The sequence below is a fragment of the Dermacentor albipictus genome, chromosome 4 (genome assembly GCF_038994185.2).
Source record: "Dermacentor albipictus isolate Rhodes 1998 colony chromosome 4, USDA_Dalb.pri_finalv2, whole genome shotgun sequence".
NCBI lineage: Eukaryota > Metazoa > Arthropoda > Arachnida > Ixodida > Ixodidae > Dermacentor > Dermacentor albipictus.
In genome coordinates this window covers 120,018,989-121,172,421 of record NC_091824.1, presented here as the reverse complement: position 1 = coordinate 121,172,421, position 1,153,433 = coordinate 120,018,989, and the positions used below count along the sequence as shown (strand labels likewise).

At 45.6% G+C, this 1,153,433-nt stretch overlaps 30 protein-coding genes, 2 long non-coding RNA genes, 2 other non-coding genes and 1 pseudogene across 110 annotated transcripts in view; 19 read left to right on the top strand and 16 right to left on the bottom strand.

The window, feature by feature from the left end:
- Ppox (protoporphyrinogen oxidase) overlaps positions 1–41,319 on the bottom strand; it is a 50,442-nt gene extending 9,123 nt beyond the window's left edge. The window contains exons 1-10 of one of the 3 annotated variants that reach the window (XM_065451357.1): positions 40,886–41,319; positions 31,024–31,126; positions 28,775–28,909; positions 28,384–28,441; positions 23,178–23,374; positions 19,473–19,613; positions 13,983–14,204; positions 9,265–9,325; positions 2,897–3,015; positions 1,591–1,704 (exon numbers count right to left, since the gene is read on the bottom strand). In XM_065451357.1, the coding sequence (XP_065307429.1) occupies positions 1,591–1,704; positions 2,897–3,015; positions 9,265–9,325; positions 13,983–14,204; positions 19,473–19,613; positions 23,178–23,374; positions 28,384–28,441; positions 28,775–28,909; positions 31,024–31,113 (1,137 nt within the window). In that variant the 5' untranslated portion in view covers positions 31,114–31,126; positions 40,886–41,319. The other 2 variants (XM_065451355.1, XM_065451356.1) reach the window with 2 other exon arrangements.
- Positions 1–66,288, top strand: part of LOC135917766 (proliferation-associated protein 2G4) — a 125,754-nt gene extending 59,466 nt beyond the window's left edge. The window contains exons 3-16 of the mRNA XM_065451358.1: positions 41,253–41,406; positions 42,178–42,306; positions 42,657–42,762; positions 44,053–44,122; positions 44,630–44,722; positions 48,390–48,453; positions 49,328–49,406; positions 52,763–52,841; positions 52,947–53,025; positions 53,856–53,907; positions 55,888–55,982; positions 61,909–62,036; positions 63,399–63,579; positions 66,100–66,288. Coding sequence (XP_065307430.1) covers positions 41,253–41,406; positions 42,178–42,306; positions 42,657–42,762; positions 44,053–44,122; positions 44,630–44,722; positions 48,390–48,453; positions 49,328–49,406; positions 52,763–52,841; positions 52,947–53,025; positions 53,856–53,907; positions 55,888–55,982; positions 61,909–62,036; positions 63,399–63,524 — 1,254 coding nt within the window. The 3' untranslated portion in view covers positions 63,525–63,579; positions 66,100–66,288. The remainder of the gene's footprint in view (positions 1–41,252; positions 41,407–42,177; positions 42,307–42,656; positions 42,763–44,052; positions 44,123–44,629; positions 44,723–48,389; positions 48,454–49,327; positions 49,407–52,762; positions 52,842–52,946; positions 53,026–53,855; positions 53,908–55,887; positions 55,983–61,908; positions 62,037–63,398; positions 63,580–66,099) is intronic.
- Positions 31,802–33,558, top strand: CCT7 (chaperonin containing TCP1 subunit 7). The gene has a single exon (XM_065451354.1). It carries the CDS (start codon positions 31,900–31,902, stop codon positions 33,502–33,504), a length of 1,605 nt encoding a protein of 534 aa, XP_065307426.1. The 5' UTR covers positions 31,802–31,899; the 3' UTR covers positions 33,505–33,558.
- Positions 66,289–74,549: 8,261 nt separating the features above from the next.
- LOC135917748 (uncharacterized) lies at positions 74,550–237,180 on the top strand. 27 transcript variants are annotated; one of them, XM_070537535.1, is made up of 8 exons: positions 74,552–74,662; positions 129,908–130,037; positions 134,601–134,675; positions 147,966–148,108; positions 201,973–202,044; positions 223,625–223,909; positions 231,420–231,529; positions 236,513–237,180. In XM_070537535.1, the coding sequence occupies exons 1-8, from the start codon at positions 74,555–74,557 to the stop codon at positions 236,700–236,702; spliced, it is 1,113 nt and encodes a 370-aa protein (XP_070393636.1). In that variant the 5' UTR covers positions 74,552–74,554; the 3' UTR covers positions 236,703–237,180. The 27 variants fall into 27 exon arrangements, 7 of the variants coding, with proteins under 7 accessions (XP_070393637.1, XP_070393636.1, XP_070393639.1 ...); XM_070537538.1 differs by lacking the exons at positions 231,420–231,529; positions 236,513–237,180 and adding exons at positions 226,329–226,398; positions 227,730–228,198; XR_011514064.1 differs by lacking the exons at positions 231,420–231,529; positions 236,513–237,180 and adding an exon at positions 227,730–228,198 and having other exon boundaries at positions 223,625–226,398.
- Positions 79,402–101,507, bottom strand: LOC135917772 (uncharacterized). 3 transcript variants are annotated; one of them, XM_065451364.1, is made up of 11 exons: positions 101,293–101,507; positions 99,622–100,052; positions 98,728–98,995; positions 96,970–97,243; positions 95,750–95,919; positions 95,295–95,464; positions 91,768–92,017; positions 86,813–87,041; positions 84,771–84,843; positions 82,666–82,982; positions 79,402–79,751 (listed from the first exon to the last, which is right to left on the bottom strand). In XM_065451364.1, the coding sequence occupies exons 1-11, from the start codon at positions 101,344–101,346 to the stop codon at positions 79,417–79,419; spliced, it is 2,571 nt and encodes an 856-aa protein (XP_065307436.1). In that variant the 5' UTR covers positions 101,347–101,507; the 3' UTR covers positions 79,402–79,416. The 3 variants fall into 3 exon arrangements, with proteins under 3 accessions (XP_065307436.1, XP_065307437.1, XP_065307438.1); XM_065451365.1 differs by having other exon boundaries at positions 101,311–101,507; XM_065451366.1 differs by having other exon boundaries at positions 79,489–79,751; positions 95,299–95,464.
- Positions 105,753–123,194, bottom strand: LOC135917770 (uncharacterized). The gene is made up of 11 exons (XM_065451362.1): positions 122,970–123,194; positions 120,393–120,751; positions 117,894–118,158; positions 116,276–116,549; positions 114,441–114,610; positions 113,289–113,454; positions 111,899–112,148; positions 110,712–110,973; positions 109,359–109,431; positions 107,529–107,833; positions 105,753–105,993 (listed from the first exon to the last, which is right to left on the bottom strand). The coding sequence occupies exons 1-11, from the start codon at positions 123,078–123,080 to the stop codon at positions 105,847–105,849; spliced, it is 2,382 nt and encodes a 793-aa protein (XP_065307434.1). The 5' UTR covers positions 123,081–123,194; the 3' UTR covers positions 105,753–105,846.
- On the bottom strand, positions 188,831–229,019 carry LOC135917746 (uncharacterized). Its single transcript, XM_065451335.1, has 8 exons — positions 228,768–229,019; positions 210,990–211,198; positions 198,317–198,452; positions 195,217–195,350; positions 194,543–194,744; positions 193,374–193,507; positions 192,235–192,520; positions 188,831–190,842 (listed from the first exon to the last, which is right to left on the bottom strand). The coding sequence occupies exons 1-8, from the start codon at positions 228,850–228,852 to the stop codon at positions 190,751–190,753; spliced, it is 1,278 nt and encodes a 425-aa protein (XP_065307407.1). The 5' UTR covers positions 228,853–229,019; the 3' UTR covers positions 188,831–190,750.
- A 91,546-nt stretch (positions 237,181–328,726) lies between the features above and the next one.
- On the top strand, positions 328,727–339,225 carry LOC135916057 (interferon alpha-inducible protein 27-like protein 2A). Its single transcript, XM_065449302.1, has 3 exons — positions 328,727–328,881; positions 332,007–332,058; positions 338,905–339,225. Exons 2-3 carry the CDS (start codon positions 332,016–332,018, stop codon positions 339,141–339,143), a joined length of 282 nt encoding a protein of 93 aa, XP_065305374.1. The 5' UTR covers positions 328,727–328,881; positions 332,007–332,015; the 3' UTR covers positions 339,144–339,225.
- A 7,668-nt stretch (positions 339,226–346,893) lies between these two features.
- Positions 346,894–420,701, bottom strand: l(1)G0196 (inositol hexakisphosphate and diphosphoinositol-pentakisphosphate kinase). 26 transcript variants are annotated; one of them, XM_065449289.1, is made up of 34 exons: positions 420,240–420,701; positions 419,985–420,102; positions 412,941–413,117; positions 411,342–411,487; positions 407,799–407,884; positions 405,091–405,245; positions 400,863–400,964; positions 396,147–396,308; positions 394,878–395,101; positions 393,286–393,372; positions 393,130–393,205; positions 389,714–389,755; positions 386,805–386,914; positions 386,632–386,717; positions 383,353–383,475; positions 379,318–379,362; positions 377,139–377,260; positions 376,389–376,501; positions 370,366–370,441; positions 369,477–369,618; positions 365,774–365,997; positions 364,678–364,820; positions 364,042–364,156; positions 363,853–363,960; positions 360,627–360,746; positions 359,223–359,360; positions 358,430–358,568; positions 357,418–357,483; positions 356,455–356,565; positions 351,633–351,728; positions 351,480–351,536; positions 350,338–350,427; positions 348,095–348,298; positions 346,894–347,325 (listed from the first exon to the last, which is right to left on the bottom strand). In XM_065449289.1, the coding sequence occupies exons 2-34, from the start codon at positions 420,087–420,089 to the stop codon at positions 347,099–347,101; spliced, it is 4,017 nt and encodes a 1,338-aa protein (XP_065305361.1). In that variant the 5' UTR covers positions 420,090–420,102; positions 420,240–420,701; the 3' UTR covers positions 346,894–347,098. The 26 variants fall into 26 exon arrangements, with proteins under 26 accessions (XP_065305361.1, XP_065305359.1, XP_065305337.1 ...); XM_065449287.1 differs by lacking the exon at positions 419,985–420,102 and adding an exon at positions 418,630–418,914; XM_065449265.1 differs by lacking the exon at positions 419,985–420,102 and adding an exon at positions 418,630–418,853.
- A 4,107-nt stretch (positions 420,702–424,808) lies between these two features.
- Positions 424,809–424,921, top strand: LOC135916061 (U6 spliceosomal RNA; annotated as a pseudogene).
- A 150-nt stretch (positions 424,922–425,071) lies between these two features.
- Positions 425,072–444,483, top strand: LOC135916047 (aminopeptidase Ey-like). The gene is made up of 21 exons (XM_065449264.1): positions 425,072–425,199; positions 425,860–426,853; positions 427,726–427,881; positions 428,378–428,480; positions 428,793–428,916; positions 429,379–429,536; positions 429,948–430,061; positions 431,010–431,144; positions 431,249–431,314; positions 431,415–431,480; positions 433,469–433,632; positions 434,694–434,788; positions 434,896–435,026; positions 435,910–435,965; positions 437,024–437,171; positions 437,422–437,501; positions 438,390–438,506; positions 439,212–439,385; positions 443,235–443,378; positions 444,101–444,173; positions 444,270–444,483. Exons 2-21 carry the CDS (start codon positions 425,871–425,873, stop codon positions 444,438–444,440), a joined length of 3,258 nt encoding a protein of 1,085 aa, XP_065305336.1. The 5' UTR covers positions 425,072–425,199; positions 425,860–425,870; the 3' UTR covers positions 444,441–444,483.
- A 2,097-nt stretch (positions 444,484–446,580) lies between these two features.
- LOC135916046 (uncharacterized) lies at positions 446,581–471,882 on the bottom strand. Its single transcript, XM_065449262.1, has 22 exons — positions 471,828–471,882; positions 468,105–469,002; positions 467,394–467,629; positions 466,631–466,786; positions 464,975–465,083; positions 464,084–464,204; positions 462,771–462,916; positions 462,075–462,188; positions 461,000–461,122; positions 460,832–460,897; positions 460,684–460,749; positions 459,869–460,002; positions 459,227–459,327; positions 458,149–458,279; positions 457,527–457,582; positions 456,440–456,587; positions 454,864–454,940; positions 454,671–454,784; positions 453,391–453,558; positions 451,466–451,600; positions 450,113–450,185; positions 446,581–449,034 (listed from the first exon to the last, which is right to left on the bottom strand). Exons 2-22 carry the CDS (start codon positions 468,960–468,962, stop codon positions 446,608–446,610), a joined length of 5,559 nt encoding a protein of 1,852 aa, XP_065305334.1. The 5' UTR covers positions 468,963–469,002; positions 471,828–471,882; the 3' UTR covers positions 446,581–446,607.
- Positions 471,883–477,087: 5,205 nt separating this feature from the next.
- On the bottom strand, positions 477,088–507,345 carry jef (major facilitator superfamily domain-containing protein 6 jef). Its single transcript, XM_065449261.1, has 8 exons — positions 507,210–507,345; positions 503,439–504,915; positions 500,912–501,181; positions 498,527–498,623; positions 484,747–484,908; positions 479,123–479,467; positions 478,117–478,289; positions 477,088–477,399 (listed from the first exon to the last, which is right to left on the bottom strand). The coding sequence occupies exons 2-8, from the start codon at positions 504,768–504,770 to the stop codon at positions 477,256–477,258; spliced, it is 2,523 nt and encodes an 840-aa protein (XP_065305333.1). The 5' UTR covers positions 504,771–504,915; positions 507,210–507,345; the 3' UTR covers positions 477,088–477,255.
- Positions 507,346–514,396: 7,051 nt separating this feature from the next.
- Positions 514,397–729,843, bottom strand: LOC135916043 (unconventional myosin-Ia-like). 5 transcript variants are annotated; one of them, XM_065449257.1, is made up of 32 exons: positions 729,742–729,843; positions 611,581–611,825; positions 555,478–555,627; positions 553,819–553,934; positions 551,049–551,143; positions 550,336–550,440; positions 549,155–549,201; positions 549,007–549,070; positions 548,620–548,633; positions 548,030–548,114; positions 547,066–547,172; positions 546,496–546,643; positions 545,489–545,607; positions 544,698–544,784; positions 544,554–544,619; positions 543,922–544,026; positions 543,774–543,836; positions 542,931–543,128; positions 542,717–542,831; positions 542,318–542,439; positions 542,069–542,136; positions 541,194–541,410; positions 534,854–535,003; positions 534,571–534,639; positions 533,889–533,924; positions 530,726–530,812; positions 527,115–527,246; positions 525,978–526,084; positions 524,841–524,976; positions 523,417–523,569; positions 522,118–522,245; positions 514,397–521,242 (listed from the first exon to the last, which is right to left on the bottom strand). In XM_065449257.1, exons 2-32 carry the CDS (start codon positions 611,770–611,772, stop codon positions 521,116–521,118), a joined length of 3,408 nt encoding a protein of 1,135 aa, XP_065305329.1. In that variant the 5' UTR covers positions 611,773–611,825; positions 729,742–729,843; the 3' UTR covers positions 514,397–521,115. The 5 variants fall into 5 exon arrangements, with proteins under 5 accessions (XP_065305329.1, XP_065305330.1, XP_065305328.1 ...); XM_065449258.1 differs by lacking the exon at positions 729,742–729,843 and adding an exon at positions 690,374–691,721 and having other exon boundaries at positions 555,478–555,624; XM_065449256.1 differs by lacking the exon at positions 729,742–729,843 and adding an exon at positions 690,374–691,720.
- LOC135916056 (uncharacterized) lies at positions 713,228–725,395 on the top strand. Its single transcript, XM_065449301.1, has 6 exons — positions 713,228–713,330; positions 714,869–714,958; positions 716,928–717,100; positions 719,908–720,055; positions 723,992–724,082; positions 724,935–725,395. Exons 1-6 carry the CDS (start codon positions 713,273–713,275, stop codon positions 725,080–725,082), a joined length of 708 nt encoding a protein of 235 aa, XP_065305373.1. The 5' UTR covers positions 713,228–713,272; the 3' UTR covers positions 725,083–725,395.
- Positions 729,844–731,145: 1,302 nt separating the features above from the next.
- LOC135916041 (carnitine O-palmitoyltransferase 1, liver isoform-like) lies at positions 731,146–868,652 on the bottom strand. 2 transcript variants are annotated; one of them, XM_065449248.1, is made up of 19 exons: positions 868,512–868,652; positions 812,126–812,227; positions 768,545–768,761; positions 766,227–766,381; positions 764,840–764,962; positions 763,398–763,612; positions 762,679–762,764; positions 759,993–760,097; positions 758,486–758,617; positions 757,163–757,217; positions 755,641–755,770; positions 749,986–750,119; positions 747,190–747,389; positions 745,054–745,207; positions 742,588–742,659; positions 740,368–740,528; positions 735,702–735,858; positions 734,489–734,605; positions 731,146–733,817 (listed from the first exon to the last, which is right to left on the bottom strand). In XM_065449248.1, exons 3-19 carry the CDS (start codon positions 768,667–768,669, stop codon positions 733,629–733,631), a joined length of 2,310 nt encoding a protein of 769 aa, XP_065305320.1. In that variant the 5' UTR covers positions 768,670–768,761; positions 812,126–812,227; positions 868,512–868,652; the 3' UTR covers positions 731,146–733,628. The 2 variants fall into 2 exon arrangements, with proteins under 2 accessions (XP_065305320.1, XP_065305319.1); XM_065449247.1 differs by lacking the exons at positions 812,126–812,227; positions 868,512–868,652 and adding an exon at positions 768,987–769,378.
- Positions 785,141–880,416, top strand: LOC135916042 (uncharacterized). 7 transcript variants are annotated; one of them, XM_065449255.1, is made up of 3 exons: positions 785,141–785,550; positions 868,526–868,673; positions 878,875–880,416. In XM_065449255.1, exons 1-3 carry the CDS (start codon positions 785,528–785,530, stop codon positions 879,301–879,303), a joined length of 600 nt encoding a protein of 199 aa, XP_065305327.1. In that variant the 5' UTR covers positions 785,141–785,527; the 3' UTR covers positions 879,304–880,416. The 7 variants fall into 7 exon arrangements, with proteins under 7 accessions (XP_065305327.1, XP_065305325.1, XP_065305324.1 ...); XM_065449253.1 differs by lacking the exon at positions 785,141–785,550 and adding an exon at positions 786,927–787,046; XM_065449252.2 differs by lacking the exon at positions 785,141–785,550 and adding an exon at positions 833,096–833,222.
- An 11,971-nt stretch (positions 880,417–892,387) lies between these two features.
- On the bottom strand, positions 892,388–925,948 carry LOC135916037 (dymeclin). Its single transcript, XM_065449244.1, has 16 exons — positions 925,799–925,948; positions 925,392–925,549; positions 924,840–924,986; positions 923,286–923,407; positions 921,546–921,618; positions 916,275–916,400; positions 915,327–915,445; positions 912,400–912,591; positions 910,900–911,075; positions 907,413–907,538; positions 906,113–906,226; positions 905,765–905,859; positions 905,560–905,659; positions 902,559–902,741; positions 896,007–896,120; positions 892,388–893,553 (listed from the first exon to the last, which is right to left on the bottom strand). The coding sequence occupies exons 2-16, from the start codon at positions 925,529–925,531 to the stop codon at positions 893,404–893,406; spliced, it is 1,977 nt and encodes a 658-aa protein (XP_065305316.1). The 5' UTR covers positions 925,532–925,549; positions 925,799–925,948; the 3' UTR covers positions 892,388–893,403.
- Positions 925,949–925,989: 41 nt separating this feature from the next.
- On the top strand, positions 925,990–926,954 carry LOC135916038 (peroxiredoxin prdx-2-like). Its single transcript, XM_065449245.1, has one exon. The coding sequence runs from the start codon at positions 926,124–926,126 to the stop codon at positions 926,823–926,825; it is 702 nt and encodes a 233-aa protein (XP_065305317.1). The 5' UTR covers positions 925,990–926,123; the 3' UTR covers positions 926,826–926,954.
- Positions 926,955–927,359: 405 nt separating this feature from the next.
- Positions 927,360–936,265, bottom strand: LOC135916040 (mite group 2 allergen Tyr p 2-like). Its single transcript, XM_065449246.2, has 4 exons — positions 936,088–936,265; positions 934,541–934,639; positions 928,443–928,621; positions 927,360–927,479 (listed from the first exon to the last, which is right to left on the bottom strand). Exons 1-4 carry the CDS (start codon positions 936,176–936,178, stop codon positions 927,396–927,398), a joined length of 453 nt encoding a protein of 150 aa, XP_065305318.1. The 5' UTR covers positions 936,179–936,265; the 3' UTR covers positions 927,360–927,395.
- Positions 936,266–942,526: 6,261 nt separating this feature from the next.
- Positions 942,527–944,839, bottom strand: LOC139059703 (uncharacterized). The gene is made up of 2 exons (XR_011514313.1): positions 944,412–944,839; positions 942,527–944,314 (listed from the first exon to the last, which is right to left on the bottom strand). It is a non-coding gene; the product is annotated as an uncharacterized lncRNA (long non-coding RNA).
- A 1,905-nt stretch (positions 944,840–946,744) lies between these two features.
- LOC135916036 (alpha-tocopherol transfer protein-like) lies at positions 946,745–959,665 on the top strand. The gene is made up of 6 exons (XM_065449243.1): positions 946,745–946,836; positions 947,067–947,195; positions 950,362–950,604; positions 951,774–951,967; positions 955,562–955,672; positions 957,206–959,665. The coding sequence occupies exons 1-6, from the start codon at positions 946,806–946,808 to the stop codon at positions 957,353–957,355; spliced, it is 858 nt and encodes a 285-aa protein (XP_065305315.1). The 5' UTR covers positions 946,745–946,805; the 3' UTR covers positions 957,356–959,665.
- Positions 959,666–961,346: 1,681 nt separating this feature from the next.
- Positions 961,347–975,903, top strand: LOC135916055 (alpha-tocopherol transfer protein-like). The gene is made up of 6 exons (XM_065449299.2): positions 961,347–961,397; positions 963,105–963,247; positions 965,398–965,640; positions 966,819–967,012; positions 972,058–972,168; positions 974,645–975,903. The coding sequence occupies exons 1-6, from the start codon at positions 961,369–961,371 to the stop codon at positions 974,792–974,794; spliced, it is 870 nt and encodes a 289-aa protein (XP_065305371.2). The 5' UTR covers positions 961,347–961,368; the 3' UTR covers positions 974,795–975,903.
- A 3,517-nt stretch (positions 975,904–979,420) lies between these two features.
- LOC135916033 (alpha-tocopherol transfer protein-like) lies at positions 979,421–1,005,480 on the top strand. The gene is made up of 5 exons (XM_065449239.2): positions 979,421–979,897; positions 990,357–990,599; positions 1,000,800–1,000,993; positions 1,002,678–1,002,788; positions 1,003,320–1,005,480. Exons 1-5 carry the CDS (start codon positions 979,780–979,782, stop codon positions 1,003,479–1,003,481), a joined length of 828 nt encoding a protein of 275 aa, XP_065305311.1. The 5' UTR covers positions 979,421–979,779; the 3' UTR covers positions 1,003,482–1,005,480.
- A 22,114-nt stretch (positions 1,005,481–1,027,594) lies between these two features.
- Positions 1,027,595–1,035,841, top strand: LOC135916032 (alpha-tocopherol transfer protein-like). Its single transcript, XM_065449237.1, has 5 exons — positions 1,027,595–1,027,816; positions 1,029,037–1,029,276; positions 1,030,646–1,030,839; positions 1,032,745–1,032,855; positions 1,033,317–1,035,841. Exons 1-5 carry the CDS (start codon positions 1,027,660–1,027,662, stop codon positions 1,033,545–1,033,547), a joined length of 933 nt encoding a protein of 310 aa, XP_065305309.1. The 5' UTR covers positions 1,027,595–1,027,659; the 3' UTR covers positions 1,033,548–1,035,841.
- Positions 1,035,842–1,037,945: 2,104 nt separating this feature from the next.
- Positions 1,037,946–1,038,018, top strand: TRNAV-CAC (transfer RNA valine (anticodon CAC)). Its single transcript has one exon. It is a non-coding gene; the product is annotated as a tRNA-Val (tRNA).
- A 3,174-nt stretch (positions 1,038,019–1,041,192) lies between these two features.
- Positions 1,041,193–1,041,265, top strand: TRNAV-CAC (transfer RNA valine (anticodon CAC)). The gene has a single exon. It is a non-coding gene; the product is annotated as a tRNA-Val (tRNA).
- Positions 1,041,266–1,045,062: 3,797 nt separating this feature from the next.
- LOC135916030 (alpha-tocopherol transfer protein-like) lies at positions 1,045,063–1,057,387 on the top strand. The gene is made up of 5 exons (XM_065449236.1): positions 1,045,063–1,045,608; positions 1,049,801–1,050,040; positions 1,050,861–1,051,054; positions 1,053,452–1,053,562; positions 1,055,671–1,057,387. Exons 1-5 carry the CDS (start codon positions 1,045,452–1,045,454, stop codon positions 1,055,902–1,055,904), a joined length of 936 nt encoding a protein of 311 aa, XP_065305308.1. The 5' UTR covers positions 1,045,063–1,045,451; the 3' UTR covers positions 1,055,905–1,057,387.
- Positions 1,057,388–1,066,281: 8,894 nt separating this feature from the next.
- Positions 1,066,282–1,079,532, bottom strand: LOC135916031 (clavesin-2-like). Of its 2 annotated transcripts, none has more exons than XM_070538137.1 (7): positions 1,079,438–1,079,532; positions 1,077,984–1,078,243; positions 1,074,218–1,074,456; positions 1,071,828–1,072,033; positions 1,070,156–1,070,349; positions 1,068,632–1,068,742; positions 1,066,282–1,067,333 (listed from the first exon to the last, which is right to left on the bottom strand). In XM_070538137.1, the coding sequence occupies exons 3-7, from the start codon at positions 1,074,256–1,074,258 to the stop codon at positions 1,067,100–1,067,102; spliced, it is 786 nt and encodes a 261-aa protein (XP_070394238.1). In that variant the 5' UTR covers positions 1,074,259–1,074,456; positions 1,077,984–1,078,243; positions 1,079,438–1,079,532; the 3' UTR covers positions 1,066,282–1,067,099. The 2 variants fall into 2 exon arrangements, with proteins under 2 accessions (XP_070394238.1, XP_070394239.1); XM_070538138.1 differs by having other exon boundaries at positions 1,071,794–1,072,033; positions 1,074,226–1,074,456.
- A 4,047-nt stretch (positions 1,079,533–1,083,579) lies between these two features.
- On the top strand, positions 1,083,580–1,096,750 carry LOC135916029 (alpha-tocopherol transfer protein-like). The gene is made up of 5 exons (XM_065449235.1): positions 1,083,580–1,083,824; positions 1,089,877–1,090,116; positions 1,092,056–1,092,249; positions 1,093,650–1,093,760; positions 1,095,040–1,096,750. The coding sequence occupies exons 1-5, from the start codon at positions 1,083,668–1,083,670 to the stop codon at positions 1,095,271–1,095,273; spliced, it is 936 nt and encodes a 311-aa protein (XP_065305307.1). The 5' UTR covers positions 1,083,580–1,083,667; the 3' UTR covers positions 1,095,274–1,096,750.
- Positions 1,096,751–1,096,876: 126 nt separating this feature from the next.
- On the bottom strand, positions 1,096,877–1,129,225 carry LOC135916034 (solute carrier family 2, facilitated glucose transporter member 8-like). Of its 2 annotated transcripts, none has more exons than XM_065449240.1 (3): positions 1,129,086–1,129,225; positions 1,126,156–1,126,349; positions 1,096,877–1,097,455 (listed from the first exon to the last, which is right to left on the bottom strand). In XM_065449240.1, exon 3 carries the CDS (start codon positions 1,097,410–1,097,412, stop codon positions 1,097,107–1,097,109), a length of 306 nt encoding a protein of 101 aa, XP_065305312.1. In that variant the 5' UTR covers positions 1,097,413–1,097,455; positions 1,126,156–1,126,349; positions 1,129,086–1,129,225; the 3' UTR covers positions 1,096,877–1,097,106. The 2 variants fall into 2 exon arrangements, 1 of the variants encoding a protein (XP_065305312.1); XR_010568818.1 differs by lacking the exon at positions 1,096,877–1,097,455 and adding an exon at positions 1,124,700–1,124,864.
- Positions 1,116,508–1,130,944, top strand: LOC135916028 (alpha-tocopherol transfer protein-like). The gene is made up of 5 exons (XM_065449234.1): positions 1,116,508–1,116,982; positions 1,124,454–1,124,693; positions 1,126,171–1,126,364; positions 1,127,770–1,127,880; positions 1,129,108–1,130,944. The coding sequence occupies exons 1-5, from the start codon at positions 1,116,826–1,116,828 to the stop codon at positions 1,129,339–1,129,341; spliced, it is 936 nt and encodes a 311-aa protein (XP_065305306.1). The 5' UTR covers positions 1,116,508–1,116,825; the 3' UTR covers positions 1,129,342–1,130,944.
- Positions 1,130,945–1,132,732: 1,788 nt separating this feature from the next.
- Positions 1,132,733–1,141,508, bottom strand: LOC135916027 (solute carrier family 2, facilitated glucose transporter member 8-like). Of its 2 annotated transcripts, none has more exons than XM_065449232.1 (6): positions 1,141,353–1,141,508; positions 1,140,014–1,140,335; positions 1,138,341–1,138,564; positions 1,136,280–1,136,554; positions 1,134,462–1,134,734; positions 1,132,733–1,133,322 (listed from the first exon to the last, which is right to left on the bottom strand). In XM_065449232.1, exons 1-6 carry the CDS (start codon positions 1,141,359–1,141,361, stop codon positions 1,132,974–1,132,976), a joined length of 1,452 nt encoding a protein of 483 aa, XP_065305304.1. In that variant the 5' UTR covers positions 1,141,362–1,141,508; the 3' UTR covers positions 1,132,733–1,132,973. The 2 variants fall into 2 exon arrangements, with proteins under 2 accessions (XP_065305304.1, XP_065305305.1); XM_065449233.1 differs by having other exon boundaries at positions 1,140,014–1,140,372; positions 1,141,353–1,141,487.
- Positions 1,141,509–1,141,709: 201 nt separating this feature from the next.
- LOC135916026 (uncharacterized) lies at positions 1,141,710–1,149,234 on the top strand. 4 transcript variants are annotated; one of them, XR_010568816.1, is made up of 5 exons: positions 1,141,710–1,141,930; positions 1,142,056–1,142,144; positions 1,143,377–1,143,540; positions 1,145,766–1,145,869; positions 1,149,121–1,149,234. It is a non-coding gene; the product is annotated as an uncharacterized lncRNA (long non-coding RNA). The 4 variants fall into 4 exon arrangements; XR_010568817.1 differs by lacking the exons at positions 1,142,056–1,142,144; positions 1,149,121–1,149,234 and adding an exon at positions 1,148,252–1,149,109 and having other exon boundaries at positions 1,141,712–1,141,930; XR_010568815.1 differs by lacking the exons at positions 1,142,056–1,142,144; positions 1,149,121–1,149,234 and adding an exon at positions 1,146,396–1,149,109 and having other exon boundaries at positions 1,141,712–1,141,930.
- A 277-nt stretch (positions 1,149,235–1,149,511) lies between these two features.
- Positions 1,149,512–1,153,433, bottom strand: part of LOC135916053 (connectin-like) — a 193,800-nt gene continuing 189,878 nt past the window's right edge. For all 5 annotated transcript variants that reach the window (XM_070537526.1, XM_070537527.1, XM_065449230.1 and 2 more), the window contains one exon: positions 1,149,512–1,150,416. In XM_070537526.1, coding sequence (XP_070393627.1) covers positions 1,149,851–1,150,416 — 566 coding nt within the window. In that variant the 3' untranslated portion in view covers positions 1,149,512–1,149,850. The remainder of the gene's footprint in view (positions 1,150,417–1,153,433) is intronic.

Here is a 1,153,433-nt window from a genome sequence, read left to right as displayed (position 1 = left end):
AAGACCCTAGTTGAGATTAAAAGGCACAAGTGAATTTGAGCAGGTCAAATGATGTGTGATACAGATTACCAGCACTCTATTAGAAAATTTACGTAGTCAATGAAGGCAGAGTATTAGTTGGCGTGATGATACACTAGACTCCAATTTTTTTACTCCAGTTAAATAAATTTTTTTCAGTTAATTTGAACTTGAACTAAAGTCCCAGCTGACGCTCATACACTTCATTATTTCTATTTTGAACTTAGCCTTCGCCAAATAATTTGAACTTAGCTGGTCATCATGCACGCACCCGACTCCTATTGTGACCTCATTGGTGAATTCAATAGCGGCAGTGTTCATCTCTGCAGTGCTTAGGGTACAAGGAATGCCTCAAACATGTGTAGTCTCCCATAGAAAACGCTTATTTTCGGCCTGCCTCTGGAAGATTTTAAAGCAACAATGAAACCTCACAATGAATAATTACAGTATTTACCCAATTCTAACATGCATCTTTTTTTTTTTTCCACAAATACATTTGCAGCATTTGTGTGCTTCACTGCATAACGTGCCTGTACAGCGGCAATGCAGCTTCTACATTCATCTTGTGGCAAAGCTAACTTTAGAAAACTGGCCACAAGTGTGCCACATATTAGATCCTTGCCCATTTTTGTTGTTAAAAGATAGGGTGTGTTAAATTTCTACTCTGTTTAGGAGCTCCAATGTAATTTCTATGTCAGTTTCCTACTTTGGACACACAGAAAGCTACTGCACATTTGACTCAGGGGTGTGCTAGCATTGGGCAAAATTAATCAGCGGTGCATTTTGGCGCTTTTTCTGCATTTTGTTAAACTAACCCACCAGATAGTTAGACCAATTTCGTCGGTCCCATCAGGGTTGAATTAACGGAAGTTGACTGTATAAGGAAATTTGCAGACATAGAGTGAGTTTACTTATTGCAGGACAACGATCATTAGTGATCTCTAGTGGAAGCAGGCTTTTGCCCTACAGTGGACTTATCATTTATTCATATCTAAGCTGACTATTTTCTACAAGATGGTTAAGACAAAACTTATGTGTCACCTAAATTCGAGAATGAAATTCAAGCAAGGATGACATTTGAGGAATTGGTGTGAGGATGTGGTTTAATGATTCCACTAGTTATAAGCACTGATGTTTTCTTTAAAGGTCAGCTTGAGTACCTCAGCTACATCAGTACACCTGTCACCTAAATGAGGAAGTGAGAATGCTAACTGGTCACACCAATAATGCATTGTGAAGACAAGGGACAAGCTGGATAATAGCGGATACATGGAAAAGCATTCCAGCTAAACTGATCTTGCGACCGCCTCAAAAATGATAAAATTTGAATGAAATAACTGGAACCGAGGATAGCACATTGAGTTGGGGGAAAAGGTGGAAGCAATCAAGTGATGGCATGATGTAATAGACAAGGGCAAGTAAAACAACACTAGCACTCTCTTTGGTTTTGCATATACTGCAATGTTAAATTATCATTCCTAATTAACTTGCTTAGTTTCTCTGCTCATAAGCAATGTAAATGTGCCAATAATGAAAGAAAGCACGTAAGCTACAGAGTTAACAGTTTCTCACCGTGATGCGGGTCTTTGTGTCATACTGGCCATCGTGCTCAGGAAAACAGCAGGAGTCAAAGGTGATGTTGAGCAAGTGAGGGACTTCAAAGGAAGGAACCATGATCCCTGAGCACTATAAAGACAAAAGGAGAAGAATGTAATTTAATAATGAAACACGAACATACTCTCCACACTGTCACACAAGTTTTGATCACTTTCACAAATCCTGTCTCACCAACTTTAGACCCACGACTACATGTTTCCAATGGTAAGCACTACTAGACGATACACTTTCTTTTCTCTAAACTTTGACACAGCTATAATCACAAGCATCCTTCATGAATAGTGAAGTGGAATTTAAGAGAAAACCATTTACAAATGTTCAAAAAGTGGCAGCAGCAATGTGTTCCAGCAATGAGCCATGCCTGGCACAGTCAGGGTTTACACTTGAGGTGCTATGTTCACTACCATTTGCTGCAGCACTCAAGTCACACTTGAATGGACACTGCCAATGCTTGAACACAAATAGTTGCATGTAGTGTAGTGGCTGCGAAATGAACATTCCAGTACTATCTTCATTTGAGGTAAGAAGTAAATGTTGGAGCCATAAGAAAAGTGATAGGTTAGCTTAGTTAGTGAAGCACTAAAGCAGTTTCAAGTAAAACACAGTACCACAATGTGGCTACCTGAACGTGCATTTGATTAATTACGCCATCCACTGTGGAATAATACACAAGGAAGTTATGACGGTTACTCCTCCCGGGTGGCTGTGGAAATACAGGTCTTTTCTGTAGTGCGAAGGTGATAGTGCTGTGAAAAATCAACACACATGAAAAATTCTTGTTGCTTCTGACTTTAAGTGTGCTGGTGCCCTGTCTCTGAAGATCAAGAAATATGCAAAGGTGCGTTGCTCACCAGTGGGTCACAAAGCACACGAAGGACGTGGCATATTGCTCACCTGAGGAACATGACATCTTACCCACCAGACAATCATGATGCACAGAAGTCAGGAAAGCAACATGTTATGTCACAATTACCATGTTACTCTACCAACATTTCTAAATTGCACAAAGACATTCATGTATCCATAGAAGACTACCTACTTTCTGTGGAACATTCACAGGCAAAAGGAACCAGAAGTTGGTTTTCACAAAGTAGCTCCTTTCTTCTTTAGTATTGGATGCTTCACTTCATAATATAACAATATACATAGTGGCAAGAAAGGAAGGTGCCTAATTTACATGCACAGTGATAAAATGGGAGATTGTCTTTACTGTTTTGCTCTCTCTTAAGGGCTGCAAGGCAATGTGAAATGGAAGACTTGCCTTATGGGAAAGCAACTGACCCTTGAACTCTAAGTTGACAGTTGCTATGTGGACAGACGGTATAGACAGAAGAGACTGAGCAAGCTCTGGCCAATCATGGATCAGTAGTTGGGACAGCTCTGCAAGTTCAGACCAGATATGAACAGTAGCAAGCCAGCACAGAAAACAACAGAAAAACAGTAGAACAAGTGACACAATGCCTTGAACAGCACACAAATGCTTATTCATACAATAGACACACATACAGTACAGTTCTCTTAAAAAATTCCCCTGAAACAAGTTTAGCCTTACGTAGCTTTGAAACAATGGGTTACATAAAAAAGAAGATATCTATAAACATGGCTAAGAGTCCACTCTTCTCAACCCATGGTTGCCTCCATAAGCACGTAGCTAAAGCTATGTTTCAACTTTTAGGCACTGCATTGTCCAGGGATGTTTGTTGTCTCCTTGCAGTAGGTTTCGACAAGCACCATTACTTCTCTTAGTGCACCTTGTTCATTCTGATGCATTCTTTGCCATTACTGTGGCAATGGCAGCCTTGAGGTAAGGATTAGGAGTGCTTCTGGCGTCTTCCAGCATGTGGTAAACCCTGCACATCACCTACTCTAAGAAGAGGCATGGTTTGCCAAAACTGATGGTGTGGAGATGAAGTGCAACATTTGCTAGCCCCAGCAAGGCTGGTGTATGCGAGTGCCATATTCCTATCACTTTCAAGTCATAACATATAGTTGCATTTAATTGTTTATTAACGAGGTTTGGAACCACCCCTCGGGCTTGGTGAAAAAAATGCAGTCTGTGCATAGCATACTCTGTAGTGAACATTTCAGCGCAATTTTGCAGTCATGTGCGGCACGTGAAGCTCACAAGCAGAACACAAGATCACCTTTTTCTGAAACACCCTCTTTCCAAACAATGCCTTATCCTCACCCATTTTAATGCCTTCAGTGGCTTGCATTCGTCATCATATGCAAGATTCTTATAGATGGCTGCTATCGGCTGATAGCTGACATTAATCAAGAAGGATGCTTGGATCAGTGCACTTGTTCCAACTGTTATTGTGTATACTTATTGATACAGCTTAATAGACAGGCTGAAGTAAGTGAAAATCTGTATTTCAAATTTTGATAAGAATTACGTACGTCTGGTCACGACTACCCGTATTGTTATATGCTAGTGCTCGGCTGTACTTGCTTAATTAAGAAAAAATTAAAATTTGGCCACAATGCTTATCAGTGTTATAGGTCTCGCTAATTTCGGTTAGTTTTGAACACTATACTAGCCTCAAACCTTGCGAAACTTAAGGTCACAGATATGCATGCCAGCACGCAATTACTCCTGTATGCTCTTGCTAGAGAAGTTGGCTGACTTCACTTCATATTGAGTATCGACAGCACTTCAAAATGTGCAATGTGGATGCGCCTACTATCGGTTGGTCAAGCTGGTGCAGGACAAAGCTGGTGCATACCACGTAGCATTGCCAGACTAGAGCACATGAGCGCAAGCACGCACTCCAGCCCTGTCATGCACACACCAAATGTTGCACTATACACTGCAGTTAGCCACTACAGTTGTATGTAGCTGCATCTGCAGCAAAGTGTAGATATCGCGGTCACCACAGGGTGCAGTGACAGGCCCACTGCAGCTCACTGAGGACAGCTGCATGCTCTGGGGACATATTTTTGGACCATCGCTCTTGGCGATTTCACTTTCAGAGTGTGCTTATTGGCTGGTCGAGCAAAACCAGATCAGCTGATTGGCCGGTTTAGCACTCTGACACGCGAAGGTGATAACATCACCGAATGTGATAGTCCGAGAATACATCCCCTGATTGGTATCTGTAGGTGACGTGACTGTAGGTGGCGTAGCTAGTGGGCCCGAGCACCAATATGTTGTCTGCTTACCGAGTTCCACACCTTCGAGGTGCATCGCCATCATGTTCAAAGCTTGTTACATTAGGAATCCTTCCAATGCAAGTCCGCAGTGTGGCATACATCAATTAGCTGATGTGCGCACTGCCGACATACTTGCACGAGTGAATATAAAGATGATGTTTTGTTCGATCCTCGGAATTGCTCTGATTTCCATAGATATAAGTTCAAAATGAAATGTGCTGCTTCCCACTTGGTGCAAGAAAACACAGCTGCATGTAGGTATCTAGTACACAGTAGCATAGCTAAGCAATGAAACACTGTGAACTCAAGCATAAGTTGAGGGATAGCCTCCGAGTTTGGCACGTGATAGGCGCCAAAATCAGAAGTAGTGGCATCTACGTGAACATCCAAAATAACATTTGAACTGTGCACCGCGGTGACATTTAGTAGGCGGGGCGTTGTGGCCACCACCCCACTCCCCCGCAGCCTTTGCAGTGCAAGGCATTGCAGAAGGAGAGGGAGCACTGTGACGGAAATCAAAGGTGATCTTTGATTGCCAATAACTCCACTAATGCTGAACGCATTGAAGTACTTTTTGCTGCAAAGCATGTATTTTGGAAATAGTGTATCTCAACACCAAATGCATTTCTTCTATAAAAAGTGGTTCAGGACCTGCTTGAAGGACTGAGCCACTAGCTAACGCCAGAAAATCCCTTCCATGTTCAATAGGCACTGATCACTACAATAGTAGCAGAATTATTTTTCTCTCACTTCCTCCCCTTCCTCTATGCTGGCCGACAACTCTGCCTTTGTACACTTAACACCCGTGAGGACAAAGGTGCACACAAATGTGCATACACAAGCAGCAGTAGATGATTCTCATTTTCATCCAGAATTACACCACTGCTTTGAAGAGTTACCTATGCTTATTGCCCTTGTGGCATTATATATTATTGGCAAACATTACTGTACTTTCATGTCTAAGACCCAATTTCCCACTTTCAAGGAGAATACTATGGTGCATCATGGACAAGTAATGGGGTACCGAGGCCAAATTTACAGAAAAAAGAAAATGAAACTAGAGGTGAAATACAGTATTTTTCTGCATATAACCTGCCATCGTGTATAACCCACACCCCCAATTACAACAGCCTGAAAAGCCAAAAAAATGCACATATCACCCGGAAATAAATTCACACCACAGCACTCTAATCTTTGTAAAAAGTCTCCACTCGTGGATGCACAACTTTTCCACATCGTATCTTCAGTCAGCGGCTCTGTTCTCCATCACGTTGGTGACATTGATAATCTTCAGCTTCTGCTGTGTGGTAAAGAACTGCCATTGAGTGCAGCTCATCACAATTCGAGTTTTGGTTGACCGGCACTGTCTACCCTATTTTCTAACTACTAAGCGCAATACAGTGACATGAAAATACGAGAAGAATGGGAGACCATGAAAGAGGGCAGAAGGAAGCTTAACACAGGAGGGTGGGAAGAGGGTGAGTTTCCCTAGGATATAACAAAACTTTAGGTATTGGAGTACGCTGTGTTAAAGTGTGGCTCCATGACAGCGCAATGTACACTGTCGTGCACCTTTAGACAAACTCGCATATAACTTGCACCCCAACTTCAAGTAAAAATTTTTCAAATTATTGGTGTGGATTGTGCACACAAAAATAAGATACTGTCACATAGTAGTGACAGTGAAGAACACAGCAGTAAAACTATGAATGAGGAAAGTAAGCTTTTATTGGGTGAAGCTGTGCCCACAAAAACAGGCTACAATCAAAGCACAACGATAGCGGCGAACACGGTCGGCAATTGTCTAAATGTGATCAGCGGGTCAAGCGCGTTGGATTTTATACTTCACTCGTCGAAAGTTATAGTGTAATTGTTGGTGCCCGCATAGTTTCCAATAATTCATGTCAGGCATGCAATCGGATAATACAAGGTTCAGTGAGAAATCCAGGGAAAATATGAGGAAGGCGGCAGATGGAAATTCAAGACGATGAGCAAAACGAGAACAAGGTAAAAGCAGAAGCCAAAGTTTCAACAAGTGGACTTGTCGCCTTGAAAAAGACAAGTCCACTGGTCGAAACGTTGGCTCCCGCTTTTACCTTGTTCTCATTTTGCTCAAGGTTCAGTGAGAACAGAGATAGCAGATAAAATGAACGATCACATTTGCATAATTTTCAAATCATGCAGGCATGTCTTGCGCTGAACGATAACATTTAACATCTGTTATCTGAACATCGGTCACCGGAGAAGGATAAGCAAGCACACCTGTCAATAGGACAATTCAAAATAAAATCACAAGTTAAACGTCTATATGACAAATTATCAGATATAATGAAATAAATCTAAAATGTTCCTCGTCCATACGACCATGTAATGAATACATGTTTATAATGAATATTGAATATAACGAAGGTATTTTTGTGTTAGATGCAGATTTGTTATAGCAAGGCTCAACTATATTTGCATGCTCAATCAATTCTTTGGACATGCAAGAATAGTCCATGCCTGACTAGGAGACCATGCTATACTTGCATAGAATGCACTATCAAAGACAAATGATACATGAACAAGTTAGAGCTAACCAGAATTTATTATTTGATTTACATTTTTTTTTTCATTCATGCGATGATAGCATGATTTTGGCTTTTATGATGAGTACAATGGCTACAGTATTGTAGAAGATTGGATATGAAGCACCGTGCAATTGCGCTCTCAAGTTATTAACAGATTATAAGAGATATTAAATTCTAAATATAAACACCATGCAAGTGATCTTGTGTGCAATAGGGACAAGCGACATGTCCACTTGTTGCCTACAAGTAGAACCCCATATGAGGAGCCACTCCAAGCAGCGTCTCCACGCAGCGTCTCTCTAATAATTTAAGTTGATTTGTTTTGCTGTACAGAGCAGCATAACATATTTCTGAAGGTCTTGCAGTAGGTTTTTTCATCCTTGCATGCATCAAAATTTGATTGTTTGCTGGTTCTGTGCAATAATAAATACAGTCTATGCTCGTTACAATGGACCTGCATACAACAGACTTTTGGATATAATGGACCATATTTTAACCTTAGTTCGCTCCACCTATTTCTTTAAGGCAACAAAGCTCGGTTTTAACGGACCACGCTACAACGGACTATCAGCTACAGTGAACGAAATCAACAGCAATTTTCGTCAAAATTGGGTGTACAAAATGGACTTTTGTTGTGTCAACATGGGCTGACAACTGACTTGCGAGGGTCAGCCAATGATCACGGCTCAATATCGCACGCATGAGGGAGGAAGGCGACGCAGAAGTGCCCCATGTTCTTCCGCGTGCGAGGCACGTGGGGGGGCAGGGGGGGAGGCGAGGGTGAGTGTGGGTTTTACTCAGGTGGCTGCTGCTTACAGTGCTGCCTCGCGGGCGTCATATCTTGAAAGCGATCTGCGATGTGGACAAAGTGCGCCCTGTCCCAGTAGCTTCGTATGCACTGTGCTTTCAACATTTAGTTTAGTTGGCATTGAAGCAAGAGACAGAATGAAGGTCAATTAGCTCACTGCTGCTACCGCGCTTCCTCATTTTAATGATCTGACAGCAACTCTCAGCGGTCATCAGTGGGATGTGTTCACGTTTATCTGTGTGCGCGTGACACCGTGCTTGTTAATATAGTTAGCGAGAATGTTTACAACTTCATACAGCCAATAAACCTACTATCCTTACTTCACATAGCTGACCAATAATTTGCTACCGCAATCGATGCTTCGCCTCTCAGGTGAAACTGCGACTTTTTTTGTTTGTTTTACTTTGGACGTTCGTCCCTCACATTTTGCAATAAGGTTGTTAGAAACTGCGACAAATGTTTACGAAGTGACGCATTTCTGATATTACAGACTTCAGATAAAACAGACATTTTTTCCGGATTATCAGGGTTCATTGTAATCAGAGTTGACTGTAGTATGTTATTGATGTGCATCCTGTTCCAGCTTCGTGCTATTGGCTAGTTTCTCATAGCACTTCCGGGTGATGAACGACAAATTCTAGATTTCTAGAACCGAGCTATCGAGTGACAAGAATAAGCAATCCGATCATGCATCGCTTGAAGCTATTGCTCATTGCTGTCGTGCAGAAAATCACCCACATGGAGTTTGGGCTTTATGCTTTCTGACTGGCATTTAGTGATTTGTTCACAACAAAATTAATTACGTAGGCATGCTGGCATGGTTTGGATGAATGCTTATTGAACATTCAAAACATTGTCCTTGTTATTCCCGCCTACTTTTCTCTATTAGTTTGCTGCGACTAACCACCTCTTTTGCATGTCCGTGCTCTAACCTTGCCATGTTACATACATATGTAGTACAAAACATCAATGTATATGCTACACAAAACCAAGCTTCAATAAACCAGTCTAAATTGCAATATAAAGGCAAGTAGGCTATGAGGATATAACCCAGAATACAAAAGCTATAATGCAAGTACACCAACATGTGTGTCTTACTTCGTGCTGGAATGCAGCTGAAGATGTGATCCACAGGCATTGCCGACTCTGCAAATGACACCTGAGCCAGAGAAAGAGAATATACACACTTAACCACATATTGTACATTGCACAGCAGCTAAGAAGAAAACTTAAGAATACATATTGTCACGCGCTAAGGCAAGAATAAGCAGCAGGATCAGCAGCCAGACACGAAAATGTCAGACACAAGGAGGACGGTTCACCAGCTGGCGCAAGATCCTTGACTTCGTCGTCTTCGATCACCGTTTTTGCTGAACACCAGGTGGCATTATTCCCCCTCCCAACGGAGCATCGAATCGATGCTCAAACACAAAACGTACATGGAAACGACACAAATTAGGTAAGACAAAAAAAGTGCGGGGGAACGCGCTAGCACACATGCGGAAATGCACACGGAAAAATGTGTTCTGTGGTCGGGAACAAAAAAAAACGCTTCACAGTTCTTTGGAGGAAGACGCGACGACAGCGAAAAAAAAAAGGTTGTTTCACTAGTACACTTCACCATGTAAAATACGGCTTGAGGCGGACCACATGTACAGTCTCTGCGCGTGGTAAACAGCGCTTGGACGATGGCAGGTCTCCATCTGGGATCACTTCATAGTTCACGGCGCTTACACGCCTTAGTACTGTGTATGGTCCGAAGTACTTGCTGAGGAGTTTCTCGCTGAGGCCTCGCCGTCTAATGGGTGTCCAAACCCAAACTTGGTCACCAGGCTCATAGGTCACTTGTCTATGGTGGAGATTGTACCTTATTGCATCGGTACACTGCTGCTGTGTTATGTGCACGCGGGCCAGTTGACGCGCTTCCTCGGCGCGCTGAATGTACTCCTCGACGTCAGGAGCTAACTGGTCGAGCTGGTCGGTATCTTCATATGGCATCATGGCGTCTAGCATAGTTTGGACATCTCGACCATAAACGAGGCGGAATGGCGGGAAGCGTGTAGTTTCCTGCGCGGCAGTGTTGTACGCAGACGTTACGTACGGTAGGATTTCGTCCCACGTCTTGTGCTGCACATCCACGTACATAGCGAGCATGTCTGCCAGTGTTTTGTTTAGTCTTTCTGTCAAGCCGTTAGTCTGAGGGTGGTATGCAGTGGCCTTTCGATGACTTGTGTAGCTCAGCTTGAAGATGTCATCCAGAAGCTTCACCGTAAATGCCGTCCCTCGGTCAGTGATGATGAATGACGGTGCGCCGTGCCGAAGCACAATGTGATGCATAAAAAACTGGGCAACTTCAGATGCTGTCCCGCATGGTAGTGCCTTCGTCTCAGCGTAACGCGTCAAGTAGTCAGTTGCGACAATGATCCACTTATTGCCGGAGGAAGACAAGGGAAATGGTCCAAGAAGGTCCATTCCAACTTGATCAAACGGCGTACGCGGAGGGTCAATGGGTTGTAGAAGGCCTGCAGGCTTGCAGGGTGGTGACTTGCGGCACTGGCATTCACGGCATCCTTTCACGTAGGGTTTGACGCAAGCAGTCAGTCTAGGCCAGTAGTACAGTTGCCTTACCCTGTCCAGAGTCCTTGAGTAGCCCAAGTGGCCAGATGTCGGCTCGTCGTGGCAGGCTAATAGGATGTCGTCGCGAAGGGCTTGAGGTACTACTAGCAGATGTGGTTTGTCGCCGGCACCTGTGTTTCTTTTGTATAAGATGCCCCCTCGTAGGCAAAATGACGACAACCGTCGCGAAAGTGGGCGAGGAATGGACGCGATGCCGCCTTCTAAGTGATCGATGACGGGTCTTAACTCAGCGTCCGATCGCTGTTTAGCGAGCAGATCCGGCCCGCTGAGGGCTCCCAGAAAGGCGCTGTCGTCTTCCTCGTCAGGATTCGGAGATTTAATAGGTGCCCGTGATAACGTGTCACATGTTTCCTGCCTGACTTGTACACGATGGTGATGTTGAATTCCTGGAGTCGCAGACTCCAACGTACCAATCGTCCAGAAGGGTCTCGGAGGTTGGTCAACCAGCACAAAGCGTGATGGTCGGTCACAACTTTAAATGGCCGCCCGTAGAGATACGGCCTAAACCTTGTGGTAGCCCAAATAACCGCGAGGCACTCCTTCTCTGTGGTGGAATAATTGGACTCTGCGCGTGACAGAGTGCGGCTCGCGTAGGCTATAACTCGTTCAGTGCCGTCTTGTCGTTGCACCAGGATAGCTCCGAGACCGATATTGCTGGCGTCAGTGCGTACTTCTGTGTCGGCATCCTCATCAAAATGACCGAGCACGGGAGGAGAAGACAAGCAACGTTGTAGCTCCGCAAAGGCGGTCTGTTGTGCATCAGTCCAGAGGAATGGCGTGTCGTCACGCGTAAGGCGAAATAGCGGATCTGCAACCTTCGAAAAATTTTCAATGAAGCGTCGATAATATGCACACAAGCCCAAAAATCGTCTCACACTTTTCTTATCGGTTGGAGCGGGAAAAGCTGCTACGGCAGCAGTCTTCTCAGGATCAGGCCGAACACCTGCCATGCTTACGACGTGACCAAGGAACTTCAGTTCCTCGTAACCGAAATGGCATTTCTCTGGCTTGAGTGTAAGGTCAGCCGATCGAATGGCTTCGAGTACATTCCGAAGGCGTCGAAGGTGCTCGTCAAAAGTTTCCGAAAAGACAACGACATCATCGAGATAGACGAGGCAGCTTTTCCATTTGAGGTCAGCGAGAACGGTATCCATCATTCGCTGAAATGTGGCTGGAGCGGAACAGAGCCCGAAAGGGAGTACTCTAAATTCGTAAAGGCCGTCCGGAGTTACGAAAGCAGTTTTCTCGCGGTCACGCTCATCTACTTCAATTTGCCAGTAGCCACAGAAGAGTCATAGTGGTCAAAAACGAGCTTGACAGAATTAATTAATGAATTAACATACTTTGTTTCAATTGCGGTGCAAAAACAGTGGCATAGCAGAAAGCTGTGGACAATGCAGCTTGATGGAACCATAATAGGAGGAGGGACGTTGCTGCCGGCTGCAAGCAGAGAGGCTTAATTTTCTGAACACTGGCCAGTGCTAGCACATCTAAGCAGATGGCTGGAACTCACAGGAATGTGAATGCACTGCATCTATATCAATACAACTCCTTGCTGCTGCCACTTACAATTCTGTTCAGCTTATTTAGAAGGAAGGACAGGGCGTATTTAATGACACACAATGAGAGCGCTTAGCACGCGAAGACAAACAAGACGAGTTGTGACCAGCAGTCAGTGATCCTGCTTGTGGTGAGGTTTTGCCACACGTTGACAGCAACTGAGCTTCCGTGAGGCCACACTGCTCAGCATGATTGTCAAATGAGCAGAGAAATGCATGCTCAATCTTGTGCCGGTTTCATTAAGGATTGGCTATTAGCATAAGCACTGATGGCGCACACCAACAGAAACTTGCACTTTTACTGCGTTAATAAAAAAAAACACAGAAAAAAAAGAAAAATAAAACACATAGACTGACTGATACTGTGGCAGAACACTAGTTATTATGCAGAAAAAGTGGCTGTCCTCAATGTTTGCACGACAGAATGCATGCTGCAAAACAAAAATGTGTTCAATGTGTATATATATATTACTTTACACTAGGCCATCATCATGAGCACTTGTCAACATTACAAGCAAAAGAAAAGAAACCTGAAGGCCAGAAATCTGTTAGCTATGAAGACAAAATTTCAGTAAAATTATTGTACAATAGGTGCAATAGGGAGATATCCTCTCTTTAATTACTGTGAGTGGTACACTTGACTAATATGTTTGCTCAACCTAAGCATGCAGCTCTGGCTAAAAGCAATCAATGTGTTTCTTTGCTAAAAGTAGGCTTGACTTCTCACTATAGTCTCCAATTTAATGGGCATTGTATGCCATAACATATTAAATTCTGTACAGAATTTATTGCATTCTTTAAGGCAATATGCACTGCATGAGAGAACCTTGGTTAGCTGCACTGAACATCGGCACAAGTCATCCTACTCCCACAAAAATTCATTTTTCGTTCATTGATAGTTGCCTTTCCTCTAGCAGCAAGTCACAGCACAGATACTTTGACAACTCCCCATGCCATTATCAGAAATTTTGTGAACAGTGTATATGTTGATAGATTCTGCCTGGACCAAGATGCCAGTGCTTGAAAAAAAGGTGGGAAACATCTACTTCAATCTCAAAGATGATGACAAGTGCACTAACTAGGCCCTCTTATTAGCATGCCTAATATATGCTACCCTTGTTCCAAGGGCAAATCTACTGTAACCTCAACGAGATGGCTGTAAACTTCATCTGTTGCAATGCAGACAAAGCTGAAGACATACGCCGTGACCAGCAGTGTTAAGCTAAGAAAGAGCAACAGCATTTTTCTTTATCTGGTGAAGTGCTGCTCATATGTCGTCGTTTACCAAATATTGTAGCTGCCACTTCCTTGTCTAAGTTTGGAGTAATAGCCACTTGTTAGCAAGTAGCCTACCAAAACTATGATGAGTCTGTAAGGTCACACAAACTGTTTTTCTATATAATGTAGCAGCAGCACTGATCCATTTCCAAGTACCATTACTTCATCTTCAGTTCGTTTTTGCCTTGTCAATCACACCCACCATTGATTCTAAATAACCCTTTGTTTTGCTGTGCAACACCATGTTGCCAAACTTGACACTCAGTGCAGTGAAGAGCACTCAATCACAGTGATACTTAATTTGCCTATTTATACATATTTGAGGTGCAACTGCACACTCACCAAGACTTGGCCCTCAGAACTTGGTTTCAATGACACATTGGCTTCATTGACATACACATGGACGTTGGGTGCTGCATCCAGCTTTTCTGCGAGCGTGTCACACAGCTGCTGCAGGCCACGACGTAGGCTCCACACGGACCATCCGATAGAGCGGGCAGCCAAGCTGTCAGCACCACCTTCCTCCATTTTCAGCATGTTGACAGTATGCTGGGCCTCATTGGTCTGCAGAAGGCAACGAAAGTTCTCCAGCATGAGATGCAGGCGAGAACCATCTAGCAGTTGCTTCGCGTTAATTCACAGAGACATGTTTTTGTGACTTGTCACCGTGGTAACCATGAAGCCAAGTGGAGCAGTAGTCTCCCTTTATAACACTGACAGTGAGTGTCTCCTTTGGTGGCCCTTTATAATGATTTCTTTGCAAGCTCTCCCAGCCTTTTTTTGACCACAGAGCTCTGCGGCTGCTGCTGCTGTCTTACCAAATAGCTCTAACAAAGAAAATAAAACAATTACATATCCAATTTATTTATTTATTTCATAATCAGGGTGTCTACCAAGATGACATTTCCAAATTCCCTGAGTTTTCCAGGTTTTCCCTCAGTGCTTTTGCAAATTTCCCTGAGTGATGCAGAACTATGTCTTATGTCAAGACGGGCTGAAACCATATTGCCTGATGCTGTCACTGTCCAGTAAGCACATGAAATATAAAAAAGCGACTTAATCCAATTTGAATACTAAGGAGTAGCGTTTATGTGATTCAAGAGAATAGAATGCAGGGGTTAGTAAAATGCACAGCAAATAAAGTGTCTTCGAAAAAAATGCAAATGGTGTCGCACATTCTCAAATACGAATTAAAAGGAGATGCATACAGAAGCAAATATTTTCGAATATGAGCTATTTCTATCAACTGATACAAGCTCAGTGGTATGAGGCCCGAATTCTGTCACAATTGAGATTCTCTCTCAACAGCTCGTATGTCAACCTCAACTGTCCTGGCATATTCTAAGCCCGTGCACGACGCCTGCGTGTTGTGTTTCACTGCTTTAAAGAGTTTATTTTGGTTCTGACGAGGGACACCTGTCTCTCGGCATCAGCCAAAATGTTGTTTTTTGAGCTCAAGCTCCTTCAAAACGGCGGCAGCAAGCTTCCTTTCCCGTTTATTCCTCAATGCATAGATCATTTCTGTTCTTGTCCTCCTTCTGCCACTCGTTCGCCCCAAGGACCATTTGAAGCATCTTGGTCAGTTGCAGAGTCCACGACCGATTTTTGAACTTCCTAGGGGCCGCGAAAACGTCCAAAAAATCGGCCAGATGGAAAAAAATAAATGCGTGTCATTTACTGCCCTTAGGGGCTCAAACCGCCACAGGCATGTTCGACAACGCTCTGAACGCCTGTCGGTACACATATTAGGCATATCGGTGATCGTACTGTCACAGGAAATACCGGGTGCACGTGTGTATAATTAAGGAATACATACTGTGTTCCGTGGCAATAGCCCCTTCTCATGCTTGTTATGCTTCATTGCAATACTTTTGCGTATGCTCCACCCAGTAACATTTCTGTACAGAGGCGAAGCTGACTTTCGGGAACCGGCATTATGCAACGCACCGTGTTTTCTAAATTTCTAAACCAATCGCGAGGACCACAGAGGCGGAGTCCGTGCCACTGCTGACAGCAGCTAATTCTTTCAATAAAAAACTCGGCACCCAACGGCAAGAAGCTTCATAGCGAACGTCGAAGCAGCTAGGCCTAGCGTTGCCGCAGTGGTGGCAACGGCTGCCAGCGGATTTGCGTGCTAGAGTGCCGGTTCGAGGTGGCGAAGTAATCAGAATGGAAGTGGTGGTGCCTTTGATCATTGCCGTTTTGGACGTGCGGTCACGACAAAACGTCCGAAAAATCGGACGACACTGAGTTCTCGCGTCCGAAATTTCACGCATTCCGATACGTTGACTCTATGGGGTACGTGGCAGTGCCGCGAAGGCGTCAAAGTTATCGGGAATACGGAAAGTCGGTCGTTGACCGTACACTGGCAACTCCTCCAACCGACGACAAGGCGTCAAAGACGATTTACTACGATTCCTGTTTGTTGCTCGAGCCAGCATTACCGCGACTTTCGACCCTTTCAATAAAATCGCCGCTAATTTTCCCTAATAGAAGCCCAACTTCCTTGAGTTTTCCCTGACTTTTTCCAGACTACTCAAAATCCCTGAGAATTCCCCATTTTCCCGGTTTTCCCGGTTGGTAGACACCCTGATAATACCCCTAAAGGTCCCCAAAGGGGTAACATAGGGGGTATACAATGGGGTGGTTGAACCCATGTCTCCCAGCACAACAGTCCGATACTCCAGACAGTGGGCCACAATCTCATTTTATCTCTTGCCAATGCCATGTAAGTACATAACTCCTTGAGACAATTGGTGGCTGCCCCACATCCACATTTTACATGTGTGCACGTGCTCGTTTACATTAGGCCACAGACACAGGAATGAAGTGGACAAATAGTATGAATAATAGTCAACCTTACCATAGTATATCATGTCATGTTGAAAGAAACACATGCATCTTTCCTAAACATTCTTCCCTTGACAAACACCAAGCATTGCACTTGTCCACACGACATCAGTGCGTGAACATCTCACAGTGTGCATTCGCATAAACTGCTGTTTGCATTCCGGCATAGACTGTGAATAGTGTGTAGTGCATGAGCATAAAAGAGTGCATGATATTAAAGCATGAAATTACATGCACAGAATGACAATAAAGGCAATCTAATGGTTGTATTTAGTTTTGAAACATTCCATTAACTGCTTCATTAAAGCTCTGCTTCACACATGTTCCAACATGTGTGTTGGACCAGCATAGTTATTTTCAAGGTGTTAAACAAACAGAGGGCTCTAGCTTGCCTGTAAACATATCAATCTGTACTGCCTGCTAGTGTCGTCACTACATATATCTCTTCCCCTTCTTCCACTGTTTTTATGCAGTTTCACGGATTTACAGACTTTGCTGACCTTTTTCCGCATGCCTTGTATGTTTTTCTTTAGAACTTCCCTTTTGTTATCATGTTGCGCATGGGGGAGAGAGATATGTAGCAATGCCACTAGTGGATGCTCACGATGGATGAAAAAGAAGACAACTGACTAGGTGTGAGCTAGAAAAGGCAATGTTTCAAACTAACATATCACGACAAGAACCTGCTGCTTTGCTGGCGAGCCACCGCTGTTATTCACTGCAGCTCACAATAAAAAGCAAACGCCTGCCCCTGCTGGCTGCCTAAAATTCTGTATGGAGATACCTAGTTGCAGTAAATGTGGATGGCAGTAACAATACTGGTAGCGACATCTTGTGACATATTGTCCAACAATGCACAAAATAATTTTGCATTGTGCAGGTGTTTTTACTGAAGAAATATAAAGCAACAGGGACGCATGTTGTTGATTGTGCCACTGCTGACACTTTAGATCGGCTGATAAATAGGATATGGTTGGTCACTGCAATATTAATTCTGTGTCCTCTATGGTTAAACTCTTTGTCACATGCTGGCACCATGAACCCAGCTACTTACGTTTACGCCCCCTACAACCCGGCATTCTGTAAATGGTAGTTATGTGTACGCACAAGCCACAACTCTCTAATGTATGTCCACTCGAACCCACTTATAACAATATTTAAGTGATAAGGAAATCCCATTGTTATAACTGATAACTGTTATAACAGGGTTGCACGAAAAAAGCGACGGGACAAATATTCAAACATTTTAATTAGACAGAGAGAAGTAGAGCTGAAATTACTTATACATTACTGGTTTTAACAATACTTGGTTTAACAATGAGCAGCCAAAAAGTTATCTACCACTGTGAACCTTTGTGTGTTTTCTATGGTAAGATAAACCACTACAATGTTTCTAAATAAATTACAATGTCCTCATGCTGCATTACTGAATCTGACATTTAAATCTGGCTACTGCTTGCCTAGGGTGAAAAGAAAAAGGATGTAAAATCTAAGCAAAGAAGAAAATCGCGAGCCGATTCACTACACCCACCTTTGTGCCTCGCACCCTGCATGGTATGCCTTTGTCGCCCCTCCCTTCCACCCCTTCGACATTGGCAAGAGGGTGAATGGGAAACAGAGAAGGTGCACGAGGTCGGCGATGCAATGCGACAAGACGAAGATGTGCCGCACAGGGCACGCGGCACAAGGCGAACGTGCCAAAGTGGCTCACATTTTTTAATGTGAAATCACTTAGTCAGAATGTCAAAATATTTAGCACTCTTGCTGATGACAGCTATGGGAGGCTAAACTTCTCATTACTTGTGTTAGCACCTACAGCTACAAAACGTAACGAGCTGGATTCATCACAATAGCTGCAAACCACACACATCATGTTGCCAGTGACAGCACACGAAGATGGGGGTTAGCAATGCACAGTTAGAGTTCCTTTTGCAATTCTCGGTAACATTTGCCTTCACAAAGAGACACGCTGTTCATGTCTAATTGTGTAGATTGCATTGCAGTTTCAGCCGGCTCGTCCTGGCTTCAAATAATATGCATGTCAACTGGGTTACAGTAAATTGACACGCTTCTGAAAGACTTGTAAGATATGTCTTTATTATGAAAGGGCCAACTTTTGCAACATCAGAAGTATTTACAATACTAAAATCTTTGTGTACTTATTTTTTTAACAATCACCAATGCAACTGGTGTCGCATGTCATCTTGTCTCGCCATGTTACACCATGCTGACAAAGTGCCACTAAGAGAGATGAAATGCATTGGACATAGTTGTTCAGCTATTCCTAGTTTATGATTTTAATTTAGAGCAGAGAGACCAATATGGTTATACACACAAAAAACTGAGCTATTAGTGCACATTTTAACTTGAAATTTCAATTTGAAATCGCTACCTCTTATTTGCTTCCATCAACAGCGGCCACCATTTTGGCGTGGATTGTGTAGCGTTAGGAAATGCAGGGACAGTGCTGTGTCGCCTGCTCCAAAACAGTTTGAAACAACATTGCATATCTTGCTCTACAAGCTCTAGCTCCAAACGACGCAACCAGGGTATTAACACTGAATTGTGCCCGTAAATCTTTAACACATGTGATACAAGTGGCACAAGCCCAAGAGCACCTGCAGAAACTAACTTTGGCTAACTACTGAGATACACATATGAAAATTGAAACAAAGCATGGTGACCATGGTGTATTACCAGCTTCTGCAATCCCTTCTTGTGCTTGCAGAACACAAAAGCATGGCCTTGAAGATTGCCTTCTGTTACTGTGAAAGAGCCAGTGCTAGAGGCTCAATTTTGGTTCATCACCAGTTAATGTGATCTGACAAAAACTCAAATAGACATCTCTTACCACACTAAATGCACTCAAACTATGCCAGCTTGCTGCTGGATGAGTGCAGTTTAACATACAATGCATAATTCAAGCTACAAGGTTTGGTGTCGTGGCCCCTTTAACTTCCCAGTGACAATGAGAACTCTCACCTGCTTTATCTGAGCCTTGACCAAAGAGCCATGCATTATGGCACCCTCAAACACATTAGGCAGCAGCGATCTGAAGCTGATCTCCTTCGAGCAGCCAGCACAGAGGCTGCGTGTCACGGGATCCATAATGTAGTCGGCAACCTGTACAATGTGGCTGCATCAATGATGCGAACAGTTCCTACAGATATCATCCTAAACAAAAAATTCAAGTAATGTGGTCAGGGAAATACAAGGAGCACAGTAAACAAGAGGATCAACAGGTCCCATTTAGATGCCTCAATAAATAAGCATCATTAGATGCGTGTAACAAATGTAAACATCTGCGACTGTATTTTTGGCTAAAGCCTGATCATGCACTCACATTGCATCTGAGTATGTTACTATAAGTGCTGCAAATGAAGACTGCCTGGCTGACAAAGCAAGCTCATCTGACAAATGTTCTAAGGTCTGTTCACTTTAAGAACAGACAGATATTATATGAATAAGCAGATGGTGATGAAGGAAAAAAAAGGGTTCTTCAGAAACAGAATGTATCTTAGCCTAGAGATTACTTTTGTTACACTAGTTCCTCCTTCCTTTAATAACTTTAACATTGCAGGTGGTGCAGCTTATTCAGGGAAAGCTTGAATATGCAATGAATAAAATGAACTATAAATTTAATAAAGGAGAAATCTTGCAGTGGCTTTCACATTGACCACATTTTCCTTTACTACTGTTAACCAATAAACATAGAAAACAGAAAAAATAGTGTTAATAATAAATACTCTAAGACTCAAAGGCATCCCACTTTAAATAGACAAGGCTTTCTTTATTGATGCTTTTCTGTATTATATACATAGGGTTCTTGGTATCAGTCTTCTTTTTTTTTTATTCAGGAGGTAAAAATAAGACTTTACTTTTAGAGTGAAAAACCGGGGGATATTGCTGTGTGGCAGCCCAATGTTCAACATTTTCTTGGTAACTTTCACAATTGAAAAACACAGGCAATCATCTTTTACATGCTAATGTTATGTTTAAAGAAGTGAAATAACTCAAAGGAACATGTAGTGAAGAAAAGAGCTGTCACAAATCGTGTGATGAACTCATGTATACAAATCCTTGTTGGCAGGTGTTACTCAGTCTTTTAAAAGAAACCACATGAACTGAAACAACAACAGAGAAGTGTTTGGCAAACCCTTCTTTACTTTGTACTTTTCACTCCTTTTAACAAAGGAAAAAATTTACAAATAGTAGTGCACGCACACATGCTTTGTAAGAGGTGTGATGCTTTTCCTTATCTTTCAAGCCCTTGTTGACATACCCTAACATATGCATGTAAGCACAGCTGCATCTATCCTAGATCTGTCAGGCCTTTCGTCCTTGTCTGTTCACTTCCTATTTTACTGGTTTTACATCCTCTTGCAACAAAATTAACAGAATACCAACTAGTCAAACCAGCCAACCTTCTTTGAATGTAACATACTTGGACAAACATCCTCTCATAGTTACAGCTACCATTTGCAATGCAGAGCAATGTCAGTGCTGCGTTTGCTTCCTGGCGCACTGCTGCCATTTACATGTATGCAACATGTGGGACGTGTGATGTGATGTGCCAATGGCACATCACATATTCATGTAAACATGTCTACTAAAAAAAGGAACAAGCTTTGATTTATTGAAGGACAGCAGTCACTGAAGGTATTATACCATATGCCATTTTTCTCCTGTGTGTTAAGCAGAAAAGAGACATTTACCATATTAATATGTAAATAATATGAGATATCTTGACCACTTGCTCACTAAGGTGGGAAGCGTCTATGTATTAGTTTTGTAATGCCTGCATTTATTATTATCCTTTACAAAAGGGCAAACACCAGACAGAAATTGGGTTTAACTCAATTTTCGTAAACATTGTTCAGGATGCAAAAATCGGGAATGATCGATTTTTACCCAAAAACAAAGAACATATACAGGAAATGTCGGCACACAATGAGCGACTATAAATATACAAACTATGAACTCAAGACTTCAAAAAAACAAAATTATTGCTTAAAGGGACACTAAAGTGAAAAACGATTTCTTCTGCATCAGTAAATTACCGTTCTACAACACCAAAAACACCACTCTTACAATGATAAAACTTTGGTAAGCCAGAAAAGGCGCCACAACGAAATACGGGTGGCGATGCCTACTTATGTTCCCGCACCTTGGGGCTGTGAGGTCTTGGATATTGATGGCATCTTCTAGGGCCTACCAATTATATATAGCGGTACAGACTGACTTCATTGTGTTCTAAAGGAACTAAATATTAAACATGGCAAGTTTTGGGAACCTTCACTCAGCCAACGTGGCCGAAATTCGAAAACATACTTTGGAATCCCTGACGTCACGCTGACGTACCGGCGCTGGGGTTTCGGTGCGAAATTCAAATACTGATGCTTGGACCTTCATTTTCTCATCTAATAATCAAACTATTTTTTTTTAAATAACTGCCAGCAGGGTTCTCCAAGCAATGCTTCATTAGTCTAAATTGATTTATTATTTCGCTTTAGTGTCGCTTTAAGCCTAACATACATAGATAGCAGTACATTATTCCAATGTTGCATCACCAGTGAACAATTTCCAAAGCTAGAGGTGTTATTGTGTGATTTTGTACACTTATTTAAAAAGGCCACAAGCAGTGCTCACCAGTGTAGCTGCTGGTGTGGTCTACATAACTGCGTAGCTGCCCTCCTAGTTTTGTCTTATTTTTGCACTTCACATCTATTAACTAAACATGAAGAACTAGCCAAGCAATTGAGAAAGGAAACAGAATGGTGCGGTTTTTGCTAATCACGACCATGAAAAGCCAAAAGGCAATGAAGTCAAGGAAAGCACAAGGGTAATTAGTTGTGGTTTAAAATTAACGTGAAGGTTGAGGGTTAAGTCACCACTGGTGACAAGTTATCTTTTCATCCACTTTAATTCCTCTTTTTTTCATTATTTCCTACATTTCAATTCCTACCACAGCTAATTACCCTTATGCTTTCGTTGGCTTCAGTGCCTGTTGACTTTATACAGCAGAGCAATTTGCTTTATTAAAATGAAGCCCTCAGTGAAAGCAACTTATGTACATGAAGATTGCCCTGTTAACCCCGTTTGTGCTAAATTTATTTCGTGTGTTGCTTCAGTGGACATTTCATACTGCATAGAAGCTGGCTCTTTGTCGCCGCTACCTCCCGATTCAGAATTTGAACAGTTCTCAAATCTCTTCGTCTGTCAAAGCGTGGATAGACCTGCCTCAGTTGCTCACCATGGCACCCTGCCAGGATAGGCAGAGCATCTGAAATGTGCTCAGCCTACTGTCAGAAATTTAACTCACAAATTTGCACATTTAGTAGATGACTTCTCCATATATGGCACAATGGATATGCAATGCTTTTTTTGCACAAGTTGCATCACAAGAGGCTGGGAGTGCATTGAAAATGCGACTATACTCAGGCGTAGCAGTTAGGTAAGTGTCAGTCCCCAAGTTACCTTGGAAGTGGCAGTGTAAGGTTTAATCATCTAAACTGTGTGATACTAGAGTGAGATGAAGAGGAACCGAGGGGCTCGATTTTCATAATCATAACCACACAACGTGTCTGTCTGTTGTCTGTTGGCTTTATGTGGTTGCTATACTAGTATGTGAGGTGTGCCCTTTGCAGCTGACCAGGTCACAAAAGGTGATAGAGCATGTGTGCTTACTTCTTTGTTGAAGCGCTTCTGCATGAAATCATGAACACTCTGGTCACTGCCTATACTAGGGCGGCCGGCAAAGAATAGGTCCTTCAGAAGAGGCAGCAGCAGGGGCGTGCGGAACATCTGACCAGGCCACAGCATCTCCTTGAAGGTGCTAGGCAGTGGGGTCAGGCGGCCCTTGTTCAGCACCAATCGCTCTTGCCCTGCAAGAATGGGGAGGGGTGATGCCGTGCCTTAGAGTCAACAGCCACCACTCAGCTCAATTGCACATTCCAAATTGAGAGCACGGTTCGTCGACCATTTTAGTCCTTCGAGTGTCAAGAATTTCGGGGGTTTCCACCTGCTGTGTGATGGAGGTTCTTTCAAAATGAAACAAATTCATTTTCTGTCCAAGTAACACAATAGCAGGCTTTAAATTCAAGTGATATTTATTGATGATATGTTGCTGAACATTTAACGAAGTTTTTTAGTTTGGAAATTCAAAGAACAAATTGGAACATGCTAATTATATTAATTATGAGAATTGCTGTTCTATGTAACATGTCATTGGTTTCACTGTCACTTGAAGACATGTTGGCATCAACACTGAGGTCCTCTGAAGCAGAGTTCATAAGAAGTTCATTGTTAAATAAACACATGGCTTTTTGTGCCCACTTGTCATGTTGGAAAACAAGACACATGAGCAAGCAACACTGACAGATAAGCTTTGTTGTGCCATCCAATGTATAAAATAAAAACATGCCATACAATTTTAGTTTAACCAACTTTTGTGTAGATGTCACAGCCAGTCTATCGGTGTGCTGGGTATGTTCATTGCCTCGGGGAAAAGGCAAGGAGTGTGCGGAAAGAATGACACTCCTTTACTGGGGCATGGCCAGGGGTGTGCACCAAGACAAGTATACACTCGGGCACAACACCTAAAGGCCAACTGCAACGAAATTTCACTTTGGCTAAATTGGTTACAAATTAGTAGTATATACCACTAAACCAATCTTGACAAAGCTGCAGAGCTGGTAATCGAATGTTTTTTCTTAGCAAACTTTAATCAGCCCCTAAGCAGACGATGTGTGCACCTGGTGGTGTCGCTATGATGCAAGTCCCAGCATGCTGCGACCGAGATTTTTCAGTGCACTACGTAGCCACACCTGGAGATCCACACAGACCAATCAGAGCCCACAGCAATCTGAGCATCTCACATGGAGAGGGGGCTCATCGTGGCACCCTGCAGTAGTCGCAGTATCTAAGCTACACAGCAGTGTGGCCTTTGAGATCGTAAAGGTCATACCGAGAAGCTGCGAATGAGGTCATGCATCACTTCAAGCAAGCGTTAGTGGTGGCGTCTTCTTTCTTCTTTTTTCAATTTCAGTATTGAAAACAGCTGTGTTTGTTCTTTCTTAACAGCGCAAAGCACAAGGACAAGACGAGTGCACATACACAGCGCTGACTGCCGTGGTGCTTCCTTCGTCTTGTCCGTGTCCTCTGCGCTGTTAAAAAAGAATGTTACACCAACTTGCCCAAGCTCCTGCAGCTGTATTTGAGAGCTTTTCATGATACTCCCACTCGTATTTCAAAAGGCAAATTTTACACGCAGGCTCCTCTATACCTACATGATCTTAAACTAGGCTTTTTACATGGCCCAATATATCATTGAAGTTGGCCTCAAAAGGGCTAACGAAACACTGATGTCATTTTCAGCTTGTCCTCTTTCTTTTATTTTTTGCATTAAATGGAGGTCCAAAACTTTTAAACCCTAGAAAAAATGCCTGCAGGCATCAAAGTATCCTAAATAATCTAATTTATTACTTGTTTTTACAAGCTAGTTTCAGTACTTGGGAGGTAGGATGCATCATGACTTCATGATACACTGGGTCACTCCATTTTTGCAATCACTGCAGCTGCTACATGCAAGCAAAGCCAGAAGATACATGCACAGCACATGTGTTTATTTTTCTCACGACCATAGTTATCATGCCTATAGCTCTGCTGCTACTCAGCGTCGGCAAACTTTGCTGTGTCACAAAATCGTGATAATCTCGATGGCACCAGATCTAGCATTTTGAGACCAAGCTTTTAGTTGCAAATTACAATATTTCATATTTACCAATTTTCATACTTTTTAAGTGACCTTCTTTCACATGCAAGAAACATGCGGTTGAATTTCCAGAACTTTGAAAATATATGTTAGTGCCTCTTTAAAAAGTGTTAGCAATGGGAAAGCTTTCTTGATCTGAATATTTAAGAATGATAGAATTTGGAGTACATACACACGCTTTTTCTACGGCAAGGTGATGCAATAAATGTATACTTGTAGTGTCTGACTTCTGAGCAACAAAGCAACCTGACAGCATGTCTTCAGGTAAATTTATGGCTCATTTTGTTCAAATGAAGTGCACCCATAAGAAACTAGTCTGGTTTTATCTGTCTCTGCTTTTTTTTAAGTAATTAGAAAAGATAAGTTTTTTTAAGCACAAATGGAAGCTTACAGAATAGCTAGCATGTCCACAGTCAAAAACTATTCCCAATTCTGGACACTACCCATGACAAGAAGCAGAGAGAAGCTATTTTCTGCAGTGTTGACAAAGATAAATGCAAATATTCGGAAAATGGAGCAGATAAAGGAAGATGATGCATTCATAAACTCGAACAAAGAACAAAAGGCACAACATAACTATATTACAGAACTGGTCAATGCGCAGAATGGACAAGAGTAACACAATAGATTGCTGAATGAAGCACTGACTGCAGAAGCCATAAAAATGGAAGATCAAAACAGCGCTGAAAAGGACTAAGAAGTTGCAGTTTCACCGGAAAGGCAAAGCATCAATTGCGATAGCAAATTAGTAGACAGATATACAAAGTAAGGCTGTCAGTTTTCTTAGCCGTATAAATTTGCAAACATTTGCTTCTAACTAAATTAACAAGCATGGTGTCACGCATCCAGAAACAAACATGAACACGTCTCACTCCATGACCACACACATGCTATCAAAACGCTGGAGTGAGGAAGCACAGCAGCAGCAACGAGCAAATTGACCTCTGTGCTGCCTTTCACTGCAATGCAAACTCATCAGTGAGTACATAGCGCACATAAAGCTATCGGCTCGCAGCGCACCCTGTCCCCTTCGTGGATGGCTTTCCAGAAAGGGCCCGTGCTGCCGCATCATATGCAGCCGCCACCAAAGTAGAACGCCTCCCTATCCTGTCCCCTTGTGCCTTGTGTGTGATTGAAGATGGCACGCTACCTCCCCGCTTTCCTCCCTTGCGCGTGAGAGATTGACCCACTATCATTGGCTCACACTTGCACGCTTTCACTCACACATACAGCATGTGGCTCGCATCAACAATGTTATCGCACTTGAACTTTATACGAAATATCACGGCGACACCGATGGTGGAAATGCACCTGGAGTGTCCACATAATTGCTACTGCAATAAAATGGACGAGCACCAGGATCAGATGAAATCTCAGTGGAGGCCTGGATGAAGCTGACAGAAAAGCAGACCGGACATATTGTGGGACCATGCAAGGAAGATTTACAAGCAAAAACAGATCCAAAGTAAGTGAATATAAGGGATATTTATATCAATCCACAAGGATAAGGGCAACAATTATGGCATCTTTGGCTGGTCATTTCAGAGTGCTCTAGCACGCTCTTACAAGCAGCGTTGCCTTCGATTGGTTGAAAGAAAGCATGCACTTTGCCTTTGGCTGGTTCTTCTCAATCGTTATCCTCTCGTGTTGAGCACTGTCAGGCACTCTGAGCCCTGCCGTTGGAGCAGTTGTCAAAACTGAGAGCATTTAACGCAGTATCACCAGTGTTGGTGACGGTCCACCGTAACCACTGCTTGCTTGTGTGTCAATAGATGCTCGTCCCATTGACACATCCGCCATTTCTCGTGGCAGTGCTGGGAGCTTTGGCTAAGAGAAATTGGATAGTTGCTGTAGGCCCTGGATGGCTTCCGGTTTTGTCTACTGATGTAACCCACTAAATGTAGCGAGCAAGAAAGACAATGGTGCCAATACCGGGTAGCAGGAGTGTCTTAAAACCAAAGCCTGCAGATTTTCAGCACTTTTTCACTGTCCATAATGACAATTTTACAAGTAAAAGATGCCGTGAGTTATAAAAACAAAATGTAGGTATTAGTCTTGAGGTGTAACGTCCATGCCTTTTATCTGAAAACATAATAATATACTTTCTGCAGATTGAAACAACCTAAAAACACGCTTTATGTTTCAGCATAATAGATTCATAAGGCCCAGGAGCAAAAGCTTCTTCGGGCCACACACTCGCTGTTGTTATTGCGCATGTGAAGCTGTGTTGCTACAGTAACGTGGTTTTGCCTTTGCCATTTCCTTTTCTGAGAGCAAGTCGTGCACTTAGCTTGCATTTTCCACTGCGTCATCGCAAATACCTTTAGAAACGTAGTAGCTGCAAAGGTCTTCCTAACAACCCTAGACAAGTGCTTCTCAAGCTGTACTACGCAGACACCTAGTGGTCCTTGGGAGAGTTAACAGTAAAGAGTACAATCTCTTCTCCAGAAATGCACTATCAGCAAGCTGAAAAAAAAAAAAGCTTTCAGTGAGAAAACGGCCACATGGAATGGCAAATGGTGCAGCAATATGGAAGAAACAAATCAAAAACAGTGCTCCCACATATTTAGGTGCATTTTCACAGAGATACGCTCCATGCTACTTCAAGGCCCTGCCTGAAAATTGAATTTCCTCACAGGTGCACTCCAAATCACGACAAACCAAAATGACATGTTTAACATTTTGTCAAAGAGCAGTGCCGAAAGTAGCACGCAGGACAACAATGTTTCTGGGGCTTTCCTTTGTGCCAGCGATAATACAGGGCTAATTCTATAAAGACCTGAACTAAGTTGTACACAGTTATCTGCCTGTTGAATTTTTTCCTTTTCTTAATGGATCCAACTGGCAGTTTGAGTTAAACGCAGCGGCCAATTATAAATACGAAGATATGGTATTGTAATGAATTAGGAAGCATTTTAGAAAGATTATGTGATAAAGTTTCCTGGAATACAGGTTTGAATAACAAATGGATTTGAAAACTGCAAATTATATCATCTTGAAGTAAATTGACAGCTTAATAAAGTCTAAAATGATATGTTGCATACATGCTTCCGTGCACTCTTGCCTGTCATAGCACTGTATATACAAATTTATGAACAAATAAGATAAAGACCAACTAACCTGCTGATGAGGAGATAGGCACTGCCAGCACATGCTCAGACAATCCCAGGTCCTGAGCCTGAAAGCATTTTGTTAATAAGTACGGATGCAAGATAGGGTTTCTTCGCAAAGGTTTACTTGTAAATGTAGGACCCCACAACTCTTTAGATCAAACAGGTGTAGTGTTAAGATTCGGAATATATTTAAAACAACCATGACAATGACAAATAGGATATTGTCGGACAGTAAAATGGTTGTTTAGAAAGAAAATGAACATTTTTGAAGTTGAAACAAACGACAGAAGCAACCACCAGTAGCCATGAAGCGTCTCTCATTGCTTGTTAACTACAGATGACACATGGCATCGAAACAAAGCGACACTACAGGCAGCACATAACGCTTGCGTACCTACCAACTGTAAGGCGTTTCGTCCCGAGTTACCCCCAGCACGCAATGAACTAGGCCCATGTTCATATACTGTCCCATCAGGTAGTGCAGTGGATCGAATCCAACCACCCAGGTGCCCAGTCCTTTCTATGAGCAAGATCTGCAAATGTCCCACTTTGTCATTGCATCATCAAGTGCATCAAGGTGCAAGTTATACAAGCAAGCAGTAAAAAAAAAAAAAGAATGACAATACTAGAATGTGAATGTTGAATGAATTAGAAGTTGCAATATATTGGGCCAGAAAAGCAAAAAGTGATGGTCTAAGTAAGAAAATTTGCAGTCATAATTTAACATTTACGCTTCGGCAATGTCGCAATGAATTCACTGTTTCTTTTATTGTTATGGACATCACACGTGTCAGGGCAGTATTTCTTAAACGTTTAGCCATTGCAGACCCCTAGATTCACTCGAAAGTTGTTCAGGGACCTTTCAGTGTTTCATTACTTAACTGTTCCACAAAGTAATGCAGAGAAAGAAGTCATTCTAAGGCAAAAACTAGCAGCATCCCAATGCATTCCATGGTGTCAGGATTAGTCTTTAGCTGATGTAGTGCTCACAATCAATATGAGGAATGTGGTGCTGCTTGCAGGTACCTGGATAAATGTGCATCAGTGCAAACTCTAGATTTTTGCAGTCCACAGTTTAGGAAATGCTATGTTCGGGCAGCTATTGCTAGAACAAAAAATGATATATGATAAAGAAATTGGATGTTAAAACTATGAAAAGTATGCTCAAAACAACTGTCTTACACCTGCACTGCAGGCAGGATATCATTCTTCTTTACACATTAACAAGCTAATTTAATTTCAAGCCAATACTGAGCTCCAGAATACCTTGCTGCCACTTATTTTGATCATGTGTGCCTTATGCAGTAGAACCGCACTAATATGTCATTCATTGATTAGTACGGCTAGTGTTAATGTTTCTGAATGCGCCGCCGGCCGCATTTCGATGGGGGCGAAATGCGAAAACACACGTGTACTTAGATTTAGGTGCACGTTAAAGAACCCTAGGTGGTCAAAATTTACGGAGTCCTCCACTACGCGACATCATGGACACTATCTCTGTTTTGTCTAAACCTAAAGCCTGCTGCTTCTCAAAGTGCCTTGAATCAAGTTCACCTGGTGCTGGTTGTATAGAATTGCCAGGATCGGTTAGTCTTAAACGGTGGATGACATCAACCTTCGCATTTTGCGAGCATCGCACGCGAAATGCGAAGGTTGCGGGTTCGGTTCCCACCTGCGGCAAGTTGTTTTTTCATCCCCTTTGATTTCCATTAATTTATCGTTTCTTTATTTCATTTATTAAGCACAAGTAATTTTCCCTGTGTTGTCCTTGGTGTCAGTGTTCGTTGGCTTCGTATGATACATCTGGTACAACAGTCGGGCCCCTCGGTTAACCCCCTTTCATCTGGTACAACAGTCATTTATCTGTTTCCCAGGTATTTGTCTGCAATCTTGAGAATGCGCTTATGAAATTCAACTGCCACTTTTTCCAGACAATAAGGAGAACTTTCATTTCATGTAGGCTAGTATAATGTAGCAATTCCTTTGATGGCATCCACTGTTTGAGACCAACCGATCCTGGCAATTCTATACAAGCACCAGGTGAACTTGATTCAAGGGACTTTGAGAAGCAGCAGGCTTTAGGTTTAGACAAAACTGAGAGATAGTGTACATGATGAATGACAGAGCTAATTGTTGAATGAAGAATGCATGGATTGCTTAAGTAATGTCAGTGGAGAAATGAAAATAAAATACCATTGGCAGAGACGTGCTCTGTTTTTGTAGATATGCAACACTCTGCAGTACATGGGACTATCATAGCAGGGAGGTGTTGTCTTTCATGGTATGCATTCAACATCTGCCAATTGACACAACTGAGTGCGCTTTGCTGCTTTAAGTAGATTCATACTATGGCTGGCTCGTTTCGGTCATACCGAGTGCCACAGTTCCTACGTGAAAAGGCTGTGCTTTCAAACTACGACTATCACAGATCGAGTCAACCTACTAAATACTTCGTGTTATCGCTTTTTTGTGGGCCACGGACCTATAAAACACTGCGGCTAATATTCCCTGTTTAGCGCATGTATACGTGAATATGATTCATTCGGTGGTTATATATGCAAGTAGAACTCATTTCGCTCGTTTATTTTCTTGTACACTGACGAGTTGATTGAGACATTCATTCACAGATAGCATGAACATGTCTCACTTTTTTCACGGCTTCCTTCCCAAGAGTGGAAAGGTAGTATGCCGTGGTGAGGCCACTGATTCCACCGCCGAGAACGACGACTGTTGCCATTTCGTGAGCTTTCCTGCAATGAGTAAAGCGTAATATGAATTCAACTTGAACGTTTATTCCCACAGTCCCCTTCTCCGCAGTCAAGCGACAGGCTGAAGACATATTGAACCACTGGACGATAACTAAGAACGCGAATCTATAATCATTTACGGGATTTAAAGGTCGTTCGGTGACAGATGAATTAGTGACCCGAAAAAGTCACTTCAATGACAACTCTGATGCACTCTTTAACTAGCGTAGGATGCAGTTAAAAAAGTCCGCCTTGCACGAGCGCATGCCCACAGGTAAACAAAACAAACCAGTACCTCGTGACTAACACATGGGCAACAGCATGGGCAACAGATACGCACGCGCTCAAAGTGCATTCACACCCACAAGACTGGCACACGTGCGCCTACGTGCATTCGGTCATGCCGCCGTACATCTATTTTTTTGTTTCGTTTTTGTGGACAGAACTTTATAAAACTGTTGCCTTAGCTGTCAATATATATTACGTTGTATACAAGTTTACTTATTGAAGTTTGCTGGAGTAACAAATAAAAACTACCATTTTAATGTCTAAGTGCGTGGGAGCACTAGCGCGCCATTAGTGGTGCCCATATTTGGTTAAAATCAGCCCGAAGAGCAAGCCTGCGCTGTAAGCAGCGGCCGCCGGCTCAAACGGCGCTCGCGCATGCGCATACTTCACGTTTTGCTCCCGGCGGCGTGATTCTTTGACGCGCCTACTACCACTTCATTCATTTTCAGTCAAGGGCTCTCGGAACCCTTGTTTACAAACGTAGAAAGATGATGCAGGCACCGATCATTCTGCTCAAAGAAGGCACAGAGAATTCCCAAGGGAAGCCGCAGGTAATCAGTAACATCAATGCCTGTCAAGCAATAGCTGACGCTGTTAGGACTACGCTTGGCCCTCGTGGGATGGACAAGCTCATTGTCGATAGTTCTGGAAAGACGACCATTTCCAACGATGGTGCTACGATTATGAAGCAGCTCGACATCGTTCATCCGGCCGCCAGGACGCTGACGGATATCGCCAAGTCCCAGGACTCCGAAGTGGGCGACGGTACGACGACAGTGGTACTTTTGGCAAGCGAGTTCCTCAAGCAGTGCAAGCCTTACGTCGAAGAGAGCATCCATCCTCAAGTAATCATTCGCAGCTTGAGAAAAGCAGTCGAGCTAGCAGTGGCCAAAATTCGCGAGATCGCCGTTACCGTTCAGAAGGGCAAAGAACAGCGCGAACTCCTCGAACGCTGCGCCATGACAACGCTCGGCTCCAAGCTGATCGCCGGCCAGAAAGAGTTCTTTGCTCGGATGGTGGTGGAAGCCGTCATGCAGTTGGACGAATTGCTGCCGCTCAACATGATTGGCATCAAGAAGGTGCAGGGAGGTGCTCTTGAGGACTCCATGCTCGTGTCGGGCGTTGCCTTCAAGAAGACCTTCTCGTACGCGGGTTTCGAGATGCAACCCAAGAAATACGAGAACCCAAAGATCGCGCTCCTCAATATCGAGCTGGAGCTGAAGGCTGAGCGCGACAATGCCGAGGTGCGTGTGCAGAGCGTTCAAGAGTACCAGAACGTCGTGGACGCCGAGTGGGAAGTGCTGTACGAGAAGCTGCGCAAGATTCACGAGAGCGGGGCGCGGGTCGTCCTCTCCAAGTTGCCCATCGGCGACGTGGCCACGCAGTTCTTCGCCGACAGGGACATGTTCTGTGCGGGCCGGGTGACGGACGAAGACCTGCGGCGTACGGCCAAGGCATGCGGCGGCGCCATCCTTTCGACGGTGTTTGACCTGCAGGAATCCAACCTGGGCAGCTGCGCGCTGCTTGAGGAGATCCAAATCGGCGGCGAACGTTACAATCTCTTCACGGGCTGCCCACAAACGCGTACCGTTACCATCATCCTCCGTGGCGGCGCCGAGCAGTTCATCGACGAAACAGAGAGGTCTCTTCACGACGCCATCATGATTGTCCGGCGTGCACTGAAAAACGACGCTGTTGTAGCAGGCGGCGGTGCCATCGAGATGGAGCTGTCCAAGCATCTGCGGGACTATTCGCGTTCCGTGGCCGGCAAGGAGCAACTTCTGGTAGCTGCCATGGCAAAGGCGCTCGAGGTGATCCCAAGACAGCTGTGCGACAATGCTGGCATCGATGCCACCACGCTGCTAAACAAGCTGCGACAGCGACATGCCGCTGGCGACATTTGGGCGGGCGTCGACATTCTGCAAGGTGACGTCGTGGATAACTTGAAGGCCTGTGTATGGGAGCCAGCTGTGGTCAAGATAAATGCCCTGGTAGCAGCCACTGAAGCAGCTTGCCTTGTCCTCTCGGTGGATGAAACGATCAAAGCACCCAAGTCTGGGGGCGATGACGAGGGTCGTGGAAGGCCCTTCTGAACTTCACCTTCTTTTTCCTTGCCTGACCATCAATAAAGTTGTGTTAACTTTGTATCCCTGTTTATGTATCTTTTTATTGACGAAAACCTTTAACAGATATGTGCAAGCTCTTCGTATATTTATAGTATCAAGGGCAGTGTCAGCTGAGTATTAATAGTAGTAGTAGCAAACTTTGTTAGAGAGAAAACCCTTAATGAACCACAAGAATTTTTCATACACAGTAATTCTCCTTGCAAGACTATAAATTGGACGCGATTCCACCAAATCTTTTAAGGAAGGACACAGTGCAAGCAATGACTCAATAAAAAACATGTTCGTACTTTTGTGTTTTTTATCATTCAAGATAACGGCAAAATATATTGTTAGGGTGGAAAAAAAAAACCAGCAATCCACTTTCATTATCAAATTGATGCTTCGTGATGATCAGTTCGCAACCTGTGCTTGTGCAGGGACGAATGAACATAATGTATGTCAAACACCCTTAAAATGTTTGCTTCACATCCTTTCAAACTTGCTGAAAGATGAGCATAGACATGCGAAGGCTATGAAAAGTACCATGTGGACAAGTAAAAGGTGGCTACACCACGCTAAAGTTTCGACATGAGGCCAGGACACTACACTATGAAATGCTTATTAACTGTCGCGGTACGGGAATAAAGGCACTGACGGGCTACTCTTTGTGCCCTTTGAGCACACCAGAGTATGAATACTTTCATGCTGCTAGCTTGAGCATTACGAGCACTCACATTAGCATTCCTATTAATGATCTGTGTGCATAAGACGAAGCACTGTTTCCTGCGATAGAAACGTTGAAGCCATGCCTGCTGAGCTCGTTAGAAAACATTTACAACTTGAGTAACTTGAACATGCATTCAAATGGGTGATGCTGGATGGCTGCTGTGAACAGCAACAGGCCAGTGTTCAGTTAACGCCTGTAAAAGAAATCGTCAGAATGCTCTACTCCTGAGCAGTGAGAAACTTGCGGCAATTTGCGGTGTCACAAGAACGACTGCCGGGCCTGCTCGAAGTTCTTCGTTATACATGTCATTTCGTTGTAAACATTGTGCATCATGCTGCTCACACTAGAGCAGGCTAAGTACATTCAACAAAAGAAAACTTTATTTAACATTAATTTGAGAGAGACGAGGCGGAATAAGTCCCTAATTTTTTTTTGTGCACTTTATGACCAACATAATATGCAACCGCAGCCAACTTTATTGCACGGAGACTCGCGGCATGCACCACAATGAAATGCAAGAGCTACACAAGGTAAAATTGCAGATCATCAAATTTCGTTATTGCCTCCCTTGCCGTCGAAATCCTTTGTTTGGTCACACAGTCCTTATCACTGTTGCCTTTGTTGACATTCGCATCATTTCTGCCACAGCTGGCTTTAAAAACATCGTCAGTAGATATATTTGATAAGAGAAAAGCTGGTAGCGCATGAACCAGATGGCTCAACAATGATGATTTCCTAGTCATGTCGACCATCGTTCTCACCACCCATGCACCTTTCACAACCACCAGAATCATTTTCAGCAGTGTGCCAAGTCACAGCATGGCAAGCCGCACCGTGGCCGAATGTAATATATCTCCTGAAGACAAAGCGGCGCACTTGGGTTCGGGCGCTCGGACTGCGGGCACATAGAAAGAAGAAGAGGCAGAAGTAAACAGGCGTTCAGAGAGTCAGCCTTCTTGTCTGTTTCTCTCCTTTACACTATTACATGATCTCACCGTCATCAACGGTAATGTATATGTCATCTGTCACATCTGCTGATGTGCTACAAAAGAGGAGCGTACGAGTTGAGCGATTCCTAGAGTAGCATTGCAGGACTATTATTAACATCAGCACACTCAAGTGGGTCGCTAGCACTGCTCTTGGCACTAGCGCAGAGCACACCTTGGTGACATAGGCAGAGGGCAGTGGCAGCACTGGTACGTGGTGTTCGTTGTAAAGCAACAAATAAGCCATCGTTGGACCTAAATTTCTTTGCTGTACAGGCACATTCGTTGTAGAGGTTCTCACCATACATGTGAAAGATAGGAATTCAGCTGGGACATAAGTTCCTTTTTATACAGGTCATTTCGCTGTAGAGGCTTTTGTTGTAAAGGTGTCTGACTATATCTGGTGAGGAAACAACAAACTGCTAACCCCGAGGAAAAGGTAACGAAGGCTTCGCTTTAAAGCACAATTTTCAAAATGTTATTCCACCCCATTCAAATGCAGCCATGGCAGCTACAAGTCGAACCCATGGCATCAGTTTCTCACACTCCCCGAACTGCTATGGCCACCGAGCCGTTATGGCAGGCGAGTAGATTCGAGGAAGTACAGTGCATCAGTCCTTCTAAAATGACTGCAAATACGAGACACAGGACAGATAAATTTAAATGCCATTTATTTTTGCCTTTCGGCCCACCACACAAAATACCGTGGCCTTCTAAAGGTTAGGTGGAAAAATGGAAACATTTTCCTTATGAAAGGGCCTGCTATTAAGCGAGCACTCATAGGCCGTCTATAAAACACGCAATGTGAGGTAACATTAAAAAATAGCAGTATAACTTTTCATGATCACGTCTTATGCCAAAATAACTTACAAGACACAAAAGCATATGTGGTCACAGGCTCTAAAACACTATACTTCTGGACTGCTTGCTTCATGCATAAGTGACTTGCAAGTCAGTATGTGGTATGGTGAACTTCTAGGCACTTGAACGGGCAGTGAACGCTGTTGCAACCTTTTAGGCAGTGCACAACACTATAGAAGTCACTCTCAGATGTGGCAATAAATAGTTGGTGCTGGTAACAGGTATACTGGTATAACAACGCTGATATGACGGTTGGGAACTGTCTAACGCTTCTTTGCAATCACAGTTCAGTACAGTGCAGCAACCTTTCACCTAAACAGCATGACAGGTAAAAAGGTCAATAAATAGCACATGAGAAAATAAAGAGCACACAGTACAGATATGATACAAAGTACAAAACACAAGTCACTCACATGCTGACGATGTGTGTAAAGAGATTCATGCTCATATTACACAGCATTTGTAGACAATCATTGGGTTGTAGCACATAAATAAAGAAACCAAGGCAGGGATGATGTAACAATTCTATTCCAATGCGTTTCCTTTTCCTGCTTTGTCATTTGCCCGAGCAGCACTCCAACTATGGAATCACCAGGATCAGTCGATCACGAGCGGTAAATGAGCAGAAGAAAGCAGGATCAAATGAAAGGAATTCTTACATTATACCTGCCCCGGTTATTGTGCAAAAGGCTATCCCTGCAGCCCACGTATATAAAGAGGCATTTAGTTCGTGGCCTTAAGTTTGTGGGGGCTGCCAAATACAATAACCAGTCCAGAAACTCTTCATGCTGCATATGGTGCGTATACAATGGAATGTAAATAAATATATTGTGCTGCTTATACTGGTAACATGCAGTATATGAAGTCAAAAAGGGGCAAGTCCAAGTGTATATGCACAACCCTTCACTTGCATCTGGTTAACATGAATTCACCAGAAAACTAAATAAAGGAGGTTGTTTTTAAAATGTGAGTCTATGCTAACTTCGCTGGAGGCATATTTGCCTTTAATGTCGCTCTGAAATCTATAGTGCCCCCAGCCCCAACCCTAATATTTTTTCTCTTAATTTCTCAATGTTGTTGCCAACATTGAAAGAAATTAGAATATATTTCAAATTAATTGCCACTTATGAAATGATATGCCATTTTTCAAAATATTTTGGCTGCTGCACTTTCAAAAGGGCCATACATGTAGTAGTACCCGCCGTGGTTGCTCAGTGGCTATGGTGTTGGGCTGCTAAACACGAGGTCGCGGGATCGAATCCCGGCCACGGCGGCCGCATTTCGATGGGGGCGAAATGCGAAAACACCTGTGTACTTAGATTTAGGTGCACGTTAAAGAACCCCAGGTGGTCGAAATTTCCGGAGTCCTCCACTACGGCGTGCCTCATAATCAGAAAGTGGTTTTGGCACGTTAAGCCCCATAATTTAATTTTTAATACATGTAGTAAGAACCATAGCTTCCAATACAGACGTGACTATGCTGCCTGTTGCATACAGGTATGCGATGTTCCTTTGAAAGTAACAAATCTGGGGTTTGATCACAAAATACACACTATCTAAACTTGGCATAAAGGTTATAAACAGGGATAAAGTGCCTCAGAAAGGCTGGCCAACATTTCGATAGGAGGACCTATCTTCATCAAAAGTGGCCTCGTCATCCTCGGCAGGTTACGTTTAACGAGCTAGTGTGGTGACGTCACATGCAGTCGTTGTCGGCTGGCTGTAAAGGGAGAGACTGAAAAGAAAATGAGCGATGTCATTTGATGGCTCTAGGCGTGGTTTCCAAGATGAGAGGACAGGAGCGAAACAGCGGGAAGGCAGCAGAAAAAAAAAATTTGAGACAGAGAAGGACATAGGACGGTGGGGTGTTGGAGGAGCAAGAGGTTAGGGAGCCTTCAGAGATGTGTAAGAGTTGCCGAAGATGATGAGGCCACCTTTTTCGAAGATAGGTCCTCCTATAGGAACATTGGCCAGCCTTTCTGAGGCACCTTATCCCTGTCTATAACTTTTATACCACATGTGCTACTCCATCTGTCAGCCCCACTTTTTCATATTGGATTACACTATCTAAACTATGATTCAGAAGTATGCACAAATTGATGTGTGTGTTTTGGCAAAGAATATGGTACACACCAAGAATAATTAGAAATAACTTACATTAACTTAATTCCCATACAAACAATAAAGCTTCCTTTTATTTATTCATAACATCAAATTTGCCCAAAGCGCATTATTGTAAAATGTGTGCAACATTCTGTTCAAGCGTCTCTCCATACAGGTGTGCACAGATGTCTGTTATTGGGGCTGACAGCGTTCCCACATCTGCGTCTCAGTACTTTCGCTGGCTCACATTAGCTCACGAGATGCTAGCTGTAAAGTTAACCAGTGTCTCATATTGAGCCAATCAAGAATATTTTGTCACAAGAATGAATGAACAGGAAATTTTCACTCAGTTTGTTGCCCGTAACTTCATCAACACCATGCGACACTGTCCCAAATTACTTCTCATTTATAGCCATCTGTAAGTCCTACATAAAACCAAATTATAAGAGGAAAATCTGCACACACTTCAAAGGGTTTGGACGGTATCGCTGCCACTGTTTGCTTCTCAGACCGAGTTCCTGTCTTTTATGAGAAAATGAACACAAGCAAGTATATCATACGAACAGTCGTCACATCTACATTTCGTGCCAACCTAGCTGCCATTTAAATTAATGTCACTTTTACCTTAATAGGTTGTGCAATTAGCAAGTGTTTCTTATCTCTGCCAAGCAGCTCAAGCTAAAAAATGTCAGTCGAAATGCTACGTGCATGCTTATGCCAAGCCTTGTAGCCAACACTACATATAACAGCGTGACTTTTCTGGTGGGACTATGATGGGGGCCAGGTCTGATTTGCATTCACGTGCACCTAGATCTCTGAGTGAGCAGCCCACAACAATGAGGCACAGCAGAACTGCCACTAATGCCACTCCAGCTATGGAACTATGGAATGCCAGAGCTGCACGAGCACCCCGTTCCCCTCGCTGGGCCCATGCCTGCAGGCTGCTTCCTAAAACTTCACGGGCCATCAACAGCAGTGCAAGCTGCTGCTTCACTTCTTCTAGGAACACCGGCGCGAGCTTGGCCTTCCGGGTTCCACCTGCTGCCATATCCTCAGCCAGGTCGTCCAAGGCCGTTGTGGGCCTCCTTTCCTGCAGTTGCGCCCAGCGTGCGCGAGCACGTGGTCCAAGGTGAAAGGCAGTTTCAAGCAACTCCTGGCTTACTGCACCCAGGCCAGCGTACTCAGTGACATTTACATCTGCTGCTGAGCGCACGTAAATGGTGCCCAAGGCTAGCTGGCCCATCCTCATGGACATACCTCGAACAAACAGCGCATGTGCCAGGGTTGCAGACGGTTCATCTGGTGAGTTAGGAAATAAGTGTCGGTGCAGGAGGGTGTTGCACAGGGAAAGATAAAATGAAGAGGTGTCCAGAGGAGAAGTGAAGTTTCGTCTGACAGTCTGGCGAAAAACAGTCAAGCGGGCTGTTGTGCCAACGTCTGGTGATGTGGATGCAAGCACATCGTCGGTGACTCGCCAAGTCAAGGCCAAGGCACGCTGGTCAGCACTGGACTCTCCTGGAGAACTGTCCGAGAGCAGCCAGTCTACTGTCGACACTGGAGAAACGAGAAGCAGAAAAATGAAGTAAGCCGAAAGTCCTGCAGGAGAGACTGAATTCGTAAACCAGTAATTGGCAACGCATACTATTGAATGCAGACAACATGTGCGGTATGCATATAACTTTATGACTGATAAGGGCACTGTTACCCTTATCTGGAACCAAATGTCCTTGTAAACAACAGCTTTAAACAGTGCGATACAGGACACAGCAAATTAAGGAAACACACGGCAGAGCAACGTCCTGTGTTTCCTTTGCCATGTCCTTTGTCACGCTGTTTAACGCTGTTCCTTACAAGAGGTACCAGCCAAGCCAAAAGAACACGTTGTTAAATGTCCTCAATACATGGCTACATAGATGTACAGATGTTAAAGAAGAATGTTTTTTTTACCCATTTCGTGACCCAAAGCAAAGGTAACTTTGGCGATATCCTCGTGCATCTTCAGCGTCCGTAATGCTGCCTTGGAACTGGTATCGTCCTGTACAGAGCAGGGTGTGGATGAATGAAAGAGCTTTTGATAAGCTTGTAACTGTGCAAGAGGCAACTTCACTACGACATATACAAGAGTAGCACTGTATCTGCAGCAAAATTAATAGTGTACCAAAACGTCTCAATACCTTGAGTGTCTTGGATATCAGCACACCGGCTAGGACAGCTGTCCAGATGACTAAGAATCCCAAAGAGAGTGAGACGAACGCCAAATGCCTTTGCGACTGACGACTTAGCTCCACAGACGTCATGGCAGTATGCCTGCAAGAAATCAGTACACGTTAGCCAAGCCTTCTAACTAATAAAATCAAGCAGCGCGCGATACCGCCGCTATTTTAACGAGTGACTGATCGAGCGGAGGCGCGAGTTTCAGCACAGGATGGTCAAAGTTCATTTCAAGAGTAATTTGATTACGATCTGCGTGATAGTAGCTAGGTAATACGGTGCGGAAGTCAAACCACAGGAGAAAAATAGCATCAATGCCTCGAGACGGCGCGAAACGATAAGAAACACGGAGCTGGGTCCAGCAGTACTCTCAATGCTGTTTCCTGCAGACATGTCACGTATTCTGTTGTGTGAAGCCATCTACTAACAGAAAGAAAAGTTATACACACGTGAAGTTCAGAACATGAGCTATATTACGTACCGTACAATTACTTGGAGAAAGTAGGAGCGCAAGAGATTACGGAACTCGGGTAGGCCACAGACGGAGAAACCAACCAAGCGCTAAAAAGCAAAAACAGGAACCAAAACACAACAGACAGGAAGCGGCTCGGCTTCGAACGAGGGAAAGCGGGAGGTCGGTTTTTGTGTCTGTGCAGCTGTCAAGGCCTCAAGGCTGCTGCCGGAGGTTGTTGAGTTATTAGTTTTATAAGGACGTTGCTTTAATAGCAAGGTCTATTTTTAAATAACAATTACTCAGCTTATACAAGTATTAGGTATTTTGCTTCTCACAGCTCACCACCGAATAATTATTGGCGCTATTCTACCCTAACCTTGACCGAAACCACTAGCTTTGCTGGCCACGACATTTCCCGCCATCTCAACTCGCGGCGCATGACGGGATCCATCCGTGTTCAAGAAACATGGCGGACAAAGAGGATGAGCCGACGATCGCTCAAGACTTGGTTGTCACCAAGTACAAAATGGCTGGAGAAATGGTCAACAGTACGTTTCATTTTTTCTTTTCTTGGCCACTCTGTTTGGCGGAGCATTGAAAAGTTTGCACTAACTTGTCTTCTCTCACCGCCCACGGCTCCCGGCCACATGTGGAGACATGGCAACGTGTTTTGTTGCTCCAGGCGAGCCGCGCCTGTATCGTTTGCTCATTCTGTAAATCAGCTTAGCGTTTGTGCTGCCAGACCTACGTTCCTGTTTCAGTATCTTAAGATCTCTCTATTTAATAAACGTACATGCTTTGTGGGATGTGGATTCGACGCTTGGCCGGCGCGTTTGGCTCCCAAATAGGAACGTGGACGTTCTGCCTCGGAATTCGGTTTCTTAGAGCTCGGTCTCGGAGTAGCAGTGGTCAGAATTGTTTAATCATATTGTAACTACTGGTAAGCTGCGATCTCTTCCGTGTTCGTAGTTGTGTGTCATGGGCCATAACCGTTAAAGAACTGCGAAGTCGCGTTTCTGGGTCATCGCAGCCGGCAAGGCCGAAAAATATGCCGTATGGCTATTAAGCCCGCGCTCACAATGCAAGTCGAAGTGTTAACGCACATACATGAGCCTTATTTATGCCTTAACATGTGTTCTTAGCAACTCCTCTAAACTGTGGTGTAGTTGAACAAGTTTCGCACTTTCTCGATGGAACGCCGGCCATATGGCAGTTCTCGCGTGCCGACGCTTCAATTTTTTTGCCAAAACTAGTTGGTTCAGTACGCGGTTGTCTGTAGAATTCGTACCACCATTGCTTTTATTTTTAATTTTTTTCAGAAATTCTTAAACATCTGTTGACCATGTGTACAGCTGGTACATCTGTACTCGCCATTTGCGAAGAAGGTGACAAGCAGTTGAACGAAGAAACGAGCAAAGTGTTTAAGAAGGAGAAAGAGCTGAAGAAAGGTATGCATTGTTTTACAAACCTTACCTAGCTGGTGCTGCAAAGAGGCATTGGCCATGATAACTCATTTTTATGCAGCAATAATATGAAACTTTCATTCATGCATGGGAACTTCCTTCTTGCATAAGAGGTCTGATGGGATGACAAGGCTAGGGAATTTTTACATTTGTTTAAATAAATGCAAATTCAGTGTTTGTCATAAGGACTTCGTTGCATCCGTAGAGTGGAGCCTTTAGTTAAACTGATGAGCATGCCATATTCAGGAAACCTGACCATATGTTATGTAGCTTTCAAGGTTACTGTGTGCTAGCGTTTCAGATTACATCTGATTGAAATTTGTCTATGTCTGCAGGCATTGCTTTTCCCACCTGCGTTTCGGTAAACAACTGCATCTGCCACTACTCCCCACTCAGGTCTGACACCGAGTACATCCTGAAAGACGGGGATGTAGTCAAGCTGTAAGTATTAAAATTGTCTCTCTCTGAAACCGCTACAGAGGTCTCGTCATGCTCGCAGTGCATTTATTCGGTTTCTGCCTGTTGTGTGGTGCTTGCATTTCCGCTTACTTAATATGTATGTCATTTACCTGCAAGCAACCTGCTGGCATATCTTCACATCTGTGCAAGCATTAGCTGAAGACTCAAGCTAAAATGGTGTTGGTCTGGCCCACTGCAGTGGCGCAGTGGTGCCATGTGTCTTAAAGAGAGTACATTTGAACAGAATGCAGAAAAAAAAACTTTTGGGCACTTGGTGAACGTCTAAAAAAAGGGAAACCTAGGTTGTGTTCAAAATTGCATCCAGCGCTCACCACTATGGCATCGCTATTTTTAGCTCACTGCATACGTTGGCAATATAAGCAGATACATATACTAGCTCAGCAATATTTTTTGCAGGCTCTGTACTCACTCGTACTTGTGCACTCATGCTTGTCTGTACTCACATTCCTACTTGTGTTCATATTCACTTTCATTTGCACTTACCAGGACCCGTTCACTCTCAATTTTGCGTCCACTCTCCCTTTGCAGCACTCGCTCGCATACAAAGTTGCACACCACTCTGATTTACGTTCATATTCACATCCACTCACTTTTCATGACTCACTAACGCTTCGGCTGTCACGTGGGAGCATTGGTCACAATTTCTCACAAAATTTTTGTTGCTCTTGATCAGTGCTCTCCTTTATTCATCATGCTTCTTCCTGCCCTATGGATTCCGTCAAGCTTTGGATTGCACTAACGCTCATCTTGCACCACTGAAAATAGTGTTGAGCGAATATGCCGACCTATTGCCCTACTTTAATATGTAAAGCACTTGTCTGGTGTAGTCAAGGGCTCGGCTCCGGACTGGCGATGTCTGGCACATATCTGTTAGCTTTTAATGCCATGACAATGTGTGCAACATTGTGTGCTGAATTGCAGACATACACAGAGGGAACATGAATGCTTTGGGACTTGTAATGGTGACTCAGTGATTACTCCTTTTTGTTAAACTTTTGACCATGAAGGGCTGACAGTCATAGCTACACCTCTGCGTTATTGTAGATGCAAGCTCTTGCATTTTCTCAGAGGATGGTTCACGCCATGACATCTGCCTCTATGATGTTTTGTTATTGTGTATAAGTAACCTTACTTAAACTTTGTAGTCATGCTTCCTATTACCTCTGTTCTACGAGCAACTTTTGTGTAGTTACCATTAATTTTGTGCCTTGTTTCATTTTGGCTTGTCCTGCACGTTTCATATGATTACAGGGATCTAGGAGCGCACATCGATGGTTTTATTGCGGTTGTGGCACATACAGTCATCGTGGGAGCAAGCCTTGTAAGTATGCCATCTGCTGTTTTGGCTGTGAGCAGAACCGACTAAAACTGCCAGGCTATTCTTATACATATGCTACACAAATACCCAAGAAAATTGGATTGGAGGATGGTCTCTAATGTACCTGAATTGGTAAAGCACTGTACACCTAATGCTGAAAATGAGGACTTGGCTTCTACCTGCGACACGTTGTCTTTCATTATCCCTTTCCCTTATTATTTCTACAATTCACTGAAACGTAATTTATTTCCCCTATGCTTTCTCTCGCTTTATGTCAGTTCATATAGTTGCAACTAAAGAAAAATTGAGTTCCTCGGATTTCCTTATTCTTCTGTAGTCTTTTACCAGTTCTTTGCTTTGCTGTTATTGCTTGTTTTTCTTGAAATGTATTGTTATTTAAAGATTTTTATTTTAAAGATATTAGCTGCAGTGACTTTCTCATTTCAGTAAAAACTACAAATCTTGTGTCTTGTTTGCCCAACTGTGTGACCTGTGCATTCATTTTAACAGGATAACAAGGTGAAAGGCAGGAAGGCTGACGTCATCAAGGCGGCCTACTATGCAGCCGAGGCTGCTCTACGACTTGTCAAGCCTGGCATTGAGGTATGTGGGCTCTACACCACTGTCCATTTCTCTATGGCTGAATAGCTTTGCCATTTCTTCTTATGTCTTTCTATTATTTAAGCATAAGCTTCATTATGATTCAATAAATGGATGTTAGGTTAGTCCCCTCTTGGTGTCGTGTCCACGGGATCTTAAGAATTTTAAAATTCAGTTTGGCAGGTGTGACATAACCATATGTACTAGCTGTACAGATGTGCTGGTGACTGGCTCTGTTGACTACAGAATTTTGCCAAGAAACATCAAACAGTACCTAAATATCTCGACTACAACAAATATGTGCCTTAAATAAATTATTTGTTCATTAAACCACATCTTTTTTTTTTTACCATCTTCCCTGCAGTTTTTCACATCTGCCCAGTTGGTTTCTCACTGTGTAAATTGTGCCGACCCCAGACATAGTGTAAACAAATCAGTGGCCGCATGGGTCATATGCTAGAGTCACATAATGGGATCACTGTGTATCGTGCCACACTTTCATGGATGTTCGGCACTTGTCCTTTAGGTGTTTTATTTATATAAAGTGCTACTCAATGAAATTTCAGCAGATTTCAAATAAGCGGTAACTCTGCCTTTGACACTCATTATATTGATGGTTTCTACTGGAATTTTTCATTTATTTTTCTGGCTTGAAGTTAATGTCGTCGCCATCGGCATTGCTAGGGTTTATTCACTGGGAGATGCTCTTCGACATCGCTATAGACTGGCCAAAGTTGGGAATACACAAGCTTCTTGGTATTTGCTATTGCTTGTGTTAAATGACCTGCTGTCCATCAAAAACATTGGTGAAAACTGACATGAATTCCTGCTTTTGCATTCCAACTCTTTGTAGCACTTGCAGGGGTGGGACTCCTGCGCCAATCGCACCACTTTGGTATAAACACAAATTCGTGCGCCAAACACGGAAAATTGACTGAGATTTTGCCACACTACGCCAGAACGGCTTCGGCATGTGTGCTTCGGCACTGGCCACGATTAGCGAGCAGATTCATTGTCCAAAAAAGAGTGCGGCTGTTCACATTCCTCACGCCACGTGACGCCACCTCCTGCACAGTTTTTTGCAATCTTCACGCTTCTAACACGACTTTTTGGCACTTCTGGCAAGTGGCCGGCTTGCGCACGACCACTCCCAGCTGTTGTGCTACTTTCAGAATGGCCAGAGTGGCTGTATTTATAGTGTGTTAGAATATGGTTGAGCGAGCCGAGCGGTGCGCTGCTTGCTATAACCGAGGCAAAAAACAGCGTAGGCTGAAGATGCTGCGAACGAACTAGATATTAGGGAGGCACACACTGCAGCGGGTCTAGCGGGCGGGTCTCTGTCCCTAGGGCCAGTATAATGGCAAACTATTCCAATCTGTGTTTATGCCCACATGGGCGAAGCCTGATCCATTTTGATCTATCACTAAGGGCTAATGGTGGAATTATAATAAATACAAATTAGAATCATTTTACGTTATTGGTCATATAAAATTGTAATCATTAGCTTCTAACTAAATTAACAAGTGCAGTGTCACGCACGCACTCACTGTCAAAATGCTGAAGTGAGGAAGCATAGTAGCACGAGCAAGTGAATTTATCTTCCGGCTGCCTCGCTTCAACGCGAACGAAGCGGCGAAAATGCAGCGTACACAAAGCTATGAGCACTTGGTATTTGCCTCTGTCCTTACAGCACGTCGCCTTCAAGATAGGGCTAGCGCAACCACACTAGTCATGTCGTACACAGCAACCACCAGAGTAAAATGCACCCCCCTCTGTCCCCCTGTCCACTGTCTTCCGGGTGCCTTGCACGTGATAAAAGACAGTGCGCTCCCTCCCAGCTTTCCTCCCTTGTGCGCGCAAGATTGAGCCACCATCATCTGCTCACCTCGCACGCTTTCAGTCACACATACAGCAAACGGTGCACAACAATGATGTTATCGCCCTTGGACTTTATGCGGGATATCACAGCGACAGTGCCACCGCCTGCATAAATGCACCTGGAGTGTCCATATACTTGCTATCTCAATAATAAACCAGAGTAGTTCGTAGCTTTGGGTTATCCGTACAATCTGTTGGTGATGTTCATTTCCAGGCACTTCACTCACACTGTCGAGGCATTAGAGACTTTTAGCTTGTGCGGTATTCAGGTAAACACAAGCGGGCAGGGCACGAAGTTGGGGCGTAGGGGCAGAGGCATAAACATGAGCGTCCTGCATGGTGCAGCCACTTAGTGGTGCAAAACTCAGACAAAAACAGCCAATATTGCAGTAACTAAGTGTATTCTACTTCGCTGCTGGTGTAAATTTTCGGCAGTGGCGTAATCGTGGTACTGCCAGAAATTTACACCCACAGAAGAGTAGAGTACGCTTGGTTACTTCAGTATTGGCTGTTTTTGTCTGTCTGAGCTCTGTGCCAACAGGCGGCTGCGCCATGCAGGCCACTCGCATTTACGTCTACGCTCCAATGCCTAGTGAGCTGGCGTTTGCCTGAATGCTGGACAAGCTAAACGTCCGTACTAAATAAAAATATGTGAATAAAAAATGGCTTGGGCTAAATTCCAAAATTTCTTACTCACTATTGCAGAATGCGTGTTTTTGTGTTTGCCATCACTAATTAAAAAACTACAGGCACTATTACCAAAATTTCCATGCACTAGACAGTTTCAGTATTGGAGTAATCTGTTTCAAAATTCAGCTTAGGACGTCACTTCAGACAGTTGCAGTACTGCGCTTGTGTTGGTTTGTCGTGGTTTCGAAGTGCGCTGCCATATTCCATTGTTTCACCAAAATTCAGATTAGCCTGCTCCAAGCGTTTCAAAATGTAATTTTATCTGCTCCAAAATGCAACTGTGTCTACTCCAAAGTGCTCTAAAACGCAATTTTAATTGCTCCGAAAATTGCTTCAAAATGATTTTGGGCAGCCCCACCCCTGCTCTTGTCATATCAATCTATTCTGCGATTGCTATAATTTGACAGCCCCTTTAAAGCCCTTGCGGCACCTCCAATAATGAAAATAGTACTGTGATAATGATGCAGTATGTAACAACACACATAGCTTACACAATCATGCAAATTGGACAACAAATCAAATTACAACATTCCGCTGCTGTTTTCATTCCTGTTCCAAAATAAGATGTGACTTCATTCTTACTGAATTATTGCAGTATCTGCCCAAATAGGTGTCGCAGCATTGTGTGATGCTGTGTGAAATTTCCAGGCCTCAGGTGCCAGTTAACCAAGCACTAATAATTTTTTGTGCTGGTTACTGTTGTTTAGACGGCAAATGGTAAGAACTCAGACAGGAGCCATGACGTAGCATGTTGCAACGTCTCCTTCCTTTTTCTGAGCTGGCTGGCGGCGGTGTTTATATAACTTCATCTTTTTCTACATCCTGTGCCACCGAGGAAGCAATAGGCATCTCCGGTTGATGCAGAACTAGAGCGGGCCTCTTAAGTACTTTGCCCTCTTGTGTTTTAATGGAGCACGCCCGCACCATTTTATTGAGGCCTAGATATGAAGTGTAGCAATAAAATGGTTATAAAATGAAAACAGCCCATTTCTACTTTTCGTGTGCTTGTTAGGAGTGAGAACTTCGTTATATGTGCCGAGCTTGTGAGCCTGTGGCAGCATTTTTCAATAATGGAATGTTCTTTTCATTGCTATGATTTTAGAACAATGCTGTGACAGACGTGATTCAGAAGGTGGCAGAATCCTATAAGTGCAAGCCTGTTGAAGGTAAGCAATGATGGCAGCGAAAGGGATTTTCTGCACATGTTGGCATGCCCATGTAGGTTTTGTACATAAAAAGGGGGGGGGGGTTGCATGCCAAAACCACTTTCTGATTATGAGGCACGCTGTAGTGGAGGACTCCGGAAATTGCAACCACCTGGGATTCTTTAACATGCACCTAAATCTAAGTACAGGGGTGTTTTCGCATTTCACCTCGATCGAAATGCGTCCACCGTGGCTGGGATTCGATCCCACGACCTCGTGCTCAGCAGCCCAACACCGTAGTCATTGAGCAACCATGGCAAGTTCTTGTACATTGTCTTGAAAACCTTGAATAAACCCTGTATATGGGGAAGGGGAGAAAACAGATCAAGGGCTTTAATTGAAAGGTTTGTAAAATTCTGCTTGAAATTCAGTCATATGACTTGCACAATGTACAACAATACTACACAACCTAGGTTGTGCCAGACTTGCAGTGCATGTGTTATTTTTATGTCTGTATCTTAATTTCTTGTTTTCGTTTGTTTCATTGACAACTCATTTACTTATTGTTATCTACAGTGACAAAGCTCAATATTATCTAGTACATCACTCCAAGCATTTAAGAATAGGCAGGTAGCTTTTGCACGGACAGTGGAGCTGATAGCTGAGGTCAACAATGAACGAATAAATTTGTAAATGGAAATGTCCCTGTGGAGAAGGAATAGCAGTTAAAAGTTAAAAGGTTAAGGAGTGCAACTACAATCTCTTTTACAATTCTTAAGTCTCACTATCAGGGTCCTCAAAACCTTTCAATTTTGACTTGGATATTTTTATACAAATCCTTTTTGTTTATGTGACTGCATGTGGTAGTTTCCTGACAGTGTATACTGTGGTGCAGGGATGCTGTCTCACCAGTTGAAGCAGTACAGGATAGACGGAGAGAAGTCCATCATTCAGAACCCAACGGAAGCCCAGAGGTGAGAGTATACCATGTACGGTTACCTAATCTTTCACCGAAATTTGCAATTGTTCTGACCTTGCTGGTTGCTTAGCGCTGTATAATGAAACATTGCAGCATATGTGTGCATGCCCGTTATACTGGACCATTTTCCTAAATTGCAAGTAAACTTGGGTGCACTGCATCTTTGGCCCAACTAATAGCGGCACCGGTCATCGTCTAAGTGAAAAAAGAGTGCTTGCTGCATGTGCTGGGGCTTTTCTCTTGTGTTTAGTTTCATCATAACATCTACGTGTACATTTTCCATGCCATACTGCAAGCAAATTGTGCTTTTACTGTTGGCACAAATGACTACACTGCCGTGAAGGAGAAGAAAGGGGGTTAACCGAGGGACCCAATTTTTATTAGTCATATGATAAGAAGCCAACAAACACTGACACCAAGGACAACATAGGGGAAATTACTTGTGCTTAGTAAATGAAATAGAGAAACAATAAATTAATGGAAATGTAAGTGGATGAAAAAACAACTTGCCACTTATAGGGAATGATCCCACAACCTTTGCATCCAAGGTATGATGGCGGCGTAGTCAAAAGAAACTTGATGTGTGTTTTTGTGGTTGCAACAGGTTGCTATTACAGTCGAACCTCAGTATATTGATCAGCACGGTGATCGCGAAATAGTTCCATATAGCCAGAATTCGATATGTAAAAAATGCATCAGAAACTTCTGCAAATCAATCAATGAACCAGGAGTGATTGGGGATTGTTGTTTGGAGCGTGCGGTCGATTGCACCGCACGCAATTAGCGTAAGCTGTGCCAACTTCGTCAGCCGCACGAAGTCTGCGAGGTCTAGGTCAACCATGCTAAGCAACCGAACTTGCGCTCCGAACAACGATCCCCGATCACACCCCAATCGTGGTGTAGTAAATACTCATTTGAAGCTTCACACAAAGTATTTATTTATTTGGCTGAAAGTACTGCAGCAGTGTAGCCTGCCTCTTATTAGCAGCCACATGCTTAAACATGGAATCCTCAACTTAGTCTAAACAATCCACATGCGATAGGCCAGTGCACTCTATGGCACCGCAGCAGTGGCGTAGAAGGGCCAAAGCAGCTGCAGCCCCAGTTTAAGTCTAGAGCGGGCCAACATCAACACTTGTGGGATTAACCCCAGCAACGTCTGCGTTTGGCCGTTACTTCTGCTGCGTTCTTCACGTCCATCAGTTGAAGCATTTTGAAACACTGTCAGTAACAAAGTATTAAGTGGCATCTGCCAAGGCATCTATGAGTGAGCCCAGTGAGCATGCGCTGTCGCGCGTCTTTGTGTATGCAAACCACCAGTCATCGCGAGGCGCGGCAGGTGCAGAACGCGGCACCAAGGAAAAGTCAGTGCGGCAAATGAACTGCGTCGTTGACGTCGAACTAGCCAAGCCACTGCGTGCGTACACCGCTACGTTCAAATGACGCACTCAACGCAGTCGGTGTGTGCAGCTATAGTGCGCAGCAGCTGGGAATGCCCATGGCGCCATCGCTATCTTCAAGGGTGTTGCAGGAAAGCTCACCGCCTGTCGACAGAGCGCACAAGGTCCGGGGTGGTGGAGTTCGATGTATCCATTTCGCGTCCAACCTCGTTCGAAATAAAAAGTAAAAAATGCATGCGATTTTTCAGGTGATATAGAAAGTGTTCTATATACGCAATAATTCTACATATCCGTGTTCGATATATAGAGGTTTGACTAGCGAATTCCAATGGCAGGTTCGGAGTGGCCGACCAAATCTGTGCTGGAGCACTCCGCTGCACCAGAGGGCAACAAAATGAAATCTGTGCTTGAAACAGGCACTTCTGCCAGATATAGTGGCAGGGGACGCTAGTGCACATCCATTTCCTCACGTTTTTCGTTGTATTCAGCCTTTTTGGCTTGAACTTGCACGCGCATTGGATTTATAAGTTTCGTGTTCCTTTTTAGCCTCCTGCGTTGTAGTGGAAGTCGCACCGCATGTTAGTCTGCTTCTCTCCTCCACTGTGATTGTGTGCAGAGACGAAGCGAAGCCCACAATCTTTTCGGTGGCAGCACATCGAGACAGCCTGAAGTGCCTTCAGAACTGCATTTCATCAACAAAACTAAAGGCAGTTAAAATGCGAACCTCCAAAAAGGAGCCATTTTTACCTGTTCGCCCCATTCTGGCGAATGACTTTGTTGATGAAACACGCAACTTTCGGTCTTTTGGTCAGCGGCCGAAACATGATGTTGAAAGCTTGCTTGCATACACTAGCTTCCGAAGCTTCTTCGTCACTTGAGTCCCTGCCAGTCGATTTGGTACTTGGGTTAGGCAAAGCGTTGTTCTCCAAACGAGCAAGTTGACGATGCAAATGAGCACTCATTTCTTCCGAGAGACCGCGATTTGTGTTTATGGGCGCACATGCCATAGCGGTACATTGGCTATGAGTGTGCTGGCATCAAGTGACTTCCGGTTGACTCCAATTTTTGTGGAGAGCGCTGCTCTGTGAAGTGGATCTAGCGACGGAGCTGCTTCCAACCTGGCAATCGAAGATACAGGAGGCACTCTCAATCTCTCAAAGGAATAGACTTGCTCTGCAAGGAGCCGAAAAACTTCTACCAGAAGTGCTCCAAGTCCGCCATTGTAATTCACCATAATACAATTTTGGCACCTGGAATGATCACTTCGCCCAACTGTGGTCAGTTACTTGGTACTCACATGTGTGCCTGTGTGATAGACTGAGAAAAGTATGCGCTGCTGACATCCTAGAGCAACTGAGAGAAGTTCGCCTTATGGACGAGCTTTGGCATATAATCAACAGCAGTAGCATGTGCGTAAGACAGCCCTCATTTATCTTGAACATAGGAGAATTGTCATTCCTGAACAGTTATCTCTCACGAATGCCTGCACATGTCCATGACTGACGGTTGGCACTGCTTTCCCTTGAGCTTGCACAGAGAAGTTATGTGTCTTCCTTCTTTTCTGTCATATTGCGACCAAGCTTTCAGTTGAAAGTCCACATTTCTGTTGTCTTTCATTCCTACTTCTGTCCATGCTTGCATGCATGCCTTTCAATAACTGACAAAATCATTTGAATATTCTTGGCTAAGTAAGTGAACAAATGCACTTCGTCATCATAAACAGTGATGTTAGGAGCCGTTTTGTGCTAGCAGTTCTTCATTCACTTCAGCGTGCATCATAAGTGTGATCACATGATCAAGAACACATACTGGACCTGAAGTTGAGATGCAGTACGACAGCCGGTTGATCATTGAAATTTTGTTCTGTTGTTGAAATGTCCAGACTGGCCCTCTGATGAGGTTGCGCAGTTGCAGTTGATTTAGTGGTAGTAACATTTCTTTTTGTTTGCAGGAAAGAGCACGAGAAGTGCAAGTTTGAACTGCATGAAGTGTATGCGATCGACGTCCTGGTGAGCACAGGAGAGGGCAAGGTATATTAGACACTTTTTCCTTTTCTCGCTTGCACCTTTGTTGTGCCTTTGAAGCTTTGTGCCTTTGTGCCTTGCATTTGAAGGATCTCATATGTTTTTCTGCAGGGTCGCGAGATGGACACCCGAACGACTGTGTACAAGCGCACCGACGAAACTTACTTGTTGCGAAGCAAGGCATCTCGAGGTGGGTTTGCATGTTATCATTTTACACCAACTTTGGCACACTTGGTGCTAAATGGATGTTGAAGATAAGTAATCAAGTAATATTTCAAAATTATTTTCATAAATTTTCAGCAAAGGATTCTAGAGAAGAAAGTGCAGGCCAAACTTCTGTTTTTCTAATTTTTTGCCTAACTTTCAGTGTTGGTGTGTCAAAGTAATGTGCATCAGAAAATTTGTGAAGCACGACTTACGCACAACCTGCAGACATGGTAGCATTGGATTGTAATTTGAATATACGAGAAAACATAATTCTCTTACATGGAAAGCCAAGCACAAACCCCTTTTCCAGCTGCCGTTTGAGGTCTGTCTTGGCAGGAGTGGTTTGCCCCGCTTGGTTCCTTGTAACACCATCTGAATGGTGCTCATCTGCGCGCATCTGTGGCAGCAGCGATGCCTGCTGTGGGGTGAAGGAAGGAAATAACCAGAAAGCTCACCTTTGTGCACAGCGTTTCCAGGAAAACGTTATAGTTATTTAAGTTGCAGTTGCCGGTTAGTGTGAGAAGCAGTCGGGCATCTTTGACTGCTATAGCCTTCCACTCTTAAAGGCAAAGCTTAAGCATCCTACAAGTTTTGTGGTTTATTTATGGTCACCCTCTGCACTACTTTCTCTTGCGAGTTCATCGTAACAGGAAAAAAACATTGTAAGCTTCTAGCATGGTAATCTGACAGTCAGGATCCATCAATGGTGTGTTTTTTTGTGTGTTCTTTTAATGATACCGCACAGCGTTTTTGTCTGGACGTTCAGAGCAAACACTTTTTCTACATTGATGCATCGATTTCTTTTCTTTTCAGCCTTCCTTAGCATTGTAGACAAGCAGTATACCTCTATGCCATTCACACTAAGGTAAGCCTCAGCCTGTGCCTTACTCTAAGTATTAATTGTGTTATAATTTAGGGTAATAAACACAATGCACAGTGGAGTCAATGCTTAAGGGGAACATTGGCACAATTGGAGATCATTGTTTGGAGCGCATATTAAGTCTTGTGGCGCGTGATCGGCTTAGGCCATGCCGACGTAATCTGCCATGGGCCAGGGCCAAGTCTTTGATGACATCAGAATGACGACACGTTCCTGTCAATCACATTGAAATTGAGCACGTCGTCTGCTAGGAGCAGAGTGCGACGAGAGTTGTGCAGTTTGAGGGGTCATGCACTAGCTATGAGACCAACTTTGTATGGCACGTCTGATGGATTGGATTGGGTCCAAACAATGGCTGCAGCTACAGACGGCACGTTTGTATCCAATTCATTTGTAATTTGAGAAAATGGCACTTACAATGGGAGCTTCGGTTGTTGCGTTGGCGTAGCTCAAGGAAAACGTAAAGCAGTTGGAGGTGCGAAATGTGTTTGAAGAGATGGCAGAGAGCGAATTCTGCCGTTGCTTTCATTTCTCAACACGAACAGTGCATTGAACAGCTGCCTCTGATGCGCCAAGACCCATGGGCCCAGTGGGACATTGTGGTGCGATGAGATGATGTTGCTGTTGCCTCTTGAAAAGTGCACTGCTGTTCCCGTCTTCTTTCACTATGTGTGACACCCCCTAACGACCATGCAGAAAATCTAATTCTAATAAATTGTAGTAGTTGTACATGTTAATACAGTGAAACCTTGTTAAACCGTAGTTGGCCGGAGCTCGGAAAAAGTATGTACCGTATTTACTCGCATAATGATTGCACTTTTTTGTCAGAAAAAATTATGCAAAATCAGGGGTGTGATCATTACACGGGTTAAATTTCCTGCGAAAAGAACAAAAAATTTTTCGGCCTGCGTTTGCTGTGGGAGACAAAAAAATGCCGGCCGGTGGAGCAAGCCGAACGTGCCAAATGCAATTTTTTTCTTCTCATGAGTACATTACATGCATTGAAACAGTTTCTTCCATATCAGTAATGAATAATATTGTTAATATCGGCAAGTTTGCAGCAATAACATAGCCATGTCCACTTTGAGGGGACAGAAAGAGATTGGCACGCTTAGTTGCCAGTAAAAGAAACCTATAGCGGGCACGCTGCGGAAACTGCGGCATCTGTCTTCACTACTATCCTAATACGGCACGTTTCCGCTAAGGGTGGGTGAATATCTTAGCTGTGTTAGAAATGTCGGCGTATGAATAGGGTACACTTAACGTATCGGTGTACGCATCGCACGCTTTCTTGAAAACCTGTGATGGTGAGCCGATGCTGGCGGCTCAATCTCGCATGTGCAGAGGTGGAAGGGGGGAGGGCCAGCGCGCCGTCTTCGATTTGTTTTTGCCTCTGTCCACGGACAATGAGCACGGCAGGCCTTCAGTAGGGTGCCTTGATGCGCGCACCCCCAGGCGCTGCACACCTAGACACCCTAGCCTCTAGGATCAGTAGCAGTGGTGGTCACTCCAAATGTTCGGTCTCTGAGGCGGTTCATATTAAGCAGATTTTTTTTTTTCATTGAGTCTATTGAAAAGCAAACGAACGTTTCCATGTTGTTTGTTATATTCGAGAATTCGGCTTTACCAAGTTTGTCGTAACCAGAGTTCACTGTAGTTCCAAAGTACTTGTAGCCCTGCTGTGCCATAGGAATGTGAAAATCTACTCAAAAACTGACCTTGGGTGTCTCTTAGCATTCACTCATTTTAGTGGCTCACTCACGCCCATTAAATAAACTTCTGTCTAGTATCTGATACTGTGTTCTGCACAAGAAACTTGTTTTGCATTGCCAGCAGTACTTTGCAGGAAGCGTCATCAGTCGCCTTTTATTACTTCTCTGGACTTAATCCAGAAGTTTGTGTGTTGGTGTGTTGTAGCCTATTTTAGAAAATCCATTGCTAACTGGGCTGTCTGTCCTGAAACAGGGCGTTTGACGAGGAGATTAAGGCGAAAATGGGAGTCGTTGAGTGTGTCAACCACAAGCTACTTGACCCATTCCAGGTCCTGTATGAAAAGGAGGGTGAGTGCAATGTTTTTCCTTAAATTTTCGCCCACAGTTGCTGGCCATGTTGGCTGCATCCTGATAAGGTAGAACTCAAGATCGACCCATTTACAGAAATTTGTGTACATGTACTAGAGCCTCACATCTTCCCGACTTGTTCCATTTTGCACAGTGCTGAGGACTGTCTGTGACTGGAACACCATTGCATGTCATCACAGATCTTGTGAACTGGTGCCTAGCACAAGATTTTTGTTAAATGTACATTGCTTCATTACTGCTTGGCTTCGCTTCCACAATTGGGACATGTGCTCTAAAATGATTAATCACAAGGTTAATTGGTACTGAAGTTAAACAATAACAGTGCTAATATTTTGTTAATTAGTAAACATCACTTGGCAATTTCTTTTGCAAGTAGTGTTTGCCTCTTCAAGAATGCCAGCTGATGTTATAAATTGTGATATCTATCACAATAGATATTTTTTAAGTCTTTTTCCATTGATGTAGATTACTGAGCATGACCTTGCCACTCAAATGATACAGATTTAAGCATGCACAGGTAATTGTTTTCTTTGGGGTGCTCAATTCTTAGGCTAGTAGTTAGCCGTTGTGGCCTAATGAAGGGGTCCTACTTATTAGGGCTTTGTCCTTGTTCAGGTGGCTCACTTATGGGAGCACACAGTAGCGCACTGACCACAATAGTTTCAGAAAATTGGAGCAGTTTCATTGAAAGTAATTTTATTGCATTTTGCTTGGCCTTGTGTTTGAGGCATAGCCGCATTTGTTTGTGTTTCTCATTGATGTTTTGTGTTCTCATGGTGTGCATGCATAGTATGTACTAAAGTTTGTTGTTAGGGCTAGCTGCTGTTTATCAGAGACCAGTTGCAAGCCTGTGATATTGTGTGAGATTTTCTCATTATGCCCAGGGTTCCTCTCGGAAGATTTTGAGAAGTGGACATTTGAGGAACAGAGGGGCGGGGGGCACAAGCACATACTGAATAATGACACCACAAGAAACATTCAAGTGCAATCACATAACACAACAATGCAACAGACTTCATTTCTGTTTTTTGGACATACAGTAATACCTCGTTAACTCGAACTCGCATATCTTGAGAGATTGGCTAAGTCAAAATTTTCTGCGGCACCGAACGATTCCCCAACTTGCCATGTATTTATTGGCCTTTATCTCAAAGTAGTTTAGGGCCAAATTTCAGATATCTTGAAATTTTAACTGAGAGTGGGACAGAAACTCCGCTGCTGGACTGCTTAGCAAGCTTCACGTGAGGCTGCTGTGCCTAACAAAGCGGGCGTTTTCCCCAAATTTGTAGTCGGAACCTAGTGGCATAACAACCTTGTCAAGCAACCATGTGGCATTTCATGTGATGGCAGAGAGGTGCATAGAGGCAGGCCCTGCAAAATAACGCACTTGAGGCAATTTGTTTTGTTCGCTCTATGCAACACACGTGATTGACCATCAGAGGTGTGAATTCGAATGTAATTTTTATTTTAGGCAACATGCGGCAAGAGTATTTTATTCTACAGAACAGAAAAGATGCACGTGCCGCATGCGTAACAGATGAATTTACTCACGCCATAATTGCTGGGATGGTTACGAACAGAGGGGACAGTAAAGACGACGGTGATGACGACAGAGCAACTTGAAAGGTGCCGACATCAGCTGAAACAAGAAACATTCTTTGCTTACTGCGAAATAAAGTTGAGTGTAGTGGTGGGAACAATCGGCAATGTGTGAAGCAGCTCAAGCACACCTTTCTAGGTCCAAGTGTTCAAAATAGCACCCCATACCGTACTGCTGCAGTGTTAAAGAGGTCTAGTACCGCGATAGCCTACGATTACCGCCAGCTTCCCTGTCTGTGTTTCTGGCTTGTGATCGTATACAGCTGCTGTGACAGCGTGCTTGTGGAAGCTGGCCCCTCGCGCTCATGCTTCCACTGCATAGGCACAGGTCCCTGAGCATAGCAAACCTGAAGCCAGAGAGGAAGTGGGTGGTCATAGAGGTGGCCAGGCAGCCAGAGGGGTGGGTGTCAAAACCACTGCCGCCCACAATAAAGATAACCCCAATTATGCCTTTTCAGTAATAGACTGGCTCATAGTATTTGATAAGCATACTACGCTGTGTGCATGTTCACTTGACATTGTGATACAGCTGCAGTTATGCTTGCTACTCTAAAATTTCTAGGGCCGTATTTCGTAGTAACCCATTTCTTCCTCCATTCTTATCATGCGTCACTAACAGTAATCACCCACCGTGGTACAGTAAAATCTTATTAATATTTACTCGCTGAAAGTGTAGTTGCAGTTAAAACGCGGTTTGTACAATTCCCCGGCTCAACCCCTATTGAATCCCCTCCCCTGTATTGACGGATCACTTTGGAGTAGTGGCTCGTGGAATGCATACTGGTTAGCATGTACCATGTTCACTGTAACTTGAAGTTCGGCAAGTGCTATGTTGGGGGGTGCTACAAGTGCGTTTTCTTCATTTTTGAAAAACAAAACTGGCACGAAAACAGCATTACAAGCAGTGTCATATCAGTCTCGGAAAGTTCAGATTGACATAATGGTGATGGCGATTGGACTTTCCCCTTGGGATGTTGGTCAAGAAGCGTGGAGAATGGCGAAGCCAGAAGCCCTATCGCAGCAACCACCACCCTCACGTAGTCCGACCTACGTCACAGCTTTTGCTTCTTTGTTCAGTTTAGCCAAGCGTCGCCCTTGCGCATGTGGTGTCTCCCTGCACGTTGCAGTGTTGTGTAAGTGGTGTTGTGGGGCCTAGGACATTGTTCCTGTTCTTGGTGTTGGTGTCGTTAGTTGTAGTGCAGTGTCGACTGTATAAAGTCGCCGACTGATTTTTCGGACTCCAAAAATTTGGACACTTGATTATTCGGTCTGCTTCATGGCACCGCCATTCTCCCCATAGACCGTAATATACAACTGCCGAAAGTTCGGACACCTTGCAACCTCTCGTCTGATTTTTCTGACACTCCTTGAGCGAATTCGATCGAGAGCACCATGCACTGACTCCGACTGGTGCATGGTTCGACTTGCTGAATGCCATTTTTGTTTTGAACGGAGCGTCCTTGCTGCCCCATGAAGTGGCGCTTCTGCAAATCCCCGCTCATCATCATCGTTTCTGCTTGGTTCGTGGCTACAGCAGTTCTGGTCTCATCTTAGTAAGACGTGTCAAGACAATCCAGCAGCTGATTTGTTTCCTTTTTCGTGTACGACGCTGCGGGTAGGCCACGTTTTTCGTTTGTGTGACCGGTGTCAGCATGACGGCGTGGTGATATTTGCTTTGTATGCTCTGTCCAGCTTGCAGTGAGCCAACGCGACATACGGAAACATCGCGTCAAGTGTAATGGCGCCGACAGTGCCCGCACAGACTGCGCTGAAAAATGCCAGCACGTGGGTGCCGGGAGGCCTAGCCTGCTCCCTACTGACGCCGAAAATGTTCTGCCGAGACCTGCACAGTGGTTGCATTGCCATTCCGGACACCGTCTCATTTGACAGTTTCACAGGTGCTGACATTTCTGTACAGACAAGCGCAGAACTCGACAACGGCGAGCTCATGCGTCAGGTTTCTGCTGCAGCGCCAGACGACGACTCCGAGTCGAAAGATGATGACGCACCTACACTTCCTTCACATGCAGAGCTTGTACAAGCAGTGACTGTGCTTTCAGCTGCCTATAGTGGCCATACGACCCTCTCCAAGATTCAGGCTTATCTGGAACAACGTGCACTGACACATTCACGATTTCTTTAAGCCTACTGCGGAGCTTGAATAAGTACGTGGAAATAAAGAATTTTTTTTTTCTTAATCTGCTATTTCAGACACCTGTTTATTCAGACATTTCCGCAGTACACGCAAGGTCTGAATAAACAGCCGGCGACTGTATTTTGTCTGTTCGTTTGCGGGCAAACGAACACTGCCGAAACGGAGCAGACAGAAGCATTGTATGCTGAATGTGAAGAAGTTAGACATCCATTGTAGCATTGAAAATGTAACCACGAAGACTGCCATTGCGAATGCATGGAGATCGCCTTTAACAACGGTTTGCAGCATATGGAATGCTTGTGAAAAGTGGAAGGTCGGTACTGCATCAAACATGAAGAGATCCCAATTAATTGTTCATTGTGGCTGAAAGAGGCCTGGATGCAAAATGTGCCAGTCAGCGGCCCCTTACTGACCAAAAAATTTAAAAACAGCTCCACGCTTGTGAAATCTCAGTTCTGCTTACGATGGACAATGCATCAGTACATGTTGCACTGGACAACTTGCGTGCAACTGAGCTCTTTTTCTTACCACCCAACACCATGGCGCTGGCACAGCTCCTCGTTTAGGGCATCATTTGCTTGGTAAACATCTCTACAGGAAGAACCTACTACGTAGAATGTTGCTGGCAATGAAGAGTGACAAGCAGTACTGCACTGACGTGTTAGGTGCAGTACACCTCCTAGCATACTCGTGGCAGCAAGTGGATCCCACGACAATGGAGAACTGCTTCACTCAAGCAAAATTCGGCGAGTGTGCAAAGCAGTGTGTAAGTTGAAGAGAATGCTAATGACTGTGACAGCCTGCTCACAGAGGTGTTGGAGTGACAAGGTGATGCTGTGCAATTCCAGTTGTTTCGAGACATCGACAGTGATGTAGCAACATCTCCCGACTCCTCAGACAGTGAGATTGTTACCACTGTTGCACCCTACCAATTTAACAAAGTGGTTGAGAACGGTGGTGACAGTTGCAACAACATTGAAGTGGATGATTCATATTCGTCTGTCATCGAAGCTGCAGAGGCCATGACTGTCTGAGGGCATTCAGCGAGAAATGGGGCCTTGTGGAGAAGTTAGCTTGAGGGCTCTCAAAATTTAAGGCTGCTGTTGTAGCCACAAGGCCACTGTGGTGGCAACTGAAAATGACTGACATATTTTTTATTGCAACTGGATAAAGTGTGCTGGGTATTTTCTTTAAAAAATTGCTAATCATGACCTTTGCTTCTCTTTAGGAAGGTTAGGTAGCATCTAATTTGTAGTTGTCGGTTAAGGCATGCTACTGGCTAGCACACATTTTTCCTGCTTCCCCACTAAATAGATAATAATTAGATTTTATTGTAGCTCAGTGGCCATGGCATTCGGACTGCTGAGTTCGAGGTCACAAGTTCACTCCTGGCCACGGTGGCTACGTTCCGATAGGGGGCAAAATGCAAAAATGCTTGTGTACTGCGCATCCAGTGCACAGTAAAAAAAGCTTAATTCATAGTCGCCTGAAAGTTAATTCAGATGAAATTCAGGGCGTGGCAAGTGCCACGGCCAACCGCTCCCAAATTGCTATTTGATGCTGCTGAATAGGGCACACATCTTCAGGGCCAGGTCAGTTTTCTGAATTAAAGGGCAACTCTGGCGATTTTTCAGTGTCCATTGAAATTAATAAAATTTTGAATATACATTCTCTTTTGCACTCAGATTATCGATTGGTTGCGTTCCCAACTCACGACTTCTTACTGGCCACCCTCTGTTTGTGACATCAGAGAATGCATCGCCATCATCACTGAAATAGCCACTGTCTAGTTGGGAAAATCTGTAAAAGCTCCCTTTGTCATCAAGAGACATCACCAGTTTTGCTTGTTTGGCGTTAGTGCAATGTGTACTGCATGTTTACGTTATTGTTGTGTAGGACCTGACGTCATCAACTTATCAGGACGTCACACGAAGAAGTTATTGTTTCAGTTTCTCGTTTATTAGTTATTTAAAATTAGTGATTCATTTCGAAGCAAATTGAACCGCCCTATGAGTGCCATTTGAAAACGGCAATATCCTAATACGGTAAAAAAATGCCGGAGTTGCCCTTTACGAGGTTTTAATTTATTTTGGTGTGAGATAGGCTCATTGAGTCACTGCCTGAACTTTGGCCTCCACTGTTGGCATGCAGGTGAATTTGTGGCCCAGTTCAAATACACAGTGCTGTTGATGCCGTCTGGCTCCCATCGCATCACGGGTGGCCAGCTGGACCTTGAACTGTTCGAGTCCGAATACAAGGTGGAAGATGAGGCGCTCAGTGTAAGTGCTGTACTGTATTGTAACCCTGTTGTTCTGTTCTACTGTTTTATAGGATGCAACCACAAATGGTACAGAATACCAGCTGTCTCACTGAACCCTGGCCCTGTGAATTTATCACACCAACTACAGATTTGATTCTGTTAGACGTGTGTGAAGGCAGTCAAACCCACCTATACCAGTACCAGTTTTAACAACATATCGGATATAACAATGAGCAGCCATGGCGCTGTAAACTTTTGTGTGTATTCTATTAAAATAAGCCGCTTACTACAGTGTTCCCACGCGGTATTATTAGTTGTAGCAATTAAATTTGCCTAATCGGTGTCCGCACCGAAAGAAAAAGGAACACTAAACCTTGGAAAAGAAAGCTGTATTCTTGCTTGAAAGGTGAACATTTGATTGTCATAGGAAATTATTGGACAGCTATAGAAAATAAGGTTAGCAGTTTTATTGGCTGTATAAAGTACAGTAAACGTGTGTTAATATCTAAATTAAAGGCGTGGTGTTGCATGCACAGAGAAGCATGAAGAGAGCTCTCTCGGTGACTGTGGACGTTGTCAGAACGCTGGCAGGATGAAGAGCAGTGGCAGCAGTGAGGGAAAGCTTCATGCTGCCTCTAGCTTCAGCGGGTCGTCGAAACTTGAGATTATGTGTCCAACATGAGGTGCACAAGAACATAGTGCACACGAAGCCACAAGCTATCTCAGCTCGGGTAACTGCTGCAAATAAGCCTCCAAGATAGAGTGCACGCAGCCGGGCCAGAACTAGAGACATGCACTTACCTACCGCCTGAGATTCTCTTTGTAGTTTTCCTAATGGGTATTGTTTTCAAGACCGTGACGGGAAAGCAAAACGAAATCGAGCTGGTTAGTGACGCCGGAATACGATGCCGCCAGAGCAGGACAAGATACTGGCTTTGCACCACTTGCAGCAGGGAGATGACTTGCGACAAGATTTGCTGGTACCAGAAGGGGAAACTAAATGCGTGCTAGCATTCTCACGTGACACAGGCAGGCGAGTAATGCGGTGAAGCTGCCATGACAGGCGCCTTTTGCTCCTGATCATGTCATGCACGCTTTCTTTTTTCTTTCTCTCTTTTGTTTACATGGGATCTAGTGGCCAGGAAACATATCATACAATCACAGTTTGGTGATGTACTGATAGTTGGTACGGAAGGCATTTTTTTTCTTTTTCTTTCAGAAATTATACTTCCGATAATAATGAAGCATAACTGTATTGTCATTTTTTGTGTTCTTGGTCGCAAACATTGATGCCGGAAAATCATTCGAAAGAACGTCCTACTGTACTCCTTTAAATGTTTTGTTGAATACTTTTGTCATTAGCTCTTTCTGTCTGTTTCAGGCTTTGCTCAACCGCTCAGTGATAGCCAGGTCAGCTAAGAAAAAGAAGAAGAAAGCAGAGAAGGCACTGCTAACAGCTGGCGATGGTGCCGGGGAGGCAGAAAACATGGATGCTGCGGAGGACTGATGGGATCTGTTTCGGCTTCAGGAAACAGACACGCTTGGTTGTCAGCCTGGCCTAGGTTGGTGATGTCTGAGCTTGTTCCTATTTATTTATTTATTTATTTATTTATTTATTTATTTATTTATTTTATTGTACCCTCAAGACCGAAGTATTACAGAGGGGAGTGGGTAAAAAAAAACATACGCAAGTAAATAAACAAAGCAGCAATAAACAACAAATGTGATTAGTTAATTGCATCCGGGAGTGATGATGTCTGATAAGGCCGAACGAAACTTTGAGTTGTCCTTGATTGCGACAACAAGAATGGCAGCAAGAATGGCAGTACAGCATTGAGTGCTGGCGCAGAAAGAACAAAGGCATACAAAGCCGTGTCTAGCAAGCCTCCCGAGCAGCCATAGAATGTACGGATTGTTGACCACTTTGTATAGTTGCATACCTGCCGATTAAACTTAGCTCTTCTGTATTTTGCTAAAATTGAGTCAAAAGCTAAATCTGTTTTTGAAAAGGTTTTGAAGGTGCTGAAATATGGGGCGCCACAGACTACAAGAAAATAATGCAAAAAAAAGTTGTGATGGTGCCTTGTGCCAGCATAAGACATTGTATAATGACCGTGGCTGGATTGTTATATGTATGCATTCCAGTGCAGTGGTGTCTGAAAAATGGCCCAGGAAAGGCCGTCAAACCTCCTTTCTTTTATTCCATTGCCCCAGCGTGTCTATAAAGTGCCTATGTATTCAACAAGGGCATGTGCTTAAGACAAACGTAAAACAACATTGCATGCTATTTCCTTCGTGTCATGTCCAAAGAATTTCTTAAAATTCATTTTGAAATTTACAGGTTATCAGGCGGGCATTTTTCAAATAAGGAAACTTACCTCTGAGAGATCTGAACTTGCCAATTATTTCTTATGCACAAAGCCACTGATCTGGGTACATGGCTTTGAGGCCTGTTGAACTAGTAGCTGAACTGAATCGTCATTATAGGTATAAATAGTGATTGGGACACCACAATGCTGCCACTGCTGAATTAGTTACATGCCTAGAAAATGTGGCGCTGTAGATAGGTGGCCTGATACACAGCTTTCAAGATCTTTAGCTCCGTGCTTATGCTAAGGCCATACCCAATACCTAATTCCTCTACAGGGTCTCTTCGTCAATTGTGGCAGTAACCTCAAGGCATAAGAGTTGTCTTAAGCACAGAGCACGTGTATGCCTGCCAACGCGCACCTGCGTGCTTTGCGTTTGCCACACCTCGCAAGGAATGGCAGTTTGTATACAAGAGACGTGCACCCACTTGGCTCACTCAGACATCTTAACAGACATTGGCTTTTACTTTGATATTGACACTGTTTCAAAATGCTTAAATATTGATCAATGCAATTGTTTTATTTTTAGAACTGTTAGATCAGCACCAAAAGTAAAGAAAAAGCTCATTCTCACATGACATAAATCTGCCTCACTCAGTGTTGAGTGTACCGCAACGTAGCTGTGTAGCAAGGCACGTAGGAGTGTGAGGCAGCCAGAGCCTGATATGTCTGGAACAGATATCTGTGCTCTTGCCACGCTTGGATGCGTACATTGTTAAGAATGGCCAGCTGCAGTGCAGGATTGCCACCCACTTACGACTATGAAGGCAACATCGCGGCGCTGTTAAGAATGACCAGCTGCAGTGCAAGATTGCCACCCACTTACCACAATGACGGCAACCTCCCGGCGCTGTTAAGAATGGCCAGCTGCAGTGCAAGATTGCCACCCGCTTACGACTATGACAGCAACATACCGGGAGCTTCGCCGCCAACTTCTAGCCACAGCATGACTAAATCGGCTTTGTGACGGAATGAGTTCGGCGGGCCAACTATTGTTCCCAAACTCCCCAACGCGCTACCCAGAACGGCTCCGAGTTCTAAGGGCCCCTCTGACGTCGGCTCCGGACATTCGAACGTGTGTGCCTTTGTGTGCGTAGGCCGTCCTGCGGGAAGCGGCTAGTTTGCACCGACGAAACAAACGCTCGCCGCCTTGTATGGTTGGAGGACCGAGTGTTTAAAAGCTGCTGTTGTGCGGATGCTCAAAACACTTCTCTCAAGCAGTCAGGTTGGACTGACACTCTCTTTCAAGCAGTCATGTTAGGCTGATGTACTTTCTCAAACAGTCATGTTAAGACTGATATAAATATTGTAAATAAACCCATATTCCTCGTTCTCAATGAGATGCAGTCCTTCCCTTCATCAGCGTCCTCAGCGTGGATAAGTTGGATGACGGCATGGGCCAGCTACCTTCTAATTCATGCCGGACTCCAATCTTGACAACGGATCACGAGCGACGGGATTGAGCCCCCATTCCTGACATGTGGTTTGGCCTTTAGCACCTTCTACACAAGTGCTAATGCAGCGAGTCGCTTTATTGTGTAGCTTCTCTTGCTTTTCATATCCCAGGTGTATGAAATTGATTAACTTTGTTTTCTTATTGATAATGTGTAATAATGTTACAATATGAAGATCTATTCATCCCATTGTAACTTATGATTGCTTGTTGTAATGTGTTAGGCTTTGTTGACCGTTCTGTGTTGGCCTCTTGTGCAGGTGGTGTGCTTGTGAAAGGGGTGTGAACAGCTGGACATTGTCATCCTCACTTTTTTTTTTTTTACCAACAAGCACATGCTCACTGAAGACCGAGCCTTGTTTGAGCCAGCCAGCAACATCAAACCCCAATCTGAATTCCTGGGCTCATGGTCTGGCTATGAGGTGGATTAAATGGTTTTGCAAACACTGCCTGAACTCCTCACGAGGGGAATACTTCTGATGTAATTCCTAGGTGACATTGCATCACTTTCGTGTATGCAGTAAACCAACACTACAAATACTCCCTAATACACCCACTCTCTCTGTGTTTTGTGGCACTGCACAAAAGCAATGTGTTCATGACTGCGACGTCCTCAATTCAAGTTGCGTATTGTTACCGTATTTACTCAAATAATGATCGCACATTCTTCTGTAAAAAAAAATTGACGCAAATTCAGGGGTGCGATCATTACGAGGGTTAATTTCGCGCAAAAATATATATTTTTTTTTTCGGCCCACATTTGCTTCGAGACGACAACAGGTCAACAAGCAGGCAGCTGCTGCTGTAACTGTGCGGGACACCAAAACAAAAATGGTGGCCGGTGGAGCGCGCTAAACGCGATTTTTGTTCTCGTGAGTACATTACGCGCATTCAACAGTTTCTTCTGTATCAGTAATGAATAATATCATTAATATCAGCAAGTTTACGACAATAACGTAGCCGTGCCCACTTTGAGGGAACAGAAACAGAGATGGGGACGCGTAGGTGCCAATGGCATAGAAACACATGGCAGGCATGCTGCTGAAACTGCGGCATTTGTCTTTTCTGCTATCCTAATACAGCACGTTTCTGCTAAGGGTGGGCAAATATCTTAGCTACGTTACAAGCGTCGGTTTGCAAATAGGGTACACTTCTAACGTACCATATTTACTCACATAATGGTTGCACCTTTTCGTCAACCATATTGACGCAAATTCAGGGGTGCGATCATTACGCAGGTTAAATTTCCCGCAAAAAAGAAAAAAAAAACATTTTCATCTTGCGTTTGTTGCTGCGGGATGACAACAGGTCAACAAACAGGCGGCGGCCGGTGGGGCAAGCCGAATGCGTCGAACAAGATTTTTTTTCCTTCGCTATGAGTACATTACGGGCATTGAAACAGTTTCTTCGGTATCAGTAATGAATAATATTGTTAATATCGACAAGTTTGCGGCAGTAACAGAGCCATGTCCACTTTGAGGGGACGGAAATAGAGATGGGCACACTTAGCTGCCAGTGACATAGAAACACGTGGCGGGCATGCTGTGGAAACTGTAGCATTTGTCTTCACTACTATCCTAATACGGCACGTTTCCACTAAGGGTGGGTGAATATCTTAGCTGTGTTACAAGTGTCGGCGTATGAATAAGGTACACTTCTAACGTATCGGTGTAAATGTGGCTACTATTGTTGCTGCTCGCGATTTGTTGCGTGCCCACGAGTGCAGAAGAGAAGAATCGAAAGACGCCTTTTTTGTTGTTGACCACAACCATTCTAAGGCCTACAAGTAATAAAGCCAAGGCAAGTTTGGTTGTAGCTTTTTTTCAGATGAGATGATTACTTCGAATAGACGTGCTGCGTGGAAAGTAAACATGATATGCTTGTATCGTGCAGTTTTGCATCTAATTTCCTGGGTTTTTTCCTCTCTTCAGGTAATTGGAAAATCCACCTAATTTCAAGATTTTTCGTGGCCTAGTGGACTTTGGTTTAACACGGTTTTACTTTATATACAAAGTGGACTAATCATAGGCTCTATTTGATATAAAAAGTCTACTAGTAAAAGTAGCTGTCCTGTATTCCTTTTTCTTCCGATTTGATGAGATAACAAGCACTGCGAACGTCCAGCTCTATGCTAAACTGGTTGATCCATATGTAGTATAGTTTGCATGGAAGTAATGCAAGGTGGAATTTTTGTCTGCCCAGAAAAAGAATTTAGATGCGGACCATAGCTGTGCGATTAAAACGCACTAGCGTATGGTGATGCATGTCCACATGGGACTAGCTGGTCACTTGTTGAGTGTACCACTGTGTGCATGATGTATTTGATGACATGGCTTTTGCCCTAGACTAACATCCTTATTCTGTCTAGGTGCTTAACTTCATCTTCACCAAACTATCTGTCGCCTTATCTAGTACATTCATTCCAGGATATCAGCTTCCATTGTGATGCAGGATGTAAAATTCTTATGTTGTTTTTGTCTCCCCTACTTCTTCACAATATGTACCCCGAAATTCAGACGACAAATGCACGTGCACTATGCAATGACTTGGCGAACTTGCCTCACATGCTCTGGCGATGCCCCGCGTTACGCAGTGATGAAAGTAACACTTCTTCACGCTGGGATGCTGTCCTACACAGCCCCAACCTTGAACAGTTATGGGCTGTCCAACGGGCCCGCGACGCAGCGGAGAGGCTCGGCCTCTCTGTCCCGACGTGGGAGCGGCCCGCTGCGCGCTAGGGCGCGCCCTAAAGGACCCTAATAAAGTTTTTCATCCATCCATCTCCTTACATGCGATCACAGTGACTTGACAATCAGCACCTTGTGTCGCTAAATCCTCTCCACAATGGGAAACATGCATCGGGGCAACGTAAAGTGTCCGAGCTTGTTGCATCCTGTACGGTTAAAAAAAAAAGATTGCGTCGTACTTGGCTGAGTAGTGGGGCGCCGACTAGTGCACACGTGCAAACATTGGCTCCCGATATTATCAATGATTTCACGAGGTTATTCACCCTAAATCGAAGGGAAATGCATACCAACGAAAGCAGCAAGTTACACGGATTCCGTGGACACCGGATTTATTTCGGTGGGTGGACTCTTTCTCAACATTTTCTGCATTCGAATTCACAGCCTCGGCGTTCAAAGGCGGGTGGGCCTAGGCCTAACACCGTAAGTCAGTCATTGAGGCCATGGAAATCGTCACCGGTGAGACGATATCGCCGGAAGACGCCAATGACGCGGGCTGGATTGCGGCATATAAACGCAAACCACGCAAGGGAAAGGCCAGTCAACCACAAGGAGCAAGTTCATCAAGTACACGTGACAGACAAAGGGACGGCGATCGCAATGCTGGACCAAACAGCGCATACCAGCACCTCGTCGCTACCTCGAGACTCCCTCAGCTACCGAGGAACACGTTCCGTATCATCGTGAGACCCTGAGACGGTCTTAACGTGGCCAAATCTACAACAGTGCAGGTTGAGCAAGCCCTGGCAATGGCGGCAGCCCTGGCTCTCCAAGACCTCACGGGAGACTCCATCTGCCCCAACGTAACTCAGAATATATCTTGATCATCTGCACCCCCAGTGAACGTAACGCAAGAGCATGCGCCATGGTGCAACAGATTTGCATGAAAGGTACTACGTATCAGGTCGCAGTATACCCGGCGCTACCCGATGATACCTGCAAAGGTGTAGTCCGAGGCATTGACCTCGAGCTCAACGACTCCCAACTCCGAGAATTGATCGTCACGAAACGCAACCCCAATGCCTTGGAGGTGAAGAGAATCGAGAACACCACAGCCGTGACAATCCTTTTCCAAGGAATGCAAGTACCAAATTACATCTACTGTGGAGCATGCATTGTTCAACACACACCCTTTCGCAGACACACGGAAGTTTGCTACAACTGTGGCAACATCGATCACTGCGCGGATGTCTGCCCTAACCCCAGCACCACGTGGTGCCGGAAGTGTGGCCTCAAAACGCCAGCAGATCACCAGTGTTCCCCTCACTGCAACCTGTGCGGCAGACCGCACCGCACGCGGCAGACCACACCCCGCCGCCGACAGTGACTGCAAACTCAAGTTTCAAGTCCCTTACATCGTGCGACAGAGACGCCACCGCAGACGCAACCAACGCGGCCGCAGCCGCTCCCGAGGACCAAGTGGCGCCAGTCACAGCGACTCGAGCACCACATCGGGTATTCCCGTAGCGACCACAAGGAGTCGCTTGGTCACGCCGACACCCGAGCGCCGCAGCGCCATTCGCCGCAGTGTTCCCGCTCCAGGGGGCGACGCAACTGCCGCTCCTGCTCTAGGGGGCGCCCTACATCCTGCCACACCAAACTGACGTGGGCTGACCGAGTACGAGGGAGACAACACCAGCAGCAGCAACGGGACGCCTCATCTACCAGACAGGTAATGCGGTCTTCATTGCCCGAGCATGAGAGTGAGATAGTCATAGCCCTACTACACAGCCCTGTTGCTGGCGACTTCAGCTGCTGTGGCAGAAGGGCTCCCAGAAGTCTTGATTACCTTGCTGGTGATACCTACACTTGGTTCGCAAGGTCCTATCCTCAGCAGCAAGCATACAAGGAACTTGTCGCTCTTAAACGATGGAGAAGAACCCTTGAAAATCGTCCAAGCTTGTTCCATGAGATGGCTGTCAATTGCAACAGCAGTTGACCAGGTACTGAACCAGTGGACCAAGCTAAAAGCTCGCTTCAAAGTTGTAAGATTAGTAGAAAAGTTGCAACGCAGAGGTGCTGTACTCCGTGTATTGTGATGACATCAACGCTTTTTTGCTCTTTTTGAGGCCAGTACTGTAGGATATTCGAAGAGTTAAGTCTTTTGAAGCACATAAAGCAGACTAAACCAAGTTCCCGGATGACCTCGTACAACTACTGTCCTCACCAATCAAAAATGTGGTGCTTCCAACAGCGCCAGTACTGTATACGTCAAGAAAGTGGAAGACTATCTCAATCCCAAGCTGTACTTCGGCTCTTCGTTTGAGAAAGGCATTGATGACATGAGGAAAACTGGCTTAGGTGCTGATAAAGAGCAGACGCTGAGGAAAGGATGCACCAAGTTTCTTGTTATCCTCATTGACTAGATAACGCCAAAGGCCGCCTGATAACATCGAAATCCCCAGGAAAGTCGCAACTATCGGTAGAAAGGGCATCGAGCGTACTGAAGCCCCCGAGCTCTACTGTTGTAAGAAATGGCTGTGCCACATACAAGATGTAATAGAAGGCCAGTGGGCAGGTATCGCAACTGTTGCATGGGTAGATATGTCATCGATGCAGAACTTCTGGTGTGAAGTAAGCACTTATCGCGACTCCTCTGGTGAAAACCCATTCCAAGAACTGGCAGGCTTTGCCATTTCAATGCTTGTATTACCATACTCCAATGCTGAAGTTGAGCGATCGTTCAGCCAGATGAACTTGTTGAAAACTAAGCTCCGAAACAAGCTCTCGCCCTCAACAGTTAATGCCATTATAGCAGTCGGAGCCGGACTGAAAAGGCACAAAAAGGAGTGCTTCGACTACTAGCTTCCTGAGAAAGTTACCCGCCTCATTGGAACTCATGACACCTACAATGAAGTTAGTCGGTCGTTAACTTCGACAGGCACTGCAACCCACCCAGGAAAGCTGCTCTGCTTGGACATATATGCTGATTATGATGAGCTAGGCATATTGAGATTTTTATGCATCTGCGCCTGCAGCGAAAGACAGAATGTCGTGGTCACTAGAGAAATGAGTGTTTCCGTTTTAAAAATCACTATGTAATGTTTTGTATTCCTGTGAGAGTGATATACAGCCAGATCATTGTCATGTGGCCAAGAAATCTTTACACGCTGTTTAAATTCTTGTCCCACAATCAACGCAGCTGTGGAAATTTCTCATTGGCAATTAATTTATTTGCACTTCATTGCGAATAAATCTCAAAATCACATTTGTGTTTAGCACTGATCTCGCAATTTCATTTTGTGTTTTCCTTTCGCCGCGGTCCAAAAAGATACCCATCAGCTGCCATTAGCGCTTTAGCGGTGAACGTGGTGGGTCACGGAAGAAAGCTAGCAGATTCTAATGCATTTTAGTGCCATTTTTTATGAATTTTTTGACAAATGAGATGGAAACACTGGTTTTTCAGTCTATTTAGGGATTTAGCGTCTTGAAGTATCTAGGGATTTTTAGAGATGCAGTTATCTTGCCATCTAGGCGGCTATACATATTTTTAAAGGGCCCCTCGCCAGCACGGAGCATACATTGCGCGATAACAATCGTGTCTGCAAAGTATTGCATCGCTACGCGCCGCAAGGAGATCTGAAATTTCAATCCGAACGCCGTTTCCCTCGCGGCCGCCACGCTCCAAGCCGGATGGTGACGTAATCGTGCCCCTGCGCCTACGTAATCGTGTCCGCAGTGTGACATCGCTCGTGGTGACACGTGACTTCGAGAATTATTCAGGACATCTGTTATCTGTGCGATCTGTTGATTGAAGTTTTGAGAAATAATAAAACAAACGGAAAGTCTGCGTGTTTTTTGTTTTACTTCGCACCGAAGCAAGAGAGTTGTACTTCCGCTTCGTCTGCTTGTTCCCACGGTCGTGCGGTCACGTGCGCAGGTACCGAGACTGCCATTTTCTACCCTGTTCCAGCGCGCGATCCCGCTCTGAGATCCGCTTGTTCTGCCTCGGTATTCGTATAGGCACTGAAGTATACCGCTAGTCATGTTTCCCTGTGCACAGCGCGCAAAATCATGCGCTGCACGAATGAGACAACAGCTCGCGCGCGGCGCGGTCAGCGGAAATGTGTAGCGCAGGAAAAAAAATGAAGGCGGGGCAAGGAGGAGGCGGGGCCTGCGACGTATGCGTCATGCGATAATGAGCCGATTTTAAAATTTTTTGCGGCAGAACGCTCCCTAGAGGATACCTAACAACTTAGTCAAAATTTGCTATAGGGCCTGGTGAGGGGTCCTTTAAATACCCACTCAGATTTTAGCAAAGTTAAAGGAACCAGCTTCTGCTTAACTCGAGCACTACCAGGGGAGCCTCGGGTGGAGGTGCAGCAGCGCGCTAGGAGTGGCGGTCACTAGAACAGGCGCCGCTGTAGTCAATTGCCAGTATCCGTGACAATGTGTTGCTAAGTATTCTCCAAACTTTACCTTGCCTGAATATAACATCTGTGACGTCACATGAGGATGATTCAAGAATTTCTAGGTAGCGTCGTCACCAGTGCTGCAAAGTCTAGAGATTTATCATTAGATCTAGGAGGCTTCAAGTTTGTTTAGGGACATAGCATCTTCGTCAAATATCTAGGAATTTTTTAAGGGGGTATAGTAGGGCTAATCGACCAAAAAACTGATTTTTTTATTTCATCAATAAAAAATAATACACACTGTGGGGAGCAAAACAGTGCAGCGGCGAGCGCGTAGGAGCGCTCTAAGCCATTTAAAAATGGCGCCAAAAAGCGCGCCGCCTGGTATTTAAACGTGACAGACGCGAGGGTTTGTTTACATGTTGTTTGCCGTCATTTTTTCAGTGTTTACGTAATTATGTTTACTTCATGTTTACGTAAACGTAAACATGAAGAAAGGCTTTGGGGAAGACACCAAAAAAGCCAGAAAGTTTCTGTACTCTGCTGGTGCATGTTGAACGGTTGTAGTGAAGGTGCAAACATAAAAATGCGTTTTTCTCGAAATCACTTTTTTCAAAATTTCCGGAACTTGATGTACCTTTTCTGGAAAACTATACAGCCCATTACACTGAAATTTTCCAAGAATGTACTCGCATCCCTTGCAAGTAATCTGAACCTAAATGTGTGAAAAAATCACTCAGGTATAACTAAAAAAAAAGAAAAGATTATTAGAAAGACCCTCCATGGTACGAGACGTGTGACGGCAATATTTTTTCTCTTGTGACGTAAATGTAGCAAAGCATTTTTTAAAGGTTCCAGTTAAACCCACTATTATACAGAATTATTGTGCGAAATTTCACGGTCATGCTGTTTTTTGTTTCTGAGGAAAGGTACATTTTATTTTACATCATAGCTTAAAGTTTGGTTCTCAAATACACAAAAAATAAAAAAGGCCTGCAGTAAAAAATTACACCAATTAAAGCCAACACTATTGCTATTGAGCGTGCAGAATTTCACGCTAATATATAGAACAGTTGTTGAGATATAAAGCTGAAACCAAGATAGTTCATGCACTCTACCATACCCCCTTAAAGATGCAGTTGTCTCGCTATTTACGCCGCTCTGCATATTCATAAGTATCCACACACAGTTTAGCCAGGCTACCGGAACCAGCTGCTTTGAACTCTTCAGCACTACCAGTGGGGGTGGAGACGATGGGTGGAGCAGCGCGTCCGGAGTAGCTGTTGCTAGATCTAGCGGCGCTGTAGTCAATTGCGACTTCTTTCAATTCTGGCGTCGTAATAGAGCGGGTGGAGCGGGTATCGCTGTTCTCTTGACGGCCTTGTGGGGCATGTCTTCCAGCGGCCTCGTAATTCAGGCAGCGCTATAACTGTGTTTCTTTTTGACCAAAAGCATTCAGCGCTGCCGCCTATGCTTCAATTTGGAAACCCTTGTTTGCTCCTCTTTGCGAAAGAGGGCGAAGAATTATCGCGGCTAGGTATTGCAGCCTCTGCGCAGCGCGCGTAAAAGCGACACATCTGAAGCTTGGCGAGTTTTATCTTATGCGCGGTCGAGAACGCATGCTTCTTTCACAGCACCTCATACGTTCATGGTTCCAAGAGCTCGGTGTACAGTTGACGCATTACCAAAGTAAATGGCAACTTGTGGAACGGGCGGCGACGAGCAAGGTGAGCCAAGTGAAAAACAAACCAATTTTCTTTATCATGCAACAGATAAAGATGTAAACTCAGGAGCTCTGCGGCCCCGTGAAGCATAACGTCACTGTATTGCAATTTTACAAGCTTTTTTCGCTATCTAGGGATTTTGGGTATCGATCTAGGGATAATACGGCTCACTGAGATGGCAACACTGGCTCGTGGCCATCCACTTCAAACGTCGCTGATTCTTTATTCTATGTCGTCGCCAAACCGCCTCTTTGCTGAAACCTCCCGCAGGATACAGATGTCCTCTTCAGCACTGAAACACGTCCGAGGCTTTTTCGCCTGCAGGCCAGCCATCACCGCGTTTGATGACAGCCACTGCTGTTGGTGCGCATGGTCGCCATTCACTTCGCAAAAACGCTGGCCGCCCAGCGCACCGCACATAAGCAGTGGCGTCTACGCTGGCCCGCTGTGCTATAACTCTCTGTTGTAACGCGCTTACTACCGAAATTCAAAGCATGCGAAAACATAAAATTGAAGCAACACAAAGGGCAGATGAACGCCTGAGTGTGGGCTCGACAACTCGGTGGTTTTTTATTGTGCACCTACATCTAAGCACACGAGTGTTTTTGACTATTCGCCTACATCGCGGAAAACGGCCGCCGCAGCTAGAAATTGAACCCGCAACGTTTTGCTTAGCCATAGCTAGCACCTGTCTCTTGCCTGTCTCACTGTCCCGTCTAAAGTTTGCACTTATTTCACGCAATAAAAACCAACTAGTGAGCCACTATTGGCCATGAGTCATAGCCATGAGCCAGTGTACTAAACTTTGTCAGCTTTCCGCAGCTCGCATATAGGCCGTAGTGTCAAGTAGTCGAACTATGTGGCGCCTCTGAGTATGCTGTTCGCGTTAGAGTAATCTTGTCAAAAAGCATTGCGATAAATAAATAAATAAAAGTACTTTGTTGCAACAGCAATTTCATACACGCTCAAGGCGCATTTCCGCTGTTGACGTTGCCGTTATGTTGTGTATAAAGTCGAAGTGCGATAACATTGTGGCCGCACACTGTATGCTGTGGGTGCGAGTGAAAGCGTGCGAGAGCGAGCGGGGAATATTTTTCCATGCGTCCAAAAAAAAAAGGTACCCGTATCAGATCGGCCAAAGCCACATTGGGCTTGACTGGCAGTGCCTCGATCTCGCGCGCACAAGGAGGAAAGCGCGTCTCGTCTTCCATCGCGAGCAAGACTGGACAGGACGGGATGGACGGGGAGTGGGGGGGGGGGGCGGTGCTGCATATGGCACAGCCGATCTCGAAAGCAATCTGCGATGGGTACAGAGTAGGGGCGACGAGGGCTGATAGCTTCGTGTGCGCTATGTTCTCGCCGCTTTGTTCACGTTGCAGCGAGAGGCAGCACGAAGGTCAATTCGCTCGCTGCTGCTGCTGCCACTCTTCCTCATGCCAGCGTTTTGACAGCGAGTGTCCGCGGTCATCGAGTGAGATCTGTTCATGCTTGCCTGTGCGCGCGCGACACCATGCTTGTTAGTTAGTAAGCGAATGCTTACAAGTGCTCGAAGGCTTGCCGACCGGAGATGGCTTCGTTTGCGCTCTGTTCTCGAGCGTCTAGTTCGCGTTGAAGCGAGAGGCAACACGAAGGGGAATTTGCTCGCTTCTGCTGCCGCTTTGGGTGTCTACCAATCGGGAAACGCGGGAAATCTCAGGGATTTTGAATAGTCTGGAAATATTCAGGGAAAAGTCAGAGAATTTGTGCTTCTATCAGGGAAAATTAGCCGTAATTTTATTGAAACGGAACGAAAGTGGCGCTAATGTTGGCTTCGAGTAACAGAGGGGGATCGTAACGAATCGTCTGTGATGCCGTGTCGTCGACTGAAGGAGTTGCCAGTTCACAGTCGACGATTTATTTTCCTAACGCCTGATTTTCGGGAGCTGCCCGATAATTTGGACGGCTTCGCTGCGCTACCACGTAACCCATCATAAAGAATGGATAGGAACGTCTGAAATTTCGGACGCAATCAGCCTTCGCCGTCCGATTTTTCGGACTTTTTGCTGTGGCCGGAGCTACAAAACGGCATTAATCAAAGCGACCACCACCGCCATTTTGATTATCTCGCCGCCTCGAACCGCTGCTCTCAGACTCGACCTCGACAGACCTCCTGGAAGTTCCAGGGATCAGAGATAAGATCATCACGTACAGGGAAATTGTAGATCATTACAAAGCCGGAAGAAGAATCGTTCCGCCTCCGCATCGGTCTCTCTGTCTCTGGAGGACGCTCGCATTTGGTGGTGCCTCCAGGGAAACAGTTGTCACCATATTGGATCTACTTGGCTCAGACGAAGGACCATAACGACGCCCTCTGCAAAATTTGTAAGGAGAAAGATACGCTAGATCATGTAATATGGGAATGTGCTGTCTCCCCAGGGGCCAAGGAAAACATTGACAGTAGATAAGCCTGAGAGGCCTTTCTCCAGAACGAGGCTGAAGACGACCAGCGTCGAGCAATCCGCCTGGCCGTTGAGGCCGTGAAGACTCACCGTCCTCAACGCGCGGAGACTGCTTCGTCCTCCCTCCCTACCTGCGTGTAAGGTAAGAGGCGGGCACCCCAGCTCGGTGGAATAATAAAGTTTTCAATCAATTAATCAATCGCAGATCCGCTAGCAGCCGTAGTCACTACCGCGGCAACGCTAGGTCTGGTTGCTTCGACGTTCGCTATTAAGTTTCTTGTCGCTTGGTGCTGTGTTTTTCGCTGAAAGAATTTGCCGCTGTCAGCAACTCTGACTCCGCCTTTGTAATCCTCGCGAATGGCTTCGAAGCTCGGAAAGCACGACGCGTTGGACAATGCCGGCTCTTGAAAGTCAGCTTCGCCTCAATACAAAACAGTTACGCGGTGAAGCATACACAAAGTATTGCGGTGAAGCTTGACACGCTTGGGAAGGGGCAATTGTCACGGGAAACAGTTATATATTCCTTAATTATACACGCGTGCACCCGCAGTCTCCTGTTACAGTACGAATACTGATATGCCTAATGAGTGTAATGGCAGGCCTCCGGAGCTTTTTGGAAGTACCTGTGGTGACTTGAGCCCTTAAGGGCATTGAAAGACATGCATTCATTTTTTCGGACTGCCCGATTTTTCGGGCGTTATGGCGGCCCTTAGATGGCCTGAAAAGTCGGACGTTGATTGTGCAACTGACCAAGAGGATGCTTCATATGGTCCGTGGGCGAACGCGCGGAGGAAGAAGGACGACAAGAGAAAGGCCCGAAGTAATGAGGAATGAACGGGAAAGGAAGTATGCCGCCGTTTCTTTGAGGCAGTTTGACGTCAAAAAACAAAGTGTTGGTTGTCTCCGAGATGCAGGTGTCCCTCATCCAAAGCAAAGTATACCATAAACAGTGAAACGCTACACTGAGGCGTTTCTGACGTACATAGAGTGACATACACTGAGCGACAAACACTGTATCCACTGTCAGAGTGACATACACTGTATCCTGACATACATAGAGTACGCCAGGATAGTCAAGGTTGACTTTCCACCTGCTGAGAGAGAATGTCACTCGTGACAAAGTTGGGGCTCATACCAATGAGCTTGCTATCAGTTAATAGAAATGGCTCATATTCGAAAATATTTGCTTCTGTGTGCATCTCTTTTTACTCTTGTTTGAAAATGTTAGATTCAATTCGCAACGGGCTTTACCATTTCTTCGAATATATTTTATTCGCTGTGCATTTTACTAACCCCTCCCTTCTGTTTTCTATTATAACATAAACACTACTCCTTAGTATTCAAACTGGATTAAATGGTTGTTTTTTTGTTTTTTAACATGCTTACTTGAGAGTGACTGTATCGAGCGACATGGTGTCAGCGCGTCTCGACATAAAACAAAGTTCTGCGTCGCTCAGGAAAATTTGCAAAAGCACTCAGGGAAAACCTCGAAAACTCGGAGAATTCGGAAACGTCAACTTGATAGACACCCTGCCGCTCTTCACGCCAGCGTTCTGAGAGCGAGGATACGCGCTCATCGAGTGAGATGTGTTCGGGTTTGCCTGTGCGCGCGTAACAACGTGCCTGTTAATTTAATTAGTAAGCGTATGTCTACAGCCATTTATGCAGCTGATGAAATGACTAACCTTACTTCGTATATGTTATAAGGTTTTGATTAAAAGCGCTAGGACACTAGAGGGGACAGAAGAAAGAACAGAGCGCTGGTCCCTTTCTTCTGTCCCCTGTATAGTGTAACTGCGCTGTTAATCAAAGCATTTTTTACTAACAAGTAAAATACGCCCTTATTACTTTGTGTAGTTAATAATTTGCTATCGTAATGAATGATTCACCTGTTGGGCGAAACGGACTTTTCTAATTTTTTATTCTATTAATTTTTTCTTTCTTCGGCTCCGCTAGAAGCATCTGACGAAGACAGGGTGCGCAGGCTTAATTGCGGTAAAATCTCTGTACGACCAAATCAGATTTGTGCTATACTCGCGCTAAAAGCGCTCCTACCGCTGGCAGCTTTTAAGTGAAGAAAGCTGAATCTCCGCTGAAAAGTTTTCTCACGTTGAAGTCGCAGAGCACCCTAGCCACGACCCAACTTTCTTGCCAATAGGAGGATAGAAAAAGTCGCGCCTAGTTTTAAAAGCATGCATGTTGCTTTTTCCCCTAATCGACTTGCGATAAGACCTTTTGATTCTGTTGCGTCGAAAACTCGCCCATTCTTCCGCTGCCTTTGGGAAGTTGTTAATTTGGCAGTAAGTCAGAAACGGCGCATTAGGTACTGGTTGAGCAGCTCAAACTTTTTTTTCTTCTTTCTTTGTAATAAACACGCCACATGACAATTGCTGCTTGATGAACGTGTGAAATATTTATGAAAAAAAAAGCGAGGGCGCCTGCGACACCTGGGCGCCCTGAAAGTATAGCAACGTCCGCACCCTTTAGGTGCGGACGGTGTGCGTCTCGGAAGGAGGAACCAGGCCGCAGTCGCGGAATGGGTTCGGTGGCTTCAGCGGCGGTGGGCACCTGAACGCCCTGGCGAAGTCCTCGTTCCTGGACGTCACTCGGTTGACCCAGCCAGCGCGATCGGGCCGGGCCGCATCGTCGCGCAACTGCACAACATGTTAGCATGAGCAGGCCTTGGGTCTAGCCGTCTCTCTATGTGGACGCAATAGGGGCACGAGAAATGCTACTGAGTACAATTGTTTTAACCTCACGAAAATGGTGGGGCCTGTTCAATTCGCCACACATTAGCCAATCAAAGCATTCGTGGTGAATCTGACCGCATGCTATAGAACTTGTGGTATAGTCGCGGCTCCGGAGCACCGCGGCCGGCTTGTCGTGAGTCAATGATGCCAGTGGTGCTGTCTGCTATTCCGCCACCTATTAGCACCGATACTCCACAAACCTGATAGTGTGTAGTTTGCAAAAGGGTATCTAAAATAACCATGAGCGTTACACCATCTGGGGATATCTTGTCCCCAAATAATGATCGTCATTTTCCATGCTTACATTTTCTTTATAACACTGCACGCACTGCTTTCATGTCAAGAAAGCAGGGGGCGCTCAGCGTTAGATAGGCACGCAAGAGGACGGTTGTTGTTTGGGGGCGAGATTAGCCCAAAAGGGTGAGAAATATCAATACATATACTCCCGGAGTATTAATCTATAACGTTGCCAAATACTGCGATTTTGCCTCTTCTCCTAGATTTAGTGCTAACCATGCATGTTCTCCGACTCGAATGAGGGAACATGGCGATACTTGACAGCCTATAACTTCTGGAAATGACCTGCGGGTTTCGATCCTGCCCCGAGACCTTTTGCATGTAGGTTACCCTAACAAGAATTAATTCCTGCACCCTATGTCATATTGGTAATACGATGAGAAACAGCGCCACTGATTGCTACAAAATAATTCGATGGCGTCGCATATATTATATGACTGTCGGGGTCTGGTAGTCAAGCAGGCACATGTAGCACGCATATATATATATATATATATATATATATATATATATATATATATATATATATATATATATATATGGTGTGTGTGTGCGTGTGTGTGTGTGTGTGTGTGTGTGTGTGTGTGTGTGTGTGTGTGTGTGTGTGTGTGTGTGTGTGTGTGTAACTGACAGTGGTCTGCTCTGGACCACCGTCAGTTGCGCTTCGCTCCACGGAGAGGCAGGACGTGTGTCGAGTGAACGCCTGTACAATGTGTAATGTGGTGAACACGGATTAAATCATGAATCTGGGACCTCAAAGAGGTGCGACGTAATCACAACGCGTTTCTCTCGCATTTACCGTTAAATCGCCTCTGAATTTTATTTTATTGCGATATCAACTATGTGGACATCCCAGGCGCATTTTTGCCGTATGAAGTCCAAGGGCGATAACACCGTCGCCACACATTGTATGCTGTATGTGCGAGTGAAAGCACACGAGGGAAGCCGACTATAGTGGCTCCAGAAGGGCAGCGGATTGGGCGAGTTGGTGTTCCATGGTAACAATAAAATTCAAACAGCGCTAGACGACAGGACCAGAAAGAGGAGGAGACAAACACGGCGCCGTGTTTGTCTCCTCTTTCAGGTCCTGTCGTCTAGCGCTTTTTGAATTTTATTGTTACTATAGTGGCTCGATGTGGTGCGCGCGAAGAAAGAAAGCGGAGAGTAAACGCGCCGTCTTCCGTCGCGTGAAAGGCCGTGGTGGGATAGGAAAGAGGCGAAGGAGGGGGACGGCGTTGTGCTCCGGCAGCAGCTGCGCATTTCGCGACCGGGATCAAGGGTAACTGACGATCGCGCCTCAATCTCGCGCGCTATGTATGGAGGAAAGCGGGGAGGCAGCGCGGCGGGGAGAGGGAAGGGGAGGCTTCGACTCCGCCAACAACTGCGTACTTTGCACGGTAGCGCGCGCCGTATCTTGAAAGGGATCTGCAGACGGCTCGTACCTCTTTGCGCGGCGCTGTGTTCTTGGCGCTCTTGCGTTGAAGCAATAGACCGCACGAAGCGCGCTTCGCTCGCTGCTGCTGCCCCGCTTGCTCGCACCAGCGTCCAGCGTTTTTCAGCGAGTGTCCGCGCTCATCGAGTGTGATGTGTTCATGCTTGCTTGTGCGCGCTGACATCATGCTTGTTAATTCAGTTAGTAACCGAATGTTTCCAAGCCTACATATACGGCCGACAGAACTGCTAGCTTTACTTCGCATGTCTGTCTACTAATTTGCTGTCGCAATCGATGCTTCACATTTCAGGCGAAACTGCGACTATTTTTTTTTACACCGGGACGCCAGAAAGAAACAGAAAGAAAACAAAATAACGGTTTTCTGTTGAGGTTTGCCGGTTCCTCTGTAGTTTTTCATCCGTGCATTGCCTACGCTTGTGGCTCAACCGTGCTAGCTCATTTCTAAATGCACAAAGAATTACTCTCATTTTAGAAGTGGCAACACTGGTATTGCGGTTGTCAATCGGTTGTCAATGTTATTGTCAAAGGCTCGTCGTGTGGCAGGCATTATAAGACACCCATAGCGTTGTAAATTGCTGACTGTCAAACAGCTCTTCGGTGGTAAGAGATTTAGTTTAATTGCTAAAATGAAGCGCTTATAACATGGCGGTTGCTTTTGATTACACTGGTATGTAAACTGAAGTGTATGTGATGTAAATTACTATTGCTGAAAAGTGCTTCCACAAAGTGCGTTTCTTTTTTTTTTATGTAGCTAAGAGTACTTGTGGCATGACGGCGTTGTTTACGTATCAGTATTCCCGCGCAGCTGAAGAGCACCGTCGAGTTCTTGAACAAAATGAAGCTTTACTGTATTACTTAATTATTCTTATAGACAATGCGGACGGGCGTAACCGGGTTCAAAGTAGATTGAACCATCATTTTTTCGCTAAGCGGTTGATGAACCGGAAATGAACGTTTTCGCTCAGCCGGAACGAGAACCAGGAGGAAAACGTTTCGATTCGACAATTGGCTTTAACAGGATGTGTATAGACGGTTGCGAAACAACGCAGTTTGTGCCAGGGAGCCCACCTTGTGTCTCGAAGCTAGGGTCTGCGCCACGTCCGGCCCGTTGACCTCGCACTGGTTGAGCGCGTAGAAGACGTAGAAGAGCTGCTCGGGCTCCAGATGCTGCAGTGTGGGCAGCACGAGCTCGGGGGCTCCCGGCCACGCGAGGTAAGCGCGCAGAGCCAGGGTCAGCGCCCGCGACTCGAGCGCCATGTCCAGCTGGCTCGGGGCCGCGTCCCACGGAGTGCAGTTGTCGTGGACGTGCGACCCCGTCGCGTCGGTGTGCTGCCGTTGCTGCCAGCGGAACAGGTGCTGCAGCACGGTCTTGAAGGCGCGGACGCCTGCGCGAGAACGCGAGGGCACCGAATGCACTCTCTTCCTCGCGGGGGTACACCCGCGTGGTGTGTCTAAAGCGTTTGGCATTATTTGGAAACTATAACGCCGATTCCTTGTGACGGCCTGGCCGTTTTCGTGGGCCGATCCCGACGAAAGTGCAGTCCGACGCAGCTGTAAAAAAAGTGCGTGGTGGTACCGCTGGTACCGCACGGTGGCGGTAACGGGAACGTTCTGGATCAAATTCTTCTCTCGTGACCGCTAGCGTTTTGAGGCGCTGCACCTCTGGTCGAAGACGCGGACGTTTTCGTTTGAGACACTGCGCCTGTGGTCGCAGTGTGCAGAGGCGGTCGCAGACGCTGCCCGTGGTTTCCAACTAGTCCTTAAAAAAGTGGTGTTCGAAGTACCGTCGTATGGTATCGGCAGGCTCCCGCGTATACGGGCAAAGCACGGTGGTAAGGGGAAGCGCCGCCCATAACATACAGTGAAACATACAGGGTCTTCCAACTGTCATGCAGCAAGATAAAAAAATATGCAAATGCCACGTAGCTGGACAGAACCAAGGTAATGCTGTTTGCCGTTGCTTGGAGGTACTCAGATTATCTTTTGCGTTCCGCCTAACCACATAATTAGTCTTAATTATTCAACTTCTCAAATATTATATTTACATGAAAGCGTTAATGAGAAAATTGTAGAGCAACATGAAAAACTCCCGATAAAACTTTCTGTTGCTCAATACGTGCTACATATAAGTTTTTCCGAGCGCGAAAGAAGCCCGCGAATACACGCAAAATTGCCGTGCGACTGGCCGTTCGAGGCACTTTGCGTGTATTCGCGGGCTTCTTTCGCGCTCGGAAAAACTTATATGTAGCACGTATTGAGCAACAGAAAGTTTTATCGGGAGTTTTTCATGTTGCTCTACAATTTTCTTATTAACACTTTCATCTAACTATAATATTTGACAAGTTGAATAATTAAGACTAATTATGTGATTAGGCGGAACGCAAAAGATAATCTGAGTATCTCCAAGCGATGGCAAACATTACCTTGGTTCTACCCATCTGAATATACTTAAATCTTGGCGCATGAAAGTTGGAACACCTTGTATAGTGCCACAAATGGCCACCACCTAAGCATGCTAAACGCATTCTTGGATAGTAATCGGGTTGGTTCTTAAAAAAATTTTTTTTCGGCTACAAAGTGGTTGAAATTGCACGCACGCTTGTGCGATGCCTTCGTGTCAGTTTAGCAATGTGTGAAGAACGTAACTGCGCAGCCTGCCATGCGTATATATAAACGCCACTATAGCTTCGGCGACGATTGCTCTTCGGAAAGTGAGAAAATGGCTGCAGTAATTAGTTAACCAGCACCGTTTGTATGCATTTCATTGGTCGATGTCGCTGCAATTGAGATTGTACTCCAATTTGCTGGGTATCTGCTTTCATCACGATTACGCGCACTATAGGACCCGGAGCAAGACTAATATTGCACTCTCCATGATGTACCTGCATTCCGCAAACAGTTTATTGGAACTTCGCGCGGGCATATATTTTGGGGCTATTATTGCCGCCGCCGCCGCCGCCGTCGTCGTCGTTGTCGTTGTCGTTGTTAATATTATTGTAACATGTAATAACGCTTGCAATGACGGGGACAAAAGGCAAGGACGCCAGACCCGGCGTTCCTAGCGCTTCATGCCTGTTACAATGGCATATACCAAGAAGGCCTAACGTCTACCATCGACAAACGCATTTCCGGTAGTTGTAGTAATAGCAGAGTATACAGCGAGGTACACTCACCGACGCGTGCCACCTGTAGCATGGCTGTCGATGGATGCGTGCCCCACAGTAAGTCCAGGGCGGCCGGTGGCACCTGCATCGTGTTTCGCACACGTATACAGCGGCACAATTTCGCACGTTCCTCACATATGTAAAGACAACATATGTAAAGACAACATATCAGCAGGGCATAGTATGCCTTGCGGTAAAACCTTTGAATAACAATTAAAAAAAAGAGAACCCGGAGAACCGAGTGGGCTCATTTAATGAAGCCAAGAAACGTACGAAGTAATTAAGTTTGTTTTTGAATGTTGCATCTGCGATAACCTTCATTTTCTCAATGGAAGGAAAATAAAGTAAAAGCCGAATGCGAGAACTTGCCGCTTGCTTGTGGAAGCCGAACCCAGAACCTTCGTAGGACGCATGCAATGCGGCCATAGTTTCGAGTCTATTCCACGATAACGGAATGCACCGTCCTATTCTGCCCATCGTCGATATAGGGACAGTTAAGCTAGATTGGTAGATTAATCTTTTCGAGTTGCTGACAGCCTGTATCTTGCCTTGAGCAAAGGTCCGCTTGCCAAAATATGACGCAATGGGCGCCACCACTTTCACGATGTCGCGCTCTCTCCGTGCGTATCATCCGACTAATGTCTTCTTGGGGATTGGTAGCTGTGAACCGATGGTTGAACTCTGAATAACGTAAAAAAAATGAGGCAGAAAGGGCCGCATCGCCTTTCGTGGCCTTTTCCTGTATCTAAAGCACTTTACAAAATACGCCTAAGCACAACAAAGTGATGTAACATGACGGGGCTGGTGCCATGGCTTTATTGTAATATATATATATATATATATATATATATATATATATATATATATATATATATATATATATATATATATATATATATATATATATATATATATATATATATATATATATATAAAAGAAGAAAAATATGCAAATCAGAACTTTGGAAGGGGGACATATCTGTACCGCATACAAGTGTTTTAGCGTTTTGATGTTGCTCGCGTTCGTCCTACCACATCACCCTTGACTACTAGTGCCGTAGTTTTCTTCGAGGTATGTTTAATGCTGTCGTATACACGTGTTGTTTACTTTATATAGACTGAAAATTTGGCACTAACCGTAGCTAGAGGCTCGCCACTCCTTATAATGACGGACAAAGAACTCTGCTGTGGGTAGTTTCACCACATATTAGAGCCGTCTTTATGTCTCACATGCCTTCCGTCCTTGTTTACTCCATTTGTCCATATCCTAATATACTGGGGCACTTGAACGTGTTCCCTATCAGAACCGTAGATAAAACAAACATGTTCTGGTCTCGTGATGGCCCTACGCATTAATTCACGCTGCTGTATATGCTCTGTATCGCCTAATCGTGCGATTCTATAGCGAAAACTATTGGGCGCGCCAGCCAATTAGAAGAGAGAAGCAGAAAAAGGACTGTTCCACTCTTACCGCCCTCCGCGTGACGACGACTGAACGGATTCTTCACGGAAAGATTACTAGAGCACAAGGGACGAGCCCACTTCTCTTGTTCGAGTCAAAATCGCGCTACACAGTTGAAACACGGCGCGAATGAAACATGAAAGATGGCACGAAAACGAGTCGCGCAAGAACATGGAAGACAAACTGTAGCCACTCTACAGGCATCCTCTCTTCTTTGGGACACGCCGCCGGCCTTCTCTACTGGCTGGCTAACATGATTCCTGGAATTTTTGTGGCAACGGGCAAAGATGGCGATGTATATATAATGTACACAATAATGCAGAAAAGGCTTTCTCCCGAGTGGACCCCTCCGTCTCTTCCACCGCCAGCCTCCGCTCGCGCTGGAAGACCGCACTGCTCAGCTCGAACCTGACAGCGCAACTCTGGGCCGTCCAGCGAGCCGAGGAAGCCGCTTCGAGACGGGGTCTCGGAGCCGCGTCCGCGGCGGGTGCCCAGACCCACTGAAAAGACGCCGGACTCGAATCTCATTGATCTGAAAATAAAGTTTACGCTCCCCAGTGCTGAACGCGCGTCTCTCGCGATGACCAACCTGGAGCGTGCCTTCGGGCGGAAGCACGCCATCGGCACCGCCCTCTTCGTGCAGCGCGAGGCTGCATCGCGTCGAGAGCAGGCCGGGCAGCCAGCGCAGGTCTGCTGCGGTCCGCTGTGCCCCGTTCGTGGCCAGGTGCTCGCTGACCGCCTTCTCCTGCATCCAGGCGAACACGGCCTGCGACGTTTGCGAGGAGCCGACGAGCGCCGCTTTGCTCCCTTCGTAGAACCTGCGCCGCGCGGTTGGAGGAAAACGTTGGCGTCATGTCTGAACGGGCGATGTGAAGCTTTGCGCAACCTGCTCGCCCTGCGTGAACGGACGCGAGCCGGCACACCAGGCCAAGAATGGCCGCAACGATGCTGGCCCAATGGATGCAGTATAGACTCGCCGCATATGCATTATCCAGGCAACGGCTCCTGTAGTCATTAGATTACATTTAGTTTTTATAGTTAGTAGTATTTAGTATTTAGTAGTGTAATTACTGTTCCGTTGCCGTTATGTAGCAGCCGTACAGCTTGTCGCCGATTGCGCATTCGCGATGTGTATCCTCTGCATGCTCTGTCGGTAACGGTAAAACGTGTGGTAACGCTATGCTGTAAAATTGCGTAAGCAAGTTTTAGAAACAGCGGGCACTATGTTATTGAACGCCTATACAACGGCTCTGAATAAGTAAAAAGGGAAAGGAAGTGACCGACAGAGTTTGGATTCGGCGCTTGCGCAGTGCTTACAAATGTGAAAATTGAGAATATTAAGTTCCTTCTACCAAAAAGCGAAAAAAAGAAAAAAAAGTATGTTCTCTTGTTGCCCGTCTCTCCACGTTTGAATGTGTTAAAAAACAAGATTCTAGCACTCAGTCGAAGAGAAGGCATCGCTTACAGGCGTGATCAAGCTAGGAGAGGCAGAACGTAAACGGATTAGCGGATGCAAACAAACAAACAAACAAACAAACAAACAAACAAACAAACAAACAAACAAACGCTTTACACAGACTGGTTGAAAATTGAGCTTGCTGGCACATTTTAAAGTTTATTTGGTGGAGCGCTAAACGACAGGACAAGGCAAGACAACCCAAGGGCGCTGACTGACAACCAGTTTTTATTGTGAGAGCAAATATATGGACACTCCAGGCGCATTTCCGCCGTCGCCGTGACGTTCCATATAAAGTTCAAGCGCGATAACATCGTGACCGCGCGCTGTATGCTGTATGTGCGCGTGAAAGCGTGAGAGGGTGATTCGAATATGGTGGTTTGATCACGCGCACGCAAGGGAGGAAGGCAGGGAGGAAGCGTACTGTCTTCCATCACATGCAAGGCGCTGGAGGTTCTCTCCGGCGGCGCTGCATATGACGCGGCTGAGCACCGCCGCGTACAGTCGCGTGGCCCTATCTTGAAAGCGATATGCGATGGGGACAGAGTCTAGGCGCGCCGACGGCTGATAGCTTCGTGTACGCTGTGTTCTCGCCACTTAGTTCACGTTGAAGTGAGAGGCAGCACAACGTCATTCGCTCGCTGCTGCTGCCGTGCTTCCTCACCATAGCGTTTTGACAGCGAGTGAGATGTTTTCATGTTTGCCTGTGCGCACGGCAGACCGTGCTTGTTAATTTAGTAAGCGATTGTTTACAAGCATATATTGCCTATAAAGCTACTTACTATGCTAGGATACTTACTATCCTATGATTATTAGACAGGCTGGAGACAAGGCAGTGAGGGAATATGGCATAGGCACTAGGAATATCAGGGGGGAGTTATTAGTAGAGTTTGCGGAACAGAATAATATGAGGATAATGAATACCTTCTTCCGCAAGCGGGATAGCCGAAAGTGGACGTGGAGGGGCCCGAACGGCGAGACTAGAAATGAAATAGACTTCATACTCTGCGCTAACCCTGGCATCATGCAAGATGTGGACGTGCTCGGCAAGGTGCGCTGCAGTGACCACAGGATGGTAAGAACTCGAATTAGCCTAGACCTGAGAAGGGAACGGAAGAAACTGGTACATAAGAAGCCGATCAATGAGTTAGCGGTAAGAGGGAAAATACAGGAATTCCAGATCAAGCTTCAGAACAGGTATTCGACTTTAGCTCAGGAAGAGGACCTTAGTGTTGAAGCAATGAACGACAATCTTGTGGACATCATTAAGGAGTGTGCAATGGAAGTCGGTGGTAACTCCGTTAGGCAGGATACCAGTAAACTATCGCAGGAGACGAAAGATCTAATCAAGAAACGCCAATGTGTGAAAGCCTCTAACCCTACAGCTAGAATAGAACTGGCAGAACTTTCGAAGTTAATCAACAAGCGTAAGACAGCTGACATAAGGAAGTATAATATGGATATAATTGAACATGCTCTCAGGAACGGAGGAAGCCTAAAAACAGTGAAGAAGGAACTAGGAATTGGCAAGAATCAGATGTATGCGTTAAGAGACAAAGCCGGCAATATCATTACTAATATGGATGAGATAGTACAAGTGGCTGAGGAGTTCTATAGAGATTTATACAGTACCAGTGCCACCCACGACAATAATGAAAGAGAAAATAGTCTAGAGGAATTCGAAATCCCACAGGTAACGCCGGAAGAAGTAAAGAAAGCCTTGGGAGATATGCAAAAGGGGAAGGCAGCTGGGGAGGATCAGGTAACAGCAGACTTACTGAAGGATGGTGGGCAGATTGTTCTAGAGAAACTGGCCACCCTGTATACGCAATGCCTCATAACGTCGAGCGTACCGGAATCTTGGAAAAACGCTAACATAATCCTAATCCATAAGAAAGGGGACGCCAAAGACTTGAAAAATTATAGACCGATCAGCTTACTGTCCGTTGCCTACAAACTATTTACTAAGGTAATCGCAAATAGAATCAGGAACACCGTAGACTTCTGTCAAGCAAAGGACCAGGCAGGATTCCGTAAAGGCTACTCAACAATAGATCATATTCACACTATCAATCAGGTGATAGAGAAATGTGCGGAATACAACCAACTCTTATATATAGCTTTCATTGATTACGAGAAAGCATTTGATTCTGTCGAAACCTCAGCAGTCATGGAGGCATTACGGAATCAGGGTGTAGACGAGCCATATGTAAAAATACTGAAAAATATCTATAGCGGTTCCACAGCCACCGTAGTCCTCCATAAAGAAAGCAACAAAATCCCAATAAAGAAAGGCGTCAGGCAGGGAGATACGATCTCTCCAATGCTATTCACAGCGTGTTTACAGGAGGTATTCAGAGACCTGGATTGGGAAGAAATGGGGATAAAAGTTAATGGAGAATACCTTAGTAACTTGCGATTCGCTGATGATATTGCCTTGCTTAGTAACTCAGGGGACCAACTGCAATGCATGCTCACTGACCTGGAGAGGCAAAGCAGAAGAGTGGGTCTAAAAATTAATCTGCAGAAAACTGAAGTAATGTTCAACAGTCTCGGAAGAGAACAGCAGTTTACAATAGGCAGCGAGGCACTGGAAGTCGTAAGGGAATACATCTACTTAGGGCAGGCAGTGACTGCGGATCCGGATCATGAGACAGAAATAATCAGAAGAATAAGAATGGGCTGGGGTGCGTTTGGCAGGCATTCTCAGATCATGAACAGCAGGTTGCCATTATCCCTCAAAAGAAAAGTGTATAATAGCTGTGTCTTACCAGTACTCACCTACGGGGCAGAAACCTGGAGGCTTACGAAAAGGGTTCTACTCAAATTGAGGACGACGCAACGAGCTATGGAAAGAAGAATGATAGGTGTAACGTTAAGGGATAAGAAAAGAGCAGATTTGGTGAGGGAACAAACGCGAGTTAGTGACATCTTAGTTGAAATCAAGAAAAAGAAATGGGCATGGGCAGGACATGTAATGAGGAGGGAAGATAACCGATGGTCATTAAGGGTTACGGACTGGATTCCAAGGGAAGGGAAGCGTAGCAGGGGACGGCAGAAAGTTAGGTGGGCGGACGAGATTAAGAAATTTGCAGGGACGGCATGGCCACAATTAGTACATGACCGGGGTTGTTGGAGAAATATGGGAGAGGCCTTTGCCCTGCAGTGGGCGTAACCGGGCTGATTATTATTATTATTATTATTATTATTATTATTATTATTAGACAGCTGTACGAAGTAAACTTACTTCGTATAGCTGTTGCTACCGCAATCGATGCTTCGCCTTTCTGGCGAAACCGCGATTTTATATTTAAAGGAACATTTGTACTAAAAGAAGACGCGCAAATAGTGAAAATCCGTTCATTGCAACACCAAATAGTCTTACGAACAGATGTGACGAAGAGACGCAGGCACAAAAATGACTATCGACGCATATCAATGGCTTTTATTATTGCGTAACGTCATTGAACCCACACTTCACAAACATATAAGCCCTGCGAATGAACTACACAGTGCCGCCGCGCGGCGGACTCCGTATCGCAAGAAGGCGTGGATGGCCCTCAAGTAACACTGAAGAAACACAAAGATGGGGAAGCGCGGCAACTTGATGTAGTGACGAGCAAACACACATAGCACGCACAGGCAGATAAATTTTACAGATCTCACATACTTCCTTTGAGGTGCATTGACTGATTGCATCTTTAGGGATAGGCCCAGAAGATCAGAATGCATAACGTCCCACTCAGCGTCGTGAGTTTTTATGTAGTTAAATAACTGAACGATGCCCGGCGCAGCACGGAATCGTCCAGAAATCTCATTTTCATCTTGTGACACGATCTCATGTATTCTGTCGGTTTTATAGGCTTTATCATTTTCGATCGCCTGCGTTCAAAACAGCGTTACTCAGAAAGCGCACATGTGCAAACACATTGAGGCGTGCGTTAAAGGTTGGGGAGGGTGGATATCTGCTTATAGACGTTCGACTACCCCACGCGGCTATGTCATTCCTTCTCACTCATGAAATGGACGAGAAAGAAAGGCGGGTTCGGAGAAAGAGGTACGCCTCGAGAAGAGTCGCGAATACATACCTCGTGAAGTATGCCTCGCGTAAAGTGGCATTTCTCAGCCAACTTGGAGCGGGCCCCACCCACGGCATGGAGTAGGCACGCTCGGCCAGTTTGTCCGCAAGCGCCGCGTCGTCCACGTCCAGCGCCCCGGCACGCATCTCGTTGGACAGCTGGCGCCGCAGGAAGCCCAGCAGGGAATCGGTGTCCATGCCGGTCACCAGCGGAGACAAGGCGGTCAGCGCGTAGAGCGCCAACTCCGGTTCGTACTTCGCTGCGAGGTATATGCAGAAGGCGGCGTATATATATCGCTCGCGATGTGTGCTCTCTTCACCTTGCACTGTCGGCGCACACATCAATAAACAGTAGCTGTTTACCGAATAACCGATCCATTAATCGTGCGGGATTATTTACCTGCGTTTGATAGATAGATAGATAGATAGATAGATAGATAGATAGATAGACAGACAGACAGACAGACAGACAGACAGACAGACGGACGGACGGACGGACGGACGGACGGACGGACGGACGGACGGACGGACGGACGGACGGACGGACGGACGGACGGACGGACGGACGGACGGACGGACAGACGGACAGACAGACAGACAGACAGACAGACAGACAGACAGACAGACAGACAGACAGACAGACAGACAGACAGACAGACAGACAGACAGACAGACAGACAGACAGACAGACAGACAGACAGACAGACAGACAGACAGACAGACAGACAGACAGACAGACAGACAGACAGACAGACAGACAGACAGACAGACAGACAGACAGACAGACAGACAGACAGACAGACAGACAGACAGACAGACAGACAGACAGACAGACAGACAGACAGACAGACAGACAGACAGACAGACAGACAGACAGACAGACAGACAGACAGACAGACAGACAGACAGACAGACAGACAGACAGACAGACAGACAGACAGACAGACAGACAGACAGACAGACAGACAGACAGACAGACAGACAGACAGACAGACAGACAGACAGACAGACAGACAGACAGACAGACAGACAGACAGACAGACAGACAGACAGACAGACAGACAGACAGACAGACAGACAGACAGACAGACAGACAGACAGACAGACAGACAGACAGACAGACAGACAGACAGACAGACAGACAGACAGACAGACAGACAGACAGACAGACAGACAGACAGACAGACAGACAGACAGACAGACAGACAGACAGACAGACAGACAGACAGACAGACAGACAGACAGACAGACAGACAGACAGACAGACAGACAGACAGACAGACAGACAGACAGACAGACAGACAGACAGACAGACAGACAGACAGACAGACAGACAGACAGACAGACAGACAGACAGACAGACAGACAGACAGACAGACAGACAGACAGACAGACAGACAGATAGATAGATAGATAGATAGATAGATAGATAGATAGATAGATAGATAGATAGATAGATAGATAGATAGATAGATAGTCCAAAGGACGGGAACTTAATTGCGACACCTCTGCGGTTCTGGCTTTCCTAATGCCAATCCTCTATCGGTGCACACCCAAAGTTTCGGGATCAACCCTTGAAGCTACAGGTAGTCAAAAGATTTGAACACAACACTCTGCGGAGCCTATAGATGTCCATATATAGTATGCTGGACGCATTTTTTAAATCAGAATTTTTAGGCATCGCATGTGGCAGATAACGTAACTGTAGCCTTGAGCTTGATTACGCGAAGCGGTGGACGTTACTTGCGCAAAGAATCGAAGTGGAGAATACACTAATTTGAAAATTAACTCATTAACGCTTTTGTGAATTAATTCACGGCACATATTGCAATGTACGGATGGTAGCCGGTCAGTTTGCAAGGTATATCCGCTCGAAACGACTTCTAAATAACACGGGTTTCGAGATATGAGCCGTGAAATGTGCGGTGAAAATGCGCCATTGTTCGTTATTTCTTTTTTAACAAATCGTGCTTTTATGCACTGAATAACGAAAGTAACTGGAAATCTCATTTATTTCGTCGCAAGCATGGGGAATGAACATCCCGAAGCTGGTGCCACCCTAAATATTCGTTTCAAGTATCGCCTTGCGTACTCGCCGACTACAATTCGTAAATTGCAGTACGTGCCGTAAAAGAACTAATTACAGAATGACTGGTACAATTTTGTTATTAGTCAATTATGCATTTCTATTTCTAGTTCGATGTACAACAGTAAGTATTCCACCTCTATGACTTATATCTGCCACAGGCGATTTTTAAAGACTCTTAATGATCTTATTTAAGAAAATGGTATATGTATAACTATGGTATTGGCGCTTACACCGCTCTTTCATGCAGATAACAACATAGCTCTTGTGGAGGGTACCGTATAGGACTGTCATGTCGCATTGATTTCAACTCGACCACGGTCGAAGTTTAGTGTACGGCCGCGGGGATTTATCTGATGTCCTGCCTTGTACAGCTAGCTACAGAACGACTAACTGAGCGAGTCTCTTACTGCAGCAAGGGACATGCCGCTAGGCGACTTGTTTTCACTCATCAAGAGATCAGGGAAAGATAAGATTTCTCGATCGGAAATCAGGAAATTGGCGGTGCGCCTTTACATATATTTTAGAAACCTCAAAGAAGAAAAAAAAAAAGAAGCTTTAATTGCTTGCTTATGCAGTAGAATATCATTAAAAGGAACCTCAAAAGACCGGACCAATATGTTTCAATTTACAGGAGCTTTGTATACTGAGAGAGACGTGGAGCATTGTATCACTGCATATGTCATGCGCCCTGTTAACTCTGTTATAGACATGTTAAGAATAAAGAAGTGAATGTATAGCAGTTTTTGTTCAGTGGTTCGAGCGCGTTAGGCGATTTCTGGCTTGACTAGGAGGCACCGGCGATGCATAAAGCAAGAACAAAGCTCTTTCTGCTCGACTCGGTGGCTTATCTATCTGATGTCCTGCCCAGAACAGCTAAAGAACGACTAACTGCACTTACATTCTTACTGCACCAAGGGACATGGCGCTAGACGACCTCTTTTCATTCATCAAGCACGTTTTCACTCCACAACCGCGAGGTCGTGCTTGTGGAGTCCAAACTACTGAACGGCTCATGTATGATGTATTTTGTACCCGAAATTTCAGTCTTTCTTATTTCGGCCGTATATATGGGGCGAGTGGCGATGCCACCAAGATTTGCGGACTGCACATGTCATGCATTAAATATCTATCAAATTTTTGTTTCTTACGTCTTAGCCACTGGTTTGTGAGCATGGTTTTCTGGGTAGAAGAGAGATGTCGAAAAATAAATACAAGATTTTGGATTCAAAAAAGGAAAAAAAAAAGAGCTTCATTATTTGTTCCGTTTACTGGAAGTTTCGAAAGTGTTGGTTCCGATTAACGAATTCTTTTTTTCAAGCCCTATCAATGTAGAAGCCGTTGTTTCTTTTAACCGGTAATTCCGTTTAACGAGATAATACTGTATATGCGCTTTATGTTACAGAACGACAGAAGTGCATATAGCTAATCATTAAAAAGAACGAGCGCACCCACCAATCATGCGGATGCAATGTTCGGTGGCGGTGCGGGCGGGCGCCGTGTCATCGACGTCGATGAGCCGGCAGAGCAGCTGCTTCTCTGGGCCGGCTGGCAGCAGGCGGGACGCCAGCAGGGCCGTGCGCAGTGCCAGATAGTTGAGCAGCTCCTGCTCGTTCACTTGCTGCGTCACGTGACGTTTCCGTCATCGCGTTAGGAGTGATGAAATATTTGACGCCCTTCGCGAAGAGTTCCCTTTTCTTATCTAGCTACTTTCCAGGAGCTTTCGCGAAACCTGAACAGTGCAGCTGTCTCCGCGCGAAGTCCATACCACGCAGATAAGAAACTGCCACATTCGTCTCAGAATAACGCACCCAGTAAGACTTACTATATTTGAAGCAAGAAAGAAGCGGCTGCTCCTATACGTGTGTACAGTGTTTAGGGTGTAGTACGTTTCTCAAGGACTCACCTTGAGCACGCCCGGCAAGGCGTCGACATAGCTGGGCGCCCGAACCACGACTTCGTCGGGAGTCTCTCGACCCTCGAACGCCTCCTCGATGATGGTGCGGAGGTTCCAGGAGGACCACGCACTGTGCGGTTCCCCCGCGACTCTTGGTCGTGAAGTGTCGTTCTTCGTTTCTGCATCGCGGAGGGGAAAAACGGGGGGGGGGGGGGGGGGGCGTATGCTAAATAGTAGGCCTTTGTGCACAGGCAGTTGACCCGTTTAGGCAAGTCGTGGAGGAACTCTCGGTCATTGTCGCTTATTCACTCGCGGATGCTCATTTCTGCGAACTGCGCATTTTCTTTACTGTATATACTTAAAAGAAGCTACAGAACGGTTATTTGTTGCGTTCCTAGAGTGTTACGAGGATTTTCCGAAACTATATAAGGTTAATTCGAGCATTTAGGACATTGTCTGGAGATGACTTCAATGCGTCATTATATATCTCTAAAGGAATATCTCACGGATGTCAGTGAACCAACCTGAGGACCTCCGTAGAATATCGTTTCGAGAATATATAGCAACGCATGGTAAATTCATAACATGCATGAGCTTCCATGTGTTGCCCAGTCAGCTAATGTAAAGAAAAAAGCAATTCTGAAGTCGTTCGAAGCTAACATTCAAGTGAGGGGTGAAATTTGAAGGAAAGGGAATTGTCATTCTGTTAGCGCCGTCGAGTTCAACGTAAACCGATCGATAAGTCTTGCGGACAACGTTCTGTGGCAGTAAAAGGAAGATTGCAGAGCGGGAGACTGTGCACATGGGTTATTGCACCAACTAATCCGTTTGTCCATGAAGGCGTTCTTTTCCCTTCGTCCACAAGTTGGGCAGAGCTTTTGTTTCAGCTTCTAGGAGCAAATACTGCATCAGCTCGGCTTGCTTTGCGACGCTCTCGAATTCGCGAAAACAAGGAAGAGCAAAGAGAGAAGCATTGCAATTACGCCGAGTGGTACATATGATGTCTTACCTTAAGTGCTTTAATAAATACGATCCTTGTTTTCTGTTTCTCAGCTTAGAAACGAATGAGACGTACAGGGGGGTTATTTTCAGGAACGCTTTCACCTGTGCGCTTGGCCGTACACAGCTTTCTCCTCATTGCCACAGGTAGTTACCCGCGAGTATAGCTCACAGGGGAAAAGAAAGACGATGTCTTCTTGAAACTCGCCCATCGATTTTTCGTGCTTCACCTGGAAGGCGCAGCGTGGTATTCCAGGGTGCCGGGTCGTCGCCCCTGCGCGCCCTGTCCAGGAGCTCCTCTAGCCTGTTGACGAATTCGGGCACCGGCCGCTTTCCTCCCGCCGACAGGAATACCGCAGCGGCAGCCTGCGCCACTTCGCGGGGACCAACCGTCAGCGCGTCCAGGAGCAGCCGAGGCTCGGCCAGGAAAGCGCGACCGTCGGCGCCCACACCCATGCGCAGAAGCGCCGGCTCGTTCGTGAAGTAGTACGCGTTGCCCACCGCCTGCGCAAGTTGGAACGACAAACGAAACCGTCGTTTGCTCGCAGTCGGTGGCTCCTCAGCTACGACGTACTGTAGTGTGGTAGTGCATTAGGTACAGAGTGCTTTGAGGTAGGGAAATTCCCTGAATGTGTTGGATGTGCTGAACGAGGAATCGCCATTGCTTGGGGCGAAGGTTTTCTGGTGGAGGAGAACTGCGAAAACATTCTTGCGACAATATTTCGGTCATTATCTGGGCCCGTGAAGAGTTAGCCACACCGAACTCCACTGACGACGCTTTGACACGGCAACGACACGCCAACACCCATCTACTGTTCGTCTATACTTTACGCGGTTACATGTCCTACATGAGCAAGCGATCTGGCATTGGTCGTAGGAAATTCTGCCATTCTCGGACAGTAATTGCTATGAAGGTCATCGGCCGTGCAGTGAAAACAGCAACAAGAAGAAAAGAAGAAATGAGAGAAATAAAAAGGGAAGCACAGGAGGAAGAGCCATCAGGCCGAGGTGGGAGAACGTGTATGGAAGGGCGCAAATGGAATCATGAAGTCTTTAATTATGATTTATTTATTTATTTATTTATTTATTTATTTATTTATTTATTTATTTTCGCTTTCAACGGCTGTAACTTGTCTTGCCACTTATATTTGTTCTTTACACCTTCGTACCTCAGTGTCAGCCAGTTAATAATAGGTCCATCATACACTAACGAATAAATCAATCAACACTTAATTGCAACTGACGAACATGTGAGCAATATCTAGATGATGAATGGTTAATAGTCGCGACATTCGTCGAGAGGGACGGCTCGTTCATGAATCAAAATATTCCACGCGTGCTGTTCCAGCCAGACGCCAACCTGTACTCCTGAAGCGTCAATTTTGGCGTAACCGCAACAATGCTGACGCTGCAAACTATGCTGGATGCAAACTACGCAAGCTGTACGCCAATGAAGATGACTGTACCCAAATCAGCTACCGCCCAGAACAAACCGCAGTTCTGCATGCTGCTATTCTGTAGTCTCAGTGCACAGCTAGCTTCTGCAGCATGAGATTCAATGCGGCCTTGCCCTCTTACTTCAAAGATCGTATAAGACATCACGCGCTCCTACTTTAGAAAACCTGAACTATACTCTCACTATTAGTTGGCATGCTCTTGAAGCACACTTATGCCACACATCAAGCGCCTTTACAGAATCGTTGTTCTCGCAATTAATCGCTATCTCAATAACTCAGTTACACGATAAGCCGTTCCTAAATTATTTGGTGTGCCCATTATACTGCCGTTCGAACGTTACATGTTAGAAGTAGTAAAGGCAAGGCGCAGAAGACCAAGAAGAAGGACTCAGGAAGAAGAACACAAACGACCTTCCTGAGTCCTGGTCTTCTGCGCCTTGCCTTTACTACTTCAAGCATGAACCAACTAGCCCAAGCAAGAGTTTTACTTGTTACATGTTACCAAGTCAGTTTGCAGGAGTGTGTGTGCACCTTGGAAATGTCCTTGACGGGGGCCGTGTCCCGCGCGTTGTGCGGCCAAGGCAAGAGGCCAGCGCTCTCGAGCAGCTTAGAGCGAAGCTCGGCCGCGTCCCCGAGGTCCGGCCTGAGGCACTTGCGGTAGAGACTCTGCACCGCCACGGGCAACCAGCGGCCGTCCGCCCTGCCGGACAGAATCTTGTGCAGGTCTTCGGTCAGCGCCGCCTGGTGCAGGTGGTCCATCGTGCGCCGGTCACGGTTCGCCTCCCACGCCTCCGCCTTCCTAATACGAGAAAAAATATTGGTAATTCAGTAAGCCGACCTTCTTGTTTACTGAGCGGCGCCGAAGGGCTGAACCCGCAAAGAGACCTCGCAATATCGCGGTGCCTCCCACAGTCATATCCAAGTAGACTTTACAGTCGTTAAGACCTTTGACGGTGTAGGTGGCTGTTGAGCACGGACTTTGACGTGCTTTCAATGCGTCGCATGTGAGGCGGTAGCAACCTCGAAACACGGTTTAGTGAGAAGTCCGCGCCGTGTTGACTTTAGACACTGTCTACGTTGACAGTCAAATAATATATGCGGCTATATGTAGTTGATATTCCATTTGAGATTAAAGAGAAGAACAGGAGTTTGGCAGGGCATGCAATGTATAAAAAGAGGCAATCAGTCGCCTATCGGAGTAACCAAATGAGCCAAGAGAAGAAAGAAGAGTGAAGTGGACAGGATTTACTGACGAGACTGGGGAATTTTTCAACTGCACGTATGTGGATTGACGCGCCGTAGGGGTTACTGGACATCGCTAGCAGGCGCCTTCATTCTGCAGGATAGTTTAACAGGCTGTTGCTGGCGATATTGAAAGAGGACACCCACTCTACCTGCCAAACACCGTTGCGGAAGCCCACGTACCGGCTGACGCGGTGGTCCCTGATCCAGTTGTTGCAGACGTGACCGAACAGGTCATCGCAGGGGTTGGCCAAAGGGTCGAGAGAGACGCTCGAGGCGGCAGCGACGCACGCGTGGCTACGGCACGTGGTGCGGGCTGACTGGCGACGATACGACGAGCCTGGAGGCGTGACCACGCCGAAGAACCTCCGGGACGCGATGGAGGTCTCGTTGCGACGCGCGCGCTCCCAGTCCCCGAGCAGGCTGGGCATGCAGAGCGCGAACAGGGGCAGGAAGATGACGAGCATGCGGAACAGGCTGAGCCAGCTCGCCAGGCGCTCGACCTCGTCTTCCTCCACGGCGCCTTCCTCGGCCTCGGCGACGCCTCCGTCGGCGCCAGCGGGAGGTCCACCGGCGGCGTCGTCTCCATCGACGGCAGCTCGGGCGGCGTCGGGCTGCGAGTGTTTGATTACGAGAGGGCGTGAAAGCGGCGGTGCTGTCCGGCTGCGCCTGTACATTGGTTGTGTCTTTTGAGGAACCACGCAAAAAGTCAACTACGAAGACGACAGTCATAGGACTATAGTAATAGCATCGCGGGCAGTGGAAATCAATGCCTGGCGTGACGTTCTTGAGAGGCAAAGTTTGCAGTTCTCATCGTATTGGAAGCGGTGGGACGAGACTTGCGGAGCTACGACAGCACGCGTAACTTTGGCAAATTTTACATAAAATGTCACCGGTGGCACCGTTATAGGCATATAGTCTGGATGCGAAAAGAAAGGGGGGGGGGGACAATCGGCGTGCACTGGCGCTGGTGTGAGCCGATATGTACCTTTCCACAACTAGCACATGTGCTCGCACTTTTGCGCAAGCAGCTGCTCACATATGCAACCTGCAGAAACCTCTCGTCAGATTTCTGAACGATTTCCCGATCACGGAAGTAGTCAATGTGTGATTTCGTGGTGTATCTACATATCTACATGGCATATTTAATGGCATATCTACATAGCTCTTTCACCAAATGAGCTTATGGTATGGTTTATAGCGGGCCTTTAAGCGACGACATTGCGGCTCGCTATGTGACTGTGGTCGTGCTCTCGTCCCTTTATTTTTTGGCACTGCGCACCGGTTACAACACCTGCGAGCTGCTCGTATTATAATGGCAGGTTGCTCCGAGGTGACGTAAGGAAAATATGCTGTCCGCATTAAAAGTTATGACGCCTATCTCTCAAGCGCAAACATGACATGAATGGTACATGCCGGTTGTCGAAACAGCCGAAACGCGGACGGTGCAGTAGCAACAGTATAAAGCTATATAGGTGGCGCGGAAATCTGTCATCCTCCAACTAAACAAGTGCTAGCACATGAAATAATTGTTTGGTGACGTTATCCGACACATAGTGTTTCGAGGCCGAGAGGCCTTGAGACTACTTTTTCTTCTCCCAGTGCAAAAGTGAAATTACGTTCTTGCGCCTACCGCACCTGCACCGCACCTGCACCGCACCTGCACCGCACCTGCACCGCACTCTTGATTGCCTTTGTGGCATTTGTAACAGCGCAAGGGGCAAGCACGAGACGAGTGCACATATACAGCGCTGTGTATCTGCACTCGTCTCGTCCTAGTCCTTTGCGCTGTTACAAAAGAATGTCGCACCAACTTGCCCAAGCATAAACAGTGTCTGCCTTTGCGGAACTTACCCCGTGCGCTTCACGTACCAGTGAGCTCTGGTTCCTGGGGAGTAGGGGCTGCATGGCTCCGTACCGGTAATTCAGCGGGCGCAGCGATCCTCAACTCGTTCTGTTCGGCTGTTCCGCGTGGGGTGAAGAACCGCTGTGGGCGAGGCTTATGCGCAGCGAGAACCTGCGGCTGCCACGAGACGCGTGTGCGCGAGCCCCGCCAGGCTTTCTTCTTCTTCCCCCCGCTTCGGCGTGGCACGTACTCACGCTGCCTTGGTTTTAAACGTTCAGCTAGCACTTCTCACAGCGGCGTTCCGTTAAGGAGGAGGAGGAATGAACGTTTATTGTAAGAAACAGCGAGAAAGTGTCTTTTCGTCGCCCTAGGTGGGCGGTTCTCTTAGTGACCGCGCCGCTTCAGCAGTCCCTCAGCCCCGCGGGGAACACTTGCTTACGTTTAATGACATCACCACGCACTACTATCTGTCAAGACGGGTCTTCCCCCTCCCGCACCCCGCCTTATGTAGGGCGCGGGCGGTTACCCTTCGACTTTTACAAGCCCGTGCGTACCCTAACCTCGCGGTTTTTCATGCCATATACCCCGAAAGATATCCCATTGCGGACTGCCCTGCCTGTGGACTAAGGGCAACATTGCTCCATGTGTTGTGGGAGTGTGAAGCCATCGGCTCCTCTTTCAGCGAGGATAGGTGGGCTGCGCTCTTGGGCAGCCCCGAACTCAACGAGCAAACCCTGGCCGTCCAGAGTGCCCGCGATCGGGCCGTCAAGCTCGGCTTGGCGGTCCCTATGTGGGACTAGCCGGGTGGCGCGGGGTCTCCCCTGCGTCTTCTCTGGACCAAAATAAAGTTACTTCACTCATCCCTGTATAAATAATAATAATAATAATAATAATAATAATAATAATAATAATAATAATAATAATAATAATAATAATAATAATAATAATAATAATAATAATAATAAATAGTAGTAGTAGTAGTAGTAGTAGTAGTAGTAGTAGTAGTAGTAGTAGTAGTAGTAGTAGTAGTAGTGTTCTTGCTGTTGTTGAAGGACAAAGACAACGAATACACCTTTTGACTGTGGAGTGATTTATTCTTTTATGAAGTATACTCGGTTTCATACATGGCAGTCAACGCTGTGGAAGCTATGCGCAAGAAGTTCTGTCAAGAAAATCTCTCCGCGTGTTCTGTCCATGCTTCGCTGCGCCCCAACAGCGTTCGCTCGCGCGAGCACGCATGTGGGGCTCCTCGCGACAGGTTGACTGTAGTGACGCGACAGTAGTGACGAGTGCAAGTACTGGCGCATAGTAAACCGGAATTCCACAATATTTACAACTTCACTGTGAACTACATAATCATGAAAAGTATATGAAACTCGGCATAGTGTTAGAGTCGCCTTAGCGGCTAATTGTCAGATAATTTTTTTGTTTCGGGATAGTTTCGATAAAACAGGAGTTACAGCCGTTTCCTGTAGCCATACTCCCTCCGTAGGCCGCCATATATTGACAGCAGATGGGAATTCTGTAACGTTTACAACTTCGCTGTTAACTAATTAAGACAAGTGAATGAAACTCCGCGTAATGATAGAGTCGTATTAGCGGCCAGTTTCAGCATAATTTTTTCCAAGGTGCCTACATTAGATTAAGAGCGACTGAGTATTCGCAAGAAACTGACTGGAAACGAAAATTTTTTCGTGTCGACGCGACGCGTAGACGGACGGACATCGAGCACCGCCAGAGGGTAACTATATGTAGCTTTGCTGTAAAAAGAAGAAAACAGTTGTTGAACATTTGATATAGGTGCCTCAACGTAGTTGTTTCAGTTTGCTATCCTGATTTATTCTTGATTAAAACTAACTCGAATTCAGACGGCCAGTGGTATGCAGATTGTTGAGCGCTACTGCGAATGTTCGGTTCAGCACGATATATACTGAGTGAAACACTGCGAATCTTCCCGCGTGCGTAATACTGCTCTTGTTATTCAAGGAACTCCAAAAAAATCTGCAAGGTATCACATATTGTTGTCTAGGATGCAGCTTTCGTGCGTCCGGAAGATACCACGCCTGTTGGTGGTCATTAATGCTTGACCAATCTTGAGCAGTGGGACTAATTCGGTGGCCGTTCAACGCCGCCCGGTCGCAGGACGGGGCCCCGCAGGAGGAAGGCGAGGCGCATCAGTTCGTGCCTTGGCGGAATCTTGCGCGCCGCGTCCGTCTACGGGTCCAGTTATGTAGCTGGAGTGTTACCTCTATACGCTGGCTGAAGTGAATCACGCACCGTCTTGCCTGCGTCTTAAGCTCACCCTCGCCACTTCTCGCTACCACCAGCATTGCATCAGAGAGAGAGAGAGAGAAAGAGAGACGTAGACATTTATTTTGTGTGACGCTTGGCCTGCGCTATCGTTGTCAGTACAGCCGATGATCAGATCATGAAGACGGCTGTGGTGAGGAGCGTAGCGGGGTCCCTTCAACGTAGAGGATGCGAAGGACCAATGTGCAACTGCATTACAGCGCAAGTGACTGTGATGATGCAGTTGTCCGCTGCCGTGGCCGTCGCGAGTTCTTACTCACCGACGGCAGGTTTAAGGCGGCTGAAATTAATGCGACACTGAATTCTTGTAAGGCGTTGTTGAATAATGGCGGCAGGCAGTGATCTGCGAGAAATGAATGGCTGTCGCCTGTCAGGCTTCATTCACAGAATGCGGCAATGCACCAGATAATTTTTAAAGCGTACTTGGAAGAAGCATCACGCCCAGTATTTGTCATAACAGTCTATGAGAAAGGTTTAGTACACTGTTTAGTAAGACTTGTCAACTATATAGCACTGCATTGAAAAAAGAATTGTCGATAATTCAATGCCGCTTACGATGCAAATAAAATAGGCAAAACATACTTAGGGTTTGATGTCGTGTCTACACTGCATTAGAACTATAAGCGCAAGACAAGGCTTTAATTACACTCCTAGTGTGTCATTGCTATACAAGTAAAATCTTTCGCATATACCATGTGTGTCCCACGTAGCCTGTGCCAAAATTTAATATATGCGAGTGCGGCGTAGCTGGACAGAACCAGTGTAATGTTGTTTGCCTTCGCTTGGAACAAGTCGTACGATTTTTTTATAGTTCGCCCAATTACACTGTTAGTTATTATTAATTAATGGACTTATGAAATAATATATTCAGAGCAAAATTTACATTTATTTATTTCCCAGACTTAAATTGGTCCCAAGACTTTATTTCAGGCATGGAAGTAAGCTTTTATGTAACACGTATTGAGCAATAAGAAAAAGCTAGATAGGAAATTTTTCAAGATGCTGCACACTTTTCTCATTGACAGTTTAGTTCTGAGTAGAATATTTAAGAAGTTGTTAATAAATAATAACTAATCATGCAATTAGGCAAAATAAAAAAAATGGTCTGACTTGCTCCAAGCGACGGCAAACAACTTTGGTTTTGTCTTGCTATGTGGCACCTGCATATTTTTAACTTTTGGCGTAAGTTATGTGAGATACGCGGTATATCGGTTTAAATTTGGACTCTGCAAATTTCACATACAGACCACGCAACGAAACACACAGCGATGTGAAACTTTCTGCACGAAGGGATCAATACGAGAGTGGTACGTGAGCTGATCCGCAAAACTGGAAAGAAGTGCTTGATAATTAGGCAAAAAACAATGTGTTCAATGTCCCATTTCTAAATTTTAACACTTGTCTATTACCTTATAATGTCCTATCTATCTTTAAAATTAAGGGGTTTTACGTGCCCAAACCACGGTATGATGATGAGGCACGCTGTAGTGGGGACTCCGGAAATTCGGACCTCCCGGGGTTTTTTAACGTGCACCTAAATCTAAGTGCATGGGTGTTTTCGCATTTCGCCCCCATAGAAATGCGGCCACCGTGGCCGGGATTCGATCCCTCGACTTCGCGCTTAGAAGCCCAACACCATAGCCACTAAGCAACCACGGCGGGTGTCGTATTTTTTTTTCTAGGCTAAGTTTCGTGCTCAAAATTTTAATTTGAGCATGGGAAACTTGACGAATAATCTTTAGTAGCGCTTTTGAGAGCTTGGAGCGAGTTCTTAGTTGTGGATAGTCCAGCAAGCCAATTACTAGTTGATTGCTATAATAATATTTACTTATGTTACATTTCGTTGCTTCTGAACAAATGCATTCTTCATGACCAGAAACAAGCGAGAACAAGTTGTTCTAATTTCCATGGACGTGAAACCGCGCGTTTAGGTTTTATAGGGCTAGACAAAGCAAAATTTATATCACTTCTTGAAATATTGAGTTGAATAGCGCGCTGAAAAGATTAATTAAAAGCTGTCTCCAGGCGCTTTCGGCGGTACCTTTTTGTGGCGGATCATGTCAGACAGCTGACAGTATAACCATGCCAAAAAAAAAAAAAAACAAAGGGGGCTTGTACGACGTGTTACTGAAGCTCCCAAAAGCAACAATAGCAGTAGTCGGTGTTTTAAAAAAATGTATGTATATTTTCGCACGTGAAAAAAAAGACGTCTGAATAATTCAGCACTCGGCGGCAGAAAACGTCTCCGAAACCTAGGCCGCCGCTTTGCTGCAGTCCTGAAAAGGGTCGGGCTGCTTTGGCCGCTGAGTACACTTGAAGGCGCGGGCAAAGTCCTCGTTCGTCGAAGTCACCCTGTTGACCCAGGCAGCAAGGCCCGGTCTGGCTGTCCCACGAGAGTGCTGGATTACCGACATGATAAGCCATGCATTACTCCCGCAGATCATAATTGAGAATAATAATAAAAAAATCTGTCTCACAGCCGGAAATTGAGGACTACCAGTAATGCACGAACGCACGCAATCCCGCGCCAACAAAGAGCAGTAGGTATAAATGTGAGACCGAGACGAGAGAGAGAGAAATTATGTATAGAAAGGCATGTAACTTGAGCTACAGTAAAATTTCGATAATAAGAATTTCTGGAGTCCTCAAAAAAATATTTGTATCTGAAATCCGTATGTAAAAAAGGGCAGTCACAGCACCAAAATAGAGTTAATTGGAGACATACTTGACTATGGAAGCACTCGCTGTCCTATCATGTTTTTTTTTTAACAGTGGACGATTGCACAGTCTATCAAGGACTGCGCGCATCATTCGCCTCTCAGCCCTATAGCGCTATCAGACACAAAGTGAATGCATTGCCACAGCGGCGCGTTTCACCCGCAGACGATAAATAACGTGGGATAATGGGAAAAAGCGCCCACACAAGTTTACCGTGAGTTCACAATGCAATCAAGCCTAGACTTTATTTATCGCTGCTGATTGAAATGATTCTCGGAAGAATTCACAGGTTCTCATGCTAGTACAGAATACTGAAACGTGATAAAATTGTGACGTCCTAGCATTTGACGCTTATCCGTCAACATCCACATGAACCTGCTCCCCCTCCTATGACCATCCGTGAACTATTACGAACTTATGATATATTCCGATGCAGTCTATGCGCCCCAGACGACTTTGATATACTAACGGTTATCGAGAGACTATTATAGGCAGGAGCTTGCAGTTCAACTCCTGTTACACTCTCCACTCCCTACATGTCCTACATCCGGGATCCTATGACGCACTGCTCGCGCTGTGAGGCCACCCAAACGTTATTTCACATAATGCCAACGCCCACCACCGGGCTAGATACCCCACGGAACAACGTCTCAACATTGAATAGCTGGGATGCCATGCTACAAGACGTAAATCCTCGAGCAGGTGCTAGTTGGCCGAGCTCGCGACATTGCCACGGCCATTGGCGCCTTGGACTAGGAACCTCACTCTTTGAGCCTATGTCAAGAACAAGGTTGTTTCTCTCTCTGCCTACCTGGCCCTCACTGCTCAATAGTGATTTTGTCTACACTTGTGTTGCATCAACGATATGTTGCTCTGTCGCAGTGTATTTTACGCACCACCAGGGTCAGTATAGACCACCAGTAACACAGCAGCACAACGACTGCAGTATGACGCACAAATCGCGTAAATTAAACGCCTCACTTGTATTGTCATCCTTAGCGCATATGTCGCACTAAAACCTTTGAAACGGCGCATATCATACATTGGTATCAGGATCGACAGGTTCAGGCATATGATTACACAGCTCCGAGATCAGCTCGCCGGGAGCTTTAGGTTGATCTCACTGTAGCGAAGGCCATTGACTGTCCTGTACAATGCTATGACATTCAAAGAACTGAAAAAGCATGAACAGCGGCGCAAAAGTGGTGGCGCGAACCTTCTTCTTCGTAGCGAGCATCTGCTCAACGTCGGGACTGTTGGCTTCGCACTGGTTGAGTGCGTAGAAGAGGAAGAAAAGTTGCTCGGGGCTTAGGTGCTCCAGCCCCGGCAACACGAGCTCTGGTGCGCCCGGCCACGCGAGGTAGGCGCGAAGCGCCAGGGACAGCGCCCGCGACTCGAGTGCAGCGTCCAAGTCGTCGCCATCAGCTGTGGTCCACTTCGAGCAGTGGTTCCGCCCCGAGCGCTGTTGCCGCTGCAGCCAGCGCAGCAGGTGCCGCAGCACTGGCTCGTACGCACGTACGCCTGGCCAGGAGGAGGAGGAGGAGGAGGAGGAGTAGAGGGGGAGGAGGAGGTGAACGACGCGTAGAAGGCAAGCCAATGCGTTCCAATTCTTACCAGCTTTAAGGCGACTCTAACGACTATACGAAGACGACGTCGAGTCCAAGTATTGGAACGTGTCTGTGGCAATGTTTACATTAACCCGACAGGAACAGATCCAGTCAGAAGTCGAGCTTAAACAGCCTGACTCTAAAGTGTTTAAGTGAACTCTCACATGACGAGTCGAGATTGCTGTGACAGCCTGCGTAGAGGCCAGAGATAAGACAACGCGTCCGGTTAATCGTTCTTATCTACGAGACACCGACCCGAGCCGTCCGCGTTTACAAGTGCGCTTCAAAGGGTCATGCTGACTCAGCCCGACTCGACATTCGCTCAGCACGACCGGCTAGCGGTTGCATGGTAACGACTGGTAAATCTCAACCCGACAAGCGGACTCGACCCGTTTCCCTCGCTTCATGTAAACGCCTTGAATGTGACTTCACGTGTTGGTGTGTCTGTCTTTCTTTTCACATTTCTTCACTTCAGCGTCGTTACCGCCGGGTTCGGTCATTCGAAAGAGTGAGTGCTGTTCGATGGCCCTGGGCCCTTGAACGGCCCACACTCGCTCGCTCAGTAGTTTTTCGATCCATCAATTGAAAAGGAAAATGATAAGAAGTGAACGGAAAGCGAAATTGATCATTATATAGTTAAGGGACCATGTGACAGCATTATGACTATATATATACTTTCAATGTGCAGTCGAACTCTGGCTGGCAAGTTTTCGCCTTTCGTCGTTCACCCACCGTTGTTGTAAGGGTCAGCCATTCGGTACGACGCATAATTAAAAAAAAAGAACGACAATGAAATGGGTGGTCACAAACTACAGGCCCAAATTGCAACGTTATGAAAAGTCAATGCGCAGCGGCTCTTTATCATGCATATTCATTATTTTTAAAGATTAGTCAAAGGGATAGCACAAGCAGAGCAACAAGTAAGGTAAACTGGTAAATATTATTTCGAGGCCATGTTTTCACTTATATGACGGTAACTGGTTACAGATACTAATTAGTGGGAGAAGTGGAACGAAAAGTTCGCGCTTGAATGTCTTGCTCAAAACTAAGCACTGGTATATCGCGTGACGTACCTGCTCGTGTTTGGGCCGTTTTCGTGCAGAAAGTGTTAAGAATAGCTAAAGGCCGAGTCTCCAGTTACTTTAGAACGCTACGTACTCCTTGTTTATCACTTAACCGTAGTCCACTTCATCTGATCGGGAACCGTTTGTCGAAATTAGCCCCATCAGAATCCGTGGCATCGCAAGGAGCTAATAGTGCGGGTACTTCACGGGGCACCGACAGCCGGTCTTTCGTTCGTGCGTTCTGCCTGATTTGCCGAGACTCCCCTCATGAAAAGGCTGACGCTTTTGGTATTCCAGAAACGTAGTTTAACAATCCGGCTGAGTTGTTTTTGATGTCCTTTAACAAGCACAGCAAAAGGAAGGGTGAAAGCTCACCGACGCGCGCCACCTGAAGCATGGCCGTTGAAGGACTGGTCGCCCACAGCAAGTCCAACGCCGCCGGTGGTACCTGGAGTGTGCTCACATTGCAAAACAAGATTTCCATACAGCCTACCGAGCAGATAGTTTCAGACACCTGCTTCAACTTTGAAGCGGTACCCGCAAGGAAGTGGGTCCGAATTCACAAAGCTTTTTGTTCTTTCGTTTCCTTGCCACTGGCTAGCCGCCTTCGCTAATTATATGTCCAGCGTCAGGGTTGGCTGGAATTTTCTCTTGCGAGAGATTTTAGCGTAAGGGCCTTTTGTGAATACAGGCCCTGGAAATGCAGCCGAAAGGTGCGGCCGTATTTACAAGAATGTTGTTACGCTAGAACAATTAGTAATACCACACATCAGCCAAACGTGATGTAGAATATACTGGTTGATCAATCTGGTCTATTCATGCAAGAGTTTTTTCAGCAGCTTGCGGGAAAAACGTTGACCCCATTTCCCAAGGTAGTGGAGGTTGAATTCTTTAACCAGGATTATCAGCAGAAAGCAAAATGCCCGTGTCAAATTTTATGTACAAACACACATATATGCACACACGTACATTTATCACGTATGCACTGCACGATGCATCATGTTCATCAGAGTAAAAAATTCCGAGGAGTCCTAAGCAGTCCTTACGAGTTCTGAATGCGAAAGCATGAATGGCGAATTGAACGCCGCTGAGCGGTCCTTCGAGTTTTGCGCTGCTTGTGATGCACCATAGCGGTATGGGCTGCCCGAGCCATCAAGCAGTAGTAGACTGCGGGGCTAACGCCGCATGCCAACGACGTCCTGCGCGATAAAAGATCGAGGATGCAGCAGTGGCCACCAATGCCAGCAGGCGCACGCAGCTGCTAAGCCCAGTGGAGGTGGGAGAGGGAGATACAGACCGTGCGCCGGCTTCACCGACAAGCCGCTTCGCACCGCGGCGTCGTATCTGCTCTGTCGAGGCGCGCTGGTGACGTGGCGTCGCGGCGATGCCCTCTCCGCTGACGCAGCACCTGGCTGCTCTAACGCTGCAGCAGGCGTTCCCATTCGCCCTCTCTGCTCCGTTTAGGCGCGCTCGTGACGTGGCGTCGCAGCCAATGGGAATTTAGGCGCCGTTTCGCTGCTACAGACGCCGCCTATTTCGCTCAATGGGCCATTTGATACTCTCATATCAATAAGGAAGCAACAATGTTACACATCTAAAGCTAAAACATTGGAAAAAGCTGGCTAATGATGGCAAACAGAACTTGGGAACAGAAAGCTTTGTTAATTCGGCCCTTGCTTCCTCTTTTCTCACGTGTGAGGAATGAAAGAGAGAGAAAGGTTGGCGGACCTGAAGCGTGGCCTCCGGGAGCCCCTTGATTGGGTCGCCGTCGTTCCCTTCTTCGTCCTCGCTGGTGGCGACTGACTGCTCTTCGCGCAGCACAACCCTGCAGCGCGTCGATAAGAGGCCGGGCGTCCAGTGGGCGTCCACGAACTGGTCGGGCTCGTTGAGCGCCAGGTGTTCGTTGACCACTTTCTCCTGCATCCAGCTGAACACGGCTGGCGCGGCACCCTTTGAAGAGGACGCATGTGGCGTGGTCGTGTCGTAGAACCTGCATCGGGCGAAAGAGAGTTGTTTTGTGATATTTACTTTTTAGATTTTTTTCGGCACTTCCTTTACTATTACTTATTTTACCACCATATTTACAGTAAACTTTCACAGTGGCTTACTCGTTTTCAGATGGGATGCCTTCTGCTTTTATTTTACAGACGACTAGCCTTAAAATACATCACCTCGAATTATCCGATATTCCAACTCAACCATGAGTTCTACATTTTCATCGAACTAAGCAGTTCCTTATTTCAAAATGTCCTGTTATTTGTTGAATGCTTGTCTGTTAACGCTGTTATATGTCCATACTGTGGTCTAAATTCACCAATTCGTACTTGTCGGAACATGCAAGATACCTGTTCTAATTGTCCTACGTCAAACCTTAAAGATCAGTGCAAAATTCGTAGTGAATTCAACTATTTGTTCACTTAACATACCCTCTAATAAAGGCAATATCGCTCTATATCCTATTTATAAATAGACGTACTTTAACCTGCCATACTAGTGTAGATTGTGCCCAAAAGCTAGAACGAGATTGCAATATGCGGGTTAACTATATCTTTTTAAAGAGTGTCGGCCGCTCAAGCAGCACAACTTGAACTTAAGACATTGGAGTTTCCGCCGTTTAAACAATCTTTGATGATACATACAGTACACATTAGTAATTATTTCTAGTTGACATTATCCGCGGTACGCACGATGTATCCTGAATACTATGCATTTCCCTGCATATTATAGTATGGGCACCTGCCGGGACTTTCCAGCATAGTCGAATTATCAGCACAGACGAATTAAGCGAAATCATAGTAACGACGGACGCCCATTCTTTATCAGTTCAGGTACATAGTGATAACAAGAAAAATTGAGTCTCTGTCGGTATAGGGTCCCCGGGGTCGCCAAGCGCGCTTCCATCGCGTTTCACTCGCCTGGCGATGTATGCCTGGCGCGTGGCGGCATTTTTGAGCCACTCCGGGGCAGGCCCCACCCAAGGCAGGGCGTCCGCACGGTCTGCCAGCTTGGTCGAGAGGGTGTCGTTGTCGGTACCCAGGGCCCCTGCGCGCAACAGGCTGGACAGCTGGCGGTGCAGGAATACCAGCAGTGTATCGGCATCCAGGCCGGTTACCAGCGACGACCGTGTAGACAGAACGTATAGCGCCAGCGCCGGCTCGTACTTCGCTACGAGAGCAAAGGCGGGAACGATGTTACACGGCCGCCATCCGGACTCGAATAACCAAGACGCATTTCTAGAGGCACAAGTTGTAAGGAGCAGACATAAAAGGCTGTAAAGAAAGACGCCTTAGGCAAGACCCGAATACACTTAAGGCATATTCGGTTGAGTATTACGAGGGCTATGTATAAATTACGCATGGTGTCGCTTTGGAGGTGCTTGCTGAAAGAAGCGAAGGAAGGCTGAAGCTTATTGGCTTATTATATTCTGCAGAACGTACTGCAATATGTGAAACACAATGGAACACGCAGTATGCGCATGCGCCAATTAGCCTAACTATCAATTTCGCTGCGGATAACACGACATATATTTTTAGAAATATTTCTAGGGAGCATATAGAAAAATAAAGACCCTTCATGTCATTCCTACACCCTTTTAACCATTGTAACTGAAATGCCGCTATTTCTACAGCATATCATTCCGCTGCCGACCATTACCTTCTTCAGATACGCATAGTGCGAACATTATATGCCCCATTGAAACACAGTTCTTTATGCCGAACGATACCGCATACAAAGGGAAAGTAAAATGAGACATCCACCCTATCGTAGTAATTGCTACAATGGAAACCCATACCGGTCTCGAAAGAAAAGCCTCACAGTTTTTTTGTTGTTGTTGTTCAACTGCGAGGCTTCTCTTTCGAGGAATCCGTATGGGCTTCCTTTGTAGCAATCGCTGCGATTGCGTGGATGTCTCATTTTCCCTATATTAGTTACTTTTTTCTACGTTGCGGGTTTCCGCAGAGCTATAACGTCGATACCGCATATATACAGCATGGCTACGCGTTGCCTGGGGGCGTGCTGTCGTCAAGACGATATAGCCAATGTGTCGGCCGATTAGAAGCGGGCACACATGTAAAGAAAGGTTTGCCGACGCGGCCCTAATTGGTCGGTGGCCTAGGCCTAATACAGGTTATAGTTGTGCAAATATATGCACGGTAAACAAACGTCAGAGTTCACAGAACAACACTACCGTGTGAAACATCTGTGTAAAATCACAGACCAAAGGAGGAGGTGGTTTAGCAAGGATAACGCGTCATAACCTTAGTCATTACTGTGACGTCACACTCGTTAGCCATGGGCACCCACCTATCATTCGGACGCAGTGCTCGTCGGCAGTGCGGGCCGGCGCAACGTCATCGACATCAGTGAGCCGGCAAAGCAGCTGCTTCTCAGGGCCGGCTGGCAGCAGGCGGGACGCCAGCAGAGATGTGCGCAGGCCCAGGTAGTTGAGTAGCTCGTGCTCCTTCACTTGCTGAAAACGTATAGAAAGAGTAAAATTCAGGGATTTGCGGCATTGCATGTTTTAAGCAGCTATTTCCTATCGCGTATGGCACGGAGTGATAAGGTATACACCTTATCACACAAGGTATACACAAGGTCTAAAAACAATTTACACCATTTGGTACGCACCTTTGTCCCAAAACGATAATCGTCATCCTTCGTGCTTTCGTTTCCTTTCTTGAGAACTCTGCGCTCACTACACTTTCGTGTAAAGAGTGCTCTTTCATGCTGATAACGCGCATGCCGTTCGTGACCATGGAGGTACCAAGCGCGCAGCGTCAAGGAAAGAAAATGCGGGCAAGATGGATGACGATTATTATTGCGGGACAAAAAGATGCGTTAGTAGGGGTGTAAACTGTTTTGAGAGTGCAAGCTTGAGGCCACTCTTTAGGTTCGTGGCGGAAAGCGCTAATTGAAAGTGCGCAAGGGGATCTTGTGTGTATACGCACTTTCACGACAGAAAAAAAGAGGGTTGCTTTTTGGTGCACACATCAAATGCCCACCTTTCGAAAAAATAAACTGTTCTTAAATTTTCGCTCTTCGCTTCGGCCTCCTAATCATAACGCTAGCGTAATGTCTATTGTCCCGTCTTGAAAGTGCGCTTACGAGTATTCATTTATTAGCACAGGTTCGTTTTTTTTTGCGCGTTGGGAACGTCGTCACGAAATGATTCGTGCGCAAGCCGCGCGTCGCTGCAGTGCACCTTAAAAAAAATTAAATTATGAGGTTTTACGTGCCAAAACCACTTTCTGATTATGAGGCACGCCGTAGTGGGGGACTTCGGAAATTTCGACTACCTGGGGTTCTTTAACGTGCGCCTAAATCTAAGTACACGAGTGTTTTCGCATTTTGCCCCCATCGAAATGCGGCCGCCGTGGCCGGGATTCGATCCCGCGACCTCGTGCTCAGCAGCCTAACACCATAGCCACTGAGCAACCACGGCGGGTTGCAGCGCACCTTGAGCAAGTCCGGCAAAGCCTCGACGTAGTTCGGTGCCCGGACGACGACCTCGCTGATGGCCTCGCGAGGCTCGAACGCCTCCTCGATCACCGTGCGCAGGTTCCAAGAGGCCCAGACGCTCTGCGCCATCTTGGTGGTACGCTGTCGGCCACCGTCCGGTTCCACCTCTGCAGCGACAAGCCGCGACAGATTGTTACCGAGAAATGTCATGGCGAATGACAAATCGAGCTTTGGCCACACTTATGTTCCACCAGGGTCAACTTCCGCATTTAGTATCACTGAACTGCAAGAACGAAAAGAGGGCCGACAGCGACTGTTACGGAACTAACTGCTTGTTTCACGCTGAGCTCCATTGCAGAATGTTCTCGTACTCATCGACAGAGTGCGGTCACTCTTCCGATGCTGTGAAGGGCTCTTCTGCTTGGGCCACAAGTGGACCTCGACAGCTGGCGGCTGCTCTGCATCGCTCTAACTTGTTTTGCTTAAAGCCTCTACTTAAATGTTTTTACTTGTCCCAGCAACATTTAAAAAGAAAAGAAAAAGACAGTATTCAGAGTGACCAACGGTCTCTGTGCAAAGTTTCAATCTGCCTCTCTCCAATCAGGGATTTTTTTGCCTTTTCTCGTAGATTATGTTTAATTTGGAAGCAATTCGGCGCTACCCTAAGCGTTTACTGCGCCATTTCTCGATATTTAGTAATTAATAGAGGCTTTCAGATTTAAGTCAAATGCATTTTGTGACATCCGCCGATATATTTAAAATATATTTTCACCCCGACACCTTTTCTTTGATTTTCCTACAGCAAGCGTTTTGAACACATGAGCCTCTGGATTTGAAAATCGTACACTGGAGGAAAACCTTATAAGCGGATTTCAGTGAAGCTATAGGAATAGATCAATAAGAGCTTCAGCTGCTCTCGCGCCACCAACCCTTTCTAACACCTGTGCCATACGAGTGTAAGGCCTTAACTTTCTTAATGACATTATATTTCGATCCGTGCTATTCGTGCATACCTAATTACAAAACAAACTTCGCGATGGCGATGGCTGTAGTGAAATGGTTAAGGTTGCTTGCCGGTCGCAATACAATTAAAAAAAAAGATATTTAAGGAGGAAACGTTTAAGACATGACATTAATAGGCCTAGTTTATGTAGTTTACTTCAGAAATGTCATTTTTGCACCCTGCCACAAACTGTATGAAGTCGAAGCTTTAGATGCATTCGATGGCCAAGTATGTTCTGATGGTTGTGAGAATGCATTACGCCGCAAAAAAAAAAAAGGAGCTCTTTTTAAGGGAAAGTGAGGATAGATTAGCTGTTCTTCGCAACAAATTCGTTTAGTATTGTTAGAATGTGGAGACAATGGGAACGAGAGTACACGTTTAATGGCCAAGTGAGTTAAGTAAGGTGCGGGCCGAGTGGCATTAAGTTTTAATGCCACTAACCGTGTCCGGGTGGCACGGGCATAACGCGGTTTATTGCAATTTCTCTTGTATGTGTTGGGGAGAGGGCGGGCAATAGTTTTACTACACACTGTCTTAAGGGATTCATTAATTCAAACCTTTCAGTCGAGCGAGGCAACGCCCCTTCTTTGAACTATTGCGCTTCGACACTTTCCGCCACTGTCCACCGTGCTCTTGCGCAGGGAACTCAGACGGAGTGCGCAGTCCAGAGAGCACTATAGCGACGCCAAAGAAGCAGGGGGCTGCATGCAAGCGCGTCATAGCCCAGGGCGCAGTTGCTTCTATTGATAAACTGGTAGCGGTGGCCCAAAACAGTGACCTCGTTCGCATTCGTCCAGAAATTGTCCTAGGGGGCCGAAGGAGTTCCTACCGGGCAGGTGCATCGTTGTGTTCCAGGGCGGGGGGTCGTCACCCCTTCGGGCCGAGTCCAATAGCTTTTCGACTCGGTTCACGTCGACGGGCGGCGGCAGTTGCCCTCCCGCCGACACGAAAGCCGCGGCGGCCGCCTGTGCCACGTCGCCTGGTGTCGCCGCGGGGCCGTCCATAAGCAGCCGGGGCTCGGCGAGAAACACCAGCCCGTCGGCACCCACTCCCATTCGCAGGAGCACCGGCTCGTTCGTGAAGTAGTATGCGTTGCCCAGAACCTGTGTGCATTCATAGGCGCGTTTAACAAACACAGGTAGATGTCTCAGCACCGTCGTCTGTTTACCCGCCCGCCCCCTTCCTCCCGTTCGGTGGCATAACCGAATCGAGAGAAAAGACGACTCCCGAACACCGAGTGCTGATGGCCCCTTGTTTGCTGCGATTGGTTCCGGTGTCCGCCTTAACGCTTAGAGAGCCTGTCACCTAATATTACTCCACTTGTTGGCACACAGTGCTTCGCGCTAAGTGCAGAGAGAGTCATCATTCGCTATCATGCACGCAGAAGATTACCTTTCACTTATCCATGTGGAGAACCGTGACGGAGCGCCCTTATTGCCACCTCGGTGACCGAATATCTTTTGTGGAAACTGCTGTTTACTCTAAGGACTCGCCGAAGACTGAATGCTTGAAGCGAGTTCAGAAGCTTCGGTAACTGGGTATTCGACTTCAGTGACATATTACGTAAAAAGAGACTCGCTGGCTGGGGCGACAGATGCAGGGAGCAAGGTTTCCAGATATAAAGCAGGCTCTCGCCTGTGCTAAATAGGAGGGCGAATGTCTAAAAGTATTACGACTAGAAGACTCGCAGAACGTGTGAAAGTTGAGCAAGTTAGCTGGAAGGGCGGAGTGCAAACAATGACTCAAGAAGGAACGAATAGTACAACAGTGTCGGCGTTTGTGTTGTCCTGTTCATTCCTTCTTGTGTCCGTATTTGCACGCCTGCCTACTGAAGGCAGGCGTGCAAATACGGACAGTTTTGTAGGGAAGGTAACAATCACGGTAGTTAGCTAGAACGCATACGCAGGCAACATATATGTGACAGTATAATTCAAGTGTTCCGCGAGACCGCTGCTCTGTGCATGGTAAGTGAGTGCTCATGAGGGTTTCGACTGAATTTTAAGGGCGCAGGCTCCTTTCCCAAGCGTTTCACCCCTGAAGAGAGCTGAGCGCCAGGCCGTGGTATGCTCGTGCCCATTTTGAACGAGCCAGTGGGTGCCCGGAAGCGGTGGGAATCGAACCCACGACCTCCTGCGGTAGGCGCTCGATCACAAGACCATGGCTGCAGTTGAGCACCCGCCGCGGCTTCACGGCTCCAAGGGGCGCCGTGATGTGGGATAACGTCACGAAAGAGGGAGTTCGCGACAAAATATTCAGCGCAACCCAACGGCATGGAACACAAAATAGGCCTCATCGCTTGTCCTGCCTCTCTGTTTTTCGTGTCCTTTGTTCGCGCTATGAATATATAAAATGCGCGAGAACTATCACAAAAAGAAACGCTTCGATCGTGTTGCGTCGTTATCTGCAGGTTTTTATATGAGCATTTAAACGCGCAACTGCGTCGGCACCTTGGACACGTCCTCGGCGTTCGCCGTGTCCCGACGGGGCTGCGGCCACGGTGCGACGCCAGCGCTGTCGAGCAGCTTGGAGCGAAATTGGACCCCGTCTTCGGGTCCTGGCTTGAGACACTTGCGATAGAGACGCTGCAGTGCATACGGCAGCGACCGGCTTCCCGTTCTGCGCGCCAGGATCTTGTGCAGGGCGCGAGACAGCGCGGCCTGGTGCGCGTGATCTACTGTGCGTCGGTAGCTGCGTGCGTCCAAAGCCTCCGCCCTGCGTGCGTCAATCAATCAATCAATCAATCAATCAATCAATCAATCAATCAATCAATCAATCAATCAATCAATCAATCAATCAATCAATCCTATCTATCTATCTATCTATCTATCTATCTATCTATCTATCTATCTATCTATCTATCTATCTATCTATCTATCTATCTATCTATCTATCTATCTATCTATCTATCTATCTATCTATCTATCTATCTATCTATCTATCTATCTTTCTTTCTTTCTTTCTTTCTTTCTTTCTTTCTTTCTTTCTTTCTTTCTTTCTTTCTTTCTTTCTTATTGTGAACCTAAGGCAATGGCAGTCCAGCTCCTCAAGAGAGACAACTGTGGTATACTTAAGCGGCCAACTGCTGGCGATCCTCCATGAGCGACTTCAACGCGTCGATTACACGGCACGCAAACCCGGCAGTGTACTCAAGCCCAAAATGCATACCACGCGACGTCCATCACTCAAAGTAGTAATTACATGAAATCCAGCTCGATCTTTTTGGCGTTGGTATCTTGCACCACTAAGTGGCGACGACGTAGCTCCGAAGGTATACGCCTAAAATACGTGCCATGCAGACCATTTTTCTGTTAACGAACAGAGACTCTGTTGAGCTTCCACTTTTCTCAACAGAAGTACAGCGGGCAAGAAAGACGATGACGAGCCGCAGTAATGCGAAACAGCAGAAGGCTGCGGCTGCAGATTTTAAGCAGTATTCCTCCGCCAACAAATCACAAATATACCTATCAGTTTCGCCGCATACCACACGGAAAATTTTAACTGTCTCTGCTAGAGGCACGATACGCGTGTCTCTCATTTGAAAACACAGAAATGAACATCTCGCACATTAAATCAACGCACGTTTCTTTTTTTGAGATATAGTACAGTGATATAGGAAACGTGATCGGAAGTTTCTTTGGCGCAGACTCACTATATTTCCACAGTGCTCACAAAACCGTTTATAGAAATATTGAGTGACGATGTAGCGGTAAATGCGAGAGGAATGGGTGAGCATTACGTCGCATGACAACCGCGTTCACTCCATTGCAAAGTATTGATTAGGAGTTCATATATATATATATATATATATATATATATATATATATATATATATATATATATATATATATATATATATATATATATATATATATATATAAATTTCCCAATTTTCTGCCGCCCTCGACTGCTCTTCACTTCCCTTGGCACCCATTCTGTATTCTGTAGCTATGATGGTCCGCCGGTTATCTACCTTGCGCATTACACACGCCTGCACAGTTCCATTTTTTTCTTCTTAATGTAAACTACAATATCGGCTACCCACGTTTGCTCTCTGAACCACTCATTTTTGTTCCGTAAATTTCCGTCTCATGACCAGGGTCCCCTGTGAGTAATTGTCCTGTATAATAATTGACATATATATATATATATATATATATATATATATATATATATAACCTCTACCATGTGACCGGCTTCCCTCTCTCATTCATACACTTTTTTCTACTTTGACACTCCTAGCCGTGGAAGACGGAAAAACATAGGAGGGAGCATTGCGTCACACAGCCAGCCTTGGCAAGCGAAAGCTCCGTGAAGTCACAGTGGTGGCCCAACAGGTGACCTCTTACGTCGAGATCGCGGAGCAAGAATCGATATTTGCTGAGACGCTTGGTTCCCAGTAACTATGCCAGTAGTTTTTATTCGGTGCGCGCTTGTTCAGCATCCCTACCGTGGCTCTGCCTGGAGAGCAGGAACACTAAAACCAACCGCACACTTTCACGTTCGCTCGCGCGTTGGGCCGACAGGTTTGGTTTCTATCGCGTTGTGGTATGCTCCCTCCTACCTGTTTCCTTTGATGATGAATGTGGTGTTTTGCGGCGCAAGGGCCAAATGTGGCCAAAGAGCGCCAGGCCGGTGGTAATGCGTTCGCAATGGAGGTACGAACAACGAAGGGCAGATGTTACGGTGGCTGTAAAGGGGCCTAAAAACAGTCGGTCTAAAATGCATAAAACCTATTCAAGATAAAATTGTGCCGATGGTTAATGGGCTGTACAATGGACACGAAATACACATTGTGAAGTAATGATGATTTAGTGATATATCTCCAAGATATACTTTTTTCCAATGAGCACTACTGCCTTACAGAGTCCTTGGGATGCAAGGGCCTGTAGGCACCCTGTTTCCTTTCTCGATGCTCCTAACGCTAGCGCATTAACAGCGGTGTATACCGGCCGGCTCGCCCTCTGATCCAGTTGTTGCAGACGTGGCCGTACAGGTCGCCGCACGGGTGGACCGTCGTGTCCAGGCTGACGTTATTGGCGGCCGCAATGCACGCCTCGGTACGGCAAGTGGCGGGGCGCTCGCCGTGGCGACGGACCTTCGGCGAGACGTAGTGCGCCGGCTCCGTGGTGTCCGTAGTCTCGGGGGAGCGGCGAGCGCTCTCCCACTCGCTGCTCAACCTCGCCAGCGCGAGCGCGCTGGCCAGCAGCAGGCCGAGCAAGACGACCAGCGTGCCGGCCACCGCGAGCCACGTGGCCGGGCGGCCGCGCTCCGCCTCGTCGCCGCCAGTGCGAACACCGCCGGTGTTCTGCGCGCGCATCGCGAAGACAGTCATCTTTTCAACGTGAAGAAAGCTTTGTTTTAATGCGACAGCGTTAAGGAGCTCGTGTCGCAGAAAAGCCGGTGTCGTCGGCGTTGGCCGTGAGCGATAAATCCCAGCAGGCACTTCATGAATAAAGAACAACTTGCAACATGGGCTGGGTGGGAATCGAACCAGGGTCTCCGGAGTGTGAGACGGAGACTCTACCACTCAGCCACGAGTTCGATGCTTCAAAGCGGTACAAAAGCGTTTCTAGTGAATGCGGTGTTGCCTTAGAAACGAGCTGTTTCTAAGGCTCAGGCGTGCGTCACTTGCTCAGGCGCACATTTCGTTGCCGCGCCGAACGCGGCGCTGCTCGACGCTCACCGCGTCCGATGCGGGGCGCGTAGTCGCTGCGCCGTAGCCCACTGTCTTACACCCCTTGGCGGGTCGACGGGAACGCTGTCGCGTTCCACTCTTGAAGGCGAAGCTTAAGCGTCCTCCAATTTTTCTACTGCACACAAGTACGGACACCGAAATCTGCAGTGGATGCGTGCCCAGTATCGCAGCTGCTTGATCAAAGCGCACCTTGTGCATTTTCCATTGAGCGGCCATGGCTGTATGGCAGGTATTTCTGAGAAGGAATTAAGCAATTTTTAAACGTTTCCTGTGGCAGATAGCACATTACTAGTCCTTGAGCTGGTCCCCTCGAAAAGAGGGACATTGCTCGCACGATAAACTGAAATGCATAATGTACTAATTAACAAACATTGACTATTTATGTGCGAATTGCTTTCACTCTGACAATGGAGATGAAGTAGCACATTCCGCTAGTCACTCCCACGTTAAAGGGCATTGCTCACAACTTGGGTCCTGGCCGTTTTTCAATGACACTACAGTTATATCGCACCATAAGGTTCAACTGACCAGGGAAATAATGGAAGCTTTTCACATCCACAAGAGAGGAGAGGGTTGTATCAATCAACCATCTGTCCTTTTGAGCCATCGCGAGGTCGCCTTTTTGGAAGGACACTAAAAAAAAGTATATATAAAGAATTTGTTAGGGGTGCAACAAATAGGATTGGATTGCACACCATGATAGATATGTTGCCTATCTTTGACGCTCGAGTGTGGTCGGGTAAGTGAATTTGAAAGGGATATTAATCTTGCCTCGGTTATCTTTGACGTCTGAAGGTGCGCAGGTATATAAATGTGAAGTGTTTGTTCCGAAATAAAGCAGATGCGAGTGCAGCGATTGTCGAGATATATTGTGTACCTTCGCCTTGCCCTTGTCAGTGCGCTGCTTCGCCAACGCGGTATGATGATTTATCGGTGCCATTCCTGAAGTCGTCATTATGTCTTCAAAAACTTCGTGCACCGGGTATGCAGTACATATGCCCGCGACTGAGGCTTATACAAGCTCCAGTCGGTAAGCAAACAATGCATTCCGGCCGTAATTATATCCCAGTCATTTCACAGCGTAAATTGAAGCTCCGACGCCCGATGATGCTATAGTACGGCAAAGCCCATTGGAAGCACGTTCCGTGTGGCTGCTGCTATTTGTGGTAACGCAAAGATAGATACGGATGACAATATGCGCGAGTTCTCAGAGTTTTCCAGAAAAATCTGCGCATGTGCGTTCTGGACTTGCCCGCTACGTTTAGCCGCACCTATAAGGATGACTTACGAATAATATGCAGACAAAGAAAATAGTTGAATGTAGTCACCGCTTTTATAAGTGAAAGGCACTGCTCTGATGACTCTATAGAATGTACTGACCAAAGTAGTTGGCATCGACCTCTTGCTTGCCGCGACAGCTCTAGTTCACTACAACAGCACTCGCGTGAACTGACTTCTCATGGACACCATTGGTAAAGAAGACATGTGTTTTCGGATATGTGTATTACTTCTCTGCATATGGCTCTTCTCAACATTCTTCCCTCGAAAAGGCAAATAATGTTGATGTTTCACCTTCATCTTGGTTACAGAGACTGCTACAGGCAGTGAGGCCGTGCGCGCGCCCAACGGCTACTGCAGCTAGCTGGCTAACTCAAGCAAGCTTCGTATCATCCAACATTTAGCTGTATCAGTTTTTTTTTTCTTTTTTGAAAGTTGTAACTCGTTGGAAGTTGCAGATGAACAGATTGCTTCATTCGAACCCTGAAACACGAGGAGAAGAACACAAGCGCATTCATCCGATTACACGGATCGTGTTTTGGAAACTTACCCAGACATGTTCACTTGCGTTGTCGTCATAGTCGGTAACTGCGGCCGTGTCTGGTGGTGTCTCGGTGCGCGGGCTCACTGCGTCGCGGTACATGGAAAGCAACTGCTGCATGGTTGAATACAGGTGAAATCAAACGAACACGATCGGCATTCACTTGCACACCAGCGTTCGCCAGCCGCGTGGGGCACGAGCGTCGAACGAGCAGCCACGAGCTTCGTGTTCTTCTTTTTCATCTTCTTGCACCGCACACAGACTCAAAGTTGTTGTTGCTGAGGGACGACAACAACAACAGCAATGTCATCATCATCATCAACAATGACGACAACGACAACTTGACGTTGACTCTCCCGGTGGTCCTCACCTTTGGTGCTACGGAACTGTGTTTTAGCGACACGAACGTTTACCATGCCTTCTGCAATCTCCTGTGCGAGACAAAAAAATTCAGCGCTAAATGTTTCCACTGATACTTCCTTTTGTAATTCAAGCTTTCTATTATGTAAAGTGTAGATACAGGAGAGTTCATATCTATAACACGTAAATTCTGATTTATTCGAAAATTCGAGTTCTGATTGCCAGTTTGGATTGAAATTATGTTCCTCAAAATTTTATTTTTGTGCCTTTGCACGGCCCGATTCATGGTTGATCCCCCAGAGTGCGTTGCGCCAGGACACTGGACAACAACAACAACAACAACAACAACGACGACGACGACGACGACGACGACGACCCGCTTTGGTGGCTTTTCATTTATTCCTGCATTCTATCAAAATCATAAGCTAGAATCTATTACTTCCCCTATACCTATTTGCCAGTTTTGTTTACAGTTATCTTATAATTCTTGTTTTCTTATTATTATATGGAACTACCTTGTTCTTGGCCGATTCCCCAGAGTGGGTATGTGCCACTAACGTCTAGGCTCTACATCTAGTGGCTATGGTGCTGCGCTGCTAAGAACGAGGACGCGGGATGAAATCCTGGCCGCGGCGGCCGCATTTCGATGGCGAAATCCAAAAACGCCCGTGTTCCGTGCAATGGGGGTACGTTAAAGATCCCCTGGTGGTCAAAATTAATCCAGAGTCCCCCGCTACGGCGTGCTTCGTAATCAAATCGTGGTTTTGGCACGTAACACTCCAGAATTCAATTCAACAACTTGAAGGGGGCATGTCATTTCAGTGGACACATCCTTTAGTATCAGCTCTGCTTGTGACGCCTCGAGCTCCCGGCAGCAACTGAGAGTAGGTGCTGTAGGCTATGCGTATGTCGCCTCGTACAACGCCTGCTTTGGTGGTGGTGGTGATGGTAACACCTTTATTGACAATCCGGCAAATTCATCGCCTGGGCCTAGGCTGCCCCCGAGGAGGTCCGGAGATCCTGTCTCCTCGCAGCCTCACGTGCTTGCTGGATGGCCTATAGTTGATTTTGGAGGTTTGAGCTGCGCAACGCGGCCGTCCATCGCGCCGCAGCTTCATCTGGGGAAACTGCATTTTCTCTGCATATAACCTTACATTGCCAGAGAATGTGTCTAAGAGATGCGTGAGCCCTGCCGCATAGTTTGCAGTTATCGTCTGAGTAGATGTCTGGATATATCCTCCTGAGATGGACGGGGTTGGGGAAGGTCTTGGTTTGTAACTGCCTCCAGTCTACCGCTTGTGCGCTGTCGAGTTTGGGGTTAGGGGGCGGATAAACACGCCTGGAGTTTAGATAAAATTTTCTAATATCACAGTACCTGGTCATTCTGTTCCTCTCTGTCCATGCCTCCGTTGGATTTCCAGCCCCAAGAGAGGTCGCTAATCCCACTTGCAGATACGTACTCTGTGACTCGCAGACCGCGGTCAGAAACTATGCACAAGGCAGAATTTCGCCGAAGGCTGAGGCTATACTCGAAGCCAACGCGAACTATGTCACGTCCGAGGAGACGCAGGAACGACACATTATATGTTTCCCGGCTCACACGTCCCCCGACACCCCCGTACCCAACCTCAACGAGGAGGTCCACCGCGTAGCGCGAGGTCTCACATTCCGCGCCCACGTAGAAGGATCCTCCTGCTTTGGTGTGCATAGATTTTTGCCTGCGTGTTCAGTATTGCCGTTGATATGTTTATGCGCACGACCCGCCGTGGTTGCTCAGTGGCTATGGTGTTGGGCTGCTGAGCACGAGGTCGCGGGATCGAATCCCGGCCACGGCGGCCGCATTTCGATGGGGGCGAAATGCGAAAACACCCGTGTGCTTAGATTTAGGTGCACGTTAAAGAACCCCAGGTGGTCAAAATTTCCGGAGTCCTCCACTACGGCGTGCCTCATAATCAGAAAGTGGTTTTGGCACGTAAAACCCCAAATATTATTATTATTATTATGCGCACGAGCATTGCACTCGTCGCGTCAAGTACGAAGCGCGCAATATAAAACCAATGCTGGCCGCGTTTTGAAGAAATAAGCAACAAGGCATTTCGCGGTGCTTACAACTAGGCCAAAATAATGTAATGCTTGTATCCTTACATTTTAAAGGCCATACTTCCGTATGCGAAGCACTGCCTGGTTAGCTCTCAGCCACATCTTGCCACAATAGCACCGGTTCGATCCCCAGTGAGCAGTGGAAGAGACAGAGAAGGAAATAACTTTAATAGAAATAAATAAAAGAACTGCAAGCCAGTTGATCTTCGTGCACAACTTCGTTTGTCTTCACCTTTAGGCGAACGCATGGTTTTGCGTTGACGTTTGATAAACTTCCCCTGAATCTTGTTCACGCCTTTATATACATTGACTTTCCTTTGGTTTCACTTTGAACTCATAGTTGCTTTTGCTGGATCGCAGATCCCTTCGCTAAACTAAAGCACAGAGACGATAAAGTATGTAATGTTCAATACGCCTGATTAAGTCTGAACACCGGCATTGATCATAAGCACAGAAGCAAGAAATAAAATAGACGCGTTCATGGTGTAACAAGAAGGGTACTATGGCCACACTTTCCTCCAGAATCGGAAGTGGAAGTTTTATTTTTTTCCCAGCCCTCATGTTACAATAGGTTTGTGGTGATTTGACCTCTCTTGGTGGCGCAGGGGGAGTGCCGAAATACTTGCATTATACATGTAGCACTGTGTATGTTGATCGTTAAACTGACATTCAAAGGCTCTTAATTTCTTTTGGCCATTGTGGTTAGAATTCTGTGAATTTCTGCGAATATATTTCGATAACGTTTTGGGCCCGGCTATTATTTCATCGCTTGAAGATGAGCTTTACTGTGCTCATAAAAATATTGCTAGAAGCTGTAGCTGTTTTGAGTTCACACAAGAACTGCGCACGTCGCTAACTTTTTCGCTCAGCTTTACAACAAACAAACAAATAAACAAACAAACAAACAAACAAACAAGCAAGCAAACAAACAAACAAACAAACAAACAAACAAACAAACAAACAAACAAACAAACAAACGGACAGACGGAAAGACAGATAGACAAACAAACTTGGTTGCTGTTAGTTTCCGTTTCCAGTAAAGTGAGAAGATAGCTAATGGAAAGGCGGCTTGAGTGGTCCCCAGCTTCGAGACATGCATGTAGTCGGAAGAAAAAACAACAGTGTTATGGGCCAATGAGACGCGTTGTAGTCCTTTAGATTACACGCAGGTAAACAAAGCAACTTTGACATTGGGGCAGCTAGCATTGGTATACTGAGTAATGGTAATGACCGCATCCGGTGATGAGCTGCAGCCAGAAGCGCGTACATTTTTGAGGTTACTTTCTCGGCTACTACTTCCTACCTCCGTTTTACGGGGATGGTTGGGGCAACAAATTGAGGCGCCAGATGAGGCACCGCGGGGTGGTCGGCAATCGGGATTTCACGCTGCATCATAAAGAGCGCCTCTAATCTGGTATTTGAGTCGTGAAATCTCATCCTGGTGAATGAAAGCTGCAAGACTATTCTGTCTGGGTTGCGTTGTTTCCTGTAGTGCTCCTGTAGTGCTTGCAAATACAATTTAAGGAATAATAACAGTACTTGCAGGACCATAATGACGTTTAAAAATTAGTATGCTGAATTTTTTATTTACGAGAACTTCGTCTAAAGGTAAATTCCTAACAATCATTGGCAATCGTGTTTGCAATCTACTGATGTTCGCATCACGACACGGGCTTCTGACGAATTTACTTGCGGTGAGTGTGCGAAATATGAACCCTTCAAATGTGTTTACAATGAAGGCCGCTACTAAATGCATATTATCTACAACACTCTCCACACTCGTTTCGAAAGGACAACAAAAAATCACGCTGCTATGTAGTTAACTCTAAAACACATTCAAATTTGTGTCAGCAATTACAAATACATAGCGTATATAAGCTTCGGCTCTTTACATATTATTAGACCACATGGTGCGATATCCTTCCATGAGTGCAAATAACCTCATAGCTGCTACTATGCAAGGTCAAATTGAATGAGAATTGTCTTAACAAAATAAGTAGTGTGTAACACCATGGTCCAATGGGCGCAACATTTATCATCGTTAAACGAGGTACTGCAAAAAATACAAGCTTCAGCTAAAGAACCATCGAGGACGGTACCGTTGGTTTCGATTGGTTGACGTGACACTGACACTGTTGGGTCCGTATTCGTATTGCCTGGTCTACGGGATTTTTGAATGGGTCTACATACCAGCTGGTCAAAGCAGGAGGAACAAGGTCGTTAAGCGTTAGGCTTCTCCGGCACCTTTAGAATGCCAGACCTCATCACGGTCTCTCAGACTTCGGCTACGGCGTCATAATACGCTTTGTGGATGGCTGTCACAATGTTGATCTGATCCCGAAGCCTGTCCGTGGTTAGAACCATAGTAAAAAAAAAAAACAAAAAAACAAAAAAAACATTGAGCAGCAACGCGCCGAATAACATCGATGCCGTGTTCTCCTGGACGTACGACAGAGCGGTGTCGGTGCAGCTGCGCGTGTAAGACGCACTCCCACGCCTCGGCGTCGCTCAAGGCCAGGACGCCCTTGCTGCAGAATCTCGGCGGCGAATCGTTCGTACTGCCGCCGACGTGGTTTCGACAGCAGGAAAACGGGACGCCGAACCGCTCTGCACTCGGGTTGTCCTGGGCGCAACAGAAGTACTCGTTGTCGTTCCAATCGCGGAAGCTCTCCTGCGAGAAGCCACAGCAGCACATGAACTTCTGCGGGGAGTCAATAAAGCGTTTGGAGTGTCCGCTTTAACGATAGACCCGTACGAACGCGATGTACGAGCTGCTCTTGACGTGCCTCAGTGCAGCAGGCAGTGCCAGAATGCTCATAAAGACGACCACGCCGCCGACAAGGCTCAGAGCGCCCGAAAGGCTCTGGTTGGCAGAGAGTAAGGCTGTGTTTTCCCGTATCTCCCGAACCAGGCCGCACGCTCACACGATGATGAGCATCAAGGTGAGTATGCCGAGGTGCATGAAGAAGATGAAGAAAGCGGACTTGTTCCTGATGTTCTGCCACAGGTCCTCCAGCTGAGAAGGTTGAGCCACGATCGTGTACAGGACGCCCCACAGTACGACGCGGAAGGGCAACGCAGTAGTGAGATTCACGATCACGATCACGAGCCGCTTACCCGAAAACACATGCGGCTTAGTTGTCGTAGAGAGGCTCTGAACGAGGTGCTCCAATGTACCCGAGCTGTATTCGCGCTTTGTCAGCGGGCTTGGTAGAATCCTTATCATGCCAACACGCTCTTCTGTCCGTTTGTGCTCTTCTCGTATCACTGTGTTCATGATGTAAATGTAGATAGTCTATATATGAGAATGCATGATCCGTGTTGTTGTTGTCGTTCCTTCAAAACACTGATTTGTCTAGTCTTCTCTTGTGTCCTCAACAGTGGCGCGTAGCCACCATGGGGGATTGGCCAAGAAGCAGGCGGTTTTCCGTATGTTTAAAAGTGGAGAGAAACTAGATTTGAGTAGTGGAGCGTGGGACGATAGAACTGTAATTTAGAAGTGTAATGAAAAAATTGTTAACAATTTTGATAAAATAAGTTAACGTAAAGAAATGAAATAATAGAAGTTATGGATAATTTTGAAAATTCAGCAAGGTACTCTTTTTGTCTCTAATTAACTTGTAAACTGCAAGAAAAGCATCCCTGTGGCTGGATTCCAGTGAAGTCGCCCCAAAAGAAAGAATGCTTGGCGAAGTTAGCGATATGCCAAGTTTGGTAAATGAGTATTCTAATAGTTTTCTTTGTCTTAGAAAGTGGTGGCACGAGAGAAAATAATGTTCGAGAGTTTCAGCTGCACTGCAAAAAGAACAGAGGGGACATAGCAATACCAGACCTGTGTAAGTAAAAACTTAGAGGAGGTATACAACATCTCAATTTTGTAAAAGAAACTTCTAATTGCCTTGAAGGACACCACTTGATATTCCATGGGAAGCCAAGATTGTGGAATTCAGAGGATGGTGTTAGCATGGATATTGCAGAGTTTTGAGATATAGTAAAATTTCTGTGCCTAGCCGCGGTGACATAAGCTGATGTGGGCCATACAGATATGATAGGGCGGTTCAGGGATGCTCATGCGAGTGAATCAGCCATTTCATTCAAGTGCAACCCATGATGTCTTGGTACCCAAAGCAAACATACTTTTCGTAAGTACGGAGGTACCAATGAACAAAATGTTCTTTGAATTGCTGAATTTAAAGGTGCAGTTAGTGCTGTGCATACAGATAGCAAGTCGGTCACAATAACAGCTAACGGGTCATTTTGGGGGAGTTTTCGTAATGCTAATATAATCGCTAATAATTCTGCCTGAAATATAGGTGTGAAGTCGGGAAGGCGAAGGGAGTAATATACGTTCTTCTTCTTCCTCATCTTCTTTCACGCCTAAAGGTAGCTGCTTTGCAATAGCCATTATAATATGCAATGCATCAATGTATATTCACTCGACAGGCCGAGTCAATGATTTGACGTGCGACGTCCTTCATCCTCGGCAGGTGTCGGCAAGGAAGGATGACTTTTTGATCTGGGGTAGTGGCGGTGTACAGATGCGTACTAACTGTAAGGAAGAAGGCGCGCCTGGCAATGTGATCATCACCATTCCTTCCGGCGACAGACGCTTGTCAAGTAAGTCGTCAAACCTGTCAAGCTGTGCCATTTGTGCAAGCAAGCAGAAGTACTTTAAAACCTCTGGTCCGACAGAGAAACACAACGTCTGACGACTGAGGGCTTCGGCTGCTCCCAACGACAAGGAAAGAGAACATCCGAGGTGTGGTTTCAGACTTTAAGGCAGAGGATACATTCACATTGTTTGGCAAGGAAATTCAGTAATATATTAATCTATGATAGTAAATTTTCTCAGCACGCTGCCTTTGTTCATGTATGCGTCGATTCGCAATGCTGATCTCCTCGCTGCTGCTGATACAAGGGGCTGCCTCACAGATATGGTGCAGCACACGGCCGTATTGTAGCAGCAGTAAGTTCCTGATGTCCCCATTCGAGACGTCCCGTTGCGAGGCCTCGTCTACAGCATATCAGAATGCACGTATCGTCACCGGTGCGCGGACATCGCCATAACGAGTGAGACGTTTAATGCGTTTTCCAGCGTTTGACGATAATTGATGTGTGACGCGCACGTTGTGTGGTATACGGTAATAGCTGATCGCGCTGGTAGTAGAGGAAGATGCTGCCTGTGTTCCGTCACGTCAGCGCAGCTTGTCACGTCTGCGCTTTGTGCTCGTCTATCAGACACATTGCGGCATACTGGAATATACGCAAAGTAAATGTGCTCGCTGCCTTTCCTGCGCCATTGTAGCACATTAGTTTAATATATCGAGAGAAGGCTTCCCGACCGCGAAGCGAACACTTCCTGAACAAAGAGAGTTCGCCCAATTTACAGAGATAGCTTGCTGGTACTCCAACTAAATTAACCAAGGTACCTCAGCCAAATTTCGTGGGGTCTGCCGCAAAATCACGTTTCTTATCTCTTTGCAGAAGTTGTTGCCAGAATAGAAAACTACAGATGTGTCTTTGCGAACTCTATTTGCCGAGCCGCAGAGTTTTTATCGTGGGTCCGTTGTCGGTCAGTTTATTTCTTTATTTAGACGTATATAAGTATGGTAAGGTAGGCCACCATTTTCGTGAAGCCGTCATCGTATCATCGAAATATCGTATTCATTGTCGTAATGGCGCCGGTCGCCCACTGTTTTCACAGTCATTTTCGTAGTTTCGTCTTAGTCTTTGTCGTCATCCAGTCACCTTTGGCCGTCGTCATCGTCATCTTTGCCGCATAGTAATCATAGCGCTGTCGCCGCCATTATCGCTGTAGCTTCATCGTCGTTATATCATCGTTCATCGTCGTCCTCAGGCTGATATTGTCCTCGTCGTCGCCATTATGGGCAACCAGCACTGAAACTTCGCGCGCCAAGAGCGTCGAACACACGGCCTGGCTAGAGGAGGAAACGCTTTTCAGTAGCACGTGCTGCAGTTTTCGTGTTGGCAAGTTCGCCGCTCATCTTTAGGCACACGCGTCCAGCTTGTTGCCTGACTCGGCACTGGCGTGCTAGAAGGTATGAGCGCATGCGCTCCTCTCGGCGTGTCTGGCCGTGTACAGAGCTCGGCTGCATGCACCAACGGACGCATCAGGCTAAAGCAAACGTCGATATACAGGCGAGCGTCTTCTGGCGTTTAAAGTGGTCGTGTCATTTTCATAAGCCCCATACCGGGTGGTGTCGGCATATTTCAATTACACACTCGAACTCTAGTAGTGCCTGCCTGCCTCCTTGCCAGCGCTGATCCCTATAATGCCAGCTACCGCTGTTTATATGCGTGGCCTACTGGATTCATTTTCATTTTCTTTTACCGCACTAGTTGCAACATATTCGATGATATTGAAAATTAACTTTAACGCCCCGTCGTATGTTTACAACGTTTTCAAACGGTCCGACAGAGAAAGGGAACGTCTAACGACTAAGGGCTTCGGCTGCTCTCGACAGCAAGGAAAAAGAACGTCCGAGTGGTGCTTCGTAGACCGTACCGAAGCAGCGGTTTGATAGCTGGTCTTTAAGCTCCCCCCTTCCACACGATCATTCGAGAAATTGTTGTAAAGATTCGTGTGCGTTGAGCCGAAGTCGGCGCAATGGTGTAAGTGCCTTTGTGTATATGCTGTGAATATTTTATGGCACCCAGCCTCATCCGTCGTGAGTTACCGTCTTGAAAAACGCTCGACCCCACTCTCTTTGATTAGAAGTGCTGAGCTGAGCGGAGCCGGAGATATCATAGAGCAAAATATAGAAACAACCGTGAGGATGGTGCGTTGGAAAACACGACGTAGAGAGAGAGAGAGAGGATAAAAGAGAACTGGGCTATAGCGCTCACCGAAAGAATGATAAGCTCGGTGTTTTTCTGTTCTTGGAGAATATATTGCCTAAGGTTTCATTTCCGACGAAATATATCGACTTTGTTATTGCTTCAGCTTAAGGCCTCTGCACTAGCCTAGTTTTGAGGGCACAGAGAGTGCTGACAAGTTCGATAGGCGCAGAGACAATTGATTTGCAAGGATTCTGGTTGTTCGGGGCCCAAATGCAATAGCGAGTAAATTTATTCTCTGTTAGGTTGCACTTGCCTAGTGTTTATAAAAAGCAAAATACACAAACATCCGTTAGTGTGCAATTGAGTGCAATCTTCAACACCTAAATGGCGAAAATAATTGTTTCAAAAATTACCCTCTTGTAGTTACGTGTGACATTCTTAAGTAAGAAGAGCAATACGCGGCGTTCTGTAATTGTTTCCCTTTATTTACGATTATTATTTTTAAGCTTAGCTTGCGTATCTCTTTCTCTTGACTCGGACGCTCAGTGAGTATAAAAATGCGTTTCGCAAGCATTCATTCATTTTCAACTTTTGAATAGCTCTCCGTTCCTGTGAAAAAAAATAAAGATCTGTTGGGCTGCGTCTATAGGATCGCGCCCGCCGATGTAAAATTTGAAATAATTGTTTGGAGAGACGGCGCGCTTGTTAATTTGTATAGTTGAATGACTGTAGAATGAGAGCGTAGTTGTAGCAAATCTGCAAATGCTTTTCCGGTATGCTCCTGTAGTTTGTAGAGGCTAACGTCAAGGACCAGACTCCTCCCCCCCCCCCTTCCCCCCTTCTCAGACCGGGTATGCTACCTGTTAGAGCAGCACTACAAATTGGTTAAAGGTGTTGTTTGGCGTTACCATGTTTGCTTCCCGAAGAATTAATTTATGCAAGTTCAAGTCTAAACCTTCTCCCTGCGGATGTAGGCCTTTGTCTCCAATGAGCATATTATCGAAGCACGTTTCGTTCCGGAGTTAATTAATCCATCTGTACGTGAGCACAGTACACGTGCCAAGATAGGCGTCGTACCCGACAGCGTCACGCTGGACGCATTTATCACTCGCGCGTGTAGAAGCCGTCTCATGCAGCCGACGAGCACACACGTCAAAGTCGGAAGGGTGGTTTCTGCCACAGCCCCAAGCGAGAACAGTGCTTTCTTAGAAGATTTCCGGGAACTGCCAGCACACTTAGTCAGCTAACGCGTGAGTTGATTAATTAGAGGCTGGCGTGGCTTGCAACGCAGCACGAGCTTCAAGTCTGACGTCATCCGCAAACAGACCCGTGTGAGGCCTCACTACTCATTACCTGTTGGCGTTCGCTTGGTTTGGGGCGCTACTTTTTGATGCGAGTGGACGGTTAGTCAAGCGGTGCGGGCTTACTTTATCGGCTGAAAAAAAATGCGCAAGAAGTACCTGACTGAAAGCATGCCAGCATTAAGTTTCTTTCAGTTCCCTAAAAATTCTTTTCTCCCAACACGGCATTCAGAACAATAATTAAAATATAACTAATTGCAGTTGATAATTAAATTTAGCGGCACCAACACACACACAAAAAAAATACTGGTGGCTACTCTGCTCGACTGTGAACAATATTCACTTGGTTATTTTCGAGTAGAATGGCTCTTATTTTTGAAGAACGCCAGGCATGATAGCTGGGACCTATATCTGAAGGGTGTTTCAGCTAACTTGGGCCAAATATAAAAAAAACGACATAGGTGCTATGCTTGTCGAATTAGCGCAGTATTGTTGTGAGCTATATCAAGCACGTCATGATCTTTTTTTTTCAATCCGCCAAGCTGCATACCTAATGAAGATTATTTATATACCTTTTGAATGGTAATTCTAGCGAAAAATCTTCAATGCAAAAGTTCTGGCACTTGTTCGGAAACATCATATCATTTCATCTATGCTTAAATAACTACTCTTCTTAATTTTTTTCCAGCTTTTATTTAAAGCGTGCGAGAAAAAAAAATACCACTTGACGATCTCCGTGCTTCGCGCACAGCGATCGATTGAACAGGCTGTCGGTGACTGCGATGGGCGTTAAGTGACAAAAGGGAGGTGGTGTACTGTTTTAAGAAAAAATTCTACGGAAATGCGGCCGGCACATGCGAATGCGATATTGGGCTAGTTACTGCTCCGTAATCGATGTTTCACAGCAAATTAGAAAAGGACGACATAAAAGGACGCAAAGAGCGCTCCGTGTGCCCTTTTCTGTGCGTGTCCTTGTCTAGGGCGCTGCGAAAGATTGATTTCGTTTTCTTATAGCAGATAAGACTACTCAGAAGTGCTTGAAGTGTGTTTTCGCCAGCGTTTACACTTTTCTCGGCAGCCCCGACCGAGGCCACTCCCAGCGCAGGCGTTTGCAATGAAGGTACGAGCATCCCGGGACAGCAAGACCGTAAAGGTATCAAAACATTCCACTAATTAAAGTGTAGCTTTTCCACTGTCACAGCCAGAGTCGTCAACTAAAATCGGTAAGCCGTTGTCGCATGCCGGGTAAATTCCTATATAGTTTGAGCAGGCAAGCCTCTGTCATTTGTGCTTTAGAACGTACTGTACTATATCTGAAGCGCAGATACCACTCCGACCAAACAATTGCAGTGCATTCGCTTGCGTCATCTGCCAGAACACGGCGGCGTTCGAACGGGTCGAGAAGCGGGACTTTCGGTCATGTTTCAAGGCGGTCGTGGCTGGGCAGTTTAAGACACAAGAGTGGTTCCATTTCTTCTGAGCACGCGTTCCTATGTGGACGAATTATCACCTGTGTGTCTTTTGATTAAGTCGCCTAACTATGAATAAGACCCGTCGATGGAGACTCAAAACTCGCCTCATATCCAAACCAAGGCGACCCTCTAGTGGGGTTGTTGCTGTGCCGCCCACCGTTACCGCCGTGATCACCGTAGGGCAAAAGTTAAGGTGTCGGTGGCTTATTGCCCATGTGGCCAGCTCATGCTCAGGAAAAGTGCTGTCTGGGAAATATAGTATATGCAGGATGTTTCACGTAACTTGAACCAAGAATTAAAAAAAAAAGTGTTTAACCGCATGCGGATGAATGGAACCAACGGTATATGGTTTGCCGTCTTGTGGCGCTCCTTGGAGTATCTTTATAAATATTCAGCTTAATTAGTTAATTAACTAAGATGAATTGCGCAATTTTTTTAGTATTCACTTTAGGCCAAGTGCGTTTCGTTGCGTTGTAAAGGGGCTTCAGAAACGATCGATCCAATTTTTTATGGCAACGTATACATATATGCTGCGCGACGATTTTTTCGGTGTTTAGAGAAAGCCCACGAAATGTGAAGTAAAACCACGTGACTGCGCTCGTGCGCTATCGTATTGCAGCGCTCTCAACCGTACGTGGGGCCTATCGCTTATGAGGGACGACGGCCCTTCTTTTCCGTGTGCCACCGCCAAAGATGATGACGCACTGTGAAGCCGATGCCCAGAGCCGCGGCCGCTCACTTCGCCATGGTCCGCGCGCACGGTTTTTTCGCACGAAGCGCCGTTGATAGCGTTGCAATATATAGTACAAATAGAATTTATACTTCAAAACAAGCTTTCGCTTTTGAAACAATGCCTGTCGTTGTAGCAAACATGGTCTACAACCAGCTCCACCAACTACCCAGAAACACTTTCAAGTTGCACTGACTTCACCGAGCCGGAAAGCTTTCTTCACGCCCGTTCGCGATGTCTGCGTCTATAGCCTCTTTTTAGCACTCTCCGCCATACAGCCGCTTCTACGCCCAGGTTCCTGCGCCCTTGCGGTTTCCTCTCTCTACCGGGAGTTGAGCAAGAGCATCTGGGTTGTGTACGCGTCGCCCAAAGGCGGCAAGGCGGCTGCTAAGCGCTGCTTTATGGACGCGGAGAAGGGGAAAGGACGAGGGGGTATGGCGAGCCGCCCCAGCGGGAGCACGCGCGGCGTCTTCTAAAAGACGGAGCGCCATCAGTGGTGCCTGACAGGCGGCGCAGCCGTTGATGCCAGGAAACGGGCAACTCAGCGGCGGCGTAGTGCTTCGGCATTTCATTCTTACTTTATACTTGATTTCGCACAGTGCGTGCAGTGACATATATGGGTAGTGGGCGCGTGCCAGGTGGTGTTCACCCACGCTTTGTGAGTTTTTCTTCCTGTCAGGCGCAAGCGTCCCGGGCAACTTGCGTTTCTACTTGTACTTTTACTCCGTTGCCGCTGAAACAGAAACAGCCTTCAGTGGACGGTCACGGTCGGATAATTTGTGTCACTTTTTGCAAGTAGACCTACCATGCATGTTAGTGTGTTCATTAGATTTATTTTTTCTTAAACGCTTGCTTGAGATGCCTCCATGTTAGTGCAGTGAGGGCCTTGTCGTCTGGCACAACTTGCCTTGCTTCGATGCCCGTTACACTGGGTAAAGATTATTGAAGCGCAGTGATAGAAACAAGGTTGTAGAAAGCTAAAACAAAAAAAATAGAAGAAACAGCAGAACAGCACACGCTCTACCATATTGCGTTTGTTGACAGCGTTGTTATTTAAAATCAATTTCAACTTAAACATTGACCGTCTAACTTTCTGCGTACTACTGTTTCTGAAATTTCGGTAATGCTTCTAGACTTCTCCGGAACTTGTAATACAAGTTGTTATGTAAGCAATCCGGACAGCAAATAGCTTTTCGTGAAAAACCAGCGGCTACAGCGGCAGCGTGCCACCACTACTGTTAGTATACAATCTATCATGTTCTTTTCTTTTTTCTTTTTTTTTGCCTAGAGCTTTATTTGCATTTTTCCGATTCGTTTCGGATTCGCTTCGGATTCGTTTCGCACTTGAGGTTTACCTTGCTTTCTAAATACTTGTGGCTCTGGCGTTGTGCTGCTGAGATCGATATCGCGTGTTCGTTCCCGGTCATAGCGGCCACATATCGATGGGGGATGAAACACGACAAATGACGCTCACGTACTTATAGTTAGGTGCACGTTAATAAATCCCAAGGCGTCAATAATAAGGGATCAACGTCAATGGGCTAGTTGGTGTTGCATTTGGACTTTGAGATAGCGCGTAAGACTAGGACAATAGAGAGTTTTGTAATAGGGGCCCCTATATTTTGGGGCCCCAAAGAGCTTTGCGGGTGTTCGCGTTGGAGCACGCAGGAGTGAAGAGCTTTAGAATAGGGCTTTGCGTTTGCGGATAGCGTCCTGCGCTGACAGCGCCACTACAGCGTCTAAGAAAAACGATTAAAAATAATTAAATAACATATACCATTTTATGATATGAATAGTAATTTTGACTTGCGTGTATTCGCGTTTGATTACAATTTAGAGGTTATTCTTCAAGCAGCAAACAATTAGTTGCGCTTAGTTTTGAGCAACAAACCCAACTTTACGTGCCTTCACCAGCCAAGCTTAGCCGTGTTAGGCCTACGAGCCATAAAATCCACACTTGAATTCGGAATCAGCGGGGTCTAATGAATCAATCTTCATAACACACGTTAGTTGAGAGAAAGCGATAACTGCAGTCACTTCTCCTAGCTTGCGAACTTCACGCGTTACCGCGAATCGAACCCGGTTTGGTGCTAGGCTAGAGCCGTCGCTTCGATGGGTGCCGCCATGTTTGTTGACGCAAAGCTTTTGGGAACGCTATTTGAGCTCCCGCTAAATCGGCGAAATAGCGTTCCCAACGCAAAACCCAAACGCAGTTTGCGTCTTGCGCATGCGCAGTGGCTTCGACGCTATTTCTTTGGGGCCCCAAAACGCTTGGGGCCCCTATTTTAAAACTCTCTAATGAAAGATCAATAACACATGCGCTGACTAACAACGTTGTCTTTACTGCAACGAGGCAAAATATAGAGCACGTTCTCTATGTACATAAAGATAATATATATCTATATAGCGCGTGTTTGATGATCTTTCATTGTCCTAGTCTTACGTGCTGTTTCCCAGTCCAGATCAATATTATCAACCACTACGGCGTGCTGAATGAACGTCTGTCGTGGTTTTGGTACGTAAAACCCCAGGACTTAATTAACTTAATTTATTAATAAACATATAACTAAACAAAATTAAGTTAACTTAATGTACACCTGCTACTTAGCATGCGAAATAGCTTTTTTTTTCTTTTTGCGGCTGCTCCCGTTGTGTCTTTCTCAAATAACGAGTAACGACCTTTTTGCAAATAAAATCTAAATAAAATACACATCTGCACACTTTTTGCTAACCTGTACAATTTTTATTAACGGCACCAGTGGCGCATTTTACGAGTAGGAAGGCGTATAGGGAATGTTTCAACCAGGGAAGAGACTGCTGTCCCATCCCCGAAGGGCTATATTTAGACAGCGCGCTCCTGCGCAGTCTTGGTGACCAAACGAACGCCAGCTCGGTGGCCCTCTCCTTTTCTCCAATAAAGAGTCGACGCTGACACGCTAGGCAGTGATGTAAGCGTGTTTTGCTTGTACGATGCTGAGTGACACACGACTGCACCGACAGGTTGGCCCTGTCAGCATCGTGACGTGAAGGCTGCTATACCAGAGCTGCGCGCTGCGCTGCGCAAGTGCATACCAGCCGCAGAGAAACGCTCAGGTATTAAAGTGTTTTGCTGGACATGGAGGCTGTCATAGGCACGGTTCGCGCCACCAATATCGTCCGCATACTGTCGCTCCAGACGTGTGGCAGCGCCAGTATGGCAGCCCGCTACTCTACACCGATGAATGGGAGTGAAAGGACTGATTAACCGTGGCGATCGTGGCAGAAAGCAAGAATATATATATATATATATATATATATATTTATATATATATATATATATATATATATATATATATATATATATATATATATATATATATATATATATATATATATATATATATATATATATATATATATATATATATATATATATATATATATATATATATATATATATATATATATATATATATGTGTGTGTGTGTGTGTGTGTGTGTGTGTGTGTGTGCGCGTGTGTGTGTGTGTGCACGTGTACATGCACATGACAGAGCGGCCCTCCTACAGTATAACTGCGGCGTGTCCATTCCTGCGCCATGTAAAATATCCGTGACACTGTGCATGGTCGTTGCCTGTCTAGTGCTTCTTTCAGGTCAGGCTTATATGAGGCCCCACAGTAACAGCTTTGGATATTTGTTGCCTGGCGATGCCTTTCTAGTAAGTGGACCAGCGTTCGTCGCTGTCACGAATATGCAGAGTACGACCAAAAGCGTGCACGATATATTGGATACGGTGTGGGAGGATGGATATAAGCGGGAGGTTTGCTAAACAGAGTTAAAGCAGGCCTTTCTAAAACAGTTAACATAACTAAGCTGATGGATGTTCGCAACTTTCAAAGCGCGAAAATGCAAATCTATCTACGGTAACGCGAGAGTGTTTACTGCCGGAGGTCTCTGCGAAGTCTTAGATCTTATCTAGCGCAGACAGCGTACCAGTTCCGTATCTGTGGGCGTCAACGGCAGACACTGGCTAGTACACGTACCGGTGGGACCTGAAAATCGATACTCATCAGCATGCTACCGAGGCGTTACCACTTAGACTGGGCGTCGATTGTTTTCGCCCTAAGCAAACTGCGCCCTCCAGAGTGCACCACGACTGAATACAAACGCCGACGAGCCTGCTCCTCTCGCCGTGTCGTAGTGGTCCCATCGTTCCGTTCCGTTCCGCATCGCCTGACAGCCGCAGCTGGCGGCCTGGGGAGCTGTTCGCGAGTCGGAATTCCGAATCTGGCTGTCCGCTCACGTGTTGTGAGATTCGCCGCTATAGTGACCGCTGCTAACTCGTGATCTGCGCTAATGTGTTGCCCGGCTGATGCGTGTCCTCCGCGCATGGCCGCCGGTAAATCGCCCCGTCGCGGGCTGTGAACAAGCGAGACGCTATGTCGCGGGAACTATGTGCTCCCGTACACGTACTCACGTACTGCATGCCTCGGAGGAGGGGTTTCTCGCCACTAATGCTTCAGTGTCTGCAGTGCGAACACCCTACTAGGGTTCCCCTTTACAACACCCGGCAAAGACATTCGTTTTTGCCACGAAAGGGCAGTTCAACGATACAGGTGCTTGGGGGCCTTTGTAAGCTGTTCTAGCAGCAGTCATATGTTGACCAGTTGGGCCGGTATAATCTAAATATGTAGATGTAGATCCTTGTGATCTACTGGCACGTACCCACTCTGGGGGATTCGCCAAGGATCGGGTGGGTTATAGTAAAATGTAAAATGAGACAATGTTTTATAGCAGGTAAGCTATAATCGAAAGATGGAGATTGTAGAGCCTGCGTGACTTTATGAAACTGATAATTCTACCATGACCGCAAAGTAAAAACAAATTAATTTCAATTTTGATGAAAGAGAAGAAGGCTAAAAAGATTTTGTATTCAGAGTTTGAATCTCATTAATTCTGAAAGAAAATCTTTCAGCTAACCTTCCCGTCGCTATGCCCAAGTGTAGATGCACCCAAAGAAAGCACATTTTGAGCAGTTAAATCTAATCCAAGAAGTCGGAGTGGTGATTGTTCAAATAATAAATCGTCCAGAAATTTAAAAGAAAAGAATGTTTTATGGCCTTATCTTCCCTACACGTACGACAAATTGGTGAGGGCGTCAGACCAGCCCTGTAAAAATAAAAATAAATAAAAAAGAATGTTTTTCCAGGAATACGAAAAGTGTTTAAAATCTTAGAAATTTGTTATAGATGGTACAGAGAATTCTCGCATCATTATTCGCCTCCGAAATATTGCAGCTATGATCAAGATTGATGTAGGAACTTGAATGGCTGGGCTAGCTATCGACGCTTTGCCCAATGAATCAAACGTTTCATTTAAAACTTAGACTGTATGCACATGTACCCAGAATAAATGGATATCGGTTAAGTATTGAGGTACTAAGGATTTAAACACTCGGAGAACCTGAGATTCATTGGGTGCTGTGAGTGAAGTACACAAGGACAAATAATCATTAACAATGACTGCATAACCTATCGCTGGGCTTAATTTACGAAGGACCAGTACTACAGCTATAATTCTGCAAGAAATATTGTTACAAAGTGTGGAAGCCGCAGGGAAAATGAGCAATCGAGAATAGGGCGGAATATATCAATACCACATTTTTCTTGGTATTGCGTGGCATCAGTCGCTATGACTATAATCGTTTGTAATTTTATTAAGTAACCCTGTAAAATAACACAACATTCTGTAATGTAGGTGCTTTGCGTAACTTGGAAAAATATCGTGAAATTGTATGTCAAGAGAATTTTCCCCGTCACGAATAGGCCTTACCTCTCTGATCCTAACGTTCAACGGATTGAAAAGAGCTTGTACAAAATTAACTTGAGGAATATAGAATCTAGGCCAATGTGCACCGAAAAGCATACTAGGCTCAGAAATGAACTGTTTGGCGACGTATTATTGGTGATTCGTGCACCCTTATAGATGTTTGTACCGCGAGCACACGAAACCGAGTTACAAGAGAAGGACATCTTGCTTCTAGGTACAAAATAGTATTTGCTACAAATTTAGGCAGCCCTAAACACAGCCTTAATGCCTGCTTTTCCAGAAGACCAAAGGGGCGAAGCTTATAGTCACGCGCCTTAGAGTATAATACACAGCCGAATTGCAGGACCGGGCGTATATACATACGATAGATTGATAACAATATGGCCCTGTGCATCCCTGATCGACTGTTGCTCAGCATACGTAATAATCCCACCACTCGAACGCCCTTTGCTGCAATGTAATCTATGTGCGCGCCCCACGAAAGAGAGCTCTCGTTTATAACACTAAGATACTTAACAGCATCTGCTTGTGGAATGAAATGTTTGCGACTGTGCCGAGTCGCGTCAGTCGTGTGCGTATGCCTCTTGTCAGAGTGAATTCCCAAACGGTATGTGGTGGCCTATTGTGCTGGAAATATTACTGCAAGTCTACAGTGCACCATTTGTGCCACGTGCGCTTATTCTGAGCTGTAGTCCGGTGACGAAAGATTTTCAGCGAGCTTCGCTGACGGTGCGCTACGCTTTGTCTGAAAACAGGATCCCGCGACGACACGACGCTACAAACGTCCTGCGTGTTTGTTCCATGGTGTTTCGTTTGGCTCCAAAGTTACGAAGAGGAAAATTTGCCAAAGTCTAGTGCCTAATGTCAGCGGTGGGTGTGTTCGTGTACTGCGTCACTCTACAAAAAAAAAAGCAAAAAGAAAAGAACAACGTGAAAAGGAACGAAAAAAAAACTGTCACATTCTTGAACATAAGTTTGTGAAAACACAAAAAAATATAAACCTTAGACTATTTAAAACCAAGAGTATTTATTTAAAACGATGAACGAAGCACTTTTTGTGCATTTCCTGCCTCGATCGTCTGCTCGCCCCAGGTTTGTAATGGTTTCGATAAATGCATTGTATTTCTTTAAGTACTTGTTAAATAGCAAATTGTTCATTTTAAGCAGGGAAAACGAGTAGTAAATGTGCCTTGCACATGTGAACCAGCGCAAAAGTCATGCAGAACTGCTCTTTCTAAATTTGTTCATTGCAATGAAGCTAAAAAGCAGACCACGCGCATCATTGTATACAATGCTGCGCGGGGTCTGCTTTTTCTCTCGCGATCTGGCATGTGCTGAATAGCATTCCAATCACGAGAGATCTGCCAATCCAGTAGTGAAAATACAAAAGTATTTATTTATACCGAGGATTACACGTTTTATAAGCACGGTTATTTGAGCGGGACTATATTAGCCGCGGAGGCATCCGGCTGTCGTGCTTCGATCTTCTGGGCGGGGCTTGCCCGTTTTTATAAAGTTGTGCCCGACTATAGATGTTCTTCCGCCCAAAATTAAACGACAATGCTACACGCTCTCCACTTCATCGTAGCCTTGCGTGGCGACTACCACAAATACAAACCTTCTGAAAATTATCATTTTACAGCAAAAAAATAATTCTTTACATCGAAAACCTCGATTACGTGGATCTAACGCGGACGCTACCTGTAAGCGCAGCACTGTAAGAATAGCACGCTTATACTATTTTTGCATTATTCGACATGTGATTTTGTGCAGTTCTTAACTCCGAATTCAAACCGAATAGAACAGGGCAGTGAAAAGTGCACGTGTAAAAACGAAACATGGTTCATTCCTCGTTTTCGAACAAATTACAAATATCGATCACTACAACGTAACATTGGTTTTATTTTGAACGATTTAACCACACGATGCACTGCACATAAAAAAAAAAGCCGCTCCGGTATTTTGCAAACTTCACAACTTAATGGGTCTGCCGTTCTTACATTTCTTGCTTCTTAATGACGCGATTTCGCTGCATATATTACAGTTTACTAAGTTTCTACAATGCCTGGTTCTTTCTTTGCGCTGCATGTATTATATACTTAGGAATGCACACGTGAAATTCTTTCTGTATTATAACATGTATGCCCATTGACGTTATTCTTTAGTCTGTTACTTTCTCGCCATACCGCTTTTCGTTGTGTATTTACTGCTGTGTATTTCTTTTTTTTTACTTGTCCCGAGAATGTCGTGCTGCTATGCATATAGATTTCTGGACAGAGTCAAGCTGCGAAAAGTGGCTTTTAGTCCAGAAACCTTCCTTTCAAAGGAAAAGTAAATTGAGTTTAATTGAGTTGTACGCTGACCGAGAAAGTATAGTGCGAACAAGCGCACCCCTGTCCTGAGTAAAAAAAAATATAATTATAATGAATTCCTATATAAAGCCTGAAAAAAAGATTTCTGCTCGCAGGTATCTCTACAGCGCGCCTACCTGTTAAATGAATGGTGCACTATATTCAATAGATTACTGAATTTACTTGATTTTCGTTAAGTTTTTCGGTATGTTCCTCTGCGTGTATGCTGGCCCGCTCTAGCCAATCATACAGAATGGATATGTGCCGCTGTGGCAAAAGTAAATAATCCTTAAATGTAGCTAGATATGTCATATCTGTCGCACTTCTCCGTGAACGCACCTGCTAACACCATTCTTCTCGTAACAAGCGTCACACATCGCCTTCGTATTCGTGACGTCGCCACGCAGATGTCCAACACTGTGTGTCTTACCTGACTTGCTGTTGTGAGTTCGGCATTGCTGGTTATTGGTGTAACGCATACAGACAAAGATTACGTGATAATATAGTTCCAACTTCTGTGGTGAATAAATATAAGCATCGCACGAGGTTGCACGCTGCGTAGGATGAAAGTAAACACAATAGTATGCACCATCGTTAGTTGTACAGGATTTATTTAGCGTCTTCATTGAAGCGCCACGCTTCACGCAGATTTCAGCACGGGTTTTGTGTTTCCGTATTTTTTTATAGGCTACGTTTCAAACAAATATAGCAGAATATTTCCACTCTGCTTTATTTGGCTTCATTGTATCTTTGCTCGATTGGTTGGAAAGAGAGTAGTGACTTCTGTGTATCCTCTAACGAAAAGTTCAAAGGCCCGCGCGTCGGGTTACCATGGATACGGGAGGAACACACAGGTATAAGTGGGTATGAGAATCCAAATGACTTGCAATTCACGACGCTCCTGCACAATACTGCCACAATCCGTGAGGCGTAGCGCTCCGGTGTTTTAAATCGTACAGAAGTGTGCAGATGCAAAGTACATAACAGAAACCAAGAAAAGCAAAACATTTGTGACAGCAACAAACAAACAAAAATAAGAAAGAAAGAAGGCTTCGCTGCTCTGTGTGCGATAAGACGATGTCAGGTTCCCGATGCACCGATGCTAACACGGGATTAATGAAGCGTCAAATAGTTGGCGGAGCTGCTATCCTATCCTCTGGCGCGGATCTTCGTACCGTAAGAACGATTCGGCCACGAAAGTGCGAAGCCGGAGAAATTGGCTGCTAACAGAAATTTTCGGGCCGTTAAAGGGGACTTAGGCGCCGAAATTTTTCACTTAGCCTTCCGGATTTTATATGCGTGCCTTCGCCGTCGGCAACGTCTTTCCCGAATTATTATTTAAGTACTCAGCTACCGCGCCGAGCGGAATCCATTTGTCTCAGCTCAAGCTTTCCTACTTGACTGTCTGCGTCTCGCGAGCCGTTCCTTATCTCGAGTCACATTCCTATTTCTATCGTGGTGATACCACATTGCGACCTCTCTTTCTTTCTCTTTCTTTTTTCTTTCTTTCCTCCCTTCCTTCCTTCTTACTTCCTTTCTTTCTTGTTTTTTCTCGCTTTTTGCAATGTCTGGCCCAGCGAGGCGTGTAACGGCGAAAGAGGGTACTTGAAATCGAGTTGTTACAACAGAGACGCTAATGGCGATATGGCGTCTTCCGTTCAGCTGGAGAAAATGAACGCTGAATGCCGAATTAAATAAAATAATAAAAATAATGTTGAAAATGCAGCTCGCTTGAACTGCACAAGTGCTTGTACTTTGCAGCAGTGTACGCTGCCCTTAAGTGTTGGTTGTGCTTGCTGTGCACACGCGCGCGCGTGTTTCTGGTGGTGGTGGTGTTTCTGTGTTTGTTACGTACGAATCGGTCATTTAATGCATCACCTTCCGTCATACAGAGTAGCATGCTAGTTGTAAGGCTATGCAAACATGTCTAGTATTCGTTAAAATTACTTCCTGTTGTAAATACGGTGGCTTTCCTCAACAATTTCCCGCGACGATGCGCGCTTGCTTCTGCTCAACGCGCCCGCGCTAGCATGATGTCGGCGTCTCTGGCGCCATCGTGAGGTGAGAGAGAGAGAGAGAGAGAGAGAGAGAGAGAGAGAGAGAGAGAAGGGAAGAAGGAAAGGCAGGGAGGTTAACCAGACTGAGTCCAGTTTGCTACCCTACACGTGGTGAGGGGAATAGGAAGAGAGAGAAGAGAGAGAGAGAGAGAAACATGAGTCTATACCTCACTTTCACATGCACTAAGCTAGGTGTGGGATTTCTATAGTCGGGTACTTAAGTCAGTTGCCTTCAGGTAGTGAAGAAGCGCTCGAACTGCTTTCTGGGCTAATGTTCTCACATCGGGAGGTAACTTTGCATGGTGTAAAGCTCTTGATTTCACAGTTGTTTGAAACGAATGAGGCTTTATCGCTGATGAAGGAGATATAGGGCGTGCATGACGCATGCTGGCTGCATGATATGGCACTCTGAAATGACAGGATTATTGCCAGCGATAGCCGGTTAGAGGCTATCTCGCGGTATTGTTCGCTGCTTTGGCTGGTGGCGATGCAACATGGCGCCACACAACAAACACAATAACGTTAAGTATAGAAGCACTCCGTGGTCGCCGCAACCCGAAAAATAAGCTGCAAAAAGAGGCAACAGTGCTGCAACACACCTCATGCGCTCACCTACACTACATTTGTGCAAGTTATATATATGTGTGCGTGCGGGGCGTGCGGAAAATGCCGCGAGCAAGCTGGAGTGTTTGTCACGCTTATGTGTTCCTAACCATGTTTCTTCATTTCACGCTCATTAATCTTTTCACTGAATGTGAACTAACTACCCCAAAAGAAGCAGTCTCAAGCGGGAATATCTCTCTGAAGAAATGAACATGCGAAGAGTCATTGTAGCGATGAGATGAGTTATGCACGCGCAGACACTCCCGCTGATGCGCGACGTGGTACGAGCATGTGAAAAATGGAGTGGTGTATCTGAAACATGCCTTATAGTTAGCATACTTGGTGACAAGAACTCAGAGCGAGTCCCACTCACGACTGCTCTTGCCCTATATGTTTTCGCTTTCAAGGACATATATAGTTCCCGAGAGACCCTGGTATTTAAAGACGTTCGTCGCTGCCGTGACGTCACGGAAATGAGCTAACGTGGTTGGCTGGCGCATCTGCACAAGTTCTCTTCTAGTTAGACGATGGTGCGTTGCCGCTACATTCTTAGGTTGTCCTCGGCTTAGCGGGCTGCGAAGACAAAACGTACGGCAGCGCGGCGAACCTTTCGCGGTAGCAGGGTGCAGAAACGACCCAATTGATGACACAGTTTCCTGTGTTCGCATCAGTGATCCTGAGCCTCAAGCAGGCTATGTATAGGTCACCCACACACGAATTCGAAATTCGGCTTTAAGCGAAATTTGATTCGAAGAAGATTTTCCGCTTTTCTCGTATCACTTACGGCGATGACGTCCCTTTTTAGCTGGACGACTAGCCGGCTATTTCCATCCCTTATTTTCGGCCTCGGTGCTCCATTCGTGCCTCCCTGAACTGAATTTGACTGCTCTCGTCGTATATCACCATTTGGGAGGCAACCGCGCACTGTCATCGGCGAAAGCGGAATGACGCGAGATTTCCATCTCTGTTCCGCTTGTCTGCGTATAGGCCACGCGTAGTGAACCATGCAGAGAATTCTCGAAGAAAAACAAAGCGAAGCGCTGAACACAAACACTCAGGGCTTTCCGGACTGTGTCCCGTTCTGAGCGCTGCTCTCTTTGGCATGTTACGAGTACTCCAACCAGTTCTCTTGCTTGCACTTCTAGAAACGGGGAAATAACTTCGTTTAGGAAGTGCTGCTCTTGCGAGAAATATGACCTTGTCTCAAGCCACAGCAGGGGAGCTCTCACAATTTGCTCTCGCTTTTATTTGAAGCACTTATGCTACGCTGCGCTGCGTCTTCGCAGTTATGAGCGAAAACGCGGAGAGACGGGACTGACTTTGCAATATTCGGGCTGTTAGTGTCATCCGAGCGTGAGAAGCAGGCCGGCACTAAACAAATCGGGTCCGGCGCCGGTTCAAACTGGCTCTTTCTTTTTCGCAGAGAGTCACAAGAGTGGTGCATGCAGTCATAATCGGAATGGCCGCGCGGCTCCGTACAGCGGGAAGGACTTCCTGAAGCCAAAAGGAGCCTGTTTGCCGAAAGAGTTGTACAGGGAAACTCTACTTACAGAAACTTCAATGAAAGTAAGAAAAGAGTGCCTCAAAGAGAACTTTCATTTAGGTAACTAAAGTGCAGCTACGAGCGCTTGCTATGTGTAATACGGAAAAGCGAGACAATTAAGTTGTGCAGAAATGCATTTATCTAGTGTTCTCTAAACTGTTCATACAGATGCAGTTTGCCTTGTATAGTGCACAACTTCTATCTTCTCTCTCTCTCTCTCTCTTTCACACCGCCGTCTTCCCTATAAGTTTTGGATAACCTACTGTACAAAGTCTATGTTACCACCTTGTTCCTTCCTCCGCACGCCTCCCACACCCCATTCTAAAGCCGCTGCATTGAAATTATTTTGCTCGCTCGGGAAGCTCGCACAAGAAAGCAGATGGCCACATCACGACGGGGTGCAATGAAAAAAAAAAAGCATCTGTATGTTAAGATCTGGACTTACGTTAAACCGCCCGAAGACGTCCACATTAATCTGCAGCCGTCCACTACGCGCGTTTCGCATGTTGCGAATGATTTATCAAAAACCGTCACCTACAATTGCAGCTCTCAAATGTAACAACCTTTCAATTTCTTACGAGTGTTGTCATTGTGGTTTCGCCATGGTGGTTGGCGAAGGATAAAGAGGACACCAGAAGCTTTTCTGATACTATATATATATATATATATATATATATATATATATATAATCTTTACTTTCCTGTGACGTGACGCTTGTTTCACAGAAATAGTGAAGCGCCATGAATATGCAACTACGTGTAAAATGCATACAATATATAAATGTCACTGGTTTCTTTTTATTTTTTTCTGATATGGTGACGTGCATTGAGTGCGACTGAATACATACGTTTTTGCTACTATACTACTGAAGCTAATTTGCGCTGAGGCACATTAACAACCATACGTGGGAAGTGGCCGTCGACCTTGTCGCGAGTCCCAAGTTTAGGAGTCCTAATTTAGTCCTACGCGAATTAATACGCGCCAACTCAGTCCAATCTACGAGACGCCTTCACGACGGTCGGATATTCAGGCGAAAGCTGGCGAGAGCGAGCCGCATGCATCCTGTTAGTGAAACGACGGCGGTCGGCTTCGCAAAGAAGGGAACGGGGTGTGAAGAAGTGGTGCTGGGGGCTTACGAGGAGCGCGTGGGAGGGAGCAGCAGTTTATGGGCTGGGTATGCGCGACGGCCCAAACCGTCAAGCGGACCAAGAGAAACAAACAGCCGCCGAGTTCGCTGCCCGACCCGGCCGATCTCGAGGAGCCACGTCTGCTCGTCGCGCGTATTCCTTGTCTTCAGTGCTGACAGACTTTGAAAGCCAGTCGCCTAAAGTCCTTGTCTACATTCTTACAGTATAACAGTATACCGTGTTATTAACTGAGAATCAACTTAATGGGTTCCTAGTCGCAGTTTAATGTCCGCGCTCCTGGCGAAGACGCGTTGTCCATCACCGCTATCGTAGCTCGAATCGCCTACAAATGTATTATTCCTGTTATTATTTAAAACTCTGTACTCTTTCGCTGACGCGATTCAAACCGCTAACACGTCGGGTTTTGCGATGGATACCTAGCTGGCACGCTAACCACCAATACGAGGAGGATAGGTTAGGATTGATTTTAGTGAATATTGACTGCATGCTTGTGTTATTGAGATTCGCGAACCCATTTCTCAATGGTGAACCTGCACCTCAGTAGTTGTCCTTTCTGAGGTCTACTGTGTTTAAGATACCGAAGGCCTTCTACGTCACCGCAAAAAATAATGACCCCCACGGCTTTAACCGGTGATGCCGGCTGTCCGGTCATCGGTGGTGAGCGTGTTTCGGTCGTTCGCACAATCACCAACGTCGCCTGCCTTTACAGCGAACCTCTCAGTGCGACTATAGAAGCGCTCGAGAAGAGTACGCTACTATGCGTGTTTTCCCGCGAAAGAACTGGACGATTCACAAAGTTTATATTTAAAGGAACTGGAGGGTCACTTAAAGGGGCGATGCGCAGGGAAATGTTGAAGTACGAAGGTTAATTAGGGGTCATATGGTAATGTTGTAATGTGCAATTTTGTCTTGCCGGCTCAAGAAAGCGATAAAAAGAAAGTAAAGCTACAAGTTTCACGTGCCAAAACCTCGGTATGGATACGAGGCGCGCAGTAGTGGAGGACTCCGAATTAATCTTGACTGCCTGCGGAAACCACCACCTCGAGCTTAGCAGGACAACCGCTGGGCTATCACAAGGTAGCCGCACGTCTCAACTTAAGCGGAGGCACGTCCCGATTGTTGCCGCCGCGGTTCCGCTGCCCCACGGCTTACTTGTGGGAAGGCGTTCTTATCCGCTTTGACCTTCATGCGGACTCCGATTTGTCCCGAAATGCCTGCTAATCTGCGGCGCTGAATCGGCGGTTCAGATTTTCGGGTGTGGTGGCACCACCTTCAAAAAACGACTCGAGAGGCAAGGCGACAAGGCGAAGCGGCTTGCGCATTTTCTCTCACAGAGGAACTTATTTTAAAATGCCGCTATCACAAGCCATCTCAGCAGAGGGTGACGGGGGCACTGTTGCAGTTTTTAAAGGCAACAGGATTGGACAGGCGGCTGTAGCCTGAACAGATGTTTATAGTGCTTCAAGCGCTACTGTGCTGTGCGGTGGCAGTATGTGGAGACAGTGACCAACTATGATTGTATGTCTATGCTCCTTACTTTCTTTGTCTCTACTTTGTTATCACTTTATCTCCCCCTCCCCTCTGCCCCCAGTGCAGGGTAGCAAACCGGATCTTCCCCTCTGGTTAACCTCCCTGCCTTTCCCATTTCCCCCTCTCTCTCCTTCTCTCTCTCTCTCTCTCTCTCTAATATATATATATATATATATATATATATATATATATATATATATAGCGCAGCGCTACGGAATAGTATTACCGATGATGAAGAGGCGAGCAGTAAGAAGACGACGACGACGGTTGGAGGCTAGCGTGGGCTGTTTCCTCTTGGCCAAGTGCGGCGTATTACGTTGTAAATATACTTGTATAAAGCTTTTCATCTGCGTCTTCTTACGTAACATATCTGGTGGAGGTGGCCGTTCCCTGTACCTCGTCACGGAGCTTCGCAGTGGACGGTACGTCGAGCCTATAGCTTGCTAATGGCTCCCGGCGATGACAACTCGACTCAGCAATCTCCGACACTATATATATATATATATATATATATATATATATATATATATATATATATATATATATATATATATATATATATATATATATATATATATATATATATCAGGCACGTACCCAGGATATTTTTTCGGGGGGGGCCCACCTCCTCCATCATCATCATCATCGTCATCATCATGTTTTATGTCCACTGCAAGACGAAGGCCTCTCCCTGCGATCTCCAATTACCCGTCCTGCGCCAACCGATTCCAACTAGCATCCGCGAATTTCCTAATTTCATCGCTCCACCTAGTGTTTTGTCGTCCTCGATTGCGTTTACCTTCTCTTGGTACCCATTCTGTAACCCTAATGGTCCAACGGTTATCTAACCGGCGCATTACATGACCTGCCCAGCTACATTTTTCCCTCTTGATGTCAATTAGAATATCGTCTATACCCGTTCGATCTCTGACCCAAACCACTCTCTTTCTCTCTTAACGTTATGCCTAGCAATCTTCGTTCGATCGCTCTTTGCGTGGTCCTTAACTTGCTCTCAAGTCTCTGCCCCATATGCACTGGCAAAATGCACTGGGAAATGCACTGGCAAATGCATTGGCACTGGACATATTGCACTGGCCAAATGCACTGATTGCACACCTTACTTTTCAATAATAAGGGTAAGCTTCCAGTCAGGAGCTGGAAATGTCTGCCGTATGCGATCCAACCTATTTTTATTCTTCTGTGAATTTCCTTCTCATGATCAGGGTTCCCTCTGATTAATTGACCTAGGTAAACGTACTCCTTCACAGACTCTAGTGGCCAACTGGCCGTCCTGATCTCTTGTTCCTTTGCCCGGTTCTTTATCATTATCTTCATGTTCTGCACAATAATATTCAACCCCACTCTTACACTCTCTCTTTTAAGGTCTCCAATCATTTGTTGTAACTCGTCTGCATTGTTGTTGAATAGAACAATGTCATCGGCAAACCGAAGGTTGCTGAGATATTTTCCGTCGATCTTTACTCCTGAGCCTTCCCAGTTTGATAGCTTGAATTCTTCTAAGCATGCAGAAAATAGCTTTGGAGATATTGTGTCTCCCTGTCTGACCCCTTTCTCTATAGGTATCTCCATGCTTTTCTTGTGTAGAATTAAGGTAGCTGTAGAACCTCGTAGATATTCTAACGCGAAATACGAGTCAGTAAGACGAGAAACTATTTACAGATTATATTTACAACAACGGTTGCAGCGCTGACCGGTTAGATTCACAGCGCGAGCCCAGTTCGTTCTTCCTCCTCTTTTCTGGTGTTATGGCGCCTACGCGCCTCGTTCAAACAAACATCACACGCATGTAGCAATATTTTCCAAGCTTTTTACGTAAGCGTTCTGTACTCCTCGATTACATAGTGCCTCTATGATTGCTGGTATCTCTACTGAATCAAATGCCTTTTCGTAATCTATATGAGCCACATAGAGAGGCTTATGTACTCTGCAGATTTCACGATAACCTGGTTGATGACATGGACGTGATCCATTGTAAGGTATCTCTTCCTGCAGCCAGCCTGTTCCCTTGGTTGACAAAATCCAGTGTTAACCTTATTCTATTGGAGATTATTTTGGTAAATATTTTATATAATACTGGGAGCAAGGTAATGGTCCCATAATTGTTCAATTCTTTAACGGCTCCTTTTTTGTGGATTAGTATAATGTCTGCATTCTTCCAGTTTTCTGGGACCCTTGCAGTCGATAGACACGTCGTATAAATAGCCGCCAGTTTTCCAAGCATTATGTCTCCCCCATCTTTGAATAAATCGACTGTTATTCCACCTTATCCTGACGCTCTTCATTCTTTCATGTCTTGCAGGACCCTTCTGACCTCATCGCTAGTTATAGGAGAGTTTCTGTATCCTGTTCATTACTGTTTCTAAGTGAACTGTCGTGACTCCTCTGGGTACTGTATACATGTCAGCTTAGAATTTTTCCGCTGCTTTTACCATATCTTCGAGATTGCTGATGATATTATCCTTCTGATCATTTAGTGCATACATCATGGTTTGTCCTATGCCAGGTTTCTTTTTAACTGATTTCAGGCTGCGTTCATATCTTACGGCTTCTTCAGTCTTTCTCATGTTATAGTTTCGAATATCAGTTATGTTCGCCCTATTGATCAGTTTTGACAGTTCCGCGAATTGCGTAACGCTGTGTGGCCGCCAGTCCCATACAACCGCGTAGAGCGCAGGACTGCGATTCTAGACGTACTGCGCTCACTGCGAAAGGTTAGAAAAACACCCACATAAGCACAGCAGAGAAGTGGCTACGTGAGGCAGTTCGACCGATAATTGTAGAAGCGTCATTCAAAACAAGTAATTGTTCTCCACTTCCGGCGGCCTTTTCTCTACTTCCTTTTTAAATAAAAGATGTTGATCCATAAATATTCTCATAAACAAGGGTTAACTTTTTTATTATTCGCTTTTGCTTGGAGTTTGGTTGTTGCCTTGGCTCTCTCCCTTAGTAGATCGCTTAATTTCTCAACTCCTTGCGATTTTTGTTTCCAGTTGCCAATTTTGCACGAAAAGTGCTATACAGTTAGGGAAAAACAGACGAACTAACGGGTGACAGTCATCTTGCTTATGGGTTTAAGGGTTATTGCAGGGTTTCATGATGGACGCTGTTTCGCATTTTATTTTATTTTCCCCCTTATCTAACCCATATCACGTGTATATGGTTCCGGGCATCTGCCAGCGTCGCGGCGAGCCGTAACTCAAGGAAACAGTGAAGCAAAAGGATAAGTTAAACGCAATTGGCGTTTTCTCCGGCCGCAACTCGTTTCATGAGAGTACAGACCAGCTGAGTAACAGCCGCATCCCTCTCCTGGTCCCAGGATCAGCCTAAACAAAGAAGGTTGAACTAACAAATGCAACAGCTATGCGCGTGACGGTTGAATAGATGGTGACAACTGAACGCATCTCGAGTTAATCGCGTGGGTGCGGAATCTACGAGAAACCTGTCCTTCACATTACAAGAGATGCCGATAACTACCGCCATCTAAAAGTAGTGAAAAAGGCAGCATAATGCTGACCGATGAACAGCTGCCAAGCCTCAACATTGATCTGGCGGTGCTTTAGGAATGTGTGAGGAGTGGTGGCGTGGGTGGGGAAGGGGGGGGGGGGGGTATGCCACTTCATTTCGGGGGGGGCCCGGGCCCCCCCGGGCCCCCCCCTGGGTACGTGCCTGATATATATATATATATATATATATATATATATATATATATATATATATATATATATATGCGCACTGACCACGCCGTCTTGCTTGTGGCGCGTGTGGTGTTGGAAGCATGCGGAATAACACTGAAACGCGAGTGCAGATTTACCGAAAAGCTTGGAAAAGAGTTGCCTTTCACACAAACAAAACTTGTGATAAATGTTGAATCTCGTTTATATCTCCTACTTACGTCCTACTGGTGCGAGAAATCTGGTCACATTAGATGTGCATAATTTCCCAATTACGATAACTTCACTGAAACAATAAGTATGAGTAAATTATTTTTGTTAGTTAGTGACTAATTACCATGCGTCACCCGTTACTCCATGGTCGCCACCACTGACGGCATGTCTCCGAAGGAACCTGTCTCTTATTTCAAAACGCCTGTTTTAAATATTAGGTAAAGTACTCGCAGAAATACCCGGTATGTGGTGAGTGTAAGCAGGAGCTTGTGAGTGAAGTGTGAGCAAAGTTCAGGCTGCGTGGCAAAATTATACAAATAATGTCCTTTTCTCCAAGAAATTTATCTGAGAAAATGGCATCATATGCTCTCTGCAGCAGGTAATTTTGAAACATCCCGTGTTGAATAAGAAGAAAAGGAATGGCTGAAGCTGGATAACCTATTGCAGTGAATTCCGCCACATGGATGAGATGACAAGAGGAAAAATGAACAACTTTGAGATATTAAAAATGAAAGTTGGAGCACAGCTGCCATTCCAGTCTCTATAAGCATTCCAAGTTTTCATTACATAGAGGCGCGACCTAATTTCATTTTTGGTTCGGTTTCAAAACGGAGGATGAAGGCGTGCATAAACAAAATACACCAACAGTGTACAACCGAAGCAAACATTTGGCAAGCAGCTCTTCTAGAAAGGCCTGATCAAAACGACGGCTTGTAGATTAAATTCGGGCAAAGCAAACACGACTGCCGTCACACAACGCAGACCGGCAGCCGGCACCGTGTGATATGGCATTCCAATTCGGAAGCTTAAGATGAATAACACGTGGATCGCCGTTCTAATCAGTGGAGATATAACTCTGCACTAAAACGTGCACGGAAGCACGCTCAGCTGACACGAGGCCAGCATAGCTAATTTTGGTGTACAAGAGTCCGGGACCAAGTGTTTAACAAATACTGCCGACGATAGCAAAAGGAGAAGATTAAGGAGAGGAGGATAAAGGGAAAAACACTATTTTGCAGCTTGAAAATAACGGGATTTTCTCCATAGTACTACCCACTACGGTAACCCTGTGGTTATGACGTTGCGCTGCTTGAGTTCGAGGTCGCGAGTTAATAATAATAATATTTGGGGTTTTACGTGCCAAAACCACTTTCTGATTATGAGGCACGCCGTAGTGGAGGACTCCGGAAATTTCGACCACCTGGGGTTCTTTAACGTGCACCTAAATCTAAGCACACGGGTGTTTTCGCATTTTGCCCCCATCGAAATGCGGCCGCCGTGGCCGGGATTCGATCCCGCGACCTCGTGCTCAGCAGCCCAACACCATAGCCACTGAGCAACCACGGCGGGTAAGGTCGCCAGTTCGATACCGGCCACAGTGGCCGCATTCCGATGGGAGCGCTATTCAAAGCCTCTCGTAAACCGCGCATTGGGTGCACGTTAATGAACCCCACGTGGTCAAATTTAATTCGGAGCCCCCCACTACGGCGCGCCTCATAAGCAGGTCGTTGTTTTGGAACGTTAAAGCCCAACGTTTAATGACTTTACTAGTACATGCAACAGCGGGTGTTTCCTGAGGAGCCAAGGATACTGTGAGTTTCTGATGGAGGTCTGATCACTTCATTCCAGTTGGGGAGGGGGGGGGGGGGGGAGGGGGAAGGTACTTGCTAGTAAGACACGCGGCAAAATGCCTTCATAGCTTCGGAAGCGATGCTTAGGCGGAGCATCAAAGGATTCAATGAACCCTACGACTCCGGAACTACGCTGTAGTTGCGCACTTTTTTTTATGCGAAGCATATTACTAGAGTTCAACCCAGCTCCTCAGGCGCGGCGGTGTCGCCTTCAATACCACGTGACACCATGACGTCACGACAGAGGAGAAACGGGGCTCCAACTCGCGCCGTCGCTCGCGGCGTCGCCCCCCGCAACGGACGCGGTGAGCGTCGAGCAACGCAGCGTTCGGCGCGACAACGATTTATTCATGAAGTGCAACGCCGCAGACACCGACACCGACGACACCGGCTTTTCTGCGACACGAGCTCCTTAACGCTGTCGCGTTAAAATAAAGGCTAGTATGCTTCGCATCCTGGGCGTAACCTTAGCTAAGCCACAGCCATTTTTTCTCTTTTACTTAAAAAAAAAACGTTATGAACAAAGGCCTTCGCATTGCCTCACAGATAACTTGCACGCCACCTCATTGACCCCGTTTTAGATAACCCTTCGGAGCTCCCACAATGCAGGTAGAAAAAATAAATAAAACTGAAGGTAATGCTATTGGAGTAAATCACCGCTTTCAGCCCTAATATGCGGTTGCACTCCCGACACCATGGCTGCAACGGTGCCAGCATAAGCAATAAAAACTGGCTCACATCGGGGCCTTTCACACAAAGACATCGCCCAACGCAGAGTGTGCGGCTTCCCGCAGCTGAGTCGCAGACTGCCGTAGGCGCCCATGCATTGTGCTTTGCCATTGGCCGCGGGCCAATGTCGACTGCTGGCAACACCGCTGATTCATCATCCTCGCGGTGATCAAATAATAACTTGCTCGTTCACAGCCTTGTACCAGGTCATTGTTTTCATATCCTCTCTATTATTCTATGAATCGTTCAGCAGCCCACTCGTGTAACGGCGTCCTCACCGCCGCCTATCTGACTCAGCAGTTCGTTTATTCACGTGATCAGCGGTATGGAACTAATGCGGAGGGGAATAAAAACCTGAAGTCGAAGTCTCTGTCATTTATTAATGGACAGCGGCCTCATTGCGAGTATACTGGTGTCACGATTCCACTGCTACGCCGCCTTAGTGGAACCAGAGCAAGGAATAAATATGAATTATTCGAACCGAAAATTAGATATTCGAAAGGCTGGGACAAGCGGTATTCGTTCGAGCGTTGCTCGGAGACACTTCGCGTCTACGCTGAAACTTTTGAGTAGACGGGAAGCTCTTAAGACTAATAACATTATCTTGCATTGCTGTCCTTTATGTTTTGAACTTCTGCGGCCTAACTTGATTCGAAAGAAGTGAAAGAAGCACTTACGCCGACATTCAATAATTCATGAACGTCGCGCGCTCTGTGTGGCATCATCTCACACTTAAATGTAGTCGTGTGCGCTTCACCAAAAGACAAGTACGAAATCTGGCTTAACTCGATAGTTTAGCTTCCAACATCTACCGAATTGCTTCCTTCCCCCCGGTATATAGTATCGTATGGAACCGCTCTTTTGCAACCATCGTTTTCATTTCGCGCGCATCCACTTCGAGGCCGCCATTCACCACACCGAGCAGGTCGCCCTGCCACTCCAAGTGCTCCCTTCCGTTTTGGTGACGTATGCCGCCACAATATTGAACTGCGGTGTGCACCATGGGGCAGATTTTCTGTCAGGAGACACCTCGTGCGGCCAGGAGGCACGAGAAGAATTTGCGAAATACTGCGTGTAGACGCTACACTGGTATCACGCAGCCCCAAAGCAGCCGCGTACGCTTGGAGGGAAGTGTAGGGCTACTCATAAAAGGTAAAGCGGAGATGTTTGTGCCAAAGGAAGGGAGTTAAATAGGGGTTAAAACAACGTCAGTGCGAACAAGGCAAATATATTTTCCACTCCGGTGCATAAAGCAAACACAGAGAGAGAGAGAATCAACTTTTGTGCTGAGCCCTTAGTGACGGGTGGTGCGCGCTTGCACCAGATGGGGTGGAACCTTATTCTCAGGTCCCATATGTGTCCAAAACAAACACAAAGCAAACACAAACGTATCAGATCTGTTGATCTTCACACGCTGTTAGCAAGTGAATACAGAAAACGCTGTCCTTATCAATCGACATGCCTCCGCCCGCCCGTGTTTCGTATAACGCCCGTCCCTGAATTGTGTACGGAGCTTTACCTACTCGTCCCATTATTCGCCATTATAAACAACTATACGGAGTACGGGCCCTTGTAATCCATCACTGGGGGCGTGGTTGGCGTCGCCCATTAATGAACGACGGGACCAGGCGTGTCCCGACATCACTGACGTCATTGACTTCTGGACGTGTCACCTGTAAATCCCTGCCTACTGTTTGCTCCCGTTTTTCCTTGCGTCATATGCGACAGGCTAGCACGGGGCGTTTGCTTGGACGTGGTTTTGATTTTAAGGCGCTTTGCTGCACGCAGTGCAGCGTGCCCACACGTTTTTCACTCTCGACCGCTTGCCTCCTTCCTCTTTCCCTTACCCCCAGTGTAGGGCAGCAAACCGGACGCTCGTCTGGTTGACCTCTGTGCCTTTCTCCCCCTTGATTTCTCTCTCGCTAAGACCATTCCGCCAACTATCGCAGTGCTTATGCCCATAGTCCTTCTGCGGTTCCCGCAGTCTAAAAGACATCGGGAAAATGTGAATGCGCATTAGAGAATTAACGCTTCAGTTTTGTCTTAGCCGTGTGGATTATGCTTCAACTCGCTGCCTTGAATCCACTGCATTCTGCCGGGCGAAAAGATATCACGTACGGCCAGCTATCATTCCCCATAATACTCCATGAATCAAGCGCTCCACTGGCGCACCCTATAAATGCGATGAACTGGAAACACTTTGGTCCTAAAGCTACCTATACGTATAAACCAACCGTTTTCATGCCAGTTTGAGAAGATGTCACAGTTTCGGCCAGATTGTAATGATCCTGACTGGCGCAGTTAGGAAATCATGTCGGCCGCGACTCCGCATTGTGAACTGCTTACGAAGGAAGTTTTTCCCGACACCTGAAAAATTAAAATCGCACTTATATTTTATTCAAATAACAATTATATGGACACTCCCACCGATTTTTTGCCGTCGGTGTCGTCATGAGGTTCTGTATAAAGACCAAGTGCGACAAGATCCTATCGCACCCTGCATGCCGTAGTTTGTGTTGGCCTTGCGAGAGTGAGCCGAGAAGGATGGCGGCGCGATCCGCGGCCTATGTTGGTGGTCACGTGTGAAAGCACGCGCAAGGCAAGGAGGGGGTGCAGGTGAGCAGGCATCTCCTCCGCTATCTCTGCCATGGCTGCGCAAGACTGCACTAGGCCCGCGTCTCACCTTGGAATTGTAATCTCCAGTCGGTGCAAATGCTAAGGCTGGCCGAGATGGCTGGTGGCTGCATGTGTGCGGTCTTTTCGCACGCCTAGCGCTGGAGGTCGCGTAACCTCAAGCTTCGGTGACACGTTGAAGCGAGAGGCAGCAGAAGCGTTCGCACCCCTATGTTTGCGCTCTTCTTCGCGCCATCGTCTTGACAGCGGGTGTTCGTGATCGCAGGGTGAGATCTGTTCATGCTTCCCTTTTGCACGCTCGGCACATTGCTCGTTAATTATATTCGTGAGTGGATGTTTACTGCAATTTGCATGGCCAAAAACGACGAATCCTACTTTGAGCAGTTATCTAATGCTTTGCTATCGCTATAAGTGCTTTTGGGCGAAACTGCGACATTTAAAACGATTAGCTTTCTCTGACTCTTTCGGCCATTGCTGTGGTTGGTCACTGGTCGGCCGATGGTCGAATTTGACAAGAAAAGCTCTCGATTTCTTTTACTCATTCTCTCTCTCGTTGACTGGCTTGCTCGCACGTTCGTTCGTTCGGATCCGTCCGTACGGGCTATTTCTTACATAGACAGTCATCGTCTATGGTTTCTGTATAATTTTCTTGTACCACATTTAACTTTTCTTTTCGTGGGCACGACGCTGGCACCTTGTGCGCATTTGCCCTGGCCACTTCCAAAATCCTCCGTAACAATGATCGTTTTAGTTTTAGTGCGACAGCAGTATAAACTCGGAACAGGGTGTCCTCTCTCCATCCATCCTTTTCTTCATGGTTTGCGACATACTTCATGTCCTGATTTGCGCATCGCTTAGTTAATATAGAATACAGATACCTTATTGTCGCGTTGCAGTGACGGGACAGAACCAGACAGTACGGAAACTATGAGTCACGCATCTAACTTCCTATTGGGCAAATGTGAGCCCAGAAAGACAAGTCACACCCAAAGGACAAGGTTAGTGGCTATCGCAGCCACCTGTCGTCGGAGATCAGATCTCATGGGTCAAGTCCGTCCGCGATTTGCACGTGTATCTCAGTACATTCTGGAATAATCGCTTATGCTCATTTACATTGGACAACAGCATTCGCGTTGCGCGTGGTCTAGTTAGACAAGACTATTTCACTAGAGAATCTGTGCCATATTCAAGCATTTTAGGAGACAATAGGTGCACGTAGCGGTGAGTGACAAATTGACGACAGGGAAAATCCGACGAAAAATGGGCACCGTCGAGAAGCAAAACAATGTGCGTGTGATAATAAAGAGCTCTTTGCTGTGATAGCCACTTCAGAGCTAGAAAAAAAAAACAATCTTACATTACGTTAAGCCACGGCGAATGCGTCGTCGTCGTTATACGCAACGCTGGGTCTGCATAATATTTCCGCAGTTGTTTTAAACAAAGCTGGGAGCGTTGGAGTTAGTCGCGAGAGTAATTACTGTCACAGTACATTAGTTTTAAGCCTCAGGAATAACTGACGTGCGCTTATTTATTTATTTCATTTGCCAGGTTTAGATCCGCTACGCACTTGGATCGCTGCTTTCTTTTTTCCCCCCGTAAAACAGGACAAAGAAAAGTTCTCCTTTCTTTCGCCCCCCGAAGCTTCGTTCGCGTCTTCTTACGCGAAGGTGAATAACCGCAGGGCACGCGACTGTCCAAAGATCACGCAACTCCGCTAGCTCGCCCATTCCCTCAGCGATTGATTCGGCGCGCAAACAGAGCCGCAAACCGTCGGAAGGAGGAGAGAGGCCCAGTGTTGCGCAGAGCAGAAGCAAACGCGGCATTCGCCTTCACTCGCAGAATAAATACGTAGCTTGCACATTCGCCTCGGAGTCGTTCACGAAGTCTGCGCATAGCACTCGCGCAAGCATCGCGTTTCACCGTCTCACATGTGCCCACCAAAAAACAAAAGGGCTTGCAACGAGACAATAGGCACAAAGTTTCCTACAAAAGGAGAGAGAGAGAGAGAGGGGGGGGAGGAAAAGGCAGGAAGGTTAACCAGATATGTAGATACGATTTACTACCCTACGCTAGGGAGAGAGGGGAGGGGAGGTAAAGCGATAGCAAAGTAGAGATAAAGAAAGAAACGAGCATAGACATACAATCACAGTCAAATACTGTCACCGTATACCGTCACCACACAGCACAATAGCACATTATCAAAAATGACTAGCGGGATCTCTGTTTCTGCGATGGTACAGTTACCGTGGTAACGATGGGTAAGTACATGAGCTTGTCTAAACTTCGTGCTTGTGTCTTTAGCCGTTTCTGGCGATGTTATTTATTACACTGCTTTTCTTTTTCTAAATTTCCAAGCAACCACTGCTTTCTAAAGGCGGAAAGGCACTACGTCGCATCTGCGTATATGCATAATCATTGTGAATTGTTGCATTTATAAGGTAATGTTTTTGCTGAATGTGACCAATCTGCAAACTTTGCAAAGCCGTTTGAAGCCAGAAGGGGGAAGTTTAAGCAAATCCATGCACTGTCTATCACTTCTGGGCTAACTGAGCCGCCATGCTTCCAGCTCCTGTAGACACCAGCGTCATAGTTCCCTGTGGTAATTTGTGTAGGAAGCTCTCTGGATGCGAGAACCACTTATTGTGCCACTATCCAATGTTTGTCCAACTTATTGAGGAAACTAGATGATCGCCCTCCGAGTGAACAGACAGTACTAGAGCGCAGTCCTCACCGATCATCGGCTCAGAAGGCAGTGAAGACACTTCTGTGCTCTCTGAGAACGTCTGGTTTGCACGAGCGGCTTTGACTCAATGACTGTCTGTGCACGTCTCTATACGCTCTCTCTCTCCCTTCACCCCTTTCCCCTTGTCCCTTCGCCCAGCGTAGGTTATAGCCAACCAGACTCTGGACTGGTTAACATCCTTGACTTCTCTCTCTCTCTCTCTCTATTGTACTGGAAAATACATACCGTCGGAGGGAAGGATCGCTCGCAAAGAGAAACATATTATTACTCCTGGCGCAGTCAGTCCATTTCTACAGCTTGCGAAAAATGAAGGCCTGATTGAGGTTTTCTTTTCGTTTTTTTTTTATTTTCGTTGCGTGGTAGCAGCGACGAACGCAGAAACGCACAGTGGACGCATGCGCGCCCTGCGCAGAAGCCGCTCGCCGGCGAACACGGTCAGGCTGTGATGGATTGGCACGCCGTATTCACTTTGTTCGCATGGCAGCAAACACGAAATATCGCTTTCTGTGTCTAGGCAAGATTGAAACCGGCGGCACGTACACTTATGCTTGAAAGCTCCTCGTTTTCGTTCGGTGAGAGAATTCGTTCGTAGAGCGGAATTCTGCTCACGGATTTTGTGCACGAGTCTATATGCTCGCGAGGCCAGTGCAAATAAGTTGAGGGAAGACGATAATTGCTATCTCTCTTTCTTTTCCTTTTTTTTTCTTTTGAAATCCATTCCGACTCCACGAAGGGTTTTAATTAGGGCCTTGCTATAGCGTCGAAGCTTTCTAACCGTGTACTGCGAGTGCTTGCAGAGTGTTGGCACGAGTTTTCAAATGTAATGTGAGACGCTCAGCCGAACATTTGAAACTCTATGAGGCTGCAAAACTTGAGATAGCGCACGCGTCAATGAACTGTACATGTCAGGAAAGGGCCTTTAGAGTATAGTTGCGAAACCACCCACTGGTTCTCCAAGCTTCAAAATCTGCAAAGGTGGTCGGACAAAAACAGCATAGAGAACATTGTCTTTTCAATTGAGTATACTGAAAAGTACTGAATTGAGAAATGAAAAGACACACGTGATGCGCGCAATGTTATTTTATTTCCAATTGCGCTCAAGGAGCTATTCACGTTCTTCTCCCGTCTCACAAGTTTTGTATAATTTGGCTTCATGGTGACACGCACGTAATTGTCCGTTGTTCTGCCCCGTGCTGTGCGGCATAGCGATTGCGTGTCTGCCCGGCAGTACGGCAAGACGCGGATACCCCCACGTCGAGAACCACACGTTCGCAAATTACAATGCCTCCATAATCGGTCCACTTTAACTGGCGAAAAACCGACCGAGCATACGCGGCCGACCACTGGGACGAAGCGACAGAAAGCTCGGCTTTTATAAAGGAACTAGTCCCTTGAAGGCGCGCATTTATTGCAGGGAGGAAATTGGATGCGATTTGTTGTTTCATAGGGTAATTTTGCAGAGCACAGAGCCGGCCACTGGCACAACGGTAGGTGTATTGTACAGATGGCTGTATGAGCCATTCATTGTACAATTTGCTGTCACTCGCAGAGAGAGAGAGAGCGAGAGAGTGATTGTTGAAAGGAAGAGGCGATATTTTGTGCAACCCTTTAGGGAGCACGACTCAGCGCCTTAAGCCTGTTTTACATGAGGCAGTTTTCATCCCATTGGAAGTGCTATTTCGGTCCCACGCGATGGAAATCGCAGTCGCAGGTGTCAACCCCCCCCCCCCCCCTCCCTCTCCCTTCTGCGACTGCGACCAACCGGTTGGTCGCACGTTGCAGTGATCGCTGCTATCTTTTGTCCAAATTGCGCTGAGAACCGCGAGAGCTATTTCGCTGTTTGTTTTGGGAAATGGCGTCGCGGTCGCTCAACACAACATTTACAGGTAATATTTTATCTATAAACATTGGCTCAACAAGCCTTGAACAGTGCAACTAATTGGGGGAAGTCGTGGATTGCGCAAGCGGTACGTACTATCAATGCGCCCACACGCGAACAAGGAAGGTAAAAACTTGTACGTCAAATTCGGTTCTGTGATTTTTATGCGCTTGTTGACACGCTACATTGCTAATCAGGTGACGCTTTTTTTTTCTTTTTGACATTCTATTGGGGGGCTGATATTACATACTTTTGTGTTCCCTTCTGTTGTTCGCACGCGCTGCAAGTTGGAAATACACTACGAAGTGTCCCTCCCGAGACGACATGGCCTTCGGATGTCGTTCCAATCATCTGGTTTGTTGCGTACAAGATACTCGCGATATACGAAAACACCGCATTTGTAGAGCCGTAAGTTACTACAGACTGAGCAGTTTAAGGAATGTACAACTACGATCGAAGAATGGTGGGTCGAGGGGATATGACATGACAGCATAGTATCCAACGCTTCAACGTCGCGCTATACGCGCGAACATATTTAGTTGCAGTCAGTTGGCTTCGCCTTTCAAGGGTATTCTTTTCGGTGAATTATATCTCATTTCAAGGTTCTCTTGCTTTCGCTGCGAGACGCGACTGCTTATCAAGCTCAGAAAACAAACGTGCAGACTATATATTGTAATTAATTTTCTACAATAGCATATTTAACGCTTTGGCTATGAATAGACGGTATCATCAATTTGTTTTCGAAATGTTGATGAGCAATAAGCATAATTTAAGCGGTTCTATCTCTTTTTTTATGTATAATTTTTTTTCCTACACAGAAACCAATAAACCTTCGATGTATTGCAGGCTTTGCATCCTTTTTGTACCTGTATGAGCCCTGGCTTTAAAAGGTAACTGCATATTTCACTTACTTGGATGCATAGAATTTCTTTTGTTTATTCTGGTCGTAACATATTGCGATATTCGAAGAGACTACTTTGCCGTAAACATCCCTGCCTTTCCTTGCTTCTCTCTCTACCTCCTGTAAAATAAATGCAACAGTGTGAAAAACAGGCGAACACCTTGTTTTTATAAACAGTAGATACCATATTAAGCAAAAGCAAATCAAAATCGTGCAGTGAAATGAGCCGGTTGCATGCCTTCCTGTGAATGGTAGCATCTGTTCAAGTGCGGATGGTTCTTGCGCGTCCACAGCTAAGAAAGTGTACAGGCGTATCACGAGACACAGGCCGTGCCCAACAGGACGGAGGCAAAGTTGCTAATGAGTTTGCAATTACATGTAATACTATCCAAACTCATATGACCATATCTCGTCATTACTGTCTCTATAAAATAAGTATCGTGCAACTTGCAAGGTGTACAAAGACCGCATGATATTTGTGTATGTGAATCATGTTTTTGTCAAATTGTGAGATGCAGATGCTTGCTGTTTTATTCCGCGGCGTGTTCTAATGGCATGTGTGCGCAGGCTCCTCGAAATTCTACTGAGCCTAACTTGCTCAGACCCAAGCTTGCTCGGACTGATATTCACCAAATTTCTACTCATCCGAGCTTGTTCGACTCATATTCATCGACATTTTACTCAGCTAAACTTGATCTGACTCATATTCACCAAATTTGTAATCAGCCGAACTTGCTCAGACTCCTATTCATCAAAATGTTACTCAGATAAGCTTACTCTGACTCATATTCACCAAATTTCTACTCAGCCGAGCTTCTCAGACCCAGGCTCACACGAACTCAGCCTCACACGAACTCAGCTTCAAGGGTCGGGCCAAGTCTTAGTGAGTTGATGTTCGAATGAGTTCGCCTAGCTACGTATACTTAAATGAAATTAAAGTTGTGACTGGCGCGCTGCATAAGCAGACATTGTATAGTCCGTGTTGCATCGGATTAAAGAGTATTGTACACATTACAATTACACATGACAACACAAATTCCATTGTGCGTTCTGTGATCACATACAGGTAATACGCAGCTTCCTTCAAGGGCAAACGTCAGCGGGTTAGTGGTTGCTGCTAAATTTGGTGCAAGAATATGGCTAGGAGCAGGAGCTACTTATGCGCAATTACTAGCTATATACACATATCATTTCTTCGGAAGCTGTCGCTAAGCACGGCTAACGCGAGGGTCTCTGCGCTGATTTGACGACTTCACTGCAGCCGAATTCCGAATACTGCATATGCGATGAAGGACACCTACGTGGGCTTGTTGATAGATCCTCTTGTAGTTTGTTGTAGCATAGGCAGAACGGCACGGACACAAAAAGCACACGAGACATGCACCCATATTTTTCGCTCCAATCACAGCATGTGAAACAGCCTTTACGCAGCGCGCAGCCGGAGCATGCGATTCCTCTTCCACTCCCTCTTCCCCTCTGCCTCCCTTCACCTCACCGCAATCCTCCTCTCACTCCTTGACGCACACACCCACAATTCACCCCCTTACTTCCCTTACACCGCCCGCAGCGCATTTCTTCTATAGAAGTATACTTTCAACCAATGGTCCAGTGATTGAAGGATCGGATAGTCACAAAGAATTTAACGCTTCAAATACGATGTGCCACTGCATAATCTGCAGCGGTCGGAACGGCTGCCTAAGTTGCCGGAAAGCGTCTGTACGCCCAAGATTAGGGCGCGACGAAGAAAAGAAAAGAAAACAAGTCATCGAAGATAATTCTCACAGTGGTCGAGGAGCGCTAGTTGCATCTCCCGATCCTCGCTGGCAAGCCAAGTCTCCCACTGCTCCCTTCCGGAAAGTTTGCCGGCTATTTTTGGTGTATTAATTTTGGGTGGCGAATAGCTTTGCAGACTCCGTAAATCAAACGAACCAACGCAAAACTTCTGAAGCACACTGTTGGTGTCGATAACAGTGTTTGATGATGGCGACACAAATTATCGTCGACATGTACTGGTAGACGACATGACATCGTGAGAACGAGGTCGGTGGTGGTTTCGACAAATATACGGTTTCACGACGATGAAATGGCGACGACGTCGATGACAACGCAACGACGGCAGTGTGATCGGGATGGAATGACGACAACGGAAATGACATAGGCGGGTCAGTGCCTGTGAATCTGCACGCTCTTCTCCGATCGTTTACTCTGCGGAACCAATTTACTCCTCCGACCATTCGCTTTCAAGCACTGCGGCAGTCGGTTCAAGCGAAGCGGTGGTGAGTAGGCAAGACGAAACGACGCATCTCAACAACCGCCGAGCAGTGGATTTTGGCAACGAACGCACCCGGCAACCGAGACGACTGAGAGAGAGAGAGAGAGAGAGAGAGTAAAACATCTTTATTAATAATATTTGAATGGCGAGAGCAGTGTGGGAGGAACCCTCAGTCCAGGGTCCCTAAGATGATTCCGGCGATGTTTCGAGCCCGTTGTATCACAGCTCGGAGGACCTCGGGAGGTCCGTCGCGGAGGGCATCGTCCCACAGCTGTTTGTTGCGTAGGGGGTAAAGGAGAGTTGGTAAGGGTGGAAAAAGGTTTGCAGTGCACTCAATCGTGACGCGGAAGATTGTGGGCGAGCTGCCACAGCCAGGGCAACGATCTGCATAACAGTGTGGGTGAGAAACGCGTCACAACGCCGCCACCGACTACAACACCTAAACCTCCGGACGCCACAAAGCTCTCGCGTGAAAGCATGCGCGTATAACCCTCTCTGTAACTCGCTTGCGCCAGAGCGCGTGCCTGTGCATCGGCGCAGAAAGCGGAGAAAGTCCGCCGATCACCACTAAAACAGACGAGCTTTAAATAAATCTACCGGGCTCAAATAAAAAAAAAAAGTTTAAAGGTGAATCAGGCTCAAGTTGAAGTCGATTAAATACCATAATATACACAGTAGTACACTATAATATACAATAATAATAATAATAATAATAATAATAATAATAATAATAATAATAATAATAATAATAATAATAATAATAATAATAATAATAATAATAATAATGGTCCCTTTGTTTACAAACGTGCAGGTTGCTTACACCTTTTCAAGCCGATGCGCCCTCTCGCGCATACGTGCCATTTACTCAATAGAATCCTTCTCTCTCTTTCTTTCTTTCTTTCTTTCTTTCTTTCTTTCTTTCTTTCTTTCTTTCTTTCTTTCTTTCTTTCTTTCTTTCTTTGTCTCGTATTCGTGTTCCATGGGAGTGCTCCGCGGGCGTCCGTTGTGTATAGATGGCGCACCGAGGTCCGCATCCCGGACTCGCGTGCTTCGCGTTCCGGAGCTCGGATTCGTTCGGTTCCTTTGTTCCCCGGTGGCACCGCTCCAAGTCGGAACTCTCGCTACAGCGCGTTCTGACCACGCTTCCTCAGCGTGAAAGATGATCAAGGGCAAGCGAATCGGCCGGACTGCTCGTCGCATTGTTCGGCTCGCACGGGCGCGCGCGTAAAAGCTCGACTTTCGAGTTCGCTTTCCCTGCGCAGCTCTGTGGTGCACACGTGGGGATGAATGCATTCCACGGGGATCACCTTTCCTATGCAAGGCGGCCGTTCAGTTTCGCTTGCTTTAAAGCGAAAGTTTCTTTGGCGAACACTACCGGACTTTTCTGACCGCGGTCAGTGATGCTGGTGCTTTCTTGCCGAATAGCATAGGACAGCACCCACATAACGAATGGGCTTATACATAGACTTCTGGTACTACCCCTACGGTTGTGCCGGAGACCGGCTGTGTTTTCTAGAGAAATACGATTTATTTATTTATTTATTTATTTTGTAGTGAATATTTATTAATTTATTTGGATATTTACATTGTCCGAGGGCATTACATCGATGAATATGAATGCATATGACGTCGTTGGCAGTCGTCTTGAATTTAGTGGCGTCACAGATGGTAGCGATGGAGGCGGGAAGGTAGTTCCAGTCGTCTGGGCCGGTACTGGGCCGATACCGCAGATTGCATAGTGAAAAGCGGGCCGTTCCCGGAGGACAGCATGCTGCATTTATTTGCCCCGCTTAACGAACGCCTCGATTCACATAGATTGTAACATCTCCGTTGTATCTGCATAATTTCTTTTTCAGAGGATCTGCATTCGCGTTCTGAATCTTTCTTTCAGCTTGAAGGTAAGTACCTTAGTATGAATTGTAGCAGGAACAGAAGAAAAAAAACTGTACAGAACAGCTGTTCCGTGTAAGCATATTAAAGTACAACTTAAAATGGTTTTGAATGGCTAGTTTCTATAAAACTAGTGCTGTCCCAAGTGTATTCACGACAGAATGAAACCCTAACGAAGCAGCGCTTGGCTTTCGGTACACGACGCGCCGTATATAACCGCGGCCGCGAGAAGCTCTTCACCTGCGCAGATAATTTGCAGTGTTCACGACTTCGCGTCCTGCTCTCATTTTTTTTTCCGTATTGGCACACCTTAGTATTCCGATATCATGCCGCCGGAGCGCTGCAAGCCTCTGCTTACCTGCAATGCTCGTTGTTGAACGCGTGGGGACAGAGACACTGCAGTGAAGAGACCGCTGGTGGCTTGTAGAGAGGCGCCGCTGTAGTGCACGCTCCACTATGTGCGCCGCCACAAATTCTTATTTAGGGACATTCCACTCGCTCTGTGTAACGACATGTGAAGGAAAGGCATCTGCAGCTGCAGACATCCTTGAAGTAGATATATTTTTATTTGGGGATGCGCTGCTAATGGCGAGTTCATCTGGGCGAACAAAAGCAGTTTCATAAAATCAGCGCCCACTCCAGAGCTCGCACGGTTCTTTGTGGCATCTATACGTAAACCCGGTGTGAAGTATCGCCAGACATACTTGAAGACACTTAAGTTTCCTCCTGTTAGCCCAAAGAAATTGGTTTTAGAGCACAGAAAGTAGCTCGCTGGAAGGACGCTTGGGGTTCCCGGCGGAAAACGAAATTTCGACGAAAACGAAACGGAGAAAATTTGAAGGAGGCTGTGCCACATTTGCGCGGAAGCAAGGAAGCCGCTGACGTAAAAATAATTAAATGCAGAAGAGTAGAAGGAAGGCGAAGTACTATGCAAAAAAGAATGACGGAAAAAAATTACCCTGTGATAGTTTGGAACGCAATAACAAGTAGGTTTCTTGTACACCAAAGTGCACTGTCATGTGCAGTGTCAAGAGTTGTATGGAACAGGCGCGTCCGATAGGGAAAAACAAAATGTTCTAAACAGGCGAATTAAGCAACATGACAACGACGTCAAAAAGAGGACGTGGAAATTCTGGTAACAGAATGAAATCTGTCTTCTTTGCATACAACTGATATCTCCGAATATTCAGTGTACTATCAATACCTTTGCCAAAAAACGACGGGAATCTCAGTCCTATGTACGTCAAATCACTCCGACTGATACCCAAGCCTTCTCAAGCTGGCGTCCGTATGGGGTGCAGGAATGCATTTTTGTTTTCATTTTTTGGTCAGCGACAACCAAGAATGCTACCGCATGATCGTCCAGTAAAGAATTTCCAGCCAATCTTACCTTTAGCGTGTCATGGTTTCTTGCTAAATTTGTCTCAGTTGAGTCAGTTTCAGCAGTCACGCTGCTGTATGCCGTGCTGTATAATTAGGCTATGAGGCCCAGTCCGGCGCCATTAGAGACACCTTTTGTCTAGTGTCGAAACACCGGGAAATAACGGGACAAACCGAGAACACCGTCGACAACAGTGCCTTGACGTTTCTGTTACGGCCTATTCCCATTCTTTAGCGCTGTTTCGACTTCTACGTGTGCCAGCTGGTGCGCGTCAACGCTGCAGTATTGTCTGTAGTTCTGATGAAGTGTTCCTAGACTCCTTTTTTTTTGTGTGTCAATGCAGGCCTGGCGTTTTTTATTTTCTTTCTTTTTCTTTTTAGTTAACATGATTGTCCTGGAGCGCTGAAGTCGACTCCGTAATAGCGTGGGACGATCTCTGCATAATAAGGTCACCACTCTTTCTAAAAACTGCCTAAAGAGTTGGTTTGCATAATAAGAAGACTTAAAAGCACTTCCTGTTGGGTTAGTTGGTAGCTGTTCATTATAAAATATAGAGACGCCAAATAAACGGACGCACACAAGAGAAGAGAACGGGACAGTTGCGAGTGGCGCCCTGTCCCGTTCTCTTCACTTGTGGGTGTCCGTTTATTTGGCGTCATTATATTTTATAATAATAAGAAGATGATAGAACACGGTAGTCATACACGTTTTTTATGCTAATTACGTTAAATGTTTTACGAATCGTTCACAATAGATTCGCAATATTCAAGGCTGGCGACATGTGGAATGCTTTTTTTTTTGCATTATTGAAACTTGTATCTAGGTATGCATTGTATGTTGGATTTAGTTGTCGTTAACCAGGCTAAGCTACAATAATTAGTTCCAGAAAAGAACACTGCATAATGCATTTGAATTTTAACGTTTCAAGGAAGAGACCCACGGCTCCGCGACATTGCATCGCTGACTGATGCAAGGCTTTTACACAGCGTGAAATATGTGTATACCATGTAAGATTTGAAGTACATGTTACACCGAGCAATGTATGTTTCTCAACTATTTAAATTAATCATCGCCACATTTAATGACGTGTTCTGTTCTCACTTCCTTGTTTCTGGCGTGAAAAAAAGGAAACATAACTTTTGGTTTTAAGCGGTTAATTATAAATGAGTTCGACATGGACCAGTTAACAATTTATCAAGTATGAGGTTACATTTAATTGCGAGCTTGTTCTCGTCAGGACCAGAAATAATCATGGTGTCATCATCTTCGTACTATATGACGAACTTTACAGTTGAATAGATGTTTACAATGCTGTTAATGTACACGTTAAACAGAAGTAGTCCCAACACGCTTTCCTGCGGTATGCCTGTTGTTATTGATAATAAAGGTGATTTGTGTTTCCTGATACATTCACATGGACTTTTGTCAGATAAGTAAGACTGTATTAAAGTTAGAGGGCTTCTTCCACTAATTCTTCACTGTACTCCTTTTCGGCACGGTGGCTACATTGTAATGTAGTTATTTTCGCTACTGTTTAATGCGATCTCGTTGCTGATTTAGAACTATCTGTTTTCCACTGCGGCGCAAACGTTAACGAGTGTTCTGTGATCGAATGCTGTTCGCAGTCCTTATCTTAGGGCTCGCGCTTCGTCAATTTGTCATTTCACATGTGCATAGTGCCTTGGGGCGCCGACAACGTAAGTTTATTCCATTCCAACGTGATTATAATCTGTGTTTGTGATTATAATCGTATTATAATAAATATTTTTATTTGGTTTGACTTTATCATGCATAATGAGTGAGTACACATCGTCTTGAGATGGGACGTTTTGCTGGTTTTTGTGACGTTTTTGTGACGCCTTTTGCTGGATATGCAACTATTTGAATGGAAGATCTTTCTTTATTTTGACTGAAGATGGACCAACGCCATCTAGCTATACCAGTCGTGGTGTACCGCAAGGCGGAGTACTCAGCCCTACCCTTTTCAACCTGGTGCTCGTTGGTCTCGCTGATTCGTTACCGCGAACCGTACAACTCTCCGTATATGCAGACGACATTTGCATATGGGCTTCAGGCGTGACACGTGTACAAGTTCGCGCACGACTTCTGAAAGCCTCAACAGTTGTGTCAAGATACCTAAGAAGACAAGGCCTGGAGCTTTCCGCTGAGAAATGTGCACTGGTTGCTTTTACTCGCAAATCGATGGCCCCGTATGCTTTGCGGATTAATGACCAAATTATACAATATAGACGAACGCACCGATTTCTTGGCGTCATCATTGATAGAGACTTGTCTTGGAGCCCTCACATCTCGTACATGGCAAAGCGTTTGGCCGCCATTGTGGACCTTCTTGCGTTTCTCGGCGGCAAGTCCTGGGGCGCAACAGTACCATCAATGTTGCAACTATATAAAGCACTGTTTTTGGGCTTCCTGCGGTACAGCTTACCTGTAATAGGAAATACTTGCACCACGAATATTCGCAAACTACAGAGCGTGCAAGCCCAAGCACTCAGGACTTGTCTCGGTCTTCCCAAAACTACGTCATCGATTGCGACAGTGGCCATAGCCAGAGACGCTCCTTTGACAGTATACATTGATACAGATGTCCTGAGAGCGCACATCCGACACTTGACTCGGATTCCCTCACACCATCTTGCTTGCTTGCCAGCAAAGAGGCCACTTTCAACCTTTGCTAAAACTATTCAAAGACATCAATCGTACTTGCCATCAGGATTTACGCCCGCTGCACGATTGTCAGATCCATTGTGGTGTCTGCACCGGCCGGAAGTTGAACTGACAATTCCAGGAATCAGAAAGAAAGCTGGAGCGCCATTGCAAGCTTTGAAACAAGCAACTTTGGAGCACATTCACAACGTGCACAGATTCCGCCAACATGTATACACGGACGGTTCAGTAAAACTCAACAGCTCTGCTGCTGCAGTCATATTCCCAGCACAATCTGAGGAAATCAAATTAAGAACTTCATGTGTGACCACATCGACGGGTGCAGAACTCGCGGCGCTCCGTGCTGCACTTGATTTCATTAAGCAGAAGCCACCGCAACAATGGACAGTCTTTACTGACTCCAAGGCAGCCCTTCAGTGCATACGAAGCCCAATGCGCCACGGACCGAATGAACAACTGGCCTCAGAAATTCGGCACATATATCACCAAAGCTATGACAAGGGACACAACATAATCTTTCAGTGGCTTCCAGGACATTGTAACATCAGCGGGAATGACCACGCCGACGAAGCCGCCCGTTCTGCACATGAAAGTGGTCAACGAGTCTTCATTCCGCTTTCGCGAACAGACGCTGCGGCTCAGCTGCGATTGATGACCCGTGAGTGTACTTTGCCCCTGTGGGACTCGAATGTTTTCACAATGTGTCGGTTGCGTTCGTTGTCTCCGGACATACGGATGCACCTCCCGCCTGGATTACCCCGACGTGACCAGACTATGCTCTACCGTCTGTGGCTAGGCGTTGCCTTTACAAACGCCTATGCTTTCCTCATAGGAATGGCCAACAGCCCCACGTGCGACACATGTAACATCGACGAGACGCTCGCACACATTATCTGTGTCTGCCCGCGATACAGTGCTGAGAGACAAGTGATGTGCAGAGTGCTGGACCAGTTGGACAATCGTCCACTTTCAGAACTAAAAGCTTTAGGCCAATGCTCCGAAAGAACATCCGCGTTGAAGGCCTTACTCGCGCTAGTAAGGTTCTTGCGGTCCACGGGGCTTCACGACAGACTCTAAGAATGCCGCCCCCTACCGCTCTGTAGTGTACGCGCTTGGTTCGTGCTTGTCTCCCTTTCTTTCTATCTCCCCCTTCTACTCTGTTTCTCTTTTTATCCCTCTTAACCCTTCCCCCTGCGCAGGGTAGCCAACCGGAACTACCTCTGGTTAACCTCCATGCCTTTCTCTACATTATTTTCTCTCTCTCTCTCTTTTGTGACGTCATGTGACAGAGAGGCGAAGTGAGCGTAGCCCCCAGAATGTTTGATCAATCTCGGAGGGCTAACTATTAACGCGATTTTTGTAAGACCACACACGTCAGCGAACTCGCCGCAATATCCTTCTTTCCTTCCCTCCTCTCTCTCCCTGTGATGTTTGCTTTCCCCTTTCCCATTCCCCCGGTGTAGGGTAGCCAACCGGACGTTATTCTGGTTAACCTCCCTGCCTTCTACTTTTCTCTTTCCTCCTCCTCCACGGAGGGCTAACGGAGGAAATGGAATAGAAACAGTTGGAAATAGAGTTAAGTTACAGCGCCCTTGGTTATTTCTGCGTTTGCGTTTGGTGTACTAAATAAGAAAGAAAAGTCTTTGTCGTGGCGCAGTTGCAGGTTCTGGTGCGTTTTCTTGGGCGCTTTATATACCACCGTCGTGATGACCACATGATGGCGATGATTTATTTCTACGGTCATTTGTCTCTGGGCACCACGCAGCTGGGCACTTGTGACGCGGAGTGCGCAATTAGAAGCTGTCGACTGTCAGTTAAGCTAACATGTTAAGCTTGTCATTACAGCCAGCATCTCCTTCCTTTGTAGTTCTTCTGCCTGCTTGATTGCGATCTAATAAGATTTTCCCTCGACAAGCCTGCGTTGTGAGATTATTTGGAGTGGCGTGTGCCATTACCGACAGCCTTTTTTCTTCTTCTTTTCTGTGAGTCAGATTTAGTTTCGAAGTTTATTGGACCGAGCGACTTTGTCCTTAAGCAGAAAGTTTAATCGATTAGCTCTAAGAATGGCGAAATGTGGGTCCTAATGAAAGTCATTCTCTTAAGGACTACACTTACTTAACGTTAAATACGTAACACAATGGGAAAAAGGCAGCTCATTCTATATCGCACTGCACTCGCCGTATTACTTCGCTTTTCTCTGTGTGACGTTGACAACATCGAAAATAATTAGGCCACGCTCGCCAGCTAAGTGCACTTCGCGCTGTTAACTTAATCAGTGGAAGGCGAGAATTAGATCACGAAGTGGGCTTGCGAATTTACTCAGGTCAGCCGAGAACCAAAGACCCACTGGTGGCAAAGGGAGCGTATAGGGCTTTATTTCATGTGTGATACCATAGCTGAAAGATAGGTGCTAATGTGTGTTCGTTTTGCTTGTCCAGTGCCTCCCCTCCGGCTTTGATCAAGCATCAGCGCACGGAGCGTTGTTATGGTGAGGTATATATATATATATATATATATATATATATATATATATATATATATATATATGTGTGTGTGTGTGTGTGTGTGTGTGTGTGTGTGTGTGTGTGTGTGTGTGTGTGTGTGTGTGTGTGTGTGTGAGAGAGAGGGAGAGATAACTTCTGTGTGATAACTTCGGGCGTCGAGTAACGGAGAAGCATTCCCAGGCTGTCAGTTAAACTTCGTCTCGTCTTGCCGGCGTATCATTGATGTAATGAGCTGTACACAGCAAGTGGATTCTCACGGCAGATTTTTTTTTTTTTCGCTTAGCCACCCATGACCCGTGAGCTTTGCCATTTTCTTTTCATGTAGAAGTACACTGATTCAGCGCAACAGTTACGCTCGGCGGTTTTTATGTAAGGTGGTCGAGCTTGTTTACCAACTTACTTTGTCAGAAGTGCGATGATGGCAAAGTAGTTAAGCGATAATAATGAAAAAAACAAAAACAAATAGAGAAGCTGTATCACAGGCACTAGCGCTGGCCCTCCAAAAAAAACAACGGCGCGTCTAACAACGCAGAGCTTGCCAATAAGAAAACGAAAAAAAAGAAGCAATTTGGTATAATTTGTTGAAACATAGAAGAAATGCATATGTTTAGACTTGTGTTGTGATTCTCGGACACAAATGCACTACGCCTGTCAAAAATTAACCGCGAAGGCTTTATGCACCGGCGAACTTACCTGGAATCAAAATGTTTGTGCTAACCAGCTTGCTGATCACGTAACTGCTTGATGAAGATGTCGCTTCCTTCGCGTATTGGCTCAGTAGACCACTGGAGTTACTTGGAGGGAAATGCCGAGCAGCGAGGGTAGTTGAGAAGGACGAGTCTCAACGAAAGCAGAATCAATGAACTCGCAAATATTGCTGGTACTGGTCGTCATTGGTTCTCTCTGAAGTGTAGAAAAGTGTACAGCTGGCCAACTTGGTTGACGTTGATATTGCTTGCAGCTCAATAGTGATGCAAGCCTACCAGAGAGAAATATAAAGCGTAGGCACTGTATAAGAACTGACAGTTTTATTAGGAACGTGCATGTATGCGTGTTCAGGCTGACCTTTTGCATTTATTCGTTGTTGTTCTTAATAAATTTGTCACTTGTTAATCAGCGCCTGTCCTTTATGCTCGCCTCCCCTTTGAATTACAAGTGCGATTATTCTTTCTGGAAAACGAGAACTCCTCGTGGGCTGATCATAAAACCATCACTGCTCACAAAGAACAACTGCATTTGATTAGACTAATGCATCACTTGAGCAAGCGTCTGCGCATTCTCCTTCAGAATAACCATGGACACAGCCTCTCAGCGAGAATGGAGGGGGCTGGCACAGTAACCCGGGTGTGTCCCACCCGATATTATTTTGAGCTTCTTTGGTACGCCCACCCTTATCGTTTATTCTACGCCTGTGAACCAGAGTTTCAAGGACGAGAGTAAAACGCGGAACGAACCAAGCAGCGCTTAGAGTGTTAGCGGCCGCATATACACGTACTTCGAAACCTAAGTAAGCAAACAAATAAACAAACAAAGAGATGAATAAACCAAGCCGACTTTAGAGCGCAGCTCTGCAGAACTACTTCATGCGAAAGTCAAGCTGCGGGAATACGTCTACTACAGCGTAGTCGTGACCACGATGGAGCCATTATTTGAACGCGTTTTGCCCTTGAGGAAGAGGTCGCGAAGCACTGTTAAGAATACGACCTGACGGGAAAGCAACGAGAAAGAACAAACTGTTATCCTTTAACTGTTCTCTATTCCGCAGCTTTTGTGGTTGCTGGCTGCAAGCCAAGTCGAGTTCGCCCACGTGTTCCTTGTTTTCTCTTTCGCTGCCAAGAGCTCGGGAATCTAAACGTCGTCATTGTCTGTGTTTTTGGTACGCCTTCGGGAAATCGCCGAGATGCCTAACAACTCGTGTCTGAAATATTCGGTGCAGCGACCATTTTATTTGCATTCATTCAAGCCGCTTACATTTGATATTGTTTCCTTTTTTTTACTTTCCCGACGAAGAAAACAAGACGGGAACGGAGTATGTGTATATGCCTATACACTCGCTTCAGTGCTCGGGAATCAGGGGCACAATTCACAAACTCTATCGCTCGTAGTAGCTATTCGTCGTTGGCCTGCCGTCTGCACTAATATTACGTAGTATTATATTAACGGCACAGGACCTGTATTCGTAAAACTGTGCTTAAGCTAGAATCGTTCTTAAAAGTAGCTTCCGGCCTACCATGGTGTTAGCTATATTGTTAACAAAGGCGACCGGTTAACGACAAACAGCTCTTCAACCGAAAAACTTTACGTTATTTGGCTGCCAAATTGTGGAGTGGAAGGAGAAAATTTTATTTTCGGCTTGATATTAATCGAAATAGCCATAGCCAGATCGACTTCAGGACCCGTATTCACAAAGAGTTGTTATGCTGATTTGTTCTTAAGATAAAATTTTGGCCAATCCTGATACCGGACATATGATTAGCGAAGATGGCTTGCAGATGGCAAAGAGCACTTACGAACGAAATGTTTTCACACCAACTCTTCATGTTCATGTGGCGGTGCCGTATGGTTGACAGTAAGCATTGCAGCGCCCTCTTCGAGTCGCAGAAAATGGACCATTTGTATGTTGGTTTATCATTAAGGTAATGTGTAGTTCGACTCGAAGCGCTGCCACTTCTTCTGCCGTCGACATTGTCAAGTGAGGCGTGCGTTTTCTTTCACTTTCCCTTTGCACTCCTCCTAACCCTTACATCCCCCATACCAGTGCAGGGTCGCAAACTGGAAACGCGCTTTTGGTTAACATCCCTGCCTTTTCTCTCTCTCCCTCTCTCTCTACGAACGAAATGCTTCCTGAACTCGGCCCCAGATATTATTCTTGGCATGCCAGAGAGAGAGAGAGAGAGAGAGAAAGGCAAAGGAAAGACAGGGAGGTTAACCAGAGATTATCTCCGGTTGGCTACCCTGTACTGGGGGAGGGGCAAGGGGATGCAATAGGTGATAAAGAAAGAAGGATAAAAAAAGAAAAACATACCTAAGCACACACACGCACGTACACATGAACTATTTCTGTGGGCACTGTCACGCAGCCCGCAAAGGCGTTCCTAGTCTTACGCAGTGTCACCGTACAGTCCTACGTCACACAGGGTATAGTCACAATTTGTCGGAAAGTCCCGTGTCTTTCAAGTATCGCAGCAGCGCCTTCATAGCGGATCGCGCTGATGTTCGCGTAGGTCAGGTTCCAAGGATCTTGTTTTCGGTCATTGGGCGCTTGTCGAGTTTGTCTAAGGTGGCTGAGAGGACTGCTCTTTGTGGGATAAAACTAGAGCACTGACAAAGAAGATGCTCGATCGTTTCGTTGCACCCGCAGAAGTCACACAGTGGGTTGTTGGCCATTCCGATAAGGAAAGAGTAGGGCATTTGAAAATGCTACCCCAAGCCATAGACGGACAAGAAGGGTGCAGTCACGTCGTGGAAGCTCGGGCGGAATATGGAGCTGTAAATTAGGGTCCAGGGTATGGAGGCGTGCACTTGTGAAATACCAGATAGAGGCATATGAATAAATATAACTGCCCCAACTCACAAAGCTTCTAATGCGTAAATCCCGTCCTTGACTAGCCATTGCTGCCGCTGCCATCTCGTCCTCACGCATATAGCACTGTTACGAGTAGCGGGCGCTCAAACGCCGGCCATTCAGGAAACATACGTAGAAGTTTTGTTCATAGGGACCGAGGTTGTATGCTCAAGCCCGCAGCACATTAGCTAGCAAACAGTTAGAAGAAACAAAGTGTTCTAACCTTTACCCGATCAGGCCAAGCGTTGAATACTCCTAGAAGCATCGAGTGCCTTGTAGTTATTATCAGCAACCTCCCGACTGTCGAAAGCCGTTCTGCCCAACAGCTTCACACCTAATATGAAACTGTACGGCACACGCAGCTGCACGAAGCATAAACGATTGAAGACTTACGACCAGTTGCAGACGAATACCTCTAAACAGGTGCTAGTGTCCGGATTCCTAAGCTGGGCACGATTTGGCCACTTCTGTTTCTGCAGCTGCAAGTTGTGCCCCAATGTAATAAAGAAAAAAAAAGAAAGGAATTCAATGCGTGACTGCTAGTTAGTTTAAGCATTATATGGTGATAATCTCGAAATTTTCTTTCTGCCGGTCAGATTAATGCGCACGGGAAAAAACAACTTCTTAATCCCTACTGCGCATTTTTAAGGAACTGTAACTCGTACTTGAAGTTTTTGCCAAAACACATGGTATACGTATAACAAGAGAGATGCGCTTCAAACCAGCAGCATAAGGTATACTCAGACTCGCACGGTTGGAGTATAGGAGAGCTCATTCTGCAGCTTAGAGGGTCAAGGGCGCTGAAGGTATTCGCTGATGCGAGAAATAGGCGTGGTGTTAAAGACCAAGGACATCGACCGCGTTGGCACTTTCTCTCTGTCTGCAAAGAGCCGAGCGTAGCCGCTTCTCAGGAAAATGAATGGAGCTGGCTTCGGCGACTATGCGATGAATTGCTCGGCTTTCCATCGGGGTCGCATTTTCTGCAACATTTCCTTCGGCGTGGCAAAGGCTGAACCAACTTGAGGAAGTAATGAGAATTTATGGTAAAACGTTGCCATAGAAAAGCAACCAAACATATAAACATACCAGTTTCTTAAAAATATCACTCTTAGTTTATAGAAATTTGTCTCTATAGAGCTACTTCTTTATTATGTTGCTTTCACTTAGTGAATTCTAGAAAACAACTAAGAAAAGTACGCAGCAACTGCAATGTGCTAGCCTTTAGTTATGAAAAAGTTATCTGTGGGATCTGCCGCATACTTTGTTTTGTGATTATTTTTATTGTTGTGACACCGCAATGTTGTGCACCAACATTGAGGTGTTTACTGCAAGCCCAAGAAAACTCTTTCAGTATCTTTTCTTTTTCTTTTTTGTTTGCTAATGTAATTGTTCAAATAATTCTTTAATACAAGAAGAGTGGAAATGAAACGAACATTAAATGATGCCGGAGGAGGAGGAGGAAAGAGAAAAGAAGAAGGCAGGGAGGTTAACCAGAATAACGTCCGGTTGGCTACCCTACACCGGGGAAATGGGAAAGGGGAAAGCAAAGATCACAGGGAGAGAGAGGAGGGAAGGAGAGAAGGAAATTGCGGCAAGTTCGCTGACGCGTGTGGTTTTACAAAAATTGCCTTAATAGTCACAGGTGGTCGCACAAACCCGTCGTCCTTAAGAAACACAAAAGTGCCTTCACCGCTTTATGGGCCGACGGGCGATGGGGGCGGTGTTCCAGCAGCACCTGCACAGAAAGCGGCCGATTGTCCAGTTTTTGGAAAGCTTTGGCAAGTTCTTGTCTCTCTAGGGCATATCTTGGACAGTGGCACAGCAGGTGGTCGATGTTTTCTTCGGTGCCACAGACCTCGCATGCTGCACTGTCAGTCACTCCAATTAATGTAGAGTATGCCTTTGTGAAGGCCACTCCTAACCAAAGGCGACAGAGAAGCGTAGCTTCACGTCGAGGAAGTCCGGGTGGAGGTCGGAGCTGCAGGGAGGGGTTTAGTCGATGTAGTCGTGTCAGTCGTAAGTTTTGCGAGTTCCACTCGGTCACTGTGAGGCTGCGTGCCAGGTGTCGAAGCTGCCTTGCAGCGTCAGTCCTTGAAAGCGGAATCGGAACGCTGTGCTCTTCTTGATGAGCTGTGCGAGCAGCGTTATCGGCGGAATCATTGCCACTAATTCCACAGTGGCCAGGTACCCACTGAAAAATGACTTCGTGGCCTTTTTGTTGGACGTCATGGTGAAGTTTCACTACTTCGTATGTCAATTGGTCATGACATCCGTGTCGGAGAACTGACTGCGTGCACTGTAATGCCGGTTTTGAATCACAGAACACAGCCCATTTTCTGGGTCTTTCCGAATCAATGAATTCCAGTGCTCGACGCAGGGCCGTTAGTTCTGCCGCCGTTGAGGTCGTGACATGCGATGTCTTGAACCGCAGTGTCATTCCTCGCGTTGGTATAACCACGGCACCACCAGAACTGCACGACGTAGTCGATCCGTCGGTATAGATGTGCAGGTGGTTGCTGTACTTTTCATGCAGAAGAAGTAAGCTCAGCTGTTTTAGAGCAGGGGCCGGTAGATCTGTCTTCTTCTGCAGTCCTGGAATCATTATCTCAACTTGTGGACGGCTCAAACACCACGGAGGAAACGCTGGCGTGGCCGCCGGTGCGTACCCTGAGGTAAACGACGCACGATGTGCACTAACAATACCGCTAAATGTCGAGCGGGGCCTTGCAGCAGTGAGGCTCGCCAAGTGGTGGGAAGGGGTCCTAGCATAATGCCTGAGATGCATACGCATTGTCTCAACGGCAATGTGCGTCGTGATCGGGTAATCGGGTAGCTAGGGCAATGGTTTCAGCCGTTGATGCACTGCGTGGTAAGCCAAGACATATCTTAAGGGCTTGGGCTTGAATGCTCTGAATCGTGCGCAGGTTAGTCTTGCAGGTGTTGGATATTGCAGGCAGGCTGTAGCGCAGGAATCCAACGAACAACGCCATGTACAACTGTAACATAGCGTGTATAGATGCTCCCCAACTTTTTCCTGCAAGGAACCTGAACAGGTGACAGATAGCATTCTGCCGCTTTTTCACGTAATTGACGTGCGGAGTCCAAGACAGGTCTCTGTCAATTACGACTCCCAAGAACCTGTGACTTCTGCGGTATGGTATAAGTTGTCCGTTAATAGATACGCCGTAACCAGACATTGGCTTCCTCGTGAATGCCACCATTGCGCACTTTCCGCATGAAAGTTCAAGTCCTTGTTGACGAAGGTAACAAGATGTCTTTGCGGCTGCCTTCTGAAGCCGAGCACGAAGCTGAAGTCGTGTCACACCTGATGCCCAAATGCAGATGTCGTCCGCATAGATGGAAAGTCGTACGGTGCTTGGCAGGTTGTAAACTAATCCACTGAGGGTGAGATTGAAGAGAGTCGGGCTAAGCACTCCTCCTTGAGGGACTCCTCGGCTACCGTAATGCTCGGACGTCGGGCCATTTTCTGTGTGCATGTAGAATGATCTCCTCTGTAAGTAGCTGGACACCCACATATACATCTTGCCACCAAGTCCGACGGCTTCTAACGTGCTAAGGATGGCTTCATGGGTGACATTATCATAAGCTCCTTTAACGTCTAGAAACAGAGCAGCAGATAGACGCTTACAGGCCTTTTGGTGTTGCACAAAGGTTATCAAGTCAACAACGCTGTCTGTTGACGAACGGCCCCGTCTAAATCCGGCCATAGCTTGTGGATAGATTTCATAGTACTCTAAGTACCATTCCAGACGTGTTAATACCATTCGTTCCATTGCTTTTCCGACACAGCTGGCAAGTGCGATCGGACGGTATGAGGAAATGTCCAAAGGCGACTTGCCAGCTTTGAGAAGTGGAATGAGGCGAGTTGACTTCCACTCTTGCGGAACCGTACCCGTCTGCCAGGAGTCGTTGTACAGGAGCAAGAGTGCCTTCCGAGCTTGGTCTCCTAGGTTACACAGGGCACGGTATGTAATGCCGTCAGGTCCTGGCGCTGAAGAACGCCTGCACAAAGCCAGCGCAGCTTCTAGTTCTTCCATAGAAAAAGGGAATTCCATGCGGGGATCGCGTGAGAACGGTGGGTGGTCGAGGGTTCCCGTACCCGTTCCATCGGAATTTGCCTCGCCAGCAATCTTTCTGCAGAAAGATTCAGCGACGTCAATTTCTCTACATTGTAGATAAAGTGCCAATGATTTAAACGGGTGGCGCTGACCAGAGGTTGTGCGAAGGCCACGAACAGTCCTCCATAGAAGCGACAATGGTTTTCGCGGATCCAGGGACTCGCAAAAGGATGCCCATTGTCGCGAAGCCAGCTTGTTCATGTGACGCTGTATTTTCTTTTGTGTTCGTCTAGCCAATCTCAAATCATGATTTGACTTCGTGCGTCTATATCTTCGCTCCGCACGACGGCGAATGGCTCGAAGTTTTGATAGTTCAATGTCGAAATCGGTGCGGGAAGAACTCGTCGAAAGCAGATGCGTGGTTGTTTGTATGGCATCCTTTATCGCGCCCTGTAGGTTATAAGAGGTGCCGTCACGACAACAGTCTTCCATTATTATTTTGTATTTAGGCCAATTGGTGCTCTGGACGGTTCTGGAAGACTTGGAACTAGTGAAACCTTCGATCTTCAAATAGGTTGGGATGTGGTCGCTACCCCGTGTTTCTAAATCGGAAAACCAGTGCACTCTTCTCGAAAGCGACCGTGACACGAAGGTTAGGTCCAAGCAGCTGCCGTTTACAATTACAAAAAGCTCACGTTTACAATTCTTGGAGCCTATTTATCTCCAACAAGCCGTCTAGATTGTGAGCGCCTACGGGGAATTTTGACATCTACTCCAGAGCCGTGGGTGCTCACTGGTGACTTTAACGCCCACCATTACCTATGGGGAAGCTCTAAAGTTAACTCTAGGGGCAGAACGTTGGTGTCCTTTGCCTCTGAACGGGAATTTAGCTTGTCAAATGATGGTAGCCCTACTTATCTAAATGATGCCGGAAAGCTGGGCAATGGGCAATGATGTGCATTCGCCTAACTTTATTTTATTTCCTTGGTTTTTCATATGCACTATGTACTTTTGCCGCTGGGAAAGATTAGGCCCAAAATACACGAATAAAAAAAGAAATGACGAAGAAGCACTCTTGCATGCTAACCTTTGTTCAACAATTGTGCATTGTTGTAGGTTAGCCTTGTCCTCTAAGCACAGGAGGGTTTGCCGACTACAGAAGAGAATTAGCCGTGTGGGGAAACAAGCGTAGAAATTCTCGGCCAAACGCCACAGCACCACTGACTTTATGTGCTAATTTCGGCACCCCATCACTGCTTTGCTTCGCAGCATAAAATAATCAGTAAAGGCATATAGACTCGGGAAGCAATATTTTGTGATGTATTGCCCCGACTTATTGTAAAGCGATGAGAACACAACGTGTGGCCACACCACGCCTTGCCAAAACCGCTGAGCATTCTTGAAAGCCAGAATTTGCAAGAACTTACACTTACAAAAATTATTCTCGTCTTATGTATATAGCCCGTATACCTCCTGTATGCAAGTAAAGTCCGTGAGCGGAGCGCAGACTACTTCCTATAGAGTTTATATTCTCTACACGCTGTCTAGAGCAGTCCTCGAACTTAAGTGTTGAATCTCGAAACAATGATTGTATTCACTATGTCCATAAACACAAGGTGAATTATCTGGTGAAGCGGAGTAGCACTCATTTTGTCTGCCGGTAGTCTACGCGCTGTGTGAATCAACTGACGTAGCTGCACGTAAGTAAAGGCCAGTCAGCGATCGACGCGCATATTGTCATGATGTCAGGCGTATCGTCGGATGTTGTCACTGGTCAGCACGATATCACAGGCTACTTACAAGTCGTCCTCTTGTACAATCACTTTTATAAGACACATTTTTGACCGACGACTGCTGCAGCATCCGCAGCACCACACGGTTTGAGAAGTGCGAGGTGGAGCAGTTTCTTTCTGCAGCTGATTCGTTTCTACACTCGGCGAAATCTGCGCACGTAATCTAGCACTGCCATCCACAACTGCGATTTGCTTTCCTTCGCACCCACTCTGCTGAAAAAAGGTCTCCTTTCCTTCTTCTCCACGCATTACATGACCTGCGTAATGAAATTTTGTGCGTACTATTTCATATTCCCATCTGTAGGTGTAGGTTATATAGGCATGGCCACCTGGGAGAGAGGGGGGGGGGGTAGACCTCTCCGAATTAAAGAACTTCTTTCTTTCTTTCTTTCTTTCTTTCTTTCTTTCTTTCTTTCTTTCTTTCTTTCTTTCTTTCTTTCTTTCTTTCTTTCAGTGCTATTATTAATTACCTTTATTTTTCACCCGGACAAGCGGCCACTTTGTCGCGTAATTTTCGCCAGTGTAGACTACGCCAACCTTGCTGCGCAGCTATTGCAACGGCGCCCCCGCAGCCTTCGTAATATAAACTAGGGCCGAAGTGTTTCTGTAACACAAGAGGGTTTAGTGCTCCAGGAGCACATCCGACGCCAAATAGCAGCAATACCACGAGCAACCGCTGCACTTGTCGCCCTCGCATTTAGTAGTCGCAGTGCTGCCCATTTCCACGGTGACGCTACTAATGGACCATGCGAAGAGTGCGGCAGCCAAAGGAAACTGCGTTATCTACGTTTAAAAATAGAACAGAGGGGCCGCCCTCGCTTGGTTCGCTGAACCAATTAAGTTCGCAAGAGAGACGTCGTGAACACTGTACTTTTACTTCGGGACGCACGTGTGCTGAGCTAGACTCAGCGCGAACTATACTTGCTACTTCAGCGCTCCTGTTTTCTTTGTTCTCCTTGTCCTGCCCTACAGCACTGCTTCGTCGCAATTTTCTTTGTTGTTTGTCCCTATTACCTGCGGAAGCCGATCGCAACGCCAGCCGAGGTAGGCTTTATTTGAAAAAAGTTGGTTTCGAAGAAACGACAAAAAGCCAAGCCTGGTGGAAACGACGGCTTGAGATGAAGGAAATAAGCGAGTAGATCGCACGTGTATCGCGTTACCCGTCGAGCTTATAAGACGCTGAGACATTAAAACTTACCTAGAGCGGATCCAAATGAACAGTTTCTATAGCAAAAACAAGGTGAAACATGCAAATAATTTTGGCAAGAACTCTTTGGCATTGATTTGCCACATTCGCCATATTTATGCTGGGCGCACTGTCGCCATTATTCGGCGAATGCGTTCTCGAACCACTACCACTCACGAATTGCGTTATGGATAATGGTGCACAGTTCGTATTTACAAAGCAGTTCGAGAAATGCTTTCACATGCTCTCGTTACGAAAGGGAGGTATTCATTGAATGTTGCGAATGATATTAAGCGTCGCTGACACAGACTGTGAGCGATGTAAGATATTCTCATACGCTTCGTTTTCATTTTTGTTCTTCAATGTCAGAACTTTGATTCTGGCCGACCTCTAAGTTTTCATAATAAATATATACGTATCCATCTAGCTAAACTGCAGTAATGCACACGGTATAGAAAAATGGAACGTGCGGTGAACTGGTGCATTGAGAGAAAAAAAATAGGGTACTTGCACACTAACAAAGCACGAAATGTCTTGCCGTTTCCCTGCTGACGCTGTGATAGCCATCATTACCAGTCAATTTTACTTCCACTACAAGGCAAATTAGAAGCCTCTCCCATCGAAGTCCTTCCACTGACTGCATACCCCATGCTTGGGAATTTCCGAATCTCATCACACCAGCTAATGCTCTGCCACCTCAACTGCCTTTCCCCCTTTTTTTGGGGCACCAATTCCTCTTAGACAGTCGTGTACCTGCTAAGTAACCTGCACAACCTATTTATAAATCTAACTTTCAATGACGATATCAGCTATACTCGTTCGCTAGCCATACCCGTGGCTCTCCAGGCCACGCCGCCATCTTCCCGTCTCTCAATGTCACGCCAGTCATTTTCATTTCTACCGCTAGTGGCGCTGCCCTTAGTTACTTCTCAAGCTTTATTCGTATCTTGCAAATGTCAGCTCCATAGGTTACTACTGTAATAACCGACTAATTTAGTTTTATATTGGAAGCACTCAAGGGTAATTTATTCCGAGTCGCAACCCTCTTTTATCCCTCAGATGAGCTGGTGAACAAGAATTCAAGCTGAAATTACGATAATTTTAACTAAAGATTGGACATATTATTAATTGTGACATCCGTGAAGCTGCAAAATAGTGACAAACTACAGTCAACGGGTACTTATGAAGCTTCAAAAAAGCCCCACTCTCTACTTTCCTAGTCCCGCACATATGCCTCATCAACAAGAACAGGAAAGACCGTATTTAATCAGCATCGCGAGTACGTCCACTCCATGCACCTCAATGTCGTTCTTACTTCTTAAGTGTCGACGTTGCACAATCCCTAATTACGGTGGTTTTAGCGGCTCGTCGGCCTGGAGTAATTAGTAGCTGTCAACATGGCGCGCGAATTCTCCTTGGCGTATTTGAACACATTAGACGCCCTAATCATCAGCGCATTTGTTGTTCGTTTAGACGTTTTGTGCACGCATTTGCCATGTGATGAGAAGTTAGAGAGAGAGAGAGAGAGAGAGAGAGAGATTTTACTGTTTCAGAAAGAAAGCTTGGGTCAAAATTTCACCCACTGACGCACGCGCGCTCACACTTTTCCTTTCACCCCACACACAAGCACACACTTGCGCATGCGCACAAACATTACATTGCCGTGCCAGCTTCCCCGCAGCACTGGACTGCTAAGCACGAGTCGCGGGATCGAATCCCGGCCACGGCGGCTGCACTTTGATGGGGGCGAAATGCGAAAAAAACCGTGTACTTAGATTTAGGTGCACGTTAAAGAACACCAGGTGGTCAAAATTTCCGGAGTGCCCCACTATGGCGTGCCTCATTATCAGAAAGTGGTTTAAACACGTAAAACCCCATAATATAATCTATACACAGGGCCAACTGCCTGAAATATTGCAGCCCACGAAAGCACTAGCTGGCCATAATCACCATTTTAACAATGCACTCGTTGTCTTTTTTGTATCACTGGAAAGTGAGCTTGGAGTTTTTCTGAAGGACCCATAATAGTACGGGATTGGTGAGTTTGCTTTCTCTGTCTCTCTCTCTCTCCAAACCCACTATAACTGTAAGTGTATGTTGCCAACCATGCACAATATATTTTTAGTATGTCTTGAAACAGCGTATGATCGATGTGAAATTCGAAGCTCACCGTTGCTCACCGTTGATTCGAAGCTCACCTTTCATCTTTTGCGAATTCTTGCACGGCTGCATCTTGTACGTAGTTGAAGCAAGCCATCGGCATTCAATTGAGGCCACCAATGAGACCATAAAAGCACTTATCTTTCCTTTATTTACATATGACGGTGAAGCTTTGATACAGGTGTGACGCAAGATAGGTGTAGCAGATATCAAAGGAAAGTTCGAACAGGTATGCCTACACGCAGTGACTATGTCATTGGGATGTAAACAAATTTCCAGGAACAACAGCAATTCCACTTGGTCAGAAAAGGGTTCCCTTTATAAAAAATTCAGAAACGTATGATGGCATGAGAGGTACTCTGCACAAAAGAATGCAAATACCACCAAAGTATCCACTTTCTTAGAATAAAAGTAATATTGATTACAGTAATAACGTTTCATCTTCGCGTGAAATGTATAAGTATACATCAGACAATTTAGCGCTTCATATTTACTTTAGTTTTTCGACAGTTGCGTATATTAAATGTAAGCAGCAGATGTAATAACAAATGTTGCTCGTATATGTGGGTAACTGCTAGTAGTCAGCACAATTGTATTTAAACCTTTATGCACATATATACAGATAGAACGGCAAGTGTAAGAAACCATTCAACTACGACTGTACAAATTGAAGACAGTGTAATTGCGGGTCCTGTATTTAGGCATCCAAAAAGTTTTAGATAGTACTGCAAACAATTTGAGTGGTTTTCGCTTATATCAGCCACATGTTACAAGACAGGCTTCTGACGCTGGGAGCAGGTGAGACCAACGGAGACTGATATAGCATCTCAATGTAGAGCAACTTAGGTGGCTTGCATTTTCGTCTTGCGTGAGGTGTTAAAGTGTCAATATTTATGGGAAAGGCTCTCACCTACAACGGAACAGCATAGAACATCCTGTTGCAGCGGATAAAAGTTGACTGTGCACGAACAAATATAACTTTTAAAGGAAGACTAGCTTTCCACTGACAGCTTTAAGTATTAAAAATTAGTAACATGCTACAATGAACAGCCGTTAACTTTTAGGAAGTTTTCCATGCGAGCGAAGGTATGGATGAACTTTGCCACGCTTGCGAACTTCACGCTTGGACGCAGTAGTAGCATTGAGCAACTCCGTACTCTTAATGCGCAAAAGCTTAATACTGCGAAAGCGTCACATGGCCCATTGAGCGAAAATGTCGGCGGCTGTAGCAGCGAAGCTTCGCATTGGTTGCGACGCCACCTAACGAGCGCGCCTCGCGCGCTCCTGACGCTGGCTCTCGCTTGCTAGTTCGGGCCTCGACGGAGCAGAGCGGGCGAGAGGGAACACCTGCTGCCGCCGCTTTGCGTGTGGGGAGAGGTCATCGCCGCGACGCCACGTCACCGTCGCTCTCGCTCTCGGAAGCCTGTAGAACGCGAGCTCTCCCCTGCGTTCTAACTGCGCCTCGGTAAGGCCAAATCCAAATGCGTCAAGCATCTCAACGCGCTGGTTTGCCCGCGAGGTCAGTTTATAACTCGAAGGACCGCTCAGAGGCGTTCAGTTGGACATTAATGCTTTCGCATTCACAACTCGTAAGAAGTTCTCAGTTGTCCTCGGATTCTTTAACACATTTCATTTCATTCATTTATTCTATTAACGTAAAGCGCACTACGAGTCCCTTAAGCTACAAACAGGACTTTCCCTTTTATTATGAAATGTGGAAATAGTAATGCTGTTCATATGGAACTCTTATGTAAAAGACTACATCTGCGAACAAGACAGCTCGCGAGCGATACGTCAAGATGAGCGATATATTGCGCATAAAATTTGCTTTGTTCGTCAACCATCTTCGCGAAGAGGTAGAAAGGCACTGAATTATATACACAACGTTGTTCCGGTCCAGCGTCGTGTCACACACGTTATCGACCCCAGAAACCGTTATCATGCGCGGTAGCTGAATTTCTTGCTTGCCGCGATCGATGCTGATGGAAAGCCAGATAACGTCTTGACAGCAGCGCATACAGGGTGCGAAGTCGGCTCCTCGTCTCCATGCTCATCGTGCACACATCACGAACAACGTGACTGCACAGCTTTGGACGATCCAGGCCACGGCCAGCCGTCTGGATGATCCACTGCTGTCCAGTGCTGAAAATAGATAGTCCAGAACATCAGAAATGCTCTATGAAGACTGCAACTACACTAGATAGCGGAAAGAAAACAACTGAGAGTAAACTGTGAAATGGGAGAGGGAAATTGTGAACTGAGAAAGAAAGGGAGGTTAAATGGAAAAGCGGCCGGTTTACTTACCCGACAGAGGAAAGGGGAGAGCTTATAATTGAAAAAAGGAATAGAGAGAGAGAGAGAGAGCTCTATCTGAGGGAGTGACTGGGTTTTCAGCGGCCCTCTGTCTAGAGCCTGGTCACTGGCGAATATCGTCAAGGCCAACTCAACGAAGTACGCCAGATACCCTTATCTTCCGGTGTGGTTGCTTGAGTCCGCCACTCGGCATTTGGGGGTAGAGTGAGGTGGGAAACAGGGGGGAGGGGTGCCAGCGACGGCTCACATTCCCAGAGTATGTGTGGCGAGTCAGAGAGAGAGAGAGGAAGAGAGAAACGGTGGGAAAGGCAGGGAGGTTAACAGGAAGAGGTTCTGATTTGCTATCCTGCACTAGGGTAAGGGCAAGGAGAAGTGTCAGAGTACTCATCGCAGTTAATAGTCTGACACGCCACGCTTACTTAGTGGCATTGCGTTCGAGAGTCACTGGCAATACCCCATATCAGATGGAGTCGAGCGGGTTTTGGTAAACTGTTTCTCTGCGCTTGTCTGATCAATTACCCCTCTCTTCAGTTTATTTGCTACTGATCTTGGGAAATCCCCTACTATCTTCTTAGTAAGAGCAAAAGTGGTTATAAGGTCGTCTGGTTTCGGTTAGGGACGTCAGGCGCCCGCTGGAAAAAATAGATAAGATTCTCTGAACACATTCCGTACAAGGAACGTGTCATGTGGTCAAAGGTCAAAAGAACGTAACTGCGTCTTAGGAGCCTCGCATTCTGAAATGCACGGTGAGAAAATCACAGACACTACATCGTCTTTGGCGGAGGCTGGCGCATAGCCTGCTCCATGGTTAGTTGCAGCAGCTTCACAAGCATCGCTATGGGTTTGCCACTGTCTCGTCGGCGCTCAAGTTCGGCATGGAGACCTTTCTCTATTTTCTGCCCCGAGACAGGGGTAAAGTGAAGAGAAATTCTCAAGCTTTCAGCAAAATACGCAGGCTTCAGTGTACGCTGTTCAAGAAGGTGCTTCCGAAAAGGACTTTGTAGTCATCCGTAGGGCAAACACCTGGCGGGACGAATACGTTTGTGTGGACGCTGCGGTAAATTCAAGGTTTTTAATAATGTTTAGGTGTCCTTTGTATTGCTTCGCCCCATGTTTTCAAAATGCTCATTGTCGTTTACCTTGAGTTATTAGTTAATCCGGACCAGTACAAGCAAGCGCACGATGCTGTGAGCTAATGGAAGGCAGCAAGAAAGAACACACCTGCAGCGCCGTAGTGCTCCGAGACGTGTAGTCCCGACGAGTGGTGGCTGCTGGTGCCGAGCATGAACTCCTTCTCCGAGTAGGAGTTGTCCCTGGGCGAGGCGGAGGATGACGACACCGGCGGCGGTCCCCTGCCGGCGTTCTGGAGCGTGGCCGTGCATTTGATGCGCATCTCGTCACGTACGAAGTGTCCGGGACGCACCGTGAAATGCAGGCCCAGCGACGTCACTTGACCGCCGGACTCTAATCGCCGGAGTGGGTAGTGGACCAGGTACCGGTTCGACACCTGCGCCGCCCAGTTATCGGTCCTGCAAGTCACGTGACGGGGCCTAACGATTCGACGAATGTTACTGAATCGATCGAGCTCAACCAAATTGACCTGGTTCCCTTTCTGCGACAATGTCGACCAGGACGACGATGCGCAGCATCGTCAGAGCCACGCGGTAGTTGTACATGTGTGGGTGGCCTTTTGGGCCTCGAGATAAGAGATTTTTGAAAAACAGCTAGGCATTCTTCAGGCATGCTATCTTTAACAGTATGCGTCTTTCTCGTATATTGTTTGGTGTGAATAATTGGAAAAATGAATAAGCAAAACCTCTTTCAGCATAGCGCCATAGCGTTATTTTTCTTATTTTCTTTTTCAATAAACGAGAACTAAGCGCTGAGATGATAACGCAATGAAAGCATCGGGTCGTTAGATGCAGCCTTTTGCATTTTTCAAGGGTCAACTTAAATGTTCAGCGTGACTCTCAACGTTTTGTTTCATTTTTTTTTTGCTCACGTCCCAGTTTTTCCTGCTAGTGAGACGGTGTGTGCGAAAGCAGGCGGCAGCCAGCATCTCCCGTTTTACCTCGGTTAAACCTGCCCTGACTCAACGTAACTGTTACTTGAATAGCCTAACTCGCAGCGCCTACGTTATGAATTCTTAGAGCCAACTTTTTTTGTGCGTTCCAGTCTCTCTTCAACCAAACGCCAATAGCCTAACAGCCAGGTATTTTGCAGTTTAAATGAAAACTGAAGCAAATTTCCGGAAAACTAAATACATAACTTGATTTCTTGTCCTGCTTTTGTTTTTTATCTTCTTTCTCTCTCTTAACTAGTCTAACGTGAAACGAATTAACCAAGCCAGAGCAACGTGCCTCTTGGTCGTTGAGCTGCCACTGTAGGTCGACGGGGCGTCCGTAGCGGGAGTAGCTGCAGGTCACGTTGACCATGTCACCGACATGGTAGCTCGCTTGGGCGCCAGTAATAGAAGGCTTGTCGTCTTCTGATGCTGGGGAAACAATTTCAGCAACAGATTCTGGTAACAGCGTCCATGAGGGGGCGTGTTTGAAACTTCCGCGACAAGAACGAAACACACTGTTACGCATGTCGCGAAGTGCTGCTTTATTTTGTTTCTCCTCGGATGTTTTCGTAGCACGACCAAGTGGCCCTTCATAGTAGGAATGGTGACTTTTCTCTTAAAGTATTCGTTCAACGACAAACAAAACAAAACGAACACATGTCCTTCATAGCATCATCGAAGTGATTACTTAGCGGGGCTGGAAGTTTAGAAAAAAAAAACAAGCATATAGTAGGAACAAGCATATAGCAGGAACAAGAATATAGTAGGAACAAATTCTAAACTCTATGCCTCGCCGGCACATTAACTGCAGCTAGACTAATTTCCGATTGGCCGTACACATCTTCGACATAATCGCAGCAATTAATGCTGCATGCTAATGCCCTTGGCAGCACGTACAGAAGAGGAACGAAAAGAAAATTTGTAGAGCTCAAACTTTTATATTCCTACCAACGAATAATCGGTAAGTTGCGGTGAAATGTTATTTTTTGATGCGAGAGCTTTCGCGCCCACCGCAAAAGTATTCCGCGGGTCAGTTCGCGCTGTTTGCATAACAAGTCTGTGATAGACGTTAGTTATTATCGCCCGTGCTCCTCCGTTAACACATGTTACTCCCAATCGAAACCAAGAACGGCACTACCCAGGGATCTAATGAAAAATGCTTAAGTATCTTTGAACAACACCATCTTCTTCAGAAACATTGAAAAAAGACGAGAATTCCGAATTTTAAGTCAAACGTTTATGGCAGTGAGTGGAGATAAGAAATACAGAATGCCGGTGTTTATGTTTGTGAGTTTGTTTGCTTTCTTGCTTGCTTTCAACGTGCCATCCATCTTTAGTCTCTACGTCCTCTGCCGGATGACCAGTAGAAAGTTAAGTTCTCTGCGGAAAACCAGTAGTGGTTGTCACGGTTTTTCTGACCGCGGAAACTAAGATCCTGCGATCATCGCTGGTCCGAACTCGTACCGATGCGCTTGGCGTCAGCTGCTGCCACGATCTCCTCGCTAGACAGCGAGTACGCGCCGGACACTGTAGCGGTGCACTTGAGCTTCATGGTGCCGTAGGTGAAGTGTTGGGGCTCGGCCGTGAAGGTCAAGCCTAACGACGAGTGGTACAAGTGGTCCTGGTCGCGGAAGATTGGGTACATCCTCTCGTATTCGGGAGGAATCTGTACAGACCGAAGAGCGGAAATTAAACGAAGTAAATTAAGGCGAATCGCAATTATCGTGGTAATTTAAGCTATACGTTCTCGCTATTTCGCTCGGCTATAAACGATAAAGTAAAGCTCATGCAAGTTTTTGCTGTCGACCGAGAACAACCAAAACATTAAAACCGCCGCACTTGCGGAACTACTGCATTTGAACTGCTAAACATTAGTTACCACACAAAAATATTAAATCATTAGTCTTTGTAGAGATTACCGTAACATGTAAGCGTGCGCACACAAATTAGCTTCTTTTAAAATGCCAAGGCAAACTGTAGGCAAAATTCTAGTCATTACCTGCGACGTTAACGAAGTCGTTGCGACATTGACTGCGAGAATATGACTGTGGCTATTTGAGTTTGATGACAATATATTCGTTGGTTTCGCAGTGTGACATCCGAGGCAATGCCTTTTTCGCAAGAGAAACGACGCTCACCTGCTCACCGTTGATGTACCACATCAGGACAGCTGGCGGCTTTGTCGCGCTTGCGTAGCACGTGACGTTCACCATGTCTCCGATCCTATAGTGTGGCTTGGTACCGCGTATCACGGGGCCTTTTTTGGGCAGCACTACAATGGAGGGAGAACTAGATAAATAAACTCAGGTGGTAGTGGTGGTGGTGGTGATGGTGGTGATGTTACACAAGCGAAGTTGGCCTGGAAGACTTGGCAGATAATTGCTCCTCCTGAGCGTCTCTTTCCTCGCCAAATATTCACCAAAAGGTGTGATAGATATTTGCTTTCTATTTTCGCGTAACTGCATGAAAGCAAACTGTTGTACAAATCGAGCTCTGTCGTCTGTCCACTAGAAATAACTAACTAAATAACACCTTTGCTCTCAACCAGAGAAAGCAGAAGAATGTATTCTTGTTTAGAAACAACTCCCCAGTGCGGAAAGCAGCACACCTAAATTATTGGGGGTATCAATACTTTGACATTACAGGTTTGTAAATAGGAGCGCTGACATACTGTGCACATAGTCAAGGTTTGCATGGTTCAACGTAAGCACAGGGGACTGTGCTACGCAAAGAGGCGTCTGTAAGGTGCAAGCAGTAGTTACGAATGCGCTGACTCCTAACTAAATTTTCATAATCCGCCATAACAAAACAATTTTGCAAACCCGATTTCAATGTTAATGTTGGACAAAACGCACGCCGTCTAAAGGTGAGCATTGCTGCAATAATTGCGTCCGCAAGCTCGTTTACGCATAAAGGTCCTGAAGAAAACACCGGCAGCGTCACCGCGTAGTTGCGACATCACACATTGCATCATATGCCCGCACGCTGCGATCACTAATTAATTTCCAGATCTCGTAGTTCAATAGTTACACGAGTGAGCCATGGATACTCTATATGCTGTGAGTTTTTAGAATATTCGAGCATACAAAATGTTCTCGCACTGGCCACCTCGCTAACTCCTGTAATCGTCATAGGAAAAAAATGCGAAGGCACCTAAGCACTTCGTATGAGTTGTGAATGCGAAAGCATTAATGTCCAATTGAACGCCGCTGAGCCGTCCTTTGAGTTTTGCACTGCAAGTGATGTACCATAGCGGTAGTGCTGCCTGAGCTATCAAGCAGCAGCAGCCTGCGGTGCCAACATACGCTGCATGCCACCGACGTCCTGCGCGATGATAGACCGAGGAAGCAGCGGTGGCCTACAATGCCGGCAGGAGCGCTCAGCAGCTAAGCCCAGTGGATGTGTGTGTGTGTCAGTCAGTCAGTCAGTGTTTTATTTTCACCAAACAAAAACATTTGTGAAAAAGGGGAGACGGCGAAAAAGCTGCGGATACTGCAGCTTGACTAAGCACCGTCCACCCTGTAGTAGCAATGACAGGGTAAATATACAAGTAAAAAGATAATTACACAAGCAAAAAGTGAATAATTTAAAGTGACAGAGTAAACACTCAAGCGAAAGCAAATAATTATACACCAGTACGAAAAATTGTACACATGGGATCATTTTTGCATATAATAAAGCAAGAGAAGACAAATTGGCATCAATGATACATGCAACATTTATATAATGCAATACAATTTAAGGAATGCGCAGTTACAAAAACAAGCTAACTACATTGGTGGGATTTAGTGTTCTGATTTCGATGTCTTGCTGCTCATATGCGTTAAGAGTGCTTGGTAATGTGTAGCTAAGCCTTTGCGTTCCGTAAATAGTGCGTGAGAATGGAGTTTTCCAGGGGGGTTTATACCGGTGGAAGTAAATACTTTGAGTAGGTTCAAGATTTGCAAGTGTGAGAAATGTGTCCAGCTTCCCGCGAGTTGCACTAATGTAGGATTGCAGCAGCCTGCATTTGTATATATTGTTCGCCGTAACAATTTTATGTTTCACAAAAAGATGGTGTGTGTGTGTGTGTGTGTTTGTGTGTGTGTGTGTGTGTGTGTGTGTGTGTGTGTGTGTGCGTGTGCGTGTGCGTGTGCGTGTTCGTGTGTGCGTGTGCGTGTGTGTGTGTGTGTGTGTGTGTGTGTGTGTGTGTGTGTGTGTGTGTGTGTGTGTGTGTGAGAGAGAGAGAGAGAGAGATGCGGACCGTGCCTCGGCTTCCGAGAGCGAGACGACGGCACCGCGCATGCGCGTCACGCGACTGCCTCTCCGACGACAAGCCGCCTCGCTCCGCAACGTCACGTCAGCGTATCTCCTCGGTCGAGACGCGCTGGTGACGTGGCGTCGCGGCGACACACTATCCTCTCACGCAAAACCGTTCCGCCCGCTCTGTTCCGTCGAGGCGTGGTCGTGACGCAGCGTCGCAGCCAGAGGAAATTTGGGTGTGTTTCGCTGCTGCAGACTCCGGCTTTTTCGCTCAATGCGTCATTTGATACTTTCGCATCAAGAAATAAGTATTATATGGCAATTCAAAGGCTACTTCAGTATACTATTTGAAGCACGATTAAGGTGCCATGTGAAGGGGAGTTGTGGTATAGAAAATTTGCCGATGATGGCCATTAGCGCATTGAACCTTGCAAATAGCGTCGACACTACTGAGCATTTTTTGTTAACATGCCACAGCACCCGTCCAGTAGTAAATCAGGACGTAGTTATCCTGTCAGTAGACTTAGACTGCAAGTATATCGCCGCAAAAAACGTGAACTGGTCTGACGCTAACAAAATTGAAAGACCACTGGAGGATTGCTGGCGTAAAGTTAATGAAGTCTTAGAACGAAAAGCCATCTTTTTGGGCGGCACTAAGCTTTTGCGACTTTGTAAACTTTGGGCAATACTTTAGGAAACGATGTTTTCTTTACTCGAACTGCTAACCTAACCTAACTGATAAGAAATGTAGCGGAAAGGTAGAAATGATCAACTTGGTGACACCATCTATAACAATCTTAAGTAGGACGCTAATAATACCCATTCATACAAGCTATCCACGAAACGCCGACGCAGTTCGTAAATACCGCAGTTGGCCTGCTTGCTACCTGTCCACGTCTTTTCGCTCTTTGTCCCTGAAACTACTATATACGAGTTTCGCACATTCTCACTCCCTGTGCCGTGTGATCTTGCAGTACCGCGTCTCTGGACGCTCACCGTAGACCTTGAGCTCCTTCTCCGACCGGACGGTCTGAAAGGAGGGCGCGTCGGCCGACACTTCGCACGCGTAGTGGCCCTCGGTCTTCAGGTCCGTCTCCGTCATGTAGAGGCTGCCCACCGAGCTCCGGCTGACCTGTCCGATGGTAGAGGCAGTAAGGAATAAATAAAAATGAAGAAAGAAAGTTTGAAAATTACTGCTTGCTGCATGCACTGCAACTGTCAAGCTGCGTCCGGTGACACCAGAACGGCAGTCAGCATTCGGGGTGGGATTGAAGGGGAAGGAAAGAGATGATAGACTAGAACGCAGGGAAACTGGTTAGATAATGCACAGTGTGGCAAATAAATGAATGAATAAATAAGTAAATAAATAAATTCGACTATGTCATCATGAAAAACCACATTTCGCTTGTGCTGCCCATTCGGCGAAGTGCAGAACAACTTATCTGCATTCAAAAGAATGCACAGATTAATACTATATTTTAGGGGTGCGTGAATAGCGATTTTTAAGCCGAGTCAAATACGAATCGAATACGAATACGAATACGAATACGAATACGTAGTTCCAGAAGCGAATCTAATCAAATCGAATATCGCATACTTCTTGAATATTTTTCGTATAATGAATAGCCTTATTGCAGTTATTATAAATCGACGTTCACTACCAAGTATTCTTCAGATTAGCAATTTTCCTTCATTACCTAATACAGTATGAAGCGTTGCTTATTAAAAGCACAAATGAAGCATTAGGAGCAAAAAAGTAGCCACTTCGCATGCATAGGAATTTTCAAAGAGCATGAATGATCGCTGTACAGCCTGTAAAGTAAGCAGCGATGTAGTCTGTTCCACTACGCAAGTTCTCATGTTTTGTCTATGCTATGCCCGCGGGTGGGAAGACTTTTGCTCGAACTTTATGTTTATTTGGGCGTAGTGGACATTTCGAATTGTTCGAAAAGTATTCAAAAAATCTTCGCTTTTTCGAATAGTGATTTTTCGATTTGAAATCCAAATGGAATAGGACACTATTAGATTTGTTATTTGGAAGTTTCAAATATTCGCACACCCCTGCTATATTTGTCGAAGGAAAGAAAATTGAGATCACTGAAGGTTTGAACAAGGAGTTTCACATGTAGGAAACGAGGAGCAAAAAAAAAGGAAAAGAAAAAAAGAGAGAGAGAGAGAGAGAGAGAATGGTCGGCAATGGTTTGCATGTCTGCAGCATATTTGAAAAATAGTTTTTTTTTTACGATCTTCCAGCAACCACTTGTTGCTATAATTTCGGTTTGTTTCAAACGCTACAAATGTGACTAAATTGCCTAAGGCCTTGCCTAATGAACATTTTATTCCGTATCACATATATATGAACACGTATATTCGAGTTGGGTCAGCGCTAAAGCTTTCTCTTTAAAAAATTGGACGAATGTGGGGCAAAATTATCTGCCAGACGTTGGGAGCATAGGGCGTTTAGTTCTAGAGCAGAGCGTCCCACACTTGTCTCTTCTTTTAATCACCTGGATTGCCACGTGGCATAACATCGGAATGAAATTACATTAAGTATGGAGGCCTGTCTGACGCAGATACTGCAAAAGTGACTAATAAAGTCTATTTTCGAGAGCCATCGTTAATAGTTTTCAGCTTCGTTTCTTCTTGACTTCACACCCCTAAGCGCACTTTCGGCTACTGTCTTTCTTTCAGCGCACGTCCAAAGTAAATGGCTGGGAGAATCTGCTGCAGATCCCGGAACGGAGCACTTTAGACACTACCGCAAGAGAAATGCTTCCATTATGTTATAGAAGGGCTGCCGTGGAAAGAAAGCTAGAAAACAAATCGGACATACCGCTTCTCCCCCACTTCAGTTCAACGTCTCGTAGGTTTCTTTAAACACATCCTGCTTAGCTCTTTACACAGCGGCTAATAAACACATCACCTGTTACGTCGGCAGATAACAGTACTTTCACGCGCATGCTGAAATACCTGCACTCAACGAAAGCATTCTACGATCGATGAAAGCTCGCTGAGTATCTTGTGCAGCCGCGAACGTGACTGCGGTATCGCGTTTGCATCTTTCGCCCTCTAGACTAAGATCTAAGAGCTGGAATTCCTTATTTTCCTTCTTTATTTGTATTCCACGATGTCATGTGCTGCTTTCGCCCATGAGACTATGCGCATGCAGATGTCTGCTTCTGCTGTGCATATTTGCAGATCCTGAAATGCTATCTTCGCTTTTTCACGTGATATTTTTCACTCAACCACTTTTGTATGCGCAGCGGTGTTGCATGCGCAGCCACTGCCACTTATTCATGTCTTTCGTATTCTAGAATCGTCGTCTACAAAATGGTTTCCTTTATCGGGCTTGTATTTTTCCTTTAGACAACGTGCTTTCAAAGAAAGAATGAGAAAGGAGTAAAGAAAAAAATAAATAATAGAAATACAGAAATAGAAATAAAGAAGAGAAATAAAGAAATGAAAGAAAGAAAGAAAGAAAGAAAGAAAGAAAGAAAGAAAGAAAGAAAGAAAGAAAGAAAGAAAGAAAGAAAGAAAGAAAGAAAGAAAGAAAGAAAGAAAGAAAGAAAGAAAGAAATGAAAAGAACTGCTGTTTCAAATGTGTCAGCCCCCAGTCGTTTTCCATCACCAGCATTTACGCAAGAATACGGAGGACCCCTGAAAAGAAATCTACGACGGTACACCTATAAACGTCACGGGCGCACTTTATCTGATTCTTCGACAGGCCGCTGTGATTTTGTTCTGCCTAAGAGAGTTAATACAAAGCAACGCCGTAGAGGTGGGGCTACTTGGAAACTAATACAGAAATAAAAAAACATGCACTCAGCCTAACGCATCATTCAAGAGCAAACGCTGCAAAAGAGGAGCGTCCATGATTTGAACGTTGAGAGTATAAACGAACACTAAGGGCTTCAAAAAAAGAAAAAGACGCACAATTAACATGTATTTCTAAACACGTGCATTCCGGGGCCAGCTATATAACAGTGATAATAAAGGTACCTCACTCGTGCACTTTCACGGTGCCATACAGTTACACGACCACATCCGTGTGTACAACAAAGGAGATCGGCAATGAGCGTGCTCGAGATTTACGCTTCTTCGCTTCCTGCGCGGCGAACAATGCGAACGAGTCCGCGGCCCATTCGCTTCCTTTGATCATCCCGCACAGGGAGAAGCTCGCCCAAATGCGCGAGCTCCGACTCGGAGTGCCACGGCCACGGGGAACAAAGGAAGGAAACGCGAACGGATCTGAGCGCCGGGAACGCAAAGCACGCGGCTTGGGGATGCGGATCCCCATGGACCATCTGCTAGGGAGCGCGGAGCGAGATGCTGCTTTGCTGGCCCTCGCCAGTCGTCGCGGGCTGTGAAGGTAAAGTAAGGAGCGGAACGTGCCGAGGCTCTTTCGCACTGACACGGCTCGGCTTGGTACAGCCCGCTATAGAAGAGTGCATTGAGTTGTTTGTTGAATTGAAGGAAATGTAAGAATGGTTCGAAACCTTTTCCCTCTTGGCACGAAGGCAGCAATGCGAAATTTGCTGTAGCACCTTTTTAAACTTCTCTATGGCGTGGTTTTCCTAACGTCGCATTTCTAAATGGCTGCGCCATTTGGCCCCTGTGTCTGTTATGTAGTCCTCGATATCTTACAACTGCAGGCGTCCACCAGTGCTGTTGGGGCAGCGCACGCAGTCGAAGCGTCAACCACACATTTTCCAAACGAAGTATGCGTAAGTTACGGCAAGGTGTTATTGCTTCTGCATTTACCACTACTTCTCTACCGCTGCAGTCGATATTTGCCCTTCTGCCAAAGGTATCTACACTCCAGTGCTAACTTCAGCGTTGGCCAGGAACATACGAAAAAAAAAGAAAAATGCAGAGACCACATTGTGACAGCTGCTTCAGATATAACGGTAATTGTCTTTTATTTATTTATTTATTTATTTATTTATTTATTTATTTATTTATTTATTTATTTATTTATTTATTTATTTATTTATATCATTTTTTACAACAGACAGAATATAAAGTCTGATGCAGGATGAGAAGCTAGAGGCAGTTGGTTCCTGACGAGGCCTCTGACCCTATACACAGTCCGGAGCAATGCAGTTACAAAACATCGCAAAGAAATTGCGCTCAACAAGAGAAGATATGTAACGCGACATTTTACACTGTCGTAGGAGTTCGAGAATCTGTCACTTGTACGGTAGCCTACACAACAGATCACACATTGCATGGCACAATCTAAAGATTAGGAAATTATGGAGATAAGGTCTGGGGGTATGTGAATATTGTAGAAAGAGAGATGCAATCTCTATTAATATGCCAGAGTTGTTCGCCCACCTGCAGGCATAAGTAACGTTTCTCCAATCCAATCCAATTGGCCTTGCTGATTAACTACGAATACAGGTATAGAAACAACACACTCTTTACAACTATAGCATCTACAGAGAAGAGAAATGCCACACCGCAAACGCATGTTGCCCGAAATGACTTGAAGTATAGTATGGCGTACTAGATAAATTCACGCCGTGTCTGGTAGCACTCCGAAGAAAGAATAGCCTGAAATCTGGCGCCAACTGCGCACAGACTGGCAAATTTGTGACACATGAAAATAAAACCTTGTAACATTGTGTTCTAAATCTACAATCTGGCCTTTTTGGTCACAATGAACGGAAATAATAGTCTTACGAAAGAAATAAAATAGCAGAGGAATCCTTTTGTCGAGAACTGAGAAGGGGTATTTTCAGGTCTGGAGAGAGAAAATTGCTTTTTCAGTCATCGCCTCGGAGCCATAATTGAAACACGATGCCTCAATGGCGTTCCGGATTGGGGAAAAAGAACTAGCGTTCAGGGTTGCAAATATTAAAGCAACAAAACACGCAGTAAGAGAAGCTCTGAGCTTGTGCCGGAAAGTAATAATAAGAGAAATCCGGGATATCGCGCTGTCCGCTCACAGTAGCATGGTGCTCTCATCAGTGTCCTGTTTATCTTCGATGCTTGTTCGACGACAGGCCCCTGAGTTCGCCTGAAAAAATAACATCGGACGAACGCTGCAGTAAGGTAGTGCAAACGGCTAAGGAAACGACCCCTTTCGTCGAAGTACGACGTATCCAGAATGAGGCACAATTTACTTTAGGATATAACTACCACGAAGCATTTCTGTTTTCTGAGCACTCACTACCTTGAACCCTAGTTTGGAAGTCTTCTCTTTATCAGTATACTTTCATTTCAGAAAATTTGATCAAGGCAAAGGCTAGTCACCTTGAGAAAATTCCGGCACGTCTTTATCCCTCCATGTCAGCTGGTTTATCCTCTTCAATTTCTCAAGTAAACTTACAGTATCAGTGCACAGCGGAAAAAAAAAAAGTTGTAAACTGCGATCTTGGACATTCGAAATTTCTTGCAACAGTCGTTATCGCGATGCCCCAAACTCTTCCAGCATTTGTTCTCGATTCCGGCCTCATAACGATGCTGTCTGTTGGAAATAATTGATCTGTCCGTCGGCTCGCCAGTGCACATTACCACCCTGTTGGACTTCAGTAGACGTGGGCACAGTTGCACGAGTACTTAATAACGTGCTCGCTTATGGCGTCAGATAAATTCTTGAATGACACGAGAACTCAACCACAACGTATACAATGTGGCACATTGTTAGAGAGAGCACGCCGCTGTGGGTCGCTCACTTTGCTGGCACTTAATCTAGAAGTGGCAGCTGGAGCTATGCAATCATACTAAACGTGTGCGTTGAAAGATGCTAGCGCTGTCAACATCAATTAGGTCTGTCTGCCAGGAAGCCGGACACTTTTACACTTGTCAGAGCAAAAAAAAAAGCACATGCTTTACAATCGTGCATTGATTTGAACGACTGGAAAATACAGGACGCGATGTGCTGAAACGTCATGCGAGTATACCGTATGAATACACCAATGGACGTCGATAAGAAGCAGCAGTGTGCCACTTCTGATGCGCATATATGCATTATTTTTTCGCTTTTATTTTGTTTTCTGAGTCATGGTCTACAAAGTGGCAGAGGTAAAATGCGACAATGCCTCCGCCCCCTCTACACAAATGCACAGCAATTTGACTATTGACAATTCCTCGCATCCCCACACACTGCTACGTCAGGAATTGCCTTCGCATCGTTTCCTTCCTCCCTTTGCTTCTCTTCCTACTTCGCTTTATGGTCGAACTTGTGGTAGGAACATAAGTACATAAACAATGCCCCAGGATAATTTATGAATTTGTATCTATAGTATGTTCTCTATACATACCTTGTATAAGCGCACACACAAACGCGCCCACGTGGTACCATTTTCCTCGTATTTCCAGAGCTACCGTACTTTCCCGCTGCATTTGAGTGAAGCTGACGGCCCAGTCTAATCTTCGCGTCTCCTGAACCAGAACGACATCTGCTTCTATCTGGGCTCCTCGCGTTTCTAGAGTTATTATATTTTTTTCCCACGGGCCATTCCGCTGTGAAAATTCGGCCGTCACGGGACTTCTTCCTTTTTGACAGCACGGACGCTGTGAAAACGAAATTACTTCCTATTCTCTTCTGTCACGTCTTCAAGAACCGTGCTCCGAACACAACTTTACCGGCGAAAGAAGATCAAAACTAAACGAAGCTCTAAACGTGAGAGCAGACGACAGAAAGCGAGGACAACGGCAAGGCAATGGAAGAGCGGCTGCGCTGGGACGGAAGTTGCTCCGAAAAGTGCAACGCGGCACTTCATTTTTATCCAGGCAATGTGTGTTTTTTTTTTAGCTTTCACAATTCAGGGCGTCGTATGAGGTGGCACGCGGCAAAAAGAGAGAAACGGCTCGGTGAGCCATCGTAGTACGTGACGATGCGAGGACGAACGGAAGCAGTGATGTCCAAGGCGGAGGACGGCAGATAAGAAATGGAAAACCTGGGCAGATGACATGAAAAGAGAGATGCGTGTGTATTGAGAACACGACCACTGACGAACAGAGTCTCTAGTTATCTTGTACTGCTGCCGCAGGGGTGCTGGATCGATATAAATGTGCGATATGTGCGCACGGTGTGGCGCATGTATTAGGTGATTGAACAACTACCTAATAATTAACAGTACAAGCGCTGCCTTTAAGAAAAGGAATCTAGAGGAACAAAATAAAAGAGAGGACGGGTTCCGCACCAGCCAACCTACAATAGATTTGGGCTGATCCTCAAATTAATCTTGAAGCTTTATAGTAGCAACGCGTTGATATCCTTATCTGAAACAAAAATATAGGGCCAAGTAATTCTGCCAGCACTTCTTTCATTCAGCCTTGGAGGTCGAAGAGAAGACTGGGTACAAAATTAAGATTAGCGAAACTGGTGACGCAAGGAAGAACTAGACGCGACGGGAAGAGTAGCTTGGATTTTAGGAACGTACGAGTGTTGGCGATATTCTAGCTAATTGTTGATACGCTTAAGTGAGCTTGAGCATTGCTTTTGACGCTCCAGTGTGCGACCACGCATTGGGTGTTGCTTCGTACCAAGAGGCTCCTGCGTTGTTGAATAATAAAAAAATATGTTTTAGTCGCAACATTCGATTTAGTCACGATGATATTCACCACATTTGGGCCGCATAGCCTTGTCGAACAGGCAGCTTTTTGAGCTTTAGGGCGCTGCATACTGCGCTTACCTGACAACTTTTGTGGATAAGGTTGGGTCGCTCCTATGAGGGCTGAAAGGGTCCACGCTCGGCGCCCTTCTACGTTAAGAGGAAGCTTTAACTCGGGCCCAACTCCGACGCGGCCTATTCAAATACATGTAAAAACGCAAAAACGTTTTTCTGAGATAACCCCTGGACCGATTTTAATGAAATTTGTTGTATTTGAGAGAGAAAGTTGAATTCTAGTGACTGTTGGAAGCGCAATTTTGATTTACGGCTTGAATTTTGTTAAGACGATTTTCAAAAATTCAGAAGTTTGAAAAAAATAGAAGCAGGAAGTTTACAAACTAATAGCTCTGCATCGAAAACAGATATCGCGATTCTGTAAACGGCATCCATTAGACCATTCAAAGCGGACAAATTTCATATGTCATTTTACATCTTACGTGACATTGTTACGTTGTTTACGAAGGTTCTGCAAAAGTTGTAATTACACATTACTCCATTTATTGAGGTTCATGTGTAACATATCAATTTTGTCCGCTTTAGATGTGCTATCAGGTACAATTCAAAGAATTGCGATATCATTTTTTCTTGCTGAGCTACGGAGTTGTAAACTTGATAGTTTCGTTTTCTGAAAATTTGCGATTTTCGCGAAATTTTTATAAACATTTGGCGACCTAAATCGAAAATTCGAAACTAACAGTCACTAGATTTTATGCTTTTCTTTTAAATGCAGCAAACCCCGTCAAATTTTGTGCAGCGGTTGCCGAGAAAAACGAATTCTCCTTTTACATCTATTTAGATAGGAGCACCTGAGCTAAAGCTTCCTCTTAAGGAGTTTCGTAAACACTTATCTCCGGAGCCTGCTAACGCGCTGCTCTATTGTCTTAGAAGGTGTCTTCGCCGTCATAAAACAAAGCTTACGGCGAAGCAAACGTAAAAAGAAAGCAGTAGCATTGCTTTGACAATACTGAGCCATGACTCACTGATTATTTGTGTTCATGGCTTGTTCAATTCCTAGGATGTCTTCTATGTTGCTTCATTTTATGCTGTACTACTTTTCGTATTATTTTGTTTTGTGTTAGTCACATCAAGGGTCCCGGCAATAGCGTTAATTATGAGGCCTTCGTCTCTATATTTGAGTAACAAATTTTACCATCTTAAAGCCTAACAGCGACTCATTGATTGCGTAATTGATTGATTTATTGATTGATTACAAATATTGCAAAAATACAGAACACAGCGTCGTTCGAAAATTTTTTTTTTCAGTATCTTCGGTTCCCTTATAGTTTATGCAGTACGGATGAGAAAATGCATTTTGATGTAGCGGCATGCGCAGATGTATTCGCAATCTGTAGCTGGTGGGAAATGGCGGAGAAAACACTGGAGAAAAATAGCTTAATTTACACGAGGTACCACACTGTTCCATAACGTCTGACATTCCGTCGGCCTTACACTAGTCTGTGTAGTCGCCCAGCACTTCGGGCTCAACACGAAATGCAATTAAAATTGAAAAAAAAATCGCCGCCCAAGCAGTCTGTACAGGTGGTTAACAAGCGAACCTGAAACGTGCGGCCCTAGTGTTTATCACTGGGTTAATCCCAACGGCTCATTAAACGACGGCTTGGTAGGCCGCCAGATCCTCGATACGCAGTTGCTGCTTGCGCTCGGCTGCGCGAGCCTGTTCTTGTGCCCGGGCTGCAGCATCGGCACGGCGTAGACGAGCTCATTCCCGGTTCTGCTCGCGGCATTGCTGATCGAAAGCTGCCTACTCCTCGGGAGTACGTATCACGCGTAGCCTACCCGTTTCGGAGCCGGAGAGAAACTGCTGCGCTCGCGCTCGACTGCGACGGAGAGCAGCGACATCACAATTGGGGCAGCCAATCGCGCGCCTCTTTTTCTCTTCTTTTCGCGCGTGCGCACGGAGTTCCCTGATGAGAAGGTATGTAAAGAAATAAAAAAACGACTTATGAAGCGGGGACTTTAGCTTGTCTTAACAATAAAGCTACGCAGCGTGCGGAATCTCGATTAGGAATATAAATATTTTCATTTGGTAACAGCAAATTTCGTTTTCTTCCTTGAAAAACATTTTTGAATGATTATCAGTAATTATCGAGTAATAGTCAGACAGCGCGCCCTAGAGGCACAACTGGCGCTCATCTGATGCAGCCTTCTACCTCCCATTTATCATAGAAAGGTTGAAAAAGAGTATCATTTGGAACGAGCGCAAGAGCGCCAATATGTCCGCGTAAGTGTCGCCTTTTGATAGGGTAAAAAACTAATGAATACATTGTTGCGCTGAAATAATATTTTACTATGTGCTTACATTTGTTAACAATTTGGACAATTTCACGCTGTAGCGCCATCTAGTAACGTCTCTGACTGCTACTTTTATCTAGCCGTATTTTTCTACTGCACGTTTCAGCAAACAGAGTCGTAAATGGCAAAGAGTATCTGGCGCACCTCAAACTCTTAAACACACCACGGGGCATCAATAGAGGAGTGACACAGTGACAGTGGCACAATAGACACTCTGTACATGGAGACGACGCGCCATGGGTCGGCCTCGTCTTCCCCAAAACAACGCATCAGCGGCTCTGATCTTGGCTCTGGGCCAGAAGTATACGAATTCCTTGTGCAAGGGTGAGGAAAGCTTCAGAGGTTACTGTACTTTTTCCGTTGTCCTACTTTCCTTCGCACTATCTAGATTTCTGTGTGCAGCTGCCTCAAGGACAAAAACTTATGAGGCGAGAAGGGCCCTCCTCGCTCGATGAGAACTGCGGGTCTAGTCACGGCTGTGGCTGGCCTTGCTGCAATCCATGAAATGAGAATGCAGAGTCCTCATTGCACTAACACGTACAGAAGCGATTTGCACTGTCTCAAAGCATTATCCGTCGCTCGGGTGCTCTTCTCAGCTTCGTTTTTTTGTTTCTTGCTGTCTCCATCGTTTCAACCCCATAGGTCAGTACTGGTACGATGCGCTGATTGTCTACAAACAAACGCCTACGAGAACTGCCTGAATAAGTATTTCGCGCAAAACAATTAAAAAAAGAAACAGGTAACCTTCTTGACGCTCTTTTATTCCACCGGGGCTTTGAAAGGTCTATCTGAGAGACTATTAACATGAAGGCCCTTGCTTTACGTTGTCTCTCTTCGTAACCCATTTTCGTTTCCCTTTCTTTTGTCCCGGCGTAGAGTATCAAAAGATAGGAGTAAACCTCAGGTCAGCTTCACTGTCATTTCATAAATAAACGCACCTCTTTCTATCTCTCTCTGCTCTCTTTTTGTAAGGTTTTCATTTCCGATTTTCGCGGCAAGATTCCGTTCCCGACTTGACATATCCTGCAGCTTCTACTCGTGATCCGCGTAGAATCTAGGGAACAAAATAAATGTAATCATTCACTTCACACGAAGCTTTATTCTCTTGCCATGCAAGATATTTAACATTACCTCCTTCTTCTGCATAATAAAATTCAAACCTGCACTTGCTAATACTTCGCCCGTTCATGTCCCAGAGCACCTGTTGTAAGTAATTTCCACCTATGCTGAACGCGTTAATGTCGCCTGGAAACGACGGGTTGTAGAGATATCCCCCAATTGGTCTTCGAATTTAATCCTTTCAAATGAAGTCGTCCGATTGTTGAAAGCATGTAGTGCATACCTGACAGCCTTCTTAATCAGTATTTCATCATCTTTTTTTGTGCACTATGGCAACTGTAAAACCTGTGCAGATATTTTCTAAAGTACTCAGAAATTTTTCGTATGCTCCTTGACTACGCCCATGCTATCATAATTAATATCTGAAGCATAAACTGAATCTAACGCATTTATATAATCAAACTCCAAGGTAACCAAACTCTAACGCAATTATGGTTGAAGCGAACGCACGCGCCCTTCCTGTAAACGATGCTAGTATGCTGTAGTGACGTAGAAGGGTGCACTAAACATGTATATCACAAGTATACGTTGTTGAAAGCCAGTTTGAAGAAAAAAAAGCATAACGAACAATCAAAGAAGAATTTCTGTGCCACTGCTAAAAACGGGAAGCTTTTCCCTCCTGGCTTCCAGCTGCGCATAAAGTTTCTATTGTAACGAGGTAATAAAAGCGACGGATCATAGCGAACACCCATAAATAGAAACAAATTTTACTTTACTTATTTGTCCATTTATTATTTTTACATAGTGCAGCTCATGCAGAACTATTTTTGGAGTGAGTTTGATTGTACAAGAACAGCAATAACAACAAGCAAAAACAAAAAAGGATAAATTCGAAGAAGAAGCGGTAAAACACATTCAAAGATTTCTACGTGTCGCTATGTGTGGACACAAATTTATCGGGCGGCAGGCAATGAGTACCGTCGCTTAAAGAATACCGGAGCCCAATTTTCCAGGGAAAGAAGCTGAACTTAAAGATGTTGTCCAACGCAACTAATATTGTGCCATTAAATTCGTGGTAATTCCGAGTTCACTATTTTTTTGTGAACGTTAAGAAGGTGTTTAATAGGCGGCAGGAACAACTCGCGATGCAGCGTAATGTTTTTAACGACTCATGAGGTGGCGCCAATAGAGACAGGTTAGATTAAGCGAGTCTGGAACAGTGGAAGGAGAAAAGTCGTGATCGTAGTAGTAAACAATCAACAGCTTCTGTTAGATCTTCTTTTTTTTTGCTCGAAATTGAGCAGGCACGTAGTTCGACAACACGAAATGAAAGAGGACGGTGCGTTGTGATCAGTCAGCAACCATCTTCGACATATCTTCTTTCTTTTTATGTTGTCAAAAAATGTGTCCGCTGAATTTCAGGAAAGTATGAGCCAGGTATAGCTTAATGGAGAACCGGTCGGCAAGACTAATTTTGTTGTAAAATCCGAGCGGGAAAGAGCTACCGCTGTTAAACGGCGGCGCCAATGTTCTACTTAGGTGTATTTTTAGAATTATCTTTCTTTTCTGCTGCGATTATTTGCTTCTGAGCGGGCCGCACGGGTTCTCGCATAGCCTCGCGCTACCTTTATGTTCGTGCAAATCTTCCCGCTCACAGAGCGACTCCAACTCACGTCCACATAGACGCCCGACAGTTTGTACGCTTGTCCAGGCGGGCTTTCGTTGGGCAGGTATCGAAAGAATTCCCTGTTGTTCTTGTACCACTTCACGGAGTACAGCTCGTCCGACTCGAGGTCGAAGGAACAGTTCAGCCAGAGCGGTTCACCCCGAATCACGACACCCGGCATATCGAGCCGTACTAGTCGCAGAGCCTCGCTCAGCCCTGCAAAGAGGGAACAAGAGGAAAGCGAAACAAAAATTGCATGTGAGTGACTGCTCAGTTTGCTTCCAGGTACAAAGTAGATGTCGATGTAAAAAAAAATAATAATAACTGGTGAGAGAAGACGCAAAGTTACACCGTGCCGGTGTCTGCACTTTTTTTTTCCTTTTGGTTATACACCATACAGAATCACGCATTACCGACTCACTTAAACCGCTGCGCCTGTGTTTATTTCACAGAAGTACTATAACGCCAAACAGACGACACAAGAAGAGACACGGACGAGCGCTTACTTACAAATTCTGTTAGTAAGCGCTCGTCCGTGTGTCTTCTTGTATCGTCTGTTTGGCGCTATAGTACTTCAGTAACATGCACCAACTAGCCCAACAAAAAGTTCTGCTGGTGTTTATTTCAATAAGAGACAGGCGATGCAGGCCGACTAGAAAGAGGGAAGCCGGCATACTGTACACCCCAGTGTTGTCTGACATAAAGCTCACGCCACAGTATCGACCGTTTATACCAGGATTGTACTTGGTGAGGGCTAAGTCGTCGATGGTAACCAAAACGAGGCAACGCAATGGAGAGAAAAAAATTATGCAGAAACAATCCCCGATGAATCTCAATGCAAGCGAAAGGCCAAACGCTTCTAGAAAGCTGTTCGTTTTACGAACGGAAGAAGGCTCTTGATGGCTTAAATGCATTTGCCGTAGGACTGTTGAGGTAGTGGTTGTTGTTTCACTGCGTAATTCTGTAGGAAGCAGAGCAGTTCGTCAGTACACCAGTAGCGGTAGCATAGGTGGACACCTGCGCATCTGAACGAGCTATAATAGTTATCTAGAAATGACTCAACGTGCCATGAATTCGGGGGGTATGTTATGTGTAATGTGTTGCGAAATTGTAACACTTCTGGATTAATTATGATTGGCGAGAGTAATTACTCAACCCTCAACTTTCCGACCTCAACCCTGCTCAACGAGAAATTTATCCGTCACGTAAGACAGTGAGTGGCTTATACCCATATAAGGAAGCAAAATATTCAATGGCTCGTACCCACGTAAGGCAGAGGCTACAAGTGCTCAGCAAAGTGATGCGAGCAGTGCACACATTCATTGAGATTACCCATACAACACACAGAATAGCATACTTATACGTTTCAATAAAGCACAAGTTCAAAACAAGCATCCGAACCTACACTAAAGCACTGCATACCCCCTCAGCAAATGTAGCGGAGGTTTGGAACAGCTTCGCTAAATTCACCTTAATTCACCTTAATCAACATCGAAGGTCGAGGGATCGACTGCCTTAATGAACTATACCATAATTAAGTGTGATTAATTAACTTCGCCTTAATTAACACACAAGGTCGTGTGTTCGAGTGCCGTAATGCAGTCTATCTTAAATAAACCTAACTTATCATGTTCGCTATCGAACAAGATAAGCGAGCGACCGATGAGGGTTGGTAAGGGTTTATACTGGTCGGATCAAGTTTTATAACATTGACAATGATACCGGGCTGAGCGGAGATGAGCAAGTTGCACAATGCTTACGCGTACTTAGACAACTACCCAAGGAATTTCTGCGTGAAATTTTTAAGCGCACCAGTCCATCAGTTAAAGCCCCGTAGCCTTTTGGAGTGGTGAGAGCGTGTTTCGTTTGGTGAAAGATTGGATGAAACTGTCCATTTCTTTATTTCTATTTTATTGTGAAAGAGTACAGTCGAACGCCTCTACAATGAGCGCGTCTGCAGCGAAATGACTTGTATAACGAAGGATTGATTATGTGCCGTCCGAATTCCAATCTTTCCTATGTGTTATGAACGCCTCTACAATGAATTTGCCTGCACAGCTAAGAAATTTAGGCGTCCCAGACAGATGATGTGTTTCTTTACAACGAACGCAAGGTAGCAGTGCCGCCCACTGCCTTTCGCAGACTTCACCCAGTAGCGCTCTGCTATAGCGCTAATGGCAGGAACTAGCGGCGCCCACTTGAGTGTTCCGTTGTCCTGCTGCGCTGCTCCACGAATAGATCAACTCGTACGCTGCTTGTTGTAGCACGTCTCCGGGTGTGACTGCTGACGAATACGTCGCACTTGAGGCCGACGGGATGATGTCATCGCAACTGGCGACCTACGGTGTCTTCAACGTCAGCTAGGCTGGAAACTAAGCGAATATCAACGAAGACAGCAGTGATAAGGATCCTGTAAATGAACCAAGGATTTCCACGGCAACGGAGACGATATCGGCATTTGACAATCTGCAGCTTAACTTTGGGTAGCACCTGTATTTCGCTGCGGAGCAGGCCGTGAATCCGGCGCGATATGGTTGGCAGAAGTCGCACTTTAAAAACAAAATCATGCGGTTTTACGTGACAAAACCACGATCTGATTAGGAGGCACGCCGTAGTAGGGGACCCCGGATTAATTTTTATGACCTGGTGTTTCTTTAACGTGCACCTAAATCTAAGTACACGCATATTTTTTTGCATTTCGTCCCCATCAAATGCGGCTACCGTGGCCGGGATTCGATCCAGCAACCTTGGGCTTAGCATCGCAACACCTAAGCTCCTAAGCAACTACAGCGGGTAAGCCGCACTTGCTGTCAACTGTGCATACAAAAAAAGTTTGTTACTTATTTCAGCAGCCTGTCTTGAATTCATGTTAAATAGAGCTTTCTTTTTTTTTTCATTTCCTTTTTGTTGAACGTGCTTAGTCGGCTCTAGTTCAGAGGTACGTTGCGCGACCTTTACAACGACGTGACTTATACAACAAAGAATTTTCGAGGTCCTAAGCACTTCATTGTACAGGTGTTTGACTGTAGATACAAGTATTCTAACCAATTTCGCACGACGACGGGATTGTAAGAAAGTGAGTCCAGCTTTTCTTTTTCTTTATTTTTTTACTAAAGCATAATAAATAACGCGTAACAAATAACGCCACAAGAATGTCTGAAGCTACAAGCACGAATATCAGACAAATCCACGTACCATACCCATCGTTCACATTGTAGCTGAACGACCATAGCGCCAGAATCTCCTTTGGTTAAAACTTGTGGGGAACTCTACTGGCATATGGAATCCCACAATCGCGCGCACACAAAAGCGTGCGCCGAGGAAAATGGCAGTACGTTGTTACACTGTGACAAGGGCCAAGCTCGCGTTAGCACTGAAAGATGTCACCTCAAAGCCTCCGAATGACAAATAAAGCGACGACGCCAGCGTTGTCGACACGTCCTTCGCCCCGTGCTTTTTCCGGTGCAATCACCCTCCCCCCCCCCCCCCCCTCCCTCCCACCTCGCGTCGTCGGTGATGGATTGCAAGGACCCCGGATACTTAGACGCTCGCTACGACAGCTAGCGCGTCGAGGCACGGAGAACGAGTGAAGCCTCCGCGAGAGATGAGGGTGGAAGGGAAGCGACGATGAAGACAGGGGTGTTTACACTCTCGGGCGAGAGTTTCGTTGTCGAGACCGACAAGTATGACCCACTGTTCTTTATTTTTGCGTTGTTGTCCAAACCTAGACACCTCGTTTGTCTCTGACACCCTGAGTCGTTACACTTAATCTCTACCCTCCTCTCCTCCCTTGGCACTGACATCTTTCCTTGCCTGTTCTTTCCCTCCGAGCGTTGAGCCATGTTTAGTGCCTGCAGTGCTAACTTCATGTTTCTCTCGAACTCGCTCGGTCATTGTACTGTTATGAAGGCTCTTTTGGCCTCACGCTCTATTGCAATGTAGGAAGGAAAAAATAAACAAGAAAGCGGGAGAAGTGACTAATAACACCTTCATCGATAAACGAATTTCGCGTGTTTCAGAACATGATAGGTAAAAGTGATGAAGACTCGCGAAGTAAAATGATAACTTCTTAAGAAACAAAAAACACCCCGAAAAATGCCCTTGTTAAGTGACAATTAAGCACCCGCTTTCACTTTTCTAGCTGCTAACGAAGACGAAGAAAGAAGAGTTTCATTAATAGCTTGTTCGACTAGTCGTCCCCATAAATGATAAAGTTGAAAAAAAGAAATCCCGATTCAAGATTATGTAACGTGAGAGCGACCAATTATGTTGTCCTGTCGCATATATTCGTTTCAAAGAAGGAAGACAAACTCGACAAGCGTGCAAAGAGGTCTCTCGAAATGAAAAATGAGAAATGGCCGCTCCTAGTAAGGCACCCACAATGAAAGAATTCCTCCTACGTGGCGATGACAATATCCAGTTGGCATGGACAGTCCAAATTTATGTTTTCAGAAGTTTTAGCCAGCCAATGTCGCGCTTGTGTCGTATGCAAGCGTCAAAACCACAGCAAAAGCCATCTCTCAGAGCGAACGAAAGTGCAAAGCGAAGGCTGCAAAAGAAAAGCACGACAAATGTCAGTGCACTTTTGGAAATTTATGGTAGCTGCGCTGCTTAGGTTAATCATACTAAAAAGCTTTTCTTCCATCCGACTGAATTAAGAGCACCCAATTGACGAAGCACGCCATGAAATCCATCTTGCTTAATATCAGAGACACGGATATGCTATTAGCAAACTCATGGTCGATGGACTTTCACACAGTCTGCAACATACGCTGCATCAGGGAAAAAAAGAACAAGAAACAAGAAGAACAAGAACGAAAACAAGAGGGAGCCCTCGTGCCACTACGATCTATCGCATATGATTCAAGGGAAATGTTGGGCATACTTCAGCCTGGAAAATACGCCGAATAAAAATACAAAGACAGCCGCATTCACGCCACCACGTTATATCGCATATGACTCAAGTTTAGCGCGAGTGTGAGTGAGTGAAAAAACTTTATTAGCTCTAGATTCGCTGGTCTTCTGCGGTATTCAGGTGGCTTCAGATAGCTTCAGATGGCCAAAGATAGTTGCGCATTTTACTTCGCATATACTCGTGTAACAAATACAGATATCCGTTCATGTGTGATCAACAACGAAGTAAGGGCTGCCCGCAATCTAGCACAATAGCATTTGTGCTTGAGCGGGCTGGCAAAACTAGCTGTAAATGAAGTGCAAAAACGTTATGATGATGACGATGACGCCACATTGTTTCAGTATCTACGATTTTGTATTACAACTAAGAGTTTCATCCACACAGTTAATCGTTCGTAAGGGCTTACTTTGATTGGCAGGCCACCTACGTTAGGGTGGTGGTAACAACTTTATTGAGATTCTGCTCCGTTACGATCTGGCAGGCCCGAGTCCCAGGATGGCCCCTCACGAGGAGCGACCCTTTCGGCCCAGCAACGAGGGCTTTTTGTAGTTTTTGATCCGGCGTTCGGAGCAGCTCGAATGATACGTCCAACATCACTGGCTAATGTAATAACGTAATAACTCTCTGTGGCAAGTTTTCAGTGAGGCGTGGGGTCGAGACGCCAAAGCTGCTCGGCTGAAAAGATCTCCATCTCCCACATCGGCGGCGCGACACTCATAAATTATCGAAGAGCTGATTAGGGCTTCTTGCATCTTTTTATTGAAAAACAGCGCACTCACTAACAAACACGCCCACGCACGCCCACAGACTCACACACGCACACACATTTTGTTTTGATGCTTCTCGTCACGCATGTGTTCTTTTCCGTCCCAACTAACTAGTATTTCTTTCTTGTACCCTGCGTACGGCATTCGTAGAGATGTGGTGACATGAATACTAATTTTTCGGGTGTCATTCGTCGTGAGTAAGCCGCAAGGCTATAATGTGTCCTCCACGTCGTGTCTACAAGGATAAATAAGTGGCTCATTGAGTCCCCATGACGTGAGTGCCTGGGGCGGTTGGCGTCATTGTCGGTTCGACTGTAGCCCCGACAACTAATGAGATTACTCAATCATTCAGTATTTGGGGATGAAAAAAAGAAACTTCGGAAAAAGAAACGCTGGCACATATTTTTTACATACAACACTTATACGTTATATTTTCATGTATGCTTTGACGGTCTGCATTGCAAAACAAAAATGGGAAAATAAAAATAAAACCGGCCGCCGCTTTCCCGTTGAGCAGCGGTAATAACAATTTTAATGTCGATTTTCTCGGAAAATAGTAGCATATCTAAAGAAAATATGTATGATAATCTGGGGGAGTGGTGTTTTTTGGGAGGGAAGGAGAGCAGATCGAGAGTGTGATAGATTATATATATGTATATAACCTATACACAGCTGAACCCAGCTGCGACAAACAGCAACCACCAACCACCAAGCCAGCGCGCGCTCATGCGAATTCCATGCGCAAAGAGGGAAGAGCGTGTGTATTTGCGAAAAAGGGGCAATATGTTTCATTGACATACCCTAACTCTATTCTTTTCCTTTTCCTTTCTTTTTTTTTCATTTGACGCTTTCTGTTCACGCTAAATGAGCACCCGGAGTGGCGCGGTGGATCCTCTCATCTCGTGATGTGTGCGCGTGAGCGCAAGTCTGCGCGCTAGTTTTACGAATCGCGATTCGCGACACGCTGTCGTGCTTTTGCCTCCGTTTGTGCCTCCGTTTTTGCTTCTTTTTTTGTGCTATACGAAGATCGCGCTGTGCTCTTGCGGAAAGAACCGGGTAGAGAATAAAAATTAATTTGCGCATTTATGCAAGTAGCGAGGGAGCGTGTGTACAGCCCGGGAGGAATTTGACTAGTCCGTTCGCGGTGCGTTACGGAAACTGAATACACGAAATGACGAAACGCCCGAACTTGGTGTCAGGAATGAGCGAACGAAATTGTAATGACGCGCTTAAGTGGATTTCCTGTGACACGCTGCAAGTACAATGTGCAAATCAGTTGTGTGAATTATAACATTTGTTACCCTCGTTGTCCGCAACGGCAAATTCGAGACTCCGTCTTAAAGAATCTGTCGAGCACAAGCAACTCAGAGACGCTCTGTCGAGAAACTTTCGTCGATGCGATTCATCAGCTTTCAATAACTCTCTTCATTTTGTTATTTTAGCTTAGCAGCACGTCTTAAGCATACCTGCCAATTCTCCCGAATTTTTTCCCAATGTTTGCGAATGTTGCGTCAATTTTTACGAAATCTTATTGTCGTGTACGTTTCGCTCGTAGGTCTCCGAGTTATATTCTAGAAATTATTCTGATGGCGACGGGCCACCAGAGGCGTACTTCCTTTGAGCCGTTTATTGCTGCAAATCCATTGAACAGGCAAAATAGGGAACATCAAAGTTCTTGCAAAAAAAGTAAGTTATCTCAAGAACAGTGTCCTGCTTAATTTGTCAGTGTGTGCTCTTCTAGATATGTTTGGCTTGTGTGCTGCGTCTAAAGTTGTATAATCGTTGATCAAATGCGTATGTATTCTGCACAAGGTGCACGCTCAAGACAAGGTGGCTTGTGTGCTGCGTCTAAAGATGTATAATGACTGATCAAATGCATATGTATTCTGCACAAGGTTCAAGCTCAAGGCAAGGAAACAAGAAAACATCGTAATTAACCGTAAGGTAGGAGGCAGCTTACACCCAGTTGTCAATTCTGCGAGGAAACGACGGCGAACGCGGAACCCCGGGGAAGCAGGAAAGCAAAGATTCGCTTTAAATGGAAGCCCTCATCCCCAACGCCACTGGGGGATAGAGCGCATGCCCTGGCGGTAGTACGCAGTTGGGCTCCGGACGGGCTAACCTCTGAACTCCCGCGCAACGCTTGGGCTCAGTGATTTGTGCAGGTGTTCTGCGCAGCGCGCATAGTCGGGTTGCTGTCGTCGCGGATTCCGGAGGTCACTGCAAGATGTGCAGTAGCGGAAGAAGACAACGCTGCTCGCGTCGAAAGAAACCGGGTAATCTTGAGAATGCTGAATATAATCGATTGTCCTAATAGATCAATACTCGAAAGATCATTTCTTTTTCTTAATTTCAGCATTGCGCGTTATTTTGTCTCGATTTCTACTTTTTCTCTCCCCAGCCCTTTAACCTTATTTTGTAAGTGGCAACTTCCTAATTGTTAATTCTCCTCGTCCTCATTATCCTTTTCTCTTTAACCACCCGACTCGTGGCCGATTCCCTACTGCAAGTATGCGCGACAACAACACACAATATCAAAAACAACAAGGTGGCGATGACCGCTGCAAGAGGCTGCCGCTGTCACAGTATATAAATGAGTATAAAGCCAGAGAAGTTGCTGACGTCTGCTTGCGCTTTTCAACCGCATGTTCGATGCCCATACATCGTGCGTATTTATAACTCGAACACGTAATGGAGCCGCCATTTCGAAGCAGTCATTACGAGAGGACGGCAAACTAGCGCCTGCGGCAGTGTGAGTACCTGCCAGAAATAGAAAGAACGTGCTGACTTACGCAGAGCCCGAGGGGGTTGCACGTAATTTCTGCGGAGATGCTTGGTTCAGCGGTTTCGTGTCGTGCGATATATATGCGCGTATGGCGGCAAGAGAGACTCCAAACAACGATCGAAATCAGTGCATCGCCGTGGGTCACGGTCTTCTCGCTCGCTACATGTGAGTCATCATAACAAGGCGACACGACGTTTCTTTCGGGTCGGGCGAGAAAGAGCACCTCCGGACGTAAGGAGGTAACGAAGATTCAGAGACGGCAAAGCGAGCACCCGTGGTATGCCCGGGGGCCCGCCAGTGAACTTTTGGCAAATGAAAAAGAATAGGAAACCATGGCCTTCCGCACAGGTGATTCGACGTTTGTGTGGCGTTGGGTTAAGGCCCGCTGTCGGGGTCACGACGTGAAGCTTAGCACGTTTGGCCGGTTTAGAGCTCCGACATTTGTTTTTCCTTTTTTGCCTGTTTAGCTTTTTTCCTGGTTTTCTTGACTCTTCGATTTTATTTGTTTGTTTGTTTGTTTGTTTGTTTGTTTGTTTGTTTGTTTTAGTTCTCGGTTGTGAGAAGACAACATCGCTGGTACAAACGAGAAGGAGGAGCATAAATGGTTGAATGGAAAGGAAGGAGGTAAGCAAGTTAGCAACGTTGTAATCAAGGAGTAAGCTTACGTGAGAACGCAATGGAAAAAAGGAAGGAGCTGAGGACAAGTCGTAAGACACCCAGCTGCATGAGTTTAGCATAAGATACTAATGCATTTCGGTCATGAACACCATACATTCATGCAACATCACAGACATCATACGGCATTATAGATTGATTATATTGTCTCAGCTATCTAGCCCAACTATCAGCCTATGCTAACGTCTTTTTCAAAGTCCGGTACTTCGAGCTAAGCCTGCGACACGCATGCGTTCAAAACCCTTGTACAGATCTTGGGTTCCACAATGAGATTTGTGTTAAGCGATAAATCTATATCAAGAATGATAATGAGGATTTTTTCTGACATGCCAGGCACCATGCGGGGTTTGTGTTAGTCCTGAAGTAATTTCGCTCGCGCGGATACACATGCGTAGCGCTGAATGCCGCCCGCTGCCAGTGAATCTGCCAAAAACACGAAAACTGCCTTGTTGTTATAACATATTTTCTGAAATTAAATTACAAGCCTTTGCGAAGTTTTATTCCCATATGGGTTCACGAGTATTCACTCCCACATGCAACTGACTTGATATGATGAGCGGGAGTTGCGCATACACTTCGACCACCTGAGATTCTCTAAACGCCCGCTCAAAGCACGGCACACGAGCTTTGTTGCATACACTTTGTTGCCGCAGAATTTGAGAGTAGAAACCGTCAGTCAAAGGAACTCTATTAACCTTGTCGCTTGACTTTGAATGCTCCCGTATACACGACAGCTGCTAAATCTGTGCTCAATGCCCCACAATACGGAACGGGAGTCATTGTGCGGGGCATGTAAAGAAGAAACAAAACAAACAAACAAAAACGACTGAACGTCCACTAGGTGCAACGGGCCGACATGCACACCACGGACCGACTTACACAGGAACATTAAAGGAACAGAGGACAATTTGTTTCGTGCCACTAAATTTATCCACTTGGCGGAATTTAACACGCATGCCGGCTTCCTGGCTTCCTCACAGGCGTCGTTTCGTTTTTTTGTTTTCTCGCGCGCTCGTGTGAGTATTAGTTTCTCTCTCTCTCTTTCTTTTGTCTGCAGTTTGAGCTCCGCCGTTTCGCTACGGTTGTAAAGAGACGGCATAGCGCGTGCTTAAAGTAGCGCGGGAACGAGCCAACCACGTACGCGTACATGGCTCAGCGGGCCTGACCGTGGCAGTATCACGCTCTTCACTGCTCTGAAGTAAAGCAGCTTAGCCTTGAAGGGACAATCCTCTTTACGCGATGCTATGCAATAATCCACCCTTACCGCTATAGAGCCCGGCTCCGTTTATGCACACTGCAATCGCGCGACATCTGCGCTTTTGTCTTTCTCCTTTGGATCAGGGTTGCGAAACAGGTCCATCACGTCGAGAGATTACGAAGGGTGGTAGCCAATTTAATTGTCGCTGAAATTCGTAAAATCAGTCATGAGAGCTACGCTAAGAAAAAGAAACGTATCGGAAAATTTGGCTGTTGATAGCGCATTACCACCAAGGCAAAATTAAATTATGGGGTTTTACGTGCCAAAACCACTTTCTGATTATGAGGCACGCCGTAGTGGAGGACTCCGGAAATTTTGACCACCTGGAGTTCTTTAACGTGCACCTAAATCTAAGCACACGGGTGTTTTCGCATTTTGTCCCCATCGAAATGCGGCCGCCGTGGCCGGGATTCGGTCCCCCGACCTCGTGCTCAGCAGCCCAACACCATAGCCACTGAGCAACCACGGCGGGTTCACCAAGGCAACGATCCCAGGGAATGATAACGCATTGTGGTGGGAAACAGACCCTGTATTCACAATATTCTGACGCTACAGCTGTTCGTAAGAACAAATATGGCAGCCACTCGCCATGCATTGCATATTATACGCAAAGTTTTTCGTTCGTAAGAGCCGCTTGCCGTTACCGCCGTTCGCGTTCGCTAATTATTATGTGCAACACCGCAGTACTCTGGAACCTGCTCGTACGAATAGTTCTAGCACGAGAACAGTTTTGGCAAATGTGGGCGTCGATGACGTTACTTCTAGTTTGGTCGGGCAGCTTCTTTTACACCCGAGTAAAGTAGGAAAGCAAATCCGAGCTTTCGATGACGGTATTTACGTTTTCACAGAGATTCCGCCTTCCCTATTTTCTATTTTTAGTGTACATTTAACACACTGAATAGACACTTTTCACACGCATATATAGCCACATACACACAAAAAGAAACATATCTTAGGAGCCACCACAAACGAAAACTTTACCAAACAATGGCTCGTCTGACGCGCACACGGAATAAGGAAGTGAAACCGCGCATTAGCGTCGTTGTGGTTCGTTTTGGGCCGAAGCATGCTCTCGTACATTCGATAATCCGGGCAGCTATACGAAATTACTGATGCGCAATTATTGGCTAGCGCTCTGTCTGCACATCATGTAAAGGAGGAACAGTACGAGATGTTGCTTGCTCGTTTATCTGGTGGCAACGGAGATCTATGGCAGTTTTCGAAACACCTTTCGGTCCGCAGCAGCTCCGGAACTTCTGCACGTGATTTTGCCATCAAAAACATGGGGCCGAGCTCGCTGAGCTTTTCCTTCGTGTTTGCCATCGGCCGGCTGCCTTCCCTAACAGTACGCCCAACATCACAATCGGCCGGAATACGCTCTTTTTAATAGTCCCTACGTTTGAATGTATATTTGTGAATATGCAGATTCGCAAATTCTTACGATGAATGAGATGTATTCACAAAAATTCTTGCCAACTCTGATGCTCGGCATGTTATTAGTGTGGGCGTTCGGTCAATGTCAAAGATCGCTTACAAACTAAAAACTTTGTGAATTGAGCCCTGTGTCTTCACTCCCGTCGTCTCGGGATGCTTGCACATCACCGGCGACCGTATTTTCCCGCGCTCTCTCGCCGCTACATCTAACTTCCGATTAGAGCGAGACATGCTCATTTATTCACGACACTTGAGCAAATTGTCAGCCTATAACAAACCGTAGCCTATATTCACGAAGTTTCGTGCGTAAAAACAGCAGACTACCAATCGTGATAACAAGTGTTCTATCAGCAAGGATTCCCAAATAAGGATAAACGGTTCTAATAACAATACAAATTTGAGTTCCCTCCCTGAAGACAAAATTATCTTTTTTTTTCTTTTCTTCGGATGTGCGCTCGGACATTCACCAGCGCGTCATAAATGTTGGTGAATGATGGTGAATGCTTCTCGCATAAAACAAGACCGCAGACGTGAAGACAGAGAAAAAAGTTTTGCTGCGGGCACGTAGTGTGTGTCCAAAAATGTACTTTTGGCTCCTTTATTAGACGAAGAATACTGATGCTGATTTACCTGCTTATGTTTGTCTGCGTATCCCTACCGCCATATTCATAACAAAAATTTATCAATGAATTAAGTTATTCATTCATTAAATTGCGCAGTTGAATAGGGTGTGCTCAGCTCACCCTTGAGTGGGCACGGGAGCAGTACCGTTCGCATGGGTCTCAACCACTATGTTTTGACTTCGCAGGCGCTACTTTTCTCCTGGCTTGCTTGGTTATCAACCTTAACGCGCGACATCATTGCCCCCGATGTTCAGCATTTCAAGCCGGTCTTGCCCGTTTGTACTTTGTATGCTGCGCCGTTCATCGACATGACTGTATCTGCGGAAATCACCCCTGGCTCCACCTTACGCTCATCGGTGACGTCGCCTGCTGTCAGCTGTATAAACAGCACGCCTGTCCCGTTCGCCTTCAGTGGGCACGGGAGCAGTACCGTTGGCATGGCTCTCAACCACTATGTTTTCACTTCGCAGGTTTGTGCTACCTTTTTTTTTTTGTACTCTAAGAAAAGCGATGACCCATGTTTGCTTCTGCTCCCGTGCCCAAGAATTTTCTGTGAAACCGCTTGTGAGTGTCTTTCTATGGCATTTCTTTTGTTGTGCTTGGGGGACGTTGAATTGAACCCTGGCCCTAACACCCGCTCTGAATCTCCGCTTGACATTGAGTCCTGAGCAGATGAGCATAATCTTCAAGCTCATAAAGGACATGCATACGCGTCTCTTACAAGCGTCAAAGTTCCAGGACGAGATTACTGCTGATGTTAAGACCATAAGAAGCGGACAAAACTCACTTGAATCAAAAGTTTCTGGCATTATGAAAAGGCTAGACGCGCTAGAGGAAAAATCTAAAAACATTGATAATGCCAGCCTGAAAGTTTCCAGCATGACAAAAAGAATTGACAAAGTTAGCACTCGGAATAATCTTTTTAAGTCTCGTTTAAATGAATCGGAAGATCGGTCCTGCCGCAATAATTTAATTTTCCATGGTCTCCCTGATAATAATGAGACATGGCAACAAACAGAGTTGAATATAACCACATTAATTAGTAGTATTAACGACTCACTTCCGGCAGACGTAATTCAACGTGTGCACCGCCTAGGTTCGTATGCGCCTAATAAATGCCGTCCTGTCATTGTGAAGTTCACAAGCTTCAGAACCAAAGAAAAACTACCATCGCTGCGCAGCCAATTCAAGCATAAGAACGTCAATCCGAGTGAAGATTTTTCTGTTGCTACACGAACCGCGCGAAGGAAACTGATTGCATTCAGTAAGAGCCAAGCCCCTCCTGAACCTTTTAAATTGCGATATGATAAGTTAATCCTGAACGGAAAATCATACATGTACAACGCCAATTCAGATAAAATTGAAGAACTCAAGCAAAGTAGTGATATTAATGCCCGCGTGCATATCCTGTTCCGCCACGTCCTCCGATCTAGGAAAGCGTGAGGGGCAGTGGTTTATTTTCTTCATTTACTCAAGTTTCAGTTTTATATTGTTACGTCAGAAGCACCTCCAACAATTACGATTCTTTATCTTCTGCAATTGACACATGTTCTGCAAAAATCATTGTGCTTACTGAAACATGGTTACCTCCGCATGTCGCTGACGCAGAAGTGTTTCACGGTGCTGTGCAATTTCGTGTTTATCGCTGCGATCGTACTGCGCGCCGAGGAGCTGGCGTCCTTTTGGCAATTTCGAAATGACATTTTGTCTTCTCTTGTCTGTACGAGCGACCATCTAGAGGCTGTCTGGGTTTCCGTAACTCTCGGTCACAAAAAGTTCATCATATATGTGCGATAGCCCTCACCCTCTGCACAACCTGCGTTTTTTTATGACATAACACGACAGTATAAACCTTGTGCGCACGCAATTTTCTTCATTTCCCATCCTACTTCTGGGCGATTTTGATCTTCCAAATATACCCTGGAAAGATCAACCTTCTTCACTCTCTCCGTTTTTGGCACAAGCTAAGGAGTTTTTATAATTGTGCGCAGTCTTTTCATTGTCGCAACTGGTAACACAACCTACACGTGTAGCTTCTAATTCTGCAAGTCCCCTTGGCCTGATTTTGACATCCCACCCTGATACAGTCTCGGAGATTACACACTTACCTGGTATAAGCGATCACTGCCTACTTGCATTTTCAATCAACGTTTTCACCCGCGAACCAAATAAAATCATAAAAACTATACATATTTACAAAAAGAGCTAATTTTACCGCTATAAATAACGCATTAACTGCATTTCTCGACACTTTCCTACCGAATTTCGAAAATCGTTCGCTCCAGCACAATTGGGACATGTTCGCAGCTCAAGTTGAGGAACTAACTGAAAAGTTCATTCCTTTCCGCATCATTACCTACAATTCTTATGCTCCTTGGTGCAATACCCATGTTAAGCGCCTATGTAACCGCAATAAACGCCTATAACGCTCTGCAAAACACTCACCAACTGCCACACGCTAGTCTGCTTATAAGTCCGCATTCGACACGTACGTAATAGCATTAAAGAATGCTAAATCTAACTTTCTATCTAACGTACTTCCATCAATGTTAAAGACTAACGTTAAAAAATTTGGCTTGTAACCCTTGCATAATGAGCACCTAACACTGGAAGACACATTGGGCATCCTTATACCTAAGGAACAGTGCGCTGCCGCCCTTAATGACGCATTTGTGCAAATTTTTTCTGTACCCTACAATGACCGCCTACCTCCTACGCGCCAGTACGATTATGTATTTATGCCTCCAGTGATCGTGGATACGGCTGGCCTTGCGAAACTAATTGATTCCCTGAACCAGCACTCATCGCCTGGTTACGACTCTATTAACTCAAAATTTCTTTAGAATACCAACGGCCGTTTGTTCAATAATACTAACAAAACTTTTTCAGCAATCACTGGATACATCTATTCAACCTAGCCAAAGGAAAATCGGGAAGGTGGTTCCACTGCGTAAATCAGGTAACAAAAATTTAACAGCTAATTATCGCCCCATCTCACTATCAAGCACTTGCTGTAAATTACTCGAACATATATTCTTCAAACATCTTGTTAACTTCCTGGAATCCAATGCAATTTTCACACCAGCCCAGCATGGATTTATAAAAACATTTTCATGTGAAACTCAGCTTCCAATCTTTACGCACAAATTACATCGCATTCTAGATCGTTCGTCATTTGCAGATTGCATCTTTTTAGACTTCGCTAAAGCATTTGATAAGGTCTGTCATAAACTTCTACTTTATAAACTAAGTCAGTTGAACCTTGACACTAACATCCTGAAGTGGATTGAATGCTTCCTATCCAATCGCTCTCATTTTGTAACTGCAAATGGCATAACTCCCCACTTTGAAGCGTAACTCCCGGTGTACCTCAAGGTTCAGTACTCGGGCCTCTCTTGTTTCTCATTTAATTAATGACCTCCCTTCGTCACAATCATCTAACATTCACTTATTTGCTGATGATTGCGTTATCTTTCGTGAAATATCTAATGCAGAGGATGCTAACCACCTTCAGTCTGATCTAATTAGTGTAGCAAACTGGTGCAGACATTGGCTAATGCAACTAAACCTTGGCAAATGTAAAGTAATGCGGGTATCCCGAATAACTAACAGCATACCTACATATTTCCTAAATAATGTTCCCTTGGAATTAGTTCATTCTTGTAAATACCTACGTGCGCATCATCATCATCATCATCATCATCATCAGCAGCCTGGTTACGCCCACTGCAGGGCAAAGGCCTCTCCTAAACTTCTCCAACAACCCCGGTCATGTACTAATTGTGGCCATGCCGTCCCTGCAAACTTCTTCATCTCATCCGCCCACCTAACTTTCTGCCGCCCCCTGCTACGCTTCCCTTCCCTTGGGATCCAGCCCGTAACCCTTAATAAGGGTTTCGGACTGGATTTCAAGGGAAGGGATAATTTATCTTGGAATGTTCATACCGACTACGTAATTCGCAGTGCTAACCGCATGCTTGGCTACCTATGCCGTAACTTTGAAACTGCCCCTTCATCCCTAAATATGCTTTTTATACTACCCTTATACGTCTGAAATTTGAAAGTGCATGCGCTATTTCGGATCCTGCCATTGACAAACTAATTCATTAGAACTCGTGGAAAATAATTCAGTTTGTTTCCTCTTACGTAATTACAACAGAACTGCAAGTGTGCCTGCCATGAAAACCAACCATGCACTTACCCCACTTTCTTCTTGTGAAATCGCACGTTTAGTCCTTTTTCATAAAATATACCATCATTTAATAAATACGCAACGCTTTCATTTTTCAGCCACAATACGTATCGCCTCGAATCGACCACCGTTATAAGGTTGGTCTTGAATCATGTCGCACCAAAACTTTTTTGCAGTCATTTCTTTTGCCGTCATGCACGGAATGGAACCATCTTCCTGGTAAAGTCGTGTCCATTTACGATAACCAAAGGTTACGAGTAGTTCTAGGTAGCATTGTGTAATTGAAGCATTTTTGTTGTTGTTGCTGCTGTTCTTGTTGTTTACTGTATGGTTGTAGCCTAAGTACTTTTGTATTTACAGCTTTACTATCCTAGTTTGCTACCAATTTATCATGACGTTGTTAACCCTAGCTAAAACTGTATAATCAGAAGCCTTTGTACTTATACGTTCAACTGCTTATATTTGTTTCTTTTCTCATTTGCTGTAACCCACTCACCTCTTTAATGCCTTTAGCCATGAGAGTAATAATAAGCAAAACAATAAATAAATAGTTTTTACTGGCTTCCATAGGAGCGCATATTTATTTGGCTTCACGAATCTGACATAGTTGGACGCCAGAGGGTGCACAATAGTGCGACTGTTCTGTCTTTTGTAACTTTTACCACATCCAACTTATACCTATTGGTCAGTCTAAGCTGAGGCAAAAAAATACACAGGCTCTGGCGCACACACTTTGTGCAAGCGTAATTTTTTAATCAATGTGGCCGTACATCGACAAACAGTTCTTATGAACGAATATATAGTGACTCCAGTCTTAATTAAAATAAATTACTAACTCAGCTCAGTGCCAGAAACAACTTTCAATCCTTCTCACAAGCATCTGCAATAACAACACTTCGATATGAGCCACTTAGCTCGTATTCGATCGCTCTATACTTGAAACAGCGAGAAATGTCTGTCTGTCTGTCGTGTCTGTCCGTCCGTCCGTCCGTCCGTCCGACTTACGCCTTTTTTTTTCGCCAGTATTTCGCACCGTTCTGTGTACAAAAATCGAAGTATCTACAAATAAACCAGCAGGCACGCACCATGTGTTCTATCCTCGCACCGCGCGAAAGCTGCTCTCGCAACACACTCACCGGCCAGTCCGATGACGCGACACAGCACGAGCACTGCCCAGTGCAGCTGCGCCACGACGCTGCCGGATCGGAGGCGATCGCACATCGCTCAGAACACGAACGAGCACCACGACACCGCGCGAAGGCGTGACGTCGCCTTGTTTATCCTCGAGTGTGCGACACGCGCAAGCACGACACCGCAACTCCGTACCCGAGAAAGCAAGCGGAGCGGGAACCCCGCACCAACTTCGACGGTTCTTCGGAGAGTGCCGTCGACGCAGCCGGCGACGGGCTCCGGGATCCTCCCGTCGCGACCCCTACGGTGGCCGCGGGTACTGCGTGCGCTCCGGTCAAGTAGCACGACCTCCGCGAGTCTCGAACCGCTGCTGTGTGAGGCTGCACTTACGCGCCGAACGGGTCTCGGAGCCCGTTTAGTGCTGAAATGTTAGGTTCGCGATGCTCCAGAGAAAAAAAGTTTGCCTTAACATTATGTTTTGCTCTGCCTCAATCCAGTTGCCCAGACACATGGTCGGTATCCACGAAAAGGCAGGATTGCAAGAGCAATCCTTTTAAGACAATCCAGGTACCGGGAATGTGATTGGAAAAGGCATCTGGTTAAAGGTAAAGAGCCCGTACGAAGGAAAAGCTTGTGATTTCGGCCCAGAACTTTAGATAGCTGACTGATTTATTATAATGCAAAGTACGAGGCACGTTCCTAAAGCAAGTTTCGTCATTTATCTTCACACAAAAACTTTATTGCCTCCCCCCCCCCCCTCCGAAAAAAGATATACGCCATGGAATATCATGAACTATACACATTGCACTATTTTCCCATACAGTCACCACCGACATTGACACATTTGTCGTGGCGTGCAATCGGTTTGAAGAAACCACTCTGGTAAAACTCGGTGCCCTGCGATGCAAGGAATTGTCGCACAGCCTGCTCCACCTTAGCATTGTTTTGGAAGTGATGTCCCGAGAGTGCGGCTTTATCTGCAAAGAACAGGTTCCCATTCATACCGGATAACAGCACGCACTTCCGTTGGCGACCACGTTATCAACACACGTCCGTCTGCCGTCGTGATTTGTACTCGAATAACCTAGGGAAGGCCGGTCTGTGGCTACTCTCTCTTCTTCGGCTCTCTGCGCGTATGTCATTCTTCCTCAGCTGACCCTCTTTTCGTCGTTGAACCAGCAACGGGTGTGGATTCTTATGGCGATTGTTTGTTTGTTTGATTGCGCGTGTGTGTGTGTGTGTGTGTGTGTGTGTGTGTGTGTGTGCGTGTGCGTGTGTGCGTGTGCGTGTGCGTGTGCGTGTGTGTGTGTGCGTGCGTGTGCGTGTGCGTGTGCGTGTGTGTGTGTGTGCGTGTGCGTGTGCGTGTGTGTGTGTGTGTGTGTGTGTGTGTGTGTGTGTGTGTGTGTGTGTGTGTGTGTGTGTGTGTGTGTGTGTGTGAACGAGAAGAAAGGGAACCAAGGGGCCCAATTTTTATTAATCACGCCATAAGAAGCCAACAAACAAAGCTACCAAGGACAGCACAGGGGAAATAACTTGTGCTTACTAAAGTGAACTAAAGTAATGGTAAACTAATAATGGAAATGAAAATGAAAAACGTGGGATCGTTCCCCACCTGTGACCAGTTGTTTTTTCTTCCATTTTCAGTTGCATTCTATATCATTTCTTTAATTCAATTGGTAAGTACAAGTAATTTCCTCTATCTTGTCCTTGGTATCTTTGGTTGTTCCCTTCTTATGATATATATGTGCGTGAGTGCGTATATATGCTTTTCTTTAGCTGCAAAGAGGAGAGAGTTCTTAAAAATTGCCTAGCACAATTCTAACTGTTGAGCTAAATTAGCATATGACGGGTCCAATATTTCTGCAAGAAATCAAAATGCTGAATTGAATAATTACCATAATTACATGAACTAAACTTACTTATTCATTTTTACGGGAAAGCTTGCTATACCGTCCAAAACAGCCGCGAGAGCGCTAGCCATCGGTCTTAGGTGGCTAACTTGCATGCCTGTTTCTGCGAGTTGTTTGTGTACGTCCTCATATTACATTTGATATAGGGGACAGCAAGAGGAGCGGTACGTTTAAGCGAAGCCCACTAGAGGCACAATCCTTTAAATCCGGAACAGAAGAAAAAAATCGTGTGGCCGTAACATTCATATGGCAAAAGATTACCAGCGAAGCTGTTTAGGCTGCACACATGGGCTGCATACATTACGAAATCGTGCATTGTTTTGTCATACGGCAGGCCACTACGCCGACACAAGCCACACTCTTTCCCTATCTCCCCTATCTGCCTGCATACTAGCAGCGCCGGCATCTCCGACGGGTGGCCACGTGCACAGGCGCCATTGCCAAACTCTTTACCCCTCTCCCCCAAACGGTCGGCTGCGCGCGCATTCCTGTCCACGATTTCGGGAAGTTACCGCAAGCAAAACACGAGACTTCAAAGAAAGGGACAACACGAAGCGGTACTGACAATTTAATCACTTAATCATTTAATGAAACGAACATCAAGCTTGTGTAGATCAGAGACACGTGAGCACTCAAAAAGCAACGTAAAAACCAATAAAAGCACAGAACGACCTTAGCGGTGCGATAAAAATATTAAGATAAACGCTGGCCGACTACTGAGACACCGAACACCTGGAGCCGCTCCAGAGCCAGGTTGAGGTCAAGATCCCGGCTCCGATCCAGATCCGGTTCCAGGGGCTGCCCGGGTTCCAGAACCCAGCCAACATCCGGACCTCAGCCCACCTCCACACGTTGCGGTAAGCAGCCAACCCTCGTTTGGGCCGATCTAGCACATCCCAAGCCCGGCGCCAATACCGAGGCTGCTCCGGCACCTCGTAACGACCCGCCCCCAGAGCAAGCTAGGGACGCGGAAGTAATTCGCTTACGCAAAGAGAACGACCACCTCAAGAACACGATCAAGAGGCTAGTTAACGAAATGGCGGAGATCAGGAAACTCTTTTCCAAGGTGTCGGATGACGGTGTGTCAGTCAGGGCCGCCGAGACTCCAATACCAGCTCCGGTAGACGGCACTGCGACGTCCTCCAAACGCAGGGCAGTAGTCAAACATATTAATCGAGAGCGTTTCCCGCAGAAGTCAGCGAGATTACGCAAACTCTCATGGGCTGACAGGCGGCCTCAAACAAGTCAACGATAGCGTCAGTTTCCTCATCGATAACGTTCGCCAAATTCAGGTTGCGCTCGGGGACCCCAACATGGGCCTCGGAGCTCTCACACATCGCATCGACACCGTTGAGGCGCGAATGGCTTCATCCGCCTCCGTCGTACAACCGCTAACTGTTCCCGCCATACTAAAGGAAGGTAGACTTCAGTATCCCACCAGCGCGTTGACAGGCGGTCCCAGTCTTTACGCAGCCCTAACTGCCCCGTTAGGTGGTAGTTCGTCCGGTCAGCCATAATAGATAGATCCAAAGACAGTTTTCGCATTTGGCAATTGAACAGCGGGAGTATTCTAACAAAAAAGCCCTTCTGCAACAGTTTTTCAGGTCTTTCGCTGTCAAACCTCAAGTAATTGCTCTCCACGAAACATTAGTCTCCGCCGCCTCACTCCAGGGCTACAGGGCCGTGTCCGGCCTACCCGGAGGGCGAAGGATTTGCACCTTGATCGATAAAAGGCTGACTCATATCACCAACGAACTCAAGCTGACGAGTGGTAGAATCGAATATGTCATGGTTGAGATCCTGCTCGACGTACCGCAGCGGAATCAGCTCAGAAAGAGCGTGTTCGTCCTCATATATATTGCAAACCCAGGGACTCGTGCCAGCAGTTCAAGACCATCCTCACAAAAGCGACCGATTTGGCCAGCCCTCGACCCTTGGTCGTCGTAGACGATTTCAACGCACCGTAAGGCATCTGGGGTTACGTCTACGATACCACCGAGGGGCGCAACCTGTGGCAAGACGCCAACGAGATGGACCTCATTCTGGTCACTGACAAGGATTTTGCTACGCGCATCGGCAACTCCGTCACCCGGCACTCGACACCCGACCTCGTCTTCGTCAGGAACGTCGAGGACCTGGGCAGGGAAAACACCGCCATAGAGCTCGGCAGCGACGACTACATTCTCGAGACCAACGTCAAGGTGTCTCGGAGTAGGATCAGAGAATTCACGTTCATCGATTGGGACCATTTTCGCAAGGTTCGCGAATAATCCGGGAGAGCCAGGGCACCCGCCACTCTCGAAGAATGGTGCGAAGGCATCCGGAACGCTAATCCGCGGCCACCAAGAAAGTGGAAACCGATCTCGACGTCGAGCAGATGGACAGCATACTCGCCCACCTGATCGAGGCCAAACCGCCCTGCTCAGTTGATGGAAGGGTCAAAGGCTCAATTGCAGACTCCGAAAGAAGATATCGGAGTTCAACAAGGTCATCGATTACCATTGCAAGGCGCATGCAGCAGTGGGACGACCTCTGCGAATCCATTGACCGACAGATGCGCAATGGCGAATCCTAGGGTATGCTTAAGCACCTTCTCGACGAAAGCAGCTCGAAGTCAAACCAGAAGCATACGTTGGCCCGGCCCCTTCACGAAGCCACCAGGTACCACACGGTCGACTGAAAACTCATACATAAGTACCTATCCGTCCTTCGCGAGGGGGATCCGGGGACCCAACTCCCGGACTACCGAGGCCCTCCACGTCCCGAGCTGGACGAAGACTTCTCCGCTGCCGAGGTCAGACAGGCCATCTTCGCGCTCAGCCGCAAGTCTGAGCCTGGTTCGGACAGAGTCACCGACAAAATGTTGAGAAACATTGACGACACGTCGATCGTCATTCTGACTGACAAGATCAACGAGTCCTGGATGAGTGGCGTTGTTCCTACACAAAGGAAGATGGCCTGCACGGTGCTCATTCCTAAGCCCGACAAGGCCCCGAACATCGAGAACCTCTGGCCGATTTCTCTAACCTCCTGCGTCGGTAAGGTCATGGAGCGCGTCGTCCTCAACAGGCTCAATGGGTACCTCGAAGACAACGAGGTTTACACGTACAACATGATCGGCTTCCGTGCCGGACTCTCGACGCAGGATGCCATGAAAATAATCAAGCATCAGATTGTGGATGGCCGTTGCAGAGACGTGAAGGCTCTGCTCGGTCTTGACCTCGAGAAGGCGTTCGACGACGTGCTCCACGCTTTCATCGTTAAGACCATTTCGGACCTGGGTCCCGGTTCCAGATTTCACAGCTACGTCAGCACTTTTTTAACGGACAGGAAGGCCAAGCTTCACATTGGAGACTTCCGCTCCGAAGATGTGCCCCTGGGAGGGCGGGGAACTCCTCAGCGCGCCGTCATCTCCCCCAAACTGTTTAACATCTGTATGATTGATCTTTCCTAGAGGCTGTCACGCGTCGAGGACGTCAAGCACACCACATACGCCGGTGACGTCACCATATGGTGCTCCGACGGCTGCGAGGGCAGCGTCGAAGAAGCCATGTAGGAGGCGATCGACTTGATCGAGAAGTATCACCATCCCATCCAGCTTCGATGCTCCCCCGCCAAGTAGGAGCTTCTGCTTTACAGAAAAGAGAAGGGAGGCAGACCCAAAAGTTGGAAGCCAGTCTCCGAAAGCAGCATCAGTCCTCGCACTTTCGACGGAGGGGATGATAACCAGGGTCGACGTTATTCAGGTCCTGGGCATGTATGTCGGGTTCAACGGTGGGAACGGAACGGCTCTCCGCAAGATATCGCAAAGACGGACAACGCTTTCCGCCTCGTTCGCAGAATCGCAAACCGGCACCAAGGCATGAAGGAAAACAATCACCGCGGACTGATCAATGCCTTCGCAGTATGCCACTTCACGTACACGATTTCTATTCACAACTGGCTCAGACCAGAGCGAGGCAAGCTCAACGCTGTCATTCGCAAAGTAGTCAAGAGTGCTCTCGGGCTACCCATCAGGACCCATACCGAGGATCTCCTCAAGATGTGGGTACATAACACCGCCGAGGAGATTGCCGAAGCCCAAGAATGCGCGCAACTCACTCGCCTAACAACCACAGCGGCAGGTAAACGCATCCTCCAAGACTTGGGTTACCACCCTGCGGGATTCCCTATGGTCAGTACCCCGATCCCTAGGTGCATTCGAGACAAGTTCGAAGTGGCCCCTGTGCGCCGAAACGTCCATCCCGTCCACAACTAGTAAGACGCAAGTTCATAGCAGCAGCCATCCTCAAACAGATCAAGCAACAAGATATTAGAGCAAGCTTCGTCGGCACCGCGGAGTACAGCGATGGGAAAACTTTTGCCGTCATTGTGATCGACTCCAGCGGCAACATTTTGATAGGCGCCTTAATTCGCACTTCAGACCCCGGACTCGCCGAGCCGCCATCGCCCTCGCACTGCTAGACGGTCATGGGTCCGAGATATATAGTAAAGCAATGAAGGGGGCTAGTTGGTGAACGTTCATGGTTATATTGCGCTCAGTTTTACACAGACGCTATTAAGGAAGGACAGGACGTGGACGGACGTAGCGCAAACTACCAACTGTTTAATACTGTTAAATAACGCGCTTATATACAAGGAGTTTTTTAAACAGGGTTGAAGTACCTCAGACAGGCTGGCCAACGTTTCGATAGGTGGACCTATCTTCGTCAAAGGCGGCCTCGTCATCCTCGGCGTGTTAGTTTTTCACAAAAATCAGAACCAACAGGAAAAGCCGTCCCGAACCAACAGGTGCCGTCCCGGGCCTTTTTCAGAGTCGGGAGCTCCAGTTTTTACCAGGAACTTCCGTCCTGGCCCACCCTGGTCTGCCGGACAGGTGGTGTCTCCTGCCAGCGCCTCATCGCTGCTCGTGCACATGCCAGACAGGGCCATGTGGCACAGACACGCCGAGGATGACGAGGCCGCCTTTGACGAAGATAGGTCCACCTATCGAAACGTTGGCCAGGCTGTCTGAGGTACTTCAACCCTGTTTAAAAAATTTTATACCACAGTGTGCCATTCCATCTGCCAGCCCCTTTCTTGTTTTTGGACTTATATACAAGGAGATATGGCGCGCGCGCGCGGGGGGGGGGGGGGGGTATAAAAGATATGACAAGTTCCCGAAATGTGATCATAGTTCGGGTCAGGCGTACGTCGTTCACTTGCACCCGTTCGCCCTGGCAAACTCGACCTCAGCTTTGATAAGCGCGATGGACGGAGTGCTTGCGCACATTTCTTTTTCTTTAGCTATCGCAAGCGCCTCCCATATTTCTCGCTCCGTTTTTGTTTTTGATGTGCCAATGACTGTGGTGCTTTCTAGTAGCGGAGAGCATTTGCATTGTTTGCAATGTGCAGCCAAGTTGCTGGGTGCTGTCAGAAGCTGGCACGTGTATTTGTGCTCCCGTAACCTATCATTTAGACAACGTCCAGTTTGCCCGATGTATAGTTTCCCGCAATCTAGTGGAATTTGGTAAACAACTGAAGTTGCACATTCCACGTACTTTTTCACGTGCTTAGTCTGACAGATCGTAGCACTAGGGTTTGCCTCTTTGGATCCTGCGTTCACCCTCTTGCACATACCTTTTAGTTTTTGTGGGGCGGAGAACAGTACTTGAACGTCATGGCGTTGGCTGTCTTTTTTATCCTATGTGACAAGCCATGAATGTAAGGCAACACCACGCGTTTTTTCAATTTTTTTTTCAATTTTTCTTTTTCCTGTGTTTTCTGCGTTGTTGCCCGAAATCAGAACCAACAGGAAAAGCCGTCCCGAACCAACAGGTGCCGTCCCGGGCCTTTTTCAGAGTCGGGAGCTCCAGTTTTTGCCAGGAACTTCCGTCCTGGCCCACCCTGGTCTGCCGGACAGGTGGTGTCTCCTGCCAGCGCCTCATCGCTGCTCGTGCACATGCCAGACGGGGCCATGTGGCACAGACACGCCGACCATGTCAGGCCTCTCCTCGGGACCTGGCTAGCACCCTCGACTGCCACTCCTGAGTTCCAGCCCGCGGGAGGACTAGCGGCAGCACCAGTCGCTTCCAGCGGAGCACCACCCACCTGGGATGCGGCAACCGTTGCCAGTGGTGCGGCACCCGTTGGACCGGTGTTGAGCCAAGCACCACTCACGAGGCCGACCACTACGGACCCTCCGTATGGAGCGAGGCTGGCTCAGGCAGCACCCGGCGTTGCCACACCCGACCCATCAACACCGGTGCCCAGGCGGAGTACTCGAAGGCGGAGGCCACCGGACCGTTACTCGCCTGGATAGCAGGCACTGTAGAGCCAGCTAGGTTGGAGGCAGAGCCTCATATTTTGAACATGGACGTTTGTTTTTTATTTAACAAACAAACTGGGGGTAAGGGGGTGTAGCAAGCATGTGACGCCCACTCAGGCATAATGTTCGTTCGCCGCCAGGCACGGTGGTTTGTCAAACTCGGCAGGCAACATTGGTCACAGCGCCGTAATAAACACCGACGAGCACGGCTGCTCAGCGGTCAGTCATCATTCAGCACCACTACGCTGCGGCGGAGCGTCCGTATAACGGAGGGTGCCTCGTGCCCTACCTTGTTCACGAACCCGGGTGGATTGTGACAGGCCTGCATCCATACTATGCATGTCCTCGATAAGGACGAAAGGCACCCAGGGTACCCTCTCTGGGAAAGCGAGCGAGGGCTGCATACGCAGGTAAGAGGTAAAGGGCGTCGCTGTAAAATCGCACTAAGCACAACATATTCAGTCCAGCCACAAAACATACGCATAGCTGTGACTTTACCTTTTAACAGACGAAGGTACAAATTCTCTAACCTCTCCCTCGGTAAGAATAGTTTTGGGCATTTCCCAGTCGCGTTCGCTAATCAGATGTCCAGCATCAGGATTCACTGAAATTTTCTCTCCCAAATAATTCTATCATAGAAATCTCAGACAAAATATGCTAATTACGTTTTCAACTAAGTAACTTACGGCACACATTGCAATTTAGAAATCGACACCATTTAGGAGCTAAGCACAATCAAATTAACACTGCACTGACTTACCACTTACGCGAACCGAGACTTAAAATTCATCAGTGTTCCGGCGAGCAGAATGTACCTATAGTTGGACCCTCCATGACACCCAGAAAGCGGCTAATGACCCATTTGAGAGCCACTTCCAGGAACACGGGGCTATACGCTTAACTATATTTTCCCCGAGAAAGACAATTTGCGCATGTCCGTGGATTCATCTCGTGTATCGGCGTCAGCATGTATATCGGTGAAGGTAATGATGTATCCCCCGAGCGGTCGCCTTCCACAGAAGCGAGCGGACACAGAGAGTGCGACATTTAACGAGCTGTAGGTTAAACTCTTTCACGAGAAAGCCCAGTCGGGGAAAGTGTTTATTGTTTGCGTAAATCGGCGTCACCACTTATATTAGCGGGCGGAGTGATGTATCTGCCCAACAAGCGCTTTCCCTTGTAGTTGTTGGACGCTGCTGCGCTGACATGGTAATGGCGTGAAAGCTTATCTTTTTTATTTTTCGAGAAAGCCAATCTGCGCATTTCCGTTAATTAATCGTCTAAGTTAGCACCATCACGTGTACTTGCAAGGCAAGCGATGTATGCGACAAACCAGCGCTTTCCAGAGAATTGATATTGGACCTGGTTGCGCCGACATTGTAACAGGCTTAAGCCTGTTACGTTAAGCCTATGGACGGTAAGCCTATAACCCAGGAAAATACCGTCTCAACCCGCTCAAATAAATTCTCTCTACAGCGCTGGTTCACCGCATACGTCACTCCCCACGCACTTGCTGACCCCGATTTAAATTTACGCTATAAATAAACAAATGAGCTTAGAATCTTTTTCTTCAAAAAATGAAAAAGCGGTAAACCTATAGCCCAGGGAATTATTGTCTCAGCTAAGGTAAAATATATTCTCTCTAAAGCGCTGGCTCACCGCACAAATGATTCCCCACGCACGTGCTAATTCTGACTTACGCTATAAATAACCAAATGAGCTCAGAATTATTTTCTCCAAAAAATAAAAAACATTAAGTCTATAGCCCATGGGGAATTATTGTCTCAGCTATGTAAAATAAATACTCTCTAAAGCGCTTGCTTGTCGCCCACATCACTTCCCACGCACGTTATGACTACGATTTACGCTATAAATAAACAAATAAGCTCAGAATAATTTTCTCGAAAAAATAGGAAAAACATCAAGCCCAGGGAATTATTGCCTCAGCTATGTAAAATAAATACTCTCTAAAGCGCTTGCTCGTCGCCCAAATCACTTCCCACGCATGCTCTGATTCAGATTTACGCGATATATATACAGATAAGCTCAGAATAATTTTCTCGAAAAAATGGGAAAAACATCAAGCCTATAGCCCAAGGAATTATTGCCTCAGCTAGGTAAAATAAACTCCATCTAAAGCGCTTGCTCATCGCCCACATGATTTCCCACGCATGCTCTGACTCCGATTTACGCTATAAATATACAAATAGGCTCAGAATAATTTTCTCGAAAGAATGGAAAAACATAAAGCCTCAGCTTCAAGCCTCAGCCCATGGAACTATCGCCTCACCTGCCGTGGTTGCTCAGTGGCTATGGTGTTAGGCTACTGAGCACGAGGTCGCGGGATCGAATCCCGGCCACGGCGGCCGCATTTCGATGGGGGCGAAATGCGAAAACACCCGTGTACTTAGATTTAGGTGCACGTTAAATAGCCCCAGGTGGTCGAAATTTCCGGAGCCCTCCACTACGGCGTCCTTCATAATCAGAAAGTGGTTTTGGCACGTAAAACCCCATAATTTTTATGCGAAGCATATTACAAGAGCTCAACCCAGCTCCTCAGGCGCGGCGGTGTCGCCATGAAACCACGTGACACCGTGAAGTCACGACAGAGGAGAAGTGGCTTTGGCTCAACTCTTGCAAGACGGGCTGGGTGGGAATCGAACCAGGGTCTCCGGAGTGTGGGACGGAGACGCTGCCACGAGTACGATGCTTCAAAGCGGTACAAAAGCGCCTCTAGTGAATGCGGTGTTGCCTTAGAAACGAGCTGTTTCTAAGGCGTGCGTCTCTTGCTCAGGCGCACATTTCGTTGCCGCGCCGAACGCTGCTTTGCTCGACGCTCACCGCGTCCAATGCGGGGCGCGTAGTCGCTGCCCTGTAGCCCATTGTCTTACACCCCTTGGCGGGTCGACGGCAACGCTCTCGCGTTCCACTCTTGAAGGCGAAGCAGTAATGCATGAGTTGTTTCTTCGTCTAGCCGAACCAAATATAGCCAAGCAACAGCAGTTCACCAGGCTAAACAGTGGTTCAACAACTAAAATAAAGGCTAGTATGCTTCGCATCCTGGGCTTAACCTTACCTAAGCCACAGCCATTTTTTTTTATTATTGCCTCAGCTATGTAAAATAAACTCCCTCTAAAGCGCGTGCTCGTCGCCAACATCACTTCCCACGCACGCTCTGGCTCCGATTTACGCTATAAATATACAAATAAGCTCCGAATAATTTTATCGGAAAAATGGAAAAAACATCAAGCCTATAGCCCATGGAATTATTGCCTCAGCTATGTAAAATAATCTCCCTCTAAAGCGCTTGCTCGTCGCCCACATCACTTCCCACGCATGCTCTGACTCCGATTTACGCTATAAATGAGCAAATAAGCTCAGAATAATTTTATCGGACAAATGGAAAAAACATCAAGCCTATAGCCCATGGAAATATTGTCTCAGCTACGTAAAATAAACTCCCTCTAAAGCACTTGCTCGTCGCCCACATCACTTCCCACGCATGCTCTGACTTCTATTTACGCTATAGATATACAAATAAGCTCAGAATATTTTCTCGAAAAAAAGGAAAAAACATCAAGCCTATAGCCCATGGAATTATTGCCTCAGCTATGTAAAATAAACTCCCTCTAAAGCGCATGCTCGTCGCCCACATCACTTCCCACGCATGCTCTGACTTCTATTTACGCTATAGATATACAAATAAGCTCCGAATAATTTTCTCGGAAAAATGGAAAAAACATCAAGCCTATAGCCCATGGAAATATTGCCTCAGCTATATAAAATAAACTCCCTCTAAAGTGCTTGCTCGTCACCCACATCACTTCCCACGCATGCTCTGACTCCGATTTACGTTATAAATAAGCAAATAAGCTCCGAATAATTTTCTCGGAAAAATGGAAAAAACATCAAGCCTATAGCCCATGGAATTATTGCCTCAGCTATATAAAATAAACTCCCTCTAAAGCGCTTGCTCGTCACCCACATCACTTCCCACGCATGCTCTGACTCCGATTTACGCTATAAATAAGCAAATAAGCTCAGAATAATTTTCTCGGAAAAATGGAAAAAACATCAAGCCTATAGCCCATGGAAATATTGCCTCAGCTATATAAAATAAACTCCCTCTAAAGTGCTTGCTCGTCACCCACATCCCTTGCCACGCATGCTCTGACTACGATTTACGCTATAAATAAGCAAATAAGCTCCGAATAATTTTCTCGGAAAAATGGAAAAAACATCAAGCCTATAGCCCATGGAAATATTGCCTCAGCTATATAAAATAAACTCCCTCTAAAGTGCTTGCTCGTCACCCACATCCCTTCCCACGCATGCTCTGACTCCGATTTACGCTATAAATAAGCAAATGAGCTCCGAATAATTTTCTCGGAAAAATGGAAAAAACATCAAGCCTATAGCCCATGGAAATATTTCCTCAGCTATATAAAATAAACTCCCTCTAAAGTGCTTGCTCGTCACCCACATCCCTTCCCACGCATGCTCTGACTCCGATTTACGCTATAAATAAGCAAAAAACCTCAGAGTAATTTTCTCGGAAAAATGGAAAAAACATCAAGCCTATAGCCCATGGAATTATTGCCTCAGCTATATAAAATAAACTCCCTCTGAAGCGCTTGCTCGTCACCCACATCACTTCCCACGCCTGCTCTGACTTCTATTTACGCTATAAATAAGCAATTAAGCTCAGAATAATTCTCTCGAAAAAATGGAAAAAACATCAAGCCTATAGCCCATGGAAATATTGCCTCAGCTATATAAAATAAACTCCCTCTAAAGTGCTTGCTCGTCACCCACATCACTTCCCACGCATGCTCTGACTTCTATTTACGCTATAGATATACAAATAAGCTCAGAATAATTTTCTCGAAAAAATGGAAAAAACATCAAGCCTATAGCCCATGGAATTATTGCCTCAGCTATATAAAATAAACTCCCTCTAAAGTGCTTGCTCGTCACCCACATCACTTCCCACGCATGCTCTGACTTCTATTTACGCAATACATATACAAATAAGCTCAGAATAATTTTCTCGGAAAAATGGAAAAAACATCAAGCCTATAGCCCATGGAAATATTGCCTCAGCTATGTAAAATAAACTCCCTCTAAAGCGCTTGCTCGTCACCCACATCATTTCCCACGCATGCTCTGACTTCTATTTACGCAATAGATATACAAATGAGCTCAGAATAATTTTCTCGGAAAAATGGAAAAAACATCAAGCCTATAGCCCATGGAAATATTGCCTCAGCTATATAAAATAAACTCCCTCTAAAGTGCTTGCTCGTCGCCCACATCACTTCCCACGCATGCTCTGACTTCTATTTACGCTATAGATATACAAATAAGCTCCGAATAATTTTCTCGGAAAAATGGAAAAAACATCAAGCCTATAGCCCATGCAATTATTGCCTCAGCTATATAAAATAAACTCCCTCTAAAGTGCTTGCTCGTCGCCCACATCACTTCCCACGCATGCTCTGACTTCTATTTACGCTATAGATATACAAATAAGCTCCGAATAATTTTCTCGGAAAAATGGAAAAAACATCAAGCCTATAGCCCATGGAAATATTGCCTCAGCTATGTAAAATAAACTCCCTCTAAAGCGCTTGCTCGTCACCCACATCATTTCCCACGCATGCTCTGACTTCTATTTACGCAATAGATATACAAATGAGCTCAGAATAATTTTCTCGGAAAAATGGAAAAAACATCAAGCCTATAGCCCATGGAAATATTGCCTCAGCTATATAAAATAAACTCCCTCTAAAGTGCTTGCTCGTCGCCCACATCACTTCCCACGCATGCTCTGACTCCGATTTACGCTATAAATAAGCAAATAAGCTCAGAATAATTTTCTCGGAAAAATGGAAAAAACATCAAGCCTATAGCCCATGGAAATATTGCCTCAGCTATATAAAATAAACTCCCTCTAAAGCACTTGCTCGTCACCCACATCACTTCCCACGCATGCTCTGACTCCGATTTACGCTATAAATAAGCAAATAAGCTCAGAATAATTTTCTCGAAAAAATGGAAAAAACATCAAGCCTATAGCCCATGGAATTATTGCCTCAGCTATATAAAATAAACTCCCTCTAAAGCGCTTGCTCGTCACCGACATCACTTCCCAAGCATGCTCTGACTTCTATTTACGCTATAAATAAGCAAATAAGCTCAGAATAATTTTCTCGGAAAAATGGAAAAAACATTAAGCCTATAGCCCATGGAAATATTGTCTCAGCTATATAAAATAAAACTCTCTAAAGTGCTTGCTCGTCACCCACATCACTTCCCACGCATGCTCTGACTTCTATTTACGCTATAAATAAGCAAATAAGCTCAGAATAATTTTCTCGGAAAAATGGAAAAAACATCAAGCCTATAGCCCATGGAAATATTGTCTCAGCTATATAAAATAAACTCCCTCTAAAGCGCTCGCTCGTCACCCACATCACTTCCCACGTATGCTCTGACTTCTATTTACGCTATGAATAAGCAAATAAGCTCAGAATAATTTTCTCGGAAAAATGGAAAAAAACATCAAGCCTATAGCCCATGGAATTATTGCCTCAGCTATATAAAATAAACTCCCTCTAAAGTGCTTGCTCGTCACCCACATCACTTCCCACGCATGCTCTGACTTCTATTTACGCAATACATATACAAATAAGCTCAGAATAATTTTCTCGGAAAAATGGAAAAAACATCAAGCCTATAGCCCATGGAAATATTGCCTCAGCTATGTAAAATAAACTCCCTCTAAAGCGCTTGCTCGTCACCCACATCATTTCCCACGCATGCTCTGACTTCTATTTACGCAATAGATATACAAATGAGCTCAGAATAATTTTCTCGGAAAAATGGAAAAAACATCAAGCCTATAGCCCATGGAAATATTGCCTCAGCTATATAAAATAAACTCCCTATAAAGTGCTTGCTCGTCACCCACATCCCTTCCCACGCATGCTCTGACTCCGATTTACGCTATAAATAGGCACATAAGCTCAGAATAATTTTCTCAAAAAAAATGGAAAAAACATCAAGCCTATGGCCCATGGAATTATTGCCTCAGCTATATAAAATAAACTCCCTCTAAAGCGCTTGCTCGTCACCCACATCACTTCCCACGCATGCTCTGACTTCTATTTACGTTATAAATAAGCAAATAAGCTCAGAATAATTTTCTCGAAAAAATGGAAAAAACATCAAGCCTATAGCCCATGGAATTATTGCCTCAGCTATATAAAATAAACTCCCTCTAAAGCGCTTGCTCGTCGCCCACATCGCTTCCCACGCATGCTCTGACTTCTATTTACGCTATAGATGTACAAATGAACTCCGAATAATTTTCTCGGAAAAATGGAAAAAACATCAAGCCTATAGCCCATGGAATTATTGCCTCAGCTGTATAAAATAAACTCCCTCTAAAGCGCTTGCTCGTCACCCACATCACTTCCCACGCATGCTCTGACTTCTATTTACGCTATAGATATACAAATAAACTCCGAATAATTTTCTCGGAAAAATGGAAAAAAACATCAAGCCTATAGCCCATGGAATTATTGCCTCAGCTATATAAAATAAACTCCCTCTAAAGCGCTTGCTCGTCAGCCACATCACTTCCCACGCATGCTCTGACTTCTATTTACGCTATAAATAAGCAAATAAGCTCAGAATAATTTTCTCGAAAAAATGGAAAAAACATCAAGCCTTATAGCCCATGGAAATATTGCCTCAGCTATATAAAATAAACTCCCTCTAAAGCGTTTGCTCGTCACCCACATCACTTCCCACGCATGCTCTGACTTCTATTTACGCTATAGATATACAAATAAACTCCGAATAATTTTCTCGGAAAAATGGAAAAAACATCAAGCCTATAGCCCATGGAATTCTTGCCTTAGCTATATAAAATAAACTCCCTCTAAAGCGCTTGCTCGTCACCCACATCACTTCCCACGCATGCTCTGACTTCTATTTACGGTTTAGATATACAAATAAACTCCGAATAATTTTCTCGGAAAAATGGAAAAAACATCAAGCCTATAGCCCATGGAATTATTGCCTCAGCTATATAAAATAAACTCCCTCTAAAGCGCTTGCTCGTCGCCCACATCACTTCCCACGCATGCTCTGACTTCTATTTACGCTATAGATATACAAATAAACTCCGAATAATTTTCTCGGAAAAATGGAAAAAACATCAAGCCTATAGCCCACGGAATTATTGCCTCAGCTATATAAAATAAACTCCCTCTAAAGCGCTTGCTCGTCACCCACATCACTTCCCACGCATGCTCTGACTTCTATTTACGCTATAAATAAGCAAATAAGCTCCGAATAATTTTCTCGGAAAAATGGAAAAAACATCAAGCCTATAGCCCATGGAATTATTGCCTCAGCTATATAAAATAAACTCCCTCTAAAGCGCTTGCTCGTCACCCACCTCACTTCCCACGCATGATCTGACTTCTATTTACGCTATAGATATACAAATAAACTCCGAATAATTTTCTCGGAAAAATGGAAAAAACATCAACCCTATAGCCCATGGAATTATTGCCTCAGCTATATAAAATAAACTCCCTCTAAAGCGCTTGCTCGTCGCCCACATCACTTCCCACGCATGCTCTGACTTCTATTTACGCTATAGATATACAAATAAACTCCGAATAATTTTCTCGGAAAAATGGAAAAAACATCAAGCCTATAGCCCATGGAATTATTGCCTCAGCTATATAAAATAAACTCCCTCTAAAGCGCTTGCTCGTCACCCACATCACTTCCCACGCATGCTCTGACTTCTATTTACGCTATAAATAAGCAAATAAGCTCCGAATAATTTTCTCGGAAAAATGGAAAAAACATCAAGCCTATAGCCCATGGAATTATTGCCTCAGCTATATAAAATAAACTCCCTCTAAAGCGCTTGCTCGTCGCCCACCTCACTTCCCACGCATGATCTGACTTCTATTTACGCTATAAATAAGCACATAGGCTCAGAATAATTTTCTCGAAAAAATGGAAAAAACATCAAGCCTATAGCCCATGGAAATATTGCCTCAGCTATGTAAAATAAACTCCCTCTAAAGCGCTTGCTCGTCACCCACATCCCTTCCCACGCATGCTCTGACTCCGATTTATGCTATAAATAAGCACATAAGCTCAGAATAATTTTCTAAAAAAAATGGAAAAAACATCAAGCCTATGGCCCATGGAATTATTGCCTCAGCTATATAAAATAAACTCCCTCTAAAGCGCTTGCTCGTCACCCACATCACTTCCCACGCATGCTCTGACTTCTATTTACGTTATAAATAAGCAAATAAGCTCAGAATAATTTTCTCGAAAAAATGGAAAAAACATCAAGCCTATAGCCCATGGAATTATTGCCTCAGCTATATAAAATAAACTCCCTCTAAAGCGCTTGCTCGTCGCCCACATCACTTCCCACGCATGCTCTGACTTCTATTTACGCTATAGATATACAAATAAACTCCGAATAATTTTCTCGGAAAAATGGAAAAAACATCAAGCCTATACCCCATGGAAATATTGTCTCAGCTATATAAAATAAACTCCCTCTAAAGCGCTTGCTCGTCGCCCACATCACTTCCCACGCATGCTCTGACTCCGATTTACGCTATAAATAAGCAATAAGCACCGAATAATTTTCTCCGAAAAATGGAAAAAACATCAAGCCTATAGCCCATGGAATTATTGCCACAGCTATGTAAAATAAACTCCCTCTAAAGCGCTTGCTCGTCACCCACATCACTTCCCACGCATGCTCTGACTTCTATTTACGCTATAAATAAGCAAAAAAGCTCAGAATAATTTTCTCGGAAAAATGGAAAAAACATCAAGCCTATAGCCCATGGAAATATTGTCTCAGCTATATAAAATAAACTCCCTCTAAAGCGCTTGCTCGTCACCCACATCACTTCCCACGCATGCTCAGACTTCTATTTACGCTATAAATAACAAATAAGCTCAGAATAATTTTCTCGGAAAAATGGAAAAAACATCAAGCCTATAGCCCATGGAAATATTGTCTCAGCTATATAAAATAAACCTCTCTAAAGCGCTTGCTCGTCGCCCACATCACTTCCCACGCATGTTCTGACTTCTATTTACGCTATAGATATACAAATAAGCTCCGAATAATTTTCTCGGAAAAATGGAAAAAACATCAAGCCTATAGCCCATGGAAATATTGCCTCAGCTATATAAAATAAACTCCCTCTAAAGTGCTTGCTCGTCACCCATATCACTTCCCACGCATGCTCTGACTCCGATTTACGTTATAAATAAGCAAATAAGCTCCGAATAATTTTCTCGGAAAAATGGAAAAAACATCAAGCCTATAGCCCATGGAATTATTGCCTCAGCTATATAAAATAAACGCCCTCTAAAGCGCTTGCTCGTCGCCCACATCGCTTCCCACGCATGCTCTGACTTCTATTTACGCTATAGATGTACAAATGAACTCCGAATAATTTTCTCGGAAAAATGGAAAAAACATCAAGCCTATAGCCCATGGAATTATTGCCTCAGCTGTATAAAATAAACTCCTCTAAAGCGCTTGCTCGTCACCCACATCACTTCCCACGCATGCTCTGACTTCTATTTACGCTATAGATATACAAATAAACTCCGAATAATTTTCTCGGAAAAATGGAAAAAACATCAAGCCAAACATAGCCCATGGAATTATTGCCTCAGCTATATAAAATAAACTCCCTCTAAAGCGCTTCCTCGTCAGCCACATCACTTCCCACGCATGCTCTGACTTCTATTTACGCTATAAATAAGCAAATAAGCTCAGAATAATTTTCTCGAAAAAATGGAAAAAACATCAAGCCTATAGCCCATGGAATTATTGCCTCAGCTATATAAAATAAACTCCCTCTAAAGCGCTTGCTCGTCGCCCACATCACTTCCCACGCATGCTCTGACTTCTATTTACGCTATAGATATACAAATAAACTCCGAATAATTTTCTCGGAAAAATGGAAAAAACATCAAGCCTTATAGCCCATGGAAATATTGCCTCAGCTATATAAAATAAACACCATCTAAAGCGCTTGCTCGTCACCCACATCACTTCCCACGCATGCTCTGACTCCGATTTACGGTATAAATAAGCAAATAAGCACCGAATACTTTTCTCGGAAAAATGGAAAAAACATCAAGCCTATAGCCCATGGAATTATTGCCTCAGCTATATAAAATAAACTCCCTCTAAAGCGCTTGCTCGTCGCCCACATCGCTTCCCACGCATGCTCTGACTTCTATTTACGCTATAGATGTACAAATGAACTCCGAATAATTTTCTCGGAAAAATGGAAAAAACATCAAGCCTATAGCCCATGGAATTATTGCCTCAGCTGTATAAAATAAACTCCCTCTAAAGCGCTTGCTCGTCACCCACATCACTTCCCACGCATGCTCTGACTTCTATTTACGCTATAGATATACAAATAAACTCCGAATAATTTTCTCGGAAAAATGGAAAAAACATCAAGCCTATAGCCCATGGAATTACTGCCTCAGCTATATAAAATAAACTCCCTCTAAAGCGCTTGCTCGTCAGCCACATCACTTCCCACGCATGCTCTGACTTCTATTTACGCTATAAATAAGCAAATAAGCTCAGAATAATTTTCTCGAAAAAATGGAAAAAACATCAAGCCTATAGCCCATGGAATTATTGCCTCAGCTATATAAAATAAACTCCCTCTAAAGCGCTTGCTCGTCGCCCACATCACTTCCCACGCATGCTCTGACATCTATTTACGCTATAGATATACAAATAAACTCGGAATAATTTTCTCGGAAAAATGGAAAAGCATCAAGCCTTATAGCCCATGGAAATATTGCCTCAGCTATATAAAATGAACACCATCTAAAGCGCTTGCTCGTCACCCACATCACTTCCCACGCATGCTCTGACTCCGATTTACGCTATAAATAAGCAAATAAGCACCGAATAATTTTCTCGGAAAAATGGAAAAAACATCAAGCCTATAGCCCATGGAATTATTGCCTCAGCTATATAAAATAAACTCCCTTTAAAGCGCTTGCTCGTCGCCCACATCACTTCCCACGCATGCTCTGACTTCTATTTACGCTATAGATATACAAATAAACTCCGAATAATTTTCTCGGAAAAATGGAAAAAACATCAAGCCTATAGCCCATGGAATTCTTGCCTTAGCTATACAAAATAAACTCCCTCTAAAGCGCTTGCTCGTCACCCACATCACTTCCCACGCATGCTCTGACTTCTATTTACGGTTTAGATATACAAATAAACTCCGAATAATTTTCTCGGAAAAATGGAAAAAACATCAAGCCTATAGCCCATGGAATTATTGCCTCAGCTATATAAAATAAACTCCCTCTAAAGCGCTTGCTCGTCGCCCACATCACTTCCCACGCATGCTCTGACTTCTATTTACGCTATAGATATACAAATAAACTCCGAATAATTTTCTCGGAAAAATGGAAAAAACATCAAGCCTATAGCCCATGGAATTATTGCCTCAGCTATATAAAATAAACTCCCTCTAAAGCGCTTGCTCGTCACCCACATCACTTCCCACGCATGCTCTGACTTCTATTTACGCTATAAATAAGCAAATAAGCTCCGAATAATTTTCTCGGAAAAATGGAAAAAACATCAAGCCTATAGCCCATGGAATTATTGCCTCAGCTATATAAAATAAACTCCCTCTAAAGCGCTTGCTCGTCACCGACCTCACTTCCCACGCATGATCTGACTTCTATTTACGCTATAGATATACAAATAAACTCCGAATAATTTTCTCGGAAAAATGGAAAAAACATCAAGCCTATAGCGCATGGAAATATTGCCTCAGCTATATAAAATAAACTCCCTCTAAAGCGCTTGCTCGTCGCCCACATCACTTCCCACGCATGCTGTGACTCTGATTTACGCTATAAATAAGCAAATAAGCTCCGAATAATTTTCTCGGAAAAATGGAAAAAACATCAAGCCTATAGCCCATGGAATTATTGCCTCAGCTATATAAAATAAACTCCCTCTAAAGCGCTTGCTCGTCACCCACATCACTTCCCACGCATGCTCTGACTTCTATTTACGCTATAAATAAGCAAATAAGCTCCGAATAATTTTCTCGGAAAAATGGAAAAAACATCAAGCCTATAGCCCATGGAATTATTGCCTCATCTATATAAAATAAACTCCCTCTAAAGCGCTTGCTCGTCGCCCACCTCACTTCCCACGCATGATCTGACTTCTATTTACGCTATAAATAAGCACATAAGCTCAGAATAATTTTCTCGAAAAAATGGAAAAAACATCAAGCCAAACATAGCCCATGGAATTTTTGCCTCAGCTATATAAAATAAACTCCCTCTAAAGCGCTTGCTCGTCAGCCACATCACTTCCCACGCATGCTCTGACTTCTATTTACGCTATAAATAAGCAAATAAGCTCAGAATAATTTTCTCGAAAACATGGAAAAAACATCAAGCCTATAGCCCATGGAATTATTGCCTCAGCTATATAAAATAAACTCCCTCTAAAGCGCTTGCTCGTCGCCCACATCACTTCCCACGCATGCTCTGACTTCTATTTACGCTATAGATATACAAATAAACTCCGAATAATTTTCTCGGAAAAATGGAAAAAACATCAAGCCTTATAGCCCATGGAAATATTGCCTCAGCTATATAAAATAAACACCATCTAAAGCGCTTGCTCGTCACCCATATCACTTCCCACGCATGCTCTGACTCCGATTTACGCTATAAATAAGCAAATAAGCACCGAATAATTTTCTCGGAAAAATGGAAAAAACATCAAGCCTATAGCCCATGGAATTATTGCCTCAGCTATATAAAATAAACTCCCTCTAAAGCGCTTGCTCGTCGCCCACATCGCTTCCCACGCATGCTCTGACTTCTATTTACGCTATAGATGTACAAATGAACTCCGAATAATTTTCTCGGAAAAATGGAAAAAACATCAAGCCTATAGCCCATGGAATTATTGCCTCAGCTGTATAAAATAAACTCCCTCTAAAGCGCTTGCTCGTCACCCACATCACTTCCCACGCATGCTCTGACTTCTATTTACGCTATAGATATACAAATAAACTCCGAATAATTTTCTCGGAAAAATGGAAAAAAATATCAAGCCTATAGCCCATGGAATTATTGCCTCAGCTATATAAAAAAAACTCCCTCTAAAGCGCTTGCTCGTCAGCCACATCACTTCCCACGCATGCTCTGACTTCTATTTACGCTATAAATAAGCAAATAAGCTCAGAATAATTTTCTCGAAAAAATGGAAAAAACATCAAGCCTATAGCCCATGGAATAATTGCCTCAGCTATATAAAATAAACTCCCTCTAAAGCGCTTGCTCGTCGCCCACATCACTTCCCACGCATGCTCTGACATCTATTTACGCTTTAGATATACAAATAAACTCCGAATAATTTTCTCGGAAAAATGGAAAAAACATCAAGCCTTATAGCCCATGGAAATTTTGCCTCAGCTATATAAAATAAACACCATCTAAAGCGCTTGCTCGTCACCCACATCACTTCCCACGCATGCTCTGACTCCGATTTACGCTATAAATAAGCAAATAAGCACCGAATAATTTTCTCGGAAAAATGGAAAAAACATCAAGCCTATAGCCCATGGAATTATTGCCTCAGCTATATAAAGTAAACTCCCTTTAAAGCGCTTGCTCGTCGCCCACATCACTTCCCACGCATGCTCTGACTTCTATTTACGCTATAGATATACAAATAAACTCCGTATAATTTTCTCGGAAAAATGGAAAAAACATCAAGCCTATAGCCCATGGAATTCTTGCCTTAGCTATACAAAATAAACTCCCTCTAAAGCGCTTGCTCGTCACCCACATCACTTCCCACGCATGCTCTGACTTCTATTTACGGTTTAGATATACAAATAAACTCCGAATAATTTTCTCGGAAAAATGGAAAAAACATCAAGCCTATAGCCCATGGAATTATTGCCTCAGCTATATAAAATAAACTCCCTCTAAAGCGCTTGCTCGTCGCCCACATCACTTCCCACGCATGCTCTGACTTCTATTTACGCTATAGATATACAAATAAACTCCGAATAATTTTCTCGGAAAAATGGAAAAAACATCAAGCCTATAGCCCATGGAATTATTGCCTCAGCTATATAAAATAAACTCCCTCTAAAGCGCTTCCTCGTCACCCACATCACTTCCCACGCATGCTCTGACTTCTATTTACGCTATAAATAAGCAAATAAGCTCCGAATAATTTTCTCGGAAAAATGGAAAAAACATCAAGCCTATAGCCCATGGAATTATTGCCTCAGCTATATAAAATAAACTCCCTCTAAAGCGCTTGCTCGTCACCGACCTCACTTCCCACGCATGATCTGACTTCTATTTACGCTATAGATATACAAATAAACTCCGAATAATTTTCTCGGAAAAATGGAAAAAACATCAAGCCTATAGCGCATGGAAATATTGCCTCAGCTATATAAAATAAACTCCCTCTAAAGCGCTTGCTCGTCGCCCACATCACTTCCCACGCATGCTGTGACTCTGATTTACGCTATAAATAAGCAAATAAGCTCCGAATAATTTTCTCGGAAAAATGGAAAAAACATCAAGCCTATAGCCCATGGAATTATTGCCTCAGCTATATAAAATAAACTCCCTCTAAAGCGCTTCCTCGTCACCCACATCACTTCCCACGCATGCTCTGACTTCTATTTACGCTATAAATAAGCAAATAAGCTCCGAATAATTTTCTCGGAAAAATGGAAAAAACATCAAGCCTATAGCCCATGGAATTATTGCCTCAGCTATATAAAATAAACTCCCTCTAAAGCGCTTGCTCGTCGCCCACCTCACTTCCCACGCATGATCTGACTTCTATTTACGCTATAAATAAGCACATAAGCTCAGAATAATTTTCTCGAAAAAATGGAAAAAACAGCAAGCCTATACCCATGGAATTATTGCCTCAGCTATATAAAACAAACTCCCTCTAAAGCGCTTGCTCGTCACCCACATCACTTCCCACGCATGCTCTGACTTCTATTTACGCTATAAATAAGCAAATAAGCTCAGAATAATTTTCTCGAAAAATTGGAAAAAACATCAAACCTATAGCCCATGGAATTATTGCCTCAGCTATATAAAATAAACTTCTCTAAAGCGCTTGCTCGTCGCCCACATCACATCCCACGCATGCTCTGACTTCTATTTACGCTATAGATATACAAATAAACTCCGAATAATTTTCTCGGAAAAATGGAAAAAACATCAAGCCTATAGCCCATGGAAATATTGCCTCAGCTATATAAAATAAACGCCCTCTAAAGCGCTTGCTCGTCGTCCACATCACTTCCCACGCATGCTCTGACTCCGATTTACGCTATAAATAAGCAAATAAGCACCGAATAATTTTCTCGGAAAAATGGAAAAACATCAAGCCTATAGCCCATGGAATTATTGCCTCAGCTATATAAAATAAACTCCCTCTAAAGCGCTTGCTCGTCACCCACATCACTTCCCACGCATCCTCAGACTTCTATTTACGCTATAAATAAGCAAATAAGCTCAGAATAATTTTCTCGGAAAAATGGAAAAAACATCAAGCCTATAGCCCATGGAAATATTGTCTTAGCTATATAAAATAAACCTCTCTAAAGCGCTTGCTCGTCGCCCACATCACTTCCCACGCATGCTCTGACTTCTATTTACGCTATAAATAAGCAAATAAGCTCAGAATAATTTCCTCAAAAAAATGGAAAAAACATCAAGCCTATAGCCCATGGAATTATTGCCTCAGCTATATAAAATAAACTCCCTCTAAAGCGCTTGCTCGTCGCCCACATCACTTCCCACGCATGCTCTGACTTCTATTTACGCTATAAATAAGCAAATAAGCTCAGAATAATTTTCTCGAAAAAATGGAAAAAACATCAAGCCTATAGCCCATGGAATTATTGCCTCAGCTATATAAGATAAACTCCCTCTAAAGCGCTTGCTCGTCACCCACATCACTTCCCACGCATGTTCTGACTTCTATTTACGCTATAAATAAGCAAATAAGCTCAGAATAATTTTCTCGGAAAAATGGAAAAACATCAAGCCTATAGCCCATGGAATTATTGCCACAGCTATATAAAATAAACCTCTCTAAAGCGCTTGCTCGTCGCCCACATCACTTCCCACGCATGCTCTGACTCCGATTTTCGCTATAAATAAGCAAATAAGCTCCGAATAATTTTCTCGGAAAAATGGAAAAAACATCAAGCCTATAGCCCATGGAATTGTTGCCTCAGCTATATAAAATAAACTCCCTCTAAAGCGCTTGCTCGTCACCCACCTCACTTCCCACGCATGATCTGACTTCTATTTACGCTATAGATATACAAATAAACTCCGAATAATTTTCTCGGAAAAATGGAAAAAACATCAAGCCTATAGCGCATGGAAATATTGCCTCAGCTATATAAAATAAACTCCCTCTAAAGCGCTTGCTCGTCACCCACATCACTTCCCACGCATGCTCTGACTTCTATTTACGGTTTAGATATACAAATAAACTCCGAATAATTTTCTCGGAAAAATGGAAAAAACATCAAGCCTATAGCCCATGGAATTATTGCCTCAGCTATATAAAATAAACTCCCTCTAAAGCGCTTGCTCGTCACCCACATCACTTCCCACGCATGCTCTGACTTCTATTTACGCTATAAATAAGCAAATAAGCTCCGAATTATTTTCTCGGAAAAATGGAAAAAACATCAAGCCTATAGCCCATTGAATTATTGCCTCAGCTATATAAAATAAACTCCCTCTAAAGCGCTTGCTCGTCGCCCACCTCACTTCCCACGCATGATCTGACTTCTATTTACGCTATAAATAAGCACATAAGCTCAGAATAATTTTCTCGAAAAAATGGAAAAAACAGCAAGCCTATAGCCCATGGAATTATTGCCTCAGCTATATAAAACAAACTCCCTCTAAAGCGCTTGCTCGTCACCCACATCACTTCCCACGCATGCTCTGACTTCTATTTACGCTATAAATAAGCAAATAAGCTCAGAATAATTTTCTCGAAAAATTGGAAAAAACATCAAACCTATAGCCCATGGAATTATTGCCTCAGCTATATAAAATAAACTCCCTCTAAAGCGCTTGCTCGTCGCCCACATCACATCCCACGCATGCTCTGACTTCTATTTACGCTATAGATATACAAATAAACTCCGAATAATTTTCTCGGAAAAATGGAAAAAACATCAAGCCTATAGCCCATGGAAATATTGCCTCAGCTATATAAAATAAACTCCCTCTAAAGCGCTTGCTCGTCGCCCACATCACTTCCCACGCATGCTCTGACTCCGATTTACGCTATAAATAAGCAAATAAGCACCGAATAATTTTCTCGGAAAAATGGAAAAACATCAAGCCTATAGCCCATGGAATTATTGCCTCAGCTATATAAAATAAACTCCCTCTAAAGCGCTTGCTCGTCGCTCACATCACTTCCCACGCATGCTCTGACTTCTATTTACGCTATAGATGTACAAATGAACTCCGAATAATTTTCTCGGAAAAATGGAAAAAACATCAAGCCTATAGCCCATGGAATTATTGCCTCAGCTATATAAAATAAACTCCCTCTAAAGCGCTTGCTCGTCGCCCACATCACTTCCCACGCATGCTCTGACTTCTATTTACGCTATAAATAAGCAAATAAGCTCAGAATAATTTTCTCGAAAAATTGGAAAAAACATCAAACCTATAGCCCATGGAATTATTGCCTCAGCTATATAAAATAAACTCCCTCTAAAGCGCTTGCTCGTCGCCCACATCACATCCCACGCATGCTCTGACTTCTATTTACGCTATAGATATACAAATAAACTCCGAATAATTTTCTCGGAAAAATGGAAAAAACATCAAGCCTATAGCCCATGGAAATATTGCCTCAGCTATATAAAATAAACTCCCTCTAAAGCGCTTGCTCGTCGCCCACATCACTTCCCACGCATGCTCTGACTCCGATTTACGCTATAAATAAGCAAATAAGCACCGAATAATTTTCTCGGAAAAATGGAAAAACATCAAGCCTATAGCCCATGGAATTATTGCCTCAGCTATATAAAATAAACTCCCTCTAAAGCGCTTGCTCGTCGCTCACATCACTTCCCACGCATGCTCTGACTTCTATTTACGCTATAGATGTACAAATGAACTCCGAATAATTTTCTCGGAAAAATGGAAAAAACATCAAGCCTATAGCCCATGGAATTATTGCCTCAGCTATATAAAATAAACTCCCTCTAAAGCGCTTGCTCGTCGCCCACATCACTTCCCACGCATGCTCTGACTTCTATTTACGCTATAGATATACAAATAAACTCCGAATAATTTTCTCGGAAAAATGGAAAAAACGTCAAGCCTATAGCCCATGGAATTATTGCCTCAGCTATATAAAATAAACTCCCTCTAAAGCGCTTGCTCGTCGCCCACATCACTTCCCACGCATGCTCTGACTTCTATTTACGCTATAGATATACAAATAAACTCCGAATAATTTTCTCGGAAAAATGGAAAAAACATCAAGCCTATTGCCCATGGAATTATTGCCTCAGCTATATAAAATAAACTCCCTCTAAAGCGCTTGCTCGTCACCCACATCACTTCCCACGCATGCTCAGACTTCTATTTACGCTATAAATAAGCAAATAAGCTCAGAATAATTTTCTCGGAAAAATGGAAAAAACATCAAGCCTATAGCCCATGGAAATATTGTCTCATCTATATAAAATAAACTCCCTCTAAAGCGCTTGCTCGTCGCCCACATCACTTCCCACGCATGCTCTGACTTCTATTTACGCTATAGATATACAAATAAACTCCGAATAATTTTCTCGGAAAAATGGAAAAAACATCAAGCCTATAGCCCATGGAATTATTGCCTCAGCTGTATAAAATAAACTCCGTCTAAAGCGCTTGCTCGTCACCCACATCACTTACCACGCATGCTCTGACTCCGATTTACGCTATAAATAAGCAAATAAGCACCGAATAATTTTCTCGGAAAAATGGAAAAAACATCAAGCCTATAGCCCATGGAATTATTGCCTCAGCTATATAAAATAAACTCCCTCTAAAGCGCTTGCTCGTCGCCCACATCGCTTCCCACGCATGCTCTGACTTCTATTTACGCTATAGATGTACAAATGAACTCCGAATAATTTTCTCGGAAAAATGGAAAAAACATCAAGCCTATAGCCCATGGAATTATTGCCTCAGCTGTATAAAAGAAACTCCCTCTAAAGCGCTTGCTCGTCACCCACATCACTTCCCACGCATGCTCTGACTTCTATTTACGCTATAGATATACAAATAAACTCCGAATAATTTTCTCGGAAAAATGGAAAAAACATCAAGCCTATAGCCCATGGAATTATTGCCTCAGCTATATAAAATAAACTCCCTCTAAAGCGCTTGCTCGTCAGCCACATCACTTCCCACGCATGCTCTGACTTCTATTTACGCTATAAATAAGCAAATAAGCTCAGAATAATTTTCTCGAAAAAATGGAAAAAACATCAAGCCTATAGCCCATGGAATTATTGCCTCAGCTATATAAAATAAACTCCCTCTAAAGCGCTTGCTCGTCGCCCACATCACTTCCCACGCATGCTCTGACATCTATTTACGCTATAGATATACAAATAAACTCGGAATAATTTTCTCGGAAAAATGGAAAAAACATCAAGCCTTATAGCCCATGGAAATATTGCCTCAGCTATATAAAATGAACACCATCTAAAGCGCTTGCTCGTCACCCACATCACTTCCCACGCATGCTCTGACTCCGATTTACGCTATAAATAAGCAAATAAGCACCGAATAATTTTCTCGGAAAAATGGAAAAAACATCAAGCCTATAGCCCATGGAATTATTGCCTCAGCTATATAAAATAAACTCCCTTTAAAGCGCTTGCTCGTCGCCCCCATCACTTCCCACGCATGCTCTGACTTCTATTTACGCTATAGATATACAAATAAACTCCGAATAATTTTCTCGGAAAAATGGAAAAAACATCAAGCCTATAGCCCATGGAATTCTTGCCTTAGCTATACAAAATAAACTCCCTCTAAAGCGCTTGCTCGTCACCCACATCACTTCCCACGCATGCTCTGACTTCTATTTACGGTTTAGATATACAAATAAACTCCGAATAATTTTCTCGGAAAAATGGAAAAAACATCAAGCCTATAGCCCATGGAATTATTGCCTCAGCTATATAAAATAAACTCCCTCTAAAGCGCTTGCTCGTCGCCCACATCACTTCCCACGCATGCTCTGACTTCTATTTACGCTATAGATATACAAATAAACTCCGAATAATTTTCTCGGAAAAATGGAAAAAACATCAAGCCTATAGCCCATGGAATTATTGCCTCAGCTATATAAAATAAACTCCCTCTAAAGCGCTTGCTCGTCACCCACATCACTTCCCACGCATGCTCTGACTTCTATTTACGCTATAAATAAGCAAATAAGCTCCGAATAATTTTCTCGGAAAAATGGAAAAAACATCAAGCCTATAGCCCATGGAAATATTGCCACAGCTATATAAAATAAACTCCCTCTAAAGCGCTTGCTCGTCGCCCACCTCACTTCCCACGCATGATCTGACTTCTATTTACGCTATAAATAAGCACATAAGCTCAGAATAATTTTCTCGAAAAAATGGAAAAAACAGCAAGCCTATAGCCCATGGAATTATTGCCTCAGCTATATAAAACAAACTCCCTCTAAAGCGCTTGCTCGTCACCCACATCACTTCCCACGCATGCTCTGACTTCTATTTACGCTATAAATAAGCAAATAAGCTCAGAATAATTTTCTCGAATAATTGGAAAAAACATCAAACCTATAGCCCATGGAATTATTGCCTCAGCTATATAAAATAAACTCCCTCTAAAGCGCTTGCTCGTCGCCCACATCACATCCCACGCATGCTCTGACTTCTATTTACGCTATAGATATACAAATAAACTCCGAATAATTTTCTCGGAAAAATGGAAAAAACATCAAGCCTATAGCCCATGGAAATATTGCCTCAGCTATATAAAATAAACTCCCTCTAAAGCGCTTGCTCGTCGCCCACATCACTTCCCACGCATGCTCTGACTCCGATTTACGCTATAAATAAGCAAATAAGCACCGAATAATTTTCTCAGAAAAATGGAAAAACATCAAGCCTATAGCCCATGGAATTATTGCCTCAGCTATATAAAATAAACTCCCTCTAAAGCGCTTGCTCGTCGCCCACATCACTTCCCACGCATGCTCTGACTTCTATTTACGCTATAGATGTACAAATGAACTCCGAATAATTTTCTCGGAAAAATGGAAAAAACATCAAGCCTATAGCCCATGGAATTATTGCCTCAGCTATATAAAATAAACTCCCTCTAAAGCGCTTGCTCGTCGCCCACATCACTTCCCACGCATGCTCTGACTTCTATTTACGCTATAGATATACAAATAACCGCCGAATAATTTTCTCGGAAAAATGGAAAAAACATCAAGCCTATAGCCCATGGAATTATTGCCTCAGCTATATAAAATAAACTCCCTCTAAAGCGCTTGCTCGTCACCCACATCACTTCCCACGCATGCTCAGACTTCTATTTACGCTATAAATAAGCAAATAAGCTCAGAATAATTTTCTCGGAAAAATGGAAAAAACATCAAGCCTTATAGCCCATGGAAATTTTGCCTCAGCTATATAAAATAAACACCATCTAAAGCGCTTGCTCGTCACCCACATCACTTCCCACGCATGCTCTGACTCCGATTTACGCTATAAATAAGCAAATAAGCACCGAATAATTTTCTCGGAAAAATGGAAAAAACATCAAGCCTATAGCCCATGGAATTATTGCCTCAGCTATATAAAATAAACTCCCTTTAAAGCGCTTGCTCGTCGCCCACATCACTTCCCACGCATGCTCTGACTTCTATTTACGCTATAGATATACAAATAAACTCCGTATAATTTTCTCGGAAAAATGGAAAAAACATCAAGCCTATAGCCCATGGAATTCTTGCCTTAGCTATACAAAATAAACTCCCTCTAAAGCGCTTGCTCGTCACCCACATCACTTCCCACGCATGCTCTGACTTCTATTTACGGTTTAGATATACAAATAAACTCCGAATAATTTTCTCGGAAAAATGGAAAAAACATCAAGCCTATAGCCCATGGAATTATTGCCTCAGCTATATAAAATAAACTCCCTCTAAAGCGCTTGCTCGTCGCCCACATCACTTCCCACGCATGCTCTGACTTCTATTTACGCTATAGATATACAAATAAACTCCGAATAATTTTCTCGGAAAAATGGAAAAAACATCAAGCCTATAGCCCATGGAATTATTGCCTCAGCTATATAAAATAAACTCCCTCTAAAGCGCTTCCTCGTCACCCACATCACTTCCCACGCATGCTCTGACTTCTATTTACGCTATAAATAAGCAAATAAGCTCCGAATAATTTTCTCGGAAAAATGGAAAAAACATCAAGCCTATAGCCCATGGAATTATTGCCTCAGCTATATAAAATAAACTCCCTCTAAAGCGCTTGCTCGTCACCGACCTCACTTCCCACGCATGATCTGACTTCTATTTACGCTATAGATATACAAATAAACTCCGAATAATTTTCTCGGAAAAATGGAAAAAACATCAAGCCTATAGCGCATGGAAATATTGCCTCAGCTATATAAAATAAACTCCCTCTAAAGCGCTTGCTCGTCGCCCACATCACTTCCCACGCATGCTGTGACTCTGATTTACGCTATAAATAAGCAAATAAGCTCCGAATAATTTTCTCGGAAAAATGGAAAAAACATCAAGCCTATAGCCCATGGAATTATTGCCTCAGCTATATAAAATAAACTCCCTCTAAAGCGCTTCCTCGTCACCCACATCACTTCCCACGCATGCTCTGACTTCTATTTACGCTATAAATAAGCAAATAAGCTCCGAATAATTTTCTCGGAAAAATGGAAAAAACATCAAGCCTATAGCCCATGGAATTATTGCCTCAGCTATATAAAATAAACTCCCTCTAAAGCGCTTGCTCGTCGCCCACCTCACTTCCCACGCATGATCTGACTTCTATTTACGCTATAAATAAGCACATAAGCTCAGAATAATTTTCTCGAAAAAATGGAAAAAACAGCAAGCCTATACCCATGGAATTATTGCCTCAGCTATATAAAACAAACTCCCTCTAAAGCGCTTGCTCGTCACCCACATCACTTCCCACGCATGCTCTGACTTCTATTTACGCTATAAATAAGCAAATAAGCTCAGAATAATTTTCTCGAAAAATTGGAAAAAACATCAAACCTATAGCCCATGGAATTATTGCCTCAGCTATATAAAATAAACTTCTCTAAAGCGCTTGCTCGTCGCCCACATCACATCCCACGCATGCTCTGACTTCTATTTACGCTATAGATATACAAATAAACTCCGAATAATTTTCTCGGAAAAATGGAAAAAACATCAAGCCTATAGCCCATGGAAATATTGCCTCAGCTATATAAAATAAACGCCCTCTAAAGCGCTTGCTCGTCGTCCACATCACTTCCCACGCATCTCTGACTCCGATTTACGCTATAAATAAGCAAATAAGCACCGAATAATTTTCTCGGAAAAATGGAAAAACATCAAGCCTATAGCCCATGGAATTATTGCCTCAGCTATATAAAATAAACTCCCTCTAAAGCGCTTGCTCGTCACCCACATCACTTCCCACGCATCCTCAGACTTCTATTTACGCTATAAATAAGCAAATAAGCTCAGAATAATTTTCTCGGAAAAATGGAAAAAACATCAAGCCTATAGCCCATGGAAATATTGTCTTAGCTATATAAAATAAACCTCTCTAAAGCGCTTGCTCGTCGCCCACATCACTTCCCACGCATGCTCTGACTTCTATTTACGCTATAAATAAGCAAATAAGCTCAGAATAATTTCCTCAAAAAAATGGAAAAAACATCAAGCCTATAGCCCATGGAATTATTGCCTCAGCTATATAAAATAAACTCCCTCTAAAGCGCTTGCTCGTCGCCCACATCACTTCCCACGCATGCTCTGACTTCTATTTACGCTATAAATAAGCAAATAAGCTCAGAATAATTTTCTCGAAAAATTGGAAAAAACATCAAGCCTATAGCCCATGGAATTATTGCCTCAGCTATATAAAATAAACTCCCTCTAAAGCGCTTGCTCGTCACCCACATCACTTCCCACGCATGTTCTGACTTCTATTTACGCTATAAATAAGCAAATAAGCTCAGAATAATTTTCTCGGAAAAATGGAAAAACATCAAGCCTATAGCCCATGGAATTATTGCCACAGCTATATAAAATAAACCTCTCTAATGCGCTTGCTCGTCGCCCACATCACTTCCCACGCATGCTCTGACTCCGATTTTCGCTATAAATAAGCAAATAAGCTCCGAATAATTTTCTCGGAAAAATGGAAAAAACATCAAGCCTATAGCCCATGGAATTGTTGCCTCAGCTATATAAAATAAACTCCCTCTAAAGCGCTTGCTCGTCACCCACCTCACTTCCCACGCATGATCTGACTTCTATTTACGCTATAGATATACAAATAAACTCCGAATAATTTTCTCGGAAAAATGGAAAAAACATCAAGCCTATAGCGCATGGAAATATTGCCTCAGCTATATAAAATAAACTCCCTCTAAAGCGCTTGCTCGTCACCCACATCACTTCCCACGCATGCTGTGACTCTGATTTACGCTATAAATAAGCAAATAAGCTCCGAATAATTTTCTCGGAAAAATGGAAAAAACATCAAGCCTATAGCCCATGGAATTATTGCCTCAGCTATATAAAATAAACTCCCTCTAAAGCGCTTGCTCGTCACCCACATCACTTCCCACGCATGCTCTGACTTCTATTTACGCTATAAATAAGCAAATAAGCTCCGAATTATTTTCTCGGAAAAATGGAAAAAACATCAAGCCTATAGCCCATTGAATTATTGCCTCAGCTATATAAAATAAACTCCCTCTAAAGCGCTTGCTCGTCGCCCACCTCACTTCCCACGCATGATCTGACTTCTATTTACGCTATAAATAAGCACATAAGCTCAGAATAATTTTCTCGAAAAAATGGAAAAAACAGCAAGCCTATAGCCCATGGAATTATTGCCTCAGCTATATAAAACAAACTCCCTCTAAAGCGCTTGCTCGTCACCCACATCACTTCCCACGCATGCTCTGACTTCTATTTACGCTATAAATAAGCAAATAAGCTCAGAATAATTTTCTCGAAAAATTGGAAAAAACATCAAACCTATAGCCCATGGAATTATTGCCTCAGCTATATAAAATAAACTCCCTCTAAAGCGCTTGCTCGTCGCCCACATCACATCCCACGCATGCTCTGACTTCTATTTACGCTATAGATATACAAATAAACTCCGAATAATTTTCTCGGAAAAATGGAAAAAACATCAAGCCTATAGCCCATGGAAATATTGCCTCAGCTATATAAAATAAACTCCCTCTAAAGCGCTTGCTCGTCGCCCACATCACTTCCCACGCATGCTCTGACTCCGATTTACGCTATAAATAAGCAAATAAGCACCGAATAATTTTCTCGGAAAAATGGAAAAACATCAAGCCTATAGCCCATGGAATTATTGCCTCAGCTATATAAAATAAACTCCCTCTAAAGCGCTTGCTCGTCGCTCACATCACTTCCCACGCATGCTCTGACTTCTATTTACGCTATAGATGTACAAATGAACTCCGAATAATTTTCTCGGAAAAATGGAAAAAACATCAAGCCTATAGCCCATGGAATTATTGCCTCAGCTATATAAAATAAACTCCCTCTAAAGCGCTTGCTCGTCGCCCACATCACTTCCCACGCATGCTCTGACTTCTATTTACGCTATAAATAAGCAAATAAGCTCAGAATAATTTTCTCGAAAAATTGGAAAAAACATCAAACCTATAGCCCATGGAATTATTGCCTCAGCTATATAAAATAAACTCCCTCTAAAGCGCTTGCTCGTCGCCCACATCACATCCCACGCATGCTCTGACTTCTATTTACGCTATAGATATACAAATAAACTCCGAATAATTTTCTCGGAAAAATGGAAAAAACATCAAGCCTATAGCCCATGGAAATATTGCCTCAGCTATATAAAATAAACTCCCTCTAAAGCGCTTGCTCGTCGCCCACATCACTTCCCACGCATGCTCTGACTCCGATTTACGCTATAAATAAGCAAATAAGCACCGAATAATTTTCTCGGAAAAATGGAAAAACATCAAGCCTATAGCCCATGGAATTATTGCCTCAGCTATATAAAATAAACTCCCTCTAAAGCGCTTGCTCGTCGCTCACATCACTTCCCACGCATGCTCTGACTTCTATTTACGCTATAGATGTACAAATGAACTCCGAATAATTTTCTCGGAAAAATGGAAAAAACATCAAGCCTATAGCCCATGGAATTATTGCCTCAGCTATATAAAATAAACTCCCTCTAAAGCGCTTGCTCGTCGCCCACATCACTTCCCACGCATGCTCTGACTTCTATTTACGCTATAGATATACAAATAAACTCCGAATAATTTTCTCGGAAAAATGGAAAAAACGTCAAGCCTATAGCCCATGGAATTATTGCCTCAGCTATATAAAATAAACTCCCTCTAAAGCGCTTGCTCGTCGCCCACATCACTTCCCACGCATGCTCTGACTTCTATTTACGCTATAGATATACAAATAAACTCCGAATAATTTTCTCGGAAAAATGGAAAAAACATCAAGCCTATAGCCCATGGAATTATTGCCTCAGCTATATAAAATAAACTCCCTCTAAAGCGCTTGCTCGTCACCCACATCACTTCCCACGCATGCTCAGACTTCTATTTACGCTATCAATAAGCAAATAAGCTCAGAATAATTTTCTCGGAAAAATGGAAAAAACATCAAGCCTATAGCCCATGGAAATATTGTCTCAGCTATATAAAATAAACTCCCTCTAAAGCGCTTGCTCGTCGCCCACATCACTTCCCACGCATGCTCTGACTTCTATTTACGCTATAGATATACAAATAAACTCCGAATAATTTTCTCGGAAAAATGGAAAAAACATCAAGCCTATAGCCCATGGAATTATTGCCTCAGCTGTATAAAATAAACTCCGTCTAAAGCGCTTGCTCGTCACCCACATCACTTACCACGCATGCTCTGACTCCGATTTACGCTATAAATAAGCAAATAAGCACCGAATAATTTTCTCGGAAAAATGGAAAAAACATCAAGCCTATAGCCCATGGAATTATTGCCTCAGCTATATAAAATAAACTCCCTCTAAAGCGCTTGCTCGTCGCCCACATCGCTTCCCACGCATGCTCTGACTTCTATTTACGCTATAGATGTACAAATGAACTCCGAATAATTTTCTCGGAAAAATGGAAAAAACATCAAGCCTATAGCCCATGGAATTATTGCCTCAGCTGTATAAAAGAAACTCCCTCTAAAGCGCTTGCTCGTCACCCACATCACTTCCCACGCATGCACTGACTTCTATTTACGCTATAGATATACAAATAAACTCCGAATAATTTTCTCGGAAAAATGGAAAAAACATCAAGCCTATAGCCCATGGAATTATTGCCTCAGCTATATAAAATAAACTCCCTCTAAAGCGCTTGCTCGTCAGCCACATCACTTCCCACGCATGCTCTGACTTCTATTTACGCTATAAATAAGCAAATAAGCTCAGAATAATTTTCTCGAAAAAATGGAAAAAACATCAAGCCTATAGCCCATGGAATTATTGCCTCAGCTATATAAAATAAACTCCCTCTAAAGCGCTTGCTCGTCGCCCACATCACTTCCCACGCATGCTCTGACATCTATTTACGCTATAGATATACAAATAAACTCCGAATAATTTTCTCGGAAAAATGGAAAAAACATCAAGCCTTATAGCCCATGGAAATATTGCCTCAGCTATATAAAATGAACACCATCTAAAGCGCTTGCTCGTCACCCACATCACTTCCCACGCATGCTCTGACTCCGATTTACGCTATAAATAAGCAAATAAGCACCGAATAATTTTCTCGGAAAAATGGAAAAAACATCAAGCCTATAGCCCATGGAATTATTGCCTCAGCTATATAAAATAAACTCCCTTTAAAGCGCTTGCTCGTCGCCCCCATCACTTCCCACGCATGCTCTGACTTCTATTTACGCTATAGATATACAAATAAACTCCGAATAATTTTCTCGGAAAAATGGAAAAAACATCAAGCCTATAGCCCATGGAATTCTTGCCTTAGCTATACAAAATAAACTCCCTCTAAAGCGCTTGCTCGTCACCCACATCACTTCCCACGCATGCTCTGACTTCTATTTACGGTTTAGATATACAAATAAACTCCGAATAATTTTCTCGGAAAAATGGAAAAAACATCAAGCCTATAGCCCATGGAATTATTGCCTCAGCTATATAAAATAAACTCCCTCTAAAGCGCTTGCTCGTCGCCCACATCACTTCCCACGCATGCTCTGACTTCTATTTACGCTATAGATATACAAATAAACTCCGAATAATTTTCTCGGAAAAATGGAAAAAACATCAAGCCTATAGCCCATGGAATTATTGCCTCAGCTATATAAAATAAACTCCCTCTAAAGCGCTTGCTCGTCACCCACATCACTTCCCACGCATGCTCTGACTTCTATTTACGCTATAAATAAGCAAATAAGCTCCGAATAATTTTCTCGGAAAAATGGAAAAAACATCAAGCCTATAGCCCATGGAATTATTGCCACAGCTATATAAAATAAACTCCCTCTAAAGCGCTTGCTCGTCGCCCACCTCACTTCCCACGCATGATCTGACTTCTATTTACGCTATAAATAAGCACATAAGCTCAGAATAATTTTCTCGAAAAAATGGAAAAAACAGCAAGCCTATAGCCCATGGAATTATTGCCTCAGCTATATAAAACAAACTCCCTCTAAAGCGCTTGCTCGTCACCCACATCACTTCCCACGCATGCTCTGACTTCTATTTACGCTATAAATAAGCAAATAAGCTCAGAATAATTTTCTCGAATAATTGGAAAAAACATCAAACCTATAGCCCATGGAATTATTGCCTCAGCTATATAAAATAAACTCCCTCTAAAGCGCTTGCTCGTCGCCCACATCACATCCCACGCATGCTCTGACTTCTATTTACGCTATAGATATACAAATAAACTCCGAATAATTTTCTCGGAAAAATGGAAAAAACATCAAGCCTATAGCCCATGGAAATATTGCCTCAGCTATATAAAATAAACTCCCTCTAAAGCGCTTGCTCGTCGCCCACATCACTTCCCACGCATGCTCTGACTCCGATTTACGCTATAAATAAGCAAATAAGCACCGAATAATTTTCTCGGAAAAATGGAAAAACATCAAGCCTATAGCCCATGGAATTATTGCCTCAGCTATATAAAATAAACTCCCTCTAAAGCGCTTGCTCGTCGCCCACATCACTTCCCACGCATGCTCTGACTTCTATTTACGCTATAGATGTACAAATGAACTCCGAATAATTTTCTCGGAAAAATGGAAAAAACATCAAGCCTATAGCCCATGGAATTATTGCCTCAGCTATATAAAATAAACTCCCTCTAAAGCGCTTGCTCGTCGCCCACATCACTTCCCACGCATGCTCTGACTTCTATTTACGCTATAGATATACAAATAACCGCCGAATAATTTTCTCGGAAAAATGGAAAAAACATCAAGCCTATAGCCCATGGAATTATTGCCTCAGCTATATAAAATAAACTCCCTCTAAAGCGCTTGCTCGTCACCCACATCACTTCCCACGCATGCTCAGACTTCTATTTACGCTATAAATAAGCAAATAAGCTCAGAATAATTTTCTCGGAAAAATGGAAAAAACATCAAGCCTATAGCCCATGGAAATATTGTCTCAGCTATATAAAATAAACCTCTCTAAAGCGCTTGCTCGTCGCCCACATCACTTCCCACGCATGCTCTGACTTCTATTTACGCTATAAATAAGCAAATAAGCTCAGAATAATTTCCTCAAAAAAATGGAAAAAACATCAAGCCTATAGCCCATGGAATTATTGCCTCAGCTATATAAAATAAACTCCCTCTAAAGCGCTTGCTCGTCGCCCACATCACTTCCCACGCATGCTCTGACTTCTATGTACGCTATAAATAAGCAAATAAGCTCAGAATAATTTTCTCGAAAAAATGGAAAAAACATCAAGCCTTATAGCCCATGGAATTATTGCCTCAGCTATATAAAATAAACTCCCTCTAAAGCGCTTGCTCGTCACCCACATCACTTCCCACGCATGTTCTGGCTTCTATTTACGCTATAAATAAGCAAATAAGCTCAGAATAATTTTCTCGGAAAAATGGAAAAACATCAAGCCTATAGCCCATGGAATTATTGCCACAGCTATATAAAATAAACCTCTCTAAAGCGCTTGCTCGTCGCCCACATCACTTCCCACGCATGCTCTGACTCCGATTTTCGCTATAAATAAGCAAATAAGCTCCGAATAATTTTCTCGGAAAAATGGAAAAAACATCAAGCCTATAGCCCATGGAATTGTTGCCTCAGCTATATAAAATAAACTCCCTCTAAAGCGCTTGCTCGTCGCCCACGTCACTTCCCACGCATGCTCTGACTTCTATTTACGCTATAAATAAGCAAATAAGCTCAGAATAATTTTCTCGAAAAATTGGAAAAAACATCAAACCTATAGCCCATGGAATTATTGCCTCAGCTATATAAAATAAACTCCCTCTAAAGCGCTTGCTCGTCGCCCACATCACATCCCACGCATGCTCTGACTTCTATTTACGCTATAGATATACAAATAAACTCCGAATAATTTTCTCGGAAAAATGGAAAAAACATCAAGCCTATAGCCCATGGAAATATTGCCTCAGCTATATAAAATAAACTCCCTCTAAAGCGCTTGCTCGTCGCCCACATCACTTCCCACGCATGCTCTGACTCCGATTTACGCTATAAATAAGCAAATAAGCACCGAATAATTTTCTCGGAAAAATGGAAAAACATCAAGCCTATAGCCCATGGAATTATTGCCTCAGCTATATAAAATAAACTCCCTCTAAAGCGCTTGCTCGTCGCTCACATCACTTCCCACGCATGCTCTGACTTCTATTTACGCTATAGATGTACAAATGAACTCCGAATAATTTTCTCGGAAAAATGGAAAAAACATCAAGCCTATAACCCATGGAATTATTGCCTCAGCTATATAAAATAAACTCCCTCTAAAGCGCTTGCTCGTCGCCCACATCACTTCCCACGCATGCTCTGACTTCTATTTACGCTATAGATATACAAATAAACTCCGAATAATTTTCTCGGAAAAATGGAAAAAACATCAAGCCTATAGCCCATGGAATTATTGCCTCAGCTATATAAAATAAACTCCCTCTAAAGCGCTTGCTCGTCACCCACATCACTTCCCACGCATGCTCAGACTTCTATTTACGCTATAAATAAGCAAATAAGCTCAGAATAATTTTCTCGGAAAAATGGAAAAAACATCAAGCCTATAGCCCATGGAAATATTGTCTCAGCTATATAAAATAAACTCCCTCTAAAGCGCTTGCTCGTCGCCCACATCACTTCCCACGCATGCTCTGACTTCTATTTACGCTATAGATATACAAATAAACTCCGAATAATTTTCTCGGAAAAATGGAAAAAACATCAAGCCTATAGCCCATGGAATTATTGCCTCAGCTGTATAAAATAAACTCCCTCTAAAGCGCTTGCTCGTCACCCACATCACTTCCCACGCATGCTCTGACTCCGATTTACGCTATAAATAAGCAAATAAGCACCGAATAATTTTCTCGGAAAAATGGAAAAAACATCAAGCCTATAGCCCATGGAATTATTGCCTCAGCTATATAAAATAAACTCCCTCTAAAGCGCTTGCTCGTCGCCCACATCGCTTCCCACGCATGCTCTGACTTCTATTTACGCTATAGATGTACAAATGAACTCCGAATAATTTTCTCGGAAAAATGGAAAAAACATCAAGCCTATAGCCCATGGAATTATTGCCTCAGCTGTATAAAAGAAACTCCCTCTAAAGCGCTTGCTCGTCACCCACATCACTTCCCACGCATGCTCTGACTTCTATTTACGCTATAGATATACAAATAAACTCCGAATAATTTTCTCGGAAAAATGGAAAAAACATCAAGCCTATAGCCCATGGAATTATTGCCTCAGCTATATAAAATAAACTCCCTCTAAAGCGCTTGCTCGTCAGCCACATCACTTCCCACGCATGCTCTGACTTCTATTTACGCTATAAATAAGCAAATAAGCTCAGAATAATTTTCTCGAAAAAATGGAAAAAACATCAAGCCTATAGCCCATGGAATTATTGCCTCAGCTATATAAAATAAACTCCCTCTAAAGCGCTTGCTCGTCGCCCACATCACTTCCCACGCATGCTCTGACATCTATTTACGCTATAGATATACAAATAAACTCGGAATAATTTTCTCGGAAAAATGGAAAAAACATCAAGCCTTATAGCCCATGGAAATATTGCCTCAGCTATATAAAATGAACACCATCTAAAGCGCTTGCTCGTCACCCACATCACTTCCCACGCATGCTCTGACTCCGATTTACGCTATAAATAAGCAAATAAGCACCGAATAATTTTCTCGGAAAAATGGAAAAAACATCAAGCCTATAGCCCATGGAATTATTGCCTCAGCTATATAAAATAAACTCCCTTTAAAGCGCTTGCTCGTCGCCCCCATCACTTCCCACGCATGCTCTGACTTCTATTTACGCTATAGATATACAAATAAACTCCGAATAATTTTCTCGGAAAAATGGAAAAAACATCAAGCCTATAGCCCATGGAATTCTTGCCTTAGCTATACAAAATAAACTCCCTCTAAAGCGCTTGCTCGTCACCCACATCACTTCCCACGCATGCTCTGACTTCTATTTACGGTTTAGATATACAAATAAACTCCGAATAATTTTCTCGGAAAAATGGAAAAAACATCAAGCCTATAGCCCATGGAATTATTGCCTCAGCTATATAAAATAAACTCCCTCTAAAGCGCTTGCTCGTCGCCCACATCACTTCCCACGCATGCTCTGACTTCTATTTACGCTATAGATATACAAATAAACTCCGAATAATTTTCTCGGAAAAATGGAAAAAACATCAAGCCTATAGCCCATGGAATTATTGCCTCAGCTATATAAAATAAACTCCCTCTAAAGCGCTTGCTCGTCACCCACATCACTTCCCACGCATGCTCTGACTTCTATTTACGCTATAAATAAGCAAATAAGCTCCGAATAATTTTCTCGGAAAAATGGAAAAAACATCAAGCCTATAGCCCATGGAATTATTGCCACAGCTATATAAAATAAACTCCCTCTAAAGCGCTTGCTCGTCGCCCACCTCACTTCCCACGCATGATCTGACTTCTATTTACGCTATAAATAAGCACATAAGCTCAGAATAATTTTCTCGAAAAAATGGAAAAAACAGCAAGCCTATAGCCCATGGAATTATTGCCTCAGCTATATAAAACAAACTCCCTCTAAAGCGCTTGCTCGTCACCCACATCACTTCCCACGCATGCTCTGACTTCTATTTACGCTATAAATAAGCAAATAAGCTCAGAATAATTTTCTCGAAAAATTGGAAAAAACATCAAACCTATAGCCCATGGAATTATTGCCTCAGCTATATAAAATAAACTCCCTCTAAAGCGCTTGCTCGTCGCCCACATCACATCCCACGCATGCTCTGACTTCTATTTACGCTATAGATATACAAATAAACTCCGAATAATTTTCTCGGAAAAATGGAAAAAACATCAAGCCTATAGCCCATGGAAATATTGCCTCAGCTATATAAAATAAACTCCCTCTAAAGCGCTTGCTCGTCGCCCACATCACTTCCCACGCATGCTCTGACTCCGATTTACGCTATAAATAAGCAAATAAGCACCGAATAATTTTCTCGGAAAAATGGAAAAACATCAAGCCTATAGCCCATGGAATTATTGCCTCAGCTATATAAAATAAACTCCCTCTAAAGCGCTTGCTCGTCGCCCACATCACTTCCCACGCATGCTCTGACTTCTATTTACGCTATAGATGTACAAATTAACTCCGAATAATTTTCTCGGAAAAATGGAAAAAACATCAAGCCTATAGCCCATGGAATTATTGCCTCAGCTATATAAAATAAACTCCCTCTAAAGCGCTTGCTCGTCGCCCACATCACTTCCCACGCATGCTCTGACTTCTATTTACGCTATAGATATACAAATAAACGCCGAATAATTTTCTCGGAAAAATGGAAAAAACATCAAGCCTATAGCCCATGGAATTATTGCCTCAGCTATATAAAATAAACTCCCTCTAAAGCGCTTGCTCGTCACCCACATCACTTCCCACGCATGCTCAGACTTCTATTTACGCTATAAATAAGCAAATAAGCTCAGAATAATTTTCTCGGAAAAATGGAAAAAACATCAAGCCTATAGCCCATGGAAATATTGTCTCAGCTATATAAAATAAACCTCTCTAAAGCGCTTGCTCGTCGCCCACATCACTTCCCACGCATGCTCTGACTTCTATTTACGCTAAAAATAAGCAAATAAGCTCAGAATAATTTCCTCAAAAAAATGGAAAAGACATCAAGCCTATAGCCCATGGAATTATTGCCTCAGCTATATAAAATAAACTCCCTCTAAAGCGCTTGCTCGTCACCCACATCACTTCCCACGCATGCTCTGACTTCTATTTACGCTATAAATAAGCAAATAAGCTCAGAATAATTTTCTCGAAAAATTGGAAAAAACATCAAACCTATAGCCCATGGAATTATTGCCTCAGCTATATAAAATAAACTCCCTCTAAAGCGCTTGCTCGTCGCCCACATCACATCCCACGCATGCTCTGACTTCTATTTACGCTATAGATATACAAATAAACTCCGAATAATTTTCTCGGAAAAATGGAAAAAACATCAAGCCTATAGCCCATGGAAATATTGCCTCAGCTATATAAAATAAACTCCCTCTAAAGCGCTTGCTCGTCGCCCACATCACTTCCCACGCATGCTCTGACTTCTATTTACGCTATAGATATACAAATAAACTCCGAATAATTTTCTCGGAAAAATGGAAAAAACATCAAGCCTATAGCCCATGGAATTATTGCCTCAGCTATATAAAATAAACTCCCTCTAAAGCGCTTGCTCGTCACCCACATCACTTCCCACGCATGTTCTGACATCTATTTACGCTATAAATAAGCAAATAAGCTCAGAATAATTTTCTCGGAAAAATGGAAAAACATCAAGCCTATAGCCCATGGAATTATTGCCACAGCTATATAAAATAAACCTCTCTAAAGCGCTTGCTCGTCGCCCACATCACTTCCCACGCATGCTCTGACTTCTATTTACGCTAAAAATAAGCAAATAAGCTCAGAATAATTTCCTCAAAAAAATGGAAAAGACATCAAGCCTATAGCCCATGGAATTATTGCCTCAGCTATATAAAATAAACTCCCTCTAAAGCGCTTGCTCGTCACCCACATCACTTCCCACGCATGCTCTGACTTCTATTTACGCTATAAATAAGCAAATAAGCTCAGAATAATTTTCTCGAAAAATTGGAAAAAACATCAAACCTATAGCCCATGGAATTATTGCCTCAGCTATATAAAATAAACTCCCTCTAAAGCGCTTGCTCGTCGCCCACATCACATCCCACGCATGCTCTGACTTCTATTTACGCTATAGATATACAAATAAACTCCGAATAATTTTCTCGGAAAAATGGAAAAAACATCAAGCCTATAGCCCATGGAATTATTGCCTCAGCTATATAAAATAAACTCCCTCTAAAGCGCTTGCTCGTCGCCCACATCACTTCCCACGCATGCTCTGACTTCTATTTACGCTATAGATATACAAATAAACTCCGAATAATTTTCTCGGAAAAATGGAAAAAACATCAAGCCTATAGCCCATGGAATTATTGCCTCAGCTATATAAAATAAACTCCCTCTAAGGCGCTTGCTCGTCACCCACATCACTTCCCACGCATGCTCAGACTTCTATTTACGCTATAAATAAGCAAATAAGCTCAGAATAATTTTCTCGGAAAAATGGAAAAAACATCAAGCCTATAGCCCATGGAAATATTGTCTCAGCTATATAAAATAAACCTCTCTAAAGCGCTTGCTCGTCGCCCACATCACTTCCCACGCATGCTCTGACTTCTATTTACGCTATAAATAAGCAAATAAGCTCAGAATAATTTCCTCAAAAAAATGGAAAAAACATCAAGCCTATAGCCCATGGAATTATTGCCTCAGCTATATAAAATAAACTCCCTCTAAAGCGCTTGCTCGTCACCCACATCACTTCCCACGCATGTTCTGACTTCTATTTACGCTATAAATAAGCAAATAAGCTCAGAATAATTTTCTCGGAAAAATGGAAAAACATCAAGCCTATAGCCCATGGAATTATTGCCACAGCTATATAAAATAAACCTCTCTAAAGCGCTTGCTCGTCGCCCACATCACTTCCCACGCATGCTCTGACTCCGATTTTCGCTATAAATAAGCAAATAAGCTCCGAATAATTTTCTCGGAAAAATGGAAAAAACATCAAGCCTATAGCCCATGGAATTGTTGCCTCAGCTATATAAAATAAACTCCCTCTAAAGCGCTTGCTCGTCACCCACATTACTTCCCACGCATGCTCTGACTTCTATTTACGCTATAGATATACAACTAAGCTCCGAATAATTTTCTCGGAAAAATGGAAAAAACATCAAGCCTATAGCGCATGGAAATATTGCCTCAGCTATATAAAATAAACTCCCTTTAAAGCGCTTGCTCGTCGCCCACATCACTTCCCACGCATGCTCTGACTCTGATTTACGCTATAAATAAGCAAATAAGCTCCGAATAATTTTCTCGGAAAAATGGAAAAAACATCAAGCCTATAGCCCATGGAATTATTGCCTCAGCTATATAAAATAAACTCCCTCTAAAGCGCTTGCTCGTCGCCCACCTCACTTCCCACGCATGCTCTGACTTCTATTTACGCTATAGATATACAAATAAGCTCCGAATAATTTTCTCGGAAAAATGGAAAAAACATCAAGCCTATAGCCCATGGAATTATTGCCTCAGCTATATAAAATAAACTCCCTCTAAAGCGCTTGCTCGTCGCCCACATCACTTCCCACGCATGCTCTGACTTCTATTTATGCTTTAGATATACAAATAAACTCCGAATAATTTTCTCGGAAAAATGGAAAAAACATCAAGCCTTTAGCCCATGGAAATATTGCCTCAGCTATATAAAATAAACTCCCTCTAAAGCGCTTGCTCGTCGCCCACATCACTTCCCACGCATGCTCTGACTTCTGTTTACGCTATAGATATACAAATAAGCTCAGAATAATTTTCTCGGAAAAATGGAAAAACCATCAAGCCTATAGCCCATGGAATTATTGCCACAGCTATATAAAATAAACTCCCTCTAAAGCGCTTGCTCGTCACCCACATCACTTCCCACGCATGCTCTGACTTCTATTTACGCTATAAATAAGCAAATAAGCTCAGAATAATTTTCTCGGAAAAATGGAAAAAACATCAAGCCTATAGCCCATCGAAATATTGTCTCAGCTATATAAAATAAACCTCTCTAAACGCTTGCTCGTCACCCACATCTCTTCCCACGCATGCTCTGATACCGATTTACGCTATAAATAAGCAAATAAGCTCAGAATAATTTTCTCGGGAAAATGGAAAAAACATCAAGCCTATAGCCCATGGAAATATTGTCTCAGCTATATAAAATAAACCTCTCTAAAGCGCTTGCTCGTCGCCCACATCACTTCCCACGCATGCTCTGACTTCTATTTACGCTATAAATAAGCAAATAAGCTCAGAATAATTTTCTCGAAAAAATGGAAAAAACATCAAGCCTATAGCCCATGGAATTATTGCCTCAGCTATATAAAATAAACTCCCTCTAAAGCGCTTGCTCGTCACCCACATCACTTCCCACGCATGCTCTGACTTCTATTTACGCTATAGATATACAAATGAGCTCCGAATAATTTTCTCGGAAAAATGGAAACACCATCAATCCTATAGCCCGTGGAATTATTGCCTCAGCTATATAAAATAAACTCCATCTAAAGCGCTTGTTCGTCACCCGCATCACTTCCCACGCATGCTCTGACCTGACTTCTATTTACGCTATAGATATACAAATAAACTCCGAATAATTTTCTCGGAAAAATGGAAAAAACATCAAGCCTATAGCCCATGGAAATATTGTCTCAGCTATATAAAATAAACCTCTCTAAAGCGCTTGCTCGTCGCCCACATCACTTCCCACGCATGCTCTGACTTCTATTTACGCTATAAATAAGCAAATAAGCTCAGAATAATTTTCTCGAAAAAATGGAAAAAACATCAAGCCTATAGCCCATGGAATTATTGCCTCAGCTATATAAAATAAACTCCCTCTAAAACGCTTGCTCGTCACCCACATCACTTCCCACGCATGCTCTGACTCCGATTTTCGTTATAAATATGCAAATGGGCTCCGAATAATTTTTTCGGAAAAATGGAAAAAACATCAAGCCTATAGCCCATGGAATTGTTGCCTCAGCTATATAAAATAAACTCCCTCTAAAGCGCTTGCTCGTCACCCACATTACTTCCCACGCATGCTCTGACTTCTATTTACGCTATAAATAAGCAAATAAGCTCCGAATAATTTTCTCGGAAAAATGGAAAAACATCAAGCCTATAGCCCATGGAATTATTGCCACAGCTATATAAAATAAACCTCTCTAAAGCGCTTGCTCGTCGCCCACATCACTTCCCACGCATGCTCTGACTCTGATTTTCGCTATAAATAAGCAAATAAGCTCCGAATAATTTTCTCGGAAAAATGGAAAAAACATCAAGCCTATAGCCCATGGAATTATTGCCTCAGCTATATAAAATAAACTCCCTCTAAAGCGCTTGCTCGTCGCCCACATCACTTCCCACGCATGCTCTGACTTCTATTTACGCTATAGATATACAAATAAACTCCGAATAATTTTCTCGGAAAAATGGAAAAAACATCAAGCCTATAGCCCATGGAATTATTGCCTCAGCTATATAAAATAAACTCCCTCTAAGGCGCTTGCTCGTCACCCACATCACTTCCCACGCATGCTCAGACTTCTATTTACGCTATAAATAAGCAAATAAGCTCAGAATAATTTTCTCGGAAAAATGGAAAAAACATCAAGCCTATAGCCCATGGAAATATTGTCTCAGCTATATAAAATAAACCTCTCTAAAGCGCTTGCTCGTCGCCCACATCACTTCCCACGCATGCTCTGACTTCTATTTACGCTATAAATAAGCAAATAAGCTCAGAATAATTTCCTCAAAAAAATGGAAAAAACATCAAGCCTATAGCCCATGGAATTATTGCCTCAGCTATATAAAATAAACTCCCTCTAAAGCGCTTGCTCGTCACCCACATCACTTCCCACGCATGTTCTGACTTCTATTTACGCTATAAATAAGCAAATAAGCTCAGAATAATTTTCTCGGAAAAATGGAAAAACATCAAGCCTATAGCCCATGGAATTATTGCCACAGCTATATAAAATAAACCTCTCTAAAGCGCTTGCTCGTCGCCCACATCACTTCCCACGCATGCTCTGACTCCGATTTTCGCTATAAATAAGCAAATAAGCTCCGAAATTTTTCTCGGAAAAATGGAAAAAACATCAAGCCTATAGCCCATGGAATTGTTGCCTCAGCTATATAAAATAAACTCCCTCTAAAGCGCTTGCTCGTCACCCACATTACTTCCCACGCATGCTCTGACTTCTATTTACGCTATAGATATACAACTAAGCTCCGAATAATTTTCTCGGAAAAATGGAAAAAACATCAAGCCTATAGCGCATGGAAATATTGCCTCAGCTATATAAAATAAACTCCCTTTAAAGCGCTTGCTCGTCGCCCACATCACTTCCCACGCATGCTCTGACTCTGATTTACGCTATAAATAAGCAAATAAGCTCCGAATAATTTTCTCGGAAAAATGGAAAAAACATCAAGCCTATAGCCCATGGAATTATTGCCTCAGCTATATAAAATAAACTCCCTCTAAAGCGCTTGCTCGTCGCCCACCTCACTTCCCACGCATGCTCTGACTTCTATTTACGCTATAGATATACAAATAAGCTCCGAATAATTTTCTCGGAAAAATGGAAAAAACATCAAGCCTATAGCCCATGGAATTATTGCCTCAGCTATATAAAATAAACTCCCTCTAAAGCGCTTGCTCGTCGCCCACATCACTTCCCACGCATGCTCTGACTTCTATTTATGCTTTAGATATACAAATAAACTCCGAATAATTTTCTCGGAAAAATGGAAAAAACATCAAGCCTTTAGCCCATGGAAATATTGCCTCAGCTATATAAAATAAACTCCCTCTAAAGCGCTTGCTCGTCGCCCACATCACTTCCCACGCATGCTCTGACTTCTGTTTACGCTATAGATATACAAATAAGCTCAGAATAATTTTCTCGGAAAAATGGAAAAACCATCAAGCCTATAGCCCATGGAATTATTGCCACAGCTATATAAAATAAACTCCCTCTAAAGCGCTTGCTCGTCACCCACATCACTTCCCACGCATGCTCTGACTTCTATTTACGCTATAAATAAGCAAATAAGCTCAGAATAATTTTCTCGGAAAAATGGAAAAAACATCAAGCCTATAGCCCATCGAAATATTGTCTCAGCTATATAAAATAAACCTCTCTAAACGCTTGCTCGTCACCCACATCTCTTCCCACGCATGCTCTGATACCGATTTACGCTATAAATAAGCAAATAAGCTCAGAATAATTTTCTCGGGAAAATGGAAAAAACATCAAGCCTATAGCCCATGGAAATATTGTCTCAGCTATATAAAATAAACCTCTCTAAAGCGCTTGCTCGTCGCCCACATCACTTCCCACGCATGCTCTGACTTCTATTTACGCTATAAATAAGCAAATAAGCTCAGAATAATTTTCTCGAAAAAATGGAAAAAACATCAAGCCTATAGCCCATGGAATTATTGCCTCAGCTATATAAAATAAACTCCCTCTAAAGCGCTTGCTCGTCACCCACATCACTTCCCACGCATGCTCTGACTTCTATTTACGCTATAGATATACAAATGAGCTCCGAATAATTTTCTCGGAAAAATGGAAACACCATCAATCCTATAGCCCGTGGAATTATTGCCTCAGCTATATAAAATAAACTCCATCTAAAGCGCTTGTTCGTCGCCCGCATCACTTCCCACGCATGCTCTGACCTGACTTCTATTTACGCTATAGATATACAAATAAACTCCGAATAATTTTCTCGGAAAAATGGAAAAAACATCAAGCCTATAGCCCATGGAATTATTGCCTCAGCTATATAAAATAAACTCCCTCTAAAACGCTTGCTCGTCACCCACATCACTTCCCACGCATGCTCTGACTCCGATTTTCGTTATAAATATGCAAATAAGCTCCGAATAATTTTTTCGGAAAAATGGAAAAAACATCAAGCCTATAGCCCATGGAATTGTTGCCTCAGCTATATAAAATAAACTCCCTCTAAAGCGCTTGCTCGTCACCCACATTACTTCCCACGCATGCTCTGACTTCTATTTACGCTATAAATAAGCAAATAAGCTCCGAATAATTTTCTCGGAAAAATGGAAAAAACATCAAGCCTATAGCCCATGGAATTATTGCCTCAGCTATATAAAATAAACTCCCTCTAAAGCGCTTGCTCGTCGCCCACATCACTTCCCACGCATGCTCTGACTTCTATTTACGCTATAGATATACAAATAAACTCCGAATAATTTTCTCGGAAAAATGGAAAAAACATCAAGCCTATAGCCCATGGAATTATTGCCTCAGCTATATAAAATAAACTCCCTCTAAAGCACTTGCTCGTCGCCCACCTCACTTCCCACGCATGCTCTGACTTCTGTTTACGCTATAGATATACAAATAAGCTCAGAATAATTTTCTCGGAAAAATGGAAAAACCATCAAGCCTATAGCCGATGGAAATATTGCCACAGCTATATAAAATAAACTCCCTCTAAAGTGCTTGCTCGTCACCCACATCACTTCCCACGCATGCTCTGACTTCTATTTACGCTATAGATATACAAATAAGCTCAGAATAATTTTCTCGGAAAAATGGAAAAAACATCAAGCCCATGGAATGGAAACATCGAGAATGAATGGAAACATCAAGCCCATGGAACATCATAGCCCATGGAATTATTGCCTCAGCTATATAAAATAAACTCCCTCTAAAGCGCTTGCTCGTCGCCCACATCACTTCCCACGCATGCTCTGACTTCTATTTACGCTATAGATATAGAAATAAGCTCCGAATAATTTTCTCGGAAAAATGGAAAAACCATCAAGCCTATAGCCCATGGAAATATTGCCTCAGCTATATAAAATAAACTCCCTCTAAAGCGCTTGCTCGTCACCCACATCACTTCCCACGCATGCTCTGACTTCTATTTACGCTATAAATAAGCAAATAAGCTCAGAATAATTTTCTCGGAAAAATGGAAAAAACATGAAGCCTATAGCCCATGGAAATATTGTCTCAGCTATATAAAATAAACCTCTCTAAACGCTTGCTCGTCACCCACATCACTTCCCACGCATGCTCTGATACCGATTTACGCTATAAATAAGCAAATAAGCTCAGAATAATTTTCTCGGAAAAATGGAAAAAACATCAAGCCTATAGCCCATGGAATTATTGCCTCAGCTATATAAAATAAACTCCCTCTAAAGCGCTTGCTCGTCACCCACATCACTTCCCACGCATGCTCTGACTTCTATTTACGCTATAAATAAGCAAATAAGCTCAGAATAATTTTCTCGAAAAAATGGAAAAAACATCAAGCCTATAGCCCATGGAATTTTTGCCTCAGCTATATAAAATAAACTCCATCTAAAGCGCTTGCTCGTCGCCCACATCACTTCCCACGCATGCTCTGACCTGACTTCTATTTACGCTATAGATATACAAATAAACTCCGAATAATTTTCTCGGAAAAATGGAAAAAACATCAAGCCTATAGCCCATGGAATTATTGCCTCAGCTATATAAAATAATCTCCCTCTAAAGCGCTTGCTCGTCACCCACATTACTTCCCACGCACGCTCTGACTCCGATTTACGCTATAAATATACAAATAAGCTCAGAATAATTTTGTCGGAAAAATGGAAACAAACATCAAGCCTATAGCTAAGCACAAATCATTCCCCACGCACGTGCTAATTCTGATTTACGCTATAAATAAGCAAATAAGCTCAGAATAATTCTTTCGAAAAAATGGAAAAAACATCAAGCCTTTAGCCCAGGGAATTATCGCCTCAGCTATGTAAAATAACCTCCCTCTAACGTGCTTGCTCGTTGCCCACATCACTTCCCAAGCACGCTCTGACTCCGATTTACGCTATAAATAATTAAGCTCAGAATAATTATCTCGAAAAAATGGAAAGAACATGAAGCCTATTGCCTGGGGAAGTATTGCCTCAGCTATGTAAAATAAATACTTTCTGAAGCGCTGGCTCGTCGCCCACATCACTACCCCCGCATGTGCCGGGATTCGAGCCACCGTCCATATGGGTACGAGCTGAACGCTTTATCCACTCTGCTACCAGAACGGTACAAGAACTGCAAACCTATTTGTTGACCTGTAGCTTGGCCAGGTAGGCCATTATCGCAGCCTAGCTGACCACAGTGCAATCTGCCGATAGGCATGACGTTGCTTAGTGCCACCGAATCGTAATACACGCTTGAAATACATATTAACCTTCGCATCCGTGACACGTCACGTGGTGATGTGGCTGTGCGGAGATGGAGAGGGCGCGTTACAGAACCTGAAGGGGTCAAGATTATTCCCCGCAGAAGCGCGCCTAACAATCAAATCGTACTTTTAAATAATTAGCAATAATAATGATAATAAGACTTATTTCTCATCAGAACAGGTACATTATCATCAGTCTATTTTTGTGCCAATTGCGGAACGAAGTCATCTCTCAGCGATCCCCAATTACCTCTGTCTTGCGCTGATTTAATAATCCCACCTAATTTTCTGTCATCCTGGACTTCGTTCCTTTGGCACCCATTTTTATCTTCTATGGTCCATCAGTTGTCTGCACTTCGCATTACATGGCCTGCGTAGCTGAATTTTTTTTCTGTTGATGTCAACTGGAAATATCGGCCATCGCCGTTCGCTCTCTATTCGACACCACACTCCTCTTGCCTCTTGATCTTAAGCTTAACGTTGTTCGTTCCGCCTCCTTGCACGGTCCTTAGATCGCACGTGTATAGTGCAATGATTGCACACTTTACAATGACAGCGGCACGCTCCCCTTTAGGATTTTATGGTGTCTGCCGGTGTGTGCTCCAAACATTTTTATTCTGCAAATTTCCTTCCCATGATCAGTGCAAGAGTACGTTTACCTAGGTGAATTACTCAGGAATTAATGATCGCCAATCAGCCTCTAGAGTTCGTTTCCTTGTCAGGCTATTGAACATTACCTTTGTCTTCTGTATATTAATCGTCAACTTCACAAGTGCCCTTTCTTGGTTAAGATTTTCAATCATGTGTCCTGTTCGGCAACACCGGAGATCAATTGCACAATGTCATCTGCAAATCGAAGGTTGGCGAGATATTCACCGTTGGTCCTCACTCATAAGGCTTCAAAGTCTAACAGCTTGCATACTTCTAGGCAAGTAGTGAATAGCATTGTAGAGAACATGTATCCTTTCCTGATCCCTTTCTAGACAGGTAACTTTCTGCTTTTGCTGTGGAGAACTGAGATAACTGTGGAATCGTTGTAGGTACTTCCCAATATGTTTGCGTATGCCTCCTGTACTCCTTGGTTACGCGTGCCTCCATGACTCCTTGTATCTCTAGTGATTCAAACGCCGTTTCATAATCTATGAAAGATATATATAAATATATAGGTTGATTATACTCTGCAGATTTCTCTATTACCTGAATAATGATGTCAGCCTGTTTTCTTGGTTGATTTAAGTGTTGCCCTGATTCTATTGAAAATTATACTGAATATTTTATACCATGCTAAAAGAAAGCTAATGGACCTATATTTATTCAATTATTTAACGTCACCCCTCTTAGGGATCAGTACAGTGTTGACATTCTTCCAGCTCTCTGGTACGCTTGAATTTGCGAGGCATTGCGTATGGTTCATGGAAAGCGTAATACTAAAGAGTGAGAAATGCTTGACGTGGGACTCACCTTTTACAACAGGAGAAAGATGGGAAAATCACACGTTTCACAATCCTAAAAACACAGAACTTGTCTTTATTCAAAATAAACATCGTAAAACAATAACAGGTACTTCATTCGGCCTCGTACATGGCATACACTCCTACAAGATCTATATAGCCAAACCACGCAAGATTTAATGAACAGGGGAAATGAAAGTTTTGGCACGTAAGAACCCACAAGCTTTCTGTAACACGAATATAAGGCGACTTTATCTGTAACGTCATCTGGAACTGCGCGTGTACGTAATCAGTAATAGATTTTAAAATAATGTCCAAGTGGGTACCACCCCGCGTTGAGGTTGCAGAGCGGCACCATTAAATCCTCAGAACCCTTACCCCACTAACGAGCTTTGGGAGAGAGCCTTGGCCAGCTCCGACCTCGAGGATCAGCAACGGCTGATTGCGAGGGCCCAGGACGCGGCCCGAGCTCAAGGCATTCTGAAATGAGGACGCCTCTACAAAGCAGCATTCACCCAATAAAAATGTTTATTCTCTCTCTCTCTCTCTCTCATCCGGGACGCCCCGTGTCTCGAAATTCTGGCCATGAAAGGTACGCATGACCTATAGTCGGATACAACTTTAGAAAAAAGGGGAGGCCCCGCCCAGACGACCGAAGCGGCGAAGTCACCGGCCGTCCGGCGCATGACGTCGGTCCAGAGTGCGCGCCCATTGGTGGATGCTCGTGTGCATCCGTGTCGGAGGAGTAAACACCCCCTTTTTTCTAAAGTTGTAACCGACTATAGTCGTCGTTGCCGTACTCCTGAAAGTGTGACAGCTAAACGAGAGAGACGTCCATCTTCCCGCCAGGCAAGCAGGAATAGAGTGAGTGGCAAGGGAACAGCGAGGACCGGATGAGTCTCTGCTTGTGCGACGCCGCCCGGGAGCCCATCGAGAAGTGCGAGACGGCCGCGCTGCGACGGTCTGCCGCCAGGTGGGAGTCGGCTCGGCTCGGAGGACCCTGCGTGAATGTATAATCGACAAAGAGCCTTCACCATCCACTAATAAGTAGTAACGTACAAGTGCTAGGTGGGTAAGTAGAGCGCAGTGGTATAATAGAAGCATATCCACGATCATGACCTTTGGCTTGCATCATGTCCACCTTTCCTTAACACAGCGCGCAGTTTTTCCTACGTAATGTGTGCCGACTAGTTAACGACCGACATATGTTTCACCTTCCACCCATGCAACCTAAGTAACGCGGTGCACGCAATGAGTTTTGCTAAAAGTATCAATTCCTAATTATAACGCTCCACCTTTTACAGCAAAGCGGTTAAGGGCTACTTTCCCCACTATCGTGTCCGTGTGTAGGAAAAAAATCCCGAAGATAGTGCAATGCCGGGCCGACCCGCGGCGGAGGTGAAGCAGGCATTAAACACTCCCCATACGTGAGCCGATCCCGAAGATAGTGCAATGCCGACCCGACCCGCGGTGGAGGTGAAGCAGGCGTTAGGCACTCCGCATACGTGGGCCAATGCCGAAGATAGTGGAACGCCGGGCCGACACGCGGCCGAGGTGCAGTTCGCCATGCATTAACCGGCCCACATACATAGCTTCGCTGGTAATCCTTCTTCTCAGAGTGGAAGGGCACTAAGTTTTTCGTGAGCGACTCAACCGCAGGATTTATCCTCCCCCTCAGAAAGCTCAGCCCTGAAGAGGCAGTAGCTCTCAGACTTATTCAGACGAACACATTCCCAAACATACACAGATACAGCAAAATTTACCCACATACATATCGTGGCACCTGCCCCCGGTGCGGCGACACACGCCCTACACTCGTTCACATCTCGTGGGAGTGCGGGGGCGAACATCAACACTTAAAGACGCCTGGCACGTCATTTGAGCGGTGGGAGGTAAAGCTGACTGGCGATACCCTGGCGGGACAAGAAGCTCTCGTCCAGCAAGTACGTCGAGCAGTTATGGTCAGTGGAGTCCTGGAATGAAAACGCCACCCACTCGACCTCAAGAGCAACGACCTCGATGGTCCAAATAAATGTTTTCTCTTTCACTCTCTCTCTCTATCTCTCGCTCTCTCTCTCTCGTGCATATGATCTTTTTTGTCTAATATAGGAATTGGTGTTAAAGGTAAGGTATGACTAAGCCAACGGAATGAAAGATTAAGGTTGAAGATTAGCACATAGAATACTAAGGTAGCGTTGAATTGTCTAGAGAAAAGTCGGAATTCGCAAGTAGTAGTCAGCCTCTAGGATAACATATATCAAGGCAAATTAGTCAAAGGTAATTCAAAGGTGATCCTGCTCAAGGAAAGAAAATTTACCGGAAAATAAAATTGATTGGATAGTGTAAGCCCCGCTACGGGCGGCTGCAAAACAAACCCATACGGACGGCGCGGGCCATCTGGGCAGGGGACATGCGTCTCGACGAGATTATTTCCACACTTGAGTAATGGCTGTTAACGGTTGACCCAGAGCGGGGCCTTGCAAGCAAGCAGAGTAGCCACGCCGTCGGCACCCAGGGCTGCCGCACAGTTCGGGGAGCGCAGAAGGCCATCAGCGCCATATTAGCGGTCGCGCCTCACAGTAAAAAAGGGAGCTTCGGACCCCCGTCGCATTGTGCTTCCTGGGGATCCCCACAGGCGTTTCCCTTGCGCGCGGCCGGCTGGCGGGGGTAAACTCCTTCCCAGCTGGGATCTCCCCGACTGGGCGTCAAACGCCGTAACGGGTGGGCCCGTCTGACTTCCGCGGTGCTCTCATCGGCGCCCTTGAAGAGTGCTTGGTTCGGGTCTAGCCGCGGGCAACGGAGATAGCGCGGCCTCAAGCAGGCGCGCCAGCCTCATTGACTTTGACGGCTTTGCACCGCGCGCTGACCGGCGTAGGGATTCTTTGAGCCGCAAAAGACCCTGCGGTTTTGTCTCGGTTCCGAGGCGCCGTGGGAACGTCTTCTTCGGCTTACGGCCCGGACACGAGGCCGACCTCGGCGGGTGGGCAATTATCCCGGGCTCCTCTGTGACAGTTTGGCCTGCAAACAATTGCTTGTTTAAGGCGCCGCATGGCCTGCGGGTTCTTGGAATCCGATCGCGTCGCGCACATGTTCGAGCACTGGAAAACATGGTCCCGACGTTCCCAGGCTTTAGGGATTTGTGAATGTATTTTGTTAGTCAGTGCTTGTTGCGCCGGCTGTGCTCGAGAGCCGTTGCTCGGAACTTGCGATGTGTACAGCTGGCATGACCCTCACCCCTTTGTTGTTGTATATTGTGTATTTCGGGTGAGGATTCTGCACTGTGAACTGTACTAAAAAAGATGTTCTTTGACTTTTGGTTGTTCGACTGGCCAATCCCGCACGCAAGTTCTGCTGAACGCAGTGATTGGTGAATGGATTGTCCAGTTGAGACGCAACCCGGCGGCAATTCGCCAGTAAAGATTGTGGGCGGAGCGTTGCGTCTACAAAATGCGGCCGCAGAGCTCCGAAGGGGAGTTCTGGACCTGACTTCGGTGCTAAGCACCATCGGCTCTGCCGAAATAGGGTCGCCCTATGTGGTCCAAACCAGTGTAGCTATTTGTAACCTATGTACCGTTGAAACTATGCAATCTTGTAACCGAACTTTGTAATTTTATCTGTAAATACAAGTTGTTGTTCGTTCGTTACTGCAGCGGCTTTGTCTTTTCGAACCTAAGTCACCCATTGAGCCACCTGTGCAGACCGTCTCTGACGGTGCGTCTCGGACGCCGACGGTGGGGGGTGAATTTCTACGAACCAATCGATCGATCGTTTTGGCATCGAATTCTTACTGGCGCAGTCGACAGGATAGGTTCGGAAGGCAAGCTAAACGTCAAGAAGACAGCGGTACATCTGCCAGAGTGGCATCCCAAGAGCTAGCAGCATCTCCGCGGGTGTCTGCAATTGGCTCAAGCCTTGGAGGAGGAAGCCCAACAGCAAGACATCGCTAGGCGACGTACCTCAGCGAGTAAGACGTCGAGGCGTTGACTGAACCCCAGCAGGGAAGCAGCCCGAGCGAGAGCGACGCAGAAAAACCTCGACCTTCGTCCACCTGTGATCCTCGTCTGAAACGTGAGTTTCCTTTCCTCTTACTGTTCAGTCACTGCGGGGCTTCGAAGCTAATCATGATGCAGAATCACAGGGGCGATGAGGATGGTCAGAGGGAAAGGGCTAGCAGCGATGGTGAAAGCGAGCCCTTTCTGTCTGAGCGGGAGATGGAGTTTAGACTAAAGATGGCTCAGGAACGTCGCCAGAGCCTAGCCCTTGAACTGGAGCTCGTCAGGGCACGGACAGCGTCGCCATCGAGTGGTCGCGACGGCAGTGGCAGAGCACTTGAGAATGATAGAAACACGGAATGGCGTAAATATTCAAAATTATTAGTTGGTGCTTTCCCCAAATTTCCCACAGACGCCGAGGTCCCCATTTGGTTCGAATCTGTAGAGCACACCTTGGATGCCTACGAGGTGCCGCGAAGCTGTTGGGGTCAGATAGTTTTTCCGCTCCTAGCGGAGCGCATTGAGTACCTGTCAACACGTCTGACTCCCGCACAGCACCGGGATTATGAAGCTTTAAAGGAGGTCGTCCTTGATGAGCTGCAGTTGTCTCCCCTTGAATATCAAAAACGGTTTTTTGGGGTACGGAAGCGGAAGACCGAGACGTGGAAGAGTTTCACGACTCGTCTTGCCAGCTACCTAAATTTTTATGTGGCATCAAGAGACGTGTCAAATTTTGCGGAGCTGCTAGAGCTCTTGGTGGCTGACCAGCTGAAAACGGTGTTGTCGGAAGAGGCGCTCAGGTACGTCAGGCTACGAGAGGGTGCAGGGTGGTACAAGGCCTCGGAAATTGCTAGACTTTTGCAAACTTTTGAGGACGCTCACGGCCGCGTAGACATACCTAAGGGGCAACCTCGGGACACCAGCATTAAGGGCCCGGAAACTACAACTGGGAACCGCAGCAGCAGTGGTTTGGTTTCGCACCAAGGGCAGAGGACAAAACCGAAATCACCGTATCCACCCGCAGGACAGCAGAGGCCAACAGTTTGCTTTGAGTGCGGGTCAGCCGGGCACATTAGGCCAAATTGTCCCCGCCTCCGCGAAAGGCTGGCGCACACGGCCGCCCAGCAGGAACAACCAGAGATGCTCACCGCTCGGGTCGCGCTAGAGAACCCAGCTGTGGGTGACCGCTTGTTGTGTGTAGCTCTCAATTGTAGGGGCCGAACAATGAAGGCAATAGTGGATACGGGTGCCGAGATAACTGTAGTTCGCGAAAGTGCTGTACCACAGGAATTGGCACAGTCGCACGGTAGCGTAAACCTCCGTGCAGCATTTGGTGAACGGGTCGAAGCCAAACTCGTAGCGCTACCGCTGACGCTAAAACAGGGCCAACCCGCGTTTTCCAATGTGAAGAAGGCGACACCAGTGTTGTGCGCACTCACTGATAGGCTGAGCGTGAGCGCGGACTGCCTGCTCTCAGCGGAAGATTGGAGCGTGCTCCAAAAGGGTCGGGACGAGGCTTGCGAGCCGCCCCCCAACAAACTCCCGCCGAGCAGCAGCGCAGATATGTTTACAGGACTAGATGGGGAACGGGTTGGCCCCGAACAGCCGGTTGCCGGTGCGAGCAGGAGCGATGCGCTGCATCCGAACGAGGAAAGGGCAGAGGAAGAATCCCGCAGTAGCTCCGATAAAGTAAGGGGTGATGCCGGGATGTCAGGGGAGGAACAAAAAAGTGACGCGACGGCCAGCAGGGTTCTCGGCAGTAGGGCCCTCCTGCCCGCAGAGAGTGTATCACATTTCGAACCACCGGAGCGAGCGTTAGTGAACGAGGTGTTCGGGACACATGCCACCTTGTCTACCACCGAAACGGGGATAACGCGAGTGAGCGGGCACCGCATAGAACTGATGGAAGGAGCCGCGCCAAAGCGTTGCGACCCCAATCGCATTCCGTGGTCTCCTGTGGCTAACGAGGCTTTCGAAGGTCTCGGAGGTGCTGTGTGCAGTGCCGTCGAGCTGGCGACTCCAGACTCAAGCAAGCCGTTTTGGCTATTCACCGATTCCTCTCCAATTGCTGGGGGTGCATGTCTAGCTCAGATAACCGACAATGGCAAAGAGTGCCACATTGCTTTTGCCAGCCACCGCTTCACGCCCACGCAGATGCTGTGGTCTACGATTGAACGCGAGGCGTTTGGCGTCATCTCGGCTATCAAAAAGTTCGACATGTGGGTCTTGGGCATGAAAATATTGGTATCCGACCATAATCCGGTGACGTACATCACTCAGTCTACGCCTCAGAAAGCAAAATTGACAAACTGGGCTTTAGCGATGCAGCGCTATGATATAGTGGTGCGACACAGAAGGGGAATCATACATACTAATGCCGACGCACTTTCGCGTCTGACAAACCATTGCTGGGAAAAGGATGTAAAAGATAGGGAACCCGCAGTGACGGAAAGTGGAGGCGAGGGAACAAGTGTGGGGTGATGTGATATGACTGCGTTAACCACACAGACGACCTTGGACGATGAACTGATGCTTCCGCATTTCTGTGTGTACCTTGTTCTTTTAGTGTGTTTGATTTGGCGAGTGTTGTCGACTAAGCTCAATGATGTATGTTTTCCTCCCAAACTAGAGGCTCACAGTGTCCTTCCGGCTTATATTTGTACGATACTGCATATTATAGTTTCATGACGCGAGCCCTGTTGCATCAGGGAAGCCTTACTATTTGTTTCGTTTGTGTATTTGCTTTGTGTGTGCCTTGGTTGTACCTATTTTAGGGTGAAACTTATTCATGTGTTCACACTTTCTACGGAATGTGCCACGTACAGCGCTCCTCATAAAGCGCTGGCATTTATTTGTGTTGTTTCAGTAAGCGAGCCAGCTTACTTGGGCGAACCAGCGGGCCAGCTTACTGTCATGAGCAAGGCGCGGCTCACGCATTTCCTATGTGTGCGAACTCAGACCATCGTTAAAACGCGCTGCCTAAGATTGGTTGGTAACTTTTTATTGTCATGTCCAGATGCGGCGTATGTACAAGTTTACACGCAGCATGCTTTTGTTTTGGTTTGTTTTGGTTTCTGCTTCGACAACACTGTAAGCGAGTTGTTGTCTCGTCTTGGGTGGGGGGTGTAAGCCCCGCTACGGGCGGCTGCAAAACAAACCCATACGGACGGCGCGGGCCATCTGGGCAGGGGACATGCGTCTCGACGAGATTATTTCCACACTTGAGTAATGGCTGTTAACGGTTGACCCAGAGCGGGGCCTTGCAAGCAAGCAGAGTAGCCACGCCGTCGGCACCCAGGGCTGCCGCACAGTTCGGGGAGCGCAGAAGGCCATCAGCGCCACATTAGCGGTCGCGCCTCACAGTAAAAAAGGGAGCTTCGGACCCCCGTCGCATTGTGCTTCCTGGGGATCCCCACAGGCGTTTCCCTTGCGCGCGGCCGGCTGGCGGGGGTAAACTCCTTCCCAGCTGGGATCTCCCCGACTGGGCGTCAAACGCCGTAACGGGTGGGCCCGTCTGACTTCCGCGGTGCTCTCATCGGCGCCCTTGAAGAGTGCTTGGTTCGGGTCTAGCCGCGGGCAACGGAGATAGCGCGGCCTCAAGCAGGCGCGCCAGCCTCATTGACTTTGACGGCTTTGCACCGCGCGCTGACCGGCGTAGAGATTCTTTGAGCCGCAAAAGACCCTGCGGTTTTGTCTCGGTTCCGAGGCGCCGTGGGAACGTCTTCTTCGGCTTACGGCCCGGACACGAGGCCGACCTCGGCGGGTGGGCAATTATCCCGGGCTCCTCTGTGACAGTTTGGCTTGCAAACAATTGCTTGTTTAAGGCGCCGCATGGCCTGCGGGTTCTTGGAATCCGATCGCGTCGCGCACATGTTCGAGCACTGGAAAACATGGTCCCGACGTTCCCAGGCTTTAGGGATTTGTGAATGTATTTTGTTAGTCAGTGCTTGTTGCGCCGGCTGTGCTCGAGAGCCGTTGCTCGGAACTTGCGATGTGTACAGCTGGCATGACCCTCACCCCTTTGTTGTTGTATATTGTGTATTTCGGGTGAGGATTCTGCACTGTGAGCTGTACTAAAAAAGATGTTCTTTGACATTTGGTTGTTCGACTGGCCAATCCCGCACGCAAGTTCTGCTGAACGCAGTGATTGGTGAATGGATTGTCCAGTTGAGACGCAACCCGGCGGCAATTCGCCAGTAAAGATTGTGGGCGGAGCGTTGCGTCTACAAAATGCGGCCGCAGAGCTCCGAAGGGGAGTTCTGGACCTGACTTCGGTGCTGAGCACCATCGGCTCTGCCGAAATAGGGTCGCCCTATGTGGTCCAAACCAGTGTAGCTATTTGTAACCTATGTACCGTTGAAACTATGCAATCTTGTAACCGAACTTTGTAATTTTATCTGTAAATACAAGTTGTTGTTCGTTCGTTACTGCAGCGGCTTTGTCTTTTCGAACCTAAGTCACCCATTGAGCCACCTGTGCAGACCGTCTCTGACGGTGCGTCTCGGACGCCGACGGTGGGGGGTGAATTTCTACGAACCAATCGATCGATCGTTTTGGCATCGAATTCTTACTGATAGCATAACGCACCCGTAACGAAATCATGGTCGGCAGCTTACAGCTATCCTTGAAATTGGTACAGTAGTTGCATTCTACGGGTACTAATATAAGGAGCAGAGACTTCAAGATTAAGAAGAACAAGAAGACAGTGGAATGAATTAGAGAGCAAACAGGGGTAGCCGATATTTTAGTTCATATTGAGAGAAAAAGATGGAAGAGGGCGGGCCATGTAATGCGTAGGGCGGCCAACCGGTGGTCTATTGGAGTTGCACAACGGGTGCCAATGGAAAGTAAATGCAGTCATGGATGACTGAGGGTTAGGTAGCGTGATAAATATAGGAAGTATGCAGGCATAAGATGGAATAGGCTGCCGCAAGACAAGGCTTATTAGAAATTTCTGAGACAGGACATGAAAGGGCTGATGCTAATAATAATGACAGCTTTATTTTTTCCCCTTAGGGTTAGCTTCCTTCTTCATTGCTTAACGTTTTTACGGTCACCTCCGTTGATAGACGCAATGAGGTTCAATGGGTAACAACACGCACCAATGCGGTCAGTTTGGGCAATAGCCAACAAACTTAACCGACAAGAGAGAGAATCAACTTTTATACTGAGCCCTTAGTGACGGTTGGTGCGCGCTGGCACCAGATGGGGTGGAACCTTCTTCTCAGGTCCCATATGTGTCCAGCAGTTCCTGGCCCCTAGCCGCCAGCGCGAGCTGGGTCGGTAGGTCGGGGCTGGACAACAAGACCTCCCATCGCTCGGGAGGGTTGGGGCTGGGCAGGGTGGGGGGCAGGGATGGTGGGGGGTTCTTGAGCTTAGTGCACTCTGCAAGGATGTGTGCTAGAGTGCCTTTTGATCGTCTGCGAAACGGGCATGAAGTGTCGTGCTCTGCTGGGAACATCTTGTGCAAGAGCACAGGATGCGCTAGCGACCCCGCTTGCGTGCGTCGCACGATCGTTTGCTGCATTCGGCTGAGTTCCGGATGACAAATGCTCGAGCAGAAGGGAAATCTTTATTTACCCTCAAATACAACAATGGAGCATGACATTACAGATATGTCGTTTGGTTTCGGTCGTCCGTGAGCGTGGCATTAGTTGCGCTATCATATAAATAGTTATGGTATCTCGAAATGAACGACATATAACATTCAATTTCTGCCATTTCTTAGTATATTCTTTTTTTGAAGATCGCGCTATGCTTGCGTGCTTCGCTTCTATTAGTCCATTTATGCCCTGTCAGTGTGTCTTTGCTATCTTACCAACCAGCCGAAGTCGTAATTTTTTTCGTCAGCAGTTTTATATTTGTGAGACAGTGAGCACAAGTACAATGTAAGTACAATGAGTCAAGAAGTGAGTAGGATAACCTGGTTTCTGTAGTAGTGAGGGGAAGAGCTGAAAAAAAAAGCTCGTGCAGCCGATATTATCGGATGGTTTTGTTCAAAATGCTGCAGTATACACCGGGTGTTTCTGCGAAGACTTTCAGTTATCTTTAAAAATAATGTGCGGCAGATAGCGCAATTCTAGTACTCGAGCTGGACTCCTCGAAAAGGCGAACATTACTTGCACAACAAATCGAGGCGCTTGATATACTGATTAAAAACAATTCGTTAATTAATATCTGACTAATTACTTTACGTCACATATTGCAATTTACAAGCTTTATCTCGTGAGGCTGCAAGGCATATGCACTTGAAAAAAATTCTGTAAATGGCATCACTTTAGAGATATGCACCATCAAGCTTACTGTAAAAATGCACTGTCGTTCCATTTACTTTCTATTATGCCGTTTTATGCGTTGAAATACATAAGTAACTGGACCACCAATGTATTTCTTCGCAAAGTTCGGGAATTATTATATCGAAACTGGTACCATCCTGATAATTTGCTGCAATTACTTTGTGAACTCCCAGGCTACCATTTATAAAGTACAATATGTGCTGTAAAGTGATTAGTGACAGCATAATGATTGATTTTTTTTATTTACTCAATTAGGCATTTCGATTTCTCGCCCTGGTAATGTCGGCCTGTTTGGGCAATCCAGCTCAAGGATTTTAATTGCGCTATCTCCCACAAATGATTTCTTTTTATATCTGAAAGTCTTCGCAGAAACACCCGGCATATAATGTACTCATAAGGAACCAACAGGGCATATGAAATGTAATGAAGTTCAAAATGTCAATGGGTGGTCCGAAGCAGAATTTCGTTTCGCGTATCCTCACGCTGTTGCGCAACCTGCAATGTCTCAGTTGGCCCAAATTAGCACTTAAAGATGGCTGATGCATGCCCCATGAAAACATAATTATGCAGAAGCTAAGTGTACGTTGAAATTCATGTGGAGCGATGCCTAACTGAAGCGTGTAATCAAATGTTGTACAACTAACGGTGATGCGCACAACTGTGTTTACTTTTATCCTGTCGAGTGTGCGATGCCACACAATGTTTATATTTATGCATCACGAAGGTCACAGCTTTATTCTCATTTAATTTTTTAAGGTTTGTAGACAAGACTGTTCTCAGTCTGTGCCGAAATTCAAACACTAAATCACGCGGATAAGTGTGTGCGTGCGTTTGAAGGAGAGAATAGGACAATGGTTCTACAACTACACAAAGTCTAAGGGCGACAAAAAATGGCGCGGACGTTAAGCTGCCAGCGATAACACGAACACTATATGTCTATGACGCCATCATGACGGCGATAACATAGCCGCTACGCGGGTGTGACTAACAAAAATTAAATTATGGGGTTTGACGTGCCAAAACCACTTTTTGATTATGAGGCACGCCGTAGTGGAGGACTCCGGAAATTTCGACCACCAGGGGTTCTTTAACGTGCACCTAAATCTAAGTCCACGGGTGTTTTCGCATTTCGCCCCCATCAAAATGCGGCCGCCGTGGCCAGGATTCGATCCCGCGACCTCGTGCTCAGCAGCCCAACACCATAGCCACTGAGCAACCACGGCGGATTCGGGTGTGACTAAGACAGTACAATAACGACGACGGCATGGTGACAGTGAGTGTGACACGTAGATGATGACACTGACATGCCGAGCACGACAACCTCAAGAGTACGAAGTGACAGCGATATGACACTTACGTGATATTGATTACGACGTCGGCGGTCTGATTACTTAGCTGCTGTCGAAGGGAAAAAAATTGAGCAGAAACCATCGACGGCGATTGCCAAATGAACAAACGATTGAGCGGCCAAGGTAAACAACGAATGGCGGAACGCACCAACATCTTACTGAAGGAGTGATTGAACGAGCCAACTAACGAACGAGGGAAGCAACGAACTAACGAACGAAGGAACAAAATAACGAAATAACCAAAGAGCAAACGGTGTGCTGTCCGAGTCCGACCACCGACCACAAAAGGCGAAAAATGCAATAGAAGCTATTCGCTTGCAACCATGAATATTCTACAGCGCGTTCCGCTGCTTGTGGCGTCGCTGCTGTTTAATCATCATCGTCAATGACGATGCACGCTGTTCTTGCTGCCAAAGTAGGTAAGTAGTCACACTACCAATGATACATTGATCGTCATGTCACGTAAACATCCTTGTCTCGTAAAATTGTTATCCTTTGAATGTCGCTGTCGCTTATTATTATTATTATAATAGGTTAACAGCATGTGCCTGGAGTCCACGATTAAGTTTTAATGTTTGACTGGGCAGTAGAAGTGAAAACGGAGTTCCTGAAAGCTACAAACATAAGTGAACAAAAAACAGAAAGTTCATGTTGCGCACCAAGAAAACTTTCAGTGATCATCCGAAAAAAACAAAAAGCAGCCACGGGTAGACACAGAACGTTATACAATACATTGGTTTTACTAATAATGCAGCATGGACATGGGAAACGTGACCGTTTCTCATTTTAACCAGGTGCATTGACCAACACCAAAGAAATAATCATTTCCTATATAGTACGATCACTTTTGAGATCAGCACGGATCCGACACTGCCGAGGGTACATGGCCCTCAATGATTGTCGACGCAAAGGTGCCGAACCCCGCTTTATCAAGATTACAATTTCCCTGAACATGTACCGAATAGATGTGATTACAAACGTGTCCTACTTCTCTGTGCAGACACCTGTCATCAATATTCTTCTACATACAAGCATCGCAAATCGTCTTCATCCTCGCGACATCGCTATGCAGACATGTCCACTTGTGCGTCCACCTGATTTGGTGTTTGCATTTCAGGATAGCTTACAAACGGTGTGGCCCACAAGTCTAAAAATTGTGCGTGGTGAAGGTTGTGAATAAACATTTCATAAGTCTACTCGTCGCATTGTATCCAATATAAATAATGGTACGCATCGCCATTAGTTGTACTGCGCTTAAATATAGAGGTAATTCGCTTCAAATAGGTACCAACATGTGCCTTAAATTTTCATAACACTTTCTTTCTGCATAATTTGATCGTTCATGGCATGCCCCTGATTCGGCATGTTTTACGCCGATGATTCCATGGTAAAAACCAGCAAAAGCTTGGCTAAACGTCGGCAAACGTAAAGCTGCCTACAAGGGTCCTCGAGTGCACTTTCAGCAAGCTTTGAATTTCATTTCGGAAAAGGAAACGAACGGGTTATTTTTTCAATGTGTCGACATCAAATTTGGCGACGAGCTGAACCGAAAAAGTAGCTGTAGTGCATTTGTCTAAGCACCGATACACCTGCTTCGTGAGCAGGAAAAAGCCTTTTACGGCTAAAAGCGGCAGAAGGCACATACCGTGTAGCTGCTACACGTAAAGTTCATTAAGCGTAATTTCCCTGAATATGTCCTGAATACGTATGATTACGAATGCGTCCTACTTCTCTGTGCATACACTTGTCGTCAGTATTGCGCCCTCGACAAGAATCACATATCGCCTACATACTCGTGGCATCGCTGCGAACACGTCTTACTGTGCACCTGTCTGATTTGGTTTGAATTTCAGAATAGCTTCCGAACGGTGTAGTGCAAAATTATTAAAATACGAGGTGAAGGCCTTGCATAAACATAGCATGAGTTGGGTCGTTTAATATCACAAAATCTAACAAAAATGCTAACGGCTGATCGCCTTAGCTGTATAGTATTTAATTAAGAAGCTTCACCTCAGCTATATAAAGAAAATGTGCGTTGGATAAAAGTATTCTCCGCAGTTGCTGGCACAACAGAAACAATCAAAGCAAGGTGGGACGTCAGCAAATGTAAACCTGCCAGCAGTATCCTTCAATATTTGCGCATCAAAATAAGGAACGGGCAGGTTATTCTTTCAACTAGACGAGCTAGAATTCAGGTAGGTGTTGCACTGAATAGGCAGCTGTTGTGCATTTGTCTAACCACAGATACACCAACTTCACAAGCACGAAAGAGAAAGTGGTTACAGCAAAAAGTAGGATAGCACTTCGCGCGACTGGTACACGAAAGTTGATTTATCGTAAATACTTCAAAGTAGTCGAAATGCTTGGGCTCACCTCGTCTTCAAGGAAGCTGAACTTGGCCCGGCCCTCCGTCACCGCGGTCTTTGAACCAAAAGCTAGGGGGTCATCCCGCATAAACGAGCAACCATCACTGATCGAGCTACTTCGAGGTGTCTTTAGAAAAGATGCGTGAGTTCCTTTCGGACGTTACAGGTGAAAACTTTCCCGAAAACCGTTAAACACTCGCGCAATCACATGCACCGTCAACGTCAATATGACAGCCAACGTGAAAGCAATCACCGATGCCGATTCGTTCTACTTCGTCCGTAATCGCAGCGAATACAATACAAAGAAACGGTAAGAATCAAATAGCACAAAAGGAATGAAGTTAACACAGACGCTGATGTTGCGCATGTTAACCACCTTTCCCAAATCACCTATTTGATAAAAAAGTGTGGTAGCAAAAGCTTTTGGCAACTGTGGCTTTTTTTAACGCACGCGCGATCCTCTGAACACAGCTCTGAAGAATAACTGTCCACCAGGTTTAAAGGGCACAAAGCAAAACACCATGCCGCTACACTCTTAAACAAAATTACACCCTTTTGCCACACAACAATAATCGTCATCTGTCTGGTCCGCACTTCCTTTCTTTAACGCGCCGAGCCCGGTACTTCCCAGCAACGAATGGCATTCGCGTTATCAGCATGACATAGCATTCCCTACAGGAAAGTAGCGGGCGCGGCGTTTTCAAGAAAGGAAACGCAAGCAAGGCAGATGACGATTATTGTTGCGTGGCAGAGATACACCACAAAGGGTGTAACTTTGCCTAAGAGTGTAGAACAGCTGGACACCAGCTCAGCAGGGCGGGCATCGAGATACCAGGTCGCTACATCAGCTCGCCACGAGATACACATGATGGGCAGCAAGACACCACGCTCCTAGAATAGCTGACCACCCGGTGCATAGGGCGGGCTACCAGACAACATCGTGCTAGAAGGCCCGGCCACTAGGTTCACAGGACGATCAGCAAGATACCGGGAAGCTAGAACATCTCAATTACCCAAGTCGGCGTCAAAGAGGTTCCTTGAAATGCAGTGCATACCCACTGGCACATACCCCTGCAGTTACCCAACTTGACATGAAGAATGTTGACTGGAGGGCAATACCTACGCAATCAATAGACTTTTACATTTCAGGACTACGATTATGTGGCACAGCATAGTGTATGGTATGGTATGAAGAACTTTATTAGGTCCTGAAGGTCAACCATAGGTTGAAGCGGGCCGCTCCCACGTTGGGACTGTCAGGCCGAACCCTTCAGTCACATCGCGGGCCTTCTGGACTGCCCGTAATTGGTCAGAGAGTGATTCGCTGTGTAGCATTTGCCGCCACCATTCTTCTTCCTTGTCACAGTCTGTGAAGACCGTGGGGCACTGCCAAAGCATGTGGTCAAAAGTAATGATGCCATTGCCTGCATGTAGGCCCGATACATGTACCCAATGCACTGTACGCAGGCGTTTTTACATGAAACGCCTTAAAAAATGAAACGCCTTAGAAAAGAAACATGAAACGCCTTAAAAATGAAACGCCTTAAAAAAAGCGTTTCATTTTTTTCTGGTCATTGGTTGTGGCGCAGCTACCGGTTGCCATAGGCTGCAGTCGCCGCTCTCTTATCCTAATCCAAGTGCAACTGCGTTCCGGGCTTTTACGTAAAACTCTTGCGGGGTGATTATATTATTATTTTTATTTCTACCGCCGCACAACTACGAACGTCTTGTTCAAGATGCCCTTCTTTCTAGACGAAGACAAACTCCTTCGGCAATGGTCCTTTCCCTTCGTGTCGATCTCTGACAGGTGGTGAAGCTTTTTTTCGGCCCGTCTGGTTCTGGTAGCCATATACTGAGGTTTCTATTGGAAGCAATGCCAGGTATTATTCGCAGAATGGACATCTGTTATGTGAACTAATTCCAGTGTTTAATTCTGTTGTATGTCCTGTAGATAAATATATTTACCTGTATATACTGTGCATGTGTGCAGGTCTTTGATGCGTGCTTTGTGTACATTAAGTATCCCCGCTCCCCCTTTATGTTATCACTTCTGTTCATTTCATTGTCGCTGTGTATGCGAAGCTTGTGTACTGATATTTTGGTATTTTGTGAATCTACAGCGCATTTCAAGTGTCTAACGCATTGCTGTTGTTAGGGCACTGCGTCGTGCACTTAGTGATGCGATTCGTCTAAGTAGTAGACTTTTTTTTTTCTGAACACGCAGTTTTGTTATGTTGTTAATTACAAAATACTACGTGTGATCCTTTCTTTAAATATTTTCCTTCCCAACACATGCGCCTAGACAAAGTTTTCCTAAGTTGCTTTGTCATTGTTGGATTAGTAGAGAGCGCCTATAGCTGGTTCTTCTTTTTTTCTTTTTTTGCCATATGTATATAGTTTAGAGGTCCTTCGTCGTCACTTCTCAAGCCCCTTGAAAGGTGCTTTTGCGTTCCGCCCATCCGCTAAAGTACAGCTGCCGCGATTGAGAATCGAAGCGCGACATTACGAAAAAAAAAAATAGGAGGGGGGTGGCGGAGGGGAGAATGCAAATATTCAAGCGAACCCAGCCGTCGGCCCCGTTCTCGCACCCATGCGTGACGGTTGCTATGCAGCGTGTCATCGTCCGCGCAGGACGCGTATGCGACTTGGCACCCCGGGGCTCGCCTAGATCACCCCGATCGAGCCGCGAACTCGGCAGGGGTCTGTTTCTCTTGGGCCGCTCGACGGTTCACGAGAAGTGCGCCATTCGTCGCCGCCGAAGAAACTCTACGCATCTTGGCTTCCGGCACGCGGTACATATAGTCTCACATTCAACCGCTGCTGCCACGTGCCAGTTGTCAACTTTATGCCACGCCACATTGTTTAGATCTGTTTACGCCGTACTATATACGCATTCGCAAGGACGTGGACAGAAACTTAGCATACTGCTTAAGTATGCGCTACTGCCGTGCGCTTTCTTTTAATTATTATCTTTGCTTAAGGCGTCATCGGCTTCTGTAGAAGGCGCCGCGGCCACGCCCGTTTTAATATTAGATGTGTGTGTAGTACACTTCGGCATCAAGGGTGATGTCAGCTGCTAATTCTTTAGTAGTGTAAGAGGCAGCAAGAAAAACTAGAAAAGGTAAGTGCAAGTGCGAACGCGTTTGTGCACAGCCGACAGAAATTATGAAGAAGCAAACTACCATGGCACGAAACGTGTACAATTCACACCGCAGAGTGAGAACGTATTCGCTTATAATCTGTTAAAAAATTGGAGCACTTTCTCCGACTTGAGAGAAGAAGCACATCGTCCACAGCAAGCGTAGCGAAGTTAAAGTAAAAACAAAAAAAAAGAATGCAGGGGAAAATTCAAGGTATGCAGGGTGAGATATGTCATGGCTGTTTCTTTTCTGCACTGTCTTGGTGCAAATTGTTTCGTCTGGAAAGTTATAATGCAGTGTTAGAGATCCTTCTTCAATGAGTGCGCAGGGCAGTTTAACATTGCCTTATGGCAGTGGCAATGGCGACGCAATGACCCCGACCACCCGCAACCAACTTTGTAAGTAAAATGTTATGCATGATCGAGAGAGGTAACTTCAAGAGTTTATCACCTCATGTGGGAATGAGAAGGACTCGAGACATTTGAAGATGTGTGCCGGCTAAATGAGGTGACATAGTTTGAGCACTATCCCAAGCCATGCCCTGAGGTCAAAGAGACACTTCCCACCACGGAGCTTCGTGTGTGAAGCTTCCTTAATGAACTGAGCTTAGCTTTCTTCCCCTTAATCACTTCTCAAAATAGGCCTAGAACCATCATTTAAATATATTATTCTCTCTTTATCTCTCTAATGTTGACGAGCTTTGAATATACTTCACAAAGAGTAAACCAACTATTTTTCGCGCACATTCTTTAGCTCGTTAAATGTAAGTTCGTGTAAGGGGTAGGGGTTAAAATTTCATAGAAATTTACCTTTTCTGCTTATAATGCCTTCATTAACGTAGCACTATTACTTCCCCTTAGCTACGTTCCCGGCTACGTTCAGTTTCAGTTCAATCACTTCTGAAGCGAAGAATGCGTGCTCTATATCATTTTCCGGGCATGGCATGGGCGCGTGTACCAGGTACTGTTTACCCGCACACAGCCCCTTCGCCACACTGCTAAAAGGAATGCGCAACCACCAGAGGGCCAACACAAAGTAACAACGAAGTCAATATATTTATCAATGTATGATTCGGTATTCTTTGCTTCGTGGTCATTCTTTTGTTTGAGTGGATGACACAAAGTGATAAGTTCACTCGCCGTGAGAAGTCACCTGACTGTGTGAATTCCAGTGCACGCTGACACAAATCAACTATAATTGCCCACTATCCAAACTCACCTTTTCTTTAACGTTTTGACACAAGAGAGAGAAATAAGTGAAAGACAGGGAGGTTAATCAGGCTGAGCCAGGTAGTATACCCTGGGCTGGGGAAGGGGTAGAGGGGATTGACACGTGTGATCAGGGTAGGACGTACCGGGGTCCAGGTCGATAGTTTAGAAAACGAAAGAATAATGTATCGAAAGCATAACTATGTTGAGGAGCAACGGTTTTACTCTACGCTTTTATTTCCAAAGCGCGAGCTAACGCGCCGAAGATGAAGTTGCGAAGCGATGGTGATGGTTACGCACAGATGAGGAAGCTGACTTCCACAAGATAAGTGCTCACGATATATATTTTGGTAAGTGGGAAATTTGGATGAAGCGTACTTCCGGGTACCCCTTTTCAGCTATGCGGACAAGGGAAACGTGAGTGGGTTCTTTGAAGTTTCGAGACCCGCGTATTTCTTGTTTGTTGATGCGTTTGGCTGTCTGTTTTCTCGAAAAGCGTGGACCCGTGTTTCCCTAAACGCCGCGGCATCAACGCTTCACTCGGCTTTACAAACTCGCGCTCGTCGCCCCCCCCCCCCCTTTTTTTTTATCTAGCGGCTGTGCCACGTCTTGTCGTTTTGTTATCCACAGTTGCCCTTCCTCGTGAGGCCGCTGTGGGGCAAACCCATTCAAAACCTGAACAAACTAAGAGGGCCCTTTCTCTTTGAACTCGGCCTCAGATGACATAAACAACTCCGAAACTTGCGCATTATAATTTTTTTTTCAGAAACCAAAGAGGCAGCGATCACGCAGAGTAAGAGTTCTGAAAGGAAGCGTGAGTAAATACCGCGAATTACTCGTTGAACTAAATTTCTGTCTTTTTCCTAAAGAACGATCCTCTATCCCGAAGCAACAGTTTCCGAATGAGAACCCTTCTAAATAGTGCGGTTCACTGGATCCGGCATTTCTGGACGCGGGAGCAGAGATGAAAATTTCGCGTGGTTTTGTTTTTCACTGTTGACTAAGACGGTTCTATCCGCCGCGGTGACGCGCGAATCGCGGAGTCTAATTCAGTTGTGAACGGCACGAATGGAGCACCGAGACCAGAGCGGGGGAGATCGTATGAAATAGCCGCGAAATGTGCTAGAAGGAAGTCGCGTAACGGAAATGACACGGAAGAGGAGGATCTCTTTCGGCATTTATAATTGCGCTCGGAGCCACGTTCCACGTCTTATGCGGGTGGCCTAACATTATTCTTCACGGCTTATTACGGACAGTTGCCACCAGTTTGAGTAAGAAAACCGCACAAACGTCGATTTCTTTCTTCCTCCCCCCCAGAAAGTCTATAAAACCCCAAGTAAGTATACTAAAGTATCTTATGAATAAACAGATACCAAACGAAGACGAATTATTTCTTTGTGTCAGACCAGCGGCTTTCTCTGGTGGCAACTCGCAAACAGAACGCCAAGGGACTAATGGCTTCTCCAAGCAGGGAAAAAGTCGTTTGCGAAAAAAAAAACTTTTTATCAGAAAAGTGTATGTAATTTTTTGCTAATGTTGCTATATAGCATGATCCGAAGGCTCTACCATGTTATTCAGCTTTTCTGATTGAAATAGAGAAAGCATATCAACGAGCGCCGTGCACCTTACTTAAAGATTTTTCATCAAACAAAAGCGCGTCGTTCATCGCACTCTTGCAACGGCAATGAGACAGCGTTAGGCAAGAATTTGGCTAATTTATACCGCTTGAGCGAAGTCGTCATACGCAGAACAACGCGCACGTTCCGCACTAACATGACCTCTGCACAGCTCTCAATCAGCTGGATAGAACACCGTTCACCTTGAAGAAGATCTTGGGACCATGGCCTCACATATCGCAGCTACAAAAGGCCACAAAAGCTCTGCTGCGATATTTGAAGGCTACTGGACTGAGTCAGCGTCTGTGATCCGGACTGAGTGACCGAACGATATCCCAAGTGGACTTGCTCTTCTTCTTTTAATCTTTCCGTCCCCTTTTCCCTTTCCCCAGTGTAGGGTAGCCAACCGGTCTCAGTCCTGGTTAACCTCCCTACCTTTCCTTTATCATTTGCTCTCTCTCTCTCTCCTGCTACAAACGTTTTTGTACGTTTGCGACAGGAGCTAGCTTGATGCTCTCCGCACCCGGGATCGAATTCACAAAGCTTTTCGTATAAGTGTTCTTTGCTGTTTGTCACTGGCCGGCTTCCTTCGCTAACGATATGTCTAGCACCATGATTGGCTTGAATTTTCACTTAAACTAAACAGTTCTATCGTAAGAGCTTTTTTGTGAGTGTACGGATCCCGTTTCTCGTTCTCGCATTCCGTACTGATTCTATTCTCTCATCACTCGTTGTATGAGTTGTCCTTTTCTATCTCTTCTTTTTTTTTTATTGAGATAGCTATTTATGGACACTTAAAGCGAGTTTCTGCCTTCGCCATGATGTTCTGTGCAAAAGTCCAAGGGCGATAACATTGATGCCCCGCGCCGTGTGCTTTATGTGCGAGTGAAAGCGTACGAGGGTGAGTCGGCTATCGTGGCTCAATCTCGCGCACGCAAGCAAGGAAAGCGGGTCGGAAACGCGCCGTTTTCTGTCGCGAGCAAGGATCCGGGGGGGAGGGGATGGAGAGAAGGGGGCGCGTTACGTTCCGGGTGGCCGCGCACGCCCGCGCGGGCCGCTCGCTGCATCTTGAAAGCTATCTGCGACGTGAAGAGAGTCCGCGGCCGCGCGCTGTATTTTCGCGGCTTAGTTCGCGTTGATGCGAGACGCCGCACAAGATCAATTCGCTCGCTGCTGCTGCCGCATTTCCTCGCTCCGGCGTTTTGACAGCGAGTTTCCGCGGTCATCGAGTGGGATGTGTTCATGTTTGCTGGCGCGCGCGTGACACCATGCTTGTTGATTTAGTTAGTACGTCTATGCTTACGTCTATACTGTCGATAAAACTAGCACCCTTACTTCGTATAGCTAGCTGTCCATTACTTTCCTATCGCAATCGATGCTTTGCCTTTCGGGCGAAACTGCGACTTTTTTTTTATTCCTGTCCTTTTCGTCGCTAAAGCACAGAGCTGCGCGAGAACGACCACAGAAAGGTTGCGCAACACGGAGCTTTTTTTTTCTTTTTTTCTTACTTAGAAGCAAGCCAACAATTAAGGCCGCTAAGGCCGTTAACTGGCTAACATTATTTAGCTAGAGCATCGCTTAGTACAACATTAACTGGTATGCTATTAAATGGCTAACACTATATAAAAGAGGTCCTCAATCGTTTCGTGATGAAATAGCATCGCAAGCGAAGTTGTCCCACCGGGTATGCTGCGCTACAGTCTCGCTCGAGTGTCGGCGTTGGCAAATGTGCGCTAATATCACGCGCGACCGTCATCGGAAATCAATAACAGAAGACGTCGTTCGATAACTGCTTCCTAAAAAAAACGCACTTTCTGATGCTGCTACATTTTTCTTTCAGTTCCGCGAGCTCACCATTATTCCACCGTTCTCCACTATTCTCGTTTTCGTAATGATTCCGTCGCACATCTCTCGAAGAAAGAAATGACATAATCTGCATGCAGAGCTGCCTTCGCTTTGCGTTCCCTTTCGCGTCGAGACGAGGTTTCTCGACGATTGAAGTTCGAATAAATACACATATAAACAAAAAAGAGCAACGAGGTATTAGTCGTGTCAGGATGAACGAAAAAAAAATAAAGAAGTTAAGAAATAAACCGTAAAGACTCAAGCAAGGCAATTTGTGCTCGGCAATACGAATAGATGGCTTTCTGAGAGACGGCTGACGACTTAAGTGAACGTCGGAACCGCTGCCAAGCGTGGGCGAAAATTGAAAAAAAAAATTCTTGGTTTTTTAGTTTCAGGCCTATATATATCGGACATGCGCCGTTGCGGCCGGGTCATTTTCACGGACCGAGAAACAGGGTAATGTAGGCCCCGCAAAGTTTTGAACATCCCATTAGAGCGCATACTGATGACACATCTCAGTAAGTAAAAAAAATAAAGAAAAATAAAGAAAAAAATCGAGAGGGGGGGCTTGTTATATCGCGGATACACCAGAGAAAATGTTTTTGTGTGTCTTACACAACTGATACCTTCCTGACTATTTAGTATGCGCATTTTCGTATATATTGATTTCATCGCTCAAGTTGCCCGTCTACTTTTCAGGGCCTTAGCGCATGCCAGCAGCTGCTCTAGTTCAAGGCCTCTTGCAGCCAAGCGATCGGAAGCCAGTGTCCTGAGCCACAATTTCATGCAACCCGCGTCACACCTGAATATATTGTGGATGTCCTCATATATAGAGTTGTGCTCTCTATGATTATAGACTTGAGCAGGAGTAGAGCTTAAGTGACGTACGAGAAAACCGTGAACCGAAACAATTGTGTAACGGTTCTATTTTTTGTAGCACACCAAGAATTGTCAGATCGGTTCACGAAATTTCACTTCCTGTTTCTTTAAGTTAAAGCAAAAGAACCGCTGCGCTGGCAGCACTTGGATAAGATGTCCACGCTTTGAATCGCGGTATAAACGATGAACCTTTAGCTCCTATCCATCGCTCGTGCTCTTTTCTCGTCTTAATGTTCAGAATGGCCGGCGTAAAAACAGCGTGTTTTGCAGTGTTTGTTTTCGAGACACCGATTTGTTAAAGTTTACGCGTGACTTATAGCGCGCTCGCTAAACGAGAGTTTACGATTGTTTTGTCCGTGTTCCAAGGTCGCAACAACCAACGCCAATCAACTTCTTGGAAACATCACGCTTTCAAAGTGTCACAGGCGTCGCCGTTCGTCTTTACTTGCTTTTCTGACTCGTATAGGAACGAAGTTGCTTAAGTGAAAGAAATGCCCAGCGTCGTTTACTTTCGTATCGGCTTTTTCAGACGCCTTCTGGTCCTGAGAGGACGCGCGCACTTGCCACGAAGTATCACATGGATGGATTCCTGAAACGGTCGCGGAAAGCTGCAGCGTCGTATGGTTTCCGTTAAATTTGACTTCACTCCTTTTACATTTTGCTTCCGTGTTGCTCGTCGCATTCTTTTCTCTGGATTTTCCCATACAACACCATTTGCTTTTTTACCTGAAAAGTTACCTTCCAGCTTACTTAGTGCAATGAAAATAAGCTCACTGCTTCTTCTTTTCCCTCTTCGCGCGTTTACATGATTCGAGAGAGCAAGTGCCTCGGAAAATACTCGCTCTTATTTTTTTAATTATTGTCTCCAGAATCGATGCACCGTAACGCGAACGTTAAGGCATACCATTATAAATAGCGAGAAAGACCATCTGAAAGAATTTCTTATTGTTTAATAAATAACAAAAGATGACATCCATTACGAAATGTCTACAATAATGACAACTGTCGCGACTGTAACCTCTCCAGTCTTTAACCAGCAGGTGACAAGTGTCATAAAGAAATGCTCGCATACAAGAACTTGCTACGAGAACTTGTTGCTCGGCATCCGGTGTGCCATTTCTGCCAGGCGTCTTTAACGGCGCTTTCTCCATCGAATGCGCGGCGCCCTTGAAGGCGAGGCTTTGATGTCTAAAACATCGCGTATACAATAAAAAAAAAGTTACGCAGAATACAACGCGTGCGTTAGAATACATGCGACGCGACGGTTTATTCAAGCAGTGTGAATTAAATCAGATACGACTAACGGTAATAATACTCGTACTTGTGTTTACTTTCGTCCTACGCAGCGTGCGACCTCGTGCAATGTTTATGTTTATCAACCACATAAGTCGCAAGTTTGCTCCCACGCAGTCTCGTGCAGAGTGCGAGATGTCTACGCAGCGACGTCACGAGGACGAGAGCCTGTCGACGGAAGAATAGCGATGACAGGTGTACGCGCAGGGAATTGCGACTCATCTGTGTAGCTACATTTAAGGATCATGTAGATCTCATGTCACAATGACACTTACACCCATTCTGTAGAATTGGCCAAGAATTGGCACACGCGCAGTGGCAAATACCAAATGGCTAAATAAAAAAATAACGTAAACTGAAGAACCTGTTTAATATAATGCCCTATGCCATTAAGAGTTCGGTGTGGTCTAGAGATGCATCTAAGATTCTGTGGTTTTACGTACCAAAACCAGGATCCCATTATGAGGCGCACAGGGGGGAACAAGGGGACGGGGCTTTAGATTTAACGTGCAGCTAAATCTAAGTGAAGGGTTTTCCCATATCGCCCTCATCGAAATGCGACCGCTGCGGCCGGGATTGAGCCCGCGACCTCAAGCTTAGCAGCGCAACTACATAGCGCCTAAACTGTCCGTTTAGGCACGTATACGACATCGCTCTGCCAATTCTTCTTCTCTCAGGATACGTTTTAGTGGCATTTTTAACCTTCCGTTGCACACCGCCGCAATTTTCGGCCAGCCACCGCAAGCTAAGCAAGAGGAAGCGGGCCATCGCAGACGCCGGCAACCACTCTCCTCGACCGGTTGTCTACTTTCACGGTGCTAGCTCGACCCCACCATAAGAAACTCATCTTCTGCTTACTCCTCGCCTACTGCCAGCCAATTAGAGAAGAAAAATCTGTCAAGGTAGGCAAGGCTATTCGCTTTGAAAGCAAACGAAAGTGACCTCCTATAAACGAGGAAGGCGATTAATTGGGCGGTTCAAGCAACGCTGCTGCGGGTCACCGCCCGATGCTTGCGTCGGCGGTTACCTAAATTTGACGTAGCGAAATTAGAATAAAAACAGATTGGAATAGTTTTACGCTGTAGGGTCCCTGGAATCTTATTTCCTTGCCCTCAATTCATCGAGAGGCTGCTGCAAAGACATTCATGTGCGCTGAGTGGGAAGCGGCGCATTTGCGTGATTAACTGCCATTGCCACTGTTTCTGTCGTGATTTATCGGCTCGAAAGACTCTTTGTGCTACTCCCTTTGATTAGAAGTAATGAGTCGAGCCGGTCTCGGGACAAAGCTAAACGCCATGATCTCGGTGCGTTTACAAAGAGTCGCAGTTTCACCCGAAAGGCGATCATGAAGCATCGATTCCAATAGCAAATTAGTAGACAGCTACTCGAATTAGGGATGGTAGTTTTATCGGCAGTATAAACTTGGAAAAATTCGCTTACTAACCGAATGAACAAGCATGGTGTCAGCACGCGCACGCAAAGATGAATCCATCACACTCGATGAATGCGGGCACTCGCTGTCAAAACGCTGGCGTGAGCAAGCGCGGCAGCAGCAGCGAGCGAAGTGACCTTCACGCTGTTTATCGTTTCAACGCGAGAGCGGCGAGAACACCGAGCGCACGAAGGTGCCTCTGAGTCTCGCGGTTTGCGTACCCAGCAGAGCCTCGGCGAGCTCGCTGAAGGTGTTGCTGATGCCCAGCTGGAGCAACTTCTCGTTCGACGTGTTTCTCGGTAGACGCAGAGCCGTCTTGTACGCCTTCCTGAGGATGGTGTCTGCTTGCTCTCTTTCTGCCTTGGTCGTCACGTGGTGCGGCAGGGAGTACGTGACTCGGCTGACAATTAGGCTGCTGACTAGCTTGAGAGCGTCTTCTTCTTTCATTCCGTATCTCTTTCGGGATACCCTATTGATCATGCGGCCCACCTGTTCCGCCGCCTTGCTCAGCAGGCTAATGGTGTGGCTGCACTTCCGACTGCCTTGTAGCCACATGCCCAGGATCCTAATCATGTTCTTCTCCGGGATGTTGTGACCCTCAAGGGTCACCTCCAGTGTCGCTTGCATTGGGTGCTTGCCGACCCTGAGGAGCTCCGACTTCTCCGTGGAGCATCGCAGTCCCCTTTCTCTGGTGTAGTTTTCCACGCAGGTCGCCGCTTCCTGCAGTTTTTCTTGCTTCTCTCCGAGGGATCCTTGGGTGACCCAGATTGTGACGTCGTCGGCGTATATCGCGTGCTGGATGCCTCGGATCTCCTTAAGTTTTCTTGCCAGGCCAGTCATTACCACGTTAAAGAGGACGGGGGATATGACGGATCCTTGGGGAGTGCCCTTGCACGGCGTGGGGAAGAAGTTGCTTCTCAGCTCGCCCAGCCCCACCGTCGCCGTTCTGTTGCTCAGGAAGTCCCTGACGTAATCGTGCACTCTCTTCCCGCAGTTGGTGTTGTTGATGCTCTCCATGATGGCCGCATGGCTCACGTTGTCGAAGGCCCCCTTTATGTCGAGGGCCATGACGACGTTTTCGCCCGTTTTCGGCATCGTCTCGAGCACTTCCTCCTTGAGTTGGAGCAGCACGTCTTGCGTTGAGAGGTTGGCTCTAAAACCGTACATGCTGTCGGGGTACCATCGCTCGTTTTCCAAATGCGACTGGATTCCCTTCGTGATCACTTTCTCGTACAGCTTGCCCAGGCACGACGTTAGGGATATCGGCCTGAGATTTTCTATTTGGAGTTTCTTCCCTGGCTTCTGAATCATTACGACGACGGCGTGTTTCCACTCCGCCGGAACTCTTCCTTCTTGCCAGAGCTTGTTGAGGTAGGCCATCAGTTGGTCGATGGCCTCGTCGCCGACATTTCTGATTAGCGAGTTCCGGATTTTGTCCGCCCCCGCCGCCGTGTTCTTGGTGGCCGATCTTATCACCTCGACGACCTCTTCTCGCAAGATGGGTCGGTCCATGGTAGGGTTTTCTTCGCCGCGGTATTCTTCCTTGTAGCTCTCGACCTGGTCTTTGCCGTAGCATTTGACCCGGACTTCCTCAAGGAGTTGTTCGTCCGTGCCTTCGTACTGGTGGACTAGCCTCTGTATCGACTTGCTGCCTTCGGATTTGTTTTTGCTCGGGTCCATGAGGGCCTTGAGGATCTGCCACGTTCTGGCCGTACTGAGGGTGCCGTTTAACGAATTTCTAAATTGCTGCCACCCCTCTCTGGCCAGCTGCGTCATGTACTCCTCCATTTTCTTGGTGATGTCCGCAATTTTCTTTTTTCTCTTTCTGTTGAGTTTCTGTTTCTTCCACCTCTTGGTGAGCCCGCGTCTCGCCTCCCATAGCCTGAGGAGCCGCTTGTCCACCTCCGGCGTCTGTTCCATCCTGCCTACTTCATTCGTGTATAGGTCTTGGATTCGCCTGAGTTGGCTCCACTCTACCGCCGAAACGATGCTGCCTTCGAGCTGCTTGCAGTGCGCTCTAAAGGCGTCCCAGTCCGTCAGCCGAGCCAATCTTCCTCCGGACGTTGTCCGCCACCGTGCTGATCCTTATTATGTGATGGTCGCTCCCAAGGTTCTCGAGCAGGTTTTCCCATTCCGCTTGTTTGGCGCCACTGATAAAGGTTAGATCGGGACTCGTGTCTGGACTGACGCTATTCCCCTGCCTGGTCGGTTGGTTCTCGTCGGTTAGCAGCTCGCACCCTACGTTCTCTGCCACCGTGCAGATGCCGCGCCCCTTTTCATTCTCGTTAGTATAGCCCCATCTCGGACTCTTGGCGTTAAAGTCGCCCGCAATGATTAGAGTATTCTGCCCCGCTAACTTTTCCGCCTCCGCAAAGAGCCTAATAAAGTTCCCCTTTGTTGGTCTGGGTGGGCTATATAGATTTACGATGTAGGTGCTCTTGGCTTTTCTTTTCTTTTTGGGAATTATCTCCGTGATTAAGTGCTCTATTTGGGTATCCTCTATCTCTTCGTGTGCTATGGCTACTATTTGTTTGCTTATGAGGGTCGCGGTGCGGCCGCCCTCTTGACATGTGTAGCCCCTGAGCGTTAGGGTGCTGTTTGTTTCTTCCAACATGATTACATCTGGTGGGGTTCCTCTGGTGTATATGAATTGCTGTAGGGGGCCCTGCTTGCGCTTGTACCCCCTGCAATTCCATTTCCAGATTTCTAAGTGTTGTTGTTTCCGTTCTGCCATGTCTGATTATTGTTGGTTGCGTTGGGGGTTTCTGCGCCGAACCTACGTTCGTTGTATAGTCTGTCTCTGGCGTCATTGGTGGTTCTTTGCGTATTCTGATTCTTTACGTAATTTTGGAAATTCTGCTCTTGCAGGGCAAACTTTTGTTGTGTTTGCTGTATTTCGCTTTGCATCTGTTGCATTTTACTTTGCATCTGGCTCTGTAGATTCATTATGAGACTTCTTATGTCGTCAGTGGGGTTCCCCTTTTCGTTGTTTTGTTGTGCTAGCTCCATGGTCTGGGGTGGCGGAGAAGGTGTGCTAGTCGGTGCATAACCTGCCCTCATTTCTTGTTTTTCCCTGATTAAGTCGTTTAGCTGTTTCTTTCATTGTCTCGATTCCTCGCGACTTTGCTCGAGTTCGCGCCTGAGACTTTTGATTTCTTCAATTAGTTGTCTGTCTTGTGTTGTTTGTGTGTTGTTCGAGTGCGGTGCAAAAAGCGATTTGGGAGGGCCGTCTCCCCAGCACACCTTAAATCCTTCGCCGCTCTTCTTTTGCTGCTGTTTCTGCTGCAGCTGCTTCTTGTCGGTGTTGCCCAGGGGTGGGTATGACTCGTCCCGGACGGACCCTCGGCTTCGGCTTCGGCTCCTGCCGCGGCTGCGGCTCCGCGAAACGCTCCGGCCCGGGCCCTGGCTCTCGTCCCGGAACCATCCTGGTCTTCTTCCTCGGCTTCGGCTTCTGCTGCGCCGTAGCTGCTGCTGGGTGCCCCATCGCAGCTCGTTTGCTGACTTGAGGCGTTGTTTGCAGTTTCTCGTACCCACCGCGTGGTCGCCGCCGCATAGCAGGCACTTGGGCGTGCACTGGTGCACCTCCTCCGGGTTTTGGCAGCCGCACTGCCTGCATGTCCTGGTTCCCGGGTTCGGGCAGACATCCATTCGGTGCCCCTGTTGGCCGCAGGCGTAGCACACCTGCCTCGTTGGCCGATACGGGTAGCACCACATCTCCCCACCGTAGTACAGCACCTGCTTCGGGAGGATGGGTCCGTCGAAGGTGATGACGGCCGTGCTGGATCTCCCAAGCATTCTGAAAATGATTTCTGAGCCCTAACTCTCTCTCCGTTTTCATGCGTTACTCGAGGATGCTCACGGTGTCCTTGGTGACCTGAGCGAGTCATCTTGTTTTCATACACAATGTCGCCTCGGCGTATTATTAGAACATCCGGCCAGGAGCTCCAGCAACACTAAACCTTGCTATCGCTTTCAGTGCTTCGCCTTCGTCGTGTGAAACTGCCAAGTTTGCGACGTGGACTTGTTAGTTCCTCTTTGTGGTTTACTTGTCGATGATGAACGCCTACCAACTCGCTCAGTTCACCCTGTTTCTGAAACAACAAGCGCTACCTAAATACCCTCACTGCGACAAATGTACGCCTTTATTAAGCGCATCATTCCTTTAATAGAACGAATAGATTTGTCCAATCGGTGAAAACCTAAGAATAAAAGGCGACGTGTGCGCTGTTCGACTCAAACACGAGTTGCATAGATGCGCCAGTCAATTTTGGTTGCTTACTTCACAGACGTCAAGCGGTTTTGCGTTTTCCAAACGGCTGTTTTTTCAGTGCAGATATTTCTTTGTGTCACTGTATTTTGGATGTATCCTGAACGTCTGGGCAAATTTCATGGCTGATTCTGATCAGCCAAAGGTCGTACTCAGCCAAAACTCGTACTCAGCCAAAGGCAATATTTTAGCTTGAAATAACGTGGTTTTATTTTCCCCAATTAGCCTAGCATTTAAATTAGTAAAACAATATCATTAAGCTGTGAGCGGTCTCCAGCTGGCTAGGCTCCCTTTCAGAGGTGAAAGGCAGATACACTGCGTTTTTGTGGGTGGAGCTTTCAGCACACATCCACTTTCGATCGCGATCGAGCCCGATCCGGATAGAAATTCTCGACCGCGATTGGCTTGCTCCCACAGCTTGCGCAAGGGAGCCAATGGGGACCAAGAAATTTGATCCCGATCGGGTTTAATCTCTCTCGAAAGTGCGCCGGCCGACACTGGTATCAGATTGCCAGCGACTTCAGAAACATTCGGCCATTCGCTCAAGTTGGCTACCATCGTCCATGGTTTCTGCACAATAATTTTTACTATGTTACCATATCTTAACTATGTTAGAATAAATGGCTTTTGAAATTACGGACGTCCATCAGTGACGCGTAAGCTGCGTTCACACAGCGTGTATTACCGCTGTTTCATTTCGCGGAGGCGCATGTCGTCTGCGATATATACCGAATCGCACCGCAAGCAGCTTGTCTGCGCCGCTGTTTTGTGCGGCATGATCCGTTGTCACCGAGGCACGTCCCGTTCTCTCGCACACATAATCAGCGATTCGGTCCTACGTGTGTTTCTAGCTGCACGGTGGATCAGTTTGCACCGAAACGTGGTAATAACTTTAAATAATTAAAAATGAAATATCGAAATTGATCTGGGTATCGATTAGTGCTTGCGAATATCTGTCAAACCGGCTATCCGGTTTAACCGGACGGGAAGTGCATCCGGTCTCAAAAACCGGTTATCCGGATTTCAAGAAGCAGATATTCAGGATATCCGCTTTAAGTAACCGGTTAGCTGGGTATTCGAATATTTGAACACGAATATTTTGGATCTAATAAAGGAAAGGTAAGGAGGTTAAGCAGAGCAGATATCGAGTTTGCAAAATTAACTATATTTATAAGAACACAAGAGAAAAGAGAGTTGATTTCCGCACAGGTACAGAACAAATATCCGGCTATCCGAATATCCGAATATCCGGATACCATGAGTCGAATAAACAATCGGATAACCGATCGCTCCGGCTATCCGGTTTTCAAATTAGAATAGCCAGTGAATTGAATAACTGATGATGATGATGATGTGTGGTGTTTTGTGGCGCAAGGGCCAGGTTTGGCCAAAGAGCGCCATGACAAGTGGTAATGTTGACGATGTATTATGGAAGATGTGACTTGGCTGTAAAGTGGCCTAAAAATATTCGCTGTAAAGTGCGTAAAGTTAACTTGTTATAAAATTATGGCAATGACAAATGACGAATACTATGAACATTAAAATCCATCGTAGAAGAATGATGCAAAGTAGAAAAATATAGGATGTTAAAATTACTTGGAGCACTGCTGCCTCTCCAGAGCCCCTGAAACACAAGGGCCTAGAGACATGTGCTATACAAAAAAGCTATCGCAGCGGCATCCTCTGAAGAGAGGACCCGCTACGAACATGTGGGGCTAAAAACATGCAAGACAACATCTTTAAGAAAACTTAGGACTGCGTTGGTGTCAAATGAAGGTTCTGGGCCGAGTAACATAACAGGATGAAGGGGGATGTGCTGCCGGTATGCTAAGGGAAAATGTTTCTTTCTTTCATATTCGGCTTCCCGACACTCCAGGAGGACGTGGAGGACGGTCAGCCTCTCCCCGCATCTACCGCAGGTTGGAGGATCATTTTCAGTGAGTAAATAGTTATGCGTGCCAAATGCGTGTCCTATTCTGAGACGACAGAATAGGACATCTGTTCGGCGTGATTTTGTTACGGAAGGCCAGAGTCCTAACTGTGGCTTTATCACGTGGAGCTTATTATTTGTTTCCGCGTCCCATAGGCGTTGCCAGTGGTTGCGTAGTTTCCTCCGTAAGAAGGGCTTCAGATCTGTGACAGGAACTGCAGCGGTGGGATTAGCGGATTGCCATGCAACTTGTCGCACCAACGTTTATTTTGATTCCTTTATACCAAGAACGACGAATGACTGGAACCGCCTCCCTGCCTCCATCACTGCCATTTCTGAAGCCACCAACTTCAAGAATATTGTTAATGAATTTGTTTGCAGTAATCACCACTCCTCTCTGTAATGCCTCCGGGCATTATGACAATAAATAAATAAATAAATAAATAAATAAATAAATAAATAAATAAATAAATAAATAAATAAATAAATAAATAAATAAATTGACGTGGCCATCTGGTCCGCCAGAACATTACCTTCGATGGCCCTATGACCTGGCACCCAGCATATAATCACATGCTGGTTAGATACATATGCTTTACATAAGACGGAATAGAGTTCGATTATAACAGGATTTTTGTGCTTACAGAACGATATCAAAGCCTTCACAACACTTAGGGAGTCCGTATATATAACTGATTTTTTGAGTTTTGATTTTCTTATATGCTTCACGGTCGACAATACTGCGTAGGCCTCAGCCGTAAAAATACTAGTTGCCGGATGCAGTACGTCGGATTCCGAGAAGGATGGACCGACGGCTGCATAGGACACCCCGTCGTATGACTTCGATGCGTCTGTGTAGAACTCCGTGCAGGAGTGTTCGTACTGGAGTTCACGGAAATGCATTTGGATTTTAATGTCTGAAGCGTGTTTTGTAACTTGCATGAAAGATATAACGCATTGTATGAGCTGCCACTCCCAAGGAGGTAGCAGCTTGGCTGGATGCATTAGGGGGAGCTCGAGGAGTGGGACATGCATTTGATCACTAAGCTCCCTCACACGCAGCGAGAAAGGCTGTCTTACGGAGGGACGATTATGAAAGATTGTAGCATATGTCATATCGTTAATGGTATTAAAACACGGATGTTGAGGATTAGAGTGGACTTTCAGAAAATATGTTTGGCTGATGTATGTTCTCTGCAGATGAAGTGACCACTCATTTGATTCTGCATATAAACTGTCAATGGGACTTGTTCTGAAAGCTCCAGTGGCTAAGCGGATTCCTAGATGGTGGACCGGATCTAGCATCTTTAGCGCGCTCGGGGCGGCAGAATGATAGATCACGGCACCATAATCTAATCGTGACCGAATCAGGCTCTTATAAAGATTCATTAGGCACGTCCTGTCACTACCCCACGTAGTCTGCGATAGAAGTTTCATTAGGTTCATTGTTTTCAGACATTTTTCTTTGAGATGTCTAATGTGTGGGACGAAAGTGAGTCTATTGTCAAGTATAACACCTAGAAATTTGTGTTCTTTGTTTACAGGTATCTGTTGTCCACACAGTTCTAAGCAAGGATCCGGAACCAGGCCTCTCTTTCTTGTAAACAGAACACAAGAACTCTTGTGAGGATTGATTTTAAATACATTCTTCTCTGCCCACTGTGACACCTTGTTCAAACCATGCTGTACCTGTCTCTCGCAGACTGTGAGGTTGCAGGATTTGGATATATAGGTATTATTATTATTATTATTATTATTATTATTATTATTATTATTATTATTATTATTATTATTATTATTATTATTATTATTATTATTATTATTATTAAAGGACACAGACAATGAATACATGTTTGACTGTGGGGCGAGTTATTCTTATTCTTTTATGAACTAGTGACGTGTGCAAGTACCAACGCATGGCAGACGGGAATTCCACAATATTTACAACTTCACTGTGAACCACATAATTAAGAAAAATGTATGACACTCAGCGTAATGTTAGCGTCTAATTGGCCCAGGGCCGTACCTTTGCGCATATCAGCTAAAGCCGCCCACATCCGCCGCCTAGGTTTGTGGGTGGTGAGGCTGGCTAACACTCCCAAGGTGTTAGTTGTAGTAGTAAAACATAAATACCCAAGCAAGTGGGTGGGGAAATGGCGCCGCGGTAGCTCAATTGGTTAGAGCACCGCACGCGTATTGCGAAGACGTGGGATCGTTCGCCACCTGCGGCGAGTTGCTTTTTCACCCACTTTCATTGCCATTAATTTATAATTTCTTTAATTCGATTACTAAGTACAAGTAGTTTCCCATATGTTGCCTTCGACGTCTTTGTTTGTTGGATGGATGGATGGATGTGTTTTGTTTAGTGGCGCAAGGGCCAGGTATGGCCAAAGAGCGCCATGACTGATAATGTTGTGTTAAGCGCTGATTTGTGAGTGGCGATGGTGGGATGTAACATGGCTGTAAAGTGGCCTAAAAATCAATCAGTGTCATGAAAGCGTAAAATAGTATAAAGCATAAAGTTATGGTAGTGATACATGTAGTGGTCTGTGGATACAGTACGCGTGATAAGTGGACATGGAGCTAAAATGCAAGAATATGTAACTAGCACTTATGCCTCCAGGGGCCTTTGGGCCTAAAGGCTGGGAGGCAGGTGCTTTCTTTATTGCACCTACCGCAGCAGAAACCTCTGTTAGAGGCTGTGCTACGGATTTCCTGGGGCTATAATATGAAAACTATGTACATCTTTTAAAAATCGAAACAGGCATTCATGTTTAAAGAGAGGTTCTATACCTATAATCATTTGAGGATGGAATGGAATTAGCTGCCGATGTGGCAATGGAAAATGCTTTTTCCTATTAGCGTCTAATTGAGTGCATTGCAGCAGGATGTGAAGCACGGTTAGTGGCTCACCACATTTATCACACGTGGGTGGATCGCCGCCGGACAAGAGGTATGCGTGTGTGCTGTATGTGTGTCCTATCCTGAGTCTGCAAAGTGTTACTTCTGTGTGGCGATTCTTTGATACCGGCGGCCAGTTGCCTAGATACGGCTTGATAACATGTAATTTATTTTCTGTCTCTTTATCCCACAAGCGCTGCCAGAAAGCCCTTAGCTTTTTTTCTTATTGAGGGCTTGAGGTCCATTACAGGGACAGTCGTGCAAGTGTTGGAAGCGTTTGCGTGGATGGATGTGGCTAGCTGGTCAGCCAACACGTTTCCCTCTATCTCTCGGTGCCCTGGCACCCAGCATACGACGATATGCTGCTTGGACTCATAGGTTGTGCATAATGCTGTGTAAAGAGATAGAATTACAGGGTTTTGATATTTCCTGACAGTTTTCAAAGTATTTACGGCACTCAAAGAGTCTGTGTATATAACTGCCTTTGGGATATTAAATTCATTTATGTGTTTAACGGCAGCCAATATCGCGTAGGCCTCTGCTGTGAAAATACTTGTGTTAGGGTGCAGAACACCGGCATCTGAAAAGGAAGGACCGACCGCTGCGTAGGATACGCCAGAATCACACTTCGATGCGTCTGTAAAGAATTCAGGAGAGGAGTATTTGTGCTGTAACTCGAGGAAGTACATTCGTATATGCGCGACAGGCGCGTGCTTTGTAACAGCTACGAAAGATGTATCACAGTCTATTGGTTGCCACTGCCACGGCGGGGGCCGTATAGCAGGGGACATAAGGTGGTATTCCAGCAGTGGAACCCTTGTTTCTTCAGCCATGTCTCTAACACGCATGGAGAAAGGCTGTGCCACTGTGGGCCGGTGGCGGAAAAGTTGACAACTGGACAAATCGTTTATGGTGTAATACGCGGGATGCTGACTGTTTCCGTTCACTCTAAGAAAATACATGAAAGACGAATATGTTCTCTGCAGATGCAGTGACCACTCATCCGATTCAACGTACAGGCTTTCCACTGGGCTTGTTCTAAAGGCGCCTGTGGACAGGCGAATTCCTAAGTGGTGGACAGGGTCAAGCATCTTTAGAGCAGTTGGAGTAGCCGACTGGTAAACTATGGCTCCGTAGTCTAGTCGTGTGCGTATGAGGCTTTTGTATAAGTTCATGAGACATTTTCTATCACTGCCCCAGGTTGTGCGTGAGAGAACCTTTAAGATATTCATTGTTTTCATACATTTGTTTTTGAGATACTTTATGTGCTGTATAAAAGTTAATTTCGCGTCTAAAATTATCGCTAGAAATTTATGTTCCCTGTTTACAGGCAGACGCTCATCATGCAACACAATTTCAGGATCAGGATGTAGGCCTCTTTTTCTAGAGAAAACAACACAGGTGCTTTTTTGTGGGTTCCGTCTGAACCCGTTCTCATCAGCCCATTTGGAGACCTTGTTAAGACCAAGCTGGACCTGTCGCTCACAGATTGCGAGAGAACTTGATTGAAATCCTATCTGGACATCGTCAACATATGTTGAATAAAAGATGTTATCTGGTATGTGTAGACGGAGAGAATTCATTTTTACTATAAAGAGCGTGCAGCTGAGCACCCCGCCCTGCGGCACTCCAGTCTCCTGTACAAATTTCCGTGACAAAACATTGCCAACTCGAACACGGAATGTCCGATTTGACAGATAACTTTCGATAACATTCAACATGTTTCCGTGTATACCTAAGTGTGAGAGGTCTCTCAATATCCCGAACCACCACGTAGTATCATAAGCTTTCTCCATATCAAGGAATACAGATAAGAAAAACTGCTTATGGACAAAAGCTTCACGGATACGTGCCTCTATGCGTATAAGATGGTCACTGGTAGATCGACCCTCCCGAAACCCGCACTGGTATGGATCGAGCGAATTGTTTGATTCGAGGAAGTGTAGTAGGCGACAGTTAATCATTTTTTCGAAAACTTTGCAGAGGCAACTTGTTAGTGCTATGGGTCTGTAGCTTGATACAGAGGAAGGATCCCTTCCTTGCTTTAGAATTGGGATTACAATAGCCTCCTTCCAAGCAGAGGGGATCTCGCCGGAAAACCATATAATGTTATAAATGCAAAGGAGGGTTTTTTGTGTTTCGGGCGGTAGTTGTTTCAACATCTCATATATTATGCGGTCTGAACCTGGGGCGGATGTATTACAACAGTTCAGTGCTGCCTGCAGTTCTGCTATGGAGAATGGTTCGTTGTACGCCACACCTTTAGCACATTTCCTTTGTAACTTTTGCTGTTCTATTCGCGTTTTGTTCTTTAGGAAGGTTTCGGAGTAGTGCGAGGAGCTCGATATGTATTCAAAATGTGCACCAAGAGAGTTGGCTTGATCTTCCAGGCTTTCTCCGTGACTGTTTACTAACGGTAAGGAATACGTTTGTTGCCCGTTAACTTTCTTCACTCTATTCCAGACTTTTCTCTCATCTGTGTAAGAGTTAATACTTGAGATAAACTTTGCCCAACTCTCTCGTCTTGCTTGTCGGCGCGTTCTCCTCGCCTGTGATTTAACATGCTTAAAGTTTTCCAAGTTTTCTGTTGTTGGTGAATCGCGAAGCAGCGCCCATGCTTTGTTCTGGTTCCTCCGCGCTTGCCTACATGCATCGTTCCACCAGGGAACACGCCGCTTAGAACCAGTGCCGCTCACTTGGGTAATACACTTAGAGGCGGCATCTAGTATAAAAGCTGTAAAATATGTGACAGCATCATCTATGGCTATACCGGACATCTCAGTCCACGTCATATGAGTAAGATCTCGGTACCGTTCCCAATCGGCTGATTCAACCTTCCACCGGGGGACCTGCGGGAGAAGTTGATCTTGCTCCGTCGTACTTAAGATTATTGGAAAATAGTCACTGCCATACGGGTTATTAAGCACACTCCATTTAAAATAAGGTAAAAGTGTCGGCGATAAAATGCTAAGATCTATGGCAGAATATGATTTGTTAGCTAGGTTAAAATACGTAGGCTCCTTTGTATTCAAGAGACATGCTCCAGAAGAAAAAAGCAGCTGTTCAATGACGCGACCTCGCGCATCACAGCGTGAATCGCCCCACAAACTACTATGTGCATTAAAATCCCCAAGGATCAGATAGGGCTCCGGGAGCTCATCTATTAATGATTCTATGTCTCGTCTGTGAAGCTGATAATGTGGTGGTATGTACAAAGAGCAGATGGTAATGAGTTTATTTAAAAGTACGGCTCGGACGGCCACGGCCTCAAGGGCCGTTTGGAGCTTTAAATGCTGACATGCTACACTTCTGTCAGCAATGATGGCTACACCGCCAGATGATGCGACAGCATCCTCGCGGTCTTTGCGAAATGTAACATACTTTCGGAGAAAGTTTTTGTGTATAGATTTTAAGTGTGTTTCCTGTAAACACAGCACTTTTGGATTGTGTGTTTGTATAAGTTCCTGCACATCATCAAGGTTTCTGAGAAGACCTCTGACGTTCCATTGAATTATTTGTGTATCCATATTGGGAGTGGATAGGTGCTGTGTCTACAGAAACAGAAGTAGTGATTACGGAAATTTCAATGATTAAATTACAGAGCCCTTTCGAGGCCCTGTAACGGGAGTTCTGCCCTTTCTGGAGCGTTCGAGGGAGCCTCGCCGCTCCTTAGGCGCTTGGGGCGCCGTGGGGATAAGTGTAGTGTCCATTGCCTCGTGTGAGGCGCCGGACACGTGCTCTTGCGAGCTAGAAGTTTTCAGAGAGAGTCCCGCCTTGGAGGGCAAGACCCCTCCGCCCACCGGCCCGGAGGTAGATGGGGCTCCCTGGGGGATCTGGCTGCGCCGGCCGTTGCCAGCGCTGGATGGGGCCGAGGAGGTTGGGGTAGCCTCGGCTGCGCCCACCTTCGGGGTCGATGGCCCCGTCTGCTGTGTTGGCGTAGCAGCGTTAGCTGCGGCCGCCGAGGGGGCGGATGGCGTAGCTGCCGCCTCACTGGGTGTGGGTCGGACAGCCGCCGGTGGCCGTTGTGACACTGCCCCCTTACGCGCCACATCGGCAAAGCTGCTCTTAGACAGGTATGACACCCGCCTACGTGCCTCTTTGAAAGATACGTTTTCTTTGACTTTGATTGTCACAATCTCTTTTTCTTTTTTCCATGACGGGCAGGACCGCGAGTATGCGGCATGCTCGCCATCACAGTTGACACAATGTGGAGTGTTCTGGCAAGTTTCGGAGGAATGTTCAGTGTCACTACACTTGGCACATGTCAGCCGGCCTCGACAGTTCTGTGAACTGTGGCCGAACCTTTGGCACTTAAAGCATCTGAGAGGATTGGGCACGTATGGCCTAACACGAAGTTTGATATAACCGGCCTCGATGCACTCGGGGAGGATACTTGAGCCGAAAGTGAGTATCAGGTGTTTTGTTTGGATTTCTTTTCCATCTCGCCTCATCTTAATCCTTTTGACATTGATTACATTCTGTTCACTGAAGCCCTCCAAGAGTTCAGCCTCAGTGAGCTCCAGCAAGTCATCGTCCGACACAACACCGCGGGTGGTGTTCATAGTACGGTGCGGGGTTACTGTTAGTTGGTTATCCCCAAATGACACTAGCTTAGGCAGTTTCTCGTATTGCTTCTTATCGCGGAGCTCCAGGAGGAGATCACCGCTTGTCATCCTGGTCGCCTTATAACCAGCTCCAAAAACATCAGTCAGGGTCTTTGATACAATGAAAGGTGAAATGGTGCGTACTGGTTTGCCTGGTGTTTCCGAGTGAACTACATGGAAACGTGGGAAGTTGTGGACTTGGCGTCCGAAAAACTGAAAAACTTCATCGGTGCGCCCTCTTTTCTGAGGGCGATCAGGAAATGGAGGAAAGGAGCTATCCATAAATATATGTGAAATTTCGGCAGCAACGCTAGCCACCCACCATGGAGTCCAACAAGGGGACGCTGCAGGGCCTGAAAAACAGGGCCTGCAAACGCCAGCTGTACGTTGCCGCTATAACCTAATATGATATAACCAAGGTTGGCTACTCACACAAGGTTAACCCTTGCTGCCAGGAAGGTCGGAAGTAATAAAGAAATGAGAAGGAGACAGGAAAGGTGGAAAGTAAGGAAAAGACGAAGGTTGTAGGGAGAGAGAGACAGGAAAAGGCAACTACCGATTTCCCCCGGGTGGGTCAGTCCGGGGGTGCCGTCTATGTGAAGCAGAGGCCAAAGGGGTGTGTTGCCTCCGCCGGGGGGCCTTTAAAGGTCCGAACACCCAGCATCAGCTCAACCTCCAGGATCCCCCTTTCCCCAGACACGGCTAAGCCGCGCACGGCTACACGCGGGAGGGTCCAACCCTCGTGTGCTCGGGTCCGTGGTGTCGCAACACACCAAACGCCTGCTTGCGCAGACGCCCCTGCGGGGGTCTTTGTTTGTTGGCTTCTCGTGATATGATTAATAACAAACCGGCCCTCTCGGTTAACTCCCTTTCTTCTCGTTCATTACTGAACGAGGGTCTCGAATCCGGCAACATTGATGCATTCAGGTATATATAGCATGCGTACGTTTATTGGCCAGTTGCCTTTCACCAAAATAATCACGTACTCCTGACGCCTGCGGCAGAAAGGATGTTCCATATCCGCCGCCAAGGTGTGTGAGTGGTGGCACTGGCTAAGACTCTCAAGGTTAGTTGTAGTAAAACATGAATACCCAAGAAAGTAGATGGGGAAACGGTGCCGCGATAGCCAAATTGGTTAGAGCATCGCACGCGTAATGCGATGACAGGGGATCGTTCCCCCCAGCGGCAAGATTTTTTTTATCTAGCTTCATTGTCATTAACTTATCACTTCTTTAATTCAATTAGTAAGTACAAGTAATTTCCTCTATGTTGTCCTTGGCGTCTTTGTTGGCTTGTCATGATATGATCTTCTATGGCTTTGTTACGGACTTTCAGCTGATGTCGGCTAGCCATAGTGAAGGCTGTTTTTAATTGTGGAGGGCACGGCCACTCCCCGAAGGCGATGGTGCCTCAGAGGCACCATCATCTCCGAGGAGGTGGCAGCCGGACTGTGTATCTGGCAGCCTATGGTCTGACGAGGGACCCCCTTTCCCCTACGCGAATCTGATCGCGGGGAACAGGAACGGGAGCGGCTGTTCCTAAATTGGACGCTGGCCCGTCCCTCTACTGTGGACAGGACAGAGCCAGTCACGGCTGTAGTTAAGCTCTGGAGTTATGGGAGCTCCTGTTCCCAAAATTTCCCTGAAGGAAGCATGCACTGACACCTGCCAAAATTTTGTCTGGCATGTCCGCAAGTGTGCGTTCTAAATTTTCCAAACGGTGCTCCATAATGGGCGTGCTTCCGACTGTTGTGCTGCCCGAGCACTGCGAGACACTAGATAGTCCTGTCGCGACCGAAGCCCCGTCACCTTGTTCCGCCAGCTCAGCTTGCTGCATGGGCTCCGAAGACCCGTCCTGTGCCTGGGGCTCCGTGAGCATGACCAATTTTGCCTCTAGCTCTTGAATTTTGTTACCAATTCCAAACTACGCGTCGGTACACTCAAAACTAGTGGAAAGAGGTATTGCTCTGACGTGTTTACGATCCGCACTTAGAAAGTCCTGCCACCACCTCGCCAATCTGAGCTTTTCGAAACAACTTAATCGTCTCGAGAAGGCCGGTTTTTCAAGATGTCTTGTGTCAATATGTGAAGAGTAGTGAAGAAAATAAAAAGAGGGAAGCACCTCAAACACAGATCGAAAAGGTAAAAAAGTTTGCACTCATCCCTTATGTAATCAGAAGAGGCATGGGTTAAAAAAGACAGCCATGAAATATGGTGTTAAAGTCACCTTTTCAGCAAGAAAACTCGTTAAACAAGATTTGCAGTCTTGTCAATAGACCTAAACATGCATCTAAGGCTATGTGCCGCGTCAAACACTCGGGGCAGCTCGTGGCATGCTCGGTGGGAGTGGTCTACGTCATTCCACTTTCGCGCGGCAAAACGTACTTTGGGCTGACGGGACGCTGCCTTAACATCCGCCTTAGGGAGCACCAAGGTGTGAGCAGGAATGCAATAGGCTCGAATCTGGCCGCGCATTGTAGAAATCGCATATGCAAACCTTTCTTTGAAGAAACCGAAATATTGTATACAAATATGAATCAAATCAACCGCGACATTGTGGAAGCCTACTTCATGCATGTAAACTCAGGCGCATGCGTCAGCCAGACTTCTATCGCTTTGCAGGATAGAGAAACTCAGTTTTTGAATGGCAAGATAGGCTAACACCCTTTCACCCTTGTAAGTGTCACTTTACACGTGTTTACATTTTCTGTATATTTTAGTCACTTGTTTGAAAAAATAAACCAGTTGTTAGTCTGCGCTCATATCGTGTATTACCTTTTGTCTTTCGTCCGGGTTGCGCTGTCCACCCCAAGGAACATGTTCAATCACCACCTCACCCAGCTTGCCTTGCTGATTGAATTTTGTTAGCCAGAATTTCGGTGTGGCACTTGAGTTCAGCATTTTGCCGCTGTAGGGCGGCTTCGGTTGGTGTTTCCGGTGCCCCCGCAGATGCGGCAACGATGGTTGCACTTATGTTCAGTACGGGCCTCGGAAGTGGTAGCCATTTGAGAGCCACAGTGGCCGCAGGGCCCCGACTTGGGCCTCGGGCAGACGTCAGCTCGGTGGCCCACCGAGCCACAGCAGTCACAGGCGGGGATCGTCTTCTTATAGAGACACACAGGAATGCCCCGATAGCTGCAGTAGATTTGACGGGGCACCATCTTCCCTTCGAAGGTGACCACTGCGACGTCAGTGTCGACCAGTTTCCTCACGGAGAGAATCTCGCCATGATTCCACCTCAGCGTTTGCTTGAAGGAGACCGATGTATCACGGGGGTCAGTGTTGATGACCCCCTTGCAAGCGTCGCCCGAGTCTTTGGCGTGTCCACGGAATGAGAGCTGGCAGTCCCCGACCACCAACATGCCGTCCCCGAGGAACCCCTCAGCGGCGGGCACTGAGTTCAGTCCACACACTAACGCATTTTGATCCCATACGGGCCATATAGGGAGGAAAACCCGTCCACAGTCACGTAAGGTTGCACACCGCAACTCCGACTTGGCCTGGAACGAAGGTCGCCTTCAGATCCAGTGTTGTGCGTGGCTTGAGCACCACGACGAGTTCGTCGCGCCCAAAGCGCGGCGCGTGCTGCGGCCGCCATCGGGGCTTGCGGGTTCCGCCCTTGAAGACGGCGCTAGCTGTGCCCCCGTGTGGAGCATGCGCGAAGCGAGCCGCAGCCTGTTGCGGATCGGCGGCGCCGGTGACCTTGGGAACGTGCGGCTTCTGCTTGCGTCGCCATGTTCGGACAATGTCGTCCAAAAGTTATTCTTCGGATGGTGGAAGGTCATCGAGTTGAGCAGTATCCATGCGTACGACTTACATAGAAGCAGGATCCTAGCCAGTCACAATCTTCGGAGCCGCCATATGGCCGGGGCTGGCGGAAGTCAACGCCATTAGGCCTAGCGGCGCGGCGGACGGCGAAACCTTCAAACTCTCAGAAATTCGTCAAAAATGGGCCCACCTTGATGAAAGTGGTGTCCACTTGTGCCGCTGAACTTCACTGAGACGATGATACCAAAATTTGCGAGGTCCGACTTGAATGAATGCAATTAGAGACGATCATTAGCGGAGCCGAGGTGTAGCGCGTTCGTTACCTACAAGCAATCAGAGGTGTTTGAAATCTGTCGCGTTCCACTCTTAAAGGCGAAGCGTAAGCGTCCTCCAGTTTTTATTAAAGCGTAGGAAATAAGGCCTCAGGATGGGTGAATGCTTGGAAATCAGCTGTCTTTGTCATATTTTAAGTACGCGGTATCGTTAGTAACGTCGCACATTCACTATTCGCATGTTTCCCCTCTACGTTCAGTTTTCCTATAATGTTTAAATACCAGAACTTACCTTTCTGCAGCTGATGACGTCCAGCGGAGCTTCGTACGGGAACTGCTGCTGCTTACCTGGTGCCACAGCAATGGAAGAACCCACAAAGAACCCGAAACGACACCGACGGGGAAAATGCGCTTGGAGTGTCCATATACTTGCTATCGCAATAAAAGCATGATTCAGCACCAAGCACGGTGTAAGATACAGGGTATTTCAGGGAACACTTTCGAAAATCTTTAAAAGTTGCCTGTGGTAGATATCACAATTCTAGTTCATGAGCTGGTCTGCTCGAAGCAGCGAACAATACTTCCACAAAAAACTGAGATCCAAAATTGACTAGTTAATGAAACATTCGCTAATTAAGTTTTCAACTAATTACATTATGGCCCATATTGCAATTTACAAACTCTAGCCATGCAATTCGCAAGGCGGATCCACTTGGAACGAATTTTCAATATGACACGCATCGAGATATAAATTCCCGAACTTTGCGGCGAAATGCATTGGCGTTCCAGTTAATTTGTTTAAAAAACGTCGTTTCATGCACTGAAGCACACAACTGGAACGTCAATGCAATTCTCCGCAAAGTCCGGGAATTTATATCTCGAAACTGGTATCCTCCTGAGAATTCGTTCAAAGTGGATCCGCCTTGCGAAGTCGTAGCAAGAAATTTTAGCAAGAATTAGTAAATTGCAATATGGGTCTAAGATAATTACCTAAAAAGCTAATTAGTCAATTCTTGTTAATTACTCGATTTTATATTTCAATTTTTTGTGCAAGTAGTGTCCGCCGCTTCGAGTAGACCGGCTCATCAACTAGAACTGAGCTATCTGGCACAGGCAACCTTTAAAATATTTTGAAAGTGTTCGCTGAAACATCTTATATATGCTCCTTTAGGTTGGGACACATCTCTGCTTGCCTCGACCAGATAAAATAACGTCGCACGGCCGCCGGTCCACTGGCAACAGCGGCTACCTACCGGCGATAAGACGCAACTTCAAGACAGGAAAGGCTTGGCCTCTCGTTGGTATAGCAACCGGCACTTCGCGGGAAATCCGAAAGGATTGAGTGGCGCGGCGAAAGTAGGGCCAGTATTTTGTAGCGATGCCTTTTCCGATGTTATGCCTTTTCAGGCTTTTCGCGCTTGGCCACTGGTCAGAGCGATGGTCTGTCCACATTGTCAACGCGATCAGGCGGCCATGTGTGGTGGATGATAACAATAGCATAGAATAAGGCATAAGGCATCGCTACAAAATAGCGGCATAGGTCACTGGCGGAGAAAGAAAGGCGTCTATCACGCGATCCCGGTAACCGAGGTGACGCCGCAGAAAGAGCGCCCGTGTGTCACTGAATTTAACGCAAAACGTCGGTTGCCATACCAACGGTAGATAAAACCTTTTCTGTCTTGAAGTTGCGTCGCCCTGCCGATAGATATCCGCTGCGGTCACCGGACCGACGGGCGCGCGCCGTTGCTAACTTACCTGGTCGATCATTTCTCGCGAGTATCCTCACCTAAAGAGTAAAGAGTCAGTACCGCGCGCAGCAAGAGAGCGCGCGGTACTGAAGGAGAAACAAAACGAATTTCCGCGCCGATCAACGCAGCCGACATAACGCGTACTAGCCAGCGTTCAAACCGCGCGCGTCCGAAAACGAAAACGAAAGTGTGGTTCAGTTCAACCGCTTGGTGCGGCAACTCGACTCAGTTGGCATCGGTGACGCTTCCCAGTTAGTTGGTTGCCGCAAGGTAGGCCGGAGGGCCCAACATTTTGCTGTGGAAACTGCAAGTCTGCGCTGCCTTCAACCCGACCAGTTCAACCTACGAACAAAAGGTAGTACTGTCTGTGTAGCTTCCCCCCTTCCAAACCCGCATTTTTTCTAGGTCGTCCTGAGGCAATGCGCCGACACGCAACACCCGCTTGGATCCGAAACTATAGACGGAACAGTGGCCCGATAGACGAAACTATGCTTTTATCGGTTTCATGCTTGATAAAAAACGCACATTAGGACCCTTGGGCCATTCTACATGCATCTATATTAAGCGGCGTTTTGCATTTCTGCATGGCCCACACGCAAAAAAACAACTGAAAGAGGAATGGCCATATGGACAGGATGTCTAGTAAGTAGTAGTTATATTCAGGTCTAATAAAGGTGTCGCACGGGGCTCGTTTGCTCGCAATCGAGCCCGATCGGTATCGAATTTCTCAGTCGAGATTGACTCGGCTCAGTCTGAATCGCAGCCGAAAATTTCGGTCCGGATCGGGCTCTATCGCGATCGAAAGTGCCACCGGTATAAAACACCCACGGTAACCCGAGCTGTGCACACGTAATCAGGTGTTATGTAAATTTCTTTGCCACATCAAATAAAAAAAAAACGCTTAGTGGCCAAGAGTTGAAAAATTCTGCATACAGGCATAAAAACATTGTTACGGGGTACGTGGCACCTGTAGCCTATAGAGTTTTTAAAAAATTGCCTGTTGCATTGCAGCACAATTTTACTCCTTGAACCGAATAATTTGAACAGGCAGACTTGAACGGTGAAGTCGATACGCACTGTCGACGAATATCAATAAATTTATTCGCGATTGCCGGCACAAATTGCAATTTACGAACTGTAGACGGCGAGTTCGCAAGACGTATCCAATTGGAGTGCATTCTAAGAAGTAAAGTAAGTGGAATAAAGTAAGTGGAACAACACCACATTTGTACCTAAATTTCACTGCGCAGCTCATATTGTACCCGAGTAGTGGATATGCCTTGCTGACCCACCAGCTACAATTAGGAAACCTTACTATATGTGCCGCAAAGCAAATAGTTACCATTTAGCGAAATTGTGATAATTTGTCAATTATGCATTTTGATTTATTGTACAAGTAATATCTGCCTCTTTGAGCGATCCAGTTTGAGGATTATTCGCCACGGGCAATTTTTAAATGTTTTGTATAGTCGAAAAGTGAAACATCCGATATATTGACTTCTCCACTTGTTTCATACCGAGGCCACATAGTGCAATCAAGTCACTAACTTTATCTGTACTGTACAATATACGTTCCTCCACAGATAACACATATAAACGTTTGCCCTCAAGGGTGCTGAAGAAAGAAAAAAAAATCACTTTACATGTATAATTTAAAGCAATATATAACCTTGATAGTGCTCTATCTAAAGGTGTTTATTGTCTGGCCCATTGTGAGGAGAGAGTCGCTACCAGCTGCCCCGTCGGTCTGGTGTGCTCAGGCCGCTACCTGTGCGCTACATTCTGCTATATCTGTGCGTAATGTATAAAGTTTTTCATTTTCTCTTCGTCTGCTCCAAGAGTTTGTCTTTGGTCCTCCATCCCGAAGTCGCAATAGTGCATGTATTCAGGTGCAAAAATTGCTGTAATCTCTGGCCATCATATAAGATTTGATACGGTCAGCCTGCCCCAATGCAGAGGTTGTACAGTGGAAAAATGTGCTGATAGAAAGGCATTTTGCATGCTATATGCACAGTTCAGTCTTAAAAGAGCTAACAAGTGCAGTCGACAAGACCTGGTGCGTGTCATCCACCACGGCTATTACATTTCTAGCTCAAAAAAAGCTTACTTAGATTCCAACATTGTATTGGATCTGCATTTGTTTTTTGTATCGAACCCACTAATTTCATTAAGAGGTAGGCAGCAAATGGTGTTAAATTCATTTTGTATGTTGTAACCTATGTTTCAAACTCGAGAATGCATTTTTTTAAGCTGACAAACATTCTGGCTAAAGGAGGCTAAAAACTCGACTTATAACTTTTTTGGACATTAAAACTGGTCGCTTAGCTTTGTGTGGGAAGGATTCATGCACAAATATATGATCATGATCGAAGAACCATTGCGAGGTGGAGGAGATGGAGAGAAGGCCCATAACCACCACTTTTTTATGACTCGTTACGACTGCGACCGGCCTCTTTACAGTGAAATACAAGCAGTTTGTTGACTTCACCCTTCCACATTCATAAATCGCAATAGATTAATATCATCGTCATGCGCCAGGGAAGAAAATCCTTTAGGCCCTCCCCTGCTCCTCTTTAAAGAACAATTGTCAGTTTTTTTCCTAACTTTGCCAATCTCGGCTCTCTTTTTGCTGGCAGGTCGTATTATTTTTATTTTTTTTTGGTCAAAGGAAAGTTGTGTTGAAATAAGCGTATTGAGACCTTCCCATTAAAACTGCTTGCAAAAAGCTTTGAATGTTATCACAGTGCTTGGGCTTATCTTGGAGCGATAGCCTCTTTCATGCCTGCTCATTGTCTGTGTTTCCAAGTGCTTGTGCTTATCGTGGTGCGATATCTCTTTTATGTCTGCTCATTGGCTGTGTTGCCAAGTATATTTGCAGGCAAAAGTAAGCATGGAGCGGAAATTTGGCTTGTGTGAGTGCACAGCTTTTTAGTTAGTGTAGTCTATCCTAAGCAGACAGTTCTACACTCTACATACATGGAAGCAAGCCTTTTGTGTTTTAACTTGACCTGCACGACTTTCTTTTTCTTTTTTCCGCATTGTCGTATTTTTGACATCTGCAGGTGCCTTTGTTGCAAACCTTGATTTCTAATGCCACGTAGATGTATCGAAGGCACTGCAGCAGTTGTTATTGGCGTTTTCGCCCTCGTTGTACATATTCTTCATGTCGGCACAAAATACCATGTGTAGAAAAATGGTAGCTAAAAATTTACATGGAAGCAGTTTATAGATGGGACTTGCTCGGCTATATTGTTGCTTTGCAAGTTTGCATGCATTGTACTAAACACATTTTTTGTACCCTGTTTACAACTTGTGAAGTCAACTGTGTCAGTTCACAGCCATTGTCAGAGTTGTTCGTAAAATTTATACCATGGCACACAGTTCGCATTTAAAAATTTTTCAAATTTCTTGAAACCTTTGTAGCTCAACCTCACCTGGTTATTGATCAGTTTATAACTTATCTTTCTCTTTCTTTTGCAGCTGTGAAAAATGGCTGACACTGGAAGCATTCTTGCTGTAGGAGGTGCCATCAGTATGTACTAGCACCCTTTCACTTTTTTTTCTTTTTTCTCTCGCAAACCGTTATTTGAGCTTTACTAGTCAAATTGGTATGACAAGTAACTAAATCCTGGGCTGCAGATTCCTGAAGGAATCATTAGTGTGAAGTTCTATATCCTCCTGAGAACCGAAGTCTGCTCAAGGGCATAGTAACTTTTAAAGCCTGTTCTTATTAGCGATTGGTGTTATGAATAGGAAAACACCATTCTTTTGTTTGAATACTCCAGTTAGATGATGGAGGAATCACCTCCATGTATATGGAGAAAGTAACCATCTCCTCATGACTCTTGTCATAATAACCTTTTTTATTGGCGAAAAGAATATATGAAGATCTAACACAGCTTGATATGTTGGCTTGTTGATGCTGCGTCGTTTAGTTTTGTGTCAACTTGCAGTAATTGGGGAGGTACTTGACATTTGCCTTTTCTCGTTTGTGACGACACAATGGCCTAGACTGATTGGTGGCTATTTTCACAAATACTCACTGCATAAATGTTTCTACACCACTTTCAAACTGTTCAGCATGCTTCAGACTTTAAATGCGGGGTGCATATTTTACGTAATTGCAGCTGATCTAATCCCAAAAAGCAGTAAGAGCAATTCACCCAATTAGGTACTGTGGGGACGAAGAGGGTAGTCTCCTATACGCACTTCTGTGCCTGCTGGATCGCCACAAAACTGCCGTCGTCAGTGGAAGAGTCACTTACATAGGACGAGTCATAATAATTTGGGTAGGGTAATTGCGCTTCTTGCCGGCACATTGTCATGCACCAATGGTGCAATGCAGCAGCAAAGAAAGGAAGTTATCTGTGCTCTGTGTTGGTGGTTGTTGTAGGCAACAGTAAACAATATTGAAAAGCAGCTAGAAGCAAACCAGTAATATTTCACACATTGCTACCGCACATCTTTTCTATTTTATTTTAGCAGCAAGTACCAAAATGTTGAAACCACATCAGAAGCAGTGTACATGTATACTATTTACAAAATGGGAATGCTTACCACACCATATTGGCAGAAATCACACTGCACTTGTGAAATAGATGGATGTATTCTTGCCATTGGCTTATATCTAAATGAAAAGAGCGTTAGGGCTTCGGTTTTTTTCATGCCCCATTGGAGCTCACATGCCGTGTAAAGCAGTGATGCAGACAAGAGCACCTTGATGTCATCGTAAACGAGAAGAAATGGGGTTAACCGAGGGGCCCACTTTTTATTAGTTGTGTCATAATAAGCCAAAAAACACTGACCCCAAGGAAACCATAGGGGAAATTACCTGTGCTTAATAAGGGAAATAAAGAAACAATAAGTTAATGGAAATGAAAGTGGATGATAAAACAACTTGCTGCAGGTGGGGAGGGTGATCCCACAACCTTCGCATTTCGGGTGCGATGCTCTACCAATTGAGCTGCTGCGGCACCGTTTCCCCATCCACTTTCTTGGGTATATATGCTTCCTAATAGAAACCTGGGGTGCGATCGGAGATAGTTGTTCGGCGCGTTCGTTGAAGTGAATTCCGGCGTCGTTTTTCTTTCTCGAAACAAATAATTCGTTGGTTGCACAGAGAAATCGACAACATCATCGGTGCCAGCGAGCCACTGGGATGTTGTCGCTGCCTCTTGAAAAGTGCGCCACTCTTCCCGTCGTTTTTTTTTTTTGCTTTTTCCTTCTCGCTGTGCGCGACACCACCTAGGGACGACGCAAAGAACCTAATAGTTATAAATTGCAGTAGTCACACGTACTGCTATTTGAAAACGTGTTTGGGCTTGAGAAGAAAAAATACATTATTTTAGACAAAGATTTCATTCAATTGGAAGACGAGAAACATTTGGCTTTGTAGTATACTGTTTGCAAGCAGATGACAAACGACGGAGGTAAACTTCCGGGGAGGTGACCGCTTCCTGATTGGCTACTCTCTCCGCCCCGCTGTCACAAATTTTGCATACTGCAACTTTGTGACGTTGCAGCAACTGAACAGAATGCGTATCGAACAAAATATCTCCGATCGCGCCCCTGGGAGTGTTAACCAGCGCCACCATTCACGGATCTTGGCGGCGGATGTGGAACATCCTTTCACACTGCAGGCATTACGAGAATGTGATCTTTTTGGGTGAAGGCAACAGGTCAATAACCCCACACATGCTACCTGAAGGCATCAATATTGCCGGATTCGAGACCCTCATTATGTAATAAACGAGAAGAAATGGGGTTAACCGAGGGGCCCACTTTTTATTAGTTGTGTCATAATAAGCCAAAAAACACTGACCCCAAGGACACCATAGGGGAAATTACTTGTGCTTAATAAATGAAATAAACGACTAGTTAATGGAAATGAAAGTGGATGAAAAAACAACTTGCCGCAGGTGGGGAAAGATCCCGCAACCTTGGCGAAATGCGAAGGTTCTTGCATGATGCAGAGTTGGGAGCTTTTATTTAACAACTTTCTTTTATGTATTAAAAGAAGGGGGGGGGGGGCATCTTTGGTGCCTCCCACCATGCCGCATACTGATCCAGAGAAGGACGCAACCATCGTGCGGCAACAGCAGACTCCCATCGCTTTCCCAATGTACAACTCCATCACATGCTACGAAACTACATTCAGTTGCATACTTGGCAGTGTCTATGGCGCATGTGCTGGTGTTTTAGCATGTCCCATAGCTTTCGCTGCACTACAAGTTGAATGTGTAAAAGTCGTGGCTTACTTGCTTGAGCAACGACACTATGCATGTGGCACCATAACCATAATTCCAGCGTTGGTGGCTTCCCATTGTTCTTCTGATCCTCTGGCAGGCACAGACTATATAGGAGGCTATATGAAAATTCACATTGCATTTCAATAATGCAGCCACTGAACTCCACAACCTGCTGCATTTTCTCAAGCTTTTTGTGTACTGTAACTCGTGAAGGGCAGTGCCTTTAGTAAATTTTCTTTCTGAAGGTCTTGGGAGGAGGAGGGAAGCCCTCCTGTGTGCCAAGTCAGTTAAGGGGAGATGCTCCTGGAAACAACTTTTTTGATACTTGTACTAGAGGTTTCAAAATTCAGACAATTACTCAGTTTTCTAGCAGATTTCAAATATGCCATTACATTTTGTGTTGCCGTTGCAATTCTTAAGTTATGTGATGCCCTATGGCAAAATATAGTTTTCTTTGTGGGCACTTATTTATGTACAACATTTTCACAAAGAACATCGTGCTGTAGCTTGTTTAGCTCTTTATAGATCACAAAGTGCCAATATCTAGCCAAACAGCATGTACAATTACTGGAACTATGCAAGAAGATTAGAGCATTTGACCTATTTTTTTTCTCGATTCCCTAAAATATAACCTTTTAGTTTTGCAACTAATGCTAGGAGACATTGCAAGTTTATGTAGCTATCAGCACTGTACATATCTTCAAGATTAAGTATGCCAAATTTCATTAGTATAAGACAATGATAGATGTACAAAGTTATTTTCATGTGATTAGGAAAAAAATTGGCTGAAGTGTCCTCATCTTTTTTCACAGTTGCAATAATTGTAGATGCTTTGTGTATAGATATCGGCACTTAACGGTCTACAAAGAGCTAAATAAGCTACAGCACAGTTTTTTGTGAAAATTTATTACACAATAAAGTGCCCAGAAAATTGCTCTATTTTGCCATCGTGTAGGACATAACTCAATAAATATAGTGGTTACACAGAAACTAATGTCATATTTGAAATCTGCTCGTAATGCTCTATAAGTGGGTGGATTTTCAAATATCTAGTACAAATATTTAAAAGATGTTTTTTCGAGGAGCCTAGTTCCGAATCTGGTAACCAAAGCATTCATTAAGCCAAAGCAGAATAAAATACATTTCAGGTACTTATATATATATATACAACGCACACCCACGTTTACGCACAGGAAGATTCTTGCATTTCACCCTCGTTGACGTTGCAACAGCTAGAAAAACTGCGGCCTCATGCTCGGCAGCAAAATGTCATAACCACTGAGCAATTACGAGTCTGTATTGAACTTCCACTATCAGTTGCACACCACTTTTAAAAGGACACTAAAGAATTAAATAATGATCTATGCTGGTGAATTATCTTGCTACAATACAAAAAAAGCCATGGTTACACTGAGAAGAGGCTTGGTAATCTAGAAAAGATGCAAAAACAATACAAGTGGCAACATCACGTTGAAGTTCTTGCACCAGATATCTGTGAGGTCATGGATTCTGATGGCGTTTGCTTGGGCCTAGTTAATTATCTATTGGTAAAGTTGGTCTATATAGTCTTCTATAAAAAAAGCAATTACAAAACTTAACAAGTCCAAAGAATGTTTACTGAGCCACAACGGCCCAAATATGAAAAATTACTTAGGAATTTGTGACATCACTGTAATACCTGTGCTGGGGTGGGGGCACGAAATTCAGTGAAACTTCGACTGTCATTTCTTCTAATAATTAACCTTTTACCACAAAAAGGACCCCTAGCGTTAACTGATTAGTCGGAAACCTTGCTTACAAGAGGAACTTTAAAAGAAACAACTAAAGATGCATGAACTGGACAGAAAAATAGAAAAGTGCACGCCTACACACATACACTCTCACACACACATAAACAAACAAAAAGCTAGAACACTTCGAACAGTTCATTCTTGCAACCTTGTTTTTACTTTATACCCCACAGACACGAGCATAATCTAAACATGTCAATACAGTGTGCAGTACAAGAAAATCGAAAAAGGGACAACCTATCAAACTTAATGTAGTCACAAGGTCAGAAGAATAAACTGTTGGAAGCAGTACTTTTGTGCATACGTACCTTTGTTCTGTCCAGTTCTTGCTCCTTTAGTGTCTGTTATGGAACACCTATGTACCTAAACTTCCACCCTTGTGTTAAAGGGGTCCTGAACCACACTTCTGGCTTGATCAAAAAAACATAGTCCACAGATAACACAGGCTACTGTGAACATCTCAGCCAAATTTTGCAGTCATGCGTGGTACGTGGAGCTCGCAAGTGCAGCGCAAAGTCACTTTTTCTCAAATGCTCTCTTTTCAACAGAAGCCTTTCTCATTTTTTCCTGGATGCTTTATTTAGCAATATAGCAGATTTTCATAAGCAGCTGCTATTGGCCAATCAGGGGATTTGCATCAGTGCGCTTCTTCCTACTGTTACTATGTATATTGATTGATACAGTTTGATAACCAGGCTGAAGTAAGCAAAAATCCGCACTCGAATTTCGATAATAATTATGTACTTCCAGAAGAAGCCGACTATCGTCTGCTCAGGCTCGACCGCGGCCGCCTACGGAGGAACTAAACTTTGGCCACACTGTTTATCGGTGTCGTAGCAGTCGGGTCCTGCCAATTTCAACTAGCTTTGAACACTCGACTAGCCTCAAACCATGCAAAACTTAAGGTCAGACCATACGCACGTTTGCCAGCGTGAACTCACTCCTGGCTGCTTCTGGTCAGACGCCTTGGCAGACTTCACTTCATATTGAGCTATCGATAGCACTTCAATATGGCAAGTTGCATGTGGCTACTGTCCGGCGGGCCAAGCTGGTGCGGGACAAAGCTGGTCCGCACCACATAGCACGATCAGACTGGAGCATGTGAGTGCGAACGCGCACTCGAGCTTCGTCATGCACAAAGTAGTGCACGACTGTAGTGCGCATATGCACTACAGTTACTACAGTATCTTGTAGCTGCGGTCTGCTTCGTAACCTAGATATCGTAGCCACTGCAGGTTGCTGCGACGAGTCCGCTGGCTTGAGCGCACTGTGGCTCTCAAAGGACAACGACGTTTTGCACGTCTTAGTTGCCAAAATTGGAAGTACTGGCATCTACGTGAACATTGAAAATCATATTTGAACTGCACACCACGGTGATGTTCAGTAGGCAGAGCGTTGTGGGCATGCTGTGCAGTATGTTGCAGTTAAATATGCTTGAAGCAGTAATGCTTTGCTTAAAGGGACATCAAAGAGAAGCCCCAAACTTTTTTAAACTGATAAAGTAATCTATAATATGCTGTGGTAGACCAGTGGCCATGGTATTGCACTGCTGAACTCAAATCACAATTTCAATCCCAGGCACTGTGGCCATATTCCGATGTGGACAGAACTGAAAAATGCTCGTGTACTGTGCATTGGGTACATGTTAAAGAACCCCATGTGGACAAAATTAATTTGGAGCCCCTCGCTACAGCATGCCTCATAATAAAATGGTAGTTACGGCGCATTTAAAAAAAGTACACTTTCAAAATATTGATTCCATTATTGCCGTAAGAGTTTGATTAATAGAAGAGACCACGAAAGCTACTAAAGTTCAGTTTTCTTAAAAATTTCATTGCAGAGTCCCAGTGCGATTGTGTCAGTGCAGTCTTGCAGGTTTTAAAGTATGTTCTCATATTTAGGTCTGTGTGGCACGGTATACATTCTTGATTTTTGCCACGTTCAGTCCTTGGCTCCTTTGCAGTGCAGTTTAGTCCCACCTTGTAATACAAAGAATTTACCAGGCTGCAGCAAATACATCGGAACCCATGATGTCACGATGAGTACGAGCTGGTACAAAGGCAGCGTTGCCACCAGTCTTTCATTTTGCATCTTGCTTATCAAGCCTCCTCTCATAATAAGTGGCTTTGCTGGAATTGCAGACGTGAAATTTACTAATACAGCTTAACTAATTTTTCTTTTAGTGCCCCTTTAAGGCATACTTAGTACAGCAGGCTTAGTGCTATAGGCACAGGAAACATTGTTCTATAGTGCTGCAGGTCAGGATACATGTTCTTGAACTGCTGGTATTGCACCACCAATGTGATGCCATCTTTTCCATCATTGTACTTTTCTGTGCAGTTGGAGCAGCGGGTGCCCTCGTTGCTGCACCTGTTGCATTGGGTGCCATCGGCTTTGGTGCCGCCGGTGTTACTGCCGGCTCAATGGCTGCTGCTGCACAGGCCACCATGGGTGGCTTCGTTGCAAAGGGCAGCCTGTTTGCTCTTTGCCAAAGCTGGGGTGCTGCAGGCATTCCCGTCGTTGCAAAGGGAGTCTTGGCCACAGCCGGTGCTGTTCTTGGCTACAACGTTGGAGACTGAACTGCCTTTGCTAGCAGACACCATGACATGCACAAGTGTTTGTCTAAGGTGCAATAATAAAACCAGAAAATTCAACCCTTGCTCTTCTTTTTTATAATTTTTTTTAATGCTGCCTGTATGGCATCTTTGTTATGCAAAACTGTGCCAGTTCTACAAGTGGTGGCTCTTGGACACTTGACACTGATCTGTGTACATTGAACCGACCAAGGTTTGTATGCCTTAAAATCCTTGGAGTTTAGAAAAAAAGATTGAAGGGCCGTTAAAACGCCTTGAAAATAAATGTGCTTCTTGAATTCCTTGAAGACTGCGGTTGAAGGCAACATCGAACATTCAAAGCTAGAAACTCTGCAAAGAGGCTATGCCATGGACACTGTTTATAGGGAAACAATCCAGATTATTTACTTTAAAGACTGTTCCAATGGGCTTGTTAAATCACTGTTGCCATCTTGGAGCTGGGTAAACACGGATCAAGTGGCCAAGTACTCCCACCATTTTGTTCTTTCTGCTACTTGGTTTCTGCCGCAGCCATCGTGGCTCAATTTTGATGCCCCAGGCTCTAAAAATGCCTAGTGAACAATAAGTTTCAGCCATTCAGCATCAACAAAGTATATAGGTGAAATCTGACAGTGCTAATCACCGTGTCAGATGGCGATTGACATCAATACAATAGGAAAATTGATGTAGAAAAGTGATCTGAAGAGCTTGAAGCATGTGTCCAACTCAGCAGCTAAAAAGGACGTTTCACTACTTTTCACTGTGTATGCATGAATAAGGTTTGTTTCCCCCTCGAATATTGGCATCATTGAACTGCCCTTGAATTTTCAATCACATGTTCTGTACAAGCCCTGTCCAACCCTTTTGTGTACTCGCTGTGATGCCATTGAGTACATGACAAACAATTGTGCTACGGCAACGGCCATCAATCCGTCTACTGTCTTGGGTAGTATGTTTGCTAGATCTAGCCCTGGGAGTGCCACTAGGGGCTATGGTAAGCAGGTGTGGGACACCCTTCTTTTGCCCGATGGCATCGCGAAACTAAATAAATCCTCGTATGCACGATATCCAATGACATCAAGACTGACCAATTCAAGAGCCTCACTATGAATGAATGCTGTAGCACAATTGGTAGTGCACAGCGCGCATAATGCAGTGGGTGTGGGTTCGGCTCCCACAGCGGCAAGTTATTTTGTCCACTTTCTTTTCCCTTCATTATTTTCTACATTTAGGTTTCAAACAGTTTCCCCTATGCTTTCCTTGGCTTCATTGTCTGTTGGTTTTATGTGGTCATAACCAACAAAAATCCGAGTCCTTTGGTTTCCCTTCTCTCGTTCATGCATAGTAAAAGACTCAGATCTGGCAACCTTGATGTCATTAGATAGCATACAATGTTATTTCCAGCTGTGAGCCTGCTCTGCAAAGTTCATGTGTTTGGGACGTCAATGGGCGAAAAGGGGTCCTCCGCCTGCCATGGTCCTGAGTAAATACCTAAGATAGTGGACGGATTGGTAGCTGTCGCTGTACACAATTCATTTATCCGCTTATTTTTAGTACTCTCAAGATACATGCGAGTACATTATACAAGGGAGGGGTGGAGAAAAAATATAGCACATGACCAAGAATGCATATTTAGAAGCAATTTCAGAAATTCAAAATGCGCAAAGATGACACAAAACACGGTGAAAAAATAAACAGGCATTACAAAACAATAAAATGATCTTTTACAAAGGCAGAATTACAGTGTTGCACAATGTTATTCAACATATTTTTTTAAAAGAGAGTCTTGAATGTTAATTATGGATGTGGGTAGACTTCCGTTCATTGGATGTGTGTGGAAAAAGATGACTGAACACATGAAAGTGTTATATCGGGGGGGGGGGGGGGGGGGGGAGATGTTGATCTTATGCTGGCGGTCTTGATGTGCTGAAAGAAATGTTACTGGGTGAATCCACGTGGAGCAAAGAGCTATGTATTAACGCTATAGCTTTAAGGGGCCCGTGTCGCAGAAAATCCAGCGTTGGCGTCCAGCATTGTTTGGCAAAAAGGAATTTTGAACCACGCATACCCAACCACTGTTCTATCACCTAAGTTGCTCATAACTTGTCTGTCATTCTTTACAAAGTTATTCCTCGCAACTTTGAGAATGACAGGCCACAAACAAATGTAGTGCAAAAAAAGAAAAGAAAGACACAGTGGCACATATCATAATGCTAAATCTTCTCAGACTGAAATATTAAAAGTGTGAAGCAATAACAGGAGATTGGCTCATGGAAGAGGCCGCGTTTCTACCAGAAAGCTCGCCTTCATGCATAGCGTTCGCGGTAAACCAGCATTTCGCGGTAAACACTACGGTTACATAAGCTGCAGTTGCCGGGAAGCGTAAAAAGCAGTTGGGGATCTTTAAATGCTATCGTGTTTTACTCTTAAAAGCCAAAACTTGAGCATCTTTCAAATATTTATAGTATATCTTGTGGAAATGGGAAAGGAGCGATTGTTTGGAATGAAGATAATGGAACACCAAGAGGTTCCTTCGTTTGTGCGACACTTTCAGTTCTGTAATTTGACACCAGGCGAGTGGAGCTATTCTGTAAAGCTTAAAGTTTGTCTATTAATGTGGCCTGATGAGGGTTTCACACAAAAGCACATTCAAGTTGTAGACAGATGTACGTCATGTATAGCAGTAGTTTCAATGAAATTGGAGTGAGGTAAAGATTTTAATGAAAGTCCAACATACAGTACTACATGTTGTGTTACTTCCAAGAGAAGTTGTTAGCTATGTGGATGCAAAGGTGTAATGGGGTAATGGTACAGACTGCAGTGGAAAATCATTCAGTACATAGGTTGGGCAAGCTGTGCTAGTATATCCGCAAAGCTTTTCATTCGTTAACATTCAGTTCCATCTGTCAGGTGAGATGCCATTTGTAATATAATTTAAGTCAGCCTGAAGGCAACAACATCAGAAGAGTTAGTTATTTTGCAATAAATAATGCAAATAAATGCAATCTGTAAATAAACTTGTGAGGAAATGTTGTCAGGTAATTAAATTATGTGTAATAAAAACTAAAAAAGGACCAACAGCCAACCCTTGGAGAATAGCCGATTCAACTGGGGCCATATTGGATGTATATTTCTTGGTCCTAACAAAGTGGATGTGAGATCATAGGAATGCATGAATCTAGTTGATTATTGTCGTGGCAATGTTAAAGACAATTAGTTTGTGCAAGAGTAATGATTAAGATTGTCAAAGACTAGAAAATTCAAGAAATACGCAGTCAACGAGAAATTCACGGTCAAGACATACATGCAAATCTTGAGTGAATGTTAGTAACTGAGCATCACAGGAGAAAGATTTTCAGAACCCTTGTTGAAAACTAGAAAAAAAGAAAAGCACTTATCATCAAGAAAGTCGGACAGATGTGAAAAAAAATTACATGTTCCATTGCTTTGCAAGGTACTGAAGTAAGAGAAATTGGCCCGGAATTAAATGGGTTCAGTTTCACTAGATTTGTGAATTCGTACAACCTTGCCAGTTCTCCAATCATCCGGCAAAGAAGCAGATTGATATGACTGAAAAAATATGCTCTAATATGATCGAGGCATATTCGCTTGTGCTTTTAAGAAATAAGGTTTTGGTATCATTTATTCCACAGAACAAGCTAAGGTTTAGGTTAGCAATTACTTTCTTAATGTCAAGAGAGTAAAAAATAATAGGATCTATTGGGAAAAAGTTGCCAAGTGGTAAGGAGGGCAGTACGTAACTTGGTGTTGACTAAATATGACTAGATCAAGGCATTCTTTTAGAACAGTGGCACACAAATGACATTGTAAAGGATCACTGGATTGCGTACTAGGGAATTTTGTTTGCAAGTCACTATATCTTATGGTGTTGCAGGAGCCCTTTATTTTTAGCATGGCAGGACGGGTAGCATTAAAGGATGAGAATTTTTAAAATACGGATAAATAAGCTGATGCAACTCCTTTATAAGTAGCCCACTGAGCTTGGTTTTGTCAGTAATTTGCTATTGGAGAAAGTTGCTTTTTTATAGTGGTGGTGCAATGCATGCATAATGAGAACGTTGTGGGTGAAGCCCCCACCAACGGCAAGTTATCTTTTCGTCCACTTCCATTTCCCTTTTCTTCATTATTTTCTACATTTCAATTTTAACCACAGCTAATCTGAGTGATTTCCCCTATGCTTTCCTTGGCTTCATTGTCTCTTGGCTTTATGTGTTGATGATTAACAAAAATCAGGCCCCACTGTTTCCCTTCTTCTCTCATTTAGCCGCCATTTTGCAACACATTACATTGTTGCCCGTTTCTCTTGCTAAAAAATCGGGTGCACGCTAGATTGCTGCGTTGTTTAGGAGCCTTAAAGTCATTTTTATGTTAGTTTTCAACTTTGAACATATAGAAAGTGGGTGTGCATTTTATTCAGAGGCATTTAAGAACGGGAGAAAATGCGGCCAAATGGATCAGCAGTGTGTTTTGGCATTTTTTCTGCACCTTGTTTAATTTGACCTGCCAGATAATTTGATCAATTTTGCTGGTCCTGTCAAGGTTGTATTAACGAATGTCGACTGTATCGAGGTTCGACATACTTCTTTTAATTGTGGCTCCGCAGCAGAAAACTGCAACTGTCTCCACTGTCTGATGTGAATGAGTTGTAATGTTGGAGATGGCGCAGGCGCTGATGTAATCTGGAGATACAGCAGATGTGGCGCTACATTTCAAGCGGATACAGCTGAGCCTGCTTATAGAGAACCTGAGCGTTACGCGGCATCTGTTCGTCATACACCGAAGTTCTTAGTAAGGGACGATAGCTCAAAAAGAAACAGAAAGAAAGTTGCCAGTCAAAACACAAAATTTATTTATTTGCAAAGAAGTTTGTGATGCTCATCTATTTCGGCAGTGCAGATTCGATGAAGGCGGTCTCCAGTTTATTTACAGCAGAAGTGTGCTCTTCGCCGAGGCCCTTGGCACAGACAAGTTGCCTGAGGTTCTCTATGTAGCCCATTGCTACAGGTACGCTGATGAGTGCTGGCTCCAAAGTTTCATCGTCATTCAATTCCTCTGCGTCACTCTCTGCGCACACTTGGCAAGCGATGCCTTCATCCATGCACGGTTCCGCAATATCAGCGTCTTCATCAGCACAAATAAAGTAATCCCAACCAGTGTCGTAGCCCCCCATGTCGGAGTCGACGACGCGCTGCCACAAATCGCTGCCGGGCTGATCATCTTCGGAAGCATCGGGCTTGACATCAGACACTGCATCGATGAAACTGGCCTTGTGGAAACAGTTCCGCATGCAAGCGGCTGTCACCTCTGCCCAGGTGACAGAGGTGGCAGCCTATGCCCAGGCACCTTTGCCATCTCAACGGCTGAATACAGTGAAACTCAAAGCGGCAAGTTGGTGGCCGGGCAGTCAACAGTGATGAGCAAGCGCTCCACAATGCGGCACTTATATGATGCCTTAAATGTGTGTATTATGCCCAAATTAAGCAGACGCACTTTCGAACTGGTATTAAGTGGCAGGAAAAGTAGAGCAACCACCGTTAGAGAAGTTCGCACTTTGTGCGCTCAGCAGTTGTACAGAACGAGCAGTACATGCCTTCCTTGCTTCTGCATGTTGCGGTCAAACTTGCCCAGCCAGTCTACGAATAAATTAAGCGTCATCCATGCTTTAGTATTGTGCCTGTAGCACACAGGCACACAGCTCCGAAACCAATGCAGCTTCATTGATTTTTCCGATTACAAAGGGCACATGCTGGTTGCTGCCATTCATATTAGTGTACAGAAGTACTGTAACGTGCACTTTACTGTGCTTGCCGCCAGCACACGAGTCTCCTTTAACGGCATGCGTCTTGTCCGGCAGCCTCTGATAAAGTAACACAGGTTTGTCTGTGTTACACATGCCCTCCTCCATGTAGCTTTAAGCAGTGTGTCCTCTATGTCCGCATAGGTGGCCTTCTGGAGGCTCTTTCTGTTCATTGAGTCAACAGCAAAACTGGTGGTCTTTTCCTTGTTCTTTAGAATTGTTGAGATGGTTGATTTAGACACGTTGTAGTTCTGTACCATCTTGCAGTTTTAAGCACCTTGATACACTTCCTTCAAAACTTCTTGCATTGTTGCCATGTTCCGTGCTTTTCGTTTCGTGACTGCTACTGGCACGGCATTCCCGTCCGCCATCCTGAATTACAACTCGGGGCCCACTAGAATGAAGTGAGGAAGCTTGGAGGCTAGTGTGGAGAGGCCTGCTTCACGGTGCCATAGCGTGCATGCCATAGCACTGGTGCCATAGCACGCACGCCAAGACAGTGAAGGAGTGCAAGAAAGAAAGAGGAGAGGGGAGCGGAGTTGAGAGGACAGGGGAGAGGACAACATTGGAAGCCACACGCCAACGTGTGGGCAGCGCATAACGGCAGGGAGAGGGGAGAGGCCTGAAAAGGATGGTTTGCCTCCGAGGAGGCTTGGGAAAACGAACCACGCATGCAAAGGGGTCGGAGGTCGTTGTTATTTCACATCACGGCTGTGGGTTTACACCATCCATTCGCTGTAACCAATCGGCAGGGCTCCAAGATGTTTGTTATACGTGGGATTTTATGCCATTAAAATAATGTATATTTTGACGGTTGCATGGCTCTCGTTCATTTTAAGGGAAAGTTCGTCTTAAGTGGGGCCGTTACATGTGGGCTCAACTGTGCTATGTCTCTGTAGATGTTATGATGTTTAATGTTTGGAACAAATGATATGATACACAGCTTTGAAGAATGCAACGAGTTATGTTTTAACTTATTTGAATGCTGTGACTACGATGCTGTGACCAAACAAGTATGCCCAGAAAACATTCACAAATATATCAGTGCACATCCAATAGCACGAATGCAGGCATGTCCACGGTGGCAAAAGGAGCCCTGTGGGCAAAGCAAGCGTATTTTAAAGTGAAGGTTTTTTTGCACCTCCCCTCTCCCCTCAACTCCTGACTGTGGCTGCTGGCTGGGTGCTACTGCAGTTCACCAAGTAGCTTATACATAACAACAATAATAAAAAGTCTATACTTGATGCTGGCATTGAACCTCGATCCCCCAGCACAGCAAACCAATGCTCTAACCATTAGGCCACAATCACACATGAACTATCATTGTTCCAATGCCAACTAGCTCTTTAAAATGATCACTGCATCATTATAATGGTGATTTCCACACTATGACACTATAGTACTATGGGGACTGCCTAGAAGTGGGCGGTAAATTTAAGACGAAATGATGAAATACAAGGCAACATAAGAGTTGTCACATTGCCTAGCAACAGTGCACAAGAGCACATTCGTGCATGCCACTTTCCATTAGGGCAAAGACGTAAGAATGAAACCGGCAAGTTTACAGCATTTCATTAACCATTTCAAGAAAGTGTTGCTTTACAAACATTTCAAAATGTGCATTGGATATGCATAATTTAAATTCTGTGATGAAGCGAAGTATGTGTGTTTCGGTAAAAGCCCTCTGTATACAGCAGAAGGATGTACTGTGCTCTCAGCCATGATGCCCTCAGATGTTTGGAAGTTGTTTTTTCAAGTCACAGGCACAGTGACCGATGATTAGGTGCTCAGAGACTTGTTACAATGGCCCTGTCATTAAAAAGGTAGAAGAGACAGCCAGGACATGTTCTGCAGACCTCTATGTGGCAGTCTGGTGAATTTTCACACAGGCCATACTGGAAGAAAAAAAAAATAAACCAACAACAACGCAAGGTAAAGTACTGCTTCTGTACAACTATTTATTCATCAAACTGAATGAAACAATCAAATGAGAAGAAAGGTGCTTTCAGTGGGTCGAGGCAGCACTTATGGTACATTATAGCAATCCTGCATTTACAAAAAATAGGACTTTTTTTTTCCCCCGTGATTATTTACAGGGCCGTGTCAACCACTGTACGGTGAGAGAAAGAGGGAAGGGAGGGATTCAGAGACTGTTATTGTAGTACCGTGGGTCGTGCGGTGAAGGTGGCGTGCTGTAACTATTTCTGCTAGTCGTGCCTGATGACTCAGCTGCACTGGACTCGTTCTCATTCATCTGGCGCAATTTCATCCAGATGTCTAGGTTCGACGACGTTGGCGTTGATGGCCCACTGCTAGACACGAACGATGGTGGCCCACTCCATATCATACCTGAAAACACCCCAGGATCCCCTGAAACTTGCTTTCATATAGCAGCTTGCACACTCCTGGTTTTCAAACTTCACTCACAATTATTGCCCAAGGGAGATCAAAGGCTGGCAACAACGTAGTGCAAAACTGTGCAGTGACATGCAATGTGAAAAGGTCCTGCACTATGAGCAAGTGAAAAACCACTGAACGTATCTGTTTGCCTGCGGTATAACTTAAGTATTTCTGTTTCATACTTAGCAGGCGACACTGTAGATGCTGTGCAAGTAGTGCAGTCACAGAATCCTTGGTGTGCTTTGCCGTGCAGTTATTTTTCATCTGCAAGCAACACATTCTATGAAATATTAACTATGTACTCCATATACGAATATTACAACAATTTGTGAACGTAAGGTTACGTCAAACTGCCCATTATTTGCAAACGTGTGCTTCCAGTGTGCAACATACCAGTATCAGAGAAAAACCATTGGACTGGTACTAAGTTTTGGTCACGAGTGTAAAGCAATGTGATGTGGCCACTGGTCGCGGAAATATTGCTTGTCACTCCACTTGTTTGATGGTAAATAGGTTCAGATATGCAATGCCTTTCATGCAATAATTACGTCACATCTTGCTATATAAAAACATGAGACTTAACTTTATGTTGAATTACATGACACATAGCCTACATCTTCCTTCCATACATAAAGTACTTTGGAGCAAAGTATAGTAGGCTTGCTTTACTAACACTTGTATCAAGCTACCAACAACTTATGCTCGCCCTATCAATGCAAGGAGAAAAAGGCTTGCTTACTGCTTGAAGGTGATGCAACAGGAAGTGCCGAGAACTGGCTGTTGCTATATGTGGATCCGGGAATGGGCACCTTGGGAACAGAGCTCAGGAGCAGCCTGTACGTTGCACTAGTCACCTTGCCCAGAAACTGGTCCAACTGATGCAGGGACAGCGCGTTGTGCAGCGTTTCCAAGGGCCGGATTGATGGCACGCTCACTATGCCATCTGCGATGTGCATGCAAACCACATCACATTACCAATGATGCCTGTTGAGCGTCACCAATGAAAAAATCACCGCCCAAGCACTCCGTACAGATGGTTAACCAGCAGAGCTGAAATGTGTGGCCCCAGTGTTAATCCCGGCGGTTCATTAAATTTAGACTCAGTAGGCTGCCAGGTCCTCGGTATGCAGTAGCTGCTTGCGCTCGGCTGCAGGAGCCTGTTCTTGTGCCCAGGCTGCAGCATCAGCACAGTGTAGACAAGCTCGTTCCCAATTGGTGAGCTTAGACTGGAACTTATCGGCGACAAGTGCACTGTCAGAAACAGTGGGAACTACCATTGGCAAATTGGTGATGCAAGAACCGTCACAAACTGCCATGAGTATACACTATAAATAACACAGATTCTGCTCGCCGTGTTGCTGATAAAAAGCTGCCTGCTCCTCAGGAATACATATGACAAGTGGCCTACCCATCTCGAAGCCAGAGAGAAACTGCTGTGTGCATGCTTGGCTGTGATGGCAAGCAATGACACTACTACTGGTGCAGCCAATCGTGGGCCTCTCTTTCTTCTTTTTTCTTTATGCACATGGGCATGGGGCTGCAGCAGAAGAGTTTTCAACGACAGGCGACAGACGAATGGATGAATCGGCTAGCCATATACAACTTTGCTGTAAAAGCATATTGAAAATATTAACATTGATGGGTGTTGTGAGCGTCACATCTGGAAAAAGATGGTGGCAGTTATTACAGCCAAGCTTGCTTTTTTGACCTTTTACTGCACCTTGTTGCGGCCATTACTATCTGTGGTACATGACAGCAAGCATTTAACGAACTAAACAGTTTTATACAATAAGCGAAGCTATAATGTCATGTAATGTTTCGTTAGCAGTGTGTTTTCCCATCCTTTGCACCACCAATATTCCAGCTGCCTCTAATCTACTCTGCAGACTAAACCAGCCTGCACTTAAAACATAAGGCCTTGGGGAAGCTAACAACATTCGCATTTACCTCTGGATTGATAACACAACATTTAAACAAAACAAGCTCGATGAATTCTGCACTACTTCCATAAGCTATGCATGAATCATCTTTACTGGCCTCTTCAACCCTATATTCTTGGGCAATTTAGCTTTAAAAGAAGTGAAGGACAATGCAATCTTTCGCTGCTAGGCAATTCTATGGTGCGTTTGCACTGCAAGCGTGCAATTTTTTTGGTCACTTTGCAAATAAAAATGTGTATCTGTTGTAAGGGCATGCATGACCCAGCATAAATGTGTTAACTTAGTGGTGCTGCTGAAAGCAGTAAAAAGGAACTTTTATATACAGCACCTTCAACATGGCAGTGTGCATGTAGCCAAGCAAAAATGGTTAATTAATAGCAGGAGTTTCAAAATTGATCTGCACAGATACTGGCAGTTCTGTAGATAGCCCTTTCGACATTCCATGAGCACCTAAATCAATGCATGCCACCTCCCCTTACCCCCTACTGATACCTGCCAAGTTTCGAGAAACAAAATCCGGGAGATTTTCCGACTTGGGGAGGGGGGCAGTTAGAGATAAGTTCACTTACCTGTCCTGCTCTTAGTAGTGATGCATACTTAATATTTCTGCACAACAAACCTCTTGTAACCATTATTACATGAGAGTGAGCTAGTTTGTGGAATAATGCTTCAGTCACTTATCCCAAGGGGGCTAACGTGGGCTGTACAAAGGCTGCCTGTTCAAGACTCCCGGCTTATATGTTGACATAAGTTGCAAGCGACAAATACTGGTGTTTTGCCATTGAAATGGGCAAACTAGCAGCAACTTCTGTCAGCTTATTTAGATAAGAGTGGCAGCCCATACTGCACGCATGTTTTTGCTGTACAAACACTGCCAATGACACCAAGCCAAAGCTAACATTACATCCAAAACTTGAGTTCATAATTCTCCTTGCAGATAGAAAATAAAAATGTACCTCAAGACAAAGCCAACTCGGAAACACTGCCAAGTTTCACCATATTTGTATTTTCACAATGGACGGTTATGTGACAATGTCCTCACCAGCAACAGCAGTAGGAAAAAGATTTTTCAAGTCTGGAGCGCTGGAAGAACCACTGATCACTGCCGTACTAAACAGGCTCCCAGATGAACCTAGAATGAGTTGAGACAAGAATTTTTTCCAAACTTTCATGTAAATGGTTTGGACAATGGGAGACAGCACATGGCAAGGAAACTTTTGTCAGCTATGGCAATTAGACAAGCATTCATGCAGCATGTGAAGTGTGTGGTACTGAAACACTGCTATATAATGCATGCATTAGGGTAGTTGGGGGCAAAAAACTAAAATTGTGCAAGGGTGCTATTGATATCGCCATCAGCAGTGTACTTTAAGGCTGCCGCAGGGTATCCAATTACCTAGGTTTTGCAGTATCTCCAAAAGTAACTTCCCACATCTTGACCTACCTCCACCAAACCTGTCTTTATTTTCCCATAGCTCCCATTCTGTTGCTATTATAGACCAGCATTTAGCTTTGCTTTACATAACCTGTCTAATCCCACTTCTTTTCCAAAATTTCAACTATATTGTCACACAACCATATTTCATCTACGATCCCTATTTCCATCTTCCTCTTTCTTCTTAACATATGCCCATCATTTCTTTCCCATGAGTAAATGCACAGTTCTCTGCTCCTCTTCAAGTCTTTTTTTCATTACCTTCCGACTTCATGAGCCACATACTCCACAGTACTGGCAAAAGACAGTTTTTAAGGATACTGATAAGCTATCATTACTTGAGGGACTGGCGAGCAAGTTCACACCAATTTTTATTCTTTTGTGCATTTCATTGTGATGACCTAGGTCCTGGTACCCAGTGGCTACTTAGCCTATCTGCATAACTCTTTGACAGCTTCAAGAGGTAGACTACTCATTTTATCACTAAAGGGTTCAATATTAGAGCAGCACAAATTTCAGGTTCAAGCAGAAACACAGTGCACAACAGTCCTCACATTTTCAAGTGCTGCACATAAGGTGCTGCTACGTAAAAGGAACAAAAATTTGGCATATTTAGTTAAATAGATGAATAAAAGGGGTGGTGCAAGAAACAGGCATGCACGCAACCAGCTTCACTTAAAGCGGAAAGTTAAAAATGTGTCATGAAAACCATGCAACAAACAAGCAAGAGACACGGGGTGATCACTTACCAAAGACCTTAGGGAGGTCAGCAACACTGCAAATCCTCAGATAGGAGCTCAATTGCCCTGGGACAGAATGACGGTGTCTGTGAAAGCCATCTAAAGCATGGAACCAACAACAAAAAGCGCACGGTCTTGGTCAACCAGAAGAACACCACACACCTCTCACCAAGTGTCCAGAAACGAAGCAGTGATGAACAGAAGAGGAAAGAAAGCCCCGGACATGCACTAGCGTGTTGTCGTTGCAGAAGAGGCGCTCTAACCTCGAGACCAAAAAGAAAAAAGGCAGTCAAGTCTGACAGGCAGCCAATGTAGTGACCAGAATAAAAGAGAATGATGAAGACAAGTACACTGAAGTAATGGATCATCAGAGAGAAGGAAGAACGGAAGAAAAGCGGTGAGAGCAGCTGAGCACACAAAGCTTGTAGGTTGGCTTTTTCAGCCACAGGACACGTGCAACATGAAAGCAACATACACATGCAAAGAGCAGGAAAAAAAGAAAGAATAAAATGAGGGGAAATAATAAGAATGAGGGCACTGAGCACACCAAAGAGAAAAGGCAACACGCCAAGCAAACAAACCAGGAAATGAAAATCAATGCAGCAAAACTAGCAAAAAGGGGCAGTAAATAAATTTCAGGAGGATGAAGATTTATCTGGAGTACAGCAGTGGTGTCTGTGGTGCTCTGCTGGGCAGCAAGCCGTGAATTGCCAACACGCACTTGTCACACCAGAAAAAATAATAAAAAAGTGGAATGAAGTGCTGCTGCACACCGCATCAACATACTCAACATCTCATGAGCACCTGAAATGCAACAGCCTCAAATCAACACATCAGCAATGGGAGATGACACTTTCCAGTGTTCAACAACAATGTGAGGTATTTCTTTTATTTTCTTCATTGTTTAAAGAGACATTAGGGACAAACGATAAATGCTAGACAAAGGTTTAGGCTAGACTGCTGAATTGTTCTACAATTCTATTTGCATCTACTGAACCTAGAGAGGTGACAGGATGATTGAGAAAAACCTAAACAAGGGCCAAATTTGGTCTTCCTCACTTGCAAGCATTATGCTAATGCCATACTTGGACCATGTCTGAAGTACTGTAGTAGTAGCTAATGTTATGTGTAATTATGCATCACCATAAACTGAAATGCGAACAGGTAAAGATGGATCAGAATGCCCATTATATGTAATTGCATGAGAGTACTACAACATGCAATAGCATCGTGTAGTTTAGTTGTATTTTTCGAAACTTGAATTCAGCTGTTATAAATGCAGTCATTTTCAGCTTGTTCACATTGAAATTTATGCTGCCGGTATGGTAGAACATGCACGTAGACATATGTGAATGGACGTGCGCCAAGCGACCCAACAGCTAGGTTTACTGTGACCTGTCCTACATCCTCTGGCAAATCAGCAGCAGCTACATTTGGAGAAAAGGATGTTTGGAACGAGTTGCTTGTCATCATTCTGCAATTACGTGAAGCAAGTGAGGCCAGTAGTTGCTGGCAGCACGTGGAATGTTCATCAGCAACACACTATCCACACTCAGTGTGATCAAAGTTGTGATGGCATCCACAGCACAAGAATGGTTGACACAGGTTTGCTAAACCATTCCTGCACTCTACGTCATCCACTGCAACTGACTACCGATTAACCCACTTGTAAACCATAATTGACTTGCAGCTGTTTATATTACACCCCTTCTACTACAGCCTCTGAACTTCAAATCCATTTAAAGAAAGGGCAACAATCCTTCATGCTCTCTGAAGTCTTGAGGCTCTAGGGATGCAATGGAAGAAGCATCAGATAGCCCGGAGCCAATCTCTACCGCGAATTTCGTGTGCTGCATATTTCTGACAAAGTGCATAGCATCATGCAGGAATTAAGTATGAACATGAGAAAACAAACACACTTTCTATTCCATATTTAATGGGATAGTGACACTGATGTGCTTCATTCGCAGTCACTTAGGCTTGGTGCTCAAGCACATTTAGCAACTGTTTATCCGCTGTCACACGATTTCACATATAATTAATAAATTAAAATTGCGATATTACCTGACAACATAATTATATTACATAATTATATTGAATCAGGTGTTCTCTATACCATTTATTCCCAACTGCACTATATTTCAGCACGATAGTACATACTGAAAACCCGAGGACACCTAAGCACTTCTTATGAGTTGTGAATGCAGAAGAATTATTGCCCAATTAAATGTTGCCGAGTGGTGCTTCGAGCTTTGCGCTGCAGGTAATGTTTTAGGGTTCTGCTGCAGGTAACTTTTTTTTTGTAGTTTTTATGTTAGCATGCTGGCTGTAGACCGGAATGATTTGGGCCATACTGCCGAGAAATCAAGAATGCCGCATTCCACCAATGTCCTGCGCGACAAGAGACCAAAGAAGAAGCAGCGGCCAACATTGGGGCATCGATGCGACACCCTGCGGTGTCGTGGTGCCATATCCGCTCCGCTGAAGAGCACTGTTGATGTGTCGTCACGGAGCTGCCCTCTCCCCTCACATGACACCTGGCATGCTATTGCAGCAGCAGGTGTTCCGTTTTGCCTGCTGTGCTCCATCGAGGCTGGAGCCAGCAAGCAAGAGCTAGTGTCACGAGTGATGCTGTTTTGTTGCTACAGATGCTGTGCCACATTTTTCGCTCAATGGGACATTTTTCGCATCAATAAAGGAATCTGGTTACAGATACAGAGAGTGGTGTTGCCACCATTCTTTACATTCTGGTGATTTCTGGCACGCCAAAGCAGTCACCTTACTCCGGAATACTTAATCTTTCAGTCTGCTTCAACTTCACGTTTGTTTTTGAAGCCTCTTTGAGGACAGCAGCTTGTTAAGTAAACAAAGTACACTAAACTATTGCGTTCAAGAATGAGTAAGGTGTCGATGCAAGAGAGAAAAAACACACACAGAATAACTCAAAGGAGGGTGCTTTAATAGTACCACAAAGTGACTATCATCGATTTTAACAGAAACAGCTGGTGGCAGAGGAGCATGTTATGCGCATGCTGCTTTGTGAGTAGAGACTACGGAAGATGCCATTATATCCTAAAAACACCAAGTGGCTGCGTCCATATTTCTCACTGTCCCAGGCCCTTTTTCTGCTCCTTTTATCCTCATCACTATTATAAGCTTTTTTTTATATGACTTAATCTTGTTCAACACATACGACACACTGTGTGAGAAAAAGTCGGTTTCCATATGTTGGCGTTATGAGCTTAAGGTTAGTCGATACACTTGGAATCAAGGAAGGTCCAATGTAGGGTTTTTGGTTTCGATTGTGGCGCAGAAGCTGACATTTGACAGGTTCTACAACCTGGAGCAATACTGTTGGTTATGAGGGATACTATTGCGGAGAGCTCCGAGTTAATTTTCATCTCCTGTTTCTTTTTTTTACGCTTAGATCTCAATCTAATTATACACAAACACTTATGCATTTTACCCCCAACAAAATACAGCTGCCACTGCTAGGAATTAAACTCCTGACTTTGTGCTCAGCAGGTGAATGCCGTAGCCACAGAGCCACTGTGGTCCGTGATGCACAACCTTCATATCACTGTGTTACCTGACAACATTTGGTGGACAATGCTTGGCAGTAACAGGTAAGCTGGGGAAGATAAGAGAGACTATAAAGTCAGCGAGAGGCAGCGAGAAGTTCAAGACTCTACAACATAACCTATAAGCCTTTCAAGCTTAAAGAAAAGAAGGCTTGGTGCAAGTTGGTCTGTGGTAGGCTTGCAACAGGGTTTGAGTAGGCTTTAAGAATTCAGCTAGCTTTCCTTTTTCACAATGTGGTGTGAGTAGCTTACATACTTCAGAATATTTAAATAGCAAACATAAGGGCTCAAGGCAGGATCAAATTAAACTTCCAAACTAGAAATAGAAATAATAGAATCATTTGAAAAAAACAACTATAATGAGTCTATAGCATTCAAAAGTACATAGCAAGCTCTACTGTATCCTCTAAAGCAGACATAAGCCTCAGAAAGTACTACACAAGGTGCTGCTTGTAAAGTAGAGAAGAATTTTTTGTACACTACACTTTTCTTTCGTGCAAATAGGGAAATGTGTCTAATGTTCAGGAGCAGAAATGAAGCTTATGTTTTTAATACACAATGCATTAATGGCAAAGCAAGTGCAACAGCCACATCAGCAACAATAAGCATGCTGGTTAACAGCAGAGCCCCATATAAGGAGTAAATGAGGTGTTAATTTGGAGTGCTGTATCATCATGCAAACATGCATGAACACAATAGGAGACACACAAAATAAAAAAAGTCACTCTTACGTGGCTTAAAAAGGAGGCAAGAACACTCATGCAGCCAGTCAATAAACTGAAACAATGACTACTTAATTCTCCTGCAATCAACTGATGATGATGATGGTAACCTAGTGGTGCTTTTTATACCGGGTATATTTCGGGCGCCACAATGTAACAGTATTCCATGAAACAATGCAAAATGTCAGCACCTTCAATAACGGTCAGTGTGCCTTGAGCTATAGTGACAGGCATGATTAAAGCTTCTCAGAGTGTTAAACACCAAAAGAGCTCTATTCTGCCATCTGCTGCAAGCTTTTACAAATTATAACATTGCACAATTTAATAAAAATCTTACTCGCCCATCTTAGGAGGAAGTAATGCAGTATGCAAATCATATTAGTGTTCCTGCTGTTTATTCTGGCATGGCTACAGCAAAGCTGAGAGAGTTCCGAGCAGCATCGATTTCACACTAAAAACTAAAGAAGAGTCGAGTATAGGTAGTGGCCACTTTCTCCCAGAAATTGGCCACACCTTGATCACCAGTTTGTTTACCATAATCCTATAGCAGTAGAAAAGCCCCTTTTCTAGCTTAAAAACATAATTAACTTCAAAATATGTCAATGGCGCATTTGCTTGTGTATGAAATATTTGTAGTGTAAGCAACCAGATAGTGCACAGCCCACAGGTTGCCTGTCTCACCTTTGTCTACCTTTGGAGGCTCTGCGGTATCGCTGTCCAAACTCCTCGGTCGTTGGCTGTCCGAGTTACATCGCACAATTGGGTATAGCTTCAGATGCTCATCTCCAGGTGCTGTTAATTAGAAGAAATATGCGAACAGACAATTGGTGTGTCAGTTGCAACGGTTTGTCATTATTTTACGCCACTTAAAACTGCACCAAGGCAGCTACATCTTAATCCTACAGCACAAAAACACAGGAAAGCTTCATTAAGAATGGCAACATAAAGATTCTGAACCCTATTTTTGAAGCTACATGCCCTTAATCTTTTCCAAAGGTTTCTACACCACCTCTATCCTAATGAGAGCTACCGTGTGGTTATGTTATGTTAGGTGCTTTGTACACTAAAGCTTTGAAACTATAGACTATGAGTACCATTCTTTAGAGCCTTCAACTGCTGATGACATAACAGACCTATCATATGGTCCATGATAATCTTTTAATGTGCTTAGCAGCTCTAAAACTTCAAACCAAAGCATATAATTTTCTGTGTCATCAAGTCACGAATGCATTTAAAATGTGGCTCTGTGACGATGATTAAATAATACCAGCGCTTATGCTACAGCGGAACATCCACAAGCTGCATATGCCAATATCATTTTGCCAACAGTTTGCCAATATATTCATCACCTGCACATACAGTCAACATTTAGTGACATTATCCCATTACCTTGTCTTTGCATTTGTTGCCAATATACCAATATAAGCGCAACCAAGAGTCGCTAAACATTCTATTAAGTAAAAGCTCATTGGTATGTTGCCACGCTTTGGAAAGTACACAGTGAGCACTAAAGAGCACCAGGGCACACTTCAGTTGACACAGAAGCACATGAACACGCACACACACACACAAAAAAAAACCACGTACAAACACACACACAAACACACACACACTACTTTCCAAAAACAATATCAGACTTTTTACCTTTCATGAGGACAACAGTATGGGTAGCTGCAGGTTTGGGTGCGGTGGTGACAGCTCTAGTGTGCACTACAATGAAATACACAGCTACAAGTTGCAACGCAGGTTGCAAAAGAAACGATACACTAAAAACATAATACAGTCAAACCTCGACAACGATATAATGAATAATCCGATACAATGAAGTGAACAAAATTTTGTTCTCACTGCTATAACCAAACCAAAATTGCAAAGTCTGCAGTTACAGTGAAGCAGATATTTGTTTGCTTGCAGCTCAAGTTGAGCAATATGAACGGGTAGCTAGATCTAATCACTGGCGCCCCAACCAAAAGTGTTTCAACATCTATTTCGCTCTTGAAGGCAGTGCAACGACATGGTTTCAAAACTGCGAGGAAAGTTTCACGACGTGGGACGAGTTTCACCGTCGGTTACTCAAGACATGTATTCTGGTAGCAGATATTAAAATATTTAGCAAGTGCAACTTGAACCGGGAGATCCTGGAGACGCATGTGCATTTTGCCCAATGACCTGGCTTGGCTGGCCCTCAGCTGGCGAGCCAATATACTGATCTCGTGTGGTCACACTGACCGCACGGTTACCATATTGACACTGCAAAGCGCATCTGTAATTCAGCATTGTTCACACACGACGTATCGGCATGGCAAGCCACCAACTGGCCAGCATAATCATCAGAAGACCTTTGCTAGCCTGTTGAAGGTGTCATGCTTGCGTTTCTTTCGCATCACAATTTTTTTTCCAGTGATATAAGCGTGTATGTTTATAACGAATATTGAATATTGATATTAAGGTAATTTTGTGTCAAATGCAGCCTTATAAGGTTTGACTGTATGAAACTTCACACACTTAAAGATTCTTATTAAGTAAGTCTCTGTAATCCGTGCTTTAAGCAGCATCGGTTGGGAAGCATCGCTTACATAGCCAGTCAGGCTGCCAATGTGCAAATCAGTAATATTATAAACTATCAGTCTGGCTTGAGGTGTGGATTAACATTCACCTTCCATGGCCGTGCACTGCAGAACTTTTCCAATTGGTATTGGCTGCGATGAAAGAAACAGAGGCACCAATGAAGTAGAAGTTCTTGATGTAGATGCTGCTTCTTTTGAACTGCCATCATCCAGAATAGTAGGAGATTCCTGTGCAGGGCAATAAAGCAAAATAAGTGCCGCTAGAAAGTATAAACTAAATGCCCTGTGGGAATGTCAGAACTGTGCAACATCAACCATGTAAACATAACGTCTCATAAAAGCTTACTTTTAAAATTAAGGTAGGTCATGGTTACAGTCAGTAAGAGACTGTGGAGGTGATGATGATGAAGTATTGTATCATGAACAACAGTTCCATGGTTTAAAACAGTGCTTGTGAATACAAATGCACTAAATCTATGTGCAAATGCACTTAATTTGTGTCCAAGCTACAGGTAAAAAATGCAGAAAAAAAGATCCTGTGGTTACTATGTGAGGAAGAAATAACCTATCTAATTAAAAGGCTACTTCATTTAATTGATTGTGCTAACTGATCTTGAAATTTAAGTTTACACCTATTACAGAACTATTACCAGTACAACAGTACAGTACATCATAGTGAACAAGTAATTCTACAAGAATCTCGCAATATGTAAATACTTTTTATTTCATAACATTTGAGACAGAAACAGTTCAACGAAATAGTCTGCACTCTTGAGAAAATGAAGAAACCAGTTGCAATCTGTCTCCGTGTGATCAGTGTCCGAAAAGAAGAGTTGAATGCACCAAACTTCAATAAGAACGTAATGAAAAGTGGAAACTCACATGATCTGACCATACTTCCTCGTACCTTCCCTCATCATCAAATGTAAGTTCATCTTCTTCCTCTTCAATGCAGCCAGGTTTTTCTCCTGCTTCATGAGACGCTGCTCCGAGTATACCCTTTTCCGATGACTTTTCTCTCTGTAAAAAGGATGAAGTACTGAGCAAGGACTGTGTAATCAAAAACATCAGGCCCGGAATCAGGTTCCAGGGTCTTTATTTCTCGCTTTCACTGTAATGCAGAATCTATGGAGTGATGAAATTTTGCCACTAACACCTTTTTAAGTTCTAACATTCTTTAATAAGACTGATATTTATCTGTGGTGAACCTCGTAAAGCCCAACACTGCAAATTTTTGTTTGTTCAGACAAATAAGCAATACACTATGCAATCACCCCCCCCCCCTCAGCATCTCTATTTATTTATTTATATTCACTTATTTAGCATACTTCCAAGGCCCGAGGGCATTAGAGGAAGGAGTGGTAGATACAAATATTCGCACAGTAAAAGAGAAATAAAAAACAGTTATAACAAGTAAAGCAAAACATGTTAGCAAAAGGCTTCATGAATGGCAGTCTTGAAGCTGTCAATGTCAGTGATGACAACGATGGAAGCGGGAAGGTGGTTCCATTCTTTGCTCATCTTTGGAATGAAAGATTCGCTGCAGGTATTAGTCCGACAAGATGGCACACCAACTTTACAGTCATGGTCTGAACGCAAAGTCTGCATGTGGTCTGCAATGCTGCTTTAGAATGTAAAACATGAACAATAGCCTTACTATGTGTTACAAAAACACCGCACAGGAGGAGATCAACACTAGCTTATCAAGAGATGTATCTGGAAGGAACAAACATCTCTTGTTCAACTACAGTTGAGTAATTCAAGTTTCCATTTTCGTGTCAACCTCTGTCTTATGCAAAAGGTAACAAATAATACACTTAAAGGAAAACATACTACTATGTGAAATGAAATCAAACTAGAATAAATAACAGAAGCAGTAGAGTGATGTAAGATAACTGAACTTGCAAGTACACATGAAAACAATAAGCATGTAATACAAACCTAGTACAGGTAGCTCAAATTATAATATTAGAGAACAGTTATGTTGGACACCCTGTGTTGCAGTTATCCATTTATCCCTATGTTACTGACCTAGTATGTTCAGGCTGATGTATATAAAGTACTCTACAGCCTGTATTTTTCATCTACACTTAGCACACTAGAATGGGCAATAAACTTCATATTTATTTCCTGACCCAAGCAAGCTCAACAGTTAAATTCAGTAGGCACTAAGAAAAGCATGAATGCAGCCAAGAGAAAAAGCAATTGCGTGCATGGGCCTCTTCTCCATCTTTCATTTGTGTTCTTGCGGTTTTAATCTGCAAAAGTTATAGAAGACAAGAGTACCGGTCCACTGCGACTTTGCGGTCGGAAACCAGGACCTGGCGGCAGGTTCTTCTGGACACAGCAGACAACACCAGGGCTGAAGTGAAGCTCCACATGGAAGCGCTCTTCTGAGTGCTGGTCCTAAAAGATGACAATGAGCTTAACCACTTATAGCTCAAATTATATTAATTTTTTTGAAGAAGGAAAACAGTTGAGTTGCCTCCAAAGTACTCTTATGTGTGGTTAGAACATACCATTTTCTACTTCTGGGTTAAATCCGGAGATTAACTAAAAGAGAAGTGAAATGGGAGTCTGGCATGAGAGAATGTTAAAAGGGTGGGCGTGCGAACATGAACACAAGAAGGAACAAAAAGGACAACACAAATGCCACATTTATACTATCCTTTTCGTTCCTTTTTGTGTCTTTGTCTGCCTGCCCGCCTTTCCGTAACACGAATTGCGACCAACTTGCTCAACTTTCAGCCGCTCCATTAAAGAATGGTGCTATACTGTCAACTTCCATTAATTCAACTCTAACGGAACTGATGAAAGTGATCGAATTATCCGGCAGGTTGAATTAAACAAGATGCAAAAAAAATCTCAGAACATACCACTGATTAATTTTGCAGTATTTGCCCAATTTTAACATGCTCCCGAATCAAATGTGCAGTCACGTTCTACGTGCTCAAAGTAGGAAACTAACATCGATTTCTAAGCAAAAGAAAAGGAACACCAAAGTGGGCAGGGGATTAATATGTGTGGCACAATGGCGGCCAGTTTCCTAACGTCCGCTTCACCGCAATACAACCATGTTATGCAGCAAAGCATGAAGCATACCCAAACGCGGTTTCCGGCTCGATTTTCTTGGGAAAAAAAGGTTGCACATTAAAATCTAATAGATAGTGTGTTGCAGCTTAGGGTGGCATCGGGGCAAGGAATCCACCAAGCCCATCGACTACTACGTCAGGTTGTAGAAAATGAAGGAAAAAGGGTTTATTGGCTTAGTTACACGGCTCCAGTTATGGCAGCCCATACCACGCAGGAGCAAGTTAAATGCCCGAGTTCACATAAAGGCCCTCTGTCCCACTGCTCGAGAAGTTAGTGCTTTTAATACCGTTGTCGTCCCTAGGCGAGTCGACTAGGGAATCTGAAGACTGTCCAGCAGCAAATCACAATCATTGACTTCGTTGCGATACCCCGCGCATGCTTGCAACGCTCCACAGTAACTCTGCTTCCAAAGCCCAATAGTATGGATATGCGGCAGGATCATAACCTGCGAATCCAAAGTCGCCATCGTTTGGTAGCATTGGATGCCCCCTCCCCCCGCCCCTTCGCGCTCTCATCCTTAGTTCAGGCTGTCAGGTAATGGTGGGGTTGGTGGCCTTTTGGTGAAACCGTGTAAAGTCGGTGTCCGTGCTGTGTTGACGTCTGGATAGGTTCTGACGGATGGGTGGTGGTTTGCCTCATGGCAAATGTCTAATTAACTGCAGATCTCAGGTTCCTTTTTTGTTTGGTAGCAATGAAGGCCTCCCCCCTCCCCCCTCCACCTTTTATTTTTAGCTCAGCCTGCCAGGTATGGTGGAGTTGTGGCCTTTTTCGGGACCCATCAAGAGACGGTGACCACACTACATTGGCGTCTGGATAGGCGCTGATGGATGGGTGGGTGTTTGCCTTGTGGCAAACGTCAATTCACGCTTTTGTGTTATCGAGAGGTAACAAGCATAATTAGACACTGTGAGCTACCATTATTGCTTGAAATTCTTTCTAAGGCAGGCAGAAAATAGTCGTTTTCGATGGGAGATGACATGAGTTCAATGTATTCACTGGCCACTAAGCTCTGCCGAGACAGACGCTGCCAGTAAAAGGGTCGCTATTAGGGTCACACCATCTTTTCACGCGGCAAATGAACTTAGCACTGATTCAGTCCACTTTCTATCTGCGACTCAAAACCGAAATGAGGAGTGCAATGAGGCCTACAGCCCTTATTTTATGCAAGGTCCTTACCTTCTTTAGTGAAGAAAAAAGAACAGATGTAGCACAACCCCAAATTTTGTTTATGATGAATGTAAAGATATGAATACAAAGTCCACAATACTATTCAGTGAAATTTGTACTGTAGAAACCTCAGCATCATAAATAAGCCAGCTACAAGATAAATGTGCACTATACTATTTTGAGCTTTAAGTATGAGTGGAGTCAGCCTGAACTCTTACTTCAACCAGGTCCCTGTAAGACTCAATGATAGGTTTTACTAGCCATACCAGCAGGCCACTTAAAGAAAAAAGTAAGAGGGAACACAAATCACATTGCTTTGAACGGGATATAATGTCAAAGTATGTAATAGAAACGGCCCTTTCCACATGCAACGAATTACTGCATGAGTACTGCATGCCGCTCTTGAAGTTTGTGGGCCCCATAGTCAATTTCTAGGTAGGACCATCTGGAACATGATTATTTCGGACTGGAGTGGTACCAATTATATCAAGTGATAGCAACTATGTGCGACTTGAACATAAGATGCTATAGCTTGTGGGGAGCACAGGCGCCCATGTTCCCCTGCGCCGTCTCGTCGAGAGCCGACATAGACAGGGGAGAGGCGCACTATGCCCTCTCACAATTCTCCCTCGCTCTCGCGACGCGCGCGCGCCCTTCCTCCCCGACTTGCGGGCAGGTAGCTGACGGGCGAGGAGGACATTCCCCTCGCCAGGTAAAAAGGTACAAAACAGCGCCATCGAGGGAGACCCGCTCTCTGAGGCCGGACCCCTAACCTGCCGGACTGGAGTACCTGCCGCAACCCATGAGTGACCACGTTGCCCGACTATCCCGGGCAACGAGGCCAGCCTATTTATTACTATTACAGAGAGGACGTTCCTCTGCCAGTGTTCTTTATTGCCGGTAGCAATAAACATTCTTACAGTTGACGCCGCTGGTTGCCTTATTCGTTCAAACCCAACGTAGCCGCGATTCCTGCGCTACGGGTTGGGGAGTAACACAAAGCGACTGCGTGGGGCTAGATCCGGAGCTCGCCTTCAGCCCTAGCCGCATGCAGAGTGGAACCCCCACAAGCTGAACAGGACACCTAAAACGTAAAAGATACTAGCAGGATTCCGATCACAAGAACATCTCATGAAGTAATGCTAGCTGTGCTAGCTAATTCAGTGCTAGGTTACTGCAAACGTATTTTACGTTGCGTGCGTTGTAATATTTTGCAAAGTCGAGTACTACTTTAAAATCTACGCACACGTACCTTCGTGGGATCCTCATACAGCATAATCACAATCTGTGTCATGTAGTTCAGTTCGGTGACTGCATTCACGTATTCCATGGCTCTGCGCCACTGTTCATCCTTGGTCTCCTAGAAGATGTTAAATGAATTACAGGAACAAATTTCTTGTTACTGCACAAATGTGGAGAATGACAGCACTGGTGTACTTACATCTAGCAGACCTCCATATCTGAGCACAGTCAGCAAAGAATGGATGTGGCTTTCACTAGTGAAGTACAGCCTTGTGCGGACATGTCGACCAGGCGAAGAGACCCCATGCGAGTACCTGGGTGAACATACCAGATACACATTTTTTTTGCTTGATACTTCAATTGAGTACAAATTTAATTTTTGGCTGCAATTTCTGCTTTACCAACAGTGCTTACAATAACACTATGAATAAGTGTACAAAAGGAAGAGAGGAGAGGTAATAGATAGATATAGTTACTGATTGATTCATGGGGTCAAGAGATGACTTAGTGGAGGGCTTCGAATTATTTTTGAATTGCTGGGGTTCCTCAACATGAACCTAAATCCAAGCACACCAGCATTTTTGCATTTAAGTTGCCTCAAAATGCATGGTGGGCAGGAATCGAGCCTGTGAATATAGAACTCTCAGTAGCTCACCCGTATCAGCATTGCCTTTAGGATTTACAATGATAACGCTTAAACATGGCATGTGCTCACAATGGAGGAAGGACCGAGAATTGGGTGGTTTAGGCCAGACTTATGAAAATTGTAAATACTCTACAGTTTCTATATGTTTTCAACATCTGCTTTAACTATGACTAGACATGCTGCACTCACTGTGGATTGAGTCGATTCACACTTTCAGTCTCGTCCGCTGCGGGGTCGATGTTTCGGTGCAGATCTGCTCGGATCTTCTTCAGCAGAGGTGTGCATATGCCCAGACCAATTGTAAGCTTTTCTTGGAGAGTCAGACCATACTCCTGCAAGAGCATTCCCTCCAGTGAGGTTGGCCACTGCCATCCACCAAACACTTGTTCTTTTTTATACCGATACAAAACTGTTCAGTTATTCTTCTAAACACAGAACTATAAGGTAACTGGTGTCATCGCAAGGTGGCACTTTATTGACGAAATGCTATAATCTAAACCACTGTAGACTTTCCCATCACAAAGCTGCCCAAGTGCTTCTTCACAGTATAAACAAGCTGTTTATGTGCGACTGTTACATTGTTACAGAGAAAAGTATATATACTAGTTCAGTGCAGCTGATGGAATAGACTTTAAAAAAAGAAGCAGTTAAGATTGTTTAATGAATTAAAATTGTAAAACCATTTTCTAATGCGGTCGTGGCTGCACATAGCTGTCACAGTGTGGCCGAGCACATACACAGCCCATACACCGTGCTTTAGAAGTAATGTGCCATGCGTGCAAAAAGGGTGAGCTTGCCAACATGGCATGGCATCATGTGCGTTGTCTTGGACTATGTTTAGTATTGGAGGCTTCTCAATTTCTTTTCAGTTTCCCACCTTTGAATACTACATAATAGGATAACAACAAAGCACTTCTAGTGTGCCATGATTCTAGCCGAGTGGGCACATCAAAACTGCCTGCCAGAATGCCCTGCTCAAGGTAGCTGCTGACCCAGGCCAAATTCGAGGGGTGCAAACTTAAGCTTGCCAAAGCTGCAAAAATGACAATGCATGCCTCGAGCTGGTCACTTGGGCCCTACCCAGCTTGGCATGTGTTAGCGTCTCAAGCTGGAACAATTTGCGCACACTTCGCGTTATGTAGCTGTCAACTACAGTTGAGGTGGCCAAATTTTTTTAGTAACTTCAGATTGTTTGTTTTTCCAGTTAGTACATTTCCTAAACACTTTTTTTTTTTCAGAACGTATGACCGAAGTTCTAACATACTAATAATGTGTTTTCTATTACCTGGGGTATGACAACATCGGCCAGAGCCTTGGCATACAGGTAGAGCTCTTCTGCGTGCACAAACTGCAGTGTATGCTGGTTGTGCTGCAGGTCATACTTGATGCAGTCGTAGACATCGGGAATTTTGCTGATGTCAAACTTGCCGTTCTTCAGCTTGAAGTCCTTTTCCAGCTTGGCCCAGCGTCGTAGCATCAGCTCCCACGTCTCCCCGTGGTACAGGGGAACTAAAATAATTTAACATGGCCCCATCAGTTTTTTGCAAGTGTTCCATGTGAGACAAGCTCTGTTGCGTGCTCACACCACGACAGTCACCATGACAGTTTCAAGCAAGTGAAGCACAGCCAATGCTTTGCAACTGCTCATTTTCTGAGCCAACCATGACCACACTATTTCCTCCAGGTATTGCACGTGCAATAGTACAAGTACAGGAACAGGATGATGCCTCAAAACTAGAAGCACTAATGAAAATAATAATAATTTCATCATTTGTTTAACATGTGCTGCTTACATCTGTTCTGATTGAACATGTGCTGCAAAATTTACTATTATGGGCAAAATGAGTTAGAAAAAAGTGAGGACGGACATTTCAGTGTTTGTTGTCATTGGAAGCATGTTGTGATGTAGTGGGCTCTAAATTTTTCCTAATATTCAGCAATAATGATTTACATGAATCAAATTTCTGAAATTTCTCTGTGATCAAGTGCACTGCACATGAAATAAGCACGAAATAACCAAATTTGTTCTTTTACCTGTACAGCTTTTAAGGACCCAGATGTGGAGTGTACATTTGTAGATGCAACAAACTTGCAGAATAATTCCAAGTTCGTTGTCTATTCTACTGTTGTATATTTTAAATCATGCTGGAGGTCAAAGGACTATTTCAATACTAAATGCTGTACAGCCAGAATTCGCCACTGTTTATATGAGCTATCGTAGCTAGAACATGAAAATTTTCTTAAATCTGAAATATGATACCTCTGCCTGGTTCTCTGTAGCTAAAATTAAACCCCCAATCTCGTACTGTATATATTCTCATGTTCTAAACACACACCCAGCTATACGATGCGATTAATTCACACTTGTTATTTAACACGCACTGCTGTACTTATCTATGTTTTACACTACGGTCCAATAGTAAAAGGAATGCCACTCTATTCTTTAATCATACTTAACCTCCATAAGACTTCATGGTTATATTGCGCTTAGTTTTACAGTGATGATATTAAGTGAAGGACAGGACGTGGACGTACGTAGCACAATGTACGTACATAGCACAGGACGTGGACGCTATGTACGTCCACGTCCTGTCTTTCACTTAATATTGTCACTGTAAAACTCAGCACAATATAACCATGAACGTTCACCAACTAGCCCCCTTTATTGCTTTCCATAAGACTTGCCATTTTTAAGAAAATCTGCGGCTGATATAGTACATTAGGCCACATCAAGTGATAAATTATAATTGCAAATGCCTTCTTTTCTAGTTCACAAATGGTGCAGGCATTCTAATTAGGTGTTCAGGGGATCATAGTATACATGTCTACAACTGGTTGGTATTTGAAAATAATAAAGCGACAGTTGCATCCAACCACGGTAAAACTTATGCAAGATGCAAGAAAATTTGCTGTCATGAAAAGTTTTGTTTGTAATTGAATTAGCGAGACCTATATTGAACATGGCAATACATGAGCATGTTTGACTTTCAAAATTGGATGAGTTATCCCTTTTCCTTCTTTCTTAATCGCAGAGCAGTGATGCAGTTTTTGATTTCTGCAAAAAATAATTGTGAGGCAAGAAAATTACCACATGTACTGATCAACTTTTGCACAATCAGCAAGTCATGCACATCTGGCATGACTGGGGAACTGTGGAACCTGTGTGTAAATTTTGATAGATGACTAACCACTATAGCATACACCATTTTCATCATTTGGATGTTCATAACCAATTAAGCTTGCCTGGAGACTCGTGACAATGTCAATGAAACCCCCTTGATCTTCATTCCCAAATAAAATCAAGCAGTGGGGTTCAGCATCCGAAAGCAAACACAAGCTATGAGAAACGTACTGGTGGGCTCTTGATTCATTTCAACTGTTTGGCATTCTTTAATGTGCACCTAAACCTAAGTACACGAGCACTCTTGTTTTCCAACCCATCTAGATACAGCTGCCGTGGCTGGGATTTAAGCCCGTGATCACCTCCATTCTGTTTTACATACTTCTAGATGGTATGCTATGTACTCCTAATGCCTGTAAGCAAGGCTGCTGACACTAATAGGAAAAGTACAGTTGAATCCCGCCACAACGAATACCGCCACAACGAAATTTCCGCGACAACGAATAATTTTTTATTCCCCGCGAGTATCCTATAAGAATTAATGGCCTAAATTTCTCTGCACAACGAACCATTTTTGCAGAGCGTTTCCGCTTCAACGAAATTTTCGCGTGCAAAATCGAAACCGAAACTAGTTTTATTGGCGAGAAGTCCAAGTCAAATCCAAAGCCACATTAAGCATGAAATCACGTGATTGCAGTTCCGCCATTTTGGCTTTGTGTCGTGGTCGCGTTGTTCACTCGCTGCCTTTCTCTTCGACAACGACGAGTTTTCATCCGCAGGACACGATGGCAACGCAAGTGAAAAAACGCAAAACTCTTTCCCTTGAGCAAAAAGCTCAAATAATCGCCCAAGCAGAAAGCGGAAGGAAGAAAGCGGCAATTGCTGAAGACTTCGGAATTCCTGCAAGTTCGCTGTCAACGATTCTAGGCAATAAGGACAGCGTGAGAATGGCACTTGCTTCAGGCACATCCTCGAAGCACAAAAAGGTGACGCGGCCCCTCCATGAAGAGTTGGACAAAGCAGTGCATGCGTGGTTTGTGGAAGCACGAGCCAGCAACGTCCCCCTGTCCGGAAGCATCGTCCAGCAGAAAGCCTTGAACTATGCATGCCTACTTGGCATTGATGATTTTAAAGCCAGCATTGGCGTTACGCCGTGACGGCGTAACGCCAATCGCGTGACGGCGTTGCTCGCCGTGAAGCGTAAGCAAACCAAGCTTACAGATTTTTGGCATTAAACGCCTTTGCTGCTGCTTGGGCAATTCTTTCTGCGTTTCACGTCAAATTTTTGCGATAACGAAGTTCCGCGAGAACGAATTTTTTTTCGTGCACCGTGAATTTCGTTATAGCGGGATTCAACTGTAATGTCACACGCATACTATTTTTATGAACATAGTTTTTTTTTTACTAGAGTTGGTGTTTTTCTTTTTTCTCACTGTAATCTGTAGCACCATCCTTTAACATTTATGGCAGTGTTAGCAGCCTTCATACATGTAGGGATCATCTGCTTGAGGATAGCAGGCAGCACTGGTTTTTAACGACTCAAATAATAATATCACTTTTAATAATATCACTTTACAATCTCTAATTTCTTCATTCTAGCCCCGTTAAATATATATTTATACATTTACAGTATTATGTCCACTTATTCTTTTAGCTTTTTTATTATAATTCGTTCATCACCCGAATATTCTACTACTGGGCATCTGTCGCAACATGTTGCACATTCAATTGACTCGTTCTTGTTCCCTATGGCCTCCAACACCCTTGTGTCATACAACATCATCAAGTAATAACATTTTCACGAGCATCAACAACAGCAGTGGCACCTGCAGTACCTTTGAACAGTAGGATTGGGGGGTCAACTTACCGTGGGTCTTGCTTTCATCCTTGCGGCATTTGATCTGCTTGATCAGATCCTGTATGATCTCATACACGTGCTGACATGCCTTGACGGGATTTTTGATGAACTGCAGAGCATTCTGAATGGATCGTGCATGCGTGGGGTTGAGCTGCAAATTAAAACAAAGTAGAAAAAGCAAAAAGTTCTCCCCTATAATTACGTGCTTATAGAAGCACTCTCAAAAGTATGGCATTTTCCCTCTTGAAAAAAAAAAAAATGAGTGGGACATTATAGACATCACATGCACATGCATGCATGCACCTCCCTTCACACAAAGGCACGCACACACACGGACACAATTTTCTCAGCAAGATGTGGCATACACATAAGGGGGCATGTTTGATTGACTGATTAATTCAGCCATGCGCATTAATGTCCCAAAACAACACTGGCACTATGAGAGATGCCATAATGAAGGACTTCAGACTAATTTTGACTACACCAGATTTTTAAGTACTCACCTAAACCTTAGTGCATGAGCGTTTCTTACATTTGACTATGTATATGCACCCACCGAGCCTGGCAATCAAACCTGTGACCTTGTGTTCTTCAGTGGAACTCCACAAACACTGAGCCGCCATGGCAGGCCATCACACATTCCATGGCATGTTATTTAAAGGAAGCCCTTCCATAAAAAGCTTTTGAATGCACTGCCACATGGGACACATTTTTTAAAATTTATTCTTGATGACACATGCAATCACTGTGTGCAAATATGAATATTAAACAAGATATGTTGCAAAATGCCACCCCTATGAGAAATTTGAGCATGAATAAGCCAGAAGTGGTATTCACAAATGGCTCCTTTACACAATATTTGGTATAACTTTCATTCTAAGCCTTGCTCTCGCCGTACCTTTTCAAAGTCCTCTTCCGTGAAGTCATGGTCCACCTGGAATGCTTCATGCAGTCTCTGTTTCACCCTGTAATGACTTTCAATGTATACAGAACATATGGTCAAAAAGCATGCTTCTCTCGGGGCTGTCAGTGACCCAGAAACGTACAGAGACGTCAGGGATACGCAGCCCAAATCACCTACAGCATGCAGTTTTGTAAAGAAATGGCTACCGGGAGCAAACGTGGCCTGCTGAAGTCTGCAGGAACTGCCAACACAACAGTTGAAACAAGGAAGACGACAGAAATTGCATAGCGCTAAGTGACAGTCTTTGCCAAACATCATTATGGCTTTCTGTGTTGACTCATTTGAATGGTTTACACAATTGTATACCAATTAACAACTTTACATAAAGAACAACAGTGAATTGTTGGCAAATTTTAGTTTGATGGCTCTAGGAGTATTTATTTTAAACTCCATTTCTTCAATGTGCCAAGTTGTTCTTGAGGTACTATTTAAAATAATTTAACGAAATAACAGTGGAAAAAAGAAAAGCTGCGTGGCACCATTCTAGATGCCACAGGAAGGACACAGCTGGCATTGCTGACAGAGATTTCATGAGTGCAAGTATTATTTGTTACTGCAAATGGAATTTTCCATAATGTCTCAAATGGGCAAAAATGAGCGATAGTTTGGAGCTTTCCAAGTGTAACAGCTTCAATATAGTAAACATAAAAGGCGAGGAATGTACTGATGCAGTATGTACAGGTACAGCATGAAACTTTAAAAGTTTTTTTCCAAATAAACAGCACATCACTGGGCTGTGCAGTTTGGCATAAATGTTAAGAACAGAAGGGATAGTATGCACTTAAGGTTTCTCTGACATTAACTTTTTCATTACCACTAGAAATGTGCTCACTTTCGGTGCTTTTATGTTTTAACATGTTATTTCAAGACGTAGTTGGTGCAATGTATATTGCAATACATAAAATTTTAGCCTGATCATTGGTGTTTTGAATGGATGTATAGCAGTAATAATTGCTCATACAGTATTTGAGAATTTTTATGTGGAAGTTCAAAGAAGCACCTTGAGGAACACGAATGAAAGTAATTATTTGCTATTTTTAGCACAAGTACTGAGGGTAAAAAAAGAAAATCTGAAATATACAAGATATGGTTCCCAGTTCCTAGTATCAGGTTCCTAGTTCCTAACTTTTGTATGTCAGATCCCGAAAAACAGTTACTATGAAGATTTGTTCGCATATATACTGCCATAGCTGTGTAGAAAAGGAACAACTTTGCAAATGTAAAAGCAGGTAAGTGTGTATTACACAGGCATCATCTGTACACATTGCTGCACGCACCTGGTTCGTTTTTTAGTCAATTTGAGGCTCACACAGAAATTATTGTCAGGTCAAGGCGGATGCAGAAGCCTCTATAGATTTGATTATTGCGTTCGATCAGCTTTCCTGTGCAAGCCAGGTGGTCTACTGTGCATTCAACTGGCGCTGAAATCTCCACATGCTTTGTTAAGTTCCTGTACAGTCTTGTATAGTAATGTGGAGCGCTGCACAATATTGTGCAGTAATGAATAAGAACATTTCGACAGGTGACATTCTAAATGTAAGAGATTACAAAGGAAGTTGAGAGTTCAGTGGAACACCATCTGGCAAGGAGCAGATTAGAGAGCCAGTCAAGCTTTGGTCAAAGGACAGTCCAAGATCAAGTGCATGCTCTTGAGTAAGGGAAAACCAAAAAAAATGGGAAGGACTACTTATAGTGATTTGTACATATGGTGTAGGAAAATAAAGTTGTGCTTGATATTAGTCAAACACAATTATGAAAATATCACGCATTCTTGAGCATATGCCATTGTTTGAGACACCATTAAATTAGAAAATTGACAACCCAAGAAAAGCTTCTGTGTTTTCCCTGCTGCTGTAAATTAAATATTATGTTGCCAAGTTGACCAAAGTGGAAATTTTGCATTTTTTTATAGAACCACTAGGAATGCTGGAGGCTCATTTCAGCAATACCTCCAGTCAAAGTTTTATTTTTCCGAACTCCCCAATCTGCCAAAACTTGTCAAATCCAACAAATATTTAAAATTCAGTCGTAATCTGAGATGGTGCATGATGTTGCTAATAAAAAAATTAAACGGAAATGTTTAACAACATGTAAAGAAAACTGTCAGATTAAGTTGATCAATTTCTGTAGGCACGGTAACAAAAGAGTAAATAGACATTTCAGAAAAGGAAAATGAAGCCCCGGAGTTGCTTTTAGGGCTCTAAAAAGGCTCCCTGTTCTATCATTTTACGATTATGTGAGCCTTCGACAGAGCAAGTCATTTCGATTACCTACAGAAACTGTCAGAACTAATATAATGTCCCAATTTGCTGCTAATAAGTCCTAAACAATCACAACTGTTTTTTACAAACATGTAAGCATCAAAATTACATGGCACGTTCAAGTAATAAATTAATTTTGAGATAGGAGAAGAATAAACGCAACACAGGAAGCCACAAGTATCAGTTCTCAGCAAAGAACAGGTAATATTAAACATACTGAATTTTATTCCCACAATGATTGAGTTGTCTGAGCGTTCTTATAATGGTGCATTCATGCAACTCTAAACACTACAAAATATACTAGGTAACCATGCAGAGAAGGCAGTCATGCCGTTCACAACTATATAAGAGCTGGATGACAAAGTGTCCAATATTAAAACAGAAACCACATTTTTTCACCTTCCTATCATTAAACTGCCATCATACACTCGTTAGTTCTTTAAATAATGATGATTCAAGCTAAACATTGGGGCCGTTCAAATGCATAGAATGGAAGCATAAGCAAAGCTTAGCTTTCACAAAATAAAGTTTAATATAGCACAACTGCTTCAGAAAACAGCTCAGAAGTACTTAATACCTGTTTCCTTTGGCACTGCAACTTAGAGGTACGTGCCGGTACATAGTTCTGTCAACAAATGCTTTACACAACAATTTTTGAGCGCTGTAATGTGAATTCGATGAGTAACTTTCAAATAACATCCCTATGGTAATTACTAGAAAAGAGTCTTAACTAGCCATAATGTATCTTGTAAGCTTGATCTTAGCTGCACAGAGTAAAAATTTATAAGAAAAAAAAAGACCAACAAAAAGATTTAAAAACAAGGAATTTGTAGTACCCAAGTGATGTAAAGAACATAGCATTTAAATGCAAAGTAATGTAACAGAGACATGCATCTTGAACCTCTATTTTCTTGATTATTTTTAATTATGCTGTATTTACATGCTAAAACTACAACCTGATTATGAGAGACATGCCTTAGTGGGGGACTCCATATTAATTTTGACCACCTAGGATTTTTTAATGTGCATGTAAGTCTGAGTACACATTTTTGCATTTCACCTCCAATGAAATGAGGCCACCACATCAGGATCGAAAGTGCAACCTTGAGCTTAGCAGCGCAACACCATAGCTACTAAGCTATCGCAGCAGATGCCTATACTTTCTGAAGAGGTAAGAGTAAAGAGGAATCAGATTAGGATCAGACATGAATTTTTTCATATGTTAACTCTGCGAATAAAATGAACAAATAAATGAATAAATATGAAAGTTGATAAGCCAAGTCAAAAGGTTACTGCCAGAACTCCTGGCTACCTAGAAATGATACACTAGAATGAAAAGAGTAACTAATTACACCCCAACTAGCTGATGATTGAAGTGATGGCATCAATTTCACCAGCATAGCCTTACCAGACAAATAATTGGCAGAAACATGACTATTGCAATGGGCTGACTTATTGTAGGGAATGATGTTGTGAGATGGTAAACAGGTTTTTCTTCTTTTCTCTTTTCTTTCTCTTACAAAAATGTGATGTTGTGTGTGGCATTAACAGAGCTTCTGCAAATCAACTGGCTTGCTGTCAAAACAAATTTCAGTGCTACAACGAAATGTCATCACAGCGTGCAGCAGATATGAATAAGAAACAAAGGTGCACAAGATAAAGTTCTTGACTGATGAAATTAACCAAATTGAAACCTTGGCATGACTTTCGTATCATAACATACTGCAGAAAAGAAAATCATAAAAGTGTATAAACTCTTTTTCTGAAGTGAAACTTTAGAATATGTACTGATTGATCTGACTGAGGCCAAAAGAAGCAAATGTTTCATGAAGTAAGTGCAGTAGCAAGTGCACAATTGCATGAAAAAATGTTGCATATCGTTCAACAACCACAACATCAAATTCCTTTGCACATGGTACATAGTCTAAATTATTATAGAAAAATATGAATTCATGATTTGATGTTGCTCAGGAGACAGCATGTCAACCTTAAGCTCAAATAATGTGATGCCGCATGTTACTTACTTCTGTATCATTTTTGTACCCCTTCAAATTGTCAAGAAAGTAAAACAGGTTTAGCTGCATAAACTTCAATGTTTCTGTATTCTACAAACTCTGGACAAACTAATTATTATTCAAAAGACTAGCGCAACATAGCAGGGACAGACAGAGAGGACGACAGGACGAGCGCTAAACATCAACTTGATCGCTTGGACAAACTAAACCCAATTAATCTCAAACATGCAATTTAAGCAACATTTTTACATCTTACATACATGTCACTAAGGCATGTGGCTCCAACCATTCACAAAAGCTGTTTAATATAGGACTGCTTCAATAAATGGTACAAATGCACTTTCAATGAAAAATCATATGCAAACATTTTGCATTATAAACTTTCAAAATGTACAAATGCTCACGTATTAAGAGAAAATCAAAGTCAAAATGCATTTTACGGCCCTCTGTCCATTCTACATATGTCTCTTTGCCCATAGACCATGTGCCATGCCTAGCTAACTCCCACAACCTCCATAGTACCTTCAGGTACCTGTATGGAGGATTTTTAAGTAGTTTCTCAGGATTCTTAACAGTCACATTGTACTAAGAAGCAATAAATAATTCTAGTGGAAGCATATTTCTTGTAACCTCACCCCACTGCTACCCCAAATATAGGTTGTATGTTGATATTTAAGCAGTATTGTCAATGTAAAAGTAATCTCAAAGGGCACAATGTAATGGCTCCACAGCAAGGCAACCCGAAAGTGATTTTAATGGAAGCAAACATGCACCGTCATCTTGTAAAGAATGAATGTGACTATACTACAACTAAAATAAAAAGGTATGTTAAGTATACCGCATGCACACGTTCCTAGGGGTGGGCAGCACAACCCAGACGAAAGACAAAAGGAAGTACACAATACGAGCACAGTGCACTCGTATTGTGTACTTCCTTTTGTTTTTTGTCCGGGTTGCACTGCCTACCCTTAGGAACACGTTCAATCATCAACTCACCCAGCTTGCCATGTTAATACATGCACACACTGTTTATAATCAGTTGCGACAAAAATTATATAAAGAGACTCAAGCACAGCGGCAGTGCAACTGTAATGAGTGGAAGCTGTTTCCCCCATCTGATTTCATGCTATGCGTAAGTTTACCACAGCAACAAGGTACAAATAGCAACAAGCCATAATGACGAATTATAAAAATTTGTCGTTCTGAAAGTTAAGTGGGGTGAACACTTCACTATCGCTGTAAACAGTGGCATGAGGTCATGCTTCAAAAACACCTTATAGCCTTTTTTTTCTTTTGGTGATCATGAAGACAGCAAATTTTTATGTACCAGAATGCAGATGATAATGATCACAATGAACTTCTCATAAGAGCCTATCACACCTAAATCCTAAGCGTGAGTGCTATTTTTGGGACACTGTCGAAGTCTGCCACATTGTCAACTTGCCCATCTTAATGGCTCTGATTGGCTGACAGGACAGCTCTGATTGGCTCAAAACACAAACATGGCAGAATTTGACAACCTAGTGGAACTTGAAAATGTTCGGAGTAACACTGCAGGCCAGTGAACACTGGATACTGCCAGTAAAACAGCAGTAAGAGCTTAATAGTCAGTGAGAAATGAAACTCTTATCACCCCCGCGCAGATCTCCTTCCAACCATCATAGCAAAGTTTTCAACTCACATGTTTTGATACTTGCTGGAGTCACAGTCGTTGTCCAGTAGCCCGTTCGTGTTTGCCGACTTAACCATTTGGACAAGAATTGGCGTCAGTTCACCTTCCAAAGCCAGAAGACCCTAATAGCAGAGAACATTCCTCTGTTCAAGCCAGCCGTTAACATACTTCCAGCACAGAAAAATCACAATTACAACAGCGTGTCTACTACAGTGGCATTTTCAAGTTCCCTAATTATTGAAGGTTTTCCCTGACCTTTTATAAAAATTATTTGGCAGTCTATGACACTGGAGGTTCAGGCATAAGAGATAGTGGGCTATAGCTTGCTAGGTTACTATGCCAGCCCATAACTTTCAACAACTACTACCAGTAAAATTTGGGATGCACTATCAGAATTGACCTAATGGTGTGCTTCATGATACACCAACCACTCAGCCAGGATAATACTCACAAAACCAACAAAAGGCACCATTACTGTAGATTGCATAGGTTCAGTTGAAAACTTTCCAATGTGCCCTTATCCTCACCATGCCTATCTTAAGCATTACTTTCTTCAATTCAAAGTAATTGAAGTGAGAAGGCCCCGTTTTTTCCACAAAATTTTTCAGAAGTGAAAAATCCATAATCCCATAATAATCCCATAATAATTACAGGCTTTGCAGGTTTTCCTTGATGGTAGACACCCTCCTAATGTGCCCTTCTCTGCAATCTTTTACAGTTACATAGCAGTATGCATATATAAAAGGATTCTCTGCTTGCCTTGGCAAAAGCTGCAGCCGTCATTTGCACTCTGCCCTCGTCCGAGGCATATATCTTGAGGTCATGGCGGTAGGTGCTGTGGAGCCGCAGCAATCCCAGTCCTCGAGTGCCAGCGTATTCACCTAAAGTCGGTCAGCGCATCATAAAATAATAACAGCACAATGTAGCCCCCTAGTGGTTTGTCCAGACAAAAACCATTCTCAACGTTACGGAAGCACACAGTCAGACCAAAGTGTCTAATTCCTGGCTACAATGTCGGACACCCTGCGGTCATGTAAATACAGCTGACGGTACGGTTTCTTGAAACATATTTAGTGAGTAACTCTGTCTGAATTCCCCAATTTTTACATGTTTCTCTGAACTATTTGAGGAGAATTTCAGCGGCTCAAAAAGTGACAGACTAAGAGGTAGAGCTTGATGAGCTTCGACACCAACAATTTATGCATTAGTGCTCAGGAAAACAAAGAAAAAAAGAAGAATCCAGCTAACCATCCCTGACCAACACTTAAAACTTCTGCTCAAACTTTCGTGATGACAACTCTGTCTGCGGTTGTCTCAGAAATGCAGTGTATTACGAGAAATTTCTTGGGTGGAGTTACTCTTTGGGCATAAGCCAATACACAGAATTCTGTGAATGTATCAATTTCACTTTGTCCTTCCCTGATACAGAGAATTTCTTTGAAACATCTCCTGCCAATTCCACGGCTTTTCCATGTGCTTGAAACATTCCTGACAATACTACGTTTCCTCTGTTTTCCAGGGTGCTAGGCACCTTGTCTTTAGTAGCACTTGTTGTTGGGCTAGTTGGTACATGTCAAACAGCAATGAACTTAGCGGCAAAGCGTGATCACAAAAAAGGAAGGACAAAGAGGGGACAAGCACTTAAAGCCCACTGCAGGCTATGCAGCTCTGGGTGTGAGCCACCTGTGAGTTGAGCCTCAAAGTGGCTGGCTCTTTGGGACACAAGTTGGAACACCTTATCAGGCGAGTCAGCACTCCTATTTTGCTCTGTGCCATTAAAGTTTGCCACACAGATGACAAATCTCTCTCAACAAAGTGATTTCTGTCAAATGCTTTTTGACAAGTACAGCTCATCAAATCCTTGTTTTGTTGATGTCTTGAACTCGTTTATTACTTGCCAATGAATATAGGCTTTCTTTAAGTGGCTAAAAATGGTTATAGAAAGCATTTGCCCTGCAGTTTTAGCACAAGAAAATTTGCTATTGGCTTTTGCCCGAATAATTCATTTTATTTTGTTTCTGCCGACATGACTGACTTTTAGGGAATGACATCTTAGTTATAGACAGTAGTCTTTTTCCAGGAAGTTGCAATAGAAAATGGGGGAAAAAAAAGAAAAACAAGAAACTAAACTGCTTAAGAATGAGGAAAAACAACAACAAAAAAAACAGCATGGTGTGCTAACAACGATTCAATTACCCATGTTCTCATGCCTGAGAATCTATGACCTAGAGGCAGATTAATATGTACAGAAGAACACTGAAAGCGTTGTTATGATTATTGCACTATAAGTGTATGTCAGCCTTGGCCCTATTCTGAAGCAGTAGGCATTTGTGATGCCTCAGAAAACTTGAGATCAGTAATATGGCAAAATTAGGTTGTAAAGTGCATAACACCTAATCAGCTTTTAAATAGTCAATCATTGTTAGAAAATAAAGAACTTCAGTATAAATCTTTATTCAAGTACATGCTCCCTAAAGTTGTACAATCAATTTCTGTAAATTGAGTGCCCACTTATGGGCACTCAATGCAAGCTAGACGAACACAGCAAGTATACAAAACGTAATGCTTCCTTCAAACTTCCGAGGAAGCTTTATAGACATGATACACACAAGTGATTTGGTATCATAGATGCACTCTTGACCTGCCTCTAGCAACAAGAGTATGGCACCATGAAAACCTACTTCTACTCGACAAAAATGACCCCTGGTAGTTAGTACCAGTCTTTTGGCAGACAACTTTATCTACTGTAACATCTAGACAGTTTCTGTTCAAAGAGACCAAGCTTGATATTAAAATTGCTTTAAAAACACAACATTTAATCACTGCCAAAGAGCAATTTCTAGACATATCTCAAAAGAAACATATGACACTAAGCGTAAAGATATTTTGGCATTATTGAGGCTAGGGAAGCATGAGAAAGGTCTTTTGTCATGCTCACTCGTTTCTTCGATTGAAGCCGTTGAGAATGGTTGATGGCATTCCACTATTCACGAAGGGCGTGCGGAGAACAAGCAGCAACTGAATATTTCAAACAAATGCTGGCAAAGTAGAAAAAGTGTGTAGTGCACAATGCAAGGCCCTCCCTTGCTCACCGCCTAACTGCCCGCTATCAAAGCATTGCCAAGTAATGTGAATTGTTTTATTGATGGAGTCTTTATTCATTTATCTGATTTTTTCATCACAAGTTACATCTTGTGAAAGGGACCAAGGAGAAAAGCATTACTCGACGGCTTACATCCCAAAAGTGCACAGCTGGCTGTGAGGAAATAAAATAAATTAATTTTGATTCCTTGGAGTTTGTTAAATGCACATGTAAATACAAGCACACGAGTGTTCTTGCAGCTTGCATCAATTGGTATGCAGCAGCCACGGCTGGGAATTGAACCTATCTCATTGTGCGTGATAGCGGAATGCCATAGCGTTGTCATGGCTGGTATAAACCACATCAAGTGCTTTAAGAGTGGCAAAGCTCTTTCTCAAGGAAGAAAGAATAAGATATGTTCTGCCGTTATATGAAAATGTTCCTGAAAGCTCGAGCACTCACAAGGGAACTTCTAATTACTTTTTCTATTAAGCTAAGCTGCTCAACATAGTGATATGTACAAGGAGACCAAAAGCAACTGATGTGCAATGCATATAATGATATGCCAAAACTGATTTATGCTTTAACCATGAAACATTTATTTACGTTTCTTTGTATGTTTGTGACGAATAAAAAATTGAGCCCCTCGGATCCCCTTATTCCTCCCACACATTAACCACAATTAGCTTCTTTTCCGCAACTGATTGATTCAAGTCACAAAAGTCAATTAAGGTGACTGTGCCCCTTAATAACTTTGCAACTGCTTGAAGATAGCTTTTTATCAAGGTAAAGTGGCTCCTGTTGCTGCTGGATATCACATTCAGTTACGATCTTAAGTTGGACATGCGAGAATCTATCCATGAGCATCATGTCATGCCCTTTGAATGCCTGGTAGTACTACTAGAAAGTTCTGGAGACGGTGAATGTAATTTTGCCTTTCTCTGGAAAACTTCCTAACAGTACAGATGCAACAGGAGGCTGACTATGTGCCTCGGAGTCTGCTGCGGTCATGTGGGATGCAGTGGATTTACTCAATCTGACCAAGGCATCAGTGCAGCTGATTATTAAATTATTACTACCAATTATTCAAGCTTAGTTTTTTAGCTGCAGTAATTACCTAACATGCAGAATGACTGGACATGAGCTTGAAAGATGCAAGTGACTCCATAATAGAATTTTGCGAGACTGTTACTAAAGGTTACGCAAGCATATTTACGCAGCGGACTGTGAATTATTAATGAACTATGTGAAAAGATAACAAGGTGCATTAAGTCTAAATTTGCATCAGACTGGTGAGTAGCAAAGGCCTTGCAGTAGCACAACAACAAGCAAAAGAAAAAAAAGAAAAAATGCACATCGAATGACAACCACACATCAGCAGTAACAAAAGCCTCAGCAGCGATTGGGAGGAAAGATGACAACACTTTGGAGCAAACAAAAGAACAATCGTAAACACGTGACACAGTTTGACAAATTCATGAACACACAACAAACACTCATGCAGTACTGTATTTACTTTAAAGGCTATTAAATTAGATGAACTCTGTCACTTATTCTGTGTACTATATAAAGGGATGAAATGATAAGTACGTACTTAATCTAACAAGTCGGCAATCTCTCCGACTCATCCAAAAAGCAGTGGGAAAGCGATCAGAGTTTGCTTAAGCCTGTATTTTCATACATCTGAGGAATGTTACAAACTTGTTATAGCCGGTTCACTAAAAGCTGACAGATGAAGCATGTATAACTTGCATTTGGGTTCACACAACTGTCTCCAAATAAAGGCAGAGGCTTGAGCTTCAGCAAGAAATTACGTTAATTTCTGTTAACCTTTTGATGGTCACTGTTGTACATGTACAATGCCGCACACCAACCCCAAAACATTGCCGACGTAAATATATGGCACAGATTGTGAGTACGAAAATTTGAACCAGCTTGAGACAAGGCAACTATTGAAAGGTGTTGCCCACTCCTGAGGATCAGTAAGAGCTTTTACAATCTTGTCTTTTGTTTTAAATTTCAATACAGAGCTAGTACTAGGACAGACGTCATGGTTACATTAATTTAATATTCTTATGATGAAAAAGCAGCTTTATACTATGCAACTCAGCAATAGAAGAGAGAGGACTTTATTTTCAACAAACATACAACCCTCAAAGGGTTAAAGGACCTCTCTGCAAGAAAATATAGTGGCTTGAAGAGACATATGCTTTAGTGCTAGCGAAAAATTATGCAAGAAAAAATAAGTAAATAATCTGTTAGAACTGGTTCATGCCTTAAGCAGCTGAAGCACTTTTCGGAAAAAGTGAGCGTTCAGTGAATTATTATAGTTTTTCACTTCTTAAATACGAAAAGCATAGTTTAAAAGGCCGTAAATCACCGTAAGCTGCTTTAGTTTAGCAAGGAGGAGCAGCAGTGTCTGTGGGAGATGTCGTGGGTCAGTTAACAGGCTCTGATGATGAAGACAATCATGACGTCATCATGGGTGTTGGGGAAGTGCATGATTCGAATAGAACGCTCATGTGACCCCTGTGTTAACATCGTCTGCGTGAACGAGGCAGAGCTAAGATAAAAATTTAAATGATGACTGCAGTGTTGCTATATGCACAATTGAGCAAATAACTTCAATTATACTATGGCAGCCTTGCAAACCATCGTAAATCTTCAAATTTGAAAGCCTGTTCAGAGTCCCTTTAAGTCTGATACTGTTAAGAAATCTAGCTAGTTGTAAATACAGTAGTTCAAAGAAGCAAGGTGAATGTCGGAAAGGAGCAAGCGAACACAACGGTCTTGTAGTACCGGCACATTTTGGGAAAAAATTAAAGACAGAAGTGAATGCAAATCAATTGGGTCTATAGGAACAGTACTTGGGTCACTCGCACATGTGGGCTACAGCTAAAGGCAGAATTCAGAGGTGGCATTCACTAAGAGCTACAACTACAAGGGCCAAAATGGAGTACTATTTCAGTCAATAGCATGCACCCAGGGCCACATCACAGGTTTCTTTGAACCTCTTTATGCTATCATAGTACTGCAAGATTTTTACTCTCATCATTATTACACTGTTTCTAACAGAGCTCCAGCTACATACACCTTACCAACAAATAAAATCCTGGTGTTTTAATGTCGCAATGTAGCTCATTTGCTATGACAGATGCCATAGTGCGTTTGTGTGGAGGGAGGCCCCCAGTTTAATTTCAGCTACCTAGGGTTCTTGAATGTGAACCTAAATCTAAGTATGTGAGTGTTCTTGCATGGAACCCAAGGAATTGAACCCCTGACCACATGCTCAGTAGCAGAATGATACAGCCAATGAGCCACCTTGGCAGGTTTCCAGTTCCCTCAGTCCCACCTCATGTTTGAAAATTTTATATTCTCACTGCTCCATCTGACCCTCTGCAGCACTCACCTTCATTTTTCTACCCTTGTCACCTAGTCAATTATGATAATTAGACCACTGGTAATTTTTTCAAGTCATTACACTAGGTGCAAGATTCCACTCAAACATTAACAGGACTGTCATCCACTCTAACTGACCTAAAGTGCTTTCTTTATGAAACAGAGAGCGCCCCTTAAAAGGTATTTGCATGAAAAAAGTTGCAAGTCTTGGTGAGCTAAGCTGGCGCAGACTCGTGCAAAATCAAGGCTGGGTAATTGCATGACCTATAAGCAGATGAGGAATTCAGTGAAAATGAAGAGTTTCAAGAAACGCTGCTCTGGGCAAGGGACGATGACATGCCAACAAGGGCGCACTGATGTTGTTCTGATCTGACCCCGGGTGCAATCGTCGGCTTCCACATGCAGTGGGGATCAAACAGTGAGGGCGCTGGGCTTCGTGCTGGTAGGGTTAGCAATGTGCCAGTACCAACGAGACCGAGCTGCCAAGCGTACCTTGTCCACCTGGGTACATACATCTGAAGACTCGGCCCAGTTCTTCTGCCTGCACACGGCCTGCTGGCGTCAGCTCACCCCCCCACTTCAGGATGAGTACCAGTGAGGGCTCCCTAGGGTAGTCTGAGGAGCAACAATGCACACCCGAAGTTGTAAGAAGAAGAAAGAAAGGAGGTGGACAATAACTATCTATACAGGCTTTACAATGCCACATACAGTCAAATCTCGATATAATGAATCACGCGGGACCGCCGAAAATCATTCCATTATTTTGAAATATTGTTGTAATGAAAAATTTGCGGTTATAAGCCAGTGGATTAATTTAGGAATGAAAATGACGTACCTTGGCAGTAGATGCATGTGCAGACAAGCATACTCTCAAATAAAAATGTTTCGCTCACTTCAAAGCTGCTTTATTTGAAGAAATCAGTGATTTTGTTCTGCCGCGTGCAGCACGCATGACTAATTAGGAATGCATCTACATCTTTTGCACCGAGAGATGAAATTGCAGTTTTTGTTCATGTGCACTAAAGCATCAATGTTCGACACGACCTCATCTTCTGTGTTCAGTGACCCACAGTTGTCTTCCTTCGGGTCATGATCGTATCGTGACTGGAGAAGTCGCGAATGCAGTTAATAATCTCTTTGGTTGTCAGGTCCACCACCGTTAGTGCTGCACTGTCGCTCTCCATGTAGTCATCGAAGGAAGAGAAGGTGGACAGCTGTTCCGTAACCTCAGTCTACAGGTATCCTGGGTTGTTGTCGGTCACCTCCAGGTCATCTTCAAGCTGCACAGGCACTTTGACAATCTCTGCTTTTCGCCTGCAGTTGTTAATGATAGACACCTTCAAGTTCCACCAAGCTCCTATGAGCATTTCCGCTGCCTGACGAATATTGATTGCAGTCGGCTGCTTTAGGTGGAGGTTGGTAATCAACCGCTGCACAAGGCGTTTACAAAATTCTGCTTTCACGCTCTTTATAATGCCTTGGTCTAGGGTTTGCAGCAAGGACGTGTTGTTTGGCGGCAGAAAAATCCAAGTGAACGTGCGTGAAGCGAACATTCACAAAGTGAGCAGAGCAGTTGCCGACAACCAGTAGAATTCTTCGGTCATCCCTCCTCATTTGGTCGCCGAGTTTGATGAGCCACTTGGAAAATAGTTCTCTGGTCATCCAGGCTCATTTGTTGGTGCAGTAGTCGTAAGGTAACGACATGACGTTTTTCATGCAGCAAGGTTTCGTGTACTTGCCGATGACGAGTGGTTTAATTTTCTTCATGCCTGTTGCACTGCAGCAGAGCAGGACTGTCACGTGAAGATGTGACTTCCTCCCTCCTTTGCACTGCTGCCCTTTGAAGTGAATCGTCTGGTCTGGCAGGAGCTGATAAAAACATGTGGTCTCATCCATGTTGAAAATAATGTCTTCAGAGTACAATTCAGCCACCTCCAGAAAATTATCATTGCACCAGGAATCTGCGCCTTCTCTGTCAGCTGCTTTTCCTCGCCTGAGACTACCTGCCAAGTTATTCCGTTCCTGTGGTGGAAACAAAAAAGCCAACCCACTCTGGCGTCGAATCCAGTTATTTCAAGTGCATTGGCAAATTTGTGTGCTTTTTCTTGGAGCATTGGGCCAGACACGGTAACGTTTTGCAGTCTAGCATCTTTGAGCCATGTGAGAACAGCTTGGCCCACACTTTGAAAGCTTCCCAGTCGCAGCCATTACCTCGTAGGAGCGAGTTGCAATTCCCGGTGAAGCTTGACAACCTTGTCTCGGTCCTTCGAAATAGTTGCGACGGTTGATGGGAGAATGCCGCATTGTCTGCACATGTCAATTTCCTTTTTCCCTGTGTCGATTTCCTGCAATACGTCCAATCTGTCCTGCAGTGAAAGCTGCTTTTGCTTCTTCTTGGCGCCGTCGCTAGTTGCATTCATCGTTGGATCTCGCGCAAACATTGCCAAATCTTGGTCGCGATGTTCTTGGCGAAGTTTGTGGTGAAACAGTTGGCACTCTACATGGTGATGATGATAGCTACTGCACTCGTGGTTTGTTTCACGCGAGGGTTGTGGCACTGTTACTTTTAGCCAAATTCGTAATACTGATGTTCCTCGGTTATAAAGGGGAAAATAAACTATGTGCGTAATTCTGAAATATGCGCTGCATCGAAATTTGTAGTTCTAAAATATTTTTACATTGAAAATATAGGCAATCTGGTGGGGACTTTTTTAAATATTCATGAATTTGAGAAATTCATTAGCGTGGGGTTCATAGTAACAAAATTTGACTGTATAACCAATTACATGCAGTACAGCAAATGTTATTGGTAGCATCAGTCAATGAAGAAAGAGAACTGGAAGAAGGGCTCCTCCATAGTACACTTATGATCACTCTCTGTGAAACACCATCTGAATGGAGCTGTCATGAAAAGACTGGTAGTGATTATTGGGCGAGCCTTTCTTCCTCCTCTGGAACATGCAACAGGCTGTTACTGACTGGCTGACATGAGCTGCAGCCTCCACTGCACTGCACAGAATTGATGAGGTGAAGTATAGGTTAGATTTGCCAAAACGGTGCAATTTGGCAAGCTTATAGATTATAAAGGCACGAAGGTGCGTGATGGAAAAAGATGTTGAGCAAAAACATGAAACATTCAAATGTACAATGGTGTCAAGTGACAATGTCATGTGCTGAACACTTCCTTATGCAGTTAAAGATAGAATAAAATATACAAGGTCAACACTGATACATGCCAGCCAATTGCCCACCCCATTAGGAATTTGCAAACATCACAGCACCTAGTCTAACAGGAGGCTTGATAACCCCACGAGTTCTAACGTGAACGTCCATATTCTTTCAAGTAGTAGTACAGAGCTACTGCGACAGCACAAGAAAACAGTGTGCGGATCCCTCCCCCCCCCCCCTTCAAGCCTGTATTTATCCCTCTAGTTCTTACTAGAGCATTATTCAACAATGCTCATTTACAACACATTAACAAACAAATACTACCTGTACTGCTAGCACATGAACACTCTGCCTCATTGAAATGCTTTATGCAAAGGCGCACCATTAAAGCGAGGTTTCACTAAAGTCCTTTGCTGGCGCACAGTTGAAACTGAACATAATGAACTCGTATATATAACGAATTAAATTAAATTTTTTTCTCACCATTACTGGCGTGTCACGAATACATGCTCATAATGAATATCAGACATAACAAAGAACTTTTGTGACAGATGTGATTAGGTTACAGGGAGGCCTGACTGTAGTCTACTCATTTTGACTTGCCTTCATCACTGCTCGAATGCCGTGGCCTCCCTTTCGGCTGGTATTTCAGCTGCACCTTGCGGTTGATGCCAGAAAAATGTCCATACCTGCAAGCAGATGACCGTAATAATGAGCAAGCAGGAAAACTGTGAGCATCACTATAGTAACGACAACAAAGAGCAAAATGCCCTTACATTTCAAGAACAGATTTCAGTTGCTCCAGCTTGACTTTGTTTTCTTCAACTTCAGGATCAGACTTGTGCTCAATTTCACTCAGAAGGAAGCGTGATATGTCCAATATTTCCTGCGAATTTAGAACAGAGATGAATAATTTAAATGCAATGCCTGCAGTAAAAATAAACAGGCAAAAAAAAAGTCATACATAGATATATTTTTTTACAAGTATGCTATAGGCAACCATTAAATTAGGCCTACTAATCAGAATCAGAATCGGTTTTATCATGATGATTAGAAAGACTAAGATTTTAATATACAGAAGGAGGTCCCAAAGTCAAACACTGCAATGGGACCTCCTTTACAAAGTACCCGTAATAAAACAAAAATTACAGCAGTTTCAACAAATCGTTAACATGGAAGAATTAACAAGTATGAATAGCATGACTAAAGAACTACACGTGCATAAATGTCATATAAAAAAGCACTGTAACATAATTTCATCGACGAATAATAAAGTACTAACAGCATGATGACACAGTACTAATGACATGATGTGCACAGCATAATTTGCGAACTCGAATATATATGTATGGCAAGGACATCAAACAAAAACCTAATGGTATGACAATGAAGATGAAATGAAGGCACCCTGAAAGAATGGTATTGAGCATGAACTAGGCACTAGTATATGACAGAATGTATTCTTTTAGTTATTCTTGAATTCATGAATTTTAAGTGTTTTTATATCTAATGGTAGTGTGTTCCAGAATGCGATAGATGAAAAATGGACGCTCTGCTTGCTATAATTGGTATGTATTTTGGGTAAAATGAAGTTCCTATCTATTGCAAACCTGGTAATATTAGTATTTATTAGAGAAGATTGTGGTATCAAGCTATCACATTGTGTGTAATCGATTTAACAGAGCAAAAAGGTATGTAGGTTATATTTAACGAGTTGTGTGAATGAAAGAATGTGATTAATTCGTTAAAGTATGAGGTGTTGTGGTTATACGAGCTAAATGTAATTACCCTAATAGCCCGATTCTGTAGGATTTTAAATGGGTTCCATAAGTGTTTCCCCAGCAAGTAACACAGTATATAATGTGGGAATGAATAAATGAAAAGTATAATAATAGTAATATTTGATGGTTAGATATGTTCCGTGCCTTTAGAAGTACCCTGATCCCATAAGTAATCTTCTGTTTTACTTAGGTTATTTGTCCAATAAATTTAAGATTTCTGTCTACTTCTATACCAAGATAATTACACAAAGAACTTGCAGGGATAGGACTGGTGTCAAGAAAAATAGGAGGAATGGAGTGAAGTGTTCGTTAGTGGAAAGTGAATACAACAAATTTTGTTTTCGACAGGTTTATCTGTAGCTTGTTAGTATGGCACCACTCCAGCAGGCTGTGTAAATTGCCATTAAGGTTAGATATTAAAGTTGTAAGACATTTATCGGACTTAATTATAGTAGTATCATCTGCATGCAGTATACATTTCGAAGAAGAGAGGCAGTTAGGCAGATCATTTACATATAATAAAAGCAGACTCAATATGGAACCCTGGGGCACGACACTATTAGTGAACATGGTTTTAGAATGAACACGTGAAATAGTTACTACGTACACTCTGTCAGTTAAGTAATTTTGTAGTAACAAAAGTGCTGGGCCAGTAATTCCGAATGATTCAAGCTTATGAAATAAAATGTGATGATTTATTTTCTCGAATGCTTAGCTTAAATCTACAAATACTGAAGCTGCATAATTGCCTTCACCGATAGCGAGGTTTAGTTGATCGGTTAGCGCAACAAGAGCAAGTTAAATTCTGTAAGGTAATTAGTTAAGCGTTTTTCCTATAAGCTTTTAAATTACCTTGCTAAAGAAAGGTAGTAAACAGATGGGGCGATAATTGAAAATTAGAGCGGTCACCTTTCTTAAAAATTGGGGCGATCTTGCCTTGTTTTAGTTTCTCTGGGAAACTGCCTGATTTAAACATGATGTTGATTATGTCTACAAGGATATCAGTTATTAAGGGTGCAATTAATTTTATATGGGAAGGGTGTAATTTATCAATGCCGGCGCCGGTTATTTTCATGTTGTTTATAATGTTTAGAACTTCCTGGGATGTAGTTGGAAATAAAAAGAAAGACTGTGGCAGGCGCTGCGGCACGGGACTGTCATGCGCAGGTGTCTATAGTTCGCTGCTAAAGAAGAAATCAGCGAACGCATCAGCTATTTCTTTGGCAGTCTCGTACACCTTACGCTGATAAGCAGTTTCGGTTGTAGCTTCACGACTATTTGCCCTATTTAAGAAGGAGTTCACAATTTCCCATTTCTTTTTTTTACGTTTTTACTGCATTACAAAATTTTTCTTTTGTACCATATTTTTTTAGCTTTTTTCAATGTGGCAGAAAGCTGGTTAGAAAGCTTGTTGTACCAAATGACTAAATTCTAGTTAAATAGCTGTCGCTTGATTTTCTTGTAAAGATTATCCTTTCTGCGCATTAAAGCTAGGAGCTTATCTGTTATCCATGGATTCTGAGGTGATGCAAATTTCTTTTTGCATTTAACTTGATGGGAAAGATGATAAAAACAGGACTTAAGCATAAACAGTGCAAACGCTTTTTGTGGATCACTTGTAGAAAAAGATGGGGGACCAGTCAAGATTCGACACGGCTTCAAGGAATGATTGTTTGTCTAGCATAAACTTTGCATACGTGAGTTTTTCGGAGCCATGAGTATAAGGGAAGGTTAAAAGTATAGGATAGTGATCAGCTATGTCCTTTATTAGAACACTCTTCCAGATAACTCATTACACAGTGGAAAAAGATTACTGATCACAGAAATTGCAAAAGAGTGCTGGTGTTTTGTTTCTCAATCTCTCTCATGTCCGGACCTCAGAACAAGCGAGGCCGATTGCTTACGTCACAAATTTTATCATTTCTTCGCAGAGTCAGGTCATTTTTCTGAAGAAAAAGAAAGCATACAAATGCCTGGTGAACCTTTCTTTTATTTTAGAATGCAGCATAATCATCCTTACAGTCCCTTACTACCTGAAAAATTAGTATCTTGCAGTACTACCCACAATATGTGCTGCCCCTGCTTTCCATGCCTCCACACTTTAAACGGGAACTCCACACTTATATATATCCCTGTCAAGTGGGCAAGTTAAATGCACTTACGCAAAATTCACTCCATGACCCTGAGTGACACTTTAGGCTATGCGGTGCTAAATGAAAAAACAGAGTGCACTTGCCATAAAAAAAACAATGCTGACAGACTTTGAAGATGCAGATTAAAAAGAAAAAAAGCTTCTAAAAAGTGATTGTTTTACATTGTATTATAGATAAACACAACCGTGATACATATTTTCTCAACAAAAACAGAAAAATTTTTTATTATAAGTGTTGCAAGTCAATGCCAGCCAAGACGAATGCCTAGCCAATCCAGAACAACATGGTGGCGTGCAACGAGACGGCATTTGATCCTGCTAAAACAGAATATGAGCGAGTTCTGTTAAGATTTTGTGAAAAGCTGTTCAACAAATAAAATGAACTTATGTGTCCTTTTTTATGCATTACATTTCGTGCGATTTATACTGCTGGTGGCCAGCAAAGTGCGTTCTTGAACGCACTCTGACCGGAGTGCACTCTTTGCCAAGTACACTCCACTTGCGATGTTTAGATTTCGCTAAGTGCACTTAACAGGAGTGACACTCTCCATAAGTGCCGTTACCTTGCCCGCTTGACAGGGATATTAAAAATGTTAAATCAGTTTAGAGGAAAAAGTATCCTTCCAAATCTCCATTTTTGTTAACTTTGTGATAATAAGTTGCTTATTACAAAAGGAAATGACGGTCAAAGTTTCATTTCTAAAATTCATAAAACCGTTTTATTCACTTTACTTTGAAAATAAACATGGAGTGTTCTTAATGCCCACTACCTTCCCCTCCTCCCTCCCACCACAAAGCGGCACCCACATGAGCATGATATTGAAGCGACGCGACAGGTAGACCTTGTCATGCTGTCGTGTCACCATGTGGAGCAAGCAATGGGTGAGACATCGTGAAAACAGGTAGCAAGAAATTTACATTGTGGTCCAAATAAATGCAATCGTGTGCTGCAATGCAACCGCAAATGTACCCATGAGGCCAATGTTTTAATCAAGGTGTCTTGACATCATCAGTGGAAATGTTGCATGCCACCAGCGTGAAATGCCATGGTGCCATGGCATGGTGCCATGGTAACAAAACTGAAAACACTTTCGCAGCTGTGGTTGGAGTCTCAGGCCTAGAAGCATCAAAATGAACAACTGGTTTCAATAATAATGATAAGACAATACTGACACTTTGCCCTCAGCTGAGATGAGATGAAATGATGGCTGATGTTACTATGTATTTATTTTTTACTGTCATGGCAAAGGAGCAAGTTGCAAGAGTGAATATAGATCGAAGTGGGCAGACAGGTTGATGCCATGTTGCGCAATCAATGTCCCCGGTGGAAGTCACCCGTGCACTTCCGGGCAACAAGCGAAATTTTCTGGCTGACCAAAAATCGGTGATGCAACAAGCGACAGCGACAGATCGCCCTCCACGACAGCAAAACCTGTCATTCATCGCTCAAAAATTACATGCATGTGGTTGCACTTTAAAGAGACACTAAAGGAAAATATTAAGTCAAGCTAAAGTGACTGAGTAGTGCTCAAGAATCTCTAAGGCATCAATATTATCTTGAACAGAGCCTTAATAATCGAGAAATTGAGGTAAATGCAGGACATGGTTAGAGACTACCCTGGGACATTCAAGTAGTACTTGCCCGATGACGAAAGCACTCTTCAATTAAATTCTGTCACTAGTACTCAACCATTCGTTGCAAAAAACATCCTTGTATTGTATTATAAGATGAAATAAAATGCTACTTGTCCAGTCCCATTTAATTTTTTAGAAAAGAGAAGTGATTGAAGTTACCCTTGACAACGACGCAGGCAGTCAAAAGGTTTTATTTTCGCTCAACTCCCGAAACAGACCGCCCAAGCTTTCGCGCTTCACTAGTTATGTTATCGCACAGTGCTGCAGTGGTTTTACTGGCTCACGAAACTTGCACAAACTGCAAGTAGCAGAGAATTCAACTTCCATGTGATGTCGTGGGATGCACAAACGGTCTATGCCACTTGACTAAAAAGCACCTGCAGCGGCAAATTCACCGCTCTGTCTTGGCTCGGTACCGCCGTCTGTTGGGCGACATTTCACTCACTGATGGCAGCAGAGGGTGGCGATGGCGTATGCAACATCACCACTCCTCCGTTTGGGTGGCAGGAGATTTGAACTTCGAAAAAGGCATTCGGACCCTTCAGATGCAATTTTCTCATAAACTAAGTCTCTTTTAGGCACGAAACAAGCGTTGTGAGGTTTCTGGAATGGTACTTAAACAGTCCACATCGACTTAGTATTTGGCCTTTAGTGTCCCTTCAAGAGGAGGTTTGCAATATTGAAAACAAAGCTGGACTACAAGGTGAAGGTGAACTATACAAGGCAATTAGCTGATGTGTATTTATGCAATCCCTTTAAAATGTACTTGTCGCTGCATTTTTAGCCTGTAATTGACTACAGTAATCAACAAACTATCCATGATCATCAGTCGTCCAAATTTGTGATACACAGGATGGTGTACTTTAGGGGTGAAGGAGTGGAACAGCTAGCCTTGGGCCTTGCCCCATTTCCTCGCCTCCAAAAACTGTGCTCTCAGTAGAAGCAACTAACTTGCTGTTTTAGAAAAGTATACTGCCAATCTGAATTGAGTCATCTTCCTTCAGTGTCCTTTAAAGGGACACTAAAGTGAAAAGTTATTAGAGCTGTGTTGTAAATTACACTTCTACAATACCAAAAAAGCCACCCTTATTGTAAGAGGCTAGAAAAGATTCAAAGATGAATTACTGGTAGCCATGCAACAATGAAGTTCCCACACCAGCTCCCTGAAAAATCATAAAATTTGATGATGTCTACAAAGGCTTAGGTAATATTTCACCAGCACAGATGGACAGTGTTGTGTTCTAAAAGAGACAAAGACTGAATTTAATGACATTAAAGCCCTTTTACTAAGCCACAATGGCCCAAATATGAAAAAAAAAAATACATTGGCATGCTGGCAGAGAGGTTTTGTCATGAATTTCAGAAAATAGCACATTCAGCTTCATTTTCTCTTCTAACAAATACCATATTTCTGAAAACTATTGAAAACAGCGATGAAACAGTAATATGTCAGTCTAATATGATTTTGTCACTCTTTAAGAGAATGTCTAATTACTGCTTGTGATGAAAGAGAGGATTAAACATGCCACTTGCCTGCAGCTGCTTTGGTTTCTTCAATTTGATGTGGCCATCCTTGAAACCTCCATAATGCTCGAAAAGCTCAAAGAACCTGAAGAAACAAGGAACTCGATATTGGTGCCATGGTACGCATTGCTTTGGATGAACATAAACTGACAAGGCTGTGCTTACTTTGGGTGCTTCACCTCCATTTTCATCTTTTGTTTAGGTGTGCGATCCCCGTGGCGAATGACAGCGATGACACATCTGAGTTCCATCCTAAGCATAGCAAAGAGTGAAGTAAAATCTCATATGTCATGTTCACATCTAGAACATGAGGCCGAAAAGCACATGTGTTCAACAGCCCAGAGGGCCAAGAAACAATACCTATGCTGACATAATGTGACTACAAGTACTATAACACAAGGGAGGCTTTCGAAGATACAGTAAAACCTTGTTAAACTGTAACCGCTTAAACAGTAGTTTCGTTTTAAAAGTAGTAATGTCAAATCCCTTACTCACTGAGTCACTGGCCATTGAACATAATGTGTTTTGTATCCGCATAAACCGTACAAGCTTATTGCATACGTATTGATTAACACGTAGCGTTTCCACTTTTCAGATACAGCAAAACCTTGTTAAACCATAACCGCTTAAACAGTAGTTTTGTTTTAAAAGTAGTAATGTCAAATCCCTTACTCAGTGGCCATTGAACATAATGTTTTGCATCCGCATAAACCGTACAAGCTTATTGCATACATATTGATTAACACATAGTGTTTCTACTTTTCATCGCGAAATCACAGTGGTACGTCAGCCCGGCAAAACAACGAGCCTCAGAGATCGAAACGGCCTCCACATGCAAACGCAGAGGGCGCTTGGACGGGTGAAGCAACATCAACATCAACATAATTTCAGCGCCGTGTCAGAGTCGGAGAGCATTGTGGCCCGTGTTGTTGGCTCGTTCTTTATTTTATGGTGTTGTTGCATCATGCAAGCTAGGACAAGAACCGGGTGCTCAGCATAGAAGAAAAATTAGACACTGTTTGTGCTATCAAATGGGCACAAAGAAGTCGGTACTGGCACGCGAGAGCGATCTAGTTGACTACGGTGTGTGACATTTGGAATGAGAAGTAGAAGTTGCTCGGCAGTGCTGTTGCGACAGCAAAAATACGTCGGCTACGAAGTTTGGCTTTTCGAGGTTAACTTTTCACCCTCGTTGCCTCTCTTATTGCCGAAGTGTCACCTAACAACAGTGATGAGGACGACATGTAAGCAACAGTTCGGGAGATTCAGGCCCGACAGCAGTGGCAGATGCTTTGCTTTACACCAGCCTCATGCGGGTGTTTGCCGAGAAGAAAGGGCTGGCAGAAAAGCTGGCTCGTCGCTTAAGTGAGTTTGAGGCTGCCGTCATCGCTGCTAACCCACCGTGGCATCAGACGAAAATAAGACTTTTGTTGCGCAAAGTGAATAAATACTGCATGTTTGCTGTTCATACTCTCTCGTAGTTCCATTTTTGACAGGTAAGTGGGCGATCGTGCGCTATCTTGGTTAAAGTACTGCCGGTTAGTACATGCTTTTTCCGAGCTCCAGCCACCTACGGTTTAACGAGGATTCACTGCAGCTTTTTCCTCTCCAGCACAAGAAACAAAAATTGATGCGCGCTCATGTAGGACCACCTGTAAGTGTGCAGGCCCTAGTCTGTGTGCACCATGTAACGAATATAAACATCTAAAAAAAGAAATCGAATAAACAACACGAGCCAAGACAAGGATGGCACATACATTTTCCCGAAGGTAGTGGGCACGATTGGAGGATCGTCCAGCTGGAAAGGCATGGACCAGGGGATGTGGAGCTGTGGGGCCAGCTCCCGCAGAATCATGTTGCCCAAGATCTTGGCACAGTCGTCGTAGTACTTCATAGAGTTCTTCACAAAGCTGAACCCATTTACGTCGCACACATACGACTTGCCGTTGGCCCTCAGCAGGTCAAAGCCACAGACAGTTTGCTGCAACAAGGTTTCAGATGAGATCTTGCTTATAATGGACAGTGCCCACGGTGTGCACAAACACAAAGAAGAATGCTTTACACTTCTGGTTACTGAAATATCAAGTCATCAAAGTGTTTCTTCTCATCACAGCATTAAAATTTACCATGAATACTCAATTCTAGTGACAGTAACTCCTTTAGCATATTCATATCCATATCCAAGGCAGCCATGTCCAGCAGCCTAGACTGTAAATCAACATAAAACTTACTTCCAGTCTAACTATGCTACAATATTTTAGCAGATACAAATAAAACAATAAACCTTAGTTAACTATCACCTAGTGGCGGATAAAAGATTTCTGTGCGAAAGCATACAGCTGTTCCAAGGCGTGCTGAATGTGTACTTAGAATATTTCAGTAAGTTCACGAGATAAATGTCAATGCAAGCACAAAAAGCGAAGCAATACAAACAAGCAAGGTCCTGGCACAAGATAAGGCCAAAGATCAGTAGGCGGCAGACTACAGTGCTCTCTACAAACTGCAATATTTGAGGCTGCATGTTCACAAAATGTGACACAGTACTACTGGTAATACAAGTACAAAACCGTCATACTATTACTTCCCTTAGGCAGCTACTACCCCAAAATAAATAGGTACATTTAAAATTTAAGTATGAGGCGAGAGTGAGTTTTACAACAGCATCTTGTCAGCTGCAACTTCACGGCAATGGAAAGTGCAATGCAGTGAAGCCACACCAAACTTGGAAAGAGACCAGCAGTGAATGTGGAGATGGGTGAACAATGATTGAATAAACAAAATTGTTTCTAGAGCTTTACTTTAAGTTGGTTTGCTTTTATAATGATCTTAGCATTGTTGGGTGTGGCTAAATGAGCGTGGTGCTGAGAGACGTTTTCCCTCCTTTCTCAAAAAATTTTTGAGGTTTGTAAATGGGGGTGTTGGTTACGTGTCAAAATATGGTATCATGGCCACTGAAAGTTAAGAAAGATATAGATAGAAAATAAAATGAAGTGGCCTAAGTACAAAGGCCAGACAAGTGTTGTTACCTTAAAGGCCAGGCAGACCTTGCGAGCAATCAGCTTCTCAGTGTTGGTCAAGATGACAGGGTAGCGCACTTCTTTGCCTTCCTTGTCACGCTCCACTTTCCCATCTAGCGCAGGGGATTTTCGGGCCTCTGCGTGAGCATAGTCTGGCCCCACTGTGTACACCTGAGACATTGGACAAAAAGTACCCCATAGTGTCCAAGATGTGGCAGGACAAAGCAGTACGCTCACAGTAACGTTTCATTTGCACAGCAATCATCTGTCTTGTTGACATGTACCAGTACAGCGCCCACGAGGAGAAGGAAAAAGGGCATTTGGTTTGAAATGTGAGCTCTTTCCGCAGCATGCACCGATGTAATACTTAGCAGACACGGTTATTATGACACATTGTTTGCATGGTGCTTGTAAGCTCAAAGTAGCGAGACCTGGTGAGGAACCCTTTAAAGGGCCGCTCACCAGGCCCTATAGCAAATTTTGGTTATACGCTGGAAGTTGTTATGTGTCATCTAGGAAGTGGTCTGCCACAAAAACTTTTCAGATCGCTCATTAATAGCAGAGACAGAAACATTTCAGTGTTGCGAACCCATGATTTCAGCAGGCGAGCTCCAGTGCAAAGCGAGACACTCTCGCCACTTGACCCGTCTAGCCTCTGCAAGAGAAATTCCTTCCCTGCGTTATCCCATACCGGACCTTGAGGATAGATTGATGGATACATAAAGGGCCCTGCCTTCATTTTTTTTTTTCCCCTCGCATCTTTTTTTTGGTGCTGCGCACTTCGCCTGACGGCATTGCGCGCAGGCTGTTACAATTGTCTTGTTTCGCGCAGTGCATGATTTTGCAGGCTGTGCACGAGGACGCATGACTAGCAGTATAATTATGTGCTACACGAATACTAAGTCAGAACAAGTGGATCGCAGAGCATAATCACGCACTGGAACACTGCAGAAAACGGCACAGTTTCGGTACCTGTGCATGTGACTGCACGACCGTGGGAACAAGCAGACAAAGCGGAAGTACATCTCTCTTGCTTTAGTGCAAAGTAAAACAAAAACATGCAGACAATCCATTTGTGTGTTTTATTATTTTTCTAAACTTCAATTCGTCAATTCAGGCAACAGATCACACAAATAACAGATGTTGCCTTGAATAATTCTCGAAGTCACATATCACCACGAGCGACATCACACTGTGGACACGAGTATGTAGTACGTCACCATCTGGCTTGGAGAGTGGTCATCGCGAGGGAAAGGGAAAACGGCATTCGCATTGAAATTTCAGGCCTTTCCGCGGTGCGCAGTGATGTCATTCTTTGCAAACATGATTGTTAGCGCGCATTGTATGCTCTGTGCTTATCAGCTCAAAATGGCCAGACCTGGTGAGGGGCCCTGTAAGGCCACTTATCCCACATTGTTGTTCCAATAAGGAAACATGATTTTTGGGTGCTAAAAAGACACATGAAAGGGAGGAACACACACAGACACACATGGTTCTCTGTATGCCTGTGTGTTTTTCCCTTACATGTGTCCTTTTAGCACACAAAAAATCATGTTTTCTAAATTGCACCAATTTGCCCAAGAAGTTTTATTGTTCCAATAAGCTGATACTGATGGAAATTTCTGGAGATGCCTCATCATCATTCCAATTTTTGCCACTCTACATCTGCTGCCCTAAATGAACTTGGTTTTTGCTGCAAATCGAGGCTCATGCACAACACGCTGTGCTTGTTTGTATGATGATACCCAAGCTTGTGTGATGTGTTTCCTCAGCCAGATTACATTTAGTCCATTGAATAATATATTGGAGGAGTTCTACTGTACTCTTGTGAAAGAAAGCTCTTTGAACACTAAAATGACTGCTTGGTAGCAGAATGTTTGATTGAACACAGTCCACGGGCCCTTTGCAGATGACTGCATAATTTATCTTGTTTCTCTGATCAAATCATGCTTAATGATAATTTGCAGTTATTGGCATCATGGTGCGAAAATTGGAGAACGTCTATAAACTTTGATACAACTGTCCATGTAAGCGTCACTAATCAGATTAACAAGCTAGCTTTTATACACAACATTGGAGAACAATTCATCAGGCAAGCAGAAGAATTCAAGTACTTAGGCATCACCTTAACGTTTTAAACGGATGAAGCACATTTATATTTATCATACATGCTGTGTGGCATGAAGGAAGTTAAGTTTCTTAAAACACAAACCAAAAATATCAGCTAGTTCACTTTGACTAAAGGCATTAATTAAATTAAATTATGGGGTTTTACATGCCAAAACCATGATCTGATTATGAGGCATAGTGAAAGACTCCGGAAATGTGGACCACCTGGGGTTCTTTAACGTGTATCTAAATCTAAGTACACGGGTGTTTACGCATGTTGCCCCGAAACAATATGCAGCCGCCAAGGCCAGGATGCAACTACAGGCATGCAACACAATTATCAGACCGGCTCTGGAGTACACGAACACTTTGCGAGACCCTGCACATGTCGGAAAACGAAAAAAAAATCTTCAAAAGATTATCTGGCCACTTCGCATACAGTGCGTTCCACTTATAATGATACCAAGAATGAAAAATCTGATTGTTACATCCAATCATTCCTATATCTGGACTGCTGTAAAAAAGAAAGCTGCTGAACATGCCTTTGTAACTCCAAAACCAAATTCGCCACTTGCGACAAAAACAATGTTGTAGAAAGTAGGCTGTGAAAAATAAAACCTTTATATACCTCTAAACAATGTGTCAAGCGTTAGGTGCACTGTAATAGCCAGAAATCTGCACATGCTTTCGTGGAAGTTTCAGGTTCACAACCACGGTGTGCATCGTGTTTAGCTGCTGCGTGAACACTCGCTGCTATAATTTAGCATGCGTGAAATCAATGATCGACGAAGGTGCACTTTGCATGAACATCGCGGTCCGTGTCGAAGACGGGCCACTGTCAATCTAGTCAGTACAGCCGCTGCTGTCGTCACCTCCGTCGCACAACGCCACCATCTGTCTCTCTTCGCAGAATGAGGCAGGACTATCTACACTCAGGAACTCCTCTATCAAAGCACCACCTGTTTCATTGCCAGTAGCAACATGCTCCCAGAGCTCAGTAATTATAATGTCAGTGGCTTCCACCGTGTTGGTTTAGCCCTGGTGCACAAAGCCCGCCTTTTTCGATGATCGGCATGGCCACTGGTTGCCGTCTTCACGATTGCAGCACTCCTGGTTTTCAGAATCGCTGATATCATCGACTGCACAAGCTCGTACTTCTTTGAACCTTGAAAATTTTGCAGCTTCGTCTTGAGCCACACAGCCTTGCGCTCTGTCGGAGGACTGTCCACTGATATGCCGCTGCTTCAGGCCTATTTGCTTCTGCAGCTTATTTCTCGGATTGCGGAGAGAAAGAGAGAGAGATTATAGAAAGGATGGGTGCCGCTTCACTTTTTCTGTTCTCTGGATGTGGAGGACAATTGTGGCCGACTTGTGGTGCACAGCGCCAACTTGCAGTGCTCTCCATGGCTTTCGTAATCAGCACGCGGGTGGAAATGCTCTGCATGGCAGATATGAACTCGCATAGGCAAACTTTTTGCCCCGTCTCGGCATTTCTTGTTTAAGGGGACTTAGCAACTCAAATGCCGCGATTATTCTGTTGGGAAAACGCCATATAGACAGCAAAATTTTGATCGTTATATACGATATGTGGTGAATAACATACCATTATAAATGTTTTTTTTTCTCATAGCCCAAATGCATAAGTTGATACTCTCAAGTAGACTTATCATTACAAACAATATCTCATTATATGTGGTATCGTTATAAGTGGACTGCACCGTAAAATCATTATAAACGTCACAACTCTTCAACAGCTATGATGCTACAAGCACGTCTTGAATTGCTACCAGATAGAAGGAAGGTGATAGAAGGAAGGTCACCAGACTTAAGATGCTTCATTCGATACACTTTGGTGAGCTGGGAATTTAACTTTATGACAACTCCGACAAAGATACAAGAGCATCCCATCACAAACATGTGCATAATATTAAACCAATTTTCGCAAGCGCCATTGATGTAAATATTCCTTTTTTCCAAAGACGATCGCTCAATGGAATGCATTAACAAAAAGTTCTAATTTTCTTATGCCTCCTGAGTGAAGTAATAATAATAATATTTGGGGTTTTACGTGCCAAAACCACTTTCTGATTATGAGGCACGCCGTAGTGGAGGACTCCGGAAATTTTGACCACCTGGGGTTCTTTAACGTGCACCTAAATCTAAGCACACGGGTGTTTTCGCATTTCGCCCCCATCGAAATGCGGCCGCCGTGGCCGGGATTCGATCCCGCGACCTCATGCTCAGCAGCCCAACACCATAGCCACTGAGCAACCACGGCGGGTTCCTGAGTGAAGTGTATTGTACTGAAGTTGTATCCTCCTTTTGTATTATTGTGGATTTTGTTTTATTCTGCATTCAGAATTTTTGAAATGATTCTTGCATGCAATGACGGCTTTGTACCCACTCTCTTGTTTGGACCTTAATTGGTCTGCAGCATGTACTATAAATAAATAAATAAAAGGCTTCATTTGCATTCTAACTTGGCTGTCGGATCTCTAAAGATAACAAGAGCTTTCTAAGCAAGTCTTTCAATTCCTTTGTGTGTAGTCCCATCATAGTGATTAACGTTCACGATGCAGCAAAGTGAAGTGAATGGAGTGTGGAGAAGGTGGTTACCTTTACGTCGGTGCCATCGGTGGGCATGAACTCTTCATAGATGAACGATCCTGTTTTTCTCACTCTGCTCTCCGGGGAGTAGACGCTGCTCCTGCTACCAATCTTAAGAGCACAGAAAATGATCAAGGAGAATTTGTACTATGAAAATGCACATATCAAAGTTTTGTTATGACTTATTTAACAAAGACTTAAAAGAACACCTGAGGCAAATAGTAGGTACAGCTAAATGGACAGAATGGCCCTCTAAAATGAACAATATGCTGCTTTTTATGACATCAGAGCTTTCATAAATGACAAAATGAATGTGAGAAAGGAGCGATGCCATCAGAAGATGGGGAAGCAGCTGCTGGTGATGCAAAATCACCCTGGCAACGATTTGCCAGTAGCAGGGATGTGCAAATAATGAAAATTTACATTAAAAATCAAGGATGCCCACTGTACTTTGAAATGGTCAATTCATAAATTTTGTGTTCAATTTCTTTGAATATTTTATTAGGGCAGAAAATATGGGCCACTAAGTAGCCCGCCATGGAAGAAGGCTTGCACATATGTTCCAATGGCCACACGAAGTATCCATTATATAAGTAAACCAGACGCTTTGAAATGTAATTCATTAGTGGATAACAAACACTCGAGATCTCCAGAGCTGCAATCTAACACTCTAGCTAGACTTAAGAGTTTACATTTTATGACACATATATTAATGGATGGCTGTCAAAGCAGTTATGGCATAATGCCTCAATGCCATCAGAGTGCAATGTACAGTCAAGCCAGCTTATAACGAAGTTGAGCGTTATGGGCGTCTGTTCGTTATACCCTGAAGTTTGTAGCAAGTGGACGACAGCTCAAAAAGAAAGAAAAAGTGGGTAGTCAAAAGACAAAATTTATTTCTTTGTAAAGAAGTTTGTGATCCTCATCTGTTTCTGCTGTGCAGATACGATGAGGGTGGTCTCGAGTTCATCTGAAACAGGAAGCGCGCTCTTTGCTGACGCCCTTGGCATAGACAAGTTGCCTGAGGCTCTCTATGTAGCCCACTGCTACAGGCATGTTTATGGGTGCTGGCTCCGAAGTTTCATCGTCATCCAATTCCTCTGCATCTCTCTCCGCCCGCACTTCGCAAGCGATGCTCTCGTCCATGCAGGTTCCGCAATATCAGTGTCTTCATCAGCAGAAATAAAGTCATCCCAACCAGTGTCGTAGCCCCCCATGTTGTAGTCGACGGCGCCCTGACACAAGTTGCCGACCGGACCGTTCATCTTCGGAAGCATCAGGCTCAGCATCAGACACTGCGTCGATGAAGCTGGCCTTGTGGAAACAGCTCCAAATGCAAGCGGCCATCAACTCTGCCCAGTCCGGCTTTGCCATCTCAATGGCTGAAGACAGTGAAACTCAAAGCGGCAAGTTGGTGGCCGGGCGGTCTGCAGCGATGAGTAAGCGCTCCACAATGCGGCGCCTATATGATGCCTTAAATGCATGTATTATGCCCAAATCAAGCGGCTGCACTTTCGAAGTGGTATTGGGCGGCAGGAAAAGTAGAGTAACTGCTGTCAGAGAAGTTCACACGTTGTGCGCTGATCAGTTTTCGAGCATAAGCAGCAAGCACCTTCCTTGCCTTTGCATGTCGCGGTCAAACTTGCCCAGCCACTCTGCAAATTGCGGATCATCCACGCCTTAGTATAGTGCCTGCAGCCCACAAGTACACAGCTCCAAAAGCAATGCAGCTTCTTTGATTTTTCCGATTACAAAGGGCACAAGCCGATCACTGCCATCCATATTAGTGCAAAGAAGTGCTGTAACGCACACTTTACTGTGCTGGCCGCCAGCACATGAGTCACCTTTCATGGCGTGCATCTTGTCCGGCAGCATTTGATGAAATAACGCAGGTTCATCTGTGTTACACACACATCCTGCTCTGTGTAGCTTGCAGTAATGGCTCGGTTTCTTACAAGCCAATTAAGTGGCAACGTCTTGGTCACTTACCGAAGCCACCTCGCCAACAATCAATTTAAAAACGATTCTATGCCGCACTTTGAATCAGTATAACCAGCCACTGCCTGGGCAGAAGCCAGGAAAGTCTAGCAGGAATGCAAAGTTTTTGGCTTTGCCCAGTATCATTCGTCCACTTGTCGAAATGTTGTGAGCCCGCGCATCGGTGAACCACTTAAGCAGCGCGTCCTCTACATCCACATAGGTGGCCTTCCACAGGCGCTTTCTGTTCGTCGAGCCAGCGGCAGAGCTGGCAATCTTTTCCTTGTTCTTTAGAATCGTCGAGATGGTTGACTTAGACACGTTTTATTTCTTCCCCAACTCGCAGTTTTTAGCATCTTGAGACACTTCCTTCAAAATTGCTCGCTTCGTTGCCATCTTCATCGCTTTTCGTTTCGTAACCAGTGCAGGCACGGCATTCCCTTCCGCCATGTTGAATTACAACTCAGGCCCTACTAGAACAAAGCGCGGAAGCGAGGAAGCGTGGAGACTAGTGTGGACAGGCCTGCTTCGCCAGTAACAACCAGAAAACAAAACTTCTGGACTTTAGCCGGCACCATAACGCGCACCGAGACGGCGAGGGAGTTGCAAGAAAGGGTGAGGCGAGGGGAGCGGAATTGCAAGGACAGGCGGGAGGGCGATCTTGTGGGAAGCGCGTGACGACGACAAGGGGGTAGAGGGGCATGAAACGGATTGTTCACCTCTGAGGAGGCTTGGGAAAACACACCACACGCGTGCGAAAGGGTCAGAGGTCGTCGTTATGTCGCATCGCGGTGGCGGGTTTACACTGCCTGGGCAAGACTCAAAGACGTTCGTTATACGTGCAATTTTATGCCATTGAAATAATATATATTTTGATGGTCACACAGCTCTCGTTTGTCTTATGCAAAAGTTCGTCTTAAGTGGGGCTGTTATATGTGGGCTCGACTGTAATTTATGAAAATGTAACAAGCTCAGAACATGTGCCAAGTGAGGCACAGCCTGATGCATGAAGCAGGCCACAGGTAATGCCATGGCAACAGGAGGCAGTGGTCATGCGCACACCTGCCATCCTGTGGACTTAGAATTCCTCAAATTCCACTGACAAGAGACTGAAGGGTGCCCAATTGTATGCATTTTTTAAACACTTGTCCTGAGCACATACCTTCTCAAGGATGCTTATGTACTTTATTAAAGATGATTTAACTTGAGACACAGGACACAAGCAACAACAAGCTTGGTGGCACAGTAAATAGTGAAAAGCAGCACACTGCTTTTAGATCACAGCGACTTTTCCAGCGACCACTTCAGAAAGTATAATCTTGCTCAAACCAAGTACCTCTCCTGCAATCAGACTACAAAGGGAAGGTTTGAGGATTGACAAACTAAACCTTTTCACGAACAGTATTTGCTTTTCGTAAAATTTCATATGAGCCCAAATTCGTAAACATTACGTAAAATTTGAGTGCTGGCAGTTATGCATGCGGTACACACACAGCTGATAGATGTACCAGCCAGCCCCTGTGTACTAGTGAATATAGCTACACTATGACTGTACCACCAAAGGCCAAGTGAGTTGAGCATTTAAGGGATAAGAGGGGGAAAAATCAGAGAAACGGTATTTGTTGGCAGTGAAACAAAAGCACAGGACCAGATTTATCCTATAGAAAATGTGAAGAAACACAGAGTGAAGGGGGATAGAACCCACTAGAGTGGCTCAGCGATTATGGCATTCTGCTGCAGAGCACAACGTTTCGCATTTCAATAAATGCAAAATGGTAAAGAAAAAAACATTTTTGAGCATATTAAAGAAACTCAAGTGGTTGAACTTAAACCGAAGCCCTCCCCTACAGTGCCTCTTTAAGTTCATGAGTTGCTTTGCGGGTGAACCCCACAATTTGATTTCGGATAGGTGAGCCACTCTGATAGTGTGCCGGCCAGTTTTAGGGGACATGGTAACGGTGCAACTTGCAACCTCGTAATTGGGCTGACTGGCATGCTTTGAAACAGTCACATTAAAGGATGATGCCATTCATTCTCTTTAAGTAATTGCAGCCTGCTAAAGAAAGTGAGGCTTCATATCTTAATTATGCAGCTTACAGCTACATCATAAAGAACAAGAAAAAAAGATGAGGTGCACGAATTTTTTTACTTGCTAGTACTTATTTTATAAAATGAAGAACTTTAGTCAGGAAGATGAGCCTATCATGCAAGCCATGGAAGCATTCACGAAGCCTTGCCAAAGACATAATGGCAACCCCACCTTGCGGAATAGGCGCTGGCTGCCGCCTCCTGCACTTGTTGGATAGTAAATGTAGATGTTGTGATCCTCAGCTGAAATGGGCTTTTCCACAAAGGGCTTGTTGAATGTCACACCATTCACTTCAACATGGTCTTCACCCTCGACAAGTTCCCGTTCTGAATGCACATAGAGAGCATAGGTAACTAAAGTGAGAAATTTGCTTAATGAAGGAAGAAAGTTTACTTTTTGGTTACTTAGTGATAAGGCCAACAGGGCAGAGTTTGCTGTTGGGCCAGTTGGTACATGGTGTTAAGAATGAAAACAGCACAAAAGACGGGACAAGAAAGAAAGACAGACACAATGTTGTCTGTCTTTTAAAGCAAAGCTTTCCTTGCTACTTCCTTCGGCTTTTCCCCTGTTGCTGTTGCTGTTGTTGCTGCTGCTGTTGCTGTCTCGCATGCCGCGTCTGGGTGTGGTTGAGAATTCGTATAATGTACACGGCCGGGGCATAGGAGAGGGTTCTACCACACCTGTTCAAGAAAGCTTCCTTTGCATTGCCACAATGCCATCTGGAGCTTCCTGACCGTTGCCCCAATGCCCTATGGAACTCCCTGGCCATCGACACAATGCCCTCTTGACAACTGTAATTACGCGCAGCCCCCGCACAAAAGCTGTCGTATATTTTACATTGGGATACAACTATTTATTCACGTATAGGTACAGAATCACGATCAGTCGTGTGCCGGATTCCATGGTTGGAATGCGTCTCTTACTTGGCGCGTGGACACCCGAGCGGTGCAGCCACTTCAGCCCAACACTTGAGCTCAGCAAAAGCGCAGTTGCGCTGGTGGTGTGGTGCCATCTTATAGAGGCGCTGATAAACACACACAGCAAAAGCACTACAGAAGCTGCAGCGCTTACCTTCGTACTCATGCACAACAGACTAGAGAAAACATATATAGGATGGTAGAGAAGAAACGGAAAGAGGAGAATGGGTGAATGAAAAGCCGTCACGAAGAGGATAACTAACAATGTTGCCACCATTCACCCGTGGCACCTTGTATACATGAGAGGATTGCAAGAAAGGGGAAAGGAAGCACCAGAAACCATGGCTCGTTCGGGGACACATAATGAAGGAAACGCTACATGCAAATATTGTGAAACTTGCGGACAAGTTAAAAAAATTCCATTCAAGGTATGATAGTGCATTGTACTCCTTTGTACGGTACAGCACGTATTTGCGAAAAATAAACAAAGCGCAAGTTTGTCTACATAGACTATTGATGCAGGCCTTGCAGACACAAAACCGCATAGAGCACTGCGGCGTCAACATGGCAATACGCAAATAAATGAGCCCATCAGTCACGACGCAATATGTCATGCGCAACAATGACAATGCTAACCTTCTCGCAGGCTGCCAACATTGGCACAAAATAAAGCCTCGAACAAACACGTTTCGCCGTGTTCTGTGCACTATTTAGACAAACGCAAGTGGTTTACGCAAGGTAAAATTTACCATCACCTCACGACTGTCGTATGCCTTCAACATTACTACCAAATATCGTCAATCAATTCAAACAGCCCCAAAAGCTTCGCTTACCTCGATTCCCAAAGTAAGTGGGACCTGCATAATTTTTTAGAGTGCAGCTCTCAGGCTCCCGTTCCTGCGGCAGGCGGCGACATTGTTCCTCGTAACCGGGCAAATGAACACAGCGAAGGAATCGTCAGCGAAATTTTTTGTCCTGTTTGTTGCAGTGTGTTCATTCTCAAAAGGGCATTTTTTTTTATGTGACTTTATTCTGCGAACCTTAAAAATGAATTATTAATACTATTATCTTTTTTTTTTTGCAGCATCTGCAAAATCTCTCAGCCTCATGCAAAGCAAACAATTTTTTGTCAGGCAGAGCAGCCGCCTACCAGCTCTTTAAACATCCGAAACATTGAAAAACAATTTTTTTTTTCAGTTAACGCGTGCTTTCAAACATAAGCAAAAATGTAGCATGTAAACAGCCAGCATGCTTACCTACCCTCACTGTTTGGAATAACCATATAAAACAATTATACACCACATTCACTAGTCAGCAGCAGCAGCAGCAGCCTGGCTATGCCCACTGCAGGGCAATGGCCTCTCCCATACTTCTCCAACTAACCCGGTCATGTGCTAGTTGTGGCCATATTGTCCCTGCAAACTTCTTAATCTCATCCGTCTACCTAACTTTTTGTCGCCCCCTGTTATGCTTCCATTCTCATGGAATCCAGTCCATAACCCTTAATGACCATCGGTTATCTTCCCTCCTCCTTACATGCCCTGCCCATGCCCATTTCTTTTTCTTGATTTCAACTAATATGTCATTAACTCGCATTTGTTCCCTCACCCAATCTGCTCTTTTCTTATCTCTTAACATTACACCAATCCTTCTTCTTTCCATCGCTCGTTGCGTCGTCCTCAATTTAAGTAGAACCCTTTTCGTAAGCCTCCAGGTTTCTGCCCTATAAGTGAGTACTGGTAAGACACAGCTGTTATACATTTTTCTCTTAAGGGAAAATGGCAACCTGCTCTTCATGATCTGAGAATGCCTGCCAAATGCACCCCAGCCCATTCTTATTCTTCCACTAGTACTATGCATTAAATATGTTCTAAGTGTTCTAAACATTGAAATGGTGCACTCGAAGCCCAACCGAAGAGTCCCCAAGAAAAAAGATGAACAAAACACGTAAGAAGAACATACGTTTTTCATCTGTTGATTCTCTGTCGAGGACAGCGTACCTCGGCAGTTCAATGCCAGCATCCTCAAGAATGCTGTACACTTTCCTCCTGCATAAAGTAACACAATTTCACTGGCTTTACTTGTCAGGTGTAATGGCAAGTCACTGATGGGTTTTAAAGTGAAAATATTGCACCCTGATCTGAGATACTATAGAGGATGAACGTGAAGGAAACAGTGGTAAAAGACAGGATAATGAGGAGACGAGACAAACACGGTGCTGTTTGTCTCCGTGGTAAATGCAGTTCTTGAACATGAGGGACCACTTGCACATAACCATTTGCATAAGCTAGTATTGCATAGACTGACTTCCTATCGCACTATGCAAAAGCATTCTAGCTGGAGCACCATCTGCTGCAACGTAAAGCTAGATATGCACGCAATGAGGCAGTTATGTTTTTGCAGTGAGGCAAGCAACATCAACATACATAGCATTAGTGTATTACCGTATTCACTCGATTGTAATGAGAGTTTTTTTTCACGATTTTCATTGCTTGAACTAGACCTTCGCGTTACATTCGAATAGCAGTAAAATTAATCATTTTAAATCAAATATTCTAAATCTCGTGGTTTTAAGCATTACATTGACAACCTGTACCTTTATGGCTCGATCCAAATCATAGAAAAGTCAACCGAAACCAATACTTGTTTTTTTATTCAAATCAACACCATTTTTGATGTGCTTGCGACTAGCGTACAGTTGCAGTGCTGCGGTACTATGCGGCCTCTTGAGCTTCGAATCCGTTAATTTGTGACGTTATGGCAATGCAGCGCATTCGGTGCGACGTCCGCTTCGAGAGACGAGCAATTCTGATGGCCATGGAGCTGGGAAACTCTGCTGTGGCTTGACAACCTTTTTACGGATAGCGGCAATTTACGGACAGACGACAATTTACGGATAGCGGGACCAGCGGAAAGCCCTCTTTAAATGCGAAGTCCGTCGGAAGGGCTCTGAGGACCTCGTAGTGGCCTGGTACTGCCCCTGAAATGGTTGTGCAGTCTTTAAAATACTCAATCCCAAACGAGGTTGATGGTATGGAAGACGACCGAGATAGATTTGGAGATAGATTTGCCGTTGCAAGACTTGGCTCGTCTCAACACCGAACCCCTCCAAGTACACGGCCAGCAGCACTCTTAGCACTGATATGGAGACTGGCACAGTGCCGGAAACATTTGTCAGGAACCCTTTCAAAACAGAGCCCTACAAAATTTCGAAAAAAAAAAAGAACTATCTCCGAAGGTGGTCGCCTGAGTATACCGCTCAAGGAAAGCTCTGTCTCGACTGCAACCTCAACAACCTTCGGTTTGCTGATGACATTCAGCAACAACGCAGACGAGTTACAACAAATGATTGAGGACCTTAACAGGGAGCGTGTAATAGCGGGGCTGAAGATTAATATGCAGAAGACAAAGACAATTATAAATAACCTGGCAAGAGAACAAGAGTTCCAAGATCGCAAGCCAGCCTCTAGAGTCTATGGAGGAGTAAGTTTACCTAGGTCAACTAATCACAGGGAACCCTGACCATGAGAAGGAAATTCGCAGAATAAATATGGGTTGGATCGCATACGGCAGACATCATGAGCTCCTGACTGGGAGCTTATCGTTATCATTAAAAAGGAAAGTATACAATCAGTGCATTTTACCGGTGCTGACGCACGGCGCAGACACTTGGAGGCTGACAAAGAAGCTTGAGAACAAGCTAAGGACCGCACAAAGAGCGATGTAACAAAGCATGCTAGGCATAACTTTAAGAGACAGAAAGCGAGTGGTTTGGATCAGAGAGCAAACGGGTATGGACAATATTCTAATAGACATTAAGAGAAAAAAATGGCACTGGGCAGGTCATGTAATGCACAGACTAGATAACCATTGGACCATTACGGTGACAGACCGAGTACCAAGAGAAAGGAAGCGCAGTAGAGGACGGCAGAAGACTATATGGGGCGACAAAATTAGGAAATTTGCGAGTGCTACTTGGAATTGGTTGGCGCAGGACAGGGGTAATTGGAGATCACAGGGAGAGGCTTCGTCCTGCAGTGGACATGAATAGGCTGATGATGATGATGATTACATAGTGCCATCTGCATGGCTTCACCACCTCTACTAAATAAATTTTTTTTCTTTTGTTTTGTGGGAGGCAACGCAGGCAAGGAATTACGTGTTACATTGAAAGGAAGGTTTTGAATATACTGCAAGGTGCTTGCTGAGCCTGGTCAATAGAAACTAACATTGTATCATTAAAAACATAATACGTTCTTAGATGTGCCCCAAGATACCAGATCATGGGCTTAGTTCGTGCTCTGCATCCCCTGGAATTCAGTCGAGAGAGCTGACGTTCGAAGTAGTGAACTTGTGCTCAGGAACAGAAAGTCTTAATCATGGAGTCATTCTGGCGGATAGCTGTGAGGTGTCACAAATGCCCTAGTCAACTGAATGCTGACAGCTCAAGGCTTATGTCAGAATGCACAGAGAAGAAACAGCACCTCGCTGTTTAGCTTATTACACTCTTCTATACACAATTAGAATTTTTTTCGACACTGCAGTGTACAACAATGCAGTTCAGTTAATCAAGCCTTCTAATTGGGACAAGTGGCACTCTGTTCAGGCTGGTTCAGCGCTTATGTTGTGTATTTCCTTCTTTGTCCCTTATGCTTGCGCTGAATTTTCGTAACCATGAATCCACTTCAGTTAACACTTTCAGGCACTGTGCGTACAATTTTGCACATCAACAAAATTCATCAAAAGCAAATGCACTGATAAAAACACTGATAATATTTAAAATGTGTCACATGCGTCTTGAAACACTTCTGACTGTACCTGTGCTACAAGTTTGACTAATATGTGTAAAGTGTCTTTGTAAAGTAAGTTGGAAAGTACACGTTTGGGTGTTTATTCTCGGTGTCAATATGTCATCATGTAGCAGGTTCCCTTCATTGATTGTTTTTCACAATATTTTACATCAGACATACTTTTCAAGCGAACGGATAGATACTTTCCAAGTATGCTAGATGAGAAACAGTTTACGTTCTCATATCCGACGACTCTTTAGTGAATTCGCACATGGAGCCCACGTTCAGTAATCTTGACAAAACTCACTGAAGCACTGATAACTCTCAAAGCTGCACACATTTCATAATTGTGAAGATAGAAAAGATCTGCTGAAACTAAATTTTCAGTGAGGAGAATTAATGAGTGTCTGAAAAGGTTAATGATACAGAACAATATTTGTTGTGCCTTGCAAACTTTTTCATAAACATTAATATGTGATAAAGTATTGTGTAGATGATCTTATCTCAGAGAATTGTGTTGCTGAAAACATTTGAAAGGACACATTTTTACATTCACTCAAATAAAAAATGCCACACTTAAAGAACAAAAAAAGTATCTACAAAGTCTAAAGGATACTGATTTGTTTTTCTTCTTTCTTTAGATTATTTTTGTCCAAGAGCTTGTAAATCCATATCTTCAAAAAACAACACACAAAATAAAATTTTGGCCAAGTACCTGTCTTGGATGTCATATTGCATGAAGAGATCGTTGACAATAAAAGGATTTCTGAGCTCGGCATATTCGATGGCCTTGTTCAGGGGAAACCCTTTGGAATGGAAAGACACGAGGCAGTCGCATAATGGCCACTCTTCAACTGGTTCCTGTCCAAATAAAACAAACCACACCATTGCAACATCTCCTCTTGAAAGCACTCAAGCGAGTACCAGAAGTCACTGCAGAATGTAATCTTTCTTCAGACATTTTAATTTTTTTCCCTAAATACATCAAGCCAACTGAGGTTCTGAAATACTCATTCTAGAGTGACAGCCCTTTGGAGACTTCTGAACTGAATCCAATGAGTCAGAGTTGGCACCATGCTGCCGTTCTCTATTTTAACTGCAAAACAGCTCAGCCTACTTCATCATTTCTGGCTCTTTATCCATGCTAGTGAAGGGGAAGGCTAAAAAACAGAGGCTCAAGAGGAAACTCATTGTTGGCACTGTAAATTCTTTACATTTCTCATGTTTCATGAAGAAAGGTTTTGAAAAAGATATGCAAAGGAAACAATAGCAACAATGACAGTTGTACAACATATCATATGGAGCAGGCTACACACAACAGCTGTGTAGTCATGGTTCAGAACGTTTGCCGAGCTGCTTCTCATGGTTTCTCTTTGCAATGCCGTGCTATACTTACAGGCAACTTCCTGTGGCAATAAAGATAAAGCTACAGAGGCAAAGCGCACATGTACGAGAGCTCTTAAAGGATGTGCCACATTCTCATCCGCATTAGTTTACACTGGGAAAGAGAGATTTCATGGGGCTTTAATGCCCCAAAACAACACTGGGGCTATGAAAGACACCCTAGTGTGATGCTTTGGAATAATTCTGACCACCTAGTGTTCGTTGAAGGGACACTAAAGTGAAAAATGATTCTTCTGCATCAGTAAATTGCCATTCTACAACACCAAAAACACCACTCTTACAACGATAAGATGTTTGGTAAGTCAGAAAAAGCGCACGAACGAAATACGGGTGGCGACGCCTACTTGAGTTCCCGCACCTGGGGGCTGTGACGTCTTGGATTTTGATGGCATCTTCTAGGGCCTACTAATTATATATAGTGGTACAGGTTGACTACATTGTGTTCTAAAGGAACCAAATATTAAACAAGGCAAGTTTCGGGAACCTTTATTCAGCCAACGTGGCCCAAATGCAAAAACATACTTTGGAATCCCTGACGTCACGCTGACGTACCGGCGCTGGGGTTTCGGCGCGAAATTCGAATAATGATACTTAGACCTTCATTTTCCCATCTAATGATCAAACTGTTCTTTTGAAATGACTGCCTGCAGGGTTCTCAAACAATGCTTCACTAGTCTAAACTGATTTATTGTTTCGCTTTAGTGTCCCTTTAAAATGCCCCTAAATCGAAGTATAATAACATTTTGGTGAAATGCAGCAGCTGCAGCTGGGACACAAACTCGCAACCTCCTCCTCGGCAGCAGAATTCCACAGCCACTGAGCCACCATGGTGAGCGAGAAACACTTTAGCACAGATGAAGAAAAGGGCTTATGAATAGTATCTTGAAGTTTGTAGGCCACAAAGACTTACATTTAAGATGACTTCCTCAGGAAAGACGACAGTTTTGATGTACTCAAATTCTTCAAGCCTCGTGAGAATCTCTTTCATCGGTTTGGACTGAGATTTCTTGGCCATGGCACAAATGCCAACAAGGACTTGCTTCCCTTGAGCAAGATTTTCATCTTCCGAATCTGCGTGATCAGTATCCTAAAGAGCAAAGAAATAAGTGCATAATAAGCACAACAAAACTTCTATGAGCTACTAGTGCAAAACAAATTTTCAGCACTTCAACATTGCTACAACACACGACAAAGTGCACAGAAAGCCACAATCACAGTAGGCATTAAGGCATAAATACTATATTGTTCCACAAAATGTTGTGTTACTGAATAATAAACTCTATCTTTATAGAATGCATGTATAAACCTTCATAGCAAATGTTTTTTGTTAATTAAAACTTCAGAATTTGTGCATACTACAGGCAGACTGATGTATCGCTTAAATTCATACAACTGAGAATGGCTAATAAATACTTTTAAAGCCTGCAATGGTTGGCTTAGCGCTATGTGAACCATGACTGCTCAAGTATATTAACAATTCAACTGCGTTTGCTTAAGTACGATTTCAAAAATGTAACTGTTTATCTTATTCATAATGTGTACCATGATACTGATGAAATAGTACTTTTACTTTAGCTAAGTAAACAAGACAGAGCTGTACGTGCAAATGGGAAAAGACAATTCTAATTGAATGCCATGGCACACAAGCTATTCGAAGATATTATATGATAGCAGTGTTTTTCTATGTAATATTGCAACCCACATACCCACATATGCCATTAGGTAAACAAAATATGCTGCTATGTAAATAAACACAGCCAAGAGAAACTCATGCACCCTGGGTACACACAAAAATAATGACATCATAAGAAGTGCACTACATCTACAACTACAAGCTAACAGCAAAGGTCAATAAAGGGTGTAATGCTAATGCATTCCCATATGCATGCCAACCACTATGCTGGGCACTACAGAAGATGATGCGTGTGTGAGGTTTGAAGCAAATGTGATCTAGAACAGGGGCCTCGTCCCACAATTGTCTGGAAGCTGCACAAGGTACACTGTGATAAAAGACATCATGCTATTACAACGAGAACTGATGATATGTATATAAATAACTACAGCCTCACATGGCAGACTTGAGACAGGTCCAGTAACTAAAAAACTACACATCATGCACAACAAATTCAATACATTAAGATGGTCTTTAAACAACAATACTACATTTAGGGTTTTTCCAACATTTGTGACGTAATCTAAGCAGTTGGGATCTTGAATATTGCATCTACCAATAAAACAGAAGACTGCTTAAACAAAGACTTGAAGGGAAATAAGTTTGTTTAGTTTAATTGAATTTGCTGTTCATGTAAAGCAGTACAAACTACTATATGAAGAACACTGAGAGTTATTGAGTTTTCTGCTACTGTTCCCTTGAACCGAAGCACTAAACAACAATATTCTATAAGTTTCTATGCCACGACTCAGAATTGTTACATGCACTCGCACTATTAGTCAAGGGTTTGTTGGTTTGTCTGGTAAGGTAACCATGTGACCAAGGAACTCATATGGGCTTCAAAACGGCTCTACTTTCTTCATCTTTGAATTGGTCTGTGACTGTGATTTCATCTTCAACATGCTCACTTATTCATCACACATAGACCCAAAGACTCAATTTCTCTGCTCGCAACTGTCGTGCAGATAAGTGACCCAGTGTTAATAAAAAAATGTCCGTTACAGTGAGAAATTGCACAAAATTGTTCTTTGACTATTTTACTCCTTCCTTGCAGTATTACATTTGTAATTTTCACACAAATTTGTACACTTTGCCATTGCAATTTCTTGCAACAATTCTTGCCAAATTAGGGAAGTTTAGTATTGCCCACAACTTTACACATCTTGCCAATGAAATTTCTCGCAACAATTCTTTACAAATCTGGGAACTGTAGTACTGTTATTTGCCTTATTTTTTATCTTCATATTGCAGGCATTGTTTTTGTGTCTGAGATGCGCACTATGTCCGACACACAGTGCTTGAATTCCATACTGTTAATTTCAACCCCTTTGTAATTCACCAGTTTGGAGCCTTTAAGATCGATAAGTTGAAATGCTAACAAAAGAAAACTGTTGCTGTTATTTGAAGGCTTTGAACATAGCAAAGGTTTGACACCAATTGGGCCTGCTCCACTGATATTACTATTTCCTTTTGAGTTCTGTTTACGCAGAGTCTACTGCAGATACTCAGTGTTTTGGCAAAGGCTCTATGAGAATGTATAACATAGAATAGTAGAGATTAGGAGACTGCTTTTGCAAGACATCAGCATGGCTGCTTGAGATAACACTTATCAGCTCTGCAAAAAAAAATCAATGCATTTAATTTCTCTTGTTGCAAATGTATATCTCAAAACTGGTGTTGGGCAAAGAAAATCAAATTAACAAGTGGAGTTGGCGGGCTGGTTAGCTTTAATTCTGCAATTCCAACTCTTGCAAGGTTGGTAAATTAAGTATAATTGAACCTTAGTTCATTATTTCATCCACTGGTGATTAACATATATTGACCCTTTTTGCGGTGCAGTTTGTCCTAGAGAAACGAGATGGCGCTTTCGGCGGCGTGCCGCAGGTAGCCTCAGCGACAGAATACGAAACCACTACCGCTTCCACCTTGCTTTTGTGCAATCAGCTGTCGGAAATGTAACGTAACTGAGCTTTCGCTAACGCACTGAGCTCCAATCACGCTGGATTGAATCATCCGGATATAAGACATGCACAGTAGTTGGCAACAAAAATAGCAGCTGGAATATCAAGGAATGGAATGAATCTGTACGGCCAAGTTTGCGGACCGCTGCTGCTACTGTCCGTATGTGTTACCAGTACTTCGAGATGTACGGTTTTTCTCGAGGATACAGAAATTTGCTTATCTGTCATCGTTATATTGCTAACCTTCAATAAAAGTGCTTCAGCTCCAGAACGTCAGCAAGAGTGAGCACCACTCATTAAACAATGACAAAGGGAGTAGCGCCGCTTCCTGTTATAGTATGTTTCGTGCCCAATATCAATACACATCTACCCCAACTGGCATGGAAACTTATGCCCACTTTATCACCAACGTGTCACTGAGTGAATGGGTGCAGACTTGAATATATATGTGCACCATATACGCAATAAATGATGGACTACATCGATAATGCATGAATGGTCAAAGCTGAATGTTTCGTGACGGTTCACAAGAGCAAGCGAGTTAGTAGTGATAATACATCTTAGCTACAAGGTATTAGAATCAGCAAAAAGTTTGGATAGCTTGGAATACATATTTGGCCCCACTTTTAGAACAAGCATGATATACACTGTTCGTGCCATTTGGACATAGCATAATCAGCTCTGGAACTGCTTTTGCATGTTCTCTGAAACTGTGGCCAATGCTTCGTTTTGTCCACCGTCTATGATATCTCCCCCAACAGAGGTTTGCTAAGCCGACCCAGCGTCGTACAAACCCATTGCAAACACGAAAGTAGTTGAGGCAAGCAAAGGACGTGTCACCAAGCGATCAAACATGGCAGCACCCACGGAATTACCGCAAAAAAGGTCAATATCCTAATGTCCGCTGCTGCGGATGACACTTTGCAAAAAAAAGACAAAGCAAGATATCTCTGAATCTCTGTTACTGTGAGCTTTATGACTAAAAGTCTTCACTGAAACACCCTATTTCATATGCCATACGAAGAGTGATGCTATACTCCTATTCGATTCCCCCCCTTATGTCTAAGCAGTCATTAACCAATCTTCTCAAATCTTGCAAAATATGTTTAATTTTGTTAAAATTTCTTTTCTTAAGGATAGCTATACTCTCATATCGCTCAGATATACAGTGCAAGCACAAAAATAACTAAAGTTTCACTTTGAGGACAGGTATTTCTAGGTGTTAATACGTCAAAGCTATTCTAAGAAGGCTTTGTGGGGGATGTTGTGAACATTTGTAAGTTGAAGGTGCATAGTCTTATAGCAGTCTGTATACCATATCAGCTCAGTGGGCAAGCAGCCTTCACTGCCTGATCATCAAGTAGACAAGTAAGAGAGAGACACCTAAAGGATCTGAAAGAAAACAGTACTTTAGTTTCTAGTCATGCGAGGTAAACAAAAGTTGTAAGAGAAAGTCAGGCCAGTTGATCTGACGATGTCACTATCAATGCAAACAAGACACCACAGAAAGCGCAAATAGTTCACTGCGAGAGAGTTTAAGAATGTAATTAGGAAGTAAGCATAACTTGCACATAAAGCAACAGGGCACTGCATAATTAGATGCCATTTTATAATGTTAGCTACTGCAAGTTGTAAAAAGAAAAGAAAAAAAGAAGAGAGCTAGAGAAAGAAAGCTCTAATAGGAGTGTAGCTCTAGTATGGCTTCATCATTAACACCACCGAGAAGATTTAGCCCATAGAAACAGAAAATTGATTTAACTACAAGATTTCAATAAACGAAATGAACCATGAACAAACAAAGCAGTACAAACAAAAGAAACATTGCACAAGCCTCTGTGTTGCCAGAGGACATTGCCATTGGCAATGTCCTCTGTGCTTCTACAATGGCACACATTGGCACTGATTTACTCCGAGATTTTAACATGTGCCAGATTATCTTGCCCGTTGCATGTCATGAGTGCACTTTTCTTGTATAACGTTTTGGCTCAATGTGCCATGTTTAGCTAAAGTGATTTGCTTTCTTCTTCTCCTTTTTCTTCAGTCTTCAGGTTTCATCTAGGCACTCAGATGATATGGACCAAAATTTATAATACTCCAGCCAATATTAAAACAATATAGCAGCATTCATATAATCTATCAAGTTAAGATGATAAAGTTTTTTTGCAAGCAAATTGCAGTTTCCAGTAAAATATATAAGAAGTCTTCTCTGAACAAGCCTATGATGTGTCAGCAAATATTCCACAGTTTCTCTATACAATATTTACATGTACATGCATGACTGAGAATTAGACATATTCATACGCACATATAACAAAAAGGCAAACTTTTAGCAACAGTGGTCACTGTACGTTTTTGCTGTCCATGACTGCGCTATGCACTAAGCTTAACTTTCTCAGCTTTTTTTTCTTTTTATATAAGCAAACAAAAAATAATCTGAAACAGAGGAGCACAACTTTAAAAGATGCTACCAAAATTTTCAGTAAAGGAAGAAGACATTACTTTCTTTTTTTTCACTCTTATCAACATACTTCATAAAGCTATCATGAAAACAGATATCAATGCATTTAATATGTTTGCAGGCATAAAGAAAGTCGGGCATCTGTGTAGTGATGCTTCATACATTATAACAGAGCTGTCATTTAAGCCCTAATATCCTGAAGTGATGTGAATTAAAAGAGCAAGCCCATGTGTATACACCATATACTTATACATGGCATATAAAGCAACTTGTATGCATGACCACAACAAAGGAAGGGCCGATTGCTAATTGGGTTCCAACAGCCCAAATCAAATGAAAAAACAGCACGGTGTATGTGTAAAACACAAGCATGTAAAATGTGATGTTAGTGACATTCTGGTCAAGCAAAGCAGAACCAAATGCAAAGGTGAGGCACAAATAAATGGCCTCTTCAAAAGAGAACACAAAGCAAAGCGAACAAAAGAAAAAAAACAGAAAGCATACATACACATCTCAATGCCCTCCAATAAGCAGCAATATCCACTGCAGGTCTGTTCCATGGGTGAAAAATGGACACATTTGTTGAGAGATTCAAGGGAAAGCCATAGTAAGACATTGAAGAGCTTGGAGGCAGCTGGACGCACACCACAGCAGCAGCAGAACAGTTGGTAAAGGAGCGAGATACGTTTCCTGTTTCCTCAAACCATGCAGACGGCTCGTGGCAGTGTGATCCTGGGTTTCACATAACACCAATGGGCTTGCGCGGTAGCACGTGTCCAGCCTGTGTGCTCAGCTGAAACATGTATATTGAGCTCCACACAGTGTTGTGCAACTTCCCGGCAGCTGTGCAACGATAAGCATACAGGAGATCATGTCTAAAAAGCATCTCAAGCCTTAGTACAATATGTACAAGAGGAATGTTCAACTGGTTCGTGCTCTTTCACCTAATGGATTTCATTGTTCTTTCATCTGTGTGATGTGAGAAAAACAAAAGCCAACGAAAGTATGCAAGCTGGCATTTGTCATTAAGAAACATACTGCTCTACAGTAATGGGTAGATTCCACGTTGGCGTTCCACAGTTCTCCTAGCATGGGCGTGTTAGCGCTGCAATTAGCTTCACAAGTTGGTGCCTGGGCGTTACTATATATTGTTAGTAGTTTTTATTTACTAGTTGTAACAACGTGCCACTATTTCCTATTAGTGGCGACGCCTACAGGACACCAAAGCGGGAACAGAAACACCAAAGCTAGAACCCCGACTACTCTGTGGGTTGGGGCTCGCCAAGGCCTGCGCCTGCCAGGGGGTACAAGATCGGCTGTCCGCTATCGCGGAGAGCTAATTTTGTATGAGAACGCTCCCAGCATGCTGCGGCCTCAGTGGCCCCAACTCACGGACCGCATGGCTGCCTGCTTTGATCTCCCCACTGCCCTAGGGTGCCCTGAAGATCCTGCGCCGCCTGCTTTATTATAATCTCAGGTGCTCTCTTGAGGCCTCTGTTTGACGGTTACATGTGCACTCCTGGAGCAGTACTTATACAAAATGCAATCTAACGTCGCGACGAGAAAAACACCCCACAACGAAATAAGTGCCCCACAAATTCTGCAGCGCTACCGCGCCCGTGCGAGAATTATGGAACGCCAACGAAGAATCTACCCAGTAATGAACGTAACCTAAATGTTTATCAGGGAAGCGCTCAGCATTGCAGCCCAGAATGGTTAAAACAGGCCTTCTAGCAAACTACAGGTCATGACATGCAATGAATGAGTGTTGGTGGCTGCGATCAAGTTTCGAAAATTTCAGTAACGTAGAAAGCAGTGCGCTACCGACACACACGCGCGCGCATGCAAATGATAACACATTACCTTTTCTATTTTGTTCCAATTAATATAGCTACAGTCATCCCCAATGTAGAACAACGGTTGACTTGTCAGACCCAGATAACCTTGCTCCAATTCATTGTAAGACATTATCGGTCATCACCTGGAGAAACATTAAACAAACATACGTCAGACACAGGCAGAACAACCAGTTAAAGCTATCGAGTTTAGCCTGAGCATTTAAATAAGACAGAGCTATCTTCTCTCTTTTTTTTTCAGTTTTATGCGCAGGACACATACCTCTCTGAAACCTTGCAGCCTGGTAGATCCGCGCAGGCACGTTCAGATCATATTGCATGGTGTCAGCTCACCATAGGAAAATAGTAGCGTCTCTTACTACAAATACGTCAGGGGGCGCAAATCTAGCATTCAGAGAGAAGCTATAGCAGACTAAACTGCAAGGGCAACTAGCGGACTTGCGGACAGGGGTACTGTACTTAATTCGTAAATGATCGATATTCGTCTCGTAACGAATGGCTGGGGGCTCGATTGTACTGTAGAAAGAAATGGTTATACTAGTAGGGTTATTACGACACCAGGAAACATAAATTAACCGCGAGGAAGAACTACGCATTTACAAGATATTGCTAAAGTTGCATTGCACAACTAGACCACACACACGCACACCGACGGGAAAGAAAAAAAAAGGGACGTCCTCTAGCTGCTCAGACTCCCATAGCGATACCAGCAGCCATTGAATCTGAGAACACTAACGCCACTAGTCGGTGGAAACCCGAAACCGAAACCGAAACATTTACTTGCACTCACACTTTATTCTACGTCGCACCGGTGAGGGTCGCGGGTCGCGGAGAAACCAACAGAAATGCCTTTTGGAAAGAGTGTTGTTGGGTTATTGGCCCGTGTGGTACACTGAGAAAGTGGCGTCCATTTTGGTCTCAGGGATTTGTTGCTGACGATGCTATGTCAACACCACCTATGAAAAGATGTCACAATAGCATTAATCCAGTGCAACTCGTCGCGGCGGGGACTCTGCAATGAGTACTTATATTGCATTTTCGACTTATCGGCATTGTGGGTGAAATGAAGGTCAAAACCCTGGGAGTATATATATATATATATATATATATATATATATATATATATATATATATATATATATATATATATATAAACATAAAGTCAACAGAGAATTAATTAAGCTAACCTATCTTTGGTTCAATTGTCACGGGCTAGCGATCACTGTGGTTGACCCACTTTTAGAGCGTCGTCTTCAAGGTCATGGATTGGAGTCTTGATTTACTTGCCCTTCTGAAATACCGTATTTACTCGAATATAGGTCGAACACGAATACAGGTCGACTCTAACGAAGCTGTTAAAAAAAAAAGAAAAATAATAACCTAAACACGTACGGTCAATGATACGGTTTTAAGACCTGCGTGCTCGGTCGTCGGAGGTCAGACGACCGAATGCCGTAGGTCTTAAAATCATATCTTGCACCGTGTTTTTTTATTTTCTTTTTTATTTTATTTTTAAATTTTTTCATTGAACAGCTCGACTTAACCGAGTACCGCGCAGCACTCTGCCACACGAAAGATTATTACGCTGCTAACACTCTCCCAAGCCTTTTATTAGGTAACCCTAAATCATTTCGGAAAAGCGTAAATGTGAAGGAAACCAGTATTATTTCCCCTACTAATCCTGAATATGAACCTATACCACACGAAGAATTCGCCTCATCATTTAAATATGTTTTTTCGGATAATTTTTTTATCATACAAACGTCTCACATCATGATTATCATTTGATGTTCCCTCTCTTGATCGAGCACTCTGGAATAGTACACTTAGTCGACTCGCTAAAGCTTTCTTCGTCTTGTGGAAGTGATAGTATTAACTCTAAATTTCTAAAACAGACCATAAACATTGTTCATATTTGTTTTTGACTAAACTCTTCCGGCGGTCGCTTGATCATGGTATCCTTCTTTTCGATTTGAAGATTGGGAAAGCGGTTCCTGTTCACAAATCTGGCAAAAAACATTGTCGACCCCTTTTGCTAACAAGTATCTCTTGCAAGCTGATGGAGCGCATATTGTACAGTCACATCTTTAATTTTTGGAATCAAATTCTTTCTTTACGTCGTCACAACATGGCTTCAGGCGTTCGTTTTCCTGTGAAACGCAATTACTTCTTTTCACTCACCACTTGCACTCTGCACTAGACAAGAATTCCAGAATCGATTGCGCTCTTCTAGACTTCTCGAAGGTTTTTGATAAGGTTACCCATGTGTTGCTTATGCAGAAACTTCCCGCTTTGAACCGTGACCATGATGTACTTACCTGGTTTAAATTGAATACTTCCTAATCAGTCGCCGAGAGTATGTTTCTGTCAACGGCCATGATTAACCCACGTAGCTTCAGCAGCTCCACAAGGCTCCGTCTTAGGTCCGTCGCTTTCTATAAGACAACACCCAATCGGGCAAGTCGTTAGCGTTAACACTAACGACCTGCTCGATTGTGTGTTATCTTCAGTTAACCTATGCGCCGGTGACTGTGTACTGTTTTGTAAGATTCGTAAAGATAAGGACCAGGAAATTCCACAGACCGATTTAAATAACATCGCCGCTTAGTGTAAAAACTGGCTCCCGGCCGGAACTAAACCCAAGCTGATGACTGTTACAAGACGAGACGTGCATGTATGCCTACATATATGCTTAACCACGTCCAGCTGGAACACGTTTAGTGTAACTATATCATCTGACTTATCCCATGGACATATCACATTGACCCCATAATCAATAAGACAAATAGTATGTTAGGCTACTTGCGAAGAAACTGTCGTACTTCCAGCATATCTTTTATGAAAAGCAACTTGTGTGCATACCACCTTTATCAATGCGCAGAAGAGCTTTTTGCTTATGCCTTTTTCATAAAGTATTTTATCATCATATCTTTAGCAGCGAGCCCATTCTAGCACCTAGTTATCTGTCATGTCGAGTTGATCACCATAATAAAGTAAGAGGCACTTTTTGCCGCACAAACAAGTTTTTATATTCATTTATTCCCCACACAACGAATGACTGGAACCCCCTTCCTGATGATATCGTGTCAATCGAAGACAGCGCATTTTTCCGTCGAACCTTGCTTGCTTTTTTTTTTTTCGACTATGACAACATGACCACATGCGCTGTATTTGCCCATGTGCTGTAGCATCGTATTTTCGTGTTTTCCTTTTGTCCAGTTCATATGTCGCCAGGATTATACAATTTGAATTTCATAGCATTCTTGTTATTTGATTTCCTAATGATTACGTCAACTGCACATGTCGCTTGCATTATATCAGTTTGTTGTAATCGTTATTGTTTTACGCATGTACTCCACTCCCCTCTTTAATGCATTGACGCTTGAGGGTATGTGAAATAAATAAATAAATAAATAAATAAATAAATAAATAAATAAATAAATAAATAAATAAACAAATAAATAGCGTTAACTGGGACACATGGTATATTGAACTCGCCGAGAAACAGAAAAAAATATAATTTGATTACAGGTCGACTCATATATTTTAAAGAAAAACGAAAAACTTTAACTATGCCACACCGTTATTTAGCGAAAGTTCAGCTACTAAGCCTGTAAGCAGCCTCCTCGTCGCAACTTCCGGAGAAGTTGTCTTAGTCGAATGCTTCGCAGGCGTCTTCGGCAGCGTAAACGAAATCGTCCTAGGTGCCGTCGAATGCGTTGGATATCCAGCCTTTCTTAACGCCAGTCTGAATAATCTCCAGACTGGCTTTACGGCGGGCACGACGGACGAACTCCGTTAGCCTGGTACTCTGCCGACTCTGGTCGCTAGTATAGGTTGAGATTGATTCTTATATATATGTGTGTGCGTGTGTAGCTGAAACTCAATATAACGAAGTGATGACCACGCTCGCATTATTTCGTAAAATCCAGAAAGCAATTTTTTGGTCCTTCGAGATGTAGCGACACGCAAAGGCTACTGCGGCATTGTATTTGCCGCTAATCCAGCCATCTGTCGCATAAATCATGAAATAAGGAAAGCAACTCCCGCCGTCCCTACAGAGGTAGTGTTGAGTTGGCTGTTCCGTGCATGGGCGCGGTGTGCAGCCTCGTCAAAATAAAGCTATGGATGTGATCATGGCGCCTAGATGCTCTAACGCGATAGCTTTAGAGCGCACGCTCGAAGAAAAATCCATCGTTGTTAAAATTAGAAAGAAATCACCGCTTTCTTTACTCGTTTATTTCAGGAAAAACTTCTTTAAATCGAGTTCGGCCAAGTTTGCTTCGTTAATTCGAGTTGATAACATTGAACTCTATGGGTACCTGCCGCGGAATGTAAATTTTTTCGTTAAATCGAAAACTTCGTAAAATCGGGTTTCGTTAGATGAAGTTTTAACTGTATACATATAAATCAGGTTCGCCAATATTCCTGAGTAGTCCAGAAATGTGAGCGCTTTGGCGCAAACAAGGAAGCACGAAAGGGAACAAGGGGAACGCTCATATTTATGGTCTACGATCATAAACGATCATATTTATGGCCTACTCAGCAATGTCAACCGACTGGCCCAGCAACATGTACTTCTGGATCACCTATATTCGAATAAATACGGTAATCAATACAGCGCTTATTATTTTTGCGCTACGTACGCTTTGCGCCCATACGTGACGAACACGTTTGTATGCAAACGTGGCTGAACAGGAGAGAAGGCAAAAATAAATCGGGGATTTTACGTGCTAGAACCACGATCTCCTTATGAGGCACGCCGTAGTAGGGAACTACGCGTTAATTTTGACCCCCTGGGGTTCTTGAACGTGCCCCCAGTGTCCACTTCCCAGTGTGCACTTCCGAACTAGATGTGCTAAAATTGGAACGACACAGAGAAGACTACAGCATGGCTCCTGAGCAACGATGACACGCACTCAGTGCTCGGTACACGGGCGTTTTAGTGTTTCGTCCCCATCGCACTGCAGCCGCCAGGGCCGGGATTCGATCCCGCACCCTCGGTGTTCTCACGCATATATTTGTGCGAGAACGCTCTGCGTGGACGCGTTGCTTCTGCGTGTAGTGCACGTGCTGTGCAAATACTGCCCAACATCAGCTTATTCTTGTACAAGTGGGGCAGTACCATTTCCCGGCCACCGAGCTCGTGGGTGACGCGCTTAGCCCGACACAGAAGAAGAAGAAGAACAACCCTAAGTGCGAAGGCGCACCACCGACGCGAGGTTAGTGTATTTCTTTAGATATATAGGTTTCAGTTTACGGAAGGGGATAGAAATCGGGCGCGTCGTGTCGCTGAACACGTGTAATAACCAAGCAGAAGTCTGAGCACGTTTTTCCGCGTCTTGAAAGGATTGAGCCCTTGCCTTGTATAGTGCCTCGTTACGATGCCTTTTGTGCAACGGCCTGTTAAAAGGTTGTTGAATCATATAGGGCACCCACGAAGCGCGAGGACTCGTCAGTTGCAAATGAAAAAAAAAAACTCAGTGCCTTTCCACTCTGTGAAGAAGGATGACCAGCGAAGCTGTGCATGCGGGCCCCTTTATAGCGAACTGCACCTCCGCCGCGGTCGGCCCGGCATTGCACTATCTTCGGAATCGGCCCACGTATGGAGAGTGCTTAACGCCTGCTTCACCTCCGCCGCGGGTCGGCCCGGTATTGTACTATCTTCGGGATTGGCCCACGTATGGGGAGTTTTGTGTCTGCACACTGACACGATCCTGGGGGAACTAGTCCTTAACAGCTTCGCTGTAAAAAAAAAGTCATATTGCAGCTGCGGCTCATTCATCCCTGTACGATATCTTTACGTGCTCTATGAAAGCAGAATTACGATAGCCTAAAGCCATCGCAAGTGCTAACGAGTTCTTTTATGTCGACAAGCGCAGGTGCCCGCAACATGGCGTCGTCCGCGCGCCGAGCCGCTGCAGGGCCGCGCGACGAGACCGGGCACGACTCGAGCAGCAAGCGCTTTCGTTCTATTGATAGAGACAGCGCGCAAGCAGCGGTAGTCAAACACCAAGCCTGGCAGCTCGCCTGCATGGGCTCGTGTTTCGTGATCAGCGTGGTCGTCATGATGGGCTTCGGCGCCGCGTCCGTCTCCGGCTCTCCGCACCGCTCGTTGCCCGCCACTGCCGGACCGCGACGCAGCGGCGGCCGCGCCCCTGGTGCGCTCACGTGGTGGTACTTCGGCGCGAACACCCGCGTCGCGGCGGCGACGGCGACGACGACGACGACGAACGCGACCATCGGGAACGTTCTACCGAGGCTGCGTTCCGGAGAAACCTCGGAGGAGGAGTCGTCGATCGAGACCCTGCGCCGCCCAAAGGACGTCGCGGAAGCTCCCCTGCTTCCGTCCGAGCCCGTCAACGCCGGCGTCCAGAAGCACGAGTCCTTGTCAGCGCCGCAGGCCGCCGCCGAGAAGAGCTCGACGGACTCGACGAATGCCGCAGCCACTCGCCTTCCGAGTACGCCGACCGCGCGCGGCGCGCGCCGCTTCGCGCTGGAAGGTTCCACTCCGCTCCACTACGTCCTGGAGATCGAGCCCAGCCTGGACGAAGCGACCAACTTCTCGTTCAACGGAACCGTGACCGTCACCTTCGTGTGCCGCAAGCGCGCGGACAGGATCGCGCTGCACGCCGCGGCCGTACTGGCGGTGGACGTGCTCAACATCGTGGCCACCTTCAGGAGCGTCCAGAAGCCGCTGCGCATCGACAACACGTCTCGCAACGTGCTCGAGGACCTCTACATCATCCGGTTGAAAGAGCAGCTCCACAGGAACGAGCGCTACAACTTGACGCTACGCTTTTCCGGCACGGTGGGCACGGAGCCCAAGGGACTCTACCGGGTCGGCTACTTCGATGCGCCCGGAAAGCGACACAAGTAGGTGTCCGTACAATAATTAGCGGTGAAATAAAGAGAAATGTGGCGAAACGCGCAGCTGCATTTCTAAACCCTGTTGGTAGATATTTCTTTTTTTAAGACTTTAGTGTTTTTTTTTTCGCGGCCCACTATTTTGGCATCGGCAAACCCTTATAACTCTCTACGGCTAATGCGAGAATTATCTAGCCGGAAGAGGCCGCCTTTCTTTCTTGAAGTCAAAGCTGAACTACGCAAACATCTAGCAACTACAATCAGAGCGTTCTGGAAGTCAGTCCCTGATTTGAAAATTTTATAGAGTTCGAAACGAAAGGTATATTTGGCTTTGCATATCGATTAAGAGAACTCATGGACATTCTGTTAATACTCCGGGCCTCAAATTTGCAGAAAATAAGGCGGTGGCGTTGAGTGTAGGTATTTGTGCACAACGAGAAGTATTTCTATGATTGTGGGAAACAATTACCGCACGACAGTTCTAAAATATACAGGAAATGAACGAAGCCATTGCGCGCATAACCCCAGCTTACTTGGGACGTCTACCGACGGTCTACACACATCGTTCGAAATGCCAAGAAAACGTCCAGGGAACTTTGCAGCACTCTTGCTCCCGCTGTCTTCATTACTCTTACAAAGAATGTACGCTGCTGTAGTAAAATTTCACGCTTACAGTTGTGTATTCATTTTTGCAAACGTTAGCTCTACTAAAGTTAACTAATAGAAGCAAGGAAACGTGCCCGTGCCGGGCGTTCGAGGGTGTTTTGATTACCGACTTTTCGGATCTAGAAACATTAGGAAGCCGACATTTCGCAGACGTCACAAGAAAGCCCACCAACAGGATTTGTATATAGCACTGACATCGTGCTTCACACGCGCAGGTGGGCACTGCTCACTAAAATGCGCCCTAAGTACGCCCGGAGGGTGTTCCCCTGTTTCGACGACCCTTCGGTGACGGCCAGCTTCGACATCACCATAGTGCACAAGAAGGGGGTCAACGCCTTGTCCAACATGCCAGTCTACAGGACGGAAAGGAGGTGACGTACGCCCCGTACGCTTCTAGGAACAAAGCGCACCTTCACCAAATGTGAATAGATTTTGCGCCGGCCAGCACCAGAAAGTACCAGAGAATACGCTACCCAACAAGTACTAGAAATTGTGTTGCCGTGCGAGAATATTAAGCTTAACATATTCAATGTCTTCATGCGCGTGCGTAGACAGACAGAGAGAGAGAGATAACGGGGTAATATACTTGCAGAAATAATGCGCTCATTCCAATGGACAACACGCGAAAATTGCGCTTTCTTCTTTTAAAGTGACAGCTATCATTGGGTCGTGTGCTATGCCAAATAAATTCAGCTATTTTATATTGGTGCGGCTTGCATCCCCTAACTCAAAACTCTCTTAGGGGCAGGCTGTTAAGCGCGGGCAGCCATCGTTGTGTGATAAAAGTTTACGCATTATAGTACTTAGTCGTGTTTGTATAAGTAAAATATTGCTAAATTCTGTACATTTGACCTTTCTGTGTGTCAGGACGCCAGACCTCGTGGCCGACACCTTTGCCAGGACGCCCAGGATACCAACCCTGCTCATCGCGCTGACTCTGAATGACTTTCCGTCCTTCGGCAAGGGCACAGTAAGCATGGATCCCACCATAGAACCACGTTGTTGGTTAAGCGATCAACCTGGAAACACCACTCGGAGGTGCCGCAGCAGTTCCCTTCGCAGACGTTTCGAGTTTCAGGTAGACCCGACAAAAGCACGAAACTGCGCCGCTTCTTCCTGCGTACGCGTTGCATTTGCCTGAAATGAGACTCCGCCATTTGTTTCCCTCACGTCAGTCCTAGCTGAAGCAGGATTCGCTTCTGCGCATCCTATTCGGCGCATCTCTAGCATGAACATATTGCTCATGCTGCAGTTTGCTAACGTGTCCTTCAATTCACTTCAGATGCGTGTTTGGACGCGCGCATCGGCTACAGCCCTGGCACAAAAACTGGCTCTGGACATCGTGCCCAAGCTACTCGAGCATTACGAAGATTATTACGAAACGAAGTACCCGATGCCGAAACTGGGTGAGCACAAATGCATTATGAACGCATTTGCACATGACTATAACAAATGTACTCGTGTTCATTTAACTTTTTTATTTATTTTTAAACCCTCAATGTACATAGCAATACATTGCAGAGGAGAGGGGCAAGAAAATGCAGCGGACCAATTAACAACACAGTATTCAAAACGGGAATGCACAGAAGAAGAAAACGAAGGCATAGAAAGAAAAACTGCTGATAGTTGAAAAACAACAGGTAAAATGAATTACACAATATGGAATAAATCAGTACCGTACAAAGGTACGTAGGCTACAAAAACATGCAATGTCTCATTGAAGTAATTATAACGCATTTTGTTTGATACTATTTCTTGTTAATGTATTCTTGGGCTCAGCATTTGAGAGTTATGTGCTCATTGCATGTGATTAGTGCACCCTTCTCCGGAATATTGCTGTGATGAGGAATTGCCTTTTGGCATTTCAGATATCGTGATCCTTGCCAACTGCACCATTGTCACGTCCGGCTACTTTGGATTGATCTTCATGAAAGAGCCGACATTCATCCTTCAGAATCCACGAAAGACAATGGCCAAGGATGCTGTGCAGAGGTTGTCGGCTTTGGCTCAGGCCATATCGGCGCAGGTGAGGTTTTGCGTTCGTATTGGTTTGAATTTGGATTAGAGAACACTTGTCAGAGTGAGTTTGACTATCCTTTAAATACGGGAGTGCGATGCTGATTGACAGCGTTGAAATCGAATGAAAATGAATTAACTGCAATTATGCTTGTGCCTATCAGTTGTTACTTATGAAAAAAAAATAATCGCTGCTACACTAAACTTTACAAAGCAGTAAATGTGGCCGACAAGCTGGTTACCTAAGCAATCCCCAAGAAATACACTTGAGCAAAGTTTGATGACCGGCTCCAACTCTATCTTTCTGTTCTACTCGACACAGGAACAGGGAAACGGCTGTACATTCCAGGGTCTTGAAAGTTATGATTCCTGATATAGTAATGTTTGTAATTGTTTTCGTTGTATTTTTTTTCAACTCAAGTGGTTTGGAAACCACGTGACGCTGTCTGGATGGAACAACATCTGGCTGAGCCGAGCACTGGCCGGGTTCAACAAGTACTCGGCGCTGAAGAAAATCGACCCCTATTGGGATTCCGTAAGTCATCAGTCCCGCCATGTTTAACTTATCCTTGCTGATTGAAAGGCACGTTGCTTGGTTTGCATGCATATTAGACGCACGAGTCAACGCATACATGTACTGTAATCGTGTATATCTAGCAGACCTCTGAATCCTGCCAAGGACAGCACCTTAAACAGTTATGTAACGCAGGAAAGCAAGATTTACAGAACAAGCGGTTTAGTAGCGCGCTACGCAACCGATTTCTGGGAAGTAGCTGAGTAATAATGATAGATCAGAGCCACGACCGTCATTTTTTATCCATACAGAAACACCTCTTTTAGAGTGATTACCAACAATACAGCTTAGTTTAGTGTTCATGTTTGAAAAGAGACGCGGAGAAGAAAATAAAGAAGCCATCGTCGAGGGCAGGAAGCCAGCACGACTGGACAAGCAGTGCAACTTTTGTGACACCGCAAAGCAATTGAAGCGCGCGGTGTACGATTTAAGGACATGTCGGAAGACGATCTCGGTGATAAGTAAAGAACGTCGAGCTAGCATTGCGTTACTGGTTCATGGTCAACATAGAACCCCGTAACTCAAGTCAAGATTTAGTACTACCTTTTCTTGCTTTGCAGCCATGTTTTTTTTACGTTTAGCTGTACGCAATTATACATGTACTCGTGAAAAGTAAGGTTTCAAATTTGGATATCAGAAAAAGGTATTCGGCACGCGAAGTACGCACGCAGGAAGGAAAAACGAAATTTAGTTGCGCACTTAATGGTGTCGGTTTCTCCCCTACGAGATCATATATTTTACTTTCCCTTCTGGGGCACAACGCATGAAGTGATTTGAACATTGAGAAAAGAGACCGCTCAGATGGGTTAAGGGATGTATTTGGGACGGCCAATAACGTGACAAGAGCACCCAAAGGAGAGTCCACAACAGTACCGCACTTTGTTTTTGTCGCTTCTTTCTCGCATGCAGGCTGACTTGGAGCTCGTCTACGATGTTCACGACGCACTGTATTTGGACAGCCTGGGCAGCCACTACGCGTTGTCAGACGAGGACTCCATTGAGATGCACGCCGAAAACCCTCTCGTCAACATCGACCTAAAAAAGGCACGATGTATTTCCCTAAGCGATTTACCGAGCATTCAATGTTATCTTTTTGTCGCGCCGCGTCACGATAAAATGTTGCGCGAGCAATGCCATTATACTTCTAGGGCCTCGCTCTGGTAAGGATGGTGGAGTCGTCTTTGAGCAACAACAGCTTCCGGAAAGGTTTGAGCGTGAGTACTCTTTGCAGAAGTTTACGTTGCAACTCGCCGCCATGTACCAGTCGCCATTGCGTTTCGCTGATACATCCCTACAACTTTTCTGTTGCTGCAGGAGTTTCTCCAGTCGTACAGACACGAACGCATACACGAGGACGACATATGGAGGGCTTTCGAGAAGGTGCTGCCAGCAGTGCTAAATGTTTCAGTGTGCTTCACTTACAACGCCGTTTTTTAGCCGCTCCAGGACAATGCTTTATATGTAAGGCGGGACTTGCGATTAATGTGGTTTTACTGCGCGGATGACTTCTGCCCGCTAATCTCTCGAATATGCGAAGTTTTCGGACGTGCATAAACGGGTCAATGAACGGACACCTTAGCCATCCTATATCGAAAATGAGCATGAACGGCTTAGTATAACTGGAAACAAAAGACAGCGTAAACTTAGCGTCAGTTTTTGAAGCGCAGCTACACATTTAAATACAGACAGAAGCAGCGTTATTATATATTTTGGCGTAAGAGAACAGCATCTAACTTTCCGTCGGTTATTTCAAATAAACTTAATTTATTTCCGTTTAATTGCTCAATATATGTTGTATAACGCTTACTTCCCTCGAGTATAGAGAATTTGAAGCCGTGTACTTCATCCCCTGTGGTATAGGGGATTACCAGAAACATACCAGTCGTTAATTTCAGCTGCATTAGCATCACGTGGTTGTTATCAGCCACTTCTATTGATGCTCGCAACTTTCGCCCCGGGCTGAAACACCTCGTCGCTTGCCACCAAAATGCCCGTTATGACGACGTGAGTAAAATTAGGGGGTAGGGGACGGTGCCGTCGAGGAAGCGCAGGTACTCATAAAGCTCATCGCTTATGTCGAACTGGCTTAAGAGGAAGCTTTAGCTCGGGCCAAACTCCGACGCGGCCTATTCAAATACATGTAAAAACGCAAAAACGTTTTTATGAGATAACCCCTGGACCGATTTTGATGAAATTTGTTGCATTTGAGAGAGTAAGATAAATTCTAGTGACTGTTGGAAGCAGAATTTTGATTTAGGGCTTGAATTTTGTTAGAAAGATTTTCAAAAATTCAGAAGTTTGAAAAAAATAGAAGCATGAAGTTTACCAACTAATAGCTCTGCATCAAGAACAGATATCGTGGTTCTGTAAACGGCATCCATTAGATCATTCAAAGCGGACAAATATTATATTTCATTTTACATCTTACGTGAACTTGTTACATTGTTTACGAGGGCTCTGCAAAAGTTGTAATTACATAATAATACATTTTTTGAGGTTCATGTGAAACATATCAATTTTGTCCGCTTTAGATGTGCTATCATATACAATTCACAGAATTGCGATATCGTTTTTTCTTATTGAGTTACAGAGTTGTAAACTTCATAGTTTCGTTTTCTGAAAATTAGCAATTTTCGTCAATTTTTAATAAAAAATTGACGACCTAACTCAAAAATTTGAAACCAGCAGTCACTAGATTTTAAGTTTTTCTTTTAAATGCAGCAAACCCCGTCAAATTTGGTGCAGTGGTTGCCGAGAAAAACGAATTCTCTTTTTACATGTATTTAGATAGGAGCACCCGAGCTAAAGCTTCCTCTTAATTGCAAACACAAAGGAAATAGAAACATTGAATTTATTGCTCTCTCAAAAGCTTTGAGTTCTTTGATCGAAAAGAAATATGTTTAGACCACTGGAGTAAACTTGTGTCTAAATACCATGTTTCAGTGTTGAACATTTTTGCTACTGGCAAACGTGTTCACATGCCGACCTTCCTCTGCTACAATTACGTTTCTTTCTTCTTTATACGAGCATGCATATCTGGCAATCCTTCGACAGGAAAAGCCGAGTCAGTTCATTTATATCTTTCTTTTAGTCCTTCCTAGGAAGCAACGAATTTTAATGTTACCACTTCAATGTTTTCGTACATAGACCGATGTGAACGGCGATCTATAGCACGGGGAAAACTAAGCGATGTTTTCTTGACCTTTCTGTTTTTGTTTTGGGGGGCAGGGCGTTATGTTAGCACAGCTTACCTATTGTCTCCGATTTACGCTTAAAGCATATGAACAGTGCAATACTACCCACGTGGTCATTGCTCCAAGAGCATCGTGGCCTCATTGCTTGTACGTGCTCGCGTGACATTTCGGCAGGCCGAAAACATGTCGGGCACTCCCATGGATCTGACCTCGGTTATGCACTCGTGGACGAAGCAAGATGGCTACCCTTTGGTCACTGTCAAAAGGTTCTACGCTTCGGGCACTGCCAAGGTCTCCCAGTGCCGCTACTATCTGAACGAACCTCGTTTGGAAAACAGGTCAGTGATCGTCACCGATCCTTTGTAATGCGAGAGCATAACAGACATTTAAACTGGGCCGTCGGCGTTGTACTCACGGGTTTACCACGCCGGCCGATTTGAATGTTATGTAAAAAACTTCGGTGGCTAGATAGTGACGCAGTGCACGCTTTGCGCCCTCGGAAAGGTTTTAATGCTCAAAACTTGACCAACGGTGATGTAGGGAGGTTTGGCCTCCATACTACAACAGGGTCAGCCGAAAAATCTAAATTTGACCTACGGCGATGTGGGGAGATTCGGTCTCCCTACTACACCAGGCTCAGTCAGAAAATTGCCAAAGTATAAGTAAAATTACCAGAGAACTTCCAGATCTTGTACAACAATAAGGTAAAATTTTCTTCGCTGAACTACCTCTGGTGTAACCAGTTTGTTCTTATATATACTTAGGATCCGGCGCCTATTTAACGTTAACGAAGTGTCTGCAACTGGATACAAGCAAAAAATACATGCCCTATGGGAACGAAAAAAAGAAGAAATTGAATTAAATATTTTCTCGGTTGTGTTCAGCTGTAGTTGCTTTCCATTTTCTTTATATTAGTATGAACTCTTGATAGTGGCCGGTCGTTCTTTTTATTCACACACATCTTTCTTTCTTTTTTTCATCTGTTTCTAAACTTGTCGTAAAAACAAATGCGTACTAAAATACATAAGTTGCAGACAGTCTGTTCATATTGGCGCACAATGAAGCCATTGACATAAAGTGATATTAAAGACAAACAAACTGGCCGCACAAATATCACTTGCCATTCGCGCATACCTGCTACAAACAAATTCAAAATTGAACAAGTCTGAACAGTGTGAACTGCGCATTTATGATCCCGCATTAGCGAGCGCTTTTGACACATGCGGAATTTATTATGCGAAGGGTAGCTAAGTGACCGCAGAACCTTTAGGCCCGAAATGACACACAGAGATGCCGCACGACACGTTGATGTAATCTCGCGTAAGACGTGTTCTTGTCAAAATTTTTCTGTTCGTGTTTCAAAACATGTTGATGATACCTTCTTCTTCTTCTTCTTCAGCAACATCTGGCACATTCCCATCACCTTTTCCAACGGAGGTCCATTTTCGCAATTCAGGGACCACCCTCCGGTCGTCTGGTTGTCGAATCTTGAAGGTAAATGACGTTTTCGCTCTACGATGCTGTTGATACGAAAATGGCAAAGTAAGGCTTTGTAGGATGCATCACAGTTGAGGAATTGCGTTGGCTACTGCTCTTCACAGGCAAGTTGACGGACATTCCCTACAACGGTACCTGGCTTTTGCTGAACCTGAAAGCCAAGGGCTTCTACCGCGTGAACTACGACAAAAGGAACTGGATGATGCTCATCGAACAACTGAAGAAAGACCACACTGTAGGTGAATTGTTCCTGCCCTCGTGTTCTGTGGTCGCAATTTCGTACTTCCCGGGAACCTCATGATGTTCTCAAAAACGTGCTCTTTTTCCTTTATCGTCGTTTCAATTTTTGACATTTTTAAAAATAATTTATGTTGCCTTCTTTTTGTTGCATCACTACTACTGAAAGCCACAGTTGGTCAGTTTGCTTGTATGGTAGTATGCTGAGTTTTCACAAGCTCAGCGGCAAAGAAAGGCGCAGATCAAATAGAAATTTAAAAAAAGCTTAATCAGCCGAAACCTTCGTATTACTTAGGCATATATTTTCAGAGAGCTTCTAGTAGGTTCCTATTCAAATTGTAAGGCAGTGACTGATACATGGTGTTACATGATGTGGGAGTTGCAAACTTGTACATTTTACTTAAGATGACTGTCCGAGAATGGCGGACGTTTTATAAGCTTGCCCCTGATCCCACTGGGCACCACTGGTGGAAGGTGTATTACCACCTCCGTATGGCGTTAACCGCATTCTATAAACAATGGACTCGAAAGTGCGGGCTGATTTTAACGGTTTTTCTCTGTTGTTTCGGTCATTCAGCTTTTCGTCATTCGTTTGACTTTTACCTTTATTTTCTTTCTTCATTTGTACCGTTGTTATGGCATGCCAATGCTACCCCATCTCTACCACTTTTCCGTCATGCCTGTGTGTACCTTCTTGTTTCGTCCGTCTTGTATAGCGCCGTTTTCATCTAGTCATGAAGGAAGTAGCCCGATAGTCAATCTTCTCAGCTTAGACGAATACGAAATAATCTCCAAGCTGCAAAGTACGCTTTCGCATGAGAAATTTTGCGACTGCTGGTCAGGTACGTATATCTTCGTCTGTATTTTGGTCCCTTATGCAGGCCATACCGCATCAAAACAGGGCGCAGATACTTGGCGACATCTATGACCTTGCCCGGTAAGTTATAATTTTAGGAGGTGGGTTTGAGAGTTTCTCGCTTGCGATATTTATCCGCGAGAGTCAACTTCAGGGGGATATGGAAAAAGATAAGGCTTCGCATTTGGAGTGGGTTTGTAATAGCGTGGTTCCAAAGAAACTAAACCAGACCGTGATGTAATCGTACACCACGTAATAATCGATGGCGCCGAGAAGGCGAGGGGGAAAAAAAAAGTGGTGTTTGTGAGTGGCCCAAACCAGCCCGGTGTTTATATTCCCTTCTCCGTCGATTTGTGGCCGACTTTATGGCTCTGCGTGCGCCTTTCCATCACGAATGGGAGCACCTGAAACGCTTGCCTTTGTCCTTTAGACCCAACTAATCCACTTCCTGGTTGGGCAAATTCAACTTGGGGTACCCTACAAAAATTTCTTCAGGACGATCTCCACCCAAGTAGGACCTTTTGGTTTAGTTTGTACGGTTTTATCATGGAAGCAATTACAAAACGACACTTAAGACTAGACCGCATAAAAAATACCACTAACAACTTCTTTTCGGAAGGCTATGCTAAACGTATATGCACGTACAAACACAAGCGCAATGGGTCGATGCTCAAACCTCATCACGATATCATATTGAAAACGTTCCCGACATACCTCATCTCAGACGAATAGAAAAATACAGACGTTCACTTGCACCATTTGTCTCCTTTTTACTTTACAAGAAAGGCCTCTAGAAATCCACGTGCGACAATGTATCTGTTTTTTCCCAAAATTCGAAGCTCTACAAGCCGTCTATTGACATCTTGATTTATGTGGATTGCAATAGTCAAAATGATAAGCTTACAATGAAGCAAAGCGATCTTCGAGGAGTCTGTAGACAGTATATGGACTGCCTGTATACGTTTTCACATGTGTACGACACACGCTGAATTCATCGGGCAAGGTGAGCAGCGTACATTGAACTAACCCATGATTCTCATTCAGCACTACCATGCCGCGAACGCTTGCCAAAGTTTCAGAAAGAAAGAGAGATAAATGAAGCACACTTTCTTGATTGCTGCGTTCGCGTGACGTGCCAGGTCGGGCGCCCTTCAGATGAGCCTAGCCTTCTCTGCCAGCCGCTACCTGACCAAGGAAAGAGAGTTTCTGCCATGGAAAGCAGTCTTGAATGCCTGGAGAGGCATCGAGACACTCCTGCTGGGCACCAACATATTCCCGTCCTGGAAGGTGAGTCCACTCATAGATCGACCAGCGAGGATTTGATATCTGAAAGGCCTCCAATGTCAGTATTTCTCAGCGTTTACAGTCAAACGTTCCGGCATTACCACACAGAACAGGTCACGTTTTCTGGATTTACGATTTCAAAAGAGCAAATTTGTTTATTAAGCGACTTTTTCCGTATTTTGTCCATAGAGCTTACACACGTTGGCTACGCCTATAAAATAACACCACCACGTTTTCTTCTATTTGTATCCAGGCTTTCGTCGTGCGCCTCATCACCTCCGCTTACACGGCGTTAAACTGGGAAGAGAAGCCTTCCGACGATGTTCAGAAAACGCAAGTTTTATTTCTTCTTGGGCGATTACCTTTTTTCTCAAGCGTAATAGCATTCTGTGTCACAAAATTCGCAGCTTGTTTAAGGAACTGACCCCTGTAAGCAAGTGAACGTATGTGCACTCGTATTTTTGACACTGTGCCTGAGAGCGACGATCAGGAATAAAGCCCAGTAATAAAGTCTAAGGCAGCCGAATGGAAGTTGTTTTCTCTTAGTTGCTTTTGATGGGGGTGAAATGCATAATCACCCGTGTATACAGTACATTGGGTGCACGTTAAAGAACACCAGGTGGTCATAATTAATCTGGAGTCCCACACTACGGCATGCCCCACAATCATATCGTGGTTTCGGCACGTAAAACACCATATTTCTTTTTGAATTGATTGGTGAGTGAAACTTTGTGTCATTTTGTATCCTCGAAGTACACAAACTATAACCATGCAAACTTCTCAGTCTGCTCTGCCTCTTCTTTCACTCAAGTTAAACGAGACAAACGTCACACAATGTTAAAACTCACCTGCAGCCAAAATGGGCAGCATGACTGCGCACATAAAGAAGGTAAACAGCCAGACACAGACCCGCATTTTCGGACGCACGTCACCGACCTTTTGAATATGATCGCGCTAGCACCAAGCAAACCTATCATGCCCTTCTTAGGGGAGGGATGGCTGAAATGGAAGAGCAGAAGAGAACGAGAAGGTGTCCACCGCCGAAATAAATTTATTAAGGCTCTCCCGCGATTACCTTCACAAAATCGGCGACTGTGCATAAAGTTTACTGTTTCATCTCCACGTAAGCGAAAAATATTTCCTTTATAGTGCTGTAGTGCGAGTTTTCGAAATTGATTCCCACAAATGCTGCCAGAGTAAGTGGTCTCATCGTTTTCGCAGGCTACTGCGCAGGGACATCTACGCGCTGGCTTGTCGTTACGACTACGCCCCTTGCGTGTCGGCTGCAGTCAACTACTTCAAGGCGTTCAAGAGCGCCAGTCGGCAGCAGCAGAACAAGTTGGGTGACGTTGACAGTTTTACTTCCAGTTCGCGAACTCGATCAGGTTACAGTAGCATGTTGAATAGAGCTGGTTGGTTTATTTCAGAACTTGAATGTGACAGTGCTAGAGACAGCACAAACACAAGAGTAGACAAGCACGGCACCACGTTCGTCTGCTCTCGTTGCGGTGTTCAAAACTCTCGTATTGGCGTCGCATGCGTTTATCGCAATTGCTTATGATCAAATTTATTCTGTTCCTCTGACACCTTGCATAACTATTTTGAGCTTGGCCTAACGGCAAGAGTGATTTATGCACAAGTGAGCTCAAGTTTTTTTTTTTGTCAAGGTAGAGCATTTCGAACACCTCATTAATGTTTGTCATTGCGACAAATGCGATGATTAGTACCGAGCACGCATCTAACCTGTCGCTCCACATTGACAAGGCGGGCGCTTTTCGAGCGTAAGTTTATCAGAAATCGCGCAGTGATAAAGACCGAGTTTCCTGCGCTTTATTTCTTTTTTTTTTACGCAGCTCGCTTTGCAAAATTTTCTTAACTTTCGGTAACTTATCTATACCAGAACTTTATGCGAGGTAACGGAATCGTGTACTTGTTTTGTGAGGAATGATTTATTAGTACCGGCACGTTCAAGCCGCTAACTGACATTCAGCCTGCCGGCAAGAAAAAACCGCGTACTCCAAGCTACGTGCCGTACGCACGCAGGATACCGCACAACCAGCGTGGCTTCGTGTACTGCACTGCGGTGCAGCGGGGCGACTACTCGGACTGGAAGTTCGTCTGGGACCGCTTCGTGGAGCACGCGCACGAGCCGGGCCCGGAGCGCGCCGAGCTCATCTGGGCACTGAGCTGCTCCACCAATCAGAGGATCACCCGAACGTCAGTGCACATTTTGCCTCGAGACGAAGCGACGCCATGCACGCAAACCCAGATCTATCTATCTATCTATCTATCTATCTATCTATCTATCTATCTATCTATCTATCTATCTATCTATCTATCTATCTATCTATCTATCTATCTATCTATCTATCTATCTATCTATCTATCTATCTATCTATCTATCTATCTATCTATCTATCTATCTATCTATCTATCTATCTATCTATCTATCTATCTATCTATCTATCTATCTATCTATCTATCTATCTATCTATCTATCTATCTGTCTATCTGTCTATCTGTCTGTCTGTCTGTCTGTCTGTCTGTCTGTCTGTCTGTCTGTCTGTCTGTCTGTCTGTCTATCTATCTATCTATCTATCTATCTATCTATCTATCTATCTATCTATCTATCTATCTATCTATCTATCTATCTATCTATCTATCTATCTATCTATCTATCTATCTATCTATCTATCTATCTATCTATCTATCTATCTATCTATCTATCTATCTATCTATCTATCTATCTATCTATCTATCTATTACGCCCTTAAGGTACGGTTCTACACTACAGAGGGGAGGGCAGTGGTAGATATACAGAGGCAAAAGACACATACCTGATTACAGAGGTAGCAGGCGGCTGAAAGTTGTGGCCGCATTGTCCCCAGAATTTTCGATGTCCACTGCAGGACGAAGGCCTCTCTGATCGATCTTCACTTGCCCTTGTCCCGTGTCAGCCGAATACGTAATGGACCTGCAAACTTTCTGATCTAGTCACACCGTTTTATCCTCTCCCGTCCTTAGACAGCGCGCCCCTTCTCTTGGTACCCGTTCCGTTACTACAAAAGACCACCGGTTGCCTCGTCTACGCATTATGTTACCCAACAAACTCTACTTCTTTCTTTTAATCTCAGCTGGACTATCGGCTTGCATCCATTTTCCCTATAATCCACACCGCCGTCTTCATATGTTCGATCGCTCGTTGCGTGGTCATTGGCTTCGTCTCACTCATGCTCCAAGTTGCCGCGCCATAGTTTAGTACCGCTAACTGAGCGTACCTGAGTGTATTTTTTCATGGATATCGGCAAGATATACTGTACAATTGAAGTGAGGCGTGCAGACAGGACACAAGAGTAGAGAAGTGGACAACACGAACGCCGTCAGAGTACTAGAAATGAAGCTTAGAACGACAGAAAGCTGAGCCAGTTGGTAAGTATTCATTATGCAAAACAGAAGTGAGGCGTGCAGACAGGACACAAGACTCTACTTCTCTACTCTTGTGTCCTGTCTGCACGCCTCACTTCTATTTTGCATAATGAATCCTTACCAACTAGCTCAGCTTTCTGTCGTTCTAAGATATACTGGTCATGGCTTGAGAGTGCCTGCTGTGAAAGCCACATCCCATTTTTATTAGGCTGGGAAATTGATAATTCTTTATTGCAGACGGTGCGTCTTGGCGACTCAAACTCAATAATCGGCTCTTATGGTGGCCGGTACGTATTACGCCACTGCTGGGTGCTGGGGACGCCGAGCATTGTAATAATAATAATAATATTTGGGGTTTTACGTGCCAAAACCACTTTCTGATTATGAGGCACGCCGTAGTGGAGGACTCCGGAAATTTTGACCACCTGGGGTTCTTTAACGTGCACCTAAATCTAAGCACACGGGTGTTTTCGCATTTCGCCCCCATCACCGCCGAGCATTGTGGGGTACGATGAAAGCGAGGACCTTTGTGACACATTGTGACAGAATTTGGCCTCCCAGCGCCCACCGGCTGCGCGAAAAAGCGCCGGTCGCCATGCGGGCCGACCACCGCGTTCGGATCGCTTAGCACGGCATGTACACCCAGCCACAAAATATTACGGACCATGAAATCTGAGAAAAAGCTGAATATCTTAGCAACCTCACAACGCAGCCTGGTATTTGCGTTTCGGGCCTCGATTAAAATATACTAACAACCTTGTCGTATACAGTTTTACGGGCGACCACTACGGGCTGCTCGGAAATTTAACGTCTTGCGAGATCCCGTGGTCCGTAACCTGCTGTGGCCGGGTGTACATATACGATGGTATCGAGGGTACGCGCCTAAGAAGAATAGTTTGTCTGAATCGGCCTTAACATCCACATGTATCTCAAACACACTGTGCACAATGCGGCATGCACTGAAAAGTCTACGAAATACGAGTGTTGTTTCCTTTTTCTTTTGCTACAAGCATAACAATAAACATATAAAATAAATAGGAAAACAAGCAATAAAACAGTGATTAAAAATCATAGTAGTACCTTTAAAAAGTACAGCCTGTTCTGCGCACAGAAAAAAAAAATCAAACTATTGAGGTTTTCATGCGTTTCATATTAGTTCTCCGAGTGTAACCTAGTGTAACCGGGTGTAACCGAGTGTAACTGACTTTAATTCCGCTGTTTCTGACGCCTGCTCTATGGCACGTTCTAGACAATTCGTGTGTTGTGTTATTGCAAACATATGTGCCAGAAACGTTATGAAAGACCTGGGGGCCCGTGTTCACACACACAAAAAAAAAATGCATTTACGCTAAGCTTGAGGATACGGGATCAGATCCCGGCCACAATGACCGCATTTCGATGGCGGTGAAACGCAAAAACTTGCGTGTACCGTGCACGAGGGTGCACGTTAAAGGCCCCAGGGGGTCAAACTTAATCCGGAACCCCCACTACGGCGCGCTTCATAATCATAACTCGGTTTTGGCACGTAAAAGCTCAGAATTTATATTTTTAAAAGCCCTTTCGCTATAGTTGTTCTTAAGGGAAAATTTCAGCCAATCCTTACGTTGGACATAGCTTTAGCGATGGTGGTCCGTCAGTGCCAGAGAGTACCTACGAACGAAGCGCTTTGTGGATTCGGCCCCAAGAAACCATATATTGCTGGAGATACCAAGGGCTTGCAATCGTTTTTAGTTTTTGTCAGCTCATTTATTGCATTCGACCAAATGTTTTAAACGATTCAATTGCCACAGGCAACTTCTTCCTCATCAATGTCGTGCTGAAACTCGTGCTAATAAACAAGACCGTCGGAGCGCTTCATCTACAGAGCGGGGGTCGGGCCCAGCGTGAACGTCGACGAGTTTCAGTTCTCGTTCAAAGTGGCGTTTCTTATTCTAACGAGCGTCGCAGTTGTTAAGAGCGTGCCGCGATGCAGCAGGCCTGCATCATTACGAGAGCCTTGAATAGGGGGTAGTGCACCGGATCGATATTTCGCTCGATCGATCGTTTTCAAGGAACGGGCGATTTCCCGGGATGTCCAAGAAACTGGAGTAGAACTCCCGCGCTAAGAGAACCTTGCAAAGCGACTGGGTCTTGTATATCGAGAGCCAAAAAACGCGCTTTTCAATTGCGCTTGTGGCGCATTTTTTTTTCTCTCGCTGGTACTCTTTGCCGTTTGGTCGTAGAACGAGAGGAGAGCACGCTTTCAAGTTATTCGGTTTTTGGTTGGTCTCAGATTTGGGTTCGTAGTTAGAATACATCTGCGAAGATGGCGCTACCAAAAATAAAGAGCACAAATCTGAATGCCAGACTCGGACATTTCAGATCCGACGTTCACGTCACTTCTCGATCCTGTTGAAAACGTTATAAGCAACCATAGGAGACAAATCTCAGCGGCGTGAAATACGAAACACTGATACTATAGCACGTGCTGGTTTGAGAACAGTGTAACTATACGATAGGTTTCCTTTCGCAGGAGCAACAGGTTACTTTGCTGGAAAACGGTTTCACCACGCTATGCTCACAAAATTTTCCATGCCTGCAACTCGCCATTGAGGTTTGGCGAAATCGGTCGCCCATAAGCCTTGCTTCTTTTGCACTCAGACTCCTGAGGAAGACTCTGAACGAGAAGCTGTTGAACGTGATTGACTGCGTCCGCATATTCACCTTCGTGGCGGAACGGAGCGTCGAAGGAAGGAACCTCACGTTGGACTTCATCCGCAAGAACTGGCCGTCAATGTTCTTCATGTAAGAGCTCTCTAGCTTACGCAAAGAAGCTTTTATAGCTTTGGTGATGTCAGCGCCAGTCTTCCTAAATATGCACGCAGGCTTGTTTTGACATGGAATGCGTCAAAACATCCGAGACGTGCAAGTTACTGTTCCCTTTTCACTCTTTGCCTTCTGCTGTGCCTCATGCGTAATTACCGAAAGGAATTTCTCACAACAGGTATGGCACTGGCTCACCGTTGCGATATCACCAGTGTTTCAGGAATGCATTGGGCCTTATATTTAAACGAATTGGGCTATTTATTGAAATCCTGCTAGGCTGTTCATACAAAGGGTGCCATATTTATCTGTAGCAGCCTGCAGTCCCACGTCGGAAGTCTCGATCAACAGCGCTTCGATATAAGCTTAAAATTACGCTTGCTTGCTGACCTCTTGCGGTACAAACACAAAGTATGCCTATTCATCTCCTGTAATGGGTACAGTACGAATGACAAGTGCACCAAGCTAACTGCCTGTCCTACGCTAAATTTGATTTCATTTACAAAGAGGCCTAAGACGCCGCATAAGTTGCCTCACTCTAGGATACGAAGTGCATTATAAATGTTTGTATGCGTTCGTAAGTTACAAATACTAGGCTGAATCTAGTGTTTCGTTTATTTTACACGATCCATTGCTATGACTTTGTTACTTGTCACCCTGTCACAGCCCGTGACAAGCTAGATTTACCACCATATACCACGCAGGTGGCGTGCAAGGTTCTTAGAGATCCTAATTCGCATCGCAGCGAAAATGCTGAACGATCAGGAGCTCGACCAAGTGAGTTCCATAGCATTTATTTCTCTACCTGAAAGATTAAACGCACATATAGCTGCTCAACAATTGCGCCTTTTTTCTTTCTCGTTTTCTGTAAAGGTTCGCAACTTGTTCTACAACTTCAACGGGACTTCCGCTGAAGTGACCTGGGCCTTCCAGCAGCTGGACAAAAACGCAGCCGCGAACACGGCTTGGATGGCGTCGCAGTACAAACAGATCAGCAAATTTCTGGCTGAAGACGAGGAAGAGAGCAAAAATATGAAAGCTTAAGCGCCAGCTGCAGGTCGTGTGGGAGTAAAGGTGGTGCATGTGGCGAAGGAGTTGGTTATTTAGAGCGCAGATCTTCGGCGCCCGTTCATGCGTTGAGCGTCGGCGTAAGTCGAACCAAGCGAACGAGCACACAAAAAAATTGAATTATGGGGTTTTGCGTGCCAAAACCACTTTCTGAGTATGAGGCACGCCGTAGTGGAGGACTCCAGAAATTTCGACCACCTGGGGTTCTTTAACGTGCACCTAAATCTAAGCACACGGGTGTTTTCGCATTTCGTCCCCATCGAAATGCGGCCGCCGTGGCCGGGATTCGATCCCGCAACCTCGTGCTCAGCAGCCCAACACCATAGCCACTGAGCTACCACGGCGGGTAAGCGAATGAGCACAGCGAAGGATGAAAGAGCGGACGCTGAGCGCAGCGCAGCTGGATATGAAAGACTGCGATAGTGAAGAGAGCGCGAGGAGTAAAGCGGAGGAGAAGGGTATGGCGATAAAGAGAGAAGAAAACGTAGTGCCGTGCAAGACGGGCTCTGCGCTGACGACCGCTACGAGATGGCGCCAAAGTAGCGCGCCGTCGTGTGCTCACCGATGGCATATACAGAAACAAAGCGCTACGTGAGCGGATGTCTGTCTGCGGCGGCTGCTTTGAATCGCCTCCCCGCGTCACCCACGCGCTGCCTCTCGCGATATCCCGATTACGAGGCAGTCGCGCCACACTTCACTCCGTTTGTAACGTGCCGCACAAGACAGAATGTCCGCGACAGTCCTTATATCGCGAAATGAAAACGTATAGAACTGCGCTGAGATTTCGCATCAGGCAGCATCGTAATCGTAGGTGAATTTTTTTTCTTTTTTGCCCGCTTATTTCGGTTGCAAGCAAAGCTACGTCAAACCTTTTAATATGTTCACTTTATGCCCCATTATGTTCTAAATTATGTCAGAAAGAACGCTTCTTTTTTTTGCAAGGTTATAGGATTACCGCTATTAAGAAATTACTCCAACCAGGCTACTACAAGCCACTGCTACTCGGTCCAAATGAACAGGTAGCCGACAAGATGACGCACACAGTCACACTTCAATAGCGTAAGCTGTATAGGCGTCACAAAAGTCAGTTTGGCTGCTGAATGCAGTTCATGCTCTCTTAGAAAGTTCCCGCAATTTCTGCGCATTGCACCTAGTCAATCTGAATTATACACGGGGGAATAAAGCAGATATGGGCTCCCTACAGTTGCGATGAAAAAGAAGTCTGTTCCAAAATTTGGTCAGCACATCATGATCAATAGGCTTTGGGCACCATATTTAAGTGGACTTGAACGTCTGCGTACTACTATAGTTGGCACTTGATCATCTAATGACATGGTATTCTTAACACAAATTAGAGTTCGCAACTGGAGTAGGAAAAAAAAAGGCAGCTGCATATTATCCGATAGGTAAAACTGCATCCTTCTTCCATGGTAAGAGCAATGTGGCAATACAGATTTCTTTTTTTCATTCGTTGCTGTTATCCGAAGGTCAAAATGGTGCATGACAGTATTGAACGTAACCGCCATAACCTGGAAGATGGGAACTAGACACAGTGTCCGATCACGGGTCCGGCGCGGGCTTGTTGACTTTTCTTTCCGCGGACCCGTTATTCGAGTGCCTACAGATACTTCTTCGCCCCTCTGTAGCTGCTACGATCTTCTACTTGCTGCGACGATCGTAGCGGGTCAATCAGCGTATCGGCGTATGCTCCATTAAGACACGGAGCCACAAAGTAACACTGGTGATTTAAAATGAATGCCGACGTAAAACAAAACACGCATTTAATTAAAGACGTTCCTAAAATACGTCTTAAGATAGCGGTAAATATACTTAACACGTTTGTTATTCCGCTGTAATGTATGGTTAAAGGAAAGATGAAATGCAAGCCTAACATAGTTAATACCCTTACCTTATTTTTGTATTATCCTTCCGCTATAGCGTACTGTTAATTTCATGTATAGTGCACAAGGCACTCTCTTTTTTCAGTTTACTTTTGAGTGACTTTTGCATAGGCCGACACGTTTAGGTTGAAGTATTCGTAGTAGCTTACAACAAGCTAAGAGCCCCCAATATACTAACAGAACATCTCAGAATGCGCCTAGAGGAGTTAGGAATTGCCCCCACTTTACTAGAAAGTTGTTTATTAGCCAGCTGATTTCCTCAACTTTTTGTGGTCGTCCCGCGCGCTGTCTTCTCTCATTGCGTACTCACTGTCAATGTCTTCATTGCCATCATTGTAGGAATCATTGTGAACGTCACCACTGTCGCCTACATTGCTTCTTTGCTGTCCAAGGGTGCTTGTGGAATCCGAAGGTGCTTGTGGAATCCGAGTCCCAGCACTGAAGCTGCTAGGGAAAACGGTTACGGGGTCGTTTGTTTTCCCAGCAGAGTTCGTAATGCCAGTGGTTTCACTCGCATTCATGACCTTGGCACTATGTTTTTCAGCACCTTCAGTGACACGGCTTGCAGGGGGAGATTTTGACGGTTTGGCGAAATCGGTCGAAGACGCTATGGTGGAACTGGAATCTTTGGCAGCGCTTTTGGCATCCGTGATCTTTTTGTTAATCGAGATCGTGGCTGCGCTCGCAACTTTCGTTGCATTTGCAGTGCCGCTGACGTCGTTATGAGTGTCGTTGATGTTTATACCGCTGTTGGCCCCATTGCTGGGAGTAAACTGTACGTCACCACTTTCTTTTGTGCTTGCAGTAATTCGCTTGGTCAATGAGCTAGGGGCCCTTGGAATTTTGTCGTGGCTGTTGGTAAACGGGATCATACTCGGAGCCATACGTGATTTGTTAGTGAAAGCACTGCTGGACACTTCGTCGTATTTTTTCGTACTGTCTTCAGAGGTCCTATGCGTGGTCCTTACAGTGCCGTTTCCCACTTTGTTGACGTGCTCAACTGTGACCCCCGAGGTGTTGCCTCTAACCAGCAAAACAATACTAGGAGAGAAACCAGCACTAGTGGTGAAATGTGAATAATCTTTGAGTTCATTTACATTGTCATCAACTTTTATGCCATAAGCATTAGAGTAAACGGGAAGAAACGTGGCGTTTCTGCTGCCTTCATTTGTCTTCGTGGTATTCCATTCTTCAGCCTTGAAGGATTTGCCACCACCGTTCTCGCGGGAGTTATTGCTGGCGTGTTTGCGTTCTCTCTTGCAGCTGCCAGAATTCGAATCCATACATCTGCTATCTGTGTTTAAGGCTACTTCAGCCTCAATCTCGGGTGCATTCACCAGATAAACAGATGGACTCTTTTCAGCATCACCATTCCTTTCAATGTCCGCTTTGTTCTTACTTTTTTGGTCATTGAAAGGAGCGCTGTGCAATGTTTTTAAAATTCTGCTATTCTGTTCACGATTTTCTTCGGCAAATAAGTTTTCAAGGACGGTGTTGCCTCTGTGGATGGTTGAAAAACGACTTAAGGCCACGCCTTTTTTGCTTTTGCCAATGTTGTAGTTGATGCTTGCTTTAGCCATGTTGACGTCCACTCCGGCACTGCCATCCTTGACAGCACGTTCGTCTCTGTGCGTGGCTGTGAGAAAGCTTGCAGCCCTCTCTGTCATCCTCTTATTTTCACGGCTGGCATTAACGTTTTGGCTCGACCCTGCACGTTTAGCTACTTCTAAAGCATTGTGACTGTCTCGGTAGTGTTTGGTGATGGGCATGTAGTCGAAATCATTTACGATTACGCTAGTGTCTGTATAGTCTTCGTCCTTAACGTATTCGCCGAGTTGAGGACTTTGCTCCGAATCCTTGAATATCGCAGCATCAAACTCTGCGTTTTTCGCGGCAATTTCAGCCGTACTCACCCGCGAGGAAACAGACGACCTGAATGTGGTGTCAGGACCTCTCGTCGCACTCTTCGTGGCGTTACTTTCCTGGCTTTGGCTCGAATAGCTTCGCGAGGCCGCTTCAAACGAGTCAGTCTCCTTTGGCGGACTTTCTCCGGTTACTAGAGGCACTTCGACGACAGCACTTTCATCCGCGTTATTCCCCACGCGCTGGTGTCTGTCGACGGCTTCGAGATAGCTTGCTTCGATACTTCGGTTGTGGCTCTCGCTCATTCCTGTACTGGCAGCAATGGCGGAGACCACGTGACTGTCAGCGTTATGTTTGGCGCGGAACGTGTCACTGAAATCTCCAACCATTGTAGCAGTGCCCGCAGAGTCTGCAACACGGTCGCTGTGACCACGGTTGAGCACTGTGTCTCCGAGGCCCGCGACGCCAGAGTCCAAGCCGGAGTTGTTTTCTTTGGCGATGGCGCTATTGGTAACCTGGTGGTTGAGAATCCCGCCCGCTTCGAAAGCTTCACTGGCTCCAATGTCGAGACTGTCGGCCTCGTCCTCGTTCTTGGTGTCGTTGCCCAAACCGCTGAGCGTAGCGTTGCCGTGCAAGACTTGGTCGTCGAGTATGAATTCCGCGACGTCGCGCTTGAGCCAGCGGGCCACTTCGGCGTAGTGAGAAGCCACCCACTGTATGTTCTTCTTGGCTGTCTGATCGATGTTCTCGAAAACCGCATTGTACCGTAGCAAGGACCAGTGGTTCCGCTTCAGCAGTTTGCTTACCTGAAGTTAAGAAAAGCAGAAAAAGCGCGCGTCGGCACAATGTCGTGCACTGACTACGTAGGTCCCAAGGCGTTGCCTTTTGCTGTGTAATTAGTGTTATACTCGAAGGAATGTGACGTCATAGTTTCGTGCGATGACAAGGGAGAAAGGCCCGATACAAAACAAATTATGGGCCCTCATCTTCCTCACCCCCTTCCCCTTTTCGGAAATTGAAACAGTGAGCGTGTGTGGGGGTTTACATGGCGTAATCCCCCCCCCCCCCTTGATGTTTCACGGACGCTATATTGAGTGTTTTCGCGAAGACTTGCAAAACATTTCTAGGGCGAAAATAATTTATTTATCCATCAACATATCAGTCACCAAAGCGTACGTGATAAAATGCGTGGCGGTCGGCGATAAAAGCTTTATTTAAGCGATATTCACTACGTATATTTAGGGAACCCACTTTAATTGCTGAATCGAAAGCAGCTGATCAAGGCCATGTTGGTTTGCTAGAAACTCTCCGGAAAGTAATATTGTTTTGCGATATACACCTCCAAAATCTGCAGCGAAATAAGTTATTTTTTGTTTTACGTAACATTGACCTGACATTTTTTTTTTCCAGAATTGATGACTGTCGCACCTATGCTTCTCGTATACATGGGAAACCTGCGATGGTAGCTCAGTGGATATGACAGTACGCTGCTGAACACGCAGTCACAGGTTTGATTCCGACCACGGTGGCCACATTGAGATGAAGGTGGAATGCAAAAGAGAAGAAAAGTCCGCTCATTTGCCGTGCATTGTGTGCACGTTAAAGAAACTCAGTTGAACAAAATTGATATGGAGTTCCTCTCTATGGCCTGCCTAGATCTGAACGTGGTTTCGGCAAGTAAAACCAAAGAATTTAGTTTTTTTTTTGACACGGTTAAGCTCTAAGATATATACGTATTTGGGTATTTCGGTTTTTCGAAGCGGACGAACGGATGTATGAGGATTTAATCCAGAGCCCGATATCTGTTACTGAGGTCAAAGTGAACCGCACAAGAAACACAAAGTCTGGCTGAAAGAAAATCAACTTTGGCTGAATGCTGTGTACCTCTAAGAGCTCTTCACTGCTTGAAATGTACTTGAAGACGGCCGTGAGTATGCCTTGAAAGTGGCGCGGATACCTGCATGTAAATTGAACATACGTGCAATGTGATTTACGTGTGAATAAACGAAGCATAATCGTGTTAGCAAGGACCACAGAGCAGCTGTTGTTGACCGAGCAATGCGTGCATATGTTAATGACCATCATAAAAAAAATAACCACCTTTTTTAAAAAAATAATGTTTCAGCAGTGCTTTTTTCGTAGGTAGCTCGTAAAAGCACTACCGCGAGCACCGTGGTTGTTATCTTGCACAGGCCTGAACCCCCCTCCCCCCTTTTCTCTTACCCCACCTCCTACCTGGACAATAATTGAAGACAGTCGGACTCAGGTGAGGGCAAACTGTTTCAAAGCGAAAGTATTTAAAAAATCGTTTTCAACCATAAAGAGAGATGTTCCAGGCTATACAATGGTGCGAACATGGGACAAGATTCACGCCAACTCTGCAACATAACGAATTCCCAATAACCTCTTATTTCATTTATAGATTGGTGCTTGATCGCAAACCACTGACTGTATGTAAATAACCACGCTGAAAGTGAACACAATAAAACACGCATGCTAACCCAATTTTACTGAATTTTACTCTTAAGAACACACTGAATCAACCACCTCAGATTACTCTTACGCCATTATTTGCTAAGGTGCCGATTTCTTTTATTTTTTATTTTTTTCTGATTCATCGCGTGTTCTCTGTGCGGCCGTCTTACTTAGCAAAGATAACAAAGCACTGCACAGTACAGCTTCTATGAGTATCATCGCACGTATTGATGACGCGTTTACACCCGCTTTTTCAGGCCATCCGTGGTCTTCAAGAGACGCGCTGTCTTCAACTACGAGCTCCTCAGCGGCAAAGACATTCTTTCGCTCGGGATAATCTATATCGTGTGAGCTAGACCTAATATACTTGTATAGCGTTCTAAGAACGCCAATGTTAAAAGGCGGATACTTTTCTTCCAGGGTAAGCAAAGCTTTGACTACCCACCGTGGTGGCATGGTGGCTTTGACGGTGCGCTAACAAGCCCGAGGGTGTGGGATCGAATCCAGGCCGCTGCAGCCGCATATCGATGCGGGTGAAATGCAAAAAACGCCCTTGTGCTTAGCATTGGATGCATGGTAAAAATCCTCAGGTGGGAAAAATGAAATCGCTGCCTCCATGACGAGCATCCTCATAATCAAACCATGGTTTTGGTACGTAAAACCACAATTTAATTTTGTAAGCTTAGATGGTAGACAGAGGGGTACCGTACTACACGTGGTAAGGTTATAGTTCCCGGTAATGCGCATTAATAACGTGCTCACATTATTTTCAGCTCTTTCCAGTTGGCGAGAATGTATTCGGCAGTCCGCAACCTCCAGAAGTTACCGCGTTTCGCTGCCTCTGTGAACAAAATGGGCACCATCCTCACAGAGGGAACCGAGAACTCCTCGAAGTATCTGCGAGGAACAAAGATGGTCACATTAAAATATAAAGTAAAGAACATATAGAGACACATACAGCCACAGATTTCCGACTTCACACTAAGCTTCTCTCCACGTGCCCTCTGATAATAATGTAGTGAGTGGCACTAGCGTGACTGTTTCACATGAAACCAATATTGCTAAATGATTTTCGTCATGGGAAGTTGCACTGTCCGATACGGGCCCGGGGACATTGCATCGCTTTGAACTGGCGGGCCCAACACATCCCGTCGCTCTAAGGGCCTCTGGACTATGAACGCTCAGAGGACTCACTTAGTACAATAACGGTTCCTTTAGCTCTCCTCCTTCACAAAGAAAGTTCGTTTTCTTCAGAAGCACTTAGAGCTCAGTGCAACCCATGCTTTCTTTCTTTAACGGCAATGCGATGTTATGCGAGACTTAAAAGGACTCCGCTATGCTTCAAGGCAACGTAGGAAACACCGTGATTAGCGGCTGTAATAAAAGTAACAGCGCGTGAGTACAAGGACAGTGAACCAGAAAAACACGACACGTGTCTTAATTTTGTTTTTTCTTCTAACCCAAGGCCTTACCAGTCATCTCGCCCTAGTTAGCCAGGAGCAAGTGACGCCCATAAATCGAGTTCCTGCTCTACATTGTCCAGAAATTTTTGTGGTGACACCGAAAAACTCAGGGGAAAGTTTAGTTTTTATCCCCCTTGGTTAGAATAAACGTGAATACAGACATGCTTTTTTGGAGGGGCTGCTGCTTAACAAATTTTGAATTACTATAATCACGTTTACGGAAACAAATTTATTTGTCAGCTGGAAGCACATATACAACAAAATTATACCAAACCGCACTACACCAGACTGGACCACATCAGACTGGACCACATCAGACTGGACCACATCAGACCAGACCACACCAGAAAATGCAAGGCAAGGCAGGGCAAGGCAGGGCTGGGCAGGGCTGGGCAGCGCAGGGCAGGGCAATACAAGACAGAACAGAACAGAACAGAACAGAACAGTACAGGACAAGACAAGACAAGACAAGACAAGACAAGACAGGACAAGACAGGACAAGACAGGGCAAGACAAGACAAGACAAGACAAGACAAGACAAGACAAGACAAGACAAGACAAGACAAGACAAGACAGACAGACAGACAGACAGACAGACAGACAGACAGACAGACAGACAGACAGACAGACAGACAGACAGACAGACAGACAGACAGACAGACAGACAGACAGACAGACAGACAGACAGACAGACAGACAGACAGACAGACAGACAGACAGACAGACAGACAGACAGACAGACAGACAGACAGACAGACAGACAGACAGACAGACAGACAGACAGACAGACAGACAGACAGACAGACAGACAGACAGACAGACAGACAGACAGACAGACAGACAGACAGACAGACAGACAGACAGACAGACAGACAGACAGACAGACAGACAGACAGACAGACAGACAGACAGACAGACAGACAGACAGACAGACAGACAGACAGACAGACAGACAGACAGACAGACAGACAGACAGACAGACAGACAGACAGACAGACAGACAGACAGACAGACAGACAGACAGACAGACAGACAGACAGACAGACAGACAGACAGACAGACAGACAGACAGACAGACAGACGGACGGACGGACGGACGGACGGACGGACGGACGGACGGACGGACGGACGGACGGACGGACGGACGGACAGACAGACAGACAGACAGACAGACAGACAGACAGACAGACAGACAGACAGACAGACCATGCCCTATATACATACCTTCGGAGCCGGCTTCTGTCCCTAGTGCATCCGAGGGCGAGTATGATGTTCCTGCGCTCGACGCCATCGCTCACCTGCTCGAGGCGCGTGCGAAGCACCGTCCACTCTGCTTCATCGCCGTCCTCGATGACGGTGCAGAACACGGTGAACTGGTGCTCCAAGAGGATCCTGATGAAGCATTCAGCCGAAGCAGCACGCCGACAGGAATCAGTAAAATGAGAATTTGCCAGAGTCAAAATCGCTAGACAACAGATGGCCTGCACCTTTTGAGCTGTAACGACATCCGAGAAAGCCGAAAACTAGCGCATTTCAGTGAGTGATATCGGCGGCAATGGACCCGTATAATCTGTAGCAAGGTGGACAGCTGGGCCACTCAGTTGGCGCTCATTTTGCTTGCAGCACAGAGGATAGAAACATGCAGGACGAGCACTGACGAACAATTGTCATTTTTAACAGGAAAACAAATACTATCGATCAATCTGCGTGCGCATACATTCAGTTCAAGTTACATTAGTTGGGTATATCGTGCACCCACTTCTTGTGGAAAGGTTTACTTTTGGCAGATATGGGCTGTTGTTTCAAAGAATGAGTGCTCCAAACTATGTCACCAATGGTGAGCAGTGTGGGTCGAAATATTTCGTTAAACGCACATGCGTGATAACAGTACAAATACCAGAGCGCACGTGAAACCTCGGAAGCGTTCCACATCAGGAAATTGGGTGTCAGTCTTTTCTTATTGCATTCTTGAACTAAAAATAGGTCTGGGGATAAATGCCTTGAACATAGAGTATGTGTGCATGGGTTGATATTTTGCCCATATTTCCCGTTTTTTATGCCAGTTGTTTGTTAGAACCTGACTCCTGGGCTACTATTGTGCTTACGTCTCTTTCGCGCTGCTAGCTAAATTAACACAATAATTGCTTCTTTCTTTCTTTCTTTCTTTTTTTTCTTTGTCTCTTACTCTCAAGCAAGCAGTGAACAACCCCCACCCCCCCTCTCCCCTTCGTCGTCTAGTTAGCTAAATTCACTTCGGGTTAGTCGTCTGGCGCAACACTAAAGCTTTACTTCTCACAACAGTGAATAGCGATTTCAAACCGGTTGGTGAGTTTGATACTGTTCATACTAGCATGACTGGAGAAAAGGCACTAGCCATTTATGTGGTGCCCTGGGCTTGAGTGAATGCATCTCAATAGCAACTTTGCGTTGAGCTGCTCCGCTCAAGATTACCTCTTTAAGACAGAGCCAGAGAAAAGGAAGTAGGTGGACAAAACACTTCTTACGGCTTCGATGTCGTCTGCGGCGACTTGTAACTGTCGAAGGCGTGCCTCGCCTCAATGAGGCACGGCCCGTACTTGTATCTGCAGGCCCACCGGTAGTGTATTATCCTCAGCTGCCTGCGTAACGGTTTCGCGCACTGCTGTATAAGCGACCTCGAGCAAGAAGCGCCACGACGACACGCGAGACTTTGCACACCTCTTGTCGTCGTCTTCATGCGTGTAGGACCACTTGAAGCTGTGGATGTGATGAATGAGAATCCGAATAATGAAGAGCTGGAAGCAAGAAAAGCAAACAAACGGTAAGTGTCACGCATCTCTAAAGCAGGCTCAAAGTTTATTGATGAGGGCAGCAAGTAGAGAACTGGCGAAAGATTAAAGACCGTTTTCCGCCTGCCGAGTGGTGAGGAAAGTGCCCTCCCACACTACATAAGGACAAATGTCCGTGGTGCAGTGAGAAACGCAAATTATACCACATAACATCGGCATGTCAACAAACTGACGTAGTCAGGATCATATCACACCCAAGTGCGAAACAATGGCAGGAACTGCTGTCCAGCGACTGCTGCGAAGACCAGCTAGGTCTAGTGCAGCGTGCACGTCGGACAGCAGAAGCCAGCGTAGCCCATTGCGATGGAGGACGGACGAAGCAGCGGGTCAAGACCTCCGGGAAAGACACAAGGAGGAAGGCTCCCCTGAAGAATCCGCCCCAGCCGCAGAAGAACACAATTACTAGAGCTTTCAGTCGTTTTCACTCGCTCACTTACTCACTCTTGCTTTCACGATGATTATGCTTCATAAGTACGCTACTAATGCACACTTTAAGAACAGCAGGTGTTTCACGTTTTTTTGCCAGATTGGAAACATGAGGGAGACGGAACGCAGTGATTGCCGTGATCTGTAAAGAGATACTTTCTTTTGGTAACTTCTGTGCAGCTTCGGCGAAAAGTCGTCGGAGACGACTTACGTAGTACTATCAGCAGAAATTTAAACCCGAAGAATTTCGAAATTACTGCAATGCATATACTTTTCGTTTCCAGGTTCCTGCATTTGTGACGATCGCTTAATTCAGACTTCAAAACATACTCTATGGACTACTCCATGCTTAGATACCGCCAAGGCTACAGAGCGATTATGTGTCGCACTATATATATATATATATATATATATATATATATATATATATATATATATATATATATATATATATATCGGTGTTTTATCAATTATTTTTTGTTCGTGTTTCAATACGTGCGTACGTACTTAGGTCCACCTGAAACACGCAATTTAAGCGCAGTCTAGTATCGCAGCGGATGCAATTAGCAAGAGCATATGCAACGCACACACCTGTTACGGCCGCCGTGAGTCACTGTACGTTACGCAAAAACACAATACATTCTGAGCATCATCGAATTCATGTTCCAAATAAATGCAGCTTTACAGGTGTGTCAGGTCTTGTCGTAATTGCGCCTCGTTCTCCTCTTCGCACAATACGTTAGCACACAACTTTTCTTCATAGTTATGCGCTGTCGTAATTTCTTATCGTGTTTTGTCATATCCTGTCCTGGAGCCCCATTTTGTAGCGCTTTTTTCTCGGATTCTAGCAATTTGTTATCAACCTCGCCAAACGCCCGACGACAGATCGCGTCTATGTCTGTGACAACGACAAAAAACAATGAGTGTGGAAAATGAAAAGGATGGTTACAAGATACAGTTCCTGTCATGTCGCAAAAATGGCAGAATCTGCAAGCGACCAGGAGACAAGCGGCACTCGCCTTCCACTTCTCGAGCACGACTCCGGTGCCGAGCATAGCCTCGAGGTACTCCCAGCGCTTGAGCACCGTCGTCCAGGGCAGGGTCTCCTTCTCCCGCCGCAGGTACTCGGACGCATGGAGAGCCGTGCCATACGGGACAATGCCCAGGCTTAGAAGAAAGGGCAAGTCATGCGGAAAGCCAGCAGGAGGCACACTTTGTTTACCCACTGATTACAAGTGCACTGACGCGTTTGATTCATTTGCAGTAATCCCAAGGCTTCAGTCGGGAATACGCCAGATGCGGCAGTGGAGAACATTGGACGAACGATTGAGTGTTTTTCCATGTGGAGTCATTATATCTATCTATCTATCTATCTATCTATCTATCTATCTATCTATCTATCTATCTATCTATCTATCTATCTATCTATCTATCTATCTATCTATCTATCTATCTATCTATCTATCTATCTATCTATCTATCTATCTATCTATCTATCTATCTATCTATCTATCTATCTATCTATCTATCTATCTATCTATCTATCTATCTATCTATCTATCTATCTATCTATCTATCTATCTATCTATCTATCTATCTATCTATCTATCTATCTATCTATCTATCTATCTATCTATCTATCTATCTATCTATCTATCTATCTATCTATCTATCTATCTATCTATCTATCTATCTATCTATCTATCTATCTATCTATCTATCTATCTATCTATCTATCTCCTAACTAACTAACTAACTAACTAACTAACTAACTAACTAACTAACTAACTAACTAACTAACTAACTAACTAACTAACTAACTAACTAACTAACTAACTAACCACCTGCACGTGGTGCGAAAAGAGGGCGTCACTGCCCCTTGTGACAGCGCGGAAAACGATGTGCCTAGCAGAAAGTTTCTCAGCTTACTGCATCGAGCCTTTTGCGGCAGACAGCATTAATTTTAAACGGACAAATTCTTAGGTTCCTAGGCAAAGTGATTTATATTACAAGCAGAGCTGTTCTAAGAGGACTGAAAGGTGCCAGGTTCAGAAATCAATTTAGCGCAAAACTGAAAGTATATAAGGGATTCGTTGGCAGCCTTACTCAGCCAACTCGAACACGTCGTCAATTATCCGGGCCCGGTTGATGACGTCAATATTCTGCGTCAGATAAGACCACAATTAATGAGATACGAGTTCGGAAAGTCGTTCGAAAATTTCTGGTACAAACTGCTGCTGATGCCTATTTCACTGTTCAAGCTTACGGGCTGCTGCAGCGTAATATACCGAATTAAAAAAAACATGAGGCGCTGAAATATATTTAGAACCTATATAAAATTTACAAAATGTCGAAGGTGACATTTATATTTATTAAGCTGCAATTGCGCTTGGTGCCAAAATCATGGAAAAGATTCGTAGTTTCGTACATAATCTTTTACTTTACGTGGCAACTTCTCTTACATTAAATGACCACTGAAACAAACTTTCACATTGGAGCACATACTATTCACAGAGAATACATAACTTGTGAGAGGTGTGGCTGTACGAACGTCACGTGCGAACCAGCTGAAAACGTCACTAGTTCGGAACATTTATCGAATAATGCCAATACTTATTTCTTTTTTTCAGAAGAAGGTTTGTCGGAGAGTGTTTGTACACAGGAAAAACGCGTCGAGTTGCGGCAATGCTAGGATCGCTGACGCGCACTTTGGTGAAGAACGAGTTACCGTGTGGTAGGTGTTCAGCTCCATGGTGATGAGGTTCCAGTTCCGGGGGTCGTAATTGACTCGGTAGTAACCACAGCCGCGTAGGTTCGCAATCAGCCAGTCGTCGTCTTTTGGAGCACTAGGAAGCTTGGCTGCAAAAAAAAGTTGGGCTCAACTTAATTCAACGTTATTTTGCGAGAAATGCCTGCAATGCATTTAGGCAGATCCCAAGCACTGTAGGAATCCATGTTATGTGAAGCACTCTGCAGGTAACCGAGTTTGAAATTCTGCAGTGCATTACCAGGCTGACGAACAAGTGTGTGTGTGAGGCAAGCCTATGCTTGGAGACAGCAGCAAGACGACGACGGGGAGGAGAGCATGACGCGATGCCAGTGGAATCATGGCTGATTTGTCGTACCCCGTCGAATAAACGTCACGGTGCAATGACGCACAGTTTACGTTATCTCGTGCAGTGCTTATGTTTGTGCAGTACACCGTTCACACGCTATGTCGAAATGCAAACGTGATATCGGGTGGATGCAGAGCGTGAAACGTCGATGTAGCAATTGCAAACTTGACTACCACGCGTACATAGACAAAAGGACTGAAAGAACGATGGCGACAAGCGCTGTCTTCCAACTAAATTTTTCTTTCGAATAACAAGAATTTATAACCAAGACACCAAGACAGGAACGCCACCTCCATTTAGCGATGTCATGAGGACTAAGATTATGCTTGATGTTATTCTAAGAAATTGTGAGGAGAGGTGCGTGTGCACAGAGAACTACATATAGTTCAATACATTAGCTAACTATTAGCTAAATGCCTAGAGTTACAGGGTTAGCATTTTAGACAAGACCATAACCTGAGCTCGTGCCAGTAGAAATAGCAAATTGATGCTCATCAGCGTTAATGCCAGCACGCACGCAAAAACGAAATTTCAACAACTTCATGACGAACACTCACTAGAACTGAATATTACGAATGTGTTATGCGGGACCATGTACTGGTATTCTAGCACCTCGTTCCAAAACAGGCAGAGCTAGAACGTCGGTAATTGTCCCCAGCTTGCTCCATAATTTGTCCCTAATGCACCCACCTTCTTTGGTCGTAAGCCAAAAAATGTTGCCCGTGTTGTCAAAGTCCATCTTCGTTCCATCAGTGTAGGTTACCGGGATACTCCACACAGTTTTCGATGCGCTGCCAAAAGCAATGCGAAAACGAAAAAGAAAATTAGCATGCCGACAGTAATCTCTTTGTAGGGGCACATGTACTACGCCTTAAATAAAGGGACTACAAAAATGGATACGAAGTTATTGATTTTTCTACTTTCAAATGAGCGTAAAAACGCCTAAAGTAATATTTGTTATTTCGAATATGTACATCGGCGCATGCTAAGGCACTGCAATAAATAAGGACAGGGAACGAATAAGCATGTGAATAGAACATTTGCAGGCAGATATAGCGATCAGACCAAGAGTACAGCGGTTTAAACCACACGGGAAATCAGTGTCGCTAAGTTGAGCACAATAATGAACTTCATTGCAGCAACGTCGTCACCCAACCTGCTCCGTAAAACTAGCATATCCCCGTTTTGATTCGTTTATAATACGCAGTACGTCGGTTAGAGCATGGTTTGGACACGAGCCCTTCATCGAGCGTTGAACGCGACGCACCCCAGTGCTTAAGAAGTGAAATAAGGCAAGTAGTGATTCCGGCGTATGCAGGTGCGTGCCCGTACTTTTGTCCGTATCTCTCCTGGCGTGCGACAGCGACCCTCTGGCCGTACACTCGGCTGATCGTCAGCAACGGAAATCCGGCGCTGTGAGTCCACGCGTGGGCCACGTGGGCACTAGGAAAGCTCTCGTTGTTCACCTGCACGACGACAGCACTCTCGAAAGTATTTCGACGGTCAAAGGAACAACTAAAACAAAAGCAAAACCTACATTTTAAGCATGGCCTATCACACGTTTGCCACTAGCTTTCATTGAAAGCCGAGGGCCGATATGCGAGATGCTGGTGTGAAAGTGAAAGATGAGTGACGATCAGTGCTGCCAACTCAGTGTGCCGTGTTATCCCTACATTGATACCCTAAAATCCATGCATTGCTTCACGACGTCGCAGACCCTTGTGCGTGCTTCTGCTCCCATCTTTCTATGTCTTGCTGAATGATAAAGTAAATTCATTTCTTTTTACACGGCTCACCATACTCGTCGCCGCCCGTTCCACAAGTTGTCATTTACTTTCGTAATGCATCTACGGGATACCAAGCTCTTGGAACTGTTAACGTACGAGGTGCTGTGAAAGTAGAAACATTGTCAACTGCCAAACGTGCGTTCTCGACCACGCAAAAGATAAAACTGGCCGTGCTTGAAAAGAGCCGCTTTTACATGCGCTGAGCAGCTGTAACACTCAGCCGCGATAATTCTTCGCCCTCTTTCGCGAAGAGGAGCAAACAAGGGTTTCCAAAACGAAGCATAGGTGGCAGTGCTGAACGGTCTTCTTGCACCTGGAGTGTCCACATAATTGCGGTCGCAATAAAAAAATAATACTCACATTATAAAGTTCCTCCCACAGGCTCTGCTCAGTTATAGTTTGGTGCTTCCATTTCACCATCAACTCCTGAAAAAAAAAGTCAAGCCGATTCGTTTCGCTGAACGTAACCTGTAGTGTAATTCAAAGTAGATAACACAAGTTTGATCACCTGCAGGGCGTTCCGAATGCCATTAGAACCGACAGCACTGTCGAACATGTGGAGCAGCAGTTCTCCCTTGAACATAAATGAGCACAGAACATTGAAACCGGAGCGTGGCTGCTTTCGCAAGCAACGTTAACCATTCCTTCCTTAACTGTATTTTTTATATGAGTTTACCTTGCGAACAGCTAAACTTGCATTGGTGCCCAGCGAGAAATAATCTCTGGATAGAGCAGGGATGTCTTGAGATGCTTCCAGACTGAGCATCTGCTGGATCTTTATTTCAAACCTGTCGTCGTCCTGCAACAACGTTTATTGACGATCCGGTTACACAATTTGTGAGAAATCAACAGAGAGTTTTAGATTATGGGATGCAAGCCACTTGTGTCCCAGCAAAAATCTAGCAGACCTTCTGTTCTTCGTTATGCAAATCGCTTGCGTCACCTAATCAATTTTTATATTACGATAGGCCCGCTGACGACAAAATCAAGACGAGCGAACTCTGGCGACAAGCATGCGATATCAATGGGCTAAGCGTTATCGCCGTAGCGCTATCCGCCACTTCGTGCAGTTCCGGGCAAAAGATGGCTGGCACCTACAACCGCAGAAGATTCTGGTCTATGACAGCCAGCTGCGTAGTCGACCAGCACTTTCAGTGGCACGAGGGTGCTAATATTTAATCCTCTAACTGGCAGCTCAACAATACTGTTGACATTACAAAAATATCTGCAAACACTATGCAAAAACAAACATTAGTCTGTGCCAATCAAGTTACCTTCATTTATGTACCCGCTCAACAGTGGTAGTCACAAAAATGTCGACCGTGACCAGCAGCAGTTGTTTCGGTGGCAAAAGTCAAAGACCTCGTCCGTATGGTCTTAGCGTGCGTGGCGGTCACATTATCACTAACGCGAAACTTTTCTTTGTTTAAGAAAGCAGTTATGTTTTTCTCTATTGAAGTGCATCTCAAGAACACACATTTACCTTGTCAAATCAAGTACCAAACAGAAGTTCTGGGCCATAAATTTGCCTCTCACCAGCTGGTCACCAATATTTTCGTCCCACTGTATCTCACCTAACATTCAGACAAACTCTTTCATACATCATTTGGTATTTATGTGAACAATATAAAGAAGAATTAAAGCAATAAAAACATTCTAGGTCAGGTCTTTCTTCCCTTGACAGTTAAAGGGTTAAACTTTTGTCGCGTATGAATCAGGTCGGCAGAGAAGCTATGGAGCCCCGTACACACCTCGGCGGACTTGGTGTTTTGCATTCTGGCTAGCGCGTACAGGATGTAAGCCTCCAGGGCCGCGTCCAGCCACAGCTCTCTCCAGGTGCGGAAGCTGACGAGGCCGCCAATCCACTGGCCGCGCGTTGTCATGCGAATGAAACAGGAACTGTATTTCAAGACTGTGACATTTCCTAAAAGCTCGTGGTCTCGACTCATAGGGCATGCCATTTTTCAAAAACTTATCTGTCGAAAAAAAAAAGGAAGTGCGTACATGGTCTGTCCTGGAGCAGAATTCACTCATTCATTCGTTGCAACTACAAAGACTTATGATGAAAGATTGATGAACATAACAGGTATTTGTAATATTGTAAGCATTATGCATAAAACATTCTCGCGCTCCGAGTTGCAAATAAGTTATTAGTAAGGCAACCGTAAAATGTGACAGTCAAGCTGTAGTATCTGGGAGCGAAAGGGTTCTAGTGTGCCTCTACTAACAACAAACAAACGGCTAGCGAGTTTTTCTTCCCTAGGCGATTTGCCTAGGCGACTGGTCAAGTACAGATAACCGAACGTCCACGTAACACTGAATATGGCGGAGTTTACCTCTTTCTCTCTGAGCCGAACTGCTGTTTCTCTCTGAAACAATAGTTCTCAGAATGGCGAAACCAACAGACCTCGAGAGCTAAAAAGGCTTCTGGCAACGTCCCGACTCACTTGCTTTAAGACGTGTCTGTAAACGGTGGACTCGGTCTGCTTCCTCGCGTCCAAGGAAAGGTTGTAACGTGTCAGGTATGAATTTGGGAGAAACACGATGCCCTCGCTTTCACAGGGCTCTGCTCCGGCCGGCGTTATGATGACATCTGTAAAAACGAAGACGCGATTGTTACATTCATCCGCAAGAAAGTGCATGTAAGCGACTACACTGTAGTCGTTCATTAAATCAGCTTAGACAGGGAAGTATCCACGCACAACCCCCTTTTCAGTCATTTGATGGGGAAAAAAAGTTAAGTATTACAGGAAAAAATACACGCCAAACTTGCGTGTACCAAGACTACTCTCGTCGTAAGCGTAGCTGTTTTGTTATTGCAGAAGCGCAGACTAGTTTTACATCTTAATATTCCTCTTACGTAAGCCCTTAAGGAATTTAACAATCACTGAAACTACGAGACCCAGAGAAGAAGTGCGATGAGTTTCGTAAATTTGTTGTACCCATTTATGCAGATATGTCAATATTGCTACGTGCTTCTCCTCTGTAACTGTTCAATGAAATGCACGTGGCAGGCGACGTGATGCTACGTAATTTTTCTTCAGTATAAATGACAAAGACAACAACAACGACGATGACGACGACGGTGAATGCTCTGTGACGAGGCCAATGTCGGCTTCCCAACGGAATGGCCTCGTCAAATGTTTAAGCAAACGATGGGGAGTCCGATACGCCGTTCCGTTCTCCCAAGGCACCATTCAATAATATATAGAGGTGAGAGCAATAAACCTCCATTTACGCTGCATCAAAGAGGCGTGCGGTAAAGGCCGCAGTGGAAGCCAACGCCTGAGCAGCTGGTGCCGCCAGTAAGAGGTGGTGGCGCTTTCTAAAACGCAGGCTACTGCGGACAAGTGCTACACGAACGTGGAATTAATTATGCGTGTCAACGAATCAAACTCCTTCTTCCTTCAAAATTCTAGCCACACGGCGCACCACTTCTTGTGAAAGCTCTACGGTGTCATTATCTGACCCTCTACCAAACAATATCTTAACTTTCGTGCTCGCGTTTGAGTCCTGAACGAGAAAAACAGAGCAATTGAGTGGCTCAACGATTACTAATCATATGAAGACGGCGAAGATGAAGCCGCGTGAAGCATTCTATATATAACCGGAGGCTTTCGACTTCATATGGTTGGTACAAAGAAAGCATGCGATATGCGAATCGCTGCTCGCCAAGAAAAAGAAATACGAGCATTTTTCTTTTTCTTTCGCTGAGGTTAGAAGGGGCTGCATTTGAGGCGAGCTGCTGCAACGTCCGTACCTAGCTTAGGAAGCGGGTAGCGAGTCCGAAAATACTTCTCGTAGAGTTCGAGGCAGGTGTTCGCGGTCTGCAGGACAAACTCGGCCCGAGTGTGAGAAGATGGCTCGTACCACACTTTTGCCTGAAAAAAAAGAACACGTTTATGCACGTTAACATCGTTAACATCGTCACATGGATCTGTGACGTACTCGATTGTGACGTCGTGTGGCAATACAATGAAAAGAAAAACATGTATAAAAAAATAAAGAGGACAATAGATTGGAACTTGTGCTAGTAACATTACTCAGTAACCGGTTAAAGTTTTTGTGGGATTTCTTTCAAAGATTTCGTAGGCATCGCCGCAGCGGAATGCATTATCAGGGACGGAACCTGCGGGCACGACCCTTTTAGCAAAGAACAAGTCCTCGTAGTCTTTCATCCTGCGACCAGTTGATAATTGATATTTCCTCCAAATGTTCACGACAACATAACTCAAAGCCTCTGTTCCAAACATCTCGCCCAAATAGCGGGAATAGCGTCAGCTTCCATACCCTTCTCCGCGAACACTTGCTTTCGAATGTGGCCTAACAAATCCTTAGGACTGATCGTATTGAATAAATAAAGAGAGTCTAAACCAAGAGCTACGGTTATGGTAGCCACTGAAGCTACATTCATTTGCACCCATTTATTTTGGCTTTTTTTTTCAGCGTAATGCGAACTTATTCAGAACGTGTGGAAAAGAGCGGAGTATAGAGGGGATGCAAATTTAAGTTGCTGTGCAACAAGTTTGGGGGAAAGTCCACATCTTTTCAAAGAGCCCCGCAAAAGCAAAGGTCACTCAAGACACTAAACGCACTTCAAACCATTTACCTACACTAGGTTACTCCACGGTAGAAAGAGGAACTGGCTTACGATTCCTGTTCCAATGTTCTTGAAGTCGGTGACAGCAAACCCCAGTAGATAGGTCGGAATTGGAGGGGTGCGAACAAAGACGTCGTTGACATAGTCGTTGTGGTTGGCACTAAGTAAAAAGAGAGGTAGAAGTAATGCCCGATAAGGAAATACAGTGGCGGCGATCGACATTTTTGCGCATGCGTGCGTGGGGGCGGGAATGTGTTCATGTGAATGATCAAGAAAACAAGTGAACAAATCTGACGGTACTACACATTCTTGCTAACGGCGTGCCACTTATTTAGCACTAGTGCGTGCGTGTGTGTGTGTGCGTGTGTGTGTGTGTGCGCGCGCGTGTTTGTGTGTGTGTGTGTGTGTGTGTGTGTGTTTGTGTGCGTGCGTGCGTGCGTGCGTGTGTGTGCGTGCGTGCGTGCGTGCGTGCGTGCGTATGCGCTTGTTGTCTGCATTGTGCCGGTAAAAGGAATGCAAGGTTCTTCAATATTTTAATAACGTGACCGGGAGCGTCGACCGCCACATCGGTCTGCTAGACTATTCCACTGAACCTGGAGTAGTCCCTGCCGCTTACCAGCGCATCTATCGTAGCCATTGTGCAAATAAGCAGCAGGGGATACCTGGAGCTCAGTGGTATAACCTAACAGAAAATGCTGTTTGTTCTGTGCGCATGCACCTGGCCGTCGCTGGTTATTTGTTGAGGCATTATTGAAAAAAGACATGCATCTCTTGTTGACGTTGATATAAGCAAACAGTTTTCGGATGTGTTCATGTATAAAAATATAACACACTTTATCCCATGCGCCTACTATGCGCGGCGCTTCTGGTGCGTTTGATGCGGTGAAACTTGCATCAGCGCTTGAATAAAAAAGAAACAAAAATGGTAGGCCACCCTAATCTATGACTCAGGTGCCTCTTAGTGGCACTCGCACCTCCGCGTTGATGTTCTTTAGACGAACGCAACGCGCGAACCCAACCCGGAGGCAGCCGCTTTCCATTAATTAGCCGGTTAAATATCATGCCACCTTCTTGTGTGTGACATCATTAATGACGTCATTACTTCCGCTTTCTACTTCCGGGTCTCCAGGAATTTCGCCAAGGTAGTGGCCACGTGGCGGGTCTCTAAAGTCTGTGATTCTGTGCTATGGTGTGCAGCAATCAGTAATATTGAAATAATTATAATTACTCCAGACACTTCAGTAACTCATCTTGTAGGTCAACTTATGCTGTGATACCATACCTCTAATGAAACCCATTAATTTTGTACTGTGCTTTTGTTTGTCTATTTTTTTCTGATTTATCTTGAATTTCGTCCTCAGTCGCCTCAGGAGGTGAACCGGAAGTGCTGCGCAAGAAACAAGGGTGTCACTCGATGATCGTGCCAGTAAAAAAAAAAAGAAAAAGAAAGAAAGAGAGGCGGAAGGCGAGGCGAGGTCTGCTGTACGCTGTCTATTGTGGTCCACCATTTCATTTCTTTCTTACAAAAGTTAAAGGACCACTTGAGCGAGCAACGTTGCAGTGTGGCGCATTCTTAAAGAGGTTCAACATTACCCGCACAAGAAGCACACAGTGCTTCTTGTGCGGGTAATGTATCATTGCACGACGAGCTGCTTTACGCTCTCCCGAGTCGCTCTGCACTCGCTGCCAACCATTATAACGACGTACCTCATTTCAATCTTGAATATAGGCATGCTAGCGATGGAGCTGAAGTCCTTGCGCCTCAGTATCTCCACATCAAAGGTGGCCCGGAAAGAAGGCTCGTCGAAGCACGGGAAGACGCGGCGTGCGTACGTTGGCTTCATGCGCGTGAGAGCCATCCAGCTGGACGATGAATGTGGAGAGGAGAGGGGTAAATACGTGACGCCGTAACGTTTTGTCGGTTATGAGACAAAATGACAACGTCGTGCTCTCACGACAAAAACGCTCTGATGGTGATGATGTTGACGACCGAAATGATAACACTTCGTCAGTGGAGAACAAGGAAAGTCCCCACGACGTCAATTATTGCTTACAAGCGAAACAGAAATTAAGCATAAAATAAATAATTAGTGTATTGGTACATATCAAGGCTGCGAACTCGAACCATATAGCGCACTCGCATACGAGAGGCACCCAGCTGTCAGTTCATTCCAGAAGCAAAAAATCACCTTCTATAGATCTGTTTTTCTGATGGAGTACTATGCTGGTGTGTTGCTTCGTATTACTGGTTACGCATATATCTATGAAATCGTTCGAAAGACTGTAAGCCGTTAGTTAACTTCTTGGAAGGCTTGTATTGTCCGACTTTCGAACACTTTCTTTTTGTCCACAGAGTGGCGTTAAACTGCAGCCGTATTCAGCCAAAGTACATTGATATCCAACTGTTTCAGATCGGTGTTGAGTATTGTATTACGGGAAGAGAAAGAAACGCCGTATTACGCAAGCTCACCCTTCCGACCCGTTCTTGTGCTTGTAGGACACCTTGTAGAGCCCTTTGGGCCAGCTGCTCACCCTTCCAACGTAACTGATGGAGATGTTGTAAACGACTTGCGCGTGCAGGAAACTCGCCAGCTCAAGTGTCACCTGCTGCGTGCTATTGTTGACCTCGACACGACGCACTTGGATGTCGTGAACGGCGCTTCTGTTGGCCGCCACCACGTTGAAGGACACCTTTGCGTTGTTCACCTGAGAAGACCATTCGCCCAAGAGTTGCACTACAAGCGAGACAGTCGCCTCAGCTGTAAAGGGAGAGCTGGCATTCGCCTTTAGCGTATACGCATGATGCACAAGAACTGAGCCGCGAACAAGAAACGAAGCCAGGGCCATATGCGAACAAATCTGCAGGACTTGGTATCTCGAACATGGTAACTGCGCGTCATTAGAATGAGAAAGAAATCAAAATGTCTACCGGTAGCGTTCTAACCAATGTTATAGGGGACGATGGTGAGCTATGGTAGGACGGATACTAGGGTGAAATGGTCGTTCCGCCCCAATATATACGATGCAGAGCGAACTGGCGGTTGTTTTAATCTCAAAGGCAGTAATTAATACATGAAGCTCTTGCACGGCAGTGTGAGCGTTGACAGTATCGCAATTATGGTACAGATCTAGCACCAACTGTCGATCTACGAGAAGCTGCACGTATAGCCAGCGCCCTCACCTGAATTCCAGCGGCGTGCAGCACCACCTGGCGAGTGCTCTCGACGCACTTGGCGGTGATCTTGACCACGCCGGTCAAGACGAAGCGCGAGCCGTCGTTGTGCGGATGGAGCAGCACGCTGTAGTGTCGCGGAACCAGGTGCTTGGGCAGAGGCGTCGACGCCGCGACGTTATCCTCCTGCTTCATATCGTCCTCGTCACCTGCGATGCGCGGCGTCGTCTGCGACCGCGTTTGTTGCGGCTGCTGCTGCTGCTTCCGCTTCTGCCGCGGCCCCGAGAGTGTGGTCGCCACTTCTTTCCGCTCCCGGACCGTGGTCCTTCTCGCCCGCCCAGCTCTTGTCGTCGTGACCCTCTGGCGTCTCCGAGGGTGTCTGGTGGCAGGCGCGGTGCGCCATCCGGAATGTTGCTTCCTTGGCGTCCGTCTCGGCGAGCGTCGTCGCTCCGCACGAGCGCCTTGGTGCCGCCGCTGCGGCGAAGGCGTCTTGGCCACCAGGAGGGGCGCCGCGGCGAGGTGGGGCGTAGAACGCGACGGCCGCCGGCTGGTCGTTTCGCGCGCTACGGCGACCAACGCGGGAGTCTCGACCGCAGAGGTCGGCGCCTCGTCGTCGTTCACGGGAACCTCGTACGCTGCTCGCCCCGCGCCGTGCACGTAGGCGGACGCGCCGACGATGGCCAGGATGGCACCGACGAAGCCGACGAACGCGATGGTGACGTTACGGTTCCTGACGCAATAGTTGTTGCGAAAGGCGCGGAAGCGGCTCTTCTCGTCGTCCCAGCTCGGCGTGTCGATGGTGTAGCTGCACTGGGGGCGATCGCCCCGCAGCCGCCGCATCTTATCCGCCGAGGAGGACGGCCGCATACTTTCCTTTTTTCTTGGGGTTACGGCAGCGAGGCGATGCCTGCAGGTGAGTGGGGCCAATGATCCCGAGCGTTGTAACTGTACGCTTGTACGATGACGATGATAACCTTAAAGGGTGTGGCATCTGCCCACCCAAGGGTATTTGCCGTGAGTCGGGCGGATTTCAGATCTGTATACTTGGGGTATGAATTTAGATAGATGCAATTATATTAAAGAAAGACAATTAGAATAGAGAATCTTTCTGAAGGAACAATGAAGGCTATCTACAAAACAGAACGAGCAAAGAAACAAATGATCGATGAGATTAACAATAAAATTTACCGGATTCGCGAAACAATTTCTCTACTGCGATGCACATATCCCTGTGGGAGTGTCCCAGCCAGCGGCGCAGCTAGGTCGTCTGGCACCCGGGGCCTCTAGGTCTTCTGTCACCCCCCCCGGGTGTATTCGAGGAAGTCGATGATATCAACAATTTCCGGGTGTCTTCAGACGTATATGACACACTCCCCCCCCCTCCCCCCCCAATGGCCCCTTGCACACGGGGCCCATGGCCCCCCGGCCCTCCCCTTGGCTACGCCATTGGTCCCAGCGCAGAAGCCCCGAAAGACAGCAGCAGAAGAGAGCCCAACGGCAGGTCAAGCAGCCACTGTGTAATTTGCAAGGTTCTTTTCCTCAGAAAGGAGATACACCTGCAGTCCAGTTAGTAGCGATCTATTGTTTCGGATTCGTTGCAAAAGTATCACAACGAAGAAATCGCCAAAGTAGGGGTGAGACTGGACATCGCGGACTCGTCTTTGTAACTTCGAACTGAGGTATTTTTCAAAACTTCCAGCTCGAAGAGGGCTGTAACGGCTGTAATTCAGTAGAGCATGTGATACACCTAATTTTGCCGTCAAAAGGGTGCACCTACGAAACCTGACCGAAGCAACATAACACATCGTTGGAAGGAGAGAAAGCACAAGAGAACTCTGGGTTCAGGCATCCATACTCACCGCAAACTCTGCGAATGACATGGAATCAGTATACACAGAGTTAACATATGCGGTTCACCGGGCGAAGTATGACTATATCTTACGCAAGGTTAGAACAACAGCTAGATATTCTGCCAGGATATTGGAGTGAAGGCTGGGAGCCGAACAAAAAAAGGCCTCTCCATTGACGATAAAGAGATGACAACTTCCACCTGCTCCTGACACTGTGAAGTATTAGTAGTTGCTATAACGTCTATGTGAAAGTGATTCAAGTGGTCTTGGAGTAAGTCTTTAAGGACATTACAGGGAAGCTGCTCTGCATTGCTGGGGCATATATCACCATGGTTAATTACGAACGAAATTGAAATACTGCTTACCGTGATTAAATCCTAGATATGTAGATTTAACGGATCCAATAACGAGTGGAGTGGAGTGTGAAAGCGAGGCCATATTTCAGAAAGAGAGCTGGCTAACTAATAAAATTCGATTGGGAATGTCTCAGCGGACAGTCACATAGCCTTGATAATATTTTCACAGCTAGCACTTCAAATCTAACTTCTAGGGAAGAAAGTTGTGATTCCATGAAGGGCACGGTGATCGCTACAAACTTCGGTGGCTCCAGATATAAGAGAATCGCTTTTCGTTCCAGCATAATTGGATGACGTAGCTTTTAAGCTGGTGCACTTAGTAATTCTGATATCTCCTAACTCTGGTCTAGGATGGATGTACATGGGGTAAATCATTCCCCATGGGGTATGTGGGGTAAGTCATCACCGATGTGTGTCTCCACATGCCCCATCGGTTATTGCTGGCTCTTCTCAATATATCCACTGAGCGGGAAGCTTTTCAGTTAGTTTTTAAATATGCACACGTCCCGCTAGGCTTTTAGTCATACATAATTCCAAGATACTGGATTTTTTTCATCTTGTGGAATAACTGCATGATAGTATGAAAGGGGGGATATTCACAGGCTCTAGTAAAGACAGCGCTCTTGTTTACATTAAAGGTCAAGCGGATACCGTCTGGTGCTCCTTGCAAAGCGTTACAAGTGTTCTTTAAGTGTTTGTACAGTGACTGAGTATCACCTGCCGAAGCAAAGAACGCCATATCATCGGCGCAAACGTACGTGTTTGCATTCTCATGAGAAGGAACGAAATTTGAGCAAGATGTCGAACAAAAGCGGAGATAAAACTGCACCTTGGGGAAAACCTCGCGCTCGTTCGTATTTTCCCGACGAAATCTCACTTCGTAGGTTGTAGAATTTGCTGCCCGGCAACAACTCAGCAGAACACGCTACAAAGCATACGGGCAAGTCAATGTCGTGCATCATTTCCGAGTATTCTACACTGTCGCACACTTCAGAAACATCCTGGGTAACTGGAGCAGCATATTGTCGGTGGCGTCGTGCCAACTGAATTCTGCTCGCCAGGTGGACGTGGGCGCAGCCGATCGACATCCCTGGCCTAAATCTAATGTAGCAAGTTGACAAGGGACGCTGCTGTCCTCAGTAGGAGCACGGCCGCTCGCACCCATAATCGCCTCGCAAGCCTATTACGGTATCTATTTCGAGGCCACACTGTGGGCTTCCCGAAAACGCATAACAGATATAAGTTCGTCAGTTTTGGAGAAGGAGCTGGGATGTAGAGCGCTAGCTTAATTCGAAGTTTAGGAGTGTCCAGGAATGTGAACTTTGACCCGTGGGATACAATGCATCAGGCGAGGAACGAGGCGCAGTCCACGCCACGCATTGGTGCCTCTCGAAGCCGTTCCACTAAAATGATAAAGGCATTTGACGTTGATCGAGGGCATTTTGCATCACGTTTCGTGTGGTAACATGGGCTGTTGAGCCCGGCAAAAGGGAACGGCGGAAGAAAATGAAATAACTCGTACTCACGGTTCGCAACGACCGCCGCGCTCTGCAAGCTTCTTTTCTTCTTCTGCTGCGTCACGTGCCTGCTTGCACGCGGTAAGAAATGATAATGATTAAGAATTGAGTTCAGATACTCTGCTTTCGGTAAGAGGCGAATCTGCACCGTGATCATAATATACTTTCTTGTTTCCCGCATTATTTTGTAACAGTAAAGGTAAACGTAAAGTTTGCGAAGACGGCGTAATTTCGGTTAGTTCTTTCTTTTCGAACAGATGAAGTGTCTGTCTTAAATAATTTATTGAACGAACTAGGCCCTAAGATAGTCGCCGTCATGGCACGCCCTGCAGTGTCGAAGCAGTCATTTTTCTTTTGGTTCGGATGACTCTCTTATCAATTTGTTGCTGACCTTTCGGGATCGCGGTAAGCTAGTGCGTAGTTCGAAACGCTAATGTACTGAACTGACTTAAGGTTTCTGGGTGGTGGGGAGTGGGGGCTGGGAGCTTCGTACTTCCAAATGAATGTCCTGACCGGCTTTTTCAGCTTAAAGAGGCAGAAGCGGCGACAGTGGCGATTGCAACGGTGAAGACGGCCGGCGGCTGCGTCGACAACAGACTCCAGCGAGAAAAGGATGATAAAGCGATCCTAGGTGGAAATCCAGTAAACTTAGTTTATTTATAAAACGGAGTGAAAGAAAGTTCAAGAAAATGTAAAAAATAATGCAGAGACAAGCAAATGGTCGTGATCACGCAGGGACCAAGTTGGTCGAAGCTTTATTTGCCTGGCGCTGAATCCTCATCATCATCATATTCACCACCACCACCACCACCACCACCACCACCACCACCACCACCACCACCACCACCACCACCATCATCATCACCATCATCATCACCATCATCATCATCATCATCATCATCATCGTCGTCGTCGTTATCATCATATTTTTTTCTTAGTTCTGACACAAACCCATCCTAACGAAGGGCTAAAAGATATGCATTTTTAATATGACTTGGGGGACAAAATAGATCTGAAATTCGCATACTTACCAGATAGATGCCCAGGTCCTTAATTAACGTTTACCTCCATCTTTTCTCAGTAACTTGCACGACCATTTAAAATGTTGGCTTGCCCATAGAAAAAAAGGAAACTCACACAAATATACCGCTTTCGCGTGAATTTATTTCTATGACACACCAAAAAATATACAGCATACTTTAACGAAGCAGGAGCGCTGTATCACCGCTCAAGGTTGAGGAGCGCGTTGAACAAACTGTGACGACGAGCAGTACTGCAACAAAGAAATAGCAAGCGCTGAACGGCGCTCTGCTTATCTGTCGAGGTCTCACCGTGTCTCTCTTTACGTAGTTTCTCGCCTCTGCAGAGAAGACTGATTGTCATCGCATCGGTAAGGGTGCGAGCCCACTCCGGGCTCCAAAGGCAGCGTGTCAGGAGTTCGCTACAACGCCGTTCGTATACACACAAATACACGCACACACTTTAGGGGCTTGGAACTTCACGGTATAGGGCTGCGCAGCAGACAAGCATGGAATTCTCTGAAATAGAGCTCTTCAATGTTCTGGAAACGACACGCATTCGCTTGTTTATTCCCTAAAAGACCCGGAGCGTGATAAGAGGAACAGGATGAGGTAGGGATCCCCCAAGTGCTCGTTTCGAAGGAAAACGTCTAACCTCTAAATGGCCTAAAATGAAACCACTCATTCCATGAACCGTGTATTTAACAAAACATTACGATTTCACAACTGAAAGGTTCCTTCATACATAACGTGAGAGATAGCGACAAAAGACTTTGATTCATGATTGTACATAAGTTGTAAGCAATGGGAATGGATGCGAGACAGAGATCCCGTCACAAAAAAAAAGAAGATAGAAACGCATGCACAACCGCCGCTCTCTTTTTGCTCACAAAAAACTCCAGGTGTAACGTTAATTTCCTTTTCACTCAGTCAACGCTGATGCACAGACATTTATCGCGGGCAGGTTTCACGCAGCTCCACGCGAACGAACGGCACAACAGTCGACACGAGGCAGTTATTCCCGGTGGCTCGTAACTACCAGCGAGACATCCTGCCAACGAATGCACAGTCAAGCGTTTAATCATGCGTACGCAAATCACAAAGAGGGTTTCAACAGCAAGACTTCACATTTAGATGACCTTCGTTCAGACTGAATCAAACGACATCTAGTAACAGGTCGCTGATCGGCCTACGTCAAAGTCCTTTTGTTATGTGAAACAGGCTTTGAGGAATTTGCTTAGGTCACGACGAACACTGGCGTGGTAAACTGACCATCCCCTTAAACGTTGGGCTTGAGTACTAGGGGTAAGGTTACTAATATTCACTCGTAACATAGTGTTCTATTCCCTTCTTTTCATACCAGAGAAACCAGTCACCAAACGGCGCTCTACACAATGCACTCGCACGGAGATAAAGGGTGCAACAACATCTCGTATACTGAGTATGCTTTTACAAAAGCTACAACAATAACAAAACGCATTCTCTTATAACAGTGGTCATTTAACAAACTTGATGAGAATATCAACGCCCACACGTTTTTGAGAGGTCTTGTTTACGAAAGTAGTTTTGATAACATTCCTTTTCCTTTCTTATTGCAGGTAGTTGCACTGCCTTCTTCGCATTATACTCCAAGAAGCTCGTTGCACTCACGCATACGATAGCACAAAACTACGCAGGCAGGGATATGCATTCGGCACATAATGCACTCACTCACATGCATATTTTAGACCTAAAGGTAATACTTATCAGCAGCTGTTCTTAACAGCGGTAGCGAGCGTATTGCATGTGTTTTAGCATAAAACAAGAACCTCGAAGGGCAGTTTTAGAATCCTTCGCGCCACTCTCACAGTAGCGAGGTTACAATGCTACGTAAACAACAAGGTACTGTGCTTCATGCTTTGAACTATCTAGAAATCTTCTGTCACGCAATGAGCTACGTACTCTCTCAGACACAAGCACAACTTACAGGCGCAAAATGGCTCTAGCCGTTTTGGCCAGAGCTCCGAGCAGTACCTGTCAAAACAAATGGCAACACCTGCATTTGTTTCTCGAACAAGCTAGAGAGTCTAGTATTGAAGAAGCCATGAAACATGCTTATTGGTCTATTTCGGTGTCTCGCAGATTTATGTCGGTTTCGTTACGTCAGCATGTTTTTTTTTTGACAAAGCAGAAATTATCCTTATGCTACAAATGCGATAACGTGACATCAGTTTTCACTAGGGGTTTAGAAGGACCCTTAATCACTAACTTTGTGTCACAAATTATGTTTCGCACAGCTTTCGATGTCGTAAAGTTACTCGCAGTCTTGCTAGATCAACTTTACCAAGTGGACTGCAAAACGAGTGAAAATAAATGAAGGTGCTATTACCTCTTTCTTCACTGAACTCCCTAGTTTGTTCGAGAGGGCCCACCTTAGCCTTGGTGAGGCCCTTGTGTGATGACTAGAACACTTTCAGGTTAACATACGACTGATGAAAAACAGCCGAAAAACGATATGCACAGATGTAGGGTTGATACGTGAAGCCTACCTGATGAGCTGTACTCATAGGTTAAGATATGTCGCCAAGATGAAATCACCCACGATACAACTGCGCAGCTCCTGTCAAGTATTTGGCCCAGCGAATTCAATGTAATGTCTTCGGATAGTTACACTACCCCCCCATAAACCATATTATGAATTAAGGGAAATGGTCAAGCAAGAAGTGATGTAAACCCGGATTTCTATTTGGTAGTCCTCGAATAAATTTTTGCGAATATACTATCTGGAAAGCTGCAAAATCTTATAAATTCAGTCAGTTTCTGAAGCATACTTGTTAATATATGTTCGTTAGAATACATTCGAATGAAGCACATTTGTTAAGATATGATGCAGGAAGTTGCAAAGTGAAAAAGCGTATGCTTTTGATATGGCTTTTAGACACGATGCTCTAGAGTGAATATGCATTTCACAAAACGTCCAAAAAAACTATGCCGCACAAGGTTACAGCCAGTGTATTCACATTTTCCATTTGCCAGTGTGAGCTGTATGGTTGCATTCCACAATATGTCTGCGGATGTGATTTAGCGTAAGTAGTTTACGGGCCTATCCACGTCGATGCAATGACCGTATCTTCATCCGAGTCCCTTTATTCTTTGTTACGATTAAATTGTAGGTATATCCAAGCCGGTTACCGAAAATAGCTTTTCTAAGTACTATGTGATCGCACGTTCCACAAACGCAACTGTGCGAAGACGCATCACACCCAACAAACAAAGCAGCTATCCGCCACTCTCTCGAGCTATGGTATCTGCAGTTACGTTTGTGAAAATGACTAAAATAGATGAAAGTCATATAAATAAGTGCACTAAACATATAAATCTTTTGGTCAGTAATTAACAGGGCACTCCTATCTGTATTTACCTCATAACACAACACTATTATAGCCCCTACACACAAATTCCATTTCTGCAGTTTTATCGTTTGGACTTGTGCATATATGAGAGAAACTTCAAAAGTGTGTATATAATTAGCTACACAGTGCCGTTTGCCTGCTTAATTTCTCACAGATGTAAGCAAATTTTATATATACGGGAAAGCAATGGTTAGTCAATACTGAATAGTGCCTTCCCTTATAAACTGAACACAATAAAACGTATGAATTATACAGCACAAGACAATAGTGTTCAACTTCATAAACGCGTGAAACAGTCACCGAGATGCTCTTCTACGCTTATTGAACGTCATTTAAAGAACATCATTGTTATTATACCAGCCGTCAATATTCACCTGCCACCGATCCATGTAAGCACTGTGCTTCAGATCAAGTTGTTTGCCTATTTAGTAAACAAAAAATGCATACATGTCTGTGTGTGATGGAAGATACATGACATGTCTCTGCGAAAATAACGCATTTGTCACAACAAGGATATGATGTGGTTGTATAACTATATAGGCGGCTGTAAGTGAATTACCACTCATTCAAGATTTCTCACAAAGTATGTACTTCCATGTGCACTACAACAGCACCTTCGCAGTACTGTTTTAGTGGCACCTGTTCAAGAACCCAAATAAAGAGAGTGCAGAAAGGAAATTTGTGCAGTGGCCGTATCGTTCACCTCAACCTGCGTAGATTAAACAAATAAAGCACCCTGTATGCGGCGCTGGGACTGCGTTGTCTCCAAGTGCAAAATACGTACGCCGTAGTCTGTACTTGAACACCGTATGACTATATTTGCACGTTTTGTAACATTTTCGCAAAACAAACTTCTAATGTTTTGTTCTCTCTTGCAGAATTCCTTCATCTTGGTGTCCTGTACTTCGCTCTCAAAAAATTCGCAGACCGAGCGTAAAAAAAAAACAATTCGACTACTTCCACTTTAAAAACAGGGTTGACACATTGCTTTCGACGTTGCCGGTATTTGTGATGCTAGCGTTGCCTCTACCACGCATAGGCGTCAGCGACTTGTCTCCGACTCGGCTGCGGAGCGAACGGCGAGGTTTTCACCAGAGATGACGCGAACGGGTTGGTTTCTTTTGCCGAATCCTGGTCGTAGTCCCTCAGTGCCGTCACGTCCTTGTAGGCCTTCAGAAAAGAAAAGAACAAAGCAAACAGAGTGTCAGTGTATTCTTTCACGCTTCATATTTGTGCTGGCACTGCATTGCTTGAAAGAGTATAACGCTGCCGAGCAAAAATGTTAACGTGAACAGAGGGGACGTCTAACCTGCGCTCTCTGATTTGAACTGCACTACTCCTTGTTTTATTTGTTATTTAGGTGAAGTAGGTGGGTCTTAAGTTTAGGTGAAGACCTGGCCTAAGTGAAAGGAAGCTACCACGCGCATATGACTGCAGCTAGTCGTTCTCCTGTGGCACCGGCACTGCTTAGGAGCTCCGGAGACGCTTCCACTAGTATTCCAAAGCTTTCTAGCGCCATGCGTTCGTCAACAATGATATTACGCAGAAAAAGATGCTCCTCGGCAATTTCTAATACATGTTATCAGAAACTTCTTGCACCGGCTCGAAGGCGCAGAAACAGGGGCTTTCCAAGCACCTGTTTCTGGCACTTGCTTGAACGCTACTGGTTTAGGATGACAAGTGCAATTTTAGGCTATTTGTTGCCTCGGTAGCGTTAATGAAGCCGATGACCACTATTGCCGAGATGTGACTACGTTTATTCGAGGGACGGCGCTGCCCTCAACTTGCACAATTCAAGGCAGCGCGCTTCGAGAGAAGGGACGTTTGTAAACTTTCGCGTAGGAGCTGACAAGGAGTGGAGAGAAGCTGACGACAGATGCGACCCACCTCGAAGTCCTTTCTGATGTGGTCGAGTTGATATGCGCTGTCGGGGCTGACAGCCTGGGCCATGATTCTTTTCGGATTAAAGGCAGCCGCCAGGGACGTCCGGCCGTAGCTTCTTCCCATTTCCTCAGGTGAGTAGGCTTGGCTCACAACGTTCGTCCTGTACCCCCACTGATCTGGAAGGTAAGCGGCATTGTTAGTAACCTTTCTCCACACAACGTTTAGTGTAGCGTCAGAGAAGTGACAGCCCTGTATTGTGTCACCTTTCTGCACGTCTTGTATTTTTTCACGCTGTTCCGAATATGAACCAACACCGACTCTCCCAGTTTCTAGTTATGCTGCAGTGTCAGAGAAGACTGAACGATGACTGGAGAGGTGGAAATTCGGCAGCTGCCATTACCGAAATCAAGATAGACGCCAAAATGAAGAAAATCCATTCGTTCCAGCTAGCATGGACGTTGGCTTAGACTTTGATATGAAGCCTGTAGTTGCTTGATACAGAATCATTTTAGAAGGAAAATTCTCAAGCCGCTTGTTAACGCCCATTCTGCCTAATTCAGGCGGGTTTCACTTAGTGCTGCTCAGCCACATTCCAGTGTCGGCTTCACCCACCATCGGACCAACCACAAAACAATAAGATGTACCCACGAGGCTGAATCATGCTTCCTTCGCATCTAAGTCCTCATTTTGCTGTTTCCTCATTTCTTACCACCAGGCTGAATAGGCAAGGAGGAGAGGGAAGAAGAAAAAGAGAGAGGAAAGGTAGGGAGGTCGACAAAACAGCTCGTGTTCCGGATCGGCTTGCCGTTACAAACCACAATAAATCTCTTAATTGCGAAGGAAATATCGTACAGTGGTGTCATGTCCGGCCCAACCAAATCACCGCCTTTGATAACACTGTCTCCGGTATCGTCCCGATTCATTCAGCCAGACGGCAGTCCACGTCAAGTTGGGGAAAAAGGCCGAAGAGACAAAACATCGCTTTAATACGCAGCGGTTGCGCACTTGCCTGGCTGACTGCTGTTCCGCGATCCCTGGTTTCCACCTCCGGGGACGCCGAGGAAGCCACCGGGCCCCTGGGTTACGCCAGCGTTCGGCTGCTGTGGCTGCTGCTGGCCACCGCCAGGCTGCTGGCCGTCGCCGAGGTTTTGCTTGGAGAGCGAACGCGCCATCGGGTTGGCCGGAACGCCGTGGGGCGCCAGGTGGGAGGTCTCCTCGACGACGAGGTGCGGCTCGTCCTCGTCGTCGCGAAACGCCACGAAGCCCCGATCCTTGCGGTAGTAGTTGACGAACACGAACCCGACGAGCACCAGCAGGCAGGCGAACCCGTAGCCACGGAACGTGATCTGCGTGCCTGCGACGACACGTGAATACTTAGCGTCGGAATGCGGCGACGAGTCAGTACGCAAGGGCGACAGTTTCATAGACACAGAGAGAAAGAGTCTAACGGAAGCTGAGGGGGGGGGGGGGTTCAGTCTTGCTGTGAGCATGGCTTGCTATTTCATTTGAGGTGTTCAAGGTAAGATAACGAGAAGACGAAAGCGGAAAATAAGAATAAAATAAGAAAACTAGGAATAAACCAAGACGACTAAGAAATCGTCGAAAAATGCCTAGTAAAAGACCTGACTGGTGCAAGTATAACAGAAGGGTTGTCGTAGCTCGGATTGCGTCCGCCACTCCTGTCCCAGGGTCTTAAAAGATCCCTAGCCCGAGTGCGTCCATGTACATAGAAGCAAAGTTTTTTTTGCTGCTAACAGCGCGTTGTTATGGAAGTCACAGTAACACAGCTCAGTATCATCGGCAGTTAACACTCGTTGCACATAGGTGAACCGAGTGGCTCGATCTTAAATAAAGAAACTGCAGGTGTAATCTACACGAAGTGTCAACCAATGAATGGTGAGTCAGGCAACGTAACGTAGGGGAGACCACGACACAACATACGAACTCGCAAAGGCCCGGCTTTTGCGCATTTCACTAAAGAGACGGCCACGCAACCTTGAAGTGATTAACAGGATGCATAAGCTACATGTGTGTTCGCGATGACGTGAGAAGAGCGGCAAAAGAACGCTTAATAACCGTCCATTAAATAAAAATGGAGGAGATATTGTAGCTGGAAAGCTTGCACCCCGCTTATACGCAATGCCTAACGACTTCAAGAATACTACAGAGTGGGAAAAAGTACAACATTATATTCATAAGAAGGGAGACGTTAGAGAATTGGATAACTATTAGCTTGCTTTCTGTATTGGGTCCAAGATTCACCAAGGTAATTGTCAATAGAATCAGGGCAACAGTCGACTTCAATCAACCAAGGCAAAAGGCTGATTTCAGGATGGGGTATTCTGTAATGGATCACATACATGTCATCAATCAGGCTGAGAAATCTGCGGAATGCCATGAACATCTCTATACTATTGCTTTCACAGATTACAAAAACGCATTTAATTCAGTAGAGATACCAGCAGTCGTAGAGGCATTGCATAATCAATGAGTACAGAAAGCATATGTGAATGTTCTAGGAAAAAATTGGAGGCTTATCAAGGTTAAGCCCAGTGGATGCTTCGCATCCACTGGGCTTAACCTTAGCGTAACCTTAGCGTTTGGAGGCATCTTGACCGCATACACGCCCGGCGCAAAGACGCTAGCGCGGTTGCGGGCAGAGAGACTGACGCGACGGCGGGCGCGCGCCGCTTCATCCCTGGCGTGACGTCACATATCACGTGATGCGGCGATGGTGGCGCCGCCGCCGCGTCGCGCGCGACGGCGCGAACCGAAGCGTGGAGGCCTCCGCCGGGCGACGTCCGACGGCGCGATATGAGGCCCCATCTGCAGCCGGTGTGACGTCATCACGTGACGTCATGTCACGTGACCTACTTGAAGGTCACTTGAAGGTCAATGGTGGCCACCGCCGGGAGGCGACCGACGGCGCGATATGAGGCCCCATCTGCAGCCTGTGTGACGTCGTCACGTGACGTCATGTCACGTGACCCCACTTCAGGGTCAATGGTGGCCACCGCCGGGCGTCGCGCGAAGGCCGGAAACCTACGTTAATATGCTTCGCATAATATCTATTAAGAGGAAGCTTTAGCTCGTGCCCAACTCCAACGCGGCCTATTCAAATACATGTAAAACGCAGAAACGCTTTTCTGAGATAACACCTGCACTTAATGCATTTAATGAACAGATATCGCGGTTCTGTAAACGGCATCTGTCAGATAATTCAAAGCGGACAAATTGGGTGTGTGAAGTTACATCTTACGTGAATTCGTTACGTTGTGTACAAGGATTCTGGAGAAGCTGTATTTCCATATTAGAAATTTTTTTTGAGAATTCGTGTGTAACACATCAATTTTATCTGCTTTAGAGGTACTATTAGATGCAATTCACAGAATTGTGATATCATTTTTTATTGCTGAGTTACAGAGTTGCAAATTTGATAGTGTCGTTTTTTGGAAATTTGCGAGCTTTGACAATTTTTATAAAGAAATTGCGACCTCAAATGAAAATTCGAAACGAACCGCCACTAAGTTTTCTTTTAAATGCAACAAACCTCGTCAAATTCGGTGAAGTGGTTGTTGAGAAAAACGAATTCTCCTTTTACATCTTTTTAGATAGGAGCACCCGGGCTAAAGCTTACTCTGAAAACTCCACAATTACCTTAATTCTCCACAAGAAAGGCGGAGAAATATCTATCAAGTTGAAGGGTGAATTTGATGTGCTGCAAGTCAGTACACAAGTGTGATCATTTGGTATAGTTTGCATTGTATGCTTAATGTAATGTACTTTAAATGTCACTCCAACAGAGTATTGCATGAGGGTGGGTTGTTAACACTTCATATATGATGTTTTCGATGGCTGTCGCGAAATAAGGAAAGCTGGAACGGTGCATAACGCAAGCGGTAAGTAAGTTGCAGTATTTTGATGTCTGTGCTAAACAAAAAAGCAGTTGTGCAAGAGTAGGCGTCGAAAGTTGTGGACCATTTTATGATGGCTGATACGAGATGACAGATATAGGCAAGCTGGCTTGATGAACGAGTTATCGTGCTAAAAATGGCATAACTTATGAAATAGGCGTAGTCGGGCTGCTTTAGGACATAATTGTGGTGATAAAAGCTGGGCTTGTGATTAAGGTTCAGTAACAATGGCGGTGAACGAATGATCGGAGTAAATGAGACTTACCGTGCGTTTCTAGATCACATACATTATGCAGCACAAGTTAAATTTTCCAGGATTTCATACTGCGCATGCCTTTTCTTCGAGCAATGGGTACGAAAATCACAGGGACAAGAGATACGAACTCGCTAAGACCGCCACTTCTGGTTTTACTTCTCGGTATGTCAAATCAGGAGGTAATGAAGCGCTAGACTGCTGGCGCTCCAGACAGCGTGTCTGGCTTAGTCTAGAGGATTCTGTGAGAGGAGTCATCAACGTTCGGCGTACCTTCTTTCCCAAGGACTGACCGAGCCTAGCGCTTCTCGGTTTCGGCAATCTGAGGAGAAGCAATACGTTCACTGTGACATTGCCGATGAAAGTTACAGACAGATGCTCTTCTAGTGCTCTTGATTTTTACACACTACATTGTTTCAGGTCAACCAGTATCCGTGACCGGTATTCAGGCGCTATATGGCGTCAACAACCTGCCCGAGACACCGAAGAACTGGCAGAGAGGCTTGCTTGCCCGATATGTCATGGCGCAAAAGAAGATGTCCACTCGGCGGATCTGCTACGGAAATTCCCTGGATCTGAGGCCATCAGAGGAAACCTTCCTCGAGCGCACATCTCGTCTAGTAATCTGATAATTCCTCTGAGAATGGGTGCACGGTCCTCACCACGGCTTGCATCTCACCTACATTACGGAGACATGCCTGAATCCTATGCTGTAGGAGATGGAGCCGGAATAAGGCCCTGAGACCAACTCTAAACAAAGACGAAATTGGGAAATTTGCAGGCGCAAGTTGGAATCAGCTAGCGCAGGAGAAGAGTAATTCTGATCGCTGGGAGAGGCCTTCGTACTGCAGTGGACATAAAAATAAGCTGACGACGACGACTACATCGATGTCGACGACGACGATGATTATGGTACCACCACCCGCAACTTGTAGTCCTAAGACAAAGGCCCACGAAGGATGCGTAAGGTCTTGACCATGAAATTTTGTAGGCGGGGACGTACTGTGAGCCAACGGCTTTTCACACCAGTGGTCATCATGGGCTTTTTCAGTGGTGCATTTTGCTCGACGTCGGCAAGCGAAACTCCGAGGCAAAGTTAGCTTATCCGCAGCATTTCATCCATGTCTTGAGCACTCATGCACACGGCTGAAGCTGAGAGCTCTGAGCACAAAATACCGTTATCAATGCATGCCACTTTTCTTTAACGTAACACAGTGGGATAAATGAAGTATGTCAAGGGGAAATCTTTTAGCACACTTAATTATGAATTAATATGATGTGCTTGCTGAAAAACGGTGGAAAAAACCAGACCCACTAAGGCGGCTGTGGAAGACTGGTCATGAGTACCACATAGAAGTTATCTGCTGATGTATGCAGCAGTTTGATTTTCTTAATTAGTGCAGTTTTGAGTTTTGATGTGTGTGTGTGTTTAAAATAGTTCAAACTATTTTATTACTACTCACTTTGTATATATATCTGCACAGTGCTGTGCTAGCCGTGTCGTACGCAGCGCGAGGGTGGGGAATTACACCTGAACTTGCTTCCCCTGCGACAGCTGTGACTCTATAGGGTTACACCAAAGTGCCGTGCAGTGGAAAGAAGGTAACTTTACTAAGTCTTCCCCGTACTGATACCTACGCGAACGTTCTATATAAGGATACTGAAGGAAGCCAAACAGTGGGCATCAAAAAGTTTTGAAAAGCGACCTGCGTCGCCCATATAATGTGCAATCTACACTGTGTACAGCGGATGCGTTAATGGGGTTTCGTACTCGCGGATAGATTGTCTTGAATGAAACTCAAATGAGATACCATCAGTCGACGATTATTTGTCAAAATCAGCACGGCTTCTACTAGCTTAAGGTAATCTATAATATTATTATGACAATATAATTTGCCACTGCTGCCTACGAATCTCCATCATCCACAATCAGCCTAAAGACAGCGGCACGAGAACCGCTTTTGTTTTTCACTCTTAAGCAGGCTACATACGCTATTGCCAAATACAAAACCACGCAGCTGTCATATTATACATGGACCATATCTCTTTCTATATAACCATGTACATTACGTATAACTATGAGAACCGCAGTTGTGTGCAGTGAGGCACAGCTAATCACAAGCACATCCACGCACAGCGATGCAGTGAAGAGCATCGCTCAATTTAGCGCACTGCATCGGCCTGCCCCACATCCGTGAATACACCGCTGCATATCCTGTCACGTGCCTCCCTACGTCACACCGCTCCGTTGCTCCTCTTCCCACCCTCCGGGTCTCTCACACTGCCAGTTGCTCTCCCGACGGCATACGTCCCTACATTGCAACAAATTTGTTTTGTCACTTAAATTTAAACGCATCAGAAGAAGCTGCGAAGGAAGCCGTGAGTGTCTAGCTGCACACACGCTTTGCGTTTCACCTTCAAAATTTCCGCGTGACACATACAACATTCAAGAAAAGAATTCCGCACCGAAGTAGTTGACAAATATTCCTCCAATAACGGCTCCGCAGCCGCGCCCGAGTCCGTGATGAAGTCCCTGCAGGACACCCTGTGCCGACGACCTGAGGTTGGCGGGCGTCGCCTGGGTGATGTAGGAGCAGCAAGCAGCCCACACAGCCGCATGCGTTACTCCTGCAAAGACGGAAGGAGAGACTTCACTTACCAGAGTATAAGAGCGAAAGCGGAACACCGTACATGCACTAACGTTGGAATCCATGCGAAGTTGTAAGACGACGTCTTTTTAAGGAGACAGCGCAAACGACGGGACAAGCAAGTTCCAAACACACACGAAGCATCGTTACTGAACGCAACAAAAAGTAAACATTACGGCAGAACTCACCTCACGCTGACTGTTGATGGCAATGCGAATAGCACTCGACATAATACATTTAGATGTCGAAGAAGGTGCCATGTTTAGTTTAGTTGCCACTGCGATGCTTTAGGGCGACTGTGGTTGCTATGCAGGGTATTTGCGGTTGCTGTGTGGTTACGAACTTTTGCTGCCAAATATATATAGACATCGGAGATGTGCGGATGTGAAAACGAAGTAGCACAATTTAGTAGTACCAATTTGAAACATCCCCATACAGGCGGTTATGTAGGAAGTAAAGGCAAAGCAAACAAGGCCGCATATTATATTTAAGCACCTGCTCAGAAAGACAAACAGTGGATAGCGTTCGCTGCCGATTCGTACATATACAGCAATAACACAAGACACAACCAAAGAGAGAGAGATAGAGAGCATTAGACAGATTGCAGAGTGGCTCAAAGGCAATCAAAACGTCATGGCACGGCGAATAGAATAATTCGACAGAGTAGGCACCCATTTCTTTACTGCCGTTTGGTTCGGATTAGCTGAAGAAAATGAAAAACGGGCTTATGCTAGAATTTGTGTACGGTTATTACGCACCCATGCACGCCCACACAAACATGAATGCGTTTACGAAGACGCGTACTTCAACAGTACAGGGAACAGTCTCGCTGTTCTGTAGCTCCCATGATTCAGCATCATTCGAACTGGCCCGACTATCACCGTCCAAATCTGCGATAATCGAGGTGCCCGGTAGGTAATCACCACGCCATAAAGGCGTCTTCGTCCCTGTTCCATACGCCGTCGGCGTCCTCTTTTCATGGTGTCGTAAACCGTAAAGCTCGCCTCCCGAACAAACATCTCTTCCGGGGCTACCGCATAGAGTACTGCTGGGATTTTTACTTCTTCCTGAACGCACTAGGAGCAGTCATCAGAGAAATCGGGAACCAAAGGGAGAATGCCGGAACTCCTGCACGGAACGCGACGACTACCTTTATCCTAGCACATCAGGCACCGTTCACCCGGTTGCCTTCCCTTTCTCTTTTCCTCTCCTCTTATGGAGTGCATTTAGGCTGGTTTGCTTAGTTTCGACCTATCGTGGAGGAGTCCAGTATCCCGAGAACAAAGCAATAAGGTTAAACGCAATGCCGGAAAAAAAGAAAAAGAGGAGAGGAAAAACCAGTGAACGGTGCCCAATGCATTCATTGCTTTATTTTTTTTTTCTCGCCGAAGGTCGAACGGACTCCGCAGAGGAGCGCCTCCACCGTTGCTTAGCGACCAAAGCGAGAAAACGAAAAGAAGAGCGGGAGTTGCTATCCGGAGCCTCTCCTGCGCTATATGCTCTATTTCATTTTGCGCTTCTTCTACATTTTTGCTGCCTTCTTTCACGGTGCTCTGGGACCCGGAAACCTCCTTTTCATCAACGCGTCCATCTCATTCATGGACCTATTTCTCAAAGCCTCGAAGCACGCTTATGAGAGAGATAGAGAGAAAGAGAGAGAGAGAGAGTATGGTGCAGATAAGAACGGAATGACGCGGCGAGGACAAAAAGTTCAAAAGAAGAAAATGAAAATAAACTGTCGACTTGCAAAGCGGCTCCCAGGCTCTGCCGATGGCAGTTGGCGCACCACTATTTTGTTTGCACCACCTCTACAGGGGAGCCTCGAGCCACTTTCTGGGCAGTTTGCAGTTTTCCAGGCCCGCGGCTCGTTATAAAAGCTTTCACCGAAGCTTTATTTCGCCCATCCTCGGTACAGTTACTTGCGCGGGCGTTCTCCTCTGTCGAGTGACGCTCCATTTTTATGGAGACAAAAGCCAGTTTTGTTCAGTGCTGCTATGCAGGACGTTAACTTCACTTTTTAGGTAATCCCTTCTTATGCACTTTTATCGCCATCAGCGGTAGTTTTACCTTCTCCCATGACATTGTGATTGTAGTGCCCTCACTGTAACTACGTACAATGCAATAGAGCACGTTAGGTTAGGCGCTTTCACTCTTCCCGTTATTTCTTCGGAACAGACCGCGCTCTACAAATGAACACGAGTGTTACCCTCCTTATTCTGGGATTTGACGCAAGGCGTGTACAGTACAAATGATACAAAAGAAAGGGACACCCCATAAACACCTACTGCCCCGTGTGGTGCAGGTACTGCAACCATGAGTTTACGCACTTGTTGGGAGCATTGAGCTATCTGAGTGATATAGTCCCTCGTAACATTAGACTTTAGTCTGGCTTCCCTTAGCATCTTGTGTCTAATATCCGGAATATCCGGACACGGCTATAACAGGTGATGAGTATCAGCCCTGGACGCGGAAGCTGAGCTCATAGGACACGTTCCAGGGTTTTCAGATGTACTACCCTAGGCCCAGGTGACAGCAGCTGTCATGGTCACCTCAGCCCGAAGCCTCCGTGGACACCCCCGTTACTTCCTAATATATAAATTTGTGCAGTCTATAGATAGCCTACAAAAATTTTGCAAACCTCTTTGTCGCTTCGTAGACTTGTCTTTTTGGCTATGTAATGTCGACATCCTGTCTAAAGACAGACGTCTTTAACTGTATTTCCTATGGTCGATTGCGGTCCATACACTTCCAAGTGGATTAATAGCAGAAAGGTAATAGACACTTTTCGAAGGAAGCGGCCACCTTAAGGTCGTTGAATGTCTGAATACACTATACTTCCCGAAACAGCATCTGCACACTTTCTATGTCCTGTATAAATAAGTTTCCCAAGAAGGAAGCAGGGGGTGAGGGGGGGGGGGAGAGAAGGGGGTATGCGTGGAAAAAAGTAATAAATCAAGAAGAAAGTTATAGGAAATAAGAGGCTAGGATATGTGTGCTTGTCGTAGGGGGAGGGGAGGGGGGAACACGTAGTCTTCTTCTAAAATAGGAACCTTAGCAAACATGTCGACATCATAATATATTGTTAGTTACGATTGTAATACTCACAAAAAGAAAAGGAAAAATACGGTGTAATGTGTTAGCGCCGTAGGCTGTTTTCTTCTGCTTGTCATTGTCTGTGCATTTCTGCCTGTTAACATGTCATGCCGAGAGACCGACTTTCTTGACGTTTACTGTCTGATGCGCATTGAGAGCGTCTCGAACATGTGCACACGAAATGCTGGTTGGCTTGAAATCGTGCTGAGCAGTAATGCATGGTTATTAACTTCGTTGCTCTCTCTCTCTGAATACTGCGAGAAATGGACTGCCGGGAGAGCTTGTGCAGCCATTTACATAGATATTCACGTTGTTTCTTTATCACGGTGTAAAAAAAAAGAGTGCGTTGAGAAGTCATTCTCCTCTTTGAAAGACCGCTTACGTTTATCATCGAGTCGTTTTGAGGTTTTCCGCTTATCGCAGCTAGGTGCCTTCCAAGAGGCTTTCCCATCTGCAAAGTGCCTGCATTGTTCAGATGTACGTGGTCGTCACGTCAGTATTGACAACCACAATAATATATGGAAGGAAACAGAAGCTGACATCGGAAGGGAAGATTCGACGGTTATCATGCAAATACTGGACGCTTCATCTTAAGGGCCTTGAAAAAAAATTATACTTGCGTACGCACAGCAGCGCCGTATACCCAAGGAGAGCAATTCGATGCCGCATAGGAGCGGCGAAATAAGAAAATACGGGAGGCACCGGGGCTACGTACGAATAAACGTAAGAAATAAAATACTAAGAAATTTCGGCGCAATGCACATTCGAGCAAACCATGACTCGGCATATACTCGAGTTTCAGAGAATGGGCAAGTGCTGACAAGGAGGCGGGCGCGCTAGCCCGAAAGGCGTATAATCTCCGTCGCATCGAAAGAAAGGTGTCAGCGCTATATAAAGGTAAAGTTCCGCACATTGAAAGAGGCTGTTTCGCGCATCTGGCAGGAAAGATGAGCACAGACATATGAGACGAATTTTTTTTACTGACTATACGCAAAAAAAAAAAACTGTGCGATGAAAAATTAGTCTCGGCATTCCAAAGCACTTCTTTAGGTGCCATTCCGCGGCCCCATCGGGAGTGTGCATATGATGTCAACATTGTTGGAGGGAGGACACTTGAACTTTTCAAAGCAGCTCAGCAGTTCCAAATTTTTCCGCCGTCTGATTTTCACAAGAAAGCTGTGTGGAAAAAGTATAATATTTTCTTACGCATACGCTCCGCAGTCATTGTAAGAGGTATAGCCAACCAGATGATCTAAAGCGAAATAAACGTGCATTGTAGGCACCTGTCAGACAATTCATTTAATCAAGTTTGGAAGCAACATTGGTGTAAGGTACCCGGGAAAAAAAGCAGTAAGCCTGCTGTAAATTGTGTATATTACGTCGGCGTGCAGGGAGGGTAATTACGGTTTAAGCGGTTATTTTTTCAGTGAGGTAAGTAAAGTGATAATCAAGGTAAACAATGGACGAAAGCTATAAACCGGTATATTCAAGCTCCAGAACTCCGCCTGTGCTTTGCTCTATCAATAAATTTTATCGGCGGAGAAAGTGAAGGACAAATGTAACTTTTTGAATTTCGCGCCCATATCGTCTCACACGGGACGCCCTGCATTTCGCAGAATATTCACACATTGCAATCGCCCCCCCCCCCTACCTTTTCTTTTCTTCGGCAGGCAAAGCGCACTGATATTGCAGACTAAGCCTTTTATTCATCCGGAAGATGAGTACTAACACACCTTAAGCAGGCAAATAATCAACTCCTACTGGAGGGGCTTACGAACTATGACGTCACAGAGAGCTAGCGCAGGATTTTTGCAGTGGCGTCGGCCCTCACCCTACAGCTTTGTGTTGTCCTTTCCAATTACAAACGCCCACTGCATTTATATACACGAAGAAACATACAGAATAGCCCAACTAGCATAATTTGTCGATCTAGCTTGACTTACGGTCTTCTTTATTCTCTCTTTGACGTAATTTTACATGGCAAGGGATCTGGCGTCAACTAATGGGCATTCGCTAGTAGTGAGGTAAAGGGAATGGAAGTCCGAAGTGAAATACAGGAGCCCGCCGTGCACCGTGCTTGGAACTTCAGCTGTCGAACACCCAACTCAGTCTATAGAATTGCGTTAGTAGCGCTGAAGGGAACAAAACAAGAACAAACATACAGTGGTTTTTACACCTTCGAAGATTGGCACTGAATATTTATTTATTTATTTATTTATTTATTTATTTATTTATTTATTTATTTATTTATTTATTTATTTATTTATTCATTTATTTATTTTTATTTATTTATTTATGATCGCATACTTATACGGTACGTGAAGACCTTACCATTTTAATGAACCAACCACTTCCATTAAGCAGTTGGTTGGTACCAGTGGTCGATAATATATATATATATATATATATATATTGTAAGCACTATTAACGTACTTCGTCGTTTTCATTTGTATATAGCCATCATCATCTTCCCTCTTCTTCGACTTCTTCGCGCGTGAGCTGCGGGCGTTCCCTTTTGTGGAATAAACAGCACTGGACAACTTGATCGGTCTCGGTATTATAAAGTGGTGGAGGTACGTCAAGATCCCGACGTCCTCTCGCGTTTCCGTCCTCCCTGGAGCTCCGTTCCGGTCGCCGCCTGCACCCAGCTACCTCTACAACAATGGACACTTCCAACCCCGGCCCTTCCGGCGCCTCTAACCCTACTACACAGACGACCCCACCTGCGGCGCCCGCTTGGACTGTGACGAGCCCTCAGCGCGATCCCCCTGTCTTCGCGGGACTCCGCGGTGATGACGTAGACGATTGGATCGACCACTACGACCGCGTGAGTTCTTGCAACAAGTGGAACGACACCCAGAAATTGAGGCACGTCGCCTTCTACTTGACCGGTGTTGCAAAGACGTGGTATTTCAACCACGAATCCGACATCGCGGATTGGTCCACGTTTACCTCGAAGCTGCGGCAAATCTTCGCTTCCTCGTCTGGCCGTGCAGAAGTCGCCAAACAGAAGCTGGGAACGCGGCGCCAACTTCCCCAAGAGTCTTACACCTCATACATAGAGGATGTCTTGGCTCTGTGCCGCCGTGCGAATCCTAGCATGACGGAAGCCGAACGCGTTCGCCACATCTTAAAAGGCATTGGGCCTGTCGCCTTCAACGCCTTAATCGTGCAAAATCCGGCTTCTGTCCAAGACATCACTTCAACGTGTCAACGCCTCGACGAGCTGCAGTCTATTCGTCTTCCACATGACAGCAGCGATCCTCCGGTTCCCCATTCTCCAGATCTACGTGCTCTTATCCGCACCATCATCCGCGAAGAGCTTCAACTACAAGACCTCAGGCGTCCACCTGCTGCCTGCACCCCAACCCCCGCCTTCGACTTGCGCGAGGTCGTAAAGCAGGAGTTGACAGCGATGACTACACCCACGACGCATCTTGCTCCGGTAGCGCGCTCCACACCTACCTACGCGGATGTTGTTTCGCTACCCACCCCTACCGTGCCTTCCGTGCCTACTGGCGTTTCCTATGACCATGTGGCTTCGATGGGAACCAGAGCACTTGCTGCGCCATCGTACCCTCAGTGGCGTCCACCTCGTCCAGTTTGTTTTTACTGCGGTATACGCGGCCATATATCACGCTTCTGCCGCCGGCGCCAGCAGGATGAAAGGCGAGGCTATGCTGCGCACGAAAGAGACCGCACTCGCCGATCAGACGACTACTATCCCGGACCGTACTCGTCCCCGCAACAGCGTTCTCCGTCTCCACCAGCTGCTCCCAATCTGCCTCATAGTTCCCGTTCGGCCAGACGTCGTTCTCCTTCCCCTTACCGGCGCTCTACATCACCGCTTCGCCCCACTTCCCATTTTGTCGACCAGCACTCGGAAAACTAACTGTTGCAGTTTTTGGAGGGGAAACTGCTTCTTATCGGTCTTCAAAAATTCCTCCTGTTCGCCCGGCCAACATGCTTTCTGTGACTGTCGAAGGTGTTCCCGCGTCAGCTCTCATCGATACCGGTGCCGCCGTTTCTGTTCTTCGAAGGGATCTGTGTTCCCGGCTCCGTAAAGTAAAAACGCCTTATCTTGGACCTATTTTGCGTGGTGCTAATAATGCGTTCATTCACCCTGACGGACAGTGTACTGCTCGTGTTCTCATCGACGGCATACGCCACCACATCGAGTTTATCATCATTCCAACGTGTATCCATGAGCTTATACTGGGTTGGGACTTCCTGCATTCTGCTTCAGCCGTCATTTCCTGTAGAGAGGAAGTTGTCCACATCACGGATACAGAGCTTGAACCTGTTGCGGACTCTTCACTTTCATGCGTGAACTTGACCATCGCTGCCGACCACGTCCTGCGTCCTGGTCACGAAGACGTTGTAGCCGTAACATCAGGTCAGATCACCGACGGAGACGCCCTAGTCGCCCCTTCTTCCCGCTGTACTTCTCGCGGAATTCTCATTGCCACCTGTCTCGTCCGGTTTTCCCGCGGCCGCGCCCTTCTGTCTGCTTGCAACATGACCCCAGATCCTGTGATGCTGCCCAAAGGGATGACTGTGGCAACCCTCGCCGACACTCAACCTATCTCTCTAGTCGCGCTTTGTCCTTCTTCATCGCCAGCCCCAGCCTCAGGTTTGGATGATCCTTTCCCTCCTCCAGCCGTTCTTGGTTCTGACCTAACAGCCGCGCAGTCCGAAGCCCTAATGGTGGTCTTGGCAAAACACAAAGCCTGTTTCGACAGCTGTTCCCCTGTGTTGAGCCAAACTCCTGCGGCTACACACCGCATCGAAACCGATGGTTACGCTATTATACGACGGCGCCCCTATCGTGTATGACCGTCCGAACGAAAGGTCATTGAACAACAGGTTGCTGACATGCTTGCGCGGAAGATAATACGACCTTCATCTAGCCCATGGGCGTCTCCCGTGGTCCTGGTAAAGAAAAAAGATGGCTCAGTTCGCTTTTGCGTGGATTATCGAGCGCTCAATAAGATCACACGCAAGGACGTATATCCAATACCTCGAATTGACGACGCTTTGGACACACTACAAGGGGCGGAGTATTTCTCCAGCCTTGATCTTCGATCAGGCTATTGGCAAATTCCGATGAATGAGACTGACAAAGAAAAGACCGCATTCGCTACACCGGATGGCCTTTATGAATTTAACGTGATGCCTTTTGGCCTTTGTAATGCTCCTGCCACATTTGAGCGCATGATAGACAACGTCCTTCGTGGTCTAAAATGGAAGACATGCCTCTGTTATCTGGACGATATTGTCATCTTTTCGTCTGACTTCAGCCAACATCTTCATCGATTAGACGAAGTTCTCAAGTGCCTTGCGAATGCTGGTCTCCAAATCAATACAAAAAAATGCAAATTTGCAAGCAAAACAATAAAAGTATTGGGTCACGTCGTCTCAAAAGCTGGCATCCAGCCTGACCCCGAAAAGATTAGTGCCGTTCTTCAGTTTCCTCGCCCCCAGCAACAGAAAGATCTACGTAGTTTCCTCGGCTTGGCATCATATTTTCGTAGATTTATACGCAACTTCGCAGCAATGGCAGCTCCTCTACACAAGCTACAGGTTACCGGTGCCTCTTTCACGTGGACTAGCGACTGCGAGTCGGCTTTTCAAGCTCTTAAGCGGCATCTTACTTCCGGACCAGTGCTTCGCCACTTCGATAATCGTGCCCCCACCATACTCCATACTGACGCAAGCGCACAAGGTATTGGCGCAGTACTTCTGCAACGTAATACAGAATCTAAAGAGCAAGTCATAGCATATGCCAGCCGAACACTTTCTCCAGCTGAGCGGAATTACACCATTACAGAGCAAGAGTGCCTGGCTATCGTTTGGTCGATTCAGAAATTTCGCCCATACCTTTACGGCCGCCACTTCACCATCGTCACCGACCATCATGCTCTGTGTTGGCTGTCATCAATGAAAAACATGTCAGGACGCTTGGGACGCTGGATACTGCGCTTGCAGGAATATGACTTCACTATAACATACAAATCTGGAAAACGCCATCATGATGCAGACGCATTGTTTCGCTGCCCACTCTCACTCTCTCCCGGTAACGCGCCGTCGTCTTCCCAACCACGTCGTTGCGATGATACGCTTGCCTCCCACCAACTCTCGATAACGCCCCTGGACCAAGTTATGCTTTCATCACGCTCTGATTTCGTCTCGCTTCAGCGGGCCGACTCCTACTGTCGAGCTCTCATGGATCGCCTTAGTGGGTTCACCGAACCACCCAACAGCCGCTTGCGACGCCAACTTCGACAATTCCGCCTTCAAGGTGGCGTGCAACACCGCTACGTTTACCACCCAACAGGTCGCCGGTGGGTCCCAGTTCTACCTCGCTGCCTTCGCTTGCGGGTATTAGAAGCACTTCACGACGATGTATCGGCTGGCCACTTAGGCTTCCACAAGACTTACGACCGCATAAAGACCCGCTGCTTCTGGCCTGGCCTATCCACAACGGTGGCCAAATACATTGCCTCTTGTGCGTCATGTCAGCACCGCAAACGCTCGACATCCCCTCCTGCCGGTTTACTACAACCTCTCCCTTGCCCGGACGCACCTTTTGAATTTGTTGGCATTGATTTATATGGTCCCTTGCCGTTGACACCCTCCGGTCACCGTTGGATTGTCACTTCGGTCGACCATTTAACAAGATATGCCGAGACTGCCCCTCTGCGATCCGGCACCGCTTCTGAGGTCGCCGACTTTTTCTTGCGCGCCATCGTCTTGCGCCACGGGGCTCCTCGCGTTCTTCTCAGTGACCGTGGCAAGCCGTTCATTTCACAAGTTCTCGAGGAAGTTCTTCGAGCCACTAATACCGTCCACAAATCTACTTCTACTTATCATCCGCAAACCAATGGCCTTACTGAGCGCTTCCACCGTACGCTGTCTGACATGATTTCCATGTACATCCGTCCTGACCACACTGACTGGGATAAAATTCTTCCTTTTGTGACATTCGCATATAATACTGCCATTCAACGGACTACCGGCTACAGCCCTTTCTTCCTTGTGTATGGACGATCTCCTTCCACCATATTCGACAGAGAACTATTTTTCGCACCTTCTTCGCCTAACGCGTCGCTTCCAGAAGATTTTGCTGCCCGAGTTGCACATTGCCGTCAAATCGCCCGGCAAAGCACAGAAGCTACCCAAGCGGAGCGCAAGCGTTACTGCGACAACAAACGCCGTGACCTACGTTTTCACCCAGGAGACCAAGTCCTGCTTTGGACTCCAGTCCGCACCCCAGGCCTCTGTGAGAAGTTCCTTCCACGCTACATTGGTCCATACACCGTTGTGCAGCAAACATCTGCAGTGAACTATCTCGTCCGCCCAGTACACTCCGTCACTGACCGGCGCCGCCGGAATGCCGAAATTGTTCATGTGTCGCGGATGAAGCCGTTCACTCCCCGTTTAGATAATCTCTAATCTGCGGCCAGGCTGGCCGCTTCCATGACGGGGGGAAGTTAGTGTAAGCACTATTAACGTACTTCGTCGTTTTCATTTGTATATAGCCATCATCATCTTCCCTCTTCTTCGACTTCTTCGCGCGTGAGCTGCGGGCGTTCCCTTTTGTGGAATAAACAGCACTGGACAACTTGATCGGTCTCGGTATTATAATATATATATATATATATATATATATATATATATATATATATATATATATATATATATATATATATATATATATATATATATATATATATATATATAAGGGGCCACAACGTTAACACAGATAACACTAGCTGCACCCATGATCGTCACGTTTCTCAGTGTTTCTCGATTCTCTGCGTTTGGCTCCCACCGTATCGTTTTGTTTATCGAACTAAGGTAAAAAAAAAGAAATTCAAGAGCAAGAAAAAAGTTTCACCCGGCGAACCAGCAGAATACAATGCCGCCTTCAAGGATCAGCACTTCATCATTCTCGGCGAAGCCAATATACAAACAAACAGACGGTACGGCTCGCTAAGAACGAACGAAGAAAGCAGTGGTCTTTTTCCCTTACGCCCTATTCTACCTCCGAGAAAGGACAGACCACCTAAATAAAGGGTGCGAAGTGGAGAGTGCATTGATGGATCTCTTGCAAGGGGATCGGATTTTCTGTGACGATGGCACCAACTACAGACGCGAATAAATGCTTGTTCAGAACATCCGAAGTGGAGAGGAATCTGATTTCTCTTCTCTCTTTTTTCTTTTCTCGAAATGTATGAATGGTATCGATAAGTCCTGGATGGTTCCAGTGTGAAAGTGAGCGCCGCCTCCGAGATTACCGCCAATGCGGGCTTCAAATGATCGAGAATGAACGGGTGATATCAAACGTGTACTTTGTGACTAATCAAACACCCTGCAACGCACGATAGTTTGACTTTCTGTACGAGGGCGCTTTCAACGGCGTCGTTGAGTCGTGATCCAACGTAATAAATGACATCAAATAAAAAAAGAACAAAATATGAAAGAAACAACATTGTACAGAAGGCATTTGAGGGCTTCATTCGGCACAATAGCTTTTTTTTAAATTTTCCTCTACAAAGTATCAAAGTGATATCGATCCTAAACTGTCTGCGTGCCTCCGGCTCTTTTTGAGGCTGCGACATGGACGTCTAAAAATAATAACCCGCCTGCAATCTGTTCTTCCATAACCAACTCGGAATACAACGCACAAAGAAAGCAAAACAAGAAAGAAAGAAAGCGGGGTATTCACTCTAGAGCGAATAAGCCTAAAACAGCGAAGGCCAAATAATAATAATAATAATAAAAAGAAGTTGAACCACGATGGTGCTGTGACCGAGTTCGTTTCCTTGGTTACGGTGAAGGCCTTGCTGTCGGGGCGCGAGTCTCTCACTGTTCTTTCTTTTCTTTTCCTTATTTGAGGCGCATTTTTTTTTAAACGAAATAGTAGGATGAGAGAACGTCAAGCGTCTCCATATTACGCGATGGGACCGAGTGAGCACGTGCCAAGATTTTATTAAGAAATCTGTCACCAGCATAGCTGAATCTTATTACCTGCATCTATCGAAAAAAAAGTGAAAGAAAAAACGCAAGCGGTAGGAGAGAAATAAAGTACGGAGGCGGACATGCGTTGCTTCTGGGAACGGTATAATTGCACCTGAATGCTCGAGGGAAAGTGGGAGTTCAGTTTCGTGGAATGCTTGCGCAATATATTCTGACGCATCATAGGGACAATACCAACGGCGCTCAAGAAGCTTTGAACAAATAGAGGAACGCATCTTCGTGTTTTTTTTTTGCTTATAGTGTGCAGCCTATGACATTTGTTAATCAAAAGTAAGAAAAACGCCGCTTGAGCAAGACAGACAAGCCCACACCGAGTCCGCATAATCGGGGAGGATAAGAATAGAAATCATATCACAACCGAGAATCTGTGCTCGCTTAGATCTTACACGAACCGTTATTCCACCAAACACTGTTTTTTTTTCCTTCTTAGCACCTCCAGTTCGCGTTCAGTCGTGCAAAACAAACATTGTGCCCAGACTGCCTCGCGGAGCAGGTGTTTATAAAGCCCCTGTTTGCAATATGCTGGTAAATGTCGGTAGGAGTATTATGATGTTTCTTTTTTTTTCACGAGACGAAGCATTTTGTAGCGCGTAGACTGATCGCGTTGACCGGTTATTAGCGCGCGGGTAAGACCAAAAAAAGCGGTTTTTGATAATTCCGTTAATGAATCCGTACGGCGAAGGAAAAACTGCTCCCGCAACAGCGTCGTTCCTGACTTGTTTGTGTCGTCCTCTGCCGACCTTAAAGTTCCTTCGCAGGCACTCCAGACCCAGGCAGCAATGACTAAAGGTAGAATGAGAGTCACATAAAACAATTACAGCAGCAATGACAAAGCTCTGTATGCCAAGGGTTCCGGCGGTCGGGGCACCGATGACTTCGGGCCTGATCAGAAAAGAAAAACTGTTGGCTTCCTAGTGAAATTGCTACTCTAACGTCAATTATCTTCTGGTACCTTGACCTTAAGTTTTCTTGCGTTCTAGAGGAATGAAAGCAATGAAAAGTTGAATTGAATTCTGGGGTTTTATGTGCCAAAACCCCAATTCGATTATGAGGCATGTCGTTGTGGGAGACTCCGGATTAATTTTGACCACCAGGGGATCATTAACGTGCCCCCAATGCACGGGACACGGGAGTTTTTGCATTTCGCCCCTATCCAAATGCGGTCGCCGCGGCCGGGATTCGGTCCCGCGACCTCGTGCTTAGCAGCGCAACACCACAGCCACTGAGCAACCACGGCGGGGTTGCTCAACGCGTACGTGTAAAATGCGGGAAGCCCGTCACGCGTTTTTCCCCTTTGACACTACCAATGCTAACACATTATATATTTCAGAGATAAACAGTGCCTCTGTTAAGCTAGTTTTATTCAGCTTAGTGGACGGTGGCCCGCTCTGGACCTAAATTGCCACGGACATTTTTTTTTTTCTCAGGACTAGCTTCTTCAACGGACAACCTTACACACTCACCTTGAATGAATTCGAAGGGCAGCACCCACCAGGGGTTCTTCAACCAGGAGATGTAAAGGAATCGGCAGACGTTGCCGATGAGCCCGATACAAAGCACCTGTTTGGGAGTTGAGCGTGTAGATACAACTTTAGATATTGTGTTAGGAAGGACAAATGCACCGACGTGTAGGCAGATAAAATCCCACACAAGATCCCTGCACCCTCATCGTTGCAACGGGTTCCTCAATGTCTTCGAGTCGCATACTTAAGAGCAACGTGACTAAATTACATTGAACCTCGCCATTGCACAGCTATTATTTGGCAGGTTGCAAAGGCACACATGAAGTCGGGTCTTTCATCGAGTGGCTTAAGCTCTCCGTCAGCGATTCATTAATCGCTGACGGCGAGCTTGCAATACCGAGCAGCAAGATAACGACTTGCTCTGTCGAAGGGAAAGCGCCTAAACAACTACAGGTTCGAAAAATTTTGTCCTCAATAAATTTTGGCGAGGTATAAAGCCATAAACCAGACGGAGAAAAAAAAAACAAATGAGACAAGGGTTGTGATATGATGACTCTGTCATGAGACAAGCTACATTCGAGCCGGCTGTCTCAAAGTTTCACTGCTAATGAAGCAAAACAACACACTTATGAAGAAACGTAAGGTGAGAACTAAACGAAAAAGTAGAAGAAAGTTATAGACATGAAGGACTTATGTCACGGCTGATTATGCAAAATCAGCACACAGCAACAGATTGTTTACCACAGTATACAACAACAACAGGATAAACCAGTTGTAAGACACACAATGTTTGTTTCTACGAATCAGAGGGTTGCAACGCGAACGTCCCCAATTTGCGTCTCAAACATTACAACAAAGCTTGTGAAAAATATTATTGAGAATAACAATCCTGATTATTCGACAATCTCTTAATGGAAGGCTGAGATTTTGCTAGAATGTGCGACGAACTAAATGTGGCTCCTCGAAAGGAACAGAAAGAGCACTAAAAGATTGCATAAAAGTGGAGAAAATAAATTATACAGTTTCTAGGAAAGGCCGTGCTTTAAAATCTGTACAAATAAATCTTACAGGGACGTTAAGTGCCATGTAAGCACGTGAAAGAAACCTACGTGTCCGAATTAACGCACAGACTAGGTGATTTGGGCTTTCTCCTATCTTGGAAATTGTTTTGTGATGTCAATTTGGGTTGTCTTTAGGGGTTATATTTTACCTAAAGGAAGGCTTTAAAACCACTTATCACGCTTAATTTTATGTTTGAGATTTCAAGCATGTCAACTGCCAATTCAATTCGATGCTTCTTAATAAGTTATAGGTTGAGTAGTATTGCATATTCCTCACAACATGTAGAATACCAGAAACGTGGAACATATTCCTCCTTTCGTTCAAAAAGATTTCAGCGTGTACACTGTGAAATAAATTGACGAGTGTATTTTAGTAGCCCTATTTTTCCGCATGAAAAAAAAATGAAACAGGGAAGAGCGCATGTTTTCAAGGACCTAAAGTTGGAAAATGATACAATCGTTCTACCAAGGTTTGTTGCTAAAGAAATCTAGTTCAGAAATTTAAGTATTCTTGGTTGCCTGAGCTGATCGTGCGTAATAAGGAAACGTAGATAGTTCTGTCTGCTTAGTATGCCTATATCTATTCGAACAACTCGCAGCATGCGTTATTTCAAACCCTGCCATTCAATTTAATTGTAGCAACAGCCAATATTTTAGCAGCTTTTTTCGCCATAAAGCGTTCAATCCATTATTGCTTTGTGAAAGGTTGATGGAAGATGATATCGTCACGTCTATGATGCGTAGCCTATTACTGGATTAAGCAGCGTAGAAAATCAGGTTCATGAGAGGTGTTACATACAGTTACTTTAATTAAGGAGGTAGGTATATATTTCTAATTAACATTAAACAAGTGCCAATGAACAATTATTACTGGATAAACCGTAATGCAATGTTGTTTGGCCTCACAACAACAACAACAACAACGACAACAACAACAACGACAACGACGACGACGACGACAACAACAACAACAACTGCAATAACTATCGTGATCGCATACGAATGCAATTAACATGGAAGTTTGATTTAATTATTGATGTTCATTTGTACAAAAATAGATGGAGGAGGTTGAGAACAAAGCTGCACAGACAGGGACCTTGAAATCCTTTTGTTATATCTGACTGCATGGCTTCACGCAGATAAAGGTCTAAGTCGGTGAACTCGCAAAGGAAAACAGCTTAAAAAAGAATGTGCAGGCGAACGGTGCTCAATAAGAAAGAACGACAGCTTTATCTGTTTGAATGGACACCATAACGAAGGAACAGAAACGCGGGAAGCCATGCACGGGCGTGTGCTATCCCATATACGTGGGTGTCCTTCTTACCTTGACATGTCCAATCTGCCGGATGAAGCGGAAGCTGAAGAAGTACGCGAATATCTCGGACACGTGGTTGATGACGGAGGCGACCCCGAAGAGAGTGGGCGTGCCGCCCAGGTCTTGCAGGTGCCAGAAGAGGAAGGTGAACACGAGACCGATGCCGAAGCCCATGAACCACGTGACAACCAGGAAGGCGCCGTAGCGAACCGTCGCGAACGACCGTAGCACAGCGAACCACTCCGGCAGCTTCCGCGTAGTCTGAGCAAACACCGTGCTCTGTGCGGGTAGAGGCGGGCGGATGTACAGAGCGTCAATTACTCGTTTCATTACCAGCCAGAGCAATTTCTGCACAAAATCCACGTACGTATTTTGTGCGCTCATTTACTTCCGAGCTTTCTCACTTCCTCGTAATGTTTCTTTTTTTTCTTTTAACTTTTCCCCCTTTCTTACTTTTTCCTGTGCCCCAGTGCACGGCGCCACGCTAGTTAACATCCCTGCATTTCCTTCTAATCATTCTCTATCACTATATCTCACCTATTTTATAAAGAAAACAAGGCATGTACATAGAAATAATCAGAAAACTTATCGTGGGGGAACTTTCTGGGTTGTTTTCTTTATTCGTGTTTCAGTTGGGTAAAAAGTGTGCCCATGCACTGTGGATCGTTCCCGCTGTAATAAACGCCACAGTTTTGCCAATTCTCCACCTAAATTAGAGAAATGCCTCGACGATATGTCACCCATATGCTTTAGCAGAAATATATAAATGGGAGTAAAGGCCAGAGACCGAACTGCTGCAGCACCTGACTTTCTTACGAGTTCATGACAGAGAAACATCAGCAAGAATTTATCATTGCTGTTACATTTGAAATAAATTACAAAACGAACATGACAGACTCAACATGAATGAACAGACATGCTTGACGAACACAGCGGTAACGAAGACGTGGACGAATAAATTAAAGTAGGTTCGCACACCTGCGCCAAATTTACGCGATCAGAATGCGTGACGACCATGCAGAAAGGCCAACGCAGAAAGATCAGCACTCGTCCGGTGAACCTAGGTTAACTTATTCGTCCTCAACATCGTTACCAGCGTTTTTGTCAGGCATGAACGCACACCAACTTGCCCAAGTTTCCCAGCCAATAAGAAGACAGATTCAACTGGAGTTTCTAAAGAGACGCTAGGAACATAGCGTATCCGGCAACTTGTTTTGACTCTTAGGGAAGGCAAAAAACTTTCATTTCACGTGAAAAAAAAAATATGAAAAGGGACGAAATTTCAGTCGCGCTCTCCTATCCGTCTTTACTTTCCCTTTCCGTTCCCATAGTGCAGGGTAGCAAACCACAGGTTTTAACTCTGGTTATCCTCCCTGCCTTTCTCTCATTTGCATCTCTCTCTTTTCATTTCACGTATTGCAAGGATAACAGCAAGAAAACATGTTTGCATCAACATATCAACAAAACAAAAACAAAGACTGCATATGTGAATAGAGGAGTAAACAACAACAATAAATTGGCGCGGATAACGTTTTGTATGCGCGTTGCTGGAAGCCGTCTTTCGCGTTCCCGCGTTCGATAGAGTGGCCTATTTCTCATCTGTACAGGTGAGAAAGATTTACGCGTGATGAATAATATGTAAGTGAAGAATATAGAAATCTCGTATTGCGCTCACACTAATCACTAATGTTAGGACATTTAACTTGAAGAACAGTGGTTCGGGGAATATGCAAAAGTAGGCACAAACTGTTTTGCCTTTCCCACCTTTATGAGTCCTGGCAATACAGTGCATTTTTTTTCTCTTTTCCTCGCGATGTTAGTCAAGCAAGCTTTTATTTTAGCAGATGGCTGCCCAGCGATACCACATGGGACTCACAAAGGAACATGCGTAGGTGATGATTTCATTTATCATATTCATCTTTCTGTTTTTCCTAGTGCTGACGATGGTTTTATATTTATTGCAATATGGCGTAAACTTGGGCCAGTTGCTTCAAATTTATTCTGACGGACTTTCAAAGGGCATGGTGACACTAAGAAAAAGGACACAGCACAAGCGCTGATTCAATTCTGGCATATTTGCCAGCAAATAAATGCATCACCATAATGTATGTCAGCAGTTATTACTGCAAAAAGAGCAGAGGCATAAAAGAAGGAAACGCGATGCGAACGAAAAAAAAAATATTGATAACACCACATGCACTGCCGGCTTACACGCACTTTAACACTAATCACGAAGCTGTCTTTATATGCACCATTATCACCAGCTAAAATATTGCCATTGCAGGATAAAGCTGCTTCTTTTTCGGTCGAATTGACTCTGTTCTGCGCTAACGGCACTGAACATATAGACACGAATTTTCAAACTGCACTACTCCATATGATTCTCTTACCGCTAGATTCGTTTCCCATCCTTGGTAACCATTCGTTTAGAGCTATGAACCACCGGTTTGATTCGTTAATCAAAATCCTTCACAGGTTCGTTGTTTCTTAAGCTTTTTTTTTGCCCTGGAAAAACCATGAGGAGGTGAGGACCAACCTTGGTCGTCTCCGGCTGTTTCTCTTCCTGCTTGGGTTGCCGGGCCTGCGGTATGCCCGGCGCGATGTCTTCGATGGTGATGGGCTTGCTCGCGTCGCTGTTCATCACGACCTGCTTCATGACGATGTTGTCGGCCGACGCACCCAGGTCAGGCTCATAGTCGAACTTGAGCTGCGTGGCCGATATGAAGGCGCAGCCCATGAGCACCGAGAAGGTGGCGAAGCAGATGGTGTAGTTCCGCTCTTTTTCGTACGGGCCGCACGGGTGGTTCGGAAAAGAGGTCGAGTGGTCGAGCGCAATACCCACGAAGAACATGGCGACACCCCAGCCGAGCGAGCCGAACATGCGTTGGCGACCGTAGTTGTCAGTGTCCTCTCCGAGGTGAGACAGCGTCGCCGAGTCGGCCAGCGTGATGGCCGGGGCGCTGAAGTACTCGCCGAGCACGATGAGCAGCAGGAGGAGGAAGAAGACCTCCTGGACGTCTTCGTACTTGTACACGATCGAGCTGAAGGGAGGCGAGATGTAGGACGTGTGCCGCTCCTGGTTGTAGTTGAGGGTGTACTCGACCGTGTTGGGCGACTTGCCGACGACGTAGTTTGGGGGAAGCTGCTTGGCCTTGCTTCGCCCTTTTTCCACCTGAGGCAGCGACGGTGCCTCGGTGCTTGAGTGGCCCCTCTTACTGCGCAGCTCCGGTAAAGAATCGAGAAGTTGCGGAACTGATTGCTCTTCTTCGGCGGCCACGTCCATCCAGAGGTCCTCCTGGACCATAGGCACGCTCCGGCGGTAGCGGTCGTTGCCGCCAGTGTCCGGGGAGTACAAGACGTGGTGCGTGTCGTTGTAGTCGATGCACGAGGCGGCGGGAGGCTGCACGAACGCCAGAGAAAGCGTGAATATGATCCAGCAGGCGAGCGAGCAGAGCAGGATTGCCTTGCCCTTCTTGAAGCGGTCAGCGACTCCGCCCCACATGGGGGCGCTGATGAACTCGACCAAGGGCCGGATGCCTATCAGCAGACCACTCTGTGTGGCGTTCATACCCATCTGCTTGAAGTAGACGGCGAGCAGTGGAAAGAGCGAGCCGAACGCGGAGAAGAAGAAGAAGTAGAACGTCTTGGACACGAGCAGGTCTTGGTTTATGCTGGTTAGGAAGCCCTCGACAAAGTTTTGCGGTGGCCGGTACGGCTGCGCGGGAATCGGTTGTTCTGTTGGTGGCTGTTGGTGCTGATAACTTTGAGTATTCAACACAGTTCTTTCAGAATTCGCGGGTGGCCCCGTCGGTGGGCCTCTGTTAGCACCACTGCCGTCTTCATCATCGAAGCTTTTCATCCGGACCATTGTGGCACACACTTTTAGAACGTCACTTGCAGTAGAATTTCTATTGCTTGAAGCAACACCGCAGAGTGTTAATGTTGGAGACGTATCAACATAGTTGCACTATGACACGGAAGACGGTTGGCATTTTGGTCTAAGGTCGAGGTTCCTGAGAAAAAAAGAGAAGGGCGATAACAAGAAACACGAAAGCCTTATGGTAGAAGGTCTACAATTCGCTCAGTAATCATCACCAAGAAATGTGCACTAAAGTGGGCACCCTCAGAATTAGGTGTCGTGTGTTTTGCTCGACAACTCTCCGTGGCCTACTCAGTCGGGCGCACTTATGTCTTCCACGTTTCGCACGTACGCAATAAGCACAATGCTGCACTGGCTTCCTTTGGACCGACAAAGTGCAGAATGGGAAGCAGTACATAACGACTTTCAGTTGCTCCGAGCTACTCGCGCGATAGGTTAAGCGCAGATCACCCTGATGACACAAAATTATTGCAAAAGTTTAGAGATCAGGGACACCTTACGTCAGCACAAACATCCTTGGTAAATAATTTTAAACCAACTAAACACGTTACCACCACTGTTGCTGAGGGCCCTGTGGCACGTCTGGCGCTTCGATGCTGTGAAAAGTTCTGGTGTGTTACCGTTAGCAAACGCAAAACATGGACACGTGCGGTTACTATACCAGGTTCTCAATTTAATTGGCATCACCTTTGACCTCGGTATGCGTTAACTAAAAGATGCACAATAATGTCCAATATAACAGGGTACGGATGATACTGCATTGATACTTATAGTGTATACTTCGAACACACTCGTGCAATGTGACTTGCTGTTCCAAAAGAGAATTACCTTCTGCACATCTCAACACATACATTTACATTCGAACTATCAGCTGTGAAGTGTCTCTTGATTGAACACTGATTCAATGTTGCCTTTTATGTCGCAACTGAGTGTACGTCAGCGACCTGAAACTCACGAACCGAACTTTAGTGTCGCAAATGCGTAGTGACAGCCATTGTCTTCGCATTGTGGACATAGCCTCCAAATCACGCGACCTCGAACGCTCTCCCGGGCGTCTCCTGCCGCAAAACTGTTTTCCGGGCACAGACGCAGCAAAACGCGAACAGGCGTGCTCACATGGCGTCATTGGCTGTTCGGAGAGGGGGGCGTGGAGACGGCAATGGCGCTCGCCTGGGTGCTGGAGAGAGAGAGAGAGAGAGAGAGAGAGAGAGAGAGAGTGGGCGAGCGAGACAGGCGCCTCGCTGCGCTCACGATCGAACCTCAGGTTGTCAATTATTTATCGGGCAATGAATGTATGCCAGATGGAGTGCCCGGCGACATTCGATGAAACTTCGGCCAATTTTAGCTTGTCGCTTCCAACTTGCAAACGCCGTGGTACAGGTGACAAGAGCGGTAAGCAGAGCCCAAGGCGTAAGAAGACTAGGAGGGGGGGGAGAGAGAAAATGAAGGAGGGGGAGGTGAGCGCTTGGCAATGGCGCGCGCGAGGAGCGTTTTCGGATAAAGGAATGTGGGCTGCAATTGCGGATTTGTTTAAGGATCTCTGTTCATACGAATGGGCATTACTGCGATAAAAAAAAGGCATGCTACGACGTCGACGTCCGAAGGTGATGTGTGCGAAGATGAGGCGAGACTGTGTTACGCGGCCCAGCAAATTGCGACTGTTGTCCCTTCTGTACACATCTCGTTTTAACCAATATAAGAAATGTGATAACCACGGCCCGAAACTCCAAATATTTGCGGTTATTTTGCGCTTTCGTGGTGTTTGGCAAATTAGTGAATAGTTAGTATGATACCTCAGCAAGAAATATTCAAGCACTACGCCATGTATCGATACCTTATGAGAGAGGTTCCGTCCATTGCCGTTACAGCTGAGCTTCACGCCAACCTTTTTCGTAATTGCTTTGCGCTTCCTAACCTAGGCGCATGTTTAAAGAATCGGTTTCTAGTGCGGCCATACATCACACACTTAGCGCTGTTGCACTGTCGTACACTGCGAACTTGTTCGTTGCTTGTTAACCAGATGTCTTCTCTTTGCGAGAGGCACGATGAAGAACATTATCACTGCAATACTATGCGACCAGACAACAAGGTACACGAGTGAAATTACTAAATTAAATAGTTTCAACTAACAACAACGCGCCTTCTAAGTCCGGAAGGACTGTAAAGCAAGACGAAGAGAACCTTACAGCGCTGTCTCTTCACAACAGGCGTCTTCGGATTGTCATCGAACGACATGAAATCGTTATCTCGTGTACCACAGGAGAGCATAAAGAGAGGAAGAAAGGAGGGAATTCATTGAAAGGAGAATCGAAAGAGAGTGGGAAGGAGGGAAGAAGGGTAGCCGTGCTCGCGCCCTTCAAAGAAAATCCCATCACCGGACAGAAACACAGGAGTTACGGGCGGAACAAGGGCGAAGCGAAACCTTACCAGCGCAGCGGGCGGTAACCGTCTCGTCCTGTACGGCTCGCCGCAGTATCCCCTGATCTTGAATAGTACGAGCGCCGAGGAAAAATCGGTCGAGGCCGGCAGCACCGGGGGCCTGAGAGAACCGGCGGCGGCTGGGCTTTCGGGGCGCTCGGGCCGCAAACCCCGGGAGCGAGAACCGCGCTCTGCGCATGCGTCGGCTCTACTTTTTCCGCGGTGGGGCACCGCGTTCGACTGCGCGGCGCGGTCGAAGAAGAGCGCCGTGCGCCCGACGATCGGCCCTCACCGGTGGGACGAGGAGGCGGTTTTACCTTGATTCGTGCGAGCAGGGACTGCTGTCAGTCCGCGCGGTTGGCGTTCGCGAAATGAGTGTACTGCGGGCCATGGTGTCAGGTATCGCGCGCGAAACCCGGAGTATATGGAAGGAGGAAGGGGTGCGGGAAGCTCCCCGTTCCCTTCCGGGAACGGGGGAGCCGTGCCAAAGCGAACGTCCACTCTGGTCGCCGCGCGAGATCCGTTATCCGAAGGAGACGTGGTGCCCACATTCGGAAGAAGGAATGCGAGCGGAAGTAGCAGGCCGGAAACGGGCGGATGCACGCGTGCGTGAGCCATGCAGGCAAAACGAAGACGCAGAAGGACGCGGTCAAATGCGCCTGCGAGTTTATTGGTTGCGTATTTTCTTTTTCTCTATGTCTGCAGCCGCCTTTTTTTTTTCGCAGTATCCTTACCATTTCGACCACTTCTTCGGCTATGGTAATCGTCATAAGTTAGAATAATGTCTGTCACGCATGATCAAAACATGCCAGTACGTTTCTCTCCAGCATACCCGCTAGTACGTTCTGCTTAGGTACAATTTAAGAAGTATACAAGGGTGGGTCAATGTTACGTGAATATCAAACTTGCATTCAAAGCCCGCATTAGACATATTTGCTAATTCGCAAGGACGCTTCTCTGCCCTGCACTTTCGCTCAAGTAATGGCGAGACTGGTCACTGTTCAGACGAAGATGAAGTACTTGCTGCAGATGCGGGGGCTTGCCTTTTGCACATGGCTTCACCACGAAAGCCATGTGTACATTTTCCATGTGATGATACCAGCAACTTGTGCTTGTACGTGCTGTTTGCAAGAATGACAACGTCGCCATTAGTTGGGCAGACTGCTTCGCAGGAAAGCTACCTTTCAGGTAGTAGAACATCAGGTTAGAAGTGACATGTCTGCAGTCGTTGTTAGTTGAATATAGCTCTTATTGGTGCAACAACCTGCAGCAGTCTACATACCTTGACAGCCAATAACTCTTAATTCGAAAAGTATCTTCGAACCTAGGGAAATTATAGCAGCTGTTCTATGTCGTCAGGTGGGCAAATGTTCCAAATACGTGGTTTCACACACATAGTTGCAAATTATGATTTCTCATTACTTCTTTAACAATCGTTAATTATTATAAAGTGTTCCAGTTATTAGCATAAATTTGAAGGGATCGTCTTCTCAGGCAGACCCATCTTGTGCATCTCTATTTAGTACCACTTGCTACAACATAACCGGTGCAATAGATAGCTCCTTATAAACCAGACGAAAGCAGGAACAACGCCGGTTTAAGCACAACTCTACCTAAAGAGCGCATACGTGAGTCTATGCTTTTTGAAGACGGCTATGCTGATAAGCAAATACCGTCCACTCCAGATAATTCAACAGCCGGTTATTTACAACTTCGGTTAATTCGTTCAATATAATTGGCTCATGGTTAGTTGAACAATAATAAATTCTAACACTGGTAACTTGAAGCAGATTTTTCGGTTAACTTCATTTTTGAAACTTACCTGGACGAAGCTGCAAACTGTTTTTCTTCCGGGACAAAAGCCTGCTGAAACGGCATTCTTTGTTGTATTTGTATGCAATCGTAGGGCATTATACAAATTAATTGGCGTTCACAGAAAAATGCCGTTTTAAAATGCTTTTTTTTCTCGAAATAACCAGATACGGATGGCCAAACGTTGTACATGTTTGGCGGTTGGTGAACGAGGAATTCATTATGAAAAACACTTATTGTAATTTGTTTCATGGTGGAAGCTACAGCGATGTATTCAGCCAAGCAGGAGCGCGATTAAGACATTGCAATATGCCTCCACGCTGTGTGTACTTCATCGGCAGATAGTTGTAAATGACCGAATTACCCTTTTTTTACGAACATTATCCCTCTGCACTAATTGTCCTCTACCGGAAGGGGATATGAAGCGGGATGTTTGCGAAACTTTTGACGGCTTCGGACTGTTAGTGTGGCAGTTAATGTGAGTTTCGCATGAAATCTGACGATTACGTGCCAGAGGCCTATAGTCCGACTTGCGATTGGCTTCTACAACTTGTTCGAAGATTTCGAATGACTGCTGCGGCCACAAAGCTTGGGATGTAGCGGTGAATTTGTTTTTATTTTGCACAGATGTAGCGGACTGTTTGGAAGGATTGTTAATGTTCACACAAATGGGTCACATAAATGGGCTGAGTGATCATAACGAAAATAAATAGTTAATAAATATCGCGCAATTGCTCAGCCCAGATCCAACTTTGCACGAAAATGTGTTTGCGATGTGTGAAGCGACAATTGCGGGGAAATGCCACGGAAACGTGGCATAAACAATGTTGATTATTTGCATATCCTGCCACGCGTCTAAAGACCAGCGAGACGTACGATCACTGATGGATTCATTTGGTTTGTCGTCTCAAAGCAACGCATGATGCTACGAGAAGCACCGTAGTGAAGGTTGTGGTATCCTGTGTTGGATTCCGGTTTCGGTTTTGGGTCTACAACAAAGGTCTCTAGGTTATTTGCGACTATCTGCGGCTGCAGCTTTTGCTCCATCTAAATGTTGCTGCTGCGGCCGCAAAGCTGACCCGCGACATGGGTTAGCATGGGTTAGACATGGGTTAGCCAATGAGCCAGCGCCTGGGCGAGTGAGTCGTCGAAAAAGAGTTAAACCGATTAAGGCCAGAAAACATAGCGATGAATGGATGAATGTTATGAGCGTCCCCTTTGGAACGGGGCGGTGGGTTGCGCCACCAAGCTCTTGCTACTATATTGCCTAATATTCTACCTAGGTTACCTTGGTTAGCGAGACTGGTGAGACTGACGCCCTCTCGCGGACGTTGTAGCGGGCGCGGCGTGGAGGGATAGCGTGACGGTAGTGGCTAAGAATAGGAAGGCACACAAGCCCCGAAACCGCGAAGCCCGTGAAAAGAAGAAATCCTTCGCGAAAGTCACTGCCCCCGCGTGACCACACTTCGTCTGACCTCGGGTTTGCTCGGATTTCAATGGGGCGTCAGATAGCTAGAAAGCCAGACAATATGTGGCTGCATCTTTTGCTCCATCTAAATCCTGCCGCCGCGGCCTCGAAGCTAACCCGCGACATGGGTTAACAAGGGTTAGACATGGGTTAGCCAATGAGCGAGTGCCTGGGCGAGTGAGTCGTAGAAGAAGACAACCTTCATCTGAAAGTGTGGGCACACTGGCTATCCTTTTTCTTTCTTGTCTTTCTTTCTCCTGTTCCCCTTCCTCAAGCAGACGGTAGCAAAGCCTGCGCGACCATGGTTATTATTCTTTCTTTCCTTTCGCTCTCATCCCTTTCTCTAAGCCGCTATCTTTCTCTCGAAGCATTATATTCATTATTTTTCCTCCCATCGGGGACTGCGCGGTCCTAGTTTTCTTAACTTAGCTTAGTTTAGCGATTCTCACTTTGGTACCAAGTAGGTTTAAAAAAAAAAACGCCAGTGTGCTATGCAAATGGTGCTCGTTAAAGAACCCCAGGAGGACAAAATTCATCAGGAGTCCCGCGCTGTGGCATGCCTCATAATCAAATCTTGGTTCTGTTACGTAAAACAGCAGAATATCATAAGTAGGCTTTTCAAATATACCTTGGTCATTCATTCTTAGTCAGCCACCTAATTCTAGTTTCTACACTTTTCTCAGGCAGTGAAGTTTTGCGCACAGTGTGACTAGGGAATTCCTCGCAACATTCAGGCTTCAAAAGAATTAAAGATTAACCTCAAGAATAAAACGCATTCAGATTCCTCTTTTTAGAGAAAAAGAAAGGAAAACAGACGCAAGTTCTCCTTTTATGTTCCAAAATTCCTAATTACACATATTTTCTTTCACTTATTTACTGCTATTATTTTGCTTGTGCTCTGACTGTTACCATTAAAATTCCTATTGCGCAATCTGGTTTATTTAGGGGGCGTATGTAAGGCTCTGTGTTCTTAAAGGCCAACAAAATTCTGCAAATAGTCTTGCATGTTTGCCGATACATTACGTGAAAATGAAGAACGCATGAATGTCGGACTCTTGCGGCGAGACCTCCCACAGCACTGCGGACGACATTATCATGGCTACGCTCCAAATGTTCAAGCTTGCTTGGTCGAAGGTGCAAAGCGCATATGAAACGTAGCCGAGGGCGTGTGTACAAAGCAGCACAGCAGTTTATAAGAAGCACACGCCCAGCTATCGCTGCGTTGGTTTCTGTACATTAAACGAGAGCTCAGATGTTTCACTATTATTGTTATTTTAGCTATAAGTTCGAAACATGGTTCGACCTGTTCCTCTGTCCTTCTCGTAACGCTGTCGTCGTCAGGCTACCTTTGTATCATCAGTATCATCAAATAGCGAAAAAAAGTTTTAAAAAATTTAGGCAGAACTGATCTACGATAACTACCCAAGTATGCGAATAGTCGAAACACTTCACGTACGAGGCGTGTACTGCAGCTGGGCTTCGCTATTGCACTTCCCTCTGGACATGCTGCTCCGTCTGGCGGCGCCCCCACGAAGTCCGCGCATACCCAGTGACCCAGACACACACAGTGAACCCACTTTGGTGCCAAAAGGGGTTCATCGAAGTAGAACACGATGTGGGGCTAGTTGGTTCATAGCTCTCAAAAGATAAAGCGCCAACAGAGACAGTACATTAAGAAAAAACAAAGACAGGACAGTGTGTTGTCGATGTTGGCGCTTCATCTTTTGAATGAGGTTCATTGAAGAGCAGCGCATACCCAGTAACACATGCCCAAGTGAACATCCCACACTTTAGATTGCAGCACGCCTTCGGGATCTGACCACAATTTTGCTGGGATAGTTAGCTAGCTAAAATGAAAGCTAGCTAAATGAAATGAAAATAGCGAGCGACTGTATAAGGTACAATCTTTAAGAGAACACCCAACTGAGAATACCTGCATTACATAACCGCAATATTCCTTGGAATATGTCGTAGGATAAAAGACTTATGTGATGCAGTAATCTGTAACTTCAGAGTGGGACTAATAATTTTGCGAAATATATAAAGCATATCGGACTTCAAAAAGCGTGTCACAACCGCGCCAACGATTCCTTTGAGTGGTTATTTGTCTCAAATTTTGCGGCAAACCATAGGCTCAGCAAAAATTGAAAAAACAGGGGGGGGGGGGAAGTACCGCCTGGTTCGTTCTGGGATATGGAATAAAAATAAAAATAAACGAGATAGTAAAGGAGGAAGCAAGTGACGAGGGAAGAAAATGAAAAAAAATGATAGCATTAGCGTAGGCATACTTTATTTTTAAGTTTTTTTTTGTCAAATGAAGTTCCTACACCTTCAAACCTTAGAAAGATATACTGGCAAGCCTTATAGCATTACTCTAATAGTTTTTCTACAAATCAGTGCCATTTTCCAGAAAAGTGTGTTTGTCGGGACGTCTGACACAAAAGGTGGTCACGTGGTAGCGGAACGTCGTGAGATTCTGGTCCTGCTCCGGCACGCTCGGTTGTCTTTTACACGTCTACCTTGAGCCACGCAACAAAAATGCGACTCAACGACCGTGTGGCATCAGTCTGCTTCTTTTTCTGCTAGCTGTTCTTTTCATCAGCTTTTGCCAGTAAGTTCTTTATGTTTGCTACTTTTCTAATTTCCCATACTAATGCTTCCTTTTAAAATTGATCCAGTCCTGTCTTCGTTTTGTTTACAAGTAATTTATTCTTCGAATTTTCTTTCTATTAGGCGAACTTATCCGACTGCTTTTCTAATTGGATTTTAGCGCATACAATGCAACTTCAAAACTGCAATAGGGCACAAAAATTTAGTAGAAACCCGAGACCCACACCACTTTCGAGAATGGTCCCCCAAACATCGCTGAGTTACATTCTTGTTTCAGGTAGGTTTGTCCCCCAGAGCTTAAGGCTCATGGAAAAACGATGTGGTAGAACACTGGTACATCCTCGCCATATATAACCTTAGAAACGCATAATCTTATAAGGTCTGTCGGCAGTTATCTGCAATTCTCTGCGAAGAAGCTGTGTGCGGTTAATAAATAACGACAGGACCTTAAGGAAAGCTTACCCAGCTTTTCTATAAACATAGCTTCTCTATCTCGCCACAATTTGATGAACACTTGGGCCCTTCACCGACACAATTCACTTACCATAAATTGTGCCTTGCTTCGGCTTCTCCATTGTTGATCGCAGTGTCTTTCGGCATCGACCCCTGTTAACATTCTGTATAGCTCCATTCATCTTGCTTACTTGCTTACTCAACTCATTTTGACTTGAGACAGGGTCCGAAGCTTGTCTTCACCAAATGCACTGGGCTTCGATAGGTTTCTCCGGAACCTTAGATCATTTGGTTCCCTGCTTGATATCTTTAATGAGACCTCAAAGCACGACTTCGTTAAAACGCCATTGTTAATGACGTTGCACTTCCAGTTCTTACCACCATGAAGGATGAACAGTGCGATTGCTTGTTGATTTACTTGGATGAAATTGTAAATGTTGGCAGCTGTTGTGTACACTGAAGGCTTCTGCGCAAACAGTAAAATTGTTCTGAAGCTGTGTGATGGCCCGTGTCTGAAGTCCTTTAGGTGCAGGTGCACACAGGAATAAATGAAAATACAAATTTGAAGATTTAGTTGTATCGCCATGTTACGCACCAGCGACGGCTTAAGCTAATGTACGAACTCCTTAATCCCGCAGGGAATGTAATCGTTTGTTAAGTGTTAATATATTGTTCCATTTCAGTTTGCCGCTTGGTGCGCGAAGTTCGACTGTGTTTTGGATAACGTTACTAAATAAATTGACAAAGTCAATGTAACTCTACTAGCAAATGGGTTGTTTCCGAACCAGGAGGTTTTCCATTCATTTCCACTTGAATTTTAATAACCGATCAACTTAACAAGAAGCACAATCCGTCAACGTTTCGTATTGTTTTATTATAAAAATCAGTATGAAAAACAGTTCAGCATATATAAACGTTCAGTGCCATATATCGTGATGAGTTGTTTTCTTTTCTTTTTCTTCTTCCTTCTTATTACTTTTTATAGTGCAGCGAACGCAGGCAGCATTGTCTGTAGTATGTCAACTAGACCTGTACAGAATACCTTGCGCCATGGCGCTAACTGTAGTGTATGTGCACATCTTATTGTAGCACACAGGTTTATTCAGCGCACTAAACAGACGGCATCGGTGCCACGTCTGTGCGGCTCGTTTCCTCTAACCGAAACCTATGTAAGACATGAAAGCAGATAAAGTCACTCTTTTTTTTATGTTCTAAACGCACTCTCAATCATACAAAGCAAACACACCGAGGCTGCCGACAATCAGTGTTAGCACTGGAAAACAAAAGTGGTCATTTGCGACACAAAGTACTCAGCGTATCGTATGCAACCGGCACAGTGCGATTTCAACAACATAACAACATACGGTGACCGCTGTGATCAAAACGAGAAACAGCCACATAGAAACGAATGTGAGAACACGTAACTAGACAGCCTTAATGTAAGGCTGTTTTCGCGAATACTCAAGGAGTCTACTTTCACTATACAGCTTGAAAGACTAATTCACTCGAACGAAGTTTGGGATGCATACACTGCGTTTTTTTTTCAATTTGGAGAGAACACCTAAACTGCAAAAACAAACAAAACGAAAACATGACGGCGTGCATTCCAGTGCCTTTACTGGGCGACAAATGCATTCATTCATATACACAGGCCTAAAACTTGAGACGAAGTGAGAGGTGCGTTTATATATAAATATTTATAGAGGTTTCTCAGAGGCTATTTCGCTGTACAAATCACTATCGTAATATCTAACCTCCAACAACTGCCCACAAGAAGAACAACAACTAGAAGACTGCCTGCATTCTAGCCAAAGTCACGAAATAATTATTTTTAAAAGGCGCCTGGTGTATTCAACTAGAGCTCCTACGACAAACAAGGACTACATCGCACTTGTAACCATGAAATCTCCGCATCAGTAACGAATCAAGCGCACCTAATAAACCGAGTTATAATTACAGACTTATTATGCGCCTCTGACGCAACAACTTCTATGGTTTTGATTTTCTGCGACCTCTCGAGCGGATCTGTGAAGCAGGTATCGCAAACACCTGTAACGCCGCTCACCTAACCCATCAGTGTCTTCTTCTTAAGGACTAACATCCTCAAGTCCTGATATAATAAATTGTCGTAGTGACGCAAAGGTGTCATAGAACTAAGGCACGCGAAGTATACCGTGTTCCAGTACACGTTAAGTGTTTTACAGTCTGATAAAACGTAGCTTGGAACGTAAAACTTTAGTCAAAGAAGCAGCTAGTTTCGTATCGTAGAGTGCATCTGGCAGTGAAAGTTGGCACCATTCGACACCTGCGTTAGGGAAGATTGTCAACACACACTATCCATTGGATGTTGACTCATCTGGAAAACGAGCATCGATGTGCGTTGCAGCTTGCATCACAAAACGAAGAGAAAAAAGACGTGTTAGTTCAAGAGAGTCCGCATTTAGGAAAGGAGAATAAAGCGGGTAAAATTGCTCGTAGATATTTTTTGGGTCCCGACGTACCCCACTGTAAATGTGATGTTTCATTGAAGCGTTTACAAAAAGTGCAGCCAATACTGTATTTGCATCAAGAAATGTATAAACCCTGTCGCACTGAATACGAGCTTTCTTTTCAGCTGCAGTATAATCCTTTAACGACGCATTACCGTTTATTATAAGCATGAAACATTAAAAACAACATTAAAGTTTAAGCTTCATAAAGTAAGATTGCCGATTAAAATCGCGCCATTCATTACATGCGCACTCGCTTGTCCGTATTCATGATCAAGCCACGAATAAGAAGCGATGCATGTCAAACAAAGTTTTTTGACAATTATTCCCGAACCGCCACACTTTTCATGACCCATGACAACTGAAGCAAATCTGAATGAGCTTTGCAACCGCTACGCGTCGCTCGCCACTGCTGCTCAGCAATATGGATTTGTCATGGGCTGAGGACCAGGTAAATGGCGAAGTAGGAAAACAATAGCGCTATGAAAGGCTCTGGTTGGTGGCTCTTCAGACTTGCTTACTTGCCGGCACGTTACTAAAAGCACGGACATGAAACACTAACAGAGAGTTGATGCGCAAACTTACAACTGGTTTATTCTTGTCAGGTCACATTTATATGAGTGGTTTCAATCAGATTGCAAGAAACAATATTGAACAAAAAAGTAAGAGGCACAATAACCTTTGTGGACATGTCTGCTGACGCTAGGCAATCATATAGGTTCAACAGTTATCATGAGCATTAACCGCAAACTCGATTTCAGCTCCAGTTAGCTGGACAGACGGCATACTTACGCACTTTACCCGCGATTATAGACACTGCTTCCTTAATCTCTCTAACGTCTTTATTAGACCCACGTGCAATTAACTCAGTTTTACCGAAATATGTTGCACACGTGTATCTCTTCCAATGCGCCACAGGGTGCCCTGCTCCCTGTAATTGGCCACAAACATATTTATGTTCGCGTAGCCGCTTATTAATACAGCGCCCGGGTGGGCCGATGTAGTCTCTACTACGTGTAAGGGACACTCTGTAGATAACCTTCTCAATACTTTGTACAAACGCTTCTTTGTGCTGCATTGTACATTCATTCTTGTTCTTGTTATCATTTGCGGCGCTGCATAAGCCTTGAAGCTAGCGAGACGCGGTAAACAACACTGTGACCCCATGCCTTTCGGCGATCTTTTTGATTCGGCGCCAGATATCGTGTGAATACGGTATCACGACGGCTTTTCTGAAGTTATATTTCTTTTTTTATATTGAGAACGCTTGGTTTCTTTTAGAATTACATCACGGATTCCTGTAAGCATGCTTTGCATGTGGCCATTAATATGCTTGTGGCCAATTACATGAAGCAGGACACATTGTGGCGCATTGCAAGAGATGCAAATTCACAGCACTTTTCAGTGAAACTGAGCTGATTGCACGTGGGACTGATAAAGACGTTATAGAGATTAAGAAAACGCTGTCTACAAACGCGGGTAAAGAAAATTGCGTCAGTATGCCATCTGTCCAGCTAACTCGAATTGTAATCGAGATTGCGGTTAATGCGCATGATAATTATTGAGCCTGTAAGAGTGTCTAACGTCAGGAGATCGTCCCTGAAGCTCATTGTGCCCCTACATTTTTGTTCAATTTTGTTTTTTGTAATGTGATTGTAAACCTCTGTATATTTGTGACCTGGAAATAATAGGCCACTGGTAATTTTGCGCATCAACCGTCTGTTAGCGTTCCGTGCCCCTGCTTTTAGTAACACGCTAGCGCATAATCGAGTACGTAGGAAAATAAGTTTGAACATTGCACGCAAGAGAGGCGAATTGTTTTTCCTTTCTTGTTTTCGGGTCAGCGCTCGTAACAACATCGTCGGCTGAAGATGCAAGGTCAGTGGCCTTACTGTTATAACATATAACTCACACGTAAGCGAAATAATAAAAAAATAACATGATGCAACGCGTCAACATGGCAGCCTAAAACGTCTAAGTCGAAATATTTGAACGCGCCACAAAGCTTGTCAACTACTACCTGCGAGTATATACTTTTTTTTTTTCTAATGAGACAAATGTCTGCTTCAAGTGACCGGCTCTCTTAATGTCTCCAACTTTTATTTGTTATTCTCACTGTCATGTTTGCGTGAAGTATTTACAATGGTTTAGTGAAGAATACGCTTTTCGTGATGACAATCGCCTAACAAAAATATGCTTGCAACAGAGTTGTTGCGAGCATCGAGGATGTGTCTGAGGGAGAAACGCTCCTTCCTTAAAGACGAGCGTTCATGAACGTTGATAAATGGCACAAGGTCTACCTAAAGTGAAATGCTGTATTTACAGATAAAGTGAAAATCGTTAAATACACGCTTTGTTACGCTACGCACTTGTATTTTTTCTCCTTTTGAGCAATGGATGCATTTCTAGTACGTCTTTCTACACTTCCTTTTTTCTCAGATACACAGTATGCGGAAATTTCCTCTTCTTCTGTCAAAATGAAGCGGCAACGCCTGAACCCTAAACGTTCTTGCAAAATAGAGCAATGTTTCCCAAACTCTGATTCGCTAACCCCAGTGTGTCTGGATAGAATTATCGAGTCCTCGGGTGCCATTCTGAAAAATAAAAGATACGCCTCGAAGACATCCTAAATATGTTCTGGCAAAAAAAGAAAGGATTTCTTGAAGATATCCTCATTGAGCTAACTGCATAATTTTTTGCACATGGACACGAATAAAATCGACAATGTGGGAAAGCAGCCCTGACACTGACCTGGAATTGAGACTTCAAGTTTTTTAAATTGAGCCTTACGTTAGCGCCCTTACTATGGTAAAATCTTTTCAGGGGCTGTTGGCACATTGCATTTGGAGTTAGTGTGGAAAAAGATAAAGAAATACGCAGAAATGCTAGTCTGTCACGTCGCTCTTCATTCTCATGAGCTTCCATTTGGAAAGATGTAATTCCAAGTGAGCGCCATAAATTCCAGAATGCGCCACAGTTATTTCACAATGACCCCAGTGCGAAGGTAACATAACAAATGAAATTTCTGTGTCTGCCTCTTGCTCTCATGCGAGTGCATTCTGTTTAATGCTGTTTGAATGCTGCACTTAAATGCCTGGTTCTTCAGCAAAATATTGAAAGTAAAAGTGCCGAAAAGAATGTATTTTTTTTTTCATTTGGAAGGAACGGTGACACCACCTCCTAGTGGCAAACAGCGCCACTGTTCCTCTCGCTGAGGAAATTGCTTTTTTTTTGTTCGGCACAGACAATGAGGCCGGGTGTGTATTTTCAATTGGCTCTATTTTAAGACCGTAGTGAATCAAAACATGGTACTAAAAATGCACTGCGAAGAGACAAATGTGAACGAAATTTAAGCGTAAACAAGCCAGCAGTTTTGAGTAACGATCCATAGATACCAGACTACCTTAGTGACGCTACATTCTGCACAATTTAGGTACAAATTAACCTGATATCTGCAAGGGGAGGATATTTTCTCAGTACTGATCTTAACATGGCACGCGTTTTTGTGCGTATTTATGCATGAGGGGGACACGTATTTCAGGTCCCCGAATCGCTTGCCAGCATGTCCAACTGTCCGCGATGCCTAGAAGTTTTAGAACCACTGCAATAGACCATTAACTCATGCAGCCGCTTCTTCGCTCCTGAATGCTTGTTTGCTCTAAGTTGTGTCCACGTGCGCAAAAAAAAGAAAAACATATTCTATTGAGCGCCTTCCCAACTTATGTTATCTGCCGTGAAAGCATTGGCTGTGATGCATAGAGAAAGTTGGCAGCTAGAAGCAACTGGCATCGACTGCACTGCAAAATAACAACAAAGTGCGGGTGTCGGAAACCTTACGCGGAGGTAAACACATCGGGGAAAATTAATCGGCAGCCAGGTTCTCCGTTCAAGGACAGAAAACCCTTGTGGACCTATTTAATGAAGAAACAGCGCGTCGAGGGATAACACCTAGTGACAAATACGTGAATTAACAAATCATACGTATCCGTAGTTCAAAAGAAAGGCTTGCGAAGGCGGCTAAATGCTTTGAAACGGCGTTCCTTTGGAGACCACTCGTGTCGCTTTGGCGCCGTCTGCAAGTGATTCAGCTCTTCAATATAACCATGCCACCCTAATGCAATGAGTATTCCAGAGACACAAAAGTAATGGATCTCAGGAATGGCATGGCTGCTAGGCTTAAGCACCGACGTATTTTACAACCTGACTTACTAGAGTTGCTTCAAGAGAGACTTACTTCAAGAGACTTACTAGAGTTTAATGCTTCAAGCGCGTGCAAGAAGAAACTTATCTCAGTAATCGTGATTAGTTGAATTTCTGTGAAAGCACCACAGCCAAGCCTTCAGTGTTACGTGTGACGACTTCGGCCACAAGAAATGTTTTCGACATCACCGCCCACTAATGTGGAAGGCCACAGCTGGTGCTGCCACTGAGAGCAATGTCTAACGAAATGGAAGCCGTAGCCTGACAACGTCGTAGTTGATGCGCGGCAAAGACAATTTTGCTGATTCCACTTCAAGCAACTTTAGCAAGCCTGGTTATACGATACCCCAGGTGTCGAGCGTTCAACCTTTCCTCATTGCATCACGGTTACTTAAACGGCGCATTCGTAACAAGAACCCCCGAAGGCACCGACCATCCGACCATAGCTGTGTCCCTCCTCTCTTTTGCTCTTATTCTGTAGAAGAAAAGCGTGTCGCGTCCACGCACTCTTTCGAGTGCCCGGAAAAACTGAAGCCAAGTTCCACCACCGCCGGCCAAAGACGCACCTAGCTACACCTTGGCTCCCGTTAAAAGGAAGCAACTGTGTGGCAGCCGTAAGAATAGTTGGCAGCTCTCGAAAGGCAGTAGTTTTCTTCTTCTTCCGCGGCCGCACGCAAGTGGAACGGTGTTGCCGCCCCGAAACGAAAGGCATCCCTCTGCTCAAAGGCGTAGGCAAACGAGTGGAACAACGGCGTTCTTTCTGTGCATGACGAGTTCTCCGCCTCTCGGCCGTCCCTCTCCGATGCTCGCCGAGGGAACGCCAACTCTCCCCCTCCTCCGTCTCGAAGTGCAATTGGAAAAAAGTGCCCTAAGAAAGTCATCCTCATAACAACACTTCCATCCGGTTTCCCTTGCGGTAGATCCTGATTTGCCCCGGGTGGTGATGATCGCCCACCGAAGTGCACCGGAAAGCGAGCACTCCGGTCTCCTTGCCGAAGTTCACCTCGAACCTGCGTGCAGGAGCAGAACAAAGTACACACCGCAATATTTTCTCGTTTACACACAAACAAACGAATAAAAAATGACGCATATCAAACTCGCGCGTTGGAATCTCTTTGAATCGAAGAGCCCTTGAAGCGGTTACTTGCACGCTACAAAACTAAATGCCATGCTCACAGTTGGCTTCATTATCACCTATGCAACGCATCACCTCATGCAATGCTTATGCTCATGCGCCGCATCGGTTACAACTTTAATGTGACCTAATGTTTATGCTTATCGTTCGCATTCTAAGCCAGAATGCAAGCAGTAGTTCATGCGGATGCATACGGGGAGACGTTGACGTAGTGACGTCACGAGGACGAATGCGACGTTTGTCTAGGGAAAGAAAGGTGGCGACAGACATGTGGCAAGAGAAATGCAACGCGAGACGCCTTGCTAATGTTGACTGTTTCTCTCGTTTCGTTCCCAAATCCATAGCCTATTGGATACTGGCGCGCTCACGCTCACGCTCTCGTGCGAACGTGGTGCACGTGCTAAGCGACCTGAATAACGGCAAGGCAGAAGCTGGGATGCAAGACAGCGGCAAGGTTAGTTCGGGAGTGTCTGCTAAAAAGGCCACAGACGTTATTGAGTTGGTGACCGGCTGTGTGTTCTGCAGCAGTTCCAGGACGATTTTCAGCACAAGATATACTAGGACATGCACAGCGCATTACGTCTTTGTACGTTCACACACTACACTTCGCCAATTGCAATGCAATTCCCCAGATTAGGAGGCGGCAGTGCTAGCGGTGCTGTAGTCAAGGCGAAAGAATTGAAAAACAAAGACAAATACCCTCCAGCGACGAATAATGTTCGTGGTTTCTGGTACAGATGCAGCACTTACTCTGTCGAGAAGTTGACTTCTGGCGATTTCCCAGTGGCGTTTTGTATGACGAGAAAGAGCTTGGTCACAATCTCGATAACGTGGCCAGTTTCGAAGATGAAATCCCCTTTCTTTCTTGTCGCTTCAGTCTGTTGAAAAGAATAGAAAGAAAACAGGGACAGGTCATATACACTGCCGGTCGTCGCATTCTTGAACCGTCACTTGTTTACAGCTCGCACTACGGAATAAAGGTGTAGAAATAACTTTCGTGTTTTATAGGTAAGTGACCCATAAGGCCTCTGCGCGTGGCGGTAAATAGGCTACAAACAACCGAATAACTCGGTTTAGGTCTTATTTAGAGAAGTTATTTGGGTCTTTAGCGTCCCGAGATGTTGCTAAGCGGCGAGGATCGTCAGAGTATAATGCTGGAAACGCGTACGCATTGTGAGCGACAAGCCATTCAAACAGTATGCCCAGCAGCTTTGCCATATTTTGTTCTTGAGGTGTAGTCAGGAGTTGAACCCATGATATCGAGCTCCATGACAGCGTACTTAAATGAAATGCCAGTGTTTAGATGAAGAGCCAGTGTTGGGGATAGCTACAACCGAATACTGTTACAGAAAAAAAATGAAGTCAGTACTAAGGAATGAATCTGAGGTTTGCGAAATTCACGGCGCGTTTATATTCACTGGTTCATCGTGCATTTCGCCCACTAGGTATGATGAGACTTCACGTACTACTCTCTTCATATCGTCGCGCGTTTTGTCTCGCTGCGGCACACGAAGTTGTTCCTCAACAACTCGTCGATTGTAAGCTCATATTTCTTGCACGCTCACTGAAAGAGAATAAGGCGTTAACACACGCCCACGCAACGCATGAACAAAGACAGGTAGTCAAAGGTTCGATTGCCGACAGCGGGGACTGCATACCCATGGGGTGATATACAAAATAGCCCGTGTAATGAAATTCCGGTGAAAGCTAAAAAACGCCAGGAGTTAAAAATTGAAAGGGAACCGTCTACTACGGCTTATCTCTTGGTCACGTGTAGCTTTAGTAAACACAATCAATCAATCAATCAATCGATCGATCAATCAATCAATCAATCAATCAATCAATCAATCAATCAATCAATCAATCAATCAATCAATCAATCAATTAATCAATCGAGCGATGAATCAATCGAGCATAGATGCCAGTTACCAGCTAGCTCTCTTTCACCCCTGTGCATGTTGCATTGCACTCCAAGTGAAGACCCCAGAAAAAAAGCCACAGAAAAGCTAAAAAGGAGTAAATCGAAGGGCCTTGCTCATGCTGCATTACCGTGCGTATGTGAAAGACGGCGATGTCGTCCAGAAAAGGACTGAGCGATATCCTGTAGATGTCGGTCACTGGAATGCGGTACTTGATCTGCAACGTCCGCTGGTCCATGATCAGCATCGCGTTGGTGCTCACCACGAACAGAGTCTGCACGCACTGCACGCAGCGACACACACAAAAAAAGACATCTGCTTTAGCCTGAACAGGTCGTTTACCAACCCTGAGAAATAAAAGCTCAAATAATCAGCACGTGTTACATAATGGGAACTCCGTTGCGGTATGCTCAAAACATTGAGCACGCAAACAGGCGACAGTGTATATGATGTGCCTCCCGCTATGTCGCAATGCTTGGCTTCCGAAATCTGGCAGCCCGCGTGGTCTTTCGCAGGCGCCGCCAAATCTCGCAGGGCCATGCAGCGTGGCCTTTGACGAGGGAGTACGACTCGTCGATGCTTGTGTGCATCGCCTGGCAGCTCTCCTAGAGAGGCGTTTCCGGCGGTCACATCTTGACGGATATGGTAAATTTCTTTTTTCAAGGCTTCTCTGTTCCAACAACTCTGCAAGCACCTTGGCTTACCTACTAGTTTTACATCATTATATTGTATTTCATAAAATAGTAGGGAGGGAGACGACGACATAAAGGGTGTTGCTCCTTTTTAGGCATGTCGATGTTATCTAAACTTAGCCATATTAATATCGCCAGCCCATTTGTTGCTTAAGTAAAAAGAAAAAGACTTCGGGAGAGACACTTAGGACTGATTGCGTGTGGGAATGCGAAAGCTCTAGAGTCCCATTGATGAAATGTTTTCGACTGACGTTTACTACACTCATTAAAATTATATCTGTTGGTTCGGTGTGCGTGCTTACCTACACAGTGGCTACAGACCGATTCATTTTATACGCTCATCACGTGGCGTCGAGACTCCATTCGCAGTAGACACAGCACCGATGAAATCCGAAGAGCAAGTGACGCGCGGGAGGCAGCGCGCTCATTTTAAACACTCATGACGTGGCTCCACCTCCTTCCTATTGGCTGCGCCGTCACGTGGCCAATGACGCACACACTAGGCCCACTTGTAGTCAGCCAGAACCGTGGAGCCACCATGGCGTCCGGGAAGCGTGCTCATCTCGCACTCCGGAGGTCCGGGCTTGATTCCCACCCTGACCGAAATGTACCAAATTTTATTTTCAAAGCCATTAGTTTACTTTGTTTACAGGAACCTCCCTGAGAAAGATGACGTCGATCCAGAGTCTTTTACGTGTCTTTACTCTTTGAGCCGTCGGCCATTTTTGGTACCATCGACCGGTCGCGCCGACTACGCCGACTGATTTTCGCGTGATGGGGCATTTAATGCTTTTGCATTAATAACTACAAGTTAAAACAGGCCGATGAAATGTTCCTCTCGCGTCGTCACTACGAAACTCACCTTGCCGCTAGACCTCGTGATCTTGCTGATGATGTCCGCGAAGACGATGTACTGGTCTCCCGTCTCGTCCGATAGCCTTTTCCACTTCACGTTCTGGCGCAGCCGTACATAGTCACCCCGGAACGGATGGGCCACGCTGTCACACAGAAACAACAAATGTTACTTCCGCATGAACTTTGCAATGTGCAAGAGCTAATACCTTTCCAGTTAAAAATATATCCGTCTAAGGTTTATTTGCAGGCATTTCTGGTATAATGACTAAGCTTGAATATGGCTACATGCGAAGTGCCGAAAAAAGAGAGAGACTACGGAAGGTGTGCTGTCAGTTAATTTTCTTTCCACTTTCACCTTCCCTCCTTAACAAGGAAATTAACGCTGTCTAAAGCAATACCGAGTAATCGTACTCGTGATCAGATTATATAACGTATGCGAAGAGACAACGACCAGTAATATCGCTTGTAACTCTTGTTATATATATATATATATATATATATATATATATATATATATATATATATATATATATATATATATATATATATATATATATATATATAACAAGAGTTACAAGCGATATTATTGGTATAATACTATACTATATATATATATATATATATATATATATATATATATATATATATATATATATATATATATATATATATATAACCCTGTTGAAAGCTCGTTGTTGCCGAGCGCTATAGTCGAGTGTTCGACATATTCGTGATGGCAATTGTTTTGCGGCTCGGCGATACGTGGACCCTGACTTTTGTCAAGGGCGTAGCTGCCACGACTATACATCTGCTCACGCAGCGAGGCGCAAGCGTGGCGCTCAATGAAGCACTGTTCGGACGATCAGAGTAAGTCTATCAACAATTCCAGAAACAACACCTTTTCTGCACAATGCCTTCAACAAGCCGAGAGAAGAGCGCAACTTGTAAATACGGCGGTTCACCGTCCGCCTTGCCCCACACTAAGTTACCGATTCATTCACGAGGTATCACTGTGGCACGTTCCACACTTGTGCCCCTTTATCTCGTAATGTAGTTCACGTGATTTGGGGTTATGCGCAGGGGCATCACACAAAGGATGTGCAATTTGAGTGGAGTTGGAAATCAACCCATTGGCTCCGCTTACCTTTTCGGATAGGAGGCCTTGTTGTCTTTGAAGATGATGCTGGCAGTCATTTTTTCTCGCATGCGGTTTCGAGCAGTTTGGTCGAGTTTCTGCTTGTACCGTGTACACTGCAACAAAGAGCAGTGGCAACATCCATGCTTCTATTACGTGTTCATAGTATCGAAATGTCATTTGCATATAAATGATTCGGTTGTGAATACACAAGTATTCAAGATAATATAAAAGGATAATTGAGGTGATTTAAGATGGATAAGAGAAAGGAAACATGAAAACATAGCTGAATAATTTGGCGTTTGATACTTTTATTTCGTTTAAGAAAATAAATTCGCTATTACGTAAAAGTTTCTTTGACTCTGTGCCATATAGCAACTTTGCCGTCTTTTCTCAATCGCTGATTCCATGCTCGTTTTTTGTGTTTCGATGTGTTGTATGTAGCAAAATGACCTGTGTACCTTTGCACCAAAATCCACAAGACTACATATGCTTACGTTTCGCTTAATGTGAATAACTGTGATGCTGTAGGCCTAAGCTACACAAATCGAAACAAATTGCTATGCCATCTTGCGCTCAGTTCCCGGTTACCTGTTGCTTCGGAGAGTCGTTCTGCATATGCACGATCATTTTTTCTGTTGGGCACATACCTCACGGCTTCTGCCAGAGAAAGTTGTTATATCCGTCACTAATAAATCAACTAAACGTGCTTGGCATGTCTATTTATCAATAAAGGGCACTTCCGACATCGTAGAACCATGGTACTAGAAGGCTGCTGCATTATTTTCTGGTTAACAATTATCCGCACAGGAAAGAACACTTGTGATTTGTGGACTCCCTAGAAACATCTGCTCTTTGTTCATGAACCTTGGAACTGATGTTTGCTGTTTACTCTTGTCACGTGTATCCTCTTGCGGACAAAAACAAGAAAGGGGCTGACAGATGGAATAGCACACTGTGGTATAAAGTTCGTAAACAGGGATAAGGTGCCTCAGAAAGGTGCCTCAGATAAGGTGCTTTTCTGAGGCACCTTATCCCTGTTTACGAACTCTTGCGGACAGTAATGCCCGAGAAGGAGAAAGAACCTCCTTAAGAACACCTCCTGAAGAACAGCCAACAATGGAAGAAGAAAAGTGCGTCGCGCACCCTCCACTTGTGGTGCAACTTCCTCAGCAGGTGGCTGGTATGCTGCAAGAACCGGGGCGCCGGAGGCCACGAGCGGTCCGCCGGCGAGTCCGACGGCAAGTTGCGCGCCAGCCACAGCAGGTATCGCCGGCGCTGCGAAAGCCAAGGGGGAGGAAGGGCATCGCCGGGGAGAGTCGCCACTGTAAACCCTTGGCCGGTAAAACCTCACATGCGCAACGCGCTCTTGCAGGCGTCGCTCAGGTCAGCGTCAGCGTTTAACTCTCGCTCAAGCGCGTTCAGGTGTAGCAGGAAGCGGTCAAGTGCACCTAGATGCGATACGTCCAGGTGTTCCCGAGGCATCTGAGTGTGTGCGCCTTACACCGTATTAATGGAACCACTTTATCTGTGTTGTAAAGGAGGTTCCTGCCAACATGTCAAGTTAGAATCTCGTTACCTCCTATTGGCTACGCAGTTCTCGTATTTAAGAATCGACGAACTTTTTTTTGTTGCAGTGAAGGAAAAAGGAACGTTAACGGTTCTAAATTAAAAGGCGCGGTTCCCGTTTAAATGAGCGGTCTGTGTACGGCCACGTTCTGCACGTAGACGCAGCTGAGTGCATTTCACTGTGTCTTGTTGATTTTCAAAGAATCGCAGATGTTCTGCTGCTGGTTATACGGTCCGCTACCAGTGAGTCAGCGTTGCACAAGAACTGTGCGACCACTGATTGGTGTCATACTTATTTACGTGAGTGACGTTCTCCGAAAATGTGTGACGCAGCAAAGGCACTAAATATGTGGGCACCGGTTCTCTTCTCTAGCTCTGGTATTTTTCGATGACCTGCAGTGAGTACAGGGGAATATAGACGTGACGCTGCATACATCGCATTGTTGTTCTATTCAAACTTTCCACTGTCCTGCTGAAGATTGGCGAATCAAGACAACGCGTAGCTTTTCACCTTGTTTTCACCTCGATGACGTCAGTGTGAGAGCACTGAGGTCTTCTCCTGACGTCACTGACACCGTATACGTCAGCGTGGGAGCTGCCAAATATCTATTCTGAAGCTTACAACGAGAAGCCTCGATGATAGCTAGGCCTCCAATCAGCGTTCGGCGATGTCGTTGGGATAAATTGTTGGCGACGGACAGGCAAAGTGAAATCTCTCATGAACTTCAATAAAGCTTTGATTATCTAATTCATTCTTATACAATTTGTTTACTACGAAATGGCTGTATTACACGAACTGATATTAATACCGTGAGGGCATGAGGAAAATCTTCAAACCCCGTGCCATAAGCAGGCTGTGGGGTATCTTTTGGAAGAAAAAAAAACCATGAACTTATGCCCCCCTCTAACTTCATAACATACGCTCAGTTTCATAGACTCTATGACAATAATTAAGATCTCTGAGAAAGCATTATGTCAAAAGGCGTGATCGGGAGATGCTTTCCCTTTCAAGAAATGAAACAATGAAAAGTCATTTTGTTTTTCAGCTCGCGAACATTCGTTTTTACGGTGAAAGTTTGGCTATTTAACGCTTTAAAGCAGGCGTTAAGAAAATTGCGATGTTCATTAAAAATCGACCTGACTATAAAAAAGAAAATGAGGAAGAAAGGGAGAGACGCACAGCCAGGGAAGAAAAGCTTTCAGATACCATGCACGACATGCGAAAAGCCGTGCATAAAACAGAAAATATATTTAATAATTTCCAAACAGGCGCTTTTAGTTCAGCTAGCGGCTGCTGACAAGACCCAAGCTAAGCCGGTTCTTCACAACGGAAACAGGGCAATACTCGAGTGCGTTGTTTAATATATATGCCAAGGCTACTGCTCGTACTAGAGTTATCTCATCGCGTCGACCATTGTACATGAAATGTTTCAGAATGTCAAGCTTGAGATACTGAAAATCATTACTGCGGCAACCCCTAATCAACAAAAGTTAGGCCGTGAAAGCAACACGGGAGCAGCTTTCGACGCATGCACCGCTGTCGTAAGTAAACTTCAGATATCGCCTAACTGCCGCTTTCGGTAGAAAATAAATTCGGTTTCTACTTTTTTCCTCGAAAGCAGTGACAGTTATATTATAAGCGTACACGCACGAACATGGATATAAGTAAGATAACTATCTCTCCATTCTATTTGCCTGTGACTGAACTGCGAAATTTTTGCAGCTCATTGCTTAGTGCCGTGCTTACGAAGAGCTTTCCGACGGAAGCGACCATGAACAACAACAACGGTACCGTCAGGCAGCGTGGAAAGATAGCTTAAAATCGGAAGGCCAGTCTCTCAAGCATGTTGACGAAAGCGTGTGTGCACGATTAGGCAGGTTCCCTCTCTACGCAGAGATTATGCTTATATCTCTATATAAAAAAGAAAGAAACCAAGCGCGGGTCTGTTAACGTCTTTCTAGAGCTGGACGCATAATTAAAAGTTAATAAGGTAGCGTTTGGGTTAGAGATCCGCTCGCAAATAAAAAGGCTGTCGCTCTTGTGCAGGGCGCACGTACTCGCCCCATTCTTGTGGTTATTTGCTGCTCTACACAAAGGATTACTTAGTCAAAACGAGGTAAAATGTAGTGCGCACTAAAAACAAGCGAGACGTATCAAAGACACTGTTACTGGATTGTAAGCCTGGTAGTTCATTGGTATTGTTGTATAAATGATGTATAATTCAGGATGTGTCGCTGGGAGGCATGGCTAGAAGAAAGTGATTGCAACGACTGCGGCTGAAGCAGCCAACCCTCTCACCTCCCCTTCAATATTAACTGCTTTACTGCGCGGAGAAATACGTCAAATATTTATGCAACTATGAGAAAACAATTTTAATAATAATAATAATATTTGGGGTTTTACGTGCCAAAACCACTTTCTGATTATGAGGCATGCCGTAGTGGAGGACTCCGGAAATTTTGACCACCTGGGGTTCTTTAACGTGCACCTAAATCTAAGCACACGGGTGTTTTCGCATTTCGCCCCCATCGAAATGCGGCCGCCGTTGCCGGGATTCGATCCCACGACCTCGTGCTCAGCAGCCCAACACCATAGCCACTGAGCAACCACGGCTGGTTAGAAAACAATTTTGGAGCTTGCAAGAGTCTACGGCATATTACTGAACACGAGGTACGGTCGCTAACGACTACGAATTATGTCAGGTTCGCAGTGACTGCGGTTCACGTGCACCTGGGTGGTTTTGGTGACACCTAAAGTTGAGTTGCTTTAAAAAACTAAACCTAATGGTCTGAACAGCTTTACCGGAGAACCGATAAAGGTAGACGTCGACACAAAAGTTAAGCTAAACTGCGCACATTTCTTCGACGTCTTTTGCTTCAGATGAACTGGCCGATGTGCCACGCCTAGAAGAATGTACATTTCCAACTCCTGCAAGGTATCATTCACAACCTTCATGTTCACCTTCCTGGCTGCACGTGTAGAGCTATTACCGGATGCATCAAGTGAACGTAGCCAAGCCATGATCATCTCCATCTAGTCAGCCAGTAGCGAGCAACCATGCAAGGCGACATGCCGGGCGCAGCCTTGCGACCCTCGGACAAGGACACACGAATGGAGAACCGGACTCAAGGGGGTTTCACATCGCGCTGGTGGCGGGTATTCTTGTGGCTCGCGCGGGGCCGCTCACCTTATAGAGGCGGTAGGATCTGCCCAGGACGCGCGCCGCACACTCCCGCGTCCTCGCCTGCCTGACGCCGTGGAACTCCTCCCTCGTCTTCAAACGTCCGTCATGCACACATATACACACAGAACATAACCCCACCTCGCTGCGGATTCACGACGACACACACTGATGCGGCAGCCGCCACTGAGAGGATAACCAAGCAATAACGAAGGCATGCACCCCCACTACGCCTCTCTTTCTGCGCCCTCTTCGCTTCTCTCGCGATCCGTCGTCACTTACGCGACCCGTGCAAAACGTCTGTGCGCACGCGCGTGCTGCAACAGCTACTGTGCTGCAAAAGATAATGTATGTGTGCACTTAGTGCGCCGTAAAGGGTGCAGTGCGCTTTGAAGCGGGACAAGTGCATCAAAAAGAAACAAAAGCACAGGCAGCAAGGCAAAGCAGAACGCAAGGTCACGTGACTATTGCGAGGTCAGCAGCGTCGCACGGTGCACCTTGAACCTGTGCATTACGTAGCCGTCGGTCACGCAGTAAACAGTAAGACAGTTCTGTGCAAGGAAAGTGCGGAGAATGTCGTTCTTGGCCTGTGGGACGCCGTTTAGTTGCCGCAACCTGCTGCTGTCGCACGAAACTCACGGTGCCAACAAAAAAATTGCAACACTCTTGTAGTTACTTTGCTATCGTCACCATTAAAATTGTCGTCATCATCGGTACACTGCAGGATGAAGCCATCTCCCAGCTATACGCATGGTCAGGGTATGTTATATTGTGGCTCGAGTAAACGCCGAGAAGACAAACTGAATTCTAAGTCGATGTTTAAGCGAATTGTGTTCCCAAGAGGTTCATCCTGCATTCTTGTCAAGACCAGAACAAATGCTTGCACAACTGCAAAATGTTTATTGTACGTGAAATGGCTCAGAATCAAGTTTATACTGCTTGAGAAAATGAGATTATGCAGTGCCGAAAAAGACGGCAGCCTGCACGCGTTTTATTAGTAAAATATGTGTAGCCAACGCGACCAAAGCAGACTGCGCAGAGCCAATCAGCACTTTGAAGATGCATTTATCGAGGTAAAACAGTCAAAGTTTACATTGGCTGTTGCTTACCGGCATTAGGATGAGGATGAAGCTTTGAGGAACAGTCTGTTATTGTCGATAAAATTCAAAAGCATTGAAATTTACATTAGCTATTGTTTAAAAAGTTAAAATTATGTAACTGGATTTCACGAGCCAAAGCCACGACTTGATTATGAGGCACGGCGTAGTGGGGGACTCCGGAATAGTTTGAACCAACAAGGGTTCTCTAACGTGCACCAAAATCAAAGTACACAGGAGTTTTCGCACTATGCCTCCATCAAAATGTGGCCGCCGAGGCCGGGATTCGATTCCGCAACCTTGTGCTTAGCAGCCCAACACCATAGCCGCTAAGCAACCATGGCGAGTCGTTGGCTTATTGTTTACCAGCATCGTGATGGAAGTGACAAAGCGTTGAGCAAGCATCTTTTAGTCAGAACGAATATAGTGCAACTCTGGTGGTAAGCAAGATCCACCTCGCCATGTCACATGAATTGGAACAGCACTGTTCAGTTCACGAACTCAAATGCACAGTTTGCAGAAAAAAAAATTCTATTAATCGCTCGCTCATGCAAAATAAAAATAAAATTCAGCTTTTATGTCTTCGAAATCTTTGCACGTTTTAGCTCTAAAATGATGCTATAGGCTGTACAGAGCTACAATAAACAGTAATTCAATGTCTTCTAATGAAAAACTTCAATAGCAAAAGTTTCACATCTTCAACAAAATTGAGTGCATGCATGTATTTTCTCACTCAAGACGCACACATCCTTTTTAATAGGCGCCAAGAAAGTTTGACAATGAAGCGTTGGTTTTATGTCAAATTAAGTGATCGGACAAGCTCTAAGCGGCATATTTCAGCGTGCTTTCCATCATGCCAGTTTGTATTCTGCATGATGCAGTGTGTAGCTAACTAATGAGTGGAAAGATGTGCAACTTGTCTTGCTGCGGTATGTTTATAAGTGCGAAATATCACGTTTGCAGATGTTTTCATAGAACATGGCGTACTCCCACTGAATCATACAACAGATGCAGTTTTTTTATATGAATTTTCAAATAAATATATTCATTAGGATGTGACTACAAGAAAGCAACCAAGACGAGCGGCTTGGAAATCGCTGGATTACAGGGTGAAGCTTAAGTACGACTGCCATGAAGCCTATATATGCAGCAAAATTTCAGCAGAAACTTCCTGAGAATAAAATAAAAAGATTCAGTGATGCATCCCTTCCAGTTCGTTCTGCTTTTTCTGGTTGCCTATTTTTTTTTCCTTTGGCAAACATCTCTCCCACTTTTTTTATTGCGTGCTGTGAACGAATAACCTGACAACTGCAAAAGCAACGGCGTTCTATTTATTACTGAGATGCGAAAGTTGTCTTTAGCAGTTTTGTCCCTAAAGTTCTTACGCGCTGCTCCAAGCAGCATACCCAAACTCGCAATAATAGCTCGCCCAATTCTGTTCCTGCAGCTATGCAAGTAGCCTTACACAGCGCTATTGTTTCACGAATATTTAGAAGACGCAGTTACTTCGTTCCTTCTTTCGTATCGTATCGTTTTTTTTAACCCTCGGAAAAATTTTTTGCATTATAAGAAACAGTAACAAATAAGCTAGGCCCACGTAAGCAAAAGAACTGTAGCAAGCATAACGCTGTGCATTGTGCAGTCACGTGCCGTGTTTGCATTACAATAACACATTTTGAACACAAGGCAACTTACACTGGCAGGTAGTTTAGGTTTGGGTACTTGACCAACAATTTCTTTCTCCCCATGCATCTATAGCACTCAGCAGCAAAGGCGACGGTTTAACCACTTTGTTTACCAACCCAACACGACACAGCACATGCCCCTTTATGACATAGTTTTCTGACGCTGTAAACAGTTGTCATTCTTTTCGATAGAGTTAGAGTATGTGCAGCCATAAGTTTAGCCTATTCTCAAGCGCTGTAGTGTCCAAATAGACATGTCGCTATGATGAAAGAACATGTTACTATGGTATACTGTAAACACAAAAGGCAAAACAGATAGAAAGAAGCGAACCAATAAACTTACTACTCATAAATACAAAAGAGGAGGAACAAAAAATTAGAAATTACCACAAGATTTTTCCGGCGCTCGAACTCTTGTCTTGCCTAGAACAAAATAGGCGATAAAACAACTGAACAAATACGAAAAAATCAACAGGCGTTGCAAAATAACGTGTGTGAGCAAATCAAGACATTGATCATGCATTCATTTCAGCAGAAAGATTCACAAACTGTACACGAACTGAAGATGACTTGGGCTCCACTTTGCTAACGACTCCATTGACTTTGTTGCTTAATTGTCCTTAAACAACATTACTTAGGACCCTGTTACAAAGGGTTTGCACATCGCACCTGATAGTGCGCGTTATATAAAAAATGAAAAGTAGAAACATAATTTGAAGTAAAACTACTCAGATCACAAAATTTAAGCGTTTCCAGCATTCCAACAGCTGCGAAGACTCCGCGGAACCGGGTACAGCTTACGTTACCTTGTGCACTAAAACAGAAACAAAAAAAAACCTGAATTACAGAACAACTAAGCGGTAAATGGCACGGTTTAGAAGAAAACATATTAAAAATATTCGATAGCAAAGACATAATTAACAAACATATCATAGCGCCAGTTCTCGCGCGTGCTTTGTCTATTCTTTGCCGGTGTGGAACTTATTGCGCTATAAGACAGCAAGTGAGACAACAACAAAGGTGGGACGACATAAAGCGAACAAGATGAAACTGATTATTAGCATACAACCTTCCATCCTCTATAATAGGCAGCAATGGTGGTCGCCGCTTGCCGTTTACGCAAGAATTCACGACGAGCCTACCGACAGAGAAAGAAGAGAAAGAAGAAAAAAAGAAACAAAACAAGGAAAATCAGAGAAAACATAAAACGTGAGAACACAAGAACAAAACATAACATTTCGTGCCTCCGCGTCTCTGCGTTTGCTTTGAGGCAAAGTTCCGTGACGTCACTCGTGCCCCCAAGCGCAGCGTACAGCGCAGCGCCCGGAGACGTACTAAGACTTAAAACTCACCTTCCAGCACTTGTAGTTGCTAGACAGGATGACTTGACTTTCGCGCATGCGCAGAAACCTCTCCCTCATGACGAATCCCCTCCAGGTCTTCTGGATCAGGATGGCCAGTTCGTTCAACCGCTCGCGCCGGAATTCCTCCAGTTCGCAGACCTAGAAGAACGAACAGGAGTTCTCGAAGCTGTGCATAGACTGTGCTATGCGAAGTTACAAGAAAAAAGCAAAAATAAAAAAAAATGTGTGCAACGAACGAATGCCGCAATGCGTTGGTTACATGGTGAAGTGAGGCCAAATGTTTTCTACGTAACTAGACTAGAAGAGCGCAGAAGGCAAAACTTTATTTAGACAAAACTGCCGATTGGTGTTTTTCTCACACCGGCTCTTCTACCAAATTTTCTTCGTGATTTACACTTACGCATGAGCAGTGAAAAACTATTACTTCGTTATCAGTAATCAGCGCTTTAACGTATAGAACTATCGTTCAAAACTTGCATTAAATGATGCGCCATCTTCGAGAAAGCGCTCCGTCCTGTAAATCTGGCTTCTTCTAGCAGCGAATCATATTGCGGCAAAGCACGCTTTAAAGGCGACGCCAAAGTTTTGATATGCCGAAGCGCAACCCTGAGGCGCAGATTGCGGAAATATTTTGATGCTACAGTAACGTTGAGCTTTTCGTAATAAATAGCATGGTAATAAAGATCTACTATATTAAATTGAAGGCGGTTGATGCCGAGGGGCCTATAGCAACAGCAAAAAGCAGTGTAGTAAACAACACTACTGCCTCAATAAGCCATCTCCAAGTTTGACGAAAAAAAGCTGGGTTCGCAGTGCAGCTGCAAATGCCATGACTTCGATTACAAATCACGTCCACATGGGCTATACTGAGCAGCAGCTTCCATGCTAAATATGCGCTGCGACGCTTTCATAGAATGCGTACAGTGCGACTCCACTTCAAACATAACCTATAACGTCTCTTAACGTATCTCATAGGGCACACGACGTTCAGCATTATACTCCCTTTCCCCTGCACCTCCAAATTTAAGCGCAACAACAAAGTATGTGAGCATCATATGGGCCCATATGGAGCTTAGTAAGAACGAGCACAATTTGTTAGGAAGACAAGGCTCGAACTCGACAGGAAAAGTCTCAGCGTTGCCGTTTCATCCACAATTGGAGCTCGATCTTACTTAGCTCGCATCAACAAGTATGGCGCCATGACAACGACACAACATAAAATAGAAAGAAGCTGGCTTTCCTTCGCACAGGTCATGGCCGCGCAGATTCCGATAGTTCGCAAAAAGCGCAGTCTGCAAACGTACGCTAAACGCTAAGCGCTCACCAGGGTGCAGTCGGATGAAGCGACCCGCGGTGGCGAGTAAACCATCACGAACGAGAGTTTCGTTTCGCAAGAACGCGACGAGCTACACTTTATCTCGAGCAGCCTTGAGCCTCACGTTCTGTGGAGCTACTGTGGAGATCCCCGTTCGCCGTCGGCCCACCTTTCTCGTTTCCCGTTTCAGCCCACGCTCGCGCCGCCTGTCGTCGAGCGAAAGAAGAGTTTCTAGAACGGCCTCCGCTCACGATGTGGCGCCACGGGCTCTTTCTGTAATTCACCGACCGTGGGTCTCCGGTGCATTTGAGTCGCAACGCCGTCTATGACGCCGTTGCGAGTTCGAGCGGCGTGCGCCGAGCGTACTGCTATGTAGTTGAGCGTTGCTTCTAATGACTGTCTACTCCTTGGTCGAAATAGTTAATGGTAACTAGTAGCAGGGCTGTGCGAATATGCAAATTTTCGCATGCGGGTCCAATATTCGTTTCGTTCGAATACTATGTGGGACAACAATGGTTGCTCCAATCCGCAGGGAGAAACAGCGATGCAAGTATTAGAAACTTTTCCTAACGACCCTGCTGCAGGAGAACCGCGGTTGCTCCGCAGACGAACCAGTTCTTAAGAGAACGCATGGATAACGTCACCTTTGCAAAATAGTTTCGAGTCGTTAAATGAACATATATCGCCATAGACAGCCGGCTAATGTGCCTAATAGAACACGTCACTGGCCTAGTTGGCACATGTCTATGACCAGAATTAAGGCGCAGCAGTAAGGACACGGGCGACAGAAACGACACGGACAGGCGAACTCAGTTATGGTCTGGGCTTCTTTAGAGAGACGCGTTCGGCTGATTAACGTTCACCGAATGAGGACGGCGGCAACTCGGACGCCCATGACACAGCTGCCGATATTGCCGAAGCAGACATTATGCATACTATCAGCTCGTCTTTTCTAGACGAACTGAGCGCTGCTCACTGTTCGTGGTGCGCCGAGGCCATATCTGCCAAAACTATACAATGATATTCGCAGAAGACATCAGAGACAAAAAAGGACGCCATTTCTTCTATAGCAACGTAAACGAAAGACCAGCGAAGCCGCAGAAAGACCAGGATATAATGTCTGGTGCCTCTGATCCTCCCAAGGATTATCTGCGCTCCGAATGCCTGTCGCTGCCTATTGCGCCGTTGCTAATCGCTGATCTCTTGGACGGCCCAACGGCGCGTCGTATATATCCTAATAAACCCCCGTCGGCTCGCATTTCCAGCTGCGGTGGTCCCTTCCCTCTTTAGCTCTTCACCACGGCTTCCCCAATCACCACGCCAACGAACGCGCACACGTTGTGCACTTGGTAACAAATAAGTGCAAGAAAACTAAGGAACGAACGCCAGGGTTACCAGGTTGGACTATTAATAGCCGAATTGGGCTACTCCTCATCCCAAGTTGGCGTCAAAAGTTTTCTTTTGGCTATGTGATTATATTTGTGCTACATTTTTTCTTTTTGTTTCTGAACACTACTCCTCTCACCCTTCACAACTTGTCTCCCCTAGAGCCGCTAAACAAGCTACACTGAGCAGGGGTCGGACGCCAGGTCATCATTTTAGCGGATGATCATGTGAGGTTGTCCCTCGAACGCCAAATTCGGTAGCAACAAAAATGTTGCGTATCATCAGTTGGGCTGCCAGTGACCAAGTGCCCTGTCTTGCTGATGAGTTTTTGTGCGAGCCTACATCGCTGCTCTCCTTGAACTGGTGCTGCGAGTGCAAGTGCAGAGAAAAAGTTAAACACGACATATTGCGGCCACATATGTGTGCAGGTGCCACCCCCTGGCTACTCAACTGATTGTGAGCCATTCAGAGCATGATGCCGGGCCGGCCCGCCCACTCCAAAGCAGAACGACCCGAAGTGAGTCTGCTAAACGTTACCAATCCCAGTTTAAATCCGCATCACCTAAGAACTTCAGCAGGAGCCGAAACACCTCCAGCCTGCATGTTCAGTGTCCTCACGGAAACATATCTACATTAGCATGTGGGGAGCCTTGAAGCTGAAGCACTTCAAAAAAAAAATTCCTTCTGCAGCGAGTCTAGAACGCCCCAACAAATATGCTTGAACATCTCCTGCAGTCTTACACGTCACAGATGAGAATGACGCAGCAAGTATGATCTTTTTTAACCATGTAGGAGTACGCACTGACGCCGTGCGGTGGCAATATAACAGGGAGGCTTCTGGCCTGCTCAGTCCCATTTTCGCACAGGACTGGTGAGATGGCAACCATAAAGGCTGGAAATGACTGGCGATGGCTTGAATAAGAAGGTGTTGAGGGTTGTTGGCCTAAGGTCTAATGCATCGTGAGCAAGTCTACCAGCCACCTCATTTCCCACTACGCCTACGTGCGAAAGGAGCCATTCAAACTTTATAGCAAATCGGAGGCTCCTCATTTTTTAACACGATAGCATTTTAAGGACCCCGTGTCGTAGAAAATGCGGTGCCGGCGACGGCGACGTTGTTCGTGAGAGAAATATCATCCCGAACCACGCATCCCGAAGCACGTGGGGCATAGGCGTCACTGAACTAATTGAATTTCTCAAAGAAAAACGCGGCAGCAAATTCGTAGAGTACGACATACCCACTACCTTCAGACATGATAGCGTCGGATTGTAATTTGAATATACGAGAAAACATAATTTCGTTACGCGGAAACTCAAACACAAACGCCTTTTCCAGCTGCCGTTTGAGGTTTGGCGCGACTGTGCACTACCTCCGGGATGGCCCAGGCAAAAGGCCATTTTCCAACCAGAAAGTTCGCCTTCGTGCATAGCGTTCGCTGCCAGAGTTTCCCGGTAAACATTGCGGTTGCATAAGCTGCAGTTGCCGGGAAGCGTAAGAAGCAGTCAGAGATCTTTGAATACTATCGCGTTCCACATTTGAAGGCCAAGCTCAAGCTTCCTTCAATTTCTTTGAGAAGGCGTAACGAATACTGTGTGGACTTCTCCGGACGAAACCCTCGCTGTAAGAACTGCAGAGAAGGCTTGCTGTCTGACAGCCCCACAACGCGGCGCGCCCTGTAGGACCCCAGTTTCCTTAAGACTACCCCAATGTCCATACGAGCTCTCGCATACCGTCGACAAGTTGGCGTAGTCTAGTCGGGCTACGCAGGACACCTTGAGGGTCGGAATCACAAACGCTGCTGCGCCGGCTTCGGACTCCATACCAGCGGAATGGTAGGTAACTACTTTAAAATGTTGGTCATGCGTTTTCTCCAATTGTTCCAACGAATGTGCTTCCGCTACGTGTGTAGATCGCTCGTGTGTATCCACGGAATCTTCAGCTGGCCTCCGGTGGCTGCCTCCGGTGGCTGCCTTCGATTCGGTGGCCTTCGATAGTCGCTCCGGTGGCTGCCTTCGATTATTTGGGGAATTTCAGACCTAGAAGACGAAGAATGCTGAGCGCTATTAAAACATGCGACTCAGTTCGTTCCAAAGACGATTTGGGAGAGCTCAATTCGCTCTAGAATTGCTTGGTCTGCATAACTGCGTAAGGAGTCTTCGAGAGGCGAGGAGCTGTGGTAGCCGAACTTTGTGAAGCACTTTGCTTGTGGTATTTGCTTGTGGTATTTTAATTGAATTTTGGAGTTTTACCTGCCAAAACCACGATTTGATTATGAGAAACGCCGTATTGGAGGACTCCAGATTAATTTTGACCACCAGGGGATATTTAACGTGCCCCCAAGGTACGAAACGCGGGCAGTTTCGCATTTCGCCCCCATCAAAATGCGGCCGCCGCGGCCGGGATTTGATCCCGCGACCTCGTGTTTAGCAGCGCAACGCCACAACCGCTAAGCCTGCGCGGAGGGTATGCTTATGGTATTCCAAAGGTCACTCTAAGGCCTTGCCGATCAAGCGTTTCCAGCCAATTGTATTGAGATTCAGATGGAGATATCAAAGGTAGTTGAAACAAAAATATGCGGATGGGAATCGACTGTGTTTATCTACGTAGTGTACATATCTCACAGCGAGACGTGTTTGCTTGAGGCGTTGTTGTGTGCCGTAGTGTCCACGGCACACCGCTGGTTCATCCTGGAGCATGACCCAATGAAGCCGAATGTTTTTACTTGTTGGATTGGCTTATTCCCAATAGACGTCTCCATCCGTGGTGCTCGCCACCGCAAACGGATAAATGGCATAAATCAAGATTTTTTTCTGCTTATATTGATAAGCCTATCGATGCAAGGTAAGTCTGCACAGAGAGAACAGACCCTTGGGCTATCGTTTGCCTTAGCAACTTTCCTTGCAGGTGCGAAACTGTGATGCTCACAACTAGCGTAAAAATCTTAAGAGAATGGCGCGCAGCTTCCTAATTTTTCTGAGCCCGCGCCTCCTGCACAGTGTTCACAATTACAAGAAAAGCATTGTCATACCACATATTCACACAAGACGACGATACTCCAAGTGACCTTCGCACCATCACTGCGATTGTGATCACCCAATTAATTGAGCTGCGACTGATATCACCGCACCTTAACTTAGCTAAAAGGCAGCTGAAATAAACTGGAATTTGAATGACTAATTGGTATTGCAGACAGTGCCAGTTGCAAAACACTTGACACAGATGAATCTTTAAAACACCTCCTGCGTGAATGCCCATCGCAAGATCTGAGTCTTGCATTTTGGGCAACGTTAGGGCAAACAGACGACAGGCCTTATACCGGATACAAGCTTCTGTGACCGTGGCCTGGTACGTCTGCAACGCGCAATTCCGCAAAAGCGCTGCATTTTTTTAGATGCCCCAACCCACATGATTGCTTGTGACGAACTGAGCGACGTATGCTCCATTACATGTGTGCGCATGCATAGTGTGAATGTCTCACCTTATCCTTTAGTCCCATTTCTCCCTTCCCCAGTGCAGGGCAGCCGACCTGTCTCAGACTAGTTAATCTTCCCGCCTTTCTCTTATCGCTTATCTCTCTCTTTCTTTCACTCTCTCTCTCCAAAGCGCGAAACACCAATAATACACACCGTCCGGTGGCTTTTGATGAATATCTTGGTCCTGCCGAAGACGTACTCCGAAGGGTGGATTGGCAGGTCTCGGAGCAGAAGTGTGACTCCTTCAACCGGCAGGCCCGTCCACTGGGGCCAGGTGCGAACGCTGAGCAACTTGTAACGCTCCAGAAATGCCACGTAGTCCTGCCTGAAGACGAACCCCGCGCGACGCACCCTCAGGTTCTCCATCAGTCTGCAGGCAAAGAAAGGCAGGCGCAACTTTTAGGAGTTTACAAGAAGCTGCACCGCGAGGCTTAATTTGCACCATCCAAATTGTGCACTTTACATGCACGATAAGGTTGGAAAAATTGCAACGTTGATTATAGTAATGTATCAGTGTGTTCATTTACTGCGTCTAGAACGCGCAGATGACGCGACGGCTACCCTAGCCAAAGGTTGTCGGATCCAAAGACTATACGGAGTGTTGTTAAATGACACAATGAACATGAATTGAAATAAACCAGTCAAATAAACCAGTCAAACCAGCCGCCTCCTGCTACGCTTCCCTTCCCAAGGGAAGGGAAGCGTAGCAGGATGCGGCAGGAAGTTAAGTGGGCGGATGAGATTAAGATATTCATCAACAGGGACGACATGGCCACAATTAGTACATGACCGGGGTTGTTGAAAAAGTATGGGAAAGGCCTTTGCCCAGCAGTGGGCGTAACCAGGATGATGATGATGATGATGATGATGATGATGAAACCAGTCACGAATTGCGTGAAAAGATCGAAAATTGCGTGAAAAGAGATCGTGCAAATGCAACTTCTCTACTGTATATCTGTCTTCATTGCATCGTATACCTAAGCTAATTAGGTACACCACAGGAGCAAATAGAAGTGGTAGAGCCTTACCCGAGGTACCGGACTTGATGCTGAACCAGTGCCATCTCGAAGATCATCGGCTGCTTGAGTTCATTTGGCTGCAAAAGGTATTTGGGGAATATAGCCTACTGCAACAATTACCGTTTAAAGACAGACTCATAACTGCCAGAATGCTTTTTTTTTCATATAGGGTTATCGCCGTCGGTCATGCAAAAAAACAGAGGCCCAACAATTACTCGACAAAGCGGGGTTGACAAAGAAGATTGTGTGGACACCTGCCTTAATGCAGCGTACGTAGTTTGGCGTTTTCGCTTGCAAATTTTTTACAAGTGCTCCAATGGAAATCTTGAACTGTGTGGCAGTCGTTGTTGGACGCTTTAGCGTCGTGCGCTTTGGGTTCCCTGCGGGTGCAGAAATGAAAAGCAAAGCATGTCAAAGAAATTGTTGTGCAAGAACAAGCTACTGAAACATTAGCTGCCACGCATATTTAGCGTCAGGCACCGAAAATGTCCTGAGTTTATGAGGCAGGTATCTTTAGATACTTCTTTGGTTCTCGACTGCTTCATAATGATCGCTATGCTATCTGTCGTTTTTTTTTTCAGGACATAAAAATAATTGAAGCTAGCAAACTCAATAACAACTGCGATCAGGAAGAATGCATCTGCGCAATAAGCTTACCTTCAGGAAACAGAACCTTCATCAGGGGATGATCGCAGCTGTACATGGCTTGAGACAGGTCACGGTAGAGATGATCATTGTTTTTATCAATAAAACCAACAACAGAATAGGTAACCTAAAACAGAACGGAACGATGCACGCGTCAGTCAAAAGAGCGAAAAGTTACTCGCGATATTGCTTCGGGAAATGCTATGTGCAAGAGGGCACCACTCACAGCACCGGCGTAATGCCTAAGACGGAAGCACTGTGGCGGCAGCGAGACGTCGGTCCCTGTGAGGTTTTTGCATCCCTTGCTCTCGAAGTAGGGGCTGTCCTGGCACACCTTGGTCAGCTTGTACAGAAAGCTCTCGTCAGTGGCGGGCCCCGGCCGAAGGCACTCTTCATCCAGCATCGCCAGGATGCCGTGGTTATTCTGCCGCGAACGAAGAAAAGAGCAGGACGCTGACGTTTCCTGCCGGCGTAGCTCACTCGAGTTCGGGTGGGATTTTTGTGACCCGTAAGTAGCTGCTTCCTGTCCATTATTGGCTGATTAAAGCAGAAGACTCAAGCACATCTACTACCGGAACCGAAATCGGTGCCTCATTCTATCTAACATGGAAACATCAATAAGTTATCAGGGCCGCCTTTCATACGAACAGAGAGAACGGGTTCCCGACATTGCTCGCACGGGTTCGGGTGGAAACTCCTATGACCCACAAGTAGCCCCTTCCTGTCCACTCTTGTCTGATTAAAGCGGAAGGCTGAACGACATCTCTCTGTCACCGGAACCGAAAGCAGTGCCATATTCGTATCAAGAACCGTTACTAAATTAGCAGTGGCAATTTATGCAGAGGAGAAAAGAAAAGGAGTCACTGACACTGCCTACACGCTTGCCGGGAATCCCGTTAAAGTGCAATGACCAATACAATATTTCCGCACGTGCATGAAACAGAAAACGAGAGTTGTTCCAGGTTCCTATAGCGAGCAAGTATCGCAGCAATAGAGACCACCGTTAATAGAGAGAAACATCGTAAAACGTTCACGGAAAGGGGCTGCGAGGCAGTAGTGGCGGACGTACCTTTTCAATGAGGTCACAAATTATTGCATTATTAAAGTAGTCTATGTGCTCCCATTGAATACCCTGCAATGAAAGACGCTTTTCATTAGGAGGCGGAGATGTACGAAAAAGTAGTGGAAGTTCAGAAAAAGCACGAGAGCCTACTTACCTCACGCACGTACTCCTCCTGTTCTTGTTTGAGCGTAAGTACTATGAAGAGTTGCTCAAGCTTCTCGTTGCAATAATTTATAACAAACTGTTCAAAACAGTTTTTCTGCATAAGAGAAAGAGAGGGAGAGACTATCTTATTAAAACGGGAGAGGTCTGCCTGGCGGTACACCTAGCGGGATCCTCCGCCATGATGAATGAAATGGTACCCACAGGACATACGACAGACATACAACGCGCACAAAACAACGCCACATACAACACATGAAGTTAAAGTGGAGTCGAACCTCGTCATAGCGAAGTCGCAGCTCACACGAAAATACTTTCATTCACCAATATGCGTTATAAGCATGCATTCGTTAGACGTCGGTGGGGGAAGGGGAGTGGGAGTGTACCATATTGGCGAAAAACATTTTAGATTTAGTTCGTTAAATCCTGTAGTTCATTATACCCGTGTTTGTTATGTTGAGGTTCGACTGTACTTAATTGAAGGTCACGGGTGGAGAAAATGGCCCCACATGAGAACATGCGAAGTGCGTTACATGAATATTAATGGCAGAAGAATAAAAAAGGAGGGGGAGACCCATAATAACGGCCTTGCGCACAAGTGAAAAACAAAGTGTGGCGTGTTACCTCTAGAACTTCAAATCCATAAATGTCCAGGATTCCGAGACATTTTCTTTTTCCTAGGCGCTTCGCCTGGAGAACAAACGTGCAGGGTGGATGTTTAGCTTGCTCCAAAAGCGACGATCTGGTATATGAAAGGCTGGCACTTACCCGTATGCTATCATTTATTCGGCTTACTAACCACGTGAATAGGCGGCTGTACAAAGCTTTGCATAAGGCATTCTTGGAATATGTGGCCTGAAAGAAGATACAAAAAGGCACACGAAGAATAAATTATCCATGCTTGCGGCAGCGTGAGCGTCTGTTAATAGCGACCGTTGCCACCGGCGCTAAACTGCGCCTCAAAGTAAATACGTGTTTTTTTCTAGGGCAATAGTGTGTTGGTATTGTACAATATACTGCTTTCAGTCAACTCGTCAAAAACAAAGTGTTTAAGGTTGCATGCATTACACGCGTGCGTCAATTGTCGATTATAAGTTCGCCGACTATTATCCCCGGCGACGCCACCACGCCCTAAGACCGATATGGTCACAAATTTAGGCGACAGCCAACAGCTAGTTCAAGCGATGTCGTATCCCATAGCACATGCGTCTGCGCGAAGTTTCATTAGTAGTCATCAGTTTGATTAAGTCTTCAGTTGCCGAGCCGGTAAATCAAGTGACAATAAGGATATCTGCACCATTCGTAGTCCATTCCAACGTGTTATTCTTCCTATTCTCAGGTAACTAGTGCATTGACGTTAACAATAGACCAAGGGTTTCATATAGATAGGTAGGAGGATAAGGACATGTCTCGGGTGGTAAACGAAAATCATGCTCACGTCTTTATTTAACTTATTACGATGAAGTTTCACACAATCTTCAGTAATCCCTTCTTCACAATACAAATCATTTCGATTAACAATAGGCAAGACGGAAAAGCGACATTAGAGATAAGCTCACTTCATTGGCTGAGAGGTCGGTGACGGCCACGTCGTGTCTCGTCTCCACCATCTTCTGGGTCAAGGCAGAATGGAGGAATGCAAAGTCCACCCGGAGCAACTCGCAAATTTCGTACAACTCTGCAGAGAGAGAAAGAGGGCGTGAGTGAATTCTACTTGACATTTGATATAGTCGTTTCAAAAATGCGCAACAGAATCTGTTTGGTTTGTCCACGCTCAAACCGAAATCCACAGCGTTGCTTCGAGGGCAAATTCGTCGTTGGCCAATAACGACACCTGCTAGAGGAACCCGTAGCGGTGGCTTGCCAAGTCACTATACTGTGGTACTCTATTAGCGCAGCCTAGGCATCGGTGACGCCATGAATCAACCGGCTGGTAACTGTCTCTCAATCAACGAGGTTCCCTTGCGCTGCTGACGCCGGCAAATATGCAGCGTTTGCTCTGTAGCATCGACATCGTCTGCTCCGTTTTCTATGCCGAGGCAAAGGCCGCGGACGGCTCGGCCACAAAAACACTGGTTCTAGAACCGCGATGTGACCCAAACGAGGTGTGGAGCCCTGAAAACACGGAGTGTTTCGTCACACGCCGAGCGGGAGTCACTTCGCTTGGCACCCCTACACATAAACCGAATCTGCTCTTCGGCCCTCACGACGTTGTTTTCACATTTTATCTCCTCCCCTCCACATTTGTCTTCTCAGTCTACCCCACTCGTAGTCCATTTCAACGTGTTGCTCTTCCTATTCACGAGTACCTAGTGCAATGACGTCAGAAATAGATCAGTCGTTCCATATAGGTTAATAAATTCATTGAACAACTTCTGGGACGACGACAACCACCACCGTATAGACGAGAGGCTATCAACATATAAATCAGCTTGCTGTAGGTTCTCAATTTTGGCCTGTCTTGGCGAAGTATCGCGCAGTGATACCCGAAAAGGCTCCTCATGTGCACGTAGATTAATGATCGCGACGGGATAGGAAGACAAGGTAGAGAGGCATCATCGCTCACCGTACTCGTTGAGGAGGGCGCAGCCTTCCGTGTCGTCGATGTTCGCCCGCGGTTGAAACTCTACGTTTCCCAACTTGAGCACGACGGCAACCACTTGGAACACGGCGTGCACTTCAGACGGGCTCATCCCCAGCGCCTCCATCGACCTCTGCAACGAGGGAATCGCGTGCGAGCGGGGAATAAGAGAGAGAAAAGGCGGTCACGACATGGCCGCGAGCTGGAACTCTTCGATGCTCGACAAACCGTGCTTGATAAACGCGCCGCCACAGCCCCTGAAATATGCTCATTTTAACGCGTTCCACACAATGTAAAGGAATGTGAGAGCTTTAATGTTTTCAATAGCTTAAGTCAACACGTTCTTTGGAAAGGGCGCACGGGTGCGCGCCCAACGCTAAAGGCGTGCAGGCGTGTAGGCGTACAAACGTTTAACACGTCACGTCTAGGCAATACTGCAGCTTGAAATGAAATCTCATTTGATGTTCTTTTTTTTTCTTCTAAGGTTTCTTATAAATTTTAGGATACTTAGCGCTAGTGCGCTAAACATTTTTTTTTTTTTTGCAGTGTGCTCACCTTGGTCAACGCAAAATAACTCCTGTCGTCCATGCTTTCCAATTGGGAACATCTGCTGTGCTTGAGAATGGAATAGTTTTCGGTGTTCCTTTGCAGCTTTAGACTTTCTAGAAGCAATAGAAAAAAGAAGAAGAGAGGAGGGCGTGTGTAGATGAGGCCCAACTACGAAGGAACAGGCTATTACTTTTGACGGTTATATATGGGGGAAAAAAGGTCGTTCACAGTTTTTTTTTTTTTTTCGCACAGCTATACGCACATATGTAAAGTTAACTGGGTGCTTTTCGGACTTTATCGCCTTATGCGTTATTGATATTGCCGCTCGTCACCACAAGATCACGAAAGATTGGTTCACAGGAATGTGATTCCAAGAATTGTTTTCACTGAAGCAAATTTGCTAACTCTCCATGTTTCGGTCGTCGCCCTACATTTTCTTTTCAGTGCAGCCGTTCAAAAAACAAACCACCATCAAAGCTACTGCATGGCTATCAGCCCTAGCTATGGGTTACGATACTACTTAGAAAATGACAAAGCGACAAAGTACATTAGTTGAAACGAATGGCTTGGCTAAACGGCATTAGCTAAGTGAATGGCCAAAGTTCTGTATGTTGAGGTGGTTGCACACCCTTCGAAACACGACACAAACAGCACTTCACTGTATTCTGTTTTCGGCTGTATGCGATGTTGGAAAGTACAGCATGCCAGCCGTACGACAGCCGCGCAGCGTACAGTCCGAGTAGCATCTACACGAATTAAGAAAGACATCTTTCCCATTTGGGCACTACATACGCAGTCGGAGTTTCACTTAATTTTTGTGATATACACTGGCTCAATCCATCTATTTCCTTAATGTATTATCACGACGCAGAGCTGCCGTTTCGTTACCCAGTCTTTCAACGTGCGGCAAAATCTTATGGATCTAAAATCAATCTAATAGAGTTGTTACCAGAGACAATAATATACTTACTCAAGAGGTGAACTTCAGCTCCGCTCAACAACTGATAGAAAAAATGGAAGTTGCGCTCTCCCTGAGTGTGGCTGATTACCCTAGACTGTCACCAAGGAGGAGAGATAAGAAAAGTGATTTTGAGCATAAACACATCTTTTTCATTCAATTTTTTTAATAACAATCAAAACAAACTAATACAAGATATAATCATGACACGAAAAGTAAGAGGTCAGTAAACTTAAGTCATGTTTTCTGGAGGACATGCAATAAGGGGCTCTAATATTTTACTGCGCGTGTAATACGCGAATGAGTTTCTGCATTTATATCTTCTGAACGCTTCTGAAAAACACTGACAACATTCCCGCTGGAGCCATTAGACATTGTACAGCACGAACTGCCAAGGCTGTTTGATCTGCAGAAGGAAAACAAGACGCAAACCTCCCCATAGCGCGTAGTGAAGGACGGTTATGTTTCTCTGCTATGGCTGAAATAAACACTTTTCTTCAGCATCTCATCTCTTTTATGTGTACTACGGTTCTCACTTATTTTCATTCTCACAAATAGATAGTCGTTCAAGACTGTAACAAAGCAAGAATAGCATATCTCACCTTTTCCAGCAGATCTGCAAAAGACCCCAAACCAGAGTGTTAGTTGCATGACCAGGTGCATCAAGCCTTCTAACCTTTCTAAATTTTACGTCTACAGCATCTATATAACATGCCTAACCTTTATTTGCGCACTGATACAATATTGTTTCAGTAACACTGCTTGAAACAAAGTTGAACAATGACGTCTGAAGAATGTCACAGAGCAACGGCATTGTTCATGCCTCTTGTGCGCACAGTTCACAATATGCCAACTTATTAAGCTTTTATTTTATTTTTAAAGGTGCCAGACATTTGTGATAGTGAGCCAACAGCAGCCAAAAATCATGTGCAGCGCAACAGGCTAAGCGTCTTTGAACATATCGATAAAGACGTGTAACGTTTACGCACAATTTGTAATCACTCCGCCGACCGGATCCCCTTTGAAGTCGAATTCTATATCCATGTATTTGCCCTGCAACGAGAAAGAAACATTAACAGTCACTGGATTCACAATGGAGCAAGCGAGTGAGCCGATTGGAATTTAATAGTGGCTTACAAATCTTGAGGAGTTGTCGTTCCGATGTGTCTTGGCATTCCCGAAGGCTAAACAAACATAAAACATCGAAACGTCTGTTACGCATCTTTGCTTTGCTTATGGTGAGTTAATCAGGTCGCGCAAAAAACACAATTTCAGCAGGATGATAAAGGGAGGGTGCTGGTTAGATTAATTTTTGTTCAGCGCGCAAGAAAATTTGAGCAATTTAAAGGAGGGACAAGGAGGCGCTGTTCTATGAATTGCCGCGTTGCGTTTAACTAGGCCACCAAGCTTGTCAGCCGGCTAGTTGGTTGAGATAAGTTAACATTGATTGCAGTACAGAAAAGTATCTCAGTACGAGCAACGCTTACTGCTCGCAGAACAAAAAGTGAATACTATCAATTACGCAAGTGTTCTAGGTTCATCACCGAGAAGAGAGAGAGAATAGAATTTATTGATAGGAAAGACAGAGAGGTCGACCTGAGCTAGTGCGCTCTAGTCTGCTACTCTGTACTGGGGAAGAGGGAAGGGGAGTGAAAGTATTGGGATGGATGACGATGATAAGAGAAGTGGTGAGTGCTTATGTACGTGAGACAGTTGCCTCGCTAGAGCCGCTCGTCGAGCTTGGTGTCCTGCAGGAACTTCAACAATACTTTTGTGGCACGCATTGAAATTGCAGTGTCAGGCCATGGGCCGAGAATAGCTTCCTCCGACAGTAGTTGTCTGCCAACGCTGGCTAGGAAACTGTCTAACGTCCTTCGCTCCAGCATATATGCTGGGCAGTCGCACAGTACGTGTTGCAGTACGTGTGCATCGCCGAAGTGTCTGCGTCCAGTATTGACCAGGCGTACAGTAATCGATTATCATTCAAGCCAAATCTACCCTATCGTTTAGTACCGTTATTGTTAAGAAGTATTTAGTGTGGTGTGATGCAGAAGCCAATTAAAAAGTTCCTGGTCTGCGGGCCTTCACATCTGACATGGCTCATCACCAATGAAACACTATAATCAGGAGCCTTCCCTGAGTTTGCCCTAGTCTCTGTCTGACCTTTGCGAAATCACACACAAAACATACCCAGCACTAGCTGTAGGTGTAAGTCAATGGCGCACACATAATTTCTATGTTTAGCAAAGGCGTTCTGTCCCCGCAGCACGTGAAGTGCAAAAGGTGAGGGAGCAAGCGTATAATTCCATCCCTCTCACCTTCGAGGACGGGCGTGCTTCTCAAGATGTGCTCTTTGATGGCGCCCACCTCTTCGTCCCTGCCAGACACGGCCGCCACGTACTGCATGACCAGTTTGCTTGCCTCTGCACAGCGCCAAGTTTAGCGTTGGTCTCACAACATCATATATAAAGGGAATTGCATGAAACACTTGATCGGGCATCCCGCCCTCCCCCCCCCCCCTTTTTTTTTTGATAGCCATTTCTACTCGCCGGTTATCTGTGTCTCGTATTACAGGGCTTCCCAACGCCACTTTTATCTCCGGGATAACCTCATAATAAGGGAAATATCTCGAAGGACGTACCGCTACCACGCATTAGGCCTTGAACGGATCAGCAAGGTATATCATAACTCGGTCCACTTATTCTTTTATTTATAACGGCACAATGAGCCCACTTAAACGCTACTGATTAGAAAAAGTATAATTGAGTAGTTAATGTGGCTCATGTACGTTATTGTGTGTTAATGAGGTAATGTGTGTGAAGCCTGCGAGGTTGACTGCTGGAATCACACATAAGACTGCGCAAGTTTCCGCACTGTTTCAGCAGCGAGTATATAAATTTACGATGATTCGACATTTAAACCTCTAGTAGACGAATAGGGATAGCCGCGCAAGAATCTATAAACGCCGAAAAAACAACGCGAAGTCATCGTTTAGGAAAGCGAACAGTATGCCAAGAACCAGGACACTTGCCTGTTTTTCCTCCGCCGCTCTCTCCGGTGATGATGACGCACTGGTCTTGATTCCGATCTTTCAAGGACGTGTATGCGTTATCCGCTAGTGCATAGCTGCAAAAAAATGAGTACGGGTAATTTGCGGATGCACGTCAGAAGCAAACGGTTACATATTTACATATTTTGTCATCGTGATGTTACCATGAACGCACAATGAGCCAGTAGTTTGTGCTGCCTTTCTTGTTTTTTCTTGTTTACTTATTGACGTATACGAAACTTTGTCGTTCTCTGCCAGACGACCGATTGCTTAAAGAAAGTGGTGGCTCATGTTCATCGATTATTCCTTGCCCGGAAGTGGCTAGTCATCATGGCTGCATGCCCTTGAGAATTCATGTATTTAGTTTTAGCAGTGCAGGAGAATCTTAGTGAACATTGCCCAACGTTAACTGATACCCCGCAACACTTTTTGCAACGGCTTTCTGCAAGAACGTTCAGCTACTGCACATCACGGTTTATTACGTCACTTCCCTGCGCTCGGCAGGAAAAAAAATATATCCCGGAGGAATAAGAAATCCAGCTCCGACCAGTGCTACAACGTGAAGCCAAATAACGACGTAATAAACAATATAACAATTTATTTATTTATTTTATTTGTACATAGGGCCGCCCTGTTGGGTTATTGTAGGAGTGGGCGTGAAAAGCAGCAAAATGACAAATAATACAGGCAACGTGAACAATACAGACGAAATGAAAATAATAACTACCTGTTCAATAGTCCCTAAAAAATAAGTTTAACGGCAGAGAACGAATAGGGCAAGGCAAATAATTCCACTATTCAATTACACGGGGAAAGCAACTGTATTTAAATGCGTCTGTACGGACAAAATAAGGCGCGATGTTTAGGTGATGGTGACTCCTAGTATTAGATGCTTTAGCAGGAGTTTGATAATTATTTGATGAAATCCGGCAAAAACGAGTTATTGCATTGCAGAAACGAGCGATTCCTTGCGTCTGCGATCTGAGAGTGGTTGCAAGCCTAGGGATGGAAGCGCTGTGGAAGGTGCAAAATTCTTATCGAACATGCGGCATATGAAACGAATCGCTTTTTTTTGGATGGCCTCAATTTGATTAATGCGCATTGTTTGTGCAGACTCCAGACAGGAGAAGCATATCCTAGTAGAGGCTGGATTTGAGATTTAAAAATCATTAGTTTAGTATCCCCTGGGGCTGTGGTCAACGTGCGGCGCAGATAACCTTTTTCAGTGTCCTTGCGGTTATTGAATCTATGTGTCTGGACCGAGACATGCAGGGTGTGAAAACAACACACAGGTATTTATATTCACTAACGCTCTGAACGGGAGTATTATTTATCTTGTAATAAAAAGCGGAAGGCGTCGTTTCATTAGTGAAAGTCATAACGATGGCTTTACGAATGGTAATTGTCAATTGCCAGGTAGCGCACCAAGAGCTGAAGCTAGAAAGTAATTTTTGAAGCTGTAAATGGATATAATAAAAGAAAATGTTCTTATATGATACGCAGCCATCAGAACAGAAACGTAAATTTGAGATTATGTGACGAGGCAAATCATTTATAAATATCAAGAAAAGCAACTGGCCCAACGTGGAACATTGTGGCCCTCCCGAGGGCACCTCTGGCATCCTGGAATTAGCTCTGTTAAAGGACACAAATTGAGATAGATGGGAAAGAAAACTAGAAATTCAGCTGACAAGGCGGGGATTGTTAAGCATGACGTCAAGTTTCTAATAAATAACTGTGTTGAATGCCTTCGAAAAGTCAATGAAGATTGCGCCAATTTAATTGCCCGCATCGAAGCTAATACAAATTTAACTTAGCTTTGTTAATGTGCTGAAACCGCATATGAAGCCGTGCTATAGATTTGTTAGAAATTTATGTGATTCAAGGTGTTTCATAATGTGTTTGTAAGAATGTGCTCTAGTATTTTACGCGAATGAGAGGTTAAGCAAATCGGTCTATAAATGGCTATAGTGTGTTCGTCGCCGGTCTTGAATGAAGGAAGAACTTGAGCCATTTCCCAGGATGACGTTACCGTAAAGGATGCCAGGGACTTGAGAAATATGACAGTAAGATAACATAACGAGTACCGTACCAAAAACAAGTTCGAAATGCCGTGACGCTCAACAGACTTTTTAATATGAAGTTTCAACATTAAGTTCAAAACACCTTCTTCGGTAGCGTGAATGTCATAGATGGACATGTCACTACGAGCAATAATGGTGTCTGGTTGGATGACGTTGTTGTCACGAGTAAAAATGCACAACATGCCGCAACTTACTTTTTTTTCTTCTCGCATTTCTTGAACATTTATAGACAGAAATTGTCACCCGATCAGAGCGCAACAGATGCGTTCCAACGATGCGGTTCACGACGAACATAGAAAAAAACATGGCCCAAGAATTAAGTAGAACGCAAGGGAAGAATGCACCTCTCTAGCACCACCGCTTTATATGAAAGCTTTAATGTTAACCATGTAGATTTTTCAGTTCTATGCGGTGGTTGCCACGTCAAACAGTATGCAAGACCTTTTGGCATAGCATCATTGCAATTGGGGAGGAACCTTACAAATTTCTAGCCTCGCTCAACTGTATTCAAGTCCTTTCTTGAAACAGCTGCATTTCTTTTGTAAATTTATACTGCAAGTGGTGGGAAACGTGTGCCAGTAAAACAGAAATGATATTATATTTTGGGTTCCCGGCATAAATTAAAGGCCAAGACCACTCAACAGCGTGATGTAGAAGTCTATCCTCACATGTGCGGGGGCAGCTCGAACATGCTGCACTTCTCGTAGGCCTGAATCACGTCCGGGCAGTAGAGGGCCAGCTTCTTGTACGGGTTCACAGAGACTACCACGGTGCCGATGTAGGTCTGCAGCGAGCAAGAAGCACAAAACAATAAGCACACCCTTGAATTGATTAGAAGTTCCTGCACAGCAAGGAACACGCACATTCACAGAAAGGCAACCACGTAAAACATTCGCTAATAAGGCACAACGTCGCCGTCAAAGTGCAGCAGAACTTGTATACTTGCGATATCCTGACAACGACTCAAGGTAGGAGAAGAGAAAGTGATATCTTGTATTTTATCGTGAGTGTACATACGGAACTCCCTGATCATTAACGTTGAGGATGGGCCAACGATCAAGCATTTGCGGGCTCAGTCTGATGGTCATTAGCAGAAAAAAATTGTTGTGTATCACTGGCAATGGTGGAAAACACAAAAAACAAGCAGTAAGAAAAGAGGAGGCGAACGTGCAGTGAGAGAGTCAATTCAGAGGCAGCGTAACAAAGACGCCCTAAAAGGAACATCCCCTCCGAGCACGTGAGGTCAAGCGGAAGGAAGCGCGGTTGGGTAGTGCACGCGGAAGCGGTAAGAAACGCATCCGTTCTTCGTATCTACAGTTACTCCACTGCACAGTCAGCTTCCTCAATCGGAGCTATAGCAAGGGCAAAGGCTTTAGCGCCAGCGTCATAAAGTACCCTGACTTCGGTTTCATGGTGCGATAAGCGTCGGTCCAAGATGCAAGCAGGCGTTGAGTGAGGAAAAAAATTACGCACTTATGTGCACGCTTTTTTTTTTCTACGGCGTCATTCTCCCACCGAGCGCTCTCTTCGCTGTTTTGAAGGGGTCACCGCCGAGTTCAACAGACTGAATGCGTATGTTATTCATTCCAAACTGCAGAGCTTTCTCTTGGCGGCCGTCAAGAAAAAACATAAAATGTTAACTTCGAAAAAATAGGCTTCATAATGAGCATCGTGGCAGTTTCAGGCATCGAATACTTTCTGCGTTGCAAATGTCTTCACAACCGCAGGTACCAGTTAGACGTTAGAAAACGCATTTCAGCCTTGCAGTGCGTTAATTTTACTTGGGCCAAAGAAAACATTTATCGCCGCACTGTCGCTTCATCTGGAATGCGCAAAATTGAAGAACACTAAGAGTAGTACAGCAAAGTGAACGATGAACCCAAGTACAGAACGTCTGAGAACATTTTCTCTACGTCGTAGTGTGACGACACCAACCGAAACTCTATACGCTTTGACTTAGAACGGCTTAGTTAAGCACTTGTCCGCTAGTTTCGGTCAGTTGAGCGTGATCAGCAGTTTAATTTGCAAATAACAACACCTCCACGCGTATGTCGAGGTCAATTCCGGACCTGTTCATTCACGCGGTTTTAAACAACATTGCTACTCAAGGACAGAGTTTCCCATGTCGCGAAGGGCACCACGTTTCATACTATTCCTCCTGTTTACAACACACGCTCGAACACACGGTTACTCGGCTTTTGGAAAGTCGGCATCACGCCTAAGCAGCAAGACCTTCATCGTTGCTTCACGTTTTCGGCCGACAAGCGTCACGTCTGCTCTCTGGTCCCCACTCTCGTGACACCATCGATGGAGCGACGGAGACGTACGTATATGAGGTCCCTCTTGAATCGCTGGTGCAGGTTGGCGATGAAGGCCTCTTCGGTGGGCGGCTCGAGGAGCAGGGCGTCGCTCAAGCCAACCTCCTGGTCCAGGCTCAGCACGCCACGGGCACTGGCCGACGACGAAGGCCGCTGCTGCTGCACAACACAGACAGAGAAAGGCGCACGTGAGGCAGTTGGAGCACCGTTCCCTCCGCGTTAACGTAATTTGAGAAAATAGAAAAGTCTATTCACAGGCATCCAGTAGACTATATACTTTGCTTTCATGTGTTCTTTTCGTCGGTATACCATATAAGCTTATGATATAATAGGCAACAATTTGATGACGTTGCGCGTGACCTGTATGTGGTGACGTTGTTTTGACGTGAGCTTGCAGAAACTTGACAGATAACCCACATGGACCAGTTGGGAATTGACTATACACACATCAGCCACTGTATATGCAGTTGTACAGGTTGCGATAATGTCTTAGAATCGCAAGCATGAAGTAAAATAATTACTTTGAAGACATAACAAGACACTTCTCATTGGATCGGCGGCGTGAAATCAGTTAACATGCGCGACGTGTATCAGAAAACGTGCTGAAATGAGGCGTCTTCATGGTCAGTGACGACGTCACTTTATGCTCGTGCAGCCGCTTTTTTTTTTGTCCATATCACAATAATAATATTGTTTGGGAAAATTATAATGCGGTGAAGTGTTGTCCGAATGCAGCTCACATGAAAAAATCGATTTTGTCCGCCATATACCTGCAATACTTTTCATAGTTCAGGAGTCGACTTCAAATTAGTGGGTGTAGTGATATTGGATGAATAATTGATGATTATACTTCCAGAAAAAAAATATGCAACGGAAAAAATTTCAAGTATTGAATATTTATAATTTTTACAGAACGAGGCCATATTATCGCAGGTAGTTCACGGAAGCCCTCCACGCAATGCTTGGATCGACCTGAGTCATGGCGACAAATAAGGTGGCTAAGGCGGCATGTCCACGCCATCGTGGTATTGACACGCGCACGGGAATGATTGATGACCCGTGTTGGGGCCAAGCGTAGAAAAACTCCTGCTCGGGGTAACTTAATGTCTTCTGTTCCACAGTGACATGCCAATGAACAATAGAAGTGCGACAAAAACACAGTCAGTGCGATATTGTCACGACTTAGTAAGAGACGGGAAAGCCGGTGTTGAAGACGTATGAAAACACTTTATCAGAGCTGTCAACGCGACGTCGTTGTCGTCTCTGTTTTTTTAACTGCGCGATACTTCAGCGTCGTTTTCATCGCCTGGCACATACCCGCGGCGACCATATAGCATGCGGCAATATCTTATGTCACTTCTGTGATGTGAGCAAATGTTTCACGAGAAATATAAAACAGTGAAATAGAACAAAAAAAACTAAAGAAGAACAAAAAGATAACTAAAACAAAAAAATTATGCGTGGCTCTGCTATCCCAAACACCAGAGATCAGTGGAGCTGGGGGAAGGCCAGTAAAGCAGTGCCAAACCGCACACTTAGTTTAACTTTTGCTGCGCTTGTGTCCCCACCGCACCGCTCCTTCTCTTTCGCTAGACTCCACCCACCCTCACCGCGTCGCTATGCTGCGCGATGCCATTTTTATACTCTGCTTTCACTCTCTCTCAACTCTCTCTCCCCCAGCTCGGCGAAGCTGCGAACGTCAAGAGAAACCCAGCGAGGTTCTCACAGCTCCAGTGTGAAAAAAAAAGAGCCATCAGCAAACGATGCCGATAAGAGAACGCCAGAGAAGCTAGCTTCGTAAAGGCCTCGTAGAGATCAACTGCTCCTCATAGGCTCAAAGATAAATCGGCCACACGCTGCACCAGCACTGCATGAAAACAACGTTGTACGCGGACAATGTCGTACACAAGCAACGCTGTATGCAAACAACGTTATACGCAAGCAACGTTGTACGCGAACAACTCTGTATACGCACAACGATGTATACACACAACATTCTTCGCAAACAACATGTTGCTAGCCACTTTTTACCAAAAACAACACCAAGTCTTTCAGATACAGTTGAAACTCGGTTTATCGAAGTGGTGGTGACTATTCTCGAATTATTTCGGTAAATCGGGAAGTTCGTAAAATCGAGAAAGGAATTTCGCGATCTTTCTAAACCTAAAACTGTAACGTAGCGACACGCAAAAGCTTCCTCGGCATTGTATTTGCCGCTAATCCAGCCATCTGTCGCATAAACAATGAACTAAAGAAAGCAACCACCACCGCCCTTACCGAGGCGGTGTTGAGTCGGTTGTTCCGTGCATGGGCGCGGCGACAGCCTCGTCAAATGAAAGCTAGGGGTCTGACCATGGTGCCTAGATGTTTTAACACGATAGCTATAGAGCGCAAGCTCGAAGAATAACCCGTCTGTGTCAAAATTAGAAAGAAATCGCCGCTTTTTTAACTCATTTATTTCAGGAAAACTTCGTTAAATCGAGTTGGACCAAGTATGTTTCGTTAATTCGAGTTGATAACACTGAACCCCATGGGCACTGCTGGGCAATGGAAATTTCTTCGTTAGATCGGGAACTTCGTAAAATGGTGTTTCGTTAGATCGACTTTTAAATGTACTAGCTCTCGATCTCCCTCTCTCTGATCATGTGAAGTGCCTTGAAAGCGTAACTTTCCCTCGTTTTATTTAATACGGTATCCAAGCTACGCAAGTGCGGCTTACGCCGCCACTTTATGTCGCACTGCATACAGGCTGCGCGCAAAAATCCAACTGCTGCCGGTCATGTTTTTGTCAACATTTATTTTCCTTTCTTCTTTCCTTATTTTACACACACACACATATATATATATATATATATATATATATATATATATATATATATATATATATATATATATATATATATATATATATATAGCACTATTTATACATTTCAGTCAAAACCGCAACTGATTTCCCTTATGCTTGCATTGCCTTCATCGTTTGTTGATTTCACGTGGTGGGGGCCTATAAATCTAGGGCCCCTCGGTTATTCTTTTCGTTCACGGTCGGAGCGTTCACAGTTAACTGCTATAGTTAAGAAACCACAAGCGTTGCGTAAGGAGTTCACACGGTACACCAGTGTGAAAGAGGGCGAACATTATATTTCCGTCTAGATAAAATAAACTCTGGAGTTTTAAATGGCAGGACCACGATATGATTACGAGGCACGCTGTAGTGGGGAACACCGGATTAATTTCGTCCCCTGGAGATCTTTAACGAGCATCCTATGTGCATGGTACGCGGGCTTTTCTTTCTTTTTTTTCTTTTTTTTTCATTTCCCCTCCGTGGAAATGCGGTCGATGCGGCCGGGATTTGATCCCGCGACCTCGCGCTTATTAGTAGCGCAACGCCAAAGCCACATAGTAACGAAGGCGAGTTTTGTTTATATCCCGTAATTTTCATCCTTCCAGCGCTTCAGTAAAGGAATTTTCACGAGGCAGGCCCTTCAGCAAGAGAACTGTACAGAAAATCGCAGCGACCGTGGTTTTGACGTACATTTGGAAGAACCGATGTTTGAATTCACACTGCGAGTGTTCCTATTCGCAGTGACCAAGAGTGCATATTTATTCCAAATGCTTCAAGGGAGTCGTGTCACGTGGCAGGTTTGTTTTGTTTATTCCATCTGAGATATTCTGGCCGAGACAAGGCCCCTAGTTGCGGCTAATTTCGAATCTCTGAGGCGGCAATCTCAGCACGAACCCGCGAGCTCCGGAGTGATGCAGCTTGTCGCTTAGTCATTCAATCCTTTTTTTCGGACGAAAGCTTCACTACAGCCGCTGACAGCTCCACCTGCTTTCGGACAGGCGAGCAGTACCGGACGAGTTGTATCATATTGCAAGCAACTATTTGCGGTGACTTCATTCCCGGCTCGGAATGCGAGATTTGTCGCAGTGGGCGATGAAGTTTGGGATAAAGACAATAAACGACGAGAATCGCCGCCCCGCCCCCCTCTCCTAAAAAACATCGAACACAATAAACGTGTCTTATGGTACGATTGAAAATTAATTTATGGGGTTTTACGTACCAGAACCACTCTCTGATTACGAGACACGCCGTAGTGGGGGACTCCGGCAATCTTGCCCACCTGGAGTTCTTAGTTGTGCACCTAAATGTAAGTACACGGGTGTTTTTGCCTTTCGCCCCCCATCGAAATGCGGCCGCCGTAGCCGGCATTCGATCCCTCGACGTCGTGCTCAGCAACCCAACACCATAGCCACTAAGCAACCACAGCGGGTATACGATGCGATGGCCTCCGAGTTTAGTGAATACGAAAATCAAGCCGTTAATTAATGATACACTTCGACGATAACTTCCCACGCATGGTGTCCATCTGGCAGCCTAAAGCGTTTGTACAAGACGCATTATAGTGGCTGACATAGCCCTCTAAAAATTCATCAGCCCTTCCACTTTTTTATCCTTGCCCACGGAGACAGAACATGTTTTATCCAGAGACGTATACAGAGCCTTATTGCCAAGATTGTGGTGCTTTAGCCACGCTCGAACACATGCTCTGGTCTTCCGAAATAATTGAAGACTCGGCGATCAAGAATGCGTCCAGGTGGGAGGCTGCACTTCGCAGCCCGGACCTGGATGAACAATTCTGGGCTGTCCAGCACGCTCACGATGTGGCCGTGAGGCTTGGCCTTCCGGTCCCGACGTGGGAGCGGCCCGCTTAGTGATGAATTATCACTACTTGCAGGACCAAATAAAGTTTTCCTTCCTTCCTTCCTTCCACTTTTTGAAGAAGGACGAGGAGCGAAGCTGTGATGTGTTTTACCTCGATCGACGCATCTATGTATATGTTGTTGTTGTTGTTGTTAACGGTCACAGAAAGGCGTACATCTTTGTATACTGTGGAGGGATTTATACTTATTCTTTTAAGTAGTGGCATGTGCAAGTACCACCGCATGGCAGACGGGAATTCCACAATATTTACAACTTCACTGTGAATTACGCAATTAAGGAAAGTAAATAACACGGGGCATAATGCTAAATTCGTCTTAGCGGCTAATAGTAATATAATTTGTTTCGTGCTAGTTTTGATATAACAAGAGTCACAACCGCTTTCTGTAACCGCACTCCCTGCGTAGACGGTCATGTATACTGACAGCAGACGGGAATTCTGTAACGTTTAGAACTTCACAGTGAACTAATTACGACAAGTTAATGAAACTCGGCCTAATGATAGAGTCGTCTTAGCGGCCAATTTCAGTATAATTTTTTCCAAGATAACTACAGTAGATCGAGAGCTACAGAGCATTCGCGAGAAACTGGAGATGAAAATTTTTTTCGTGTCGACGCGACGCGTATAGACGGAGGGTAGCTATACACAAGTTCGCTGTAATAAATGTAGCGTATTTTTATCTTTAAAATTACGGTATGCCTACAACGCCTGTTGTTGCAGTGCGACAGTGCCACTGCTGACCTACTGCAGACACACTTTTGGTTGCCAGAATATTGGCCAGCCCTCTGGCCATTGCAACAGTGCCCTAGAAGAACTTCAGTTTGGCCTAGTTGGTATTTATTGCATCCCTTACTGACCGCAAATAAAGACGGGGACAGGGGAAGAGAACACAAATGCCGCCCGTGTAGTTCTTGTGCTCTCTTCCGCTGTCCCCGTCTTTATTTTCGGTCAATATGATATAACAGTGCCCTAATAATCTCTCTGAAAACGCTCCCTAAAAGGTTGGAAGGAAGCCAAGACTACTGAAACAGACCCCTCCGTTCTTGTACGAAATAAAATTCTGGCTACGAAACACCTCTTAAATGTTCTGTACAATTGGCTTTGACGTCTCCCTTTTATCGATCACGTATACGCCTGGCGAACCCTTAGAAGTCGCCAAAGTGTAAACGTGCCTTATCGCATTGTCTGTACTATTTATCGGGACCGGAGCCATCCTCGTTGCCCGCAGGACAGTGCAACCAGCGGTGGCCTGCCAATCAAACACCACTCTCGCAGAAACAAATCGTGTCCACCAGAAGAATCTCGGTAGATAACGGAAGAGCACTCGCGACACACCGTTCCTGTTCCCCGCACTGGTGCGATGGTTGCTGCACAATCAGCTGCGAAAGTTTACCAGGGCCCAACGGAAATATAACAAAAGAAAAAAAAAAGGAGAGAAATCAACATTTCAGTGTAACGTGACGGTCCCATAGACTCCTACATCTTTTCGAAAGCAACAAGCTCGCGGAGTTTGGGGTGTTCACGTACTGCCAGTGCAGTCCGAATGCTCCGAGAGACGAGGCTCTCGATTTAACGCGAATTACGCTAAACCGCGCGCCATCGAGCACAGAAACAAAAGTGACGCTGAGAAAGCTTTCCGCGGCGCGCGTATATAGGGTGCGGAGAACGCCGGTTGAGGTGCTCCCACAGTTAAGATTGATGCCCCCCTCCCCCGTCACAAGCGGCTTCAATGACTAGCATTCTTCCATGCTCCCGGATGAATAAGCTTTTTTTCTCTTCTTCTTTTTACTTCCTTTTGCGACCGGCACGCAAAGGCAGAGTGCGACGCCCTATGCTGACGTCACGCCACAAGTATAGACTGATGCGATCGCGTTCCATGCCGTGTGCTGATACCACGCAAGCAGAAAAGGAAAATACAAAGAAGAAACAAAACAAATGCTGTGTGGCTTCTCATCCCTCGATAGCGTAAGCAGCAGAACAAATGACCCGTCAGATAGAGACAACCAACCTGCCCTCTTCCCTGCTTTATCTCGCCCGATCAGCCTGTCAGCCCTGTAATGTATTGTGCGGGCGTACAGCCTTTTATTTTTCAAAGATTAGTGTAAAGTGTGGCTCCCCTCACCATTTCTTTAAAAGGAAGGTTACGGTCAGGGTTTCCGTATTGCAAAGAGGACATCGCCCAAGCAAGCATTTAAGATGTGCCGCATGTCGTCCTCAAAATTTCTAGACAATACAGACGTTGTCATGGTGGCCATTCTCACTTTTTTTTTTTGCTTACATTCCGCTCACTCGCTCGCTCGTAGTGTACTGGCCCGAACAAAGGTGGTATAAAAAAATAGCCTCAAACAAACTATGAAACAGTTTTTTGCGAGAGGCTATCCAACATTCACTTCCCAGAACACACAACGAACTCCTTGGGGAGGTTGTGCATACGGCTACCATCTGTGACGTGTTATTTTTAATTTTATTTTCTTGAATATTGTTAACGACGCAAACAAGAGCATTACATCAAAGCCTGCTATCAATTAACAACGTTACAATTTCTCTAAATTACTTTTAGTTTCAGTGTAACGTTCCTCTCTCCTAAGGCATTTTGTTAAAAAAAAAATGTTTTCACGAAACATTCGCGATGTCACTGTGCTCTTGTAGAACCAAATGGGGCTTTGTTGCATCTTTTGACAGTGAATGCATTTTCATGTATGCGCGCACTTGGGATAGGACAAGATTACGAGTTTATTATGAGCGTTAATCAACCGCTGCAGGCATGAAGTAAGCCCCCTCGAAAAAAGCAAGTTCACGTTATCAGAGTACTTATCCTTGACCAAGAGCACTGTAAAAACGTCTTTAAATAGCAAGCGATTTCATTTGTACCTCTACAGTCAAGGTGCAAATGCCGCTAGTTCGAAAAACAATCTGAATAAAAAAGAATTGAACCAGCATAAATGAGTCAGACAGGCTAGATGACGTTTTCTATAGGTAAACATTGCTTTGTCAATGGTAGATCCACAGTACCGATCAAGATAGATCATCTGTTGATACATCATGCAGTCTGTCCCAACTTACTTCATCATTTTTATTCAGTGTAGCTACAGGTGATACATTTCAAGTGTCGACAGGCGAGAGAACTGACGCTTGGATAGATGACCACAACGCTTTATTTTTGTTTTTGTTTTCAGGGAAAAATTTGTCTAACTAAACATTGTCCTACACTTCTGGTTGCCTAACAAGCCACCGCTGCAACTCGGCAATATCGAGAGAAGCTATAGCTGTACTTATGTCGCAAAGGGTTTGCGACATAAGGCAGCTTTTCGGCTTACCCAAAGTTAATCAACCCCCTGACTACAGAGCTAACAAGTCTGTCAGGTTGTCAGTTCGGCAGGAATAATAATATTCGCAGATTCTTGTTTTTCGCGCTTTGCGGACGGTACACGTAACCAGAACAAACGATTCTATTAAAGGTGTTCCCATCAGGTGGCATTCGAATGTTTGACATTTCGGTGAGACGGCTTCGACTAAACGGCGTTCCACGAAGTGTCCAGAATCAGCACCAGCTACGAATTGGTAAATTACACCAGTCCCGCAGTTAAATTGGTTATATATTCCGCCTACGAACGGCGATGGTGACGTTCAAAAACAACGTCGACGGTCGCAGCAAACTCTTATACCGCGCGCTCGGCGACGCTGTTCATTGCAAACCAAGCAAGGCGGCGCGATGCCGCAAAGGTCATGCCGAGGTGCGCGACCAGCCGGTCGTCAGACTCCGTTTCTTCGCCACCGCCAACTCGCCGAGGCGGACACCTTTTCGCCTTCCCGCGCACTGTCGCGGATGCGCGACTACGCCATGGAGGAACAACACAGCGATGACGCCTCCTCGCCCGTCTGGGACGCAGGCAGACCGACGACGTCCCACGCCCGCGCACGCACACAAAAGGCCACCCACGCAACGTTTTCTCTTCCCGAGCGACATCGTGTGCCTAATGAAACGCGGAGCTCACCCGAGGCGCCCGCTACAGCGCCTAGCACGCCCACGTGGTGCGCGTGCGATACATTGCCGTCACCGCGAGACTGCCGTTCGAGAGGGAAAGGAGGGTATACAAGTCTATAGCCGCCGCATCGTTCGATGCCGGCCGAGCAGACCGGTCGGTGGTGGCTCGACCGAGCGTACAAGAGTAATGCTCCCGCAGAACAAAGGGCGGCGACAAAGGACGCCTCCGCGAACGCCACGGTGCGCGCACTAACACAGGCGGCCCGCAGAGGAAACGGGTTGACATTGGCTCCGGGCACGCCGTCGCCGTATGCCGGACACAAGGGCGAGAGCGGGGAGAAGTGCCCCCCCGACGACGTCTTCGCTCCATCGAGCCCCGACGCCCAACTCCTCTTTCTTCCGCGCGCTGCCGCCCAACCTCGCAGCCCCAATAGCGGAGCCCGATAAATGCTTATCGGTCGCTGGTCAGCGAGGCCCGCCTCTGATAAATGGCGCTCCGTCACAGCGGGGCAGAATGCTGCTGCACGCACGCCGTGCGCGAGAACCCCCCGATTGGACTGCTCGGGCTCAAAAGGAGCGTCGCCTCTGCCGGCCGCCTTTCGCTCTTTTGTCCGTCTCGCCGGCACGACGACCATTCATCTATTCGTCTCGGGCCTGAATAAGACGCCGGCGCGGGCTGTGCTTGCTTCCGCGGTCTCCTCCTCCTCCCCCCTCCCCCCCCCCCCCCTGCTTGCGTCTCTTTCCATTCTCTGTCTGCTCGTCACAGTAATGAGGCCAAGGGCGCTCAATGAACTGGCGGATTCTTTCTCACTCGCTGCCAACCGCGGCTCTCCCGTTTCTCTGTCTCGTATTTTATTTCCTCCTTTAGAACCTGCCTGCCAATGGCCAGATGACGGCCCAGGCGCTGACCACTGCGTTCAGTTGCATTCTGTTTACAGACCCACTCCTGATATCCCGCTGTCGGGTCTGGAATCCCGGCAAGACGTTTCTCTGTCGCTGTTTCCCCGCCGTCATATTTGGTTATGATCTCCACGAGGAGAGCTTTAGAAACGTGGGCCTCGATTAGCTACCGCTTGCATTGCGACGAAATGTGCAGGTGAGCGCGTATCGTGCTAGTTTATCGCCGCTATCTGTTAAAACGTCATCCCTTCGACCAAGAAGTTGCGTAAGCGATCGTTAGGGTTGAGGATCTGGCGCCCGGCTTGGTTTGTTTCTTCCTTTCCTTGTTGCCGTGTACCCCTTTTGGAATAGTAAGCGATCGTCTTTCACTCAAGCGGCGGAACGGCTCGCTAACGAATGAACTAGAATAGAATACTAGAATGAACTTTATAAGAGTTTGCAGTGCGGACAGAGTTACACTTCTCCCGAGGTTCCAGAGCGCTAGCAAGTGTTACTATAACACTCAAGGTGTGTACACTGTTGTCACACACGCCATATATCAGCCCATACCAGAGCAGCAGCAGCAGCAGCGCATGCTCTGGTCTCCCCCACCCGGAAAACGGCATAAATAGGATGCTCGGATTACATGCGATCTGAGTTAAGCAATCTGCATCGGCTACTCATCTCATGTTCCTTCTTGCGCATAGTGTCGTCAGAGTCGCCACCTTGATGGGCACCAGAATAGCTTGCTTCTTACTTGGGTATGAGCTCGTTTCGACTATGTGGTATGTTACGGGAGGAATAAAAAGTAAAACACCATCATCTTTGCAATTTTCACGTACAAGTGGTAATAAAAAAAAGTGAGAATGCTTCTTTCTTTCTTTCTTTCTTTCTTTCTTTCTTTCTTTCTTTCTTTCTTTCTTTCTTTCTTTCTTTCTTTCTTTCTTTCTTTCTTTCTTTCTTTCTTGCTTTCTTTCTTTCATTCTTTCTTTCTCTCTTTCGTTCTTCCTTTCTTTCTTCCTTTCTTTCTTTCTTTCTTTCTTTCTTTCTTTCTTTCTTTCTTTCTTTCTTTCTTTCTTTCTTTCTTTCTTTTCGGGGGCAGGGCAAGGGGGAATGAAGAAGCTTCTATCACCGATCGCTTTGTACAGAGGGGCTTTGGTCTTCTCTGCCACCGTTTCATCTGCCGGGAGGAGACGTGTGTGAACAAACATGAGAGAGAGAAAGAGAGAGAGAGAGAGAGAGCTGCGGGTACGACAAAGAACGGTGAAATATTTGATGCTAAAGAAGCGCTACAGTCCACTGACCGCAAATAACGAGGGGATTGTGACGCGTATACCGTAAGTTCGACAGATCATGTGCACGAAAGCTGATACACCCCGTATAGTTCCCGGCGTCTCTTCTCGTTTCCACATCCTTGCGCTTAGTACTGTTGTGCCATTACCACAAGCCCGGATTCCGAATCTGCAAGATGCGGAATCTATCCTGCGAGCGCCATAATTCTCCCTTCACAAGACAAGATGCTGCGCCGTCGTGCGGGAGAAGCCTCGGCGAGCAGCGTGTTTTGACGTGTCCGCGTGTGCCCGACAGCCCGGCGCCGCACCTCCCTTGCCTGGAGGTCACCGCGCGCGCGAACTTTGAACCGGGTGGCCAGCGCGGTCGCTGGTTGGACCCCTCGGACGACCGTCGTGTGCTGACTTTGTATTGGGCCGTTTGAGTGACAATGGGCCTCGGGGATTATAAAAGCAGCGACACGCCGCTCGAAAACAGGATCCGCCGACCCCACCTGGAGAGAGGGTCGCTCCCGACTGGGGTGAGATGTGTCACGCGTTTTCGCCGGACGCCGTCGTGCGAGAACAGTCGCGTTTGTGTGAGCTCTCGGCCCCAGTGCCGATCCGTTCATGTCCTGTATGATAACCTGTATATAATGTATAAAGTCCCTTTTGTTATTCTCATCGACGCCAGGCTCGGAGTCTTCGCTACCAACGCTCTGTCACGAAACGGGTGACGAGCGCTACGGGACCACAAAGCCGTTATCGTGGTGCAGCGGTTGAAGTTCGTAACAGTACCCGTCCGAAAAATAACGGTCCGAGACTCTCTTTGAAGCGTGCATTCTCCGACGGTTGCGAGTGAAACATGGAAACAGAAAGAGAGAGAGAGAAAGAGAGACAGAGCGAGCGGGGAACAATAAACGACACCGACAATGGCAAAAAAATGAGCACGTATTACACGTCGCCTCGTCGTCGAAGCGGCGGCGTGCGACGAGCACCGAAGGCAAAGCGCGTGCCGTGCGGGTACGACCAGGCGACACGAACCACGAGCAACATCGCGCGAACAGCCGGGGTAGAAGGAATGCAACGACGACCGCGGCGGCATCGTCGCGGCAGCGGGGCGGGCGCTTTTATTGGGCCAAATAACGGGCCTTGCGGCTTCCGCTCACGTCAGCGAGGCATCACTCGCGAAGTGCGGAGAAAAAAAGGAGGCTGCTCGGTGAGGCACGCCCGCCGCCGCCGCGCATCTATTGTCGGCGTGCTCGCACTTCAGATTACGTGCGTCAAATATTTATAAGCACCGCCGCAACCGCAGCCTTCGAGGATCGCCTCCGCACCCCCATCCCTTACTCTGCGAGCTTGATGCGCCCCTTTCGACCCAGCGCAACTCCCGCCTCAATGGCAGGCGCATCATCTCGCCTCCCGCCCTCTCCCAATTTCTGTACTATCCCCCCCTCCACATCCCCCCCTCCCTTCATCTCGCCGGGGGCGTGTTTTTAGCTCGCAGCGCTTTCCAAATGCGAGACCGTTACACAGGCCTCGCGCGCTATTCTGTCGGCAGGATGCTTCGCGGCTGGCATAACAGCCAAGAACAAGGCTTCGGCGCAGCCCTTCCCCCATCTGACTTCTTCCCTCGCAACCCTCTCTCTCTTTCGGTGTGCACCCCCATTTCAAGGCGAAACAAAGAGAGTGCTCTCTTTGTCTTCGGGGCGGCGCGTTGCGTCAGCATACGTTACGCGTTATCCGAATCAAGGCCGCGCGCGGCTCATTCTCACTTTCGACGCCACCTGCGTTTCTAAGATCGGGCGGACCGTGACCGCAACCGTGTTCACTATTGCTAAAATGCAGCAGCGTCGGCGTCCGATCGTTGTTGCTCTCCCGTCCTGGTTGTTCTCTGCCCTATCACCAGGCGAAACACGAGGAAACGACGACACACAGATAGACCGACACAACCACGACATTTACTTAGATGGAAAATGAGCCTATTTATACAATAGTTGCTCTTTATAGAGTTTTTACTACTACTACAGGGAACTCTGGCGCTGCGATCATCGGAATGATGGGTAGTACATAGATTCGTCTTATCTTCATGCTCGCTGCTTCAAACGTTCTTGTGGCTTCGTTTGTCATGCTTTATCTGGACCTCAATTGGCCAAAATATCCAAGCAAATTATGCCTTCTTTAATGCAGAAGGTAATTAGACTCTGGAAGCACGCATAATCACAGCTATAATCCCAGTGGCTCAGCATGTCCATGCGTACGCAGCGTAATAGTTTCAATATTGGGCTTCTGTGCTAAGGTCCTGTGTTCGAATCCTGCCGTCGAACAATTATATTGTTTGTACAATTATTTATAACGCAGTAATTTCTTTAAAATGACCCCCTTACGAAGTCACGACGCCATCTCTAAAGCCAGAAGCACGAAGTTAAGGCAAATCCATGTACTGCACATCAAGCCCATGCTGGCTGAACTGCCCTGTTGCAGCCTCCCGTAGACACTAGCGCCACAATTCCCTCTAGTCAATTCGGAGACTCAAGACCAGACGTAGATACGTGAATTTCTGCGTGATCACCTCGTCGCTCCATATTTGTCACGTTTGCATCCAGTATAAACTTCAGTGAAAGATGTCATCGTTTCGCGTGGCCATGACGGACGAGGAGCTGTCAGGTCATCGGATCGACTGGAACTTGCCAACGAACGGCTGCTGTGCAGGCGATGGTGATTTGCGGCAATCAGGGATGGCTCGGGTAGCTGGTGTGCGTATTCTGTGCTACCCTAGTGCATGTAAAAAAATCTCCAAACAGTGCCTGCAATCCTTAACTCAATGCCTAATCATTATTTCCCCTTTTCTGGGTCTGCGTCAACAGCGCCCCCCGACGCCCCCCCCCCCCCCCCCCCGCACCGCCCCGTCCTTTCTTCTTAGAAATACGCAACGTTAACTCAATAGCTGTAGAATGCGATCATGAGCATCCGACATAAGGATGCGTTCAAATTATTAGACGCGATCTCGAAGGAAACCCCCCGGGTTTCCTGGAAGACGTTGAGACGACCCCAGTGCCCCCGAAAAAACGCCTGGAAGCTGCTGGGCCACCTTTACAGGCTCCCCTGTATTCAGAGGAGGCACGCAACTAGCATCCCTGTTCATAATTAGTGCATAATAGGGCGATGATTTTTCGTTCTGCAACAGCCGACTCATTCACTCGTAAAGCCTTATAATGTTTATAACGTATGTTTCTTACCAGCTCCGTGCTATTAGGTGTTAAAGGTTTGAAGCATAATGCATCTCATAGAGGAGAGGAGAAAGCTATTGTCTATGGACATTAACATATTCTGGTATATGGGGTACGCATCACCGATTTTGTCTCGACAAGAAATACCTCTTGTCGCCGCCGAAGCAGAGCAGTAAATGTTTTGCATTACGTAAGTAACTTTAAATAAAATTATATGTCACGCTGCAAAAGACAGAACATAACTTTGATGAGTATCATGAACTTGCCACTTTTCCTGAAAAAAGCACGAGGCCTTCTGGGCCATTCCTATTCAATTCACACGAAAAAGAAAGGTCAGTCCTTGCGCTTTGAGAATGCCATTTACACTCGTTTTGAGGCCTCTTATGTCGCGATAACAGCGGCGAATTGCTTGCATAACCGAGAGCAAGCACCACAATACGCCCAACGAGCAAAAACAGGAACGAAGGACATTTCCTAGCGGAGAAAAGTACTGAATGAATAAGGAGAAAAGAAACACAGCATTGCACTTCTCTACATAGGCCTGCGTCATTCATCGCGCCCATATGGCGGTCGGGCAAGTTGGGGGAGAGGGTGTGGGGAGTGTACAGCTTTCCAAAAATAAAAATGAAACGCTCATTCAAGTCGCCGGCGCTATAATTCCCGCGCCGAAATATTGTTATTCATCTCCTTCCGCCCACACTGTTGCAAAGAAGGGCGCGCGAATCAAGCGAGCCGAAGCTGAAGAACAAGAGAGAGTGCCATAGTACGGGATCACGATCGCAAGCATAGAAAGCGAGATAGAAAGAAAAGAAAAAAAAGGAGCCACAAGAGGCAAGTGTTTTGAATGAATGCCACCATCCCATAAAAGACGTGTCGGAGGGGGGACTATACTTTCTCTGCGCCTTGCCTGTTTCATATTCTTTTCTTTTTTTTAGGGGTTCCTATCCATTCCACAAACGACAATCCCAGCACAAACACACTCAAGAAGACACAGGCGAAGAAGAACCAAGAAACGGCACTGGAGAGCGGACAATCATCTGAGAAAGTCGAGAGAGAAAGAACGGGAACCACACTTGGCACGGCACAATATAAGGGAGCGGTTGGGGGAGGAGTGTGCAGGGAGAGGGAAGAGCGAAGGATCCTGCCTCATGTACAGGAGCGTGCGACCAGACGCACTGCGACTTCTCCGCCTCACCCCTTCAAACCCTTCCAGTCGTCGGGACAATCAAGCTCACAACAGCCAACGACCGCCACGACCGCCACACACACACACATACACGCACACACACGCGCGCACACACGCAACTGTGGTGTTTCTTACGTTGCGGGCTGTCGGTCGGTGGCTGAGAACAAGTAAATGAAAATGATGATAGAGAAAAGAGGAAGAGGAGAGAAAGACGAAGATGAGGAGTAGAGGAGAGAAATGAGGAAGTTGAGGAAGAGAGGATCCTGGAGCGAGAGAGAGAGAGAGGAAACAGGGCGAAGTTGCTTTATTATCTAGCGAGGAGGTGGGGGAGAGAGGGAAAAGGGGGGGTCTCCATTTCCAGGCGCCATCTATTATGGCTGTTCTTTATACACATCTGCGGCGATGGCCGGCCGCTACTGCGCCACGCGGCGCTGTCGCTGCGCGCGCACTTTGGTGCCGGAGGTCGTCTCGAGAATGAGCCACGCGATGAGGAAGCCGACGGCTTCAAAGAAAAAAAAGAAAAACACGAGGGGGAGGGAAATGAGAAAAAAAATAAAGGGGACGTAGGTAAGATCTGAAGAAGCAGCCGCGGCAACAACAACGGTGGCAGGAAATAAACAGAGGGTCTAGGATTGAGAGAAGGAGCGCAAGAAACAGATTCGGGCTTGAGCACTTGTCGGTGACCTAAGAAGTGCCTCTCTTCATTGCTGTCTGTTATTTTTTCCGGTCTCATTCTTAGACGTTTTTTGGCTCGACAAAAGGAGAAGCGAGACTGTACGCAATAAGCATGTGCCTGAAGAAGTCATGACTCATTTCTCGCGTAATGCTCGACACTGTGTATGAGTGTGCGTTCAGTTTCTCTCGGGGGTTTCTTTCTTCTTTCTAGATTCTCTCTTTTTCCTCCACGTGTCCTCGCAGAAATAAATAAAAAAGCAATGTACGTGAAATCATTGTTTAGACGGTGCGCGACTTGGAGTAAGTACGTACTGTACAGAATCGTGCGAGCGGCAGGGTGTGAGGGCAGGGAGAAAATAAAAACAAAAATCTGTACGGTTTTTCTTTTGAGGAACCCGTATGGGTTTCCTCTGTAGCAATTAGCGACGCCTAGGTGGAGGTCTAACTGTCCCTTTATTAATTACGTCTCTGCACATTGCGGGTTTCCGCAGAACTATTAAGTCAAACTCTTGCCCTTGGTACGAGTTGTTGATAAAGCCGACTTCACTCTGCCATCTTCTAGCCGCCTGGTTAGTTCAGCGGCTGCCCCGGAAAGGCGGTGGTCCCGGGTTCGAGTCCCGGATCAGGACGAATTTTTCTTTAACTGCGAGACATTTCTTTCGAAGAACCAGTATGGGGTTTCTTTGTAGCGATTAGCTACCTACGAGTGGATGTCTCATTTTCCTTTTATAACTATAACTTGAAGAGCCAACTTAAGCTACATAAAATTTAGAGATTAGGTCACAGAATACAAGGTGCTCGAGATGTATGTTAGCGTAGAGTGACACCAGTATTTATGACGGGACAACAGCTACGGAAATGCGTGACCGATGCGTGTCCACAATAAAGAAAGGATCGAATAACAAACACGACGAGTACGCTGCGTAGCGGACCTGGCGTACTCACGGTCGCACTCCTGATTAGATGACGCGAGCTTCTGATACTAGTGTCCCATTATCACGTAATGGAATATCTTGAATTGCCATGGCGGCACGTCAGTGAACTAAAGTTTTCGTTTTGAAGCACGCAGCGACGAAAATAATGCGAAAAGGACGCTGCTCGTTGGCAGCGTTATACGCTTCGAGCAAGGGCTGCCTGCAAAGTAGAATGATGGAACGGCTGCAAGTTGCCACACCTTGTGGTTTTTGTCTAGGAGGCGTTAGCTGCCACGCCGGTTCTCTTACAAGAAACGCCCATACGTCGGCACTCTTCTACGCGAGAGTTTCTGCAGGAGAGAGTGGAGGAAGCGGGGGCTAGCATGCGCGGCCTGTTATGCGGGGGATGCGAGCGATTAGAAACACGCGTCCGAAGCGCACGACGACGAAGGAGCTCCGGTCTTTGCTCTGCCTCCTCCCCTACGCAAGAGGCGCGCGCACAGCTCCGTAGCTTATTACGGGCTTCCCCACTGTCCGAGGCTCGATCGCACACAGCTAACCGAGAGAAGGAGCAAAGGGCACAAAACGAAGAACAAGGGCATATAGGAGCCGCGGACCCTTCTGGGCGCCAGCGAGGAGGGAAACGCATGCGCCTCTCTCGTTAGTGAGGCTCAGCGGGGCAAGACAAAACTGATTCGCCCCACGCTGAAAGAAGCAAAGAATTCACCGTTCGCTTCTGGTGACCGCGCAACGGGGTCTCCCGTCCAGAGCACAAGGCACGAGCGGCCTGGCTTATATTATTATTTTATTTATTTTGCCCGCGGTCGCCGAACGTTGCTTACACGAGCGTTAACGCCGGCTTTACTGCATCCGCTGTTTCTCGGAATAAATTATAAGCGCCATGGTGGAAGTGTCGTTGGCGCTGGCGTCATAGTCTCAAGTCTGCGTCATTAGATGCAAGCATTAGAGGGGGTTTTGGCGCAAACTCGAGGACGGGTCCGGGCATTCGTGCGTGCTCTAAACCGAGGGACAGTTCTGTTGGGCATTGCAGGCACGGCACCGCTATTGCCTTCTTTTTTCTCCTCCCCCTCCTCTTCTTTTTTTTTTTAAAGCTTGAACGCGAGGCGTTGAAGACACTTTACTTGATAGTGGAGCTCTTAATCCTCACGTGGTTCATTCGCTCTCACCAAATGGCGAGGTAATCGGTCGCCTACCCCGGGTGCCAGCGCCGTGTGTTAAAGGGAAGCTGAAGCGGTTTTCAATTTCCATGAATTGCTGGGATTGGGAAGAACAGACCTAATAATTTACGGTTCCGAAATTTTTTTCTTCGTTTTGTTAATATAAGGGGCGGAAATCGCTTTCTAAATCACCCCCGCGGACACGCCCCCATCGCTTCCCGGAGCGCCGGGTGAGGAGGTTACCAGAGGAGAGAACCGGCGAGAGTGACGTCACTGGCGGGGGCCGAGCTGCCGGACCGGCGTGCAGGCATGCGCTGGCATGTGCTCCTTCCGTCCTGCGCTTTACTGAACGACGCTACGAGAGATTTGCCGCCGCCGCCGCTCACGTTTGTTTTGCGATTTTCGTAGGCTGTTCTTTCCTTCTGTGCTGCGTGAGTGCCTACAGCCAAGGGCGCCCAACATGCCCTCGTTCTGTGCAGCAATCGGCTGCGCGAACACACGCGGGCGAGACGATGTGGTGTTCCACAGGTTCCCGAAGCACAAGAAGCTTGCAGCGCAGTGCGGTGAGGAGAGATAAGTTCGTGCCGACGAAATCAACTGTGCTGTGCTCGGACCATTTCCGCGATAGCCGGATAGCCTTACGACAAATGCGGAAACGCGTTGTTGCTAGCGTTGCTATACTCCGTTTCATACATCAGGTGCAACGCTGTGGAGGCTTGAGATACTTCTTGCAGTGGCTGCGTTCGCACTTAGAAAAAGTTCGGTGTTTCTTGACCCGATTTTTGAGAAAACTTTTCATATATAAGCTCAGTTCTGAATGAAAAAAAAGAATTTACCCATAGAAACAATCCGTGTACTTATACGGCTGCTAACACGTTCTTTTAAATCAACTTTCTTTTCGGCATTCTTTAATTGCAGCCCGTCGCGGCAGCTTCACGTGCATGCTCGCGCGAGCAAATGCCGCTGGCACGCTGCGAACCATAGACGGAAACGCGCGCAGTAATAAATTTTGGTAACCGGACTTCGTGCGTAGCTTCCACAGCGTTGCACCTGAGGTATAAATTTGAGTATAGGCTTGCCTAGTGACATTCGACGTACGGTTGCAGTTATCATGTTTACCACACGGCGGTGCTAAAACTGCCTAATATCTTTATGTCAACACTAGCATGGAGCGCGCATACCGATTCTTGATCGAGCCACAATCGCAAAGTCGTCGAACCATATTCTGAATAGTGCACATATAATCCCCCTGACCATCTCTATCTGGATGTGTATGATAAGCAACTTCCATGACTGTACCTCGCAGGACTGCATGTGCGCGCTTTGAAACGCGGCACCTATGTTCGCGATCGTGTATCAACGCTCAGAAAACCACGGGACTTCAGACAAGCAGCGGCAAGGTGCTTGACATCGCGGAATTGTACCGGTGTTTACAATCTAATGAGAAGTTAGTGCTTCGGCATTCTTCCAGCAGCAAGTTCCCAGTGACACTTTAGCGCATTTTTTCTCCCGTCATTGGAACGTGCAGCTACATGAAAAAAAGAAAGCATACGTAACAGCTAAGACTTCCAACGCGCGAGAAGGTGCACACATCGCTCTCGCTTTCGGCGCACTCAACATCGTCGTTGCTGCCGTTGCCGCCATCGTTTTCCGTATCGGCTGTCGGTTCGAACACGTACGGCGAAAATACAAGCTGTCCGAGACAGCGAGAACGTTCCATAATGCTTACAACTTAGCTATGCAGCCAGAACAGAACAGCGTGCTACGCTCTCAAACGGCGGCGCCGACCGGCGACTGCCGCCACTGACGTCACAGCGGCTCCGACCAATCACGGGCAACAGCGGCGTTCGCGCGATACCCTGAGGCGCTGGTGCGCGTTTTCATGAAAAAACAGCCGCTTGCGCTTGTTTCCGCCCTTTTTGAACGAGATATTCGTGTTCAGGGGACTCAAAACTGTAGAATGCCGCAGAGAACTCATTTTTTTCGAAAAGTGTTTCAGCTTCCCTTTAATTCTTTGGGACAGCACCGAACATGGCGCCGAAGCGTTTTCACAATCGCGGCACGTGGTGTTGAAATACGCTGTTTTAAACCTAAGTGATTAATTACGGAAGGCAGGACAAGAGAAGTTGTGTAAGACGTGTCCGGAGAAAGAAAATACACACTGCGAGCGACGGAAAACGGGAGCATAATCAAGAGGCCGCGTAAACATGATTGTTCGCGCACTACTGGCGTATACGTTGACGTCAAAAGCTTTTGAGCGGCAGTTTCCCTGCCACTTCAGCCACTTTCCGTGGTCGTTGGTTGGTGATAACTTTTCTAACCTGAAACCATAAGATTGTCCACGAAATGTGGTGTGGGTGAGAAGCTCGAAGTGAGTCAGTGCGTTTCTGACCGAGTACACTGTGAAATAATTTACACCCTAAAAAGTGAAAAAGGGTGTAAATGTGTCCGAACTCACATCCATAGGGTGTTATCTATATAAAGTACACCCTGAGGGTGTCAGTTATAGACACATTTACACCCTTTTTCACTTTTTAGGGTGTAAATTATTTTACAGTGTAGGCGACCTAACGGTCGCGATGCCGAAGAATCAGCTCATAGGGCCCTCTGTAAATACCGTACACATGTGCCTTTGAAAGGAATTGTGCAATAAAAAAAACCTTTACTTAAGTGTCCTCATCACAACAAATATCCAGCTCCAGGCGCATATTTGTTTTAACTATAGCGTAACTTTCTTTGCATTCCTACCAGTGGTTTGGAGTGTCTGCTCGTTCAGTTTCTCGCCCATCCCGGCTTCGGGCCAATCCAGGAAGATGATATAATCAAAACTAGGCAGATACTGGAGACCAGGTCGTGTGTGTTATGTGGGCCGCGTTCTGTGGAAGGGGGAACGCGGCCCACTTACTTCTGTGAAACACACGCAAAAGTAATCAAATTAACTTTTAGTAAACCCTCGATCAGCCTCTTGACGCAGTAATTCGTCACCGTAATCAGTTACACTTCTTGTTATTGAAGCAATCGTAATTGTAATCGCTTACTTTTTTTTGTAGCGTGTACGAATCTTTCCGTCGGTATGCTAAAGGACAGAATTTGCAGGCATATCCGTTCGCTTTGATTGCTTGCATCTCAGCTTTGCTAATTTCGCCGTGTAGGTCATCTCCGATATGTGTCCTTTAGTGACTGGTTTAGGGATGAAACTTAAGGTTCTGGGAAACTTTATGAGAGATCATAATAGAGATCATAATATCCTACCAAAAGTAATATTTTAGCCTGAGACATTAAGCGCTTTCTGAAATAGCCTTACATTTCTATTAAAAATTTCACTTGACATGTTTGCGAACTTCACGTACTTATACATTGTAATTATTTACTATATTTATTACAGACATCTTTGTTGTTAGTGCATCTGGATCACTAACCATAGCCCATGGAATTTATCAGTTAAACATCAGGTCATTCGAGCGATGAGATAAAAGACCGTTAATAAAAAAAAGCTTATACTAGAACCTATAGTGGATGAAGAAGACACGAAACAATATACAAAAACAAAATATTCTATGAGGTAATATGTAGAAATACATAACTTTCTACAGAGCACATCCAACACATAGAAACTCAACAGAAAAATTAGGTTGGTTTACATAATATGACTCAGCGTCACGGAACAGTGTCCCTTGAGTGCGTAATGAAATGCTACTAATCTCATTCCAGTAGAAATGTAGTTCTGAAACAAGATGCCGATATGACTTAGTCTGCTTGTCTCGTAAACGTTCCTCGAATATCGATGAAAGAAGTTAGATTGATTTGAACAAACTATATGACTGTTTGAGGCACCTTCCTTGCAGCGTACTTATTTCTCTGCATATGCATAAGTTCTTGTTCTTGTTCCTTCGTGAAATGGCAGAACCAACTCGGGGGATCGGCCATGAATCGGGCGGTGAAAAAAGTGTTATGAATCTTTTTTAGGAAATAAGGTGAAATGAACTATCTCGTGAATGTTAACTAAAATCTACTGTTAGAGATACGTATGATCAAATATCTAAGTGTTAAAGTAAGAAGAACAACTTTAGCATGCAACTATTTTTGTCTAGTGCAGAAAGTTGCAGAGGGCTTCACAAATGTTTCTGTGGCTTTAAGGTAGCCCTAAAGGCAAGAATTACCGGGAGAGACAAATTCAAGCCAAGATTTTGGAAGCGTTCTCGTAAAAATACTTTTCTTTGAATAATGAACCGGAGACATGTCAAAAAGAAACGTTGCAGAGATTCTCACAGTACTTTTTATTTCTTTTGTCATTTTCTATAGCTGTTCAAATTTTCAACGCGAATGCGCGTTTTGCTTAAGCTTCCACTCCGTCTGCACCTACTCCTTACCACGCCCTTAACTTACTGTGAGATTCTGTAAAGAAAAAAAAAGAAAGAAACTTACGTCACAACTGGAACACGTTTGAGTGTCCTACTCCTACAGATTGGCAGTGAGATTATTAGGAGATGTCATGCAAGCATTACGTAGTATGTCCCTTTGACGCTTAACCGACTTAAGGGCTCTTGCACGTATTTTTATTATTTTATTTGAATACCTAAAGTGAAGATGCGCTACTACGATTCACATGGTCAACCTGGGGGTGTATTCTGTAAGAGTCCACCTAGTGGACTGTCCACTTCGACCGCTGCTCATTGGATGCAGCTATACGAGAGAGGAGGAGACGAGTGGCCCTAGCCAATCAGCAGCGGCCGAAATGGACAGTCCACTAGGCGGACTCTTACAGAATACCCACCCTCCCCTGGTATTCGGCAATAAACCTACCAAAATATTCACAGTTTTCATTCGTCCCTGGGTGTTATTTCGGTGCTTCAATGCAGAGTGAAGACAGACTGAAAACGACGGCTATCGGTCAGTCAAAAACTCTAGGAAGACATCTTTTATACGCTTTAAAAGGACGTATTGGTGACATGATTCTTAAAGCTAAAGTAAGCGTGATAAGAAAATGTACACAAGGAAAAGGCTACGAACAACAGCCTGCCGATTGCCGTTATCGCGAGAAGCGCCTGTCACGCTTAGTAAATTTTACTGCAACAGTACTTAAGAGCTCAAAACAGCGTGCGCTGCGTACGTGTGTTTCACGCATCTGTCCTTTTCATTAAGCCGACATCGTCATGCGGTCCCGTCGCGGCAGCCAAGTGCACTTATGAAGTTGATCTGCTGAGCTCGAGGCCACAGGGTTCGAATCCCGGCCGCAGTGGCCGTTTTCTCACTGGAGAGGAACACACACACAAAAAAAACCGATCGTGTAACGTTTTTTGGGCGCACGTTAAAGGACTCCCACGTGCTCTAAATTAATCCGCTGTCCCCCTACAACGTCGTCATCGTAAGCCACCGTGCCAGTTTCGGGGCGTTAATTAAATCCCATCAGTCAAGTCAAGGTCATGCTGTCGTCGCGAGGTCACCTCCACACCCTATAAACTTGACCCGAGCACATGGAGGAGAAAAAAAAAAAACTAAGTGAACCAACGCCGCCGTCGCTGGGCTTCCAATTCATGTCCCTGCGAGGCAGACGCGCTAATCACTGAGAACAACTATGGCCTCCAAAATCAACGTGCGCAGCCCGATCTCGGAGGCCCTGGCACAATGTTTGTACTTGGTAGTGCGGGTGTGTTGTGTGCCACGCGGACTGCGAGAGTGGTGGCGTTTGTGCGTGCATCCCAGAGGCCACGGCAGGCGATACCGTAATGGACGAAAGCGCCGCTCTGCGCATCGCAAAGAAATGCACTCGTTCTTCGTAATAAGGCGGTGTCTATGCAAACGAGTGCAGAGCCGGATCAATGGCTGAAATATATGGATTTATCTGAAGCGATTTGGCCAATCCTGAACGAAGCATCGCGTCCCCTAAATATTCGCGTTTAAGTTCTTACCTGTATTCTATACTGGAACATGTATTTCTCGCGCAAACTCGGTTATAGTGGTATAGGCAGGCAGCCAATCACGACGCAACTGCGCGATTTTTTTTTCAACTTCACGTTCAAAGAAAGAGCGGATTTGCGCGTTTATCGACCAATAAGTTTAAACCAGTAGCGCGACCTCCTGTCGATCTTTCGCCATCTGCCCGCGGGGGTAACAGGCGAAATTCATCTCCAAATGGCATAAACGAAACAAGCCTACTAACCACCACCGAGACATCGTGAGAAAAAAAAGACGATCGTCAAATAGAAGCAAGTATTCTTTCCAAGCTCGTTATTTTCGCGAGAACGCAAACTCGGCGAGTTCGAAAAGGCGCCCAACGACAAGAACAACGACGTCGCTAAGGTCGATGAAAACAACGCAGGTAACGTATAAGCGAAATAAACGATGACAACAACAACAACAACAACGACAACAACAAATACGAGAAAAAGCGGTGCCGGGGCCAGAAGCTCTGCAGTGACTGTCGCGACCATTCGATATCGATCGTATAGCGCTGCTGCTCCTTTAGGTGTTTTTATTATCCCCGGGCACCACCTGCAGTGCCGCCTCTCGTGCGCCGAGCAGCTCGGCGCGTATTTTTGGCCGCCTCGCGGCGGTTCCACCGGAGAAAAAGAAAAAAGAAAAGAAATTTCGTGTTCGCTCTTTCTTCCAAATAGACGCCGCATTTGTTCGCTTAATTGTAACATGACCGAAGAGCCCTCAACAAGGGTACGGTTAGACCATGAAAATAGGACTGGCGTCAAAGGTGCACTAAAGAGAAACGCTAGATCAGTTTAAACTCATTAAGTATTCTTTCACAAACTCTTTTTCGTTAATTTCGTGGTAATAGGTTGATTATTAGGAAACAACGGAACGAAAGAAAGCGTAGGGGGAAGCTAATTGTTGTTACCTTTAATCGAAACGTTTAGATAATCGGCTAAATGGAAAATGAGAGTTTGCTCTCGTTCGCTTCACTGTCTGTCCTTCCCATGATTGTGACTAACAAAAAAAAAAATCGAGTCTCTCGGATTCCCCCGATTCTTCTCGCTCATTGTACGTAACAGTACAGGCATAGCAGTGCAGTACAATTCTTGTGCACACCTGACTGAAAATATGGCTTAAGTATGCTTGTGTGTGCACCTCCAACATGTGGCAACACTATTCATTTAGTCGTGATCCTCCATCCATATTTTGTCGTTGTCGCTTTTATCACTGGCGCAGAGTAGTCTAGAATTGAGCACATGGACTCGGACGGATATCTCTGCCATTCTTTAAGCATTTTTTTAACGCTGTTAATCACCTTCTAGGCGCTTCAGACTTTTAAAGCAGCGTTAGTACGTGATTTTGGAACCTTATGTGACACAACCTATGACAATCCATACCTGCCTCTTCAACCTGCTTGCGATCCTCCTTTCATGGTGATTACTATTTTGCTTTTTTTATTGTTTTCTTTAGAGTATTGTTATTGAATTGTTAGAGTATTTTTATTGTTTCTATAGAGTAGCATCGAGTTTTTCGTGTTCTGTTTGGAGTACAACGTTCAGCCTCACGGGTATTGTGTTTTTCATAACGTCAGCAAAAAGACGGACCACGAACAATTGCAGTTCTCTGCAAAGAATCGCCCGCGGGCTGGGGTTGTGGAGCTAGAAGCACGCGCTCTTATAATGATCTGCAGGCGTTCACTTCGGCAGCGTTAAAGAATAGCCTGTCTAGCACGATGGAACATCCGGACAGCAGAGAGCGCGGGAGCTCTTTTAACGAAAAGCAAAAGCAAATGATCGTTGCGCAAATTTTACCCTGTGTTCGGAGCCTATAGCTACGGCAGGCCTGAAAACAGAAACAAAAGAAAATGTGACGTTAACTTTAGGTGAAGAGTAATAGTTCTGCGGAAACCCGCAAGGTGGCGAAAAGTAATTAATAAATGGAAAAACGAGACACCCACCCAGTCGTAGCAGTTGCTACAAAGGAAACTCATAGGCATTCCTCGAAAGAAAAGGCCTCGCAGTTGAAGGAAAATTCGTTCTGGCCTAGGACTCGAACCCGGGACCAAAACCTTTCCGGGGCAGCCACTCTGCCGTACGAGCTAACCAGGCGGCTAGCAGATGACAGGGCGAAATCGAACTTAACTCGAAGCAAAGGCAAGAATTCGACGGAATAGTTCTACGGAAGCCCGCAAGGTGGAGAGAAGTACAGTAAAAGCTCGTTAATTCGAACCGCAAGGGGAAGCCGCTTCAGTTCGAATTAACGAAAGTTCGAACTAATGAAACTGAAGGAGAGCAACAGTACACTGTGATTTGGAAGCAGTAAGAAATTTGGCGTGTTAGAAAGTGATGGCCTGTGCCGCGGGCACACGCCATCTTCAAGTCGAAGCTCTGGGTCCGACTGTACACCACCGATGTCCACCGAAATGAACGTTAGCCGACGCTTAACACCATCACAATGAATCGCGACGGCCGATACCTCCTAAGCTGAAAACAAAGGTGCACAACCGATGAAAACTGCCGAGACAAAGACGCTGAACATGTGAAGGTGGCGAAGGTCCTGATTCGTTGGTTCTTGATTGCAAGCGCAGCTGCGACGTACTTGATTCGCTGTGTTTTGGCGCTTGCTGTGCCATCTCCGCACAAAATTAGCAGCTGTACAAGATTTGCAAAGCCTCCGAGATTCGCAATGGGCAAGAAGTCTCGGAGGTTACGTAGAACGGAGAGGCGGCAGCCGCCGCTGCCTTCTGACTGACCCCTTGTCGGTAAGATTATTTTCCGATTTCGCCTTCTCTCGCCGTTCTCTCCGTTTCGGAGGCAATACAGCGTTGTGTGTAGGCAGTAGGCGCGTTTCTCTGGCCGTGTGCCAGGCAAGTGTAGTTCGAATTATCCGTGAGGGAACCTTCTCGCGTTCGAATTAACGGACTTTTTTTATACGTAGACTTCTGTGGAGCTTGGCCGGACCAAATCGTACAGTTCGAATTATCCATAAATTCGAATTATTGAAGTTCGAATTAACGAGCTTTCACTGTAATTAATAAAGGGGAAGTGAGACCTCCAGCCAATCTTAGCAGTTGCTACAAAGGAAACCCGTCAGGGTGCCTCGAAAGAAAAAGCCTTGCAGTTGAAGAAAAATTCTTCCTGGTCTGAGACTCGAACGCGCAACCACCGCGTATCAGGGGCAGCCGCTGTACCACCTAGCGCAAACAAGGCGGCTAGCAGATAACAGGGCGAGGACGAACTTATCAACAACTCGAAGCCTGTTTAGCCGCCTGTTTAGCTGAGATGGTAGAGCGCCTGGCCCGGAAAGTCGGTGGTCCCGGGTATGAATCTTGGACCAGGACATTTTTTTTTTTTTTTGCAACTGCAAAGCTTTTCTTTTAGAGGAACCAGCCTGGCTTTTTGTTGTAGCACTGGCTACGATTGGGTGGATGTCTCAGTTTTCCTTAATTATTTACTTCTCTCCATCTTGCGGGTTTCCGCAGAACTATTTCGTCGAACTCTTCCCTTTGCTTCCAGTTAAGTTCGATTTCGCCCTGTCACCTGCTAGCCGCCTGGTTAGCTCGTATGGCACAGTGGCTGCCCCGGAAAGGTGGTGGTCCCGGGTTTGAGTCCTAGGCCAAGACGAATTTTCCTTCAACTGCGATGCCTTTTCTTTCGAGGAATGCGTATGGGTTTCCTTTGTAGCAAGTGCTACGATTGGGTGTATGTCTCATTTTTCCCTTTATTAATTAGGTGAAAACAGAGAGAAAACATCCAATAGCAGGAAAAGTAAGAAGGTCAACCACAAGGAGGTGCGGCTTGGTTCCCCACACGGAGGAAAGGGAAATAGGTCAATAAAAGAGGGAAAGGATGAGAATTGCATGCAGTGGATGCACAGGACTACAACAGTCACTCAAGCTTGGGCACTTAGGAAACCGCAGTAGCGCGCGAATAACTTTTACAGTGGAGCTACTAGAACCTCGCTGGGTTTCTCGTGAGCTCCGAAGCCTCGCCGAGCTGGGGGAGAGAGTGCCGAGAGAGAGTGAAATCAGAGTATAAAGATAGCATCGCGCAGCATAGCGTCCCGGCGAGGGTCGGCGGAGGAGAAGTAGCGACGCGCACACGAGCGAGGAACGCGGCCCGGATGCGTGCCCTCTCCTGCGGCTCGCGAGGCAGAGGGGTCAGGCAACACAGAGAAGCTTAGAATTTGTTGTTGGGCGAGTTGGTACATATTAGCGAACATTGATTAACTGCGCTAACAAACGGACCGCAGAGACAGCATGGGACAAGGACGGGCGCAGTCCTGCGCCCGTCCTTGTCCTTTGTCCTTGGACAAGGACTGCGTCCGTCCTTGTCCTTATTCCGCCTTATCCGTCCTTGTCCGTCCTTGTCCTTAGCTGTCTTATTCCGCATGCTGTCTCTGTGGTCTGTTTGTTAGCGCAGTTAAACAATATTCGCTAACACAGAGAAGGCCTGAGCACTCGGTGAGTGACGTCACGGAGAGGAGGCCGGCAGCGTGCTCGGGGATACGGATTGAAGGAAGGGATTGCGCAGTTACGTGCGACGTTGACCGGAGCGCAGTTATTGTTTTTTGTTAGGCATAGTTGAACAGATGGCCCGCAGAGCACAGAGGGTGTCCCAAGATTATTTTAGTTATGCAAAACTATTTACGCGCTGCATTATTAAAAAGCCCGTCCATAAACATGAAACGTTCGACGTTAGGACATAGAACGAATTTCCGGTACATGATGACAGGGAGCATAGCCTATATTGAGAAGTCACAGTGCTGCCGTCTTCTTCACAGTAGCTTCTTTGCCTTGATTTATCGTCGGCGTCAAAGAGTTTGCCGTCCATGCGACCACAAAAGTTCTTCAACAAAACGTTAGCACTGCACCATAGCACATATCTCATGACAACTTCGCTGGTGTGTCCTTCTTCACATTTGGGACACAACTATTTATTGCAGTATAGATTAGGCTTTAAACGAATAATTTCGCTTACGAGGCATTATTACATACAGTACCGCAGTCCACATATTTACAACACCTCAAATGAATTTATCAATGGAGATACAAAACATTCGCGCAACTATTTACAAAGAAACAGCTGCCTTATTCCGCAGAGTTTCAGCTTTTCTCTTCTTTGCCTTAGCATTGGTATCCAGTATGCTGTCATTCATCTTGAGGAAACATGAACACATGATTTTTTTCGGCCCCGATTTGTAATTGCTCCGGCAATTGGGCCCGCAGCACTGATTAGGCATATCCTGGCATGAACGTAATCGACATTCTGCGGCAACCAAGGCTTGCCGGACATACAACCGCAATCGTAGCACAAGCGCGGAGACTACATGCACGGTTCACTTCCAGAAAGAAGTGCGCTCGGAAGCATGTCGCAGCATGCCAGGACTAACCACGAAGCTATCCAAGGAGCTGCAGGATTCCCAGGACTAATCGAAGTGTTGTCGCCGTCGTCGCCCACTCAGTCTTCCACGCCTCGTGCGCCGCTCGTAGCTTCGTAGCACGCAACACGGAACTTCTATCTGGGCCTCTTTTGCGTGACGTAGCTCCGGGGGGGGGGGGGGGGGGGGAGGGATAGCCAGAAGGCCTTAAGTTTTCTAGAAAGTGTTGGGGTCAGGCGGGGCACAAGGAGCGTTCTCCGGCGGCTGCTAGGGTGCCTCAATGTCCTTCTCGTCTGCCGCTCCATACAGAGTGAAGACAACCGCGGCGTATGATACGGCGTTGGCTACGCGAATCGCGGACGGACGCCATAGTAGACGCCTTTGGCGGACGCCGCAGGGAGGCGTCGCTGGCGCTCATGTGTCTTTCGTGCGGTTTTGCACTACTTTACTGGCGTTCCCCCAGCTCCGCTGGTCTATGGTGTTTGCGATAGCAGAGCCACGCATAATTTTTTACAGCAGAGGTTTTTTTTCTTTAATTAAGCAGATATACTGATATAAGAGTCATGGCGCGAAAAAACGTGACAAAGAACACACATTTCTGGCCAGTATGGGCCCTAACTACAAACTGATTTTATATTCCTGGAGGAATGCTAGCGTCTATAATACAATAACTATTAATTCTACGTGACTTGGAAAGCTTCAATCAATTTCCTGAGAGAATCCTTCACATACGAGTATATTTCTTCATAGTGTATGTATGTACCCACGTTTTAACGAACACTGTATTGACAATGTGTTACACTTTGCCGGGATATGTATATTTTGTTTCGCTGTTGCTCTTAGTGCCGCATTGACGTAAAACCAACAAGCAAAAAGCAAATCAGTCAGTAGCTGGATAAGACAGGATTTCTCGTTTTTTGCATGTTGTTGTTTGCCTTTCTTGTTTTTTCCCCCCTATTTGCGTGTTTGTTTCTGTGATAATGGTATCGCGCTGCTTATATATTTGGCAGACCTGCCAATAAGCTTTAGTCGTAAGCCAGAGCCTTATCAGAGCCACGTGAAAGAAAAGGCATCGCCCAAAGAGTCGACGTTATTCGTTGGCGTCCGTCGGATATCAGGGATTCCGCCCTCCCCCCCTCCTCGCGTATACAAGGGTGCGCCGCCCACAAACAACTGCGGGCCAGGTCAGCCGCAGCTGCGCACACGTCGTCCTCCTCGGTGGTTCAGTACCGTGAGCCCGAGAAGAGAACGACGGACCACGGAACCCGCGCGAGCTAAGGCCGGCGATGTATGTCGCTTCTTGGGGGAGGGCGGGGGGGGGGAGGGGAGGGGTGGCCAAGTGGTGCGACACGACACCATTTTATCACTGTCGTCGATACACGCGCGCGAGGGCAGAGCGGCGGCGAAAGTGTGGCCAAGGGGAACAAGTGAACGCAAGAGAAGAAAAGAAAGAAACAAACAAAGGACGAGCGTTGGTTCGAACGCCTCGCCGTATTCGGAAGGCTCCAAGCGAAAGTCGATCCAGCAAAGCGTGTACGCGATAACGGGTAAATAATTCGCGTTGTTGCGCGAAAACAGAACCAGGGGACGATATTTTACGACAAGCACTTGAGGTTTCAAGTCTAACGAGGTTAGTTATTCCGGCAGGAGAGAACCAGGAAGGGAGGATTCTGGAATAAACCTACGTATACTGCTCCCAGTGATCAGCTGGTATGTCGCAGCAAAAGGCCAAACATACGCGTGCGAGCGGTCGGCAATGCCATAATGCAATCATGTCAGCTAACGGAACTCCCAAAGATGATGAAGAGAACTGTGGGGAATTTCTGTCTTCTTGAGGGACCCGAATACCACACAAATGGATCACCGGGCGTTCGTATCGCGTCCTTTCGGCAAAGGGAATAATTAATTTACGTTCTTTTTATTTGTTCCAAAGCAATATAGTGTCTATGACAAACCCTGTAGTGGAGAATTCCAGCCTAGTTTTTAGCACGTGAGGTTCATCAACGTGCATATCCCATGCTCGGCACCCAAAATTCTTCTCTGTGTTCCTCCGCCACTGGAATGCGGCCGAAATGAAACCGAACCCACGGCTTCGTGCCCAGCTGCAGAACGCCATACCGACTGAACCACCGATCCAGATCCCTTATTATTCGAGCTGCAGCTATACACGGCGTGATGGAAAGTCCCGTCAATTAGCCTAACGTCAACGCAGCTCCCATCTATACACTCAAAAGACCAGCACCAGCCAAGCAGTTCAAACAAGCAATAAAAACGTTGTGCAGTTGTGAGCAGGTTTAGAAGATTCACGAAGTCATCACGTGCGCACATTAATGTCCACTGGGTACAGGCACATGGTCAGGACCACAACAGTGACCTTGCGAACCGCAATGCTCGCTTTCTCGCCAACACCCGTAACTCCTTCTCTGTCCCTTTTCTCTGACCGCAGCTCTGTTCTCACTGCCCTAAAATATGTCTCCCGGTGGGACACGCATACCTCAACCCCTCCCCCCCCCCCCCCCTCATGTATCTGCTCCCTTCCCTACGGTCTTGTTTAGGTGGAGGAAGTTCTTCTCTGGAGTCTTTGGCTCTTACACCAGCCATCCCTTGTGCTTGGGGTCAATCATGTGAAGACAATGCCCGAAGTGCACAGGAAGTGCCCTGGGACAAAGACTATCCAAAAAAATGTACTTAGGAGTGAGAAGTTAAGAAGGGACCAACCTGCAGCCTATGAACAGTGGATCATATACAACACACTTTATTAGTCGCTCTTGCAGTATCTGCATGAAACGGGCCAACATGCTTATATTTAATTTCATACTGAAGTTATGCCGCGTGGCAACTGAATCGAAATAAAAAATACGATTGAGCCACTGCCACCGCTACAAAGGAAAAATGCTGCCCAGAGCGTGTCCACAAAGCAATTCAAGGGAGCTGCTCTGGGTATGTGTCCGAACGGCGAGTCCATCGCACGCCCGTCACATTCAAGCCCCCACGTGCCTTCGCGTGACGCTGCAAGTATATGAGCCAGCACGTTTGTAACAGCGGCGAACATCCTCTGTGTTTTCTGCGCCACACTTTTTCAAACCACGAAGCCTTACCAACTCGCTCACCTTTGCCATCCTTCTGTATTTCTCCAGAAACCAAGCCAACCAAAACTGTCGGCGATGGTTTGAAAGCCACTTCCGCGAGTCGTAAACCGCTCGACCGCAAAAAAATTGCCTCCGTCCCAGAGATCGACATGGAGAAGCCACGAAAGAATGTGGAATTAAGGATTTGCGAGGCATGGTTTAAGACTTGCGATGATACCGCTTATTCCTTTTTTTTACAGCGAAGCTGTTGAGGGCTAGTTTTCCCAAGATGGTGTCCGTGTGTAGACACAAAATTTCCCATACGTGGGCCGATCCCGAAGATAATGTAATGCCGGGCCGAACCGCGGTGGAGGTGAAGCAGACGTCAAGCACTCCCCAAACGTGGGCCGATACCGAAGATAGTGCAGTGCTGGGCCGACCCACGGTAGAGGTGCAGTTCGCCATTAAGGCGCCCACATACACAGCTTCACTGGTCATCCTGCACAACAACGTAGAAGGGCGCCGAGTTCTTTTTTCTCTGCATTTACGAATGTTTGTTCGCGCTGCTCGCTATAACATATGGTGTGCTTCTACACTGAGAAATAACCTCTACATCATCTACTAACATCACCATCTGGCCGTGGTATCTAAGAAGCTACGGCGCATGGAGATGAGAGAGGAATTAAAAAGCGCTCGCATATCGAGTTTCAGGCGCGAGATAAAAAAAAAAACATTTTGTTAAAGTCAATACGGAGTCATCCACTACGGCGCCTTTCATAGCACCGCCCTGGTACAGTAAATTCAAATCAATAAATCCATAAATCAATCAAGCAATCAATCGTCAATCAAGCCGACAAGGTTAGATGGGCAAACTTATGCCTTTTATTAAAGTAAGCGGTAGCGAAACACGGGAGCTTGGAATCTTTCTCAGTAAAACTGTTTTGATTTCACTTTGGAGAGAGAGAGAGAGTTAAGGAAAACGCAGGGAGTTTAACCAGATCGGGAATATTCCACTTGCTACCTTGCCTTAAGGAAGGAGAAGAGGGGGAAGATAAATATTATGCAGATCCAGCGCAAGTGTTAAAATCGACGTGAAGCGGTCGAAGCTTTATTGAAGCGGTCAATTAAATGCCATTCAACTAACGGTGATCCGTACAGTTTTATTTACTTTCGTCCTGCGCAACGTGAAATCTGTGCAAATGTTTATGTTTATCCACCACGATCGTCACAACGTTATCCTCACGCAAGCTTTAACGTTCATGCACAATATCGCTCACAAGCTAGGCCGAAATGCAAACACAAAACCAGACGTTAGGTTGCTGGCATACACCACAGAACTCTAAGTGTCGCTTATACAGCCTCGACCCATCACTGAAACTTGAATTACCAGCGAACCTTCCACGACGTGACGCAACACTGCTGTGTCGGCTGTGGGTAGGAGTAGCATTCACCAACTCCTACTGCTATCGTATTGGAATGGCGGATGCACCAATGTTAGCTAAGAGCAAGTGCGAAGAGACCATCAGTCAACTTCTGTGCCACTGTTCTCGCTTCGATAACCAACGTGAGACTCTCCAGTGTGCCTTAAATAGACTGGATGACAGGCCATTTACGGAAGCTAAGATCTTGGGAGCCTGGCCTCACAGTTCATTAGCCCAGAAAGCAGTTCGAGCGCTTTTTTCGCTACCTGAGGGCAACAGACTTGAGTTCCCGACTATAGACATCCTACACCTAAGTTCTCTCTCCCCCTCTTTCATTCCCCATTCCCCTCCCCACGTGTAGGGTAGCAAACTGGACTCAGACTGGTTAACCTCCCGGCCTTTCCGTCTTCCCTTCTCTCTCAGGCGGATGCAGAGTGTGAGACGTCTGTGCAGCGATGTGACGAATCTGAAGGCGACGTATGATGCTTGTCGCGGGAAGAATGGTGCATGACAGGCGTGTGCACACAGAAGTACGACACGTCTGTAGCTACATTTAAGGATTATTCGCCACTTGTGTCACAGTGGCACATACCCTTTCTGGAGAATTGGCCAATGGTGCGCGCACACGAAATGGTGCATAGCGAATGACTACATTAAAGAAAATCAAGTAAGTCAAGAAATTCGTCGAAAGTAACCAAGCTACTTCATTAACAGGTTGGTGTGCTTAAAGCAGAAACACATATGTTCAGATTTTATGTAAGTATTTAGCATTTGTGACGCGGAACAGGAGGCGAGCAGATTTGTCGGTCAGCGCACAAGGGCTGTGCAAGCCCGTTAGCTGGTACTAGCTTTCGGCGCACATGCAAACTTCGAATATATGTATATCCACGAACATATCCGCCAAGATACTGACCTTCCCAGCAGCAAACAGCAGCCACGTCAAGCTCGGGAGGGTAGAAAGAAAGCGTCGCCTTAAAATTATTTGCTCCTTAAAGAAGAGAGAAAGCATACCACCAGCGCAAGCACTACGCAAGCGCGACGAAAAATAAGAACACTAAAGTGTTGCAGTCGTTCGCACAGACAGAGTCTTGGAGATACTCTAATCATTTATGTTATATTCCGCCTAATTAGACAATTATCTTAATAAATCAATCAATTTCACAAATATTAAAATTAGATGAAAAGTGCGAGTGAGGAAATTGTAGAGTGACATGAAGAACTCCCGATACAGCTTTCTGTTCCTCAAAAAGTGCTACTTAAAAGCGTTCTTCTGAGCGGGAAAGAAGCCCGCAAATGCACACCAATTTGCAACGCGACTGGCCGCTCGAGGCACACTGCGTGTGTTCGTGGGCTCCTTTCACGCTATATGAGATAGCCCTAGAATGCTAACTATGAGATAGCCTTTTTTTTTCTTTTTCTTTCTTTTTTAATTAGAATTCAAAAAGGTGTCGAAGAGTTTCCTGGAAATTTTATGGCCTAGGGCGACGGTAACGCTGTCATCGCTGCGGGAAGAATTTCCATAATAGCTATCCCTGCGCAATTCTCTCAATATCGAAAACCCGACACAAGAGCTGCGCGGCCAGAACAACGACGCTTACTAAACAAAAAAACGAGAATAACAAAAGAAAACAAAGTGAGAGCAACTAATGACAGCAGCACTGGCGGAGCGCTGCACGAAGTCACTCGCGCCGGCCGTACTATAACACTACGCACACGACCGGCGTCTGCAGGTACTCAAGGCTGACGCGCTGATAACCGCTTCATCCTACGTGTACCACGCTCAAAACGCTCGCCAGAGTTATTCGTCCTGCTCCTCCCTTCTCGTTTTCATCTTAGCATTCTTTTATTTTCTTTCATTGCTTCGTTCGTTGCGCGGGCTTTATTAACGGTCCAGTGTCCACACGGCCCCTCCCCCCAACACGCCGGGTTCCTGCGAACACCGCGAGCCAAGAGCCGCAGGCGCCGCATCGTGCCCGCAGTTTTGCGTCCGCGTGCCGCCTCTCTCGACTCGAGACTGAATACGGGCGCAATAAAAGGACGCCCTCCTCCCCGGCTTCCCTTTGGCTCACCTTCCAGTCGCAGCTCGCTACGCAAACGCGCCTCGCGTGCGTGTGTGCGCGGTAATTAAAAGGCTCGTGATTAATTATTTGAAGCAAAACTTATGAGTGGTGTCGTCGGCGTCGTCGGGCATAGAGACCCATCGAGAGAGAGAGAGAGAGAGAGAGAAGAAGGAAAGCAGAGGGAAGGGTGGCGGCAATGGGAGGAGGAAGGGAGGTCGCGGGCTCCCACGCGAGTGTGTGTTCTCTGGGAAGTAAAAGGTCGTGGGGTGGGGGGAGGCCGGTTTGGAAGGAAAGGGTCGTGAAAAGAAAGCATTATTATTAGACCTCCGGGGCCGAGGCGAGGACGACGCTGTGGACTGCAGAAGCCCCCGCTTGGCGCGCGCGGGCGGTAATCGCGTTTCGGGCCAGCGGCACTGGCCGGACGCGAGCGCCACGCGAAACATCGCGCGCGCCCGCGAACGAAAGACCCCCCCCGCGCGAACGCCCGCATCGACCAGGAGGCGGCGAGCGGGCGCGGCCGCTGGCGGCGGCGCGAGTTTTATGGTGCGTGACCGCTGCTCGAACGAAGGCCTGCTCGCTGCCGCGATGTTGTTGTCCCTTTCCTTTGCGCACCCTCGCGTAAGTTTACCGCGCGTACACCGCGCGTGCGCGCGCGCAGAAATTCGATGCCGCCTGCGCCAAATTGTTGCGCACCACACACACACACACACATCAGAGAAAGGTACAAAACGAAACGACCAGGCGAAGATAGAGAGACGCTGAAGGGCATTCGGAGCGTCCAGTTGAAACGGCATTACGGAGCAGCCGCAGGAGAGCGTGCACGCGGTGGGGCGGGCGAACGAGTTATCCCGCTCTTGCAATGCAGAGTGGCCGGAGGCTGTGCGACACACAGACTCGATGCAAACAAATCGTTTCGCCCCATAATTCATTCATCGCCACGCGACTGCTGCGCCCAAGAAGCGGTTGCTGGGAGAATGAGTAATCGCGCGCGCGCACTTTCTGCGACGAAAGCGACGAACGTGGTCAGCGCCTCCCGTCGTTTCAGCGAGCATGTCTGCTCGCTCTCAATTTACTTTTTCAGGCGACGCATTCTTTGAGTCGTCCCACAAACTTTGTGGTAGGTATGTAGGTTGCTGTTTTGCCTCCTTAAGGGCCTCTTCAATAAAAAGAAAATTAGAATGCTCGACGGTAGGATCGAACATCCGACTCCCAGCCCATACGCCCACTGCTCTAAACATTAGGCCACAATTTGTTTTTGTTGCGATAGCGATTATATGGACACTCCAGGTGCGTTTTTGCAGTCGCCGTGATGTTCTGTACGAAGTACAAGGGCGTTAACACCATCGCCGCGCATCGTACGATGTTTGTGCGAGTGAACGCACGCGAGGGAAGCCGACGATCGCGGCTCAATCTGGCGCGCGCGTAGGAAGCAAGCGGAGAGCAAACGCGCCGTCTTCAGTCGCGCAAAAGGCCTTGGGGGGCGGGGGGCGGCAGCGTTGTGTTTCGGCATCAACTGCGCATTTCGCGACCGGGCGCACGGTGAACTGACGATCGCGGCTTAATGTCGCGCGCCATATATAGAGGGAAGCGATGTGGCAGCGCGGGAGGGAAGGAGAGGGGCGGCTTCGACGCCGCCAACACGCGCACACTTCTCACGGCCACTCACGGTCGCGCGCGCCGCATTCTGAAAGGGGTCTGCAAACGGCTCATGTCTTCCTGCGCTCAGTGTTCTCGCCGCTCTTGCGTTGAAGAGATAGACCGCAAGAAGGTCACTTCGCTCGCTGCTGCTGCCGTGCTTTCATACCAGCGTTTTGACCGCGACTGTCCCCGCACATCGAGCGTGATGTGTTTATAGCAGATTACATGGGAGTGTACAAGAAACCAGGCGTTCCACAAACACAAAACACCAAGTGCGGAGCAATGGGAGAGCTGGCTCACCAGCCGCGAGCTAGATGCTCAAAGAGCTCTAATAGCGCACGCGGCCCGGCTCAGTGGAGCCCTGGACTAGGGGCCCATCGATGGCTGAAGAGGACCCAAGCTTCAAGAATGAAGACTTCGGCCTCGACCCGCTAAAACCTTAAAAGAGTCAATAAAGTTTTCCATTCCATTCCATTCCATTCCATGTTGGAATGAGCGCGCTAACACCATGCTTGTCAATTCAGTTAGTAAGCGAATGTTTCCAAGTTTATACGGCCGATAAAGCTGCTATGCTTACCTCGTATAGCTGTCTACTAATTTGCTATCGCAACCGATGCTGGACCCTCTCGGGCGAAACTGCGACATTTTATTTTTCTACGTTGGTTAGGCCACGATCGCACGTGCATATTTCTCTCGTGCCAAATCAAATTATAGCTCTTTCGAGACGACTGACCCATGCTACACGTCAAATACCGTGAGCTAGAGCACGTGCGCAGGCTCATGATGATGACGAAGCCTCAATTGATGGTACAAAACCACTACGGGGGATAGGCGCCAGTTGCCGCGCGGCCACTAACTTGACACTTTCTTTTCCGTTGCATCACGAGCGGGTTCGTGCCGGTTTCTCCTATTCTTGCTTCGTGGCAGCTAACGCTTTCAGACGCTGCGTTATGCTGCACAGCCTTCGGGATTGGTCCACATTTAACAATGCTCTCCTCGTAGCAGATAACGCTACAGGGAGGCGCTGTACAATACTGTACCACCTTAGGAATTGCCCACGTCGTAACGCAACCGGTTGTAACGTTTCCTCTCTGGAGTAAAAAAATAAAAAGAAAAAAAATGACCCTGTCGTCATGCAGTAGCCATCTTCTTACTTCTGTCGTCGCGCACAGTCTCGCGTAACATGCACAACTGTTCGCTTTACACAAACACGCTATAGTTCATCTGGTAACTATTCGATGAACCCCAAACGATGCTGGATAACCAGTTACCAGCGATATCCTTCCCAAAACATCGATGCCCACAGTGCATGGGTTCTGCATAATTTTTTTTCTTTCTTGTTCGCTTCTAAAATATGCAGATGCGAGATCGTTTCCCCCTGCATGTTTCGCGGAGCCGAACAATAACGCCGACGAGTAGTAGTTAGCCTGGTTATCTTCTACTCACAAATACATCTGATCACTTCGCACCCGCCGTGGCAGCCCAGTGGCTATGGCGTTGTGCGGCTGATAATGAGATCGCGGGTTCAACCCCCGTCACGATGGTCGCATTAAAATTAAGGCGGAATTAAAAAAGAAAACTTGGGAGGACGCTTAAGCTCTGCCATTAAAAGTCGCACGCGATAGCATTCAAAACTCCGTGACTGCTTCTAACGCATCCCGGCACTTGCAGGTTGCCGGGATGCAGAACCTGCGGATGCGGATGCGGTTTCCAGGAAAACGTAACGTTTTCCTGGAAACGCTGGCCACCAACGCTATGCACGAAGGCGAGCTTTCTGTTTTTGATGGTGTTTGAAGGAACAGAGCGGGCCGCGTCACTCCTACTTTTAGAAAGACCTAAAACAGCTAGAATATCGAGTTAAAAAGGGTTTGTGCTTCAGTTTCCACATATCGGAATTATGTTTTCTCGTATATTCAAATTACAAAATGGCGCTATCATGTCTGTAGACTGTGTGTAAGTCACGCTTTACGAATTTTCTGAAAATTTTTGCTTCCAGAAATTCGATTAGTTCAGCAACGTCTATGCGCCACGCGGAGCGCCTGCGTGGTTGGGGATGGTTCGGGATTATCCTCTCGGCGGCAGACGCCGGATTTTCTGCGAAACGGGGCCCTTAACGCTCGGTTATCGTGCTTCGGATGGACGTTAAAGAATGTCATGGAGGTTGTCAAAATTACTCCAGACTCCTCCCCTGCGGGGTGCCGCAAAGCCCACCGTGCAGTCTATGGACGTCAGATTCCACAATTTCATTTTAACTTCACGCAAGCAATGTTTGTTGGTAATTAAATTATGCGACAGCGGGAAAAAAGGCCACCGAAGGACTGGCTAACCCATTCATCGGAAATAAGCTCCAGTGAACAATGGAATGTAGAAGAACGAAAGAGAAATACAAGAGAGAAAGAGAAGAGGCCGAAAGCAAACATAGCGGAGGAATAATAAAGCAGCGCTCAACTGAAGGTAAAACGGGGCAGCACTCATTTGTTTTGGTAACAGAGATGTGAGAGTCACGCCGACATGTCATCCTTCATGTCCTCATTTCAAATACAACATGGAAAACCCATTGCGCCTGACAAGCCGAGCCGTATCGAACCGGGTTTCACAAGTTGATTCTGGACAGCGTTTGTTACACTTGGCGTTTCAGTGAAGACACTAGGTAATCCTTGAATAATGTGTAAAACAAACAAAACGATTTTTTTTTCCTCGTCGACACGTTATTCGGCGTTGGCAGACATCAGAAATTGTGTCGTGATAAGCCCTTTAATCCACTAGAATACATTGATTCAAATTTGCTTACGAGAACAGCGAACAATACTGCTTCGGTTTCGTTCGAGTAGCGTGCTTAAATTACGACAGGTACTAGTTAGCTGCAATACACTATGTTGCTATAACCACTAAAATAACCACTAAAACCACCTCATGCCTATTATATCGGCAGTACAGTGCAACGTGTAAACGGGGAAGCAGATGGAGATTTCTCCAGTTGTGCGGAAACTTATTGGCTACAAATGCGCTCAATCATAACCCGGATCATAACTCAGTTTGATTAATCGGCTGTTCAACTCAGTCGTCGCTTACAATATCATCAAACACTGGGAAAATATGAGTAGCAAACTGAATAAACCACACCGTCAGTCATCAGAAGAATGTACCGAGTAATTCCGGATAAAGTGAAAAAAAAAGAGAAAAACACGAAAGCTTAACGCCCATCGATTGAAATATTAAGCACTTAATGAGGGCAAGCCTACTCAGCATCGTGCGCCTACGCCAACGTTTTGATTACTTCCCGTTAGCTCACGAACCAAAGCTCTTTTCCCAATATCGATTGCGTCTACAATTCACCGTAGGCGTTCTTCACACGGTACGAGCAAAAATAAATTATATCCACTCATGTCAGCTACGCTTGCTTATTTTTGCCTTTCTCAGAATGACCTTAAACTACATGCAGCTCTCGTACGCTGGACGTTTACCGAGCTTCAAGTATAAGCGTCATCAATTGATTGACTATGTTGGAAAAAATTGTTATCTGCATTAATACTACACGGCGGCTTGTTGTTCTCGTGCGTGCGTGTATGAGTGCACGTGTTTGTGCTGTGTGTGCATGTGCGTATGCACGTGTGCGTGTGCGTGCGTTGCACATACAGCCTCAAGACGTCCCTGTGACGAATTTTCTACATGAGACGTGTTTCTCTAAGGCCCGTACTACGATGCAATCATTCATGTTACTAATGTGTGCTAATATTAAATATCAATGATCGGAGATACCTCTTCATGAAAGGAGATGCCTTCTTCCTCCTGAACTGACCTATGAAATAATTCCCGAAAAATCAAAGAGAGAGAGAGAGAGAGAGAGACGATCCATTTAACACAGAAAAATACATTATCAGTGCCTGAACCAGACAGAGACAGTTATTAATCTTAACATCAAAACGGTAGAAGATTCGCTGTCTCCCTGCATGTCAACGAAGATAAAAAAATTGCGTGTTTGCTTTCATGATCAAGTGCGAGGGAAGTATAATGGCGAGTGATATAGTGTAAAAGCATTGACGCCGGTTAGTTCCAGATGTTCAGAAAATGTGAACTGTCGTGTGTTCACATTGACTGCACTCTTGATCACTGCATAAAGCGATTTCTTGTGCACGCATACGCGTGTCATCGAAGCACCGAGATGTATCTCCTTATGACGAGGTTGGCTCTTCTAGAAGAAGCGGCCCATCAAAGCACATTTGAATTCGGAGATCATAGTTAGATGCAAGTCAAACTTCAGTCTAAGTTTCATGCCAGCTTGGGTTCGGCAACGTACCGCGTATTGTGTTTGGCAATGGACTAACGTCAAAGAGACACTTGTTATGGAGCTTTGCATGTGAAAGGTCCATAGTGAGGCACACTAAGCTGCTTTCTCGTCACACCCCTTTGTCCAAACAGGCCTCGGGCCATCATTTATAGTACTCTCTCTCTACTAAATTTTAAAACTGCTGTTGCACTGTATGCGTTTGTTCATTAGGACTTTTCTGTCTTCTCTATCCTAGGTCATAACATCCTCACCACAATAGGGAGACCTGCCAGGTAACCCCACAAAAAATGGTTGCACGTGCTTTCCTATGAGACCGACTGTCTTCTTTACAACGCGAGCTTCAACGGGCGTAGCTAAGTTCTTATACAAGAACTATCTTTGCGAACAAAGTGACGGAAGTAAACAGCAGCGACATCAGATGCGCCCGCTACTGAGTTTCGCGCCATCTCTTATTCAAGCATACTTGAGGATTACTAAAGAACGGCGCCGGAATGCGCACATACCCAGACAGGCGCCATAAGTTCGCCAGCCTCAAACTTTAAGATCCTTGCCCTCGTGCTGTAGACTAGCTCCGCTGCCGGAAATGTTTATGCCTCGCTCGGTCGCCCATCTTTCCTCCCTTACTTTTTTGCTCAAGTAGCTGATCTCTCGCACCTCACAAATGAGCGAGAAAGAAAGAAAGAAAGAAAGAAAGAAAGAAAGAAAGAAAGAAAGAAAGAAAGAAAGAAAGAAAGAAAGAAAGAAAGAAAGAAAGAAAGAAAGAAAGAAAGAAATCTCCGGAAATTCGCCCACTTCGCTTTATGTGCGGCCGCATTGCGAACGGCGCAGGCGGAGCAGAACCGATGCCATCCAATGCTCAAGAGCCGAGAAATCTTTTCATGAAGTGCTGCTGGCGCTGCTGTTTCATCCGCTGACACTGCTGCCAAAGGCGCCGTCGCTGGAGGAGCTGCGACGCAAACGCGCGCATCACTGATTTCCGGGACTCTCTCCGCGATGCCTAAAGCCGATGCGACGTCTCGGCCCCTTGCGTTTTTTTTTCTCCTTGTTTTATTTTAACCTCCGGTCTAAGACATTCTCCTTGAAGTTCGTACGACTTAGAGCGGTCGCCGAAGCGATCGCTATAGCGGTAAAGAAAAACGGATCACTGTCTGCGAAGGCGTAAGCTCCGTTTCTCTTTCCTTCCATCTCCTTCGCTCCATTTCTTTCCCTTTTGCATCATTATGTTTTCTTTTTTTATGCGAAGCATATTACGAGAGCCCAACCCAGCTCCTCAGGCGCGGCGGTGTCGCCTTGAAACCACGTGACACCGTGACGTCACGACAGAGGAGAAGTGGCTTTGGCTCAACTCTTGCAAGATGGGCTGGGTGGGAATCGAACCAGGGTCTCCGGAGTGTGAGACGGAGACGCTACCACTGAGTCACGAGTACGATGCTTCAAAGCGGTACAAAAGCGCCTCTAGTGAATGCGGTGTTGCCTTAGAAACGAGCTGTTTCTAAGGCTCAGGCGTGCGTCGCTTGCTCAGGCGCACATTTCGTTGCCGCGCCGAATGCTGCGTTGCTCGACGCTCACCGCGTCCAAGGCGAAGCAGAGTAACGCATGAGTTCTTTCTTCGTCTAGCCGAACCAAATATAGCCAAGCAACAGCAGTTAACCAAGCTAAACAGTGGTTCAACAACTAAAATAAAGGCTAGTATGCTTCGCATCCTGGGCTTAACCTTACCTAAGCCACAGCCATTTTTTTATTTTTGAAAGCGTAATTGAGTTCTTTCTCGCTGTGATGTAGAGCAGTGTACAGAGAAAGAAGGCAGCTCACGGACTGCCCCCGGCAATGACGATTAGCGGCTGTTTTGTATCCTTGTGAGCTTAAGCGAAGCTTACAACAATCTTGAAATTAGACTCGTAGGTCATTAGGGTCGTTAAGCTGAACGTCCCCTACATTTGTGGAATAAACTGAGAAAAAAAAACAGCGCTATTGGCTTTGCGGAGAGCTCAATTGGGGGTTTCAAAGCAATGAATCGGATAATTGCAGCTTACAGAGCAATGATTAGTTGCCATCGAAATATTAAAGGACAGAAACGTGCGGCCTGTTTGTTTCTTTTCGTCAGTTCCCGCTGCGTAATGACCCGTACACGCTGGAAATTTCCCGAGTGCTCACTGTTTCTTTTTACTCTTTCCCTCTCTCTTTCTTTGGTGCAGTGCGAGCATTGATTTGTGTCAAAGAGAAGCTTGTGTAGAGACACAATTGATCAAAACGAAAATTACCAATATAGTCGGTGCTGTGAACGTATTTATCCAAAGGTTGACCTCAGAGTCCTACTTCGGCTCCACCCCAATAACACAGAATCCACCGCAGACTCAACGATGTAAAACATGAACGAGCTATGGTGAAGACCATACTACCTTACTCGAGGGTCATCCGGATCACTTGGTGAATAATGTGTGCTGTACAGCTGATAACAACGCAATAAGTTGTTGCCGCATTGTCTCAATAGCTCGCTAATGTGCGCATAGCCAACTCTGCCTTTTGCTTTGGCTTGACATTGCTCTATTTAAAGAGAGAGAGAGAGAGAGAGATGCGGTATGCTTAATCAATGCTGGAGATGTCTGCCTGGCCATGGGAATACCATGTTGCTCGAAGGGAGCAGTGGGAGACTTGGCTCGCCAGCGATGCCCTGGACTAGGGCCTATATATATATATATATATATATATATATATATATATATATATATATATATATATATATATATATATATATATATATATATATATATATATATATATATATATATATATATATATATATAAGATATATATATATATATATATATATATATATATATATATATATATATATATATATATATATATATATATATATATATATATATATATATATATATATATATATATGAGATTGGTGACGCACGAAATGAACTCACTCATACACAGGCAGTACACATTTACACGTAACTTGTACAGCTAGCAAGCACAGGTAAACAGAGTAACGAGCACATAGAGATGCTAGTTTAAGCCAGTGCCCTGAAGGTAGACTAAAGGTGCTGTATTTGCATGCAGAGCAGTAGCAGTTCTGCTGTAAAGTGCAAACATATGGCGCAGCTCCAAAGGACTGCCACGACTCTAGATGAGAAGTAGTAGGGAAACTAAGTTAATTGGTATTGAACAGAGCTTGTTGAATATTCACCGTGGCTTACCGACAAAGATGAAGAAAGAAACGCGTTCTTGCGTTGTCATATCACATTTTCCGTTCTTCGTCTTCGTCTGTGAGCCGCGCTGAATTTTCAACATGAATCCAGATGTGAAGCGCACTCTTAGTTCCAAAGTGCGCTTCACATCTGGCTTCATGTTGAAAATTCAGCGCGCCTCACAGACAAAGACGAAGAACGGAAAATGTGATATGACAACGCAAGAACGCGTTTCTTTCTGGTCCCGACGTGGGAGCGGCCCGCTTAGTGGTCAATTATCACTACTTGCAGGACCAAATAAAGTTTTCCTTCCTTCCTTCCTTCCAGATGTGAAGCGCGACGCCTGAAGTCGCCTACTGAATCACAGTACGCACGTGCGCGACATGCACAAGCACACACGGCAGCACACTGCTAGGGTTCAAGCCAGTGTCCCTGAGGAAGGCTATGCGCGCCTTCGTTTCACTTGAAACACTATAGCAGCGCTTCTACAAGGTCTAAGAACACTCAACATTCGGAAGCGTATGAGCTTTCAATGAACCTTCCCAATGTGTTTTGCCACGGCAAATGCGGGAAAAAATTATATTCGGGTTTCACGTGCCAAGAACACGATCTCGTTATGAGGCACGCTGCATTTGGACACTCCGGATTGGTTTTGACCCACGTGGGGTTCTTCCCCATTTTCATAAACGGTAAAGAGCCCCACGAGTGCTTCGGTATTTCTCCCCCATCACAATTTTCTCTAGTTAACCTCCCTGCCTTTCCCCTTTCCTCTCTCTCTCTCTCTCTCTCTCTCTCTCTCCCCCCCATCACAATGTCGCTGCCGGGAACGAACCCGCGACCTCGAGCTCGGCCATAGCTACTGAGCTACTACGGCAAGTGACAATAGTAACAAGACGAGCATTAAGAAAAATTATCAAGAACCAGGGTGTCGAAGCGAACCGAAACTGAACCGCAAATACGAGAACTGTTATGTTCAGCTGACTCGATGCCGAAACGAACTTTTTTTTTTTTTGCCGTCTTGCAATCAAACTTGAACCAGAACTTTTCGCAGGAACCATTAAGGACTGGTTCAACCACAGGTCCGGCACAGGAAATGTTGTTGCTAAAGTGCTGCAAACGCAGACGACGCCCCTTGCGTCAATTCGGTGAAGCGCGCTGTGTGTTGCCTCAAGAACACTCACATGGCTTACCACACTGATTAAGTGGCTCACTGAACTGCGCGCATCACCGGCTCTAGTGTACACTGTGCCCAGAGTCGGCTTGTAGTGGAGAATACTGCTTGTGCTCAGGGCATCTGCTGTGTTGAGAACGAGTATCGAACTGGTTAAGCCGTCCGATACGCGTGTTGCAGTTTGTACTGTTCTTCTTTACTTTCAGAGAGTGCTGTTACTTCTGCAGCACGATCGTGGCTTCATGTAAACTTTGGCTTCGTGGAAACTGAGAAAACAAGATGGGACTAGAGTGACAACTAGACAGGTGCTCAGCACCTGAAGATCATCTGTGCAGTCTACTCTCTTGTACCGTCTTGTTCTCGCGCTCGGTTTCATGCCCGGTATTTAGATAGCAAGATGCGCAGACTAGCCCAGCAGTCCTTTTATTAAATATGTCACACGATGTTTACCGAGTCTGCTCGCTGTCCGCACTGCATAGCTATCTGCTTTTCAAACAACGAAGGCGTTAGTGGGCCTACAGAAATCCTCGAAAATGTTATATGCGTGTTTTCGCGGTGTTCTGAAAGAACTACGTCGTTTACCAAGTTTATGTTTATAGAAAATGGGAGAGGGGGGGGGGGGGGGGGTCACGTTATAGGCCACATAAATATTGATATCCTCGTTTTGTGCCTTCTTAAAGGCGTTAAATCGAACGCTTGCAAAGATTCCTCGCTACTTTAAAAGAACCGAAAACGACAAATATCCTATATTCAAAGCAAATAGGAGCCATGTTATGGATTAGCATTACAGAAATGTTTGACTGTCTAGATTATGTACAGCCTTTGCAGTAAAGCACTTATACAGGAGTGTCAGAGCTTTCGAAGTGTGTTTTGATACGCTCTCGACCGGGTGAGGTGGGTCTTCACCGCAAGAATCAGGAAACGACGACGAAGCATGGCATGGTGATGAAGAAAAAAGGTAGAAAAGAACGTATTCACTTCTTGGGTACATGGTTGTGATTCTCCTCCAAGTCTCGAGCGGTACCGATTAACACGGGGACCAGGACGGCCCTAAATATCCCCTTGCGGTCTTGCGCTCGTCGACGTCTTCTTGGGGAGCCTGTGGAAGTATTAGTGCTTTCGTCAGGTTCTGCCGTCGACAAGCTCCATGCCCTTCGGGTTTTCTTCTCTTCGTCCTTCCCTTTGTGTCAGCTAGGGCAATAAAAGGGGTGACGCAGTTTCCGAGAAGACGGCAATTATGTCGACATGGGGACGCCCTCTTGAACGCTTCTCACACTTGAAAGGTCGATGTCCAGGCTTATCGTAGCAGCCTTTTCTGGGACGAGGCAAATCATCTTGTCATGGGACGTACGCCTGAATGTTTCTCGCACTTGACAGGTTGATCATAACAGCCTGTTCTCAGCCACAGGAGGTCTCGAAGGGGTTGTAGTATCCAAGCCCCTCGAAGAGACCGGTAGACCCTCGTGTCTCTGCTTCGTTTCGCAGATCATTCCAAGACCTGCCAGGTGACACCTTTTAGAAATAAACCACGATAAGCCCAACGCCCAACAAACGGAGAGCACCCAACTAACCACGAGAACTGCCAAGCTCACACCTTCTTCACATAAAACCCTGTCAGAATCGCACCTGCAGCCCTCGTTCGATATTTCTGAAAGCTAACGGAGAAAGCCATACTTCAATGTGTATTTCAAACAGCCTAATGCCTAACGTTTCTGCGTTTCTTTTTATCGAGAAAGCCACAGTAATTGAAATACTGAGAACACATTGAAATTAAAACTAATAAGCTTTTAATAACTAACAAACGAAAATGCGTATTTGATCGGATCGCTGTCTGAAGGCCTTCAGGCCTTGCCGAAGGCAACAAAGGGCGCAAGGCATACCTGCTCTCTGTTATCGCTTGCGACTTCGTGTGCACGGGGCTTGCTTTTTCGCCCCTGAAAAGGAGGCCTTAAACGCGGAAAGCATTGCCAGCCTCCTTTTTCCCTCACTCCCGCGGCGCATTCCACTGCAGTGACAGTCTGACTGGCCCTGTTCGTACACGCATGTCTCAGCCCGGTTGAACCTTTCAGCCACACCGCTACTCGCGCAGACGCGTTCTGTTTTGTTCTTAGGTGACGCTTCCTTTTTCTCACCCGTCCCAACGAGCCCTTTGAAGTTCTGCGTGTTGGCCTGTTCTCTTGTCTTACGGGCTGCGATGTGACGACTTTCTCTATTTTGCGCGGAGCCGAATACTCGGATCGCTTGATCTTACGCTGTTTAACCAATTTTTCTCATGCCTGGCGGTCGCATAATGCACCTCTGAAGTTTCCGAGCGTCGGGTTCCTGCCCTGCTGGACCACCGTGGCATTCTCCTCTCTTTTTGACGGTTCCGCAGAGTCGGCCAAGTGCGGAGGTACGAGGGTGTTTTTCAGCGCCTCCTTGAACCTTTTGGGGCTGTTCAGGCTGGTCTCGTCTCCGCAAGGAGCGTCCTCCAGGATAGTGCTTGTTTCTACTTTCGCGACGTAATTGCTCTCTCCTTCCGTCACGATTCCGTCTTTAACAACCTTCAGTAGGTCTAAAGAGCTTTCCGAATGTGTCAGTGCCAAATTAGTCTCTCATTCCTCTGCTAGCCCTTGCTGCGGTATTCTCATTGACCAGGATGCCTCCTCGCTAGCGCCTTTTTCACTGATTTCACTAGCTATGTGCTGTGCTTCCTGAGTATCATTGTCACGAGGCATATTTTTGGATTCGTTGCCGTGATTTATCTCCTCCGCGATTTCTCGAGCCTTGGAACGCGTGAGGGCTTGGACTGCACGGTCGCCAAAACTCATGCCCTTTTTCTTCAACATCCTTTCCGAGTGATCTGAAATAAGTAGCGATAGTGTTTCGACAGATTTGGCGATACTGCTGTTTCAGTCAGCAATTTACCAAATGGTCCTTCAATCTTCATTAGATTGAAGTAAACATTATTCTTCTCGACTACCTGCCGGATCCACGCATATTGCCCGCTGAAATCCTCAGGTTTCACAAACGCAGGGTGAACAATGTCCATTGTCGCAGCTGAGTCCCTAAGTACTTTACACGACCTTTCCTTCACTACTAGGTCGCGAAGGTAGGGTTCTAAGAGGGCCAAGTTGTCATCGGCACCTTTCACGAAAGAAAAAAAAACAATTATAGGCTTCCGACAGCCGATCGCAAGGTGTCCAGGCCCCTGGCAGCGGAAACAGACGACCCGTTTCCTAGCCTCAAACGCTTTTTCTGTTCTTCTTTCGTCTTTTACTGCGGTGTTATTCTCTCCTGAATTATCGGACTGCGCGCCTTTTGTCCCACCTTCAGCTTTTTCGTGGTGAATAGGGCGCCTATTTTCCCCTTTGCTGAATTAACTGAATGGCCTGACACGCATTTCCTCGGATTGGCGACGTGCGGCGAATTCATCTGCCAGCACTGCAGCACGTTCCAAGCCCATTTCGCCAGACCTATCTCGAATCCACAGGCGCGTCTCTTCGCTCAAGGACCCATAGAACTGCTGCATGCAGATTAACTCAACAACCTTGTCTTGACAACCGAACGCATCTTTCCCTTTTAGCCACTCATTGAAATTGGCTTTCAGCTTATAAGTGAAATCTTGAAAAGACTCGCCCGACGTTCTAGCTGTCTCCCGAAAACGACGGCAGAAAGCTCTCGCTGAGAGCCTATATTTCCTTAGCAACGCAGCTTTTACTTTCTTATAGTCATCTGCGTCGTCTCTCGTTAGCCTTGCAATTATTTCGGTTGCTTCCCCGGAAAGAACGGTCGTCAGAATGTGTTGTGGCCAACTCTCTAGTGCCAGCCTGTTCTTCTCACAGGGTCATTCAAAAGTAACGACAACAATTCCACGCCATCGTATACCTTGTACGACGGCATGAGATCCCTCATTTTCACTCCTGCTTCGCTTGAATGACTCATTTATTTTGATGCAATTTGGCAATTGCATGGCCAGATTCCGCTGCAGGTAGTTCTTCTAGCTTTATTTCGTGACCTCTCTGTCTTTCTTCTGCAGCGATTTGCTCAGCTTTTTGCTTTTCCCGAACTCCTATTCATTCCGCATCGGAATGGCCGACAGCCCTACTTGCGGCACCTGCGACTGCGAGGAGACGATTCAGCACCTCCTTTGTGACTGTCCCAGCTACAAAGTGCCAAGAACAGTGCTCGTAACCGCGCTCGAAAAACTGGACAATCGCCCCTTTACAGAGGAGAAGGCTCTAGGACACTGGTCCAGACGGGCTTCGGCACTCAAGGCCTTAAAGGCTTTGCTGAAGTATCTAAGGACTTGCGAATTGTGCGATCGCCTTTGAGTGTTGTATCGCGTAGTATCGCGGTACTGCGTGAATTTCCTTAATTTTTTTTCTCCTCTTCTTCTTCTTTCTCCTTTTATTCCCTTTACCCCTTTCCCCAGCACAGGGTAGCCAGCCAGTACTTACACTGGCTAACCTCCCTGTCTTTCCTCCTCTTTGTCTCTCTCTCTCTCTCTCTTGCTTTTCCTCTGCAGCTCTTTGTTCAGCTTTTTCAGCTCGTTTCTCTATCTCTTCCCATGCTTCTAAAATTTCGTCCTCAAGAGCGCCGCACTTCTCAATCGCCTCAATAAGCTGCGGCTTTCTCTGACTTTTCCCGACCTCAATTCTAATCTCTTCACAAACAAATAACAATTCTGGCTTTCTCCATTTGCTTAAATCTATGGTCGATTCCGAACGAGGACTTCCTTACTCTCCTGCGACGTGAGCAAGCTTTCAACAGGAGCCCGCACGTACACAAACTAATTTGCAGTTTTAGAAAACACACGAGCTAAAACTTGGCAAATTCTCAAAGAAAGTCAAGCGCTCACCATTCTGCTGAAGCCAGGATGAAGAGTGGAGTATCCCATCACTGCCACCAGCTGATACGATCTCGACCGGGTGAGTGGACCTTCACCGCAAGAATCAGGAAACGACGACGAAGCGGGGCATCGCGATGAAGAAAAAAAAGCAGAAAAGAATGTATTCACTTCATGGGTACATGGTTGTGACTCTTCTCCGAATCTCGGCGGTTCTGATAAACACGGGGGCCAGGACGGCCTTAAATAACCCTTTGCGGTCTTGTGGTCGTCGACGTCTTCTTGGGGAGCCTGTGGAAGTATTAGTGCTTTCGTCAGGTTCTGCCGTCGACGAGCTCCTACCCTTCGGGTTTTCTCCTCTTCGTCCTTCCCTTTGTGTCAGCTCGGGCCATAAAAGGGGGTGACGCTGTGTCGGAGAAGAGAGCAATTATGTCCACATGAGGACGCCCGCTTGAACACTTCCCACACCTGACAGGTCGATGTCCAGGCTTATCGTAGCAGCCTTTTCTGGGACGAGGCAAATCATCTTGTCATGGAAACGTACGCCTGAATGTTTGTCACAGTTTTAGCGTGCCGGTTTCTTATAACCCCATAGGAGGTTTTCCCAATCTCCTGAAAGAAGTCGACCTGCCACAAAGCTGCCATTTCACAGGACTTTCATTATTCAGTAGTGATGTGTGGGCAAAGTTTCAAGAGTGTTAGTTGATTACGGAAATCGGAGGGGAAAGAAAAGATGTTAGACGGCCGTTGACCGCTTTTTTCCCAGTCTCCAGAAACAACTGTATGGGACACCACGTTCATTTTGGTGAAAATGTGGGGAACATAATGGCTGATGCGCACGAAAGGTAAAGGTGTGTGATTGAAGTATGGCCTTTGCTAAAAATTGCTCGAGCAAATGGTCGAAAGTTCTATATGCGGGAAATCTTGTAAAGAGTGTGGTTAAATATACGCACAACTGAAATTGTTAATGCGACTGCTCCAAACAAACAGTTTCACTGAATAATGAACTGTGATTCTGCGATTGCGCATAAGCTTCAATCTTTTTTTAAAAATCAAGAACCTCAAATAATTCTTGCACAGATTAAGTTTTTATTTTTTGCACTTCTTCAATGACTGCGCACCTTAATTGGTTAAAATATTATGCTATCATGCTAGTTGAAAATTATATTTCTGGAGTTCTTTCGCTACGTTACTTATTTAGCTCCTCTAAATATTTTAGCTATACACTTATGGAAACGAAAAGTATTTGTAACGTTATGTTATTTGCGACTCATTACTTTTGCGAATTGAGATTACGTGTTCATTCTCTAACAATAAGGTCACTTTCCTCATTTCTGCAAAAATGAACACGTAATACACGGTCAGTTATTGATCGATGAGTACTATCAATTTCTTTTGCAGCAAAATGTGGTCAACGAGTGCGAGCAGCTTTAGCGGAGCACTGGCAACACTTTTTTTTTGTGTCTTCCTTATTTTTCTGTCACAAACTATATAAATAATTATATTCTCCTTTTCTTAAAGTGACGGGCTCAAAACTCGCAATAAATGTAGCATGGCTTCTTCGCATAGAGTTTGTTTATAAGGGCGCCTCCACACGTCACAAAAATCGAGATGGAAAAACGAATTTAATGGCCTCACTAGGCACGACGAAGCCCTCTGGATCTACAAATCTCACATGCCTATTCACAACAGTACATAGCGCCTCGGCTGTGAGTGGCTGCAGGCGGCTTTGAGTTCGATTCCCGCCGCTGCCGGGGAACCCCTGGTTCAAACGCACGCAAGTGTACCCGTGCCTGGCGTTCGGCTTTATTAAGGGTGATACGCTCGGGAAAGGAGCATGCGCCCTAAATTCCTGTCGAGACTACCGTGAGCACACGCAAAAAAAAAGTTATGTTTGAGTCGCTCCTATGGCATCCATTTCGCAGCTGGCGCCCCAAATGCACCTATCGAGGTGGGCACGCCTTCGGGTTGATTATGTGTGTGTGCGTGTGTTTGGGTGTGTGCATGTGCGTCTGTGTGTGTGTGTGTGTGTGTGTGTGTGTGTGTGCAGATGTGTGTGCTACGCACTTGGTCACATGGCGTTGAGGGCGATACGGTGATTATCTGTCGCTTCACCTTTGCCCTCGAGTAACACTTTCAATTTTAGCAGGCTTTTCTACGGGCAAATCAGTGTATAAGGCGTGAAACAAGCAGCGACAACGACTAATAAGGTTTGCTTGGCAAATCTACATCAGGACTACAATGGACGCCAAGCGCATTAAGGTGATGACCACCTTTGGTTCTTTAAACCGATACTAAGGCCAAAATTATGTTGAGTTAGATTAGTACGTTATTTTTCTGCAACACAAAAAATAGAGTCACTCTTACCGCGATAAAAGGCCTGATAAGCCAGAAAGCACCTTTCTAAATTTTCTACTGCTCGACAAATAGCGCGAATGCAAAACAGAAAAAAAAATTCTGAAATTCGTGAAAAGCCATTCAAGTTTTAACTTTTTTATTCCTCTTCTAGTAATGAACCTTAACCCCTAAATCGTTTATTCTTAGAACATACTTTATAAGACTAACGGAGTTAGTGTTTTTCTTAAGAGACAGTTTAGCAGGCGCCGTAGTTTAAGCAATCGGGCGTTTCTCTACTTCCGACCTCACGGAAGCGCATCCGACGTCACCGGTAATCGAGCCCGACAAGTTGGCTCGCGGCAGCGGGGCGCGGCAAAACAACGCACGGACGACAAACTGTCCGAGACACGCCTACAAAGCGCGGATACGAATGACTGCGCCGGTTTAGCACACACAATGACAACAGTGCGCGAATAATACAAGCATTGCCCCGCTTCAACGGCGACGGCGCAACAATTCTTCCGGTGCGAAGTGCTACACAGTAGAGGGGGGGAGGAGGGAGGGGTGCTTTTCGTTCAGTAAGGAGAGAAGAGGCGACGAAGACGACGGGTATGAATACGAAAGGACAGAAAGCGGACGTGTCTCTGAATAAAGAGCGCCTGCAAAGTCCTCTTTTCGAGAGCTAATGCAATTTCGCGTGAGCTGGCATCCATGTAGTCTCCTTCCCCTCTCTTTGTCTCTCTCTGTCTCTGTTTCGCTCTTTCCTCTTGCTCAGTGCCTCTTTTCTATTCCTATCGCGCAAGCGCTCACTCGTTTGCTCTTTCTCGCGCTGATGTAGTGTCGTTACGCCCGCGTGAGAAACACTGGCTCGCGGTGTAAGAGACATAATGTCGTCGCCGGGCGCTGAAAGAATTCGGGCGGTGCTTGGGTGGGAAGCTCATATGCTACATGGCCCCGGGGGCAATTTTCTCCCGCTTCGGGTGGCTCATTCACTCCCCCGCATTGCGCTAGTGGGCCGGACAATAACGGGGAAAGTGCGAACTTGCTGGGCCACATTCTGCGTTCTCGCTTTCCCCCTTTTTTTTCCCGGAGCGCCAAAGGGAAGAACGGTATATTTCAGGCAAGTATATATCGCGAATGCCTACGGCTGTTTAGTTTGGTAGTGCCCCTTCATTCAGTTATTCAATTCTTAACCGCTGTCTTTTCTTTCCTTATGTTTTCTTCACGTTTACCTGCGTGTCGGTTCACGCTCGTACGCCTATTTGTTTCTCGAGTTGCTAGGCTGAACTCTGCATAGTCCCTCATGCTTACGTCCCTCCCCCCCCCCTCCCCTGGCAACCACCACTCTTTACTAAACTTCATCGCCTGTGCCCCTCATCCCTCCAGCATCATTCACGTTTTTTTTTTTTTCTCAACTGACAAAAATATTCCGCCTTTAAGGAAGTCTTCAGTTGCATGCGTACTCTCTGTTCAGAATGTTCCCGTTTCTTCTCTTATTTTTTTTTCAGGACATCAAGGAGAATTCTTTAGAGTGTTGCAGCATATTTTCCAACTTTCTGATCGCAAAGAGCCTTGCACTGCGCGTGTCAGATGATAAGTTCACATACACTGTTCTATAGACGATGATGCTCCAGCATCCGTTATGTCAAAAGGTCGTCTAGATTGTGCGTATACTAACTTAAGAAGAAGCTGACGTTTGAGGCATAGAGTCGCCGGCTATATGACGATGCGCTTGATGGGAGAAAGGGAAACGATGCAAGGGTGCGTCGGCACGCATCATTTGCTATGCAACGGCGAATAGAGAAATTGGCATACGGCCGGAAAATAATCGTAGACATTACTAGTATATTTTAACACTACTGTGGAAAGCGCGCGCACGTGAATGACGTAAATTTTGCAACCAGTTCTGAAATTTTGCAGCTACGCAGTAGGTTGCCCTCAAAGAAATGCACAGCTGCTCACAAAAGCTAAATTGTGGCAGAATTTGTACGTTCAAGCTGGAAAGAACAGCATTTGACGTGTGTATGGTCCTGCCCGTAGCTTTTCACTATCCCGCGCGTTTGTTCGCTTTTTGGAAGGGTTTTTTAACATTCTTTAGAGTTTTACAGTGCACACAACACTCATGGAAGGTTGCCAATAGCTGATGGAAGTGCCGCTGTTGCATTCGTCGCGGCACCCTCAGAACAGAAGCGCCTGCGGCCAGTATCGATAGTTCATGGAAGACCAGACACCGCTCATGTGTTTCTCTTTCCCTGTAGCTCATAGTTCGATGCGTTCGACTTGGCTGCCAGCTACATGCTACTTCCATGCTTCCTCAGTCGTCATGAGTGTTCCAGGCTCTCTAAACATACGGCGCTTGTTCACAGCAGTGTTCAAGAGGGCTGCCATCCTTTATGCCGAAGAAACGAATCACTGTGCAGTGGGCTGCAAGTTCGATGTTTCTGAATGGGTGGTGCGAGTGGCAACTGCAGCGAAGCGAAATTTCAGCCTGTGACGGCAAGCGAAGAATTTCCCACAGACCGAAGTCTGGACACTTTCCGGAGCTGTAAGCCAAGCTTGCGGCATACGCTCCGTCGTGCAAAGACGTTCATACTAACTTGGTGTCTTCGACAGGCGTATCTGCGTAAGGTTGTCGCTCTAAAATATTCGTTTTTTTTCGTAAGACGTCAGCTTCAGCCTTCTCCTTCTAAGAACAAATACTGAGCCAACGCCATCTACATCTCACGCTCTATAGGCTCATAGCTGGGCGTGTTCATACCTGGGACTCCGGTGAGCGGGACTTGGAGCGGGACTTGGAGCGTGACTTTGAGCGTGACTTGGAGCGGTCTCTGCAGCAGAGCGGCGGGCTGGGCCCGTCGTCGTCGTCCCCGCGCCGCGGACCACCTGGGCCGGGGTCCCCGCGCAGCGCGCTCAGCCGGGACCCCGGGTAGGGGCTCCGGTGCCGACGCATCGCCGCCGACGGCCGCTAGCTGCGGCGCCACGTCGCCCGCAGAAAGGGCGCTCCTGCGAGGAAAGGTTGTGGGGCGGGTTCAGGAACCCGTCTTTGGGAGCTGCGGCAGCGATCTTGAGAAGCACCGGATGCTGCATCTACTCGGCGTACAAACCGTGATGACAATGACTGTTTAAATTAAATTGTGGGGTTTTACGTGCCAAAACCACTTTCTGATTATGAGGCACGTCGTAGTGGAGGACTCCAGAAATTTCGAGCACCTGGGGTTCTTTAACGTGCACCTAAATCTATGTACACGGGTGTTTTCGAATTTCGCCCCCATCGAAATGCGGCCGCCGTGGGACAATGACTATGACGACAGGGATGATAACGACGATAATGTTTATGATGACGATTATGATGATGACGATTATGATGACTGACGCACAGAGAGGTAGATGTACAGTACTGTGCAGCGATTTAATTTTGTGTAAAACGAAAGAAGGTAATATTCTTGGCGAAATCGTTTAATGAAATATTTCCTTTGTGACAGCCCAACCCCACGACACGCATGCCCGCTACTCTGTTCTTCCCGCTTTTTTTTTTCTTTTGTTTTAGGGCAAACCTTTTTTTCACTCTTTCTTGGAACTTCCCACTCCTGCTGCTGCTGCTGTTCGGCATGTCGCGTCGGAAGGTGGTTGAGAACGTGTGTCACAACGGCGCGGGGCAGGAGTTTACGAGTTCATGAGAGTGGCTTAATTGTTGGGTTGTTGGTGCATAGTTATACTCGGAGAATGCCAGCAAATTTGAAAAAAAAGAAGTTCTAGAGGCAGACATAGACAAAGAGACAGGAAGGTGGATGTACTAACAACATAGCTTCATTCTTGAAAACAACTTCTCCCTAGTCTGTACTGAACATGCGCAAGGCACAACATATCAAATTCACGGTAATCACCTTACCTATACACGGCAACACTGTACAAGATATTGAAGCTCTTTCTTCGTTAGAAACACTGATGGCGCGCTTACGCACTTTCCAGGCCAAGTTTAGCGACGTAATATGCTTCAATCAACGTTATTTTCTGCTTCGTTTTGGCCTTCCTAACGTCTGACACGTTGCTGAAGATGGGAGTGCATCCGCACTGATTACATTGCAGCGGAAGATTGCCACCTACGCCTGTAGATACACTTTGAGCACCTTCACGCACCCGATCATTCACATAGTGACCGGTTTGCCCTATGTATTCTTTTCCAGCTGTCACCGGAATACTATAGAAAACACATGTATCATACATGCTAAGCTTCGTGACATGCTTGGCATTGCACGCACTCCTTCGCGAACTGTGCGGTGAGACCGTCCTGAATATTTTTACAAACTTTCAAGGCACAAAACAAACCGACCTGACGTGATTTTCTGCACCAGCCCTTTTCAATCTGTGCGTGATACCACGTATATACGGCATAACCACCAGGTTTTTTTGTTGTCTTCTTTTGTCCGGCACTTCGCGATCCCGTCTGTGTTTCATTTTCAAACGCTTGTGCACAGATTCCGCCACTGCAGTGATCATAGTCTTAGAAGAGCCTGTCGCTAACAGTCCCCTCTCCTGCTGGATGGCACTGTCTTGCGTTTTATGCATGCAATTCTTTTCCACCAAATAGGACAAGCACAAGTTGGCTATACTACGCTCGACCAGCTTCAATTGGGGCCGACTGGTACGAAAGTAGCGCCATTTTAGTCCTTGGACTATAGACAGCAAAATGCACTTGTAATATATGCACGTAGGTGGTTTAATTCACAAAGCTTCTTGTTTATAAGTACTTTTCTTTTTGGCATTGGCTGGTCGCATTCGCTAAATAGTACGTCCATCATGAGGAATGGCTGAAATTTGCTCTTGCGAACAATTCGTGCGTGACACCTATTTGTGTAAATAGGGGCCTAGAACTGCAAAAAGAAAATGTTGATACATTAAAAGCCGAGCAATGCGTTCAAATTGCCTTCACATCGCAATATCTTCGAAGTTTGCAATAAAGGTATCTTGTGCTATGGGTTGAAAATCCCGGAAGCGTTATTCTTCGCCGGGCAAATGCACTATTGAAAGTATAGCGCACGCACGCACGCACGCACGCACGCAAGCACGCACGCAAGCACGCACGCACGCACGCAAGCACGCACGCACGCACGCACGCAAGCGCGCACCAGAGAAACGAAAAGAAAAATAATATTGGCCTGGATTTTGACGAGACCATGATGATACAAGTGCATGGCGGCGCTTCGACGTTCCCTGCTAGGTTTGGGGAAAGAAAGAGTTTTGCTAGTTTGGTTCTGTAATCCATATCTCTGACCTACAACGTGTTTCAAATGATTCGTTTTTTTTCTTCCATTAATGTATACACAATGGCGTACTCAAATCATGGAGGATACACGTCGAGAGAGAGACAGAGAGATAACTTTATTCGCCAGAGTGGAGAGCTAGTCCATCGGCTCCTCAGGAAGGCCAGATCGCCGCTAGGAGATGAGTATTCGAAGCCTTGTTATAGCATGCCTCACATGCAGATTGGGCCCTAACGTAAACCGACATTCTTCATAACGGTTCCCAGAACAGCCTGCATTTATTCCCTTTATAAGTTCGAAGCGCTAAACCGATGCTTCCACGCGTATAAAACGAAATACACTGCTCATTTCAGACAGAACTACCGACGTATGGCGTACAGTAAGGTCCAGGGAAGCCTAGAGGTTACGGTCACGAATCGACTGCGTCGACAGTTCGCCATGGTCCACCGAGCATCGCATAGACGTCGGGTCTTTAGGAAGATCAGAAAAAAAAATGGAACTTTTGTTATGTTTGATTTTTGTTTTCATTTCTGCTTCGACGCGAAATAACGATGCCCGACCACCTCGGCGTGGATTCTGAGTGTGCATGTTCAAAGCAGTCGCGAAAGACGTGACCAACCGAGAAATGGACGGAGCACCTGTGAAGCGGAGAAAAGCCTCCCAAAGCTGAAAGGCAAGCGGATTGGGAAAAAGGGTTTAAGTGCCCCTCTTTCAAATGTGCCCCCAGCCCCCGGCGATCGTTGCTGTCTTTTCTTTTTTTTCTTTCTTTCTTTCTTTCTTAGTCTCTTTCTTTTGAGCATTAACGGACCTCTGAAAAGCCGTTTATTTTCTGCATTCTATGCAATAAAAAAAAAGGTCAGTGTGGCGTGTTGAATGGAATACGTGCAGGTTTTGCACCACACTCTCGAGGTATTCTGTTGAGCGGAAAAAGAAAAACTGATCGTGAAGGCTTAAATAAAGTGGATGCTAATACGTAACTGGTTTCCGTTCCTTCTTTATTTTCGTTTGACAAACCCTTAACAGACTAAGTCTAACACTCCGTCTGCTTTCATTGCATCTCTTCAGCAGTCTGTATTATGTTCAAAGAAAAAACAAAATCGTACCATTGAATTCGTATTTTATACCCCCAGGCAAAAGCCGAATTTTCTCTTAAATTTTCTCTTGGGTGATCTGATTGTAAGATTTAGATCGAGGCTTGCAGTTTTTTCGCTCCCGCCGGCCAAAAGTTTGCAATTCAGAAAACTGGCGACGTTGCCTAAATTCGTTCACTTCCAAGCGGCTTCAAATAGAAGTGGAAAGGCGGATAATTTGGCCAGGCAGCAACGAAGTAAACCCCGAAGCGCTCCCTTTTCCGAGAGCCCATCGACTCAATCTATGCGTCGAAGAAAATTACCTTTTGCCTTTGCTAGGTTCAAACCCGAATAGGGCGCCCAACGAAGTAGGGTCATCGACAATGGAAACAAACGTGCGATCTAATCAGGGGTCGCCACTATTCTTTAAATTGTGTCTGCCAAGCGCTAGTACGCAGCGTTCTTAATCTCCATTATGTAGGCCCGTAGGCCTCAGGATCTTTAGCCGCACAGATGTACCATTTTGCGCAGGCCGTCTTTCGGAGCACTAACCTAGACCTGTTTGTTTTCGACAGTGGACGATTTCCATCTGGCACTGTGCGCACATCATTTGCTTTTCGGCACTACACCGCACGCAGACAGATATGTTGTGCTAGTGTCTCGTCACAGCTGCGTGTGACGTATGTTGGTCCTCCGGTCATTCAAGAAATCATAAGAGTTGGTAAATGAGACGCCGAGCCACGAGCGATGCTACATGGTCTGTTCGCGTCGTGGTAACCCAGGTCGTAGACGTAACTGTATGTCCAGAGACAATGAACGAAAATGAGACATGCAGAAAGTGCACGAGTCTAAAAGCCGGGGCAGTGTACATTCACGGGACGCAAAGTGCAGCTCAGTTGCTGCGTCCGTTAGCGAAAGTGCAATCAACTGACTAGTATCACAGGACCAAGTATGAACAGTTTATGTGAGCCGCACATCCAGCAACAACAAGAACAACAAAAATAGCGGTTATGCTCGGCTCTTACCATCATCGATTGCTAGATATGTGGTTCAGACGACTCTGTGTGACGCTGTTGTAACACTGAGCCACTGAAGTAGTCTTCTGCCACCCACGGTATGCACAAAGCTTTGAATTCATTCTGACTCCTCGTTCCGACTCGAAAGAAATGGGTGAAATTATGGCGCACTTTTATTCAGGATGCTAATCTAGAAACCCCTCTTGTAGAGAATTCGTGCCGCGTGATAGGACGTGCTATGGGCGTCGTTCCGACTACTTAGAGGAGGCACATCTATAGGCGTCTTTACACCTGCTGTCGAGTCTTTGGGAATGTTAAAAGTGCGAAAAATCTCTAGGGCTTCGAAGCCATCCCGCAACCGAGAAGTGCATTCCAATTCTGAGTGACGTGTGTACACAGCGCGTTCCGAACTTAAGGCGCTGCGTACTTCGGCCGTAAACGTTTCACCTATTTTCCCAGTTTCATCATTCCGAAAATGTTTATAAGCACGGGCGCACATCGTCATGCACTGTGCGCAAACCCACCATGTACACTCTGCCGTTCTTTTGTACAGAGCAGTGACTTGTTTTAACGCCATTAAAATTATACTGGCAATGTCAAATGGTCATACTTATGAAAAGCCACCATTGAAGTACCGGGACCTTTCGCGCCGCAGCGTTAGCTGTGTGACATGCGGGCTAGCATTACACTGACCGAGGGTGTTCGCACAGGGGCCGTTTGCAGGAATGCCTGCAGTGCCTTGTATAACCTCGCGAACTAAAACTTGCGTCATCCGCTATAATGAGAGAAAGAGTGAGAAACACGTGTTTTATGCGTCTGCACACGCTTTAGGGCCCCAATCGCTACTATAAAACCTCCTTTAAGTTTACGTGGCAGCTCGTTAGAGTTGTTGCACCATGTACTTAATCTTTAGCAGCGCTGGTGGTGCTCTGTACAAAACGAAAGCGTCCTTAGTCATTCTCGAACACACTGGCCAAACACTATAGTTACCTGTTACTGTGTGCGCCTGTGTGTGTTGTGTGTGTATTATGTATGAATGCGTTATTTCATATGTCACCTTCGTGATCTGGAGTAGCTTGTTAAGCATCTAGCAAGACAAACATAATCAACATCCATGAAATGCAGTTTCTCACTCTGTCTAAACAGACCCACACATAGCACGCATTGCACTGTGCAGAGCGCATCAACTAGTTTGTACGAGATGCGTGACAGATGCGTACAAGTTAAATGTATATGCGACGTTTAACATAATGCGGTGTTAAAACGTACGGTCACGTCTTGAAGGCCACTCAGCATGAATGAATGACCAGAAGCAAGGGAAGAACAAACCAATAACACGGACTGAAGGATAGGCTGAAATAATACTTAAAGGCATAAAAACCAGAAAGCTACCACAAGGTTATTTAACTTTTTTATCTTTTTCTTTTTTCTGTTTTTCGAATATAAATTCCTTCGCTCTTTCTTCACTAGATTTTACGACGACAACGTGACTTAGCTTGTTCTAAGCAGTGGTTTGTTTTACTGCATTACAACAATGCTTAACAGGCAAAACACGCTTTACAGGAAGGTTAAATGTCTTCGTTCATGAACTTCGAAAATGTTCGTGATAACGACTTCTTTCAGTGTTTTTCAATGCTTTTCGTGCTTTTAGTTTTCTTTGACCTAGGAAAAGAAGCATCCAGTGCTACTAAAGGCGCCAATCTCTCTTTTGAATTATTAGCAACAAAAGAAAAAATAAGTATTACTCTCTGACTCTTGGCATACCGAACTAAAGAAAGAAAGAAAGAAAGAAAGGAAGGAAACGTTCGAAAAACCTCGAAATAAAATATAAATATGACGTCTGGGGAACATGTAAAGAAAGCCTGACCTGCGAGCGCACACCGTCTTAAGCGTATTTTAGGATACCTAGAGATCTAGGTAATGTGATTGAATGAGCAATCAGTTGAGTGTGTGATCTTCCTCATAAGAATAAAAGATACAAAGTTTGACACAGCGCAAGAAAAATAACAGGATCCGAGAGGGTTGGTATTCTTTTTTTTTTTGTTCTTAGTCCCAACTATAAGAACAAAATAGCCAATGAACCGAGATAAAGATTAGGGGAAGTTAATTCTCGTGTTTCATTGAAGTATCGCAATATCAAGATAAAGGCAAACGAATATCGGACGAAAAGATAACTTGGCGTGGGTGAGATCCTATTATACAATTTCTGCATTACGCGTGGCATGTGGTGGTTTAACAAATAAGCTACCACTGTGGACACGCTCCTGTCAAATTCCTTCGATATTTGTGTACGTGTGCGAGGTTAGCCCTGGATTGACAAAGTTCCTTATAACGAATCTTATAACGAAGAAATCGGGTGACATGCGCAGAAGAGAGAAACGCGTGAACGACAACTGACAATACAAAGCTGAGACACCAGCAGATGTAAACAAAAGTCAACGGGCACGGCTTCTAGCACAAGCACAGCACGTCTTCGAGGTCACAGGTACGCCCGAGACAATAAGCGCGCAAGCACGAAGGCGCCCAGCGAACCAGTCCAGAAGCTGGCAAATAAAACTCGCGCCGGACACCGCCAGTGTCTGGCCGATCACTGCAAGCAGATTTCAGGCGTAACTAGCTTGCTTTTACTCACTTGTACTCAATTCTGTCCTTTCAGCCAACAGCACAGTCTTTCATCTGCGTTTCCGCAAAAGAAACGCCGAAATGATTGGGCATAAAACACTAAAATATCGAAGCATGAGTGCTGGTTGAAAGCGTCCATCCATACAAATCGTGTATGAATGCGTAATGGCAAAAGTTCTTTGAATTCATCAAAACGTAGACAAAACAGATGTTATGAAAACAAAAATGGAATCAGTGCAATATGACTAACGCCCCAAAGATAGGTTGGCACCCTATAATACCATGTATAACTCGGTATTTTCGCATAGTAAAAGGCCCTTCAGGAGAGACCATGACACCACATTTGCATAATATCCTAAGTGATGCCAACTATGCAAACTTTCTTTGTGCTTCGTGAGCTCCGGGTGGCGCGGACGCGCGATTGGGAAAATTTAGGCGGAACAGGCTTTTGTTTTTTATTCACATAGAACTTACCAAGTTCCTGGCTGTAATTTTCGTCTTTCTCCGACGACATACGTACATGCATCGCAAGCCGTAGCTACCTTGACTTCTAGCTAGTACGTTCAAAAGGTGACGCTGGCACGGAAGAATCGCGGACTGCAGTTGCAACCGATGCACCTAGAGTTGCTGAGGTAACTCGCCTACTTTCCATGAGCCGATATAATAAGTTCCGAATAAAGGTAAACATCAGAAGCTTAGTGTCATCACGCTGCCACCTTGTTTCGTGGAGACTCTCACAATATGAGTAAAAATACCTGCACGCCGACAATCCCGGAAAGGTTAGGTCCGCAAGCAACCAGCAGCCCCTGCACCTCATCAGTTGAATATCTCACGCGTGAATGCGAAAGCAATTGCTTGCGTGAGACAGCGCCAACAAAAAAACAAGCAAATAAGTAGATATATAAAGCAGACACGTGGACAATCCAGCCCTGCCCGAAGGAGGCAGCTTGCGCAATTTCTTCCGCTGACGGAATAAGCTGCTCCGTCGGGCCAAATTCTCTCAGACCTGGCCATCATCGAAGGACGGATATAGGCGCAGACGGCGGCGGCAGCCAACAAAGCTCTTGCATCAGCAACCCGTCGCCAATGTGTATCAACGCTTGCAAATTCGTACGAGCCGAGGGAAGCGCGGGCGCACCGGAAGCGCAAGGAACTCATTACGAAACGACACTCGAGCTGCCGTCCGCACCAATAAACCAGAGTGGTCGAACGAAGACAAGGAATCTCTAGGAAATTACGCTCTTCTTCGGACCGTTGGCGCTAGCAAATGGAGAGAGGAAGTTGTTTAATGGGCACTGGAGGGTATTAGCCTAGCGATCTGCTCGTGGCATGCTACTCCAGGTGAGATAATGAGGAGCGAAAGAAGTGGTGGGCGGAAGAAGCGCGCACAATTCCACGGTCCATGAGCACCCTGCAACTGGATTTCCTGGGCAATGACGACTACAAGCACCCGAAGTGTGTCGCCAGTATGTGGGCAATGAGCCAGCGTTTGACAAATACTGCCCGCTTTGTTTACTTCTGAGGGTGCGTTTGCGACAGGTCCATGTGGCGGCCCCTACTTGTTCCATACGTCAACGCTACATATTTGTCGCATTTTTTTAGTTGAAGTAAGCAGTACCTGCGTACATAGTGATACGGTATTTTTGATATCGCATTCATTCTTCATCGAAAGGGGCAAGAGCCATTCCTGCTTCCGACAGAGGCTGTAAGCAGTACGCCTGCGGCTACATCATTTTACTTCTATGCAAAAACAAATAAAAAATTTGCTGTAAAAAATAAATAAGTATGATAATAAGTAGGTCACTTTAGCAAGCGCAAACACTTACACATACAAAAATAAAAAAAAAATAGACGAAGCATTAACACGTCCAGTCACATTCCAATCGATACACCCGATGTTATAGTAAGCGTAAAAATTAGCTGACTGTTTTCGCTAGCATAACGTGAGACAGGGCCACAAGAAACAAGAGCTGATTTTGTTCCTAAAGACTTTTTCGTTCGTGAATGTGTTTTTTCATTGGCCAGCCGCCTTCGCTAATAATGACCAAAAGGTGGATTGGCTGCATTTTGCACTTAGGAACAATTTTAGCGTAGACAAATGTGTGAGTACTGTCCCAGAATATCTTCTTCGCGCGTGCACAAGCTTCAAATAGGAATACCATTTAGATACGCTACCGGAAATTCATTTTCCCAATTTCTATTAGTTCTTGCGTCTCATCAACAAAATTCAGTTGATCGTTAGCGGTGTTTTTGTTTTCTTTCCGTCGTCCCTGCGTAACGTTGTGCCGGCTGAACCAACCGATATGCGCCAACTAGCCCAGTAAAGTAGTGATCAAAAAGAAAGAACTACGACTATCCCACGTCGAATGCAGGAGCAGGCTGGGGAAGAACATCGTCGCCGGCTGCTCATACAGACGGTAACGCGAGACAGAGCCCAGCAGGTCGAAGCCCGGCGACAGCGGCAGGCGCACTAGCATGGGGGCGCCATTCGCCATCGTCGTCGTCGTCGCCAGGGAGGGCATCCCATCTCGCAACCGTGCCGATAATTGGGAGCGATGGAGGAGCGCGCGGGACTCTTTGGGCACGGCAAGTGGCACCTAGGCAACGGCGACAGCGACGACTGCGGGCCGGGCCGTGCCTTTCGCCGGCTCTCTTCGATCGATTGGCGGCCCGAGAGGAGGGAGGTAAGTCCGCAACTCGCTCACCCTTTTCGCTAGGTGGCACGACATCGCCAAGTGCACAGCAAGGGCGCATAGCCCACCTTCCCATGTATCTACATCGAATAACCAAAATAAAAAAGCAAGGGCACACGAGTGTTATGGCATGGAATAAAGAAACGAAGAAGTAAATAGAGAGGAGGTTAAGAAAATCGTGACGGCAGGTTTCGCGCAGAAACAAGGGGACAATAACACGTGGAGGCAGACACTTGCGTAAACTTCCAACAGAATTTTATGTACATGATGTCGTGTCTTTACCCTAACCGAGTAGACGTCATATCGTGTCTGTATACATATCGTCGCGGTGCAACGAAGACAGGAGAAGAGGACACGTACAACAAAAACAGCTTGTTTTAGTAATTGAGCATAGGGATGACTTCTTTGTCTTCTAATCTCCGCTAGGCCGCAGCACGAGGCGAAGCCTACTAAAACTCCCGTCGGTGTCTGTGTCATCGACGCAGATGAGATGCAGCAATATAAACTTCCTTCTGCCCACGAATAACATTATTCCGGGAATGTGCACTTGTGTCGATCACTTCGGCTTCTATTGTCCGCTACAACTTATTCGCAAAACGTGCCGTCATGAAATACAGATACCGACTTGTCTAAACCAGCACCCATTAATACAAGTTAACCAAGCCCGTGTCCGGTTTGCTACCTTAAACTTGGAGAACGAAAAAAGGGAAAGATGATAAAAAGGGGAAAAACACATCGGAAGAAGAAAAAAAAAAGAGGCAGTAGGTGCGGACACAACCGCAGATGAACGTTCACTAAAAAACTAACGCTTCTCTTTTCATTAGGTTGAAACAAGTTCGTCTAGTCAGATGTCGACCTGACCAAGACCAACCCGACGGCGTTCATGCATCTCGGCACGCGGTTCGGGCGAATCGACCCACCACGTTGACCGAACTCGCATCGAGGCTCGCTCAGCTTACTTAACCCGATAGCTTTACCATGAACCCCTCGACCGGATTTCGGCTTGACAAGCCGAAAGGACCCGACTTTAATAAGTTAACGCAAAAGTAGGCGGTCGTGCAGTTGGGTAGCCTTCAAAAAAGTGCAATAACGCTCTTGTGACCTTGTGCATACAAGCAGGAGTAATTCGGCATCTGTCCTAAAGATCTTCACTTCCGAAAGCACTTGGTCATATACGTGGCTGAGACTAGCTTGCAGAACACATTGTTGAGCTTCGAAGAACGGGCAGTGGCACAGACGGTACGATGTTTTCTCGTTTGGTCATACCCGTAAGAACCGCTTGCGTGTGTTAACGGCAAACAGTGCGACAGTCACGCAGCGCGCGTTCGTAGACTTCAGAGACTAGCGTCTAAGGCAAAATTTTTAAACGAAGCAGTGTCGGCGTCAAAAGTTGACGTCAGACGGCGTCAAAAGCCTCAGCACGCAGTCTGGCATTCATTTCGCCAAGCCAGTATACCAGCATAAGCCAACAACTTAATGCCGTACTGTTTTATGCACTGCGGTCAAAAACTCCTGCGTAATTCAAACTTTTTTCTCAGATCCTGCACTCCTTAAACATTTGACGCACACTGTGCGTGCCGTCAAATTAGGCGCACGCACGCCCATGCACACACACGCACACACAAATGATCCAAATATGTTAATTTTAGTCGAGAGATTGAAGAGAAACCTCGTCAATGCAAAAAACAAAACATATGTATTACTCACGTATTCATATGCAGTACGCGTGCCTTGATCACAAGAGCGGCAAAATGCACAGCAACCGCCTTTATACATGTGTACGCAGTGAATGACGTCACATCTACGCATAAACAACAGGCGAAGGGTCCCCTCCTTCAATATATGCTTTATTGCTGCACTCATATATCAGGGGGACATATATGAGTGCCCGACTGTAGACACACATAGTGCGCCTTGCGTGGGTTTCGTGGTTGATCTCTGAACATATTTCTCCTCTCTATTTTACAGCGCAGCTCTTCGGCGCTCTCTCCTATCCTGCGTTGAGCGTCGGCGTGCCTTAGAGTCCCTCGTAGCCGAGCGAACGAGCGCAGCGAATCATGAAAGAGCGAACTCAGAGCGCAGTGGGTGACGAAAGACTGCGATAGCGAAGAGAGCGCAAGGAGGAAAGCGGAGGAGGATGGTACGGCGAAATGATGAGGAGAAAAGCGCAGTGCCGCGCAAGACGGGCTCTGCGGGAACGATAGATACGAGAGTGCGCCAGAGCGGCGCGCGCCAACATATGAAAACAAAGCGCTGCATGAGCAGAGGTCTGTCTGCAGCGGCTGCTGTGAATCGCGCATCCACGCGTCATCCTCGCGATACCTCTAGCGACCTCCGATTAGCGAGGCAGTCGCGCCACACTTCGCTCCGTTTGCAAGGTGCCGCATGAGACAGATTGTTCGCGCCAGCCAATATATCGCGAAGTGAAAACACGCGTGATGCTGCGCTCAAGTTTCCCGTTAGGGAGTATCGTAATCATCGGCGATTTTTTTCCCGTCACCACATGTAATATACTAGCTAACCTCCCTTCCTTTCCTGCCTTGTATTTCTCTCTTATTTTTGCATCGGCGAGTGTGCGTTTTCTTCTAACCCTGCGTAAGCACTGCGCGCCTGCCATGCGGTAGTCGTCATGAGGGGGCACCGACAATCTCCCCCACCACTATATGGAAATCAGCAAATCAGATAACGAAGATCAGGCAGTTACAGGCGTTAGCTCATGGACGAGAACTTCGCTGAACCTCTACTGTAAGGTCTGCAGGCAGAGGACCTCCATGCTTTAATTTCTACAAACAACTATACCACAGGGCAAGTTTCACCAAGAAAAAAAAAAGATATAGAGGACCACGAAGCGTTTGGGCTAACATCTTCGGCGCGTAGTTTGACAGCACTTTGTACGAATACTTGCCGTAGGCTAAAGCTTTGTCTAAATGCTAACAAATCAAAACGCACAAATTGCAAGATCACGCCTATACAGGGTGTCCCAGCTAACGTTAGCCAAGCACTTAAAAATAAAATGTAGAACATACAAACTCAGCTGAATGCCTCTCTCGGCGGCCACGTGGAAGTGGCGAGGCATCGATATTGGCGTTCGTCACCGCAACCTCCGAGCTGCCTATGAAGCGCGGAGCCAACGCAGTGTGCAGCAGCATTGAGGAGGAGGACAGCAGCAATGAGCAGAGTTGATCCTTCGGAGCAGCGCTTGGGACCGCTGGTGTCGCGGCGCGGCACGCATGTTTCATGTGCTTTCTTTATAACGCGGAACAAAAAATTACGCGAGACATAGCACACTGAAAGCAACTGAACCGAGTGTTTTAAAACACAGTTGTTACTTTTCTGTCAAAAATCACGCCCTCAATTCAGTAATTAAATAGTTCGTTCATTAATCTCATCTAATTACCAGTAGTCGAAAATAAAATTAGTTGAATTACGAAAAAAAGATCCTCCTGGTGCGGTATACGTCACTTTTGACAGAATAACATTGGTTGTGTCCTCGTATATTGTAGATTTTATTTTTAAGAGCTTGGCTAACGTTAGCTGGGACACCCTGTATAGCGTGCGCACGGTTATCCGTTCTCTCGGCCTAACGTGAGGTGTTAGAAAGGTGAAAGGAAGCAAGCACGACGACATCGCCTTCCGCTTCACCTTTATCGTGATTGGTCTTCACGTGGTGTCCCTGCAAAAAGTAAGTAAAGAAACGATGCCCACAAAATATACCCCAAGTCATGTTAAGAGTTGAAGGAGCACTCGTCTGGTCAGGTTCCATAGAAGTAATATAATTGCGACCACTGACCAAGTGATAACTTATCGACGCTTTCGAACCCATTCGGGGCGGGACCTTTATGAAAAGTCAATGGACACGAAGTTTCCGTTATTTTAAATGCGAATGACGCTCCTGTGATGTTCCCACGTGCTTGAATTGACGACAATATTGTACCCATGCAGCGTATTTGACAAAGGCGAAGTGCATTCTCGGAAATGTCTTCTTTCTTTAACTAGGTAAATGACAAAAATTACTTCCGTGACTACCCTTAGGAGCGTTTATCAGGATAATATCCACACTGTTGGGATGCGCTGATACCTGCCTTTTACAAAACTCCTTCACTTCCGCTCCACGAGTATACACTGTGCCAAAAAGTGACACCCGCAATTCCAGTAACTCTACTTGCAGTGCTGCTGGCAGCAAAGTTCAGCTCTTGCCAGTGGCGCGCCGAGCGTGAAGTGCTTCGCTGGCCGCGGACAACAACGCATCAAGAAAATGAGACGGACACTTCTAACGCGATCAGGGTCCACGGTTGGCTCATCCCGGAAAACGTTGTTCGACACGCGCGGAAACAAGACGCCGCACATAATAGACAGGCATCCTACGACGGACAGCGTCAAGGTTGATTGGACACAAAGGGAAGCAAAAGGACAACGAGAAGAGGTAGCGGGCGAGGCTACGCTGGGCTCTTGTCGTGAGCCCAGCGACATCCCGGTGTCTTTCAGGACGACAGCCGAGAGACGGCTCGGCTTGTAAGGAGAGAGACGGGACCGGGGGGAGGGGGCTGCGTTGAAGACCGAATGCCGGCATTCGAGCCTCGATTTTTCCGACAGGAGACGCTTCCCCTGGGAACTGCGGCACGGAATGACTCAGCGCAATTCCGTGGAGTGCTCACGTGCGCGCCTCGGATAAGTCTTAAGGGTGCAACAACTTGGAGAGGAAGAACGCGGGGACAACGCGAACAGGTAAAGAAGTAAGAGAACGAAAGAAAGAGTATGGGCAAGACGGAAGAAGATTAAAGACGAGAGAGTTAAAAGTAAGAAAACAGCGTTCAAGCAGAAAGAAAGTAGAGAGAGAGAGAGAGAGGGGGGGGGGGGGGGTAAGGCATGGAATCGACTTTAACGTCCGTCGTCAATGGCTCGACCTCTGGTTTGTTGCGAACGGCTCCAGGCGCGGGAAGTCGGCTGTGGGTGAGAGAAAGTTTAAAGGCAGCGCCCGAGAGAGAGACGCATTGACTTACGAATGTGATGAGCGCTGCAACATGCGCTCAGAGACTGGGGCTCGATCATTTCTCTCTTCGAAGTCAAGTCAATTCATTTTAGCTTCAAGAGACAAGACAAAAGAAAAACAGAGCAACAGTGCCGTAGGAGCGGGAAAGAAAAGGGGCGCCATGCTGTCCCCGTCTTCGATATAAAGCTCACCGTCGCAGCGCGCAGATGTAGCGACCCGGCCATTGAAAAACACATCCGCCTTGTCTTTTCAACGCAGCCTTTGCACCCCGCATCCCCAGTCCTTTCTTTCGATGCCCACCTTTCTTCTCCTTCCTGTTCCTTTTTGCGTTCTGATGTCAGAGGAACCGAAACTGTGCTCATACTCGCCAATTCTGTGCACGGCAGCGAAAGACTAGGCCTCGCTTCAGCCTATCAGAAACGAGAATCCGGCTCCGTGTGTAATAAGAAAAGAAGGAGAGTGTGTCGATTGTGCGCCGTTAATCCTTTCGTGATCCTTCCTATCAGCCGGCGTCACTCGCAAGGAGATTAGAGGCGGCAAATGAACGAGGCCCTTTTCTATCCGGTTCTCGTTTCTGATTAATTGACGAGCACCGTAGGTCGAGCTTTGCTGCACGCAGTTTGTGAGACGACGCACGAGTCAAGATAGAAAAGAGGGAAGGAGTTGGTCCCGTCGTCAGCCGAATTCGTAACATACCAACTGGCCTCCTTGCTTTGTGCCTATTACAGTAATTTCCTTTCTAGGTTTTTCTCTGCCTGGACTGCGGCCCTAAGTCCTAAAATTTATCTTTCATCCGGTCATTGTAACGTGTTGCCAAAGCGGGTGGCTCGATAAATGCGCGCGCTTTAGGATGGGATGATTTTTTTTATCCCTTCGCTGAGAAGTAATCGAGAAGAATGCGGAGAAATTCGGCGACACCATCACGAAATCGTTAAGGCAGAATAGCGCGGCGCTCTTACGTATAATTCCAGGAAAAGTGTGACGGCCTTTTTTTTCCATAGGCTTCGTAAACTTTCCGCAGATGGAAAACGAAAACGTTAGCGCTTTCTCCTCCTCTCCTCGCTAGCACAGACAGTACTAAATGAGAGCCAGTGCCAAAATGCGCGGCACGTACTAAGTGATTCGGCTTGGCAAAAGCTCTTGATCTCTAATGGCAAGAGAGCGATAGAGAGAGAGAGAGAGCAAGGAGAGGAAAGGCAGAGAGGTCCACCAGACGAGCGCCTGGTTTGCTACCCTACAATGGGGTAAGAAAAAAGGAAAGGGTGAATAGAAAGAGGAAAAGAGGCAGAGATTGACAATGCACTGAGTGCACGTGGCATGATGATCAGGGACGCTATAAGCGGTCTCCTAAACCGGTGCACTTCAAGTAGTGCACTAGTGCGATGATGTCTAATGTTTTGTATTCGGCAAGGCATCTGCTTACTTCCTTAGGTGGTGATTTATTTAACCGCCTGGTCACGAGTCAGAAGAACCACCTAAAACTGCGACTCAGAACAACTATGCTCAGCAACAAACCTCAAAACAACCACCACACGAAAGTCCCACAGTGTCACAGCCGGCAGGTCGATATTATGCAAACACCTATAAAAAAGCAGGCCAACGATACAAATATCGAAGCTGAAGTTAAAAAAAAAAAACATAAGGAAAGCAGCGCTTCACGTCTACGTTTAAACGCCCCGTTTTTCAGTTCGTTTGTTCAATGCGAGCCCCTGAAGACTTCTTTCTGTCATCCAATTTCATTCGCGTGGGCCAAATCCGCCAGATACTTTCGACTACTCACTTAAGCAAACGAATATAGCTCTAATCGCTAAAAGGCAGACCCCGGCTCAAGGAACCAAAAAGTGTTGTAAGTATATGCAAAGAAGCGAGTTTTTGAATTATATACAACGAAGAAGAATAAAATAACGCGACACATATAGATTTTAAAAAAGATGAGAATACGCGGTCGTTGACCATGGAGCGGTATTGAGCATCTCCTAATTAAGTTCAGCCCGGCCACCCCGGACTTGAGTTACGTAATACGGACGCATTGGAACCCCGTAGGTAGATTCATATGCACGACACGTCGAACTGTCGGCGATCCGTAGCGCCGGCCACTTTGCCAATGTGCTGACTTCCTTCCATTCATTTTGTATTTGGCGCACGTACCCTCGGCATCGTGCATGAGATGGGAACCAGCAAAAAAAAAAAAAATATCTCATGAGCCTATTAGTAAACATAAAGCAATCTTTGTCCAATGTTCAAGCACACTCGCCATAAAATTATTAAAGCGCGTGCTGTCCACTCTGATAGCGCGTGCTTTAATATCTCTTCGGAGAGAGATTCGTCCAGCAGAGGTAGTCATTCGGGTGGCTCACTTCGGTACACGTGCGGCCTTCAAAACTATTAGCGACAATGAGATGGCGCGTCATCCTTAGAGTTGATGTCAACGACGCCTTCAGCAAGAAAGCGTGCATTCTTCGTCACTTTTTTATGATGGCGAAGAATGCCTCTGTAGAAGATTGTAGCACAAAAAGGTACTCAATAAAATAAACCATCGGATACCAGATAGAAAATCTTAATCAGAACACGCTAACACAAGGCTGTCTCTAACTGTCCGAGCCTATTAACACGTATGCCATGTGCAAATCACACTCTAAAAAGTTACTGCTTTCCTTGGCGAGCTGTTTCGCTACCTTTCCCAATAGCGCTGGCCAGCTGTGTGGGAAAGCTAATGGAAAAGATGATCCTTGCCCGCTTGGAGTGGTACCTGGAACACTACAACCTGTTACCAAATTGCACGGCTGGTTTTCGTCGAGATCGCTCATCGGCAGACAGTGTTGTTGATCTCACTACGTATGTCCAGCATCAAAAGTCACGCAAAAGATTATCTGCAGCTTTGTTCTTGGATGTCAAGGGGGTATACGATAACGTATCTTACGATTCTATCCTGGATGCTCTTGAAATGGTTGGCTCAGGTAGTCGAGTTTTCCTATGGATTTCTCATTAACTTTTTATGAGATCTTTCTTTGTGTGTACCGGCGATGGTAAAACTGCACGATACTACACCTACAGAGGTGTTCCTCAAGGCGATGTACTAAGCCCTACCCTGTTTAACTTTACACTCATTGTTCTCGTTGATCATCTGCCTGCAGCGATCAAAATATCGATGTACGCAGACGACATATGTATATGGACTTCAGGTGTGACACGTCCTCAGATACGTGCAAGACATCGATAATATACTACTCTGACTGCTATATACCTCCGCAACGAAGGTCTTGAAATCTCGTCAGACAAATGTGCACTGATGGCCTTCACTCGCGAACCAATGACACCCTATGCCATCTCAATAAATGGCCAGATAATTTCTTACGAGAAGACTCACAGATTTTTCGGAATAATCATTGATAGAAATCTCTAATGACCACACGTGACCACACGTGACCTACTTGAAACAGTGTCTGACAGCAATCTCCCAGCTTTTCAAGTTTCTGGGCGGACAGACTTGGGGAATGTCAGTGCATGGAATGTTGGAATTGTACAGGATTCTTTTTCTGGGCTTCTTGAGATAGAGTTTGTCCGCACTGACCAACACTTGCCAGACAAATCTTCGTGCTCTACAGGCTATTCAAGCTCGTGCTCTCAGGGTTTGTCTTGGTTTGCCAAAATGCACATCGACAGCAGCGACTATTGCGATCGCCGGAGACCAACCCATACAAACACACATTGCGGTGGAAGTGTTCAGAGTGCACATTATAGGCACGTTGACCGTGCCCGTTCCCACCATCTGGCAACACTACCGTCAGAAAGGCCGCATTTTGTACCACGATTTCGGATTATTACACCTGCCTTCAATCAGGCTTCACCCCCGCAACTAAGGCATCGATTCTTCCATGGTGTTTGGCTCGACCTTCAGTACACCTCACCATACCAGGAATCAGGAAAAAATCTGAGCTGTCGTCACCTGCTCTGAAACAACTAACTCTGCTCCTTTTGCATGAGGTACGCCGACCACGTACATATTTATACTGATGGATCGGCAACTCTCCAGTGTTCCTCTGGAGCCGTGGTTTTCCCAGCGAAAGCCACCATCATCGGTTTCAAGACATGTCATCCAACGACACCGATGGATGCGGAACTTGCAGCTCTTCGTGCTGCACTTCATCTCGTCAGCAAAGAACAACCTCGAAGATGGTCGATGTTCAGTGACTCGAAAGCAGCACTGCAGTCTTTGCTATCAACCCTGCGGCGTGGACCACCCGAACAAATGGTATTCGAAATTAGAGAACTAATCCATACCTTGACTGAGAAAGGACACCACGTGACGTTTCAGTGGCTTCCAAGTCACTGCGGTGTCATAGGGAACGAATATGCCGATAACGCTGCTCGGTCGGCTCTTCAAGGCGACGAAGAGAAGCCGATATCATTATCAAGGACAGATGCCGCTAGAAAACTTCGAATGCTCAGCCGTGATATCACGTTCTCCTAGTGGAACGCAGGAAGCTTTCAAAACAACCGGCTGCATAACCTAGACTCTTCTCTACGCCTTTGCATTCCAGCTGGAGTCTGCCGTCGCGAAGCTACCCTGCTTTGTCGAATATGGCTAGGGGTGGCGTTCACCAAGTCTTTTGCTTTCGGAATCGGATGGGCCGACAACGCCTCGTTTGATAACTGTGGTAACGAGAAGACTCTTCAACGCCTTCTCTGTGACTGCCCTCGCTATAGTTTACAGAGACGATCGCTCGCAAACGCGATAGCGCGCTTTGACCGAAGATCTCTAACAGAGGAACTTATTTTAGAATGCCGCCATCACAAGCCATCGAAGCAGAGGGCTACGAGGGCACTGTTGCAGTTTTTAAGGACAACAGATTGGACGAGCGGCTGTAGCATGAACAGATGTTCATAGTGCTGCACTGCAAGTGCTACTATGCTGTGCGGTGACAGTATGCGGCGACAGTGACCGACTGTGATTGTAAGTCTGTGATCCTTTCTTTCTTTCTCTCTACTTCGTTATCACTTTAGCTCCCCCTCCCTTCTTTCCCCAGCGTAGGGTAGCAAACCGGATCTTCCACTCTGGTTAACCTCCCTGCCTTTTCCCTTTCCTCTGTCTATCTCTCTTTCTTTCACAATAACGAAACGAGTGTTAAACGCATTGCGAGGACGCAGAAATATCATATAGCAAGCGGAAAACACGTCCTCACTTTCAACCTCCACTCTTCGACATTTTTTCGTGCAGCAGCTTGCATAGCACCTCCTGCTAATAGCAGGTACCCATTGCATTGCGGAATGCAATTGTTTGATTGTATCCGTTGTTAAGACTTGCTCAAATAAGTATATTTTATCAAATGTTTTCGCTTTAACGTAGTACGCTAGAACTTGTTTCAGATAACAACACTTACTATTATAACTTGAATAATCAGCAAACAATAATTCCATAATAAATAAATTGAACTCGCTTATTTAGTTACTCAGAAGACGTTTGAGCTTTCGCGGGAGAGCCAATTAGCTGAAAAGATACGAAATAAACGCTTTAAAATAAACGACTTGCGCCTAACCACTAAGCTAACGTTGCTTACGACTCTACTACTTCTGGTAAACATCCTACTACAGCGCGAAGTACGCTAAAAACGTAAGGCTGTGGGAAATCATCTGCAGTCACTTAGGACAATACTTGGTGGCCTTGAAAAGACAGCTTTCTGTCGAGTGAACGACTTCTTTATAAGTGCGGGCATATGTGCTAGAAATACTAGGGACAATTTTATTCATTTACACGGCTTCGCCGGTCATGTCTCGTCTTTTTTGTATTTTCGTTCTCTCGTGCATGTGTTAGTGTTTGCGCCTGCTATATAGGTTATTTCTATATATATATATATATATATATATATATATATATATATATATATATATATATATATATATATATATATATATATATATATATATATATATATATATATATATATCATTATTTGCTTTTCTTTCTTTTTAATTTATTTATATTTAAAGCGAATCCTTTTTGTATAGTTGAAACCAATGTAGCGTACTAATTTCAACCTCTCCACTTAGGCTATATTAAACCCTGTGCCTACCCAACTGTGATAACAATGAAAATAAAAACATCGCGGCTCGAATTCGCAAAGCTTTTTGCTCGTGAGTGTTGCTTGCCACATGGCTGTCTACTTTCGCTAACATTATGTCCACCAACACGATTGGCTGGCATCTGTTCCAATAGTTCTCGCGTAATTAAATTTTGCGAACACGGGTTCAATTCTTGCTGTTCAGTACTAAATATACTTCGCTATATGGCGTTACGAATTCAAGTATTTCATAACCCCGTTGACTTACTAGTACCAAGTATACACTCTGACGCACTTTAAATCATTTTCCCGTCAGCGTGCCAAAAGTGGTAGCAATCAAAATAGCCCAGAGCTAAACACACAGTCGCTCCCCACGTGTTACGCCAGGAACTCGATTTGGCAAACGGGGCACGCTCTACCCTCCGCTAGCGAGAAAAAAGAAAGCGCACACACAAAAGGGGAAAGAAATAATTAAGAGAAAAAAAGCTGACACCGGACTGGCGCTCATAAACGAGCGCGGCGGGCGTATTGGCATGCAAGGGAAGGACTCTACCGAATCTACAAGGTCTGCGCAAACTTATTACAGCGCGCCCGCGCTCCGCAGCGAGAACGGGCTCTCGGTCGCTGCTCTTACGCCGCCGCCGTTGCTGCGAAGCGCCGCTGGCACCGCCTTGCGCCGTCGTCGAAGCTATACAGTGCAGCAAAGGAATGGCCGTAACACCCCCCCCCCCCCTCCTCCTCCTTCGCCGACTCCCCCATTTCGGTGTTTTCAGACTGCCTCCTCTCTGCTAGACCGGCAGGTTAATATCGTTATTTCTGCTTTAATTCTTGTTACCCCCCGCGAGATCTGCAGCGCACGGCTGCTCGCGCGCGTGTGTGTGCGCGCGCGCGCATTTCTTTATGCAAATTAGCAGACATAAAGCTCGCCTCCTTGCCTATTCAATGTTTGTTCATTCTTTCATCCTACTTTGCCTTTCTTTTTCAAGTTTTCTCCGCTCCTTAGCGCACAGCTATCCGGTAGAGGCGGAAAACAAGAATAATTGGAAGAGGCAATTTCGTTATAGCGAGAACAAAATGTATACTGTAACATAAAGTGCGTGAGTAAGAGAGGGGGGATAGCGTCGGCAAGATGAGGAAGGTAGAATGGTTATCCAGGGTCACATTATCCCTAGAACTGCGGGGAAAAAAACGACGGAATTAAAATGACGGAAGAAGAAAAACATGCCATCAAGGAGCGTTAGGAGATGGTAATGGCCACCCAGGAATGGAAAGCTTTCGGAAAACACGCAGTCCTTTACGATCAGCGCTGCGGAAACTTGACGTATGGTTCAGGTTTTCCTATCTCTTTTTTTTTCCTACCCATATCTCCGTCTTTCCTTCTCTGTTTTTACAGCCAAGGTTTTGCGACCTTACACTCCTCAAAATACGACACTGAAAAGCGAACGCACACAAACAGATATCTAAGAACTGGACGAAACCCGCCAGTGAAAGAATTCGCCTTATTTGGGGTAGAACGAGGCGGCACGAGCGCACTTTGACGGGTTCAGTGAATTTTGTACAGTACTAAGAAAACGCTCATTTCCACTGGAACTGTAACACATCAATATTGTTCGACTTGTAACCGTATTTAAGTACCATAATAGAAATGTAGTCACGCGGGTTGCAAGGCGAATAGTATACGTATCATAATAACGCGTCATACTCTTTCGACAAAGCGATTTCGCAGCTAAAAGCAATCATATGATCCAGAGCGAAAGAGAGGGAGAGAGAGATATAAAAGGATGCATGCAAAGGCAGGGAGGTTAACCAGAGGTAGTTCCAGTTGGCTACTTTGCACGGGGAGAAGGTTTAAGGGGGATAAAAAGAGAAAGAGAGTGGAAGGGGAAAGAGAGAAAGTGAGACGAGCACAAATAAACCGCGTACACTATGCAGCGGTGGAAGGCGGCGTTCTTAAAGTCTATCATGAAGGCCCGTAGACCGCAGGAACCTTAGTAACGCGAGTAAGGCCAGCGCGGATGTTCTTTGGGAGCACTGACCTAAAGCTTTCTGATAGTGGAAGATTGTTCAACTAATCCTGCACTCTGCACATCACTTGTCTCTGGTCACTATATCGCGGGCAAACACAGATAACGTGTGTGAGCGTTTCATCGCTGTTGCGTGAGTCGCACGTGGGGCTGTTCGCCACTCCATTAAGAAAGGCATAAGCATTCGTAAATGCAACGCCTAGGCACAGACGGTACAGCATGGTCTGTTCACGTCGTGGGAACCCAGACGGTAGGTGCATCTGTATATCCGGAGATAACGAACGCAAACGACACATGATGGAAACGTTCAAGTCCGACAGAGGCAAAGTACATTCACGGGACATCAATCGCAGCCCAGCCGCAGCGTTTGTTCGCGAAAGCGGAATCAAGACACGTTGACCACTTTCATGTGCAGATCGGGCGGCTTCGTCGGCGTGGTCATTCCTGCTGATGCTGCAATGTCCTGGAAGCTATTGAAAGATTATGTTGTGCCCCGTGTCATGGCTGCGATGATATATCTGTCGAATTTCTGAGACCAGTTGTTCATTGGGTACGCGGCGCATTAGGATTTGTATGTAATGAAGGAATGCCTTGGAATCACCAAACATTGTCCATTATTGCGGTAGTTCCCAAATAATGAAATAAAGTACAGCACGGAGTGCCGCAAGTTCTGCAACCGTCGATGCGGCCACACATGAAGTTTTTAATTTGATTTCTTCAGATTTTGCCGGGATGATGACTGCAGCAGCAGAGCTGTTGAGTTTCACCGAACCATCTGTGCAGACATGTTGCCGGAATATGTGCACGTTGTGAATGGGTTCCAAAGTTGCTTGTTTCAAAGATTGCAACGGCGCTCCAGCTCTCTTTCTGATGCCTGTAATTGCCAATTGCACTTGCGGCCGGTGCAAACACCACAATGGGGCGGATAATGGTGTACCGGGTGTGAATTGTGATGGTAAGTAGGACTGATGTCTTACAATACTTCTGGCAAATGTTAAATGTGGCCTCTTTCCTGGCAAGCAAGTGAGATGGTGTGAGGTGATCCGAGTCGGGTGTCAGATGTGTGCTCTCAGGACATCTGTGGCAATGTAGACTGTCAAAAGAACGTCTCTGGCAATGGCCACTGATCGATGACGCAGTTTTTGGGAGACCGAGACCAATTTTAAGTGCTTGGGCTTGCACACTCTGGAGTCTGCGGATATTTGTAGTGCAAGTATTTCCTAGTACAGGTAAACTGTACCGCAGGAAGCCCAAAAATAGTGTTTTATATAGCTGCAACATTGATGGTATGTTGCGCACCAGGACTGCCTGCCGAGAAACGCGAGAAGGTCCGCAATGGCGGCCAATCGCTTTGCTATGTAGGAGATGTGAGGGTACCAAGACAAGTCTCTATGAATGATGACGCCAAGAAATCGGTGCGTTCATCTATATGGTGCAGTTTCGTCAATAATCCACAAAGCATACAGGGCCATCGCTTAGCAATAAAAGCAACGAGTGCACATTTCTCAAATGTAAGCTCCAGGCCTTGCCTTCTTAGGTATATTGACATAGCCGTTGAAGCTTTCTGAAGTCGTGCGCAGAATTGTACACGTGCCACTCCTGAAGCCCATATGAAAATGTCGTCTGCCTATATGGAAAGTTGTGCGGTTTCCGGTAACGAATCGGCGAGACCTACGAGCACCAGGTTGAATAGGGTAGGGCTTACTCCGCCTTGCCGTATACGCCACGACTGGTATGGCTATACGGCGTTGGTCCATCTTCAGTCAAAATAAAGCAAGATCTTCCACTCAAATAGCTGCGTATCCAGCGAAAGGCGTGTCCACCAATCCCTACAGATTCTAAAGCGTCCAAAATTGCATGATAATCTACATTGTCGTACGCACTTTAACACCAAGGAATAAAGCCGCGGGGATCTATTTAAGATGTTTCTAGTGCTCTACATACGTTACAAGGTCAATAACGTTATCTATTGGCGAGTGTCCGCGTCGAAAGCCCGCCATTACCTCTGGATAGACGTTGTAAAATTCCAAGTACCATTCTAACCGTGTAAGGGTCATTCTCTCCATTTGCCACCTGACACTGGGCGACGGGGGAGGAGAACGTAGAAGACAAAGAGAGAGCGAGTGGAAGAAAGGCAGGGACGTCAACCAGACGAGCGTCCGGTTTGCTGCCTCACACTGGGGGAAGAAAACAGGACGACAGAGAGGGGAAAGAGGGACTGAGGGAACACTGTGTGTGCACGCTGCACTATGTGCAGCAAAGCGCCTTGACACCAAAGTACAATCAAGTACAAGTTGTATAAGCCCCGCCGATACATCCGGCTGCTGTCGTTCTGCTGAGGATGCAGAAAGATAAGGGGAAAGTAGAGAGAGAAACACACACACACGCACGCGATTACAGCCGGTCACGATCACAACATTCTATCAGCACAGGACCACGAGTAGCCAGTTCAGCCTAATGCAGTCTGTGCAGGTCTGATGTCCTTGGGAATTGGAGCAGTGCTTTCGTCGCCCTCAACTGCGATAGCTTATGAAGTCGGCAGTCCAAAATGGTACCTTCTGATTATGAGCTGCGATCAAATCCAGCTAGTGCGGTTGAGAGTGCGGTCTTTGATCACTGTAGAGAGGACAGTCAAACAGAGCTGCCCTCTGTCATTACGCGTGATGACTTCTGTCGCGAAGGGACAAAGAGGAAATAACCGCTTAGCCAACGTCAGCACCGTCAATATTTCAGTGACTGACTAAACGAGCGACAGATAAGCAAGCATCTCCGAGGACGGTCTCGAATATTTTCAGACTTTTTTTTCGTTGTCCACACGATCACGTACGTAAATGTCGCAGCTTGATCTTTTTATAGCAAAAAACGAAACTTCAACGCCATATGGCAGCCGTGCCTGTGAGACCATAACATCTTGCTGGCGTTGCACAAGCAAAAGGCGCCAGGCCCATAATGTGGACAAAAGTAAAGAAAGAAAGTAAGGCAGGGAGGAGTGGAGGTGCACTTCCCTCCGCTATCCAGCGCTGACTGCCAAAAAACAAACATCTTCAAGCGCGATCAATTTCCTTCTTCTTCCCCTTAATCCAAATGAACACGAATCACTCAAAAGCCCTTTCAACTTGCATTTATATCTTCAAACACATATCGCGAAGTATGCCTTCACAACTTACACAATGACTTCGGCAACCATTTGAAAAAGAAAAAAAATAGTTCACAGAAAAACGAACTAGCCCAGAGAAAACCGAAAGGATATTGCAGTCCTGCTCCCATATACAAGTAAAAAGACGGAGTGACACGCGTTTCCAATATTCAGCCTTCGTCGTCTCTTTATATCTCTTTTTACCTCAAACTTGAGGACGCGAAAGGAGAAGTGGGAGAAGGAGAGGGGGCAGGAGGCTGGGAGGGAGGGTGTATATTGTAAGAGAGGTCCCGTTCTGAAGCGAGAACTCTGCCTCCTCTACGCTAACTGAAATCTAATCCATACAGATGACACGCTTCGGTAATTAAAACGAGGAAAATAAACGGAAATAAAGGGAGAGGACGGGGAGACACGCGCCGGGACATCGAATTCTATCTCGTCCCGCTACAGATAACGGCGCGCATATCCGCTTAGTAATTTTTAACATCGAGCTGCCGAGCCACGGCGATCGATGGCTTCGAGCGAAGGCGGGTCACGGGGCCGAGATGCAAGGGCGCGTCGAAGAGGGCCGCCGGCTGCCCGGGCCCGATAAAGCGGCAGCCAGCGTGCCCTACGTACTTAACCTCGCCCCTGTGCTTCCCTCGCAGGGACACATATTTTTGCTTTGGAAGCTGCCAGGGTTCAGAAGATCTGCAGCTCGGATTCAAAGCGCCCCACTAAACAACAGAGACGCACACACGTGCAGTCACATCCTCGCGTAGTCAAATTCGTTTTAAAGTGTACTGTGAAACGAGAAGAATCAGGAGCGAGTGAAAACTTTATTCGAAATGTCCCGCGATTTGGTGCGAGGTGGGGCCATAAGCTCCCCATCCTAGGTGACGGCCTCGAGCCCTTGGACACGGCAGGCTTTCTCGGCGTGCCAGACGGCGCACAGTTGATCGGCCAGCTTGGAGCTGAGCAGGGCCAGCTCCCACCGCGCCCCGCGCTTCGAGATTGCCATGTCTACCCAGTACGCTGGGAACTCCTGCTGCTCGCTGAGCCGAGATAATTTTTAGGCACTCTAATGCGGGAGCCCGTTCTTTTTCTCATTTTCTCTTGACCGTAACCCATGTAAAGAAGAACTCTGAGTGTCATTCTACTCTCGTCTGTGCCTTCCTTTACTTTTACGTGCAGCTTCGCCCATGTTCGTTCTATTTGATTGTCTGGAATGCATTCCCGTCTATTCGTGCTTTCAGCTTTGCTTGTCCGGTGAAGAGTAGTAGCCGACGCCAACAAAGGATTGCGCACTCGGGCTTAGCCGTGCAACGCCAAAGCCAATACGCCACCACGGCCGGCTGCCTGGAATGTCGAGTTGAGTATGAATGACGGGTTAATTTTGCGACAAGCTTCATAGTCTTGATCAAGAAAGCCGTACCCACAACATCCGTAGGACGCGTGCGGTTTTCTACAAATAGGGATGCGGTATCATCACGATGTAGTTTCTTTAATTACTGTCTCTCATTTAACTTCACTGCAATGACTGTGACCATTTTGTCAACGCTGTGTAATTCATCAATGCTTCCCGCAATGTTCTGAAGTATTAGAAGCCCGACCCCGTATTACCACGAATCCCAAATACATCTGTAGCAGAGAACGTGCCCATTATCCTACACCGTATGTGACTCCCGATCTCTCCTATACCCTTGCCAATCTCTCCTACACCCTCGTCCGGTGCCGACGACGGAACAGTTTCGATACTCATGCGCCACCACGTTGTAACATTGTGTTACATGTGCTCCTTTCTTCTTTTCCTCTCTCGGCCACCCTTCCCCCGCACAGGGTAGCAAACCGGACGTCTGTCTGGTTAACCTCCCTGCCTTTGCTTGTTTCTCTCCATTTCTCTTATTCTCTCTTTATGTTGTTGTTTTCTTTTCCTGGCAGAGTGTTGTGCGTGATCTGCCCTCCCGTCAGGCACGTACCCAGGATTTTCTTTCGGGGGGGGGCCCACCACCTCCATCATCATCATCATCATCATCATCATCATCATCATCATCATCATCATCATGTTTTATGTCCACTGCAGGACGAAGGGCTCTCCCTGCGATTGCCATTTACCCCTGTCCTGCGCCAACCGATTCCAACTAGCGTCCGCGAATTTCCTAATTTCTTCGCTCCACTTAATGTTTTGTCTTCCTCGATTGCGTTTTCCTTCTCTTGGTACCCATTCTGTAAACCTAATGGTCCAACGGTTATCTAACCGGCGCATTACATGACCTGCCAAGCTACATTTTGTCCTCTTGATGTCAATTAGAATATCGTCTATACCCGTTCGCTCTGTGATCCAAACCGCTCTCTTTCTCTCTCTTAACGTTATGCCTAGCAATCTTCGTTCGATCGCTCTTTGCGCGGTCCTTAACTCATTCTCAAGTCTCTGCCCCATATGTCAGCACTGGCAAAATGCACTGATTGCACACCTTACTTTTCAATAATAATGGTAAGCTTCCAGTCAGGAGCTGGCAATGTCTGCCGTATGCGATCCAACCTATTTTTATTCTTCTGTGAATTTTCTTCTCATGATCAGGGTTCCCTGTGATTAATTGACCTAGGTAAATGTACTCCTTCACAGTCTCTAGTGGCCGACTGGCGATCCTGATCTCTTGTTCCTTTGCCCGGCTATTTATCATTATCTCCATCTTCTGCATACTTCAACCCCACTCTTACACTCTCTCTGTTAAGGTCTCCAATCATTTGTTGTAACTCGTCTGCATTGTTGTTGAATAGAACAATGTAATCGGCAAACCGATGGTTGCTGAGATATTTGCCGTCGATCTTTACCTCTAAGCCTTCCCAGTTTAATAGCTTGAATTCTTCTAAGCACGCAGTGAATAGCTTTGGAGAAATTGTGTCTCCCTGTCTGACCCATTTCCCTATAGGTATCTCCCTGCTTTTCTTGTGTAGAATTGAGGTAGCTGTAGAACCTCTGTATATATTCTTATGCGAAGGACGAGCCAGTAAGACGAGAAACTATTTACAGATTATATTTACAACAACGGTTGCAGCGCTGACCGGTTAGATTCACAGCGCGAGCCCAGTTCGTTCTTCCTCCTCTTTTCTGGAGTGATGGCGCCCACGCACCTCGTTCAAACAAACAAATACCACACGCATGTAGCAATATTTTTCAAGCTTTTTTACGTAAGCGTTCTGTAGTCCTTGATAACGTAGTGCCTCTAGACTGCTGGTATCTCTACTGAATCAAACGCATTTTCGTAATCTATATAAGCCACATAGAAAGGCTTATTGTACTCTGCAGATTTCGCGATAACCTGATTGATGACATGGATGTGATCCATTGTAAGGTATCTCTTCCTGAAGCCAGCCTGTTCCCTTGGTTGACAAAATCCAGTGTTGCCCTTATTCTATTGGAGATTATTTTGGTAAATATCTTATATAATACTGGGAGCAAGCTAATGGTCCTATAATTTTTCAATTCTTTAACGTCTCCTTTTTTGTGGATTAGTATAATGTCTGCATTCTTCCAGTTTTCTGTGACCCTTGCAGTCGATATACACTTCGTATAAAGAGCCGCCAGTTTTCCAAGCATTATGTCTCCTCCATCTTTGATTAAATGGACTGTTATTCCACCTTCTCCTCCCGCTCTTCATCGTTTCGTGTCTTGCAGCGCCCTTCTGACCTTATCGCTTGTTATAGGAGAGTTTCTGTATCCTGTTGATTACTGTTTCTAAGTGAGGTATCGTGACCCCTCTGGGTACTGTATACAGGTCAGCTTAGAATTTTTCCGCTGCTTTTACTGTACCTTCGAGATTGCTTATGATATTATCCCTCTTATCTTTTCGTGCATACATCATGGTTTGTCCTATGCCAGGTTTCTTTTTTACTGATTTCAGGCTGCGTTCATTTTTTTACGGCTTCTTCAGTCTTTCACATGTTATAGTTTCGAATATCAGTTATTTTCGCCTTGTGGATCAGTTTTGACAGTTCCGCGAATTGCGTAACGCTGTGCGGCCGCCAGTCCCATACAACCGCGTAGAGCGCAGGACTCTGCGATTCTAGACGTACTGCGCTCACCGAGAAGGGTTAGAAAAACACCCACATAAGCACAGCAGAGAAGTGGCTACGTGAGGCGGTTCGACCGATAACTGTAGAAGCGTCATTCAAAGCAAGTAATTATTGTCCACTTCCGGCGGCGTTTTCTCTACTTCCTTTTTAAATAAAAAGATGTTGAGCCATAAATATTCTCATAAACAACGGTTAACATTTTTATTATTCGCTTTTGCTTGTAGTTTGGTTGTTGCATTGGCTCTCTCCCTTAGTAGATCGCTTAATTTCTCAACTCCTTGCGATTTTTGTTTCCGGTTTCTAATTTTGCACAAGAAGTGCTATACAATTAGGGAAAACAGACGAGGTAACTGGCGACAGTCATCTTGCTTATGGGTTTAAGGGTTATTGCAGGGTTTCATGATGGATGCTCTTTCACATCATTTTATTTCCCACCTTATCTAACCCATATCACGTGTATATGGTTCCGGGCATCTGCCAGCGTCGCGGCGAGCCGTAACTCAAGAAAATAATGAAGCAAAGAGAAAAGTTAAACGCAATTGGTGTTTTCTCCGGCCGCAACTCGTTCCATGAGAGTACAGACCAGCTGAGTAACAGCCGCATCCCTCTCCTGGTCCCAGGATCAGCCTAAACAAAGAAGGTTGAACTAACAAAAGCAACAGCTATGCGCGTGACGGTTGAATAGATGGTGACAACTGAGCGCATCTCGAGTTAATCGCGCGGGTGCGGAATCTATGAGAAAACTGTCCTTCACATTACAAGAGATGCCGATAACTACCGCAATCTAAAAGGAGTGAAAAAGGCAGCATAAGGCAGACCGATGAACAGCTGCCAAGTCTCAACATTAATCTGGCGGCGATTTAGGAGTGTGTGAGGAGTGGTGGCATGGGTGGGGAGGGGGGGGGGGGTATGCCACTTGATTTCGGGGGGGGGGGGCCCGGGCCCCCCCGGGCCCCCCTCTGGGTACGTGCCTGCCTCCCGTACAAACAGATACGCTGATGGTGGCTCTGTTATTCAATAACGAAGCTGTGACGATCCTGATTGGTCTAAATTGATCACTTTCCAAACACAGTTAAGTTGTTTGCGGACGACATATGCGTTTGGGCGTCCGGAGTGACACGCTTACAGCTGCGCGCGAGGCTCCAAAAAGCTGCCACTCAGACTACACTCTACCGCCGCAATCAAGGCCTGGAGATTTCATAGGATAAATATGCACTCGTGGCATTTACGCGTAAGCCCATGACGCACTACAGTGTATTAATCGGTGGGCAGGCGATACCATTTGTACGGTCTTACAAATCGGTGGGTGTCATAACTGACTGAGATATTTCATGGAGCTCCCATGTACCCGTATTGTACATGAAGAAGCGGTCTACAGGCATCTGTCACCTTCTCACGTTCTTCACAAGAACGACCTGGAGAATGTCCGCAAGCGTTACGCTGAAAATATATAAGGTACTTTTTATCGGCTTTTTGCGGTACAGCTTACCAGCATTAGCCAACGCAAGCAAAACATGCCTACGTACTATACAAAGTGTTCAGGCCCAGGTGCACCGAATTTGCCTAGGTCTTCCTCGAAGTGAGTCAACGGCTGCAACTATTGCAATCGCTAGAGACCGCCTCATCAAGACCCACATTCCAGTTGAAGCACTAAGAATGCACGTCAGACACCTTGCCCGCACTCCTTGCCATCATGTATAGCCTCTCTACCTGCGGAGAGACCACGTGCCTCGTTCCGCCGAACGGTATCGCGAGGCCATACCATCTTGCTTCACACCTACCGCGAGTCCTTCGACTTCTCCCTGGTGTCTCATACAACCAAAGATCATACCTGGCGTCTGGGGAAATGCAGACATGTCATTGCCGGCTCCCAAAACAGCTTATACCTTACTCCTATTAAATGAGAAGTACCGGTAATACACCCTCAGGACGGCTCCGTCCTGCCGAAGAACTCTACCGCAGCTGTCGTCATTCCAGCAAAAGCCACGACTATCAAGTTGAAAACATCTCACTTGACATTGTCGATGGCAGCAGAACTCGCAGCGCTTTGAGTCGCACTACATTTTATTAATGACGAAGCAAGACACAAACGGTCGATTTTCTACGACTCGAAGACGGCACCGTGCTCAGTGTTTATTTTCGGCCTTACGGCGCGGTCCGAATGAACAGTTGGTATTTGAAATCACAGAAGCCATGCACCACCTGACTGAGAAATGACATGAAATAATGTTTCAGTGGCTACAGAGTCACTGTGGTATCATCGGCAATGAACGTGCCGATCAAGCTGCTCGTTCAGCCCATGCAGAGTCTAGACAACCGCCTATCGATCCCGCTGTCTAGCACAGATGCTGCAATACTTGCACGACAATGGACTACGTCAGAGTGGAATAAACCACATTTTATGCACGCCCGTTTATGCAGCCTGGATTTAACCTTAAGCCTCCGACCTCCACCGAGACTCCCCCGAAGACACGCGACCCAATTGTGTAAGCTACGTTTGGGCGTCGCGTTTCACAATACCTACGAGTTCCGCATACACTCTTAAACAAATGTACACCCTTTAGGGTGTATATTTTACACACAACGACAGTCGTCATCTGCCTTGCTTGCGTTTCCTTTCTTGAAAATGCTGCGCTCGATACTTTCTTGTCGAGAATGCTCTGTCATGCTGATTACGCGCATGTCATTCGTGACTTGGAAGTACTGGGCTTGCAGTGTTAAAGAAACAAAATGCCCGCAAGACAGATTGCGATTACTGTTGTGTGGCAAGATACGACCCAAAGGGTGCAATTTTGTTTTAAGAGGAAGCTTTAGCTCGTGCCCAACTCCGACGCGGGCCTATTCAAATACATGTAAAATGGGGAAATGCTTTTCTGAGATAACCCCCGGACCGATTTTAATCAAATTTGAGAAAATGTTGAATTCTAGTGAATGTTTTAAGAGCAATATTGATTTAGGGCCTGATTTTTGTTAAACAATTTTTTTTTAAATTGACAATTCGAAAAAAAATAGAAGCACAAGTTTTCAAGTTATAAACTTTTTTAAACAGGGTTGAAGTACCTCAGACAGGCTGGCCAACGTTTCGATAGGTGGACCTATCTTCGTCAAAGGCCTTTGACGAAGATAGGTCCACCTATCGAAACGTTGGCCAGCCTGTCTGAGGTACTTCAACCCTGTTTAAAAAAGTTTATACCACAGTGTGCCATTCCATCTGCCAGCCCCTTTCTTGTTTTTAAGTTTTCAAGTTAGTAGTTCTAGATTAAGAAGAGATAGCCCGGTTCTGTAAACGGCATCCATTAGATCAATTAAAGCGGACAAATTGGGTGCGTCAAGTTGCATCTTACGTAAATTAATTACGATGTGTAGAAAGGTTCTACAAACCATCGATGTATTTTCGTAATACAAATTTTTTTTTCAGATTCATGTGCAATTAACGTATCAGTTTTCTCCACTTTAGATTTTCTATTAGATGCAATTCACCTAATCGTGATATCATTTTTCATTGCTTAGTCAGATTTGTAAACATGATAGTTTGGTTTTGTGAAAATTTGCGATTTCTCCCAATTTTTAATAAAAAATTGCCAACCTAAGTCAAGAATTTGAAACCAACAGTCACTAGCTTTCAAGTTTTTTCTTTTAAATGCATCAAACCTCGTAAAATTTGGTTAAGTGGTCGCGGAGAAAAACGAATTCTCCTTTTACATGTATTTAAATAGGATCACCCGAGCTAAAGCTTCCTCTTAAGATTGTAGGGATGGCCGATACCGCAGCATGCATGGCGATTGCGGCGACGCGGAAATGACTCGTCATGTTCTTTGCCAGTGCCCGCAGTACAGTGTGCAGGGACCATCGCTTTCCGTCGTGCTGAACCAGTTGGACGACCAGCCTCTGTCAGAAGAAAGAATTCTGAAACATCAGCACGACTTAACATCGCATCAAAAGGCCGCGCAAGCGCTACTGAGCTTCTCGAAGTACTTAGCGTGAAAGCTTCGGCGTGTTGGTGATTCATTGGAAAATGGACACAGCTCAGGAAAGACAAGGACACGACAGAGCGACACGCTGTGTGCGTCTCTCTCTCTCTCTCTCTCTCTCTCTCTCTCTCTCTCTCTCTCTCTCTCTCTCTCACTCGCTCGTTCTTTGTGTGTGTGACGTTCCTTAAAAAAGAACAAACAAGAAAATAAAACAACAACTGAGCTCGGTGAGCGAAAACGGTGGCTTCGAGCGTCAAAGACACGACATGTTGTTGCATATAGGCTGCGACGGTTTGGAACGTCGGAAGCGTTGTTTATTTGCATATGTCCGTCATATCCATGCGGATGTGCCTAAAAAAGCTCTTGCATGGCGTTCGGCAAAAGCCAAAAGAAAACGGATGCTTTACTGAAACGATGCTGCAAATCACGAAAAAAAAAAAGAAAAACCTCGAGCAGAACGCAATTCCACGATAACAGTCGACGTTAATGCGATTAGCATTCAAGCAATCTAGCAACAAATCGAATTGCTAAAGACGCACAGGAGACATGCCACATCAAGTCATTTGATGTACAAAGCATCCCCGCATGCATCCGAAATGCACCCGTACCTGAAATTATGTAAATGTGTAAACATGAAGTGACCCTTACTACGAGCACGCCGTTGTGCAAAAGTAAACCCACCCCTTTCTTTACCCTCCCAACTAACATCTTACATTGCTCGAATAAACGAACAGAGAGGAGGAGTAGGAGGAGGAGGAAGACGTTGCTTGCGGCAGGCGGGCCTAGCCTTGCAAAAGTTACCGGCAATTGCTCCGTCTGAACCTATCAACCGCTGTACGGTCTGAAACACTTCGCAGAACAGCACCAGGTTACAAAGGTAAGTTGACGGAGCCCAATATACCACGCGATTTTCCGAACCATGACGACCCGCTGACACAAGTTAGCATTTGTTATGTCCATCATGTTCCCGCGTTTTAATATCTTTTTTTTTTTCATTTGTCCTTTTTTGCTTTGATTTCTCCTATTGCCTTGATCACATTCACAGACAATGAATAATGCCAATGTTCGTGATATTTGACTGTCTCAATGTTTTCGTGCTCTTAGTTTTGCTTACTCTGCGAATAGGAGTAACCGGCGCCACTAGAGGAGCCAACTTTTCCTCCAATTACAAATCAGTAAGAACGCTGTTAGTAAACCGCAAACCAACGCCATCGCCTTCCTTTTATGAATCTTCACAAAACTCTATCCCTACGTGTGTGGCTTAAAATTCTCGCCGTCTTTCAATCTTCTACCAAATCCACCCACACACGCTTTTGCTTCAAGCATCAGCAACGTCGCTCAGCAATGTCGCTCAACCATAATCTTCCTCTGACTCCCTCCCGAAACTGGCCGCAAGCAGGAGACGCACCTGCAACTTTGGTGACGCTTAGCCCGACTGTCGTCCTTTTGATAAAGCGCCAACCTCGGAATCGAGAGGTCTGAAGTTCGGCTGCTGGCTGGATCCGTACTTCAGCATGTTCTTAGCTTTTATGTCTTATGTGACAACTGGTCATGCACTGCGTGTAGGTAGACTCTGCGAGCCAACGACAGGTCAGCTGATACCTCTCATTTCCCCTTCCCCCAGCGCAGGGTAGCAAACCGGGCTCAGTCCCGGTTAACCTCCCGGCCTTTCACTTATCCGTAGATTCGCATATTTGCAGAGTCGGTGACAGGTGTGCAGGGGCAATCGGTTCTCCACGAGTGCCCATTGCTATATTAGCCGCTACGACGCCGGACAACGAGAAACATCGGGGCCTGCAGCGCGATTTGACTGTAAACCGTTTACTAAACAAAATATTAGATTTGTGGAAAGGGTAGAGAAGAAAGGCGTGCGATTAGTATTCAAAATTCTCTCGATATGATTCCTCCTCACAAATAATGCGTGATAATGGCATCGAAGTCCTTGAGCAGCGAAGGCAACACTTAAGAATTCGATTTCTTTCCATGCTTTTTAATGGAGACGTATCAATTAATCCTGCATCCTATCTGTCTAGTTCGACAACTAGGCTTACTCGACACCATCTTCGGAATTCACTAACACCTTATTTTGCACGGACCGATGTATTCAAGTATTCTTTTTCTTCCCCGAACTATAACGGACTGGAATAGCTCGTTGTTGCCTGTTTCAATTGATTGATTCATTGTACTACTGTTGTGTCTTACCACCCTGCTTGATTGAAAAATGCATTGTATTATTGTTGTGTTTAACCACCCTGCTTGGATCTGAACTAGGTCTGTAGTATGAAATAAATAAATAAAAATAAATGGAGGAGGCGTTTCTGGATTAGCGCCTAACGTGCTGGCGGAACGTTCTCTTATTATTTACATAATAGATGGCGTCCAAGAAACTGCGGCAATGACGTCATTGGTTTCCAGGATTTCGGCCATGACAACGGCCCCGAGTGCATTTAGAAGACCGTCCGAAGAGCTTCATAGCGAATCTAAACTTTGCTAACGCTTTCAACGCTACAAGCTTCAGGCAATTTTTTTTATATAAAGCACTGTCCGGCTTACCATATACGCTGCAACAAAGTTCTCAGTGCGCTTTATGTTGCTCATAGCCTCCGGTATTTTGGCATTCCGTTGCATTTCTCTCTCTCTCTCTCTCTCTCTCTCTCTCTCTCGCTCGTTCCCTCTTTTGACCTGTTCGTGTTTTCTCTCTCCACTTCACAGCTCTGTGCGAGACATGCCTTTACGTCCACGTGGCGTGATACGCCGATATCAAAGCCACAGGCAAAGTCAAAGAAGCCAGGTTCACATGCTACACTTGTGCGACTGTAATGCGGTAGCGTTATGCTGATTATCAACACCACTGCACTGCCTGCAGGAGGCTCGCGATACAAACCACACTAAAACCGTTGCGCGGAACATGTATCCTGCTCTGGTGAAAGGATCGGCCGATCTAGTCACCCCCTTCGATAACACAATGCTCGGGATTGACCTAGTTTTGATCACACCATCTCCAAAATCGGCGCAGTTTCGATTACATGACCTCCGAGAGCGACTCAGTTTACTGTAGCACTGTTTCCGAGACGGGGCTATTTCACATGCAGGCCGGCATTTCTTCTGCGCCCAGCATAAACAGCGTCACACCCTAGACGCGTCAGACACAAGCACGACAGATGCAACACGACCCGTGCAACACGCCGGACGCAGCCCGCAAGAGGCTACGTACAAGACACACCAGGTACAACAAGCCAACATGTCGCCCCGGGCACCTTTAGAATACCGTCCGAAGAGCTTCATCGAGAATCTAAACTTTGCTAACGCTTTCAACGCTACAAGCTACAGGCAATTTTTTTTTAATATAAAGCACTGTCCGGCTTCCTATAATACACTGCGACAAAGTTCCCAGTACGCATTGACTTGTTCACAGCTTCCGGCGTTTTGGCACTCCGTTGTCATGGCCGAGATCCTGGAAACCAACGACGTCACTGCCGCAGTTTCTTGGACGCGATACATTATTTAAATAATACGAGAACTTTCCGCAAGCACGGTAGGCGCTAATCCTGAAACGGCTCTTCCATTTAAAGCCAGATCGCGCTGCGGGCCCCGATGTTTGTCATTGTCCGGCGCCGTAGCGGGTGATCTAGCAATGTGCAGCCGTGGAGAACTCATTCCACCTGCACACCTGTCGCCGACTCCAAAAATCTGCGACTGTACGGAAGCTAAACCCGCGTTGTTCTAACGGGTTAACGTGAAATCCCTCATGCCAGATCGAAATCACGACGCCATAAGCACCGATTGCTCTCCGACATGCCAAACACCTGACAGCGAGGCGCGAGGAAACCACTTTGTTTTGTTGTAACACTACTCTGCAAGCCCTGCAGGTCCTCCAAATATTTTCGGGAGATTTCTTGATGACGTTATTGCTTTCCCATTTAATTCTTCTGATGGACATAAATGAAAATTTCAGCGCACCTATACATGCAGATGTCTTCAAAATATATGTCGTACGGTCTATTTATGACCAGAAGATTCTTAAACAGTTGATTTCCAGACATGTGTACGCTATATTCGACAGAAATGTGGAGATCCGCTTCCAAAGTATATCTGTAGATATTGTTACTAAATCTATAGACACCGGGAGATATTCTATTAGTTGTCACTCTATACTTCCATTCATCCGTCCAACAAACTTTAAATATTTCGGTAGTGATAGTACCTTTCCCCATTGCAATCAGCGTAGAGACTCGTAGAGGGCGCTACATTCATTATCCCATTATCCGCTTGGCTTTAAAACAGTGAAAGTTAGTTTATGCGCTGTCATGGTCGCTCAGTACGATAGATCGGGTAGAGAAACGAAAGAGAAATCAGGGCCGCTAAAAGTGTTCATTGCGCGGCCACATTTGAAGCCTTAGCATGCAGTAATAGTCTAATAGTACCTTTCTTATGTGCCCAGGTGTGAACAGGCAATGCTTATTCTACACCGGGCACGTTCATTACAGACTAAAGAAAAAACATCAACTAAAGTTATATAGCTGCCATTACATTTCCAGAATATAAAGAAAGCTCAATCTTATCCTAGTCTCACTATTGCAAACCAGGAAGGACGCAGAAACATGAACAAAAGCAACGCGAACGGCCATTCGAAACTGTCAAATTCTCGCATTAGCTTCCTGTGCCGAGTTCTGGTAGACTCAAATGCTCTTGGTTGGGCATCTAAAGAAAAAAAAAGAAAGAAAGAAGTTTTAATATAAGGTCAGACGCTGCTAATTGAGTGTATTCAGAGTGTAGTTTTTCATGTTGCTCTGCAATATAATCATTGACACTTCATTTAATTGTTATTTTATAAGTTTATTGAGACTATAATTATTTACTTTCGCGGAATGCTAGAAATAATCGGACTATCTCCAAGCGACGGCAAACAACATTACTTTGGTTCTGTTCAATTACAGGGTATTTGCATATTTTTAAATATCTGCATATTTTAAATCTTAGTCGCCAGGGCCAAGAGGGCGGTCGAAGCCAGAGGGTTTCTGGACTAAGAAGCCTTCCGGCCTCAGGGTGACACCAGGCCTCGCTCGGTACACTGTTTCGAACAATAAACGTTTTTTTCTCTCTCTGTCTCTGGTGCATGATAGTTGGAACACCCTGTATATGCTCATGATTTATATTATTCGGTTTCCGTATGTTTCTTATTTGTTGTTTTTGTGTGTTCATCTTTATTCATACTTATTCTTGAATTTTCCATATTTGTCGTTTTTTTTTCTTGTGCATCCTGCGTTGTTAAGACCTACAGCCTCGAAAAGCACAATGCAAAATCTTCGTGGAGCTCTTTCTCTTCTTGTTATTTCTAGCAAGATTCCAGTTTTAAGAAATCTTGTGTGCGCGTGTGTGAGTGCTAAGGAGGGCTGCGGAAAATAAAAAGAAAACGGAAGATTTATGGATGTGCGACAATCAACTCCTTGTAAATTTTATATCGTTTCTTTGTACCGGCTTGCATTATAGTGGCTGGCGCATGGTTGCTGGTCACTTAAGTAAGGATGTGGACAATATATGCAGTGCAGAACAACGCAACGCTTGACAATGTACAAGTGTGATAAGCGATTATTGAATAAATATTATGATACTCTGTGGTGGTTTTTCAGTTCTAGTTGTATGTCCGCGTCGTTTCTCATGTTGAATAGCACGTGAAAAGAAAGTGAAGGGGAAGGGGGGGGGGGCGGGAGTGCTGCAAGATAGCTTGTCCCCCTCCCCCCAAAGGAAGAATCCGGCGCGCACCTACGGTCAAATTTTCTTTTCACGTGTGCATCGATAGTGATTCGACAGGCATTGAGTTCATAGGTTGTAAAATGGTCAGCATGAGCCCAACAACCCCTATAACGCGCTCAGATAGGGTGTGTGCTAATTGTACGCGGAAAAGAGAAGGGTGGACAACTCGCTAACCGCCACAGCATCCACCAAACGATATAAGTGTTTTCTAAGCGTGCTGACCGTGCCTCTCTACGGCTGCTCTTTAAAGGTAACCGCGTTTTCTGAAACGACAAGCAAAAATGACCAGAATCCACCAAAAAGAAAGTGCCCGAGAGCGGAGAGGCAAAATAACTGCGAGCGAAACAAGAAAGAAAATGACCGAAAACCCTATCACCCCTAGGGGGGGCTGAGGGTGAGCGAAACAATAAACACCATCTCGCAAAAGGCGCCCCAGACGCCGCAGACGCACCACACGTTTGCACTTCTCGGTCCGAGGCGAACGGCGGCCGACGTTCGGCAAATAAACCCAGCCTTCAACAACAGCCGGCCGACTTGGCACAACTCAAGCTGAAGGCAAATATTCCCGCTCGCCAAGCCCGTCAACCTACAAAGAAACATCCGTAAATACAAAGACAACTCGGGAGGGGGGGGGGGGGGGGGTGCACGGCAAAGAGGTGCGACCGGGACGGCTTCAATGCGGTTGTCGACTCATCTTGTCAAAACAAGAAGCGAGCAGAGCCTCCCCGAAGCGCCTGCAACAGCTTAAACGACGCCCCCGCAGCACGGCCAAGCACATTAGCGAGGTTTATTTGAAAGGCGCCGGCTATGCAGTTCGATGGCTTTTGCCTTCCTACTTTTTAGAGCGCAGCTCTTTGGCGTCCGTTCCTGGGTTTCGCGTCGTCGTCGTCGTTGTCGTCGTCGTCGGCGTTGTCGGCGTTGTCGTCGGCCTCGTAACCAGCTCGCCGACGAATCTGCTGCTCCGCCGCCGCGCATGCGCGCTGTCGGCTCTCCGGGCGAGGGAGGATGATCGAAGGGAGGAGAGACTGTGGAGGAGGGCTGGCTACACAAATGGCTCTTTGGCGTCCGTTCCTGGGTTTCGCGTCGTCGTCGGCGTCGTCGTCGGCGTTGTCGTCGGCCTCGTAACCAGCTCGCCGACGAATCTGCTCCGCCGCCGCGCATGCGCGCTGTCGGCTCTCCGGGCGAGGGAGGATGATGGAAGGGAGGAGGGCTGGCTACACAAATGGCTCTTTGGCGTCCGTTCCTGGGTTTCGCGGCGTCGTCGGCGTTATCTTCGGCCTCGTAACCAGCTCCGCCCCCCTTTCATCCCCCCAGCGCTAGCAGCGACCGACTGATACCGCTTTCGTGAGTCCGCTACCGCACTCACGAAAGACGTCGTGCACTTCCTGCAACTCGCATTAACCGTCCATCGATCCACACCGATGTTAGTAGTGGGGGACTTTAATGTTGACATAAAGACAAACAGCAATTTCCTAACACTTATGCGGGAGAACATCCCGTTCCTCTCGCTCGTAACGCGTCCCACGGCTGTGACAACCTCGCGAGGCACTTGTATAGATCTCGTCTTTGAGAATCAAGCATTGGTGTACCAAGTCGAACATATATCAGTCTATTTCTCCGACCACAAAGCTTCCTTCATGACTGTCAAGAACTGTTAGTGGAGTCTTTGTTAAAGGAATACGTGTGAAAAATAAAAAAAAATTCTGTGATAGCGCATACATGTGTTGCTCGATTTCTTTGCCTCAATCTATCGAAAAGGTGAAACAGCTTATTTGCTGCGCTCAAATTTCGCATTAGGAAGTAACGTAATCGTCGGTAATTTTTTTTCCTTAGCAGCTTATATAATATAGGAGTAGGGGAACGCCTACTACACACGAAACGCTGGAGAAAAAAAAAAGAACTGCGTTCAGCCCTGTAATTATCATTAGCGGACTTTCCAGAAGAATCCTCTGGAAAGTCCAAGTACAGTTAAAGTACCAGTGTACCAAGTACAGTTGAAGCACGCTAACTGTGACGCGTAGAGAAAGTAATGCAAGCATGTGCGCCCTCCTAATGTTTACAGCCTAGCGCTTTTGCCGAAGTTTATTAAAATGATTTAACTCGGGCGAACAGTACATAACTTGCCCTTTTCGTGGACGGCATCCGATATACGCTCGAATTCTTGCGGCCCAATGCTGTAGACGTATAAGTCAGTGAGCTTCTCCAACCCTTAACGACGCACACGGCATGCTCGGAAAGCTGACGACTTCTTTCCCCAAGTACAACTGCTTATCCCATATTTAAATTGATTATCGAGAGCCCTCGTACAGCAAAATGGAGCATTTTCTGCCTGGATTGGGCGCCTCGCAAACCACTTTTGCGCTAGCACTGCTCGTTTTTTCTCCTCTTTCACCTTTTACTCTCTTTACTCCTTTCCCCAGCACAGGGTAACCAGCCGGTACTTACACTGGCTAACCTCCCTGTCTTTCCTTCCCTTTTGTCCCTCTCTCTCTCTCTCTCTCTCTCTCTCTCTCTCTCTCTCTCTTTCTCTCTCTCTCTCTCTCTCTCTGCTCGTAAGATCAGATTCCAGTCAATCGTGACGTCATGTATATTAGCGAAGGCGGCCGGCCGAAGCCAACACATGAATAGCTTTGTGGATTCGGCCCCAGAAGAGTAAACATATTACATGGAGGACTGTAAGAACGTTCGGAAATGCAGTGCAAATTTTGGACAATGGTGCAGTTACTCCCTCTTTAAGGAGTTTTAGGCAGTTTATTATATTTTAAGTATCCCTATATAGACACTTTTCTTTTCTATGCGGCAAAGCGTCCCTTTGTTTACAAGCGGACGGAGCTTGCATGTAGGCCAAAGCAAAACAGCAAAAAAAGAAAATGTCAGGGAGTTTTGCTCGAATCGCAGAGAAATAGGAAAGACGACAGCTTCAACAGCGTAGGTTTAGTGATCGCGCCTTGGTGATTTCCGCGCATAACATCCAATACGGCATTTGAGAAATCGCGGAAGTGCGGTTCTGAAACGTGCTTGGCCGCATTCCTCCAATGTGCAAGCGACGGCGGTATCGAGCCCTCCGCGACGTCTACCGCTGACGTTCGTCGTGAACGTCGCCCCCCCCCCCCCCCCCCTCCTTCCAACAGTTCTTTGCGAACCACATTATATTCGACGCCAAGCACACGCACGACAGGAATGTCTTCAGCTGTCTTTCGTCTTTTAGTTTCGTAAATCAATTGCACAACGTAGCCCCTAAAACCACGAACCAGCGTAAAAGCATGGCGCGGCTATTTGAAAGAGATGTTACGGGTACTGCTACTCACATTATGTCCTTTTTAATGCGAAACCATTATACGCCCCATGAAGAGGGAGATTTGGCGTCCGATGTTATTATTCGATGATACTAAAGCACACGTGGCCAAGTGATGACGTCAGGTTCCCGGCACTGGACCTGACGTGGCTCGCACTGCGATATCTTACGGTGAACACCCACGCCGTCGGACATGGCCCATTGGCAAAATTGGATTAAGGTGGATTAAGGTTGGTACAAATTAGAGCAAGGTGGATTAAAGTGGAGCTTTAATTTAAGGTGGTAACTTAGACAAATACTAATGCTTTCGCATTCAAATCACGTAAGAATATTTAGGTGACTATCAATTTTGGTTCACTGAATAAATGATTGACGTAGTAGTTCTGCGGAAACCCGCAAGGTGGAGAGAAGTAATTAATAAAAGGAAAATCAGACATCCACCCGTTCGTAGCAATTGCTACAAAGGAAACCCATACGGGTTCCTCGAAAGAAAAGCCTCAGAGTTGAAGAAAAATTCGTCCTGGTCCGGGACTCGAACTCGGAACCACCGCCTTTTCGGGGCGGCCACTCTACCATGTGATGGTAGAGATGGTAGATGGTAGAGAGGCTGCCTCGGAAAGGCGGTGGTCCCGGGTTCGAGTACCGGACCAGGACGAATTTTTCTTCAACTCTGAGGCTTTTCTTTCGAGGAACCCGTATGGGCTTTCTTTGTAGCAATTGCTACGAACGGGTGGATGTCTGATTTTCCCTTTATGAATAACTGATTACTTTAGTAATAAACTAAAAGGAGGAACCAAGGGTCCCGATTTATGCTAGTACCAACTACATAAAACCAACAGATAATGAAGCCAAGGAAAGCATAGGGAAATTAAATTATCCATATTCTCATTGCAAATGTATAAATTATAAGCTAGAAGGAGGGGAAAGCCGACGAAAAAAACAACCCCGAAACGCGCGCATATCAGGCGTGCATTGTACACCTTTGAATATTTATGTGTTCACAATATTTAGCGCAGGGAATGTTATCCAGCACAACTCACGGTCACGGGGGCGTATGAACGTCGTTTTGTCCGATGGCGTCACGTGACCTATAGCTTAGTGCATGATTGGTTGGTTTATTGATTTTAAATTGTGTGGTTTAATGTCCTAAAAACTGCACAGTGCGTTATGATGGATGCCGTAATGGAGGGCTTCAGACCGCAATGCCACAATCACCAATGCCAGACGTTTAGGATTGCGTGAACAAGGCCGCCGTCTACGGTTGTGCAACTTCGAACGCAGCTTCTCTGAAAGATCAAACGGGACTGATTCCGATCCCGTTTTTCTTTTTTCTAGACATCCGGTTTGACGAGGTAGCAGGTGAAGCAACACGAATAATCTTGTACAAGAGCAAGAATTTGGCCTTTTCTAAAGTGTTCACGCGATTGAAACGCTATACTCGGAGCGCATGGCTGCCGGCGCTTCTTACGCCATTTGTGGGCGCTGGGAACACCGAGCTGATGCATTGTGGTATAGAATAAAACCAAGAGCCATTGTGATGCATTGTGACTGCATGTGGTCACCCAGCGTTCTCCGGTGACGCAAAAAGCGTCGGTCGCCATGCGGCCAGTGCTTTTTAACTCCCGTATCATGATAGGCTTCTGAAGCCGTGTGACCACGTAAAATTTAATATATATATATATATATTATAGGGCAGACTGCGTCTGCGACGCAGCCGCAGTGGTGTACGCGAAACGTCTTATGGCACTAGGGTACTTACACGACGAAGCCAAATACACAAGTAACTTTTTCCACGCATTGCAAAGCTTACACGATTAACTTATATATACAGCTTGCAGTGGTCCTGCGGTTTAATTTTGCAATCACGCTTGCTGCTTATTTTCACTGTGCCCGACGTGATGAACGGGAATTGGCATCCCACTTTCACAGAGCCTCCTCACGCTAGTTTCTGGACCCTGAAAGTCGAACGCGGGGGGCAGCCGTATCCGAGCAATCGTGAAATTTCTGCAACAAACTGCACTTTCGTAAGGCCTTATAACAAACTGCACTCTCGTGAGCCTTATAACTCTTGATGAGCTCAGGTTTGAGTTTCGATAGACTACACCTCTATGCCACAGTGAGCTCTCTCAAACGCCGCCACTACCGCTCAACTGGACTAACGTACTGCGGAGCTATGTTTTTATGAACGCCGAACGAGAGGCTAAATATAGCGCCGCTTGAGTCGTGCGTAGTGCAATAATGGCGCCATCTATGCACACGACGCAAGGATGATCGTGTAGGGGCTTTTTTCCTCTACACGACAATACCGATGTAAGGCGCGTGGATAGTGCGGTTGCAAAGATAGCGATATCAGCATTGCATATTTTCGTTACATAGATGTCACGGTAAATGCGGCTTTAGCAAGTGACACACTACGCCGACCGAAATAAAAGACGCTCGACGTCAAAAAAGACTGAAAGAAACGCGGGTCGAAGAAAAACGGGCTTCTTATTTTGTGTTCCATAGCAAAAATTGTTTCCTCCTCCCTCTTCCGCCCCTGAGGCAAGTGTTCCGAGCATGTGCCTAGCCATTTACACCGGTATATAAACGGTTACAAAGTAAAACAGGTTAAGAGAAAGCGTAACGTAAATGCTCATCCGGTTGCAACATCGTTAACCGTGGAAAAAAAAATCTCGCGCATTTTTATGTTTGTGGTCAACGTCCCATTCTTACGTTCCTAGCTGGTTTCATAACAGCGTTGGTACTTTTTTGCTCGATGGAGGAACTGCAGGAAGGAAGGCGGCTGTCGTTCCATGGCCGCGCGCCACGGGAAACAAGACAAAAGAGCTTTGACTGGGGCAGCAAGGGCGCCCCGCTATTTTGGGGCGAGTGGAACGGCTGGGGAGTGGAAGAAGTGGGGGGGCCACTGCCGAAGGCCCGCGACGGGCGGCAAGCTGGGTTTGAGCCGCCTGCTTGGAAGGCGCTATGCTTTGCCGGCACGCTCGGCTCCCCGACGACGACGATGTGTCTGCGCAAGACGCGCAGAGCGAGCCACGAAGCCTAGCGCGCCACGCAGCTTCTTGCGCGGAGCGAACCCCGTCAGCCCGCTTCGCCTTTTTTTGTCGTCGCTTTATCGCTGCGCGCTGCCTTCCGTGCCTCCTTAAGACGCCTCGTGCTTTCTTCGGTGAGCCGTATAGCGAAAGAACGGTGCAGCGCCGTGACGGCTATGCGTGTACGGGCTGCGGCCCTCAGCGAATACGCGAGCACTGATAAGAGTCTCGGTGACGTTGATTTCGACGCTGCGAAATTCCGACACGTTGACGTTTTGAGGTGCTTAGCTAAGTCGTATAGCAGGCCTGTGGTCCAATCGTGGAAGGACAAGATGGCGAATTGGACAAGATGGCGCAATTTGACGCACGTCCGGAATATCAGCCCCACTCCCCCTCCCCCCCCCCCCATTAGTATGAAGAAGTTCCAGCCTGACGTGGCGCACGTTTCTACAAATGGTTATCGTTGGTGCTTGTTGAGTGGCCAGTGCGTCTGCAGATCACGCGTCTTCGATCCACGGAAATGACCGTGAGAGATGGACCGCTTTTAGTCAAACGCCATCTTACGAAGATCAATTTTGTCAATCCTCAAAAAAAAAAAATTATGGGGTTTTACGTGCCAAAACCACTTTCTGGATTATGAGGCACGCCGTAGTGGAGGACTCCGGAAATTTCGACCACCTGGGGTTCTTTAACGTGCACCTAAATCTAAGTACACGGGTGTTTTCGCATTTCGCCCCCATCTAAATGGGGCAGCCGTGGCCGGGTTTCGATCCCGCGACCTCGTGCTCAGCAGCCCAACACCATAGCCACTGAGCAAGCACGGCGGGTGTGTTGTCAATCCTCAGGAAGTCCTAGAAATGTAGTATATGCTACCTTCTTTTAGTCGGCCCAATTTCTCCACAAACGTGCGTAGCATAATTCAACACCTTTCACAAAAATAAATTTAAGCCGTTTATAAACTTCAACGCGCTAATTACATAGAGTGTATATCATACATTTATTTTTACAGCGTAGTTCGGCGTATCACCACTGCGTCTATTTTTTACGGCGCGGAACGTTCACACTGTACGAGTGCTGAACTCTGTTCCGCACGGTTACCGATAAAACCAATAGCTCATCGGCAACGTTAACGGTGAAGTCAGACGTAAAATGGACGCTACGACGCGCTGCAGAAAGCACGTCGGAAAAAGCTGCATTGGCTTTTCACGTTTAAACTAGTAAGAAACTCTTTAACGAAAATTGCAGAGTGGCACCAGACGGCACGTCTAGCCTGCTGCTCGAGATGAACACGATAGCAAAATTAATAACGCACAAACGACATGCTAGACACAAAACGCACAAAACGCGCATCAGGCGACATGCAGAAATTATAACTCGTTGAGACCAGTACTCCCAGAGAAAAAAAAAAGTTAGTTGACGTTCCTTTGTAGTGCTGGACGCACAGGCGGAACTAGTCCACGCTCCACGCGTATCCAACTACTGTCTCCCCGTTGCTTATGGATGATGTAGAAACAAAGGTAAAAAATGTCTGTGGCTTAGCTAAGGTTAAGCCCAGGATGCGAAGCATACTAGCCTTTATCTTAGTTGTTGAACCGCTGTTTAGCCTGGTGAACTGCTGTTGCTTGGCTATATTTGGTTCGGCTAGACGAAGAAACAAGTCACGCAGGCGAGCGCACGAGCTGGAACCCGGCTATGTAGCTACGCGGCCCCAAGCGAGCGCACGAGTTGAGCCTCCGCTTTTGCAGCTGTTATGACGTCATATGGTAGCTACGCGGCCGCGCGCGGCGCAGCAAGGAAGAGCGTGGTTGTGCGGCTAGTATGCTTCGCATAAAAAATACATAACAAGGAGCAAATCAGTCAACAAAATATCCGCGGACGGAATGTAACACCCCCAAACACTGCACAGTTTTACATAGCCGGGGGCAGAGCATAAACTGCGTTCGGAGCCGGAGTCGCGTCGGCGGTTAGGCGCGGCCGGCAGTGTTCACGTGCCGAGCATTCTTGAGGGCGCGATGCAAGCGCGTCCGGGACGTTAAACGCGCAAACGCGAGAAAGACGGCGGCCGTGCGGCGTTGTAACGAGAGACGCTGGCGTGGGCGGGCCTGCCTGCCTGCCTGCCTGCCGAGCACCACGCGAAAAGCGTGACCGCGATGACAAGGAAAGACTGGCGCGCTATATAGGATTAACCGCGAGCTGGATGGACCGCGGTGTAGTTTCGGTGTGCGATATTGCCGACATGTTCAGCCGTTACACGGCCCAACTGCCATCCTACAGATAGCGCAATCAACTCGTCGTTGTGTCGTACTACAGCCGTTGTCGTCCTCTTGCTGCCGTCGTCACATACACGTTGGTCCACCTGGTATAAGCTTGCCAACGTAACTGCGGCCAACGTCCTGGCGAAGTGAAATGTGCGCCGATGAATTACGGCCTCGGAAAAAAAAAAACTCTTCAGGTGTGCCGGAAGTCGTTATACGTGGGCAAGGTTTCGAACGGACCAGTCACATATACGGGGTGTTTCACTTGGGCCAAACTTCAAAAGATATGCAAATGCTACGTAGCTGGACAGAACCAAGGTCATCTTGTTTGCCGTCACTTGGAGATACTCAGATTATTATTTTTGCGTTCCGCCAAATCAGATAATTTGTCTTAATTGAAAGATCAACTTCTTAAATATTATAGTTACATGAAAAGTGTCAAATGAGAAAGTTGTAGAGCAACATGAAAAACTCCTTATACAGCTTTCTGTTGCTCGATACGTGCTACATAAAAGCGTTTTTCCGAGCGTGAAAGAAGCCTGCGAATAGACGCAAAGCGCTTCGAGCGGCCAGTCGCGCGGCAATTTGCATATACGTAGCATTTGCATATTTTTACAGTTTGGCCCAAGTTATATGAAACACCCTGTGTATATACACAACGTGTTACAGTATGTAATTTTTTGACGCTAAACCCGAGGTAGCGCGGAATCGAATTCCGGCCACGGCGGCCGCATTACGATGGGAGAAAAAATGCGAAAACACCCGCGTACTTAGATTTATGTGCACTTAAAGAACCCCAGGTGGGCCACATATCCTGAGTCCCCCACTACGGCGTGCCTCATAATCAGATCGTGGTTTTGGCACGTAAAATCTCATAATTAAAAAAGAATGTTCAACGCAACTTTCGCTTTTATTGAAACTGTCCGAAATAAGCAGCTTCGCTGGAAATTGAGGTGCGATTCCCGATGATCGCGCAGGTCTGCTGTCGTTATTTATTTTTTCCTCCAAGTGCTCACGGTAATAACATTACTTTTTAATGTGAAGCATTCCTTGCTTCATAGTTCTGTTTGTTTGGTTTGGTTTGGTTTGGGTCAGGTAAGGTCGGGTCGGGTAGGTAGGTTTCTATCTCACCTGCTTTTAATTAAAAAAAATAATGTGGGACCGACGGCGAAATTGAACCTCTGCCGTCGAGCACAGCAACCCAGTGCTGCAATCATTAGACCACGATCGCTATTTTTTTTCTTTACTGCCACATTCAACAACACAGCCCAGCAAAAGGTATACATTCAGGATACCGGCCTCTAGGAACTGGTTTAAGTAACGTTTCGTGCTGTTTGTTAGCTAATTTAGCAAATATCTTAAAATTGCAGGTAATTCGCGGAGAAATTAAATGAACGATTTCAATCGTATGTCCGTACGATTTGCTTCGCTGGTTGATTAATTAGCTGTTTCTCGGTGTAATGGCGCAAGCACTTCTGGGAGACCGGCTGAGAAATTGAGTGGTGGGAAGGCCCCACGGGGCAAACGAAATTTCGAGAAGTATAAATTGAAATCAGGAGCTAAATGCTCAAAGAGCCCTAGTGTTAAATCTTACAAATAAGCAATGAATAATGATAAATAAGTATTACTGTGATGAAAAATTAGGATTGGGGAAAGGTGAAAATTTATCATTCAATAAATGATGATAATGATGATTATGATGGTGGTAATTTTCATGCATTTAATACATGATAACGATTATTATGATGATCATCCTCAGACATTGCCTGTACAAACAATTAGGATGGACCAAGGATCGGTGTTTGTAGGAACGCGCTGATAAGAACTACAGAAATGAAACGAAGACGTAGAATAGGTAAAACTGCGAACTCGGTGTCAACGTATTTCTTTTTCATGACTCGCGTATTGTAAAATGTCTGTCTTGTTTGTTATGCTTTTATTTCTTAATCTCTTGCAGGAAAAGAGCACACAATCACGTCACGTTATGTACCACTCCTGCCCGGGCTTCCCGAGGGAGGACCGCACTTCGTAACTTGGTCGAGTGCCAAGCCTCCACACGACAACAGCCATCGTCGCTGCAGGATAACAAGCAGCTATAGCGCTTACCAGAAAAGACGTTGATAAACGATGTTTTCCCACCAAATTAAATTTGCTCCCGGTAAAATGCTAACTCGATGGTACGGGACGGGAGCGGAGAACACGCCATACAGAAGCTACAACACACGACTGCGCACATATTGCGCATGATGCAACGAACTGCAAGCAGGAAGAGGGGACTCAAGGAGCAGGACCCGATCCGAGTAGTGCAGGCTTTGATTACTGAGCATGTGCTGGTGGGCTAGTTGGTTAAGCCTGATTACAAAGACGGCGCCGAATAAAACAACACACGAAGAAGGGAGACACGAGACAAGCACGCAGGCACGACACGTAGACACGAGACAAGCCTACGTGCTTGTCTCGTGTCTCCCTTCTTCGTGTGTTGTTTTATTCGGCGCCCTCTTTGTAATCAGGCTTTGATTGTGAGTCGCATTATGTAGTTGGCGCCATATAGAAATTTCGGCAATGCGGAAATGGAGGAACTCGACCGGCCGATACGCAAGGCTTGTAAGCAAGCGCCCGGACTCCCACCTCGAACGGCCACTTTTCACCTCGAGGAGACAGGGTACGTGTGTGCAACAACGCACGGGAAATTATAGAGGCCCACCTGGTAAGCCATAAGGAAAGCCTACAACGGACAATAGCGGCACGCTGCCTCCCGAGACGTCCTGGATATTCCACACGGAAGTCCAGCGCATCGACAAAAATCCCCACGCGAATGCAGGAAACTGTGCACATCTGACCGATTCCCAGCAACGTGCACCCGAACTTCCACATCGGACGGCGACAAGACCGAGCACAGGCGCTCGCAAGGAAGCACGCGAATCGCCCCAATGTCTTGCATACGTAGACGCGGCCAGTACCGCAAAGACGCACCGCATTCGTCCCCAGCGTAGTCGACAATCACGAGACCGAAATAGATGCGTTGTCGGTTTCCAGAGCGAGAGCTGCTGAGGCAGAGGAACTAGAGATTTCGTTAACCATCACGACGAGACAGCACTGGGAGTGCGTCATAGTTCTGACGGACTCTCAAACGGCATGCAGAATGTTTTCGGGGGCCGAAATTTCCGGGGCCGCACATCGCATTCTGAGCGGAGCGCACCACATGCAAATCGTGTGGACTCCGGGTCATGAATCCTCACGCGGCAATGAGTAGGCACACGCCTACGCCCGACCGCATGCACACCGGGAGTCGCGAGAAGGAAGCGCCGAGAAGTTCCATCCCGAGCCCATATACCATTAACCTACACGCACATCCTACAACTCTATCGCCTTTCACGAAGAACGCTACCATCCGCCTCATAATGTTCTGACGTGAGAGAGATCCGTAATATGGTGGAAGCTCCAAATAAACTGATATTCAAACTTCGGTCTCTACCACGCCATACACCCTGCGCTGTGTTCCTACAAATGGCCACACTGCGATCAATGCGCAACGCTTTATCACATGGTATGGGATTGCGCAAGTACAGCACACCTCGCACCCGTAACACACCCCACCACACGGCAACGGCAGGCAGCGCTCTCCAGCTCCGACTTGACGGACAAGTTCAACCTGGTCAACCGAGCGAGAAGGGCAGCTAAGGCCGCTGGACTCCTGGACTGACGGGACCACCCATTGCAGAGCAGAGGAGCTACCTACGCTCGTGTGTTCTTCTGTATAAAGTTTATTTTATTTCTCTCTTCCCCAACTATATGCAAAATCTTGTCTTACTCTGAAACACGTCGTGAAATGGAGGAGCTCTAAATTTTTTTTTATGAGGAGAGGAAGGAAAAAGGGCTATTATATATCTCTCTCCCTTTCTATCTCTGTCGGAATTCGCAAGAAAACAAGAGTCTTCAAGCGAACTATCGGCCTGTGCCCTTTTCCTGTAAAATATTTATTCCGTAAATGACGCTGAGTTATCACCTCGCTTCTGCAAGAAAACCCCGCCCGTGAACATGGAAGCAAGCTTACAGAGACTTTTGCTAGTAACCTCTTTTCACCTGTTCAATCACTTCTGATTACCTGCACCATATATATATATATATATATATATATATATATATATATATATATATATATATATATATATATATAGCTGAGATTTTGACGCACCGCATGGTGCCTCATTCGGGTCGATGAATGAATGAAACCTTGAGGAGAGAGAGAGAGAGAGAAATAACGTTTATTTGCACCCGCAAAAAGAGCCCCGAGGAGGCAAGAGTCTTCCTGTCTCCTCGGCTTACTCCTCCCCGTTCAGCTGGCTGATGCTCCTTGGAGCTCAGCGGTGTCCAGGGCCATGCGGATGACTTCTCTTTGGTCATCTTCCTTTGAGCTGGTCATTAAAGTCTCCCAGGATTGTCTGTCCCTGTCTGGTTTATTGTATCGAGGACATGTCCAGAGTATGTGGATCATGTCCGCCTTTGCCCCGCAGTGTTTGCAACTCATGGCCTCAATGCTATCGTGCCATCTCTTCAGAATGTAGGGGTTGCAGATCACCCCCGCTTGGAGTTGCCTCCATGTTATCTCTTCTTGCTTACTTAGTTTCTTATGCGCCTCTGGCAGTGTTTTCCTTCCCATTCTATAATAATCGAGAATTTCGCTGTAAGTGTTTATACCTTCCTCTTTTTGTAGGGGCTCCCTGGCTGTAGAGGCTGCATTGGTGGACCGGTATATAAGCTCTCGGGCCAATGCATGCGCTTTCTCATTGCCGGGCAAGCCTTCGTGGGCAGGAGTCCATATAAGGTTCACTAATTCTTCTGGAATTGGTCCTTTCTCCAATATGTTGAGCGCCTCTTTGGAGATTCTCCCTGCGGTATAATTCCTGATAGCCGTTTTGGAATCTGACACTATGATTTTCACCCCTTTTTGAGTCAAAGCTAGGGCTATGGCCACCTCCTCTGCAACCTCCACACTGTTTTGCGGGGTACTACAGCTCTTTGAGTTCTCACCGTTAGCCTGTGTCGTCACTGAGACAAAACCTGGTCTGCTTTCATATTCTGCTGCATCCGTGTAGAACACCCCTTGCTGTTTATCTAGTGATTTTTGTAACGCTTTAACCCTGTCTTTCCTCCTGTCCTGGTGGTGGCTGGGATGCATATTCTTCGGGAGTGGTGGTATGCGTATCCTGTCTCTGATTTGTGACGGGATGGCTCCCGTGTTTCTTACTTTGTTTTTAGTTTTGTATCCTAGTTTCGCTAGAATTCTCAGACCACCTCTGCTTCGCATTAGTCTCTGTTGCTGGGAGACTAGTGTGGCTTACGTTGTTGGAAACCTTTATCCAGCAATTTCTAGTCGTGTCCAGTATTCGACCGAGCTCGTTTCGGTAGCTTTTCTGTTGATACACAGGGAAGTTACTAGGTGCGTCAGTGGCTTCGCCGACGACTTCGGATATTAAAGTCTTTAATTATGGGTGTGCAAATGCCAAACTGCAGATTTCTAATCGAGAAAGAAAGCCGAATATCGTATTGAATATCGGATATCAGAAAATTTGACACAAACATTTATATTTCCGAATTTCGTGCATAAATCACAACGCCGCGCATTTGCCGGACGCTGATCACATTACTTCTTTTCAGATTAAAAAATTTGCCGGGACAACATGGCCGCAATTAGCAGATTACCGGGGTAGTTGGAGAAGTATGGGAGACGCCTTTGCCCTGCAGTGGGCGCAGCCATGATGATGATGATCATGATGATGATCAGCCACATTACTAAACACGAATCTTGTTAGCGATCAATAACTTGGGTACCTATGAATCGAGATGTACAGTATGCTCTGCTCTTATTAGAGAACGAGAAGAAAGGGGGTTATCGGAGGGGCCTGATTTTTTATTATACGTATCAAGAGAAGCCAACAACCAAAGACACCAAGGACAACATAAAGGAAATTACTTGCACTTACTAATTGAGTCCACTTTCATTTCAATTAATTTATCATTTCTTTAATTCAATTAGTAAGTACAAGTAATTTCCCCTATGCGGTCCTTGGTGTCTTTGTTTGTTGGCTTCTCATTATACTCTTATCAAAGGGAACATCAAATTAGTTAGCGAGATCTAACAACAAATCAGTTCATACACGAAGGTCGGGAAAATATTTTTTACCAATAGAATGTCTGCCAAATAGAATCAAGTTTTTTCGTCCCACTGATGCTGAAGAAATAGCGAAGTTTTCCTAAATACCAGTGTGGTCTTCGGCTTAATAATGGGCCATACTGTGCTTAATGGCAATCTGCTGCTGCTTAAAAAGGTTTTCTTTCCAGTTCTCGAGAAAAATAGGACGCTTCTTCCATCTTTATGACAGGTGGTCCCTGCGGCTTATCCCCAGCTCGTTAAGGCCAGTCTGCGCGACAGACAACAGCGGGGACTGCGCATCACGTGACTCGACATCACTCCACGCATCGGGAGGCCGACGGCAACGGCAAGATCGCACGACGTCCCCCGTCCACCACCCCCCTCTCTCTCTCTCTCTCTCTCTCTCTCTTTTTTTTTTTCGTGCGCATCCATCAGCCATCTGTGTAAATGCGCCTGCAGCCGGGGGTCAACGTGCTGTCACATGATATTTTCGAGCCTGCCATGTAAATACAAAGCCATAGTCTTGTGACGGGTCGCTCGAAGCTATGAAAAGAGACCGTTGTTCGCCCACGAACGGCGTTTAGAACGAGGGGCCACCGTACACTGTATTTTACAAAGATGGCGGCCGTGAACAACGGTCAATCCATGCACCCGGCCGCTTTTGTGGGCGAAGCAGCTTGTCGGCTTTCTGAGGGTCGTGTGATCACTGTGAATAGATCTGCCGTTTATTCGATATGAAACCGCAAGTTTAGCCTCCGACAGCCGACGACGCGTCTCCAATTAAACCTAACGGGCTTGACAGTGCGGCCAATGGCGGGGCCGTGATGAAAATTCGCCGCTCGCCAATGTGATAACGGACCACAAACTGTCGCAAAAAGCTCGCCTCTAATGTTCCTACGGGCGGCTCATATGTCACCAGTGACGCGCACGGCTTAAATTGACGGCCGTTGAAGCGGCGTTCAGGTCTGCAGTCCGCCAGCCGTCATTGATCTACGACACGAAAACGTGTTGTTGTAAGGAGGTTACATTGCCATAATGTTGAGAACAAAAGTGACAAACACCGTTTCAGAGTGAGTAAGTACAAAAAATGGCCACAACAATATGCAATATTAGTGAACGTTTGAAAAATTAACAAGATAAAGCTAGAAAAACGAAAGCAGAAAGAGACGTTGCATGCATTCGAACATATATTCTACAGCAATGAGAAAAAATGGACGCATCAACTTCTTCCTATGGTGACGCATTCCATTCATTAATCGTGCGAAGAAAAGAATGTGCGACACTTGTATGTACAGTCGGCCACAAAATATTACGGAACACAAAATCTGAGGAAAGAGCTTAATATCTGCGCAGCCTCCCAACGCAGCCTAGTATTTACAGCCTCTACCAGTATATGTGAACAGCATTGTGATATTCGGTTTCACTGACTACTGTTACAGATTGCTTGGAAATTCAACATTTGCTGAGATCCCGCGGTCCGTAAACTGTCGTGGTTGATTGAACCTTTCTTTTCTTTCCTTCTTTTTTTCTTACTGCGGTGGTGGTGATTTGAGATAACTATTTTTATCACTGCCTGCTGAAAAGTTTTTTTCAAGACTTTTTGCAACGGCCAACCAAGATAGCAACACTGTGCAAACGAAGAGAGCAGCGCAGTGTTGCTATCTTGGTTGGCCGTTGCAGCCCATATAAATCTAAACGCAATATAGCACTTTAACTACCTGCACTCATCATGCATTATGCACTCACTGCAGCGTCTGTATTATCTCGCAATATTTCGCTCAGCAGCAGAATAGCGACTGAGCTGTCCGTGGCGGGTAACAGAGCCAAACGTTCGAAGCAGAAAGCAAAGTTGAGTTATATTGGCCATCCCCTCCGTATTGGAAATGACCTACGTACCCCGTACCGTAATAGTATACGATCACATGGGTTTATAATTGAACATAGAGGCTTTCATAGAGGATCCTATAAGATCATATATGAGATTATGACTGCGGTGCATATAGGGCATACGGTTTTTTTTTATTAGGGTTTAGCTGCACACGGGCTTTTCAGAGAAGAACCGATGGGAAGTATAGGCTCACGTCACACTACGGTTTGAAAAAAAAGTCCCCTTATTCGCAAGATGGCCAACAGCAAATGACGCGAATAGCATCACAGAAGGGGGGATACGTAATGACAGCACGCAATATCAAAATGCAAATTCATTGACAGGATATACTACAACCAAGCACCATCAGGATAACTAATAGGTGAGGCTATAGAAGCCGATAGGTTGAAGCAGGCTGCGAATAAAGCGTGATGAATCAGGGCGAAGTGCTTCGGACAGGCAAACCAATATCTTGATTGGCGGCGTCATATCTTTGTAAAAGACGTCCCATGTCAACCTCGGCGTGATAGCGCAGCGTGGTTAGTGGAGAAAATTCGCCTGATGTCGACGGTGGATGTGGCCGTCTCTCAAAAGCACAAAAAAACGAATTCTCTCTCAGGTCCTTGAGCAACACTAATCGTCATCATTCCAGTGACACCACGCGGCGTCACCTCAGTAACTACGTAAAACTAATACGTCAAGGACGACAAGACCCCGCTTGACAGACACAGGTCTAGCTGTCGACGCGTCGACCAGCCCGTTTGAGGCATTTCCCCCTGGCTTGTGTTTCTCTATACGCATATGGACATCAAGGTAAACAGAAACGCGAGATGGCGCAATGCGAACACAAACACTATCGCTCGTATCGGAGCGTTTTAATGGATCTATAGTGCGAAACGCCGAATGACGCGCTGTCGGCTAACACGGCCGTTAATGCATGCAGCCCGGCGAAGAAGCCGCAAAAAGGATAAACGGAAGTCAACGACACACGCAAGCGCTACAGCTTGTGTAAATAGCTACGTCCATGAACGCATCGGTTGGTGATCAATTATTCGTGTTATCGCTCGTACACGTCGCCTTTTCTTAGGTCCGCGTTGTTGCTCTCTCCGCGGCAGGAATAATAGATCGCCAGCTTTCCCGATCTTGCACGTTGTTATGCATCACGAGTCTACGCGGCCATGCTAAGCTACTATATTATATCCTGGCACGCTGAACAGCTCGAATGCTAAAAGGGAGCGCTTACGTCGGTTTAGACTTTTTAGATTGCTCCATAATAAATACGTGCGTGCTTCTTCACTGAAAAGAGATTGATTATTTGCGGTGAAAATCCCAGCCACACGTCCCTAGTTTGAATGTTGCTCCCGGGCGACTTCATTGACGGCGTCTTTTTGGCATCACAGGAATTGCGGCGTTCTGGGGCATTTGTCCTATGTAGTTAAATTTCCACAAATGTTGCAAATCCCAGCCACGGCGGCCGCACTTCGATGGGGGCTAAATGCGAAAACTCCCGTGTACTTATATTTATGTGCACGCGAAAGAACCCCAGGTGGTCAGATTTAATCCGCAGCCCCCACTACGGCGTGCCTCATAATCAAATCGAGGTTTTGGCACGCAAAACCGCATAATCGATCTTTTTTTTAAATTTCGCCAGGCTGGATTATTTTGTTATATTCTAGAGCAATGCAATGTTTGTATTTATTGTACTAGCAGACGCAGCCACAAGCTATATTATATATATATATATATATATATATATATATATATATATATCATCAGCCTGGTTACGCCCACTGCAGGGCAAAGGCCTCTCCCATACTTCTCCAACAACCCCGGTCATGTACTAATTGTGGCCATGCCGTCCCTGCAAACTTCTTAATCTCATCCGCCCACCTAACTTTCTGCCGCCCCCTGCTACGCTTCCCTTCCCTTGGGATCCAGTCCGTAACCCTTAATGACCATCGGTTCTCCTGCCTCCTCATTACATGTCCTGCCCATGCCCATTTCTTTTTCTTGATTTCAACTAAGATATCATTAACTCGCGTTTGTTCCCTCACCCAATCTGCTCTTTTCTTATCCCTTAACGTTACACCTATCATTCTTCTTTCCATAGCTCGTTGCGTCGTCCTCAATTTGAGTAGAACCCTTTTCGTAAGCCTCCAGGTTTCTACCCCGTAGGTGAGTACTGGTAAGACACAGCTATTATACACTTGCCTCTTGAGGGATAATGGCAACCTGCTGTTCATGATCTGAGAATGCCTGCCAAACGCACCCCAGCCCATTCTTATTCTTCTGATTATTTCCGTCTCATGATCCAGATCTGCCGTCACTGCCTGCCCTAAGTAGATGTATTCCCTTACTACTTCCAGAGCCTCGCTGCCTATTGTAAATTGCTGTTATCTTCCGAGACTGTTAAACATTACTTTAGTTTTCTGCAGATTAATTTTTAGACCCACTCTTCTGCTTTGCCTCTCCAGGTCAGTGAGCATGTATTGCAATTGGTCCCCTGAGTTACTAAGCAAGGCAATATCATCAGCGAATCGCAAGTTACTAAGGTATTCTAGCTTCATTAACTTTTATCCCCAATTCTTCCCAATCCAGGTCTCTGAATACCTCCTGTAAACACGCTGTGAATAGCATTGGAGAGATCGTATCTCCCTACCTGACGCCTTTCTTTATTGGGATTTTGTTGCTTGCTTTATGGAGGACTACGGTGGCTGTGGAGCCGCTATAGATATCTTTCAGTATTTGTACATACGGCTCGTCTACACCCTGATTCCGTAATGCCTCCATGACTGCTTAGGTTTCGACTGAATCAAACGCTTTCTCGTAATCAATGAAAGCTATATATAAGGGCTGGTTATATTGCGCGCATTCCTCTATGACCTGATTGATAGTGTGAATATGGTCTATTGTAGCCTTTGGTCCTTTGGTTGACAGAAGTCTATAGGTATTCCTGATTCTATTTGCGATTACCTTAGTAAATAGTTTGTAGGCAACGGACAGTAAGCTGATCGGTTTATTATTTTTCAAGTCTTTGGCGTCCCCTTTCTTATGGATTAGGATTATGTTAGCGTTCTTCCAATATTCCGGTACGCTCGAGGTCATGAGGCATTGCGTATACAGGGTGGCCAGTTTCTCTAGAACAATCTGTCCACCATCCTTCAACAAATCTGCTGTTACCTGATCCTCCCCAGCTGCCTTCCCCCTTTGCATATATATATATATATATATATATATATATATATATATATATATATATATATATATATATATATATATATATATATATATATATATATATATATGGCGTTTCAGGCAACTAGGTCGCACGGAAACTGAGTCATCGCCAGGTATCTGTCGCTATCGCATCATTCGCAGCACACCAAGCACCCACGCAACGTCCAAACTGACCTACTCGCAGTTTTAGATCAGTAGACGACATAAATTTCACCTTACTAACCTTGCTTAAACACTTCTCTTTACTCGCGCCTTTTAAGCCAGCTGATCTCTGTAGACAAGCAGCATCGGTTCCTGACAATATTGCGCAACAACTCTTTGTCGACCAGTTACTTCGAGTCCTTGCGTTTAGTCGTTCACTCCTGCGAAAATTAATATGCTTTGAGCTACGACGTGTATTTGGCCAATGGAACTGCGCTGCCTGTGTGTCCCGCGTAACGCAGGCATTTTCAACCTTCCTGTGAGAGACACTCGTTTCGATTAGATAGTTTGATTAGTTTGTACGTTGTGCGCTGCAATGTACTTTGCCCATGCACGTCCAGCGTCTTTGACGTGCACTTTGCGTATTTTTTCTTACCACTCCTACCGGCGATCTCACATCTTGGAGGCCACGGACTCCAAGATGTGTGATGGCCGGTGTCATCTCGAAGGCCGCTGCCAGGCAATTCTCTACAGGATAAATTAAAGGACTTCTCTTTCTCTCAACCTCTCTCTCTCTCTCTCTCTCTCTGCAATGCAGCGCATTGTATGACAACCCAAAAAAATTATGAAAGTACAGATTTAAGAAACATCTGCAACGCTTTTGGTGCTCCGCCAGCACGCAATACACAGAGCGTGCAAGAAAACACGTCCGAAATAATTCCGTAAGAGCAGGTACGATGAGCAAAGTGTCCGGGTTTATTTTTACAACGACGACAAACATTTACATTTCCAAACTTCAAGTACATTTGCAAACAAACAGTCGGACTGACAGCAATCACGCACGCGTTCTGCGCAGAATGAGCAGAAATACGCGAAAGCATCGTTGAGTCCTTGACTTCAACAAGATATCATATAGGCGTTGCGGTTTGGGCGTTCAACTAAAAAGAAAAAAAGTCAGTCGGCCGTATTTGGTGAGGATTATTTTATTTTTACTTTCCGTTCCTATAGTTCTTCCTTATTGGCCCGCACGCAGCCGAAACCTGCTATTGCCAGGATCAACCACTACGCGAGACAGATGATGATAAATGGGTAGAGCGGGTGTAAAAGAAATTTTACAAAATGCGGCCCCAAGTGTTCTTTTTTGCAGACAGACGAGCAATTTTCTAACGTAAAAAGAAAACATGCAGAAGTAGTTGGGGGAAAGAGCAATGTATAAGTCTATACTAACTTAGCTCTTCGTTTCGTCTTCGAACATTACGAGGAACAAACAGTCCTGTACATATTCGCGCATCACCAATCTCTCTTTCTCGCTTGAGCATATATGGCGACGGCAAACGCGGTGCACGCTTTTTTTTTCCTGCTCACTTTCACGGCGCTCTAACGACCGGCACAGCTCCCCGCGCTCGCGACCGGCGCCAGACGGCGCAAGAGACAAAGACCGGCCCGTGTTCAATCATGGCGGGAGGTAGCGGTGCCTTGGACGGTCGCATCGAAGGCGTGATGCCGCGTAACGCATCGTTTGCGCCCCGCCTAACCCTTTCCATCAAACTCGGAGCCATACGCCCGCCGGAGTGCCGATCCATCCCCGCCTACATGTCGTCGGAGAAAGACGCCTCGCTTATGTTTCTCCGTGAAAAGGCCGCGGCAGGGGGCCCTTGTATAATACTGCACTGCTTCAACATCTGCGTCGTTCGCGCTGTCTCGCCGCTTATGGTCGTTGCAGCGTTAATATGCATCCACGCAAACAGTTAGTTGCACTGTGCGCTTCCGCAGCGCATGCGTACAATCCCGTTCTCCACCTTCTCCGCACGAGGAACAAAGAAAAAGCGATAGAAGTTCCGGTGACAACGACTGTCGAAGGTAGCGTTAACGTCTCTTAAACCCGCTGAAACTGCGTTGACGCGCGTTTCATATAAGCCACCAAAAACGTGAAGCAAGGGCTATAGTGCGTGATACACCCCGTAAAGAGCGCCGCATGATACGCAATGGCCGCACCACGTGGCAGTGGATTACGCTGTCTCCAGGATCAGCCCACTACTGGGTGAGAAACAGACCGAGCAGGCTCACCAAACCCAAGGGAGAAACGCAATGATGGCTTCGCTTAATTAAACGACTTTTGCGATTGGAAGCGCATATTTGTCGCAGTGAGAATGGTTCAGTACTGTATGATGTAGCTTTGCTGAATTTCTTAGACAATAGAGCCGGTCACCAGCACCTGTGGCTCTATAAGCCGATTTGCTTTATGTACCACATCTCGTCTCTTAGCGTTCGCAGTCAGAGATTAACAAAAAAAAAACACTCTGACTGACGGATTGGGTCGTCACAAGAGAGCTGGCCCATGAAATGTCGAAACGGGAAAAGAAAAACACTAGAGGTCATTCGTACAAATCTGCGATTGAAAGTACTTGATATAGCAAGTTCAGGTCAATTTTGCACACGGTGCTGCTGACGTAGGCATGCGGCACGGTATTGTGGCTAAATCTAGTATGCACGGCTATTGCCACCATGATTTTGTTGAAAGATTTTGCGTCCTTTTCCGGCACATTTTTTTTTTCTTGTGTGATCAGACATATGACACAAACGAGGCTTCAGACAAGATCATATACAAGGTGACCAATCAAAGCGAACGTTTGATTCCTCCACTGCTTCATGTGCGCCACACTCACAGCTATTGGTGACGATTGGAAAGTATACTGCTGCCGCGGTACCAATCACTGAGCCAAATCAGTGTCTCAGAAACGTCAGCTGCAGGTGAAATGCGTCGGTCCGGAAAAATCGTTGTCATTTACGTCACGTTTAACGGTATCTTTACACACACGTTAAAAGGAGATGTCCGAGCGGAGCGATTGCCAGCATGTCTTCGCAAAGCTAGTTTCACCGTTAGCTATCAGCATCCTCTTCCTGCATAGATAAGGTAACACGAACGAGCACGAACACTATGGCCCAGTAATGCCAGTCTTTTGCAGATATTTAGCCTGGGAGTGGCGTTTACTCGTGCTTACGTGCACTTAACGTGATCCACCTACTCTGCAGACTGCGAGCTGTGTCATGTGTGAGTCTATAAAGCATGTACTATGTGGCTTCCCTCAGTGCGTGGGAGAGGGACAGAGGTTGACTGATGACTTCGCCTGCCTGGACAGCCAAATGTTGTCAGAGGCAGTAATATTGGGCCCTTGGAGTGACTGCATATCTTGTTTGCTGGAGGATCTGCCCTTACCCGACCTATTAAAATGTACAGGCCCAGGCTTTCAGTTAGACTTAGATGTTATGCACGTTTTTTGCATGTTTCTTCTATTGTCATTGTCCCCCATCATGCTCCTCTTTCTTTCCCTCTTCCTATTTCGCCAGCTCAGAGCAGTTGTCTAGAGCAATCTACTTCAGGCCGACATCTCTGCCTTTCATATCCCTTCTTTTTTTGCTTTCTATTTGTGCTAGGCTACCACTTGCTATCACAAGTAAAAAGCCATAAGCCCACTCCTCGAAAGTACATATGACGCTTAAGAGGCTTCAGACAAGACACTTGAGGAACCAGTGCAAAGGCCAAGTTGTATAAGTATATGGAGATAAATGAAGGCGTTGGAGATTTATTTGTCAAGTTGGGGATTGAGGAGCTGTGTAGGAAGCTATAGTGGGAGCACGAATGGTGTCAAAACACTGTGCGAAACTTTGACAAGCTGTGCTATGGGGAATTCCTTCTTAGATTATCGCCGCACCATTGGCACAGGATCCTTTGTGCTGAAGTAAGATTACGTGCTGCGCCGCCTAAAGAAGGTAATGAGGCTGTTCGTATAGTATTAGCACCCGTTTCCGTCACTAACCAATCTCTCGCATCCCATGCATCGTTGTTTCCTTCACCGGTGGCGTTGTGGAATGAACGGGGCGAGCGATAATCACGGGATTTCATTAACGAGAGAAAGTAAAAAAAAAGCCCGCCCCCTCCAAAAAGAAAAAAAAACGAAAGATAACAGCACTGGGCTCACACAAATATAGGTGCACGGCGTTTCAGAGTACACTTTTCGCAAATTGTAGCAAAAGCAGCAAGCAATAAAGCATAAGAATACAGTAATGCGCGGTAATGATGAAAAAGGGGAGCGAAATAACGAAGTTAAGGAAGCGTGTCTTCCTTTTCCCTTTTTTCTTTCTTTTTTTTCTTCCTTTAGCTTCTTTCGCATTAGCGTTCCTTCACCCTCTCCATCCTTCCCGCAGAAACAAAAGGGGCGAACGTGGCGCAGTCGATGCCGACGTTCGCTCCAGTAAGGGAAAATGGGGAGGAAGGGGGGGGGGGGTGGCTCGCGTACGCGACGGGCCGTGAGTCCCGAAGTTGTCAGGCCTGCGTGATCGACTCGGCGTTATCGCTAAACCAGTTGCTCGCACTACACCTCGCGGACGCGAGTACGGAGAGAAACGAGAAGAGAAGCATCGATCGGAGCGCGCCAGCGAGTCGACGAGCGTGTGCGGTGGTGGCTCGCGCGCCCGCTCCCGGGACTTTGGCGGCCGTCGCCGGTCGCTCCAGATAGAAAGAAGGCAAAGAGAGAAACAAAAAGACGAAGTATAAGCAAGGGAGTGCATAGATACCGCAAGAATTCGCACGCAATATGAAGCAGGAGCCGAGTCAACTGAAGTTTTTTTCGTTCCTAAGTATATAGGGTCCCCCGTTTGCCGGTCGTCTTGAAAAAAAAAATCAAAGTGTTCGGCATCACAAGTGAGAGAGAAAGGAACAAAAACGCAGTGCCCCGCGCACAGATTACAGCCGGAGCAAGTAACGTTCCCAAAGTCTGTCATGTAGGGCCGTAGAACGTATGAACTGCGCCGAGTTACCTTGGGAGCACTGGCGCCAGTGTAGGACAACTAAGCGGACCTGCGTACTTCCGGTTGACCTGTGTGCCTCCCTATACATTCCTTGTCTCGCTCTCTCGCCGACACCGATAGATTCATTCATAGTATTTAACACACCGCAGAAACAGTGGGGCCCAACCAATCTGACCCCCCGTGGATCTTTGTGTGCAACCAAGGTACGGTAGACTGTCGTTTTTGCATCTATAGCTGCCAGCGAAACGCGGGCGCCGAGGCCGGGGATCGTGTCCGTGACCTTATGCAGAGCAACACAAAGCCATATTGTCTGCGCTGTACCACCGCGGCAGCTGCCCTTATGAACAACCCCAGCATGCGTACTGCTTCGCGAACGCAGGTGCTGAATGTAGGAAACAGAGGATAAAGGGAGCCGTGGAAACAAAACAAAACAATTATTAACTGCTATCCACTTATAAGGCAACATTTAAAAGCACGTTTCATGTGCTTACGTGCTTTCTTGTTGTGTTTGCTTATGATGATGATGATGATGATACCGTCGTCGAAAATCCGTAAGTTCTTAAATACCTGAAAGCTCCAGCACTGAAGTATACAACTTCAGAAGCAGGCCTGAACAATAAGTTCTCGGATAACACGCCGGATATCGCGGTATGTGAGCGGAGAAGTCGAGGTGGTCGTCGGAAATGCCGCGCTCATCGAACCACGCTTCGTTGCTCGCGGGCCTCGTATTAGCTGGTACTCCGTTGTCAAACCTGTCCCTGCGCCTACCGCACGGGCGCAGCTCGGATCTCGCTCGTTGAGTCGCTATCGTGTGAACGAGAGAGACACCAGAGTGTGAAAGAACGAGCTCCTTCATCGCGAGTGTCGACCGAAGTTCGATGGGCTGCCCGCGCTGATTGCGCATACGCCAGCAAGCGCTGTCGGCGACGAGCGCGCTCAACTTTAGCTACTTTGCTCGAAAACAGCACTCACTATGCCTTGGAGAAGTCGATACGCTTTTTCCTGCCACTGCCGCGCTGCAAAGGGGGTCGATCGCAGCCGACTCGAACTCGAGACGAGAGGGCGTCCTCCGCAGACTGCTGCGCTGTCGACGAATGACGTCACGCGTGCGCAGACTTTCTCTTTTATTTATTTATTTATTTATTTATTTATTTATTTATTTATTTATTTATTTTGCTGAAGAGCGGTTAAGGGGAGTTCCGCAATGGTTTTCGTGCGACGAAAGCGGCCGGTGAAGGCCGGCGTCGCAATCAAAGAACAGGCAGCAACGCCACCCGCGTCGAATGCCCACATTTTCGCTTCGAGAAGCCCTTATCAATTATTGTTTTAAAAAGTTACCTTGCGTATAGCCCACTCGAATACGCGACCACTTTCTTCCTGCGCGGTTATTTTCAGCCAGTTTCTCGCAACACGTTTTGCCAGCTCACCGTTGGAGGTGGCTACTAGGAGTGTGTATATGGCTGCGGCGGTGAACGGGCTGACAGTGTGGTTCCGCGACGCAGCCGCCTGCGTGCGTCGAAGCCCCGAGCCAGCAAACAGGTCCCTATAATATACTATCCACAAACGGTTTAAGCTCGCTGTCTTTGACGTATCAATTGCTCATATTCGCATATACATCTATAAAGTTTTTAAATTTCGTGAGCATTTCCTTCTGCTTCCTTTGTCTTTTTTTCGAATGAGCATAAAAGCTTGTTGAACACGGCTTGTTTTAGTTTTAAGACTGCAAGTCGCGGGCTGACGTTGCGTACAGCCACGATAAACACAGCCCACCAGCGTCCTGTAACACAATTTAAGTAATTTGAGATTACAAATTAAATTATGGGGTTTTACCTGCCAAAACTACGATCTGATTATGAGGCACGCCGTAGTGGGGGACTCCGGAAATACGGACCACCTGTGCTTCATTAACACGCACCTAAGTCTAAATACACGGGTGTTTTGGCATTCTGCCCCCATCAAAATGCGGCCCCCGTGGCCGGGATTCGATCCCGCGACCTCGTGCTTAGCAGCCCAACCACAAATTTAAGTTATGTAGTTTCCCATCTCGAAATTTCACGGTGGGATACGAGGGACCACCTGAGGTTCACTGCCATGCACGTAATGCCGGGTATACACGAGCGTTCTTGAATGCGACAACATATATATGCTTTCGTGCGTATATATATGCATATATATGGACGGAGGAGTTTTGACGCTATACACTTGCGTAGTTCATAAAATACGCACTCTTTTCGTAGTGTAGAATGTACACAATACGCCGCGCACTTACGCAAAGTGCGATAAATATTAGACAGTTTTAGGTGGGCGTCCCCAACCATCAATGTACGCAGCGCGCGAGGCCCAACCATCAATGTACGGAGCGAAAGGCTCGCCCACAAAACGGCAATAGCTGGCAGGACGCAAAAGTAGAGAAGGGGATTGCTGACCTGCATGCGCCGCCATATGCCAGCTTCTGAAACTGTGTAGCCAATATCAGTCGCCACGAAGTCAACTCACAAGCCGGAGTCATATTTTCGGTCGGAGCCATATCGTAAAATTCGCTCTCGTGGACACACGAGATAGCGCGATAACGTCCCGCAAAGCCCGCAGCGGACGCTACGCAGCTTTTGAAAAGCTGCTGGCGCACGTAAGATTACGTGCGTGCTCTTGCGTATTGCGCATGCGCACTGTCGCCTCCGCGGGCTTCCTGCGGTCGCATAGCTGTTGCGGACGCCCAGCTAAAACTGCCTATTGTTCGCAAGCATTCGTGGACACGATGTAGGATATTACGAATAAGCAGCTGCACAAATCGTGTGGACTTGAGATGTGTATGGGAGAAAATAACGAAGTGCTGAAACAAAAGGAAAGAAAAACAGATGCCGCATTTGCCGCAGAATATAGGCTTCATAAATGGAGCACAGCAAGAGCCGAGGGTATATTCCCGTGTACGACGTATCGAACAACGTAGCAGAACACGTAAAGTAGGTTGTGCTTCTTGCTTAAGCCGGGTACCGAAAAAGGCACTTTAACGAACAGGATGCAGATGATATCAAGAACGTGGCCACACCGTATAGACATCATTTCGGTATACATAACCCCAAAAGTATCAGCAGATAAGTCCCGCTGATGCAACTATAGAGACACGGAAAAATAGAAACGAGTTAACGTGACCTCACATAGACCTAAGACATCTAACGTGGTGGATTTGGACGAGGGATGCAAGAAACAAAAACGCGCACGGTGAGCGGCGACTATTAGAGTGATGCCAAATGGCCAACGGTCAAATGCCGTGTCGATACACTGCTGGCACCTCACTCCTCCAATCGGTCAGGCAGGCAAGCAGGCAGGCAGGAAGGCAGGCCGCCAGCTAGCTAGAGCTTGCAAGTCAGCGGCACGGCGCTGCCGAAGACAAAATGCTCTTCGCGGTTCGCTGACCCGCCAAAACTGAGCTGCCGTGCGGCTTGGCGTCACGAAGCCTCCTGATCCCTGACACGGGGCAAAGCCTCCTCCTTTCTCCGCGTTCCTTTCTTCCTGCTTGGCGAAGACGGTGCGCTGACGGTAATAATAAGGTAGTACCCAAGAACGTCAACAACAGAGGAAAATGCCCGTCACGCAAATAAAAGTAATATTAAGGAAGCTCCGCAGGGCGTTACAATGCTTCAGAGGAGCCGGCTGAGAGTAGAGGCGATTTCTCTTGAGAAAAGGATTCTGTATGGCGTCCCGGGGCTTTCGTCAGAGCAGGTGAGGAAAGAAGAAAAAATAAAGGTCAATGTTCGCGCGAAGGTTACGCACTGTTTGCTGGACACGGAAGATACGCCCGCCTCTGTGACGCGCACTTTAGTATCAGCGAAAATGTGTCAGTCGTTTGTGACTGTGAGAAGGTAATGTAATATGATAAAACCGATGAGTGTGCTCCTACAGTTTGTATAGATAGAATAAGGAAAAAAGTCGCAGTTTCACCCGAAAGGCGAAGCATCGATTGTGACAGCAAATTAGTACACTCTAAGAAAAATCCCGGGAAAAACGGGAGTAACTGCGCCGTTAGTCCTAAAAAGGGCGCTTTCGTCCCTCAGAGGACTAACTGCATGAATGTGCGTGCCGTGTGCAAATTTCGGAGACTAAGTGTTTAGTCCCTGCTCGAAAAGAGAGCAATGGGAGGACGAACGGCAACAGTTACTCCCCAGGCACTTCGCTGTTTTCGTCCGTGTCATGGAGCGATGCGGCGAAAACGGTATTGTCAATAAATCGTGAATGGTTCGAAGTTCGTGCATTGTCTTTTGAACTACATGTAAAGCAGCACCTTGCCTCCCATCGTGAGAAAATTACCTGAAACTTAAAACTGGAATGTGAAGAGGCATGCCCTTCGTGCGCACCCCATAAGTGAAAGATACAAATTAAACGCGCAAGTCATTGATAGACGGCTAGATTTTCTTTGTCAATAGTACCTGAGTTCCTTCCGTTCCAAGGAGGTTGCGAACTGAAGCTGAACTGAAGTCTAGCTCAAACGGCACACGCTAAGGGAGAGAGCAATTGCCCTTCTCTGTCGTCTTCGGTGCCCCGTTTGAGCTCGCTACACGTATACATGGCGTATAGTGCCTCAGTTTAAATCACCCTAAGAATACTCGGGCTGATTTCTTTTCGAAGTCGCTCATGGTTGCAAGTACACTCAACGTGAGACTCTCGCTGCATAGCTTGCACAATATACGGAGTCACGTTTAAATTGCGGCACTTGCGTTTCCATGCTTAACATTGTCTAAATATCTCGTCTTGCCAACCAAGCGGCGTGGTGTAGTGGATAGAGTACTTGACTTGTGAGCGAGAGGACGTGAGTTCGATTCCAACCTACCCTCGGGCCCGTTTTTTTTTCAGCTCATTAATTTTTTTATTAGGGTATAAATGCTTAAATTAATTAATTCCACCCTTGCGGAGCATCGGAACGAATTACCGTTACTCCCTTGAGGACCATCGGGCAGGGGCAACTGTTAGTCCCCAAAGGAGTAAGTGCATGGGGAGTAACAGTTCATCCCATGTCAGTTCGTCCCCAAAAGGACTAATGGTTGTGGCAAATCAGTTAGTCCCCAAAAGGACTAACGTCCCTACCCCTTTTAGTCCTTTTTTTCTTAGAGTGTAGACAGCTATACGAAGTAAGGATAGTAGTTTGATCAACCGTATGAACTTGTAAACGTTCGCTTACTAATTAAATTAACAAGCATGGTGTCAAGCGCCCACTAGCAAACACGAACAAATCTCACTCGATGACTGCGGATACCCGCTGTCAAAACGCTGGAGTGAGGAAGCGAGGCAGCAGCAGCGAGCGAATCGAGCTTCGTGCTGCCTCTCACCACAACGCGAGCTAAGCGGCGAGAGCCCAGCGCACAAGAAGCTTTCAGCACCTGGCGTATCTGTCCCCACCGCAGATCGCTTTCAAGATAAGGCCCGCACAGCTGCGCCATACGCAGGCGCCGTTGCAGTTGAATGCACGCCCCCATCTCCTCCCTCCGTTCCCTCCGGCACCTTGCGCACGACGGAAGACGGCGCGCTTCCTCCCCGCTTTCCTCCATTGCTTGCGCAAGATTGAGGCACGATCGCTGGCTTACCGTCGCACGCTCTCAATCACACATATTGTATGCCGCGCCCAGCGACGATGTTATCGTCCTCGAACTTTATATGGAACATCACGATGACACCAATGGCAACGACAACGGAGGATATGCGCCTCAAGTGTCCATATATTTGCTATCGCAATAAAAGAAATCCAGCCGTGCTCTAGCTGTGGAGCCTCACTAATGGCGCAAAAATACAAGCGGCTCAGTAGTGTGGCAATATAAAAAGCACGATGCATTACAGCGAAAGCGATCGCGCATGTGTTTACTCCACGGTATTTACAATACTGGGTGTAGCGAAAGGGAGTGCCATCCACAGAACTTTTATAGTGAACACGAGTCTGCCGTGTCAATTATAGCACCGCAGCAGCCGTTACTGGGTATCCTAGAAATTAACATTCTATTACAATTCGTTATTGTTTGATTTCGCGATATAAATTACAAATTCAGCTAGAGGGCGTTGTGTTTAAGGCTATCCCTTTCGCTGCAAAAAGCTACCAAAGACATAAGTAGGGACGTTTCCAAACGTGATTTTCTGGATATAAGCACTCACTAACAAACTGCATGACGTCATTGCAAATTTCCCAGCGAAGCTACGGCGCACCCGCTTTTACGAAGCCCGCGTCATACTGACAACGCGAAGTCGGTAAGGATATAGCAAGCGTTCAAAGCCACCCCTGTTCCTCGGCGGTGCTTTTCAAAGAAACCGCGGCTGAAGCGGACACCACGTCTGACTCGTGGGTACTTCCAATTTTAAGGGAAACGTTTTATTAGTATTAATTGCAATCAATTTTAACTTTTGTTAATTAAATGTCATGGGAAAAATATTGCCCACGTGTATCGCGAAGATCTACGGGGCACTCATTCTAGTTTAATGGTGATTTCAACGCCTAAATACTAAGGTGCTTCCCCTAAATGTGGACAACCCTGTAGTTGTATCTTCACAGTGTCGACACCGTAGGAGTACTGCTTGTCGGGATAGTTGGTGAAACACGTCTATCAGAAGAAAATTTCAAATTAATACGCCTATATAGATGAAGTATAGACAGCGAAAGCGCCGACGCCTACTTTGCGGTTCGTTAAATTGCCGTCTCGACTTCACGAGCCGGGATGTCAGACCCTGGATTCACATTCAAGACAAACTCAACGTGCTTGCTGTCCTATACCGACACCAAAGCTATCGAAAATGTCAAAGCACGTAGATGGCCGTGGGGCATAATCCGTCACTGTCATGACCTCGCGTGCGGACATAGCGCGTCATGACAGAAAATATACTGGAAACCCGCGCCGAATATGTGACTGTCATGAGCTGCGTGTACTTTCCGCCTTTAGACTAAGTTCCCCGTGTGTCTTTTTTTATATATTAGCGCGCTCAGTATGATTTGCAACACGGGAGCACATCGCCGAACGAGTTTCGAGAATGTATAGCAGCAGTAACATACGAAAAATTGTTGAATTTCTTCTAATGGCAGAATGGCATCCCATTTGAAAAAAAAGAATGGCAACTGTAATTTTTCTCAGCCAAGAAAATTGGTAGATGCATACCATGTTGTAACTCATATTGAGAAGGACGGTACCTGCTCACACACAAACCGTCGCCACCAACGAGGTAAGAAATGAAATGCAGGGAATCAATCTTCCGTACAGTAATCTGCAAGTGATCGTTCTATTAGTGATAGGATGCTATAATTAGTGCTTGCAATGGTTATGAATTCTCTTGTCTGAAGCCTCAAATATGCGTAATCACGCTAAAGTTTACTTGCCGTAGCAAGTTATACTTAGTGTTTATCTTGGTACGTGTCACTGTGTCTGAAACCACTTGTGTGTCATATGACTAATCACGCAACAGAACAAAAAAACTCAGTGCCCTTCCACTCTGTGAAGAAGAGTGACCAGCGAAGCTGTGTATATGGGTCCCTTAATGGCGAACTGCACCTCTGCCGCGGGTCGGCCCGGCAGTGCACTATCTTCGGGATTTTTTTTCTACACGCGGACACGATAATGAAGAAAGTAGCCCTTAACAGCTTCGCTGTAAAAGGATGAGGAAAATACCCAAAAATGTTCATCAACACTTCGGAGGCAACAACTTTCATTGGTGGCAAATTGGTTTTCATTCACTCCTTAAGTTTTGTCCAATTTAATGACAGCTTATGCAATTTATTGAGAGTTGCGAGTAATTAAATGAGGTTGTCAGCGTAATGTGTGAATAGATAAAAGACTCTACTGGCGCATTATTTCGCAAGCCATGCGAAGAACCTCACAGCTTTCCTGGCACACCCTACGCAATAACCTCTCAGAACTCGGAATACTTGTTTCCTCGTCAGCGTACAATACTTATGTTTACGTGTGTTATTCCTTTATCTCCAGTATTCTTCGGGCTGCACTCGGCAAGCAGCCAGGCCAGAAAGAAAACGGGAAGCAGAAAGGCTAAAATGTAGTCGAATCGCCGATATAAATTCAAACCAAAAGAAACCTGTGCATATACGTATATGCAACGAATGGCAAAAAAAAAATGGAAAAAGAAATGTGAGAGACTGCCTTCGCTCTGGCCATCAAATGTCTGCAGCTGGCACGGTGCTTCCGGGAACACGCCGTAAGCGAATCGAACGTCTCTGCCCTCGCATCGATGGACCGCAAAGCTCGTTCGCCCCGCAGCTGTCAGCTGCTCGGGGCAGCCCATTGTGCGGCCGTACGAACGTCCGGGACCACTTCCAGCCAATTGGGAATCATGTTTCACTTCGCATGACTAACTCGTGCCTTAATAGGGCGTAACTGAGACACTCTGGCTCGCAGCAGTCGATACTTTTTTTTTTTTTTTTGACGAAGGGCCTGCATTTTATGGCCTTCTGTGACGTTTACGTTACGGAGCTGCCGTGACCTGCGGTGGCTGTCATGGCTGCGCGAATAGAGAGAGCTTGCAGAAAGCGTCGAAATATTGTATTAAGTATTTCATTTGCTAAGTACTGTATAGTTATGTTTCTTTTCCGTCATATATAACTTACACGTATTATTTTTGCTCCTCGTTTTCCTAATAGTATTGTGCGCGCTGCTCACTCGATGCCCTGGACAGACCTGTAAGGTATATCAAATAATAAATCTGCTTACAAGGCTGCTTGCGTGCGCCCTAAACTTTTAACCATTTTATCAGGTCTAATAAAATTAGTTGCTCTCATTTTTATTGTATGTATCTTTACGGAAGCTGTTACCGTTTACTAATTTGCATAATCGTGTTTCCATTCTGCTGCGTACCACAGCAGAATTTTTACAGTTTACATTACAGGTTTCATGTTGCTTCTCGTTCAACCCCCATTACTCAATGCACTGAACGGACCTGTAAAGTGTGTTGAATAATAAATCATAGTAATATTAAAATAGTTGTCGAAACCAAGAAATAGCTTCCCGGTAGACGTGCCGAGACAATGTCGTTGGAGACGCTTATTGGTCAGCTTTATTGATTGACGCTGTGAGGCGTGCGAGTGTTGTGACATCGCACTGCCGGTAGGATCAGCGTGAGCTTACAATCTGCACTGAAATATTTGCGAGCACACATACGGCGCGCTGGTGTCAACGTCGGCCCACCAAGTCGGCCCACCCTTCGACAGCACTAACCACGTCGTTGTCGGCCACACAGCCACTCACACATAGTAGAGGAAAGAGCGAAAGTAGAGCTTCTCTGCAAAAAAGTAAGTTCTCTCCGATAGGGTTCACTTCGCCATCCTTCGCCATACGCTGGTACCGGGGGGGGGGGGGGGGAGGGGGGGGGGAGGGGGGGGAGGGGGGATGCTTTCGGGAGGGAGGGAGGTGTGCAGGTAGCTGTGCGTGCGTGTTCGTGTGTGTGCATGTTTGTTTAGAGCTGCACTGCGTTAATCGAACCATTAGGCAATGAGAGAATTCTTAATTGCTGCTTCCATTTCTGTCTTTCTTCCAATTTACCTTTTTTGTGCGTTCGGTTCTTCATTTCCTTGCGTTTCATTCACTCCCGCACAAGAACGAACACAAACAGTCGCACTTTTTCTGCCTCAGCGTGGCCTGGTGGGTTCCACAAAGCGGCTGCGCATGCTTAAAGCTCTTCCTTTTGTAATTCAGAGACGACACCCCATGACTTCATCCCATTTTGTCTCGCATGACCCCCCCCACCGCATTCATATCTTTCCTAAAACACAAACATGTTCAATGGAATGACCCGCCCCAAGAAAGGCGCAAGGCTCGTGGAGCGCGGTCGCTATTATCTTGACCGTTTTCTGACAGCGCGGCACCTGTCATGTCGACGCGAAAGTGACGGCAGCTCTAACCGAAGAACTCCGTGACGAGTACATTTTGTTTCGTATGTGCTTATATAGGCGGCTTATCATTAGCAAAGGCAAATCCCTGTTTCATTTAATACAAGTTTGAATTCGGTCACTCGATTGGTTCCAAGCCCCATTTATTCGGTAAAATCCGGCACATAAGGGTTCGTAAGCTTTCATTATTCGGAAAATGGTACAGACAACAAGCGGAGCCATTACAGGAAGACCTTGAGCTGGAAGTTAATGGCTTACGCTTCGCACGCGTGGCACGGGTATATAAGCAACCAGACAATTCTTATGTCAGCGACACACGATTCAGGTCGGCCCACGAAGTGCCGTCCACATTATACGCGATCCAATTCCTCACTATGCGATAGAGTGTTGACCTTTGTCCCACACAGTATCAGTAATGTGTTGGACCACACACGTACGTCATAAAGCTTGTGACGAGTTTACACGTTTTAGCAAGCATTATCTACCACCGGACGTGCTTGTGGCGAAAAGCTGATAAAACACAGCTGAGTTAGGCAAGCTTAAAAAAAAAGAAGGAGGGGGGCGGGAAGCTGCCACACTATACAGTTAAGTGGTCATCTGTCCTCTTTCGTCACCAACATCATTCTTGAGTGCTTATTTCTTGACTAATTAGGAAAAATAATAAACAAATGAAACAAACAGCTTGGGTAACGTTAGTTGAGATACCCTATGCAAGGTGTCCCAGCTAACTTTAGCCAAGGTTTAAAAATTTGCGAATACCACGTTCCTGGCCAGAACCGAGGTAATGTTTACAGTGGCTTGGAGATACTCAAAACATTTCTTTTCATTCCCCTGATTAGATAATTAGCATTAATTATTAATCAACTTCTCAAATGTTATAATTGGATTAGAAGTGTCAATGAGAAAATTGTAGAGCAACATGAGAAACTCTCGATATAGTTTTCTCTTGTTCGACACGTGCTACATAAAAGTGTTTTCCGAGCCTAAAGGAAGCTCGCGAATACACGCAAAGTGCCTCGAGCGGGCGCAGCAATTGCGCGTGCATTTGCCGGCTTCTTTCACGCTCAGAAAAACACTTTCATGTAACGTATTGAGCAACATAAAGCTGCATCGTGATTATTTCATGTCGCTCTACAATTTTCTCATTGACACTTTTCATCTAATTATAATATTTGACAATATTATTAATGAATTAGGACTAATTATCTAATTAGGTGAAATGAAAAAGTAATTTGGGCGTCTCCAAGCGACGGCAGACATTACCTTGGTTCTGTTCAGCTACGTGGCCTTTGCATGTTTTTAAACCCTGGCTAAAGTTAGCTGGGACACCCTGCATATTGGCAGGTGCAGAATTCCTGTGACTGTGCTTTATGCTACTGCTATTCTTTCTTAAATTCCTAGTAACCATTATCTCGCCTGCAGGAGGACGTCCAGAATGAATGCCCTGTCTCTCGCTTTTAATGAACCCGTCAATACGCATTCCTTGCCATTCTGGAATAAACAGCTCGCCCATTCACCACCTCCGGACGTCGAATATAACTTACTGCAATCTGCTGGGCAAAGTAAACTCTGAAAAACATTTAAATAAGATACATGCAGGATGGTAGGAGAACCGCGAGACGGTGCTTGTGTTCTTTTCTTCATTTTTTTTTTCCATCGAAGCTGTTTATGGGGACCCTGTGCCGTCGTTGTCGGAGTTCGCTAAAACTATCATCATCAGCAATGGCTTGAACGTCGTCGTCATCATCCGCAGCTGGCTCCATTGCCACTCGCCATTCCAGCCTAGAATTTCACTTACGTCGTCGTAAGGGGAGACCGCGTTTACGGGGGTATGAGTAATTGCTTGAGGGGGTATGAGCTATCCATTGTCTCACGTGACGGACAAATTTAATTTTGAAGAATCGCAAGCGGCATTGCCGAGCGGATGCTGCAAACCACGCCACCGAGCAAACTCGAGACATCGAAAGCAAGCGACAACGACGCACTGCAGGCATACCGTCACTGACGCCGTTCTCTCCGTCGCAGCCGAACGTGTGTGTAACCTCATTCAGAAACACAAAGACGTCGTGCTGAGAGACAAATGATGTGCAGAGTACTGGACCAGTTGGACAATCGTCCACTATCAGAACTGAAAGCTTTAGGCCAATGCTCCGAAAGAACATCCGCGATGAAGGCCTTACTCGCGCTATTAAGGTTCTTGTGGTCCACGGGACTCTAAGAATGCCGCCCCCTACCGCTGTGTAGTGTACGCGCTTTGTTCGTGCTTGTCTTCCTTTCTTTCTATCTCCCCCTTCCACTCTGTTTCTCTTTTTATCCCCCTTAACCCTTCCCCCTGCGCAGGGTAGCCAACCGGAACTACCTCTGGTTAACCTCCCTGCCTTTCTCTGCATTATTTTCTCTCTCTCTCTCTCTCAAAGACGTCAATCGTCAAACCAATCCAACCAATCGTCAAAACGATTGCAGCGCCCGCATCTGCAGTGGTGAGCTTTGCGCCTAATACACGGAGTTTCGGATTAGTGGTTCCGCACATTCCATCCCAGCTACAACTATGGGAAGACCAGGAGTAGTGCGCATTCCTGAGGACAAAGGTGCCTACCGCGAGCGTCAGCGAGAGTTGGCTCGTGAATGGGCTCGTCGTCGTAGGGCCTACCTTACGCTCAAGAAGGAAAAAAAAAGAAAAACACTGAGCGAACCGCAAAAAAAAAAGAGAGAGAGAGCACTCCTAAAGCATGCTTACCACGCGAAGCATGCAAAAGCGAAAATGAGGTGAAAGAATGGCGAAATAAAAGATTTACTATATAGACTGCTTGCGAAGTCTGACTTTCATGGTGTAACACTCGGTCTAACTAACGCAGCTTCGCTGTTCGACCATCTTCACGGACTGGAAGGGGCGGTAATCTTTTTTACGCAGTTCCGTGGTGTGTGGTGAGCGTTCAAGATGCAGATGCAAACTGTACGCCTCCAAGCCGCGAACTGCGATTACGTTGCCAAGAAGCCGACAAACTAGAAGCAAGCTTCCTGTTCTCCTTCTTACGTCATCCCTTCAAATGCACGCCGTAACGCTGATGCGACGGTAGTCAGTTGCCTTGACCCCGTTCCTTGTAACCTGGCAATGCGCCGCAGTTCAAGCAACTATGCTACGCTGGCTGTTTATTTTTTCCGGTTTTCGATTTTCGCACGAATTCAAATCGCGGGCTGAAACAAATGTAGGGGACACGGGATGAGGTAAAGCATGTCCCATTTTGCCCGCTAACGCATGCGATGACATCACTCACAGGCCTAGTGAAAGAGAGCGGGAAAATTTATTAAGGAAAGGGTAGAAATGTTGGCCTGATGTAGACTCCTCTGGCCAGCAAAATTTTCCGTGAAGCTATGACGTCGTAGCATTACGATATGCCATCAAACAAAATTCTGCGTGTTCAAGAACAAAAGCTCGACGAATACGCTGAGATGACAATTTATTGCCACAAGCACTAGCTTGGTACGCAGTTGGGATGAAAATGTCACAGCCATCTGTATACGAAAGGACAAACGCCACATCCGGGAAAACATCAAAACGCGCACACTGAATCATTTTAAAACTTTTCTGCATTGCATCATTGCGCTACGGTGTAAACCCGCGCTTATAGTCTAGCTGATCGCTGAAAACAAAAGTAGATTACTACGAACTCAAAAAGTTGTCAACCAAAATTATCACCGTTAAGACAGAGGGACACTTCATGATCATTGAATTGATCGCTTCGGTGGTCTTCCAAGGTCGGCGATAGCCCTCAAAAGGGCGCTCATTCTCAGGGTGTTCAACACAACTACCGAGCGTGGCTGCTTGTAGCACAACTATCGATGACATCAAAAAGGCAAAAAGGCATGCAATTTGAATGTAAATTGTAACTTATCGCGTGTGTGTGCCACCTTGAGAACGTATTACTAGGCGCTTCTTTGTGTCTAATACCTAGTAATCACAATCGACTGTAGCGGGGCTAATAGGTGAGCCGCATGATCATTTCTCTGGCTGTAAGTCGGTGCCACGCGCTTCGTTACACATACAATCATTCTGTCGAGATAACCGGTGCTTCGCGTCCGTTGGGTAAGAATGACGAACAGCTTAAACAATTACAATTGCTTTGATCTGCCTCTTAGACACAGCGCCCTGTAATTATTATCCTTACGATTCCGCCAGGCAACAAATCCGAAAATTAAATAATAATGGAATAAAAGAAGGAGAGAAGGCCAACAAAATGAGCTTCACACACCCGATACTTCACACTGTGGAGGCATGGGAGAGCGCCGTCAGCCCCGCATAATCCAGCCTTGGGGGAGCACACAGTAGTGACCGTGGTGGCCCGGGTGTCGTGGTCGTCGCCGCCGCCGATGGGGGCGGCCCACGCAGTGCGGCGGACACAGCACCGGGTCGTCGCCTGCTGGGCTTCACACACGCGCCGTTGGCCGACCGCCGTCGTAGTCGCTGGCGCCGATCTCACGCCGATGAGCAACGGACGACCGCCGCGGCGCCCTCGGGCCTTCAAAGCACGACGCGGCCACCAACATATACGGCGACGACGATACTCCAAGAAAACGCGCGCGTGCGCGCGCGGATTCACCGCTCACGACGTCGAAGGCGAGAAGCCGAACGGCTCTCGCGCCGCCGTTGGTGCTGCTGCTGCTGCTGCCGCGATCTCCACCACTGCCGCCCCCCTCCGCCGCTATATCCCGGGGGCGCTCACTCCCTCACTGCTTCGCACTTGCGCCGAGCGCTCTGCTGTCCCCTGCGCGCGCGCGTGTGTGTGTGTGTCTGCTGCTGCGGCAACAGCACGGGGCGCCTTTGCTCCTGCGCCTCCTTCGGAGCTCTGCACTGCACCCGATGCGGCTGAGCGAAACTCCCCTCAGCAGCTGCGGCAACGGCCGAGCCGGCGGGGTTTCCTCGGAGCGCAGCGGCGGGACAACCACGGCAAGTCAGCCACGACGACGATGCTCAACGCACGGCCGACGACGACGGCGGTGGCGCCTGCTGCCATCGCCGTCGCCATTTTGGCCAGGCTCCAAAAAATTTGAGGCGAACCGACGAATGGAGTGAAGCCCGAGCGAGGGGACGCTGCAGTGCCGTCCGTGACGTGGCCCGGTCACGTGGGACCCCGGCGCAACCGACCCAGGGCGCGTGCGCGCCGCGCGCGCGAACCGCGGAGGAGGTTCGAGCTCCTGGCACGGAGAGGCTGCCCGTGTTCGCTGCCGCTCGCTGCGAAGCTAGGCCACTAGGTCAGAGGAACGATGCGCTGGTCACGCATGAAACGCCCAGAGGGCATCGAGAAGATTTCAGCCGGAGTCGAACCGAGTCTCGTCATCGCTGAAGAATCTCGCCGAAGAAAACGCTCTGCAATTTGATCCCTTAAAGTAAAACGGATGCCGCGGAAACTGCGAAGACGTGAACGTTGAAAGCTTCCGGTCGAAGAGTTGTAGCGATCACTGGCTTTCGACTTCTGGCAATCCTACACTCTATCAAACAGCCCACGCCGTTCAGCCGGAAACCCACGTTCTTCCTATAGGCTATCAGTCGGTTGCTTGTACAAAGCATGCTCGACGAATAAATCGTGCTCTAAAGACTGGGCGCTGACACTTCGGGTGCTCTTATCTCTTTTATCTCTCACACAGACACAAGCTGATATCGCAGCGGCAAGCCTACTTGAAACAATATAACTGAACGCACACCAACAACTTTTGCTTATTTCCCATCTTCTTGCATGTGCATGCGATGTTTCTTGGCAAGTTTGTAGGCGCAAAAAAGACACGGCTCAAAAGGAAGGTAAAACACGGGACTAGGTACTGTTTGTTTTTCTGAAAATTAAAAAAAAAATTAAATTATGGGGTTTTACGTGCCAAAACCACTTTCTGATTATGAGGCACGCCGTAGTGGAGGACTCCGGAAATTTCGACTACCTGAGGTTCTTTAACGTGCACCTAAATCTAAGTACACGGGTGTTTTCGCGTTTCGCCCCCATCGAAATGCGGCCGCCGTGGCCGGGATTCGATCCCGCGACCTCGTGCTCAGCAGCCTAACACCATAGCCACTGAGCAACCACGGCGGGTTTTCCTCAAAAAAAAAAAAATGTGAACGGCACTAGACAGGAGGACGAGGAAGTAGACAACACAATCATGCACAGCATGGATATTGGCTAACCAGGCTAAGTCAACACTTTTCTGTTCACTTCACAATGTAGGAAAAATAATTTAGGTGTTGACAGCCACCAGGCGCATAAACAGCGACAACTACACACAGGCTCGGCGTACGCCGTTATTAAGGCAAATGCCTCATATTCCCCATGAAGCAGTAAATCTGGCGAGCGTCCGGCGTTAACATCCGATGGCAATAAAGCCCACGTGACCAAGTGCTAACGTCACGTTCCCAGCACTGGATGCGCTGGACCTGCTGCGGCTCGTACTGCGAAATCCCACGGTGAACATCCATGGCGTCGGACGGACGCCGTAGCCCACACCCAAAAAATGACTTTGCCCAATTCGACAATTTTTACTCACGTTCAAAACCAACCCGGCCCGCTTCCAATATTGACTTGACCTGCCCCAAAATTTCGCTAGCCCACACCCAAAATTGAGTTGACCCACTCCCAAAATTTCGGTGGCCCTTCCTCAAAACTGACTTTGCCCAATTGGAACACATGACCAAGTGAAAAGTATCGGGCGTTAGAATGCTTTCACAATCAGTGCACGTCAGGAGTCCTAAGTGCCTCTGTATTTGTAGCTTGCATAGAAAACAACATGGTACCAAACCGCGACTGAGAATCCAGTAAAAAAAAGAAAACAAAACTTCCATGTGCAAACCGACCACAACATAGAATACGAGAAGCTTAAGTTAACGCGCTGAGATGGGCAGCGGCTGTGCATAACACACACAAAACTGCTGCAAACGTCACAGGGAAGTGAACCCGCCACTTTGATGTGTCCGACGCTGCGCGGTACAGGTGCCGACCACGGACACCGGAGGAAGTGCAGCAGTGTCAGTGACGCTACTACAGGACACCTTCCATAAGAACTGGGATTTAAACTGGATGAAAACATTAGCTGGTCATCAGTCGACGTAAGCAAGAGACGTTTAGAGTACCGGTGAAGAAAAAAAAAGCAGGGAACAGATTGATAGGACTGGATTCGTTAGAGGCACAGGTAACGAACGGTACAAGGGAGATACAGAAGCTTTAATGAAGGTAAAAAAGATTAAAGAGATGCAAGACAAAATGTTAGACTTAAAACCATGTATAGCATACCTGAATAGCTCAAGCAGGCTGGGTGACTATTTGTCACTACGACGCCAAAATATCATCATGATCATGATAGAGTGTCAGGCAAGTGACAACACCTAAACTATTCTTGCACCGTGATTGACCTGTTGCATGGACACGCCACCCCTCCCCGTACGTGAACGCCTCTGTGCGTCTTGCAAATGCCTTAGAACGCGTGCCACTTTTTCTTGGTGCTAGCCACAGAGTTTCTCACCGTAATATAGCGAGAAACCCAACGGTGCTGCAGCAACCACACGTCGCAGAAAGGTGCGTGCATTTTTTTAAGGACGCCGTATTGCAGAAAATCCGGCGATGGCTTCCTGCGTCGGCGTTGTACGTCGTTCCGGCAAAAATAATTTCGAACCAAATTCCGAACCACGCATGCCCAACCACTCCTCTACCACCAAAGTAGCTCATACCTCGTACTGCATTCTTTGCAAAGTTATTTCTCAGAATTTTGAGAACGGCAGCCCACAGACAAATATAATGGGCAATGTAATGTAAACACCGACCGCGCATGTCCTTTATGTTAGCTCTTCTCAGACTGAAGTATTAAAAGTGCCAAACAATAACAGGAGATTGACCCACGCAAGAGGCCGCGTTTCCAGCTATGATAGCAAACCACGCACAATTTCAGCCCTCTTTAATGTAGCCATTTGAGTCGCAAATATATATATATATATATATATATATATATATATATATATATATATATATATATATATATATATATATATATATATATATATATATATATAGTCATATCACAAGAAGCCAACAAACACAACGTCCACCGCCAAGGTCTGTGAGTGGTGGCGCTTGCTAATACTCCCAAGGACACATAAATACCCGAAAATGTGGATGGGAAGACAGCGCCGCAGTAGCTCAATTGGTAGAGCATCGCACGCGAAATGCGAAGGTTGTGGGTTCGGTTCCCACCTGCGGCTAGTTGTTTTCTCATCCACTTTAATTTCCATTAATTTATCGTTTCTTTATTTCATTTATTGAGCACAAGTAATTTCCCCTATGTTGTCCTTGGTGTCTGTGTTTGTTGGCTTCGTATGATATGACTAATAAAAAATCAGGCCCTTCGGTTAACCCCCTTTCTTCTCGTTGATATATATATATATATATATATATATATATATATATATATATATATATATATAAAGTTTAATTGTATATTGAGAGGTGAGCCTTCCCACTGGAGGAGGAGAGGCCTATCATGCTACTCCAGGTGAGACGATGAGGGATGAAAGATAAAAAAGTCCGAGGAACCCCAAGCACTTCTGAGTTGTGAATGCGAAAGCATTAATGTCCAACTGAACGCCTGCCGCTGAGCGGTCCTTCGAGTTAAGCACTCTTCGACGGCAAGTGAGCGCGTTCGGACATTTAGTGCGTTTATATTTGGCCTCCCCGGGGCGCAAACGAGCGCTTGCGTGGACAAGCAACATGCAGACCACACAGGCTTCCGAGAGCGAGAGCGACGGTGACGTGGCGTCGCGGCGATGCCCTCTCCCCTCAAACAACCTGGCGCGCTGCTCCGCCGAGCCATGCTCGTGACATATCGCATTCACTGGGAATTTGTGTGGCGTTTCGCTGCTACAGATGACTGACGGCGGCGTTTTTTGCCGAATGAACTATTTGACGCTTTCGCATAAATAGTGAGATAAGATCGACAACCACTGAAGTATCCTCACGTAATTTGAAGGCGAAAGCATGACGACCTGTCTAAGTTATCACCTCAAATTAGGACTCCCCTTTAATCCACCTTCTTCTAATTTGTGCCAAATTATAATTCACTTTAGTCCCCTTTGCTCCCATTCGTACAAACCTTAATGCACTTTGCTTCACCTTAATCCACCTTCATCTAACTTGTACCATGGCCTTAATCCATTCGCATCCACCTTACTCCACTTTAATACACCTTGATGCACGTTTATTCGCCTTCATTTACTTTGCTTCAACGTCTTCAACGTCTTCATCAGTAGTTTCGGGAAGTACAGTTAGCTTACGTTGTTTTCCGATGATTTTGTTTACAATTTCCTACAGTTTTTTCGTTTTACCAGCGGTCTGTGTAATTAAGTGAGTATAATACGCCCTTTTGCGCGATCGAATTAGCGACAGATTTATTCCGCTGTACTTTGAATTGCTGTGAGTAGTATATATTGTTTTTATGGTGCCATTTCTGATGCCAGTATTCTTTGTCTTTAAGTGCTTGAAGTATCTGCTCTGTGATCCAAGGGCACATGGGTTTATCATGTCGGCCCTTAGAGACCTTGCGATTACTCTTTCTACAACAATATTGAGATATGTAATTAGGTTAGTCATTTAAATATCGATATTCTCGTTGTTTATTGCAATGTAGTTAATGCAAAGAATTCCTTCTCGTAATATCTTGTAATCTATTTTCATTACAATGTTGTTTCTTATTTGCTTGGTACTAGTTGTAGAATCTAAAGCGCGTGTCTATACTTGTCAATACGTGGTCAGTTAAGGACGAAGATGCCTTAGTTATAAGCGTCGGTGACGTAGTTAAATTACGATAGTTGTATGATTGCAACAAATAGCTATAGTCACGGTTATTCATGTTATATGTGTTTATGTTCATGCCGTCTACTATAACCACTGGTTCATTTAGGTGCCTTGAAACAGCGCGAAAAATTGACTCCAGCTCAGAAATCCTACGAGGTTGCCGCTTGGGGGGCGATGGACTGCACCAATAATGACGTCATACTCAAGCCGAATGAAAAGGAATTCAATGTCATTGTAACTATATGTGGCCGCTGCAACTTTACTGTACGATATATTACCTTTCACGAACAATGCAGCGCCACTCCCGAGTGAACTTGAGTCGCGCGCGCGTTTGATTCTATTCTGTAACCTGGAAGACTGATTACTTCACTTTCTTGCCGCCACGCCTCAGTTGTTGCAATGATACTGAACGAATGCGCATGCAGCGACAGGAAAGCAGAAAGGAAGAAGTCTACGTTTTTATTAATACTACAGATGTTGTAATGAAAAACTGATGTAGACTTTGCTCTACAAAGATTGGCGATCTCTTTAGTTGAATAAGCCATTGTTAAGGAGCATGGTGTACAGTTATGAAAAATACTTAAACTATTTGCGCTAAGTCTTCTTCACGTGTTAGATGCACTTGAATTCTTGGATTTTCGCATTAGCATTTTTCCCTCAGATGCCCATGCGTATTTCCATCCTTTCTCGCGTTTTTTGTTGGATGGCTTTTCCAAGTAAGACTTTGTTTTCGGGGCCCAAGTGGCCGTTTATGTACACTGGATCGCTATTCTGAAAAAAACAGCATGGCTGTATTCAGTCGCTTTTTTTTAGCTGCCTTCAACAGTTTGTCACGAACTGATCTGGATATGAACTTCACGACTACATTTGGAGGCGTATCGCCCTTCGATGGGACGCGGTGAGCCACGTTAATGTCACCGTCAGAAAGCTGGACGCACAAGGAAGATGCGACTTTTGCAACAGTTCCGAGAATGTTTTCATTTTAATTCTGTGGTACAGCTTTTAATTCAATATTATTGCGCGTACTGTACTGCTTTAAATCAATAAGATGCTTTTTGGCTTCCTGCAGCTCTTTGTTTATTCTTAGGTTTTCTTCCTTGCACTCAAGGCCCTGGTTTTTCACTTCGGTAAGCTCAAGTCGAAGTCTTTTTATTTCCTTGCAGTATTCTTCAAATATTTCATTCATGGTACCCGACTGATTGCCTGATGGAAGTGAGCTCAGCTTTCGTTGAGTTATTCGTCGCATCAATCTTGTTCTTTTCTAAGTCTCTCATTGCTTCAACAAATTTAGAGGCTATCTCAACAATCACCTTTGATACCTCTTTAATGTTATTTGGCGCCTTTTCAGCTAAGCCCTTAGCAATATCCGACAGAGCGTCAGTCTTGCCAGAAGCCATTCCTACGGTTAACTATGCACACATGCAAACTTCACAACACAACGGGGCAAACACTACAGAAGACACTGTGTTACACCGTGGCAGCAGTGGCAGCAAACCTTCAAAAGAGGTTTAAAGAGGCAAAAGAAAAGTATGCTAACCTGCAATGTGAAGCAGGAACCGGTTAGCAGATGCACAGTCGATGCTGTCGCTGCTGCCAAATGGTGTGTCCCTGGATGATTGTCGTACGTTACTCAGGAGGTCCCGGCTTCCAGCTGCGTCTGAGCGGGAGAATCCGACTTTGCGCAGCTGCCCTGCTCTGTCGATCGTCACCTTTATCGTAGGCCAGTTTACCGGCGATGCTGATACGGTTTTCGTACTCTTGTGGATGGCAAATCTTCAATGTGAAGAAGGAACCCTTTAGCAGATGTGCAGTCAATGCTGTCACTGCTGCCAAACGTGCCACTTACAGCGGTTGGCGTCAAGTTCATTCGTCTCCTCGCATCTGAAAGCTGCTTTTCTAGTTGTTCCGTATCATGGAGTCTGATTCAGGCAAAGCCCTTCTCCAGTTGCTTTGGAGGCGGAGTGAATCTCACGCATTTTTGACGCTCTGCTGTCTCCGTATCCCTGGTCTCCAGCTTCCTGTAGAAGCACGTGCAGCACACGAGGAGCCTTCGCGGTCGCAAGAAAGTTCTCAATGTCCCCTAAATATTTCTAAAATTCGCATCAAGGGTATTACATTCGTGGCGAGGCTAAATATCTGGCGCTCGATCACTTTAACATAATGTACATCATCCATCTCCATCTATTCAATGACGGCTTTACTGACAAGGAAAGTGCATCAAGAGCGGTAGCCTTCTCGAAGCTGAAGTGAATATGTGATACTAGTTCTCACAGTATCTTGCACTAATGAGACCAAATTCCTATGCTATCAAGTTATATACCCTAGAGTGTCAGAGTTGACACGTTCTTTACGACACGCAAAAGTGTTGCCGTTGAAGCGGTGACGCTGAAGTTCTGCCGACCGCAGAACAAGACAGCAAGTTTCCGCTACAGTTATTACGACTAGGGCTGTACCATGACAAGTGCACTACACGCAGTTGTATAATTACCCGGCAGTGAATTTGCCTTAATTTTCCAGTAGCTGCCCTCACATATCGGCGGTTATGTATAGTCAGCGCCGATACGAACAGACTTTCTCGAACAATATTGGAGTTTGGGTTGACTAAACAAGGCTCTTCAGGACGGAAAAGTAGTCATGAAACACGCTAGCGTTAGTCGCACCCGTTCGTCCTGTCGTCTACCGCATCACCTTTGTGTGCCTATATGAGGGACTCCAGAGAATTAAAGTCACCCGGCGACATCACATGAACACGTGGTCAGCGCGAACTCCATCTAGGTGGTCCAGCGCACTCTCAGGCTCTTTATCATTTATTATTTGTTACGGTGCCCCGAATTTGTTACAGGACGTGCCGAGCTAGGGATGGGCCAATGTTTCATGCAACCCCACACACAAGGGGGCAAGTGACCTTGTGTTGCCGCGAGGACAACGGATATTTAGGAGGAAGGTGATTGAGCTCTTTTTGACTTCTGTGTGACTCTGAGACGGAGTGTTAAGGGTGAGCTGCGTGGACAAGTAAGCGGGACGAGGTAGAATAAATAGTGCGCAGAACCAAATGCGTTTGCTCAAACCCCGTCAGTCATCTGCGTCTGTCTTGTACAAATGGACGTCCGTGAGTGCGTGCCATCCTTTTTTGTGTTCGCCGAAAGCTCAGACTCGTGTACAGTGTTCGTTCATAATGGACTGATGTTGAAGCTCATACAGCACGCACACAAAAAGAGCACGAAAAAGTAAGACAGGACAGCGCTTCACTCGCCATTGAAAGTTTCAGTTGTGAATGAAGCGCTGTGCTGTCTGCTTTCTTTTTTTGTGTGTGTGTGTGGTACTCACTTTGTGTGTGTGCTGATGAGCTTCAACATCAGTTCATTATGAATTTCAACCATGACTGGGAAGCTAAATAAGCGTGAAAAAAACAAAACGGTGCGAAAAAAAATGCAGCCAGATGGGCAGAGAGACATGCGGACAAAACAAGCTCGTCTTGTCTGTTTCTCTGCCCATTTGCCTGCTTTTTTTTTCGCACTGCCTCGTATCTTTCCAATCATGAATAAATACCAACCCGCTCAACTTTTGGTGCTCTTGAACTTCGACCAACTAGCCCGACTCGCCATCATCTTACAATGTTCACGCCTGTGCGCATACTTACAAAAGACCAGCGCTTGTCCAGTCTATTTCATTTCTCTCTTCGTGGTTGTGTCTTCTTCAGTATTGCGATGCACATATGAATACAAGCTCTAGCAACTAACCTTACCGTCTTGAAAACTCCAACTCTACACTACGTTCGGTAGGGGACTCTCAAACGGAGAATTTGCCGGCATGTAATTTTCAAGTCTAGTGCTGCCTGCTGCGAGTGACATGTTTCCTCCTTCTTTTTCACTCATGGCGTCGCAATAAATTAAGGGACGCGCTTGGAATCTCAAGCTCCTCTGTGCTTTCTATTCAGAACTCTAAAGCAACAGTCACTAAAAATTCCTTCGATAAACTGCAAGAGTCGCTGGCCCTGCACGGTGCGTCAACAAAGAGGCGGCAACGCCACGGACGTCTCAGATGAAGCGGGGACTAAAATAGCGACCGGCTGAGTATGACGGCGGCTGGCAGCACCCTGCCAACCGCTGCATTACTCTCAGGAGGTCGTATTGGTCTGCTCCTTCGCTTGGCACGCTAGTTTATTCCGCTACATTTCCTACCTTCGGAGAGTACCTTTGGCATGGCTGATACCAACTTGATCCAAGTATCCACTTTGTTTATCAGTGGTCGGCGTTACAGGTTCAGAACTAATGAATCTTGATGTTACAACGCCGCAACTGTATCCGTCACCAGGCTTAGAAGAAAAGAATCGCTAACCTGCTTGAATATTTAATTGTGGATATTATGTACAAGAGACAAGTGCGTTACGTCAAAAAAACATGCCACGCTTGCTCAAGGCAGCTCGCACACTGCTGAGTGTAAGTCTCGGGAATGATAGCACAGGCGCTTCACTTCGCGCTTCTATGATACGCAAGTGTCCTTCACTGGTGCCTTAGGCGGCGCGATGACGTGGTCAAATATATTCTTCTCTGGGATCCCCAGGTTAGGATAGGACCGGGTGGAATAGGGTAAGATATAAGGGGGGGGGGGGGGGGGGTGAGGCGGTACAGTGGCATAAACATGTCTATTCGGAAACTGTGTTAGAGCCTTATTCACTCGATCAGAATACATGGTGCTTCAATCTGAACTTGTTGGGGTTTCCCTTCGACTCTCCGCCGGTGTGTTGCTCCCCAGTTTCGCCTAGAGCGCGTCAAAACAAGAAAGCACGCGTTACTTCCGGTGATGCATTAGTTCTGGCGATGCAGAAACAGTAAACGGCGACTATGATGAGGTGAAAGAAGATCGTCAAGGGCGTGTGGATTCGTTTCCGTGTACTTGTGCTGGAGAACTGTGTCTATAGCGCTTTCTTCCATTGTATTCCCTAAGTGGCAAGTTCGCATTTTCCTTGCTTTGCTTAATGGCTAAGCTGGCATTTAACGCCAAGTTACGCCACCGCACCATAAATGCTAACAAACCGTGAGTATACCGATAAATTGTTTTCTCCGGTAATGAATTCTACATCACTGTTACCGCCAGCAATACAAGGCCAACGTAGGAAGGTCCACCTGAAGCATCAGAGAGCGTGTGATGATCAGGGACCCCTACAGACAGCCTCATAACATATGGCGAAGCCATATACTGTGGGAACCTATAAACATATGCTAGGTGTTCCAGCTATCATGCACGAAACATTAGAAATATTCGAATCATTCTAGGTAAATAAAACCCAGTTCTCGGACTCTGGTCGAGAAATAACCAGCAATTTTAGTTCCTCAGATTGAACTAGTTTAATGAAAGTAACTAGATAACTTTAATTTATTGTCATAATGTCAATTAGGCAGTTATAGAGAATCGCAAGGGACGTCAAAATGAAGTGTTTCCAAGTACACATCCCGTGTTTAAGTTTCCTGGCAAAGACAGAAAGCCGGCGAAGTGTGAAAAAAATGTCGTAGTTTTGCCGGGAAAACAAATTGTTGATAATGACAGCAAAGTATTGGACTACTACACATGGCAAGATTCATAGCTTTTATGGGCCACATATATAGCAGTAAGCATTCGCTTGCTAATTACGTTAACAAGCATGGTGTCCCGCGTGCTCAGGCAAACATAAACATATCTCATTCAGTGACGACGATCACTCTTTGTCAAAACGCTGTCGTGATGAAAAGCGCCGGCAACGGGGAGCGAACGCTTCGTGCTGCCTCTAGCTTCACCGCGTCTCGAAAACTTTACTGCACGACCTCTAACACTAGCCGCGCGGAAATATTGCGCACATGAAGCCATCAGCCACCTTGGCTCGCCCTTAAGCTGGCACCCACCACTGATTGTCTTAAAACTACGGCGCGTGCGCTGCGCATGCGCTCAGCCACGAGGACAGCCACATGGAGCCACGGCCGGGCTGGAGGAGCCGCTCGTTCACCTGAGAGCGTCTATAATTTCCCCTATAAAAGAAGACAGTGGTGAAGGTGTTTTTGAGCTATTGCGTAATATAGTTCTTTTCTTAATCACTGTGTGAGCGGCTGTCGTTAGTTATGAACATAATTTGTGCGTATATGCAACTAGAAATTAGAAGTTAAATGCACGGGAAGTAAGCATATCGTGTTATCCGCACGAATTATCCATATATAGCGTGTGAACTCGATGTGAATAGCCATGTCATAAAAATTTACGCGACCGTCTCCACAAGAAGCGCGAGAGAGAAAGAGATGCCTTTTTATTTCTTTTTATTGAGAGCTGGACATATTTTCCTGACTGACGGCGTGGCAATCTGCTCCAGGTGCTGGGTGAAATATATGATATATAAGTGATCATACAGACAGAGAAACCGCACGTATATCCACACCGAGGGAGATTCATTTCGACGTAGTAGTTCAGTGGTGGGCCTCAATCAAAGTTCTGACCTGCTACTCAGCATTGCGGAATAGGAATGGGAGTAAAAAAAGTGAAAGCAAGAGAGAAATGTTCATGATGAGAACGAAAATTATGATTAAGACATGCACAGACGCGCAGACATACTACACCTGTCATAAAGTTTCATTAAGGCCCACACTTCTCAAAAAGATTAGAAGCGCTTTGGCTGCACGCAATGCGCGAGCAGTACTTTTCCATAAATGTCTCGCAGTTTCAAGGCACTGAGCCGTGTTCCCTAAAGGGCTGAGAAGACCGCGCTCCTTCCACTCCACAATCTCTCTCTCTCTCCCTCTCTCTCTCTCTCGCTCGCTCGCTCGCTCGCTCTCGCAGTTGAGAGCTAGACTAGCAGTAATGATGCAACGCAGTCTTCAGAAATTGTCTGCCTCTTGAATAACGAGTATGGGGTCACATAAAACACGCTGGGCTAGTCCTCGAGAACTGCGCACCCTGAACTCATCGGCGTGACTAATAACCGGAGTTTGAATGTGCTGTAGTTCGCGCAAAGCGTGAGGCTTCCCATCCAGACAGAGAGGTGAACACCCCGAGCGCGGCGAGCGCGGCTGCAGCGGCAGGCGGCTTGTCCGCTTGCGCTTTTCACTCCAACGTCCGCGGAGGGCCTTCGCTGGCGAGAGGAAGACAAGAGAGCAGCTGGGAGACGGGGCGCATCCCCGGTCGGGATGAGGAAGATGTTGGAGGAGGAAGGTGAGGAGGAGGAGCACGCGGTTTTAGAGCGAGGGCGATTTTTGACGGGTCTCGTCAGCCGGGGTAACGGCGTGGGCGAAGGGTCGGCTTTCTGGGAGAAAAGAAAAAAAAAATGAAATCTGGAGACAAGGAGGAGGGTTCCTCTTTTTTCGCCTCGTGCTTGGCGCGCCGACCTTGGCGTTCGGCAGGACGAACGTACGGACGCGCGGAGACGACGACTGCGAGCTATGAGCTGCGCGTGGCATTGGCGCACGCGTATCTGGAGAAGGACGAACGCCGCGGGCTACTCGTGTGCCGTGGTGGTCCTTCGATTCGCATGTAGAAAAGTGAGGAGTCGCGGAACTCCTAAATGTGATAGGAGACACGATTACGTTATTGTTGTCGCGTCGTGAGCGTAACATTTGCACGTATAGGACTGTAACTTTTCTTTTTGTCTCGAGCACACTTTCTTTCTGTTACTTCCTGCCGGATTGCTCCGAGGAGCCGATCACAGCAAACCGCCCTTAGGCAGCCTTTTCTCGTCATTCGTTTCGTTAGGCAGATGAAAACAAATGGAGCAGATGGCTTGGTTGATAAAGCGATTGTCATCATTGCTGTCCGTCAACCGAAATGGTGCAACGCTGTATGAGAAACAGTCAGATTCCAGGAATTTAGGGAGGTGTGAGCATTAGAAGACAGAAAAGAAAGTCGAGGAAGAGAAATAACAAAGCAACATAAAGAGCGCAGGATGTGTGACAATAGGTTCGGTGCTTTTTACACAGCTGATATTGGTAACAAGCAAGATAGCACTGAACAGGTGTAAACAAGCGCAGCTTATCGAAATATATATTGCACGGTAGCATCCTCGTCTTCTCTAAGAAACTGGAAATTGTACTGAAAGAAATGTTCCTATGGCTGAAATCCGACGCCGAGGCACCAAAGAAAGAGAGAATTATGCTCAGGCAAACAGGACAAAACAGACATTCTAAACGTGTTTTTGTGTGTGTGTGTGTGTGTGTGTGTGTGTGTGTGTGTGTGTGTGTGTGTGTGTGTGTGTGTGTGTGTGTGTGTGTGTGTGTGTGTGTGTGTGTGTGTGTGTGCGTGTGTGTGTGTGTCTGTGCGCGTGCGTGAGTGAGTGTGCGTGCGTGTGTGCGTGTGCGTGCGTGCGTGCGTGTGTGCGTGTGAGTGTGTGTGTGTTTGTGTGTGTGTGCGTGCGTGCGTGGGTGTGCGTGCGTGCGTGTGTGCGTGTGAGTGTGTGTGTGTGTGTGCGTGTGTGTGTGTGTGTGTGTGTGCGCGTGTGTGCGTGCGCGCGTGTGCGTGTGTGCGCGCGCGCATGTGCGTGTGTGCGCGCTTCTTTTTTTTTCTTTTTTTGGGTTAAAGAGCCATGATATCAGGGGCAGAAAGGTGTTTGGACTTAAGTCGACTCACCTAATAGCTGTAATACACTGCCAATCATACGAAAGTATGTCTCCCCAATAATGATCCTTTTCGCTGGAGAGCCTGTTAATGTCTGATATAGGGGTCATATACAGTTTTTGTCTGCCATGGCGACACATAACAAAGGATAACAAACCATTGCCACTTAATAACCTTCAGAATTTTGCACAAAAAGAAATAACGTTTGTGACAGGAAGTGGGTAAAGCGATGCTTTTGAATACCTTTAACCTTTTAGTTAGCTGACCCTCCAATATAGAAGAAAAAAGAAAGAAAGAAACGGAGGGCTGCGCGTAGAAGAGGCGGCAGAGCTGAGATAAAGAGTACGACATACAGGTATATGTCGCAGTAATGCGCCTCTTCGAGGCATTGAGCAAACGCTAGGCTCCCTGACCCCGATGCTCATTTCGCGTGGCTGGCTTACGCTGACCGGTAGCGGCGCAGCTCTGCTACTATGGCAGTTACATTCGATCATCTGTCCTTGTCCGAGACTATTATGATTCAAAAGGTAGTGCATTATTACCTGAGGCCAAGCACCTGGTGAATTCATTTTATGCGGTTTCATCATCATTATCATCTACACCACCACCACCACCACTGTTACGCTTTCGAGCTAACCTTACTCCTATTGCCACTTCGTGATCGCGTCCTCTGTCTTATTAAAATGCAGAAATTTCATGAAAAAGATGAGCTGTAGCCGTTAGTCATCTACTAAACCAAACAAGTACGAAATGATAAGACGGCTTGCTGATTGCTTGCATTCTCGCCAACGATCGCACAATAAACGAATCTGAAAGGTCAATGTTTCAACTTAAACACATTTTGTGGAAAACTCTCCAAGAACGGAAAGTATTCGCTTATCCTAGACCCAACCGCAAATGTAATGCATGTATGTGCTCGAGACAAACAGACAATTGACAGCACAAAAGTTGTTCGCGCAGGCAGCCTGATCGAGCGGCGCCTTCCGAATCCACTACAAAAGAGACGCGACCACCTAGCGCTGAGTAAATGTGCGAAAAGAACATGCGTTTTGGCTGGGCTCATCTGCGACAACTGCAGAGAGAAACCTGTCAGGGAATATTATAAAGAAGGACAGCGGACAGAATGAGTTGATGTCGTGGTCGCATGCTAAAAGCGAGACGGAACAATCGATGCGCCCCGCCGCCAATCGGGGATGTCGATTAACCACCGCCCCCGCACAAAGTGAGCATCAGCATTCTGTTCAATAAAGGCCGGCGGCCGCTCTGCCACCAGCGCTAGGTGGCGCTCTCGCACGACGTTGCATCTAACGCAGACCAGTTGCAGGCAACAGCCGCAACATCGCGGTGCGGTGCGCGCGCCTCTGCCGGACCGTATCGGATTGGCGTTGCGGTTTTTCATAAGAGCGGTGCGGCGCCCGGTTCCGCCGCTTCCTTTTCGCTCCTCCCGCGGCGTTTGTGCGTGTGTCTCCGTTCTACCGCAACGCAGCCGTTCGCGAGTAGAAGGGGTGGCTGGCCGGGCGGGCCGAAGGCAGCGGGCGATCGGCAGCGGGCGGCACAATTTCAAAAATTGCCTCGCCGCCGCCTCCCCGCAGAAAGTTGGCGCTGGCGAGCGAAGCGGGCGGTGTACATCGTAAAAGGAATACGAGAAGGGGGGTCGAAATGAAACCGCCGAGATAGGAATGAAATAAAGAGAGGCTCAAGGCGGCAGCGGCGATCGCTTCGTGCGGGGTAGCTACTACACACACACACACACCCTTCCCACCGGGCTCCTCCGCTGTCGAAGAGATGAGAAGAGGGACGCGCCGCGGCGGCCCGGGTCCTATCTTGTTTCCTCGCTTTTCGCCGCTGCCAGCTTTTTTTTTTTCCTTGGCCGAGAGTATATGGGAAGAGAACAAGTGCGGCCGAAGCGGGCAAGAACGCGCGCGCGCTCCCCGCAGGAGGCGGAAGGAGAAATGGCCAGCAATCAAATCAATTAGTATCGGCTTCTCCTCTTCATTCTTCCTTTTTTTTTCCCTGCTCTTCCCGACGGCTGCTGCAACGTCGGCGCTCTCTAGGTTCCGGGCGGTGACGCTGTGCTGCGGCGTACGTCGAGGGCACGAGCGCCAGCGTCGCTTTCATTTCTCGATGGCAGGCAGGCAGGCAGGCCGCAGTCGGTGGTGCAGCGACGATTCGGTGCCACCATCGCGCGCTTCTGCCCTGCTTCGGTCGGCCGCTGTGATGCGCTCGCTTCACGGCAGCGGCACAAGCCAGCGCGGTGAGGTCCGCCTGCTTCCCTCTCCTTCTCGCCTTCCACTGCGGCGGTCCCTTATCAGCGCCCGGACTGCCGCGCGCTCCGGCCTTCGGTAGGAGCATGGCGCGCAGCGGACGCTCCTTCATTTAGTTTCTCTCTTTATTTATTTCTCTTCCTCCGTCGTGGATGTGCTCGCGATGAAAAAAAAATAATAGCGATGAATCTACTTACACTTACCGTGTTGTCCTTCCTAACAATAGTAATAAGAACCCAGGCTTCGTATATTCGTTCGTTATTACTTCTTTTTGAATTTGTTACGGGTTCTTTCGACTCTCACTTGCACCCGTACGAACGTCAGGCCAAATAATTATCATCACGTCGTCACGACAACAAAGTCATGGCGACCATAAAAGTAAATGGTCGCCATGAACTCCGCCTAGATGGCGGCGGCCTGCTGGACAGCCAAAAGTTGGTCTTCGGGGCCCGATCTGAGCAACACGGTCTCCCACTGCTTCCGATCATTAATTTTTTGGCCCTGTCAGGGCGCCCGAGGGCAGGCCCAGATAATGTGATCCAGGTCCGCCCTTTCTTGACAAAACTTACATTTGGCCGAATATTGGTCTGGGTAATAATGATTATAAGTCACCGGAATTGGATATGTATTCGTTTGAAGAAGGCGCCATGCCACCGCCTGCTGCTTATTAAGTGATGGGTGTGCGGGAGGAAAACGCACCCTCCCCAATCTGTAATGGTTAGTTATCTCCCTGTAGCCAACCATCCGGTCCCCTGTCCGCCCCAGCCGCGGCACCTCGGTGGCTCGGCTTGTGAGTCCTCGAGCGAAGTATCTCTTTTTGCCTCTTCTCTCGACTTTCCGGGCTCTGCCGCGATAGGCTTACCGCGCGTGCCACTGGCTATCTTGCAACACCACGAGATGGCGCTCGCCTCCACGCATCCCGGCCGGCGGCACCGCGGGCCGGGATGCGTAGTTTGTGCGTAAGGCAGGTGCTGTGCTTGCTTTCCTATGCGACAAGAATGCAGGTGTCGGGCTGTGGAGTTCGCGTGCTGGGCTGTGATAGCGTAAACATTGCAATCGTCTATAGCCTGAAGACAGCCCTGGGAGCTGGCGTCTCAACAGCGTGCTGGTCACGTATGCACAAAGAACACGTAAACACGCAGCAGCAAAATGGCTCCAAAGCGTGCACTTAGCGTCGAGGGCGCACGCGCCCGAAACAAGCGTCGTGCGGAACAGGAGCGTCTTCGCTACGCAGCGAAACGAGGTACAGACCGCGAATGTATCTATACAATGTATACGTACAATTTTGTCATAATTAATTGAATTACGTAGAGATCCACAGTTGAATAAAGGTTCAACACTTCTGCCACAATGCGATTTGCCATGCGGGGCAATGATAATGCTCAACTCTAAGAGATTATGAACAATGACGCACAACAACGCCAAAAGCAAACACGTCTCCCTGTGTGCACTGTGGACTACGCAGACAAACGGCAATGGTGCACGCAAGGTAACGTTTAAAATCGATTCGCCACTCTCGTATTGGACTAAACGCTGAAGAAATGACACATTCACAGCCAACATCACCGCTAATTATCGTCAGTCAAAGCAAACAGCATACAAAGCTTAGCTTACATCGATTCCCACGGTGCATGGAATCTACATATTTTTTTAGTAGCTATCTGCTTATTTTCTTTATTGTTGTCGGTTCTTTCGTTAATATATACGCGTGCGTGCGTGCGTGCGTGCGTGCGTTCCATCCTTTCGTTCCATCTTTCATTCCAAATCGTTCCATCCGGATTATCAAATAAACTAACCCTGAATTCGGTCGACACTTGTTAATATGTTTCAGCATTTTCTCCCTCCATCTCATCTATTTAGCGCACCTCATCTGTATACCTCACCTGTGGGCTGAAGCTATACGCATATTAGCGTTGGCTGAGTTGCCTCAAAACCAGGCGCCGACGTCGATGACCGAAGTTAGCGGTTTGTTCGGCCATTTCGTTAAGGCAAAGCGAAACGAAAAGAGGTGAATTTTCTTTTTCTTTTTAGACAAGGTGACTAAGTGATCGTTTATTTTCACTTACTGCTCACTTATTATTTTTATATTCCTACTTTCTCATCTATATTTCCACCCTTCATTAGCTGTAGGTAGTGTATTGAGCACAGACATTGGTTACGCTATTTGCTTCTTCCTCTTCATCTCTCTCGCTTTCTAGTTCGAGCAGCAAAGTCAAATAGGCATGAATCGGGCGTTACTGGTATGCAATCCCATGTATGGATTTTGTTTTAGCTCGCCAATTTCGTTATAGACGCCACTAAAAGGTGCAGCAACTTCTGATTCAAAGGCAACATCTCGCGGAACCATGGGACAGTAGACAATGCTACGCTTCAAGGAGACGGAATTGCGTTACCAAAACTACAGAGTGGCGCGCATGGCGGTGACAATCAGCGCCAACGGTCCTTGCAACCGGCTTGCTCGACGTCTCTTTCGTTGTACTTTGCTCAACCTTTCGTTTCCTTTTCAGCGTCAGCTCAGAAAAAAATAGCGGTAGTTGCAGAACACCGCATTGAAAAAAAAAATCGACATATTGACTCTCACTTCGGTTGAGCTGGCCACCAGAAGGGGCCCGCTTTCGGACTCTCATCTCTGTTTCCCTCGGTAATAGCGAAATAGCCAACTCCTCCATAAGTCATAAAGAAACAACAACCCCAGTGATCAGAAGCACGACGGCTAGCTCGAAACAGAGCCAACGCAAAGGGTTGAGGCGATTGCGAGAAGGAGGGGGGCGGGGGGAAAGCGGGAAGCGGGAGGAGGGGTTAGGCGGCGCGGGCTCGAGTGTTGTGCAGACCGTCTTTTCGCCTTCTTTCATCGGCGCCTCGCCGACCGCACGCCGCCGCTGCCACCGCAGTGGGAAGTTTTCCGGTAAATCGCGGAGCAGAAACGAGGGTGGGGGGGTGGGGCCCAACACCGGAGATGCATCGAGAAAATTGGAGGCTATTTTTCTCCTGTCCACCCCCCTCCCTCCAACCCTATATCGCCTCTTGGTCGCCGTTCCTTCCCGCCCTACTCCTTTCTCCCTCTCGCCCGCTCCTTCTTCCGTGCTTCGATTGCTTCACACAGATCCCTCCTCTCTACCTTCATCCTCTCTCTAGCATCCACACTTGCTCAGGCTGTGGCGGCTGGTTGCTGCTCTTCCGAGCGTTTGAATGCCTTCAGTTTTTTTTTTTTTACTTCGTTCTCTAATTTGTGTGTTCGTTTTTTATTTACGTTTCCCCTCTGGGTTCTCCTTTTGTTACACACCACACACCCCTCTCCTTCAGTCCCCTAACTACCTTCCGTTCGACCTTCTTTCACGCCTCGTTTTTCCACTGCATGCTGCAGCTGCGAGTGTGGTTCCAGGTCCCCCTCCACCCCACTCCGTCCACCCCCCACTCCCCCATCCTTTCATTCCCTTTTTTTTTTCCATAGCACACACCTTGCTCGACGACCGCAGCAAAAGTAGGGGTCGCTTTACCATCTCAATATTCATGGCGAAAAAAATAGTCGGTACAGAAAGGAAGAAAAACAAAGAGCAAGAGACTGAGAAGAATGAACGAGGTCGTGTTCGATTGAGAGGTTATGATGGCACGGGCGCCTAGCAAATGGACCGAGCGATGATTTCGCGACGTTGGTGGGTCACCTTCACGCGTGTGCGTGTCTGTATATGTGTGAATAGAGTGCTCTAACCCCCCCCCTCTCTCTCTCTATGATGCACTTATCTTTCTCCCAACTCGCCTCTTCCATACGTTGAGATTATTTTTCTTCGACGGTTCTTCTTCAGCTGCTTCGTTCGTTTGTCCCATTTTTGCTGCTCTTCTTTTTTATGTGTATGTGATTGCGGTGCGCATTATAACATGTCATCTTTAGAGATGTGTAACTAGCACTGGCACACTGTGAACACTGTAAAAGCAATATGAGCTCGGGCAAGCCTGCCAGCCGCTCTGCCTGCTTTCTTCTTCTTTTTTTTTGTTCGTAGCCACGTCTGTCGTTGCTGGTGTTCGTCACTTTGCTTTTTGAAGAGGTTTTTTTAAAGCACCTAATAAGTTACGACATTCTCTTGACGATGGCCCGAAATGCGTTAAACGCGATTAAAGCAGAGAAACTCTGTTTCTGCCCTTGATCACTGTGGTATTCTGCTATTGAGCATGAGTTCGTGGACTTGATTTCTTACCGCTGCGCCCGCATTCCGATAAAGGAAGGACAAAAAAAAGATAGCGGACTTAGATTTAGATGCACTATAAAGAACCACGGGTTGCAAACAATGCTGTGAAGCCCTCCACTTCAGCACCGTTCACAATGCAGCTATTGGTTCGAAAACCTAGCGACCAGTGGTGACTACTGAAGTATGCTGCAATCATGGCCTCTGAGATAATGTCGCGTCGCACCAACAACAGCGCATCACGATTGGGAAGGTTTACAGCGCTTGATAAAAGTAGTACGCCTCTACGTCGCTACCTAAATTGGAGCACTACAGTGACGACGTCAAGCATAAGCACGAAGCCGGCTTTGCATTTATTTTACGTTCTTTGAATTGTGCGAGCCGTGGATGTCGTTATTATCACGCCAACTGCTCATCTGAGCACCACCTCACCCTAAAGATTTACCTCGCCAAGTGGCGCAGAAAAAATAAAACTTTGTCGCTACTGCGACAGTGTCACACCCAGGTATTATGATCATTGTCCCTTCGGCCTTCTGTCCATCTTCACTGCAATGCGCTACCGTAACTCAGCGGGCAGATTTTTTAAAGAACGATATTTCAGAAGGTCGGCCGAACTTCAACAAGCTTCTATTAGCGACGTCGGCAGGGTACTCTCTTCCAACATACGCACTAAAGGCACTTAGTTTCACTTCTCTGCTATGTTATAGCAGTGTTTTGCTCCTAACCAAAACACAGATATAACACAGTAGGGAAGTTATGACTAAGTGCTGTAAATGCGTATGTTAGTAGAAGGGAGTACCCTCCCAATGCAGTTAACTGAAAGTTCTTGACATTTGGCAGTTGTTTTGATATTCCGGTTTTTGTTAATGCTGTCCATTGAGTTACGTTTCTGCACTGCGGCGAAGACGAAGTTCGACACTTGGCCGAAGAGAACAATGTCCAGAAGTCCTGGACGGAATGAAACGTACGTCCCTCCTCCTCCTCCTCCTCCTCCTCCTCCTCCTCCTCCTCCTCTGCTGCTGCTGCTACTGCCGCTGCTGATGACGACGACGACGGCAACGAAGACGATGACGACGACGACGACGACGATGATGATGATGATGATGATGATGATGATGATGATGATGATTACGACGACGACGACGATGAAGCGTGGCTTTCAGCGTAGCAGAACTTCTGAGCTCGCATCTCGCAAAGACGGCGCTTCACTTTCTAGAATGTCAATCAATAAAGCAACGTCGTCATCACGAAAAGAAAAGTACAACAGCACGACGAACGGGTTGCATGGAAGAAGTGATTAACGCAGCGCTGACATCGTCATGCCACCGCTGCCATGCCCCAATCGTCTCTATACCGCCACCGTCGTTGTGCTGCGGTCATCCGTGCTAAGTCGTCAGCGTTATCACACCTCTGTCGTCATCGTCTTGATCATTATGTTGTCGCTGAACATAGTAGGAGAACCTTTCACAGTATTGGCAAGATTTATGCACAAAAATTAGGGCTTTTGAGGTAGTCGGAGGAGGAGGAGCCGCAGTAAATGAATTAGGAGAATTGGAATGCATTTGCGGGCATCATGTATGTCAAACTAAAGGATGAAAAAACATGCACCAGGCAGTGAGGGACTGTAAACAAATTTAACAGCAGAAGTGCATGACGAAATTTGTTGCACGGTAGAAAAAAAGTTTCTGGCTCATATTTTCTTCAAATGTTTATCACTGGTTTGACCCAACTAATCAAGCAGATCTTTTTTTAAGTTTAGAGGCTACGCGTCGTTTGCGAGAGATAGTGGAAGACTGTGGTTTAATTTTGGTCACCTCGAGTTCTTTAACTTGTACCAAAACCTAAGTACACAGCCTAATTTAGATGTAAATTTGTACATGTCATCGATGACGTAAGTCTTCATGTGGATTTCTGCAGGTTAGCGGGGAAGCCCTGTCATTAAGTCTTTGAGTTTACAAAAAAAAACGCTATATTTATTTTTCTTCGTTTGGTGGAAATAACTTTATATGTCAGTTACTTTGTTTATTTGATTGTTTTTACTTAGCGTTTTCTGCTACTGTCAGTGAAGAACTTGCCATAGCTGTGAGAGCAATAATCAAAACTGATACATGGAAGCAATCAAATACCGTTCAATGACGCTATTAATACGAAAACAATGATAGAAGCAGCGAGACAGGTTAGTTGAAAACAAAGTGTGAAACGAGCTGACCACAAAGTAATTGCCTAGCTCGAGGCTAGCGCACGAACATCGATCGATCAGAAATTAGGGGAGACAAGATGGAAAAGCCGATGAAGAAGAAGATTCTGGTGAAACAACCATGATCGTAGCGAGAAAATACGCTATACTTGCTTTGTTTCTGCCAGTTTACTCCGAAGGTAAGTAAGCTGAGTGTTCTGCTTATGGATGGTAACGTCAATCCTTTTATCATTGTTATTTATCAGGCAAGCAGCGGATAATCATAGGTCTAAAAGAAGACGTAAACTTGCGAGCCGTTAGCTACAGGTGAGGATATCTCAACGGGGTGAACTAATTGCCCCAGTAATCGCGGACGTAAAGTTATGAAGAATCATTAAACATCGACCATACACATCTACCGCTGACGAAATAGCCACTGGCGTATGTGTGTTGAGTTTTAGGATCCCGGCTTGACCGATAGACCGCGCTGAGGAAGGAGAGCCGCGTTATCGCAGTTCCGTTCAAAGTTTTCTTTTTTATTATTTTTTAATGACTGCGATGCTGATGGCGAATTGCATGCCACTGATTATTTAGTTGCAGGCACGCGCACGTGTCAAAGGTGATTTGTCATACATGTGAAGCGTTCCGTGATTTTATTGGCGTGATCGCCCGATGACAATTTTCGCACACAAGATCTGACCTCGCAGTATCCACACCATATATAAGCTTTCTTAACTATGCATCACGGAGGGACGTTGCCGCGTCAACACATTCGGGCTGCCACCGGAAGGCTGAGTAATGTAACCGTGAAATATTTATTTATTTATTTATTTATTTATTTATTTATTTATTTATTTATTTATTTATTTATTTATTTATTTATTTATTTATTTATTTATTTGTTTGATCGTACGGGAGGAAGCTATATAGCTACGGCCCAACTCTTTTTCACTGATGAACGAGGTCTTTTGCACTTAATGAAATAAGAATGCAAATTTGTTGAAGATCACGTCAATCTTTTAGACCTTGACCATTTACAAAAGATACATATATAAAACCGTAGTTCAAAAGCGTTGCAGTTTGGGCGAGTTGGTATGTCATGACTTTTTAAGCTTATAGCGCAGCTCACTCTGTTCTCAGTTCCTTTTCATTACCCCTTCCACCTTCCTTTTTGCTCATTGTGAGCAGCGCTACAAGCCTAAAACGTCATGAGCGTTGGTTCAAATGTCATTAAACTTAAGTAAACTGATTAGTGAATAATACGACGGGAGCAATACATGAACTCAACTATAAAAATGTGTACATGTTATAAATATTTGAAATTCCAAAAAAATTGCTAGTTGTGAATTTGTTTCAATGCCATAAAAGTTGTATCATGGTATTGTTGAGATGAAATATTCAGCGTAGTGTGCATGTTTTTTTGTTGTTGTTGTTGTCGTTCGTTTTTTCGTTATTCCAACTGGCATAATACGCCAACAATTGGCGCCTATGTATTCCCGTTATCTTTGTCAGTCATCGTTGACACTGAGCATGTTCAAATTGAGCCCCTGGTACGCGCTTGGGCTCTGTCTCTACTGACGACATTTTACCTGACAGATGTAACAAACGGGTGTTGCGTAATTTTTTTCAGTGATGTTAATCGAGTGGTTATTCTTTGCTGCTTCGTTCATGTGTACACCCGTAAGGAAACACGCGTACTAATCCTACACCGACATTTCATCAACGCTTCTCATTCTAGCACGTAACCGCAGCTTTTCTACAAGGTTTGTCGGTTACGAAGAACATCATTTCACCTCTGCACCTTTGTTTGAAGAAGAAAGCCGAGAAGGTGAGATGCATATCGCGTAATGCAGATGGCATTACGCGATCCGAACATGAATTTTATTATTATTATTATTATTATTATTATTATTATTATTATTATTATTATTATTATTATTATTATTATTATTATTATTATTATTATTATTTAAATTATCCGAACAAAAGAAGGTAGATCTTATAGGAATCAGCAACCGAGCTACTGTGCTAACCTGCTTAAATTTCTCTCTTTTATTTGCTTGATTGTGTTTGTTTCACTGCTGCTATAACTAAAGCAACAGAAAAGAGGGAAGGACACCATTATTACCACAATGTCGTGATTTCTGTAGCTTCTATGCGTACAAGCTCTATCTTATAAAGAAGACAAAAACAACTTTTTTTTTTACTTTAGCATGCTGATAACAACAAAATCACCTTCACCGTGGTGCATCTATTACGAGAAAGACTACAAGTGGAGTTTACTGTCTAGAACCACGCACACACGAATCCTACAAAAGTCACTGGCGTTCCACGTAGTTTTGTGGTGCAGTATGCAATGCTGGCTTTTCTAAAAAGTATATGTGTGACAGTCACTTTGGGTACGGATATCTAGCAACTGCAGTTAATTTCAGTCCTACTAAATGGACAAGCACCAGCTATGACCACTGACCATTTCTTACTACACAAATGCTGCTAATTAAAGCTAACTTCACAGAATATTTTAAAAGATCAAATTAGACCATGTAATTTGCCTTGCAAGTTACCTTACGGCAAGTTTACTACTTTGTTTTCATGCACAGCAATACGCAATACATTGCCCCCCGTGAAATAAAGTCGTCGCACAATGTTCTTGCATTTTCCGCGCGCACCAAGAAATATCCTGTAAGGGAATTCAGCGAATCACTGCAATTTTCTAATTAACTGCCAACAGGTCATTTTTAATTGGTATTGATTTTTCATACAGCTAATTGATATTTAGGCAATTATTTACCCTTTTGTGTATTATGTGAAGTTGATTATTCGTGTTATATTGTTTTTGTCCCGTGTTTGCTCACTTGCTTGTGCTTTTATTGCTTAGTACTACCATTATCGTATGTACCTAATGATTTGGTTAGAAATAATCAAATCACCTAATTGTTAGTATTTAGATAGCTCACATGTGCACTTTCTATTACTGCTTGCTCTCTTTGTATAATCACCCTATTCATGTAATGATACGAGGACCCTTGCTAGTTTGTTCTAAACTCTGGGACGCCCTACTATAATACTTCTTTAACATGTAACTCCAACAAGACATATGAAATAAACGAACCAATGTTCACTGGTTCAAAAGATACGACTTAATTAGTAGAGTAACGCTGTAGATACAAGATACAATCTACTTTACAGAACAAAAAGCATGCGCAGGCTAACATGAAAGGCAAAAAAAAAGTTAACAGGGGGCACGTATGATACACCACACTTATCCACCTGCCGCTGCACACAAAGGCTGCTGCCGAATAAAGGCAGTGTTACGCGGCACCTTTATCATTATTTATAAAGTCAGATAAACTACTTCGACGGGTTAAACAAGCAGGCGTCTTCAAAGTTAAGGAGGGAAAAAAATCACATTGTAAACTGTCTTTGCTGCACTTGCGCATGTGTGGGTGTGTTCAATTTATCGTGTGTGTGTGTGTGTGTGTGTGTGTGCGTGTGTGTGTGTGTGTGCGCGTGTGCGCGTGTGCGTGTGTGTGTGTGTGTGTGTGTGCGTGCGTGCGTGCGTGTGTGCGTGTGTGTGTGTGTGTTTGTGTGCGTGTGTGTGTGTGTGTGTTCGCGTGTTTGTGCGTGTAAGTGCGTGCGTGCTTGCATGGCGTGGTGTCTGTGTGCGCGCATGCCTGTATTACAATATCGTGTCGTTAGTGGGCTGACTATATTCACTTCACTTCTCCGGCGTGCCCTCAGAACCTCCGTATTGTGACATTGTGACATGATGCAAAAAAAAAAAAAATTACCCGCAGCCAGAAACGACCATGACTCGGTCAACGAGGCGCCGCTACTGGCAGCACCTGCGACTCCTCTTGCAAAGCAGAGGAGGCGCCGCATGGCCTTGTGGGAGTTCAAAGAGAACCTGTTTGACTCCCAGCTCCCCGACACTCCGACAATCAGAAAGTTCACAAACAGCGTAATAGTGGTAAGCATGCTTCAAGAAAATGTGAACACTGAACGTGTAGGAGATTACAGCGAAAATGATGCTTGCGGCAACAATTTCTGTTTTGACGAGTACACTAAAGGATTAAACAGACATTGATGTGATAACTCGAGAACGTGCAATAAGCAAAGTATATCATCCACTTCTATCAGGGCACCTGCCGCAAGAGAAAGTAAGCTCATGCAGGTTCCTAAAAAAACAAAACATATTAGTCAATTGTTCGTCTTTATATTTTCCTTTATATTTTCTAAGAATGGCCATTTTTTCATTCTTGAAAGTGAAGAGTTGTTTGCGTCTGCCGATAATTTGGTTGTCTAGATGCCATATTAAGGAAAAAGAAAGAAAGGGGCGCGATTACCATATTACCCCTTTAATCATTTTGTTCTTAATATACCACACGTACCTTGTCAGATAAGGTTCAAGAATAGTGTTGAAAATCTTGGAAATCGATGAGTATTATAAGCAGCAAAAAGAAAACAAAGAGAGAAAGGAAACAGTGACAATGCGCTTGTTCCCCTAAAGCAAGAACAATACACCTATATGAATTATTGTCTGAGGCAATTGAGAAAGAAGGTAATATTACTGTCCTTTTTAAATATTCCTTTTATCGTCAAGCTTTAATTTAAGCGTTGCTCTGTAGCCTAGGCTGTCCGTGGAGAGGCGCTCTTCAGCAGTTTCATGTTGTTATCGACTACCATGATTACATAGCACCGCCTGTTGTAACTGGATGCGTCAACGTATGTTACGTTCGGATTGGACCCGAATTTTCACCGGAGCTGTTTGATTCTTTTCTTGCGTCTGTTAGCGAAGTATTCGTAGTTCATGTTTTATGGCATCGGTGCTACTGCAACCATTTTTCTTTTTTTTTCTTTTTTTGGATTTCGTGGGGTACGTCTGTCATCTCCTCATGGAGGTGCTGAGGGTAGGTTGGGAGCACAATGGTGATTAGGAGCGCACTACCAGCAGTTCTCTGACCTAGTCTGTTCCTCTGAGCGATCAGGACCACCGCCCTCAGTTCAGCATAAGTGTTGTGTATTCCCAGAGCCACAAGTCGCTCTGTCGATGTTCCTAGGGCCAGGCCGAGCGCCGCTTCAAGTCCGCGCCGTCCTCCTTTCCCCTGTCCATCGAGTGGTACTGTAGCCCGTACGTTACCCTGCTTATACAACTAATAATGATTAAAAGGCCAGAATTTCAAAATCGCAAGCACATCGCGACTGTATGCAGCCTCGTTGCCTGTAAAGCGTGCTTTGCCTGCATAGCAATCGCGTGCTGCAAAGAAACATACCCAAAATGCGAGTTAAAAAACCTGCATTGTTGCGTTGGGGATACATCTTCGAGCAAATCGCAGAATGAGAAGCACCCAATCGTGATTCCAAGTAGTGATTTGTGGATGAATCAGTTTAATTGTTTTGCACCGTGTGCGCACCCTCCGTGGCAACTTGGTGGCTATGGCGTTGCGATGCTGACCTAGAAGTCGCGGGTTCGATTCCGGTTACGGCGGCTACATTTCGATGAGGGCGAGATGCAGAAATGCTAATTTACAAGATCTAGGTTCATGTTGAAAAAATCCCCGTTGTCTCAATTAATCCAGAGTCCCCCGGCCACTATAACGTGCCCCGTAATCAGATGGTGGTTATTGCACGTAAAACAGAAGTTGTTGTTGTTGTTGTTGTTGTTGTTGTTGTTGTTGTTGTTGTTGTTGTTGTTGTTGTTGTTGTTGTTGTTGTTGTTGTTGTTGTTGTTGTTGTTGTCGTCGTCGTCGTCGTCGTCGTCGTCGTCGTCGTTTTTGTTGTTGTTGTTGTTGTCTCATGTGGACGAAGTACATGACGATGCACGATCGCGAGCGATGAGTATATGCGCAAAGCTAAGTCACTGCAATCAGTGTGCATCTATGGAGAAGTAACCAGACTTTCTAATGCGATTCAACCTGGCAGGCAAGCTGGTGACCTTGAGTTACATGATCTTGTGCAAAGGTTCTGCGAGTAGCTTTGGACACCAAACACAATTCGAAAAACAATAATAAAGAAAATATGACGATGCACCAAGGTTTACAACAGACTCCTTCTGCGCTGCGGTAGCCCATGGCACATAACTGTTGCTCGTTTTAGTAATAAATAAACCAAAATCTTAGTATTACTTTGACAGGAAGGTTAACCTAAATTCTACATGCAGTGCCGTTTCTGCTTCATTTCCGAAGGTTCTTATCTTTAAGGCATGTACAAAGAGCTAGCTCCTCAGAAATACTTAATTCAAGCATTTCTCATTGCATCCTACAGCCTTCACATTGTTACCTAGTCCATTAACTGACTAAATAAAGGATGTTGAATAAACCTCAAACTTTAACTCTATAGACGGAATGAGCAGATTTTTCCGACTTCAACGTGCACATTTGGCCCGCAACGCACATTCGGTTCCATTCATCACTGTTTATGACACATTGTAGTCAACGCTTGCATCTATATGTAGAATAAATGAATTCTCAATGTCCTTGCCTCTTTGAGTTGCACGCAACGTCCAAGTCAGCGTGGCTGAGTCTATCGGTATTTTTTACGTCACATTGGTCTGAGTGGCCTGACTACTTCACATCAGTCATAAATCTGTCAACAAAACATGTCATTGTTTTCTTTCTTTCTTTCTTTCTTTCTTTCTTTCTTTCTTTCTTTCTTTCTTTCTTTCTTTCTTTCTTTCTTTCTTTCTTTCTTTCTTTCTTTCTTTCTTTCTTTCTTTCTTTCCTTCTTTCGTTCTTTCTTTCTTTTTACTTTAAAATATTTGCTGTGCGCTCACTACAGAGAGTCGGTGTCAAGAAGTGGAAGAGCGTCACTGAAAACTGGACGTTCTGGCAAAAGGTCAAGTACTACCCACTCATCTTCCTTCTGGGACTATTCGCCATCTCTCTCGCAATTCAACATCTCACAACCGTCTTCTGCTTTTTCTTAGGTGAGTTTCTGCCCCGAAGGTGCATTAACGAGCCGTTATCTTCAATGTAAGAATGCTATGTGACGTCACGCGGTAGTTCGCCCGAAAAGCTAGGAAGTGATGACAAAATGCGGTTTCGCATGAGCTGATTGGCTCGTGATTGATTGCAGCACACAGCCTAAATTTACGGCCAGGAAATGAAAGGAGACAACTCGACACCTGGCTGATTAGCAACTGGCGAGTGACGATAGTCTTAACTAGCAGTATACAGACAGCCATGGTGTCTTGGTTATTCCCTTGTTTTATCCGCAAGTTTAGAATTTTTCCACAGTGATAATAAAGTTAATTGCAAGAATAATGAGAGAAGTCCAACAAGCTTACTACTGTTCTTTAAGAGGGTACATTCATTGCAATGTGTAGATTACCGGTGCGGAATAGAACAAACGGGTGCCGATATTCTATCTGAGATTAAGAGAAAATAACTGAACTGCGCAGGGCCATGTAACGCCTAAAGTAGCTTACAGGTGACATATTCTAGTTACAGAATAGGTGTCACGGAAAATGAAGCCCAGTCGTGGGGTGCAAGGAACATGGTGGTTTGATGAAATTTGGAATTGACGAATGTGATGACGATGAAGATGATGAAGTGTAAAGTTATGAACTGAGACTTAGTATCTTAATATATGGGGTTTTACGTGCCAAAACCACTTTCTGATTATGAGGCACGCCGTAGTGGGGGACTCCGGAAATTTTGACCACCTGGGGTTCTTTAACGTGCACCTAAATCTAAGTACACGGGTGTTTTCGCATTTCGCCCCCATCGAAATGCGGCCGCCGTGGCCGGGATTCGATCCCGCGACCTCGTGATCAGCAGCCTAACACCATAGCCACTGAGCAACCACGGCGGGTAGACTTAGTATCTGTCTTACTCACCGCAGTAGATTACTTTTATCCACATCACATTTTTTTCCTGAGAGGCGTGCTTCTTCGCATGACTGAACTATGCTCCCTAGACCAAAGGTTATCATAGCTTTAGTGGCCACGACCTTTTGACTCGCTCACAAGACATTCAGGGTACCCATCAAGTATCTCTTTAGTGTATTTACGCTGAAATATGGGCAAGAAAGACTGACGTCAAGTCTTGAAACAGGCTACTCTTGCAATTTTGCCACGAGGACGTTTTAAGGTACTTTAAATTTCGTAATCATTCAACTGTTAATGAAGAAAGTAATTACACAGGCCAGAAACGACAGTGTTGAGGTCAGTCACGGTAAAGTAATAGTCGAATGAGCAAACCCAGTTCAACCAGAACGCTTATTCGTATTGTGCGTTCTATCTACGTTAAGGTGGGGAACGCAACTTACAGAAAGTGTATCGCGGAACATCTTTTTGATTATATGGCCCACGTTCGTCAGCAATGTCCTGTTGTCTTTGAAGATACCTCTCTGAAGAATTTCCCCCGAGACCACTCTCATGGAGTCCTCGGATCATAGCTTGAAAACCTAGACAGAACACTGACTTTATCGAGCAAACTTCTTTTCCTTTTTTGTTATATTGCTCGAGGCGTTATACTTTAAGCCCATATACCGCTTCCTCCAGAATTTCTGAAGCTCGTACGCGTTGGGCAAATTTTGCTTCTGTGGCTTCTTCTGCAAGAAAAATGAGTGCCTTTCAACTGCAAGCCGCTGATGGTTGATGAGCATGTAGCATTTATTTGAATGTTCTTGTTCCTGACGAGTTCCTGAGTTACGCGTTTAAATTAGTGTGCTCTCCCCGACTGCCCAAGAATTATACCATGAAACGAGACCCGCTAAGCCCAGAAGCTGCATCAAATTACTTTTTTTAAGGAACAGAAGGGCGCTTACGAAGGCGAGCCCGAAAAAACTTCGCGACAAGCAACCGGAGCGACTCTGCAAAAGTGGTCCCAGTCCAAATCCTCTAATGTAACAAGTGGAACAGGCCATTCCGGCCACTTCATTATATGAATTATATAGGCTGCGAAGCAATGCAAATCCTCAGATCAGAGCTCGGCAACAACGAACTAGGCAGTCGGTTCTACTTCGGTAGATCATCTCCATTCGCGCCTCCCCCGGATATCGTAGTTGCACTCTAACGGCAGGAGCCCCCGCTTTGCTAGTCAGTACTGGACGCTAGGACAGCTCATGAATGCAGTTGCGCTATGCATGTGCCTCAGCCAAGGCGGGACAAGCTGTTTAAAAAAAAATGGCGATGGGACCAGCGGTGTTCTGTTAGCGGTCGCCTTGCGTACGCTGGTGAATTTTTCTGCCATCACTGAAAAGCTAATTAGTAAAAATTAATTGCTTAAATTTCTAATCACTTGCGTAACTTCGCAAGCTTGTTTGTCAAATTAAGCATCGCATTAGAAGACATCATGTAGTACGTAAGTTCCCGGCTCGCTACATTTCCCCCAGTTACTTATGCCGCGTTTCAATGCGGCGAAAAACGCGAAAAAGCATGCGAAGTGAAGCGGGGCTCGCGCGTCTTTTCTCGCCTGACAGCGGCGGTTTCAAAAGGAGTTTCAAAGAATCAGCACTGCTCAATGGCTGACTTGGGTTGCGATCGGTGATCGCTGTTCGAAGTCGGAGCGGCCAATAGACCAATCGCATGAGGCGAAACTGAACGCAAACTGAACGCGGGTTTCGAACAACGATCTCCAGTCGCACTCTTGGTGAGCGCAAGAAAAGCGACACGGCGAAGGCGCAGCTATTCTTGCAACTAGCTTGGCAATACGCTTGTCGATCCGAGGGGTACTGTTCACATTTGAGAGAGCTAATCTCTGCCATAGCAGGTGTTCTCCATCGAACTCAAACCTATGCTCATTAGGAGTTATAAGGCTTACAAGTGCGCAATTTGTCGCTGAAACCTGACGGTTGCTCGGCTGCGGCGTTCGACACGTAGGGTCCACAAATGGCACGGAGACTCGGGCAGCAAGGCAGAGGCACGCCAATCCGCGCCCACCAATTTGACCACGGCGGGTCCCCAACGAGTAGAGGGCGAGCACGACTGCAAGATTACACCGCAGGACAACCCCCCCCCCCCCCGCCCCTAGCTGTGTCATTATTAAGCGAAGCATGTCAGCTTTTTAATGCGTGAACAAACGTCAGCTGTGTATTTGTGAACGTCATTTCTGGAACCTAGAGCCCATGCGATCTCAGCAGCACGCACAAGACTTTTTACGTACCCCACTAATACACAAGGAGAATGTGTTGGGAGGTTAATTGGTAAGACATTTTTGGGGACTTAAAACTGCGAAGAGGAGGCAGCATTGTGTGGCTTCAATAAACCAGTTAGTCTGCGTTCGTCCTGTCTTCTAATTCATTGTCTCGTCCCTAGCGCAGTTTAAGTTCCCCAAAATACCCACTAATACAGGCTATTGAAACTTTTTTTCCAGGATGCCAGCGCACAAAAAGGCCAAATCTTCCACCCTTTTGACGTGATGTGTACTGTGATGTGTTTTCGTAGCTCGTACAACATTCGAGGACACCCGGGGACTCACCCTTAATGTCAATCATATGTTGAGGCTAGTACTACATATCATGGGTACACCACCTCCCTCAACGTCCTCCACCAGTTGCCCCGGGCATTTGATTGTTCCCCTACAACGGACCGGCCCATTCTCGCCAACACCTGGCACGACCAACGCTACCTAGTGAACTGTAAACCTACCTAGTGTCTACCTAGTGCTACCTAGTACCTGTAAGCTTTCCGTGAAGTACTAGACTGAGGACTCGTTGGCATAGTGGCACCTTTTGAACAAATTAAAAATTTCATTCATTCTCGACAGGCCGTAAAGTGACTTGCACATGTGTACATTAGTGCACGGGGAGGACGTGTGTGTGTCCGCTCCGCCTTCTCTTCCCGTTCCCAGCAGGACGTGACTTATACATAGCGGGTTCAACAGCTTAAAAGAATGTTTCTTTTCTTTACCTTATACAGATAAGTTGTGCTCCGTGTTCAATTGCCCCTGCCGGCACGAGACATTCCTGAGCTGGGCCGAGGAGCAGATGGCGCGGTACCCGTCAGGAAGGTGAGGAAAAAATAATAATAAAAACCCCAAACTGTCGACGATGATTGTCAATGCAAGCGAACAAACGAACGCTTTTAGAAAGTCATCCACTTTATTCAAGAAATGACGCGCTTGAAGGCGTATATCAGTTGTAGTGAGGACACTTAGGTGCCGTTTTGTTGATTCATTGCGTAATTCCGTAGAGAACGGAGCCGTTGACCAGTACACCTGTAGCGGTGCCGAAGCCCTCTTCTGCAGCCGCCAGATGAGGAGGAGGGCGATAGAAGAGCAGGAGGGAAATCCTTCCCGAGCGCTCTACCGCAACATCTAAACCTTCGGACGCCCCAAAACTATCGCGCGACAGCAAGTGCCGGCATGTCCGGCTATTCGCTTAAGCGCACAATTCCAGAGGATGTAACGCAGACATGTCCTTAAAGGAGCGAAGTTTTACCCTCGAGCTGTCGCCCATTGCCTACACATTCAGAATCTCCGAATACCCCTGGATGTTTGATAAAACTTGAGGTATTATTTTATCATTGTAAATGGCGTATCTAGAAGTCAAGCTTGAAACAACCAGTTCGCATAGTTTTTTTTAATCAGATTCATTTGCTTTTGGCGTGACCTTATTCAGCGGGGAACGCACCACGCAACTCGGCTGCGAGAGAGAGAGAGAGTAAATATTTATGCGAGATAACGGACCCTTTGTGTCGGCGGTAAAAGTCTGACTGCCCACCGTGCACCAACCAGCGACCAGGAAAACGGACCAAAAAACGCTATTTGCTTTAACGGACACCAGTGCAACCTGTCAACCGTCGTCACAGCGGCAACAGTCACCAGAGAGAGTGCGACGCGAATCCCTTCTCTCTCGTCCAGGTGGACTCGCGAGGACGGCAGCGTGTGCGAGTACGAGCCGTCGCGGGACGAGGTCGAAATGAGCGAAGAGCTGGAGTACTTGCTGCTCACGTTTCCACGTGAGCCCGAGGGCTGGCTCGACGAGCTCTACAACGTCGTCAGCAGCTGACAGGAACGTGCGTCAAAAGAAGACAACGCGAATTAACTGTTTTCTCTTTCTCTCCTAAATGGCGCAGTTCATATATATAATCGTGGCCAAAGCAACCCACATAAAACATAATAAACACATTTAAAAAAGAATGCATTTTGCGAGAGAACGATCATGTTTGCACATGCGTGAATACTTGGCGATAAACAAGGAGGTGGTAGTGCCCATAGTCTATGCTCGATACATGGGCTCATTGATCTCTGCTACAAAGGAGATCAGTGAGTGGGCCTTTCGTTTCGCTGACACCACACATGTCCTGTTATTATCTGCTCAAATAAAAGATGTTGCTGTAAATGCCTGTTTCTAATGTCGCCAGCGTTTCCTATGTCGATCGCTCGCAAAGTCTTCGAACACGTGCTTTCATCACCCGCACGAGCATCCCACTTATCGTAAAGCTTTCTTATTTTGGGGGGAGGGGGAGGGGAGGGGAGAGAATGTATAGTTCGGGAAGGATCACGTATACATAAAAGCGATAACCTGAGCGCACAACGGGCCTCTATAGCTGTCTGCGCGTGTGTTATTAAAGAGCGTTCGCAGACGTTGGCTTCTCCACAACAATAATCTTTAGGAGGGGAAGCGAGCTTCAACGATTTCCTTAGTCTTGCAGGTCAGCGAGTTTGGAAATAAGCGCGTGTCTGCATGAGCATGCGTTAATGGCACATTCTACTGCGCCATGAATGTTGTACGGTCGAATCTCGATATAATGAAGTTAAACGGGCAGCGAAAACTTCGTTGAATCGCGAATTTCATTAATTGGACATTTTTTAAGTTTCAACATTAAAAACAACTTATCAACTTCCCAGAGCATTCCTGGTGGATAGTATCTTGTTAGTAAGCAGTTAAAACCAAATTGGAAGAAGGCCGTGCCATAACAGCACAGTTATGAGCGCCAGCGCGTGCGGGCTGATAGCGCCGAGAGCAATACATCGACATGGCTCGCGGCGTCCGAGATTTGTGTGTGTTGCGTCGAGCGGCACCGTAAATCTCGGACGCCATAGCTAACGGCGCTTAGTGACCCGCGGCCGGCACCCACAAACTAAAAACACTGTAAAAATATGGGAATATTTGTGCAGCGGGAAAAAGAAAGAAGAAAAGGAAAGAAACGTAGAAAAGTCAGTTTTGCCAGAAAGGCAGGTCACCGATGGCGATAGCAAAGAGACAACTGCACGAAGTTAGCTTCGTATCTCTATTGGTGTCACTCGCGCTATGGCAAACATTAACAGATCTCACTGGATCACCACAAACTCGCAGTCACAACGCCAGAGAGCGTTTTGCACCGTGTCTTGGAAACTTGAGATTGCACGACCGACAACACTATAGACGCACGCCAACAACACAATGCACGGGAAGGCGTCAACCATTTCGGCTCGGACTTTGCACATGCCGCCGTATTTTGCCGCCTCCAAAATAAGGCGCATGGCTGGGGCACGGACGCGCGCGAGGAAGACAAGGCTGATAGGCGGCTGCTTGAGGACTCAGCCTCCCTCCTCCCCCCTTCGCTTGTGCTTGATCACGTTATTGCGCGTTCACTCCCTCCACATCCCCTTGCGCAAAAGGAGTCGTCAGCTCTCGTGTTTCTCCGAGCGCTGAGAGCTGAGGCGCGCTCAGGCATTTGTAATCAGCCGCATAGTCTATTCCCTCCCCTATCTCTACCTCTCAAGAGCAGAAGAGAAAATCAACGCTCCGATACGACAAGCCTACGAGACCGCACTCAATCTTCCCAGACATACTTCTAACGAACGCCTCCTTCTAATGGGAATACATAACACTCTAGACGAGCTGACAGAATCTCATCGTACAGCGCAGTTAGAGCGCCTCTCTTCTACCCCCACAGGCCAGCTATTCTACAGAAACTAGGCCTAAACCCAACAAGTAATCTTAGACCCACACACCCCACCCCCTGGGCCATTGAACAACTCCTCACCGTTCACCCACTGCCAAAAAACATGCATCCAGTCCATCATCAAGCTAGACGCACAGCGCGCGCTCAAGCTCTTTACAAACACTACAACTCCCGCCCCGGGGGGGTGGGAGGGAATACACCCCCCCCTTACCAGAATACACCATAAGCGTCGCTGTTAGCGACTTGTCGCCGCAAACAGCGGGATCCGTCAGAATGGACACTTCGCTAGATGCCGAAGAAGCGGCAATAGCACAGGCAATCTCCTTCACCACTGTCACACTAATCTTTAGCGACTCGGAAACTGCGATACAAAATTTCGCCAACGGACGGTTTCACACAACCGACATCAATACAGACAACCGCTATCAAAATTCTAACCTCCGCTCAATCCCCCGTAAGGCCCATCCAGTATAGGTCCCAGCACACGCACGCCACCCAGGCAACAAGGCCGCCCTTGACACCGCTCGAGCATACGTCAACCGAGCAGGGCAGGCAGCCGAGCCAGGAAGCGCCCACGCTAGAATGCTTACGTACCATGAAATCTCACTTCATTTCAGGGAGCAAAGATTTCATTATCCACCGCCTCATAAACCCTAAACTAAATTGGAGCAGATGACGTGGCGCCAGCTGCAATCCCGCACTTCTCTCCTCTGCCCATCTAATACTTATACACCCAGGGCTGTTCTGGCCAGAGTTCACGCTATACGGAGCCCCAAAGGCAGATTTCCACCACGTCCTTTCTAAATGCTCTGAGCTCCAGCCACCTTCTGAGTAGCTACTCGCCGACCTAGAGCAATGGGAGGTCGCGGTGTCCAGCTCCGACCCAGCTGTCCAGAAACAAGCCGGTGCGTAGGGCTTTCGTAGTCGCCGAGTTCCACCAACTGCCGGCCCCTTCGCGCGACCAAGAGCCGGCCCAATACTAGCATGTAAACAGAAGGCTCCAAGTATTCATTAAATTTTTCATCGTCACCCCCACCAGCACCTCCGCGGTCTCCGCAAGTCGTTTACCAACGCGGCAAATGGCGTAGCGGTGTTTCCTTCCTACCACATCCCGGTGCGCCCGCTTCGACGGCGGCTTTGGCACTTAAACTACACGCGGAAAGACGCTTGAAACAACGTTGGCCTCGGCGGACATTCTTATATATATATATTTTTTTTCTTGCTAGATTTACTAGCCATACAGGCTCCAAGTACATGCATGGAATAGCCGAAAGCTTCGTCATACCGAAACCGTGTCACACAATTACTTCGTTAAATCGCGAAAAGAAATATACGGCTTTCAATGCAACTGAGATCGGGAAATGAAACTAGTTCGTTACATCGCGAATTTCATTAAACCGAGTTTCCTTCTATCGAGGTTTGACTGTATAAAACAAACTAAGCTTTAGTGCCAGGGTAACCAGGCTGCTGTTTTAATAAACAGTAAAGATAGATTATCGCTACTACAACTACTTATTATCTTGATACAGCGTTAAAGTTGTTTTTAACGACTTTTGTAGCTCAGCCGGAACGCTAGAAAACGACCAGTCGAATGTGCCACGAGTAAATTGAGATGGCAAAAGTGTAAGCACATTTCTTGAATTGTGAGGTAACTTTCCCGCAAAGCAGCCGGTCAAACTATTTGGCAAGCAAGTGATCTGTGGACAGCATTGCTGGTTTTACGTGATGGAAAATTTAGGCGCTGCTCCCGCATTGAAACGGTAAGCTTTGATGGCAATCAAATCAAACACATTTCATCCATTATCATACGTGGCAGTCGTGTCCCCCTCTCCTCTTCTCCCTTAAAACTTGTGTGCGCAGCAGCGTCAGCGCATGACAAACGCATGAATGCCTTATTCCCAGCTTTTCCTGTTCTTTTGCTCTGGAGAGACATGCGAACTTTAATGATTATTGAAGCCCTTAAAGAAAGAAAAATTTCGCCATGAGAACACTTCGCACAGATATCTGACTCGCCCCCCCCCCCCCAACCTACAAGACGAGGAGGTGGGGGAGAGGGTCAAGGCACACCTCGCTGCTCCGTCCCCCGCTGCATAAGCACTGGTACGCTGATGGCTACCCTTCCGGGCAGCTACCAACTTTATTATTATTAATCGTAAGCATCTGTGCAGTCATCATCATTATATATTACTACCCCTGTCAGACCCTCCACTTCACACACAAAAAAAGCAAGAACCCTGGAACCGCCTCTGCGACAGTCGTCATGCATCGTAAAAAATAGATAGCTGGTTCAATGCAGTTAGTGCTTTAGGAGGCATTGCTCGGATCAATCAAGTCGTCAACCAGCAAGCAGAAAAGTTGCTCCTAAATCTGCTCATCGCCAACTTACTTCCGGCGGCGTCGTGGAAGCTGCAAACATCGCTCCAATATGGCATTTGTGAGGCCATTTACGCGCATTTTAGAATTACCTTGTTTGATTAATATTACTTCCACCACGCCACTGCTGGCTGATCGCCGCATTATATTTCGGGGGGAAAAACGCTTAGTTATTAACAAATCGATATTCTGTACCCCAGTTGTATTACTAAAGTACAACACGGTTTAAACGCAGATGTTTGAACTTGGTATACATAAGTGCTCTACCGCGACACCGATACCTCAATTAAAATGTCCTAGGTAAATGGCATGAACGATAACACTAAAGAGAAATATAAGTTGAGCAGTAAAAGCGAACTACACATCTAAACTATCAAGAAGAAAAAAAGAAATGCCACTCTTACCGTGACAAGAATCTTAAGCCTGAAAAGATGCAAGAACGAAACACGAGTGGCGATGCCCGCCTGAAGTTCCCGCCCACCTAGCCGCGACATCATGGACTTAGAGGGCGTCTGGTCAGATCTAATCTTTTATCGGTGAACATACGTACTGTATTGTAATCTACCAGAGCTAAATACTGAACTTACCGAGTCTTAAGAAAGCTTACCGAGCCACATTAGTACAAAATCGAAAAAAAATGAGAGAAATTGCTTTGAAATTTGCGACGTCACACTGACGCACCGACCAGATATTCCGGTGTGAAAATTTAAAATTAACTTTGACCTTCATTTTCCTTTCTAATAATTCACCTATTACCGAAAAAATTAATGAAAATGGTTTTGAAAGAACACTGTATCCGCCTACACTGATTCAGTGTTCCTCTTTAGTGTCCACTTAAATCACTGCCTTCAGAGTAGTCCCTCTCCTTCTCCCTCATGCAAACTAGCAAATCTTGCATTTTGACAATTATCAGTTCGAAATTGCATTGCACATCACGTTGCCTCGAAAGGACTGGCTCAACACATTTCTCAAAGGCGTAAAAAAGAAAGCGCGTGCATTCCATTGCTACTACGAGACTGGCATTCCAGCAAGAACCGGCATAGATTTGTTGTTTTTGCCACCTGAAATTAGAACACTTAGCGTATGACAAGGGACGCACAGTTATAAGGTACAGAGCACTGGTCAAATGCTTTTGTCTTTAGAATTCCAGTCAAACATCGAACAACCATCTTCCCACGGCTCATTATCTACATTGAACACCTGAAAAATAAAGCCTCACATGCCCCCTCGGCGACACGAAGGCACTAATTTACCAGCTTCATTACATATCTGAACTGAGTGGAGTAGTTTTACTGATCACATCACTAGCACTCGTGGCCAGGCAATTTTATCTATTTCTGCGCCTGCTTACTTGTGTTACCATGGCTGTGGCAGTTTTTTTTTTTTTGTCATAGTAAAAATGTTTATAATGCTTGTAAGCAGTATTTGTTTAATTATTAAGTGGAGTAAGATGGCTGGTATGTCTGGGCAATCAGACAAATTAAATTACGAGATCTATTGTTTCGAAAACGCACAGTGCGGTACGAAGGACACCGTAAAAGTGCGCTACAGGTTAATTTTGACCATCTGTGCATAATGTGCACAGGAAGTGGGGTACACTGCTTTGCATTCCAGCCACATTAGAATGCAGCCGCCATGACAGGGAACTGAAACTGCACCCTCACGCTCTGCACCGCAATTCCACAGCCACCACATCACACCCCGCTAAAAGATGAGCATTATTAGTACGAGCATAGCAGTGACAAGTGATAGCTCACCACACACACTCAGCAAGATAAATATTCAGAAATGATTAGCCACACAAAGCATACTGACATACCATGATTTTATTACATTCGTCACCAAGCAAACACTGTTAACATTAAGCACATACCATCAGTGAGTGGGCCTTCATGTATACATACAAAAGGCCACCAGACATAAAAAAAGCACAATTCACATTAGTATATAAAAATTGTCTTCAAAACCACTGCCACTAAAATCGACACACTGCATTCCACAAGAAAAAAAAAAGGAGGCGACAATAACTAAGACACAACTTTGGATCGGTGTTTCATCTCGCGTGCCAGAGAGCTTTTCAGAAGTCCCACACATGCAGGCCTCTAAAAAATGAGCAAGACTTGTCTCTGGGAAACTACATTCACTAAGTCAACAAACAACCATGCATCTGTATAAACACACACAAACAAGAACACACACTGAACTGCCCATGCAAACATTTCATTGGTAACAGTCACTGCATCTAAAATCTCAATACAAAAATGGCTGGTGCGCTGTGCCCATTTCGGGCAGGGAAAATACAGGAACAACTCCAAAAGTGGACAAGTCCTGGGTAAAAACGTAAAAAAATAGACTTCGAGACTGTTCAACACATAAGGAAATACAATGCTAGCACAGGGCAAAATAAAACAAGTGCTATTTAACCAATAGAAAAAGCCAGCGGCATTAAGTGGCAAAACTAGGACGTTTGCATCGCATTGTGACATGTGCCTCCCAAAGGCACAGCATTTGCCCTCCTTTGCTTTCTCCTAAAAAAGTGAACACTTAGTGCAGAACTTGCATTAGATGACCAATGTCCAGCAGACTATACAGCATTCAGGTAGTAATAATACTTCTGCGTTCAATAGCTTTGGCTTCACTCGGCACACAAGACCCATTAACACTACCACTAATGCACTCAGCTGCAAAAAAAAAAAGACGAAGTTAAAGCTCCTGTCACATAAGTAGTGTGGTCCACTGATAAAAGGAACATAAGATTGCAGGGCATGAGCGGATTTCTCTTAGCTAAAATTTTAGAAAAGCTTGCACAAGCAGACGACTCACTGTAGGTGCTACCGTCTCCTCTGTACTCATCTGCGTAGTATGCCTAACTGCTTCTACCAGCAGTCGATAGCTGGGATCCACACAGAGTGTGAGCACTCTGTGAGCACTTCTGTGCTCCCGTTAGCAGTGTAGTGCACTGTACATCCAGGGTCCTCTAAGTAAGGAAGAGCAAAGCTTTCAAAGCAATAGAAGTCCAAAAGGTTTGCGTTTGTGCTACATGGTCTCCTAAAAAGCCTTTGCTAGAAAACCAGCACAGTCCAACATTTACTCCATGTTGAACATGCCCAATAAATTTAGCCCACTGCAAAAAACAGCGCCTTGCTACTTTGTTCACTTGTACAAAGCCTTTTTTTTTTAACTGTGAAAAAAGATCATCGCTACAACAACAAAGCAAACTTGCAAAATTACAATGCCACTTGATGTGGACATCGCAAAAATCCACCATGCCACACCACGAATTTTTATCCTGTTAATTTTGATGAAGCCTACACAAGCAAAAATCTGGCAGAACACCAAATGTTGGAAACCATATGTACCTCGCTTCCAATTCCTTCTACTTCTTTGAACAAGGTACGCTGAACCTGTACCCCCATTCTCCTTTGACATAGGTAAGTATTAGGTTAATATAATTTGTGTGTGAGAGATTACTACAGCTTGCAAAAAACAAAACGCTGTTACAACCACAGTACTGTAATGCTCTTGAAGTTACTTAAAAGTAGATACCTGCGACAAACGTAGGTGCAGCATCAATAATTTCTTGCCTACGTGACATTTCAAGAACCACTAACAGGTCAGCCATGACCGATTTCACCTTCTACACATTGCACTGCCAAGTGGCTTGACTTAACAAAAACACAATCATTAGGTATTTGTATTCTAGCCCTACCAGGACCATGAAGGATAGAAGATGCAAAATCCGCGGTTACATTAGTTAAACATTGTCTCTGAAAGAGCACAGAGGCACTGCATGGGACCAAATGCCATATACGCGCATCTTCCAAGTTTCCAAGGGAAGCCATCTCAAATGTCTTGAGAACTCTCCCACATCTCACAAACCATGTGTTATAGTAGTTGTCGTATTTAATATACAGAAATCGACCAGGCATCTGCACTACAATTAGAACAAGGAGTGCAGTCCCTCAGTAAATTTAAAATCTTCCTTCCATTTACCACCATCACCATTACCACCCAAGTAAAATTTGTAAGCATAATTAATCCGCTGGTACATGGGGAAGAGCGTACACTACACCTTGAACATTATGTCATTCATAAAAACGCTGAATAGTGTAGAAGGCTTGCAAACTTTGCAAGCAAGTCAAGCACTTAGATGTAAAGGGGAGCTCTCTTGCAAGTGTGCCAAGAAGCATCACTTTTGACAACTGTAACGGTGTCATGACCGTCGCAAAAGGCTGTCCGTTATTTTGGTCACACTGGGCCTCTTGTTCCTTGATGCATACTCCTCTTTGCCTTAAAACCCAAACAAAGCCTTCATCTCGTCCATGCTTTCCTCTAACGTCCTCACAAACCTTTCAGAGTTTGTGCTCGTGCAGGATTTTTTGGACGAAACATGAAAGAAGATCTTGGAGTTGTTTGGAAAGATGTAGGACACTCCGTAGCCGTCATCGGACACTGGACCGAAACCACCTCCAGGAGAAATCTGCATTGTAGGCCAGCAACAGATTGTTGATGATTGATTCGCGGGACTTAGCGTCCCGAAGCTGCACTGGGGCTATAAGAGATGCCGCAGTGGAGAGCTCCGGATTAATTCTGACCACTTGGGGCTCTTCATGGTGCTCGTAAATCTCATGGCAGCCATGGAAGGAAGTTATTATTGCAATGAAGCAATTTAAGATTGCGGTTACAATTTACAACAAGTAAATGCAAGTTACATTGTCTAAACTCTATTCTGGGTTTTCATAATTCTGCTCTAAAACAAACAAGCTGTTAGGAAAGATAAGGTGTCATGAGAAGACATCTTATACGCACTATTCTCAGCCCTACTAACTTTGATGCACCTATAGTAAGCATTAAATAAAATATTGGCTTATGGTATTGCAAATGCCAGGGCAAGAACAGAGGAGGCAGTGTTGGATTGCTTTAATTATGCATTTCTGCAGGGTCCCAGCATAGCAGAATTTGGGAAGCACTGCTGCATTGCAATGAAACAGCTCTACTAGACACCACTGCAATACATGCATCATTCATTACCTTTGCCTGGCCACAAGGGATACGCAATCTTTTCCACGTCTACCGAACTCTACTCAAGACAAACATCTTTGTATCCCATGCTTTTCAATACTTTCCCTGTGGTAAACAAGAAAGACTTGCCTTGTTCCTGAACACCTCGAGGTCCGCATCTGGCGAGTAATCCAGCTGTGTATGCGGCGTCTGGCTTGTAGACAATGTCCAGGGACGCAGAAGCACGTTGGTTAAGAATTCACTTTCCTGTATGAAAAGTATGTAAGACAACAGGTTCATCCTGAGCCAAAATTAAGCGAAATTACAACTAAAGAGGATGGCAAGGGACCCATTCATATTTCTATGGGCTAAAAGAACTTAGCAACCTAGCCCAGCAATTTTCAATTAGTAAGCTAATCATGCTGCTTGCCTTTACATTGTCTCTGAAGTTCCCCTCCTTCTCGACTTTGTGAATGAAGCTAACTCTTTGCACACCATAGTTTGGGTTACATTCGTTCTATATTATCCTCCTAGAGATGGCAACCATGACTATGTAGCTTTCATAAATATGAAGCGGCAAGGTAATCAAAATGGTAGCGATGGTGGCGGCTTTGATAAATACAGTTTCAGACCGGTGGTCACAGCAAAAAGCCCCGAAAATTGGATGGCGAAGGGTTCTCACATCTGAAATTTCAGGCGTTCTTATACATTGACTCTATGGGACCTGGTGGTGCCGCGAAGCCGTCCCAATTATCGGCCGTCCGGAATGTCGGTCGTTGACGGTACACTGGCAACTCCTCCAGCGGACAACATGGCGTTAAAGAGGATTCTTTACGATTCCTCTCTGTTACTCGAGCTAGCATTACTGCGACTTTCGTTCTCTTACAACAAAATTATTGCTCATTTACCTGATAGAAGCGTAAATTCCCTGAGTTTTCTCGGATGGTGGACACCGGACGATGGCATTGCACCCAACATCTAAGCAATGCGCTGTGAGCTTGGAAGTCAACTGCTAAGAATGGTAAAGCATCAGCGATGTCCGTTGCAAATGGCATGGAAATGCTTATAACAAATATTTTTAAAAAAGTGGTTTCATAATTGGTGCTGACAAAGCAGTAAATATTATTTTACTCATTTTTTATGCACTGCTATCAAGGCTACACGCTTCGATGCAGCAAAGTGGGTTTCGCAAGCGGACTTGTTGATGAGTGCTTCTTACACAAGTGTTACTAAACCCTTCCACGTGACAGCCTGCAAATGACGGTAATGGCAAACTTCACTCACTTAAAGTTACACCATATCTGCTTGTCAGACTTGCGTACCAAAAGCAGACAGGTTGTGCTGGTTATGACATGGAACTCACATATTTCAGACCCTTGCAGGCCACATAGAGAGCAAAAAGGTGCCTGTCAACACCCTTGCCGCTCATTGCGTCCCTGTAGAGTCTTTGATGCTTGGCACTTGCACGTTTAAGAAGCCGAATTTTCTCCTCTGTGCTCACACTGTTTTCCACCATCGCCCTGGCAAGGATAAGAGAAAAGAAACCTTAAAGGAAGCAATCGAAACAAAAGAACAAACAAAGAACTAAAATTTAAGTGGCAGATTACATTTTTTTTTTTTAATAGTGCATTTCTCTGGCAGAGAAATACCAGTTCATAGCAAAAAAAAAAAGAGAGCCAAGCTGCTGCTTTCTGAATTCCGTGCCTAAATGGCGGTGCTGATGTCATAGTGACATTGCAAACTACATGAAATTTTATGGAAAAGACAAGGAAGGCGAAAGTTGGAAATTAAAGATGATGAGCAAAACGTGAACAAAGTAAAAGCGGGAGCCAACATTACGACAAGTGCACTTGTCTTTTTCGAGGCGACATAAGCCCTCGTCTTGAAAAAGACAAGTCCACTTGCCGATACGTTGGCTCCCACTTTTACTTTGTTCTCGTTTTGCTCATGATATTTTATGTAGTTCATGATATCTTTACCTGGTCATGACTAGTAAAAATTCGAGGCCCTCAGTTCCTCATCTTGCCTTGTACATTTGGTGTTTCTTTTTATGCAAGAAAAGTCGACAAGCTTGCCAGGTTAAATTTTCTTTTTTCTTTAAGTTCAGCACGATTTATTATCAGAAAACAAGCGGCTAGCTTCTGGCTAGTAATCCAGACAAGACAAGAAAGTGAACACTTGAGGTGATCAACAGCCTCAGCCTGGAGCCAACATATTGAGAAGGGGATTCGCCTTCATCAGGGCCCTACCAGTAAATGTTGCCAAAACTTAACATGTCATGGGAAACCGGTGCGAGGACGAGAGCGGTGGACCTGGTCATTTACAGTAAAATGTCGTTAATTAGAACTCGGTTAATTCGAAATCCCGGATAATTCGGACCGGTGGCTTAGGCCAACCCGATTAACTTGAAGATTTGGGGCGCTATACGACAATTCCCGATCCCAATTTCACCGCGAACCCGACGAAACGATGGCCATTATGGGCCGTGAGGCAACGCCACATGTCAATCGCAATTATTTATAGACTAAGGGCCCGATCCGTAGTACTGCTAGCACAAACATCAGTCCACAGTACGCCCCACGCACTGCCGAAACGCGCACCTGCAGAGAAGATGCGCCTCACTGCAACGCAGCGGACATAGCGGTTCTTGTCACGTGCTCTCGTCCCCCACTCCGCACACTCCTTACAGTTGCAGCGGTCGCAGCGTCAGCGCGTGTTCCGTGCCGCTGCCACTGGCTGCCATTTGCCCATTCTCTCTCTGTGCCATTTCTTTGTGCGCGGTGGTTAGGGTGCTGCAGCTAGCGTGGTGTTCTTCTGTTTATCTTTTTTTTTCTGAACTGTGCAGAAGCGCCAGTGAGCGAAGATTCCAAAGTATAAGATCTCAACACTGCAGCAGAAGTTCTGCTTGATCCAAGAAGCGCGTAAGAACGTGTGTTCCTTGACCGAGTTGGCTGAAAGGCGCAGCGTGCCCTTCTCGACGTTATCCACAATACTGAACAAGTCGAAGCTACTGGAGGCCTACAGCAAGACAAATTCTTCGAATCGGTCGCGAGTACGGGTTCCCACATACCAAGATGTGGAATCAGCTTTACTTCGCTTTCGATAGCTGCAGAAAGCAAACGCAGTTTATCTTCCCGTCAATGTAACGATACTGTGGGAGAAGGCGAACAACTTGGCTCTACAACTTGGGCACGAAGAGTTTAAGTGCAGCAATGGATAGTTCAGCCGTTTTAAAGAGCACAATAATTTGACCTTCGTAGCCATCTGTGGTGAGAGCGGCAGTGCAAACAAGAGCATCGTTGACGACTGGAAGAAACACACATTGGCTCCGTTGCTTAGCGAGTACAGTGCAGACAATGTATACAACCTTGATGAGGCAGGCCTTTTTTACATGATGCTGCAAACAAAAAATGTTCACAGCGAAGGACACCGCGGTCATGGGTCGAAAGCAGGGCAAGGAAAGAATTACCGTTCTGTTCGGCGTGAACATGTGCGGTAAACACAAGCTGCCACTACTCATAGTTGGAAAGAGTGGGAAGCCTCGCTGCTTTAAATATGCACGGCTGCCGCCAAGCGATGAGCTTATCTACCGGCACAACAAGAAAGCCTGGGTCACAGGCGCAATATCTGAAGATTACGTTCGGCAGCTTGACCACAAGTTCGCAGCCACAGGCAATAATGTACTCTTCGTTGTTGATAATTGCCCAACGCATGGTGAGATCCCACACCTGAAAGTTATCAGGATGGTATTTCTTCCTCCAAACACCACGTCGATCTCGCAGCCAATGGACCAAGGCATCATTCCCCACACAAGGAAGATTTACTGCCAAAACCTGCTCAAGCACATGCTCCTTTGATACGAGAACGGCAAGGAGTACTCCATCGATCTCCTCGGGGCCACATGTCTTATTGTGTATGCATGGAAGCAAGTGGAACCCACTTTGATCATGTGGTGTTTTGAACATACTGGATTACTGAAGGAAAGCACCGTCGATGCTGACGCTGACTATTCATCTGCACTTCATGAAGAAGGAGCCGAGTATTGCGACTGCATCAATGCACTCTGCGCAGAGGATAGCGAATCCGGTGCAGTCGGTTTTGCCGAGTATCGAAACTTTGAAAATTACCAACAAACGTGCCACTCAGACTTGGACAGTTAAGCTACCACTGATGCGACCATGTGCAATGACAGCGACGACAACGACGCTAATGAGCCGGCCCGAGCATACGCTCTCAGGGAAGTTATCGGATCACTGAACATTATCCGCAGTTTTGTTGAGTGCCCGGGTGTAAATTCTCAAATGCTGCACATAGTTGGCCAACTAGAAAACATGACCCTTGGAGCCTCGAACTACAGGATGCGGGAAACCCGCATCTCTGACTGGTTTAAGTAATCCAAAGATTACCAAATAAAGGTAACGCATTCCTGCAGCAAAATTCTTTGCCTGGGTTGCATTTTTTTCTTTCGTTTAATACAAAACCCTGCTTAATTTGAAGATATCTTGTGGTCCCGATGACTTCGAATTAATGAGGTTTTACTGTATTACTGTGCCGTTTCTGACATGCTAGTCATCTGTTAACGGTGAGACTGATGTATCTCTAATTACAGAAGTGTTACTGTACCAACCTATATACACATATTAGCTATCTTTAGTGCTCATTTAACTCTATATGGTACAATAATTCCTGTACGAATCAATCTTTTGCAAAAGGTATCTGAAATTGAGAAAAATTACAAAATTAAATTTAGAAATGTAAGTGTCAGCAATGCCAATTATAGAATTTGTCAACTTAGTGCTGCAGATAAATATAGCTTTCCCTGAAGTTTCACAAATGTCCATGTGCTGCATTGGACTGAGGTTACACCTTCGGACTCTATTTTTGGAACCTGCTGCCTATTGCATAACCCCTGCCTCGGGTGGCACAAAAATGATCGCCAAATAATCTGTGCCCACATTTTACATGTTTGTGTTTGCAAATTACGAAGTCAGAAGAACCACATGCTGCTTACAACACAGGGAGTTTTTGGCAGTTCACAAGAAAAACATTCCATTAATTGGCAAAAACTCAAGCTGGAATTTTTTTTTCCGTGACTTTTTCCATTCAGGTGCACGTAATACACAATTTTCACTTCATCAAAAAATTCAGACCATGAAGGGTTAAGAACACCACACCCTACTCAACAGGACACTGCAATATGTGGCAACACAAAGTGGTGCTACCATCAGTTTTGATGTAGGGCCTGCCATGCATGCACAGAGTTGTGTGTACAATTAGTGGAAATATAGCGAGACTCACTGGTGCAAGTTTTGTCAAGGGGCGAAATGAGTACCTTGGGCGAGTTCTCAAAAGCTTTCTCTACAAAGTACACAGGATACCAAAACACACTAGGAACAAAGATAATTTGGTGCGTTCAACTAATTGCATGCACAATCAAACCTCATTATTTCGGCCCTCATTAATGCAGAAAACAAGATAACTCATACTCGCCCTTTTGTGGGCAAGCGTATAATGGCTTCAAACCCTCACAAGATCAGAAGTATTTGGCTGCACACCGGTTAAACCAGACTGTTCCATTTGGCATGTCTGAATTGAAGATTTTCGGATTATCGGTGTCCCGATTGAATTATTGGTCAGCAACAGTATAGATCAAAATGCACCACCGATACAAAATGGTAAAACTTCGGAATATATCAACCAGTAACATAACCAACAACAAATGGACATGCATGTGAATGTAGCAGTGCTATCGAGCTGTGTGCCTGTTCCAGCAATGAATGATGCACACAATAGCTCAAGGCAAAAAGGACACAGATGGCTCAACAGCCACTCTGCTCACAGCATGCCAAGGTCCAAACAAAAACCCCAAAACAGCATTTATCGACTCATTACAGCACTGTAAGTAGTTGTCCTTGCACTAGCAATTAATCAACAAGGCCTTTTTTTTAATGTGGACATGTCTCCCAGGTCTTGTGGTGCATGACTTTAACTGAACACCCTAGCGCAGAATCAAGTAGAGACGGACTCACCTGACAAACTCTGTTGCCTCAAGAGTGCACGATCGCACAGTCTCGGTTCGACCGTTGAGATAGAGCCGCGTCATGCTGGCTTCATAGGTCTGGACAAACTTTTTGTTCTCTTTGTAGTATGCAAGTTGCAAAGCCATCTGGATGAATGCATCTGGTGACACCTAAGCAAATATTAAGAGAGAAAAAACCTATGAGGTTCAGGAAATTCCAGCCTCAAGAAAGTGACATACAACAAAACACACACACATATGCATTGAAAAACAAGGGGAAAAGCTACTATAGTTTAACAGCTGTAGGACAGAAATTGGTGTCCTCTGAGTTGCCTGGAAGAGGAGAATAAATGCTCAAAATAAAAGATATGAGCTAAGGCATTTTTCTTTATCAAGCTCAAAGTACCATGATTCAAGTTTAGAGAGGTAAATTAACAAGAGATATTTCTGTGGCAGTCTTTAGCATTACACCCATTCCTTTAACAGTCAAACATGTCAAATTAAACAGCAGGTGCCTAATGCGGAGAGGTTGCGAACAGTTATAGTTTGCTGGTACTTCCACATCACACGCAAGGAAGGAACATGGCAACATGCAGCATCCTTAATCACTGCATTGTAAATAGTCATAACTTGCTAAATAGTTAGCAAATCATGATTAACCAAAGCAAATTATACCAGGAGCTTCCAATTTATTGACAAAAAGCACCAAGATGTACAGGGAGCAAATAATTGTCTCTTAGCCAGTACTTTGTGTCATGCTCTCTAGTAGTGCTTCAAATTTTAACCAACTACCTCACCTCTCAACCTTGTTGCAATCAGCCAACAAATGTACAACCAAATGTCGCTCTGTGAACCTTATCTATATGCACACTTATAGCCACGACATTATAAAGACAGCAAGACCTTCAGACACCCCCCCCCCCCAAAAAAAAAACTAAGAAAAGAAAAATACAGGTCCAAGGAAGGCGTTCTTAAAGTAAGTCCCTTCTCACACCACTGTCTGCTGCAGCCTGGTTGTGAACAAAATATGCAGCGCTTTTTGCTGGACTAAAAAAAAAACGAAATAGAATCTGGACTAACATTCAAAACCTGTAAAGCTAGACTAACCCTTCTATTAGCATTTTGTTTATCTCTCTATGACATAATAGAAGTACTCTATTCACTCGAATCTAACGTGCACTTTTTCCCGATAAAACAGGTAAAAAAATAGCCTGCACGTTAGAACAGAATACAACCCTAAATCTGCATTACCATATCACCATCGGCATTTTAATATGGCCGCCTCGCATGCACTTCAAGCCTCACTACCGTAGCTTTCTCCATGTGCTGTAGTACGTGTGCTTAGGTTAGTGTACCATCTGTTTTCTTGCTCTTCCCGTTTTCTGCATTTGCTCTATCAGCATGGAAGTGCTGACTGCAAGGACATGCCGTGTTCATCACTAAGTAATCAATCATCAATGTAATCTAAGAGCCAGAAAAGACACAAAAAACAAAAGATGGGTGGCTTGATGTTCTTTGAAGTTCCTGCACCAACTCACCGCAACAATTTGACGATGTCTGCCATCACACGGTTAATTATATTAAAGGAACCAAAGATGGAACTTGGCAAGTTACAAAACCTTTACCGAACCACACCAACCAAAACATAATATAACTTTGAAATTCGTGAAGTCGCGATGACATACCGGGGCTGGGGTATTGCTGTGAAATTGAAAACATTACTCTTTGACCTTCACTAGCTCCTCTAATAATCAACCTATCACCACGAAGTTGACAAAAATATGTTTCTGAAAGCATACTGCATCAGTCTACACTGATTTAGTGCTTCTTTTTAGTGCCCCTTTAATAAACCTCCTGAGCAATAACGTCGCAACCAGGTGGTGTCGGTATCTGCTCACATGCACTAGAGTGAAGGTGTGTTGTTTAAACAACTCATCTTTGTAGAAACCACACAGGGCTGTTATTAAATCAAAGTGTCTCTTTCAGCCAAAAAGCAGCACTGTGTTGCACTTAGTTGAGTTACGGAACAACTTCGACTCGAGGGGTGTTTGAGAAAAAGCGGGCAAGTCCTCGTGGAAATTGCGCCACTTCAGCATTGAAGAAATCGTACCATTCAAATTGTGAGTGAGCATATAAACTGGGAAGCAATATGAGCAAGGGAAGTATCAACAGGGTTCCGCTATATTTTCAGGGTAATTGCCGGGACTTCAATAATGGCGCACTCCCTCACCCTGCATTTCTTGATGATTCCTTTACCCCAGTTGTCATGGTCTCTCACGAACAGATCCAGGTCATCATTTGCCTGAAAAAGAAAAAAAGAAAGTACCATATTCAAGTACTTCAATCTGCATCCTGACGTGTTAATACATCTGTAGTGCAGCACTGAATTTAGCACAGTTATTTGGTTTTGCAAGAGCAGTAACTATCGTTACGCAACTATGACATAACTTCATTTCCTTTTGCCTGTAACTTGCTGCTTAAAAGTGTGCCCCTACCTCATTTAAAACAATACAGAATGTATAACTTTTTTTTTTTTTTGCTTATATACTAGGCCCAACAGTCATGCACCCAAGCAGTGCAAGATAGCCAACTGTTTTGTAGGAGACATTTATAAAGTGGGCTGCCCCGTTAGCCACGAGCACAAAGTCATGCAGCCTGCAGCCCAAGTCTAATGCCTACCTTTATGTTAGAAATCCAACACTATACTTCATATGGTGCACTGACTGACCTAAATCCCCTTTGCTTGATATAACAAATAATTTTTCACGAAGAAATAATGCATAAACAATCAAAGTTGATTTTCTAAGTAACCAAATAGCTTTCGGAACTCACTGAATTAATCGTGCAGCTTTAGAAATCACTGAAATGCATCAGACGAATTACCAATACTATGAAGATGGCATGCTTAAGACTTTAATTATGTTTCGATGATTAAAGCATGATGTAGTGGTGTGTAATGCTTTTGGATGAGTAAAAGCAAAGATTTCTGGAAGGTGAATAAAAGATTTCATACTTTTATTTTCTAGCATTTCATTGGTTGCACTTTAGATGTTATCAAAACACACAAACAACTTCTGCACAACTTGTGCTTTCTTTTTCTTCGCTACTGCGGATACCACACAATATCTCTCTCAATACCTGATGCGAAGTGAACACTGACTATGGTGTAGAGCAAATGCAAGAAGGAACATTATCGTTCCCATTACCCAGTGACGAAACATTCGACTCGCACACACTGATCCCAGAGGTCCCCACAAGCGAGCGACGCCTTCTTACAGCACCTAGTGATGGCTTTTCGTGAGGACTGCCTAAATGTCCGAAGTATTAGATTCGGCAAGGAATGAGTTTTATTACACAAGTTGCCTACAATGCTGCATTCTCAGATGATTACTTTTGGGAATTCCTTCTTTTTTGCAAGGTTTCGTGTGACTAGCACCAGGTGCATAGGCGTCGATGAATTGACAGCATTCCTTGCACAGTGACAAGCACGCTATCTAACCACAGTGCCAGGATTGCTCTCACCCGTTGAAGTGTCCGGTTCTACGAAACTGAAAGTGGTATACTTGAAAGATTGTCATCGTGTTTCTGCGTGCACATATGCTTGCCTGAGATGTGCACGCAGCAATACCTACTTGCATACACAATCCTACAACCTGCGGTCTGAATTCTGACCTCTGTCATACTGTCGCTACAGGTAGACGAAAGTACAGTCAATTCATTGACAAAAGCTTCATCCCCTAGCAACATAACAGAAGTCAACTGAGCTGCAATAGCTGAATGATCGCAGGCTTTTTCACAATAGTCAATGCCCGACAGTACCTTCACTTAATATAGGCCTCATCGGTGCATACATCGTGGACCTCCGAAGCTGGTGATCCTTAAAATTGATTGAAGAAGTTTCTGCGAACATGTTACTATTTAAGACGTAAATGAACAAACACTAGAAGCACGGAACTCGCACGACGAGTGGCAAACGCAGCCGATGCAGTCACGTGCAGCCTTTTATCACGAAGTGGATTGGCTTGGCTTGCCCTGCCGTTCGGGTGCAGTCGGTGACTACAGGAATGACCAGGCTTTGCTAGTTTCAGTTTTGAGGATGTGCCAGTGATGTGGCCGATGTCGTGCCAGCCACGTATTAAAATTACAATATCACCATTTTTGCAAGATTTTGTGGCCAAATTGGCACACAGTCATGCACACAGTCTAAATATCGGACGGTGTGCTGTAAGCTGTCTAAAATTTTCACCAAGACGACACGACCATGGCCGTGGTGCATGAAAAGCACACACTAGTGGTGGTCAGAAGGGCGCAGCTAGTGTGTTAAGCACAATTGATATTTTCTTATATAGTTATATGCCAAAGTGACAATTTATCATGCGAGGTTGTTGCAGGCACGACAACATATCAAAGGGGAATTCAAAACATACGTGTCTATGAGCCCTTTGCTGGGGCCACACTCTAGCGACATTATACTTTAGTTGCATTTCTCTTGAGTGTCCCTTAAAGATGGCAAATGCAGAGAATTGTGAGCAGGAAACTCCCCCACTGTCTGGAGTTCAAGCTTCTGGTGTGTTAAACTACAATCTCTAGTTCCAAGAAATTTGAAGCAATGTAAGTCAATTGTATAGCAAGTCCAACCACACAGGAATGCATGCTCCTTCCTAGTAACAAAGAAAAAGAAACGCTGCTGTCATACCTTCCTTGCTTTGGCCAGTGCCTCAGTGATATCTTTCTCCAGGTCAGGCGAAATGTTCCACACGAGACGCTGGGGCCGCAGGATGGCATACTGCTTGCACTTCTTGCCTGGCGGCATGCACCGGCCAGATTCATCATACAGCTTCTCAAGCACCCTGGACAGGAACACAGACAGTGGCATTGGCACAATAGAGATCCGCGCAACTGTTCAGAACTTCAGGGAGGGCGGAAGAGAGAGAGTGAGAAAAAGATCGGTTGAAAGAGAAAAGGAAAGCCTGCTTGCTGCACCGTAAGTGTCTAGCATGGCTGGCGCCTGAACAACGGTCAGCAGTGCGGGGAAGGAGGAGAAGGAATGGAAGTGTGATGGAGATAGCAAGAGTGCTAGGAGCTGATACTAACTCTGTTGGCATAACTCTGTTCAAATAACAACCAAATATGACACCAAATAATAACTCTGTTTGCAGCTCTGCGAGCACTAAACATGCTCAACATGCACACTGAAAGTGACAAGTCCCACTACACATGCTAGCTCACCTATCAGGGGTGTGCAAGTAGTGATTTTTGAGACCAAATCGAATACGAATCAAATAATGCCAGGAGCGAATCGAATATTGAATAGATTTTGAATAGTTTTCAAATAATGAACAGCCGTTATCCCAACTAATATAGAACAATGTTTACATCCTAGTATTCTGAAAGTTTGCAAGTTTCTGTCATTACATGGTATGTTATGAAGCCTTGTTTATTAAAAATGCAAATGGAGCATTAGGAGCAAACAAGTTGTTCCTTCGCATGCACAGGACTCCTCAGAGAGCGTGAATGATCGCTTAGCATGTAAAGTATGGCTACCTAAGCAACATAGCCTGCCCACTATGCCAGTTCTCATGCTTATTTAAGCCTATACTGTGGGCCCGGCGGTGAAAATTTACTGTATTTTTGCTCCAATTTTATGTTTAATCGGGCACAGTTGACATTTTGAAATATTTGAAAAGTATTTGAAAAATATTCACGTTGATGAATATAGTGATTATTCGATTCGTTCTTCGAAAGTCTTGAACATTCGCACACCCCTATTGTATACACTAGGCACACCATCAATCTTGAATTTAATTAAGGAGCCCCACAACATCATTTAGGATATGTGTGGAATATGTCTGGCATTATAAGAGCATGATCTCAATAATGTTATCCAATATAAAAGCATTTGAATGCACCTCATATGAGCAGAGTTATCAGCAATCAAATGTGGACCCTGCAGTGCCTTTAAAGCTTTTCCTTCCTCCTGCACCATCACCTCTATACTCCAATTTCTGCCACTGCAGTGATACACAGCGATTCCCACATTGTTCTGCTAATCACTGTCAGTTTATCCCACTACCCTGTTTTGTCCACGCTCCATTTCAAAGGGCATGCCAAAAAACATCATGATCATGATCATCATCCCACATTTATGCCTCCCCTCACGCACCAATGCGCCCAATTTCTGTGTATACCAGACTACCGGACATGCTAAAACTCTTTAATGCTGTAGTGAACATGGATGCCGAGTATAAGAGAGCTTTAGCTGAGCATGTCAAGTCTTCTCTGCTCAGACCAGCATATCCTAACAGTTTTCACACATCCACTCAACGTAAACACCGATGTATGCACGCACAATGCTTATGCAGGTAGCAAAAGGCTGAATGTCCTCTTATCCTTTTTTCTTGGATATTTGTGTAAGGATACAAGGTTAGCCATGGGAGTGTTAGCCAGCGTAACCCATTACCATGATGGCAGATGTCAATCATTCTTTTAACCTAGCTAACACTCATTAAGCTGATCTTCTATAAGTACCCAAATACCCAAGAAATAAAGGAGATGGGAGGACAGCCGCCACAGTAGCTTAATGGTAAAGCACTGCACGTATAGTGCAGAAGATACAGGTACGACTTTCACAAGCGACAAATTGCTTTCCGTCCACTTTCATTTCCTTTTTCCTTATATTTCTATGTTTCAATTTCTCTTATGCTTTTTCTGGCTTAACTGCCTGTTTACTTTGTATTGCTCTAAACTGGTGTACTTTGGAGCTGTATGTAGTACAAACTGCTAAATTTGCCCACATTTGAACACTTCTCTTGATGTCAAAGACACTACTCACTCCCTCGTAACGGTGGACTCCCACATGTGAGCCATGGCGGGTGCATCAGCCATGCTGTGCTCGCAGTTCATGCCGGACGTGCAATCCTTGAACACCTGGACGTTGAGCGACTTGTCAAACCAGATGCTCCTGCCATCTCCGTGGATCAGTAGCTTCCCCCTTTCAGTCAGGCCTCTTGGTTCCAGGTCATTCATGCTCACCTGGACACAGCACGGACAGCAGCATTAACTTAGCTTCCATGGGGCACATGGCAAAGATTATAAGGCATAAGAAATTTATTTACCACATAAGTACATTGGGGTAAATAGTGTGGAAGCCAAGATAAAAGCTGCATAATGGCAGCTTGACTGGTTTCACCCACAAATTGAACCATGTAGCAAGCAATGCAATATAGTTGTTTTATGAACTTCTGGGGATAAAAAGAACACAAGGTAAGAAAAAGGTTTCACTACTTGGAATGGTGAAAAAAAAAAGAAAATGGTATACCTCTCAGGCAACACAAAAGAAAGGTGCATTCTTAACATTTGCACTAACGTTTTCTTAACTACATGGCATAGGCTTTGGTCTATCTGTGCTTGTAGAGTGTGAGAGGACGGTAAAGGAGTGTTTGAATGCCATATCTTGCCAAAGAAGACTTGGCAGCCTACTTATGCATAATATGGCAATGCTCGCTGCATCTTGCAGTGAGGGTCGAGCTACTGCAGCTAAATAATACGGAGATGGGGATTATAGACACAAGCTATGTTGCAAGTATCACAATGCTATGTGCATGGTTACATGTCATCAGCGTCAATCCCTGCCAGCAGCTGCTCACATATTCGTTCTATTGTTTGCAGGCAAGCTACATCGAGCCCATTTCCAGTACTTCCGGTATGCAGTGCGCACACAGTCAAAACCCACGATAATGAAACCACGCGACAACGAAATTCTCGGGACAACGAAATATTTTCGTATCCCCGGCAAATGCCCTTGTGATTCAATGCATTTCGTACCTCTAGACAACAAAACGTCGCTGTGCTATAATCCCGCATCAATCAAGTTCACCGGAATGCAACCCCAGATATTACCTACTAGCGCAAGGCTAGCAGGCACCAAAATAAGCTCAAATGTGATTTCTTTGCACTAAAATTGCATAAAATACCACCACATTACGCTTGCGTGGCCGCCGCCATTTTTGTTTACAAAAGCAACAAAGTGCCGGGAGCAATTGCTTGTGCCGGAAACACGTCATGGCTGCTATCTTGTGTCATGATCACCCGTTCGAAGCAGCCTGCCTGTTACTTCCGGCATGTGGCAACCGTTTTTGCACATCTAGTGCAGTGCTTAATGTGCACTTCGGTAAGCAAAATGCAGTAAAAAAAAAAAGGGTAATTCCACGTACCAATGACGTGGAATTGTTTACGGCACTTGAGATGGTGGCCGCAGCATGGAGTGCCACGCATAAGGCCGTGATAAGCGATTGTCCAGGAATACACATTCTTTGCTTCAAAAACGCTGGTTTCGGTGCCACTCGACAGGTATCACGAGCGGATTCAGCACCGGACATAGATTTGCACGAAGGGGCCGTAATCTCCATCGATTGCTTTCGCGTATAGTACAAGATACGATCACTTTCGCACTTGGCACCGGACAGTTCGGTGTCTACAAGCGACAGCGTGCACTGTAGAGTTGGGGCTGCTTGCGTGGAGCACTGTTGTTCTGCATCCAGTGCAGAGTTACACAAAATCTCGCAAAAGTGATCGTATTTCCTAAAGAAATTGACTGAGAATACCGCTCCACAGCAGCGCTGCCACTGCTGATCTACGCATGCCGCGCCCTTTGTACTGTCAGCAATGCGGTTCTATACGCTCGAGCAAAGATTGCCACGGTAGGCCAACATAATTTTGACAGTAAAGTTTCGTTCTGCAAAGCATTACCTTTCTGTGCTGTCTCATCTTGCAACAATGAAATTCTCACGAAAGTGATTCCTTGTCGAGTTCGTTATTGCAAGGTTCGACTGTTTTACTCGCATCTTTTACCACACTTTTGTTGCACTCATTAATTTATAGTGAAACAACATTGCAATGCGCTTAAGGTCAGTAAAGACTAGGCCAATAATCAATGAATTGCCTGCCTTATGAGCCGCACTGGCTTCTTATTAGGCCACTGCACTAGTGGGCTAATATTAAATGCTCTGTGTAGCACAGATAAAAGCCTCTGGGTGGACACATCTGGCATCGCATCGTTCAAGGAAAGTGACAGTGAATGAGCAGGCAGTGAGGCTTTATTGAAGGAATACTATTATCAAAGTACTATAAGTGTTCTTGATACACATTTCTATGCAAATAAAACTTGTTTCTTCTTTTTGTAGCCCTAAAAATAATTATTGCATTATATTCGGGTTTTTACGGTAACCATACTTATTTTATTAAAATGTAGAAATGATACAGAAAAGCGAAATGAATGAGAATGAAAAGACAACTTGCTGCAGTTCAGAGCCAAACCCACATCTTCTGCATCGCGAGTGCACTGCTCTGCCATTAAGTTCCCGTCCTACCATCAAAGCTTCTTGCGTATTTGTGTATGTGTACTAGATCTGGCTCTGGTGGCAAATGTGGAGCCTCCTTTCAACTACAGATGTCTCCTCTACTTATTTTTACATTTCAATTATAAAGGAACAGTTATTTTCTCTTATACCTTTCCTGTCTTGTTTGCTGGTTTCACACGGTCGTAACTAACAAAAGAAAAAGAATACAAGCTCCTTAGCTTCTCTTATTCTTCTCAAGCTAACTACGTAATAATGCAGGCAATACTTACAAAAAAGGTGGCCTTTTCAATGGCACTCAGGCTCTCTCTGTTGATACCACGAGAGAAGTGCTTCTGCCGTATCTTTGCCCATGTTGCCCTGTCTAGTGTGGTGAGTGCAGCCAGAGATGCCTCAGCTTCACTGGCTGTGGAAAACCAAAAGCAGAACCACACAACTCCTGTCACATCATCATTTCCCCTACAAGCACGTTAGTTTAACAAGACATCAGAGATTAGTCAAGAAGTGAAAGCACAGCTTCACACACTCGAATCTCAATTAATTCTGCCCTAATGACAACAGCCCCAGGACCAACAAGGATGTTGGAGTGATTCAAAAGCAGGACGAGACTTCCCAGGCTAACGTACAAGGGAATTCCAGGCAAATGCATTGGCTACAGTTAAAGTGCATTGCGTTTCCTTGGCTCCGAGTCCCTAAGCTGTGGTAACCTCACCACACTAGCCAGGTGCACCCTGTCCTCACATGGCGTCAGAGAGCACTGAAAATTTGCATGTTTGCACATCACGTTGCTTGCCAAATGCCCACACCATCTTCCACATGGCCTGTTCTTTCAAGACGAGTGTCTTGAAAGAGAACTTGAAGGGATCATGAAAATTTGTTCGTCTTATCAGAAGAATAATTGACAAATGACCGGGTGCATCCAAATACCTTACTTCAAAACAGTAAATGAAGTAGACTTAGAATAGGGGCACAATGACAAAAAGCATTTATTTAGCTGAATCTGATTGCATGTGTGATGCGAATGGTGTAGAACTTTCTGGAAGACATGCGGGCACCAGCGATTACCCTCGAACCTTCGATGGCTCATGTATAAAAGCCGACACGCTTGACTAGCAGATCAGATTTCGACGATCGCCGACTGTTTTCGCCGCTGTCACCGTTCTTTGAGTGTAGCCTGTTCTTGAGCGCACAAGTTCACCCAGTAAAATGATAGTTTCATCATTCCCACTTTCGCTGCTTTCTTCACCGTCACTACTACGTCATAATATATATACGGTCAAACCTTGATATATTCAACACGGATATATCGAATTATTGCGTATATTGGACATTTTCTATAGCACCTAGAAAATCGCATGCATTTTTAAATTTTTCTTTCGAATGGGGTCGGATGTAAAACGGATATATCAAACTCCACCACCCCAGACCACGTGTGCTCTGTTGATAGCTGGTGAGCTTTCGCAACACCCTCGAAGATAGCGGTGGCGCAATGGGCGTTCCCGACTGCTGCGAACTATAGCTGCACATATCGATCGCACTAAGGGCACCATTTGAACGTAACGGCGTAAGCACGTGGCAGCTTGGCTAATTTGACAATGTCAACGACGCATTGCATTTGTATCTCCGACTCCTCGGTGCCACGCTCTACGCCTGCCGCGCCTTGCGAGGACTGGCGGTTTTCATCCACAATGACGCGCTACAGCATGCACTCACTGGGCTCACTCACAGATGCCTTGGAAGACGCTACTTAATACTTTGTTGTTGACAGTGTTTCAAATTGCTTCGATTGACAGACGTGAAGATCACAGCAAAAGTAGCGGCCAAACGAAGATGCTGCTGAGGTTCATCCCGCAAGCGCTGATGTTGCCCCACTCCCGACTTCAACTGGGGCTGTAGGTGCTTTGGCCCTTCTACGCCTCTACTGCAGCACAACAGAGGGCACCGGCCTATCGCTTGTCGATCGTTTAGATTATGTTGAGGACTCCATGTTTAAGCACGCAGCTGCCAATAAGGAGCAGGCTACGCTGCTGCAGCACTTTCAGCCAAGTACATACTTTGTGTGAAACTTCAAGTAAGTATATACTGCGCCACGGCTGGGGCGCAATTGGGTATCATTGTACGGAGCGCACATTCAGTTTCACCATGCATGATTGGCCTAGGCAGCGCTGACTTAGCGCAGCTGATGAATTGGCACGGCCTAGGCTAATTGCGTGTGGAGCAATCGACCGCTAGCACACAGCTGAGGCAGTTGACCGCAGCCTAGGCCAATTGCATGTGGAACAAACAAATAATGCGCGCTCAGAACAGTGATCCTGGCTCACAACCTTGGTTCATTGATTGATTTACAGAAGATTTTGACACGTCTTTTTTTACATGATTTTATATATAGAATTCTGGCTAAATCGAACTATTTCGAGATCACTGCACTGTTCAATATATCAAGGTTCGACTGCGTGCGTGCATGTGCGTGTGTGCATGTGTGTGACACACACACACACACGAAATTGAATTAGGCCTTGTGGCCTAATTCAAATTAGGACACACACAGTGTGTGTGTATGCACACAATCGAAAATGTGATATAATCTGGCGCAAATTGAATGCTTTGTTAAGGCCTAATTCAATTTCAGCTATTCCAGATGTTTTGTCATAACGGGCAGAAACTTTCCGGAAGTGCTATACCAAACGTGTTTAATGAAATCTTCTCATTAAAACCTCAGTTAAATGGCACTGATGGCCTCAAGAGCTATACTCAGTTCCTGCGTGTAAGCGCGTTTAGTAACACTCTATTTCTTGTCCCAACTAGCCCCTTAGAAGTCTTTTCTTGCTTCAGCAATATAGGTAACAGCCGGTCCCTGTACACCGATGGTATTCATGCACCGATGCACCATCATCCAAATCCCTTACTTCAAAACGGCAAATGAAGTACACTTATAACGGGGAATAAATGGCAAAAAGCATTTATTCAGGTGAACTTAATAGAAAACTGTTTTCAAGTGGTGCTCTTGCTTGGTTTCATCAAGTCCGTGATGGACGTTTAGCGCTTCTGTGCCAATCAACAAGCAGCCACGAACGACGTCATTTCAACTAATGACTTTAAAAATCCTGTGCCTTTGTGCTTCTGTAAAAAGTTCACTAGGGAGTTAAAGCAGGCAAGTGCTACCTCACCGGTTATCAGTGCCGTCTCCGAACTAGCAAAAGTATGCAGGAGCACACCGAGCATGTGGCAAAGCAACGCAACCTAGAGAAAAGTCTAGATGACGTCAAGCAAAGTGAGGAAGGAGCAACGAGGCGAAGCGTCACAGAGGAGGAAGGCAGGCGGAGGTAGTCGAGTTGACCTTCTCTGGCAGTTGCTACAAGTTTCGTTAGCGATACGGACGTACGGGGTCCATCTTGTGATAACATCATCCTCGTGCGCAGTACAATGTGTGCGAGTGAAAGCGTGCGACGGTAAGCTGACAATGGCGGCTCAATCTCACATGCGCAAAAGAGGAAAGGTGGGGGAGAGCGCACCATCTTCTGTTGCACAGTCTTCGGTCACACCATGGCACCGGGGAGGGGAGGGAGGGGGTGTAGTACTTCGGCCGCTTTGGCTTAAGCTTGAACACAATCTGCTTTGGGGACACAGTCTTGGTGAACCGATGGCTCATAGCTTTGCCTGCGTGGTGTTCTCTCTGCTCCGTTTGCGTTAAAGTGATAGACAGCGAGAAGGTCACTGCACTCGCTACTGCTGCGATTCCTCATGCCAGGATCTTGACAGCAAGCATCCACTATCATGTGTGATGTGTTGATGTTTGCCTGTGCGCACTGACGCCATGCTTGTTAATTTATTTATTAGGCGAACGTTTACAAAGGGGCGTTCTACTCTGGCGGCTGCTGCATATGAGGCAGCTTCGTGAGCTGTCTTGAATAGGATCTGCGATGCGGACAGTCTAGGCGTACCGAGGGCCGATAGCTTCGTATGCGCTACAGCACCCATGCGCTTGCGCATCACCCGCATTCACGAAGTGAAACGTCACTGTCTCTTTTTCTTTCCTCGTAATGTTTTCGCGTCTGTCCATGGGCGATGTGTGCCAGAGGCCTCCAGTAGGGTGCTTCAATGCATGCGCATCGAGGCACCCTAGCCTTCAGGATCGGTAGCGGTGGTGGTCACTCTGAATGTTCCATCTTAAACGGATTTTTCCTACACTGAGTTTATGCAAAACCAAACAAACATTCTCACGTTTTCGTTAAATGTGAGATTTCAGCTTAACTGAGTTCGTCTTAATGAGAGTTCACTGTGTACGTGCATGCGTGCATGCACCATATTTACCTGAATCTAGGCTGGCCCCGATTCCAAGCCGACCCCGAATATCCAAAGCCAGAAAAAATTTAAAAACTTACCTCGAATATAAGCCGAGCAAAAAAGTGAGGACATCGTTCACAAAATGAAAACAGCATTTATTTAATATGGACATGCCGAGCTCACTCTACATTGTAATCGCTGCTAGCCTTGTCCAGCTGCAGATGCACGCAAGCTCGCGTCCATGCGCCCATGCATGCGCAGACAGTGTGGCATGGCGTCAAAACACTATGCGATCTCAGTAAACAGCTCCTCTCTGCAATCGCGCACTTATCTTCCTTATCGCTGTCAATCACCTTGCTGCAGCACAGGCAAAAATAGTCTCCCGTTGCCCCCTCCGACCATGGACGTTTTTCTCATCGATGCCGGTGTCCCACCTGGCTTGAGCGTTTGACGATGCCTCTGTGGCTAGCACTACTTTTTGTTTGAAAGTGGCACTATAATGGCATCATCTGTTTAGTGCCTTTACGATAATGCCACGCCGCATGCCGATACCACACAGCTCAATATGGCGACTTCGCTTGTGTACATCAGTTGGCTACTGGCGCGGCTAGAAGCAGCTGCGATACTCACATTTATAGATGGCGCTAGCTACGCACCATATCTATCATCTTTAGTTACAAACTGTCGCGTCTTTTAATATCCTCGAATCTAAGCCGACCCAAGAGTTTGGTATATGATTATTTGAAAGAAACTATCGGCCTAGGTTCGAATAAATATGTGTGTATATATATATATATGCTTATATTACTCTTCAAGAAACTGCCATTCAAGGAGTGAGCATGAAGACTAGACTAAACGTTCATCTTTGTTCCAACAAGCAGAATGTGCATACATATATGTAGTTGGACCCTCCATGGCCGCCAGAAAAAGACTTGTGACCCATTTGGGGGTCATGACTGCAGTTTGAGAAACACTGGTATAAACTGATTTAGCATTTCTCTTTAGTGCCCCTTTGGAGGAAATACACAGTTTACAACATCAGCTGATATCAAATGCTGTCAACAGTACTGGTAAGATCAACAAAGTTGGCAGCAACATTGGCTAAATGAACACAAGCCTATCTCTCTTTTCACTCCCCCTCTCTTTTTGGTTTCTAACAATACATGCACTGCTCGGCCAGTGAATCTCTTACAAACACCACAAAACCATTACATATTCCCAGTGTAACAATGTACACAATTGCCTATGAAAAGCTGCCCCATCTTGAAAGATGACCAGAAGCAGCACATTTACGGCACCTGCACATACCACATTTACCCATAACCTCCCAACACACGGTACTATCATTTCATTCGGTTACTACATTATAATGTCTCTGAAGTTCGCCAGAACAGAAAAAGCAAATCTACTTAGGTTATCACTACTTAAAGCTCTAGGTCTAGACCACAAGACGACTACTAGAAAGGCATCAACATCAACCTTATGCTGTCACATTGCCAAAACAAATGAGCTCTAAAGATAAGCTCTCGGGCTAAACCCCAATATGAAGCGAGACCAATGTCAAAGGCATCAATGTCAATCTAATGCCATTGCCAGGACAAGTGAAGTGTACACTACTAACGGAATGTGTCACCAGTACATACCAACATGCTTCTTGGCATCTTCCATTATCCACTCAATCTGATGCTCGAGGGTTGTTGGGAAGAGAATTTGGTTGGCAGCGTCATACACGTCAAGCTTGTAGAAAAAGCCTTTGTGCTGCAGGATCACATGCTGAAAGAATAAACAATTTTGAAAACGCATTGTGCTACTCTCATTTTTATATTAGAGGACCAAGTAAACAGCTACATACTTGCTAAGTCATTCTTAATCCTTTTCAATGTCTTGAACCTCGTATAATTTTTGCCAAGAAATTTCACTGAATACCGTATTTACACGCATAATGACCGGACTTTTTCGTCCAAAAATATTGACGAAAGTTCAGGGGTGCGATCATTGCACAGGTTAAATTTCTCGCAAAAAGAAAAAAAAATTTTTTTCATCTCGCATTTGCTGCGGGATGACAACAGGTCAACAAATACGCGGCTGCCGCTGTATGTAATGCGAGACACCAAAAAAAATATAATAATAATGGCAGCCGGCGGAGCAAGCCGAACGCGCCGAATGCGATTGTTTTTTTTCTCATGAGCACATTACGTGCATTGAAACAGTTTCTTCTGTATTAGTAATGAATAATATTGTTAATATCAGCAAGTTTGCGGCAATAACGTAGCCATGTCCACTTTGAGGGGACAGAAACAGATGGGCACGCTTAGCTGCCAGTGACATAGGAACACATGGCGGGCATGCTGTGGAAACTGCGGCATTTGTCTTCACTACTATGTTAGTACGCCACGTTTCCGCTAAGGGTGGGCGAATATCTTAGCTGTGTTACAAGTGTCGGCATATGAATAGGGTACACTTCTAACGTATCAGTGTAAACATGGCTACCATTGCTGCCGCTCACGATTTGTTGCGTGCCCACGAGTGCAGACAAGAATCGAAAGGCACCTTTTTGTTGTTGTTGTTGACCACAACCATTATAAAGCCTATAAATAATAAAGCCAAGGCAAGTTTCGTTGTGGCTTTTTTTTTTTTCATGGAAGTGCGGAAAGTGATGAAATGAATTAAATGGGGTATCTGCTTAGGAATGTTCAATGCGTGCAGACCGCTTGGTATGTCTTCAAGAGTCGTTCGCGTAGCATTCGACAGTATTTGACAGATGGCAAGCGTGATCATTAGCTAGACTTGGCACACGATACATCGCTGTGGCAAGTTTGGAGTGCGATCATTACACAGGAAAGGAAAAAAAACGAATTCTGTCGCCAAAATTCAGGGGTGCAATCATTATGCAAGTAAATACGGTAGTTCATCATGAAAGTGCCATTTGTATGACACAAGAAGGTACATATTTGTTTCGTTAAATGCCTACTCTACAGTTTCATTTTCACAATTCAAACAAGTATACAATGCAAGACATTGTAGGTTTTATCATTTAATTAAGATGAGCTGCATGAAAATGAACACAAGATCTTGATTGATTAATAAATTAAATGCTGATAATGAAGCAGATGCATCTGTGCCTCACAAGACGAAGTTATTTAGCACAAGGCAATCTGAACTCACCTTTGATTCAGTTGAACTATAGTGGCAGATTTCGTCAATATCAATGCCAGGTACTCTGAAAAGATGGCAGTGAAACTACATAAGTGACTAGGCAAATGTGACAGTCTAGCCAGACATATCTTTCTAATCAGCTGCAGCATGCGCTGAACAACATTGCACACTTAAACCTATTTTTACCCAACACTTTTCACATTTACCAAAAAAACATGCGCTGCTCAAGCTGCTGGGAATAAAAGAAACAGTCGAAGCTGTATGCTTCGCAAACCCGGCTCCTAATGAGCTAGTAATTTACTCTCTACTATCTGAAGGCTGCTTTGAAACATTTAAGGGAGCCAAAACTGAAATTCACAGGCTGCTCTTGTTATGAAACAGAAAGGTCACTGCCAAGTCTGCCACGGTCTGCAGCGATAGCACAAATAATTCATAAAAGGCTCTCTACCACCCTTGTGAACTCCCTCAGATGTGCTGTAAAAGTGAGAGGAAGTGCATGTACACATGTTCTAAGTGACCCTCTTTCACTCTGAAGTACAATACTCAACATCATCACTTGATGCAGCAGACGTATCCTTCCCCTTCTCTGTTCTAAAAAAAATTCAAAAGCAGAACAACATACAGAGAGCACCCAAGTGAGCAACACCTTACTCCCAGGCACACAAAATAGCACCTCCTTACAACGAATGAACACCTATCGGTGCTTCCGTTGAGCATAAGGATAGAAAGGTCTTGCTTGGGCTTGAAAGGCTGATTCTAATGTTTGATCAAAGACAAGGCTACCAAAGTATGCGCACCCTTAAGTATTTATAGCTTTGAAGCAATTTCACTGGCCAAGAGTTGTTTTCTTTTTGGCTTACGTTAATGCAAAAAGTGAATGGCCAGCATTAATACATTCAATTCATAAACCTAGGAAGCACTCCCTTGATCAGTTACTTTGTGAGCATGGAAAGATTGGCCACAATCTAGTGCACGAAAGTGAGTTAATAAAACAACATTCCTGCTGCTGAAAGCACTTCAAAGCTTTACTGAAATACTAATGGTACCTACACAACTATCATGCTATCGGTCATGTTACGCTGAGTACGATAGTATTGGTAAGGTAACCATTAAAGATAAGCAGCATTGGCCAGATTCAGCCCTTAAATAGAAGACCACCTGGAAACATCAAGTGTGGATAGGTCCTTGTCTGCTGTGGAAATAGTTCAACTGTTGAGCGAGACAGTAGAATGAAATTTCCCCCCCATCCTTAGCATCACTACCCCCCCCCCCCTACTTCTCTAATAACAGTGACTATGCTATGTATCAAAACATATATTCCAAGGGTCTCACCTTGTCGTTGAGAAGAGCCTTTCATACTGGGACATACAGATTGGGACTGTGCCACGAAGAACAAGAGGTTGCAGTTCTTCCCGGTCAATGAGGCGCTTGAAGGCTAAGCAGTTGTGAACGATCACTGCTGTCCTGGAGCCAAGAGTGCAGTAGTGTTGTCACATACAAACAGTGCATTTCCATTTTCGTGCAGCAGCTGCCTTTCATTGGAATGTGAAAAGCACAAGATGCACTGGACTAGAAAACATGCCATGCTCACTCAGAAGAAAAATGTCGACCCAGCAGCCTACACTGAATGGCACGAATACAATCTTAGGTGCACAGTTACTGTGCACTAGACAAATTGTGTTTGTGATAACGAGAAGCCGTGCACTGTAGAGCAAAAGGCATGGATCATGGCAACCTTCTTCATTAAACACGCCCTAAATAGGTTGTCTTGAAACAACAGTCTCTGGTATACTGTAAATACATACACCAAAGGGCACTGCACACAAGCCTTAGTCTGCCGAGTTCTGTACATCATTGATAATGTGTCCAGAAAAGGCATTTACCATCGATCGATCTCACCAAGAATTAAACAATGCCACTGGTACAGCAAGCACAGTCAGCAACTGTAGTTTTAGACTGCTGAAAGACTAATGTAGTTCTGAAGTTTCCATTCATGAAAAATTGGCATAAGCTGCACTTAGAGAGGTAGCAGGCACCTGTTAGGATTGAATAGAAGGCATGAGGAGAAAATTGAAAAGTCACTGAAAAATCATATGACTGTTAACAGGGTGTAACACGACGTAGTCACAAACGCCTGCGCTGCCACTGACTCACAAAAGAAAAGGCAAGGCATGACCCCGAAGTGGTAAAACTCCCATGATACTGTGGGCACAATTGGTGTGTTCAGCTGCCCATGATGATGATAAATATAATGATGATGATGATGCCATGGCACTTTTCTCTTTGTAGCAGCCAAATGTGATACGCAGAGGGCAACACCATCTGGTGGTGTTGCAGGGAGACAAGTTTTGTGTTATGTGACAAATTTTCCTCTCTCTCATTGGGAGAAGCATGATTACATCGTGTGCACTTCGACCAATGAAAAGGAAAGTGGAGGTGGTCCAAGAGCTGAGAGAGGAGGTCTACAGACAATGACGACAGCATGAAATTGAAGAACATCCTAAGAAGAGCTAATGCTTTAGTAAGCATCGCAAACTATGGTCTGAAAGCTGCTTTCATTCGCGTATTACTTTCTCAAAACACAAAGAAATTACCTTTAGGGCTGCTCCATATCAGATGCATCAGGACACAATAGATCTAATTGAATTTATGCACTGGTGAACAACACAATGTGGCTGGCTTCAGCACTGCATATGTAGTTGCCTTTTACTCAAACATAGCAGTGAGACAGGGAGGCAGATGTCATAGGACTGGCAGAAATTATGTGCATAAGCATGGAGAGATTGGTTGACTGAAGCAAGTTGACAGATTAGTACGAATATGTTCTACTTTTACATACCTTGAAGACTGAATGTGTGACGGATGAGAGTAGCTCTGGTCGAAGCAATAGTAGTTGCTGTTAATGGCTAGGGACATACGGTTGCTCAAGTAGATGTACTTTTCCCTGCAAACGGGAGACAGCTGTTAAAACACACCCAACTAGAGGCGTACAAAACATGCTCTTGCAGCAAAGTCAATGAACACCAGCACGAGAATGAAAGCAAATGCACATAGGCACACATGCAATAATATCATACACTTCAATCACATTCAGACCTCATTACACAAACAAAGCAGCTGTCTAATATAAGCGCTTAGCCTTACAGCGAGCAACAAACTAAGAAAAACAAGCTCTCGAATTAATAGCCTCTTGATAAACTGTCCTTACTCTGCAAACAAGGCATGTAACATCAGCAAACCTGCATATGGTGTATGAGAAAGCAAGCAAATGACAAGATTCACTTGTACAGTATAATGAAAGTTAACTGCGACAAGATTACATGGGCGATTATTACAAACACCTACAACATAAAGCTTCCTCGGCTAGGCCTGCACCCAGGTATCATATAATGTGAGTAATTCTAGCTAACTGCTTGCAGTGCATGCATAATAATCATCAAGCTTCTAACGCTTTCTCCTCAATGACAGGCATCTAACAAGGTTCCATACTGGGCGTTTGTCTCTTCTTAATAACCATTTATAATCTATCATAAATCTGGCTTGCCAAATCCACACTCTTTCAAATGATTCTGTAATTTACAAATTAATCCCAAACATTAATGACTTGATTTATTTGCACGACAGCATGACATTATAACCTGATGTAATGGCTGGCTAATTGGTTTTAAATACTGTGAAATGTATAGTTGAGTCCATTTCACATCCTCACTATCCCCTCTTCCTCGCTTATGTAAATGGTAATACATCTATTGAAGCAGTTAACTCTTTCAGGTGCCGAAGTATCTCTGCCATTCATGTTCTTGACTGGTTTCTGCATTTGTTACACAAAACCCTAGGATACTTAGGAGTCATTTACAAAACTTCCCTTCCCCCTAGTTGCTAGTCCCTCATTAAGCCAAAACTTGAATATGCATTCGCCATTTGGAGTCCTTCCAAAATCAACTTTATCATAAACACTCAGGAATCCACACAAACCTGGCTCTCTCACTCATATATTTGTACTATATGAGTATCATTATTATAGGCAGTTCCAGTTTCCTGGCATTTTCCTCTTGCTGTCACATTGCAAGTTTATCACTGTTTCAGAGGATATACTAGTTTTCTCATTCTCTAAATGTCGCTGACACTTCTGCCTGCAATGTCACTTTTACTATTGCTGTTTTTTTCCTCATACAGCTGCAGACGGGAATGGCCTTACCAATGAAACAGCTGCTATCACCCATTTACAAGCCTTCATTGAATATGTAACATCTCATTTCACATTGTCACAGGGTCTATGTGAAAAGCATTTTATACATACTCCTAGAGTGCAATCATTAACTCTTTACTGTCCAAATTCGAGAAAAGGAAATGTTCCCAAAATACTGACCTTAAAAAAAATGCTTGATGGAATGGACCCATTAAATAAATACATTAAGAACTATATATTTATTTGAAGAACACAGACATAAAAAAAGAAAGAAGTGTTATAGAAGGCTGACTTCATTGCATTAGTTGAAGTTGCCTTACTCAGCACCAATAATGTAAAAAAAAAGAAAGAAAAGTTAACATCTCAAACAGGACTTCCATGTTCTGCGAGAGTTGCGAGGCAACCGACTAGTACGTGGGATCAAACTTAGTCATGTAGGAAGGCTTCTCTGAACCTGACAACATTTTTCTTGGTGCCAACCTTAAAAGTGCTTCTGCCAAAATTTCAAATTTCTTGCAGTAACATATGCAACCAAAAAACAGAACCAGACATCTGGACGCGCTCAGATTGTCTTTGCCAAGCTAAATTAGCAGTTTTTACCCAGGACTAGCCCAGCTCGTCCACGGGTAGCCAGTGTGCAAAACGTTTGGAGGTGTATAGGTCATCTATGGGAATTAAAGGGTTAAGGAATTAAAGTAGAAGTCTTATAATACTGGTACACATGTACTTAAGCTTGGCATCTGCTTGAGCAAGCTAATTTTTCCATTTTTCATCAGATCTGGAAGATGATTGAATATAAAAATTGTAAGAAAGGCATCAGCTTATTGTCAAACTCGCTGCTAGACCCCCCACATATGTGGACATGAACACTGACAGGCTGACACCATAGAGAGGGGTGTTGGACATTCAGAGTAGTTTGCAATACACCGGAGCGTATGATATGTATCTGTCATGTGGTGCTTCTCTATTTCCAACCGCTACCGGAGCAACTGATGTGGCCATGAATAGATGACTTGACAGTTTCAGACAATAGCATAAAGTGACTGAAAATTAACCACTGATGATATTTGCGATCTCCAGGCTGCCTACAGAAAAAGAAAACTTTATCAGCTGCAAATAATAAAAATGTTCCATGCCTAACCCTTGCCATGACATGACTATTAACTAACCGTATATCTAAGTGAAAGTAGCAATTATCACTCCACACTGATTCAAAAAGTAAGCTTAAACCAGCTCCAAAATTAGGTCGCTCCCCAGTTGAGGAATGGCTTAACACAGGTATTTCTTGCCATGCCATTAACAATTTTCAGACATTCAATAAGGTGTCGACACCTACCACCACTCCGTTACATAGTTGCTCGAGATCCAGGAACGCAGATAGAGAAGCCGTTGCAGTGTTGGGCCCAAGGTAGACTCGAACTTCTGGATAAACAAAAAATAGAACACTGTATCAAAGATCAGCTACATTTATTAGAGCAAGTACAAAAGACTAGTCGCAAAGGTGCACACATGAGACAGAGCTGCTAAGTTACCAAAGGTAAAGAGAGCATGGTCAGGTGAAGACAAGTCAACTACTTTCAATTGCAGCTTCTGCTCAAATGATAGCTTGGAGAATTTTTGTGATATACTGCCATTATTTTTTAGGAGATTACATCTGGAACAGCTGGCATGTGCTTTTTACCCCTTTTCACAGTTGAAGCCTTCACATACACTATATCTTCACGCACACAACCAGCACCAAAAAGCTTGAAACACAATGTGGAAACCACATCAAGCTATGGCATGAAGCAGCTGTGAAAGCTGCAATAACTGAAAATACAAAGCAAGATCGTTTCTCAAGTTTTGCTTTATGCCGACAGTTTTGCCAAGGTGCTTTTTGCAAAATTTTGAATGTTATTGTGAGCAGTTATTTGTGATAATTATAGATGCTTCCCCACCCACCCTTTATCCAAAGGTTGTAGTTGCCGTGTGAGCCACATGCAGAAGTGGATTGTACACACAGAAATACAGCAACAGCATCCAGCTATTTGTAGGCAAGCAGAAGCAATTAATTACCTGCGCCTGCATTTCGAGGACCTTCATCTCTTCTGGAGTGCAGACTGCTTTGAGGGAGTCAAGCAGGCGCTCAATGGTGTCATGCAGAGGAGGCACCGGAAGCCTTGGTAGCGATCGCTGGCAACTGTACAGTGACGGCTGATAGCCGCTGACTACTCGCACAGCCAGGCACCAGAGCGTGGTCAGGTACTTGTGGCTAGGTTTCGTTGATTCGTCTGCAAACAAACACTTTGCTTGAAAAAAGTCTCCCAGGCGCATTTCACCAGACACTAGAACTCAATGCCAGATAGAAAAATTGCCTTTTTACAATTTCCAACATACAATGAATGTGTGACACCTTACAGTGTATAACAAGAAGTATGTGCACCTGAATCTAAAAGTGCAAAGTGATCTTCAGAAGTTTAACTTGTGCGAGAGATGAAGGGTTACCATTCATGTGATTGCTGCCAATACCTACAAATAAAACCTGTACAATCATGCCAGAAAGAAAGCTTTTTCACTTAGAAGGTTTGTCTTGGTTTCCTGCCTACTGCCTTTCTGGGGTGGTTGGTATATCAAACAAGCTAACAAGCAACTTAGTAGCTGGCAATGTTATGGCACATTAACTGCCAGCTCCAATAACTGGAACATTAACAAAACAAATTCTGCAGATTATACACAAAGCGGAGGCAGCTTTGTGAAAAGGAATCTCTTGTCGCACTTAAATGCTGCCAATCAGCCACAAAAGAAATCCATGTAGGTTCACTTGAAAGGAGAATTTCAGAAAGGCACTCTTTAGTATTTCTGTTGAGGTGGTTTTTCTTAATGAGACACATGAGAGACATTTGGCTAAGCTACATTCATCGACCTATACCCAATTACATGGACACCTTTGCATTTTGACCCCGTCAAAATGCTGCCGCCATGGGCGGGAACCAACTTCACAACCCCGTGCTCAGCAGCAAAACGCCACGGCGACTCGGCTACTGCAGTGGGTGGAGCCAACATTTTGGCATGGGAGCTTGTCAACAAGGGGACAAAAATAAATTTCCTTGTCGAAACATCGACTCTAGTGACATCCCCAATGCAAACACTGCAGGGGCGGTATTTACGGGTGATTGCTTTTGGAGACATTTTCACTTTTGCGAGATTTTGCAAGACTTGACACCACAGGCGTCCGCGTACACGGCTGACAGCATTACATTGTTCCAAGCTCGCTATATTCAAACAGCAGCAAGAGCCACATACTGCCACATACTTCGACACGTCCAGTGTCGATTCTCACGAAATACTGCAAAAGCGAAACTATCTCCAAATAGGACTGCCTAAGTGATTGGCCTGATGACTTAGGATCACAGGAAGAGAGAGAATTTCTCCCGTGTTTAGACATAAATATGCACTTTCCTGTGTCATGTTTAAATCCCGCCTTCTACCTATATGCCCATGAAAATAAATTGACTTACACATCCATCCTCGGTAGCCTAGTAAGCTGCGAAGTATAATTTGGCGAAGTTTCATAAATACAACGGACAGCACCACACTGATGAAGCAAGCAACGATGATGGCCCTAACTGTGGCTGGAAGTTCTGAAAGAAAAACAAGGTCAATGTCACACTATAACATCAAGAACCAAATACTACTACAAAAACATTCTGAGCCAACCATCACAATGGACTAGGCTTCGCACATAGTACTGCAAGAACTTTGCTAACTTATGCCTCCAACAGGCACAATGTATAATGTGTTACTTAATGATAGAAATAATAAGTGCTGATTGATTGTTTGCTTTAAAGCTGCAGACATAAAAACATTTTGCAGACATGCTTATCTTTTGGCTAAAGTAGCATTACACTTAGCAAGAGCAAATCACAAGGTCACATAACTAAGGAATGTGGCTGGGCAGTATTTTTGCTACCAATCCCCTACACAAACAGAGCAGCTAGTAATGAGATAGCATAAATGGGAAGGTGCACAGCCATCATAAATTTAACTAACATAGCTCTCACAGTAGCCTTCTATGATACTGAACAAGACGAAAGGTAACCCAGGAGCCCAATTTTTGTCAGTACTGTTTTGATGATACTGGTGTTCACCATTAGTCGCAAGAACTAGCTACCTACAGATTACATCTGTGAACTACAAGAGCCGAGTCTCAGGTGCCTGAAGGAATACCATGCTGCTAAGCATAAATAACAAAGTGCAGCTACCCTGTAATGGTACTGACATCTCCGAGGCTCGTCTATACAAACACGGTCCACGTAAAAGTACACAGATGACTTAACAGATACATGTCTCCAAGTTCAATTGGTAGTACTGGTTTAAAGTAAAAAATTTCTGCATTGAAGACGTGAGAGATAAGATGATCTTATATACGCAAATGCAAAACCCTGCTTAAAAAAAAAAATTATATTACGAAAATTCATTTTCAAACTGTTCCCATCATCCCTTCTTATCATGCACGGGTAGGTTGTACAAAGGCAGCCGTAAATACAAGCACCAGTAATATCTCTTGCAATAAAGTTATTATTCTATTCATAAACATGTACTTCTAAAAAAGCCTTTGGCACAGCACATGCTGATGTTCTGAAGTTTAGGTTTCAAATGACTACAAAAGCCCAGTGATTTCAACGGACTACAATCTGTGTAGCAAGGTATTAAAGAAAATGGTGTACCATGCTATGCTACAGTTAATAAACTTTTAAACCCTGTAAGTAATATAATCAAAAGCTGTTATGAAATCAAGAGCAACCTCACTGACTGAAAAGATATACACTCCATTTTTCTTTCCTTTACTATTACATATGCAGTAGCGGTAAAGTCAAATAAACATACAGAGAGCTCATAGCTTACCATGAGGCACATGAAGTTTGTCACCAGTATCCCAAAATAGTTCCTTGATTGACTCTGCGATCTCTATGTCCGAGAGCATAAACAGAAAAACTAATATACAAAGTATGCAGATATTGTGCACAGATGTTGGCCACATGCCATTGCTGATGGAATTCCTAGGGGGAAGAAAGACAAGAGTAGAAAGATTAACGTACAAGAAACACGAAATGAAGCAACCTGACACAGACTCACTTGCATGCAGAGGCAAGGTTCCATGACTGCCCGAGTGTGCAAGTACTGTTTTAGTCCCATTTACAGTAAAGAAATTAGGCTTTTGCATTTAAAGGAGTACTGATGTGGCACTTTTGACCAGTTTCTTTTTTCTCCTCCTTTTTTTGTAATAAACGTAAGCACAAAGTTTTTACACCCTAGGAAAGAAATAGAGGCAACCATCATAACACCATAAATAATTTACTATAATACTTGTTTTTACAAGCCAGTTTCACTATCGGTACCCATAGAGGAAGCAAATGCATTATGACCATCATGATACACAAGCTCGCTTCGTTCCTGCAATTGCTGCAGCTGCCCCACACAAGTGCAGCCGGAAGACACGTTCGCAGTGCTATTGTTTATGACTAACATCACCCTACCTGGCATTGTTGCGATGCGACATCAGCAAATTTAGCTATGTGTCATGATGTCAGAAAAATATTGTTCGCCAGGTTGGATTTTCGAGACCAATTTTAGTAGCAAATTGAAACATGTTTTATGTTTTTCTCAACCTTTACTCTTGCCAAATGTCAACCTTTCGTGGGCAAGGAGAATAAAGTTGAGTTTCTATACTTCATAAACATCTGCCAGTATGCTAAGGCAGCTAAGGTTGGGGATCCAGTGTGGAAGTGAACACCTTGTTTATATCGAAGACCGTAAATTTCCCTTGTTCTTGCACTGAACACGGAAAAGACAAAACATGCAGCTCACTGTCGCGTTTGCTGCTGCAGAAAGGTTAACAGGATTCACGGCCTATGAGCAAGTAATGGTAGGCAAATAATGATAACCAGTGCTATGCTGAACGATGCTGACCAAAAAACCCACTCCTGTTAAATTTAGCTAAAACCAAAGTATTCATAAGAGCAACATCTTCTTTCGACAGTGAGACATATGGCCAGCTTACAGAATTATTGCTTCTATTCACTTCGAATGCCTCGACAAGCTCCCTAGTCACTTGATCAGTGTTTCAGGATATCACCTTTGATCTATCAAACAAGGATTTACAGCCACAGTGCATGCTTTTTCGATGTTGAGAAAAAGAAAATAGAGAGAGAAATCCTGTTCATATTGCGGTAGCAGCCTGTGACGGATGATGATGCCAAAAAGCCTTCCATGTTGTGACGGTAGCTTTGTTCCCCTGTTTTCTTCTTGTAATATGTTATATATGTTCAGCCATGTGCAATAAACGATCAGTTGTTAGTAGCGCCGTGACTTTATCATCTCTGTCGTCCTGCATGCTCTTTTGCACTTTGTTTCAAGTTATGCTGGCAAAGGGTTTCTTCATGATGCGTCCAAATGCTCTCTCGGGTTTGAGCTACGTTTGACAGAACCCTCGCATTAAAAAGAGCACGGAGATACGAGTTCGCACTCAAGTTATTAGAGATTCCTGAACTTAGGTTGACATTTCAATTTCATCCTGAAAAAAATTTTTTTTTTTTCTGTAAAGTGGAGATGCAAACGGATACCAGCATTAAGAACCGTAAAATGACAAGTGATTCACACTGCGATGTTCGTGCATGCACTGCTTGTTCCGATTTCAGGTTAAGAAATGCCAAAGCTAGCTGGACAAGCAACAAGTAGTACTTCCATAACGATCGAGTTGTCGGGGTGTTTATGATGGCACCTTCTTATTTCCAATGGCGTATACCAGCAAATTACCTGAATCGCTTTGCGATACTAGAAACTGCGAGAGCACTTTTCGTTCGCCAGCACAAACTGCCAGCGAAACTATTTCTCGCTTATTTCACGTAGCGCAGCGGCGGGGTCATGCGTAACGTGCACAGTGCTAACTCCGGTCGTCAACACGACGCAAGCAACCTGTCAAGAAAAGTTTCTCGCTTCAAGCACAGCAGCCACAGTCCGCGCACAGGGCATTCCAGGCTCATCAACACATGTGCGCATCGCTGTCGTGATATGGCGTCGCAGTTGACAGCACCGTGTTTTTTGTCGAGTTATCGAAGTAGGAAGAAGAATGCTCTCCATTTGTTTTGACAAGCGCATCGCTAGAACGCGGCACAGCCTAACCGAACCCACCTTTTCACATCAGATGAAAACAACACACTCACCTGACGCGATGGTATTTCCGGAAGGCAGTCCTCAGCCATACCCGAAAAATGATCCTACAGGAGCCGCGTTCGTCGTCCACTTCGCGCACCTGTAGTCCGGCGACGGCGCTTCTGGCTTCTGCCATCTTCGAATTTTGGCTACGTCGTCCTCAAACTCTCCGAGGCAGGGTCGGCGAGCGGAAAGCGGGACACTCGAGAGTCGGCGGCAGCTTGCCTCCTGCACAGAGCAGCGCACGACGCTGGTGACTCACTGACAGGCACTCGACTGCGGGCATAACACCGCACGCTACTCGCTCTCGGATATCAAAGAACAGAGCAACTCCTCCGACTGAGCTGCGCGACGCCTCGTTTGCATTTACACAGTGGTCGGATGGCGGTCCGTCCTTCGCGAGGAGGAAAGCTTGCGAGCGAGCACTCCCCTGCAATTTGTGCAGAGCCTCACCTTGGCGTGCTGCGTCCACGAAGGGCAGCAACAAAACACAAGGAGCCTCCACTCTCTCCGCCGCCGGCGTAGACAGCTGGGATCACGTGAAGTCCGTGTAAGGAGCCCTTAGCGACGGATCATTCCTCTTCTGGAATTGCGAGCTACAGAGGTCTCAGGTCTTGTGACACCATCCTTTCAACACGCATCGGCAAATTAGATAACTGTACCGCTGCTCCATTACGACCAAGATCCGGTGTCGCGCTCCGTGAGGCACATGTGTGATGAAGGTACGAAAGATGCCACAGCGGCGCACCACAGAAGAAAGATAAAGCACGTAATTTTTATTGATCAGTCCGATAATACATAATACGATAATACTTGCAACTTCTTGGCTCGCGTCCAGCAAGATGGAATAAGCTTTCTTTTTCTTGTGCCTACTTACTTCGTTAGAGAGATGAAAAAAATATTACAGGCGAATACAGACTATTGCATAATATTGTGGTAGACAAATCTGATACGCAAAAAAAAAAGAAAACAAGGAATTAACTTTGGAAATGTGAGGTGCATCCTGCACCCACCGAAACAGAATGGACGTTTTTAGTGTTTCGGTTTCAGTTTTAAAACGGGAACGGTTGTTGTGCGTGTTTTATCGACGGAAGCATAGAGATGGAAGGTTGGGTTTTATGCATGCTTTTAGTTGAAATATTACTTTAGATTAAGTTAGACGGGGAAAAAATATAGCATTCATAAATATTTAGTGTTTCTCGGCGCGCGCTGTACCGCAGAGGCAAAACGAAAGCGCGCACTTGCGTCCCTGTTCCTTCCCTGTCGCAAGTGCTCCTGATGTGCCCCTGAACAATGCCCTGAAGTTTATTTTAACTCTATAGCGTTAAGGGTGCCCATTGTCGCATACAATCCGGTGTTGGCGTCCGGCGCCGGTGACTCCGTGAGTGAAAATTCCCGTAGATATATTTAGGTATTGATAGGCCACGCCTTGCTTTATGAGATGCGATATATGCGTGTTATATAATTGCCACATCATTCTACCTACCACTAACGTTGCACATACCTTCTATTACATTCTTGACAAAGTTATTCCTCAGAATTTTGAGGATGACAGCCCACAAATAAACGGCATGAAACAAAACACCGACAGCGCATGGCATTTAGGTTAAAATCTTCTCAGATTGAAATATTAAAAATTAAAAATGCGAAACAATCACAAAAAACTGACCTTTTTTTTTTTTTTACGCGGCCGTGCATGAAATACCTCCGGGATCGGCCCAAGCAAGAGACCGCGTTTCTACCAGAAAGCTCGCTTTAGATCAGAGCGTTCGCCGCCAGGGTTTTCCGGTAAACATAACTAAACATAACAATTACATAAGCTGCTGTTGCCGGGAAGCATGGGACGCAGTCAAAGTTAGCTCGGGCCCATAGAGTTTCATATTACTATGATATTTATCTAGAAACTCTATGCTCGGACCCAACTCCTACGCGGCTTGTTCAAATACATGTAAAACGCAGGATCGCTTTTCTGAGATAACCCCTGGACCGACTATAATGACGTTTGTAGCATTTGAGAGAGAAAGGTAAATTCTAGTGACTGTTTGAAGCGGAATTTCGATTTAGAGTCTGAATTTTTTTAAAAAGAATTTTCAAAAACTTGAAAGTTCGAAAAATATCGAAGCACGAAGCTTACAAATTAATAGCTCTGCATCAAGGACAGATATCGCGGTTCTGTAAACGGCATCCATTAGATCATTCAAAGCGGACAAATTATATGTCAATTTATATCTTACGTGAATTTGTTAAGCTGCATAGAAGGGTTCTGCAAAGTTGCATTTCCATATTAATGATTTTTTTTTCAGGTTCATGTGTCACACAACAATTTTGTCCGCTTTAGATACACTATCAGATGCATTTCAGAGAATCGCGATATCATTTTTCATTGCTGAGTCACAGAATTTTAAACTTGATAGTTTCGTTTTCTGAAAATTTGCGATTTTTCGCAATTTTTAATAAAAGATTGACAACTCAAATCAAGAATTCAAAACGAACAGTCACTATATTTTAAGTTTTTTTTTAATGTAACAAACCTCGCCAAATTTGGTGGAGTGGTTGCCTAGAAAAACGAATTTTTCTTTTACATTTATTTAGATAGAAGTACCCGAGCTAAAGCTTAAGCGTCCTCCAATTTTCGCCTACTTAGCTTGAGCTGTTTCAATGAAGCCACCAACGTCGCTCGTCGAACTCCAGAAAGTACTCTAAAAAAAATATTAAGAGAGAGAGAGAGAGAAGAAAAATAAGTTGCCCCGAGAACCACAGCAGGAAAGGAACAAACTGCTCGAGCACGCATTTATTTATTTATTTATTTATTTATTGCTCCTGTATTTCCTTTTTTTTTTTGCAGTCATGTACCAACAAAGAAAGTAGTTCTGTTGACAGAAGCCATCGACGATGACTGTCAATGTAGGTGAACAGGCGAACGCTTCCATAAAGCTACTCGCTTTCTAAGGGAATTATGCGCTGGAAGGCGCATATTTGTTGCAGTGAGGATATTTATGTAGCGCTCGTTATTTCGTTGCGTAGTTCTGTAGACTACACAACCGCTAACGAGCACATTTGTCGCGGTAGTATAGATGGCTAGACACACAAGTTCATTCGCTGTGCAGCGGCGCGACTTTCGAAGTTAGGGTACCTCGATGCGCGCGCTCCCCTCCATCGAGGCACCCTATTCGAAGTGGAAGGCGATTGCCACCCTCCTCTTTGGCCACCGCAGCCCTTTACCGCAGCCGGCACATGGGGAGAGGGCGGTGGGAGAACAGTAATTTTCTGTCCTAAGCTGTCCTACAGTCACTGGTAAACTCCTTCCCGAGGACGTCACCACAGTCTGTAAACCTTAGACGCCCCAGAGCTCACGCGCAATAGCACCGGGTGTGCCTCAGATAATTATGTTGTATGGGTGGCGAAAGTAGGAACACGACCGTTCGCGAAAATGGGTGAAACAGCCAGAGAAAGCTATTGGCTTTAACTCCTTCAGGCGCCAATCGATTCCGTGCATTGAAAATTTAGTTTGACCACATTAGTTCGCCATTCGCAATCACGAACACCGAACTGCTTCAGACTGCATTTTAGTATTAACGTCTGTGAAGCGACGGTTCGCGCATACGCTGTAAATGTGGCAGACGTTCGAATAAAAAGAGGGAAAGAAACAAAGAGGTGGCTGTTGTTCGAGGTAACAGTATACAGACGACGTGCAGCAGAGAATGGTGAAAGCAGCAATGACTTGAAAAAAGCAGCACTATCGTGGTGACGTCGGGGTCAGCAGCAGTCTGTTGTGGGCTATGGCAGGCAGCGCACGCGAATAATATGCAGGTCGTGCAGAGCGATAGAATGGTGAGGCTTCTTGTAACTAACGCACGAATAATAAGACGAGTTGTTCTTATACATGTTTACATGTCTCGGATAAGAGAGACTATAGCAACAAGCACAAACCAGAAGTTCGTCGAGATCACGGAGTTCTAGACATAGCGCGAGCAAAGAACGCACAAGGAATCAACCAAGAACATGAACACATTTAGATAAGCACGGACGTATTGACCAAGTAGTACCTCTCCCCAGTGCAAAAACGAAAGAAAGAAAGGAAGAAATGAATGGCATATCGATGCGCATTTCTTATTATCAGTGGGAAAAGGAGGCTCACGCCTTCGCTGTTCGTTACGATTTCAAATCGCTGCTGGAGCAAGTGCGCAGACGTGAAACGCTTGCGGAAGACCTATTGCGCAACCTCTGCCCTATTCTTCTTTCTACCCTATTCTTTCTTTCTTTCTTTCTTTCTTTCTTTCTTGCTTGCTTGCTTGCTTGCTTGCTTGCTTGCTTGCTTGCTTGCTCACTTGCTGACTCGCTGGATACTCGCTTGATTGGGGCGGGTGACATTAAAATTTTCATGTTCGCACTGGCCATCTGACAGTCGAAGGTGTCCTATAGGTAAGAAGGTGCGGTACGACCAACGTCGCGAGAGCGGACGGAGAAGCGCGTTGTGCTATAAGGACAACGAATTCCAGAAAATTAACGAGCTTCCTATCACTTCTGCTCAAAGCGTCTTGTACGACACACAACGAGCGCCACCGGTTCTTGTTCCGAAACTCGATTGAGAAATATAAATCGCGCAACTTCGTGAGGCGGAAAATGTAGAGGAAACAAAGAAAAAAATTAAGATGACTAAAACGTAGGAGGATGTGCGATGGAACGAAAAGGCACGGGGTGAGAAATGGGGCAACCTTCGTTGCGACACGAAACGGCCGCTCTCACTCAAGTCTTTCCCACGCCAAGGCGCAAGTTGGCACGGTTCTTGCCGGTAATTAAGTCTTACTGAATGCTGGCTTAACAGCGGCACAGAAGATCATTCGTTGTCTCAGTCGGCCCAGGGGCCTGAAGTAGAGCTCCGCGTGCGAATACTGGAAACCTTGCGATATCAAATAAAATACTGTCGTATTCGATTGGGTCCTCGGATCGTGGACATGAAGAACAGGAAGTTACGTTGAGCGCGCTGCGTCGTTGAAGGAGTCGGACTTACCCGCCGTGGTTGCTCAGTGGCTATGGTGTTGGGCTGCTGAGCACAAGGTCGCGGGATCGAATCCCGACCACGGCGGCTGCATTTCGATGGGGGCGAAATGCGAAAACACCCGTGTACTTAGATTTAGGTGCACGTTAAAGAACCCCAGGTGGTCAAAATTTCCGGAGTCCTCCACTACGGCGTGCCTCATAATCAGAAAGTGGTTTTGGCACGTAAAACCCCATAATTAAAAAAAAAAAAGAAGGAGTCGGACTTTTCGAGCTAAACCAAAATGATTCGCATCCAAATTTTCCTCGGACATAGCAATCGGCAGTGTGTAGCGCTAAGTGCTATTTGTCGACGCTGTAGCTATGTGTTCTTCTGGGGCTAAATGTGAGTGCGTTCGATTATAACATATGATATACCGCGTGTCTTCTTCTTCTTCTTCTTCTTCTTCTTCTCGTTGTTGTTGTATGGATAATCTTTAAAAATCGATTTTGGTAGATAGCCAGTGGCGTTGCCAGAACTTTCTTTCCTTTTTTGTTGGGGGGGGGGGGGGACGCACTTGAGCAGGGAAAGCGGGGGTGAGAGAGCTGGGCAGGCCCCATGCTAACACCGAAATTTAGGCGAGAGTGGAGGGGGGGGGGGGGCGTGACCGATGTGCCAGCCCCTGGCTATGCTCCTGCAGATAGCACAATTCTATATATAGTCCTCGAGTTGGATTACTCGAAGAGGCTGACTTAACTTGCACGAGAAATCAAAATGCATAACCAAAAAGTAACAAAATTTTACAGATTTTTAACTGTTTTTAACGAATCGCTTCAGGACATATATTAGAATTTACGAACGGTAACCGGCGAGTTCACAAAGCGTATCGACTTGGAACGAATTCACTGGTTGATACCAGTCTCGGGCTATTAATTCCCAAAGTGTGCGACTAAACACAATGGCTGTCGAATTACTTTTGTGCCTCAATGCATACAACGGTGTTCTGCTAAAAAAATGCAAGTGCATTTTTACTGCTGCGCATTTTTACTGCGAGTTTGACGGTACATATACCAAAACTGACACTGTCCTTATAATCTATTCCAACCTGATATGCCTTTTTAACTAGCGGGCTACAATTATTAAATAGCAATATCTGCCGTAATGTACTTAGTTAAAAAACTTCGTGATTTTTGGTTAACTAGTCGTTTATTCATTTCGATTTATTGTGCAAGTGCGCCTCTTCGCGCGATCCAGTTCAACATAGAATAGTGTCATCCACAGGTAAGTTTTGCGTGAGCTCCGCTCGAGAGGCTCGAGTCAGAAGTCTGGACGACCTTGACCGAACTGACGGAGTTCACATGCATTTAGCCAAGCGCGTTGAAAGAGTCGACTCGACTAATCCAGGCTCGCTGGTCACACGACCGGACTCGCCCTCTTGCGTTGCCGTGAAATCGACAAATGGAATTCGGCTCGTCGAGGGCGACTGTCACAGGCGTAATGTAATTAATCTGGGAGCACCATGCCTGGTGGCAGAGGCCGGTAAGCGTAAGATAAGATAAGCAGATAAGGTAAGGTAAGATAAGATAAGATAAGCAGCAGGTATATTGAATTCGAGTTTTCGTGGACATAGGGTTGACGCTTTCCTTTAACAACGGCTAAAAACGAGGAAGCACGTGAGTCTGCCTGCTGTCGACACGTGTATTCAGCGGACGCACAAGCAAACGCGTTGAATGTCCAGCTTGTACGATACGCACCCCTTCCTTTACGGTAATACGCGCAGCGTTCGTGCACACTGCATGCAAATGAGCGTGTCGCGCAATTCTCCCACGATTACCCAGCGAGTATGCGGCGAATATGCCGCACACGATCGTCCCACTGCGTAAAAGCGAGTGCCTAAGTCAATATAACGGTACGCATGTCACGAAAGGATAGTGCTGTCGAAGACCGTCTTCACAAAACTCTTTTTTTTTTTGTGCAAGCTAACTTTGTCCAACGTGGGAATGTGCGGTCCGTACAGAGTAATTTTTTTTTTGCCTCTTGAAAATGCCTTGACCGTCGTCTACTTCTCGCTTTGTTAAAGAAAGTCCCACGGTGTGAAGAGCTGAGGTCGATGGAAAGCGATGAGAATGAAAAGGCCCGAACGAATGATTCATTTACACACGAAAGAAAAAGAAGGATTGTTGGAAGAACCGTTACGTAAACTTCATGCGACGTTCATTCTTTCGGTGATCTTTTCCTTTGGTGCTACCGAACGGGTTTTAGCCACACGAGCGTTTGTGATGCCCTCTGCAATTTTCTGTGCGAGCCAAAAATAATTCAATGGTAATTTAATATTTCATTTCATTTTTATTTTGTAATTCAAATTTGTATTATATAATGTATTATATAATATCTTTATACAATGTAGTTTATATCTATATCACATATACTTTATTTCTCGCAAGTTCAAATTACCAGTTCTAAATGAAATTATATTCCTCAAACTGAGTATTTTCCTTTTTAACCCTTGTACCGCCCGATTCATGGCCGATCCCCCAGCGTAGGTTGCGCCAGGTCATTGAAGATCAACAACAACATATCTGCGCCGCACTGATGTCACATGTTTTACAACTGCAATTATGACATCGGTCCCATTTTATGTCATTGTAGTGAATGTCCAAGTTTTAAAGAAGAGCCTAATAACCAGTGCTATATTTCATCTTCAATGGAGAGGCTTCCTTCGCCCCGCTTATCTAACCGAACACCACAAACACGTTTTCATTTGCTAGCGTGATATCAAAATCTGAAAAAGAAAGAAAGAAGTAACTCACTCGCTCTTGACTTGGTGCTAACAGCAACGGACTTTAAATTATTTTTTCCCCTAAGTTTAAGTATAGGCTCTCTCAAAATTTGTGTTACCATTTAGTTGCCAGATGCTTCGTTTTGAATGTTTGCCTTTACCCCTTTTGGGCGTACTTCTCGATCAATCCAATGTGGCCAATCCCCCTCGTAGGTACGAGCCATGTTTCCAGGCAACAACAACAACAACGATCGACGTTCTCAGGCAGCCCTGCTCTTTCGTGGCGTACGCACATAAATTACATTGCAGCAAAGGGCGTTCGATCGGTGGGGTTATTACGTAGACTGAGCAACAGTCGATCAGAAATACGCAATGTCACTTTGTTATCAATCTACCGTGTGTATGTACGCCCTGTCTTGGAGTTCGGGTACGTATCATACTCTCAGACGCCTACCTATAAGCTGTGCCCTCTTGTTCTAGAAACGCAGGCATTAAGACTGTGTTCAAGGCTACCTAAATTTGTAGCAAATACTGTTATGTATCTAGAAGCAAGAATTCATTCTCTTGTAACTCGGTTTTGTGTATACTTGCTGTACAAACTTTTGTAAAGGCGTACGAATCACCAATAAGACGTTGCCAAACAGTGTTGATTTCTCAGCCTAGTATGCTTTTCGATGTAAATTGGCCTCTATTCCATACACCTCAACCTAATTTTGTACAAACGCTTCTCGATCAGTTGAAAAATTAAAATCAGAGGCAAAACCCACTTGCGACAGGGAAAATTCTTTTCACATACACTTTGACAATATTTTTCAAACTAAGGAAAAGCACCTACCTTAAGGAATGTTAAGTGATGCTTTACAGAATAATTTAATGAAATCCCAAACAAATGTGGTCGTAGTGACTGATGCCACGCAGAACGAAGAAAAATGTGGTATTGGTATACTCAGCCCCGTTCTCGATGGGCCATTTTCGCTGCTGCTTCCAGACTTTGCACCGATATTTCTTGCAGAATTTTTAGTGGTAGTACTGGCCCTTCGTAAATGAAGCCCATCAACAGATTATGTAATCATTGTAACCGATTCTTTGTACTTGCGTAGTTCTCTAACAGCACCTAATGAATCCCAGGTTTTGCGGGTGTTTAAATCATTAGCACCTCAACACTTAACTAATATCCGTTTAGTCCGGGTACATGGGCACACTGGTCTAGTTCTAAGTGAAACGGCAGATTATTTGGCGAAAGCGTCCCCCCGATACTTGGCCCAGCCATTCAATATTTCCCTACGTCATCCTCGATCATAGCTGCAAGATTTCGGAGGCAAATGATGGCGCGAGAATTCTCTGTACCATCTATAACAAAGTCCGCGCATTTTAAGCAAACTTACTGCACCCCTAGAAAAGTAATCTATGTCAATCCAGATTAGTACGCTCCGCTGTCGCATTTCTTGAAACTTTTATTTATTCATGACTGGTCTGGTACCCTCACCGATTTGTCATATGTGTAAGGAAGATGAGGCCATAGAACATTTAAAAAATATGTTTTGTCGACGATTTATGAGCTTAAGAAAGCAAACGTTAGAAACGTCACTCCGCCTTCTTGGGTTAGACTTAACTGTTCAAAATGTACTTTGGGTGCCTCTAGACGTGGGCATGGTGACGGGAAGGTTAACGCTGCCATTCAAGATATTCTTTTAGGATCAATGAGATTTAAACTCTGAATATAAAATCTTAAGCCTCCTTTTCTTTCACCTTAATCGAAGTTAAATAGTTTTATTCTTGTGGTTATGGTAGAATCCCCATTTTCATAAATGAAGGCTCTCAAATATCCATCTTTCGATTCTAACTTACCTATTATATAATGTTGACCCCATATTTTTCACTTTGCTTTCACCAATCCGGTTCCTGCCCAATCCCCCAGGGTTGACGCATGCCAGTATATCACAAGGGTCTACATCTGATGTACATCCTTGTGATATCCTACATCTGATGTAGATCTACATCTGATACATGATCTATCACAAGGATCTACATCATGGGTCGACTCGAAAGACGAGTCGACCCATCACTATATGACAGTTCCACGGACAATGCTAGAGATGATAACTGTGTCCACTACTTTCGACGCGCGCTTGCTTAGGCACGGGACGTCGATGTGGAGGGGGGGTCAGTGTTTTCAGGTCCGTAGAGAAGCCGATGGCTGTTTAGGCGCTTGACATCCCAAACTCGACGAAAGGGGCAGCGGACGCAAAAATTGCATAGCTTCCCGCAAGAGGAATTTGCCCTCGCTGGCACGTCGACGCTGTTATTCCTTGGTATCTGATACCTGCAGAAGGCTGTCACCATTCTAAGCTCATTGTCCCATCTCCAGCGTAGCGAAAGCCACTAATTGGCTCCAGCCAGGAAGCGTGTACCAGCGTCGAAATTACCTACAAGGTTTCGTCCGTCGCCTCGCTCGTGTTCGTCACCTCTGTCACTCTTAATAAAAGGAAAATTAGACATCCACCCAGTCGTAGCAATTGCTACAAAGGAAACCCATACGGGTTCCTCGAAAGAAAAGCCTCGCAGTTGAAGAAAAATTCGTCCTGGTCCGGGACTCCAACCCGGGACCACCGCCTTTCCGGGGCAGCCGCTCTACCATCTGAGCTAACCAGGCGGCTAGCAGATGGCAGGGCGAAGTCGAACTTGTCAACAACTACATGAAGCAAAGGCAAGAGATCGACGTAATAGTGTTGCGGAAACCCGCAAGGTCGAGAAAAGTAATTAATAAAGGGAAAACAGCACATCCATCCGGTCGTAGCATTTGCTACAAAATGAGCCCATACAGGAAAACCATACGACTGGGTGGATGTTTCATTTTCCCTTTAATAATTACTTCTCTCCCCCTTGCGGGTTTCCGCAGAACTATTACATCTGTCGCTCTTGTGCAGTAGCTGCTAACATGGAATGTGTTTTGTGTACAGGCTTTTCAGGGAATTTCAGGTAATTCGTAATTTGCCGTTGGCGCGCAGTTGATGTCGTGGGGAAGATGTTACATGAACGACAGACGGCAAGTACAACGTATTCCGTGTCGAGCGGACTTTTCGAAAGGGAAACGGCCAACTGAATAGCGCGTTCATGATTTCTGTGCTATGAGTGCATTTAGCTCAATTCTACAGCATGTGCATGTTTTAGTAGTTATTTCTTCTGTTGCAAAATATATTTTGTCATAGCAGGGCAGCTTAAAACACCCTGCGGTGACAGTGGATCTAATAGCAATAAAATGACAGAATAATAATAATAATATTTGGGGTTTTACGTGCCAAAACCACTTTCTGATTATGAGGCACGCCGTAGTGGAGGGCTCCGGAAATTTTGACCACCTGGGGTTCTTTAACGTGCGCCTAAATCTAAGCACACGGTGTTTTCGCATTTCGCCCCCATCGAAATGCGGCCGCCGTGGCCGGGATTCGATCCCGCGACCTCGTGCTCAGCAGCCCAACACCATAGCCACTGAGCAACCATGGCGGGTAGAATGACATAACTATGCATTAGAAAATAAATGAGAGCAGATGACATTGCAGTTGACCTAATAAGACGAAATATTGGAGCTGGGCAGGTCACGTGTTTTACCGGTTACGAACAGTGCGGAAAACGCTGGAAACTAGGGTGGGGAGTCTATTAAAATTTCTAATAAGCTTAATCGCTACTTTCTATAAGCTAATAATGAACCGCCTAATTAACCGCTTAAGAAAACCAAAACTTACGTTTTGCATTACCTAGCAGTTTTCTGTGTACGTGTTGAAATAGAGTGTGCGCCTAGTACCTGGCGTTGAAAAAAAAAACTACCTCGTTGTTCCTCATTCCCGGTACCTTACGAAAGAGTACGCGATAGCTGCTGCAGAAGATAAAAGTAAGTTGGCAATCGCCAGAAACCCCGATTACCAAACACTGGTTTGCATGCCTGAACGCGGAAATTACCCGCTCACGCAGAACCATGATTGGTTTATTTGGCCGAAGTGTTCTTCGCCGGTCAACACTGAGCCATTAACCGAGTAATCGTAACGTCGATCGACCAGTCGCCCAGCGCTAGTGGAAACGCGTACATACATCTGGACAAGGAAGTGTACCCAGACAGCGCAGGCAAACGGAAGCAGAGATCGTTCAACGCGATTCGCCGCCGCGGCATTCGAGAGAAGATGACCTGTTTCGCAATCAGCATCTGCGTAAATACGGTGTGGCGCCTGCGGCTTCGCCTGAGGCCGACTCGCATTCAGCGCAGGCGCCATGGCTGCGAGGTGCGTTTGCGGTTCCAGGTCCGCGCGTACGGCGCTGTCCTTCGTTATCAGCAACCGTCCACAAACACGAGACCGCTATACAAAGGAAAAGCACGCAGAAACAAAGCTTGTATATGTACGTCATTGTTCGAAGTCACTCAATTTGTTCCACCAGGTGCCGGCTTATCTATTTCTAAACCAAGTACGCTCGGTGATAAGGGCCTAGCCAGCCGATGATCCAACGGTATTTTCGCGCTGATTAGGCGTGCGAGTCTTGATTGAGTCACTCCAAGCCAAGCGTGAAACATTGCATGCCTCTTGAGAGACCGTGCGCACGTTATTTTCAATCTATGGTCTTGTGTGCGCTGCGAATAGCTTACGACTTCCGTAGTCACGAGACGAAACTGTCTGCGGTGTGACCCTTCGAGAGTTTTATCACTGGATTTTATCGCTCTTCTGCGCGCGATATTGCACCGTTTCTTGGAAACCGTTAGTCGGATATTTCAAGTTCCTGCTTCAGAAAACTCTCGTCCGCACTCGCTTCTTTGCACAGATCTCTACACACTCCTTCTTTTATCTTTCTTTTAATGCCCAACGACAGTTCCTTGCAAGGGTCGTTCCAGAGCATATCGTGTTCACCACGTTGCTTCATGTTTTTCCTTGCCACCTATCATGTGATGGGTGTAGAACACGCACATACACATGCGCGCACACTCCCTCTTCATTAGTCTAATCTTTGTCGTGAGCTTTATCCACACTTTTTGTGTGTAACTAACATCTCCTTCAGAGACGGGCTCTGAAGGTCGTACTTCTTTTGAATCGCGACTCGTATGTCAAATTGAGACATGCTTTTGACCCGCACGCTTCTGGCCTTACTGGGGGCAACGGAATAGATACAGAGAGTAGGTTTAACGCGAATATGTAGCACGTGTGTGCATATGTTCACAGTGTGTGTCACCTCAACTTTTGCATTGATATGTAGTAGCACAAGCAACCAAGGCCATGATCCACGCTAACATCTCCATGCACTTTTTTTCATCAAAGTCGAGCATTTCTGTCTCATCAAACAGACCCGTTCTCATACCGCAGCGTCAATACACGCTTACTATATATATATATATATATATATATATATATATATATATATATATATATATATATATATATATATATATATATATATATATATATATATATATATATAAGGACAGCATAGGAAAATTTACATATACTTATTAATTGAATTAAAGAAATTATAAATGAATGGAAATGAAAGTGGATGAAACAACAAATGGCCGTAGGTGGAGCACGAACCCACGTCTTCGCATTACGGGTGCGATGCTCTTACCAAGTGAGCCACCACAGGCGCCGTTTTCCCATCCACTTTCTGGGGTACTTATGTTTATCTACTAGAACTAAATATGACTCATTAGATCAACCAATGGCCCTCGGTCCCCAGCAGCTGCGGAGCACGTGACCAAGGCGACGGTCACACCTGCAACGCAGCAGAGGGTGCTAAGAATCTCTGGACCCCGACAGGCCGCCAATAGAAACCTGATCCTGACAACCATTTACACCCGAGCCCTGTCGAGTGAGGCTAGCTTAGCAGGACTCTTTGAGGAACTCAGCCATGATTTGGGATATCACTGGCTTTAGTGAGATTAGAAGAACTGGTGAGGCTTATACAGTGCTGACTAGCGACCATGCCCTCTGCTATAGAGGTCTCCCAGATAAGAAGCAATGCGGGGTAGGATTCCTAAACCATAAGCACATGGTGGGCAACATTGTCGAATTCTACAGCATTAATTAGGGGGCAGCAGTAGTCATAACCAAACTTAGTAAGAGGTATAGATTAAAGGTAGTTCAAACCTACGCTCCAACATCAAGTCACGATGATGATGGAGTAGATCAGTTTTATGAACATGTGGAATTAGCCATGAGAAAAGTGCACGCTCAGTATACTGTTCTAATGGGTGACTTCAATGCAAAAGTGGGAAAATGCAGGCTGGTGAACAACCAATTGGAAGCTACGGCGTCGATTGTAGGAACGCCAGAGGTGAAATGCTGGTAGAATTCGCGGAAAAGAATAAACTGCGAATAATGAACACCTTCTTAGGGATGCGTAGCAGCAGAAAGTTGACCTGGTAAAGCCCTAATTGTGAAACAAGAAATTAAATAGATTTCATATTTTCTGCCAATCCCAGCATAGTGAAGGATGTTGAAGTGTTAGGTAAAGTACAGTGATCATAGGTTGGTGAGGTGTAGGATCCACCTCAATTTGAAGAGAGAAAGAGTAAAATTGGTCAGGAAGAAACAGGCCAAGCTAGATGCAGTAAGGGTAAAAGCAGACCAGTTCAGTCTGCTACTTGCAAACAAATATGCAGCCTTAGAACAGAACGACGAAGATGACATAGAGATAATGAATGAAGCCGTATCTCGGCTAGCTTCAGAGGCAGCAATTGAAGTGGGAGTTAAGGCACCATAGCAACCAGTAAGCAAGCTCTCCCAAGTAACAAAGGACCTAATAAAGAAACCACAAAGAATGAAAGCGTCCAACTCACGAGATGAGACAGAATTCGCGGAAGTGTAAAAACTGATCAACAAGGAGAAAGTAACGGATATTCGAAGATATAACGTGAGAAAGACGAAGGAAGCAGTAAAAAATGGACGTACCATGAAATATGTGAGAAGGAAACTTGGCATATGAGAAAAAAGATGTATGCATGTACCTAAAGATAAGCAGGGTAATATCATCAGCAATCTCGAAGATATAGTAAAAGCAGCGAAATAATTCTATAGTGACCTGTACAGTGCCCAGAGGAGCCAGGATACCTCCATTCAAAGCAGTAATTAACAGGTTGCAGAGACTCCTATAACTAATTATGAGGTTAAAAGGGTCTTGCAAGACATGAAACGGGGAAAAGTGGCAGGAGAAAATTGAATAACAGTGTTTTTATCAAGGTTGCATGTCAAGGTTGCATATCAAGGTTGCATCATGGAGGAGGCAGAGCGCTTGAAAAACTGGCGGCTCTCTATACGAAGAGTCTATTGACTTCGAAAGTCCCAGAGAGATGGAACAATGCAAACATTATACTAATCCACAAAAAGGGAGGCGTTAAAGAATGGAAAAAATATAGGCCCCTTAGCTTACTTGCAATATTACATAAAATATTCACCAAGATAATTTCCAATAGAATACGGGCAACACTAGGCTTATGTCAACCAAAGGAAAAGGCTGGCTTCAGGAAAGGATACTCTAGAATTTATAACATCCATGTCATTAATCAGCTAATCGAGAAATCCGCAGAGTACAATCAGCCTCTCTATATGGCTTTCATAGATTACGAAAAGACACTTGATTCAGTAGAGCTACCACCAGTCATAGAGGCATTACGTAATCAAGGAGTATATTCATCCAATGAGTACAGGCTGCTTGCGTAAATAGCTTGGAAAATATCTACAGAGATTCCACAGCTACCATAATTCTTCATAAGAAAAGTAGGGAAATACCTATAAAGAAAGGGGTCAGACAAGCAGGCGCAATCTCTCCCATGCTACTCACTGCGTGCTTGGAAGAACTATTCAAGCTATTAAACTGGGAGGGCTTAGGAGTAAGGATCAACGGCGGATATCTCAGCAATCTTCGGTTTGCAGATGACTAGGTCCTGTTCAGCAACACTGGAGACGAGTTACAACAAATACTTGAGGACCTTTACAGAGCGAGTGTAAGAATGGATGGGAATATTAATATGCAGAAGACAAAGATAATGATGAATAGCCGGGCATGGGAATCGCCAGTCAGCCTTTAGAGTCTGTGAAGGAGCACGTTTATCTATAGTTCAATTACTCACAGGGAACGCTGATCATGAGAAGGAAATCCACAGAAGAATAAAAATGGGTTGGAGTGCATACGGCAGACGTTGTTAGATCCTGACTGGAAGCTTACCATTATGATTAAAATGAAAGGTGTACAATCAATGCATTCTACCGGTGTTGACATATGGGGCAGAAACCTGTAGACTGACAAAGAAGCTTGAAAACAAGGGCCGCGCAATGAGCGACGGAACAAAGAATGTTAGACATAACGTTAAAAGACAGGAAGATAGCGGTGTGGATCAGAGAGCAAACGGGTATAGCCGATATTCTATTTGACATTAAGAGGGAAAAAAATGGAGCTGGGCAGGTCATCTAATGCGTAGGTTAGATAACCGGTGGACCATTATGGTTACAGAATGGGTGCCAAGAGGACGCGTAAGCGCAGTAGAGAACGGCAGAAGACTAGGTGGGACGATGAAATTACGAAATTCGCAGGCGCTAGCTAGAATCGCTCGGCGCAGGAAATGGGTAATTGGAGATGGCAGGGAAAGGCCTTCGTCCTTCAGTGGACATAAAATAGGCTGCTGATGATGACGATGCGAAGCGGAAGGATAGTTTTGAATATACAGTGCTTTGGCCGACGCACGCACACGTACGTAGGTACGTATGCCGGTGCACCACAGGTGTGTTTTCCGCTGTGCGTATATTCTCCCACAGAAGGTCGTATACAGCGGTAGTCTGGGCCCTTTTTATCGGCGTTGGAAGTCCGTTGAGAGCCCGCCGCGATAACAGAAAGCCGCGCAGGCGCGGCACTTGACGGCGACGTATCAGACTGCCGGGCGGGCCCACACGAAGCAAACGCCTAGTCCTCTTGATCAATCATGTTTTCCTACCCCTTTTATTGCAAGCGCAGAGTCGCGGAGGTTTTTCCCTCCCTTCTGGAAGCCCGTTAGTCGCACCGTTCGAAACGGTGGCCGAAAGAAAGCGTCCCGTAACGGGACGCTCATCCACACCGTTCCGCATAACGGTCCTGTTCCACAACTGCCAGGTCCGTGCATGACCTGCGCGGCCGCGCGCCAAGTTTCGAAGTAAGCGGCCTCGCCAAGCCCGGCTAACACCGACCACGGGATCGTCGACCAGGAAGTTAACGAAGGAATCTGGTATCACTATGGGTCGCGGCACCTACAACACGTAAGTGCTGTGGACTTTCTTTCTTTGGTGGCTTGTTCGTATTCGGCGTGCTTCGTCCACTATTAGGCGGCCGAAAAAGACGAGGGCGAACACATATTGTTCCGTTTTCCCGATTGTCCTCGTGAAAGTCCTTTCAGCGGAGGTTTCCCAGGTAGTTGAACTGACACTGGAATATCACAACACATGGGAGCGAACAACTACAGCTCAGAAAGCGATACGGAAAACAAGAGAGAGAGAGAGAGAGAGAGTATATATGACCAACACAGCTGATTATCATCACCTGATAACTACTTTTGTTTGTGGAATAGTGCTTATTACAATGTAATCATAAGCTCTTTGTTACCGTATCACTAACGTGTCACGTTTCTGACCTGAAATATAAGTGCGAATTCTGCCGATTCAAGCATTTAAATAGTGTCATTAAATATATTATTATTCTCATTTTGGAGCGGCTGCAAACATAACAGCATTGAACCTCCGCTGTTGCTATCAGGCTGCTATCAACGGCCGTTATCAGAACGCACTCCGTAACCAAACTACGCACGCTATCTAACGCCTATACCACCACAAGGTGAACGCATACATTACCTTCCGCGGTGATTCAGCGGCTGTACTGTGCTGCGCTGCTAAGCACGAGGTCGCGGGATCAAATCCCGGCCGCGGCGGCCGCATTTCAACAGGGGTTAAAATGCAAAAACGCCCGTGTCCCGGGCGTTGGGGACACGTTAAAGATCCCCTGGTGGTCAAAATTAATCCGCAGTCCTTCAGTATACGGCGTGCCTCATAATCAAATCGTGGTTTTGGCACGTAAAACCCGAGAATTCATTCACGAACGTATACATATACAAAGCTGCGGCATATTTGACATTATGTTTGCTGCGAACACGCCTCTGCTGCCTGTATTGAAGTTAGGTGCTGTATATGCGGTCCATTCATGCATCGCTCGTCAATGATAAAAACAAAGTCTTGAATTCCGTTTGAGATATCCGAGAGAACCGAATGGCACTGACAGTTCATCTCACGGAATATTGTCCAGGCTTGCGAGGCGATATGACTACTCATCCGTGCGATAACGCGCGCAGTCCACTGGCAGCGGCACAATGTGCACGAAAATAAATTGCGCGCGAAGAACATGCGTCATTAAACAGGGAAGACACTCTGTAATCCAACTTGCTACGTCGGGTTCTCTCATAAATTACGCAAAATATACAACGGTTACAGCACCTTTCTCGCGCGCGCTCTTAAATCGGCTCGGCTGCAACTATAGTCTCGCTCATTATGTTCCTCAATCGCACTCGCTGACAGCGAGGGCAGTTCCCTGACAACGAGCGATAAAACCTTTTTCTGTGCGGTGCTGCCCTCTGGGAATCGGGCAATCGGCCTTTCTGTGAGCCTAGGGGACGTCCACATATAGCGTGGCCCCCCCAGAACGCGCATGCCGACCGTGGGATGTTCTTCAATATCGTTATGACTTGGCAGAAACGATCGACAATAGGGTGAGTAAACCCGCCGAGGCATGCACTTCTTACTCATTGCCCATCGACGTCTCCCGTTTCCTCTTTTGTAAGCATTTAGACTCCTGCGGGGATCACGTACGTCTCTCTGGCACGACGATGTATACCTGCGCAGCTACGTCATTCGCGGTGTACTCGAAAGGAATGTGGTGGGTAAAAAAAAAGAAAAGAAAGGAGGGGGGAGACTGCATAACGTGCGGATTTCGAACTTTCGACGATGTACACGACGTTCTTTTTTTTTTCTTTTTTATCGCAGATTTCTCACTATTCGCTCGCGACCTATATGGCTGAAATGCCATTCGCGTCGAGCGTGTAACCGTTTCGGGTTCTTCGAGTCAGTGACGCAGTAAAGTTGTCACTCCCTCACCGTGCCACGTGATCACAGCGTTGGATAAGCCAATAAGCGTGTGCACGTATGGAGAAAAAGAAGCCTTTTGGAAATTAAGAAATTACTTGCTCCAAAGACTAAGGGTACGGTAAACTGAGATGAGGGTGTCCCAGCTAACGTTAGCCAGCAAGCTCTTAAAAACAGAATATAGAATATACAAGGACGCAACCAATGGTATTCGGTCATCAGTGACGTACTGTACCCGGAAGACTTTCTTTCGCAATTAAACTATCGATAATTAAACTAGATTAATTAACTAACAAACTATTTAATTACTCGAGTGAAGGCGCCAATTTTGATCTATCTATCTATCTATCTATCTATCTATCTATCTATCTATCTATCTATCTATCTGTCTATCTGTCTATCTGTCTGTCTGTCTGTCTGTCTGTCTGTCTGTCTGTCTGTCTGTCTGTCTGTCTGTCTGTCTGTCTGTCTGTCTGTCTGTCTGTCTGTCTGTCTGTCTGTCTGTCTGTCTGTCTGTCTGTCTGTCTGTCTGTCTGTCTGTCTGTCTGTCTGTCTGTCTGTCTGTCTGTCTGTCTGTCTGTCTGTCTGTCTGTCTGTCTGTCTGTCTGTCTGTCTGTCTGTCTGTCTGTCTGTCTGTCTGTCTGTCTGTCTGTCTGTCTGTCTGTCTGTCTGTCTGTCTGTCTGTCTGTCTGTCTGTCTGTCTGTCTGTCTGTCTGTCTGTCTGTCTGTCTGTCTGTCTGTCTGTCTGTCTGTCTGTCTGTCTGTCTGTCTGTCTGTCTGTCTGTCTGTCTGTCTGTCTGTCTGTCTGTCTGTCTGTCTGTCTGTCTGTCTGTCTGTCTGTCTGTCTGTCTGTCTGTCTGTCTGTCTGTCTGTCTGTCTGTCTGTCTGTCTGTCTGTCTGTCTGTCTGTCTGTCTGTCTGTCTGTCTGTCTGTCTGTCTGTCTGTCTGTCTGTCTGTCTGTCTGTCTGTCTGTCTGTCTGTCTGTCTGTCTGTCTGTCTGTCTGTCTGTCTGTCTGTCTGTCTGTCTGTCTGTCTGTCTGTCTGTCTGTCTGTCTGTCTGTCTGTCTGTCTGTCTGTCTGTCTGTCTGTCTGTCTGTCTGTCTGTCTGTCTGTCTGTCTGTCTGTCTGTCTGTCTGTCTGTCTGTCTGTCTGTCTGTCTGTCTGTCTGTCTGTCTGTCTGTCTGTCTGTCTGTCTGTCTGTCTGTCTGTCTGTCTGTCTGTCTGTCTGTCTGTCTGTCTGTCTGTCTGTCTGTCTGTCTGTCTGTCTGTCTGTCTGTCTGTCTGTCTGTCTGTCTGTCTGTCTGTCTGTCTGTCTGTCTGTCTGTCTGTCTGTCTGTCTGTCTGTCTGTCTGTCTGTCTGTCTGTCTGTCTGTCTGTCTGTCTGTCTGTCTGTCTGTCTGTCTGTCTGTCTGTCTGTCTGTCTGTCTGTCTGTCTGTCTGTCTGTCTGTCTGTCTGTCTGTCTGTCTGTCTGTCTGTCTGTCTGTCTGTCTGTCTGTCTGTCTGTCTGTCTGTCTGTCTGTCTGTCTGTCTGTCTGTCTGTCTGTCTGTCTGTCTGTCTGTCTGTCTGTCTGTCTGTCTGTCTGTCTGTCTGTCTGTCTGTCTGTCTGTCTGTCTGTCTGTCTGTCTGTCTGTCTGTCTGAAAAGATGCGCGAGTTCTTTACAATGCAGCGATTTCATTGGCTCAATTCTATTCCATTCCTATCATCCACCATTCGTGGTCGGCCGATCACAGCGATAACTGGGACGGAGCGGCACTCTTGCCACTGAGGAAGCGCGAAAAGGAATAGCATTGGAATAGAAATCGCTATACATTATCCCCCCCCCCCCCCAATGCTTCGTATTCTTAAAGCGATCTCGGAATATTCCCGCTGGACGGCCGGCTATCTGACATTTAAAATTATCTAAAAATAACGCATTTCGCGGATATTCTGAAAGAATAATTTCAATTCCGCAGTAGTAAGAACGAAACTTTGCTGATTGTTTCAATAATCCCTGATGAATTTCGCGAAAATCTTGTGCAGTGAGCGTAATGAAATATCAGCATGGTCGGCAAAGAGTGAAGCAGTAAACGGAGAAAGCTGGTACAAGCACTGACGGACGTCGGCGCGTTGCTTCTTTGGCAGCGTCGCGATGACGTCATCACAGGGAAAGAAAATGCGGGACATTTGATAAAGCCTGTTATGAATTTATAGTCAGAGAAGTAGATTACACGTAACAGCGTGAAAAAAAATATTATGCAGTTGGAATATAGATACATACATTATATACGACGAATCCAAAACGTCATTCCGGCGGGTTCATACTTCACTGTGATTGTACGTCTATGCTCCTTTCTTTGTTTATCTCTACTTTGCTACCACTTTACCTTCCAGCCCTCTCTCCCCAGCATAGGGTAGCAAACCGGATCTATACCCGGTTAACCTCCCTGCCTTTTCCCCTTTCTTATGTCTGTCTCTCCATACATACATACATACATACATACATACATACATACATACATACATACATACATACATACATACATACATACATACATACATACATACATACATACATACATACATACATACATACATACATACATACGTACGTACATACATACATACATACATACATACATACATAGATACATACATACATACATACATACATACATACATACAATGTAGAGTTATACAATGTAAGTATGCATTTAGTATTTTCCCCCAATTTCACACGAGAAAAAGATACAAAAATGTGTCACTAATCAGTCTGAGAGATTAAGTTTTGAATCTATGCATTGCCTCTGCCCGAATTGTGTTTAATTGTTTGCGTGTCAGTCGATGGCAACCAACAGAAGACAGTACAGGAAGGTCAATAGATTAACCTTATACAAAAATTTTGGTTATCACGCGCTTCTAAATGTAGATGTCTGCTGCAGAAAAAAAAAATTCGGTAGATGCCAGCATATCTTCACCCCCGTGTAGGGGAATGAGATGAAGTTTGAAAGGCGCTGTGGTCTGGCACATATATAGCAGAGATGTTGGACAAAACTTCACAGCACACTGCAGACTGCCAGCTTCGAAAAAAAAAAAGAAAGAACGAAATGTGGGTGGGAAGGGGGATGCGGAAGATGGTTTAGGTGGTTATGTTTGTTGATTCCTGGCTGTCACTGTCGGTTCCTCGCGAGTGGCGCTTTCCGGGACACTATAGACACAAAAATGCGTCACCGTTTTTCCATCAGGCTAGTCTGAGACTCTAAGTTGCAAGGCAGCTCGTTGTTGTTGTTGTTGTTGTTGACAGGTGCACGTACTTTTTTATCCTTTTTTCGGGGACTGCATTACGCTCGCTATCAATTTACAAGTTATCACTCAGCGCAAGACGCACCTGCACAATTGGCACTTATTCGAATGTTATCGTTGATTCTATCTGTTTATGTTGTCGCCGAACCTGGTGTAATCAGACTGTTTGCGCGACACAAATTGTGCAGTACTTTCTGGAAGGCAGCAGCCATTACGCTTGTACGTTCGACGAGTCACGTATAAAAAGCCAACGCGCTTGACTCCCAGATCTGATTTTCGACGATCGCCGACTTGGATCGCCGCTATCGTTGTGCAATTCAGCGTTGTTATAATATGTGGGGTTTCACGTGCCAAAACCACTTTCTGATTATGAGGCACGCCGTAGTGGGGGACTCCCGAAATTTTGACCACCTGGGGTTCTTTAACGTGCACCTAAATCTAAGTACACGGGTGTTTTCGCATTTCGCCCCCATCGAAATGCGGCCGCCGTGGCCGGGATTCGATCCCGCGACCTCGTGCTCAGCAGCCTAACACCATAGCCACTGAGCAATTACGGCGGGTGCATCGTTGTTTTACTGGGAACAATTTCGTCCAATAAAGAGTTAAAATGTGTAACTCACAGTATTGGCACCGTGTCGTTCTTCGCCGTCCCTATACCACGTGACATAATTATGAAATGCCGGCAAGTCCGCGCCTGCTGCCGACAGTTGTGGCAGCGAACTGTATACCGCTGGTGGTCGCCTGCCTGTACCCTAGCTACGCAATTCGCGCATTGCATTTAGTACTCTTCACATTCGCTCAGAGTCGTATGCATGCGGCACATTATGGAAGTGGTTCAAGCACATTACTGCCGCCCGCATTTGTGAAGGTCGACACAAATTCGAACTCATCCGTCGCGTCGATCGTCACAGAACACCCGCGAAGAGCATGACGCAGCATCAATGTGCCAGCTACCACGCGGTGTTACGCCTTCGTCTGTGTATTTATAACAAGAAGAACTTTTTTTGCGACAGGTAAGGAACATTAGGAGTCGGTTAATTTTAAAAATTATATTTAATCCCGAGAATTTAGGTGCCAAAATCGCGGTGTGATTACGCTGCAGTGGGGGACTCCGGAATAATTTACACCGCGTGAGGTTCTTTAAAGTGCACCTAAATCTAAGTACACAAGCATTTTTGCTTACATTTAGGTGCATTCTCCGCGCGCGCGCGGAGTATGCACCTAAATGTGTGTGTGTGTGTGTGTGTGTGTGTGTGTGTGTGTGTGTGTGCGCACACACACACACACACACACACGCACGCACACGCACACACACGCACACACACGCACACACACACACACACACACAGGTGGTTTTCAAGTTCGTATATAACATACCAGTCAATAATAAGGAAAGAAATTAATTACGTCCCTCAGCTGTCTTCGGGGTAGAAAAGATTATGTATAAGAGTGCTGTTACGCGCTATGTTAGGATGCTGTTGATAAGGAAATTTTGTACCCTTGTATCGATCATTTATTCTTGTATTGTTTCATATGTATACCCACTCCTGCCGAAGGCCTGACACCCAGGTCGGCAGTATGTAGCAAATAAATAAATAAATAAATAAATAAATAAATAAATAAATAAATAACATGTTTCTATAGCATTTCTCGCAGCACCCATTGGAGGACGCATCCCCATGTCTCATTTCGCCCGACTCAAGAGCGCCACACGGCCGTCTTGCCTGCGTATTGCATGCAAAGCTGTATACATAGCCGAGACACTTTCCAGGTGTGTCACCCAAAGCGGGTTCCCCTGGGAGTGGAGACAACTGACAGACGCTCGCGGAGGAAATGCTATCTGCTTGTACGCTTACGGAACACGAATGCCTGAGATAGCCAGCCGCAATAATGTCGGCCGCGCCACGGCGTCTGCGCGAAGACGGGAAATTAGCGGGACCCGTAGAGGGGGCGCGCCTCCCGGCAGACCAGCCGGTCCATAGAATCCTATACTAACTACGTGGCATCGGCGGCACGCCATACGTGAAACATATAGAATTTCGTTTTATGAAACTCGGTCATGGGAAGTGTATCAACTAGCTTAAAGAAGCGTGGAGATGTGGAGACATCTCCGTGGCCGCAAGGAGACGGAAAACGTTCTGATGCACCCGGAGAGACTGTTGTGGAAACGAAAAGAAATCAGCGACACTAGGCTTCATCACCTCCCTGAAAAGGGGCATCGGAGCCTCTCAGGATGAATCGATAAAGTTCCTTGCCTGTTTGTCTGTCTGACACGGCACCAGGTTCGCTGCTTAGATTAAACCAAATTAAGTTAAATTTTGTTGCAGCCTTATTGGCCATTAAGCAGCCGTAATACAGAAATATGTTTGTGCTCGCCTAAGTTGTGTTTTAACTCTCGTCGAATTCGTTCGAATCATTCCTACAAGGTTCGCGTTCCGTCTTGCTGCACAAATGCATTTTCCAAGTCACTCGTGCCTCGGACGTCACTACAGTGAAACATTGTGCCCATCAGCGATAATTCCTTGTTTCGTGACGTCTTAGACAACATTACTTACTATGATGCGGTTTCATGTACCTGCATATCTAATATTTTTTGTAACAGCTTCTTTTTTCCCCTATTCATTGTTTTCCTGCCGAATTATTTGTCCAATTGTACTTCTTATGTTGTATTGTTTTTCTCGTGTAATTGCTGATATTACTTGCAACCCACTCCCCCTTGTAAAGCATTTACAGGCCTTTAGGGTATAATAAATTAAATTTTAAAAAATGAGCGTACTGAACTGAATGTTTAACAACGGGGTACACCAAATTGATGTTGAGAACAAATATGCGATGCATATCTAACAACTGCGTACCTAACCCGTCTCCGTTAATAAATATAGTTTATTCAAATCAATGAGGATGTAATGAAACCTGTTAAACTTCCCTTTTAATCATCATTTCTTATCTTTTTTTTCTCTCTGTATACGCGAACGGCATCTCAAGAGCAATCAAGTGAGGCGAAATCAAATCTTGTTGGCGGCTTCGCCACCAGACAATTTTTCTGCTGTATGATACGCAACCTCCACAAATTGTCACCTATCGCACATTGCCGACGATTTCGTTCTTGTCGAGTAACCTGCAACGTAAGCTGCTTACGGTCGGGTGCCGATTAAGTCGGCTGCACACAAGGTCACGTCTGGTTGTGGTGGCCGATACGATATGTCGCGTCACTTAAGTCGTCACTTAAGTCGATATGTCGCGTCACTATGTCGCGTCACTACTTCTATTACTTGTTTTCTCCCACCAAGGGTCGTTGGTTCGAGTGCATTAATTACCTTTACCTTAATTAAAACCCTGACAAATTAAATCCCTGACATGCACAAAAAGTCTGATATGGCTGTTTCGGCAACATTTCAATTGGCTCAGTCTCACTTGTTCGAAAAGTTTCCAGATTATCTTCAAGTTTTCACGGATGCATCTGTACACAACGACGGTCAAGGCGCCTCTGCAGCTTTTTACTGCCCTTCAACAGAAGTACGACGTATCTTTCAAATACCTCATCCAACTTCGTCAACAACTGCGGAACTAGCAGCGATTAATGTTGCACTAAAATACGTGCAAGAGGAGTTAATTACATCGAAGGTTGTCATCTTTACGGACTCCCGTGCTGCCCTTAGCAGGTTACAACGCAGTGAGCTTGATTGTCCACTTGTGCGCAGCATTAATGACTCTGCGAGCAAAATTACATCACGTGGGGTATGTCTCGTTGCTCAATGGATACCTTCACACGTAGGAATCGCCGGCAATGAAGAGGCTGATCGGCTCGCTTCAAGTTGCGTTCATAACAACTGTGACTGCCCAGAAATTACGTGCAAGCTTGATGACGCTCGTCTGTTGATTCGTCGCCACCTACTCAAGCAGCATCCAGATCAGCGCGTCGCAAATGGAACGTTCCCGCCCCGTGTTCGTGGTCGAGGCTTGCCTCGTCGCGCTAGAGCACAACTGCTCAAGCTGAGGGTTGGTTGCGTGAACGCGCACGAACGTTTATACAGACAAGGGCGTGCGGAAAGTCCATTGTGTACGTCTTGTGGCTGTTACGAGACACTTCAGCACCTTATACTTGAGTGTCCCGCTTTCAGTGCGCAGCGCATGTCACTAGTGAGAAACTATCATCTCCTTGGTCTGCGGTGTGCGACACTCGAGGAATGTTTATACCCCAGTGGCTGTGCATCTAAACGTGATCAGGCCCATCGCGCCCTACTAACCTTTATAGACCTAACTAACTTAGGTTCACGTTTGTAGCATGAACATCCGACATTCAGTTGTAGCGTGACCTTTAGTGCCCGGCCCTACTGTGTGGGATCAGTATACTGTACCCTAACGCTTCTTCCTTCGAAGATGGGAGGTGGCGGGTTCAAACACCTTGTAGTGTATATTGTGAACCGGTGATTACGTGCAGGTGATTACGTGAAACGGTGATTACGTGCAGCTTCACTTGGCGTCTCATCGTGGAGAACACAATCAGCCGCATAGCGAACTAGCCATGGACGTGGTTGATAATTGTGGAGGCTGTTCGACGCGGCGTCACTTTAATTCCGGCTGCAGAGTTCTACTTTAGTCTTTAGATTTGTCCTGTTTCAGTGTTCTACTTTGTTCTTTAGAGTTGTCCTGTTGCTCTCCTTTCCTTTTTCCTTTTTCCTCCCCTCCTTCCTATCTTCCATTTCTGTGTTGCTGTCGCCTCCCTTCAGAAGAGTAGGCAGGCGTTGTGCCCCTTCCGGTGGCAGTTGCCAGCCTGCTCCTCGCTATCCCTTTCCTGTTACCTGTGTATATGTGTATATGTGTGCAAAACAAATAATAATAATAATTAAAACCACAGGTCGTGCTGACGCTTCTTCTTCGCCTCGGCTTCACGCTTTCTTGTAAGGAAATTCATGGCCTGATTCGTCCTAATTAACACCAAAAGTTCGACTCCCACCAAAGGTCGAGGGCTAGACTCCCTACGAATTTCGGTGCTATAACGCCGGACATCGCAATTTTTCTACCTGTGAGTCATCTAAGGCTTTCGCGTTAATAAAGTCAAGAACGGAAGACACTGGCCACACCGCCGCATATTTCAGCCAGAGCGTGTAGTACACCGTGGCCTCCGCGATTAGCACGCCGCCGGAGCTGATCGCGGAGGCCACGAGTACACAAGCCTCAGTGCACCAGCGGACGTCAGACGGAGCCCAGAGAAACAAACAACACGAAACGAAAGGCACCAACTGGGTGCTCTGCGACAGGCTACTTCAGAAATCGACAGGAGACGTCGCCACTGTAGTTGTAGTAATCGGCTGTTTATTTAACAAACACGTGAACAATAAATGACTGCCGAAGTATTACGTAAGACCCACCGTTGTTGCCAGCACTTGAAAGCAAAGATGCGTACGCCGCGGTTTGAGATAATAGTTATATTTATAAATGGCGCCTCCAGAGGGCTTTGCGATACCCGAAAGCCGAAAGTATCTTGTGCACGCTTTGCCACTTCTTTTGCAAGTCTGGCCTATGGCGTCTGCTAACTTTGAGTCCCATATTTCCGTAGTTCCCTATAATTACGGCACAAGGTTACTATATGGTGGTCATAAGAAACGAGTTTTGTACACTTTCGTTCTTTGGGGCCTCGTTATAACGCTTCTGGCGTGGACTAAAAAATGTGGGCGCAGACGCTTGCTTCTCCCTTTAAAAAAAAGCTTACGGCTCTTTTCATTGCATTCGCTGTTTGAAAATGTCGCGCATATCAAATCCCGTAGTGCCAGACAAATATGTACAGTACATCGGCAAAGAGCCACGGAGAGGTCGTGTCGTTCTCGAAATCCAGGCTCTCGCTTTCGAAATTCGCCCCGCAGCGAAAGACCTTTATCCTGGACGAATACGCGTGTACAGCGGCCGGCAGGCATAAACAGGGAAAATTCAACTCTAATTCGCAAGGTTGCGTCAGAAAATAGGCAGCTTCGCCTAAAGGAAGAAAGCATATCCACTAGCGCCAGCAGCTGACGGGTCTGGCGGACACATCTACATAATCAAATCCCAGCGAAAGAAAAGAAAAGAAAAAAGGAGCGCTTGTGCTGAAATGTTAAAGGAGTAGCGACATAATACTTAAAAAAAATATTTCTCTTTCTTTTTCATGCGTTAAATGGAGGATCAAGTCCTCTAAGCTCCACGGAAACAGTGCTGTCAAGCGTCAAAGCTCCCTAATTAATTAACTTAGAGTAATATAATTTTTTTTTTACTGCTTGTGCTGACTATTTCGGTGTCGGTATCCGAGAGGTGGTGGATGCGTTATGACGTCACGGATACATTGGCTTGCTCTGTGCTTGCAATCACTGTGGGCTAAAACACGCGAGCTCAGCCAGGAAACACTCGCGAAGCACTTATTGATTTCTTTTTTTGTTGAAGCAAACCTTTCATTGCCTCTTCCCCTGATTCTGTGAATGCTGTTTGTTGGCTGTAGTCAGCTGTGTTGCAGAGTTTACAACAACTTGGCTCACTGTGTATCTGTCCGAATGGACAACTTGGGGCGCCAGGTTTTTGCAGCTGGGCACGTGCTACTGGATATTGTGAACATTCTTGATCAACGTTCACCCAACGGGCATGTGCTATTCAGTATGTGGCCGAATAGATAAGAACGGGAGGAGGCAGGAAGTGAAGACATCGGCAACAGAAGCAGCCGAGTGTGGAAAAAGAAGCGAACAAAATGGAGCCATAACGTGCTTTCAGTGAGGAGTGTTAATTGTACATAAGAGAATCCATTACAATGAACATCACAGGAAGCTTCTCTTACCACCGATTCACACAAACGCGTAGGTTCCGCCGCTTCTTCCTCTCTTTCGCAACGTTATTATATCATCGCCTTATTGCTAAAGACGTGAACAAATTTTGCACTGTATCATGGTGTCACGATAACACCGATGACACTAGATAAGCGCAACGAAACATGCTTTAGTATCAAATTAAAATATCTTACGTTTTCTAGCCCTTATACTTGACACCTGTAATCTTTTTCATGTGCGAAGAACGCGTTTTAGTGTTCCTACAGCTTTGAAGGTATTTGTCGGTACATATTTAAAGCGACACTAAAGGAAAACAGTAAGTCGGACTAGATCGATAGATTGTTAGTCTAGAAGTCTGTCATCGTTTTCTGTGTGACAATGTGTCACTTCGTTGCGCAAAAAATTGCCGCAGAAGGTACCGCTGCTGCTTCTCAATTTGAACCACCCGCGCCAAAACAGATGAGTTGACGCCGCAATCTCAGCGCGACCTCTTTCTGACGTCACATTAGAGGTACCACCACAGTCCACAACAGGTGACGCCACTGCAACTTTCCCATTTTCGACATTTTCTCGATTACAAAAGCTCTGTTCTCGCTACGAATGGCGCATTCGTTATTACAGAAACCTAATCTTTCAATCTAGCTCGACTTAATTAATATCTTCCCTTTGTGTTCATATTCTACAGTTGCTCATTAGCCGGTTGTCTGAGAGTGAATTCCTACCGGTTAAACGCGCATCGTGATGCGCAGAAGGGCAATGTACACATGCAAAAACCAACGCTTAAGCCACCGGCGCTTGTTCTAGCTTCGGTTATATGAACTCTACGATAACGGGTCAAGTCAGAAGTCGACCTCATCCAGCTTGCCCCGACCTTATTTACACGAATTTTGCCAAGCGGCTTGGGCAAGTCAACTCATCTCTTGCAGGCGGGTTGACCGAACTCACCTCGAAGCTCGCTCGAGGCCCGACCCGCTACAACGTTTACGTGAACCTGACAGGGGCGTAGCCAGGGGGGGGGGCTTATGGGGCTTCAGCCCCCCCCGAAATTTTTTCGTGCTGTCCACGCACCGCCGACCAAAGCGACCCCCGGCGCCGGAAATCACTCTGGATTTTGTCTAGAATGTCTTTTTGACGCTCGATAAGACATTTAACCGCGAAGATTGCAAACTCGGGCTGGATTTCGTGGCAACGCCCATACACCGGGAGTCACATAACGCCAAGCAGTCCCATCCGAGCACAAAGTTTCAAGGGCGCTTTGATGGTGAGCGGGCTCGCCGCGGCATCTCGCTGAGGCCACGGAATCTATGGAGCGCATGGATATCAATTGCGAAACTTTATGGGTATAAATCTCATAAGCTCTTGATGTGAAAGGCGCATTGACATTTCCAAAGTTGTGCTTTAGATTTTCAATTGCGGAACTTTGTGGGTTTAATGTTGTTATAAACATTTGACGCCAAAGGTCTATTGACTTTTCTAAAGTCTTACATCGGAACATACAACGAGACAAGCCAAATCAACACACTAGCAGACGAGTTGACAAAGTAGGCAGCGAGGTACAATGAGACGAAGCGTTGGGGTGGTTCATTTGTGCCGTCATGTCACATAAAAAAGATATCAACGTTTTTTTTAACCTACGCCAGAACATCCATGTCAACACACTAAAGCCAGCCAAAGTGACTACGTTCTCATTTATTTTTCCTACTTTGACTTTTATTCGCGAAAACACAATGAGCCTCTTCTTTTTTTTTTTTTGTTCTCGCTACCCTACCAGCGGGCTGCCAGAGCCAGCCAGAGCGCATACGTTTTTCTCGTATGGCCCCGACCACCGTGCGATGCACTTCGGTGCGCGTTCGGTTTGCTCTGGCCGAGTGGATTTTCACCTGACAGAGTTTTGGACGCCTTCTGGCTAGCAGACGAGAAAAAAAAAAAAAAATGGTCGCTCGCCGCCATCACTGTGGGGACTCGAAGGATTGCACCGCATTCCTTGAGCGGAGCCTTTCCGGAAAATCTTGTTTCGCCGCTGTAGGATACTGAGCAGTATGCGTATGGTTCTCAGTGGACCAAGCGTCTCATGTTTTCTTCGGTATTCCTTCCGTAGCCCCATTAGGTGCCCGAAGTAGGCATTCGATTCTGGCCAACATACTTTCCTATGCGGTTTTTTTTTCATTTCGGTGCCTCCGCCTCACAGAAAAAAATACATTATTGCAGCGCAGCGAATTGTCGCATGGTGAAAGTTCGATTTTGATACTTCTTTTGCGGAAAGTAATGGGCGACGGGACGCTTCAGTTGCCGGATACGTTTATTATATTATTGCGAAAGCAATTATATGGACACTCCAGGCGCATTCCTGCCATCGCCCTCATGTTTCGTATAAAGTCCAAAGGTGATAACATCGTGACCACGCGCTGCATGCTGTATGTGCGAGTGAAAGCGTGAGAGGGGAGGTGGAATGGGTGAGCTGACGATGGTGGCTCAGTCTTGTGTGCGCAAAGGAGAAAAGCGGGGAGCAAGCGCGCCGCCTTCCGTCGCGCGCAATACATCGGGGGGAGTGGATGGAATGGGTGCGGAATCTAGGATTCTGTGAACCTATGATTGTGCAACATGTTTATTTGCCTTTTTTGACGCATTATATACAGTTACTTCTTCTTACGTACATAGACTCATTGGAGACTTATACGTATACCTAAATATCTTGTTGCGAGGTTTTGTGTATACATGCAGTGAACTTTGTTTCCAGTGACACTTTTTGTCCTTTATCAAGCCGTATTTTTGCATTTGTATATCCCATTGTATCTTTGCATTTCTAATGTAAGAGGGCGAGTCAAATGAAAGTGAGCATACCCTAACCACGCAATAATGGTTCGGTTCACTATCTGCGAGGCATGCGCGTAGGAGAACGGCATGTCTCATTTACAAAAAGTGACACGCAGGTGTGAAGATAAATGTTCTTTAATGCTCTCATACTCTGGGTTAAATATGGTTGCGTCACATAATGGACACTTCAAAAGTTGAACAGCCCGGTGCCGCGAAGTTTTTTCACAGCTGAAGGTGTTTCCAAAACAGAAATTAATCACCATATGACTGCCGTGTACGTTGAACACTTCATTTCATTAAATAAATAAACCAATAAAGAAAGAAAGAAAGAAAGACTGTGAAGCGTTGGAGCAAACGGTTCAAAGGACGTTGCAAAGGCATTCCAAGACCGGGCCAAAACCATCGTTTTGGCCCGGTCTTGGAAGTTACAGAAAGTTAAATCCTAGTGTCTGTTGGAAACAGAACTTCGATTTAGGGCCTGAATTTTGTTTAAAATATTTTGAAAAATTCGAAAGTTTGAAAAAATAGAAGCACGACGTTTACAAACTAATAGCTATGCATGAAGAACAGATATTGTGGTTCTGTAAATGGCATTTATTATAACAGTCAAAGCAAACAAATTTGTTATGTCAATTTGTATCTTACGTGAATTGGTTACGTTGTGTACAAGGGTTCTGCAAAAGCCGTATTTCCACAATACTAAATTTTTTTGAGATTCATGTGTAGCATATCTATTTTGTCCGCTGTAGATGTACTATTAGATGCAATTCACAGAATTGTGATATCATTTTTCATTGTTGAGTCACGGAGATTTATTCTTGATAGTTTCGTTTTCTGAAGATTTTCAATTTTGGCCAATTTTAAATAAATAATTGACCACCTAAATGAAAAATTCGAAACCAGTAGTCACTAGAATTAAACTTTTTCTTTTAAATGCAACAAACCTCCTCAAATTTGGTGAAGTGGTTGCAGGGAAAAACGAATTCCCCTGCTACATGTACTTAAATGGGAGCACCCGAGCTAAAGCTTCCTCTTAAGGTGGAGGCTGAGCTGCAACGTGCAGATGTGTATATATATATATATATATATATATATATATATATATATATATATATATATATATATATATATATATATATATATATATATATATATATATATGTATATGGATATATATATATATATGTATTGGGCCAGTGGCGTAGCCCCCCCCGAACAAAATTTCTGGCTACGCCACTGGAACCTGACGATCGGTTTTGGGCCGCCCGTCAAGCTGATTCGACCCGACTCTGACGGTTTCGTGCAGACGTAGCTTCTCACAGCCTCAATGCTCTCCGCGCGCCTTCACAGGTTCTCTTTTGTCTATGCATGTGTGTTTGTTTTTTTCCTCTCCTTCTCTCCGGAACATGTGGTAGTCGGCTGGTTGAGATTATACGCCTCCCATAGCTAACAGCATAGGAGGCCTCTATAGAGCGCCGTAAATACGGGCCTTTGTTGCTGCACAGAGTGAAACATGCATGTGGTGGCAGGAGTTGCCGATTCTTCCTTTTATATTTCTTTGCTCACGAACCGATGTGTAACGATGGTCACGTGCGCGCCACGTGGAGCTAAGGGACCTGTCCACCGCTCGTGTCCCCCGAAAGGCGGTTATTTACATGCCAGGCTTCAGTTGGCTATGCGGAAAGAACACGAAATAAAGGGATTTAGAGAAGGTTTTGTTGTGGAGGAAGAACGGCGCGCTCGCGGACACTCTCCTTTCGCCGCGACCTCTTTCCTGCCTACCGCTAATTCTCATTCGCTTGTGTGAGTGCGCGTGAGGTCAGCAGTGAAGGCGACTCAAGTGGTCCATTAGTAACCCTCTCGGCGGCGCGGTCTCTCCTGGTGCCGCAATAGACCGAGGGTGGGTTGATGGTTGCCCGCCCCAAGGTCGCGTCAGAGCTTGCCCACCGCGCTGTTTCTCACACTGCAAGACTTGGAGGAAGTGAGACCCGCACGCCAGGCAGCAATGGTCTGCAGCGCGTGTGCGCCGCGTGGAGCAACTGTGGAGGCATACAAAAAAACAGACCCAGAATTCCTCGGTGCGCTTATAGGGTTCGTAATCCTTTTTCCAGGCGAGACTTAGCTCAACCAGTGCCGCCTGCAAGTTAGGCTAAGGAGAAGAAAAAAAATGGCGTCTAACACTCTAAAAACAGTTGCGCCCTTTGGGGTGTATATTTGTCCCACAACAATAATCGTCATCTGTCTTGCCCACGTTTCCTTTCTTTAACGCTGCGAGCCCGGTACTTCCCAGTCACGAACGGCATGCGCGTTATCAGTGTGACTCAGCATTCTCGACAGGAAAGTAGCGAGCGCCGAGTTTTCAAGAAATGAAACGCAAGCAAGCCAGATGACGATTATTGTTGTGGGACAAATATACACCCGAAAGGGTGCAAACTGTTTTTAGAGTGTAAGGCGACCGAAGTAAAACAAGGAAAACTGAGGTCTATCTATCTCCGCCTTCCGGGAATCGTAGGGCAGACGAGTGTTGAACCTGGGACCTATTTTGTACCGTAATTATATATTACAGCATATATCATATAGTGTCATATATCGTGTAGTCCATTGCTGAATACATTATCATACAGAAGCGAAGTTGTGCACATCGCAAATAAGAAGAATGCAGGGCTTAATTTCTCTAAGCACTATTTTTCTTTCGTTAACGTCACAAAATTTATAATAATGCGCCTAAAGAATATTTCAAATATTTTGCTTGTAGCGTATTTCTAATTTCATTCATCAAGCTATTCTTCAACATCAACCTCTCGCCCACTTACCGCTTTATATTCTCTATGTACCAGCTTGAGGGTGGTTTCCACAATTACCGAATGCTGATGTTGCATTGAGCTAGTTGCGAGCAGAATCGTCTTTTATTTCTCCTTATAGGCATTGGCGCCTCATAGATCTTTTATATGGCTCTTTGTTTGTTTGTTCGCTTGTTTGCTTGTTCTCCACGTAGATAGTCACGTGTGACTTAGAGGGAGTCCAACTCCGGGTACTCGAACAAGCAGCGCAGTGGTAGAGAAAGTATACGTTCCCCATCCATTGGCGCATGAAATGTAGAAGCGTCAAGCCTAAGCGAGTGACCGGATAACTCCGGTCGCTCTTGCATCCTTTCGCGATTGTCCGCAGAATTCTTATCGGCTGCCGGTCTTTGTTCGTCGGGTCAATGTATATTTAGCAATTGAAGCCTCAATACGAACGTTATCGATATACACGTGGCGTGGCTGTATTTCGTCCGGGTAAAAAAGAAAAGTACTGAGGGTAACTATTGATCCAGTCATGTGGGGTAGCCAGGAGGTGGCACAGCGGGCACGTGCCCCTTCCCCCTCTCCAGAAAATTCGGTATTAGTATGCGCGGTCTGTTCAGCCCTACTCACCCTCCCCTCCCCGTCCCCGGTTAAGTGCGGGCTCTTTCCGCTTCCCGGAAAAAAAAATTATGTCTAAGCCACTGGATCCTGCACACATAGAGCTTGCTTTTCGAGGCACCTTCTTAGCCCTCTACAAATCACCTGAGGCCCGTACATACGACGGTCAAATTGGGCGTATTATTACGAAGTCATCCGACAGGCTAATCACAAGTAGCTCTTACAAACGAAGTGCTTCATGAATTCAGCCTCTAAAACATTTTAATGGGAGAAAAAAAAAATTTTTTCAGTGTTACATGAGAACAGTAAGGCTGTAGTTGAGATAATCCATCCGTGTGGAAAGCCGCGCATGACAGCGACAGGAAAAAAACAAAGAGAAAAGAAATGAGAAGCTTCCTAAAAAAAGAAAACAGCTTTCTTCATAACAAGGACATTAGCTCAATTTACCCGCCGTGATAGAGCCATATATAGCGACAGCACACAAATGCACACAAATTATCTGGCTCGGAGCAGCAATGTTTCTCAAGGAGACTCGGCTTCTCCTTTTCTGCCAAAGCTCATTTGTGGACGCGATTAAACATGCATTCCCATTTTCAGCACCATAACGAGATAACGAGGAACGCCCACAGCTTGACATTTCAAAGTTATTTTTAGCTTTTGCATAGAGTTGAGATCATTTGCAAGACCGTCTGTCTCGTCCCCGCTTGATTATATGTCGCTGCCGGCTCACCGCCATATATACTGTGTGCACTTGATGGGGAAGCTCAACGCTGTATAACGTTTGATATTATTCGAGATTGTGGCGCAGAGAGGGTAAGCTCTCTGCCTTTCATCTTTTGCTTTCTCTACTCTCTTTTAGAGATGGCAAAGATGGACTGCAGAAAAGGCGCTCCTATATGACGCTCTCCCAACCGGATAAAAAACCGCGCCCTACTCCGAAAGTCTGTCTCGTATTTTGTGAATTATCCTAACAACCAACGACAGACGTGACAACCAATGCAGGAGTGGCTAACCAGGATTTAAACGCGTATATAGAACATAGAGGAAATCCCAGCAAAACCAACCTTGGGTTGACATCTTTGTATACCGTAGCTGGCACATTACGGCTATAGAGACGCGCTGCCCATTTCAGTGATGAGCGTACGCCTCAGCACCCATGGTGGACCTTGCAGAGAATATGGTACTTTTATTCAGCATTAAAATGTGTTCACTCCCAAGACACGACGTGGTTGACCATGTAGAAACGCCCCGCAGCGCCGTAGTATACGATGAGAGACACGCGACGAATTTCGTAGACACAAGTGACTCGTAACTTCTTTCTTCATCGTCAGCTAAGGTGCCCGCGCCTACTATATATACGTAAATTATTGCTCTGCGAAGCGCCTAGCGTGCCAAGCGTCTCAAGACGCTGGCCTGAATGAGTTTGTTTCGCCTTTTCAGCGGGCACATGTCCGCAATGGAGCTTCCGCAATGGAGCTTCCGCGGTGGGGGACCAGTGTTGGAAACCAACCATTGGACATATCTATTTATATAATTTCTAGTGCTAGTGTCCCGAGCTGGCCAAATATAAAAGGCCAGGACCATACAAACTGCAGAGCGGGGAGGTGAGCAAAAGAAAAAAAAAGCAGAAGCAATCGCTTTAAAAGTCTTTCGGAATGTTATGATCCCGAGAATAAAAATCTCAGTTAAACACACATCACTGGTCTTGTGTGACTGGCTTTGAATGCGTCGTGAATGCAATAGTGCTGAGGAAAGCCAAGATTGACAGGTTTCAACTTGACATAATTTAATGTTTTACTATCTTCTACTAAGGCAGTTATGCCTGGAGTGACTCTCTCGGACACGTAAGGGGTAATCTCGTTACGAACGGTGCCGGCCTGCACGACACGGGAAAAGTTGAATGTGTACACGGCTGCAGACGCTGAAGATGAAATACATATATCGTGCTAAAGCAGTGAAAGTTGATCAAAGCAATCAAGAACATATTTGTACTGCTATATCATCTTAACAAAAATAGTTTTATGTCTTCGTTTCCGGCATCTTCCTGCTGAGCGCCTGTACAGGAAATGACGTAAACGATGGCACACATCTAAATCATCGAGGAAGTAGTAAAGAAAGAAAGGTGTGTGAAAGAACTGCCTTACTGCTAGGTTCTATAGTTGTGTCAGCGGCCTAATACTGGAATTTCCGAATCGAGTCAAATACAAATATTCGAGAAAGATGGCCTTCCCATATCCAATCGAATAACTTTCTACTTCTCGAAACCCTACGAATCAAAGTTTGTGGAGAGACCGTGTGGTAAAAGAACGAAGCTTATTTAACACGTGTGTCTAAGGCGGTTCGCAATTAACTAGAGCTCCGTTCTAATAAGGAGCTTGCAAATGAGAAACAACTGCTTGCACTTATCTGGTGCCCAGTGACAATGTGACAAGGTGCATGCATACAGTGTTGTCTAATTGAAGAAAATATTTCGCATTTATTTCTTTTCTTTTTCCTTTCCCCTATCCACTCCTGTCAATACCGGCCACTGTTTTTATTATTTCTCCTTCTATTTTTTTTTGTCCCTCTTCCCTCTTCGACAACCAATAAAAACACCGGCGAACAGTGGAGAATCGAGCGCCCAGGGTTCACATGGCATGCCACATATACCTATTTATACATTGAAACATTTGCTCAATTCATTTAACATATCCGCCTCATTTCATATGCACGGCCGAGCAATTCACATATCTATTGTATTTTTGCGGCGAAGCTGGACCCCGATCACCATCAATGGCTCATAACCCCGTAAGCAAGCAAGAAAGGCATACCCACCTAAGGCAGAGGCTGCAAGCATTCAGCAAAGTGAAGCGAACACCCAACCACTTAAAAGATGATAAGGCTCTCGTGATAGCAGTGAGGAGCACGTAGCGCTCCCCGCACAAGTTTCACGGTAAAGATTAGTGTTGTGCAAGCTGCCGCGGTGACGCCAGCTTGCGACGCGGAGTGTGACGTCCCTAGCCTTTTGTATAAAAAAATTGCCAGCCTAGCAACCGATTTCAATGTTGTTGCAGCACCGCTATGGGCGGCGGCGTGCTGTCAGAATTACGATTACTCCCATTCCTACCATTACTCTAAGATAGCACTGCTTCCGCTACTCTAAAGCAATGAAGCATTGCATACTCCCCTCAGCAGTTGTAGCGCGGTGGTTTTCAACTCCTTCGCTGGACATCCTCTTTGGCAGGGCCGGGATTTTTTTTATTTCATTTGGATTTTCTTCCAAATTTTTGTTTTGTGTTTTCAACCTATAGATTATTGCGATTGTGATTGGTTTTAGCCTGCCATATACATTTGGTGGCGCGGGCTTGTCGCACACTTATTTTTGTTTCGTGTCTGAGGGACAAAAAAAAAAAGATATCCTCACACTATACAGCACCATGCATTCCTCAATGGGATGTAAATATGGTGATACTGGTTAGATGTTAAATTTCCTTGCCTCAGCGAGGACAACAAAATCGTATATAGACTGCCCAAGAGCGAGGCATTCTTACTAAAAGACTGGATCAGATTAAACCTACGAAAGTTGCCGGTCGTGTGTGCTCGCTCAGGGAGGAGTGTTCTCTGCGCAATATACCACGACTCTCCAAGGGCACAATCAGTCCGAAAAGCCCTCATATGCATCTATCTTTCTCCCTCGAGACTTCACTAAGTATTTTTATCACCTTATGCCTCGAACAAAGATGAACACGCAACAATGTCGAATTGCCTATTCTCGAATCCAACACGAATCGAATACCAAGGACTAGTCTATTTTTATTAGAAATTTCTAATATTTGCGCACTGTTTTATTTTCTGCGTGTGGCTTCCTGGTGTCCAGTCTCATGCGCTCTCTGTCCTTCTTCCTCTAAAAAGAGCCTGGCAGAAATTTTTGAAGATAGTTATACCATTTTTTTTTGCCGCATTTTATATCGGCCACTGCACAGCGAAGTACACACTGATGATACAACGGTGTGTTGCAATCCGCCCTGCCCATAATAGATAACCTTGGTAGGCCTATATAAACCTTTCGAGCACAGTCAACACCTGTCAAGCCGTAGCAGAGCGAATGTCGTCAAAGCATCGACAGCGTTGTCCTTCGCCTTAAGTACGGGTCGGACAAACAAGAGGGTTGACTCTGCACTCATTGACCGATAATGCTTTATTGTTTAAAATGAAGACGGCTACGTGACAGCGTCCTCCACTCAGGGGCGCTCCTTCACCCCAGAGAAAAATGTCAAGAGTGAAAAGGGTGGCGTGCATGGTGACAACACGTAAGCGCCCAACGTTACTGTAATTTAGGAGCGTCGTCTGCGCCGGAAACAGACACAGCTTCGCCCACACAAGTACGAAGTACTCGTAAGCATCCCTGAACACCCGCTTGTGTCATATCGTTGCCTTTCCCATCTCCGTTTATTCATTAATTCATTAGTCCCTGGCGCGTTGAACCATTGCAATGACACCTGCCAACCATGCATGTACCGGAAGTGCCAGAAGTGAAGCGCATCGAACTGGAGCGTGAACTTGCACGCATGAACGCGCGCACACACTTTCTCTCATTCTCGCCGCAAGTGCCACCGAGTGCGGAAGAAGGGTTCTAAATGCCTTTTTCTCACTCCCATTTTGAGCAGAACTTTTTGTTGGGCTAGTTGGTGCATGTTACTGAAGTACTTAGCGCCAAACAGACGACACAAGAAGAGACACGGACGAGCGCTCGTCCATGTCTCTTCTTGTGTCGTCTGTTTGGCGCTATAGTACTTCAGTAACCCACTTTGAGCCGTGGCCACTCCAACGATGGTGGTCATGCCCTGCCGACTGCCGACCGCACTGCCTGACCTTGCCTGACGACATCGCCCCCCCCCTCCCGCCCCCACTGCCCTCTCCCTTCGATACTTTCGTCTCGGCCCTTTCCGTCCTACGTGGTCGGGGCAGGGGAACGCCCTGTTGTGCACGCGTGTGTATGTGCGCGCGCATAGGTCGCCGGAATTACGCGGCCGCCCTTGACTGGTCGAACCCGTTTGCAAGCGTGCGCATCCTGGGACGCCGGCGCAGCGACCGAGTCGGCATAGCGGATCGCGGACTCGGCCGCGTGCGATGTTTCCGGCAGCCAAACTCAGTGTGGTTGCAAGGTCGCAGAACCCCCCCCCCCCAAATCCGGCGATGATACGGTGCGAGATGCGGCAGGCATACGGCACGTAGTCAGAATTAGGAATGACGCTGATGCACATGGCTTGGAGCAATTGCTCGCAAGTTGACATAAAAAGGAAAGAGCCCACATTGGATGAAATAAAACAGCAGAGATTAACTATCGTTTAGCTAGTTTAGATTAACTATTTACTGTCCTGACGGTACAGTAAATGCAGCGCATTGCATGAGGGCATGAGTCGCATGCACATGTAGGGCGGATGATAAACTCAGGCAAAGGTTAACCTGCAATGGCCCTTCTCACGGCGTTGCTGATCAAAAGCTGCCTGCTGCTCAGGAGTACGTATGACGCGTGGCCTACCCATTACGGAGCCGGAGGGAAACTGCTGCGCGCGCTTGGCTGCGACGGAGAGCAACGACGTCCCTACAGGCGCAGCTAATCCAACACCACCTAGATAGCACAAGGCCTTTTCGCTCCGTTCCATGACGTCATGTTACCTGGCCCGATTGCCATGGAATCTCTTGGGAATACTCCCGAGTAGGCAACAGCGATCTTGACGTCACCGCTGTCATCACGCCAGCCTTGTCAATGGAATTTTTTGGCCAGGTAACGTGACGTCATGGATCGAAGTAAACAGGCATTGTGCTATCTAGGTGGCGTTGGCTAATTGCGTGCCTCTCTTTCTCTGTTATCTTTTTTTTTTCGCACATGCACATGGGTTTGCGCCGGAGGAGTTTTCGGCGTACAGGTGATCGCCAGGCGGTGGACCGACGGATGAATAGGCTAGCCATATGCAGCTTCACCGTAAAAGAACAATCTTGAAAAGGTGTACACACAAGAAAGCGCAAGGTGAATACAAAAGAAAAAGGAGCAGAATGACAGTTGAACAATGTATGAAAATACATGGTATCACGCAACAACGTAAAGCTCGGAAAAGAACAATGACAACGAGTTATGAAAAATACAAAGATCATGAAAATAAGCGTTATAAAGACTATTCTGTGGACGGTTGAGTGTTGGTGATGACAGGCAGGAACATGGAAAGGTATTTCTCTTTGTCCCCGCTCTTCTTTCCGTCCTTGCTTCCTCTTTCCCTTCCCTTAATGCAGTGTAGCGTATCGAAGGCTTAACTCTGGTTAACCTCCCTGCCTTTCTCTCATTTGCATCTCTCTCTCTCTCTCTCTCTCTCTCTGTTCTCCGGTGACCTTGCGCGGAATTCTAAAAGCAACAGGTTGGCATTTGACGAGTCAACACCAAAATGCGTAAAATTGATCAGAAGCAGTGAGTGGCTGACTACATCAAAAGATTTGCTGAGGCCACAGTAAATTGCGCCAACTTGCCCCCTTTGAAGTGCTGGTGCGCAGATCTGTGTTGTGAAACTTGCGAGATTTTTGACAGTGGTGCGGCCGGTTTGAAACCCACGCTGACTCGAAATCAATGAGTGCTTTACAGTAAAAGAAAACATGTTGTGAAGAGCAAGCTCAAAAAATCTTAGACATGTCACAGAGAAGAGAAAGCGGGCGATAATTCGAGACATCGGTGTTTACAGCCAGACTTAAATACAGGAAAAAACACGAGCAGTTTTTCACATTTGAGTTGAAGTCGAAGTATTTAAAGAATTATTAAGCATAGATGTCTATACTGGGGCAAATATACTGCCGTAAGGTTCTAGATTTGCGGAAGGGATGTCATCAGTGACAGGCTTCAAGTGCCTGAGGCACTTGCTGATGAGCTTGTCATCAAACAACGCAGTACTACATGTAGGAACTGTCGTGTGCTGCTGAATGAAACCAGCACTGAAACCTGAAGCTTTATGTAAGGATGAGAAAGTGGCAGCAAAACATTCCGCGACTGCTTGGGTTTTTGGCCTAAATTCAAGCAGGCGAGAACACTATCCACGTATATTATAGAGCGTTTGCGGATGTACTTCCAAAATTCAGCCGGCCAGTCAAAGACGCTCTTTTCCAAGAAAGCAACATATGAGCTGTGATCCCGCTTATAGACGCGTTTGTAGATAGTCCTAAAAAAAAGTAGAATTCTTCCCTCCACTCATTAGTCTCAGGACTTCTTGATTTACGGTGCGCGCGATCTTTATACATTAGGGCAGTTACAAGTACAGATGAGAACCAGTGGGGATATCTAGAGCGCTTAGGACTGTACTGGGGAATTGATTTGCGCATATATACTGCTCAAAACAAAATGTTCTACTTGGTCATCAACATTGGTTTTCTTTGTGACCAATGGCCAATCGGTGGTACACAAGAAATCATATAAAACGACACAGTCACCACGCTTGAAATCAAAACGAGAGAATTCATTAATGCCACTGGACGAGCTCTACTTCAGGGCTGACACAGAGACAGTTATCTCTAGTGACGGTTGAAACTTATCTTGACGCACAAGGGAAATGTCAGAACGAGAGACATCTATAACTTGAGCATTCAAAAGGCAAAAGTCTAAGACGTTGGCACAGGAACTGGCGATCACGTATGCTGCTAAAGGGAGCAGAAGGACAGAAAGTCTAAGAGGCTGCATTTGTTCTATATGTAATGATTGTAATGAGTATATCTAAGCGCGTTCCAATCAATTCCAGTTGTATTACAATCACCAAGAAGGATTAGTCTGTGCTTGCCATGGGAAGATAAGACACTTTCAAGAGAATAGATGACCTGATCAAACGACACAAGGGAAATATTCGGCGTTACAAAGAAAGTTCCAATTAACAATTCTTAACAGCGCGCTAGGCAAATTGACTACTGTACACTTTCTAGGTCGTTGCGCCGAGCACATCTCAATGAGCTGTCAACAGCAATCACGCCGTCATTATTATTATTATTATTATTATTATTATTATTATTATTATTATTATTATTATTATTATTATTATTATTATTATTATTATTATTATTATTATTATTATTGATTGTTGTTGATGGTTGTTGTGGTTGTGGTTGTTGTGGCTGTTGTTGTGGTTGTTGTTTTTGATCATTCATTTACCGTGCCCAGGAACAACCGTGAGGTCTGAGTGCTCGCGCACGCATACATAAAAAAGCGAATAATAATAATAATAATAATAATAATAATAATAATAATAATAATAATAATAATAATAATAATAATAATAATAATAATAATAATAACATCATCTAACTAAAAGCTGTAGAGGAAGAGCAAACCAATAAGTATGTGCTGGTGGGCCTGTTCTGTTTTTTTCCTAGACAAACAAATTGAGTGGCACCTCTAAAAACTTCACTCACCTCGAAGAGTTTCCCATAAGAAGCTCACGTGAAGACGGTGAACGAGACTTCCTTGCGGACCCTCAGCGTTCTTTGCTTGGGGCGTTTCTCATCGACAGGCAACTGCGCAAAAAATAATATAAATATAATATATGGGGTTTTACGTGCCAAAACCACTTTCTGATTATGAGGCACGCCGTAGTGGGGGACTCCGGAAATTTTGACCACCTGGGGTTCTTTAACGTGCACCTAAATCTAAGTACACGAGTGTTTTCGCATTTCGCCCCCATCGAAATGCGGCCGCCGTGGCCGGGATTCGATCCCGCGACCTCGTGCTCAGCAGCCTAACACCATAACTGCGCAAAAAAGAGATCGAACAGTGTCTCCAAGGAAGCATTTGGACCACGTAAGCAGAAATGAATGAATCTCAAAAGCTTAACACACAATGTATGCCTGTACCTGCGGTGCCAGCAGCTGCTCATAAGCTATTCCTGCTCCGCCCACCACATCAGCGCCCGTAATGATTCGTGAGTTGTCAGAAGTTGGCAAAGGCGTGGTCACCGCGTCTTCACGCTGTTGTACAGAGCTCCTTGGCGAGCGCCGCGCAGATGTGAGCTCTTAAGCACGGCGTATAAACTTACCACACTGGAATGCCGGCAGACTCATCCCGAGAAGCGCCATGTTGAAGGACACGTTGCGACGCTGTGCTCAACCAAACCACGCGCAGCACTCGTTGCAATGTCCGGTTGTGCTTCGCATATCCGCAGGAGGCAGATATTTTGGCACCTGCCACGGTGGCGCTGCAGCTGTGACGTCCTGCTGCTGAGCGCGAGGTCGCCGGTTCGGTTCCCGTCCACGGCGGCCGCATTTCGATGGGGGCGCGATATTCAAGAAAAAAAAAACACGTTCGCGTACACCTAGATCTATACGTGAACGTTAAAACAAAATTCCAGGTGGCTAAAAATTAATCCGGGGTCTTCTACTACGGAGTCTGTCATAACCCCACGTTGCTTCGGCACTTATAAACCCCATGAATCGGCAACGAAAAAAAAAACAAAAAAAAACAAAACATCGCGGATGTACTTTTGCATCTCTCCCTTTTTTTTTTGTTGTTGTAGAGAAGATTCTTGCAACGCATATACATTTCCGACGCGATATGGACGTCACAAGTGATATTATAATGCCATTATTACACATTCTGGGGCTCACAAGTGATATCAGACTCCGGATGCGTGCTCCGGTATTCCTGTGGATATACGTCCACGGTAGCACGTCCACGCTATGCTATATCGCTCTATCGTTGCGTAAGCTAGAGCCGGCGTAGCAGCCGACGACTCCAATCGCACCTGCGACAAGCGCGAAGTTGACGCCTTCTTATCGCGATATATGAGTAGCCCCCTCGTGAGTATACTCTGATCAAGTCTACCCGAGGGAAGTGGGTCGCGATATCGCTCACGGGGATCGCTTAATTAAGCCGCCAGGCTCTTACGTCAGCCCCGCCGCCGTCTGCCGTAAGAGGCCCGCGTCATATGACGTCGCACCACTGTACGCTGGATCGATATCGACTGCGATAAATAGTTAGTCTGAGTGAATAGTTAGAGCAAACAGCGGATCCTGCTCATACGCATGCACTTAAGCGGGAATACCACGCGCGTCTCTACGTGCAGTTCGCAGGTGTTTGAGTTCATATATAGTATGCTTGTGGATAATCAGCCGCGGTACCTCATGTGGATCATGGATGTGGCGTTTCATGCCGAGACAAGAGATAACGGTTTCAATTATCCGGCTGCGAAGGCCGCATTCCCGTGGAGGTGGAATGAGAAAAAACGCTTGTGCGTTTTTCTTTGGGTCCGTGTTAAGAAATTCATGCGTATTAAGGTTCGAACCCCGGACAAGGACGAATTTTTCTTCAACTGCGAGGCTTTCTTTCTGTGAAACTCGCATGGCTTTCCTTTATAGCTTCGTGCTACAATTTGGGTGGACCGTCAATTTCTTCCTTTCATATTACAGAACAACGGCTCAGGTCAAAATGAATCTTTTCACGGCGTCCATCTTAGCCGGTGTGTTTCTTTGGTACACCGAACCTCACCAGTCTGTCAATGTGTGGAAAACCAGTAATCAGCAAACGACGTTGATTGCCATGGCCTTCTGCAATGACATGCTGATTAATGATTACAGCATTAACTCTCACCTTTGCTGCTACAAGTGGTAGTGAACGACAACGGTGATGTGCCTTGCAAAGCTGACGATAATGTGCAGCTTTTCATTTCCAAATATGGCCACGGCATGAACGTAATGAGCATGTGCGAACGTCTGTGAAGGAATTACGTGTTCGTTGCTCAATTCATAAATACAAATTTACGACGCCGCAATGGTGACCGCCCGCCGCACGTGCGACAAGGCGGCCATATTTGTGAAAGCGAGTCGTAGAAGGACAGTGAAGAGAGATCAAGAGCCCGTATTCGGCAAAAATAAAAATAAAAATGGTTCTTACGCTGAAACTAACTCTTAAGGTGTCTCTCACCAGTTCTGGCCATATTGAGCTGACAAATGCAGTAGATACAATGTGCGCTAAAGATCGTGTCTGCAAAGTATTACATCGCTACGCGCCGCGGAAATAAACTTCAAACCAAGCTCCGTTTGCACTTCTCGCGGGCGCCACGCTCCCAGTCGACGCATCTGTACAAGTGCGCCTATGTACATGGCAGTGCTGTGACGTCACTCACAGTGACACGTGACATGATATGACAAGAACTTTATATGAGTCCTGAGGAACTGAGATCTTGGGGAGCCAAAGCCGAAGGCTTCCGAAGATCAAGTCAGTGGCTCCGCCCACGATGGGACCGATAGATGAAGTCCCACCGTAATGTCGTGGAACCTCTGGACAACCTGGAGTTGAATGTGGAGATTGCTGCTCTTGAGAGATTCCTGCTATTGTTCTTTCGTGATGGGTGGAGAGGCGTTAAAGACTCGGCACAGCCAGACAATGTGTTCAAAAGAGCATGAGTCATGACCACATTTGGGGCACGACTGTGAGTGTTCAGGATCTATCCTGTTAAGGGACCGAGGAGTGAGATACCAACGGATTTGCAGAAATCTGTGCTAGCCTGAGGTTTGTTCAATTTCGTGTGAGGGGCTGGAAATGTCCTCCTGTCCAGTCGATAATGGGAAACAATTTCGTGGAAAGTACACAATGGATCTTTGTGGATGTTGACCTCGTTCCAAGCCTGGCAACCCGCGACAGCGCGGTACGTGAAATCGCGCGTTCTGCGGTAGGCCTGCTCGTTAGGATTACATCCAAGCGGGTTAATTGAGCTGGAACCACGAGATGTGGTATCCTCCTTCACTGCTCTCCTATAGTCCTTTGAAGTGCTTTAATCACAATACTGTTCGCCTGTTCAGACACGAAGGTGGACGAGAAGGATCTAATCGCCGTGCGCGAGTCCGAGAAGACAATAGCGGGAACTTTTGAGCTGTGAAAAGCCAGAGCGATCGCCGCTTCCTCCGCCACATGGGCGAAATTCGTATAAACAGAGGTTACATTGACCAGGTTGCCTCCCGCGTCTACCACCGAGACAGGGAACTTATCCCCACTGTCATATCTGGCAGCGTCGACCAAGAGGGGGTCTCGTTTCTGCTGATTGATCTTTTGAAGGATGGACTTGGCTCTCGTGACTCTTCTACCCTCGTTATGCACTGGGTGGATGTTTCGCGGGACGGGGTCAAAAATTATGCGAGTTCTGGTTTCCCGGGTCAAGCTAACTTTGGTCGCCTGTTAATGTCTGGTTTGGATTTCTGCTTCTTCTAACATCTTGATCCCTGGCTTAGTGGATGAACGTCTCATTATTTGAGCCGCTGTATTAGCTTCTATTAGCTCATCGATGGTGTTATGGAGTCGTAACTCCAGCAGCTTCTCAGTGCTTGTGGACTGCGGAAGGCCGAGCACGCGCTTGGGGCCGGTTCTGATTAGGGAGCCTAGCTTGACCTTTTCCGCTTTACCCCAATTAAGGTACGGCGCGATGTAGATAACATGACTCAGGAAGTGACACGTGACTTTGAGAAATATTCAAAGCAGCATCACTTATATGTTTAATCTGTTCCTTCAATAGACCAATTAAAGTTTAGAGAAATAATAAAACGTACCAACCGAACGTCTGCGTGCTTTTGTCTTACTTCGTACCGTAGCAAAGAGACGTACTTTCGTTTCGTCTGCTTGTTCCCACGCTTGCGCGCAGAAAACGAAACTATGTAATTTTCTACCGTGTTACAGCGCTTCGATCATGCTTTTTCATCATCTCGCGCCTGCCTCAGAGGGTCATGATTATGGCACTGACTTGTACCACTAATCAGGTGTTTTCAAGCATAGCGCGCAAAATTGTCCCCTGCGCGAAACGAGACAAACGCAACAGCTCGCGCGCGAGACCGTCACCGGAAGCGCGCCACTCAGCAAAAACGCGAGAAAGAGGAAAAAGAAACGAAGGCGGGGGCCGTGACGTATTCGTCACGCGGTCTTTCGGCTCCGGTGCGGGAGAAGGCAGGGAAGGAATTTCGCTTGCGGAGGCTAGACGAAGCGAGTGGAGAGAGTGCCTATGCTGGCACTGACGCTCGCCTCCTGAAAGCATGGGTTCGCGGCACTTCAAGTATTTCAGTTCCTGCTATTAAGGAACTAATTCAAAAGATTACTGCGGTAGAACACTCCTTAGAGGGCACGCAACAACTTCCAGCGCATAACCAAAATTTGCCATGCAGCCTGGTGGGGGGCCTTTGACGAGCAGATTACAGCCAATCGCGATGGCTGACATATAACTATAGCGAAAGCGGCCGGTGAAGAGATACCAGCCCTTACGAACAGAAATTTTTGTGAACTCGGCCCCAGATCTTCCCCGCAACGATATAAATTACGCAGTGGAAGCGTTCATTTGTTCAGACAATAGCTAGTATTAAACTTGCTTCTTGTAGCAATTGAAATTGCGGGACAGTGCATTTTGCGGAATAGTGCATATTGTGCTTTTTTCTCAAATTCTATCACGCGCCAATTCAAATATCAGCTATATGAGCAGCTTATCGCCAGTCGAGCCGCATAAACCATAGCAAAGCCGTGCATCCTTCCATAGCGCAGACTGTACCACTTACATGCGCTTACATTTTGTCACAACAGCAAGGGACTAGGACGGTCTGTGTGCCAACGCCGTGCGCCACTCCGACGTACATAATTTCAAGCCTGTTCTGGGGCCACGTACTGTTTTACTAAACTCAGGCCATTCCACATTTAACACGAAACAAACATAACTTTAGTTTCATTCGCTTGCAGAGGACAGATTCATCTTGTGACAATGACGGAGATGCAGCTTCATTTGTAGACTGCATCGAAGTGTCCCTGTAGGTTAGATCATGTTTAACCCCACTCAGTAGCGCCACCCCGCTAGCAGGACATATTTATGTGCGTGTCGACAACACTCGTCGCATCGCTTCAAATTTACTATTTATTCGCAAGTTACGTTTACGGGCAGGGCCTGTTGCTGATGGATATGCCCCAATTACACGCAACAACTCGTACTGACGAACTGTTCTCAATTGAGAGTAGGACGCAGATGCTCCGCGACGGCGAATGAGACGATAAAGGCGCCAGTTGCTGCGAAAACCTTGCATGCATCAGGCTGTGGCCGCCAACTATACCTACAACACGGGTACAGTTCATGTCTCCGGTTGTGTCCGTTGTAGAGAGAGAGAGAGAGAGCATAATGCAAGAGCTTCTAACCAATATATTCCTACACACATAATCAGGTCCTCGCGCTAAATCATGCGTGACGTATTGACGCGTCATATATATATAGTGAAGATACCATCAGCCACGGTACGCCGCTAATTACACAGGCGTGCGTAGCATAGGCTGGCATGACGAGACTCCGTTTTATATATATATATATATATATATATATATATACACAAACGAGAAGAAAGGGGGTTAACCGAGGGGCCCGATTTTTATTAGTCATATCATAAGAAGCTAACAAACACAGACACCAAGGACAACATAGGGGAAATTTCTTGTGCTTAATAAATGAAATAAAGAAACGATAAATTAATGGAAACTAAAGTGGATGAGAAAACACCATAACCTTCGCGAAATGCGAAGGTTATGGGTTCGGTTCCCACCTGCGGCAAGTTGTTTTTTCATCCACTTTAATTTCCATTACTTTATCGTTTCTTTATGTCATTTATCAAGCACAAGTAATGTCCCCTATGTTGTCCTTGGTGCCTGTGTTTGTTGGCTTCTTATGATATGACTATATGTATATATATTCGCATGGCTGTCACGGTGCACCTAAGCGCGGGGGGCTACGCAAACAGACCTTGATGACACCCTGCGTAAACATGCAGGGCAAACAACAAGCGAGGGGGGACATTGAGCTTAATGCGTAGAACCACGCTTCATTCTTGGCATTAGCTGCGCTCTTGTTCGGCACTCGTGTGTCGGCGCCATAGAGACCCGCTTTGCGCGACAGGAGCGCACCACGAAATCGTTAGCACACAATCGGCCTTTTGGCGAAGTGCCACTATAGACGAGTGCTGCATCCTGCTCGTATACAAACACGTTATACCGGAGAGGTCTCCGCAGTGCCTCGCACGGATTGTACCGTACGTACGCGCGTTGCATCCGGGCACACATTTTACTCACGTGGTGGCTTGCGTCCACGACAGATAAGATGCGCGGGAGCTATGTATGTCTATCCCACTCTTGTGCGATTGTCCCAGTCGCACGGCTGGCAGCGACTGCAGAGAGACGGTGGACAAACGCCAGAGCTTCCTTAAGCCATGCCTTTTCGAGAAAGCGTAATTATGCAAGATTGCCAAGTTGGTGCAGCTTCCTCTGTGAGCCTGGCCGTTTGTGTGCTCTGGGTGGAGCTGCCGCCTATGCTCTTTCTTTCTTTCTTTCTTTCTTTCTTTCTTTCTTTCTTTCTTTCTTTCTTTCTTTCTTTCCTCCTTTCTTTCTTTCTTTCTTTCTTTCTTTCTTTCTTCAAGGAGATGGCGTACTCCAGAACGCAATTTTCGGGGACACTCTCGCTTATGAGTGACGTAACATCCGGCGCATCGCAACGGGCGGGCTTATTCCGTGACGTCGTGGCCATTATGCTGCCTGTCCGTTCATTGTGAACGCAAGTTGGTGAACCGTGCTACCTGGACATAACGATGGCGTGAAGTTTGTCCGTCCATGCGTTTTCCTTGTCACACAAGGTTCGTTCGACTCAGAAAAGGTGCACAGCACCACAAATGAAAAGGTGCAGGTGGAGCCACTTGCGAGGCGCCGGGTTACACCCGCTCACTGCAAAGTTCAAGGGTGCACTACACCACGGCGGCACCTTGCCTTGCATTCCCCGTGCAATCGAGCACGGGGGTGCAGGTTCCACCCCGAACCTCGGGGAATTGAAGGCCTACAGGCACAGTGCACCGTTATTAGGTGCAGGAGGTGCGCAGAAACTTGCTTCAATCGAATGAACCTATATCCGTCGACGCTCATTGGAAGTGACACAACCGAAAGCTTTCTGCCGAGAATACCGCCTCAGAAAACCACCTCTTGCACGCCATGCGACTGTAATTTTCTAGCAGATTTTTTTGTTGGGCTAGTTGGTGCATGTTACGGAAGTACTTAAGTGCCAAACAGACGACACAAGCGCTCGTCCGTGTCTCTTCTTGTGTCGTCTGTTTGCCGCTTTAGTACTTCAGTGACTGTAATTTTGGCGTTTACTTTTTCATTTTTATTTATGGTTTGTCCAACAATATTTTGCAAAGGCGTTTCTTATTATTACTATTTCCTTCGACTGGAACTTCAACTAATTAGTCCCGACGAGCTTGCTCCTCTTGCGCCAATTATTCTACATAGAGCGCGCGGGGGGACGGAAAACAAGATCAAAACAACACGGATACGAGTTGCTGACTCTTATGCTTTACTTCTTTCTCGGAATGAACAACGGTCACTGGTGGGCAGACAGTCTTAGAAATGTTGTTCGTGTATTGTTCTTTCACAACTTGGTCCGCTGTCGAGCACACTCTCTACACGTCCTCGCTATACATCCTTCCAATAAGGTTGGCAGGATGGGCGCCCCAGTGCTGTCAGCTTCCGCATCGCATCGCAGAATAATCAACGCGACAGAGCACGGGCGGCCGTCACTTCAGCTCAATGTTACGTCCGGCAGGCGAGTGGAAAGGCCACGCAGGCTGTTTTGGCTCCGCCTCAAGGCCGAGGTCACTGAATACGTGTGTAAATATTAGTCACTCGAAACATGCACGAAGGTCTACATAGAGTGGCAAGAGATGAGCAGAGGTAGAGTTACTGTATGTGCTACCGCAGGTACGGTAGCATATACAGTAACTCTAAGCAGAGGCGATTATTGCACTATTAAATAAGTGAAGCTTTATCTGCCTATTTTGCCTCCCCGCCCTCCTTTCCTCCCTCCCCCCTCTCTCTCTTTCGGAACACCGTCTATGTGCTCGAATAGACAACTTGGGTCATTGGGTATGCGAACATTCTTGGTAAATCCCCTAGAATGGGTGTGTGTGTCGAATAAACAAGCAGGATAATAGGCGAGAAGTGAAGAAATCGGCTACGGAAAAGTACAGACACCAAAATCAGCAGAGTGCGGAGAAAAATAAAGGGAACGAAATGGTACCAGGGCGTGCATTAAATGAGGTGCATTGAGCTACATAAAAGCGAAGGAGAAGGAGAAATCAACACATTTTATGTGTCTAAAAGCTAACATACCAGATTTACCGTCGAGGTTTCAAAATATTTTCTTGATGCACATGAACATATTCCCGGGACAAGCTACCCGATGTTTGTCGCACAACCAACACTTTATTCTATGTGGCCAACGCACAAGCTTCCTCAGGTAGGGTTTACGCAGATCCTTTCATAGCGAGAATAAACCTTAACCTACGATCACTTCTGTGTGTCACTTCAATAAAAGACGTAATATTTGGAAGCAAGAATGCCAAGTTCACAGCCAGACACTAGTCGGACTTTTGAAATGAGTATCTGGAAGATTTTTCCTCACACAATGTAGCGTTCACGGAAGCCTCACAGAAAGATGAGAAATTGGAGATAGGCATCAACTCAGAAAAACTATCATGGACCTTTGCTATCCGTCTTCCGCATTATACTCTAATCTATGTGGCCAACTTCTTGGCCATTTGCTTGGCCCTACAAAGTTCCGAGCGATACGTCACACAATATATTGCTCGCAGACTTCCTGTTAATCACTCGCCGTGGGTGATCAGTGGCTATGGTGTTGGGCTGCTAAGCACGAGTCGCGGGATCGAATCCCGGCCACGGCGGCCACATTTCCTTGGGGTCGAAATTCGAATACACCCATGTACTCAGATTTAGGTGCACGTTAAAGAACCCCGGGTGATCCGAAATCCCCCACTACGGCGTGCCTCATAATCGGATCGTGGTTTTGAAATGTGAAACCCCATATTTTTTTCGTTTTCTTTTTTTTTTGCTTGTTAATTCTTACGTCGCCAGACAGCACAAATAATTCACTACTGCAGTGGTCGCTACACTTTTTTATTCCACCTCATGATAAAGAAATTTGGTTTTTGTGGATACCCGAACATTGTGGACTAGCACCAAATGGGATTACATACAGCATGGCAAAGGCAGCGCTTGGTGGGCCAGAAGGTTTACTTATACGCAACCTCACCCTGCTGGCGGTGACAAGATTGCGAAGGCAACAACAAGTCCTAGGTGGGAAAAAAAGGAGCACTTCCTTGCTGCACCGAATTACGGACATTAAGCGTTCCCCTGGAATGTACGGTCGTGCTCCACTCGACAATGCGAAGTTTCGATTACCCTATTACGATATCGGGGGGAATACCGCAATTAAATCTGTACGTGAGTAGATGTGGGTTCGCACCCTCGAGCCTTTGGGCGTCATGTGGGAGGTATAGAATCACTGGAACGTCTATTGCCGAAAATGTAATTCCGTTAGAAAGACCTAGTTAGAGCAGCCCTATTGCGTACGGGCCTTCCTCTTTCGGAAATTAATATTTTATCTTTTGGTGCAAGCACCCTCAGTCGAGCCCGAAAGGAAGTGTGTCACATTGTGCATGAGTAAGTCATCTACAGGGACACCTCTCATGTTAAACACGATTTCCTCGTTATTAACATTAGATTGCTTTTTTAATATGTATAATCTGGCATCTTCGTCAAAAATTTGCATGACCGCTTTTCAAAAAAAAAGAAAAGTAAAGAGAAAGAACTTCTAATAATTATTTTTGAAATATAGGTAGTACGGACCAATAAGTTAACAGGAAGTAAGTACTTGATATTATGTTTCCATTGAGAACCATGGCTAATCGCCCCCCCCCCCCCCCCTTCTCTTCCCTTGTGGGTACGTGCCAAAAGTGGAAGGTGACAACGACAACGAAAAGTAAACATCTAATCCCCCATTGTGGGCATCGGCCATGACCACTCAGGTCAACAGCAACAGAAAGCTTTGCTTATCAGCCGTCCTACGTATGCATGTCATCTGCCGATTTTTGTTTCTTTTAAGTTTATAAGGTCTACTATATATACTTTCTCGACTGAATTCATCAGAGAGCAAGTGCCACACATTTGAGTCAATCAGAGAAGGCAAGGTAGCTAGCGTGCTCTACATAAACGAAATGCCCAAAACGAGGCCCCAGTCAAAAAAGATACATCGGGCTTTGCAGTTGCGAGGCAACACGTTGAAGCTCATATGAGACTAGAACCTTCGTCTCACTTTTAATATGTTATTCGCGGCCTATGCACGTTTATCACGAGCAGTGTGACTACATGCGGTGCGCCGGGACGGTGATGAAGCACTTTCCTGTTACGAGAAGGCGAATGCCCATCGCTGTGGCGAGTTTTCCGGGATAACCGGCGACTTTCCGCTTACACTTAGTGAAAGACAGTAGCCACTTGATGTATGTCGTGTCGAAAAACTGCTCGGCAGAAACTAAGTAGCCCAAATTAACAGTTGCGGAAACATCAAATGTGAATATTCTCAGGGAAGTAGGAAAAACGTTTCAATATTTAGCGCGAGAGCAGTCTCCCGTTTCTAACTGCAGAGGAATGTAGTTTCAGCTGCCCAGAAATTTGCACGGCAAAGGAAACGCAGTAGCGACATCCAGCGGAGCTTTGTTCTCTCTCTCTCTCTCTCTCTCTCTCTCACACACACACACACACACACACACACACACACACACACACACACACACACACACACACACACACACACACACACACACACACACACACACACACACACACACACACACACACACACACACACACACGCACACACACACACGCACACACACGCGCACACACACACACACACACACACACACACACACACAAATGTTCGTCTTGCATATGTCTTCGTCAAAGGCAACGCCCTTACACCTTGTTGCGGCTCGAGGGAGCGTTTAGGCTAGGGATCCTCCAGGCACAGCGATGAATACGTCCGGTAGTACGAATGAAGAAAAAAAGGCTTATTTTACATTATTTACACTGGCTCAAGATACGGAAGCCCACTCCACGTAGGAGTATATTAAATGTCCGAGCTCACATCAGGATACGTCAGCCACCTACACACCAAGGGTATCCACTTTTGAAACAGTCGTCTTCCTTAAGAGAATAGACCAGGGAATGTGATGACTGTATCTCGGCCAATCACAATTGTCGAATCGGTCGTAACATCCCTCCCATGTTGACGCACCGTTCCGCGGGACTCCGCCTCCTATGTTGCACCCTGTCCCTCGCACACGAGGAAACCACGACACAATCTGGGATGAAAGGACGGCCTCGATAGATAGATAGATAGATAGATAGATAGATAGATAGATAGATAGATAGATAGATAGATAGATAGATAGATAGATAGATAGATAGATAGATAGATAGATAGATAGATAGATAGATAGATAGATAGATAGATAGATAGATAGATAGATAGATAGATAGATAGATAGATAGATAGATAGATAGATAGATAGATAGATAGATAGATAGATAGATAGATAGATAATGATGACGATAATGATGACGATGATGACGATGATGACGATGATAGATAGATAGATAGATAGATAGATAGATAGATAGATAGATAGATAGATAGATAGATAGATAGATAGATAGATAGATAGATAGATAGATAGATAGATAGATAGATAGATAGATAGATAGATAGATAGATAGATAGATAGATAGATAGAATTATCGGGGATTAACATTACAACTTGCGAGCCAATGATAGGAATTACGGGAGTACCATGAAAAAGTACGTATGGTACTACGAGCGCGTAAGCCCGGCAAGATTTTTCGCAAGTGCTCTTTTTTCTTTGTTTTTGTTGTTTTCAAGCTCCACTTATGGAGTAATTTTATCACAGAAACAGTGATAGAGGCTATTGTTCGCCTAATGCCGCACTTTGAAGCAGGCAAATAGAATGCATCGAAGTCGAGTTAATAATAACAAAAGGGAAAATAATATTTACTGAGACTACAAATGTTTTCATAGAGTAGCGCGAGACAGCTTGAAGAACTGCCACCTCTAACATTTTCTCGTGTGCGCTCGTCATCTGATGTGGATACAGTTACATAGATTAGCACTTCATGTGATGCCCTAGATATACGCGTCCCAGGCGGCACGTCAGGTTGGGCCAACGTTGGAGACATATTGGCACTTCTTGGCCCAATGATGGCCTAAGATTAACAGCGTGGTTCCAATATTGGCAGTGCCATTCTGGTTCCTGGCCCAATGTTGGCCTAAGGTTAACAGCGTGGCGCCAATATTGGCTGTGCCATTCTGATAGAGATCCAATGTTGGCCCACTTTACACAGTAAGTAAACAATATTGGCTGTGCCATTCTGATAGAGATCCAATGTTGGCCCACTTTACACAGTCAGTAAACAATATTGGCTGTGCCATTCTGATAGAGATCCAATGTTGGTCCACTTTACACAGTCAGTAAACAATATTGGCTGTGCCATTCTGATAAAGATCCAATGTTGGCCCACTTTGCACAGTAAGTAAACAATATTGGCTGTGCCATTCTGATAGAGATCCAATGTTGGTCCACTTTACACAGTCAGTAAACAATATTGGCACTGCCGTTCAACAAGGCGGGAATTATTGGACCGACTTTGGTATGGATTTGCCAATATGGGTTAGTAGTTGGCTTTCTTTGGAGGACATTGGCCCGTAATAAGCTAATTTTCGCCTTGTCGGCTTTTAGTGCTCTACGACTTGCTGAGATTGAACAACGTGTTTTGAAAACTAACGCACTGATCACAGGCACACTGCGCAGGAACCAAAAATATGTTCTCCCATGTCAACTCCATGAATGGTACACCGCCATTATTGCACTTCTCCTTTACCGAAATGTGTCCCCTAAAGAGAAAAGCCAGTGTACCACGTAGCAAGCAGGGGAAGTCGCATAAATTTAGCCACTGCTTTATTGATCGTGAATAAGAACTTGAGCTTTCCATAAGAAGCAACGGTATTGCCAATTTGCCTGCGCATTGTATTTTTTGCATGTACGCTCCGCGGCTTTAGTGGGTCAGGATTCTGAGGAGAATCGAGAATTACAGTGCCTCAGAGCTGATGGAACCGTTTTATATTGCATCGAGATGGAGCGCATATGCATTAGTGAAACTATTGTTTGTTTGTTTAGCATGCATGGCATGTTGCGGCGACATCATGCTCCTATTCTAATACATTTGTTTGTTCGTGCATGCGTAGTAAGCTCCTTGTATGAATGCCCCTGACAGAAAAAAAATTAATTGCACGTTTTGGCATTTGCGTGTCAACAACCTCTTGTCTTTGCCTTAAGTAGGCACGGCGAATTCCGGATTTTTTTTTTCGGCCTAGCTTTCCGTCCTTCAGCCCCCCCTTGCCTCTCCTTCACGCACCCAGGTGAGCCTGGTCAATGCTGTCAGTCAAGCGTTCAGACAGCCATAAGCTGCTGTGTCGAATTGGGTGCTCTCGGAAGCATGGGGGAAAGCGGCGGGGTCACTATTGTCCTCCTTGTCGCCCTCCATCGCTGCCACCCCAAAACCCGTTCGGGCTAGGTCTAGCGGGGGAAAGTGGCGTTTACGCCGTATTCTTCGTTCACCCTTTCCTTTCACTCTTTCTTTCTACGTGTCGCTAGCACGCCGACTGGGTGCAACACCACCTGAGTGCTTGCCGTCCGTTCTTGCCAGCGCACTCCTCTCGTGAAAAATGCTCGCTTGCTGTCGTCATTCCTACTGAGAAGCCTACATCTTGAAATACGCAGCAATGTGGCCACGAATTTTTGTGAGTGTTAGAATTAATATAGGCGAAACAACAATTAGAAATGAAGTCGGCGCTCGTGGGCACCGTCTTCGATGTGGGATGAACTCAGATACAAAGAAGCATGGATCATACAATGGTGAGTGCATTTGTTTTGCGCATGTTATAAGGTTTATCAGAAGCAATATCACCCAAGCTATATCACCCAAGCAATATCACGCGGTATATATATTACTGAAACAGGCCTGGCTAATGTAGAATGCCTGTAATTAAATAGCTCTTTTTATTTGCAGCCTTTGAATAGTGCCTGGAGTAGAACCACGTGTAAATCTCTGTGAATTTCACCCAAATTCCAGGACTAAGATTTTATCAAGCCACGCGTGCGGCCTGATCCTGCTAGTGATACCGAGGAACCACGCTTCTTCTCACTGGTATAGGTCAAGCATCATTTCCAGCTGACAGTATTTCTTTCTTTTCGAATAAATGCTTCTTTTACTAGTGTTTCTTGACGGAACTTCTCGGTTTCCACATTAAAAATTTCGCACGAAGGCCGCATTGTGTCTACACTGTCTGAAACTAGGCTTTTTGTGCTGCAGCAGGTTTTGCTGCAATTTTTAATTTTAAAGTGCTACGCTGACTAAGTGTGAGCTGTAAACAAAGTGGACTGCGCATTTTATGTCTGTTCTAAGTGTTACGTTACATCTTGTACAAGGTATGCCATATATGTCGAAATATTAGGAAGTGTTACTTGACAAATCTCTTGCAAGAAAGTTTCTTGATTCACCCCTTCGAACTCTCTGCTCATACTTATAATATTGTTGCAGTATGGCGATTTTTCAAATGAAAACTCTCCATCATACATTTGTCATACCAACATCTCTGACATTGTTTCTTTTCATTTTACAGTGCAAACATTTCCTCCAAGTAATGGTGAAGTCGCTATCGGATATGGTGGCAATATCAACGAAACCACCGCGTTATCCGAAATCGGGGGCCTGATAAGCCTCGGGGGCCTGATAAGCCTGCTGTCATCCAAGCACTGACAAACCTGCCTACCGACGTCAGCTCCATGCCCTGAAGCCCCTGGCCAGCCCACCGTCCTCGGCACCTTGCCCAATTCCTATCCTGAGGGCAGTGCCTGTAAATAAACTGTTTGAAGATAACCGAGCGTCACCCATCTAGGTCCACGGAAAATGCCTGTTTCTGAAAATTTATTCGCAAATAAACTGTCATAAACGTCAATTTCAGTATTCTTTTATTATTATTTGCAGTCATATATGACTTCTGCTTCTTGACATCTTTTTGTCGAGCTTTCCTAGCTACTATTGAGGAAGAGAGTAAGGGGATAATTGCTACAAAAAATGCCGCTAGCAAAATGTTTGCGGTAAGAATATGTGCGTGCTCTAAAGCCAGCATATCTAGAATAGTTCAGGAGAACATTCATTTGGGCTAGATGGTGCATACTTGAATTAGGAAGGAACAGCGCCAACTAAGACGAACACAAGAGGGGAGAACGACACAGGACGTTCGTTCGTTCTCCCCTCTTGTGATCGTCTTAGTTGGCGCTGTTCCTTCCTAATTCAAATATCTAGAATATTCGTCATGCAAAGGGCATTGGCTCAAAGCTGGCATTAATATTGGTAACGATATGGCTCAACACTGGTCCTACGCTGGTAGCACGATGGCTGCTGCATTGGCATAACATTGGCCCAATCTTGGCTTTAACGCTGGTCCTACGATGGCTGCTGCATTGGCATAACATTGGTCCAATCTTGGCTTTAAGGCTGGTCCTACGCTGGCAGCACGATGGCTGCTGCATTGGCATAACATTGGCCCAATCTTGGCTTTAACGCTGGTCCTACGATGGCTGCTGCATTGGCATAACATTGGTCCAATCCAATGGCTGCTGCATTGGCATAACATTGGTCCAATCTTGGCTTGAACGCTGGGCCAACATTGGATTGGGTTGCACTTTGCCAATATGCCAACATTGGTCCAACATTGGTACCAATTTCTGCCAGCATTGGGCCATGGTTGGACCAATGCTGGTGTGCTGCCTGTATGGAAGCTCTTAACGCCGTGCATGTCGTCAATTTTTTTTGCTTAAACGGTGTCTTCTTTGAGCGTTTACCCTGAATAACGTCATAATAGTAGCTGATGAGGGCATTACCTGGAAAGGAAATGGCAGCTAGGCAGTCCCGTGCTTGTCGTGTAAGTTAAGGATAAGATAACGTGCAAGATTATATATATATATATATATATATATATATATATATATATATGCTTTAGCGCATCCTAACGGAATCTCATCAGAAAGCTTGTAATCATGACCCGTAACCACAGAGCACTTCGTGCGCTATAGAGTACAGCTCGTAAAAGCAGGCGCAACCCAATAATAATAGCAGAGATATTGTTAGCACAAGCGGTCTATATCAGCGACACATATTTCTCACGAACGAAAGGCTCTGCAAGTTGGGTCCCGAGCTCTTACCAGTCCTGGAAGACAAGCCATTCGAGAACTGCTAAAAACGCTCGACGTAAACGGAAAGAACCGAGCGTCCGCTTTCGCAAGCAGTAATCAGGCGCAATTCGAAAAAACGTCACCTTTGCTTGATGTAGCTCTTGAGGTCTCAATAATCCTTTCCGTGACGTCACACACTCTATGTGCAACTCCTCCCAGCGTGGGCTGACTGGAATAGGTGGTGATCGATCACAGTGAACGAACGGCGCAAAACGCAGACGGAGACGAGACGCACGTCCTTGTCCGCTTTTGCGCTGTGCGCTGAACTGTGAGCGTACCCTGTTAGATATGGAGCTGTTTCCTGCGCCTACTTCGAGTTCCCGCGGACCACATCGAATCGCAGCACGTTCCAGAGGAGCGCACGAGCCAACAAGTTCACGTGCCAACAAGTTCGTACGCCGCCGGTGGAGCTATTCAATGCTTGAGTTTTCCAGAAAACGAAGGGATAGCCCGGCATTGTTGCAAGGAAAGTGGGTCCCGAAACAAGACGGCTGCGATGTACCGGGAAGGCCTGGCAGCGTCGCCCCCACCTGGCTTTTGTGTCGGCGAGTTGCTAGTCAGCAAGGCAAGGGGGATCAAGCGATCAAGAAAGGGGGACCAGGCGGCGACTCTCTCCGCCTGGTGTGGCACCGTGGCACGGGCGCCAACCATTGGCCGAAAATGGCGTCATCTGAGCGGACTCTCCCATTGGTCGAATATGACGCGACTTCCAGTCCTCGAAGGATTTAAAAGGAGCATTCCAGAGAGACCAGAGCACTCCCTGATTCACCTCTCTCGAACTTCTTGCCGCGGGCCGCAGCGTCCGAGTTGCTGCCGGCCCGTAATGACTGTACGACTGTTACTTGACTCTCACCTCTCTGTACATAATGTAAAATAAACCCTCCCAAGTTTGTTTTTTCATCCCGAAGTCCGTCCTCAACCCCTACAACCCCCAGCTTGGCCTATAGCTCTGTGTGAACGGAGTTCTCGTCAAGTGCCTTTGGAATCGTTTGAAACGCGAGGCTGAGGTACTGACTCGTCTTCATAAATATGAACTGAGTCTAAATGTTAGCGTAACAGCGTTAGCGTATCCATTGTCATTCTATTTGAGGCGCAACGTTTCGTAACGTGTTCAATGCACGCGGCACTTTCGCGCAATTTTCGGTTGCTGTGGATCAGGAAACAAGTTTTGGTTCTCCGAAAACAAATGAACTAAATGTTAATGTTACTTGCCCCAAAAAAACTCGTTCCTTGTGCAAGGCGGATGCTGATGCGCTGATGTTGCTGCTACTGCTGTTTGTCTATATATCCTATGAACTGATGGCACAGATTCCACCTGCTGCTGTTGTCGTCGTCGTTGTTGTTTCTGTTGTTGTTGTTGACGATGGTGACGATGATGATCGCTAAGGCATCTCCCTTGAATCTATGAATAGTGAGTAATAGAGTCTATGTAAAGTCTATGAATAGTAACCTAGAGTGCGTGAGCTTACTATGTTTTTCTAAGTCTCTTGTAATCAATATGCCATTCTGGGTATGTATGCTTTATTTTCTCATGTTACGTGCCTGTGACAATCTCGTTTCCATCTCTTTCCTAATTTTCCGGTAACGCTGTGCCACGGTGAGGAAGCTTTAGCAACTTCTGCCTCAGCGTTACGGGAAGTTTTATTAACCAGTAAAAGCACTGAATTGGGACCCCTGTTTCATCACTGCGAACATCGAACCCGGTTACACTAAAAAATTCGCGCGCCCGGCCTTCGCCCGCACGTGTCTTTGGCGAATCAGCGACAGCATATACGTCTTGCCTAACGACGTCTGCTTACGCTGATAAAAGAGCAGTTAAGAGCCTCAGTTAATTACCCGGAGTCAAAGCCAGGCGCTGGTCAAGGTTCTCAAGTGATTTCTGCTGCGAAAAACTTTATCTCGAAGAGTCTTGGAACGCAGGCGGAAACCTACATCGCGTGAGAAGCTGTTTTCGTTTCTAACAAACGACGTTCGCTCGCCTCCAGCTTCCCCGTATAGTACCGCGCCCTCATTATCTTTGACGGACAGCTCGTGCTCCGGTGGCCTTGTTTACGCACAGCGTCCAGTCTGACCCGTACGCCGTAAAGCTCGCGAGCCCGCGCTTTCGCGGAATGCCACGCCAGGCCTCGAGGTGCTGCACGCGCCGCCTTCGCGAAGGAAAGGCGGTATAGCTGAAGTCGCGTTGGCACAATTGCGACGTTAACGCGTCGCGTCGTGTTCGTAGAGCCTCGCATTTCGCGTAGATGGAGATGATGCGCTAGGACGACGCGTGTGGGCGGCACGAGAACGACGAATTGACTTTGGAGAACTCGCACGAAGAGCTAGCGTGTCGCATTCGGGTGATCGGGAATGACACGCGAGGAAGACGAATCGTACTATTTCGTCAGGCATGGGTATAGTTAGGACGGTGGTGTCCCAGTGGTTACGGCGTTGGGCTTCTCAGCTTTCACGGCACGTATCTAAAAACCCGATCCTCGGAATTCCTTCCAAGTGGACAAGCCTTAGAAACTCACCGGCTATAATTCTTAAATTGCAATAGTGGTGTAAAGTCATTAATTCAGAAGTTAATGGAGTTAATTAGTGCGTTTTCGTTAATTATCCAATTGTATATTTCCTTTTCGCGTGCCCGTATGTCCGTCGCTTCGAGTATCTATGTGCCACATGCAATTTTGAAAAACAATTTTGTGTGGTCTAAAAAGAAACACCCCGTATGATATATGCGTATTCCACGGCAACGACTACGCGAGTACGCCAACGATAGCACAGTTACAGTGCGCAACATGCAATCAGCTTTGGAACAGAGAAGTCAGCGGCAGTCGTGCAAAGAGCTGTGCTAAAGCTCGGCTTACTACGCCCAAAGCGCTATCTAGTGAGTGTGAGACCCTGCTGCGGTCTGTATTACTTTAGCAAAATCCCTAAATGACCTGTCGGGGAGCCTGGAGGTCAGGAGTGGCAAGAGGTTTGACGACAACCGCTTTACTACACATATAACAGTTGCGGTACCCGAAACTTCCGCTCAGCTTGATTCTGGCTGGCTTTTTAAAAGGAGCACGGGATCAGCTCGTGCAGCTTGGCTTCGAGGGTAACGATTGAATGAAGCATGCGCATAGGAACGATTGGAATTTTTGGTCGAAGCGAGAGATCATTGTGCTGCTGCAGTTCTGACATTTACGGCGCCGCTTATACTTCGCTTCGTGACAGTTCATCTACGCAGAAGACATAATTTTTGTTTTTAATTCCACCTGCCATGAAAAGCGTGTTCCTCTTTGTTTATTGTTTTTTAGAGCGAATGGTCTGATAAGTATTGGGCCTCCGTGGAGTATAGGAAGAGCGGACGCGCAGCCGTTGCCACGCCACCGTTGTCACGTGCTCGTCATGGCGCCTTCGTCGACGCACCTTCATCACCACCACCGTCGCCATTCCGTCGTCGTCACACAGTTAGTCGTTGTTCCGCCATTTTTCGTCGTCGCGCTCCCATGGTGTCGATCCGAAACACGTCGACAACAATACGCACCGCCATCGTCAAATACCGTTATCGAAAGCCAGCTGTATACTGCTGAAGTATCGCTGCAGTGTATCCATTTGATTTATGGAATATCCACGCTAAGCCATTAATTTAGCGTTTCTGGTTTGCGTGCCCATTGATGACCCATGTGTTCCCTAGCAATTCGAGTTGCAAGTCGATGCGCGGTCTTCCTTTTTTTTTACGTATTTTCTTTTACGCGCGCTGCCTTTGCGCGAGCATGGCGGCCACAGTCGTTGACACGCGATCGCTCCCGCCGCAAAAACAGGTGGCCAGCCACTTTCAACAGCAGCGTGGAAGTGGCTTGCCCGCGTGGCTGGATCCACCACTTGCCTCCTCCACTCCTCGTAGCCACCTTTATTTTTTGTTTGCTCCCCGCACGCGCAACGTGCAACCCCCCACAACTCTGGCGCGCGGCGTCGAAGCGACCATTTAGCAGACACGTGAACTTATAACGGGCCACGGAAGACGCGACGACTCACGCACGAAGCCGGCGTGTGTGTGTGTAGTGAAGCATATACACGCGAGGAGGCGATGGCGCGCCTCTTCTCGCATAGAGCACGCGGCGAACAGCTCGCGTACGGCAACTGGAGGCGACCGCCGCCGCCGCCGCCACCAGGCAGCCCCGGCTCTCGCATCTGCTATTCGGCCGCGGCTTGCAGGTCCGACGGTGCGCCGCCGTTCCAGCGCCAGGCCGTGAGTGAGTGACATGTCGGCGGCCGGAAACGCGCAAGCCAGCAGGCTGCCGCTGCTGCGCCGCTACGCTGCCGTCAGGTGTGCGGCCCCGAACAGCGCTGCTGCGGCTGCCACCCCACCCCCACCGCAAGCGCCGACTGCGTTCTAGTGCGCGCGCGTAAAAATTCTCGCGTCTCTAAACGCGCGAGCGTGTCGCGCGCGCCGAACCACTCCTTTCGCCTTGCGATTTGGCACGAGCTATACCGTATATTGGCTCCATTGGCTGCGTATACGTTTGCATCGCTGTTGTACCAGACTGTGCGGTGTGTGTTGTTATGAAAGCCTACCCGTAGTGTTCGTCGCGGGCATCTTGTGCCCTAGCGCCGTTGATGCCCTTCCCCGGTACCGGCGCCGTTGATTGGCGCTTGTCGCTCCTACCACTGCTGCTGAAGGAATACTCGCCGGAGGATTAACGGCGCCGCCGGCTTCCTCATGTTCGCCGGCTGGCTATCGCCCGTGGAGATCAAACAGTGAGTTGCGAACGGTCCGTTCTAGCTCGGGCCCCGAATCTTCAGCCACGGCGGAGGCATGCCACATAATACATATAGCACAGTGTTCGAAATTGTCGGGGACGTGCAGGAATGAGACCCAGACCGCGGGAGGATTGATTGTCGTTTAATGCGAGCTTGTCAAACTGAATGAGCTAGTAGACCGCCAGTGAGTAGCTGCCACCCGCGGTTCAGCGCGAATCTTCGTCATCTTGGAATTTGCAACAGCGCCCACTATTAGCGGCTTCGACCGCAGCGGTATAGCGGTCGGCGGGAACGGGCGACGCCAACGTATCCGTTGGCGAAGTATACACGTGATTAACTCCGCGAGGACTAGCCTTTCCTGAACCTTTTCTCTGTTCGGGCTCCTCCCTCATGTTATATTAATGGTCCTTGCATTGTAACCGTTACAACCTGTGATCGTAACTAATGAGCCACGTGGATAACGGGAAAAAATCTCCGCGTGACTTGCGTGGGTGTGTCATCGGCCGTGAGGCTGGCGAGAAGAACAGATAAAATTATTGTCGGCGCTATATGTAGCACATTTGTTACGATGGTTTCGAGTAAAAAAGAAACTAAATATTTGCCGCAATCGAAAAAGAAAAATGAAATGGCTGCCACCACTGGCAAAAAAAAAGAATAAAAAGTAAGGAAAGAACGCTGCGAAAGCCAGGTGCAGACAATGCTGCGAGATTTCTTCTAGCCCGTGACCGTGTCAGCACGCACAAACCCATGTTCATACCGTATATTGGAGCTTGTCCTAGCTGGTTCCACATCGCAATAACAAAGCGATTTATAAAAAGCGGGCACGCGGTTAGGGCCATGCTTAGCGTTCTGCTTGCAAGAGGGCCCAAGGCGAGGTGTGGTAACGCGCAGGCGCAGTGCTGCCGGCGCTATACTACTTGTGTACGATTAAGGACCCTTTAGCGCATGCGCAAGCTGTTTGCGTCAGCTTGTTTCCAATACTATAATAACCACACCCCGGAGTCCTAAACTCGCGTCTCGGGTTGGGTTATGATAAGCGGTGTAGCGGAGGATCCCGGCTTCCTCTTGATCACTTGGGTTTCCTCAACGTGCACATAAATCAGTCTACAGTACGCTCCATTGTTAGGTGGAACACCCCTTTAGTATTTGGGCGCCGATTACAGCTGAATGCAATTAATGATTCTTTTCTTTATGCACAGATGCCGGCCTAATGAGTACTATTATTCACTTTTTACTCCAAATAAAGCAGAAGTTCGTCATTTACACTGACTTTTCTATTAGGAAAGTGTTCCTATTAAGAGTGGACCGCACTGTAGGCGGTCATTTTTCGTATTGTCGGAATGCTGCCGCCGCTGCGGCAGAGAGTCGAACGCACGAGCTCCCGCCTTATAGGAAACAAAACGTCACAGCTGAGGCCTAATCCGTTCTGAAAGCACCACTCTCGCAACTGACCAAACATCTGTGGCACTGCGATAAGCCAGAGGAGGATGCGGGGGGGGGGGGGGGGGGGGGAGAAAAATAAATTGTAGGAGCAGCGTTCGATTTCAAAGGAGCTTCACGTGCACAGCTGCAGCTTGAAAGACGGACAGAAGCGTACACACATAAGTTGTTCATGGGTGCGCCCTTGCCTCCCGAAGGCATCATATATATAATCGTATATCATTCAGTGTGTTGTTCCCCTTTTGTATGTAATCGAAAGAATCAAATGGAAGTGAACGCAAACATTCTAAACGGCGTTAACCAGACTACACCGTACACTGTCAAGTACGTTGAGGACGTTTAATACTTTTTTTTTTCAATCTCTCTTTTCATCTGGATAAGCCATTAAGATTTGTCCCTCACAAGATGGCGCCAAAGTTGAATTGACTCAACAGAATTAAGGCTTGAACAAGTCTGTTTTCTAATATACTAGAATCAGTCGGTCGCCCTATTCAGTACTGCCGCTTTTTTTTTTCTTTCTTCAAATCATATTTATGAAGCGTTCGTAACCCAATCCTTGGTGGAGGTCATGTATAGTCCAGGGCCCACAATGTAACGACTCATTTCGGTCGATTCAGGGTCCGTAATCGCAAGATTGTCTTACGCTTCATTTTTTTGTAAGAGAAAATCTTAGCCAATCATGATGCTGTACATAATGCTAGCGAAGGCGACCAGCCAGTGGCAAAGATCCCTTACGAACGAAAAGCTTTGTGAATTCGGCCCCGGTTTATTTACTATGAGCAACCGTTCACCACCCGCCGATCCCTCTGATTATGTTACAACAAAAGATGTGCTTTGAAGACAATAAATCACCTCGATGATCGCCTTTTCGGCATAGAAAGGTTGCTTGGGCTATGGGGTAGCACACTATAATAACGATGAGCTTTAAAAGCTTTAGTAACCTTATTTATTGAATGTGATACTGGATCTGTATTAACACTCGATATGTTCTTGTATTTCTTTCCTGAAAGTGATGTTGTATCTATAATACTTAGTATACCACTGCGTGTTTGTTTATTTATTTTGTATTATTCGACTGACCTGTGTTTAATTGCAGAAAGTGCAGAATGTGCCGTTTCGTAGCCGTGTTTTTTCTACTTTAACTGTTTAGGGCACGTTTACGAAATCGACTTGATTCATATCACCTCACATTACCACCCGTTGATAGTTCAATAACTTATTTGTGGAGAAGCCAGTTATACAATCGTTGGAAACGCCTCCACTTTCATCTCCATCTCGCCGCTCGCATCACAGCAACGAAGCGCAAAAGAAAATGATAATAATGATAGCATTGGAATAGAATCGCTATACATTACGTTAGCCCAGAATACGTATTTCGTGAGAATTCGTTTGCTTTCTCTTATTACGATGTCAGTTATATGGACGCTCTGAGAGAGAGAGAGAGAGAGAGAGAGAGAGAGAGAGAGAGAGAGAACAACTTTAGTGAAAATGCCTGCAGAGTCGGTTAGGCTCCCTCCACACAGGGAGGACAAGCTTTTACCGCGACGCGGCCACTACGTCAGTCTCGTGCATTGTGCTCTTCGAGGTCTTGGTTCCTCGCTACTTCCGCGGATCCGAGAGGGCCGCCGCCCCCTTGGACGCTCTGGGCGAATTTTCGCCGTCGCCGTTATATTCTGAAAATGTCCAAATGCAGTAAGATACTATCGCGCCCCGGCCGCCGTGTGCTGTGGTAAATCGTGCGAGGCTGAGCGGAGGAGGATGGCGGCTTGATAGGTGCCGTCTGCCTGCACGCCGGATGTTGGAGGTCACGTGATCAAACGCGCTCTAGTGGGGGATGGGGTAGTACAAGGGCGCGTGAGCGCGCGTCTCCTGCTCTAGCTCGTCCGCGGCTGCGAACGAAAGTCCGCCCAGTTCAGCGCGTACGGGGAGCACGCGCCGTATCTTTGAGGTAATCAGCGGCGGATGAAAACGCTAATAGGAGCGAGAGCCGAAATGGCAGGTGGTTTCATGCGCGCTGTGTTCCCGGCGCGCCTCGTGTTGGACGTCACGTAACATCAACTTTCCGAGATGCGACGAAGCGAGAGACAGTACGAAGCGTTCACTTCCCTTTGCCAGCGCTCTTCCTCTAGCCAGCGTTGAAAATGAAAGAATTGTAGCGTTTTACTTGCCAAAACCACGATCTGCTTATGAAAAGAATTATGGGGTGTTACGTGCCAAAACCACTTTCTGATAATGAGGCACGCTGTAGTAGGGGGACTGCGGAAATTTGGACCACCTGGGTTTCTTTGACGTGAACCTAAATCTAAGCACACGGGTGTTTTCGCCCCCATCGAAATGCGGGCGCCGTGGACGGGATTCGACCTCGCGACCTCGTGCTCATCAGCCCAACATCATAACCACTAAGGAACCACTGCGGTCAATCTGGTTATGAGGCACACCGTAGTGGGCGACTCCGGATTAATTTTGACCTCATGGGGTTCTTTGACGTGTACCCAATGCACGGTACGTGGGCGTTCTTGCACTTTGCCCCCATTGAAATGCGGCCGCTGCGACCAGAATTCGATCCCGCGACCTCGTGCTTAGTAGCGCAACGCCGAAGCCTAGAAACCTTGGCGGGACGCCAGCGCTACGACGGCGAGCGTTCGTGGTTGTCGAGTGAGAACTGTTCATGTTTGCTTGTGCGCGCGTGATGCCTTACTACAATTTCTATGGCCGATAAAACTACGAGCCTTACTTCTTGTAGTTGTTCGATACTTTGCTATCGCTATGCTTTGTCTTTCGGGTGAAACAGCGGCTTTTCCAATTCATTCCTTATCATTCGTCCTGCCGAGTTACCAATCCTGGCGACATCGGGGGCACGGTTCCGTTACGAATGGCAACGGGAATTGAGGACGAAAAGAATCGTTACAAAAATATAGCGCCCAGTTCCACTTTTCACCGGGACCTCGACATCCGCCTTCGGCCATCTTCGATCACCCCTGCGAAGCAACATTACCGCTTCGATGTTTTTGTATTTTGTTGACTCTGTGCTCATATCTTCCGCAACGTAAAAGGGGGATAGACGTGCTAGCGAGAAAATTGCTGCGACGTTGGTCAATCGCTGATGGTATATACGGACGTAACCAAAAAATTAATGCAGGCTATTCACAAAGCCTCTTTTTGGAGGTACTGTAAGCGGTGATAAAAGGGGTAGATAACGCGAAGATCGCTATCACGAGTGCACGGTGGCCGCCCGGACGCCAGCCAACTACGAGGTTATCTCGCGAAATATTAGTATTGTGACTGCGGGCCCGTATTCACAATACTGCTATGGAGCAAGTGTCATCTGCGATTGGCCACGTCCACGAATATCTCGGCAATCGCTATCATGAGCAAAGCGCGCAGTGAGCCAACCAATCAGAAACCTCGCTTTAACCTAGGAAACGTTTTGCGAATACGGGCCACCTTGTACACGCAGTCATTTTTCTCTGTCTCACCCTAGTCCCCTTCCATCTTGACTATATCGGAAATGTACTTGCGTCAATCTCTGGGGGCCACAGCGACAACAGATTCAACAAATGAAACGAGAAAGATTAAGCACGAGATTCGCGCATGGGTGTTACAAAGTTTTTCTCGTGTATGAATCCTGTGGCATCCAACGAAAACAGATAAGCACTCGAGATAAGGATAAGAACACGAGAGCTCGCTCGTGAAAAACAGCGACAACGAATGATAGCGCATGGGCGGAAAGAATACGGACGCGGTGACGTCAACCTTTCTCTCTATATATACTTCGCGTTATCGTCTGTTCCAGATGATGTTCAGATGCGAGCTAGCGTGAAATGCCTACGTTTGTTGCACTCCTTTTAAGAGGAATACGGGATAGGGGACAAGCCTCCTCTCTGAAGATAGACCTACGTCGTATTGGGTTACGCAAGCATAACGCACGCAGGAGCCAGCTGCAGTCTTAAAGCCACCATCCGGGATACGTAGTTACCAACAGCCCACGCTTGAATAGAGCGCGCGAACGAAGGAATTTGTTTCCGCGACCGAGTCTCGACTTGGCGTGCGAAGTCGACGAACACGAAGCCACGCGAAAGCCCCAAACAAAGGATCGCTCTTGAGCCTTCCAAGTCCGGAAAAGAAAAGGAAAAGAAAGGAACAGAGACAAAAGAAAGAAAGAAAGAAAGAAAGAAAGAAAGAAAGAAAGAAAGAAAGAAAGAAAGAAAGAAAGAAAGAGGTATGTGTCGCGCACGCGAGGTTCCGTGGCCGCTGGACTGCCGCGTGTTTCGCTGGTCTAGCTAGCTGCTGCGCGCATGCGCGCGTCTGCACGAATTCCTCGAACAATAAGCGAGCCCGTGACGCACCTCTCGAGTCGGGTCTTCGTCGCGCCGACCTGGCACAATGAGAACAGCGTTTTACCTGATGCGACTGGAGGGGTGCGGCACGACATGCTCACGAGTGTGCCTGTTGGAGAACGGTGCGCATTACTATATTATTACTCTGTACATATTTGTCCCATACCTTTCCCGGTGTATGAGAGAGAGTCAGAGAGAGAGATAGAAATGAATGACAGAGAAAGAGAGATGCAAGCGTTAATGATATGTCGGAAATGTTAGCCTGTGTTATCCAGGTACTGGGCGATGATGGCGATATAGAGTGTGATCACATAAACACACAAACAGCGCATACAGTCAGACACATATATACATACACAATACACAATGCATACAATGTTTCTCAGAAACATGAGCATCACTTTCGTGGCGCGTAACGCGCAGGTGGTGCTTTGCCACGGGCCCGAGAATGCATGTGCCGCAGTTCCAAGTTCCAGTCCCGTTGCAAGTGACCTTCAAAGACTGCTTCTCTGAGAAGCAGTGGCGAGCAGTCACACAGAACATGTTGAAGTCTTCGGGAGCGTTACACAGAAAGCCCATTGACGAGATCGTCAGTTTAATTTTGCACTTGAAGTATAGCGTAGGTCACGTTAAGTCTGACGCGGTGAAGGCATGCTTGGTCTTGCCTATATTGTGCCCTCGCTGCATATAATAGTCATAAGACGGACCGAGTTTATAGAGTCCGTACTGATGGTTTGCATCTCTCTGAAGGGATTGCAACAAACACCAAGCGTGTGCAGATACCAAGGTCGCCGCGTCTTTTCTCGACACAGATATCTGGATCCATTTTGTCGAAGTGCTTTGTGCAGCTCTGGCAGCACAGTGAGCCTGGACATTGCTTTGTGTACCGCAGTGGGCGGGCAACCACTGCAACGCAACCTTGTGCTGCATTCCGCAGGCTTTGCTACACAGTCGTCTGATGCCCATGACGAGCTGTTCCTGCGTGCGTAGCGACTTCAGGGACCGCAGGGACGCTCTTCAGTCGGTGAAGGTGACCCAAGACTAGGCTCTCTGGTTTATGATGTAAACAAAAGCTGCCCGCAGTGCAGCTAGTTCAGTGGCTGCAGTTGAAGTGCGCTGACTGAGAGTGGTAGAGATGGTAACACTCGCAGACGGAATACCCACAGCAATGACATATTATGCAGGTGTAAGAGCCGTCATTGCCAATATGACGGTTAGGGCTGGTGGTAGTGGCGCTAGTATGCTCAAGGGCAATATGTGTCAGCGCTGCCAGCCCCGGCGAGAGTATATGTCTCTTGCCCTTGAACTTAGGTACTGAAGTGTCAATTGACCACGAAGAAAATTTACACGGTGGCTCTGTCGGCACAGAAGGACATTGATAATTTGCCTGGAGCAAGCTCCGCACCACAGGAAGCCTGAAGCGGGTGACTCCGGTTCTCTGGCAACATAGCGCAACTGAGCTCGAACAAACTCCTGTTGCGAAAGCAATGGAAACAAAAGCTTTCCGCTTTCTGCAAGAGTTCCTACACTTGATGTGTTTTTCGGTAGGCCAAAACACACCCTCGAGGATTCTGCTTGCGTACCAATGAGCACTCTTACGTTGGTTTGGGAAAGGCCCTATAACAACGGAAGGCAGTGTCGCAGGAGACCTTCACAAAGAGCCGTATGCATGCGTAGTGGGCATTCACGGGGCAGCCACAAGTGTTGCAGGAAAGCATGGCAGAGAGGTTAGTTAGAGTAACTGTCCGGTTGGAACAGTCGAAAGTTGAACAAATTAGTATAGAATTCATGGTACTGAAAGACAGGCGTACAAACACGGACACAACAAGGGCAGAAAAGGGCAGCACGGACGCTATTTGCGCATTCCTTGAGATCGTGTTCGCATGACTGCCTTTCAGCAACATGTCAAGTTGATGTCATTACCTCGCGCTTGATTTCAACTAAGATGTCACAAACGCGAGTTAATGACATCTTAGTTGAAATCAAGAAAAAGAAATGGGCATGGGCAGGACATGTAATGAGGAGGAAAGATAACCGATGGTCATTAAGGGTTACGGACTGGATTCCAAGGGAAGGGAAGCGTAGCAGGGGGCGGCAGAAAGTTAGGTGGGCGGATGAGATAAAGAAGTTTGCAGGGACGAGATGGCCACAATTAGTACATGACCGGGGTTGTTGGAGAAGTATGGGAGAGGCCTTTGCCCTGCGGTGAGCGTAACCAGGCTTATGATTATGATGATGATGATGACGACGATGACGATGAACATGTCAAGTTGGGCATACCTAGTCTACCCTAGGGGAAGAGGAAAGGGAGTAAAAGATTAGGGTAAACGAAGAGAAGATATGAACCGTCCTTTTAGGGAAATTATTGGAGCCTGATCTCAAGCCGATGACAGACCGAGTTGCTTTCAAACACAGAATAGAAAAAAAAGAATATACATTTGAGCTGTATTTAGCAAATTACCCTCTCTCTCTCTCTCTCTCTCTCTCTCGCTATCTCTTTGCTTATCGGACAGATTTTTCTGAGTGTAAGCCACTAACATTTGTGTAGCGGCCTGTCTAGCCTCAAGCTTTGATAACGGATAATGGCTGGTATTAGCTGAGGCAACCGACTGTAAATGATTTACCACTCCGCCATTACTACTTTTTTTGCTCTCTAACCCCTGTGCAAGCATCATGCAAGCGTAACGAATCCTGACCGCGGCGACCGCATTTCTATGGGTGGGAGTGAAATGCAAAAACGCTCGTGTGCCGCGCATTGGGTGCATGTTAAAGAACCTCGAGTGGTCCAAATTACTCCGGAGTTCCCCACTACGGCGTGCCTCATTATCATATCATGGTTTTGGCACGTAAAACCTCGTGTTATAATTTTAATTAGGCATAGTGAGACTGAAAAAAAAAACACGCAACAAACTCACGTTGCCTGGAAAAATCTGCGCGCTTATAAATCGCGGTCCGAATTCACGAAGCTAGGTCCACAGTCACAAAATAGTTTGTTTTGTTTTTTACGCTAGAACAGTTTGTTTCGAGCATATATTAGTCAATTGTCAGTTTAGAACATATCATTACCGGTCAATGGCAAACGGCGCTTAAGAACAACAAGCTTTGTGAATTCGGCGTCTAGTTCTCTGGGAACGTTTGCGATGGGCAGGCTGTTTTCACTAATATTACGCTTGCCACATCGAACAACTGGGCTCTGTTCGTACGAGCCGCTCTGACGTACAAACTGCTTTCTATAAGTACAGGCCTCGCGTTCCCACCTGTAGATGAAACTGAGGCTTGTCAGCCGACCGACCTGTCAGGTGGTGGCTCAGTCATGCTGCGCCGCCATGGAATGCACGGAGACTCACACACGCCGAGAACGGCTCTCTTCAAAGTCATGCGCTCATCAGAGCACGTGACAGTTTGAAGCAGAGTGAAAAAACAACACATGCGCCAAAAACGAGGCTGAGCTGCGAGTGTCGGGTATAATATCTACAACGCATTCCGCGGCGTAGCACGAGGTCGTCGCGGTCTTGATTCCCACCGACGGCAACTCTTGCATTCCGATGAGGGGCGAAACGGAAAGCGCTACACTGCACGGTGGTTTGGATCAGGTGGTCAACATCAATCCGGGGTTCTCCACCAAGCGCCTATCGTAGCTCGAATGTACGTTGCTTGGGGACGGTAAACACTATATGCCATGGACCAATAGTACAAGCGATGAGTGTACATCGAAAGGGCATCGAACGAACAATGCTGACAACTCGTGGTCCAGCGCATGTTCTGCGCACTTCTTCGCTTTTATGTGTACACTCGTTCGTCCTAACTGTCAGGAAACAAATTCGCCAGACAAGCACCCCTGCTGAACGGCATATGCTTGCTATAGAGCCGTAAAATGTTGGCGTTGTGGTCAGTGCGCTAAGTCAACGCAAATTCGGTGTTAAAGTTGCGGCCTTCCCACCGCAAATCTAAATCTGCGCTGCAATATTCTACGGAGAAAAATGCTCACCGATTCTCAACTGTCGATTCAGTTTAAGCGGATGAAACATCCTATGAAACCGAATTAGCAGCAAAGCTATATCCTTGCACCAAAGCACAGCTGTGCAGTAGAACACGCTCAGATGATTTCACTCGTAATGTGGACGGAGGCACGCCGGAGGTTCGAGTACCTGTAGATTTACAAGGCTTTTTTTTATTATTAGCACGTATACTAATAGGCGCTCACACGCGTGCCTACATTGACTGATGAAAGACGGGAAACGGGGAACACAGGAGAGTTCCTTGATGCGCGCGTCCTGTTTTCGTCTTCTTTTGTCGCGTGCACTCTACGCCGTAGTTCCTGTATTGAATATGCGAGGGAATGAATGAATGAAAAACTTTATTGCCACAAAGAAGGTATACCGGCGAAGGTGGAGCTCTCAGTCCAGGGCCCCAGTGGCCTTTGCCATCTTGCTAGCTCTGTCGATCAGCTTGAGCTGTTCTTCAGGCTTCGAGCAGGATAGCGCAGCCTCCCACTGCTCCGGTGTTGGTGTTTTGTGTAATGGCGCTACCTTTGGCTTGGGAGAAAAAGAAGCTGTTCAAGTGGGCGGCATTTCTGTGTGTCGCAGGTTTGAGCCCTGGTTCGATTGCATATAGAGTCGCTCACGTTCAAGTTCCTTCTACAACTCGGTCATATATGTCTGCATAATGCGACCACGTCGACCTCCACGAACGCTGTACTCGTCTGCCTGAGTTTACCCGTCACCGTCGTTGTCACCAAAATCGACAATAATACAGAATGAGAAACTCAGCACGCCCTCTCCGACGGCGCCTGTGCAAGCGAAATGCAAGAGAAATGTGTTAGCATTACTCTTCCGTCGCACCTCTTTGAAAGGTCCCGGATCGACGATTTAAACCGCGTGCACCACGTATCATGAGAGCCCACTCGACATACATACATACATACATACATACATACATACATACATCCATACATCCATACATCCATCCATCCATCCATCCATCCATCCATCCATCCATACATACATACATACATACATACATACATACATACATACATACATACATACATACATACATACATACATACATACATACATACATACATACATACATACATACATACATACATACATACATACATACATACATACATACATACATACATACATACATACATACATACATACATACATACATACATACATACATACATACATACATACATACATACATACATACATACATACATACATACATACATACATACATACATACATACATACATACATACATCCATCCATCCATCCATCCATCCATCCATCCATCCATCCATCCATCCATCCATCCATCCATCCATACATACATACATACATACATACATACATACATACATACATACATACATACATACATACATACATACATACATACATACATACATACATACATACATACATACATACATACATACATACATACATACATACATACATACATACATACATACATACATACATACATCCATCCATCCATCCATCCATCCATCCATCCATCCATCCATCCATCCATCCATCCATACATACATACATACATACATACATACATACATACATACATACATACATACATACATACATACATTTCTAAGCTCCCCCAGCCCTCTCTCATGCTACCACGTGACCGGCTTCCCACACTTCACACATATGCACTTTTTCCCCGCTTTGACACCCCCAATGCTGACGCATTACAAAAAAAAACATTTATGACGCAAAGGTGCCAACTCTGAATGGCTAAGCCTTTGGCAAAACTCGCTGGCCAGCGAGTACAGGGCAATCGGCCCCCTATGCCCGTATAGATGGTGGTGTTGCAGCAAGCGGGGTTAGCCTGGCGTACATAGCCAGCAGTTGTTCAGCCTGAGCCTCCTATGAGTGTCACTGTGTGTGTCACAAGGTGTCGAAGAGCCCCGTGTCTCGTATGGAAGGCAATCAGCCGTGGTTGCGCCTTCTTCTTGATTGCCGCAGGCGCGCCGCGGAAAACGACGTCTTCAAAAGTATTGTGCGAAAGACCATTCTTTTGCAGGCTGTCGACTATCGCTTTCCTTTCTGTGTCGAACTGCGGTCACATCCAAATGAAATGTTCGATGTCGGCGATATCACTCGAAAAGGCACAGAACAGGGAAGTGCATCGTCCAGTCTTGAATAACCAAGACGGGGTGGAGTGTACGCGGAGTCGGTTCAAATGCGGTAAAACAGCGTTGCTTCTGCCCGAGTAAATCCGTGGGTCCCACAGGCTGGGTGTGGAGTCTGGTGGTTCGCCCTAAAGTGAATGCGGATTGCATTCTTAGGGTTCTTAACTAGAACTAGATTATGGGGTTTTACGTGCCAAATCCACGATCTGATTATGAGGCACGCCGTAGTGGGGAATGTACACGCATGTTTTTGCATTTCGCCCCCATCGAAATGCAGCCGCCGTGGCCAGGATTAGGTGCCGCGACCTATTGCTTAGCAGCGCAACACCAAAGCCACTAAGCAACCACGGCGGGTACCGTAATCTTTTTTTTCTTTCGACCTCTGGCGATGCGGACAAAGCATCGACACAAAGAAATGTTTTCTTCTTTTTCTTTCTACATCTACTGAGCGCTTAGATCTAATGCACTCACGTCTGCACTTCAGAGCTTGGAGTGCTTCTCCTTTCTTTTATCCCCACGTTGATGTAGAACACAATGAGTGACGCATTTCGCCACAGATAACCTCGCTGGTATACTTCTGCTTGCGTCAATGTTGATTATGCCCCGCTTTATCGTGTGCTGCTGAGATGCGCAGTGCACGTGACTGGGGAATTCCCCCAGTATGTAGCACGACCATAAGGCAAACGTGAAGAGGGACTGAAAATCTGTTTGTACTCCAAAACGTTCAGCGTAACGAAAGCATTCTGGATCTATACGAAGCTTAACAAAAGTACCTGGCGCCGAATTCAAATTGTTTTTCGTTCTTAAGTGCTCTTTGCCATTGGTCGGTCAATTGCTTTCGGTAAAACGCCCAACACCAGGATTAAATTAATTATTTATTTAAATTCTTTGGTTCTACATGCCAAATCTACTATCTGATTATCAGTCAATTTATGTAGTGGGGGGCTCTGGGTTAATTTTTACCACCTGGAGTGTTTTTCAACGTGCACCTAAATCCAAGTGCACAAGGTTTTTTTGTTTTGATTGTGCACGAGGTTCTTGCTTTGATTGGTTGGCATTTGCTCTGACGAATAACTCTAGCATAAGAACTTTCTCCCGTGACACGGGCCCTGAAGTTTTCCACGTATTAGATCACTCAACTTACTATATCGTTTGCCATAAAAGGAATCATCTTACGTACTCTACCAAGTAATCTCGCTTACGCAATTACAAACAAGAATTTAAGGCGCTTTTCTTTTTTGACATTCGCCAGTGCGAGCAAGAGTGGTGCGATTCTTTGTTTTCGAACTACCAAGCAAAGCAATTTCAAATATTTGAGTGTAAACGGCATTCTTGTTTCTTCCCGCTCGTGCTGCATTCCCGTTTGATACATTAGAACGTTGGCAATCAAGAATCAAATGGAACGCCTTTTCTGCTACTAGTTCCTGTTCTTTCTTCTCTCTCTCTCTCTCTCTAAAGATGGCTGCATGGCAAGCGTCTGCAGTGCCATTGCAGTGGAACACTAGGTTAGACGCTCTTCCTTTATCTAGGTCATTTTTGCGTTCCCTTACTATAGTCTTTGGTTGATGCAACGCCCCGTGTGCTCAATATAGCTGCGGCCGCATGATAAGAGTATTCGATAGACGACTCCAACGCAGCACTTCACAAACTTGTTTTTCTTTTCGTTATTTTACCGCGCATGGTCATCTGTATTTGTCTGATGTTCCACTAAAGCGCTCGTCCGTCAACCTGCAAATACATCCAATCTCTCAAGAGACTGATTGGACTACGTTGACACCATATCGCGACCCTATTCTTTCAAGCCCATGAGAAACTTTGTGCACATACTGCACATACGGTCTTTCTTTCTTTAGACTTTTCTAGTAGGACAAAGCTGAGTCCGTCATCATGTTTTTTTTTTTTTACTTCTTTCGCTGCAAGACCACAGAAGCGGCGCTCCCCGTATTGCAGCCATGGATTTACAGAAATAACTTGCGTACCTTCACAGGCATGGAAGTATGGTACTTTTTGTCCTGACCATTGTGAAAACCATTGTGAAAAGTGCAGTGATCAACAATAGGCTAGTGAGGTCTAGGATTCACCTCAATTTCAAGAGAGAAAGAGTAAAATTGGTCAGGAAGAAGCAGGCCCATCTAGACGCAGTAATGGTAAAAGCAGACCAATTCAGGCTGCTACTTGCAAACAAATATGCAGCCTTAGAACAGAGAGATGACGATAGCATAGAGGTAATGAATGAAACCGTAACTAGGCTGGCTTCAGAAGCAGCAACTGAAGTGGGACGTAAGGCACCAAGGCAACCAGTAGGCAATCTCTCCCAAGTAACAAAGGTCCTAATAAATAGACGACAAAGAATAAAAGTGTACAATTCAAGCGATAAGATAGAATTTGTGGAACTGTCAAAACTGATTAACAGGTAGAAAACAAGGGATATTTGAAATTATAACGTTAAGAAGACTGAGGAAACAGTCAAAAATGGACGCAGCATGAAATCAGTGAGAAGGAAACTTGGCGCAGAACAAACCAAGATGTAAGCACTGAAAGATAAGCAGGGTAGTATCATCGGCAACCTCGAAGAGACATTAAAAGCAGTGGAAGAATTCTATACTGACCTGTACAGTACACAGAGGAGCCTTGATACCTCCATTCGAAGTAGCAATGAACAGGTTGCAGATACTCCTTCTGTAACTAGCGATGATGATAGAAGGGCCTTGCAAAACATGAAACGGGGAAAAGCGGCAGGAGATGGACTACCAGTCGATTTAATCAAAGATGGAGGAGACATAATGCTTGAAAAACTGGCGGCCCTCTATACGAACTGTCTATCAACTTCAAGGGTCCCAGAGAACTGGAAGAATGCCAACATTATACGCACAAAGAAAGGAGACGTTAAAGCATTGAAAACTATAGACCCATTAGATTACTCTCAGTATTATATAAAATATTCACCAAGATAATTTCCAATAAAATAAGGGCAACACTGGATTTCAGACAATCAAGGCAACAGGCTGGCTTCAAGAAGAGATACTCTAGAATGGATCACATCCATATCATCAATCAGGTAATCGAGAAATCCGGAGAGTGCAATCAGCCTCTCTATATGGATTTCATAGATTACGAAAAGGCATTTGATTCAGTAGCGATACCACCAGTCATAGAGGCATTACGTAATCAAGAAGTACAGGACGCTTACGTAAATATCTGGGAAAATATCTACAGAGATTCCACAGCTACCTTAATTATTCACAAGAAAAGCGTGAAGATACCTATAAAGAAAGATCAGACAAGGAGACGCAATCTCTCCAATACTATTCACTGCATGCTTGGAAGAACTATTCCAGCTATTTAACTGGGAAGACTTAGGAGTGAGTATCAACGGCGAATATCTCAGCGATCTTCGGTTCGCAGATGACATTGTCCTGTTCAGCAACTCTGGGGACGAGTTTCAACAAATGATTGAGGACCTTAACAGAGAAAGTATAATAGTGGGGTTGAAGATTAATATGCAGAACACAAAGATAATGATCAATAGCCGGGCAAGGGAACAAGAGTTCAAGGTCGCCAGTCAACCTCTAGAGTATGCGAAGGAGTACATTTACGTAGGTCAATTGCTCACAGGGAACCCTGTTCATGAGAAGGAAATTTACACAAGAGTAAAATGGGTTGGAGCGCATACGGCAGACACTGTCAGCTCCTGACTGGAAGCTTACCGTTATCATTAAAAAGACAAGAGTATAGGCGCCCAAATCTGTGACTGGCGTGCGCGAGCAGGGACTTCACCGTGCGTCAGCGCCGTATGACGGGGCGAGGCTGAAAACAGTCTGAGTGCGCTTGCTGAGCTGAGCGCGCTTTGTCCGCATGCGCTTAGCCTCAGACTGCTTCCAGCCTCGCCTCGTCATACGGCGCTGACGCACGGAAAAGTCGCTGCTCGCGCACGCCAGTTAAAGATTTAGGCGCCTATACAATCAGTGCATTTTACTGGCGCTGACATATGGGGCAGGAACTTGTAGACTGACAGAGAAGCTTGGGAACAAGTTAAGGACCGCGCAAAGAGCGATGGAACGAAGAATGCTAGCCATAGCGTTAAGAGAAAGAAAGAGAGTAGTGGTGGATCAAAGAGCAAACGGGGATAGCCGATATTCTAATTGACATTAAGAGAAAGAAAAGCTGCTGGGCAGGTCATGTAATGCGTAGGTTAGATAACCTGTGGGCCATTATGATTACGGAACGGATGCCAAGAGAAGGGAAGCGCAGTCGAGGACGGCAGAGGACTAGGTGGGGCGATGAAATGAGGAAATTCGCAGGTGCTAGTTGGAATCGGTTGGCGCAGGACAGGGGTCATTGGAGATCGCAGGGCGAGGCCTTCGTCCTGCAGTGGACATAAAATATTATGATGATGATGATGATTATGATGATGATGATGAAATAAATTTCTGAATAGTGAACATTTCAGTTGAACGAACTTGATCAGTGGACCTGGGCTAAATTTTTCAGTCGGTTCAACTAAGTCTTGCAGTGTACAGCACTGGCGTAGCCGATGCCCGCAGCCCCAAATCATCCCTCCAGCGGCGGCTATGTGCAGTGTGACAGTGAGTTTCGTTACTTATGCTGAAATATCAGACCTGCAAATTGTTTCCAGTGTTCGTCCCGAAGAAAAAGAGTACGATGAGGAAGATGCAATGTCAGAGGCAGATTCAAATCCTGCGATTCTAGCCGAGGCTATAGGATGCCTTGGAACGTTGCGAGTCTTCGTGTCTCAGCAACAAGCTGTGTCAGAGAAAATGCACAAAAACAGACTCTCTGGGCAGCTTCGTTACTCCTTGCGCTTTAAGAGCACCAGTGCAAATGAAAATTAGATTTTTTAAAATAAAGATAGGCATCAACGTAATTAACTGTTACGCTCTTCATCTGTATTGATGTACATAACTCCATAAATTGCATTTCTGACTTTTGACTCGATGTCTGCTGTACCTTATGCCGTTCCATGTTCTAGTGAATATTCAGTTTAGTGAACTTTCAATTAAGTGAACTATTTTCTTGTGTCCACTGAAGTTCACTCAAATGAGAGTTCGCGGTATGAAAGAGAGAGAGAGAGAGAGATGAGAGAGGTGTTTGCCTGGCCATGTGCTTAACGTGCTACTAAAGATTACAAGGATGAAATATGCAATGAAATGTAGCATTCAGACGTGGCACACACACACACACACACACACACACACACACACACACACACACACACACACACACACACACACACACACACACACACACACACACACACACACACACGCACACACACACACACACACACGACGCATTCTTATGGATGCACGGGGCTGGACTAGACGCTTTATTTCTATTCATTTCTAATGTGTACGCTATAAAATAGCCATATTTTTTTTCTTTACCACCTCACCCATTCTAATGTCATTCTAACGTTGTTTTGACAGCCCTGACAAATCATTAACGAAGTTTTGTCTTTACTTATGTACACGCTTTTCTCTCTTCTTAGCCGTGACGGCGACCCTTGTTAATGTGGTCAAATTAGACACGCGTAATTAGCAAAGCAGCTCGGCCAACCGAGCGACATTGAAAGGGAGTAAGTGAGGAGAAAAGCACCACCAGAGATCAGTCAGTGTTTCAATTGGACGGGCCTTCCTTTGCCAAGGGGACCTTGTCATCGCTAGGCTCGTCCCTCCCATGTGGTTAGTTTTGAATAGTTAGGCAACCACTTAAAGCCAACATTCCGTGGGTAATGCCGCCGCACTGACAAAGGCAGGTCTGTCTGCCGGGCCGAGGCAGGTCGGCCCGATTTCTTTCTGGTATACTTACTTCAGTTGTGCTAATTCCATCGATTCATATCCCCTTGCAATTTCAGACAGAGGAGAGAGCATATGTTGGAAAGCATACACCGACAACGGGAAGCAGCATATCAGGAGCCGTTGGCCACGAGCCGGACAGGCCATGGCCGCGGCCTCGAAACGTCTGCGCGGCCCCGCATATCCACTTCGTTGTGGTTCCGACCGGAGATACTGTACGACGGCGTCAGTAACGCACTGTCTCCTCTACAAGGTGATAGCGTGGGGAAGACAGCAGTATGTCCATCATGACGACATTCATGATGGAAATACGACGAGAGTCTACGGTAAAAACGTTGCTGTTCGCTACAGCAACTCAAACTGCAGCTGCGATTAGAAGACGTATTTGAAAACTGTGTGCTAATTCTGACTGTGTGGTGCACACGGAAATATTTGAGACGAGGGTTTGACGATGATAGCTATGAAAGATTAATTCATGCAGGTTTCGTGCTGTCACGTTTACTTGCTACAAGCGTAAAAAGAAAAAATTCACCGACAATTACGATACTCCCTAGTGAGAAATTTGAATCCTGCTCTAGGCGTGTTTTCATTTTACAATATATCGACTGGCGCGGACATTCTGTCTCGTGCGGCACGCTCCAAACGAATCGAAGCGTGACGCCTCTGCCTCGCTAATCGGGAGATCGCGAGAAGCAGCGCGTGGGTGACGCGTGGGTGCAATTCACAGCAGCCGCTGCAGACAGACAGGCTCATGCAGCACTTTGTTTCCATACAGACGACGCACTCTACTCTGGCGGCATGTCGTAGCCATAGTCTCCGCACAGCCCGTCTTGTGCAGCACTACGCTTCTCAGGCTTTCGTCCCATCGATGACGAGAGCGGTCCTTCGTCGCGGGAAAGCCGTGCCACCAGTGTCAGCGGCGACAACGCCCAAGGGAGCGTCACACCGAGCCTTATTCGTATACCGTCTCGCCATCGCCCCTCGCAGGAGCAGTGGTTGCAGTCACAAACGCGGGTACTGCGGACCGATCTTAGCATCAGACGCCGCGGATGAGCGTAGCCCTCCCCACCCCACGGCTCCCTCCCCCTCCCCCCCCCCCCTGGAAACGCAGATGAGATCGCCTGCGCGGCTGTGAATGCCGTGGCCACCGGCAACTCAGCGCATGCGCAGGCCGTCGCCCCTCCGCTCCTCCTCCGCTTTCCGCCTCATGGTTCCGATACCCGCTCCTCCTGCGCTTTCATCCACCTCTCTTCGTTTTGACCTTTCTTTCATCTACCGCTGCGCTCCGCGTTCGCTTTCGTTCTTCGCGGCACTCGTTCGATCGGTTACGCCGACGACGTCGACGCAGAAACGGACTATTAAGATCTGCGCTTTAAAAGAAAACTTCATTTGTCCCCATCAGCGATTCTATCTTATCCCTTAAAAGCTAGCGTCCTTACGCGCGCAAGTATTTTTCCGTGTATACCAGCCTTTATTGAGAAAATATTTATACGTGACCGAACTAGGTTCCATTCATGTGGGGGATCACCATAGTTCGTTGTTGCAGTCTCCTATTTTTTTTTTACTTTCATTCACTCTGGACGACACGTTGCATCGTGTCGACCCTATGCAACGTGTCGTGTTTCAATCTACATTTTATCCTTCACTTCTTCCTCGATTTGTCCTCGATCGTCCTCAAACAGGCAACTTTTGCGAACTTTTCCTGCACTCGAAAAATACCCAAATACTCTGATATGCTACGAAGTCCACGACATTGCAGTGACACCATTGTCGCTGCGATTTGATCGTACGTAACCTAGCAGATAATGTTTTTGCATCACGCAATGTCGTATAGGATACTACTTCGTACTCGCCACAATGGCTTAGCGGTTATATGATGTTGGGCTGCTCAGCACGAGGTTGCGGGATCAAATCCCGGCCGCGGTGGCCACCTTTCGGTGGGGGGCGAAGTGCAGAAACGCCCGTGTCCCGTGCATTGGCTAAACACGGCTAAACATCCCCTGGTGGTAAAAATTTATCCGGAGCCCCTCACTACGACGTGCCTCATGATCAAGTTGTGGTTTTGGCGTACGACCCCAGAATTCATTCATACTGTACTTGGTGATCTTCGTAGCGGCCGCAGCAGCGAGTGCCAAGCACTGTAGCCACGAAGTTACGTAACGAAAGCCAAAAGTGGCTGGGAACCAGAGGCTGTATAGTTGAAATAACCTTCTGAACATAACCCTTCACTCCATATTCCACAGCGGTAAAGACTGCATCGTGCGTCTAGTCTTTCTTGTCTTTATATTATACTTTTTGGTACTTGTACACGTGGGCTTATACGGTGCTCTTGCCGATGCCCGCGAACCGGATGTCTGCGCCGAACTAAAAAGGGAGCGTGGCGTTCCGTTTCGCGGAAAACACGCGTTGTGGTGTGCATATATGACGGGAAAGACCGGCGTCGCGCTCGTACACGCTTGCAGCGCAGACGCGGTGTGACATTCTACGCCTCGACATTTGTTTTAGATCCCGCGTCGCCGAAGCCGTGAATCGGGCGCGGTTCGCACACTCTGGCGCGCGCCGCGTGACACTCGACACAGCGCGCGAAGCTGCGCCTGGTATTTGTAACTGTCTGCGTGAGCGCGGGCCACAACAGCTGCGCATTGAACGCGTGGCCGCCGTCGAAGCGAAGACCCGTATCCCCGCATAGCGAAATCGCCATGTTCTATGGCGTAGAGCTTTCCCGCTTGCAAGCGCAACGAAGTTTCTGCTGCTGGAGCTATAATGTTTCGCCCCGAACAACGAGTATACACGAAGTAACTATAGCACTGTTCAGAACAACGGCGCTGTGTAGCAGCATCCGAAGAACGAGTTTTGAACAGCAGTTACTCGACATACGCTTTTAGCATGTAGAAAAAGAAAACAGATAGGAGCAAGCCAAAGTGGCGATTTCGGTAAGTCGGTTTATGCATTGCAATATGCATGGTTATTGCGCTATAGAAGACGCGGAGGAAGAAACAGAGCAATTGTGACAAAGATATAGTGCGCTGCGCGCTCTTTCTTTGTCCGCCTCTTCAATAGCGCAAAAACCCTTTTGTAGGAGGTAGCACCACGTGAAAGAAAGAAAAAAAAATGGAAGCCGGAAAAATTCGGTCCAGCGCATGATCATATGACGGTATAGTTTTTAGCATCTTTAGAGATTTTCGCTGCCGCACTCAGCGCACCATGCAGCGCACGCTCTCCCCAAAAGACAAATGTTTGCGACAGCAACGTGCAGCTGCCACATTCACGCGTTGCAGCGAACACGTTGCGACAAACGACCGAGGTTGTGCAAGCAGATCGATAGGAAATGTGCGCGGAGCGTTGGGTAAAGTATACCCGAACAAATGCGCATAACCGTCAGGATTCGAGAGAAACAGAAAAGAAAGCGCAAGCAGCGACTTAACTGCGAAATATTCGTTACCCTCAATAAGGCGACGGCCTGTAGCAACAATCCGTTCTCGGGCAGACTTCCTTTTTGCTTTTCGACACCTTTTCCCCTTTATTCAAACCTGCGGCAAAGGTGACGTCAGAAGTGTTGAATTTACATTCCGCGAGAAGTCAACAAAAGACGCTTCCAACGTTTTTTTTTTTTGGATCTATGAAATATATAATATATCACCAAGTGTGAGCTCCTGACAGTCAGTTCAACGCTGTGCCAGGTGCTGAGTTGCTATTCACGCTCATCTTTGAATTGAGGGCAGATATCAGACACTGATGTATAATCGCAGCATGGAGCATGACTCCATCGTAGATTATGCAGTTATACCTCTGTCTCTTGTCCCTGTTTCATCCTGCTGGAGGACTCCCACACGGGTTTCTTGATTCGTTATAAACGAATACGCGAGAAATGCGGTTATATACAAAGTCCCACAAATACAAGAGAAAGAGATGAAGAGAAAAAAGAGATTTAAGATGCAAACAAACACATGAGCAGGATAATGTGCGAAAGTTGCTTCAATAAAGCGGTTCACGCAGGTCTGCGATAAGAGTTTAGCACAAATTTTAGGGACAAAGAACTTAGCAAGGCCCTTACAGCTATAAAGGAAATCCAGTGCTGTAACAAGGACCATATTTGCGTGTAACAGAAACCACTGTATAAACAATAGTAAGAAACATGCTGACACATCAAAACAAACGCGAAGTCAAAACGCAGCTAAAGCGCTGCTCTTCCTAGAGCATACGCACAAAACGTTGTGACTGCCTTCTTTCCCACCACTGTGTGGCCTTTTAGCTGATAGTCAGTGTTTGTGTTGTCCGTCTCGTTCCACTTGTATCCGTGAATTGAATGTGAATATGAATTGAAAGAAGACGTTCGTGCGTTCAGAAGGCGCCGGCAATACCTCTTCGCAAACCGAACGAAAAGTAAAAAAAAAAAAGTCCGCGAACATGCACAGATTGGGCAGTGTCGCAGACGCCTGAATGATAACAAAACATAGAGTTTTAGATTAGGGCACCAAAGCGCTGGGGACGCAAATTCTATTGATAAGCCATTTGCGTTGTTTTCTACACCCGGCTGTTTGCGTCCCCCAACGCTTGGGCACCCTTATCTAAAGTTATCTGATAAGTGTAAACCTTGCACATGTACAGTTCCACAATACCATAACAATGGCGCCGCCACCTTTAAGTACAAGTGAGCACAAAACAAACACATGATTTCGGAGGGACAGGCAATAGAATGCCTTCGTGTGCGTTCCGAGCGTTTCATACGATGAATGTGCACATTCAACGAATTTTCGCCTCATATTTTTAGTGATGCGAGAGCGACTTGAGAAGCGCTATAAATAACTCATTTTTGCGCATTCTCTACTGATGCCATGGAGCGCAACGCAGATAGAATATCAAGAAATTCAGCGATGGTGGAAGATGTCACTGGGGATAACTTATTTAAATGTTTGCTCTAACGCCAAATGTGGCACGGCGAGTTCTGAAGCAGAATATTGATTATAGCAGAATCCGTCTGTGGATGCATATACTGAGGATATGAGGTATAGACCTGGTGTAGCGTCAGTTCTTGCACCGCCGTCCTGCAACATATGTATCTCCTATAGTTATTATTCTCTCGACCGATAGTTCTATTTTGGGTGTTGTCAGCGTCCATGTCGTTAGGGAGCATTAGATTAGGGCATACCCAAGCGATGGGGGACGATTTTCTTTCTTTAACGTTCCCACAAAACACGCATCTTTTTTTCCGAATTTAGTTACATGTATCGCTTAGCTTTCTTTAAGGTCTGTTAACATAGCCCGGCGATAACAACGGTGCAGCGAGACGCTGACTAATCGCACTCGTGTTTCACAAATGAACCAGAACGAGCACAACCGTTCTATTGTTTCAATTCTTTGTATTCACTTGTGACGCTGTCGGTCACTTCGATAAAAGGTGCCATAAAAATATCTGCGATAAGCCAGTCCAGCAATGGGACCACGATGCTAATAGTATCGACGGTGCTATCAATAGTAACAGCATTGTTTTACTTGCTTGCCAATTTAACGCTTTATTTAACGAGTCTGCGCTGCTATAGCATGAGGAACAGGGAACGAGGTGGGCTTGTTTGCGATTCGCGACATTTTGCGTTAGCGACGCTTATCTGATGAAAAAACAAAAAAAAACAAAAAGGAAAGCACTGCCTGCTTCCCGATAAGTCACAACCTCCTACCCCGTTCCGCCTTTCTCCCTCCTCTGCTGCCATAGAAGCTGAAGTTGATTATTGGAGACCGGATGTTTATACACTGAAGAATGCTCCTTTAAGAACCCATAACAGGCGCGCAAACTGTCATTTAAGGCCTTATTGGCGCCAAACAGTATCCCTTAGCCTCCCCTCCCCAAACCCCCATGTAGTATAGGCTCAAATAAAAAGATCATCATTTGTGAAGCTTAGGATACATTATGATCTTTCTCAGGAACACAGCCCACCAAACTTCTGTTTAGATAAACTTATTTTCTCGGTAAAACGGAATGAGGCAAGTTGAGTAGATTGCAATATTTACCTGAAATTTGGTGTGTCTATAGGCACTGCGAGAAAAGTTGTGAAAGCAGTGACAAGCGCCAGCTAAAAACGTGCGGGTTTCGTGTTTCGCCTTTTTTTTCGGCAGGTATTTCTGTATTAGCATGCACACACAGAAAAGGGCCGCTCAACATCGGCCGAAGCTGGGGTGCATATATGGACTTCGGAACCTTCGGTGATCCAACGCCCTCTGAAATTGCGGTATAGTCGCTGCTAAGAACCTTTCACAATTCTTCCAGCACCAAAAAGCCGATATTGTTTTGTCCGAAGCCAAATTGAACTTTAAAACTAACTCCACCAGCAACAGGTACATTGGGGATGTTGGCGAACCTTTTCTCAACGTCCTAAATCAGCTTCAAATTCCGAGTCAGAGTTGCGTACGAGCATTCAAGTTTCTCGATGATGTCGACTAAAAACGTGAAGTGAACGCACAATTAAGCTGTCACGTTCAACTGTGTCGCGTAGAGCAGTTTGAGCCCTTTACACCAGCCACGTGTGTGTGTGGGAATAATCGCGGCTAAGAGGGGCGAATAATAATAAGAGGCGAAAGCAAGGATGCGGAGCTTCGGCTTGGCCTCCAGCAGCGATCTGGTTCACATGCCTGAGGAGGCGAGGAGGGACACAGCTACGAATCACAGTCCTCCGAGATCGGGTCACGCACGATATCGGCTTTCGGCCCCGCTGCCACTGAAGAGAGCACGCACGATGAACGTCTCCGTTTAACTGATCAAGAAAGGGAAGCATTCAAGTCTAAACGTATACGCTCCTCACCACAGGCAGTGTATGCAGCTCCTCTTCAATCACACCGGATATATTTATTTATTCATTTGTTTATTTATTTTTGCGGAATGCCCCAAAAGGGACGAAAAACACCTCCGCGTATTCTTTCACTACAACGAAGAAAAAGAAGGAAAAAAAAGGCAAAAAGAAAGCGGGCTCTCCGTCCCTCTCTCACGGATGTACCAAACGTTGTCTGTAAAAGGCTTTCTCTTCGGCAACGAGGTACAACGCCGTTTACGTAGGCGCCCTTTCTTAGCCTCGAGGGCCGACAACATGAACGAAAGCGTGTATAGTATAATGGAGGACACCGTCGAAGACTCCCCCATTCACGCAAGGCGCGCGCGTGAGACGGTAGTTCAAGGCCGCGCACCTTCGCGCGTCCGTCGCTGGCGTCCGGCTGTTTCTGCAAACACCTTTCGGGGAAATCCCCACTGTGGCCGACCTTCGAGAACCGAGGGGACGGAGTACATACACCGCGCGAGCACTGTGCCGCGCGCGAAAGGAAAGCGCCGCGAACTCGTCCCTCGCCCGTTGTTTACGGCGCAGCCCGTGCAGTGACCGTGCTCGTACCGTACGTGGAGGCACGTGTAGACCGTAAACTGCCGTCCTCCCCGTTTAGAAAGCGGCGGCCAGACCTGAAGGAAGAATACGCGGTGGATCCTCGGAATCAGAGTCATGCCATGCGCGGCGCCGACGTTCGGGGTTCTCCTTCGGACAGCCATGTGCTCTGTAGTGGCGGATTGTGCCCTGACGGAGGAGGCGACGCCCCCGGAACCGCGGTCGACGCTGCAGCGACACCGTCGCTCTGCGAGACCGCTTTTAGGGGAGGTCGCCAGACGATCCGGTAAGCCGTGACGTTTTGCCGTATCGCGCATGATCGCGGCAGCCGCCCATCCTGCACGACCGAGCGGTTCGCGTATAGACAGTTACGGCAGCCGTGATGGTGTATGGTTGTCTAGGGATTAGGTTTTCATAGTGAAAGGGCTCATCAGACTTCAGTCTTGGTTGGATTTCTTTAAACTTTTATATTATCATTGTAAACTGTAGAAGTTAGCGCTCCGTGAGTGTCTGCACGACTACCTCTTGTCCCTGTCTGCTTACGATGAAACGCTTTCCAAGTACGTTTATCAAGCTGTCCAAACACACAGCTGTGCTATTATTACGGGGTTTACACTACGGTGATGCAAACGACTAGCAAATGCGGCGCATGCCTAACTGTGATAGCTGAGAATATGAGCTATCACTGTCAAAGAAAATGTTTGCATATAACGGGAAAGCTGACGACGCGGCGTTCTTTTGCTTCACGGTGTAGGTCGTACACGAATAAGAAAAGGTAACATTTTATTCCGAAGTTGCGCCACGCCGCATTAATGGACAAACTAACGGCAGGCTTTGTTGAGGTCATCTTCATGGACACCCACAAAGGTGTTTGACTTTCCTGCGGAGAGGGCCGCTTTCCACACGTTGCAAGGAGGCGAAGAAACGAAGAAACGCATGTGTTGGCAGGACAGTGAGATGTGCTGAGCTATGGTGTACGTAGTGCTGGCAGTACCAATGTGCGGCATTCCTGTACGGTCTGGTTTCTCTCGCGCCACTCGTGAGCTATATACGTGCCATTTCTTTTTTTTTTTCGGCGAGCACACAGACTCCGGGATTTCACTTAGTTATTACGCCGCGAGGCCTTGGTAGCCAAGATCAAGCACGCCCCCCCCACCCCCCCCCACTCCCTCTCCCCCACCCGTCGTGGCATCCGTTTTAACATGGCTTATACACCAATTACTTTTGAGGAAAACTTCATTTATCGGAATCGTGAATCTGTTCAGTGTTCCTGAGGGCTTGCGGCCTGTTTCACGTGACTGCAGTGGATATTCTCCAAACAATGTATCGAGGCTACACGCTGCATTTGCAACACCACTGGCGCTTGAAATGGCAGGACGTTCGTGACCGGTGGAGAAATACCCCTTGCGAATTTCGCGCAACGAAATAGTTTGTAATATTATCCTTCTTTTTTTAGAACTACAGGCCTCGATGAGACTTTACGAGCAGTTTGACGGTCCATGCATGTCTGTGGATGAATGCACCGTTTTTATGTTTGTATGATCACTGCGTATATCATCTTTTTCACCCAACACCTGCACGCCAGATTGTCAGCCAGTCAAATACCTCCAGCCTTTTCATTAACGACGCTATCTACTCTCTCTCTCTCTCTCTCTTCGAGAGATTGCTATGAAAGAACGGCAAGTACATCGCTGTCAATATCCTGCTGCGCACGGTTCCCGTAGCTGCAGCTATAAAAGACAAACAGCGCGCTCTCAAAGAAAATAGTGAAACACAATTAAATGCAAAAGCAATGCGCCGGCCTTGCAGATCTCGCTCTCAAGGAGAAAGACGAACAAACACACCGCGGGTAGTGGTACAGTGGATTGGATCGGAGCAAACTTTACTTGTCCTACAAACATGCTTTCCCGACGCGCCCATCAGGGTCGCGACTCCGTAAATTTGTTAAGTGCGGAAAGATAGATTGTATGCGGTCGTCGCCGTACCTATACCCACATTGTGCGTTGCGGAACAGAGGCGACCTCTCATCCGCCTGTTTATGGCAAATATAATGAAACAGACGCGTTTCTGGATACCTGGTAGCGACGCGTGTTTAATGAACGCGATAGAGGGGACTGAGACTTTGTTTTGCATTAAAAATGATCCTAATAATGTCGACTTCGCAGCCAAAACTACGTCACTACCATGACTAAACGCATGCAACAGAGGAAGACTGTGGTCTCTGACATACGCTCTGGCGCCTCTAAATATTCACGTCAAATGAGACTGACAGTGACGTCAGTGAGCACGGATTATTTATGCATTATCACACATGTAAGTGACAGTCAATTACATCGTTCGTGTCTTCTAACATTCAACTTCAGCACACTTTCAGCAATGCTCTACGTCAAAGCATATATATATATATATATATATATATATATATATATATATATATACGAGAAGAAAGGGGGTTAACCAAGGGATCCGATATTTATTAGTCATATAATGAGAAGCCAACAAACACTGACACCAAGTACAACATAGGGGAAACTGTATGTGCTTAATAAATGAAATAAAGTAATGATAAATTATTGGAAATTAAAGTGGATGAAAAAACATTCTCCTTTATTACATAACGAGGGCCTCGAATCCGGCAACATTGATGCCTTCAGGTAGCATATGTGGGTTTATTGACCAGTTGCCTTCACCCGAAAAGATCACGTTCTCGTGACGCCTGCGGCAAAAAAGACGTTCCACGTCCGCCGCCAAGGTCTGTGAGTGGGGGCGGTGGCTAACACTCCCAGGGTTCTACTAGTACACATAAATACCCAAGAAAGTGGATGGGGAAACGCCGCCGCGGTAGCTCAATTGGTAGAGCATCGCACGCGACATGCGAAGGTTGTGGGTTCGGTTCCCACCTGCGGCAAGTTGTTTTTTCATCCACTTTAATTTCCATTAATTTATCATTACTTTATTTCATTTATTAAGCACATGCAATTTCCCCTATGTTGTACTTGGCGTCTGTGTTTGTTGGCTTCTCATTATATGACTATATATATATATATATATATATATATATATATATATATATATATATATATATATATATATATATATATATATATATATATATATAAACGAGAAGAAAGGGGGTTAACCGAGGGACCCGATAATTATTAGTCATATAATGAGAAGCCAACAAACAGTGACACCAAGTACAACATAGGGGAAATTGCATGTGCTTAATAAATGAAATAAAGTAATGACTCGAATATATATATATATATATATATATATATATATATATATATATATATATATATATATATATATATATATATATATATATATATATATATATATATATATATATATATATATATATATATATATATATATTAGAGAACCACTCCATTCCAGCTCGCCCAAGGATCCTGCTCTTTACCTCAGCGGCCAATGAGACGGAAATAACGGCGCCAGTATGACGTGTGGGCTTCTGCGACGAACCTCGAAGCACATACATAGCGAATAAAACGAGTTTCGCGCATACTTATTCTTTCGTCAGTGTTGCAGCTGCATAGACGTTGTCGCCGAAAACATATGCGTGCATTAACAATACACCGGCTTCGTTTTGGATTCCGGCGCGCACCTCGCCATGCGGCAAATGGCAAACGGCGGCGAAGAAGCGGACTGGTTCGCGACCGAGCAGTCCGAACGGGTCTCGGCGCGCCTGGCTGGGCGCCTGAACAGGCAAAGTAAAGGGCAAGTATTTACGATGGCCTCGGGCTTCCATCCGTTCGTCCGTGTGTCCTTCCCTCCGCGCGCGTGCACTACTTCTTTCTTCATTCATTCATTAATTTATTCCATGCATTCTTCCTTCCTCCCTCCCTTCCGTCCGTCATTCATTCATTCATTACGTTCACGCGTCGTTCTTTCCTTCCTTCATTCATTCTTTCCGTGCATCCTTCCATCGTACCTTCCATTCAAGCGTCATTTCTACCTTCCTTCATCCTTTCAATCTTTCGTTCATTTCTTAATTCCGTATGCCCTTCTTTTCTTTCTTCCGTCACTCATTGATTCACTGATTTCTTCTGTGAATTCTTCCTTCGTACCTTCCATCCATACTCAATTTCTACCTTTTTTTCTTTCATTAATTATATAATTCATTCCGTCCATGTGTCCTTTCCTTCATTCATTCTTTCCGTGCGTCCTTCCTTCGTACCTTCCACTCATGCGCCATTTCTACCCTTCATTCTTTGATTCGTTCGTTCATTTCTCAATTCCGTATGGCATTCTTTCCTTTGTTCCGTCATTCATTCATTCCGTGCGTCCTACCTCCGTATACCTTTGTATATCCATTCATCCTTCCTTCCGTTGCTTAGTTGATTCATTCGTTCACGCTTACTAAACTTCGAATAGGTATGAGAGAGAGAGAGAGAGAGAAAACATTTGAAATTGTGGAAGTACGGAGGGCGTTGTGTATGATAAGTAGGCGGAACTATATAAAATCTGGGTTAATTGTGAAATCTTTCAATGACGATCAACGTGATCTGATTTGAGTCACAAGAAATATTCTGAAGGTCGAGCCAAATAGACGATGTAAAAATTTCACGCAAGAGAACTAAAAACCGCATCTGACTGAAACTTTGAAGGAAAGGCACCTGTGAATACTACAGCGGCACGTACTGAACGAGTCGCGAAAATCTGAGACAATTAAGGTGGTCAAAAATAATTATCGAGATAGCACCAACTCGAAGGCGCCGTGCAGGTCACTGAGATATTAAAGAAAAAGCCGCATGAAAATATGAACGTCACACTCTCCGAGCTAAGCTTTGCTAATATATGGAAGACATGCCAATAAATCTGCGCTTACAGCTTTCATGTGCGTGGGGCATTTACTGCAGACACACAACAATAAGTAAATAAATAAATAAATAAATAAATAAATAAATAAATAAATAAATAGCTGCTGTGGCCACTAAGATTTCTTGTAAATGAGCGAAATTAATTGAGAAGTAGTCCCTATATGCAGGGGAACCAAGATTTCGAGCTGGAACATAACACATATATCGTTGAATCCAGTGTGTGCATTGTAAGTTGCTTTAGAAAGTACGAAATATTTCATAAAGTGCTTTGCTCTGAGCGAGGTGAACTCGAAGGTGGCGTATATATATATATATATATATATATATATATATATATATATATATATATATATATATATATATATATATATATATATATATACACATATACGAGGGGGAAATATCACGCCAACAGAGCGTTATTTAGGAACGGAAAATAACTGTCGACGAAAGCGCGCAGTGAGTTACTGTGCGCACCTTCCTCCTTGGCGGGAACATGTGGCAGGTTCGCTGGCCTTTCGCATATACATGATTCTGGAAAGTCGCGTAGGTTTGTTAAATAGGTTCGTAACTAACTACTCGCAATAGACCAGTCAAGAGAACTAACTATCCAGTAGAGCGTTTTCCTCTTTCTTTCTTTCTTTCTTTCTTTCTTTCTTTCTTTCTTTCTTTCTTTCTTTCTCGTCCGCTCCTCGTGCCTTCAAGAAGTACGAAGGGGCGTGGCGGTGGCGTACACGTGTCGGACATACACACGCCCAATGCACGCAGTCACGCGGAAACCTTTCGCTGTGGGCGCGCAGCCAAGAATTGCGAACGAGCGAACAGGGAAGCGTGCGCCTGTCAACCTTTCGCATCTCTCTCTCTCTATAGTCCAACTGCATTCGCTGGCAAACTCGTCTGGGAAATAGAAATCCAACAGTGCCAACCGTTCTCCGTTCAACAGAGTCCAGTCAGTTCTTCGCCATGTAGCTGCAGCCTCGACGATTACGGAGACGCGATCGCACGACTAACGGTAAAACTACGCGCAGCGCGATAACTCTTTTGCGGCCGGTCTGTTGGCCTGTACGACATTTTTGACCTATGAGCTAATTTTATACGTTGAAAATTTCGGGCCGCAACCACGCGCGCAACTACGCTCTGCGCGCAGCCACGCTCAAACAGGAAAGAGATTTTATTGAAAGGAAAGACAGAGAGGTCGAGGTTAGTGCGCCCTAGGCTGTAGCTATACTCTGTACTTGCAATGAGCGATGGGGAGTGAAAGTATTGGGATGGATGATTATGAGAAGTGGTGAGTGCGTATGTGCATTAGACTGCGGCCCTACTAGAGCCACTCGTATAGTTTCGTGTCGTACACCAGCATCGGCAACGCTTTAGTTTTCCCCCATTGAAGTTGGCGCTTCAGGCTATGGGCCGAGAACAGCGTCCTCCGGCAGTGGTTGCCCGCCAACGCTGGCTATAGCGAATTCTCCAACCTCCTCTGCTCCGGCATATATGCTGCGCAATCGCGTAATATGCGTTCCAGAGTTGCAGGTGACCGACAGTGTTCGCATTCGGTGCTGTTCGACTGGCCGATGAGGTGCGCGTAGCGGCGGGTGAAAGCAACGCCCAGCCGAATCGATCCTGCAATGACGCTTTTCTCCGCGTAACCATCGGGGGCAAACAGCATTTACCGTCTGGGCCGATCATATGTAGGCGTCTGTGGACGTTGTCAGGGTAGGCTATGTATATGTCTTTGTAAGATCCTGCATGAGTGCCTTGATCTTTTTTTAATTTTGTGTCTGGTCGCGAGTAGGCAATAGGCACTTCATCGGAAGAATAGGATGCCAATCTTGCGTCACCGTCAGCGACTTTTTTTGTCAATTACACTAGAGTGATCAGGCACCCATTGAAAACTGAAAAAAAATATGGCGATTACCAATGGCCAAAAAGCGCTGAAGCGCCGTCGAACAAATGTGCGAAGATCTATAGGGCCGAATTCACAAAGCTCTTCGTTCGTAAATGTTCTTTGTCATTCGCCAGTTGCCTTCGCAAAATGGTTTTTGCACTTTTTAGGTTGTCTGCGTTTATATTTGTAGTTTGCATAACTGCGATATACCATTAACACATTTGCGTAAATATTTGTAATTTGCACATTTGCTGCGCGCCCGGTACAAGCACGCACGTACAGAATGCATTTCCAAAGGATTTCGATACGACTACTCTACTTGTGACGTGATACTGCGCGAGTACTTACACGTGTTTTCACTGACGGCTCCGCAGTGAAACGAATTTTACGCGAGTGCGACTACATCAGAAGAAAATTAGATAAAAGAAAGAAGATCTGAGTTGTACCCAACAGGCGTGTGCTTTCCTATTAATCCTTCCCGAAGTATCGTGTCGCTTCAGCAATAATTGTGATGTACGCGAGAGCTGAACTTGGCGCTTGGTATACAAGCACCGCTCGTGATCTGCAGCCAGCAAGACGGTTGCTGAAGGAAGGTTGAAGAAGGCGACGGGCAAGGCGGATGTGCCAGCAGGGCTTTTTTTATTGTTCCCAGCAAGGCCTTATGTAAAGGTGGAGGGTCAACCAAAGACGACTTTCTGAACACAGCAAGTGAAAACGAGCATAAGGAACTCCTCACACGATGCATCGCGGTTGTCGTTTATGAGATCCCAATGAGCTGCGGCCCATATATACGCGGGGGCTGAACGGGCGTTGCCTCAACGATCGCCTACGGGAGCATGCCAACAATGTGAAACAGAAGTACGGCAGCAACCTGCGGCCTCGCAGTGCCAGTCACGCGGGTGCAGGCCGAAAGTATACGGAAGAAGTCGCCATCATCGGGAGGCGCGTCGATCATCGGACACGCGAGACCATCGAGGCCTTCATGATCGTCAAGCGCGTCTCTTCTTGCGTCAACACGGCATCCATTTGACAAAGAGATGGCATATCTATACATGATTACCCCCTCTCGCCGCGCTTATTCAGAATCCCCTGCATGGTCAGTGATGTATTCGTCTTGCGTGTAGTCATTTCTTTCTTTCTTTGTTTATTCATTAATTTATTATGTTGCTCTTGCAACGTTTTTCTCTGCCTGTATCTTCAGCCCCCGTGTTGTCTGTTCCCATAATATTTTGCCCCATTCTTGCGCTGTTGGCTGCATTATACCGTCCGACCGAAAATCCCGGCTAACAACAGTTTTCCAAGGGCAAGCTTGCTTAATGGATCCCGCCTGCAGTCCAATTGCTTCTTCTGGCGCTAAGCCTTGTATATAAAAGTTCAGTTTCGGGGCCGAAATATCCCACATGTGCACTGGCCGACCGCTACAAACAAAAGAAGAAATGACAAAGAAATTAAAATGAAGAAATTACGCTCGTTGAAAAGAGTATGGGTCTCTTAACGAGATATCTTGCAATAATGAATAGCACGGTTTGAGAACATAGTTTGCTATAGAATTGTTTCCGGCCGCGACGTCATGTAGATAGCTGCCCATAACGTTGCCTACCTCGAACCTGCTGGTTCTGGAAGACGCGCATGATTCTATTGGTGTTGAGCATTTTATTGTCGCACAGTAAAGCTACCTAAGCTGCAAACAATTGCGGCAACGAATTGAAGTAGCTCAACGAGAAAGAGCAAAAGGTGTCTATTTGTTCTGCCCATGCCTCTGCTCGCTAGCGACGTCATATGTTTCTTGTTTACTAACATATGACGCTTTTCTATAGTGTTTTGTAAAAATTATCAAGCTGCAGCCTGTCACTCGCCTGGCTGCCGCTATGCCCCACAGTTTGGAGCATGTGGTATGTTTTTGACACATGTTTATCGAAGCCATTTCGCGAGTGGAAAGAAGGGTAGCCTGTCGAGGCTTCCAGTATGCGCGCTTGGCGGGAGCACTGTCGTGTACGTTTCACACAGGCCAAAGGAGAGCTCCTGTCATGGGCTAGGTGGTTTTGAAACTGTTTTTACACAGGCTGCGCACGAAACACGTTCCTTCCGCGATTACGTCATCAAGGCATTGCGAAATGTGACCGAGACGCGCCGACACCGTCTGCTTTACGCGCACTCTGAAATGCGTTGTAAACAAGTTCCTCGTGGTCGGCGCTTTGTTAATCGTCGTCATCTAGTCAGCTACCGCGGCTTGCTGCCGCGGTTTTTATGACAGCCCACTTCTTACGAATTGGCTTTGCGAAGACAAGCAGAGGTTCATATTTTGAGCCGTAGTGGGAAACTCCGGATTGCTTTTGATCACCTGGGGTTCTTGAAGTGCACGGCACACGGGCGTTTTTGCCTTTCGACATCATCGAAATTCGGCCGACGCGGCCGCGGGATTCGATCCCGCGCCTTCGGGCTCATCACGGGGGGGCAGTCAGAATTGGTTGCGCGTTGTTTCGGATAAACGCGCTGTTTTGTGCAACACCAATGCACGTTACGTGACTTCATCAGGTCACGCCCCGTTATGAAGTCGCTCTCGTATTGGGTTTACGCAAAATAGCGCGTGTAAACGAAAACACTTCTAATGCAGATCACATCCTCTTACCGGCTGAAAGGAACCAACGAACTGAAACTGCTCAGAACAGGGTTCTAGGCTTGGAGTCCGAAAAAGTGGCCCGAAGACAAACGCCAGCGAGTCACGATAGCGTTTGAACGAGATCACCAGCGGGAAGACGCTAAGCAGCAATTTCTCGGCGTTATGCGAGCCCAGTGCTCCTTTCGTAGCACCTTACGCACTGCGCCGGCGGGCCTAGTGCCCTTGAAAAGAAGAAGGGAGAGTCTCAGATGGCAGGGATGCGACCTCCCCGCATAGATACGTGTGCCTGATAAGCTAATAACGCGTAGGCTGTAAGGACGCGTGAGTACACGGTCTGCGCGGCCGGCGTGCGGGGTGAACCAGCGAGAACATTTCCTTACCCTTGCGTCGGCAGGATCCTGATCGTGGTGTTGGTGCTGAACCTGCTCTTCTGGATGGTGGTAATCCTGTGGCGTGTGTACATCCTCAAGCGGGCGCGGGACCAGATACGACGCCAGCGGCGCCAGGCGGCCGAGGCCTTCGCCAACCCGTCGCTGGTCACGGTGAGCGGAGTGCGACTGTTTCTTTGCCCTTTCTCTTCCGTCCCGCCCGGCACGGTGGCCTCCGTTTTCCTGCTGCCCCTCTGCCGTCTGTCTGTCTGTCATTTCCGTGTCCCGATAATTGCCTTTCCCTCTCCCTCGCTCGTACTGTGTATCTTCCTTCTTTTTGGTGTCCTATGTAACCACTAGCTCGACCTTTTCGCCTTGGAACCCTTTCACTCAAGGTGCTCATCTGAAGTGCGTCTCTCTTTTCCGTTCCGCTTTTGGTTACGGCAGAAAAGAGAGGGAGAAAGAAAACTTCTTATTGCGTCTTGTTTTGCAAACACTTGCTGGCCTCCCATGAAGAACTACCTGGCAAAGCCAAAGCGGAAGTTGTCTGCCGTAAAACTGCAGCCTCTATAGGTTTCTTCGTTTCTTTTCTCTTGTCCTTTTTTTGTTTGTATCTACTGCGCAGTTCACGCAAATGACAACAAACCATTTAGGGTAGTGCGCTCAGCATCGTAATATAGCGTTATCTGTCACTCGCCGCCGCGCTGGCGCGCCTTGACGACCGGCCGTGGTCGGAGCAGACGGTCCTGGAACGCCGACCTATATAGTCGGCACACCACAAGAAAGCGAAGGCACTCTTGAAATTTTTACGTTCGAGTGGCCTATTGGAGAGACTGTAGTTAGCGTTGACGTTCGCGACCTTTCCTACATGTTCTTTTTTTTTTCTTCGTTAGTTTGCTTTTTCTCTCCGCTGTCTTTTCGGTCTTTCATTTCCCCTGACCCTTCCCCCAGGGCAGGGTAGCAAACTAGAATCTCATCCGGCTAACCTCCCTCTCTTTCCCATACCGTTTAGCTATCTATGCCCGGGGCACGAAAAAATAAGGTAATTTTAATTACCACTTTCATTCTAAGCTGCACTGTGGGTAATGTTCCTCTTTGTTCATTCCTGCCCATTATTATGGGTTTGGTAGTTATTACTTTTCGAGTTGCACGCTGGGTACAGGCGCGATGTTCTAATCTTTATGTATAAGTTCTATTTGTTTCTATGCTCTGTATTTGCACGCGCATTCTTTGAATTATTCATATTGCAAGTGTATTATCTTATAATTTTATTTGTGCTGTAGATTCTGTACACGTCAACATTTGACATACAGCTATTTCGATTTGTGTGCATGGTACCTTGGTTCTGTTAATGATTCTTAATTTAAAACTTCCTGCTGAACGTATTCACTATTACCTGCTACAGGTGGACCCTTAGACAATTTTGTTGCACCGGACAGTGACATTTAGTTGAATGTGAAATACATTCGGTAATAATAAAATTCCACCTTCAAATTTCATAACGAAAATACACAAGTTAATTGTACTGCTTCAAGAAACATCCCTTCGGGATGCATACGCAGCCGTGGAAGCTTTATTTAGGTTCTTTCATTTGTTTATAGAGTGAGTACGCTTCCTCGCCCGTTACAGTAATTTCCCCGATGCACATTGTTTAGACAGCTGTTAGGTAGGCTGCATAAATAAGCACGAAGACGCAATTTGAATTGCAATATTGACACCTTTGCCACCAAATGTGTCATGATCTGCTTCTTTGAAATATTAGCAAATAACTTGGTACAACAAAGTGCATTTAAAGATGGGAAAAGTAACTGCGAATTTTGCAGTCACGCACGCGCGCACGCAGAGAGAGAGAGAGAGAGAGAGAATGGGAAACGCAGAGTATTAACTGCGCAATGCACTGGGCCCAAATTAGTGTACAAACAACATATGGAAACAAAATTTATTAATTCTGCGCACGCATCTATAGGTTAGACGGACACTTGTATTTCTTGTTCAGTGCACTTGAGTGAAGGAAGGCTTCTAATATCACGTGGAAGACTTCTAATATCTTCGCGTCCACGCTGTTTCTTGGTCTTTAGTTCTACCTTTTTAAGCAACACAGTGAGTACTGAAATGGCAGACAACCAAATAGGTCACTGTATTGCCTTTCTGCACATCTCTTTCACCTGCGTCCGTCAGTTTCACCATTCCGCTTTGTTTTCCTCGTGAAGTTTTTTGCCTCCATTCTTTTTTTGATCACAATTGTAGCTGGCTGAGGCCACTTCCGCGTCCAGCGAGTTGCAAGGCCTTTGCTTTTCGAAATCTCTCCTTGCTACACAGACGCAGCGCTGCTATGTACTACTGCCGCTTCCGCCACGAACCGACGACCTCAACGCAGCGACCGTCAGAAAGGCGATAGAGAGAGGGAAAGTGCCCTTATACGCCCATTCAGTTTTGCGGAAAGGTTGAGCGTAACGCGCCAACCTGCAAGCACAGCGATCGCTGGAAGACCGAGCAATGTCAACACTGCGGCGTGTAGTCGCCAGCCCGTGCCACTGTCGAATTGCCGTCATGCCATGTACTCAGCGCCGCAGTGAGGGTCAGATTAAAATCTGCTTCGACGAGGCGGTGGCGGTAAAGGACCCCTTGTACCTGCACGTACTTGTGATTTGCATCGCGAAGAAAAGAAATCTCCTGCGGGCGGCTTGCTGTGCAAGGGACTCAGAAGCGAATGGTGACGTCATCAGGCCTATCGTCACCTTGGCGTCACTTTTCGGGGTCACTTTTCGATTTTGCTTTCCGCCCCATTCGGAATGCGACTGCCGCGATTCTGTCACAGTGACGGATTGTTTTCGTCGGGCCATTTTTTCTTTTTGCATTGTTATACTGGCTAGCTAACTTAACTGTGTACGCACCAAACTCTTACAGATTTAGTAGAAAGTATAGTAGCTGGTTGTTTATTAAGATAAATAAAATAAAGGAAAGGGAATGAAAGCAAATTACTACTTGCGCCTAAGTGCCGGTCATCAGGTTGAAGTATTGTAGTAAAAGGAGAGCGAGAGAGGATAGAGTAAAAGAAGGCAACTATTTACAATATATATAGCAGAACGACTAGGCAAAAGTTTATCCATAGTTCGCTTGTGGAGTGACTTCCCCAAAAGAGTGGTCACCCGGGCCAGCATACCGGCACTTTTATCGTATTATATTTTTCATTGTGGGGACTAAACCAAATTATATATTTCCTGTTATGTAGCTAGGTGTATTTTCCGAGCTCGACTGCTTGCTGTGTGTTCTCACTGCTGGACTGACTGCTTGGTACCTGTGCCATCGCAGAGCCTGGCTGTGGCAAGCAACAATGTACGGCCTTTTGCAGAGGCCGGGGTTTCCAGCCCAACACGCACTACCCGGCCGTCCATGGTAGCACTTCAACGACGTTATCACTATGCAAGCTGTAGTGTTGGTTGTTGCACAAGCACGAGAACTAGCAGCAGAAGTAGTAGCACTACATGGTAGTAGTAGTAGTAGTAGTAGTAGTAGTAGTAGTAGTAGTAGTAGTAGTAGTAGTAGTAGTAGTAGTAGTAGTAGTAGTAGTAGCAGAAGTAGTAGTAGCAACAGGAGGAAGAGCAAGAACTGGTATGTGGCAGTTAGCGCAGATGTGTCAGCATTCTATAACGAAAGCGGCCATAACCATGGGCAGATCAACGCTTCGTGTATTGGGCGTGCACCTATTCATCAGCTCAGGAAAAATGAGAAAAAAAGAAAAGATCCTTAACGCTTACCGCTGCCACTGGTGGATCCACAGCGAGAGGAGGGGGAAAGTGATAATTAGCACTACTCCCTTTACGGTTCCTTGCCTTCCCCCGGAATACCAACAACAAAGAGGGCAAACACTCTCCTCTCTACCTCTCCCCATTCCACTCTTTTGAGGATACCCGGAGTCCGCCCGTGACTGCTGCGAAGACGTTTTATCGTAACTCGTTTTGGGAATCACACGTGCCGCAGGAAACGGAGGTTGCTGCCGCACGTGTGTTAACCAGCTAAGACAGGCCAACTGCGAAAGTCGTGTGCCAAAGGTAAAATCTAACGCAAGGTAACCCGACAGCCGACCAGTAAACCCTCGTTCCTAATTTAAGCGCGGCGTTGCCAAAAGATGTATGTTTTCGCCGCGCGCATATATACGTGGCTCGTTTGGCATGCGAAGGCTGCCTATTCGACGAGGAAGTGAAAGTTTCCTTGTTTACTGCCGTCTGCTTAGCGCCGTGAATCTGCAACTGTGCGGGAAGCAGTAACTACGGCGTGGCCCTCGACCTCGGGGCTGAATATTAAATAATTCGAAGCGATGTGCCTAACACTCTTCGCTGTCATCTCGCTGCGGTAGATTATGAAAGCCAGTCGGCGAGAACGCTTGTTAAGTGGGTGCTCACTCACGTATACACTTCCGCGCGATACTGGCTTGCTACAGAATAAACTGAGGTAAAAATCACGAGACTGATCTGAACAGGCATTAAACACTTTCGAAGCTGCGCTCCGCGTGTGACGAGATCGGTCGCCAGGCACACCTGGCACTACATGAAATTTTGCAGAGCGATGGTCGGGACGCACTGCTCCGTTCAACCTGTAACGTTTTGCATCAAACCAGGAGGAGAAGTTGCAAAGGGAGGAAAGGCAGGGTGGTCAATAAATGCGCGCGTCCGGTTTGCTACCCTACACACAGGGGCAACGCGGGTTAAGGGTCCCTCACAAGGTCTGGATATTTTGAGCTGACAAGCATGGTGCGTACAATGCTTGCTAACGCTAAGTATGGACAGCTGGGCTAGTTGGTTGTGATTAGCATTACGAAACATCGTTCCAGCGCACGATTGAACACGGACGAGAAGAGAAAGACAACACGAACGCAATCGTTCGTGTTGTCATTTTCTTCTCGTCCGCGTTCAATTGTGTGCTGGAACGATGTTTCATAATGCTTGCTAACGATTGTGTATGCGAAGTATTATATCCCTACGCGCCGCCGGAAGTAACTGAAGGTTTCAACGCAAACACCGTTTGCCCTTCTCCTCGCGGGCGCCGCGCTCCAAGCCGGAGAGTCGACGTCTATCGCGCAAGCGCGCCTACGTAGTTGGCAGTGCTGTAGCGTCACTCAAGGGGCCACGTGACTTCGAGAATTATTCAAGGCAACGTAGATTATTTGTTTAATTTGTTGCTTCAGCAGACAAATTAAAGTTTAGAGAAGTAATCGACAATATTAAAACATATGCACGGAATGCCTACGTGTACTTGTTTCGCTTCATACCATAGAAAAAGAGATCTACTTTCGTTTCGTCTGCTTGTCCCCACGTCGTGCAGTCGCGCGCGCAGAGAACGAAATTATGTTATTTTATACCGCGTTCCAGCGGCCGCGATCATACTCTTTCATCCTCTCGCGCCTGCCTCGTTTCTCGAGATTGTGGCAATTACACCGCTAATTAGGTGTTCTCGTGCAGAGCGCCGCTAATTAGGTGCTCGTGCAGAGCGCGCAAAATCGTCCGCTGTGCGAAAAGAGGCAACCGCAACAGCTCGCTCGCGAGACCGTCACCGGAAGTGCGCCACGTACTCAGCATAAACGCAAGAAAGGGGGAAAAAAGAAGGCGGGGCCCGTGACGTATTCGCCACGCGATCTTCCGGCTCCGGTATGGGGGAACGCAGGGAAGGAATTTCGCTTGCGGAGCGAGACGGGGCAAGTAGAGAGAGTGTCTATGTTGGCAGTGACGCTCGCCTCCTGAAATCATGGGTCCGCGGCACTTCAAATATTTCTGTCCCTGCTATTAATGAACTAATTTGAAAAATTCTTGCGGTGAGGGGCCTTAAAGGATGGAAAGAAAGGAAAGGGAGGGAGGAAGGAAGGCACTAGCAACGTGAACCGATCGTAGTACGCTTGATGGACAGCAGCACATGTTTGGGTCAACTATATATAAGGCTATACAAAATCCAAGTATACGCTTCTTGACGACTTGCAGTACTGTCATTAGCGAAGTGACTTTAAAGCGACATTAAAATAAAGAAAGAAGTATTTGAGTTGTGTTAGTAAATCACCTTTCTACGATACAAAAGAAGTCGCACCCGACGATTGGTTGAGCCAGAAAAGACTCAAGAACGTTAAAGACTGGTGGCGACGCCCGCCTTGGAGTTTCCTTACTAGCCCGACTGACGTCGTGGATTTCGGCGGCGTCTGCTCGTGCCTGTAGGTAAATTTTTATCGGTAAAATTGAATTCGTTGTATCCTAAAGAAGCCAAAGGCTGGTATTAGAAAATTTCAAGAACTTTTGCTGATGCACAGCGGCCCAAATATGCAGAAATAATTTGAAATCCATGATGACACGCAGACGTACCGGCCGAGCGGCTTCGACGCAAAATTCAAAAAATGAATCTTCGACCATTTTCTACTTTAATCATCACCGCGAAATCAATTAAAATAGAGTTATTCTATGAAACTTATCGATCTATGCTGATGTAGCCTTTCTGTTCAGTGTATCTTCAATCTTTTGACAAAGACTCGCAAACACGCTCGCAAACACACTTTGACAAACACGCTCGCAATGCATCGATTTTCACTCCGAACCGTAGCAAAACCTATGCTCGAAGCTTTTGGGGCTAACGGTCGCGGGATCGAATCCCGGCCACGGCGACCGCATTTCGATGGGGGCGAAATGCGAAAACACCCGTGTACTTAGATTTAGGTGTACGTTAAAGAACCCCTGGTGGTCGAAATTTCCGGAGTCCTCCACTACGGCGTGCCTCAAAATCAGAAAGTGGTTTTGGCACGTAAAACCCCACCATTTAATTTTGAACTAATTTTGGGGCTAGCTGACGGGCAACGGACGCGTGCGCCATCCATGCGTTGCCGCCTGCGTGCTACGGGCTACGGCTAGCGCGCGCACAAATCCGTAGCAGTACGAGCGACTGGTTCAAGGACGCCGATTTGGCAGCGGGCGCCGACTCGTTCCGGTGCCGCCGGGGAGCAGCCGCACTTTCACCGAAGGCTGCGCGTGCCAGCGTCACGCGTGCAGGTCGTCGCACGAAGCACTCACCTCGAACACGAGAGAGAGAGAGAGAGAGAGAGAGAGAGAGAGAGAGAGAGAGAGAGAGAGAGAGAGAGAGAGCTCGTTAGAAAGGCAAAAAAAAAAATAGAATGAGGACACAGAGGCCTGCGCGTGGGGACTATAGAGGGGAGGCAGGGAAGAGGCGAGTCGAAAGTATACACTCTCGATAGGAAGAATTTATTAGCTCGAGATGTCTCGAGGCCTCGTTGGCCGGAATGGAAGCGGGACGTGCCTGGCACGCGACGTGCCTCGGTAAATTGAGCGTCACGCCAGACGAGATAGACTTCGTGATATGTGCTCCGAAAACGCTGGCGACGGGCGTAGGACAGCCGTCATGTGGAATCATATATTCCTTGCTCTATTATCGATTTAAAATGAAAAAAAAAAGAATGCTTATGGCATGTGACAGCGGGCTGTCATGGAACTCGTCGTTCGCATCACACTTGCAAGCGTAGAAGCGAAAATGACCAGCTAATACGAGCTACTCGGTCCAACCACGAAGTTGCGGAGGAAACGTTCAGCTCAATCAGATGGTTCAGCCCCAATCGTATCTGTCGCTAGAACTTCGTCCCGTCCACCGCGTTGACGACGCCAGCTTCAAATACACACACACACCGGTACTCACATGGAATGTTCGATATATCGCTTCGGATTGCAACACACACACTACTCGCTTCAGTACGTCTACTACAGAAAACGCGTATACCACACATACGGCACCACGATCGCGCTCAAATGCGGGATCGATGGTGGACGGAGCTCGAGCATGCTCACACCAACTCACGCCCTTATCCCGTGTTTGTGTGCAGCTGTGTCCACATCCTCGACTTGCGTGCATTTTGCGATTGCAGTGAGACGCCTTGTTCCATGTCGTCACATATTGCACATTATATATATATATATACATATATATATATATATATATATATATATATATATATATATATATATATATATATATATATATATATATATATATATATATATACACACTTGCCCAATATAAAAAAAGGAGAACTGTGCCCTCGAAGCATGCTGTTTCTGTCAGGGTGCACGCTCTCTTCAGCAAAATACGGAGCATACATAGGTAAAAACAGAAAATCTCTATAGTAGCAACGCTCATTATCGCTGTGATAAATGCGTATGTACAGAGAGAATCGCACATCGATACTGCGTATCACATGCGTTCGAACCAAAAGTACACAGTTTGCTATGTAGATGAGGAGTAGATTTTAATGAAGAGAAAGCAGGATAGGTCGACCTGGAGGGCGCGTCTCTGGCCTGCTACTCCTCACTGGGGCAAGGGGAAGTGGGAGATACAAGGAAAGGTAAATGGCAGGTGATTATGGTGTACAATGCGCTACTCTATGTGCACACGTTGTCCAATATGCGGGTGCACGCTGTAGGCACAATACACTCAGGAGTAATCTTGTCCACATAAAACGTTCTCGCGCAAGCACATTTCGCATTGTCTGCATGCCTCACGGGTTCTAGAGGCGATTATCTAAGCCAGCCTAACGTAGAAAGTTAACGAGTGACCTTACGGTGCGTTTGGCATGGTCAACTTTTCTCCATGCGCCTAAAATATTTTCTTCCAAAAAGGGGCGGCAGTCCAAGCAGTCAACACTAGACTTCGTTCGGCCGCATACTGAGGGCACTCGCAAAGTACGTGAGCTATTGTCTCAGGAGTGTGATGCTGTATGTAAAGGTTACGTAAACTGCCGTGGTTGCGCTCTCTTTGACGGCTAACGGATGAACAGCAATTCAAGGCTAAGTGCCTTGCAGTGCCAGAGAATGAAATGCCTGCGCCTAATGGCTAGGTTCAATGACGGAGGTCAGTAAAAAAAAACAAATAAAGATAAATAAAAGAATCTATAAAAGATGGGGAACCTTTTAACTCCAGGAAAAGGCCCCTCGATGACAATTGGTAAGTGCGCGTTGTACCTTACCAAATTCCTTCTTGCTCACACTTACGGAAAGAATAACCAACAGTTGTAGGTGAGTAGTAAAGCTCGTCTTAAAGGAGGGCGAATCAGAAGGTCTTTGCCCCCATTTTTTATCAACCAAAATAATACACATGCGCGTAATCACAAATATATGTACTATATTATACGTACATTACACTAGTTTTCCACATGGTTCCCACACCGGTTCAGACATTTGTCCCATCGCAGCACTAAATTTGAGATGCCATTGTTGTCAGTCAACGACGGACGCGGCCTCCCCGAACGCTCATTAGATACTTTTAGCATGTGCGCTATTCCGGCAAACGGGGGCGGTTTGGGCGGATTGCCGGATTGTAGGGGGCGTAAACGTGAGCGGGCGGAGTGGTGCAGCCGCCTGGTGCAGCCGCATGGTCACCAGTTTGTCTGGTTGAGGTGTAGACCTCAACCAGACAAACACAGGGCTAAAATTGCAATAACCTACTATATTTTACTTCCCAGCTGGTGCAAATTTTTGGGAGCGGCGTAATTGTGAACACGTTTACGCCGCTGTCGAAAATTTACACCCGTGCTAAGAAGAATATAGCAATTGGCTCTGTGTTTATGTGGTTGAACTTTGCACCACCAGCTGGCGCTGCCAATATTGCCGCTCACGTTTACGCCCCCACTCATCCGGCAAACCACCCGCGTTTGCCGGAATACGGGACGCACTAAAATTCTTTATTGTCATACAAGTATTCACGGCCTTTTGTGAACTCACGACACCGCCACCACCTCACACTTCTCAAGGCGAAACACCCTTCCCCATACACGGGCTCCACTTCATTGTGGATTTCGATGGGCGTTCGTCCCTTGCTCCATCACATTTAGTTGTTCGTATGCCGTGGATACGTGAAGCACAACCGTCATCATCAACAACTGACAGCAGCCCCGTGCTGCGGAGCTACCGGCAGATAAGCCCTAAAGGGGGCTTTGATAACGCCGGTCCGGTCCAAGAAAGGTCCACCGCTGGGAATGGTTACATTGACTTTGCATTTACAGCTGTAATTTGGCCAAAAAAAAAGAAACAAGGGCGAAGGCTTTCTGTTATCCCTCGTATATAGTAGATAGTGCACCGATAGCAGAGGGCCGCAGAAAGTTAGGTGGGCGGATGAAATTAAGAAGTTCGCAGGTACGACATGGCCACAATTAGTACATGACCAGGGTTGTTGGAGAAGTATAGGAGAGGCCTTTGCCCTGCAGGGGGTGTAACCAGGCTGATGATGATTATGATACACCGATAGGGAAGAGGGGCGTTCGTTAAATTCTCAGTAAAACGGCTGACACGAGCAAAATGCTTCAGTAACGGTCTTTTTCTTTATTCCTTTCTCGCCGCAGTGCGAAGGAACGGTTACCCTGCCCGCGGCGACCTCCCGAGATGGCCGCGAGAGGCCGTTCGTGTTGGCGACGCCTCGCAACGAGCTGCCGCCTCCCTACGACGAGGCCATCAAGTATCCGTCCCTGGACTGGACAAACTCTGGCTGCGAGCTGCCAACCCTGCGCGTCCCTGTCCCGGGCAGTGGCGGAGGTGGAACGGGGCCCGGGCTCCCTGCACCTCAACAGGCGCTTCCCGAGCCTAGCAGACCTCCGGTTCCACCAAGGCCCAGCCGAGCGGCGCCTGCGAGGCCTAGTGTCCAGGTGGACTCGTCGGCCCCGTCCGACCCGGCCGTTCTGCCCACCTACGAAGAGCTACAGAGACGGGGCACTGTTCCTAATCCAGAAATAGTGCTGACCGTTGGAAGCCACATGAGAAACCAGAGCGCCTGAACCGGGTGCCACGGTGATCCTGCGGCCTACAGTGACTGTGCGCGTCGGCTAACAAAGCCGAATGTGCGGTGCAGAAAGGTGTTTTGTAGGTGCTCTGCTGATCTCAAGTGTTTAGGACGTTCTCGTTCAGTAGACATTGATTCATCTATAGCTTCACCGCAGGTCGGCTTCGACAAACAGGGTCCCAGGCTGGGAGGAAACTGAGAACATGTTGCTCCATGCTCGCAGGCGTGGTTCTAGTCATGAATTCGATTGGCGATGCCACGTACGTAGAGTCCGAACAAACAACACTATCACCTACCGGTAAAAGCGGTGGCCGTTTTTCGGTCTCTAAGGAGCAGCGGGAGTAACGACAAGAAACGTACAACGTCGCATAACAATTTCGGAAACAGCCCTCCCCCGTCCAAGCTTGCACGGTGTGGCCAGACGCTTTACGTTCTGTAGGCACGTGGTCGATATACGTAGCTGTATATTGCTCCTGGAAACAGAATGATACATTGACAAATTTCTCGTACTAATTTCATGGTGCAGGCTAGTAAAGAGAGCGACAATCTGGATTACGACAGAAGTTGAAAGAACAACCAAAAGTTGACAATATCAAAATAAGGCATGAATGTCTTCCGAGCTTCTTGAGCTGTCTTTGCAGCTGCATGCGAACTTTCACAGTGCAGAATTTTGCGCACCGCAATCGCTAAGCATGCGCCGGCGGCAAGACAAACTGTTTTCGTGCCAACCGACGCAAGAGTTACGTGCAATAGGTTCAACTTTGAAAAGGCAATTAAATAATGCTTCAAGCTATAATAGCTACAAAGCCACAAGTGTAGGTCTAATTCACACCTTGCAAGGCCCTCGTGGTGAATGGCTTACACCTAAAGCCATTCTGCCCGTACTACAGTGATCCGTTGTACGGCAGAAGCGGGGCATCGAGTAGATGTCAAGTTTTGTGTGCTCGCGGTCGCGTCATTGACTGAACTGTGTGCAGCGAAAACCGACGTGCCTTATCGTTAACTCTTTCGGCGAAGAACCGAAGTCCAAGAAGAAGAAATGAACACGAACTGGTTTATGTCATTCTCGTGCTCCTAGAATTGCCAAAGAGGTACTTGTTTGTCTGAATCTGGTCTCTGTCTCGATTGGAGTTAGTTGGAGATTGGAGATTTAGTTGTCCTTTCATATAACCATTTATGCAGCTGTGCCCTTTGGGGCAACGTGGTCATGACCGGACTTTCTTTACTTGCGGTTTATTGTTACCAAACTGGAAACAATTTGGTCTTCCAGCTTTTCTTTAAGACCCGCCTGCACAGGCGGCCCACCGCGAGAATTTGTAAATGTTGGAAGCGGAGCCTCCGTTACACTGTTTTTCATTAACTACGAGCAGTAAAGCAAAGTCCACCCAAGACAGACAAGAATGTCAACCAAAAGCCACGTTCTTTGTCCACTGCTAATCCGGCGGTGCATGGCAATCGAAAGGAACGATCACGTGCGGATTCCACTCCTCCGTATACGTACACGAAACACTCCTGTTAGCTTGCATCTCGCTATGTGTTGGATCTGGTAATGGTGCAACGTTTTGAAAGTGCACTTTTTACGGTGCGCCCGGCGCGGTGGCCAAGTGGCTATGGCGTTGCGCTGCTGAGGTCGTGGGTTCGAATCTCGGCCGCGGCGGCCGCATTTCGATGGCGGCGAAATGCAAAAACGCTCGTGTAACCGTGCATTGTGTGCGCATTAATTAAAAATTATATTCTGTGGTCTTAAACGTGTCATAACAGCTATCCTATTATGAGGCACGCCGTAGTGGGGGACTCAGGGTTAATTTTGACTACCTGAGTTTCCTTAACGTGCATCCAATTAATGCACAGTACCAAGAGCGTTTTTCCACTTCGCCTCCGTTTTAATTTTCCTGAGTGGGTGCTCGTCCATTCGGTCCAGCGTGGCTGTTGACTTCCAAAGTGAAGCCGGTTAGTGCCTTTAGAATTGCTATAGGCAACACGGCGGGGCGGAGTACCTGAATACATAATTGATTGCAAAGGCCGCGATTAACTCAAAAACTTCGAATTTCGCGTACACATAACCCGATAACATTCCCATTACTTTCACGAAATATAAACTTGTTGTAATAGAAAGTTCCCTCAGCCCACTGAAAGCTAGCAGAAAATGACCATATAACGCTTCCCTGCACTTGCTAAAGGATTTTTTTTTTTTGCAATAGCTGTATTTGATCCACGCGCACATAACTTCGCACAAATATCTGCCAAGCGTTTCATCCAGTTCACTAAATTTGATCTCGGTGGCAAAAGTATTGCTCTGCTTGCAGAACACATTCGTAATGCTCCGAAGCACTTGCATACTCAATTTATTGCAAAATCTGCAATTAACCCGCACGCTTTGAACTTCGTACATACATTAACCTGTTACATAACGTGCCAGTTATCTTCGCCAAACGTAATCTAGGTGCCTTGCTTTTTTTTCGCCAACAACACCGAGGAAACCAACTACGAACCTCGTGTAACGCTGACAATTGCGAAAAGCGAGGGTTCAGTAATGATTCGCAATGCTTCCAATTAAGCCAGAAACATACGCTACAGTTTCGCCAAACATTACACTTAACATTCCTCCCATTTTCCCGAAATTTTAACTTGGTGTACAGATAGTTTAAGACTCAGTGAAACATTGCGGATACTGGCACTATACGGCTCTCTGGAAAGCTGAAATAAGTTAGGTTCTACAAAGGCTTTAATCAACCTACACAGATTAAAATTTCGTCGTGCGTCACTCACAACCGCTTCCTTCTTCAACGAAAAATAAACAACGTCTTTTGCATTTTCAAAGCACATAACTAACCTACAAACTCCAAACCTTCAGTACACGTCAACTATAGAATTGCCCCCATTTCTTCTAAATATGAAATTGCTGCCCTTCTTGGGCCTCTCATAAAATGTGAGGAAACATTGCAGCATTTTGAGCCTCAAGGTATGTATCTCAAGGAATGCATTTTGAGCCTCAAGGTATGTATCCCACTCTGAATGGGCGTAAAGCCTGTAACAATCGTCTAACTCTTTTTGGAATTAAATAAAAGGTATACCATGTAAACCATACCATATAACGCCTCTAATCATGCTGAAAACGATGGTTTAGCACTTTTCAACTCCATAATTAACACACACCCTTCAAAATTCACCCGCATATTGCCCCTTACATTTGTCACATTTTCTCAAAAACATAAAGTTTGTGAGTATCTAGGCTTTCTCTTATTCAATTTTTTTGACAGAAAAGAGATCCGTGAGAACAGGCATATAACGTTTACGAGCGCTTCTAGAGTGGAACTTACAGCTTCGCTGTAAAAGAGGAAGACAACAGCAACAACAACAACGACAATAACAAAAGGTCCAGCTTTGCGAAAATCATTTCACAACTTTGATCCACTTCTTGAGTGCTCGAGAATGAAGCATGAATTCAAAAAAGTCGCAGTTTCGCCCAAAAGGCGACTGTGATAGCAAATTAGTGGACAACTATGTGAAGTAAGTATAGTAGTTTTATCGGCCATATAAACTTGTAAACATATGCATACAATACTCGCGTACAACTTTCTGTGGCTATCAAGGGAAGTAGTAAAGGCAAGGCGCAGAAGACCAGGACTTAGGAAGAAGAACACAAACGACAAGACCGGCGCAGTGTTCTTCCTAAGTCCTGGTCTTCTGCGCCTTGCCTTTACTACATCAAGCATCAACAAGTAAGAGTTTTACTATCAAGGGAAAGCGACGGGCGCGTGGCTGCTACACATGTGTAACCGCGCCAACTAGTCTGGCAGCGTTTGACGGCGCTTTTGGTTGCTCGGAACCACGCTGCGTATGAATATTATGCTTGGAACAGACGCTGAATCAGCGCAGATTCGACGTGCGACCGCTTCGCGTTTCCCCAGACGCAGAAGGGAAAAGCCGCAAAATAAGCAAACCTTTACACTCAGTGGTGTGTTCTTATTTAACTGTTGCTAATAAGGTGTTTGTGTTTTGTCTTTCCCAGCCTAAACTAACGTGGATTAAAAGGCGGCACTTTCTCCAGAAGCGCTCTCCCTTGTGCGCGCTTTGCCTCCGTAGTTTTCCCTTCAGAGGCACATAAAAGTTGTCCGCTATTATAAGTAACAAGCACGGTCTCACGCGCGCACAAGTCAACATGGACACATCTCACTCGATGACCGCGGAAACTCGCCGTCAAAACACTGCAGTGAGGAAACGCGGCAGCAGCGGCGAGCGAATTGACCTCCGTGAAGCCGCTCGCATCAACGCAAACTACGCCTTGAAAACACAGCGCAACGCGGACTCTGCACCCGTTGTAGATGGCTTTCAAGATACGGCGGCCCGACCGGGCGCGGGCGGCCTGCTGGGCGTAGAACGCAACTCCCTCCCCCCTCCCCCTCCGAAGCCTTTCGCGCGACGGAAGGCGGCGCGCTTCCTCCCCGCTTTCCCCCGTTGCGTGCACGAGATGGAGCCGCAATCGCCGGCTCGCCCTCGAACATGCAGCGCGCGGCGACGATTTTATCGCCCGTGTACTTTATTCGGAACCTCACGGCCACGCCGACGCCAGCGACAGAAATGTGCCTGGAATGTCCATATAACCGCTATCGCAATAAAGTTGATTGTGTCGTGCGAAAGGCGAAGCATGGTTTTAAATTGGGGGCATTAGCCAGAGTTAACCACGTCGAAAGACCGTGGTTTGACCTTGCACTTGAACTTCTGGGATGGCCTTTTACGACAATACGCGGGTGCTACATGCTGCAGTGACAGAGCACGCAAACTCACGGCAACGCCGACGGCAGCGACAAAGGCGAAAATTCGCTCGGAGTGCCCATACAGTTGCTATTGCAATAAGTGCTGGCCTGAAATTGGTTGCTCTTGCACACCACTCGCACAAAAGAAGTTCATAGTAATTTTGAAGCTAAAATTAAGTTTTCTACTAGAACTTTTAGGCATTTGAGCTAAATTACAAGGCATTTGCAGTGAACCAAGCACACTTTGAAAATTTTATGTCTTCAATTTCGAAAGAGTTGAGAAAATTTAGATATAAAGCAACGGACATAGACGGAGTGACTACAGAGGTTATATCTATAGTGTGTGGTTAGACATGACGAGAGGCGGTTTGGTTCCAAAAACAAAAATTAAAATCACTTATCGTTTTTGGCATTTTGTATCTGTCTCATACTCTTCTCATTCCTGTGTTCTCCAGCTGTTCAGCCAGGAAAACTGAATGTATCATCCTTGCCGTTTATTGCTTTGCCTCGCGGACATTGAGAATGTTATTGTGATGTCATTTGCAAGGACATTCAAGACGCGTTTTCCAGTAGCCGTTGAGTAGAGCTTGTTGCTGGGCGAATTGGTTGGGATCTAAAGAATACATTGTTGCGCCAAAAAAGGAAAATAAAGACTTGGGAAGGAAGAGTACGAAACGAGTACGAATCTGTCATTTCGTACTCTTCCTTCCCAAGTCTTTATTTTCCTTTTTTGGCGCAACAATGTATTCCAGTAGCCGTTGTTTTCGGTGTTCTCGTGCGTTCCCTATTGAGAGCGATGCGCGGCACGCGCTCGAGGTTGGAAGGCAGGAAACGGGCCATTTCTGCGCAGGAGTACAGCCTTTGCATGTTCGTCTAACCATATCGATCGCGCCCTCGATCGCGCCCCTCGGTGTAACCGCGCAAACGCGCTCGTGCCACTGGTCGCACATCCGTCGTGGCCTTCTTCCACAGCTGGCTCATTCGCGTCCCTCGGTGTAAATGCGCTCGTGCCACTGCTCACACGTTCGTCGTCGCCTTCCATCAAGCGTCCTTCCGTTCCTTAGATCACTATCATCATCATCATCGCCTTCCACATACTCGTTCGCGCCCCACGGTGTAACCGCGCAAACGCGCTCGTGCCACTGCTCGTACGTTCGTCATCTTCCACGGCTGGCTGGATCGCGCCCCTCGGTGTAACCGCGCAGACGCGTTCGTACCATGCACTGCTCACGGGTCCGTCTTCTTCCACGGCTAGTTCGATCGCGCTCCTCGGTGTAACCGCGCTCGTGCCACTGCTTGCACGTCGTTCGTCGCCTTCTTCCATAGCTGGCACGATCGCGCTCCTCGGTGTAACCGCGCAAATACGCTCGTGCCACTGCTCACACGTTCGTCGTCGTCGTCTTCCACAGCTGGTTCACTCGCGCCCCTCGGTGTAAACGAGTTCGTGCCACTGCTCGCCAGCTCGTCGTCGTCTTCTCCCGTATACGCTGCGCGATATGGAGGAGGGAGAAGCGCACACGCGATCGCGGTTGTAGACCGCACGGGTAAGTGCCTCGCGAGCGCCATGTTGACCACGGGACACGCGGAGGCGGCCGAAGAAGCCGCGATAGCCCTAGCACTCGCCGCGGTGCCGAACGCTGTGATCGTGATCAGCGACTCGCAGGCGGCAATCGGAAGCGGCCCGCACACTCGAAATTTCCGACTATGGCGACACGTCAACGCCCTCGCAACCCCAAAATTCTACGGTCTTTCTCCTCTGGACCCCGACACACACCGTTGTTCCGTTCGCGGGCAACGAGGCGGCCCACGCCACGGCTCGAGGTCTCGCACAACGAGCCGCCGCTGATTATGTGGCCGCTGCCTCCGCCCCCGAGAGCGGGGCATCGGATCTGCCGGATCGGGACACTACGACAGAAATGCAGCAACAATTAAGAAACGCACTGGGCGTGGGGCGATCGCCTAACCGCGTTCAGAGACCTCACTCAACACTATAGACTCGAAAGACGCTCATTCCAGCCATCGCAGGATAAATTGAACAGGAACGAGGCAGTAACTTTACGCTTGCTCCAGACACACACCTACCCTAGCTCCGACACTTGCACCACTGCTACCGGCGTTTATATCCAACAGACGCGTGTAAATCTTGCGGACATAGAGCAACGTTGCGACACATGCTCTGGGAATGTGCCGGCAACAACGGTAATCAAACCAGTTCCGTTCGCGACAAGTCCACAATCGCGGCCTTTGCCAGAGCACGGGAAGGCTCGAGCTCGCTTCTTTCCGATGCCGCCCCGGATCCGGGAGCCGCCGGTGACCTTCTCCGTAGGCGTCGCCGCCGCTGGGAGGCAGCTCTCAAAAGTTGAGCTGGCAGACCAGCTATGGGCCGTCCGGCAAGCCGAAGATGCCGCCCGAGTGCAAGGACTTCGAGCCGCCACCTGAGGCCAACACTACAAAACTGCCGGACTATTCTTTAATATATTAAAAGTTTCTTCTTCTTCCACAGCGGGCTCGTTCGCGTCCCTCAGTGTAACCGCGCAGGCGCGCTCGTGTCACTGCTCACACGTCCGTCATCGCCTTCTTCCACAGCTAGCTCTTTCGCGTCCCTTGGTGTAACGGCGCGAACGCGCTCGTGTCACTTCTCACACGTTCGTCGTCGTCTTCCACAGCTGGTTCACTCGCGCCCCTCGGTGTAACCGCGCAAACGCGCTCGTGCCCCTGCTCGAACGTCCATCGTCGCCTTTTTCCACAGCTGGCTCGTTCGCGTCCCTCGGTGTAACCGCGCAGACGCGCTCGTGCCACTGCTCATACGTTCTTCGTCTGCCTGGCTCGATCGCGTCCCTTGGTGTAACGGCGCAAACGCGCTCGTGCCACTGCTCCCACATCCGTCGTCGCCTTCTTCCACAGCTGGCTCGTTCGCGTCCCTCGGTGTAACCGCGCAAACGCGCTCGTGCCCCTGCTCGAACGTCCGTCGTCGCCTTTTTCCACAGCTGGCTCGTTCGCGTCCCTCGGTGTAACCGCGCAGACGCGCTCGTGCCCCTGCTCGAACGTCCGTCGTCGCCTTTTTCCACAGCCGGCTCGTTCGCGTCCCTCGGTGTAACCGCGCAGACGCGCTCGTGCCCCTGCTCGAACGTCCGTCGTCGCCTTTTTCCACAGCTGGCTCGTTCGCGTCCCTCGGTGTAACCGCGCAGACGCGCTCGTGCCCCTGCTCGAACGTCCGTCGTCGCCTTTTTCCACAGCCGGCTCGTTCGCGTCCCTCGGTGTAACCGCGCAGACGCGCTCGTGCCCCTGCTCGAACGTCCGTCGTCGCCTTTTTCCACAGCTGGCTCGTTCGCGTCCCTCGGTGTAACCGCGCAGACGCGCTCGTGCCCCTGCTCGAACGTCCGTCGTCGCCTTTTTCCACAGCCGGCTCGTTCGCGTCCCTCGGTGTAACCGCGCAGACGCGCTCGTGCCACTGCTCATACGTTCTTCGTCTTCCTGGCTCGATCGCGTCCCTTGGTGTAACGGCGCAAACGCGCTCGTGCCACTGCTCCCACATCCGTCGTCGCCTTCTATCACAGCTGGCTCGTTCGCGTCCCTCGGTGTAACCGCGCAAATGCGCTCGTGTCACTTCTCACAAGTTCTTCGTCGTCTTCCACAGCTGGCTCGTTCGCGCCCCTCGATGTAACCGCTCAAACGCGCTCGTGCCCCTGCTCGAACGTCCGCCGTCGCCTTCTTCCACAGCTGGCTCGTTCGCGTCATTCGGTGTCACCGCGCAAACGCGCTCGTGCCACTGCTCACACGTTCGCCGTCGTCTTCCACAGCTGGCTCGTTCGCGACACCCGGTGTAAACGCGCAATCGCGCTCGTGCCATTGGTCGCACGTCCGCCATCGCCTTCTTCCACAGCCGACTCGTTCGCGATCCCCGGTGTAACCGCGCAAACGCGCTCGTGCCCATAGTAGCACGTTCCTCATCGTCTTCCACAGCTGGCTCGTTCACGCCCCTTGGTCCAAACGCGCTCGTGCCACTGCTCGCGCGTTCGTTGTCTTCCACAGCTGGCACCGATGCCACTTATGCCAGCGCTCCTGCCGCGCTGACGGCACTGGCCCACTGCCAGTCGTTGCGGTGATTTCGGTCTCAAACTCTTTGCCTCAATTTATCGCGAAATGAAAACACGCATGTAACTACGCTCAAAATTCACACCAGGGAGTACCGTAATCGTCAGTCGTTTTTTTCTGCACTGTTTAATTCGAGCTGCCGGATCACTCGATCAATTGCGTCGGTTCTGACGGCCAAATTACCGTAAGTCGATGGCGTGCTGTTCCCAGGATTGAACTCGCGATGTATGCATTTCCCATATATTTTGATGACCTGGGGTTCATCAACGTGCACCTAAGCATTTTCCATGGTCTTTCAAGTGAAAGCAGGGAGATCACGGTGTCAGAGGAGGATGCCTGATGTCATGCCCTCCCCTAGTTTTCTTTTCCTTATGCTTAGACCCTTGTAACGACCCACTTCGTCCTGTTCACAAACGAATCCTACTCGCGTATATTGATGCGCCTCGTATAATACATGTTGTCCACTTTGGACATTATTAGATATAATTTACAAAATTTTAACATTGTTTTATATTGCCAAGTTAGTTACCTTGATACGTTTCTTTAATTTTGCAGTGTTTTATTTTATTATTTTTTAATTTTGCAGTGTTTTATTAAGGTGGCCACTTGTAATACAATTGGCCACCTTAATAAAAAGTCGCATCCTGTAGTCATTACACACTCTTTTCTTTTACATGCAACATTAAACCGCATGAAATTCGTTATAGTGGTTGTTGAGAAAAAATGATTTCTCCATTAGGAACCCCCAAGCTAAAGAAAGCTTGGAGGGTACAGACACGAAATTTTGACTAATAATTTCTTGGATTATATGAAAGTCCTAGACGTTTAAACCATAGAAAATATAGTGACAAACTTCAAAGCGCCGTTAGTAATTTATCATAACAGCTCTTTTACAGCCAGCTTACGTTTCGCTTCCAGGAGGATACTGTGTCATGACGTCATTACACAGTATGTGGAACAAGGATTGGGGCCTTTAACGACATGGGGCCTTTAACGCTGTCGCGTTAAAGGCCCCATGTCGCAGAAAATCTAAAGTCGGCACGGACGTTGCTTCGCAAGAAATCATTAAGTCGGCACAGACGTTGCTTCACGAGAAATCATTCCGAACCACATCAACGCAGGCCCTCCGCGTGGCGCAAGGCGTTACAGAACTAAATAAATTTCAGGGAAAATACGTAAGAAAAATCATAAAGTACGAACTAAACACATCCTACTGACATGATAGTGTCGGAGTTTAATTTGAATATACCAGAAAACATAATTCTGTTAAGCGGAAACTCAAACACAAACCCCTTTCTCGAGCGGCGCGGCCCCCTCGGTTCCTTGCAACACAACCATCGTGCTCGGCTCTGCACGCCCGCAAGATTGCCGGGAAGCGTGGCAAGCAGTCAGGGATCTTTGAAATTTATCGCGTTCCCCTGTTAAAAGCAAAGCTTAAGAGTCCTCCAAAGTTTTGACATTCGTCCCGGCTAGCTACATTGCCCGCTATGCTGCTAAATTGGCCCTCGCAACAAACAGCAGCATACGAGGCGATCGAGCAAGCAGGAGGGAGTATCAAAATGTCGCAATGTCGTGCTCTCACGTGACCACATACTGTGTCGTGACGTCACAACACAGTACCCTCATCGGAAACAAAACCGAAAGAATCTGTAGAAAAGCTATGGAATGATTGCTCTGAGGCTTATCACTATTTTGCTAGTGTCTGGAGGTCCAGGACCTTCCATTACCAGAATAATTTGAATTGCCAAAGATATTATGTCAGTACCCCTTAAACTATTTCCTTACCAAGCCCAACTAAATCAATCAATTTGATCGACGGTTTTTCGACACGTTGTTAAACATAGCTGTTGGAATTCTCCCACGAACAATGCCATGCATGCACTGTATGGATTGGCTGACTGTACATTAACATACATTGGTCAGATTTGACAATTTTCAGTACATTAGGAAGTATGAAAAAAAAAGTTGCAGCTTCGCCCGAAAGAGGAAGCATTGATTGTGGTAGCAAATTATTGGACAGCTACACGAAGTAATGATAGTAACTTTACCGGCCGTATAAACTTAACATTTGCTTCCTAATTAAAACTAACAAACATGCCGTCACGCATGCACAGGCAAGCATGAACACATCTCACTGGATGATCGCAGACACCCACTGTAGAATGCAGGCATGAGGAGAGTGGCAGCAGCAGGAGTGAATCGACTTTCGTGCTGCGCCCCTCGCTTCAATGCGAACTAAGCAGCAAGAACACAGTGCACACAAAGCTAACAGCCCTCGGTGCACCTTGACTCTGCACCCATCACTTTTAAGATAGCGCCTGCACACAGCCATGCCATATGCAGCTACCGCCAAAGTAGAATGCCTGCCGTAATATTGTAACGGCAATAATAGGTGGCCCGTAAAATTGCTATCGCAATAATGGATCGCAGAAAGGCAATACGGACAACATGACAGAGAATAAAGATGAGAAACTGGAATCGGTTGTAATCTAGAAGCACTGGACCGAAATACTGATAAGATTCTTGCCCAATATAATTTTTCTTTTTGCATTTCGTCAGTGGTCCAAGCGGCAGACCACCTGCATTATTACCAGGATCTGCCACTGCACATGGTGGCTGATAAGGAAAGAATATAATCGAGCAAGATGGACCACTACATTATACGGGCCCTGATTATTGCTTTGGAACGTCTGCACACTGGTAGGACAAAAAGGAAATAATCGAATTTCACTCTATGGTTTGCATACTTAAGTATGTCCTTTCATAGCTATGACGGTTAAAGCCTTGCAATACCTTTCATGAGAGGAGTGGAATGTCAGGTATTAAAGGGTATTCTCTCCTTTATCTTCAGCAACAAAAAATTGGGACAACTTGTCTGAAGTTACCAGCAATCAAACGCTGCCTTCACCTACTTGTACTATAAAGTGCACTCAAAGCTAAGCCACTGCACTCCCGCAGCACGATGGCCTCCACACTACAACAGGTATGCTCACCATCATGAAAGTACTCGCCAGCGAGCTGCTGGAGGCGTGTTGATCCACATGTATGCGCATGACCTTGATGTCATGTGCAACATTTTTCTCTTCCACTTATGCCACCTACACAGCTGTGATGTACGAAATGTGTACCTTCCAGAAGTGCTGGGAGTTGAAGCAGATGGAAGCATTAACTGGTCAGCAGTCAGGATATAAAGTATTGGCGTAAAAAAGAAACCAGGGAACCAATTGATTGGGCCGGAGTTCCTACCGACATAGGTAAGTGTATAAAATATATAGGCTTTTAATGAAGTGAGGAAAGATCCAGAAAAGATGGGCAAAATGCTGGACTGCAATAGACCCATAGTACCTGATTAGCTCAAGCAAGCTAGGTATACATTTGTCACCACCCTGTTTTGAAGGTACCAATAAGCATCATCATAATTAAGACGAGATTTCCATACTTGCGAAAGTGAAACGCACTCGGTCAGGGTCCATGATGTTCAAATGTGCGTAGGAACACACAAGTCAGCAGGCGGGGATTTCAGGAAGTTGCAGCAAAGGGCAGCAATGGTCTTTTGAGCAAGACTGTAGGCTCCTTGTCATGACAACAAACATACGTGCCTCTCAGAAAATGAAACTAGTAAATAATTTAGTGTATTCCAAGACATGTCAGGAGTTTTTCTTGGGTTTCAAGGCTCAGTGTCGTCACTTAATCAAAAAAAAAAAGACGAATTAAGGAGTCGAGACTGTCACTTAAATTATTACTTCTTTAGGGCACCTTGCGAAACTTCTGCCTAGTGTGCGCTGAAGGTATGATTATCATGATTATCCAGTTTATCGTCATTATGTTGTGCCCACCATGGTCGCCACCCAGGGTTCGATTACAGGTGCACAAGAGCCACTTAACAATTGTCATAATGCATGCAGTCATCGTTGATGTCGTTGTGGTTTTGTCAACATTATCATTGTCATCCTTGGGTTCAATGAATTTGGTCAACTACTGCTGTTTTTGGTGGCATTCCTTAGTGAGTGGCCCTTCACAGCTTTTTTCTTGTATCTTCTAAATGAACCAGAAAAGCGCTGATACCATATATGCATTAACCAACACAGGCTTCAGTATGCTATCCATACACATTATTTGAGGATTAACAAGCCAGAGGTAAGCACAAATATATTTTTACAGCCGTTGTCATGTATTAATTGGACCAAACTGCATTATATTGCAAATTCATAGAAAATCAACAGTAACTTGCATAAATTCAGCACTGTTTTATTTGTGAAAACAATGACATCAAAAAATGCTAAGGTATAACACCACTCATTGAACACGCTATGCACATTCAATTACAGGTCTGCACGCCAGCACGCATAACGCATAAAAAACAATGATTATCATATACTCAGCCTGTTAGTGAAATAGAACCATTATTATAAAAACTAAAGCAAGACTTTATATTTGTGAAGTGCTGTATTTGCACGAACAAAGCAAGATTTTATTGTGTGTGTGCATGTGTGAAATATGTGGAACGCTTTATATATGAAACACAGTCATGTTCTGCATGTAATGCTTTTTTTTAGCTCGTGGCGAGCTCAACCATTAAAAAGAGGGTTCTGCAAGAAAGCCAACCACTCAATTTCATTGTGAAAGAGGAGTGGGGGCCCCGGTACCCAAGTATAATGACCCCTTGAAGCTATGCTTGCAGCCATGCGTGCCTGCGCTGCCCCCTTTGCTGTAGTGGATCGTGCATCACGCTGTGTTGGAACATTCCTATAGTGCCACAGTCGCATCCATTAGTTAATAATCGAGTTTATGGTTCGTTGAAAGCTCAAACTTGCGTTATACTTGTGGTTGTGTTATGTTCGTGCAAATAAAGCAATTAAAGAGCGAAATTTCAACAATAAACAGTGGGAAGCCATGCATTCAGTAGCACATTCCGTTAAAAAAACAGACTACTAACATATTGTTTTTTTTTTTTCAAATTCCCCCTCAACACTGTAAACCTATCATTCCTCAATTCTCTTCACTTACACACAATCGTTCCACTAAACAAACATGAGAAATAGATGAAGCACTCTCCAGACAAGTGGGCCAGCCTCACCAGGGTTCGTCTAGCAGCAGATGACAAGGGGAGTGCAACAGTTAATAAAACTTACAGAAGAATCCCTATTGCTTGGTATGTACACCTACAGAGCTTTCAACAAATAGTCACGCACACAACTTCCCAGTTCCAAAAAATAAATAGCCTCTCCAGTCAGCTGCCCCTGCTATAGATCCTTGTTTGGGTTGAAGAGGATCAGATTCTTAGTGCTCCAAGGAATTCCGGAGCACCTGTACACGATGGTCCACACGTAAGGGATGAAGAACTCTTCAGGCTGAGACTCCTCCACGTAGCGGAACTTGAGATCGGGAAACTTCTGCAATTCAGCATGTCATTTGGTGTCATTCAGAGCATCACAACAGGCCCTTTTGAAGACTAACAAACTGGATTTCTTGCAATGCACAGGCGCCCCAAATATGGCAACCAGCCCTGTTAAAAAGGCGATTACTGTGCAGTTTGTGTATGCTGTTCGTGCTTGTGTGTGTAAAGTAGGATGAAATGGAATGTATGAAATCAACAATGCACTGGGTGCGTGGTAATCGTCACTGCAACAATGTACTGGCTGCTGTACGTTGAGCAACGGTGTAGCATGGGAAAGCCACTCTGGCAGATTTAAAGAGAGTCCTATGATGAGCTGTAAAAATAAGTAATCTACAGGTGCAAAAATTGCATGACAGCAACATTCTATATCACATGCTATTCCCGTACTGCACAATCTGAAAGGTTGTATTTTGTTTCATACTTAGCAGGCAACGCCACGAAAACTATGAAAGTAGTGCATTCATAAAAAATCTCACTCCATGCATTAGACAGTGCAGTTGTCCTTGATCTGCAGCACTTTCTGCAGAATAGCTATGCCATACAACTACAATTGATGGATGAATAGTTACACCAAATCACATATGTACTATTAATTGTGCACCTCCGTGTACTGAAAATAATTTGGTTATGGCGTTGTGGCCTCTAGTTGCAGAAACCTATCACTCCGCTTCTTCGGTAGTGAACAGCTATCTGTAATGCCTTCAATGTGATAAATACATAATTTGCAACATAATAGCATGAGACAATGTTATGTTGAATTTCATCATGCATACTTATATACGGTAGAATATCAGTACAAAGAAGTACTTTAAACGGAACAATCGCATAAACAAAACAACAACGGCCTTATCGTTTGTTGGTTTTGCATTAAGGCACTGCAAAAAAAAAGAAGAAGTTCATTAAACAGAACCACATGTTTTCCAACTACAGTTAAACTGAACTAAATATGTTACTGAAAATGAAGCTGAGCAGCCAATCTCAGCAGCATAACTACAAGCATGACTGCTTTCACCTTTTCTTTTCAGGTTTTCTCGCCAATTATCTATGTTATCACGAAGGCAGCCTTTGATGGCTTATGTTGGTGCTATGTTTAGCCACCCCACCCTGGTTAGTGTCGCTCTACTGTTGTTGTGGCCTACTGTGGTTTTTTAGTGATTGCAATGTTGGTGAGCTGTGAGTTTGGCTCGCATTTCCGATGGCGACACAGAAGCAACCGCACGATACTCTTGCTGGAGACAAAGACTGAAGTTATCGATGACTTTGAGAGTGGCTGCTTCACTAGGAGAACTACCTTTTTTTTTAGAAAATGGCTCTTTTTTTTCTTTTGTGATTACGTCTTGTGCTGCTAGCTCTAGTTAGCGGCCTCAAGCAAGCAGAACTTGGTAAAAAGAAGGTTTGTAATCATATCTGCTATACTTATTATCTGCAGTTTTCAATAAGGTGTTCGGCACTTTTTTTTTAAAGGTCTTTCAATGCCCCTGAGCTCTATCTCCCGGTAAATGAAACTCCTGGAAAACAAAACTTATTTTTATTGTCCTTTGAAGTTTCATTTAATGAGAGTCCACAGTATTGCACTCATATGTGGCACACTATTTTAAGCTTTTGAATGCAAACAGTGAGAGAGTTGCTTCCAGCCTTCGTAGTGTTGCCTGCCATTAATGAAACAAGGTATAGGCCAGCTGGTGCAGTCTTCAAGCATCTTGAAGCAGATGAAAGAATGGGAATACAAAGACACACGCTAAATTGAGCAAGTCACTATTGGGAAGAGAATAATGCAGGCCCTTAATATTAGTTAATTACATGACTGTGCCAATGAGGACATCACTAGAGATAAGTGAAGAAGCCAGGGAAGGTGCCGCTGTGAAGCACAAGCTCCTGCTTGAATCGACCTTCCCTGTTATGATAGTTTCATGAATAGTATTTGGCTCGGATGATCATGACTGCACAAGTTTAGCACATTGCATATAATGTTTCAAAATGCCTCAGCCAGTCAAGAGGAGTTCCTGCCTTCTTACACAGCGTTAACTACTCTTTAGTCACAAGACACTTGCCCAGCACAATGCCATAATTTATTTTCAGCTATAATCAGTGCTGGGTAACCCTCTTGCCTTTGACAAGAATATTGAGGGAAACAGAATTTTTTCATCTGTTCTCCCTTAAACCCTTAAAGGAAGATAAAGATGAATGGATGATTGAAGTGTAAAGGTGTCATATGCTGTCACTGAAATTGCTGTTTTCCACCTAGCGCTACAATGTCTGTAACACGCTAACACATAAAGTAACAGTAAAATTTGCTGCCACAGGTAGACAATTATGAAAACATGTAAACAAAACAGAGACATATTGTGGTCCCTCCGAGCATAGCACTGTACATAATAAAAAGTAGAAACACAGGGCAGAAAGAGAGCTGCAGATGTAGTGGAGAAGAAAAAAAAAGTTGCACTGTACCTTAAGCCTATCTGTGGGCCAATGTAGGGCTGCTTCTTTAATGGAATCCATCACTTCACTCACAGAAAAATGCTTGTCGGGTGATTCAAGGCGTGATGAGAAATACGAGAGAACCTGATGAGATGAAAGATAATGTGGAACAGCAGGTAACACTGAAATAATTTAATGTAGACATTATGCAAAAAAAAAGAGAGAGGTGAGACGTGCAGACAGGACACAAGAGAAGTGGACAACACGAACGTTCGTGTTGTCCACTTCTCTTCTCTTGTGTCCTGTCTGCACGCCTCACCTCTCTTTTTTTGCATAATGAATCCTTACCAACTAGCTCAGCTTTCTGTCGCTCTAATGTAGACACACGATAAAATAAAATTTACTGATAGCTATCTTGTTACTCACTTTGTGTTATGAACTATTCCTGCCACTAGCAATCAAGCAGCTTAATAAAGAAAGCTTGGAAGAGCAATTGTTTCATAAAAGCAATCTACTATTATTTTTTCTGTAAACAGGAACAGCCGTAGCGCACAATTAGGATACGCTGAACAATCCATTTGGAAGCAAACAAAAATCAAGCCAGCATGTTCCTTTTGTTTTGAAGATGTTACTTTCAAAATGAATGCAGTAGAACCTGATTGATACAATCCCACTTTGTACAATTTCCCGGTGGCAACGTTCATGCTTGAGAATCCAAGAAATGACCCAATACAGTTATGCTTTCTTTTTATTGAAATGAAAATATAAGAAAGAGACGTAATCACCTTATAATGGTGATGGCTACTCCTTTTCTCATAGCGGAAACAACAACATAAAAATGTATATACGTAGGAAAATGAAAAGAAATTGCTTCATATGGTGAGAAATCCAGACCACAGTCCTACACGCCCATGAACATAACAGTATAAAAGTCAAATGCAAGTTGCACCACAATGAATTCGTAAACAAAGTCACAAATACACACAAACAGCCGTGATGTAGACTTCGATGAGCACATAAATAGATGAGGAATTACACAGTGTTAAAATAATTCCAGCACAAAACAAAAATGTATAACACGTAATATACAAGCACTAATAATTACAAATAATAGAAGAACATTACAGTTCAGTTATGCTTCTTTCTTTACTCGTTAATATGTTCCCGGAAAACACGATATTTCAGCCCCAACGTTCAGTATGTTGCAAAATTGCATTCGCAAGACATATTTTCTAGCCTCTGGATGCCATATGAACAAGAAAAGGCAAGAGGCCCGCACGATTGAGAGCATAAGTGCCTGCAATGGCAGCTTCCCCTCAGTACTCACCCACCCGTTTCTTGTGATATTGCTACCACGCACTCGGATTTCTCTTCCGGTGCCAGCAAATCTCCTCGTGGGTTGTCACACATCACCCTTCACAAATATCCCCACCAACCCTATTGTGATAAGCATGTTCACCCATCTCTTTCGCAGCACTTGTGACGTAAGGAATGTACTGCACACTTTTAATAGGTGATAACCGAAACGTGGTGCCATTCCTGCTGCAGGCTGCATGAAGTGAGCATCGTGTTTCACTCTGGTGACATTGTGGAATTGTATTCAGCACTGCCTACCAGCTCAATTTCATTTCGGTTAGCCATCACAGTCTTAAAATGACAACGCGCGTCCTGAACCAGTCAGGTGCCACCAGCTCGATGCATGTTCGTGTTCGATGCAGCGACAATCCTTGCCAAATGGGCACGATAAAACTTCTAGCCAAAATGCTACGCCCGAAGAAGCTGCTGACCCAGGCTGAATTCTAGAAGTACGAAGGTAAGCTTGCCGAAGCCACAAAACAACAGTGCATGTCACCGCCCGCTCGGGCCCCACAGAGCGGTGCATGTCGGTGTCTCATGCTGCAATGATTCGCGCAATGCTTCGCATTACGTAGGTGTCAACCACACTTGAACCTGCCAAATCTTTTAGTGACCTTGGATCATGCGTTTTCCTGGTTAGTATCTTTTTCTTCAAAACATATGAATGAGGTTCTATTGTATAGTGCACTTTTTACAAGAAGCTACTTCACTTTCAACTTAAAAAGTAATATTCATATTGGAATGAAGAAGCTAGCACTCTCCAAATGCTAGTGAGAAATGCTGAACAACACTATCTATATATGAAAAAATTATGCACATTCAATACATTTATTGGAATCTATGTGAAGCAGTTAATTAAATGTTATACATCTAAAGGTGATGCATACAATCGAATATTTTCATGAGTTTTAACATGCAACAAACAATGTTTATGTTTATGCACTACGCTGATCATAAGCTATACGGAAATGCAAACACCAGCTTGTACAGATGTCTGCCATGAGAATTTGATGCAGCAATGTCACGAGGGCAAAGGCGATGATCAATGTTTATCGAGGGAAGTATGGTGCAGAGAGGTGCAGATATATTTAATGTTTCTAGGTGCAGATATATTTAATGTTTCTATGTATCCCTTGCTGTCACAGTTAGGGTGTTGAACCAACCAGCTTTCTGGGTTCATTTCAGGTTTAGGTTCCAACTTCTGCATATTTTCCAGTTCAGTTCAGGCTCGGCTCTCGAGCAAAAACAGAACTGAACTGGTTTGAACCGGCTCATGCAGTTCACAAAAGTTTGGAAGTAAAGAGAGTGAAAAGTTTTTAAAACAAAGTTTTCCAGCCTCACATGTGCATTTATTTATGTGATGTGGACCGATGTGTTTCTGAAGTCTTTAGATATTGTGCATGAAATTGAACAGACTGTGACCGAAGGTGTGCAGGAGTACTGTGATTTGTTTTCAAAAGCCCACAGTGCCCACTGCATTGAGAACACATTTAATTCCATTTAGTTGCGACTGTTTGCCGCCTTACACTTACGTCTACCTCTCTCATTGAGGGAGCCGCGAGGGACTAATATACTGTTAAGATTTGGCAACAACACAGGCCTGTTCATTTGGTTCTGTATAGCCTGCAACCGTGTTCTAGCAAATGCACCCATGCAAGTTCCACTATTTCGAAAAGCTGAAAGTTGGGATGCTATCACGTTTCTTGCACAAGTGCTTGAATTAAAGTGCCTATCACATTAGTCTTTTGCACCATTTTGCATCCTTATTAGAGAAATAAGTCTTATGGTATTTTTGCTAATCCACTAAAATGTGCTAATTACATTTTTAATTACCAACTTTGGGTCACATGCTGTAATTGCAAAAGTGAAGCCAAAGAGTACTGTAGTCATGTCTGCTTAGCTGAAATTCTAACACTAGCACCATTTTCAAGATATCCATGCCCAAAATGTGCTAAACATTCCTTGGAATTTTAACTCGGACTGCCCAGAACTGTTAAACGCATTCTTTTGGAAAATATTTAACTGGAACGCCAACATAATTAGTTGCACATTTTAAGGCTGCACATTTCGGAAGTGGTGCTAGTCTAAGGATTTCTGCTAAGCAGACGTGACATCACCACTCCTCGGCTTCAATATTGTAACTACACGAGCCCTAAAGTTATTAATTAAGAAGTTATTAGCATATTTTAATTAGCAAAGTTATCATTTAAATGTGTCATGCTGCTAATGTCTGCTTAACCAGGTAGCATATAAATAAATACGGCAGGGCCCTAGATATCGGCTTTTTTTTAGATAAAGAAAGCTTTCTACATAAAAAGAAACATTTGGTGTGTAAAACATTATATACATGCCAGATGCAAGCTCCAACAAACCGGCATATTATTAGTATATTAGTTCTGCATACCGATTGACAAAGTAGTGTCAGTGAATAAACTTGTGTTCTGTATGAACCATGACATATAGGGTATGTCTGGAAAGTAATGCAATTTTATCCGTAGAAAGAAAAACATTTATTCAAGATATCGGCATAAACATTCATACCATATTTACTCTATTCTAATGCACCCTTGATTGTAACACCTCTCCATTTTCCGCGACCAGAAAAAGGAAAAAAAAAATGCTCTCGATTGTAATGCGTACCCGTGTGACCTAAAGAAAAGAGCAGTCCTTTACAGTACTGTGCACCTCATTCTTTCATACAGAAATTCAACTTTCTCTCATTCGGAAAACACAAAGATTTGCTCCCAATACACTAAAGTCGCGACAAATAAAAAAGTCACAGTATCGTCTGAAAGGTGAAGCATCGATTACGATAGCAAATTAGCAGACAGCTATACGAAAAGGATAGTATTTTTATCGGCTGTATGAACATTTAAACATTCGTTTACTAGCTAAATTAACAGGCACGGTGTCATGAGCACAAAAGCGCACATGAACAAATCTTATCAATGACTGCAGAAACTCTTTATCAAAACGTTGGAGCGAGGAAGTGCGGTAGCAGGAGCGAGGAAATTGACCTTAGTGCGGCCTCTCGCTTCAACACGAACTAAGCGACGAGAACACAGTGTGGTGCGCTTAGGTACGTAGACTTTTGTCTCCATCACAGATCACTTTCAAGATGGGGGTGTGCAGCCGTGCCGTATGTAGCAGCTGCCAGTTTAAAACACCTCTCCTGTTTGCGCCATCCCGGTATGCAAGTTTTGGGAACTCCGAACGCCCGTGATGTGGCCTAATTTCCATCCGTCTCCGCACATGTAATCACTTTCCTTGTAATTACGGCATCATGATGAACTCGGCATGTCTTTGCAGTCGGTACTTCCATGCTGATAGAGCAAACGCAGAAAACAGGAAGACGGACAGTGCACTCACCTAAGTCAAAGGAAGTATTGCCTAAGCACATGTACTGCAGCACATGGAGGAAGCTACAGTAGCTAGGCCCGAAGCGCTTACGAGGTGGCCATTTTTAAATGCCGATGGCGATATGGTAACACAGATTTAGGGTGGTACTTGATTATAATGCGCATGCAATTTTTGGACTCGTTTTATAGGAAACAAAGTGCACGTTAGATTCGAGTAGGTACGGTAATTCTTCAAAGTAGTCTCCTCTGGCATCTGAACATTTTTGCCAGCGACTCTGCCATGCACTGTACGCATCGTGGAAGGCACCGACGGGAACCTCTTTTAAAGCCTTTGTCACGGCAGTCTGGATGGCTTCAATGGTCCCAAAACGGACTCCTTTCAGGGTGCTGTTGATTCTCGGAAAGAGAAAAAAGTCCGCCAGAGCCAGGTCGGAACTATAGGGGGGCCGGGGTAGTGTCACCAAGTTGCGCTTGGCCAGGAACTCCCATACGCGCAGAGAAGTGTGGCTGGGAGAGCCGTCATGGTGCAACTGCCAGGTGTCGGCAATATCCTTTCGCGCTCGGAGGACCCCTTTTCTCAATCTCTCGAGCACATCCACATAGTAGGCAGCGTTGACTGTCGGCCCTTGGGGTACAAATTTTTTGCAAACCACATCCTTGGTGTCAAAAAAAAAAAGACAACTAGCATTGTTTTCACTTCCGACGTGGTCATTCTTGTCTACTTGGGGCGAGGGAACTCCAAGGTGTGCCATTCGGAACTCTGGTGCTTTGTCTCAGGATCATACTCAAATACACGTTTCATCGCCGGTAATGAAACCATAAAAAAAAATAAGGTTCAGTGTGCAAGCATTCTAAAAGTTTGCTCACAGTCACCATTCGGTTATTCTTGTGGTCTTCAGTCAACAGTTTGGGGACCAGCTTGACGCGCACCTTCTGCATGTTCAAATTGTCACTTACGATGTTGCGCATGGTGGTTTTTCCTATATTGAGAGTCCGTGCTATCATCTGCACACTCATTTGATGGTCGGTGTTCAAAAGATCACGAACACGAGACACATTTTCTTCACTTTTGCTTGTTGATGAATGTCCAGAGCAGGATTTATCATCCACGTCTTCTCGGCCCCGTTTAAATGCTTTCAACCACTTTGAAACTTGAGAATATGACAAAGTAGAATTCCCGTAGGCTTGCTGAATCATTTGGTCGGTATCGGCAAGACTCTTATTGAGTTTAGCACAGAACTTGATTGCGTACCTTTGTTTGCGCACGGTTGCCATTGCATGTCATGACAGAACACTATCAGGAGGTTGTCGGATACAGCGATCCTGATGCTCCCAGAGCTTAGAGCAGACTGCGCTAGGCAATGATGAAAAGCTAAGAATCCCCTCACCTAACCCAACTAATCCAATCATGGCACGTCCAATAACAGCGCAAAAAAGATAATTGTGTTACTTTCTGGACACACCCTGTAAAATCATGACACACACCTTTAGCAAACAAGAACTTTCCTTTTAATTTTCTATCAAATAACTTAGTATTGTTTGGGGCGATAAACTGAGAATTAATCATGGTGTCTACGTACGAGATCTGTTAATGTTAATTTCTGACACGGGATCCTTCTTTGAGTAGTCGATGCCACTGTTTGTATTAGACAGAATCTGAATGTATGCATTTCTTCATTGGAAAAGATTTAAGTTCATGAGTGGAGCTAAGCCAGAACTTGCAAACAATTGCATACCAGCAATGAAATAATACTCATACAGACAATACTGGCAAGACGGTACGCTCAGGTGGCATGCCTCAGTACTGAGCCAGTACAGGTCGCATCTCATGAACATTGTTCAATGCATAAAAAAATTAGTTGCTCACCGTGTCCAAATTCTGGACCACATCCTGAAATGTGGGGTGCAGACGGAACGGCTCGAAGATGTGCCGTTTGTACAGCAGGGAGTAGAGCAGGTTTGGGTTGCTCTGCAGCTGGTTGGACAGGCAAGAGTTGATGATCTCTAGTATCATACGAAGTACCTCTTCCAGGATGGACAGGTCCTGAAGCTGTAGCACACATGGAAAACCATAACTGGATATTCAGTTCACTAGCCTATGGGGCCTCTAACGGGACTCTGCTATGCACTTAGTAAAGCTTGTTGGGTGGTACCAATAGGATAAGCCCAACGCGGCAATTTTGTTCATTTTTTACGACAGATGTGACAGTGATCTGTGGCACTAGATCATTGGTTAAACACATAATGTGCAATTGGCATTAGCATGACCTTGCGAGTACTACCAAAATAACTATGACATCACATTTTACAGCCACTTTAATAATCTCCTAATTATCTTGACAACGACATGGAAGGTGTTGTAACTATGCAAACAATGTCATCAACCAAGCCAAGCAAGTAGCAAGCCAAGTTCCACCTCCTGGAAGCTGTTGTAACCCTAGAAACGATGGCATCAACACGCTGAGCAGGCTTAGTAACCGCGATAGGCTATTTCGCACAAGCTGTGGGAGGGAAGCCCATTGCAGTTGAGAAATCTGATCCCAACAGAGCTTGATCGCAATGAATGAATGAGTCCTGTGGTTTTAGGTGCCAAAACCATGATTTGATTATGAGGCACGCCATAGTGGGGGACTCCGGATTAATTTCGACCACCAGGGGATCTTTAACATGCATGCCCCTAATGCACGGAACATGAGCATATTTGCGGTTCACCTCCATCAAATTCGGCTACCACGGCTGGGCCACCATAGCTGCTAAGCCACCATGGCAAGTCCTCGATCACAATCGAAAGCACCCATGCGACATCAATAGAAAATTGTCATATCCTAGGTATCAGCCAGGCAAACTGCCTAAGGAAGTGTACCAGATGGGAAGGCATCAGATCAGAGGCACATGATACCAATGCAATCTTTTGCAAAACATTTTGTGACTCAAGCTGCTTGCCTCTTTTAAAGATCTGGTCCCTCTCCACCTATCTTTCCATTGCTAGTATGCATACTTCACGGATGATGTATGTAACATAAAAAATACTGTTTGGGGCAAGTTGCATACTTCGAAGACGTTTGCACATTAATTTCTGAATGCTCGTAGCATGCGTCAAACTGCTGCTCGAGTAAAAGGGGCTGAAGGTGTGGTAAAATCCTCTACAATTGCTTTTTCTTTCACCCTGGATAACTTGGATCTTTTAAAGGGAAGCTTTCCATGTATCACCGATTCATCCGTGAGCAGCAAAAACACACTGCAGGAAAGCCAACTTACACATCTGCGTAGAACACTACAGTTTACATTCGCAGTACCGCACCAGCGTTGACTGGCTGGCCAGTCAGTGTCTGATAACGGCGTAAAGTGATGAGAGCTAAGCAAGAGTAGCACATGCACACAAAGTTCACTGGAAGAGCAAGTTGTGTCTGCTGGGCATGACACCACCCCAGTCGCAATTAACTGAGCTTCGATGCTTATTGCAGACAGCAAGTGCGCGTGAACAGGAGCTCGTCTTAGGATCTGTAAAAAGAAAATCAAAGCCCCTTTCTTACAGAAAGATGGTTTAGCACCATGCTACACAGGTGAACTGTATATATCTGCACTGCACTACGGGCATCATCATGGGCGTCATCATTACCGTCACTATGGTTAGGCCGTGGGTGCAGCACACGGCAGAAGAGGCTGTCTTATGCAAACGTAAGCGCGAGCGCAATCGTGCCCGTAAGGCCGATCCCATGTATCGGCAACAACATGAAGAAGCCATGTGGGAGACGCTTGCGCACTCGAGACGCCCACTGATCTTGTGATCGTCAGTGTGTACATCAGACCGAACATGTCTTGTTGTGAGGCAGAAACATTCCAGGCAGAAACGATGAAGACCTTAAAGCCACATAGTATGCTGATTCTCATGCGCGGTGACTAACCTTGATGTGGCGAAAGAGCATGGCAACCGGATTGAGAGTTTTATGCTAGATCACTAATCGTTGAAACTGAAGACGCCACAGAGACCCATGACACAACACCATTCCTGCAGTGATTTCCCATTTGCAAGCAGGCTGTGTCACGTTACAATAAGAGCCTTTGACCATCTACCACAGAGATGACAAGGCAATACTGTGCAAGTGCTCAGTCATCCGTGAAAGTGTGAGTGAGTGCGTGTAATCAATGGCTACATGATCTAATAAAATGGGTCTTCATTAACTTCAATATTCAAAAGATATGATCCTAAACAAGCACTCAAATCACATATGCATAGCATTGCGTTGCTTAGCATTTCTTGGGTTCATTGCGTGGTCATTGCCTTCGAACTATGTCTGATTCAGTTTGTACTGGGGGAAAGATTCGCGTTCAACTATCTTTATTTAAAAAAGGGTTTTTGATTTTTTCCCCTGGAACTTGGAACTTTGGATAAACTTTGATCTTTTTTCCAATGCAGCTCAGGGCTGAACTTTACGCAGGTTACCTACTCCACCAAAATGATTAGAATTGAAATATTTTTTGTAATAAGAAAAACAACAAGAGAACCAATTGTCATCGGGCTTGATACTAAAAAATACTGGAAACTGATAGCTACATGTATTTATCTTACTAGCTGTGCCTAATACTCTTTTTGCATTTACTTATTTATGCTTTTGCTCTTTTGCACTCTACAATTATGAAAAATGACTGTTGAAATGCTGTTGTTGCTATTCACTTGTTCATTACTCTACATTTCTAACACTACTTATGCTTGTTCAAAAAGAAGTGAACACTTTTGTATTTTGTTTTATTCACTGCTCCCCCCCCCTTTCTTTTCTTTCTGATATCCCAGTTAGGGTGCTTAAAGGTAAAATAAATGACAATGATGATGATTGGGAAAAAGTAACCTAACACAAAGAGGCACTTACAAGGTCTGTTGAAAAGTCATCCTCACTTGGCTTCAAGTCTGGGTTGTTCTGAATTTGGTCCATTACTTTTGATAGCCTTTTAGCCAGTGTTTCAAACAGGCTAAGAAAGAACAAAAATTGGCAGTAAAGGATTGTACAAGTGCATGCAATTAAAAACAAATGTAGGTAAGGTCAAAAGAAAGCATTTCCCACAGAAATTACGCACCTGACAAACCTCTGGCAAACATACGGATGCAAATTCTTGAAGTGACTGGACATATTCGCTAAGGCAGCAAGGCAATTTGTATGCAAGTATTTGTCCTGGAGACAAAGAAAGCATACAGAAACAATTCTGAATGAATTTTCAAAACAAGTAATTTTAGTTCTACATACGCATGCTGTTTATACAATAAACGAACTTGCTTTAAACAGGCCTGTTTATTAATTTTCATTCTTTCTTTTCAAACAAATCTTTTGCACACTTCAATGGAAAATTTCTAACAAGCTTACGAAAGAATGCATTACAAAACACCAGTGTTCTGGCAAACATACAAACTGTGAAGAAACTGCTTACCCTCATACGTGTCATGTTGAAGTGTATGGTTCTTATGACAACCAGAATCAGCAGTCCTCCAAGTGAAATCTCGGACAATGACCTTTCTGTGTACCACGAGATGTTCTTCACGGCCTGGAACATAGAGATTGCTGCATCTTATTCACTACTTCAAGCTAGAAAAGAGATCCTGTAAACTCTAAGAAGTATTTCATGTATACATGTATTTTGAAGGCCAAAAGCAAGAAATTTCACTTTGGCTAAACTGGTTATAAACGAATATTACGTACTCTTGAAGCAACCTCGGCAAACCCAAAGGTAATTGCCTAATTTTCTTATTAACAGCCTTTAAATAGATCCTAAGGGGACGATGCATGACCCTTGCAGTGAACGGATATGTCGCAGATCCCAGGACACATGGCCTCTACGACCTTCAGAGCACCGTAGTTGCACCTGATCTCTGAAGTCATGCCGAGGAGCTCTCAATGTTCTGGGTCGTTCGTAATTTCTAGTGAGCAGTAATGGCAGCATTATTCTGTTTTGGCGTTGTGGTTTGGTATCCAGAACATTTACTTATACAAGATTTCAGTGATACATCCGCTTGTATTTAACACGTAAAATTTTGCACAGAGGCTGCTTTATATATACAATATCTAAAAGATGTAATTTTATGTGGTACAAAATTTTGCAGCAGTTCGCCTTCAAGCAGCCTTACTAACATAATGAAATGTATGTGTATGTGTCAACAGCCATCGACACATTTCTAAGTAATGCAGTAAGAAAAAAATTGTGCTTAATTGCCCAGTACATGAAATTGCAATAGATATGACAGACTATGAATAGAGTGTTCTGGTGCAGTTTCAACCTTCTTGCTCATTCGTGTGCACAGGGGCATAAAAATTAGAGGGGGCCCAACATACTGGCAGCACCCCTCTCCCCTACTCACCCTGCAACCCTTCAGCATTAGAACATATAAGCCCCACCGCAGTTTACTGAAAAGTTGCCAAGCATCACGAATAGAATAGTACGGAATATTTCCTCAGAAATGAAAGCACTCAAACTCAAACTTGCACTCAATATTCTATGCCCTTCCGCATAACACAGGTGACACTCTTCCATTTACCTGTCTCTTCCATTGTGAGTTTATGCATGATAAGAACAAGATGGAATGAAGAAAATCCGCACATCCTTCACAAAGCTTGGGGAGTGGGAGGTGAGGAAGGCATTGCCTCTTTGTACTACCCACATGTATGCCAATGTCTTATCATCTCTTAGTATCCTACCCACAAGGTATGTTAAAAAGATGCCATGAAATTCTTACGATGTCGTGCACAGCTTCATTGAAAAGATCATCCTCGCTAAGTATCAACAGCACAATAAGGGACATGTAGATGTGGTGAGATGTCCTCTCATGTGCCTCATACAGAATCTTCAGAATAGGTATCATCTGAAATACAAAATGGTGTATGTTAGTCATGAGTTTCAAGAACAAGCGACTTCACACGAAAAAAAAAAGGTATTCTATGTATTCCATGTAAGATTGTGACAATGAAACTACAACTAGAAAGACTAAGAACTGGAAATGTACTGACTGCGACAAAATTCTTTGGTGGAAAGGTTTGTCAGGGAAAAGATGCCATTGCATAGTGGACAGCCAAAGTATTCTCTATTGCCATGGCCGCATTTAAAACCACTATGTGCTCAAGGAGGCTGAAAACATCCATCTATGATCCAGATGAGACTTATCAGCACTGCGACTGTGGCACATTTATTAATGGCAGGAAGATTCGCAAGCCTAAATCTTAAGTGGCCTTAAAGGAAAATATCAAGCCAAGGTACAATAGTAGAAAGGCTCTTAGGGTCACAGTGTAGTCACAATAAAAGAAATTTGGACTTAAAGTTTCAAGGGCTTTCTGTAAAACATGTTGAAACATGTTGAGATCTGCAATGTTGCACAATGATGTCATCTCTGCCATGAAGCAGTCTCTCAGTTTAGCCTAATTCACTGCACACCCTTAAAGGCCCATTATTCAAGATTACAGGTGCCGTAAACACAAGAGGCTGTTGCAAAGGAAGTCCCAGGTTTATACAGGGTCCATTATGAAAGTAATGTGCATTTTCTGGAAAAAATAGATTTACTGACCGGATCTGTACAAATAGTTGAGATTCTTCAAAACACTCTCCCCCTGCAACTCAATACACTTGCGGAGACGTGTCTGCCACCCCTGGAAAGCACCCTGAAAGTTCTCGACGTAAATATCTCTCAGGAACACTATAACATGCTTTTGGAGGTTTTCCACAGTCTCCCAATGCTTTCCTCTCAGTGCTCTCTTCAGTCGGGGAAACAAAAAAAGTCGCACAGAGCCAAGTCAGGACTGTAAGGGGGATGGGGGACCACTGGGGTGTTGCTGCCGGCCAGGAAGTTGGTAATGATGAAGAACGTGTGGCTGGGGGCATTGTCATGGTGGAGCTTGACCGTGTCTTTGATGACAGCCCTCACGCGTGTGACCCGGCGTTTCAATCTCTTGAGCACCTCCAGGTAAAAGGCTGAGTTGACAGTTTCTCCCTACAGTACAAATTCAAAATAGATGATTCCTCGGGTACCAAAGAAGACAATGAGCATCGTTTCGATGCGAGACTTGCTCATTCTCGCTTTCTTGAGGTAGGGGGACGATTTTGTGTGCCACTCATTGCTCTGCCTTTTCAATTCTGGGTCGTATTTGAACATCCAGGATTTGTCTCAGGTTACGGCAGAGTAAAGAAAGTCCGGCTCATTTTGAATCAAATCCAGCAATTCCTGACAGCGCAAAATTCAAAGTTCTTTCTGATCTTCCGTCAACACTTTGAGAACAAGTTTTGTGCAGACTTTGCGCATTTGCAGGTCCTCCGTCACTATCCCATGTACCGCAAATGTGGACATGTGTAAGGTGTCAGCAATTTGTTGGATGCTCAATCGACAATTGGAACACAAAACTTTGCGCACACAATCCACGTTTTCGTCGATCCTGGTCGTTTCTGGGCTCCCAGAATAGGGTTCGTCAGCGATGTCCTTCTAGCCCTCCTTGAATGCCTTGTGCCACCTCCCGGACTGTGACCTTGAAATTCAGTTGTCTTTGAAAACAAACTCTTTAAAACAAATTCTGATAAATTATTTACTCTAATAAGTTCAACAGTTTGGTGACCTCTGTTTAGTTGCTAACAGATTCCCATGCATATCCTTCATGTTCTCCTTAAGGACAGCCTATATTGTCAATCTTCTGCAAGCGGCATTTATATAAACCTTAATTCAGTAATTACCTCCAATAATTATATAAATGAGGACATGGTATTGTGAGCAACATAACGTGGTCTTTGAAATTATGGTGTATATCTACTGAGGACATGCACAGTATGACAATCTGTGCAAAATAAAGAGTTCTGAAGTAAGCACCACCTGTTAGTCTTGATGCTACAGTTAATTGTCTAGCAAAAAAATAATACAGAAAAGGATTAGGCAAAAAAAAAAAGAAAAGATGACTGGTGCAACCAAGCAGAAACCCGACTCAAATCTTAGGGAATGGCCACGGCATCTGACAACTCTCTTGTCGCGTTTTGGCTAAGAGGTGTGCATTTCTTGTTCCCGTATAACTTTTTGCAGTCCTCAAACCACCTCCGAGCACTGCACTGAGCCACAGCTGTTGCAATGGTCCCATGGAACTAATTTTTGCTTACATTTAACACTCTCAAATTAATATTTGTCAACTTAAAAATTTAAATCAAATTCTTATGTTTTATGTGTCAAAACCACGATCTTATATGAGACCCGCCGTAGTGCAAAACTCCAGGTTAATTCTGACCAGATGATGTTCTTTAATGTGCACCTAAATCTAAGTAGATGAGCATTGTTGCATTTTGCCTTCATCAGTATGCGACCACCCCGTCCAGTATCTAACCCACTTGTGAACCTAAAAATTTGATTTGCTTGCTTACATTAACAATCCTGCTATTCAACGGACTGCTTGAACATCATTTTAAAGGCTCTGACAGTACTTTGAAAATTTTCCATGGCACCGTGAATACACCAACAACTTGGAATTTTCTTCCCCTTGTTTCTCATAACACAACTTATTCCCACAAAGCTTAATATCGGTAAAGTAATGCATAGAGCTTTTCAGTTGTCAAAAATGTTTACAGAAGAAAAAAGGCCAGACAGGAAATAGACTGGTTCTGTTGTGATATGCCAATTCACAAATGATGAACATTTAGCACCCAGCAAGCATAGAGAAGGACTCCAGTTAGCATAAATTTGACAATTTTCAATCACCAGAACCCTCCAAATCACATAAAATTCCAGAATGTTCCTCTTAAAAGACGTTTTCTTTCTAAGTTTTGTTTAAATACACCAGATAGTTCTGCAACAACATACTGCTGAATGCTCCACAGAGCTCTAAAAGTGCAAATAATGAAACTTTCATGATTTACTGCAATGCACCCTACTATATGAAGTTTTAGCAACTTGGCTTACACATCACCTTTAGCAAGAACAGTATCCCCTTCAAGATTTATTATGCCAGTGCCAATGAAATGCTCAATAAATGTTTGTTGACATTCGGAAATAATGTTTTGCAGCCAACATTCACTGCCACATTCAGTTAGAATTGCAGCTTTGCTATGAAACACCAGCCAAATTGCACAGCAACAAATAAAGTACAGTATGTAGTGCTTTAAGAAGGAATACAGATTTGAGCGACCAAATGTGATGCAAGAGCATGACGCTAGCTGGGAATGCCTAATTGCACTTCCCCACATAACACTATCCGACTACTTACTAGCATTTCAATGTTTGACCGGGAAATAACATAGGTCTTGAAGTTTCCATTTCGATGAAGCAGGAGATAAAGAAGGAGTGTTGTCTGGTCGTTGTTCATGGTAGTACACAGCGTGTCATAGAGTTTCCCGTAATCTAGCTTGAACGAAGGAATGGCTTCAACACTCCCTCCGGCATCTGCACATAAAGCATACTGGGTTTCAGTTTTCTGTGATCTTGTAAAACAGCAATAAATGTGAACCTTTGACTGAAGTTAAGACTTGAGGATTAAGCAGGAGATGCTTGAGTGTACCCCATGTTGCAAGAAATTGTAACACGAATGGTGAGGAGACAGCAACAGATAAGAGGTGTTGAGAAGGCTAGCCACTGGTGTTATTAGATGTTTTTAAACTTTAGCTACCCCCTAGACTTCTGGGAGTCAACGTCAGCATTGCCCTTTGACAGGAGTGACCAGTGTTTCAATATGTTCCTCGGTGATATAGGACTATTATTAAAGTGACAAATGTTTCGGAGATTGAACTTTCCAGCTGCAATGGCAGCATCACAATTGGTTCTTACTGTGGTGTAAGCTCTCTTATAATGATAATCATCATATCATCATGTCAATGGAAAAATATAACTTGCATTCACAACTGAAAAATTGGCACCCTAACCAGTACATGCAACCAAGACATCAACAAAGGTTGACTGCTAGCTAAAAGCAGAAGTGCCTTACAAGGCATTAGTCGCAGTGCAAGCTAAGGTGTGTGAGACAATAACAAAACAGCACCAAGGCCAAAAAATTTAGTGATGCCCACTGCAAAAAGAGAAAGGTGTGATAGTGAATAGGTGCAAGCAGTAGCAGACCGTTCGTAGGCAGCTGCGGATATTTTCTATAAATGGGTCCTGAATGAAATGTTGCGAGTTTCACTGCATGTTATGGCGCACTAGCTATTAGTGTCACCACTATGTCAATCTTCTGCTCTAGGTGAAATTGTAACGCCTTTGTTATGCAACACCAGCACCTACAAAGAAGTGCTGAATTGGAGGAGTCTTACTAAAGCAACTCTTCATTCCAGGAATTGCCTTACAAAGAATTACTGCAGTGCAAGGATATTGCATCTAGGGGTAGTGCTGCCTTTGAATCCAGGAGTGGAGAGGATGGTTCAAGTGGAGGACTGTTTAAAAATGCGAGTCCATGAGTCCCTCTTGACACTGATGCATGAATGCATTCTAAGCATCTGCATTCAGCAGCAACAGTTTGATTGCAGTAAGATATTGGTGCTGCAGTTCACCATTCTGCTGTTGAGTGTACTGATCATGAAGCTGCCCTCCCCCTACAAACGTCAGGTGCATAACATCTGACCTCTACCTCTAACTGTGCCTCCCTCCTGCCTCACAAGTTGCGCTGTTTGGTGCTTACACACATCTAACAAGGGCAAAACGTTGTGACAAACCGCCAAACGCCGTGCAGTATAATGGCTTCAACACAGTGACCTGGGGTAGGTAGCAGTATCTACACCTTGAGAGTTGACGAAGGAGAAGAGGGCCTTCTTGTATGGTATGCAAATGGCCTTGTCGCTTGTGCAGTGGTTGACCAGGACTAGGAGCAGCAGCAGGCTCTGCTGGGCAAGCACCGTCTCTCTGAGCCGCAATGCCTCCCTGTCCTCTTCCTTGCTCCCGTAGCCCAAGGTGAGCACATTCCAGAGGCCCGCTGCAGAAAGGCATTACCTTCGACCCTTTGTGCATGGAAGATGAGCTAAGCTCTTTGAGTGTGTACTTGCAAGACAAATGGCAAGCCCACGTCATTCAACACTGTTGTATTTTTCATGTAGCCCTCAAGACAATATAAGCTCACCCGTTGCTCTGTGCATGTTTTAAACTACACCAGGTGGCCCAGAAGCCTGTTGAAAAGTGAAGCTGTGGATATAATTTCTTTTTTTCTGTTTTGTCGCCAGCCATCTATTTCGAAATGGCATCATCCACATGATGAGTGAACGTTTTTAGTAATGTTGAAAAGTAAAGGAAGTGGGGTGATTCAGAAAGCTTAGCTTCTTGTAATAGAGCAATGTTGTGATGCAGCATGTTGTGTTGTGCAGTGAAGGCCACCATCACTATAGTGCAAAAAAAAATTTTGTTTTGGAATAAACTTTATCCTGACAAAATCTTCTTGCTTGGACTTGCTTTATATGATCAACAGAACCGTTTGCATACAGAAAAAATTCTGCCTTTCTTGCAAGTTTTTAATTTACCTTTTCTAACCATCCTGAATGGGTTAAACACCCATTACCAGGAACAATAAAGCTGGAGTGAGTATTCAGCACTGTGAAGTTGTTTTTAAACTATGGCTAACGTTCAAAGAGTCAGAGCAATATTATGGGTGCCCTCCTTCTTCCTTTCTTATACATTTAACCTATTAAATCTGTAGTTACATCAACATGTTTAAGAAATACAAAAAAATGAAGCAGCACAACAAATAGCAAATGAAATGGAGCAATCACATCAGTACATTCCTTGTATTAGACAGTTTAACAAGGCTGCACAACTTCAGTTCTTGAGCATATTGTGACAATATGTTCAGCATTTAAAATAGTGAAAAGATCAGCCAGTATCCTACAAAGAAATTTGGTACATCTGTAAGCTTCTGTAGTGCAACAACAACAGTTTTGGGAATAAACGTGAAGTAGAATAAACAATGCGCTAAGTGGAAAATACCTCATGCTGTAAGCTGTGCCTCAGTAGCACAATGACACAAGAAAAAAAATGTTTTCTTTCCTACCAAAGCATTTCAGTCTTACGAACATAAATCTAAAAGGCATACATCGAACAAGTGCTACAAATAAAGAATCTTGCATATGTGTATACCATACATGTATGTATCTGTTACATATTGTCAACACAAAGAAACATCTTTCACTCCACCATATAAAAGGAAATAAAAGACTTTGCTATCACTGCTAGAACTTTTTTGTGTTCCCATGCAGGCTACCAACTGTCCCCCCTTCCTATTACTTTCTGTGCCCGGTCAAGTTGGTGCCTCAGCCCCTTCATCCCCCTTTCACCCTCCCCCTGCCACAAAATATTCCTGGGTTCGCACCTGAGAACTGTACACGAACACTTATCTCTAAGTTGCACCTAGGCCTCCAGGCACACTGTTTCCTCAATGTTTGCTGGTTGATGGGTGTCTCTTTCAGCCTACTTTCTCATTGTTGTGCATGTGATCTGAACTGTTGCAAGAATGCTGACGTGTTGCCATCGAGTGCTTCAACACATACTCGAACATGAGTGAAGGCTGTACAGTACACATCACTGTGCAAAGGATGGCAGAACACATCTTTCCGATTCCAGCTTTTAGGGTGCAAGCGTGCACCGCGCCGCAGCGGGCAAGTGCAATGCAGACTAGCAAACATGCACAAAGCACGTAAGCTGCAGTTGATGAAGCCGCACAGGCTATATTTCAAGAGCTGAGTCACTTACCTGTGCAAGATTTTGTCAACCGATGCAAGAACACAATGACCTCAGAGCGAAACGGGCAAAACCTTAGGCATATTTTGCGCCGAGCCTAAGCTACTTGCCATCCTTTACTAAAGATGGCGGTAGTTGTCCTCTCTGTCTAAGGTAGCTAAGGTCCCTTAACTTGGTCACCTCAATGTGCTCCTCATCTGTGAGCGGACAAAGAACGCACTTAGGCTCTGCTTGTTCAACATTGACAGCGAGATACAGAAAACCTGCTTGACTCAGTCAAAAATGCTTCAAATCAAAGGACATTGTGGGTGTGCAATGGCTTGGGTACAGTGCACGGAGCAGCTTGTGGTGTACTAGCTTTATGGCTAGCAGAATTGCAGAACCTGGGCCGGTATAACATACAACTGTTCCAATCTGTTATTATTCCAAATCGGCCATTAGTCCTCCATGACAGGTTGAAGTGGCTTGGGCTCTGCCCATATTACTGGCTATGTTTGCAGATACACAGGAACGGCACAAGCAAGGGAGGCAGACGACACGGGCGCTGGTTCTTTATGGTCCAAGTCATGCGTCACTTCTGGCAAGTGGTAATGGAGGCATTTTTTGTTCAGTTTTGGTAGAAAAACACAGATTTGTTTTCAAGTGTCTTGTGATGCATCCACTCTATTTCAAGTGTAAAGTTAGCAGAGCTACAGCATGTCTAAGTTATCTGAAACTGGGCTTTTTATGTGGCCGAACATTTAGTTGCAGTAGGCCTTTAGGTACTATCTTCTAGACATTACTCTCTATCAACTTCTAATGTATCATCAACACTTAGATAAGTGCCGGTTGTGCCTTGTTGCAGTATCACATCAAGGTGCTATGTGCTAAGTAATGATATGCTGGTGACAGCAAAACATAGGGAGAGGCTTTTGACACTCCTGCAAGACTTCACACTGCCAAGGAATATGCGCTCAAGCACACTCAAGACTTTGGTCTACTCACAGGCTAATCCAATGATGATGCTTCCACCTCCCTCGGAGCGGTAGTAGCTCTCTGGGCACTTGTCCTGCCTCACAAAGTTTTGTAGGAGACTTTTTGTGAACAGTAGAGCATGGATTGAGCTGAAAAAGAGCATGCAAACTCTCAGGCTTCGCAGACTCCAGATGTGTAAATCGGCAACTGAATTTCTTTCTTGAGAAGACACAATGTCTGTCTACCTGATAGGTGTGCATGGAGCAAAAAAAAAAAATTATAACGCGCCACAGAAGCAAAACCTCAGTGTTGCCATTAACAGCAGCAGTCGTAGCCGAGCTTGGCTTTTGCAATGGCTTGATAATATGGCTTAGTGCTATAACTTGCACTATGATTACCTTGTTGCTATGATAAACTTATGTGCAGCTTGAAGCCCAGGTGATAAACCTGCTTCTGCTTTTAAGGTCACCACAAAGGTTTTTCACTGGTGGCCTTTCAATCTTTTTCTTACAGGCTGACTTCAAACAATGTATATTATGTGGTATATGTGGTACAGTTAGTGTGCCATTGTAACTCCCTCTAGTGCATACCCATATCCACAAGATGGATGCCTACATTCCTTTCTGTTAAAATCTCTATTCAGTACCACTGACTTGGATAGGTACATTGGAGCTATACTTCTTTTAGTTTACTTTTACAACATAACACTGCTTACAATATCAAACACGGAATGCAGCTTTACAGTAACAATGATGTCAGGTTAACAGACATGTGCTTGCACCAGAGTTATGCTACTGTTACTGTTTTATGCATGTTATAATGTCGGAGAACCATTTAAGCAACCCTCACGAAGTCAAACAAAGCAACTTTGGAACTTATGTAAGATACTAGCCAGTTCTGTAGTGAAAGCTGTACGCCACCAGTTAAAGCTACGTAGCAACTAATGTCATAAAACGCATGCAGGCAGCAACTACTGACCACTTTCCTTGAAGCACGGACTTGTAGATGGGAGAGTTCGCAGATGTGTTTGACGAGAACATCTGCACGGACAACAGCACAAGCAGGGTGTTGATGGCCTCCACGTGAAGCGCATAAGTGAAATCCCTGGTGAGAGACAAACATACTTCTGTTTGGGCTCCATTAACTTGAACACAAAATGGCGCAGAAACCATCAAGTTGGCATTGTAAGAACAAACACACACTGATAGCTTGTGCCCCATCTAAAACTCTGGTACTTACTTTATTCTTTGCGTCACGGTATTTCTCCATTTCTTTTATCAACGTCCACCAATTTTCAGCCTTCATGTTTTTACTTAAAGACACAAGTAACTCTAACCACCCTAGCATCTTTTGCTGGCTCAACAGCCACAAAGCAGCCTCTCGTGCCCATGAATGTCAAGATAGTCAAAAATGAATGTCAAGAATGAATGTCGAGATATGGTAATTTGGAGCAGCATGAGTGTGCAGATATTATGGGTTCAGAAGGTTGTGGGTTCGGTTCCCACCTGTGGCAAGTAGTTTTTTCATCCACTTTAATTTTCCATAAATTTATCGTTTCTATATTTCATTTATTAAGCACAAGTAATTTCCCCTATGTTGTCCTTGGTGTCAGTGTTTGTTGGCTTCTTATGATATGACATTTGTTTTTCTGTGGTATTTAGTTTCCTCATAAAAACAAGCTTCTGTGTATGAAGGAGTTAAACTGACCAGCAATGGTTTTTAAATTCCAACTACAGATTAATTCCTTTAATTCGCTCTTGATGGGACCAACAAAATTGATCAATTATCTGATGGGCCACATTAAAAGAGGCATAAAAAGCTTCTGGATCACCTCTGCGTCATTTGGCACTATTCGCCTGGCTCTAACCTGCGTTCAATTAATTGTGTACCTAATTTTTATGGGTTCATAGTACACGATAATGTGCACCCAAATCCAACATGCACCAGATTTTATAACAAAAGAAAAATGGGGCATGCCTGTGAGTCTGACAATCACAAATAGGATGAAACCTGTAGAGTTTAGGAAATTTGTTTATGCCTATAATGTCCATCATAGTCAGTTACTAACAACTTTTTATAGCTGCACACAAACTACAACATGTCATACTCAGTGCGGTATACACCTAGACTAACCACTTTGCAAGTTCAACCTGCAACACATGCAAGTCTCCAGAGTGCCAAAAACATGGGATGCAACTTTATTTCCACTACCTTAGCATGAAAAATACCATCTTTTAAAAGAGGTTCTGTAATTAAATACTGAAAGTGGCATGCCATCATCACTTTCTTATGTGAAAACTTGTTCTGGCACCATCTTGTGATTACAATGGCAATGACGCTGGCTCAGACTTGCTGTCATAGCTGTAGCTAATATGACCATGCCTAATGCCACAAATGCGATTTCGGTTTCGTATGACTGGAATGCTACCGAATCAGTAATGCGCAGGCAATTTAGGCACCAGTAGGAAGAAAGGTGTCCATTAGGATCAGGCAAAAACGGTAATCATTCATCCTGAGCTGCTATTATCCCTTCAAAACGTGCTGAAGTTGGGCTGGAAATTGGAGCTTTTGGTATAAGATGTCTTTGACACCTTTTTTTGTCATCTAAGTGCCACCAAGACAGACTCTGGCACTATATGGGTCACAATAGGCTCCGTACAGTTGAGTTTATGGCTACTCTGGCACCATCTGCCACAGCGAAGCGACAGCTCTGGGAAGGTGGCTCTGCCGCTCGGCTGACTTGACGCGTATTACTTCACGTGCACTGCACTTCGTGTCGGCCACGGTTGGGGTCATTTTGCTATGTTAGTTAGCCCTCCCCTTTATTTTTTGGATACGTCTTCTGACAGTGCAACGACATGCACTTTATGGACAAGCGTTGAAATTACAGAGGTGGGAAAAAGAACAAGTGGAACTGGCAATACTGCTGCATAAGAGACTCACAGCCATGAAGGCCAGCCCGGGTTAAATTGGTACATGTTTCCTAGCAGGCCTTAGGAACTAGAGCAGCGAAAGAAATGAATCGCAGCTGTGAGGGGAGTGAGGTAAGTCAGCTTCTATCATCATATTTGTGAGAATGGTTTGTTTTGCAAATGGGGCTACACACGTGCACTGCACAGCTTGCGCAACGCTAGCGGTCATGGCCAGGTCAGCTAGTCAACATTGAAAATACATTTGTCACGACAGTGCCGATTTGACTACTGCTTAGTGTAGGCTTAGCATTTGGTATGATCAGGATAACAGTGGCGTGTGTGATGAGCAATATTTTATGCTGAGGAAGCTTATTTTATGCTGGCAAGTGCTCGTTCATAGACAATACTCGTTTCCGCTGCTGACGTCAGTGGCACAGTTTCACATGGTGCGATTTTTGTTGCGACTTTATTGCAAAATTGCCTTGAAAAAGCAAAGGGCGTACGCAAGCAAAATAAGACCTTATAAAAAGGGCATAATGAACCTCTATCATTGTACATAATGAAAAATGAACATTCGCGTCATATAAATTCAGATCTCGCGGTCAATTAATCTCATTTTTCAGCTGCAGATGCTTTCGAATGGGTCCCAAAGGAATCAACCTGGATATGCTCCGATCATTTCATCAATGGAGAAAGAAGCACAATCGAAAGTCATACTGACAACAACCCTATGCTTTTTTTGGGACGTTTACAAAGTACGGCAGGCTGACGAGAGTAATCTGATGAATAAAAAGACATGATTATTAAGGGTTCGTTAGTCCCATTTAATTGCCGCATGAAGCGACTCGTAGTTGTGCCGAATACGTCGGCAAGTAGGTCACGGTTCTGTATTCAGCAGTGAGCGACGACAAACTGCTTACAACTGCTTCAAATCCGCAAAAGCTTTCGTTTGACATCATGCTAGACGACGATGAAGCACACAGAACGTTGGAGCATTGTGGGATCACACAGTCACTTTCAATAAAAATTGCGCTCGACCGGACCAAATTTCTCAATTTCGATCAAGCACGGTCATTGCTACATGGTCCAAAAATTCGAATCGAGTTAGTTTAGCTCATTCGGCATGACAGTGCTGATGACAGCTTACGATCGCGATTGTGAAGATCGAATTCGATGTGCAGATCGCAATCGACTAAACACATACAGACAAAATCGTGATCCAAAGTGACCGTGCAGCTGTACCTGGTTCAGACCTAACTGCATGGCAATCTAAACTAACAATGTATGTTACAATGTGACATGGGCATGAAATGAAAGGCCGCAGCGTACAACGCGCCAGAGCGAAATGAGGCATGCATCAGCAACCACAAGGAGTGCATTAAAAATCTGTCAACCTATTAGAAGCACGTTTTCAGGGTGCCAGTTTAGTGACTTCGATGTTAGCGCCTCTGTGTGTTTGTTTTTCTCTTCTGCATCTTCTTGTTTCTTGTGCTCCAAGAAAAACTTCGATGTTAGTGTCACAGTAGGCTTTACTCATGTGCAGGATGACTTCATACAGTTGTTTTCTGTGCTGCAAATGGCATTTGACGTGAACGTCCAGGCCATTCACTTCTTTCGCGTAAAGAACATGTGAAGTAGCCTACAGCTTGTCTCCGCTAGTTAACGCAGCAGCATGATAGTAAGTACCTCTCCTGTTCCTTTAATATGCCTAAACCAGCGAAAAGCATTTGCAACATCACCAAGGACCACGCTTGTACCGTCATACGCACAAAAAACGGTGAATCACATATATACGGGCGGATTTCGGTGACATATGCACAAAGTTTACATTTCGCGGTCTTCCCGCTTTCCCACTGTTGTGCCACTCGGTACAGGCGGCGCTGAGCAGCGCGGCACCGCTGCTGCTCAGAGGCGCCACCTGTTCACTGGATGGAGCCTATTGGGGTCCCCAATGACATCAAAAGCGTCTGTGCTGATGAATCAAGTTTGAATTACACAGCAAAGGCCCATTTCAGGATCTAAATAACAGCTTGGGCTCATAGAAATGTATGGCCTGCCGACTGTGACCTTCAGTCAGGTTCAAATTAAGCAAGTAGTTGAACTAACTGGAGTCAAATTCTATTCGAAATTCTATTATAGCTTGCTGCATCAAATTCATAGTTTACACCACAGGGAGATAAATGCAGTGTCAAGACATGTTGTCAGCTTGTACAGTGCTCATAAATTTAAACGTGAACAATTCCTAAACTACTACAATGCATTTGGGTCACAGTTTTCCCTGCATTTTGTACACTTTAAACTACTCCATGCTTAGAAACTGGCTACCTAGCATTTATATGTCGTAGTTCCATGTAATTACCCATAAAAGCCATACTTTGCTGTTCATGTTTCAATTTATCAACGATGTACTTGCACATAATACGAACATGACCATCCAACTGATGGTAGTTACAAAGCAACCTTGGACAACTTACAACAAGCACAGAAAATTTCTGCTTCTGTGTGACACTATTAACACTGCATAACATATTTCTAAACATAATCTTTGAGCCTGCGATAACAATGCCATATCTTCCTTTTTTGTTTCTTTTCAAGAATTATGGCACAACGTTGAGGTGTGGCTACTAGATGGATGGAAATGGAAAGGTTTTCAAAGTGCATGATTTGTTCGTAAAAGTGTACAGGATACAATGTGCTCCACAGACTCCTATAAATTCGGGATGCTATTTTGGAGAAAAATTTTGCTATGTTGTTAATTTCCCTTATATTAGCATTTTGAACCAATCGCATAAGAGCATAGCTGCCTGGTGAGTAAATCAGAGCTGACAAGACAGTGGAATTCGACTGTCCAGGATAGGATCCCCAGATATGATATGGGTAAGCACTAAGTTCGCCAACATAAATCTACAGCTATCGCTTAGCAACAAGAAGCTTGCTTTCTTGATCTCTTCAAACAACATGGCTTAACTCAATTCCTAAATTTGTGCATGTGGATTATGTACAGATAAATCTTAACAATAATTTTGAGAGATGAGGTGAGAATTTCTTTTTGTTCAGTGTTTGGGGTACAGAAATCGTACTGGATTTGCACCTCTCAAACTTGCGACTAAACATGGTCACAAAATTTTTAAAGTCAACATGAGCAAGCTGCAGTTGGGCTTGCTTACATCAGAAGCGTGAACCAATATACCTACATGCATTACCCCTACAAAAAGTGCAAGCAACCATTCAAACATGTGCTCTACCTGCAGCGAGCTATTCTCACTGCTGGCACCTATAAGTGAACCCAACCCTCTACCTCTCGAGCATTAACAAAGGTCAAGCTTGTTCGACTTACAGCAGCGGAACGTCAACAACAATTTCAACTAAAGCATTCACCAAGGAATCCAAGAGATCTTCCTTTTTTGCATCTGAAAGGTGTAAATGGTTGGGCATGCAAAAGTAAAGGAGTAAGCTAACTAGAAAAGGCATACCAGCTCAATAAAAAAATACACATTTCACTGTGTCATACTATAAATACACTACTTACACAATAAGTTGTGCCAAGGCATTAGAAGACATTAGAGCAAGGCTACATAATTGAATGTAAAGAAAAATACTTTACGTAAGATACCAAATAATCTTATATAATCCTTCAACAATGTAGCTTTGATAGCAAGAACAGCACAGGCTCAGAAAAAAAAGAAAAGGAATCTGCAAGAAAAAGTTGTAATAAACTGCAAGCAGTCAAGATGAAAATGCTGCTTGCATGAGTTAGAGTGGATACTATTTGCATACAGACTAGTAGCTTTCTGAAAAAGAAGTGCAACATTTATCAAGTTGAAACACTGCATCATATCATAATGCAGACAGCAAGCAGTCATAACAAAGCATTGGTTGTCTTTACGCCTTAAAAGAACATCAAAAAGATATGCCAAGTTTGCCCAGTCTAACAGACTGCACTTGGGAAGCTGCACTTTGCTCAGATTTGTGAGCTGATGCTTGGTGAATCAAGCAAAACACAAATGAAAAACAGACAACAACACCAGGTAGTTCTAGCCTGGACATGGACACAGCCACAAGCCACAAGCCACAGCACTGGTGGTGCCATCTTGTGACACTGACTTCTGGCACAATACCCAGAACTATTACTGAATAGGCAGGCTTAGCTTTACTAAGCTGCTATAACAAAGGTGTCAACAGCAACATAATAATTAATGTACACCAGCACTTTTCTGTTCTTTCAAAAAGAACAGTCATGCAACACAAGAGATCTTGCAACACATCAATGAATGAAACACCACATAATGCCACAACCAGAGCTGTTGCTGATGGCCATGTTCCTAGCGTTCTGGTATTTCGTAAATGCAAATTTTATATATATATATGTGTTATGTGGCAGGTTGTTTTTTCATCCATTTTCATTAATTTATAATTTCTTTAATTCATTTAGTAAGTACAATTTCCCCCATGTTGCTATGTTGTCCTTGATGACAATGTTTATTAGCTTCTTACAATATGATTAATACATATATATATATGAGCTATGGCACACTAGAACCTTGAAATTCCCCTCTAGCTCCCCCGATATATTAGCTTGGCAGCATTGCTAAATAACTAAATATAACACCACATTCAGAAGTAACAAATGACTGAACATGGATTCCCTGTGGGAAGCTCTTCCACAAGAGATTGCGTAAACACACAAGATCGCCATGAAGCCCGCGACACCAGCCTAGATCACTGGTGTTGCAACGTTGATGCAACTTTCAAGATTGGTAAATTTGGTGTTTGTTCTCCTCCTTAACAACTCCAATGAATTTAACAGGGTAATAAGACGTCGTAGTGGGCAAGATGGTTCTGAGATGTGGTGGGATACTACACTGAGAAGGAAGACTAAGGAAAAGGACATAATGAACTGAGACACTAGACAGACACAAGTCGATAGTCTGCACTTAATAGGCCTCTAGTCTCTCAGTTCATGTTATTGTCCGTAGTCTTGCTTCACAGCTGAGAGTTCCAGCATGTGACAGTGCAAATAGTTTGTTCCTTTCTGGTGTTAATCTAAGTGTTGTAGCATAAGAGTAGGTCTGCTTACCTCCTACAGTCGGTACCTGAAATTGCTTTACAACATTGTCTTCAGTAACGGTGACTATGAAGTATTTCAGGATGAACCGTATGATGAACAAAGCATTGTACGTTTGCCAGGTGAAGATGTTACTGTGGAAAAAAGAAGTGAGTAAAGGGCACAGCATACAATAAGCCCTAGTTTTCATAACTATATTTTTGACAGTGTGGCTTTTCACTGGTGGAGGATCAGGCTGGCAGAACCGCATTGAGATGTCTTAGACAGCAATATCCGGAGAATGCAAAAATTTGTAGCTAGGACATGGGTTGCTGATTTCCTTTATTTCTTATTGTGAACTATCATGGTGAAAATTAAATAGTGACAATTTCACGTCTTCCTGCATTAAGCTTGATTTTCGCAAATGCATAGAGTGCATGCCAGCCTTCTTACTACCTCCCATTACAGCTACTGGTCACAAAGGATGTCACTGCAATAATCTCAATATTATAAACATATTGTGAACAGCACACTGCTGCTGCAATTCAGTGGAACCCTCAATGGCAACCAGGCTATCACATAAACCTTTAAATGCTCTCTAAATCTGTCATCCACAAATTTGGTGATATTCACGATTAGTGATACAGATAAGCTATACAACAATGTAGCTGTGGTTTCCCAAATATGTAAGAGCAAAAGCAAACTGTGCACCAGCAAGTGCTCCACTTTCCTCTAAATATACAGCTATGCACTCTAGGCAAAATAGTCTGTTGTGAACAGAGGAACTTCTTATCTGTGTCTGCGTTTGCTGTTATATTTATGACAAACTATTAGTCCTTTGCTCATTCACTTTCCCATTATCCTTATTATCAGTGGTGTTAAAACATGACATTTAGCCACCCTTGCTTTGTGCTCCTGCTGTTTCATATCAATATGCTGGTAAGCTGATGCCAAAGAGTGTTTTTGAGTTGGCCATTGATTATGTATATCTTTGACAACCTAACTCAATTCAAAGAACAAACTTGGCCTCTTCCACGCATTTAAGTTCCTGTGTAGAGTGTTCCTCTAGTCCGAGAATAAATGTCAATTTTGCAATGCACCAAAAGCACGGCCTTTGAAGTCGTAGCATCACATGCTATCACAATAGTGGAGCTCTGCAATCTTAGGGGCCGAAAAACACCTCACGCACAATTACAAATTTGTTGAGTATAATGGAGTCTGACACTACTTAATAAAGATAGTATGCTTCTACGTCATTTCCTGATCTATTTTACTACCGTGGCCAAGACAGTAAACCAACACAGAGCCATTCCTCTATTTAATTTTCCCTCCTTTCTATGCAACATTCCACAGATTTCTATTATGCCGTGGGAGAGATCGTTGGAGGATGACGTCACTACCAATTAGATGCTGCATGATTCACTGCACACTTCATTTTCCTTTGCCATTTTTGTATGTGTTCCATATGATATAACACCCTAGTTTACATATGTTTCAATGCCCGGTACACCGGTCTGCACATTTAGGGGTAGTGATGTATTCACGCAGTCTCAAACACTGTAGTGCAAATAATTCGAAGAAACATACTTGTCACACTGCGCTGATGCCTTCAGCTCAAGTGCTCGGGTCAGGAACACGCTGACCAGTGCACTAAAATTGCCTGAAACTGCATTGTTCTGCAAAAGCGTTTCAAGCAGTGGCTCCAAGGAATTATCAAGGTGGCTGTACTCCTCCCTGCAATAAAGCAAACGTGAATGTGCTTTTAATCATAAGTTGTTTGTTTAATACAGTACCCGCTGTAATCACGAAAACGATAAGTACTTTTCACTGCACTTCATATCTGCTTGCAGTTTACATGTCTGTATATGTGTCTGTGGAAAGAGTACACGGTCAAACGACCGATAAGCGTAACCTATCTGCTTAAAGTCGAACATGGCAAGCTAATTGCTTGCCATGTTCAGACGTCTATGTGTTTCTGATGTCTGCGAAGAAAGCCCAACAATGTTCCATAACAACTTCAAACAGAGTAGCTACATATTGCTTTCTCCGACGACCCGAGTCGACCTCTCAGCAAACGAAAACAAGTGAAACCACTATTGACACAAATCCACGTCGTTATCGAAATGCTAATCAGCTTACCCGGTTCTTGGCGGTCGAATGGTGAAAGACAGCAGCTGGTTCCAAAAGGGGTCATTTGGCGTGATGGGCTCTTTGCTAATGAAACGCTGTAGGTGTTCGTTCTTTTTCAAATCATGGAGCGAACTTGTAGCCGTCCCCATTTCGGCGATTGATCAGCCCTGTGAGTGCAACAATTTATTTCAACAGATATAGCATTTCCAACTGATTTTGCGGCATGTCGACAGTGAGAATCGCTGTTCCAAAATTAGACGTCACTTAGTACACGACCAGCGTAATGGGAAAAGAGACGGAGGTCAAAAGCATAGTAGGCGTCCCTTTAAACGCCAAGTGCGCGGCAAAGGCGTGGCGATGAAACACGTCAGGAAGAGTTTTTCGCTCCGATGACAGCCCAGTGCACAAATACGAACCTCAAGGGAGGAGCAGCGGCTTCGTCGCTCACATTTGGACAGCCCAAGGTAGCTAAAACACGCAAAATCAACGCCGGTGGTGTGGCCGAAGTCACCGCAAAAACCTACGCGTGGATACGTGCTCAGTTACGTAACATATCCGCTTCCGCCCAGCGATTGCGGCGTCCTCGCCAGGGAAAAACGAGCAAGACCGCTTCTCACGACGTTTGCGAGACTTAACGAGAGTTTCAAGCCGATGAGAGACGAACGCTAGCCCTTGGTTTATCATACCGGCCGGTGTGTGCGTTTCATACTTTGTTTGGCACCAAGAAGTCAAGCATTTGTCATGTCGCGTGTGTTCGCCTCGGTGCTTAGGCGTAGCATCTTGTGTGCTGTTGCCAGCACGCCTCGCAGCACCGGCTTCCAGACCCAACGCTTTCTACACGTTGCACCAAGGCTTCTAGCGCCTGAGGTATTAAAACCTGCTCCGCCGTTCAAGGGTACGGCTGTGGTCGGCAACGAATTCAAAGAGCTGTCTCTCGCCGACTTCAGTGGGAAGTACCTTGTCCTCTTTTTCTATCCGCTCGACTTCACTTTCGTGTGCCCGACAGAGATCATAGCCTTCAGCGACCGCGCTGACGAGTTCAAGAAGCTCAACACCGAGGTTGTTGCTGTTTCTATCGACTCTCACTTCTCCCACTTGGCTTGGGCCAATACTCCACGGAAGAATGGCGGCTTGGGTGGCGTGAACATCCCCATGCTATCTGACCTGAACAAGACCATTTCTCGCGACTACGGAGTTTTGTTGGAGGGCCCCGGCGTGGCGCTTCGCGGACTGTTCATCATTGACCCGAAGGGCATCGTGCGACAGATAACCATCAACGACCTTCCTGTGGGACGCTCGGTGGACGAGACGCTGAGGCTGGTTAAGGCATTCCAGTTTGTCGAGAAGCATGGCGAAGTCTGTCCTGCAGGTTGGCAGCCTGACTCGCCTACCATCAAGCCTGACCCCAAGAATTCGCAGGAGTACTTCAACAAAGTTAACTAGGGAATTCTAAAGCCATTCTAAAAAAGTTTTTGCAAACTGTAGTAATTATTGCTGGCCTACATTCATTTTCTTGTTTGGGTTGGCCACATGTTACAGCCATATTTTCTCTAATAAAGCGGTCATACGGCAGTGTGGGTTCATTCAGCTTTCACCATTTCATGTGTGCTTTGTGTTCCTGTCGTCAGTCTTTCTTGTTTCGCGTTAAACGCTAGCAGCAATATATTCATTCTTTTGTTGGCATCAAACCTTTGTGCGCCCTGCTTTTTGAACGGGCTGAATTTGATAGGTTGCAACCATTTCTTAAATCACTGAGAGGGAGAAGGAATACTTGAAGGAAGACAGTGAATATTCAGCATTCCATGTTCTGCCATGCTAGCCTACAGAGGCAGTTGCTCTTTGCTGCCGTCTCCAACCTTTCAAGTGGCACGTTTTGTCCCTGTGGCCAGCAGTGGCATGGTGGAAACTGCAACAAACCTTTTTGCTCAAGTATGACTGATGGCTTTAACTTGTTGCCAGAAGTTTATTCTTAAACATGTAGATGCTATTCCAGAAGAGTTCCTTTGGAACCGTTCAATCAACCAGTCGAATGGGAAACAGGACGCATGCAACAGTCCCTCTTGCTCCAGTAAGCTTGAGCTTGGCTGTTGTGTTCAACTGAAACAGAAAGTGGAAGAATTAGCATGTCTTGATATGGTTGTTTATGATTTAAAAATGAATCTCTGAGTAAAATACATGTGCATTCAGCCTTGTGCCTAGAGGTATTAGGAGGACTTGGCAAACGTAAGAGCAAACAGCAGTTGCTTCTCTGTCAATGCGTTGTTTGGCCATTATGCTTGCAGATTAAATAACCATGGATGACGGCAGGTGACTATTATTGCTCCTCTGACCCAATGCTACTAGATAACAGCCACACCTCTTCTATATGAGAATGAGCTGAGCTTTACATTCAAAAGGCGAATTGCCAACTTTTCAATTATAAGCTTATGGATTTCAAGTTTTCAAGCACTACCCTGCCTTGAACGAAAACATTGGCACATAAGTGTGACCTAGTGATCATCCTGCTATACTTACAGATGTTAGTTGAACCTATAGCTGGAGAATTGCAAATTAAATAAATCTTTATATGTATAGTTGGAGTGGAATGGCGCAATTAATTTCTAGAGCGCAGCACGTCAGCGTTGTCGCACAGCTGCTGGTTAAAAAAAAGCAAAGGTGCAGTCTGCTGCATCGGGCAGGCTGCAATGAGAGCGAATAGGACAGCTTTTGTAGCATTGTTGGCTGCTTGGTTTGGCCGACTGAACAAACTGACAGGGATGGAACGCATTGGCTTTCATGGGCGACGGCGTTCCAAGTGCGTTCCTGATGTATTTTCTATGCCAATCCCAGACAACAGCCCCCTACTGCTGGCACCGTGGTAATTGACAACGTTTTTGATGCACGTGGCAGGCTGCACCTTTAGCCATGCTTGTTATTGATTATAAAGCACCAAAGTGCATTATTGTATTGAAAATTGAGGCAGAACCTCACTCCTGAGCTTTAGCGCAATGTGGCCCATGATTTCAAGCAATAACATTATAAAAATACTATTATAGACAACAGCAATGTAAGTGTACTCGCTTTTGGGTAAAAAGGCTTCACTTCCAGACCATACTTGAATGTGTATTCCGAACCCTGCTGTAGGGGGCACCGAATGCCTCTTCCCCGGCAGCCATCTCTATCTGAAGTAGGCAGAGGAAGCTCAAGATCGTCTTCAAGAACAGCACTGATACCCATCAACAAGGTTGGAGAATTCTGATCTGCAATGAAAAGCATTTGTTTTGGCATCGAACTGAAGGATTTTATATTATGTTAAAAACAAATGATAGTGCATTAAGTAGTATCTCTCTCAAAAGCAAATGATTTAGATTTGCTGCCAGAAGCTCAAAGACCTCTTATGATTACCCGCATTTCATGCGGAAACTAGTGTGCAGCTCTGGCTTCTAAATTTACAGCTAGTCGTGCAGAAACAGGCTATGTTAGTACGGTAAAGCCTTGATTTAATGGAAACCCAATATTGCGAAATTCTAGATTTAACAAAGCCCATTTGATTCCTGAACACACATACATAGAGCTTATCATGTTGAAAACCTCGAAGCAAAGACTTGAATTCAATGTCTGAACCAATTGAAGTTTTTTTTTAAAGTATGGTTAACGAAATGGGCTACAGGAAACCTGGTACGTTGAAATGCCTCGAAATATATTCATGTTTTAAATGCATTACCAGGCCAGTTTGAGGGGAGCGATCTTACTCTTGTGAACATACCTATTGCTGGGTCTCGGCATTACCAGCTCAGCATTGGTTGCACCGGAACACGTTGAACGGGTTCATTGTCTATGATAGATGCGTGGCCACTGATGGCCAACACACGGGCAACAACCTCAGTTGTTTTTTTTTTGCACTCTTGAATATATTTTACTAACATGAGCGTTTCATTTGTTTTCGGTTTAACAAATTTCTTGGTTTAAGAATTACCAATCCCCATTGACTTCGTTAAGTCGAGGTTAGCTACATTTAATTGTATTATATAGAAGAGCTGCTCACATTATGTCATATCGAAGAAAACACACCATGTGCAATTTCCATGCACCCTTCAGGATGCTCCACTGCCCAGGGTCGATGAAATGAAATATCTTGGTGTGTATTTCAACAAAATGCTAAGCTTCTCTTCACACACTAAATATGCAAGACAACAAGCCCTTCAAATTTGTTTGTCATATATATCACGTGACTTTCACTCCCCTCTTGTCTTTTGAAGTTGTATTATACTGTGTGCAGGCACGTACCCGGGATTTTTTTGCGGGAGGGGGGCAACCTAAGGTAACATTTCTATGCAAATGAGGGGAGGGGTGTACCTTTACTAGTACAATTGTGATTAACGCCCACCATTTGCCATAAAGACGCGTAAACACACAACAGAGGAATGAAATAAGGTGTATCTCACAGGTGTGCCTGGGAGATAGACCTCTCTTTTACTTGGCAAACAAGGAGCCACATCAAATGGACTCATGCATGAAAGAAGTGCAAGAAGAACACTGCCAAGAACAAGTAAACAAGCGAAAGTCTAAAATAAAGCCGTCTAGTAGCATTTTTTGAATTAGGTCAGGAAGAATTATAGAGAAATATATATTTGCAAAACAATCGCAGTTATTTTGGATCCCTCGTTGACTGCTCTACCAAGTACCAACACTGACTCGTACTGTTGTTTGGGAAGTTCTGTAACGATGCGTGGTCCCCAGTACCATACAACCATAGTGGTACGATTGTCTAAAGCACAGGATGCTGCAGTTCTAGACGTACTGCGGTATTGCACCCACCGTGGAAGGTTGGAAAAACAACCACATTAGCACTTCAGAGAAGTGGCTACATCAGGCGGCTCGATTGGTAACTGCAGAAGCGTCATTCAAAACACACGAAATTATTCTCCACTTCTGGTGGCGTTTTCTGTACTTCCATTTTGAATAAAAAGATGTTGATCCATAAATATTTTCACCAACAATGGCTAAATTTGTTAATTTTCGCTTTTCCTTCCTGTTTAGCTGTTGCCTTGGCTCTCTCCCTTAGTAGATCACTTAATTTCTCAACCTCCTTGCGACTCTTATTCCCAGTTGCCAGTTTCACACGAAAAGCACTGAACAATTAGGGAAAAGCCAGATGCAGTAATGGGTGATAGTCATATTGCTTGTAGGTTTAATGGTTAATACAGGGTCTGATGATGGAGGCTGTTTCACATTATTTTATTTTCCACCTTATCTAGCCCACACTCTACACTCTAAAAGAAAATTACACCTTTTGAGTCGTATATTGCCACACAACGATAAACGTCATCTGTCTTTCTCGCATTTCCTTTCTTCGACGCTGCAAGCTTGGTACTTCCCAGTAACAAACGGCATGTGCGTTATCAGCATGACATAGCATTGCCGACAGTAAAGTAGCGGGAGCGACGTTTTCAAGAAAGCAAACGCAAGCAAGGCAGATGACAATTATCGTTGTGTGGCAGATATACACGCCAAAGGGTGTACCTTTGTCTAAGAGTGTGCATATCGCGGGCATATGGTTTCGAGGATCTGCCAGCATCGCGGTGAGTCGTCACTTGAAATAATGAAGCAAAAGGAAAAGTTAAAACCAACTGCTGTTTTCGCCTGCCACAACTCATTCCACGAGCATACAGAGCAACCGACTATGAACTGAATCCCTTTCCTGGTCCCATTATCAGTCTGAGCAAAGAAGGTTGAACTAACGAAGCAACAGTGATGCTTCCTTTTGTTGTTGAATAGATGGTGACAAATGAACTCATCTCAAGTTAATCGCGTGAGCACCGAATCAATGAGAGAACGCCTTCACACCTCAGGAGATGCCGATAACTACCACCATCCAGAAGGAGCGAAAAAATTGACCACCATTCCACTCTGTGAAGATGAAATGGCAGAAGCTGACGACAGTCAAAGCTCTCAAACGAAAAGCAAAGTGCTTCACCTCCGCCGCGGGTCGGCCCAAAGATAGTGCAATATTAGGCCGACCTGCGGCATAACGTTAAGCATATACGTGGTCTGATCACGAAGGTACACTCTCAGGCAAAGGTGCACCCTTTGGGGTGTTTATCTGCCATACAAAGATAATCGTCATCTGCCTTGCTTGCGTTTCCTATCTTGAAAGCGCCGCACTCGCTACTTTCCTGTCGGGAATGCTATGCCATGCTGATAACGCGTATGCCGTTCGTTACTGGGAAGTACCGTGTTCGCAGCGTTAAAGAAAGGAAATGCAGACAAGACAGATGATGTTTATTGTTGTGTGGCAAGATACAACGCAAAGGGTGTAATTTTGTTTTAGAGTACTATAGTGCAATGCCGGACCGACCCCCGGCAGAGGTGAAGCAGGCGTTAGGCACTCCCTATACATGGGCCGATACCGAAGATAATGCAACACCGGGCCACGTATTTTCATTTGCTAGTAGGTACAATGGGGCATGGCACTTGCGGAGATGATGGACGTTTGCGCGCATGCGCGAGTAAGAGTGGGTGCGAGAGAGGAAATGTGGGGACTTTTGCTCCTTGAATATACGACTGTGCCTAGGCACTACGGAGGGGTTTCTTAGCGCGTGTTGTATGCGCTTGTCCTTAGGCGTGCCGGCAGTAGTCGCATGGCACCTTTAGTGCTGAACCTAGCAACGCAATTTGGCGGCTCGACGCAATTATATTTATTCAGTCGTGTCCTTTGCTAATTAAAACAACGCCTCACTATTTCGCATCCTGCACCGCCTGCTTTAATATAACCTCAGGTGCTCTCCTGAGGCCTCCGTTTGCCGGTTACATGTGCCCTCCTGGATCAGTGCTTGTAAATAATGCAATCTATCGTCGCGACTAACAAAGTGACCCGCGACTTATACAACACCAGTCAGAACCTTGGCCCTTCAGAGACAGTGATCACCAAATGGGGCGTCCGTGCCCACTGCCTCACCGCGCGGGCAGCAAGCGGCGGAGCGTAAACAAACTCGACCCCCTCCGCCATGCCGGCACGCCTCGGGAAAAACGCATGCTACACGCGCAAAGCAACTTCTCTACCGTAGTGCCTAAGCAGAGTTACCATATTCAAGGAGCAAAAGCCCCCAGATTTACTCTCTCGCGCCCGCTCTTACTCGCACCTGCGCAGAAACATCGAGCGCCGTCAAAAGCGCCACGCCCCGTTGTACCTACTAGCAATTGTAAAAACGCTACCGGGCCGATCCCCGGCCGAGGTGAAGCAGGCGTTAAGCACTCCCTATACGTGGGCCGATTCCGAAGGCAGTGCAATACCGGGCCAACCCTCGGTGCAGGTCAAGCAGGCTTTAAGCACTCCCCATACGTTGACTGATCCTGAAGATAGTGCAATGCCGGGCCGACCCCCGGCGGAGGTTAAGCAGGCATTGAGCACTCCTAATACGTGGGTCCATCCCAAAGATTCCGAAGGGCGCGTTACAGGTTCCCGGGCCCAAAGGGGTATGTGCCATTGGGCTTGGACCCTTTCTGCACTAACACCAGGATCGGCCCATATGATGATTTTTTTCTGTTGACGAACGCCGAAAAACTGCAGAAGGTTTACAGCTTTCGCTGTAAAAGGCAGCAAGATGTTGACCGCCAAATAGATCGAGTTGTCGGCGGTTTAGGAGTGTGTGTGAGGAGTGGTGGCGTGGAGGGGGGGGGGGGGTGTATGCCGCTTAATTTCCGGGGCGGGGGGTTGCCCTCCCCCCCCCCCTCTAGCTACGTGCTTGACTGTGCGTCTTCCACTACTAGAGTACGCCTCTGTAGTTCGGGGTGAAACGTGCAAATCTAATTCTGACCTCACTGAATGTGTCTAAAATAAACTGATATCTCTTTTCAAGCCCCACTTTTACCATTCTGGCAACCATATGTCCAGCCCTCTCAAATATACCTTTACTCACACCTCTAATATCAAGACGTATTAAGTCAGACCTTTCCTTTATCTATAAATTGGTCCATGGCGTTATGCATTGCCCAAAGATTCTTAATCACGTGCGATTTTCAGTACCGCAAAGCTTTGCCAGGCAGCATTCCACATTTTCTGTCCGGCCTTGTTGCATTAAGGACAGTCGCATGGTTCGACTCCAAACAGATGTAATAAGTATTCTGCCTGTATTGACATATTTGGGAGTTCATTTGCTTCGTTTAAGGTGAACGCCTTATATGCCCCATAAGCGAAAAATTCGCCGTCTGTTATCATCCGATGGTCCCAAAACACACGTGACCAAGTGATGACATCACGTTCCGGGCGCTGTACCTGCTGCGACTTACACTGCGAAATTCTACGGTGAACAGCCACGTCGTCGGACGGACACCATGGCCCATATACGTAAAGAAAACTGACCTAGCCCACTCCTAAAATTGGGTTAAGGGTGATTAAGGTCGATTAAAGTAGACTAAGGTGGATTAAAGTGGATATAGGAGGATTACGGCGGATTAGGGTTGGTACAAATTAGATCAAGGTGGATTAAGGTAGTGTTTAATGTAAGATGATAACTTAGAGAAGTCATTATGATTTCGCATTGAAATGACGTAATGAAGGCTTAAGTGACTGTCAACCTTTTTTCAGATAAATGTAGATAATCATGTTGTATGATCAGTTCCCTTTTACGTCCACCTCATCGTTTTCTCTTTCGCTATCTGTTTCTCCGTCTCGCATTTTTTTGTCTAGCACATATGTCTTCTTTGTATATGTTGTCTTGCGTATTACTTTTTAAGTGCACCAGTACGAAGGCTCTATAGATGTTCCTGGGCACTATAATAAACATTTCATTTATTATTATTATTATTATTATTATTATTATTATTGTTGTTGTTGTTGTTGTTGTTGTTGTTGTTGTTGTTGTTGTTGTTGTTGTTGTTGTTGTTGTTGTTGTTGTTGTTGTTGTTGTTGTTGTTGTTGTTGTTGTTGTTGTTGTTGTTGTTGTCCAGATCCTAGGCATGGGAACAGCCAATTGAAACAGCGAGTTCAGTTGTGCTTTATCTTGAACCTATGGTATTTAGAATGTGCGTGATGACTCGTTTGAAATGTGGTCACAAACGAACGTGGCTACTTTGATCACGCAGAAAGAGAGAATAGTTGAGGGGGGGTAGGAGGGAAATGAAGGCTCAAAGATTCGCGGCTATGCGGGAATCTTCGGGACTGCAGTTATGTGCCTTACTTGAAGTGAAGGCCATGTTGATCCTCGCTGTGTCGCCACGCTTTATAGCACACGGTTCCGACGAGCAGGGCTGTATCAGGACCGACTTCACGGTTCCACCTTAAATTGAGAAAAGAAAGAAGCAACTTCGAAAATGTTTTATAAAAATTGGTCAGCGCGCCGTCGGTACTGATACCCATCACTAGGAATAAATGCTTTAAGGCCGAGACGTCCGTAATGCAAGGAAGGCTTCAGTGACTTATTGTAGCGCGCACTGGCTGCCGAATAGTGCCACAAAGCTCCGGACGCAGCACTTTGGAGCTCTATTCTCGAGTCTCGTACAACTGCACTTTTTTTTCGTAAGCAGCTTCAGACCATACAATAATGGGACTTGCACCATTGTTGGTACATATTTGAATGAGTGAACATTGAATGGCATGCTGAATTGCTTTACTCAGCCACGTATCGATTTGCTGTTGAAGCAAGGTATTTGTACGAACTTTTGCCAAGTGTTTGACATTTGTATTGCATAGTTTAGTCATTCACCTCATTCCTCGAGCGTCCGTAGATTCTTATCTCTGCTGTTCCTTTATTTTCTTTAGCTCGGGAGAATTTTATGGCCATACAAGCCGCCTACCAACTTTACATTCTTGAATGCGAAATAACTTTCCGCACTTTATATTTTCGTTATTGCTTAGCACAGTGCTGTCGAATTACGTCGAAGTGTCGTGAGAATGGTAATTACAATCGTAACTCGTTCACAGAAGTTTCGCAGAGAGGAGGAAGCTTTTTCATGCATGCTAATACTGCCATCTGCCTAACTTCGTAGCAGAAGGCATGCTATAGAGATGCACCCATTTCGGTGTCCTTCAAAACGCCAGATAAGTGTGGTTAAAAAAAAAAAAGATACGCATCCTTTTCCATGGATCGGGCCAGCTGTATATACATGTACCACTGCCATTCGGGGAAAGTTGCTTTACAATCTCGTTGAGCCAACGAGCTAACAGATACATGCCGACACGAGGCCGATAAAATTAACTGGAAACTTGAAGCACTTCCTCCAGCTTGTGGATTTCGGTATGCTTTAATAAATAGAGTTATTTCAAGTTTGCAGCGATTCGAGTTGTCGGATAATTCGACGTCGTGTCAATGCCATCTGCAATCCTCCTAATTATAACTACAAGGTATGGTAGGTGCGCGACTACGCCGGTGGTCTCAGAACCAAGACAAAATTTCTGCAACAGGAACTCTTTCTTTAGGAGATTCCGAAAATGGTCCCACTGTGTAACATTCAATTCAATTCAATTTATTGTTTCTTTTTCATTACAGAAAAATTACACTAACGCTATACAGAAAATTATACATTGAGCTGAATGACTACATTATTTCCTTATGTGGGAGCAACAGCTGCGTTCACATGCTTAGTTTCTGAATACCTATATGTAGCCTTGGTTACACTTTTGGTTTAGCCCTTTTATCTTATACGAGAATGAATATCCCCGGTGTATATAGGCTTCTTTTATAGGTTGAACAGACTATCTCACACTTGCTACGTCGCAGACACTCACCGCAACTCTTGAACGATACGTTTCGGACCTGTGCCGTCGCCGCGCACAGAGTGGCGACGAAGACGAAGACACCGAGAACGACGCCGTCCATCCTTCCAGCAGCGGGGGCGCGGTGCGAGCCGACGACTAGACGCGAGACGAAGATTCGCGCAATCTCGAATAAGCAGCGCGTCAGCGCCCACGCTTAAATAAGGTTGCGAGCACAGCTCCAAGGCGAATGCCGAAGAGATGTTATTCCTGCCGTAGCGTCCTTTTCTCACGGTTGAGTGATCTTTACGTGAGAGGGTGTATCCTTCGGTGCCGCAGCTGAGGCTGCCCTGCCACTGATGCAGCACTCTGAGAGAGCCCAGCTTTTGTGATGTTGGCAGGCTTGCGTTCGAGTTACCTCACATTTCATCTCTTCCGGTAGTTCATTTGCGAGGAGTAACAAATGGAGTAGTTTGCGTGAGAGAAAAAAAAAGAAGAGAGAAAAGAAGAAGGAAGATGGCCTCTATAAAGAATCAAGGATGGATATTCGGCCGAGATTGATGTGCCAGGTTCGAAAGGCTCAACTAAAAATTGAGGAACTTCAAGCCGAGTAAAGGCCAAAAGTTTTCGAGCCAGTCCGGTTCCTTCTCCAGGGGCGACATTGGAAGGGAAGGAACGGTTTCGTACTTGCACAAGGCGGCTGCTGAAGTCTATGGCCATACCGAAAAGACCGTGGATGTGAAGCAAACCCCTCGTAATAACGAAATCTCTCTATTCGAGCTATTGCTTTATTCGAAGTTTCACGAAGTGGCGATTGTTGCGCATACATATTGTACCGGATTTACCAGGTGGAATGGCGCCTGACTCCGCTTAATACGAAGTGTGCAGCAGGCAATCGGCACCAGACAGTTCATCGCAGTGTGCACAGTCACCCTTAGCTTTTCTTCGTGTAAAGTTGTCAGCCTGGACAGACAAAGAGCGCTGAAAAAAGCCTAAGATGACGTCTTGTTGGGCGAGTTGGTCACAATTCATCTTGGTTACTAGGCCCGAACGCACACAAGAAACGCCTCCTTCCTTGTTTCTTGTGTGTGTTCGCGCCTAGTACCCAAACTGGAAAAGCCTCTTCGACACGTGGCGACAGCTCCTCATTATTGTAGCTGCATCGCGCGATCATAGCCGAAAGACGAGGCAGCTGCTGATGGGCGTGCTGTCAGGTGCCCCTGTCGAGCGCAGCTTGCTCTCAACGTATTTTCGCGGTCATATTAAACACGAACAGTGAATTACACGTAGAACACCTTTTGATTATATTAACTTGAGGGTGCGATTTCGTGATGATGATACGGGCCTCAAGCTGTGCTTACAAACCAAAATCATGTCGACATCACGCAAACGCATGAAAACCGGAACAAAATGATGCATCTCATCTAGCGTTAACTACGGTACACGAACCTCCGATCTATTGGAGTGCACTTCTCGCGTTACTATGGCTATTTCAGAGCCTTTCTGCTTTAGAAAATACCGCTTATAACGAACTACATTTGATGTCCCGAGGAATTCGCTATAATGAGGGTTTACTGCATACATACACATCTAGACTTGCCTATAAGCATGATCGGTTGATTCGCCTTGTCGTTTGGCACATCCGGACAGTACAATTTTGGTCACTCTTACATGGTCAGTATAAATATTTGCGTCGTTTGACGCAACTCCATTCAATGCACATCGGGTATTACGTACACAGCACGAATATGGGTAATCATTGTGGCGCGCATTTACGTACGTGAAGCGCCAAGAAAGAGAACTCAAAATCTTTACTACATTGCGCAAATCGCACAGCCTCGCGACAACTCGTCTTTGCGAGATACGTGGGTGCGAAGGAAGCGGAAGCACATTGAAGATTTTTCCGCGTTCAAGATCCTTCACAACTGCATTCACGGAGAGGTAAATCATTGAAGGCGTATATACAGTTTCGACGCACCGGCTGGTGTGTCTCGAAGAAGACCTCGGGATTCGGCGACAGGCGTCATTCGCGCTCATTGCCGCCGGAGTCGAGCGTGCGTACATGCTTGATGCATACGGGATAAGTGTGCGGGTACACGAGGGATTGCCCAACCCTGAAAAGCAAGCGCGCCGAACCGAGGCTGTCGGAGATAAACGGGAGACGTCAGAAAGGAAGGCCCCCTTTTTTTTTCTTGCATCGTGTGCCACCTCGCGCTGGAAGAAAGTGAAATTTTGTGGATGAACTGAGTAGATGAGTACTGTCAACACGAATTAAAGGGGCACTCAGAAACGATACTAAAACAGCTTAGACTTGGAAGTTTCTTTCGAACTCTTTATGCTTTCACTAGCCGAAAGCGGAGAATCACTGCGAAAATAAAAAGAACTCCCTTTTTAACAAATACAAACTCCGTAAAATAGAAAATGACAAAAAACAGCGCTGAATTTATTACAGACATGCTTCCAACGCTAAAACCTGCCCACATGCTGGCGCCGCGTGCATTTTTAATTAGCTAAGGTGCTTAGCTAAAGCTATTACAGGCGCTACGTTTTCTTGTACGCATCTTTGTATATAACATACGTCCTAACTCAGTTTGCTCTATTTTCATCGAAAACAAAAACTTCGGTTGTGGCGCAGTGGTGTCAGCCAGGTGGTCAGCCTATACATATTTAAGTTCACATGCAGGACGAAGACCTATAGCTCTCTCTGCGACCTTCAGTCATCCCCGGCTTGCGCCAGCTGAGCTTATCATATGTCCTGCAAATTTCCTATTTTAATCACCTTTCTTTATGCCGCCCTCGACTGCGCTTCCTTTCTCTTGACACTGTAATAAGGGTGCGCTTATATTGGGGATTCCGAATACGAATCGGATAGTCTCTGCTATTCGATTCGTATGCGATTCAAGCATTCCCATTTCGAAATCGTCGAATATTCGTTTCATTCGGATAACAGGGGTAACAACACTTACTGTATAGTCTCGAAGGAAATAGAACACCCGATGCGAGGACTGTTCTGAATGCTTCTGGCGAAGGATAAGGCGCGATCACTGCGTAGGGGCACCTAATCCTGCGTGAACGCACGGGGGAAGATAACTTCTGCGCAATAATTTGCAGTCACTCGACAAGAATGACTCGCTTTTAGGCATGCTTACATACACGAAGTTGCCTCGGTTTAGTGTCTCACCATGTTTGAATCCCTTTAAAACAATTTGTGGTGTTTTAGGATTACATTGCGCCCTTTCAACTCGGCACGTGTATTAGTGGCGTACCATTCACTCGTTTTATTGCTATCATTGTCGTGATGCCCCAGATCAGCCGTATCATTTTCTCATTTACAAGCTTCTTATAGTTGTCCGGAGGTTAAGTTAGGACTCTGTTAAGGCTCAGAAAAGAAGACAGCAGTTAGCGAGCGCACAATGGGGGAGGAAATGTAAGAAGTGCAAGTAGGTTGTAAAGAAACTTCTTTAGTAGCAGACATGACACGTCCCTGCAGCAGCCAGCGAAGGCAGGCACTGGAGTCTCAGCCAACAGAAGGAAATATATTACACACATATATATACACACACACATATACGCACACACACACACACACACACACACACACACACAAAAAAAAAAAGAAGAAAGACAGTTTTGGGAGTTCAAAATGCTCACCCTGGTTTGCACGCGGGTTTCGCGATCATTGATAAAGTTCGCCCTGAAATGAACATTTGTTATAGAGAGTCGCATTAAGTAAAATACAACTGCCTCGCGCCTCTCGAGTAATTATCGGCTGATTTTGAAGATTTTCCCCGTTTTTGTAATCCAGGGTGCCGTTTTCGCGAATGTGCTGTGACGATAAGACTTAATAAAAAAAGAAAAAAGTGGGGTGCTATCGCGTAGTTCTATCCCGATCCGCATATATATGGAATATCCAATTGATAAAAGAAGTTACCAGGCAATAATCCTAAAAGTGCTGAGGAACGCTTCAGATTCGTACTTTATCCTCGAGGAAAGCCGTACATCTCGAAGTGCCGGCAACACGGGCACTTGTTGTAGCAGCAGTTCGTGAACTTGGCCACAGAGGATAATTCTATTCCCCAATATGCCAGTCACTATTTTTGCAGCCGTCTACTACATATATCTATCCTCTGCCGCTGCACATTTTGCAGCACGGATGGAGCACATTGCATTAGCGAACTCCCAGTTGCATTTGATAAGAAAAACTGACTCATCCGTCAGCGCTGTATTGCTATAAGCTTCAAAGAAAAGGCTTCAACCCAAAATGTCAGCAAGAGTAAGTACCACTGGTTGCACAGAGACAAAGGGAATAGCTTCGCTTCCTTGCATAGTAAGCTTCTCGAACATTACCTACATATATCTATTCCTATATTTTTTTTAGTTTTGAAATCTGCGGTGAATTTTTCTTCAGAAATAAATCAACAATATTATTCTCCTAATAAAGTTAAAAAATATTTTTGTATGCAATATACATGCTTTCATCTTGAATATACGTATAGTAAAAAAATTGACAGGCACTTTAGCATACGCTAAAGAGGATGAAGGCGAAAGACTGCGCACTCACGAGACATTAATATATCAAGAAAGAATTCGCCATCTCGTTCCTCTAAGAGCAAACTGCGCCTTGGGCAAATGAAGAAACCCAATTAACAGAACGGATGAACAAGGCATCTGTGGGGAAACAAAACCCCTTCGACTGTGTTTCTAAAATCAAGACGAAAAACATGGTGTTAGTTAACGAGATACTTAAAGAACTCACAAAAGCAAGTAAACGAAATCGCACAGTAATGTTCCAATGGATACCTGCCCAATGCAATATCTCTGGGAATGTTGCAGCAGGTGGGACAGCTGGACAAGCACACGTTAATAACATCACACATGGTCTCCGTCTAACACAAGACGAATTGCGCCGCATACTTAGATATCGGCGCGTGGTTGCAAAGTGACATTGTTTGATCAGAACTCGAAATCTTCGAATTTATTTCACATCGACCCATGACTTCAATTTAAAATCCCGTCCACATTAAGTACAACCAGAGCCTTTGAAACGCTGATTCACCGTCTGCGGCTCGGTGCCGCGTGCACAAAACACTTTCTACATAACATTTCAAGAGCTGATAGTGCGGAATGCACTTGTGGCCACGCTGATGAAGATGTACAGCATCTTCTGATAGAATGTCCGTGACACGACACATACATATAACGCTTAGCACTTGATTTAGCGGCATTAGATCACATGCCCTTCAGCCTTAGGAAGATCTTAGGTCCTTGGCTAACATACTCATTGCAAAGACGAGTGTTACTGGCCCTTCAAAGATTTCTAGAAGCGATCAATATTCCTGGAAAGTATTGAGTAGAGTGTTTAAATGTGATAGCGCATTCTATCTTTTTCTTTTACCCGACTTTGGCCAATCCAATGCCTGTTTTTTTTGTAACTTGATAAGAATTTCACCCATGATTTCTTATGTGCCCTTATTTTAGTCTAGCTAAGTGACCGGACTTTGTGTTTACTTTAGTGAACATATGTGACTGGACTTTGTGTTGCTGTGTTTCTGAGTTGGCTTTCAGTTTCAGTGTGGCATTAGTCTACTTACGTGAATGGACTTTGTGTTTTATGACTTGGAGTTGCCTTTCAGTTATATTGCGATATTAGCGTACTTACGTTACCGGAATTTGTGGTATGATTTCACTGTTTTTGTTATGGTTTATTCTTTAAATCCCTATGTGAAAATGAGCAGCCGGCGCCAATTAAAGGCGACAACATCTCGTAAATACCATATAATAATAAAATAAAATAAAGACAGCTACGGATAATTTTTCGTTCGCAGCGAATCTCCCACCATTCGAACTGTTTAAAGTCTCTTACTAAATTAAATTACCTGACATTCTCATTCGAATGCGTTGTTGCTTCCTATTGCTCGTTTTGTCCCACCAAAGGTAGTGGGTTCGAGTGACCTAATTAACTTTATCTTAGTTAAGTTAGTCTTAAATGACTTCGCCTTAATTAATACCAAAGGGTGTGGGTTCGACTCCCCCCCAATGGTCGTGTTTTGTACCATCAATAGTGTGTGTCTGTGTGTGTGTGGCACCATCAATTATGGCGCCATCGTATTTTGTTCCCACCAAAAGCCCAGTGTTCCAGTCACACCAATGGTCATGGGTTCGGGTGTCTTAATTAACTTTGCCTTAATTAAAACCAAAAGTTGTCGGTTCGGCTCCTTCCAATCTTCGTGGGCTTGACCACCAATGATGAGGTCATAAATTTTGGTGCCATTGAATTTTGGTCCCATCAAAGTACGTGTATTCGCCTCCTACCAAATGTCGTGGGTTCGAGTGCCTTAACTCTTTCGTTACCGCGAGAAAATGGCCGTTTTTCATAGGTCTCGGAAGAAATTTTTTTGCCAGTACAAATAATATTCCAGAACACGTTGCAGCATGCCAAATTGCACATAATGAAATGCTCTTTCCAAAAACATAAGTTACAAAGCAAACAATTTATTAGGGAACATACAAAAAATTCGGAAAAGTGCCATTTTTGTGGCGAGTTGATAAAAACAAGAAAGAAAAGGCACAATATCTACATACACATTATTAAGAAAGAAAATTTAGAATATACATTTTGAAGATCAATGACTCAGGAATACTGTCTAAAAAAATTAATTCTCTGTACCGCGCCGTTCTTCAGCTACATAAAAAAAACTAAAGACCGGGAACAGCTTCAGCGCTCGTGCCATGCGGTGAAGCAGTTGCGCGTTTTCATGAGGCACAGGTGCACTTCGCAGTTTTCGCAGAAAACGTTTGTCTTTTGTTCGATTTTGCGTTCCTGATAGCACATCCTGCAGTTTCGCCTTTTCGGCATCTTTTGCGGATGGTGCGGCACTTCTTTTGGGACAGGATGTACTCTGGGAACCTCTTCATCATCAAGCTCGAGCAGCTGTTGGGTGAGCTCCATCCGAAAAGAAAGTTGGTCGAAGTGGGCGCTCCTCTGCAATTCCGGTGTTGAGAGGTGTTGCTGGCGGTGCTCTTGAAAAAGAATGAAGCTATTCACAACAGCCATGTCAATACAATGAAAGAAGAGCGTCTTCCACCACCTCACGCACTTCATCAAAACGTTATAGGATGCAATCAGCTGATCGGACTTATCAACTCCAAGCATCCCGGAATTATAGTCGTCAATCAGCACCGGCTTTTCGATTGGGATGATAGTCCACACGCCGCCTCTTCTCTCTTTCCTTGTGGCTGTAACATGCCTGTTGGCAGTGTGCGCTGTTGACATCATGTGAACAACCTTCCTGTCCTTCCATTGCAAATACAGGATGTTGTTCCGTCGGAGCCACCGAACATCACCTCTCTTTGCCTTTTTCTCCCATGACACGTCCTTCAATTCAGATGGGAAGCACCGACGATCTTTACGTGTCGTGCCACAAGCGAGGGTTTTGCGATTTAGCAGGTGAGCAAAGAGAGACGCAGATGTGTAAAAGTTGTCCATGTAGATAACATATCCTTGATTGAGGTATTTATCGCACAGTTGTGTCACCACATCAAATGCTAGTCCACTTGCACTAGCTGTTTCCCGTTTGCCTGCGTACACATAAAATTGAACGGAATAGCCAGTCTGCGAATCAGCAAGCACCCACAATTTATATCCCCACTTTACAATTTTGTCCCGCATGTATTGCCGAATACCCGATCTTCCTTTCGATTTGACCATTCTTTCATCCACAGAGAGGTTCCGCGCAGGTTGAAAAAGTTCTGCTGATGTAGTGTTCACGTGTTGCAGAAGCCACAATACGCGGTGCAGCCTGCCGTGCGTAGCTACAGTAGTCGCCTCCGGATCAGTGACACTTAGGAAGCGCAGAAGTGCAGTCTCCTTGGCATAACGTTCCGAGGAAGAAGCCCTGAAAAAAGCCTACTGGTATTCCAGTAAAGGTGGATGCGTGGCACGTTCACAATGCCCATATAAATGAGCAGTCCAATGAACTTCACTAGTTCGTCGGGAGTCACTTCCTTCCACGACCCATCTCTTTCAGCATAGCTTGGAAGCTCCAAAATATGCATCCAAGCATATTTATTCGTGTTCTTGCAGATAGTATTTATTACTTCTGCGGTGAAGAACAGGAGGAAAAAATCGCGCGCCGTTGTAAAGCGTCTTGCGCTGCTCCGAAGTGCTGGGCCGAGATGTGCTCCGGGCGGCCTTGTTGGCGTGAACTGAAGTTTCTTCACAGCCGGTGGCAGCACATCCTGGCCTAGCGACGTACGGACCCTGCAGATAGCAAGAATAGCTCTAAGCTTGTGCACAAAGGTCGGCAGATAAGCGCGCGCGACGCCGGTGACTGCTCAAGGCCGTAAAGGTAACTCACCGGTGAGCAGCTGCGGATGTCCCGGGCTGACTCGAAACATCGTCGCCGTCAGAGCTTGAAGCAGAAGTACTGTCATCTTCGGACTCGAAGCTCGAATCCTCGTCACTAAAATCAGGTGCGGGTGAAGAATACTTTCGAGCAGAACGCTTTCCGCGCGGCGCAGTTGCGTCCGACGACGACGCCATGGCAGAGACCGGAGCGACTGGCGTTGTTGCGATAGTAACACCGGATGCGGCCCTCTGGCGGATTTAACAAGAGAAGCGAAACCAAAACTGCTGCAAACTGGCTGTAAAGGCTAGGTATACATGTTGGACATGCGGCGGACCTTCAGGAATGCGTTTTCGTGGAATAAAACCACCCGGACTCCAAGTCAAAGCTCACTAGTGAATAGCTGGCGTCATTTTCGGGTAATTATCCCCACTCAACGCCGCCAGATAACAAAGCCCACAATATTATTCAATATTTGACTTGCTGGGAGCCTTTTGATCACAAAAATTTGACGCTAATGCTGAATTACCACGAGTGGCAGTATTTTTTCTCAAGCGCGGCCGCCACGCCCCCTTTTGCAACAACACGCGCACATTAGTTCTCAAAAAGGCGCATCAAAAATCAGAACGTCGCCAGAGCGGGAAAATTTAAACTGGTTCTACAAGTGCACTGCCTAGACTAACCACTGGATGGCGCTAGCTGCACGAGAAACGATTCCAACATGTCGAAATCGGCCGTTTAAAGCATCGATCACCGGTGATCGATTTGAATAGGCGTGGTAACGAAAGAGTTAACTTGGGACGTATTCTGAAACGTTCGCCGCGGCGAACTTTTCGCACTGGCCACGCCTCCGCCGTAGCGGCGCGCGCTGAATGGCTGCTTTGACAAAACCGGAAATTCACTTGCGCCACCTGAATTTCCGGTTTTGTCAAAGCAGCCATTCAGCGCGCGCCGCTACGGCGGAGGCGTGGCCAGTGCGAAAAGTTCGCCGCGGCGAACGTTTCAGAATACGTCCCCTTTTCCCTAATTGAAACGAACGATCGTGGGTTTACAGCTTCATTACGCTTTTGCTGTCCCTAGGGTTCCATGTAGCGTTCCATATCCGCAGAAGCGTTCCCAGTTGGCTGTTGCAAGTTGATCAGCGTATCCCTCGGCCTGCTGCGTTATTTCTTAGATTTTCGTTTTTAGTTTGCGGATGCGTTTCTGCAGCTTCCATCTTTTGGTCAGGCTGTCATTATCAATGGCCCATACCCCCGGAAGCCATAGCTCATACCTCCCTAAGCAAGGAAAAAAATGCGATGGGTTAGCCCCGTAAGCATTTGTCCCCTTGACTCGCAAGAAGACAATGCCAGCGACTGTGAGGATGCATGTCTGTGCCGTTAAAACAAAAGACGCTATTGCGATATCCACTGTGAATATATCCAGGCACACCCAAGTGTGATATCGAGCAGTTCATGACTCCGCACTTTGCATGGGCTATCAGTGATGAAACTACCCATGTGATCATCGTTGGAAAGTTCAATGTGGACATTTCGAAACCTGACAAAAAATGGTTCGCTCAGTTTGTGCTAGAAAACTTTGGTTTGAAGTAGCGCACCAATCCAAGTCACTCAAATACTCAACAACAGTCGTGCATAGATATAACTTTGACCAAAACTCTGTCCGGCTACCAAACAAATCAGTGTAAATGATAGTAATCAAAATGCTATCGTCATTGCCATCACCAAATGATGAAAATACATGCATTTACTCATGCATTTACTCATGTACAGACCCCAGCTTCGCATTCATCCTGTGCGGTGTGCTACAGCTTCACTTAAAGGGAAATGGTGCCTCAATTTCTTTGCTTTTTGACCAAGAGGTCAGTTGAGTCGATCCCAGAGATAGTGCACCATACGGTGCAAAGTGGTTAATTCTAGACTAATTGGCGCTAATAATGCCCGTCCCGTTAATTTTACTTATACTGATCTAATGTCCGGTTCTTGTCTCCTTGAGACCTACATCTTGATACCTTTCGCGACTTGCTACGACAAAGAGTCAGCATTGCCCCTTTTGTTAAGAGGTTACATAAATAGATAGCCAGATACGCCAAACCCGCATGAAATCGGCAACAAGACCTTGTCTTCGAAACGCAAATGTTCATTTGATGACAAGACCCTACTCTCCGCAATTGCACAGAAACGTCATGAGACAGACCGCAGCTCCGCATATGTAGTTACATAGCCCCATCCAATAAAACACGCAAAGGAAAAAAAGCTGCTCGTCCATCATGCGCGTCCTCACCACGTGGAGAAGGCTGCAGCGACATCCCACGTTACGCTACGCGCTCTAATGGCTTTCCGTCTGTGCGCAGCTGCGGGAGGGTGAATTGCCTGAATCAGCCCACTGGGACGAGCTTCGCCGCTAATGTGGAGGGCATCGACCGCGGCTGCCGAGCGTACGTATGATAAGCTGTCGCAACCTTGACATGGTATCGTATCTATGTACGGCGCTTTTCTATGGCGTATGCCCTGTATTGAAAAGCAGTCCGTGTTGCACGCCGCGCGCTCCTGTCGCCCTCGACAACCTTTTCACCGTACATTAGTTGTCGGTAGCCTCGTTAAAAGAACCGACTTTCCCTGTAGCGCGCTGCCAACCTGTGCCAGTTGTGCGGTTGTGGCATTGCAGTTGAGCTTTTGCGGAGCACAGTTGTGATGGAGCCCGGCTTCGAAGGGTACCCACCGTGGCAAACGGGAGACGTTATCCTCGATAGCGTCGCCGAAGCGTCCCTCGCCGAGTTGAGAAGACTATTGGAAGGTAAGGCGTAAACAGGCACTTTTCTTTGCTATGACTCGTGAGTGATGCTCGTTTATTTTGATCAACAGTATATAGTTTGACAAGAAATGTCGCCGGATTCAACGTTTCCACATTGAGTCCCCCATGACGAAGTCCCGCTGTGGAAACATTGGCTCCAGCGACATTTCTTGTTCGAGAACTCTTGATCACTTCAAGGTATACGTCTTCCTGTGATCTGTGGTTTTCTGTACTCGTTCATTTTGTTATAGTGAGATATTGGCGTTAATCATTTCCCGTGTCGGGATTCGACGCCTTGTGTTCTCTGGTAGACGTCTCTGCTTAATATTTGCGTGTCCTTCTTATCTTACCCTTTATTTATTTATTGACAATACTGCTACTCTCATTTGAGAGCGTGACAGTTGGGCGATACAGAATACATGTATATCAGTACGCATCTAGGCAGAAGAGTTAATTGAAAAAAAAGGAAGAAAAAGAAAACAATTGCCCAAGGATGGCAATATAAGAGGGCAGCTGAGTTTAGGAACACAAATGCAAGTTTTCACATGACAGTTAATTAACATGATACTAGCAGTGAAGAACATGTAAGTAACCAGTTATACATGAAATAGGTGTGAACTGAAAGATAACACGTAACGCGTCAAGAAATTTTAGTGTTGTGAGAAGAGATACGCTTAAAACATATACACTTTGAGAACGAATGTAAAAAAAAAATCTAGGCAAGCAATTAGCAGGAAAATGGCAGTTACAACAATCATCTTTGGACTAGAAGTAATACAGTAATGAAAATTTATTTTGGGAACAGAGTGTACGATAGGTCCACGTAACGACAACCAACAAAGAAAAATGGAGAAAGAAAAGGGGGATGTCGAAAGCAACACAATGCAAAATCTGTGACGATGACACGTGCGATGATAAATTGTTTTATTTACGCACTGCAGCTTCTACTTGTGAGGTAAATTCGGACAACGATTCGATGGCGGTTATAGCAGGATCAAGTCGGTTCCATTCAGCTATTGTAAGGGGGAAGAATGAATACTTAAACGTGTCGTTGTTGCATGTGTATTCTGTTAAAGTGTGTGCATGTTTGTTACGTGTTTTTCGAGCCTCAGAAAATGAAATGTACCTAGACACATCTATCTTATAGTTATTTTTTAGATGCTGAAACAAGAACTTCAGGCGAGCGTGTTTTGCCATGGTAGATAGCGTTTGCAATCCAGACTGCCTTAGAAATATCATATCATATACGTAATTGTGCGGCCAAGGTCGTATCTGGGCGTTCCGCGGCTTTAGATCCATGTATAGACCGTTCCTGATTGGAAATAGGCGTCTCCTCGAAAGCAGTGGTTGTTGCAAGAACAGGCACAACACGTAGATAGCGTGGCATGCGCGTGAAATCTCCGCGTTCGCTTTGCTGGAGACTCAACGTTGTGGTTTCGCTTTCAAAACTTGGTGGGACTTCTTCGTTTAATTTTATACCCATCTGTCGTCACCTACAAGCGAGTGGATTTGACGCAATAAATTATTCGGTCCCTGGCTCCTTTACTTTTGATGCGACAGCATCAAATGACCCATTGAGCGAAAGGTCGCGTCTGTAGCAGCGAAACGGCACCTAAATTCCTATTGGTTGCGTCGCCACGTGAAGTGCGCACCCCGACGGAACAGAGCGGGCGAAAGGGAACAGCTGCCGCCGCATTAGCGCCAGGTGTTGCGTGAGGGCGTCGCCGCCACGTCACGTCAGCCTTTCTCTCGGATGCTTGTGTTATCTGAAAGTTCCTTAAAGAAATTATTATCCCTAGAAATCTTATCGCTTAAGCTTATGACATCTTTATCTGCAAAGATCTGTAGTTTCTTATTTCTGACGATTTTGTTGGCGCAATTCCTATAGAACTGTGCTAAAAGCACCACGCACTCACATTCTTTCGATAATTCTTTCAGAGACAATTCTTCGAATGCAATAACGCTTTGCTGAACGACCCGGCCCTACCGCAGCTCATTTTCCAGCTGTGCGTTTCGTTCTGTAAAACCACGTGCTGCAGTTTAACCTGTATCCCCTTGCGAATTATTCTCATTTACCATGAGGGGAGATAACTCTAGTTAGTCGTTTATTGCTTGAACTAGCTTCCCCTAGTGACCGCTTTTTTTCACATCGGAAAGGCCAGAAGTGCAGAATGTGAAATATGTGGGTGCAAAGAGACGACTGCGCGCCTTCCTGTCTGGGTGTCCTCGTTCCAGTTGCTAGTTGTCTTCAATATGTTTGCGCGGACCGATCCTCTTTATATATTTTATTTCCTTGCCATCTTCTCTCGTTACCCCATCCCCTAATGATGTGCCACCAACCGGACAGTTAATCTGGTTAACCTCCATGCTTTTCCTCTCCCACTTCTCTCTTTCAGCATTACCAGCAAGTGTTCCATCACCGTTACTAGATCACCTGCATCATAGTTATGTGGACTGGCTGGTAGCAGGATTTCCCGCAGAGCCCTCGCAGGTCTCGATGAACTTTGGAAACATGCATTATGCAGCTTTAGAAATATATGGACATAAATTTACGAGAAGCTATTCGATTCGATAACAGTACACAAGCACACGAATGGAGCTTAGGTTTTTGGATACGATACCGATACGGTACATTATCAGTGTTCTTTGTATATGTACATATATATAGTGCCCACCTGCTATGGTCTCAGTAGAGACTGGCAGTATTGTAAATAAATAAATAAATAAATAAATAAATAAATAAATAAATAAATAAATAATCAGCTCGGATGCTCTATTCCTAAAACCTACTATTCTTTAGGACTACGGCTTTCTCTTTCAACGCACGCATGCACGAGTACAGACAAGATAGGACGCAGAGCTGAGTTCCGTGTTTTGAGTTTATGGTAGGCGGCGGTAAACCGTTGTCAGAAAACCCACCCGCGGCTTCGATAATCTGCTCTGAGCACGATGTTGATGGTTCGATTCCCAGTTGGGGTACTCGTATTCTGATCAGTTTAGATCAGTCTAGGTGACTTGCTTCGTGTGTGATAAAAAGTAATTCAATCATTCAGTCAATTACTCAATGGAAGAAACAGACGACAGGTAATTAACTGGTCCATCGATTTCGTTTGTGCAGCCAGAGAGATACACTATCTAGTGAATCATTGTAACCCTCATTGGTACGCAGGTGAACCGGTGGTCAATGCGCCCACTAACTCGACCGACTTGCTGCGCTTCCTGCGGTTTTGCAAATACGACGCCCGTGAGGCGCTGGTTGTTCTCAAGAGATACTGCGCAATCAGGAGCTCTGCACCGAAGCTCTTCGAAGGACTAAAGGAACCTGAAAAGCTGCGAGAAGTAGCCCAGGATATCTTCACGATACTGCCGCAAAGGAATATTCACGGCAAGCCAATTATGTTCAGCAGATTTGGTAAGACTGACTGGCCTATTATAATCACTCCACGTCTATCCTATTACGGCATGAGTCAATCATTCCGCCCCTTTGACTTTATTGGCATGGGCGTCTCTGGGTTGCTATCGTTTCTTCACATGGGACCATGTTTAGGGACGTGTGTATGAAGGTTTTAAACTAATTTTAGTTCCTTACGTACATCGCGCTATTTTTACTGTAAAATATGGTGTCCGTATGGTGCATGACACCACTGAGTTTCCAGATGCATTGAACCTACTACATATTAGTGAGCAAGCGCATTGTTAGCTTTTCTTTTCAGGTGGTCTTGTGTATTGAAAACTGGTCTTTAGTGAAATACCACTCGGCATTGATAGTTCTACCCAAGTTAAGTCCTATGTGATTCTGGTAATTCACGAATCACTGCCTGTACACGAGTTCATCATCGTAAGTTTATCTCGCAGAGATCGCGTTTCAAAGATCAGAAAAGAACGTTACCATACTGGCTTGCAATGGTCTATATTCCTTTACGCAGATTTCATTTGACCCATTCTCTGGCTCAGACCAGGCACGTGGTGGTCGGTTTCTACACAACCTCCTTTTGGGCCTCGTCAATAAAGGATATACGTATCCGATGGGGGCATTTAAACCGAAGTAGCACCCAAAAGATTCGATGATCTTAAAATATAAGATGTGATGAAGGTTCGCGAAAGTTATTTATAACGAAGGACGAAAATAGGCGTGGCCCTACAGAAGCCAAAGGAGTCTCTAAAGCTTTATCACACCTCGAAACCTTCTTTATTTTTAAGCCAATGAGCTTGCTGCTATACGATTGAGTGCTCCTTAACGAAAACTTAAATTCTCTCTCTACGGGGGGCAATAAAACGGAGAAAGGAAAAGAGGGAAACAGTGAACATTGTGAGCATACAAGAGGACCGTTTATTGAATAGGCTAAGGCAAACTGTGCAACAACTTGAATCTAAGGGATGCTTTGGAGGTTTCATACAAACTGGGCGGCATCGTTCAGCTGATGTAGTCATGCACATAGCCTTTCACACCCATATTCACTGTCATCCATTCTATTATTACTCTTAACCTAAGTGCAAGTCGTTGTGACCCAGGTTGATCTTTCGGACTTGAAACAAATTTGCGTTCACTCTGCACTAACCACACTGGTTTTGTAACTACAGGAAAATGGAACCCACACGAGATGAGCATCCTGCAGCTATACCAAGCGATGATATTCTGCCTCGAGCACTTGTCAATGTGCCCCGAAGCTCAGACACTGGGAGTTTCCATGGTGAACGACTTCGAAGGCTATTCCTTAGTGAGCGTGCGGCATATCGAGCTCGGCCTCACCAAAAATCTACTGCATTACATGCAGGTACGATCCTCGAAAGGCGTGGCACTCTGCCGCCTTGACTAAATATGGTACCCTGAGGAGCGTAGCTGGCGTGACATTTTTCTTCGGATACTTCTGCTACTTTGCAGCCAAGACACCCAGGTCCGAGAACGTTGTATAGCGTCGGGCCTGTCCGAGTTGTGTGCCTATTGTATGTAGCACTTGGGATGCTGGGATCCCGTACTTGCATGTTTAGAAGTTAATAGAAGTTACCTGTACTTTAGATTGAAATATATATAATTAGAGGGCTGAATCAGGCGTAGATCTGGATTTTTAGACTATATGACTATATGGGATCCTATATGCTAGTAGAATGGTTTAATCTATCTCCAAATGGAAACATGATAAAGGGAACTTGCATCATCTTATTATGACATTATATAACGATATAGAACTTCATATTGATAAATAACACAGAACAATGTCGTAATGCATTTGTAGTATGATGGAATTCACGATGAAAGGGTAGCATAATTAGATCGTGAACAGAAACGCTAAATCAGTCCAGAAGTAATAAGGTATTCTCTCAGAACTCTATTACTGTTCATTTCGTGGGAATAGGCTGACGATTAAATAAAAATGAACGTCAAAGCGTAGACGTTCGGCCTTGTTGATATGACATACTTGCGTACTTACTTGTTAAGTACATAGATGGCAAATGCGTATGTGTCTTCTTTCACGCCCTCCTAAAAGCACGTCAGGGCTTCATTCCTCGAATATCACGCGGAAAACCCCACGCCGGTACGTCAATGGGACGTTACGGATTTCGAAAGGAATTTTTGTTTTGGTATTTGAGCCGTTGTAAAACACTTTTTTTTTACTTACCAAGTTCAGTCTTTGGTACCGTTAAGATATGATGCGATCCATGGTTAAAAATAAGGTAAGTAAATGTGCGTGATAAGGCGTGGTCAAAATCTATGACGTCATGGTGAGTTGGTGCGGGAATTTCAAGGTGGTGTCGCCACCTGCGTTTCTTTTTTTGCATCTTGTCTGACTTACGAAGCCTCTACTCACGCCGAGAGCAGCTTTTTTGTTTTTTGTAGAAAAGTAATTTGATAACACAGCGCAAATAATTTTTATCAAAGTATATCTTTTAAAGGAAAGCACGAGTCTATGTGTTCATCTGTATTGCATGTAAAAAATATATAATCCATTAAGCTCACTGGACTTTCCTGAACTCGTAGCTCTCAGAGCCCGAACTCTTTAACATTTCAAGCCAGAACAGACAGCTAAAGATACAGCTATTCCTCCCGAACAGTTGTTAACTGGAATGCTTTGTCTGGACACGTTTGTTCATTGCCATTAACCAATCTTTTTTTTCTGTCTGCAATTGATATGCTATGTTATCCCCACTCCTGCCACTAACCCAACGGAAAATTTATATTTATGTTATTGCACCATCCAGTACCATACGGCCTCAAAAAGAGAACCGCCACCAGCATCTTTTGCTTTTGGATGGGAGTAGGTAATATAATTCCTGACAGGGTGATTACGCGCTGATTTATTGGACGCCGTGTTACACCAACTGTGCGTGTAGAAAGGCAGTCTATTCGCTCTGATATAGAAACGTAGCCGGTATTGTTTTCGTCTGGATGCGCGCATGTATGCACCGGTCGACGGAGTGCGAACTACTTTACTTTACGGGGCGATGTTTTATTAACACAGAAATTTGTCCATGCACATATGTGTAGTGCCTCAGATAAATAACCACAGTCGCCACTGTTTTCGTCTGAATTCAAGTGGACAATATGCTTGCCGGCGGACTCAATCTCGCCTATCTGTGGTCACATATGCACATTTGACGTCACGTCTCTGCAGATATTGCTTCGCCCTTTAATTCCCTGAATTGTGGCGTTGCAGAGGTGGGGAGGGGGGGGGGGGGGGCACGATAAAACGGTTTTTCTTCCCCAGTGAATGCTTTATCAAGACCGTCCTTTCTAATCGCATCAAAGGATTCCATTATGTGTAAAGTGCACGGCAGCTGAGTGACTGAACCTAGTCGATAAATAGCATATACTTCCGCACAATCGGTGTGCCGCAAATGCATGAGCTTCTGCAATGCTTGCAAGCGAACTAGCCGTGTGGTTACCGATCTGACTCGGTACTCGATATGTTGTTGCCTCAAAACAATGTCTCTTCCGTTCTTGATTGACTATTATTTTTCTATGTACATTTTCACTTCTAAAGCCAGCAGGCGCTGTGGCCCACGTGGTGGCAAATGCCAGCTAGCTATCTACCAGTGAATATCAGACGGGCCACTCAAATATGCTTTGAGTGACACGACTAGCCCGGAGGGCAGTTGTAGCTTTTTCAGAAATGAAGACCGATTGGTTAGCGCAAATGAGATTCATGCGCCTCTATACTTACATTGCTGGTGAAGTTGCACAAACAATATTAATATGTAGTAGCGAAAAGAACAACGCTCATTTCGTTCTCTGTATTCACGTAACTTTTTACTATACAGCATGTGGAGCAATTCTGTTTAAGAAAGTCTGAAAAGTGCTTTTAGTATAAAAAAAAGAACTCTTTGTTAAAGTAAAAGTCTCTGTTTTCCATTGAAAGAAATTTCCTGTAGTAAACATGTAAATTTCCTGTTTCTTTTCTTGGCTTTATAACATTTATTTTTTGCTGTGTAATGTAAGTAATTATTTCTTGTGCTCTCCGGAAATTGACGCTTCACAGCGTAATTACTGGCTCGACGGCTATGCGATATAGAAATAAAAAGACGAGACAGAAATGTTCTGTCAGTACTTGTTTGAGCTAAGCTTGCTATGTTGGTCTTGTGGAATTGCAAATGTACCATAACTCTTATGCCGCGCATAATTTTTTATTTAAAAGAAGAAGACACGCGTAGCAAGCAAGGAAACTGCTGTTTGAGTGCAGTTTGATTACAAACAAAAAGACCAGCAGTTAAAAAGGTCGAAATTCCGAGGTTACCTTAGCTGGGTGTGGCGTACTCTTCCAAGACCACATCCAGACGCATTTATAGTTAACATTGCTGTCTTCTTTCTTTCTTTCTTTCTTTCTTTCTTTCTTTCTTTCTTTCTTTCTTTCTTTCTTTCTTTCTTTCTTTCTTTCTTTCTTTCTTTCTTTCTTTCTTTCTTTCTTTCTTTCTTTCTTTCTTTCTTTCTTTCTTTCTTTCTTTCTTTCTTTCTTTCTTTCTTTCTTTCTTTCTTTCTTTCTTTCCGTCCCCTATCCCTCTTTTTTAGAGGCCACTATTTGACTCCGAGAAATCAGATGCCGATATTTTAACGGCGCTCAAAAAAAGAGAGTACATTTCCGAATAATTTTTATATGTCACTGTGAAGCAACCTGCCCATACGGGTTCGACAAAGGAAATAATATTTGAAAATTTTAATGGCATATGTCCATCAAACCAGTCTCTCTTAAGAGACTGGTTTGATGGACATATGGTGAAACCCTTCAGCGGTATTGTAAGAGACTCTCTGGCGGAGCAATTGCCGGCAAATACTGTCTGTAACTCTAAGTTTTGTTTTACGCGTGCGCGTTGCTTCACAAGCAAATAAAGACTGGTTCCCTTTCGTTATCACTGTTGTTATATCATTCATTTTGCAGAAATGTGTGCCCATTCTAACAAACGAAGCTCACATTCTCAGGGAGCCCGCAGCCTTTGATGTAGCGTTCAAGCTTGTGAGACCATTCCTGGAGGAGGAAAAGATCAAAGCGGTAAGCTTTTTCGTTATACTGAATCAATAGGCGTATACCCATAAAAAATGATAGCCGGATCCCATGCATATGTGAGAATCGCGGATAAGCGGAGCTATCTGATATTTACTGAAATGTCTTCAGTTTACTTCTCCCCTTCGACGTAGCTCTGCGCTTCTCACCTAGTGCGTGCTTTGGTTCTATTTCCTTCTTCTAACTTCTTTCTTCGCATTCGGCTGCTTCTGCAGCCGACTTCAGTTTTTGGTTTTGGACTTCAGGTTTGGCAACAATATGCTCCTCCCCACTTCCTCCCCCAAGAATACGCATTTTTAAGATAATTCACGCACTTTCCAAGAACTCTGTATGTATGTATGTATGTATGTATGTATGTATGTATGTATGTATGTATGTATGTATGTATGTATGTATGTATGTATGTATGTATGTATGTATGTATGTATGTATGTATGTATGTATGTATGTATGTATGTATGTATGTATGTATGTATGTATGTATGTATGTATGTATGTATGTATGTATGTATGTATGTATGTATGTATGTATGTATGTATGTATGTATGTATGTATGTATGTATGTATGTATGTATGTATGTATGTATGTATGTATGTATGTATGTATGTATGTATGTATGTATGTATGTAGCCGTTACGCCACCTACGTGGCTCACTGGGTAGTCCATGCATGGTCGAATTGGTGGCGCATCGGGCTGCTGTGCTAAGCGAACAGGGTTCGAAACCAACCATCGGACAACTCTTACACGCCGACACTGGTCACTGTAAATGCGGGACCGGGTAGGTGCCGCTGTCCGAAGAAACTCTTATGACGCTTGCTTGGAACACTGGTTATGCGTCACTCGGTCTGTGCTGTTCTTCAATGAACTTTAGTAAAGGCTCCAGTAAATAAACTTAAAAGCACACCGCGCATGAAGTAGCGTACATGGACGCCGCTTGCGGCAGATGCGGGGCTGTGGTATCGACGGTGGTTGATGGCGACGGGTGCGTTAAGGTAGTGTGCTCCACGTGCACGACGGACGCCTGTACAGCTGAAGAGGTTGCAGTGCCGCTCGCTTGGGCGGGTACAAAAGTGGGAGTAATGTTATGCGATAACAAATTAGCCATCCGAAATTTTAATAGAGGGAGAATCTCGGAAGAAGCCCTCCACATTCTACTCAAAAACTCTCCCAGGAGGGACATAACATTTATTTGGGTACCGGCCCATGAAGGTGTCCCAGGCAACGAAGCCGCTCACGAGCTCGCCCGAGCACTTCACCACTGGGCAACTCTAGAGCAGCCAGTTCCAGGGATAAAATATTGCATCATAACGTACAGTGAAATTGCCGATCATTACAAAGCCGAAAGAAGAATCTTTCCGCCTCCGCATCGGTCGCTCTCTCCGAAGGACGCTCGCATTTGACGACGCCTCCAGGGAAACAATTATACGTCACGTAGAACACATAATCGAGGGGACACTTTCGCTTCAGAATTCTATGTCGGGGGCCTCTCGGGCTAATTTCCCGCTTGCTCCAACGCAGGTTCGCTTCCACGGTAAGCACTTGGAGCGGCTTCAGAACGATATTCGTGCGAGCGCTCTTCCCAAGGAGTTCCGAGGCACGGCCCCCGACACCGACTGGAACGTGTTCTGGAAGAACGTATGTCTGGATAGCAAGGCGGACAGCGGTTAGCTGATGCGTCAAGCTCGAGATTAGCACCACGGACTCTCGAGCTGCGTGCGAAACACTTGGCACCCCCTGGTGGAAGAGTATAGGGGTTTACCTTCGTTTTGTGTTAATCGCCAGTTCGTACTTTCGAGTACATTTACTCTGCATGGTGTACGTGTGTGTGAATATGTGCGACTTTTCCGCCTCTTCTATTTGATCGTACCGTGATCCAATCGCAGAAGCCGAGATTCGTTCATATGCAAATGTGCTCATGGCTTAAATCTTAAGTAATGTGGAACATCATGAGTTGAGCGTGAACGGCAGTGGCATTGGTTTATGGAGTGCGGTCCATTCGCAGTTACCGGGAGATCTGAGGTAAAACAAAGCACACGTTTAGAGCCGAGTATATTCGAGTGTGCTGACTTACCTTGAAAGCTGCATTGTGGCTGTCGTAATATTTTACATTTAATAAATAAGCAGAAGTACTTGTGTTTACATAGGCAACTGTATACGTTCATCTTCTGTGGCTTCCTTGTGTTAAAGCTGACTGGCGGTTATTGTGATATATTTGTGGCTCATTTTGTTACAAATATTGTGATATTTCTCCTCTTTTTCTGCCACGCGACGACAAGTAGCCGGTGCCACTTAGAGGCGCCAACTTCTTATATTAAATCATGTAAAAAATACATATAGAGTAAAAATTTTAGCCGTAGTTGTGCAACCAAGGAAGTGTTCGCGCGAATGTGCGCGAAGTCTTCGTACTTCGTTCATCCCAGGCACGGTTCTCTGCATAGACACGGTAGACCTCCTTTGTGGTTTTGAACTGTTCCCCCACCTGTTCTTGCTGACTGCAATAAACTAATTTCCATTGTTTTATATTATTTTCATGCTGCACGAGTTAGGGCCTTGATCTATTTAATGCCCGGGTGGGCGTATCCAGAGTTCCTACGCATTGCTACACTGCAAGGCACATTATATTATCCAAAAAAAGTGAAGCCGTGTGCGGCGCATGCAAATGTGTAGATTCCTCGTAAAGTTCTCACATTGGTTATATATACATATATATAAAGATTTACTCAGAAAGGAAACTGACGCACTACAGAAATATGATTATGCGTACTCAAGAACGAAAACTGGGTCGTCATTTTTAAGAATAGTGGTCTATCTGGCGGTTAATGAGGGCAGTGCTGCTAGTCAGCAATGATCAATCTTAGGGGTTCGACAGCAACACGAATGCGCAGTACACACGTATACCGAGGCATATCGAAATAGGTCGCGCAGCTTGGAATGAAAAGCATGCCAACACCTACCACCAAAGGTATCAGTTAGTGGCGCACGATTGAAGCGCGACCAGGTGACGGGGGGGACAAACACTGAAACTATGTGAAAAGAACCATTCGAAAATTTTCAATCAAAACGCTGTCACACGAGTAAATATTCTGTTTCAAATATTTTTGCTGTACTAATAGAACAAATGCACCCGCTGTGCTTGCTCAGTGGCAATGGTGTTGGGCCGCTGAGCACGAGGGCGCGGGATCGAATCCCGACCACGGCGTGCGCATTTCGATATGGGCGAAATGCGAAAACACCCGTGCATTCAGATTTAGTTGCCCGTTAAAGAACCCCAGGTGGTCGAAATTTCCGGAGTCCTCCACTACGGCCTGCCTCATAATCAGAAAGTGGTTTTGGCACGTAAAACCCCATAAATTTTAAAACAACAAATGTTAATTTTTTTTTCGATTTCACAATTTATTAGGTCGTTCTTGCTGACACCTTCCAACCGGTGATTCTGGCGCAAGATTTGGAGAGACTGTGCAATCCAGCTATTATGTCGTGCGGAATGGCGTTGCTCACTTTAACGCGGTGGTTTCATCCGAGTCTTCTTTTATTTCCTTTGCGTGTTTGTTCAAACTGTGGCGTGCGTTTTGCTTCAAATTTTGCGTGACCTAGCGCACGGAATTCATTGGCGAAAGGTGTGAGTGGTGGATTTTTGTTATTGTGCAATTTCACGTTGCGGCATTCGACGCGCTGTGTCTGGACGTGACGATAAATGCGTAACGCTCCGCGAAGAAACGTCGCGTTGCGTTTGTTCACTCTCTGTAACACAGGCTCTGAGTGTCCGACGAGCAGCAAAAATTAGTAAGTCGAATGTTTTGTAAATTATAATGTGGGGCAATGTTGTCTTGTCTGATAACTGTTGGACGTGAATACATGGTGTCGCGCGAAATTACGAATGGTTCTGTGAAAAAGGTTTCGCATATGTTGCTATACACTGCGACTGTGTGCGCAGTCCATACTACTTTTAATCGATTGAAACATGTTTAGTCGGGTCAGTTATATTGGTTGCATTATTCTAGATGAATAAAAGTAAATTTGCTTTTGAAATCTCTGTGGCTCTGTCATTTATTTCCATCATTTTCGCTCACTTTCCTAACAGACCTACTGGAGCAATTGCCGTCAATAACAACCCAATTATGTTCACATAAAGACATAGGCCCCTCCTATAGTTTAATGACACGCTGGCGCTTCAGCTGAGGTGAGTCCCAAGCTCGCCTCAGCCTCAAACGAAAAATAAATGCTTACGTAGCGGTATAGGTGCCGGACGCTAAAGAAATTCAAAATTTCGCGCCAAGCAGCGCAAGATCTTGACGTCACTGCCACTTCCGCTTGGGACGTCGCTTTTTATTTTTTTATATTTTTTGTCTGCTGCTAGTTGTGCCCCCAATACGCAGACGGCGACGGTTGCAACGAGCCGCCATTTTCTTGACACCTGGGCAAGGGTCACTACCAGATGCACTGTTTGTGTGCGCACTCTCTGATTTACAATTCTCGCACGCGAACGCAATGGACCCTAGGGCGTTCTATTGCATCACTGTCGTCATGCCCGCCAAACTGTGGGACTTAATCTTTATCAGCGACGTGGTGGCGACGACGATGCACGCTTGCAGTTTCGTATTCCACACACGGATGGCGATAGAATCGTTTGTTCATATGAATAGGTCGGAGAGGCGATAAACGGTCAGATAGGCGGGCGAATACAAACGGCAGCGATTTTGTGGGTTTGCGCTTTGCGGACAAAAGAGCCCATGGTTACGTAATATTTTTCTTCGTGAAAAGCCCGTCGTCTAGTCATCCTAGCGCACTGCGAAGGGCAAGGCTATCGTCATTAGACCAGGTCAAATAGGCAAGCCAGGTCAAGCCAGCTCAAGCCAGGTCAAAACAGAGCTCTGAGCCACATATGTTACAAATGGCGTGGCCTGTCATTCCAATTAAGGTGAAATAAGCGTTCGTAAAAGCGCTGCATTTCTCTCTTGACGTATCAGATACTATCGCACCCCCCCCCCCCCCAAAAAAAAAAAAACAAGAGCAGAGAAAACAAGGACAGAAAACAGAAATGAAAGAAAAAGATATAATTTGCGGCACGTCATGGCATCATCTAAATGAACGAGTTACTGCACGTTTTTCATATTGAGTCGTTTTTTTCTTTAACTAAGCTATGTTTGTGTTTTGTGGAACCTCATGATAATTCACCTGTGTGCGTTGCAATCCTTCTTTTTTTTGTACGAACGATCGTAGCTGCTAATATTTTTTTTGCTGCATACTTATGCTAAAGGCAAATATAACGCTATCAACAAGGTGTGCGGACGACGACGATAATAATAATAATAATAATAATAATAATAATAATAATAATAATAATAATATTATTATTAATAATAATAATAATAATAATAATAATAATAATAATAATAATAATAATAATAATAATAATAATAATAATAATAATAATAAGAAGAAGAAGAAGAAGAAGAAGAAGAAGAAGAAGAACAGCTGAAATGTATTTGAGAAGTTCTTGTCTTGGTATTTCAAAGGCACTCAAAAACTAAATTTGAACATTTAATAATGTGCGTGATTACGTCACCATACAACGCGTTCGAATTTCATAGAATATATAAATGTTAGACTTATGCTACAAAAAATTATTCGCCGATATCCACCCTTGACACAGCAACGTTTCTTGGCGCAAAAGGCTGCGAATGATCTGGAGCTCCTTCTGCAATCATCGGTAACTGGAGCGCACTTTTCATATTCACTCAGTTAATTTCTTTATCCCCCTCAGTCACGATTGTGATGGACTGCTGATAAATGTGTCGAAGTTACGGAATTTTATACCACGTCATTACAGACTCTAGAGAGGTTAAATCAATGCCGTAGAATGATGCTTTGTACGTCTTCTACTCGGTACTCATAATTATAGGGCAATTAAATATCAAATTAAGGCACAAACGTTACGTTCTCTTTCTTCCATACTTTCTTTCGTTCAGTTCCAGTTGGCTCCACTTCCAGTTCCAGTTGGCTGTTGTAAGTTCCCTCCGCATATACCTCGGCCTGCTGCGTTATTTCTTTAATTTTAATTTTAAGTTTGCAAATACAATGGCTTAGCCCCGTACGGTTCATGGCTACAAGTATGTACATTTGTCCTCTTGACTCGCAAGAGGACAATGCCAGCGACTGTGATGTTGGATGTCTGTGCCGTACAAACGAAAGACGCAATTGTGATATCCACTGTGCATTTGTCCAGGCACACCCAAGTGTGATATCGAGAAGGTCATGACCACGCACTTTGCATGGTTTATCCGTGATGAAACAACCCCTGTGATCATCGTTGGAGACTTCAATGTGGACATTTCGAAACCTGACAAAAAAATGGTTAACTTGGTTTTTGTTAGAAAACTTTGGTTTAAGGTACCGCAACAATCCAAGCCACTCAAATACTCACAAATAGTGGTGTATAGATTGAACTTTGACCAAGAATCTGTCTAAGGTTGTAACTCAACCATTCAATGTAAATACAGTAATCAAAAAGCTATCGTCACTGCCATTACCAAATAATGAAAATACATGCATTTACCCTTGTCTAACCCTGTGCGGTGTGCTACAGCTTCGCTTAGAGTGAAATGGCTCCCTTCTTGACCAAGAGGTCAGTTGAGTCGATCCCAGAGATAGTGCACTCTATGGTGCAACGTGGCTAATTCTCGACTAATTGGCGCTAATAATGCCCAGTACCGTTAATTTTACTTATACTGATATAATGTCCGCTTCTTGTGTCCTTGATACATCTTGATACCTTTCGCGACTTGCTACGACAAAGAGCCGGCATTGCCCCTTTTGTTAAGAGGTTACGTAAACAGATAGCCAGATACAGCAGATCCGTATAATATCATCAAGGAAGACCTTGTCTTCAAAACGCAAACGTTTATTTGATGACAAGACCATACTCTCCGCAATTACGCAGAAACGTCATACGACAAACGTCGGCTCCACACTTGTAAAACCACAGGCCCATGCATTCAATAAAACACGCAAAGGATAAATAGCTCTTCATCCAACATGCATGGCCTCACCATGAGGAGAAGGCTGCGAGGACATCCCACGTTATGCCACGCATCTAATGACTTTCCGTTTGTGGGCAGACGCTGCAATATGTATTGCTTGAAATTGCCCACTGCGACGGGCCTAGCCGCTGATGCGGAGGGCATCGACCGTGGCTGCTGGGCGTTCGTACGGTAAGGCGTCGCAACCTTGACAGTGCATCGTATGTATGTACGGTGCTTTTCTTCGGCGTATGCCCTGTATTGAAAAACAGTGTGTATGCTCGCCGCGCGCTCCGGTCGCCTTCGACAAGCTGTTGACGGCGCATTGGTTCTCGGTAGCCTCGTTAAAAAAACCCACTTTCCCTGTGGCGCGCTGCCAACCTGCGTCGGTTGTGCAGTTGTGGCTTTGCAGTTGAGCTTTTGCGGAGCAAAGTTGTGATGGAGCCCGGCTTCGAAAGGTACCCACCGTGGCAAACGGGCGACGTTATCCTCGATAGCGTCGCCGAAGAGTCCCTCGCCGAGCTGAGAAGACTATTGGAAGGTAAGGCGTAAATAGGCACTTTTCTTTGCTATGGCTCGGGAGTGATGCTCGTTTATTTTGATCAACAGTATATAGTTTGACAAGAAATGTCGTCGGATTCAACGTTTCGGCTTTCAGGGCCCCCTGACGAAGTCTCGCTGTGGAAATATTGGCTCCAGCGACACTTCTTGTTCGACATCTCTTGATCATTTCAAGGTATCCGTCTTCCTGTGATCTGCGGCTTTGTATGCTAGTCCATTTTGTTATAACAACATATTGTCGCTAATCGTTTCTCGTGTCGGGATTCGACGCATTGTGTTCTCTGGTACACGTCTCTGCTTAACGTTCGCGTGTCCTTCTTATCTCACCCTTTATCATATCATATACGTCATTGTACTGTCAAGGTCGTGGCTGGACGTTCCTCAGCTCTAGATCCGTGTCTAGACAGGTTCCTTCTTGGAAACAGTCTCCTCGAATGCAGTGGTTGTTGCAAGAACAGGCACAACACGTAGATAGCGTGGCATGCGCGTGAGATCTCCGTGTTCGCTTTGCTGGAAACTCAACATTGTGGTTTCGCTTTCAAAACTTGAGGGGACTTCTTCGTTTAATTTTATACCCATCTGTCGTTACTTACAATCGAGTGGATTTGACGCAATAAATTGTTCGGTCCCTGGCTCCTTTATTTTTGATGCGATAGCATCAAATGACCCATTGAGCGAAAGGTCGCGTCTGTAGCAGCGAAACGGCACCTAAATTCCTATTGGTCGCGACGCCACATGAAGTGCTCCCCCCGACGGAACAGAGCGGGCGAAAGGGAACAGCTGCTGCCGCATTAGCGCCAGGTGTTGCGTGAGGACGTCGCTGCCACGCCACGTCACCCTTTCTCTCGGATGCTTGTGTTATCCGAGCGTTCTTTAAAGAAACTATTATCGCTATAAAGGCTATCGCTTAAGCTTATGCCATTATCTTTATTTGGAAAGATCAGGAGTTTCTAACTTCTGACCATTTCGTTGGCGCAATTCCTATAGAACTTTGCTAAAAGCGCCACGCAATTCTTTCAGAGACAATTCTTCCAATGCAATAAGGCTTTGCTGAACGACCCGATCTTACTGCAGCTCATTTTCCGGCTGGGCGTTTCGTTCTGTGAAGCCGCGTGCTGCAGTTTCAAATGCATCGCCTTGTGATTTTTCTTTTATTTACCGTGATGGGAGATAACTCTCGTTTGTCGTGTATGTCTTGGAGTAGCGTTTTCTAATGAACGCTTCTTTCGCATTGGAAAGGCCAGAAGTGCAGAATGGGAAATATGTGGTTGCAAAGAGACGACTGCGCGCCTTCTGTCCGAGTGTCCTCGTTCCAGTTGCTAGTTGTCTTCAATATGTTTCGTACGGACCGATTCTCTTCATATACTTTATTTTCTTCTCATCTTCTCTATCTTTACCCCATACCCCAGTGCTGATCTGCCAACCGGACAGTTAATCTGGTTAACCTCCCTGCTTTTCATCTCCCATTTCTCTCTTTCAGCATTACCAGCAAGTGCTCCGTCACCGTTACTAGAGCACATGCATCATAGTTATGTGGACTGGTTGGTAGCAGTACTTCCCACAGAACTCTCACAGGTTTTGATGAAGTTTGGAAACATGGATTAGGGAGCTTTAGAAATATATGGACATCAATTTACGACATGCTATCACAAATGCGTGCAAAAGTATGCGATAACAGTACACAACTACACGAGCGGAGATTAGGTTCTTGGATTCGCTAATCAACTCAGATACTCTATTCCTAAAGCCTCCTATTCTTTAGGACTACGGCTCCCTCTTTCAAAGCACGCATGCACGAATACAGACAAGATAGCACGCAGAGCTGAGTTCCGTTTTCGATGTTTATGGTAGACGGCGGTAAACCGTTGTGAGAAAACACACCCGCGGCTACGATAATCTACTCTGAGCACGACGTCGATGGTTGGATTTCCAGCTACGGTAGTCGTATTCTGATAGGTTTAGATGAGTATAGGTGAATTGCTTTGTGTGATAAAACAGTAGTTCAATTAATTAGTCAATTGATCAATTAAAGGAGCAGACGAAAGATAAATAAATGGTCCATCGATTTCGTTAGTGCACCCAGAGCGATAAGCTATATCGTGAATCATCCTGGTCCTCATTGCTACGCAGGTGAACCGGTCGTCAATGCCCCCACTAACTCGACCGACTTGCTGCGCTTCCTGCGGTTTTGCAAATACGACGCCCGTGAGGCTCTGGTCGTTCTCAAGAGATACTGCGGACTCAGGACCTCCGCACCGAAGCTCTTCGAAGGACTCAAGGAACCTGAAAAACTGCGAGAAGTAGCCCAAGATATCTTCACGATACTGCCGCAAAGGAACATGCACGGCAGGCCAATTATGTTCAGTAGATTTGGTAAGACTGACTGGCTTATTATAATCACTCTACGTCAATTCTATTATAGCATGAGCCATTCATTCCGCCCCTTTAACGTCATAGGCATGGGCATCTCTGCGTTGATATTGTTGCTTGCCGTGGGACCAAGTTTAGATACGTGTGTATGAATACTTTAGAATTATTTTAGTTCCGTAGGTACGTCGTGCCATCTTTACTGGAAACGATGGTGTCGTTATGGTGGATGACTCTACCGAGCTTCCAGATGCATATAACCTACTACAGATTAGTGGGCAAGCGCGCTGTTACCTTTTTATTTTCAGGTGGTCTTTATATTGAAAAGTGGTTTTTATTTTAGGGTGAAATACCACTCGGCAGTGATAGTGTTGCACCAGTTAAGTTGTCTGTCATTCTTGTAATTCACGAATCATTACCTGCACAATAGTTCATCATCGAAAGTTTACCTCGCAGAGATCGCGTTTCAAAGATGAGAAAGGGAAGTTACCACAATTGTTTGCAATGGTCTGTATTCCTTTATGCAGATTTGATGTGACGCATTCTTTGGCTCAGACCAGGCACGTGGTGGTCGGTTTCTGCTCAACCTCATTTCGGACCTCGTCAATAAAGAATATACGTATTCGATAAGGGGGGAGGGCTTAAACCGAAGTAGCGCCCAAAATACTCCATGATCTTAAAATATACGATGTAATGAAGGTTCGCGAAAGTTATTTATAACAAAGGACGGAAATCGGCGTAGCCCTACAGAAGCCAAAGGAGTCTAAATACTTATCACACCTCTAAACCTACTTTGTTTTTGAGCCAATGAGCTTGCTGCTATTCAGTTAAGTGCTGCTTCACAAAAACTTAATCTCACTCTCTGCGGGGAGCAATAAAACGGAGAAAGGAAAAGGGGGAAATAGCGACACTGGGCGCGTACAAGAGGACCGTTTATTGGGTAAGCTAAGGCAAAATGTGCAACAGCTTGAATCTAAGGGTTGGTTTGGAGGTTTCATACAAACTTGGTGGCATTGTTCAGCTGATGTAGTCATGCACATAGCCTTTCGCACCCATATTCACTCTCATCCATTCTATTTTTACTCTTAAACTAAGCGCAAGTCGTTGTGACCTAGGCTGATCTTTCGAACTTCAAACAAATTTGCGTTCACTCTGTACTAATTATACTGGTTTTGTAACTACAGGAAAATGGAACCCACCCGAGATGAGCTGCCTGCAGCTATACCAAGCGATGATATTCTGCCTCGAGCACTTGTCAATGTGCCCCGAAGCACAGACACTGGGAGTTTCCATGGTGAACGACTTAGACGGCTATTCCTTAGTGAGCGTGCGGCATGTCGAGCTCGGCCTCACCAAAAGTCTGCTGCATTACATGCAGGTACGACCCTTGGAGAGCGTGGTATTCTGCCGCCTTGACTTTGTATGGTACCCTGCTGAGCGTAGATGGCGTGAAATTTTTCTTTAGATACTTCTGCTACTTTGCAACCAAGACTCCCGGATCTGAGAACATTGTATAGAGCCGGGCCTGTGCGAGTTGTGTGGCTATTTTATGCAGCACTCGGTATATTGGGATCCCGTGCTTGCTTGCATGTTTAGAAATTAATAGAAGTAACCTGTACTTTAGATTGAAATGTCTACATTTAGAGAGCTGAATCAGGCGTAGATCTCGATTTTTAGACTATATGGCTATATCGGATCCTTTATTCTAGTACAATGCTTTAATTTATCTCCAAATGGAAACATGATAAAGGGAACTTGCATCATCCTATTATAACATGATATAAGGATATACAACTTCATATTGATAAACAACACTGAACAATGTCGTGAAGCATTTGTAGTATAATGGAATTCACGATAAAAGAGTAGCATAATTGGGTCCTTAACAGAAACACCAAATCAGTTCAGAGGTAATAAGGCATTCTCTCAGAACTCTAGTTTTGTTCATTTCGTGGGAAAAGGTTAACGATTAGATAATAAAGAACGTCAAAGCGTGGACGTTCGGCCTTGTCGGTATGACAAAATTACGTACTTACTTGTTAAGCACATAGATGACAAAGGCGTGTGTTTCTTCTTTCATGCCCTCCTATAAGCACGTCAGGGCTTCATTCCTTGAATATCGCGCGGAAGACCCCACGCCGGTACGTCAGTGTGACGTAACAGATTTCAAAAGGAATTTTCGTTTTCATACTTGAGCCGTTCTAAAACGCTTTTTTAACTCTTCAAGTTCGGTCTTTGGTTGCTTTAAGATATAATGTGATCCACGTTTAACAATAACATAATTAAATTTGCGTGAGAAGGCGCTGTCAAAATCTATGACGTCATGGTGAGTTGGTGCGGGAATTTCAAGGCGGTATCGCCACCTGCGTTTCTTTTTTTGCATCTTGTCTGACTTACGAAGCCTCTACTCACGCCGAGAGCAGCTTTTATGTTTTTTTAGAAAAGTAATTTGATAAGACAGCGCAAATAATTTTTTTTTCAAAGTATATCTTGTAAAGGAAAGCATGAGTCCATGTGTTCATGTGTATTGCATGCAAAAAAAATATAATGCATTAAACTCACTGAACTTTCCCGGACTCGTAGCTCTCACAGCCTGAACTTCGTAACGCTTCAAGCCAAAAGCGACACCTAAAAACACGGCTATTCTACCCTAACAATTGAAAATTGGAATGCTTTGTCTGGAATGGACATGTTCGTTTATTGCCATTAACCAATCTTTTTTTGTGTGTGTATCTGCAATTGATATGTAATGTTATCCCCACTTCTGCCACTAGCCCAACGGAAAATTTATATTTCTCTTATTTCACCGTCCAGTATCATACGGCCTCGAAAAGGGAACCGCCACCAGCATCTTTTGCTTTTGGATGGGAGTAGGTTATATAATTCCCGACGAGGTGATTACGTGCTGCTTTATTGGATGTCGAGTTACGCCAGCTGTGCGTGTAGATAGGTAGTCTATTAGCTCTGGTATAGATATGTAGCCGGTATTGTTTTCGTCTGGATGCGCGCATGTGTGCACCGACAGAGTGCGAACTACTTTACGGGGCGATGTTTTATTAACACAGAAATATGTCCATGCACACATGTGTAGTGCCTCAGATAAAGAACCACAGTGGGTACTGTTTTCGTCTGAAGTGGATGATATGCTTTCCGACGGAGCCCATCTCGCCTATCTGTGCTCCCATATGCAGGCTTGACGTAAGGTCTATGCAGATATTGCTTCGTCCTCCGATTCCCTGAATCGTGGCGTTGCAGAGTTGGGTGGGAAGGGGGGGGGGGGGGGGGGCATGATAAAATGCACTTTTTCCTTCCTCGCTTTATCAAGGCCGTCATTTCTAAACGCATCGAAGAATTCGATTATATGTGAATTGCGCGGCAGCCTTATAAATGAACCCCACTTGATAAATAGCATATACTTTCGCACGATCGGTGTGCCGCGAATACACGAGCTTCTCCAATGCTTGCTAGCAAACTAGCCGTGGGGTTACTGATCTGGCTCGGTACACAATATGTTGTTGCCACAAAACAATGTCTCTTCTGTGCTTCATTGACTATTCTTTTTCTATGTACATTTTCACTTCTAGAGCTAATAGGCGTTGTGGCCCACCTGGTGGCTGTTGCTTAACTAGGTCTTTTCCTATTCCATGTGAATGTCTTTATGTGTACAAATAAATAAATAAATAAATAAATAAATAAATAAATAAATAAATAAATAAAATAGACTCAGTGTTGACCAAATCAGTGGTGAAAATGTTGTGACCTAGATGTATGTAGGAGTAGACAAATACGGAAACGCATACGGAAATATTATAGGGGTACTCGGGTCACATTTCTGTTTTTAATCTTATATGTAGCCGAAGGCTCATTTCCTCGAACACGCCACAAATCAGTAATTATATGGCACCTTTTATGCGACCCGTTCAAAACACGCACCGAGTGCAGGGCGGCATCGGACGTGAAAGAAGGAGAGCGTCACCGAGAGAAGAAATGGCGGTCACGCTATATCATTAACGACTCAAGAGCACACCATTCAACCCGGTGCAGCGGCGTTGAAGGCAATTAACACAACGACCGCGTCGTCAAAAGCTGTCAACTTTTTCTCTTGGAAACGCAGGGGAACCCGCTCTGCCGACACTTCCAGTTGTCTTGGAAGTGTCGGCTCGGCACTCTTGTCTCGTCGAGTGTTTAATGAACTCGGCTTTCGGCAGCACAGCGACTGCAAGCGTCAGTGTAGTATCTGGTGCCACTAGACTGCCAGATTGGGTTTCACTCATGTCCGGAGCCGCGCCGCGCACTTTCGTATTTTTCCTAGCGTCTTCTCCTCATGGCTTTCTCGCCACTTGGCAAAAAAAAAGGAAAAGAAAAGAAAGAAAAACATTTTTACGTTGTGTAGTTCTTTGTGGAAGCAACTCTTAGTCCCCTCATCACTTCAACTTTCGTGCACTACGAAAGAGCCAAATGCTGTAACATACCATACAACTACAAATATAGGCAAGCTACATGTAGAACATGCGAGATGTGACGAGACGGCCAGCACTATGCGCAACGCATCTAAGCGTCAGTTATGCCAGTGTATATGAGACGTGCCACTAAGATGTGCTCTGAGGGCCACGACTCACCCGGAGAGCAGCTGTATTTTTTTCACAAACGAAGGCCGATTGCTTAACGCATATGAAATTTATCTGCCTCTATACTTACATTGCTGGTGCAGCTGCACAAGAAATGTTAGTTGTTCGTAACGAAAGGAAGAAATCTCATTTGGATCACTGTATGGACGGAATTTTTACCGTAATGCATTTGACCAATTTTGTTTAAAAACGCAACAAGAAAGTGCTTTTCAGTATGAAAAAGAAAACAAAACTCGTTGTTAAAATCAAAGTGTCTGTTCTTCCTTTGAGAAAAATTTGCTGCTGGTAAAAGTATAAGTTTTTCGTTTTTTTTTCTTGGCTTTATAACATTTACTTTCCACAGTGTAATGTAAGTCGTTGTTAACTGAAGATTCACAGCGTAATTACTGGGTCGACAGCCACGTGATATAGGCAAATTGCGCCACATACTAAGACAGATATCAGCCCATGGTTGCAAAGTGACATGGTTTGATCAGAATTGTAAACCCTCAGGTTTATTTCAAATTGACCCATCACTTCAATTTAAAATCCCGTCCACATTAAGTGCAACCAGAGCCTTTGAAACGCTGATTCACCGTCTGCGGCTCGGTGCCGCGTACACAAAGCACTTTCTACATAACATTTCAAAAGCTGATAGTGCGGAATGCACTTGTGACCACGTTGATGAAGATGTACAGCATCTTCTGCTAGTATGTCCTCGACACGGTACACACAGACAACGCTTAGCACTTGATTTAGTGGCAGTTACTGGCGACCCTTCAAAGATTTCTAGAAGCGAGCAATATTCTCGGCAAGTATTGAGTAGAGCGCTTAAATGCAATAGCACATGTAATCTTTTTCTTTTACCCGACTTTGGCCAATCCAATGCCCGTTTTTTTTCGTAACTTCATAAGAATTTAATCCCTGATTTCTCATGTGCCCTTATTTTAGTCTATAGCTAAGTGACCGGACTTTGTGTTGCTGTGTTTCTGAGTTGGCTTTCAGTTTTAGTGTGGCATTAGCCTACTTACGTGACTGGACTTTGTGTTTCTATGACTTGGAGTGGTCTTTCAGTTATACTGTGACATTAGTGTACTTAGGTTACCGTAATTTGTGTTGTTATGGTTCTGCTATTCTTTTCACGATTTATTCCTTTTTTAAAATTCCTATGTGAAAAGGAGTAGCCAGCATCAATTAAATGCGACATCATCTCATAAATACCATACAATAAAAAAAGAAATAAAAACGAGACAAAAATGTTCTGTCAGTGCTTGCTCAAGCTAAGCTTACTATGTTAGTCTCGTGGAATTGGAAATATACCAGGGATATTAAATCGCGCTTTATTTTTTAATTAAAAAAGCAATCACGCGTAGCAAGAAACGAAATTACTGTTTGAGTGCATTTGATTACAAACAAAAAGACCAGCAGTTTAAAATGTTGAAATCCTCCTCCTCCTCCTCCTCCTCCTCCTCCTCCTCCTCCTCCTCCTCCTCCTCCTCCTCCTCATCATCATCATCATCATCATCATCATCCTCATCATCATCATCATCCTTGAAAGGCCATCATTTGACTTTGAAAAATCAGATGCCGATATTTTAACGGCGCTGAAAGAAAGAGAGGTCATTTCTGAATAATTATTGGATGTCACTGTGAAGCAACATGCCCATGCGGGTTCGACAAAAGAAATAACAAAAACATTTAGGGGCAAATAGTGTCTGTAACTCCAAGTATTGTTTTAGGCGCACGTGTTGCTTGACAGGAAAATAAAGAATAGTTCCCTGTCGCTATGAATGTATTTATTTAATTCATTTTGCAGAAATGTATGCCCATTCTAACAAGCGAAGTTCACAATGTCAGGGAGCCCGCAGCCTTTGAGGCAGCGTTCATGCTAGTGAAACCATTCCTGGAGGAGGAAAATGTCAAAAAGGTAAGCCTTTTCGTTATAGTGAATCAACAGGCGTATAACCATAGAAAAAAAATAATAATCGCCACATTTCACGCGTATGTGAGAATCGCGGATAAGTGGAGCTATCTGATATTTACTGAAACGCATTCAGTTCACTTTTCCATTTTGACGTAGCTCTACGCTTCTCACCTAGTGTACGCTTTGATACAATTTCGTCCGTCTAACTTGTTTCTTCGCACTCGGCTGCTTCTGCAGCCGATTTCAATTTTTTGTTGCCGACAATCTTTTTCACTCCTTTGCAGCGCAATGCACCTCGATCAATGCATGATCCCATTCTGTTCACTTGATTTCTTCTACATTCGGCTGCTTTTGTTGTCAACTTCGTCCTTTCCTGCCTCTTATTCTGCACTTTTATATTCTTACAAAAACTTAAAGCGCTATAAAAACACACGACGTAGAAAAAGAAACACACACCAAACACGCTGAGAGCGCGTGTGGTGTGTGTTCCTTTTACACGTCCTGTGTCCTTATAACGCTCCAAGTTTTTCTTATAATGCATTGCCAACTTGCCCAACTATCCATACATTTACTTGCACATTCGGCCACTTCCCAGTTGCACGGGCCCGTTCGGGGGGATTGTCCGAGAATGTTCAGATAGCCAATGGCACGGGCTCTGGTGCACATGCCTAGGCTTAAGTTGTCTATCCGGGCATACGTATGCATGTATGTAGCCGTTACCCCACCTACGTGGCTCACTGGGTAGTCCATGCATGGTCGAATTGGAGGCGCATCGGGCTGCTGTGCTGAGGCAACAGGGTTCGAAACCAACCATCAGACATCTCTTACACGCCGACACTGGTCACTGTAAATGCGGGACTGGGTAGGTGGTATACCGCTGTCCGAAGAAACTCTATGACGCCTACTTGGAGCACTGGTTATGCATCACTCGGTCCGTGCTGTTCTCCAATAAACATCTTTGCAGCCAACTTGGGTAGCTAGGTATTTACCCCTGGAAATGTGCCATCTCTACAATGACGAAGAAGATCCCTTAAATTTCTCCGATGCTGAGGGAAGTCGAACCCACATCACCAGAGTTTCTCAAGGACAGCAACCCGATGCATCAGCAGGCAGCGCCACAAATGCGCTGGGTGTGTGCCACTTTTCAATGTACGTGTTTCACGTCAACGCTTTAGCGAGCTGCGCCACGAATTGTGCTGGGTACGTGATGCCCTTCAATGAACGTTTCGCCAACTTGATACGTTGAATGTGTGCCAATGAGTGTGCGGCAAGCGAGGGAACACTTTTCAGCGTTAGCAGGCACCGGCGCGCCACGCCTCCCGTCTCAGAGGCCAAGTACGGACTTCTAGGCAGTGCTACTAGATGGCGCAGCATGTCTAAAAGGAAGCGCGAGAGAGGAGCATGGTTTCCGTGCGACGCGTTTCTCGGCGGTCGCACGCACTAGCGCGCCATGCATCTCGGAGGCCAGGCGCAGGCTTCGCGGTGGCGGCGTTAGATGGCGTCGCCACCGCGTGGCTGAGATAACTATTTGGAGATGACAATGAAAGGAAGTGTGATCAAACTAAGTGTGACTCATTATAAAGGGGTTCACAGGAAATGCTTGGGAGTGGTCTTCTTTGCGTTAGCTCGTGGCCGGACCCAGTTATGCAAGGACGTCACCGCCCTTAGCCGGCCATACCAGTTTCACAATGTTTTCTTTTTTTTTGCGTAGTCCTACACAAGGGGCACGCACTGGCTTCGCGCAAAGGTCACCTTTACTCGAAAACAAAAGACAGAAAGAAGAAGGCTTGCCGGAGAGCCGAGATTTGTCAAACCCTAACTGGATATCGCTCTGCAGTCGGGTGTACTAACGCTTTCATAGCACTGATTTACAATAGATGCGAGTTGCGATCCATCCAGACTCCGTTGACTCATTTCTTTCCAGCTGAAGGCGACCTATGACACAAATATCACGGACTATATAAATCTTATAACGAAAAAAAAATTAACCATAAACACAATAAAATCCAAGTTTTCTTCTTTATTTTTTTGCGAGTACCAAAAAAAATATCTTGTTTGATATAGGTAGAACTTCATGAGAGGAAAAGCTAGCATCTATCTGGATGAAGCATACATATGTTGACATCCCGTGCAACCTTAATTAGCGTCGCCTCGGATGGAAGGTGCCAGAACCTGGAAAGAAAACGTTACAGCTTAAGGAAAATTTGTCCTGATCCGGGAATTTAGTCGCTCGCCTTCGTCTTTCCGGTTCAGCCGTTCTACCAGCTGAGCTAAATCGGAAGCTAGCAAATGGTGAGGTATAATGAATTAACCGAGGGCTCGACGACCAGGAACATTCACTGCATAGAAAAACGGCGCTGACGAGGAGCGCGGACCCGGAATGTACTTGGGTCGAGAACACATAACCGAGGGGACACTTTCGCTTCAGAATTCTATGTCGGGGGCCTCTGGGGCTAACTTCCCGCTTGCTCCAACGCAGGCCCGCTTCCACGGGAAGCACTTGGAGAATCTTCAGGACGATATTCCTGCGGGCGCTCTTCCGAAGGAGTTTGGAGGCACGGCTCCCGACACCGACTGGAACGCGTTCTGGAAGAACGTATGTCTGGATATCGAGGTGGACAGACTTTAGCTGGTGCGTCAAGCTCGAGATTGGCACCACGGGTTCTCGGGCTGCGTGCGAAACACTTGGCACCCCCTGGTGGAAGAATATAGGAGTTCACCTTCGTTTTGTGTTAATCGCCAGTTCATACTTTCGAATACGTTTACTCTGCATGGTGTACGTGTGTGTGAGCATATGCGTGTATCTAAAGCGAGCATTGTGCATCTAAACGTGATCAGGCCCATCGCGCCCTACTAACCTTTATAGAACGAACTAACTTAGGTTCACGTTTGTAGCATGAACATTGAACATTCTACTGTGTGTGATCAGTACTGTACCCTAACGCTTCTTCCTTCGAAGATGGGAGGTGGCGAGTTCAACCACCTTGCAGTGTATATTGTGAACCCACTAGCGGTTCACAGCAGCTTTACTTGGCGTCTCATCGTGGAGAACACAATTAGCCGCATAGCGAACTAGCCATGGATGCGGTTGATAATTGTGGAGGCTGTTCGACGCGGCGTCACTTTAATTTTGGCTGCAGAGTTCTACTTTAGTCTTTAGATTTGTCCGGTTGCAGTGTCCTGTTGCTCTCCTTTCCTCTTTCCTTTTTCCTCCCCTCCTTCCTATCTTCTATTTCTGTGTTGCTGTCACCTCCCTTCAGAAGAGTAGGCAGGCGTTGTGCCCCTTGCGGTGGCAGTTGCCAGCCTGCTCCTCGCTTTCCCTTTCCTAATACCTCTGTATATGTGTATATGTGTTCAAAACAAATAATAATAATATGCGACTTTTCTGCCTCTCCTATTTGATTGTCCCGTGATGTTATCAGAGAATCCAAGTTTCCGGCTCATGGCTTGAATCATAAGTAATATGGAGCGTCATAAGGTGAGCGCGAACGGCGTGGTATTGGTTTATGGGTGCAATCCATTCGGAGTTGCCGCAAGACCTGAGGTAAAACAAAGCGTACAATTAGAGCCGAGTATATTCGAATGTGCTGTCTTATCTTGAAAGCTGCATTCTGGCTGCCGGAATGTTTCACATTTAATAAATAAGCAGTAGTACTTGTGTTTACTTAGGCAACTGCATACATGTTTATATTCTGTGGGTTCCTTGTGTTAATGCTGACTGGCGGTCTTAAGGATATATTTGTGCCACATTTGCTTACAAGTCCTGTGATATATATATATATATATATATATATATATATATATATATATATATATATATATATATATATATATATATATATATATATATATATATATATATATATTTTTGCCACGCAATGAGAAGTAGCCGGCACCAATTAAAATGGCCAACCTCCTATATTACATTATATATATATATATATATATATATATATATATATATATATATATATATATATATATATATATATATATATATATATATATATATGTATATATATATATATATATATATATATATGTATATATATATGTCCGACTTATCTATATGTATGAAATGACCGACTTGTCACTTTGTACCGGCACCGCAAAGATGTGACAAGAGAAATCAAGGAAGCATCTGAAATTGCACGAACAAGTGATCTATGCGTCAGCAGTGCGTCTGTGGCATTATCAACTACAGAGCGTGAATTCATGGCATGACGGCATGTGGCGTTTTTGTTAAGCCTTTTATGTCCTTCTTTCCCTTAGCAGAATCAGTTGCGTATATATGCTCCTCTTCCGCAATAAACGTTGTGTTGAAAGTTAGCGCTTGTCCTGTCTAGTCTTTTTCGATCGTCGTTCCCGCGCTATGCTCCTAGTGTAAGTATGTATTACCAACCAGCCCAAGCCTATACTCTTCTGAAGTTCACTCACGCTTGCACGTAGCTGGTTTACACATCGCAAAACGAATACCTGTTCAGAAAATAAAGTGAATTACTTGTGCTTACCTGCTGTCATTAGGAAACCTCAAAAACTTCCCAGAACTGGAATTCCCGGTGTTCGAATACCACAGAGCCACGCAACACATGCGATGCTCCGATTTAGCCATCTTTGTCTAATGCTTGGTTGACCTGTTGGTTGACCTGTTTCCCTGCGTCTTCCGTTCGTTGCACGCTTGATCGAGCTTCTCTGTCTTATGTTTCCATCTTCATACTTGGGACGACAACCGAAGCAGATGACCAAGCGCGATCCGACTTGTGATATCGCGGAGCGAAAGGGAGAGGGTGAGCGGAGGTAAGCTCGACGGACGCACTAATACAACCACTTCCCGCGCTTCGCCCGATTTAAGATTCCCAAAAAGAAAAGTAAAAAAAAAACAAGTCAGGTTGTCTGGCAACCGCTTGGAGCGCACATGTTTCTTTAAACCTAAATTTAAACCTGAACTAGCACTCGCCTTCTGGTGGGGTTGATAAGACCTCATCATTGTGGGCCCTCTACCTGGCACAAGTGCATTATTGAAGTAATCGAATTTCTCAATGTAAACCACGTCAGAAAATTTGTAAAGTACGACTTACACACAGCCTGCAGACGTGACAGCATCGGATTGTAATGCGAATATACAAGAAAACACGATTTCGTTACGCGGAAACTCAAAGGCCCCTTTTCTAGCTGCTGTGTTTCGGGTGAGCACGCCACGAAATATCCTGACCAACCAGAGGCTAAATGTTTCGCTGTAAAACAATTACTTTGTCAACAAACATCCAGCCAAACATGGTAATAACCTCGCCAAAGCGGTTGCGTGCAGCAGTGATCAGCGCGCCGAACTGAAATGGAGCCACGTTGTGTATACAGGGGGGGCCCAATTTACCTGCAGCGGAATGTCACAGGCTTCATTCCCTACGCACTACTGGATCACAAGGCGTCCTTGTGATCGTCTCCGTCTCCGCGCTCGTGTTCTCTGGCGCCGTTCGCAGCGTCAGATTCGGTCGCCCCGTTTGCGAAGATCGGTTTCGCAACAAGCGTCTCCCGTCTGCTCGGCGACTACCGCGACGTGTGATGTAAGCGGACACGCAGTTGGCCGCCGCATCCCTTGTTTCTCTCTTTCCACTACAAAACGGTTGCTACGCGGAACGCCGAGCTGATAGGTTCCTGCAAGAACGGTCAACGTGAGCGGATCCTGTTCCACACTCTTAATCTCGTTCCACGTTGGTTAGTAGCAGATTAGATACTGCGGTTTTAAGTGCCAAAACAAAAGCACGATTTTTATACACGCCGTAGTGGGGGACTCCTCATTAATTTCGCCCACCGGGGGTTCTCTAACGGGCACCCAACGCAGCTTACGCGCACGTTCCTGCATTTCGCCCGCACCGGAAGTCAACCGCCGCGGCTGGGATTTGAACCCGCACCCTCAGGCTTGGCAGCACAGCGCCAAAGTCACTAAAAGCAAGCACGGCGAGCGGGTCCACTTAGCAGTAAGTGGAACATTTTTTCGAGTACGTTCCACTTAGTGAAGTAAATTTGAAACGAGACTGAGAGTGAGTCGTCCGGCTTCGGACACGCGCGTTTTTAGCGCGTTGGAAAAAGGGAACACGCATCGCTTGTAGAGCGCGCAGACAGATACACATAGAGTTGTTTGTATACATTGTACAAACATCCCAACTATTTAGCTTGGCAGACGCGGATGTTGCGGAATCCTGCATATGCGCGTTTTCGAATACTGATGTTGCATAATAGCTGAACACTACGTTGCAAGACGCTTGTACCAATTTATATATATCGCTAACACAGGGGCTATATGAAAATATGTATAGGGCAGACCAGCAGATCAACCGTGGCTATGGAGTCCTGCTAATGGGAAAGAAGTTATTGTTAAGTTAAGAAGTTATTGCTAGGCCGCGGCGGCCAGGAATTATAAAAATAAAAAAATAATAAAGAAAAAAAAGGAAGGCCTTATTCCGTGCTTTGGGTGTACGTTAGAGAAACCGAGGAGGATAAAATTAATTCAGAGCCCTCCCCTATAGAGCGTTGCTCACAGCGCCCACTCTGCAACATCGGGAGCTTAATTAGAACCCGCAATTCCATTCAATTTTTTTTTTTATAGGAACGACCTCGCGGTCTCTTCTTTTCCTATCATATACCGCCAAATGTATTGATACTATCCTCCAATCGCACAAAGGACTGACGGTTGTAATCTACAAGTCTACAGAATTATATAACGCCATGCCGTGAAATTTATCAATGTTAATGAATGGATACAGAGAACCCGAAGTAGATAGCAGCGTCGCTGGCCATGACACAGGCCCCGATAGCGCGAGAACATGTTCTATAACTCACTACAGAAGAATAGCGTATTCGTCGCAAATTTTCGTCGCTACGGGACGCGCGTCGCACTTTTACTCCAACAGTCAAAGCGTGCTCCGCGTTGAGGATGCGTTCGCCGACCCAGTTGCTAAACCACATGTGTCTCAATAAAAGGCCCGTCAAGCGATTTTTAGCAGAAGGCAATCAACCACATGTGCCGTTCGCGGCAGAGGTAACTACGCGCCAGTGAGCGCCCGCATTCTCCGAAAGAAAGAAAGAAAAGAAATTTTTCGTCACGTGTGAAATTGTTTGTGTAAGGTGATGCCGCTGGCCTCGGTTGGAAGCGATGACGTCATGCCCCTATTGCCGCGCTGCTCCCGCTCAAACCACTCTCTCTGCTCGGGTTCCCTTCGCGTAACTTTTCGCTCTTCTCCTGCGACGAGAGGAACGAGGGCTCGCCTGCCAGACACCATTGTTCTGCGAGTAACGGAGCCAGCGAGTGCAAAAGCCATTTATCGTCCCATTTCTCCCCGCAAAGCACGCGAAGAGAGCGCAGGGACAGTTGAGCGGCGCCCGGTTCTAATAACTCGTCACGTGAATCGCCCTTCTCTGTCGATGTTAGCGGCGTCGGCGGCCTTGGACTGTGGCCTTCGGACGGTCTTGGGCACAGGCCCGTTCCAACGTGCGTGAAGTGAAGCATGCAAGCGGCCACGGCGACGCACGGCTTCCGCCTTGCGGCCGATATCGGAAGCTGGCTTTGATTGGTGTTGGGTGTCGCGGGCGCCGCTGGCCGCCGTTTCCAGACGCGATATGTCCGGGGAGAAGATACTGCGCGAGGATCAGCGTCACCGAGCGTGGCTGGGCGAGGATGTACTTGTGGACGGCGTCGCTCAGGACTCCCTCGCCGAGCTGAGAAGGCTCCTGGAAGGTAATGCGTGCTCACTCGATCCTTGCTTGCCTCGGGATTAATTGCGTCGTTGGAAGATGCGAGGGGCCCTGTCACTGTCTCACTCGGTCTCTGATCTGTTCGAAAGTTAGAGCCCCGTCAAAGCCCTGGCACAGAGGGGAATCACGATGGTCCAAGAAATTCCCGGTTTGAGAAACGATCGAGAAAAAAAATTCTCCACGCAAATTAAAGACTATCGGGGGGAGGACTTGTCACGGTGTCACTCGGTCTCAGATCTGTTCGAAAGTTAGAGCCCCGTCAAAGCCCTGGCACAGAGGGGAATCACGGTGATCCAAGAAATTCCGGGTTTAAGGAGCGATCGAGAAAAAGATCTGCACGCAAATTAAAGGCTATTGGTGTGCACGAATATAAAGTGGACGCATCGTTGTGGATGTGGATGCAAGAGTCACGCTTTTCCGAAACCGTGATCAATCATTTTTTTTATAACACTATGTGTTAGCGAAAGAGCTTGTCGATAGATGGTAGAGACTGCTCGGTTCGCTCCAAGTAAGCCCTCACAATGCGAAAGAAAGAAAGAAAGGAGGAAAGAGAAAATGTCATAACGATAAATCTTGGGAAGAAACAACCGAGAATAAGTTAGCACAAAAAAAAAAAAAGATCAGTGAGATAATGAAACACCGCGCGTAGAGAAGTGTCTCTATCTTAGTCAGATTCCTGACATAAGTGTCGCGTGCTTTAGGAACAGTGCTGAGTGTGTGTAAGAGCTCACACCGTAGTGATACTACGGTGTGGGCTCTTGTTGTGACACGCCAGGTCAGTTTAATGATGATGATGACGTATAGTGTTCAATGGCGCAAGGAAAGTTCAGTGACCTGTTATTTACCGAGCAATAGAAAATGAAAAAAATACTGATTGACAGGTGGCTGAGGAGGGGAAATAAATGGTTTGCCGAGAAGAGTGGGCAAGCATTAAAAAATTAGAACAAAAATGCAGCGCAACTCGCACTGTCTTTGATGTGTGAAATGCGCAAGTTGCGTGAGACAGCGAAGCTGTTTTTGATGTGTCATCTTAGAGGTCTGGTTTGTCATTGTCCGCATGAATTGCAAGCGCTTCGGCGTATCTGGTGGAATTGTTTCGCTGTAGCCAAATGATATTCAAACGCTTTGCTACGTTCGAGCTAAGTACATTTACATTCTCCGCTACATGCATCACATGTTCGTGTACGATGCACCGGCTCTACTGAGTGTGTGTAATGCAACGGGATACGTCCAGTACAAAGCGCCTGCGGCTTCCCGATGCCGACCACGATGATACGCTTGCCGACCCCGTACCGCGAGAACTGTAGCGGCTGTTTACAAAACGGACCTTGGACGGCTTCCGGCTTTGCACACTGACGTAACCTTCTAAAGTGAGCGGGCAAACGATAAAATGGCGAGTAGCAGGAGTGCGCTAAAACAGATGCCTGAATATTTTTAAAGCGTTTACCGCGTACATAACCGCAATGTAGTCATATTTCATTTCATTTCATTTATTTAACCTAAGGGCCCAGAATAGGGCATTACATAGGAAGGGGGGGAATAACAACAACAAGAAACTTCAAAAGGGGGGTTTTAAGTATGAAGATCAAAACACAAAATAAAGAACATAACTGTTTTCAGCATTAAGAAGATACAGCGCATCTAGTAGTAGCATGGCGTAATTATTATATAATGCAATAACATAAGATCGAACTACAACACTATTTAGAATAACGCAACAAATACATGATAGTGATCAAAGGTATAGTAGGGTGCTCAAGCAGGGTAACATGGTAGTTTAGAAACCGTAAGTTTAGAATCCATTGAGGGGTATTTTACATGAAAAATTATAACTATCGGTCTTGAGACACTTTGCTCCTTTCTTTTACCCAGAAACGTAAAGGGAGAGTATTCGTACATTAAATCAATTTCAAAATACGCTTTTTGTTCTGGTGCACTAGGCTGATAAGGCAGGTTACTGGAAGCTTCTCGGGGCCGCACGCTCGTAGCTGATATCGCGCGCGCGTCTTGGCTGTAAACAGTGTGAGAAAAAAAAATTCAATTCGTAGAAAAAGCAGCGTCTGTATAGAAGCAAAATGAAGTTAGAGGACTAGCACATAAAAAGAACCCCGTATCAAATGACGTTAACTGGGTCGGAGGAATAAAGAAGTGGTCCTGCTGATAAAACCAGTTCACTTACTGCTGAGTAGCAGCTATAATTTAAGCAATATACATGCAGATCGCGTTTGTGGTTCAGCGCACAACTCTACACAGAGCAAGTCCCGCTATTTTTTTTTCCTGGAATGAGGGGTCCGTTGTTGTGTTTTGCTTTTCGTGGTGCGTGCATCATGCTGTATGGATCGACTAAGAACTGCAGTACGGACCTATTCACACTTACGATACGATGTGCTAGCTTCGCATGCCGTGTCGCCTCAACAGGCGCCGTCGGGAATGTTTACACCGCATTCAGCTAAATCCCGCAAATACTAAAATCCATCATCATCATTATGATCATCAGCTTCGTTGTCGTCGTCTTCATCATCATCATTATCATGTTTATGTCGACTGCAGGACGAAAGCCTCTCACGATGATCTCCTATAACTTCTGTTTTGCGCTAGTTGACTCCAATTATTACGCCTGCGAATTTCCCAATTTCTACGCGCCACTTTCTCTTCCCTTGGCACCTTTTCTTCCACTGTAATAGTGCACCGGTTATCCGCCCTATGCATAGCAAGGTGCCCACTCGAGGCACTTCGCCTGTATTCACAGTTTAATAAGAAAGGCTGCAGTTTCGTCGGAAAAGCGAAGCAGTATTAGTGATAGCGAAGTATAAAACTGTACCAACAAAGATTACTCCACCGAGCGACGCCAGTCTCTTGGTAGAGCGAGGGGATTCGGGCTATGAGGTGTTGTGATAACTGCTTACATAAATAAGGCCGCCACTTCAGTGAACAATTCTTCAAGGCCACGCGAAGTTTCTTCAACCGCAACTGTTACATATATATATATATATATATATATATATATATATATATATATATATATATATATATATATATATATATAGTTCGGAAAGCTGGCCGGGCCCCAGCCCACTACCGGAAGAAAGAAGACTTTCCGCCTGTGACCGTACGCAATCTTTCGGTCTAGAGAGGCTAGCTTGACCGGAAGCACTTAAACGTTTTCACCAAAGATATCAGGAGGACGAAGGCACTTGGCATTGTTTAACACCGATGCCCTCATCGTCAGAAAACATTGTACATCCGGATTGGACACGTACGACCTATTCTTAAAGCTCGAGAGCGACCTGAAGCACTCCCGCCTAAATCTCGACAAACGTGCATCAATCACGGCAAGCGGGCGTCACACACCGCCAAAGTGCATAAATCACCACAATATGCTGTCGTCGTTAAGGCGAATCGCAACAGTCGTAACAACGTTTGCGTTTACATTCAGATGGGTATCATCTGTCCTGTAGCGAGTGTAGCGAGTATATTGTGCGAGTCGCCGAATCGCGCTTCGATAGCTGCGACTCGTACGCAGAACATCCGTTTCTCCAGGAAATGGTCAATCAGAAGTTCATGACCGTCGTCGAGGCTCTACCGTAGCGAGGTTTGGCTCTCCCGGCGTTCTCGTCATGCGCGAATCTTTTTTTTGTTTTGTTTTTTTCCCTCTTTGTTGGGCAGACACGCCGACGCCGCATTCCCTCGTGCACCTGAAGGCCACAGCCAATGTTTTGGCCACAAATACAAAGGCCACTGGCCCGTACTTGACTATCCAGGACGTCAAAATCAAACTGCCGCCCATCGCCGAGATGGCCGGCAGTTTGATTTCTCATAGACAAGCCTCATAGACAAGCCTCATATCTCATAGACAAGCCCAAAGCGGCTTGTATACCAGCCGCCTGCAGAATAAACCCAAACAACGAAGAAACATCTATAGCGGCTTAACATCGAATGCTTTCAAGAAAGACGCATTATAGGCAAGCACCGTGCACATCACTCCAACCGGAAATCTCCAGCACCCAGCCGAAGGAGATGCAAAACGGCGTGTTCGAATTAGCAATTGTAATGACCGACGTAAGATGCACTGCGTACCAGCTAACGCTAGCCACGCTGGTCAACAAAGATACAATTATAAGATGTTGCGGTGTCGGTCATCAGAGGTCTGAAGACTGAACACCGTAGGGCTTAATATCGTAGCTTACACCGTGCGTTTCTAATGTTTTCTTTTCTTCCTTTCTTTGCAACGAACAGCTTGGCTAACGGTAGCAGGGACACCCTATATATGCTACACCGAGTTTAACGTCTTACAATTCCGACTCACGCACGGGAATCCTAACGCATATTTCATATCAGTGTTTTTGATATGATGGAGCGAGTTTACAGTAGTTTACAGTTCAGCAAAAAAAAATTACTAATGTTACGCAGCTATTACAGCTATTACAGCTATTAATTATTAGTTACGCAGCTATTACAGACGCAGCAATTATACACTTTCCTCAAGAGGAAAGTGTATAATAGCTGCGTCTTACCAGTACTCACCTACGGGGCAGAAACCTGGCGGCTTACGAAAAGGGTTCTACTCAAATTGAGGACGACGCAACGAGCTATGGAAAGAAGAATGATAGGTGTAACGTTAAGGGATAAGAAAAGAGCAGATTGGGTGAGGGAACAAACGCGAGTTAATGACATCTTAGTTGAAATCAAGAAAAAGAAATGGGCATGGGCAGGACATGTAATGAGGAGGGAGGATAACCGATGGTCATTAAGGGTTACGGACTGGATCCCAAGGGAAGGGAAGCGCAGCAGGGGGCGGCAGAAAGTTAGGTGGGCGGATGAGATTAAGTAGTTTGCAGGGACGGCATGGCCACAATTACTACATGACCGGGGGTGTTGGAGAAGTATGGGAGAGGCCTTTGCCCTGCAGTGGGCGTAACCAGGCTGATGATGATGATGATGATGATGAAATTACTCTGTCATGATGACGTATTATCTGAAAAAAAGAATGTCATTATGCTTTTTTTTTTACAACGCCACTCTCCATTTACAAAAATAAAGGAGTACAAGTTGTTCCAATTTTCCTTGATGTGGAACTGTGCGTAGGCGCCAGGGTTAAGTACGATGGTGGATGTATGCCTCAGAGACGTGCGCTGAGCTGTCGTTGTACTCGAGATAGCTGATTACGCTTAGTATGCGAGCTGGTTCCTCTCATCTTGTTTGGCCTCTCGTGTTTCATATGTGTAACAACGCAAAAAAAGGAAAGAAAGCCATAAAGAGAAAGAAAGGAAGGAGTACAAGAGAAAAAGAAAAGGAGGGCGGGAAAACATGAAAACCTGTGCGCCGAATTCTTGAAAGCACGAAGGCATCACAAAGGCCGTATATTATCTGCGTGTCGCTAGCGCAACTTCGTCTAAGTGCACCTGAAAGGGCGATTGATAAGCGAGGGCACGTAGAAACCAGCAGCACCGTGTGCACGAGAGACTGAAGAACGTGTTGTCGCAAAACCTTCCGGTCACTGACCTCCACCTAAATAAGGACCATGACCGTGGTACAATCTGTGCTAGCTAGCTCCGGTGAAACAGATATCAGGGCCGGCACGACGTACAGCCGCGGCCACGTCTGTGTAGAGCGCGCGAGCAGACGGCCTTGCTCTGCGGGGCGACACCGTGCGGCAGTCGCGGGATCTGACGCACTGTGCCCAGGAGCATGCGCGGCCTAATAGACATGCAGGTCGGCGCACGCTGCTTTAAATGAGAAATTATGTTGGTAAGCGCACGTGTTTTGCCGGTTGTGCGCATTACCCGAGGGCGCCATCTTACTACGCGCGATGACAAGGGAATTGCGCACGTAAGTGATAGCATGTGCGATTCTGTCAGGGCACTTGATATGAAAAATTATGATTTCACCAATCCCAGATAATGTTATCGGCCAATGAAATGACAACATCGCATGCGTGCTGCCTATATTAGACATTGAAGTGAAACCTTCTCGCAGAATTTATTCGCAATGGCTCCCCGACTCACAGCGGATGAGCGACGCGCAATTGCTATTATGGGGCGCACAATGTCCCAAAGAGCGATATAGAGTCGGGCGCGTGTTATCAGCTGAAACACGTAATCTTTTGGCATGGCGATACCGAGAGCGCCCTGAGGAAGCGTACATATTCGGTTAAACAACTGCCGGTTTCAACGTTGCCACTCGTGCAATACAGTTCTGCACCTACCAATTCCTTTCGGTCAACTCTATTTTCTACAGCGAAGCTGTATATCGCAAGCCAATTCGTCCATCTGTCGGTCGCCTGTACGCCAAATACTCCTCCGGCGCAACCCCATGCGCCTGCAGTGTTTTTTTTTCGCATGCGCGAAAAAAAAACATAGAGATGAAGAGAGGCGCGCAATTAGCCAACACAACTTAGACAGCACAAGACCAAGCTTTTTTACCCCGATCCATGATGTCAAGCTATCTGGCCCGAAATTTTCATTGCCTACTCGGGGACATCCCTATATTAGATTCTATGGCAGTCGGGCCAGTTAACATGATGTCATCGATTGGAGGGAAAAGGCCTAGTGCTTGAAATCTATATATATATACACACACACACACACACACACACACACACACACACACACACACACACACACACACACACACACACACACACACACACACACACATATATATATATATATATATATATATATATATATATATATATGTAAGATAGATAGATAGATAGATAGATAGATAGATAGATAGATAGATAGATAGATAGATAGATAGATAGATAGATAGATAGATAGATAGATAGATAGATAGATAGATAGATAGATAGATAGATAGATAGATAGATAGATAGATAGATAGATAGATAGATAGATAGATAGATGCAGTTATTAAAAATTGTAGACTTATAGAAGATTTCCCGTTCGCACGTCTGCTTTGATACTCCAGATATAGGGCGACAAATGAAATGACGCACGCGCAAATAACCGACGCACAGAACCAACGCAAACACGTCCACGCGCAAAAATGTTGCACAAGCTTTCACCAAGGTTTTCAATGTTACTCAAAATACAGATTCTGTTGCACAACGCACAATCTATACACAGCTCCCTACAAATTGAAATCGTTCCTCGAGGTACCCGTCACGGCAAATGCTTATCGTTGTCTTCAAGGACGTTCAGCGCCAGTTTAGCGTCGACTGAATCAAACCTCTCGTAGCCATTTGGAAACGCGCAGTAAAGTGTTTTCCAGAGTCTGAGGGCGCGCGAAACAATTCACGTGCCGAGATTTCATAACGATATCTTCCGCCAGAGAATACTAAACCGCGAACGTGCAGAGATCACATTGGGTAATGTCAGTATAATGACGTCAGTCGATATCTGCAACGGAAAGACATTTCAAAAAGCAATACTTATGTAAAGTTTAATTAAATTGTGGGGTTGAACGTCGAGCGAAGCTGCGCAGTGGGCTATCGCTACGAGGGCCGCAGCAGCGAAGGGTTCCGCATTAATTTCGACCACACGGGGTTCGTTAGCGTGCGCCTACATCTCAGCACACAAGAGTTTCTGCTTTTCGCCTCCATCAAAATGCACGCGCCGTAGCCGGGAACCGAGCGTGCGACCTTGTGTTCAACGGCAGGACACCACATGGCCGCTGAAACACCCCGGCGGGAGTGCTGACGCAAATGTATTGCGCGAATGATGTATTTACATGTATTAACCCTTTTCTTGGCACAGACATTTGATCAAGAAAATGAAAAGTGCCTGTTTCACCAGCGCTTTCATTTCCAGCTTAGATTAGAACTGGTTTACCCCGATGCGCATACTAAATAGGCCACGGCCAGCTTCCTCGAAACAGCTGCACGTTTGCGCTTGCACCTCTTGTTTTTTTTGCTAGTCCATGCACGCTGCAACCGGGTCTGTAGTGAGCACAAGAAAAACGGTGCGGACGGGAGGAGAGAGGATGCGGGCAGGTGTGCTGGGATCGATTGCGTGTGCCGTCCGCCTCCGAGGCGAAATGCTCCCGCATCTACGCTCCCGATCACGCCCGTGCGTTAGTATACACTGCACGCTGCTTTGCAGAACAGGTGCACTTTAAACATAACTTTATTCTATAAGTTGTATGTTGTGCAAAGTCATGCGTGATGTACTTTGTGTAAGAAACAAACTGCAGTTGTTTAGTTCTCTGTGAGCGGAGATGGACGCGTACGCCTCGGCTGCATGGTGATGGACCGGCGAATAACCGGCCCGCTGCCGGCTTCGCTCTCTTATTTTTTTCATCTTTTTTTGCAGATCTCGCGCAGTCTCAGCAGGTTGGTTGTTCATACGTCGTCCGATCCAAAGCCACATCCTGTCGGAACTTGGCAATAGATTGTGTTCAGTAGTTGTTACATCTCAGGAGCCGTATCGTACCGTATATCTCGAGCAAGTAGGTGAACAACCCTACATGGAAACGAGGAAGCAGTATATATACGAGTGCGTATGACGTGCACCTTTCAATGGCATGGCTAATATCCGCTGGTAAACAGGCGCGTTTCATTTTTTCACACCGGCCATTGTCGTCGCCATCATCTGTCACCATCACTATCATCATCATTCATCACCAAATCCACGTCAGCGATGGTTGGCCTCTGAGTAACAGAAACAGATCTTGAAGGCTTCTTTTTTTTTTTTTGCATGCTACATGCGCCACAAGGGATTGTGGAACCTGAAGAATCTCATTGAATATTATCTGCGTTCTCTCGTCAGCTGGCTCCTTATTTAGCCCGAAAATTTCATAATCTCATCTTTCCAGCTAATTCTCTGCCGTCTTCGACAACGTTTGCCTTTTCCTTGGCACTCGTTCTGTTACTCGTACAAACAAACGGTTATCTACGAGTACTCCATATAAGCGATACGTGGCCTGCACAACTCCACTGTTTGCTCTTATTCTCAGCTAGAATATCACCTACCCGCGTTTGCTCCCTAATCTTCACTGCCATATTCTTATCTCTACGGCTATCATTTTTCGTTAAGTACTTAGTTGAGCGGCCCTTAGCTTCTTCTCGGGTTTCTTCGCTATCCTTCCTGCGAGTACCAGCCCCATACTTTACCGGCAGAATGCAGCGATTGTAAACTTTTACTTTCAAGTATAGGTACTTGACGTTTCTTCTGAACGCTTACGATGTAATTAACAATGCGCCAGCCTTCAGACGGCAAGTACTTTCGATTTTAAAGGGCCCTTCACCAGGTCTCTTCTGAAAATTCGCTTATACATTCGAACTTGTAAAGTGCTTTCTGGGGAGCCTTTTACCGCAAGAAAGTTTCTAATTGGCTCATTATTAGAGCAAACAGGAGAAATTGTCGCGCTGCCGGCAGGCGAGCTTCACTGCCAAGATTCATGCTCTTCCCCTTTGCCTCGACTAGCGTCCGCAGGTCCCATCCCGTCCCTGACTTATATCCCATGCTGGAGCCGTGGAACCACGTCAGGCGGACTTCACCAGCCCCGCCTCCGTTTCTTTTCCTTCTCTTTATTTCCTCTTTCTCTTTCATTTTCTTTCTCTTTCTTTTATTCTTTTTTTTTTCAGCGCGGCGCACTCCCAGTGGTGGTCCTATTTGCTCGTTCTGCAATGGATGATTACCGATGGCACGTGCCGTAATCGGTGACGTTGCAGGCAGCGCGTCTTACGTCAGGTGTTTATGCGTGTGACATCGATTCCTGCTGAAAGCGAGGCTACCTCGAGGCTAAAGGCGCGAGGACTTCTGCTGGGAATTGGAGCTTTTTTTCACGCCGTGGCAGCCGTTTGATACTTTGCAGACGCGATTGCGGGTGCGGGATCTACGCGTCACGTTTGGCTGTTTACAATGCCGTAACCTGGTGATGGGGCCGTTCAATATATATATATGATGCGTAAGCGATGTTGCCAGCTTCGACTCCGTTTCAACTAGAGATGCAAATAACGATCAGGTCACACGAATGAGGAAATCGCACAGAAATACACACAAACTTACCGTCGGCTCAGATAAACAGTCAAGCACATATAACCCAACATTTACGCGGCATAAATGAGTTAAACACGCTCCGTCTTAAAGTCAAGTTGCATAACTACACTGAAGTCAGGGCCGGAGAAGAAAACACGGAATAAGTTCACAGGCAGGCACATGAAGTCAGGAACAAAATCGAACTAGGTCAGGTTCAATAAAAAACATGCAGTGGGCATTAAACTGATGATAAGTACTATACTCAGTATTTTCCCAGAACATCGCTCGCATCCGTAAACACATGGAGCGGGATTAACGCTCGCGTTTGCAATGACTATGCTGGCGTATGGAACCGGGATCTTTTTGAGGCTGCAGGGCCTACGGTCCAATGCCTTCTTTGCCTGATGCATAGCTTGTGTCAGTGGTAATGACACCCTGTGTCACATGTCGCTGCCAATCTGTCAGTGCTAACGTTTCCCTCTTTCTGGCCTCGCACAGATGAGCCCGAGCTCGGGGCCCCGACCGACTCTGCGGACTTGCTTCGCTTCCTGCGACTCCGCAAGTATGACGTCGGCGCCTCGTTGGAAGCGCTGAGAAAGTACTGCGAGATTCGCGCCTCCTCGCCGAACATATTTGAAGGCCTCAAAGATCCCGAGAAGTTGCGCAAGCTGACGAGAGATTACATCACGGTTCTGCCGCGGAGGAACCTCCATGGACGGCCGGTCGTATTCTACAAACTTGGTAAGCGCAGCTGAGCGAATAAGCAACCGACTTTGGTGGGCGTAGACCGGCCACTGAAGGTTACGGCTGGGTGTTCTTCTTCATTTATTTTAACAGAATTGGGTCGTATGCGGTAAAGTGGAAGCTTTGTCATCGTTTGTCTATATATACTGTGAGTGAAAGGATATTTCTTCGTCTCTTTATTATTCTCACCTAACATTCGTGTGCGGTTTCACCAGCCACGTGAGACACAGCTGCTCTCCGGGCTATAGTCGTTCCACTGAGAGCACGGCTATATATACTGATAGAATTGATGCTTGGATGTGTCGCGCAAATGTCTTGTTAAAACACATGTGTTACAACCGCACCCCAACACTTGACTCTCTTAAACTCCATCATAGGTTAATTCAGTCATGAGGAAAGCAAAAGATATAATTCCATTTCTTTCTTCTACAAAATGACAAAAACAATCCATCGAAAGAAAATGTTTGTAAACCTGCAGACAACGTGAAAAACCAGAAGCAGGAATGTTGATAAGATTGCCACGCTTATTTTAGTTAAGTTTTTTCCCGGAAACATTTCTTTTACTTCCAAAAGCGCCGCGGTCTCGAAATACATGTCTCTCCCTAGCGTACTCCCTTAGGTTACTTCGTTACTGCTTTCCATACGCGTGGTGATGAAATGGCACACATCATCTTGCTTATATACTGCACAAGATGGGAAACTACCTCTTGCGCTTGGCTTCTGCATTTGCATACCGCATTTCTGGCCACGCTTCTGCCCATAGCAGCAAACTCATTCTCCTCCCAAAAGACATTGCTTTTATTTGATGAAAACATTGAAGTTGTACAAATTTCCAATTCGAAGCGCATTAATTAATTTGAATAGGTCACATGAATGAGTTTATAATGGGGCGCCTGCAATGTCACGGATTCCCTTGTTTTGCAGTCGTTGTATATAGTTGAGTTCGTTGCGATTAAGTCCATCGCAGCACCCGATTGCTCATCGCCACTATTGCATGGATCGTAGGAAACATACTTTCGAAAACATTGACGGATTCATTCATACAGCCTCACTAAGCAACACTTGGACCTATATAGGCGTCGTATAATGGGAGGCACCGCTTTAATTTTGACGAATTCAGTTGTTTATAGAGTACGTAAATATACCTACTAAAGCGTTTTTCTTTTGCACTTATGCCTTATTCAAGTAAGGTTGGGGATGTCGAAAAACTGTCGAACCTACTGTTCTCGTCGTTAGCGTCGGATTTTTTTTTCGCATTCTAGTACCGTTTCCATTGCAGTGTAAGGAGCTGCGAGTTCTTTTTTGAATATTTAGACTATGATAAATTTTTTAGGAGTTGGTTTGAACAGCACAGCCTTTTCCTTGCAGCATTAATAACGAGAGCATTCGCCCTACTCCAATAAAGCACTTGTTCTAACACGTCGTGAGCTAATAGATCAAGGTGAGCAACCTGCCTGTGACAATGCATTTTAGTTTGTTGATTAACTAACGAAAACTCTTGAACTAAATTTGTTTTGTGTAGGTGATATTGGAATATGCTATGACACCGACATGTTTTCTTTATTTCATTAAGTAACAAGGGGTGTTAAAATACAGGCCTTGATGAGAACTGATGCAAATATAAAAGGCCACATCTGCTTCTTGTGAAGCTTCTTCTATTTTCTTGGAGTTGGGCAGGGGGTGCGGGCTATGGATGCTGATAAATCAAGCCGTTGCGAAAAAAGAATAAACGGACCATAGTGGTATGTAAAACTATAAACTCTTCGTACAAGTCGAAACATTGTCAAGGTACACTGGTCCTGAGACTATAGTGACACATTTACTTATCTATACTTTTTCGGAGAGTGTACAATTTAAAATTATAGCTCAGCCCAAGATGCACTTGCATGATTTGGAACTTACTCAAATGTTATCGTTGATTCTATCTGTTGTGTAAATGTGTACCGAACCTTGTGTAATGAGACTGTAGGCGCGACGCGAATTCTGTAGTACTTTCTGGGAGGCACGCGGGCGCAAGTGATTAGCCTGGAACCTTCGACGAGTCGTGTATAAAAAGCTACGCGCTTGACCTGCACATCAGATTTCGACGATCGCCGGTTGTGCTCGCCCCTATCGTCGTGCTTGATCGTTGCTTGTACTTTCTGGGTACAGGTTCGTCCAAGGAAGACTTACTTTCGTTATCCACAGTTGTCGCTATTGCGTTCTTCCCCGTCACTACAACGTGGCACCACAGTTTTCCAGAAGCAGAAGTTTCAGATTACTGTTTCACAGTAAGGATGAGCGTAGCGCAGTTAATAAAACGAAACAATGGCCTTAGTCTCACAGTGTTATCTATTTCAAGATCCATTGTTCTCTGCTTGAACGAGAGTCACCGAGCGTGGCGACTTAGCGGCTATAGTGTTGAGCTGCTAAGCACGAGGTCGCGGGATCCAATCGCGGCCGCGGCGGGCGCATTTCGATGGGGGTGAAATGCAAAAACGCCCGTGTCCCATGAATTGGGGGCGCGTTAAAGACCCCAGGTGGTCAAAATTAACCCGGGGTCCCCCACTACGTCGTGACTCATAATCAGGTCGTGGTTTTGGCACGTAAAACCTCAGAATTTATTTATTTGGCTTAACGAGAGAACGCAGTATCGCGATGAAAGAGATTGCCGTTGTCAGTACATTTGATATCATGCGTGAGCGTGATTTTCCCAGAAAATAGCGCTGCTTTTCCAGAACAGAGTGTCGATATCTCAGCAGATCCTGGAGAGAGAGAGAGAGAGAGAGAGAGAGAGAGAGAGAGAGAGAGAGCACAGTTTTCTGCACATTTGAAGGTTCGAACCGAGTCTACACACGGTGGACAAGACCTGTCGACTTGAGGTACATCAACAACGCCTTCGTGGCTTTCTGTGCCATCGACACCTACGGCCATAGTCCAATAATCTTCATTTCCGAAAATGGTCTAGAGTCCGGCTGGTTCAATGCTGTCAGGAGAGCTTCACGCTCGGTGTCGTACTGGGGACAGAGATAATGGAGGCACTCTACAAAAGCACGGAAGTGATAATGCATGCAAGCCGGCCTCCTGTCGTTCCGCTATATCTCGAAATGACGGTTATCGGATGACACGCGTCGGCTGCCTGGCGCACGCGCTTGGTTTTTATCTTCGTGTTCATGATTACCCAGTAGGAGACACCGCAAAATAGCCCTACAAGTGAGAACTATGCCACTGCGTTTGTGCCATATCTTTGCCAGACATTGCGCAGAGCCAACGAGCAGTGGCGTAGCAACAGGGGGGGGGTGCCGTGGGCCCCGGGTGCAAGGGGCCAGTGAGGGGGGGGGGGGTGTCATATACGTCTGAAGACACCCTTCTTTCCGCCGGCTACACCCGGGGAGGGGGGTGACAGAAGACCTATGGGCCCCGGGTGCCAGACGACCTAGCTACGCCACTGCCAACGAGTAGTTTGGAAGGACTATCTGCAATTACATTTCAGCAAAGCGCACGCGTATGGCATGGGAACTGTCTTCTTGCGATTCTCCCTTACTGCGGTTATTTTATGCAGCGAAGTATTTTATTTTGTCTTCACCCTTGCCGAGGGAGGCGCAGTAGTTGACCAAAGATGATTCCCTCGGGAGACGGAAGCACTCGCGCTGCGGTGGAAGGCACGCGAGTTAGAGCTATGACGATGGAGCAGATGGCAAATCTATGCAATCATGTGAGTGCGCTGGCGGGGACGTCAAGCCGGCTGCTGTTGGCAAGGAAATGCGCTCGACGATTCCGCTCTCCCCACTAAAGACACGAAGAAGGGTTGAAATCCGGGCCAGTTGGCACATACTTTAAGGAAAAAACCAGTAAAAAACACGACGGACAAGAGGAGCGGTTCACACCACAACGACTGCTGGTGGTGGACCACAACGACTGGTATAAAGACACGAACACACTCTCTGCAGGCATTCAAAAGTTGTCCCTCCACCTCAGCAGCGATGCACAGCGCCTCGGTAAAGTTCGAAAACTATTACAGCGAAGAAGAGGAATCCTACGACTTCGCGGCTGTCGACATTGCAATTTGTTAACAAGCAATTAAAAATAATTACGCGGTTTTTTAAAAGCTTCCTTTACACGCTCAAGCATTTCTATGCCTATCCAAAGAGATAACCCGTCCGTTTGTCCGTCCGTCCGCCACTTGAGACGATCGCTTTCAAGATAGGACCTGCAGCAGCGAGCGAATTCACCTTCATGCTGCCTCTGCTTTTTGAAGCGGACTCTCCCATACCAAGCTGCGGTGGTGACGCCGCACCCTGCCGCGCCCAACGCCGCATGGAAGATGCCTTACACCGTAGAAGGCTCCGATATCACCGCCGCGGAGTTATCCGACGGCACATGGACGGCGTTCGAGATGCAACGCCGCTACCGACGCCCATCTCCGCCTGAACAACAACCTGCCGGAGCCCAGACGCCGGCCACGACGCTGTCTGCCCCGAATGCGCGGCAACGCGGCCGCCCTCCACCGCCGACCAGAAAGCGCCCGCTTCCCCGCCTGCCCTCGGACGACCTCAAGATAGTCCTTCGCCCGCAGGGCACACTCAACCTCCACACCGTCGGCCCCGCCCGGCTGGCTGTTGCCATTTACGCAGCAGCCAACGTCGACCAACGCCTGGCAGTTACTGCCGACCAGGTTAGAATGCACCCCACTAACAACACAGTGACAGTGAGCACGCCTGACAGTGCTCGTGCAGTGTCATACGCCAAGGTCCGCGCCATCACCATCGACACCACAGAAGTCCCTGTTGCCGCCTACGCCCCAGCCCCAGACAATTCCGTGCGAGGGATTCTGTACCGGGCTTACAGCTATGAAAGCGACGCCGAAATCTTCGCCGAGCTTCGGGCTCGCAATCCCGACATCCCTATCGTTGCTGCGCGGCGTATGGGCCAGACACGACACTTTGTCGTCACGTTTGCCAACACCAAGCTGCCCCGATACATGCGGTATTTGGGCTTCACTTTCGAGGTCTTCCCTTACAAGGGGCGCCCGGAGGCTTGTTTCAACTGTCGCAAGCTAGGTCACAGAACAGATGTGTGCCCACAACCGCGCCAACCCATTTGCCGCCGCTGCGGTGTGGCCCACGAACCTCAACCAGTCGGCCAACCACCCACTTGTCAAGCCACGTGCATCGTATGCAAAGGCCCACATCCCACCGGCAGTAGAAGCTGTAAATACCGTTTCGTGCCAACCAGCCGAGCTAAATCTTCCAAATCCTCCACGGACACTGAAACTGACCCCGGCACCTTGTCACGTGGCCATCAGTCTCGCTCTCGGAGCCGCGACCGCCAACAACGACCCCCAGGAAATGACGCTTTCCCACCACTGCGAAGCAGCGGCTCCAGTCACAACAGCCCTAGCCGCTCCCCATCGCGCTCTCGGGACTCCCGGGCAACCTCCCAGGTCGGGCCGGATACCAAGTCCACCAAACAGGTCGCGTGGAAGAGCCCTCCACCAGCCACAAGCCAACTGCCCGACCCCCAGGTAAGGGAACTGGCAGAAATGGTTAAGCAACTACAGCTACAGTTAGCACAGGCAAATGCTAAAATTCATAGCCTTGAGTCTGCACAGGCGCACCCACAACCGCGGCCGCAGCAGGTGGCTCGCGCTCCCACCTCCGACTCCACCAATGACCCCAACATGGACACCGACCAGCCCAAGTGCAATAAGCGCAAGGCACCTCCCCCCTCCTCTACCTCTGACCTTGACGCAAAATTCGAAACTTTTGACGCCCGCTTATCTAAAATAGAGGACGTCCTAAAACGGCTGACCCCCACTATCGACCAGCTCATTGAAGGCTGCACTAAAATGGCAACCAATATTCAAACCCTAACCGCACGCCTCGACCACCTCGCGGGCCCTCCGCAAACTGACGCCCTCACGACATCAAAGCCCACTCAGTCGCCTGGTGCGCTTCCCTCTACCGAGAGTGCAGCCGCGCGTGCGTCTGCTGGCGGTATTATCAAAACCGACGTAGCGTTTCCGCAGCGTCCCGAACCCTACAGGAAACGCGATGGCTAGCGCGCCCATCACAGTATGGCAGTGGAACTGCAGGGGCTTCAAGGCAAAGCGGAGAGCCTTGGAGTATACCCTGCAGGCCCAGCCATTTACACCCCACATTATAGCCCTCCAGGAAACATACACCGACACAAAACTAGCCAGCTATACTGCTTACAACCAATCGGTGGCGCCGGATCTCCGCCCGAGCACCGCCATCCTTGTACACCGCAACCTCACCGCCAATCAACTCGATCTTGACTACCCCGAAGTCCCACACACTTTCGTGCAGGTCCTTCCAAACAGCCGAACCGAATCCCCACTCAACATCTTAAACGTGTACAGCCCCCCAAGTGACAAGAGCACTAATGTAGCCACTCTCCTCCGCAAGGCGTGTGCGATCGCGCGGAACGAGATGCTACTTATAGTGGGTGACTTTAACGCACCACACGCCGAGTGGGGCTACCCCAGCAGAGCCTGCGGTCGTAAAGGAGCCAAGGTTTGGGACACTGCCTAGACACTGGCTCTGACGCTCCTCCTCGACCCCGAACGGCCCACCCGTATCGGTAACAGCATCACGAAAGACAGCTGCCCCGACCTCACTTTCGCCCGCAACATCCCAGATGCGCGCTGGGACAATCTCGGTATGAACATAGGTAGCGATCACTATGTTCTCAGCACTACGTTCACAGCCACACACAGCAAGGGCCCTCGCCGCACATTCAAACACACCAACTGGGATGCTTTCCGGTACGTACGAACTCAGCGTCCGCAAAGCCCCATAGACGACCTCGACACATGGACAGATACTCTGCTCCGCGACGCAGCCAACGCCACCTCCACAGTCACGCAGGAGGAGGGTGGCCCCACCCCAGATGCTAAACTCATGCATAAGTGGGAGGCCCAGCGCAGCCTCCACGCTCGCTGGCTCCGACGCAAACACAACCGCCCTCTCAAGCTTCGCCTCGCTCGCCTAGAACGAGAGATCGAAGCCTACTCCACCAAACTTAGTCAGGAACAGTGGTATCAGACTTGCGACCGACTCGATGGGCAGTTGGGATGCAAGAACACATGGTTTCTGCTCAAGCACTTGCTTGATCCGACCCACACCAAGTCAGCATCACAAAAGAATCTCAACCGCGTCATACACGCGTTTCCAGGCACGAACCAGGAACTCCTCGCTACCTTGAAAGACAAATACATAAACACCTCCACCGACATTCCCACCCCCTTAAATTACAAAGGCTCCCAGAACCCAGACATGGACAGAGACATCACGGCGTCGGAAGTCCGCGCCGCTCTCAACCGCATCAAGACCACTGCGGCCGCCGGCGATGACCATATTACCAACAAAATGCTCCGCAACCTGGACGACCAGTCGGTCGCAGCACTTGCGGACCTTTTCAACCACCACTGGCATGAAGGTCGCCTTCCAGACTCCTGGAAGCATGCCAAGGTAATCTTCATACCCAAACCAGGCAAACGACTCGATATGGGCAACCTGCGGCCCATCTCGCTCACGTCTTGCCTGGGGAAGGTTATGGAGCACGTAGTTCTGAACAGACTCCACACTCACGCAGACAAGGAGAATCTCCTCCCCCCCACGATGTTTGGGTTCCGGGCTGGACTCCCTGCCCAAGACATCATGTGGCAGATACAACACGACATACTCGACCCGGGTCCCATCCGGGCGACACGCACCATTCTCGGCCTCGACGTCAGTAAAGCGTTCGACAACGTGTCGCACGCTTCTATACTGACCAACCTCTCACAGATGAATGTAGGCACTCGCACCTACAACTACATTGCCAACTTTCTTTACAACCGCACTGCTGAACTCCACATTGGAGACCTCTGCAGTGACAAAGTCACCATGGGCACCCGGGGAACACCACAGGGAGCTGTTTTGTCCCCGTTCCTATTCAACATTACTATGCGGGGCCTTCCCACACTTCTCGACACCATACCCCACATTAAGCACTCAATATACGCCGACGATATTACCCTCTGGACAAACACTGGCTCGGACGGGGAGATACAAGATTCACTTCAACAGGCAATCGACACCGTCCACACTTACGTACAGGCAAACGGTCTCGTTTGTTCGCCCACCAAGTCTGAACTGTTAGTTATACGAGACAGACGTGTTCGCCGACCCGTCCCCGACCCTCAAGAGCCAATCACGCTTCACATTGCCACCCACTCCATAGACCCCGTACAAACCATCCGCGTGTTAGGCATGCTGGTTCAGAACAACACGCAGAACTCGGAAGCCATCCAACGCCTCCGAACCACAGCCCACCAAATCAACGGCCTAATCCGCCGCATTGCCACTCGCCGCAGGGGAATGCGGGAGACCGACCTCTGCCGCCTCACACAAGCCTACCTCATTAGTAGGATTGTCTACACATACCCTTATTACCACCTCCGCCGCAAAGACGAAGAGGCAGTAAATAGCATCATCCGCTCGGCGTACAAGGCGGCAATGGGACTGCCCCAGTCCGCCAGCATACAGCGTCTCCTTCAGCTTGGAGTATACAACACCCTCACAGAGCTGATAGAGGCACACAAGACTGCACAGGTACACCGTCTTTCTCGCGCCGAACACGGTCGTTACATTCTTAATCGTCTTAATATCAACCCTACAGGTGACATCCACCCCACTGCTCCCCTCCCGACTGGAGTCTTCAGTCGGCTAGTCATCAGACCCATGGCCAAGAACATGCTACCCGGCCGTCACGATAGGCGCCGCCAACTGAAGGCACAAGCCTTAGACGTCACCTACTCCGCCGACGAACATGCCATGTACGTGGACGCGGCGAAATGCGACTGTAACACATACGTAGCCTGCGTAGCGACGCCAACCACCACTCTCATCAGTGCCGCTACAGTGCGCACACACTCCTCCACCGCTGCCGAAGAGGTTGCGATCGCGCTAGCCATCGCGGATCCCCGCACAAGCACGGTTCTCAGTGACTCTAAACAAGCCATCCAAAATTTCTCAAAAAACTCACTCTGTCTCCCCGCCGCACACATCCTCCGCGGTTGCACTCTCGACAGAACTATAAGCTTAGTGTGGGTACCTGCTCACGCGGGGAACTCTGGGAACGAAGGGGTCGACCGTTTAGCCCGAGGCCTAACTAACCGGGCGGCCGGCCCCTCGAACCCACATGCGCTCGCAGAGGCCCCCAAATCCTACGCTGAAATTACAAACTTCTATAAGGAGACGAGACGCGTGTACCCGCCTCCCCACCCCGACCTCGAACGAGCGCAAGCCACCATGCTTCGCAGACTGCAGACCGATTCAATACTCAGTCATTCTAGACTTTATTTAATCACTGGAGGGGATTATGACCCCGTCTGCACTAAGTGCGACCATGGAGTGTTCGCCACTCGGGCACACATTCTCTGGGGATGCGAGGGTAACCCTCCCCCACGATCATTACTGCCAGTTCCCTCCGAAGAGGGTTGGAACCAGCTGCTGACAAGGCAAGACAAGAAAACGCAACTCGCACTCGTTTCGTGGGCCCAAGACGTCGCCCCCACCTGGGAGCCACACTAGGCCTACCTGCCCTAACTTCCTACCCTGCAGTGGCAAAATAAAGTTGTTTCTCTCTCTCTCTCTCATGCTGCCTCTCGCTTCAGCGTGAACTAAGCGGCGAGAGCACAGCGCATACGAAGCTATCAGCACTCGGCGCTCTTTGCACCCATCCCAGATCACTTTCAAGATAGGACCCGCGCGCCCGCCCCCTACGCAGCCGCCGCTGGAGTACGGTTGGTCGTGGTTGATAATGGATCGATGCGGATGGAAAAGGCGCTAAAGACTGATAATGGCATTTTCTACGTTTATTCAGTGCACTCGCCGTATATTGACACCCACTAGGCCAATACACGATTTTGTTCGTTTTTACGTGGCATTCAATGAGACACTAAATATTGCGCATTCAAAGCCGCAAAACGAAATCTCGAGTGTAAAAGCAGGCCTAAAGAAGAAAAGTGGGAGGGTAGGGGGGGAGCGGAGGTCTAGAATCGATTGCTGTTCTGTCTTGTGAGAGCATATTGTTATGATTAGTTGTAGAACAGCCGGTGGCAAAAGTTTTCCCAGTATTCCCACTGCCATCGAATAAATCAATGAATCAACGTGCGGGACACTACAGAAGTTCCCTGATGTACCTGTGCAGGCAGTTGGCAGCCGTCGAAGGTCAGCCACCTGCAGATGACGCAGGCCGTGGTGATGTGCCTCGAGTACGCGTCCAGGCATCCGGCGGCTCAGACGGCGGGCGTTGCTTTAGTCACCGACTTCGAAGGCTGGTCCTTCGGCAAGATGCGATTCTTCGACATTGGTGTCATGAAGGACTACTTGCATTACCTGCAGGTAAGAACCACGGACAATTGTGGTGTTGACTGGGTTTGCATCCTTATTTATTGCTTGCTTATCTTCACTTAAATAATGTTCCGTACAAAAATAAAACCGAATTTCTGATTTTATTATTTCAGAGTGAGGCATAACGCCATGGCATTTGGGGGTTTATATTGATTGATAACCTCCAACCAGATATGCGCATTGAGTTACCTCATGTTTTCCCCGAGACATACTGAACGTGCGACAAAATCTTGCTAGGGAATTATTTTCCTGCGAGTGGCATTTTATAGTAACGTTTATGAGTAGCTGTAAAATTAATGAAAACTTCTGTTTATCATGCGCATTATATAGACGACTCGTTTTCCACGAACCAACGACTGAATACATTTGTAGCGTGGGCAGAGTGCGTGGATATTTCCTCTATTCTTGAGCTATCTTAACGCTAAACCACTATACGCAAAGTCCCTTGACTGATCTGCACTATTCTACTTCATTAAAATTCATATGCCCACCAGTACCAGCGTGTTATTCGAAGATCCTGCATCAAGGTTGACCAGTATTTCTTGCCTCATTTGGCCACCTGCTCCTTTCTGCACTGACAGTTGTCACGCCTTGCAAAGCGAGGCGGCGATGTCATCAACGACATACTTTTTCTTATTGCCTTGTGTTTCTACAGCGGAGCTGTCTTAAGCATAAGGCGAAATCAGCGTATGTGTGCCAACTGCGTTTGAGGCCATATGTGTCAAAGCTGGTGATGGATGTTGGTTTGATGCGTTCCGATCTACGCAAACAACGACAGCGCGGCCGTTGTGCCCTATGCCTTACCAACGACGGGCGAGAGCCTTTCCCTTGAATGTACTGACGAACGTGTCGTACAGACCGGGGACGGGATCGTTGTCGCCACCGTATGCATTCATCCCGGAACATTAAAGAGAGACCTTTAAGGCTTTATGGTCGACACATTTGGGTGAATCCTCCCGGTGGACCCCAAGCCCATCGTCATTGTGGGTGACACTAACGTCAATGTGTCTCGTCCCGACGGAAAGTGGTCCTTGGCGTTTCTCTTCGAAAGGTTCGGCTTTGAATGTTGCACCAAGACCAATGTATCCACAACGCGCCATCGCTCGTGCATAGACCTAATGTTCGCTAAGAACATTTCCAGTGTCGTCACAGAGCCCATGGCCGTCTATCATAGAGACCATAAAGCCATAATTACTGTGGTCGCGAGATAAACGTAAACACAAATAAGCACACCAACGTGCATATTTGTGTTACATTGGTTTGTTGTTTTACTTTCTCTTCTTTATAGTTATATACAGCTCCGCTGGTCGACCACCTTCACAGTGTGGAATGGCTCTGAATTTTTTATACAGCAGTGTGGTGCTTTTTTTTTTTACCGTGTTGTCGTACATTAGGTCATAGAGGCATCAAATGCAGCTGCAGGATATGTATACTTACTTAGAGACAAGAGGCGATAAAGTTGAGGCTAAAAATTGTAGCTTTAAATAAATATTGTCAAATAAACAACGCTGCAAAACATTCCCATTGTGTCACACGCATTATGGGAAGTGTTCTCTGCTCTATTCACAGAGAATGAACGCAAGCATGGTGGCGTGAGCACTGATATAGCTTGACTTGACATTCGGTACACCCGTCGTGCTAAAAATATAATGCTTTTTCCTATGTTTTTTTACAGAATTGCGCTCCCATCTTAGCGAATGAAGCTCACGTGATCCGACAGCCAGCTGCCTTCAGTGTCTTGTTCGCGCTCATGCGGCCTTTCATGAGAGACGAGACCATCAATGCGGTAAATGCTTACGAGTGTCTGCATATCTCTTGCATGTTTTTTTAAGATGAAACGTATTAACGTAAACTACTAAAATAATAGCTTCACTTTGAATGGCAAACTATTTTGCATCCGAGACAGCGTGTGCCGTGTCATTTTTGCGTTGTCTTTGCCAGCATCCGTGTTTAAAATTCGAGGGCAAATCAGCGTACGATTAAATTGTACATGAGATTGGTGACAGTGTCACATGAAAAAATATTACGTATCCAGGTAACGCCCTTCTGTCATGCCTTCAATGCCAGTGAAACTCCATAATCAAAAATGACTCTGCAGTGAGTGGGAGGCGACCGGTTTAAGTTCGGAATGCGTCGAACAAATATGAGGTGCTCTGTTGAAATTTGTTTTAAGTGAAGTGCCACAGACACTCGCAATAGGAACGGTTTTTGTGGTCCTGTAGCAGCGTATCAGTGGCCCAATGGCTATCTTCGAGAAGTGCATTGGAGGTCGTGGGCAGAAGTGTGATGACAGTTGTTCTTTTTCCCGTCATTTCAGATAACGTTTCACGGGAAGCACGTCGATCAACTTTACGCTGACATTTCCCCGAGCATGCTCTTTTCAGAGTACGGAGGCACAGCACCGAGCACAGATTGGGACCTGTTCTGGACAAGCGTATGCCAGGAGCACAGCGAGGGCAAAGCCGGTCGGCAGCTGTAGAAGCCAACTTAGCTTTGTGATCAGATTCTCTGTGCTACAACACGATGTCACAGGAGTGCCAAATGACAACTGTTTCAACCTGTGCGGACATTTGTGGACGTGTTCACCTTCCCTAGAGGGCAATCAGAGAAGGAAAAGGGAGGAAGTTCTACGAGACTCACGTTCACGTTTATACCCTGCTTTGCGGGCAAGAGTAAATAGTGAGGGGATGAGTTCATCATTTTCTGTTTTACCTTAGGACAAGGGACGGACCGAGAGTAGTACCGAAGGGAGGCGGAGAAGGGGGGGGGGATGCGGATTTAACGTGCTGCATGCCCGCTCAAATTCTTTGGCGCGCGGTTTTTTCTGGCCAACAATTACAAAGGCTAAATGTGTCAGAAGTGCCGACACGGCATGTAACAGGGGTGCAAGAGGCCGTTAGAAGGGCCCTGGATCTTGTGGAACTTCTCATGAAAGTGCCCCGATGCTCATAGTCTACTGACGAAGACAAAACGCACTATGCTTTTGACATCTTTATGCAGTTAATTAAGCAGCAAATGAAAAATATACAATGAAACAACAAGTTTTTACGAAGAGATCTGTTTCTTCTAATTACCGCCTTATAAAGGCAATGGCCTCAGCTTACTGGTGAGTGTGTTGTAAGCAGTCTGGCGTTCATCTAAATAATAAATTACTAGCACTTACATTCGGCTTTCTGGCAGTGTAAATCGATATAAACCACGACTTCGCCTGTACTTTTTAAAATTATTATTGCTGTGGTGTAACGAGGACATTTGCTAGATCCAAGACGGTAAGTCGGAACAGGAATAATTTTCAGCTTACCACAAGCGTACCTGAAAACGGTATTATTGCATAAGATGGACCGTATAATGTAATGCAACTTTCCAGTGAAGCTTCAACTTAATGCAACTCACGTGCGGTAGGACAAGAAAGAGGCGAAACGAAGACGCTGAAGGGTACATTTAATTCCGGGGAGCATTCAACGACGTCTGTATGTCATTACGTCTCTGTCTCTCATGAATGCATTTCCCTTTCTCTGACAGTCCGTGTTTCGGTTCGTTCTTAACCAACTGTCTCACAAGTTGCCCACCTGAAAGCTCAGCTGTGATTCACCCCACCTTCCTCTGATCATTCAGCTCTTTTATCCAGCATCTGAAACATTAGTATTTAAAAAGTAGCCATGGCAACAAAATGCGTAAGGGTGCAGGGCTTTAACCCATTATCACTTTCCGCAGTGATAGGTGTGAAACAGGGGCGTAGTCAGGGGGGGGGGGCACTTATGGGGCTTCAGCCCCCCCCTGAATTTTTTTCGTGCTGTGATGCACCGCCGACCAAAACAACCCCTGGTGCGGAAAGTCATTCTAGATTTTGTCTAGAATGTCTATTTCACGCTCGAAAAGGCATTTAAGCGCTCATATTGCGAACTCGGGCTGGATTTCGCGCCAACGCCCACGCACCGGGAGTCGCATAACGCAAGCAGCCTCGTCCTAGCACAAAGTTTCAAGGGCGTTTTGATGGTGATGGGGCTCGTCGCGGCATCTCGTGGAGGCCGCGGAATCTACGGAGCACATGGATTTCAATTCCGAACCCTTATGGGTGAAATTTCTCAAACTTTCGATGCGAAAGGTACATTGACATGTCCAAAGTAGTGCGTTAAATTTTCAATTCCGGAAATTGGTGGGTTTAATTTTCTGATAAACGTTTGACGCCAAAGGCACATTGACTTTCCAAAAGTCGTACATCGGACCATACAACGAGAAAGCCAAATCAACACACTGTCAAACAAGTTGACAAAGCACGCAGTGAAGTCCGATAAGACGAAGCGTTGTTGCGGTTCATTTGTGCCGTCATGCCACAGAAAAAATAGCAAAAATGTTTTCACCTGCGCCAAAGCATCCATTTCAAGACACTAAAGCCAAGCGAAGGTAACTACATTCTTATTTATTTTCTACGCTTTCTGGCTAGCAGACGAGAAAAATAAACAATGGTCGCTCGCCGCCATCACTGTGTGGACTCGACTGATCGCAACGCGTTCGCTTGAGTGCAACCTCTCCGGAAAGTCTTGTCTCGCCGGTGCAGGATACCGAGCAGTATGCTTCTCCGTGAACCAAACGTCTCACGTTTTCTTCGCTATTCTTTCGGTAGCCACATTAGGTGCCCAAAGTAGGCATTCGAGTGTGGCCAACATAACATGCTTTCCTTTGCGTTTTTATATTTCGTTTCCTCCGCCAAACAAAAGAAAAAAGTCATTGTTGCGGCGCAGTGAATTGGCGCATGGTGAAAGTTTGGTTTTGTTACTTCTTCTTTTGCGCAAAGTAATGGGCCACGGGACACTTCATTTTCCGGGTACTCTTACTACATTATTGCGATAGCAATTATATGGACACTTCAGGCTCATTCCTGCCGTCGCCGTCGCCCTCATGTTCCGTATAAAGTCCAAGGGCGATAATATCGTGACAGTGCGCCGCATACTGTATGTGCTAGTGAAAGCGTAGGGGAGAGGGGGGGAGGGGCATGAGTGAGCCGACGATGGTGGCTCAGTCTTGTGTGCGCAAGGGAGGAAAGCGGGAAGGAATCGCGGCGCCTTTCGTCGTGCGCAACACATCGGGTGGAGTGGAGGGAGGGGGGGGGGGTGCGAGCCTTCGGATGCTGTGATCTGATCTGTGAATCTGTGATGCGCAACATGTTTATTTGCCATGCTCGACGCATTATATACAGTGACTTTTTCTTAGATACGTAGATTTATTGGAGACTTATACGCGTTTAAATATCTTTGCGAGGTTTTGTGTATGTGTGCAGTGAACGTTGTATCGAGTGATACTTTTATGCCATTTATCAAGCTGTATTTTCTCAATTGTATATTTCATTGTATCTTCGCATTTCTAATGTACGAGGGCGAGTCAAATGACAGTGAGCCAACCAACCCCGCGCACTAATGGTTCGGTTCATTATGTGCGAGGCATGCGCGTAGCTCACAGGCATCTCTCATGTACAAAAGTGACAAGCAGATGTGAGGATAAATTTTCTCTAATGCTCTCATACACTGGGTTTAACATGGTTGAGTGACATAATGGACGCTATAAAAGTTGAACAGCGTGGTGTCGTGAGGTTTTTGATAGCTGAAGGTGTTTCCCGAAAATAAGTTAGTCGCCGTGTAGCTGCCGTGTACGTTGAACATTGCATCTCATAGGAGAAAATGGTTCAAAGAAGGACGTGAAAGTTTGAAAGATGATCCAAGACCTGGCCAAAGCCACCGTGCAATAACCCGAACGCAATTACAAAGGTTGATGAGCGTATTAGACAATAACGGAGGATAAGCATTGATGAACTGGCAGAGCGTATGAACATCAGTAACGGTTCGGTTCAGACCATAATTTATGAACATCTCGGTTATCAGCTCTTCTGTACGTAATCGATGCCCAACATTTTGAACCACCGCCAGAAGATGGAGAGGTTCGGTGCTGCCTTCACTCATCTGATCTGGTATCGTAATGAGGGTGACGACTTCTTGTCTGTAATTGTCACCGGGGACGAATCACGGTGACACTACTACGAGCCTGAAATACTATGGCAAGGCTTACAGTGGAAACATTCGAATTCATCACCCCCAAAGAAAGCAAAGGCCCTCATTTCCGCTGAAAAAGTGTTGACTTTCTTTTTCAATCGTCAGGGGCCATTGCTCATCGAATTTGCTAAACCTGGAGAGACTATCAATCGTTTCCGATATTGTGAAACGCCTGATCAAAAACAAACGACGTGAAAAATTGACGAATGGGGTCATCTTGCTCCACGACAATGCCCATCCCCACGTCGCTGATGTGGTTAACACAAAACTGGCAAAGTTCAAGTGGGAAACGCTGCAACATCCGCCATACGTCCCAAAGCCTGTGGCCTTGCGACTTCCACATTTTGGGGCAACTGAACAAACAGCTCAAGAGAACGAGATTAATGTCGGACAATGACTTGAAAGAGTCGCTTACGGACTTTTTGAAGCAGCAACCTAAGGAGTTTCATGAGATGGGAATCACGCTACTCGTTAGTCAGTGGGACAAATGTCTAAATGCTCATGGAGACTACTTTAAAATAAAGTACCCCGTTTATCACACATTCGCATTGGCTCAATTTCATTCGACTCGCCATCATATGTATTGCAGAACTCCTGCTTTTTACATGTGCTCTTTCTGGCGACTATAATTTCTGTACAATTACTCACAATACATTACCGTTGACAGCTGCTCTTGCGCAATACTTTGGAACAAAGGACAGCGCCATTACGATTTTTCCCTGGCCATTGCATACGTACAAACATGTAAAAATGGTTCTTGACAAAGTTTCATTAACATATCTCTGCTCAACTTGTTAATTTCGAGGCCTCTGTTTTTCATATCAGCGGTATGCACTGCTTTGTTGGTTGCGAAATGATATACTTGTAAAGTTCGTGTAATATTTTCTTTACTTATTAAATAGACCAAGAGCACAGGAGCATTGATAGCAATTATTTCGGGGACAATTTGTGGGACATACGAGTATATAATTTTATGCAAAAATAGATATTTTACTTGTTTTGACAGTGCGTAGCGTACAATAATTCGTTTACAGCATTTTCACCAATGACAATGGAGTTATTATTCATGCATTTGATCCCTCGACAAATTCTATAAGGGGGAGGCCGAGCTGCAACGTGAGCCTCCCCGAACTAAATTTCTGGCTACGCCACTGGTGTGAAACGAACGTAGTTTTCACAATTTACGAGTGCTTTTGTGTGTGTGTGTCAAATTTCACTTTTCTTGGGAAAATAAAAGCATAGGAGGACACCAGGGCGAGAAAGAAGGTGCCAGGGTGGCTTTCTTTTTGGTCACCTGCCACTTCACCTTATTATTTAAAAGAAGTCTAGTGAATGAACAGAAAAATGTTACAGCTCTATTCCCTACGGATGGGAGAACCAGGGGCGGATAAAGGGTTACATCAAGACGAGCGACCTCAACAACAAGATGGCGACTTCAGGGTTGACGATCAACGGACCGTTGGGATTTCACTATATTCTACTGCACGCCTCACTGGGCGCTCAGTTTTGTCATTTTGTTGGCGCACGAAACTTCTGGATGCGTCACTGTGTAAATGGAGCTTGTCGTGCTGCTTGACGGAATTAAAATCGTCCGAAAAAGCGAAGTGTGGAACGGTCGTCCTAAAATTGCCCGCGGAAAGAAGATGTCAGCTAGTTTTAAAAGTCAAGTGCGTCAACAATCACAAGTAGCCATGTTTATGCCGAAACGGACACCACCTTGGTATGAAGAAGTGTGACGTGCGTGGAATACGATGTTGGGACCGTGTGATGCTCGATCCTTTTTGACCTTGTTTGACGGAAACAAGTCACAATGTCACCTTTGGACGAGTACCTTGCCTTCGTCATGGTCCTCAAGCTGCCAGAGACTAGTGCCTTTGAATCACGTCCTCTCAATGTGACGAAAATCCCTTGGATGGTGAAGACAATTCTCCGTGTTTCGTTTTGACAAGGGGACTTAATCTTCGTCAGCGTCCTGCAGGCAGTCTAAGGCAAGCACCCTTGAGCCAGGCCCCCTTATGTGAAGCTCCCTTGTGTGAAAAAGATGTCTCCTGTTCGCGTTTTGATGAGCACCTTTGTCAGGTCCCCGAACGCTGTCAAAAGAAAGTGCCATTGTGTCACGCCCCCATATGTGACGAAGATCGTGTCACGTTTCCTAATAATGTAGACAAGTCTCCTGGTCACGCTTCATCAAAGGGATCTGTCATCGCTAGGGCCCTTCCTAAGACAAGTCCCACTGTCGAAACGTTGGCTCCAGGCTGAAGCTATTCCCTTTTTTTTGACCACTTTTGATCTATTCAAGCCTTCACCTTTCCGTTAACCTTCATCTTATTTAGATTGATATACTCAGTGCACGTAAAACTGCCATCTGCTTAGGCAGATGGCAATTTTATGTGCACTGCTTTTATCTGCTTACGCTGTAAATCATATAACAAGATCATTCTACATATCGGTGAGCAACCAAATTGCTTAAATGAGACGCCGGAGGGGTTGTGTTCAGTGGCAACAAAGGTTGGTGGAATTCTGGATCGCAACATGTTGCGAGTAGCTAAGGCAGCGGTAATCAACGCGACGCAATTGAAGAGGGAGAACTGAGATGGCTTTGTTACGCGTTGAGGAAAAAATAGGGCTGTTTATTTCATAGTGGCAGTAGAATATCACATCGGCCAAAGGAAAGAAACAAGATACTACTGATGATTTCGATATGCAGGAGACTGAGAAACACACACACACACACACACACACACACACACACACATACATATATATATATATATATATATATATATATATATATATATATATATATATATATATATATATATATATATATATATATATATATATATATATATATATATGTGTGTGTGTGTCCGTGTGTGTGTGCGTGTGTTTCTCAGTCTCCTGCATATCGATATCATCAGTAGTATCTTGTTGCTTTCCTTTGGCCGATGTGATATTCTACTGCCACTATAAAATAAACAGCCCTATCATATATATATATATATATATATATATATATATATATATATATATATATATATATATATATATATATATATATATTGTCACGTGGTAGTGACGGTAAAGAGAGAACACAGTAGCAGTACTGTGAAAGACAAAACTAGCTTTTATTGGGCGAACCTGTGCCCACAAAACAGGCTACACTTAAAGCACAACGATAGCGGCGAACACAGTCGGCGATCGTCGAAAATCTGATCAGCGGGTCAAGCGCGTCGGCTTTTATAGAGCACTCGTTGAATGTTCCAGACTAATCGTTCGGACCCGCGTGCCTTCCATAAAGTTCTACACCATTCGCGTTACGCGATAAAATCAGATAACACAAGGTTCGGCGACAACAGACAGCCGGGTAGAAGCATCGATAACTTTCCAGAAACATCGGATACATTCAGGCGCATCCCTCGCTGTGCGATTACAGTTGTTAAGCGGCGAAACGTGGTCGCCCGATAAAGATAAGTACGAATAAAGATAAGTACGAACGTGCCAGTAGGCGGCGAAGACCAGCTCCCGCTTCTGAAAATGATTTCGGTCATTTAATTTGAGCCCAGTTCGACTATTTTAGTGCCAACGGACTCTTTAAGTTGTGGCGATCCCGTAGACACCCGACTCTTGAAGGTGGGTGGCCTTGTTGCGATATTATCGGCCTTTTCCGTCCAGGCTACGCCGCTGCAACGCAAACCCTTGCCGCGCTTGTGTTAGCGCGGCGAAGTGCTGCTGCGGCGCCAGCTCTTCTCGTCAGTGTCTGCCGTGATGGAATGCGAAGTGGAAGGGGAGCTTCTGACTCCCGAGGAATTTTCCAAGGATCTCGGATGGCAAACAGTTGCTGCCAGGCGCTCCGGAGCCAAATCGGCGCCCGTCGAGCGAGTTGGTGCCATTTCTACCGGCGCTAAGCCAAATGACAACGCGATCGCAAAGGGTCACCGAGACCGCAGCAGCGCTAAAGCCAAAATTATTCGGGGTGGAAGGATGCCTCCGTTGCCCAAAGAAGACGCGAAGATCATCGTCAGGCCGAAGGGAGGTCTGAACATCAGCAAGGTGGGGCCGACAGTTGTGGCCGAGGCCATATGGAACGCAGTCGGTTTCGACCAGGCGAAGCGGGACTCGGACACGATGTGCCCGAATTTCCAACAAAATATCATGGTCATCAGCACCCCCAGCAGAGAAAATGCGACCCTCTACGTCAGGGTCGAGTGCATCGCTGTTGGCGGCCAGCAGCACGAGGTGAATGCGTACGAGGCAGCGCCCAACTCTACGTGCAAAGGCGTCATCCGCGGCATCGCACCGAGTGAAGGCCCGGAGGAGCTAGATCGCAAGATTGTCAACTCGAAGAACCCGCTGGCCTTGGGAGCCAAACGAATCAAGAGCACGGGCACCGTGGTTGTGGTCTTCGACGGCTACAAGGTGCCAAACTACGTGTCGTACGGTGGAACACTTGTCAGGTGTGCATTATATAAGAAGCAAGTGGAGGTGTGCTACGCCTGTGGCCGCCTCGGGCATCGAGCGGACGTCTGCCCCTCGCCGGACGAAACTATGTGCAGGGGATGCGGCATCGCCAACCCGGACGAACAACACAGGTGCGACCCCAAATGCAGGCTGTGCGGAGGCCGACACTTCACCGCTGCCAAGGAATGCAAGCAGAGGTACCAGACGCCGTACCTCGTCAGACGCAGGCGCGGGGACCGATCCCGAGCCAATAGAAGCAAGTCTCCGGCCCTCGCCATGGGCGAGCGACAACTCCCGGCCGCCGCCGGTCGCTCCGCGGCTCGCGGGAGCTCTAGATCCAGGAGCCCCTCTCCGCCTTCCGGACGCCGTTCCAGGTCCAGGGGAAGATCCCGGTCCAGGGGCAGATATATGTCCAGGGGCAGATCCGGAAGCCGCTCCAGGAGCCGCTCTGTCTCGAGGGCCCGGTATGAGTCCAGTGCCGGCCAGCAGAGGAAGAGAAAGTCGACGCTATCGTGGGCAGATATGGTTGCTGGCGGCGCCCACGCGAGATCCTACCGGGGCCCACGCGACCCGCTTCCAGAGCAATCCAGGGACGCCGAGGTAGCGCGCCTTATGAAGGAAAACGCGGACTTAAAAGAAATGATCAGAAAGATGGCTAGTGAAATGGTAGAGATTAAGAAATTGGTAATCAGTCAGAATGCTACATCCAACGCGTCGGCGCCGACCGCCACAGAAGCACCAGTTCCGGCCTGCGACTCGGCCGGCGCCGCCAAGCGTAGGGCAGTTTCCAGTAAGGACGACTCAGACTCGCAAACTTATGAGATCAAAGGCATGCTGGCTACGCTCACTAAGAGTGTGCAGCAGTTACAACAAGGCTTAACACAGGTGCAAGTCGCCCTTGGAGACCCGCGGAGAGGCCTAGGCGCGCTGGCCGATCGCATGGACGCCCTCGAGCGTCTGGTGATCCCGAATAATAATACGTCCGTAACTCCGATGCAGGTTGTTGTTCCGAACGCGTCGGGGACTCAGATCAGGGCTGCGAGCACATCGGCACGTCAGAGTGGGGGGAACTTCTTGCGTGCACCTGTGCTTACAGCGGGTACCCCAGACACTTTATCTAATCATGGATAGTTCCAAAGAGGAGTTCAAAATTTGGCAGTGGAACTGCAGGGGGTACTCCAATAAGAGGGCCCCTTTGCAGCAATATTTAAGATCGCTACCTAACAAACCTCAAGTAATAGCATTACAGGAAACCCTCGTCTCTGCCGCAACCCTCTCTGGTTATCGTGCCGTCTCTGTGCAGGGCGAAGGTCGGGGAGTGTGCACGTTAATTGACAGGAGGCTTACACACTTGTCTCACGACCTGAAGCTGGCGAGTTGCAAGGTCGAATACGTCATGTCGGAGGTTCTGCTCAACACGAGACAACGCAACCAGCGAAGAAACAGCGTGTTTATTCTCAACATCTACAGCAATCCTAGGCACTCGCAACAGCAGTTCAAAACGATACTCAAGAAGTCCGTCGACCTGGCCGGCACCCATCCCTTGGTCGTCGTCGGAGATTTCAACGCACCGTACGGCGTGTGGGGGTACGTCTACGACACGAGCAAGGGCCGGGGTCTGTGGCAGAACGCCAACGAAATGGACCTCACGCTCATCACGGACAAGGCGTTCCCCACCCGAATCGGCAACTCGGTGAGCCGGGACACCACCCCCGATCTGGCGTTCGTGAAGAACGTCGAGGAAGCCGAGTGGAGCAACACCGCAATAAATTTTGGCAGCGACCATTATGTGCTCGAGACCCGCTTCGAAGTCACCCGAAGTAAATCCAGGGAATTCACTGTCACGGACTGGGACCTTTTTCGCAAGCTCCGCGGCAACGACAGCGCACCCGTCCCCAAAGACCTGGAAGATTGGTGCGAGCGAATCAAGAGTGACGCCGAGTCATCCACTAAGAAGATCGTCAGCGACCTGGAGGTAGAAAAGATGGACAGTAGGCTGGCCCATCTGATCGAGGCCAAGCAGGCGCTGCTTCTAAGATGGAAGGGGCAAAGGTTTAACCGAAGATTGAGGAAAAAGATCTCCGAGCTTAACAAGGCCATCGAAGATCACTGTCGGACCCTCGGCAAGCAGCAATGGGACGAGGTCTGTGACTCGATAGACGGGCAGATGCGTAACGGCAAGTCCTGGGGCATGCTTAAACATCTGCTCGACGAGGGCAGCACCAGATCCAGTCAGAGACACACGCTCGCCAGAGCCCTGCACGAAGCTACCACATCCTGTTCCGGGGACGAGCTGGTTGCCAAGCTCACGGAGAAATACCTTCCCATAAAGCGTGGAAACGAGGAAGACCGGTTTCCTGACTACCTCGGCCCAAGCCGTCCGGAATTGGACGAAGACTTTACCGTGGGGGAAATTAGGCAAGCCATTTTCGCGCTCAAGGGGAAGTGTGCGCCAGGTGCCGACAGAATCACCAACAAGATGCTGCGGAACCTTGACGACGGTTCGATCGCATACCTCACCGAGAAGATCAACGAGACCTGGAAAAACGGCAGCGTCCCAGAGCAATGGAAGACCGCCAACGTCGTCCTGATCCCCAAACCCGGCAAGGCTCCGAACGTGGACAACCTCCGACCGATCTCTCTCACCTCCTGCGTTGGGAAAGTGGCGGAGCATGTCGTCCTCAACAGACTAAACAGATATCTCGAAGAGAACAACATCTATACTCACAACATGATTGGCTTTCGTGCCGGCCTCTCGTCGCAGGACGCCATGAAGATGATCAAACATCAAATCATCGACGGCAGTACCAGAGACACCAGGGCCCTGCTCGGACTCGACCTCGAGAAAGCCTTTGACAACGTTCTCCACGAATACATTCTGGCCTCCGTGGCAGACCTCGAGCTGGGCCCCAGACTATATAACTATGTCCGTTCGTTCCTGACGGGGAGGAAAGCGAAGCTGCGGATCGGCGACTTTGTCTCCGACGAGTTGCTCCTGGGCCCACGGGGCACGCCGCAAGGCTCGGTCATTTCTCCTGCACTCTTCAACATCTGCATGATCGGCCTCTCGAGGAATCTGGCCCAAGTTGAAGGTGTCAAACACACCATATATGCAGACGACATCACCATCTGGTGCACCGGCGGTAGCGAAGGGCAAGTGGAAAGCGCCATGCAAGAGGCGGTAGACGTCACGGAGCAGTACCTGCTACCCACCGGACTCAGATGCTCCCCGACCAAATCTGAGCTTCTCCTTTATAGAAAAGAAAAAGGGCGCAGACCCAAGGGCTGGAAACCGGTCTCGGAAAGTGACATTCACCTGTTCACTCGGAGCGGTGACCCGATACCCCGGGTCGACACCATCAGAGTCCTGGGTATGTTTATAGAATCACGCGGCGGCAACGGCACTGCGTTACGCAAGATAATTGCGAAAACCGACAATGCTTTTCGCCTTGTCCGAAGGGTCACGAACAGACATCGTGGCCTCAAGGAGGACAACCTGCTTCGGCTCATCAACGCCTTTGTGCTGTGTCACTTTACCTACACGGTGGCCATGCACAACTGGCTCAGAGCCGAGCGGGAAAAGCTTAATGCCCTCATTAGAAAATTCTTCAAGAGAGCCCTCGGGCTGCCCGTCCGAACGCATACAGAGGACCTCCTTCGGCTCGGCATACACAACACCATGGAGGAGATAGCCGAGGCTCAGGAACGGGCCCAGCTAACTCGGCTGTCCACCACGCCGGCCGGCAGGCGTATCCTCGAGGAGCTCGGACTGGCACCAACCAAGAACTTGGCTGAAGACACCCAAATCCCCAGAGAAATAGGGGAGAAGATCGTGGTCGCCCCTTTGCCCCGCAACGTTCATCCCGTTCACAACGCAGGTCGTCGCAAGGCAAGAGCATTGAATATGCTAAAGCAAGTAAACAGGGACAAAATCGCAGCAAGCTTCGTGGACGCAGCTGCTTACCGAGACGGCAAGGCTTTTGCGGTTTCCGTCGTTGACACGCTGGGTAAAGTTATCAACTGTGCTTCCGTCCGGACGACGAACCCAGAGGTGGCCGAGCAAGTGGCCATTGCACTCGCCATGCAAGACGGTCGGAGAGACAGGGTGTATAGCGATTCGAAAGCCGCCATCAGGGCATTCCAGAAAGGCCGGGTCGCCCGGCAGGTAGTTCAAATTCTGAAAGGCGCCAAACACGGCAACACCTCCATGCACTCGATTTTTTGGTTCCCTGCACACGTCGGGGCGATTGAGGGGGTTCCTCTGAACCTCAACGAGTCTGCCCACGAGGCTGCGCGTGGCTTTACCGACCGCGCTGCCCTCGGGTCGGGCGACTCTCTCCCCGGACACCGAGACGCTCCTCTCACACACAACGAAATAACTAAATTCTTCTACTTAGAGAGAAGGGTTTTCCCCCCGCCTCACTCCAAGTTAAGCAGGCCGCAGGCGGTCACACTCAGACTTCTTCAAACGAACTCGTACCCAAATCCGGCGTCCCTTAATAGCATATATCCAGAGATTTATACGAATTGTTCTTGCGTGGCCTGTGGTGAGGTAGCTACGTTGCCTCATATGCTCTGGGAGTGCGGGTCGCTGGGCCCGAAGTTCACCAAGGAAGAGTGGGACGCCCTCCTGCGAAGTCCCGTCTTTGAGGATCAAATCCTGGCCGTCCAGCGCGCCCGCGATCGGGCCGGCAGACTAGATCTGTCAGTCCCATCGTGGGATTAGCCAGGTGCGCGTTTTATCGTGCTTTGCTGGACCAAATAAAAGTTTATTCACTCACTCACTCACTCAATATGAAGTAGAGTAAATGTGTCAAAGAGAGCGGTCTCTTCGGAAATTCGACAGACCTGACAGCAGAAATCGTCCGAAATTTGCTTCAAAGTTCTATTCGCACTGAACTCATAACAGCTGAATCACACATGGGCAAAATTATGCACTGTACGATGACATATTTTACCGCCGTGGTTGAATCGGTGTCGAAGCAGTTTGGCCGTTTCTTTGTCTTTTTGTTTTATCGCATGAGTTTTATATATTTTTTTTTTAAACCAGAGGCATTCCACAGGGGCCTTAAATGTTTTTTTTTTTTTATTTGCGTTATACATCTTGGAGGGAGTAGCTGGACTTGGAATAAGACATAATGGGTAACTATTCCAGTAAATATATATATAAATGAATAAAAAGAAGAAGAGAGTGCGATATAGTCACTTTATGCTCCCGTGTGTGGAATACCGGCACCCGACTTCATGATTATTCCTTTATTTTTGCATTCTCTTAATACCGGCCGCGTTGCCTTAGTGGTCGCGGCGTTCTGCTGCTGAGAAATCAGCACGAGGCTGCGTATTCATCTACCGGCCCCGCTGATGGCTCGTATTTCGATGGTTGCGGAACGCGGAAACGCTTAAAGAAGGGTAGCGCGCTAAAGAAACCCACGGAGTCAAAATGAATACAGGGCTCTCCGCTACGGCGTGTCCTATAACACCTGCTTTCGGAGGTTAAACCTGTTCATTCAGTCTTTTCTCGCTTAATTCTTAATTGGCGTGCACGCTGCAGTTATCGCCACAACCCTCACGGGCCGCTAAGCGTGCTTCACGAGATCAACAGGATAAAATGAAAAGAAATGAATCGATAAGACATGGAGCCACTGGAGGTTCATCGCTCCGCTCGTGCCGCCGTTATCGCCGCCGGCGTCTTAATGAACAACTCATTTGACGCAGATGCACTGCGCCACGGAGAAAAACACGCACTACCACTTGCCTGTCCAGCACATGTAGTAACATTGACCTGTTTACACTGCTGATCGCTACGTGGTAATCGATAAACACAGAAATCACATGCAAATCCGTCCGTCCGTCCGTCCGTCCGTCCAATCGATCGATCGATCAATCAATCAATCAATCAATCAATCAATCAATCAATCAATCAATCAATCAATCAATCAATCAATCATGCTTCACTATTTACAGAGTGTCAAAAGAAGATTTGAAGGCACTGAATACCAAAACGGGCCGGTCGTTGGACTACATACGAAACTTTTCGAAACTTCCCTGGTGACTAAGAGAGGCAGTTGATTCCTTCTTTCGCCGTGTTACTATAGCGCTTTTAAGGGCGGACGCTGCAAGGCAATTTCGCCTTCATGCACGCACGTACGCTCTCCGTTTAGATGAGCGAGACACACAACGCATGCTGCGCTCTCTTACGCGCTCCCTGCTCAAGTTAGCCCACGGCACGAGACAACTCTCCTTTCTGTGAGCGATGGCTAGGAGTCTCATATTTAAAGTTTTTTGAATGGCTGAGAGTGAGGCATACGATGCCCACTGTTACGAAGATACTACTAACCATATCTTGTGTTACGGTTCTATGTTAATTTTACTACGGCTATTGTACCTAAATAAACAGGAGATCTACGGAAAGTGTTGGTAGAAATGAGTAAAGAACAGTGTCAGCTGAAAGGGGACCCTTAAATGCAGGGAGGCATTTTCCTAAGCAATGTGCTGGAGTTTCAGAGTGATCACTCAAATGTTGAAATTAACATGAAGGCCGTTGGGCATTTTGAAATGTCCCTGCATCGTCCACCGCGCCGCCCTTCTGCTGCAACGAGATTGGTTGCTACTAGCTTTAGAATATTGCTACACTTTAGTTAAGGCCATTATCCTTAAAGCAAGAAATGGTTCACAATATTGATCACAAATATTGTTTGGGGACAAGAATAGCCCGAAAGTGTGCAAGTTTTTATTAGAATGCAGTCGTGTGCTTTTTTAAAGCGAATAGCTGTATTTGGCTACCATTTGCATTGTTGGCCATCGGGTATCTCGAAGTGGAAGAGGGCAACGCGCTAGCGATGGATGTCGGAGGAAGAGAGAGCTCTTGTTGACGCCCTTAACGCGCTCACCGATTGGCCCGCGCAAGCGCCTACGTCACGACTGACGTCACTCTCGAAAAAGACACTTAGGTTCACCCTGTTCCTGAAAACTTCGGCACATCGTTCGCAGGTTTCTGCTCATTGTAAATGAGCTGTTAACAATTTACGCTGCCACATGTATCGTGAGCTCATGCGAGTGCAAGAGGGGGACGGGACTTCAATACACAAATTTTTACTATAGCAAGTGCTCTTAGGAGCTGGTGCTGTTAAATATGGATGACTGATCAGTATCGTTTGAAATATTCCATAGTTTACCAAACTTCATACGGAAGTCGCGGTATGGGACGCATGTTAATAAAATAAATTATTACTCCAAAGACAATTAAGGGTGCGCAAGTAGCAGTTTTCGAGGTGCGAATCGTATGCGAATCGAATAGTGTTAAAGCGAACCAAATACCAATTGAATATAGTGCTATATGTGACTGCAATATTAAATATATTTCAATAAATTTGTGAATAACGCACAGCCTTCTCGCCATTAATATCAAACAGTTTCAACTTCCAGGTGTTCATTACAGTGGAACGTTTCCGTCATTACACTGCAAATTATGAAGCATGTTTAAATTAAAAGTATGTTTAATGTATATACTAGTAAGTGAGTTCTTGCATACATGCCCGTTTGCCAACATGTATCCTGTTTACAACTTCAGTGACATTGTTGTATTTTGTTTTTGTAAATGCACTATATGTACGATGGCCTCGAGTAAGGTGGCTGGTCGGAAGGCGTACATTCCGTGCCTTTACATTCCCTCTTTTATTTTACGAGCACCTCGCACCTTTCCACAGTGTGCCTGTATTGAGATAAAAATTATGCTGTCGTTTCTACGGCGCTATCTCTCTTATTTTACCTTTGCCCTTAGAATACAGGACATCATTATCTGTGCTAATGAGTTCTGTAATGTTCTGATGGTAGGGGTCTTTTGGTCACTTAAAGAAGCAGCGTTGCTCGTCGCAGTTAAAGCATCACATCTCCATACCGGTTCCTTCTGTCGGGACGTCCCGCCTTTTGAAGAAAAAGAAGAAGCATTTATTCGCTCGCTCGCGGAAGTATACATGGCAAAAAAAAAAATGCAGGAGGAGATCCCAAAGCTCTGGGATTTTGTGCGACCTCCTGTGCAGAGTTAAAAACAAAATGAAAAACAAATCAGGTTGATGCAAATTCAGCAAAGAGGCAAGGTTGTTACTAACATAATAAAGAACTACTAACACAACGAAAAAAGTGAACTGAGACATAATAGAACATAACATAACATGACGTTACACAGAAATAATGATTGAAAATTCATTATTGAATACAAATTGCAGTAAATGACATTGCAGTAAAATTATCACAAGTAGGCCAACAATGAAAATAGATCTCTTTTGAAACCGCCCATGCTCGGACACAGCTTTATGTTAGTTGGAACACAGTTCCAGAAGGACACTGTTGTAAACGTTGAAGTTAATTTTATTATTTTTCTTAATTTTAGGCAATAAGAAATCATTAGCTAATGAGAATCGAGTTGGTTAACAAGTTTTTTTTTTTAATTATTGAGGGGATGTTTGAATGAGGAGAGTTCTGGGCAAGAACACTGCCATGTTTAAGTTACACAGCTTGTGAATTGTGATATGATGCTCCTGCAAAAGGGTGATTGGAAAGTAATAATGCTGATGTCCTGGTTTTGAACGAGTTGTGAAGGAGCTAGGCGCGAGGGATATGTTTTGCTCCATGACTCAATGCAGCAGGTGAAGTGATTGCGAATGAACGCGCGATACAGAGAGAGAAAGGTTTTTGGACAGAAGTTTGGGCGTGCTCTTATATGTGTCCTGTTACCTTACGCTGTGTTTTGCTTTAGATGTGAGGTGTACCTAAGTTTACAGTCAAGGACAACCCCCAAACATCGACATGGAATTATAGCCTTGATAGAGTTATTACCGAGAATTATGGTCGGAATCATTTGGACCATCTTTTGAGTGCAGTGAAATAGTATGAAGACTTCTCACTGGGGCCGATTTCGCAATGTGTTTAACAAGTGAGACAAAATATACCGCAACATATCTCGGTTCCGAAACAAATAAGAAACAGCGGCTCTTGGAACATTGTTCGCTCGCCTATCATAAATGATGAACGATTCTGGTAACAAAAAAATTAATTATGGGGTTTTACGCGCCAAGACCACTTTCTGATTATGAGGCACGCCGGTAGGACTCCGGAAATTTCGACCACCTGGGGTTCTTTAACGTGCACCTAAATCTAAGTACACGGGCATTCTGGTAACCATCGCAGCTTTTGTTGAGTTACAGCTACAAGAGGAGACTAAGCTTCGGCATCATTTATCTACTTCAACGAGGCGTGAATTCTTCCTTGCGGTCGATACGCGAGCGAATGCGAGAGCCACACACTTTTCGCGACGGACAACGCGAAGCCTGACGAACGCCTCCAATGCGATTGCTTCCCTCGTTGGCACTGCTCCAAGTCGTGCTGCTGGTCCTCGAGCTATCTGTACAATGGTTGCCTCGCCACAACCACATGCGGGCTCTCCACGCTTCTACCTTTGTCTCGTATAATGGCTCCTAATAACAGGCACGGCGAGCAAAGTACTAAGGTGCTCTGAACTCAGCTCCGTTAATCTCATGTCAATACGGATAGTCATACCGTAGCACGCCTCCTACTTAAGCTAACACGTGGCTAACGGATGTTCCTCAGGGCAGGAAAAACAAAACACTGAATGTCATTGCTTTCGAGGACGATCATCTAGAAAACGGATCGGTACGATGCCACGATTGAAGAAGTACTGTTTATACATGACGCGCACTATATAACTTTTATGGCGGATTTTCCTAGGTGATTTCTGTCGCGGAGGACTTCGTTTGAGAGTAAGGTCCACCGCCTACTCGCCATAAATAGGTGCCTTTTTGCTGGCCGTTGCTTTTTTTTTTCTTCCACATCGTACAGGAAAACGACTAGCATGATTCTTCGGCCGGATGTTTTCCTGAGCATTTTTCGCAGCATTTGTTTTCTTCTTAGGCGCATGATTGAGCGGCGAAACGGCCTGTCGTGCTTCATGCGAATAGAAAAAAATAAGCAGTCGTTCTTGTTTTGCTGCCTCAGTCATGTATACAAAAACGATATATCGGCAGAGGTCGTGATATACACATTTTCTAGCTGGTGTCTGACGTTTCGTGGTCGGTATTTGTCGTAATAGAGAGAAATATGCCAGTTCTCAGAATAGTCAGGACGTGGCCGTCACAGCGAGATATATATTCTCTTTGCTGGAAAGCACCGTGCCCCAATAGATACGGTGGAGGTCGTCTCTCTTGGGATAGATTGTACATACGTTTTCCTCAAACACCCTCATACGAGCCTGGAGATCTTATCGTCTATATAGTTTCTATCGAGGAATGACAAAGTATCACGTATTTTCCAGTGTGTAATCGTATCGACTAGTATAGATGTCGTGCAAGAGCGAAATGCTGTACCGGGAAGTAAACCTGCTTCGAAAGCGCAAGGGATTTCTCTCAAAGCGCTGCATGAGCTTGTTGAATTATCTGGTCGTAAGCACATCTGATGTTTATCAACCTTTGTTGATTTATTAACACCTAAAATATCTTTGCTGAAGGGGGTTGGGCGAGGAGAGGGGATTATCCGAAAACAGACGCATCGATCCACATAGCAGCGGCTGCTAGCACTGTGCGGACCATGGCCTCCCAGATCGGAGAGTGCACAAACCTCACGCGTCATCTTGAAGGCCATGTGTGGGCTTTCTGGGTTACAGAGGCGCATTATGGGTTCATGTGACACATGTCCTTGCTGCAAAGACTTGCCAATAACGGGCGTTAGATACTAATGAAGTAGGCCATCCGCCTGACGACGATGCGTGTCGGAGGGAGTCATCGGCACAGTGACAACTAATCTCCTTTTGTGATTTTTTTTTCCTTTGGGATTCAGGCTGTCGGTTAAACTAAAAAATAAATCTCCTTTTAGCCACTGCGTCATTCTTGTATTCGTTCAGAACAAATTAAAGAGTGTCGTCATCATCAGCAGCAGCAGCAGCCTATTTTTATGCCCACTGGCAGGACGAAGGCCTCTCCCAGCGACCTCCAATTACCACTGCATGCACTGCACTAGCTGATTCAAACTTGCGCCCGCAGATTTCCTAATTTCATCACCCCACCTAATTTCCTACCATCCTCGACAGCGCTTCCTTTCCCTTGGCACCTATTCTGTAACTCTAATGATCCACCGGTTACCTGCCCTATGCATTACATGGCCTGCCAGCTCTATTTCTTTCTTTTAATCTCAACTGTAATATCGGCTATCCCCGTTTGCTCTCTGATCCACACCGCTCTCTTCCTGTCTCTTAACGTCACGCCAAGCATTTTTCATTCCACAGTTCTTTGTGTGGTTAACTTGTTCTCGAGCTTCTATGTTAACCTCCAAGTTTCTGCCCATATGTTAGTACCGGTAGAATGCCATTATTGTACGTTTTTCTTTTTTCTTATTTTTCAGAAAAAAGTGTTGGATTACAATCCGGGCTGTGAAGGTGTTTGGCCAGCGAAGACCAATGTGGCGCAGTCTTGAACGACTGAGCAATGCACGACACGAAATCATTGACAGCAAGACAGTTAAATGCTTTGTACCAAAACTTGGGCACAAACTGCTCGGTCCTACAAAGCTTGAGCACGACGCCGTTGTGCATATTGACGTTGCTGTTCCCTTCGTCGCTCATCGTATTTGCGCTGCTTTTCAGGCGTCCCATCTATGCGTGGCCTACCCATAGCACTATCACACCACAAATGAAATCACTTGCTGGGTGGGTTCATCTTTTACATATGAAAGTGTAGTGACATCACTCCTTGCTTCGAACACTACAGTTGCCACTTCCGTGCAAATGCAGCTTATGCAACCTTAATCTTTACCAGAAAACCCATCCGCCGTCTAAACAGACACAGCACAATACCCCAACGCACGGGAAGCATATGACATCCGCGCCACAACAGACCCCACTTTGGACAACACTGCGAAAATCACCGTTGCAGTGACGATACGAACCAAAACGACTGAAGTGGCAGAGAAGGAAACTATATAGCCCTAGCCATTGTCTCAACAAGCTCTAGAATCATCTTAAGTGACTCCAAAGCGGCTATAAGCAACTTTGAAAAAGGCCGAATAGCGACACCAGCCATGCGAGTCCTCCAAGGACAGCACTCCCACGGCCAAGGAAGAAGAATAGGATTGGTATGGGTAACGGCACGCGCGGAGAACCCTGGGAACGAAGTGGCACATCAACACGCTCGATGAATCGTCAGCCGAGCGATGAAGTCCTCAGACCCGGAAAACGCAGCGAATGCCTATACACTTAGCAGGACATCACGCAATATTATCGTCTAAACAGACAAACAAAAGCCCCGCCACGCGATTCCCTTGCCAAACCTTAAGAAGTCACATGGCAGCGACTACAAAACAACTCCTACCGAAACCCACATATATATGCAAACATATACCTCGACCAAGTAAGCCCACTCTGTGGATTCTGTGGTGAACAACCAACACTGAATTACATAATATGGGACTGCGAAGAAGACTAGCCTCCTCCTAACCTCACGGCCTCTTCCTCACCTGAAGTGTGAGAGGCGATGCTGCTCATTTCTATCCTATACACCCAACTATAGGGCATATAACGAGCGGAAGATGTCGCCATTAAACATCACTTCACGGCTATCTGGCCCGCTTGAAGAAACCACGCGTAATTACCCCACCGAACGCTGACGAAATAAAGTTTTAGAGCGAAAGCTCCACTACTTCAGGTACAGAGCCAGAAAATGTCTCGTTCCATAAATCTGACCTTCAAGGTCAGCCAAGGTCAAACTGGGACTTAGGTGGCGCTGCGTGCGCCACGTGGGCGCCGATGTCTTGAAAGCGGTCTGCGATGTGTACAAAGTGCGCGGTTGTGCGGGCCTCATGTTCAAAGCGATCTGCGACTGTACAACGTGCGCCGAGTACTAGTAGCTGCCTATGCACTGTGCTTTCGACGCTTAGTTCACGTTGCAGCGATACGCGGCATGAAGGTCAATTCACTCGCTTCTGCTGCCGCGCCGAGCAGCGTCTGTATGTTGCGGTGCAATCGTATACGGTAGTTGCTGACGGCGCCGAGCAGCGTCAGTGTCCTTTCCCATAGCAAGCAAACCCGTGCTGTCGCTCGACAAACTTGGCTTAACCGCGCTCAAGCAGAGCAATTCTTCTATTTTTAAGTACAAGTGTAAAAACCACATGATAGATGATGAGTCGCGCTCGAAAAATAGCGTTCGCCTGCGTATACCTGCCTACCTTACCAGAACGCATGCGGCGAACGTTATTGTTCGAATGCGACTTATCATCTATCACGTGGTTTTGACAGTTGTGCTTTTATTTAGTGAAATGAATACTGGGATGTGTACTGCATGCGTAGTTCCAATGAAGATAGGCACTTTTCGCTTCAATTCGCGAAATGCTTTCACGTCGACTGTTTTGTCGATGGAGACGAAAAAATCCCGGGATACGAGTTAGGTTCGCTGTGAAAAAATGCCCCAACGATTATAAAGCTCCCTAATGCAAAATTTGAGCGCAGCTGTAGAGGAGTTTTCATTTCGCGATATATTGGCCGACGCGGACAATCTGTATCGTGCGGCGCGTTGCAAACGGAGCCAAGTGTGGCGTGACTGCCTCGCTATTCGGGAGATGGGAAGAGGCAGCGCGTGGGTGTAGCGTAAGCGCGATTCACAGCATCCGCCGCAGACATACCTCGGCTCATGCAGCGCTTTGTTTCCTTATATGGTATAGGTGGACGCGCTCGCCGCATGCCTTATCGATGGCATCATCGGTGAACATGACGTGCGCTACTATGGCGCCATCTCGTAGCGATCGTCGCCACACTATGCTTTTCTTCTCACGCTTTCACCATATCCCCCTCCTCCGCTTTCCCTCTCGCACACTTTTCGCTATCACCGTCTTTCATCCCCCGCCGCAATCCGCGTTCGCTCTTTCATCCTTTGCTCTGCTCGTTCGCTCGGTTACGACGAGGGACGCCGACGCTCACGGCAGGAACGGGCGACCAAGAGCTGCGCTCTAAAACAAATATGGCATGTTTATATATTTTTACACTCGTGGATTGAATGTTCCACTCGAGAACTGCAACGGCGTTATCTGCAGCATGTAAGAACATTTTTTTTCTGCATCTATCTTCTACCGCTAGCACCTGTTCATACGTAATCAGGTCAGCTGGAGATATCGGATAGTTTATTTCTATACTCTTAACCTCTTGTCCTTGCTGAATTGCTCTTGGCTCGATTTCAAGATGTCTGCATGAGGCTCAACGACGGTTCTGTAAACGACAAGTATGGGGTTTTAGAAGTACGCAATATCTTTTGAATGCGGCACGTCGTCAGCTGATGTCGCGTTATAGGAAATGTAGGTTGGTAGGCGTACAGTAGGTTATTAAACAGAACGACAGACTCATGATTTACTCGAGAAACACCAACTTAACGAAGTTGTTTCCACACGTTCTACTTTTCCAACTTCTGAACAGGGCGCGTCTTCACTCTGGCGTTTGCCTGGGACTCTTACTCGGTCCTGCATCGACTTTCTCAGAGCTTCTGTACGACATTTATCTTCACTCTACCTTCAATTGCTTCCTTTGTTACTTACGCAAACCCGTTAGTCGCACGTTCTTTCAAACTTCCGATTTTCATTACCTCAAATGTTCGACTCTATGTATTCTCAATCCTATACATGTGTATATTTTCCTGTTTGCTCTTGAGGACAACTAAGGTTTGGCACAGTGAGGATCACGCTACGTCACACTACTTACAGGGAGGCCCGGTTCTCTAGTACTTCACTCGGCAGCTGACCGTGCCTTATCAAGAGCTTTCGAACGAACTAAGAACATTGCTAGTCGATTTAAAAGCGAGACATAGATATATATGCATATACAGCCATGTATATATTCACGGACTTTGAAACACGGTCACCCAGACGCCGGTTGCCAGTGCGCTGCGGTTCTGTGTTCCTCGCTATCAGAGCGCGCTGGCTGCCCGCTGCTGTGTGACGTAAACGGAACGTCGCCTCGATGGGCGCGGCTTTGCGCTCGCTGCGGCTTCCCAGTTTCGGTTTCGCGCGCTCTGACAGCCGAAATCCGTCGTGGCAGAGTTTCGCGGGTAATCGCAGTTTGCCAGATCCAAAACTTGATAAGGCTTATAGGGAGAGCTTGCCTCAGTTTCCCAGTTACGACGAGGCCGCGGAAACTAATAGTCTGGAAGTCAATTATTATATTTTTGTCAATTAGCGACTAATTACTACGTGTCACCTGTCACACCGTGGTCGCCACCACTGACGGAATGTCTCCGAAGGAACCGCCATTTTGTTTCAAAATGGGTATTTTAAATATTACCTATAATGTATTCGTAGAAAATCCCGGTATAGCTATCACCTGGTCACATGCGCAAGCTTCCATGCTTTTGCATCGAATCGTGCTTTCTTTGACTACGCGGAGCTCGCGCTCATGCGGAAATGGCACAACATAATTAGCAGAGGGAGATAATAAATAGAAAAGGAGAAAAACCAAACGAAGTGGAACAATATCAGCAAGAAAAAAAATTTTTTCGCCTGATGTCTCTCCTTGAATCGCAATGCCACAGTTAAGCACTGCTATAATCCCGGAACGCGTCCGTACGTATAAGCAGAGCAGTAGGACACGCACGTTTGGCCCTGCCCACCGGCAAGCCAACCGAACTTACGGCTATCCGTAGTGTCAAGGACACCCGCCCCAAAAGCCCGGCGAAAAGCATATACACTGATGTCAATACACGCAGGGTTACCCTTAAATTGCGCATTTGCGTGTCTGGCTGCAAGCAGCACGGCAGTTACCCGTGTACTCCTCCTTTCTCAGCGTCGGGCGGCTTAATGCACCAACCGGAGATGAAAACCACAATGATACTAATGTTTGCCGCTCTCAGGGCAGCAAGAGGCAATTTACTCACGCACGAGTGAAGCTGCGTCGTGTTCAAGGATGGCGCGTCTCTCAGTGGACACGTGGCAACCGGTTTGCGAGGAGTTAAGAGCAAAACTCAGCCGCACCGTTTGCCCCACCTCTCTGCGTCCACTTCCTCCGCGTATGAGAGAAGGTTGCCGCCCTTTTTGACCGCACAGTGGCGGTGCTTCGGTGCAGTGTTGTGATCGCGCGCTTACTTTACACATCACGAGGCTTCGCTTACAGAAATGACTGGGGTGTATACGAAGAAATCTGTGGAGGACGTGTTCGACACGTCACAAGAAGCGCTTCCGTTCAGACTTCAACAGATCGCCGAAGATGAGCTCGGAGAGACTCCCGCTCGGAGGAAGGAATCTCTTGCGAAGCTTCTTCAGCTTTTATCAGGTGAAATAAGAATCGACATCCCGGATCTGATTGCATTTGTGTGAGGAGCAACGTAGCCTTCTATGGCTTTGAGGAAGGCTCGGATGGTACCGCAAGCAGGAAGTCCGGTTTGGCCATGTGGTATCCTAAATTGCGCAGTTGTCGAATTGTAAAGCAAGGTCAGCGGCGAGCAGTTGCAAGTGATGCACATGCCATCGGGACCCCAATCACGTGCCGCAGGTTTGAGACTTCACAATAAACAGTTTCCCTGCTGTCATGTACCTTGACGAAATAGTCGTTGCTCTTGCTGTAATTAATTTCGCGGTGTTTTTATAGCATGTTGCTTTATATAGAAGAACTCAAGGAATTCAGTGTGATCAAAACGTCGTACTACCATACCAAGTCATGCACTTGCAAAAATCGAGCACGCCAGTGTCGAAGCAGACTCGCCATTTCTGCAGAAAAGCCCGCCGGCGACGAAACACCTTGAGTAAGAATTTAAAAAATTAAGATAGGAAGCAATTATCCGTCTATGGGAGATGCGTAAGTACTTGATGCGTGTACTAAAGATTTTACATATGAAAGTTATGAAAGCTTCTTCAGCTTTTTGTGAAACTTTGTCAGTAGGCGCCACCGGGTATAGAGCATCATTTTGAATCGCAAGAAAGCGCTGGGAATTTTTGTCTTTACCGTAGAATTCTATTGTTCTGTAGATAAGGGATATTCTTGGCGGAAAAAGTATTACTCAGATGCTGTGTCGAGTCGGCATATTCGGCATAACTTTAGGTTATACGTTCTCTGCTTTATGTCGTATTTGCTTTCTGTTATGTACAGAAAAATTCTAAATTTCTCCTTATTCCTTTATTTTCTTTTATATTGAAATAAAATTACCTCCAATTACAGTGTTCCTATCTTATTTCAGTCTGAATTTTTGTAATGGTGCCTCGTAAGGAGTTTTGAGCCACGTGAAGCTACGTATGTAGCTTAGTCAAAAATGACCATCCCGTCTGCACGGGCGAATACAAGTGATTTGATTTGCTTGGTTAATTTTACAGTTAACGCGAGAATGAAGCCGCACATAGACAGACAGCATTGGTGCTGCTATTACTAGTGTGTCTGCACTTGTTCCCGTTTGCTCGCGGTAGTGTTTGAGCACTGACACACCTCACTAATCACGTGTTAATACCCTTAACTTCATTTAGAGCCCATCATGTGCGTGGTTTTCGTATACTCTATGGCAGAGGAAGAGGGCCTGAACACACGGAAGGATGCGCAGTTTCTTCTGAGGTTCCTGCGGGTGCGGAAGTACAACGTGGAGGCGGCCCTGCGCACAGTGAAAAACTATTACAAGATCCGAAACACCAGCGGGCCCGTGTTCCGTGACTTCCTGCCTTCAAAGGTGTCTCCAGCTACGAGAAAGCTCATGATGGTCATGAAAGAGAAGGATGCTCACGGACGACGAATCTTCTTTTTCAAACCCGGTATGGTATCATCATGAAACCCGTGCGGTGGATTTTGCATGTGCAATGCTGACAACAGAAGCGTTTCGCTTTCAACCGACTCTATTAGGAACTGTGTTATCCGCCATGTTTACAAATGGACTTCGACTTTAAGCTGTTCTTCGACACCATGGATGTATGGATGTATGGATGGATGAATGAGGCCATCAAACGTAGGACAGTGCCGCCTCTCCACCGAAATAGACACTGCTTTTAAATAATGCTCTTCCACGATTTGGCGATTTCTTCGATGATGAACTGTCTAGAAAGAAGTCACCAACAGATGCTGCGAATGGCTTCTTAGGAAAGTTTAGTACAGGGATTGTCGAGAAACGTTAGTGAAACGCAGTGGCCACTTGAGCGCAGAGGAGGCACTGCTCCTCACTTTCTGAAGCCTTATACGTAGTGAAGACTGGAGAAATGTTTGATAATGGGGAACACTGCACAGCTTGCTATGGCTCAGGATTGCGAGGGATGAGAAGCTCTTGCGCGCGCTCGGTATTGGCGCTTCACAAACAATTATGGGGATGGTAAAAAAATAACCAGACGCGGTGTAAGAAATTACATAGAGTAACACGTAGCTACGCGTTTGCGTCTGCAGTGGCACGGCTGACTTCCTTGGCGAACAAATTTGCCAATTGCAAGACATTTCCTAACTTCCTTTACACGACGCTCTGTAGTGTTCATTTGTTGGTTCTTGAATCCCTAATCGACTGAGACACCGATCAAGATTTACCAACGGTAATTACAATACGCGCTCCAGTAACCTCGAAGTCAGCTATGTTAGGACACGTCAACATGCCTGATGTAGATGAATGGTGCCAGTGTACCGCACGACCCGACTAAATGACCACGTCAGTTGTCCACTGGCGGAAAACTTAGTCTATATTTTTTTCTGGTTTCTTCGATCCAGATAGATAGTTTCACCACCTTTCGTGGCATGCGCCCGCACTATCATCATTACGTTGACGCATTAAAAAGCAAGCAAGAAAGAAAGTTGAAAGCCGTAGCATCGCTATAGTAGTGTGCGTACTAGAATGTTGCGCTTTTGTTGCCGTGGGTCACCCGGGGCTACCGACCAAAACCCGGCCAAACAGATCGAACTTTTTGCCGTCGCCATCTTGCATTGCTTGCTTGCATTGCATAAGTATTGCACGGATTAAAGTGATGGGTGCAATGCATAAACATAAACAATGCGTTAGATAACAGTTTGTATAGCATGAAAAGAAAGAGGCTGGGACGCATCACATTTAGTTGTACAGCATCTAATTACACGCTTTGCTTCACATATATTCCTATACGTGCGTTGGATCTGCATATTTTTTTTTGTCTTACCCATGCCACTTCCCAGGTATGTGGGTGCTCGAGGAATCATCCTACGTTGATGTTCATCGGGCTATCATGCTGTGCTTGGAGCACCTGGCTAAGGACCCGACGACACAAACGCTAGGCGTGGTGATACTCTTTGACTATGGTGGCTTTACAGCAGAAAAAGTGCTTGCCATCAACGTGGGTTTGATCAGGAGAGGCTTTGAGTACCTGCAGGTATGTGTAGGCCTGACCTTATTGCAGATTGCGTGAATTAGTTTGAATGAATGGAGTGCCGTCCGTGCAGTTGTCTATGTGTCTTCCTTTTGTGTGTGTTTTAACTTGCGGCAAAAAAAAAAGACATGTCTTTCGACATAACTTAAGTAAAACTCTTGCTTGGGCTAGTTGGTTCATGCTTGAATGGGTAAAGGCAAGGCGCAAAAGACAAGGGCTGAAGAAGGACACAAACGACAGGGCCGGCGCCGGTCCTGTCATTTGTGTCCTTCTTCAGTCCTTGTCTTTTGCGCCTTGGCTTTACTCTGTCGACATAACGTCCCCTCGACTCTGGCGTTCGTATTCAACTCAAAGTAAGAGACATCAGTGGTTTTCAGAGTACTTCGCTAACTCGCCGCGGTGTCTTAGAGACATGACACGCTGCTGTTGAAAATGTTGGAGATGTGAACGTCGCCGAGGCGGCCGCATTTCAATGCAAGCGTGAGGCGCACCACCACAACACCGTTCACTGCATACGTTCCCTCACATTGCTCAAGTTGCAAGTGGTGAAGAGTTGCAAGTAGATATGGTGTTAATGTTGTTTTTACTGCTCCCAATAAGCTAGGTAAGATATGCGCTACCGTGCAGGGAAAAAATGAGCAGGTGAAATGGCAAAAAATAAGAGAGATTTCTCCATTGAAGCACATCAAGAACAACATTTTTACTGACTGTCGTACTTCAGCTGCGGCCATTTCTACGTAGGGCAAACGGGGTGGTGTGTCAATCAGAGGCTAATGGAACATAAAAGATCGTTAACCGGTGGATCGCTTTCTAAACTTTCCTTACATTGCCAAGAGTGCCAAGACTGTAACTGCACGCCTGAGTTAAATGAATGCGCGATATTGTACAGGCATAGGAATGAAGATACGCGTCTTATGGTCGAGGCATGGCATATCAATAATGGTGGAAGTGCGTGCTTGAATCAGCGTTCAATTAACTTACACAAGAAAGAGATCAGATGCCTTAACAGTTTTTAGGTATATTTTAAGGCGCAAAATACGTTTCTTGAAAAGGGACAGCAGAAAGGAAGACAGTGAAGCGCCTGATTGACGCTTCACTGTCTTCCTTTCGATCTTTTGTCCCTTTTCAAGAAATATATATTGTGCCACAATGTATACCTAGAAAATCTAAGCACCAACTTGCCCAAGAAGAAGGCCTTGACAGTTGTGTCTCACGTAGATCGGCACGTGTACCCGATTGACACGTGGTGCTATCATTCCAAAGCATGCGCTGATGAGTTTTGTGTCTTCTTTCTTTTTTCGCCTCAGTACTTCCTTCAGTTGATAGTCGGCATTCGTGTTGTCCATGTCTCTTCTCTTGTGTCCGTGTCTGCACGCGTTACCCATTCTTTGCATTATATTGCCCACGTGTAGCTTTTCTACATTGGAAAGTTATTCAGTTTGATTATTCTCGAATTATTAGCTCCGCGTTGGCTCGTTTTGCACTGTCTCATATCGTAAGTAATTGAATTTGGAATATATCAAGAAAAAGTTACATAAACAAAAGTTTTAATGTTATCACTGACTTTGCTTACGTTATTACTTTGGTTTGTTCGTGAAATGAACTTGCTGTCACATTTGCCAACTTTAAACATGACGTATATGTCGCTCTCATTTGTTAAATTTAAACTACAAGGCAAACAAATCCTTAAGCTGTGTCTAACAGACGCGAAACACCGACGGGAGCTTGAATGGGTGGCGTGGGTGGAGGCCGAATGCGTCTCTGGAGCGCGACGTTCTAGTATACTTTCCTCAAGGCAAGTTCGTCGATGCATTTGGTGCGCCACACCTCATTACTATATATACTCCAGTTCCCGTGACCTTGTGAAAAGCGTTAATACGAGATTTCACGTTTCTTTTTTTTTTTCAGGATTGTATGCCAATGCGACTCAAGGCCATGCACAATGTGAAGCAAGGCCTAGCGTTCGACACGTTCTTCGCGCTCATCCGGCCTTTCTTGAAGGCGAAGCTTGCACAAAGGGTGAGAGACTCAATTTACCAGCTACAGCGGGTGGCTTGTCAGTTGCTTGAAAGAATACACACGAAAAGAAAAAAAAAGGAAAGCGATAGAGAGAGAGAGAGAGAGAGAGAGAAAAGAAACCACCGCCTTGCGTAACGGCGAAGAAGACAAAGCATGCTGCAGAATGATCGAAGGCCGCTTGATATCCGTTCTCGATGAAGTAGTGCCAATATCGAGAGAAAAAAGAAAGATGTGGCTAGCATTTGGGTGGGTAAACACTGGGCAAATCTAGCGATGGGTATAGACAGGGAAAGGTGTACGCACCTTTTATCGTAACACATGTTACAGGACTACATTAGTAAAGTTCCACTGATACGGGTAAAGAGCGGTGTTCAACCTCTGACGAAATCACATTGATATGGATACAGACGCGCCGTCACAATATGTGCCATAGTCACTCGGCGTTATTATCCCCGACGCAGTTTATCCTTTACGGAGAAAAGTTCGAGGAGCTCCACAAGGAAATCCCGCCCAAGGTTCTTCCAGAGGAGTACGGTGGTCATGCGCCGCCTGTCGACTTCGATGGTTTCTGGAACGACCTGGAAGGTTATGACGACGAGTACCGGGAGAACAACAGCTACGGCTACACAAAGACTACCAAAGAAGACTTTGTCACGGAGGCTGAGATTGAAAGCCAGTTAACGTTTCTGTAAACATCGTAAAAAGGCGCAAGCCCGTGAAAAAGAAGTAGCAACATTCTTTAGAGAGGGAAAATCGACATCCATCCGGTTTTATACCACGAAGCTAGAAGGGAAACCCGTACGGATTTCCCAGAAAGAAAGCTTCACAGTTGAAAAAAAAATTGTGGGCTCGATCCCAGAGCCAACGCCTTCGCGAGGCGATCGCACTACCATGTGAGCTGACCAGGATGCTGACAGGTTGCAACGCGATGCGGAATCGACCGATAACTCAAGGCACTGGAATACTGAATGTGCGAGATACGTTGTGCGGAAGCCAGCAAGGTGGCCTCGCTCTGAGGTCTGCTATATCTGCTAGCCTCCTGGTTAGGTCAAATGGTAGAGCGACCGGCGCGGAAAGGCGTTGGCCCCGGTTTGGATCCCCGGACTAGAGTGAATATTTCTTCAAACTGCGAAGCTTTCTTTCTGCGAAACCCGTACGGATTTTCTTTGTAGCTTCGTGCTATAGAGTCGGGTTGATGAAACTTTTTTTGTATCGTGAAACTTGGTTCTACAAAGCGTATTTCTACCAGACCTGGTGTGCCAACAATATCATCTGCCTTTTTGAGAAACCGGCATTCACTGCAGTGTAATAGGTGAGCTTCGTGCTTTCGTGTGACAATCGTGCACAGTGCGCAGAAATTACGCCGGCGCATGTCCCGCGCAATGAAAGCAGTGGGCGCCATAGCATTTAGAAAGGCACTCGCATTTCGAAAGGCACTTGCATTCCGACTGCGCTGTCTAAAATCAAGAAGGAGGCCGACAGATGGAGTAGCACACTGTGGTATAGAAGTTATATAGACAGGGATGACGTGCCTCAGAAACGCTGGCCAACGTTTCGATATGTAGACCTATCTTTGTCAAATAGAATCACTAGTCGTTCGAACAACCAGTCGAAAAGTATTGTCACCAAAGTTGTAGCACCTGTTCACAAGACGCTTTTGTCGTACGCTCAGGGGCATCAAGAAGTGCATATGGTGTCGATATCGCATAGTGCAAAAGCACGCATCTGCCGAAATTCCACATTTTGTAGGTTGTAGAAATAATTCTGTAAAAGAACATGCGAAAGCGCTTACAGCACAGATGCAAATGAAGTGGCAGGCGACAATGGGACAACCGACCTCCCATCGTCTCTGAATTACGTTCTCTGGCTTTCCCACAGTCACCCTCATCTGTTCCGACACGTCGAGCAGCGCCTTGCGCGGATTTCCTTTTTTTTTTCAGGACAATGTTCGGTGCTTTGAACTTTTTTACTCTAGCACATTGTAAATAATGCCTGCCGATGACGCTCGACCAATGCTGGCTCGTGTTTGTGTTGAGATTTTGCAATGGCGCTATGTACATGCTCGAGTGTCATCTAGAGCATATGCTAGCAAAGCTGTAACCAACCACTTATAAATATACCAGAAGAGGCTCTGCTTTCGTGTTTTCCCTCTGCTCACTGTATGTCAATGGCAGTTTTGTTGCATTCTATTTTTTAACAAATAACTAGAAGCCTTAACTAAAAGCTTCGGAAGCACCATGGCAGGTGCCAGCACATTGCTACCAACTGTACACAAAACATATATGCATATCGCGCGCTTACATAGTTTACTGCGTACATATTATCGTCATCTACACTCCCTCTCTCTCCTTCCTCTTCTACCTTAACTATACGTAGAATACGTAGTAGGCCAGAAGCAAGGCTCCTCCGGCTGACCTCCCTACTTTTCCCACATTAAAAATATTCTCTCTTTCTCTTCCCCTCGTATACCGAAATTTTGGGTCTTTACCTGTGCCTTAAGACGACGACGACAATGACGAAGTCTCACACTGACAAACTGGCCTTCCGCACGTACATTGGTAATAGTAGAAGCCACGTGAGCAGCACGAATGTTGTTCAAATAGTGTCCATTGCAAACACTCTTCTTTTCAATGCACGGCAGTGTCATATATGACATCTTCATGAAGAAGCTGCAGATCACTGAACTTATGTAACGTTGTTACGCTCCCGAATAAACTAAAAAAAAAGATCTAGGAACAACTCTTAAATGGGCCTCGTGCGACGTGAACGACTTGGCAAATAAAACGATGTTAAACGTTAACAAACGCGTAGTTATGGAGACATAGACTACGTTTACTGCAGCAAATCAGCCTACGATGTAGTGGCAGTTCGACCGGTTCTCGCAAACTGACATTGACTTATATATATATATATATAAGAGAGAGAGATAGAAACGCTGCGAGGTTCACCATGTTTCTGTAGACATGTTACTTTATTTACTACGGGAGGGGGGCAAGCAAACAAGCCCGCGCAAATTTTGTAATACCAAGTGCATGAAATAACTGGAAACACTTTGTATGTGTAGCACACCGGCGTAAGAAGGGAGGGGTGGCGGGGACCATTCGAAGTATATACTCTTACTGTGTAAGCTTACATATTTGTTTTATATAGGGCTCAATATTTGTTCGTGTAGTTCTTACAGAAGCATGTATAACCACATTTTTTTCGCTCAATTAGATAGGGTTCTCGGACTGGCACACCAAAATACTCATTTGCTTTTCGAACATAAAATAAATGGTTCAAAAGTTAATTAACAAAACTTTGTTCGTCATGCACATATCTGGGCAAATTACTTCTTATATAAAGGCTGCCAATCTGGGCACTCGAATAGCAACAATAACGTCTGAACTTTTCTTTTTTAATTTCGGCCAGCAAGAAAATAACACACAGTATGGCTTATCCGCTCTCTTTATAGTCCCTCAAAGGCCATCATAACTTTTAGCTGAAATTTCTACCCCCTCTTGCCCTCGACCGAAATTTCGGATGTACTAATAACCGCAATATTCAGCCAGTTACGTAAACGGCAGGAACTTGATCCCTCCCTCATGCTAGGGTGGCTAGCCACCCTACCTCATGCGTGCCGTAGCGCAAACGGCGGCGTTCTGAATGCACCGACTGGATTTTTTCAGGACAAAGAAAATAAATAAAAAATAATAAAATAAAAGGAAAAGTGGAGGTAACTGTTTCGAACCCAAACGTTCGAAAGCGTTGTGAGTAAAAATTTAACGCGTTTAATTTCCTTCCTGTAGAAAGTAACGATAGCCAGGGGGAGCTGATGGTCGCTCGATGCTCATCGCCCACTAGGATACCTTTGCCAACTCGTTTCCGTGGTGTAGTGCAATCATGATACACCATTTTAACGCCTTCAGTAATTACAGATCCAACATTTACGTGCTCCAGCAATAAAAACAGAACTTCATGTACAACTTTGTCGAACGCTTTATGTAAATCTAGCTGAATCATAGCTACGCGGTCATGCATTGCGTCACAACATTCCAGAATACTTCTTGCTATGTGTATGTTTGTAAAAATTGTTCTACCTTTAATGCCACAGGTTTGATGCGGGCCAACGAGGGACTTAATAACGTTTTGGAGCCTTCTAGCTAACACTTTCATGTATATTTTATAATCTGTATTGGTCAAACTAATGGGACGGTAGGACTCAACTGAAAGTAATTTTGCAGGATCGTCAGTTTTGGGGATCATTACTACGTGCGCAGTCCTGAACGAGAGAGGCGCTTGCTTTTTTTCATAGCATTCAGCGATCACTCGGTGTAAAGCCACTGCCATTTCTGCCTTAAAAAATTTGTATACGGCTGCGCCCAGTCCATCTGGCCCAGGTGACTTGCCATTACCCAAGTCATCGATTGCCGCTTCAATTTCGGCCACGGTAATTTCAGATTCCAGTGATTCTCTAACCGTGTCCTCTAATCTTGGCATAAGAGTTAGAAAGTGGGCTTTGAAGTACTCGGGGTCATAAATTCTTCCTCCAAGAAGTTCGGTATAAAAATCAACAAATGCACGTTTTATTTCTTCGCTTTCTCGTGTAATTTTGTTGTAATAGCGAATTTCATTTATCTCCTTATTTGCAGCATGCTTCTTTTCTTCACTTAGCACACGCTTATTGGGCGTTTCGCCCAGCCACAACTTTTCAGTGCGCGCCCTTATCATTGCGCCGCGGTACTTATCTTCGTCGATCAACTCGAGTTTCGCTTTCACCTCTCGTATTTCTTTTTTAAACGCTCCAGGCACTTCATGTTCTACCCCTAACACAGCGTATGGAAGACGAGAATGGACATCAGACATTGTCATATACAGGCTCACTCAGCAAGACACTATTTTGTTGAGAGCATTATATACACACGCGACTTGTTCAGAGCACTATGTGAACCCCCGGAATGGCTTCCTGTACTAGACCAATTGGCTTCTGTGAAGCCCTTCTAAACACCTTACACTGGCCGAGCTGTGGCTGGTGTTTTTAGAATATGTACATGTCGTGTAATTGATCTTTTTGTTTGCGTTTGTGAAAAGGCAATAAAGAAAAAAAAAAAGTTTCCGTGGTGTAGCGGTTATCACGTGCGCCTCACACGCGCAAGGTCCCCGGTTCGATCCCGGGCGGAAACAATTTTTTTTTCAATCACTTCGCTTTTTTCTTTTCCTTTTTTTTTCATGACTCCGAATGTAGCACGGGAGTAGGAAGTCCTTTTGATGTTCAGGAGTGCTTGAATTGTGAAGGGCACGTCATATTACTTGGGGATTTTAATTGTCTTTGCGGAGGATAAATCTAAGTTGAGCAGTGTTTGCGATAAAAGTGCGTTGCTTTTAAGTTCGACTGTAAGGCAACAAGAGCTTGAAGACATTTGTTATGTGTTGTCAAGAGAAAACCATGCCATGTATATGCACTACCAAGGTCAGTGTCATAGCAGGCTAGACAGAATTTATGCTCTGTTAGCCTTTGTACCTTTTTTTTTTCAAGTTTTCAAGTGTTACATGTTAGTTTTAGCGATCATTGCCTGGTTATGTCAACCCTATTAAAGAAACAAAAACCATCGAAATTCCACTGGGACTTATGGAAGCTAAATGATAAGCTTCTGCACGATGACGTTTTTCAGAAGGCAGTTTAAGAACAGCTCGAAAATTTTCTCAGCATAACTACGTCAGTCTTCATTGCAGAATGGGAACTCTTCAAAAGAGATGTTAAATTCACCACGATTGAAAGAGCATGCGTAGTTTATCACAAAGAAAAAGAGCATGAGAAGGAATTGCACCTTAGGTTAAAATATATGCTCTGCGCAGAAAGCTCTTCGCCTGGTTTCTTTCCGAAAGAAATCAAAGAAGTTAAGTCTGAGCTCAAAGTCATGGATGAAGAAAAGTACAGGGGTGCGATATTAAACGCAAGGGCCGAGAGTTTATAGATGGGAAAGACGCCTACCAAGAGAACAATAAGTGACGAGAAGAAACATGCGGTTTCCGAAGAAATAACAGAAATAAGGGGAAGTTACTAGTGATGCTGGAATGATTGAGCACGCATTTGAGTCTTATTGTGAAAGTTTGGTGGGGAAAAAGACATGTGATATTGAAAGGTTTAGAACTGATTTCTTGCCATTAATGCCAACATTTTTGTTAAGCGCTCGACAGACCAATAAGCCTTTCAGAAGTTGAGGATGCGATCGACGAACTTAGTCCCGGCAAGTCGCCGGGGCATGATGGTCTGGGATGGGCTTTCTATAAGAGATTTAAACGTGGAATAGCTGTAGCATTACACCGCGTGATAAGGGAGATGTACGAGAACAAGGAAGCACCTCCTTTATTTCGGACATCACACGTTATTTTAATTCCTAAAGCGAAAGATCGTGCGCAACTTTTGGCGGTTGAAGCTAACAGACCAATAAGCTTGAAAAATACGGACTATAAAGCTTACACTAATGTACTGGTGCGACGATTGCAGACTGTTATAGAAGAACTAGTGGGCCCCCATGAGACATGCGGTGTCAAAGGCAGATCGATCTTTTCGAATATACATACTGCAAGCACCATACTGCAATGTTGCGATGAAAGGGAGGACAGAGTTGCTATGATACAAATAGACCTTGAAAAGGCTTTTGACAGAATCGTCCATGATGTCATATTTGTTGCCCTTAGAACATGTTAAAGCAGGTGCAGTGATAACAGATGGAGTAAGAATGGTGTACAAAGATTGCACTGCAAAGTTGTAATTAATAGGAAATTAGGCGCCAGTATAAAAGTGGAACCATCAGTAAAACAAGGACGTTGTTTGTCGCTTCTTTTATTTGCTTTGTATTTAGAGCCATTTTGTTTGAAAATAATTAAAAGCCAATCTATTCGTGGGTCTATCTACGCAGGAATTGAGACTAGAGTTATGGCTTATGTAGATGACGTGGTAATTTTCTACCGTGATACAGAAAGCATGAATAAAACTAACAAAGAGGTTGTTACTTTTTGCGCCGCAACTGGAAGTGTTGTCAGCTGGACTAAGTAAGTGCCTATGTTTATGGCACGGCAGCTGGCCACAGACACGGGAGTATTTTTGCAATATGAACTGGAGCGTTACCCCTGAAAAATATCTTGGGGTGCCATTACAACGTTATGGTGACAGTGCCGCGTATTGGATCGAAGAAGTAAAAAGAGTTAAAGACCAGACAGAAAAGTGCGGCGGGCATAATTTTTCGATGTTTTCAAAAGCTAGTTTTTGCAATTTGTTTGTAGCTACAAAGGTGTATTATGTACTACAAGTGTTAGGCATGGCAAGAATTTCGATGCAGAAACTTCACAGAGTGTTTGCGGTACATGTATGGGGATCCACTTGGGATAGAACTAGCCAGTGTAACTTGTTCCATTCGGTGAAGAATGGAGGACTAGGGCTAACGGATTTGTTTTTGAAACAGATTGTTAGTAGGTTCTTTTTCTTAAGGGACCAAAGTGGATATATTTCTATATATTGTATTGTTATTCGAGTGAGATTAATCTCTTCATTGCCTCAGTGGGTTGTCTCATCAACAAATGAACAAACTCTAACACCAATTGGCTTTTTGAAAGAAGTTATGTCCTTTTCTTTACCGAAAGCGCATTTTTCGAATGAATTTTTTACTTCTGTGACGCGTAATAAACTTTATAGTGACCTGGTTGATGTTTTCTTGCCGTATCCTGTGCTGGTTAGATCTTCAGCGAAAACCTTCTTTATTCAATTGCATTCTGTCACTCTCCTTGTGAAGCCATGGCTCCAAAGCAAGGGTTCCTTTGTTCCACGGTCTGTTTACTGCATAATGTGTAAGAAACCTGAAACTATTGAGCCCATCATCTTGTATTTCCATGACTCCGCTTTCTTGTGGGATGTTCTCAAACGGACTCTGAAGAAAGACCTGCCGTTAAGTCCTTTCGGTATTCGATTCTTACCGTGCGCAGACACAGGGGGAGTGCCGGTTGACTTGGCAATGCTTTTGTGAATGAGAAGTGTGTGGAAAACGCGTATGGATGTCAGGAATGCCAGCGTAGATGAAAGTTCTGCGAGGGAACACCTGAGTGAAAGTCTTAGGTACACGCGTGATGCCCTCAAGCACATGATTGAACCGCCAAAGTGGTTTCAGGAGCTTGACAGTTTGGTGGCCGTGATATCCTCTTTGAGGGCCTTTTAATTATGTACAGTCTCGCCAAATGATGTAATATTATTTTGTTGCACCAAGTGAACTGCTTTGTACGCGTTTACGTAGTGTTGTAATCAAGGTAATAAACAACAACAAAAATAAAGCTCGATGCTCATCACCCACTGGGAAACAAATCGTTTCCGTGGTGTAGCGGTTATCACGTGCGCTTCACACGCGCAAGGTCCCCGGTTCGATCCCGGGCGGAAACAGTTTTATTTTTTTTTTCAACTACCTCGTTTTTTTTTCTTTTCCTTTTTTTTTACGACTTGTTGAGCACTGTTGACTTCTACTTGGGGTGAGCTCGTGACGACGTGGCTAGGCAAAAAAAAAAATGCATAAACCTCGTCACACTGGAAGACGGAACTCCTAAAGGGCCGATCATTAGGCTTGGTCGTTGCGAATCGACAAGCGTGGTAAATGGATGATGCGCTGACGATCGCACCTTCAAAGTGTCGAACCACTGCACTGCGCAACAACAGCTGAATTGCCAAAAGAAAGCCCGCATGCATACTTGCTCTTGAGGGAGTCCTTGCCGGAAAATATTGTTTGTTTTTTTTCCTTACAAGCAGTTGGAGTTGGCGCTCGCGTTTCGTTGGTCCTCTGTCATCATCAATTTGGCGCTGCTTGTTATACAATGAAATCGTCACAACTAGCTCGATCGAATTGCCTGTGGAGAATCGAGGCGTTTCGCATGTATACAGACGCCTTTTCGTCAGACGCCCTGCCTACAACGTCACCGATTATGAGACGTGACTTCGGTAAATCATCCAGAACTCACAGAACCGTCACTGGAAAAAAACAAATAGGCAAAGAGCCAAAAAAGAAACGAAATAAAGAGGCAAGGGCTCGTGTCGTAAACCTGACGCGGTCCCTCGGCTACGGTGTTGCAGAAAACAGTAAAGAAATGGCGCTTGCGGCTGCTAGAAGTGAAGGGTTTTAGCAGTGAAGCTCGCCTCTTGGAAGCACATGGTGACACGATATTTCAACTTCTCCTGTTTCCTCAAATAATGAAGGAAGTTGAAAGATACTTTTGTTAACACGATCCATATAGACGGCTCCTCACAACTTCTAACGTATAACCAAAACTTTCGATCGCGTCTGGTGAGAGGACTGTTTAATATAGGGTATTTTCAGGTAAATTAGAATAGCTTTTGATTTTGAATAGATTTGAACCTGGAAGTAATAGAGGAACATTTCTTAAAATGTAGGTAGAAAATATTTATACAGTTACACAGAGAATAACGCGTGGTATAACCATTGTATGCTAGCTACGTAGATTCTTGTTCGCCTTGCTTAGTTTTTAAGTTTTACTTATTATTGCTGTAAGCTATTCTTTAACTCCTCCTCTCCTAATTTTTGTATAAATCGAAAATAAATGTGCGCAGTTTACAACGTTTTTTTTTTATATCCTTGCCGCCATACGCTCCTTGTTGCCTTAATTTCCCTGTATATCCTCCATGACTGAATGTTCTGTTAGGAGCAGGTCAGACATCTGAATAAAATAGAAAAGAACTCTGTGGACACGTACGCGCACGCGCACGTACACAAACACACGCACACACACACTGAAATGGAACAATGAAATGACAGTGAAATGAAAGATAAAAAGAAAGCAAAAGGAAACGCACAAGAACAGGCAGATCGAATTGTAGCAAAGTGGTGTTCGACGTCCTAGCAGCTGCAGCTTTTTAACTATTCTGATTCAAATTGATCTTTTTCCATATCATCGAGCTCAGTAGAGAAGAATTTACAGCTGTGTGTGCCCTGGTTAGGCAGGTGAATATATCCTTGATCAGTTTTCTTCCTTCATGTATGACGATGTAGTACGATTAAAAAGAAAACAAACCAAACGTGAGTCATAAGCTTCGCATTGTAGCTGTGATCAGCACCAAGCACAACAACGCCGCCTCACCAATGCAACGTGAAGCTTAATGAAGGGGACGCAGTCTCGGATGTCCCGCCACAGATCACGTGTTTTGGCGACCTTCCAGCAGATATCACCACCAAGCGCCAGCGTGTATAACAGATAAAGAAAAAAATATTAAGAGGAAGCGGCACGTGACACTCTTGAAGCCTAGTCACAACAACAACAACAACAACAAAAAAACTGGTAAAGGAAAGACTCGGGAGAAGTAGGCCTTCATCACGTGATCGGAAGTCAGCAATTTCTAGCTGCGGTGTTGGCTGGCAGTATGAAAGAGAACGCAGCGAAGAGGCGGGTGGAGACCGGCTGATCATTACGGAGGCATCATTAAGAGATAGCGCAGACCAAGCATTGCCTCGAAAAGTCCAGCAACCACGAAGGGCCTGTTTCCCAAGAGTCAAGACACAGATCAGCCGCGAAGAAAAGGAAGGTCGGGTTCATTAAAGGTTGCTTTTGCTGAGACTATATTCCTGTTGTAATGCTCCCTCCTAGTGTTTTTTTCCTTTCTCCAAACAAAGAAACAAAAAGAAAAGCTGAAAATTTTGTTTCGGTTAAAATTTACACACTGGAAAAAAACATGAGCACGAAAAAACTCATCTGGAACAGCGATGCATTTCCCTAAACCTTTTGAGTTCCCATTTCTTGAAAAAGGTGTTATGCACAATTTTTCGAGCAAAAGTTCATGCTTTGAGTACTGTGTGATCTAAATTGCGCAGTTGCAATATTGATGCTAGGAAGACAACAAAATGCCGGTCAAAGTGGTGATGTCGAAGGGGTCAGACTCTTCGGCTTCCACACGGAAGCCTTGTTCTGTAAATTGTGTTTCTGATATGAATCTATTTACCGAAATGATGAAACGCCATTTATTGAAAAAAAAATATGCAGCGAAAACTTTTAAATGAACAATCGAATGTACAAGTATAGTGTGAATTCTGATGTCCTGTTCTGATCTCACTTTATCTCGAATAATCTATTTTTAATCATCAGATACACACGGTACTTACGTGGAGGATACTGTTGGCCTGCATTTACGATATCATATTGAAGTACAGTTAGACGGGGCAAACACGTGTACATATCATTCCTTTTTGCTTTCGTTTTGTACGCATTTATACGCACGTACTTGCGTGTACTTGTGAGCATAAATATACATTGCTAGCAATGAAAGAGTCACTTGTGCGATGGGCTATGTTTTCAATGTGCCCAACCATTCCACTTAGTCGCAGTAGTTGTTAATCGCAATAGTACTCTCAGCGGAACATACCCACACTGGGCAATTGGTCAAACTTCAAAATTCACTTGGCAATAGTGAATTAGTTGGTAGCTCTTGATTTACTGACGGCGCATATAACCATTTTGAAGAATTGGCATATAGTCGGATGGCGTTAGAAAATACATTTTGTTATTGTTAAATACAGCGAAAATTTTTTGAGGGATCAATTAAAGAAGTAACATAATATATTGAGAAATAATAAAGAAGTTGTCTTGGCGAAAATAGAAATTCCTCCACGTCTGAGAAAACAACCATTTGACCATGTCCAAGTCTTGATTTATACCATCTTGATTAAGAAAAGAGAAAAAGAAAAGATAAATGCTCCGATTGCCTTAAGCATTACAGGCATGTGTGGATGGTCCCTACGGTAGTCTTGGTTGTTGATAAGTTCGTGGGTGGTTCTCAGATGATGGCCTGGTCCGTCATCATCGTATACGTATACCAAAGGAGAGGAGGCTTGCATAGAAAGAACGCAGAAAACCGTTCGAAGTCGTTCCATACATGACCACAAGAATAATGGTTGTTACCAAAGTTTGCCGCGACATGACCGAGCATCCTCGCTTTTCAGGATGATTAAATGGCGTCGCGTGTTGTTTCATGATAAACGACACTTCACATCATACGTACTCATATTCTAGGGCGAAACGGCGTGTGTGTATATATATATATATATATATATATATATATATATATATATATATATATATATATATATATATATATATATATACTGCGAACAGAAACAATACAACTTACACAACACGAGAAATCTTTGTAAGCTCTTCAAGCAGGCACGGTGCGAGTTTACAGGAGGCTGTGTGTCCAATTATAGTTTTTCTGACGCGCCATTCGACGGATACGGCAGAGCGCAGACAACACAGCGCGGCTCACAACACGGCGCGGCTACAACAGTGCGGAAGGAAACGCAGCGGGATTACCCTCCAGCTCGCTTATCTCGCGCTACACGCGTACGATCTCTCCTTTCGAGGCAGCCGTCGCGCGCTTCGCATCGTCTCGCCAAGCGCTCTCTCTCTCTCCGTGGCCTCTTTACAGTCGCGGCGGCTGCACGTGCCGTGGCCGCACGCGCCATCCCGTGCGGCACTGCCTCTCTCCTCTGTCATAGCGTTTCGTACTTCAAAATCTGACAAATTCGCCAACTCTTCTGGACGCTCGTGCGATTACCCTGTCACCCTGCGCGATGTCCGGCGTATACACCAAGAAGTGTCCCGACGATACGTTCGACGGCTCGGACAACGCACTTCCTGTCGAACTGCAGCGCGTGGCGGAAGCGGAACTGGGCGAGACGCCGGCGAAGAGGCGGGACGCGCTGGCAAGACTCACGCGGCTCCTGCAAGGTGAGGTGACGATGAACAGCAGTACATTTTAGCGCGTTCGTCACTAGCAGAATCGAAAACGTCGCGAGATTCCGCGTGGACGTTGCGCATTTACGGATGCGGAAGACGATAGCTTCTTAGCTCTTTTCGACGTCGTGGGTGGATACCGGCGTCGGCTAGGTGGTTGGGCGAGCGTTGTGAAAGCACTCGCCGCACAGTATATACTGTGCACGCACGAAAACTCTCGCGTCTCGGCGCATGACATCGTCAAGAAAATGAAGAGGTGAGAGCAAGTGAGACGCGAAGGAGTGAATGCGTTTTAAACTTCACAAACTACGTAGTACAACTGAACGGACTTCGCCAGCTTTCCGGTTTCAACGCGCACGACGGCGACTTCCAGACCGGACGCGCCACTAGCGCCGTGGCTGCGGCCAATGACACGGCCGAAGGATTAGATTACCCTATCTTTCTGCTTTTTTCACCGGACGAACGGGGAGAGATTTCGAGAAAAAAAAACAAAGCACGAGTCAAGTCTCGGATGACGTACTGCTTTCATTTAGTGTTGATTTAACGTACTCTTCTCGCGTGCGTGCATCAGTAAAGATAATCGCAGACTGGCCTGTGGCAGCGTCGTTATGACCGCTGGGCCTCTCTCTCTCTCTCTTTCACAGGCGTACTTACCGTGGGGAAAAGAGGGTGTGGGAGGGGCACTTGACCTTCCCCCGCCTCACCCCTTCCTTTTCTCTTTTTCTTTTTTTGAAAGCGTGCACTGTCGGTTGCACACTGGCAAGTCCAACCCTACAACAGCTGAAGCCGTTTGTTCGGAATAGCGGCCACGTAATGCTTTCTTTATTACGTATCCACTTTTTTATCCACGAGCACAGTGTTTCGGGCTTTGCCACGGCAAACTGTAGCCCTTGACGCGCGGTGGGCCTAAGGAAGTTTTAAAAAATTCCAGTTTCTTTAAACCTCCTTGGGCTGGCCGCACTATGCACTTTAACGCCAGCAGACAAAAAGGGAGACGTAGACACCACGAAGCGCTCACTTCAACTGTTTATCCTCGGAGAAATTCGTGCCTTTATACACCATGCGCATCCGCGATCCTTCCAAAAAAAGCTATCTCTTGATCAAGCAGGCCAACGACGCAGTGCTAACACATGTTTCACCGAAGATCACTAGTTGGGTGAAAGCAAGAGTAGTTTTCTCACCACCACATAAACTGTGCAAATTGTGCCGGTTGACAAACTCTTGCCGTAAAACTGCTTGGTTGTTCTAAGAGGATGCAAACTGTTTTATTGAGGGGCAGTTGCATATGAACTGCCATTGTCTTGTGGCAGCATATACGTAAGACAAAAGGGACGGTGCCTTGCTGACAGCCTTAGAGAACACAGTTTAAACGTAAGGAAGTTAGAGCGATGGTCACCTGTATGTTCACTGTCAAGAGTGCGGCTGCGCTCCTTTCCTTATTCGTTCGGCGGCTTTGCCAGACACAGACAGATGGGCGTGCGTGAAATTACAGACTGACAAGCTATCAGCACTATCAGGTGGAGCGGTGATCCGTGTGTCACTGCGTCTATCGGCCTGCTTGATAAAGAGAAAGCCTTTCAGGAAAGAGCTGGACTGCCACTGGACAACTCGCACAAAAGTAAAGCTATGTTCACACTACGGTCGGAACGCGCGTAACAGCTCTTTTGGCGTATCGAACGTAACGGCTGTAAAAAACGTTACGGCAGTTAAGCCGGCACCTTTGTTCACATTTACTGCTGCGTAAATTACGGCTTTTACAACAGGCCAATCAAATTTGGAGCTGCAGAATCGACGTCACCAGCGGTCCAATATGACTCCTGTCAGCATGCGAGCGCTGGCCGAGATCGAAGAAATTCACGCTCAAAACAAACTTATAGTCATGTATTCAGTCGCCCAAAGACGACGGAGGCGACGCAGAAGGGTTTGGGTGCGGCAAGTGTTTCTCGATAGGGTCGTAGACGGCGATTTTCACAACCTTTTCGCCAAGCTCCGAGTTGACGCTGCGATGTTTCATAACTTCATGCGCATGTCGCCCCCGCAGTTCCGCTTCTTTGGAAACCTAGTGAGACCACTCATCGAAGTTTGGAGCATGCACCTTTGGCCATCGATTTCCTCAGCGGATAAACCACATGAACTGAAAACAGTCTCGCAAGGCGCACTGCACAAACTTTCACGAACACAGCCAACCTAATCGTGCGCACGGAATGGTGGAATGGCACTTCCCGCGCCCGGAGCTGTCTGCAGACGGGAGGACGGAAGTGTCGTCACCGGTTGTTGAAAACCGAAAGCTTATCGGTCATTGGCTGTGTCGCAACGGTCGTAATATAACAGTCGTAAATGTTGCCGACCCTTTAACACTCTCACCCACGATTTTCGCGTGAAGTGCGCACGTTGGTACCTTTACGTTCGCAGTGTGAACTAGACGCATACGCTTGTTGCGCTTCCGCTTACGCATGTTACGAAAAATCGGCGCCTTACGAACGTAGTCTGAACATAGCATAAGCTTCACCTTGCGCCGCTTACGTCATCATGAGTTCCTTGGGGCCGTCTGATCATCCTTGAAACACAAAAGCCCCGCCGCTATTTTTTACACAATGGCGGGGTGATGGCTCCGGATAAGGTATTACATATTTACCGATCTCTAAAGGTTCCCCATGTGTATTTGATAATCGTATCTATTATTTATAATGGCAACTGCCGTTGATGCATTTTCAGCGTTTTCTGATGAAATGGTAATCTTATATCGTCATATATGCAGCGTCTTGTGTTTTTTCCTTCGAACACACACACACACACACACACACACACACACACACACACACACTGTAAAAAGAAACTACGAAATTTCCTCGACTAATGCCACTACAGATAAATTATCTGCCCAGGCGATCATTATCTTCAAGTAATCCACTAACCAAAACTAATTACATCAATTAACCTCCTAATTACTAGCTTTACGCCACATGTTTATATTGGAAAGGTGAAAGGAATAGTCAGAAAAGCACTGCATATGTGGCCTTCTGCCACGTTGTTTTATGAGTTCAGCATTCCGAAGTTGTTTGACCAGACATCGACCTATGATGAACGCGAGCTAACGCAGACGCTACAGATCACCGCTGTACATTGTATCGATGACAGTCACACGCCTCGGAAGAAGTGGTAATGAACTGCTTATGCACTCTAATGAAGAAAGCTACGATAATTTCTAGAGCATGAAAAGTGTTACCAAAGTCAGATTCGTTCTGCATTTTTGGCAGCGTTTGATGTATGCCGTTTGTGGACGGGGAAACCTGGGCTTTATTGGTCTCAACTGGAAGCGCAGTCGTAATGGTAATTTTTGAACCCACACTGTAGTATTGACATCGCGGCAGTTTTGTGCCTTACGTGGTCACATTTATTTACGAACATTGAGGCCGCATATAGCGAAAATATTATTTGTATAAGTTTCTGACACGCGAAAGTGTGATTTCTTTGGAACCTTTGTACGCAAGCCACGTACAATGCATTGTATATATGTTTTTCTTGTTGCAACTATCGTCATGCCGACGTGTGTGTAGGGTGACCTGGTCCTCTCAAACTGTTCAATCAGCTTTTTTTTCCTGGTCCCCCCGCAACATTTTTGCAAATAAACACACCAACTCAATTCAAGTTGTATACGTGAAAGGACTTATGTGCACTCACTCGCTCCTGTGCAATGAATGACTGTCCCAGCCCCTGTACCATGATCACGGTGCGGGTTCCCGTATAGGGAGACTATTTTATGCTTGTGACTTGTGTTTGTGTGTCTAGAGCTTGTTGAGACTTCCTTTTTCTTTCACAGCGAAGCTGCCTATGGCTAGGGTCTGGCGGATCGCATCTGTGCGTAGACCAACAATTCATCATACGTGGACCGATCCCGAAGTTAGTTTAATATCACGCCGACCCACGGTGGAGGAGCAGTTTGACATTAAGGGGCACACAAACACACCTTCGCTGGTCATCCTTTTTGTTCACAGGGTGGAAGGGCACTTTTTTTTGTCATTGGTTCCCTTTTTTTTCATAATTTCTTCCCGAGTAGTGTACTTGAGACTATAGAATATCCGGCCCTGAAGAGCCCTGTGTGCTCATTTTTCAAAACTTCAAATGAGTCATATGATATACTTGTCGACACCTATATTGTCACTCTGTCACCTGGACTTCATCGCAGTCGAACCGGGCCTGAACGCCAACCGAGACGCCGAATTCCTGCTCCGGTTTCTGCGGGTACGGAAGTACAGCGTGGACGCGGCCCTGCAGACCATCAGGAACTACTACAGGAACCGAGCGGCCACCGATTCTCTCTACCGCGAGTTCCTGCCCTCCACGGCGCCACCGGCGGCTCGCAAGATGGTCATGGTTCTGCCACACAAGGACGTCTATGGGCGGCCAGTGCTGCTTGTGAAACCAGGCGAGGACCTGTGCTTATTGAGCAGTCAATACGTAGATAATAATAATAATAATAATAATAATAATAATAATAATAATAATAATAATAATAATAATAATAATGATGATGATGATGATGATGATGATGATGATGATGATGATGATGATGATGATGATGATGATGATAACTGACCTGCGACTGGCCGCTCGAGGGACTTTGCGTGTATTCGCGGGCTTCGTTAACGCTCGGGAAAACACTTTTATGCTTTTCATGTTGCTCTACTATTTTCTCATTGACACTTATCTAATTATAATATTCGAGAAACCGTATAAATAATTAAGGCTAGTTATGTAATTATGCGTAACGCAGAGAAAAGTAGTCTGATATCTCCAAGCAACGGCAAGCAATATTACCTAGTTGCTAGTTACGTGGCATCTTCATATTTTTAAACCTTGGCGTATGATAGTTTGGACACACTTTATAATCCATCGGCCATACCATGTTAAATGTGCCAGTTCTCGTCCGTGTAATCGCTATCCCGATATGATGCTGACAGACTGAGAATGCAGGCTTACGCACACGGAGGGCACGACCGGTGTTTGGTAATTAACGCAAAGCAACAGCGTCCCTCCGTATAACAACCTTTTATTAAACCAGCCTCGCTATGACAAGGTTCTATTGCAGTTCTATACAACAAGCAAGCATTGAAAGAGAAAGAGCGAGAAGCTGTCCGAACATTCGCACTGATCGTTTTTGCAGGTTCAAGGTGCCGAGCCGTGCTTCCTATAAGAGTTGGAAGAAAATCGTGCATTTTCCTTTCCACGATCTCCCTCCCTCTCAGGTTCATGGATGCCCGACGAAGTGTCCTACCCGGATCTACACAGGGCCGGCTTGTTCTGCTTGGAGCACCTGGCTCGTGACCCAGCTGCACAGGTCCTAGGAATAGTGCTACTCATAGACTATGGCGGATTCACGGTGAACAAGCTACTATACACTAGGATCGGTCTCATCAGAAGGGGTCTGGAATACTTACAGGTTTGAAAGCGATTTTCTCTTCAACGTTTTTCGAGCTTCTAGAGTTGTACGTGATCGTGTGTGCCACGTGATCACTTGGCACACAACATGGTGGAAGCAAAAAGCGAGAGCATAGCGTCAGTGTGTTAGCCACGGTAAGCCAGCCATATCTGACGACCCCCGTCCTTTACTACAGGATCCAGCAGTGCGTCGACTCTTGGGAAATAGACTCTCCATGGTTTTCGGACCTTACAAGGCACTGTTTACATACGTTCAGCAAGCTCGGCGGATAGAAATTGCCGCTTTTCTATCACGTGTTGCAAATCGCGTGTTGAGGGTCTATTTCCCAAGAGCCTTTCTTTTACGTTTCCTATGACTAGGCTTCAAAACTGTCATGCGATGCTCCCGTGCTCACATGACGCTTCGCAGTCTTTATTTCTTACTCCATGGCGCACAAGTACACATCTGCACGCAGAAAGCGCGCATTGTACCAATGTAGGGACGCTATGAGGTCTGGCGTGAAATTTCGAAACAGACGTTTTCTCAAGACGCGATTTTCTTTCACGTGATATCGTCCACTTCGTACGAAAGCCATCACTTCTCTTGAACATAGCTAATTTGATTTTTGCTAATCGTGCGGCTGCTGGTCAAATTTAGCAAGGCCCAAGAACAATTGGCCTGAACGACTGGACTCAACATAATGTCACTTTACATCAGTTTTTGCCACCCACTTCGCACAGACGAGTAAGCTACAATCATACTCGTTTTTCACCATATGTGCGGACAGCATTGTTGTAAGCTTCATGGCTGTCCCATGCAAGAGGTCCACCAACGCACCGTAGGCAACTCAAGGCTTATGGGCTAAGGATAATGTGACCGACGCTCGAATAGCGAACTGGGCTTTGCAAAAAGGATGAGTGTCATACAGAGGCCTAAGATGGTGCCAGAATGGTGGACTCCTTTTGTCAGATTTCTTGACAACGTTCCTGTCAGCATTCTCTCTTCACTCGAAGCCAGGCAATTGTTTGCTCTGTCCTCAGTCAGGAAATTGTGGATGAACAAGAGAGACTAGGAAAGAACGCTCGGCAGCCATATTGAGAAGATAGGAGCTCAGTTTTAAGTGTGCGAACACACCAAGGACCCATCGAACCTATTAATCCCATCAAGTACTCACATAGACGAGTTCTCTGAGTTCTAGTTCTTGGGCGCAGATTTAAGCGTCGCACATTCCGAGCAACCACTCCGTGCTTTCTCCACTTTGTGCACACGGCTTCTTTTTCTCCTTACTATTATTCAATAACTCAGACGATTAGGGACAAATGAAAATTTTGGGCGCAATCAAGGATCAACTGCGAATACCTCAGCAACTTTCAGTTTGCCGATAACATTGTTCTATTCAGAAACACTGCAGACGAGTTATAACAAATTATTGGGGACCTTAACAGAGAGAGTGTAAAAGTGGGGCTGAAGATTAACATGTAGAAGACAAAGATAATGACGAATAACCGGGCAAGAAAAGAAGAGTTCAGGATCGCCAGTCAGCCTCTAGAGTCTGTAAAGGAGTACGCTTATCTAGGTCAATTAAACACAGGGAGTCCTGATCATGAGAAGGAAATTCATAGAAGAATAAAGAATGGGTTGGATCGCATACGGCAGACATTGTCAGCCCCTGACTGGAAGCTTAACATTATCATTGAAAAGGAAGGTGTATAATTAGTGCATTTTACCAGTGCTGATATATTGGGAACATACTTGGAGACTGACAAAGAAGCTTGAGAACAAGTTAAGGACCAAACAAAGAGCGATGGAACGAAGAATGCTGGGCATAACCTTGAGAGACAGAAAGAGAGCGGTTTGGATCAGAGAGCAAACGGGTATAGCCGATATTCTAATTGGCATGAAGAGAAAAGAAGTGGTGCTGAGCAGATCATGTAATGCGCAGGTTAGTTAACCGTTAAACCATTACCGCTACAGAATGGGTACAAAGAGAAGGGAAGTGCAATAGAGGAAAGCAGAAGACTAGCTGGTGCGATGAAATTAGGAAATTCGCGGGTGCTAGTTGCAATCGGTTGGCGTAGGACAGGGGTAATTGTAGATCGCAGGGAGAAACCTTCGTCCTGTGCAGTGGACATAAAATAGGATGATGCTGATGATGCTGTTGCTGCTGGTGATGATAATGGTAATTATGGGAGCTTTTATTCCCACCCGTCCCACTGGTGACCCGTCGGTTATAACTGTTGAAGGCAAAATGAAATAGAGAGCAGAGAGTGAGAGAGAACGCAGAGAAATAGAGTGTGTGCAGAAGGTGCGTGAATATTGAGCAAATAGATGTTGTGCGTGTGTGTGTGTTTTGTTTTAACAAGAACGCATTCGCAAACGATACGGCAGCACTAACCGTACGTTTCCTTTTTCATTCAGGATTGCATGCCTATACGGTTGAAGGCAGCCCACCATGTTAGACAGTCGTATGCTTTCGATGTGTTCTTCGCTCTCGTCAGGCCGTTCATCAAAACCAAGCTAGCCGAAAGGGTAAGTGAAGCGACGCGTCCCAAGGAAATAAAAAAAACAATAAAGAACATCCTGCCAACTTTAGCTTGGCTGAGCTGTCTACGTCGATGATCTCAGCGTTCTGTCATATCGAGTTCAACTCCGATTGTATTTCGCCAAACAGATTGGTAACGCTGAACTATAATGTAATTCGTCAACCACTGAACCGGTTTGGCTAAATCAGTAGCACTAAAAGAAGAAGAAAAAGAAAAAGAGAAAACTTATGGTGACTGATGGAAGCAAACTCATATTTACACGACTAAATTTTTTGCGAAAATACTAAACACGCAAGATTTAAGAAAAATTTACATTCTAAGTTTATGATATACTACAGTTAAAGATGGATCTCCTAACCCTGAATTACGCTTCGTAGAGCTTGTAAGCTGGAGCCAAGTCATATGTATGGCTTTAAAGCATATGGCTATACGAGGTGATCATTTTTAAGCCTTACGGTATTTTTAAAAATCGCCTGTACGATATAGCATAATTCATGTTAGTGTACATATGAATCGCTTCTCTCCCCCCCCCCGTCGTCATCATCATTCATCATTCTTCTTTGTACTCTTTTCTTTTTTTCCTGTGCAGAGCAGCAGACCAGAGAATATGCCAGCTCAGGACAACCTCCCTGTCTTTATAATAAATTATTTCTTCTCCTTCCTGTCGTCCTTTATCTGGATTATTCGAAGACGCGGACATTGCTAGCACGAGAAACCGAAAGACAAATTACACTAATTAAAGATTAATAATTAACCTTTAAATAATCACTTTGCGGCACTTGCAACTTACAAGTTGTAGCTGGTGAGTTTGCAAGACGTATTCACTTGAAGCTAATTTCCAGGATCACACAACTTTCGAGATATTATTTCTCAAAGTATGGGACGAAACACATGGGCGTCCCATGTGTTTCGTTCACACGTAAAACAGCGTGTTGTTAAAAAACTAAGTGGAACAACGATGCGAACAGACGTCTGTCTCAATCTGCACGTCCCGTTCTTCGTGCAGTTACTAGTTCTTTTTTTTTTCTTTTCTTTTTCTTTTTTTTTATAGATGCACCCACAGACCCAAGTTAGCACTTCATAACAACAGGGCATTTCTTACGGCGACTTTGATGTGCTTCGACTTCTAGTGCAAGTAAGGACCGCTTTTCTGAATAGTCTAGTTCAAAGACTAGAATTATGTTATCTGTAACCGGCGATTTTTAAAAGTTACGGAAAAAACTAAAAATGATCACTGCGTATTGCGCATAAGGCTTCTCCAAGGTCACGTGGCAATATCACCCAAAGTGTCATTTAAGGTGCCAGCTTCGCTCACATTATGCGCTCCAACAGGGGCTCTTGACAGAAGTGCTTTAATACTTTTTGTTGCCTAGTTAAAACAATGTACAAAAATTTCTTAATATCGATGGAATTAAAAAAGAAAGTCCGCTCGTTTTTATTAACATTTGGCTCACATGAATAACTAACAGTTCCTTTTAAAGGCAATAAAGTATATATGAGCCTACTCGGCCTTCCGGTTCCCACGTGGGAGCGGCCCGCTTCGTGAAGACTCACGATCTGCAGTACTTCATTAAAGTTTTGCCATACCATACCATACTTAGACTCCGCCATCTTAATTACCTAATTACGTCATCCTGTCTACTTTCCCGACTTCCTTTCTACCTGCGCTTCTCTCAAGAAGCACCAATGCTTGCCTTGAATGCATTGAGACTGTCCTCTCAGTGTATTTACTTCAGTCCTAGTGTCGTGTGGATCACAGTTCTTTTCTTTAATGTTAGTTTGCCCTGAGGCATCGAAAATGTTGCCACTCGTAATCTGCATAAAGTTATAAAGTAATCTGCATTGTGGTTCCTAAGTATGATTCAGCAAGTCTGGCGACAGATTGTGAGGAAGCTTACGCCACGTGCAGGCGTAGACATATGTTTTGTAGCCCGATGCATGTCCGCAGATTACAATTTTAAGCTGACATATCTTCAAGTGGTTGTGTAAACCTTGCACCTAAAAAGTAACATCTTCCAGTTCATTAACAGCCTTGTACAAACAGAACAATTTGTCTAGTCATCTTTCATCTGTACTCTGTTTTTTTTCGCGCAGGTACGCTTACATGGACAAAATTTCAAAAGGCTACACGAGGAAATCTCACCCAAGGCACTGCCCGAGGAATACCGAGGCCAAGGGCCACCACTGGATCCCGCGGAATGTTGGAAGGCAGTGGACGCCGACGAGGATTACATCGCCGCTTGCAGCCGCTTTGGATATGCCACGACCGACCAGTACGACGACCTTCCCACCGAACCCGATCCACCAGTGGAACTCACTTCTTTGTGAAGAAATGAAAAGAGCTGAACCATTGAGCACACGACTTAGTCGACCATGTTCTGATATGTCAGCATGTTAGCTGACTTGAATGATTTTGACCGTTCGACTGCTGCGCATGAGTTAGTAGGTTTGATTTCTCGCTACGGTTCAATAAGGGAGAGTTGAAATGAAAAGAATGCAGATGAATGGTCAGACAAATTTCTCGATGTGTCTGCTCCCGTACCTGCATTATTTCTTGGGTGGAGGGATACAATCTTCGGAGAATAAGAGCTGTGGCAGATCTTACACTTTCCGTCATCTCGGTCTGGAGCCCTCCAACAACTTAAGACCCCATGAGTTGTCAAAAGAAAATGCTACAACTTTTACAGTGAATATTAACCACGTGTAGTGGCTCTGGCATAGGAACAGAGCTACTCAAGAGAAGATACCTTAAGCTGCCGAGGGCTTTGGCTTATGGACTACAAGGTCGCCAAGTCACTACTACAATTTCTACATGAGCAGTGGCATCCACGCTTTTTTTTATCTAAACGGCTGTACCACACAACAGGCTACACACAAAAAAGAATATAGAAAAAAGGGACAGTTATAAGCTAGAAAATCTGTGAAGTCGATCCGAATCAAAGTGCAAGTCTGCAACTTAGCATCGGGGAAGGGGAATGGGAGAAAAATGTAGTGGTCGAATCTTGGTGCACTTTAAAGGAAATCTCAGTGAACTATGCACTAGCATGGTCCGACTTTTATTTACATTTTTAAATATTCTGTCTTGTTTGTATGTTTATTCGAGCTGGTGTAACTTTAGCCAAGCGATGTTGTGCCTGGCGATCTCTGAGAACAAAGGATGCTTCACCGGCAGGCAGGCGGCAGTCACGGATGCTGATCACGCCTCATCGTTCACACAAGGCAGCTCAATCCGTGTCATCTTAATCTTACGGAGAAGCAGTCATTTTCAAGATCTCTGGCTTTTCGAGCGCCCAGAAATGACATCTCGCTTCAAGACAACGACGCCGCCCCCTCGTGACCGTCACGAAGAGGCAAATGATCAACGACAGAGACTCAGAGACTCCCGGAGAAAGGACGTCAACAGCGGGTTACGGTTTGCCACGCAGGAGACAGATGTGCCACGTTAGAGACAAGTGGAGGTTCGACGTTTGTGATTGGCCAGTGAATTCCCTGGACGAAGGAAAGAAGGAAAGAAACAACATAAAAAGCGCATCCGGACTGCTGTGAGCAAAGGGAGGCTCGGACATGCAAAGACTCTAGCATGTAGTGTGCTCCGAGAGTTGGAGCCGATTTTGTAATACTTGATCATGTGCTTTTATTTCTAAACCTTTTTCTGTTCCCTTCTTCTGGCGTGGACTTGGCACGGCACCATCCATGGAACCTTCGTCGGCCGCACGGACCCCCGACTTCACAGCAGCGAAGGGGAGTACCCGGCATCACCCATGATGCCAACGTCTCCGACAAACACATCTTATTTTAATAATAAATAAAACAACTTGCTGAAATTTATCAAAATTCAATGTAAAGTTCCCCCCTATACCTAGATTCATGATACAAATCACCGAAAACTGCAACACATCAGATTCATTTCGCTAAACATGGCCCTCGTTTATTCTCTCCCCTACGGTAACATCCCCGTGAAACACCCTTTTTTTACCTCTGTTGCAGTGTGACTTCTATCTTGCTCTATTAAGTATTCTTACTGCTTTAGTTCCTTTCTTACATTGCTCATTTCCCGTCTATTTTACTCTGTGTTATTGTGACATCTACATCTACTGGCATAATGTGGCTGGCCTCTTGCACTGCTGAGCGCACGTAACAGTAACCTCGTGAAGAATTACCACATATCGAGTTCCCACGTTGCCCTGGACATAGAATGTCACTTCCCCTGCAGGGGCCTCTGCGTCAGCAGGCGTTTGGTGTGTTGCGACACCACGTACCCGAGCACACGAGGGTTGGACCCTCCCGCGTTTAACCGTGCGTGGCTTAGCCGTGTCCGGGGAAAAGGGGATCCTGGGGGTTGAGCCGATGCTGAGTGTTTGGGCCTTTAAGGCTCGTACGTTATGCGTTATATGCGTGGCACATAACGCATACTCCTCCATAGATTTAAGCATAGTGTCGATTACACTAATGCCGTGCCTGGAGTAATCCGTTCTCAAGAACCCCTTTCGGAGTGACCACTTCCCGATTATGTTAAACTTAGCAAAACAAGATGGAGGCTCACCACACATTCCCCGGTGGAAAGTTGAATCACCTTACTAGAAACGTTTCCGAGAGCTAACATGCTTAATCTGGGATGATATTGCCTCGTTTATTATAGACGATGTTTTGCCGTATATAACAGGTTTCATAATTGAGGCAGCCAGAAAACGTATCCGCCAAACTAACGGACTGGCGAATAAGCATCGTATGGTGGAATAAAAAAATGGCTGTGGCTTAGGTAAGGTTAAGCCCAGGATGCGAAGCATACTAGCCTTTATTTTAGTTGTTGAACCACTGTTTAGCTTGGTGAACTGCTGTTGCTTGGCTATATTTGGTTCGGCTAGACGAAGAAACAACTCATGCGTTACTCTGCTTAGCCTTGGACGCCCCACATTGGACGCGGTGAGCGTGGAGCAACGCAGCGTTCGGCGCGGCAACGAAATGTGCGCCTGAGCAAGCGACGCACGCCTGAGCCTTAGAAACAGCTCGTTTCTAAGGCAACACCGCATTCACTAGAGGCGCTTTTGTACCGCTTTGAAGCATCGTACTCGTGGCTCAGTGGTAGCGTCTCCGTCTCACACTCCGGAGACCCTGGTTCGATTCCCACCCAGCCCATCTTGCAAGAGTTGAGCCAAAGCCACTTCTCCTCTGTCGTGACGTCATGGTGTCACGTGGTTTCAAGGCGACACCGCCGCGCCTGAGGAGCTGGGTTGAGCCCTCGTAATATGCTTCGCATAAAAATGTAAAAAAGCATGGAAAAACCAAACCAAAGCTTGAAGACGACTTCGCGAATTTCCAACCACCGAAAACTTGATTAGTTTTAAGCAAATGAAGGCTCAGGGTTGAAGAACACGTCGACGTGCTAAAATGGAGAGTTGGGAGAAGTAAATCTCCTGCATAAATTCCTACACGGACGAAAGAAAAGCCCGGAATAACGTAAATAAATGAATAGACCGGCAGACACATCCTCGACCCTTAGTAAGAAGCCCAAGTGAATGCCTGGAAGATCAGGCGGATTGTTTAGGCGAAGACTTTCAATATGTCTCGAGTGAATCGCACTATACAGAAACTTTCCTGAGGTTCAAAGAACGCGAAGAGCGGCAACTTAACCGCAAAGATTCATTGAATGAGGCCTACAATCGCCTATGTAGCCTTAGCTTAACTTAAGGCGTCTCTCACTTGTTGCAACAACTCTCAGGATGTAATATCTAATAATTTCATGCGTACTGCGATACACCGCATTATGCATGAAATGATTAGGTACCTACACCCTGAAGCACTGAAAACACTCCTCTCTCTCTTCAATGCCATGTGGGCGGCTGGGTGAATTCCGTCCTCGTGGAAAGAAGCCATAGTCAAAACCCGTTCTTAGCCAGCAGCTACAGGCCCATATCACTAACAAGCTGTCTGTGCCAACTGTATAAAAAATGATAAACCGGCGCTTAATCTCTTTCCCATAATATAGCAAACTACTAGACCCCTTTCAATGCGGGTTCCGAGAAAATAGGCCCACAATATGCCACCTGCGAAATGCGAAAACACCCGTGTACTTAGATATAGGTGCACGTTAAAGAACCCCAGCAGGTGGTCGAAATTTCCGGAGTCCTCCACTACGCCGTGCCTCACGATTAGAAAGTGGTTTTAGCACGTAAAATTCAATACTTTAACAACAGACCACCTTGTTAGCATCGAGGCAAACATCAGAAATGTGTTCATGCATAAGCAGCTTTTACTTTCGGTATTTCTAGATGTAGAGAAAGCATACGACACGACACGGCGCTTCAGGATCTTGCGAGATATCTCCAGGATGGGGGTCCGTGGAAATACGTTAAACACAGTCGAAAGCTATTTGTCCACGCACGTTTTCTGTAAGAGTAGGCAATGCTTCATCTAGAACATTCATCCAGGAAGCAATGGTGTGTGCTTAGTGGCCCACTCTTTACTGTAAAAATGGACTATCTGTATACAGTCATTCGACGCAGGATGTTTTATTCTGTGTATGTCGATGATGTGCAGATAGGTTTCAAATCATGCAACGTTTCTATCTGCGAACGACAGGTGCAGCTTGCATTGAACAAATTGTCTAAACTGACGGACGTAAATGTGTTTAAAATAAACGCCCAGAAAAGTACGTGTATACTCTTTTCAAACAAACGAGGCATGGCACCAGTGCCAAATCTCATGATCAATCGACAGGAACTGTCTGTGAGCAGTGAACACAAATCCCTGGGAATAATTCTAGACTCTAAGCTAACCTTGATCCCCCAACCTAAATATCTGAAGGCAAATGTGTGAAGATGATGAACGTTTAAAAAATTCCGTCGTGCACCATATGGAATAGTGATCGCAAATTTCTCCTGAGCTTGTCAGGAGCCTTGTCTGCACTCGCCTTGACTATGGTGCTATAATCTATCACTCGCAACGCTGAGGGGGACAACATACTAGGCCCTTTGCACCGCCTAGGTATCCGCCTAGCGACCGGTGCTTTTAGGACAAGCCCTGTAGAAACTCTTTATAAAGAACCAAATGAGTGGTCACTCCGTCTACAGAGGTCATATTCCAGCTTCACATATTATGTGAAAGTAAACTTGGATCCTGAACATTCTTGTTACACAACCGTAAAAATGTTTCCTGTGCGATACTTTTTAATAGTCGGCCCACAGCCAGGGAACCCTTCTCACTGCGTGTAAGGAATCTCAGTGAAAAAATGTGCGTTCCACTTGGAGAACACTATCTAATGCTTCGAGCGGAGCTTTCACCGTCGTGGCAGCGGCAGCTTGTGGAATGTGACATGTTTATTGAAGTCGATAAGCGTGCCCCTGAGATGCACCTTCGAATGCACTTCCTTGAACTTCGGTCGAAGTACTGCTGCCCGGAGTTTCACACCGATCCATGTAAGTCTCAAGCCGGCGTTTGTTATGCAGCAGTCAGCCCGTTCTTTCTTGACTCTGGCATTCTGCATGCGTAAACAAGTATCCTTACGGCTGAGGCCTATGCGCTATTATCGGCTGTGAAACATATCAAATAAATAAAATTAGAAAGTCAATTAAATTTACAGACTCTCTAAGCGTTGACAAGGCTTTGGTATCTCTAAAAAAGCAAGTAAAATTCTGTCATTATTGATCTTTAAACAATCTTGTGAGCTGTTTATAGATGCAATCAACGTGTCGTAATATGCTAGGTGCCTGGGCACAGAGGCATAGAGGGTAATGTGCTCGGTGAAGAAATCCCCACATCCACAGCAACAAAATATTTAAACTCTTCCATAGCTGTCCCCGCCCTAGATTTGAAACCTTTCATTCGGAAAAAAAATTAAGACGCTATAGGCGACACTTGTGGGTCGCCCAAACCTCGAAACAACTTTATTTATTTAAGCCGCAGTTAAGAACTTCCCCGTGAAGCCCGCACTTGGCCTTCGAAAAACATGGCGCACCGGTGCGTGCGAACGCTGTTAAACATGTCGTACGGCAGCCGGGCTATAGAGGCCGGAAAGGTTCTATAGCCGGGATCCTCTATCGTGCTTCTTTCTAGACACGCTGCGCCATCTGTTGGCACTGCTGAGAAGTGCGCGCGTGGCTGTCAAGACAAGCAGCGTTGCGTGCCGTTGCCTGCGAACGCTGAGAATGGTTCCCTCGCTTGCCGCACGCTCAGTGACGCACACTCAGTGACTCAAATTGGTGAGAGCAGCCTACTGAACGCCGCTTGGGGAACCAAAGTCTTGGATCCCCATTTCAAGAACTCTATCGAAGAGCGGCCCATACCCAGTGCATTCATGGCGCAGCTTGCTAAAGCGTTGCGTGAAAGGCGTCCTTTGAAAAGCCGCATATACCCAGTGCATTTGTGGCGCAGCCTGCTGATCAGTCGGGCTGCTGTCCTCGAGGAACCCTTGTGACGTGGGTTCTATACCGTTCAGCACCGGATATTCTTGAGGGATTCATTTCTTCATCGTAGCGCGGTACATTCCCAGTGGCACCTTTGCTAACTAGTCAGCCAAGTTGGCGTCAAAGACGTTGATTGCAAAGCGGCACACACCTATACTGGTACATACCCAGCGACCTAAGCTGGCATCAAAGAGGTTCATTTAAAGGCCCGCGTAGATCGACTGGCACACACGCAGTGCTCGAACTCGGCGTCAAAGTGTTTATGCGAACAGCGGTACCTACTCAGTCCCGCATCTTACAGAGGCTTATGTCGGAGTCAAAGAGGTTCGTTGACGACTGGCACGTATGTACAGTCGACCGATCCTTTAACAGTACCGCGCGAGCATCGACAGGCCAACCGGCCAGCGCCTTCTAACGGCGGTGAAGCGACGAGATCTGCAAGAGTAGCGCATGCGCACCAAGATCAATCGAAGCGCAAGTTCCGCCTGCCAGGCTCATCGTACCAGCGCGGCACAGCACCTGGAACGATTAATTCGGCGCAAGCTTCCCGGCTCATTGGCGATAGCAGGAGCGTGTGCCCCTGGCTTGCGTGCTTTTTTACAGCGAAGCTGTATATGGGTAGGATCTGGCGGATTGCGTCCACGCGTAGATCAAAAATTCTTCATACGTGGGCCGATTCCGAAGATGGTACAATACCGGGCCGACCCACGGCGCAGGTGAAGCAGGCGTTAAGCCCTCCCCATACGTAGGACGCAAGAGACACATTGTTGCAAACCAACACTTCCCCGCAGCCAAGGAGGCTTCATCTCATGTTGCCTACTCAGTACGACGAACAATGCAAATGCTGCGAACAGCTTGGAGCCCTTCGACATGATGTCATAGATTGCAAACAATATCCAGTCTTGCGTCCTCTACCCTCTACCCCCTTTGACCCAAGAGCAGTAGGAATCGCTGCTGTCCAGCTCGCGCTTCTCCGACCAGATCATGTTGGTTGAGAGGGCGGTCGCAGTCAATACGGCGCATGAGTTTTCGTGAAGAGGGAACCACTCCTGCAAATCAAGCCATCTTTAGGCTCATTAAAGAGGTTTTCTCTGCATCTCTTGGCCGATTCCGAAGATACTGCAACACCAGACCGACCCGGGGCGGCGGAGACGCAGGTGTTAAGCACTCCCCATACGTGGGTCGATTCCGAAGATAGTGCAATACCGGGCTGACCTGCGGCGGAGGTGCAGTTCGCCGTTAAGGAGCCCCCATACGCAGCTTCGCTGGTCATCCTTCTTCCCAAAATGGGAGGGCACTGAGTTTTTTTAACGTGTGCTGCTCTAGTGCGCATGCAAAGGATGAACAAATCGCGTAAAGCTTCAATGCAACTGTATCCTACCTTTTTTGCTCGCTTTGTTCTTTATCTTACGGTGCATGTGGACTGCAGCTGCATATGTTATAAAAAAGACGCGTCCGGTTTCTCGCGCATTCGCTGTCTCCGATAAGCAGGGAAGCATGCACTGAGTTAATCGCGACAGGCGCGATGCCATGCCTGTGGGAAGAGCCTTGCAGACGAAACTTGAGCTTCGAGTGACCTTTGTGCGCATGCGCTACTCTTGCACATCTCATCGCATCGCACGACGAGGCTGACCGGCCGGCCAGTCGACATTCAGGCGGTACTGTTAAAGGATCGGTCGACTGTGCGCATTGCCACATACTTAGTCACCGAAGTTCGTCCGATGGTCCTTGTCCCGATGGACCACTGACTACGCAGTGATCCAGGTAGGCGGGAAAACGGTTACCTACGGACATACATACACAGATATGTAGATACATAGACAGAAACATAAATACACGGATAGATAGCCTCCGGGTTACTGAAAAGTCCAAATAATCTGTATAACACATACATAGCATATAACATATAACTGATCGCTCATACTCACCGAAATCTCAAACCCCCGCACAGATGAAATATCTGATATAACTTTAACAGCATTGTTTAGCTAGGCCTTCTATATCTTTTCAACTAGGAAATATCTGCCCCTTTATATAGCACACTTCAACATGCTTACGATTCTGGTCTGATGTTTGTATTTATATTATAAATCGTTTAATATATCCATAGACCTGGCGCTCTTTGGCCAAAGATGTCATTGCGACATTAAAACCCAGCAATCATTAGCCTCCGGAAGGTGGGTGAAGTACCCTTAGAATGCTAACGCATTAAAAAACAGTATCCAAGTAATGGTCCGTGCTGAATAATTGCCCACATAACGATAGGTCAAACGGGGCAGCCTAATTAAAGGGCCAAGGCAAATAAGTTGCTAAACTATTATTGAAATAGATGACTAATAGCAGCGCCGGCATTCGAGTAATAAAATTTTTCAAAGTACCTCTTTATACTGCAGGAACCTGTAACATCATGCCTGTTCACGCGCATATGAGGCGACACAATCTCTATCTTAGACACACGCACCTCCACACATCAATGTGCAGTCGCCTCAAAATAAGGTTAAAATGCTGTCTGCACAAGCTACCTGAGGTGATGACGAGAAGCGGCAGGGCGTAAAAGCCAAACATCAGTAATTGTCGTCAGTTAACACGCAAATAAATTCAGATATTGTTGACTCAAAACTAAGTAAAAAGTATTTCACTTACCGGAAAAAAAGTGCTTTCCGAGCGTACGACGTACAAAGATGTATCGAGAACAACGAAGGCGGAGAACGCAGATCCTGCCAGTAGGCCATCAGGAAAAACACATGATACAGCCGATGTTACGAAGCACTGACGCAAAACACAGGGCAAACTGCGTCAGCACAGTTAAATGACGCCAGTTAATATCTAACAAATGTACCGAACAGCTCGTAAGGCACACAGCTAGCATAATGCACTTAACCGAACCCACGACCGCGACAATGCGTGGGCCAGTGGCCGAATTTTTTTTTTTCCAACTTCCTGCCTCCCAGTGTTTCCAGCACGGAACGAGATGCGTGACGAATTTGGAGCCTGTCTACTTCATTGCCGCTGAAGTGATCGCAAGCGTGGTGGCTGGCACTGTGACACCTATGGTGACACCGTTGCGATAATCACTGCTATCGCTGTGACACCGGCGTTTCGCTCCTGCTGTCAGCCCCTGCTGCACGAACATGGAAGAGTGGCTTCGAGGCGTCGTGTGCGCGCCCTGGGTTGAAAACGATAACACGTCCTTGATTGTTGAAGCTCCGGTGTGAAATTATTCGACATTCAAGCCAGCTTATTATGTTGTTTCTTATGAGGTCGTTTGTCCGTGACACCGTTTGTTCGTTAACGCCGACGGTCACCCTACTTCTAACATGCCATTCGACATTTTTTAGACAAAAACGTCTAAAAACTTTTCCGTTAGACGTTCCTTATACACGTGCGCCCAGTTTTGTCGCTCTTCCGCGCTGCGGAAATTTGCATGCGCACTCCTTTTACCCCGACCGGCTCGTTATAAGTGGGTTCGACTGTATTTACGCAAAGTCACATTTTCAGGCGCAACTGAGGAAAGATTCTCCAGCCAAATGCCCGCGCATTTCTTTTTGAGGAGTTTTTTGGGTCCGACAGATAGGATAAGTACGCCCTCGTGGAGTTGCATACGTAGGCTAACTGTATACAGGGCGTTTCAGCTAACTTAATCCACAGTTTAAGAATATGCCCACGCACTCTAAGACGACGCGACCAAATGCATGTTGCTTATTTTGTATGTAGTATGTCGCGCTATTTCTTGTATTTTGCTTAATTAGATAATTAGTCGAGATTAATTAACGAACTGCTGAAGCAACGAAGCTAGGAAAGAAATCCCATTAGAAAGTTGCAGAGTGGTTTGGAAAACGTCCGAATAAACAGTTTCTGTCTTTCTATTTATTAAGTATTAGTGCTTTTCAGCTTACTGTGAATGCCCGCGAAATAAAAAAAAAACAGATGACGTGCCCACTTGCGCGTCGTGATCGCACTGTTCCCGAGCGTTCCGCGCACAAACAAACACAGCATTTAGCCAGGTGTGCTGCCGCTGCGCCTGCTTATAGCTACATGAACCGCCGCGAGCGAAGCACATCGCTGGCGTAAATCGCACAGCCAACGCCTTCGTCCCTGCCCTGTCGCTTTTTAAGCAGCAGCACGCCCTACATGGTAGATGCTATGTTCGTTTTTAAACTCGGGCTAAAGTTAGCCGAAGCACCCTGTATATGGCCGGGAGACGGACATTTCATTTCATCTTTATTTGGGCCCATTTATAAGCAAATTTACAAGCAAAGCATTTACAAGCATTTACAAGCAAAGCAAGGTTAGCACGCACTAACCGGGCACTAAGAAATGCCTTAAAAATTGTGTCCATCAACTGTGCATTCCTTTTGCGACAGCGCCCATCAAAGGAAGCCATAATGTTCGAAGTTCACCATTCACATCGCATTCAGTGTTCACATTCCCTGATTGACAGCCGCTGTTGTCTATACAACCGATAGCGAGTAATTAAAAAAAATATTTGCCAGTTAAGCACTCTGGCTAGCTAGTACTTGGGACATTCGATAGCGCCATGTTAGTTCTAAGCGAGTTTCCGTGGAGTTGATACTCGAAGGTAAGTTTAGGTGACGAATGATACTGTGTATTGCTATCGGAAAATATTTTTCTTGATGGCCATGTAAAAAAGCAGCGCATTATTGTGGTGTACGTTTTGCTGCGCTTTTGTTGTGCACCTTTTTCTGTAAAGGAGCACAGCTTGACTCCACGAGTTCTTTCGCGACAAACAAAATTACTTGCACTACGAAACTCGCAGATCCAGTGGTAGAACTGCTTAGCTGCAGAAACAAAAGCGCGTTGGAACCTGAACAGAGTTAGAAAAAATCCTATAGAGGCTGCAAAAACACTTCATGTTAGGTACAAACCATTAGGTTCATTGCTTGTGTTCATAAGCAATAGACTATTCATTCTTGCCGGCTGGAGTTCTGCTTCAATGAAAAGAACACATGGCCGCAATTCCTTGCTCTTTCACTCTAGCGCTGCTGATTAGTGTCGTACTGATTTTATTTTGCCGTAAAACGCGGTGCTTGCTGTGATGCACAGAACTATTGTGTCTTACAGCACAAGCACACTGAGTAATTGTGAGTGTTGATGATGCAATCACAACGATGTGAGCTCCGGCTTCAGTTCCTCACTGTCAGGCGGCAAATCGTCCTGGTCTTTCATGGGGTAGCCAAAGCGGTTGGCGGCAGCGAAATCCTTCGACTCGGCGTCTAGTCGCTTCCAAAATGCGTCGTGGTCGATAGGAGGTCCTTGGCCTCCGTACTCTTCCGGCAGAGTCTTCGGAGAAATCTCCTCATGGAGCTTCTCAAAGTTGTCTCCGTGGAAGCGAATCTTGGTGATAAAAGAGTGCAAGGCACGAAAAAAAGAAAGTAAGTTTCCTGCAACGTAGATTTAATTGTTCACAAATGACAAAATACTCAATAATCATGAATCTTGCACTTAAAACGTGCTCTACATCGAACGCTAACACCTCCGCATTGCTTATATAAGAGGAAACCATTTCAACGAAGCCGCAAATTAATTTTCAAATGCAAAAAAAACTGAAAAAACAGTAAACACACCGCGCAAAATTTCTAGGTTATAGTTTAAGATGGAAGAAAAACTGCCACAATATTTTACGTGTGCTCAATTTGTTAACCACCGATAGATTTCATTAAAGTAATTGCGGCAAAGCCGTGAGGCTAACAATCACACAGATTTTCAATTAACAACGTTGACATTTCTTTGTCACAAACGGTAGGCACCTCTAGCGGCACGTCCCACAGCTAGAAGAGTAGTCAGTTATGACGTCAATCCCACAGTCGCACACGGCATGCTGCAGAGAGTCCTGACGACGCTTTTTGCCTTTAAGACTCGCGGAAACTTGCAAGCACAGCTGCTTGCAACAAACACAGTGCGTAGGAAGCCGTGAGCGGGCATGTTCGTTCAGGTCTGACCGTGTCTGGGTTCTGCGTCTCTTGGGCCGAGCTGTATTGACGGCCGTTTTGTTAGCTTCAGCATCGAAAAGCTCAATTTTCGGGACTTGTTTGGAACGTGCCCGTTCGCTCTGTACGCGCAGAATTCTACACTGAGCTTTGTCTTTACCTACACTATCGATACAAATAATTTCTACGTGGTGCAACATTTTGTCGCAGTTGTCCTTTTAAACGCAATTATCAAAATCGGTAACCAAAAAAGAAGTTTCAAAACGCGATGCCTCGAGCCCGTAGCGTCGTCAGCGTAAAAAAAGAAAGAAGCGAAAAAAGAAAGAAAGGAAGGAAGAAGGATGAAAAGCGAGTCGTAACATCACCATTAACAGTGATATCCGCCAAACACATCAAGGTCATCACCTATCGTCAGCAGCGCACTGCCCTTTGAGGGTTACATATTCATCCTCAAACAATTACTTATTTAATATCAATTCTGAAAGACGGCGTTTTTTTTCTCGCGTTTGCAAACATAAGAGGAACTAGGTATAAAGGGAGGCTCAGCAACTTCAATGCCTTAGTATACGGGCCACGGGAGCCGCAACACCGTTTCATTCAAGGCGCTTTGTGCAACCGATTGTGCAATTAAGCCAAATGCCACCCAATAGGCCACGCGTATAGTGTAATAAGTAAAGTAGAAAGAAAGTACGTCAGTTCGCTTACCCTTTCGGCCAGCTTCGCCTTGATGAAAGGCTTGATGAGCGCAAAAATTATGTCGAATGCGTACGATTGTCTCACTATGTGCACTGCCTTCATTCTCATCGGCATGCAATCCTGGAATGTAAAAAAAAGAAAAATCTATTACACCATGCGGGCGACCGCTGACAGTTGACATACCCGGGGAACAAATCTCAGTCTGCACTTTTCTTGAGGCGCATGAACAGCATGCCGTCAACGTTTCATTCCCCCTGAAATCAGGAGCTGCCACGTCGCGAGTTTCGTTGCAGGTCGTGCACTCCTGTGTGTCGAAACATCGAGGGACAGCTCGCGATCGCGGGTTTGATCCAGGCCGCGGCGACCACATTTCGATGGGAGCCAAATACAAACGGGCTCGTGTGCTTACATTTAGGCGCCCAAAAATGCACCCCGGGTGGCCAAAATTAATCGGCAATCCCCCACAATGGCGTGCCTCATTATCTGATCGTGGTTCGGGCACGCAAAATCACAGAATATATACTTGAACAGTCATCGTTAACTCTCTCTTAACTCTCGCTTTTTAGACGGATGTTGAAGACCGTTAAACTCACATCGCTGTGGGTGAAATAGCATGCGCATTCATACACACTACTAAAATCAGTGTTTCTTTTTTTGCGGAGGGGGGGGGGGGGGGAGGTAGAACAAACAAACGAGATATCAAAATATTCTGAACGGCTTTCTCAACTCTCAATTTTAACCAGTATTCGAGGCACGGGTAAAAAACATCTATACAGGTACCTTTATTCCGGAATGCATAAACTTAGAGTGTCGTCGTACGGAAGCACCACCGATTAGGTACAGGATTTTCTCAATATTTCCATACGCGTTTTGGCAGATTAAACGCGGTGTTCGGGAGCCTCCAATGTTGTAGCCACACGCAGAAAGACGGGCTCGCCCTGTCATAGTGTACCGATTAATGTAGCACGACCTCGAATTTCAGTGAAGATAGCAAAGTAACGTAGAATGCGCAATGACGCCCGTATAGACTGGGGGCAGCATGATAGCCGTGTCTTTCGATATCACAACCGACAAGCGCTCTCGCTCTTGTTGCCGCATCGAAGTGTATTTAAGTTTCGAGGGTACAAGTTCGCCTGAATAAACTGTTCGCTGTGTCTTGGGTCTTTCTACTTCCTGCCTCCTCGTCTTGCATCACTTTACCGCGATATTATTATAACTAACAATTCAAACTTCAAAGCCTTAGCTGCGACGTCATTGCACTATATATGCTAAAGCAAATGAGCTTTACAAGCTGGATTCGGGTAGTTTTCGTCTTCATTCAACCATAGCTAATGGGAGTACTTGTGACAGTGTACCTCAGAGATTATTTTACTTCGCGACTATCTAATATCCATCAGGTGCGAGCAGTGTTTACGGAGATTAGCTTGTTGCTACCTGGGGGATCTTGTCGTCACGCATTTAAGCACCTGAACTTTGCTGTAGAGACTCTTTCTAGAGAGGGAAATGAATCCCGCATTGACTGGGTGTCCGCACCTGGATATATTCCAGGGCTCTCCTGATGAGGCCGAAGCTCAGCGAGAGAATCTTGTCGGCCGTAAATTCGGCGTAGTCCAGCAAGAGCACAACTCCTAGGACCTGTGCTGCTGGGTCGGCCGCTATGTGTTCCATGCAGATGAGCCACGTGCACTGAAGGTCTACGTAAGGCAGCTCGTTCGGCATCCATACACCTGGAGTAATACAAGGTATGTGTATCATATCATTCTTTCATAATACAGCCAGAGGTCCTTATGGAAGCTGTCAACTTGTAAATTATGCTTCGTGTTTCTACTGGCGTGTAATACGAACCTCTGAGATAGGTGACCAAGCAAAGTTTTCTTTGAGATGTTTGTGCCATCTTGCCTGGAACCGTTCGCTTATACCACGAAAACTATACCAAGAAATATCACACACAACAATTGCTTTTCTTGCCACACACAAAACATCTCAAAACTTAAAAAAATAAGATGCAAGTGAAAAAAAAAGATACTCATTACTGTTCCATAATCTCAAAGCCAAGAGCTGTCATACGCTGAGTACATGCCAGGTGACGCCCCAATACCGGACCTCAGCAAGCACGGAGGTTTCACTAATTCTTGCAGTACCTCCGCCGTGCTAGCGCAAGTTCGTGAGCATGCGTTTATGAGCAAGAGAACTTATACGTAAGCTGCAGCATGTGCAAGAAAGACGATCTTGCTACGCTTTTCAGCCGCTATTCTAAGCGAAGGGCCTTTAATTTTTTTACATATGTTTCTTCAAAGTGCAGTAAAGTAAGCAGCCGAAATTTAAATATGAGGCTTGGTGCGATGACACTTCTGAACAACCATACCATGTGAAAGGCGGTCGACGATAGGAGCACAAGTCGGTCTAGTGCATTTTCTCTCTCTCTCTCTTTCTTTCTCTCTCTCTCATAGACAGCACAAACGTTCACGTGGTACCAAAGAATCATAGCATCTTGTCGTAGCCAGAAACGAAGTTTCCGCGGAGAGAATACGATATGGTAAGAAAGCAATGCAAGTAGGTTAACAAACATCGGACCTGTTTGGCTATCCTGCGCTAGCTTACTCCATAACTAAAGCATGGAACACATAGTGGCAGATTCAGTGTCAATATGTGATTTAAACCCGGCTCGTTCTTTCGTCAGTTGCGGCTACCTACAAAGCCAACACAGTTATACCGAAGTCAATGAATTCATCTCGGCAATTTCTTCTTCCATATTATTTTGTAGATATTGTACTAAATCTGTGGAGGCGACCAAGAAGGCTGAAAGATGCTTACGCACTTCCAAACATTTACCTTCATTTACAAATTCGAGCAGCTATTTCACAAATTTCATATACCCGAAGAAAACTCACATTACCAAGCTGAGGGTAGAAAGTAAAAGCTGCTCCGGCAGGAGCTTTCTTCGAAAATTTCAGTTCATAATATTTCCTGATTTTCTTGCCCAATTTCCGGTTTTCGCAGTGGTGAGCTGCTTTCCAGTGCTGTCTGTCTACTGAAGGCGTCGCAATCTACGGCAAAGTTGACAGTGCAGCAAGAGCAGTAGTCTGCCCGCAATGATTTTCCCAGGGTCTGCTTGAAGAAAACATTGAAGCTATAGAACACAAGTTGACTGCATAACGACATATAACTCGCCTGGTTTAGAAAAGATTATGGGACGCCCACGAACGTCTTTCTCGGGCGTCACCATCATCAGCTTGCGGCCCGCTGGTGGCGCCTTCCGCGGCAAAAAGTCCCGGAAGATGGACACGCAGGAAGCTCTGTTCCTGTAGTAGTTGCGGATAGTTTGGAGTGCGCCGTCCACGTTGTACTTGCGTACCCGCAGAAAACGCAGCAGGAACTTGGGATTTTTGTTTGCGTTGAGCTCCGCTTCCGCTGTAGCACAGAATGCGAAAACACGGAGTCTGAGTTTAAAATGAGCTGATTTCTTCATGTGTTAAAACTTCTTCGGACATGCAATGAACATCGGTCGAGACTACTAATCACCCAATTTCACCATTGAAAACAACATGCAGGTTTCCAGCGGTGCTTTAGAGAAACAAAAGACCCAATAAGCCTGGGATTGCATTTACAAAACTCCTATTACGTAGTATTTTCTGATTTGCCGGATGGACCAGCGTGATAGGCGATCACCGCGGTGGTGGTCAATTGCGGATGCCACGTAGATAAAAATTTGGAGGACGCTTAAGCCTTTAAGAGTGGAACGCGTTACCATTCAAAGACCCCTGACTGCTTTTCGTCCTTCCCGGCATTTACCCTCGCATTAAAAAAAAGAAAAGAAAACTGTAGCTTATGTAACCGTAACGTTTACCGGTAAACGCTTGCGGCGAACGCTATGCACAAAGGCAAGCTTTCTGGTAGATACGCGGCCTATTGCGCGGGTCGATGTCCTGTGATTGTTTCGCACTTTAAATATTTTAGTGTGTGAAGAGCTAACATAAAGCACATGCGCTGTCGGTGCTTTTTTTCATTACATTGGTTTGGGGGATTCCGTTCTCAAAATTCCGAGAAATAACTTTGTAAAGAATGAAAGACAAGGTATGAGCAACTTTGGTGGTAGAATAGTGGTTGGGTATGCGTGGTTCGAAATTCGGTACGCACTGCCTTTTTCCAAAGTGACGGTGCGGGACGCCAAGGCCAGATTTTCTGCGACTCGGGGCCCTTGAATCTCTTGCGTTAGAAGAAGCTTTGTCAATACGGGGCCCCGCAAAAAGTTCTTACACTGTAGAATTTTTCTTAAAGGTAGATGACAGTCAATGGCAATGGCGGACGTATTACCAACGAAGGTATCTGGCCAATAGTAAACAGCATTTACGAACGAAATGCTTTACTCATACGTCCTCCGGGCCCGAATTCACAAAAACGTTCTTACGGTAAAACGGTTCATCAGAACAGTTGCGACCCAATGGGTATGTTAGACATCATTAGTAAACGCGACTGGCCTAAGGAAAACCGCCCTTACGAACGAAAAGGCTCTGTGTATTCGTCCACTAGAATTTATAACTTACTAATCAAAGAGGTCAATCGTGGCAGGAAGCCTGCACTTGTTTACAAGTTACGGAACCTAATATAACTTCAGATAGCTCGTTGTTAGGCTACGTGGTTCGTGCCGTAAAAGGAAAATCAATGAACTGGAATCTGAAGACGAGTGAACAGAGGTAGAAGGAGTAGACAGGACAGCTGATAACCTATTTAGGTCAGATCGCTGAGTATTGCTCAACGTAGGCAACGTTAAAATTAAAGAGGTGCTTCGAAAACTGCTGAAAAATCTGGGGCAGAATCAATTAAACATTTTGTTCGTAAGTGCCGTGTGTGATTGGCCGGCCGCCTTCACTAATAATTTGTCTGGCATTGCTACTGGCTGGTGCCTGCTCTTGCGACCATTTCCAGCGCGATAATGCTTTGTTGAATATTGGCCTATAGTATTACTTTTTTGTTGACTAACTAAGCGTTGTTATAGGAAGGCACCAGTTCTTGCGTTCACAAAGCGCATTACTTTAGAACGCGCAAGTTGGTACGGATTCACGTTACCGAAAGGCGGGTGTGCAAATAAGGACGCATGTAATGACGAAAACAACGACAACAACACAAGCCCCAACGTTCTTGCTGTTTTTTTCTTTATCTTATTTGTTTCCGCTTTCGCACGCTTGCTTTCAGTAAACGGCTCTATCAGTGTCGGTTTGTGACATCTCAAGTTTATATAATTCGTACTAACCTTTAATTCGAAACAATTTTGAAGATTTGGTTGCCTTATACAGCTACCATGATGAGTATCTAGTGCTGGAGTGGAGCATGCATCATCAGGCCTTTCACCTGGCGCAAGCACGTTACTGAAATTCTCAACGTAAAATGCGTGAGAAAAATTGTATACGACTTACACACTACCTGCGGACATGATAGAATCGGACTGTAATTTGAATATACGAGAAAACATAATTATGTTACACAGAAACTAAAAGAAAGAACCCTTATTCAGCTGCCGTTTCCTTTTCGGTGAGTACAGACTCAAAACTTGCGACCAACTAGAGGCTAACGGCTTCACTGTAAAACATGCCGCACATTGTCACCTTCCAAGAGCTGCGTGAGCTTCTCGAGCGCATCCTGTCTCTTAGCTTATGTCTCGCCCAGCTCTTCTTCCGCTATCCGCTGCAACTTGAAAGGTAGAGCGCCCACCGAAGTGTCGTGCACGTCATCGACGGACTTCTTGGTGTACACGCCGGACATTGCGAGGTGTGGACGGTGGCGGCCGCAGCAGAAGAGTCAGCGCGCCTACGTGTCACTCTCGAAAGCCGGGAAACCTTGCGAGAGTGAGAGTTGCGTCAGACTGCGCGGATGAAATGGTCACTCGTGGCCATGCAAAGATCCCTCCACCCCTCCCTTTCCCCCGAAGACGAAAATGTTTGCGCAAACAGCGGGCTCCGGGGAACAGGTTACAGGGAGATACTAGCGAGAGCAAGTCGCAGTGAAGGCGGCAGCCTTGAAAGATATTATCGCAGTGCCTGATGCATACTTTCAATGAATGGGAAACGAGGGGAGGCGCAATTTCCTGCGCGCTGTGTCCTGGCTTGCTGCGCGCTACGCGTTGCTCCAGGTCAGCTGGCTGTACTGCGTGGTTTATCTGGATCGTATTGATTGCGCTTCGCGTAATTCGAGTACGCGGTGCATGTTATGCGGCCTTGCATTGACGTATCAGTAGGCCACTTTTTTTTTTATTGATATGATATAAGGAGATGTTGGCGCACAATTTAAGGCGCTGGCTACTCCTCATCTCTTGAGTGGTTCCGTCATACATCGTACAGGGTTCAAGGTTACATATCAAATAGTCTTTTCACACAAGCACCAGGACTTATCACGCAACGTTTCCACGGGAAGACTATGACGTAAGGAATACATGGTACATACAATATATAATGCAAATGTCTCCACACTTATTTAGATGAAAGTCTCAAAAGTACAAAAGATATTGTCGCCTAATAACACATTGTCTAGTCAGCGGGTGGTACATAGATCGTGTAAATGCATTATCACATACAGTCTCAACAGAACAGTCAACATAACATAATTCACAAACAGATGGATATATACAGTGAGAATGAAATGAAGGCAACAATGAAAGCGCTAATAACGTCCAGCAATGCCGCTGTCTTCAAGAAAAGTCTTTAGTGCTTTTAAACCACTCTTCTGCAAGGCCGATTTTGGCCAAGGGTCCAAAAGTTTCCTTAAACTGAAAAGTCTGCGGTCTAATTTAATTAGCGCTGATTTAAGTCGGCTTCTTGGTGTGTCGTGATGTGGGCAATCTAGAAGGAGGTGATATATATCTTCGTCTACAAATCCACAATCACATTCGGGGGTTTCCGCACGGCCAATTCTGTGTAAGAAATGCTTTGTGTAAGCAGTGCCTAGCCTTAATCGATGAATAAGGGTTTCCATAGTTCTATCTAATGACAATGAAAATTTGAATTCAATAAATGGATCAAAATGGCATAAGTCCGAGCTCTTAGAATTCTGGTCAAACCAAGTGTTTCTAGACAATTTGAGAGACGTTGTCCTTATAATGCAGCGTAATTCATCTTTTGATAGTGGAAGCGGAGCTGTATCATCTTTTAGGTGTGCTTGTCGTGCTGCTTCATCGGCTGCTGTGTTGCCAGGAATGTCGCAATGCCCTGGTATCCACTGGAATGATATTGCATGTTTCGCTTCGCTTGCCTTTGTGAGGTTTTTAAGTGTTTCATATATTATACTGTCACTGAATGTTTTCCCCTTTGTGTTGCAGAGTGATGTTAGAGCCGCCTGTGGATCGCTAAAAATTACCGATTTTTGCGCATCTCTTACTGACAATATAAATTTTATCGTACATAGGATTGCGAACAGTTCAGCCGTTGTAGACGAAGTCGCACGAGATAACTTGAATGATTCTTGTTTGTTGAGGTGCGGTATAATGAATGATGAAGTTGAAGAGGTTGCTGTACTGGAGCCATCTGTATAGACGTGTGTGTATCCTGAATACCGCATATATATCTGGTACAGCGCTAGCTGTTGAGCAGCTCGAATGAACATTTCTCTTTTGCTGAATATCCCATCTACTGACAATTCGATTTTTGGAACTGTAAGCAGCCATGGAGGATATTCGATGTCTGAGTTCCAAAATTCATTTCTTGGCAATATGTGAAGATTTTCTTGAATTTCTATATGAACATAACTTCTATCTCGTTTCATTATGTCTAGAGCCAATGGGTGGTTTTTATGCTGGGTTTGAAGACGGAAATAATGCCGGCATATTTCTGTTCGCATAACTGGAAATGGTGATTGGCGAGCCTCAGCTATTACAATAGAACTAGAAGGCCCTCGTGGAACTCCTAGACATAAGCGTAGTCCTCTAGCTAAAAGTCTTTGAAGTCGCTCTTCTGACGTGTGGGAAAGTCCATGTAAGATGGGTGCGGAATACGCAACTTTTTGTCGTATTAATGCATTGTATACAGTTAGCATGGACGATACTGATCCACCCCATGATGTGCCTGCAAGTCTGCGGAGTACAGTCACTACGGCATTGACCTCGTTTTCGAGTTTCTTTTTGTGGGGTGCCCAGGATAGCTGCCTATCAAGTATTATGCCTAGAAATCGATGCTGTGTGATAATCATTAGAGGGTGTCCTTCCAGATTAAGAGCGAAATTTTTTAACTGCCTTCGAGTGAAGGGTAATACAGCTGTCTTTGTGTGTGATAGTACCATTCCTCTCTCTCTCAAAAATTTGTTGATTATATTTATGCCGTCTTGCAATGCCATTTGAAGTAGTTGAGTATTAGACCCAGATGTCCAAATACACACATCATCTGCATACAGTGAAAATTTTAACTGTGATGGCAGCCTTCTTGTTAAATCAGCCATGACGCAGTTAAAAAGGAAGGGGCTGAGTACGCTTCCCTGTGGTACTCCCTGTTTGACAACATGTTCAGCACGCTTTCCTTCACCCGTCTGAACAAATATTTTGCGACCTGATAGAAATTCAGAAATCCATCGCAAGGACCTGCCAGACAGACCAAGTTCCAACATGCTTAGCAAAACATGAACGTGACTAACAGTGTCAAATGCCCTCTTGATGTCTAGGAATACTGCTATAGTCATGTTCCCACGTGCACGCTCGTACTCCACACAGGTTACTATATCTAATATTGCATCCATTGTGCATCTATGTTTTCTAAAACCTACTAAGTAGTTGGACAGCACATTCGTTTCATTACACCACCATTGAAGTCGCGCGTCAATCATTTTCTCGACTACTTTGCATAAACAACTTGTCAAACTAACAGGGCGGAAGGAAACAAGGCACAAGGGCGTCTTACCAGGTTTTAAAATTGGTATCATTCGAGCGACTTTCGAGTGGGGCCGTGTGGGGACGCAAGGATCTGCGTGTCCACAACTCCCCTGTGTACAATAATGTTATCACCAACACCACCGAAAACTGTCATCATCAATGGCTCATACCCGCGGAAGCAATGGCTCAAGCAAGCAAGCAAAAAAATTCCAACGTTTTGGCACAGGAGATTCAGGACACAGTGGAGATATTATCCGTTACAGTACGTGTACAATGGATACGTCGCAATGCACATCCCACACAAGCTTTAGCGCATGCGGCGAGCCATAACAAACCTTCGCGTCCACTTCAACTGGCCCCCACCTCTCCGGAGACAAGGCTCCTCACAGAAAAAGAACACCTTCGGCGCGCCACGCGAGCACTCCTCCCACCGTGTGGCACCGACCTCCCTCGCGGCCTAGCGCGCTGGGAAGAGGTCTTGTTAGGAAGGTTACGCCTCCGCGTCGCCCTCACCCCTGCGGTAACCTGGTCGTGGTCGGCACAGTACCGTGCCTCCATCAGCGATTCCTGCCCCTTCTGTCCCGCTCCTGTCTGCGAGGTGGACACTGGGAACCTCCTCTGGACTTGCCCTTCTCTACATGCCCTCCGCCAGAAACACCTGCTTCGATGTGGACCATCCCCAGGTCGGCCGCCAGATGTAGAGAGTTGGATCTTGGGGCCCCACCACCGGACACCGGACATTGCTGGACTTCCTCCGCGAATCCGGAGTGTATCTGCATGTTTAAATATTTCTTTATGCCAGAAGGCACGCTGTCGCAATAAAAAAAAATGCAATGGCTCATGGATGGAATAACTCATTGCCCCGTAAGGACACCTCCCCTAACACGTCCAGATCGGACATCGAGTGTGAACGCACTTCTCGGCACTGGCAAGTGACCACAAGACAGCGGTCATCGTTGTCGGTGATCTTAAAGTGGACATTGCCAAGCCGCAAAACAGGTGGTTTGTCCAGTTCGTTAAATTAAATTAAAAGGTTTAACGTGCCGAAACCACTCTATGATTATGAGGCACGCCGTAGTGGAGGACTCCGGAAATTTCGACCACCTGGGGTTCTTCAACGTGCACCTAAATCTAAGCACACGGGTGTTTTCGCATTTCGCCCCCATCGAAATGCAGCCGCCGCGGCCGCGATTCGATCCTGCGATCTCGTGCTCAGCAGCCCAACGCCATAGACACTGAGCAACCACGGCGGGTGTCCAGTTCGTGGCCGACTAGTTTGCCTTGATGTGCTTCGCTGATGCCACTCAGCCAGCAACAACACATGGAACGTGTATTGATCTTACGTTGGCAAAGAACGTTTCTGCGGTTAAAACTGAAAATTTAGCCATATATCATCGTGACCAGGAAGAAGTGGTGACGAATGTTACAAAATAAAATGTTTGCCAAAGTTTACTGTTTGTCTCGTCGCCATAACGTAGGTGGTGGTCCTCCCACAGCTTCGCTGTCCAACCACCTTCACATGGTGGAATAGGTCCTGATTTTTTAATTTTATTTTTCGTTGAATAGCTTAGCTAACGTTCGCTGGGACACGGTATACTTCGCCGTATATGCAATGCGTACCGCACAAGATCTGAGTTCGACCTGCGAGATATAAGCTCGTCTAAGAACACCGATCAGATGCTGTTTCATGTCTCGTAGATTAGGTCTGCCTTTGCCTACTATCTAATACATTGTGTTACCATATGTCGTAAATAACACAATTTCCTCCATCGAAAAATCAAGATTGGCTTTTCCCTTCGCTAGCGCAGGCCTTCCCGGGGCTGCTGAACTTTACCTCGCTGCGGTAGCGACCGCGCAATCGAAATACTTGCGTCAGCAAAAGACGGCAGACCGAACGTGGTCGGCCTTGAGACCGGCGAAGGCCGGGTGCAAAGCAAGCGCATTAATGCATCTCATTGTGGTTTTACCTTTGAATACCGAAGCATGGGCTGCTGCGTTGCTTGATGGGAAACCCAGGTAAGAACGATAGTGTACGAAAAGAAACAAGCTCTATATATACTGTAGCGTGCAGGAACGTGCAAATAAAAGCGGTAAAAAATGAGGCGGTTTAAATATAAGACGGTTTTGCGTGCCAGATAACACGATAGCATTATGAGGCTAGCCATTCTGGATGACTCCGGATTAGTTTTTTTACCACCTCAGGTTATTCAACGCTCACCCAACACACGGTGCGGGCGTTTCCGTAATTCGCTCCTCATGAAATGCAGCTACCGCGGCCAGGCTTCGATCCCGCAGCCTTGTGCTTAGCCGTGCAATGGCACCGAGCCTAAGCCAGTACGACAGCCGACACCGACACTCCTGTCTGCTAGTTAGTACTGAAAGAAGCCAACGCAATGCTTACGTAGAACTTTTTTCTTTTGTGTTTATTCGCTGCTCGGACACTAGTAGTCCAATAGTAGTCGTTTGTTGTTTATAAAAATAAATGAATGAATGAATAAAAATGAAGGGAAAGAAAATACTGCTGACCACATTGTAACTCTGGCACACTCTGCCCACACCTGAATGGTGGTCAGCTCTGAGGACGCGGGGTTGGCAGGAGTGGGTGTAGAATAATAATAATAATAATAATAATATTTGGGGTTTTACGTGCCAAAACCACTTTCTGATTATGAGGCACGCCGTAGTGGAGGACTCCGGAAATTTTGACCACCTGGGGTTCTTTAACGTGCACCTAAATCTAAGCACACGGGTGTTTTCGCATTTCGCCCCCATCGAAATGCGGCCGCCGTGGCCGGGATTCGATCCCGCGACCTCGTGCTCAGCAGCCCAACACCATAGCCACTGAGCAACCACGGCGGGTTGGGTGTAGAAGAACATGGAAACAGGACATAGTAAGGAAGATAACTATTAACGTATATAAAACAGAGACGTTAGGTAAGATTTATCCATAGTTCACATGTGCGGCGACTTCCTCGAGAGAGTTCGTCACCCGGCCCCGCACACCGGTCCGGTTAGAACACAACGCGAAGGAACTTCCAAGGCAAAACTGGCCACGTGACTGAGAATTTCCTTCACTGACCAGCTTACCTTGCTGACAGACGGCTGTATTCAAATGGATAGTTAGTCACCTATCGCCGAATGGATGTTCTTCTTTCATCCTCGGACCCTATTTCCATAGCTATCCATGCTGATAGCAGTCTGTATTGGTCTCCTAGTGGGAGTAGTATGCGTGTTATGCCCGGCTTAGAAAAAGAAGACCTAGCAGCCTGCAGCAATGCTATCGACAATGTTCTAGGTCCGATGCCATTTAACAGACACCTCACGTTGTAATACGCATGCGCTCTATCTGATGTACACACACAGCTCATATTTGTGCCGCGTTACTGGCGAAACCGTGTTCCATGTAGTCTCGACAGAAAACAATGAAATGATCAGCTTGAACGCAATAAAAACACATACTTATTCCCCATGAAAATAAAGATAGGCTGATAATAATGAAGATTAGACTGCGTTGACAGAAATTGAATTATTGCTAAACTAACGCCCAATGAGAACCTTATCGAGTCAATTGTAAGAAACGACGCTAACACTATCTCATGTCTTGAAAGGTCTATGGCTACTCTCTCTCCCTGTAGTCAACGCTGTTGAAACAGAGTACGATTCTAAGAAAGAAGCGACACCAGGACGATGGAGACGAAGACAAATTTGTCTTGACGCCTTCTGGAAGCGGATTCACAACAAATAAGTTTCGTAGCTACCATCAGCTCACTATGTCAGTTGCACTTCTTCAAGTAAGGCGAAAGGCGGAGATGTCGTGCTTATTATGAACGCAAAACTGCAAGAATATTGTGGAACCTGGCTGCAATCGAAGAAACATTTCCGGGTCGAGACAATCACTTCGTCTGTCTCTCTTTAAAAATCCATAATCAAAGAAGAAAAGCAACTCATAGAACGGTTAACCTGAATGTTTCTTTAAGCGTTAAATGTAGTGCAGGCAAGGGTTTCTCGCTCCCGATCTCGAGCTCGTCGGTTCGCTTGCGGGTCTGAAGGTCCTTCTCCCTCCATGACGTTTCGTTGCATGTGATGTTTTATAGCATTGGCGTTTAAGCTACGCTCCTCCTCGGTGATCAAAACGAGAACAAGGTGCCAACGGAGTCAACAGAGCAGGAGCCAACGTTTCGACAAGTGGACTTGTCTTCTTCAAGGCGACATATGCTTTCCTCGCCACAGTATATATAGGTGGGATTTCCATCTCCCGCCTTCCCCGCGTTTCCGCTCCTCCTCGAAGCTCGAGAGCTCAATCACTCAAGGTGATATGACGTCGACGACGGCATCACGGCGACGGCATGACGCAATGGGATGACGACGAAATGATATGGCGAAAGTAAAACGTCGACCGCGTGACGTAGTCGGCACGAGGACAATTAGATGACAACGAATAGATGCCGATGGTGGCGTGAAGATGGCTGTTTGACGACGCATATGTGGCGAAGATGATGTGATGGCGACAGCACGATGGGAATCGGATGACGAAGTGGGGGAATGACGATGACGAAACGACCCCAATTGCGTCACGACGACGACACGATGACAACAATTGTGTGACAACGGCGGCATAATAACGGTTAAATGACCACAGCGCGATTTGGATGGAATGACGAAAAAGCAATGACCTCGATATGACGACGACGACGGCATCCCGAGAAGTGGATGACGTTTCTGAAGACGAGTACACGACGACAGCACGACGACGACTACATAAGCACAATAGATGACAACGACTGTATGACGACGAGTGCGTGACGACGACTGTATTATAAGAACCTGGTGACGAAGCTGGAATGAGGACAATGGAACGACCACAATGGCAGCACCACGACGCTATAACAACGAATCCATCACGAGGAGTGTATGACGACGACGCCATGACGACGACAGCGCGACAACGCCGTGGTAATCACTCTTCAATGACGACAGCATGATTACGATGGAAACTGCGTGCATGTTCTTTTTTACTGCACCTGTAATCGACAATGCAGTGTTAGCTTCAATAAAAGCTGGAACTTGAAAACAGGCTAGCGTTCCAGGCAACAGGCTAGCGTAAGTGCACATGATACTTCCTACTGGACGTAACAGGTGGTAGCAGCACACATCAGCACCTCTAACATAACAGTATATCTGCGTGGACTGACCTTGACGTCTTTTAGACCGGATAACGCTAAAATTAAAAGACATTTCACGTAAAAAGAGGATCGTGCTAACCGTCTCCCGTGGCCTCTGCTGAAATCTACGAGCTTTCGGGCTCCTCTCGTGACGTCACGGCTGAAAGTGCAAGTACGCTTGGTCATCTAGGAACTATTGAACATACAAGCAAGTCCATGGACTTGGAGTCCATGGAGCACTTGTGATTGCGCTCACGAAAACTACCACAGACGCTCGCTTAGTCACCTTTCCCTGCGAAAGGTCCATGTGCCTTGTTACTGGCCTAGAGCGTCTCCCACTTCAAAGAGGCTTCACGAGGCAAACGTGCCACTGAGAGACAATGCGCAACACAAGTAGCTGCTGCCAGACATAATTATGTACTGTGGAATAACGCATGTCGGTTTGCTTCGCTGCTGCATATTGCAAAGGTATTGATTAGCATATAAGACAGTGATCGGTAAGGGCAACATCAGCTTCTTCCACTGAGGAGAAGCCGCATGCAGCGTTCACATCTAGGGACAAATAAAAGTGGCCTACTGATACGTCAATGCAAGGCCGCATAACATGCACCGCGCGTACCCGAATTACATGAAGCCCAATCAATACGATCCAGATTACCCACGCAGTGCAGCCTGCTGACCTGGAGCAAGGCTTAGCGCGCAGCAAAGCAGGACACAGCGCTCAGGGAATTCCACCTGCCCTCATTGCCCATTCATTTAAAGTATGCATCAGGCACTGCGACAACAGCTTTCAAGGCTGCCACCTTCACTGCGACTCGCTCTCGCTACCCTCTCCCTGTAACCTGTTCCCCGGAGCCTGCTGTATGCGTCTTCAGTGGAAAGGGAGGGGGGGAGGGATCTTTGCATGGTCACGTGTGACCGTTTCATCCGCGCAGTCTAAGGCAACTCCCACTCTCGCAAGGTTTCCCGGCTTTCGAGAGTGACACACAGGTGCGCTGACTCTTCTGCTGCGGCCGCCACCGTCCACGCCTCACAATGTCCGGCGTGTACACCAAGAAGTCCGTCGATGACGTGCACGACACTTCGGTGGGAGCTCTACCTTTCAAGTTGCAGCGGATAGCGGAAGAAGAGCTGGGCGAGACACAAGCTAAGAGACAGGATGCGCTCGAGAAGCTCACGCAGCTCTTGGAAGGTGAAAATGAGTGGCATGTTTTACAGTGAGGTCGCTAGCCGCTAGTTGGTCGGAAGTTTTGGGTCTGTGGTCACCAAAAAGGAAACAGCCACAGCAAACGTTTTTTTTTTTATTTTAGTTTGCGTGTAACAATATTACGTTTTCTCGTATATTCAAATTACAGTGTGATTCTCTCATGTCCGCAGATAGTATGTAAGTCGTATACAATTTTTCTGACGCATTTTAAGTTCAGGATTTCAGTAATGCGCTTACTCCAGGTGAAAGACCTACCATAATGAGGATGTATGCTCCACTCCAGCACACCTGCATGCGCGCGTGACGAACGCGTGCGCGCGGTGAGTCTGTACTTGATGCGTGGGCGCCCTGTCCATTGTATCTGCCACACAGTATGTGCTCGTAATCGACATTAAGGCAAACACTGTTCAAAACATCACAGTAACGTTTGGCTTCGTCAACGCGGGTTGCGGGCAAGCGTATGGACGCCGCGAATGTGCACCGTAGCGTCGAAGCACAAACGTAACGGTCGCGAACGTGGACGCTACATTTATTGTGACGGTGCGAGGCCTTGTAGTGGTGGTAGTGCTTGCGCAACGTTGGCTACAGACCCTCCTCTAGAGTACCAACAGAGTTGCCAGAAGACTTCCAGTTAAGCCCTCTGGAAAAGGGCATGTTAGAATAGTCTCTAAATTTATAGAACTGTCCAGCTGGCACCAGTTCTGCTGTAGAATTGAAGTGTTCGACAAGTGAATTGTACCGTAAAGTACAATAAAAATAATCCATACATGAGCTCGATGCATGGCACACGTTCTTCTTATCTGAACACATCAAGAATATGTGCCCACAGCATACTGTGCAACAAAATAATCCTATTTTCTTGGCTAACTTGACTGTCAAAAATGCAGCAGAGGAAGTTGTCTGGGGTACAGAACAGGAGTGGAGAAAAGGGTCTATAATGGAGGCGGAATTTTTCTTGTGGATTCACTAGCTAGCCGTCGCATCTGCCTGTAACGCCGTGTACAGATTGGTAGAATAAGCAGAAGGATTGCGGGGTTATAGCGCTTTTACAATATGATCTGTTGGAATGACCATAGTTTGTTGTTTTCTGGAAACATTAGCAAGGGTGCCGCACAAAGTGCAATGTATTAACTGTCAAATGTGACACACTGTTAGCCGCAGTGAGGAATTCGCTCTTTTACTATGTTGACGCGGACTCTGTCTACCTAAGCAATATGAGTTGCTTAGAATATGTAGTTTTTCTTTATTCCGTTTTTGTAGCGTTTGTAGGGACAAACGTTAGGAAAGCAATGTGCTATCGAGTAGGTAGGAGCAAGCCTACATAACACGACATTAGAGCTTCTTCTACATGACTTGAAATAATTGCGAAAGATATGAACTAGCGTACATTTTTTAAAATGCCGCATACATCTACGTGGTGCAAAACGGTCAAAACAGAGTCCTCGTTCATTTCCAGCTACGGCGAACACCGATTCGGGCGAAATCAATGCTCATTGACAGCGGGATATTAAAGGCTGAGTACTGACCAGGATGTTCGGTAACAGGAAAACCGCTCGGTATCATCAACGTCGATAATGTATGCATCGAAGGGAAGAAACGGCTAGAAGCAGAGGCACATTTCATGTACAAACTGCAAAAAAAAATACTTTAATGGCTACGCATCTGCGGCTTCGCATCTTAAGCGTGCGTTGCCACACAGTCCGTCTTTCTGAAACTCAATGTTACACAACTGCTTACGTGCGTGCATAGGTCGGTGGTCGCAACGTCGACGTGCTGCATGGAGCGCGTACGCTGAATACTCTGTATTTTCCGTCGATTAGAGGAAAAGCGGGCAAAAATAAAAACTATCTATCGCACGAAATATTTACACCAACGGAAAATGCTCGATTTGGTGCGGTGCCCTTTCTTTTAATTATTATATTGGCTTGTCGGCGTGACCAGGCGACTTACTACCACTTGCAGATGCTGGTGCAAGCATCAGTTTCCATTCAAATCATGGCAACCTTTTATTGGATCAAGCGGTGCAACCTTTTTTCACTACATGTAGCCGGGGGCCGACGATATGTGTTCTTAGCAAGCAGAACTTTGGCGAGTTGGTTCATGGTCGGATGGTTGGGAAAGCAGCGCTATGTGCACATGTGCTATGTGTCATGTGTCAGTCATATGTGTATATGTCAGGCAGATGTCGGATACATGTGTCATGTGTACTATGTGTCTCTGTCCCTGTGTTTTTAGCGCTGCGTAAAAGTACCGTTATAACTCTTCCAGAAGCCACTGGGCGAGACGCACGGCTTTATAGATGCCGCAACGCTGTGAACTTGTATATACGCACCTTCTCTCATCATCATGATCATAATCACCACCACCCCCATCATCATCATTAACAAGCCCTTTTCCTATCCATCCCTTTTCCCCGATGTTGAGTGCCTGCCTTTCTGTAGATAAATCTATCTATCTATCTATCTATCTATCTATCTATCTATCTATCTATCTATCTATCTATCTATCTATCTATCTATCTATCTATCTATCTATCTATCTATCTATCTATCTATCTATCTATCTATCTATCTATCTATCTATCTATCTATATATCTATCTATCTATCTATCTCTTCCCAACCGTTCTTAGCAAGGTCTTAAGTTATTACATTTCGAAAGGGTGCTGGTTGCCATCGATGATCATGACAGTCCAAATTCAAGCCAACCAGAGAGCCAACATACCGAACCGGAAATATTTAAAAAGTCAATAAGTGTTACTTCGTTGACTTTTGTGGAATAGTTTCGCTGAACTAGCGAAGTCTTGGTTGTGCAGCCATCTATTGTCGTATTCGGGAATTTTAGGCGTCGCCCCTTCGGCAATCTGTTGAACTTCACTGCAACATAGCAGCGTAACTCAGTGGGCAACATTTAAAAACGTTATAGTACAAAATATTAACCGAGTTAAAACAAATTTGTAATAGAAACGTCGAAAACGTACTTCCTTCTATTAACATAGGCATTTATAGCACCTCTTCAGCACTTAATCCTGCGTTATATCAGTGTTTAGGTCAGAGACAAAATGCTGCTATAACGCAGAACTATGTGCCGAGTAAGTGTGGTAAATGCATACGTTATTAAAAGGAAGAACCCTATAGACCTTGATAAAAAAACTTCTTGAAACTAGGTTGATCTTTTGAAATATAAATATATGAAGGTACTGCCCTTTGAGGTACAGTGGTGTGATGCGCCGAAGCTTAACGAATTGCCATAGGGGCAATATCCAAGATTCCTATGGATATTGGATGTTCGGTTTTATTTGTGGATTCTTACGCGAAGTCACTATGCTAGTATTGAATGGACATGCGTGCCACCAAAATACCAAGGTGTTCCTTTAGACGCATACAAGCTTAGCGTACGTTACTGTCGAGAACGGGTACCTGGCATTCCAGCGTATTGCCGATAATTTTTTTTCCGCATCACCTTTCTATATTTGGAAGAGCAACCACCTGTAACCTGTTCCTAAATACAAAGATATTCTATGTACTGCAGATTTTTCATTGCGCCAGGAATTATATTCCACGTTTCCTTTGCTACAATTTGCAACATTTGCATGGTCCGGTACCTTTGAATTTGTGAGGCGAGATAACCTCTTTAGGCCTGTATATGCTGGCAGAGTTGGTTTGGTTCGTCTTACTTGCGACAGATGGTTGTCGCTTCCTGTTGCGTGACAGTTCACATCTAATAATTATATCATTCAGGCAAGTTAATCTAGTCAATGCTGTGGTGAAATTAAGTGTTGCAATTAAAGCCATAATAATAGAAATAATTGATAATCATTAGTACAGAAATTCTGAACTGCGAAGGGAACATGCCAGCGGCTGAATCCCAGGGTAGGGGCCTCCAAACGAAATAGTACAAGTGAAATGCTCAACCTTACTATCACTGTAAATGGTTTGCAATTCTGGCGAGACTGCCACTTTCTCGCATCAGAGCCGCATTGAAGATAATTCTGATTACGCTGTGACAACTTTGACAATTCTGAATGCCGATGTTCGAACCTTTCAACTGAAAGGGGCCGCATTCTCCGGGTTTAATGCCTCACACGGAAACGAAAGTGTTTCAAAGAGCCACGTGTCCTTCCAAGATGCTCATCATGGTAGCAGTATGAGGCAACCAAATCTTCAAAATTGTTTCGAATTAAAGGTCAGTATGAATTATATAAACTTGATATGCCACAAGCCGGCACTGATAGAGCTGATTTACTGAACGCAAGCGTGCGAAAGCGGGAACAAATAAGATAAAGAAAAAAGCAGCAAGAACGTTGGGGCTTGTGTTGTTGTTGTTGTTTTCGTCATTACATGCGTCCTTATTTGCACGCCTGCCTTTCAGTAACGTGAATCCGTACCAACTTGCGCGTTCTAAAGTAATGTGTTTTGTGAACACAAGAACTGGTGCCTTCCTATAACAACGCTTAGTTAGTCAACAAAAGAGTAATACTATAGGCCAATATTCAACAAAGCATTCTCGTGCTGGAAATGGTCGCAAGAGTACGCACCAGCCAGTAGCAATGCCAGACAAATTATTAGTAAAGGCGGCCGGCCAATCGCACACGGCACTTACGAACAAAAAGGTTTAATGAATTCTGCCCCAGATTTTTCAGCAGTTTTCGAAACAGCTCTTTAATTTTAACGTTGCCCACCTTGAGCAATACTCAGCGAGCTGACCTAAACAGGTTAACAGCTGTCCTGTCTACTCCTTCTACATCTGTTCACCCGTCTTCAGATTCCAGTTGATTGATTTTCATTTTACGGCACGAACCACGTAGCCTAACAACGAGCTATCTGAAGTTATCTTAGGTTCCGTAACTTGGAAACAAGTGCAGGCTTCCTGCCACGATTGACCTCTTTGATTAGTAAGTTATAAATTGCAGTGGCAGAATACACAGAGCCTTCTCGTTCGTAAGGGCCGTTTTCCTTAGGCGAGCCGCGTTTACTAATGATGTCTAACATCCAATTGGCTCGCAACTGGTCTGATGAACAGTTTTAGCGTATAAAAACGTTTTTGTGAATTCGGGCCCAGAGGACGTATGAGTAAAGCTTTTCGTTCGTAAATGCTGTTTACTATTGGCCAGGTGCCTTCGCTAGTAATACGTCCGACAATGCCATTGACTGTCATCTGCCTTTAAGACAAATTCTATAGCGTAAGAACATTTTGTAGGGTCCCGTATTGACAAAGCTTCTTTCAACGCGAAAGCGTTAAGGGCCCGTGTCGCAGAAAGCCCGGCCTCGGCGTCTCGAACCCCACGTCCGGCGTCCAGGGTCGGAGAAGTCGCTTCGGCATAAAGAATTTCGAACCAAATTCCAAACCACGCATGCCCAATAACTTCTCTAAGACCAAAGTTTCTCATAACATGTTTTTTTTTTATTCTTTACAAAGTTTCTCCTGGGAATTTTGAGAACGGCAGCCCACAAACAAGTGTAATGAAAAAAAAAACACAACAGCTCATGTCCTTTATGTTAGCTCTTCTCAGACTGAAATATTGGAAGTGCGAAACGATAACAGGAGATCGACCCATGCAAGAAGCCGCGTTTCTACCAGAAAGCTTGGCTTCGTGCATAGCCTTCGCCGCCAGCGTTTCCCGGTAAACTTTACGGTTACATAAGCTACAGTTGCCGGGAAGGATGAAAAGCAGTCAGGGGTCCTTGAACGCTATCGCGTTCCACTCTTAAAGGCGAAGCTTAAGCGTCCTCCAAATTTTTATCTACGTGGCATCCACGATTGACCACCACTGCAGTAATCGCCCATCACGTCGGCCCATCCGGTAAATCAGAAAACTTTACGTAATAGGAGTTTTGCAAATGCAACCCCAGGTTTATTGGGTCTTTTATATCTCTAAAGCACCGCTGGAAACCTGTACGTTTTGTTTTCAATAGCGAAGCATGGTCACGAGTAATCTCGACCGACGTTCCTTGAAGGTCCGAACAAGTCTTGACACAGGCACAAATCTTCAGCTCATTTTAAACTCACACCCCGTGTTTTCGCTTTCTGTGCCACAGCGGAAGCGGAGCTCAACGCAAACAAAGATCCCAAGTTCCTGCTGCGTTTTCTGCGGGTACGCAAGTACGACGTGGACGGCGCACTTCAAACTATCCGCAACTACTACCGGAACAGAGCTTCCTGCGTGTCCATCTTCCGGGACTTTTTGCCGCGGAAGGCGCCGCCGGCGGGCCGCAAGCTGGTTATGGTGATGCCCGAGAAAGACGTTCATGGGCGTCCCATAATTTATTGTAAAGCAGGCAAGTTATATGTCGTAATGCAGCCAAATTGTGTTTTATAGCGTCAATTTTTTCTTCAAACAAGCCTTGGGAAAATCATTGCGGGCAGACTACTGCTCTTGCTGCAGGCACTATCACCTTTGACGTAGATTACGACGCCTTCAGTAATAATAATATTTGGGGTTTTACGTGCCAAAACCACTTTCTGATTATGAGGGACGCCATAGTGGAGGACTCCGGAAATTTTGACCACCTGGGGTTCTTTAACGTGCACCTAAATCTAAGCACACGGGTGTTTTCGCATTTCGCCCCCATCTAAATGCGGCCGCCATGTCCGGGATTCGATCCCGCAACCTCGTGCTCAGCAGCCCAACACCATAGCCATTGAGCAACCACGGCGGGTACGCCTTCAGTAGACAGACAGCACTGGAAAGCAGCTAACCACTGCGAAAACCGGAAATTGCCCAAGAAAATCAGGAAATATTATGAACTGAAATCTTCGAAGAAAGCTCCTGTCGGAGCAGCTTTTACTACTTTCTAAAGTCAGCGTGGTAATGTGCGCTTTCTTCGGATATAAGAAATTTGTGAAATAGCTGCTCAAATATGTAAATTAAGGTAAATACTTTAAAGTGCGTAATAGGCCTTCAGCGTTCTTTGTCGCCTCTGCAGATTTAGTACAAGATCTTCAAACAATATGGAATAAGAAATTGCCGAGATGAATTCGTTGACTGCGGTATAACTGTGTTGCCTTTGTAGGTAGCCGCAAGTGGCGAAAGAGCGAGCTGGGTTTAAATCTCATATTAATTAAATTATGCAGTTTTACGTGCCCAAACCACTTTCTGATTATGAGGCACGCCGTAGTGGAGGACTCTGGAAATTTCAGCCATCTGGGGTTCTTTAACGTGCACCTAAATCTAAGTACACGGGTGTTTTCGCATTTCGCCCCCATCGAAATGCGGCCGCCGTGGCCGGGATTCGATCCCGCGACCTTGTGCTCAGCAGCCTAACACCATAGCCACTAAGCAACCACGGCGGGTTACATCACGTATTGACCCTGAATATGTCGCAATGTTCTCCACGCTTTAATTATGGAGTAAGCACAGGGTAGCCAAACGGGTCCGACATTGGTTAAACTACTTGCATTGCTTTCTTGCATGCCCTATATATCACACTCTCTCCGCGAAACTTCATTTCTGGCTACGACAAGAACTTATGATTCTTTCCTACCACGTGAACGTTTGTGCTGTCTATGAGAGAGAGAGAGAGAGAGAAAAGGCACTAGACCGACTTGCGCTCCTATCGTCGACAGCCTTTCACATCGCATCGTTGTTCAGAAGTGTCGTCGCACCAAGCCTAATAAATAAAATTTCGGCTGCTTAAATTACTGAACTTCGAAGAAACAAATATATAAAAAAATTAAAGGCCCTTCGCTTAGAACAACGGCTGAAAAGCGTAGCACGCGCGTCTTTCTTGCACCTGCTGCAGCTTACGTATAAGTGCGCTTGCTCATGAACGCATGCTGACGAACTTGCCCTAGCAAGACGGAGGTACTGCACGAATTGGTGAAACCTCCGTGCTTGCTAGAGCCCGGTATTGGGGCGTCATCTGGCATGTACTCAGCGTATGACAGCTCTTGACTTTGAGATCATGAAACAGTCATGTGCATCTTTTTTTTCACTTGCATCTTCTTTATTCTTTAGTTTTGAGATGTATTGTGTGTGGCAAGAAACGCAATTATTTTGTGATATTTCTTGGTATTGTTTTCGTGGTATAAGTGAACGGTTCCAGGCAAGATGGCACAAACATCTCAAAGAAAACTTTGCTTGGTCAGCTATCTCAGATGTTCGTATTACACGCCAGTAGAAACACGAAGTATAACTTGCAAGTTAATAGCTTCCATAAGGACCTCTGACTGTGTTATGAAAGAATGATATTATATACATACCTTTTATTACTCCAGGTGTATGGATGCCGAACGAGCTGCCTTACGAAGACCTTCAGTGCACGTGGCTCATCTGCATGGAACACATTGCGGCCGACCCAGCAGCACAGGTCCTAGGAGTTGTGCTCTTGGTGGACTACGCCGAATTTACGGCCGACAAGATCCTATCGCTGAGTTTCGGCCTCATCAGGAGAGCCCTAGAATATATCCAGGTGCGGACACCCAGTCAATGCGGGATTCATTTCCCTCTCTAGAAACAGTCTCTACAGCAAAGTTCAGGTACTTAAATGCGTGACGACAAGATCTCCCAGGTAGCAACAAGCTAATCTCCGTAAACACTGCTCGCACTTGATGGATATTAGATAGTCGCGAAGTAAAATAATCTCTAAGGCAGACTGCTAGAAGTACTCCCATTAGCTATGGTTGAATAAAGACGAAAACTACCCGAATCCAGCTTGTAAAGCTCATTTGCTTCAGCATATATAGTGCAATGACGTGGCAGCTAAGGCTTTGAAGTTTGAATTGTTAGTTATAATAATTTCGCGGTAAAGTGATGCAAGACGAGGAGGCAGGAAGTAGAAAGACCCTAGACACAGCGAACTGTTTATTCAGGCGAACTTGTACCCTCGAAACTTAAATACACTTCGATGCGGCAACAACAGCGAGAGCGCTTGTCGGTTGTGATATCGAAAGGCACGGCTATCCTGCTGCCCCCAGTCTATACGGGCGTCATTGCGCATTCTACGTTACTTTGCTATCTTCACTGAAATTCGAGGACGTGCTACATTAATCGGTACACTATGACAGGGCGAGCCCGTCTTTCTGCGTGTGGCTACAACATTGGAGGCTCCCGAACACCGCGTTTAATCTGCCAAAACGCGTATGGAAATATTGAGAAAATCCTGCACCTAATCAGTTGTGCATCCGCACGACGAAACTCTAAATTTATGCATGCCCGAATAAAAGTACCTGTATTTATGTTTTTTACCCGTGCCTCAAATACTGGTTAAGGGTGAGTGTTGAGAAAGCCGTTCGGAATACTTTGATATCTCGTTTGTTTGTTCCACCCCCCCCCCCCAAAAAAAACACTGATTTTAATAGTTTGTAGGATTGCGCACGCTACTTCAACCACAGCGATGCGACTTCAATGGGCTTCAACGTTTGTCTAAAAAGCGAGAGTTAAGAGAGAGTTAACGATGACTGTTCAAGCATATATATTCTGTGATTTTGCCTGCCCGAACCACGATCTGATTATGAGGCACGCCGTTGTGGGGGATCGCCGATTAATTTTGGCCACCCGGGGTGCCTTTTTGGGCGCCTAAATGTAAGCACACGAGCCCGTTTGTATTTGGCTCCCATCGAAATGTGGTCGCCGCGGCCGTGATCAAAAACGCGATCGCGAGCTGTCTCTCGATGTTTCGACACACAGGTGTGCACGACCTGCAATGAAACTCGCCACGTAGCAGCTCCAGATTTCGGGGGAAATGAAGCGTTGACGGCATGCTGCTCACACGCCTCAAGAAAAGTGCAGACTGAGATATGTTCTCCGTGTATGTCAACTGTCATCGGTCACCCGCATGGTGTAATAGATCTTTTTTTTTTTACGTTCCAGGATTGCATGCCGATGAGAATGAAGGCAGTGCACATAGTGAGACAATCCTACGCGTTCGACATGTTTGTTGCGCTCACCAAGCCTTTCCTCAAGGCGAAGCTGGCCGAAAGGGTAAGCGAACTGACGTACTCTCTTTCTACTTTACTAATTAAACTATACGCGTGGTTAATCGGGTGGAGTTTTGCTTAATTGCACAATCGGTTGCACAAAGCGCCTTGAATGAAACGGTGCCGCGGCTTCAGTGGCCCGTATACTAAGACATTCAAGTTGCTGAGCCTCCCTTTATAACCAGTTTATCTTATCTTTGCAAACACGAAAAAAAAAGAACACCGCCGCTCAGCATTGATGTTAAATAAGTAACTGATTGAGGCTGGAGATGTAACGGTAGTGCGTTGCTGAGAGTAGCTGATGACGACCTTGATGTGTTTGGCGCATATCACTGTTAATGTTAATCTTACGACTCGCATTTCATATTTCTGTCTCCCTTTCTTTCATTATGCTGATGGCCCTGCGGGCTCGGTGCATCGCGTTTTGAAGTTTCTTTATCTGTTTACCGGTTTCGATAATTGCGTTTAAGAGGACAACTTCGACAAAATGTTGCACCACGTAGAAATCATTTGTAGCGCTAGAGTAGGTAAAGACAAGGCTCAGAGTAGAAGTCTGCGCGTACAAAGCGAATGGGCACGTTGCGAACAACTCCCGAAAATTCAGCTTTTCCATGCTGAAGCTAACAAAAGGGCCGTCAATACAGCTCGGCCCAAGAGACACAGAACCCAGACATGGCCAGACCTGAGCCAACATGTCCACTCGCTGCTTCATACAAACCGCATTTGCTGCATGCAGCTGTACTTATAAGTTTTCGCGAGTCTTAAAGGCAAAAAGCATCATCGGGACTCGCAGCAGCATGCCGCGTGCGACTGTTGGATTGGAGTCATAGCAGAGTACTCTTGTAGCTGTGAGACATGCCGCTAGAGGTGCCTACCGTTTGTGACAAAGAAATGTCAACGTTGTTAATTGAAAATCTGTGTGATTGCTAGCCTAACGGCTTTGCCGCAATTACTTTAATGAAATCTATCCGTGGTTAACAAATTGAGCACACGTAAAATATTGTTGCATTTTTCCTTCCATCTTAAACTATAACCTAGAAATTTTGCGCGGTGCGTTTACTGTCTTTTCAGTTTTTTTTTTTGCATTTGAAAATAATTTGCGGCTTCGTTGAAGTCGTTTCCCCTTATATAAGCAATGCGGAGGTGTTAGCGTTCGATGTAGAGCACGTTTTAAGTGTAAGATTCATGATTATTGAGTATTTTGTCATTTGTGAACAATTAAATCTACGCTGCAGGAAACTTACTTTCCTTTTTTTCGTGCCTTGCACTCTTTTATCCCCAAGATTCGATTCCACGGAGACAACTTCGAGAAGCTCCATGAGGAGATCTCTCCGAAGATTCTGCCGGAAGAGTACGGAGGCCAAGGACCACCTATCGACCACGACGCATTTTGGAAGCGAGTGGACGCCGAGTCCAAGGACTTTGCTGCCGCCAACCGCTTTGGCTACCCCATGAAAGACCAGGACGATTTGCCGCCTGACAGTGAGGAACTCAAGCAGGAGCTCACATCGTTGTGACTGCATCATCAACACTCACAATCACTCAGTGCGCGGGTGCTGTAAGGCACAACATTTTACGTGCATCGCAGCAAGCACCGCGTTTTACGGCTAAATAAAATCAGTACGACACTAATCAGCAGCGCTAGAGTGAAAGAGCAAGGAATCGCGGACATATGTTCTTTTCATTAATGCAGAACTCCAGCCGGCAAGAATGAATAGTCTATTGCTTATGAACACAAGCAATGAACCTAATGGTTTGTACCTAACATGAAGTGTTTTTGCAGCCTCTTTCGAATTTTTTCTAACTCTGTTCAGGTTCCAACGCTCTTTTGTTTCTGCGGCTAAGCAGTTCTACCACTTGATCTGCGAGTTTCGTAGTGCAAGTAATTTTGTTTGTCCCGAAAGAACTCGTGGAGTCAAGCTGTGCTCCTTTGCAGAAAAAGGTGCACAACAAAAGCGCAGCAGAACGTACACCCCAAAAATGCGGTGCTTTTTTACATGGCCATCAAGAAAAATATTTTTCGATAGAAATACACAGTATCATGCGTCACCTAAACTTACCTTCGAGTATCAACTCCACGGAAACTCGCTTGGAATTAACATGGCGCCATCGAATGTCCCAAGTAATAGCTAGCCAGAGTGCTTAACTGGCAAATATTTTTTTAGTTACTCGCTATCGGTTGTATAGACAACAGCGGCTGTCAATCAGGGAATGTGAACACTGAATGCGATGCGAATGGTGAACTTCGAACATTCTGGCTTCCTTTGATGGGCGCTGTCGCAAAGGAATGCACAGTTGATAGACACAATTCCTAGGGTAGTTGTAGTCAGTGCCCGGTTAGCGCCTTAATGCAATGTCATTCAGTTTCAGCACAGCGCCAATTCGCAGACACATTAGCGGCTAACCGGCTCTGAGCACTGCCAGCTCCACGCTCTATTAGGTCAGCCTTACTCTTTCTCGCTTTCTTCGTTTGTGGCTTCTACAAAGAGACGAGAAGGGGCGAGTACAAGGTCGACTGTAGGAATAATTGGTAAAGCGCTCCGAAGTGGGTGTAGCCCGAATTAACTCAAAGTAGCTGCTGAAGTTTGCCTAGCAATTTACCAGCTTGCACCTCCAGGTGGTATGGATGATGCATAACTGATGATTCAAAAACTGTGCGCAAACACAGGCTTCGGGAAACGTGTTCGTTATCCCGCAAAATGATGGGAAGAAATGCTCTATGAAACAGCGCACATGTAAGCTTGACAGGACAAGTACGCCGAAGCCGAAAGAGTGCTGTGTGTAAACCGGTCATGTCCGTCTCACGTTTACATACGCTTCTGTTTCTTCTTCCTTCATATGATGCTCCTTTAAACAAGAACTCAACACCACAACGGTCTAGCGTTGTTTTCCGCAAGTTCATTTGCAACTCGCGTCCGAAATATGGTCATTCGCAAAATGCGTCACGCAATAACGAAAAATTGGAGCTATAGCCGGGACGCGCTAAGTAATGTTCGTTTTTCAGCCTCACCCGTTTAGCTAAAGTCAGCGATTCGGTTGTTTTCAATAAAGGGGCGCATGCAGCATGTATACGTTACAGTGACCACTGCTAAAATATAGAACTCGTACCTGGAAGCCTGATAAAGCGCTACAGTGTTTTGACGTGCTGACCAAAGAACAGGAGACATGGTTCGAATGCGCAGCATAGTCCGTAAATACAAAATACGTGAAAGGAAAAAAGACACTACAACCGTTTTCTATCCGTAAGGCACAGTTAATAAAGTTCGGTGAGCAGGCACGAAGTGAAACTAATCATTGCGACAGGCCGACGCAGCGTCGGCGGGGAATAAGACCCGCGCCGGGTCACGTCTTCACTCGTCGCGGTGAATGGCGGCCAACGTGCGGCCCTCGGTCTCCGGCACGAAGGGAACAGCGGCCGCGGCGACCAGCAGCACCGCCAAGCCGAACGCCAACGACATGCTCCTGAAGTCGCCGGCCCTCAGCAGCTCCTTGTCGAAGTGGACCATCACGAAGGCGACCAGCCAGCGCCAAACCCAGAGGAGAGAGGCGCTCAGGTAGCGCCACTGCTTCAGGGGCAGCAGCTCGCTGACCACCAGCGAAGGCACGTGGCACAGGCCCACCGAGTAGGCCAGCACCAGCAGGCAGACGGAGCCCATGACGTCCCACCTGGTCGCACTGGCCGGATCGGGCGACCACCGGCTGCACGGGTGAGCGGGTCAACCGAACCCACGACCACGACACTGCGTGGGCCAGCGGCCGATTTTTTTGTTTCCAACTTCCTGCCTCCCAGTGTTTCCAGCACGGAATGATATGCGTGACGAATTTGGAGCCTGTCTACTTGATTACCGCTGACGTGATGGCAAGCGTGGTGGCTGACAGTGTGACGCCTATGGTGACACCGCTGCGATAATCACTGCGATCGCTGTGACACCGGCGTTCCGCTCCTGCTGTCAGCCCCTGCTGCGCGAACATGGAAGAGCGGTTTCGAGGCGTCGTGTGCGCGCCCTGGCTTGAAAACGATAACACGCCCTTGATTGTTGAAGTTCCGGTGCGAAATTATTGAACAGTGAAGCTAGCTTATTATGTTGCTTCTTGTGAGGTCGTTTCTCCATTATTACGTCGTTTGTTCGTTAACACCGACGGTCACCCTACTTCAAGTTTCAAGTTTATTTTCTCCAAGGTTAGTACAAATTGTGTGCAAACGCTGTATGACCCGTTAGCTAAAGGCTAGTAGTGGGGCTATATACAAATATATAATTGGCAATAAGCGTGTCTGTGACACATTAATGCACAGTATAAATATAGGGAGCACAGAGCATATAAAAAACAGTATAGATTGAAAGGAATACTTTGTTAGTACGAAAAAAAATATCGTTTGCAACTTGGCATAAAAAAAAACATATTTGTAAACAAGTACATACTGTTGGTCGCGTTCATGGGATGAACATATTCAGACAGGTTCCGCGGACATTTACTGAAGGTAGTATTTTTTTTTTTAACCATTGTGATACATTTTTGTTTTATTTAGCCTCAAATGGTAAGTTATTCCATACTTTTATGCCAATAAATTCCCCTAATCTCTGGCCATATATATTTCTTGTCGGTGGTACATTGAAGTTGCAAAAAGTTTTATTTCGTGTTGGGCGAGCTGGTATACGTAATATTGATAAATAAAATGGATGATTGTCTGTTATGATGCTACTAACGCATTTGACTATATTTATTTCGCGCAAACAATCGAAGGGCAGTATTTGTAATTTGACAAAGATTGGTTTACTTGTTTCATTTCGCTGAGAGAATGTAAGGTGACCAAATTCTAGCATGCCATTCGGCATTTTTTTAGACAAAGACATCTAAAAAGTCTTCCGTTAGATGTTCTGTATGCGTTTACCAAAATAGACTCTCCTGACACCAGTTGTGGGTTGTTACCGCAGATAGAATATATACTACTATATTTCAGGCGCTTAGGTTATGTTTAGAAGCACTCCTACTTGAAATCTTTCCGTTGATCAAGACGTCTGTAACCATTTGTAGCAGTTTCAAGACAATTTCAAGAGGTTCTATATCTCGTAGGATATGATCCCGTTTCTACGGAAGATCATGGAGACGATGAAGAAGAGCGCGCCGTCCTCCTTATTAAGTTAAACAAGGTTATAACAAACTGGACAGTCTTTCGTGTCTCCAACGCAGCCCTTCAGTGCATACAAAGCCCAATGCGCCACGGACCCAATGAACAACTGGCCTCGGAAGTTCGAGAGATATATCATCGCAGCCATGACAAGGGACACAACATCATATTTCAGTGGTTTCCAGGACACTGGAGCATCAGTGGGAATGACCACGCCGACGAAGCCGCCCGATCTGCATATGAAAGTGGTAAACGTGTCTTGATTGCGCTTTCGCGAACAGACGCTACGGCTCGGCTGCGATTGATGTCCAGTGAACTTACTTTGCTCCTATGGAACTCGAACGTTTCCATAGCGTGGTGTTTGCGTTCGTTGTCTCCGGATATACAGATGCATCGACCGCCTAGGTTAACGCGACGTGAACAGAGCATGCTGTACCGTCTGTGCCTAGGCGTTGCATTTACGAACGCTTATGCCTTCCTTATTGGAATGGCCAACAGCCCCACGTGCAACACATGCAACAGCGATGAGACGCTCACACACGTTATCTGTGTCTGCCCGGGATATAGTGCGCAGAGACAAGTGATGTACAGAGAGCTTGACCAGTTGGACAATCGTCCACTATGACAAGTAAAATCTTTAGGTCAGTGATCCCAAAAAACATCCGCGCTGAAGGCCGTGTAAGCGTTACTAAGGTTCCTGTGGTGTACGGGTCCATACCGTTCTATACTGTACGTGGTTTGTTTGTGCTCGTCTCTCTCTCTCTCTCTTTCTCTTTCTCTCTCTCTCTCTCCCCTCTTCCACTCTTTCTCTTTTTATTCCCTTACTGCTCCCCGCGGGCCGGGTAGCCAACCGGAACTACCTCTGGTTAACCTCCCTACCTCCCTATCTATCTATCTATCTATCTATCTATCTATCTATCTATCTATCTATCTATCTATCTATCTATCTATCTATCTATCTATCTATCTATCTATCTATCTATCTATCTATCTATCTATCTATCTATCTATCTATCTATCTATCTATCTATCTATCTATCTATCTATCTATCTATCTATCTATCTATCTATCTATCTATCTATCTATCTATCTATCTTTAAAATGAACTCGACAGTTCCTCGAAAAGTGGTCGCTGTATCAGTAGTTTACCTCTTGAACTCGCCGCAGAGATTGCAGAAATTAGTGACACTGAAGCTTGCGTCGTTAGTCGCAATTTCACACTAAACTACGGTCTGGAAATCCCATTTTTAGTTGTTGTTGCTTTTTTTCATTTCTTCCCCGACCCTTTCCCGCATCTATGTGCAACTTTCTGCTAAAAAAATGGTATCTGACGAACGGAAATGCGGCATTGTAGCTCTTCCTAAATGGTGCCCGGCCATTTCTATAACTTGCCATATTGTATTTCCGAGCGCAGCCACCGCCATTATTTGAATGCGTAAGTATTTCTGTGCTTACCCAGCGAGAAAAAGCGTCCGTCCGTCCCGTAATACAGCCCATTTCAAGACAGCGCCCGCAGCGAGCGAATTAACCTACATGCTGCCTCTCGCTTCACCGCCAACTTTCTAATTCGAATTTTTTGCCTAACTTCGCTGCTTCGGAAGTTGGTTAATTATTCTTGACTAATGAACTTGTTAACCAAAATAAAAAAAATAACGTGACACACTACATACAAAAGTGAGCAACATGCATTTGGCCGCATCTCGTGTTAGAGTGCATCGGCATATTTTTAAACTCTGGCTAAAGTTAGCTGAAACACCCTGTATATGGCCGGTAGACGGACATACCCTGTGTGACAGAGCACGAGAGGCTGGTCGGCAGCAATGATGGGCGGGGCCTGGAGGCGCGGTAATTATAGACACGGAACACGCGTAGTAACGCATGCTTCACAACTGCGATACCGACGCGGCTCCACTACAGCGTTGCACGCTATTTCCCTAAAGGCAGCCAAAACACGACCGGCGGTAAACGATGTCACGCAAATGCTGCATGTCTGACGCGAACTATACGCGGCTCGACCTCGATCTCTCGACAGGGCCGCTTTGTGAAGTGGAAACGGGAGCGCTGTCACCTCGAGGCCGGCCTCGGTTCTGCCCAACGCGCAGTTTCACGCGAAGAGGCCAACCGTACAGGCTTGATGACTATGTACCATACTGCCCTGTCCTTGCCCGAGCCCATTCGAAATATTGTAAGGAGCAATCTGTCAATCCACTGAATATCGCATGTAAAATTGTTTGAACGCTACAATTATTCCTTGGAATGAATTTTCGCCGTCAGTCGAAACTTTCCGGGGACAGGTGCCTTTCATCAGACACACCTGCTTGGATCCACAACACGTCCAGCCGCAAGAGGTCCCTCGCAGTCATCTCGGCGCTTTATAACATGCCACCAACACGATTTTATTATATATAGGACACCACTTTATGATTATGAGGCACACCGTAGTGGAGGACTCTGGAATTTTTGACCACCTGGGGTTCTTTAACGTGCACCTAAATATAAGTAAACGGGTACGGCTACATTAGAATGCCCAAAGGAAAGTTTGCAACGGAAGCAGAGGTGGACAAAGCGGCCACGTTATTGCGAACAATAAAATACAAAGAAAGCTTCGGCAAACAGTGCTATGGTGACCGCAATCACTTTACCACAGTATTCCAAGATAAATGGCACAACTCTCATGAGCGCCCCTTTGAAATGGCGTAGTGACATGTTCCACATCGAAAACATTTTTTTTCTTTGTATCGTAATGACACGTTCAGATTTTTTCTTTCATATCCATGCATCGTGCTAACAACTCATCTAATTTTAAAGGATTTTATTGTCCTAAATAGTATTCTTCTCAATCTGCATGTTTCCTAGCTTTGCGGCGACAGTCCGTTAACCACACTTTAGTTCTCCTCTAGCAGATACATGAGCACTTCACCTACTAGCTTTAAAACTTAAGGCCTCGAATCAGTTTACGACGTCCCCATTTACGTTTGGATGGATACTGCGACATGACAGCAAAGCTAGTTGACTTATTGTGCTATTTCCCCACGCTATGCATGGGCAAATTTTCCTATATAGGCTTCGCGTTCAGTAACGACTATAGTTATAGTTATATAAGTTATATGACTATATAGAAGTTTTATGACTTCGAACAGCAGGGCACTTCTGTTTGAATAATTCAGAGAGCTTTTGTCTTTTGATTTTATTCTTCGCTGTTCGATATGATTTCATAGCTAGCTTCCTCTCCGTCGCGCGTGTTCAGTACGTTGCTTATTTATGATCGCTAGTGTCCTACTTGAGGCACCTTAAATGACTTATGACTCTAGCACCTTCTGTCGGTGAAACCGCGTGACGCTGATTGATCGAGAGGCAGACCAGAATGAAAAGACTCGCATGAACAGAATAAACAACTTGAGATCGTGCGCTGTGTAAACGTCATGAGGCCTTGTATTGCAGCAACATGTCTGACACATACGTTTGTATACTGTACATGCAACACGCGTGGATATTAATGGCGGAGGAAGCCCCTATTCGCCTAGTACATATCAGAGCCGTCAACCTTCGCCACAGCGGACAATGATTATACGGTACAGTGTTTCTCTCTCTCTCTCTCTCTCTCTCTTTCTCTCCGGCGGCGCTTCATGACAACCCCGTATCGAGGCCAAGGTTGTCACGTGCCGCACGAATCACTTGCTTTCGAGAGATGATGCGAGAAGCGTTGAAGCATTCTGTTTCTCAGGCACAACAATAGCTGCAACGTGAAATGAGGCGTTTCCTCGTGCCGCACGCAATCTGATTTGATTACTGCTCGAAGCGCTTCCGCCAACAAGCATCGCAGGTCTCTGCAGCTTGAAGGGTTGCGGTGCTTGTCTGACGGTGTCCGGATTGTGGGTTGTTTCCCAGTCGAGTCTTTTAGTACGCATACACATTATAACGCACTATATATAGTACGCAGGGAGCTAACGTGATATTTTCCTTCCTTCTTTCCTTTTTTCTTCCTTCCTTCTTCATTTGTTTTCTTTCTTGCTCTTTCCTTTCCTGCTTCTTTTCTCATTCTTTTACTTTCTCTGTCTCTGTGTATGTGCGCGTGTGCGTGTGTGTGTGTGCGGGCGTGTGTGTGTGTGTGTGCGTGCGTGCGTGCGTGCGTGCGTGCGTGCGCGTGTGCGTGTGTGCGTGCGTGCGTGCGCGTGTGCGTGTGTGCGTGCGTGCGTGCGTGCGTGCGTGCGTGCGTGCGTGCGTGCGTGTGTGTGTGTGTGTGTGTGTGTGTGTGTGTGTGTGTGTGTGTGTGTGTGTGTGTGTGTGTGTGTGTGTGTGTGTGTGTGTGTGTGTGTGTGTGTGTGTGTGTGTGTGTGTGTGTGTGTGTGTGTGTGTGTGTGTGTGTGTGTGTGTGTGTGTGTGTGTGTGTGTGTGTGTGTGTGTGTGTGTGTGTGTGTGTGTGTGTGTGTGTGTGTGTGTGTGTGTGTGTGTGTGTGTGTGTGTGTGTGTGTGTGTGTGTGTGTGTGTGTGTGTGTGTGTGTGTGTGTGTGTGTGTGTGTGTGTGTGTGTGTGTGTGTGTGTGTGTGTGTGTGTGTGTGTGTGTGTGTGTGTGTGTGTGTGTGTGTGTGTGTGTGTGTGTGTGTGTGTGTGTGTGTGTGTGTGTGTGTGTGTGTGTGTGTGTGTGTGTGTGTGTGTGTGTGTGTGTGTGTGTGTGTGTGTGTGTGTGTGTGTGTGTGTGTGTGTGTGTGTGTGTGTGTGTGTGTGTGTGTGTGTGTGTGTGTGTGTGTGTGTGTGTGTGTGTGTGTGTGTGTGTGTGTGTGTGTGTGTGTGTGTGTGTGTGTGTGTGTGTGTGTGTGTGTGTGCCCCTCGAAGGAATGACAAAGATGTAACAACCACGACGGTATAACGACGACTGCACAAATTACGCGAAGAGTAATAATACGTTATTAGAAGAGCGACAATTGTACAATTCGAGTGAGCGGGCGCCAGTACATCCGGAACAGTTGACTTTACACATGGTGGAGACCGCAGCCCGTACGAGGCTAGGAATGACTCGTGATTAATTGTTCCAACTGACGTGGCCTTCGCATAGCTGCTGTGGGGTTGCGTTGCGGTGCTTTAGGTGTTATTGCTTTTCTGAATAGGAGCGCTCCCAACATGCCGTTTTCCAGCAGGAGCAGGCATTATCTAGGAATTCCGTGTTTTGACTGGCAAGCGCTGCTGTCAAGATGACGGTGGAACAATTTCGTTCCTGGCGCACATAACTGCCTCAAATAAACTAATTATAAGCAATTTCATATACGTCATTCTGCAGAGCAAATTTGCTTTTAGAACGACAAAAATTGCAGGACAGCCTTTTGATGGGGTCTGTGTTGATGAGGAACGCTTATACCTGTTTATTGATGTTCGGTCCACCTCTGGTGTTTCCTCGTAATGTTATATACATTTGTAGGTTCTAGCTGGGCGTCTACATAAGCGCGGCAGCCTGCTGTCACTGCTTTATCATCTTTTTTTTTACTTTCCGTAGACTGTAGGGATGCCCTTATTGCTCTGCAATAAGGGAGCTTTAAAACTATTAAAAATTCCCAGGAGTGCACTGCACTGCAGCAGAGGCTACGACGCTAGCCAGCCATGACATTACCGGCAGCCGAGAATTGCGCGGCAGCAGCGGGGTTAACAAAAAATAATAAAAAGCAAGCATTGGAAAAAAATTTATGCACCATCGTCGCAGCATAGAGCGAGCAGCCTCGCACTCGACGTAGAAACGAGCGCATTTGTAGATCGGCCGACGAGTCGCCGAGGGCGCTCACTGCGCCTTCAGTTTTGCTTCGGTCCCGCGCTGCGCTGTTCTCATTTCATTTGACCTCGAGAGTGCATCAGCGTACATCACTAGCGTCAGCGCTGTGCCATGCCCAACGTCTAGCGCAGTTCGTGCGACATGTTTTCGCACGAGCAAACGGAGACAAGTGCTGTCCAGTCGTTCGAGATGCATGGCTCAGCGGTGAATGGTGCCAACTGTGTGCACACGTGCTTTCTGCCTAGCGAAATTCCCGAGGAACTTGATGCTCAAAAAAGGACAGGCACCTGCACATGTCGAGAAAACACGAGTTGCATCAGTTAAACGCCTGCCCTACAGTTCCCTACAGTTCCCTACACTAATTAGTAGAGGGACTCCGGTGCTACGATCGTTCACCCGCCATGGAAATCTAAGAAGTGCGTGGATTTGCCTTATCTTGGTGTTTGTGGCGTAAGACGTGCTTGCGACTTGGTTCGTTACGCTTTATCTACTTTCATTGTCATAAACTTGAGAGCAATAACTACTTTTCTAAGCGCAGAAGGCCCTGCGAACATGCATTATGACTACTAATTGCAGTGGTTCAGCCTGTAGAGGTGGCCAAATCCAAACGCACCAAGCGTCCCAACACGCCGACTTGCCTGCGAGGAATTAATAAAGGCGGTCTATGGCTCTTGTCTGTGCACGCATCGGTGGCGTCATGGTTTCAATATCGGACTTCTGTGCTAGGTGTCCTGTGTTCGAATGCAGCCGTCGGGCAATTTTAATAATGTTCCTTTAATTATTTTTACTACAGTACCTTGCTGAAAACTATGAGTTCAGCAAGCCGTTTGAAGCCAGAAGGGTGAAGTTTAGGCAAATCCATGTACTTATAATTACCATGCTGGCTGAACCACCCCGATTGCAGCTCCCATTGATATTAGCGTCAGTGCCCCCTCTAGTAATTATTGTATGAAACTCTATGACGTCTGCGACCTTATCAGCCGTCTTTGGATTCAGCTTAAGATGCGCTGGTTTCCAGAGCAACAACAGAACGACGGGGCCTGTTTTCGCGAAACTTCTCTTACGTAATTCAAAACAAAAGAGATGTTCACAGAAAGACAGAGCTTGAAGCGACTAACAGTGGTAGAATAAGGAATGTCGCTGAAGCGGCCTCAGACAGGCCAGCAACTGCTTTATAGTTCCTGCCCTGACGAAGACAAGTCACCTTCAAAGAACGTTGGCTTCAGCGTCGTTCATTGTTCTGCTACTGCTAATAGTGTAAAAGCGGCTTGTCATCAACCAGCATTCCGGCACCAACCACCCATTAACCCAGTTATAAACACCGGGCCGTTCGTGTCTGCCAACTGAACATCGCAGATATTATAATTGTATCTTGCACGATGTTCTTTTATGGCGAAGCTGTTTACCGCTGCCACCGCCCCCCCTCCCCCTCTTCCAACGGCACAATCGTGTCCGCGGACAGAAAAGCGCGAGCAAAAACTTTCATCAGCTAAGGCCCACACCCTCCCTAAGCAAGCAAAATATGCATCATACAGAACATGTCGAAAACTGATCATCAATGGATCATACCCGCGGAAGGAATGGCTAATCCCCCCCCCCCCCCTTGTAAGCAAGCAAAAAATTCAATGGCTCATAGCCCCGTAAGGACACCTCCCCTAACACGCCCAGATCGGACATCGAGTGTTTCATGTGAACGCACTTCTCGGCACTAGCAAGTGACCACACCACAGCAGTAATCGTTGTCGGTGATTTTAAAGTGGGCATTGCCAAGCCACAAAACAAGTGGTTGGTCCAGTTCACCAACTAGTTTACCTTGATCTGCTTCGCCGATGCCACTCAGACAACAACCACACATGAAACGTGCATCGATCTTACGTTGACAAAGAACGTTTCTGCGCTTAAAACTGAAGATTTAGCCGTATATCATCGTGACCACAAACCAGTGGTGGTGAATGTTACAAAATAAAATGTTTGCCGCAGTTTACTGTTTGTCTCGTCGCCACATCGTAGGTGGTGGTCCTCCCACCGCTTCGCTGTCCAACCACCTTCACATGGTGGAATAGGTCCTGAATTTTTAAATTTTATTTGTCGTTGAATAACTTAGCTAACGTTCGCTGGGACACGGTATACTTCGCCGGATATGCAATGCGTACCGCACGAGATCTGAGTTCGACCTGCGCGATATAAGCTCGTCTAAGAACACCGATGAGATGCTGTTTTATGTCTTCTAGATTAGATCTGCCCTTGCCGACTATCTAACACGCATTTTGTTACCATTTACCTTAAATAACACAATTTTATCCATCGAAAAAAGAAGATTGCCTTTTCCCTTCGCTAGCGCAGGCCTTCCTGGGCTGCTGACCTTCATCTCGCTGCGGTAATGACCGCACAAGCGAAATATTTACGTCCGCAAAAGACGGCAGACTGCACGTGGTCGGCCTTGAGACCGGCGAAGGCCGGGTGAAAGGCAAGCGCATTAATGCAGCTCATTGTGGTTTTAGCTTTGGAGACCGAAGCACGGGCCGCTGCGTTCGCTGGTCAGAAACCCAGATAAAAACGATAGTGAACGAAAAGAAACAAGCTCTACTGTGGCGTGCAGACACGTGCAAATAAAAACGGTAAAAAATAAGACGGTTTAAAGATAAGACGGTTTTGCGGGCCAGATAACACGATAGCATAATTAGGCAAGCCGTACTTGAGGACTCCTGATTATTTTTAGCACCTCAGGTTATTTAACGTTCACCCAACGCACGGTGCGGGCGTTTCCGTAATTCGCTCCTCACGAAATGCGGCGACCGCGGCCAGGCTTTGATCCCGCAGCCTCGTGCTTAGCCGCGCAACGTCACCGAACCACTAAGCCACCACCGCGGCAGGCAGCGCCGACACGCGTTTGTGCTACTTAGTACTGAAAGAACCCAACGGTAACGCTTTCGTAAAACATTTCTCTTTTGTGTTTATTCGCTGCTCGGACACTAAAAAAAAAAAACAGCGCAATAGTAGTCGTTTGTTGTTTATTAAGATAAATGAATTAATGAATAAAATCGAAGAGAAAGAAATTACTGCTGAACACATTGTAACTCTGGCGCAGCCTGCCGACACCTGAATGGTGGTCAGCTCCGAGGACGGGGGGCGGGCAGGAGCGGGTGTAGAAGAACATGGAGACAGGACATAGTAAGGAAGATAACTATTTACGTATGTAAAACAGAGAGATTAGGTAAGATTTATCCATAGTTTACTTGTGCAGCGACTTCGTCGAGAGAGTCTGTCATCCCCCCCCCCCCCGCACACCAGTACGGTTAGGACATAACGTAAAGCAACTTCCAAGGCAAAAGAGGCCACGTGACTGCGAATTTCCTTCACTGACCAGCTTACCTTGCAGACAGCTGTATTCAAACAGATAGTTAGTCACCCTTCGCCGACTGGACATTCTCCTTTCATCCTCGGACCTTCTTTCCAAGCGCTAATAGCAGTCTGTCTTGGTCTCCTAGCTCTGTGTGAGTAGTATGCGTGTTATGCCCAGCTTAGAAAAAAAAAGAAAGTCATGCTGTCTGATCTAGCAGCCTGCCGCAATGCTATCGACGATGTTCTAGGTCCGATGCCAATAAACAGACGCCTCACGTTGTAATACGCATGCGCTCTATCTGATGTACACAGACAGCCCACAATTGTGCGGTGTTACTGGCGAAACCGTGTTCCATATAGTCTGGACAGAAAACAATGAAATGATCAGCTTGAACGCAATAAGAAACACATACTTATTCCCCATTGAAATAAAGATAAGCTGATAATAATGAACTTTAGACTGTGTTGACAGAAATTGAATTATTGCTAAACCCACGCCCAACGACAACCTTATCGACTCAATTGTAAGAACCGACGCTAACACTAGCTCATGTCTTGAAAGGTCGATGGCTACTCTCTCTCCCTGGAGACAAGGCTGTTGAAACAGAGCACAATTCTAAGAAAGAAGCGACACAAGGACGATGGAGACGAAAACAAATTTGTCCTGACGCCTTCTGGAAGCGAATTCACAAATAATATGTTTCGTAGCTACCATCATCTCACTACGTCAGTTGCACTTCTTCAAGTAAGGCGAAAGTCGGAGTTGTCACAACTATGACACAATGACAACAATGGTGTGACGACGGCGGCATAATCACGGTTGAATGATGACAGCGTGATTACGATGGAATTACGAATGGAATGATGGAATTACGATGGAATGACGATGACGGCATGATGCGAATTGGATGTCGTTTCTGAAATTAAGGCGAGTGTACGACGACAGCGCGACGACGACTGCATAAGCACAATAGATGACGACGACTGCGTGAAGACGACTGCACGATAAGATTCCGGTGAAGAAGCTGGAATGACGACAATGGAACGACCACAATGGCCGCACTACCATATGCTCCATGACGTCGTGGAGTATATGACTCTCCTGGATTGTATGACACTCCAACATCCTGGAGTATATCAATACGACGCCATGTCGACGACGACGACGTGACCACGCTGTGATAATCACTATTCAATGACAACAGAATCATTACGAAGAAATTTTGAAGCAGGAATGACGTCGATGCAACGACGAAGGTTGTATGACGACGATGGCGTTAAGAGAATGAAACGACGACGAGTGTATGATGACGATGGCGGGCGCACTGGGTTAATTTCCGTCACCCATTGATATTAAATTGAATTACATGGGTTTTACGTGCCAAAACAAAGATCTGATTAAGAGGCGCGCCATAATGGGGAACTCCTGAAACTTGGACCACCTGTGGTTCTTTAGGGCGCACATAAATCTAAGTACACGGGTGTTTTCGCATTTCGCCCTCACCGAAATGCGACCGCCGTGGCCGGGATTCGATCCCGCAATCTCGTGCGTAGCAGCCCAACACTGTTCCCACTAAGCAACCACGGCGGGTGTCACCCGTTATGCAAGGAGGGCAACAACATCTCTACGATTCAGGTAACCGAGCTTTGCGTCACCGTGACCAAAATGTACACGCTCATTGGTGGAAGAACACGCGATGAGCCGTGCATGTCAACCAATGGAAATACCTTCTGGCACAGTGCCATTGTACTACGAACGACGGCGCCTACGAACGACGCCAATGGCGCGAAACTAAGCAACGAACTATAAGAAAAGGTAATGCTTTAATAAGCTAGGCTCGAACATCATTCAACGCCTAGAAATTCAGACTTGAGACATTGTTAATTGGCGCTACAAAGACGCGGAAGGAGAACAAGAAGCACACAGGACGCAGCGCTAGTTGTGTCCTGTCTAGCATTGTGTCCCGTGTGCTTGTTGCTCTCGTCCCGCGTCTTTTAACCACTGTAGTTAACGATGTTTAAAGCCTAGAATACGCTAACTAGTCCAACTTTCTTCTTTAATGGTGATTGTAAATCATTGTTGCCATAAACGAAAATACAACAATTGCAGTACCTCGCCTTCGTTATCCCCTTCATAGTCCTCGTCATAAACGGATGTTGCGGAAATAGCGATGAATGTCAAATTTACGTTTTTACTGCTACTCGGACGCATAAGACTCGCGTACGCTTGTACTGTTGTATCTAGACATCATATTTCACCCTTTACAAGAGTTTTCTAGATAAACGAATCCATGTAAGGAGTTTGGATAGCGATTTGGGTTATTTTTGTGTCACGCAAATACACGGTGATATTAGTATGCTCTGAGGCGTCTAGAGATTCACACCATATAATTTATATTGTTACGTCCAAGCGCGTCAAAGGGACGCGGGGATCAAGAAGAGAGGGGAAGAGGAAAACGAAGACTGTGCAGCGGCCATTCCTGTTCTTCGTAGCCTGCCGTTCCTGTTCTCGCACGCCTAAATAAACCCCTTTTCCCCGTGCTTGTAACAAATTGGTGGACGGTGCGGGGTACACCTCGTAACCACGGAGCCTACGCTGCTACAACTTCGCCGAAGCCGTCGACTTGCCGGACTTCCGCCACCATCGCCTGACATGACTGAATACGCCTGCCAGATTCCCGAAGGTTCTGACGCGGCTTCAAGGCCAGCACCTGGCGTTCCGTGGCAATACTACCGGGTGCCACTCACTTTCGGAGGAAAAGCCGGAGAAGATGTCGACGAGTGGCTCACAAACTACCGAAGGGTGAGCCGATCTAACGGTTGGAACTCGACCGCACAGTTGTCAAATGTTGTGTTTTCTCTTACCGACACAGCACTCGTCTGGTATGAGAATCGCGAAGACACGCTCACTTCATGGGAGCTTTTCGTAGAGAGCTCCCATGAGCTCCAGCGCAAAAAAGAAACGCGCCGAACAGACGCTTTCGCAAAGAGCTCAGATTCCCGGCGAGACCTGTACGACGTATATCGAAGAAGTGCTGAAACTGTGCAAAATAGTGAACTCTCAAATGTCTGAAGAGGACAAAGTTGGACATTTGTTGAAAGGGATAGCCGAAGACGTCTACAATTTTTTGATCGGCAAAGAAAGCTTGGATTCCGTGTCTGACGTCATTCGCCACTGCAGGACCTTTGAGACGCTGAAAATGCGACGGATAATACCGAAGTTTGGTCGCCTGGCTAATGTCACAACGGTGGCAAGTGTAGACCCGAGTTCGTGTGTTGACCTTCCATCAACAATACGGCAGATTGTTCGCGAAGAGTTGCTCCATCGGGAAGAGATGTACCGTTGCACACCCGGCATCGCTGGTGCGTACTTACCACACGAGATGCGAAACACAGCCGTTTCGACCGCATGGCAACCCACGGTTCACTCAGCGACCGTCGAGTATAGGTCTACCCCACAAACGAGAGGGACCCTAAGCTATCAAGATCATGACTACGACCAACGCCCTCGCCGCACGCACGCCTCCGGGCGGCAGATGCCTAGCCACGATGAATGGGACCCATCTGCTGGCTATGCAGTCGACAGCAACATGCGTGACTACGTGCAGGAACATCGAAATTTCCGGCATCTGCCGGTGTGTTTCCAATGCGGTGTCGTGGGCCACATAGCGAGATTTTGCAATCGTCGCCCAACAACGTGGAATCGTCGATCGGGGCCTTCAACAAGGACCACACCTCCTACGAGGACAACTCAACAGTCATGCACCACCCCTTGGTCAGCTGGCGTCCCTCCTGGCAACGACTACTGGCAGAGAAGCTTCCGGAGCCGCTCGCCGGCATCTGACAGGAGTTTGACGCCACCGCCAACTTCTCGTGCACCGCGTTTACGTCAATCTCCATCGCCAGTGCGCCGCTCAGCCTCACCTTCACAACCGGAAAACTAGCTAGCGCGGCCGATGGGGGTGAGGTCGCTCGACACGTGCTATCGACAGAAATGCCCCCTGCAGTTGCTATGATTAAGAACAAAGTGCATGTACTAGTTGATGGTGTTGCTACAATGGCTTTAGTGGATACCGGGGCAACTGTATCCGTAATGAGTCTCGGTTTTAAAGGTCGGTTGGGGCGCAAAGTTGTATTTCCGTGGGACCAGGCTGCAACGTTTTGTGGAGTGAGCGGCGAGTCCTTACGCCCTGTTTGTGTGTGCACTGCTGAAGTGTCCCTGGCTGGTGGAGTTTTCGCGACGGAGTTTGTAGTTATTCCCCGATCGACGCACGAAGTGATTTTGGGCATCGACTTTTTGCGGCAGTGTGGTGCGACCGTTGATTGTCGCACGGGGGAAGTTTGCGTCGATGGTCATGTTTCGTCCGGGCTCTTAGAGGAGACTTGCAGTCAAGGTGAACTTTGTGTGTGTGCAGATACTGTTGTGCCTGCGTCCAGCTCGGTGTGCGTGCCGGTTGTATGTCGCGGTGAAGTTCGAGACAGTTTCGATGCCTCCGTAGAGCCAATGCATCTAAATTGTGTGAAGAAGAACGTTTTTGTCCCTCATTGTGTGGTATCCATCGGCAACGGGCGTGCAGGCTTGTGGACGGCCAACTGCTCGGCAGAACCCGTCCTGCTTCCAGACGGCTTGAAACTCGCCTACTTTACAGAATACACGTCTTCGTCCGTAGCCGTACTAACAGACTCGCCGTGTGAACCTGCTGACCTTCGCCAAGTCTCAGACAAAAAGCTTCTGTCTATGATAAACAAGTCGCTCAGCACAAGGGAGCGCCATACCTTGGTGGATACGCTTTCTAAGCATCTGTCAGTGTTTGACTTTGCGCAGCCGGACAAAGTGTTCTCGATTCCCGAGTCACGAACGCGCGCCATACCATAGATACGGGATCTGCGCGCCCGATCAGGCAAAAGCCCTATCGCGTGTCGCCTAACGAGCGCAAGATAATCGGGGAACAAGTGAGTGACATGATGAAAAATGGGATAATACAAGAGTCCTCGAGTCCTTGGGCAACTCCGGTCATACTCGTCAGAAAGAAAGACGGTAACTGGAGATTTTGCGTCGATTATCGAAGATTAAACGCCGTGACTAAGAAGGATGTCTACCCGCTGCCCCGGATTGATGATGCAATTGATTGCCTTCATTCGGCCTCTTATTTTTCTTCAGTGGACCTGCGCTCAGGATATTGGCAAATCCCGATACACCCGACAGACAGAGAGAAAACAGCCTTCATAACCCCGGATGGATTATTCGAATTCAATGTGATGCCATTTGGGTTGTGCAACGCTCCAGCAACCTTTGAAAGGTTCATGGACACCATTCTGCGTGGGTTAAAATGGAACATCTGTATGTGCTATCTTGACGACGTTGTTATATTCGGGCGCACATTCAATGAGCACAATACGCGCCTGAATATTGTCCTCGACTGCATCAAAAACGCCGGCCTGGTTCTGAACTCCAAGAAATGTAAATTTGGTGACCGTCAAACCCTTGTGCTGGGTCATCTTGTTGACAAAGACGGTATCCGGCCTGATCCCCTCAAGACGGCAGCTGTCGAAGCATTCAGTGCACCGCAGTCAGTGAAGCAACTTCGTAGTTTTCTGGGTCTTTGTTCTTACTTTCGCCGATTTATTCCTGGTTTTGCTGACGTCGCTTATCCTCTGACAAATCTGCTACATAAAGACGCACGGTTTGAGTGGACACCCGAGTGCGATTCTGCATTTCGTCAGCTGAAGTTCCTGTTAACCTCTCGACCTATCCTTCGCCACTTCAATCCTACTGCGCCGACAGAAATCCACACAGATGCTAGTGGCGTTGGTCTGGGTGCCGTATTGGTCCAACGCTATGATGACCGTCAGCACGTGATTGCTTATGCAAGCCGCTCATTAAGCAAACCTGAACGGAATTACACGGTGACAGAGCAAGAATGCCTCGCTGTAATCTTTGCGGTTCAGCGATTTCGCTCGTACTTGTACGGACGCCCATTCCAAGTCGTCACAGACCACCATTCCCTGTGCTGGCTCGTGAACCTTCGCGACCCTTGTGGTCGCCTTGCGCGCTGGGCTTTGAGGTTGCAGGAATATAACTTCACTGTGGCCTACAAGAGTGGCCGAAAACATGCTGACGCAGACTGCCTTTCCCGTATGCCGCTTACTACGACGGACTGCGACGCAGACGATTTTGATCATCTCGTCGCTTCTGTGACATCCGCTTTTCCAGAAATCGATGCGTTCAAAGCAGAACAACGGACAGACACCAAATTGGAGCCACTCTTCACTTCTGCCCATTCAAGTGCAACAAGCAGCTACTGTGTACGTGACGGGCTGCTGTACAAAAGGAACTACTCAAGCACGGGTGCACGCTTCCTTCTAGTGGTGCCGAAGTGTCTCCGGCCAGCAATCCTTCAGGCTATGCACGATGACCCTACCTCCGGTCACTTAGGCACTGTGCGCACCCTTTATCGCATTCAAGAACGCTTTTACTGGCCCCGGATGCGACATTCGGTTGAGTTGTATGTCGCCAGCTGCATACAGTGCCAACGTCGGAAACGCCCAACCACTGCCCCATCTGGTCTCCTTCAACCTGTGCCGCCTCCCAGCTCACCCTTTCGGCAAGTTGGAATTGATCTGTTAGGACCTTTTCCAAAGTCATCTAAGGGGAACCGCTGGATAATTGTCTGCGCCGACTATTTCACGCGCTATTGCGAGACGGCGGCTATACCATCAGCCACCGCCACCGAAGTATCGCTCTTCTTACTTCACGCTATTGTTCTGCGACATGGACCGCCTGGTGTTATTATAAGCGACCGGGGTAGTGGAAGAGCTTGTGCGTTTGTGTAACTCGCACCTCAGGCACTCGACGCCATATCATCCGCAAACGAACGGCCTCACTGAGCGCACTAATCGAACTATCACAAATATGCTTTCCATGTATGTTGCGTCCGATCACAAGAATTGGGATGAAGTTCTACCGTTTATTACTTACGCATACAACACAGCCAAGCACGAGACAACCGGCTACAGCCCCTTCTTCCTTCTATATGCTCGGCCACCCCGGTATACGCTCGACACTGTCCTCCCTTTTTACCACCACGACAATCCTACGGTCGCCGATACGCTGTGCCTCGCTGAAGAGGCTCGGAGACTTGCGCGTCTTCGGACTTTGGCATCACAAGAAAACTCCAAAGCCCGCTACGACGCACGACATCGGCCAGTTACATATAACCCTGGTGATCTCGTTTGGCTTTGGACACCCACAAGGAAGCGCGGTTTGTGTCAAAAGCTGCTGGCAAACTACGACGGACCGTATGTTGTCATCGACAAAGTCAGCGAAGTGAACTATACTCTCGCGCGCCTCACGAACACTGGTAGACGTTCTGCTAGGACACAAGTCGCGCATGTCGCACGGTTGAAATCATGCACGCCACGGCAAGCTAGTTGACTCGCCCAGGGGGCTTTGTCTGCGAGGGGAGGTATGTTACGTCCAAGCGCGTCAAAGGGACGCGGGGATCAAGAAGAGAGGGGAAGAGGAAAACGAAGACTGTGCAGCGGCCATTCCTGTTCTTCGTAGCCTGCCGTTCCTGTTCTCGCACGCCTAAATAAACCCCTTTTCCCCGTGCTTGTAACAATATCATCACTGACGTAATTTTGAGAAAAGAAACGACGTGCATGCTTGTTTTTACTGCAACTGGAATCGACAATGCAGTGTTAGCTTCAATAAAAGCTGGAACTTAACAGGCTAACATTTCAGGCAACAGGCTAGCGTAGGTGCACATGATACTTCCTACAGCACGTAACAGGTGGTAGCAGCACACATCAGCACAGTATATCTGCGTGGACTGACCTTGACGTCTTTTAGAACGGATAACGCTAAAATTAAAAGGCGTTTCACGTAAAAAAGAGGATCGTGCTAACCGTCGCCCATGGCCTCTGCTGAAATGTACGAGCTTTCGGGCTCCGCTCGTGACGTCACGGCTAAAAGTGCAAATACGCTTCGTCAGCTGGGAAGTATTGAACATACAAGCAGGTCCATGGGAAGGATCGTGATTGCGCTCTCGAAAAGTATACAGACGCTTGCATAGTCACCTTTCCCTGCGAAGGGCCCATGTGCCTTGTTACTGGCCTAGAGCGTCCCACTGGTCGAAGAGGCTTCGCGAAACAAGCGTAGCACTAAGCGACAATGTGTAAGACAAGCAGTTGCTGCCCGACATAATTAGGTATTGTGGAAGAACGCATGTCGGCTTGCTTGGCTGCTGCGTGTTGTAAAGGTATTGATTAGCGTATAAGACAGTGATCGGTAAGGGCAATCTCAGCTTCTTCCGCTGAGGCCAAGCCGCATGCCGCGTTCATCTCTAGGGTCAAATAAAAGTGGCGTACTGATACTCCAATGCAAGGCCGTATAACATGCGCCGCGTACTCGAATTACGTGAAGCGCAATCAATACGATGCAGATAACCCACTCGGTGCAGCCTGCTGACCTGGACCAACGCGTAGCGTGCAGCAAACCAGGACACAGCGCGGAGGGCATTCCGCCTTTCCTCGTGGCCCATTCATTTAAAGTATGCATCAGGCACTGCGACAACAGCTTTCAAGGCTGGCGCCTTCACTGCGACTCGCTCTCGCTACCCTCTCCCTGTAACCTGTTCCCCGGAGCCCGTTGTTCGTAAAAACATTTTCGTTGTCGAGGGAAGGACGGGGGGGTGGAGAGATCTCTGCATGGTCACGTGTGACCCTTCCGTCCGCGCAGTCTGAGGCCACTCTCGCTCTCGCAAGGTTTCCCGGCTTTCGAGAGTGACACACAGGCGCGCCGACTCTTCTGCTGCGGCCGCCACCGTCCACGCCTCACAATGTCCGGCGTGTACACCAAGAAGTCCGTCGATGACGTGCACGACACTTCGGTGGGCGCTCTACCTTTCAAGTTGCAGCGGATAGCGGAAGAAGAGCTGGGCGAGACACAAGCTAAGAGACAGGATGCGCTCGAGAAGCTCACGCAGCTCTTGGAAGGTAAGATTACATTGTGCGGCATGTTTTACAGTGAAGCCGTTAGCCTCTAGTTGGTCGGAAGTTTTGAGTCTGTACTCACCGAAAATGAAACGGCAGCTGAAAAAGGGTTCTTTTTTTAGTTTTTGTGTAACAGAATTATGTTTTCTCGTATATTCAAATTACAGTCCGATTCTATCATGTCCGCAGGTAGTGTGTAAGTCGTATACAGTTTTTATGACGCATTTTACGTTGAGAATTTCAGTAACGCGCTTGCGCCAGGTGAAAGGCCTACCAGAATGAGGATGTATGCTCCACTCCAGCACACCTGCGTGCGCACGTGACGAACGCGTGCGCGCGATGAGTCCGTCCTTGATGCGTGGGCGCCCTGCCCGTTGTATCTGCCGCACAGTGTGCGCTCGTAATCGACATCAGGGCAAACACTGTTCGAAAAATCACAGTAACGTTTGGCTTCGTCAACGCGGGTTACGCGCAAGTGTACGGACGCCGCGAATAAGCACCGTAGCGTCGTAGCACAAACGTAACGGTCGCGAACGCGGACGCTACATTGATTTCGACTGTTCGATGCCTTGTGGTGGTGGCAGTGTTTGTGCAACGTCGGCTACAGACCCCCTTCGTGATTACCAACAGAGTTCCCGGATGACTGCCAGTTAAGAGGAAGCTTTAGATCGCTGCTCCTATGTAAATACATCTAAATGTAGAATTCGCGTTTCTCAGCAACCACTGCACCAAATTTGACGACGTTTGTCGCATTTAAAAGAAAAAACGTAAAATCTAGTGATTGTTGGTCTCGAGTTTTTTAGTTAGGTCATCCAATTTTTATAAAAAATTGGCAAAAATCAAACATTTTCAAAAAACGACGCTATCAAGTTTACAACTCTGTAATTCAACAACAAAAAATGAAAACACAGTTCAGTGAATTGCATCTAATAGTACATCTAAAACGGACAAAATTGACGTGTTACACATGAATATAAAAAATTTTAGTAATATGTAAATACAACTTTTCCAGAACCCTTGTAAACAACGTAACAAATTCACGTAAGATGTAAAATGACATATCGAATTTGTTCGCTTTGTATGATCTAATAGAAGCCGTTTACAGAACGAACCGCGATATCTTTTCTTGATGCAGATCTATGAATTTATAAACTTCGTGCTTCTATTTTTTTTCAGACTGTCAAATATTTGAAAATCTTTTTAATAAAATTCAAGCCCTAAACCGATATTTCGCTTCCAACAGTTACTAGAATGTAACCTTCTCTCTCAACTGCAACAAATATTACGAAAAACATGTCCAGGGGGTTATCTCAGAAAAAACGTTTTTTTCGCGTTTTACATGTATTTGAATAGGCCGCGTCGGAGTTGGGCCCGAGCTAAAGCTTCCTCTTAACTTTCTCTCTCAAATGCAACAAAGTTTACTAAAACATGTCCAGGGGTTATCTGTGAAAAAACGTTTTTTTTGTGTGTGTGTTTTACATGTATTTGAATAGGCCACGTCAAAGTTCGGCACGAGATAAAGCTTCCTCTTAAGCCCTCTGGAAAGCGCGTTAGAATAGTCTTTACATTTATAAAACTCTCCAGTTGGTACCAATTCTGCTGTAGAATTGGAGTGTTCGACAAGTGAATTTTATTGTGAAGTACAATAAAAATAATTCATACATGAGCTCGATGCATGTCGCACGTTCTTCTTATCTGAACACATCAAAAATATGTGCCTACAGCATACTATGCAACAAAATATTCCAATTTTCTTGGCTAACATGACTGTCAATAATGCAGTAGAGGAAGTTGTCTGGGGTACAGAACACGCTGCTGTCATGGAGTGGAGAAAAGGGTCTATAATGGAGGCGGAATTTTCTTGTGGATGCACTACCTAGCCGTCGCATCTGCCTGTAACGCCGTGTAAAGACTAGTAGAATAAGCAAAAGGAGTGCGGGGTTGTAGCCCTTTTACAACATGATCTGTTGGAATGACCATAGTTTGTTTTCTGGAAACAATAGTCAGGGTACCGCACAAAGTGCAATGTATTACCTGTCAAGTGTGACACTTTGTTAGCCGCAGTGAAGAATTCGCTCTTTTACTATGTTGGCGCGGACGCTGTCAACCTAAGCAACATGAGTTGGTTAGAATATGTAGTTTTTCTTTATTCAGTTTTTGTAGCGTTTGTAGGGACAAACGTTCGGAAACCAACGTGCTATCGAGTAGGTAGGAGCAAGCCTACATAAAACGACATTAGAGCTTCTTCTACATGACTTGAAATAATCGCGAAAGATATGAACTAGCGTACATTTTTAAAAATGCCGCATACATCTACGTGGTGCAAAACGGTCAAAACAGAGTCCTCGTTCATTTCCAGCTACGGCGAACACCGATGCGAGTGAAATCAATGCTCATTGACAGCGGGATATTAAAGGCTGAGTACTGACCAGGATGTTTGTTAACAAGAAAACCGCTTGGTATCATCAACATCGATATATGTATGCATCGAAGGGAATAAACGGCTAGAAGCAGATGCATATTCCATGTACAAACTGCAAAAAAAAAATACTTTACTGGCTACGCATCTGCTGCTTCGCATCTTGAGCGTGCTTTGCCACACAGTCCATCTTTCTGAAACTCAATGTTACAGAACTGCTTGCGTCCGTGCATAGGTCGGTGGTCGCAACGTTGGCGTGCTGCAGGATGCACGTACCCTGAATACTCTGTATTTTCTGTCGATTAGTGGCAAAGAGGGCAAAAATAAAAACGATCTAACGCACGAGATATTTACATCAACGGGAAACGCTCGATTAGGTGCGGTAGTGGGCTTTCCTTTAAATATTATATTGGCTTGTCGGCGTGACCAGGCAACTTACAACCACTTACAGATGCTGGTGCAAGCATCAGCTTCCATTCAAATCATGGTAACGTTTTATTAGATCAAGCGGTGCAACCTTTCTTCACTATACATGTAGCCGGGGGCCGGCGATAAATGTTCTTAGCAAGCAGAACTTCGGCGAGTTGGTTCATGGTCGTATGGTTGGGAAAGCAGCGCTATGAGCACATGTACTATGTGCCATGTGTCAGTCACATGTGTTATATGTCAGGCAGATGTCAGATGTCATATGTGTCAGATGTGAGACACATGTGTCTTGTGTACTATGTGTATCTGTCCCTTTGTTTTTTAGCGCTGCGTAAAAGTACCGCTATAACTTTTCCAGAACCCACTGGTGAGACGCACGGCTTTAGAGATGCCACAACGCTGTGAACTTGTATATACGCACCTTCTCTCATCATCATCATCATCCTCATCATCATCATCATTAACCGGCTTTTTTCCTCCCCGTCCCTTTCCCCCGATGTTCAGTAGCAGGCCAGAGCAAGGTATAGCTCAGGCCGCCCTCCCTGTCTTTCTGTAAATAAATTATTAGTGAGTTTTAAAATTGGGGCCCTAAAGAGCTTTGCGGGTGTTAGCGTTGGGGCACGCAGGAGTGAAGAGTTTTAGAATATGGCTTTGCGCTTGCGGATAGCGTCTTGCGCTGACAGCGCCACTTCGGCGTCTAAGAAAAGCTATTAGAAATAATAAATAAAATATACCATTTTATGATAGGAATAGTAATTTTGACTTGCGTGTATTCGCGTTTAATTACAATTTAGAGGTTATTCTTCAAGCAGCAAACAATTAGTTGTGCTTAGTTTTGAGCAACAAACCCAACTTTACGTGCCTTCACCAGCCAAGCTTAGCCGTGTTAGGCCTACGAGCTATAAGATCCACACTTGAATTCGGAATCAGCGGTGTCTAATGAATCAATCTTCATAACACACGTTAGTTGAGAGAAAGCGATAACTGCAGTCACTTCTCCTAGCTTGCGAACTTCACGCGTTACCGCGAATTGAACCCGGTTTGGTGCTAGGTTAGAGACGTCGCTTCGATGGGTGCCGCCATGTTTGTTGACGCAAAGCTTTTGGGAACGCTATTTGAGCTCCCGCTAAATCGGTGAAATAGCGTTCCCAACGCAAACCCCAAACGCAGTTTGCGTCTCGCGCATGCGCAGTGGCTTCGACGCTATTTCTTTGGGGCCCCAAAACGTTTGGGGCCCCTATTCTAAAACTCTATATTCTATCTATCTATCTATCTATCTATCTATCTATCTATCTATCTATCTATCTATCTATCTATCTATCTATCTATCTATCTATCTATCTATCTATCTATCTATCTATCTATCTATCTATCTATCTATCTGTCTGTCTGTCTGTCTGTCTGTCTGTCTGTCTGTCTGTCTGTCTGTCTGTCTGTCTGTCTGTCTGTCTGTCTGTCTGTCTGTCTGTCTGTCTATCTATCTATCTATCTATCTATCTATCTATCTATCTATCTATCTATCTATCTATCTATCTCTTCCCAACCGTTCTTAGCAAGGTCTTAAGTTATTACATTTCGAAAGGGTGCTGGTTGCCATCGATGATCATGACAGTCCAAATCCAAACCAACCTGAGAGCCAACATACCGAACCGGAAATATTTAAAAAGTCAATGAGTGTTACTTCGTTGACATCTGTGGAATAGTTTCGCTGAACTAGCGAAGTCTTGGTTGTGCAGCCATCTATTGCCGTATCCGGGAATTTTAGACGTTGCCCCTTCGGCCATTTGTTGAACTTCACTGCAATACAGCAGCGTAACTCAATGGGCAACATTTAAAAAAGCTATAGTACAAAATATTAGCCGAGTTAAAACAAATTTGTAATAGAAACGTCGAAAATGTACTTCCTTCTATTAACATAGGCATTTATAGCACCTCTTCAGCACTTAATCCTGCGTTGTATCAGTGTTTAGGTCAGAGACAAAATACTGCTATAACGCAGAACTAAGTGCCGAGTAAGTGTGGTAAATGCATACGTTATTAAAAGGAAGTACCATATTGACCTTGATACAAAAAACTTCTTGAAACTAGTTTGATCTTTTGAAATATAAATATTTGAAAGTGCTGCCCATTGAGGTACACTGGTGTGATGCACCGAAGCTTAACGAATTGCCATAGGGGCAATATCCAAGATTCCTGGGTATGCGTTTGAGGCTCATTGCCACAAATTGCTAACAATATTAATTATTTTATTAGCATAAACTACGCTTTAATTCACTCGTTAGCCTATCAGAATAAGTTTTCGTAAACGCGTCTTAATGCATGTACGAATATATTTGTGCTAGTTACAAGAACACACATTAACACTCTTCCCTTCACCGCTGTTTGTCACCACTCACTTAGACATCGAATCGACACAGTAACGATGTAATTTGTAGTTGCAGAAATAAACCAAACAAAAAAGGATGAATTTAGAGAAGCAGCGGATGTTAGTTAAAACATTGCCCCATTTTAATCTCTATAAGGTGCGTCATGACTTTGGTTCCTGGAATGGGGTCAAGTTCCCCATTTATGAAGCCTTTATCGGCTAGCCATTACATGGACACCAAAGGCGAATTTTTATTGTCAGCTTCTTGTTCCGGATATATAAGTACACACATATTTAAATAAGTAAAGTTTTCCAACGGCCGTATTTGAGAAAAAGACCTTTAGCAAAACAGCTATTATAACCTTTAGATCACGAAAGGCTTTTTTTTCTTTCATGCATGGTACTTGATTGCAGCGAGTTAGCATCGTACGCAAGCATTACACAGACAAAAAGAGCAATCATTGAGAAATAACCAACAAACACAATTTTTATGAGTAGTAACCAATTAAGAAAGCGAGTACAGTTGCCCATAAAAGAGGGGCAACGACAAATAACTAATCAATCGAGGTCACCAGTGCGGTGAAATTTTTTTTGTCATAGATATCTTTTATATGAAAAGCTATTCTACTAAACTCTACTCACAAGGAAACATCCGGCATTCCGGTCCAACATCCGTGTCTTCCATAAACTGTGTAGTCGAGTTAGTAAAAATATATCAAAGATCAAGCTCTCGATCGGCTTTTCTTTCCCGATTTTTAGAACATGTAGATGTTGGATCGATCCTTCAAAAAGGAGTTCGCATATGACTATAATGCTATAATGACTCTTCTGCTTGCATCATTGTTACTAGTACTCTTCCAAAACATGTGCCTATACTTTCTCCTGTAAAACAAGGATTATGTTTGCACTTCTGTTCGCACTTTATCTATGACCATTGTGTATTAGCATTCTTCAGTGTTGTCAAATTCAGGGCTTTAACATATTGGGCAACGAACCCAAGGTTTTGTCCTACGCAAATTATCTTACCATTTTCTGCACCGACAAACCCAGTATCCAGAGTCCTAGCAATGAACAATTTGGAATGTCTTCAGGTGCCCAGCAAACGCTATCTAAAAGCGTAGATATTTGGTTTGGTTTGTGGAATTTTACTCGAAGTCACTATGCTAGCAGTTAATGCACATGCATGCCACCCAAATGTCATGGTGTTCATTTAGACGCACATAAGCTTAGCGTATATTGCTGGCGAGAACGGGTACCTGGCATTCCAGCGTACTGTTGATAATTTTGTTCCGCATTCCCTTTCTATATTTGGGAAGGGCAACCACCTGTACCCGCTCCCTAGATACAAAGATATTTTATGTACTGCAGATTTTTCACTGTGCCAGGAATTATATCCCACGTGTCCTTTGCTACAATTTGCTACATCTGCGTGGTACTTCTTTTAGCTTCTTTTAACGCGAAAGCGTTAAGGGCCCCCGTGTCGCAGAAAATCCGGCCTCGGCGTCCCACAACCCGCGTCCGGCACTCAGCGTCGGCCATCCCTTCGATATAAAGAATTTCGAAACAAACTACGAATCACGCATACCTAACCACTTCTCTATCACCAAAGCTATTCACACCTTGTCTTTCACTGTTTGCGAAGTTATTCCTTGGAATTTTGAGAACGGCATCCCACAAACAAATGTAATGGAAAAAAGCACCGACAGCGCATGTGCTTTATGTTAGCTCTTTTCAGACTGAAATATTGGAAGTGCGAAGCGGTAACAGGAGATCGACCCACCCAAGAGGCCGCGTTTCTACCAGAAAGCTTGGCTTCGTGCATAGCGTTCGCCGCCAGCGTTTCCCGGTAAACTTTACGGTTACATAAGCTACAGTTGCCGCGAAGGATGAAAAGCAGTCAGGGGTCCTTGAACGCTATCGCGTTCCTATCTTAAAGGCGAAGCTTATAAGCGTCCTCGTTATTTTTATCTACGTGGCATCCGCGATTGACCACCACTGCAGTAATCGCCCATCACGCCGGCCCCTCCGGCAAATCAGAAAGCTCTATACGTAATAGGAGTTTCGCAAATGCAACCCCAGGTTTATTGGGTCTTTTGTTTCTCTAAACCACCGCTGGAAACCTGCACTTTTGTTCTCAATAATGAAACTGGGTCGCGAGTAGTCTCGACCGACGTTTTTTGAAGGTCCGAACAAGTTCTAACACGTGCAGATATCTTCAGCTCATTTTAAACTCGGACCCCTTGCTTTCGCTTTCTGTGCCACAGCGGAAGCGGAGCTCAACGCAAACAAAGATCCCAAGTTCCTGCTGCGTTTTCTGAGGGTACGCAAGTACAACGTGGACGGCGCACTTCAAACTATCCGCAACTACTACCGGAACAGAGCTTCCTGCGTGTCCATCTTCCGGGACTTCTTGCCGCGGAAGGCACCGCCGGCGGGCCGCAAGCTGATGATGGTGATGCCCGAGAAAGACGTTCGCGGGCGTCCCATAATCCTTTGTAAACCAGGCAAGTTACATGTCGTTATGCAGTCAACTTGTGTTCTATAGCTTCAATGTTATCTTCAAGCATACCCTGGGAAAATCATTGCGGGTAGACTACTGCTCTTGCTGTACTGTCACCTTTGCCGTAGATTGCGACGCCTTCAGTAGACAGACAGCACTGGAAAGCAGTTCACCACTGCGAAAAGCGGAAATTGTGCAAGTAAATAATGAAATATTAGGAACTGAAATCTTCGAAGAAAGCTCCTGCCGGAGTGCCATTTACTACTTTCAAAACTCAGCGTGGTAATGTGTGCTTTCTTCGGATATGTGAAATTTGTGAAAGAGCTGCTCAAATATGTAAATTAAGCTAAATGTTTTAAAGTGCGTAAACGTCTTTCAGCGTTCTTGGCGTTCTTTCAGCGTTCTCCACATATTTAGTACAAGATCTACAAGCAGTATGGAATAAGAAATTGCGGAGATGAATTCATCGACTGTGGTATAACTGTGTTGCCTTTGTAGGTAGCCGCAACTGACGAAAAAGCGAGCCGGGTTTAAATCACGCATTGACACTGAATCTGTCGCTATGTGCTCCACGCTTTAGTTATGGAGTAAGCTCAGGATAGCTAAACGGGTGCGACGTTTCTTAATCTACTTGCATTGCTTTCTTGCATGCCATATATATCTCACTCTCTCCGCGAAACTTCGTTTCTGGCTACGACAAGATGTTATCATTCTTTCGTACCACGTGAACATTTGTGCTGCCTATGAGAGAGAGAGAGAGAGACAAGGCGCTAGACAGACTTGTGCTCCTATCGTCGACAGCCTTTCACATCGCATCGTTGTTCAGAATTGTCATCGCACAATGCCTAGTACATAAATTTTGGCTCCGTATTTTACTGAACTTCGAAGAAAGAAATATATATATAAAAAACTAAAGGGCCCTTCGCTTAGAACAGTACCTGAAAAGCGTAGCAAGAGCGTCTCTCTTGCACCTGCTGCAGCTTACCTATAAGTGCTCTTGCTCATGAATGCATGCTGACGAACTTGCGCTAGCAACGCGGAGGTACTGCACGAATTGGTGAAACCTGCATGATTGCTGGGGCCCGGAAATGGGGCTTCATCTTGCATGCACTCAGCGTATGACAGCTCTCAGCTTTGAGATTATGAAACACACATGTGCATCTTTTTTCACTTGCATCTCTTTATTTAGTTTTCATATGTTTTTTTTGTGAGTGGCAAGAAAAGCAATGCTTTTTGTGATATTTCTTGGTATTGTTTTCGTGATATAAACGAACGGTTCCAGACAAGACAATACAAACCAACACTAACACAAAGTATAACTTCTTATCGCAAAGAAAACTTTGCTTGGTCACCTATGTCAGAGGTTCGTATTACACGCCAGTAGAAACACTAAGTATAACTTGCAAGTTAATAGCTTCTATAAGGACCACTGGCTGTGTGATGAAAGAATGAGATTATATACATACCTTTTATTACTCCAGGTGTATGGATGCCGAACGAGCTGCCTTACGCAGACCTTCAGTGCACGTGGCTCATCTGCATGGAACACATTGCGGCCGACCCAGCAGCACAAGTCCTAGGAGTTGTGCTCTTGGTGGACTACGCCGAATTTACGGCCGACAAGATCCTCTCGCTGAGCTTCGGCCTCATCAGGAGAGCCCTGGAATATATCCAGGTGCGGACACCCAGTCAATGCGGGATTCATTTCCCTCTCTAGAAAGAGTCTCTACAGCAAAGTTCAGGTACTTAAATGCGTGACGACAAGATCTGCCAGGTAGCAACAAGCTAATATCCGTAAACACAATGCTCGCACCTGATGGATATTAGATAGTCGCGAAGTAAAATAATCTCTGAGGTCGACTGCTACAAGTACTCCCATTAGCTATGGTTGAATGAAGACGGAAACTACCCGAATCCAGCTTGTAAAGCTCATTTGCTTCAGCATATATAGTGCAATGATGTCGCAGCTAAGATTTTGAAGTTTAAATTGTTTGTTATAATAATATCATGGTAAAGTGATGCAAGATGAGGAGGCAGGAAGCAGAAAGACCCAAGACAAAGCGAACTGATTATTTAGGCGAACTTGTACCCTAGAAACTTAAATACACTTCGATGCGGCAACAACAGCGAGAGCACTTCTAGGTCGGTCACGATATCGAAAGAAATGGCATTCATGCTACCCCCAGTCTATACGGGCGTCATTGCGCATTCTATGTTACCTTGCTATCTCCACTGAAATTCGAGGACGTGCTACAACAATCGGTGCACTATGACAAGGCGAGCCCGTCTTTCTGCGTATGGCTACAACATTGGAGGCCCACGAACACCGCGTTTAATCTGCCAAAGTATGTGTGGAAATATTTAGAAAATCCTGTACCTAATCGGTGGTGCTTCCGTACGACGACACTCTAAATTTATGCATTCCCGAATAAAAGTACCTGTATTGATGTTTTTTTTACCCGTGCCTCGAATACTGGTTAAAATTGTCAGTTGAGAAAGCCGTTCAGAATATTTTGATACCTCGTTTGTTTGTTCTACCCTCCCTCCCCCCAAAGAAAGCACTGATTTTAGCAGTGTGTAGGAATGCGCACGCTACTTCACCCACAGCGACGTGACTTCACCGTTCTTCAACGTCTGTCTAAAAAGCGAGAGTTAAGAGAGAGTTAACCATTACTATTCAAATATATATTCTGTGATTTTGCCTGCCCGAACCACGACCTGATTATGAGGCACGCCGCTGTGGAGGATTGCCGAATTATTTGGCCACCTGCGGTGGTTTAGTGTGCGCCTAAATGTAAGCACACGAGCGTGTTTGCATTTGGCTCCAATCGAAATGTGGCCGCCGTGGACGGGAACCAACTCGCTAGCGCGAGCTGTCCCTCGATGTTTCGACACACAGGTGTGCATGACCTGCAACGAAACTCGCCACGTAGCAGCTCCTGATTTCAGGGGAAAGGAAGCGTTGACGGCATGCTGTTCATGTATCTCAAGAAAAGTGCAGACTCAGATTTGTTCTCCGTGTATGTCAACTGTCATCGGTCGCCCCCATGGTGTAATAGATTTTTTTTTTAACGTTCCAGGATTGCATGCCGATGAGAATGAAGGCAGTGCACATAGTGAGACAATCGTACGCATTCGACATGTTTTTTGCGCTCATCAAGCCTTTCATCAAGGCGAAGCTGGCCGAAAGGGTAAGCGAACTCACGCACTTTTTTTACTTACTATACGCGTGGCTTACTGGGTGGCATTTGGCCTAATTGCACAATCGGTTGCACAAAGCACCTTGAATGAAACGGTGTTGCGGCTCCCGTGGCCCGTATACTAAGGCATTCAAGTTGCTGAGCCTCCCTTTATAACTAGTTCCTCTTATGTTTGCAAACGCGAGAAAAATATATAAAACGCCACCGCTCAGCATTGATATTAACTGATTGAGGCTGAAAATGTAACCCTCAGACGGCAGTGCGCTGCTGACGATAGGTGATGATCTTGATGTGTTTGGCGGTTATCACTGTTAATGTTGATGTTAGGACTCGCTTTTTATCTTTCTTTCTTCCTTTCTTTTTTCGCTTCTTTCTTTTTACGCCCACGACGCTGCGGGCTTTGTGCATCGCGTTTTGAAGCTTCTTTACTTGGTTACCGGTTTCGATAACTACGTTGAAAATGACAACTGCGACAAAATGTTGCCCCACGTAGAAATCATTTGTAGCGCTAGTGTAGGTAAAGACAAGGCTCAGTGTAGAAGTCTGCGCCTACAAAGCGAATGGGCACGTTCCGAACAACTCCCGAAAATTCAGCTTTTCGATGCTGAAGCTAACAAAACGGGCCGTCAATACAGCTCGGCCGAAGCGACTCGGGGCCCAGAAACGGCCAGACTTGAACGAACATGCCCGCTTACTGCTTCATACGCGCTGTGTTTGCTGCATGCAGCTGTACTTCCAAGTTTCCGCGAGTCTTAAAAGTTAAAAGCATCATCAGGACTCTCAGCAGCATGCCGTGTGTGACTGTGGTATTGGCGTCATAATCGACTACTCTTGTAGCTGCGAGACATACCGCTAGGGGTGTCTCTCGTTTGCGACAAAGAAATCTCAATGTTGTTAATTGAAAATCTGTATGACTGCTAGACTAACGGCTTTGCCACAATTACTTTTCTTCTTACTTACCTTCAATCTTAAACTATAACCTAGAAAACTGGTTTCTTGTTTCTTTTTTTTTGGCATCTGAAAATTAATTCGCGGCTTCATTAAAATGGTTTCCTCTTACAAAGCAGTGTAGAGGTGTTAGCGTTCGCTGTAGAGGACGTTTTAAGTGTAAGAATAGAGTCTTCTGCCATTGGTGAACAATTGAATCTACGTTGCACAAAACTTACTTTCGTTTTTTTTTTTTCCTTTTCTCGTACCTTGCACTCTTTTATCCCCAAGTTTCGCTTCCACGGAGACAACTTCGAGAAGCTCCATGAGGAGATTTCTCCGAAGACTCTGCCAGAGGAGTACGGAGGCCAAGGACCTCCTATCGACCACGACGCATTTTGGAGGCGAGTGGATGCCGAGTCCAAGGATTTCGCTGCCGCCAACCGCTTTGGCTACCCCATGAAAGACCAGGACGATTTGCCGCCTGACAGTGAGGAACTGAAGCAGGAGCTCACGTCGCTGTGATTGCATCATCAACACTCACAATCACTCAGTGTGCGGGTGCTGTAAGGCACAACATTTTACGTGCATCGCAGCAAGCACCGCATTTTACGGCAAAATAAAATCAGTACGACACTAATCAGCAGCGCTAGAGTGAAAGAGCACGGAATCGCGGACATGTGTTCTTTTCATTGAAGCAGAACTCCAGCCGGCAAGAATGAATATTCTATTGCTTATGAACACAAGAAATGAACCTAATGGTTTGTATGTCACGTAAAATGTTTTTGTAGCCTCTTTCGGATTTTTGCTAACTCTATTCAGGATCCAACGCTCTATTGTTTTGCATCTAAGCAATTGTACCACTTAATTTACGAGTTTCGTATTGCAAGAAATTTCGTTTGTCCCGAAGGAAATCGTGGAGGCAAGCTGTGCTTCTTTACAGAAAAAGATGCACAAGAAAAGCACAGCAAAACTTACACCACAAAAATGCGCTGCTTTTTTACATGGCCATCAAGAAAAATATTTTTCGATAGCAAAACACAGTATCATGCGTCACCTAAACTTACCTTCGAGAATCAACTTCAAGGAAACTCGCTTAGAACTCGCATGAAGTCATCGAATGTACTAAGTACTAGCTAGTAGGAGTGCTTAGCTGGTAAATATTTTTGTTACTTTACTCGCTATCGGTTGTATATAGACAACAGCGGCTGTGAATCAAGGAATGTGAAGGAGGAATGCGATGCGAATGGTGAACTTGGAACATTATGGCTTTCTTTGATGGGCGCTGGCGCAAAAAGAATGCACAGTTGATGGACACAATTCGTAAGGTATTTGTACTCAGTGCCTGGTTAGCGCCTTAATGCAATGTCATTCAGTTTCAGCACAGCGCCAATGTGCACACACATTAGCGGCTAACCGGCTCTGAGCACTGCCAGCTCCACGCTCTACAAGGTCAGCCTTACTCTTTCTCGTTTTCTTCGTTCCTGGCTTCTACAGAGAGAGGAGAAGGGGCGAGTACAACGTCGATTGTAGGAATAATTGGTAAAGCGCTTCGAAGCCGGTATAGCCCGAAATAACTCAATATAACTGAAGTTTGCATAGCTATTTACAAACTTGCGCCTCCAGGTGGTATGGATGATGCATAACTAATGACGCAAAAACTGTGCGCAAACACAGGCTTCGGGAAACGTGTTCGTTATCCGGCAAAATGATGGAAGGAAATGCCCTGCTAAACTGCGCAAACGTAAGCTTGACAGGGCAAGTACGCCAAAGCCGAAAGATGCTATATCCTTTCCTGTGCACTCGGTGTCATTAAGAGTCCTGTCTGTAAAACGGTCATGTCCGTCTCACTTTACATACGCTTCTGTTTCTTCTTCCTTCATATTATACTCCTTTAAACAAGAACTCAACACCACAACGGTCTAACGTTGTTTTCCGTAAGTTCACTTGCAACTCGCGTCCAAAATGTGGTCATTTGCAAAATGCGTCACGCAATAACGAAAAATTGGAGCTATAGCCGGGGCGCGCTAAGTGATGTTCGTTTTTCAGAATCGCACGTTTAGCTTGAGTCAGCGATTCGGTTGTTTTCAATAAAGGGGCGCATGCAGCATATGTACAGTCTTGGTCAAAAAACTTGAACCCACCGTGAACGGCCGGGGAGCGGCTGCGCTCCGCTATCGCGGCGCTGCCACCGCCGGTGTGCACCGCTGCTCGCTTGCGCCGAGGATAAAGAGGGCGAGGGAAGCATGTCTCTTACTCTCAAGTATGCTTTGATAACAGGGCTCGTGAAAAACTAGTGCAGCGTTCGTTCTGCCAGCTGCGAGGTCGTCTTGCGGCCCCCATGGTACGGCGCTTCGTGCGAGTAAATGCGGTGGCCTGGGCGAAACTGCCTGGCTTCCATGCAGCGCATTATAGTAAAAAAATTTTCCTAATCATCGAAATTACCTATTACAATTTTATTTTACATATTCAAATGCGGGAGCCTTCGCATTATGCTTTTAAATAAGCATTTCGAATGTGTTTCTGAGTGGAATGAAAACAAAAGATAAAAAATAACTAACATCTCTCATAGTTGTCTAGCGTTGTTCCAAGTTTTATTGTAATATGCGGGCAATTCAATCATCGTTCGTTTAAAAAAAGGTCAGAAGCAGTAATTTCGACTATGAATGCTCTCTTCGGAAAGGGCTCGTAACCACCGTTATATTTCAAATCCGTTGGCCGCACATCTCCATTAAGGAACGACCAAACGAGTGCGTTTGGCGTTGAAGTTCTTTAATTAAACCCACAGTGAGATTATGAAAACTTTTCGGGACTAGAAGACGTTCGCCGTGCCTGAGTAGCCGACTGAGTTAGACCCATTCCCTCGGCATTTTGGAAAGTGCTCAGTTCATCTTTTTTTATGTATTCGTGCACACTGCCTCATTGTCGTTAGGGCCCACTTTCATGCACACATGAGGTCAGTGTAAGTTCATCCCGTTTGCATTGGGCATCACGCGTTTGAATCGCGTAATGTAGACCAGTGCCACGAGATAATAGGATTCTCGCATAGTGAAGGCGTCACACCGGCGGTGGTGTCGCTGTCACGGGTTCCCTGTAAGAAGTATTTTATACATAGTTTACTGAGGTATCGTTCGTCTCTGCGAGAAATGGCTTCACAAGGAGTTTAAAAAATGGGTTATACGTATCGTCCTTTCTACTATAGACCATGGATAGTTTACAGTCAAGCACATGGGCAAACAGCAATTGTGCGGGGGAGCCACAGACAAAGCCACACTCAATGCCTTGAAGGCATGCTGCCCCCCCCCCCCCCCTGTGATTTTGTCGAGGCGCAGGTGCCACCCTGAAGCTTACGCTGTCTTGATTAATTTTCTACTTATGGCATTCATGATTACAAATACTAGGTGCCATTTTCTAATGATATTTAATATATCATTAAGCTGCTGAATTCAGATTTTAGCTACGATCCTCGCAATGTGCCCGTGTTCGAGCATGTGCAGGACTATTCGTAGCGCTGTTCCTTTACTTTGATACCGGAAAACAATAACTGATGATTACGATACTCAGAATTGCCAAATTGTGTGACAGCGGTCGCCAGAGACCCCCGCCTTCTCATCGAGCATACGCTGCAAACGGCATGCTCGCCGGTCGGGTGGCTTCCGCTTCGCCGCCGTCGCGTTCGCGCCGCGCTCGCCGCACTAGTTTTTCACGAGCGCTGTTATCAAACGACGCTTGAGAGTAAGAGCCATGCTTTCCTCGCCCTCTCTATACTCGACGCAAGCGAGCAGAGGCGCGCGCCGACGATGGCAGCGCCGCGATAGCGGAGCGCAGCTGCTCCCCGGCTGTTCATAGCGGGTTAAAGTTTTTTGACCAAGACTGTACGTTACAGTGACCACTGCTAAAATATAGAACGCGTACGTGGAAGCCTGACAAAGCGCTACAATGTTTTGACGTGCTGACGAAAGAACAGGTGACATGGTTCGAATGCGCAGCATAGTCCGTAAATACAAAATACGTGAAAGAAAAAGGCACAATACAATCGTTTTCTATCCGTAAGGCACAGTTAATAAAGTTCGGTGAGCAGGCACGAAGTGAAACTAATCATTGCGACAGGCTGACGCAGCGTCGGCGGGGAATAAGACCCGCGCCGGGTCGCTTCGTCACTCGTCGCGGTGAATGGCGGCCAACGTGCGGCCCTCGGTCTCCGGCACGAAGGGAACAGTGGCCGCGGCGACCAGCAGCACCGCCAAGCCGAACGCCAACGACATGCTCCTGGAGTCGCCGGCCCTCAGCAGCTCCTTGTCGAAGTGGACCATCACGAAGGCGACCAGCCAGCGCCAAACCCAGAGGAGAGAGGAGCTCAGGTAGCGCCACCGCTTCAGGGGCAGCAGCTCGCCGACCACCAGCGAAGGCACGTGGCACAGGCCCACCGAGTAGGCCAGCACCAGCATGCAGGCGGAGCCCATGACTTCCCACCTGGTCCCACTGGCCGGACCGGGCAACCACCGGCTGCACGGGCGAGCGGGTTCGCCTTAAAAAACGAGCACTGAACGAAACTGTTAGCTCAAGTTGCAGTCAGCGGCAGATCAAGGAAGCGGCGGCAAACGCACCCTCATAGAAAACGTGTACGAATTCGCCGGCGAATCACCTCATCCTCATTTCTCCTCTCGTCACCTGTCCTATCTCTCCGAGTCCCCACCATACGCTCGTTCAGGCGTTGCTGTGTCTTGAACCCTAAAGACTCAACACTTAAAAACAAAGGTTGCGGCGCTAAGCAGACGTGAAAGAAGTGAGACAAACGACACATGCGGGCGCGCATACGTTTGTGTCTCACTTCGCCCTCGCCTGCTTAGCGCCATAGCCTTTGTTTTCTAGTCATAAATCGACTAGCTCAGCAACAAGTTTTGTTAAACCAAACTACACGTACGTTTGCTGGCGCGCGGAATCTCGCACTCATATATCGAGCTCAGATATCTTCAGACAAATGTCGGTGCTCTGGCTGCCTAACAAAAATACGAAACGACGTCTACCGAGGCGAAAATAGTTAATCAAGTGGGCGCGAACTGACACACGTCTCGTAGGTTCAAACCGCAATTCATCCTGAGGCGCGGATAACACAAGGCGCGCCGGCGCGAGCTTGCGGGCGCCGGCAAGCGTACGTGTAGTTTAGCCTTGAATGACGATGGTGTTCGCGAGATACAGCTTTCTATGAAACTGTTCCAGAATGTGTTGTGCACCTTTTAAGCTAAGCGTTGTCGTCATTTTTGCTTTGTTGTTGTTGTTGTTGTTGTTGTTGTTGTTGTTGTTGTTGTTGTTGTTGTTGTTGTTGTTGTTGTTGTTGTTGTTGTTGTTGTTGTTGTTGTTGTTGTTGTTGTTGTTGTTGTTGTTGTTGTTGTTGTTGTTGTTGTTGTTGTTGTTGTTGTTGTTGTTGTTGTTGTTGTTGTTGTTGTTTGGTCGAATCGATCGAATTCTGGCGATACGGCACCAAAGCAACGGTGTTGCAACCGAACTTTCACAACGCTAGAGTAATAGTCCAAACGACGTTTTGTACGTCCGTTCTCCGTCTGCTTCTTAACGTGGATCACCAACCCTCCCCCTTCCCGCACTTCGTTTCGGGCTCGTCGGGGTTGCGCGATGGGCGACCTAACCTGATGACGACGTGATCGAACGGACGCAAGCCGGACAGGACGCCGGCGGCCAGCACTGCCGAGACGATGAGCAGCTGCCGACGGCCGATGCAGCGGGTCAGGGCGGCGAACAGGGTCGTGCAGGTGACGTGCATGGCGAGAACCAGGCAGGCCGACTCCTGCGGCGACGTGACGTCTATCAGGGGGCCCACCGCCTGCACGGCGTGCAGGAGCACGAGCTGCGCGCACGACAGGTTCTGCAGCAGGTTCAGCAGCACGCACACCGACAGCTTCCTGCGGAGGGTCAGTGTGCACGAGTGGACAAGTAGCAATCAGCTGCCTTTCTTGCCTACGCGCTGAGCTAATAAGCAAGGAACGCGTATACGGTGCCGTGGACACCACGACTAAAGAAAGAATCAGAATTCATCTGAAGCAAAGCTTTAGTCAACGGTGTGTGTTAGATCGGAGACAACTAACGGATATGCGAACAATTGTGTTTACTTTTATTCAGTGCAAGCGTGCAAACTCGTGCAATATGCATGGTTATCCAGCAAGAAAATGACAGCTTTATTCCCGTGCAATTTTATTATGTTCACGCAAGATACGGCTCCAAGGTTTTACCGAAACGAAAACGGCAAATCAGGCAGATGCACCCAGTGCGAGACCTATACGCTGTGACTTCACGAGGACAAAGGCGGTACATGACACTTGCCACGAGAAGAATGGTGATTTACGCACCGCAATTGTGGTGCAAATACCTTACTACCGTTAAAGATTCTCTGCCCTTTGCGCCGCAGGGCTACAAAACAATTCTGGAAGATGGGCAAAGAAAATGAGTACTCGCCCAGTGGCAGATACCTAAATAGCTAAATGAAAGCAAGCCAATGAATAAAAGAATTCATTAAATCCAATGCGCTATAATATTAAGAGGCCAATGTGCTTTAGAGTTATACCTCACATGTTCAAATTTTGTGTAGAAATTAATTTACTTATTACACGTAATAAAGGCGTGCTTACTCGTTGTTGGTCAACATGCAGTGGTTATACCATGTGTCCCAATACGCAAGTGGCACGTAGCGTAGCTGTACCGAACCAAGATAACCTTGATCGCCGTCGCTTGGAGCAAGTCGGAATATTTTCTTTTGCAATTCGCCTAATTATGTCATTAGTTATTAATAATCAATCATCTTCTAAAATATTAAATTCAGAGCAAAAGTGTCAATAAGTGAATGCCGACCGAGCTATTAATTGCTCAACACTTGCTGCGTAAAAGCAGAGGTATTTTTTCTTCCTAGCCTGAAAGAAATTTCCGTGAAACACAAAAAAATGGCAATTTTGAAACACCAAATAAACTAATGCAGGTAGGGTGTTTGTGTGATTGCAGGTACAAACTTGCATTTATGCTTCGTGGTGTCCTTGTCAAGTAATAAACGCGAATTCCTATGGCAGTATAACCGATCTCTGCGAGACATACTGTGCTGGTGTGGTTCGTGGGAAGGTAGCCGCGTGAAAGGGCCTAGAAATGAAGAGGTCTAGACGTGCGGCGAAATCCTGAGCAGACTGCATTTTTGTGGGCCTTCGCTCTGTTGTCCCTACTTCTTTTTACTTTGTGCGAAGTGTATTTATACCGCTCCCTGGAAAATAACGTTTCAGTCGTTTGTTCAGCGCCTGGAGTCTTTATTCTTGTTTGTCCGTGTCTGTTGAGCCGGCTAACCTTGGTAGTGGAGGACCATCTCGCCCAAACGCTCAAATTTGGTGCCCTACAGTACCTTATCAGCTCTGCTACGTTCTCTACCGTTGCAGCAGTGAAGACAAGTGCGTCCTTTAGTCGCTACCCACCTGGCCACCTTCTGTCGGCCGACTGTCGAGACGTTCGATTCCTCTCCCGTCCTGCTGTACCTGAAGTCGGTGGGCACGTCGTCTCCGTAAAGCCGCACCATGGCGGTGTTTGAGTCACGGTAGCGGCCTTTGGCCGAAAACCAGCGTGGGTCCTCGACGATGTGGTTGTGCAGCGCAAAGACTGACACCGGCGTCAGGGTGAACACGACCGCCGACATCTGCCACGCAGCACTACCCAGAACGTAGGCCGCTAGCATGCCCAAGCTCACGGCCACCTGTAGGCGATGCAGACGGGCCAGATGACTCAAAGCGCCTTTAGGCCTGAGATATGCGAGTTACATGCGAACTTTGTCTAAAACAAATGTCTAAAACAATGCCTAAAACAGAAAAGATGGGAGCATCTTATAAAGTGCACACGCAAAAAAAAAAAAGGTGAGAAGCGCATTTTGTGAGAGTGCCGAAACATTAACTGTCAAAGGCAGAAAGCCGTCAAGGGAGTATCTCTCTGTAGTCCAGACGACGAGGCCTATAAACAAAGGTCCACGTCGAATGGCAAGTCAGTCTACTCGAGACTCCTGGATTTATAAGAAGCAACCTTCTTTATGAATTTTTCATGAATTTATGTGCAACTTTATTTTCTCGTTGTTTAAAATTTCACACATTCTTCTGTTCTTCAGTTAGGGTTAAATAAAGGCGCCTAATCGCTTACTCTGTTTACTTTTTCTATGAAATGATTAATGTCTAAGAATAAGTACGCAAAGTTAAGGTTCCTCCAAGCCGTGCCCAGTTTTCCCTTCGAAGTTCTTCCACACCACTTAGCCCAAATAGAGGCAATGGCTGCCTAAAGAGGCAATGGCTGACAAAGGCTGCCTAAAGCTCAGTGTCCTCGTTGAAGTGACTGGAAATCATTGACTAGAGATTATCTGTACCATGAGTTCGCTCAAGAGATGGTATACCTGTGCAACAAACACCGCTCCCTCTATTAGAATAATCGAAACGGTCACTAGGCGCATCACTGTTTTTCCCCCGAGACTCCAATGAGTTTTGTTATCGCTTACTTTCAAAAAGAAGGGAACATTCGATTACTTCGAATAGCATAAGAATAAAAAAACAAATACCATTCTATTCGTATTCGAAAGTTCAATATTCATGCGCCCACATAGTTAGGGTAAAAGCGAAATATCATCATCCACAGGACAGTAGCACGAAGCTACAAATGAAGTAGTTGATCCTGGTTCAGGAACACAATCCGAGAACAATGCCTATCCGAGTTGGTCTCTTATCTGCCAGCCAGGAGGCTATACTTACGAGCAACTTTCTGTGGCCATGAAGAGAAAGCTACGAAATCACAGCACCCACAATAAAGAGCGTTCCTGAATACAGTGCAACATCGTTCGCGTGAGTTTAACAGAGAACAAACATATTATTTATTGCATTTCATATATTGGAAAGAGCATTGCAATATTTTGTTATTTACCACTTTTTCTCTTCCGCGTTTGGGCAAATGCGAAACCGTTGCAAGTACCAGGCTACGCTGATTCAAAGTGGCTGTCACAGTCTGCCGGCCTATACTTGGCGACGTACACACATGTACAGAAGCTCCGTCCCCTGTAGCCTTTCACCTCATTGCCACAGAGCCATTTCCCATCAGGTCAGACACATGTGCTTCAATATGAGCAGTGAATCATTCGCGTGAGTTGAACAGAGAACAAACATATTATTTATTGCATTTCACATATTGAAAAGAGCATTGCAATATTTTATTATTAACCGCTTTTTTCTCTTCCGCGTTTGGGCAAATGCGACACCGTTGCAAGTACCGGGCTACGCTGATTCAAAGCGGCTGTCAGAGTCTGCCGGCCTATACTTGGCGACGTACACACATGTACAGAAGCTCCGTCCCCTGTAGCCTTTCACCTCATTGCCACAGAGAGTTCGATTCGAGAAGATGGCAGATCGCAGGATTTGAAACCAATCACAATCGAAAGACCTAGTTTAAGCACAGAGAAACTTAATTTGCACCCCGCGTTTAGGGTGTCAGCGTAAAACGGCCCCGCGCACCTCGGTGAGCCCGCCAAAGAAGGCCCTCTTTGCGGGAGGAGCCACATCGCAGATGTACAGGCTCACGGAGTTGGTGGAGACGCCGAGCCAGATGCCGCATGTTACGCGGCCGATGAGCAGCATGATGACGCTGTTGGACACGATGATGCATACCCAAGCGTTGATTATGCCGAAGGCGGACAGCAGCAACGTTCTCCTGTGGCCCAGCAGGTGGATCAGGAGCCCTGTAAGTGTGTCACGCGAGAAATCGGGAAAGCAAATGTGTACACACTGGGTAATTAGAAGTTTGCTTTATTGAGGCCCGGGCTAGCCCGCCTTAAGAACAATTACATGAGGGACCAAATATTCGCACCAGGCTGAGACATGTGCTTGCTGCAACAAAAACAAAAATAAAAAGATCACCGCACCTTCCAGTCCGCGGAGATGGTCTAACAGCGAAGCTGTGTTACTTACAACGAGTGTTATACCATGCAAGTCAAACATCGCAAGCAGTCTATATAGTAAATATTTTGTTTCACCATTATTCTATCTCATTTTCGCTTTTGCGTGCTTCGCGTGGTGATCATGCTTTAGGAGCGCTGCCGTTTAAACTAAGCATACTTGAGCCCTACTAAGTTATGCTAATGCCGTGCATGGTTATAACGGCGCGTTTTGAGGACAAGGCACAGAAAGAATGCACAGAGGACACTCGCCGATCCTCTGTGCATTTAATAGATCGGATCGGCGACTGTCCTCTGTGCATTCTTTCTGTGTCCTGTCCTCAAAACGCGCCGTTATAACCATGTTCCATCAAGCCAGTGATAAACTATAGCCTATCTAAGTCTTTTAATGCCGCGCAGTATGGAGGCCACGTAGATGGTACGATATTTTAAGTATCATCTACGTACTTGAGGCCCGACAGGTCCAGCTAAACTCGTTTCATGCGCATGCGCATTCCAAGGATCGCGTGGGCTCGTATATGTTTTAGCGCGCCATTTCCCACTCAGGTCAGACACATGTGCTTCAATATGAGCAGTGAATCTACCGAGGCGAAAATGCAGCCTGTCCTACTGAATACTGTTCTCTCCGCTCGTTAGGCTGCGTGTTAGGCTGTTGGCAATCCAAATTTAAGCACTGGGTGCCTAATGCAGTCGAGCCCGTTTATAACAAACAGGCTTATGCACCAAGGATTATTCGATGTATTAGATAATTGCACGTGCCCAAACTCACCTATAACGAATTTGAGCGAACATGTGTGATGCGTTAGTTATGTACGGATGTTTTGTCTCCAGTGTAAGAAATAAGCGAGGAAGAAATCGATTTATTGGGAACAGCGCTAGGAGTATAGCAGGCAGTAATTTTTGCCTCTGCTTCGAACTGTTTCTCGGCATCACTGAGAATGGCGTTCTCAATATGCGGGATTGGGTAGACCGGCTCCAGTCCACTTGCCTCTCTATGTCGGCACGGTACCGGCTCACCGCACCTATGGCAGAAAGTGAGTCCAAGAAGCAAAACGCGACGGGCCGATGGCCCGGAAGGACGCCTCGAGTTCCACATCCAACGTCCAGTTCATTACGAACGAGTTACTTGGTATCGGTCAGTAAGTTTCGCGTGTTCGACATAGAGGCACATAATCCGTTTATCCGGGGTCTCTCATAATTGGATTCGAGCTGTCGTCCGCAGCGCCGGCTCACCGGAGACCAGCGCTCCAGCGACCGCGCCGAGCAGCAGGACGTCGCCGACCCACTGGTTCTGGGGCGCGCCGGGCGGCAGGGTGTACCAGGGCTCGAGCTCGATGCGAGGCATGGACGCGGACGCGTAGCCCAGTGCCGTGCCCGCCGACATGTTGACCAGCAGGGTGACCATCATGGCGCGCTCGTGGCGACCCCCGGCGGCTGGGTCGTCCGGGGCAGCCGTGGGCGTGGCCCCCCTGATCGCGGGACGCCAGCGACGCAGCGCGTCCATGGCGGCGTTGACGGGCGAGCCCGCCGCTTGTTGCTGGGCCGGCGGCTGCTCCTGCGGGGAGGCACCCAGCGAACGGTCGCTCGACGCGCTGCGAGGAGTCGTATTCGGCGACGAATTCAGGCTTTCGTTACAACATCCGGGATGATGCTGAGGTCCACGGTCAAAAAAGCCGCAACGAAGGCTCGGCTAGAACTACACGACCCAGTAACATGACAGAAGCGAGACAAATAAAGCAGCGGAACTAATATTACTAATAGAAACAAAAAAAAATACGCATCGAAGAGCAAACAAAGCTACATGTACCAGCTCGCTATAGGTGCGTCACTGATCACGTGCTCAGAGCATCCTGGGAGCACTATGTGGTCAGTGACACCTAACGAGGATGTGTGTAGCACGTGTATAGCTCTGATCCCGGAATTATAGACGTTATTTAATGTAGCGCCGTGTTGCGCGTATCTGCGTCGCTCTTTAGTTTTGTGTCGTATGCGCGACCTATGGGCCCCGGGTGCCAGACGACCTAGCTACGCCACTGACTGCGCTCCTAACCATGTTCTGTAAATGTGTATGTTTTGTATCACGGCGCAAGGGCACAATGTCAGAGTGACTGAAAACCCTCAGCGTTGCTTCACCGCTATTTGTGTTCGTCAGCTATAAGCTGACTGACGATAGAGGAACCCGCCCTGGTTGCTCAGTGGCTATGGTGTTAGGCTGCTGAGCACGAGGTCGCGGGATCGAATCCCGGCCACGGCGGCCGCATTTCGATGGCGGCGAAATGCGAAAACACCCGTGTACTTAGATTTAGGTGCACGTTAAAGAACCCCAGGTGGTCGGAATTTCCGGAGTCCTCCACTACGGCGTGCCTCATAATCAGAAAGTGGTTTTGGCACGTAAAACCCCATAATTTTTTAACCATAGAGAAACTGCCCTCCTATGATATACGACACGCTTGCTAATGTACTAGAAAGCGACGAATTGGGGCTTCAACAAATATTGTTACCGAGCTAGTCTCGTCCGAGTCATGGAATTTTTAGCCTAAGCTCACCGCGAGAAAAGAAAAGCGACACTTACGCGCGGCATTTTCTCTCTGAAGCCAGCGTGACCGGAGAACAGTAGGAAACGCAGCTGATTCCCCGCTAGCTTCTTCGCCTTCTTCGGCGCGTGAATCTTTCTTGTCGATGTTGATGAATCGTTGCCACGTGGCTCACGTGAATTGGTTGTTCATCTTTTTCTTGCTGGCCAGTATTGACGCTTATCCACTTCAGAGGAAGGGCTCAGTGGCAAGTGGTTATAAAATTATTAGAGGGTAGTTATTTCGTTATTCGTCAAACCTTATCCACCTGAGTCTTGTCCAATCCCCCACAGTTGCTATGAGCCACACGTCCGGAGGACAAGAAGAAGAAGAGCTGCGCCGAGCACCCGCGTATGCGTCACGAGGCGCGAGTCGAAGAAGAAAACGGCTGCATTGGTTGCATCTTCGAATCCAGGTGGGTTGCGCCACTCACTTGGGAACAAGAACAAGAATCAATGTTAGCTTTCTCCTGCTGCGCTGTTTCCCGGTTTTCATACAGCAGGAATCTCTCTACGATTTGTGCCGGCTCGAGTTCCCCAAGTTGCCGGACGAACGGTGCCGTTCCGCCTATGTCTCCGTAAGTTGCACATTCTGACAACGCAAACTACCGCAAAGCGGTATGCGGGTACTTACTGCGAGGACAACTTGCGGCTTTTATTTTTGTTTGTGTAATCGGATCTAGTGATACACATGTTCACACAGGTTGACGAATGAGAAGCGAATACGCCACGAAACCCGAAGTCAGGAGCTGTACTGCGGGCATATGTCCTTTGACTTCAGAGGAAAGCTTCGTAAGCATATAGATTCGACAGTTTGCGCCACTCGTTCAGTGTGTCCATATGATTTCGCATAAAATGGTGGTGATGCTTCATGGCCTACGTCCCATTCTTGTAAGAATTAAGGCTCTTAAGCCGTCAGAGTCAAAAGGCGGTCTCGTATTCCGGAGGTGTTCTAGAATACCGTTACAACATTTTATGTGCTCGGATATGATGACTCGTATGACTACACAGGTCGGCTGTTTAGAACGCAATGCGTCGCCAAACCCAAAACGAGGCCTGGGCTTTATTGTCTCCTGATACGAGGCGGCGCCAGCATTCAGCAGTCAGTTACAATACATAACTTTTAATCCCTTTTGAGTTGTTGATGGACACTCATCTCGGTTTCATGATTTTAATATTGCCTTCGTTTCGTACAAACGTCAAATAGCCGCTTGGCCAATTTTTTTTACGTTTTCCCAGCCAGAGTTGATGCTTACTACTTGTTTCGACAACTTCGTTTGTAATAAACAAAATTACTTGCCTCGCTGTGTGAGGTAGCCTGTCGAGACATATACCCCTAAACTATCACTCCCACAATAATTAAGCCGGCTTTACTCTCGCAGTTAAGGGAAAGGAGCGATGCCCTTAATACGACTGTGATAATTTATTACGTAATTTGACCGCTATCGTCAACATCAATCGTTACCAATGTTTCTCCCGCAGAAAGCATGAACCTCCTTTAATTCATCTTGTTAGTCACATTCATGCATAAGTTAAAAAAGACATCTGGTGCAGGTTAGGCTATTTTGGAAAAAGTATGAGAACAGCAGCGCCTGCGGCCACATCTTTTGACAATATTGCATTAGAAGTGTTCTTACGTTGTTCGACTCTTCTAAAAGAAAGAGGCCAAAACGTGTTCGTTATGATTATATCTTTTTTTTTCCTTCATTCAAGAGTCAAGCTGCTATAAGCGGTTTGATGTTAATAATGATTTCACCATACGAGTCAACAACTTTATACAGCGGCAGACTTTTTGTCTTAGTGTTCTGCTACGCCAGGCGTCATATAGAATATGAAGCCTGGTCACCACCATAAGCTATGAATTTATCCTTTAAGATGTACTGCAAAGCATAACAGCCGGCACGACTGTTACCTTAAACCTGACAACGTGCGGTTTCATCAAGTTTAGCGTGAAAGAGTTGCAGGCTTGTGCCTTAAAGACTTCGCGAATTCCGTTGAAGTGACATAGTTGTTTCTATTTACAGACGCCAACGCGTGCCTACCCGTTCCCAGACTGGCTACTCTACGTCGACCATGAAGAAACATGGTGAAAAGAAGCACGGTGGAGTCTACCCTGAGAAGAGAGAGAGAAAGGAGCCACCGGCCACTCCACCGGTTCCTCCACCCACTCCTCAAGATGCTCTCGTTGGTGAGGGCATCTGTAACGCGGTGGAGAAATGAAAACCGAGCGGAGAAGTCTAAATCAAGAGTGATAAATTTGCGTGCGCCCATACTGCTCGCATTAAAACGAATTAGCCTACACACAACTGCGGGATAAAGGAAGCGTCTGCGCCAACATTGGTTTGCGGCCCATAGGAACAATGATTACATCAGTTAAAAGAAACGGTTCTTTTTTTTTAATTCGGTTGACGCAAACTCGATCTAGCAAACCCCCGCGAATTTAGTATGGTTCATATAAGCTTTACTCTTTTTTTCGCTATGACTGCTTAGTTACATATGATCATTGCCGTGAATAACTTCAGAGCTTTTCATACATTATTATTTTTTGGTGCTGAGAGAGGCAAAACACATCTTCATTGGGAGCAAAAGAATGGTCTTGCAGGAGAGGCTCCCTTTTCACGGGGATCCATGTGCCTTCTTTGCTACGACCGCCCTCTGAATCAGCACGATCTGATGTGAGAGGCGCGACCTGGACAGTAACGTCTCCCAGTGCTACTGGCTGGAGGGGACGGGTAGTTCTTCTTTGCATTCGATGATAATGTGCCCTAGTGTTCCTAGCTGTTCGCAGCATTGACGTATTGAGTTGGGAACAGGAGGCGTAGCCTCGTTGGATGTGGGAACGGTGTTGAACTGCAGCTGTCTCTTGCGTCTCCGTGAGCTGTGAGTGTGGTGGCGTGAGTGTTCTGCGATTGAGCGTGTAATGTCGGATGATTTCCTGGTGTATTGTCAGCGGTGTTATCTCTTTTGTGTCCTCCATGGCTTGGCCGATGAGTTCTCGGACCTTACAGTGGGATAGTTCGTTGCACTCTAGGGAACCGTGAGTGAATGTCCACACTATTTCGGCAATTCTGTCTGGCAGCTTGTCTCTTAGCATGCGATGAGACGTCGGTGCCACCCAGCCGTAAAGCTCCTGAACACTTCTTGGGAGGCAGTTAATATCACTGTTGCCTTAGTCTGTGTGAGGACTAGTGCTACGTCTTCTTCCTCTGCTTCCTGAGCTGTTTCATCTGTCATGGTGGCTCCAACGAGGTGGTCCGTCTTTGTCATCACCCCGACGACTTTGGCTCTTCTGAATGCGGCCGCATTTCTGTAAACGATCTCCTCAAATGACCGGTTGTCCAGCGCCTTGGATCATGCTGCGCGACGCCCTTGGTAATGGGCAAAGTGCATCTCTCTGGGTAAGGGGGCGGGGGTGGGGGGTGCATGACTTGACGTCACCCCTTAGGAAGTATTTGGGTTGTTTGACGTCTAGAAGGATGTTTCACTTGCCAATATGCGCTTAGCGACTTTTTGGTCTGGTTGGACTCGTATGGAGACAAAGGGCTCGCTTTGTGGCTTTTCAGATGAAGATGTTTAGTTTGCGCGTGTCGGTCTTCATCAGTACCACGTACGGCGCTTCATAAGTCACCCTAAGGAGGATGAAGGCCTTAACGAGGCGGATGGTAACATTTTCTTTTATTTCTTGGAGTCCGTTCGCAAGTTTCAGCATCATGTGTAACAGCTGCTCCGTCATCCTGGAGAGGCGTCGGATCACCTGGTCGCATTTTGCATCAGCTTGTATGAGAAGCCCCAGGATGCTGAGAGATTTGCAGGGCTTTATGATAGGTTCCTTTAGGGTGACTTATATGTTGTCTTCATCCTCTTTAGTGCCGCGCCGCCGGACCACAAGAAACTCAGACACATGTGGCGAGTAGACAAGTCCACTCTGCTTTGCATATTGGTTTACCCTGTCCGCTGCCAATGGCAGGGTATCTCGCATTCCCCCGAGCTAGTCCGTACCCATCCAGAGGGTCACGTCGTTTGTGTCTATAGTGCATGGCGTAATTTGGGTGTACGGCTCAGCAGCTTCAGGAGACCTAGGAGTATTCGCGAATACGTTCCTTTATCGCAGTGAGTGAGTGTATTTTGTTATTGACTGGTGATACACGAAAAACACCAGAACACCGCCACATGCAGCTGTGATTCTTCAGTATTCTTGCACGTCGTCTACTTGTTACCAGTGGCTACTCTGCGCGAGGCTATCATTGCGGGAACAGGTTTAGAAGAAAAGCGAATGTTGATATGCAGTGTTCACAGTTGGATAAAGGCGTGTGAAGGTTTGTCGCGGGTATGTTGCAACACTGCGAAATTTATGTCCACACACTCACGCTTCAACAGTGAGCACTCCATCTCTCCACTTACGTTCTAATCCAGAGTCATCAGACGTGGTTTCCAGCCCGCTGGCGGCATTATCTCCACCTCTGTCACCAGCAGCCGGCGCATTAAAGCAAGGCAGGCGACAACCGGTTACAGGCCAGGTGAGCTAAGTACATGTCTGTTGTCAGTCACCTCCACACTTGTATACTCAAGCGGTCGCATCTGACTGACTTGATCAGTGACAGTTATGGTAATCTAGCAACTTGTAACCAATTTAGCGGCAACATGGGAGCATATCTTTTTTCGGTAGTCGTTTGCCAGTCATGAGTTACACTTCAGCAAACAAAGTGTAGCCAGCACCAATGGGGAAGCTTGTTTGTTAAACTTCATCCACTTTGCCAATTTTCGCGTATGTACAGGATGTCTCAGAAAATGCTATCTAGTCTCTTCATATATGTAGAACATACGGGATAATTAGGCAATTTCCTCGATATTGCATTTAAGATAAAGGCATACTGTTGAATATGACTGGACGTAGTAATTATAAAAGTAACTGCGTAAATTACGCTAATTAACAATTTAACTGAGAGTCAGACGAATGATCCTAATGCAAGACTTGAAGTCTGTCATCCGACGACTCCATAGAAGATTGTAGACATGCAGAGAGGTTACTGATAATTTCTGCAGCGCAAGGAATCCAGGCCAATATTACCCAGAAAGCCGTAACTTAACTGCCGAAGATCATGACCGTAACGCCCTAAGCAGACTCCCATGAGTGATGTGACAATTTAGGCCTCACCGTCCGGCGAGTTTGACCAACATATACATATAAATGAAAGTGTTGCTTTCCGCCAACGGTCGGCTACTACAACACGACCGGCGTCGAAATCGAAGCACTGGAAGAGCTCGCCGCGCACCATACCGCTTACGTAGTACGCGACAGCACTCCGTCGCCAGTGCAAGACATTGCGAAGTCGACCCGCGCGCCCATCTCCGACAGCCGCTGGACGGACTGCCTGGCCAGACTTAAGCCTAAACTTATCGGCAGCGTAAACGTCACAACCACCGCTCGGCTCTACGTGGCGGCAGTCCTGCAGCTTTGGGCACATCTGGGAGAAAGCAGGTTGCACTTTTTCCTCTCCTGGTGCACGGTGCAGGTGGCCGCTCTTTACGCCAACCAGGAACTCGTAGAGAACTACTACGCCAGGAGCTCTAGCAGAACTCGAGCCTATCACGGAGCCTTTTGCCTCAGTCGCGCCATGTCACTCTCCGGTGCTCAGGCGTTGCTTTCCAACGAAGGAGTCGAGGACATCTATCAGAGCAGCGCCGGCGCGTACGTCCGAGAGATTACTTTGTCCGTTCGCGAGGCGTTCCGTAGCCGGCTTTCCAACTGGACGTACTTCAACCCAAACGTCACGGTCATCTCCGACTGGACATCCCTGGCGGCGGTGTTTCGCTACGTCGCCGCCTCTGCCAACGACACTGCAGTGGTACCACTTGGCCAGCAGCCGGACATGACGACCGACTCGTTCGTACGTAACGGCAAAAGGTGGCGCAGCTGGGGAGCGACACCGCAGGCTTAGCAACCGCCACGCTTTACTCGGCAAGCAAGCTCCGCTACTACCTAACATGGCCCGACGGCCGAGACTTCCAGTTCCTGCCCTACGCTTTGTCTTTCCCCATGTTCGAAGCCGACATGACGGATGCCCTCAACTACGGCGGCCTCGGGGCCATAGTCAGTCGCGCGCTTGGCGGGCTTCTCATCGACGCTCACGCGGCTGACCCGGAATCGGCAACGCCGGTCAACGTCCTGCTGGATTGCCTGCGCGGAGACCCGTTCGCGGACCCGGGGAGCGACGACGCGGGCATTGCCTTCGGGCCGGAAGCTTTCGGATTGGGTGCGTTAGTGGAGGCGTACAGGAGTGTGGCCGCGTCTGATCGGTCACTCGCTGGCCTGGAAGCGTATACAGCGCAATGCAGCTGCTCTTCATCGCCCTATGCTACAACAAGTGTGAGGGCGTGTCGAAAACAAACGACGAGTCCTTGTGCAACGCGCCGCTGAGACACCTGCCGGCGTTCGCGGAGGCCTTCCGGTGAAACGCGCATGCGCAAATGAACTCCTTGCACCGCTGCCATTTTATATGACGCGCTCTCACTTCTAACGCACGTAGCCAACCGTGCTCTGTGTTAGATGCGCCGATGATATATGGCCCAATTGTGTACTTTAGTGCGTGACGGTGTGCCTGTGATTATTATCAAGCAGTGTTCACGGACCTGACTTCTTTGCTTTGTGTCGCGTGTAGGTATTGATAGAGAAAATGACTAGGAAGATTTAGTACTTACAGCATCTTGCCTTTCATCGTGACCTCCGCTAAAGTACATTCTGTATCTTTATTCAGCTCGTCACATCAAATGAATTTATTCTTTTTTCTAGCACCTATATTGTGCATGTGGCACTTGCTAGAACAACTTGTGTAAAGTGCGCTGTCATCTCTCGACTAGTTTAACGCTCCTTAAAATTTTGTGTGTGTACTTTTCTGCAGCGAGTGACTCCATGCTGATCAAGAAGAATCGTGCAATTTGAGGTTGCTACTGTGTGAATCGAAATCATGTGAAATAAGGACACGACGTTCGGCTAATTCACGGTTCTGTTGACGCTGCTACAGGCTGCACCTGGGAACAATTTAAGTAGATTTCAATTACCACGAACGTCTATTACAAGAAAGGCGAGGCATTTCTGCGTTTATCGGTGTGAATTTCCTGTGAAGTCTTTTTCGTAGCACTTGAGAAGTAGCTGCGCCAATTTATTGCCGAACATGCTTGCTACACAGGCGCGTAAATGCGTCATAAACTACGGCTTCGTCACTGCGGCCACATTTATTGACGTACTTCCTCAATGCGTCAAGTGTTGAAGCCTCTCCAAAAATAATGTGCCATGTTCCAGAGAGGAAGAGAGACTTCTATATTGTTCCCAGTGGTAGGTATGGTGATAATTAGCTTAACTGATTTGTTGTTTGCCTTTTTTTTAAGATGGAGCTGTCTGTGTGCCGCAAGCTTAACCCAGCGGGCTCGAGCTGATTGAAGAAGAGGTTATATTAGCTTTACGCTCGGTCCACCGTTGGGTGTCTCCCGACCGCTAAAACAACGTCGCGTATTTTATAATTGTGGCTAGTAAACCACAGGTTCGCTTACCCTTCCTCCAACAAACTCGGAGACACATTAACAGGAATAAATATTTGGCAAGAATGACAATTTAGAATAGGGAACTTGAGCTGGCTGATGAACCGTTTCCCTTTCCCTTTTCTTTCTGGAACACTTTAAGGGGAACACGAGAGATGCTGACAAGGAGGATTTCATGGTCGTAATCTGTCACTGAGGCTAGATTTAATATTTCCCTTTGTTATCTCTTCAGGGGACCACCGGGCCAGGCCAAGCGACGTACAAACAGCTGTGGCCGCTACCATGGTGGTCGTCATATATTTATAGCTTCCGTGCTATCTTGCAAACATATGTAAAAAGAATCCTATGTTTGTTTTCTTCTTTCGCAAACGTATTTGCCGACAACAGGTGAATGTTAGGCCCAAATGCTTCGCGAGAACAGCCAAGATTTCCGGATGTAGACCACCTTGAGCTTGTATCAAGAACAGAATAAAATGGTCTTCAAAATTAACCAGCCCTAGAGGCCTGCAAGAAAACCAGACCATAAACTGTGAGACACGTTTACCTTGTATGCCACATACCTAGCCTTGCTGAGTGCGTTAGCATCGCGCACATTAATCACGAAATATGAAAATATAAATTACGCATGCGAACCCCTGTTCGCAGAGTTCGTAAGATTCTGCCAGAAGAGAATCGAGGACTAGTTGGTATACCACTTAGATTGTCGAGTACTTGTATGTGGAACGCAGCGCTTTGTTTCTTTTTTGTGGAACCTTATGAACCCTTCCGACTAATCGGATTTGGCTGGTAAGAAATTTCGTAACTCATCATCCCACGCCCGTAATCGCTATCACCCTGAGCGCCTCCGTCGTCTCTCGGTGGCTCCTTCAACATTTTGTGATATCGAGCTGGTCTGGTTGCGCACTGCATAAAGCACGTAACACAACCAGTGTCACACTTTGGCGACACTTTTGCTGTGCTTGTCAGAACATCCCCTTCATAAACGTGAGGAGTACACAGAGAAAAAGACGCGAGACGATGTCTTCCAGGCAGCATCGGAACACCGCCATGGCAGAGTTCCTCAGACTACTGCGCCTGGACACAACTTCGCTGGCAGCAGCAGCCTTCGGGTAACTCAAGGTCGCCTCCACGTCCTTGATGGTCACTTCTCCCGCCTTCCCTGCTGGCCTCGTAGGGTCATCGTCGTCTTCCCGCTTGACTTCGGACACTGGATGCGTCCGGCCGATCTTGCTTCCGGCGTAGGAGGCGTCCGCGTCCTCCAGCGTGCCTCTAGATTCTGTCCATTTCTTGTCCGTGTCATAACGTCGCGCTGGTGGCAGCTCTGGCGGTTCGAACTCCTCGTGGCACTGCATCGACGTGAGATTTAGCGCGGCCACTTTCGCTCCGCAGCTCGGGCTACTCGTCGCCGCTGGCCCATCGGCGAAGCAGCAGGTGATGTCTCGCAGTTCGCGCCGGAACTTGTCGTTCCGCGTGGCATTCTCCAGCCGCTGCACCCAGTCCAGACCGCAATCACAGATGAACTTGTTCCCTGCGCATAAGGTGACTGCGAGTTAAACACTGTTAAACTGAGTTTAACTTCTTGTTATATTTATGTTCTTCCGTAATTGATGCGGCCCGCGTTTTCGTTTTCTGTTTCAACTACTACACTCTATACTTTGTCGTTGCTTTACTTTTGTCTTTATGACCCGTCATCCCCTGCTTCTTCTTTCCTATTTAGTTCCTTTCCTTTTTTATTCAACTTCTGTGTCTCTATCAACTGCTCCCTAAAGAGGAAGCGTTACGCTCCTTTCTGTAGCAGTTTCCAGCCCGCTTTCTCTCTTATTAAGGAGAAAGCCTTAAGCGGCTCGTTGCAATGCCTCATACCTAAACAACGCGGTGTCTAGTCGAGGGGTACAAGAATATCATCAGCAGCAATTGCTCGTACTCCTATAAGCAAGCAAATATGCAATGGTTCATACCCCTGTAAGCAAACAAAAAAATATGGCTCATACTCCCTTAAATCATAGGCTACATGCTCTCGGCATAGTGAAGGGAACAGTGCGTACATTCATTGAAATAACCAATACAACAACACAGAACGGCGCACGTTTCAATAAAGAACAAGCTCAAAACAAGCACACGAACCATCAATAAAGCACTGCATATCCCCTTAGGAATTATGTTATGGCCGAGGATGCTCGCCACGCTAGCAACGAGGTGCTACGTGCGAAGCGGCGGGAGCAAGGCGTTCGACCACGAGTGCTACTATCTCCTGACGAGAGGATGCAACGTAAAGTCGAAGAGAAACGTCGTTGGCGCGAGTATGACCCCACTATTGACCCTTTTCGCGGAGCAGTTTGTTCTAGAGAAACGAGATGGCGCTTTCGGCAACGTGCCGCACGTCGCCTCAACGACAGCGCACGAATATGAAACCATTGCTGCTTCCACCCATGCTTCCGTGCGATCAGCTGTCGTAAACGCAACTGAATTTTCGCTCACGCACCGTGCTCCAATCATGCCGGATTGAATCATGTGGATTGACGTGTGCAGTCGCTGGCTGCGAAAATAGTGACTGGTATGTTCGGGAATGGAATGAGTGTAGCCAAGTTCGCGGACCGTTGCTGCAACTGTCCGTACGTGTCAACAGCCCTTCGAGATACACGGCTTTCTTAGAGGATGCAGAATTTCGCCCGTCCGCCAGCATTGTATCGCTAACTTTCAAAGAAAGTGCTTCAGCCCCGGAACCTCGGCAAGAGTGAGTACTGCTCGTTAAACAATGACAAATGGAGTAGCGGCAGTTGCTGGTCATAGTAAATTTCGCGCACAGTATATATATACACGCGCTTACCACAACGGGTACGTAATCTTACGCCCACTCTATCGCTAACATGACAATATGTGAATGGGCGCACACTTGAATATATGTGCACGATATACACACAATAAATGACGGACTACACTGCTGGCGCATGAATGGTCGACGCTGAATGTTTCGTGACGGTCCACAAAAGCAAGCGAGTTACTAGCGATAATACATCTTTGCTACAAGGTAATAAAATGTACAAAACGGCTACGTTTCAAGCCTTGTACACAGCAAGGACAAATCTATCGGAACTGAGCGCACCCGCTAGCGTTTAGGCAGGAATAATCAGATATTGACCGCACCAAGTAAATTTACTGAGTCGTAAATGTGACAAGCCGCTGCTTCAAAATGTTTGCCAAATAAAGAACGAGAAGTAAAACACACTAATCCTGATTCAATTCATGAGCGGTAAGTCTGGATAGCTTGGAATACATATTTAGCCTCGCTTTTAAAACAAGCGCCAATATGCGCTGGTCGCGCCATTTGCGCATAGCTTAATCAGCTTCCAAAGCGCTTTTGCATGTTCTCTATAGCTGTGGCCAAAGCTTCGTGTCGTCCACCCAGTGACCGCCTACGATATCTCCCGAAACACAGGTTTGCTAAGCCGCACCGGCATCATACACACCAATTGTAAACGCGGAGGCGATGGAGGCATTTGTTTGAGGCAAGCAATGGACGCGTCACCACGTGACCAAACATGGTAGCGCCCACGGGATCGCCGCGAAAAGGGTCAACACGAGCGCGCGAAGCCGCAGCTAGGCATCGAAAACGAGCCAAAGAAGCCGAACTGCGAAAGCAACAACGCGACAATGCAATACGGCAACGTAGAGAGGAGGCCGAAGCTCGCAGCAGGCTTCCGCCTTCACGTGTAACAGGAGTGCAACATGCTGCCGAACTTTTTCCCTTTCTCTCCATCGTACGTACGTTTTCATATCAAATAATAATAATCATCATAATAATAATAATCATAATAATAATATTTATTGACACACATCCAAAAGCAAAACAAAGAAACGTGCGTGTCTAAGTCTGCGAGGACTTGTGCGACTAGGCCCGGCAGAGTCGGTACAGCGATGTGGTTAAATATTTACATAAAAAGTGAAAAGGTAGACATTTACATAATAACACGTTTTTTTTTTCAACTTTGAGAATGTTTGGTAGTATTACCCGTTAACAGACAATGACATAGTAAATAAAGAGAAACACATAAACAACTTAAGTAAAGATCAGGACTAAATTTCAACGTTTCATCAATAATTTCCTCAATTGTTTTTTCGAAGTTGCCAAGAAGAATTCATCGGCCAAACCGTTAAATATTTTTGGGATGTATACACTTCTTCTCGCTTCACCATACTTAGTAGTGTAATAGGGTACCTTAAAACGTTCTTTATTTCTTAACAATCGAGGTGCATCGTATGCCTCTTTGAATTCATCGTTCCAATTATGCCGCATAATAACAGTTCTGGTAAATAAATCCTCCAATGTGCAAAATCCTAATTCCTGAAAAATATTATTGTCGTTAAGTGTAGTACCATAAGCCACATTTCTTAATATATTTTTTAGTAGTTTATCAATCCGATTTTTCCAGTGCTCTGTACAAATGGCGATGATCGTTCCCATACCTCAGCACACTGTACGCTAGTGCATGCACTATAATTTTCTTGACTGGTAGAGGTACTAAACCCTTTATGTTGAAAAGTAAA

Coding starts and splice junctions, on each gene's coding strand:
- CCT7 (XM_065451354.1), top strand. CDS start 31,900: ATGATGCAGGCACCGATCATTCTGCTCAAAGAAGGCACAGAGAATTCC.
- LOC135917748 (XM_070537531.1), top strand. CDS start 74,555: ATGCTTCTTTCACAGCACCTCATACGTTCATGGTTCCAAGAGCTCGGT. Junction 130,038..134,600: donor CGGCGACAGACGCTTGTCAA/GTAAGTCGTCAA, acceptor TTTTCTCGGCAG/CCCCGACCGAGGCCACTCCC. Junction 223,910..226,328: donor ACTATGTTTTCACTTCGCAG/GTTTGTGCTACC, acceptor AAACTTTTTCAG/CAATCACTGGATACATCTAT.
- LOC135917772 (XM_065451364.1), bottom strand. CDS start 101,346: ATGCAGCCCCTACTCCCCAGGAACCAGAGCTCACTGGTACGTGAAGCG. Junction 95,920..96,969: donor TACCACGCTGCGCCTTCCAG/GTGAAGCACGAA, acceptor TCCGCGATGCAG/AAACGAAGAACGACACTTCA. Junction 82,983..84,770: donor GCTACAGGTGGCACGCGTCG/GTGAGTGTACCT, acceptor GTTCTCGCGCAG/GCGTCCGCGCCTTCAAGACC.
- LOC135917770 (XM_065451362.1), bottom strand. CDS start 123,080: ATGCAGCAGTTGCTTTCCATGTACCGCGACGCAGTGAGCCCGCGCACC. Junction 120,752..122,969: donor ACGCAAGTGAACATGTCTGG/GTAAGTTTCCAA, acceptor ATGCGCGCGCAG/AACACCGGCGGTGTTCGCAC. Junction 109,432..110,711: donor TCCCGGAGGCCACGCTTCAG/GTCCGCCAACCT, acceptor AGCACACTCCAG/GTACCACCGGCGGCGTTGGA.
- LOC135917746 (XM_065451335.1), bottom strand. CDS start 228,852: ATGTGCGATCGCCTCCGATCCGGCAGCGTCGTGGCGCAGCTGCACTGG. Junction 194,745..195,216: donor GGTACATCAACGGTGAGCAG/GTGAGCGTCGTT, acceptor CGGTCTGTACAG/ATTCCTCCCGAATACGAGAG. Junction 190,843..192,234: donor GGAGCACTACGGCGCTGCAG/GTGTGTTCTTTC, acceptor ATCTATTTTCAG/CACTGGACAGCAGTGGATCA.
- LOC135916057 (XM_065449302.1), top strand. CDS start 332,016: ATGGCTGACACTGGAAGCATTCTTGCTGTAGGAGGTGCCATCA. Junction 332,059..338,904: donor TGCTGTAGGAGGTGCCATCA/GTATGTACTAGC, acceptor TTTTCTGTGCAG/TTGGAGCAGCGGGTGCCCTC.
- LOC135916047 (XM_065449264.1), top strand. CDS start 425,871: ATGGCGTCGTCCGCGCGCCGAGCCGCTGCAGGGCCGCGCGACGAGACC. Junction 428,917..429,378: donor GTACCCGATGCCGAAACTGG/GTGAGCACAAAT, acceptor TTGGCATTTCAG/ATATCGTGATCCTTGCCAAC. Junction 437,502..438,389: donor TCCGACGATGTTCAGAAAAC/GCAAGTTTTATT, acceptor TCGTTTTCGCAG/GCTACTGCGCAGGGACATCT.
- LOC135916046 (XM_065449262.1), bottom strand. CDS start 468,962: ATGCGGCCGTCCTCCTCGGCGGATAAGATGCGGCGGCTGCGGGGCGAT. Junction 465,084..466,630: donor ATATTCAAGATTGAAATGAG/GTACGTCGTTAT, acceptor CTTTTTACTTAG/TGCCAACCACAACGACTATG. Junction 454,785..454,863: donor CATGAAGACGACGACAAGAG/GTGTGCAAAGTC, acceptor ACCGTTACGCAG/GCAGCTGAGGATAATACACT.
- jef (XM_065449261.1), bottom strand. CDS start 504,770: ATGGTCCGGATGAAAAGCTTCGATGATGAAGACGGCAGTGGTGCTAAC. Junction 498,624..500,911: donor GGCAGATTGGACATGTCAAG/GTAAGAAGGACA, acceptor ACTCCCAAACAG/GTGCTTTGTATCGGGCTCAT. Junction 478,290..479,122: donor GCGGAACAGCAGTCAGCCAG/GCAAGTGCGCAA, acceptor CTTACCTTCCAG/ATCAGTGGGGGTACAGGACG.
- LOC135916043 (XM_065449257.1), bottom strand. CDS start 611,772: ATGCGTCGGCACCGGAGCCCCTACCCGGGGTCCCGGCTGAGCGCGCTG. Junction 535,004..541,193: donor TCATCAAAAGCCACCGGACG/GTGTGTATTATT, acceptor TCGTTCTTCTAG/GTCTGCGAACTGGAGGAATT. Junction 527,247..530,725: donor GATCCTACCGCCTCTATAAG/GTGAGCGGCCCC, acceptor TGGCTTTCGCAG/CGCCGGCGATACCTGCTGTG.
- LOC135916056 (XM_065449301.1), top strand. CDS start 713,273: ATGATCGTAGCGAGAAAATACGCTATACTTGCTTTGTTTCTGCCAGTT. Junction 713,331..714,868: donor TCTGCCAGTTTACTCCGAAG/GTAAGTAAGCTG, acceptor TTCTCATTCTAG/CACGTAACCGCAGCTTTTCT. Junction 720,056..723,991: donor CGTCTTCTGCTTTTTCTTAG/GTGAGTTTCTGC, acceptor TACCTTATACAG/ATAAGTTGTGCTCCGTGTTC.
- LOC135916041 (XM_065449248.1), bottom strand. CDS start 768,669: ATGGCAGAAGCCAGAAGCGCCGTCGCCGGACTACAGGTGCGCGAAGTG. Junction 763,613..764,839: donor AGGCTACCGAGGATGGATGT/GTAAGTCAATTT, acceptor GTTTGTTTGCAG/ACGAATCAACGAAACCTAGC. Junction 740,529..742,587: donor GAATCATCAAGAAATGCAGG/GTGAGGGAGTGC, acceptor ATATTTGCTTAG/GTGTCACCAGATGCATTCAT.
- LOC135916042 (XM_065449250.1), top strand. CDS start 858,902: ATGCGCGGCGCCGACGTTCGGGGTTCTCCTTCGGACAGCCATGTGCTC. Junction 859,066..868,525: donor GGAGGTCGCCAGACGATCCG/GTAAGCCGTGAC, acceptor TTGCGTCGGCAG/GATCCTGATCGTGGTGTTGG. Junction 868,674..878,874: donor CCAACCCGTCGCTGGTCACG/GTGAGCGGAGTG, acceptor TTCTCGCCGCAG/TGCGAAGGAACGGTTACCCT.
- LOC135916037 (XM_065449244.1), bottom strand. CDS start 925,531: ATGGGGACGGCTACAAGTTCGCTCCATGATTTGAAAAAGAACGAACAC. Junction 924,987..925,391: donor ATTCGACCGCCAAGAACCGG/GTAAGCTGATTA, acceptor GCTTTATTGCAG/GGAGGAGTACAGCCACCTTG. Junction 907,539..910,899: donor GGTCAAACATTGAAATGCTA/GTAAGTAGTCGG, acceptor TTTGTATTTCAG/ATGATACCTATTCTGAAGAT.
- LOC135916038 (XM_065449245.1), top strand. CDS start 926,124: ATGTCGCGTGTGTTCGCCTCGGTGCTTAGGCGTAGCATCTTGTGTGCT.
- LOC135916040 (XM_065449246.2), bottom strand. CDS start 936,178: ATGGACGGCGTCGTTCTCGGTGTCTTCGTCTTCGTCGCCACTCTGTGC. Junction 928,622..934,540: donor CAACATGGCCTTCACTTCAA/GTAAGGCACATA, acceptor TTTTCATTGCAG/ATCAGAATTCTCCAACCTTG. Junction 927,480..928,442: donor TGAAGCCTTTTTACCCAAAA/GCGAGTACACTT, acceptor TTTCTGTTTCAG/TTGAACACAACAGCCAAGCT.
- LOC135916036 (XM_065449243.1), top strand. CDS start 946,806: ATGTGGAGGGCATCGACCGCGGCTGCCGAGC. Junction 950,605..951,773: donor AATTATGTTCAGCAGATTTG/GTAAGACTGACT, acceptor TTGTAACTACAG/GAAAATGGAACCCACACGAG. Junction 951,968..955,561: donor ATCTACTGCATTACATGCAG/GTACGATCCTCG, acceptor TTCATTTTGCAG/AAATGTGTGCCCATTCTAAC.
- LOC135916055 (XM_065449299.2), top strand. CDS start 961,369: ATGATCTGGAGCTCCTTCTGCAATCATCG. Junction 965,641..966,818: donor AATTATGTTCAGTAGATTTG/GTAAGACTGACT, acceptor TTGTAACTACAG/GAAAATGGAACCCACCCGAG. Junction 972,169..974,644: donor AGGAGGAAAATGTCAAAAAG/GTAAGCCTTTTC, acceptor GCTCCAACGCAG/GCCCGCTTCCACGGGAAGCA.
- LOC135916033 (XM_065449239.2), top strand. CDS start 979,780: ATGTCCGGGGAGAAGATACTGCGCGAGGATCAGCGTCACCGAGCGTGG. Junction 990,600..1,000,799: donor GGTCGTATTCTACAAACTTG/GTAAGCGCAGCT, acceptor GTACCTGTGCAG/GCAGTTGGCAGCCGTCGAAG. Junction 1,000,994..1,002,677: donor ACTACTTGCATTACCTGCAG/GTAAGAACCACG, acceptor GTTTTTTTACAG/AATTGCGCTCCCATCTTAGC.
- LOC135916032 (XM_065449237.1), top strand. CDS start 1,027,660: ATGACTGGGGTGTATACGAAGAAATCTGTGGAGGACGTGTTCGACACG. Junction 1,027,817..1,029,036: donor GCTTCTTCAGCTTTTATCAG/GTGAAATAAGAA, acceptor ACTCTATGGCAG/AGGAAGAGGGCCTGAACACA. Junction 1,030,840..1,032,744: donor GAGGCTTTGAGTACCTGCAG/GTATGTGTAGGC, acceptor TTTTTTTTTCAG/GATTGTATGCCAATGCGACT.
- LOC135916030 (XM_065449236.1), top strand. CDS start 1,045,452: ATGTCCGGCGTATACACCAAGAAGTGTCCCGACGATACGTTCGACGGC. Junction 1,050,041..1,050,860: donor AGTGCTGCTTGTGAAACCAG/GCGAGGACCTGT, acceptor CCTCCCTCTCAG/GTTCATGGATGCCCGACGAA. Junction 1,051,055..1,053,451: donor GGGGTCTGGAATACTTACAG/GTTTGAAAGCGA, acceptor TTTTTCATTCAG/GATTGCATGCCTATACGGTT.
- LOC135916031 (XM_070538137.1), bottom strand. CDS start 1,074,258: ATGCGCTCGAGAAGCTCACGCAGCTCTTGGAAGGTGACAAT. Junction 1,070,350..1,071,827: donor TGGTGACGCCCGAGAAAGAC/GTTCGTGGGCGT, acceptor GTATTACTCCAG/GTGTATGGATGCCGAACGAG. Junction 1,068,743..1,070,155: donor GAGCCCTGGAATATATCCAG/GTGCGGACACCC, acceptor TTTACATTCCAG/GATTGCATGCCGATGAGAAT.
- LOC135916029 (XM_065449235.1), top strand. CDS start 1,083,668: ATGTCCGGCGTGTACACCAAGAAGTCCGTCGATGACGTGCACGACACT. Junction 1,092,250..1,093,649: donor GAGCCCTAGAATATATCCAG/GTGCGGACACCC, acceptor TTTACGTTCCAG/GATTGCATGCCGATGAGAAT. Junction 1,093,761..1,095,039: donor AGGCGAAGCTGGCCGAAAGG/GTAAGCGAACTG, acceptor TTTATCCCCAAG/ATTCGATTCCACGGAGACAA.
- LOC135916034 (XM_065449240.1), bottom strand. CDS start 1,097,412: ATGGGCTCCGTCTGCCTGCTGGTGCTGGCCTACTCGGTGGGCCTGTGC.
- LOC135916028 (XM_065449234.1), top strand. CDS start 1,116,826: ATGTCCGGCGTGTACACCAAGAAGTCCGTCGATGACGTGCACGACACT. Junction 1,116,983..1,124,453: donor GCTCACGCAGCTCTTGGAAG/GTAAGATTACAT, acceptor TCTGTGCCACAG/CGGAAGCGGAGCTCAACGCA. Junction 1,126,365..1,127,769: donor GAGCCCTGGAATATATCCAG/GTGCGGACACCC, acceptor TTAACGTTCCAG/GATTGCATGCCGATGAGAAT.
- LOC135916027 (XM_065449232.1), bottom strand. Junction 1,138,565..1,140,013: donor CGCTGGAGCGCTGGTCTCCG/GTGAGCCGGCGC, acceptor ACACACTTACAG/GGCTCCTGATCCACCTGCTG. Junction 1,133,323..1,134,461: donor TTCGATCACGTCGTCATCAG/GTTAGGTCGCCC, acceptor TCGCCCGTGCAG/CCGGTGGTTGCCCGGTCCGG.